The 1153433-nt window shown below is 46.6% G+C and overlaps 1 protein-coding gene across 1 annotated transcript; it reads left to right on the top strand.

Annotated features, from left to right (window-relative positions):
* The first annotated feature begins 298707 nt into the window (after positions 1-298707).
* PJA2 (praja ring finger ubiquitin ligase 2) lies at positions 298708-876980 on the top strand. Its single transcript, XM_069625483.1, has 9 exons — positions 298708-298854; positions 448765-448965; positions 497635-498748; positions 562830-563012; positions 631497-631682; positions 651284-651395; positions 660866-660980; positions 793389-793510; positions 876327-876980. Exons 2-9 carry the CDS (start codon positions 448767-448769, stop codon positions 876453-876455), a joined length of 2160 nt encoding a protein of 719 aa, XP_069481584.1. The 5' UTR covers positions 298708-298854; positions 448765-448766; the 3' UTR covers positions 876456-876980.
* The last annotated feature ends 276453 nt before the right edge of the window (positions 876981-1153433 follow it).

The following is a 1153433-nucleotide window of genomic DNA, read 5'->3' as shown; positions in this document are numbered from 1 at the left end:
TCGGGAATAGAGGACAATCTGTTATCTGTGCTCTCAGGGTGTCTCGAGCTGCTATTATGTTGTCATCTTCGGAAGTAGTTTCTACCAATACGTTCATGCCCACAGTCTTTTCGGTTGTTTTTAGGCATTGCGTGGTGCATATTCTGATAACTCAGAACATCAGCAACACTACTACTAATGCTGCAAGCAATACTTTCAGTCCATTGGCCATCCTTGTTGGTATCCATGAGAAGATGTATGATAGCCAACCTTCATCTTTTGCTGCAGCATCCGTTTCTGCTTCCATTTTGGCATGCATTTGTGATAATCTGGTAACTGCTTCAGTGAGTGTCGCATTGTCTTCGTCATTCGCTGGAAGGAATGTACAGCAAGAAAACCCGATCTTGGCACAAACTCCACCCTCCATGGCTGTCAGGAGGTCCAGAACATATCTATTCTGGAGCGCCATTGACCTTACTGCTCGGAGGTCTTCTTTTATCGCATTAAACCCCTTGACAGTCAAATTTATTGTTTGCATTAGTTCTCACCTCGTGATCTGGAGCCATTTTGCATTGTGTTGGTCTGCACTGCAGGACCAATGAATTCCAAACACATTTCCGTTCTGCTGAACAGTCTATGCTCGGATGGTATCTCATCTAGAGAGTCCTCCATTTTTGATGATATATCGTTTCCTCTTTTTACTCTTGTTAGATCTACAGATCCCTTCTTCCTTCTGTTAGAGTCCATCTTAGGAAACACATCCATCTTGATGTCCTACTGTGGTACTACCAGTGCTGGTGTGTTGAAGTGCACCAGTGAGCACACTCCTCCCCAGTTGGGTGGTAACTTGTCATCCGCAGGCCCAATAATGATCCATTAATACTGTTGTCCCAACTTTAATGCAGGAACTTTCATAGCCTGCTTACATTTATTGTTTTCTCCAACTCTCACTTGACCATCGTTCTGGAAACATAAACATAATGCTGCTACTTTTATTTGTACTATGGGCATTGGTCCAGCATTGGTCCAGCTTCATTGTCTACTTATGGCGCGGCACAAATTTCAACAAAACTGCATCTAAATTTGAAATTTAAAACGCGCACATCGTGGGTTGACTTTTGGGAGGAGCGCATCAATGTTCTATGTATTTATTGTACCTTTGTGTCTCATCCTGCATCCCTGCCTCATTGTGCCCTTGCCTTGCCAACATGGCTGCACTTTTTCTGTGACCTGAACTATGGCCTTGTGGTCTGGCCCAGTTTCCCCTCCCATTGGTTTTACTTTGGCTTGTTAAGCCAATGAGAGCAACTGGGAGGTGGGAGCCGGCCATCTACCTAAGGCCACAACAAAGGCCCTGTCTACCCCTGTCCACCACGGTACGCCAGTCGCCTGTATGTCTGCACCCCACCACTCTGCTACCCCCTGTATGTCTGCACCCCACCCCTCCGCTGCCCCCTGTATGTCTGCACCCCACCCCCACCCCTCTGCTGCCCCCCGTATGTCTTTTCCCCACCCCCACTCCTCTGCTGGCCCCCGTATGTCTGCACCCTACCCCTCCACTGCCCCCTGTATGTCTGCACCCGACCCCTCCACTGCCCCCTGTATGTTTGCACCCCACCCCCAAACCTCTGCTGCCCCGTGTATGTCTACCCCCTCCCCTCTGCCGCCCCTGTATGTCTACCCCACCCCTCCGCTGCACCCCACCCCGTCCCCTCCGCTGCCCCCTGTATGTCTGCACTCCATGCCCCACCCCTCCGCTGCCCCCTGTATGTCTGCACCCCACCCCTCCGCTGCCCCTGTATGTCTGCACCCACACCCGGCCTCTTCGCCACCCCCTGTATGTCTACCCCCCACCTCTCTGCTGCCCCCTGTATGTCTGCACCCCACCCCTCACCCCTCCGCTGCCCCCGTATGTCTGCACCTTACCCCCACCCCATCCGCTGCCCCCTGTATGTCTGCATCCCTCCCCACCCCTCCACTGCCCCCTGTATGTCTACCCCCTAAATTTGCCCCATGTTGTTGCCCGTTGATTAAAATCCTGTGTACTAGTATGCCCTTGCCACCGTCCAATACGGGACTGGCCCCATGCTATTCTATGTTGACACTAACCATGCACCCATGTGTAGCTTGCCTCCTCTGTATTCTGTGCCGGGCACCAAGCATTTGCCCATTTGACCTGACCACGCATATATGTGCTGTTGCCACCTTGCAACTTTTTGGTTGGCACCTGTATATGCATACTAATCTTGACCAAGCAACTGTTTGCAGCTGCCACCATGCAACATGTGGCTTGCACCATGCTCTTGCCTACCGATGCTGACCTCACAACTTTATGTAGTTGCCGCTGTGTAAGATGTGGCTGGCACCATATATTTGCCCACTAATCTATGTAACCACGTTTAAGCACTTATTGGAATTATATGTAGCAACATGTACGTGTGTATGCCTCTAAAGCACTCATGTAACTAAGTAAGCCTTCTTAACAGTGCCACGATGCCTGAGGGCAGTTTGGTGCTTTACAAATTCAAATAAATAAATAAAATAAATGTTAGTAACTTTGCACTTGCTTCCCACTCTTTTAAGCATTTGTCATTTTCTTCCTGCACTGTATGAACTGGAACTGTTAGGAGCTTATGGGCTTTGCTCCCCACCACCCCTTCTTTCCAACTGAAGAGAGGGTGCCTGGAATGCCCCCTCTTGACCCTTATCTGCATGACAGCCCGAAGAGTCAGAGATGCAAGATAGCTGTCAGTTTTTGGACAGCCCACAGGAGGACCTGTGACAAATACATATGCGAATAGATATTCTCTCAGACAGCCATTCAGACCTTATCCAGCTAACAACATCATGGATACAGGTGCACCAACACTGATCATGGATCCAGATGCCCCAATGGACCTGATCGACGAATGACAAATATCTAACTGTGCTGACGTCATTAGAGACACCACGACATAGCAATGTTAGCCATGAAGCAAACTTGCATCCCTAAACAAAGTTACAAAGACATGCATGTGCCCACACGAAAAACATGCTTACACTGTTCTGTAGATAGAGAACAGATATATCCATTCACACTGTCGTAAGCTTTTATTATTTTTTCTCATTAGCCAAATGCAGAAATGCAAAAACGCAAAGCAGCAAGAGATGCAGAGCAAGCTTGCAGCATCTTATTGCAACTAACCATATGGAACTACAGGATCGTATAAGAACATGGAAAAACCAAAATGCTACTAAACTATAAGAATAATAATACAATATAGACATATAGAAAGTATAGCACAACTATAGTAGAATTACATGAAGCCACAGGCAGCAGAACAAGAGACGAAGCAATGTAGAATTAGGCTGCACAAAGCACCAAGCCAGAACTCAGAGCCAAGGTTAGAGACAAACAGAACATTCCTAAGACTCAGAGACAAAGAGCCACCTGCAAATAACAGAATAAATCCTCACTAATTGCAGACCAGAAAGCTCAATTTTGCAGTGTTCACCCACATAGTGCAGTGGCCAACACCGGCACTCTTTTTTGGGCACCGGAACTCATTGCTGCAGCCAGCACATGTGTAATTGTCTTGTTTGTTTAACCTTTGAGTATGATAAATCTTTGTGATTAATCTCGCGCTCTGTTTGCAGTTGCAGGCCATGGCCCCAGTGACTTTTGTTTGTTCCCCCTCCCGCCCCATGCCCCTCCTGATTTTCGTTTGTTCCCCCCTCGCTCCCCATGCCCCCAGTGACTTTCGTTTGTTCCCCCCTCACTCCCCATGTACCTCGTGCTTTTCATTTGTTCCCCTCCATACCCATGCCCCCAGTGAATTTCGTTTGTTGCCCCCACTCTCCCCATGCCCCCAGTGACTTTCGTTTGTTGCCCCCTCCCTCCCCATGCCCCCGTGATTTGTGTATTCCCCTCTCCCTCTCCATGCCCCCAGTGAGTTTCGTTTGTTGCCCCCTCCCTCCCCATGCCCCTCCGTGATTTTTGTTTGTTGATCCCCGCTCCCCATGCCCCTCCTGATTTTCGTTTGTTACCCCCTCGCTCCCCAAGCCCCCTGTGATTTTCGTTTGTTCCCGCCTCCCTTCCCTTGCCCCCTAAGATTACCGTTTGTTGCCCCCTCCCTCCCCATGCCCCCAGTGACCTTTGTTTGATCCCCCCTGACTCCCCATGTCCCTAGTGATTTTCGTTTGTTCCCCCTCCCTCCCCATGCCTCCTACCCAAGCCCATTTCTAGGGGCGGGTCAGACTGGCGGTTGCCTGTGGTGCAGAGGGAGGAGAGGGGCACAAACGAGGCTGATCTGCCCCAGAGTGCCATAGAGGAGTGCGCCCCATAAACACATTTACTTTGATGTGCGGTGCTTACCGAAAGTGGGCTGCATGCTGAGGAGTCGGAGTAGGGGACTGGGTGGGCTTGCAGAGTAACTGTCACGCATACAAAACAAAATAAAGCACACGCTGTGAGGCCCAGGCTCAGCAGTATACCATAACAATAAAGGATACTTGTCTCCACTATAGCTGCCAGGAACAGCTGATAATAATCTACTGGTCTCTCTCCATTAACTCTCCGAATCTCCAGTATGACTCGTTCACACTCTGTTCGCAACAAGACAGGCCTATGGGTCTTCACACTATGGAGGTTCTTGTTACAGAGTTGCTGCTCTCAAAAGCCAAGCATTTCTGCAGGACCAGTCCTCAGCATTTTCAGTTTGCAGAGCCAGTCCAGGCGTGAAGGAGTGCAGAACAGAAAAATGTACACCATCGCATTGAGACCTCAAAGTTCCATTACCCATGCTCAAGAAGGCCATCCAGTCCTGTATGTTTTTCTTTTGAATTCTGGGACTTTTAGTTTACACCATTATGAACTTAAGGAAAACTACAAGCCCTATAATTCCATGTTAAAACAGGACTAGCTGTCCTTCTTACACACGGCCATGGGAAGCTTGATAGCTCTTTAACTTTTGGTGAGCAGTAAGCATTGAAAATCATGCCAAAATGGTAATTTGGGAAGCAATGGTAAAAGGATTTTTGCCCTTTTCATATAACTAGCTATAGAGTCGCAACCAGCTGTCATGTCTGCACCTGGTGCAAGAGGTGTCTTCCACCTGGAGCATTATGTGAGGCAGTGCTCATTTGCTTCATGTGAGTGATCCGCAATGGGGAGGGGGGCAAATTTGTGTTGTTTGCCCTGGGCACCATATTGCCTAGAGACTGCCCTGCCCCTCCCTCCCCAAGCCCCCTGTGATTTGTGTGTGTTCCCCCTCACTCCCCATGCCCCCAGTGACTTTTGTTTGTTCCCTCCCTCCCTCCCCATGCCCCTGTGATTTTCGTTTGTTCCTCTCTGCCTCCCCTTAACCTCTGTGACTGTCGTTTGTTCCCTCCCCATGCCACCCGTGATTTTCATTTGTTCCCCTCTGCCTCCTCATGCCCCATGTGACTGTCGTTTGATCCCTCCCCATTCCCCACCATGACATTTCGTGCTTCAGTGCAACTGGAGTGCTGGGGGCAATCCAGGTCCACCACATTGTTCTTCAAGTTACATGTGGTGCGAAAATCTATTACCATGGTGCCACCATTACCGCGTGGTCCTCTTGATTTGTTAGCGATTGTTTGGTATTTTACTATTGCATAGTATTGGCACAGGGTGTATGTGCGCGAGTTTAAGTGAGTTTATGACAACTTATTTTATTGTGTATTAAAAGCGCTGAAAATAAAGTGGACAAATAGATATTTTTCCTTTTGCATCTTATAGTTTACCATTCAGGATGTGGAAAATAAAGGTATACTGATATTATTTTGAGCCAACATGCTGCTATAAGGATTTATATGTTGTCATGATACTTTACTATGCAATTTGTGTATTTTGCAAGTAAACTCTATAGGATAGTATTATTGTTGGCCTTGTTGACACCCAAAACCTAAATATTTGTCCCATGTAAAGCGTGGAAGAAAGTGGCTGTTCTGTTACCAAATTGCAGAGTGGTTTAAAATCCCTACTTCGCTGTTCAGCATAAGTGTGTGTGATCCCGGGCAAATAATGTAATCTCACCCTTACTTCAACCACAAAAATTGGAGGGCTTACATTATAAGTGATTACGTTTCCACCCTTAAGTTACAATAGGACAGTTTTAATAAGTGTAGGGATACATTGATGTACCCTGGTTCTCCTCTGCTACTGGCTCCAATACTGTCACATAGAATTGCATTATTGCTGCATTGGCCCTCCCCCAGTCTTGGAGTTGTAACACTTGAATTGACAGGCAGACATAGTCTCACTAGCCAATCATTGCACCGGAGATTCTAGTGTAGCGGACTAACTCTGGTAGAATCAACATTACATTTTCTCCCCTGTTGCTCGCAGCCACTGAAGTTGCTTGGCCCGTCCAGTGTACTGCCACAGACTCTAAAATGTTCTGTTATGCTATGATATTGATAATGATATGTCTGCGGGTGCTGTGATAGAGGTCAGTAAAATATTAACGTCCTGTCATCTTAAATTCACTCTGCCATAGAAACTGGGCACTGTTAGTAAAATATCTTGTTTGCAATACCTACATTTGGCCCACTCTATGAGGCTTTCTTTTTCCTACCCTCACGTTTGCTGCATACAGTTCACACATGCCCCATCGCATAAAAACCTCTCTAACCAGGAATTTTATCATTCTAAGGGCATCAGGACGGGAACAGAGACCGGCTTTGATTCATCGGGAAATTGGGTACACAACCACTTTCATGTAGTTGTAGCCCTGGCATACTTGGACCATGTCAACATAGTCGACATGAAGGTGTTGGAATGGACCCAGTGGTCGAGGTATTGCTCCTCTCACTACCTGAATACCGAGGTATTCGGCCGTAGCCGAATAGTGACTGAATAGTAGATTACTACTGGATTACTACTGGAAATGTGTCAAGATATGCATAACAAGCCGAAAATGTTGGCCTTGCCAATGCTTGTTTTAACAGGACTTCAGTGAAGGACATGCATAGTGCTTATAATAGATCATAGCTGTAACTAAACTGTTCTGACACGGTGTCTTATGTATTTGAAAGATTGCAAAATGTTCTAAGAAAAAATATTGTTTTTCTGAAGAAAAAAATGACGTTTTTTGTGGGTTCTATAAAAGTCTGGTGCTGCTATAATCTTACTATGTGAAATGGAATGGTGTTATTCCAAGTACACAGTTTAAATAGGGAACCTGATTCATTTGTTGGCTATCTGTAAGGCCCCCTTAGTTGGACTTCAAATGGTACTTTTCTCACACCTTAGTTTATGGAGTGCAATAAAATTTGCATATTATGACATCAAAGACACAACCTTCAAAGGGAATGTAGAAGTAAGGGCAATCACTGACGTCGGCCACATTAATTATTTACTGGTTCTCTTCTGAATCTATGTAAGTAAGAGTGGATGACCATGGGCTGGGGGATAGCTCAGGGGCAACATGTTTGTCTTGGATTGGTTCCAATCCTGGTCCTGTGCTTAGAGAATGGACTCTGGTATTAATTGTGTTATAAAAGATTAATTAAATGTAGTATTGATTGGGGCGGGTGATCACAGGAATATAGGAGACCAAAATTATTGTAAGAAAAAAAACAGCCACCTACCCCACACCGCCCATTCTGCTCTCTATATCCAGCAAGAGTGTGTCAACTGGTTTGTGCTTGCGATGCGTAGCAAGATGAGGTTTCATTGACGGCTATGAAGAGAGGAGACTGGAGTTATGAGTGCTTCGGTGACTGTGTATCACAGGGATACCCATTTTTTCAGGGAGATCTTTCATTTTACACATGGGTGTATCATGGTTAGGCCCAGAGTGTTCAATGGACGTTATCCAAGACTACAGCTCCCACAGTCCTTAAATGACTGGGCTGATGGCCCAAGTGAAATGCGCTCACCTTCTGAAGATGATACTGCACAACATCAGTTCCCTTTCCTTGATTGGCTATTGCCAAATCTTCTTCCTCCTATGAATGATCAATTGAGTACAATTAGCAATGCTGACTGATCATTGCAGTGCTTAGAAATTAGTATGAAGCTCTATCAGTCGTTTAATTACGAATAATCAGAGGCTCATATTTATCTGTGAAATTGACTTATTTTGTAATATAAATCCTGTCACCTCTGTTTTTTTAGAATTGTTTGATTTTTGCCACACAAGCAGTGATTATTTTCCAGTTGTGTTACCTACCAAAATTGTTAATGCTTAAAAGATAAGACACAAACAGCATACGACTGAGACAAAATTCGGATCTGGGAACCAAAACCAAGAAAATTACTGGAACAATTTTGAGAAAATATTGGCATCTGAACACCGAAAATGACAACAGTGCTCAAACGCTAGTAACGCAAAATTGTGCATTCTAAACTAGATTGGTCCAAACTGCCAGTGTCACAGTGCATTTGGTGATCCATCTGTCCAACAGTGACCTTACCTACTGGTCCTTTCCACTTTGCCCTATAGGCCAGATTTGAGTGTGTGTATGTGTACAAGTGTGTGGTGTAAATACCCCAAATATAGGGTTTCTCTATAAAAGAAAATCATTGAGATGTTATATTAACATCAGTGTTGCTGTTGCCCAACTACAAGTCTCCTCGCAGTGTTGTGTATCCCATAAATGGGTTCTGTTGTGTTGTGCACAAGGGACGGCCCGGGTTCAGACCTCGGGGCTCCCCCATTCAGCCCAGCAGTGGCATGGAATGTTGTGGGCTGCCGGGCTGGTTCTCCTGCAGGCGAGGGGCTTTCATCCTCTCTCCTTGCTTATTAGCATGAGGCTGCATCCAGGGACCGGGTGCTGAGCCCGACAGGGGGCTTCTCCCTCTGATTGTGCTTGTGCCTAATTAGCCGCCTCGCTGTGCAATCAAACATGGATACACAGCACCAGGACTGTAAGCTGTGGGGGTGGGGGGTCAGCCCTGTGATGGGGGAGGGGAAGGTGGGGCTAAAACAGCCGCACTGAGCATCTCCTGTGCCAGAATGCAAATACTCTACTGGAGCTCTTGAAAGCATCGCTGCATGCGCATGAAATGTTGATTGAGTTAGGTGACTAGGGGTGTAACTTCGGCTCGAGTAAGGATTCCATTAGGTATTCGGCTGAAGCCGAATACCTAATTTTCAGCCGGAATTCGGACGAACACTTACTCGAAGCTGAATTTCGGTACACCCCTATTAATAATGACAAAGGCATCACTAGTTTACCTGTGCTTTCCTGTAGCCATAGGGCATCCGAGTCAGATGTAGAACACCCCCTTTTTACCCATATCTCCTTTTTTTCCTTTGGCGCATTTCCTTGCAACTGCATTATTTGTGTCACTGGTAATGCATTGTACCCTTCCTTTAGTACCATAGTCCCGTTATAATTAACCACTTGGGATGGGGTATCCATGTCTAGGATATCCTCGAAATATGGTTGGCGCTTCATTCCGCGTCTGCTGCTTCATTGCCCCTGGAGACGGAATCCTACCCCCTCGTGTGGGCCTGGTACTTCGTGTCCGATATGTCTATTGGGAATCAGAGCGCCTCTATCAGTCTACCAATAAGAATGCATGTTGCACCGGCGTGAAGCCCCTCCTCAGCCAGCGTGACAGCGAAGAGTCAACTGTAGACGTCACATAGGATGAATCCAAATACACTGTCAGTTCCTGGTTTTTACTCTGCTCAAATGCCAAAATAAGAGCCACTAGCTCTGCAGCCTGTGCCCAGGAAATGTGATGGTAAACATGTGATTAGTACAACTTCACTTGTCCCATCTGCTTTTAGCCTCAACACTGCCGTCCCAGTATGTCTTTCTCCCGTGGACTGGTCTATCATTGATGAACCGTCAATACAAAGTACTCCACCCCGCAAAAGTGGCTTCTCTCTCGAAATGTTGTCACAGCTTTCTATGTTCGTGGTACACTCGTGTACATGTACATAGGGCCTCATTACGAGTATGGCGGTAAGGCAACAACAGCGCCGGTATCGCTACCGGCATCGTTGTTACCATACCACCATACTGGGAGTTCTGCTCGCAGTTGCCCTTACAGCCACCAGGTTTTACCGGGTCGCCGTACCGGCACCCGTGAGCATAACTTGATGGTAGCAATGGTACCGTTAATAGCAGTACCATTGCTACCACCCTCCCCGTTCCCATTGACCCCTATGGGGCTCAATGGGAATGGGGATTAATTTTTACTGGCGCCCAGAAAAGGGCAATTACCAGGTCTGCCAAGGTCGTAATGACCCGGTAATTGCCCTTTTCTGGGCGCTGGATAAAAATCAATACGGACGGCAGCCGTGCCTGTACTACAGGCACAGCTACCGCCATACTCGTAATGAGGCCCATAGTCTCCATCTTCTATGGGCTCATAGTTCGGCATCTCACTATCTTTATAGCTGTATTAGACAATATTATCTCGTACCCTGAAGCCATTTGTGTAGTCAGTGTGCTCTTGGGTCATTTGAATATTGAGAAGAGAGCATGCTCCACAAAGAAAGTGGTTCTGCATCCTATGGTAATGAGGAACCATCCATGGATTTATTTTTGAAACATCCCTTGTGTGACGAGGCCAGGGCCCTGCGCTTGTCAAGTGGGGGATGGCAACCCATCTCAGCCTTTGATTGGAGGCCTGCCAAGGAGAAATCTAGAGTCAGTCCTACCCCTGAGGAGGTTGTGGCTGTTCAGAGGGCTACAATCCCTGCCCCCCGCTTGTACCAGCATGTATTTCTGCAATACTCCTTTGTCTCACATCATGTCTCGTGAACCAAACTATCATCAGAATCATTCTGTCTTTACTAGAGCCATCTTGCCAGATAAAGACGACAATAAGTGTGCAGCGGTAAAGAACAACATTCCAGCACAACATATAATCTGGATGGGGATCCCGACCTGCCCTAGTGAAAACAGCTCTCCTGCGACCAACACCAAACCGATTCCGGCAACTGACGCAGAAACCAAACACTAGGCGACATAGGTGGCGGAGAGGGATCTGCTACACCTATGCGTCTGCAAGGAGGCAGAATGTGCAGTGCTCCCCAGACTCAGCAATGAATGGTTGCAGATTGTGGCAACCTCCAGAGACCCCCAGGTAATAAAACAAGGGGCACAGATCCCGACATACATTAGACCTACTTTATGGGAAGTCAGACCCAGGCTCTCTAACACAATTGTGGAAACAGCATTTTCTGGGCTGCCATCACTATTACACAGCAGGCCCATGGGGGATGCTGGCGGGACGTAGAACATTATTTAATGTTTTGGCTGCTTGTACCACCTCCCAGTTGGGTAAAACAGTGCAGGATTAGCCAAGTCAAGTGGTCCAATGGCAGAAGTCAGGGAGCATAAAACGGCAGCAGGAAGCAGGAAGGTGTGGGTTGTTCGGGTGAGTTCAGAGGAGGAGGTGGTGGCAGGTGAAGAGACAAGCCAGAGAAAGCAAGGAGAAGCAGAGTGGGAAAACAATTTCTGGAGAAGGTAAGATATTGGTTAGTGAGTGTGAGTGGTAATTCATTTTGAGTGTTCTTTAAAGAGTGGCAAGCGTATTTAGGAAAATAGAGTGTAGGAGGATCTCAGTAATTCCTGCAAACCTAATCAATGCATCAGCAGTGATCCCCCTCATCTCAGTAATTGTGGCAAAAACCATCAAAGAGAAGAAATCTTCTGGAACAGTCTCCCTCCCCTCAATAATGGTTTTAAAAATAACCAAGATGGACTAAAATGTATGAATCGCAGTACTTGTTGTAAGAGGAAGCAAAGTGGAATAAGCATCGGGAGCGATCTTCTTCATCTCAGTAATTGTTGCAAAGCTGACCAACACCTCGGGAGTGATCTCCCTTGTCTCAATAATTGTTACAAAGCCTACCAAAGCCTCTGGAATGATCTCCCTCGTCTCATTAATACTGGTGAAGGCAACCAAAGACTTTGGAGTAGTCTCCCACATCACAATACTTATTTTAACAGTAAGAAAAGTAAAGGAAGCCTTAGGAATAATCATTCTAATCTCGGGAATTCTTATCAAATGGACCCAAAAGTGATTGAACCACAGGAAGTAGAAGATTCAGGAACATTTAAAATACCTCTGAAAGAAGCATTGAGAGAAGTGCAAACTCTAATAAGAATCATTAAGAAACACTGTCCCCAAAAGCAGAGTGAACCAGGCGAAGGGATTCATTCTCCTGGCATCCCAGTACAGCTTTGTTGATTCAGAAACTAGGGCAATGGCTGCCAAACATATTGTCAAGTAGCCTAACCAGTTGATCAGTAGAATGATGCAATTCTTCTGGTATTCTGCATCTTTGTGGAACTTGAACTCTTAGTTAAGACTTTCAAACCCAACCCCCAAGGTGGATACCAGTGAACCAGGAGAAGGGAGGCATTCTCCTGGTGCTCTTTATGTTGTTTGAGTATATAGTTTGAGGGCTGGAGTTAGCTAGTTTTGGACAGAGGACAGTACATTTTCTTTTGGACAACCACCCTGAGCTTTCCTTAGGTAGGGAATACCCTTTTGAATAGGGAGAGTAAGGCCTTTTTTCTAATTGTTTAATAAAAAAGCAATCATATCACGATATCCCCTTCTCCAACTCCTTCCTCCAGCACTCCACATGTGTAGGACTACATTTGTTCACACAATAGAGGTGGCCTTACTGACACAGGCATGTTCAGGATCCCATGAGCTGTCCATGATGTAAGGTTTTTGTCCCGCACCAATATTCCACTGATAGTCTTTCTGAAGACACTCAGCAGAGTATATGTGTTTTGATAAGTTAATTTCCATAAATTGTACTGGCCTTGCTATGGTAGTAGACAGTGTGTCCAGGAAGTCTGTGATCTTCAGAGGTTCGACAACTCCTTGTTTTTCAACTGATAGGGTTTTCATGTCCTCTTGGATGATATGGACCAGATCCACTACCACATGTCTCAATATGGAGATTCCCTGTTGCAATGCAATGAAGTTGTCATCAGCAGTAAGAAAGCTCTTCTCTGTGTTCTTTCCTGACAGTCTTTGAATGTCCATTACAGCTCCTTTCCAGGTGTAGGCACTTTTCATCTCTCTTTTGGTCCTGGCCCTTTTTAGGTGACCTCTCCTGTCTATGATTGCCGACCAATTACCTGACTTTCTCCATTTGTCAATCTCACTAATTACCTAATTTAAAGGTGCTTGCTTTGCCATTAATTGACATGCTTTCCCTATGTAAATGGCTATATGTTTGTGAAATATTTTCTGAAGCTTTAGCTGTATAAAGACCTACTCCTATACCTTTGTGTCTTTTATAACACTCATTGGTGTCACGATGTCAACCTACTGGAGCACCTCAGGCATTTGTAATATATTCATATTTGTTTTCCTGCATCACATTGTTAAGATGCTCAGTTGTCCATCAAAACATACCCTCTTTGGCATACTAATCTGGATACATGGGTAGATGGTGTGAACTATAGATATCACTGCAAAATGAGTGTAATTGAGGATATACATTAAATCATTTCTACATGCTAAATCTAGAGTGGCAGTTCCATGTACTTGCCAAGACTCACCACCCCATGTCATCTTAAGAGGGGCTGATAGTTGCCATGTTTTCTCTGTCATTGTAGCATAGAGTGTTTTATCATAGACCACAGAATGTGTGGACCACACAAACTGGTCATTTTCAGGTGATGGGGAGAATATATAGTTGTTCAGTTCTACAACCTCTCCCTCCACCTCTGGTTTTGGCATGTATGGTAACTGTGCATTAATTAAACTCTGGTGGTGAGTTCAGAAATGGGACAGGACAGTGCACCCAGTTGGTTTTGTCTAGCCATTACACTGGTCTTTGTTTGTAAAAGAGAAAGGTGTCCAAATATTTCACAAAACATAAAGAATCTGCCTTGCCATCTAACTTTTCTAGATCATCTTCAGGATCTAACAATGCTCCTCGAGCAAAGGCTTCTATCTTGGCCCTCAACATCTTCCTAGAGGTGTCAGAGACATGCATTTTAGGGAACACTATTCTAGATTCATCTAGCATTGATACTCTATGTACCTGGAGTTGCATACAAGGCCCACTGTAGGATTTATACTGGCGAGTCCAGAATTGCCCTAATTAGAGTGGGTATATGATTATGTGTGTCGAGACTCTACCTACATCAGCAGCCTGAAATTCCGTCTTGTGTATTGTATGTGGTAAGGCTAAAGGTGACGTGTTCAATTGTCGGCTGGTCATTGGGATTAAAAAATGTCCCATGGTCAATAGGACAAAAAAGGTGAGAAGACCTATTCACAGCAAAGTGTAGAACAGGATTACTACTCCAATAAACATTTTACAATTCTTGGTGCACTTTTAGACGGTCAAAGATCTTCATCTTCAGGATGGACCATGTGTTTAGCATTACTTCTAGCCTTGTTCCAGGAAAAACAAAAAAGTTGTCAGAGGTTGAGGGGGTTTGGGGATTATTTGTTGACATGATGTGTTCGGAAAGGCCCCAAAAGAATGAAAAAAAACAAATGGGAGAGTTAACAGAATTTCGGGCTTACGGAAATTACATGCGGCCAAACATTTTGACCAAGTCTCCCATTCATTTGCATTACAGTGAAGAAGGGCAGCGGGGGATGCAGGGGTATCCCTGCACCTTTGATTACTATAATGTGAGCAGGGAATGTGGGGGTGTCCCCCACTCCCGATTGAATAAAGTGTTTATAAAAAAAAAGGAAAGGTGCACCCTGCAGCGTCGGTTCCCATACACAAAAGTGAATGGAATCGGCATTGCAGAGGAATGCTGAAGATGGTGGCACACAAGGAGGCATGCCGCCCACAGGTAATCAAGGGGGTAGGGGAAATGGGGATAGTCTGAAATGTTTGCGGAAGAGAAAACCAAAAGTTATTTTCGTTAAAATAACTTTAAGTCTTTTCTCCTTTGAACATTTCAGCTTTGGTTTAATCACAGTAAATCATGTTTTCATCTACTCTTGTCTGCTTGTCAGGTTCTTCAAGATTGAGAGTCTCCTCCCTCAGGAACTGGGGTGTAACCATCTTAAGCTGGCCTAACATGGTCTACAGACACTTGACACATACCTTTTTTAGGAAGCAGGTCTGGCAGGATGGATGTTCTTGATCCAATGAGTTCCAGTACGTTCACAGGAGGTCTGTAGCACAATCCAAGTGCTTCTTTGTCATGGATCCTTTCCACAAATTAGTCCCCAGACTTCAAATGCTCTGTGACTTGCTTTTATCTTGCTGTGGTAAGAAGTCTTCACCATGGAGGGAGCATTTCAGAAGATTTATGAGAAGCAGCTAGTCTGGCTTTGTGAGAGAACTGCAAGGATTGTATAAATCAGGCATATACATGCGAGCACCAAAAAACAACTCATAAGGCATTTTATGCTCACATTAAGAAAGGCGAGGTAAGTTATTAATGCCATGCTGCACTAAAGGGACATGATTTACCCAATTGCCTGCAGAAGAGAGGATGCATTTAGTCAAGGCTTGTTTTATTATCCCATTGGCTCTCTCAACAACCCCAATGGACTGTGGTCAAAACGGGTTTGAGAAATGCAGAGTACAACTTGACAGGGCCTCTCTTAAGGATTTAGCATAAAAGGCTGGCCCATTGTCAGCTTGGAGTAATTTTGGTGCTGTCATAACTACTAAGGACAGCAATCCTTTTATGACCTCCTTACAATCTGCTTTCTTCTGGAGAATTAACCAGGTGAATCTTGTGCACGAGTCTACCACGACCAACACATATTTGTACTTGTTGACAGGTTTTAGTGGACCTATGTGGTCCATATACATGCATTCAAATGGCACTGTCACCCTTAGTACGTTCTCTACTGGTTTTCGGGAACTGTCCACAGTTGCTTGCAAACATGTTTAGCAATTTACCATGTACTGCCGTACTTCTTTACTAATTTCTGGCCGACCAATATCTGTCTTGCAGGAGTTCTGTAGTAGCTGACACCCCAAAGTGGCTTGTGGATACACTTGTTTGTGCTGCAGAGATTAGTTTAACCCATCTTGTTCACCTTGTCAACAGGGCCTCTCCTTCACCTAGGGATAGTGACCATCACCGTATTCTCTTTTACAGTGTAGGTATAAGTAGTGGGGGAACCCTGGTGAGTTAGGACCGATTACATCCAAACATGCTTTTATGTCCTCATCTATATATGTAGCAGAGCGTGCTATTGCTGCCACTACTATTCCCATAGTCCGCTGTCTTGCAGACTAGGCAAGCACATTACCTGCACTGTGCACATCATTATTTTTATGTGCTTTGGTATGCATAACCCAAATGAGAGGCCTAACCTCTTTGATGTACCATACTTCTAGCCAAAGCGGTTTTGACAATGCCTGTTTGCCTTTGGAATCTGTGAATAAATTTGTCTGCCACCATTATAGATCAAAATTGTATCCTCTTACTACATAGTCTGAATCAGACGCAAAGTGGACATAAAGCTGGCTTATGTGGGGCAACTTGTCACAGTGCAAGGAGGAGGCCCTGTAACTCACCAACCTGATGTATTACTTAAATGGTTGGTTTGGGTATCCTGGTGTTCAAACTGATTCTTATGGTTGAATCACCCTTTTACTATCAGGGTTTGCAGGTTCTAGGCTCACCTGTGGTGTCTTGTGCGAGGTCTTCTTGGTGGTTTTTTCCTTATAGTTCTTCTTTTTAGTGCGGCTCTCGTGAAGATAGGGGCGAGCCTTCCCAGAAGCCAGCCTGCCCAATTGGCAAAACAATCAAGCAGGGTAGCCCTGGGGAGACAACCCAAAAGGCAGGAAACCCTTAGCCAAGTGGAAAAAAACACGAGAATGGTCTGTGGGAAGTCCTGGCAAAATCAAAGTAGGCAACTGCTTGATTGCTGGAGCGTGGAGAGTCAAAGCGGCCAACAGGTAGTCAAAGGGAAACAAGGTCAGAAGAGGAAGCAGAGGAAACAGCGTGGAACACAGTTAAGAATGGCCATGACCGACAGCGCCACGACACAGGAAGGTTCAGAATAAGGAAGGAAACAGGAAGGGATGAACTAGGGAACAAGAAAAACACAAGTACTGAGCAAGGCACCGAAAAGCACAGCGGTGAGACGTGAGGGAGACCAGCACCGTTAGCACACATATGCGCGATGTCTAGAAAGACTAAACCACACGTTGCCTAGCCAAGAATGACATGCAGTGGCCATACTGGAAGGAAAAATTGCACCTGTGAATCGTGAATGGTGTTTCCAGCCAAACCAGAGTGTACAAGAACAGAAAAGCATGGCAGTAGAATATTTAGAGCATGTCCCAATTGCTGGAACACCACTCATATCACAGCACAAATTATTTATTTGCAAATATCCAAAGTGGAATGTCTGGTACTGATGCATCTGCTTCTGGTTTTAAAGACCCTTCCAGTTCATACACCATTGAACCCATCTTGAGTGTAGTGCCTTTGTATTTACAATACTATAGCGTGCAGCTTCTTCTAACTGCACTAACAGTGTGTTTATGTGCATCAATATGTTTGCAGCTAGTGTGCATTCCTTCTGTATTATTACTCTGGTATTGCATATACATGTGAATGGTATGCTATGGGTTTCATCTTTCCATGATTACATACTACATATTGTGATGAGTCAGAGGGTCTCGTCCCCATTAGTTATCATGAAAACACCACTCCTATTCCAAAACCACAAGAACTTTTAAAAGTTCCCAGTGAACTAACAGAATCCTTCTCAGAGAGTCTGTATGAGTACAAGTACTTCTGAGGGATGAAGCCCATTAGAAGTATTGGGATGAGAAAGACGTGTATGGAGGAAAGAAGAACAAACGGCACGAAACAGAACATCAGCCCTATTTCTATTTCCAGTGAGGAGAAGGTCAAAAAAGAGAAGAGAGGAGGGACGACAGCACGTGGGTGAAGGAAGTAGCCGGGAGGACAGAAGCCACAAAGTGGTCTTGTGGAGGAAGGAGGTGAAGAACGACTGAGAGCGCAGTACGACAGTCGTGGTAGGAGGAGTAGCAGTTTGAGCGGAGGCAGGAGTGGTTATAGTAGCTGGAGACATGGAGTGAAGTGGAGGAGCAGCCCAAAAGATACAGAGGAGAACAGCTGTGGAGGCTGGAGAAGGTGGGTAAGCAGGCAATGCAGTGAACGACGGTAGAAGCACATTGACAGCCCAGTGTAACGCTCACCTGATTCCTGCAGAGGCGCCGGTCTTGACTGGGTGAATGCTGTATCTTCAAAGGTGATGTGTAACACACGGTTGGCTCTTTGGGCTGGACCTCTGTGCACTGTATGTCTGACTTGAAGAGTAAGATGTCTTAGGTAAGTGAACGCCGAGCTCACCATCTGCCTCGGGGCAGGGTGCCGTAACCAGTTTCTTCACTGGATAAGGGTGCAGGCCTCTTGACCTCAGAGGACTGCTGTCCGTCGTTAACTGCACGAACGGTAAGTTCTGGGCACTTCAAATGTCTTAAAAGTCTTTTGTAATGATATCTCTTGTTTTGCAGGGTTTGGGCGATGGCGGATGGCGGGCTGATGAGAGTTGAGGATCGAACCCGCGTGAGGAATAGAAGCGCCTGGAAGCACGTAAGTAAGCGCTTGTAGCCTGCTTCACGATGCGCACTAACTGTCCCTTTTATCTTGCAGGTACAAGTTTGGAGCTTTAGAGAAGCTGAAGGGTGCTGGAATACCCACTGGATTCGGCGTGGGAAGGAGTAATGGCACGTGAGTAATAAAGTTGCCCAATGTCTTTAAACGCACCTTCTTTTGTCTTTCAGATGCGGGATGCAGCGCCGAAGGCCTCCGGAGCGTGCGAAGAGTAGGTAAGCCTTTGTCTTTCAGATGCCGGAATGCAGCGCGAGGCGTTGGTGACAGCCGATGGACCAGGTAAGAGATGCGCTGCCACTGAAGACCGTAGTGCTAACCTGTTCTTTCTTTGTCTTTACAGGTGCTGCTGAAGACTGGATTCCAGGATGGTAAGCCTTTGTTCCCTTAGGCCCAGGATCAGAAGCAGAAGACACGATGAGCGTTCTGCTGCAGAGAATGCAGAATAACACAAAGCAAGATTCATCCATCGGGTGTGGTTTAAATAGCCTCCTGTAGTGCTTAGGTGTCTCCTTCCACAGCCACGCCTAGGTAAGAAAAGAGTTCCTGCTTTCCAGAAGAGTTCCAGTGTTCTGAACCTAGGGAGTGGCTCCTGCCCCACCCAACAGGAAAAGTAGTCCCAAACAGAAGAGGATCAGGGGTTCAACTGGCAGGTAAGTAAGCAGCATGGTCTGCTGCAGGTAAGTCCACCCAAGCATTATGAGCCCGGCGCTTCCAGCGCTGGGACTGGGCATCTTTATGAGCCTGGTGCCACTGGCGCCAGGACAGGGTCCAAAAGGTCCCAATTGGGACTGGCTGGCACTCGGAACCGGGGTTATGGGTCTGCTTCCAAGGGAGTCGGGCAAGTCCTGATCTTTTGGAAGCAGAGATCATGACAGCACCCCCCCTCAAGGCCCCTCCCAAACCGGGCTTCTCCGGGGGTTTGGGCTTGTTAGGAAATGTTCGATGAAATCTTTTGATTAGACGAGGCGCATGGACATATTCTGCAGGTTCCCAGGATCTTTCTTGGGGACCGTAGCCTTTCCAGTCAATCAGGTAAAATAGTTCAGATTTGGAGATCTTGGAATCCAGGATGCTTTTGACTTCAAACTCGAGTTCTCCATCAACTAGAATAGGTTTTGGAGATGTAGTTAGTCGGGTTTGAGGTTGCACGGGTTTTAATAGAGAGACGTGGAAGACCGGATGTATCTTCATGTGAGGGGGCAAGTCCAACTTGACCGCTACTGGATTTACTATGGTAGTGATGGAATAGGGACCAAGGTATCTTGGGTTGAATGTGCGTGGTCCTTTTAGAGGTAGATATTTGGTGGATAACCAGACTTGATCTCCTACTTGATATTGGGGGGCTTCCTTCCGATGTTGGTCTGCTCCTTTCTTGTATTGTTCTTTAGCCCTTTGAAGGTGAGAAACGGCTTCCTTAAAGGCTTGGGTGATTGTAGAATGCAGGTGGTCTACTGCTGGTGTTCCAAGATCTTGGAGTGGATCCAACTCCGAGGTTCGAGGGTGACTACCGTATAAAAGAAAAAACGGGGTCTTCCCAGTTCCCGAGTGGACAGAGTTATTGTAGGCATATTCGGCTATCCAAAGGATATCTTTCCAAGTTTTTTCAGTTTGTTGTAGCATGCAGCGCAAATACTGTTCCAGAGTTTGATTGGTCCTCTCGGTTTGTCCGTCGGTTTGAGGGTGGTGGCTGGTCGAAAGTCTCACATCAATTTGAGCCGACCGACAGCAACTTCGCCAAAAATGAGAAATAAATTGACTACCTCGATCCGAAATTAGAACTGAAGGAAAACCGTGCAGTCGGACGATGTTTTCGAGAAATTCTCGGGCCAGAGTTGCTGCTGTTGGTAAGCCTTTGAGTGGAATGAAATGCGCCATCTTGGAGAATAGGTCCACGATTACTAGGATCGTATTGTATCCGGAGCATGGAGGTAGATCGGTGATGAAGTCCATAGAAAGCGTATGCCAAGGGCGAGGCGGGATGTCAATAGGGCGTAAGAGGCCGGCTGGTTTTTCCTTTTGACTCTTGTTTTGGGCGCATACTCCACAGGACATTATAAAGTCTCTGATATCTTTTTTCCAAGACGGCCACCAGAAGTAGCGCTTGATCTTTTCCGAGGTCTTGGTCATACCGGGATGTCCTTCCATTAAAGAATCGTGATAACAAGAGATTACCTTTTTCTGTAAATCTGTGCTGGGCAGGTATAACCGTTCTTGGAAATATAATAGGTTGTCCTTCACCGTAAAGTCCTTTCCCTGCAGATGCCAATTCTGTATGTCTGCTGGAGTTACCAGTAGCCTGGCTTTATCCTTAACTTCCTCTATGGATTGTGTGGCGATTACACCTAGAATTCTTTGTTCGGGAATGATAGGTACAGGTTTAGGATTGATCAAATGTTCTTCCACTCCCATCCGAGAAAGGGCATCAGCTTTACCGTTTTTTGTACCAGGTCGATAGGTAATTATGAAGTCAAACTCGGCAAAGAATAGTGCCCAACGGAGTTGCCTAGAGGATTGAGCTTTTGCGGTTTTCAAATATTGCAGGTTTCGGTGATCTGTAATCACAGTAACGGTGTGTCGGGCCCCCAGAAGATAATGCCGCCAAGCCTTAAAGGCGGACTTGATAGCTAGAAGTTCCTTATCAGTAATAGTGTAATTGATTTCAGGAGGCGAGAATTTGCGGGACCAAAATGCCACGGGATGCAACTGATTGGTTACTGGGTCCTTTTGTGATAGAACTGCCCCCATGGCAAGGCTCAAAGCATCAGTTTCACCGATGTAGGGGAGTTCTGGGCGAGGATGTTTTAAGATCGGTGCAGAGATAAATCTAGTCTTCAAATTCTGGAAAGCTTGTTCCGCCTCGGTAGACCATTCAAAACGTTTGTTTTTCTTTAACAAGGCGGTGATGGGCTGGACTATTCGAGAGAATTCGGGGATAAACCTGCGGTAAAAGTTAGCGAAGCCTAACATGCTTTGAACACCTTTTACGGAGGATGGCGATGGCCATTTGAGAATTGCATCGACCTTCTTTGAATCCATACGCACTCCGCTAGGTGATAATATGAATCCCAAGAATTCAACTTCAGTCACGTTGAAAACACATTTTTCCAACTTAGCGAAAACTTTGTGTTGACGCAATCTCTCGAGGACCATTTTCACGTGTTTCCGATGTTCAGTTTCCGATGAAGAATAAACGAGGATGTCGTCAATGTAAACAACAACACACACATCTATGAGCTCTCTGAGGACATCGTTCATAAAATATTGAAAGGCGGCCGGGGCATTGCAAAGTCCGAAGGACATGACCTGATATTCAAATAGCCCATACTTGGTGCGGAAGGCCGTCTTCCATTCATCGCCCTCTTTTACTCGTACCAAGTGGTAGGCTCCTCTAAAATCCAGCTTTGTACATATGCATGCTTTTCTGACTTGGTCCAGGAGTTCAGGGATCAAAGGTAACGGATATCTATTCTTAACGGTGATCTGGTTCAGGGCGCGATAATCTATACAAGTTCTAAGGTCCCCTTCTTTTTTTGGAACGAAGAACAAAGCTGAGGAAGCAGGGGACTTGGAAGGACGAATAAACCCATTCGCTAGGTATTGATCCAGGTATTGTCGGAGGTGAAGATTCTCAGGCTCGGTGAGGGCATAAATTCTACTACAAGGAGGAGTAGATCCAGGTATTAGGTCTATCTGGCAGTCATAAGACCTATGAGGAGGTAGAGAGTTAGCCTGATCCTTCCGGAAAACATCTTGGAATTCTAGGTATTCAGGAGGTAACTGGGGAGCCTCCGAGGAAATTGCTGCCAGTGCAACACCAGGTCGAGGGTGACAAGTAGAGACACATTCTGGAAACTGAACCGTTCTTGCTCGCCAATCGATCTGAGGATTGTGCTTCTCTAACCAAGGAATTCCTAGAATAATCTGGAACTGAGGGGCCTTGATCACATCGAACCAGATCTTCTCATGGTGTCCATCTTGACTTACTAGTGTCACTTCTTGGGTGGTATGCGTTACTGGTCCGGAGGCTATCTCCCTACCATCCACCGTAGTAATGACGTCCTTTACAGCCTTTGGACAAAGAGTCAGATTCATCCTCAAAACCATTTCATGATCCACATAATTGCCGATGGCACCGCTGTCGACGTAAGCTTCAATCGCATGTAATCGATCCGGATGTTCAGGGCTAATGAGGACCATAGGTATCACGAAATGCGAGGTCACTGAACTGGTTTTAACGCTCGGCAAGAGGACCTCTATTCTTGTCGGGCGAGGTCGTTTCCCTGCTCAGAGTTTGTGACCCTGGTAACTGCAGCTCCTACTGCCTTCTTGGCTGGTTTCACCGGACAGTCTCGAAGAAAGTGCCCCGAGTTTCTGCAATAGAGGCATAATTGCAGCTGTTTTCTCCTTTCCCGCTCCTTTTGTGTTAGTGGTCCTTTCAGGCCCCCTATTTGCATGGGTTCCCCGGAGTCTACTCCTTTGGTAGGAGTTGGTGGTTTGGAAAATACTCGAGCATCAAACTTGGAACGATCGGCCTTCCTGTTCTGCAGTCTGTGGTCAATTTGAACGACTAAGTCAATATAGTCCGAACAGTCTTGCGGGGGATTCACTACTTGGGCTAACACATCTTTGAGCTCTCCACGTAGACCTCTATAAAACAGCGTAATCCTTTTGTCCTCCGGCCATCGAGTTTCCACTATCAGTCTGTTGAAAGACGCAATATAAGCCAAAAGGTCTTGATTACCCTGTCGCAATGAAAGGAGCTCATTGTCCAAGGCCTGCCCCTGTGAATGTCTTGCAAACAGTTTTTCCATACTGAGCTGAAAAGCTTGAAAATCATGGAGAACCGGATCATCTTGATTAACTAGAGGGATCGACCAGTCTGCCGCATTGCCACTAAGGTACGAAAGCACGAAAGCTACCTTAGCTTGATCAGTTGGAAAGGCTGCTGGCCGGCATAAGAAGTGCAACCGGCACTGATTAATAAATACTGCAAACCTCTTTGGGTCACCAGAAAATCGTTCGGGCGGAGCCAGAGGTACATTCCCAGGTAGGTTGATCTGCACTGGGTTCGTAGAGGATGTTGAAGGAAGATTTGCCCCTGATGCGGGTAACGGAGTTTGTCCGGCTTGTGACTGTAGCAATTGTCTAGCGAGATCGTCTGTTCGCTCCTTGGAAATAATCAGTTCCCTTCTTAGAGCATTCGTTTCCTGATGGGCTGCATGCACTTCTGCTCTTAGTTCCCCAAGTAACTGGGCTAGCTGGTCGGTATCCGAGGTTTCCATAGCGCCTGGGTGGGAGTTTTGCGGTAGGCTTTGTGTTCTGTAACGCTCACCTGATTCCCGCAGAGGTGCCGGTCTTGACTGGGTGAATGCCGTATCTTCAAAGGTGATGTGTAACACACGGTTGGCTCTTTGGGCTGGACCTCTGTGCACTGTATGTCTGACTTGAAGAGTAAGATGTCTTAGGTAAGTGAACGCCGAGCTCTCCATCTGCCTCGGGGCAGGGTGCCGTAACCAGTTTCTTCACTGGATAAGGGTGCAGGCCTCTTGACCTCAGAGGACTGCTGTCCGTCGTTAACTGCACGAACGGTAAGTTCTGGGCACTTCAAATGTCTTAAAAATCTTTTGTAATGATATCTCTTGTTTTGCAGGGTTCCGGCGATGGCGGATGGCGGGCTAATGAGAGTTGAGGATCGAACCCGCGTGAGGAATAGAAGCGCCTGGAAGCACGTAAGTAAGCGCTTGTAGCCTGCTTCACGATGCGCACTAACTGTCCCTTTTATCTTGCAGGTACAAGTTCGGAGCTTTAGAGAAGCTGAAGGGTGCTGGAATACCCACTGGATTCGGCGTGGGAAGGAGTAATGGCACGTGAGTAATAAAGTTGCCCAATGTCTTTAAACGCACCTTCTTTTGTCTTTCAGATGCGGGATGCAGCGCCGAAGGCCTCCGGAGCATGCGAAGAGTAGGTAAGCCTTTGTCTTTCAGATGCCGGAATGCAGCGCGAGGCGTTGGTGACAGCCGATGGACCAGGTAAGAGATGCGCTGCCACTGAAGACCGTAGTGCTAACCTGTTCTTTCTTTGTCTTTACAGGTGCTGCTGAAGACTGGATTCCAGGATGGTAAGCCTTTGTTCCCTTAGGCCCAGGATCAGAAGCAGAAGACACGATGAGCGTTCTGCTGCAGAGAATGCAGAATAACACAAAGCAAGATTCATCCATCGGGTGTGGTTTAAATAGCCTCCTGTAGTGCTTAGGTGTCTCCTTCCACAGCCACGCCTAGGTAAGAAAAGAGTTCCTGCTTTCCAGAAGAGTTCCAGTGTTCTGAACCTAGGGAGTGGCTCCTGCCCCACCCAACAGGAAAAGTAGTCCCAAACAGAAGAGGATCAGGGGTTCAACTGGCAGGTAAGTAAGCAGCATGGTCTGCTGCAGGTAAGTCCACCCAAGCATTATGAGCCCGGCGCTTCCAGCGCTGGGACTGGGCATCTTTATGAGCCTGGTGCCACTGGCGCCAGGACAGGGTCCAAAAGGTCCCAATTGGGACTGGCTGGCACTCGGAACCGGGGTTATGGGTCTGCTTCCAAGGGAGTCGGGTAAATCCTGATCTTTTGGAAGCAGAGATCATGACACCCAGCCCCATGACAGCCCAGCCCCACTGTCACAGGGTGAAGCAGAAGACTGCTTGGTGAATATAAAAGGAGCTCCCCAAGAGACGTCTTGGGACTTGCAGCGTCGGCATGCCGCAGCAAGAACTCCAAGCCTGCCAGGTGCTGGAATACTTAAGTTTAATACAGCAGCAGGAAACATTAGGAGGCTACCGGCACAGCTAATAGACTGTCACAAACAGAATCAACTGGTAGGTCGAAGGCAGGCCCCATGCAACCATACTTTCCACAGGGCTTGAACGGAGCGAGCCACGGAAGAGCGGCCAAGACAACAAAACCCTGTGGAAGCTGACACGTCAAACAGATCACTTCCGGCAACAACAGAGCCTATTGCCAGTACGGCTTGGGCGGAAAGACAAGAAGAAACAGACCCCTTTTGTCATGAGCATTATAGATGGGTAGTGAGTCCCGCAAAGGAGGCTTGGCAGAGAGCCCGGCATAAAGAATCCTGATACCCTAAGAGATCAGCAAAGACCCAAGAGAGATAGACAGAGCAGTGTCCCTAGGAGAGTCAGGTAGGTCCTAAGGGTTACAGGCACCCACTGAAAGGGAGTAAGCCTTACGTTGGGAAACAATGTTGGTATAACAGAATCTATCTATCTATCTATCTATCTATCTATCTATCTATCTATCTATCTATCTATCTGTGTTCTTGTATTGTACCACTAACCCTAAGGCCTCAGGGCGCACACACAACAAAAACATAAAATTCAAGAAAGGCATGATAGGAGGGCAATACTCATCCTGCAAAGAAAAAGGAAGAAATCATATGATGTTACACAAAGATGCCAATGTAGGGATGAATATCAGTAGCATGAGAAGAGGGAGCATTACCCATGGCCTATATCGAACAAGAGAGTTTTAGAATGAGAGTGAGTCTAACGAAAAGCAGTTAAAGAAATACCAAGATACTTCAAATCAGTTTGGGGGTGCAGCTGAGAAGAGGAGGGATACAGAAACCAAGTCGGTACAGGAGAGCCCCAAATTTTGCAGATCCCCCTGAGTGGCCTAAAGGAGATGTAATAAAACCCTTAACACCAGGCAGTAAGGGTAAAGAGGAGACAACAAAATACCCTAGGAAAATCCAAGGAAGGAGATTGTCCCCTGAGCAAATGAATAAGTAGTCGTAAACTATTAACTTTGTAGGAAAGACCAGGGAAGGCATTGACTCCCTGGCATTCTTAGACCAGTGATGGGTTTGTTGCCCTGGCACACTAAGACCAGGGAAAGGCTTGTTCCCCTGGCACAGTAAGATACAGGAAGGGCTTGTTCCCCTGGCACACCACGACCAGGGAAGGGCTTGTTTCCCTGGCACACCAAGGCCAGGAAAGGGTTTTTTGCCCCTGGCATTTAAGGAATACAGAGGACACCAAGGACCAATAAGGTTACTAGGTAGGGAGGCAACTGTATCGGAAGACAGGCTGCAGGGAAACAGCCAACATATTATTTACCTTCCCTTGTAACAGGTTCAAAAACTTGAGTGTGAGGGACGGAATAGGTTTTGGACACAAGACTGTGGACGTTTTGTTTGAACATCCTGGCAACCATCTCACTAGTTAGTTTTGTTGAGGTAGGAAAACCCCTCATAGAGGTAGGGATAGTGAGACCCTTTTTCTGACCCTCTTATTATTTAAATAAAAGAATTGGTTAACAACCCTACACTGCGTCCGACTCCTTACTCTGGTTTCCCACAATATGTAAAAGGTTTTGGTCCAGGGAACAATGTCACTTCTATTTGCGTTTCTGTGTTTCTGTCCTGACGAGGACTTCTTTGAGTCATCATCTGGTAAATGTGGTGCAAAATGTGTGTGTGCTTCCCCTTACAGTCTGATGGACGGAACTTGGTTTTCAACTAGTCAAATAGTGGTTTCCCTAATGCTCCATAATCATCAACGTACGAATGTCCAAAATTCAAAAAGGCCGAAAACGGCCTGTAATTGCTTAAGTGTAAGCAGGCTCCGCAAGTGTGCAGATTTCTCTAGGAATTGAGGTGCAAGTCCTCTTCCCTCATCAGATAATGAAAATTCCAGAAATATGATTTCTCTATGGGCTATTTTGGATTTCTTAAACTTGAAAATGAAGCCTTTAACTGAACGTGTCCTTATGATCAAATCCACCTTCTCTAAGTGTTCATTCAATTCATCATCTGTACTGTATGTATCATCTACATATGTCCAGCAAGTCGGAATGTTTTATAAGAGGGACTGTATTCTACTTGAGAAAATCCCTGGACTATTTTTGTACCCCTGTGGGAGTCAACAAACCTGTTTCCCCCCCAAATGTTATTGCTGTGTACGTATAGCTCTCTGGATCCAAAGGGTGTGCAAAAATCAATTTCTCATATCCAACACAGTCTTCTATTTACATCTATGTATGATTCTCAGAAGGCCTGAACTATGCAAGTCCTAAATAGCCTTTGTGAGTCTGTTTGCATTTAGAATCCTAAAGTAAATTACCACTCGATAGGAACCATCTAGCTTGGACACTGGAAGTAGTGCTGTGTTGTGTGTGCTTGCCTTTTGTACTAGAACCCCTTGATCTAATAACGGATCCATTTGAACCTTTAAATTTGGTATTGTCTGTTTTGATTGGATAGTGTGTCTGAGGCTTTGGTGTTGCAAACACTGGCATTAAATAATTGTCCTGCACCTAAAACAGCCCATGAGACTGCATAAGACTCCATTAAGTGTTCTTCAACTTCTTCTGAAAACGGTGGATTAATTACTTCATCCTGCTTAGGGCTTTGCCTACCATATCGCCTTGGCAAGTCTTGTTCTGCTAGAAGCACATGCAACTCAGACCAAAATAGTGTCTCTAGTTCCTTTGGTTGTTCCCATTCAAGTTGTATTGTCACCATGTACACTTCATTTTCCTCAACCACTTCTCTGATTGGAGCAATACAGTCTGATTCCTGATCAGGAGAAATATGATGTAAAAGCTTCTTGCGCTTTTCTCTGAATATGGAGACCTGTGTACCAAAATCCAACTGTACTACTATCTAATCAATTTGTTGTTTAGTCACTGGTATTATCCTGCGAGTCTGGTTTCCTGCCTTTGCCGTTGTCTAATCTTAAAGCTGCAGTTTGCTTCCTTTATCCTTTTTTCTCCTCTCTCTTGGCAGGCATCTGCTCTCCCTTGGGTTCTGAGCGTCTATTTCTATGAAGGAGAAGGATAGTCTTCATCTCTGTATCTTTGTGGTTTCCTAAGCTGTGCCCTATCCCTTAACTGATAGGAACTTCTCTTACCACTTCTGCCCTTGTAGGATCTTTTACCCTAACATGCTCACTGCCTGGGGCCTGTACTATTCCTCTCTAAAGATATCGTTCTGCTGTGAAACGTCTCTTTCCCTTCCTCTCCTATGCGGGACAGACTTGAAGCATGTGTCCTTCCCTTTCTAACTCTAGCTGAGAAGGTGTGTCTGCCTGGTTCCTATCTGGTACTAGCAATGCTAGTAGGTGGGGCCAATTTGGTGTGCTTACTCTCACTTAACTCTTTCTTCATCCCCTCCCCAGAGCATCTACCCAGGGGATCTTTACCTAGGGACCTACAAGTCACAATTCGACCAAACTGGAGTTTCTTTTCCTGTTCACTGGGCAGCACCACGAGGCGCCTGAAGATTTCTACTCCCTGATTCCCCATGTATCAGTTGCATGAGTACTCACTCTACCATGGGATAATTGCCCCAGCTATTGCCAGTCCTGAACTCATCCCTGCTTCTACTACCTGGGAACTCAGTAACTCTCCCAGAACGGAAGTTAGTGCTGCAATTGAAGGAGCCCCTACTCATATCAGGTATAGCCAACTACACACTAAAAACCAGCTATTGCAGTGTTCCATAGGTGGATTACAACCTGCTGGCATAATGATTGCTAAAGCCCTCTGCTGAGTAGTGGCTTGAGGGTAGGCTGCCTTTAGCTGACTCAATTTAGTGGAACACCATCTAGGGATTTCTTCTTGTCTAGCGGGGCAAGTGCCCAATAAGGCTTTGAAGGTCTAGAATCGAAGTGTTCCTTTCTCCCCTGCTGTTACAGGTCTAGATGCTGCTGCTGCCGCACCCATAGCTCTATGCTCTATAGCTTGACCACAGATAGTGTGAAAATGTCTCCTCAGAAGTTAATAGTGTTCCCTGGTATATAGGACATTTGCCTCCCTATTTGGGCGGTACCCAAGGATGTGTTCTAAAGTTAACCCTTCCATTTCAAAAGTGTCATGCCTAGTCCTGGTAGTGGGCTATGCCAAACCCCCTTGAAACCAGTTGTGGTAGTCTACCCTGAATAGACCCTGAATCTGCTGGTAGGCAGGTAGGTTTGTTAATTGTAATGTTCTGTTTATGGTGGGAATTCATTAATGTCTTTATCTCCTTCTTTTCAGGTGCGAAGGTCTTGATGCTGGCGTGCTGGATGTAGAGGCACGTTTCTAGGTAAGAGAAAGCACGAAGCACAGTGCCTTTATTGTCTTTTAAATCTAACCTGTGTTTTCTTCTTCTTCTCCTCACTGGCAGCTGTGGTGCTGCAAGTGGAAGAGAGCGCAATGAAAAACAGGCCCCCGGAATCCGTTAAGGTAAGTACAGCGCTGTGCGGTTGTTTAATATTGAAAGCGAACCTGAATATGTCTCTTTTCCTTTGCAGATGTTGCGGTGGTGCTCCGGATGGAAGTATGGCGTAGAGCGATGGAATTCAGGAAAGACTGATGGATTTCGATGTTTTGGAAGCCCGCGTTCTAATATTGTTTTTCCCTTTTTCGTTATTGCAGGTCTCAATGTTCAAACAGCAGCTGTGGTAGCGGTTCACCGGAAGTCCTTAAGCTAGTACTCACAGGTGAGTGATGTTTCTTCTTCTCTCGGTTTCCACAGATTGCAGCCCAGTTGCGATGCTGAGTGCTGAATGGTGTTTTCTCAGGTAAAACAGAATAATCTTGTTCTTTTTTTTTTTTATTGATTCAGTTGAATACATCAACATTTCAATATAATACATTTAACATATAAAATTTAACATTTTACAATCATAAAATCGATTCATAATTGAGTATCATACATTTGTCTCAAAACAAAAGAAAGACTTGATTCATCAATTTACATTAAAACAATTATATCAACATATAACCAAAAAAAAACAAATACTGGTACAAGAATAGTCTTACAAACATCCAGCTACATTAGCAAAGTTTGTGAGTTACTTATTTCGCTAATACCTATAATATCTAGCTGTAATGAACGTAGAAAATGTACTGTTGCAAGTTGTACTGTCATTGACTGAGGTCCATAGATGAGAGCCCAACAATGTGGTTGTTCACAAAACGCATATGTGGCACAATATTTATGAAAATGTATTTGCCTTTTAGAAATTAAACTGGGACATTGTGTGATGAGGTGCTTTAAAGTTTCAGGAATTTCTGAAACGTTGCAAAAATGACATATGTTTTGATTTTGGGGTAATAGTTTTCTGGTAGATAAAAGGTCTCTCGTTTGCCAAATATGGAAATGAAAGCGCAAAATCTGCTGCCGATAGTAAGAGATGGTGTTTTACGCAGATAACTTTCCGCAATGCCACTAGATTTTGGTGGAAATCGATGGATAGTTGCATGTTTGTATCGGACACAAAGCTGTTGATTACCAATCCAGGGTATTTGGCTAATTTTTTGCTTTGCCTTGTCTGGGTTTGTTATTAGGAGTTATATATTAACATCAGCATGTATCAAGGTCTTATATGTTGAGGTTAGCCAATTTTGAACAAACATGTGTTCTGTACTGAACATGTATATAGAAAGTGTCTTAAGTAAGGTGTTAGACTGTGTGGATATGAGACATTTTCTCAGAAAAGCACATTGTTTCCACTGATATATATAATACAGGGGATTGAGTCCTAATTCATTTCGTATCCAAGATATAGGGATACATTGTGGCAAGCAGAGTATTTTACGCCAGAATTTAGCTTCCCATTTGTCTAAGGTTTGTGATGCTATAGGCGGGCCTGTCTCTAGCCCATACAAAATGGCTGGAATAACTTTCATTTTCCAGAAAGTAATTGCCAGAAGGATGGAAAATGTACCATATCTGGCAAGAAGAATTTGTGTTTGAGAAGTAAAAGACATGAGTTTAGAGTCTATGAAATCAAAATGTTTAGTTGATTTGGAAACGGATTCAAAAATCATGCCTAGATATGTGTAGGCAGAAGTAATAAATAATCTGACATTGTCAATAGACCAATGTTTGAGAGTGTGAATGCCACGATGTGGATTATACATAAGCACTGGCGTTTTTGTTGTATTAACTTTGAGTTCATTTTCAAGAATATATGAATGAAAAGTAGTTAATAACATTTGCAACCCTACAGGTGTTTTAGACAGTAAAACAATGTCATCAGCATACATCAAAGCTTTTATCGGAGTGCCATTGATTCTCGGGGAGTCTGACGTAATAGATTTAAAGTTGGTTTTTACATCATGAATAAAATAATTGAAAATAGCTGATGCCAAAAGACAACCCTGTTTTAGGCCACGTGCAGTAGGGATTGGTTTTGAGAGTAGACCATTCAAATTAAGCCTGATACGGACCGAAGTATCAGAGTGAAACTGATATATTAGATCAGACAATGTTGATGGACAGTTGTCTCTAGCTAATCTAGACATAAGTTTGCTTCGGGAAATCAAGTCGAACGCAGAATGCAAGTCTACGAATGCAAAGTACATCTGTTGTTTTTGTGCTAAGCATTGGTGTTTTATAGCATTCAAGAGGAATAAGTTGACTGCTGTACCCATTCCTGCGACAAAGCCTGATTCGCAAGGATCGCGGAAATGGTGGCTTTGGGTCCACACTGAGAAATCACACAAGACAAGTTTAGCAAAGATTTTGCCAGGGGTGTCAAGGAGGGCAATGGGTCTGTAATTGTGAGGAGCGGAGCGATCACCCTTCTTGTATATGGGAACAATGAGAGATATTTTCCAGGATGTAGGAAGCTTTTTAGTGGATAATATGTGTTGGAAAAGTTGATCCCAAATATGAGCCCATAAATCAGGGTTGTGCTTTAGCATGTTATTTGTGAGACCGTCCGGACCAGCCGCTCTTGAGTTATTGGACATTTTAATATAAGAAGTTAGTGTTTCAATGTTATAATCAAGGGACCATTTGCATTTTGTTTGCAGCTGATAATTCAAAGTATTATATAATGGATCAGCGTATAATTCAGAATAATACAAGACCCATTGCTCTTCGTTCACTCCATTGGCTTGGGCAGCCAACTGGTGGGCACAGTTAGTGTGATTCAAGATCTTCCAAATGTCAGCAGAGTTCTTCGCTTTAAGAGTAGTCAGCAGTCTCTCACTCTCGTTGGTAATGAATAGCTTTATGTGATCTTGTCCAATTATGATATCTGGTTTTAGGCCTTTTAAGGTCATCAAAGCGGGTTAAATGAGAAGATGCAAGGTGAGTCTTGCATTCTTTTCTATAACTCGCTCTTCTTTGCTTATGTACTTGGTCGAAAGTATGTAAATGAGTAACAGGTGTAGATTTAGCAATAATAATATTGTTTCGAAATGTATGCAAAACATTAGTGTAATATGGAGAAATGTCGTTTGAAAACATATTCGTGATAGCTGTAACGCTCACCTGATTCCCACGGAGGCGCAGGTCTGGCTTCGAGTGCTGATGCTTCTTCAATGGTGAAGCGCAGGACTCTGAAGATGGACAGGAAGGGCCCCTCTACACTGGCTTCTCCGGCTCGCAGGAATATTCCCCTGTGCGTGAAAAGGGAGTGTTACCTACTGACTGAGTTATGCTCAAGCCTCCCACTCTCTTCCAACCCTCCACGATACCCTTCCACGATTCCCCGTGAAGTCTGACCTTAGGGTCAGGAAGGATGAGCTCTCCATCCTGCTTCTGATGCAGGGGCGCGTTGAAACCCAGTTACTTCACTGGATTGAGGATTGATGGGAGTTCAGGTAAGCTTGACTATTCAGGTAAGGCTCTGTAAAAGTTCTGTTGCAAGTTCAAAAGTCCAAGCTTAATAATAATGTTCATTGTCTTTTTCCCCTTAGGGGCCGGGGTTCGGAATGCCGGAGATATGGCGCCGACCCGAAGTGAAACATGCAGTTCCAGTAAATGACAGGTAAGTTCTGGATGAGCGGTAATGTCTTTGCATTCGCTCATTCAATGTCTTTGTCTTTTTTCCCCATACAGGCCGGGGTCCGGAAAATGCCTGGAAGCGGCAAGACCCGAAATGAAATGGGAATGACCCAATAGGTAAGACTTAGAAGGAAACTGAGCTTTTCCTATTCCCTTCCTTCTCTCACCTTGTTCTTGTCTTTTTCTCTTAAGGCTCTGGGAAGTGGCTGTGGATCCGGATGATCGCTGCTGAAGATGGTGGCGTCCAGGATAGGTGAGTGAAATGCAGCGCTGCAGCGATCGTAGCGAAATGCTTTTAAAATGATGTCTTCCTTTTCAGGATCGTCGATGTGATGTCTCCGTGGTGCTGATTTAGCAGGTAAGGTCTTTTGTCTCCCTTTGCAGGTGACCCAGGATACTGACAGGCGTGGCTGAGGTCCAGATGCAGGAGCTGACACAGTGAGCGTCCAGCTGCGAGGAACAGAACAACGCGAAGCGTGAGTTGCTGATCAGGTGTGGTTTAAATAGCTTTGGAAGAAGTTCCAAGTGTGTATCCTTCCTCCGATCAGGTATGTACCCTTCCCCGACCACACCCGGTTGGAAAGTAGTCCCACAGGTAAAGTAGTTCCATTCAGGCCTCAAGAGGGCCTGGATGTGGCAGCATGGTCTGCATCAGGTAAGTGCACCTTAAAACACTTGAACACATGTCTAGCTTTATGAGCCTGGCGCCTAAGGCGCCAGGACAGAGGTCCAACATGAGCCTGGCGCCTAAGGCGCCAGGATTGCGTCCAAAGGGCCCCAGCTTGGGCCCGCTGGCACTCCCCTGGGGGAAATGATGCCTGCCTCTGGGGTTGCTGGTTCGGACCTGGCTCCTTGGAGGTAGGCATCATGACAATACCCCCCCTCAAGGCCCCTCCCAAGGTTCTTCCCTACGGGGGTTTTGGCTTGTTCGGAAATCTCCGGTGAAACCTTTGTACTAATCAAGGTGCGTGGACATGGTTACTAGGCTCCCACGATCTCTCCTGAGGTCCATATCCCTTCCAGTCAACAAGATAGAAGAGTTTCGACTTTACCACCTTGGAGTCTAAAATGTCTTTAACTTCGAATTCCAATTCCCCCTCAATTTGAACTGGATCTGGAGGCTTGGACAATCAGGTTCCTGGTTGTACTGGCTTCAAAAGTGATGCATGAAAAACTGGATGAATACGCATGTTGGATGGTAGATCCAGTTTAAAGGCCACTGGGTTGATTATAGCCTTGATGGGATAAGGTCCTATGAATCTGGGATTGAAGGTTCGCGGGCCCTTGAGGGGTAAATGTTTAGTTGCTAGCCATACCTGGTCTCCTACTTGGTAAGGAGGAGTTTTACTTCGGTGCAAATCAGCGTTTTCTTTATACTTTTTCTTGGCTCGCTGTAAATGAGTTGCAGCTTCTTTGAAGGCTCGGGTTATTGTGGAATGCAGATGATTTACTGCGGGCATTTCCAGGGTCAGAGGTGGATCTAGGTCAGAGGTCCGAGGATGGTGACCATACAAAGTGTAAAAGGGGGTTTGTCCGGTTCCAGAATGCACTGAATTGTTGTATGCATATTCTGCGATCCAAAGGATGTCTTTCCAATTTAACTCGGATTGGTGTAACATGCACCGAAGATATTGCTCGAGAGTCTGATTGGTTCTCTCGGTTTGTCCGTCGGTCTGGGGGTGGTGGCTGGTGGATAACCGCACATCTATTTGTGCTAGTTGGCAACACTTCTTCCAAAAATGGGAGATAAATTGACTTCCACGATCCGAGACTAATATGGAAGGCAAACCATGTATGCGAACTATATTCTCCAGGAATTCCTTGGCCAAGGTGGAAGCTGAAGGCAAACCCTTTAAAGGGATAAAGTGGGCCATTTTGGTGAATAGGTCCACAATTACAAGGATTGTGTTGTAACCAGCACAAGGAGGCAGGTTGGTTATAAAGTCCATTGACAGGGTGTGCCATGGTGCCGGTGGAATATCCAAGGGTTGAAGTAGGCCGGCTGGCCTTTTCTTTTGAGCCTTGTTTTGGTCGCAAATTCCACAAGACAGAACAAAAGACTTTATGTCTTTTCTCCAAGAAGGCCACCAGAAGTGGCGTTTGATTTTTTCCTCCGTTTTAGCGATACCAGGGTGTCCTTCCATTAAAGATTCATGATGATGGGCAATAACAAGTTCTTGCAATTCTTTACTTGGCAGAAACAACCGCTCCTGGAAGTAGGGTAAGTCATCCTTAACAGTGTAATAAGAACCCTTTTGACTCCATTCCAGTAAGGTTGAAGAGTCTAGAAGTTGTTTTACTTGCATTTGGATGTCCTCAATAGTTTGCAATGAAGTTAAGCCTAAGATTCTTTGCTCAGGTATGATGGGCACAGGTTCTAAGCTCGAATTAGGTTCTTCCATGCCAATCCGGGATAAGGCGTCCGCTTTTCCATTCTTGCAGCCAGGGCGATAGGTAATTACAAAATCAAATTCCGCAAAGAATAGCGCCCATCAGCTTTGGCGGTCTTTAAATACTGTAAGTTTCTGTGGTCCGTAATTACGGTAATGGTGTGTCTTGCCCCGAGAAGGTAGTGACGCCAAGCCTTGAAAGCAGATTTGATGGCCAGTAACTCTTTATCGGTAATTGCGTAGTTGATTTCAGGTTGAGAAAATTTTCTGGACCAAAAGGCCACTGGGTGTAGTTGGTTAGTTTTTGGGTCTCTTTGCGACAGGACAGCTCCCATGGCCGAACTGGATGCATCGGTTTCCACTATGTACGGGAGATCTGGGTGCGGGTGCTTCAATACAGGTGCAGAGGTGAATTTGGTTTTCAGGTCCTGGAAGGCTTGTTCGGCCTCAAAAGTCCATTCGAAGCGTTTGTTTTTCTTTAGGAGAGCGGTGATGGGTTGGACTGTTCGGGAAAATTCCGGGATGAATCTTCGATAGAAATTGGCAAAGCCGAGCATGCTCTGAACTCCCTTCACCGAGCTAGGAGATGGCCATTTGAGGATGGCGTCCACCTTTCGCGAGTCCATTCGGACTCCTTGAGGTGTCAGGATGAATCCGAGAAACTCAACTTCTGTGGTATGAAAAACGCATTTTTCGAGTTTTGCAAATAGTCTGTGCTGGCGCAATTTCTCAAGAACTGCCCTAACATGTTTTCTGTGATCGGATTCTGAAGAAGAGTACACCAGGATGTCGTCAATGTAAACAATGACACAGACATCGATAAGTTCCCGAAGAACATCATTCATAAAGTACTGAAAGGCGGCAGGTGCATTGCACAAACCGAAGGGCATCACCTGATATTCGAAGAGCCCAAATTTGGTGCGGAATGCAGTCTTCCATTCGTCGCCTTCTTTTATGCGCACCAGGTGATAAGCTCCTCGGAGATCTAACTTGGTGTACACACAAGCGTCCTTCACCTGGTCGATAAGCTCAGGGATCAAGGGCAGAGGATAACGATTCTTAATCGTTATTTGATTAAGGGCACAATAGTCTATACAAGTTCTAAGGTCGCCTTCTTTTTTCGGCACGAAGAACAGAGCTGAAGAGACAGGAGACTTGGACGGGCGAATAAAACCATTGGCTAGGTACTGATCTAAATACTGACGCAAATGCAGGTTCTAAGGTTCCGTAAGAGCATAAATCCTACTTCAAGGTAGTTGAGCATTGGGTACTAGATCGATTTGGCAATCATAAGACCGATGGGGAGGTAACGTGTTAGCCTGTTCTTTCTGAAAAACGTCTTGGAATTCTTGGTATTCTGACGGTAGCTGTACAGGGGTGGAAGTTGCTGAGGGTAGACCCATAGCTGGATTTCTTGGATAACAAGTTGGTTCACAATCAGGAAGACTTATCTTCTTTGCTCACCAGTCAATTCTTGGATTATGTGTTTCTAACCAAGGAATTCCAAGAATTACTTGAAATTGTGGGGCCTTGATCACATCAAACACGATTGCTTCCCGATGTCCATCCTGACCCACCAGAGTCACTTCAACAGTGGAATGCGTTACAGGCCCTGAGGCTTTTTCGGTTCCATCTACTGTAGTAATGACATCTTGGGTTACTTTCGGGCGGAGAGGAAGCTTAATCCTGGAAGCCAATTCACGGTCTATGTAATTTCCAATAGCTCCACTGTCGATGTATGCTTTTATAGCATGCAACTGCTGAGGCTGTTTTGGGTCCACGAGCACCATTGGCATGACAAAATGCAAGGTCAAAGAGTTAGTTTTCAAGCTCGGCAAGCGGACCCCTATGCTTGTCGGGCTAGGTCGTTTCCCGAATCAGGTGTCAATAATTCGTTATCAGTAGCTCCAACCACCTTCTTAAGTGGTTTAACTGGACAATTTCGAAGAAAGTGACCGGAAGTCCCGCAATACAGACAAAGTTGCATTTGCCGCCTTCTCTCTCGTTCTTTCTGCGTTAATGGTCCTTTAACACCACCGATTTGCATAGGTTCAGATACGTCGGTGCTCTTGGAGTTAGCGTGGGTTTTGATCGGTACTCGGTTTTCATACTTGAACCGATCTGCTTTTCTATTTTGAAGTCTGTGATCAAGTTGAACCACCAAGTTTATGTAGTCTGCGCAGACCTGGGGTGGGTTTACTATCTGAGCTAGAACATCCTTAAGCTCTCCGCGCAGGCCTCGATGAAACAATGTGATCCTTTTGTTTTCTGGCCATCCAGTTTCCACAACCAGTCTGTTAAAGGTGGCAATGTAGGACAGAAGATCTTGATTACCTTGTCGTAAGGATAGCAGTTCGTTATCAAGGGCCTGTCCTTGAGAGTGTCGAGCGAACAATCTTTCCATGCTGGCCTGGAAGCCCTGAAAATTCTGGAGAATGGGATCATCCTGATTTACCAATGGAATAGACCAATCGGCAGCACTGCCACTAAGGTAAGATAGTATAAAGGCTACCTTGGTCTGGTCGTTAGGGAAGGCTCCGGTTCTGCATAGAAAGTGTAAACGACATTGGTTCATGAAGACGGCATATTTCTTGGGATTCCCCGCAAAACGTTCAGGCGGGGCCAAAGGCATGTGTCCAGGTAGATTAATTTGTACCGGGTGTTAAGACGGATTTCTGAACTCTGTCCTGGTGGCGCAGAAGTTCAGAAGGCCAACCTAATTACTTGGAACAGGGTAACCTCTGGACGAGCCAGACCAATCAAGGTAGCGATCGCGGCGGTCAAGACTAGGTCTCAAGAGGGGTGAGGGTGACTGAAAGCCCGCAATGAGCACACCAAGCAAGATCACTTACAAACTACTCCAAACAGTTGTTATATTAAAAATATATACACATTTATTTCAAGGCCTTTAAAACAATGACCGTAGCGAGAAAATCACAATATAACAATATTAAACCAACACATACCATATCAACACAATATATATACAAATACGACAGTCGCAAGCGTTATATGCACGAAATGTGTAGTCCACCTAAAAGGGAGGGAAAACAGGCAGTGCGAAATAATGCTTAGACCCAGTTCACCTTCAGAGGCACCTAACTAGATGGAAGTCCGAGCCCTGCGAAGAGTGGAGCCTTGTGCTCAAAAGTACCTGCACGCGCTGGTGCCAACGGGCAAAAGGAGAAGCTCTTCGAGGGAAATCAGGCAGTTCAGTTTAGTGCACAAAAGAAGAACAACAAGTTCCGCGACTCAAGCGCAGCCTCCACAGTGGGCAGAAGCAGAGCGCGAGTACGGAAAAGGGTGCTGTTTTACACAGCGGGGAAAAGCAATGGGCTCCTGCAGGAGGGCGACCAGATCCTAGCTATGCTACTCACCGGTCCCCGATGCAAGCAGACCCAGGCTTCTCCGCGTCAGTTTCAGCAGCTGGCAGGTTCAGAAGAGCAGGGAACGCCTTGTGGTCGTGTTGAGTAAAAAGACGTCCCAATCGAAGAAACCTGCACAGTTTGTTACCACAGCAGGGCAACGGAGCGGCCGTGTGTATCTGAGCCAAATGTACACTACTCACTTCAGACTTGGGAACGCCAAGTGTACGAAGCGTGTGAGAGTGACAAGGACTCGAAATACTACACAACCTGGTGGCGGTTACAGAGCAAGACTCTCGTGTAAGCTGGTCAGTCAACTGGATGGCCCAGAGACGCTTCTGAAGGCTCACTGGCAGGAGATGGTGAAGATGCCGAGAATAGCTGTTCCCGCTATTCCAAAGGGTCGAAGTACCAGTACAGGCCTTCTGGTTCGATCAAAGGTGAAAAGGGTTTCACAAGGCGACAGCAGTGCAGAGGAGAAGTCCTTCAGCGGGTCACCAGTGATTCCTCGGTCCAGCCTCTTGGTTGCAGGATACTTGGCTCCTGTATTCCTTTGTTCGTGAGAACTCAGGAGATCGACATGGTAGTGGTGTTTCCAGCCCCCTCTTATCCACGGTTCCCTTCGCGCCAAAACGGAGGGGACCCAATGGGAGATCCGCTCATCAACACTCACACCATTCGTGGACCAATCACGGACCACGGTGGTCCCAGGCATTCACACCACCCTAGACTCTCTGGCACCCAGGATGTGTATTGGGACCAGACATCCCAGCCCACATCCTGGAGGCACACAAAGAGACATGTAGAAGCCTGCGAAAGCATCTGTGTTTCGCGGGAAAGTACATGCCCAAATAAGGAAGGCCCCGGGTCGGCTCGACCTGGGGAAGGTGAAGGGAGCAAGACGGTCAGCGGACAGGACAAAGGAGCCTCGTGGTCTGGCCATTTTGGGAGCCAGGCCACCATTTTGGGTTAAGCGCGAGGAACGCGCTCAGAACGCCAAAAGGAGCTCAAAACACAAGAAACGATCGCTGCCACCATTCCCGTCCCTGAATCAGTTGCACCGATCAGATACAATCCTAAACGAGTATCTAGGGCCTGTAGAAGGCTAGAGACCCAAGAGAGCTGTAACTTAGCTTACAGTGCCCTCTTGTGTCATGTTGCACAAAAGCCGCAACATGATAAAAGAAACTACGGGAAACAGCGTTCCCCGGTACTGACTGTCTTAAGGGCATGTCAGCTTCCCTGTAAGAAAGGAGCGAAAGCCCAGAGGAGTGCGGCAGAAGGCTGCACTTCTCTGGCAAAGTCAAGAACAAGGTGAAAAACAACAGCAAAAAGTTTAGGGGTTGCCACATGGAAGGAAAATTACCTACAATTACGAAATCTTTCCTAACACCGGGTTACTCAAACCCATTGATGTGGAAATGTCTCCGGAATTAGGTAAAGGAGTGTGCCCTGCCTGGGCCTGTAATAACCTTTTGGCTAGGTCATCTGTTCTTTCCTTGGATAAGATCAGTTCTCTTTTGAGAGCGTTAGTCTCCTGGTGGGCTGAGTGCACCTCTGCCCGTAATTCCCCCAAAAGCTGGGCCAGCTGGTCAGTCTCGGAAGTCTCCATAGCGCCTGGGTGGGAAATTGTGGGTAGGCTTCGCGTTCTGTAACGCTCACCTGATTCCCACGGAGGCGCAGGTCTGGCTTCGAGTGCTGATGCTTCTTCAATGGTGAAGCGCAGGACTCTGAAGATGGACAGGAAGGGCCCCTCTACACTGGCTTCTCCGGCTCGCAGGAATATTCCCCTGTGCGTGAAAAGGGAGTATTACCTACTGACTGAGTTATGCTTAAGCCTCCCACTCTCTTCCAACCCTCCACGATACCCTTCCACGATTCCCCGTGAAGTCTCACCTTAGGGTGAGGAAGGATGAGCTCTCCATCCTGCTTCTGATGCAGGGGCGCGTTGAAACCCAGTTACTTCACTGGATTGAGGATTGATGGGAGTTCAGGTAAGCTTGACTATTCAGGTAAGGCTCTGTAAAAGTTCTGTTGCAAGTTCAAAAGTCCAAGCTTAATAATAATGTTCATTGTCTTTTTCCCCATAGTGGCCGGGGTCCGGAAAATGCCTGGACGCGGCAAGACCCGAAATGAAATGTGAATGACCCAACAGGTAAGACTTAGAAGGAAACTGATCTTTTCCTATTCCCTTCCTTCTCTCACCTTGTTCTTGTCTTTTTCTCTCTAGGCTCTGGGAAGTGGCTGTGGATCCGGATGATCGCTGCTGAAGATGGTGGCGTCCAGGATAGGTGAGTGAAATGCAGCGCTGCAGCGATCGTAGCGAAATGCTTTTAAAATGATGTCTTCCTTTTCAGGATCGTCAGTGTGATGTCTCCGTGGTGCTGATTTAGCAGGTAAGGTCTTTTGTCTCCCTTTGCAGGTGACCCAGGATACTGACAGGCGTGGCTGAGGTCCAGATGCAGGAGCTGACACGGTGAGCGTCCAGCTGCGAGGAGCAGAACAACGCGAAGCGTGAGTTGCTGATCGGGTGTGGTTTAAATAGCTTTGGAAGAAGTTCCAAGTGTGTATCCTTCCTCCGATCAGGTATGTACCCTTCCCCGACCACACCCGGGTGGAAAGTAGTCCCACAGGTAAAGTAGTTCCATTCAGGCCTCAAGAGGGCCTGGATGTGGCAGCATGGTCAGCATCAGGTAAGTGCACCTTAAAACACTTGAACACATGTCTAGCTTTATGAGCCTGGCGCCTAAGGCGCCAGGACAGAGGTCCAACATGAGCCTGGCGCCTAAGGCGCCAGGATTGCGTCCAAAGGGCCCCAGCTTGGGCCCGCTGGCACTCCCCTAGGGGGAAATGATGCCTGCCTCTGGGGTTGCTGGGTCGGACCTGGCTCCTTGGAGGTAGGCATCATGACAATAGCAGAATGAAAGTGATTGAGTTTAGAAGGATTCCAAGAAAAGCGAGATTTAGTTTGATTGAGCATGAGAGAAGAATTATCCTGTTGAATCTGAGCAGTGTGGGACATATCTGACCTCGACATAAAAAGAGATAGTAAATTGTGGTCGCTGTATGTCTGAGGTATTACATTAAATCTATTAATGTCGCGATACAAATTGGAATCAATATATATATATAATCAATTGTGCTAACAACGTCATCTCTATGCCAAGTGGTGGCAGGAGGGATGTCACCAAGAATAGTTCCATTAAGCATCACAAGATTGCGTTCAGTTACAAAGGTAGACCATATTCTAGCCTCTTGGACGGCAGCTTCGTTTTTAGGATGGATACAATCCAAATTAAGGTCCCCAACAAGAATGGTGGCTATGATGTCTTTAGAAAGGGCAACTGTTTCTAACATGTCAGAAAGAGCCTCTAAAAAGGCAAAATTAGAGACTTTTGCCGTATTTCGATAAATATTGAATAGGGCAATATTTCCTGCTATACCTGTGAGTTTCACTAGTTGGATGAAGCATTGAAAATTAAGCCAAGGTTCAACTGAAAAATATGAGGAAGAGCTAGCTGCCACCAATAGGCCCGACATTGGTCGTCCCTTGTCACCTTTCAATGCAGGAATTAATGCAACAGTATAATTATCCCAAACTGGTGATTGCATAAACCAAGTTTCCTGTAACGCTAAAATATCAAATGAGTAGGGCCACAAGGAGATGGATTTCTGAAGATGAGCATGCCACGTGTGTTCCAGGAGCACAAACTAATAGTGGAAGTATGGGGTACACAAGTCAGTTATAAAGAATCTGTTTTTTTGGTGGACATATATGTTCGTGTCTTGGTAGCAGAAGATGTGGATTTCGTTAGGGATTGTTTCTTAAGGGCAAAACGAGTTTGTGACCTATGAGGATCTAGTGTAATGAGAAAGCCCATGTCAAAAAGCCAAAGTTTTGCATTCCAAATAGTCTTCGCGACTATTGCAGATGGAATCCACAGACGAACTGTGGTGCAATCATTGCCAGCGATGAATTCTACCAAATCAATATCACTTGTAGTGATGTTTTCCAACTGATCGACATCATTAAAAATGTTCAAGATACATTGCCTACTAAGGTCGTAAAGGGGGAAGTTGTTTCCTCGACATTTCATAATAAGTGAATGGCTAATCAAACTTGATGGAGGCGCCGTCTGAGTTGGTTTAGGGGCATTAAAATTATCAGATGCATTGGCATGTGATGGAATAGGCCTAGTTTGTAGAGACAAAAGATTTCCATTATTCAAAACAGGCACTGCCGGTATAAGTACCCAAGGAGTAGAGCTAACGTGCATCCTGTTGACATTCTCTAAGTCAGATGGATATATAATAGGTAATGCGGTTTAGTCATCTTGTTGCAAAGGGTGAAAATGTAAGTTGGAAAGATCGTTAGCTGTTTGTGTGGTTGTCGCTTTTGAAAAGAAAGCATTCATTAATGACTTCATCTGTGAGGCAATCAAGTTAGGGTCTGTGGGATTCAGTTGTGGGATGTCAGAAACCAAGAGCTTTGAATTTTCAATTACAGAGTTCATTGATGGACAAGAAACCCCTTGGTTTGAAATGGACAGAGAAGGGTTAGTGGTTGTCGAAGGTCTCAATGAATCTTGAGTTGTCTGCAATACATGTTTTGTTTTAAAGTATTCCTCAATCATTCCTCTCACATGATCACGAGAAGCAGCATGAACGCCGATGCTAAGTGAGGAAGGATTCAGTTGTGAGATGTCAGGAACCATGAGCTTTGAATTTTCAATTACCGGGGTAATTGATGGACAAGAAAACCCTTGGTTTGAAATGGACAAAGAAGGGTTAATGGTTGTTAAAAGTCTCAATGAATCTTGAGTTGACGGCAATACATGTTTTGTTTTAAAGTATTCTTCAATCATTCCTCTCACATGATCACGAGAAGCAGCATCAATGCCGATGCTAAGTGAGGAAGGGAGAGAAGAATCTGTATTGATAAGTTGTTTACAATGGCAGGGTAATACCGGTAATTTAGGTGCGTTAACAACTGGCAGGATATCACTTATGGGAGGAAGAGGGAGATTGGGAACATAATCTTGTTCTTGTTCTTGCAGGATTACAGGAAGATGCTGAAGACCAGGAGCTGGACACGGTGAGCATCACGCTGCTGGTTTCAGAATAACACAAAGCGTGTTTTGCAGTCAGGGTGTGGTTTATATAGCCCAGGTAAAGTAGTACCAGGGAAAGTAGTTCCTGGCCTGCCACACCCAAAACACTAGACCGCATGGCTTGGTTCATAGAACTAGACTGTGTGGGTGCTTCCATGTTGGATTTAAAGGTCCATGTACATAAATGGGACCTAGTTTGAACAGCCCTTCCTTCCTACATATGAGCCTGGTGCCAAAGGCGCCAGGACTGGCTCCAGGAGCCCTTTTGCATGGGTTTTAAGGCCCTCAGGGTTCTGGTGGGACCCTGCTTGTGGCACAACTTGTGCCCCCTCACAGTGGTCATGACAGGTCTTTGGTAGGAATAGAGGTAGAGAAAAGCAGATACCTCTTACTATGCATCAGAAGAGAGTAGGGAACAAACCCCTGCAGTGGGTGGCTACTCTTACTCATTCACACAGGAGTGATTTATTAATGTCACATATATTTTATTGATGGTCCAAAATTCAAACCTTCTACTAACCCCTTTCTTATCAAACAACACTATTTACAGTATGTCAATGTACAGTACTTCAAATAGATGCCTCACACATAATACATATGCTCAAATTCTTCTGACTTGCTTCGCAGTAATGATTTCTCAATGAATGCTCTTACACCCTCATGTGTAGTGTAATTCATTTTATTATTGCATTGTATTGTATTGTACTTGTCATTTATACAGCGCCTTTTACCAATATTATAGTCTCAATTAGTTGGTAAGGGGAACGCCCTTGGTGGACCGAAGTCCAGAGTGTTGGAGGTCACGCAGTAAGATTAGAATGCGTGTGTGCAGTTGGCCAAATAAGGCTTAGCAAGGCTGGCCAGGTTCCGGTACAGAGCAACCCATACGGTCAGGCATGTGGGTAGGTGCTGAGAGGAGTCAGGAGATTGCGTGCATGCTAGAGACTCGCTATGTGTTCAGCGTGCCTGAATTTGTCACAGATCTATACTGCAAAGTGCATAAGAAGCACAGGCCAACAAAATTCAGAAATGATTGGTTTTCCTTGCAGCGGATGATGTTAGCATGTGCATGCTTATCAACTTCCACCACGTAAGCATCCACTGGGATGGATTTTGCACAATACATTTGAAGGGAGGCTTGCATTCAAAGTCCACCTAGTTTGCGCCCACATCTGATCAATGCTCCATTCATCTGAGCCAGCTCTGATGATTGACTCTCAACAAGGGTGGTTCAATTTAGGTTAGCAGAGAATGTCACACCCAGATACGAAAGCCAATATAATTTCCCCGAGCTGCCACTATTGGAGGGAGCCTTCCGCCTGAATTTATGACACATGTGTTACATGTTGACATTCAGCATCAGGTCCTGGGTTTTCATAAAATCTGCAAAACCATTTACCAACACATGTAACACCAATGATATGTGAACCAAAAAAAACACAATCAGCTTAGGCCATCACACAGGCCTCATGCCGAGTTGGCCGGTCCAGAAATAAGGGTGCCGGTAAACTCACCGGCACCCTTGTTTCCGGATTGGCAAACCCGGGTTTGCCTGCCGGAGCAACTGTGTCCGACTTCTGACCCAGCCGGGCACAGCGGGCACTGTAGGCAAAGTTGTTAACGGTGGCAGTGCTTCCATGTCCTCACTACCATAAAGTCCTATGGGACTCTATGGGAATGGGGATTAACAAAATTACTGGCAACTGATTTCCTGGCCGCTGGATTTGTAATAACCCAGTGCCACGGGAAGTCAGGCGCCAGTAATTTTTTACGGGTCTGGCGGCAACCAGGCAGTAACACATGCAGAGTTACCGTCAGACCTGTAATGAGGCCCAGTGGGCCCTCTATCCTTGGTGTATCCGCATGAGTTTGTTTAGCTCCAGGGTAGGGAGTTAACACATTTGTATCAGTGTTGCAACATTAGTAAGAGGCACATTGCATAGGACAATGCGACAGTGCTGCATATGAATAGGGCAGAGTCGACAGGTTTTGCAACATTGATGGTGATAGAGTGTCTAATAAATAGAAAAGAAACAAGAGCATTTTTGATTAACAATGTTTTATATGCACGTGATAGAACAGAGAAGAAAGAGAGTATACCATTAAGACAGCATGCGGAAATAATTAAATAAAAAGGTGACCATTGGCCGAAACTGCTTTAGAAAGCATGCATGTTTCCAGAAGAATAGCCAAAGACTTGATAGTCGGATCTTGGTGCTGTCAAGATTTCTAGACAATACTTGATAAAGTAGGGGGCTTTCCCCAAGAAGAAAATGCATCAAATACGAATATTTTGGTTCAAACACTGCGTTTGAGGCAGCAGAAAGTTGTAGGAGCACAGTGAAGTATGGTTATTCTCATTTTCGATATGAACTTTTTTGTCCATATGTAAAATGCTAATATGTTTGTTATTTTATTTTTAATGTGGCAATACTGGGTGCAAAAACATTCATTATTTATTGGTTCGAAGGGCGCACATTTAAACTACCTGATTTGTTTTTACAAGAAATGTTTAATGCCCGATGACCGTGCGCAACATGTAACAGAGACCTCCAAAAAGTAAGTGGGAATGTGCCTTTACATATTTTTTTAACATCCCTTTAAAATGCTTTACTGTTAGGGGTTGGAGGCATCAGTGGGGTGCCCTCAAGAGAAGGCAGTAGTATGTAGGAGTGTTCATTAACTGGCCCTGGTTCCCTTCTATGGAACAGCATCCCCCTCCCTCTACGTCTAGAGCAGGACTTTTTTTAATTCCAAAAGCTCCTCAAGACTTTCCTCTTTATCTCCTCCTTCCGGTCTTCTCTCCTCTGCTAATCTCGCAGTTGCAGTGATTGGTGTCCAGGTCCCTTATGCATCCTCTGGGCCCTTGACGTCCTCACCACCCAAACTCCCCACCTTCTACCTACCTCAGCACTTGCCTCGGCACACCATACCCCCAGGAGGCTCGCAATTTACTACCCCAAGCAGCGCCACGTTGTGTAACACTTACCATACATTGCACTTAATTTGTAGCTCACCCACGAGCATGGACACTCCAGCACCTACCACCATTGCCTTTTCCTTGCTGCACTTGCACATTCTGAATACTCACAAGGCATAGTAGGTTCGTCATTTTTCTCCTCCCCCTCCTCCCCCACTGTATTTAATATTTTGTGTATGTTAATGTGTTTCATTCCCATGTTCCCTCCCTGTTGCCCTGTGGGGCGCTTTGAAACAGGGTTTACTTACTGTATAAGTGCCTAACAAGCAAACAATAAATACAGATAAATAAAAAATAAATGTCTGTTTCCGCTGGGGGAGGAAGACCTGTTTAAGACATGGGAGGCAATTGTGTTTGGTGTGTTGAGCAGAATGAAAAGTCCTGTACCTTTCAAAGTTCCAAGTTGTTTACCAATGCAGGAAATAATGCACACAAAGCTACTCATTTTGTGATAAATGTCAGTTACATGCAGGGAACTACAACGTCAGCACTTACATGCTGTTGGGTCCCCTGCATGTAATTATCAGCTTTTGCAAGGCGGAATCACAATATGAAGAGTAAGACCAGGCACAATCACCTTTAATCTTCCTTTTTTTAACTCTCCCCCTGTAAAAAAAGTAAGTGCTTTGTAGTCGGGTTTTCCAACTCCAGGCCTCAAGGGCTGGGATCCTGATGGGTTTTCAGGATATCCCTCATTAATATTCATGAGGAATAATTTGCATTCTTTTAGAATCATCATATGCAAATGTATCTCATGAATATTAATGAGGGGTATCCTGAAACCCTGACATGGATCCGGCCCTCGAGGCTTGGAGTTGGACAACCAATGGATTCCAATGGAATCCTCCTAATCGTTAGAAAGTGCTAAATTGAGGCAGATTCCATAGAAATCCATAGAAATCCATTTATTTTACCCTGTCCTGAAAATCTCATGGAAACCTCAAATTAAGTGTACACACGAGCAGGAGGAGGAAAGCATGGCAGAGATATAAACTGTGTTCTCTTCTCCTTCTTTGCCTTGTGTGCACCTGAACATGGGCTGGAGCAGGAAATGGAGGCAAACGCATCACACCCTGCACTTACAACTGCATATCCCTCTCCACCCATTAGAACATGACCCCCATAAGAGTGCTGAATATAAGTTAAAGTATAAGTAACCCTCTTGGTAGAGATTCTTTAGTAGGCTATGAAGATGTATAGGGATAAGGAAGTATCATTTGGCCAAAACTCAAACAATATAAAGATGAAAGGAAAGAAGAACAAATCATGTCGACCAGTTGAATAGTCTTAGATTAAAAACACAGATCAAGAATAAGGATCTGCAAGCTGCGGGCATTCATGATGAATCCTGAACAATGGAGATCTATCTTACTGACAGCATATTAGACACCAGCGGAGGGCTCTTATTGACACTCAGGAGGTGGAGGTTCATGCATTTATGTAGCGTTGACCGGTTTCACCTAAATAGTATCCTTGGTCGGTGTATTTCATGGACCTTATCAAGTATACAATGTTGCTGATGCACATTTAAAATGCTCCATAATTTTGTACTCCTGCACCATGTGAGGCATCCTGATTGTATCCAAAATGTTGAAATGGTAGCAGGTTGGGCATATTTTGTTTAGGTATTACATTGTTCCATTTTCTGTGCTATTTGAATGTCGTTTGTGTCTTAGCATTATTACCTTCACATTGGCTGGTTGTCTGAAAATAGGGAAGGGCATCTCAGGAAAGACTTTGCTGAGATGTTCATCTTGTTGCAGAATGGATTGAAGTACCTTAGTAATCTTGCAGAGGGCTTCTGATAGCGGGCAGGACCGCTTTAAATAAATACACGGATACCAGCGTGGAGATTGCGTACTTTCTTTAATGCATACAACGTAGTAATTGCCGAAACCCCCGGCACTTCCTTTTTCCCCCCACTTCCTCCAGTGACGTTTCCCTTTGCAAGGGCTGCCTTAAAGGGCTAGCCCCCCGTAACAACACCCCCGGACAAATGTCCTTACAACATCTTTAACTTAGCTGTCTGACGTACTGTCAACATTGCTCCACTAATCTTGGAGGTCTCCTGATGCTCCTCTGGGGTTGTCCTCGTGGCTCCTGGTGTGAGCCACCATCAGCATCTTCATCAGGGTTTGGCTGACGTTGAACCTGTGGTCCAAGGGGGACCCACGAATCATCATGAATGTCAACATAGTCCGGGTCTGGATCCGCAGGTGGTGGCCTCTCTTCTGCTCCTCTCGTGACGTGTTTGAACCGAGAACTGTTTCGGGTTACTTCCTTTTCTCCATTTGCGGCCGTTATCATGGTCCCTTTCACGGCAACAACCTGTAGTGGCTCAGGTGAGAACTGGGAGTCTGTCTTTTTTGTTACAACCTGTTGTAACCACACTTCATCTCCTATTTGAAACTCATTTTCTTGCGCCCTCCTCCTTTTGTCTGTCTGTTCCCGTGTTTTTTCTTTTGTTTCTTCGTCTCTTCTGATGACTTCCTGGTCTGCCTCAGGTCGTGATGTTGGGTTGTTGACCAGTCTGGTTCTAACTTGGTGTTTCATCATGAGTTCTGCCAGGGTTTTGTTGGTGGCTTCATGAGGCGTATTTCGATAGTACCTCAGCATTCTGCATAGCGCTTGAATGCAGGTCAGTCCCTTCTATGCGTGTCCTTTGTATGGTCTTTTTAATGGATGCCATAAATCTTTCTGCCATACCATTGGCTTGAGGCCATGTTGGTGTTACTCTTTGGTGGCGAAATCCCATATGTTTTGCAAACACCCCAAACTCATGTCCGCTGAAGGGCGCACCGTTGTCTGATTTTATCGTGTCCGCTATTCCCCACTCGATGAACGTGGCAGCTATGTGGACAAATGCTGTGGATTTGACACATTTTACGATAGGGAATCTGGAGTGTTCGTCAATGAATAGTAGTAGGTAATCTCCCACCTCAAGTGGGCCGTAGAAGTCAACCGTGACTCTTTCTCACGGGTGGTCTGGAATTGTTGTCACTCTGAGAGGCACTGGGGGTTCTAGTTTTGCAGTGCATTGGCATGCTGTGCAGTTTTTGACCCATCAGTCTACCATATCGTCCATGAAGGGGAACCAGACGTTGCACCTTAATTGTCTTTTCGTGTTTTCCGCCCCTCTGTGGCCTTCGTGGGCAGTTTTGATGACATCCGATTGCAGTGTAGTGGGAATGACTATCTTGCATCCCCTTAATAGAACAAACATGTCCTGGACTGCTAGTTCGGTATGCACTCTGGCCAGTCTCTCGATCTCATCTCTGCACGCACCCGGGTGCCTTTGGACTGCTCTGTGGAAGTCTTTCCATTTATTGTTTTCTGTTAGGCTAATTGCTAGAGCCATGGAGGGGTCTGCAGCTGAAGCTGCAGCAATGACTTCAATGGAGACGGCAGGGGGGTAGCACGTTGGCAGTGACATAGCTGATATATTCCGAGTCACCTGGCTTTGGTGTTGGACTGCCAAACAGGTGCCTTGAGAGGTAATCTGCAGGATTGTTCTCGCCCCCTGGTCTGTGGATTATGTCAAAGTCGTAATTCTTGCAAGCGGATTCCCCACCGTTCAATCGTGGGGGCATCTTTGTTTGTGGATTGCCAAAGAGGGATAATAAGGCTTGATGATCTGTGATCAAGGTGAATTTCTTTTCAATAATGAAATTATGAAAATGTTTGCACGCCCAGACGGCCGCCAAGCTTTCTGTCTCTGCCTGGGAATATGCTGATTATGGGGTAGCCAAAGCCCTGCTGGCATAGGCAACCACGTTCCTCGGATGAGTGTCTTGTCCACTGGTCTGGGTAAGGATGGCACCCAGACCCACCGGGCTGGCATCTATGACTATTTCAGTGTGCCATTCGGGGTCAAAGTATGCAAGTTTCCTGACTTCAGCAAGGGATTGTTTGATGGTGTTGAAAGAAGATTGGCACTCTCTGGTCCAGTTGAATGTGGCGTCTTTTTGTAGTAAGTGTCTGAGGGGTTCGATTAAGGTTGCGAAATGTGGTATGTATCGAGCACAGTAGCCGGCCATTCATAGGAATGATCTGACATCAGCAACTTTACTAGGTTTTTGCAGATGAAAGATTGTCGAGACTTTGTCGGGGTCAGGGGTCATCCCGTTAGCCGAAAAGATGTGGCCAAAGAACCTGAGCTTGGCCTTACTGAAGCGACACTTCTCAATGTTTAGGGTTAGTCCAGCTTCCTGCACCACCTTGCACGTGGCTCGAAGGGCCTCATCATGTTCACTGCGTGACCTTCCAAACACAAGAATGTCATCACTATAATTTAGGGTCCCTTTGATGGGTCGTATTATCTGACGAATGGTTTCATGAAAGATTTCGGCAGCCAAGGAGATCCCAAAGTTTAACCGCTTATAGCGAAATAGTCCATCATGTGACGCAAAAGTAGTGATAGCTCGTGACTCGGGGTGGAGCACAAGCTGGTGGTATCCTTGATTAAGATCTAACTTAGAAAAGAGTACGGCTTTATTCAGTTGGACGATCATATCGTTAATGTTTGGTCCTGGGTGCCGCTCTCGTTGTATGGCAGTGTTGGCAACTTTCATGTCTACGCACAGCCATAGACAGCCACCCTCTTTTGGGACGATAACAAGAGGGGAGACCCATGGCGTTGGACAAGTGGCTGGTTCAATTATGTCATTGCGTAGAAGTTGGTTCAGTTCTTTTCAGACAGCTTCTTGTAGGTGGAACCCGACTCTGCGCGGGTGTTGTGGGACTGGTCGGACTGCTGAGTCAATGTGCAATTTGATTGGTGGACCTTTCATTCTGCCTAGGCCTTGACACAGTCGTGGAAATTCTTTCACAATCTCCTCCTTCGTGATGGTAGCGGTGAGAGGAGATTCCAGATCCATGTTGCATACGTGTCCCTGTTTCCTAGTATGGGACGCTGACAAACTGATAATGTCACCCTCCTGGACAGGTATGTTGATTAACCCTAGACAAGAGGCAGTTCTGTAGCTCAGCGGACATCACCCTTTGGTGGGGCTCTTGATGACATGAATGACGGTGGTGGCGGATTTGTCACAGAACGTGAGCCGTCTTTCGAATGATCCCACACTGTGCAAGGGGGCATATGCGCCCCATTGATATATCTTAGAAGTTGTTGGGGTTAGTATGGGTTTGCTTTGGAGTAGTTGGAATTATTTCTCACCCATTATGTTCACTGTTGCTCCAGAGTCGATCAAAAAACAAAATTGTTTGTTGCAGATGTATTTCTGTATTCTGGGCGCCTCCTGTGCCTCCTCTTCGTCCATGATGAGGTTTACAAACACATCCTGGGCATACAGGTCGTAGTGGTCCCCTTCATACTAAGGGGTTCCCTGTGCTCCAAGGTGAAGTCCCGCCCCTTGGGTGCTGGCTGGGCCCGCCCCCTGAGGCGGCGCTCTCACTCCACATCGCTGGTGAGATGAACCCCTTCCACCAGCTGTTGCCGCACACAGATCCGGCAGGTGAAGTCCTTGTCTCAGCGGCGGTGGGCCGTCATACTCATCGCGCAGTTGCGTATTTAGTTCCTGTGTCTCATATGCTTGGCTGTCGTCCTTAGGATATATTTCTTCCACCACTCGCACGTCTCTTCTCGACCCTTGCTGGTATGGGCATGACTGGTGAGATTGATTTAGAAATAGCCTTTCAAATGTCCTGTATTGCGGAGCTGCACTCATGCGTGGTGTGGGAAACGGTTTCCCTTCTCTACATACAGACTGAAAATGTCCTTCTCTGCCGCATTTACCGCACTTTTGGGAGAGAGCGGGGCATGACCCGGCATGTGGGAATGACATCCCACACCTGTAACATCGTGTTTGCATGTATGGAGTCGATGTGCTGCTCGGGCCGCTAAATCTTTCATTTCCTTTGATGTTGCTTGCATGGATTGCTGCTATGATATCACTTCTATCTTGCTTGTTGACTGCAGTGCTTGTCATATGTGTTGCTTGTTTCTCTACCCTCTCTAGGATTCATGCCATCTCACTCACTTCTTCAATGGTGACAGGTTTTTTGAGAAGTTGTTTCTATAATGCTGGTGAAACACACCCTTCAATTATTCTTAAGCGAATTGCCTCATCTAGCGAAAATGCATCAAATTGACAATGCGCACATTTGACTCAGAGCCTTGTGATGAACTCATCCACCGTTTCATCTCTGTGCTGCGTGCACTGGTTGAAGATGTATCTTTCATAATCCCTGTTGGGAGCAATGACAAGATGTTTGTTTAAAGCTGTTATCAGGCGTGCAAAGTCAGTGAGTTCTGCTGGCGGAATAGTTTTGATTAGCGTCTTTATTTTGGCACCCACCGTGTTAATGAACATGCTCCGTAGGCATGGAGAGGTTTCTTCACCTGCAGCATCTATAAAGTTGTTGAAATCCTCGAGCCATTCCACCCACCTCGCTCCTTTGTCAGCTTGTGGGGTCATGGAGAAAGGAGGAGGCATGCGCTATGCTGTTGCTGTGGATCTCGTGACCGTTGGAGCTGGTTGTGAGCTCGAGCTCGCTTGGTCAACCAACATGCTCATTGTTTATAGGCTGGTGCCTGGCGTGGCGCTGTGTTGTAGTGTACTTGGACAGCACTATTCCCCACAATCACGCTGTAGTAGATTGGGCCCAGCTGCAGAACTTGTAGATAAGTAGGTGGTATCTGGATAGTCACTCCCTGCCACATGGAGTGGTTCGCACCTGCTGTGCACTGCTGGTCTGGGCCTGGGCATGTGGAGTCACTATCTGGTGGGTGCTGGAGGTGAGATCACATCAGTATTTCTCTTGTGAGGCTGATGAGTTTGTGCGGAGAAGAAGAGCACAAGAGGACAGGAAAAACATTTTTTTCTTTTTTTTTTCCAATGGTGCAGGTGGGCCCGGCAGGATCACGCGTGTGGGCTCCTGGAGGTAGGCACACTGTATTGCTGCAGCAGCTGTGACACGGCGGGATCACACGTGTCTTTGGATGGAGGGTTTCTGGATGCTTCATTGCAGAATGCTGACGCTCAGGCGCGCTGGCGGCTGGAGGACCGCAGGCCAGTGGGATCACTGGTGCACGTTGGTAGATGCGCGGTGGGATCACCGGCGTGTGCAAGGAGGACCGCTGGTGGGGACGTACCTCGTCGCCAAATGTTAGTGGGCAGGACCGCTTTAAATAAACACGCGGACACCTGAATGGAGATTGCATACTTTCTTTAATGCATACAACGTAGTAACTGCCAAAAACCCTGGCACTCCCTTTTTCCCCCCACATCACTTCCTCCAGTGACGTTTCCCTTTGCAAGGGCTGCCTTAAAGGGCTAGCCCCCGATAACAGCTTCTAACTCTGGATTGTATATGACTACCAGTGACACCCGGGTTTGGGCCTTTTTTGCTCTGTGTTCTAAGAGGTTACTCCAGGGGATCCTTGTTGCCCTGTGAATCGGGCTGGCCACAATCCTGTGGTTGTATCCATGGTTTATACAGTCTCATCTGAAAGCTTGTATATGTTTATCCCAGCTTCTTGTTTCTGAGCCAGTGGCGTAGTGTGGGCCCTCTGTATAGAAGCCTGCCCCCCTTAGGCAGTACTTCCTAAAAAAAAAAAGAAATCTGCTTGGGAAAAAAAGGATGAGAAATCTGTTTTTTTTTTTAAAGCGCAAGGTCCATGCCCAACCTCTGCATACTTTCAAGAGCCTGGCCGCGCTCTTCAGGCCTTGTTAGTTCTCAAGGAGAAGGCAGCTGTAGCGGTCATTTCTCTGTCTGGAAAACGTTGAGGCCACCTAAGCAACAACAGCGTGTGAAGCAAGGTAAGTAAAACAAAGTGTGGCGGGTGTAGTATTTGTATCGTGTGTTGTGTCCTTACGTGCACTATGACTGTGTGTGCAAGAATTGTGCTTGTATGTGTTTGGCTGAAGGGAGGAAACTCTGGAAGCCGTTTACTGTTATAAAGATGCTTAGCACTTGTAAGAAACCAATTGGGTAATTAAAGTGCTGCGAATGAGTTATGTGTAGTTAGATCAGGACAGCCAACACCTGACTCCGAAAGTCCGAGGCTGACAAAATGAATAAATATGACTTGAGCTTTGCAGTCATTTTACTGTTAGCAGGGTACCATTAATGATATAAGCAGGAAGCCCAGTATGCGTTATGTGCGCAGAAGGGTTTCAGTTTTGGCATGCTGTCAAAAATAATATGTCATATATAAAATTAGTGTCAATTCTTACGTTCCCCATATGCTCTTTGATTTCACAAAAAGCAGCAAGTAGATGACATTGGTGCTATGTATCCACCTCCCCCTTCTTACGGGTGATTTAGGGTGCCTGATCCCTTTTCTCATGAGAGATCTCAGGGTTAGCTGAAGATGGTGGCACATTTCAAAATTATGTTTAGGGGCCCTGATAACCCACCCTCCAATGCTGCTGTGTGGTGAACAGATTATAATGTATATTTGTCCTAATCAAAACTCCAATGGGTGATTTCCTGGGGAAGTATACTCCCTGTCACACCAAAGAGATGAAAGGAGCAGAGAAAATCATGTCAATGATAGGTTAACACCTTTTCACGAGGACTCTCTTTGGCCAAAAAAATACACGTTTAAAGTGATGCAGCCTGGAGTTTGAGAAAACTGCTGTAGATAAATAGAGACAGGGGGTTAAGAGCTGCAGATTAGTGTGGGACAGGATTTCTGGCCTATGCACAGCAGAACAAAGAAAGCAGCCAGCATGGGAGCTGAAACCCATAATAAACACTTAAGGAAAGTTATTAATCACATTGGAATTAGGCCCTTTATTTGTAAACTGATAGTTATTTACTCATTCATTGAACAGCTTATATACTGATGGGGAAAGGAAGAAAGTTATTTATTTACCAACAGAAATTTATTTAGAAACTGATCCCATGGGAGCATTATTTATAGTATGCAGTCCACTTGAAACAATGCAAAGTGACCCAAAATAGATGTTTGCAGGGCCTCATGATATATTGCCCCTTCTTTAGGCCACACACAGCACATGTTGGCCAAGTTCCCTTACCAAAGGGTCCCCCTCCCACATCATTTTGTATCCCACTTAATGCATTAACCTAGATTGTTGCCCCAGCTTCATGAAAGTAATGTATAGTGACAATTATTGACGTAGATTCCAGCTTCATGAAAGTAATTTGATCTTAGATCCTCCGATGAATTCTTTGTATGAGGATGTGGCCCTCTCAATGCAGCGTGCGAACAATGTTTGTTTGTTTGTTTATTTATTGTGCGCACCGGACCCTGGGGTAGCAGGGCGCGAGAGAACAAGGAAGTTTACAGCTTGGTTACATACATTACAAGTTACAGGTTACAGAGCATGTGGAGTGGCCATTACTTGACTTTACAAGGTAAAACAAGTGCAGACAATCAATCAAATCCAAGGCGAGCGAGCAATATAGCAGGTCGGTAGAGAACGAGCAATATAGCAGGTCATAGCGTGTCAGGTGAAATGTGAAGTACATGTAGAAGTGCAAGGGTAGAGAGTCATTTAAATCTCATTCTCAGTAAGCCATTTTATGGAGTTCTTTCTGAAGTTGTTGAACGTTTGGTTAGCTCTGAGTGCATGAGGTAGGGCGTTCCATAATTGCGCTGCCTTGACTGGGAAGCTGGATCCTCCAATAGTGGCTAGTTTAAATCTGGGTACTAGTAGGCAGTTAGGGCTGACTGTCCTTGTAAGTCTAGTGGGATTTTTTCTGTTGAAGCGTTCTGAGAGGTAGCGGGGGGCTTTGTTGTTTAAACATTTGTGGATAAGGGAGGCAGATTTGAGGTTGATTTTTTCTTGGGTGGATAACCATTTGTGTTTACGTCTTATTTCTGAGATATGTACTCTTCTAGGGATACTTAGTGCCGCTCTAAGTGCATTGTTTTGGAGCACTTGGATTCTATTGATGATTTGTTTGGTTGTCCCTATGTAAAGGGCGTTGCAATAGTCTAATTTTGATAAGATGAGGGCTCTAGCTAGGATAAGACAGCTGTCATCTGATAGGAATTGTTTCCCAGCTCGTATTAGTTTGCATGTATAAGCCGTGGATGAGGCCAATGCGTTCACCTGTTTGGTAAAAGATAGTGTCGCATCAAGGTAAAAACCTAGGGTTTTTACTCCTCTAGCGACTTTGATGGTGTTACCATCGATGATGAAGGCTGAGTAGTTTTGGTTGAGTTTGGAAATGCGGGCTGCCGTACCTAGGATGATGAGCTCTGTTTTGTCATCGTTCAAGCATAGGCCATGGTTGGCCATCCAAGCTTGAACGATGCTGTAGACTCTGTTCACCAAAGCCAGATCTTCAACGTAATCCCCAGTAAGTGGTAGGAGAATCTGGGTATCGTCTGCGTAGTTAGTATAGGTGATACCCAGATTATCAAGATCGTCGAAGAGTGGCTTAGTGAAGATATTATAGAGTGTCGGCGAGACACAGGATCCCTGGGGCACTCCGCAGGTGATGGGAATCGGGTCTGCTGCCGCTGCGGGGGAGAACACCCTCATGGTCCTGTCATTAAGGAATGACTGTATCCAGACTATAGCTTCCCCTGAGAAATGGGCCGCCGAGTCCAGGTGATTGCATAGGACTCTGTGGTCCACCAAATCAAAGGCGGCAGATAGGTCTAGGAGGCGGAGGAGAGCTAATTTGCCCTGGTCTCTGAGTGAGTCTATTTGGGCCTTTAAGTCGATAAGGGCAGTTTCTGTGCCGTGTTGTGGACGGAAACCGGATTGGCGGGTACCAAGGAGATGGTTCATCTCAAGGAAGTTCTGGATTTGGGTGTATGCTATCTTGTCTAATATTTTTAGTAAGAAAGGCACCGTGGTGATGGGTCTATAATTTGTAGGAATGTTGGGGTCCAATGTTTGCTTTTTTAGAAGGGGGAGTACCCAGGATTCCTTTAGATTACGAGGGATGGTTCCTGGTTCAATTTAAGCTAAAATGCTGTGAGATATTGACTAAGTCTGAGTGTTGTGCTGATCTCCTTGTTCAGAATCCCTCCAAAGTTAAGGAACCGAGGAAACGATGGGATTGGATAGGCACGATAGGCTCTATGAAGAAGGCTAAGGTTTCAGCCTCCTTTACAGTGTTGGAAAAACGATTGTCGGTCTTGCCGGCCTATTTAAAAAAATCATCTGACCCATATATGGGAACATCTTTTTTGAGATTTTGACTAAACCTATTGCCCACGTTGGAGATATTATCCGTTAGAGATACAGAAGAGGCTATTAGTGCCATCTGTGATAAGTGTGTCAAGGTAGAATGTCAGTCAATTAAACATCTATTATCTAATTGTTCCGGCACCTGGGATGTGAGGGTTGAAATACTCAGCTAATGAGATCTTTCTGACTGCAGAGGTGGTTAGAATTTTGAAGGAACTTAAACTGCTGGTAAATTGATACATTTATGGAGAGGGGGAAAAAATAAGAGAGTAAGGAGTTTTATGAAGTCCAAATCACACTGTGTAAAAAATTACGTGTTTCCCCCCTCTCTATGTCTTCTGCTATTTTTCTTTCCTTCAGCTTCTTCGCCTCTCCTCATTTGGTGGCTCATGTTTTATTCTTCTTTTTTTTCTTTTTAAATTTGACTGTTTTAATTGATGATTTGTAAATGTGATTGGATTGTGTATATTTTTTTGTTTGTTTTACTTCTTTTATATGTTTCTGTTAAATGTGCTAAATGTCATAAAATGTGGCCAGTGCACAATAAATAATAAAAAATTAAAAAAATAAAGTAACTTATAATGACAATTACTGGCGTAGATTCTGGCCACAGTTTTTTAAAATTGATTGACAATAATCATACTAGCATTGGATTGTGGCCGCACAGCATCATGAAAGTGATTTTCAGTAATCGCCTTACTGGCATAGACTCTGGCCACGTTTTCAGGAAAGTGAATTACAGTGGCCATACTGGCATATATTGCGCACTCTTTCTGAAAGTGACTTACATTAGTGACCATACTAGCATACATTTTGGCCATAGCTTCATGAAACTGATTATCAGTAGTAATGCCTTCATATTGTAGGTGCAGCTGCATAAATGCAGGTTATAATGGCAATTCTGGCATATGTTGTGGAGAAAGGCATCATGAAAATGTTGAAAAATGCTTTTGTTTACTGTTCTACAGGATTTATTTCATATTACCTGTCTTGGGAAGGGTGTTATCAAACTTCTGGGACCAGCCCACTTACCATAAAACACCCCACACTCCTGCTCCCAGGTTCAAACTATGTGACAACAAGTCAAGCATAACAATGTAGCATTTATTTAACAATAAGCAGACTAAATAAACAAACAGCACTTTTAGTAAAATGGGAAGAATAAAATGCAAGTCATAAATCAGATATATTTTGAACACAGTCTCATCTCATGTTCCTTTTAGCCAAAGTTTAGGACACTGCTAAGCTTAATGACCGGCCTCTCATCTCAGGATGGCACCCTTCTGGTCAGACACTGCACTCTGTGCACCCTCCTGCTCCGGTGAGCCCTTAAGTGAGAACGAGGCAAGCAAGGAATGCTGCTTAGGGGCAAATCAAAACCTGGGCACCTGCACACGCTCAGTACAAGCCCACAGGAGAGTCCCTCCCTATCAACGTATGTGCCCGTTTTTATAAGGTAGGCTTGTCAATCAGAGTGACACAATCTTCCAGAATCTTCCTTCAGTGCGAAACATGTTTGCGCTAGTTGCAAAATCAACTCAGTATTGATTCAAATCACCTCTACCCTTCTCAACTCGGAGCCCAGCTGCAAAATCTTTGGTATGTCTCTTATCAGAAAGGCTCGGGTCAAGTTGTTTTTCTCGTGCGAATGAGTGGCTGTTTACGAAGGATGGCAGAGCCACTGTTGCAAAAGAAAAATGTTTCAGGGGAAGCTGAATACATGCATTGCAATTAACCCCTGGTGAGCATTCTGCTAGTTAGTGTCATACTATCACAAGACTGGCCATCTAGGCACTATAATTATTTTATACTGCAGGTCTGCAAGCATGCAATAAATGCCTCTTTTAGCTACTAACCACTGTTTTCTGTTCTGCCTTTGCAAGCTATTGTAAGAGATTTTGTTTTATTGGGGTAAATTCGGGATTTGGCTGTATTTTCTTACCGTAACAATATTGGCAGTAATTTGGCAGTAAATTAGTCTTACATTTAGAGTGGGTTTGGTATCACACTATTTTAGTGACCATAGCTTGTTAGCTTGTATTGGTGATAATTTTAGTGGTATCTTGTTTTGTGGTATTTTATTCCTGTGGTATAGTGGTGAACATGGTTTCTTTTTTATACTATAACACCATCATAAAACAAACCTTTCCTTTCTATTAGAATACCTTCTAGTTGTCTGTAGAGTGCCCCAGACCTAGCACATCTAGTAGAACGCAATGATTTTATTCATAGCGCCACCTACAGTTTGTGGCTGGTGTTACTGGCTTATGTACATCCAGTAATCTATGTGCCATTATGCATTACTGGCTTATGTACATCTATTAATCTATGTATCAGATCAGACACCTTCCCATCAGCATGCAAGGAAGGAAACATTCATCACACCGCACACACACCTCTGCTTTATAGCTGTTTATTACCAGCTTTCTCTTGTTTGCTATTTTACTTACAGTGGTAAATTGGTAACTGCACCTCTGCACTGATATGAGCCTCCCCTTTATACTTCACTTATGTAAATAATTCACAGATGCATGAATGACACAAAAATCCCATTTGTTTTTATATATGGTTTTCGTATTGTATCTCATTTACAAGTCACAAAATCTTACCATGTTATTAACAGCATCATCCGCAATACAAAAGAACAAAACAGAACAAGCAGGTATTTTTGAAAACATGAATCAATGTTCCCACGCTTTGAATGTATATAGAGAAAAATAAACATGCAATGATTTCCTAACTTCCCTACACTGCAATAAATCTTAGTCACACATACGGCATTAAATCTGGTCCTCACTTAGCACTTATTTTACCAAGGTCGGTATTTCTTTGAAGTCCCCGCACAACCTTGTTGTGTTCGCAGATGCAGACCCAGTGTCAGCGCAAAACTCTTCCGTAAGCTTGTGTGGGGGAGCACCAACTGATTATGTCCCAAAGCCATGGCTCTACCCCTGGAACCTCCATCTGTCTCTTCAGCCCAGCATGAACTAACTGCTCTCTTCATTTCCATTTTCCGATAAAACTTTTGCCCGTCCCTTTATTGACGTGGTTTGTCTGCCTACATTTTCTCCCAATCAGGTTAAAAAGAATGTGCTCTGTGCCACCCTTCGTTTTCTAAACAATTAAAGCTTTAATTCCAAAGTTACTGTTTCACTTTGCTTCCTGAATCTTGCATATTCTCTGCCTGATTCATGGAATTATCTGCCTGAAAATCCCCATACTTCAAACAGGGATTTTCGGGCAGAAAGGCATACAAATCAGCAGTGCCACCAAAACATGGATTTCACCTCATTTTGCATAGAAGACTGTGTTAGAGAAGTAAGACAAAAATGCTATATTACATACTGGCAAAATGCTATTATATGCTGTCAAAATGCTATACATGCTGGCACAAAACGCTATACATGCTGGCAAAAATCCTATACATGTCCTTACATACCCTCCTTTTACCGACAATTCTGGTTAACCAAATCCACAATTGGAGGAAACGCAAATTGTTCTTCTTTCTTTTTCCATTATATATATCACAATTGAAATAATAGCAGCTCAGTAAAATGAACATTGAAATATTTCTTAATAAACCACTGCTCAATCATAACAAAAGTAAAACAGATCCCAAATGGGCTCATAAGTCCTCATAGAAATATTGTACATGTAGGTTTATAGTCATATTTTTTATATAGTTGTGATGACACCAAAATAATAAAATAAAACAAATAAATAAAACAAATAACTAACATAACTAATCAAAACAATTAAATAAAATAATAAAGTTGTGAAACTTCATCGCCCTCACATCCAGTCATATAGGATGATATTATGCTCCACCCGCAACGCTGCAGAATTAAGTTCAATTCACTACTGTTCCTTTAATGACGATTACCATCTTTATGAGCGCACCTCTGAGATGTCCTGATAATCAATGTTTCATCATCTGGTTCATTCGGTGAAACTCTTTCATCCTGGCGCTCTTGGGTACTTTTGCATACAAATCATCTCTTCAGGCATTCCAGTCGCTTTGTCTTCACCTCCATACTTTGGCTAGGAGGCTTTACTTGGGCTTCATCCTTTGGACTCCAAGACTCATCTCTCGTGTCTTCCGGTCCTGTGACCTCCAACCCCAATCAATATTAGTTAATTGTCTAAATTAAATAGAAAAGAGACAGATTAAGTATATAGCACAATACCAATTTTACCCTTTCTACCACTTCACCAAAAATAAAATGTATTCCAAAACATTCCGATTGAGTCTTCTGATATCTGCAACTAATCATATTTTAGAGAGAAGACAATAATATACATATGACATCATTATACATCAAAACTGTAGTAAGCCAACCTGATTCAGCACCTTCTATTAATTTTATTACCGCACCTTTCTCAAATGTGGTATTTTCATCTGCATTTATCTCCACCATAATCATTATATCTATTTTTATTTTTATGGCGTGGGACACTATGAAGACAGTCACTGCGTCTTTCTCTCCATGTACTCAGGGCACTTAAGCTGTCTCTACTTGCTCAAGGCACCTGATTTCATGTTTGGGGTGACAGGGCTTAATTTGGTTAACATGAAAAAAGTGTTCTGTCACCATTTCACCCTCTGTCTTTAATATTTTGTAAACTACTGGGGACACCTTATCCAATATTTCGAAATGGCCCTTGCCAAGCTGCAAGAAATTTAGAATGTTTATGTTTACCTTTTCAAAACAGAAATTTATATACATGATCCCCTACATCATACGCTTTCACAGACGTCTTTTTATCATAATATGACTTTGCACTGTCAGCAGCTCTCTCCAAATTTCGCTTCACAAATGCAAATGCATGTTGTAAATGCTTCCTCAGTTCTTCCACATATTCGTGAACTGTAGATGCACCCACAAGTGTTTGCTCATGTGTCCTGTATAATAAATGTTGTAGCAGTACCATCTTCCTTCCTGTTAACACCTCATGATGACTGATACCTGTCGCTTTGGCAGGAGTCGATCTGATTGCTATCAATAGCAGAGGTAATCGTAAATCCCAAATGGAACCTGCCTCCGATACAAACATCTCCACAACAGACCTGTTGCAACGGTCAATATTTCCAGAAGAGGTAGGCAGGTACGCAATATGCAGTTTCCTTTTCACCCCCAATATCTGCCACACCTTACTCATCAAGGTGCTTTTGAAATGACTTCCTTTGTCTGACTCTATTCTTTGTGGTAATTCAAATCTTGAAAATATATGATTTACCAGTAATGTAGCTGCTGTTTGTGCACTACAATCTGGTGCAGGGATACACTGTACCCATTTCGACATCAAACATACCACGGTCAAAAGATAACTGTTCTCCCTACTCGACCTTTTTACAGGCCCTACTTAGTCAATTTGCAAATCTGACCATGGAAGGGTTAAGCCTCTTTTCATCAGTGGAGCTCTATGCATTGGTAAAGCGGGTTTAAATTGGGCACATACCAGGCACCCCCTAGTGTATAATTCCACATCTTGGGACATATGTGGCCAGTAAGCATAATCTTTCAGTATCTCTAAAGTCTTTTGTGAACCTCTGTGTCCTGCAGTTATTGCATCATGTGCATAGTGTAACATTAGCCCTCTGAATGAAAAGGGTACCACCCACTGTATCTGTCCTGTTATTAATTCCCTGATCATAAGTCCATCCTGTAGCCTAATCCGTTTTTTATTCTTTAATAACACGCTCAACTCTTCTTTTCTTGTACAAACATTTTGAGTTAAAGGATTTTGCTCGGGGTCCATCAAATGATTATAATAGATCCCCAATATTGAATCATCTTTTTGCACCTTAATCAGATCTTGATCTGGTGTATCATAACTCCATTGCACTACTGGTTGTTCTACCTCTTTTGGAGCCTTAGAGCATGTAACTGCATCTATTTGTATTTCACCAACTAAGTGTTCAATGGGTCACAACTCTCCCATAACAGCCCCAATCTTGGCTAAGAGATCTGCTTTATCATTTCCCTCCTTATCTTCTCCTGGAATTTTCAAATGTCCACAAATTTTCCTCCAGTATACTGTTAAATCATTTTCTGACACTAATTTGTCTATAGCCTGTATCATTTTCCCATGCTTGAGGGGCTTTTATTATAAGCATGCCTCTTGCTTTCCAGCCAGGCAAATATTCTACAAAGCTATTTCGTGCATAATCAGAATCAGTCACCAGCACAATTTTGCTGAATTTATTATCAACTGCAGTAGTAATTGCTTTATAAATGGTGGCCAACTCTGTTACCTGGCTACTCCTAGCCCCAATTCTCATTCCTATACTAGGAATGTCCTCACATTTCAACCAGACATTTCCTATCCCTGATACCAACTGTTTATTGCTGTCATTTTCAATGTGAAAGGCACATTCGTCAACATATACAGTTGGTAAATCCTTGCATGTCTTTTCATCAAAAGCTTTGTGTGGTGATTGTTCAAACTCCTGCAAACTAGATTCCACCTCTACTTCATCTGATACACATTCAGCTGCACAGTCATGTAAACCCGCTACTCCTTAAGCAACTGGGCTCTTTTCATTCTGGCCATACCTCACTTCTACAGGAAAGCCTTGCAATGCCATGATGTAATTCGGGACTGTGCTATGTTGCCTGACCTAATGCTTTTACTCTGTAAAAACTGCAATAGTTGATGATTTGTCTCAATGATTACATTTTCCCCTTGAACAATGGGGCGAAAATGTTGCAACGCCCACACAGTGGTTAGAAGAGCCTTTTCACATTCACTGAATTTAATCTCAACCTGGGAAAATGCCTTACATGCATGAGCATTAGTTTTGTGGTTCAAATCATGTTTTTGAGATAACACTGCTGACATACAATGTTCAGTGAAACCTATTTCTATAAAGAAATGTCTGTTTTATATGGGATACGCTAAGCATGGTGTCTTTATGAGATAGTCCTTCATTTAGCAACTGCCTCAGATTGCTCCTTTTCCCATTTCCAGGGCGTATTCAGCTTCAATAGTTTAGTCAGTTTATAGTGACTTTTTTGAATGGCTTATTTTCGAATGCCATTTTCTCGAAAACATTTTGCCGAAAAAAATGTTTTCAAATGTTTTTTTTAAATGGGGGTTCCCCCCAAACACCTGTTTTTTTAAACACTTTTTTTACTAACAAAACCCCCAAAAAATATATAAATAAAAAAAATACATTCGAAAAAAGATTTCGGCAAAATGTTTTACACGAAATTGCATTTCGAAAATAAGTGTTCGAAAATATGACCGGATACCAGTTTAGTCAATGGTTGAGTAATTGCAGCATAATTTTCAATAAATTTCCTGTTATATCCCGTCATTCCTAATAAACTTTTAAAACCTTTCACATTTCTAGGATCTTTCAATTTCTGTATGGCCTCCACCTTTTTCTTTTGTGGATTTAGCCCACGTTCAGTTAACTCATGGCCTGGGAAATTCACCTTTTTCTTGCACCATTGGGCTTTCTGTAAAGATACTTTGGCACCCGCCTTTTGTAATTGGTCAAGTACATGTCTAATTTCATCAAAACGTTTTTTCAAGTTTTTATTTTTTATCAGGACACCATCCACATAAACTATAGTTCCTCTTTGCGCTGCATTTGGCATCGCCTTTCTCAAAAATATGCCAAATTCGCTCCCACTATTGACCTACCCGAATGGTGTTCTAGCCCATGCGTATGGCGTTTTATCAAATGAAAATGAAAATAAATTCTGAATGTCCTCTGACAGTGGCACACACCAATATCCAGATGTAAGATCTAATGTGATAAATACCTTTGACCCATGCACCTGAGCAAGGCCTTGATCAGTGAATGGCAGTGGCCATCTAGACACTGGCACTCTTTTATTTGACTCCCTCAAGTCTGCACACAAGCGCCATTGACCATTTGGCTTTAACACACCCAAAATAGGAATGTTGGAGGTACTATGAATGGGTCTGATAATTCCCCTAGATTCCAAGTTCTTAATTACCTCTGCCAATGACTCTAAGCAAGCCAATGGCAATCAGTATTGGCGCACAAATACTGGATTTCTACCACACCCCTCTGGTAATGTGGACACATGTAAATTGGTTAGGCCACAATCATATGCATCTTTGGCAAATACTTCTTTAAATTCCATAAATATTTTTCTCAACTCATTCTTCGCTACCACATGCATCTGCTAACATAATCTGCTCCTCTACCATTTTTGAAAATTCTGAGAATCCTCCAGTGGAGGAACCTCTGTGCTCTCTTCTAACTGTGTGGCTGTATCTCTTTGCAAACTTTGCCACTTTTAAATATTTTGGCATATCAGCTTCCACTTCAATGTGCTGATTTTCTGTTTCATTTTCATTTAAGTCAAACACTATACAATTCTCTTGGTGACAGCACACTGTCTCATTGGAATCATAAGGGTACACAGTTTGAATTTTAAAGATCCCTTTGGGTTGAGAATCCAGATATTCTAGCAACACACCCTGTGCATCTACATATCTCTCAGGGATATTTCCAATCACCATGTTATTGAAATCTGCAGTATAATGTGATTTTTGTATGGCCATTCCTAATAAAGAATTCTCTTCTAAATTAATATCCTGACATCCTTTATTATTCCCCATCATTTTGACGGACCCTTCCCCAACATCTACCAATGGGGTATATTCATAATCCGGGCCTTACTGTTTTATGGATTCATTCAAGCACACAAATGCATCAGAATCTTTAATTTGCTGTCCATTCTTGCACTTTAGTGTTATAGCAACCTGCTTGGTGAATGCAGGAATAGTAATATCCTTCTTCACCTGTAATTCAATTGCATAAGGGACCGATTGTGCACAATGATAAGCCTTTCTCTTGTCTTCAAATTCGGGCACAGGCCCTCCTAGTTGGGACCATACTTATTGGTTAAGAAAATCTAATACCATGCACATTCTGTGCATGCTATCATTGCCCAGATAAAAAATCATGTTGTGTTCCACTCACTAGCCACACATTGTGGTAGATGGTTTTTTGTCCAATGTTAATCTTTAGCATGCATCTTCCTAAAATTCGATTTTCAAAATATGGATTGTCCAAACCAGAGATATATTGGTTTTTAATTCTAAATTTTGGGATGCCTTCCCTTTCCGTTATTCTCTGCAGTAATTTCTCATTAATAAAATTCCTTTCCTGTTCAAGCGCCAAAGTAGCTTTTATCATTTTAGAATGGTCATTTATACCATGTGAATCCATGGCTGCTCATCTTCCATGTGTATTTCAGCAAGGGTGGTGATCTGTTTTTCCGTGTCTGCTTTAGGAATAGTGTTCTGTTTGCATTTCTTCTCTTTTAAATTGAAGCACAATGTGTGTTCATCTATTTCAGTTTGCCATTTCTTCCTAGGATCCAAATAAATCTGCACAGATTGTTTTTCTTGTTTACTTTGCATTTTATCCTGACACATCAAAATGACAGTGACACTAGGCACACAGCTATTCTGTAGGTACACCTCCACTGCATCATTTCATTTGGTAACAGTAAGGCATTCATTTATAATGCTGTCCTGTGAATTTATTTTCTTAGGTCTTAATGGTTTTTTGGTTAAAGACCACAGTACCCCATTTACTGCAACTATGAGAGGAGACAATCTTTTCAGGCAATCTGTCCCCATCAAAAATGGAATTTCACAAATAGATGTGATCAACACTTCCTGTTTCATTCTGTGTTTTCCTATCTTTATGTCAACCTCGGTAACACCCACGATAGGCACCTCTTCAGCGTTAAAGACATGGACTGGGCCTTCACTCTACCTCACTGTGATCTGATTCTGTGGAGATCTCCCTTCATTGATACTTTTTACCAATTCTTCGGACATAATTGTGGCCTGTGCGCCTTTGTCAATTATTGCAAATGTATTGCATTTCTCTTCTACAGTAATGGGAGCATAATATGTGTCTTCAACTTCCTCTAACACACACAAAAAGTGTGAATTCTTACTGATTTCAGGATTCACTTTTCTCAGACCTTTCTCACTTTTGGCTAAGCACATTGGTAAATGAAAGGACATTTTTCCCTCCTTTCTGTCCATTTCCGTTTGAGAAACCTTTCTCATTTCCCCATATTTAGAGATCCTTTGGAGTGTGGCCACTGTTTGCCCTTCCATCCGGGGATCATCAGAGTTCACACTACAATTCTCCAACTGAATATGCGTATAAACATCCCCTGATAATTTGTCATTTTCTAATTCTGGGCACTTGTGGGTATTTGACATGGTACCAGTCTTTTTAACTTCCTCAAAAATCTGTGGCTCAAAGAACTCTTCAGGTGACTGATCTGTACCCTCCTTTTGAGTACTTATTCTTCCTGCCTGTATTTTATTAGGGTCTTGATTGTCTAGGGAGAGCGTTATAACATTCACATCTACTCCCTCATCAATTATTTTACCCGTGCAGGAGTTGTCTTTCTTAAATTTGTCTCTTTGTTCTTTTGGAATTTCATGTTTTTCTCATTTTCCTTTTTCATTTGTGCAAAATTCCAACGTTTGATTTAACTCCAGGTTAAACCAAACCTCTTTTTTAAATGTATTTGCAATTTCTGCCTCATGTTTATTTAGAGGTATTTTCGTTTTTAAATCATTAAACAGCTCAGAGTCATTATGCAAAACCAGATCAGGGCAATTTGTCTTTTTATCATTGCAGGTATCATGAACATTAAGGGGCCGATTCATGGAACAAACGTGCGCCAAAAATCTTTGCGCAAGCAGGCGCAAGCAGAAAAAAATAGGCGCACGCGCACGCGTGCAATTCATGGAAGTCCCTGCGCGTGTACACCTCGGGATGTGCGCCAAACCCGTGCATGGCGCACAAGTCACTGCAACATCCCGAAAGGCGTGCGCGACGCGCACAGTGAAAGCGCACAACCTCGGCGCATACACCAGAAAGTGGGTGGGACACGGGGAGTAACGCGTGGAATGGGGAACAACGCGCGAAAATAAGGGCGTAACTGGGGATGTACTGCAGGGAAGCAGACGGAACGCCCACACGCACTCGAACCACACGTATTCATGGAATCGAATAGGGCAAAGCCAGGCACAGCCAAAGACACACACAAGCTGAAACACGTCCGCCACACGAAGGCAGGCGGTAGAGTCCCAGCGCATCACAAAAGTGGCAACATACAGCAATTGGGCCTGTGCGAGCGGGGTACGTGTATTTCGGGGGTGCGCGGGAAGTTACATACGCGATTGAGCGGGGTACGTGTATTTCGGGGGTGCGCGGGAAGTCACACATGCGATTGAGCGGGATACGTGCATTTCGGGGGCGCGCGGGAAGCTACACACGCGATTGAGTGGGGTACATGTATTTCGGGGGCGCGCGGGAAGTTACACACGCGATTGAGCGGGGTACGTGTATTTCGGGGGCGCGCGGGAAGTAACACATGCGATTGAGCGGGGTACGTGTATTTCGGGGGCGCGCGGGAAGTTACACATGCGATTGAGCGGGGTACGTGTATTTCGGGGGTGCGCGGGAAGTCACACACGCGATTGAGCGGGGTACATGTATTACAGGGGTGCGCGGGAAGTCACACACGCGATTGAGTGGGGTACGTGTATTTCGGGGGCGCGCGGGAAGTTACACACGCGATTGAGCGGGGTACGTGTATTTCGGGGGTGCGCGGGAAGTTACACACGCGATTGAGCGGGGTACGTGTATTCCAGGGGTGCGCGGGAAGTTCCACACGCGATCTCATCAGGGTACGTGTATTACAGGGGTGCGCCGGGAGCAGCACACGTGAATTGCACGTGTGGGTCCTCCCAGGTGTTCCCTCTACACCCTCCACGGCCCCTGCAGGTGGCTCACACAACAGGGGCCTACCCAGCACATGTCCTGCAGGCACCCCATCCACCATGGCCATGCCCACCAGCCAACCCACATGTCAACTTGCACTACTGCCCACCAACGCATGTCCCCCTGCACCCACAGCCACCAGGGGCACCCACCACCAGGCCCCCACCCATGTCCAACTCATGTTCCCCACCACCCCCACCCCCCAGCAGTGCAGGGGCACCCACCACCAGGCCCCCACCCATGTCTCCCAGCACCCCCATCCCCCAGCCACCAGGGGCAGCCTCCACCAGGCCCCCACCCATGTCTCCCACCACCCCCACCCCCCAGCAGTGCAGGGGCAGCCTCCACCAGGCCCCCACCCATGTCTCCCAGCACCCCCACCCCTCAGCCACCAGGGGCAGCCTCCACCAGGCCCCCACCCATGTCTCCCACCACCCCCACCCCCCAGCAGTGCAGGGGCAGCCTCCACCAGGCCCCCACCCATGTCTCCCACCACCCCCACCCCCCAGCAGTGCAGGGGCAGCCTCCACCAGGCCCCCACCCATGTCTCCCACCACCTCCACCCCCCAGCACTGTGGGGCACCTGCCAGCAGGCCCCCACCCATGTCCAATTCATGTTCCCCACCACCCCCACCCCCAGCACTGTGGGGCACCTGCCAGCAGGCCCCCACCCATGTCCAACTCATGTTCCCCACCACCCCCACCCCCCAGCACTGTGGGGCACCTGCCAGCAGGCCCCACCCATGTCTCCCACCACCCCCACCCCCCGCCACCAGGGGCAGCCTCCACCAGGCCCCCACCCATGTCTCCCGCCACCCCCACCCCCCAGCAGTGCAGGGGCAGCCTCCACCAGGCCCCCGCCTATGTCTCCCACCACCCCCACCCCCCAGCACTGTGGGCACCTGCCAACAGGCCCCCACCCATGTCCAACTCATGTTCCCCACCACCCCCAGCCCCCAGCACTGTGGGGCACCTGCCAGCAGGCCCCCACCCATGTCAAACTCATGTTCCCCACCACCCCCATCCCCCAGCACTGTGGGGCACCTGCCAGCAGGCCCCCACCCATGTCCAACACATGTTCCCCACCACCCCCACCCCCCAGCAGTGCAGGGGCACCCACCACCAGGCCCCCACCCATGTCTCCCACCACCCCCACCCCCCAGCAGTGCAGGGGCAGCCTCCACCAGGCCCCCACCCATGTCTCCCACCACCCCACCCCCCAGCACTGTGGGGCACCTGCCAGCAGGCCCCCACCCATGTCCAACACATGTTCCCCACCACCCCCACCCCCCAGCAGTGCAGGGGCACCCACCACCAGGCCCCCACCCATGTCTCCCACCACCCCCACCCCCAGCAGTGCAGGGGCAGCCTCCACCAGGCCCCCACCCATGTCTCCCACCACCCCACCCCCCAGCACTGTGGGGCACCTGCCAGCAGGCCCCCACCCATGTCCAACTCTTGTTCCCCACCACCCCCACCCCCCAGCACTGTGGGGCACCTGCCAGCAGGCCCCCACCCATGTCCAACTCATGTTCCCCACCACCCCCACCCCCCTGCACTGTGGGGCACCTGCCAGCAGGCCCCCACCCAGGTCCAACTCATGTTCCCCACCACCCCCATCCCCCAGCAGTGCAGGGGCAGCCTCCACCAGGCCCCCACCCATGTCTCCCACCACCCCCACCCCCAGCACTGTGGGGCACCTGCCAGCAAGCCCCCACCCATGTCCAACTCATGTTCCCCACCACCCCCACCCCCCAGCACTGTGGGGCACCTGCCAGCAGGCCCCACCCATGACTCCCACCACCCCCACCACCCAGCCACCAGGGGCAGCCTCCACCAGGCCCCCACCCATGTCTCCCACCACCCCCACCCCCCACTCCCCAGGGGCAGCCTCCACCAGGCCCCCACCCATGTCTCCCACCCCCCCTCCACCCCCAGCAGTGCAGGGGTAGCCTCCACCAGGCCCCCACCCATGTCTCCCAGCACCCCCACCACCCAGCCACCAGGGGCAGCCTCCACCAGGCCCCCACCCATGTCTCCCACCACCCCCACCCCCCAGCAGTGCAGGGGCAGCCTCCACCAGGCCCCCACCCATGTCTCCCACCACCCCACCCCCCAGCAGTGCAGGGGCAGCCTCCACCAGGCCCCCACCCATGTCTCCCACCACCCCCACCCCCAGCACTGTGTGGCACCTGCCAGCAGGCCCCCACCCATGTCCAACTCATGTTCCCCACCACCCCACCCCCCAGCACTGTGGGGCACCTGCCAGCAGGCCCCCACCAATGTCCAAATCATGTTCCCCACCACCCCCACCCCCCAGCACTGTGGGGCACCTGCCAGCAGGCCCCCACCCATGTCCAACTCATGTTCCCCACCATCCCCACAGCCCAGCACTGTGGGGCACCTGCCAGCAGGCCCCCACCCATGTCCAACTCATGTTCCCCACCACCCCCACCCCCCAGCACTGTGGGGCACCCACCAACAGGCCCCCGCCCATGTCTCCCACCACCCCCACCCCCCAGCACCTTGGGGCACCTGCCAGCAGGCCCCCACCCATGTCCAACTCATGTTCCCCACCACCCCCACCCCCCAGCACTGTGGGGCACCTGCCAGCTGGCCCCCACCCATGTCCAAATCATGTTCCCCACCACCCCCACCCCCCAGCACTGTGGGGCACCTGCCAGCAGGCCCCCACCCATGTCTCCCACCACCCCCATCCCCCAGCACTGTGGGGCACCTGCCAGCAGGCCGCCACTCATGTCCAACTCATGTTCCCCACCACCCCCACCCCGCAGCACTGTGGGGCACCTGCCAGCAGGCCCCCACCCATGTCCAACTCATGTTCCCCACCACCCCCACCCCCCAGCACTGTGGGGCACCTGCCAGCAGGCCCCACCCATGTGCCCCACCACCCCCACCCCCCAGCCACCAGGGGCAGCCTCCACCAGGCCCCCACCCATGTCTCCCAGCACCCCCATACCCCCAGTCACCAGGGGCAGTCTCCACCAGGCCCCCACCCATGTCTCCCAGCACCCCCACCCCCCAGCCACAAGGGGCAGCATCCACCAGGCCCCCACCCATGTCGACCACCACCCCCACCCCCCAGCAGTGCAGGGGCAGCCTCCACCAGGCCCCCACCCATGTCTCACACCACCCCCACCCCCCAGTCACCAGGGGCAGCCTCCACCAGGCCCCCACCCATGTCTCCCAGCACCCCCACCCCCCACTCCCCAGGGGCAGCCTCCACCAGGCCCCCACCCATGTCTCCCACCCCCAACCCCCCCAGCAGTGCAGGGGCAGCCTCCACCAGGCCCCCACCCATGTCTCCCAGCACCCCCACCCCCCAGCCACCAGGGGCAGCCTCCACCAGGCCCCCACCCATGTCTCCCACCACCCCCACCCCCCAGCAGTGCAGGGGCAGCCTCCACCAGGCCCCCACCCATGTCTCCCACCACCCCCACCCCCCAGCAGTGCAGGGGCAGCCTCCACCAGACCCCCACCCATGTCTCCCACCACCCCCACCCCCCAGCACTGTGTGGCACCTGCCAGCAGGCCCCCACCCATGTCCAACACATGTTCCCCACCACCCCCATCCCCCAGCACTGTGGGGCACCTGCCAGCAGGCCCCCACCCATGTCCAACTCATGTTCCCCACTACCCCCACCCCCGTCACCCAGGCCTGATTCCTCCGTCTGATGGGGCTTGCTCCGACCCCCTCCTCAACTGGCCCCACTACGCGCCAGTCGTCCTCTGTGCCATCTTCCCACCCATCAGTCACCTGGGTGCCCTGTGGAGCTGCCTCTGACGGTGCGGCCAGGCTGGTGGAGGAGGCATCCCTGCCACAGTCGGGAGTCGGACGTCCAGCAGGGGTGGCCACATCTACGACTGCACCCCAGCCGGCGGAGGATGTGCAGGCAGCAGGAGGCAGTGCACGGGCAGAGGCACAGCAGCAGCAGCAACGTGGTGGGAGCCATGAAGGCTCAGGGTCTTCAACATCGGAGGGGCAGGCATCGGCCGGAGGGCAGGAGGACCCAGGACAGAGAGTGTCTTCCGTGTGGCAGCGGTTGGGCCACGCCATAGATGCGGAGCGGCAGCGGGCGGAAGAGGCACGGCTCACAATGGTCAGGGCGGAGAACTCCATGCTGAGGCGGGCCGAGTGCCTCGAGGCAATCTGCAGGGGTTTGGAGGTGGAGACGTCGACGGCCCTGCGGACCCTCTGGGCCATGGAGGAGGACCGCCTCCCAGACATTGAGGAGGAGTTCGATGATGCCCTGGCCCGGGACATCCGCAAGTGAGCCGTGAAACTAGCCTGCTGCCCTTGTACATAGTTATGTAGGTAGTGTTAGGTTTCATTTTTGTTTTTATTTTATTTGGACCTTTCGGACATTGGCCACATTTTTGTATATAGTTTATTTTATTAGTTAGTGTAGTTAGATAGGTTTCCTTTATTTTGTTGGGATAATGGACCCTGGCTTGTTCCCATGTACATAGTTCACAGTTGGATTGTATTTTCTTTTCACTTTTTAACCATGGAGCAATGGCTTTCTTTTTTATTTCCCATTGGATTTTGTTTTGTGGACATTGACTTTGGACAACATTACTTTGGAATTTTATTTTTGGTTTTGCTTTTTTTAACGGACATGCTTCTTTTCATTTTTGTACATTCACGTTTCTGTTTCTTCATTTTTTATTCTATTTATGTTTCCTTTAATACATATTTTATTTGGTGAACTTCAATGTGTGGTATCTCATTGGTTTCATGCATTTCATGAAATGTGTTTTGAGATTCACTGACACCCATTGGGTGTATGTGAGGGAAATGTGTTTGTTTCGGAACTTGCAATTGGTGTTCTGTGATGTAATTGCAAATTATGAGTGGGTGGATGCAATACTCGGGTGGGTGTTTTGCATTTGGAGGCTGACCATAGGGACCAGGGATCTAGATTGTGATGACATGTTGGCTGGGGAACATGAGTTGCACATGGGTGGGGGCCTGCTGGCAGGTGCCCCACAGTGCTGGGGGGTGGGGGTGGTGGGGACCATGAGTTGGACATGGGTGGGGGCCTGCTGGCAGGTGCCCCACAGTGCTGAGGGGTGGGGGTGGTGGGGAACATGAGTTGGACATGGGTGGGGGCCTGCTGGCAGGTGCCCCACAGTGCTGGGGGGTGGGGGTGGTGGGAGACATGGGTGGGGGCCTGCTGGCAGGTGCCCCACAGTGCTGGGGGGTGGGGGTGGTGGGAGACATGGGTGGGGGCCTGCTGGCAGGTGCCCCACAGTGCTGGGGGGTGGGGGTGGTGGGGAACATGAGTTGGACATGGGTGGGGGCCTGCTGGCAGGTGCCCCACAGTGCTGGGGGGTGGGGGTGGTGGGGAACATGAGTTGGACATGGGTGGGGGCCTGCTGGCAGGTGCCTCACAGTGCTGGGGGGTGGGGTGGTGGGAGACATGGGTGGGGGCCTGCTGGCAGGTGCCCCACAATGCTGGGGGGTGGGGTTGCTTGGGAACATGAGTTGGACATGTGTGGGGGCATGCTGGCAGGTGCCCCACAGTGCTGGGGGTTGGGGGTGGTGGGGAACATGAGTTGGACATGGGTGGGGGCCTGCTGGCAGGTGCCCCACAGTGCTGGGGGGTGGGGGTGGTGGGAGGCTGATGTGGTCAACGAGCCATTCGAGATGACGTGCAGTCTCTTCATGAAAAGACTGCAGGTCACCTCGCATGGCCCGTTGACGCAACGCCACACCAGCCAGGACAGGCTGAACCCGGACCTGGATAGCCACGTCCGCAGGCAGAGGAAGGCCAGTTGACGTGAGCTCATCCCCTGCCTGAAAACGGTTCTGGACGTAGGCATCCCTGCTGGTGCAAGATGATGCAGGGACAGGATCAGGGACAGGATTGCACACTGGCACCTCTGTGGCGGCCTGTGCTGCCTCCTGACCCTGGTCCTGCACTGCACCACTAGCACCAGTGGGATCCCCACCTCCAGACCCCGTCTCTGGTGCTTGCACGGCCTCCTCCTCCACCAAACCCCCCACCAACCTGGATGACTCCGTGCCATCTTCCCCTGTTGGGCCCTGTGGGGTCCCAGCTGCCCCTTCTGCTGCCGAGGAGTCCAACTCCAACCTCTGCCTCTTGGACCTCCCCCCGGCAGCTGCGGCCTGGGACGCGGCACCGGACTCCTCACTCCCCGACGAGATGACAACATGGGAGGGGAGCCGGGCCTTGCGTCTCCGGCTGGCGGTGGGATCCCCGCCCCTGTGCTCCACAGCACCTTCTCCGCCCTCTTCATCAGTTGACGCTGCAGACAGGGAGAAACAAAACACAGGCATCAGGGCACTGTACAATGGACACATACACACATGACAGTTGTACATGAGTGGCATTGGCAAACCTCAGACATGTCATCACAATCCCCAACACACATGTCATTACAACTCGCACACATGAGCCATACAACAGCCATATCGCAACTGCCACCACCTTCCATACACATACAACAGCATGAGCAGCCAAAGGTGAGCCAGACATCACATGCAACACAGGAAGTGCACCACACATGTACACACACCACCACACTTGCATGCATGTGTACACCTCTGCCAAGTGTCGCAGTGTTCAGACGGGCATCCATGTCACATCTGCCAATCAGGCTTCCACATACCGCTGTCACATGCATCCATGTTGCATCACTGTCGCACCCTTATCAAATACACACACATGCACATGTACACAGTGCTGATACATGCAGCCAAAAACAACATACATGCATGACATCACGGACATGTCTACTTACATGCACATTCATCCAAACATGTGTGCCCACACAACTGCATTTGGCATGCAAGCCTACACACACAAGCACCATCCATGTCTCACACATTACAGCCCTTGCATGTATCAGCCCCACGGCCCTGTACACCCCACCCATACTCGACCCCATACAAACAGATGTGCAACCTGCACACTACTGAATAATCACCACACGCACTGCTCACAATCAGGATGCATGTACACTCACCGCTCGACTCCAGACGGGTCTGCTTCTCAAGGACCTGGACGTGGAGCACTGGGGATATGCGTTCCAGGACCCTCATCTGTACTTCCGACAAGTGGCCCCGGCGCCCCTTGGCATCCGCTGCCTTCAAGAGGCGCCGGGCCTTGTTCAGGGTCCTGGACCTGAAGTCCTCCCAGCGCTTTTTGACATGTTGTAAGTCGCGGACTGCCACCCCCTCCGCGTTGATGGCAGTCACGATGTCAGTCCAGATCCGAGTCCGTCCCTCCTTGTCGGCGCGGGAACTTCCGAAGAGGGCATCATACTGCCCCAGGACTTGCTCCACCAGGACACGAACTTCGGTGGCACTGAAGCTGGTGCCCCTCTGCCTCTCTGTCCAAGGGTTGTCAGTGGTCCCAGATGGTGTTTGCCCCGACATGACAACCTCAGAGGCAGGAGTGGGTGGGCAACTGGGTCCTGGGGCTGGGCTGTGGAGCGATGGAATCCCAGTCGGGAGTCTTCGGTTCCAGCAGGGGTGGTCACAGCAACAGCACCCCTGGCTGATGTGCAGGCAGCAAATGGCAGGGCACGTGGGCAGCAGGCAGTCAGGCAGCAGCAGATGGCAGGTGGGAGCATGCTCGGGGCTCTGGGGGGCAGTAGTTCGGCCTTCTGGGCAGGAGCGTGGTCTTCCGTGTGCTTACGCGTGGCCAGCTTGATACGGAGTGATTTGGCACGTGAAAAATCTGCACGTCAGCGTGTAATTCGAGGAAAGGCCCTTAGCGCGTAAGCGCGTCTGCACGCATACGCATTTTTATTGCACAGAAGGCCCCTCAAGCGCAAGCGCCCCTGTGACGTGACGAGTACAGACGTGCATGGGCATTTCAGCGCGCGTGAAAAACTGCACGTCCGCGTGTAATACGAGGAAAGGGCCCATGCGCGTAAGCGCGCATGGAAAACTGCACGTCCGCGTGTAATACGAGGAAAGGCCCTTAGCGCGTATGCACGGCAGCACGCGTATACGATTTCATTGGACCAAAGGCCCTTAGCGCGTGAGCGCGTCTGTAACGTGACGCGCGCAGGTGTTTCCCTCATTGCACGTGATGACAGAACACACTTGAATTTCCACCAATCGCGTGTGAAAGTTCCCGGTACCCCGGAACACACGTACCCAGGCTAATCGCGTGTGGAACTTCCCGCGCACCCCGAAACACACGTACCCAGGCCAGTTGCGTGTACGCTCACTCCCCTCCGATCACACGCGATGACACTCGGACCGTATCCGAATACGGGAAACCCGCACACGGCAAAAGACATGCACAGGCGTCAACGCGTCCGCCCACATGAAGGCAGGCGGAGCCGTCCCCGCGCTCAGCATAAATGTGCGCGCAAACAACAAACGCGTATATACAGCTACGATGAATGCCCCATTTGTCGCTGCACTGATCGTGGGACACCGCAGGAGGAGGAGAATAGCCAGGGCACGCATTTTCGCACCACGGACAAGCCTTTTTGGGGATGCCTGACGACCAGGTCTATGGCAGGTATAGGTTTCCACCCCATATCATCCTAGACCTAGTCAGGGAGTGGGAAGATGACCTCACATCCCCCACCCTTTGCTCCCAAGCATTGAGCCCCTTGGAGAAGCTGCTCAATGTCCTGCATTTTTTGGCCACTGGGTCATTTCAGCGGACCACTGCCATAGTGGGGGGGGTCTCACAGGCCACGCAGTCACGCTGCCTACACCAGGTACTGGCAATCATGACAGCGCACCCCTCAGTCCGCAGGCACATATAAATGCCCAGAACACCCGCAGAAAGGCAGGCCGTTGTCCTGGATTTTTTCAGGGTGGCACACTTCCCCAAAGTGCTCGGTGCCATAGATTGCACCCATGTGGCCCTACGTCCACCTAGGGCCATTGAGCACATCTACCGAAACCGCAAGCACTGGCATTCCATCAATGTACAGGTGGTATGTGATGCAAAGGGAATCATCACCTCTGTCTATGCAAACTACCCTGGCTCCACCCATGACAGTTTCATATACAGAATGTCCGCCCTGAGCCGGGCCCTGGAAGCTGGGCAGCATGGCGACACATGGCTCCTAGGTCAGTACAAATGCCCTTGCACATGCATGCAAGTCACACACAGACAAATATCCAAACCCTAATAATCTCAACTATTATCACCTCCCCAGGGGACAGTGCCTACCCTCTGCACAACCACATGATGACGCCAATCCGGAACCCCACCACACCACCCCAGGTAAGATACAACGCCACCCATATTGCAACCAGGGGCATAGTGGAGCGCACATTCGGAGTGCTCAAGTCACGTTTCCGCTCCCTTGACCGCTCTGGTGGGCAACTACTCTATGCACCACCAGTAGTGTGCAGGATCATTGTGGCAGCATGTGTCCTGCACAATGTTGCAACACGGCAGGGCGTCCCGGTGGACATGGTGGTGCCCCCACATCCCCAACCACAGGCACAGGCGCTGCCCATGGGAGGGGACAGGGCACGTGGCGAGGAAGCCCGGACCCAGCTTGTGGCCACATTTTTCACCTAAACTCCCACCCCTGCGGAGTGCACACAGGCCTGGCACATACCAGGTGACAATCGATGATGACAAAGAGACAGTCAACTGTCACAACCCTACCACCCTAAGATAGTTGCCATGGAAGTGCCACATCGTCTGCATCCCTAGCTACTTAAACACAAGCTATCCTGTGTGACCAAAAGGCACACATATGACATATGACATGATATGGGCCATACACAAGTATTCCAAGGCGCAATGAGGCAGGGAGGGGGGAACAAGGGAACACAGAGAACGGTACTACTAGGCCAGGTGTCATTGAGATCGTGCAAGTGCAGGGGTAGGGGGAATGGGAAAAGTGCAAGGGGAAGGGTGGGGGGGAGTCCAGTACAGGGGAAGTAGCCCAAAAAAATAATACATAGGTCGCCTGGTGGCAACTACAAAGGTAAGTGCAGACAAGTGCTGGGAAGGGAGGGCTGTAGGGATAGAGAGACAGTACTGCAGTGCACGGGTTGCCAGGGAGGCAGTGCAAGTGGAGAGTGGCTGGGCCAGGGACCGAGGTCGGTGAGAGTGGCCCAGTTGCAGCTCCTGTGCAGTTCCAGTGGAGAATTCTGCAAGGGAGAGGCGGACAGTAAGCAGAAGCAAAGAGGAAGGTCTTGAGGTGCTTCCAGAACTGGAGATGGTTCCCCTCAAGTTCAAGTCAGGCTGGAAGTCTTTCCAGGGGGAGGGCCCTGCTGCAGAGAGAAATCTACCCCCAGCTAGTTGCTCTGAGAAGCGGATGACCCGGACATGCAAGGTGTGCATCACACACACCTGCAAAACAGGCCATGGCCATCACTGTCATGTCACTCAAACCCTCCCAAACATCAACATGACATGGCAAGCAATACCCATACACCAATGCAGTAACGATAAGGTACACATTGCCATGTCCTAAATGTACAGTGGCATCGGACACTGCTGCCTGACCCGGAATCAGATGAAATGACAGACCAACAAAATCTCCCACCCAAAATAAGTCATTTCCAAATGCATTACAACAGTCATAGACGTAACATCACAATGAATGCCTGTCTACATGCACATTATGCATTGCAAAATCAACACTGCAGCTCATGTGTGCAGTGTCCTACACCTGCATCACACTGCTCAGCTCACAGCACAGTGAAGAGCCATTGTGTGTGATGCACACCCTGAGCATCACATCTAAGTGACAGACCACGTCAAACATCAAATTAGGCATGTACTGGATCCATGATCGGTCACAGAACATGTGCTGCCGGGACACAGTGGGCACCAGAAGGCAAACAGTGTACACGTGGATATGCCAGGGTGGGAGTACATGTAGTGCATCAGAGTGCAATTGTGTGGTTCTGCAAGGACATGCACTCCACATATGCATGTGCACTCAAGTGACCATCAGTGTTCCCTACACATCACATGTGAACATCTACCATGTGTACACCCCAGCATGTCAAACCACAACTATCCCCTCGCACCTGAAAGGAAAACACAACACATGAACAGGCATTGATCAGCAGAACACAACATGTACATAGGATACCACCATTACTATGTCAGAGTTCCCATCACACTGCAGGGCAAGGCAACTATCAACAACAATCCCCCCCTCCCTCACAAATGACCATGACCCACTGAACAACTGCACCTGGGTCATGGAGCCTCCAAACCTCAATTCCACCTGGCCACAGGATCACCTTTACCATTCGTCACCATCTCCCACCTTGTGTGAAAAAAAAAGATGCCTGAACCCTCAGAATCCACACTCATTTCCAAAATCACAAAATCCAAGGCATAAAAACGAACCCGAACACCCTCCAGTAGATGACTTGACGTAGCAGTACCTCACAAAGGCCAAGTACAACCACAATGATGCAACAACCAAGGTAGCACAGCAAAACAATGTCACGACAGGATGTGAGACATGTGTGGTACATGACATAGGATGATGCACCATGAATGGATGTGTACTGTCACAGGTCCCCTGTACAGGCGCGGGAGTGTCACGAAACAACCACCCCCACCATGTCCCGGGTGCCTGCAAGGTCAAACTCACACAGGCCCCTGAGACCCTGGTGGGGAATGAGGTTCAGGGATATGCAGTCGGGACAGGTGTTGACATACTGGATGACTGGAATGAGTGGCAGGAGAGGGGAGGAGGAATGACACATGAAACTAGGGAATGCACGAAAATGTACAACCTGCATGAACACATACACAATCCAAACAAACTTGGACATCATTGTCATGGCCTTCTGTAGTCCAGGCTCAGAAGTGGTACGAACCAATCACCCCCTCTAGGGTTTTGGCGCCTGCAAGTTCGGGGCTTACACAGGCATCCGCAACCCCAGTGGGGAAAGAGGGTCAGGGAACGTTGTTTGGATAGGCACGGGAAGCAGGAACACAAGTAGAGGGTACAGGTTTCAAAATTGCATAGGATCACGGGTGATTAGGGAGAAAAAAACATACCAAATTGAACCACACATACATCCATGCATCAGTACACTCCCCAGCAAGCCTATGCAGAGCAGTTCGTAAGAAAAACAACAAGACACTTAGCTCTGGTTTTGAATGCTGGCCTCCTGCCTGCGCACTCTCAGGTCCGGTTACAGGAGCACGGCAATGCTGCAAAGAGAGCCACAGTCAACAACCTGTACGTGCCAATTACACAAAAACACAACACCAAACATGCCCCATAGCAACAAACTACTCTACAAACAGACAATCTGTGGTTGATGCTTCGTACCCATATATAACATCACCCCTGTGACGGGTCATACACAGTCAATGCAGTAAGGCAGCCGCTGGTGGGTGCGTGGCAAATGGAACACCAATGTGTCACAATTCACACAACATGCAATGTTCCCTGGGTAAGCAGACAGACCCAAATAGCAAGCCATGACTACAGAGCAAGTTGCGTACCACCATGAACGAAACAAAGTTGGCAGTGCATTTATCATGAAGTACGTGGAAAAGACATGCACTGCACCCGAGTATGTCCCTTGCTGTATGTCCCCGTGAGCTGCCCCTTTCCATGTCTCGGAAGGCTACATGGTTGATACAAGTGCCTCAATGGACCTTGGTGTATCGGAGGGTATGTGCCACTGCCCCTGCATGTGTCCCAGACAACCCTACTATCAACAGCCATCAGTCCACAAACACATCTGAGCTGCATTGTGTGCTTCAACACCAATATTCGTCTAAGCTCACCCTCAGTGCTGTGACTAAGCCTGCATGTGCAACTCGCCTGGTGCAAGCTTTGCTGTGTCATGGCCCCCCTGTGATGCTCACCTTGCCTGGAGTTCCTTGGAACATGTCAGCAGTTCTAGGATGTGGGTCTGCAATCACTGTGCCTCTGCTTGTGCACACATGTGCATGTGGGCACCAACAAACGGGTCCAGAATTCCGTCGTCCAATGGGCCATGTCTGCTGGCAAAGGTGCTCTGGAGGCTCATCCCCCTGCAGAAAGGGCATGAAACACATGATTAATGCTTCAAAGTCATCTGTGTGTGTCTCATCAGGCATCTCATTACTTGACCTTGTCAGAGAGTCACATCACAAATCACACCATCAGTCCGTCTTTCACCTCCAAAGGGTGGAACACTATCTACAGCATGAATTGCAACAAGCACATGTACAGGAAAGATATGAAACATACTACACAATGCATAGCAATCAATGTCCACATTAATCATGACACAGCCCATCTAGCAAAAGCTGGACAGTGGACAATGGCACCTAAATCATCCCCACAAGGGGTGTCAACACAAGTCACACAGCACCAGACATGCCACAGATATGACAGTCCAAAGCCCTTGTGTAAAATGCTGTAACACCAAACCATCCTTGCGAGCCCATGGATAAGGGAGGCAGGAGTGGCATATGTGAGTCAAGGACCCCAAGCAGCAAACACATACACAAGACAACCATGAAGGGCCCAGCTGGAACAGACAGTGGATGCCTTCAAAAGCCACAAAGCACCGCACCGTCACATGAAAGCACAATAGACTAGCAATTTTAAACTAACTCAACTATTAACTAATTACACTAACTATGGAAAACCTACATTACCTATTTAAACTAACTATCAAACAGAAACTTAACTAACTAAACTAAAAGAAAAATCAAAAATGGCCACATACGACCCGGGGGGAGGGGAGGCACCCAGGAGGGGGGAGGTACAGGGTGCTGCTCAACATCCACATGCGATGATGCTGAGCCAAAAAAAAAATCCTCCATGGGCTCAACGCCTGCACAGCACGACTTAAGTGGGAGATAGATGGTCGTCTGAGTCTGGCTCATCCTGGAAAGGAGGACGTGGCACAGTAGCCTGGCCACGCCTAGCTGCAGCTTGCCCCTCGTCGGCAGCCGGACGGGTGAGCCTGGTTCTGTGTGGCGATGTGACGTAGGTCTGCATGCAGAACCTCACGTGATACACGTGCTTCCTCTTGCAAGGTAGCACGTGTAACACGGAGTTCCTCCTGCAAGGCCTGGCTGGACAACCGCTGCACCTCCCGGCAAGCCTGTAGCTCAGCCAAGATGGTACGCTCAAGCTGTGCAAACCTCTCCTCTGCCTGCTGCCTCTGGGACATCATAAGGACACCCAAGTGGATCTGAGGGAAGCATACTCCTCCCTCAGGGCATCCATGTGCGCCTCTGCGTGAGCAGCAATTGCTTGACGCAGAGACGACATTTCAGCCTGGCGTGCCCTGTCTGAGGCCGCCATGCCCAGCCTGAGCGAGCGGGCCGTGGACCGTGCCGCCTGCTGCTGGAGAAGCACCTGCCTACCAGTGGGGAGCACAGATCGGGCCACACGCTCCATGCTCTCAGCGATGTTCTCCATTGCTGCCCCCTGCCGTTCGGAATTGGCAGTCATGTCTTGCTCCCACTCAGTATACAGCGGTTGCGCGCGGCGACCGCGTTGCCGGGCTTGACCACTGCGGGACCCAGGGACCGGGGGTCCTCGCTGTGTTGGCACCGCCTGCGGCTGCACGACTACATGCCCCCGTCGACGTGATGTCCCAGGCACATCAGTGACTGGTGTGGAGGGTGACCCTGCGTCCCGATCCATCACGGGCGGAGGAACCAAGACTGTCTGATCCCTCAGTGCAGGTGTCGCAGACAGAGGAGTGTCCACATCAGAATCACTCACCCCTGACACATGGACTTGATGCTCATCCAACTCAACATGGACGTCAGAGTCGTCATCAAGGCTGGACTCATAGGCAGCCAGAGACAAGATGGACTGCAGCACTTGGGAGTTTTCGTGGCCTACCACCCCACGACCCCCACTAGTGCCGGGTTGATGTGGTGTTACCAACGCTGTGTCTGGCATGAAAACACCATCCTCTGCCTCCATTGCGTCATCACCTGAAAAATAGAGAGAAAAAGGTCAATACACATGTCAGAAGCACACGACACACACACACACACCGACAGCAAAGGCATCCGGCAGACAGGTGACACACAACATATGACCTGGCATGCATGCTGGGTCTACTATGAATAGCTTCTGTGATCGGACCTGTTGAAAGGTGGCAGTTTCCATGGAAGTGGGTCTATGCAGTGCAGAAAATGTGTACGCCACTCACTACCTACATGTACAAGCACTACATGGTGTGTGCCAGGAAACGTGAAGGCAGTGCAATGTCAAATTCAGACATCACGTGCATTGTGCATTCAATGTGTACCATGTCTAGAAGCCAAGCACCCCTTCACCCCAGTACCAAAGCAGGGATGCCTAGCATGGTATCAAAAGGCTGACCATACACCTGTGTATTGACAGGCAGTGTTGACTGGCATCAACAGCTTAATGTGATTCAAATTACAACACTGCAAATGATGCTGGGACAGTGGGCAGGACACATGATGGAAACTCCGGAGGCCGCCCACGTGTGAAGAAGACACAACAAGAGTTGGACAGAGTCATTGGCCATTGAACAGGCTGAGGCCTGTGAGCCACACAGATTGTCAGAGCCTAAACATGTGTGCAACGCAGGACTGAGCCACAGTTGACATGGGAAGGCTGATGAGATGGCAGGCAATATATGTAACCAAGGACTTATATTACAGTGATCATCCAGTCAAGGACACATAGGGGCATGCATGCAATGCACATGGAGCATGAATGGGCACTCATGTCCCTGCGGGACATCTGACCCATGCACAGTACAAGTGAGATACCCTGCATCGAGTACTAAGGCTGTCCCACACGGCATATGTCTGGCAGATTCTACGCTGGAAGTTAGCATCTACACAGGACACATGAACAAGAAAGTACACATTGGCAAGATTGAAGCAGACCAGTGCAAAGGTGGAACTGGGGTGCAGAGTGGCGGAGGAGGGGCAAGGAGCATGCCTACATAAAGTCCCGCATGCAGGCAGAGGAGACATGCATGACGGTAGCATTGCATTACTTACACATCAGAACCATGTACACGTCACATGTAGCAGCAATCATGCACAACACATCCCACAAGTGAAACACACACGTCCTCAACAAACACGCATCAACACTCACTGGACTGGGCATCAAAGTCCAGCATCTCTCCCACTCCGACCAATTCAGGTGGTATGAACTCCGCAACGAGAGCCTCATGCGGAGTGAGTTCTTCCTCCTCTGGTGCAGGCCCACCGCCAGTCACCAGAGTCAAGTTGTAATTTGAGGCACGCTTGGCCTTAGTGCTGCGCTTGATGTCATTCCAACGCTTTTTGCACTCCTGCGCCGTGCGCACCTCATGGCCGAATGAACTGACATGTTCCGCAACATGCTTCCAGTGGGTGTCACGTTGGGCAGCCGTAGTCTGACTATTGGCACCCACTAGCATGTCACGGCTGTGGCCCCGCACGTAGTCCACGAGGAAGTCCAGTTCCTGCTTACAGAAAGGCTTCTTCCTCGACGTGCAGGAGGTCGTGGCTGTGTGTGGGGTCCCAGCCTGTGCTGCAGGTGCAACCTTCCTCCTCTTGGACTGTGGCGCAGACCCTGGCTGGCTAATGCCGCCCTGACCAGTATGGCCAGTGGGTTCGGTGGATTGAGCCAAGGGAGTGGCAGGTGGAGGGATGACCAAAGGCCTGACTTGTGTCAGTGGCAGCTGGGTGCCCACTAATGGACCCTGCGCAGCAACATCAGCTGTGGCAGGGTCATTGACTGCAACGGTCCTGGTTGGCAGACTCACAACTGGGGTGCTGTTGGGTGCATCTGCCCCTGCACTTGCCAACACCCGGCTGTTCAGGGCAGCAGATGACATGACTGCCCCAGGGACACGTGTCTTGGTCTGAGCAGCCCGGCCTGCCCCTATGGTTTCCCCCCTGGCCTGTTGGAGATCTACCAAGGGCTCTTCAAGTGCCAACGCAGCCTGCGCTGGCAGACCCTGAGCCTGGGTGGCGGTGTCCACAGCTGCACCTGCAGCTACCACTACCCTTGGGCCCGTGGCAGTCGATGGAACGGACTGCCGGGTCATATGGGTGCCAGTGCCAGATGCAGGAGCTGCATCCCCCGGAACCACAGGGGGTGGTGGCATGGCTGCACCGACACATGGCACAACATTGTGCTCAAGTGGCGCACCCCTGCCTCTTCCCCCTCTGTGGCTGCCCTGGATACCCTGGAGTCCCCCTACTCCCTGGTCTCCACGGCCACGTCCCCGACCATGCCCGCCACAAGGAGTACGCCCAGCTGAGGCGCCCCTCACCTTTGGTGGCCTCCCAACCATGGCACAGATGTAGTAGTGCTGGCACAGATGGAGTGGTGCCAATGGGAGGTGTACACCACAATTGACCTGGGCAATTGGGGCGAAGGGGGTGGGAAGCAAGATGTTAACAGCCCCCCTGAACCTGCAAGGCTGTATGTGACCCTGGTGATGTGGTGACGGGTCACGCAACGCTCAGGAACCCCAAAACTGCAGTAAAACCGTGCACGGAACCCTGCAGCCTACGTGCGTGGATTCAACCTCCCGCAGTACGCGGTGGCACCCAGTAACACAAATAACGCGTACGCATGGGACACACAGGCTACTATGACATCGAAAATGGGTGCGATACACAGGGGCACCCGCAGTGGGAAAAAGAGCGTGTGCGACTCACTGTCTGACTAGCACGATGCAGAAAAACACGCGTAGCCAATACCCCCGCCAAAAGCAGAGATACGTCCTTGATAGCTGTGAAGTTGTGATGCCGCGCGAAACAACAGGAAGCAGCAACACACGTCGGTCTCCATGAAAGGCACCGCTGGGCCCGCTCACCTTTAACCCGTGCTGAGGGAAACGCACGTGCGCATCACGTCTTTCCTTGTATTACACGCGGACGTGCAGTTTTCCACGCACGCTTACGCGCATGGGCCCTTTCCTCGTATTACACGCGGACGTGCAGTTTCCACGCGCGCTTACGCGCATGGGCCCTTTCCTCGTATTACACGCAGACGTGCAGTTTTTCACGCGCGCTGAAATGCCCATGCACGTCTGTACGCGTCACGTCACAGGGGCGCTTGCGCTTGAGGGGCCTTCTGTCCAATGAAAATGCGTATGCGTGCAGACGCGCTTACGCGCTAAGGGCCTTTCCTCGAATTACACGCTGACGTGCAGATTTTTCACGTGCCAAATCACTCCGTATCAAGCTGGCCACGCGTAAGCACACGGAAGACCACGCTCCTGCCCAGAAGGCCGAACTACTGCCCCCCAGAGCCCCGAGCACGCTCCCACCTGCCATCTGCTGCTGCCTGACTGCCTGCTGCCCACGTGCCCTGCCATTTGCTGCCTGCACATCAGCCAGGGGTGCTGTTGCTGTGACCACCCCTGCTGGAACCGAAGACTCCAGACTGGGATTCCATCGCTCCACAGCCCAGCCCCAGGACCCAGTTGCCCACCCACTCCTGCCTCTGGGGTTGTCATGTCGGGGCAAACACCATCTGGGACCACTGACAACCCCCGGCCAGAGAGGCAGAGGGGCACCAGCTTCAGTGCCACCGAAGTTGGTGTCCTGGTGGAGCAAGGCCTGGGGCAGTATGATGCCCTCTTCGGAAGTTCCAGCGCCGACAAGGAAGGACGGACTCGGATCTGGACTGACATCATGACTGCCATCTACGCGGAGGGGGTGGCAGTCCGCGACTTACAACATGTCAAGAAGCGCTGGGAGGACTTCAGGTCCAGGACCCTGAACAAGGCCCGGCGCCTCTTGAAGGCAGCAGATGCCAAGGGGCGCCGGGGCCACTTGTCGGAAGAACAGATGAGGGTCCTGGAACGCATATCCCCAGCGCTCCACGTCCAGGTCCTTGAGAGGGAGACCCGTCTGGAGACGAGCGGTGAGTGTACATGCATCCTGATTGTGAGCAGTGCGTGTGGTGATTATTCAATAGTGTGCAGGTTGCACATCTGTTTGTATGAGGTTGAGTATGGGTGGGGGTGTACAGGGCCGTGGGGCTGACACATGCGAGGGCTGTAATGTGTGAGACATGGATGGTGCTTGTGTGTGTAGGCTTGCATGCCAAATGCAGTTGTGTGGGCACACATGTTTGGATGAATGTGTATGTAAGTAGACATGTCCGTGATGTCACGCATGTATGTTGTTTTTGGCTGCATGTATCAGCACTGTGTACATGTGCATGTGTGTGTATTTGACAAGGGTGCAACAGTGATGCAACATGGATGCATGTGACAGCGGTATGTGGAAGCCTGATTGGCAGATGTGACATGGATGCCCGTCTGAACACTGCGACACTTGGCAGAGGTGTACACATGCATGCAAGTGTGGTGGTGTGTGTACATGTGTGGTGCACTTCCTGTGTTGCATGTGATGTCTGGCTCACCTTTGGCTGCTCATGCTGTTGTATGTGTATGGATGGTGGTGGCAGTTGCGATATGGCTGTGGTATGGCTCATGTGTGCGAGTTGTAATGACATGTGTGTTGGGGATTGTGATGACATGTCTGAGGTTTGCCAATGCCACTCATGTACAACTGTCATGTGTGTATGTGTCCATTGTACAGTGCCCTGATGCCTGTGTTTTGTTTCTCCTTGTCTGCAGCGTCAACTGATGAAGAGGGCGGAGAAGGTGCTGTGGAGCACAGCGGCGGGGATCCCACCGCCAGCCGGAGATGCAAGGCCCGGCTCCCCTCCCATGTTGTCATCTCGTCGGGGAGTGAGGAGTCTGGTGCCGCGTCCCAGGCCGCAGCTGCCGGGGGGAGGTCCAAGAGGCGGAGGTTGGAGTTGGACACCTCGGCAGCAGAAGGGGCAGCTGGGACCCCACAGGGCCCAACAGGGGAAGATGGCACGGGGTCATCCAGGTTGGTGGGGGGTTTGGTGGAGGAGGAGACCGTGCAAGCACCAGAGACGGGGTCTGGAGGTGGGGATCCCACTGGTGCTAGTGGTGCAGTGCAGGACCAGGGACAGGAGGCAGCACAGGCCGCCGCAGAGGTGCCTGTGTGCAATCCTATCCCTGATCCTGTCCCTGCATCATCTTGCACCAGCAGGGATGCCTACGTCCAGACCCGTTTTCAGGCAGGGGATGAGCTCACGTCAACTGGCCTTCCTCTGCCTGCTGACGTGGCTATCCAGTTCCGGGTTGAGCCTGTCCTGGCTGGTGTGGCGTTGCGTCAACGGGCCATGCGAGGTGACCTGCAGTCTTTTCATGAAGAGACTGCAAGTCATCTCGAATGGCTCGTTGACCACGTCAGCCTGCTGGGACAGGTCACCCAGGCCGGATTCCTCCGTCTGATGGGGCTTGCTCCGACCCCCTCCTCAACTGGACCCCCTACGCGCCAGTCGTCCTCTGTGCCATCTTCCCACCCATCAGTCACCTGGGTGCCCTGTGGAGCTGCCACTGACGGTGCAGCCAGGCTGGTGGAGGAGGCATCCCTGCCACAGTCGGGAGTCGGACGTCCAGCAGGGGTGGCCACATCAACGACTGCACCCCAGCCGGCGGAGGATGTGCAGGCAGCAGGAGGCAGTGCACAGGCAGAGGCACAGCAGCAGCAGCAACGTGGTGGGAGCCATGAAGGCTCGGGGCCTTCAACATCGGAGGGGCAGGCATCGGCCAGAGGGCAGGAGGACCCAGGACAGAGAGTGTCTTCCGTGTGGCAGCGGTTGGGCCATGCCATAGATGCAGAGCGGCAGCGGGCGGAAGAGGCACGGCTCACAATGGTCAGGGCGGAGAACTCCATGCGGAGGGCCCTGAGGCGGGCCGAGTGCCTTGAGGCAATCCGCAGGGGTTTGGAGGTGGAGACGTCGACGGCCCTGCGGACTCTCGGGGCCATGGAGGAGGACCGCCTCCGGGACATTGAGGAGGAGTTCGATGATGCCCTGGCCCGGGACATCCACAAGTGAGCCGTGAAACTAGCCCGCTGCCCTTGTACATAGTTATGTAGGTAGTCTTAGGTTTCATTTTTGTTTTTATTTTATTTGGACCTTTCGGACATTGGCCACATTTTTGTATATAGTTTATTTTATTAGTTAGTGTAGTTAGATAGGTTTCCTTTATTTTGTTGGGATAATGGACCCTGGCTTGTTCCCATGTACATAGTTCACAGTTGGATTGTATTTTTTTTTCACTTCTTAACCATGGAGCAATGGCTTTCTTTTTTATTTCCCATTGGATTTTGTTATGTGGACATTGACTTTGGACAACATTACTTTGGAATTTTATTTTTGGTTTTGCTTTTTTTAACGGACATGCTTCTTTTCATTTTTGTACATTCACATTTCTGTTTCTTCATTTTTTATTCTATTTATGTTTCCTTTAATACATATTTTTTTTGGTGAACTTCAATGTGTGGTATCTCATTGGTTTCATGCATTTCATGATATGTGTTTTGCGATTCACTGACACCCATTGGGTGTATGTGAGGGAAATGTGTTTGTTTCGGAACTTGCAATTGGTGTTCTGTGATGTAATTGCAAATTATGAGTGGGTGGATGCAATACTCGGGTGGGTGTTTTGCATTTGGAGGCTGACCATAGGGACCAGGGATCTAGATTGTGATGACATGTTGGCTGGGGAACATGAATTGCACATGGGTGGGGGCCTGCTGGCAGGTGCCCCACAGTGCTGGGGGGTGGGGTGGTGGGGAACATGAGTTGGACATGGGTGGGGGCCTGCTGGCAGGTGCCCCACAGTGCTGGGGGGTGGGGGTGCTGGGAGACATGGGTGGGGGCCTGCTGGCAGGTGCCCCACAGTGCTGGGGGGTGGGGGTGCTGGGAGACATGGGTGGGGGCCTGGTGGAGGCTGCCCCTGGTGACTGGGGGGTGGGGGTGGTGGGAGACATGGGTGGGGGCCTGGTGGAGGCTGCCCCTGGTGACTGGGGGGGTGGGGGTGGTGGGAGACATGGGTGGGGCCTGGTGGAGGCTGCCCCTGGTGGCTGGGGGGTGGGGGTGCTGGGAGACATGGGTGGGGGCCTGGTGGTGGGTGCCCCTGCACTGCTGGGGGGTGAGGGTGGTGGTCGACATGGGTGGGGGCCTGGTGGAGGCTGCCCTTGGTGACTGGGGGGGTGGGGGTGGTGGGAGACATGGGTGGGGGCCTGGTGCAGGCTGCCCCTGGTGACTGGGGGGGGTGGGGGTGGTGGGAGACATGGGTGGGGGCCTGGTGGTGGCTGCCCCTGCACTGCTGGGGGGTGTGGGTGGTGGGGAACATGCGTTGGACATGGGTGGGGGCCTGCTGGCAGGTGCCCCACAGTGCTAGGGGGTGGGGGTGGTGGGGAACATGAGTTGGACATGGGTGGGGGCCTGCTGGCAGGTGCTCCATAGTGCTGGGGGGTGGGGGTGGTGGGAGACATGGGTGGGGGCCTGGTGGAGGCTGCCCCTGCACTGCTAGGGGGTGGGGGTGGTGGGAGACATGGGTGGGGGCCTGGTGGTGGGTGCCGCCGCACTGCTGGGGGGTGGGGGTGGTGGGAGACATGGGTGGGGGCCTGGTGGAGGCTGCCCCTGGTGACTGGGGGGTGGGGGTGGTGGGAGACATGGGTGGGGGCCTGGTGGAGGCTGCCCCTGGTGGCTGGGGGGTTGGGTGGTGTGAGACATGGGTGGGGGCCTGGTGGAGGCTGCCCCTGCACTGCTGGGGGGTGGGGGTGGTGGGAGACATGGCTGGGGGCCTGGTGGAGGCTGCCCCTGGTGACTGGGGGGGTGGTGGGAGACATGGGTGGGGGCCTGGTGGAGGCTGCCCCTGGTGACTGGGGGGGTGGGGGTGGTGGGAGACATGGGTGGGGGCCTGGTGGAGGCTGCCCCTGGTGACTGGGGGGTGGGGGTGGTGGGAGACATGGGTGGGGGCCTGGTGGAGGCTGCCCCTGGTGACTGGGGGGGTGGGGGTGCTGGGAGACATGGGTGGGGGCCTGGTGGAGGCTGCCCCTGGTGGCTGGGGGCGCTGGGAGACATGGGTGGGGGCCTGGTGGTGGGTGCCCCTGCACTGCTGGGGGGTGGGGGTGGTGGGGAAAATGTTTGGACATGGGTGGGGCCTGCTGGCAGGTGCCCCACAGTGCTGGGGGGTGGGGGTGGTGGGGAACATGAGTTGGATATGGGTGGGGGCCTGCTGGCAGGTGCCCCACAGTGCTGGGGGGTGGGGGTGGTGGGAGACATGGGTGGGGGCCTGGTGGAGGCTGCCCCTGCACTGCTGGGGTGTGGGGGTGCTGGGAGACATGGGTGGGGGCCTGGTGGTGGGTGCCCCTGCACTGCTGGGGGGTGGGGGTGGTGGGAGACATGGGTGGGGGCCTGGTGGAGGCTGCCCCTGCACTGCTGGGGGTGGGGTGTGGGAGACATGGGTGGGGGCCTGGTGGTGGGTGCCCCTGCACTGCTGGGGGGTGGGGGTGGTGGGAGACATGGGTGGGGGCCTGGTGGAGGCTGCCCCTGGTGACTGGGGGGGTGGTGGTGGTGGGAGACATGGGTGGGGGCCTGGTGGAGGCTGCCCCTGGTGACTGGGGGGGTGGGGGTGGTGGGAGACATGGGTGGGAGCCTAGTGGAGGCTGCCCCTGGTGACTGGGGGGGCTTTGGTGGTGAGAGACATGGGTGGGGGCCTGGTGGAGGCTGCCCCTGGTGGCTGGGGGGTGGGGGTGCTGGGAGTCATGGGTGGAGGCCTGGTGGTGGGTGCCCCTGCACTGCTGGGGGGTGGGGGTGGTGGGAGACATGGGTGGGGGCCTGGTGGAGGCTGCCCCTGGTGACTGGGGGGGTGGGGGTGGTGGGAGACATGGGTGGGGGCCTGGTGGAGGCTGCCCCTGGTGGCTGGGGTGTGGGGGTGCTGGGAGACATGGGTGGGGGCCTGGTGGAGGCTGCCCCTGCACTGCTGGGGGGTGGGGGTGGTGGGGAACATGCGTTGGACATGGGTGGGGCCTGCTGGCAGGTGCCCCATAGTGCTGGGGGGTGGGGTGGTGGGGAACATGCGTTGGACATGGGTGGGGCCTGCTGGCAGGTGCCCCACAGTGCTGGGGGGTGGGGGTGGTAGGAGACATGGGTGGGGGCCTGGTGGAGGCTGCCCCTGGTGGCTGGGGGGTGGGGGTGCTGGGAGACATGGGTGGGGGCCTGGTGGTGGCTGCCCCTGCACTGCTGGGGGGTGGGGGTGGTGGGGAACATGCGTTGGACATGGGTGGGGCCTGCTGGCAGGTGCCCCATAGTGCTGGGGGGCGGCGGGGTGGGGAACATGAGTTGGACATGGGTGGGGGCCTGCTGGCAGGTGCCCCACAGTGCTGGGGGGTGGGGGTTCTGGGAGACATGGGTGGGGGCCTGGTGGAGGCATGGGTGGGGGCCTGGTGGAGGCTACCCCTGGTGGCTGGGGGTGGTGGGAGACATGGGTGGGGGCCTGGTGGTGGGTGCCCCTGCACTGCTGGGGGGTGGGGGTGGTGGGGAACATGCACTGCCTGGGGGGTGGGGGTGGTGGGAGACATGGGTAGGGGCCTGGTGGAGGCTGCCCCTGGTGACTGGGGGGGGGTGGTGGTGGTGGGAGACATGGGTGGGGGCCTGGTGGAGGCTGCCCCTGGTGACTGGGGGGGTGGGGGTGGACATGGGTGGGGGCCTGCTGGAAGGTGCCCCACAGTGCTGGGGGGTGGGGATGGTGGGGAACATGAGTTGGACATGGGTGGGGGCCTGCTGGCAGGTGCCCCACAGTGCTGGGGGGTGGGGATGGTGGGGAACATGAGTTGGACATGGGTGGGGGCCTGCTGGCAGGTGCCCCACAGTGCTGGGGGGTGGGGGTGGTGGGAGACATTGGTGGGGGCCTGGTGGTGGGTGCCCTGCACTGCTGGGGGGTGGGGGTGGTGGGAGACATGGGTGGGGGCCTGGTGGAGGCTGCCCCTGGTGACTGGGGGGGTGGTGGTGGTGGGAGACATGGGTGGGGGCCTGGTGGAGGCTGCCCCTGGTGACTGGGGGGTGGGGGTGGTGGGAGACATGGGTGGGAGCCTAGTGGAGGCTGCCCCTGGTGACTGGGGGGGTTTTGGTGGTGAGAGACATGGGTGGGGGCCTGGTGGAGGCTGCCCCTGGTGGCTGGGGGGTGGGGGTGCTGGGAGACATGGGTGGGGGCCTGGTGGTGGGTGCCCCTGCACTGCTGGGGGGTGGGGGTGGTGGGAGACATGGGTGGGGGCCTGGTGGAGGCTGCCCCTGGTGACTGGGGGGGGTGGGGGTGGTGGGAGACATGGGTGGGAGCCTAGTGGAGGCTGCCCCTGGTGACTGGGGGGGTTTTGGTGGTGAGAGACATGGGTGGGGGCCTGGTGGAGGCTGCCCCTGGTGGCTGGGGGGTGGGGGTGCTGGGAGACATGGGTGGGGGCCTGGTGGTGGGTGCCCCTGCACTGCTGGGGGGTGGGGGTGGTGGGAGACATGAGTGGGGGCCTGGTGGAGGCTGCCCCTGGTGACTGGGGGGGGTGGGGGTGGTGGGAGACATGGGTGGGGGCCTGGTGGAGGCTGCCCCTGGTGGCTGGGGTGTGGGGGTGCTGGGAGACATGGGTGGGGGCCTGGTGGAGGCTGCCCCTGCACTGCTGGGGGGTGGGGGTGGTGGGGAACATGCGTTGGACATGGGTGGGGCCTGCTGGCAGGTGCCCCACAGTGCTGGGGGGTGGGGGTGGTGGGAGACATGGGTGGGGGCCTGGTGGAGGCTGCCCCTGGTGGCTGGGGGGTGGGGGTGCTGGGAGACATGGGTGGGGGCCTGGTGGTGGCTGCCCCTGCACTGCTGGGGGGTGGGGGTGGTGGGGAACATGCGTTGGACATGGGTGGGGCCTGCTGGCAGGTGCCCCACAGTGCTGGGGGGTGGGGGGGTGGGGAACATGAGTTGGACATGGGTGGGGGCCTGCTGGCAGGTGCCCCACAGTGCTGGGGGGTGGGGGTTCTGGGAGACATGGGTGGGGGCCTGGTGGAGGCTACCCCTGGTGGCTGGGGGGTGGGGGTGGTGGGAGACATGGGTGGGGGCCTGGTGGTGGGTGCCCCTGCACTGCTGGGGGGTGGGGGTGGTGGGGAACATGCACTGCCTGGAGGGTGGGGGTGGTGGGAGACATGGGTGGGGGCCTGGTGGAGGCTGCCCCTGGTGACTGGGGGGGTGGTGGTGGTGGGAGACATGGGTGGGGGCCTGGTGGAGGCTGCCCCTGGTGACTGGGGGGGTGGGGGTGGACATGGGTGGGGGCCTGCTGGAAGGTGCCCCACAGTGCTGGGGGGTGGGGATGGTGGGGAACATGAGTTGGACATGGGTGGGGGCCTGCTGGCAGGTGCCCCACAGTGCTGGGGGGTGGGGGTGGTGGGGAACATGAGTTGGACATGGGTGGGGGCCTGCTGGCAGGTGCCCCACAGTGCTGGGGGGTGGGGGTGGTGGGAGACATGGGTGGGGGCCTGGTGGAGGCTGCCCCTGGTGGCTGGGGGGTGGGGGTGGTGTGAGACATGGGTGGGGGCCTGGTGGAGGCTGCCCCTGCACTGCTAGGGGGTGGGGGTGGTGGAAGACATGGGTGGGGGCCTGGTGGAGGCTGCCCCTGCACTGCTGGGGGGTGGCGGTGGTGGGGAACATGCGTTGGACATGGGTGGGGCCTGCTGGCTGGTGCCCCACAGTGCTGGGGGGTGGGGGTGGTGGGAGACATGGGTGGGGACCTGTTGGAGGCTGTCCCTGGTGACTGGGGGGGTGAGGGTGGTGGGAGACATGGGTGGGGGCCTGGTGGAGGCTGCCCCTGGTGGCTGGGGGGTGGGGGTGGTGTGAGACATGGGTGGGGGCCTGGTGGAGGCTGCCCCTGCACTGCTGGGGGGTGGGGGTGGTGGGAGACATGGGTGGGGGCCTGGTGGTGGGTGCCCCTGGTGGCTGGGGGGTGGGGGTGGTGGGAGACATGGGTGGGGGCCTGGTGGTGGGTGCCCCTGCACTGCTGGGGGGTGGAGGTGCTGGGAGACATGGGTGGGGCCTGGTGGAGGGAGCCCCTGGTGACTGGGGGTGCAGGGGGACATGCGTTGGTGGGCAGTAGTGCAAGTTGACATGTGGGTTGGCTCGGGGTCATGGCCATGGTGGATGGTGTGCTTGCAGGACATGTGCAGGGTAGGCCCCTGTGGTGTGAGCCACCTGCAGGGGCCGTGGAGGGTGTAGAGGGAACACCTGGGAGGACCCACACGTGCAATTCACGTGTGGTGCTCCCCGCACACCCCTGTAATACACGTACCCTGATGGAATTGCGTGTGGAACTTCCCGCGCACCCCTGGAATACACGTACCCTGCTGAAATCGCGTGTGGCACTTCCTGCGCACCCCTGAGATACGCGTACCCTGCTCGCACGGGCCCAATCGCGTGTGGCACTTCCCGCGCACCCCTGAGATACGCGTACCCCCAATCGCGTGTGGAAATTCCCACGCCCCCCTGAAATACACGTACCCTGCTGAAATCGCGTGTGGCACTTCCTGCGCACCCCTGAGATACGCGTACCCCCAATCGCGTGTGGAAATTCCCGCGCACCCCTGAAATACACGTACCCTGCTGAAATCGCGTGTGGCACTTCCTGCGTACCCCTGAGATACGCGTACCCTGCTCGTACGGGCCCAAACGCGTGTGGAAATTCCCGCGCAAACCCTGAGATACGCATACCCTATGGAAATCGCGTGTGGAACTTCCCGCGCCCCCCTGAAATACGCGTACCCTGCTCGCACGGGGCCAATCGCGTGAGGTACTTCCCGCGCACCCCAGTGATACACGTAGCCCGCTTTCCGTGCTGGTACAGGGTTAGCGCAGCCCTTTGCGCTGGATTGGGTATATTGATGGCTTTTCCCTGCGCGAGAGGCGTTCTTGGGGGCGTAACTGGCGCTGCTGCAGGGTCACTGCACCACTGTGCGCCACGCCTGGTTTTGGTGGCTGGAATCCATGAATACGCTGTGCGCGGAAATGGATTTTAGCGCACGCAGCTGGCGCAGGGATTCGCACGCGCACACTGTGCGCCAGCCGCGTGCGCCACTTGTGCGCTGAATTCTATGAATTACCCCCTAAGTCACTTATTGTCGGAAGCCACCCGGTCACTACTATGGCCTTCTGCCTCCTCCTTTGATGACTGTTTTTGAACCGTACAGCATTTTCCTATTTGTTCAGCCAACATATTCACTTGGGATTCGAGACACTGGAATCTTTCCATCTCTCTAGAATCTTCTCTCTGCGGCCTATGTCGATATTGGTTGTTTTCCCCCTGGTTGAATCTATTCTGATATCTCTCAGGAGAGTGATTTCTATTGGGGTTGTTTCTGAACTCTTGATTCATGTGGGGCGGGGAGTGGGGAGTACCTATCCTTTGGTCGTAGTCCCCCGGTGGCAGTGATTAATTGTATTGACGTGGGGCATAATTCATACTCTGCCTCATGTCCCGTCTCTCATTTTGTGAGTATTGTCCCGTATGCTGATTCCCATTTTCAGTAAATCGATCCACATACCCGGGTCTGTCCTGATTACCATATATCATGGTGTTGGAGTCAAATCTGCTCTGCGTCCCCAATGTCTGGTAGGGACCATTACTTCTTTGATCCTGGCTTTGTCTCTGATTATTGTTCCTACCTGACATATCAGGCCGATATCCTGCCCGGGGCCTGTCTCCTAAGTACCTAGGGCTAATGTAGCTCTCCCTATTACTAGGATCATGTGACTGAAACATTGTTGCAGAGAGCGGCAACCTTTGTTGATTACCCCTCTGTTCGGGTGTCACATTATTTTTGCCTGGACTTTGAGCGGACTCAAGTGACATTTTAGCTGACCTGATCTCCATGACTGTTGCTGAGGATTGTTTAGATTTTGGTCTAGTACCTTTCATTTTATCCCTCTCTCTACCCTGACAGTATATCACTTCATATAGCTTTGTACTTTGGTGTACAATCCACTCAAGGGACTTGTCACAATCAAATTTGCAGACTAACTGTGATATAATGTCTTTCTGCAATCCATAGAAATAGGCAGTTTTAAATTCATTGGAATTGGGATCAAAAGATACATCAAAGCGAGAAGAAGCTCTTTTTAAGTCTTGCAAAAACTGGCGAGGGGACGAATTTGGCCCAGCCGTAATCGTGTATGCAACTTTCTTTGCCTCCTGTAATGATTGGAATGGAGAAAAATGACGTCTAATCTCTTTTTCAAACTCTTGCCATATCATGTTCTGCTATTCATTTAATCCTCTAATGATACTGGCTGTGGGAGCGTCCAGAGTTAAGTGAAAGTATTGGCTGTATTGTTCTTTAGGTATCTGGAGGGATTTAAATATATTGTGCACTGCTTCTAAGTGGTCCTCTATACAGCACTCGCCTCCTTTTTTTAATGGTTTGATCAGGGCCTTGATTGATTTCATTATTTTGATAGGGCTACTTGTTGCTATGCTTGGGATTGCACTACTTAGTGATTCAACCCTTGTGTCAGGCGTATGGGGTTGGTGGCGGTCCCCAATGGGTGTGTCAAATCCCCTCAGGACGCTACAACCAAGTTTAGACACCGGCACAGCCACTGGGGCACTATCTCTCCGTGTAGAAATAGAATTCACCTCAATTCCACTGAATGTGATGCCCTGTCGTTTGTCCTGGGACCTGGAAGTGCATATTTGCGCTTTTTAAGGAGCCGATCCACCTCCTTATGCAAATAATTGTTTTCATCACCCATCCTATTAATCACATATTGCTATATCACTAATTTGCATTTGGCATTCATTGAACTCTTTGGCCCTCATTACGACCCTGGCGGAAAGCAACTGACCTGACCGCCATAGCGTAAATAGCGTTTCCGCCATGGCACGACAGAGCAAAGTGCGGCTAATTCTGACCCATCGGGCACGAGCACTACGCCTTGGCGGAAGTGCAAAGTCCGCGATGGCGGAAATGTCCCCAAAACGCCCCTCACCGCCGTCGTACTGCGACCTAGGTGCAATTCCGCCACCGGACATAGCGGTCACCGTAATGAGCGGCAATCGGAAAATACGGTGACCGTAAATATACGGAAACGGAAGCAAAAACATGGTCCCGGAACGGGAAACAGCACGCCGTACACCTATAAAATCAGAACATTCACACAACCATTAAAAACACTACCCTGGGAGACATCCCAACCCGTCATCCACCCTAGTGAAACCAAAACAATGGGAAAAGTAGCGAAAAAAGCGTGCGACCGCAAGCGGCAGGTCCACTTCTCACGTGAGGAACTCACGGTGCTCACAGAGACCCTCCAGGAGAATGCTGCCGTCGTCTTCTCGACGCAAATGACCAGGACGGCACTTGCGAACAAGAAGGCCATATGGGCCCTGGTGGCACAGCGGGTAAGTGCGGTGGGGACCGCACCCCGCAACCCACAGCAATGCAGAAAGCGATGGGACGACTTGCGGATACGCGTACGGAGCATACTATCCGCCAACCGTAACATTGCCACAGCTACCGGGGGAGGATCGGAATCACCCATCAAGCTGACCCCCTGGGAAGAAATCTGTGCCTCCACCATTGGAATGGAGACCATAGAGGGAGTCGGAGGGATGGAGAAAGGAGTGCAGACATCCGAAGAATCAGGTAGGTGGCCCAAATAAAACTATGCTAAAACCACAATGTCCAATCATGTGAAGTACCATGTGTCCACATAGTGCAACAGAAACACATGTCCAGGAGAACGTCCACTCACATTGGCCTGATAGCGGACATTAAAAGTCAAATTAAATAAATAAATAATTAAAATTCCTAAAAACACCCTCTACACGTGCAGCAGGCACCCCCTAACTGCAGGCTGCAATACAACTGCACCCTCAATCCACACAAAAATGAAACCACCTCCAAGGCCCTGACCCAAATCACCCTCAGGTACCACCCCAATGCATGTGATACATTGCCATTCCAATTTCCACAGACCCATTAATAACGCTCGCCCTCCTTTACTCCACCACAGGGTCCGATTCAAACGACGAGCTCCAGGACACCCCTACCAGCACACCTGCAAAGAGGGCCAAGACCAACGGCCAAAGACCCTCCACCTCAGCTGCACGCATCAAGACACGGCAGCAGCACAAATCAAGTGGCAGCACACAGGAGGGGACTTCAACAGGCACCCCAGCAGCCAGCATGGCCACAACACCACCACCACCACAGGCCCCCCCAATGGATGCCACAGAAGGCACTGCTTCTGGTGGCAGCAGCACCATAGGTGACACTGCATTAATGGCAGCATGCTCCGACACAGAAAACGGTGATGTCGATGTACGATCCATCCATGACCTGTCTCAATCCCCCTGTTTGTTTCATCCCGTACAACATGAGGATACCACGCAGGGGCACTCACAAGACGACGACTGGCCATCCCCCACAAGCCCTGTGTCAAGGCAACATGAGGTGATCAGCCCCTCTGTGACACCACCGCAAATGTCCATGGCCCAGCAGAGGCAACAGTCCCTCGACCAGGTGATCGTGCAACAGCAGCAACTGGCCACGCTCCTCAAGGACCATGCTGATGAATGTGGGGGTACCAAGGCAGCCATAGAAACATGTACAGAGACACTAAGGGCAGAAATGGAGAGAAGCACCGAGAGCCTGAGAGAACAAATGGAGAGAAGCACCGAGAGCCTGAGAGTACAAATGGAGAGAAGCACCGAGAGCCTGAGGGGGGAACTGCATGCGACGTCCAAAGACGTATGTGCTGAACTTGCCGCTGTGCGCCGTGTGCTCACTGAGCTCTCACAAACCCTTAGGGACATGCATGGACGTGAGCAGGCAGAGACATCATCCGTTGCAAGTTCCGTCCAGGGCAGCCCCCAACGTAGATCTGGGAGGAACCTGCGCTCCACAGGCAGGGGTGCCCCTGATACCCGGAGAGGGGGCTTGCAATAGCGTCTGCCCACTGACAATGAGCATCCTTGGACACTGGTGTTCGGGGGGGAGGTAGGAGGGTGGAGGGGGTGTGTTGGGCTTACTTGGGTGGCGGGTCGATGGGGTGTGTAACACAATTTCACATTTGCTATAAACATTTCACAATCATCCAATGAGATGTGTGGACATTGATCTTTGTGTACGAGGCCATCATAGGCGTACAGTTCATATTGTGCATGTTCCAGACACACACAGTGCCACAACTCCCGTGTCCATGTATCAACCACCAGGCGTGAGTGCTAGAAGCATGAATCTATGATAATCTGACGAATTTCACGGGCCTCCTGTGCCTCGCGGACTCCTTGACGTTCTGCCACATCCCCACCCACATCATGACCATATTCTGGTGGTTGCAGTTCTGTGTCAGGGGGCATGGGCACATTTCTACGTATGCACATGTTGTGTAGCATGACACATGCCATGACCATCTTAGAAACCTTCTCATGGTGGTACAGGAGTGCCCCGCCAGACCTGCTGAGGCAGCGGAAACGACCCTTCAGTAGGCCGAATGCCTGTTCTATGACTACACGGGTACGTGAGTGGGCATGGTTGTAGTCCTTCTCATGCTGGTCCTGTGGGTTCTGGAGTGGTGTAAGGAGCCATCTCTTCAGTGGATACCCGGCATCACCTGTATGTGGACAATAAAGGATGTTTGAGGAAAGACATTGCTACGTAAGCACCCCCCCCCTTCCTGGCAGGTCATTGCCGCATCACATACCCCACATTATCATGCATGAAAAGAGACTCACCGAGTAGCCAGGATCTGTTCCCTGCATGTCGCTCCATGTAGCGTGGTATTGTAGAGTTCCGTAAGACCATGGAATCATGGGTTGATCCAGGAAATCGGGCACAACAATGTGTGATGATCCGGTTTGAGTCACACACCATTTGTACATTAAGAGAATGATATTGTTTTCGGTTGCGGTACTGGGCCTCCATGGCATGTGGGACAACCAATTCCACATGGGTGCAGTCGATGGCACCAATGCAACCCGGTATGCCGGCAAGTGCATGGAATCCCACATTTGTGTTCGTAATTTCCTGCTCCGAGCGTGGTAGAGAGATGTAGTCGTCTGCGTGCTTCAGGAGGGCATCGAGCACTTGCAATAGTGTCCGTGACAACAGTGGCTGTGAAATGCCATGCAACTGTCCGACTGTGTGCTGGTAGGTGCCTGTGGCCAGGAAGTGGAGTACAGACACCACCTTCAGTAGGGGTGGGATGGCGGTTGGGCTATCTATCATGCTGACAAGGTCAGCGTGTGTCATGTCCACAATGGCGGTTATGGTGTCCCGGTCCAAACGGTAGAGGGTGTGGATCTGCTCATCAGTGAGGTTGAACGGATGTGCTCGGAGGCGTGGGATTGCGGGCTGCCTGCGTGGTGGTAGTGGCTGTGCTGGTGGGCCTTGCTGGCCCTGCCTTGCCCTCCTCCTCCTCCTGCGTCTCCTCTGTGCGGCCGGTCGTTGTAGTAGTTGGTGTTCGTCTTCTTCTTGAAGTTGGAGTACTTGCAGTGCTATCAGGTCCCCCAGGGCCAACATCGCAAGTCCTGCCGGTAGCATTTTGGAGTGGGTGTGGTTGTGGGAGGGGGTTGGGTGTGCAATTTATGTGTTTCCAAGCTGTATAGCCTCCACCTGTGGTGATTCATTCCACCTGTGCAAGCTGCAATCCCCTTTGGGCGAGCACGTCCCGCACACAATGCTGCTAATCGACGCATGGCATCTTGCTATTAATATCATGTATTTCATCCCGATGGCAGTGAGATCTTGCTTCATATGTTAAATCTGCTATGCTCCCATTGTTTCACATACTATCTTTGCAGTCGGGAACATACTTGTGAAGGGTCCCTGGAATGTAGTACTCGATTAACGGTGGACCCTCATGCAGCGCTGTACCGCGGTTCACCGACGGGCGGGGCGTCCCATTTGTGAGTGTAGCCAGTTGCCATTTTCACACACTGCCGCACTAAATGGATGGATTTGTGATTTCAAGCGGTCACAGATGCCTTTCCGACGTGATGTTGCAAATGAGGAATTCGAAGGACAGCGCTTTCGGTTTCCAGCTAGCGGCGAGGAGACGCCCACAGGTCTGACTGCAGATAGAAAGTTCTATTGTTTAATGTCCTTGGGACAGGGGCCATGCCGAGAATGCAATGATTGATATGAATAGTATGGGATGCGCAATAGCGTAGTGGAGGATAAGGCAGGACGTTCCCAAATACATGTTACTTCACAACACTAGAATTCCGGCCTGGAGCACAGTGGATTTTGCAGACTGCATTTAGCACAGATTCAATGGAAATTTCTAATGTGATGTGAGTAAATAATCAGGCGTTTTTATACCGGGATGAGGGAATGATGTATGGATGCATGGACAGATGATTTAATAGAGAGTCTGCCATGTACATGGCTTTTTGGAATCTATCAACTTCCTCTGCGCTATGTGATGCAGGGCTGCCATAGTGGGACCATCGTCTATCTGCCCTTGTTGAACCCTCCCTGTCTCTACGCGCCTTCAAACACTTGTGTCTATGCACGTTACTAATCCCATCTAATGGATTCTGTTTTAACAGACGCATGCACACAAACACTCGTTTGTAATAGTGTTTTCACCTCGATTTATATGGTTATGATTCGCAAGTGATTATTGGGTGCGAATAATCCTTTTGAGTGGGCTAGTATGCATATGGCTGTGGATTTAGTGTGATCTTTGAAGTGAGTAATTCAAATGGAGTTCAGATGCCCATACTATTCTTTTTCGTTTCATTTGGGTGACAGGTATCTCCTCCCCTTTTGCCGCTGCCATCTGTATGCCACTCCTGCAGATGGCTTTTACTCCCGACACCTGCTGCTTCGTGTTAATCAGTGGAGCACCATTACGATCTTATGGGACGATCGCCAATGGCCCACATGCCCTTACGCAGTACTAGTGGCTAGGAGCAACATTTCGAGCTTTCAGCTGGACTAGTGCCTACCTAATGGGACGGCCCTGCGGTTCTAGGCGCTTCCATGTTGCCTTTTTGACCGTGGATATTGCCCCTGTGTACCATGGAGGAACAGGGCGTCACACAAGAAGAAGCTGGTCATTTATTGCGGATGCAGCCCACAATTATGAGATATGATTTGGAGTTCATGACCTAATAGCTGTATGGCCCGGGTGATTTTGTTGTGCATTAAATTTTGATCATGATATTGACCTTGTAGGGTTATTCTTTGCAAGTAATGTAGCATATTCCTATTTGGGGAGCGATGTATTGTGAGGAGATCTGCTTTGGGTTCGGCCTTCTGAGCATAGTTGCGTGGTACTGTACTGGGCGCGTTTGCCTACGAAGGCCAGTAAGGTCAGGGATAGGGGCTGCCATTATGACTGTTTTAATGATGTCAAGCTCATGGGAGGGGGATTGGCTTTTGTGTAACAGATGCCGGTCAGCCAGGTGGATTGGTGGAATGATGTGATTTTCAGAATATGGCTGGTCACAGGTGCCTGTGTTTGCGTGCGTTTCTTTGAGGGAGACTGAGGTCATGTCCATTGGAATGGCTTCTGTATTCGTGCCATCTGTGCCCTGCTGCTCCCATTGGCCCCTCTTGAGATGTGCCTGGCTGCTCAGTCACTCTGCCAACTTGTGTGGTACATGCTTATGCTGCTGGTTGGTTTGTTTACTGGCAGGAGTACAGGGCTGGTGCAGTCTCACTCAGGATACTGCTTTGTATGTTGCCTTGCACTGGTGTCAAGCGATGGGGGGCCTGTTTTTGTTTGTCTCAGTTTTCAGTTCATGTTGCTGTACTTGGAGCTTCACATGCCTGTGCTGCATCAGTACGGCAATGGTGCCATGGCTAATATGGATGGCCACTCACAAGGCACTTGGAGCCCCTACATTCATTTGTTCGTTGGCATGCATGGGTGACTTGTACATTTCACTGGTTGCATTGTGTGACTTCATTGCACCTACGAGGAGTTGTGCAATGTGGCCAGGGAGTGGTGTACAGGCACTCAGTAAGGCCTTTTACGGTTGGTTTGCGATGCCGTACTTCTCGCCATGGCGGAATGGTACTTTCCGCCATGCTTGATGGCGTTAGGTACATGTCCGCTAGGGTCAGAATTCCCGTACCGTTGCGCCATGGTGGTAATTACGGTTTCGCAGTGCGCGCGTGCGCGTACTTGGTGCAGTTAGCGTTGGCGTTCACTACGGTGTCGCTAATGGCATCGTACTTTACGGTGACGGGTCATAATCGCAACGGGCGGTATTCGATGGCGGTATTGCATTTCCGCCATCGTTTTTCGATTTCCGCCAGGGTCGTAATGAGGGCCTTTGTCTCGTTTGTCTCTTTCTTGAAACTGTTTAACTATCTCTTGTTCAGCATTTTGAAGATCACTTTCTTTCTTGAAATGTTCTTTTTGTAAAATTTGCATTTCCAAAATAACCTCGTCTTTATCTTTTCTAATATGATCTACCAATCCTTTCAAGTGTTTTAATTCTTGCTCAATATCCTCAAACTGTTTCTTTCTTTGGGACAATTGAGTGTTGAGATCTTTACACTTTGACTGCATGTCCTTTTGACATACCTCCAGTTCTGCTCTTAACGTTTCCTTCTGTTCACTAGCCCCATCTAGTTCAATTTTTAATCTGCTAATCAGCTTGGCAACATTTTCTTGCATTCGCAGAGACCTATTTAAAATGAACCATGTCTTGGCACATAGCCGTATCAGACAATCTTTCTCTGCATGTTTATTAGCAGCATTTAATAATCTCAAAAGACAGACCTGAATTATGCTAGCTTCTGCAAAAATGTTGTCCAATGGTTCTTTCTGCACTTCCCCATAGATACGGTCATGCCGCTCTGTGGCGTTATTTGAGGACCATGCCCCATGTGCATATAATTTTGCTTCCAGATATTGGGCCTCATTACGACCCGGGCGGTAAGGGAATACCGGTACCGGTAAGGGCACTGGTGCCGGTAATCCCTTACCGCCCTATTCCGAGGTCCCTTTGCGGGTCCTCCCTTAACGCCTGGTTTACCAGGCGTTAAGGACAGTACCCGCAAAGGGACTTTGGAGCTAATAACGGTACCGCAATTAGAGGTACAATTATAAGCACCTTTCCCATTCCCATTGAACCCTATGGGGGCTCAAATGGGAATGGGGAAGGGCCATGGTGAATGGGGAATTACCGCCCCCACCAACCTTGGAATGGGGCAGTAATTGCTCCATTCACCATGGCGGAATCGGTAAGGTTTTGGAGGCAACCATGGCGCAAATAGCGCCATGGTTACCGCCTGGGTCGTAATGAGGCCCATTGTACCAACTCTGGGAATGTGGACTCCATTTGAGAAATTCTGAGATTCACTTCCAGTGTCACACTGCTCTCATAAAATGGATTCCCTTTAATGCACCTATGGTAGTGTAGAATACACTTGAAACGCCCAATAGATGCTCTACAGTCACTTTCCTGGCCAACGCACCATTATTTGTAAGAGATTTTGTTTTATTGGGGTAAATTCGGGATTTGGCGGTATTTTCTTACCATAAAAATATTGGAGGTAATTTGGCGGTAAATTAGTCTTACATTTAGATTGGGTTTGGTATCACACTACTTTAGTGACCATACCTTGTTAGCTTGTATTGGTGGTGAGCATGGTTTCTTTTTTATACTATAACCCCATCTTAAAACAAACCTTTCCTTTCTATTAGAATACCTTCTAGTTGTCTGTAGAGAGCCCCAGACCTAGCACATCTAGTAGAACCCAATGATTTTATTCATAGCGCCACCTACAGCTTTTGTCTGGTGTTACTGGCTTATGTACATCCAGTAATCTATGTGCCAATAGGCATTACTGGCTTATGTACATCCAGTAGTCTATGTATCAGATCAGACACCTTCCCATCAGCATGCAAGGAAGGAAACATTCATCACACTGCACACAAACCTCTGCTTTATAGCTGTTTATTACTAGCTTTCTCTTGTTTGCTATTTTACTTACAGTGGTAAATTGGTAACTGCACTACTGCACTGATGTGAGCCTCCCCTTTATATTTCACTTATGTAAATAATTCACAGATGCATGAATGACACAAAAATCCCATTTGTTTTTATATATGCTTTTCGTATTGTATCTCATTTACAAGTCACAAAATCTTACCATGTTATTAACAGCATCATCCACAATACAAAAGAACAAAACAGAACGAGCAGGTATTTTTGAAAACATGAATTAATGTTCCCACGCTTTGAATGTATATAGAGAAAAATAAACATTCAATGATTTCCTAACTTCCCTACACTGCAATAAATCTTAGTCACACATACGGCATTTAATCTGGTCCTCACTTAGCACTTATCTTATCAAGGTCAGTATTTCTTTGAAGTCCCCGCACAACCTCGTTGTGTTCGCAGATGCAGACCCAGTGTCAGCGCGAAACTCTTCCGTAAGCTTGTGTGGGGAGTGCCAACTGATTATGTCCCAAAGCCAGCGCTCTACCCCCTGGAACCTCCGTCTGTCTCCTCAGCCCAGCATGAACTAACTGCTCTCTTCATTTCTATTTTCCAATAAAACCTTTGCTTGTCCCTTTATTGACGTGGTTTGTCTGCCTACATTTTCTCCGAATCAGGTTAAAAAGAATGTGCTCTGTGCCACCCTTCGTTTTCAAAACAATTAAAGTTTCAGGTCCAAAGTTACTGTTTCACTTTGCTTCCTGAATCTTGCATATTTTCTATTCTCCACAAGCTGAAGAAAACGCCAGTGTGCATTTAAAAATGAATCTCAGCAGTGCCACCAAAACATGGATTTCACCTCATTTTGCATAGAAGACTGCATTTCAATGTTAGAGAAGTTAGAATTAGTATTTTAGTAATGTTAATAATGTTAGTCGGTTATGTATTCTAATGTAGTCTCCATACATGAAGCACCCAAAAAAACATGGTGCACTTCATTATTTGAACCTAGCAGCACACTAAGTTTTTCTATGCGTGCTCTGAATATCTGCAGTTTCAAATTGGGCCTGGCTGTGTTGTAAATCCTGTACTTTGCATACTACCGATAATGCTATATATTATACTGGCAAAAAATGCTATATTACATGCTGGCAAAATGCTATTATATGCTGGCAAAATGCTATACATGCTGGCAAAAAATGCTATACATGCTGGCAAAAATGCTATACATGTCCTTATACTATGCACTTGTGCACAACGTAGTTAGCTCAGCGGGTCGTGCAACTGCAGATCATTATATAACATTACCCTAGAGAACCAATTGTAAATTGTATGTCTTTTTGCCTTTTTTTCTTAAAAAATGTGATGCTAAATTAATAATTTCAAACATTATGGCATCCTATTCATGAGGACAACCGATAGGTCGAAAAACGTGTCGGCTGTGAACAGCAATAAAAAACATTTGAACTGTTTGGAAGAATATTGAACCCTTTTGCGGATTCAGGAATTCTGTAGATTTTCCTTTGTAGAACTCTTAACTAAAGAGTCTGCTGTGCTGTTTTGCAGTATACACTCATTTTCTAATGTGTTCATAAATCAAGTTCCAAAAGTACTGAGCAGAAGAAGATTGAAGGAATTATACAAACTACTCCTTTGCCAAGTACAGACGGCACAGACGGCACTTGGAAGAGGTGGCACAGACAAGTCATGAAGAATACACAGTGGACAAAAACAAAGGACCGTAGCACTCCGCTGGGGAGAACCCAGCTATGTGACATAAAAATGGAGAAAGGACTCAATGAGAAGCGAAGCAGGTGTGAAGCCTGGCAGACCTGGGAAGTTCAAACCTGGAAGCAAGGAAGTAGGCAGAGGAAGCGAGACTTCAGTCTGGAGGACTGACAGAGAGTGGGCCTGAGTGGAACTGAGAAATGACCAACCGTGGCCTGACCTCAAGGAGGTAGACAGGGTGGTCCCACAACTGTGTTGATACCAGCTGCCCAAGGACCCTACAGAGCCAGACACTGCAGCGGGGAGCAGAAAAAGAGGCAAGGAGAGCATTCAATGGGGACACAGCGACCAAACGACCCAAGAAGAACCCGTGACGTGCCCCCATCAGAGAAGAAGTAGCAGGAGCTCCAGAACACCCGGCAGGGGATTTGGGAAGTATGAGGAATATAAAGAAGGCATCAAGAGTAATCTCCCTCATCTCATCTCAGTAGTTCTGCCAAAAATAGTAAATGTGAAGAAGATATCAGGAGTAATCTCCCTCATTTAGCAGTTGTGGTCAAAGTACCAAGTGTGAAGACTACGTCCGAAGTGATCCCCCTCGTCTCAGTGGTTGTGATAAAAGTATGACGCGTGAAGATTCCGTTGAAGATTCAGTTGTTGTGTCAAAGATGCTAAAAGAGAAGAGCATATCGGAAGTAGTCTCCCTCAACACACTCATTCTAAGAAAGACATTAAAGCTAAAGAGTGCCACAGGAACTATCTCCTTTGGCAAAGTGTTAGAAATAGCCAAGAACATTGTGGGAGAAGCGTCCTTCGTTCTCATAGACAAGAAGAAGATAAAGAAAGTCAAGGAATAACTGTGTACTGGAAAAAAAGGAGTGTGTGACATTAAAAACTGTTGCAGGAAAAAAGCCAAAGGTTAAACCAGTTGAACTAGGAGAAGGGAGTCATTCTCCTGGCTTCCCATATAATTGTTGAATCAGAAATTAAAACAAAAAGGTTCCCAGACAGCAGTCTGGGGGCTGACCCAGTTGACCAGGAGAAGATAGTCATTTTCTGGACTTTAAATATGTGTGTGCTGAATTGGAACAATTACAAGAAACTACCTGGACAGAGCCAGAGGCTGAACTTGGTGGACCAGAAGAAGGAAGTAATTCTCCTGGTATTATCTACAGGTGTTGAAGTCGAACTATTATCAAAGACTAGTAGAAAAGCCACCCATTTTCCGGGAGCTATTTATGTTAATATCTTTTGTTTAGTGGTAGGACTAGAGTAGGATAATTTGGACAGAGGACAGACACTCTGAGTTGATAACCACCTTGATTACGAGCATCCACGTTCTTCTTTTGTTGAGTTGGGATGGCCCTTTAGTGATAGGAGAGGTAGGTAATTTCTTTATTATTTAAATAAAGATGAATAGTTGAATTGTCACCGCTTTGTCCATCTCCTTACTCCAGCATGCCACATAGGGTGTGAGAAGTGGGATCAGGCCTGCCTGATAACAACTGTGATACCCTTAAGTTTAGTAAACTTACTCCTAGAGCCTCAAATCCTATGGTTGCTACAATCAGGTCTATTGGTTTTGATCTTTGTTGTAGCAGTGAGATCACTATTGAAGTGGGAGGGTGACAATGAGTTCCTTCCTACCAGCTTTATACGTGACCCATCCAGAAGAAGCGTACATATGGCTGATCTCTAAGTTGGATTTAGCTTGAAAATGTGGCCCGGATGTCATGGCCGGTGAAATAGATCCCAACTATCGAGGTGACAGGAAGGTTTCAGTACATAACAAAGGGAAACAGGCCTACCAAGTTAAAATAGGAGAAAAGATTGTTCAAGGGATTTTAGAGAGCGTGGTCTTTCCTCTACTCATAGAAGTGCAGAAACAGGATCTTACCGAAAGAGGTAGTAAAGGTTTTGGGGGGGGCAGACATAGTGATTCCAGAGAAATCTAAACCTCCATCTGAAAAGGCAGAACTCATTCCCGACTTAGCGTTTGCCCAACATAATGACCCGATCTTAGCAGCTTTCTTAAAAGTTGTTCTGGAGGTTGAGGGTCAGGCATAAGGAGGCCCTTTCTTTTTTCTGAAACATGGACTCCTGTACAGGGGGGACGTAATACCTGATGGACTGTCAAGAACCCAGTCAGTAGTCCCTCGCAGTCCTCGGCAAGTAGTCTTAGAACTGGCCCACTCCCATCTTACATCTGGACACTTAGGAGTTACAAAAACTCAGGGACAGGTCATCCCACGGTTTTACTGGCCAGGAGTCCAATGCAGACAGAAAGAATTTTGTGACCACTGTGCCTGAAGACTGCCCCCCCCCTACAGCTCCATTGCAACCTCTCCCCATTATTGAGGTAACCATTTCTGGATCGGAAGGGACATAAAAGGAACACTAGAGCCCTCTAAATTGGGAAATAAATATGTCCTGGTCATACTTGATTATGCCACCCAATAACTGCAAGTTTTTCCCCTTAACAACAACACCTCCCAACAGATCTTAAAACATCTGCTCCCCTTTCTATCTAGGGTTGGGTTTCCCTGGGAAATTCAAACAGACCAAGGTAGCACCTTCATGTCCAAAGTGATGGCCAAGGTAAAGGAGATATTGCAAATCAAGACTTTGCGTACTTCCGTTTACCATCTGAAAATGGACAGCGTTGTGTAGAGATTCAACCAGACATTAAAGAATATCCTTTAAAAAGTTGGTTGAAGCAGAAATTGGGACATCATAATTCCTGCAAGAGATCAGAAGAACAGCTGAGACACAGTGGTGGCATGTTTCAGAATAAACACTTTTATTCAATAATAATGGGTTAGACAAATGCATATCTATCCCTAGTGTTAAGAGGGGTTTCCCTGCCATTCACGTCTAGAAACACTTGTGTACAGGTGCGTTATAAATTACATCATATTATATCAAAGAAAACTTGATATACCATCAGGCTGTCCAAAAATAAAAGTCTCTCATTGTTGTGTCCAAAACCTATCACTGTCCCTAACAGTAATAACTTATTTGAAAAACCAGAAGGTGTCTCACTGACCAGTCCCCGGGGATCGCTATTGGATCCAGTTCCTGGGGGTGGACCAGTGCAGAAGGATCACCTGGATGGGAGCTCCTTCGGGAGTGGAAGTGGGACACTGACGGGTGAGACGCGGTACCCCCTTCCTTATAACACCTTTTCCCCATCCTAACCTGTAGGATATTCAGAAGTTCTACACCCCCCCCTTTCCTGACACAAACACTTCCTTACACCATGAAAGACAACGGACTAACACCAGAGCTGTTTACCTGACATGTCCCAACACAAGGGTCAGGCAGAGTCAGGCAATTGACAACAACCACAGACCCCTGACGGCCCTTTCCCTTCCCCACAGGGATAAAAGGTGGAGTTCGAGAGCACAATTTGAGCAAGGCAGAACGTACAATGAGGCAGCTATTCCAGGACGGCCGTTCAAGAGGAGGAGAAAGGCGGTAAGAACCAAAAGGACGACAAGGAGGGAAGTGCCCTTACCCTTTTTGGCCATGATCCACAAAGCCTCAGAGAAAGGTATCACAAGGCCCGGAACAACAGCGAGCATGTGGTGTAACAAGTGTCAATGGTGCACGGAACCCTCCTACACTGATAACCAAGTCTGGGAGAGACGCTTGCTACCGTAGTAGCACCCTTGACTCCAGAGACAAGAAATAACAAGCGGTACATTGAGTCACATACTCCAAGTGATTGCTTCTTACACTGTTGAGGTACTGTGCTTCGTCACATTCCTTGGGTGCTGTTTGCAGTTTGGAAATCCCCACAGGCCTATTTGGGTTTTTCCCCTTTTGAGCTTCTGTATTAATGTGAATTGAGGGATTTATTAGACATGCTTCTTGAGAACCTTGGAGGCGAGATCCCCCCATTTCCCAGACCGCCAGCGCCTGAAGGAGCTTATGGCTATTGTACGAGAAATCGTTTTGAAACATCTTGGGCAGGCTCTAGAAATGCAGAAAGCCTAATATGATCTGGCTGACCACCATTCCGTTTTGATATGGCAGAAGGTGCTTGTTCTTTCGCCAACCTCTGACCAAATGATGCTTTCTAAGTGGTTTGGGCCATATGAAATACTAGAAAAAAGGGCCTTATAATTATCTCGTCTCACAACCTGATCAGCGACTGAAGACCCAAGTCTACAATATTAACCTTTTAAAGGAGTGGAAAGTAGACCCAGTAGAAACCACTTCTGTGACTATGTTTATGTTTGACAATTTATAAGGCTTAAGGGCGCTTAAACACCAAACTCAGATAAAACTGACACAGAACAAAACTGACCAAAGTAGGAGAACAGGGTCAAAATGCAATGGAAGATGAAGATCTATGAAAAAAGAGCAGTTTTTAGCCCTTTCTTGAAAACCTCAGTGGATGCTGTGACCCTCAATATAGACGAAAGAGAATTTCACTTCTGGGGAGCTGCAGATATAAAGGCAGCATCCCTCGATTTCTTAGTTTTAAATCGCGGGACAATAAGAGTATTTGTTTTGTCCGATCTGAGAGTCCTGGTGCTTTTCTTAGGAATGATAATTTATTTGATCATGGCCACACTTCTGACAGACGGAAACCCAGAACCAAACTTGATCTCTCCTGATTTAACACCTCATTAACAAGGGAGCATTCAAGACTTACTGTCCCAGTTTCCCAATGTCTTTAATGAAAAACCTGGGAGGGTTAAAAACTTCATGTACCACATCCGAAGCCCACCGGGGAAGGTGGTGAATCTAAAGCCATATTGCATCCCTGAGGCCAGGAAAGAAATAATCCTCCGGGAAGCAGATAGCTTGTTGGAGGCAGATATCATCAACCCGTTATGGAGCCCTTGGTATTCGCCAACAGTTCTAAATGCTAAACAAGATCAGAAGTGGAGGTTTTGTATTGACTTCCAAAAGCTGAACTCCATCTCCCAGTTTGACAAGTATCTTATGCCTAGGATCGATGATTTAATTGACAAACTGGGACCGGCTAAATATATCTCCACGAGAGATCTGACAAGCTATTGGCAGGTTCCTTTAGATCCCTCTGACAAGGAAAAAACAGCGTTCTCTACTCCACAGGGGTTGTTTCAGTTTAAAGTACTTCCTTTTGGACTTCACGGGGACCCATCACTTTTGAAAAGCTGATGGATAAGGTATTGCAACGCTTTTCTCATTTCTGCAGAGCATACCTAGATGACTCTCTAATCTAGACAGACTTGGGTAGAACATCTTTTCCATCTGTAAGAAATAATAAGGGCCCTGAGGAAGGCTGGACTGACTGCTAACCCCAAGAAGTGCCATCTTGCACAGGCAGCCGTCAAGTACCTTGGGTTCTTTGTGCGGAATGGTTTGGTGCTGCCCCAACTGGAAAAAGTAAAAGCTATCCAAGAAACAAATCCCCATAAAACCAAAAAGGAAACTTCTATTTTGTAGAATCAGTGCCATTGGCTTGAGTCTTTCTACACTTTCTACAGTTCATGAGGAACAGGCGGAATACACAGCTCTTAAACACACTCCTTGGCAGAGCGTAGCAGAGTGAGCAGAGTGTTAGGGTTTTGGGGTGCAGCGTAAGAGCCGGCCACACGATTGTAGAGCCATATATATCGTCCTTCCTCCTCTCTTGTGTGGATGGGTGAGTACAACTGTTGGCATTACACTCTGACAGTAAGCAAGAGGTTGTGATTGCTTGCATCAGCGTTTTTGTTTGTTGAGGTGAGGTACTGAGGTGCTGACTAATAATTTGATTACTTTGGCGAGACTCTGTGGAATAAGTGGATACGCTCACTCCACTCGATTGTTCTTAGCAACTGTCTCTTTCGTGACTGTGGAGGTGAACTCTTTGAGCCAAGTTGGCAGGTGCGAGACTGATTGCAAATAGTAGCGATAGAGAACTGTGCATTGACAAAAGATGATCAACAAGTTTGGATCAGTCGGCGAAGTACCTGTACATACCACAGTTTCATTTTGTGTTGAAATACAATCATGAGGGGGAAACAAATGCTATAACATCAGAAGCGGTGCCAAGACTCCTTTAGATAAAGAAGTCTTACTGAACATTCAAGCTGAAAAATGTAAAGCAAAGTCTGAATGAGAAAAGATGACTGCTTTCTATTCCCGGGTGCAAAACAAAACAAATTCCCAAGAGCTTGAAGCTGGTCAATCAATTTCTGATTCTATGATGGTGAAATTAGTAAAGGAGGGAGCAGCTGTTTGTGATATTTCTGGTCCAGTCTAGTATGATGCGGAGAGATGGGCTAGTAGATCTCTTATGGATGTCGGCATCAGTCTTGAAGACTGCCTCCCTACTGGAGGGAGAATTCTGATCCTCAAGACTAAGTATGTCACCAACACTATTTGACCCTTCAGACATTCAAGGATCTGAATCTATCAGGAGTCCTAGTAAAACAAATGACTCTACAAACAATGAGGATGTACAGGAAATTGGCATGTCAAAAATGTATACTCAGTTTGGAGCTGAAACAGTCAATCCTCCCAGTTTAGAAAAAGACACAATCAATAATAATAATATCATTGAAGCTGGGAGTTTCAAGATGTAATAAAAATTTCTGGTGCGGGAATTGTACATACTATAACTCGTGGGAGTAACAATGGAAGGATTTGGGGAACATTTCTAGCAAGGTGGGGCTTTAGACAACTGAATGCATTGTTCAAAGAAACAACAGGTTCTTCACCAATGTGGCATGGTTTAGGGTGTAATTCCGTTATAGATTATATCTATATAGATAACATTGATATAAACTTGGTAAAGTCTGTCCTAGTAACAAAGACAAAAAGAAGTGACCTTTCAATTCTATCTGCAACAATTATGCTGGAAAACTCAGCAGTCATCAGTAGGAAGTCCAAATGCATTGATTTAATTGTAAACACAGAAGGACATAGAGTAGTATCATTTTCTAGAAATCACAAATATGTTAATAAGGAGTTGAGCACTTGGTGGGTCTCACTTTATGCATTTGAGAAAGACTGGGTTTGCAGAACTGAACATTTCACAAATGCATTATCTGAGCTAAAAGAGTATACGAAAACTGTTACATATTGACATAAGCGGAATTCCTTGGATAGCGGGTTCTCTGTGTTTCAGAGAGATTGCTGCTGAGAAACGGCAATGTCGAAGTAAAGTCAAAATGATTAAGAAAATAGGTGATGAAGGGAAATCAATAGAGATTCGTTCTGTTAAAAACAACTACAAATCCTGGCTAAGAAATCACAAACTTGGCTGTTACATAAAGTAAAATCAAGAACTATTGGCATATATTGTCAGACATAATTCAAGCTCTATTTGGGGTAAATTAAACTTTAAACATGAGATGCTGTAACGCTCACCTGATTCCCACGGAGGAGCTGGTCTAGGCAGGAAGGTGTCTGTGACTCGAAAGGTGATGTGCAGGACTCGGTTGGCTTCTGGGGCTGAGCCTCTTCGCACTTTGTGTCGAACTCGAAGGGTGAGATTTCTGCAGGTGAGAGAATATGGGGGTTAATGATCTGGGCAGTTGAGTGTCTCTCTCGCTCTCTCTCTCTCTATTCCCAGCTTCCCCGTAGAATCCCCCAGGTCAACGTGCTCACCTTAGATAGGTGAATGCTGGGCTCTCCATCTGCGTCTGGTGCAGGGTGCCGTTGCCAGTTCCTTCACTGGGTAAAACGTAGGCCTCTTAACATCAGAAGATCGCTACCGCCGTTAACTGCACAAGCGGTGAGTTTCCGGACACCTTTTGTCCTTAACGTCTTTAGGTGCGAGGGCACTTTTATGTAGATCAGGGTTTGGTATAATGCTTTCTCCTATTTGTTTTGCAGGGCTCTGGAGACAGAAGATGGTGTGAAGAGAGCCGAAGATGGAGCCAGAGCCTTGGAATGGGAATGAAGCGCTTGGATTGCGTGAGTAAATGCAAGCGCTCTAACTGTTTCTTTTCTCTTGCAGCTGCGGGTTCGTGCTGAAGAGATGCTGGAAAACGCCGGAGTATTTGCAGGCGTCCTATTATGGCGAGCGCGATGGGCGTAAGTAAATACCTGTCTAATGTCTCTCCTTTTGTCTTTCAGGTCCGGATTGCCGCGTTGGAGACCCAGAGTGCCGGTAAGAAATAACTATGCCTTTGTTTTCACAGGCGGAGATGCAGCGTGATGAAATGATCGCTGCCGATGGATCAGGTGAGTAATGCGCTTCGTATGAAGGTTGCCGTGCTAACCTGTAGTTTCTTATTTTGCAGGTGCTGCTGAAGACTGGATGCGGGGATGGTAAGTATTGTTCTTGCAGGTTCTGCTGAAGACTGGATGCAGGAATGGTAAGTATTGTTCTTGCAGGTTCGGGCCCGGATAGAAGAAAAGCTGGAACAGACTCGGCAAGCGTTCTGCTGCAGATGCAGAATAACGCGAAGCACGTTTCATCAATCGGGTGTGGTTTAAATAGCCTTGGAGTGCTGAGGCGTCTTCCTCCACGGCCCCGCCTAGGTAAGAAAAGAGTTCCTGTTCCAGAAGAGTTCCAGTGTTGTATCCAGGGAGTGGAGCTTGCCCCACCCAAGTAAGAAAGTAGTTCCGGCTTACTGAGGATTCCTATGCAGCTGGTAAGTAAGCAGCATGGTCTGCTGCAGGTAAGTCCACCCAAGCATCTTCATATAGATTATGAGCCCGGCGCTTCCAGTGCCGGGACCGATGGCATTGATGAGCCTGGCGCCACCGGCGCCAGGACAAGGTCCAAAAGGTCCCAGTGGGGACCGGCTGGTGCCTAGGTTTAATGTTAGGAGCCTGCTTCCAAGGACGTTGGGCTGGTCCTGACTCCTTGGAAGCAGTGATCATGACAGATGCAGATTAGAAGAAAATCCTCTACGATTTCTGAAAATGCTTGGGTGCAGTTCTTCAGTGGTAGTTTCTGGCAGGAGGAGAAGAAAAGGGGCCGTAATGAGAGTGGTGGGAAAGAGGATTATATATGGGAATATGAGTTAGATGAAGAGTTGATAGAATATATAATTGAAAGGCTGAACATCTCTAGGGCCTGTGGCCCTGATGGATTAACTAATATACTTCTAAATAAGAACCCTGTTCTGTGGTCAGGAATACTTGTTAGACTTTTCGTGAAAATAATTAAGTATAATCACCTTCCCTCTACATGGCACACTGCAATTGTTATAACAATTAATACAAGAGGACCCAGAGATGATCCATTCAGCTACAGACCTATTTCTCTGAAATATGTGCCGTCAAAGATGTTATCAAATATTATTGTATGAGAGGTCACAAAATAGATAAACACAAATAAAACACTAAATCCACTTCAAATGAGTTATAGAAAAGGTACAGGAACCATACTTAGTGGCTTTACATTGCTAACATGTCTGGCACAGACAGGTAAAGTCACAGGAAGAATGTTGTACGTAGCGACCTTAGATTTATCTCAAGCCTTCGATAATGTTGATCGACAATTGCTGTGGGATAAATTGAAGAACCTGAGTATGAATCAAGGGTCACTTTGAATATTCAGTTGTTACATTAAAGAAATACTGTTAAGATTGAATTCTGAAGGTTTATTATCTCACGGAATTCCAGTTAACAAGGGTGTTCGACAGGGATGTGTTTTGGCCCCAACATTTTTTAATTTATATATGTCAGACTTCTGGTCAAGCAGTATGGAATGGAATACGTATGACCTAAAAATAGCCCCTGTTAAAGTTAATTGTATGGCATATGCAGATGGCCTGTTGTTGATGGATTTTACGCCTACGGGTCTTCAGCAGGCTCTACATGGGATAGCAGTCTTGAAAAGCATGATTTAACATTGAATCCTCAGAAATCGAATATTAGGGTGATTTCAAATCAGATGAGGAGAACGTTTAAATGGTTTGTGAATAACTCGAGAATTCAGGAAATTAACGAGTTCTGTGGCCTAGGTATCCTCCAGTACGAATACGCAAGAATTTCAAAGGGTGAGGCTGTTGAGTAAAACAAGATTATGCACATCTCTAATTAAAACTATTCATAGGAGGTTGTATGCTTACTCCCTTAAACCTTTTTTAGAATGTTATGGATTTAAAGTAATGTCAACTGTTTTATATGGCATTGAACTGGTCACTTTACCCAACAAATCTTTTTTGGATTTATTGGAGGGAAGTGTATTGAAGGAAACCTTACATATATCCAAGTTTGTACCCATTATTGTGATAAGGTTAGAACTCGGATTATAATCTTGAGAGTCATCTCTTTGTATTGTAAAATCTGTGACAGCAATGAGTCTGGAATAATCGACCACTTAAAACAAATGATGAACTCTGTAAGCAGTACTTTTATTAGGATTTTTAGAAAGAGATGTTTGACATGTATTTCCCGTATGGACATAAAGATGAAGGATTTGCTGACTGCTCTGAAAAAGATTATTAATAACTGGAACAGAATCTGGAATATGGAGGATCTACAAAGGTTACAAAGATAAGATATAAGGCACAGAGTTTGATGTACATCCCTACTGATCAATCAAGACTGTATCTGCAGATGTTTCTATCACCCTCAGCCCGTAGATGGTATCTCAAATTTAATTGAACTTTTTGCCAACAATTGAGATCTTAGGCCCTCAATTGCATATACCCTATGAACAGAAAACCTACAGACTTTGCTCTGATCCTGGCACTGAAACACTTTATCATATGGTTATTGAGTGTAAAGCATTGAACAACCATAGGATAGTTTTTTTTAATGTTATATCAATTGTATTTTTAGTGTTATTGGGAGTCATCTTTGGCAGAGGCTAAAGGATGGCACACAAATGTCTCTTATTCTAGCTTTGATAAACATTTTTAAAACATATCTTTGATGAAATAACAAAGGTGAACCTATTGGGACATGCTTTTTTAACAGCATTGTTATAATAATATATTATTGGCTTGTGTTAAAATTGTATAGTTCCTTTTTTTAAAATGTGTTGGGGATTGTATTATTTGAGATTGGTTCAATTGCTCTGTGTTTTATATTAGTGATGTAAGCATTTGTGTAAAGTATCAGGTTTATCAAAAACACAACTAATAAAAAAAAAGAAAAAAGAAAGGGGAAGGAACAAGGAACATAGATTTCCTATCTAGATTTCCCCTAAGTGAAGAGTGGGAAGGCAATCTTGTTAGGGGAAGGTGTAAGGATGCAATAACTTCTGGAAACAATAAAGAGGTGTGCAAATTGCAGAAAGACAGCTTTTAATGCAATTCAATCAATGGCCTCGAGGTCAGTCAGTCTTGTGAGATCAAAAGGCTGAGAACTCAACCCGCCCACATCAGGCAACAGTATTATCAACAAAAACCACAACATTGGAATACATTCTACACATTAGGTACATGCAAATCCCATCCCACCTATTAGCCCCTGCCAATACAAACCTAAGGTAGCATAAAATGGCCTACCCAGATTGGTTAGTACACTAACATATAACAGTCAATGTGCATCCCACCGCAGGTGACCTAATCATGAGCAGAAGAGTGAAATCTGCCCTCATCAGCAACAAACTAGATACAGTGCCATTCTCTCCCGTGCGACCAGACATCTTGGCAACCCATGCTATTCCCAAAACACGCTGCTCTCCCACGTTAGAAGATGTCTTTGATACTATCTGCCAGGACTCGGTCCCGGACATCTGCGGGCTGAGCACAGGGAGCATGGAGGTTGCCATGGAGATGATGGCAGCCTCCCTGGAGCACAAGAACGATCCCTTCTACAGGTCCCAAAGGTCTACGGCAGTCACATGCAGAATGTTCTGACACCCTCAGACAGTCGGGAAGACAATGGGATGCCGGAAGCCCATGCTTACCATTCATAAAAGCTCTGATCACTTACGACGGTATGTGCTTCTCAACATTGTTTGGAGAAGTGCACCTTCCTTGCTTGTTTTGTTGTTTTTGTGGATTCTACCTCATATTTTCACTGTGTTGGACTCATCTCTGGATTACCCCTTGGATTTTGTGCCTTAGTTTCCTACCTTGGTTCTTTGTGTTTTTTGGGTTTTGTTTGTTTGCTTCCTGTACTGCCTCTAGATTTTCCCTTGGTTTTGGTACTTTGGATTGGTCCTGTACTGCTGCCTGTACTTGGAATTGAGCCATTGGATTGTCTTTGGATTTCCCTGTTGTTTTGGCTGTCCAGCTGTGTTTTGGACATTTGGATTGTGGACTATTAGATAGTCGTGCCCTTGTGCCATATGGGGAGGTTAGGCCCTTCTCTGTCTTTTTTCGTCGGTCGGTTCTCAGGCCTATGGACTTCCTCCTGGTAGGTGAGCCTTAGGTTTATCATTGTCTGGCCCTCATAGTCAGGCAAGAAGTGAAACATTGGGGGAAATCTGTTATGGTTGGCAGTTTTGAGTCTGCCTGCTCCTTACACTGTTGCTTGTTTTTCTTTGCAACAAAGTGAGGGCGGTCTGGTGCATCTCCCTTTTTACTTGAACCTTCTACAACCAAGTGTTCTTGTCTTTTGGCTGTGGTGGTTTCAAGTGGAAAGTTCCCTGTGGAAGAGTCTTCACAACTTCTCAGTACATTCCATTCAGTGAGCAGGACACTATTACATACTTGTCTGCCTATGCCCAGGACAAAAACGTTATTTTATCGTGTGCTCTAGTCCCTTGGGAAAGGTTTCATGAGAAAGTGTGACAGAGGCCAAACTCTTAGAATAATAGCTAAAAAAATAATAATAATTGCTAATATTTGTGCTGCCTTTCCATCCTGCCATGTACTTGGCAGCACAAAGGCTCTCTAGGTTGCGTCAGAAATGAAATTCAATTCAAAATGGCAGGGGCCCTCAAATAAAATGGCAGAAGCACCCACGTTAATAATATACACAAAGCCTATATTCTCTCTTACGGTTATGACACTGCACCTGCATATTAACATTTCCCCTCTAGTTGATGATATATCGAGGAACACCACATGTTTCTTTCACCTTGTCAAAAGGAGTTTTATGTACCCACACTTTGCTGACACTTCTCAGATCCTGCTTATATTCTTCTGGGCTACATGGCAGAAAACAACAATCCCCGTCCCCTGTAGGATCAACATACATTTCAAAATAGATTTCAGGATCATTAGGGCAATCAAACAATGTTCCTGGAGGACCTATCGGCTACCATATTTCAACCATGTGAGGGTTGCCCTTGATGATACATTCATCAGTTTGTGTTCTTCACAAAAGGAGTCATCAATAGGTTGTAGTGTGAGCAACATCATGGGCAGTCCCCTAACCACCATTTTCTTGCAACACCCCAGAATCAGATGGTAAGTGCAAAAAAGAAGTAGCAGCAAAATAATGAACGGAAGTAATACTTTGAAGCGGTTACTCATCCATGAGGATATCCATGAAAAGATTGGTGTGTGCTAGTCATTATTCTGTATCCGACCCTCACTTTGAATGGTGGTGCGCAGGGTGTGCAAAGCTTGTATTGCCTGTGTGATGCTTCATTCTCCACATCGTTGGAAGGTATGTAAGTGCAACAAGAAGTGCCCAATTTTGCGCAAACTCCCCCCTTCATGGCAGTTATTAGATTGAGCACCTAGCAATTCTACAAAGTGGTTATCCTTATAGATCGAAGTTCTTCCCTAACCGCATTAAACCCATTATCTGTGTCATTGGCCAATTGAATGAGCTCCAACCTCATTATTTACAGCCACTTGGTGTTGGCAGCCGCTCATGCCCTAGTAATGAGAAATGTAGCCAAAAAACATTTCAGCCTGACTAAACAGCCTGTATTCCTGCGGTATCACATTTAGCTTGTCACCTGACTCTTGAGACAAATAATTGCTATGGAGTTGATGACACAGGATAAAGGATCTGCAAACCTATTGATGCAGTAAATACGTAGCATTGTTCGTCAGGGGTATCACCCAATTACTGGACAGACTGGCACTGCGACTCCAAAAGATTTCAAAACAGTTACAAGAAATGTAGGTCAAATTATAGATGAGGGTGGAGTTAGGGTATAAAATAAAGTAGGGGGATGTGGGAGGGTTGTGGCGGGGCCTGCCCCCGCATTTAATTTCACATAACTTTGTTGTAACCGATTAGTCATTTTCAGAGTTGCTTCGATTACTGTGCAGTAATCACATTGCTCCGTCATTGGGTACTAGCGGATGTCTGTGAGGTTGACATCAGGTATGACTAGCACAGGAGCTTGCAAGGTTTCCATGAAGCAGGCACTGCCTCAGGACGGTGGCAGATGTGTATAGGCTAGTACCTCTGCACAGCAAGTAGAGGTCCAAGAGAGCAGCTGTACCCCCGTCAATATCGGGAAGGTCGACTGTTACATTGCATTTTGAATTCACCACAACAAACACATTGCCATTGCTTCTGAAACACAAGGAAAACTGTGTAAGTTTCATCATTTTTGTTGGAGGTTCATGCTGATTTATCCATGTCAAGCTGTTCACATACTTGGCCCATATGACAGAGCAAGTTTAATTTTTTTTTTTAGAATCGCACCCTTGGGTAGACCAAGCATTCCTGCTGCCCTATATCCAATCAGCCCTTCAAACCATCCGTCTTTATAAAAGACAACTCCTTTTATTTGCACCCTAGGTCTACCTCCATGATGAGACCGGTTCTGTCCTATACCATTGAGACAACGGGATGCAGGTGTGAAAACCAACACGTTCTTCCTAACTTGCTTTTCCTGAAAGTCAGTCATTTGCGCCTGTCCTCTTCTTTGTTACGTGTGTATAAGATCAATCAAACTCTTACCCTTTGTTATCATCTTAAGCTCCACATAATTGTCATCATATACTGCTTCATTAACTTCCACTCATTGTATTTGGACCATATGTTCCTGAATGGTTTGTCGCACCATACATATAGCTAGGTGAATTGAACAGCTCTCTCTGGTGGCATCTCTTGAGATAAGAATAACCGAGGTGTGACTGCTGCATAAGGAGTCAATGAACAAACAAAACAGGGTTACTCGATTTCTCTCTTCCCACTGCCTGCATGTGGCAAAACCACATGCTGTCTTTTGCATGGCAGTTCACATCATCAGACCTACCTGAGATGACACTTGGGTCAGAAATATCCCTCCTAACTCTAGTCACAGAAATATTAACATCCGCTGGTGCATATCTAGCATTAGTAGCATTGTAAAACCCACCATCCCGGGAAGAAAAGCACATAAAGTATAATACATAGAAACACAAGATGCAAAGAGAAGAACAAAATGAGGCACACTATCTAACTTTGTCTGCATTCTTTTGACACTTTGGTAAACCAACAGTATTGAGTCATCCAAATGGATGCATAGAAAAGTCATAAGAATAATACTCCCATTGATATTCCCCCCTCTTCTTCCTCCTACTGTTGGAGGGGGGTGATGGTACTCTTGTCTTTACGTACATCGCTGATGTGTATCCATTGCTTCCTTCCAAAGACCTTTACTGCTGTGGGTGTAACCATAGGTCCCTCAAATTTCAGATCCTTCCACTTGCGTACAATGTTCCTGATGAAGACACAGTCACCTGGGAAGAGCTGTGGTTGCTGCAGCTGTGATTATTCCTGTTGCGGCGGTGACACGTCAGTCACTCGTAGGTCATGTTCATGTTGTTGGGGACCAATCCGGTGAGATATAAACCTGACCGATTTTGTTTGTTCCCTCAAGTACCCCTCAAACTCTTCCGCTAAAACTTGAGCAGAAGTGTGTGTATCTGAGGCTCTGTTTGTGAGTGTGAGAGGGGCATGCAACCTCCTGCCCATTATCATCTCATGTGGTGAAAGGTGATGGTCAGACCATGGCTGACTTTGCAGTGCAAACAAAGCTAGAGGTAAACAGTAGAGCCGACTCTTCTGCAGTGTGTCACATATCTTTGCAAGCCTTTGTTTTAACAATCCATTGAGGTACTATACTTCTCCATTGGCTTGTGGGTGATAAATAGAGCACAATCTGTGTTTATTCCCAACAAATAGCATATTTCCGGAATCATTTCATTGAAAAAATGGATGCCACTGTGAGACCTGAGAACACTGCACATTCCCCATGGGGGAAACTATTCGTGCAGCAGAAATGTAGCCGCACATTCAGCATATGGGTTAACACAGGGGTCTGGTTTTATGCATCGTGAAAATGGGCAAACTACAACATTTAGATAAGCAAGGTTACAGCACCTGTTAGCCATGTAATCAATGTGCAGGTGTCCAAAGGCCCTGAGGGATGGGACAATGTTCCTTTGAGTGTTGTAAGGGTGCAACCAGTGCTGTACTTTTGGCAAGTAATGCAATTTGATAAGCAATCAGTAACAAGCTCTTGGAGGTTTGGAATAAAGCATTCTTCCTGCAAATTGAAAGTGCAACTGATCAAGGGAAATGGGAAGTAGTGCGTGGGGCATTACTGGTTTCCCTAAAATATGTTGCCTCCATATGGGATCTATAGGAGATAGGGTGCACCTCATTTTTGTCCATACGTCTTTTTCCTGCTGGGGAGCTTGTGTGTGTAGTTCAATGATCTTAGTCAGGGGAAGTGCATTGTAAGGGAAAGTGATTTCTACTTGCTGTAACGATAATTCAGAGGGCACTGTGGCATTATGATTTTGTAAGAAGGCTGCTTCTTTTGTTGCTAAATCTGCTGCAAGGGTACCATTAGCAATTGGGTCTGTGTTGCCTGTGTGAGCTGTGCATTTTACCACTGCAACTGCTGTAGGGAGGGACAGGGTGTCTATTAAGTTGGAATGTACCTTGTACCTTGGCATGCTGCACGGGTGTGCCATCTGATTTTGTAAACCCTCGTCTCTGCCACCTTGACAGGCCTGAATGTACTGTAGATGTAACATATGCTGACTCTGAGTAAATGGTTGTGGAACACCCTTTGGATAGTTGTAAATCTGTTATCAGAGCTACGAGTTCTGCTGCCTGCGCAGAGCGGTGAGGGAGCAGTGGTACTTTAGCCAACACATGGTATTCTCCCCATTCAAAACTAACTACTGCTGCTCCTGTGTGTCTAGCTCCTGTGTTCTAATCTATCGTTGATGAACCATCAACGAAGAGTACCTTCCCGTCTTTGAGGGGACCCTCACTAACGTGGGTAGTTTCAACAGTGGTGTCCTCATATGTAGTGCAATCATGTACTGTGTCATTTGCCTGTACTGGTTCTGCAGTGAAGGTTGCTGGATTAACGGTGTGGCATCTCACGATATGAATGGAGGGGTTTGACAGAATGATCTCATACCCTGATGCTTGTTGTGTAGATTTGGACTTCTCTAGGATTGCAAAAAATGCATGCTCAACGTAAAGGGCGACAGGGCACCCCATGGCAATGGTAGATGATTTCTGTATGGCAATTGTGGCTGCTGCTAAAGCCTGCTCACACAGGAAATGTCCCTGCATGATGGGGTCTAGAAGACCACAGTAATAATCCAAAGGCTTATGTCCTAGTGAGGTTTTTTTGTCTGAGAACCACTGCCATTTCCTGACCGTTTGCGTGTGAGAAGAATTATTGTTTTTTTATAATCTGGTGTTGCTAAAACAGGTGTATTGGTAGCATTTCTGAGCTCCTGAAATTAGCCAATCATCTGAGCTGTCCAACCAATAGGTCCTTTTGTATTCTGTGCTTCCTTTAGTTATTGCAACAGGGGTTTGGTGTAAAATGAGTAGTCAAATATCCATGCTCGACAATAGTTACATAAACCTAAAAACCAATGCACTTGCTTTACTGTAGTAGGCTATGGTGTATTTTTTGCACTGCTGCTGCCCTTTCTGGGGTTATTCTTCTACATGCTGATGATGATATATGTCCTAGGTACACAACTTCTTGCTGGCAATACTGCAGTTTTTCTTTGTCTACTGTGTAACCCTTCTCTGCCAATAGGATCTAACATTTTAATGAGTCTTTTCTACATAGATCTTCTGTTGTACTACAAACCAGGAGGTCATCCACATATGGAATGACAGTGCTCTGTACTTGTAAGTTTCATAGATCCATTTGCAATACCCTGTTAAAAACCCTGGGTGACTCTCAATACCATTGGGGCAAACAAGTGTGTTGGAACCTTTGCCCCTATAAGTAAAAGCTGTAAGGGGTTGGGACTCAATGTATAATGGGATGGAGCTAAATGCATTCTTGAGGTCTACTACAGTAAAAAAATAAGTGGCTTCTGTGGGAATGTTACAAAGGATGGTAGCGAGATTGGGAGCCTTTGGGAATTCTGCCTCCACAATGATATTCAACTGCCCCTATGCTTTTTAGCAAACTTGCATTATGTGGGCCACTGGGCCATAAGTTACTAGGCGCTGTGGCATCATGGATTGTGCAGTCTGACCAAGCAGAGACATGGTTTTGGCTAAAGACATTTATTAAATAATAAAAGAACCTATCTATCCCAGGCTAGAGGTGTTTTCCCTACCTCAAACAAACTAAAACTTAGGCCAGTCAGGAAGACTATTAAGTCCAAATGAAATGATCCATCCAAGTCAAACTCCTATCCTATCCCTACCACTAAAACACACAATGCCTAAGTAATAATCTCTTCACACTGGGTATAAGGCACTGTAACGCTCACCTGACTCCCACGGAGGCACTGGTCTAGTCTGGGTTGCTGTGGCCTCTTCGAGCGTGATGCGCAGAACTCGGAACACCGACTGAACATGGCCCTCAAATCTTGCTTGTCTGGCCCGTAGGAATATCCTTCTGCAGATGAGAAAGGGGATTAACAGTCTGCAGAATAGTGTGCTTGCTCCCCTCTTCCCCCCTTCGTTCTTCTCTAACTTCCTCCGAAATCCCCGGTTGAAGCTCACCTTATGGTTTGAAAGGATGAACTCTCCATCCTGCTTCTGGTGCAGGGGCGCGTGTTTGTCTAGTTACTTCACTGGTTTTTAGAATGGCGCTGGCAAAATCCACTTGACTTTTCCGAGCAGAACGCCGTAAGTATGAAGATTACAAAAGTTCAAGTGTAGAGGCTCCTTTTCTGTTGCCTTCCTAACCTGTGATCTGTCCTTTATTTCAGGTGCAGAATGAAGGCAATGTGTTGAGGGATTGAATTGCCGATGGTAATCTCAGGTGAGTTAGCGATGGGGGCGATCCCTCTTAATGTCTTTATATTCCTCCAGTAATGTCTTTTGTCCTTTCTCCATAGTGGCTGGGGTGCGGTACCTGCCAACGAAGCGGCGCCGACCCGAAATGAGGAATGGTCCACCAACAGAAGACTGGTAAGTGTTATGGCGGAAAATTAGGCTTTTCCTCATATGTTCCTTCTGCTCACCTTTTGTCTCTTCTTCTCCCCTAGGCGCAGAGATGTGGCGACCGGTGCAGACAGTCGCGGTGGAGCCAGAGGAACTTCCGAGGACAGGTGAGTGAAGCGCGGCACTGCAGCGAGCAACGCAGTGCTTTTAAATGAAAGTCTTTTCTCAGGAACGCTGGCGTGAAGGTTCCGGATGCAGGTAAGAAGTTTGATAAAATTCTTGGTTTTCACCTTTCTCTTCTCTTCTTTCCTTACAGGTGTTCCAGGATCGAGGCAGGCGTGGCTAGAGACCAGATGCAGGAGCAGACACGGTGAGCGTTCAGCTGCTTGGATGCAGAACAACGCAAAGCGTGAGCTACTGTCTGGGCGTGGCTTAAATAGCCCCCAAAGTAGTTCCAGGTAAGTATCCTTCCCTGGCCACGCCCGAGTGGCAAAATAGTCACAATGAAAAAATAGTCCCTTTCAGGTCTCAGGGAGGCCTGAATCTTGCAGCATGGTCTGCATCAGGTAAGTGCACAAAACACCTTCCTTTATGAGCCTGGTGCCTATGGCGCCAGGACTGATGTCCAACATGAGCCTGGCGCCAACGGCGCCAGGACAGAGTCCAAAGAGCCCCTATAAGGGGCTGCTGGGCTTTTACCCGGGGGCATGATGGCTGCTCCCAGGGGGGCTGGGTATGGCCTGGTGCTCCGGGGGTAGGCATCATGACAGGCACTCTAGCTTTGGAGGCTTTTAAAGTTCAATACAAAACAGAATGTCTCTTCCCACGTCCAGAGACGTCAAAGGCCTAAGAGAATGACTCTGTTCTCCTATCTGACAACTCACTCTTCTTAAGCTTTTCTTCAGGTTACTTTATCGTCAGCTTTCTCATTCATTTGATCAGTTCCCTCCAATGGTTGTTCCTTCTTTCTACTTCCACAATGTTCTTGAACTTGTCCCCACTGGGATGAGGTAGAGGCTCCTGAGCCCTCTCAGATTCTTCAATTCAACCAGTTTGTGAAGCTCTCCCAGTAGTTGTCTTACAAAATGGTTCACTGCACTTTCAACTTCTGCTTGCACTTTCTCATGGTTTCCTCTGGTCCCTCCTGGACTTTCAACTGTTTCCGTTATCTGCTTCCTGGGGAATGTTTCATCAGTTCTGCCTCAGACCATGCTTCAATATTTCTTGTCCTTTTCTTCACTGGTGTAGGGCCAGCTTGATTTCACTGCCCAATACTGCTGGTGACTCTGGGGCTCGTTTGGGACTCGACTGGCCACCCACTACAGGTCACGCAGCCACCACCATTTTGAATGCTTGTGTTGGCATCTTGGCGCAGTTCTCAGACCGCACGATCCACCCACCACAGGTCATACCACCACAATCACTTTTCTCTACTTTAACTGTGCCGGCCTGCGGCTGACTAACCAGACGCTTCCAGGCATACCACGGCACTTCTTCTCCTTGCTTGTCCACAACCTTTCTGCAGGTTCATGAAGTCCAGTTTTAACCTTGCTGGTTCCTAGTCAGCTTCCCAGCTTGCTGACTGCTCCTTCCGGATGTTGCTCCCTCTTTGGATGTTGTTTCCCTGGTCCTTTCTAGCTGTTTGGTATAAATAGTCAGGTTTTCCCTGGCACAGCACTAGCCCAATTGAGAACAGCTGCATGAATAATCCTCTTGCTTTGCGGTAGCGTTCTTGAATTCTTCTTCGTCTCAATATTTGTTATTGGGAGAATGTCTGACCCGCTACAGTGGCACATAGTTTCTGATTTAACCGCATGTACAGAAGGCTTGGATGAGGTTATTACCCTGTGTGGTGGGGTGTTACGGCCTTGTACCATAGTCACGTCCTTATCCCCAAGAGAGGAATTCCTCCCTGTGGATCCTCCCACATGTTACAACCCCTACGGGGACTATAGGTATAGGGCCTCGCCACCCTAGCCTCATGGAAAGGGACTTCCTCCTGGGGAGAAATGACACCATCTGAAGGATCATTACATACCTCTCTTAAGCCTTTGGCTTCCCTATCCGCTCCCCTTGGAAATTGAGAGAAGAAATCAACATTTCCCTGCTCTTTCCTCTTCCTATGTTCGACATGGAAAATGTAAAATGGCTGCAAGTCTAAAAACCAGCGCATTACACAAGGGTTTGTGTTGTTACGTAGACTGAGCAAGGTCAAGGAGGAGTGGTCCGTCACCAGTTTAAAGTTGTGACATATAAGGTAATATCTCAGGTGTCCTATGGCCCATTTAATAGCAAGAGCCACCAATTCCATGGTGGCATCTTTTTTCTCATGGGGGAAAAGCTTCCCACTCATGTAAAGTACCAGATGTTCCACCCCATTATATTTCTGTGAAAAGACTGCCCCAAGACCCACATCGAGACATCTGTCTATAGCACAAACCCTTTATTAAAGTTGGGAAATTTGAGTACCAGTTCACAGAGGATGTGTTTCAGGGTGTCAAAGCTAGCCTGATCTTGTATCACCCAGTATTCTTTAGCCTGTCGGTCAAGCAAGATGTTAGGCTTGAATAATTGTGAATAAACCGACGATAGTAGACGGTAAGGCCCAAGATTGCTCTTAAGTACTTCTTGGTCTTAGGTGGAGGGGTCTAGCTCACCGCCTTAACTTTTTCGAGTTGTGGTCTCACCAGGCCACGTCCTACAAAAGAAACAAGTATTTTATGGTCAACTGGGTCAGGTGGTATTTCTTTGGGTGGGCTGTTTAGTATGCCCATCTTAAGGCTCTGGTAATCTCATACAGGAGGCATAGGTGTTCCTCCCAGGTCTGACTATGGATGCGCTATTGTCCAAGTATGCACTGAAGAAGTGGGAAAAGGGTTGCAATACTTTATCCATAACTCTCTGGAAAATCCAAATGGGAGGACCTTGATCCTCTAGGGGTGGAGAAGGCTGTTTTTTCTTTGTCAGGAGGTTTAATGACACCTGCCAATAGCCCTTAGTCAGATGAATCGTGGAAATGAATACTGCAGATCCCAGTCTGTCAATAAGGTTGTTGATTCGGGGCATCTGGCAATTGTCAAACTGGGATATCAGATTCAACTTTCTGAAATCTATACAGAATCTCCACGATTGATCTGGCTTGGAGATTAGGACTATCAGCGAGGACCACAAGCTTTCTGATGGCTCTATTATATCGGCCTCTAACATTTGCTCCACTTCTTTGAGGTTGCTTTCCTTCCTGGATTCAAGAATTCTATATAGCTGCAGGCTGTTGTGAAAGGATTTTCTTTTCTCTATCGTAGAGAATTCTTCCTAAAACCCACAACTACCCTAAGGACGCACCATACCCTTCACATATTTATAGCCACGTGCAATATGCACAAATCTAACCTTTCTTTCTTTTTCTTTCCGCCCACCCCTATATGACTTATCCTACCTTGGTGTTGTCCACCTCTCCTTATATTATGTCACCCTTGATATTCTGTCACCTCTCACCTACAAAAATTCGAACTCACATGTAAATTAATGGATTCACATGGGTGCGCACTAACCCACAACTCAAATGTAATGGAAACCCCATCACATGGACTGCCAATTGACATTATTCACTAATATCTACTATTATATTTAAATGTACATGATAATCAACATTGGATATAATCATCTATACCCCAAGTGCATGGTACATGCCAATGCTCAATGTTACATCTTCCTACAAACATGGACTTGTTATCTACACAATGTCACTAAACTGCTCACCTGATTCTTGAACCATTTAACAACCCATTGCTCGAACTGTATTTAAACTTACATGCCCTCTACACGCTTGTTGACAACTGATACAATGTTAAATCACAATGCTTTATGTCACATACCTTACACAATGCCATGTAAATACTCACATGTTCACATCTATTGGATTTTAACCATATTATATCACACTGGTTCCTCTACATGGCATCTCCTGCATGCTTGCCACAGCCTTGAAAAAGACCCGGGTTGGGTCGAAACACGTATCAGCTAAAATGTGCTATTAAAAAATCACCAATATATACCACAACATATTTATTTCGGGTTTATATAAAGACACATAACTGGACTGGTCTTAACATCACAGAAACACCTTAGGATAAAGGAAACTACTAATCAACCCAGCGCCATTGTGACACATGTTCAATACCTACACTGTGTTAACGTAAAGGGGAAAATGCTTCAAACTAAAGAGAATTTTAACTATTTAAATATACAAAATTACATTATTAAAGATAATACATAATAACATCAATGTGATGCTAGTAGATTCCTTGTCCAATTGGACAGACTTACATTATGTATCAGAATTTCCACACAGGCGACAATTGCAGTGTTGATAGAAATATTCAGAAGCAAAGGCTTCCTACGGATGACATTAGAGATGATGGCATCCATCTATTATCCCACGGAATGGTAGGATTATTCAATGACTGCCACATAAAGCACAGCAGAGAGGCCATATACCATTCAGGTCCTTCAGGTAGTAAGACTTTAGTGAGCTATCCCAGTGGTTTGTAGATCCCCAACTCAACTCTTAGTATCAGTCTGTATTAGCTCAGGACCTTGGTAGTGTGGCAGAGCAGTAAGGCTTATCTTAAGAGGAAGATGTGAGCTTTAGGTAAGTACTCTGAATCTTAGTTAGACAGGCACGACAAAGAAGCACTTACACATATGTATATATAAAGCTGAATGTATGTATGTATGTGTGTGTGTGTGTGTGTATGTGTGTGTGTATGTTTGTCCGGCTATACAAATCCACACCGTTGAACCCACGTCTACCAAATTATGCATGGATTCGTCTTTTGTCTGGGGCAATATCGTAGTCTATGTTTGGATGCAAAAATCTTATTGTTATGAAGAGGCTGGCGCAGACAGGTAAGTGATTCTTAAGTTTTATTAGTATGTAACAACAGAAGAAGACCCCCAACATTTAGAGACTCCTCTCCCCCCAGATCTTTCTGCAACTGACAACATTAGAACATCTAGATTACCTCAACAAAGAACACTGTCATTAACATTCCATGACATCATACTTGGGATACAGCACACAGAAGAGAAACACTATGGAGGGCATTCTCCACTCACATCTCATAAGTCACTACAACACATCTCCCCCCTATTTTTTTAACTTTACCTATATAATCTAAAATCCGACCACACAAAATAATTTCAGGATATAATGTTGAAGACTACAATAACTCACATAAACTGGTCCAGTACTAGACACTTACTATATATGCCCTCTCTTGACCGCAGCAATTCTATCCTTATTCCACACTTGCCCTCCAGTCACACGTACGGCCCCTTTCATGACCGCTACAACTCTGACTGGATCCGAATAAAGAGAATCTCCTTTCTTCTTCACAATTCCTTTCTTGATCCTAACCCAATCTCCACACTCTACGCGCAACTCTTTCTTACCTCTCTTCAGGTTTTCACGCGCCACCCATTCAGACTTCTTCCTCACCAACGACTTTCTTACCTCATCAATAACCAGATCTGTTTCCCTACTCCTACCCAGCCACGGCGGACACGCCATGGAATATGGCTTCCTACCCCTCATAAACTCAAACGGGCACAGACCTGTCGTTGAATGCGGCGCCATTTTTAGGGCCCAGATCCTATTCTGTATCACAGCCACCTTATCCAATCCACACTCTTCCCCCATGCGAATACTCTCCATCACGCATCTATTCATCCTTTCAACTACGCCGTTGGATTCGGGATGATACAATGGAGTCCTTTTATGACGCACTCCGCATTTCCTTAAATAGCTGGTGAAGTTCCCCCCTACAAACTGGGGACCATTGTCCGTCAACAAACTTTCCGGCAGACCTTCATTGGAAAATATCTCCTGCAAAGCCTTAATCATGGTTTCTCCGGTGACATCTCTCACAATTTTACAATTCACCCACCTGGAGAACAGATCCACCACCAGGACTATGAACTTACCACGCCCATAACCCAATTCCACAGGACCCAGGATATCCATGGCGATATCACTCCATATCCTGGACGGAAGACCCACGTCCACAAATGGCTGCTTCTTAGCTACAGATCCCTTCCCACTCTTGGCACAAAATTGACAATTTTCTAAACAATTTTCTATCTCCCTGTCAAAACCCGGCCACCAATAATCTTCCCTCAACACACCTTTGGTTTTGGTAACTCCTATGTGACCAGTGTGTGCCAGCTCTATCACTCTCTTCCTCAATCCAACTGGAACCACAGCCCTTCCCCATCTGAACAATACCCCACCGATGACCGACAGTTCATCCTTCACTTCCCAATACGGCCTCGCGCCCTCCGCCACTTCCACTTTATTTGGCCATGCGGCGGAAACAACATACGGAATTATTTTATTTATATTCTCATCGCTCCTCATCCCTTCCACCCACTCCTGTTTGGACACTATACCATCTGTGTTAACAAACACTAATTCCAACTCTTCATCTTCCACAGCACCAGAATCAATTACTCTCATCCTTGATAAATTGTCAGCCAATATATTGTCCTTCCCAGGAATGACCTCCATCTTGAAACAATGCGTTTGCATTCTGGTGACCCATCCAGCCACCCTGCGGGAAACCTTATCAAGGCCCTTGTTCTCGAATATGGCTTTAAGTGGTTTGTGATCAGTCCGAACTACGAACTCTACACCCCACACGAAGTTTTTGAATCGCTCCACCGCCCAAAAACATGCCAACGCCTCCTTCTCGAGAACAGAATACCTCACTTCCACTCCCTTGAGACCCCTCGAGGCATGAGCAATCACCTCCTCAGACCCATCGTCCTGTTTCTGAGATAACACCGCACCTAAACCACATTCACTCGCATCCACTGTGATGATGGATGGCTTTCTCGTGTCAAAACACCCTAAGGGTTGGGCTAAGTTTTTCTCTTCTTTTATACCATTGAATTCCGCCTCACACTGACTATTCCACACAAACTCAGCACCTTTCCTCAAAATCTTTCTCATCTCATGTACTTTGTCAGCATAATTTACCACAAATTTCTGATAAAACTCTGTCATTCCTAAAAAAGAGCGTAATTCACTCTTATCAATCGGTCTTTCTATCCTCTTTATGGCATTCACCATCTCTTCCTTGGGTCTGACACCATTTACTGACACCTCATGTCCCAAATAGTCCACTTTAGTCACAGCAAATTTGCATTTCTCTTCCTTAAGAGTGATCCCTCTTTCCTGGAATATCTTCAACACCTTACACAAATTCCTGTCATGTTCCTCCAATGTCACTCCACTCACCAATACATCATCCTGAAAACAGAAAACACCCCTCACCCCCTTCAACAAGCGATCCATGATCTTCTGGAACACTGAGGAAGCAGATGGTAACCCGAAGGGCATCCTCCTAAATTGAAACACACCTTCATGTGTCACAAACGCCGTAACTTTCCTACAACCCTCCTCCAACTCCACCTGATGATATGCTGACGTCATATCCAGTTTAGAAAAATACTTCTCTGCACCCACCATGGTTAACAATTCACCCATGTTGGGTAGTGGGTGCCTGTCCACCAAGACACACTTATTCAACTCGCGCATATCAACGCACAGCCTCAGATCCCCTGAACTTTTCTTCACAATGACGACCGGGGAAACCCACTCGACCCCCCCAGCTCTTTCAATCACACCTGATTTAAGAAGTTTCTCCAATTCCTTCTTTACTCTATCCCTTAACACAAAAGGGACGGGCCTGAGTTTCGCCACGGTGGGAACACTGCCTCTTTTCAACAATATCTGATGCTGAAATCCCTTCACTCTTCCCAATGTCTCGTCAAATACCTTCCCATGCTCTCTCACATACTTGCTATATGTCGAACACACTTCTGATACTTGTAGGACTTGTTCAGGATGGGTGGGGTCTAATCTGATTCCCAAATTCTTTTGCTCTCTCCATCCTAGCAAGGATTGACCCTCCTTTGTCACATACACTTTCCCTTCACAGCATCGTCCTTTAAATTCAAATTTACTCCAGACAAACCCCAGTAAATCTATCTTATCTTGGTTGTACCCCCCTGGACTTATGTCTGGATCCGATAATGTCGACACTGCCCCTTTCATTTCATCCTCAAATGCGGATTTGGATATCAGAGTGATCTTCGATCCCGAATCAGCCATCATCGACACCTTACATCCATTCACGGTCACAACAGTATATGGGCGCTCACAATCATCCGGGATACCATCCCTTCCAACAACATTGACAGTGTTCACAATAACATTTTGCAATGCCAATACGGTGTCATCTTCTGATGACCTCCCTTCTTCCTCATCATTCACGTATAGGACTTTCCTTTGATTCATTTGGCCAAACTGATAGTTCTTGCAGCACGTCCCAAAGTGTCCTCTCCTTTTGCATTTATTGCATATCGCCTTCCGCCCTGGACACACCACTGAAGAAGCAAAATGTGTCGCACTGGCACACCTATAGCACAATCTCTCATCCTTTTTATCTTCTCTTTGCGTCGACTCTTGACTTCTTCTTTCTTCTGCATTACTCCTCTCCTTTTGTTTGTTTCTTCCCTTCCTCTTGTTCTTCCCTTCATTCATCTTCAATACTTCCGGCTTGGCTTCTTTAGAGTCTCCTCCTTTCGGCCTTTGATAGCTTGGCAACACATGCCAGCGAATGTTCTACTCGTTTGGCTAAGTCTAATACCTCGTCCAAGTTCGGCTCGTCCTTCAACCACAGTTCCTCACGTATTTTATTTGACCTACAATGTGTCATGAATTGATCACGGATGTGCTCGTCAAACCTTCCCTGAAACTTACACGTTAGAGCCAGATGGCGGAGGGCAGTCACATAGTCTTCAACAGACTCCCCATGGGCTTGTACGCGCATGCGGAAATTGTAACGTTCCAAAATCGTGCTTCTTTTTGGGTTGAAATGCTTGTCTAGTCTCATCAAAGCTGCCTCGAAATCATTCAATTCATCCCCGCTTCCATCACTTGCTAGATGAGGGAGAGTCTCAAAAATTCTTTGGCCTTCGTAACCTAAAAAATGAAGCAATAACGCTACTTTCCTTTCGCTGGAATAGGCCGTTCCCCCGGCCGCCTTCATATAATGCATAAAGCCCTTGCGCCATTGGGGCCAAGCAATTTTTGCCGCCCCTGGCGTAGGCATAAATATGGGTGGTCCAGATATGCCAGGTAAAGCTGCCATGTCTTCAGTTACAATTCTAGTTTTTTTTTTTTTTTTTTGCTGCACTACTAACTGAAGACCTTATGTGCTTGTTGTAGAAGAGAAAAAAAACTCTTCTCTGCTGGGTTGACACAAAAGGATTTTCCTTTTGGATGCTGGGATAATTTGATGCTGGCACCACCTTCGCTATCACTGGAACCCCTCTTTGCTGCACAGTTCACCTTCCACCCTCTCAAAGAACTTGCGATAACATCATACCTAGAATAATGCTGAATTAGTTTTGATTGACCCTCTCTTACATCTGTTACGGTAGTGGTGTTACACCCTCCTGATGTAACTTGACCCTCTATCATAAGGAATACGGTAGTTTGGCTTGAACAGTGTTCCTTATCGTTCGGATCGAACAGCTGTGGGATGGGCCCGTGCAGTGATCCGCGGGTGAAACAAAACTTGCACTTACTTGGCTGAGATGCAGGGGTATAATGGCCGCTCAACACCAGGGACCAGCGGAGCAACCTCCCCCGTGCCGTTGGTGCTTGGTCAGCACCTCGGTAGACTACACTTACGAGGGTAGCCCCGCTCGGCGCAGGAGTGGGGCGGAGTAACTTCCCCCGTGACTTTGGTGCTGTCAGGAGCCGTTCGCTCCCTCGTTTCCGCCACTTCTGCTCCAGTCGAAATTGATCTCTCCCTTGTGGAACTGGTGGGATTCTGACGGTCGTCCCGACTTGCTCACTGGGGGCCGCTCAACGCACGAACGATGCGGAGCAGCCCACGGCGACCTGCGGCTCCTGCTGGCTAGGGCTGGGCTGCCGCTCCTCTTCGCCCGGGCTCTGGGGCTGTACGGATCGTTCCTCGGCGGATTTCTCCACGCCGATGGACCTCAACGGTCGGCCGTCCTGTCGTTCGCACTGGGGCCCGCTCAACGCACAAATGATGCGGAGCAGCCCACGGCGAACCGCGGCTCCTACTGACTGGGGTGGGGCCGCTTCTCCTCTTCACCCGGGTTATGGGGCGGAGCAGATCGTCCCTCCGCGGGTCTCTCAGCGGCCTTCCGGAGCAAAATAGGTATGGCTGGCTGCTGGGGGTCTCCTCACGCCCATCCGCTGTGGCCACTTCATCCCGTCCTCGTCGCCATTGTTATGAAGAGGCTGGCGCAGACAGGTAAGTGATTCTTAAGTTTTATTAGTATGTAACAACAGAAGAAGACCCCCAACATTTAGAGACTCCTCTCCCCCCAGATCTTTCTCCAACTGACAACATTAGAACATCTAGATTACCTCAACAAAGAACACTGTCATTAACATTCCATGACATCATACTTGGGATACAGCACACAGAAGAGAAACACTATGGAGGGCATTCTCCACTCACATCTCATAAGTCACTACAACACTTATATGCAAAAAAAATGTTGCATGTGTGTGTGAATGTTTGTTCGGCTATACAAATTCACACTGTTGAACCCAGTGCTACCAAATTTTCCCTGGATTCATCATTTGTCTGGGCAAGATTGTATTCTATGTTTGAATGCAAAAAATGTACTCCGTAGACACCCTCATTTACGGATGGTCAACCCGATTCACTACAGTAGGTACTAGAACGAGGAAAAACTTGGAAAAGTGTCTGAAGCAAAATGTTCGATATGTTGGTTATTCCTTTAAAATGTATTACTACTGTATACAGTTTGAAACTATTTATTAAAGCATTTTTAAAGGGAATACAAAAAAAAATAATAAAAAAGAAATGTTATCACGCCACTCCAAATATGGGAAATGGCAAGTTTACAGTTTGCTTAAGTTCATTCACGACAAGAGAGCATGATCAAACAATCTTTCTTGGACATTTTATCAAATGTGCTGAAGCCATTAAGTGACTGAAACATGCCGCACAAAAAACAAACATCACTTGGAAAAGCTCCATCTGATGCAAAGCGGAAATCAATATCAATAGCTTCTGAAACACAACAACAAACAGCAGCACGACTTGCCAACCAGAGGACAAGAGCAACATCCTCCAGGGCACATGAGACGCAACTCGATCAGGGCACGGACAATGTCGGGTACCTCAGCTATCTATTTATATAAAACAATATATATTTATTATATTTACAGCCGAATCACTTTAAATACTTCAGACGGTAACGGTAGAACACTTAGGAATACTAGGTAATACACTTCAAAAGGCACTTTCACTTTTGTGTTTGTTCGCGGCTACATTTGTAGCAATGTTAGAAAGGGAAAAGACAAGGTTATCGTATTATCGGTAATTACGCACTCATGCAGTTTTCAACAGGTTATACGATAATGCATTTACTTTGCAAACACATATAGAAAAGTCACATAAAGGGAGGAAAATAAGTGGTTAGTGTAACATGAGCTTAGTTCAAGGTTCTAGAGATGGTTTCTCCACCTGGCAAGTCTTTTAAGTTCAAAAAAACAACCCTATCTAAAGGCAGTTGTGAGAGAGCTTAAAGTCTTGACAAACAGTGAACAATGAAGAGTTCCTCTGGATTGCTTCCAGTGTCTAAAGTTATTGAAGCAGCAAGGAGACCGAGAAACTGGCTCAAGAAGGGGACACAAGCAGCAGCTTGGGCCAGAGGCAAGAGAGGGTTGGCCTGGACACCTCTGCGTGCACTCCAACGCTCTGGAGCGACTTCTTGGAATCAGATAAGCAATACCTTTTTCCGGACAGTACCTTGAGTTTGAAGAAAGTGTTCGTGTTGGCTCCTCCGCTCTGTGGCGGCTCTGGACACGACCTCTAGATTCCTTGGTCTGGTGACGAAACGCAGGACAATGGACGGTGTCTTCCAGTAGCAGTCTCAAGGGGGTGCTTGTGGCCTGACTTTCAGCAACTTCACTCTACGGTGTTGGTGCTTTTTCAGCAGCACCACCAAAGGACACGGATCGTCCGGTCAATCTTCTTTGCTTCCTGCAGTCCACACTCTGGTGAGGGGGTTTGGGTGAGTTGGATCTGATCTGTGGAGAGTCCTTACGGACTTAGCACAGGTTTGGACGGTTTCAGCATTTCCACAATTATGCACTGAAAATGGGCAGCAGGTCTCCTAGTATTGGGCTTCTGCAGCTCTGGAAACTGCTATGACCTCACGAGGTGGCTCGTTTCAGGGTTCATCTTGGAACTGGTTGTTCCCACCAGCCAAAGGGAAGGAGTCGTCCTCTTTGGAGCTACTCTGTCGCATAGAAAACAGGGTCAGGACAGCAGTGGTTGCTACACAGACTTGCAAAGGGTCTGCAGGCATATCTGGTCATCTTCTTCTTCACTTACTTCTGTTTCCTGTGGTCAACTTGCTTCCACTTCAGAAGCCTCACCTTTTTATACAGTTCCAGCACACACTCCTCTGCAAACTCTCTCAGCATTTTACAGAAAGGGGCATTTGGCTGTCCAATTAGGACAGCCAGACCCCCTCTGGGAACCTATTCAGGCACTCTGACAGACAAAGGACGGGAGGGTGGAAGACTCCTCCTCCACTTTCTGCCTGACCAGACACTTTGGAGCTTAGGCGGGGATAGCTACTGGTTCCCACCAAAGGCAAAACACACACACAGATCTCCCCCTCCCAGAATGGTAGAAGAAGGGCTAGCAAAGAGCAACCCTGCTAGTAATGGCAAAAAAAAGAAGGGCGGCCCCAAGTTGGTACTTGGTGCCCCTAGTGTGCACTACTGAGGCTATGGACATAGCCTGCGATCGAGAAAACGACATAATAGTTGGTAGAACATGTCCACTGCCACCAGCCATAACTAGGTGATTGTCTATGTGACTAAAAAGTCACAGGAGCAGAGAGAAGGAGGGTACTAAGTATCCCTTTGGCACTCCACTGAAGGTGGTCTGTGCCAATCTCTCAGACTATAGAGTTTTGGAAGAGATACTAAGTATCTCTCTATCAGTTGATTTAAGGATATAGGAAAAAGAATCTTAGGAGAGGACCCAAATGGTCCCCAGCAACACTTCCCATAAGGAGCTGTGTGCTGCAGTAGTAAAACACAGATGCCTTTAAGAGCTATCGAGCAGACAGACTCCATAGGACAGGTAGAATGCAAAGAATAGAGTTCCAAAAGACAAAGCCCATAAGAATGAATGAGTGGAAAAAGGCTCCACTCATTCAGGATTTAAAGAAAAAGATCCAGAGGTCCAGCAAAAAGGTCGGGGGGCCTCACTAGGAGAGGGGATGAAGCACAAAAATGATACATCTCCCTAACACTTGTCCCCCCAAACTGGGGACAGGAGGATTTCATCCACTTTCTAAGTAGAGAAAAGAAACACACAAGTCAACCCATCGCAAAACCCTTGATTAGAGGAGTGAAGAAGTGGTCATGCACCTAAAACAAATGTGTTGCCTTTGCGGCAATGGAGTTACTGCACTTTATAAGTAGAGAAAATAATCCCACGAGTCAGCTTATCGCAAAACCCTTGATTAGAAGGGTGAAGAAGTGATAAGAAGCCGCTGTATTGATTCAAGTGGCCTGATTATGCATAACAAAATGATTAGTGCTGTGGGGTCCAAGTCTTACCGACAGTAGAAAAAAATGCCAGAGAATTACGACGGGAACAGAAGTTATATAATGTCTGATGGCAAATATTATGTGAGGCTGAGAGAAAAGGCTGTGTGTGTTTTGGACTCATGCTTTTAAAGAGGCTGCAAAGGGATTGTTATTTCATTCCTGATGGCTTACCTGAAAGGACATGGGGGCCACTACAAACATCTGAGTAATCTTAGCAAAGTGAATGTGCCAGCCGCCATCTTGATTACCCTGTTATAAAGTATCAGAGTAGGGACTGGATTGGCTTATGTGAGAATGAATCCCATTGGTTAAAACAACCACTGACCAAATTGACAGCGGCGCTAGCGATTTGTTGTAGGGTACAACATATAATGAGGAAGTGGCAATAACAGGGTCATGTAAAGGCAAAAATATAGACTGCAAAAAATTGTGACGGTACATGTATGCAAGTGCACAGAGAATCAAAAATGAAAATATTGTGTACCTATAATGGTAGCGCTTAGGAGTGCTCCCCTGGCTGCGTGGGGTCTTGGCTCCGTGGCTAGGGGGAGCAAGAAATAGCCACTGCTTAAATTACGCCATTTAATACTGCGACTGGAAATAGATGGATGCATGCCCAAGGCCAGTGCAGCAACATCACGTGGGCAAATTTCCCAAGTGGTTCAAAATCGATTGTGAAGCCAAACAGCGTACTTAAATGTTGTGAAAGTAAGAAATGCACAAAATTATGCTCTAAGGATCCAGGCAGCCAGATTGGTGGGCTGTAATCCAGAAACGGGTCAATAAACTTGGGTGAGAGACGGGAAAGTAGGGTGGTGATGAGCTTGGCCCATGATTGTCGTGAGTGCAAGTGCTCTGTGTGGGTCCTGTAGGATGGATTGGGATGATGTCGGATTGGTTGTGCGAGGATGGCGTGGATGGAGTCTCAAACTGTAGGGGGGTATCTTAGGTTGGGTTGTGCATGGGGCATTGATGGGAAAGAGTGGACAAGGAGCTACCTAATGGATAACATGTCTAAGGTAGTCATTTGTTGATAAGAATACATTTAGTTCATGGTCAGTGTTTAATCCATTTGTTACACATCTGTATTTACAAATCAGTCCTGCTTCCCTTTGACATAGTCTCAATTCTCTGTCACCTCCGCTTGCATCATATTTCACTGTTTCCAGGCCTGAAAATGAATGCCTTTTTTGTTCTCCAGCTGATGTTTATCTTCTGTGCCTAAGTCTCCTAAGTTACCTAAGTTTCTTGATTTAGAGGGCCTGATGTATCAAAACAAACGAAAAGTTCCTTTACAAGTACTCAATTCAGGTGATTCACTCTTCACTCTGATTCGGGCTCAGATGCCTTTAATACCACAATCTTTACTTTGGATCCCCCTCTTCCGGGCTCAGATCCTCTTATCCAATGATTATAGAATATATTTTCTCGAGTGGCTCACAGTTCACCCCGGATCCCACTGAGCCGGGCTCAGATCCTTCCTCTTACAAAATTAGTTTCCCTTAGCCGGGCTCTGACCAATTGCAGTTCGTATTATCTATCGAAGACTTTCAAATGTGCACAGGGTTTAGCTTGACCCGTTGCAGGACCACTTCCATTTCACAATTCGCAATTCACACTCTCAGTTGGATACCTAACAGAGACCTTCGAATGAGTACCCACATAGTGCTGGAGCACTCAGTATATGGTATCTATCTTGGCTTCAAAAGTTCAGTCACTCTTTGGATGCTCAATTATATTTGTGTCGCTCATCACATACGCCTCACGCTCTGTTCTTTGCAGATTTCTTCATACAATGTTGCCGCTTTCAACCTTGGTTCTAACACAGAGCGGTCTGCTATCAGTCTCCTCAACTCACTGGCTGTGCTGACTTTACTGGTGCTGCTTTGTTGTAAGTGCCAAGGATGGTACCACAGTGGCTCCCCGCCTTGGCTATCGATGCGCTAGCACCCATGGTACCTTCGACACACAGTGCACCTTTCTTCAGCTTTAATTCCTGTCTTATGTTTCTTAGTCTCAAGGGCTCGTAAAAGTAACGGTTATTCTCAGAAAAGGTGATGGGCACTTCCTTCCTTGCAACCCTCTATGGTCTTGCTGTCTTTCCCCATGTATTAAACTGCCATCTGCTTCCTTTTGTGTTTTGCCTTGCTCAGAGTGTGCTTTCGTGCTCCAGCTTTTATCCGTGTGTGGAAGTGTGATGGAAGTCAGGTGTGTGTAATTATAAGTAATTGCCTGACTCTGTCTGATCCTTGTGTTGGGACATGTCAGGTATACGGCTTAGGTGCTAGTTGGTTTCTATCAAAGTGAGCTGTCTGTGAGAAAGTGTTTGTGTCGAGAAAGGGGGCGGGGGGTTGAGTTCCTAAGTACACGGAAGGGGATGACCATCTGGTGTCCCACTCCTGCTCCCCGAAGACCCCTCATCCAGGTGATCCTCCCGCACTGGTCCACCCCCAGGAACTGGTACAAAAGCGATGGCCGTGTCCTGGCCACCTGGATGACAGACCCCCGGGGACTAGCTGGTGAGACACCTTCTGGTTTCTCACAGTATCTAGAATCCTGGGAGCTGGGAGACTCTATCCTAGAGCATTATTACTAAAAACCCACCTTACCTGCACTCACAACTACGGTAAGGACACACAATACCCTTCACATATGTACAGCCACATGCAACCTGCAAAAATCTAACATTTCTTTCTTTTTCTTTCCACCCACCCCCCTATGACGTATCCTACCTTGGTGTTAATGTTAAGGTTAATGTTAAAGGTATTTACACTGTGCATCATCACCACCAGAAGTGGTCTCCAGGTGTTCTGGTCGGATCTGAAAAGGGAGGGGTGTTAGTAGAGTGTAGTGGCAATAGGACAATGAGAGTAGTGATGTCCTGTTGGCTGCTTCGGTTCGGTTTGCACCATTCGCCAAGCTTAAGCGCATTTTCCGGTTGATGCAAATTCCCATGTGCTGTTGTGTTGGGTTATGTGTTATTTGCCTGTTGTTGCAATGTGGTGAAGTATGTGCGGATTGGTGTACAGAGGAGTGTATGCAGAAGGTTTCTGTTTTAGAGTTTCGTTAGCAGGCTTTTCTTACCTTTTTCTTTGCTTTTCTGTGTCCAGCATGTATAGTTATCCTGCGTGTCTGGCATTTGTAAATTGTTTGTCTAGTTGTATTACTCTAGAGGGATGTATACCTGGCTGGTGCTGGTGAGTTGCCTCGTTCAGGGATAGCAGGATCTAGCTTGGGTTACTCTGATCTTTGCCTGCCCATCCAATCTGGGATCTTTACTTATCTAAGTTCCTCTGTGAGATAGCCACAATGAGGGGAAGGGTTGACATGATGTCCTCCCCACGGACTCTGGTTAGGGAGGGTTAAGTTGGATGCTATGGATCCTTTGTATTACTCTAGTAGTATCTGGCTAGTGCATGCATGTTCCCGTTCAGAGTTTGCAAGGTTTAGGTTGGAGGAGAGGATTTTGGTACTTCCTTGCCCATCAGTGTGGGGGTTCTTACCTATCTAGGTTTCCTCTAGGTGTTAGCGGTATGTGGACATGGGTTGAAAGAGTATACTCCTCCTGCCTTCTGTATCGGGAGGATAAAGTGAAGTTGTAGGCTCCTCGTTGGGAGTCTAGCTTCCCAATGGGTCTGTGTTTCCTAGTCGTTTCCTTCTAGTTCTGGAGCAAATAGCCAGGTTTGAGTAATTTCCTGGATTCCAGATGATCCCTTGTGTTGTGTATGTTTTTCAGTAGGTTATTCCAGGTTATTGCTGCCAGGTGAGAGAAAAACGATCCTCCGAATGTTCTTTTGCTGTATGGTTTTGGTTCCAGGCGAATGTCGTTGCTTGATCTGAGTGATCTTGTCGAGTGGTAGATGGGTATTTTCTTATTTAGGAACTCTGCTCCTTGATTGTGGATTTCTCTGTGCGTTATTCACATTGTTTTGAACTTTATTTGCTGTTTTATTAGTAGCCAACGTAGCATTTTCAGCGCTGGAGTAATGTGTTCTCTTCGGGGTAGTTTTGAGCGGGAGTCTCTCTGCAGCGTTTTGGATGTGCTGAAGTTTCTTAAGTAATTGCTCTGGCATTCATAGGTATAGGCGATTGGCATAGTCTATTCTGAACATGAGGATAGCGATGATGCTGATTATTTCATGGGTGAAAGAGAGGAAAGGTAGGATCCTTTTTACTGTGTGTAGGACAAAGAAAAATGTCTTGCTTATAGTGTTTACTTGTGGCTCCAGTGTTAGTTAATTGTCCATCAGGACTCCCAGGTTCTTTAATATCGTTGATGGGGTCGGTGCTGTTCCTAGCTCTGTTGGCCATGGGATGTAGTGGTTAGTTTCCCTGCTTTTGGATATGGTCATTATTTCTGTTTTGCCTGGATTGAGTTTGAGACTGTTGGTGTTCATCCAGCCGTAGAGTTTTTGTTGACAGGGGGTTGCTCGTGAGCCCAGCCAAGAAGGCTGCAAGCCCCTGAGCTCCTACACGTTTGCACAGATCCAGCAAATATCCAGAGGTGTCCCCGACAAAAGTTAATGCTCTGAGGCAGTGTTGTGTATGTATACATTCACCCCTCACATCGAGCGAAATTTTGAAGCTAATCGGTGTCTGGGAAGCATAGTTCCAGGAAATACATGGAGGCCCTGAGGCGCAAAGTATCGGAGGCGACGGAGGAAGAGCTGTTCCCGAGTGTGGGAGCACGGCGCACCCCTTGACTTGTAGTGGGGAGGTGAATCAAGTACAGTGCAGGGGGGAGTGGAACCTGGCCAGTGCCTGTAGGCTCTGTGTGAGGAGAGAGACTAGTGAGCCACAGGTGTCATGGAGGAGGGGGCAGAGAGAACTAATGGACCAAAGCTTGCGGGACAGAGCAGCACACGACAGAGCAGGAGCTAGTAGTCGGAGCTGCTGGTGCGAAGGTGACTCGTCCTCGTTGTCCCCCCAGTTCCAATATCGCTGAGGGACGGTGCTATGGTTCGTGGAGTGGGGGAACAGGGGAACCGGCTACCTGAGGCAGCTGCAGTTACACACTCCTCGGTAGTGGGAGACTGATACATGGTGCGCAGACAAACTCAGCCATTTTGAGGAGCACCTGGGGAGGATGCCAGGGCCCCGATTGTGCTGAGTGATGGGGGAGAGGACTCCTCTATTAGCAGTCGTAATCGTCTGGGTGGCAGAGCACATAGGACCCACGCTTAGTACATTCACCAGGAGACTAGCTACATCGCTCGGCGGCGGTGAAAAGTGGGAATCTCCCCCCACGGTGGAGGTTGGAGTGCACGCATCCGGACCCGAGAGGCGAACTAGCAACATAGGAGCCCACGGAACAGAAAACACCGGAACAAATAAGCTTGGTGGTGGCTGGGAGGAATCCATCCTGACGGCTCTGCAACACCACTGACAGCGACTCTTTCTTATATATCATTGCGAGGCAACTGCAACAGGGAAAACATGCGAGAAGTGCGGGAAACCGTTGGGCCCCGGCCGTGCTCAGGGACCGGAGCTGGCTGGGGCTACTAGCGTGAAGCGAAGTGCTGAATAAATGGGGGCAACGATGCAGGACTAATCCCGGCCCAGTGATCACACCGCACATGAGAAAACCTGGTGTAGCATGGGCGGCTTGAACTGGCGACACAACGCTGCCTGTCGGGGTGGAGAAATAGACATCCTCCCACATCAGCAAAACTATGAACTCGCATCCGGGGAGGTAAGGAGAACAGCACATGGTGCTGGTGGGGCCAGAAATAGCTTGCACAATATAAGGACCGGGGGGGGAGAAACACTGTGAATCGGGGGGGGGAAAGAGGAGATCATAACCTGACAGTTTCCCTGGTTGCCACAGACCATATTCTCCAAATCAGGAGTTACCCTCAAATGTTGGAAACCGGCATTAACTAAGGACAGCATCAGAGTCGGGCCTGATCTGCGGTGGGGCCCATGTGAATGGTGGTGGAGTGAGGCAAGCCACCGCACAGGTGGCTATAATGGACATAACACAGTCTGTCAACATGACACCCTACAGCACATGGGGAACCCCTGCTCCTGCTACAGCTAACGAGAGCCAGTGACCTAAGAGGTGGAAACAGAGAATAGAACCTAGTGACCCTAAGGGCCACACCAGATCATGCAGACTGAATCAAGGATCCCCTGACACTGAGATGCCCGAACACATTGAGGGCTGGACTGGACCCGGATTGTTGACAGAAACGGGTCTGTATAGAGAACGTTGGAGTGGAAAGAGCTGTCAGATTAGTGGAAATAGTGGACATTTTATCAGTTGATAACACGGAATCCTATCCCATATGAGGGGCCCCCCTTCTGTTACATGACTCTAGACTCAACAGGAAAGCACTTCACATAAGCAGCAGGGGGTACACCCCATAAAGAGGAGCTAAACATAGCACATCATCTTCACATTCATATAAGCTCCAAGGGTGGTGGAGATGTCCAAGTCCAGCATAAGGAGCAAACAACAGTCCACATTGCACTTCGACACACCCTCTCAAACGAGAAACAACAAATCAATGGAGGACCTCCCAGAGACAAGGACCCAGGTGGTACCCTAGGACCCGGCTGGGGCTTTTCAGGACATGACATCAAGGAAATATTTAATCAGCTGCAAACCGGCATACAGTCCCTAGACGGGAAAATGGACACTCTTACCTGACCACATGCAAGTCCGCTTGGACAAGCACGGAGAGAGGCTAGACGAGGTAGAGGGAAGAGTGTCCAGTGTGGAGCATGAGTGTGCATCGGTGGCCAGAGATATGTCACTGGTGAAACGGGCGTTAAAGGAGCTTGCCAACAAGCAGGATGACTTGGAGTTTAGATCACAAAGGAAGAACATAAGAATTTACCGGAGTCGGTGGGGGAGAGAAATATGGAATCCCTTGTGGAAGAGATGGAACAGGAGGTGCTGGGGCCGGAAGAGTTCTCAGCGGTGTACATAGTGGAGAGGGGGCACCGGATACCAATTGGGAAGAGGCTGATCCCAGGGGCACCACTTCACCCAATTATAGCTTGCATGTTAAACTATCAGGACAGGGACACAGCTCTGTGCAAAGCTCGAGAAAAAGGGACGGTGATTTACAAAGGAGACACAATCAAATTCTTTCCAGACTTCTCAGACAAGGTGCAAGCTTCTAGGAGGACATGCACGGAAGTCAAGAAACAGCTATGTGACAGGGGCATTCGCTATGCCCTGGTGTTTCCGGCTAAGCTGCGTATAGAACATGAAGGGCGAGCAATCTTCTTTCACACCCCAGAGGAGGCCAACGCCTTTTTGGAACTGCAACCAAGAAACCACAGGCAACGAGCGAATAATGTGTGACAATGTGTCCGGTGATACATATCCTTTAACAATGCATGACACTGGAATTGCAATGAGATCAGACCCGTGAGTGTCGGGTTGAAACCATGAAACTGCATAGGCGTGTGGGAAGGGATGGACACCTGGCATTCCCTTAAGTGAAAGCTCAGGTTTTACGTAAGGTTGGGGTAGGCATATAGCTGATGAGTTGGAGGGATCAGCAGAGAGGGGGAGGGGTAGACCAGAGAATTGTTGAATTGAGGGTGTTCAGGGGAATTGGGGGGGGACTTGCAGTGTACTGACGCATTGGGGTTGTCAGTGGGTGGTGGGGAGGGGGCAAGACCAGTACAAGTACCATACTACACATACAGTGTGTGGTACTTATGCGGTGCAAACGAAAGGATGCGGGATGGAAAAAAGATCTGAGAGCTCAAACTCCTGGAGATGCCTAATCTCTAACAAAGATCAATGGCAGCACTTTGTTTTATCACTTGGAACGTCATGGGGTTAAACTGCCCGTCAAAGTGTCGGAAGGTCCTGCAGCGGCATCAGGTGGGTATTGCATTTTTACAAGAGACCCATTTAACACCGGAGGTTGAGTCTAAATTTGGGAAGAGCTGGGGCTGCCACAGATATTTCTCGTCATATTCCTCGTACGCAAGGGGAGTGGGCACCCTCATACACAGCGCTGTTGGTTTTCGTCAGACCAATGTTGTCAAAGACAGGGAGGGTAGGGCTCTTGCAGTGCAGGGCACTATTCAGGGGAAATTGTACACTTTTATTAATTATTACGGACCAAATCAGGATATAGTAGATACGCTAGATTGGATAGAACATCAGTTGGGAAGTTACCATCGGGGGAGATCATCTGGGCCGGCGACTTCAACGCAGTCATGAGCCCTGCATACGATCAAAGTGGGGATGGCCACCGTACAGAGGGTAGGGGGACAAGTAGACTGCATGGCATGGTTCTCACATGGGAGGTTGAAGATGTTTGCAGGGTCAGAAACCAGAATAAGCGGCAATGTACTTGCCACTCTGTGCTCCATAATTTAACGTCATGGCTAGACTTTTTCTGGTGTCACAGTCACTACTGCAACAAGTGAGGGAGGTAGGAATCCTCGCTTGACCATGTCAGACCATGCCCCCGTATTATTGACCGTTGAACTGTTGGGCCGGGTGAAGGAGAAGCTTCCCTGGTGATTCCAAAGCGAAGATCTCACAGACACAGTGTTTCGGGAGAGTTTAACAAAAGCCACAGATGCCTTTTTTGAAATTAATGTGGATTCAGTGAGATCTATGAGGATACTGTGGGAATGCTTCAAGTGCCTGATCAGAGGGGAATGCATATCTAAGGAATCGGGGATAGTAAAGCAAATCAGAAGGGAAATGGCTGCAAAGGAAAGTAATACACGGCTGTGTCTACCCCCGCAAACCAAGAACAAGCAGAGATTTTGCAACAGCTGCAGGTTTTCCAGGCATTGACACTTAGGGAGGCCAAGTACATTGGGGTGCAGGTGGCGAAGCGTAGGTATGGGGAGGAGCAGGCCCAGGGAAGGACATTGGCATGGGCAACTAAAATGGGCAATCTTAGAGGCAGAATTCCAGCGATAGCAGATAACCAAAAGATGGATTGGTTTGAGGGCAAGGAGATTGTATGGCAGTTTTTTGGGTTTTATGATCAATTATATTCCTCCCAAATCCAGGCCTCCCAGGCAGAGACAGACTTGTATCTGGACCAGGTAGCTTTAAATTGGTGCACGGACGAACAAAGGGAACAGCTGGGCTGACCACTGACTGTAATGATTGCTCCTCTTATCGCCCAATATCACTTATAAACATAGACAATAAAATCTTAGCAAAAATACTAGCGTCTCGACTTTCGCCCATAATGCAAACAATGCTGAGGGTGGATCAGGCAGGCTTCATACCAGGGCGCTCTACCTCATATGGGCTCAGGAGAATGTTTGGGTTGATCACAGCGGTGCAACAAGAGGATTCAATAGTGGCAGCGCTACTTGACACCATTAAATCGTGTGATTTGGTTGATTGGCGTTCCTGTTCTCTGTGCTGTGACGTATGGGGATGGGGGAGAGTTTGTAGCCATGGTCTAATTATTATACACACACCCGCTAGCCAAGATAAGGTAAGGGTGAATGGCCAACTAATACTGACTGTAGCACTGAGAAGGAGGACACGACAGGGGTGCACCTTGCCCTCCTTGCTGTTGCCCCTGGCAATAGAACCATTAGCAAAAAGAATAAGAGAGATGCACTTGCACCGCAGAGTTCAACTGCATACCCATAGGGTACTGATATCACTGTATGCATATGATAAGGTGCTGTTTATCAAGGACCCTGGAACTAACCTAGAACCAACTATGCTGAATGTGCAGAAATTTTGGGGATCTCTCTGGGCTAAAGGTAAACAACACTAAATCGGTCCTCTTCCCATTAACAGACAAGGTTGAGCAGTATCAAGATGGGTGGGGATTCCAATGGCATATAGTCCAAACCCGCTATTTAGGAATAAACATAGCTAGGGATTGCAAAGTTGTATATAACAGCAATTATATGAGAGTCCTGGAACAGGCGAAGGAGGCCATGTCTAGATGGAAGAACCTCCCTCTTAACCTATACGGTAGGATATCTGTGATTAAAATGACTTTACTCCCCAGGTTTCTGTCTGTCTTTTTGAACACCCCAATAGTGGTATCAGGGGAATACTTCAGAGAACTGAAATCAGCGGTACTACAGTTCCTATGGGTGAGTAAACAAGCCAGGGTCTCCTGGGACAACCTAGCGGCACCTATACAGGAGGTGGGTTTAGCGCTACCCAAATTCGAAACCTACTATAATGTAGCACAGGCAGGGTTTCTCCGTTATTGGTTTGAAATGCAGAGAGACAGGAGGCACATGGAGGTAGAGAGGGCAATTGCAGCGCTGGCCCTGCTGCGAGCTGTCATCCTTACAGCATCAGATAGAGTACAATGGACACACAATATGGTAGACGTAACCTATAGAACCTGGACCCTTATAGAACACAAGATCAGGGAGGAGGTTCTCTATTCCCCTAAGATCCCTGTAATGCACATTCCGGATATCCCTATCACTAGTGAGGCGGGGTTTGTGGCCCTGATGAAGAGATTCGGAGTGACACACTTTCGGGAACTTTTCCCCAGTGGGATGTTTATAACATTGGATATGGTGAAGGAGAAGGGGGAACTATCAGCTCTGGATATATTCTTATGTTATAGATTGAAGGTAACCCTGCGCCAGCTGTTTACTACCTTCCCTGTACAGCCACAGGTCTCCCGTATACTAGATAGATTGCTTCAAGGAGGGCTAGGTAGTAGGGTAGCATCGGGATTGTACGCTATGAGCCTCAACTCTGGGGAGGCGGTGAGAGCCTCACCTCGGAGGAAATGGTAGGGGACTCTGGGACGGGAGATTTCAGAAGAAATGTGGAAATAATATTGTGTTGCAAAATGACTAGAAAGGGGGCCATCAATGCAAGATTTAAATTAATTCATTCCAAATACTTACAGTATTCAACTACATGCCAGCTAAACTGAAAGAATATTTCCCGGACACTCCAGGTAGATGTGCCGGATGTAATAGTGAGCTGGCTGACTTTCTCCACATGGCTTGGGGCTGTTCTGCCATATGACAATTTTGGGAGCTGGTATCCATGATGATCAGTGGTATCACAGAGCTGGAGATAGATCCGGATCCGCTGACGGCGCTGCTAGGTTACACTAAAATGGTGCCCAAACACACTTGAAAACGTGTTGGTTTGCTCCTAATACTGGCTAAGCGATGGGTAGCATTGCTGTGGTGGGAAAAAGAGCCCACAGACATCTCAATGGAGGGCGGATATTATATATTGTAACAATATGGAAAGTGGATGGGGGTATAACCTGTGTGGTGATAGAGGCATATGGGATGCCTACACGCAATTCTTGATCAGACAATCCGATGATGGGGAGTTGGAACCTTCTATGCCTTAGCTTAAACCACAGACCGATGGGAGAACAGGACATGGATGGACTATGTAAACAAGCTCCTACAATGCACAATCAGTCATCTGCCTATCAGGAATGTTGAGTCAAATGCAGCACCGTATGACATAAATACGATCCAGGGCACAGCGAACAAAATATATTATACGAAATATGAGGTAGTAGCGGGGGTTGTTGTGTTTGTAGGCACATGGTGCCGGTTATATCTTAAATGCCAATAAAAAGAAGTTTTAAAAAAAAGAGTTCTTGTAGACAGCTTTACAGCATTGTGTTTCCTTCCTGGGTATCGTGTATCTTGTATCAGTGTTGTCAGCGTAGTTGTAGCATGTGAGGCTGTGTCTTTTCATGAGGCTGATTAGTGGAGTCAGGTATATGTTGAAGAGCAATAGGGATGATCTTTGTGGTACTCCACAGGTGGATTCCATTGGAGTGGATCTGAAAGGTTTGATCCATATGGTTTCTGTTCTGTTTGTTAGGAAGAATTTAATCCATAGTAAGTCTTGATAGATGATTCCTATGTCTTCCAGTCTCCTGATGAGGATGTCATGGTTGATTGTGTGAATGCTGCGAAGAGATCCAGAAATATTAGCGCTGTATGTTTGTCTGAGTCTGTGTTAGCTTTTAGTTCTCCCCAGATTGAGAGCAGTGCTGTTTCATTCCTCTCATCGGTCTGAAGCCTAATTGTGCCTGTTCCAGCAGTAGATGTTCTTCTAGGGATTCTTGTGTTATTCTATATCCATATTTTTTTAGTAGTTTTGAAGGGTATGGGATGGGTCTATAGTTTGAGAGGTCGTCTATGTTGACTGTTGTGTCCTTGAGGAGCAGCTTGATGTATGTCGATTTGAGTAGTTTCCCTGTTAAGAGCGATTGATTGAAGAGGTTTCTGTAGTATTCCATAGGTGTTCCTTGTGAGAGGATTGATTTGTGTATGTCTGGGGGGGCAGGGATTCATGGGGGATCCTGCATTGCTGCTATTGCTTACTAGCTTGATGATTGTCTGCTGAAATTTTGGGAAAGCAGAGTATGTTCTGGTGATCCTCGGTTAGCTGGATGGGTTGCGTGTTAAGGTTGCTTGGTCTGCTTTGTATGATCTGTTGGATAGTGCTGATTTTGTTTTTGAAGTGGACTGCAAGGTCATTGCATAGTTTTAGTGAGGTTATCAGTATTTTGCTCAGCCGGGGAGTTTCTCATTTCGTGTATGATCTGAAACTTTTTGATTGTTGGTGGCTTTGGTAATTCTCTTGTCATAGTATTTCTTTTTGGTCTTTTGGATTTCCTTTTTGTATGAGCAGATTTGTCGATGGAACTGTAGTTTTTTCACCTGGTCATTCCTATTTCTCCATTCTAGTTCAAGCTTCCTGTTTTTTTCATGGCATTGAGTATCGGACTAAACCATTTTGCTGTTGCTCTTTTGCGCGATGGAGTGCATGGTTTTTCCATGGAGATTTCGTCTATTATTCTGGTGATCCTTTTGCAAAGTAGTTCTGCTTTAATGTCAAGGTCAGCTTCGTCCATTGTTGTTGCTGGTGGTTTGTTGATTTCCAGTAGTTCTACTAAGCTGCTTTTTTGATGGTCCTCCAGTTTCTTTTCATGATGGTGGGCAGTTTTTCGGGTTGTTTGGTTGTTGATGTAGCTAACGTGATTACGAAGGGGGTGATGAGGTGGTCGCTCCAGAGGATCTGTATTGGTGGTGCCGTGGTGGTGAGGTTTTTGTTGGCGAAGATCACGTCTAGTGTATGTCCTGCCTTGTGAGTTGCTTCTTTGACTAGTTGATGTAGATTCACTGCCTTCAGTTGTTTGGCTAGTGATTTTTGTGTGTTAGCGGTTTCTTCGTCAAACCAGATGTTGAAATCACCAGAAATTATTGGGTACTCCTGTTCGATGGCTAGGTTGGAGATGGCTTCAGTGAAGGCGTCTATGAAGGTTGCATCGTATGTTGGTGGTCTGTATACCAGAATTAATTTGAGGTTTGTTTTGGGTTTTGTATTTAGGCAAAGGATTAGGGATTTGCAGTTTTCGATGCTTAGTGGTTCTTCCATTATAATTTCTAGGTACTGCTTGTATGATATCGCTAGTCTTCCTCTTTTGTTTTTCCTGTTTGCTTGTGAGCGCTTGAAATTGTCAGGGACACAGTTATGGAGAGTAATTTTGTAGTTGTCGTCTAGCCATGTTTCGGTTATGAATACGATATTGATACCTCCGTCACACAGGAGGTTGTAAATCTCTGTGGCATGTTTGGACATTGATCTAGCGTTGACTAGGTTGCAGTGGATCTTTTTGAGGTGGTAAAGTTTGTTTTTTTATCCTTGTTTTGTCTTGTGGTCTTTCGGTTGGACTGCTTCTGTGTTGTTGTCGCAGATTGGTAGGTGATCCGTGGAGTCTGTTTTCTCATTGAGGCGGTCTATTATATTAATGGTTGGGTAAATGAGTTCCTCTACTTCATCATCCTCTATGTTTTGATGTGGTTGTGTAACGCTCACATGGCATCCACGGGGACACCACTCAGCCTGTCTGGACCTCCCACGACCTTGAACTCTTCCCTGGAATCTGTTCAGCTAGAGATTGGGCCTGAAACACAGGATTTCTGGATTAAAAACCCAGTTGTATCTGGGTGCTTAACCCCCTCTTCCCTTGGGGACCAAACCTTCCCCTATGTCCTCTCCTCACCATGTTTTCTGGTGTTGTGTGCTCTCCGTTCTGCTCCTTCGTTGCAGGGGTGCGTCGTCGCTGTGGGCGCTATGCAACCTAGTTGCTTCACTGGTGCGGCACAATTGGGTCTGACAACGTAGGTTTGATGATTCGTATTGAATTGTCCTCTTCTTGTCTCTTGCCCCTTTATAACTCTTCCTTTCTCCTTAGGTGTTGGCGAAGTCGGAGATGGTGTCGAGCGGCTTAAGGGAGCTGAAAACTAAGCGGTGAGTGAAAGCGCGTTGCACTGCACTGTTTGCTTTTTCTTGTGCTGATCAATGTCTCTCTCTGTCCCCTACAGGCGCTGCAATGTCCCAGCATGGCTGCCCGCTGAGAGAATAAGGTGCGGTGAGTAAGCACGATATGCGGCTCCTTCTTGTCCTTAATGTGCTAACCTGTCTTTTCTTTTCCCTTTGCAGGTCGATGGCGTGCTCCGGAACTGAAGTTACCCTGAGCGGCTCGAGTCCAGGTAAGCGTTTGACTCTTCTTGCTGTTTTGGGGTGAGAGGGACACGCGTATGCGTATTAATGTCTTTTCCTTTCATTTGCTTCTTCTAAGATGCGGCGTGGCGAGATGGAGATGACACCGCCGTAAATGCTGCCCAGAGGACTGGAGGAGCTATGGATGGAAGCAGGAAACTCCCCAAGGTAAGTTTACTATTAACGCTGTTCTTGCAGGTGTGCGGATGCAGAGAAAAAGGCAAAGGCCAGGTCTGACTCCAAGTGGGTCTCAGATAAGACAGAGAGGTCTTCAAGGTCCATGTGGGTGATCGAGGCCTGGCTCCAGTATGTTGTCTCAGGGGTTTGGGGGCAGGGATCATGAGAGCATGCTGATAGTGGCTTTGTGTTCTTGTGATATATGGGGTGAGGGCGTTGGGTTGGTACCTTTCTCTTTCGGGGTAATCTCTTCTTTTTTTGCGGGGTTCCAGTAGAATCTCAGTGTGTTTGGACATGTTGGTGGCATTGAAGTGTTTAGGTGCTGTGGTAGTTGCCAGGTACGGTGTGAGATACAGAGTTTATTCTCTTCTGATGTTGTTTGTTCTGTTGGCTATATGTTCATGTTAATGGATATACACACTGTTCACTGTCACCACCGAAGTGGTCCCCTGGTGCTCTGGTGGATCTGCAAGAAAGGGGGGTAGGTTAGGGTACATTACTAGGACAAAGTTTTGAGAAAGAGCAAGGGAGCTGTGATATGCTGTTGGCAGCTTCAGGACAGTTAACACTGTTCACTGAACATTTTGATGTGGTATGCGGTCAGTGTCCGTTGTGTGCTGTTATGTAAGGCTCTGTGTGGTGTGTTTGTTGCTGCAGTGTAGTGAAGTGCATGCGGGTTGCTGTGGTATAAGAGGTATGGTTGTGTTTAGTTAGGGCTTTTCGAGGTGTATGAAGAGGGGTGAGGTTTTAGTAGGGTTGGTTATTAGCATTGTTGTCTGAAGAGACGCACTCACTTTGTGTGTCTTTCAAGGTTTAGATGAATTTCTTCCTTAGTGATCTTATTTCAGCATGATGACACAAGGCTGTCTCTCACCTCTCTGTTCATATGTTGCGCTAGTCAGTCTCTACAAATCTATCTTTGTTGTTACCTGTTACCTGTGCCTGATGCAAACTGTCTATCTAGTTGTGACCTATGCCCATACCCATAGCTCTCTGTGTGTGCAAAGCGGTTCAGTTGAGTCCTTACCACCATGGCAGATTGCCATGGTGTCCAGATTGTGTCCAGATTGACACAAGGGAATCACCATACCAATGTCTCAGTTGATTTTTGTTGTGTGTGTCGGGTTAGTCATTTTGGATGTCAGTCCATCTCCAGGAATTCTGCTAGGGTTTTGTGTATGTCAGTATAGTGCATTCCATCTTCTACTTACTAGATTGGGTGTGGGTTTCTTAGTGCAGTGCTAGTGGTCTCGTTTTGGCTGGTGGGCACCTTTGTTGAAAAAATAAAAGATACACAGTAAATATACAATAACAACAGCCTGTCAGACACTAAATGCACTTTACAGAGAAATGACAGGTCTTCTGGCGGCCTTAAGAACTAAAGAGTTGTTATCCAAGAAGTCTGCTATACTTGCCAGAAAGGGTCATGAAAAACAGATGTAGCAGATACATTGGGTGTGTAGAAGAACAAAACTAGTAACAAAAGTAAAACCTTTCCCCGACACGCACAATCCTTAACCACCACAACATGGATTCACTTTGGACAGATGCAGAAGGGAAAAGGTGGAATTAAGAGGCTTAGGAGGTGCAGGATTAGGCAGGCGACTGTAGTGTAGAGAAGATAATTCACCTTTTATAAGATGCTTAATAGCAAAAAACAGTCTCTAAGCATGTGACCGGAATTAAAACATGTTTCCAAGGTAAATGCGCTGCACATGAGCTATCTTCCCGGCCTTATAGAATAGTGGGAGGTAACATTAACTAATGGGAAAATGATGGATGGGAAGATAGTATGCGTTTTGTGGACTACTGTATGGCCTGGCTATGAGGTACATTAAAAAATAATGGACTATATGTCCTTAATGCAGTGGTCTTCAAACTGTGGGGTTGTCCCCCCTAGGGGGCATGAAGGATGGCTGGGACGGGGAGGCTCTTCAAAATGGGAGTTCGGGAGTAACTATGACATGGGGGGGCACTAGGTTTACTCGAGAGTGGAGTCAGCATCAAAACGTTTGAATACAACTGCCTTAATGTTGGACTTGTAACGTCCTTGACTTGACCTGTTACTTCCTTACACTGATCCAATGATTTGGCCATACATAATAGAAAACCATCTGCCCTGGAGGGGAAATAGCCTTGCCTCTGCTCCCAGAAGTGATACGGGTACGTGTCAAGGATTCCCTTTCACAAGGTCTTCTTAGCATCAACTATGGAAAAGCACTATGGGAGGCATCGTGCGACGGTCAAAATTCACTTTAAAGAGCAAAGCAAAACCACGCACACAGGCTCACGCACCACCTCATTAAGGTTCACAATTTATAGAAATACAGCAACGGTTGTCTCATTGGTTTACAGGTGTCCAAAATCCTTACTGCACCTGTTTAAAAAGACCAATCCTCCAAAAAACACCTCGCTCCAAACGCTGACCCAGAGGGACCATGTCAACGGTATGGCCAAACCCCACCTCAGGCAGGTGAGGCAGCATTGATTAAATCGTTGACGAGGAAAAAACAATGTTGAAACGGGAGGGATGACTGACACTTGCACTAACCAAGTAACAAGGCACCGAGATGACGTTTTTGATGTAAACTTCCCAAATTCCACCAATGAGAGCCGGTTTCTGCTGTTGCACGCAAGCAGAAATGCTAGTCCTCCCTCCCCCCCATTGAGCTCCCACCCTCAACATGGAGTAGGTGACTGAACTGTGGTTACCGCTAAGTAACTCAAATACTGAAAAAAAAGCCATGGTCGCTTGGACAACGCCTCAGTTCGAGAGCCTTAACGTCACCCCTCGTCCATTAGCACCAAACGTGTTAGTTGGTGTGCATTCTGTGTTTTTAACGGTCTCTACTGGAGGTGGGTGAGGGTGTTGATCCATTCTGTTAGTTCCTTATTCCGATTCCCTGTGGCAACGTCCTGCTCTGTGTCATGGCATTTGTGGTCCTTGGAAGTATGATGGTTTGGGTACTGAGGTTAAAGGGAGTTAGCCCGCTTGTGGGTCCTTGTGTGGTTTGGGTAATGTCCAGTCTTATCCTCTTGTGCTTTGATAGCTGGCTGTCCTCTATGGGTGTATGTCAAATTAGTGATAGGGTTCTGGTATTCTCTATCAATGGATGGGCGGTCTATGTGGGGTGCTTGCGGGTTGTATGCGTTGGAGGGTAGCACAGCTGGATTGGGGTGGAGAAGACGAGTTCCTTGGGCAGTGACCTGGCATAGCATCTTGCGTACAGTGGTTGTTGGGAATTCCTGGGCAAGGCCGAAGATTCTCAAGCGGCAGCTAGTGAGAACAGTTCCTGGAGTTGAGATTCCTAGATAGTGGAAGGGTAGTCTGGGTTTCACAAAGGCAGACAAAGGGGAGACACACCCAGATTTCTGACTCCTAGATAGTGGGAGAAAAGCCTAGGTTTCAGAAGGCAGACAGTGAGCAAGCACACCTAGATTCGAGATTCTAGATAGTGCGAGAAAGGCCTCGGTTTCAGAAGGGAAGAAAGTGAGCGAGCATACCTAGATTTGAGATTCCTAGATAGTGGGAGAAAGGCCTAGGTTTCATAAAAGGCAGACAGTGAGTGAGCACACCTAGATTTGAGATTCCTAGACAGTGGAAGAAAGGCCTAGGTTTCAGAAGTCAGACAGTGAGCTAGCACACCTAGATTTGAGTTTGTAGAGCATGTAGAGTAGTGTTTGTAGAGTGTTGTTCGCCTAGCCTTGTATTATGTCACCCTTGATATTTTGTCTCCTATCACCTACAACAACTCAAACTCACATGGAAATTAATGAATTTACTTGAGTGCCCACCAACCCACCACTTAAAAGTAATGTAATCCCCATCATATGGACTGCTCTACTATTATGCTTAATTGTACATGTTAATTAACATCAGATATAATCATCTATACCCCAATAACACGGTACATGCCAATGCTAAATGTTAAATCTTCCTACAAAGGTGGACTTGTGATCCATACAATGTCAATAAACTGCTCACCTGATTCTTGAGCCATTTAACAATGCATCGCTCGAACTGTATTTAAACGTACACGCTGTAACTAATTGTTGACAACTGACCCAATGTTACTTCTGTCATGAATCACAGATTCTGCCCCTTCTGGACAACATGGTCTCTCAAACACTGTAGTATTGCATCCCGTGTACTTCCAACATGGCCGACGCTGCTGGGAAACTCACGGTCTAGTCTCCCAGCTATACCTGCTGCTTCCTTGAAAACAGACACACCCCTGCAGCTAGGCGCAGCTCAACGCTAGCCGTTCCGTGCCTGATTGTAGCTGCAAGTTACAGCTCTGAATTTTGTCCTTAGCCACCTTTCCAATCCCTTTGGCTTCCTTGCGGTTAGCCGTTCTTTCCTTCCTGGTATTCTGTTCTGATCCTCTCCTCACATTCTCTGCCTCGCGGTTCCGTGCGAGTTCCTTGATCATTCCTGGATTAGTCTACTTCCCTTCCAGGACTTACCTGATTCTTCTGGGGTATCCCCCTGGAACACTGAACGCTCTCAAGCCATCTCCTCATTTTGCGGCCGCAGCCCGAACTGCATCGACCCACCTGCATACCTGCGACGGAAGAGACACGTCCCTTTCTGTACAAGGCTCGAACAATCAGGAAGAAGGAGAGTCCTTCAAACACCAGAAGGAAGACTTCAAAAAGTAAACAGGTGAGCCAAGTGTACGAGTGTGACAACATCACAATGCTTTATGGCACTTACCTTACACAATGCCATGTACATACTCTCCTGTTCACATCTATTGGGTTTTAACCATATTATATCAGACTGGTTCCTCTATATGGAATCTCCTGTATGCTTACCACACCTTGAAAAAGACCCTGATTGGGTCAAAACATGTGTCGGCTAAACTGTGCTATTAAAAATCACCAATATATACCACAAGATACTTATTTCAGGTTTATATAAAGACACATGGCTGGTTCAAATTATCTCAACGTCATAGAAATGCCTTAATATAAAGGAAACTATCAATCAACCCAGTGCCATTGTGAAAAATATTCAATCCCTACCCTGTATTAACCTAAAGGGGCAAGTGCTTCAAACTAAGAGAAGTACTATTTAAATATACAAAATGACATTATTAAGGATAATACATAATAAAAATTAATGTGATTCTAGTAGATTCCTTGTCCAAATTGACTGTTACATTTTGTATCAGAATTTCCACCTGGGCGACAATTGCAGTGTTGATAAAGTTATTTAGAAGCAAAGGCTTCCCAAGGAAGTCATTAGCGATAATGGCATCCATCTAGTATCCCCCGGAATGGTGAGATTATTTAGTGACTGCAACATAAAGCGCAGCAGAGAGGCCCTATACCACCCAAGGCCAATGCCCAGGTTGAAAGGGCGAGCACATTCATTAAAGCCTGTCCCCAGATAGAGATGCTTCCAATAGCAATACCAAATGTACAGCCTTCAAAGCAGTTTCTACTCACAGACTGACACCCAAAACCCTAGTGTTAGAGCAGTTTTCCTAAAGTCCTACTGGTAGTAAGACTTTTGTAAGCTAGCTATGCCAGTGGTTTGTAGATCCCCAGCTCTTAGTATCAGTCTGCACTAGACAATGACCTTGGTAGTGTGGCAGGGCAGTCAGGCTTATCCTAAGAGGAAGATGTGAGCTGTAGGTAAGTACTCTGAATCTTTGACAGGCACAACAAAGAAGCACTTACATATATATGTATATCACTAACAAAAACATTGTTAAAGGGACGTTATGGTTAGTTGCACTAGAAAAAACCTATGAAATTCAATGGAAAAACTTTGCTACAGGGACGTTATGTTTACAGGTAAAACCAAAAAAAAACAGAAATTCACAAGTTACGGTAAGCTAAGCAACCATACCTCGCGCCACAAGTGAGCACTGTGTAATAAGGTAAGACAGCAAGCAGGTAATGACACAACGTGGTACTTCTGGTAGGTTTATTGTCTCTTAATGTAAGTTGGTATCGTTGGAGAGACCGGCAGGCATTAGATCTGCTTTAAGTGTCAACCAACAGAGCACATGCACGTCACCCAGCCTCACACACCAACATTCCAATATCCAGTTACCGCACGTGCACTCCCCACATATACATCACCTTAAGATACAACACTTCTACCCCGACAGATTATTCAAAAGACCTAACGAGGACAAATCCAATTCAAGATACACAACATGTGGCCACCATGCCATGCACCCAACCTGTAAACAGAGAAAACTCAAGCCGCCCCAGCACTCATAATAACCCACAGGACAGAACGCTGCAACGGAATACTACCTTTAGAAAACAGAGCGCCTAAATGCCCCTCCCATTTATCAATGTACCCAGATAATACAACGCCTTAACTATCACCATTCCCGCACACCATAAACAGTGGCAACAAAGCCACCCACCTACTGCAACCAACCAAACAGGATAACAAAACCAACAACAACAAGAATCCGGAAAGCCAGCAAAACTAGAGACCTGCAAAACACCACCCGATTCCTACTTCTCAAACCCCAACGTGACCAAGACCCTCGAGGACAAAAAAAACAAAACTATGCACTACCACCAAACCCCGAGCTGCCCCTCAGAGCTCAGACCTGCCACACTTGACCCACCTTGAATAGCAAAACTAACAAACCCGAAAACCATCCGTGCACACTATAAACCTCCCGCCCTGGGCTGCCCCCCAGGGCCTCTAGCCTGCCGCGCCAGAGCACAACCAACTGGCCAATGGACCCTCCCGGCCATCCACGACCCACAACAAGCACAACAAACAAGCCCCGTGATCCACCAAAAATGGCAATAGAAACCACTAGACAGAAAACCAAAGGAAGGCTAGACACCCTCTCATGAGCTGAAAAACACAAACAGCCAACAAGCCATAGGCACTGGAAACACCCCACAGACTCGCCGCATGACGCCATAATGAACACGCACTGCCATCAACGACACGTGGCAGTAAACCTAAACACATCCCCTTAAAACATGTGAGAACTGGCAGGAACCGTACCAGCGAGAGAAAAACTCTCATTGGGAACCCAAATGCTGCGATAGATCCACCCGGCCATCTATAGCGGCAACAAAAATCACACCCATATTACCAACATATGGCACTGGCTCTTCTCAAACGAGGGTTAAATCAGCAAAACAACACAGAGAACACCACTGGAACTCCCATGATACTAGTAACTAGAACACTAGAACAATAAATGCAGGAAACACCCCCCGCACCAACCTAGTCTGCACTATAGTCCAAACCCACCCGGCATTCAGAACTCCAAGCCCAGAACATGAAAACACAGCATCCATAAACTGTACCCACGTATTCTAAGCCCGCCCAGCACTCAGAACTAGACGTAACCGCCTGACACATAGAGGCTCCCAAATCGCCACGCACGTCCCTACAATTGGACAATGCACATGCAAGCACAACAACTCCCGTAAACAGCACAAGCATACACTCAAATGAACTTATAACATGGAAGATAAAGAAGCAATTAAAACTCCTTGGACACACCTCCCATGACCCCTTCGGCACACCACCCTCAAGTCCAGCCCAATGTCCCAAGGGCATGGCAAAACCCTTACGCATTAAAAATTGTAAATATCCTTAAAAAAAAAATAGGAAACCCCATCCCGAGTCCACCTCCCTCGAGTCTGCCCATTTCCCAAGAATAGAGACATAATTAGAAGAACAATGGATCCCCTCCGCACCTGAAAGAAAACATCAAACAACTAGTAAATAACATCACCTCCTCTTAGGATAAACAAACAAATATCAGACCATGGGCCACGACATAAACATTCATACATCACTCACACTACCAAGGCCCAACAATTTACAACAGGTAAAAGGCCACAACATGAAACAACCACGCACTAACACGCTGGCCTGCGACGACACCATAAAGTTAAACTTCAGAAATTGCAAGATCATTTAACTGCATGTTAAAATCGTATATATCTTGATCAAATTCATTGAGGGCTCGTAGACGATCGCGGCACGCGGAACAAAAGGACTTGTGCAAGCACCCTTTCTGTTCGCAGACAGAGCACCGATGTAAACACTGCTTCTTCCCTGAAATACCAAGGCATGTCCATCTCCGTGCTTCCACTTCATGGAAGTCACTCTGCGGCCTGTCACGCACACCCCAATAGCCTCTCTCTGAACGAAGCCAAGGGTGCCCAAGGATTCAATGCTCGACCACGAGCCATCTGTACCTCCCACAGACTCGATAGTCAAATCGCTGGGCACTACGAATGCACCAACCCTGCATTCCACAGCAGGGTGTGCGTTGCGCTCCAAGGGTGCGCACGCACCATGGCCATTCTCCCTAAAACAGTCAGGCTTCATGCCTAGTGAACAGGCCCCAGAACCAGACACACAACTGGCACAGCGCAGGTCGTGTTCCTCTGCAGACACAGCGGCCATATCGAAAGACTGTATTTTATTCAAGGACTGGACCCAGGGAGCTCCCACTGCCCCCGCTCAGAACCACACTCCTCAACCCGAAAAACTGGACTCTGGCACCGGACCGAGGGTTGGACCCTCAGCACTGGACGCAGGGGCTGCGCCACTGCGGTGGCCCCTGCTACAGCCACAGGATGCTGGACCCTCAGCACTGGACCCAGGGGCTCTGCAACTCCGGTGGCCCCCGCTACAGCTACAAGGCGCTCTTCAGTCCAAACACTGGTCCCTCAGCACTGGACCCAAGGGCTCTGCAACTCTGGTGGCCCCTGCTACAGCTACAGGGTGCTCCTAAATCCAAACACTGGACCCTCAGCACTGGACGCAGGGGCTCCTCAACTCTGGTGGCCCCCGCTACAGCTACCGGGCGCTCCTCAGCCCAAACACTGGACCCTCAGCACTGGACCCAGGGGCTCCGCAACTCTGGTGGCCTCCGCTACAGCAACAGGGCACTCCTCAGCCCAAAGGTTGGAACCTCGACACTGGACCCAGGGGCTCTGCAACTCTGGTGGCCCCCGCTGCAGACAGCCGGATGGAGAACACTCCTAACAGAAGAAGGACCGAGCCCAGTGCCCCGTCGGGTGGGATGGTTATGCTGGAGGGCAGTGTCCTCTTCTGCTCCGCTGCCCCCTCCGCAGCAGCATGAATCCTCTTTGCCAGTGTAATAAGGTAAGACAGCAAGCAGGTAATGACACAACGTGGTACTTCTGGTAAGTTTATTGTCTCTTAATGTAAGTTGGTATCACTGGAGAGACACCGGCAGCACCCCACCTGGCAGGCATTAGATCTGCTTTGACTGTCAACCGACAGAGCACACGCATGTCATTCAGCCTCACACACCAACATTCCAATATCCAGGTACCGCACGTGCACTCCCCACCATATGAATTACCTTAAGATACAACACACTGCAAGGACTAACACCCATGACATCAAAGATGCCATCACAAATCTCATTCATGAGATCACTGATGTGTGTAGAGCGTGTAGAATTCGGAAATGCAGTAATATCAACAGGAACGCTATTGGTGGGGAAAACTGTTCGTGCTGTGAAACAATAGATTCCCATTTGTGCAGTACCACAATGGCACAAGTTGTAAAAAGACACAAACACACCTCAAATCAAAAATAACATGCCTACATAGGTGTCTGCATAATGGGATACACAATTATGCAGGATATCGGAAACAGGAGCATTACCTGGCCTACTGCCTCCCTCAGCCCAAACGGTACAGAAAATTGTGTTACATGGTGTTCGGTTGTCCCTCCACAGTCAACAACAATAATATCATTGTGATTGAGCGTTACCAAAGTCTCACACAGACAAACTAAAAGCAATCACTTCAGTGTAGCTATTCCATACGCGTACAAACTCACATGATACACTCCACAAATAACTCCCACCGGACTCTGTTTTCCATTCACTTTCAAGTAATGTATGTGCAATTCACCCACAAAGCATACGCTGTGGCTCGTACAACACAAAGCATAAGCTCACCCTCTGCATTTAGGTCGACAAATATACTGTATACCTCAGTCTGTGCGTGCACTCCACACCTAGAAAGCTTATTGCACAATCTTGTGTCCTCCACAGTCCCAAATGTATGGTGGCCATGTGTAAAAGGGGCATATGTTACACGTCCAACCCTGCAGCTATCGCAATTTGCGCTGACATTTCCAGGTGTTTGCGCTTGGGAATAGGGGAATAAATCTCAACCAGGGTAGGGGATGTCCTTTGTAGTGGTGGCTCTTAAAAGAGCTGTTTTTTTTCTATTTTTTAAAACAACTTCCAGAGTAATAACTCTTTTTTCAGGATTTTATAATTGTTTTTATTTGTTGCACTGCGCCTCACATTCTTACAATACCATCTTCAGTGCAGCCAGTAGATTGGAAAACCAAATGTCATTGCCACAAGACGACAATGAAATGCCATTTCCATTGAGAAGGTGCACATATCGAAGTGGCCATGCCCCAGTAAATCATAACTAGTCCTTCTTCCCTCTCCACTATCCTCTTCCCACCTTGCCCTTATTACGTATTGCTAAGTACTCACACATGCATCCACCAATGCCCTCCAAGACTTCAGAATTTTACAATGTCAGTTCGCCACAAGACTTCATATGTACCTTTACAAAATCATCCTGCATGTGTGCTGTTATTGGAAAGCACGTCCAGTGGAAAGTTCAGTGAAACATTGCATGAGTTATACATGCACATTCATCCACATAAGAACCCATCACCACAAAAGAAAGGAATCAACGGTTGTTTTGCAGTATGGTCACAACTCCATTATAAGTGCCTCTGCGCACGATATCTGCCTCTAAGCGTCCACTATGTGTTAAAAAAGCATACTGATGTTCCTCCCATCTCCTTCCATAAAGTGCCAATTTGTTCATATGTGCTTGCAACGTTTTCATTTACGCATATCATACACTATATTAGCGAAACAGCACCTCTATTCTATCATTCCACCAATGCTACAAAAATTGTTCCCCACTACCCCACCTTCTACATAACTCGTAAAAAGAAGGCAACAAACCCGCCACTAAAAGTATCTTAGCAACCTACAGTCACTTTCCAAAAGGTCAGTGTCTGCACATCTGTGATGGTTTGTACGCTGCACTGTTGCCAATGGAAATCTCCCAGCTTCCACTCTGCGCCCTACGCAACTCATCCGTAATAGGAGTGCACAACTTGTCCTTGGCCATGAATGGCAGGGATTGTATCTCTGCTGGACTAAAATGTCTGCAATACCTCACAGTGGCTGCGAACAATAAACTGAAAGCCCTGTGCATTATGCAAAAGCACTTCTGGTCCCTAGAACCTCAATACCTTGCACTGTCACTTCCTAATTATCTGCTTGCTCCAGCTCTTACCTCATCCGCCTCATACTCCCTCAAATTTAATTGCTTCTACACGCAACCACATGTTGGTAGATGTGGTTCTTCTGCTGCGGCCTCCCTGTGGAACACGCTCTCTGTCTCCCTGGACCTTGAGGAGAAGCATCGTAGAGTCTAAAAACACCTGAAAACCTTTTCATGTGCTTCTTCTTTTTCCCTCCCCTACTCACTTCGTAGCTAAAAAGTAGTATGCACTGCTTTCCTACCCACCCTATAATCTGTGCCCCAGGCCACCTCTCGCCCTACAGTTCCACCCCTGCACTGGCTTTCTACAAACCCTCACACCTGGGAACTGTGCAGCCACCACTTCATGTGTACACTTAGCCTTGCACTTGCCAGCACCGGCTGTAGTTGCAAATATTTATATTTTTTATTGTTCCCATGTACTGCACCTTGCCCTCCCCCTTTCCATTCACTTGTGCACTCTCAGTGTCAGCTGGCCTAGAGGAATCAATGTCTCTGTGTGGCCTCCGTTCCACCTCCCTTCCCTCGGCGCGCCTTCATACACTTGTATGTAGGCACGATACAAAAGGCACAAAATACCATAACACATCGTATCATATAATGCACACACTGCATTCATAACAACATGCTGCCTGCCATGTACCTTGTAAACTTCATAATATGGTCTTCCCACTGTAATGCCTGTACTACAAATGTCAGAAAAGTGAACCCACAAAAGCAGCAGGGAATCTATATTAGCAACGTTAAGCAAGTGCGTGCAGTGCATCCATACAAAGAGTATGCATGTCCCTTACCTTGCACACTTTCACCATAGCCTCCTACATTTATCGGTACAAACAAACCTTCTGTCACAGTTTTTATGTACACACCACAACCAGCCACCACATTGCCCAATGGCTTAGCCTCCACTGTCAATGTCATAGGTGCCATCCTAAAAACAGCCGGATGTGCCACGTCTAATCCTCAAAGTGCTGCGGCATTACCAGGCTAGAAACTGGATGGGAAGGGTGTTCAGGGGGCGTTTGGGGGGGTTTGGAGGAGGAATGTAAAACAGGGGTGGGGATTGTGTCTTTAGAATTGTCTCTAAAAACACTTATATGTTTTTTTTTCTTTTTTTCGAGTTTTTCTTATGTACGTGCATTCATACTGGTTTTTTACTCTTGTTTTTCTCTCTTTTGCTCACTGTCTGTTTGCTTCTGCTCCTCACATTTTTCTCGACTTAAGATGAACGCTTATGTCACATTTCTACAGAATTCTCTGCAACGCTTCGTGCAGAGTGGCAAACAGAACAGCATTGCCAATTGAGGTAAATAAAATTCCATTTCCTGGAAACCACTGGAAATCTGGCTGGTTAGTAATGCTTTCATAGTCGGTGCAGAACATCCCAGCACTGCACATGAAGTTGCACATGCTTCTGTTTATCGAACATTTTCTGGGACAATTTACACCGGCATTCTCCCATTGTCCTCTTGGTGTCATCGATGAGAAAACTCGCACCTTTGCAGTAGGAAACACCTGCATCAGAGCTGTCATCAACTCCTTTAAGTAAGCAAGCAAACAAGAGCACGACATGTGCGCCAAATGTAGTCCTCCAAAATGCACGACCACCACATCTACAGTACCAGCAGAGGCCACACATTTGCAAAGAAGATCCCTGCACCGAAACCCCACTCATAAACTGTGCCCTAAAAAGCATGCGCTCCTTCCAACTGAAAGTCAGTATCGAAGCCTCTTTCCACGGCATACCTGTGCAGATCGTGCACAAAGGTATAAGCACTAGCTGTCTGTCCACCTCTGCCAACCTCGCTGCATCGAACTTTGGGTGAATATGTCACCGCCCCTTCCAGTGAACCACACTCTCGGATCCTCACTGGACAATCCCCACAGTTCCATACGCAAAGCCTCCATGCTCAGAAGGCCATGATGTAGCCCATGCGCTTTTCCAGCTACAGCTAGGGCCATGCCCCAGTAAAGCAGACACAATACTTCTTCCCTTTGCACTCGAAATTTCCAATGCTAACTTAGTGCCACCTACTGCCGAACATACAATTTCAAAAACACCTGCACAAATCACATACTTAACCTTGCCATTCCACACTATCATTTCTGTACACAACTCCATATTTCCCGTTAAACACTCTGAGAGCATGTCCCCTTTCCTTCCAAAGCCCCTCCACCAGAAACGTTTCCTACAGGATGCCCTATTTCAGCATCCACAATGATCCTGCGGTGCACCCAGCACACCTTTCGCCATGCACACAACACTCCACCCTTGCCCACACCCAGCACAAGACTCTTGAATCCATGCATGCGACAATGTGGGCAGCTACCATTGTGCACAAACGTAACATACGTAGCAGCACTGCAACTCAACTCCCTCACACCATAAAACACCCATTCACGAAAACAGGTCACAATTAGCAGCATCCAGAAACATACCACAGCCTCCATCACCCCTACCCGCTGCCATTCACAAAGTATTCTGTCACTACCAACCTAACCACAATATTTTCACAACATTGGCCCTACATCAACAAATCTGCACACATCATACTGAAGAACCCATACAAGATACACTTCAACCATACCCTCTGGCATACTGCCAGTATGCACACACTGCACTCAGTGCCCACACTGAGTGACTTTTCGTTGCACCATCTCCAATCACACATCCAAAACTTTACCATATTCTACCATCACCCCCACCTGCGGAAGCAAACATACACACCGGGCAGCTCACTTCTGCTGCTCTATAGAGTCTGAAATGTACTACACAACCATTCTTAACAGGGCACCACCCTCTACCCGAAACACAGTCAAAATTGCATTAGTGGTGTGGGTTTCGTCAAGTGCTAGGCTCTTCAATGCATGGCCTACAGGCCACGGCCATGCATTGCCCCTACTTCCACAAATCTACAGATAACATAGTAAAGAACCCATACACGCTACACCTCAACCATACCCTCTGCCATACTGCCAGTATGCACACACTGAACCCAGTGCCCACACTGCATGACTTTTCATTGCACCATCTCCAATCACACATCCAAAACGTTACCATCTTCCACCAGCGACCTCACCGGTGGAACCAAACATGCACACCTGCCAGCTCACTGCTGCTGCTCTATGGCGTCTTTAAATGTACACTACAACCATTCTTCACAGGTCACCACCCTCTACCAGATACAAAGTCAAAATTGTGTTAGTGGCATGGGTTTCTTCAAGTGCTAGGCTCTTCAATGCATGGCCTACGTCCATTCACCCAGTAGGCTAAGCCTTTCACAAGCACCGCAACGTAATGCCACCATGCATGTGACCATATCACCAACTACGCCTATCCACATACATACTACTGCCACCAGCACTCTTACCCAACCTGTACACGCACCCACCAATCGCATACTGAACCTCTGCATTGCACCCAATCACGAAAACAGGTCGCTGCCAACCTACCCACAACCTTTTGCACAACATTGGCCCTACTTCAACAAATCAGCACACAGCATAGTAACCAACCACATTTAAGGTGCACGTCTACAATGTCCTCTTCCATACTGACAGTATGTAAACCCAGCACCCAGTGCCCACACTGCATGACTTTTCACCTCATCATCGCCAAGAGCACATCACAAACTTTAGCTTCTTGTAACAGTGTCCTCACCTACTAAACAAAACATGCATGCATGACAGCTCACTTGTGGTGCTGCAATGCACCCAATAGGCTAGGCCTTGAACACACGCACTGCAACGTAATGGCACCATGCATTTCACCATATCACCAACAACGCCAATCCACATACACTCCACTGCCACCAGCACTCCTACCCAATCTACACATGAATCCACCAATCACATACTGAACCTCTGAATTGCACCCATTCACGAAAACAGGTCCCTATTACCAGAATCCACTAGCATATCACAGCCTGCACCACCCCACACCCATACCCACTCACAAAGTACTATGTCACTACCAACCTAACCGCAAGTTTTTCACCACATTGGCCCTACTTCAACAATTCAGCACACACCATAGTTAGCAAGCACATTCAAGGTGCACTTCTACCATATCCTCGTCCATACTAACAGTATGCAAACCCAGCAACCAGTTCCCACACTGCATTAGTTTTCACAGCACCATCCCCAAGTACACATCAAAAACTGTACCATGTTGTAACTGTGCACTCACCTGCAAAACCACACATGCACGCATGGCAGCTCACTTCTACTGCTCTATTGCGTCTAAAATATGCTCTACCCCCACTATTTACAGGTCAACCCCCGTTAACTGCTGCACAATCCAAAATGCATTACTGACGGGTGTGTTGGAAACTCCTAGTCTCTTGAGCGCCTGGTCTTCGGCCTACAGCCTTCGGCCATGCACCCAACAGTCTAGGCCTCCAACACTCTCACTGCTACATAATGGCACCATCCATTGCACCATGTCAGCATCTTCGACTATCCACATACACACTATACCACCAGCACTCCTACCCAACCTGTGCACCGCCATGTAACTATGTAGCAACAAATTGCACCAGTTACCATAATGTATAAAGAAAACACTCTGTTCTGCACCCCTCTGCACTTTCATTCACATACCATGCCCGTCCCCACTTGCATTCCCAAACTATTGTGTCACTGCCACACTACCCACAATCGTTTCGCAGCACTGCCCTACTGCAACCAATGGGCACACAGCGCACTATGCAAGTAGCACTCTGTACCGGATGCACACCCACACTTGCGTTACTGCGGTGGGTATGCTAAAGCCGTACACTCTTCAGTGCATGCCCTACTCTATATGACCTTTGCCCATGCACTCAATAGTCTAATCCTTCCACAGACCCAACGCAACTTCCTTCACCCATGCATACCACCATGTGCCCAACTATTCCATCCGCATAGCACAGCCATGCAGGCTCCCATCCAACATATGTCATGTGCACTTCATTCCCCTTCTAAAATTGCCATACCACCACTCACCACGGGAAAAGGTCATTGCAACCTGGTCACGGCACAAGCTATCGGGCCGTTACAACACCTGCCACATAAAGTACTCACCGGTCTAGCTAACCGCGACTTGGCACAGTACGCGCAAACACTGCAGGCAATCCGTCTTCTTCTACCTACCTACCTACGTCACATTAACCACTTCTCCCTCCCCCACCCGTTCCCTCCCTTATTGCTGCCAACGCATTCTGTACGGTACATTTTCTAGACCCTTCCGCCGCCGCACTGTCCTCCGATACACCATGGCGGCTTCCCCAAAGAATGTTTAAGCACACCACGCTTTCCTCCAGCCAACCATCAGCCGCCTCCAAACTTCTCCGACAGTACCCCGTACCGCCAGCCAGTGACACTTCTGTCCTACGGAGAAAACAGGGAAATGGATTCGTACAGGGGGCGCTAAGTTATAAGCCGCCGAAAAAATGCTCTTCCTATGAGTTTAGCAACTAAACCATAACAATACGGCCGCTACCGCTGGCTGTGTAATAAAAGATATATATTCATTATATTTACACCAGAATCACCTTAAATAGTTCCGGCGGTAATGGTAGAACACTTAGGAATACTAAGTAATACACTTCAGAGGGCACTTTCATTTTTGTGTTTGTTCCTGGTTACATTTGTAGCAATGTTAGAAAAGGAAAAGACAATGTTATCATATTATCGGTAATTGCGCACGCATGCGGTTTTCAACAGGTTATACGATAATGCATTTACTCTGCAAACACATATAGAAAAGTCACTTAAAGGGAGTAAAATAAGTGGTTAGTGCAACATGAGCTTAGTTCAAGGTTGTAGAGACGGTTTCTTCGCCTGGCAAGTCTTTTAAGTCCAAAAACGCAACCCAGGGCTTGAAGTCTTGACAAACAGCGAATAATGAAGAGTTCCTGCAGATTTCTTCCAGTGTCTAAAGTTATTGAAGCAGCAAGTTGGCAACTAACAAAGGAGACCGGAAAACGGCCTCGAGAAGGGGACACAAGCAGCAGCTTGGGTAAGAGGTAAGGATAGCTCAGGAGGATAGCTCAAGGGCAACGTGCTCACCTTGGAAGTAAGACGACACGGAGCAACACAGGTTCGATCCCCAGGTCCACGCTTAGAAACCTCTGGGTATTAAGTGCATTATAAATAACATATCATATCATATCAGTAAGAGAGCGTTGCCCTAGACACCTCTATGTGCACTCCAACGCTCAGGAGTGACTTCTTGGAATCAGGTGAGCAATACATTTTTCCTCACAGTACCTTGAGTTTGAAAAAAGTGTTTGTGTTGGCTCCTCCGTGATGTGGCAGCTCTGGATCTGACCTCCAGATTCCTTGGTCGAGGAGGGACCTGTGGCACGACTTTCAGCAACTTCTTGGTTCACTCTGCAGTTTTGACACCTTTTCAGCAGCACCAACAAAGGACATGGATCACCCGGTCAATCTTCTTCGCTTCCTGCAGTCCCACACTCTGGTGAGAGAGTCTAAGTGAGTCAGGTCAGATCTCTGGAGTGTCCCTCAGCACAGATTTGGATGGATTCAGCCTTTCCACGATGATGCACTCGAAATGGGCAGCTGGTCTCCTGGTATTGGGGTTCTGCAGCTATGGAAACTCCTAGGACCTCGAGGATTGCTTGTTTCAAAGTTCATCTTGGGACTGGTTGTACCCACCAGGCAAAAGGAAGGAGTCGTCCTCTTCACAGATCCTCTGTCATATAGAAAGCAGGGACAGGACAGCAGTGGTCAGTTCACGGTCCTGCAAGGGATCTGCATGCGCCTCTGATCATCTTCTTCTTCAGTTACTTCTGCTTCCTGTGTTTGACTTGCTTTACACTCCAGAAGCCTCAGCTTGTGTACAGTTCCAGCACACACTCCTCTGCAATCTTTCACAATATTTTACAGAAAAGGGTGTTTGGTTGTCCAATCAGGACAGCCAGACCCATGTGGGAGCTGGTGTAACGCTCACCTGGCTCCCACGGAGGCACGGGCGTGGCTGGGACTGCTGTGACCTCTTCTGCAGAGATGCGTAAGCCCCGGAAGATGGACTGGACTGGATTCCCCAACCTGGCTTTTCTGGCTCGGAGGAATATCCCACTGTGTGTGAAAAGGAAGGGTTATTAGTCTGCGGGTGATGTTCCAACCTCCCACTTCCCTTCTCTCCCTCTGTGAAACCCTTTTGGGATTCCCTGCGAAGACTCACTGTAGGGACCAAAATGACAAGCACTCCATCCTACTTCTGATGCAGGGGCGCGTTGTGATTCCAGTTACTTCACTGGATTGATGAGTTTAAACTAGTTTGTCCATTCCCGTCTTACCGCAAATGTTTATGGCAAGTTTGAGTTTATATTCACTCATCTGTTCTTTTCTTTCGCAGGTGCTGGAGAAGATTCCGGGCTGCAGGCGATTTGGATGAAGCCAAATTCTGGTAAGAATTCGGATGAGAGATTCCTTTGCAGTTTTAAGTATCTCCTTTAATGTCCAATGTCTTTTTCCCCATAGGGGCCGGGGTACGGCAATGCCGGAGGTAAGGCGCCGACCCGAAAAGAGCTGCTGTGTCTCTCTTGCAAATGGGTAAGTCTTGAGTGAGCGTATTGCTAATGTTCTCACATGCTCTCACTAAAACAATGTCTGTTTCTTTTCCCTTTAGGGGCCGGGGTGCTGAGATGCCGAAGGTATGGCACAAACCCAAAGGTGGAGAGGGAATTGAACCACAGGTAAGTTCTACTTAGATTCGTGTTTCCCTTCTCACCTCTCTTTCTCCTTCCTTCCAATAGGTGCTGGATGGCGGTGGAAGCTCCGGATGGACTTCGCAGGTCTCGAAAATGCCACGTGCAGGTGAGTGAAATGCAGCATGCTGCGCGTGACGCGATGCGCGTTTAAAATGTTTGCCTTCTTTGCAGGATCGTCGGCGTGCAGAATCCGGAGTGCAGATGTATCAGATAAGGTTCTTGTTTTCACCTGTTCTCTTCCCTTTTCTTCTTTAGGTGTTTCCAGGATGCTGGCAGGCGTGATGGAGGACCAAGGCAGGAGCAGGCACGGTGAGCGTCCAGCTGCTAAGTGCAGAACAACGCGAAGCGTGGTCTGCTGTTTGGGTGTGGCTTAAATAGCCTTTCAAATAGTCCCAGGTATGTATTCTTCCCCCAGAAATATGTATTCCTCCACCGGTCACACCCTAGAGATCAAGTAGTCCCTAGAAAAATAGTTCCTTCCAGTCTTGGAAGTTGCAGCATGGTCTGCACAGGTAAGTTTACACCAAGCACTACTCCCAACCTACTTCTGTATGAGCCTGGCGCCGATGGCGCCAGGACTGATGTCCCCTATGAGCCTGACGCCAACGGCGCCAGGACTGAGTCCAAAGGGCCCCCATCTGGGGCTGCTGGGACTTCCCTTGAATGCATGGTGTCTGTCTCTGAGGGTGCTGGGCCTGGTTTGGCTCCTTGGAGGCAGGCATCATGACAGTACCTCCCCCCAAGGCCCCTCCCAAGGGTGTCCAACCTGGAGGCCTCGGTTTATTTGGGAACTTCCGGTGAAAATTCCGTATTAGTCGAGGTGCATGTACATTCTCACTTGGTTCCCAAGATTTTTCCTGAGGTCCATATCCTTTCCAATCAATCAGATAAAAGAGTTTTGACTTGGACATCTTAGAATCTAATATGTCCTTAACTTCGAATTCCAATTCCCCATCTATTGGAATTGGTTCTGGTGGTTTGCATAACCTGGTTCCGGGTGGTACTGGTTTCAACAGGGATACGTGAAAAACGGGATGGATTTGCATATTAGGTGGCAGATCGAGTTTGAAGGCTACCGGGTTAATGATAGCTTTGATAGGATAAGGCCCTATATATCTTGGGTTAAAAGTCTGTGGACCTTTAAGCGGTAAATGTCTAGTTGCAAGCCACACTTGGTCTCCTACTTTGTAAAGAGGTACTTTACTTCGATGTAAATCAGCATTTTCCTTGTACCTTTCTTTGGCTTGTTGTAAATGAGTCTTTGCTTCCTTGAAGGCTTGGGTTATTGTGGCATGTAAATGATCCACGGCGGGCATTTCAAGGCTTTGAGGGGATTCAAGGTCCGAAGATCTGGGATGATGGCCGAATAGGGTATAGAAAGGGGTCTGACCCGTTCCAGAATGCACAGAATTGTTGTACGCGTACTCGGCAATCCATAGAATGTCCTTCCAATTAGTGTATCATGATAATGTGCTATAACGAGTTCTTGCAATTCCTTGTGAGGCAGAAATAACCGCCCTTGGAAATAGGGTAAATCATTATTAATGGAATAGTTTGAGCCTTTCTGGCTCCATTCTTGTAAAGCTGTAGCGTTGAAAAGCAATTTAACTCTACCTTGAACATCCTCAATAGTTTGAGAAGAGATTACACCCAAAATCCTCTGTTCGGGAATAATCGGAACTGGCTCTAGACTTGAGGCAATGTCACCCATTCCAATTCGAGATAGAGCGTCTGCCTTGCCATTCTTGCAACCCGGGCGATATGTGATTATAAAGTCAAATTCTGCAAAGAACAGAGCCCAACGGAGTTGACGAGAAGATTGAGCTTTGGCCGTTTTCAAGTATTGCAAGTTCCTGTGATCTGTAATCACTGTAACGGTGTGTCTTGCGCCGAGCAGGTAGTGACGCCAAGCTTTGAAAGCTGACTTAATAGCCAACAGTTCCTTGTCTGTGATTCCGTAGTTCACTTCAGGAGCCGAGAATTTCCTGGACCAAAAGGCTACGGGATGTAGTTGATTTGAAACTGGATCCCTTTGAGAAAGGACAGCCCCCATGGCTAAACTAGAAGCGTCGGTTTACACAACGTAAGGGAGGTCCGGACGAGGATGTTTTAACACAGGTGCGGAGGTGAATTTGGTTTTTAGTTCCTGAAAGGCTTGTTCTGCCTCCTTAGACCACTCAAAGCGTCTGTTTTTTCGTAGGAGCGCCGTGATGGGTTGAACCACTCGAGAAAATTCCGGGATAAACCTTCTGTAAAAATTGGCAAAACCTAGCATACTTTGAACTCCTTTCACAGAACTAGGAGACGGCCATTTAAGGATCGTATTGTTAGGCGATCCTCTGCACACCAGGCCACGACACATCAGAACACTGCCCACATTCCCCCAACATCTCCTCCCAAGCTTCGAGGCTCAAGTGATTCGGTGAACCCACAGAACCGAAAGCTCCGTACCAGTGTACGGGCTCGATTGCAACCCTTTCTGCATTGGCAACTGCCTTGGAGAACGTATAGCAGTAAGGGCGGCCTTACGTCTTCACGCCAGTCACGTGATACACTACGGCGTTCCCCATGTGATCTTGGTGGACGTCACATGATCCAGAGAAGTCACATGACCCAGGGGCGATCAGTATAAAGGTCTGAGAGACAGAACGCTCATTGCTTCTCAGCTGGCTTCGGACACTGTTTGGCGTTACAACTTGCTCCTTGTTACCTTGATCACGGAACTCTATCTCGGACTCCCTCGGACACCCCTTGGTACTTTTGCTTGGAACTGTTTACCTGTTGCCGGATATTTGGACTGCACCTCGACTTGTCTTTGGATCATCCCTTGGTACCTTGCTGATCTTCTACGCCTTTTTCCCCACTGGGGATTCAAGTCAAGCCCTGACTCCCACAGGTGGCTACTCTTCATCCACGCGGAACCTGCGGTTCTACCATTCCAAGGATCGCCGCATCTAATGAGCCTCGAACCTCCCTACTAGGTCACCTGGGTCTCCATTACACCAGATAGGTAAGACACTTTAGTTACTTGTTTTCTTCATTGTATTGTGCTTGCCTGGTACTTAACCTCATTCCCTCTTGACAGCAGCATCGGTGTTCCAAGAGGCTCCGTGGATCCGAGAAGACATCTCTCACCTGTGGCATCAAGGGTCGTACAGCGGGTTTCTATTTAGTTCCCCTGTGCGTCACTTGGGGACGGAGGTCTCATCGGTCTACACGACACTCAAGTCAGAACAGACTGAGAAGCCGTATAGTCGTGTTAGACGATGCAGGGATCCACGGATGAACCCATAGCTGCTTTGGTTCAGGCAATTACAATATTAAGGGCAGATATGGCCGCCGCAAACACTGTGATCCATCAAAGGTTAGATTCCATACAAAGTGTTCAACATTCCCTTCCTGCAGACCCTGAGTTTGGCGATACCGGCTCCTCCACTACACCCTCTCCCGTTACTGCTCCTGTAGTCCCGACTCCGATGATACTCCCAACCCCTTCCCCCTTAGCTGCTCCTGAACGCTATCAAGGGGATCCCAAGAAGTTCAGAACCTTTATTAATCAGTGCAAGTTACATTTCCTATGCAGACCTTTGGCTTTTCCCACCACCACTGCTAAAGCTGCCTTCGCCCTTTCCCATTTGGCCAGAACAGCAGCTGCTTGGGCTAATCCCCTGTTAGAGAACAATAGCCCAGTTCTTTATGACTTTGATTTGTTGGTCCTAGAAATGGCCCGAGTATTCGATACCCGACACAAGGTACAGTCTAGGGATTTGGAGTTGTTGGAATTGACTCAGGGTAAAAGGTCTCTGATAGATTACATCACCCGATTCAATCAGCTAGTTGCGGAAACATCATGGCCAGAAAACAAGAGGGCGGTGGTTTTCTATAGGGGGTTGAGTAACACCATGAAAGATGCATTAGCAGTGATCCCTTCTATGCCTACTCAGTATCAGGAATTGGTTGATCTGGTCTTGCAGGTAGATGCACGACGATCGGAGCGTAGAGCTGAAATGGGGGCCTCTTCCTCTCCCACTCTTGTTGGCACTCCTGCTTCCAGTACCGAAGAACCTATGCAAGTGGGAGGGTTACGTAGTCCTATTACAACATCTGAGAGAGAACGTAGAAGGGTGGATAATGCATGCTTTTATTGTGGTACCACTGGACATTTCGTGAAAGAGTGTCCTCGACGGCCCAGGAAGAGTCAGGTTTTTCGGACGGCTCGACCTTAGAACCGGAGAACAGGTCGAGTGTTCCGTCATCTTCTCCGGGTACCTCCCTTGCCTTTACTCGTGTTCAACCCATTTCTGTAAAGGCTACCCTATGTCCCTCTACAGGCCTTCTTCATGCAGTCAATATCATTATTGATTCAGGTGCCACTGGTAATTACATAGATATTGATTTGGCCCATTCCCTCAACCTACCTTTAGTGGTGAAAACACGACCGGAACATGTCCAAGCCGTAGACGGCTCTGCACTGGTTTCTGGTCCTGTCAGACATCAAACCGCACCCCTCCTGTTAACCATACAAGAAGTACACACCGAAACCCTGAGTTTTGATTTGATCACCACACCCCAATTCGGCATCATCCTAGGGATTCCATGGTTACATGAACATAATCCATTGATCAATTGGCAGTCAGGTACTGTAGTCTTTGAGTCTGATATCTGTCAGAATTATTGTCTTCCGGTCCATCAAGCCCCTGACACACCTTCTCGGGCCTTGGGGGCCTTAGCCCAACTCACACTGACTGTCGACGATCCAGAGCTTGTGCATACACATACTGTTGGGGGGTTGGTATCTGGGATTCCGCCATAATACAGAGAATTCGAATCAGTGTTCGACCGGGGCTCGTCTGAGGTACTCCCTCCACACAGACCATATGACTGCCCAATCGAACTGCTTCCCGATTCCAATATTCCTTCGGGCAGGATCTATTCTTTGTCCCCTTCGGAGGAACTGGCGTTGAAAGACTATGTACAGAACGCCCTACGATTAGGACACATCCGCCCCTCCACTTCACCCGCGGCAAGTCCTATCTTCTTTGTACCCAAGAAGGAGGGGGATTTACGCCCTTGTGTAGATTATCGGCGTCTTAACGCTATCACAAAAAAGGATAGGTATCCCATCCCGTTAATCACTCCACTTCTAGACCATTTAACACACGCTTCCGTTTTCACTAAGCTCGACCTACGCGGCGCATACAACTTAGTACGCGTCCGCGAGGGAGACGAGTGGAAGACCGCCTTCTGCACTCGGTATGGCCTGTACGAATATCTGGTCATGCCCTTTGGCCTATGTAACGCCCCGGCCACTTTCCAACGATTCATGAACGACATATTCAGGGATATACTGGATGTATATATGGTTGTGTACTTGGACGATATCTTAATCTTTTCTCGTGATCTTGACGAACACGTGAACCATGTCCGAGAAATATTGACCCGTTTGAGAGAACATTCCTTGTTTGCCAAACCTGAGAAATGTCAGTTCCATAAGACATCTGTTGAGTTTTTGGGTTTTCACATCACCCCTGGGGCGTTATCCATGAATGAATCTAAGGTCAAAGCAGTATTAGATTGGCCAGTTCCTCGAACACTCAAATCCTTGCAGGCTTTTTTAGGGTTCGCCAACTTTTACAGACGTTTCATTTCTTCCTTCTCCACAATTGTAGCCCCGCTTACGGCCCTGACTAGTCCTCAGGTATCTTATCAATGGAAGAGAGAACAGCAGGAGGCTTTTGAGGCTTTGAAAACCGCCTTTACTACCGCACCGGTACTCCAACATCCAAATCCTGATCTTCCGTTCATAGTAGAGGCGGATGCCTCTTCCTTTGCCCTCGGTGCGGTATTATCACAAACATGTCCAAATACAGGCAAATTACATCCAGTTGCATATCATTCCCGTAAGTTTTCCAGTACTGAGTCTCATTATACCGTTACGGAGAAAGAACTCTTGGCTGTCATGGATGCTTTCCGTGTCTGGCGTCATCATCTTCTGGGGGCTAGGCATCCCATCACGGTATACTCCGATCATCGGAACCTACAGGATCTGGCTTCTTTGAAATGCATTAATAGCAGACAGGTCCGATGGCATCTTTTCTTTTCCGCCTTTGATTTCCATATCATGCACCGTCCTGGCACTTCACATGGGAAGGCGGATGCCTTGTCACGTTCTCCGGGAGGGGTCCAGTTGCCTACATTCCCCGACACTGTTCTCGGTAAGAGCCATGTGATTTGTCTCTGTACACCCTCATTGTCACTATTAGATTCGGTCCGGTCCTGGACTAGCAATCATTCTGACCAGTTGCGAGAATGGGATCCTGTATATTCTGATGGTTTACCCTTCGTACATGAACGCCTGTTTCTTCCTACACCTGATACACGTAATCTAGCCCTTGAGTGGTCTCATGACGCTCCCTTCAATGCCCATCCCGGACAAGAGCGCACTTTTGATCTACTCAAGCGTTGGTGTTGGTGGCCTTCTATGAAGCGCGATGTGGAGTGTTATGTCAGATCTTGTGCGGTATGTGCTCAGGCTAAACATCAAAGGGGTCGACCGGTTGGATTGTTGCTTCCACTTCCGGTACCTCCCAGGCCCTGGCATACGTTAACAATGGATTTTGTTACCGATCTCCCCAAATCAAAAGGCTTTGACACCGTATGGGTAGGTTCCAGTATCTGGTGGATTGGACGGGTTACGGCCCGGAGGAGCGTTCGTGGGTTTCCGCATCTGATTTGAACGCCCCGCGGTTGGTAGCCCGCTTCCATAGGGATCATCCGTCCTGCCCACGGGGTCGTGGGCCGTTGGGGGGGGGGCTATGTTAGGCGATCCTCTGCACACCAGGCCACGACACATCAGAACACTGCCCACATTCCCCCAACATCTCCTCCCAAGCTTCGAGGCTCAAGTGATTCGGTGAACCCACAGAACCGAAAGCTCCGTACCAGTGTACGGGCTCGATTGCAACCCTTTCTGCATTGGCAACTGCCTTGGAGAACGTATAGCAGTAAGGGCGGCCTTACGTCTTCACGCCAGTCACGTGATACACTACGGCGTTCCCCATGTGATCTTGGTGGACGTCACATGATCCAGAGAAGTCACATGACCCAGGGGCGATCAGTATAAAGGTCTGAGAGACAGAACGCTCATTGCTTCTCAGCTGGCTTCGGACACTGTTTGGCGTTACAACTTGCTCCTTGTTACCTTGATCACGGAACTCTATCTCGGACTCCCTCGGACACCCCTTGGTACTTTTGCTTGGAACTGTTTACCTGTTGCCGGATATTTGGACTGCACCTCGACTTGTCTTTGGATCATCCCTTGGTACCTTGCTGATCTTCTACGCCTTTTTCCCCACTGGGGATTCAAGTCAAGCCCTGACTCCCACAGGTGGCTACTCTTCATCCACGCGGAACCTGCGGTTCTACCATTCCAAGGATCGCCGCATCTAATGAGCCTCGAACCTCCCTACTAGGTCACCTGGGTCTCCATTACACCAGATAGGTAAGACACTTTAGTTACTTGTTTTCTTCATTGTATTGTGCTTGCCTGGTACTTAACCTCATTCCCTCTTGACAGCAGCATCGGTGTTCCAAGAGGCTCCGTGGATCCGAGAAGACATCTCTCACCTGTGGCATCAAGGGTCGTACAGCGGGTTTCTATTTAGTTCCCCTGTGCGTCACTTGGGGACGGAGGTCTCATCGGTCTACACGACACTCAAGTCAGAACACGTATCCACTTTCCGTGAGTCCATTCGGACTCCTTTAGGTGTTAGGACGAATCCGAGAAACTCAGCTTCCGTAACATGAAAAAGACAGTTTTCAAGTTTTGCAAACAGTTTGTGCTGGCGCAGTTTCTCCAAGACAGTTCTAACATGTTTTCGGTGATCGGATTCCGAGGAGGAGTACACCAGGATGTCGTCAATATATACAATGACACAAACATCGATGAGTTCTCGAAAAACGTCATTCATAAAATATTGAAAGGCAGCAGGTGCGTTGCACAACCCGAAAGGCATTACCTGGTACTCAAAGAGTCCATATTTGGTGCGGAAGGCAGTTTTCCATTCGTCACCTTCTCTGACGCGCACCAGGTGGTAAGCTCCCCTTAAATCTAACTTAGTATAGATACAAGCATCTTTTACCTGGTCAAGGAGCTCAGGGATCAAGGGCAGAGGATAACGATTCTTGACCGTTATCTGATTTAAAGCGCAGTAGTCAATGCAAGTTCTAAGGTCGCCTTCTTTTTTCCGTACGAAGAACAGAGCTGAGGAAGCAGGTGACTTTGACAGGCGAATAAAACCATTGTCAAGGTACTGATCCAAATACTGTCGCAAATGAAGGTTCTCCGGTTCAGTAAGGGCATAGATTATACTACAAGGCGGTTGAGCATTGAGTACCAGGTCGATCTGACAATCATATGGCCGGTGAGGAGGTAAGGTGTTGGCCTGTTCCTTTTGGAAGACGTCTTGAAAGTCTTGATACTCAAAAGGTAATGGTACTGTTGTGGAGGTTACTGAGGCTAGACCCATCTGTGGATTTCCTGGATAACACTTTTGTGCACAATCAGGGAAGGTTATGCTCTTTGCTCGCCAGTCAATTCGAGGATTATGTGTTTCTAACCAAGGGATCCCTAAGATTACCTGAAATTATGGAGCCTTGATTACGTCAAACACTATGGTTTCCCGATGGCCATCTTGGCCAACCAGTGTCATTTCCGGGGTAGAGTGTGTTACCGGCCCGGAGGCAATTTCAGTTCCATCAACCGTGGTAATGACATCCTTGGTGGTTTTTGGACGGAGAGGGAGACCAATCCTGGAAGCCAATTCAAGGTCAACATAATTTCCAATAGCCCCACTGTCGAGGTAGGCTTTTATTCCGTGCAACCGTTGAGGCTGTTTTGGATCATGAGGACCATAGGCATGATGAAATGCGAGGTCAAAGAGTCTGTTTTCACGCTCGGCAAGCGGACCTCTACGCTTGTCAGGCTTGGTCGTTTCCCGAATCAGGTTCTGGAAGATTACTGTCTGCGGCTCCAACCACCTTCTTAGGTGGTTTTACCGGGCAATCCCGCAGGAAGTGTCCAGAAGCTCCACAGTAAAGACATAATTGTTTTTGTCTTCTTCTTTCTCGTTCTTTCTGAGTTAGTGGTACTTTAACTCCCCCAATTTGCATTGGCTCTGAAGCGTCGGTACCCTTGGGGCTTGTGTGGGTTTTGATCAGAACTCGGGTTTCAAATCTGGACCGATCCGCTTTTCTATTCTGGAGTCTATGATCAAGTTGAACCACTAAGTCAATGTATTCTGCGCAGAGTTGAGGCGGGTTCACTATTTGAGCAAGAACGTCTTTTAGTTCTCCACGCAGACCTCGGTGGAATAATGTAATTCTTTTATTCTCAGGCCACCCAGTCTCTACGACCAATCTGTTAAATGTGGCTATATAAGATAGGAGATCTTGGTTTCCTTGCCGCAAGGACAAAAGTTCGTTATCCAAGGCCTCACCCTGAGTGTGTCGAGCGAATAATCTTTCCATGCTTGCCTGGAAGCCTTGAAAGTCCTGAAGGATTAGGTCGTCTTGATTTACCAACGGAATCGACCAATCGGCAGCACTGCCGCTGAGATAAGTTAGCACAAAAGCCACCTTGGTTTGGCCATTAGGGAAGGCCCCAGGTCTGCATATGAAATGTAAACGACATTGATTCATGAAAACGGCGTATTTCTTGGGATCCCCAGTAAAACGCTCAGGGGGGGCCAGAGGCATATTTCCTGGCAGGTTAATTTGCACCGGGTTGGTTGAAACCATCGGAGTGGAATTCATCCCGGAGCCGGGTAAAGGCGTTTGTCCTGCCTGACTCTGCAAAAGCTGTTTAGCCAAATCATCAGTTCGTTCTTTGGATAAGATTAGTTCCCTTCTAAGGGCGTTAGTTTCCTGGCGGGCGGCATGCACTTCTGCCCGTAAATCCCCCAATAATTGGGCCAGTTGGTCTGTCTCGGAAGTCTCCATGGCGCCTTGGTGGGAAATTAAGGGTAGGCTTCGCGTTCTGTAACGCTCACCTGGCTCCCACGGAGGCGCGGGCGTGGCTGGGACTGCTGTGACCTCTTCTGCAGAGATGCGTAAGACCCGGAAGATGGACTGGACTGGATTCCCCAACCTGGCTTTCTGGCTCGGAGGAATATCCCACTGTGTGTGAAAAGGAAGGGTTAATAGTCTGCGGGTGATGTTACAACCTCCCACTTCCCTTCTCTCCCTCCGTGAAACCCTTTTGGGATTCCCTGCGAAGACTCACCTTAGGACCAAAATGACGAGCTCTCCATCCTGCTTCTGATGCAGGGGCGCGTTGTGATTCCAGTTACTTCACTGGATTGATGAGTTTAAACTAGTTTGTCCATTCCCGTCTTACCGCAAATGTTTATGGCAAATTTGAGTTTCTATTCACTCATCTGTTCTTTTCTTTCGCAGGTGCTGGAGAAGATTCCGGGCTGCAGGCGATTTGGATGAAGCCAAATTCTGGTAAGAATTCCGATGAGAGATTCCTTTGCAGTTTTAAGTATCTCCTTTAATGTCCAATGTCTTTTTCCCCATAGGGGCCGGGGTACGGCAATGCCGGAGGTAAGGCGCCGACCCGAAAAGAGCTGCTGTATCTCTCTTGCAAATGGGTAAGTCTTGAGTTAGCGTATTGCTAATGTTCTCACATGCTCTCACTAATACAATGTCTGTTTCTTTTCCCCTTAGGGGCCGGGCTGCTGAGATGCCGAAGGTATGGCACAAACCCAAAGGCGGAGAGGGAATTGAACCACAGGTAAGTTCTACTTAGATTCGTGTTTCCCTTCTCACCTCTCTTCTCCTTCCTTCCAATAGGTGCTGGATGGCGGTGGAAGCTCCGGATGGACTTCGCAGGACTCGAAAACGCCACGTGCAGGTGAGTGAAATGCAGCGTGCTGCACGCGACGCGATGCGCGTTTAAAATGTTTGCCTTCTTTGCAGGATCGTCGGCATGCAGAATCCGGAGTGCAGATGTATCAGGTAAGGTTCTTGTTTTCACCTGTTCTCTTCCCTTTTCTTCTTTAGGTGTTTCCAGGATGCTGGCAGGCGTGATGGAGGACCAAGGCAGGAGCAGGCACGGTGAGCGTCCAGCTGCTAAGTGCAGAACAACGCGAAGCGTGGTCTGCTACTTGGGTGTGGTTTAAATAGCCTTTCAAATAGTTCCAGGTATGTATTCTTCCCCCAGAAATATGTATTCCTCCACCGGTCACACCCTAGAGATCTAGTAGTCCCTAGAAAAATAGTTCCTTCCAGTCTTGGAAGTTGCAGCATGGTCTGCACAGGTAAGTTCCCACCAAGCACTACTCCCAACCTACTTCTGTATGAGCCTGGCGCCGATGGCGCCAGGACTGAGTCCAAAGGGCCCCCATCTGGGGCTGCTGGGACTTGCCTTGAATGCATGGTGTCTGTCTCTGAGGGTGCCGGGCCTGGTTTGGCTCCTTGGAGGCAGGCATCATGACAGCTGGTCCTCTTCAGGCACTCAGGCAGACAAAGGACAGGGGGTGGAAGACTCCTCCCCACTTCCTGCCTGCCCAGACACTTTGGCACCTAGGCGGGGATACCTACTGGTTCCCACCAAAGGCAAAACACACACAGAGATCTCCCCCTCCCAGAATGGTAGAAGAAGGACTAACAAAGAAAAACCACAATAGTTTTGGTGAAAAGGAAAGGAGGCCCCAAGTTGGTACTTGAGTGCCCCTATTTTGCACTACCGAGGCTATGGACATAGCCTGCGGTATAAAAACTACACAATAGTTGGTAGAACACGCCCACTGCCACCAGCCATAACTAGGTGATTGTCTATGTGACTTAAAAGTCACAGGAGCAGAGAGAAGGGGGATACTAAGTATCCATTTGGCACTCCACTGAAGGTGGTGTGTGCCAATCTCTCAGAATATAGAGTTTTGGGAGAGATACTTATTATCTCTCTATCCTTAAGAACTGTATTTGACTTAAGAAAATAAGAAAAAGAATCTTAAGGGAGGACACAAAGGGTCCCCAGCAACACTGCCCATAAGGAGCTGCGTGCTGCTGTAGTAAAACACAGATGCATTTAAGAGTCAACAGACTCCATAGGACAGGTAGAATACAAAGAATAGCGTTCCAAAAGACAGAGCCCATAAGAACGAATGAGTGGAAAATGGCTCCACTCATTCAGAATTAAAAGAAAAAGGTTTAGAAGTCCAGCAAAATGTGCTGGGGGTCTCACTAGGAGAGGGGATGAAACACAATAATGATAAATCTCCCGAACACCCTAGAAGGAGAAACGCTGCCCACGGTGTTGTAAACGATGCCCGATTGCACGTTGAAAACGTCTGCTAAGCATGACGCAATGCAACAACTCTTGATCCGCCTCACCCTTCAGACCAGCCCTCTGCGGCAAAGCCTGCGCAGGTAAAGGGTGTGATGTTAAGCCCTGCAGGTGTTTGGCGCCGAAGGGGTTTGGCCAAAAACACGAGCAGATCTTCAAAATGCCCGTCCGCAGCGCAAACTGGTCTCTCACAGCAAAACCACTGCCTACAAGCTCCAGGCCTAGGCCGAATCTACCAGCCACCCTAATCAACCCCAGAATCAAAGGTAAGTGTATGTATGATGGCATGAGTAGCACACTCCGCCTCTGTTGTGCCCCTCACATCCCACTCCCCCAACACCTTTCCTGCCCTGGTAGCAACGCACGCATCACTGCATTACCTCCCGGGACGCACCCTCCTTCCAACCGCATCCAGCACCATGCATACTGTTCAAAGCCCTGCTACCCATCACGACATGCGCCAGGCCCATGCTACTGTGCACCTTACTACTCACCCATCACCTCTGGTTGCACCTACCAACATGTGCTCCGCTCACAGCATATCCATGAGCTGCACCACAGACTTTGTCTGTGGCCCCACAGCGCACCCTACTGCGCATCCTGCAAAGGGCCCTCCTACCACACATTGCACCACACAAGCCACACACTGCACCTCTGCATTCCATGCCACGGACTCGGCCCAGTGCCGTACTTTGCAACCCTCCCATGTTGCTGATATGCACCATGCTATGCAGCCGGCGTGTACCCCAGACATAAACATTACCACGCACTCGAGCCAGGGCCCTGCCACGCATCAACCATGCCGCCAAGGCCCCAACGCTCCTCTCAACATGCATTCCCAGACGGCAACCACTCCCACTTAACCGCGAACTGGCACAGACTGCAATTCAAATCTTGCAGCCCACACGATACAGCCAGGCCCTCCACCAGCACTGCACCCATGCACCATGCACGAAAACCACTTGCAACAGCCGTATAGGAGCACGCTCCTCTGTGTCGAGGGCCCATGCTCCCCCAGCTGCGAGAGTCATCCCGCACCACACTCCACCTCTGCCACTGCCCCCCTCACCTTACTATGTGCACTAATTAACGCACGCTCTCTCATAGCCTGCGCACCTGACATCCTCAGCCTCGTTGGCACCAACTACCTCAACCTATAAGTCATCACTGAAACCATGTTCAACAACGCCGCTGGCCCAGCCCTTTACATTGCGGTTCCACCCAACTACGCCGTCCTCCACAATTACCGGATTGCACAAAAAGGCAGCAGTGTTGCCCAGATTTACAAAGATTCCCAGGCCATCTGTGACCTCGCTTCTACCCCCCTCCTGAGCTGCCAGCTGCTCTCAGTCAAGCTGTCCCTTTCACCAACCTTGTTTATCACCCTCCTGGCCTGCCCACGATGTGTGAAGTTGACTTCACACAATTACTCATGACAAACCTAAAAACCTACTCTAAAGTCACGGCACTAGGGAAATTTAACCTTGGCTACACTGACCTCCTGGAAAAAGATGCCTCCTCCATAGATAGCGCAACCACCACCATCAAATTCACCCAGAAAGTTGCGAAGCCCATGTACACCCATGGGCGCACACTTAAATGGTTACATGATCACAACTGTAACATAACCATCCTCTATAACTCCTGCTGCGCCTGGTTTGATCACCATATCATCACTTTTATCATCTCACCACTAGACCAGGCCCACCTCCACCCCATCTGACCCTCTGTCTCCTCGCACTGCACCCGCAACCTCACCTGTGACTCAATCCGGCCACTGCTCGAAAAAGCATCCCCCACCATATGTTCCCGACGTTGACAGTCTAGTGAAACGCTATAGCTCCACCCTCACTGTTGCCTTTGACAAATTGGTCTGCTCAAAACATACATCCCTAAAAGAGCCAAACGTACCAACTCCTGGTTCACCCCCGAGCTCCTCACCCTTCGAGCCAAAAAACGTTTTAGCGAACATACCTGGCGCCCATGCCCGACAAATTCAAACAAATCCTGCTTCACTATACTTACTACAACCTATATAAAAGCAATCCAAAAGGCCAAAGCATCCTCCTTTAGTACATGGATCACCAAGTCCGACACCCACAAATGAGTTACCATCTTGAGGGAACTCAAATCCCATGCCCTAACCCCCTCCACCGTCACTAAGAACGATACCTGGTGCAATGAGGTACAAAAAGCCCTCCTGGACAAAACAGCAGGTCTACAAACCAAAATCCAGCTCAAATACACCACCATCAACACCACCTCCAGGATCACCATCAGCCAGACCAACATCAGCCCTAACTCGCACCTGCAGGCCACCCCCCTTTTCAGCTTCAACCCTGTCACGATGCCAGAGGTCGTACACATCCTTAAGGGTCTCAAACCATCCAGGTGCAAAACAGGCACATGCCTGGCACCCCTCATCAAAGAATGCACAGACAACCTAGCACCCCAAATCAAGGCCATCATTAATGCCTCATTTGCCTCCTGCTCCGTCCCACACGCGCTAAAAGCATCTTGGATTTCACCCCTTCTAAAAAAGCCTTCACTCGACCCCTCCATCCCCACCAACTACCGGGCCATCAGTACGACCCCTTTCCGCTTAGAGATTTGACCGGGCCGCCTACCACCAAATCCGACAACACCTTGAGCAGCACCACATCTTAAGCCCATGCCAATCAGGCTTCTGGCCCAGCCATGGCACAGAGTCGGCACTCCTGGACCTCAAGAACCAGCTGGACGAGTCCAGAGACTGGCAATCTCTCACTTCTCAAGTTCTTTGACCTGTCCGCAGCCTTTGACTTGGTGGACCACTCATCCTCTGCCATCATCTAACTGCACCACCTCCTTCTCTGAAAACGCTGCCAAATGGGTTGCATCCTTCCTGACCAACCCACGTCACAAGTCTTTGCCGACAACCACTCCTTCACCCCTACAGCTATCACCTGTGAAGTGGCCCAAGAATCCTGCATCTTCCGCACTCTCTACAACATTTATAGGAAACCCCTCTTTGAATTCCTTGACTCGCTCAATACCATATATACTAACTACGCCAACAACACCCAGATCTTCATCCCCCTCACTGGTGATCACTGCCTGGACTCCGAAAACATCACTGCCATCTATGAAACAATCCAAGGCTGGATGGCCTCCCACCGCTTGTGTCTTAATCATGAGAAGACGGAACTCCTCCTTGTCAGCAACGTATCGCACTTCGCCAAGCTCAGCCCAGACTACCAAGTGTTTACCATTGACAGTCGCCCCATCCACGTCTCATCATCAATCAAGACGCTTGACTTCCACCTCGATGCCACACTAACACTATACCGGCATGTCAATGCCACTCCCTCCTTGGCTGCATATGTGACCAAACTGATCAACGCTTGCCGACCCTTTGTTTCAACAGACAATGCTTGAACATTGCCAGGCCATTATTGGTGCAAAACTGGACTAATGCAATGCCCTCCTGGCAGGCACCTCAAAGTGAAATGTAAACAAATTACAAACAATTCAGAGCAGTGTCCTGAGGGCTTAACAAACGTGGCCACATCACCACAGCCAGGAGAGCAGCACACTGGCTCCCAGTCTGAGAACAGATCAAATTGAAGATCCTCACAACACTGCTCCGTGGCACCTATCAGAGAGACTGTCCAAACCCACCACGGCCAGGCCCACTAGATCTGTTTACGCCAACCGCCTTTGTATTCACAGATTCAATTGGACCAGAGCCAAAGGCTCCAGCTTACCCATCTCTGCTGCCAGATGGTGGAACGCCCTTCCCACCGCCTTGAGAACAGAGCCCTCCTACACTGTGTTCTGTAAGAGACTAAAACATTCCTATTTCAGTAGCAGACCCCCTCCTGCTAATGTCTGTAACATTCCAGGCCATCCTCATTAGTAGCACTTTTTCCTGCTAACTGTGTGTAACCCACCATGATTCAACGAGCGTCTAGACGTCCAAGGGTTAAGCGCGCTATACAAATTTAAAAATGAATTAAAATAAATAAATAAACATAAATGCAATAGGGGACTGATGTGAAGGCTAGCTCCTTCATATAGTTAAGAACTGGGATGAGGGAGAGGTTGACGTGGAGGCAATGGATCATTATATAGATGTTTTAATGTATATGTTGGCATGGGACAAAGTAGGGGCCTCTTCGACTCTCCCCCAAGTTTACATGCAAAGTGCAAAGTGTAAAGTCACTTCGTTATATTACAAATGCTGATAGAAAGCCCTGGCCAGGCACAGTAGTTGCCCCTTTATCATATCCTTGCCGCATAAACTGTTTGGCATCATTTTCAAAGCTCACTGCTCATCAAAATGCAGACCTCAAGTTTCCCATTGCCATGCACGAGAAGGATAGACAGTCCTGTTTTTGCTTTGAAATTTGGGACTTGTAGGTTTTTCCATTAGAAATTGAGGAAAACTACAAGTCCCGGGATACAAAGGAAATACACAGGACTGCATAACCTTCTTACACATGGCCAGGGGAATCTTGTAAGCTCCTAGAGGTGTGTGTATTTTTTATCCTGTTTTATTTACCCTCCTGTGGATGATCTGAGAACTAAAGTGGTCTTTAGGACTGGACCTGCGAAATTCTTGGCTTTTATCAGGAACATGAACAAAGAAACTGTGGTAACAAGAGCTTCCAAAATCTGAAGACTCCTGTCTAGAGAGTTAATGGGGAATAGATAATCAACTGCTGACTGGCGCTATAGTGAAGCTAATATAACCTGTTTGTTCCTGCAAGCAGTAGAGCTTTGGCCTCACAGAGAGTGCTTGCTTTCTTTTAGTATGCATTAGCACTCTGCACACCCACTCAGTCCACGCATCCAGGATTCAGTGATTCCCAACAGACATTTCAGTGGCATGCTGTTCACCTTTCACAGCCACTGGACATCAAAGGTGCATGTGCTTTTAGGGCACTCTTCTCGCTAACGTCCTGTGGCACATTCACACCTGCCTTTGTTGTGCTTCTCCCTCTTTTTGCGCCCCGGGCAGCCGCCTGCTCGGCCCGCCCCTAGAAACGGGGCTGGGGCGTAGCACCATATCACTAGGCGTACCTGGCTGGAGAGACTGCACCAGGAGGCACCATGTCACATGACACAAGGATGTACTTGTCCCATACCTGCACACTCCAAAACTTTAAATCGGTTGAGGGGGCCTATGAGGGGCTGATATAAGGAGAAAGCACAGCTACGGAAGTCTCTCATTGGAGGATCTTTTGAAACTGACATCACTCAGCCACAAGGAGAGAGAGGAGGGCAAGCTACAGGGCACCACCTGCACGAAGGAGAGCCAGTGGAATTGTGACAATTGGGTGGCATGGACCACAGAGAGAAGGCACAAAAACAACAGAGAAAAAACATTTAAGAGTCCCCTACACGTCTCCTGCAAAGCTCTTCTCCCTATGCTATGGTCTGCCTTTCTTTGGAATTGTTAAGTATGTTGCTACTGCCTGTGCTGGAATTGTTTGGAGGTGGTGCAGGAGCTGTCTGAACTTTGATTGTTTGTGGGGGTGGGTCTGTCTGCATTCTACACAGAACATTTGGTGGAGGCTGTTCCAAGAAGAGGAACAATGAGTAGCTGTCAGAAGCAGTGAACGGTGGCACCCCCTCAGCAGAAGAAATCCTGTGATCTAATCTTACATGTGAGGAGCAGTGCACTACAATGGGCCTCATTATAACAGTGGTGGTACAGTGATAACGGCGCCAGTAGTGCTGCCGGTGCCGTTATCACAGTACCGCCTCATTACGAGTTCTGCTTGCGGGTGCCGCTCTGCACGACTAGTCAGACCAGGCATGCAGAGCGGCACCCACGAGCAGAACTGGATGGTAGCAACGGTACCGTTATGAACATTATGAATGGTACCGCTGCTACCATCCTCCCCATTCCCATTGAGCCCTATTGGGGCTCAAATGGGAATGGGGACGTACCAGCTCCGGGTCCAGCGAAAGGGGAATTACCGGGCCCGCCAAGGTCGGAATGGCCCGGTAATTCCCTTTCACGGGACCCGGATCCGGACCCGAGTTTGGGGGTAGCCATGCCGGTATAAATGGCATGGCTACCTCCAACCTCGTAATGAGGCCCAACGTCTTGAAAAGCTGGGGATTCCTAACTACCCTAGTTCTGATACTTTACCTTCATTAAGCTGTTTGTTTCATTCAGCTAGTTGCAGGGCAGCATGGCATGAAAATAGCACATTAAGGCAAACTGCTGCCCATGTGATGGCACGAGTCACAGGGGGATGGATGGGTGTGCTGAAGGAGTAATGGAGTCATCCATAGCCTTTGGTACATGGAAGTGGCAAGGGGGGGTTAGAGGGTGTTATGAGCCGGCTCCGGCAGCTCCATCGGGGGATGCGCTGTTGATAGGCCGCGCCAGGTCATTAGCGCAGGCGCGGTACAGGAGTTTAAACAGACGCATCATGCTGCGTAGGATTCATGCTCCGCTCTGTCGTCTTCCGGCGGGCAGGGCTTTTATTACAGCTCACGTCATTGCGTTACGCGAGACGTGAGGGGGATACAACATTCCTCCTTTATTTCAAATAAACAGAACATTAACAATAACAATAAACCACCATGGTGGCTCAACCCTGCATACTCAAGTCCAATGCAGGCAAAACATTCCCCTTGCTTCTACGGAACAACAGTTCTCTTCAGTCTTTGTGGTTATCGGTGAGCGTTACACACCACCCATAGTCCCTCAAATCCGTTGGGGTTCTGGGGGCGGCTCTCAGAATATATCTATAGAGCTGGAGGGGCGGCATTGTCTCTGATTCACCTTCCCCATCGTGCTCACCTTCTCTTTGGTCGGGTCATATCCTTCGTCCGATGGCTCATCTGGTCTGCCACCTCGAGTGTCCTCCTCTTCAACCACTGGCGCCGCATGGTGCTTTGCGGGGTCGCCATTTCCTTGTGGTCGCTCGCTTTCGTACGTCCACATCTCCTCATCACTTTCTTAAACCAGGAGCCGTTTCTCGTGATAGTTTGCTGTCCTCTACTTGCCGTCACCATCGACCCTTCGGTGCTTGTCACCTTCCATGGTTGGTGGTCATATCTCGACTCCAGTTTTGATTGCATGGGCTTTTGCAACACCAACACATTGTCACCTACTTTGTGTCTGACTTGATATATTTGTTCACCGCAACTCTTTTGGCGTGAGTCCGTTCACTGTCGATATCATTCACACTCTTGCTCGGGTGATGGGGAATGGACGAATTTACTATCGTCCCATACATGAGGTCTGCCGGGGGTACATTCGTGGAGCTATGAGGTGTGACTCGGTAGTTCCTCAAGGACCAGTATAGGTCCACTGTCCAGTTGCTGTTTTGGCTTCTGGAGAAGCAGAGCACCTTGTTGATTTTCCTCATAAATCTCTCCACATCCCCATTAACTTGTGGCCAATGTGGGGTGATGTGGTGGTGCTGGATATGGAGTTCTTTCATGTATCTCCTCATGTCTGTTCCCTGAAAGGGTGGTCTGTTGTCGCTCTTGGCACGCCGTGGTAGACTATGCATCGCAAACATTTTCTCCAGTGCAGGGATGACTGTGTCAGCTGAAGTTGAGTTGATGATCTCCACTTCGGGGTACTGTGAGTGGTTGTCAATTGCTACTAGGAGATGGATGCCCTCCTGTACCGTGCAAAAGTCGATACTGATAGCGACTGACCTCGAGGATCTGTGTTCCACTGACTGGATCAGTTTTGGGTGCGAGGGTGCCCCTGTGATCTGGCATGGGAAGCAGGCCCCAATGGTGTCCTCCACCTTTGTGTCTATGTGCAGGAACCACACCTGGTGTCTTATCCTAGCCTTCGTACGGACCGTCCTTTGGTGTCCCTCCTGTGTCCAAACAAGACCATCCTATCTTGCAGGCTGCAGGGGATCACAAACCGAGTGCCTCTCAGGATCATGCCCTGTAATGGACAGTTCCTGCCGTACCAGGAACAACCCCGTCAAAAAGTCTCTGCCCTCCGGCGTGCGGTTGTGAATATTTCAGAGGAAAGAGTTCCAATCCCCTGATATAATCATGTTTTTATGATGTCACAGCACAGGTCATCTTGCGTAGCCTCGACAATGTCTGCGACGCTGACTGCCTTGAGGCATTGATGACTTGGCATATGTGTTCATCTGTCTCCTCTGCTTCGTCCACTTCTCCTCGTGTCGCCGGTCACGGGTGCCTGGACAGAAAGTCTGCGGGGTTGTCCGCCCCCACCTGGTTCACCAACTCAAACTCATACTGCTGCAAGTGAAGTAACCACTTTCCTATCCTGGCCAGAGGGTCTGTTAATGACCCTGTGAAGATTGGGCGGAGCGGTTTGTGGTCAGTAAATGTCTTGTATCTCTGTCCGTAGAGATTGATATGGAAATGCCGGCATCCCCACAGGACCCCTATTGCTTCTTTCTCGGTGTTCAATCGGTCTGAGGGCTCTGGATGCGTAGGCGATCGGTCGTGTTTCCCCTGTCCTTGACCTCTGTGTTAGGCCCTGAAGACCCTTGCGCATGGAAACAAGGCACAATCACCATACACAAACTGATACGACAGACACAAGGTTCAATTCCCAAAATCTAGGGTTTATTGCAAAGCAATAGACTCAGTTGGCCGACGGGATCTCACGTCTCGCAACGTGTGTCACCCAGACCTCGTGAGACGCAAGAGAGCGAGCATTCTATAATAGCGTCATATATACAAAAGGACAATCATTCTATCAGTTTGTGACACATCAAAACCGCCCATAATGTATCTTCTTGAGCTAGGGTTCGGTGATTGACAATTATGACAAATATGACACCTTCTGAGACGTTTCTTTGTTAAGCTATATTCCTTGATTTGGCAACAGTTGCAGTTTGCAAGACACAGACAGGAGTCTTTGTTACAGAACATAATGCACTTGTTTAGTGAACAGACCATGTTCGTAGGAGAGACACATTCCAACGCATGCTATCTTCTAGTTTCTATTCGTGAACTAAGGGTCAGTCTGATCTAAGTGGGCCCAAAAAGGGGGGGCGTAAGGAGAGTATAATTCATGCCTTTAACGGCCTGTTCTACAGCTTCAGCGAGACCAGCTGGCACCTGGCTTGGTGATTAAATGCCTCTCGGCTCGCCTCCAAGGACTTGTGAGGGAGGAAAACAAAGTATTTCTGTACTGCTTAGGCATTTCTGTCTCGGCTGGTCTCTCAACATGTAACTTGTGGCCTTGCTTTGTGCAATAGCAGAACGAAATTAAATACACTTCTGCATGGCGTTTGAACAGAAAAGCAAGAGAAAGCAAATGGCGGATCCTGCAAGCACAAAATGGACGCTCTATGGTTATGCTGACGATTCTGTAATTGGCGATGCTGGGCATATGATGCAATTGGTTTTCAGCCAACATAATATAGCATCTATGCTATGGTAGGGTATTTTCTAGACTCACATCATATTTTCTAGACTCACATCTGCACCAGGATTGCCCAAGTCTGCCTGGGCTTGCATCCACATATAGCTCTGTGGTCAGAGCTGGGTCATAGTAAGCCATTGCTGTGTCGGCTGACAGTGATTTCCTGATGCACTCAAACGCTCCCATGCATTGTGGGCTCCCATCCCATTTAACATTCTGCCTGGTGAGTTCCCAGAGTGGCTCTGATATGGTGGCCAGATTGGGGATAAATCTTCCACAGTACATAGCCATGCCCAGAAAGCTGCGCACTTCCATGGGTGTGGTTCGAAGGGAGTCTTCTTTTATATCTTATATCGGCTACCTTCTGTGGGTCAGCTGATATCCCTTCTTTATTAAAGACTTAGCCAAAAAATGTGGTTGCCTCCTTCAGGAACTCGCATTTATCCCTGTGTATCGTGAGCGTTGCTTTTTCCAACCTGTCAAGGGCCATTTCTAGGCGGCGCAGATGGTCCTCCTTGTTTTCAACATTGATCAGGATATCCTCACTGACTTTTAGTACAGCTGGGATGACCAGGATAGCTAGGATAGCTTCCTGAATGGCATGTTAGAATACTTCTGCCACCGAGGAGATTCCGAAGCTTAGTCTTGTCTAGCGCCGCAGGCCCAGGTGGTTCGAGAAGGTTGTTATGTACATCGAGTCCCGATGTAACTTGAGCTGGTGATAGCCAGTGTTGAGGTCTATTTTGGAGAACATCTTTGACCCTGTGAGGTCCGTGATGATCTCGTCCAGTGTTGGGGTGATGTGTCTCTCCCTTTTTATGGCGGCATTGGGTAGGCGCATATCAATGTATACCCGCACCTTCCTAGGTTGTTTGGGCCTTTTGGTCACAACCATCGGGGAGACCCAGGGAGTTGGACCAGTCACTTGCTCGATGATGCCAGCCTTTTCAAGATCATGCAGTTCTTTAGCTACGATATCCCTCATGTGAAAGGGGGTTCCTCTTTGTTGGACTGCCTGTGGCCGTACTGTTTGATCAATGTGGAGCTTTATCAGTTTGCTTTTCAGGCATCCAATGCCCTGCAGAATGTCTGGGTGTTTGGCTAGTAGGCTGGCGATCTCAGTGGAATCGGTTACTGCACAAATAAATTGGATGAGTCTCAGGTTTTCCACAGCCTCCCAACTGAGTAGACACTCGATGCCAGCGTTAACCACGTATATTTTGGAGTTGATGCTTGTGTCACTCCTACTCAATGTGGTTCAGAATTGCCCCACCACAAGGAGTGGTTTCTTGCTGCCATAGGCAAACAGTTGGGTGTCTGTGTGCTTGAGTGTGGGATGCAGGCTGAGTTTCCAGAACATGCTTGTCGGCATGACGTTCACTGATGCCCCTGTGTCAATGATCATCAAAGTCTCTTGTCCCTGTATGTTCACAGGGCATTTTGGCCTTTTTTGTTTCTTCTGAGTGTCACCGCCTTGGTTCAGTCCCGAGATGAGGTGGACTGTCTCCTCTTTTCGTCACTTGTCCTGCTGCGATTGCTGTTGCCGCTTCCTTGTCTTCATCCCCTGATTCATCTGTCCATTAATTGTTCTCTGTTACCACCAGGCGTGTCTCCGGCTCTTTCTTCTTCTTTGTCGATTGTTTCATGGGCGGCAGTTGTGGGTGTTGGTTCTGGTCTGCTGATGCCCTGCAGACGCATCCGTAATGGTCTCTTCGGCCACAGGCTCCACACGTGATCCCTTGTGCTGGGAAATTTCTTCTTCAATGCCGTGCCCCTCCACACCAACCACACTCTGTTGGGTCGGGGATTCACAGCTGCCACTGTGGTGAGTTGTGCATCTCGATGTTGTCCTCCCTTTGTGAGGGCCGGTTCGTTACCTGCGCAATGGTTGCTGTTGTTGGCGCCACCTGCAGTTTCTGAAGGGCGGTGCCCATCTGGGCCGCTCTTGCATGTGACAGCTCCCTCTGGAGTCCGTACTGACATATCCTTGACAAAGTGATCCCTCTTTCACTCAGGGCCATGCACAGTTTCTCAGAAGCCATGCCATTTATTATCTGGCGCCTTATCTCTTTCTCGTCGTGCACAAACGCTCAGGACAGTGCCAACCGCCCAAACCTCGTATGGCATGCGTCTAGGGTTTCTTCTTCCGATTGAACTGTGGTGCAGAGGTTAAAGGTCTCAAAGTCTGGATTGAGTTGTGGCATGAAGTGTGTGGTCAGAGCGTCTTTGGCCAGTTGGTATGCACCTGCGCCGTCGCCTATCACTAGTGCATTGAAATGTGTAAAATATCACCAACGTTGAGCAGCATGTGTGACTTCATTTTCCTTGGTGTGGTGGTATTCTTGCAATCCATGGCCATTTCAAACTTCTGGATCCATACTGTCCAATAAGGCCCCACAGATGATGGGTCCATGTAGGGGTCAAATGATCAAAATGTTGCTGTTTACCCCCCTTGCTGGAGGGGGCGGCATCTGGGGTGACAGTGTTGCTGCCATCCTTGCCGGTGTACTAGCCCTGGGCGTGGTGAATCCTGTGGCCATGTATGTGGGGGTGTCCACTTCTACGTAAATGGAGGGGGGGGCAGAGTGCCTTCCTCCTCACCTGTGGTGTGTCCCCACTTTGTTGAAGGCCCTTTGCTGGTGGTTTATCATTGTTCTTCAGTGATGTTGAATATCAGAGAAAGCGAATGTTGCACGTGTTGGCTTGCAATAAAGGAAAACAAATGCTGCATGTTTCGTTTGCTTTCCTTTGTTCTTTTTTTTCTCTGTGTTCGTGCCTCTTTAGCAGTTCCAAAAATTGTCGGGCAGAATCAACTGAGGTCGGACCGGCATATTGTGTGTTGATGTGCTTGGGCTGTACTAACTGCTCGTCGCCAATGTTATGATCCTGCAACATGAGCACCAGCGGGGGATGCGCTGTTGATGGGCCGTGCCAGGTCATTAGCATGGGCGCTGTGCAGGAGCTTAAACAGACACATCATGCTACATAGGATTCATGCTCCGCTCTGCCGTCTCCCGGCGAGCAGGGCTTTTATTACACCTCACGTCATCGCGTTACGCAAGACATGAGGCAGATACAACAGGAGGGTGTTCCTGCTGCTCTAATTAAACAAAAAACACTCAATAAATCAAATCGAGGTTAGATTGTCCTACTTCAGCACACACAGTGGTTTTCCGATAAACAGAGGGGCAAATCAAGAAGAAAGGATCCCACCACTGTATAGCTCAGTGCCTGTCTGTATATGCAATGTGTCACTTTTACTTGAGATGAAAAAAATGGTTTACTTTGTTTTAAGTCATTTACAGGAACTGCCTTGTTGGTAATATACAGTGAAATTGAGCAGTATCACAAAGCTAGAATGTAATTTTAGCAGGTTGAGTGACTATTGCTGAGATCTGATGTTGACTTCTTGAAAAATCGTGTGTTGATCTGTGAATGTAGTTCAGCAGGTTCACTGATTGTTGTTGGGATCTTCGGAACTGCCAGCAACCTAATTTTTTTATTTTTTTATTTTTCATTTAGTTTATACAAACTTTTAAAAAAAAGAAATTATAAACAAGTCCTCCCCTATCTAAAGGGTGCTTCAGAAAATGAGTCATATCAGTGCATTATTTCATACCAGAGTGTTACATTCCATGCCTTACTGCTACCACCCATCTTTGGATAGTCCCACCTTTCATTAACTCTATTTGCTTCAGGCGATTCATTACTCCTTTACCATTCCTTTATCTGACTTTACTTCACCTCATCACCACATCTCAACATTTTTGAAGCACCCGTGGCTTAGTTTATAGATTCTCCCTCCCATTTAGCTGTCTTTTAGCAAGTTTTCGAGTATTTGCAAAAAATATGTCAACCCGAAAATGTCTTTTTCACAAGGGTTATGAAATTTTTGCCATAGTTCCTCTCCGCATAGAGTGGCGTATTTCCGAGCTAAATGTCCTAAATGCACAGATCTCTGGTCTTTCAGGGCTTCACAATACAGTGTGAGATGTTTAAGGGTCTCTTGCTGTTTATTGCAGAGACGACACCTGAGTAACGCTATCGGTTTCCGCGTTCTTATGGCTTGGCTTACTCTGGTGTTTATTAAATTCAGCCGAAATTTCATATAGATTGCTCGATGTCTTGCATTAGCAGTTTTCATCAGGTATTGTGGCAATTTTTTTCGATCTTGTGCCTCAATTGCTGCATCTTCCATAAGCTTGTGACGATTACGATCGTCAACTGTCGAACACCAATCCTGTTCCCATAGCTTTTTCTTCACATAATTCTGGTTGTTTCTCAGTGTGTCTTGATCAGTTCCCAGTAGCTCTAACTGATTTCTACAACCGTCAGCCCATTTGCATAATAGGGTTTCTCGGTTGCCCTTCATAGCATCTTGTAAGATCTTAAACTGGGGAGCACACTCAACTATAATGATTTTCCTATATATGGATAGCATGTTCCATAACACTCGGGCATGCATGGATATTAGATTGAGTTCGTATCTCACACATGCACTCGAGATTCCTTTCTGTAATTGCAAAACTCGCCTCCAATATTGATTTTCTAGTTCTGGCCATAGAGTGGCAGACACTCCTAAGTCGCTTTCTGCTCAATAGATGAGTGTTGGTATGACTTTTTGATTGTAATGGGCTATTACTGGTTGCAACGAGAATTTCCCAAACTTTTTGTTTATTACTACTCCTTGACATGCTAGTTGTCTACATTTTTGTTTAGCATTCTCTGCCCAGGGTGCATCATTTATGTTACTGTTGATCCAGACGCCTAGGTACTTTGTCTTTTTCACGCATCTCAAGATGTCATTTCTCAATCTCCACTTCGGAATGCTTTTTGTATTCCGTTTGTTGTTTCGTGTTAGATCTTGCAGGATTATTATTTCAGATTTTACAGGATTGATTTTTAGTTTGTTCTTTTCTACGTATCTCTCCTAGTTTTCGAGTTAGTCCAATCGGTGTTAGGTCCAGTAATGCAATGTCATCTGCATATAGCATCCAACTTATTGCCTGCCCATTTATTTTCGGTGGAAAGGAGTTTACATCTGCAAGACTATCGCCAATGTCAGACATAAATAGGCCAAACAACGTGGCTGCAAGCGGGCAGCCCTGTTTCACACCTTGATTCATTTCAATTGACTTGCTCAACATTCCACTTGAATCTAGTCTGATTTTAATGACTGTGTCCGTATGGAGTTCCTTTATAGGTTGAAGTAGATTTTCTGGGCAATTCTATTTCTTCATCTTTTCCCAGAGCATCTCTCGGTCGATGGTATCAAAAGCACTAGACAGATCAACAAACGCTACATAGATCTTTCTGTTTTGGCGGATAGCTTCCATCTTTAGAAAGTTCAAAATTGTCAAGTTCAGCCCGCAACCCACCCCTTTCACAAATCCTGTTTGTCGAGGATCGTATCTTTTAGAATCTTGGATCCATTGTAATAGTTGGATTTGGAGCTGGGTGGCAAAGATTTTGCCGACCACATCGAGCAAAGCTATCGGCCGGTAGTTCTTGGGGTCGGTTCGAGCACCCTTTTTAAAAATTGGTACTACAATGGCACACTGCCAGGATGTGGGTATCTGTTTGATCTGAAGAATGGTCCGAAATAATGAGTAGCAGAATTCTGCCCATAATTCTAGATGTTGTTTTAGCTGTTGATTTGTTAGACCGTCTGGTCCCGATGCTCTTGATGTACTTAATTTTAGAATGTTTCTGTAGATGTCCTCTTTCTTTATTTCAATTGACCACTCATGCTCTGAGGATGGTGGAGTTATTATCTTGGGTCGATTGTTGTTAAATGTTCCTGCGTAATGCCTTACCCATTGATCTTCCGGAATCATAGATTTTATAATGGCTCCTTGGGGTGTTGAGGTGTTATTCAACAAGGTCCAAAAATCCCTGGTCTTTCTGTTAGCGAGTACTTCCATCATAATTTCAGCATCTCTTTGTAACATGATGTGTTTATGGCTAATTAGCCAGTTCTTATAACATTGTCTCAGATATCTTATCATGCTTTGATTATTTATATTCGCCTTCTTTTTTAGCATTCTCAATGCTTTTTTCAGGTTTTTTTTTCTTTTCATTAACCTCTGCATCCCATGCAGGGAGCTGTGTAAAGTCTGGTCTTGCCTTGGTACATTTTTTCTCCCGGTATATCTCTAATAAAGTGGTATACTCGATTTGTACCATTTCTGGGTTTTTTTCCAATGATTTCCTTAGTGAGATGATATTATTCTCATTCAGTCTTAGTCTGTTACGACCAGGGCCTACTTCAAGCGTCGGTGCTTCATTGACAGCTGGTCTTCTAGGTTTACTTCATTTCAAATACAGTTTTACTAGGCAGCGATCGCTGACCTTCATTTAAATGATTTTAAGACACATAACATCGCTTCTTAGGATTCCATCTACAAACATATAGTCAATTGTCGATCTTTGCCTATTTCTTCGCCAGGTTGGTTGGGCGGGAATGTCCCCTGGCGTGTTACCATTCAACATCTGTAGGTTCCAAACTTTCATTTCTAACATCCAGCGCCTGGCTGCCTGTTCACCATTGGATATCTTCTCTTCAAAGGAGTCATTTGTGTTAGACAGGCAATTTATGTTTAGGTCTCCACATATTAAGATGTTTGTATCCTTTTCATTCCTTTTGATATTACAGATTAATTCGGAAATGATTTCAATAAAGTTATCTAGTAATATTGCTGCATGTTGGCAATATATATTAATCAGTATTAGTAAATTATTTTTGTTTACGTATCTCTCTGGAAGTTTCACTTTGCACACTTGTATATATGGCGACACATTAGTATGAGATAGAATACGTATTCCACTTTTTATTTTTGCAAGAGTTACCATTCCTGACATTGGTCGGCCGTTTTCCCCTTTAATTGCTCTGTTAAAGGCTATCTCAAAACCATCTGCTACTGGTGGTTGTAGTAACCAAGTCTCTTGCAAACAGAGCAAATCTATGTCCTTCAATTCATTAGATGTATTTTCAAAGAGATGTGAATGCCCACGTGTGTTCCATGAGGCAATACATATATTGCCAGTCTCCTGGATCTTTGAGCATTAGCTGTGTTTCGTGATATTGATAGTTTTGGCAACCCATGACCAATCCATGTCTTCCATTTGTGGATTGATGATTTTCTTCATTTTGGTGTACATGTGCTCAGTCGTTGCTTCAGCTAGATCTTTTTCTGAGATTTGAGTTTCATCATTAGTATGTCTCTTTAAAGGGACAATTTTACTTCTTGGATATTGTCCTTCGACAAATTGCACAGTTTCATTGTCAGTTTCAGGTTTGTGAGCTAGTACTGGTCCTTTGTTCCTTGGTTGATCTGACTTCTGTGAATTCCGGATTTCATGTATATCAAACCCCATAGAGTTCAGGATGGTGCCTGTGTCTAATAATGAATCGCAGATAATTTTGAAAGCTATATGCAGAATCACACAGTCATTATTTTTCTCGTCCTCAAATTCTACTATTAAGATGTCATCAGAAGCCACAGTTCTTAATTGTGGAATATGATGTAGTAACCTCATCACGTTATTCCTATTTAAGAGTAGGCCATCTTTTAATCTCACTATGCGTTCTAGACGCAAAAGATATTTCCCCATTTTCTTAGATCTTCGAGCTTGTTGGCTATAGTCAGAGCCATCAGCATCACTTACTCGTACATTATGCTATGATTTCAGGCACGTCGGTTGACGCTGAGCCCACTGGCTCTTTTGTAGCACTAACGGGTCTTTTGAAGACTGTTCCGAGGGAGGTGTAAGATTATGAAGTGACCCTACTGTAGGATCAACTTCCTTTGTCGGATTTGCTTCGATTAATCCGTTATCCATTAGCGCCATTTTGGCCTCCAAGGTCTCAAAGTTTTGCTCATATTTCCACAAGTCTGTGTTACGCGAGATATGCTTTACCTCAGACTGTTCGAGTTTCTTGCTGGCTATAGTTAGCGCTCTTTGAGCCTCAATTGTCATACATTCTGAGGAAGCGTCCTCTGAGACAGGTGAGGTTGTGCCAGATTGTTTGGGAGAATCCCTGTTAGTGTCTCTTTGTTGATTTGCATGTTTCTCAAATTCTGAGCAACCAAGTTTGGGGGATAGAATGACTCTACTAGCTGGCTGCTTTACAAGGGTCTTCATTTTGGGGAGCACTTGATCTTTTTTTCCCATACTGAGGTCGATATTAATTATGGCGTCTGAGGGAAGACGATCCTCAGTCATGGCCGATTCAGGAATCTCAGCCCATTCATCTTGATCACCTTCACAAAGCTCATATATTGAGAGATCCAAAAGATCTTCTGTAGTGCTCAAAATTCCAAGTGGTTGATCATTTAGTGCTTCTTTTGAGTTTAGTTGCTCAACTAGTGTGAGATTCTTCACTGCGCATAAACTGGCCTTTACTGCAGTTTCATCAACTTGCTTGGTAGTTATTGTAGAGCAAAGGCCTTTGATGTTCCTTAAAAATGATTGTACACTCGATCTACTTTGATTCTTTCTTTTTTTCATATTTTTGGATTTTTTCCCAATCATTAAGTCTTCGACTTTGTTATTTGATACTACATCTGATTTTTTGGATTCAAATATTGGTAACATCTCTTTTTGTATTGGCTTTGGCTTAGCAAGAGAAACTGTGACACCAGGTACCTCAGACTCGTGTGCGGAGTTCATAGGGCCTTGGTTTTCTGGCTCGTTGAAGCCTTGTTGTAATTGAGTGGCTGAATCTGCAACGTCCTCTATGCACTTACTTGCAGATTTTTTTGACATAGAGTCCTCAGCTCTGTCCGAGGGAATAACCTGCATTTGGGGTGAGTTTGATTTCTTATTTCCTTCACACATTTGTGGAACATCTTCTAACTGCCTAGTGGGCGTAATCGCTTGTTCGCTACTACAACTTCTGTTGCTAGCACTTATGCAAATGACGTCTTCAAGTGATCATTTTAATTTTTGTGTACATTTCCTCGGCGGTGCATTGGCACCTCCTTTTTTGCACCTTGTCTCTTGCGTGATTATCTCTGCATCGTTTCTGGTATCTGGGACCATATTTTGGGCCTCTAAGTCTATTGCATTATTTGCTGGAGTATCCTCCACCTTATCATCATTATGCACTATGATCTCTTTAGGTGTCATTGAATTAAAAGTGGAATTTGATTTGTGTTTTTCCAGCAGTGTTATGGCTTCTCGAGCTACTTTGGCGAACAGTCGTTTGTCCATCGCGCTATTCTTGGTTTGTTCCACAATGGTCTTGATATATGCATCAGCTCTTAGATGCTCATCGGTCCAGGTTTGTTTCATCCAGTTTAAGTCTTGATCCACATTTATAATTTTCGAGTTCAGCAAAGCTATGAGAGTTGTTTGATCTTTAATACTCTCATTCAGCTGTTCGTATAGTTTAATATATGGCGACATCGAAATTGTATGGCAGCCATTATGAGTGCGTTTAGCTCTCTCGTGATTTCTTTAGCCAGAAGTTCTGCCATGTTTAATGTTTGGATGTTCTGTTTTTTACTGTTATGAGATCTTATTTGAGAAAGTCTAGATTTTTTCTTACTTAAATTACATCTTTTCTTAGATGGAACATCTGGCTGTATACCAACCACAGATGGCGGACAATAGGTCTCAAGTCCAGTGAAAAGGGAGCCAGCCAACTCCTTTTCTTCAGCGAGCCTTTTTTGTGATGTAATAAGCAAGTCACTGTAATCATCATTGACAGATTCTAAACGTTTCCTTTTCATCACCGGTTTCAACCAAGGTTTTCGTTGTTCATTTGAGCCTTGTGATACAGCTGGATTACTGCAGACATTCTCATCACAGGACAGAAATACATCTAATGACTGCGCTTGCTCCAAAGGGTTGTGGTTTCCAATCGATAATGCTTCCATTCTGTTATCTACGCGGTTCTTGTCTACTGGGGCCACGGAGCTGGGTCGGTTAGAGCTCGTCCGGGCACAGGATGAGTGGTCCAATAATGTTCCAGGACAAGGCCATATCATCTGGGCTATTTCCCCAAGTGCATCATCCATTAATGGTGCTCTTCTAAAGTGCTCACTGTTAACCATGTGCTCACCAGTTCCTCGTTCCGCTGACCTCAAGGCTCTATTGGGGCTGTGATGAGATCCGACTGGCCACTTATCGCTTGCTTCGCTGACTTCACTGGCCACACCACTGGCTCGGTCTGTAATGTCTATGCAGCTGGTCGGGGTGCCAATCGTGGTACCCACGGCAGCCATACTCATCTCAAGTGCGGCTTTATCATGGCCAGTTACCGTTCCAGCCATGAGTGAAAGAGTCTTGACGATTTGCACTTCATCACCTTCATCCAAGTTGAAGATTGTGTTAGCCAGCCGGGCATTTGTAAATGCACTACTTTCAGTTGCAGAATCCAAGGTTGCCCCTTGAGCAACTTCAGCCACGTCGAGCCCTCTCTCCTCCACCGCATAATTTATGTCAGGCTCTGTTTGCAGTATTTTTGATGTTATCGGGTTCGGTGATGTTAACAATGCCAGTGGATTTACAGCTGTACTACATGTGGCTATAGTGCTGTCCTGACAATCAAAATAGTTCTCAGAGTCTACAGAAGTAGAAGAGGCACAATTCTTTTTGCGGAACTTACAACGGCTTACCAATAGATCCATGCGCGGGTCGGGGGAGGCGCAGCCGCTTGCAGCCAGGAAGCATCGCTGCCGCCGTGTGAGTCGCACCTTCTTCTCCTTGATACCACAGCGTCCTCCATGTCAATCCCCGAGGGGCCAGGCTCCAGGGTGGACTCCAAAGAAGTCATAGGAGTCGCGGACAAAGAAAAAAAAAACAACTGGTAAGCGCGTTCAAGCGCAAAACGCGATTAGAGCGGGTCGGTGGAGATCCGAGCAGAGTTCGGCACAGGGGCAGGGGCGGGGGTACCAAAGAGGCTCCCGGCTCCCCAGGCACCCCAGGCAACACTGCCAACACTCAGCGTCACTCCGCGTCGCTCCGCGACCGATGCTGGGTAGATAAAGGAAAAAGCAACTTCCTTCCACAACGAGGTTGTCAGGCACCAAAACAGAGCTCCCAACACTGCCAACACTCAGCGTCACTCCGCAACCTAATTGGCTTTTCATAAAACATTATTTCACAAGCATTTTGCTTCCAAATACAACATTTTCACCAATATTTCTATATACATTTTCTAGAGGGGCAATCCTCTACTCCCTGAACTCGATTGGATGGTGTCAGATTGTAATCCTCTTGGAGTAAATGTATACATTCTTGGTATTAATGGTATAAGTGGCACCTGTTTCCTTAAATGTACTGTATCTGCATCATGTTAAGGACGTAAAGACCGCCATCAAAAATCACATTGGGCCTCATTACGAGTTTGGAGGTAGCCATGCCGTTTTTAGTGGCATGGCTACCCCCAAACTTGGGTCCAGGTCCCGCAAAAGGGGATTTACCGGGCCATTCCGACCTTGGAGGGCCCGGTAATTCCCTTTCGCGGAACCCAGACCCGGTACGTCCCCATTCCCATTTGAGCCCCCATAGGGCTCAATGGGAATGGGGAGGATGCTAACAATGGGCACTTTAATGATGGGCCCCTTGTTAGCATCCTAGACTGCTATCGGGTCTCGCTCTGCACATCTGGTCTGGCCAGGCGTCCAGAGCGGGACCCGCTGCAGACCTCGTAATGTGGCGGCCCGGAATGAACAGTGCCGTTCCCTTAACGGCACCGTTCATTCCGTGGCCGCCAGCCTCGTAATGAGGCCCATTGTGTCTTTTGTTTATTATTCATTAGCAAGTTTGCACGTTTTAGCGTTGTTTGTTATGATGGTAAGGTTGACTATCATGCCTGCAAGCTGCAGGCAAAGACAGCATTTGTACATCATATTCCAATCCATCGTTGTGCGCCCACTGTAAACCTGTTTCTAGGTGTCCCACGGTAAAGCAAATGGCACTGTACACTGTTGTACTTTTGCTTCAAGGTGTCCCAAGGAATTGTATTCGTGTTGTACCCTTTTACTGTAGGCCCTTATTGTACTTGCTTTGTGCTGTATCAAAGCCAGCAAAAACATACCCATGATGGGACCCTTCACTTATCACTTAACAGTGGCCTCACCCTGGTTGCCCTTTCACTATTCAGGCAATACATTTGTGAATCCTGTAAGACTAAGGGCAGACAGAGACTGCAGGGCTTAATTTGTGGGGGTGTTTGCCAGGGCTGAGCCCTGGCACTTATTTCTGAGCCGCGGCACTTATTGTCTCAGACTTAGTTCAATTGTGATGTGGTGTTTTGGCAACTTTATCATTTTAACTGTCAGTCACCTAAGAAGCACCTATACAATCAGAGCAAAATGTTAACAACGATTGTGTTTAAAGACACGTTTAAACATTTGACTCATTTAAAGAATTGACTCATATCAATGCACAAGAATATTATTTTATGCTATGTTGAAAGGAAATTGTAAATCACACATCTGCCGTAGTCAGTACATCCAGCAACCTCAAAGATCCAGTGGGAGTTGTAGCTTTAACCCCAGACCTATTGGCACTGAGGGGGGTAGCCATGGGTGGTGGCCACAGTGAGCGAGAAACTACCCGTCCCAATGTGTCAAGGATGTGCTAGAAAATATTTGAGCCCTGGCACTTATTTTTTCACAAATTAATCACTGAGTGAATGTCTCATCTGCAAGAGGGAACGTGGAGAGAAACAGAGAGAGAAAGAGCTAAAACCATAAGCAGAGAATGCTCCAGCTGCAACAAAGGAATAAAGGTGACGTGCCTTCCAGGGGACAGGCAGAGAAAGAGCTATTTGCTATAAAGTAGCCAGAACAATATCTTTGAAGTCATCTTGTAGCCAAAATCGGATATGCAAAGCAATGGAGTATCAGGTGTTTGACAAAATAAAGGAAAGAACAGAGAAGTATGTGAAAAGATCATGCACAGTGAATGGCAAAGCAGCTTCTGTTGTGGTCATGTTCTCTTCTCCTTTGAACATAAAGCATGAAAGTGAAGTTGTTTCTGGAGAAAGACTACAAACTCTGCAAATTGAGGTAACCCCCTAGAGCTGACGATGCATAAGTAGATGAAAAATACCCTTCACACATTTCACAACTTCCTAATGACAGTACCTTTCAGAACCAGCAACATAACCTACAGTCATGACTCGTAGTTATAGAGACCACACTGGAGCTCATTTTGGGTATTGTGTAATGGGCATCATCAGCGTGGAAGCCTTGCATAGAGCTTCTTTTATGCTGCTGATTCCCATCACGGCTCATTTTCATCCATTTGTGTGGTGGCGAGGAGGGGCGGAACGCATTTTACGTTTCCACCGCCTCTCTTCCTCTCAGCCATACAAATGCACCAGCATTTGCAACAGCATGCATTTTCATGCTGGCGCAAATGCTGCAAAATCCCTCTGGGGTCTGCTGGCTTTATGCACCAGCAAAAATCAGGCGGCCCACACAGGGATCCATTGAAAATGCTCCTTGCCATCCGTACATGGCAAGCAGTGTTTACTTCATTTGCGCATCAGAGTGCCTACGTGCATGGAAAAAAGGTGGCATGCACTCTTGTACGCCATCTTTTGCCCTGCACTTATGCACTGCGCTGTGCAAATGACCAAATTATGGTGGCAGGGACCAGCCTACCTGTATGTCTACATGTAATGGTACCCAGCGCATAATTGCACGGCTCAAAGGAATAAAAGCCCCATTGTGGTCACTGGCCCCGCCAAACATACTGATCTGAATTTTCTAACAGATGATTTAGGTCAGCATTTTTCAAATGAGCATTACAAAAGCAGAAAATAATGCAGAGGGTTTTCATCGCCTTGTTAAGTGCACCTGGGTAGCAGAGATTGCGTGTTTTGTTTTTGTTGCAAAATGTTCAGCCCCACAAATGTAAAGAGCAGCCTAAAGTGGGGGAGAAAGCAGGGACTGGAAGCTTTTCTAGCTGGACATTCCTGCCCCAGACCAGGGATCAACCACACTGGACCTACCCCACCCTCCCAGATTATCTGGGGAGGAAGGGGCACTGACTAACCTGCACATATAGATGTTAATACCAACAGGAGAAGGGCCACAAACCTGAGTTCCAGATTACAATTATGTTTATGTTTATGTTTATTGAGTTTATATAGCGCTTTACACCAAAGCACTTACAATTATATTAATACACACAACAGATTTATACAATGCATCCTACATAACAGCACACCCTCTACATTTCCCACTCACTGGTTGACCCCTTTATTAATGAGGGTAATGGATACCCATTCAGGGCATCCCCCAAACTAAATGTACTTTGAGCGGGCTCCTTGTGAGGAATTCGACCATCAGCACAGCGGGTGTGCACTCACCTGGTTTTTAATCCACACACATTTTCCTAAGCTCACACCACTACAAACACATAGACCTGTGTACTCTGGGTGGACACAGACTACAGGTACAGTTCACCCTGTCATATTTAGTTGGAATGTGACAGCCAGGTGTACACTATGCCCTCTCCAGGAAGGGGAGGACCAAACTTCCCCCTGCCATGGCCAGTCTGATCAACTAACAAAGGCTCCATGGGTCCGCCCTTCTTTTTCATTCGCCCTGTAGCTGGCGGCAGCGATCAACATACTAACATAGCGTACTTCAAACAAGCTAACATAGGGCCTGGCTGAAGAGATTAACAGAGGAGACAGGAAACCCCAACAACCTTCCATATGTATCTATGTCAACCAGAAGCCAGCTCCTGCCCTCAGTATCAATGACAGCAAGCTGTCAAGTCTGGGACTGTTTGTAGGGGGACCCCATTCATAAGGTACGAGAATGTGGTTTGCAGGAGCCAGAGAGTCTGGTCTCGCTGCATCTTCAAAGGAGACCTGCTGCTTTAATCAGGAACCTGAGAGAGACCCATTATCCTGAGAGACTCTTTGATCAACAACAGACAGGAAGATGGGTGGGACTTAGTATCACAAGTTTTCACCCCTTTACCTTTCTTGATGGAAAGCACTCTGATTATGACCTCATGCATACAGGAGATTGTTGGTTGGGACCCCATGATTGGTTCGTTAAGGCAGGCTTAGCTTACACCAATCACAGTCAGAGAGATCATCTGAAGAATTCACCAGAAGCAGAAAGAACTCATTCTTGGACTGTGGCTGAAGGTACAGTCTGCCTTACATCTTCCACCAGTAAAAGGAAAGCCAGGATTTCTAACGAGGGAAGGAAGATCTATCCCCTAAACATCCCTCAGGGAACAGAGGGAGATCCAGAACCATGTAGCTGCTCCAGAACAGGTATACAACCAGCACACAGCGTTCCCTGCTATGCTCTGCAGCACTCTTCCTGGATAGGAAGCACCAGAAGGTCTCTGAACCTACAACAAAGGACAAGCGAGCTGCCTGCAACACACTCCTGAGCTTTGGGCCGTCCGCCTTAAATTACAAGAATCTACTGACTGCCACGGTGACCGTTGTCAAGCCACAGTTGCTTAAATACATCCAAGACATCTCGGACAGTGCTTCAGAACTGCCGACCAGCACAGAGACAACGTTTCCTGGCCCCGAGGCGCCATGTAGGCCAGCCTGCAGCCGTTTTTCCAGCTTCGTAGCTGAGCCGTCTTCCAGCCTGATACCCGCAGCTGCCTCTCATCTTGAACTGTGTCACAGAAGCTGAAAGGGCCCTGAAACCGACTTGACCCTGGCGAGCACCAAGAACACCTACAGCACAAGGTACATTGTGGTTCTATCCCCCTGGTCCTTCCAGGAAGGCTTCTAGAGACATGTTAAGTCCCATTGCTCCCTTTGTACTGTAGCCAAGAAACCTTAAACTGTTGTGGTTATTAACCATACTGACTACCCTCCTGTAAAGTATCCAGAGTGCATTTGTTTTCCTTATTTACAACTGTCTGTCCTTTGCATTTCTCTACAGGGTGGGTTGTATTTAGTAGTGTTGCCAGAACCATCTGTTGTGGTTTATTTTATTTTATTTATTTATTGTTCGCATGTTAGGCATTTATACAGGAAGCAAATACTGTTTCAAAGCGCCCACAGTGCAACAGGAAGGGGACAGGGGATAATAGACAACAAAAATGTCAATGCAAAAAATATAAGAAGAAACAAGAGGAGGGGAAGATGAAGCTACTATGCCTTGTGGGTATTCAGAACGTGCAAGTGATATAAATAAAGTAGATATTTTTGATGCAACCTTGAATGGACAGTCTCTTTTATCATTGGGAAATAATTGTATTTTCGCTGTGTTGCAACTAACCAGCAATCCACGACCTTTCGGAGATAAGCCTACCATTCCGTCCACCTTACCAAAATTGGACAAGGAGGTTTAAAATGTGCTTGTTATTCCAATCTGTTCTGATCCCTTCTGGTGTATTAGAGGTGTGGGACCGATTGATGGTTTGGAAACCGATATTCACCCCTGGGCCACTGGTACCCCTGAAGTTAATCCGTCACACTCCTAATCCCACCTTTCCCTAGGATCCCCTTCTTCCTTTCACTGAATCCCCTTTTTCCCCACAACACATTCTTTTCTACATAGCATTGGTAGCTGTCACCTGCCTTACGCATAACTATAAGTCTTTAACTATGTCAGTCCTAGTCTACAAACAACTGTCATTGCCACTGTACAATACCTTTCAGGTCTCATCAAGGTGACTTCCCTCTGCACTTTCTGCAGGTGAATGCCACAGGTCAATCAAATTCCACCTCGTGGGCAGGGCATGGCCTGTATGTGAGACCGTACTTCATCCGTGATGATGCTTTCAATTGTTTTGGCTAAAGCAGCCCATTTTCCTCTGTGGCAGTGCTTTTTTTTTATTGTTCTCAGAGCTACTGCAGCCATTTTTCTCCATGGCGGTGGTTCAAATGTGGCCACGGGCTATGACAGCCCAGATTTCCTCTGCGGCAGTGCTTGATTTGGATAGGCCTGTCCCTGTGGATGAGCATGAAAGTCTTCCACTCGGCACTGCCCTGGTTCCAGTGCTCCATACAGGACACTGTGGCTGGGGACTCGAGGCAAGTTCCTTCTGTGCCGCTCTCCACACCTGGCCCTGCGGAGGGCAGAGACCTCAGAGGCCCGAACATTTGGGCCATGCTGGTGAGGACAATTACTTCTTCACCGCTCACCCCATCTGTCCCCAGGTGGGCAGACTTCCCTTACAGACCACCAGATTTACTCGAGCAGCCGTGAGCATGCAGCCTGGGATTTCAATCAACTCGGGCCAACCTGGTCGGGACTGTGGTCTATGCCGCTCGCCTGCGGTCACCTCGATCGCATGGTCCCAGGAAAAGTGTCTTCACCTGCCCCACATTTTGCAGGCTACCTAACCCCGGTCTGGTCCCCAGGCAGGCCGTATGGGACTGAGGCTGGGCCCCCAGGTCTGGGGCCACCCTGTGCACATGGCCCCAAATCAGGGCTCATACTTCATCCAGGCTGCCATGCCATGTGGCCCGGGACATTTCATGAATTGCTGAGCCCACCCGGTCTGACTCCCTGGTTGGCCGACAGCTTCTCAGACCATGCTGGAGACTGGGTTACTCCTGCGATGCAGCCAGGGCTCTGGACACAGCACGGCCACACTTGGCAAATGCAGTCCGGCTAGCAGGATTCTTGAAGCACTGGGGGGGCCGATCCAAGCAACGCCCCCCCATACAACACACGGTTTCTTCTCTATACTTGTTTTCCCAACTGTGCTTTTCTAGTGGTCCATATTTCAACCCCTCTCCTGGAATGGTCACACAGGAAAGCCCGTTGCTGTTCCTACCCCTTGTCATAAGTCTAAAGATTCCAGATGTCCCCTATGGCGGAAATAATTTGGTACAGCCAGATAAGTCCAGTAAGTACGTGCAATAAAGAACTGTTTAAAATCCCACTGCGCCTGAGTGATATTTTATATATCTTATCCTTCTTGATACGCTAACACCCATTCCTGTAAGTAACCCCCCCCCCCCGCCTGAGAGTGCCCCCATTTGGGTCCAGGGATACACACGTTTCACGGGTTCTGTGCAATATGAGCATTCTCTCACTCATTTGGTTGCTTATCCAAACTGGGCTGCAGCTAAAATGGGACTGCAGTCAAGCAGTCCATAGTTGGCAAGCATCAGTGTCTTATCCTTCAAATATCAAAGCACTGGTGCTGTGTTTTGCAGTGTCTTCTTGGTATAATTCCTTGCTGTGAATAGCTTGGCCTTCAGAGTGTCAAGTGACTGCTTGAACAAGACAGGAAATCAAAACTGGCTAGGGCTTGCACAATTATTTTCAAAGATTGATGTGGTAATGGAGGAACATCCGTTCACAGGTGGCAAAGTACCTTTCTGTAAATCTTGATTGCACTCCTCATGTCAGTCACCAAGAACATCTGATTCGTGGACAGAAGCACAGCTACCATTTTAATTCAATACCACTTTCTTGGTGTTTAAGGCAGTAGATGATAACATTGAAGAAGGCCTCGCAAATGTTTTGCATCAAGGACTATAAAGCTGTGGTCTTGAAACTATAACTGCAGAGGACAGGGATATGACAATGGGGCCAATATGAAGGTGGAAATTAAAGAAGCCCAAAAGTGTGTCCTTGATATAAATTCACAAGCTTTCTTTATGGCAAATATGGTTGGCATACCCTCAATATGGTGCCAGAAGATAATGCAAAATGTACAACCACAGAAATAATCTTTGACATGCTACAGAGAATATATGTCCTTTTGTCTTAATCGATATTTCGTTGGAGCATCTTGAAAAATGTGTTAAATATTTGACCCTTAAGCCCCTCTGGGAAACACAATGGGAGTGTAAGGTAGACAGCATAAAAGCTGTGCGGTATCAAATGGTGAGTGTCCATGATGCTTTGCTTGACCTTGCAAAAGACGTAAACACCTATGAATCGCCTCATCATGAATAAAGGACTCTTGCTGATTGGTTGGAAGACTATGCATTTAAGTTGCTGCCACAACATATTGTTTTGAGTAGACATAAGAGGTAAAGCCAGGCTGTCCAATTCTTTGGACATGCCTATTACTGATAGTCTTTTTGAGTCCTGTATCCAGGTTCTACCAACAAGCGCGAAAAAGGATTCACCAGTGCTCTGATTACAGCAAAGGAGAAGCCCACCGACTTTGAAGGCTGAGGCTGCCTTCAGTGACCAGATAAGAAGACGAGGCAAGGTCCCTCCATTTGATTATTAATGTCAGCATGAAGCTGCTCATCAGGCACTGGGTAGAATGGTTCATTGTATTGGTGGCCTTGCATTACACTCCATCCAACTCCATGGTCTTTTTTTATTACTTTTGATAACGGTGTTTTCCCCCAAATCTTCTAATTGTTGACAGAGCACTATACCAAGATAAATAATGTGTTGTTGCTCAATTCCACCCTAATACAGATACGTTACTGCACATTTTTCTCCCACTACCTTTTTTCTTGCTTTCCAGTACATTTTCTCCTGAGTTCTTACATTGTAATCGCGTTTGAAGATTGGTGATTGTTTTGTTTTGGGTAGTGGAGCACAGGATTGAGGGAGCGCCAAATTAGGCTTTGTCCAGCGTGCTGCCAGAGCTAGGCAAGCTGCTGCCCAGGACACCAGCAGCAGGAGGCAGCACCAGGTGGGACCTACAAGCAGCAAAGGCCCGTATATCATTGCACCGCCATGCCTGTGATCCGCATCCCAGTGGTCGAAGTGAGCGGGAACGGTCGGGAGCGGCGTTCCACTACTTTTATTTTTAATAGTAACAGTTCCACTACTTTTTGTAAACCATCTTCACCGTTCCGGAACTGTTCTTTGTGAAGTCAAATCACATTTCTTTATTTTACCACCCAATAGCAGTTACAGCTAAACTGAAATATTTTGCAACCAATGGAAAATGCATTGCATGTTGCTCCCTTCCTGCCTCCGCTGTCCCCTGCAGGGTCTCAGTTCCACTACTTTTTTGGGTACATTTCTACCACTGCCGCATCCTCTTTTCCTGGTGTGCCACTAACTACAAACCAGTGATTGAAAAATTAATTGCACGTATACATCGATTTACAAGGCCCTCAACGTCTTCGTACTCCCAAACAGGCTGGACACAATAGAGTAATGAATAACTACTCTGATTCTATAATTCGAATAACAAAATGTGCCATTTTTCGTTCTCCAGTAGAATCGGCGACTTGTTCGACACCGAGACTAGAAGCCTGTGTTTTTCATTTTCAGAATGGCTTCCTGCTCGGCATGGCGGGACTTATTTCCTCTCTCCTCCCCAGACTGAAGTCTACAATCAAAAGCGAGATAAGCGCCAACCCTGAAACAGGAAGAACACGAAATGAGAGCGCAGAGCTGCATGTGGAAGGCGGCGCCTTTCATAAACAACAGATAGTGCTCGCGGTTCAACAGACCGGGGTTAATAGATCCACATCTCCCACGGCGGCAAAAATGCAAACATAATATTGACACAACTCAATAAAAAAAACTGGCTGAAGCGAATGTATTGCACAAGATTATCATCGCCGCCATTGCATTTCCAATTTTCTGATAAAGTCAATGACCAGATTGGCCTGTGTAGTCTAGTATTATCTACCTCTGGCGGCACACCAAAAGAGCACGTGTGCCCCCTTTCATTCAGACAAATAAATGAGACCAAATAGGCATCGGTTGTCTCACCTCTCACCTCCTGCATTACGAGGCTAATGAATAAATCCAGATGCGCACTGTGAACAGGTGCAGAAAGAAACCTGAAGCCACCACAAACTGCACATAATCCACAATCCGCCTCTAAACCAAACATCCTACAGAAATCCAAACCACAAACTCACTAACCACCCTATACACTCTCATACACAAAACATTGCCAAACAATAGCCTCCCAAAAGACAAGCATTGGCAAAGCCAATTGTGTTGGCATTTACTGCTGTTCCTTGCATATATAGGCGCCAGGGTACAAGCAGGAGAGTGCAAAGTTTCAAAGGAGGATGCATTCAGGGACACAGGTTTACAAGAGAATAAGAAGGAAGGAGAATAGAGCAAGGGAAGAAACGATTGAGTGAGGGTGGGCTTAAGGTGGGTACGAGTGGGTGAGTGGGTGGGGTTAGAGACAGTGGCAGTGAGGTGAGTGGGTGATAGTAGTTGGCTAGGAGCAAGCAAATGAAAAACAAAGCAGCCACGGGAGGACTGATCAACATTAGCATAAAATAGCCTAAACAAAACCCAACCAGCATATGTAATGGAGGTGGAATGGGTGGGTCCTGGTAGAGAGAGTGGGAGTTGGGTGGGCTGGGGGAGAGAGAGTGGAGGTGGGACATAGAGTGGGAGTAGGGTGAGTGGGGATAAAGAGGGGGGTAGGCAGGATGAGTGGGGTAAAGAGAGTAGAGGTAGGGTGGCTGGGGGTTGAGAGAGTGGCAGTTGGGGATAGAGAGAATGGAGGTTTAGCGAGAGAGGGGAGATAGGGTGAGTCGGGGTAGAAAGAGTGCAGGCATGGTGGGTGGGTATAGAGAGAGTTGAGGTAGGATGGGTGGGGGAATAGGGTGGAGGTAGAGTGTGCGATGATAAATAGAGTGGGGGTAATGTGGGTGGGTGTAGGCAGAGAGAATGGTGGGTGAGTGGCTGGGATTAGAAAGAGTGGGGGTATGGTGGGTGGGGTTAGAGAGAGTGGGGGTTTTGTGGTTGGGTGGAGGTAGAGAGAGTGGCGGTAGGGTTGGTGTGGTGTGGGTAGATAGTGGGGGTAGGGTGCTTGGGGATGGAGAAAATTTGGGTGTAGAGTAGAGAGAGTAGGGTTAGGATGGGTTGGTAGGGGTAATGAGGGTGGGCGTAGGGTGAGTGCAGGTAGAGAGAGCAGGGGTTTGGGTGGGTGGGCTGGTATTGGTAGAGAGAGCAGGGGTAGATTGGGTTGGTGGGGGTAGAGAGAACAGGGCAAGGTAGAGAGAGCGGAGGAAGGGTGGATGGAGGTACAGCGGGCGTGGACATGGTGGGTGATGGTAGACATGGTGCAGGTAGGGTGATTGGGAGAGGGTAGAAAGAGTGGGGTTGGGTATATGAGAGTCGAGATGGTGGGGTTTCGGTGGGGGTAGCAAGTGTGGAGGTAGGATGATTGGGGGTAGAGAGGGTGGAGGTAGAGAGTGTGGGGGTAGGGTGGTGGGGGTAGAGAGAGCAGGGTTAAGGTAGAGAGAGTGGGGGTAGGGTGTCTGTGGGGGTCAAGAGCGTGGGGGTGGGATGGGTGGTGGTAGACAGGGTGGGTGGGGTAGAGAGTGGGGATTGGATGGGTGAGGGTAGAGAAGGTGGGGATTGTGTGGGTGGGTGTAGAGAGGGTTGGCTAGGGTGGGTGGCGGTAGACTGCATGGGGTAGGCTGGGTGGGGTAGAGAGTGCGGGTAGTGTGGGTGGGGGTAGAGAGGGTCAGGAGTGGCTGAGTAGGGTAAGAGGGTGGTTTTAGGGTGGGTATGTGTGGGTGAGTGGGTGGGGTTAGAGAGAGTGGGGGTGAAGTGAGTGGATGATGGTAGTTGGTTGGGGGTAAAAACATTAAGAACAAAGCAGCTTCAGGAGTACTTGTCAAAAATGGACAAAAGTGCCCAAACGAGACACAGCCATCATATATAATAAAGGTGGGGTTGGTGGGTGGGGGTAGAGAGAGTGGGAGCTTGGTGGGTGGGGGTAGGGAGAATGGAAGTAGGAAATACAGTTGGTGTAGGATGAGTGGGGGCGAGAGAGAGGGGGTAGGGAGGGATGTGGAGGTAGAGAGAGTGGAGGTAGGGTGGGTGTATGGGCATAGAGAGAGTGGAGGTAGGGTGCATGGTGGGATAGAATGAGTGGAGATATTGTGGGTATAGAGAGAGTGGAAGTAGGGTGGGATTTAAAGAGAGTGGGGGCAGGGTGGGTGGGGGTAGATAGAGTGGCGGTTTTAGAGAAAGAGTGGAGGTAGGGTGGGTTAGTGGGGGTAGAGAGAGTGGTGGTTAGGTAAGTGGCGGTTAAACATGCTGTCCCAAGATCAGGGATGAACACTGCATCCATGTCCTCAAACACTGAATTTAGCAGCGTAGCTCCTGAATTCATAGAGTTTGGACATTTGAATCTTCCTCAAAGATGTATAGACATTCTTAAAGGGCCACGTAAACCTAATTCCAGACACTGCCATTTCAATAAGTGGAAACGCTTTGTCATTTGGTGTAGATCACGGAGCATCAATCCTGTTGACTGCACACCTTCTTCTCACATTGTTCTATACCTATTTTACCTTCTAGATTCAGGGCTTGTCCTAAAAAGCACATATTGCTGCTCTTTCTGCTTATACCATCTCGCAAAAGAAAGTCCCTGTCATTAAAACCTTTATGGAGGGGGTCAAAAGATGACAACCTAGGATTTGAAATACATGCCCCGATGGGACTTGAATGCAGTCCTTAGTAAACTTATGGGCCCTTCTTTTGAGCCAATACATAAAGCCAGTCTTAAGTGCCTCACTTATAATACTGCTTTTCTCGTGGTCATTACTTCTACAATGAGGGTGAGTGAACTACAGGAGCTCTCAGTTCAAGATCCATGTGTCATCATTCAAAAGGACAAAGTGTTTTATGTGCACATCCACCCTTCTCTCTTAAATTCATCTGCAAGTTCCATGTCAGTCAGTCTATAGAATGTCCAGCTTTTTTTCCAAAACCCTAAATATTCAGCAGAGAGAATCCTCCATAGATCAGATGTCAGAATAGCTGTAGTGTATTACTTAAACAAAATGAAACCACTACGATAAACAGACCAGTTCTGTGTTTCCCTAGTGTGAGACAGGCATGGCATCACAAGAAGATACAGGCACAAAGAAAACAGTTTGGAAACCTTTATTTGAGTACTCAAAGTTGGTCAGGCCTTGCAAATTATTTAAAATTCCACTACACCTGCAGGTTGTAAGGAACCAATGGTGGCAACAGTAAATACAGACACAAACAATCACAGTTGAAGAGTGTTTATTAAACTGTTTAAATGGGTTGGAAAAATGCCTAATCTGAACCTAAATCTAAGATGGGAGCAAGCTATGACCATCAAATGATAAGAGAATTGTGAGATAAGGTTATTGAGAAGGAAAAGAAGTATACACAAATGATAAGTCAGGATGTAGTAGCCGGGGGTCTCCCTTCCTCACATTTTTGCACGGGCCGAGGTGGGATTCTGGAGCATAGCACACACTCCAGCTTTTGTCAGCATAAGTCTACAGTCCCATTCTCATGTATCAGGCGGTTAAGTCGCTTTTCTACAAAAAAGTCTCTTGCCTCCGAGAACCTGCTGCATTCAAAATAATAAACAAAAGAGTTCCTTTTCTATCTATAGGTTGGGTGATGCTTCTTCATCCATGGGTCCTCATCTTCCGAGCTAAGACGCCTCTTAAATGTTAGCCCCCCCTACGCCGGGTTCACTATGGCTTGTATCCCAACGGATTTGAAACAACCTTCCTTTGTTACATTCAGTGGAGTAACTTTGAAGAAAATATTGGGGGGGACAGCATGACAACTGAAAGAAAGGGGCGGACGGTGGCAGCGCTGAGGGATAAGACTAAACTACTACACAACAAAAGCCCATTGCCGACGCTCTGTTATAACTTTCATAAGACCGGTGGGTATCTTTAAAATTCAAGTCTGAAGACACGCCAGTCTTTAGAAACGTATAACACCACAGTTGGTCGATAGTGTTCACTGCATTGACAACAGTAAAAAAGCCTGAGGCGCCCCCTCTACCTAAAGAGGGCCTGCAAGCAGGCTGAAGGAGCTGTTGTTTGATTATTGCCACCAGAGCACTGACTCAAACAAGCATATAGACATAATACAAAATTTGAGCTAGGAAGGAAGAACAGGTAGGTGTGCTTAGAATGGTGTCTAGGATTATTATGGCCATGGGCGGTTAATGGGTGGATGAATAAACAAAGCACACAGGCTCTGTGTCCCTCCTCATATTCCAGTTTGCTCCTATCAGTAATTTTATTTTTTAATTTTATTAAGCATTTTAGCGTAAATTAATACATAACTTTTTGCTTAGACATTACAAAATTCCATTTGTCAGTTTCCTACGTAGCCGAACACAGATTTTGGTGGGAGGTATTCATTGTCCTTTTCAGACTCTCTTATTCCTTTAGTTATTCTGTAGATGCCCTTTCCAAACTATGTGTTCGGCTCAGGTTTGTCCTGGTCCCTGTCCATGTTTTTTATTCTTTTTAGCATAGTTTCTAAGTATATACCAAGTCCTCTTGCAGTTTTTTTATTCACTTCATCATAGAAGGCTGGCCACTATTTATCAGAGTCTTGACCACAAGTTGGGGCCAGGATGCTCTGGAGGTATTTCTCTCTTTCCCCATTTAGTTCAGTACAGAACATTAAAAGATGTTGTAACGATTCTTTGTTTTTTTTACATAGTCGACATGTGTCCGTTTCTTCTAAGCCATATTTCTTTAGAATCTGTCATGTTCGTAGCACGTTTAGCCTGAAACGAAGGATCAGGTCCCTGTGCTTCTGATTGGCACTCTTCTTTAAATACATGGGAAGCTGATTGGTGAAGTTCACTAGAGTTTTTGACAAGATGTGGGATTTCGAGAGTGACCGTCTTTTTTCTGATTGTGCCGAATCTATTGACAATAGGAGGGTTTTAACTCTTTTCGGATGGTCACGTAGAGTTTCAGCGCAGGTGCATAGGTTTTCCAAAATCAATTTGCAATCAACTCTCCACATTTTCAGGGGCCAGAAATCTGGAGCATTTGCTTCTTGTTTCAGTATTTTGTATTGCACCGGGCATTCCATTAGCTCTACTTTTCTGTATGTTGAAAGTGCTTTCCAAGTCACTTGTGTATGAATTGAATATAGTCCAAGTTCGTGGCAAATTACTCCGATAGGCACTGAGTTTGCAAGATTCAGGAGTCTTCTCCAGAATCTGGCCTCTAATTTATCCCATACTTCCCATGGCATTCCTAGGCATGTATCACTTGCTTATGATATCACCGGGATCACTTTGTATTTATAGAAATCTACCACAGGTTGTAATGAGAATTTCCCATATCTTTTTTTTACTAGTAGTGCTTGGGCTATAAGCTGCTCCATTTTACGTCCCAAGGCTAAAATCCATGGTTTTTCTCCACTATCATCATTTATCATTGCACCTAGATATTTTGTGCACTTCTTCACTTTAATCGCCGTCTGTTGTAATGTCCATGTGAACTTTTTTGGTGTTTCTTATGCCCTTTTTCAAGAATGAGAATTTCAGTTTTGTCAGCGTTTATTCGTTGTTTGTTTTCGTCCACATAGTGTTGTAGTGCATTCAGTTTATGTTGTAAGCCTATTGCAGTCAGATCAAGAAGTATTAGGTCGTCTGCATATAATAGGTGCCCCAAGATATTTCTGCTTATTCGTGGATGGCAAGCTCTTGCTGGTTCTATCCATTCTTTAATGTCAGATATATAAAAGTTATACAGGATTGCCACTAATGGACAGCCCTGTTTTGACCTCTTTCAGTAGGCAGAGAGTTACTCAGAGACCCTTTTAGGTCCACCTAATCTGTAGACTTGTATTAGAATACAAGGCGATAATGACTGCAAGTAGGTTTTGTGGGCATCCTTTTTTCTTCAGCTTGTACCAAAGAATTTCACGGTTAACCCTATCGAAGACAGAGGCCATATCCACACATGCGACGTATAGTTTGTTGTTTTCTTTCACTGTTTTCATTTTTAGTAAATTAAATGTTAACAGATTTAGCCCACAATCTACATTCCTGACAAAACCCGTCTGTCTTGGGTCACGATTTTCGGTCTTTGTTAACCATTCATTTAGTCTTTTAAGTACAATGCTAGTGTATAGCTTTCCAAGCACATCTAGGAGAGATATTGGGCGGTAGTTTCCCGGTTTCATTTGATCTCACTTTTTGAACACCGGGATTACCACCTCTCTCCCCCAAGAGACCGGTATTTTCATCCTCGTGCCAATTCTTCTGAAAAGGTTGTCACAAAGATTAGCTCATAGTATAGGATTTTGTTTTAACATGAAATTTGAAAGGCCATCCGGTCCCGGCGCCTGGATTTGCTAGCTTTCTTGATCAAATCCAATATTTCGGTTTTCGAAAAGTTTATTTCCCACAATTTCATCTCTTGTGAGGGTATTTGTATTTTCTGCTCCGCATTGTTTTGAGTGTAGATTTCTCTAAAGTGCTCTAGACATTGACTTTCTTCTATGGGATTTATTTGTTCACTTCCCATTGACGATTTTTTATTTATCAATGACCAAAACGCTTTTGCATTTTTATTTTCTATAGTCATCATCATGTGCTCTGAGTCCTGTTGGTATAATTGAGCTCTGTTACGAAAAGATGCTTTCACGCGCTTACTTTCTATTTCCATATTATCGCTCTTTAGCATTTTTAGGATGCGTAAATCTTTTGCTAGTTGTTTTTTTCTCGTTTGCTCTTTTTAAATCAAAATGGTGTACATGCGTTTTTTTCCTGCTGTTCTTTGCCATTATCTATGATTAATGAAAGGCAAGATTGATATTCTATCTCCAGGGAAGGAGTCGCTATCCAGTGTTCTATAGCGATTCTTAACTGGGGGATCCGTTTATTTGTTATTTTCAGGTGATTCAGGCCATTATTGACACTTACATTATGAGGCTATTTTTCACGAACTTTCAATTGATTACTACCTTTATCAGTGACTAAGTCTCTGTAAGTTAGAATTAATTGTTTGTGGTCACTTTTGATGGATTCTATTATTTTTGGGGACTTGATATTTTGAAAGGTGGCTATATCTACGAAGAAGTAATCAAGTGTTGCTCTAGCATTATAGGCACACCATGTTTTTCCACCAGGGCGGTCACCATCTACATTGCCATTCACTAAATTGAGGTCTCTGATTCCCATTTCATCCATCTATCTTAGTGATTCTTTTTGTGGTGATTCAATGCAATAATTTTGGCCTAACAAGCCACCTAATAGCCAAAACTAAAAACCAGGTTCCTGTTTGAGCAGCTGGCCAAACCTTGTTCCCCTCTCAAATAGGATTGAAAATGCCATATTTCTGCATTTTGGAAAATGCAACTTGTGAACTATTTTCCCGTTCAAGGGGTTTAGCAAATTGCTTCTTTACATTGGAGTCAATTAATTTCTGATAAAAAGTGAGTTTTCTAAATTATATAATTTTTTGAAGAATCGTTTCATTAAATTGTGATGTTTTGGATAAAACAATATTGTTTTAGACCAATCATTTCCTTTTTTGAAGCAACCAGATTTGCAAAATTGGGGGCATTTTGTCAGCAAAGCAATTTCTGCACCAAAAAACTCAGTATTGACTTTTGGGAGAATTCAACGGGCCCAGAACTCATGCAACCTAGATAGATGGTTCCAGTCACCTACCGTACGCAACATCCGTGTACATAAGATTCTATACCTTCAAAGAACAGTGCATGCTTGGCCCGCCAAAGTGCACGAGTGTGAGCATTATAAACCCAACCAAAGTTTTCATGTTGAGTCCCTTTTGCAGCATAACCTTCACCTCCCACTTACCCAGAGAAATATAGCCCAATCTCTAACACACCTTTCATTAACAAAATCATCCTTCCTAAAAAGCCTAGAGTGCATTGGGGTGAAGTGAATCCTGCTATGCTGTCAGATCACACACTTCCATCCTGAGCGAGAGAACAAAACATTTCTGCCCCTCCCCCCTTCAGATTGCCTCATTCATTCCATTGTCAAAGATGGACCACAAATCAGAGATTGAAAAGTGAAAAATCAGGACTGTGTTGAAGCTAATCATACTGACTAAGGGCAACTTGTGGGTTCTTTGTTTGATACGTTTGAGATGCATTTAATTAAGCTGCGGGGGCGGGAGGGTTGGTTGGCGGGGGTAGTTAAATGACAATCAGAAGTTGTTGATACAAAGAACACATTCCAAAGATGTCATCTGAGCTCTGAGCTTGAACCAGTCTTAAATTCACAAACACACCACACAAATTGAGCGTGATGTTTGCACTTTTCCCTTTCTGTCGCACAGGAGTCTCACCTTTATAACATATGTTTCACTGTCATTCAGAATTGACCTTCATATTTGTCAAATTTGTCTTTAGCCCCATTACCTACACCATGATTCTTGCACGTTTCCTCAAGAGTTTGTTTGACTAATCTAAATTCCAACAAGTTCTTTTTTTTCTGTTTGCTGCATTCCTCATGCGGTATAAGCATTTCAAATTTTTTAGAAGCCCTTACCTCTCACTTTTCACATGTCAATGCTCTGTGCCGTTTTTCATGGCATCCTGAAGCTGACCGTAGAGTAGCCAAAGGCCTACAGTCCAGCCTCTTGCTGTAATTTGTCATTCTTTTAATCCCCGATTGACTACAAGACAAGTTTCATGTCCGTGTCAGTGAGCACGGACCAGAAACTTAATTTTATGGTCTGTGCCAACAAAAAAACACAATTGAAACAAAATAGTGATACACAATGCCCATTCTCTTACCTGCTGTTAATTCGATTCCAGGACTGTGACCTGGGTGAGGTTCCAGGGGGGATCAAACACACTGCGCACATGCCTCTCAGGGACCAGGGTGCCTCAGCATAAAGAATAGTCCAGAACAGGGAGAAGGAAGTGGCCACCCTGACCCACACAGGCGTGCGTGCAGCGTGCCCATCACCCCACCACACTATAACGAATATCATTGGCTGATAAACAGCCAATTAAATATAGTACAATGTGTTGTTACTATCTGGGTTGGTAGTAAATGGATGAAAAAAGAATATACCCCCTCTGACGCTGGCAATACAGGCATGTCACTTAGTTTCCTGCGTTGACTCGACGTTCCAAGCTCCTCATCAGACACCCCAACGCCATGCATTTCTATTTAGCATTAGCACAGCCAGTGCAAGCAAATTATTTTGCAAGCTTGCCCACTTCCCAGGAGTGGAAAGGCAATGCTTTGTGGTGGCACTGTGGTCCGTGGCAGTATTGCAGTTTATTCAGGTGCCATGCACAGGGTCTGCCGATGATGCCAAAGAAACATGAAAAGACGAGCGACACAGACATAGATAAATATGCGGCGGCCCGCTGGTCCTCTCTCCAAAAGATGGGGGGGAACAAAATGGCATGCCACAAAGGTTCGGGGGGGACAAAAACTCCTGTCTCCCCTATAATTACACCCTGCATTCACGATTCTTAATGTCTTTTAAAACAGTTCACAGTGTACCTCCCTTTCTCGGCTTCACTATAGTGAGCACAAATGTTCATTGAGGTATCAGACTTGGCCCCTGTTTATCGGCATCCCTCCGTTGGGTTCACTCTTGCCAATCTTTTCTTTTGCCATGCAGGATTCGTTTCCCTTTACACTCCCTTACTTGCTGGTCAAAGACTTTTGACTGTACAGTGGATTTTGCTAGACCTCTGTATGACCACTTTGACACTCTTCTCACGACCCTCACATCGCCTCGTGGTATTGGTATTTTCAATAATCTTTTTACAGCCCTCGCAGGGCCTTCTGGCATTGGTAGTTTCAACACAAATGGGGAACCAACTAACTAGAGTCTCTTGCCATACACCCAGTGGTGCCGGACCCTTTCTGCTGGCTTTCCCCTACAACGTTCACATTTCATTGAACTTTCCTTAACTTGCAACTTTCATTCAACACAGTTCGGTTTCTTATCGGTTCTCCCCCTCGACTCACAAGCTGTGATGAACCGCTTGGTTTTCCTTGAATCAGGAGTCAAGGACGGTACCACGGTAGCAAGCGCCTTCGGTTCTCCTGCTTATCAGCATAGGTGCGCTCCAAGTACCGTTGACATCTGCTGCAGCACATGTTCACGGTCTTATGATTTTTTCCACAGAGGAATCGCGGGCCTGGGTCGGAATGGACAAGGTTGCTTCTCTCCATGTCACCCTTTCGGTTCTTGCCACCTTTCTCCTCCTCTTGAACTGCCACCCTGGGATAGCTCTCTCGTCGTGCTATCTGCCTTGTTCATAGTGTGCTCTTGTGCTCCACCTTTTATCCTTGTGTGGAAGGGAAAGGGCGGTTAGGTTTGAGTGATTCTGGTCAATTGCCTGACTTTGCCTGACCCTGGTGTTGGGACATGTCAGGTAAGGGCCCTAATGTTAGTCTGTTGTCTGTGGTGTGCGAAAAGTGTTCATGTTAGAAAATGGGGGGAAAAGAGGTTGAGTATTCTATGTAGTAGGAAAGGGAAGAGGGATTATGAGAGGGGAAATACCGCGTCTCACCCGTCGGTGTTCCCACTTCAGTCCCCGAGGACAGATCCCCAGGGACTAGTTAGAGAGAAACCTTCAGGTTTTTCACATACCCTGCCTCCATGCGATGTAGCCACATTTGTTTCACAGTGGAAATAGGAATGATTATCCACGTTTCCCTGGTCTTTTCCTTTTCGGTGTTCAACAGTCAAACAATAGGGTTGTAGGTCTAGAAACCATTGCATGATCCGAGGATTGGAATCTTTGCGTTGGCTAATCCAAACTAGGGGTGAATGAAATGTAACAAGTGTGAACTTTCATCCTGAAAGGTAGTATCTGAGATGAATGATGGCCCACTTGATGGCCAGGGCTTCTAGTTCAAACACAGAGCAATTTGTTTCACGTGGGAACAACGTGCGACTAGTGAATAATATGGGATGTTCTAATCCATCTCAGACCTGGGACAGGACGGCTCCTAAACCTGTAAGGGAGGCCTCTGTCTGTAAGACAAACTCTCTAGATAAGTCAACTACCTTCAGGATTGGGTTCTGGCACAGAGTCTGTTTCAAGGTGTTATAACATATCTCGTCCTCTTCATTCCAATGAAGGTTTTGTTGTTCGGTTTTTCTTTTGCTTATCTGTCAGCAGGACTGTCTTGTCCAATAAGTTGGGGATACATCTGTGATAATACCCTATTAACCAGAGAAAAGCTCTAAGATCTCTTTTGGTCATGGGGGTTGGTGTATCTAAGACGGCTTTTACCTTGTACATTCCCATTCCCTACGAATAAGCCAAGTTATTTCATGGCTGATTGGGCAAATCTACACTTAGCTGGATTAGCAGTTAGGTCAGCTTTTCTGAGGACTTTCATGATGGTATTAAAATGGAAGAGATGGCCCCCCATGTCTTACTATAAATTATGATATCGTCAGTATAAGCACCACAGAAATCGAAATAAGGTTGTAGGATTTGATCCATAAGGCATTGGAAAGTGGCTGGTGAGCTGTGTAAGCCTAAAGGAAGGATTTTGAATTGGAACAGTCCCAACAGTGTTGAGAACACAGTGTTTTCCTTATCTAGCCCATGTACAGGGACTTGCCTGTACCCTTTGGTAAAATGTAGGGTAGATAGAAAGGTGGCTGATCCGAGTTTATCAATTAGGTCATCAATGTGTGGCATGGGATAGGCATCGAAGTCCGAGATGGCATTGACTTGATGGAAATCGATGCAGAATCTCCAGGAGCGGTGCGGGTTAGTAACCAACACGATAGGAGAGGACAATGGACTCGAAGATGGATCAATGATATTGGCTTTCAACATTTTGTTGACTTCTTCAATCACTATCTGTTTGCGGGCCGCTGGGAGTCTGTATGGCTTTAATAATAATAACAATAATGATAATTTGGCATTTATATAGCGCTACGAACCCTCAGGTTGCTGAGCGCTGCTTATTATTACCCACTGTGTGTGGTGCTCATTTATCGACCTCGGAAGGATGAAAGGCTGAGTTTGGCCTTGCCGGGATTCGAACCTGCGTTAGCAAGCTCTGCACGGATGTCAAAGCGAGCGCTCTACTCACTGTGCCACTTGACCGGTTAAATGAACCACTTTACCTTTAGGTGTTCTAATATAGTGGTATGTGCCTTTTAGTCTTCCTGATTTCTCTGAGAATACATCGGGAAATGAAAGCCTCTGGATAGATAGCTCTATAGGAATTAGGTCAAAGTAATCTATTTTTTCGGGAACCAGACAGGCTCGTATTTTGACCTGGGTAGCTGACGGGTTCTCTTTCCATTCTTTCCAGAGGCTTATATGATACAAATGGACTTTCTGTTTTGTGTCCGGTTGGACTACTTTATAATTACAGGTTCCTGTTCATTCTATCATCTCATAAGCGCCGTGCCACTTGGAGACAAGTTTGCTCTCTGAGCTGGGTAAGGGGAGTATGGGGAATGATCTTAGATTCACTTGTTTGGCATAAGCAGATTTTTGTTGGCTCTGGGCCTTTTCCATATAAGTACAAACTAAGACTCAAACTAATTTCATATGTTCTCGCATTGTGGCGGTCTGCGAGATGGGAAAGGGGGCCTCCTTTCATCCTTCCCAGGTTTCCCTGAGCATGTCTAGGACATCTCAGGGCTCTCTACCATAAAGTAGTTCAAAAGGAGAGAAACCTGTGGACACCTGAGGGGTTTTCCTTACTGCAAATAGTGCCCACTGGATCATTAAATCCCAATCTTTCCTCTCCTTATCGACCAATTTTCGTAAAATTAGCTTCATGGTTTAATTGAATCTTTCTACCAGACCATCAGTTTAGGGATGGTACACCGAAGTTCACAAAGTGGTAATGTGAAGTAGCTCTTTGACTTCGGCCATAAGTTTACTCAATAAATTCGAATCCCTGTTCTGTTAGCATTTCCTTGGGAAAACCAATCCTGGAGAAATATGGTAGACGGTGTTTGAGGATCTGCTGGGTGGTATTATTCCGCATTGGAAAAGCCTCTGGATATCGGGTTGCATAAACTACAATCACAATGATATATTTATTACCTAGTCTGGATGTCTCTAGGGGTCCAATTATGTCCATACCAATTCTTGAAATGGGATTTCTATGATTGGCAACGGATTGAGAGGGGCAGGTAATGGGATGTGTGTGCTGGTCTTTGGACAGGTCTCACATGTCTGGATGAAGGGTTTTATATCAGAGGGAATACCTGGGCAGTCAAATGTCCCACTAATTTGCACATGTGTTTTAGATTGTCCTAAATGCCCTCTGGTAAAATGGGAATGTGCAGTATGACCTTCTGGTGGCTCTTGGGGATTACCAGTTGTGTTTTTACTAGACCTTCCATTGACGTCTCTCGTTTATAAATCAATCCTTGTTTTAAGAAGAAAAAAGGACTTCCCTTATCTAAGCCTTCTCCCTCCGGAATTGCCTGTAAAAAAGCTTCAGCGAGAGCTGGATCATTTTGTTGGGCGAAGGCTAGGTCGGGATAGATGGTAGGTTCCTCTCTCCTTCTTTCTTAAATGTTAAGGGATTTATCAGCTTCCCCAAATCCTCAGTTTCCTTTGTCTGTTTTATCTGGCTCAGTTTCTTTAAACTGGGGAAATAGAGCTCTTTCTAAAATCCCCTGGTCGATTTGATATCCACAACGTACCTCAAAGAGAATCTCACAATGATTGTGTAGGAGAACCTTCATATCTCCCCGGAAGTCAGGGTCAATAACGCTTGCTAAGACATCTATCCAAAACTTACATGCTAGGCCAGATTTCGTGGCCAATCTTATGTAACACCCCAGAGGGGGTATTAAAATCAAGTCGGTAGGAATCATTCCTCTTTTCCCAGGGGGGATAACAGCTTCCCTACTGCTACAGACATCAAACCCGATTGATTCCTTGGTGGCGATGGAAGGGTTAGAGGCTCTCTGACTATGTTTTTGAAATTGTAGGGTTCCCCAATTAGTTTCAATTGAGTCATATCCCACTCATGACACCATATGTAAGGAACTCATGGTGGCAACAGTAAAGACAGACACAAATGATCACAGTTCAAGGGTGTTTATTAAACTGTATAAATGGGTTGGAAAACACCTAATCTGAACCTAAATCTAAGATAGGAGCAAGCTATGACTATCAAATAATAATAAGGCAGTCCTGGTGGCGTCTTGTCAAAATAAAAGGGCCTATACTGAAAAACCTATTGCCAATCCTTACAACTAAATATAGAGAAGTGTGGGATAAGGTTCTTGAGAGAGAAAAGAAGTGTACACAAATGATAAATCAGGATGTAGTAGTCTCCCTTCCCCATGTTTTTAGCATGGGACAAGGTGGGATTCCAGAGCCCAGCACACACTCAAGCTTTTGTCAACACAAGCCTACAGTTCCGTTCACAGGTATCAGGACCTACGGTGGGTGGTTATGTCTCTTTTCTACAAAAAAGTCTCTTGCCTCCAAGGACCTGCTGCATTCAAAATAATAAACAAAATAGTTCCTTTTCCGTCTATATGTTGGGTGATGCTTCTTCACCCCGGGCCCCCTCTTCTGGACTCATACCCCTCTTAAATGTTAGCCTCCCTCCGCCATGTTCACTATTCACTATGGCTTGTATCCCAATGAATTTGAAATAATCTTCCTTTGTTACATTCACGATTCTTAATGTCTTTTTAAACAGTTCACAGTGAAGCTCCCTTTCTCGGGTTCACTCTGGTCAGCACAAATCAGACTTCGCCCCTGTCTGTTGGCATCCCTCTGTCGGAGCCACTCTTGCCAATCTTTTTTTTCACCATACGGGATTCAGTTCCCTTTACTTTCCCTTACTTGCTGGTCAAAGACTTTCGACTGTATAGTGGATTTTGCTAGATCTCTGTATGACCACTTTGACACTCTTCTCACGGCCCTTGCACAGCCGCTTGGTATTGGTAGCTTCATCAATCTTCTTATGGCCCTCGCACGGCCTTCTGTTATTGGTAGTTTCAACACAAATGGGGAACAAACTAGAGTCTCTCGCCGTACACCCACCTGGTGCCGGACCCTTTCGGCTGGCTTTCTCCTATGACCTTCACAGTTCTTTGAACTTTCCTTAACTTGCACACACTTTGGTTTCTTATCCCACTCGACTCACCGGCTGTGATCAACCACTTGGTTTTCCTTCTATCGGGAGTCAAGGACGGTACCACGGTAGCAAGTGCCCTCTGTTCTCCTGTTTATCACCATAGGTGCGCTCCGTGTACCACTGGCATCTGCTGCAGCACAAGTTAGCCTTTGTTCGCATCTTATGATTTTTTTCACAGAGGAATCACAGGTCTGGGTCGGAAAGGACAAAGTTGCTTCTCTCCTTGTCACCCCTTCGGTTCTCGCCACCGCCCTCTTCCTCTTGAACTGCTGCCCTGGGACAGCTCTGTCGTCGTGCTGTCTGCCTTGCTCGTAGTGTGCTCTTGTCCTCCACCTTTTAGCCCTGTGGGGAAGGGAAAAGACTGTCAGGTGTTAGTGATTCTGGTCAATTGCCTGACTTTGGCTGACCCTGGTGTTGGAACATGTCAGGTAAAGGGCCCTAATGTTAGTCTGTTGTCTCTTGTGGTGTGCAAAAGTGTTCGTGTTAGAAAAGAGCGGGTAAGGAGGTTGCATATCCAATGTAGTAGAAAAGGGAAGAGGGATTATGAGAGGGGGAATACAGCGACTCACCCATCGGTGTTCCCGCTCCACTCCCTGAGGACCCTCCATCCAGGTGATCCTCCCGCACTGGTCCACCCCCAGTAACTCGATCCATTAGAGATGGCCGTGTCCTGACAACCTGCATGACAGATCCCCAGGGACTAATTAGGGAGACACGTTCATGTTTCTCACAAGGTGGAGTAACTTATTTTATGTACTCGACCTAAGGGAAATGCACTCAACCCAGAAAATCAACACATATTTTCCTTTTCAAACATACCCGCTGATTATCATGAGATGGCCACCCAGCAGGGAGATGAAACTCGAAATACTCACTGAAAAGCTATAAATCCTTCTGTTTCAACAAGTGCCTGATGTGGAGGAATGTCAGGAATCAATTTCCGTGTCCGCAACAAACTCGCCCGCAGAGTCTAAATAAAGGACCTGCCAGAGCAACCTGTCTGGGAGTAACATCTCATACAGCTATGAAAACTCCCTCTCGTACATCCAGGTTATTACAGCATTTTTCACTCCAGCAGAGAGCACCGTTTCTAGCACGCTACCGGTCATTATTGTGACGGTGGAAGCTACTCCCAACACGTCGCTATGCCGGTAGAAAACCCACGTCTCATGCACACATGATGCCAGGACACATGACATCAGGAGAATAAAGCCTCCCTCAGAGTTAGCCTGGTGCTTCTGATTGAAGTGTTTTCGGACTTCTGTGTTTCTGTTTTGACTTGTTACGTTCTGTATTCCTGACTCCTGCTATGTTTCCAGGATTGCCTTGTCTTAGCCATCCTGTTCGTTGTTCTGGTCACACATTGACAAACCCTTTTTGCATAACAGACTGCTCTGCCACACATTCCAAATTCCTGCTGCTGCCTGCACATTGCCGAAACCATTTCGGTCTAACAGACTGCTTCTGCCACACGTTCCAAATTCCTGCTGCTGCTGGCAAGTTGACAAAACTATTTCTGTGTAACAGGCTGCTTTTGCCACACGTTCCAAATTCCTGCTGCTGCTCGCACGTTTACAAAACCATTTCTGTGTGTAACGGATTCCATTTGCTTTGCGTTCCACTTCCAATTGGAACCCCCCACATCGCCTAATTCACCTGCACGGCAGATATCATCCATTTTACCTCCATACCCGGAACAACACATGGGGGAACAAGTGAAAGACTGTTTGCGATTGATTCCCTTTAGGCGTCCTTGTGCTGTCGGGTTAGGTTTTCTGTATTTTGGATCTCTGTATTTCAAGGAACTTATCCAGGTGTCCTCGTGCTGTTGGGACAGAACTTTGAAATACTTGTACTTTGGACTTCAGTAATTGTCACAATCAATTTCTGGTAGGAACAAATTAACCTATCCACTCTGAAGTTTAGTTCTATTCATTGTTCAGTTCATTCAGGGTGTGTTCTTGTAATTGGTTCTTAGGTGACTACTTCATCAGGAATCTTTTGGGGACTATTACCAGCCATAACCCACCTACCTGTAATCGGCCTAATGTTTTTAAAGATCAGGTTGGTTCCCTTTCATTTTGTTGGTGGTGTTATCCTTAATAGTCCAATGGCATTGATTATTCTTTCTTGTTTCTCCAGCTGGTGTATCGTGGTTGCGTGTGTCTCCTCTTCCAACTACTGGATCCTTCTTTCTGTTAGCTTTACACAGCAGAGGGTTACAATAGTAGCAAGAATTCTTCAGCGACTTCCAGGTTTCCTTGTTTAGTGATCCCTCCACACTGTTTACAGTATTGGCGGTGAGTCCTAACAAGGAACCGGTGTGAAAAGGCAAAGAGGATGATAACACTTCTGTATACTGTACTCATGGTGACAACAGTAAAGACAGACACAAACGTAAACTGTAAACGCAGGGTGGAAAAACACCTAACCTAAACGTAAATCTAAGATGGGAGCAAGCTTTGACCATCAAATGAAAAATAAGGCATTCCATGTGGCGTCTTGTCAAAGTAAAACGCCTATACTAAAAAAAAACTATTGCCAAATCCTTACAACTAATTACAGAAAGGGTGTGGGATAGCTTTTTCAATAAAGAAGTGTTCACAAATAATAAGTCAGGATGTGATTGCCAGGGGTCTTCCTTCGCCATGTTTTGAGCACAGGACAAGGAGGATCTCCTGAGCACAGCACACACTTGAGCTTTCCCAGTTCTGTATCGGTTATCAGTTCTTCAATGGTTAAGTCTCTTTTCAATAAAAGTCTCTTGCCTTCGAGGGCCTGATGTATTCAGCAAAACAAACAAAAAGTTCCTTTCCAAACGAACATAGGGGTGATGGCTTTCCACCCCCTGGATCTCCCTTTCTCGGGCTCAGACACCTAGACTTATCTCGATCGGGCTCAGGCCTTTCTTTCGGGATCTCCCTCTGTCGGACTCAGATCCCAATGCCAAGGGGGACAATTCACTTCCCCTGGACTTACAATACTTTTTTCAAGATCTCCCTCTGCCAGGTTTAGATCCCAATGCCAAGGGGGACAACCCAAATCTTGCATTCATGAATCTTAATGTCTTTTTAAATATTTATTTAGGCTTTGTCCTTTTTGTCAGCCTCCCCCTGCCGGGTTCACTCTTGCCACATTTTCCAAAGTCGTTCCTGTGGACATCCCTCGGTCGGGTTCACTTCTGTGAACACACTGTTCAACACTTTGTTCACAGCACTTCAGGCTTCGCCCCTTCCATTAGCATCCCTCTGCTGGGTTCGCTCTTGCGAACTTTGTCTTTCTCATTCATCTCTTGTCATGCAGGAATCATTTCCCTTAACTTCACAATCATCTGTCTGCCAAAGACTTTTGACTGTACAGAGGATTCTACAAGACCCCTGTATGACCACTTTGACCCCTCTTTGCTTTTCCCCGAGGTCTTCTTTCCTGCGTAAGCACCCACGTAGTGAAGCGCATCCTTGTTCCTGGTTTTCCCCTCTTTTCATCAATAGTTCTTTCACAGTTCAAATCACCCGTTTGCTACTTTTCGTTCAACAAAGTTTGGTTTCTTATCCACTCTCCCCTTTACTCATAGGCTGTGATGAACCGCTTGGATTTCATTCTCTTTGAAGTCAAGGTTGGTACCACTGAGACAAGCGTATCTTCCCGGCTTGGTGATCAGTGGAGGAGTGTCTCGTGTACCGCTGACACCTGCTGCAACACACGCTGGCTATTGTTTTGGTCTTATGTTTCCATCTGCAGAGGTTTTACGGGCCTTCATCGGAAAGGGCAAGGTCGCTTCTCTCCTTGTCGTCCTCTCGGTATGCGCCATCTTTCGCCTCCTCTTTAGCTGCCTGCTGACTTAGCTCTCACGTTGTGCGTTCTGACTTGCTCGTTCTGTGCTCTTGTGCTCTACCTTTTATCCCTCTGGGGAAGGGGAAAGGCCTTCAGGTGTGTGTGATTCTGGTCAATTGCCTGACTTTGCGTGACCCTTGTATTGGGACATGTCAGGTAAACAGCTCTGGTGTTAGTCCGTTGTCTCTCATGTTGTGCGAAAGTGTTCGTGTCGGAAAGGGGGGGCAGTTTTTTGGGGAAAAGGTGTTGAAAGAAGGAGGATACCGTGTCTCACCCGTCCGTGTCCCACTCCCCAAGCACCCCCAATCAAGGTGATCCTCCCTCACTGGTCCACCCCCAGGAAATAGCGATGGCCGTGTCCTGACCACCTGGATGATAGAACCCCGGGGACTAGCCAGGGAGACACCTTCAGGTTTCTTACAATACCCCAAGGGAAGTAACGGCCGCAAGGGCTCCCGCAAATGCAGCTCGTAAAACAAGTCCCAGAACAAAAGTATATATAGCGAAACATATTGTTTTATAAAATTGCTGACTGGCAACGAGATGCAGTTGCTGGGGGCCTCCCTGAATCGCTGCTTAGCTTTTTGGCTGTTTTTCTCATGTCTCCTCAGTGCCCCCTGCCCTCCTTGCATCTTTCGTATCCACCTACATGTCTCCTCTCCCCTCGCTGCTTCCTTCCATTTTTCGCTTTGTCTGACTTCCGGATGTCTTCTCTTCCTCCTCTCTCTCTCTCGAGGCTTCTCTTGTCTCCTCCCTCACTGATAAGTAGCCAGGTTGTGAACGAAATCCCTTGTGCTGACAATATGAAAACCGATGCTGCAACTACTATGCCTGAGAAGGAACGTGTGAATTTGTGACATAACTGCGTGCCCTGAATTAATATGTGCAGGATTTACTATTACAATTGAACCTGTTATGAACCCTGGATTTCTTACACCTCAAACTCATTCTTGGGGTCTAAATAGACTAGAACTATACAATGAAACAACCGTTGGACGTATGTTCTTCGTGAACGTAAGTTTTGTGGCCATCTTTTAGATCAAAGTTTAACAGTGCAAAGCATTCCACGTAATTGTTACCTCATGTGTGATTTTAAGAAAAAATTTTCATACCCAAATGTTAATTCATCCATCAGATTTTATTTCTAAGGTGACCAGTTGACCCCCATGCCATTGAGACAACACTGTTCCAGCCCAGGTTTCTTCTTTTGCACATATCTATCACCAAGTGCTTAAAGGAATAGTGCGTTCAGAAATATTATTGTCCTGAGGGTTCGGGCATGTGTTTTTAATCATACGTTGATCGATTGTACAAACATTTCCTATGCACCTTACCGTAGCTTTCCACTTTTGTACACATGCAAAATCAAGCAACAGGGCGTGGTCATTTTGTGATAATCTTATCTGTTGCCGCATCGCCCAAGCAGGACTGCCATTGCGGCACCAAATCATATCCCCCTCCCCTGAGCCTGAGATCACTAGATGCGTACCGCCCATTTCACAATGCCAAAGCACGAATCGTGTCAACATTCTCTGCGCCTCAGCTAATGACGTGTCGCCATGGAAATGACAGGATGCCTCTTTCCTCAATAAGTATAACCAGATCGCTGCACAACAGACAACATCAGATTTTCTTTTCCATTCCTCTCACTGTATTTCTTTGATTATTCTTTGCCTTGTTTCTATGCTCTGGTCAGCTACCTTTGTAGCTCGTGCGAACAGATACCAGTACCATTACTATAAATTATTTCCGTTTGTTTACCCCACAATGGCAAAAATACAGCCCCACCAGTAAGAGCTGGGGTATTCCGAGGCGGAATTACTCGAAAGAGAAAGATGCGGAAACAATGGGGCTTCGGGCGACAGTTGGGAGGACGATTCAACAGATGAAAAGCCTGGTTCTAGTCACATGGATGGCGTTTCCAAACTGGTGTACCTGCAATCGGTGCGCGCTAATGGCAACCGAGGAGGAGAACTGCTGCTGCAGAGAAAACTCTGGATGCTTGTCCTACATATCGCAAGGTGAGCCATGGCCGCGATGCGTTACGAGCTGCCAGACTTCAGAGTAGCCTGCCTCACACAGTCCGTGTTGAGGATTTTGATGGTGCATATGCACAAACTTTGCACAACAGTTCGCCCTCAGAATCCAAGTAACGAGTAAGTATACTCTGGTTGTGATGTCACTTAGGCCACTTCTATTTCAAGGTTGTCTCCTATATTGTCGTAACTTCAATATATCATTGTCAAACCAATTTAGTCTTGCAATTCTCTAGTAATATTTGTATAATAGTCGTTCAATATTGTACAGTGTCTAGGTAGCATTTGCACTGGCAACAATGCAGTTGGATACAATAATTGTCATTGGCAACGAAGGTTTTATACACTTATCTTGGACATTTAAAAACAGTTTGTATCTTTCTCTTTCACAGGTGGTTCAGGCTGGTGGCCTATCGTTCATACACATGGTGGCTTCATGGGAGGCTTGGAGACCGCGTTCGACGAGTAATACCCGCCTGTGCCATTGGTGCCATTAGAGACACATTCCCCAGTGACAGCGGTCAATACAGGAGATCTTCTCTCACTGTGCTGCAACCTGAACTTTATAATGTGTAGTACATTTGTGCCATAAAATTAAGAAACAAAATAACGCACAACAGAACTTTTATCAATGGTTGTTTCAGTTTTTCAGTGAATCAAGTGTGTCTCCGTTCAACAGTGTTCCGGCCCTTATCTGCACGCCTCAGGCCCATCCATCCCCCCTCCATTATCAAAGGCAGTTGAAACCAGTGGATGTGCGCTGCCAAAGGGGGCTTGCAGGGGCGGGAATGGCCAAGGTGCCAAACACCATGTACACTTCAAAGGTATCTTCCACAAAGGGCCCTTCTACACATGGCCAATACAGACCCCATGTCTCCAGGCAGGATCCCCTGAAGCAGGCCACGCCCCTGCAATCCACATAAAACCATGACATATACACGTCCTTCATTCACATACCCAACCTCTTTTCTAATTCTTTATAAACCACTTGATATTTATCATGAGAGCATCTTTGAGCCCTGCAAGTCAACTCATGAACGTGCTACCTGAGAACCTCGGTGACCACTGCGAATCTGCTCACCGTCGTGCTACCTGAGAACTTCTGTGACCACTGCGACTCAGCTCGTCGTCATGCTACCTGTGAATATCTCCCTGTTCTCCTGCCACTAACTACCCTGCTTGCTGAATCTAACTGTTTGTTGGTTAAGGTAAGGACATGTCGCTTAATCATATCTCCTTGATCTCTAAATTTCTATCTATTTCGACCAAACGTACCCAGTAGTGTTATGTTCAATTGTCACATTGCCATTGACTTGAGTTTAATTTCTGTTATCGATCTATCAATTGTCATCAGTGTCAATTGGCATTGAATTGCATCCTTAGCGGACCGTGTCAATATTTTTTTCAAATATGTTTGTTTTAAACCAAGGCAGAGTATCAACAATACAAAATAAACTGGCTTTGTGCACAAGTCCAAAGGCAATAACAATTCCCTCCAATCCTGTAACGCTCACCTGGTATCCACGGGGACGTCACTCAGCCTGTTCTGACCTGTTACGACCTCAAACCCTTCCCTGGAGTCTACTCGACTGGAGACTGGGCCTTAAACACAAGATTGGTAGAGTTTAACTCCCTATTGTCTCTGTGTGCTTGAACCCCTTCTTCCCCGGGGTCCAACCCTTCCCTTTGATCCACAGCTCACCTTGTTTTCTTGGAAAGTGTGCTCTCTGTCCTGCTTTCAGCGCAGGGGCGCGTTGATTGATGCGGGCTCGTTGTTGCCTAGTTACTTCACTGGCAAGAGTCCGACAGGTAAGTATAATGAGTCTTTTGAACAGTTCTCTAACTTCGTTCGTTTCCTTCCTTAGATGATGGCCGGCGTCCAGGGATGGCGACATGCTGCTGAGATGAGCAGCGCTGAAGGTGAGTGAGAGCGCGATGCGACCCTTTTGTATTTGTATTGAATTGAGATCTTTTTCTGTGTCTTTTAGGTGCCGCAGCATTTTCAGCGTGGATGGCGGTTATGAAGAAGAAATGCGGTGAGTAAGCGTGGTATGCGGCGTCTCTAGAAGTTTCCACGCTAACCTGGAGTGTCTTTTCCCTCTTGCAGATGGATGAGAAGTTCCAGAGACAGAGTTCCCCCAGAGCCGCTGGGATTCAGCTAAGCGTTTGAAGCTCGTACAGTCTGTAAAAATAAGCGAAGATTTGCTGAATGCTTACTAATGCCTTTTTTCTTTTCCCTTTTCCTCAGGAAGCGGCGTGCCGGGATGGGAATTACACCGCTGAAGATGCCCGCAGAACATAAGGGGCGATGAATGACTGCAGAAGCGCCGCAAGGTAAGGCTGTTCCTAACGGTGTTCTTGTTCTTGCAGGAGCTAAGCGCAGAAGAAAGATGCAGGCCTACTGGGGACCGATCCGAACACGGTGTCACGCTGCAGGTGCAGAAAACGCAAAGCATGTTTCTCAGCCTGGGCGTGGCTTAAATAGTCTCTGGGTATCCCAGGTGTCTCTGGGCTGAACCACACCCAAAAGACTAGACTGCACATCCAGTTCTGGGAACCGAAATATGTGGGGGCATCCATCTTGTCCCCATCAATGTACTACAAGTCCAATCCTCAATGTTATCCTATGGGAGTGAGTGTGTCTGGTGCCACAAGTGCCAAGTCTGACTCCAAGTGGGTCTTTGGAGGGATGGAGAGGCCGTTGAGGACCATGTAGGTGATCGTGGCCTGGCTCCAGCCTGACATCTTGGAGGGCTGGGGACATGAGGGGCAGGAATCATGACAGCACTCCCACCAATGCCCCTCTCAAGGTGGCTCTTCTGTCTGGTCCTGGTTTGTTTGGATGGTTTTGATGAAATCGTCTAAGCAAGCGAGGTGCATCGATATACCCACAAGGCTCCCATGCCCTGTCTTTTCGACCATACCCCTTCCAGTCTACTAAGTAGTATAATTTGGATCTGACATACTTTGAGTCCAGGATGTCCTTGACTTCGAATTCTGGCTCCTCAGCGACTACTACTGGCTGCGGTGGTGTTGCTACCCGGGTTCCAGGTTGAACAGGTTTAAGGAGAGACACGTGGAACACAGGATGAATCTGCATGTTTGAAGGCAAAGTTAGTCTGACCACCACAGGATTTATCATGGAGGTGACGGTGAATGGACACAGGTATCTTGGACGGAAAGTTTGGGTTCCTTTAATGGACACGTGTTTAGACGCCAGCCAGACTTTGTCTCCCACTTAGTAGTTGGGGGCCTTTGCTCGGTGTTGATCAGCAAACTTCTTTTGACGATTCTTAGCTTGACGTAGGTGTTCAGCTGCCCTTTTAAAGGTTTGAGAAATGGTTATGTGCAAGGTTCTGACTGCTGGCATTTCCAGGGTTGTAGGAACGTCCAACTCAGAAGTACGTGGGTGCCTGCCATACATGGTATAAAAGGGTGTCTGCCCAGTGCTGGTGTGTAGGGAATTATTATGAGCATATTCAGCTATCCATAATAGGTCAAGCCAGCTTCCTTCAGCTTGGTGTTACATGCAATGCAGATACTGCTCGAGCGTCTGATTTGTCCTCTCAGTTTGACCATCCGTTTGTGGATGGTGACTGGTGGATAGCCGGATGTCGATCTGGGCCATAGTGCAGCATTTTCTCCAGAAGTTAGATACAAATTGACTACCTCGGCCTAAGACCAAAACTGAAGGAAACCCATGGAGCCGTACAATGCCTTCAAGAAATACCTTTGCCAGAGTGGAAGCATTTGGGAACCCCTTAAGAGGAATGAATTGTGCCATTTTTGAAAATAGGTCCACGACCACAAGAATAGCGTTAAACCCTTGACTGGGTGGTAAGGCAGTAATAAAATTGAGGGACAACATGTGCCAGGGGGCTGGTGGGATTTCCAATGGTTGTAATAGCCCAGCCGGTTTCTGCTTGGATGACTTGTTTTGATCACACACTCCACAAGATAGAATAAATTGGATAATGTCTTTACGCCACGTGGGCCACCAATAATTTTGTTTTACCTTGGCTAGGGTTTTAGCGATTCCGGGGTGGCCCTCGATCAAGGAATCATGATAACCGGACATGACTTTTTCTCGTAGTTCTAGGTTTGGTAAGAATAAACGATTCCTGAAGTAGGGCAACTGATCTTTTATCATGAAATGTTCTCCTTGTGCACTCCATGCTTGTAATTGCTCCGGACTCATCAGGTTTTGGATTTCTTCATGTAATTCTTTCTAAGTTATGGTTGCTGTGATTCCTAGGAGCTTGTCACTTGGGATGATTGCTATTGGGTCAGGGGTCTGATACCCTTGCTCTTCCACCCCCATACGGGAAAGGGCATCGGCCTTCCCGTTTTTCACCCCTGATCGAAATGTAATCACATAGTCATATTCAGCAAAAAAAAGAGCCCAACGTAGTTGTCGTGAGGATTGGGCCTTTGCCGTTTTTAGTTACTGGAGGTTCCGGTGGTCAGTTATTACGGTGATTGTGTGTCTGGCGCCCAAGAGGTAGTGCTGCCATGCCTTAAAGGCTGACTTAATGGCCAGGGGTTCTTTGTCTCTGATAGCCTAATTGACTTCAGGGGATGTGAATCTACGCGACCAAAAGGCAATAGGGTGTAACTGGCCTGTTTCAGGGTCCTTTTGTGAGAGGACGGCTCCCATAGCCATGCTTGAGGCGTCCGTTTCCACCAGGTATGGGAGATCAGGGGGAGGGTGGCGTAAGATTGGGGCAGATGTGAATCTTGCTTTGCGTTCCTGGAAAGCTTTCTCGGCTTCTGTTGTCCACTGGAACTTTTTGTTGCTTTTCCTTAGCAATGACGTGATGGGATGCACGATTTGTGAAAATCTTTGAATGAACCAGCAGTATAAGTTTGCAAAACCCAGCATACTTTGAACCCCCTTGAATGAATTTGGGGATGGCCAGTTCAGGATAGCATCTACCTTGTGTACATCCATTCGGATTCCATTCGGGCTGAGAATAAAGCCCAGGAATTCCACCTCGGAGACGTGGAATAAGCACTTTTCGAGCTTGGCGTAGAGTTGGTGTTGACAGAGTTTCTCCAATACGGATCGGATGTGTTTAACGTGGTCCTGCTTTGATGTGGAATATACTAGAATATCGTCGATGTACCCTAGAGCACAGACATCAATCAATTCCTGTAGGACATCGTTCATGAAGTATTGAAATGCCGCAGGCGCGTTGCAAAGGCCAAAGGGCATTACCTGATATTCGTAATAGCCATATTTGGTGCGAAAAGCCGTTTTCCATTTGTCCCCCTGTTTTACGCGAACAAGGTGATATGCCCCCCTCAGGTCTAGTTTTGTGTAGATTTGGGCATCTTTGACTTGATCAAGCAATTCAGGGATCAGTGGCAGGGGGTAGAGGTTTTTTACGGTAATCTGGTTCAGTGCGCGATAGTCGATGCATGTTTTCAAGTCCCCCTCCTTTTTCGGTACGAAGAACAGAGGACTGGCTGCTGGACACTTCGAGGGACGGATGAACCCGTTGGCCAGGTATTGGTCAAGATAGGCCTTCAGGTTCTGGTTTTCTGGTTCCGTGAGTGCGTAAATTCGCCCACAAGGGATTTGTGCGCCGGGTATCAGGTCGATTTGGCAATCGTATGGTCTATGCAGCGGCAGGGTATTAGCCTGTTCTTTCTGAAAGACATATTGAAAGTCCTGGTATTAACTTGGTAGGGTGCCGATTGCCACAGTCGCAAGCGTGGAGGTCCTGGTGTCTATTAGTTGTTTCTCTTGGCAATAACATGTGTGAGCGCAAGTCTCAGGAAAGGCCAATTCTTTTGCTCCCCAATCGATTCGAGGATTGTGAGCTACCAACCATGGCATTCCCAAAATCAACCGTAACTGTGGTTCCTTGTTGAGGTCGAAAACAATATATTCTTGGTATCCATCCTGGCACAGAAGGGTTAAAGCTGCAGTGCATTGGGATACTGGACCAGAAGCTATTTCTGTGCCGTCGACAGTGGTAACAGTGTCGGTGGATGATTTAGGGTGTAACGGAAGCCCCATCTTTGCCGCAAGATCCTAGTCAATGTAATTCCCAACAGCTCCACTGTCAATGTACGCTCTTACTGCGTGCATCCGAGATTGTTGTTGGTGATTGATCAAGACCACAGATAGTGCAAAATGGGAGGTCTGTAGTTCACTTTCTTCGCTCGACAAGTGGACCCCTACACTTGCCGGGCTGGGGAGTTTTCCGATTCCTTGATGGTATCTTCCTTGTCCGTGGGCCCTACCGTCCTCCTCGGTGGCTTCACAGGGCACTCTTTAAGGAAATTACCTGACCTTCCACAGTACAGACATAACTGCTGCTGTCGCCTTTTATTCCTTTCCGCTTTAGTCAAGGTGGATCTGCCCCCCCCGATTTGCATTGGTTCTCCTGAACCTTCCGTTGTGCGGGCAATATTGTCCTTTGAACGCACATACATAGGGCGAGGGTCCGGTCTGGTTCGATCTGCTCTTTGGTCCTGCAACCTATGATCCAGTTGAACAACAAGGTCAATGAATTCTGAACAGTCTTTCGGGGGGTTCACTACTTGTGCGAGAACATACTTGAGCTCCCCCCGCAACCCCTGATGAAATAACGTAGTTCTCTTCTCCCCTGGCCATTCTGCTTCAAGTACGAGTCTATTGAACATGGCTATGTATGTTAATAGGTCTTGATTCCCTTGGGGTAGGGACAGAAGTTCGTAGTCTAATGCCTGCCCATGGGTACGACGGGCGAACAGCTTTTCCATCTCCTGCTGAAAGCCCCTGAAGTCATGCAGCAAAGGATCGTCTTGGGCCACAAAGGGTACAGACCAGTCTGCGGCGCTACCACTCAAGTAGGATAGCACAAAAGCGACCCGTGATTGGTCATTCGGAAAGGCCCCTGGTCTACAAAGTAAGTGCAGACGGCACTGGTTCATGAACGTTGCAAACCTCTTGGGATCCCCCGTAAATCGTTCATGCAGGGCCAAGGGAACTGCCCCAGGAAGGGTTATCTGGACCGGTTTGGCTGATGGTGCTGGCAACGAGGGCATGCTTCCCGGCAATGGTGCATGCCCTGCTTGTGACTGGAGAAGTTGCCAGCTTAAATCATCAGTGCGTTCTTTGGCTACTATCAGCTCTCTCCTCAGGGTGTTGGTCTCCTGCCTGGCTGCATGTACTTCGGAACGTAGCTGCCCCATCATGTGGGCTAACTTTCCATGACACCCAGGTGGATTTTGATGTGAGGCTTTGCATTCTGTAACGCTCACCTGGTATCCACGGGGACGTCACTGAGCCTGTTCTGACCTCTTACGACCTCGAACCCTTCCCTGGAGTCTACTCGACTGGAGACTGGGCCTGAAACACAGGATTGGTAGAGTTTAACTCCCTATTGTCTCTGTGTGCTTGATCCCCTTCTTCCCCGGGGTCCAACCCTTCCCTTTGATCCACAGCTCACCTTGTTTTCTTGGAAAGTGTGCTCTCCGTCCTGCTTTCAACGCAGGGGCGAGTTGATTGATGCGGGCTCGTTGCTGCCTAGTTACTTCACTGGCAAGAGTCCGACAGGTAAGTATCATGAGTCTTTTGAACAGTTCTCTAACTTCGTTCCTTTCCTTCCTTAGATGATGGCCGACGTCCGGGGATGGCGACGTGCTGCTGAGATGAGTAGCGCTGAAGGTGAGTGAGAGCGCAATGCGACCCTTTCATATTTGTATTGAACGGAGTTATTTTTCTGTGTCTTTTAGGTGCTGCAACGTTTTCAGCGTGGATGCCGGTTATGAAGAAGAAATGCGGTGAGTAAGCACGGTATGCAGCGCCTCTAGATGTTTCCACGCTAACCTGGAGTGTCTTTTCCCTCTTGCAGATGGATGAGAAGTTCCGGAGACAGAGTTCCCCCAGAGTGGCTGGGATTCAGGTAAGCGTTTGAAGCTCGTACAGTCTTTAAAAATAAGCAAAGATTTGCTGAATGCTTACTAATGCCTTTTTTCTGTTCTTTTCCCTTTTCCTCAGGAAGCGGCGTGCCGGGATGGGAATGACACCGCCGAAGATACCCGCAAAACAGAAGGAGCGATGAATGATGGGCAGAAGCGCCGCAAGGGAAGGCTGTTCCTAACGGTGTTCTTGTTCTTGCAGGAGCTGAGCGCAGAAGAAAGATGCAGGCCTACTGGAGACCGATCCGAACACGGTGAGTGTCACGCTGCAGGTGCAGGAAACGCAGAGCATGTTTCTCAGCCTGGGCGTGGCTTAAATAGTCTCTGGGTATCCCAGGTGTCTCTGGGCTGAGCCACACCCAAAAGACTAGACTGCACATTCAGTTCTGGGAACCGAAATATGTGGGGGTATCCATCTTGTCCCCATCAATGTACTACAAGTCCAATCCCCAATGTTATCCTATGGGAATGAGTGAGTCTGGTGCCAAAAGCACCAAGTCTGACTCCAAGTGGGTCTTTGGAGGGATGGAAAGGCCCTTGAGGGCCATGTAGGTGATCGTGGCCTGGCTCCAGCCTGACATCTTGGACGGCTGGGGACATGAGGGGCAGGAATCATGACAAATCACCCAATCATCTCCCCCTCCCACCCCACGGTATGAAATGTCTCTCAGTAGTTTGTGTTCTGCCTCTATTCTGGTTGTGTCTCTCAGGCGTCCCTGTCCCCCAGGGTCCACCGGATGTTGGTAGGCTTATAAGTCAATGCTGGGAATTTTAGATCATATTTCAATATTGGGGCCCAGGTGTTCTGAAAGCGATGGAGGACCCCGGCCTTTGCCGCTGTTACCTTCTCCGCAGGATGTCCCATATTTTCCCCCACCACTCGGACATGAAGGGGCCTTCTGGGGCCTTCCAGGAATGGGCTATCACTATTTTCCCGGCCAGGAGGCATTGAGTTAGCAGTTTGGCTCGGGTTCTGAAGTGCGGGTAGGCCTCAGGGACCGGCACCCCCAGAAGGATGGGTTCAGGGAAGGTCTCCCACATAGAGCTGATCTAGGGTCTCAGGGCCTCCTGCAATCCAGTTCTGGAAGTTCCGGGGGTTCGTTCCAGGTGAGAAGGTTAGATTATGGAATATAGGGGGCTCAGGCCCCTCGGGATTCCCTTATGTTTCAGTGCCCAGTCCCAGAAGTTCAGGGTGTGCTTGGTCGCCAACAGGAGTCCCTCCCAGCGATCCCTGAGAGAGGGTGTGGAAGGAACCGCAGGGGTAGTTGCAGCCGTGATTGTTCCAATTCTACCCATCTGGGGTGGTCCGTGGATATTTGCCAGGCGCGGATGTGTGCCAATTGCGCTGCCACCCTGTAGGATCGCAGGCCGGGGACCCCCAGTCTGCCCAATCTTGCGTTGCCTAACATTGTTTTTGAGGGGATCCTGCCCTTCTTTCTCCTCCATATGAATTGGAGCATTTTCCTCTGTAGATCGCGGAGGGCGGGGCAGGGATCGCCACAGGGAGGGAGGAGCAGGCATAAAGAAACCTTGGGAGTAAGTTCATTTTACAGGCCGTTATGCGTCCCATCAGGGAGATTCCCTGGGTCGCCCATCATTTCAAGTCGCCTTCCAGTTCTTTAAAGAGCTGGGGGAAGTTGGTTTGATATGTGTCTTTCGGATTCGCAGGTATTTAGACCCCCAAGTAGGGAATCGCCTTTGTCCTGCATGTGATCGGGCACATCTGAATCAATGTCTCCCGCTTCTCTGAGGAGAAGCCCACCCCAAGGGCCACCGATTTATTGAAGTTAATAGAAAAGCCAGTGACCTCCCTGTAGCTAGTTATTTCAGCCAAGGCATGTTTTAGAGAGGAGCGGGCCTCCGAGATTGTAAGCAGCACGTCATCTGCATATAGGGCATTTTTATGTTGGGATGGGCCAACCTGGGGACCCTTGATATGGTCTGATTTTCTGGGCGAAGGGCTCCATGATGAGTGCGAATAGCAGCAGGGACTACGGGCAGCCCTGTCTGGTACTGCTGGTCGGTGCAATTGGGGCGGAGAACGAGCCATTGATTCTTAGGATTTTAGGAGGGTTTTAGGTGATTTGTAATTGGCCAGGACCTTCGCTCGAAACGCTGGGCCAAACCCAAAGGCCTCCAGGGTGAGACTCATGAAAGACCAATCCACCCTGTCGAATGCCTTGGTGGCATCTAGGGCCATCAACACCAGTTCCTTTGAGCCCCTAGAGGCGAGGTCCACCAGATCCAGGGTTCTGCAGATATTATCTCCCGCCGATCTGTTCATAATAAAGCCGGCTTGGTCAGGGTGCATTACCTCGCTTAATATGCGTGCCAGGCAGTTAGCAACAATTTTGGAGTATAGGTTAGTGTCAATGTTCAGCAGGGCTATTGGCCTATAGGAGGCCAAATCTCTCGGGTCTTTCCCTGGTTTGGGGAGGAGAACTGTGATTGATTCCTGCATGGAGGGAGTCACCGTGCCTGTTTCCCTAAAGGAGTTGAAAAGCGTTACCAGGAGGGGGACCAGTTGGGGTTTGAAGATTTTATAGAACCTAGGGGAGAATCCGTCCAACCCTGGGGCCCGGGATTTAAGCGATTTGATCGCTTCCTCCACCTCCTCACCTGTGATCGGTGATTCTAGGTTCTCCCTGGCCAAATTGAGTAGCTGAGAAAGGGCTGCTTCTTGCAGATATTTTCTTTTCTTAGTCTGGTCTCCCGGTGGTGCCGTCATGACCTGAACCTTGTGGTCCACCGCTAGCTGTTGTTTTTTAGATTCCGTATATTGTGTTACTCCACATGGATCACATAGCCCTCTAATGGTACTGCGGCGCTTTGCCTTAGCTAGCTTAGCCTCCAGCAGCTTATTCGCCTTGTTGTTCTTCACGTAATAGAGTTATTTAGCTTTGATCAGAAGCTGTGCTGTTTGTTTGGCGTAGTGGGCCTCTAGTTTCTTCCTGGTGATACGGATGGTTCGCTGTATTTTGGGGGACCAGCCTTTTTCTTTGTGGGTTTCTTCTGCTGTTTTCAGTTCTTCCTCAAGGGCCAGACGAGCCTGTCGCCTTTTTCGATGGAATGCTACTCCTTGTGCGATCAACTTCCCTCTGATCGCCGCTTTCAGGGCGTCCCAAGTGTTTGCCGGGGAGGTATCTTCGGCCGGGTTTTTCCTGAGAAAGTTTGTCCTCTCAGTGGCGGTCTTGTCCGGTAGTGGTATTTCGTTGAGGATCGAATCATAGAGAGTCCATCAGCGAGGCCCATTAGGCTTAGGTTCATGTGCCCGAATCTCAAGGATTACCCGGGCATGGTCAGACAGGATCCGTGGTCCGATAGACATTTCGTTGGCATAGGCAAGCATCTGGGGGGACGTCAAGAGGAGATCAATCCTCGAAAAAGTTTGATGCACATATTAATAGAAGGAGTAGTCTTTTTCAGCGGGGTGAAGTACTCGCCACAAGTCCACTACTTCCAGGGATCTAAACAGGCGCATCAGGCTGAGTGCCTGAGTGAAGTCTCCGGGAGTGGGAGGATGAGATTTGTCTTTTGTGGGGTCTGGTACTCCGTTAAAGTCTCCCCCTATTATCACTTGGCCCTCTGTGAAGGGAGTGAGGGAGGAACCCAACGAGTCGTAGAAGGCTGCTTGCCCAGAATTAGGGGCGTATACTGATTTGAAAGTGTAAAGGTCACCCAGCAGTAGGCATTTGACTGCCACAACCCGGCCTTCTGGGCAAGTTTTGGATTCCAGGACCTGGGGGTTCAAACCCCTCCTGAAGAGAATCGCTGTGCCCCTCTTTCTAGAGCCGCTTGAGGCGAAAAGCTGAAGCGGGTAGAGTTGGGAGCGGAGGCGCCCAAAGTCTGCTGGCAGTAGGTGAGTTTCCTTAAGCAGGGCCACCGCTGCATCTTCATCTTGCAGCTTTTTTAATATCGACTGCCGTTTGGCGGGGTAGTTTAATCCATTCACGTTGAGGGTAAGAAAGTTCAAGGTCTGAAGCTCCCGGGCTAGGTCGCCCCTTGTTGCTGCATCTGGGGTGGGGGAGGGGGTAGAGGGGAGTGAGTTAACCACCATTTTGAGGAAAGGCTATGAATGTGTCACTCTGCTCTTGGGGCTTTGGAACAAGCCTCCAACGGGGGGTGTAACTTTAACTGGTGGAGGGGCCGACATTGTGGGTACGGCCGTTCCCCTGGCCAACCGGGCCAATCGAGAAAATAGTCTGGGATTCCAAGGACTCATAGGTGGTATGTACCTTGGAAATGGGCATGAGCCATGAGTTGGCCTCGCTGCATTGATTATGAACGTTCTTGACTTGGGTCTGGGTCGGTGAAGTTTCTTCGAGCTCGGGCTAGGGGGTCTACAAGGACACAGGGACAAAGCCGCCGGCTGCGGTCCAGCACCAGCCTATCTTCTTCTGTTGCTTCTTGGCACCTTCGACCAGGAGGATTGTCTGGGTTTCGGGATGGATGCAGCCAGGGGTATCCTCGGGGCTTGGCGAGGTAGATTCTTTGGGCGAAGATGGATGCATATTTTTGTTAGCATCTATGAGGTGGCTTATTTTGCGCAGGGTGCCGTTATATGAGAACTGCAGGGCGGTCGGGAATAGCCATCTGTATCGGATTTGGTGTTCCTGCAAGAAGAGGGTCAGAGGCCGGAGAGATCTCCTCTTCTGAAGTGTAAGCAGCGAGAGGTCCTGATAAATCTGGAGGGGTGAACTGTCAAAACACACACTTACTTGGAGGAGAGAATCGACACTCTCCCCCGAACCACAGAAGCCAAATTAATTCGACCCTCCCACCGTGGTTGGCACAGGTGCCTGAAGTGTAACACAGGACACCACATGGCAGCCAATGGGGGGAAGAGGAGTTAGGGAGAGGTTGCGGATGGGGAGGGGAAGTTAGGGAAACCGGGAAAAGGGTTAGGACAAAACCTAAGTTGGATAGGTAGGGGGAAGCACTGGGGAAAAACCCTTCCTTTCATATACCTGTATATCCTAGTTCCTGACACACTGTAACATTGACTACATGAATACCCAGTGACATAGATCAGGACACACCTTAATACGTATGCCCCTGACTTCAGAACAAACATAGAGCACAAAACATGCACATGTAGTAGCAAGTGGGATGAACACAGGACAATAGAACTTTTCCCATCAATGAAGAACGAAACACATGGCCTGTAGGGCAAGCTTGCTACTGCAATACATAAACACATAAATGCATGTCCTTGCGGTTTAACCAGACAAACTAATACACATCATCACCCCTTGAGAGTGAATACTCTTGTCACCCTTAATGAGCTGTATTTGAGAGAATATGCCCCAAAAATGTTCCGTAATGTCCTCGTGTCCTATTACACAAAACCAATTGCTTTATCCCCAAATTCAGCCCTTCCGTGATTGCCAAGTATCAGCTTCATACGAGAGAAAACATATGCATCATAAGCTCCCACCCCGCAATGCCTTCTGCACTTACCTGAGCTCCGAGGGCCCCGCGGGACTCCTCGGAGGATTAGTAGCACGCTGAAAATGCTGCCGCAGTTCTGCATGCAACTCAGTGCAAGAGAACGCTCGAAACCTCGTGTAGCTTTAGGGCAGAGCTTCGCCGTCCATGGTTTCCTCAGCGTTTCGCCGACATGCTCCTCACGCCAACCGATCCTGGATTCGTAATAAGCCACACCTGTTTCACGCGCCGTTGCTCTTTATGCTGTTTGTAATCACTGCAGCTGGCAACGCGCACGTGACCTTCTTCCTGATTGTGCACAGAACTACCAACCTCCCGTGGCTTGCTGGGAATTGTAGTCTTTGCCTCCAAAACTAGCCCAAAAAGGATTAAGAGACAAAACGTGTGACTCCTGTTCGCTTCCAGCCCTTATTCCTCACATGAACCCTGGAAGGAGAGCTCATCTTGAGAGCGGCTAATAGCTGATATGGCCTCCTTTGTGGTGTAAAAATGTACTCTAGTTATGATGTCGGCGGGGAGGTCTGAATCAACACCCCGACGAGGATGCAGTCTGTGAGTGCGGTCCAAAAGGAGTTGGGATTTGTCCAGTAGTGGGAGAAGGGATTGGAAGAAGTCCCCCACATATTCCGCAGGTTTTTATCCGGGACAGAGGTTGGAATCCCCCGAATTCGGAGGTTGTTGGCGTGGGCCGTGTTTTCATGAACCTCTTTTTTTAACTCGAGGATTTCGCACCTGTCTTGCAGGGTTCTAATCGAGTGTTGGACTTCCCCCAGTGTGGTAGCATGGTCCAGGGAGCGGTCGTCCACCTCCTCCAGCCTCTGTTCCATCACAGTCACTCTTTGATCGGTCTTTTCCAGCTTGGTAGTGAGCTCTGTCATGCAGGATCTAAATTCAGATTTGATATCGGCCATAAAGGCCTGTATGTCCTCCTAAGTGGCAAGGGCTTCTCTCTCCTCTTGGGATTTCTGTGGGGTAAGCTTGGAAGGGTCGTGATTCTTTCCCTTGTCGGACAACGTAAGCATTGTGGCGATGTCTGCGTTTTTGCCAGCCTTTGATTATTTCGCCATTGTGCCAGAAAGGAGATGGGGCCTGTAGCCCAGTGATCACTTGGGAAGGTCGGGTGGGGGAGACTATTGGTTGGAGTCAGGATCAGCAGATTACTAGGGAGCGAGGCCCGATTCCTTGATTAATCCTTGCGGGGGTAGTTATTCCCGTAGTGTGTAGGCTCTCAGACCGAGATGTAGCGGAGAGAGGGGGGCTTAGAGCTCCCAGTGAGGCGTAAGATTATGGTGTTGTTTCCGACCTCTCAATACAGGCTCAAGGGGGAGGAGGGAGTAGAGAGTGGGCCGGGGCGCCCCAGGAGGGAAATGGAGGAGGTAGTGATAAGCAGAACAGTCACAAGTGAGCCTCAATTCAATGCTGTATCATCCGGGTAGAGCGCGGGTGCCCCGCTTGTGTTAGGTAGGTGGTGGCTGCAGAGAGGGTCCCTTATAGTGTCCCTACTTTGTAATGACTGCTTTGGAGAGGCTAGTGAAGCCAAGGGGGCTAGGTGGCCCGTATGAAAGCTGGGTTAATGTTCCATCCGAGCCCACCAATAAGCTGTTGGAGCCAGTGCCGGGACGTCGCCAGGGTAATGGACCGGTGGGTGGGTCCGCTCTGTGGTAGTTTAGGGCCTCGCCCCCATATGGCACCTGTAGGCCCATGGCGCCTGCAGCAGTCCAAGCCCAAGGTGAGCCCCCACCACTCCAGTGGCGGGGGGTAGGGCGCTGGTGTGCTGATGAGGCCGGGATGTGTGTCGGCGTTTCGTGAGGGGGGCTAGGAGGATGCGGGGGGCGCAGGTCGCCACCGCCTCCTTGCGGCTTCAACCACCGGTGGAGCGAGGCAGATTATTAGAGTTTGAGGTGGGGGGCAGTGGCACTTCACTGCATCCTCCTGGAGCTCCAGATTGCCCCTTGCGGTCTACGAACCCGGCGTTGCCAGGCAGGTCCCGCTCCTCCTTGCTGCGTCGTAGTCCGGGTCAGGGCTCTCCTCTTCTGCAGGCGCTGTGCGTTGCACCGGATGCCCAGACTGAAAGGTCTGGGGCCTCTAGTATGTTTGGTGTCTGGCGGGGTTCTCACCATGGATCGCCGTACCTTCATGGGCTTGGGAAGCCCACTGTGTTATGTTGTCATGGGCTTTGCCCGCTCCGCCCGCCATCTTGGAAGGAGGGGGCGGAGGGGCCGCAGAGATCGCAGGGTCTTTATATAGCTTCCCAGTGGCCTCCAGCCCCTATCTACATCTCCTCATAAAATGTGGGGCTTCCGACATCTCTGGCTGGGTTTTGGGCACATTTTGCAGCTTAAAAACTTCACCAAACCGCTTATCCAGTGGGCCCATCACAGAGGCCTCTAAGAGAGTGTCCGCATTGCCGGAGCTCCAGGCCACGCCCCTTTGGACCGGACCAATATTATAAGCATGTTTCCTTTTGATGCACGATAGTACATTCAAGGAACGAGTAACATGTTCTGATTTTCGTCACATCAAAGAATTGTTTATGAAAGTTATCCTATAATACAGCCGCCCACGCTACACTGGTTTTGCTGTGGTGACCAAAACATACCTTGCATAGAAGAAGGTATTGTATAATCCTTCTTTCTCACGTTTTTATGCAAAGTAATTTTCGAATAATGTTGACCTTTATTTTGCAGAACTTACAATGCCTGCATGTGTGATATTCGGTTGCCCTTCTAAGATCCATGAGAAATCTGAAGGCACTACAATGCATGTATTCCCAAAGACTGTAGATCGAATAAGAGAATGGGTCAGATATTGCAGATATGCGGCGGCAGAGCTTGAAAGTAGAGTCAAAGATGTCTTGGAGGACAAGAGGGGTGATCGATTCCGCATTTGCAGCCTGCACCTAGCCCAGAATATGTACAACCCATCCATGTACACAAAGAAGAATCAACTCAGAACGACTTGAAAATTGCTCCCAAATGCAATACCGACTCTATTTGTTCACATGCCGCCTCAGGTGAGTCACAGTTCTGGATTTAGCTGTAGCCTTGGGGTAGTGAACAGGTCACTAAATGACAGATTGGTGTTTTAGGTGTTTTTGTCCCTTATAATACTTTTCATATTAGTAAGATTGTATTGCTTTTTAAATAAAGACCATTTTGCTAAACATCTGTCCTTGGTTTTAGAAGCCTCATAGAAAATTGATTTATGGGCACAGATAACTATGCTATAGAGTCCTTTGAAATAAGCATAATGTTTTCGTAATCTGTCTCCTTACATGCCAATTTTTAAGATTTGCATTTGTAAATCAAATAATATTTTCCCTTTACAACTCCATGACTATGCACTGAATATGAAGGAGCAAGATTCAGCCTCCATATCAACAACCAGTTTGAGCACGTATCAGGTAGTCTTACTTAGCTATTCAGTTCTGGAATTGTTTTATGCATGGAATTTGAGATAATCTGATCATATTTACGTACCGTGTCATTCATTTACACAATGTTTCATTCATGGATTGCTATTGATATGTACCAATGACTGCGTCACAATGTGTGTGTTCAATTTCAATGGTTTCATCCATACTAATACAAGTACTGTGTTTCAGGGAGATGCTGAAGCTTCGACTACAATTACATCGTCCCTTGTAGTTGATCCAGAACCAGAGGTATGCATACTGAAAGTTCCCTCGAATGAAAGAAAGTCGGTCCTAGATCTGATACTATTAGACAGTGACAATATTAGAAACAAGCAGTTTTTGCAAATTACTTGCTTGCAACATTTCGAACAATTTGAGATAATCTGATCACATTTACGTACCGTGTCATTCGTTTACACAATGTTTCATTCGTGGATTGCTTTTGATATGTGCCAATGTCTGCGTCACAATGTGTGTGTTCAGTTTCAATTGTTTCATCCATACTAATACAAGTACTGTGTTTCAGGGAGATACTGAAGATTCAACTACAATTACATCATCCCTTGTAGTTGATCCAGAGCCAGATGTATGCGTACTGACAGTTTCATCGAATGAGCTAATCTGATCATATTTATATATTGTGTTGTTCGTTTACACAATGTTTCATTCGTGTTTTTTTATAGATATGTATCATTGTCTCTGTCACATTGTGTGTGTTAAATTTCAAATTTTTTCAACCATACTAATACAAGTACTGTGTTACAGGTAGATGATGAACTTCGACTACAATTACATCATCCCTTGTAGTTGATCCAGAGCCAGAGGTATGCGTACTAACAGTTCCCTCGAATGATAGAAAGTTTGTCCTAGATCTGATACTATTAGACAGTGACAGACTTAGAAACAAGCAGTTTTGGCAAATTGCTTGAGTGCAACATTTCGAAGAGTGTGCTTCGGACAGTCAACTTTGATCGAGTAAACTAGCCATCAATCAGGTGAAATCCCAAATGTATATTTTGACTAAATGACGTACACGATGTACGAGTTTATCTGTATAAGCCATGTGTGCGAAGGAATAATTTGATTTCTAATACAAATGACTTAACAAATGACTTATTTTAAATGGATACTCTTTTCTAGGGATGTATACAAGATCCAGATATAGAAGAGGAGGCACGTGGATCCAAGTCGGTGGACCAGCTTGCTGTTGCTGACGTTACAGTAAAGAAGGTTTCAACGAAAAGCAAGAAAGATAAGGTAATTTATAAACAATTTCAATTTTTAACCAGTGTTTTGTCCTGGGGCCTTCATAATATGCTTTTTTTTAAATGCAAACTATCCAATACTGTATGTTGGATTTACATTGAATCTCTTTTTCCAACCTGTTTTCTAGTTCCCCGATGGCGTATGGACTATGCAGACACAGACAGCGGCACAAATGAGATATGCTGCTTGCCAAACTATTTCCGCCATGGAGCAACTATTGATTGAGGTGTGGCATGTTCAGACTCGAGATGCATTTGCCCAATGGCCAGAAAATTAATTTAATGTGACCGGCGAAGCCAGCAAAGTGTTTTTGGACCATTGCTACAATGCGTCTGCTCCACCAGATGAAGATGAAACTGAATGTATTGAAGATGCTTTTGAATTAGTCGCAGACCACTTGACACAATCCACACCCGCCAAAAAAGGGCCACCCAAAAACCAGTCGACATTGATGTTTTCTCTGATTCAGGTTCAAGTAACAGACGCTGAAATGACAGAGACTGAAGCATCAATACAATTGACCGAGGAACTAGACAAAGATCTCGACTACAGTATGTCCAGTTTGGCTGATATGTCAACCACAGTTCAGTCTGAAACAACATTAATGCAGGATGACAGTCTAATAAAGGAGGGCAAATACATAGTATTCAACAGCAGCTTGATGAAGATTATAAAGATGCTGAAATGGGTGCATTCATTGAGAGGGGAAATATGTGGGACGCCATTGGTGAATGTGACTCATGTATCACAAGGCAGTAAACTCAAAATACGTGCCACCTGTGAAATGTTCCATGAAAAATGTTCATGGTCCACTCAACCAATATTGGGGAAACTGCATCTACTGTGTGCAGTAGCTTTACTTTTCAGTGGCTCTAGTTTCATTAAGCTGTCCAGTTTCTGTCTATTTGTGGGACTCTATTTAATTTCTAAAACGCAGTACTACAAATATCAACGTCAATATCTATTCCCTGCCATTATTGAAGCTTGGAAAATTGAACAATTGTCTATTCAAAGTACATTCTCCGAAAACTGGTTCAGGCTAGCTGGCGATAGTGTGACAGCCCCGGATTTTCCGCAAAGTACTGCACATACCACTTTTAGGACATGGAAAGTAAAAAAATGGTGAGTTCGGTGGTCGTGCAGGTGTCCGAATGTACATCCTCCGTGGCCATGGAGAAACTTGGTTTGATAAAATCACTGGAAGATCTACAATCGAGGGGAATGCAAATTGACCTCATAGCCACGAATAGACACGTTTCAATAGCCAAGACAACGAGAGAACAGTTTCCAAATATTCACCATCAATTTGATGTCTGGCACGTTGCCAAATCTATCAATAAAAAAATCTCAGCTGAAGGGAAAAAAAAGGTTCTGAAAGTATTTCACAGTGGTCCCAGTCTTTCAGCAACCATCTTTGGTGGAGCTCCAAAACTTGTGATCGGTCTGTGGAAATTCTACTAGAAAAATAGCGGTCACTAATTGACCACTGTTCCAACGTTCACTCTTGGACAGAAAACCAACATTTCCACCAATGTGAACATGGCCCTTTGTCGCCGGAGCAGGAATGGAAGAAGAAGTGGTTGATTCCATCTTCACCTCCACACAAAGCCCTTGAGAAGATTGTGTTTGATAAAACTCTATCAAGAGATCTGATGGGACTCACAGAATTCTGTCAAACGGGAGGTTTGGAGGTGTTCCACAATATGTGCCTAAAGTACAGGCCAAAGAGATTGCATTTCGGCATTGCAGGGATGAAATATAGGACATTACTAGCCGTATTAGCGCATAACGAGAATGTAGGCTGTGAACAATCGAGGACTGCAGGAAACTTTGAGATGCTTCACTACACTATGTCCTTTAAGAAAAGAAGCAAAAAATGGGTGGTCAAGCCAGTATATGAGGAAATGGAATTCGATTTTGTGAAAGATCTTATTATTAATGTTTTGGAGTTGCATAATCACGGAATTGCGTGCAATTTTGTTCCGAGTACACATACATTGCCACAAAACATTGCCAACGTGCCCTGTCCACCTAAAGCAGAGCTCGTGGAACAGTTCAAATCCAGGTACAAATTATCACCATCTGTTTTTTTGATCAACAATGTTTTTATGAAGTATCCAAATAAAGCATCCCATTTGTCTTTTAAAATGTATCCTCTTTGTCCTTTTTATTTTCATCTAGTACCATTTTTATGATTGCCATACAATGTAACACTGTGCTTTCACAGATCACAGTTTCGTCGAGCTACTGTGGGACCTTCACTGATCGTGGGAGGGCCAGATGGATAACAGTGTGAAAGAAACTTTGTGTAAATTGCCTTACCGTACAGTTGCCCAAATAGCTGCATAACTGCTTGTCCCACAAAAGGGATGAGACCTAGGCTACATAAGGGAAGGAGGCCGTGACATGAGCAGATGTGGGGCTATTGCTATACACACTTTGACTCCATTTTGTGTACCTTCGACTCCAATTTTGGAGTAGGGCACATTATGTCATTGCCAGGTTTCCCCTACCCCTCAGCATCCCCACGAACATCGAGCAAGGACAACCCCCACATTTTTCCTCCTGTGCCCATGCTTCACAATTCCAGTTCTCATGGATGCGATGTGCCAAGATGTTGCAAACTAAGAATGTATCTTCATTCTGAGTGAAGGTCACCAGCTTTGAATTTTTGCTTGTGAGCTGAGGAAGCCCACGCATCGCACACACAATATAAGGTTCAATTGTTTTTTGACCTTGAGAGAAAGGGACCATTCTGAAAGGAAAAGAATTAAAGGAGGGGTGTAATAATGTAAGATATGATAAGGTTCTCCATTCCAAAACTGGACTAAGGAACATGTAAGTTCAGTTTATGAAAAATTGTTGATGCGAACGGAGTCTGCGTTACGGGCTGCGTTACGCCAAGAGAATGGAAATGCCGAATATAATGTAAGTTTGACTTTCGACGATTTTATACCCGAACGAGCCTCAACTTATCAATAGCTCACCGTTATTGCTGGGTTATATTGTACTTGTTTGTTCTGTGTGGCATATTGCAATGAAACGCAAGTACGACCTTTGTGTTTACTGGTCTTTCTACCGGGCGCATGGGCAGTCCAGCATTGAGATGCATGTAGAACACCACTCGGTTCTCCCAGGTTCAATGCTAATATTTCATTAAAGTGCCATCTATGTGCACCTCGAATTGTAGCGTCAGCTTCCACATCCCGTTTAGAGCTGAACATACTCCATAGCACTATATTTGGAAGCAAATTGTGTAGTACTTTCCATGTTGTTTTCGCTCTGTTCACATTGTTTCACGTCTGTGCTAATCGTTAGTTTTAACTCAATGCCGAATTAATAAGTAAAATGATCAATTGTAATAAAGATCGGCTACTGAGACACATTTCTATGATGTTTTCCAAACAGGTAGATCCTGCCATTCTGCAATTGTCATCGATTCCAGATACCAACTGATGGGGTTTTCAACTGGCAGCTGCAGATAGATGTCAATAACTGGATATATTTGACTTTTCTCTGGGACGATCACCAAAGGCCGATATGCCTTTACGCGGTACCAGCCACTAGAAGCAATATAACATCCTTTACGGTGGTCTAGCGCCAAGTTGATGCGCAAGCCTTGCAATTCACTGTGCGACCAAAGCGCTTCTTTTACCCAAAACGAATACCTTGTGTACCCAAAAGGAACACTGCGTGACTCACGGTAAACATATGCGGATCGAGAGCAAAGAAAAAAAAATCTAATTTGATTGAATATGGCAATAGCCGGATGTTCTCGGAGCGTTTATTGTGAAATAAAAGTACTTTTCAAATTGTACAGTCTTGCTGTTTCCTTTTAAAGTAGACTTTTATATTCCGAATTGTGACGCGCTGTGTTGTGAGACGATGTGTGTTGATTTCCGGGTTCTGCGTCACATCACATAGGTGATGACTGGGCGTGTTTGGCTACGCTGCCCAGTAATGTCACAGAGAAAGGCAGAGAATATCACTAGGTTTGGTGATGTCAGGCTCAGGGGAGGGGGATATGATTTAGTGCCGCAAGGGCAGTCCTGCTTGGGTGATGCGGCAATGGATAAGATTATCACAAAATGGCTGCGCCCTGTTGCTTGATTTCGCATATGTGCAAAAGTGGAAAACTACGGTAAGGTGCATAGGAAATGTTTGTACGATCGATCAACGTATGCTTAAAAACACATACCCAAACCCTCGGGACAATATTTCTGAGCGCACTGTTCCTTTAAGCCTTATTTCTGGCATCTAAGTTAACGGGGACTCCAACTTCCACAATGCACTTGTTTATACCATGGCACTGCGAGTGTGTGTCCATGTGCAGGGCACTGAAGGCCGTGTTGCTAGGGGGAAAACTGTCCTTTGCTGGAAGAGAGTGCAGCCGCTACCTTCTCTTCACAGAGGAGAAAATACAAACTGAAAGCCTCATGATTTTGCCATTTGGTGAGAAGCATCCATTTCCTGAGTCTTAAGTCTGCATTGGTGCCGTAGAGATCAGATCCATTTACGTCTAGTCCATCATTTTGGCTTGCAAGTGCAATGCAAAATTCACTATTCTCACCCTTGAGTGCCGCTGCACCGCCACTCTAGCACCCCTTGAACCCATTCAGGTACCTCTAGCATGGTCGCAGTTACTGCACAATAACTTCGGGTACTACTGTAGTGCAACCTCCACAATGGCGGCTGAAGTTAAACACATCACGCATGTAGTCACCTCACCAGGTCTGTTTAATTTATTTAGTTTTAGCGCCTTATTGCAAGTTAGCCCTCCTAACATTGCTGACACATCCGGCTGTTGGCGTGCATATTTGTTCTGCTCCATTAGATATAAAGTGATGTTTGTTGAAGCACAGTGGAAGGCAAATATTTAATGAGAGATTGGTCTTGCTTTAGCCACTTGGGGGCACTGAACCTTTCGGGTTCTGAGACTTGTGGTTAAACTTTGTTGTTAAGAGGGTCATTGAGCTACACTAAATAGTTATTAAAGTATTTAAGGTCAATGAAAAACGCTTTTGTAAATCATGCCTTAAATCTGTGCCAATCTTCTTTGTTTGTTGTCTTTCTCTCACTCATGTTTGAATTAAATGTTACTCGTTTTTAAAATGACAGTGCCCTACAAACTGCCTTCCGATAGACCCCCTGCTTACCTCTCTGTCTCTCCCCTCCCCCACTCTCCCTCTACCCCATGTGTCCATACCTGCCCCAGATCGCATTGCTCTTCCCCTTCAGTCAAGTTTTCCCTTCTGGGAAACCCCCTGCTTTCAGTTTCAATCTGCATTGTGTCCTAAATCCTTTTTCCACTCTGAAGTGCAGGTGAGAACCTTTGACTAAGCTACTGAAAAACGGTTTCTGCCAACCTCAGGGCAAGGAGTGCTCCACTCCCCCTGCCTGCACAGTGCTGACCCTCACTGTACTCTGACAATCGAACTCACAGTGCCGAGAGTGTGTCTGTTTCACGGGTCATGGGCAGGCAGCACATCAATCAAATTAATGGGTCATTTAACACGCCCACCTTCAGTACACTGGAGCATGGCCTGCTCCTTGCTCATGCTGGGCTGGCTGGGCCTCAAATCTGTAGGCAGGTGAGAGCTTTACATCATATCTAAAAATAGCATTGTTTCACCACTAAGGTCGAGTAGCAAGGAAAAAGAGTGTGTCCTTTATAGAATCTGCTGGCCAATGCTAGTGGGTAAGTTGATTTTTCGAGGCCTGTTGGTGTAATGTCTATCTTGTCCTATCTCTGCTTTGGGTACTCCCTCGACTGATGTTTCTAAGGATGGTTGATGTCAGTAAGTCCCAAAACAAAGTCTGTCTGTGTCAAACCTATGCTTGCCCTCACACTTCGAACAAAATGCTGTGTTGGGGTTTTTTAAAAAGAAAATGGTGTTCCAAAAAGAAGTATAAAACAAGGCTGGATTCAGGTAGCTTTATCTTCAGGATTTGCTCTGCCAGTTTAAAATGAGTCAACTCACAAAGTGCCCTTGGCTCTTCAAGGCACTGTTCAAAACAAATCAGTTCACAAAGGTGTGTAGGTTGCCTTGGGGTTCCTTTCCCCAAGCTTCTTAAAGTTAACAGTTCCTTTCAGGCCTCTCAGGGTTCCCTTCCCCAAGCTTAAGCCTCTCTGGTTTCAGTTTTACAAAAGTTCAGCTTCTCAGATTTCAGTTTTCCAAGATACAACTTTCTCCCTTGGATTTAAGCAGCCTTTCAAAATGCTTTGGGGGATTTTGCTCCCACTTCACTTTCTGTGTAGCTCCCCTTGTTTTACCCTCTCACAAGTTATGCTGTCTCTATCTTTCTTTCAATACTGAAGTGTATCAAAGACTTTCGAGAACGCACAGCTTTACATTATCGTATGCACGACCAATCTGATACTTCATTTAACTTTCCTCCTTCTCTACATTCAGATTCTTGATACTGCTGTTCTGTGCCTCTTGCATGCTGTACTTTGCTTTCCTCGTGTGCCTTTTACACACTTTACTTTCACACTGCTTTTTTTCCCTGTGCCGCTTGCACGCTGTAACTTTGACTGCTTCCTTCCCCATACAGCTTGCACGCTTTAACTTTTACTGTTTTCTGTCCCATGCATCATGCATGCTTTGTTTGTCACCACAGCACTTTTTCTCTTGTCCCGCTTGCACACCTTACTTCCAGCTGCTTTTCGTTTCCATGCCATTCGCACCCTTTACCTTTGATTTCTCAACTCCAGAGTCACAAGTGCAACAGGTTTCTCATGCTGTCAGAAACTAACTGGTCAGCTTCTCTAAGCGCTGAGGTCATGGTCTCTCCTCCTTCCACTCAGACATTCTTGGGGTCGGTATCACACCCAGGAAAATGAAAAACTTCAAATGCTGACAACAGGATTCAGCACACCCTCCAAGGTCTGCCTCGCAATTTCGGCTCTTTGGAGACATGGCTCCCTCGCCACGCTCTTTCCCAATACTTCAAAAACACCAGGTTAGCGTTCCGTTCTCCACTGGATTACTCTGGGTTTATCGGCTGCAACTCCCTGGTGTTCTGCTTCCACAGCCTGTTCATTTGCCTTAGCAAAGCTCCAACTTTTATACTTTGGTTGGTGTTCAATAAAGTGCAGGTGTGCATAGTTGTTGTCAAGTGCCTGACTCTGCCTGACCTCATTAGAGGGACATGCTGGTAGTGTGCTGCAGTATGCCTCTCTAGTCATCTTCCCCCTCTTTGTACTATAGGCATCTTTCCCATAGGTAATCTGCATTACTCTCGGATGCCTCTTCCTCGTCTCAGTATGTTGTGGAAATGGGGAGGGTGAACGGGATAGACTTATAATAGCCCATTAAGGCTGAGGGAGCGTAAGGTGATGGTTAAATGGAAAAGGGGGAATACCCTGTCTCACCTTCCGTTATCCTCTCCCCAATATCCAGAGACCCTCCACTTAGGTGATCCTCCCTCTCTTGTCCCCCCTCCAGGGTAGGGATCCAAAAGCAATGGCCCTTCCCCGGCCACCTGGATGGAAGTATCCCGGGGGAGTAAGTGAGACAACACCTTCAAAGTCAGCTATTTCAAAATGTATTGTAAAATGCACCCAGATGTGTTATTCTCTTTCAAAGAGAATGTTACCCTTCCCACCCAGAGCACACTTTACTTGAGGCACCAAGGCTACTTTAGCTTTCATTGCAAATTTATCCTTAGATGCCATTTGTAAAGGATCTACCTGGAGTTCAATTCACAAATTTACACGGCATTACTACTTAGATACACATTCTAAGAGTTATTCAGAGGTGGGTCAGGTGGTGTGAAAAAATCCTTTTGCCACTGTACCTTCTAACATCCCACCACCATTTCCTTGAACTACTTTCTAGTCTTTCCACAGCATGTGATTCTAAGCAGATCCACAAACCTCACAAGGCATACATTACTTACCGTAATCATATTTCTGATGCTTGTATCTGCTTAGATTCACCTGCGCCAGCCCTTTCTCCCCTCTTGGAGTTGAAGGCACATAGACGGTTAAGCCCTTCTTTATCTTGTGGACTCATGAATAATTCATGCTCCCTCTTGCCAGAAACAAAACACCCAGAGTGACCTTGATGCGTGAAGGATCATGGGTACAATACAAGTCACACAGGGAAATTATTACAAGCACGCCCTGTCGACATCCCTTTTTGAAACTAGAAAACAAGAATGCAATACTCTGCACCTACCACTAGGTGTCAGCATACGCACAGCACACCTTGTTTATCATTGTCCCTTCTACAAAACTCAGCACATCCTCTGTTAGCTGAATTCCTGCTATCCTGAGGAGAGGTTTCAAGCAATACATTCTAAGTGTCCTTAATTCATTACGAATGAACATGAAATGCAGGATTGTCTCCTCCCCCATGTGTCACAAAAGGCAAGATCCTGTTCTATTTCCCCCCATGATTTTATTAAGGAAGCAATCCTAAGTGTTCCCATTCTGAATCCTATAAGCAAAGATGGTGCATAAGCTTGTCTAACAAAATCAAGGTACCTTTCATATCCGAAATCTGATTGTATTGATAAGTAATCAGGGCCCAACTTCAACCTATGTGCAGAATCTAAGCAGGGTGTTCCCACAGTTCAAGTTCATTCACTCCCAGCAGATATTTTTTAATATGTTTAACCCAGGGAAGACTCTGTGTCCCAATCATACCTAACAGGTGCAACAGGGCATCTCAATACATTTTGAAGCCAGCTGTGCTCCAGAGTCTAATCCAATATTGCACTGGACGTAAAGAAATCACATCATCAATTGGGCATACATCAGTTTCCAGATGGGCAAGTGCGTTAGGCGAGCCCTGTGATAACATAAGAAGCTTCTTTAAAGAAATATATTCTGTCCTAGTCAAAGCTGGAAAATGCGCATAGCCCTATAGGTAGCTGAAGTTACAACTTGCCCTTGGTAAAGTTCAATTGCTGGCGAGACTGCCCCACTCCTATGTCTGAGGAAAGAAGACCTGACACCACCACTATGCTTTTACAAACTATTATGTGCTTTCTCAACTTGGGTGTCTCACTATTCAAATTCGTGAAACAATGTTCCCAAGTAGTCATACAATGCCACTAGTTCAAGCTTTTGGCTTGCCACTGAGATTGAGGAATCACAATGCTTAGAGAATTTGAGTTAAAAAAAAACATTAATTTGTTTTTCCCAGTGTTTAGATTTAACCTCAGGTTCTTGCACTTTCCTATGAAACCCGCTAAGGTTGCTTTCAACCCCTGGGGAGTGGTGCATAATAGAACGGCATCATCTGAGAGGTCGTCCCGTCTCAAATGCTGCTCGGTGTCATACAGACTCTCCAGACCCAGCCAGTTCCTTCCACTCCCCTTGCTCACACTGGAGTGACCTACGAAGTGGCCATCTTGGTCGCCGCAGGACACTCCCTCCTTGAATTTGCATTGTTAGGCCCTAACTGTGTCTAGGTTGGTACTCAAATTGCATTTCTAGGTGTAGGACCCTCTCCCGCTATACAGGACTCTCAAATCTAACTCTGTTTAGGCTGATACTAGAATTGCATTGCTAAGAGTAGGCCTCTCTCCCACTATACAGGACTCTCAAATCTAGCTGTGTTTAGGTTGACACTCAAATTGCATTGTTAGGCCCTACCAGGGTCTAGGATGGTACTCAAATTGCATTGTTAGGTGTAGGCCTCTCTCCCACTATACAAGACTCTCAAATCTAGCTGTGTTTAGGTTGACACTGAAATTGCATTGTTAGGCCCTAACGGTGTCTAGGTTGGCACTCAAATTGCATTGCTAGGCGTAGACCTCTCTCCCACTATACAGGACTCTCAAATCTAGCTGTGTTTATGGTTGACACTCAAATTGCATTGTCAGGGCCTAACTGTGTCTAGGTTGGTACTTAAATTGCATTGTTAGGTGTAGGCCTCTCTCCGACTATACAGCACTCTCAGGTCTGGCTGTGTTTGGTCTTGTGCTCATTTACACCGTCGAGGGTGGTCCCCCCATCATACTATACAGGATTCTCACGCATAGCTAGGCTTAGTCTCGAGCCCAAACTCAGTCTAAACCAACCTAACACACTCCTAGAGAGGACTAGACCATGATAGTTTAGGATCAGCCCCCACTATTACCTCAGACCTACATAGACAGTTATCGAACTTACCCTACACCTCCCGACAACTGTACGCCCAGTACCCTGACCGCACCGGACAGCACTCCGAGGACACATACCCAACCCACCTGAAGAATAGACAGCACAAAAAGCACCCAAGCTTACTAACACAAGAAGAAACACCAGTACTGCCACCACAAGACACCACAGTCAACCACTCAACCGGCATCTCTGCACCGAGCACCAAAATGCCCCAGACCAGGAAGTGGCGCCGAGATAGAGCACAAGACAAGGCCACATTGGACATAGACTCACAAATCCAACTTACCCCCAAAGCAACAATGTCAAATGAAGGAAGCACACAGCCAAAAACCAAAATGACCAGAATGAACTTCCAAAGGGAAAAATCCTTATATCTCACACCTTACCTTGTAACAACCCCAGAACCTGGATACCCCTACGACACAGAGACCTCAAGACACACTAAGAACAGCCCGAGACAACCAGGAAAAAATCGGGAGCACCCAAGAAGAGTGTGGGCAGACTCCGACCCCATCACCCCATGAATCACAAGAACAGAAGGACACAATCAACACCCACGGCACACCAGACAGAACGACTAAGCTCTAATAACCAACAACCCAAACATCAACCTAACGGGCCAATTCAATGAAGAAGAAGACTTTGCTGATCTTCATCGAACCGGCATGAATAGAGAAGCAACGCCATTGAACAGCCAAGCTTTCAATCTAGCAGACCGCTTCAATGAAGATGCAGCCTTCGCTGATCCTCATCCGACCCCAATGAACGCCGATAAAGATGCACCGCAACCAAACAACTGCAAACCAAAACAAGGAACTACTGACAAGCAAAATCACACCAAAAAGATCCACTGCAACCTAATCAATGCAAGGTCAATGTCCAAACATGCCACCAAAATATACGATCTGCTCTGCGACAAGAGGGATCAACATCCTATTTGTAACAGAAACATGGCTAGACGACAACTACAAGATCACCCTCAACAACTGCCTGCCTGAATACTTCAAATGCGTCCAAGCAAACAGAAAAACCAAAAGAGGGGGGACTGGCAATCATCCACAAGGAACACCTGGATATCAAATTGGAAGACCCACTAAACATCGCTAAATGCAAATCCTTAATCATATGTCTATCAGTAAGCCCCAAAACAAACCTGAAATTCATACTGATATACAGACCACCAACCTACGATGCAACCTTCGTAGACGCCTTCACAGAAGCAATCATCATCCTAGCCATCAAACACAATCACCTGATCATCCTCAGAGATTTCAACATCTGGTTCGAAGAAGAAACCACGACCATACAAAATTCTCTAACCAGCCAATTAGCAGCAATGAATCTACAACAACTAGTCAAAGGAGCAACCCACTTGGCAGGGCATACACTTGACGCAATCTTCGCGAACAACCAACCCCTTACCACGGCACCCCCAATTCAAATACTCTTGAGCGATCACCTCATCATCCCCTTCGTAACCAAAATGACCACTCCAGTTGTTAAGCAGAATTATATGCAGTACCATTTGGGAACACCACACACAATTAAGACTACAAGTGACAGTACAAATTCACCTTTGATACAAGCCTGTATTACACAGTAAAAGTGGTAGCGATGGCTGAGCAGCCAGACTTATCTCAAGAGCAAGTGAGCAGTATCAATAGTTACACAAAGGACAGCAATTACTATGATTCAAACAAATACTGACACAAGGTTTCTGGGTAAAAGAATATGCATTTATTTACACATCAGTTGTATAACATTTCACTAATGTAAAGCAGTTTAAAAATCACACTCTTAACACACCACACCACTCCCAATAGGTTCCAGACAAGTTAAGCTCACAAAATGAAGTGGGAGCAAAATGGCACTCCAGAAATTTAAAAGGGAGGGAAAGACAAAGTTAGGCAGAAATTGAACAGCACCAACAGGTAAGTAAGCAGGGCAATCTAGAAATAGGAACTACAGTGATAGAATCAAATCAAAAAGGATTAGGGCCAAAGTCAATAGGACAAAAGTCTTTTGCTCAAGATCACACAGCTCAGGGTAGTTTGCGGTTAAGTTTTTGCCAAGAGTTCTTGACGATGTTGGTCGGCAGAAAAGTTAGGTTAAAGAGTAGAGAAGCTAAATGGATTGAAGCAATGGAAAAACCAGTGAAGGTGATGTAGGGGAGGCATGGTATAACAGGTATAACACTGACACAAAAGGTACAATTTGTAAAACCTTTATTGAAGTTTCTGGGATTGGAAAAACTCCTACTTTGGCCTATAACTAAGATGGGAGTAGTCTCAACCATCAAACGATAAACAAAACAGTCCTAGTGGAGACCGATCAAATCAAAATGGCCTATGCTAACAAAAACCTAATACCTGCCCTATCTCTTGTACAAAAGGTGTATAAAGGAGAAATGTATGTAAAGGAAAAAGCAGTGTTCAAAAGAAAAAATGTTGCTGAACCAGCTCTCCTTCCCACGTTAGACCACACGGAGTAAGGCAGTCCCTGTAGGCCGTATGACACACTCTGGCTCGGGTTACCAACACAATAACAGTTCCAAAATGTGGATCGAGGCCCGCCTGGCCCTCCACCTTAAAGTCTCTCTGTTCAGACCTCCAAATAATGTTTCAACAAAATGTTCAGGTAGATGCCCTCTGTGGGGGTCAGACCTCTTCAAAACACAGTTCACGTGGGTCCCCCTCTGTCAGGCTCAAACCTCTTCAGAACAAAATTCAACAAAACTTGCAAGGGGGCTCCCTTTCCCAAGCTTATTATACCTTGGGTCCCCCTCAGCTGGGCTCAGACCGGTTTCAGAAGTTAAAGACTTTCGAATATGCGTGGCTTTCTTTACAGACCTCCACAGGACCACTTTGACTAAAAGGTCAAGGTTCAACGTTCACTCTCCCCTTCTCTATGAGTAGCTGTCCTTACTTCAAAGTTCATTCACAGGTATACCTTTCTTCTTGTCTCATACACACGTGTGCAGCCTTCACTTGTGATGTACTGTTGCCACTTCAAACTTTCTTTAACACACACCTGTCTCTCAGCTCACTTGCCAACTCACTGGCTGTGTGCATTTCGTTCTTGCTTTTACGATTTCCAATACACGAGTCAAGGTTAGTACCACAGGCTCTCGTCCCTTGGTCCTTCGCTCTGCTCCAGTAGGTTTGCTTTGCCCTTGATGCTCTGCTCGTACTCGTGTTCTGCCTTTCTTGGAGTGTGTCTCTAGGTTCTGACTTTTATCCATGTGAGGAGAGCTAATTGGTATCAGGTGTATGCACTTAAAGTCAAGGGGAGAAGTTGTGACCTCAGAGAAATCTAAAAAATAGGATGGGTTAGATGAACAAAAAAGGGGGAATACTGCGTCTCACCATCGGCTTCCTCACACCCCTCCCCGAAGACTCCTCACCCAAGTGATCCACCCGCACGGGTCCACCCACAAGGGCTGAATTCAAAGGCGATTGCCATGCCCTGGCCACCTGAAAGAGAGATCCCCAGGGATTGGCGGGTGAGACACCCCCTGGTTTCTCACAGTACACAGAGAAGAAAGATACAAACTTAGTTTTTATAGTGCTGGGACAATTTCTGTAGGGGCCAATAAACACTGCATCCTGACCTCAAAAAAGGCACTGCAGCAGTAATGAATTACTACTTGGTGTGTGGCCAATTGGCGTATTTGCACCTCCCACCATCATGGAGGGGCTATTGCCCACTGGCTACGTTGCACTAAGCCCTACTAGTAATGCATTTACAAGGGGGGGCTACCCACCGCCTTTGCCCCCAAAAGCCCTCCCAGTGACTGAAGATCAAACAAGAAACACATTGCCACCACCAATATTTCAAATGCTCCCTGGGAAAGAAAAAAGTGGGAACCTGCGAAGGAAGAGATGATCTTACTATCCGTCCAAAGAATGACACTGAGCAAGGGTTCAAAGTCATAAACGTGGAGTTACGCGCCTTAAGGCTAATGACACTGTAGAACAGGTACGTTCTAGACCTGTTGATGTCGATGGAAGGAGGTGTGTGCAAAAATATAGGTGTTTCCTGTTGCATATTCGTGCCTCCTGAAGATGCAGAGAATGGCTCCCTCTCGCAGATAATAGAGGCTGTACAGAACCTGGAAGTGCGCATGAAGAAAGAAGCTGAATATAAAATGATGATTGGTTCGATACAATGTTTTCCTGGGCACCATCTTGGATGGGAGTGATGGTGAAGATGCTGGTGCATGTCATCATTTTAGTTTTGGTCATTTTCTGCACATGCCAGATGGGTCTCAATGTTGTGCCAAAGCAGTGTCCAATAGTGCAATGATGATGGTCTCAAATAGAGTAACACCTAAATCGATTCACGGAGTCACAGAAATCAGTACCCAAACTGATGACCCAAACCAACCGCACATGGTAGAAATATATCACCCATTGCATCACCCTGGCACTGTCACCAAACCCCCACCTGACCTCTAGAACTACACCGAACACTGGATTGACCTAACTGAAAATGGGGGATGCATATACATAGAATGTACCCTACAAGATTATGCCCAGGCTTGGGAAAGCTTGTGAGATGTGTATAGGGCATGGGTCCCAATTAAGGGCTCACGTAGAGGCTAGAAGAATAGAGGATAGAGGAAAAGAGATCCAGGAGGAATGCTGAAGAATATAGAAGGACTTATGGGCCCTTTGGGGAACATATTGTGGAGTTTGTTACTGTAGAAGTAATGAAAGGGGCGAATGTTGGAAACAAGAGAGGGTCTTCCCATCCCCCTAGGAGATACTAAATGAGAAATACATGCTAGTAGGCCATGAGGGGAGTAAAGGGGAGGGGGGCGCAGAGAAAGACGCACAGCAGAGCCAGAGCATGTATTAGACAGATGCAAATGTCTTAGAAATTAGCAGCCATGTTGGAACTTAGGCCTAAGCACAGCAAATAGTACTCCAGCCTCTAAGAGGAGACCCCTTGCATGAGCATGAACACCACCCCCACCCTGAGCAGGTCTCACAGAGTCCATGAGATTCTCCATTGTTCTGCAGAAGTTACAGGCCTTCGCTCCCTGGGAGTTATGTGCCCAGCAAGGTCATGGGAAGGCAGCAGTGTGCCTCTACGCAGTGCTATCCCATGAACAGATAGCAGGGTCCTCCTGCCCCCAACGCCGGTACGAGAAATATAGCTTAGCAACACGTTCATCCTAAGACACCTGCATGCCACAAGAACATCCAAGCCCAGACAACTGACCATAAACCTTTACACCCCCCAATCGATCACTTAGATCAGAAGGTTATCGCGCCTTCACAAGTGGGTCACGTGATTTGTGCAGCGAGGTGCAGGGTGGTGTCTAAATTATAGTACAAACTGAAGGCGGAGGACCTTGGGAGTTGCTGATCTGCCTGGGAATGAGTGAAGTGGATGAGTTAGGGTGACCTCAGCTCTCCCCGAGCCCATCCATGTATCAGCCAGGTGTAGTGTAGCCATGATAAAATTACATTGTTATCACTAATGTATAATTAATGGTTAGGCCAACCCGCATCAGATGACGAGCCCAGCAGTGCCCACGTGGGTGAAGACGGACAGATGAAGATGGGCCAGTGGCCTGATATCCCATATGGAATAGGCCCTACATGTATATGTACCATCCACTTGGGATTGGAGAATTGTTGTATCTGTAATTGTGCAATCAGTGATGATGTTCATGCTTATAACATGCCACAAAAGCGGGCATGGGCAGAACATTCCATGGGAGAAGAGTTCTTTGTTGGCGCTTTTCCTTTTTGTATGGAAATAAATACTTGTTATCCTTGCAAGAGTTCCTTTGGGCCTTTTTCCCTAGCGGGTTCTATGTTTTCTGGGGTGAGCGTACAGCGGCGTGCCTTCAATATCCTGCTGCCAGTGTCAACTACATACTGTGAGGTTGGCATCATGGAAGGATACACAGACAACAGATTGTACGTATACAAAAGGCTTTATTAAAGAAAATTTCAGAATGGTGTACGGCCTAACTTGCCCTATGCTACGGTGGGATTTCCCTGCCTAAAGAAACTAAGGAAAGGCTGTGTCCATAGGCTCAACTTCAAAGTCCGTCTGTGTCCAAAACCTATGCTTGCTCTCACAATTAAGACAAAATAATGCGTAGGGATGTCAACCACAAACTAAACAGTGTTCCAAAAGTAAAGTTTGAAGCTATCCCCAGCTCAGGCTTACTCTTCAGCCTCTTTCCCCCCCAAATGTCAACCAGTCTATCACAATGTTCAATTTACCTTCTTCTGGACTTCAATTAACAAGGTTCCACACCTTTTGTAGATGTCAGTATACCCTTCCCCAAGTTCAATACAGTTCCAGGGCAACACATCTCAGGATTCCCTTCTCCAAGATCAAAAGATTTCACAAAAAGAAGTATCTTGATGCTTTCTCTTGCAACTGTGTTTCAATAGTTCTTTACAGATCAGGTTTCCCTTTGCCAAGTCTTATATACATCAATGGCAGTGTTCCTTTTTACACAACAGCAACCTTCCTTGTTATCATATTGGTGTTCTCTGGTCTTGGCGCAGTTGTTAGACCAAACGGTCCACCCATTAAAGGTCATGCAACCAGGAATCTTGCATTTGCTTTCAACAGTTCTTTGTTCAACCGGTAGTAGTTCCCTGGTCTGGGCGCAGTTGTTGGATCGCACAATCCACCCATTAAAGGTCACGCAACCAGGAACTTCAAGCTCTCTTTGAGTAGTTCAATATTCAGCTGAACCAATGGTATCTTAAATGCAATTCCCCAACTTTACTAAACAAGTGGTTTCTCAAATGCAGCTCCACAACAAGCATTTGTTCAGCCTTTACTTCAACTCTACAATCCGAGTCTTTCATTCACTTTGCAATTGTCTTTCAATTCATAGTTCAATTTGAGCAAGTTGGTTATTTGCATTCACTTTGCAGTTCAATGTTAGGAGTTGTGGTATTGCACGTAACTCCCTATTCCAAATTAATAGTCTTTGGCTTCCTTTCACTTCAGTATTTAATATATGAAGGTTTTAATAAATGTAACATGGCTTGTTTCATTCAATTCACGATTCAACAAGTTCAGCTTAGCTTGTTTCATTCAATTCGGTATTCAATAAGGGTAACTTTGTGTCATGAAGCCTACCCCCGGCCCGGGCATCCGGACCAAACCCATCAGCCCCGGGAGCAGGCATCCAGGTGCTTACTAAAAACCCAGCAGCCCCGGCTAGGAGCTGTCTGGGTACAGTCCTGGCGCCATAGGCGCCAGGCTCATGTACATTACTTACCTCATGCAGACCATGCTGCAATGAAGTCAAGCCAACGTGAGGCCTGAATGGGACTACTTTACTTCAGGGACTATTTTTTACTCGGGTGTGGTTCTGGTGCAACAGCCAAGGCCCAATCATCGCGTCAACTTCGATGGGCATTATTCTTTGCCGAATTCGATTTCGTGATCACTTATCGACCAGATTGTAAAAACGGCAAGGCAGAAGCCTTATCCCGAATAGGGATGGGAGAAGCATATTCGAACCCGGAACCGGTACCTATAATTTCAGAACAAAGAATTCTTGGCATAACTACTCTACAGACTTTAGAAGATGTTCATTTAAAAAACCAACAACTTTTGGTTCCTGCAGCCCTGCAGGACTGGGTAAAGAAAGGCAAAGATTATTCAGTCAGCAATGACCTACCTTACTATCAAGGGTGTCTATTTCTACCACACAAGGAACTACAAGAACTAGTTATCTCCAATTATCATGATGCTCTGATGGAAGGACACTCAGGTATTGCAAAAACTGAAGCTAAAATTAAAAGACAATTCTGGTGGCCCACCTGGCTGAAAGACGTAAAGTCATTTGTGCTATCTTGTGGTATCTGCGCCCAAAACAAAAGTCAGAAGAAAAAACCAGCTGGTCTTTTACAACCTTTGGATATTCCACCTACACCATGGCATACTTTGTCTTTAGACTTTATTACTGATCTACCTCCATGTAATGGATTTAACACCATTCTAGTTATTGTAGATCTTTTTTCCAAGATGGCCCACTTTATTCCTTTAAAGGGATTACCTTCCACTTCAATTTTGGCCAAATAATTTCTCGAAAACATTGTTCGAATACATGGATTTCCTTCTGTATTGGTCTCTGACCGAGGTAGTCAATTCATTTCGCAATTTTGGAAGAGATGTTGTCAATTAGCGCAAATCGATGTGAGGTTATCAACCAGTCACCATCCCCAGACCGATGGTCAGACGGAGAGGACCAACCAGACTCTTGAACAGTACCTACGTTGCATGCTACACCAAACCGAACGCAATTGGAAGGATATTTTATGGATTTCCGAATACGCATACAATAACTCTGTACATTCAGGAACCGGACAAAGCCCCTTTTATACTATATATGGACATCATCCTCGAACCTCAGAACTCGATTCGCCTCAACACTTAGAAATGCCCGCAGTGAATCATCTGCACTCTACTATTACACAAGTCTTTAAGGAAGCAACAGAACATTTGAAACAAGCAAAAGAGAAATACAAGAAAAATGCTGATCAACATAGAAGTGATGCTCCACAATACCAGATTAGGGATCAAGTTTGGCTGGCTACGAAACACATACCTCTAAAAGGGACTCAGACTTTTAATCCTAGATATTTGGGACCTTACACTATTAAGGCCATTATCAACCCGGTGGCCGTCAAATTGGAATTACCCTCCAATATGCGGATTCATCCTGTCTTTCATGTTTCACTCCTGAAACCAGTTCAACCCGGGACAAGACTAGCCAAACCACCCAACCCCATCCTAATAGATGGAGAACCCGAATTCGAAGTTAAAAATATCCTAAAATGGTTAAATCAAGACTTTTTTATTTAATCGACTGGAAGGGTTACAGACCACAAGAAAGGTCATGGGAGCCTAGTGACCACGTTCACGCACCTCGGTTGGTGAAAACATTCCATTGGAACTTTCCAGACAAACCAGGACCAAGGGGAAGAACACCTTTAGGAGGGGCCCTGGGGGGGAGTGCTGTCATGATGCCTACCCCCGGGCATCCGGACCAAGCCCATCAGCCCCGGGAGCACTCATCCAGGTGCTTACTAAAAATCCAGCAGCCCTGGCTAGGGGCTCTCTGGGTACAGTCCTGGCGCCATTGGCACCAGGCTCATAGAGGAAATCAGTCCTGGCGCCATAGGCGCCAGGCTCATGTACATTACTTACCTCATGCAGACCATGCTGCAATGAAGTCAAGCCAACGTGAGGCCTGAATGGGACTACTTTACTTCAGGGACTATTTTTTACTCGGGTGTGGTTCTGGGGGAACTTCCTATCTGGGACTACTTTGAAGGCTATTTAAACCACGCCCAAACAGCAGCACATGCTTTGCGTTATTCTGCATCCAGCAGCGTAACGCTCACCGTGCCTGCAGTCAGCATCCAGTCTTCTGCCACGCCCGCCACGAATCCAGAGCTCCTAGAAAAAGAGGAAAGAAGAAAGAAAGGATAGAACACAGACTTTATTTTAATTCCTTACCTGATTCCGGATCCATCACGTCTTCGAACTTGGAAAGAACATTATATCTGCACGCGTCGCATCGCCAGCTGCAGCGCCGCGCCATGCTCACCAGTCCTCACAGCATTTTTCGATTCGGCGCTGCATCCATCATTTTCCTCGCCGAACTCCAGCAACTAGGGGACAAAAGAAATATAAGGTGAGCCGAGAGAGCCAACAAATACAATCTCTTTTTACCACCATAGACTTACCTGATTTACCACCAGAGGCATTATTCTTTAACATCCCGCAACTTCTTATGCCGCACCTGTAAGGAAAGAGAAAACAACAAGTTAAATACACGCATCTTTTACCGGACAGTGTTGGGTAATACAGACTCTTACCTGAACACCATCAGCTGCCACAAGACAATCTTCCCTTGGATCCAGCTGCAACACAAGAAAGGAATGTGAACATCAGACATATTGAACTCTTTGGACTTTATACTTACGGGTTCTCGCCAGGAACTTCTGAGTCAATATTCATCCGGAACTCTTCCAACGCGTCCGAACCATTGAAGTAACTGGTATCTATGCGCCCCTGCATCCCACGCAGGATGGAGAGCTCATCCTTCAAAAACATAAGGTGAGATTACTGGAAGGGAATATCGGAGGTGATTAGTGGGGAGAACAGAGGGGTGCCATTATTAGAATCCACGGGTGGCTAAATCCCTTTCTCCACTTGCAGGAGAATACTTCTACGGGTCAAGCAGACGAGATTAGACTGGCCAGTCCAGTCTGTCATCTCTGCACTACGCTTCACGTTGGAGGAGACCGCAGCTGTCCGGGTCCGATCGACGCCCCTGTGGGAGCCAGGTGATCGTAACACTTTGCTTGTTTCTTTCAGTTCAGTATTCAATAACTGTAATTTATTCATTCAATTAATTACTCATTAAGTTCAATTTTGCTTGCTTCCATGGACCGCTATTTCATTTACAGTCCAACTCATCCAGACCCGGCAGCTCCTCTTGGCAACTTCGCCGCATGTGGGAAAGTCTTTCACTGGGTGCTTCATTCAGCACTCGCCGGCTCTCATGCAAAGCTCTGCCTCTGCTCCACAACATCGCATGCTGCCCGCCTTCCCTTCCGAGGGTTCTCTGTCCTGCAGAGTCCCAGCAGCAGGACTCCTGTGATCTTGGTAAGCATCCCGGCTTCTTGTGCTCCCGCACGGCTCCTTCTCTTTCTGCTTCCTCTTTTGCTGCTCCCTCTGCTGGTGCTTTTTCCACTGCTGCTTCCCTCATATGCATCTGCAAACCTCTTATACACCTGTGGTCCTTCAATGGGCTGCAGGTGCATTGCATTAATTAAGGTCGCCTGACTCCGATTACCAGGACATGCCTGATCTTTCTGCATCTTCTTTGTCCCAGTACCAAAGTAGTGAGAGTAAGTGGTGTCTATTACCCTCAGTTGCTTCTTCCTCGTCTCAGTACTAGAGTCAGGAAAGTGTGTAATGTTCATAACGCTCTGTTGTTTCTTCCTTGTCTCAGTACTGCTAGGTATTCCAAGAGGGAAATACAGGGGAACTGCTCTATAACGACCCATGAAGGGTTAGGCTGGTTGTCACGAAGATAAGGGGGATACAATGTTTTGTCCCGAGGTACACCATCCCCAATCCTTTTCCTCTTTCTAACACGTCTGGGATGTTAATATCTCCTGCTCTTCTCAGACAAAAGCGGACATGGTGAACAATATCCCATAACCATTTCTGGGATAAGGGCTCCTTCCTGAACGAAGGATGTGGAATACTGTGTCTTACCTGAGGGCATCCCACTTCCAATCCCCGAGGACCCTCCATCCAGGTGATCCCCCGTTGCTTGTCCACCCCCAGGGGCAGGATCCAAAAGTGATGGCCTTTCCCTGGTCACCTGCATAGAGAATCCAAGGGGAGTAGATGTGCGAACACCCTCAGGTTTCTCACAATACATGCCAATGTTCTGGAGTACCTGGGAGAGAGATTTTGCCACATAAAGCGGGAGATTCCAATTCCCCATTGGATTGCATTAGGCTTGCAAACATATTAGGCGGGAGAATGTAAAAATTAGCAATATTTTCAATTCACCTAAATCGGGAGGGTTGACATGTATGCAACTAGTACCTTCCTGCAATACATGTTAAGTAAAGAGGATAGATCCATAGCTGCCAAATGACCCATGACTTGTGGGTTTCACACGCAAATTTAACACATACCAATGGCGTTGCAAAGGTGTTGCAAAACCAGCAAGGAGCACTGGATGAGAAACTAGGTCATCACTTACTAAAGTGATGACCCTTTCACATACATGCCAACATTCTGTCACAAAAATCTGTAGGAATCTTAACATTTGAAAAATAGTCATTAGCATAATAATGACATCATGGTATCACTTCAACTTGATCCGATGACATGACAGGATGACATCACAGTAAACTATGTCACAAGAACTTTGACCTTATGAGATCACAGGAAATTAGTTTACTTGGCATATGGCCTTGAAGAGATTGCAGGAAAGGACTGCCTGTCCTCTGACCCATCATGAGAAAGACATTTACCACATGAGTGACCTGTGAGCACTGTGACCAGCTTCTTCCTCATTAACACATTTTTTCCTCTTCAAACATACAATGAGGTGATAGCACTTCTGTATACCCCAAGGGAAGAAATGGCTGCAACGACTCCCGCAAATGCAGTTTGTGAGGCGAGCACTACAAAGTGCACATTTAAAGCCCCAGAACGAAAGTAATCTAGAGAGAAATATATGGGTGTAGGGGTGTTGGGAATGAACATTTAGTTCTGTGCCCTTGCTCTGCCTGTCAAATACCTGAAACTCGCCTGCCGAGGTAAAGGAGGTAGTAATCCATCCATTAGGTCATGCGCATGTGGCATCTGAAGAGTTGGTGCGCAGCTGTTCCCTAAAACATCTGAAAAATAAATGCAGCTGTGAAATAAAAACCTCAGAAGGGTATTTGGCGCTGTACCCCCAAACATCTGAAGAGGAAATGCAGCTGTGTCATAAAACATCAGAAGATTGTTTGTACCTGCATCCTAACACATGTGAAGAGCAGCAAGTGCAACAGTGCCTTTAACCGTTTATATAGCAGGTGTAGAGTAGTGTTGCCTAACGCCATCGCTGTAAAAAGAGTAGTGGTGCACTAGAGCATTTTGCTTAGCGAACGCACTGAAACCAGGAATGGTCTGCACACAGCCAGCAAAGGAAACACAGCGTGGCCCCAAAACTTAAAAAATTGAAACTTAGCAGCAGTCAACCAAACCTTCCACAGAGCAAGTGCAGTGTCCCATTATGAACTACTGCAGTAGTTGCAAACAGTGGGCGGAGTAAGGGCACTGCTGCCCACCCCCAAATGAGGAAATGACAGGGCCTTGGATATGAGTTGGCTATGGCGTTAAAGGTAGAATTCTTTGTACATTTGGAAGCTGGTGCACTTTGTCAGGGATTAGGAATAATTGGGTAAATCGTGCTGTGTATTACGCTATTCACGTAGAATTGATTTTTCATTGCATAGGAACCATGCAAAAGTATCATGGCAACTGGTCCTGCCACACTTCCGCTTCAAAACTAAGGTGCACACAACTTTGAGGAGAAACTCTGTTTCGATCGCCATCAATTCATCATGCATATTGTAAAAGATATGAGCGCCAAGCCAACTGTTTTGTAGTGTTTACAACGACAACGCAAATGGTCAACCTGAGAATGAACACATACCAATTAAGTGTCTTGCTTTTCCTGCCCACTTGCTGAAGAGCTTCGCATGTCATGCACCAAAAGAGCTTCGGTTATGGCATTCACAGTGCTTAGGGATGGCCTCCGGGAGAAGTGTAGGTTCTGCACACCAAAGTAAGTTTATTCTGCGTGTTTACAAATGTGAGTGTTTATGCTAGAAAATCAACCCACGCGGTCACACTACCTTCCGCTGCTGATATTCTTCGCAATCTGGCACTTCTGCCTTTTACTTAGCTGTCCTTAGGTTTAGTTGTATCAGCAGGCCCTTACTGACTCAGTAATTACCTGGGTATCACCGATCAGGCCCTGGCTTGGCTGACCTCCGTCCTCTCCGATCGACCCTCCCATGTCCAACTTGGGCCCTTGCTCTCCTCTATCTCTACCTTTGGTGTTCCTCAGGGGTCTAACCTCTCTCCCTGGCTGTTAAACCAATACCTGGCACTTCTTGCCCACTGCATTGCCGCTCTTTGCCCCAACTTTCAGTGCTATGCGGATGACACTCAACTCATGTTTAGGCTCCCCTTGGCCACCTCTTCTCCTTCTCTCATCTCTGACTGTCTTTCCGCCATCCAGGAGTGGTGTCCCGCCAATGATCTCTGCCTTGATGCCAGTAAGACAGAGATTTTCCTCATCGGCACACCTGCTCCCACCTTTCCTGTCACTCTCTGGCCGGCCTCTCTTGGCCCTCTTCCTGCTCCCACCCGTGCAGCTAAAAACCCTGGGGTCATCTTCGATTCCACACTTTCCGTCTCTCCTCACTTGTCCGACGTTTCTAAGAAGTCACACTACCAGCTGCACCTCCTCAGAGGTACTCTTCCTTTCCTCTCCTTCCACCAAAAGCTCACTCTCTCCAGAGCTCTGGTTCTCTCCAGGCTGGACTACTGCACCAGCCTCTTTTCTAAATATGCCTGCCTCTTCTCTGCGTCCGCTGCAAATGATCCAAAACAGGACTGCAAGACTTGTCCTTGGCCTCAGGCCCAGGGATTATATCTCTCCACGACTGAAATCTCTGCTCACAGTGGCGGCGAGGATTAAGTTCAAAACCCTCTGCATTGTCCACAAAGCCTTCTGGGGCCTGGGACCTCAATACCTCCAACTCTCTCTTCCTAAATATCTTCCTTCTTGAACTCTTTTCTCATCCACCTCCAACTCCCTCAGGGTTAGTCGCTTCTCCAAGCAGTGAGTTGGTGGTAGATCTCTTTCTTCTGCTAGGGCCTCCCTCTGGAACAGCCTCCCTGCATCTCTGAAACTTGAGAAGAACCATCTCCAGTTCCGGAAGCACCTCAAGACCTTCCTCTTTGCTTCTGCTTTTTCTCCTCCTCTCCCCTGCTGATCTCCTGGCTGAATCTGAAACTGCACTGGTTACATGGCAACCCTGTGATATCGGGCCCAGGTCCCCTCCCCGCCAGTTGCACACCTACACTGCCCCCCTGGCAACCCTTGCACTCGGGAATCTACTTCTGTATCCCTACATCCCCTACTAGCACTTGACACCTGATGTCTGCACTTACCCTTGCACTTTAAGAAGATGAGCAAAAACACAGGGCCCACCTATGATTTAGCAAAAGAGTATTAGGGTATTTTATAGTAACCTTTATAGGGTTAGAGATCATTTGAGGTGCGGGGGAGAAAAGGCTCAACCTTGGCAACTAGGTTGGGAAAATGGAGGACAAAAAATGGTTGTTCCTAAAAATTTAGGAACTCCCGTCCCCTGCACACTGTCTGATATCTGCAAAGCAGATCAATAACTTTCGTGTTTTTTTGTTCTACTAAATTTCATAACACACAGTTCAATAGACAATTAAATAGGTGGAGCAGTCAAAATGAATAACAAGCTCACAAAATTTATATAGACAGCAAACATGATATTTATTGTACATTATCTCTGGGCCCGACGCGTTTCGACTATAAACTCTTCTTCAGGGGCAAAAACATATTTCACAATTCACAATTCAATTTCTAGAAAAAAGTAGAGAAGGGTACAACTTAGTATTTTGCATATAATTCAATTATTCATACAAACTTTCAAAACATTAAATCATAGATGTAGTTTGAATCCTTGTCAAGAGATGTCTGGGATAGTACCTAGTAGCTCAGTTTAAGTCCAGTCAGATAAGTAGTATCTCTAACCAACACCAAAAGGATATATAATTTGTGGGAAAATGACAAGCTAATCTATTTTTAAAAAACTAAACTAAAAAAACTAAAAGAATTATATACAATTATGGCATAATCCATGCATATAGGTAGTGTGCCACTTACCAACTATGGAGTAGGCATAGTTGAAAAAACATATACGATGTCCACGGATAGCGGGTGCTTTAGAAAGGTAGCGTGTGCATCCACACTAAGTGAGAAATGTGAAAAGTCAATAGTATACTTAAGGTGCAAGTATAGGTAAAGGTAACGGTAACGGAGTTCCATCAACACTTACATTAGTTTCCCAAAAGGATTCCGGCAAGCGATACGTGGACTGAGTCAAAAGGGACAAGCAGTTCACGCTAGCACATAAATCTGTATAGAAGTAAAGGAAAAGGTAGGAGGAGGTGAGTAATAGTAAAAAAGTTCCAGGTCTCAAGAGTGTCAGTGGACCCATAGATCACTTACTAGATACAGTGTGAATCCTTCAGCGAGCGAATCATGGCAAACCTCATCCCGAACAAAGAGGATGTTGTTTGTTCATGATTCTGCTCGTATGTACTGAAAGTGATGCTGACGTGTGAATGAGAATGGGTGGTAGCAGAGCGATCGCTACGCATGCGTTCGCAACAAGTTGAAGGTATATCTCAAAGCAATCAAGAAATCTCTTCTCAATTATCAAAACTCAAAACAGCAACAGAACTACAAACCATACTGGAGGATACTAACATTAAATTGGACAACTATAAGAAAGAAATCGAACAGCGTAAAATAAGAAAATTTAGACGGGACACTCTTGATTACGCCCTTGATATCGTTTACTCCTGGCAAGAATTGTATAATAGTAAACAAGCAAATTTCACTCCAAGACAACCTAAACCTCGACCCACTAACAACAATACCGATAGTAGTGATGTGAACAGTGGAGAATTAGAGGAAATTCCATCAACGAGTAGCACCACAGTGCCAAAACCTACCGAGAGTCAAAGTATTGCTCCACCACCTACAACAACACCAATACCAACACCTGAAAGTTTTTTAGGAGGAGGAGAAAAGCCAGAAGAGAGAAAAAGAAAACCTTGTCAGAAGAACAAACATTGAGGGATCCCATAATAGTTAACATTTCTTCTAAACTACTCTCACAATCTCAATTGAATACCCTCAATTTGGGTATCTCATTTATACTAACAAACAATACGAGTTTGTTTGAAGAAGAAGTTAATCTTTTCAAGCTAGTTCGCAAAATGGAGTTGAAAATCTTCTTTGACAATCTAACAACTAACACAAGTGAGAAAGATAAATGTCCATACCTTGAAATGAAAGACAAAAGCCACTTTCATCCTCAAATCAACCATCCTCTAGTAAATCTGTTTACAACCAAAACCACTAGTGCACTCAAATGCCTTAAATACAGTAAACCCAACAAACAAAACATCAAGAAACATCAGTTTAAAATCATTAAAGATCTAGCAGAGGACAATAGTATTACTATTAAAAAAGCTGACAAAGGGGGTGCCTTAATTATCATGGACACTGTGCTGTACAATGAAGGCTGTTTGAAATTACTATCTGATCAAGATACCTACCTCAAATTAGACCATGACCCGATCACCAATATCAAGGCAATCCTTGAGAAAAACCATCTCCACAGCAGAAGAGTCAGAATAGATTTCTGAGAACACAAGAAAGGTGACACCAGTCTTCTACAGCCTTTCCAAAATTCATAAAAACAAAACGGATCCACTCTTCAGACCAATTGTTGCTGGTACAGACAGTGTTTTCCATCCCTTGGCAGTATATCTGGACACCGCATTGCAACCCCTGATCCAGAAAACTGAAACGTACTTAAAGGACACCACTCATTTTCTACAAAACATCAAGAACCTTGAATTGGATGAATCAAATTTGTTATTGTTCACAATGGATGTAACCAGTTTGTACACCTCAATTCACCACAACCAAGGCATTGAAGCACTGGAATGGTTCCTACTAAAACATGAAGAAATCAACATTCATAAAATATTGGCAATTGAACTCATCAACATCATTCTTTTTAATAACTATTTCAGATTTAATGGTCAATTCTTCCTACAAACTTCAGGTACCTCTATGGGGTCACCAGTCGCACCTTCCTACGCAAATATTTTCATGTATTATTTTGAGCATACCCATATCCTAAACGAAACCAGGTGGAAGGATAAGATCAAAAGTTGGTATAGATATATCGACGATATTTTTGGAATCTGGAGAGGCACCGAGGATGAACTCAACACCTTTTGGGAATACCTTAACAAATGCAACGAGAGAATCCAGTTCACAATGGACATTGGTAAACCTAATGTACATTTCTTGGATGTCACTATTGAAATAACTGACACAGGACTCAGAACACAGTTATACAGGAAACCCACTGATGTGAACAGTACCTTACATTTTCAAAGCTTTCATCCCAAACACCTGAAAGAGAATTTACTGTACAGTCAACTCCTCAGGGTCAAGCGAATAACTTCAGAGGTTGACAGACTACAGGACGAATATTCCATTATGAAGTCAAGGTTCAAAGACAGAAAATTTCCAGAAAATGTGATCAATAAATCTATTCTCAGAACAGAAGCATGAAGTCATGAAGACCTACTGGATCCAAAGACCAAAAATTAAAACAGGAACCTTATTCATTCATTAAAGTACTCTAGCCAGAGCTTTCAGGTCAAACGGATAATCCACAAAAATTGGGATATAATCAAAACAGACCCGCAACTGAACCGACTTTTTCCGGAACCACTGATGCTTGCCTACAAGAGGGGCAAAAACTTTCGTGACAGTCTGATCAGAACAGAAAAACGAAAAACAGACAACCAAACCTTTTTGTCCAAACCTAAAAAGGGTACTTACCCGTGCCTAAATTGCCAACATTGTTCAAATGTGATTAAAGGAGACCACATTCGACATGGAAACACTGGGAAGAAAATTCCACTAAAACAATTTGCAACTTGTGATTCAAAAAACGTTATTTATGCTCTGCGTTGTCCCTGTGGGAAATACTACGTAGGGAAATCTACCAGGAAAGCCAAGGAACGTTGGACTGAGCACGAGTCAAATATCCGCACTAAAAATATCAAATCCCCGGTGTATAGACATTTCAGAGATCATCAAAACACAGTGGCACAAATGAGAATGGTAATACTCAAAGTAATACATCCACTTCCCCGAGGTGGGGACTTACAAAAACTACTATCCCAGAGAGAACTCTATTGGATACACTGTCTTGATTCACTTGCCCCTCTTGGCATGAACGAGGACTACTACCTCGGCCCCTATTTATGAGGACCATACCCCTCACCTCAACTACTCTAGTTACATCAGTTCATATTGACCATATCTTGGTTAAAATCCCCATTTTTCATAAATGTACTCTGTTACCTATGAACTATCCATCAAGATGGTCTCATCGTGTTTACATGTGCGCATATGGTTGAAATGTCATTTTTCAAAGAAATATATATGCTAATAAGGATTGTATTGAAATCGTAACCTCCCCCTTCTTTAGTTTGGGGTGCTCAAATGATTGTGAAGTTACCTTTTGAAAAACGATGCCATATTATAACCCAATGTATGTCATCATTCTGCTGGTAAATTCTACAAAACATTGAGCTGTATGTACATTATATAAATGCCTGTAATATCATTGTGTTGAATCATATCAATGTACTGAATGAGGTACTGACTGACAGAGGATGGTCTGACTTATCCGTCTTATCTTTCAAAAACCACTTTGTCTGGTCCGCTTTCTTCTTTTCTAAATTTTCATTACTCTTCATGGCTCATGGCCACTTACTTGCCTATTACAAAATAGACAGCCACTTTCAGGCATTTTTAGCCGCTTACTAGTCTCGCGCATGCGCGCTTTTCTTTGTTTTCATGTTGTTCTGACGCCGGTTTCACTGTGTCGTCAGACACATGACGCGCACCAATTACCTTCAACTTGTTGCGAACGCATGCATAGCGATCGCTCTGCTACCACGCATGCTCATTCACACATCAGCATCACTTTCAGTAAATAAGAGCAGAATCATGAACAAACAACATCCTCTTTGTTCGGGATGAGGTTCGCCATGATTCGCTCACTGAAGGATTCACACTGTATCTAGTAAGTGATCTATGGGTCCACTGACACTCTTGAGACCTGGAACTTTTTTTACTATTACTCACCTCCTCCTACCTTTTCCTTAACTTCTATACAGATTTATGTACTAGCGCGAACTGCTTGTCCCTTTTGACTCAGTCCACGTACCGCTTGCCGGAATCCTTTTGGGAAACTAATGTAAGTGTTGATGGAACTCTGTTACCGTTACCTTTACCTATACTTGCACCTTAAGTATACTATTGACTTTTCACATTTCTCACTTAATGTGGATGCACACGCTACCTTTCTAAAGCACCCGCTATCCGTGGACATCGTATATGTTTTTTCAACTATGCCTACTCCATAGTTGGTAAGTGGCACACTACCTATATGCATGTATTATGCCATAATTGTATATAATTCTTTCAGTTTTTTTTAGTTTCGTTTTTTTTAAATAGATTAGCTTGTCATTTTCCCACAAATTATATATCCTTTTCGTGTTGGTTAGAGATACTACTTATCTGACTGGACTTAAACTGAGCTACTAGGTACTATCCCAGACATCTCTTGACAAGGATTCAAACTACATCTATGATTTAATGTTTTGAAAGTTTGTATGGATAATTGAATTATATGCAAAATACTAAGTTGTACCCTTCTCTACTTTTTTCTAGAAATTGAATTGTGAATTGTGAAATATGTTTTTGTCCCTGAAGAAGAGTTTATACTCAAAACGCGTCGGGCCCAGAGATATTGTACAATAAATATCATGTTTGTTGTCTATATAAATTTTGTGAGCTTTTTATTCATTTTGACTGCTCCACCTATTTAATTGTCTATTGAACTGTGTGTTATGAAATTTAGTAAAACAAAAAAACACGAAAGTTATTGATCTGCTTTGCAGATATCAGACAGTGTGCAGGGGACGGGAGTTCCTAATTTTTTAGGAACAACCATTGCTTACCCTTGCACTTGCCACCAGCTGGCCGCACTTCTATTTATTGTCTTCATTTATTTTACTGTTATCCTATGTACTGCACTGCCCCCTCCCCTTTGCCCCTGCACTTTTCCCCTTCCCCCTCCCCTGCACTTGAAAGATCTCAATGTCGCCTGGCCCAGTAGGATTGTTGTCTCTGTCTTCCCTCTGTTTCCCCTCCCTTGCCTCGTCGCGCCTTGAAATACATGTGTATAGGCGCGTCATGAATGCCATATCATATCATATATCAAAGCCACATGCTGAGCGATGTGATGTCTGCAAGGAGCGAGAGTCCAATGGGGCGAGGATGGTGGGTCCATGATTAGTGCGCGCCGCTGCAGAGGCTGGAGATATTGGCTTGGTGGTCGGCACTGCATTTTTCAGAGTGTTATGCATGGCACAGAGCTGCTTGTGTCTGACATAGATATGGCTTGTGAGTTTAATCAGAGAGCTTGGACTGTGGGTGGGGAGTTCATGAAGAAAGCAAGCAGCCTATAAATGCTTCTGCGATAGTTCAGGAAAGAGCCTTTGCAGTGCTGTAACAAAAAGAATGGAGCGTTGGTTAAATAACATGGGTATTCCTTTCAGCTGAACTCCCTCAATGCACACACTGACAGTTATTACTCCTGATTGCAAGATTTAAACCTGGGAACTGAAATGTGCAGTTCATTTTCATTCAGCGCATCCGAAAATAAGGGCTTCTGAAAATATCAAAACGGTTATGGCCCTCGTGCCATGCACTTCAGGATTCCAGGGAGATGGTTTTGTTTCTTACTTAACCTCTCAATGTAGACCTGTATCAAACACAACCACATTGATGTAATAAGAATAACCAGAACAAAAAGGTATTGTTTTTTTACAACAACCAATTTTCAGTTTTCTCTAGAAAAGTGTATACGACCAAACGCAGTCGCCTCATTGTTTTAGGCCTGTTTATTCAACGTTGGCAACACTTGCACAGCCTGTGTGTGAACACCTCCACCACAATATGCTTACGATGAAACGCCACAGGCAACTGGTGATGCCGGCAAGTGGTTGCAAGCTTACTCACCATAATTACAGGGCTTTAACGAAACTAAGCATAGGCTAATTCTTTCAGCATGGGATAGTTTAGAGCTGAACGCTGACACATGAAGTCACGTGAATGAACACGATCCTGGCCTGCCCTCAAACAAGTTAAAGTAATTTTACCTGCACTGATTGGAGACAACCACGTTTGCAGTAGCCAGTTGTATAATGTACAGCAGAGCTGACGATCACAGACAAATGTTTAGTTCAGAACGAAGATTATAGACTACACCGGCTCAGAGCTCACAGCAGTAGTGCAGGCAGCTCTGCTCAGATAGAGGCACGGGATCTCATGGCAGCGCCATGCTGACGCTCTGACACAGACACTGCTTGGACCAGGGGTACGCAGGGCAGAGTCTGAGTGTCTTTTTCACGCCGGTCAGGTGTGATCAATCAAAAGGATAGGCCATTAACACATCACGCCCACCTTGGGAGTATGCTGCAGTGCTTTGCTCTGGGCCTCAGGCAGCCAGGCCTATAAATCCGTAGTGTTGAGAGGAAAAATCACTAGGCGGTAGGCCTGCTCAAATAGCAGTAGCCCACCGCCTGAATCAGTAGGGTTGGCGTGTATGCTTTCAGATACAAAGCAACCTTTCATCTGCTAGCACTGGCTTTGCTTAGGTATGCTACTGCAGTCTCAGGCCTTTGACATAGCCCACTGCTCCCATGATTGCCTCTGCTATTGCTGTTGATAGCCATGCCTGTGTGCCCACTGCCCCCATGATTGCTTCTGACATTGCTATTGATAGCCATGCCTTTGTGCCCACTGCCCCCATGGTCAACCCTGATATTGCTGCTGATTGTCATGCCTGTGTGCCCACTGCCCCCTCCACTACACTAAAGGAACCTACAGGCATTAAGCTTGCAAACCCACCAGCCTCAATAAGCAGCAGCACACCTGCATTGAAATGTGCCCTGGTCAACGCCAGGTCAATCCCTGCCCACACCCTGGATGTTCACGACCTGATTACCTGTGACCACCTAGATCTTCTCTTCATCTGTGAAACCTGGCTCCAGGAATCATCCGGCCCTGCCCTCTCCCTGGCCATCCCCAAGGGCTACACCATCTTTAGACAGGATAGGGTCGGCCAAAGAGGAGGAGGTGTTGCCATTATTGCCAGAGACACTCTTAACATTTGAAGTGACTTAGGATCCAATGCTGAATATCTTCTAATCAAACTCCAAACCTCGCCTACCTCCACCATAGCCTTCCATCTAGTGTACCGCCCTCCTGGCCCCTCCTCTGAGTTCCAAGACGCTCTCATACATGCTCTGTCCAACAACATCAAATAAACCTCCAAGATAGTGCTACTAGGTGACCTTAATCTTGGCCTCAATGACAGTAACGAAGCCCAAGCCTCCACTCTACATAAAGCCCTGTCCACCTTAGGGTTTATCCAGTCCATCACTGAGCCTACCCACACAAAAGGCCGGACGCTTGACTGGGTTGCGCATCATAACTGTCCCATCCTTATCTCCGGGATCTCCCCCATCCCCTGGTCAGATCACTTCTGCATTAAACTCAACATTGCCACCACTACAGGGCCCACTAGACCCAACCCAGCACTGCCAGCAGCCCTCTCTAGAAGCTCACGCAAACTCACTCCTGAAAACCTCCTTCCTCACCTCCTAGTTCCTGCCCTCCAGCATCCCTTCCCGAATGATCCAAACCTCCTCGCTAGCACCTTTAAGCAAGTCATCACCTGCGCTGTAGACACTATAGCACTGGTCACACTTAAGAAAGCAAAGACATCTAAGCACTCGAACGCCTGGTTCACCCAAGAACTTATAGAATTACGGTCCTCAAAAAGATGCCTGCTTGCGACCTGGAGAAAAAACCCTAGCGATAAAACCAAAATAGCTTTCAAAAATTGCTCTAAACAGTACAAAACAGCCATCACTCAGGCTAAAGCGGCATCCTTCAACTCTAGGATCGACAATGCCAAATCTGGGACCAAAGAGATCTTTGCAATCTTCAGGGAACTTGAGACTCCTACCACCCCTCCATAAACCATCATCAAGGATGAGTCCTGGTGCAACACTATTCAAACCGCCATGCTAGACAAACTTGACACGCTGCACGCTAAAATTATAGCGCACCAAAAAGCTTAACTATCCATCTTAGAAACACAGCCCACCTCCCCCCCACCCACCATAGCCGAGGAATTACCCACCTTTGACTTCTCTGACCTGACTGAAGCAGAAGTTATAGACCTTATCAAATCCATTAAGCCTTCCAACTGCAAAGGGGATGCCTGCCCGGCACATATCATTAAAGAATGTGCCCACTCCTTGGCTCCCCTCATTACCGCCTTCATTAATTCTTCCTTCCACTCAGCTCAGGTACCTACCTCCCTGAAGGAGGCCTGGGTCCGCCCACTCCTAAAGAAAACTTCCCTTGACCCAATGGTCCCAGGGAACTACAGACCGATTACTACTGTCCCCTTCCTGCTAAAGATTATTGATAAAGCAGCTTACCTGCAAGTTCAAAAATTCTTGGAAGAAAACCAGCTCCTAGGGCTACGCCAATCAGGTTTCAGACCACGTCACGGCACAGAAACCGCCCTACTGGATCTCAAAAATCAAATCGATAACTTAAGAGATGCCGGCAGGCCTGCTCTCCTTCTCTTGTTAGACCTGTCGGCCGCATTCGATTTGGTAGATCACAAGACCCTATGTCATCATCTGTCCTCCACTGCCAACTTCTCCCCAAAAGCCTGCAAATGGATATCATCCTTCCTCAAAGAGAGAGTGATGAAGGTGTTCTCCGACTCCTCAAGTGCTGTCCCTAGCCCTATCAAATGTGGTGTCCCACAAGGGTCCTGCACATCACCAACTCTCTACAACCTCTTCACGAGGCCACTGTTCCAACTTCTTGACACCATGGGCATCGCATATACCAACTATGCTGATGACACACAGGTGCTCATCCCTCTGACTGGTGACTACCACACAGACACGAATACTCTCAATCGCATCTACTCCACAATCCAGTCCTGGATGGCTGAAAACTGGTTGTGCCTAAATAGCGAGGAACAGAACTCTTGCTAATTGGATCCACAGCCACACTCAGTAAACTTGATGCGCAATACAGCGCATTTACAATAGACAACATCCCCATTACCGTGTCCCAAGCCATCAAGACTTTAGGCGTATACCTGGAACCCAGCATGACCATGGACAGACAGGCTAATGCCATCGCTTCCTCAGCTGCTTACCACTCCAAACTAATTAATGCAGTGAGGCCTTTCTTATTACAAGACAACTGCATCACCATTGCAAGGGCCATTATAGGATCTAGGCTAGATTACTGTAACATACTCTTTGCCGGTACCTCCCAAAAAACCTGTCAAAACTTCAAGTTGCTCAAAATAATGCCTTGAGGGCCGCAACGGGTATAGATCGCAGGGAGCACATCTCTGGGGTGAGAAGGCAGGTCCATTGGCTGCCCGTCAAAGAAAGGATCATTTTCAAAACACTGGCCATTGCACACAAATGCATCCATGGACTGGCACCTATCTACTTAGCTCAGAGGATCAACATAAAAACACCCGCCAGACCGTCCTGGTTTGCGTATGCCAATCGCCTCACTGTTCCTCATACACGAAGAGTCAGAGCAGGTGGCTCCAGTTTCCCTACCTTGGCTGCAACTCACTGGAACACCTTCCCTGCCCAACTCAGGGTGATCGAATCACACACAACCTTCCGTAAAGCCCTGAAGACTAAGCTTTTTGCCTGAATTGCCTCCCCCTATTGTTCTCAGTTTATGACTGTCTATGCTTACTGCACCCTACTTGTAACCTACTGTAATCGATGTATCTGTTTTAACCATTGTACTGGGCCGCTGGCCTGTAACCCTTAAGCAAGCCTGCATACGTATTCTTCTCAGCGCCTCTATGCCCACGGGTTGCAGCGCGCTATACAAATACTAAAATAAAATTAAAATAAATAAAATAGCTCTCAACCTTTTGTGTCGCAAAGGTGTGTGAAAACACCAGATTTTATTTCTGGGGGGTGAGAGCCCATTTAAGTGAATGGCCATATAGGGGGCTTGGTGGGTGAGCCAGCTGATTGCAAGATGGGTGACACCCGCCAAAAGCATAAGAGTTGAGAGGTATGCCTTTGATCTCTTGTCATGACCACAGTTTTGCAGACTTGGCAGGCCCTGCAGCCAGCCCCCACCTCCTTCCAGGTCCAAAACGGTGAATAGAAGGCTGCTGTGTCTCTATTGTCAACTTCCCACACCTGGCATTAGACTCTTGCAAAACAGACACACTGGAGCTCAGAAGAGTTTTCTGCCAAAATCACAAAGGTCGCACTTGCAATCCCACCACATTTTAACACGGATTAAAGGGTATGTTAAAAGTGCAATGCAGTACACACTTCCACTAAGATATGTGTAGAGATGTCGCGAGAGCCCCGCTCTCGCGAGATCTCGCCCGCGACCACAGCTCCGCCCCCGCGCGCCACGCGCGCATTACGGGACGAGCTGAGGACACGGACAGCTGCGTCTTCCCGGCTCCTCCGAGCACGGGACTCAATCAGCATTAAAGCTGAAATAATATATCTGCTGCAGCCCGGCCCCAGCTGGCCACGTTGGCCCACACTTACCCGGGCACTGTCTGTATGAGAAATGTTCCGGAGCAACCAGGAGAAATAAAGCACTGGTAAAACCCCTGCCTGACTCCTGTCTTACTTCGTGGGAAAATTATACTACATAAATTGGCGACGAGGATCATCACCAGAAACCGCGCAGAAGCATGCAGGGAGCCACACCGCCGCCACCCTTTTTACAAACGCCAGGTAGGCCTGCCATTCCTTGGCCACAATGGCAGCCCCTGTTCACGACGTACGTGGAGGCCATGGGCGGAGCAGGATTTTCAGCGGCAAGACGCAGGGCCATGTTACTCAATGCCTTAGGGGTGGAAGGGCAAAGAATATTCGAGGGCCTTACCCCGATTCCAGTAGAGGATGACAATGATGATGTGTTCAAGGAAGCGGTTAGAAGAATCATTAAGAGGTTCGCCAGTAAAGAGAACATAGTACTCCATAGGATACGGTTTTACACTCGAAAACAAGAACACTCCGAACCCGTCGACGACTACGTCACGAAATTGAGAGAACTGGCAGCCTTGTGTAACTTCGGCACCAATGCTGAGAACCGTATATGCGACATGCTAGTTGTCCACACCAACAGTCGAAAAGTTCAAGATAAGTTCATCCTTGAAAAAGAGCTACAGTTAGAGAAAGCCGTTGAGATCGCCAGAGCAGTGGAAGAAACGGCGGGAAGAAGGAAAGAGTTTACAGGGGCCCAAGGTCCCACCGAAATACAAACTGTGGGGTTCCATTCAAGAAAAGAAATGTTGGCACCAGACACGAGAGAAGTGAGAAGCAACAAGAAAGAACCCCTCAAGTGTCATAGGTGCACCAGTACCAAACACTTGGCCTTTGACAGAGAGTGCCCAGCCAGAGACAAGGAGTGCTCCGTCTGAAAACGCATTGGGCATTTCTCGATAGTGTGTCGATGGAGAAACAAGAAAGTCACCAGCCTCAACACAGATCGCACAAGGGAAAGAGATTCCTCCTCAGAGGAGGAAGGAAGACCCACAGTCATCATGGTGAACAGCACACGAGCCAGGAGAGAGAAGCCCCACTGCGTGATCAAAATCGATGGAAGAGAGACAAGGGTCATGGCAGACTCCGGTTCAGACCTCACCATCTTACCCCTTCAGACATACAAAGAAATGGTGGGTAAAGAGAGAGTGAAAGTGCTCACCACGCGACACAAGCCCACGGTGTTTGGGGGAGCCTCAGTCGAACTGCTAGGTTATATCAACGGTAAAGTCGAATTCAAAGGAAGAGAAACCATCACCAGGGTCTACTTCAGCCACGAAGGGCCGGCAGTGTTGGGCTGGGACGATCAAGACAAATTAAAAATCAGACTAGATCCCAGCATAGAAGATCAAGTTCTATCAGTCAATGCGAGGAGCGCATCCGTTGTCAAGAGTGATTACCCAACACTTTTCTCGGAGGAGCCGGGGCACATTAAAAGTTTTCTTCACAAAATTGTGCTCAAAAGAAATGCTGTCCCCGTCAAGCACCGGGTGAGACCAGTACCGGCCACAGCAAGGGACGCCCTTAGACAACAGCTAGACAAGATGAAGAAGGAAGGAGTGATAGAAGAAATTGAAGCGTCCGAATGGCTGAGCCCAGTCGTCCTCATAAAGAAACCCCAATCACAAGAATTAAGGGTGTGCATAGATCTGCGCAGCCTAAACTTAGAAGTCATCACGGACAATTACCCGCTCCCGAGCATAAACAAACTCATTTTACTAATGAAAGAGGCCAAAATATTCTCTAAACTAGACATGAGAAATGCGTATCACCAAATACAGCTGCACGAAGAATCGAAACCCCTTACGGCATTTATCACTCCATTTGGCACGTTTCAATTCACCAAAATGCCTTTCGGGTTGTCATCTGCAGCATCAGCCTTTCAACGTATGATGGACGTCCTTCTACGGAAAGTTAAAAATGTGGTATACTTTCAGGATGACATATTGGTCTACGCAGGGGATAAACGGACGCACGATGCCACGCTCGAATTGGTTCTCAGCAAGCTACAAGAAGCAGGAGTGCGATTACGCCATGAGAAATGTTCTTTTGGGGTAAAAGAAGTTGAATATCTGGGGTACAAGATTTCGGAAAAGGGCATCAGTACAAAACAGAATCTCATGCAAGCCATCATCAAAGCTCCAGAACCCACCACCAAAGAAGAGGTGAGGTCATTTCTAGGATTGGCTGAGTACTATGCGAAATACATACCCAAGTTTTCAGAAACCACTTCACCCCTACGCGATCTACTCAAAAAAGGGACAGAATTCTCGTGGAAAGAACCCCAGAAGTTGGCGATAGACACCATAAAGCGACATATCATGAAAGCTCCATGTCTTCAACCATTTAACCCAGAGTGGGATACAGTTATCACCACTGACGCCAGTGCGTACGGACTAGGAGCTGTACTAACGCAGAGGAGAGGTGACACCGAACATGTGGTGGCCTTTGCGTCAAAGGCACTATCAGAGGCGGAACAGAACTATTCCACCATTGAAAAAGAAATGCTAGCATGCGCATGGGCAGTCGAACATTTCAGAACATACGTGTGGGGCACAAAGTTCAAGCTGGTGACAGATCACAAGCCGCTCATCAACATGCTCAGTCCGGGAGGCACCAAAGCATCAACGCCCAGACTAGCTCGCATTGCAGCGAAACTACAGGAATACACATTTGAAATCCATCACATCTCAGGCTGGAAAAACTCGCAAGCCGACTGCATGTCGAGACTGCCAGAGAACAAGGAGAGGCCTACCACATTCCTACACGGAGAATGCATCGTTGCATCTATCTCAGACATAAGGGCACCAGACTACCTGCAACTCAGTGAGAGACACTGGGAAGAAGAAGATGGGAACGACCCAACCATGGCTAAGATTCGCAAATGGATCAGAGAAGGGTGGCCAAATGAAAAAATGCTGCCCGAAGGCATGAGACCATATTGGAAGGTGCAAGATGAGTTGTCGGAAACAGAGGGGATAGTCATGAGAATGGATCAAATCATCCCCCCCACAGGAATGAGATGCACAATTCTCTGCAGGGCCCACGCGGGACACCTCCGGAACACGATGACCCGCCGCAGGGTGAGAGAAGCTTACTGGTGGCCGTCTATGGATCAAGAAATACGCTCCATGATAGAGCGCTGCCACGAATGCCTAAATAGCGACAAAAGACTGAAGGTTCGCCAAGCACCTCTCATACCCACGGAGATACCAGAAGCAGTATGGTCCAAAGTGGGCATAGACTTCATAGGGCCCCTGGAGGCGATGGCGACGGAACACAGATACGGCATAGTGCTGGTCGACTATCTATCCAAGTGGGTGGAGGCAGAGTTTGTCCCAAACATAACCACTGAGACAGTCATAGAAGTACTCACTGAAATCTTTCAAAGGGAAGGCCTCCCCAAAGAAGTCGTCACAGACAATGGAGTACAACTAGTTTCCAAAGACATGGAAGAATTTTTAAAAAGGAACCACATCAAACAAAAGAAGGCGGCCCTATATCACCCCCAAGCAAATTGACTTGTGGAGAGGGCGAACAGGTTCATAAAGGGGGCCATCCAACTGGCAACAGCGTCGGGCATGGACCCCCTCAAAACCACCAAAGAAGCAATAGCGGCCCACAGGCTCACGCCAAACGGAATTACTCAAATATCCCCGTTCAAAATGTTGAGAGGGAGGAGTGCGGCATCTACGCTCATCCCACCATGGCTGTCGAAAGTAAGGGAAGATGAAGCAGTAGACATGACAGAAGTGGTATGGCGCATTGAAAGAAACAAGACACGCATGAAATCGTGGAGTGACAAAAGAAGGAGGACGAAACAAGCGCCCAACATAGAAAAAGGGGACTGGATCAAAATCAAACTACCAAGAAAAGATCAAGCCACAGGATCCCGGTATAGTCAGCCCATAAAAGTAACTCACAAAGGAACCAATCACATCCGCACAGAAGACGGGCGCACGTGGAACTTTGAAAGAGTAGCATTATACCAGCGAAGGCAAGAAAAAGCGAGGACCCCAGAGACACCACGCATAGAAACCGAAAGGGACGACGGGAGAAACGAAGAACGAGAACCCGAAGGAAACGACGGAGAAAGAGAAGAAATCGATATAGAACAGGAAGAACCGAATGAAAGCCCAGAACCGGTTCAGCAGGGACCGTGCCCTGGAACCAGTGAGAGGCCCAGAAGGGAGCACAGAAGACCGGTGAGATACAATGACTATGTATTACAGTGAACCCGTTCTGCATTGAAAAGGGGAGGTGTGTAGAGATGTCGCGAGAGCCCCGCTCCCGCGAGATCTCGCCCGCGACCATAGCTCCGCCCCTGCGCGCCACGCGCGCATTACGGGACGAGCTGAGGACGCGGACAGCTGCGTCTTCCCGGCTCCTCCGAGCACGGGACTCAATCAGCATTAAAGCTGAAATAATATATCTGCTGCAGCCCGGCCCCAGCTGGCCACGTCGGCCCACACTTACCCGGGCACTGTCTGTATGAGAAATGTTCCGGAGCAACCAGGAGAAATAAAGCACTGGTAAAACCCCTGCCTGACTCCTGTCTTACTTCGTGGGAAAATTATACTACAATATGCATAGCTCTCAACTCTCACGCTTTTGGCGGGTGTCACCCGCCTTCTAAACAGCTGACTCACCCGCCAAGCCTCCTGCATGCCCATTCATTTCAATGGGCCTCTCACCCACCAAAAATTAAATCGGGTGTTTTCACCAGCCTTTTTTACACAAATGGTTGAGAGCTATGAGATATGCAAATAAGATTAAATGTTCTCTTGTCAAACTAATGTCAGTTACTTAAGGACAGATCATCTCTTTCGAAAATACATTTATCTACAACACTATTACAAAAGGTAAATAAAAGTGTACAGAGCGTGTTCCTGATTCTATTGCGACAAGTCCTCAATGTGGTGAGCCTGAGCCCACTCTGAAAAGTTGTCACCATGTAGATCAGGCATATACGCCAGGGAACGTAACGTGCTGCACATCACGTGATGTGGAGGACGTCTTGCTTGGGTCCGTTTTTCGAATAGGAACTAGACCCACGGTCACCACCGTACTGTTTGTGGTGGGTGCCTTCGACCGCGGTTTGGGGGGTGTGACAAGTTAGCAAAAGGTAAGGGTGGAACCATGGGGGCAGGGAGGGTCTTTAGGAGAGAAGCGGGGTGGGCGGTCTTCTCGAGGGAAATGCGGGCATAGGGGTTGTGTGCGAATGAGTGCTTAAACCCCACTATCATGGTGGTAGGGTATCGAGGTTGGCAGGGCTAGGTCACGGGGGTCAGTGGGGTGATGTTGGCAGGCGATTTAAATTTATTAAGGGTGAGTGGGCATTCCGATTTTTCGCGGAGTTTTTTTTATCGCTGTAATTTCACATCGAATGTCGGTTTTCAGCCACAATAGACGAGTTTGTTTATAAAGCAAGCATCCCCAACAGGCCTTCGTTTGGAATGTGTCACCATCCCGAAAATGTAAATACCTCCCTTTTTGACTTACATACGATCCGCTTCACTGCAATTCTTTTTTTACTCTCCAAAAATATTTCTTCTCCAATTACCTCAAAGAGATTATCTTCCAAAACCATGTGACATCGCCCTCGTGTGTTGTGTTTGTGTGTAATACGTAGGTGTCTTCCATAGCAGGTATTGCCGCATTCAAGCTCTGTGAAATAGAGTAAGGTTGGTTGGCAGAGACGGACACTTGTAAGGGGGAGCCCAGATGATGAGTGGATAGGAAGCAGTGGTTGCCATGGGACCGGGCTGGGCGAAGGTTAGTCATGAAGGTATAGGGTGCCGAGGACAAAATTATCCGAAGGAAAGATGGACGTGGTCTAGTGATAGAACGAGCAAGTATCCGGCTGCCTTAACATTGCAGATTAAGGACAAGGTACTTTGGATAACTGAAGTACAGGCTGTTGCAATAATCATGCCTGTGCAACGTTATAGTGTGGACCATTTCCACCTTTAGTTGCGTGTTAAGGCAGGGCAGGATAGCACGTGGAGGTAGTAGTGACACCCTTTAACCATTTATTCTGTCTGTCTGCTAAAGGATAGTTTATGGTTAAAATAAAATACACAGGATCTTGCCTTCAATGGTAGGAGTAAGTGGTGGCCCAGTGAATGGATGGCGGTCAGTTGAAGCAGGAGCAGGACTCTATGAAAATAACTTCCGTTTTGAGGCATTCGAGCACAGGATGTTTTCAATTTGCATATCTTGCAAGGATGCAATGCAGATCGAAATTATCTAGGTGTTGTCAATTGATCTAAAGGCAATTGGAGTGTCATCTGCATACAACTGAAAAGGGGTAGAGCATGATTCCATGATGTTGGCTAAAGGTGTCTGTGTATGGAGTGGCATCTGCAAGGGTTTTTTTTTTACTTTTAATACAAGTATGCAGGGAATTCTGTTTAGGAAGGTGAGATCTGCTATTTATTTCCTACTTTCATAATGATACATGACAAATAGTATAATGTACACATGTACCTTGCTGGGCTCGGCTCCTGGTATCCCCATCAGCTGTCCTTCGATGTGGATGTCCTCGTGGCTTCAATCACCTCTAGGATTTTGCTCTCATTGTCCTTGTATTGGGGTTCCTGCTCTCAGTTCTTAGAGTGGTCTTCAGAGTGCACAGGGTCTGTTTTTGCATCATTTTTCTTTGCGTATGCGTCAATCACCGTCTGCTTTGGCTGAGCACCCTTCTTCCCTCAGGCATCAGGGACTATTCTCTGCTTCTAGGCCTTGCTTAAACGATGTGGTCTCTCTTGTCCGGGTGACTATTCCCCTCGTGGGAGGTCCAGGATCTGGTTTTTGGCTCTGTATTATTGGTAGTCCTGCGTATGTTTGGGTGCTTGTTGCTTGTGATGCAGGGTGATCTATTACCAGATCTCAGTGATTTGCTGCTGCCTGTGAGGGGACCTGGACTGTAGGTTCTGCTTGTACACTCCGCCGGCCTGCGTGGGCACCTGGGTTGCACTGCTGCTATCATCGCTTTCTTGGCTCTCTGGGTAAGAAGAGGTGGCTGATGGCATGTATGGGCCAGCTGATGCTTATTGCCCCCCTCTTCCCTTGCCGTGTTGTATAGGGGCTAGAGAGAAGTGCTCTGACCCCAGAGACTGCACACTGTCCTGTTGGCAGGTAGACCTATCGCCAGTGATATGATGTGGCGACTCTTTGCCTGGCTGGTGCTGCTTTACTCCTTATAGGCTTATGTGGCGTCACGGGCTATAGAGCCACCGTCTCTGGTGCTCATGGGGCAAGGTGGGGAGGTTTCTGTCTCAAACGAGCACGCCAGTGCGTTCTAATTTGTTTTTTCCCCTTGCACGTGTTATTGGAGGCCCAGGGAGAGTGCTCTGGGTGCTTTATCAGCTGGCTTTTATTAGGCTGCTCCGAGGCAGTCGCGTACTGTCCCTCCCCCTGCCATTCCACGGCTGGGGCTCCTTGTCGGCCCTCTCTGCATACAGGGACCTTGTGAACGCTGCGTGCTGCAGGGGCATCTGTATGTCCTTACCAGTTGCGCTCCGGAGCTGGGCAGCATCTCCTGTGTGGTCCGCTGGTCGGTCAGGGCGGCATCTCAGGGCTGCTTGCTAGCCATCGGGGGGTATCCCGCAACGGCTTCATCTTCCATGGATCGCAGCTGCCATTTTGTGTACATCCTTCTGGACGATCCTTGCTAATTCATCCACGTTTGCACTGTCCAGGTTCCCGAATTGTTGGTCAACGGACGCCGCAGGGGCTCACACATATGTTGTCTTTGTGAAGATGGTAGTTCGTTGCATCAGAGGCATGATCTATTTTAGCGGGATCAGGCGGGGAGTTTGCTTCGGTTGCGTCGTCCTCGCCTTGCGGCTGGCCACGCCATTAGGTTGCGCATAGTTCAAGTATGATACCGGACAGAAATTGAGACCATATTGTAGGACTTTTGTTTGCTCTAATGTAAGGGTATAAGATGAAAGATTTATTATCATAGTATCAATATCTGTAATTGCAAGGTCCTTATGTTTGCCAGAGCGATTCAACCTCTGATCTGTCGGTGTCTGAGGTACTTGTTCCGTTGTCCCCACCTTGTTTTCCTTTTCCTCTCTGTCCCACAATTCTGCCTCAACCTCTTCCTCTACTCTTTTTATTATTGCGTCCATCTATACATAAGTCTAAATTCTTCTAAAAAATTCATTTTTATTGATGGCTGTTCTCCTTGACTGGTGATTACTTCTATTAGAGGAGGCAAAGTCGCTCGAGGTTGAGACTGTACCTTCTGGAATAGCTAGGTTTATTGTAGGATTTTTTTTCTCAAAGAATCAAAGCGTAGTGCTGCATCCCTTTTCATAATCTTCTTTATCTCTGAGAAACTTTCTTTGTTTTCTTAGCTTGATGTCATCTTCAAAAGATTTTAAACCTCCTTGCATACGTGCTCTTAGTTTCTTTCCTTCGCTTTGTGGAGGTTTTAACAACTGTTCTTCGACCTCCTGAATTTTTAACAACCTCTTTTGCCGATCTATGCAGGCATATTTAATTAGAATGTTGAGAAATGCAACGGAGCAGGTATTGGTCGAATCACCCCACTCCTGCAGCATTGCTGGATCTTGGCCCTCGAATGAAGGGGACTTCAAGATCATTAGACCTCTTGGCAGTCTGTCAACATCAATATAGTTTTGTAATGTGCTACTCCCACCATTTGCTGGTCTCTTTTCTGCAACTTCTCTAGCTCTCTGAACAATGTCATTTTATCGTTACCTGCATTTACTTGTGAGTTGTTATTCTTGCCGATCCTACTGACATTCTGTATCTCACTGAACAAAGCCTGCGCTTGTTCCTGGCGCACGCTCTCCTTATCTACCTGTGACATCATGTTGCAATTTTATGAATGTGTCTGGATTCACGCTTTAATTGGAGACGTTCTGCATTATAGGACACAGGGATCCTGACAAAGTATACCAAAGGGCTTATTAGTGTGGCTGAATAACAAGTGAATGCGGCAAGCTATTATGCCGATGCAGGAGGAAACCTCTCTTTGCCTTCTGGTCAAACAAAATGTCTATTTCACCTGGATCACTCATGGGAAAACTGCTGGTGAACCAAAGCCCCGTGTGCGTGGGGTGCAGGTCCAACGCCAACCACCATGACAAGTATATATAAAAAAGAAAAAACACGTGGTGTACAACTCTCGGGATTGCACTCCCGTGGAGCCACCCTCGATCCTCTTTCCAATGGAAATAATTCTCCAAAAAGCAGTGAGATAGAAAAAATGTCCAGCTTTAATGAAGTCGCAGGGTAAAATCAGTAAAAACGCAGTACAACACGTTTTGCCTCGACCTTCAGATCGAGAGGAGACAGACTTAACCACAAGAAGACCTATTCGTACAGGCTAATGGATCAAACTCATCCAATGAATCACGACATCAGGTACTAAGACATCAATTTAATATAAAATCGCCAAGCTCATCTACTGAATTTCGACGTAGAGACAGAATTCTGAATACTAAGAGGCCTGGTCACCATAATGACACTTGCGCATAACTAGCGACATCATTTGGAGAAGAATTATGTGGGATAATATCGTGTAACACTAGAGAATTCCAGCATTTGTTCCAAGATTTCCCTCTGCCTCTGTCGAATAACTTTGCTATCTGCCTTCAGGAGACCTGGCTGCAGGAGTCGCCAATAAAAGTCGGCTATACCGTTTTACTAAATATGGCAGGAAAAAATCTCTTGGGTCGTCCTTTCTCTGGTCTCCTCTCCACGTTGAACAATTCCTATGGGTGGGCAGTAAAGCAAACTTTCAATCCAAACATCTAAGTTCAAGGGACACTTTGGAACCTTTCAATTTCAAATAAAGAACAAACGAATTGTCCACTATTGATAAATACTTATTGGAATCCAGCAATGATCTCGACAGCCAGCTTCATAAAAGCAGTGATTTCGATAATTGACCCTTGCTTGACTTCTTGTCTAGATCTGCTAATAATAATTTGTGGAGATTTAAGCTTCTCTTGGTTTGATTTACAGCAAACAAGCTCAACCAACACCCCCACTCTCATCTCAAGAGGTAATATGTGGAGACAGGCCTTGAAAATAAGAAACTGTGAGATGCTAAACGGCTCAGATAAAGGAGATATTCCTGCCGGCACTATCTGGCAAAGAGATCTAACACAGAAATGCTGGACTATATTTGGATGCCCTCATCTTCTTGGTCAAAAATTGACAACTTGAAAATTCAAAAATTCATAAGACATCCAGCAGTAATCATGATTTACTAGAACTAACTTGGTCATTACAACGGGTAGTGAATTCGAAGAAGTACATCTGGCCAGTGGAAATAAGTCAAGGGGACAATAGACTGAGAATCAAGGAGTGTCATACAAGCTCACTGAGATGAAAGCTAAATGAGAGCTCGAGTTAATTATTCTCAAGAATAAATTACGCCCTTTTTCTAAATTCTGTACCAAAAAGCCCAATTTAAAGTCTGAGCAACAATCAAAGAAATATGTCTTTAGTGCTCAAGTTAGCCAGGAGAAAGAAAAATGAATAAGAAGATCAGTCTTATAAAATCAACAATCTGTGAACGTGACATCCCTCTAGCCATAAAGAAATGTAAACGGAAATATCGTAATTGGCTTAAATCTTTCAATATAATAAGAGATCAAGAACACAATCTATTTTGAACTTGATCACCCGAAACAATTCCAGAAAAAATTGGAAAATCTTGAATAGAACTCCAAGTCAAGACGCAAGACTGGTAAACAGGATTTCTATGTCAGCTTGGGAACATCACTTCAAAAGCGTTTTCAATGGAGGCCGCGTCTGTTCTGATCTCGTGACTCAAGGTAATACAGAGCCCTGGAATGTCTGTGAATCTTATGAGAATATTGTAAGAATGATTCAACAACTAAAGAATTCTCGAGCTGCAGGTCCTGATGGGCTGACCAACATAATGTTAAAGGAAAGTAAAGAAGTATGGGCAGAATTTGTTGAGCTTTTTTCTCTCATATCCATCTCAAAGGAAATTCCGACCTCTTGGAAATCAGCAGTTATTATTCCAATCTTCAAAAAAGGCAATAGGGAGGATGCAGTAAACTATTGCTCTATTGGATATAATAGGCAAGATCTTTGCCACTTGTTTACAACTTAAAATTACTGTATGGGCTACTAACATCGGCCTTACGGACTGCCGTCAAACTGGCTTCACCAAAGAAGTTGGTACTGAAGTAAACTTATTAATTGTTAATCTTCTAAAACTTGATGCCATGAAGTCTCATAAAAAACTTTTTATGGCTTTCATCGATATGAGACAAGCTTTTGACACTATCAATCGCACCAAACTTTGGTCAAAATTATCAGCGTGGTCTTGTCCGCTACCCTTACTTCATCGTTTAATGGCTCTATGTAATGAAACCCCTATTAGAGTTCGTATTGACAAGAATGGTCAACTGACAAATGAAGTACAAACAACAAATGGTGTAAAACAAGGCTGGCCTTTGGCAGCGCTACTGTTCAAACTTAACATCTCAGATATTCCTGACGATTTGAGTAGTGTGCACTGTTTTCCACTGAAGTTGAATGGTCAACAGATTAACTGGGCTCTTTATGCTGACGATATTGTGCTATTTGACCAAACTGAGATCGGATTACAACAGCTATTGATAGTCTCTTACCTCACAGCTAATTATCTCGTAATCAGTGCCAGCAAATCGAAAATCATAGCTTTTGGAACCAAACAACATTCCATTGGTAAATCCTTCAAATGGACTGCTGCGGGTGAAACAATTGAGTCTGTCTCAGTTGTCCGCTATCTGGGAGTGCAAATCAACAAATCCATCAGAAAATGGGACTGGGTAACAGATCTGAAACATTGCATGGCAATATTTACCATGCATGGTCAAAGGTTGCATTTTGAATACAGCAAATTCACTCTCCCCAATAAGGTCCTTTTTATGTGCAGAAAGTCATTTCAGCCCTTATGCATGGAGCGGAGGCGGGTCTGAATATTGACAATCAAATTTGGTCAATATTAGAGGGCTACTTTTGGAGAAGGGTATTGAGATTGCCCCGAGGTACTTCAACTGTAGCAATCGGGCATGAATTAGGCTTGGAGCCTTTGTATGGGATCATTCAATGGAAATCGATTGCTGTGTTAAGCAAAATCTCTTTACTTAAGGTTGCTGCACGTTATAGAATATTTAAATCAACAGATGTTAATCCCCACTCTGGAATTCTGTGGATTTGTGCCAACAAAATTAGGAAGATCATTGAAGTTGCTGATATAACTTGGGATATGGTACTGGTTACACCTCAACTTGCCAAAAAGAAGTTGCGTCAGTGGAACTGGATAAAGAATAACAAAATCCGTGACTCTATGTCGACTTTTCTTTTCACAGGCGTAACATGCAACAGTTTAGACAAATTATCAAAATATCTTGAAAGATTCCCGTCAAGACGTCACCGTGATAAGTTCCTAAGAATTCGTTTGAATGCATATAACACACAAGAAATGATGTGGTTGAAACATGAAAAAGAGTCAATGGACAATCTTTGTAGATTCTGTACAAAATCAACAGAATCCTTAAAACATCTAATCACGGAATGTGGTGAACTATCGTCCTACCGTTCGTCCTTCTTGGGCAGATTTACTCCTCCCTGGGCACACATTAAGGAATAGTGGTTTACCCTATTGTCTGGAAATTAAGTCTTCATTAATCTGTGCAGTGATCAACTATCTTGAAAAGATTCTGGACCGTGAGCCATCTTTAGGATAATGAACTAAGCAGCGGGAAAATAATAGTTCCAAGAATCTGTTTGTCTGCGGTCTGGAAGGAACGTATGAGTAGGATGTAAATTGTGTGTAATTGTTAAAATAAAAAAAAAAAACATGTTTCACAGCCCTACGGCTGCTGGTTCACATGCGTCTTCATGTTGGGGACATTTTTAAAAAAGACCACATCGACTTTGATGTCTCAAATCTTGAGCTTTAGGGCTTTGTTTTTTTCCATGCCAATGGCATATTGGTGAGGCAGTTAGGTATTCTTGAGGTTGCGCATGTCAGCCATGTTGAAACAGGTTTTCCGTTACGGTAAAAAGTAGAACTTCCACTTATTAAATGAAGTGCTTAATGCAGGATAATACATAAACAAATGGTTGTCGCCATTATCGTAACTAAAGCGAACTATGCATCTTTTCTTTAAAAAATTATAATAATATACCGTTCCGGAAAGAGATGTCTGACACTTATCAAGTACTTAGTGCAAAACGATACATAATCATATCCAGTAGTTATTACCATTGTCAGACCTAAAGCACACCCAACATCTGATTTGCTGAAAAGGCTAAATGACACGTGTAACAGTTTTTTCTGCATGTGTTTACAAAAATTCCAATGTAAAAAGCATAATACTTTCCAATATAGATACCTTTTTAAGGCTCATTTACACTAAGCTTCAAATTTACCTGAATAAGGTGCATAATGCATATGCAGTTCATAGTCATTAACTGCAGCATTACCTGAATAAAGTGCATGTACAGTACATATCATAATAGCAGTTCAGTTGCGACTCTACTCTAGTACAAGGTTGAAAATAAAGTGCACCATGCTTCTTAATACTGATAAACTTAGTCTAAAATACTATGCTTGATCATAAATGTGTGTATAATATTTTATAGCGCGCTCAATACCGGAGGTCATTCTCTATGCGCGGGACTGCGATTCGAACCTGTGTTGCACTGCAACATCTATTGGCAGTGTCTTGCTGCCAATACAAGCGCGTTGCCACTGAGCTATACTCCTGGCCCATATGCATACATCTATTATTTGAAGAAGAAAAAAATGTGACGTAGTAGATGGTTAAACCAACAGAAACATAGTCTACACACCTCAGAAATAATAATGTTAAGGTAACAGCATAATAAACTGTATTAATATATTCTAAAACAATATTGATATCAAATATCATGGTAACCTAACTTACCCTGTTTTTGTTTTTCAATGTTTTGTTTTTGTTCTAAAATGCTTTACAGTGAAATTAATGTGTTGTGTGAATGTATTTTTTAAATAAAATTAACGGTTTTTATTTTTAATGTGTATTACATTTGTGCTGCTTTTGTTAGCATTTATAGCTGGAATTATTGACTAAATTTAATTGCGCACACATTTTTTTATGCCTAGTGTATAGATTATAAATGTATATATATTTGTAGAAGTAAATGTTACTAAGCTTTTACTGTATATATTTGAATACTTTTTCTAGTTGTGTAGTGTTTTTTCTTTTTATACTGTTTAGTAAATTATATGTATTTACAATGACACTTGAATGCTTATGTACATTTTATTGTAGATTTATTTTTAAAATTGGGTGTTTTTTAATTGCAATTTTGTGGCAGTTATGCTTATCTGTTATGATCATTTAGTATTACAAAAATGTTATACTTTTAACATATTATAGATGTACATGTAATGTATTTTTTAATGTTTCATTTCATACCATTGTTTTTATATGTGAAATTGTTATAATTTTATGGTAATATTGTATGCTTTTAAGTGTGTGTGTTAAGGTTACTGTATTTTATTTTACTATATTTTTTTTAATGTATTAATAAAGTTGTTTTTTTACCTTAATGTTATTACTTCTGATGTTTGTAGACATGTTTTTGTTGGTTTAACCTAACTGTTTTGTAACCCCCCCAATAATTTCAACTAATTGTTTTACGGTTGTGTGATTATTTTTATTTTGACTGTTATAAAACTTGTGTCTGTGATGCACGTAAGTGCATGTTTCATAACCGCACGTGGCATACGTGTATTCGTCGTGAGCGCGTGTGTTGTACGTTTCTGTGTGGAGTGTGTGTGCCATAATAGTTGGTATTATAAGAGTATGTGTCGTCAGATGACACGTGCCGTAGGAGCTGTGTCGTACATGCACATGTTGCAGGTGCATTTGTCAGGAACGTGGGAGATAAGTATGTTGTAAAAGTGAGTAATAGCAGTGCATGTCATAGGTGGGTGTGTCATAGAAGCACGTTTTTGTAAGTGTGTGTCTTAGGACTGTGTTGTACGGGTGCATGTTATATTAGTGTGTCATAGAAACGTGTGTTGTAAGCGTTTGTGTTACTATGTACAATGTTAATAACACAAATGTATGTGCAGAGTTCTAATATAAAATGTACCTCCATTCTGCTCATGTTTTGTATGCCTTCTAAAGTGTACATTTGTCATTTATTCTGTCACTAGCCCTTCATGTGCGTTTTTATGAGATGGTAATTGTGTAATGTACGAACGATAAAACTCATACGCTCTGTGTACAGTTCATGACTTACCTTTTGATATGAGTTCTCAGGAGATGTTAATCTTGTAATTTACCTACTGTAAAGCTTGTATGCTCTCCATATGTTATTGCTGGGCGTTTGTCGTAGGACCATGTGTCATAGGAGCACGTTATGTGTAGTAGATATGCTTTGTTTGTTTGTATTGCGCACCAAACCCGGAGGTATCAGGGCACAGAAATTACAAGGAGGTTCACAGCTTAGGTTACAGAAATAAATGACATATGGCAGATATAGAACAGTCGGACAGAGGGTCACAAATACAAGACATCACAAGCAGAGATATGAACATAAGCAGGAGCAAGTAGCCTAATACTTAAGCACAACATTTTTAACGTCGATGTGCAGTATAGTGGGTATGGCCAGTCTCAGTGGTCTATTGTCTTAAGCCAGTTAATGCGGCTGTGTCTAAATGTCTGGTATGATTGATCAGCTCGACTGAGGGAGGCAGGGAGTTCCAAAGCTGGGCCGCTTTAACAGGAAAGCTGCTGCCGCCAACCTTTGAAAGTTTAAATCTGGGAATAGCATGGCAGTTGGAGTTGTTTAGTCTAGAAGGCCTAGAGGAGGTCCTTCTATGGAATCTTTCAGAAAGACAGCTAGGAGCAGCATTGTTGAGCGATTTGTGAGTGAGCGAATTGGTTTTTAGCTGGAATTTAGCATTGGTGGATAACCAATTATGTTGTTGTCTGATCTCGGATATATGTTCTCTCCTAGCTACACCAAAGGCTGCTCTGAGGGCGTTATTTTGGAGAGTTTGGATTCTCCTGATGATATATTAATTGGATCCAATGTAGAGGGCGCTAGAATAGTCCAGCCTGGACAGGATGCGGGCTTTGGCAAGAATGATGCAACTGTTATTAGAGAGGAATGGGTTGACAGATCTAATGAGTTTGCAAGTGTAAGTGGTGGCGGATGCCATGACATTCACTTGTTTAGTGAAGCTGAGAGTAGAGTCGAGGTAAAGGCCAAGAGTTTCTACTCCATTGGCAACTTTGATAAGGTTGCCATCGATTAGAAATGAGGTATATTCATGGCCTGGTTTTCTGATGTTAGATAGGGTACCCAGGATGATGAGCACTGTTTTGTCGTCATTCAGGCATAGACCGTGAGTTGCCATCCATGCCTGGATGATGAGGTAAACTCTATTCACCAAGGCCAAATCCTTGTCGTAATCCCCAGAAAGAGGGAGGAGGATCTGAGTATCATCTGCGTAGTTAGTGTAGGTGATACCAAGATGGTCCAGATCGTCGAAAAGGGGCTTGGTGAATATATTGTACAAAGTGGGAGAGACACAAGGACCCTGGGGCACCCCGCAGGTAATGGGAATAGGGTCTGCGGCTGCTGAGGGGGAGAAAACCCTCATGGTCCTATCACTCAAGAATGACTCAATCCAAATTATAGCCTCCTTGGAGAAGTGTGCGGCTGAGTCTAGATGGCTGCACAAGACCTTATGATCCACAAGATCAAATGCAGCCAAAAGGTGGAGGAGGGCTGATTTCCCTTTGTATCTTAGCGCATCAAATTGGGCCTTTAGGTCGATGAGGGCGGTTTCTGTACCGTGTTGGGGAGGGAAGCCTGGTTGGCGAGCTCCGAGCAGGTGGTATAGTTCCAGGTGTTTCTGCATTTGTAGATAAGCTACCTTTTCCAGGATTTTTAAAAGAAAAGGTATTGTCGTAATAGGCCGGTAATTAGTTGATATTAATGGGTCTAGGGTTTGTTTTTTTAACAGTGGGCGCACCCACGATTCTTTGAGGTTACTGGGAATGGTGCCAGTCAGGGATGAAGCATTGGTAAGCTTCAATATGAAGGGAGCTAGGCCCCTAGCTGCATCCTTGATAAGATGGGCTGGACAAAGGTCACCCTGGCACTTGGGAAGTTTGAGTGATTCTATGACGTTTTCTACCTCAAGGATAGAAGTTTTAGAAAAATTGAAACGAGGGGGTAAGTTATCTGAGGTTAGAGGAGTAATGTTAGGAGGCGTTGAGGTAACTAAGGAGGTTAAGGGAGCCTTTTTTTGGGGTTATTCTTTTTTTTGGAGAGTGGTCACTTTGTTGGTTAAAGCTTGCTGGATATCGGAGCACCAGGATTTATCTTTGGTGCAGGTGTCTGGCGTGGGAGAGGGAGTCTCTAGTTCTTTTAGGATTGTAAATAGTTCCTTCATACTGAGTTGGCTTGAGAAATACGATTGTTGTAAGCTTCTCGTTTGGCCAGGCAGATTTCTTTTATGTAAAGGGATGAGATCTTGGTGAGTTTGATCCTGTTTTCTTCTGAAGGGAGAATTTTTCTATTTTTGTTTTTTTTGCCGTAAGTCTTAGGTGTGGTGTAAACCATTTGTTCAAGTGAGCTTTAGCTTTACTTTGTCTCAGTTTAAGCGGGGCAATTGTCTAGTGTGGTTGTCATGATTTTATTATACTCATCGACAAGCGATCTGGAATCGGTACTGTCTGGAAGAGAGAAGAGTAGGGAGAATAAGAGGAATGAGTCTGTCCACTGTAGTAATCTTTTTGTTCCTAGTTAGTGTTGGTGGGGCGGTGGAAGTGGGTGTAAGTAGTGGTCTAGTGGTAATAAGAGTCAATGACAGAAGGGAATGGTCAGTCCAGGCTGTTGGGGAGATGGAGGTAATATTGGCATTGCAGTTGTAGTCTGCCACCCAATCAAGAATTCTCCCTTTGTTGTGTGTAGGCACATTGATTCTTTGGGTAAAGCCAAGTTCAAACAGGATGTTACCTGTTGTAATGGCATGCTTGTCAAGTGGGTTGTTGAAGCCCAGGTTAAGGTTGCCTAGCATGAGTACTTGCAACGTGTTTTGGAGGTTGTTTGAAAGAATAGTGGAGACATCCTCCTCGAAGGTCCCAGTAGGGCCGGGGGGTCTATAAATTATATGAATGGTAAGGGTCTGGGAGTTAGCTATGGGTAGTTTAGCTGAAATAACTTCAGAAGATAGGATGTCTTGGAGGGGGACTAATCTCAGGGAGAGGGTGGATTTGAAGATAATGGCAATACCTCCATCTTGCGCCTCCTGTCTATCCTGTCTTTAAAATCGAATAGCCATTGGGAATTGCTAACATGAGCATAGGACCATAGGACTCAGTAATGGCAAGAAGGTCTAGATTTTCTGCCAGAATTAGATCAGCAATCTCTGTGGCATGAGCAACCAGAGATCTTGTGTTTATTAGAGCCCCTTTGTTATCAGAACATGTATTGTAGGAGTCTGTTTCATTCGAATGCTATATGTGCGTAAGCCTGAATTGAACCTCACACCAATCATACGCAATGTCCTCCTCTTTGGTACCCTATCCAAGTCCAAACTGTTCCCGCTGAAGAATGCCAGAGTGTCCCTGAAGACCTCCTTGGGTTCATCTGTTCCCCATCGGAGATCAAATATATGGGCGTTCTCATCACACAAAGCTAAGCGTTTGGGGGGAAAAACGACCAGTCACGTTGGCTTGACAGGGTCTCACTCAAGATGGTAGTGTTTCTGCAGCTACTATATTGTTTCCTAAATGTCCCGCTGTGGCCTGGGGCCGAGCTGGTTCAAAAACTCAAATCTGCAATTCTATGGCATTCGGGTTCTGTCCGGCTGAAATGGGATACGTTGACGAGACCATACAATCGGGGTGGGTTCAATGGCGTAACACACAATGTGGGGGCCCGCCTGCGAGCCATGCTGCTGCCCCTGTCCCCCCGACCCCTCCCACCCCCCCCCCACCTCGGCAACAAATCACGGGTTGGGCCACACTCTGGCTGGACTAGATTGTCAGGCTTACGCAATACACACAAACGTGCTGCTGAAGGGGTATGCTGCACACTGCACTAGGAGAAAGATCTAAATGTGTTTTAATGCAATATACAGCACACATTCTGAGAAAAATTGGCTATAAAGCCACAATGTTTCCAATTGTTTTGTAGGGTAACACCAATCCAATACCTGCAAGTCACCAACAGTGCACAGGAACATTAATGCTTTGCTATTAAAAATGCCATGCTACAATGAAAACATGTCCAACTGGCTGCACAATGTAGACAAGTGTAGACATGTAATACCATTACAGTAAGGCATGCCATATTTAGAAATACCTAGACTGGTTGCAACAAAATGCCAGTCAAAGCAATAACACTCATCAAAAAGAGAGCACACATTAAAACCAGCATTTTAGCGGCCTCTAAAAACATGGCCAAACTCTTTAAAATCTGCAAGGAACTGGTCAATCCTGTTGCAGTCTTTACTTCTCCTGTTCCCTCTGTATGGCTCTGGCCTCTCACTTCTCCGCTAAATCTCAGGACAACCTGTCCTCTATCTCCTCTTCCTCTCCCTCTCTAGGCCCCCTTTGGCCATCTCTCCCTCTCCTCCTCCTATTTCCTCTTTCTCTCTGACAACACCTGACGAGGCTTCTAGACAAGTCTGATCTATGCAAGCGTTGTCCAAACAGGTGTTCCCCTGCTTCTCCAGACCCATCAAGGACCATATTGACACCCTCGCTCCAGCCTTGGCCGATTTCTGTAATCACTCTTTAGCCACTGGAATGTTCCCCTCTCCCCTTAAGCACTCCCTTGTGCACCCACTCCTCAAGAAGCCGTCTGCTGAACCTACCTGCCCGGCAAACGATTGCCCAATCTCCATCACCCCTTTCTTGGGCAAACTCTTGGAAAAGCTTGCCATCTTCCAGCTTACTCTCCACACTGAATCTGTTGGTTGTCTCCATGACCATCAGTCTGGCTTCAGAGCTGCCAGGGTCATGGAAACTGCTCTCCTCAACACCCGTGAAGATCTGCTCTCTAACCTTGGTTACAGCATTCCTTCTGTCCTTCACCTCCTTCTTTCCTCTGCTTTCGACATGGTCAACCTCCCCTTCCTGATCAATTGACTGTGTGAACCTGGGCATCAAGGATCAGGCCCTGGAGTGACTGACCGACCGCCTTCCACTTGGACCGCCATCCGTCCCTCCGAGGTCCAACCTGGTCCCATTCTCCCTGCCACCTCTCTCTACCTGTGGCATCCCCAGGGATCTATACTCTCACCCTGGTTTTCCAACCTCTACTTGGCCCCTTTTGGCCCAGCTGATCTCCACCTTCTCTAACTTTCAGTGTTATGCGGATGACTCCGCTTACCTTCAGGCTCCCCTCAGCCTCCTCTCCTGCTCATTCCTGTCTGTCTATCCGCGATTCAGGATTGCTGCGCCTCCAACAATCTCTGCCTTAATGCCAGTAAGACGGAGATCCTTCTCATTGGGACCCCAGCACTTGCTTTCCCTCTCTCACTCTGGCCGTCCACCTTGGGCCCTCTTCCTTCGCCTTCCTGCAAGGCAAAAAACATTGGTGTCATCTTCTATGCCACTCTCTCTTTCTCTCCTCACATCTCGGATGTCGCCAAGAAGTTCATCTACCAGCTGCTCCCCCTCAAAGGGACTCTTACCTTTCTCACTTTCCACCAGAAGCTCGCTGTCTCCAGAGCCCTGGTTCTCTCTAGGCTGGACTACTGCAACAGCCTTTCTCAATCTGCCTTCTTCTACTCTCCATCATCTGTAACTAATTCAGAACAGGACTGCAAGACTCATCCTTGGCCTCAAGCCCAGGGATTGTATCTCTCCAGCCCTGAAATCTCTCCACTGGCTCCCGGGGGCTGTAAGGATCAAGGTCAAGACCCTTTGCATTGTCCACAAAGCTTTCTGGGGCCGGGCTCACACTACATCCAATGCTCTCTTCCAAAATACCTTCCTTCTCGAGCCCTTTGCTCAGCTACCTCCAACTCTCTTAGGGTTAGACACTTCTCCATGCATAGATTTGGGGGGTGGGGGGGTTAGATCTCTCTCCTCTGCTGGTGCCTCCCTCTGGAATGGCCTCCCTGCCCCTTCAAACTTGAGACCGGACCTATCTGACGTTTTGAAAGCAGTTCAAAACATTTTCTCTTCTGCTTTCTCTCTCCCTCCCCAGCTGACCTACCTGTCTGCTGTACTGACCGGTTGCTTGGATACCCTGAGTCTCTGAGTCCAGGCTCTTTCTTGATCGGCCACCCTTGCACTGTCTCCGTGCCTACCATGCACTTTGGGGCTGTAACTGTAACCCTGCAGCTCCTTGTTCTCCTTGCACTACCCATAGCCGCGTTGCCCTGGCTGCATTTACTCTGAGCATTGCAGCCCTGTTTTCCCCTCCCCTCTCCCTTGCACTTTCCCCTCCCTTTCCCCTTGCACCGCTCGTTCTTGCAATGACACAAGGCCTCGTGATATTGTTTGTCTTGTCCTCCCTCCCTTGTCTTGTCACACATAGAAATACTTGTGTACAGGCACGTTACAAAATGACTTGTATCATATTTTAACTCAGATGCCCAGAAAAATATACAACGATGCAGTAAGAAATGGCTAGACTGGCAGCACCCAAAAGCCAATCTAGTCGGGTAATTACACTTAGCAGGACTGCTTTATCAGAAATTCCCAGTTAAACGAACGTCATACCAAACTGAGGAATACCTAGACTGGCTGCACAAAAATGCCTCTCTAGCCACTAATACCACGCATCATGCCTACTTAGCTTGGACATGGGCAACCATTATGATTTATCGCCCAATCCTGCCACCCCCCCCCCCCCCAACCTTCAAAATCGGCTCCTTGGCCAAGAATTACCTCCACGTTCTCCTTCCTTTTCCCAGAGCTTACTGGAATGAGGAAGAGTGGGACTAGGAGTAATGAAGATTACAGGTGTCGAAGTCAGGCATTTCCTCCATGTACCTCTACCTCATCCCAGTACTTGTGTATGAGGCAGAGTGCCTCATACACAAGTACTGGGACGAGAACGAACAGGGCTAGGAGTAATCAAGGCATTAAAACACAAGTAGTGGCTCAACACCATTGAGTTGACTGGGCTTCAGCACTCCGCCCCCGCCCCCTGAAATTTTGGGCTATGTTTGCTCAACCTGGATGACCTTTAGAGCAGTTGCCGGACAGAACAGGACACAGACGTTAAACGGCACCTGGGTTTTGCTGTTGATAAGGGCCCAGCATTTACCAACGTAAAGCATTTCACTGGAGATTTAAAGGAGAGAGTTAACTGCTTGTAACATTGAAGCTGAACGAGAATAGTCTCATTAAAATGCATAAAGAAGTTAGTTGCCCCCATACAAATAATTGTACCACTCCCAACTGCCCGTGAAGTTAGTGCCTCTACCCACATTTGAAGGGTTAGCCCCCCAAAATGTAGGTTCTCTCGTGCCCCTGTACACAAGCACACACACCATTACCATATACACGCACAGCCATCCATCCATACATTTAAGTGTGCACCCTTTCACCGTACACGCACACATGCACACCCAGCAACCCATACATTTGTGTGCACCCTTTCACCTTACACTCACACATGCACGTAGCATGGGGTTGAGGGGAGCCCTATTACTTCAAAAGAAATTGGGGCTCATTACGGGTCCGGCGGTAACCGTGCCGGTGCTACCAGTAGGTTGCCACCGGACCTGTAAAAAATTACTAGCGCCTGACTTCCCAGTGCCACCGGGCTATTCCAAGACGGACTGACGGGAAGTCAGGCACTGGTAATTTCGGTAATCCCCATTTCTGTGGAGTCCCATAGGACTCCATGGGGACACGGAAGCACTGGCACCGTTGTTAACGGTGCTGGTGCTTCTGTGATGGGTCTCCCTACTGTGGCCGCTGTGCTTGGCAGGTTAAGACCAGCAGGTAGACCTGTAATATGCCGGTCCGGAAACAACGCTTACCAGCACAGTTGTTTCTGAACTGGCATGGTCAGAATGCGTCCCATTGTTTATTTTTAAAGTCACACTTACTTCATTAAGAAATTATTTAATTAAGGACTGAACCATAACAGAAATAATTTCTCAATGAAGGCAAAGTGACTTCAAAAATAAACGATTTATTTTTGAAGTCATAGGGCTTCTCCCACAGCCCCCAACCCAACCCCATGACATGGAGGTCTGCCGCCTAGGGTCTTCCATGTTATGGGGTTGGGGGAGCCCTTGGACTTCAAAAAGAAGTTTCTTTTTGTAGTCACTCTGCCTTCATAAAGAAATGATTTCTGTTGCAGAAATTATTTCCTTGTGAATGCAGAGTGAATTAAAAAAGAAACACTTTTTTTTTTTTTTTTTTTTTTTTTTTTTCATGTGGCCCTGTTAGGCCAGTGGGTGGGTTGGCTGTTGCCGAACTTAGATATTGGATTGCAACCCAGGTGCAATATGCGGCATACTGATTTGATTCTGATAGCCCTCTTCCTCATATCAAGCCGGAGCGGCAGCCAGCTGGAACCTGTGATATTCGATCCCTGGTGATGCCCCACTGGTGCGGATTCTGGGTAACACTGACCCAGCCAGGGTCACGATATTTGCATGGGGCAAAATCTGGAAGCGGGTGGGTGTCCCCATCTGTTTTATGGTGACCTTCCTTTGTGGAACTGCTTGCTCAGACGACTGCGCGCAACTGGCCAGCAGCTGGTTACAGCCTCCTCCAAGACGTCTATGAGATGGGGTCCTTCACTGAGTGGCAAGACCTGCCAGAGGTCCTAAGGACGCGCCCCTCCCGATGGCTACACTATTGTGGCCTGCGCTGAGCGTTCAAGAGCATGTGGAAGGAGATTCCCTCACTCCCCCACAACGACCCACTACTAACTCTGGTCATGGAGGGCACCTCGGCCCTTGGGGGATTGTCCAGGTTATACAGTCATCTGCAGGACCGGGCATGCCAACTGCTACTTACGCTTCGTTGGTGGCTGGAGTAGAGACCTGGGTCTGGCTAGAACGGATGAGGTCTGGGATTCCATGTGTGCTTGTACACGTGAGGTGTAATTAAATTCTAGATTTTGCTTCATTCAATTTAAACTGCTGCATAGATATCACTACACCCCTGCAAAACTGCACCTCATGTCACATGAAAGTTCTTCTAAGTGCCCGAGATGTGGCACTGATAATGCAGGATATATGCACATGCTTTGGGCCTGTCCAAAAATGTTTGCTTTCTGGAAGGGTGTATGCAAGACATTGGGCCTCATTACGACCGTGGCGGTCCGGAAATAACGGTGGTCCGGACCGCCTGATCCCGACCCCTGCAGGCGGGAGGTGATGTTCCCGCCAGGTCTGACCTGGCGGGTTTAACACCGCCCGCCTGCAGGCGGACGAGGAAACACCGGCAGCATTACAAGATGCTGCCGGTGTTTCCATGATCCCGATTCCCATTGAGTCCCATAGGACTCAACGGGAATGGGGATTTACACCATTCCGCCTCCGTGATTCCCGGAAAACCGGGGTTGTGATGCCCCGGTAATTCCGGGAATCACGGAGGCGGAATGGTAATACGAGTCCGGCGTTAACCAGGCGGTTTTACCGCCTCGGTTAACGCCGGACTCGTAATGAGGCCCAATGTCAATTATGCTGGACTGCACGGTTATACCTTGCCCAATGACATACTTGTTTCATGAGTTTTCAACGCTTTAGCACAGGTATAAGAAGCTAGCTAGTCTTTGTATGTTACTAGCGATACAATGCATATTGTTGCTGTGGATGCGCCCTAGTAGTCCCACTGTGGATCAAGGGCTTCATGCCGTCACATGGGCTTCTGACATTGAACGATGGGTCGCCATGAAATCGTAGCCAGCAGACCAACAAACATTTGGCACCCCCTTCCGTACCTACGTGCAATCATTGAATATTTACAATACTGGAGGCGCTGATGCTCCTGCATGCCTCAAACTGTAATGGTGGCCAGCACAACTGCCACTTGGCTCCCGCTCCAATACTCATGTATATACCATGTGCAAGATACCAGTACTAGAACATGTGGTTATGATGTTGAGAGGGTATTTCGCAAAGTATTGTTCACCTATGTTCCTGTTGTAACGTCACGCAATACAAATAAAGGTTTACAAATATTTTTTTAAACTTGATTCTGGCTTTGTGTCAGGGGTTCAAGTTCTGGCGTTTAGTCAGGAGGCTCGATATTTGGGAAGGCAGTTCGACCAGCCAACTGCCATCCAAAAAAGGTTTGAGGCCTTCAAAAAGGCCTGACCACTCCTGCCTCCTTTGTGAGTTTTGTTTGGCCTTAGAGAGAGAGAGAGAGAGAATCTGACAGGACCGCCTCAAAAATTGGTGATTTTGGAGGTTGATCACACTTTTGGAGGGAAACATAAAATAAACTAAAGTTGCCATTTGTTAGTTGTACTCTGTTTCAACCACTTTTGTCTGTGTTTTATCGAATTGTGTCTGGCTGTGTTTATCGCCGCCCCCTCTTTTATCTGTTGGTCCAGCGTCTTCTCCCCATAAAAAAAGAAATGGCTTCATAACACCTCTGTTTGTAGAAATCTTTGTGGGAACTCAAGCTTTCGTCCTGGGCTGTGCATTCGTTGGTCAACTTCCCTAATGTTAGTGTATGAATCAATTTGTTTCTTTTGTCCTGGTTTGTTTTTGACATTTTAGGAAACATGCAATGTTATCTAGAGGGTATGCAGGGGGAATAATAGGGACTGAATTACTCAACCTCTGTGTCGGAGGATGAGTTACTCAGCCATCAGGTGAGGAGGGAGATAAAGCTTGAGGGCGGTTAGGGGGAACTGGGCTTGATGGGATGAGGGGGAGCATGAGGCAGGGCTATGTCGGAGGCTAGTTATTTGGACGGGACCACATCTGGGCAGGTGAACCTTGGGCTTCAGTTGGTGGTTGAAGGAACTGGTGAGGTGTATGCTGGGGAGGATGTGGCTACCAGCCGTGAGGTGGTTGTAGTAGCTGCAGGGACACTCTGTGTCTTCAGAATGTGGGGTATTATGTGGACATTTGAGTTGTTAGCGAGGTAGTGGTGCCCAACAGCATTATGAGATATCCACAAATGTGCAGAGAGGTCTAGGGGAGAGGGTAGCGCAAGACATGGTAATGCGGCATGATCCAGAAGAGCAATAGGTGGAGGGGCCAGAGAACATCCCCCAGCAGTTGGTTCAGGAGAGTTGAAGGAGACCTGAGAACATTGCACCATTATCTGTCTCTTAAAAGGGGTCGACTTTTCTTAAGAGTTTGAAGGCGGGTCAGATGTCAGCCCCACAGACGGCACAGCTCCTCCATTTATGGGTCCGGGACTACTTCAGCTTGCCGGAGGGTAAGGATGTCCGGGGAGCAGCGCATAGTAATACGCGGCCGATGGCAGAAGACAGTTAAGTGGGGATAACCCAAACAAAAGGACCACGGGCACCTCATCGATGAGCCAAGCACTATAAGATGTAGCACAACAATGCACACAGAGAGAGCACTGTATCTTCTACAGATCGGCTACTGCAGAATTGTCCTCCATCAGTGGCAGTGACACGGGTGTGTTTGAAAATGCACCAATGCTTCACCCGCTCAAGCATTTCCCACCCCCGTGCACAGCCGGACACACTGGCACCAACTACTAACGGCTATCTACCACCACTTGCACTGCTGAATCCTGTTTCGCTCAAGCATTTCCAACCCCGTGCACAGCCGGACACACTGGCACCAACTACTAACGGCTATCTACCACCACTTGCACTGCTGAATCCTGCTACTGGTAGAGTTCAGGGTGAGGCACCATTTGGGTGAGAGGCAGAATAATCAGCATGCGGGCACATACTGCCTGCATTGACTTACGTAAGTCAGTCAGGGGGTGTGGGATCCCGTGGCATTGGTGGATTCCATGGAAAAACATATTCTCCAGCACCATCCTACTTCTATGCTATTGGGAACGAGGATACAAAAAGGGGGGAGACATGGACAAACAGGAAAGTCGGGTCTGGTGGTGGGGGGAGGGGCATCTGTAGTGGGTCCAGTGGTTGGTTTTACAATACATTGAGGATGAAGGATTTTGCAATGCATTCTACCACTACTATTGCAATAAGTTCCCCTCCATAGGTGTGCCTTTAGCTGACTTGTGCACATAAATTGTAATTTGAGGAATCATTTGTGTGATTTTTCAAGTGATGGGCCTTGTGCATACTTGTGTAGTCTTTGGTCACAAGATGTTTGTTCATTTTATGAAATCAGTCTCCTCGAGGCGTCTCCTGTGAAGTGAGACAATAGCCTCAGTAGCACTAAAAGCCCATTTATACTACATGCTGCGTAGGGTGTGAGCAGCTTTGGTTTCCATAGCTAATTGAACAAGTACTCATTTACAGTGTGCTAAATTGGAATTGTAGTGGGTTTTTAACACTATCCATTTTGGCATATGTTGAGAACATTGCTATTCTATCTTTAATTACCGCTCTGTAGACTTTCCTTTTATCTTCCTGTCACTCATTTCCTCTTATGCGTTCCCTGCAAGACAAGGTTTTAGTCTCGGTTTTCACTGTTGGGATTTTCCTTTCTCTCCTTCTTTATTTTTCTCTACTCTTTAGTTTTCTCCCAGACCCCATTTTCCTTCATTTCTCTATTGCATCATTTCCTCCGATTCCTTCTTTGCGTTTATTTCTTTTACTCGTCACCATTTTTGTCAGATTATTCCTTTTTTTTTTTAATTTGCTTTGCCTCCTTAACTGGTACAACTGTCACCACATTCTCCATGGTTCTGGTACACTTAAGCTTCCAGCAGTTATTTTTGGAAGCAGTAGGTAGTGCTTTTAACTGCGGTATGCCCTTGAAGTTTATTGTTGATGAGTAACTGTATGGGGAGAGGTGAGTGATTTCATGGGTGTGAAGCCCCCGGGCACGGCATTTGTCCTCCCATGTAGTGGTCTTATTGTGTGTCCGCAGTACATCTCGGTTGCTGCTTTTTTCTGCAAACAGTTAAGATGAGTTTTAGAAATGTTTTTATGGTTATTAAACCTTGCACATTCTGATACATATCCCCCATCCAAGAGTTCTGCCACAAACTAAAGATTCCGTGGTATGTTGAGGAGAATCGCAAACAGTAGGCTCTTTTCAACAAGACCCCTGTCAAGCTGCTGTTGACATACAATCCTGTTACTTCGTTACTTTGTCGTCTTGGTTTTGTAGTCCAGTATTTATAAAGGAAAAGGTACAACTAATTACTAAAAAGTAATGGATAGGACCAGGACTGTGTCGGTCAAACTTGGCAGTTATCGGTGTAGCTCTAAGGGCCACTGGCAGGGAGACTGAGCACTATGGCTCAGGGTTTAAGGACCGGGTCAGAGTTTTACATTGTGGTTTGAGGCATTCTTGGACTTGCTCACCAAACCTCCACCCCCTTGTCAATCACTGCTGAACTTTTGGTGCCTTCTTGTTTTGCCACACTTTCCTGTTTTGCTGCCCTTTTTCCATACTTGATCAGCCCTCCAGCTTCTTTTCGATAGCAGTTGGTGTGCCGGCACAAATGGATCTAGGTCACGTGGCCTAAGCCCCACCAACCTGTCAATCACTGCTAGACTGTTGGTTCCTTCTTATTTTGCTGCCCCTTTTCCCTTCTTAAGCAGCCCTCATCCTCTTTTCCTTAACGGTTTGTGAGCAGGTGCAAGTGGATCTAGGTCATGTGACCTAAGCCCCACCCACCTTCTTAGCCCTGCCTCTTCCCTTTTGTTCTCAACTCTTAGATCAAGGGCGTCTCTCGCCCGGCATCCGAAGTGAAGGGCAGATGAAGAAAAGGGTAATTCCTGTTTAGATCGGGAGTACCAAATCCTTGTTCAGACAACAGGTAAGCACGCACAGACATGTGTTTTCTCCGTCCCCACAGGCCAGTCTCACCATCACCAGGCAACTCCAACTTCGCCCCTTCTCTAAGAAATGGACTCCATAATGCAGCAACCTCACCCACATCAGCCTCAAGCCCATCAATCAGCACTCGCACTGTCCACAACATGAAGGTTGATGCTTGCCAATGTACACTCAGCTTTCACCCATGCAGCAGACATTGCTGACCTAATCCCTACACACGACCTTAATGCCATCTTCATCACTGAAGCCTGGCTGACCACCACCTCCATCCACATCCTAGACAGCCTTGTCCCTGAATGCTACAGCATCCAACACAGAGATCGGCTGAATAAGAAAAGCGGAGGCCTCAGTCATCCACAAGACCTCGTGGCCCAGCACCAGAGTTGACATTGACAGCATTGGCTCCTTCAAAGTCCTTTCCTGTCACTTCCCACTCTCCCCGACGGACAGTCGCCCTCCTTCTCATCTACAGACCACCCAACACTCCCTTCATCAGAGACTTCACCAACCTGCTCTCCACCTTGTCCTTCACGCACGCCAACACTATCTTCCTAGGCGACTTCAACCTCCCAGGCAACTTCAACCTCCCAGGCAACAAGGCCACCAAACTGATGGAGGAAGCTCTCCTCGGCCTTCTCTATACTCTCAGCCTCACACTGCACACGAAAGACCCAACGCATGAGAAAGGGAACTTCCTCAACCTGATCAGCACCGCATTGCCTTCCCTCCACTGCAGCACTGCTGGACTGGTCTGACCACATGGCAGTGTGTGCTTTTCAACACCCTATACACCATGCCAGTTGAGCACTCCCAGCAGAAACCCTTCAGACAAATGTTCAGGAATTTCTCGGTGGAAGCGCTCACGGGAGACCTCGCCGAACTCCACCTCACATGGACCGAACACCCCAACCAAACTGCGACTCTACTGGAAGGACTCAACACAACCCTCTCAGCCGCTATTGACCGCGCACATCTGATACAACTCGCCTACAAACCTAAACCGTCAGCACTCTGGTACGCGCAAGAACTCGGCCTCAACAAAAGAGTCATCAGGAAAAAAGAGAAAACTGGGCACCGCTCCAGGACCGCATCCGACCTGGCGCTCCTCAAAGAACTCGGAGCAACCCGTCGACAACCAAGCCAAGGCCTCCTACTATCAGAACACCATAGCAGAAGTTGACAACAAAAGCAGAGCCCTCTTCAAAGAGGTCAATCTGCTATCCGACCCTGTCATACCTCACTCCATCTCAAAATCCACTGCCATCAATACCTTCATTGACAAAATCAGCAAGATTCACCAGTACATAGACACCCGATCTGCACCCACAGACCCACCACACGTCCCTCATGAAATCTCCTCACCCTGGACAACATTCAAGACACCCTCTACCGATGACCAGATAGAAACCCTGGCCTCACTCAAAGGCACATCATATACAGACAACATACTCCCAGCATCCATTCTCAAGACCCTCCCGGCAGAAACTGTCCTTCTCTACCTGGAGATCACCTGCTCCCTAACTCGAGGCACCTTCACATCGACCCTAAAGACAGGACAAATCCTCCCTCTACTAAAGAAACCCAGTCTGGATCCCAACCACCTAGGTAACGATCACCCCATCACCCATCTTCCCTTCCTAGGTAAGAACATTGAGAAAGTGGTAGCCTCACAACTGCAGCAACACATAAACAACAATCTCCTCCAAACCTACCAATCCAGGTTCAGACACAGGTGCAGCACAGAGACTGCAACATGCAGGTGGTTGACACCCTCAACATCCTTGACGATGGCCACCATTGCCTCCTGGCTCTACTCAACCTCTCGGCTGCTTTTGACACAGTGGACCACCAGGCGCTCACGGGCACCCTACATCAGCGTATGGGGATCAGTGACCTTTCCCTACTCTGGTCAATTCCTACCTGGCCAACCGCCAGCAGTTTGTTCAGATGGACTCCCCTAGAACGCCAATGCTACCTGTCGCATGTGGAGTCGCTCATTGTTCTAGCCTCTCCCCAGTGGTCTTCAATCTATACATGGAGCCACTGGGAGACCTCCTAGCCACACACAACATCCACATTAACTAGCACGCTGCTGACACACAGCTATACCTCAAGATAGACTCCAAGGACACATCCACAGGCTCAAAACCATGACATGCAGACCTGACTATGAACCTTGAGTGCGTCACACCCGGATCACCACCTGCGCCAACTCCCTCGGGATCCACATCGACCAACAACTCTCCTTCAAGGCACACATAGCTAAGAAAACTCGGACAGCCTGGTATCGGCTCTCCCTCCTGCGGAAAGTGGAGCCCTTCCTTCCTCCTTCCAGATAGCTTTAAAACACTGGTCCTATCCCACCTGGATTGGGGCAGTGGCCTCCTCGAATGCCTCCTGTCCTCCCTCGTGCCCCTGAAAAGTGTCTTAGTTACAGCCGTATGCCTCTGCAATGGTCTACGAAAATACCACCCCAACACCCTGGCCCTCACTGGCCCCCACTGCACGCACAAATCATCTTCAAGTCTTGCTGCATCATCTATAAGGCAGACGCCCTCAAGTCACCCAGTTACCTTGTAGAGAAACTCAGCATCTCTGACAGCGCACCACCAGAAGCCAGGACACATGCAGACTTGAAATCCTCTGCTTTAAAAAGTAAAAGATCAGAAAACAAGGCTTCTCTGCCTACGCCTCAAGACTATCGAACCTCCTCCCCATCCGCATCAGACTATCCCCCACGCTCCTACAATTCAGAAAATAACTCAAGACACACCTTTTTAAGGAGTCTTTCCTCCTCAACACCTAGTCCAGCATGTCGCCCCATGCGCCACTGACTCGCTAGACACTTTCCGCCCCTCTCCTCCCCGCCACCCTGTACAGCTGTACCCCTGCTTTGCGCCCCTCTGTATCCTACCCACTTCTGTATATCAGTTCTGTTGTTACCTCTTAAAAGCACTCTGTTATGTATCTGTACTGTTTATACCCCTGTAAAGCGCTCAGTTGCTTCTCGAAGCTAGGTCTGCGCACAGTACATATCATAATATAAATCGTCATACTAATAGTGCTCTTCCAGAGTGCAGCATCGCCCTGCCTCCTTACCACGACCTTTGCAATCGTATGATTTGGGATATTAAACCCTGTCCTAAAAGAGACAGAAATATGCGGCTTCTCGCGTGCATCACGAAACATAACCTGGACTACGCCATACCTTTCCCAACGATCCGTAGAAATTAGCACCTAGGCTCCCAGTTTGCTGCTGGATGCTCAATGTCAACGGGCCGCTACAGATCCATACTACAGTTTACATTCTATTCCCATGCCTTTTAAAACTGTCAATACTTACCATGCCAATACTGTCAATGGCTTGTTTGTTTGCTTACCTATGACAAATCTCTCGGGGATTATCCTGCCTTCTGCAAGTATGGTTACCGCCATCAGTCCACAGTACTAATAGCCTAGTGGTTTGCTCGAGTCTTAAGACCCCAGTACCGTCCTTACCTAAGCCCGCCAACATCACCCATAACTCTTCCTTAACTATAGCTACTAAGGACCTGACCTACGTATCTGAACCCCCCACTTCCACTCCTGCCCCCTCAGCACTGCTCAAAGGAGCCTTAATTAACACCAGATCTCTACTTGCACATGCACTCAATATCCATGACCTCATCACATCCAACCACCTAGATATTCTGGCCATCACAGAAACTTGGCTACACCCTGCAGCTGGGCCCGCGCTATCCCTGGCAATCCCCGACAATTATACTATCTACAGTAAAGACTAACCTACAACTAAAGGGGGGCGGGATAGCATTCATTGCTAAGGAAACATTAGCTATTCATTAAATAAGCAACCTAGCCTTCAAATTGGGTTAACTATTGACTGTCAAATTAACCCTCTCCCACACAGCCACTCTGAACCTACACCTTATCTATAGGCCACCGGGGCTAATACTCTCCTTTGAGGAAGATCTAGCATCCTTCCTTTCTTTGGAAACTAAACCCTCATCCAGAATTGCTATCCTTGGTGACCTAAACCTTGGTTTCAAAAACCCATCGGACACCCATGCTTTATCGCTAGCCAAGTCCTTAAGCACCCTGGGATTCAATCACTGTATTTGCGAACCTACACACTTCAAAAGCCGGACATTAGATTGTCTCGCTGAACTCAATAGCAACATCAAGATACTATCCAACCTACCTTGACCCTTGTCAGACCACAATGTAATCTCCTTCGCCATCCCTGTGCAAAACTCCTAGATACAAGCACCCCCAATACACCCAGGCTCGCTGACCAGAAAGGCCGGGAACATTACTTAAGCCATGATCCTCCCACTACTGAAGACTCTCACTACCCTCCAAGTCCGCTCCCAGGACTCTACAGACTTGGTTGACCTCCACAACCATACCCTCCTTCAAGCCATTGACAAAGTTGCACCATTGAGCGAGTGAAAGCCTAAACCTCTAGCTCACTTAAACACCTGGTTTAACACAAATCTTAAAACCATTCGCTCCACAAAGCGATCGCCTGAAACATCATGGAGAAAGGATCCATCAGATTCCAAAAAAGCCTTATTCACCTCCCTATCCAAAACCTACAAACTAGCCATCTTCCAAGCAAAATCAAGGTCTAGAGAGCTCTTCGCCGTACTATGCGAACTAGAGACACCAATTGCCCCACCGGCTAATTGTCTCAAAGACTATACCTGGTGCACCTACATCCAAAATGCACTCTTGGACAAAATAGTGACACTCCAATTGAAATTCCAAGCAAAAAAAGATAAACTCAAGAATTCCGAAATGCCGTCCGGGTCCACCCGAGCGACTCAAGACCGTATTGCCAAGCAGTTTGACTTTGCCCAGGTCTACGACCTGGAAGTCAAGAAAATCATCACCGGCCTCAAACCATCTCAAACAACGTTAATCATTTTTTCTTTGATAAGGTCGAACAGATTAGATTAAATATTGACAGTCAGCTCACCTGTGACTCCGGCCCTATTGCCCCTGCCCATGAAGTCGGGAGATAACCCCGAATATGGAGTTTAATTTTGTCCCAGTGGAAAAGGAGACTGTCAAAAACCTAATTGGTGCCTTAAAACCTACCAATCTTGGTTACAATCCTATACCGGCATACTTGGCAAAACAACATGCAGAAGCCCTGAGCGGACCGATTAAAAGCTTTGTAAATGCATCGCTGTCTCAGGGCTCTGTGCCACAGGATCTAAAAAAATCGTATCTTACACCACTATTAAAAGAAAAGGTTGTGCATATGCAATTCCAGAAGTATCTGGAAGAGAACCATATTCTTGATACGTTCCAGCTGGTTTTAGGCCGGGACATGGGACAGAGACTGCACTGCTCAATGTATGGGATGACATACTTGAAAATGCAGATAGTGTTGATGTTAGTATGCTCATGTTAGACATGTCGGCAGCGTTCAACACAGTAGATTTTAATATTCTCATTGCTAGATTAAGCGAAGTGACACATGTCTCTGAAGAAGCACGGAGATGGTTAGATTCTTTCCTGAATGACCGAAGCAACATGTCAAAATGCGCCCTTTTCTATCAGAAATGTTGACCATTACCTGGGTCGTTCCTCAGAGATCCTCTCTGTTGCTGGTACTTTTTAATCTCTATATCCGTCCTCTTTTAAAAATCCTTGCACAATTCAATCTGCAGTATCACTCACATGCGGATGATACGCAGATCTAGGTCAGCCTAAGACAACCAGTGGAGGCAGTAGAGAACATCCTGAAATGTGCACAGGCAATTCGAGTATGGATGTTGGATACTGAGCTCCAACTGAACCCTAACAAGACTGATATAATTATATTTGGCTCTAAGAAGAAATTAGGAACCACCTTTCAGATGGTCCCATGCCCCTCGATATTTGGAAATATTTCAGAGTATATAGAGTCTGTCAAGAATCTAGGGTGAATTTGCAGTGAGACCTACGGTACAATTGGCATGTTAACCAAATGGTTAAATGAGTATATTTCCATCTGAAAATCAGAAGGGGATCGAGCAACAGTGGTGGGTTCACTTGTTAATGCCAGGCTGGACTACTGCAATGGCCTCTTGGTAGGATACACTAAAAACCAGTTGCAGCGCCTTGCAGTGGCACAAAATGCAGCAGTACGTGTAGTCTTTTCCCCTATCATGGAAAAAGTCAGTTTCAGAATTTAGGAAGAAACGTCACTTGGCTTCCGGTCCATCGATGGATCCAGTTTAAGCTCTTGTGACTGGTTTTCAAATGTGTACATGGCCTTGCACCCTCCTGTCTAACTGCTAAGATTCAAACCTACACCCACAATAGACCCTTGCAGTCTACGACCCAAAATCAACAGGTGGTCTCCACTTCTGGATCTGGCCACTGGGGGGATAGAAGGTTCTCGGTGGCCGGCCCTCGTGCATGGAACTGCCTACCACCTTATCTAAGGAAGATAGAATCCTTGATTGCATCTAGAAAACAGCTCCAAACCTTCTTGTTCGTGTGAGATCATGTGAGTGGCTATTAGATGGTTCATTGTACTACATGTAAGATATGCTCATAGATGTGGCTTGCCGCTTGGTTCCCCCATGAGATTTGCGCTATATGAATACACACTAGAATCACGGAGCCAACTAGTCCTATGTAATGGTCGCAGGAACTACATTCTCCTGCGGTTTGGCATCATGGACATACACGCTTTATAGCGGTAGGCGTAGTACACCCCATTTCAGCCTATGACAACACAGCAGATAAATGACTGTTTGGGTGACATTGTATATGTCGAAATTTTTTGTACACCCCCTTTCAGCCTGTGACAACACAGCAGATAAATGACTGTTTGGGTGACATTGTATGTGTAGAAAAAAAATTTCAGCCAAAATCTGGCTTAACACACAGCACTGTGCGACATTGTTTACATGGTTAGCCAAAATTAGACTTAGCAAACAATATTCTGTGTGATATATATTTTTTTTGTTGTAGCCATAATCAGGCTCTGGTTGGCGCATGTACTGTGCCATTTTCACGAAATTGTTTAATCTGAGCCTTTAGACAAGTAAGGGTCAGCTAGGGATAGTTTAAGTTTTATTAGCTATCTCGGAAAACTCTTATGATTTAAAATGTATTCACTGTTTTGCTAACAGTTCCCATATATTGGGTTCCCATGTTTATTTCCTAGTGGGGCTGTACCCCTACTTCTGTGAACCTTTGCATAAATTCTGCTCGCATTGATTGTATGGACTAAATAGTCCTGTTTTTTTCTCTTTGCAAATTGCATTGCCTTTGTATGTTTTTCATGTTGTATGTACTTATTAAATTGACACATTGTCTTGTTACAAACTAACAATTAAAGCAAGTTTATAACTTTTTTATGCCAATGTACTTTTTCCCCTTTTTTTCTCATAAAGGTTACTTTGACTGGTGAGAGACCAGTAAATTAAAATATTGAATTTGATTTAATCTATTGTTTAGGCTACCAGGAGAATAATACTGTTAGCTCCACAAATGATATTTTTTTACTTTGTATGTTCAGGCACAACCTTGTGTTTATAGATGTCTGTTTGCTCCATTTGAGTGCCTGTACGTTTTGGAGTCCCTCTTTTGTTTATATCAGTCGGGAGTTCAGCAGGGGAGAAGAGGAGAGAAAGCAGAAGCAAAGTGGATGGTTTTGAGGTGCTTTCGGAACCGGAGTGCTCCGCAAGTTGCAGGCAGGCTGTTCCCAGAGGGAGGCCCCAGCCGAAGCAAAAGATCTACCACCAACTCGTTGCTTGGAGAAGCGACTGACCCTGAGGGAGTTGGAGGCGGATGAGCGAAGTCTGTAACAGTGCTCTGATCGCTACGGGTTTGGTGCGCTATACAAATTCACAAATAAATAATAATAAGCAGCAAAATCCCTTATGCCTACTCACAGTACCGTTTTGACATGTAAAGGAGAGAGAGAAAATGTGAGGAAACAGGCACCATTTTGAACATCACTGATCACATTGTAAGACACCCGGAGATGAAGGGAATCTTTAGACCAGCCCCAGAGGGAGCAATGTATAGCAGGCTATGTCCAATAGGCCCTTGCCACCAAAGTAGGATAGCTTATACAGCAAAGGTTACCGATCTCTTGCTACATCACAACACTAGGTCGAATAGTGGGTGGCTTGCCTAGGGTGAAGGGAGCCCACTGAAGGTCAAGGGATGAGTCTGGGACATTCTTAAATGGATCCACTTGCCGCCCTAAAATGCCTAAATAAAAACGCTTGAACTGTTTTTCCTGAGTTTGTAGAATTATTCAAGTCATCTGTGGCATAAAATTCTAAAGCAACCAATGCTAACCTGGTATTTACATTCAGTACAATCTGATTTTATGACAAGGGCACAGAACTGAGACCATGCTTTATCTCGTATAACTATCTTCTACTGCAGAATAGGGAAAGGCTAGTCTACAGTCTACCGACTAGCCTTTCCCTGGTCTGCAGTAGAAGATAGTCATCCAAGATAAAGCATGGTCTCAGTTCTGTACCCTTGTCATAAAATCAGATTTTACTGAATGTAAATACCAGGTTAGCATTGGTTGCTTTAGCATTTTATGTACCATTGTGCATGGTTGAAGAAAGGGGAACAGGAACAAAATAACTTTTTTTAATTTTTTTATTTTTATTGTATTCAGATGTTGTAAAAACGACATTTCCAAGGAAGGGTGTGGCATCCCTGAAATTGAAAACCTTCGGCTGCCCATCCCTTTGTTTCTTCCAATGGTAACACTTCCATGAGCATTATCTGACACTAAAAGTTATACCAACTGCCCTTACGTTGGTTCCCCTTTCGGTCTTCCAGTGGTTTTATAGATCAAATGAACCGACTTGCAGGTAGAACTAATACTTGGCAGTAGTACCTTAACACCAAGCAAGGAATTCAGAGTGTCAGTTTTCAAGCAGCATAGGCTAAATGTTCATGGTCCACTTGCTTTAGATCTCACCTCCCAGTCTGATTTGAACAAACACTAATTTGACCTTCACAGTAACTTAACTTGTACTCTCAATTAATACAATGTTTTTCGTGAGCTTTTCTTGGTTCCACACTTAAAGTAAGCCTCCCTTGATGCAGTGGCTATTTTCTTTCCTGGTTGGGTGTCATAATAGGATTCTATGACAGCATGGGCTGTAATTCCATTCATTGATGACCTTGATTGAGTATACCTCTTTGCTATGGACCCCTCCAAGACTTCCATTTGTGATTTATGTGCAACTCTGCATAGCTGTGAGAGAGCCGCTTATGATGAAGATACCATTGTCTAAGTACATTGAATATTTTACACTCAAGCTCATCCTAGAGGTATTTTATTTTTTTAATCTTACTTTTCCCCCACATAAGGCATTATTTCATGTCAATGGTTCCCCTTGTTAATGTCGTCCATGGTCATAGCACTTCCCTATTCTTTGTACAGCATTCTCTCGTCTGTCAGAGGTTCTCAGTCTTAAAGTAATCTTAAATTATAATAAACAGCCTTGTTTTTTTTTCTTCAAATAACTTACTTAAATCAACATGTCAGGAGTACAGAGACAATCTTAGCTTTAAGTACAGTACAATGTAACAATTTTGGGGTGGAGACCCCGGATTACACGAGATTCACTGAGCCACCCCTAGATACAGGCAGGGATAGAGTACATCTCAGGCCAGCTCACAGCAGGGAGAATTTCTGCAACATAGGGGGTTTAACAACAATAGCGGGGTATTTTTCAGCAAAGTCATTGAACGGGGCCCACACTGAGACATACCTTGCATGGCGAACCTCGCACAGTGCTGTGATTTTGTCTGCCACCAATATATCCCAGACCCTAACCCACCACATCTGCGCTATCGGCCCTTCAGTCACCTTCCAAGTCCGGGCGATGACCAGTTCTGCTGCTAATAGGAGATGCCCAACCAAGGTAGCCAGAGGAGCCGTTAAGGGGGAACACCTGCCCCCCCACCCCATATCTCTGAGGATCACCAGGAAGGTCCAACCCTCTGATCTCCTTTCTTTGTCAGCACTTCCTTCCAGTAAAGACCCACCTTAGGGCACCCCCACACCATATGGAACAGGGTGCCCACCGCCCCACCAGCCGAGTGATTTCCGTCCATGTGGTGTAGCCTCCCGGAAGGGGCGGGGGGGGGGTTTAAGGTACCACTTATAGCAAAATGTGTAAATTTGTAGGAGTATTCGCTGTCTGTAACGCACCTGGAGGACTTAAGCATCCGTCCCCATATTCGTAACCACTCCTCATCTTCTATCGGGTCCCTCGGATACTCTTCAGACATGTGTGGCAGGCGCATCACAGGTTCACCCGTGTCCAGAAGGTTATACTGCCTATATGCCTTCCCCCACAGTGCCATCATGTAGTGTCTGCTCTAGGGCAGAAAGAGTTCTCGTCGCCCCTTCCCTTGTGTGTGAGTGAGAAACCCAGTGCCTCAATGGGGTGTATCTGAAGCGTTCCAATACTTGTATATTGAAGGTGAGTTTACATTCTTTGAATGACAATGGTCTTTTGTCTTTTTACAGCTGCCGTTTCCAGCCCACCCTCTATCCATCTATAAGTCCCCCCCACCACACCCCGGCGGAAACTTGGGTTTTTCGACACTGGTGACAGGGGTTCCAGCCCTCTCCCTATTTCCCCATCTACAAAGCACACTCCCTATGTAGTAGAGAGTACATTTGGTTGTCGCAAGCAAGGAGAAGCCCTCCTCCTGTCCCAGATGCCTCCCCTCCATATAAGGCTTCCCTGCCAAGTCAACCGGTGACTGGGCCCATTCGATGCGTTTCCATTTTGTCGCAAGGCCTGTCTACTCCATGTAAAGGCATGTGAGATCTGAGCAAATAATTTGTAGCGTAACACGTCCAGGACCCCCAATCCTCCAACCCTTGCCGGCTTCAGTAAAACCTTCTTGGATATCCAGGCCCACTTGTTCCCCAAGATTAAGCCTAAAATCTTCCCCTGCAGTGTACAAAGGTCTGAGTCCGGAACCCTCACCGCCAGAGCTGAGCTCATGGAAAGCAAGCGTGGTATCAAGTTAATTTTGACTCCCGCTATGCGGCCAAACCAAGAGATCTCTTGTTGTCCCCACCTCCCTAAATCTCCGCTCAATTCCCCAGCAGAGGAAAGTCGGCTCGATACACCCCTAAGAGTCTGCTCGGAATGCAGACCCCCAGATATGGGATAGAATCCTAAGACCCCTATAGATTCCCTGTCTCTGGGCCTAATCATGCTGTTCCCATCTTCATCTTGTATCCTGGCTTGCAACATTATGTGTTACTAATGACTTCTGCAATTGTATTCGCTCTCCACTCTTGCTTCTCCACTCTTTTTGTCTGCTTACTCTCTTTTCTCTCCTCCTTTCCCTTCTCCCTTTTCCTATCTCCTCCCCTTACTTTCTTCTATGCACTTACTCTATCAGAATTGTCCCTGGACCTAATATGATAGCAACCTCGTCTGTTTCCCCACCTTCCCATTACTGTTTTTTTTCCTCCCCACCACGCCTCCAGCACTATCTGAAATGCCGTCAGGCCTAGTATGATAGTCGCTTGTTTTGTTCCTCCCCTCCCTTTCTGCACCCCTCTCCCTCACCTTTTGTTTTTCTCCGGCTCTACCAGAAATGTTGTCAGGCCTAGTACGGTAGTCGCCGGTCTGTTTCCATTTCCTTCCCACTCTCCCCCTCCCTTCCTTATCTATATCTTAGCTCCTGCACTATCTGAAATGTCGTCAGGCCAAGTACGATAGTTAATTTCACATCCTTACCGTTCATGGCCTGTAAGAATGTGGTTGTATTTTCCCTTGTTCCCTCCCTTGCCTTGAAGCGCTTTGAAACACATTGTGTATAGGCGCTATATAAATAAACTATCATATCATATAAGGGACACGTCGATGGCCGGTATCAAGTTAATATGTCAAACATTTTTTTAAATGACAAATATGTCAAACATTTTACCGCAAATGTTTTTTTCGAATCTATTATTTTTTAATTTACATGTTTTTTTTGTTTTTGTTTCGCGAGTAAAAAAGGGTAAAAAAGTGGGGGGTTTGGTGGGAACCCCCCATTGCAAACAAAAAAAAAAAAAGGCATTCTTTTTTTTTTTTTTTTGGTGACATGTTTTCGACATTATGGCATTCGAAAAAATGTCCTTCGAAATACTCGCTAGGAACTGTCCAGGCCATGTGATTTGCCGTAGTTCATCCTAAACCCAGAGGCCCGACCAAACTCATCCAGCTCCCCCAGCACTGCTGCCAGGGAGGCAGCGGCATCGCTCAGTGTAAGCAGGGACACCTTAAAGTCTGTGGCCCCCACCCCCTTGATTGCCCCTGCTTATCGAATGCAACAGGCAAACTGCTTCATGCACAAAGCAAAAATTAGGGGGGAGAGCGGGCAACCCTGCCCTGTACCCCTAGTGATGTTTAGGCAGGCCTATGTTCCCCCTTTCACTCGTAGGTGTGTGAATTGATTCTGGTAGATCGCCATGACCCAATTAGTGAACCCTCCTCTGATAACCCCAGTCTACTCTATCAAAGGCATTGTGGGTGTCTCAAAGCGATTATCCCCAAGTCTAGGCCCGATCTCACACCCAGCTTCAACAGTCCTAGACTATGCCTCACATGGTCCTGCGCACCCCGACCCGAGATAAATCCTGTCTGGTCCCCATTTATGAGCCCGGGCAGAACCCCCATCATCCGGCGGGCCAAAGGTTTGGAGAATATCTTTGAGTCCACATTGGTGAGTGTAATGGGCCTATACGATCACACATGGTCGGGTCCTTCCCCGGCTTAGGCAGAACCGTCACCGAGGCGCCCATGGACGGAGTGACCCTACCAGAGGCCAGGAAAGAATTGAATAACCCTACCAGCGGGAGGACCAAAATACTGCTGATTTTTTTTTAGAAGGTGCTGAAAAGCCGTCCGGACCCAGGGTTTTATTCTTTCATGATTTTATAGCCCACTCCACTTCCCCAGGTGGTGTTGGTGCTTCGAGGCCTTCTTGATCCTCCTGCCTTAACCTAGGCAGATGTGCCTCCCCCAAGTAACAAACTTCAGCCTCCTCCAGCGGGAGCTCCCTCTTAAATACTGCAGAGATGTGCCTCCAAAATTCACAGTTTAGTGGTCTCGTCGTGCTGCAGCTTCCCTTCCCCCATCGCGTAGGGCCTGAATCGTGTTCCGGGTCTGAAGTTTACGCACTTTGGCCACCAGCATCCGATTAGCCCGGTTCCCCTTTGCATAGTAGTATTGCCTGGGCCGTTATATCCACCAAATGGGCTTCTAGCTGTTGCCTTGCCACCCTCGCCGCTTGCAGTTATCTACGTGACCCTGACTTCTTGCGCTCCCACTCAGCTTGGTCAACCTCTCCTTCAAGCTTCTCGTGGATCAGCCTCCTTGCAATGCTATATGCTGCCGTCCTGCTGAGTCCCCCCAACCCCCTTTACCACCGCTTTCATAGTATCCCAAACTGTATCTTGTGGGGGGCAGGACCCTTCGTTTTCCTTGAAATAGATGGAAATTACTTTGGAAATTACTTACCCTATCTCCCCAGCCAGGATGGGATCCCTGCGCACCGGGTCATAGTTTCCATGGGGGCCTGGGTCTGACGGGGTCTGTCTGCAACTGCCAGTGTTACTGATACCGGAGCATGGTTGGACAATGTGCGTCTGCCAAATTTGCCTCGCGGGCGCACGGGTACAGTGTGCTAGGTATCGGTATTAAATCCAGTCTTGAGAAGCCACCATGAGCATGTAAGTAGAAAGAGAAATCCTGATCATCCCCATGAGCCAACCTCTGCATGTTGTCCAGCCCCGGCTCCTGAAGGAAAATGCAGAACACTGTGGAGAGTTTAAAGTCTAGCTTAGTAGGTGGGAGGCGTTTTATCCTCCATCTTGCCCAACGTTTCGGGCATACAGTGACACCAGGGTGAATGCTTGATCCCAAAATAGACCCTTAACACAGAAATATCTTCCCTGTGGGTCTCGGAGAACCTTGATTTTTGTGATTGGAATTTGGCCGCTTATCCGTATACACCCCCCTCTTTTTCTCCCGTCAGGGGCAAAGTAGTGGTGCGGAAATTCCCCATCTCTCATGTGCCCCTCTTCTTGGGTCAACGGGTGAGTTTCCTTCAGGAACACAACAGACCGTGCCATATCCCTCAGTTTGCCCAATATTGACTTTCTCTTATTTGGGGAGTTCAGACCCTGGACATTCCATGTGCCCAAAGCTGTCGTGTCCTCCATCCCATTTTCCCTTGCCCTTGCTACATCAACCGCCATGGACCACTGGTTTTAAGTCGCCATCTTGTCACCCCATTCCGTGTGTCATATCTCCCACTCCCCCATAATGATGGCGTCTGCCTCAAACATTTCAACTTTCAATAATCCCCGCCCAAACCCCTAACCAAGCTCCAAAATGAGCATCCATTGAACATTGGGTAGAACCGTCAAGGGCTCGACTTTGGGGTGGGGGGGGGGGTTGAGGGGCGGCGGAAGGAGTTCATCTTCATTGGCATCCCACAGCCCCTCTCACCCCCCAGCCCCCACCCCACCCCACCGCTGCACTTCCAACATTGGGAACCTCCTACACTCCACTCCAACCATCCCAAACCCTCAAGCACCATCGAGGACCCTGAGAGCGAACTTCCATGACCTCGATTCCCCCCCCTACCCCCCCCTCGGGTCTTCCTATTTGGATCCCTCTGTCGCTTCCCTCTACCCACCTTGTGCCATTTCTGCAGGTACCCTGTCTCCGCTTCTCCATCAGGCTCAAACCCCCATGGCCCGGGACCCCCTCCCCAGGCCTCCCTGGGCTCAGCAGCCCCTCCGCCTCTGCCAAAGAGCGCACCAACCATCGCCTCCCCTGGTGGGTGAAATGCAGGGCCATGGGGAAACCCCACTGGTACAGTATCTCTTTTGTGCACAGCCATTCAGACAGTGGGTGCAGTGCCTTGCCTTTCATTAGGGTTGCTGCCGCCAAGTCTTGGTATAAAGAAATTGACATGTTGTGAAAGGCGATAATTGGCGTGGGTCTAGCTGCTGTACAAATGGACCCGAGTCAGAACGTCAGCAGGCCTGTCCTGGGCCGGGGCTATGCGAGACCTAGTGTGCTGCGTCTTGTCCAACTTCATGTCCTGATCCGCCGGTGCTTTGAGAATGAAGCCAAATAAGTCTGCTACAAAGGCTGTCACTTCCTGATCTCTCACTGCAGCAGAGACACCCCGAATATGAATATTGTTCCTGCGGTAACGATTTTCCCCCTCCTCCAGCTTTTCCTCTATGGCCTCGCAACACACCTCCAGAGATTCTAGGCGCTTAGAACATTCCTCCACCACATATGATTGCTCACCGAGTGTGTCCTCCACCTCTTACACCCTGTGTTCCGCTTCAGCAACTCTTGCCAATTGCCAGGATTTTGTGGAAGAGTTCCTCTGTACTTTTATGTATCTGTTGATGGATTTCGGCCTGCAGAACAGCTTTTGTGGACATCTGCGTGAACATGGCAGGCAAGGGGTCCGTATTCACCGTTTCCGTGCGCTTGCACCTGTTCACCGTCTGCAGCATAGTTGAAATGTCCCCCTCTTTACCACTCTTCGGGGTTTTGGCTACTGCAGAAGACATGGGGGTTGGAGCTACCCTCTCCGCTGGTGTATAGGCCCCCCACGAGTGGTCCCTGCTTCAGGAGCCCCCTCCAGATATTCAAAGTGTGGGCTTGGTGCCCTCCAGCCAATTCCACTGGTAGTCTGTGCTGTAGCCCCCTTTTACTGCTCAAGACTCTCCTTAGGCTGACTGTGCTCGAGGTGTCCATGCGATTCTGCCATTGGGGTGACCCCCATACGTGAAGACTCTGGGGCCAGCCTGGGACACAGCACCACAAAAGGCCCCTCAGACCTCACACGACACGTGTAGTTCAGGAGCTCCCTGTCCACCGCCTCCCCTTCAGGCTCCTATTTTTGCTCCAGGTACGTTGCAGCTATTGCATTAGATTTAATACATATGGAGGATCCCCGTGCTGGGCGGGTGTGAGATAGTGTCGTGGCTCCAGAAAACCGCTATTTCATGCAGGCTGGTGTCCTCTCCCCTCCGCTTATTACATTCCTACAAGCGTAGCACTGGGAAGCCATTATGCGACGGGGGATGTCCATTCGCCCCCGATCAACCCTCACGGGACACCATCCCATCCCTCGCCAGTGCATCCGCTGTGCTGCTCGGCCCCTCGATGCTCCTCCGCTCTGGGCCAAACCAGCAGAGCTCAGCCCACAGCGCCGCTCCTCCCAACGGAGGTGGGAAGGGGTCGCCGCCTCCCGCTCCCCTCTCCTCGAGGGGGAATTATTTTATTTGAGCCAACCATTTGTAAAATCTTTACATTAGAGCTATGTTATTAAATGTGTTGTATGTGTCTTTTCTCTCCGGGCCCATGATGTGCAGTTTTTCTTTAAAATAAAAAAAAAAGATTTCGGTCCTCATCCACTTGTCTGTTTGCAGTACTTGATAAAATAATCAGATTGCCATCTTCGGGTGGTTGAATAATAATCATAGAACCTGACAAACTATAACTTCCATATGCCTCATCATCCACATTGTTTGCTTTCAAACTTTTAAATTCAATTTCTAGAACAAGTGTTGATAAATGCTCACCATAGCTGTTTTTCATTCTTCCAAGTTGTTAGAACATTAAGAAAAAGGGAAACCTGTGGCAGTTGGTCAATGGGAACTGTGCAAAGCACCGAGTAACCTGCTTGTCTGGTTTTGGGTTATTGAACCTATGGAACACCTGCTTATTAACACCCTCCTCGATCAGTTGCCCTGACTTTATCGGAAATACTTTTCCTTAGCTTCTACAAAAACCTTTAGGAAAGGCTATGTTCTCCTATTTCGATGTCTGATATAATCTAAAACATTCTAGTGGCTCTTTTTATTATGATGTTATTTATTGAGCGCTGACCTAGCTTCGAGAAGCAACAGAACGCTTTACAGAGTTATACAACAGTACAGATGCATAACAGTGTTTTTCAGCGGTAACAGAAAAGATATAAAGAGTGAGTAGGATACGGAGGGGCACTGAGGAGGGATACAGCTGTACAGGGTGACTGGGAGTAGAGCAGTGGTCATCGTATAGCGACAGGTGGCATGAGTGGCGATGTGAAGGCCTAGGTTTTGAGGAGAGGCTCTTTTCTAGCAATTTCTTGTTAGACTTAACGTGATACCTTGAGGCAGATTTACCTTAATAAAATGTAACCAAGCAGAAATATGCCAGGTAGTCTTGAGGATTCTCTGGCTATATTGCCTTCTAAAAATCTGAACCCTACTTTGTCTTGTGGATGAGAGCATAGCGTCGCACTAGATGAACACCTCCCAGGTTATGTACTCCACTTTGACATGGGGCCATTTCCAGCAGTTCATCGTTTTGAGGTTATTGAATTGATTTCAGTTATATTGGGTAATAGCTGGTATTAACTACAGTGCTTAAAATTAATTATCTGCTTCATGCGCTCTATGAACACCTGATATTATTTTACTTTATAGCTGGTGCCAAAAGAAATTGCTTTTTATCCGGCCAGTAGGACAGGAGAAGGTTTATTTTTGCCATTCCACCTACTTTACATTACCTTTTTAATTGATATTTTAGCCTTCATTTTAGCTCTGATAAATTACCCTGGGCTTGCAAAAAATATTTTGTTCACTTAAATGGGGAAGATGATGAAATATGATGATAATTTAAGTCACACAATTATTTAATGTTGCAAGTTCGGCCTGCCAACCATATGGGGGTAATGTACAGCAATTTTCTATAATTTCTCAGACTGTTTTAAAAGTTTCATAATTCATTTTGAATAGATTTTTGCTTTGCCCAGAGAACTGAATTATTTGTACCTGATTAATGTTCAAATCAGATTTAAAAGCCGTGTTTGATAATTTCAGAAAATAACCTCCCATCATTTTCCTCTCTGTTTAGGTTATAATTAGGCCATTTTTGCTCACTTATTGGAACGCACTCTATAGTATTTCTGGTGTTTCTTGGATTTTATTCTGCATCTAGTTCATTAGATTGTGTAAATAGCAAAAGTGTGACGGGACATTCCTGCTAGCAAGTCTGTACATGTTTGTTTTTATTTCATGAAGGCTTTCCACTGATATATATATCCTAGCCTCCAGGTTTTTGCAGAAGGCTTGGAAGATTTTAATAAAGTCTGGTCCAATCCCCATTTTCTCCATGGTCTTCCTAGAGAAACTTGCCATTTACTTGATCAAATGCCTTTTCAACATCTACAATAAGGATAGATGCAAGTTGTTTGGCTGCCTGTGCTGTATTTTAAGTGTCAATATGTCTGACATTTGTTCCTGTGTGTATTATGCTGTCAACACCAATGCTAATTCTGTTAGCCAGAAACAAAGATTAAATTGGGACAACGCAGAAGGCTTGCAAGATCTAGGGCAACTAAAATGATACAGCAGACAGGAACTACTCTACCTATAGAAATCTACCTATGAGGGAAGCCAGACTATATCTCCAAAAATCTCAATCTGCCAAACTGAGATATCTGTATCTGGGGTTCAGACTTAACTGCCTGCCAACCTTAGAAGTTATTGGCCCCAAATTGGGGATTCCAGCAGAGCTACATCCCTGCAGACTGGAAACAGTAGTTGAAGCATTTGGCCCAGCTGGATGGATTCCAGGATTGCATTTGAACAGTTGGAATGCCATTAGTACTGTAGATTTATGTCATCGTCTCATGACGTCAGTCCAACTGTCATTGAGGCTGGTGCTTGTAAAGTTTCTGGCGATTATCTTTGACAGAATCGAGCAAGTGATGACGGAAGCACAGCTCGATTTGGAGGAAAGTAGTGCTCTGTAGGTTGCTGTTGCTATACACAATTTTTGTTTAAGATATTGATCGACGAGAACTGAAGTCCTCCTGAAGTTTACTCCTTTTGTATGCACTGAACCAATTACAATCGGGACCCTACCTGGGTAAACCGATTAGGTACATAGTCTAGTATCTGTATGCCCCTCTATTCCAGGCTGCTTCCCTTTCTCAATTTTTGTAAGGAGTGGGTATTGTATCCCATTCTGCACTAATTTAAGGGGACCTGCTGTTTTATTACCAACATAATGTCAATAGTTGTGCATTGTAACCTCTTGCTTTTTTTCTTTTTGTTTTTGTGGTTTTGCTGAATTATAATGTAAAAATAACTTGTGTACTATTAACATTTTTAAATAAATAAAAAGTTGGGCATGATTTTAAACAATGTTTGTCCCTATTTCTCAGGCAGATGGGTTTATATGAATCGCAATTCAGTGTTTTTTTACAATCTTTTTTTCAGAAAGACTGTTGTAGCATCTCCTCGGGAAACCTGGTGAGACTACTGAGCGCTGACAAACTGGTTTAGCATTGAATCTAGTCCAGAGGTTTTTAACATGTGATTCTCTAGATGTTTTATACGCTTACATGTGATTTGAACGAATCGCAAAACAACGAATGAATTTTTAACTAACCAAAACCATTTTTAACAAAAAGAAATTATTTGGGGGGGGGGGGGCGGAGGTTGTGCCCTTTTTAAAATTCTTACTTTTCCTTCAACCCCAAAACTACTATTCCCATTCCCAACTACATAAATAGTTTTTACAAATTTGTTTTTCGATGTTTTCCGTTCGTTAAATTAGTGTTTTCAATTCGACAAAATCACTGCATACAGTTTTATACTGCAAATCCCTTGATGTCTCACCATTGTCTATTCTGGCTAGGGATGATGGAAATTGTAGTACAAACCAGCTGGAGAGCCAAAGATTGCAGACCCCTGATGTACACTTTGGCGCAGAAACCATCCAGACTTACTGTTTTGAGTTCATAAGGATATTCGCCTTTCAAGAAAAATGTTTTCAGCTCTATATAAAACAGGGGTACTAACTTCCTTTCTGTAGTTTCTGATCCTGTCTTGGTCACAATTCTCTGTTCTGTAGAATTTGTTAAAGGCTTCCCAAATGCTCCCAGCTTTCCACAGTGTCTTACTGGCATTGACTACCTTTAATCTTGGTTGATACTTTTTTCCTTCAACTGAGATACTAGAGCTATCAGTGCTCCCCTCGCCACTACTATTCAGTGCTTACATGCTTTACCTAGCCCATCATTACAAGTCTGTCTTCACAATCCATGTGTATGTGGACGACACTCTGATTGTACTTGACCTAGGCAATGGGATAGACCTTTGGATTGCATATGGTTTGATGGTTAAGGTCTGGATGCACGATAGCTGGCCCTGCCATAACACTTCTAGATCATCGGCCCTGCTTGTAGGTTGTGCACTGTAATGAAGTCCCGCCTGTTCCTAGGTATGGTGCCATGATGTAGTCACGCCGCCGGTTGCTGCCACCTGTACTTTAATGCGGAACCCGAAGGAGGTACTCGGGGAATCCCCTGTACCACTTTACTTACTCTTTCAGAGCTGTTTCAGGGGATTGTCCACAAAGTTAGGCACAGCCATTGCCTTGCCCTGTAATAAGGATTCCTACTATGCAGGGAATCTGAGTGAAATGATGCTGCCTAAACCGGCGAGAGGAGGTGTACGTCTGACTGAATCCTCTGAGTGCGAGCAAAGCCGGGCCGACAGAAACAGGGTTCACACAGCAGCGACGGATTTATGAAAACCAACATTGCAGATCGCAGGGTTCGAAATTGAGTTTCTTTGAGCAGGAGCTAAAACCAGCTCCTGGGTGTTGGCATCACCCTGTAAGCAGGAGGTACCGCAGGGGAGCCAGGAGCTACCAGTTATGTTCCTAAAAGGTTTTGTCAATTTTGTATAAACCTTTGTGTATAAATGTATATTAAACATGTTCTAATTGTTCTTTATAAACATTCTCAAATACTCCATGTTTGGAAAGCACCAGCTGGGGTTTAGGAGCCAAAGTAGTTTCTAGCTAACCAGGGTTTTATAGGCTAGAAGTACAATCTAAATGGCTCACGGCTCCCCTCAATTTGGAACCCTGAGATGAGCCTAAAGAAGGCTTGGACTACAGAGCCACGGAAACGTTGCATCTCCCTATTACAAACTGGTGAATTGAATGTCCTGTCCCTGCCGCATCAGTCTTTCTACTAAACTGGGTTTCGCACACGTGCAAAAACTGAAGCACTCCCACAAAGGGCAGACCCGGGGAAGGGGACTAGTGCAGTGCTCTAGATATGATTTGGAAGTAGGAGTATGTTACTCCCTATTTTTGAAAATTGGGAATAAAAAGATGAACATTTTTTAAGGAGTCCCAGCCCCAATGGTAGTATTTTATAGGCGAATAAAAAATGTTTAATTGGAAAAAGGAAAAGTTTTTGTAATAATTGTTGCACCTAGTCATTCATGCACATTAAAAGATACATGTTTACTATAGTAGTTCTAAGGGATTGTGTCCTCTAACATATTCCACATCTTTGACATGTAATGTCCACAGCTGTGCTCCTGTAGCCTCAGTTCTGTGTTTTCCGCGAACGTGTTAACTTCGTGAGACTCGGCGCGCCTCATGTGTTCATTACGATGTCTTTCTCTTCGACCCCTCCGACTCCACGGTCTGGCTTCAAGGTCTGCTGGGACTGCAAGTTCAAGATGTCGCTCACCGACCCCCACCGCATTTATTTGTGGGGTCTGGGCGAGTCGCACGACACTGACGACTGCTTGAAATGCCAGTCGCTGACTGCCAAGGCCTTGCGGGAGAGCAAAGGGAAGCGCCAGTTAGGTAGGGGCTCTAAGCCTGTTAAGTCCTGGTCGTCCAAGTCCAAGGGGGTTTCCACCGACGACTCGAGGGCGACTCTCCGCATCGGAAGGGGTCCCGGAGTGGTTCCCGCCTCTCGTCCCGGAACTCTAGGAAGCACCGTCACCGGTCGCCTTCCGCGTCCTCCTCGGAGGATTGTTTGTTTATTATATTTATGTAGCGCACCTGACCCAGAGGTATCTCAGTGCTTTTTAGTACAGTTACATGATAATGGCAGTCCCTTAGACAGAGGATGGAATACATACAATCATAAGGGTATAACACATTGGCAGAGTTCAGTACATACATCAGTAGTGGAGAAAAGCAAGAGTGGTAGGTAAATCATCTATGATGTACAAATACAGGAGGTAATTTGTTTAAACGCAAATACTATACCGTAGTAGTTAGTTCTCACTGAGTATCCAGGATATGACGCTACGCCTGAAGTTTTCAAATGTTTGAATGGTCCTAATGTTAGCTGGGAGTGAGTTCCACAGTTGAGAGGCCATGACCGGCAAGCTAGATCTGCCAGATATTTTAAGGTTAAACCTGGGAACTGTCAGACAGGACGGATCTATGGTTCTAGTGATATGTGTGGAGGATATCCAGGTGAATTTTTCTGAGATTTGGGGGGGAGTGTGTGTGTGATGCAGTGCTTTGAAGGTAAGATATAAGGATTTGAGTTTATTTTTTTCATTTATGAAGAGCCACTTGTGTTGTATCCTGGTTGCTGAGATATGTTCGTTTTGGGGTATATATAAGGCAGCTCTAAGAGCGTTATTCTGCAGTGTCTGCAGTTTGTTGATTACTGTTTTATTGGCGTCTAAGTATAGCCCGTTACAATAGTCCAATTTAGAGCCTATGAGAGCTCTGGCTAATGTGAGACAGCTTTCAGAGGATAGCATTGGTCTGCAAGCTCTTAGTTTGCCTGTGTAGGCGGTAGCCAAGGAGGTCATATTTACTTGTTTAAGGTTGGAGGTGGCACCTAGTTAGAATCCAAGCGTTTTTACAACTTTGGCAATTGGGATGTTCACGTCTGTTAAGTATGTTGTAGTTCGGTCCAAGTTTGTTTAAGTTAACTGTGGAGCCAACTAACAATAGTTCTGTTTTATCATCGTTCAGGCACAGGCCAGGGGTGGCCATCCATGCCTGAATGATGGTATAGATTTCATTTATCCCGAGTACATCTATGTCATAAGAGCCTGCAAGTGGAAGGAGTATCTGGGTGTCATCTGCATAGTTGGTGTAGGTGACACCCAGACGATCCAGTTTGTCAAACAATGGCTTTGTAAAGATGTTATACAAAGTGGGAGAGGCGCAGGACCCTTGGGGCACACCGCATTTGATCGGTATGGGGTCGGCTGCTGCGGTAGGTGAGAAGACTTGCATGGTCTTTTTGTTTAGGAACGATTGTATCCATGCGATAGCCGAGTTGGAGAAGAAGGTTGCTGTTTCTAAGTGTTCATAGAGTAGCTTATGGTGGACCAAGTCAAATGCTGTTAACAAGTCGAGGAGGAGCAAGACGGCAAAGCCACTTTTTTATCTTTCAGGTCACCAATCTGGCTTTTTAAGTCAACAAGGGCAGTTTCTGTCCCATGTTGAGATCTAAAGCCAGATTCTGTAGAGCCCAAGAGTTTTGTGGCTTCAAGGTAATCCTGGATTTGTAAGTATGCAACCCTATCTAGAATCTTTAGCAGAAAAGGGACAGTAGTGATGGGTCTGTAGTTCGTGGGAATGGTGGGGTCTAGAGTTTGTTTTTTGAGTAGTGGAAGTACCCAGGATTCCTTTAGGTTACTAGGTATTACTCCACTAGCGAAGGGGGAGTTGATAAGTTTGGTGATGAAAGGGGCCAGGTTTCTAGCTGCATCCTTGATAATCTGGGCTGCACAACTATCGCCCTTGCAATTAGACTGTTCAGTGAGGCAATGTTTTGTTGTACATCATGTGGAGATACATTAGAGAATTTGAAGCCATAGGGCGGAGAGGGAGGGGTTGGAGGGGTTCTGATCTTCTGTGGGGGTTTTAGTAGCTGCTTGTGTGCTAAGTAGTCTGCGTTTGTCTGCTATTTTGGTCTATAGATTGGTAATTTTGTTAGTGAGTGTACTTTGGATGTTAGTACACCAAAGTTTTTCTTTTAGGCACGTGTCAGTAGGAGGGTTGGGTGACTCCATTTCTCGCAGGATAGTAAAGAGTTCTTTAGTGCTAGAACCTGCATGTTTTATTCTATTGTTGTAGGTCTCGCATTTTTTGTGGATAATCCAATTTTTGTATTTGGTGGAAATGGAGATTAAGTTTGTTTTTGTTCTCCTGGGAGGGTGTAAATTTACAAAGATTTTCTAGTTTTCTTATTTCAGTGCCGATCAATTTCAGCTCGGGGGTGAACCATGAGTTCACATGGGCTCTAGGTTTCCCTTTGCGCATTTCGAATGGTGCTACTGAGTCAATGGCTTTAAGCATTGAGGAATTATATGCATCTACTAGGACGAATTGAGGATCGGGATTACAAGAGGCATAATTGCGTCTGCTGTAATATTCTGTTTGTTTCTTGTGGGGCACGAAGGTGCTATAGGACATGTTTTGTTGTGGGCTGAGGCCATAATGAGCTCAAACTCGATAAGGTAGTGGTCTGACAAAGTGTGCGGCGTAGTACCCTTTACTGGGATGTTGCAGTTTAAGTCTGCTACCCAGTCGAGAGTCCTTCCTTTCTCGTGGGTGGCTAGTGTGATTCTTTTTTTGAGTGAATCCATGTTCAACCAGAGTGTTGGCTAGGGAGGTTGCAGGGATATCGTTGGGGTCATTGTAACCTATGTTGAAGGCTCCTAATATTAGGGTTTCTGAGGTTGTTTTAATATTATCGGACAGTAAGGTCATTATGCCTTCAAAGATGTCTGATGGTCCTGGAGGTCTATAAATAAGGTGAATAGAGATGGTGCTTTTATGTGAAGCTTGTAGTTTTGCAGAAAGGATTTCACATGAGGATAAAGAAGGTGAGGGAACTAATCTCATATCGAGTGTGTTCCTGAAGATAAGGGCAATGCCACCTCTTCTGGAAGTGGGTCTGTCAACTCTAATGATAGAATAGTTGTCTGGGATGGCTAGTAATAGTGAGGGTCCTGCTGCGTGCAACCAGGAATCCGTTACAGCTAGGAAATCCAAAGTGTTGGAAAGTATGGAATCGGCTACACCTGTAGCATGAGCCACTAGAGACCTTGTATTGATTAAGGCTCCTTTGAGAGGCTGAGTAGGCTTGCCTGGTTCTGTATTAACCATTTCACTTGGTGTAGGAGTTGCTTGATTGACTGGCACAGTAGTGGCAATTTTCTGCTTGTTTCGTAGATACACCCTTACTGGTGTGGGCAAGGTTTAAGGGCCGGAGCCACTTAAGGTTAGCTGTGGTATTCGGATGATCAAATCTGGCAAGGTTGCTGTTAAGGACAGGCTGATAGTGTGAGAGTAACCTGGAGCGAAATCCGGAGTTTCTGGGTTTAGTATTAGGGTGTGAGGCTTACAAGTTAGTGGAGGTTTTTATGATACTTCTGTCATTATTAAGCTTAGGAGTCATCTCGTTATTGGTATTCGGAATGTTTGTAAATAGTTTGGGTGGGAAGCTAGTAGGTTTGAGTCTGGCATCTAAGATGGGGGTGTTTAGTGCTAATAAGAATTGGGCGGCCTTAATTCTGTGATCTATGTTGTTTGGAGGGAGCATGATGCTGTTAGGCTGTGATTCAAACAATATGAGCCAATAGGCGGTAGGTATGAGAGCAGATAGTATGAGAGTTACGTTGTGTGGGATATGCATAGTGCACTGAGTGAAACCAAGTGCGCGTGAGGGCACTGTGGGCAGGGATTAGCAGTGAAGGAGAACAAGGGTAGTGGCCGGCTAATGCGGAGTAGCTTTAGAATAGGCTAAACAGAATAAAGTTGACAACATTCACTGTAGTGGTATAAAGCTGGGCTAGTCCGTTGATTGGTCAAACATGGTCAGGGTAATAGGCTAGGCAGACAATAATCATATGGTCATAATATACAAAGTAGGCCGCTCTAGATAGCGCCAAACATGTATTGGTACCTACTCATAGCTAGTAAGGGTTCGCTATTTCACTAGGTCAATGGATAGGCTAGGCTACCGTGGAATCACTTGGTTAACTGGGAAACAGAATAGGTTAGGTCGAGCATAGTATGAGCTAAATGCTTAGTACAATGCAATCGGATGGGATGGACATGCAATGGCAATACAGTGCTAAGAACAAATGACAATCTGGCACCCATGTGGGTTCTAAATATGCAGGATAAATGAAAGAGCGGTCAATTAGGTGCAAAATAGTGTTGGGATGGAGACAGGTTTCAGCAAGTATCAAGCGTTAGTCTGTATGATACACATGTTCAGAAGTGGTGCCTAATGAGGCGGGTGGGGGTACTCGCGCGCGTTTCACCCGAGTACTTCAATAAAAAGTTCGGCCATGTAAAAGTTTGGGCAGTTTTGGCGATGAATGTTCGGCCTTGTACAGGAAGTCGATGAGGGCACTAACAGGGTGAGTTCCTTGGCTCCCCGGTGCTAACAGGAGCTAAAAGGGCCTTTAGCTGGCCTTCAGCGCCGGCTCTTCCGCCTGCCGGCAGATGTTGGTAATTGCAATGGAGAAAGCATTGCTTAGCAACCCTCTGGAAGCTCAGCCTCCCTTTCGCGCCGCGACGCACCCGACATTTTGTTTTCCTTTTTGAATGTCGGCGCGGTGCGCAGAGCTGCACCTAGGGCTGGGGGTTGCAGTATCAACACGGTGACACTGGATGCTGCTGCAATAGGGGTCACTGGTCACTTCTCGGCTAGGTAAGCAGCATTCCTTCCGGGCTGATACGACAGTAAGGCGTCGATATCCGAATCGGACAGACACAGTGCCGAACGAGTTGATGCCGGCCCCAAGCCCTCAATAGGTTGCTGCGGTCTCACTGGAGACGGGGACCGAGACCTAGAGACATGTCTCTTACGACTCTTTGAATCCTTGTCTGAACGGGACCTCAACGGCTCACAATGCGTGTTGCGTCGTGTACCCGAGCCCGAAGGCACGCAAACCACGGTACAAGACCAATCCTGGCCGGCTTCGTCAGAAGGTGCAACCGGACCCGTGCCCTGCGATTGAAAAATCGCTAACATGGATTGTTTAAACGCCGCCCATTCCTCCGGAGTCGAGGACTTCGTAGGGCACGTAACCTTCCTCGAGGCACCATCACTATCTACATCTGGGTGGAGAGGGCAGGAGCCCCCACCCCTCTTGCAGGAGATCACCTCCAACCAGCGACGTCCTGTGACCCCCCTCGGCCCAAACTGCTACAGCACCTTCCCCGGAAAGGTGCTATAGCTGTTTGCCGCGACACACCTGACCTTTTGTGTTCCTTTTGAATGTTGGCGCGATGTGCAGAGCTGCTCCTAGGGCTGGGGGTTGCAGTATCAACATGGTGACACTGGATGCTGCTGCAAGAGGGGTCACTGGTCATTTCTCGGCTAGGTAGGCAGCATTCTTTCCAAAGCCTTGGGTGACCACGACGTTGACGTTGTTGACGCTCTCAACTTCGAAGCCTTCAGGGATTTGTTCTTGAAATTTGGCATTGGAGTACCCGAATATCGTGGATCCTCCAAGGAAGGCTACGTCTAAGTCTGAGGCTGGTTTTGGCCTCCAGGCCGTCTTCTGTCCCCAGACCTGGGTTTGAACTCCCTCTGGATGATATTTATGAAGAGGCGGAAAGGTCTGAGGTTGAGGAACCTGGTGACCTTGATGATGATCCACTTTTTTCTGGAGACAGTCAGTTGGAGGAGTTGAGGCAGACCCTCCATGATGCCAGTGGGCTGGACACTTCCCCGGAAGTGGAATTCGGTAGACCAGAGCCTGGGCTCATACGGAGTTGTCTTATAGGAGGCTCATGGCGCAAGTTTTGGAGTACCTGGGCTGTTCCAGTCCTCCTGAAGACTGTGTGCAGGATGATCTGACAGACATTCTGGATCAAGGTCCGTCCTCTGACACGGTTTTGCCATTTCATCTTACCTTGCAGAAAAGGGTGGCAGCTGCTTGGCAGTCCCCGTAATCTTTTCCGGACGTTAATAAGTCTTTGACCAAGAAATCCTGCCCTTCTGGAAATCCTGCCCTTCCGTTAGCGACCCCAGCTATCTATCTACTCACCCCACTCCTGAGAGTTTGGTGGTTCAGGAGGCTACGACCACTTGGAGGCAGGCGGCATACCAAACCATCCCTCCGGATAGGGACGACAGTCGCTTCAAGGGTTGGGCCCGGAAGGTGTTTTCTGCTGGGAGCATGGCCCTGAAATCGGCCAACTCCCCGTGTGCCTTGGCAAGGTTTTCACACACTATGTGGAATTTTGTTTTTTTGGCGACTGAGCATATTCCCGAGGGGGAAGAAAGGATGGGTTCCTTACTTTCGTGCAGGACAGCAAGGATGCCATGTGTGAATCCCTTCAGTCGGGTTTGGAACCGGCCGACCGTGTTAGCCGATCCCTGGCTGCAAGCACCGTTCTATGCAGATTTGCGTGGTTGCAGATGTGCAGGCCTGTCTTCTCAACATGCCTTTTGATGGTACACATCTTTGGCAGCAAGGCTGACGAGAGCCTTGAGAGGTTGCAGACCTCAAAGGCTGCGGCAAAATCTTTGTGCCGCGGTGCGTCAACCTCAGCCTTTTCGTCCTAGGGGACAGCAGTGGAGGAGAGGTTCCTTTCGGTACTACTCCTCCTTTGGTAGAACGAGAGGGGCCGCCAGTCAAAGGGGCCAGCTAAAAAGTACCCATAGTGGTCGGGCAAATCGTGGTGCCAAAGCCGCCTCTTTACCTTCAGGCACTGCCGCAGCCATTTCCAAACAGTCACTTCCAAACAGTCATGAGGCCATGTCCCATGGTTCGCCGGTTGGGGGCAGACTGTCTCAGCATATCGAAGAATTGCATGCCTTTACTTCAGATGCGTGGGTTCTGGATACATTGCCCACGGCTCCTGCTTCCCTTCCTTCAGCGGCCTCACGACAATCCATCGGGGAAACTCTCTTTGAAGCTTCCGGATCCGCTCTTTGTGCAGGAAATCTTGAGCCTGCTGGAGAAAGGCACTATAGAACTGGTGCCAAAGAAGGTCGAGGGATTGAGACCCATCATGGACTTGCGTCGGTTGAGCAAACTTCTCAGGAAGGACAAGTTCAAGATGGTTACTCTTTCTCAAGTCCTCCAGGCCCTTCAACTTCAGGATTGGGTGGTGTCTTGGGACCTCAAGGATGCTTACTTTCATGTGCTGATTCAACCCGTGCACAGGAAGTACCTGTTTGTGGCTGTTGACTCACACTTTCAGTTTCGGGTCCTGCCGTTTGGATTGACCTCTGCCCCGAGGGTCTTCACCAAGCTAATGGTGGTAGTGACAGTGTACCTCAGGCGAGAGGGTTATTCACGTCTACCCCTACCTGGACGACTGGCTGATCTGGGTGTGCTCTCCCAAACTGGCGTTGGATAATCTCAGTGTCCCCTGCCGTGCCCTCCACAGGCTGGGCTTCCCCCTGAATTTCAAGAAGTCGCATATGACACCTTCCCAACAGCTCCAGTACATCAGGGCTGTTTTAGACACTTCCTTGGAAGTGTTCGCCTCCCAAGGTAAGGGTTCATCACATTGTGCAGATGGTGGACAGGTTTCAAAATGCCCAGAGTCTCCCAGCTTTCGAATTCTTAAGGTTGCTCGACCTAATGGCCTCCTGCATTTTTCTAGTGCCGGAGGCCCGACTGCGGATGAGATCCCTGCAGTGGGCTCTCAAGAGGCAGTGGTCACAGTACTCTGGCAAGATGTCGGATCCCGTTCCTCTCTGTCTCCCAGGATCTTCTATGGTGGGCCAACGAAGGGAACTTGATGAAGGGGGAACAGTTTTGGCAACCATGGCCGGAGGTGACTGTAGTGACGGATGCTTCCCTCACGGGATGGGGCGCTCATACCAACGACTTGACCGCCAGTGGTCGTTGGTCTCCGTCGGAGTCCAAACTCCACATCAATCTGTCAGAGCAGACGGCCGTCAGGCTAGCCCTGAAGGGGGAAGAGTGTCCTGATCATGACGGACAACACAGTGGCTATGCATTACCTCAACAAAAAGCAGGGGTTGGGTCACTTCCGGCAGGCAATGCAGCTCTGGTTCGGGGCCATCCAGCAGGAAATTTCGATCTCGGGAGTTGACCTGGCCGGAGACAAAAATGCGGCGGCGGACGCTCTGAGCAGGCAGAGCACCGTCTCCCACGAGTGGGAGTTGGCTCAAAGTCCTTCAGGAGATCTTCGCCCTTTGGGGAACCCCGCAAGTGGATCTCTTCGCCACCAGTGTCAACCGGAAGTGCAGGAGATTCTGCTCAAGGGAATTTCCTCCAAGAGGAGCCTTAGGAGACCCGTTTGTGGTGGATTGGTCATTCCCACTGCTGTACGCGTTTCCTCCAGTCCCCGTCATTCCTCACGTGTTAGGGAGGTTCGGTTCCCACATGATCCTCATTGCTCTGGATTGGGCCAGGAGAGCGTGGTACCCGGACCTTCTAGAAATGTCCATCTGCCCTCCACGCCGTCTTCCCTACCGAGAGGATCTGGGGGATGTGGGGAGGGGGGTCAGGTTCTCCATCCAGAGGTCAAGACTCTCAACCGTCACGCTTGGTATCTGAAAGGTTGAGGTATAAGGATTGGGATGTCCCGGATGACGTGATGGAGGTGGTGCTTTCATCCGGACGGCCTGCAACCAAATCCCTGTACCGTTAGCGTAAGTTCTGCGACTGGTGCAGAGATCACAATGTTGATCCTTTTCAGTGCTCCATTCCTATGGTTTCGTCTTTCTTGCTTTCTTTGGCCCACAGGGGCCTTCAAGTGGGTACCATTAAAGGTTACCTGGCATCTTTAAGCGCTTGTCTGAAGAATGTTCCTACTTTAAGATTCCTTTGATTTCGCAGTTTCTTAAAGGACTGACTAATGTATTCCCGCCGTCCCCTTTCCAGGTGCCGGTTTGGGATTTGAATTTGGTTTTGAAATTTCTCATGGGTGCTCCGTTTGAACCTTTGCACTCCTGTCCTTTGAGATTACTGTCCTTCAAGACTGTGTTCTTCGTTGCGGTTACTTCCTCTCGCAGAGTGAGTGAATTGCAGGCACTTTCATCTAAGCCATCCTTTACTGTGTTTCACAAGGACAGGCTTGTACTGAGAGTACGTCCCTCTTTTCTACCTAAGGTAGCTTCTGAGTACCATTTGAATCAAAAGGTGGTTCTTCCATCTTTCTACCCTCCTCCTCATCCTGGTAAGGAAGAGGAGCGATTCCATCGGTTGGATCCTAGGAGAGCTCTGAGCTTTTACATTTCTAGGATGTCCAGGGTCAGAGTGGACGATCAGCTCTTTGAAGGATATGCTGGGCCAGGCTGTTACCAAACAGACCTTGTCGAGGTGGATTATCCTTATGCGCAGTGTTACCGATTGGCGGGTAAGGACCCCACTGAAGGGTTCAGAGCTCATTCCACTAGGGGCGTGGCTACTTCCACCGCCCTCCAGCAGGGTGTTCCTATTCGGAATATTTTGTGATGCCGCTACATGGGCATCCATCCACACCTTTGTAAAACATTATTCCCTGGATACAATCTATGGTCAGGATATGGCCTTTGGGAAGGCGATTCTTTATTCTCTTTGAATCCATTCGAAGAACTTGTTACTTACCAACTGGCAACATTCTTTCGACTGGATGTTCCTCCAACGTATTCCACATCGCCCTTCCAGCCTGATCCTCTGGAGAATTTCCTATGCGATTGCAGCTTCCGTTTCCGCAAGGTTAAGTGCAGTCAAGCAGGCATGAGACTGGTGCCACACGTTCTGAGGGAAAAATCTTAAACCGAGGCTACAGGCGCCGTGCGTCCTATTTATAATATTCTGTGACGTCTCCCTCGACAGAGGCCTTTGAGGAACATTGACACGGCGCCATCGACTCAGGACGCCCTCTGCCGAAAAAGTTTCCGAAATGCACAGCTTGGACATTACATGTCAAAGATGTGGAATACGATGGAGGAACATCCAGTCGAAAGAACGTTACCAGTTGGAAAGTTCTTTCTTCCTGTGGTACTACCTGCACTTCTGGGCCAAACATATCCTTTGAGTTGTGTGGGTGAAAGCAGGGGCACAAGGTAATGCGTGTCTGTTTTCTATTTTTAGTTGGGAGTATTTTTACTCCCCATTTGTATTTTTTGGGAGTATTTGCATACTTTTAGGTAGCAAAAGTGTCTGATACACCCCTTATCTGTAGAGCTGGGCTAGTGTGATTAAATCGGCAGGTGCGTGTAGTGCAGATCGAGGTGAGATGATTTGGGGATCGAGTGGTGGATGTGAAGGGTGGCGAGGTGAGCCTGAGGTAGAAGGAGAAGGTTGGAAGGAGAATAACACAGAAGGCTGCAGATGAACTGGAGAAGTACGTTGCAAGGTGGTTAGAGGAGGGGAGCTTGGAACAAAATAGGTTGTCGGAAGGAGGGGATTGGAGGAGGTATTGGAGGCTGGAATGTGAGATCAGGAGATGACTGAAAGAGATAATGGAGAAAAACTGCATTGATTACTTGAATTGCTATCCAGTCCAAGCTTAGTTTTGAAACGGTCCATGCAATAGACCATTCACCACATGCTTGATTTGGCACAGGAAATGCACAATTATTTATTATAAGAAGGGCTGTAGAACATCCCAGAATAGTTTTAGACTACTGGTGATGCAACAGGCAAGATATTTGCCCCCCTCATCTTGGATGAACTTGAAAAGTGGACCAACAGTAGAGATCTGCTTTGTACATTCCAGATGGGTTTTAAGAGGGGGGGTCTGGCACGGCACGCCACTGTACAGTGCTTACGTCTAATGGACTTACTCATAAGGGAAGCCAAAACTAAAGGAAATACCCCACTGTATGTGGCTATTATCGACTTTTGATTTTGATACCATTGTCAGGGGAAAACTTTGGACCAGGATGAAGGGATATGGCTGCCTGGAGCACCGGGGGAGTGGGCGGGGGGCAGAGGGCCACCACGCGGCCTATAAAAGCAATACGTGATGGCACCTCACCTCTTCAACATGTATATTGCCGATCTTCCTGACTGCTGAGTAAGCTTAATGCTAGAGTGGCTGTAGAAAAAGTATTCTGTCTGGCATATGCAGATGACTTGGTTTTTTGCGATCACACATATTCTGGATTAAAAAGATCATTGAATTTGATTGAGAATTACGCTAAAGACCATGGCTTAAAAATGAACTATGGTAACACCAAAATAATGCATTTCTCTAGTAAACAAGTTGCCAAATTAACTATGACTATAGCAGGAATGTGAATAGATTATGTGGAACAATTCAAATACTTAGGCTGCAAATTATCCACAGGAGGCAATTATGCCGCAGTCATACTGGCTAAAAAGCGCAAAGCTATAGCCTGCACTCGAATTGTCCGAAAATGCATCAACCAAGTCTCTGGGTATAGTCTAATCAGAATACTGGCATTATATAAGCAAAGCTTCTGTTTAACCATTCTATATTGGCTTAAGGTTTGGTGCCTAGAAGATCTGGCATTGCTGAAGACGATAGAAGCCACGTTTTGGAGGAGTATTTTAACCCTGAGCCCTTGCACCCCAGTAGAAATTATACAGTTAGAATTTGGCCTGATGTCCCTAACTACCTGCTGCTAAAAAGGCTCTGCCTTCTATACATTAAATCCAGAGCCATGCCAATGTGCCCTTTATTGAAGCTATTGGGAAAAGAAAGTATAGGCCATCCTAGTCAATGTTTTGCAGCGTTGGTCAAGATGACCTTTGCTGAAATCAATTGGAAACCTGACGGGGAAGAAGACTTTTAAAAACTACTTGTGCACAAAACTGGAAAGATGGGATTGGTCAAAGAATTATACACACATGGCCAAATTAAAAATGTTATAGCCTTGTGATGCCACTATTAGTACACACATACAAAAAGCCTCAATTTGCTTGAGGATTTGCCCCTCACCAGTGCTGCAATGATTCCTATTACTTCTTGGGTTGAATAATCTCCCGGTAATAGAAGATCGGACCAGAATTAAAAATCGCCCTGGAAAACCGAACCTGCTGCCTATACAGCAATGTAGATATAAGGGAATTAGCCCGGCATGTATTGGCCCCCTCTATATTTGTCTGCTAGGCAAATTTGTTGCAAATCTGGACAGCATAAACTCGACCTCCTTTTGGCGATATTGATTGAATTCCGATAGCAAAAAGCTGCAAGTAGCATTATATCAGGTGTGGGTTGGAGCGTGTGCCACAGGGAAACTGAATAGACCAGAGACTGTTAAGTAAAGGCAATAATATAAGATCCTGCTTGAGTGCTAAAGAGAAGCAGTAGAAGCACTGAAAAAATCGAACATGTCAAAGATTGACGTGTGTATATATATATATGTATATATATATATATATATATATATATATATATATATGAATCGGAGTATTTTTAAGCGAAATGTATCAAGATAGATTATGTATGGTACATTTTTATTTTCCATTTACATATTTCGTTTGTTTTACTTCATAAATTTACTATCATGATAAATGCATAGGTATGTAAAAGTTCAATTGAACTGTACACATAATTAAAAAAAAGATTTTAAAAAAGTAATGCACTTGAGGGCTTTCGACAGAGAAACGAGAGGCCAAAACCCTAGAGAAATTGGTAGGGCATGTGAGAACTGTACGACCTTTCACCCCAAATGTCCATGGAGCGACAACCATTTGTTTTGGTGCGTAAAACTTACAAACTACCACCCGAGGGTAAACCGTGTTTGGCGGATTTGGAGGTGACAGATGGGCTTCAGGGAGATGGCCATTGGACACAGAACTTTTGAGTTCTTAAGATCTTTTTATGATCTGCTCTTTTACTACAAAGCTTTAATATTTGTCTAGACTTCGCCTAGAATTCCCTTCTTTTGGTTGTTTGCAGGCAGCCTCCCCATTTTATTTTACTCTGAGACACTCAGGACTTCACTATATCAAGCTGCCGCAGGATAGAATGTTGACGTGGCTTAAATTCTCGAATACATTTCACTCTATAATTCAATTTTTTGTTGTTGTTAATGTATGGGTGGTGGTTCATTTTGTATTTCATTATGTATATTTGTTAGTTTGTGTAACATCCCAGCTTTTTTTTCATTCTCTTGATTATTGCTGTCCTTATTTTTTGGGGGAAGTGTGTTTCAAAACCATGGGGTTTAGGTTTCTTTGAAGGACTGATGTTCCTTTCTTCCTTTCTCTTCTCTGTCCAACTTCCCTTCACTTCCCCTTCTCTTGTTGTAGGGCATTCCTGTTCAGTTACATGTTACTGTTGAAGTTTATTAGTGAAATTGTAGCACTCACAACTTTATTTGCTGCCATGTGTATCATCTCAGAGTTTATCCAATTCTGTAGTTGTATGTGCTCTGGAAATCACCTTTTTGTGGCTTCTATGCATTTTAGACATGTATTTCCTTATTTAATTATTTTCTGCCTCTGTCCGTTATCTGATGAGTCCAAGTTCTGAATTATTAGTTTATGATATGACATATTTAACGTACCTGTACATAAGTGTTTCTAGGCGCCACAAGACAAGGGAGGGAAAACCTAGGGGAGGCCAAGACAAACAATCCTACTAGGCCTTGTGTCATTCGAAGAGTGCAAGTACGACAATAGAAGTGTAGGGGGAAGCAGAGGGCGAAGTGCAAGGGAGAGGAAAGGGGGAAGTGGGATCAGGGCATCATGGCTCTGAGAACGTGCAGCAGGGCAGCGCAGCTATGGGTAAATGTAAGGAGGCAGGGGGGCTGTGGGCAGTGCAAAGGGAGACTGGTCATGGAGAAGCCTATCCAGTGAGACTCACCAGTCGGCGCAGCAGACAGGCAAGTTAGCAAATGTAGTGAGATAGAGAAGGCATAGGAGAAAAGGAGGGTCTTAAGCTGCTTCTGGAATTTCAGGTGGCCGGACTCAAGTCTGAGGGGCAGGGAGGCCATTCCAGAGGGAGGAACCTGCAGAGGCGAGGGATCGACCCACTGCCCCCCATTCTCTGCCTGGAGAAGCATCAGACACTCGGAGTTGAAGGTAGATGAATGAAGGGCTCTGAAAGGAAGGTATTTCGGAAGAGATTGTTGGATGTAGTACATGCCCTGGCCCCAGAAAGCCTTGTGGACGATGCAGAGGGTCATGAAGTTGATCCTTGCAGCCAGTCGGGAGATTTCAGGGCTGGACAGATATAGTCCCTAGGAATGAGGCCATGGATAAGTCTTGCGGTCCTGTTCTGGATTAGTTGGCAGGGGCGAAGAGTAGAGTTAGGCAAATTGATTAAGAGGCTGTTGCTGTAGTCCAGCCTGGAATGAACCAGTGCTATGGAGAGAGTGAGCTTCTGAGGGAAAGTGAGAAAAGGTAGAATACCTCTGAGGAGGTGCAGCTGGAAGTGGGCCTTTTTGGCTAGGTCTGTGATGAAAGGAGAGAGTGGAGTCGAAGATGAGACCAAGGTTTTTTGCCTCACAGGAAGGTGAGGATAGAGGGCCTAAGGAGGGCGGCAAGAGTGAGGGAGGGAAAAGCGGGATTGGGGGTCCTAATGAGAAGGCTCTCCATCTTACTGGCATTACGGAAAAGATAGTTGGAGGCACCCCAATCCTGAATCGCTTTACACAGTCAGGAATGAGCCAGGGATGAGAGGAGGCTGATGGAAGCCTGAACGAGAGCGGAGTGTCATCTGCATAACACTGAAAGTTAGCAGAGATCAGGTGGGCCAAAGGGGCCAGATGGACATTGAAGAGCCAGGGTGAGAGGATAAAGCTTTCTCTTTTCTTCCTCTACCGAGTCCTTGCCAGTGGGTTAGCTAATCAACATTTTGGTGGGTTTCCTCTTATCCTTTCCTCTTTTTTCACCAAGTCATTGAAATATGCACTCACCATTGGTGAATGATAATTGTTGGTTCATAGGAAATGGTGTGATGTGTGCATGTGGAGAACTGCCATGCAAACCAGGGGGAAAGCTACAAGTCATGCATAAAGACATTTCCCCTGCCTTTTCCAGTTTCACGCTTCGCAGTGTTTCCTTCTAGTCCTTTTTGCTCATAGGAAATACTTATGGTCTAGCAAGCTTTGGGTATGTTAACGATTTCATACTAAATTTACTTGCCTTTCTTCTTCTCATTCAGGTTGAGTTAACCCTTTGGGATTTGCTTTCTCCGCCTTTCATGTTCAAATTGGAGTTGGGATACCCACATATTCTTATTTTATATGTCAATCTTGAGGACTTTTTTTTTTTTTTAAATTGAATCCCCCCCCCCCCAAATCTGATGTTCATTGTTCAAGATTATCACTCATTCCTTTTTATAAAAGATGTCCTCCTGGCATAATGTTCTTCATAAATAGCTTTTGGTCCATTTGAATTACGGGCTTATCCTGGACTCTCCATTTTTTTCAGGGTGCTCCCAAATGCTTTTCTGGGAATGTCTTCAAGAATCAAAATGTGCATTCTCCAGTAGCCGTTGGCAAGTGGGGAGTAAAATGGGATGTTTATCTCCCTACGGAGAAGTAATGTTGGTAACCAAGTGACTTTTATGTCTTGGCTGTTCCGTAGTTTGGAACCTGACATATTTACTCCTGTCTTTCGATTTGGAGGACTAGTACCTGCTACACCAGCGATCACGTATTGGTTTGAAATAGTTCTCGAAGCTTATATCTAGTTGAGCCAAGAGCACACCTGATTTTAAAAGGTATTATTAATCTTAGAATTCTTAGTTGGGTCCAGGGGAGAAAACCAACCTTGACACTGGGTTGTATCAACTAATGTAGAAACAGCAGATGTCCACAACCTTGTGGAACTATCCTGTCCCCTGCACACCCAATTGCTGTTGTAAATACAATCAATTATTCAAATGTTTTTAAAATTTACTAAATAATACTATTTCTAATCACCTTGGTGTAAAAAAACTATTTTAATGCAATTCTGTAAATTTTCATGTGTTTACCAACTCTTTGTCAATAATCTCATAATACAATTCAGTATAGATATGTAACCAATTGCATAATAGTTTGAGTCTTTAAGTAAATAAACATAAATTCTACTCATGTAGCTTTCTGGTAAAAATTTGAATAGCAAGAATCCCCATCAATTTTCACATATGATAAAGTTCATAATTAGTCATATGCGTTCAGGTTATTTCTTGTGTTTTCCACTTGACGAGTTTCGGGGTGATAACTTCCCCTACTCCTACGTCCCGTCCCCTTTCCTCCATACTTATGGGACATCTCTCCGTCCTGTGGGACGGGACCGGAGCACTTTGTAAAAAGCATCCACATTTTTTTAAAAATGTGTCCCTCCTCTCTTTCCTGCGCGGGGCCCGGAACGCGGCCGTAACCCTGCCCACCTTGGCTCCGCCCCGTGCATCGCCCATCAGTCCTTTTCTCTGCACGATCGGGGCCGGACGCACTTGCATCCTCAGAAGTTTTCTTCCGTTTTTCCCTCTCTGGCTCTCGCTAGCGTTCGTTTACTAGTCTGTCTATGTCTTTTAAACTAGATTTTCTAGACTGTTCATCGTGTCATCCTCGCTTCGCGAGGGCGGATCCCCATCCTCTTTGTTTAGAGTGTTTGGGTCCGAAACACTGTTGGGACTCCTGTTTTTACTATGACTCCTTTTCGGTCCGGGCTCTTCAACGTCGGTTGGAGCGGGGGGAGGAGGTGTTCGGTCGGACTCCTTCGCGTTTTCAGGCGTTCATCGACGAGAAGAAAAAACGCCCGGTAAGTTCTTTGATTTTCAGCGCATCCCGGCCGGGGGATACCTTCCCTGGTTCCTATCAAGCCGGGAGGGGCGTCGATCGCTCTGTTACCGGGGTTTGCCCTGAGGTGCCTGTCGGGCCTAATAATTCTACCAGAGTTTTCTCCGAGGGTCTCCGTAAGGGGCCTGTGTTCACCGGAGTACACTCCGAGGCCCCTCCTGTGGGGGCTGTGTGTAGACCCAGTTCTACTGAGTCGTGGGGTACAGGAGCTTGCTCTGAGGCCGTTCTTTCGGCTTCCCTCAAAAACAAAACCGGGGTACGCCCCGAGGTCTTGGCTGGGCTTGAGGTTACCGAACGCATGTTCGAGGCCCGTGCCGATAAGGCTTGAGGCTAAGGCTACCAACAGTTCTGAGGGGCCGGGCAAGGCCCTGTCGGTGACAGCGCACCGTTCCCGCTCTTGTGGTGACAACAGATCTGTTGAGGGGGCAAAGAAGAAGGTTTCTTCTTTTACCGGCAGTGACGAGGCTCTTCCTTCGAAGGCTCAATTGGCGGTTGGTATGTCGCAGAAACATTCCAGGCCTCATAGTACCGGCTCTGCTGAGGTTCCTTACGTTAAGGCTAAAATTAAGACCCCTTATCCATCGACTGGGACCCCTGCCTCACTTCCTCACGTGCTGCAGTTCGCCTCAGATGAGGACAAAATGGCGCCCGTTCCCGCCGCGACCACGGTGGCCATTTTAGGTACTACCCCTACAACTACGCCATCGGCCCCTGGTGTAGGGTTCGGTCCTTCTGGTGAACCTAAGGTCCCTTGTGCGCATCCTTACCGGCCAGTTTTTGATTGGAACGCCCGGATGCCTCTTCCACACAACTTTTCGTTGCCCGCGGGGGCGGCTCCCTTGATTTATGTGTATACGTCGGCGTAGGGGCCGGTGTGGCACCCGTCCCCGTTGCGTCCCTGGGTTTGTCCACCTCATGAGAGGCCTCCTCAGGTTCTGAAACAAACTCCTGAGGAAGCCTTTTTCGGTAAGTTTCAAGCGCTTATGCGCACATACCCTATGAGGGAATATTTCAAGGGGCTTTTCAAGGAGATATGTCCACCCGTGCCTCTGGCTCCAACCGTCCCGTCGGTGGTTCAGTCGGCGCCTCCCTTGCCCGTGGTGCCTCCCCCTGCGCTTCCGCCTGTACCGCCATTGTCCCCAGTGGACAAGGCTGTGCCTGACTCGGCTCAGCAGGAGCCGGACCTGTCAGATGACCCTCAAGGCGATCAGAACAACGAGGACCTGCCCGGCTCTACCAGAGCTTTCCATGACCGGGTACTGGACATGATGAGCTTCTTGGATGTTGCGGTGCCCGAGGCACCTGCTCCGCAGGAGGGCGTGCTTTCTGGGGCGTTCACCTTGTCTCCTTTGGAGCATACCGGCCTGTTATTGCAGAAGGACGTTCTGGCCGAGGTCTGAAGAGTTTGGGAAAAGCCACACTCGGGTCTTTTTGTCAATAAAAAGATTGACGCGAGGTACAGGCTACATTCCTCGGACGAAGTGGCCTTGTCTTCTTGCCCGCCTCCCTCCTCCACAGTGGTGGCTGCGGCCACGTTGCAATCCTGACCTGCAGCTTCCTCCTCCGCAACGGCGAATCAGGTCTTGGGGACGGAGGACAAGCTCCTGGACTCCCTAGGGAGGAAAATCTTTGCCAATTCGGCCTTTCAGCTCGGGCAGGCCAATGCAGAATTGATTTTGGCGGGAGCTAACATGCAGATGTGGAGAGGACTGTCGGGAGTTTGAGGAGCATATCCCGGTCGAGAAGCTGGAGGATTTCAGAGGATGCCTTTTTGATGCCAGGGTCTTGGCCCAGGATCTCCTGGAGGCTGCGGCTCATCACGTAGACACTTTGGCTCGGGGTCTGATGTTAGGGGTTGATACCTCGCGGCAAGCATGGCTGCATGCCACTAAGTTCTCAAAGGAGGTGCAAGACAAGGTCCTGGACCTTCCATTTGATGGTAAGGAGCTTTTTCACTCTTCTACTGATGTAGAACTCACCAAAACCAAAGACAGCACTCAGACGGCTACATCTTTGTCTGTTCTGGTTAAACCTCTCTTAAAGACTCAAAGGCCGTTGTCGCAAGGTCGACCTTCCTCTGGTTTTAGGGGCTTCTTCGACCGCAAAAATCGCAGAGTGGATAGATACTCCTGCGGGGAATAACCGCCGCAGACCACAGCGTACGCAGTATTTCTCCCGCTCCTCAGCCTCCATCAGGTTAAGGTGGCACCGCCACCGATTAAACCTGCCAAATTAGGGTTTTCCGTGTCGCACGAGACCCTGGTGGGAGGACGCATTGCGTCTCATTGGGAGGCGTGGCAGACCATTACAGAAGACAGATGGATCTTGTCACTCGCCCGAGCGGGTTTCCGCTTACCTTTACCCCCTACACCACCCCTCAACCCTCCTTTTCAGCTGTCGGGCTCACCCTCCCTCAAGGTCGAGGTTCAGAAACTTCTGCTCCTCAGAGCTGTGGAACCCGTTCCCGGCTGTTTACGGTGCCCAAACCCAACCAGGCTGGCCTGCGCACCATCCTAGACCTTTCCCAGTTCAATCTTTCCCTACCCCAAGAGAAATTCAAGATGATCACCCAAGGCCAAATTCGCTCCTCTTTGCAGGCGGGCGATTGGCTCAGCGTGGTGGATCTTCAGGATGCATACATGCATATCCTGATTCGGAACCCACACAGGAGATATCTCCGTTTCTCTCTGGGAGAGGAGCACTTCCAGTTTCGGGTGCTTCCTTTTGGCCTCAGTTCGTCGCCGCGTGTCTTCACGAAGATGATGTCGGTGATCGAGGCCCATCTTCGTCTCCAGGGTATCCATGTGTATCCCTATTGGGACGACTGGCTCCTACGCAGCCCTTGCCCGTTGGCAGCAGCAGGCAACCTCCAGTCTCTCCTTCAGCTCCTGTTCCATCTTGGGCTGTCGGTGAACTGGCGGAAATCCTCCATGACAGTCTCACAGGAACTGACTTTACTGGGTTTTCTTTGGAACACGATAGATTGCCGTGTGTATCTGACCGGGGACAGAATGGCGGATCTGTTGGCCACGTGTCAGATGTTTACGCAGACGGAGAGCATGTTGGCATGGTGGTTCCAGAGGCTTCTGGGCCTCATGGCCTCGTGTGTGCAGGCTCTTCCTCTTGTCTCAAAATGAGGCTGACCCAAATGACTCTTCGGAGTTCCTGGCGTCAGGCTGTGGACCCGGATTCCAAACGGATAATGATTCCGGATTCCATGAGAGTGGACCTGGACTGGTGGTGGTCTCTCAGCAACCTGTCAGTGGGTGTCGGGTTCCAGGACCCAAGCCCCATGGTGACGATCACGACAGACTCCTCCCTTTTCGGGTGGGGTGCGACGTTAGATCTTCTTCAGGTCTCGGACCTCTGGTCACCTCAGGACAAGCTCCTGCACATAAATCAATTGGAGCTTCTGGCGCTCAAGGCGTTCAGACCTCTCATTGTCAACAAGGTGGTCCGCATAAGATTGGACAATGTGGTGTCAATATACTACATAAACAAGCAGGGGGGAAACGAAGTCTCCCCCTCTCGTGGATCTGGCCATTCAGATTTGGGAGTGGGCCGTGCTTCATGGGGTCTGGCTGCTTGCAGTGCACATCCCGGGCCGGCTGAATGTCACAGCGGATGCCCTCAGCCGGCAGACAGTGGTCAGCTACGAGTGGGAGTTGAAGGTGGAGATCCTATCATGGATTTTCTCGCGTTGGGGCACACCGGAGGTGGACCTCTTCGCCACGGCGATGAACAAGAAGCTTCCTCAGTACGCCTCCAGAGGGGGGCTGGGAGCCTCCTCTCTGGGGGACGCACTCGAGATCCCATGGCACAACATGAGAGCTTACGCCTTCCCGCCTCTTCCTCTGGTTCATCGAGCAATTTGGAAGTTGAAAAGTTCTGTCAACTGTTCTCTTCTAATGATAGCTTTGTGGTGGCCGGCCAGGTTTTGGTTCTCAGAACTTCAACACCTGTCGGCGTGTCCGCCGATCAGGTTACCAGTAACTCCCGATCTTCTTCACCAAGGGGAACAGCAGATGTGGCACCCCTCCCCACAATCACTCAACTTGGCGGCATGGTGCCTGAGTTCACGGCGCTAGAGCCTTTGGGTTTGTCTGCGGGTAACATGTGCATTATCCAGGCAGCTAGGAAACCCTCGACCAGATACCAAAACACGAGTAAACAGCTCAGGTTCTGTCATTGGTGTTTGAAGAAAGAATTGGACCCGAGGGTGGCGACAATTGACACGGTGCTGTCATTTGTCTCCTCCCTAGCAGAGTCAAGGGTTCATGTCTTGTCCTCCAGGACTTATCTCTCGGCAATTTCCGCCTACCTCTCTAAAGACCTTTGTTCTTATTTGTTAACTAACCCGGTGGTGAAGAGACATTTTGCTGGTTTGACATGCATCTACCCTCCGGTTCGTACTCTGCACCCGCCCTGGGACTTAAACGTAGTCCTGACGGCGCTGTACCATAAACCTTTTGAGCCAATGGCTACGGTTGACCTCAAGTACGTGTCCTGGAAAGTGTCCTTTCTGGTCGCTGTTACTTCAGCGAGGAGAGTGAGTGAGCTCCAGGCATTGTCGGTGGAGCATCCTTTCTTGGTTTTTCACAAGGACAAGGTATTCCTTCGGACGAACCCAGCTTTCCTACCAAAGGTAGTGACCGAATTCCATCTGAATCAAGCGATTTCCCTTCCTGTCTTTTTTCCAAACCCTGCCTCGGAGGCGGAAAGGGTTCTACACTGCCTGGATGTCCGAAGAGCTCTTAAGTTCTACCTGGACAGGACTGCCGAGCTTCGGAGCTCTTCCCAACTGTTTGTGTCCTTCGGTAAATCCCAGGGCAGGCCGGTGTCTAAGGCATCCATTTCCAGATGGATTGCTGCCTGTATCACGGAATCTTTCACCGTCCAAAAGCTGAAACCACCTAAGGGTATGCATGCGCATCAGGTGCGGGGCAAGGCAGCTGCGGTTGCTTTTCAGAAGTATGTTCCCTGGGAGTCCATCGCTAGAGCGGCTACCTGGGCCTTCCCATCTGCTTTCTGTAATCATTACTACCTCGATATGAGCTCTAGGGCCGACGCTCAGTTCTGCCAGGCTGTGCTGAAGAACCTGTTTCAGTAAGGGGTATTTCCATCCACCCATAGTTCCTGTAAGGAGTGCTCGGGAATCTCCCATAAGTATGGAGGAAAGGGGACGGGACGTAGGAGTATTACCAGGTTACTCACTGTAGTGACCACCTTACTCCTAGTCCATAGCCCTTTTTCCTCCATACGCCCGCCCGCCGTCCCCTCTAATAAGGTTCCTCTGTTATTGCTAATGGGTCTTGGACCCTGCGATAGAAAAGGACTGATGGCCGATGCGCGGGGCGGAGCGAAGGTGGGCGGGGTTACGGCCGCGTGCCGGGCCCCGCGCAGGAAAGAGAGGAGGGACACATTTTTGAAAAAAATGTGGATGCTTTTTACAAAGTGCTCCGGTCCCGTCCCACAGGACGGAGAGATGTCCCATAAGTATGGAGGAAAGGGGACTATGGACTAGGAGTAAGGTGGTCACTACAGTGAGTAACCTGGTAATTCTTCAGAAGCTGTTTACCCACATCTCTGGATTTTTTGTATATCTATAATGTATCATTAATAGATACATTTGAGTGTTCCATTCATTATACAATCGTTTTCTGTCATGATTTAATGACTAGTAACTCTTAATCACCTGGATGTACTATCTGTTAATTATTCCTCCTTATTGTAGATTAGATTCCTTTCGATTCATTATATTTGATTGTTAAATGCTCCAATGCAGCTGGTCCTAAAAAAAAAATCAACCAAAAACTATATGTAGCCCTCTTGCTGAGAATAAAAAACCTTCATACTTCCTGATCAAACTTCTTAGTGACAATTGTGAAAATTGTGAAATTGTGTATCATATGTGAAAATTGATGAGGAATTCTTGCTATTCGAATGTTTACCTGAAAGCTACATGAGTGGAATTGATGTAGAATCAAACTATTATGTAATTGGTTACATGTCTATACTGAATTGTATTATGAGATTATTGACAAACATTTAGTAAATGCATGAACATTTACAGAATTGCAATAAAATAGTTTTTACACAGTTGATTAGAAATTGTATTTAGTCAATTTTAAGAACATTTGAATAATTGATTGTATTTACAATAACAATTGGGTGTGCAGGGGACGGGATAGTTGAAATACTTCTCGGTAGTTGATCATAAAGATGTTGTATCCAACACATGTCATTCACATGTGTTGAGTATAACCTCTTTTCCTTATCACCTCCTCTTTTTTGCCTTGTGATTGTTGGATTTTGGAAGTTCCTAACTCACTTTGTTCTTCGCAATAGTACAAAAATTGCCTTGTCAAATATGCTAAAGCCTGGTCTATTTTTTATTGTATCTGAACTGCCTATTTACAAATCGGCAATCTCCCAAAATCGATAATACTGATAGCACAGGGCTGGACCCCGCCCTGTGCAGGGCGAATGGGTGGGGTTGGTCAGATTTCACTATCGCCAGTACACCCCAGACTGGTATGCCGACCTTAGGCCAACATCTCAGCTCACCAACTGTTATGGGGCTGGAGCCAACCTCAACCATAAAAACATACTTTAAAAATATATATAGAGATTATAGGGATTGAAACAAAAATTTGATGAGCAGTAGCTAAAAACAGTTCCTTGGTATCTGGCATCGCCTAGGAGCTAGCTCTGGGGAAACGAAAAAGTAATGCTGCAAATGTAACTTTCACATGGGATGCACACTCAAATGTTTCTAGATGTGCTATGATGTGCCTTTATTTATGTGCCCAAACACACGATTAATGTAACTTGGGTATGTTGGATCGCACCAGTTGGCCTGGTAAGTGAAAAGTAGCCCCTGGTTGATTTTGGAGACGCTCCAACCAGGTTCTTTAAGATTGCATGCAGGAGCTAAATTGCTCCCAGCAATTCTGAACTGTGTGTTGTTTTCTTAAAACATTGTAGTTCTTGTGTTGAGCCCATGGTCGCGTATCCCTAAACAGATAATCCATTCAAGCCCACCACTATAAAAACAACGTATTGATTATTGATTTGATCGTGTTACTGTCAGTCCATTGCTATTCTTCTTGTTGCAACTTTGTAGCACGGCAGTATATTTATATACAGAATGTTAAGCCTTCTAGAGTTGACTTTTAGCCCTCTTGTGATTTTAGTATATATTTCCAAAATACTTTGTATTTAGCCTTATTTAAACTTAGATCTTTTACAATTTTACTTGCTGAGATGCTTCACGCCTAAGAGAAACGCCTAAGAGAAAGTATCATGGTGTTGTTAGCTTGATCCTCAGCACTAAGAATGAGTTACCTGCATAATTTTAGTTCTTGCGCTCATTTAGTTCTTGGGCGCGCCAGCGCATCGGGGGCTAGCAAGTCTGCCCAAGTCCGCGTAGGATACACCACTGCTGACTCTCTGGTTGCTCTCTGGGGCGCTTCATCGCGGAATGGTCTGAAGCTCGAAGTGTTGCATTGCCGGTAAGGATAGGAGTATGCAGGCGGCATTGGAACTTGATCAGCCGATGGCAGGCCTGTGCACTCCAGCCGCTCAAGGGATTAAGGACCTGAAACCTACCCTGCATGTACCTATACATATGAACTCGCGCATTTGGAGGAAGTGCATTGAGAAGTGCTGTCGGCTGCTGAGGAGTTCGAATGCCCGATTTGCTGTGAACACGGATTTACAAAATTTGAATTGAGCCACGAGCGTAAGCTCCGCCCCCTTCTCCCATAATCCTTTTAAACAACAGGCCGCGCGCATTTGGCGCGCGCGCATTTGGAGGAAGTGCATTGAGAAGTGCTGTCGGCTGCTGAGGAGTTCGAATGCCCGATTTGCTGTGAACACGGATTTACAAAATTTGAATTGAGCCACGAGCGTAAGCTCCGCCCCCTTCTCCCATAATCCTTTTAAACAACAGGCCGCGCGCATTTGGAGGAAGTGCATTGAGAAGTGCTGTCGGCTGCTGAGGAGTTCGAATGCCCGATTTGCTGTGAACACGTATTTACAAAATTTGAATTGGTAAAGATACTCTGGTTACCGAGGAAAAGAGACACTTGTATAATATACTAAGGACACTAATTATTGTGCCAAAATACTTAAGACATCTCTTTTATTTTACTTAATTACAGAGCCACGAGCGTAAGCTCCGCCCCCTTCTCCCATAATCCTTTTAAACAACAGGCCGCGCGCATTTGGCGCGCGCGCATTTGGAGGAAGTGCATTGAGAAGTGCTGTCGGCTGTCTGCTGGCTGAGGGCTGGGGGCTAACATACTGGTTTTTATTTTCTTTTTTTCTTTCTTTTTCTTATTATTGTGCGTAAAAAATTATAAATGCTACACTGATTAACTGTTTATGCATTTATGAACACACTATATTTCTTATTCTTGAGTGAACCTTACGGCGTCTCCACACTTAAGTAGTCATATATTTGAATTTAAAATACAACGTAAAGGTGGGCCAGAAACAAGATTGTATTTTTTTTTTTTTTTTTGTTTTGATAGTAAGTGTGACAACGAAGGGATTTTCTTAAAATCATTGCATTTTGAAATGGTCATGACATTGCGAACCGGGATGCCGCCGAAAGAAGCTATTAATGCATGCGCGCGTGGGGCTATATTCACTCCCAAACTGTCTTCTAGAACAATCAACCTAGTGCGTGCAAGTAAATCGGCCTCAAGTATAAGAACTTGTTCGGCGCTACCTGATATTAGAAAATTTTGTGCCCTTGGGGGTAAAGATGAAAGTAACACTGCGATTGTTCACACCCAAAGGCAAATAACAGCTATTGGCGATCGAAATTCAATTGGTGTAGATATGATGGAATCTAGCCAGAGCATGCAATTATCTCTCCCGGATTCCCTAGTTGCTGCAGGAATATGTGAAGTAATTGATCTTCAAGATAAAGCGGTTGTGGAAGTACCAACTGCAATCTCTAAAAGTTTACCGAGCACTGACATAACAATAAATAATGTCCTGAGCAGTGAGAAAAAAGAACAGTATGTCTCCGTAGATAAAAGTAGTAGAGCGAATGTGAATGAGGAGAGAATAGAAGTCACTCCTAAAAGAAGTAGACACACTTCTTCTGAGTTAAAAATGCTAAATGATTCGAAACAAAATCTAGACGATAGTATAGATAAACATGATCTATATCACTCACCCATGATGTTTTCACCCACACACAATATTTCATCTGTGTCGTCCTCATTTGCACAACCAACTCCACGGCGTAACCATTCTGTCCCAATTGAAAAAACACAACCGATGCCGGGAAATTTTGTAATAGGTTTAGAAACCTCACTACAGACTATGAATGCTGCTCTTTTTTCGCTCACACGCCTGTATGATACACTGGACTCTAAATTAAGTGACCAATATGCCCTGATAACGAAATTGCTTCAAAAAAATACTGTCAATGAGTCTAGTTGTGTCTGCAGAGAGGGTCAAAATAGGGGTTCTAACTGCAAGCTAAGCAATACAGGTTCGAGTACGGAAGAAATAATTTCGAAACAAAAGGAAATTTTGTTAATTGATTGCACACAGGGACAACTAAATATAGCACAATTGGAAGCCAAAAAGAAAAAAGGTGAAGGTATGAGCGAAGTACTGAAGGAAAAGCCCCCCACCAAAGTTATAATTGTCGAAGATCAGGAAAGCAGCCCAATAGAACTCCTTAATGATACACACGAGGAGTGTAAAAGAGGACAGGTGTGCGCGAAAAAGAAGAAAGACAAAATAAAAAATCTGGAAGTGGGCACGAATGAGCTTCCGTTACAAGAGGAAAATAACATTGTTCAGATTGGGGCTGGGGTCTCTGAAAATGATAATACCCCGACTAACAACATCTTTGATTCTAAAAAAAGAAAACCAAATGTGACTGCTAAAATTATCACGGAAAAAACAAAACATGTCTTTAACCCTAAAATCACAGGAACCAAGCAGTTCATTCGTTCCTTAACCCTACCTAAATCAGCTGCTGCGGTAGCACGTACAGCTATCGCTAATAAGTACAAAAAAGTGATATCTCAAAAAGCGAGTCAAGGACTAATTACATCACGTATCCCCGCAGACTATGAACCTCTGAATAGTCTGATTCAGTTATCTGAACAACAAAAGGAAATTGACAATGGTAAAACAGTGAAAGAACTAACCAATAAGGTGACTAGCGGTGCAATCAAAACAACGACAAGTTCATCAATGAATTCAGTAGATGATAGCCCGAGCAGTTCGTCCAAGTCTGTGTCACAGCCAAGAAAAGATGAAGTTGTATGTTCTGGCAAGATGGGTGATAGTCATGAGAGTAATAAACAAGGACAGGATAAAGATTTACAAATGTTAGAATGGAAAACAGAAATAGAGCAATCTTTAAAAAGAATTAGTGCTCAAGTGAATATGAAAGACACCCCCATGAGTAATAACTGTGGAGTAAGTACACACACACCCATGAATAATTTTGGGAGACAATCTAATAATCCCCTGCAGTCAAAAGTTAACTATACATCTAAAGTGGGCTATCGAACATCTATGAGAGACTCGAACATAAATTGTCTAATGATGCAGTGCCGGCCCGAGCCCTATCAATCTTTCGACTTGAACAGACAATCTGTGATGAACATATTTGCTGAAGTACAGGCTTTGGAAGGAATATGTTCGAGCGACATAGATCAAATTGAATTTCCGCATAGTAATGATTTATCTATGATTAAAATATGGATGAAGTCATGTTTTGTTAAAAACGCAGTATGGGAAGCGAGAGATCATATATATGAATTGGGCTTTATCTTGTTAAATCCAGTATTGTGGGACCAACAACAATTCCCTAATCACAGAAATCAGTTTGTACCCAAGGTAAATGTGTACCAGAAAGGCCAAAGTGGCATTCCACGGATAGCTGTGTCAAGTGGAAATGAACAAATATTTGCTGAGAGAGAGATGAGAATGAATGGTAATTAGCTAAGCCAAAACTTAAAAACGTTATCCATGGCCTCTTGGAATACAAGAGGTTTCAAGCATTTAACTTATTCCAAAGACAATCTATTGCTAAAATATGATATATTGGCTTTTCAGGAAATATGGCTCTCTGTTGCTCCAGTGTGGGACAATCATGTAATAATATTGACTCCTGCTAGTGTGCCAGTCAGAGGTAGACCCATGGCAGGTTTAATGGTTGCCATAAAATCCTCACCCAACATGAAAATTGAGCCTTGGTTTTCACCGAACAGCTTTTTACAATTGGTAAGGCTAAAATTTAAGACATCCGATATTGGTTTACTAAACATCTATTGGAACCATTCTGCGATAAGAGATTTTAGCTTTTTTGCGGCTATGGATGAAGCATTAAAAATAACACTACTTGATCAAATGTGTAGTAATGTAATCATAACGGGCGACTTGAATTTAACTTGCTTGAATAAAATGGGGAAACCTCTGACGACAATAGCCAAAAGGTGGAATGCATACATGTCTGATCGACAGTTTTTAATGCTAAATGGAGCGAAGAACGGTGATATGCCCTCTAATAACACCTGGCACAGAGGTGTCCAAGTAGCTACAATTGATTACACCTATGTGGATAGAGATTTGTTTAAGTATGTATATGAATATCGGATTATAAATCAAAAAATAAGTGATCATGATATCCAATCTATGAAATGGTCCTGGTTAGTTGACGACAAGAAATATGACTCATCCTCGGCCCGTAATTTAACAACTAATACGGCACAGAATAGATTCCATTGGACCCCAGTGTCCTTACAACTTCTGGAGGAAACCTTGAATTGCCCTCAGAATGATGACATAGACTATGATTCCAATACCCGTCTTTCCTATGTAGAACATATGCAGATATTCAAGTTGAAAAGAAAAAATCATAACGCGAAGCCGAAATCCCTGCATATATTCGATCAAGAGGTAGCTATGTATAAAACCCGATATAGAGCTAATAGAAGGGAAATTATGAAGAAAAATCTTCCAGATTATTTAAGTCAACTGAAATCATTGAAAACCAAGTATAAGAATTGGTTAAAAGCTAGGAAGGCCACAATGTACCAACGAGATGCGGAGGCTATGTTACGTAGTTGCCAAGAGAAGAACTCTGCCAAAATATGGTCACTTTTAAAACAAACGCAGACGAGGATTCAAATAGTGGATCAGATGAATCCGATTCCACAAGAGGTCTGGTCTAATTTTTACAAAACTATATATGCGGGTACCTTAACAACAAGACAGCAGCATATTGATACACCTAGCCAAACTGATAATCTTAGCTTTGATATTGGTGACATTCTAATGTATATCTCGAGGTTGTCTACATCTCGTGCTCCGGGGCCTGATGGACTCTCCAACTTTATGATAAAAAAGAATCCCACAGCATGGGCTCAAATTCTAACTATTATCTTCAGACAAACAGTGCTAATGTCCTCTATTCCCGACTCGTGGAGAAAATCCATCACAATACCCATCCATAAGAAGGGTGACAACAAAAATCCAAAGAACTACCGGCCCATATCTCTTTTAGATATACCGAGCAAAATATTTGCACGATTGCTACTAGAGATATTAATAAATGGCTAAGTGATGTGAGAATTAGAGACCCCAATCAAACTGGCTTTATGCCAGGAATGGGAACAGCGATAAATCTTCACATATTAGAGGTCATCAAGAAACAGGAACATCTGAAAGGACAGGCAGTTTACCTGGCCTTCATTGATTTTCAGGCGGCTTTTGATTCTATATGTAGACAATTGCTAATTAACAAACTGCAAGATGCAAAATGTCCAAACTATATTATATTCTGGATTAATGAACTACACTCTAAAACCACAGTCCAAATTAGACTGGCTTTAGATGGCACCTTGTCAGACCCCATAGAAACTTTTCGGGGTTTAAAGCAAGGATGCATTCTGGCAAGCACCTTGTTCAATTTTTTTATGTCGGCAGTACAATATGACTTCTTGAAAATATTATCAGATGCTCCACGTCTGGGAGGCCAGGCAATCCCTTGGCTATTCTATGCTGATGATCTAGTATTATTGTCTAAGACTCCAAAGGGATTGCAAGCCCTATTATCTTGTTTAAGTGATTACGCTGATGTAAACTTACTGAAAATAAATCAAGAAAAGTGCAAAATAATGATAATTGATCAAAAAAGGAAAAGGAAAAAAACTACTTCTTTGGACCGATGGCAACTCCAGAATGTAGTCATAAGCATTGTCTCTGAATACAAGTACCTAGGTTTGACAATTAGTAATGAACCACAAGATAAACCTTACTATGATGAAATCAATATTAAGGTGAATACTGGAATAGCCCAGACCAAGATAATCCAAGCCAAATTTGGCAAATTCTCTTTACTCCCTGCTATTACATTTTACAAACAAAAAGTTACTCCAATTGTAACCTATGGAGCAGAAACTAGAGGAACTATTAGTGAAAATATATGGGTGAGAATTGAGGGTCGCTACTGGAAAAAGTTTGTGGGCTTCCAATGTCTACATCCATGTGCCTTATACGGCACGAAATGGGTCTTGTATCCTTATATGCAGTTTATACATGGAAAGTTCTACAACTATATCGCAAATATCTAATGGCAGTTAGTGAAAATGGAATACTATATACAATAGGTAGACATATGTTGGAATCAATTAACTCTCCGATTCTGAGATGGAGAAATTGGGTCAAAGTGATAATGGAGAAGTCTGGAATAGATAATGACTTACTCATGAATAATCCTGAGAGGGCGAAAACAAAGCATAGGTTGTATGATTGGATAAAAACCAGAGATGAATGCGTGGAAACCCGAGTATTCAAACAACAATCCTTTGCAATTAAGAAACTCCATGTGATTGAAAATTATTTAACTAAATTTCCTGACTCCAAAGCGAGATATACTTATATGAGATTGAGGTTGAACATATGTCAGACGAATGAAGTGCGGTTCAAGTGGAAAATTTCATCCAATGCCAATTGCAGATTTTGTCTTGTGCCCAGGGTTACAGAAACATTAAGACATCTATTCTCCGAATGTCCTGCCCTAGCACAACAGAGATGCAAATTGTTTAAACATCTGTTTGAGGCTAACTTTATGTTAAGCGAGGCGACCTTTTGGAATATTGTGTTTAATAGTCAATCTCCAAAAATGAATATTGCGAGTGTTTTGTTCATTGATTCTTTAACTTTGTTGAATCAAGTTGACCCTATTGTCTCTCAAGTAACATAAATGTTGCTAAACCACTATAATTAGAATGAATGATTGAAAGTGAACTGTATTATTATGCAAAGATATCAACTTCAAATGTAACCACATGCAATTTCTGTTAATTGTGTTCTATTTTTATAAACATTTTTAAGCTTTATATATATGATTGTTTGTACTTTCTACTTCTGTTTTGAAAGGCTGTATTTTACAGCTATATCAATAAAAAAAAATAAAAAAAAAAAAATATGAACTCCACTGATGAGATACCGGTGGCGGCGTTAAACATATCTCTTTCAGGGATAATTGCATTGGTAGGCGAAATACCTCCATTAGGACAACCCTGTTGAATACCAGATCATTAGATAGGCACACCCTGAAGGTATGTGACTATATTATAGATCAAGATATAGATCAAGATATAGATATCATGTGCCTGACCGAAATATGGCTCAGTGAGAAGTGGTCCTAATATTAACTTAGCTACACCCGAAGGTTCTAGATTTTTCAGACAAAACCGAGAATCTGGCAAGGGAGGGGAGTTGGAATTTTAGTTAAAAATGAACTAACATTTTTTAGATCACCTATCTCATGTAGTAGCTATGAGATAATTCTTCTTAAGATCACTCCCACACCTAATAACTGCTTGGACCTGGTTTTGGTCCATCGTCCACCCTGAGAAGCGCCAGATTTCTGGGAGAGTTCATAAGCATTGCTTCCTTAAATAAACCTAAAAGCCCCACTTTGGTACTGGGTGACTTCAACAGATGGCTTGCGAACCCTTAAAACCCTGATGCTTCTTAACTAGAACAACTTCTCAAAAATCATGATTTCATTATACAGAGTAACGGTCCAACTCACAACCTAGGTAACACACAGGACTGGGTTGCTACAAACAATTTAAACCTAAGTCTTCTATTGGTAGTCCCCTGTATCTGGTCTGATCACTCTTTTGTATCTTTACATTTCTCTCTTCCTACCCATGTGACCAATAGGAAAAATGCCCTAAAAAAAGTGACCAGCATAAATTACAACATTATTCTTGGTAATTATCTGAAAAGCTTCTTGGATAAGATCATGGATGAAACTTCGGAGCATGATAGCCCACAGTTGTTGGCAGTTGAATATGAAAGGTCGTTAACTGACCTCATGGATCAGGTAGCACCATTGAATGAGAAAGCCCTCAGAGAAAGGACCAATGGTCAAAAGGGGTTCACTACAGCTCCAACCAGTCGGAAAAAAGAAGAGAAGAGCAGAAAGGAAATTGGTAGAAAGAGCAGTCGGTAGAAAATACAAATATTTGGAAATCTATTGAGAAACAAATGCAAAGAAATTATTTTGCCTAAAAAAGGTTTTTATGATAATGAAATAGCTAATGCTAAATATATTGTAAATAACTTAGACATTTTGAGAGATCTCGAGAAGCCCAAGGCTTTACTAGACACCTTTTCCCTGCAGACAAAGGATTATGAAGCCATTCAAAAGTCTTTTTCCCAAAAAATTCAAACCGCTCATGATAACATTAGAAAGAAGCAACTCATCTGGAAAAACGCATGCTTTCCTTTTGGTTCCGTTTCTCACGCTACCATGAGAGCAACCCTTAAGAACATGAGGCCAACCACGTGTTACGTGAAATACTTCCATCTAAAATTATCCTGTATAATAGTGTATTTGTTCCTTTTTTGACTCACTTTGCCAATGCTTCTTTTGCAAGGAATGAAGTACCTGACCTATTAAAAGAAAATGTGTCGGTCACACCTCTCATCACAAAGCCTGGCCTAGATCCTAAATCATACAGCAACTATAGGCCCATAACTAATGTTCCTTTTCTCTTAAAGATTGTAGACAAGCTAGCCACCTTGCAGCTGCAGCAACATCTGGGAAAAAACATCTTGCACTACAGACAATCGGGGGCTAGATCATTTCATGGCAGAGAAAGTGCACTTTTAGATCTTCAAACTGAAATGCTGAAGGTCGTCGTCGATAAAACTCGGGGCTGCTGATTATGCTGGATCTATCAGCAGCCTTCGAGCTTGTGGACCATGAGAAGCTTTTAGAAAGACTGAGTAGTGTGGGAAACTGCTAATAGAATGCAACTTGCTAGGATTCCTAGGTAATCAGAGGTCCAGGATTGTTTGGGGATACGTGTTGTCTGGTTTGGAACTACTTGAGTGTGGAGTACGCAGGGGGCTTGCATTTTGCCTGCTGTGGTCAATGGATTTTGCCGCCCATTATGTGATGACCCGGATACCTCCTTCACCAACTATGCGGACGACACTCTTTATGGAGCTGAGTGCTAATTCCGAAAAAGACGCAGAAAGAATTTCCACAGTCTATGGCGCAATACAGAGTAAAACTGAGCACTTGATCTTCGCCTCCTCCCAGGCCCGTGCCAAGCTTCAGAGCCAATATGTTGGTTTTGATATTGAAAAGCACCATATCAAAGTAGCTAGCAAAGTAAAAACTTTGGGGATAACTCTTGAACCATCTTTGAGTATGTCAACTCGGATTAACACTGTTGTAGGCAAGACCCATTATCATCTAAGACTGTTGAGATTGGTAAAGCCTGATGTCTCTGAAACTAACTGTTCTACACTAGGTTGTGGTATCCTAATGCTCAGAATCGATTAATGTAGTGCTTTATTGATCAGTGCAAATAAGGGCTGTTTACTTCAAATACTACAAAATGACGCAGTCCGGATAGTGAAGAATATACCCAGTTACAAACCTATCGCAGCACACAGGAGGGAGCTAAATTGGCTCCCTGTGAAAGCCAGAATTCGCTTTAAAGCCCTTACGATCATCCACAAATGTCTCAGCCCACCAGTACATTAAAGAATGTATTTCTGGACATAGGTCAGTCAGAATTACTCTGTCGATACCATGAGGCTGATTTGCTCCAAGAGCAAGCGGGTCAAAAGGAATGGTTACTCATTCCCGGTGCAAGCTGCCCAGGAATGGAATAAACTTCTGGTTGCTTTGCGTACCATAAATTACCTCTTGAAATTTAGGAAAAAATTGAAAACTGCCTTGTTTGAATGATAATACCCTGGTTCTGGCTTTGACAACTTCTCTTGCTTGCGCCCTGATGACTGCGGGCTCCGGCGCTATATAAATAAATAAGCTGCCAACCAGATCCTCAAGTCTGAATCTATGGAAAACGCACCATCAAGCTTCTACACTGTGCTTAAATTCTGTTTCTTTGGGCACCATGACCATAATTACTCTACAGTGTTGAAAAGTAATATTGATAACCAGCCACTGCACTGAATCACCCTGCTGATGCAATAGCTAAAGGGGAACAGGATTTGTTGTCTGGAAGGTGTTTTGTGAGTATGTATAGGAATGAGTACAAAATGCAGCTGTAATCTGGTTGATTAGCTTGGATAATTTAAAAAAACCTATGTAATGTTATACCGAGGGTAAAAAGCTCTTGTCCTAGTTGTGCACGCAGTTTATAGGATATGTTTGCATTTATTTTTATTCACATAGACTTTAGTGCGTTATCTGGATCTAGAATATCCTTCTTACACAAGAATGATGCTTCCCACACTTTCATCCTAAAGTATCTAATGCCGGTCTGTACGCTTTCCACCTCAAAGGATTTCTAGCAGCTTGTACCAGATTTGTGTCTGTCTCTGAAAGTTTGAGATTTAGCTTTGCAGGAAATTATCAATATGAAATATGGCATGGCAAGGAGAGCATTCATCTCTATTTAGTACACTTTGGCAGAAGGACCTGATATCCTTGGGGCAGCTACAGTGGCTGTTGGCCAAATTTGTTTCTCAAGATTGACAATCCTGGTGTCCTTGAGCCCGTCTTTACTTTATTGTGAGTGAGGAGCAATTATTGTAAGAAACAATGATGCGCTCATGATTTTAAAAGGGCTTTGTGAGGACATAACCTATATTTTGAATGGCAAAGAAATCTATTTTTCTCAACAGCTTTACTGTTTCCTAAGTAATAGACGTGAACAACTTCTTTTTAAAGTGACCAGTGAATGTTTGTATGTCAGCCCCTGAAATCCATGGTAACCAGTTAATATATGTGGGTGACTGGGTGGGCCCTTGTATTTAGCCCCCCACCCCACCAACTAAAGCCACCATGCTTTAAATGATGTCTGTCCCCTTTGAAATGTATTTCTTGTTTATTTTTAAAGCCTTTCCACTTGATATAATTCTTTTTTTTGCCAACAGTGCTCTCTCTCTGTGCTTTTATTCAAAGTTCTTTACATAGAACATTTTTATATTCAATTATTATTACCCAATCGAAATTGGCACTCATTTTATCAACCTCTGATGGGTGAAAGGCCAAGTCGACCTTGCAGGGATTCGTTCCTGCGACCTGCAGATCATACACAGACATCAGAAGGGACCGCTCAACCTGCTGAGCTCTTACCAGCACCATCTCCTCATATGTCTACTGGCACCAACATAGGGTAGACCTAGTTGAAAGACTGTTTAATAGAGCTACCAGAATGTAGTTCTTCTGTGATGCATCAGGTCGGGGTGGGCCTAGTTGAACTAACATTTGTTTATTCTACTACCTGGGGGACAGATGGCATCAAGCAGAGCGGGCGAAGGACCCGGGTCAGGTGGTAAGGGTCTGGCAGATTTATGAAGCAGAGCTTCCCCTCAAATTATTTGCCCTGGATTAAACATGAATTCTAGGCAGGTAACCGAGAAATACACTGCTTTCACCATTCTTTCCTGAAGCAGGCTGCCACCTATGGATTGCTGCTTCCCTTCAAATGGTCTGCAGCATTGTCTGTTTTCTGAAGCATGTGAGATGTAGAACTAGCCAGAAGTCTTTATTCCCTTGGTCTCTCTTCTCTGCTTAGCCAGCTGGCCTGGCCACTCTTGCAACATGCATTCATTCACAAAGCATAGGGACCTATCTTCAGAGTGGTGGGCAGTGTCCTCCCTGCTCTGTCCTCCATTCAATTACTTCTATATGTAAACCTAGCTCTGGTGTTTCATTGTTGAGAAGGTTCCACTTTCACTCTATTGATGGAGTCCAATCTCCTGTACTAACACTGATGGCCTCCAGCCCAGGTAGATGTGAAGCTCTGTGGGCAATCCAAAGGTTAGTTGCAGAACGGCAGCGTAGTTGACTGCCCCAGTCCATTTCCGAGTTCCATTTTCTCTACATGACTAGTGCGATTCCAGGGGCTTCTTGCATGTAGTTTATTGACCTACCGGGATAGATTACGCCTGCTAGACTAATACTGTTTACTAGACAGCATGCTCTGTTTTAAGTGTTAATCATACTGTACGTGTTTTAAATTCTAGAGGAAGTTCCCCGCTGGCTTAACATAGTTTTTGTAGATTCTAGTGTAAAGTTGTATGGTTTGCGGCATGGTGTTGTGGCTGGAAGATGATTGGATGAGCTCTACTCTCCTGCCGACAAATGTTGGAATTAATAAAATAATCCAATCTGCACTTTTGCATTCCTCACTGGGACCAAAAGTGAGAGAGATCTGGAGCGACAGTGCAGTCCCCTGAAGTACGATGACCGCATTGCAGTAAAGAACATTGTGGGTGGCCGAGGAGGTGGATATCTCTGGGTGCCCGCAGCTGTAGCATGATCCGCTACTCCTGTTCTGATCCGTTGATTCAATGTGCTGGTTCCTCGTTCACGGCCGGGAGAATCCCGTGATCAGAGTGAGGATTGAGACCTGAACATCAGTGTAGTCCATTCCTGAGACGGCAAAGGCACTGACCACTGAGTCTAGGACCTTTTGGCATCGAGCAGAGGAACAGTCTGGAGCCAGTGCTAAGGAGCAACATTAGGAAAAGGAGCCACGGGTAAACTGAGACAGAAGTCTTCGTGACCAACATCCTCTGGCAAAACTCTGTTGGCTGCTGCAAGGAGTTGGGCAGTGAGGCTGCTTTTTTAATTGTTTGGCAAATCTAATGACGTGACTCACCAGGCAATCCAGAGTGGTCCTGTCTGCAGTGTGTCCGTTCCCTTTAAAGGAACTAGGTCAACCATTTTAGTTTTGGAATAGTGTGTTTCTTTTCACACACAGCTCTGCAATATTCTCGATTTATTCTACTCTGCTGTTTGGACTGCTACAATAGGTAGGCTGATATTATGAGCCTATTACAAATTCAAGTTTATTCCGGGTAAGGTCGCTTCAGCTTCTGTACCTGTAGTCTCTTGAATGTGACAACTTTCCTTTCTCTTCCAGTCAGCTGAAGATATATAGGCCGACATCTAGTGGAAGCTGCGGAGTATTACAGTTTGTTTTTCGAAAGTCGAAAATGGGCGTCGACACAGGCGTGCCAGTAATACTATCCCTAGTGTGACGTCCACTGTACCCAAGATCCCTCACGCGTGTAGGATCCTCAGATTGTTTTTTTCCGCCATACTGGTCGGAAGCATCTTGCGGAGTTCCCTGGCCTTAGCCATACTTTTGCTGTTATTATAATTTTAATTCTTATTCATTCCCTTCCCCACCCCAACGTCGACCCTCAACCTCGACGACGGCTGGAGAAGTCATCGACCGTCGACTGCTGCACGACGGATCTGGGCCTCGGTAGGCCGCTGGCCTCGGCCCGGGCCTAGTAGGCCGCTGGCCTCGGCCCTTACAAGTAGGGAGAGTGGGGGGTGGTACATACTCTTCACTCTTGATATATAGTTACATTTATATATATTCCTACACTTAGCAGCCCGCTGCCTTAAGGTGCGTATGGAGGGTACCCCTTTTCAATTCTGCCCCAAGTGCAATCGCAAATACCCTTGGGTCGACAGGCACGCCACGTGCAATCTCTGCTTGCCGAGGGATCACCCCGAAGCGAACTGCAGAGCGTGTAGTAGGTTTAAACCTAAGACACTTAAGGACCGTTCGACAAAGCGTTGGGCCCACCACGCCAGGCAGGAGGCCATGGCAGCGGAGGGCGCCTTCAGCGATGGCAGCGACGCCGTACTTTCGGACGGCGAGGGCATTACGGCGTCGAAAGACAGCCGACGAGCGCAGGTCCCCGACCTCGGAAGGTCGTCCGGCAAGGCGGCTATGGGGAAGACCCCCGGCGACGCAAGCGCTACACACCTAACACACACTAAACACACTAAGACCAACCGGACCTCGACGACGTCGACTTCCCGGAAAGAGGCACAAAAAGAACGGTCCGACTCGGTGTCCTCTGGGCGCTCTCGATCGAGATCGCCTCACGACGCAAGGCAATCATCCACTCTTGCCAAGAGTGCCTCGCTACACACACTAACGGAAGTTCGATCGTCGGGAGACGAAGACGACTTCCACCCCCAGGCCGCGCTCCAAGATACCGAGACCGCGGTTAACATCAGTGAGGCCCCACGCCCGAAGCACACAGATACCTCTCCAGACCCTCGACGCCAGGCGTCGAAAGTCTCTGGGGCCCCCAAGGGACAGGGAAAACATTTTTCCACGCACGGAGAAGGGGGGAAACAGCGGAAAGCACAGCCTTCCACCCCTGTAAAGCCTAAGCAGACAAGCAAACACAAGTCTACCCTTGAAAATAAATCACCTGCTAAAGTAATACCCTGTTCCAGGGAATGGTCCAGTGAAGACATAGACAGGGTTATGTCTAGGATGTCTTCCTTGGCTGATTTTTATGATAAGAACCCAGAACACTTTCTTTCATATAACCCTCAAGGGGCCACACCCTCAGGCTCCTCCGATCCTATCCCGCTAAGTAAAGAGCCCCGGGTCGAAAGACCTGAACCCTTCAAGGTTCAGCCTTACTCCACTCCATATTCTACTCCACTCCCCAGTTATCAGGGACAAGTTTTCCCTGAAGAGGACCAGGAGTTTGCATTTATGGAAGAACAAACCGGGACAGATTACTATGCAGAGGATGAGGACCTGGAGGAGGGAGAAGATGAGCAGGAAATTTACAGAGTAGATTCCCCAGTACAAAGCGAAGCCCCAGTTACTGACTCTCCAGTTGATAACCAGCCCCTCCTTAACGAGGTTCTCGCTCGAGCAGCGGAACACTTCCACATCGACACCCACGGTGTACAGGAGGAAAGGGACTTCGCGGAGGAGTTTGTAGGAGAGAGAAGACCGGTCGGTCAGACCATCCCTATCCTCAAATCCATCCAACGAAGAATAGATCCTTCCCTGGTGAATCCTAACCTCACCAGAGCTGTCAACCCCAGAATTGAAAAGATTTTCCGGGCAGCCCAGTCTGACCCTCTGTATATAAAGGGACATCTTAAACCAGATTCCCTAGTGGTGACCAACACTAGAAAGAGGGCTGGCACGCCCTTATCTTCATCAGAAGCTCCTCCCGACAAGGAGAGCAAAAAACTTTACGGGTTTGGCAGAAAGGTAGCCTCAACGTCCGCCTACCAAGCAAGGATTGCGAATTCCACCACCCTGTTGGCTAGTTACAATTGCCATCAATGGGAAGAAGTCGCGGCGCTCATTGCCTCTGCTCCAGAACCGTTAAAGGGCCAGCTGGCTCGGATCTCGGCAGAGGGGAGAGCCGTGTCTGGTTGCATTTTAAAAGCAACTTTCGACGCCGCTGACAACGCAGGGAGATTGATAGCAGAAGGTACTGTTATCAAGAGACATGCGTGGTTACGGCAGTCGGGATTCAAGACAGAAACCCAGGCTTCTTTAATAGACAAGCCAGTGGAACCCGACCTATTGTTTGGGAAAGCGGTCGAAGACGCACTTAAAAATGCCAAAGATGAATATGAGACTCTCAAATCCCTTGGCCAGCTTACCAACAAACCCCCTAACCAGAGGGGGAACAATAATTTTCGTCGCCCACGCGGCCAAAATTCACAAAGAGGCAACTATGCCCAGGGACAAGGTACACAATGGAATAACAACCAGCAGTCTACCCAGAGTTACGGCAGGGGTAACAAGAGAGGTCGTGGAAGAGGCAGAGGCAGCCCCAACAAGGGCGGGGGCACGCCTCCACCAAAACAGTGACGCTCAGTTCAGGGTCCCTTGCCACGCAACCCCAGTAGGGGGACGCATTTCCACCTTCACCCAGGCTTGGGAAGGGATCACCTCAGACAGATGGGTGCTGTCAACAGTATCCGCAGGATATTGTATAGAACTACTGCAGCGTCCCCGGAATCATCCTCCACGACAAAGAGTGCACTCCCTAGAGCATCAAAGGATCCTTCTCGAGGAGATCGCCATTCTGCTAGAAAAGGACGCGATAGAACTCGTCCCAGGACACCAGGTAAACAAGGGTATCTATTCAACTTACTTCCTTGTGCCAAAGAAAGATTTGACAATGCGCCCAGTATTGGACTTACGGCCTGCCAACAAATATGTCAAGCCCCAAAAATTCCGTATGACCACGCTACAAGAGGTAATCCCCCTCCTAAAAAAGGGGGATTACATGGCAACCTTGGATATGAAAGATGCTTATTTTCATATTTCCATGCTCCCAGCGCACAAAAAGTACTTGCGCTTCAAGGTGGACAGTCGCCACTACCAATTCAAGGTACTGCCCTTCGGGATAGCTTCAGCACCAAGGGTATTCACCAAGGTACTGGCGGTGGCGGCTGCACACCTACGCAGGGAAGCAATCCCGGTGTACCCTTATCTGGACGACTGGCTCATAACGGGGGAAACCCCAGGAATTTGCAGGTCAAACATTCAGAGGACTATCGACCTCCTCCACGAATTAGGCTTCTCCATCAACGAGAAAAAGTCAAGTCTGGTGCCAAGCACCTCAAAACAGTTTCTAGGAGCTATCCTAGATACTCAGAAAGGATTGACCTTCCCTTCGGAAGAGAGAATTCGGAATATACTTCTGCAAATTCCGCATTATCAGTCAGGTCAACAGATAACAGTACGCAAAGCTATGCGGTTACTGGGCATGATGGCGTCATGCATTTACCTGGTCCCCCACGCGCGTCTGCGCATGCGTCCCATGCAGGAATGGTTGGCGAAACAGTGGTCTCAGGCAAGTGGTCATTGGGACGATCTAGTGGTCGTTTCGCCAACACTCGTACAGAGCCTACACTGGTGGACAAGAGAGAATCTCGCAAAGGGGAAACCCTTTTACGATCCCGAAGTACAAGCCGTGGTGACTACAGATGCATGCCTGACTGGGTGGGGAGCTCACCATCTCCACCACACAGCTCAGGGTCTCTGGTCTCACTCAGTAGCCAAGAACCACATCAATCTGCTAGAGCTTCTGGCAGTATTCCGAGCGCTAAGGGCGTTCGAGCCCCATCTACTGAACTTGTCGGTGCAGATCAGGACGGACAGCACGACAGCCATGTTCTATCTGAACAAGCAAGGGGGGACTCGTTCGCCAAATCTGTCCAAGCTTGCCCAGAAAATATGGATATGGGCACTCAGACGGAACATCTTCCTGTCATCGCAACATGTTCCAGGGGAGCTCAATTCCCTAGCGGATGCTCTAAGCAGAAACTCCCTCCCAGAAGAACACGAATGGGTCCTTCACAGAGACGTAGTAGAAGATCTCTTCTCTCAGTGGGGTTTCCCCACTATAGACCTATTCGCCACAAGCGAAAACAAACAATGCCCAGGATTTGCATCCAGGTTCCCCCAGCCGGACTCCCAAGGGAATGCCCTGTGGATGAACTGGTCAGGGATGTTTGCGTACGCTTTTCCACCAACTCCTCTCATCAGGAAGGTGGTGTACAAGATGAACAAGGAATCTATGACGCTCATCCTAGTTGCTCCCATGTGGGCGAGACAACCATGGTTTCCACACCTACGCAGGATGGCGGTGTGCGAACCCATCAGACTCCCAGCCTGGTACAACCTACTGTCCCAGCAACAGGGTCAAACAGTGCATCAGGAACCCAACTCTATGAACCTAGCAGCATGGCTCCTGAAGTCATAGAGTTTGGACATCTCAAATTACCACAGAGGTGTATGGACATTCTAAAGGAGTCCAGGAAACCAAATACAAGGCACTGTTACTTTGATAAGTGGAAAAGATTCGTTATCTGGTGCCAGAATAAACAAATCAACCCGGTTGATTGCACTCCTTCCAACGTTGTGACATACATGCTCCACCTGCTGGATGCAGGGTTGGTTTTTAACTCGCTGAAAGTACACCTGGCAGCCCTCTCGGCTTACACCACATCCCATAACAAGGTCTCGTGGTGGAAAGTACCAGTGGTTAAAGCCTTCATGGAAGGAGTAAAGAGACTTCACCCTCCTATTTCGAACCCACCGCCAGGATGGGACCTCAACGTGGTGCTAGCTAAGCTCATGGGACCCCCATTCGAACCCATGCATAAAAGTAGTCTCAAACACCTGACTTATAAAACGGCCTTCTTAGTAGCCATTACCTCCATAAGAAGGGTCAGTGAAATTCAGGCTCTGTCAGTGCAGGATCCTTTCTTTACTATCCACAAGGACAAACTGGTTTTACGCACACACCCTAGGTTCTCACCTAAATTCATATCCAAGTTCCATGTAAACCAGTCCATCGAGCTTCCGGCTTTCTTCCAGAACCCGCAAAGCTCGGCTGAGGTGAAACTACACACCCTAGATGTGCGTAGGGCGGTCCTATACTATGTAAATAAAACCAGACCGCTAAGGAAAACAGATCAACTGTTTGTCTCCGTAGCTACAGGCAGAGAGGGGGATCGCGTCTCTAAGGGCGCTATCTCGAAGTGGATTATCAACTGTATACAGCTGTGTTACTCTCTTTCTGACAAGACTCTGCCTTTTACGCCAAGGGCCCACTCTACTAGAGGCATTGGTGCCACTCTGGCTTTCATTGCAAATGTTCCCCTCGACACCATTTGCAAAGCGGCTACTTGGAGCTCTATTCACACTTTTACTCAGCATTACTGCATTGACACTCATTCCAAGACAGATACACAAGTGGGACAAGCGGTTCTAAGACACCTGTTTGCTCATGACCCTTCTCACATCCCACCTCCTTCTTCTGGTACTGCTCGCTAATCTATGCACAGCATGTGATCTAAGCAGATTCCACAAGCCTCAGAAGGGATACATTACTCACCGTAATCGTATTTCTGATGCTTGTATCTGCTTAGATTCACATGCGACCCACCCTTCCTCCCCTCCGAGAGAAGGCGCATGATTGCTTGTAGTCTTACCTTTTCTGTCTATCTGCTTGGATTATCTGTACTCACGCTACTCCTCATGCTTCCTCATGTCAGAAAAAATACAATCTGAGGATCCTACACGCGTGAGGGATCTTGGGTACAGTGGACGTCACACTAGGGATAGTATTACTGGCACGCCTGTGTCGACGCCCATTTTCGACTTTCGAAAAACAAACTGTAATACTCCGCAGCTTCCACTAGATGTCGGCCTATGCACAGCATGTGAATCTAAGCAGATACAAGCATCAGAAATACGATTACGGTGAGTAATGTATCCCATATATATACTGTGGCTGTGTAGTTATGGTTAAGTTGCTGTTTCCATTGGAAGAGCACTTTTTGAGCGGCCTATAACTCTGCTCCCTCTGGACGAATCCTCGCCAAACTTTGCAAAAAAAGTATATGGGGCACTCTGAATTCCTTTGCAAAGTTCGGTGATGTTTGGTCCAGGGGGGGAAAAGTTATAGGGGGGGGTCCCAAAACGTCTCTTTTTCCCCGTAGACTGAATGGGGGGAAAAACTTTGCGCACGGCTACAGGTCAAACCGCTGGACGTATTTTCACGAAATTTGCGGCAGGTACAGGGGCTTGGTCCAGAAAGCGTGCTTTTGTAAATTTGGTGACCTTCCGTGCAGTACTTTTCATTAAAATTACCAAAAAGTAGGTCTGAAAAAATGTGTGATATCTATGTCCGCTTCACGGTCACACTTCCCTGAACGGTCCACGGACAAGATACCAATTGGCTAAGGGGCTGGCGTCATGACCGTGGACACGCGACGTCTCTGCCGATTGGCTGCTGCAAAACGTGTTCTGCGTCAGATTGTTTGGCTGCGCCCGACATCTTGGATCCACCGATAGCGGAGCAACAACCAGCGTACACATGCTATATTTATAAAATTCTTTTGCTGTGTCAGAGTGTTGGGACAGGTTCATACAGTAAGGACATGGGTGATTAATGCATTTGTTCTGGGGGTCGGTCTTCATGATGTATTTTCTATGGCCACCTTGTACGCACAGAAAATGAGGGGTGTAATAACGGTAGCATTTCAGTCCATGCAGTGCACAGGAAACTTGTAACTGTTGTAAGGACATGCGTAGTGGTAGGGAACACTGAAATTGCCAACATGCCGTAATTGCATTACTTTTTCCTATGGGTATTATATTCATTAGTACGCCACCATGGGTGTCACATGCTACAGTGGTTGTGGCCAGGGCCTAGAGTCTTGGATGCATGGCCGTCGGCCTTACTTCCAAGACTGTAGGCCCTGGCCACAACCACCGCAGCATGTCACACCCATGGATATACCGGTAGTATTGCGTATCGATTGCCAAGTTGTGGGGAGTGTGTGCAGTCTTGGGTGCATGGCCAAAGGCCATGCACCCAAGAACAAAGTTGTAAGTACTGGACGTGCAAGCCACTGCACACCCATCTCATGTAATATCCATGGACACAGAGCTAGGAGTGAAGCCTCTGGCCAGATCAGTGAAGGATACCGTACCTATAGAAAAAAACCCACACATCACTGAGGTGGTTGTGCGGAGACCCTGCACTCTTGGGTGCATGACCGAAGGCCATGCACCTAATAACAAAGTTATAACCTCTTCATGATGTATTTTCTATGGCCACATTATACGCACAGAAAATGAGGGGGTTCAATAAGGGCAGTATGTCAGTCCGTGCAGTGCACAGGGAACTTGTAACTGTTGTAAGGACACGCGTGGTGTTAGGGAACATTGAAATTCCAACATGCCGTAATTGCATTACTTTTTCCTATGGGTATTGTATTCATTAGTACGCCGCCATGGGTGTCACATGCTACGGTGGTTGTGGCAGGGCCTAGAGTCTTGGATGCTTGGCCGTCGTCCGAAGGCCTTACTTCCAAAAATCCAGGCCCTGGCCACATGCACTGCAGCATGTCACACCCATGGATACACCCATAGTAATGCGTATCGATTGCTTGGTTGTGGGGAGTGTGTGCAGTCTTGGGTGCAAGGCCGAAGGCCCCCAAAAGCACATTTGTATGTAGTGTAGTTATATGCTGCAATGGATGTCATATGGTGTGGTAGTAGTGGCCAGGATGCAGAGTATTTGAACAAAGTAATAAGCACTGCAGCTGTAAGCAACTGTGCATTTTATATACTGTACACCCATACATTGATAGTTCTATGGCCTCAAGCTCACGTCTGTCACAGCTATCACAGCTATTGGTACACTTGTAATATGCAACATCATTAAGATGGTTGTGGGGAGGGTGTAGCATTTTGGGAGCACCCAGAGTCTTGACTACATGCCCAAAGGCCATGCACCCAAGACTGAAGTCATAAGCAGTGGAGTTATAAGTGAATATGGGTGTGGTGTAATGTGCTAGTTGTGTCCATGCCCTAATGTCTTGGCTGCATGGCTGCAGACGATGGTCCCAAAAGTAAATTTATAAGTAGCTAATTTACAAGGACCATGGTTTCGATATGCAGCAATGGTTGTGGCTAGGAACTATACTCTTTGTACCTTGGTCGTAAGGCGTAGGTCGTAGGTTACACACCGAAGATGCAAGGGCCAGCCTACAGCCACTGCAGCATATTACTACCATAGATTAGACGTGTAGGTTCGCATGTGTAGAAAATGACTGCCAATATGCTTACTCCTTACTTTGTTCAGAATCCACATACATTTTTTAAATGCCTTTCGTACTTTGCGGAAGTATCCCTATTTTAATTTCTGTGATAAAAGAAAAAGGTGCGTTAGTCTTTGCATTTTATGAAAACTTACTACATTGCACAATAGACAGTTTACCTTTTTTTTTGGTGCTCAGTTTCTGTGTTTGCTTTTCTAATCCTTGGGTCTGGGGGGGGGGAAAAAAATCCTTGTCGGATTTTGAAAAAAAACTTAATTTGCCATGGTACTAACTACTTTCTTGTTTCCTTTGAGTGTTTCCTTCATCTTTCTGATTAATATTATGTTTGTTGCCTATTCTAACTGTGCATTTGTTCCTACAAATCTGTGATAATCATTTATTTGTGTCGTCGTTATATCCTCTTGGGCAGTTAGATAGCTGTTGGCATATTCTAACTGTTTGTAGTCTTTCACATCATTTTTTGACAATCTTGAAGTAAACATTATTTATAAAATTTTGGCTTTAAGAAAATTAAATACGCATTTGTAAGATTAGCTGGCAATCTCTGCTTTAGAGTAATGGTGCCATCATTACATTTCAAACCATCCACATTTCTTTTTAATGTATGCAGTGTAGTGACCTGCATTGGTTGAAGCTCCTGAATGTTAGATTATACCTACTGTTGTAAAGGTTTTCTTTCCAAGTGACACTTGACCGTGTGTGAATCCAGTCAGTTTGCAGTTGTTTTTGGTACCATCTGCATTATAACGTAGAAGCATAAGTATTATGTAGGCACTATGTGATTGTATCAGGAAGGTGGAACGATTGTCTGAATTGCAAATAGTACATAATCTGCCATGGTTTGCATTCTGTACAAGTTGCTGAAATGGAATGCTTTCAAAATTTGGTACAGAAACATACACAAATCACTCATTTGGGATTTCTTCCTGTATCACATTGCTACAGAGAGTGCATGTATGTTTCCACATGTATGAAATCTGGAAGATTTCATTTACAGGTATGCTTTTGCTTTCCAATACTAATAGTAAGTACATTAGAAATTGTTGTGGATCTTCTTGTGAGTTCACAGTGAATCTCACCATTCCAGCACAGTCGTCCAATTCTTGCTGTATTCCATGAACACTATATTTGTATCAGGATTGCTTGTTGCATTTCTATGAAGCACTAACATTTGCAAACACAATTGGTCTGTACTGTGCAAGTAAATATTGTTAACAATTGGTGGCAATTGAAATAGAATATTCATTGCTACATTTGCATAGCAATTTACCCCACTTTCATTTGCAAATTTGAATGGACCAGCTAGTTCTGTATGTGAGTGCATTTTTCGGAATTTCTGTTTCTTCTTTGACGACGTCCCTAGTTTACATTCCCTAATAGGTTCTTCTTTGTTTGTGGTAATTGCTGAAACTTTAGCTTCTTTTCTTTTCTTTGAGGAATTTGCTGTTGGATTCTGTTGTATTTCTGTTTCATTTAGTTTTCTTTTACCATGTTTTACTTTATCTGGAACAGGATATTGTTTCAGATGAGGGGTGTACAGTGAACACAGTCTATTGTATTCTAGAATGCAAGGAATATCAGCTTTGACTTTACTTGAATCAAAGTTTATTAGCAATAGACCGTCAAGTGTAGTAAGCGTGATAATGCTACGTAGCTCATGCCTTCCTTAAAGACTGTGTTTCCTATATCTATCAATGCTTTGTCTAGGGTAAGACCTTGGGATTTATGAATGGTAACTGCATATGCAAGACTTAGAGGAAATTGCTCTCTGCGTACATACATGTCTTTGAAGAGAAGGAATCGAGCAATTGAGCGCCTTATCCTTTTCACCTCTGAAACTTTATCAAAGCGAATATTGACAAACTGAATGTTGCTGTCACATGGGTATGATTGAAAAACAACAGCTGTACCTAGTGCTCCATTAACTAGCCCTTGCTCGATGTCAAGGTTACGTTTAAGCATTATTCTACAATTTAAGGATAATTTTAATATTTTTTCCAGCCCAGCTGTGTTGGAGATTGAATTTTCTAAACTATTTGGTCTTGTTGTGGCTTGCTCACACATGGGTACTGTCATACCATGTACGTCTACTTTGTCTGTGGCACTAATTTCCATTATTGGTTGCATTTCTTTATTTAACATTGTTTCATTGAATTTGAAACATCTTGCAAGAGTTGGCATTAAGGCCATACATTGACATGTTTGTGCGCTACTTGTTTCATAACATCAGTTGCACATGCATTATCGCCATAAAGTGCATGAATGTGCCGGGATTTTCAATACAACTTGTGCTTTTTGCGATAGTACACCAACTCTAATACTTTTTAAGATGTTGGCATAAGTGAGATCTGCAGATTGCCGCATGTTCTCAGTTAATTCTCTGTATTGGAAATGTTGCCAAAGGTTAACATTACCTATGCTACCAACAGTTTTCATGCAGAGTTTGTGGCCTAAGGTTTTAAAAATGGGTTCACCTTTCACTGGTGTCAATTGTAGAAGATCTCCGAAAACGATAATGTGTTTCCCTGCAAAGAGTTCTTCGTTGTTACTTTTAAGTGCTTCTTGCAATCTGAGGTGAATCAAAGCCAACATTAGTTGGAGACCATGCTCACTTCATCTATTTGTAGCATTTTCATTTGTTTTAGTACTCTGCGTAATTCCATTGCAGCTTCTGCAGAAAGTTTGTAATAGTCTAATTTATTTTGATGCTCTACTGGAAGCAGTAGTGATCGGTGTAAAGTGACACCGCCTATGTTGTAGGCAGCTAAACCTGTGGGGGCCGTTAAAACAGCTGACAGTTTGTCGTTTGTCAATTGTTGAAGGAACTTGCTGATTTTGATTAAGAATGTTTTCCCTGATCCAGCTTCACCACTCACCTACAGCAGTATAGGTTTGTAATTTTGGCAGGTACATTCTTAATTTTCGTGTTGTACACCATGTACAATTTGTTTTGTTACGTCTTCAAAAATGGTGCGCTGATCTTTAAGTTTTGCTTGTTGTACATTTAAGTCTTCTGTATCTTCTTGATACTGATACATGGTGTTTTCTACTTCTGCCATAGCTACTTCAGCCTCATTTGCTATTAGTGGTTGTCCTAGTGGTTCTTGACTTCCTGTTTCAGAAGGTTGGCTACTGTCGGAAGAGTCCTTATCTAGTTGGGCCTGAAGTTCTTCTTCCTGTTGCTGCTCATTGTGTAACATTCTTTTGTAATGCGTAAAGTTCACATCGGTGATAGCGCTTTCATTTGCTTTGAAAGCATCTTCATAGCAGTCATAGTTTTCTGGTATGTCTTCCTCTTCTCTCCATGGTTTAAAAAGTTGTAACAGAGACATGTAATATAGTTCTTTCTGTTGAGAAGTTTTTAATGACAATTTTACATGATTAATTAAGCTTTGTTTGGTAAGTTTCGCTAAGCTCCCTTCACAATCGGTCACTCTATATCTGCATTTGCTTTCATCGGGTTTTACATTATTTTTGTATGCAAAGTTCTCCAGCATGGGGTCTGGCATGGATTCACATGCTCATGAATATTCCCCGTCGTCAGGCTGGGAATCCTCGGTAAAGAAAAAACCAGTATCAGTTTCGTTTCTGATCTGTCTTTCGTAGTAATAACCAATCACTGGTCTCTGCGTCATACTGACCACAGCCAATGACTGCCCTCTACCTAAGCACCGCCTCTGGCAGCCATCTTCAGATTTTTACCGCACGTTCATGTGTTGGGATCCTCGTGCTATTGCTCTCGAGCGTTAGTGCTATTTTTCGCGCTTTTTTCACAAAAACTTCGATTCTTTCGGTCAAAAGAGCCTCAAGCTCCACCGATCCTACATCCGATCAACGGGGACCCGTGTCGGATTCGTCTGCGCCCCTCAAGGGTGAAGATTTCGTCGAGCTACACTTCGGAGGACTCCAGAAGCTTCTCAGGCCCGGTCTCGGAGATGGCCCAGGAGAAGGGAAGCTCGACGCCCGGAAAGCTGTTCAGGGTCTGCCCTGGATGCCAGCTGCAGAACGTCTTTAAGGAGGACGAACACTCTTTCTGCCTTTACTGCCTTCATGAGGACAAGACGCACGTGGAGAAGGACTGTGCGTTTTGCGGCAACATGTCGGAACGGACCATGAAGGACCGCCATCAACGTCTCGCCAACTGGCTGGAGGGTAAGAGCCCGTCTGGCGAGAAGAAGAAGAAATCCGAGCGGTCTTCTAAGACCTTTGAGGGCGCCCCGGCGACGGGGGCCCAACATAAGGCCAAGCACCGCGAGTCCGCTGGCACCGGGAGCGCCGAACGGTCGGGCTCTACGGGCGCCAGGCAGGGCGCACCCTCCCCGGCACCATCAACCACGAGCCAACGCTCTGCGTCGGGTAAGAGGAAGGCCGAGCACCCGGCGAAGCTCCTGGAGAGGCCCCGGTCGAGCTCTAAGGCAGAGGAGGAGCGTGGCAGTGCCCCCTCCCTCAAGGATAAGGCGGTGAGCGCACCTAAGGTGGTGAAGGCCTTGATCCATCCGACCAAGCCCTCTATCGAAACGGTCGCGGCGGCCCTGGCTCAGCCTGTGGAGGCTGCACCAGTGGTGGCGACCTCAGGGCCCAGAATCTCCCTGCCTCCTCGGAGGGAGTCTTCTTTTGTGCCCATCGATAGGACCCCCGTGAAACCCTCCGTGGGGAAGAAGAAGGGGGGGCAGGGCGTCGTCGTAGATTCGGCCTCAACCTCAGAAGAGGAGCTGATCGAGGTCTTAAGCCACGGCCTAGGCGTGGAAGAAGGCCAGCCCGTCGGAATGGACCCCGACGCAGGTGACGACGACGACATCGTCGAGGATACCGACGGGGCCCCTGCTCGCCCGTCGGATTCCCCTCTGCCAGCGCCGCAAGACAACTCGGCGGCCATTTTGTTGGCCATACAGTCCTTATGCTCCGAGATAAGGACGAGGCTACCGTTACCGACGGAGGAACCTCTCCCGTCGGGGGATCCAGAACCGGGACCTTCTGGTGTTCCCCCTACCAAGAAAAGAAGGATCCATCCACCACCTCCTTTTCAACCGTCGCGCCCCGTCCAGCCCTCCTCCCCGTCCACCCGAGGGGATGATACGGGGACTGACACGGCAGCGACGGGTACGGACGACGAGGCATACGACGAGGATATTCCGTCGTCGCCTCCCACCAGGGCTTCTCCGCCCGACGAGATCGGATCTTTCCACTCCATGATCTCCAGGGCTTCCGAGCTTTTCCAACTCTGCCCTGAGGAGAAGAAAAAGGAAGGCTTCCTTTATCAGCGGCGCGAGGCCAAGGGGAAGACGGTCCTCGCAGTGCCTCTGTTGGACGACATTTGGGATGAGGGCCTTTCCCTCCTCAAGAACCCTTCCACGACGCCAGCTAGAAGAGACCGGTACGAGAAAAAGTACCGGGTCCCGGACACGGCCCCCCTATGCCTCCGGGCGCAGCCTACCCCGGATTCCGTCGTCTCCGCGGCAGCCAGGAAGAAAGCGGGGGGGGGGGTGCGGCCTCCACATCGACTTCCCCGCCGGACGGCGAGGGAAAGAAATTGGATGCTATGGGACGTAGAGTCATCTCGTCGGCAGCGACGACGATTAAAGCGGCCAACGCCTTGGCTATCGTGGCTCGCTACGACAGGGAGCTGTGGTACAAGATAGCTCCCCTGCTGGATTTTCTGCCGGACGACAAGAGGGCGGAGGCCCTGGAGATCCTGCAGGAAGGTGAGGTGGCCTCGGACCACGCCATCACCGTGGCGACGGACATCGCCGACACTGGGTTCCGCCAGCTGGGCAACGGCGTTTGCCTTCGACGTCGTGCATGGCTCAAAGCTACGGACTTCCGGCAGGACGTCCAGACCAGAGTCCTGGACATGCCCTTCGACGGGAACAACCTGTTTGGGAAGACAGTGGACGATTCCCTTCAGGCCATCAAGGCGGATACTGAGACGGCCCGGGCCCTTGGAGTTCTGCAGCAACGACGGACGCCCTTTCGGAGCGGCGGAGGCAAGGGCGCCTCCAAAGGTTCCGGCGGCGGTTTCGCTTCCTACCGTCAAGCGGCCCGCTCGTCGTCGCAAGAGGCCTACAGAGGACGAGGCAAGTCTAGCGGACCCCGCCGTCGTCGCCAAGGAGGTCAAGGCGGCAAGGCCGCGTCCAAGCAGGATTGAACCGGCCGTGGGGTCGGGCCCCCACCGAAGCACCCCGGTGGGTGGCCGGCTGGCGGGCTTCGTCAGCGTGTGGGAGTCCATCTCCACCGACCGTTGGGTGCTGGACGCCCTGGCCCGGGGCCACGCGCTCGAGTTTCAAAGAAGGTGCCCGCGCGTCCCCCCCGTGGCCAGGAAAGAACTTCACGTCCCTCAACTTCTCCTGGAGGTAAAGGCGATGCTCAGAAAGGGCGCCATCGAACTCGTCCCAAAGAGGCTTCGGGGCTCCGGAGTCTACTCGAGATACTTCCTCGTGAAGAAGAAGACGGGAGGATGGCGCCCCATCCTAGACCTGCGACGTCTGAACAAGTTCATCAAGGCGCAGAAGTTCCGGATGGTCACCCTCCAGCACGTCCTGGGTCAGCTGGAGGAAGGAGACTTCCTATCGTCGTTGGATTTGGAGGATGCCTACTTCCACATTCCCATCCTAAAGGGGCACCGAAAATTCCTCAGGTTCGTGGTCCAGGGGCGTCATTACCAGTTCAAAGCCCTTCCCTTCGGACTACGGTCGGCACCCAGGGTATTCACCAAGTGCCTCGCACCGGTGGCGGCGCAGCTGCGCCGCGAGGGGATTCACGTCTACCCCTACCTGGACGACTGGCTCATCCGCGCCAAGACGAGGGGGCTCGCCGTGGTCCACACGGCAAGGACCGTCCAACTCCCCACGGACCTGGGATTCTCCGTGAACTACGCCAAATCCCACCTGGTGCCCGCGCAAGTCGCACTGTTTCTGGGAGCGAGGCTCGACACAGTGTCCCTTCTGGCCTCCCCGTCGGAGGAGAGGACCAGGACCATCTTGGGCAAGGTGCAACGGATGTTGGTGGCCGACGCGGCCAAAGTGAGGTCCATCAAGTCCCTCCTCGGGATGATGTCTTCCTGCATCTACCTCATTCCCATGTGCAGGCTCCGGATGCGCCCGTTGCAAGAATTCCTGGATGCGCGCTGGATCCAGACGACGGGCAGCTTCGAGGAAAGGATCAAGCTCGACGAGAGTTTCCGACGAGCGATACGGTGGTGGGGCACCCGCGCGCATCTGACGGTGGGCATGGACTTCCAGACCCCAGCCCACCAGGAGACTGTGACCACGGATGCCTCCCTGGAAGGGTGGGGAGCGCACACCGAAAATCTGCACGCAAGGGGACTCTGGCTCCCGACGGAGAAGTCCCTGCATATCAACGTCCTGGAGCTCCGTGCAGTGTTTTGGGCCCTCAGGTCCTTCCTTCCGTCCCTCAAGGGCAAGGTGGTGAGGATCTTCACCGACAACACCACCACCATGTTTTACATCAGGAAACAGGGCGGAACCAGGTCCCCAGCGCTGTCCAAGGAGGCGCAGGACCTGTGGCATTGGGCCGTCGCCCAAGGGATTTTTCTGGTGCCGTTTCATCTGGCAGGGATAAAAAACACCATCGCCGACTCACTCAGCAGGGAGCTGCGCTCGTGCCACGAGTGGGAACTACGGCAGGATCTGGTGGATCGCCTCTTCCGACGGTGGGGCACACCCCAGATCGACCTGTTTGCGACGGCGACGAACACCAAGTGCCGGAGGTTCGCCAGCAGGTTTCCCCAGACGAGGAGCATGGGCGATGCTTTCTCGTTCCCCTGGGAGGGCCTGTTCCTCTACGCGTTCCCTCCCTTGCCTCTGCTAATCCGGCTCGTCAACCAGCTCAAGAGGTCACGGTGCAGGATGATCCTCGTCGCACCTGCGTGGCCGAGGCAGATATGGTTCCCGGACTTGCTGGACTTGTCAGCGTCCCCGCCGATCAAGCTGCCGGCGGACGCGGATCTACTCTCCAGGGAAGGAGGCGCCATCCTCCACCACGACCCGAAGTCGCTGAACTTGCAGGCCTGGCTCCTGCAGCGCTAGAGTTTGGAGTATACGACATACCGGCCGATTGCAGAGAGGTTCTTGCAAAGGCCAGGGTGTCCTCGACTCTTAAATGCTACGGACACAAATGGAAGAGGTTCTCTGTCTGGTGCCACGCACAGAAGATTAACCCTCTACGGATTACGGCTCCCCAAGTACTGCCGTACCTGCTGACGCTGGCCAAAGCTGGTCTGGCACACGCGTCCATCAAGATTCATCTTGCTGCGATCTCCCGATACACCAGAACCACGGGGCGGACGTCCTTGTGGTCTCATCGTCTGGTGAAAGAGTTCATGAAGGGACTGTTCAGATCGTTCCCGCCGGTGAAGGCTCCGGCCCCGGCGTGGGAGCTCAACGTGGTGCTGACCAAGCTCTTGGGACCTCCGTTCGAGCCTCTGCACTCGGCCCCGTTGAAGTTTCTATCGTGGAAAACAGCTTTTCTTGTGGCCATCACCTCCGCACGACGAGTGGGAGAGATCCAGGCCCTTTCCTGCAAGGCCCCGTACTTGACTTTCCACGACACGAGGGTAGTGCTCAGGACGCACCCCTCCTTCATGCCCAAGGTACCGTCGGACTTCCATCTCAACGAACCCTTGGTGTTGCCTGTGTTCTTCCCGTCGCCTTCGTCGCCGGCTGAGAGGACTTTGCACTCGCTGGATGTGGCTAGAGCGCTGAAGTTCTACGTGGACCGCACGAAGTGTTTTCGGAAGACGTCACAACTCTTTGTGAACTTTGGACCTGTCAATCAGGGGAAGGCTCTCTCGAAGGCTTCCATTTCCAGATGGCTCTCCGGCTGTATCATGTACTGTCATCGGTTGGCAAACCGACCGCTGCCTGGCCGTCCGAGAGCCCATTCCACCAGAGCGATCGCAGCTACCACGGCGTTCCTTTCTGGTGTGCCCCTGCTGGACATATGCAGGGCTGCTACGTGGAGGTCGACGCACACCTTCACGAAATTCTACTGCGTCGACCGGGATTCCAGGGAGGAGTCCAGGGTCGGCCAAGCAGTGCTGCGCAACCTGTTCGCCTGAGGTGAGCCTGGTGAGGAGGTAAGATGCTTAATGTTGAGTTTGATGTAATGCTTAATGTTGAGCCTTTGCCACCTCCCGTGGTTGTGCATGTGTGTACTGCTATGTATTCTTTATTCATGAGCATGTGAATCCATGCCAGACCCCATGCTGGAGAAGGAACAAGTTACTTACCTGTAACTGTTGTTCTCCAGCATGGGTCTGGCATGGATTCACATGCGAACCCTCCCGCCTACCCCTCTGCGGCTCTTCACTTGGTCATACTGCCACTTTACGTGCTTCCAAATCTGAAGATGGCTGCCAGAGGCGGTGCTTAGGTAGAGGGCAGTCATTGGCTGTGGTCAGTATGACGCAGAGACCAGTGATTGGTTATTACTACGAAAGACAGATCAGAAACGAAACTGATACTGGTTTTTTCTTTACCGAGGATTCCCAGCCTGACGACGGGGAATATTCATGAGCATGTGAATCCATGCCAGACCCATGCTGGAGAACAACAGTTACAGGTAAGTAACTTGTTCCTTTTGAGCTATTTGGTATAGACACATGCTTTCCAAATTGCTACTCCTGTTCGGATAGTATGTGTCCAGTAAATTATTTTTTAGAATGTCTTAGCTGTTGGGATCATTTCTGGCAATTGTTTCTATGTCCTCCTATGATTTCAGCACTCTTTTTCTAGCTTTTGCAGGACCAAGACTTGGCCATACTATGTTGTGTGATTTTCCATACAAAGTAGTACCGGTTAAACAATCTGCTGCTTCATAGGCGCCACATTCTCTATGAGAGCATTTTTATGCCTAGGCTGTACAATTTCTGTGATAATGTTTTGTCTGATGCTAGGTCATCCCAGAGGTCTTGAAGCTCTGTTTTTCTGCTAAGTAGGCTGTAACATATCGTGCAACAGCAGTTGAATTGTCTGCAATGTACTGCACATCTATGTTTGCATTCCATAAGAGGGCAATGATTGCATTGTAATCATTGATTATATTTTGATTCTTCCCTTCTTTTTATGTAATAAGTGTTCTTAGGTGATTTACCTTTAACACTATGTCGAACTGAACACATGAAGTTGTTTACTTCGCCTGTTTCTGTAACTAGTCTAGGGAAACCAAAGCGGCATCTGCTGTAGTATTTACCTTTATTTTTGTATTTGCGGCGACAATATTTGCCACATTTGTGTCTTTGAAATTGTAAAATCTGCCCATGCAGCTCACTATGTGTCTGTTGTGAAGGGATTTCACAAGTGATATATTTTTGGATAAACTGCAAAACAGTGCCATCACTGTCTTGACCAAATTTCGGTGCACCTTTGATCCATAACAGCATGTGAATATGTGGTGCTCCTCTCGCTTCTTTTCTCCAAAAGAAGTGTTGCACTTCTCCAAGGGGAGGAACAGTTTTATTGCAAATAAAGTGTAGCATGGCAATGAAACGATGATGGAAATATCTTGACACATTAACTGGATCTAGAGAGCAAAGTTCTCCAGTTGTTAATATATCTATGTTGTTTTTGTTGCTGTTTGCTATGCGTAGGAACTCATATATATCTTCCCATGCATATTCTGCACAACTTAGCGTAACAAACCAAGTTGGTGGTCCAAGGTTTCTGATCATACAACGCACGTCTCCGTGCCGTCGGAACCAGTATTCCTTTGTACCACGCATGTTTGCAAACAAATTTGTTATACTTGATTGTAAAACTTCATCTTTTTCCTGTACTTTTTGTATTAACTGCGTAGCTGACATATTTTGAAAGTGGGTTCCAGATTTCAAAATGTGTGCAACTCTGTAACATAGTGTTGCTAATTCACTTTCATAGAGTAGGTGGAATATGTATACCCAGATTTAGACAAAATGTGGATCTTGCGAATACATTCGTAATGAGCGGTATTCTGATGCCCCAATCTGAGTGGGTCTATCATCGTATCTTCCACCTTTGCCAGTAGGAAATAGCAGTGGGAAAGCACGTGCTTCTATACTTTTTTACCATATACTAATTGGTGATCCTTTGGTTTGTCGCATTTGGTAAGTTTCTAGTGCATCATCTATGCTTTCATCGGAATGCAATGGATGAATTGTGTAATGGTCCAAACGAGTGGATACTGTAGCAGGATCCAGAAGTTCGAATTGTCCAGTTTCTGATGGCTCTTGAATTATTTCAGTTGTTTCCCTTAAGCTTTCATCAATAATTATTTCCTTGTACTACTCGTTATTGTCTTTTAGATATTGCAATGCTTGTCTAACTTTATGTAAATCCACCAGTTGTTTGCAAATTCTTTTGTACTTTGTTGGTTAACCATTTACCAAGACTATTAAAGAATGCTCTATTGAACGTTGCACTCCTAGAGTGTGTACATTTTCCATTAGATCTAATGGTAAATAAACTACTTTGCCACAAATGCCTTTCACCAATTCAGAGGGAGGTAATTTTTCTGTTTTTGGATGAAGGCGTATAATTGCTTGAAATGGGTGAACTGTTTGAATTATTATGCTCTCATACAAATTGAGTTGTTGCAGGATTTTTGGTAGTGGGAACAATTCCAAATTATTTGTAATAACACGTGAAGGAGTGTGGTTGTTGTCTAATTTTGTAGTACAGTAACTGCAACATATTAGGCGTTCAGTTAGTTCATATTTGTTTTTTGCTAAAAGGTAGAGAGCTAATTCAAACCATTTAGAATCTTCATTGTCTTCTATTTTGTATGCTATGTCTACATTTTTTGTGTTCCTTTTGTAAAACGTTCTACACACACACACCCACACACCCACACCCACACACCCACACACCCACACCCACACCCACACACCCACCCCACCCCCCCCTGCGATGATCTTTTAAATTTTACTAATTCTTTTTTGTATGTGTGTAATAGAAGGTTGCTACTAAGTTCTAAAACTATTGCATTTTGTAAGTGGCTTTAACTTCCAAAATACTTTCTCTGAATACGGTCAATTTCTTCTTGTAAGTATTTGGGTGTACCATGCAGAAGAGTGTTATTTAAATTGCCTAATTCTGAAACTGGACATTTTGCATAGTATATTTTATACACTGGATTTCTTACATTCGAATGATGTATTGATATTCTTTTGATATCATGGAAGGTTCTTTTGCAAATAGGCCCAGAAATGCAAGCTAGTGAATGTCCTTGTAGTCCTGTGTATTTGCGCACTGGACAAATATCCATATTTGGCAGCACTTTCATTTTACTTTTGTCTTTACCTTTTACATACTGATTGAGGAACTGACGTAAAGATTTGAAAGCTTTGTTTGGAATGGCACACATTGATGTGCATGGCCATTTGTATACAGGACGGTGTGGTTCTGTTGAATCGAGAGGTAATTCTGAGTTTTCAGAGGACACTTTTGTAAGCAGTGTTTCTTGTTCCATGATGGTAGTATTGATTGTCCCATACCCTCGTCCACTGCTATGGATGGCAATTGTGTTTGTTTGATTTTGTTTGTATGCATCTTCATTAAAATATGGTTCTGTGGTTGTTGTGTGACTCCATTCACCACCACAAAAATTTAAGAAATTATTTTTGTTCACATTCCGTTTATTGCTGAGTTTCTTTTGTAGTTTGGTACTTAGTTTTGTTAGTGCTTTCATCCTATTTAACTCTAATCTAAACAACTTCCTTTTGAGAAGGATTGCACTGTCCACGAGAGCTTGTAGCATTAACTTTCTACGGTAGGTTTTAAGGGGTGAGGATGATTTTGGTCCTCTTTTTAGTAGTTTCTGAAGGACTCTGCCAAAACATTTTTGATAAAATACTTTTTTTTTTTTTACTATGGGTTCTTATTACTCAGTAGGAGCATTGTTAGCTGTACTGGTAGCCAATTTTTTTTGCCAACATTTTTGTATTTTGTGACACATTTTGATGGAGGAGGTAAACTTTCGGTAGTTGAAGCTTCCTTTGTTTTGCTAACTGACTGCATTAGCTGGTTTGTTCCAACATTCTCTACAAACGCTACAACAGATGGATGCTTAGATTGGCCACTTTTATTTTTATTTGCTCTACTTCTGCGTTCCTTTCTACGGAGTTGCTTTTTGGTAGGCATTCTTTGATGTCTGTTGAAAAAAAGAAGGCATACTTTGGTCTGTTGTACAATGTATGTGTGCTGTCTGCATGAGTCTGATGGGGAAGCTTGGTCATGGTGTGTGAATGTGCATTGGACTCTTGCAATGATTTGGTAAGGCTATTTTACTGTTTGTATACTACTACAATGTGCTTCAGATGAGAGTACAAAGTGGGCTAGTAGTGACAAGAAGCATCATTAATAAACGAAATGCGATAAACTTGCAACAACAACTTCTTTTCTAAATCTAACCTTCTAAGGATTACGTATGTTGTTTGAGTTCCAAACAAACAGGGATTTGTGAGTCATGCCACCTGTTATTCTTTCTTCAATAAATAGATATTTGTAGGTAGAATGGTTTAGAAATTAATGTTTGCTCTGGTGCCCAAATTAAACAAATAACCCATGCAGCCTCTTTGAGGAGTAGTTACAATATAAAAGTAGTACAGTACTTACTTTTTTTTGCAAAATGACCAGGTTTCTGCATATGTCGTCTGCAGTGTAGATTCTGTTGATTCTCAGGAAAGTAGTCTTCACTGCGATAGAGAAAAACAAAATTAATTACTTTGTGTGTTTACAGCAGTGCTGATACTGCACAAATTAATTGTGCATGTTTCGTCAGAGCATTCTCCTTTCATATTTCAACCCAGTGCGTGTGTGCATTTCACTTTACTCTATGCAGCCTTTGCATGGTATTTGCAATATGTTACTTACAAGTCCTTCAAAATTGCTCAAATTTTTACGGTTATGAAACTGCCTTGTTTTTTACAAGGTGTACTATCTATAGGAGAGAGGTTTGTAAGCGATGGGGGCATAGTAGCAGATGGGAAAAACGTTCTACTTGCAATTTAAAAGCACAGTGCTGAAAAATCGGGAGACCCTCAGTGTCACGACCCTTGCCCCAAACCCCCTCTGGCAAACCCATTGGCCAGGTGGAGTCAGGACTCGGGCCTCTAGAACCTGGCATCCTTTTCCAAAACCCTCTAAGGGCCACTCCTGGCGCCTATGGCGCCATGCTCATACACCATGAAAAACATGTGCTTGGGAACTACTTAATGGGTTATCAGCCAACATGGAGGCTTCCACATAGCTTGGTTCCAAAGGACCAAGCTATGCGGTCTAGTGTTTTGGGTGTGGCAGCCTAGGGACTACTTTACCTGGACTATTTTGTTGGGGCTATTTAAACCACACCCGAGCTAGACAACACGCTTTGCGTTACTTTGCAGCTTGCAATGTGACGCTCACTGTGTCCAGCCATTCCCTCAAACCTCGGAGAAGCAGAACCTGCAAGGAGACAAAAGGAACATTAGCAACAGCATCTCACCTGCAGTCTTCATCTTTAGCCACTCGCAGCTACTGAGAACAGCTTCCTCGAATCTGCACGTCTCCCGGACAGAACAAGCTGAAAGAGGAAGATAGAGGCAACATTAAAGAAAGCAGTAGAGACATTTGCAAGTTACGAACTGCTCAAAAGGCTTACCTGGCTGGTCGCCTCTCGGCTGGCACCACGCCGGACATTCCACTCGCGCTGAAGAACACTGTGACCTACAAGGAAGGAAAACACAGGTTAGCAAAGGCAAGACTTTGCAGCGCATAGCGCTTACTTACCACATCATAGCGCTCTTAATGCGCCATCATTTACCAGCGGGGCCCAACCAAGCCAGTTTGCCGCGTTGAAGCTCTGCATACCGAAGGGAGAAAAAAAGAGACATTTTTAAACAAGAAAGGCATGCAGGATAGCAACAAAACTAAAGAACATCAATAACACCTACCTGAACAATATCAAACGGGCCGGCGTCAGTGAAGTAACTGGACCACACACGCCCATGAAAGTCAACACGCCCCTGCAAAGAAGGCAGGACGGAGAGCACGCCTAACTCTACCACAAGGTGAATAGAGGGTCCCAAAGGGGCTGAAATCATTCGGGGGTGGAGGGAGGATACTTACCCCGGTCGGTCAGCCTTGAACACAGTCCTCCTGTATTTTCAGGCAGAACCTTCCCTGCAGACCACATCTGGGCAAAGCTGGGAAGCAAACAAGCGAGTAACCCGGCTGGGTGGCGTCCCTGTGGATACCAGGTGAGCATAATAATCGGAGAGAGATGTCACCACAACAATCGGGAGCGCTAACTTTTGTCATAAAGTTACATTGCAAGTAGTTTACTGTAGGCCGTACACAGTACACAACTCCGACATTTTCTAATACAAAATCGAGTTTCGCCCTAAATAGGCATGCTTGCAACATATGTATAGGTTATGCGGAAGACAAGTAAGAAGGCGTGCAGTTTGTCAAAGATAAATCGGACATCTTGCACTTAAAAGGGGGAGCGTTGGTATGTATTGCCTGTGCACATTTAGCGGCATTAATTTGTTTACATTAAATCATAAGGGTTGCAAATGTACTCTGATTAAAATATACGTACGTGTACTCTATACTCATGCATGTGCGCATGCATGGAGCTGTATGTAGAAATTTGCAACACTTGCACAGTAGCTTCTGAAGTAGGTGGTTTGCAATGATATGCGACTTCCATTCATAATTATCGACAGTACTTTTGAAGTGCGCAATATTGATGACGGAGTTGGAGTTAGATTTAGCGATGTTTAATGTGAGGTGGATGGTTGTGTGACTGCTTAGTTGTGTCCATTGAGGGACTCTATTTGCTGCCGTTGTGAAAAGGGTGAAAGGACTGGGTAAGAGTTACGTGCCGCACATAGGCAACGCTTGTCCGCGGGTAGGGCGTATCATACAGGTTTCTACAGCAAATCCTGCATGGAAAGTGGACTGAACGCATCAGCCAATCGGATGTTCACATTACTCTTTTGTGTCGAATGACGGTGCGTACACTGAAGATGGCAGAGGTGGAGAGGGTCAAGGTTTTGGTGCTTGGAGACATTTTTGTCCATGGCTTGCAACATTATGCCGAGAGTAGGCAATTGGCACACCATTTCGATGAGAGGAGTGGAGGTGGTGTGGAACGCTGAGACTGATGCCAGTGTTGCGGCAATTCTGCAAGTTTGCAGAGACATACATACAATGACCTCTCCTCGTGGTAATTTTGCACTACGGTGCTTGCAATTTGGGCTAAGTGACTGCACATACTTTGTTGGCAGATTTGGGACAGTTGGTTCAAGCACTCATGAACATCTTATCAACTGCGAAAGTCATTTTGTCTGTTTTACTCCCTAGAGTAAAATGGGAGAACAATTTTTTTTTCTGTCCAGATCAAAGTATTGGGAAGTGTATCATTAATTGCGGCATGTGTGCTTTTATGTTACGCGCTGGTATGTGTTTCTGCAGCCACGAGAACATTGTTCCTAGTAATGCGGCTTATTTCGAAGCAGATGGTGTTGCGTTACCTTCTTTGGGAAATGCCATGTTCTTTTGGAATGTGAGGCTTGCTTTGGAGAAGGTTCTGTAATGGTTGTAGGAGTAAAGTAAGAACAAAAAATAACACAAAAAAAAGAAAAATAACAGTTGTCTGTAAGGCATCTGCCCAAAAAAAGGAAAAAAACAACGGCTCTTTTCAGAGCCCACCTCCAAGGGGAATAATATTTAAATGTACAGTCGTCACGCTCTGCTCCTGTACCTGTCCGCGAACATGACGGTAGTTTGCAGGCGCCGCCTTTTACCAACGGGGATTTTGGGGTGGAGACGCATGCAAATTAAAATGTGCGAAGGTAGGGATTGGTCAGTAAAGGTCAGTGGGTGTGTTCTGTACGGAGATATTTAGTCAGAACGTCTTTTCCCTGACAGGAGACCAGGCAGCCATGGCTCTGGGCGCTCAAAAACAGATTATCTTGTTTTTGGGAGACTCATGGATACCTTGGTTGAAGGTGCATGCAGAAAGCTGCAGATCTTGGATTTCCTCTTGTGCAAGTGCAGTGGCATGGCGTGCGTGGCATGAGGTGGCTGGACTTGGTACCTCTCTGTGTTACTTTACTGACAGAGCGTCCTCCAGATATACTTATCATTCATTGCGGAGGAAACAGTTTAGGCCATGTCTCTGGAATTTCTTTGAAATTTGCAATGAAGGAAGGACTTGCCAGGCTCATGGACATGTTTCCAAATTGTCAAATACTTTTTTCCCGTATTGCACAAAGACAAATAAATATGGCTGCGTTCTTCTGCTTCTGTCCACAAATGGAGAAAGCGAAACGCAATGTGAATAAGGCGGTTTGTGCCTTTAAGAGATGTTGGCATGTCCTCATTCCACAATGAAAACATTTTGGTTCGCAGCTCTTTCATTTTCCGCAGAGATGGAGTCCATCTCACATATGCTGGCAATCAGATTTTTCTTCGCAATGTACAAAATGCATTGCAACCTCTTTTGGATTCACAATAACCTATGTGACAATCCGTTTTCTCCAATCCACAGTTTTTGACCCACACAACACAACACACCACCGAAAGGCTCTTTTCAGAGCCACCACTTACTCCCAGAGTACACTTCATTGTGTTTGCTCCGCTTGCACCCTCCTTTTTATTTTCCCTTCGACTGTCCGCAAACTTTTCCACAACTCTGCGCGGGTCTACAACGGTCACTTCATAGTTCTATTGTTAAACTGAGAAAGGTGGCTCTGAAAAGAGCCTTTTCTGTAATTTTTGTTGTTTTCACGTTTATTGCTTCTCAGCACACGACACACTAGGAGAGGAGGCCAAAGGAGGGTAAGGAAGGGACACCAGCCACGGGGATAAGAAAGGGCAAGTGGATGGAGAAAGATATAGGGTGAGCTTCACTTAGGTAAGGAGCATATCTTCTGGTGCTCCGTGATCGTAGCCTCAAAAGCACTTCACAAAACTCTCCCCCCTGCAGAGTACTTTGTCACAATACATACACGCTAATGTCAACTTTGAAAGGTAAGGGTCAGCAGCATTGCGAATGGCTTGTGAGGCAGCTGGAGGGCGGCGCTTCCCCACAGTGTCTCTTGTGGTGGGAGGATCGGACACGGAGGATGCTGTGGAGGAACTCAATCGACTACGCTCTTCACATGGCACCACCTTGCGAATGTCTGCAGTGTGGAACGAAGTGAGCTGTCGCTTCATGGTTGTCGTACCAAAGCTGTACGCACCAAATCTCCTGCGACTCAGCACCACCTCACACTTGTTACACCTCACCAGGTTCGCACGTGCTTTTGGTACGTTCCCATAAACTGAAAACAACCGCCACACCCACGACTCCCGGCGAGTGCTCGTAGTGCGGAGTTCCTCCACCTCATTCTCTTCCTCGCTCTCTACATCTTAGCCCGTACATCTCTATGCAGGCCCTTGGGGAGGTGGTGGTGGTGGTGGTGGTGGCGGTGGCGGTGGCGGCTGATTCGGGGGTTGTGCAGAGGCTAATGAACCAACATCAGCCATGGAAGCCATACCGATTACTTTACTTTTGGTCACTACAGCAGTAAAGGCAGTACACCTCAATCTGCTATAGCTAGAAGGACAATGAAGATGCGCTCTGGGTGTGGCCATTTATAGGGGTGGAGGAGTGTGCCTCGTGACCGTCTTCATCACTGCAAAGCGGTACGAAAATTTAACACAAGAAGTCCTCCGGTAAGCTATTGTCTGGAATATGTGAAATGATATTTTTACGTGGGTGCGGTCACATGATGACGTCCTGAACACATCCGCGACAGAAATGTGAGTCTGCTGGACAGCAAATGCAGAGTAACAAACTTACACAAGTGTCCCACGGACAGTGTTCGGGTTCTCAAAGTGCGACAAAAGTGAGATGGACAGTTAGGGACAGGCGCGATGTTCGCTATACTTACGGTTGTACTGCGCATGAGCACATGATATGCTCACTGTACGGACAGGTTCAGTGTCCTTAGGACAACTCCATTTTGTTTGACTACGAACTTGCCGACCACCGCGCCTGTTCTACGGACACCACCATTTTGGCTGCGGACGATACGGACAGGTATACTGTCCTTAACACACTCCCATTTTACTCATTTACAGCCATCCCGGACACCTGGTGTATTCTACGAACATGTTTCATCTCGTTAGTAAGCGGCACGGTGAGGTATAATGTTCTTAGGACGCCCCTTTCTGTTTATGTACGCACAACTTGAACAGATGCTGCGATCAAACATCAACTCCATCTTCTTTGACATTTATAAGGGTAGGTGTACTGCCTTTACAACACCCACATTCCATTCCTTACGGATAGGTCGAACAGGCGCGCTGTTCGCAAACATTTCAAGTCTTTTAAAAAAAAAAAAATTCCTAAAACTCTAACTACAACTACTATACAAAAACATTCCAAGCACACGCAGACACACACACTTCAATCCAAGGAAATAGCGGGGGAAGCAGATATTGACACAAATATAGGAGAATTAGGATTCAACACGGGCTGGTTATGAGGAGAAGATTTGTGAGGGGAAGAAGGGATGGATGTTTCGTCAAAACGTCTATTTTCTTCTTGAAGGTTTGGGGATGGTTCACTAGGGAATGGAGAAGGGGGCAGGTACAGGTGGGACAATGGTAACATACTTTTCCTCGCACACAGTCCTCCACAAACTCCCTTAAACTTTGAAAATTGTCATTCAGTACATCCATTTTCTGCTCAATCCTTTTCATCCTGTCTTCTTCTGTCTCGTTTGTTGGCCTTTCTTCTTTTGTTTCTTGGTCTGTACAAAACAAATATACATATCTTAAATGCCTATAAAATACTGATCATTATTTTGCATATGCAGAGCAGTGTCTACCATTATTGTCTCTGTCTTCAGACATTTCCCCATGCGGAAAATTCTCCTCCAGCCACTACAAAGTATTAGCCATTTCTGTGTCAAAACAGAAAGAAATTATTATTTCTGCACCACATACCAAAAAAATTACACACACACAAACAAAAAAAATGACTTTCACTCACTATTTTGATGTAATTTCCTTTCATCCTACTGTGTCCGTCCACTGTCGGTCCAGGCTGCAGAGTTTCTGTGACGTGATTACGATGGAGGTATCCTTTTCTTTTTATGGTACCATCCATTTCATTCTACGTGGTTATTAAATGTGTCATTTTCATTTCACACCTTTAGGTTTCCATATTTACTTATTACTACTTATGTCTTTATGTCCTTCTACGTTGCAGATTTTTTGCGCAAGACAATAGTACATTTTCATATACCCCGTGCATCTTTGGGTAATGTTGATCCCGTCCGCAAACAGGCGCTCAGTCCGTCCCTTTGTAATATCAATAGGGAGGGGGTTCTGTATGTTCTATGTTAAATGTTTATCAAGTACGTACATTATACTACATATCTCCCCTTCCAAAAACCTGTAAAATTCACTACAAAAAAAACTTTGTTGAGGGGACGTTATGGTTAAGTTGCCCTACCAAAAACCTGTGTACTTCACTAAAAACAAAATGTCTACCTCCCCATTATGGTTCAAATTAAAACCGAAAAACCCCTGAAATTCGCCAATTGTGGTAAACTAAGCCCCCATACCTGCCATCACCACTGTGCACTGCTAACACTAACACCCAGAACATGAAAGATGGCATCACAAATGTCATTGATGACATCACTGACGACATCACATGTTTAGCCCCTTTGTTTTCGTTCCCTGATATATATATATATATATATTTCCGAGGCTTGTGGAATCTGCTTAGATCACATGCTGTGCATAGGCCGACATCTATTGGAAGCTGCGGAGTATTAGTTTGTTTTTTGAAACTCGAAAATGGGCGTCGACACAGGGCGTGCCAGTAATACTATCCCTAGTGTGACGTCCACTGTACCCAAGATCCCTCACGCGTCTAGGATCCTCAGTTTTTTTCCGCCATACTGGTCGGAAGCATTTTGCGGAGTCCCCTGGCCTTAGCCATACTTTTGCTAAAAATTTAAAAATAATAATCTATTGACATCCTTCCCCACCCCAACGTCGAACTTTGACACTCGACGCCGGCTGGAGAAGAAATCGACCGTCGGCTGCTGCACGACGAATTTGGGCCTCGGAAGGCTGCTGGCCTCGGCCCGGGCCTTGGAAGGCCTCTGGCCTCAGCCCTGCAAGTAGGGAGAGCGCGGGGTGATACATACTCTACACTCTTGGTATATAGGTACACCTTATACATTTCCTACACTTAACAGCCCGCTGCCTCAAGGTGCGTATGGAGGGTACCCCTTTTCAATTCTGCCCCAAGTGCAATTGCAAATACCCTTGGGTCGACAGGCACGCCACGTGCAATCTCTGCTTGCCGAGGGACCATCCCGAAGCGAACTGCAGAGCGTGTAGTAGGTTTAAACCTAAGACACTTAAGGACCGTTCGACGAAGCGTTGGGCCCACCACGCCAGGCAGGTGGCCATGGCAGCGGAGGGCACCTTCAGCGACGGCAGCGACGCCGTACTTTCGGACGGCGAGGGCATTACGGCGTCGAAAGACAGCCGAGTGCAGGTCCCCGACCTCGGAAGGTCGTCCGGCAGGGCGGCTATGGGGAAGACCCCTGGCGACACAAGCGCTTCACATACTACACACACTAAGTCCAACCGAGACTCGACGACGTCGAGTTCTCGGAAAGAGGCACAAACGGAATGGTCCGATTCGGTGTCCTCTGGGCGCTCTCGATCAAGATCGCCGCATGACTCCAGGCAATCATCCACTCTTGCCAAGATTGCCTCGCTCCCTAGGCTAACAGAAGTTCGATCGTCGGAAGACGAAGACGACTTCCACCCCCAGGCCGCGCTCCAGGAGTCGGAGCCTGCAGTTAAAACCAGCGAGGCCCCACGCTCGAAGGACCGGGACACCACCCCCGATCCTCGACGCCAGGCGTCGAAAGACTCCGGAGCCACTAAAGGACAGGGAAAACATTTTTCCACTCACGGGGAGGGTGGAAAACAGCAGAAGAAAACAACCTTTGCACTCTTCCACACCTGTGAAACACACCACTCCCCCTAAACAGACAGACAGAACCAGGTCTGCTGATATGTCTAAAACCAGCAAAGCTACTCAAGATAAATCCCATAGACCTGCTGAGAGAGTCATTCCCAGTTCCAAAAAATGGTCCAGTGAAGACATAGATAGGGTCATGTCAAGAATGTCTTCTTTGGCAGATTTTTATGATAAAAATCCAGAACATTTGCTCTCGTATGATCCACAGGGGGCGACACCCTCAGGCTCTACTGATCCTATCCCCCCCCGAGTAAAAAACCCCGGTTTGAAACTCCGATGAGGTCAGAACCCTTCGAGGTACAACCATACGCAAGACCATACTCACTGTATCAAGGAGAGGCTTCCTTTTGTGAGGACCAAGAATTTGGTATGATAGAAGAGCAAACCTGAACGGGCTACTATGGGGATGATGAGGACCAGGAAGAGGAAGAGGAGGACCCGGAAACATAGAGTAGATTCCCTGGTAGAGAACGAAGCCCCGGTTACCGACTCCCCGGTCGATAACCAACCCCTCCTAAACGAGGTTCTCGCACGCGCAGCAGAACATTTCCACATTGACACCCCTGGTGTCCAGGAGGAAAGGGACTTCGCAGAACAGTTACTGGGAGAAAGGAGGCCTGTTGCCCAGACCATCCCTATCCTTAAATCCATTCAGCAGAGAATAGACCCGTCCCTGGTGAACCCGAACCTCACCAGAGCAGTCAATCCCAGGGTTGAAAAACTTTTCAGGGCGGCCCAGTCTGACCCTCTATATAAGAGGACATCTGAAACCAGACTCCCTAGTTGTCACCAACACTCGTAAGAGGGCTGGAACACCCTTGTCATCGTCCGAAGCTCCTCCCGACAAGGAGAGCAAAAAACTATACGGTTTCAGCAGGAAAGTAGCCTCAACGTCCGCCTATCAAGCAAGGATTGCAAACTCCACCACCCTGTTGGCCAGCTACAACTGCCATCAGTGGGAAGAAGTCGCAGCACTCATAGGCTCTGCTCCTGAACCTTTAAAGGGCCAGTTAGCTCGGATTTCCGCAGAGGGTAGAGCCGTGTCTGGTTGCATTTTTAAAGCAACCTTCGACGCTGCGGACAACGCAGGCAGATTGATAGCGGAAGGCACTGTTATCAAAAGTCATGCGTGGTTACGGCAGTCTGGTTTTAAGGCAGCAACCCAGGCATCATTGTTGGACAAACCGGTGGAAACCGATCTGTTGTTTGGTAAGGCGGTCGAAGACGCACTGAAGAATGCCAAGGACGAATACGAAACACTCAAGTCCCTTGGCCAGTTAACCAATAAACCCCCTAACCAGAGAGGGAATAGTAATTTTCGTCGCCCACGCGGCCAAAATTCCCAGAGAGGATCTACCTATTCCCAAGGGCAGGGTACATTGTGGAACAACAACCAACAGTCTACCCAGGGTTACGGCAGGGGTAATAGCAGAGGTCATGGTAAAGGCAGAGGCAGACCCAACAAGGGAGGCGGCACGCCTCCACCAAAGCAGTGACGCTCAGTTCAGGGTCCCTTCTCACGCAACCCCAGTAGGGGGACGCATTTCCAACTTCATCCAGGCGTGGGAAGGGATCACATCAGACAGATGGGTGCTGTCAACAGTATCCACAGGATATTGTATAGAACTACTGCAGCGTCCCCGGAACCATCCTCCACGACAAAGAGTACACTCTTTAGAACATCAGAAGATTCTCCTCGAGGAGATCGCCCTTCTGCTAGAAAAGGACGCGATAGAACTCGTCCCGGGACACCAGGTAAACAAGGGTATTTATTCAACTTACTTCCTTGTGCCAAAGAAAGATTTGACAATGCGCCCAGTATTGGTCTTACGGCCTGCCAACAAGTATGTCAAGCCCCAAAAATTTCGTATGACCACGCTACAAGAGGTAATCCCCCTCCTAAAAAAGGGGGATTACATGGCAACCTTGGATATGAAAGATGCTTATTTTCATATTTCCATGTTACCAGCGCACAGAAAGTATTTGCGCTTCAAGGTGGACAGCCGACACTACCAATTCAAGGTACTGCCCTTCAGGATAGCTTCAGCACCAAGGGTATTCACCAAGGTACTGGCGGTGGCGGCTGCACACCTACGCAGGGAGGCAATCCCAGTGTACCCTTATCTGGACGACTGGCTCATAACGGGGGAAACCCCAGGAATTTGCAGGACAAACATTCAAAGGACTATCGACCTCCTTCACGAGTTAGGCTTCTCAATCAACGAGAAAAAGTCAAGCCTAGAGCCAAGCACCTCAAAACCATTCCTAGGAGCAATCCTAGATACCCAAGAGGGGGGTTGACCTTTCCTTCAGAAGAAAGAATTCAGAATATACTACTGCAAATTCCGCATTATCAGTCCGGTCAACAAATAACGGTACGCAAAGCAATGCGTTTACTGGGCATGATGGCGTCATGTATTTACCTGATCCCCCACGCGCGCCTGCGCATGCGTCCCATGCAGGAATGGTTGACGAAACAGTGGTCTAAGGCAAGTGGTCAGTGGGACGATCTAGTGGTCGTTTCACCAACACTGGTACAAAACCTTCCATGGTGGACAAGAGAGAATCTCGCACAGGGGAAACCCTTTTATGATCCCGAGGTACAGGCAATAGTCACTACAGACGCATGCCTGACGGGGTGGGGAGCTCACCATCTCCACCACACAGCTCAGGGTCTCTGGTCTCACTCAGTGGCCAAGAACCACATAAACCTGCTAGAGCTTCTGGCAGTATTCAGAGCGCTTCAGGCGTTCGAGCCCCACCTACTAAACCTGTCAGTGCAAATCCGGACGGACAGCACAACAGCCATGTTCTACCTGAACAAGCAAGGAGGGACTCGCTCGCCAAATCTGTCCAAGCGTCCCCAGAAAATCTGGATATGGGCACTCAGACGGAACATCTTCCTGTCATCACAACATGTTCCAGGGGAGCTCAATTCTCGAGCGGATGCTCTGAGCAGAGACTCCTTCCCAGAGGAACACGAATGGGTTCTACACAGAGAGGTCGTAGAAAATATCTTCTCTCAGTGGGGTTTCCCCACTATAGACTTATTCGCCACAAGCGAAAACAGACAATGCCCAGGATTTGCATCCATGTTCCCCCAACCAGACTCCCAGGGGAACGCCCTGTGGATGAACTGGTCAGGGATGTTTGCGCACGCTTTTCCACCAACTCCTCTCATCAGGAAAGTGGTGAACAAGATGAACAGAGAGTCGATGACGCTCGTCCTAGTTGCTCCCATGTGGGCAAGACAACCGTGGTTTCCACACCTACGCAGGATGGCGGTGTGGGAGCCCATCAAACTTCCAGCCTGGTACAACCTACTGTCCCAGCACCAAGGTCAAACAGTGCACCAGCAACCCAACTCAATGAACCTGGCAGCATGGCTCCTGAGGTCATAGAGTTTGGACATCTCAATTTGCCACAGAGGAGTATGGACATCCTAAAGGAATCTAGCAAACCAAACACAAGGCACTGTTACTTTGACAAGTGGAAGAGGTTTGTTATCTGGTGCCAGAGTAGATCAATCAACCCGGTTGATTGCACTCCTTCCACTATTGTTAGATACATGCTCCACCTGCTGGATGCAGGATTGGTTTTTAACTCACTGAAGGTACACCTGGCAGCCCTGTCGGCTTACACCACTTCCCATAGCAAAGTTTTGTGGTGGAAAGTACCAGTAGTTAAAGCCTTCATGGAAGGAGTAAAGAGACTTCACCCTCCTATTTCAAACCCACCACCAGGGTGGGACCTTAATGTGGTGCTAGCCAAGCTCATGGGCCCCACTTTCGAACCCATGCATAAAAGCAGTCTCAAACACCTGACTTATAAAACGGCCTTCTTAGTTGCTATTACTTCTATAAGAAGGGTCAGTGAAATTCAGGCTCCGTCAGTGCAGGATCCCTTCTTTACTGTCCATAAAGACAAACTGGTTTTACGCACACACCCTAGGTTCTCACCTAAGTTTATATGTAAATTCCATGTAAACCAGTCCATCGAGCTTCTGGCTTTCTTCCAGGACCCACAAAGCTCGGCTGAGGTGAAACTACACACCCTAGATGTGCGTTGGGCGGTCCTCTACTATGTAAATAAAACCAGACCGCTAAGAAAAACAGATCAACTGTTTGTCTCCGTAGCTACAGGCAGAGAGGGGGGTCGCGTCTCTAAAGGTGCCATCTCGAAGTGGATTATTAACTGTATCCAGCTGTGTTACTCACTCTCTGAAAGAACTCTGCCTTTCACGCCAAGAGCCCACTCTACCAGAGGCATTGGGGCCACTCTGGCTTTCATTGCAAATGTACCCCTTGACACCATTTGCAAAGCAGCTACTTGGAGCTCTATTCACACTTTTACTCAGCATTACTGCATTGACACCCATTCCAAGGAAGATACACAAGTGGGACAAGCGGTTCTAAGACACTTATTTGCTCATGACCCTTCTCACATCCCACCTCCTTCAGGTACAGCTCGCTAATCTATGCACAGCATGTGATCTAAGCAGATTCCACAAGCCTCAGAAGGGATACATTACTCACCGTAATCGTATTTCTGATGCTTGTATCTGCTTAGATTCACATGCGACCCACCCTTCCTCCCCTCTGAGAGAAGGCGCATGATTGCTTGTATTCTTACCTTTCTGTCTACCTGCTTGGATTATCTGTACTCACGCTACTCCTCATGCTACCTCATGTCAGAAAAAAATACAATCTGAGGATCCTAGACGTGTGAGGGATCTTGGGTACAGTGGACGTCACACTAGGGATAGTATTACTGGCACGCCCTGTGTCGACGCCCATTTTCGAGTTTCGAAAAACAAACTGTAATACTCCGCCGCTTCCACTAGATGTCGGCGTAGGCACAGCATGTGAATCTAAGCAGATACAAGCATCAGAAATACGATTACGGTGAGTAATGTATCATATATATATTTCTGAGGCTTGTGGAATCTGCTTAGATCACATGCTGTGCATAGGCCGACATCTAGTGGAAGCTGCGGAGTATTACAGTTTGTTTTTCGAAAGTCGAAAATGGGCGTCGACACAGGCGTGCCAGTAATACTATCCCTAGTGTGACGTCCACTGTACCCAAGATCCCTCACGCGTGTAGGATCCTCAGATTGTTTTTTTCCGCCATACTGGTCGGAAGCATCTTGCGGAGTTCCCTGGCCTTAGCCATACTTTTGCTGTTATTATAATTATAATTCTTATTCATTCCCTTCCCCACCCCAACGTCGACCCTCAACCTCGACGACGGCTGGAGAAGTCATCGACCGTCGACTGCTGCACGACGGATCTGGGCCTCGGAAGGCCGCTGGCCTCGGCCCGGGCCTCGGAAGGCCGCTGGCCTCGGCCCGGGCCTAGTAGGCCGCTGGCCTCGGCCCTTACAAGTAGGGAGAGTGGGGGGTGGTACATACTCTTCACTCTTGATATATAGTTACATATATATATTCCTACACTTAGCAGCCCGCTGCCTTAAGGTGCGTATGGAGGGTACCCCTTTTCAATTCTGCCCCAAGTGCAATCGCAAATACCCTTGGGTCGACAGGCACGCCACGTGCAATCTCTGCTTGCCGAGGGATCACCCCGAAGCGAACTGCAGAGCGTGTAGTAGGTTTAAACCTAAGACACTTAAGGACCGTTCGACAAAGCGTTGGGCCCACCACGCCAGGCAGGAGGCCATGGCAGCGGAGGGCGCCTTCAGCGATGGCAGCGACGCCGTACTTTCGGACGGCGAGGGCATTACGGCGTCGAAAGACAGCCGACGAGCGCAGGTCCCCGACCTCGGAAGGTCGTCCGGCAGGGCGGCTATGGGGAAGACCCCCGGCGACGCAAGCGCTACACACCTAACACACACTAAACACACTAAGACCAACCGGACCGCGACGACGTCGACTTCCCGGAAAGAGGCACAAAAAGAACGGTCCGACTCGGTGTCCTCTGGGCGCTCTCGATCGAGATCGCCTCACGACGCAAGGCAATCATCCACTCTTGCCAAGAGTGCCTCGCTACACACTAACGGAAGTTCGATCGTCGGGAGACGAAGACGACTTCCACCCCCAGGCCGCGCTCCAAGATACCGAGACCGCGGTTAACACCAGTGAGGCCCCACGCCCGAAGCACACAGATACCTCTCCAGACCCTCGGCGCCAGGCGTCGAAAGTCTCTGGGGCCTCCAAGGGACAGGGAAAACATTTTTCCACGCACGGGGAGGGGGGGAAACAGCGGAAAGCACAGCCTTCCACCCCTGTAAAGCCATCCTCTCACCCTAGGCAGACAAGCAAACACAAGTCTACCCTTGAAAAGTCCCATAAATCACCTGCTAAAGTAATACCCTGTTCCAGGGAATGGTCCAGTGAAGACATAGACAGGGTTATGTCTAGGATGTCTTCCTTAGCTGATTTTTATGATAAGAAGCCAGAACACTTTCTTTCATATAACCCTCAAGGGCCCACACCCTCAGGCTCCTCCGATCCTATCCCGCTAAGTAAAAAGCCCCGGTTCGAAAGACCTGAACCCTTCGAGGTTCAGCCTTACTCCACTCCATATTCTACTCCACTCCCCAGTTACCAGGGACAAGCTTTCCCTGAAGAGGACCAGGAGGTTGACATTATGGAAGAACAAACCGGGACAAATTACTATGCGGAGAATGAGGACCTGGAGGAGGGAGAAGATGAGCAGGAAATTTACAGAGTAGATTCCCCAGTACAAAGCGAAGCCCCAGTTACTGACACTCCAATTGATAACCAGCCCCTCCTTAACGAGGTTCTCGCTCGAGCAGCGGAACACTTCCACATCGACACCCACGGTGTACAGGAGGAAAGGGACTTCGCGGAGGAGTTTGTAGGAGAGAGAAGACCGGTCGCTCAGACCATCCCTATCCTCAAATCCATCCAACGAAGAATAGATCCTTCCCTGGTGAATCCGAACCTCACCAGAGCTGTCAACCCCAGAATTGAAAAGATTTTCCGGGCAGCCCAGTCTGACCCTCTGTATATAAGGGGACATCTTAAACCAGATTCCCTAGTGGTTACCAACACTAGAAAAAGGGCTGGCACGCCCTTATCTTCATCAGAAGCTCCTCCCGACAAGGAGAGCAAAAAACTTTACGGGTTTGGCAGGAAGGTAGCCTCAACGTCCGCCTACCAAGCAAGGATTGCGAATTCCACCACCCTGTTGGCTAGTTACAATTGCCATCAATGGGAAGAAGTCGCGGCGCTCATTGCCTCTGCTCCAGAACCGTTAAAGGGCCAACTGGCTCGGATCTCGGCAGAGGGGAGAGCCGTGTCTGGTTGCATTTTAAAAGCAACTTTCGACGCCGCTGACAACGCAGGGAGATTGATAGCAGAAGGTACTGTTATCAAGAGACATGCGTGGTTACGGCAGTCGGGATTCAAGACAGAAACCCAGGCTTCTTTAATAGACAAGCCAGTGGAACCCGACCTATTGTTTGGGAAAGCGGTCGAAGACGCACTTAAAAATGCCAAAGATGAATATGAGACTCTCAAATCCCTTGGCCAGCTTACCAACAAACCCCCTAACCAGAGGGGGAACAGTAATTTTCGTCGCCCACGCGGCCAAAATTCACAAAGAGGCAACTATGCCCAGGGACAGGGTACACAATGGAATAACAACCAGCAGTCTACCCAGAGTTACGGCAGGGGTAACAAGAGAGGTCGTGGAAGAGGCAGAGGCAGCCCCAACAAGGGAGGTGGCACGCCTCCACCAAAACAGTGACGCTCAGTTCAGGGTCCCTTGTCACGCAACCCCAGTAGGGGGACGCATTTCCACCTTCACCCAGGCTTGGGAAGGGATCACCTCAGACAGATGGGTGCTGTCAACAGTATCCGCAGGATATTGTATAGAACTACTGCAGCGTCCCCGGAACCATCCTCCACGACAAAGAGTGCACTCCCTAGAGAATCAAAGGATCCTTCTCGAGGAGATCGCCATTCTGCTAGAAAAGGACGCGATAGAACTCGTCCCAGGACTCCAGGTAAACAAGGGTATCTATTCAACTTACTTCCTTGTGCCAAAGAAAGATTTGACAATGCGCCCAGTATTGGACTTACGGCCTGCCAACAAGTATGTCAAGCCCCAAAAATTCCGTATGACCACGCTACAAGAGGTAATCCCCCTCCTAAAAAAGGGGGATTACATGGCAACCTTGGATATGAAAGATGCTTATTTTCATATTTCCATGCTCCCAGCGCACAGAAAGTACTTGCGCTTCAAGGTGGACAGTCGCCACTACCAATTCAAGGTACTGCCCTTCGGGATAGCTTCAGCACCAAGGGTATTCACCAAGGTACTGGCGGTGGCGGCTGCACACCTACGCAGGGAGGCAATCCCGGTGTACCCTTATCTGGACGACTGGCTCATAACGGGGGAAACCCCAGGAATTTGCAGGTCAAACATTCAGAGGACTATCGACCTCCTCCACGAATTAGGCTTCTCTATCAACGAGAAAAAGTCAAGTCTGGTGCCAAGCACCTCAAAACAGTTTCTAGGAGCTATCCTAGATACTCAAAGGATTGACCTTCCCCTCGGAAGAGAGAATTCGGAATATACTTCTGCAAATTCCGCATTATCAGTCAGGTCAACAGATAACAGTACGCAAAGCTATGCGGTTACTGGGCATGATGGCGTCATGCATTTACCTGGTCCCCCTCGCGCGTCTGCGCATGCGTCCCATGCAGGAATGGTTGGCGAAACAGTGGTCTCAGGCAAGTGGTCATTGGGACGATCTAGTGGTCGTTTCGCCAACACTCGTACAGAGCCTACACTGGTGGACAAGAGAGAATCTCGCAAAGGGGAAACCCTTTTACGATCCCGAAATACAAGCCGTGGTGACTACAGATGCATGCCTGACTGGGTGGGGAGCTCACCATCTCCACCACACAGCTCAGGGTCTCTGGTCTCACTCAGTAGCCAAGAACCACATCAATCTGCTAGAGCTTCTGGCAGTATTCCGAGCGCTAAAGGCGTTCGAGCCCCATCTACTGAACTTGTCGGTGCAGATCAGGACGGACAGCACGACAGCCATGTTCTATCTGAACAAGCAAGGGGGGACTCGTTCGCCAAATCTGTCCAAGCTTGCCCAGAAAATCTGGATATGGGCACTCAGACGGAACATCTTCCTGTCATCGCAACATGTTCCAGGGGAGCTCAATTCCCTAGCTGATGCTCTAAGCAGAGACTCCCTCCCAGAAGAACACGAATGGGTCCTTCACAAGGACGTGGTAGAAGATCTCTTCTCTCAGTGGGGTTTCCCCACTATAGACCTATTCGCCACAAGCGAAAACAAACAATGCCCAGGATTTGCATCCAGGTTCCCCCAGCCGGACTCCCAAGGGAATGCCCTGTGGATGAACTGGTCAGGGATGTTTGCGTACGCTTTTCCACCAACTCCTCATCAGGAAGGTGGTGTACAAGATGAACAAGGAATCGATGACGCTCATCCTAGTTGCTCCCATGTGGGCGAGACAACCATGGTTTCCACACCTACGCAGGATGGCGGTGTGCGAGCCCATCAGACTCCCAGCCTGGTACAACCTACTGTCCCAGCAACAGGGTCAAACAGTGCATCAGGAACCCAACTCTATGAACCTAGCAGCATGGCTCCTGAAGTCATAGAGTTTGGACATCTCAAATTACCACAGAGGTGTATGGACATTCTAAAGGAGTCCAGGAAACCAAATACAAGGCACTGTTACTTTGATAAGTGGAAAAGATTCGTTATCTTGTGCCAGAATAAACAAATCAACCCGGTTGATTGCACTCCTTCCAACGTTGTAACATACATGCTCCACCTGCTGGATGCAGGGTTGGTTTTTAACTCGCTGAAAGTACACCTGGCAGCCCTCTCGGCTTACACCACATCCCATAACAAGGTCTTGTGGTGGAAAGTACCAGTGGTTAAAGCCTTCATGGAAGGAGTAAAGAGACTTCACCCTCCTATTTCGAACCCACCGCCAGGATGGGACCTCAACGTGGTGCTAGCTAAACTCATGGGACCCCCATTCGAACCCATGCATAAAAGTAGTCTCAAACACCTGACTTATAAAACGGCCTTCTTAGTAGCCATTACCTCCATAAGAAGGGTCAGTGAAATTCAGGCTCTGTCAGTGCAAGATCCTTTCTTTACTATCCACAAGGACAAGCTGGTTTTACGCACACACCCTAGGTTCTCACCTAAATTCATATCCAAGTTCCATGTAAACCAGTCCATCGAGCTTCCGGCTTTCTTCCAAAACCCGCAAAGCTCGGCTGAGGTGAAACTACACACCCTAGATGTGCGTAGGGCGGTCCTATACTATGTAAATAAAACCAGACCGCTAAGGAAAACAGATCAACTGTTTGTCTCCGTAGCTACAGGCAGAGAGGGGGATCGCGTCTCTAAGGGCGCTATCTCGAAGTGGATTATCAACTGTATACAGCTGTGTTACTCTCTTTCTGAAAAGACTCTGCCTTTTACGCCAAGGGCCCACTCTACTAGAGGCATTGGTGCCACTCTGGCTTTCATTGCAAATGTTCCCCTCGACACCATTTGCAAAGCGGCTACTTGGAGCTCTATTCACACTTTTACTCAGCATTACTGCATTGACACTCATTCCAAGACAGATACACAAGTGGGACAAGCGGTTCTAAGACACCTGTTTGCTCATGACCCTTCTCACATCCCACCTCCTTCTTCTGGTACTGCTCGCTAATCTATGCACAGCATGTGATCTAAGCAGATTCCACAAGCCTCAGAAGGGATACATTACTCACCGTAATCGTATTTCTGATGCTTGTATCTGCTTAGATTCACATGCGACCCACCCTTCCTCCCCTCCGAGAGAAGGCGCATGATTGCTTGTAGTCTTACCTTTCTGTCTATCTGCTTGGATTATCTGTACTCACGCTACTCCTCATGCTTCCTCATGTCAGAAAAAATACAATCTGAGGATCCTACATGCGTGAGGGATCTTGGGTACAGTGGACGTCACACTAGGGATAGTATTACTGGCACGCCTGTGTCGACGCCCATTTTCGACTTTCGAAAAACAAACTGTAATACTCCGCAGCTTCCACTAGATGTCGGCCTATGCACAGCATGTGAATCTAAGCAGATACAAGCATCAGAAATACGATTACGGTGAGTAATGTATCCCATATATATATATATATATATATATATATATATATATATATGTACATTCAGTAAAAACTTTATTAAGGGGATGTTGTACTTCACAGTGAAACCAAAAAACACTGCACATTCCCCCATTATCTACGTGCATTGCTAATTGCTAAGACTAACACCCAGGACATCAAAGATGACATCACAAATATTATTGATGACATCACTGATGACATCCCATGTGAAAATAATGTTGACGGAAAGTCCCTACCTACAAGGGGTTCTTCCTATTATGTTGGTAGCAAGATGTCGGGGGTATTGTGTAATGTTAAACATGTAATAACTATCTACCAATTCAAGACTTAATACACACTTGTGCTAGTACAAACAATACATATGAAGACCCAATGCATATAAATCGGAGGCACATACAGGGAAACTCAAGTAAGGAAGAAAGAAACAGCATTATCAGAAAGTTTATCTTCCTGTATACAAATTAATTGTGTATTTGAGGCCTGCTATTGCCCCATGCATGTGCATCATGAGCTCAGACCAGACCCTAAGGAAAGTACTTTAAGAACACACAACAAGGTTACCTTTTTGATATACAGCACCTTTTCAATTTTTATATTGCGATTGTCAGTGAATAAAACCTGGCCTAGATTTTTCAGTGCACCAAAATAAGTGAGGCAGACATGTGATGTCATCAGTGATGTCATCAATAATATTTGTGATGTCATCTTTGATGTCGTGGGTGTTAGTCTTAGCAATGCACGTAGATGCTGCGAGTTATGGTTGCTAAACTTACCATAATGGGGGAATGTGCAGTGTTTTTTGGTTTCACTGTGAAGTATAACATCCCTTTAACAAAGTTTTTTTACTGAATGTGCATATATATATATATATATATGTGGCAGGGAACGAAAACAAAGGGGCTAAACGTGATGTCGTCAGTGATGTCATCAATGACATTTGTGATGCCATCTTTCATGTTTTGGGTGTTAGTGTTAGCAGAGCACAGTGGTGATTGCAGGTATGGGGGCTTAGTTTACCATAACTGGCGAATTTCAGGGGTTTTTCGGTTTTAATTTGAACCATAATGGGGAGGTAGACATTTCTTTTTAGTGTACACAGGTTTTTGGTAGGAGGGGTCCCTCAACAGTTTTTTTGTAGTGAATATATATGAAAGACCTCATCAAAGTGTGGATTATCCACTCTCCCGCTCCGTAGCTATGCTGCTTGAATATTGACTGAAAGCCCTTTGTCCAATGTGCAGCTCTAGAACCATGGCAAACACTAAATCAAAAGATACAAAATGTACATGTATCAAATACTTCATTATAGACCGCATACCGAAAGATCACAAAATTGAGACCTTACTGCAGCTGCTCCCTAACCTGAAACGAGGCCCGTCCAGCAAACTGACCTTCTTTCCTTCAATCAGAATGTAAACGGATGTTTACGGGAATTACCAGATTAATTTAAGGTGTTGGACAACAGGATTTCAGAAGCTTTAGTTTGTAGGCGGTCAGTCTGTGGGTTTACATTAGTTTCTTTACAAGGGTCATGTATATGTTGAGCATCGGCATCAGCCTCGCTCCTACAATTCTGAAAATAACTCAAGACCCACTTCTTCAAGGAGTCTCTCCTTCTCAACATCCAGGCGTGACATCACCCCCCCCCGCACCACCTGACTCTGTAGATGCAGTCCGCCTCTCTCCGCCTCTCCACCCTGTACAGCTGTACCCTTCCTCTGTGCCCTCAGTATCCTGCCTCCACACTGTATAACAGTTGTGTTGCTTCCTCTGAAAAGTGCTCAGTTATGCACCTTTATTGTTGTATACCTCTGTAAAGCGCTCCGTTGCTTCTCGAAGCTATGTCTGCACCCAATGAATACCATAATAAATACCATATGTAAACTAATCCATTCATAATGCCCGCTCGAGGGAACACAACAAGAATGTGATACCGGCACCGCGCTATTTTGGCAGTCAAACGTTTATTCAGTCAGAATGCGTTTAAACGGAGAGCAAAACAGCAACAGGCTTGTCCGTACCTCAAAATTCTTGTCACAAAGTCTTCATTTTTATACATATTGACCAGGAGGACTACACGATATCTGGTTATCATAAAAAGGAGCGCAGTGAACATAATATGCGCAAGACATAGTCTGAGCACACGGTTGTCAGTCAGCCGCCTGGTTTGTCGCTTCGCAGTTTGGGATTGTGCATCGGCAAGCTAGGCCGGCAGAATTAGCCCACCAAGTGTATTCCTGTTTTCCTCTCAACACGCTGAAAGAACTGCACCAAAGTCTTTAAAGAAAAACTAATTTCTGTTGCAATGATCCCCTTAGGTATGTGGACTCGGTCCTGCATCAGCTTATCGACAATCTAAATGAACGCTGAATAAGCGAGCTCCTTTTTAAAGAGGCAAGGAACAGAAAACAAAAGCTCTCAAACTCTTGTTCCCCCAACAGATGGCAATAAATGTATAAGCTGGCCAGCAAAGCCAAGCCCTCCTTGACAGCAATACATTACATTACAAGACTAAGATCTAGAAGGCCAAAATTAAAATTTCACTCGGAGAATTGACAATGCAGTCGAACTAAAGAAGCTGTCTGCCTTGTAAATGATATCAGATCCCTGCATGCCATCGACCAGTAGATTATCCTGTGACATTTTTTTAAATATCACAGAATGTCCACCTTCTAATCCGACATCGAAGCATACAAGAAAGGTTCAATCATGCCACCAGAGTCGATCAGTCAACCAAGCATAACTTAATTTGTCCTATCTTCAAGTGTTCATTCAGCCAAACACGGTGGCACCAGCAAAGGCTAATAGGCTCACCACTGTCTGGAAAGTGGAGACTGTTACTGCCTGCTCTTATTAATGACCTGATAGTGCTCCTGAATTACAGGGAACAGTTCCCATGGCTTTAAATCTGCAGTAGTTAAACCACTATGAAACCCTTGCTAGACCTGAACAACCTGGCTAACATGTCCTATCTCTCAACTTCCTTTCATAGCCAAGGTATTGGAGAAAGTGGTAGCCAAACTAAAGATATTTGCTGGAGGAAAATGGCCTCCTTCGTGACAAATAGGCTAGCTTTCGCCAGGAATCTCTTCTGGTAAAAATGGCAGATATTTTATTAGGGAAAAGGTCTATTCGGGTGTAACTGCTGCTAATCTTTCTAGACCATCGGCGTTTGATGCAGTTGTCCACAAAATATTTCTTTGATAGGCTTGATTTGCTGGGCTTTTGTGGGAAGGTATCCTATTGAATAAAGTCTGTTTTTATTATAGAAGACCCAGAACGTAGCTTTAGGTGACCACTGTTTAGAGGATAGTAAAATTGTTTGTGTGGTCCCACTGTGATCTTCCTTTATCCCAACTTCTTTTTATGTGTACACAGCCTTTTTTAATTTGATTGTTTATTTTGCTTCTACAGCTTTTCGCGCTGAAGCGCTTTACAATAATTAAACAGTTGGTAGATAAAATAATCTGATATCATACAGTAACAGAAGAGAAAGACAGAAAAAGAATCAAGAAAACCATAAAGTAAGAAATGCAATGATGAACCAGAAAACAAAACAAAATGAAGGTCCAGCAATAAAGTGAATATGCAGGACAATGTCAAACCAACCCATGCCCTAAGCTTCAATGGCAGTGTTGCGGTTGTCCGGAACGGTCCTAATGAAAGAGGGGTTCCCGTTGCACGTGCCATATTGGTGACTGGAGGAGGGGCAAAGTTGGCACATTGTTACAATGTTACTTGGATCTAGCTTAGTTAATGAGAAAAGGGATACGTGTGTTACATTTAGTGTTACTTTGTGTTTAAATTAATACATTTAGATTTGCACACCCGCAGCAAGATCAATTTCAAAACAGTCTGACATATAAATGCAATATAGGTATGATGTGCTACGAAGCGCCTAGAAATTGGACAGCTAGGAGCTTCATAATGTGCATGCAGAAAAGGAGATCTGTCATGAAGGAACCACTGTGAAGAGGATGCGGTATTAAAACATACATGCGCCGACATATGTGCATGGAGGTCTCAAAGATATTTATGTTACAGTTTGGGGAACATGCTAAAAAAGTACATATCTGTATGCCGTGTGCTTTTTTATAGTTTGGCCAAGCCCTGCAGTCCGGGTTTTACGAGGTGAACTCTTTATGACTGGGAAAACAGTTTTTTTCTCCAAGTTTGGAGGCCAAGGGAAGGCAGTGAGTAGCCGTGACATTATCACATGGTATATTACAGCCAGGTTGGGTTTTTATGACTTGGCATTCTTGCGGGAAGGAGATGCAATCTTTTGAAGTATATGGAGCCTGTTCATTGTCCAGATAGGTCTGGCCATCTGTTCGTGGCTGAGCAATAAACCTGGGATGAAGACACCTTAAGGGCAGTGTTGACCGATACTGTATAGGTTTCGATTATTTTTTCACGACGTTTCCGGATGTCCTGCATGTTGAATTTGTAGTCGTTTAGATTATAATGAAATAAGAGACGTCAGCAAGTCTCGGTGGGTTAGAGAGTTATCACCAGTTCAAAGGAAACTTATTTATGGTCCCCCGCCACCCACCATATTGTTCGAAGTGTTTTTGCAAACGATGTGCAATCGCGTCTGGGGTTAGAAGGCGGTCCTAGGCCATTTGCAACTTGTGATGAATTATGTTTGTTTACATGTGCCATGCATAAAGTGGATTTACCAGTTAGACCGACATGCACAACCCCATCCAGGGTTGATCACTGTTGAGAAAGTGTGCAAACCATCTAAATGTCATCCAGATATTAAATGGCGATGGGAGCAAGGAGGAGTCTTGGTAAAACGGCAAATGGACATTCAGGTGACATCCGATATGGGTAAGTCTCTTAATCCACAGATGTTTAAAAAGAGCAGAGAAGAGGAGTCCACATCAATCTTTCAACAAGATTAAACTAAGAGAGAGACATTTTCTTTAATACGGCAGATGCAATCTTACTGCGGCTATTGAATTCTGTATCGAAGTGCTGTCCTGTCTGATGTGGTGGGGAGTGGTCTTCTGTGTCTGAAAAAGATAAAAGGAGAGTCAACCAGTGTATCAACAACTTTACAATAGTTAGTCTCCCTGTTTGAAAGACTGTACCACTGGCACTCTGTGATGCAAAGTGTCACACCATATAAAGCAAAAGAGGACCCATGAAGCAAGAGGTCTAGTGACCAGCAATTATGTGAAAGCTACGAGGAGAAAAGGTGCAATGTTGGGGGTATTATGTATGGTGCCCTACAATGCATGACAGCGTAGTGATGCTAGATGCTGCATGTGTGTCTGGTGTCACTCGGTGTGGAACAAGGAAGCTGGAGTCGCGTGGAGGGCCTGCACATTTCGAGGGCGGAATGCACTGATTGAGACATCCACCACGCAGAGCTCCATTTAAAGTTGTATATACAGAATAACCAAATAGACCTATCCATTTATAACCTCTTTATTACAATTGATCAGAGGGATGGTTTCACCGCAATTTGTTGAGGAGGATGGGATCTCGGGGTAAATAATCCTGAAGAGCCATTACTGCATCCAGCTGATCAAAGGAGGAGAAGCAACAAAAAATAGAGAAGACACTTGAAGAAATTAGAAGGAACAAGAGTCATGGTGCAACAATTAACAGACCCTACAATGTTTCTTCCAGTCCCAGGTATGCCTGCAATACCCTGACAGCAATGGCTGTAAAGCTTCAAAACTACACATGAAGTGTCTGAGCTACGGATGACTAGCTATGGTGCTACGTGCTAGGGAGAATTCTCATTTCTGTGCTAATTTCCCTTTTGCTGGACTTTAGGACTTTTTAATCTTAACGCTGGAAAGAGTGAGCCCTTTTTCTCACTCCCTCATGTCTTTTGATCTGATTTGGATGATCTGCCTCCTGGTTTTTGGAGTCCAACAAACTCTGTAGGTATCCACTTTTCGTATGGTGACACACTGCACCTTCAGTGCAGTGTCACAGAGAAATCCTTTGAATTTCACATACGGTTTAAATACATTTCTTGGGTGAACTACAGTTCCCAAGAATAGAAAAGTACAAAATGTACTTTACTTACCTTTTCTTCTTGTTGGTCCAGCACACCCCATTTTATGAGGAGTGCTGGGGTGTTACTTAGTAGCACCTTTTCCTACTTATTCATCTAACATTTTTTATGTTACCCTCACAACTTTAAATGGCGGCAGTGGTTTAATTTTCCTACCATTGTGATTTTCTACCGCAGGCTGAATCCTCAGCTGCAGTATTGCACCCATGGGTGACCATTGTATCAAAATGGCCCTGGTCATCTTTTTTATTTTGCCATTTCTTGTTTGTGAGGTCTTTATTGGGTTTTACTCTGCGCGCCAAACCAGGTTTCAGCCCTTTGTTCGTTTTGCCTTTGGCGGCTTCAGTACTGAAACCTGACTCTGGCTCCAGTGTGTCTGGATGGGAAGGTTGTGAGGGAGGTGCCCGATACTCCCCTGCCGTTAGTCTCCTTGATTACCTCAATGCAGCCAGTCCACCCTGCTGTGTGAGTGACAGCTAGGCTGTGCATGAATGGGAGAAACCTGCAAGGTTTCTTGGACTGAAGACAGAGTCCACCGCTGGGAAGAACAACCCGACGAAGAAACTGTGAATGATGCTTGCTGCATCCCCCTGGACCGTTGAACTGCCAGTGAAGCCCTGCTGCTGTGCTGAAACTTTTTTCCTGATCGACAAGAGAAGTTACGGACAGAACGACTTCTTCACTTGGGTTAGTGGGATCAACTGGCCCTGAGACATACTTTGCGGGAAGACCTTCCCCAACTGGCTGTACTTCTTTGCTTCTGCTCGAACCGAGTGCCAGGGGTTGAGAAATTCGTAATTGAGTGCAAAGATTGTAAACCGGCCAAAAGCTCCAGGAGTCTCCTGAGGACCCAAGCTCGAGTCACCTTACCAGAGTGCTGGACTCAAGGAGTGAAGGAAACCCAACAAGTGTCCAAGATCTGCAGTGGTGCTGTTTGCAGAATGCTGAAACCGCAAAGTGCCACTGATCCGAAGAACACCCGTAGCTGCCGCCGACCTTTTGAATTGCTGTGCAGGAGTCCTCCAGACGTCGTCCCTCTTGCCCCCACGACTGAGGCTGAGGAACACAGGATCTTCATCACAGCTGGATCCTCTTCTTCTAAGCAAAGGTAGTGTTCTGACTTTGGGGTACTTACCTCATTGTTTGTAGCTGCTTTTCTAGAGTGGATTGTAGCTCTAACTTTCACAAATGTAACATCTTGTGTCCCAACAATGATTTTCTTCAACAAACTCTCTAACTTTGTGCAAGACATTTTGCTATCTAAGGAGTGCCTCAGCTCCATAGACTTTGCTCCACTTGACTTTATCTTTCCTGGCTCCCTACAGACTCTTCTAATCCATTGACTTTGATTCTTGCTGTCCCTCATAGGTGATCTATTGGTTTTTAACTAATATTGCTGGGAAAGGTTTTTATCTAGACGTCATTGGAAGATAGTGCTGACATGCTCTGGGAATCTGTTTAACCTTTTTCCTTCCGTTAACCTTTCCTTTCTGCCAACCTCAGAATTTACCAAGTATAAAAGTGATCTATCAATGCCAATACTGTCCTAGTTAGTGAGTCACCTCAGGGTGTAGGAAGTATGTATGAAGCATCTCTTAAGAGTATCTACTTGCTTGACTGGATTCTGAGAAAGTATTTTGAAGTGTATTTTTATTGTTGCACATGGCCCTTTTTAAAGCATGCTTATTTAAAACTCGTACAAAAAGTACAATTGTCAATGGACAAGTACGATCCCTCCTAGCATTTATAATATAAATCGCGCAACAAAGCACCACACAATCCCTTCCGCTAAGGAAACTACTTAAAGGATGTGAATCTAGACAAAAAACAATTTGTTTGCTGAATTTATTTTCTTATTTTTATGACAAAATAGTCTTCAAAACAATGAGTACAAAAAGTGAAAAACATTAGTTACCAATTATTAAAAACCAACTGTAAAAAGCACCACACCAACCAGTGATCTCATGTCTCACACATTCATCTCAGACCCTTTCATCCCCATTGAAACCAAAATCATTCATACTTGTGCAAATAACCGCATCTGTCTATTGTCTGTTCTGAAACAAGAACATCTGATCTATACCATAGACCTTTGAATGTTAGACATTTGTCGTCTACTAAAGTGCATACACATATATATATTTTTTTTGAGGGTGGTATATGTTATCAAAATGTCTTTAAACGTATATTGATTGCCACATTATTTTCTATATGAACGAAGTCGGAGCCATTCCTGGTGGAGTGGGATCTAAGGTTGTCTACCCGAGTTTCGGGCAACTAGTCAGTTGTACAGTTTCCAAACAGTGCACCTCACCAGGACATACAATTATAAAAATACAGTTTTGTAAAATAATTCAAGTTGGTGTGTTGAATTCTTTTATCCAATAGTTAACATGTTGTGTCTTGCGTATTTCGTATTCCAGCCCTTCTGTTAATAAGATGAATTGTTGAAGAAGCGGGATAGAGGGAAAAAGAAAAAAATAATATTTCAATCAATTGCTACATGACATCCTATGTGTATTGTACATACATCATTGGTTACAAATATAGCACTGTACTTTGCCTTAGAGAGGCCCCAGTCATCTTGGAGCATCATCTAAAATAAATTGGTTCCAAGTAACTAGCAGGAGGAAAAAAATTATTTCTTGTATATTTCAGAAGGATTGTGTTACTACCCACTGTTGGTCCAAAGATCCAGACACACCCACCTCCCATTGCGCATGCAAGGAGAGACATTTGTATAAAGAAGACTTGAAGGTTAAATAGAGAAGTATGTAGCTGCAATTCTGCTGCCTAATATCTGCCCTTGGTGAACTGTGTCCACAGAGATATTCAGAACTCTAAATAAGTGTCTTACCCACAAAGTTGTAGTTGTGGGGCAGAAAATATGCCAGTGTGTCTCACCATTGTTGTGTGGAAGTTTTGGTTCCATTTCCCAGATCTGGACCTCACAGCAATCAGCGATTCCTTTTTCGGTATCCTTATTGCAGGGTGATTGTACATACACAAATTATGGGCGTTATGCATACACTAAATTGTCATGTAATATCCATAGTTACCTATTATCAATGGTTTGAGACTTGATGAACGTTAATGCTGTTACCTCACGGATCTGCCTTTTCTGCTTCAAGGTGGAAGTCTCCAGTGGAGAAAGAAGAAGGGAAGAAGGTGGGGGGGACGGTAAACCATTCGCCCAGATGTCTATGCAGAGTCAATCTGTTAACCTGCTTCCTGTGGTGTTCTGCCCAATCAAAACCAGAAAAAACACAGGGGAAAAGAATTGAAAGAAATGTTTACCTACGTGGGTCAATCTCCAAGGTGACTGTCATTGACCCAGCGACTCCTCAATCTAAGCCTCCCCCGCCTGCCATCGGCAACACCAAAAATTGATTCCCTCAGTGACATGGTGCTCCGAGAAACCAAACGGGAGTTGTCCAAAAAAAAGATCCCGTGAGCTGTATCCAGTCCGGGTGCGGTTTCAACATTGAACCGCTGCTTCCCGCAGTTCCAAGCGAGGCGAATAGTCACTGTTTGCCATGGCCCTAATCTACGCAGTCCTGCGTGCTTATGATTAGGGCTCGAAAGGAGGAGCAATTACCGACGTCCCAAGCGTATTGTCACGTGCCATCATGATGTAACCGCAACATTAGATGTTACCCTATTTTTTACACAGCAGAACTTTGAGAGCGCTACGAGACATAGTGGATTAATCATTTGGTCTAATCATATCATCAATGTGCATAGCTAAATTACCCAAATTATTGTGCGCACTCGAAGGGGTGTGATGGAACCTAGTATATCTTTAGAAAAAAAAATTCATTTTTAGTATGCTGCATGATGCATGTTCACCTGGTATAAGGTTGCCAAATAGGGGTAATTAGCAGCACACGGATGAAAGAGCAGATCCAACTAATGTTGTAGTAGAAAAGGCCACTGAATATCTTCATTTAGGCCAATTTCATGTGTTTTTAGTCTATAGCTCCAACTTTGCTCCAATTTGGTCAATCAATATTGCATAGAGTGTTAACTGGTGTCATGAGACAATTGGTCTATTACCACCCAATGTAGATCTTCCTCAGTGTGGTTTTCAGTCACAAAATGTTGAACCATGGGTGCAGCCACATATTTAATGCAAATTCGTGTTCTGTGCTCACTAATATGAATGGTTAATTCCCACGTATAGTAAGCTGCAAGGGCGCACCGTATGGCATGAATGACATTGCTGGACAAGCAATTTGTAAATTGTCGAAGTTGCCAATTAAACGCACCATGTTTAAACCTGGTGGTTTTTTAAGTCAAATGGCAAACACTGCACTTAACACATAGATAGTGGCTCACAATGCGTTCCTTATCATGGCTCGAAGCAGCTCTAAGGCTCTTCTGTGAAAAGTTGGTTCCAATAGGTTGCAACCTTGATTGCACTAAATAGTCACGCAAATTCTTGGATCTTTTCAAGGCAAATAGCGGTAGTCCAATAGTGCATCCTGTGCTAGTGACTAGGTTCCAGTTTTTCTTGATTAATTTCTTAATCTGCACTGTTCAGGTTAAAAAAAAAAGTCGATCTGTCAGATTTGTTCTCCCTTTGTTCTCCCTTGGACTCAAAAGATGTTCTCTAGGTGTCCAACGTGCCGTTTTGCTGATCTCTTGATAAGTTTTCGAGGGTACCCCCTCTCCAGAAGTCTGTTCCCCAAAATATCAGCATGTCATTCAAAATCGGCAAGGTTGGTACAGTTACGTCGGAGACGGAGAAACTGCCTGTAGGGCAGATTGTCCTTTTGGGAGTGAGGGTGTTGGCTGGAATACTCTAGTAGTGTTGCGATCAGTCTCCTTTCTGTATAATGAAAGATATATATATGACCCCATTGATGCGCAATGATCAAATCCAAGAATCTTTGGAGCCTTTCCAGATAAAAAAAATATAGTCAATATATCCTTCCCAATGAGAAACGTAATTGCCGAATGGGTTGTTATAAATAAACTGGTCTTTGAATTCTGCAATATAGATGTTTGCAATACTCGGGGCAAACACAGCCCTCATGGCAGTGCCCTGTTTTTGGATGTAAATATCATCCAGAAATTGAAAAAAGTTGCTACACAGGGCAATCTCTAGAAGGCTCAGTGTAAATTGTGTTGGTATGCCAGGCAGTGTTGGGCGACTATTCAACTTTGCTTAATACAGGTCAATGCCTCGTTCTGAGGAATATTCATGCAGAGGGCGGCAATATCTGATGTGACCAACAGATTGCAATCACCCTCTTATTGTAAGTCCCTCGTAGTGGTTGATTGTGGCCATGGGGTCTTTTTTTTTTTTTTTAACCATTTTTATTTTTATTTTTCAATGGAGACATAATCAATTATAACATACGATCGTTGCACTTTGTTGTCATAATCCATAGATCAACTTCCCATTCAGGGTTAACGTCACCCAATTTCTTCATCTGTAAATCATCATCATCCCTCCCTCCTCCCCACTATCCCTTTATAACTTGTGTAACAGTTTTGAAGAGGTAAAAATATTTTGACTTTCAACAATTGTGCAAGAGTATAACTTTTGATATTATGAGTCCACATTATGATTTTGTTGTCTGTTACTATACAATAGTTATCTCCCAGTTTTATCGTTTCATTCTTAACTTCTTTCCTCCCTCCCTTCCCAGCTACACATTTTGGAAGGGGGTCCAAGTGGACTGGCGTCACTGCAGTGTCTAATTCTTTCATACATAAGTTCTTAGGTGTAGATGTTACACAGTTAATTCCCTCTTCCCCTTTATTTTTCCCCCCACTTGTTCTCTTTTCTCGTCGTGCTGATTCTCTATTTCTTTCTCTGTTCTGGTGTTAAGTGATCGATATATTTCTGAGGGTCCGTGGTTTATAGAAGTGGGCTTCCCTGTCTCCAACAAAGTCTCTGAAGGGGGCCCATATGGATAGGTATCTCTGATATGTTTCTGTTCTTATGGCCGTTACCTTCTCCATTGCCATTACTCCCCATAGTTTCATCCACCGCCATGGTGTCGTCGGGCCCTCTAGTGTTTTCCACCTTTGTGCTAATGTTATTCGTGCTGTTGATAGTGTGTTATTAGCGTGGATATATGCCCCGATGCTGCATATATTCCCTTTGCCTCTACTCCCAACAGGACCACCTTAGGTGATAGTGGTAAGTCTCTGCCAGTAATGTCTTTGATGTGTCCCAGTATCTCCTTCCAATAGGTAATTGCTTTGGGGCATGCTCACTACATGTGGAATAGATCTCCTCTCCCTCCACATTGTCTGGGTTTATTTTGTGTAGTCTTCGGGTGGACATGTACCATCTGTAGCATAATTTATATGCAGCTTCTTTAATTGCTGTACATTTGGAGGATCTATGAGCTCTCGTCCATATTTGGTCCCACTCTCTTTCCGTTATTGGTTCACCTACATCTTTTTCCCAATTCTCTTTATATTTTAGGTTGTCCGTTGGTTGTGCTCCATCGAGCAGTCTGTAGATTCTAGATATCCCGTTCTTTGGTTCACCTTCTTGCATTGTTAGTTCCAAGCCTGTTGGGGTTCTCGTTCCCGCTCTTTTCACTGAGGGATGGGAGATCAAGTGTCATACTTGCGTGTACCTGAACCTTTAATTTTCCTCTAGATCGAATTTGTTTTTGCATTCTAGGAATGGGATTGGATCGCCGTTTTGGTACATGTCCTGCAGTGTCAGATTGTCCGCGCCTTTCCAGAAACTGTCAGGCCTGGGGTGAAGTTGATGTTATGTGCTATTGGGGATAGTGGTCCCAGTCCTCGTTTGATCTTTTTCATTTGCATGGCTTTGTCCCAGCTACTCGGCTGTTTTAGTAGCTCCTAGTAGTTTTCCTTCTGCTTCGCGGGCCTTGGGGTTCAGTGCTAGGAGCGCTGTTATCGGGATCTTTGTGGGTGCTTGTTCTATGGCTCTCCATCCTTTGATGTCGTATGAGTTAGCCCACTGGAGAATGGGGGCCAAGTGCACTGCCATGATGTATCTGCCCAGGTCTGGGACCCCCAGGCCTCCCAGGAGCGAGGGACGGGTCAGTATGCGTCTCTGTATTCTGGGTCTCTTTTTCGCCCATATGAATTTAAATACTGCGTTTTGAAGTTCTTTGATTATCTGTGATGGGATCTTCGCGGGTATTGAACTCGTCACGTATAGAAGGCGGGGGAGAAGGGTCATCTTTACCGCTGTTATTCTGGTGAACCACAATAATTCCTGATTATCCCATCTCAGCAGGTCCGCTTTTAGTGTTTCCAGAGAGAGGGGATGTTTGATTTATATAAGTCCTTGAATTTCTTTGCCAGGTGAACTCCCAAGTATTCTAGCGTGTTTTCCTCCCATCTCAGGGGGAATCTTTGCTTCATGCAGTTTATTGTATTTGCGTCTTCGGTTATGTTTAGTGCCTTTGATTTATTGTAGTTGATTGAAAATCCAGATATGGTGGCAAATTCTTCCAGTGTCTCTACTGCTTTCGGTAGTGTATTCATAGTGTCTTCCCCATATCATCACATCACATCATCAGCATATAGTGCTATTTTCTGCGGGGTCTCCTTGATTTGCACTCCTTTTATGTCGGGGTTTCCTCTGTATCTTGCTGCTAGCGGTTCCATAGCCATTGCAAATATTAGTGGAGATAGGGGGCCGCCCTGGCGCGTACCCCTCTGTATCTCCACTTGTTTTGAGTCGCAGGCGTTTATCCGAAATGATGTAGATGGGCATTGAAAATGTGCCAGGATCATCCTGCTGAATAGTGTTCCGCATCCGAATTTCTCCAGGCTCATCCGTAGATATTCCCAGTCCAAGCTGTCAAAAGCCTGTGAGGCGTCCAGGGCAGCTATTGCAAATTTCTAGTTTGTCCGTCTCCCCCATTCGATCACATCTATGGCTCTTCTGACGTTATCTTGGGTGTGTCGTCCCCTGACAAAACCCGCTTGGTCCTCGTGGTTGATATCTGGGAGGATCTGCGATAGCCTATTCGCTAATATCTTTGTTTATAGCTTTGTATCCGTGTTTAGGAGTGCTATCGGGCGGTAACTTGAGCATTCGGTGGGATCTTTGTTTGGTTTCAGCGCCAGGATCGTGGAGGATCTTGCCATATCTGAGGAGATCGATCCGATGTCTCTAATTGTGTTGAAAAGTCGGGTGAGGGGTCCCAGTAGTTGCGTTCGGAATATTTTGTAGTAGGCATTTCCGAAGCCGTCTGGACCCGGGGTCTTGTTCCTTGGTAGTGAAGAGATGGCCTCATTGATTTCTTGAGCTGTGAATGGCCTCCCCAGGATTCCTACGTCCTTGTCCGAGATTTGGGGTAGATTAGTAGTCAGTAGGTAGGATTTTTGGTCTGTCGCGTTTAGGTTTGTTCCCTGTAGTAGCTCTTCATGGAATCGGACCATTATTTTTCTTTTCTCTTCCTCTTTTGTGATCTGATCTCCTTTTTCATTTCTTAAGGCAACTATATAGTTACGGGATTTCTGTTTGTTTAATTTGGCCGCTAGAAATGTATTTGCCTTGCCGCCGTGGACGTAGTATGATTGTTTTGTGTTCAGCAACGTCTGTGCCACCGCGTCCGCAGTGTGACTTTCTAGTTGGGCATGAACCTTCTTTAGTTCTCGCCAGGATTTCTGCGTTTGTCGGGCCTTGTGATTTTTCTCTGCATCTTTTAGGGCTAGTTCCATCCTCCGGGTTAGTATCGCTCGTTCCCTACAGTATACTGCTGCTTGTGCCATGAATTCTCCCCGGATTACGGCCTTCCCCGCATCCCAGACTGTTTTCCAGTCAACCTCACAGTTGTCGTTCTCTTTGAAATAGTTGTTTATGGTTTCCTCCATGTGTGCTCTATGCGCTAGGTCGCGCAGGATCAGGTCGTTGAGTCTCCACAGTGGGCGTTGCTTGTTTTCCTCTCTGTCTATTTCCAGGCTAACTAGTACTGGGGCGTGGTCTGTAATATATTGTGTTCCAATTTTCCACCTTAGTCACTTGGGGGATTAGAGTTGCCGACACCAGGATCATGTCTATTCTGGAGTATCCTCTGTTTACCCCAGAATGAGTGTATTCTCTCGTGTCTCCTTGGAAGAAGCGCCAGGTCTCGATTACTTCTAGCTCTCTGAGGAACTTTCCCAGCATCTGTCTGTTTCTCTGGTCGGGTGACGTAGGGGGCAGAGTTTTGTCGAGGTTAGGGTCCATTATGCAGTTCAAGTCCCCTCCTATGATTGTTTGGCCTTCACACCAGCTCCCTATTTTCAGTAGGAGATCAGTGATGTATCGGTCTTGTTTGTCGTCAGGAGCGTATATCGTCAGGATTGTGTAGGTCTTCCCTTTTATAGTTCCTTTGAATCCCAGGTATCTCCCTTCATTATCACTAATCTGTTGTTTTCGGAAGTTTAGTCCCTTAGCCAGCAGTATTGCGACCCCTTTTGTTTTCGAGCCGCTGGAGGCGAAGTGTTGTTGTGGGAATGCCTTGTTACGCATTCTTTTTTCGTCTGTTTTCAAGAGGTGGGTTTCTTGTAGGAGCACTACCTTTGCAGGCATCTTCTCGAGCCTGTTGAGAATCGCACATCGTTTCCCGGGGAGTTCAGCCCTTGTACATTTAGCGATGCGATCAGTGTATCTGCCATTTTTGTATGTAATTTGTTTGTTGCTTCTGTCTGTTGGCGTGTTTTGTTTCGGGTTAGTTTGAGGTGGCCCACCTGCTGTGGTCAGGTGTTTCCTCGGTTTCTCTTCCAGTTGCTTCTTTATTTAGTGTCTTCTTCAGGGTGTTTCGTTCGCGATATTTGAAGGGGCCTCCCAGTTTCTTTTCTCTGTTAGGTCTTTTTTTCCTCTCAGATGACCATTCCCATTGGTTAATTTGTCTGCTCAGTGCGCTATTTTGTGGGCTAGTTTCGGTTTGGCTTTGTTCTTCCTCAATTTAAGAAGGATGGAGAATCTTCTGCTAATTCATGGATGACTTTTTCTATGTATTGCCCAACTGGCTCTAGAATAGAACCACATAGTGAAATAATAGGTCTTCCTGGGGGATCCACACTGTTTTTATGCACTTTAGGTAGTGCATATATTGTAGGTATACGGCACTCTCTAGGAGTCAAAAAACATGCCTCTTCTGTCGTCAAAAAACCGGCCTCTATGCCATGAGTGCATAAATCTTGCAAAGAGGTTACCCGTAGGGTCAGTTCAGACTTTTTCATAGTGGTTTGTGTAGTTGATTAAGGCGTATACCATCTTTTCATATCCTTGTCTATCCATCACCACTATTCCTCAACCTTTGTCGGCATATTTAATGACTATATTTTTATTGCCGGCTAATGTTTTTAGAGCCCGATTTTTCTTCCGACGACAGATTTCATCTGTGTTGTGATGTCCTAGATCGATTCTAAATTTCGGATAGCGCTTTGAGGATTATCCTTTAAGAGGTGACAATCTCTGGAGGCACCTCATTTATTCCTGGTGTAAAAGAGGATTTAGGTCTAAAACCGGTTATGAACTGATTGGTTTTATCTGATTTTTTTCCATTTTAAAAAAAAGCCCTAGGTCTAATGGTCCTAAAGAACCTTCTTAGTTCAATTTCTAGGTTATTGGTGGAGTTATATGCAGTTGGCACAAAACTCGGCCCCTTCTTTAGAACACACTCTTTTGTCGGGGTTAGAGGATAGTTGGAAAAATGTGAACACTGCTCTTTCACTGTGTTATCCAGGATAACCCCCTTTGTCTCATGTGGAATGTTTGTCCCACTGGGGGCCCATTGCCTCTGTTTGGTGGATATCTGCCTCTTGATCCGCCACAACCTAAAGAATTCGGGCCTCTGTTATTGCTACCTTGCCCGCGGGCACGGTTTACCTGGATCACTGCCTGAGGAGCTTGTGTCAGTGTTGTGGGGCCTATTATGGAACCTGTAGTTCCAATTTGGTGCCTTATAATCTTTTGCCAAGTATGGATATATTTTCTCTGTTAAAGCGGCAATATCTGTTATGAGTTTGTGGGATTTCTTCAACGGGTTACATTTCTTAAACTCATCCCATTCTAGATTGATGGCATTCAATTGATTTTTTTGCTTCTGGTAGAGTACTGCTGGCCAAAAAGTTTGCTTCCTGAACCTCAAATTCTTGTCTTTGTTTTGTTGCTAGTCGTTCTGATGTATTAATCGTTAGCAACATCAGATCGCGGCTACACTGTCGAGATCTGGCTGAAGCAGATTTTATATTCTTCGTCTTCAAGGAAGACTGCTATAAGAACATGTATTTGTAACCCAAGTGGGATTGTTCTAGACTTCAAGTATTCGTTGAGTAAGTGTCCATGTAGTTCTGTACGGAACCCCTTCTTTTTGGCTCTTAGTAATGTTTCTGGTGTTATAAAATAATCTGTATATTCTGCTTGAGGCATGTCATCAAAAACAGTCGGGCCACTAATGGCTTCCTGAAACTGTGCCTCGTATAACTCAACGTATCCCCTTCAACCATGGCTCCAAACACACATGTGTTGGGGTGTCTGATCAGTGGAGACAGTGGTAGTCTGCCTATTTGATTCTATACAAAAACCCACAGGGTATTTTCAGAAAAGGACCACAACAGCCAAGGGCTGTACTAAGTGTAATATAACCCACAAAAAGAGTGGTCTAGCCTATCAACAGATTCTTAAAAGTGCCGGAGTGCTTATTTAAAACTGACTGTTAAATAATTATTTTACTAGAAAACCTTGAGTGCATTTGTTATTTGGATACTTGTATTTGTGAATTTCGATGCTACAGCTCACATTTACCCCACTTGAAATAAGTCTGGCTGCTTAGTCACACTACTAACTTGTGTAGTACATGCCTATACCAATAGGTGGGTTACCTAAATACAAAGAGGACAAAGATTGTGTAGTCTCCCACAGCGTCACTACACCAATGTTTGCCTAAGACTAATAAATATGTTTGGGTTAGAAGGTGTAGAATTCTACAGCTCATCCCCAAATAATCCAATAGAAGACCATCCAGCAGATGTAGGGAAAATGTTTATTTCCATGCAGCTTCAAAAATGGATGCAGAAACTCTTGCCCAGCCCAAACCGTGGCACTTGAGCTCAGACACCTTGGCTACAAAACCATTATATTAAAAAAAAGACAGTCACAAGGGGGGGTGCTCAGGGTTTTTAAACTATTTTAAGCAATGAGCCTAATACAAAAAGGCAGTATAATGCATTTAGTCTGTAACATTAACAATTGACTTCCTACTGGCACATCCTCTGCCTTGGAAGGCATGGCTTTACAGCACCATTTGAGACCTGTACAATTTCGCTTTGCATACTCTCATGACATCCACTGCCTTTAAGCCTGGTGAAAGCCTGCAGCAACGTATGCGCAGCCTTATGGGCTGTTGTGTGCATGCCAACCAATGTGCTCCGTCACCGTGCCATACCCCTAAACATGGCTGTGGATGCTGTCCTCTCGTACCATGTCGTGGCTTTGCTCTTTCCATGGCAGATGTACGTCCACGGCGAATGCAGAAATTATATGCCTCCTGCTTTGAGAAATGGCAGTGAATATTTTATTTGATACAGACGAAGAAAGAAAATGATGGTTCAAATAGAGACTGCCCTTACGGAGAAACTTTGAAAAGATTAAACCAGGCAATTGACGCCTAGACTAACAAATTCAAACAAATTGCAGTATTATGAGAGGAAACCAGGAGAAAATGAACCCATAGTTACTATCTCATGACACTAGAAGAACCAGCTACAAACTGTTTTGGGACATCACAAGGAATCATGTTGGGATGCCTTACTGGCAGGCTATCTTAGTTCAAATATTCAAAATAAAATGCATCTAAAACCCCATGCTGGAAGAAACAGCTGTGTCTAGTGTAGAAGAAATTGACAGAAAAGGAGAAGCCAGATTTAAGTGCATTAGATGTAAATCTACGAGAAGAGAATGTACCCATGAGAAAGCAGGCAGTCATGACAAAGAAAGACTGACAAATACAGAATAACGTAAACATCGAAGCAAATGTTTCTGATGTGGAATCGCTTAGCAAACGACGGGGAGTGTCCAGTATTGAGGGAGGTCAAGGGGGGAAGGGGCCCCAAATGTCACAGGATAGAGCATTTTGCAAAGGCATGCAGGGGTGTAGCCTTAACACAAGTAGAAGCTGATAGCAGAAGCACCAGTGAGTCAGACCAGCAACAACAAATACCAGTATAAATGCACATTTTTTTGAAAAAGCAAATATCCGTGAGTACAGAGGGTAGAAATGTAGGAAGGAAAGAAAAAAATTTAATAGTTGTTGGGAAACATATATGAATGTTGGCTGTCTCACGGTCAGATTTCACAATTATTTTGGAAGAGCTACACAAAGATCTTTGAAAGGATAAATCCGCCAAATTAAGTGGACAAAAGCCAAACCTTGAGGGTCTGAAGGCAAAGAGCTCAAGCTGATTGGATACATGAAAACAAAAATGTAATTTAGGGTGGGAAAATATGACAAATCAAAGGTATACCAGTGTCCTTGTGTGGATGGCTGCATTAAGCAGATCCAGGCATTAAACCAAACCCAAACGCAAAGAACAAGTCATTGCACTGACAGAAAGCAAAATAAATGCATACTAGAAAGATGCAATGAAGTAGTGGCCCTCTCAATAGGTATATTCAAGGGGTACAAGCTCAAAATCAATGAAAGAGCTATACTGGTAAAACTTATGTCGACCAGCTCAGTAACCGCTTGCGTGGAATTGCAAACTCTAATAAACTGCTGAAAGAATAAATCGAGACAGTAGAGCCCCATAGTCGTAACAAGAATGAATGGATTGAGCAAATTGACAGTGCGCTTCGACCTCTGGACTTTAAATCAAGAAGTAGTGAGAGATAACTTTACACTTATGAACATAGCCGAAATTATGCTTTCCCTAGAAGGGGCAAAAGTGTTTTCAAAGTTGGACATTGATTGCCTACCATCAAGTGAAATCATACTCTCGATCTGAGCAACTAACAGCACACATTACAATACAAAAGAATGCAGATTTAACTCTGCTCAGCAGCCTCATTGTTTCAGAGTCTAATAACTGATATTGCAAGGGATCAAGAAAATAACATAATCAAGATGGCATCCTGATTCGCAGAATCTCTGCAGAAGAACACGATGCAGTCTCAAAGTACTAAAAAAAAAAGTGGAAGCAACTGCGTTTCGCTTAAAAAAAAAAAAAAATAATAATAATAAAGTGTGACTTTAACAAAAAGAAACTAACCTTTGAGAGTAGTCCTTACTGGCAGAAGGGCACCAGAAGCCAAAAACCATTGTTTATGGGTGACTAGGAAAAGACTGGACTTCAATTTTAAACATAACAAGATTGCGTCCGACCAACGTCCCAGTTCACAAGCCTTCCTTTTCTCCTTTAATGTTTAAGATTTCCTAATACATTGGATCCTATTGTATGTGGCAAGGAATTAAACAATGCATGACTTTTTTTAAAGAGGTACGTTTTAGTTTCCCAATTATCTTCATAGTGTCTCTGCATACAAACAATAATTCAATTTCCTCTGGATAATGCCAAAAATCCATTCCCTCCAAAACATTAACACAAACTGATCAACTTTCTGTAATGGAGAAATATTGGTGTGTACATGGGCCGTGATTCACTTCTGTATGTATGTATGAGGAAGGTGTTTTAGTCCCTCTACACAACATAAGCCATTAGTAAATATGTTAAGAAACACAGGAAATCAAGCCATTGATTAGCAAGACTTTCATCAAAAATGCAGAAATGCAACTTTGAAATAACATATTCCAGGATGGCACATCAGTCAAGCAGACTGCTGGTTGAGATTGCCAGTAACGGAAGACAGCTATAGTGTGTATCTAAAGGAAGAATGTGTTGTGGCAATGGTAATTGACAGAGTGAACCAATCCAACAGAGCTCTAATTTCAGAGCAATTGCACCAAGAACTCGGAGGTGACAGTTATATGGAAAGTAATGGAACCCACAGAAAAGTTAGTTACTGGAGACAGGTAATTTCCCCCAAGAACTAGTTTCTGGAAGATATCTTTGAAGATGCACATTCATGAAGGAATATCTCTGAGCAAAGAAGTAATGAATCCTCAGAACGCGTTGGGAACAAGAATAAAACAACTGGACCCGGAAGGACACTCAGGAACTACATTGAACAGAAGGAGACTGAGGAAACGGCTGCAGATGGTGTTGAAAATTGAATGACAAGTAGGTTACTGTGCGCTATACAGAGGAGACGACCAATGATTGATGACTAGATCCTAACCTAGCACAAACCCAACATTGAAAAGTGAGCATTGGACCCAAGTAAGTGCCCCCTTCAAAGGGCCTATGGAGTACATGCCAGAAGAGGAAAGCGAAAGAAATCTCAACCAGATAAAATTCTCTTAATAAGTGTTTAGGAAACCCTATACATATCTGGTTGCAGATACCGAAGTCCGGTTTACATCAGAAGAGATGACGACTTTTCTTGAAAGGAATGGTATAGTGTGACCTTCTTATGCTTTATATCACCCACAAGGAAAGGGGCAAAAGCAAAGGATGAATGGTTACAAAAGGGTAAATATGAAGAAACAAAATAACACTTAAGACGAATCCAGGATGTGGCTAGAGCAAATACAGAAGACAAGAAAGGAAGTTTGTGATGCCAGTAACCGTAATGATGACTTAGGACAAGGGGATTGTGTATGTTGGCCCTTGTGTGGTAACTTTACATAATCACATTACAGAGCACATTTTCACATTTGTAAAGAAAGGAACTTAATGTGCAGATCACAGATAGGGGTGGGGAGTGGATATTAGAAAGCATGTTGCTGTTTCAAAAGAGAAAGAGGAGAACAGTCCACTCATCAGATCAAGCGAGGAGCTGACTGGGGATATCATGAACACAGATAATGAGGGCATACCACCAAGGATGGGTAATCAAGAGGCTGCAAAGAAGGAAGTCTGGACAGAAAGTAAACCTCGTCAGGAATAGGCCTGAAATAGCCACAATGTTTGATGGTGACTTATAAAACCTAGGAAGTGAAGAAGAGCTCTAATAATTTGCTGAGAATCTAGAAGACCACTCGGAGAGAAAATCTCCAGAAATGCACTAAGAGGATGTGTTGTATCAATTTATGCTTCTGAAAGGGGATGGATGGAGGGGGGGAGGGAGGGAGGGAGAGAGATTAAAATTAAATAAATAAAGGATGTCTAAATGTATAGGAAACTTCATCTCGGTGCAGACATCTTTATTACAATTGATCAGAGGCATGGTTTAACCTCAGTTTGCAGGTGTTCCTCTGCAGCTAGTGTAAAACTGAGGTTAGACTGAGCATTTTGAAGAGTTAAGACTGCCCTATGCTGTGGAATGCATTGCATCTAGTGCACTAGAGCATGCAGTGTGACATGTCCAAGCAAACAAGCATAAGGCTGTGCTGACTGAAATAATAGTTCAGTAACACCAGCCAATTAGTAAAGAGTGCTACTTCTCTGATTGAGAATTGGTGATGGGAGGCTGGTGTCACTGTAGAGATAGTGCTTTTCTGCTTGAAAGAGAATATATAACTTCTAACTAATGTCAGTGGGCTAAGGAGAACGTATCGAAGTGCATGCGATGAGGGGTTAGCCTGCCATGGTGTGTTTATTGGCCTAAACTCGAGCAGTCCTGTGTCTAGATTAATAATGGTGTGGCAAAGCCATATGGAAATAGGTGGGCCTGCAAGTTCTTGAGAACTGCCTGTGCGAGCTGGGCTTTCAAGATCCACAAGATAAATAAGCGAACATCCTGTCAGAACAAGGTCTTACCCAGAGAGTTAACTTACCCATACACAACAAAGGTAGGATAACTGTAACATCAACATTACTTCCATCACCCCTCAAGCCTGGACTGGCTACCACCTCGTGTCTTCAAACTAGCTACCATAAGGCCAACACCTAAATACACGCCAACCACCCCCCCCCCCCCCCAACAAGAAACAAAAAGAATATTACAGCGGATAAACTTATCCCCCTTATTCTTCCTACTCTTAACTTTCTACGGGACAGCATGGACCTGAGCATGCTAGTCAATGAGTACAATAAAAACATGACGACAACACTTGATTCCATCGCTCCTCTTAAAATGAGACAAAGCAAACCTAGAGCTCGCCTTCAAACCTGGTACACCCCCCATTTGAAAACCCTACGCTTGGAAAAAAGATTGTGAGGCCTCTAGGAGATTACTTCCATCCAAGGAAAATAGAACTAACCTCAATAATATATCATCTCTTTACAACAAAGAAATATGCTTGGCTAAACGAGAATCCTACAATAACTGAATCTCACAAGCTACCTCCAGCATGAAGGAACTATTAGTAATCTTTAAAAGAACTAGGAACACCTACAGATTCCTGCAGCAAAGACAAAACCTGGTGTTCTAACATCCAGCATGCTCTAGCCAATAAAGTTACCACCCTTCAGGACAAAATTACAACAAAAATAGGACCCCTAACTACCTTGACCCAACCCAACAATACCCCTGTGCCCTCTCACAACCCTTCAACCCACTTCAGCTTTTCCAAATTCTCTACTCTGGAAAAAGTCATACTATCACTCAAACCTTCAAACTGTCAGGGTGATCAATGTCCTCCCCAACCTATTAAGGATGCGGCGAGGGATCTGGCACTCTTTATATTGAAGCTTATTAATGCCTCGTTCACCTCGGGCTCCATCCCAAGTAACCTTAAAGATTCTTGGGTTCTCCCACTCCTTATAAAACAGACTCTAGACCCTATCATACCAACCAACTACCGGCCTATTACCCCAGAGCCATTTTTCCTCAAAATAATAGATAAGGTTGCATATATACAATATCAGAAGTACCTGGAATTCCACCACCTACTAAGAGCTCACCAATCAGGTTTCCGCCCACAACACGGAACGGAAACTGCACTAATTGACCTCAAGGCTCAAATGGATGAGCTCAGGGACAAGGGAAAATCTGCCCTACTTCTCCTTCTTGACCTCTCGGCTGCAATTGACCTTGTGGACCACAAGGACTTATGCAGCCATTTACACTCAGCTGTGAATTTTTCCAAGGAAGCCATAGTCTGGATCGAATCATTCTTAAGCAACAGGACTATGAGAGTCTTCTCACCCTCAGCAGCCGCAGACCCTATCCCGATCACTTGTGGAGTGCCCCAGGGATCTTGTGTCTCGCCCACCTTGTACAATATATTCACCACGCCCCTTTTCGAACATCTGGACCATCTTGGTATCAGCTACACTAACTATGCAGATGATACCCAGATTCTCCTACCACTTTCTGGGGATTATGGTAAGGATTTTGCCTTGGGGAACAGTCAACCTCATCCAGTCATGGATGGCAGCACACAGTCTATGCCTGAATGATGACAAAACCGAACTCCTCATTTGGCACCACCACTAATCACAAAAAACTAGGCCATGAATACACCTCCTTTACGATTGACTGCAACTCGCCCTGGGTGTAGCAAGGAGAGTACACATCTCTGAGATCAGGAGACCAAACAATTGGCTATCCACCAACAACAGAATCTGGCTAAAAACGGGCTCGCTCACCTACAAATGCCGAACAATGCTGCGTCTTGTTACCTTACCGAGAGATTCTGCAGAAAATTGTCACTCAGGCCCACTAGAACAGCTAACACCAACTGCCTTATTGTCCCAAGATTTAAGCTATCTAAGGTCGGGGGCAGCAGCTTTCCTGTCTAAGCCGCTCAGCTCTGGAACTCCCAGCCTCCATCCCTCTGTGCGGATCAATCATACATGAATTTCAGACACAACTGCATCAACTGGCTTAAAGTCAATGACTAGTAAAGCTCAGTCACCCACCTTATTGCACTGTAAATAGATTTTAGAGTTTTTGTTATCACAATGTCTGCACAGTGTTCTTTTTCTGTACTTCTTATGCTCTTTTTGTGTTATTATGTAATTGTATTTCACTATCTTTGACTTGTATACATGCCACCTGTAACCTAAGCTGAGTCTTCCTGTAACCACTGCGCCCTGATACCTCTGGGTCTGGCTTGCAATATAAATAAACAAACACAGCTGTTAGTCTAAAAATCTATTGACCATAAGTCTGTTTTGGAGTGAGTGAAGCATGAATGAAGCAGTACAAAATAACTCTCCACTATATATATGCACATATGGGTTTAATAAAAACGAAAAACAATCATGAAATTACAACTTCAATAAGGCAACGCAAGAAAAGTGGTATTGCTTTGTATTTAGCTTTACAACAAAGTCAATCGGGTTTGTACAGATAGTAATGCTGCCTTTTTTTAGCTGCTAATCTGTGCTGTTTAGCAACAAATATTTAACAGTGGTGATGGGATCATGAAGAGAACTTGGTTTTGAATTGGTTAATCCTTTTTTGTGCATGTTTTCATAATTTGATTTTCTTTGAATTACTGCATCTAATTCACTCAAGTTAATTTTCTTTACAGCTATGGGTCAGGAAGCAGGCAAGCCGGCCTGGCCCAAACCAGCAGGAGGCTATCAGACCATCACTGGGCGCAGGTATGGAAGAAGACATGCCTATGTCAGCTTTCGACCTTCTTTGGCCAATCCAGAGAGGACACCGAGCCAGCACAGCAGAGAATGTGAAGGACTTGAACTAGACGATGTTCAGAAGGAAAAACCCTTATGTGTGTGCCTTGTAATTAAGTACCTTACTGCGATCCATCGACTTTCCTTTGACCATAATAGGTTAACAAGACAAAACACTGTTAAGAGGGTAATTCGGAGACTGTACAGATAATGTGAAATTGATAAGGGGTGTGGACCTTGCACAGAGGTATTTGGCTAGTAACAAGACTTTGACAAGTTAGAGACCTAGTTCAAACACTGGTTACTGAATTGTGGTGTAAATGAATAGAAAGTAATTTGTTACAGGCAAACCAACAGCTTTTAAATCTGTGGTCTGCTGACGACTGATGGGATTAGGATAGGAAATTTGGTCAGTGTTTCAACTGAACTCTGAACAGAGTGCAGCAGCGATTCATAAAACATCTGAGTTATTGGGATGAGAGCTGGGTGGATGTGTGCAGCAACTATGCCTTAGTTTCTTCCCATGAGGAAGTCTGTGAGGGCTCATAGCACTGTGTCTCTCACTGTACGAAAATGCCACCCTAAAGGAGAGTATTCTGTTCTCAGGTTACTGATTCCTGTTGTGCATTGAGGTGGACTGTGGTGCCCCACAGGCCAAGATAGCCGAGATTTGTGTTTACAAATGGTTTAAATTAAAGAAGGGGTTTCTTCATCTTTTTTACTGCACAGGGATGCAACAACTAATATTTTGAATGGAAACTAAATTGTATTATTTAATAATTGAATAATCAGAGCTCAATTCAGAGCTATACTAAATTGAAGAAATACATAAGAGCAGACATATACTGTATGGAGGAAGCAAGTCCAATCCAAGGAGCCACATAATGAATACTGTTAATCGACAGAATAGCGTTTGACTTAAACAATACAAATTGATACTAGTGATAAAGGTTTGTAAGGAACAACGAATACAATATAGAAACCACGCATGATATTACTTCAAGAACTAAAATGAAACACTTTATTGAAGAGTGCAAACCATTGTCGTAGATAGGGGCACTAGAACAGTGAATCTAACTGTGCTGGGTACATGATCAAGCTTCCATGAGGGTCTGAGTGCGATTCCCTGCTGCAGTGTCAGGGGTGGGAAGAGGCAGTGCCCAACCGTCCTCACAGTAAGTGGGTGAAGGAATCTACGTTCCCTTGACACAATTGTGCGGGTTTAAATGGAAGTTGAGGTGAACTGTCCTGTTGCGTAATTAAATAACAAGTACTGTATATTCAAATGGATTGTGTCCTCCAACGTATTCCACATCTTTGACACGTACCGTCCACAGCTGTGCTGCTTTGGAAATTTTTTGGCAGAGGGCGTCCTGCGTCGTTGGCATCGGGTCGATGTTCCTTGTAGGCGACGTTATCGGATGTTATAAGTGGGACGCACGGTGCCCGTAGCCTCAGTTCTGTTTTTTCGGCAAACGTGTTTGCTTCGAGAACTCTGTACGCCTCGTGTTATCTACTTTGATAATGTCTTCTACTCCTACGTCCCGTCCCCTTTCCTCCATACTTATAGGACATCTCTCTGTCCTGTGGGACGGGACCGGAGCACTTTTGTAAAAAAATGTGTCCCTCCTCTTTCCTGCGCGGGGCCCGGCACGCGGCTGTAACCCCGCCCACCTTGGCTCCGCCCCGCGCATCGCCCATCAGTCCTTTTCTCGGCACGATCGGGGCCGGACGCACTTGCATCCTCAGATTTTCTTCCCTTTTTTCCCCTCTCTGGCTCTCGCTAGCGTTTGTTTACTAGTCTGTCTGTCTTTTAAACTAGATTTTCCAGACTGTTCATCGTGTCACCGTCGCTTCGCGAGGGCGGATCCCCATCCTCTTTGTTTAGAGTGTTTGAGTCCGGAACACCGTTGGGACTCCTGTTTTTACTGTGACTCTCTTTCGGTCCAGGCACTTCAACGTCGGTTGGAGCGGTGGGAGGAGGTGTTCGGACGGACTCCTCCTTCTCATTTTCAGGCGTTCATTGACGAGAATAAAAAACGCCCGGTAAGTTCTTTAATTTTCAGAGCACCCCGGCCGGGGGATACCTTCCCGGGTTCCTCTCGAGCTGGGAGGGTTTTTGATCGCTCTGTTACCGGGGTTCGCCCTGAGGTGCCTGTCGGGCCTAATAATTCTACTGGAGTTTTCTCCGAGGGTCTCCGTAAGGGGCCTGTGAGCACCGGAGTACGCTCCGAAGCCCCTCCTGTGGGGGCTGTTTGTAGAGCCAGTTCTACTGAGTTGTGGGGTACCAGAGCTTGCTCTGAGGCCGCTCTTTCGGCTTTCCTCAAAAACAAAACCGGGGTACGCCCCGAGGTCTTGGCTGGGCTTGAGGTTACCGAATGGATGTTCAAGGCCCGTGCTGATAAGGCTTCTACCGGGCCTGGGTCCGAGGTCCCTCAGACAGAGGCTAAGGAAACCAACAGTTCTGAGGGGCCGGGCAAGGCCCTGTCGGTGACAACGCACCGTTTCCGCTCTTGTGGTGACACCAGATCTGTTGAGGGGGCAAAGAAGAAAGTTTCTTCTTTTACCGGCAGTGCCGAGATTCTTCCTTCGAAGGCTCAGTTGGCGGTTAGTATGTCGCAGAAACATTCCAGGCGTCATAGCACCGGCTCTGCCGCGGTTCCTTACGTTAAGGCTAACATTAAGACCCATGATCCATCGACGGGGACCCCTGCCTCACTTCCTCACGTGCCGCAGTTCCCCTCAGATGAGGACAAAATGGCGGCCGTTCCTGCCACGACCACGGCGGCCATTTTAGGTACTACCCCTACAACTACGCCATTGGCCCCTGGTGTAGGATTCGGTCCTTCGGGTGAACCCAAAGTCCCTTGTGGGCATCCTTGCTGGCCGGTTTATGATTGGAACGCCCGGATGCCTCTTCTGCACAATGTATCGTTGCCTGCGGGGGTGGCTCCCTTGATTTATGTGGATATGTCGGCGGAGGGGCAGGTGTGGCACCCTTCCCCGTTACGGCACTGGATTTGTCCACTTCATGAGAGGCCTCCTCAGGTTCCGAAACAATCTCCTGAGGACGCTTTTTTCAGTAAATTTCAAGCGCTCATGCGCACCGAGCCCATGAGGGAATATTTCAAAGGGCTTTTCAAGGAGATATGTCCACCCGTGCCTCCGGCTCCGCCCGTTCTGACGGTGGTTCCGCCAGCGACTCCCTTGCCCGTGGTGCCTCCCCCTGCGCTTCCGCCTGTGCCACCATTGTCCCCAGTGGACAAGGCAGTGCCTGACACGGCTCAGCAGGATCCTGACCTGTCAGATGACCCTCAAGGCGATCAGGACAACGAGGACCTGCCCCGCTCTACCAGAGCTTTCCATGACCGGGTACTGGACATGATGAGCTTCTTAGATGTTCCGGTGCCCGAGGCACCTGCTCCGCAGGAGGGCGTGCTTTCTGGGGCGTTCACCTTGTCTCCTTTGGAGCGTACCAGCCTGTTCTTGCAGAAGGACGTTCTGGCCGAGGTCCAAAGAGTTTGGGAAAAGCCACACTCTGGACTTTTTGTCAATAAAAAAGAATGACACGAGGTACAGGCTACATTCCTGAGAAGTGGCCTTGTCGTCTTGTCCGCCTCCCTCCTCCACAGTGGTGGCTGTGGCGGCCACGTTGCAATCCAGACCTGCAGCATCCTCCTCCGTGACGGCTACTCAGGTCTTGGGAAAGGAGGACAAGCTCCTGGATTCCCTAGGGAGGAAATTCTATGCCAATTCGGCCTTGCAGCTCAGGCAGGCCAATGCAGAATTGATTTTGGCGGGAGCTAACATGCGGATGTGGAGAGGTCTGTCGGAGTTTGAGGAGCACATTCCGGTCGAGAAGCTGGAGGATTTCAGAGGAGGCCTTTCCGATGCCAGGGTCTTGGCCCAGGATCTCCTGGAGGCTGCGGCTCATCACGTAGACACCTCGGCTCGGGGTCTGATGCTTGGGGTTGATACCTCGCGGCAACCATGGCTACATGCCACTAAGTTCTCGAAGGAGGTGCAAGACAAGGTTCTGGACCTTCCATTTGATGGTAAGGAGCTTTTCACTCTTCTACTGATGTAGAACTCACCAAAACCAAAGACAGCACTCAGACGGCCAAATCATTGTCTGTTCTGGTCAATACTCCCTTCAAGGCTCAAAGGCCGTTGTCGAAAGGTCGACCTTCCTCTGGTTTTAGGGGCTTCCTCGACCGCAAAAATCGCAGAGTGGATACTCCTGCAGGGAACAACCGTCGTAGACAACAGTGTACGCGGTATTGCTCCCGCTCCTCAGCCTCCTCATCAGGTTCAGGTGGCACCGCCACCGATAAACCTGCCAAATGAGGGTTTTCCGCGCTCGCACGAGACCCCGGTGGGAGGACGCATTGCGTCTCATTGGGAGGCGTGGCAAGCCATCACAGAAGACAGATGGGTCTTGTCAGTCGCTCGAGCGGGATTCCGCTTACCTTTACCCCCGACCCCACCCCGCAACCCTCCTTTTCAGCTGTCGGGCTCACCCTCCCTCCAGGCCGAGGTTCAGAAACTTCTGCTCCTCAGAGCTGTGGAACCCGTTCTCCTTGGAGAGCGAGGGGAGGGCTTCTACTCCCGGCTGTTTACGGTGCCCAAACCCAACCAGGCTGGCCTGCGCACCATCCTAGACCTTTCCCAGTTCAATCTTACCCTACCCCAAGAGAAATTCAAGATGATCACGCCCGGCCAGATTCGCTCCTCGTTGCAGGCGGGGGATTGGCTCAGCGTGGTGGATCTTCAGGATGCGTACATGCATATCCTGATTTGGAACCCACACAGGAGATATTTCCGTTTCTCTTTGGGAGAGGAGCACTTCCAGTTTCGAGTTCTTGCTTTTGGCCTCAGTTCGGCGCTGCGTGTCTTCACGAAGATGATGTCGGTGATTGCGGCCTATCTTCGTCTCCAGGGTATCCATCTGTATCCCTATTTGAACAACTGGCTCCTACGCAGCCCTTGCCCGTTGGCAGCAGCGGGGAACCTCCAGTCTCTCCTTCAGCTCCTGTTCCATCTTGGGCTTTCAGTGAACTGGCGGAAATCCTCCATGACGGTCTCACAGGACCTGACTTTCCTGGGTTTTCGTTGGAACACGATAGACTGCCGAGTGTATCTGTGTCAAAGATGTGGAATACATTAGAGGAACATCAAGTCCAAAGAACGTTACCAGTTGGTAAGTAACTTGTTTTTATGTCCAACAGGTCAATTATCACAATCAAATGTGCAAAGTTCTGAGATTTATTAAAGTCAAGGGTGTGCTATAGAAAGAATACCAAAGTTCACAGCCAACACGTGTTTTGACCCTGACTGGGTCTTTTTCAAGGCTGCCTGGTACATCACATACAAAACAGGAGCAATCCATAATTTGAATAACTAGTGGCCACTGAAAAAAGTGAATCCCAGCGAGAACACAGATTCCAGGGAGTGACCGAAGAATATAAAAAAGCAGCGAGCAAATGAAAACATGATTTCACAAAGAATTACATTTATAACAGATTGGTTGAGATGACAATCAAAGTACACATATGTAGGGAAGGAAGTGGGAGGGAAAATGCAAAAAAGTATGTTTAGTACTGAATCGAAATAACAATCATTAGTAACCGGCACGTGCTGCACATCGGTAATACATTGTGCTGATTGGCTCTTTTTTGAGCCATACCACACGGTATTCCCTTTTACGCTGGTGCGTCCGGCGCGTGCCGGGTACTCTGTTCCCAGCGAGCGGTGTGTCAGCCCCTTAGCCAATGAGAAGGCTCGCAATGGGGCAATCCCCGCTCCAATCCTCCCCATGGCTGGAGGCTGCCTTCATCCATCGTCGGGGACTCAGGTAAGTTTTTTACATTTTTTCCCTCCCTCGCAAACTATCCCCTCCCCGCCCTCACAACCCCACTTACCTTCTTTTTTCTTTTTTTCTTGGGAGCGAACACACTGGAAACACTTCTGTTCCCAGTGCGTCCGCTCCCGATGGCCGCCACGGAAAGGGAAAACAAACTGTTTTCCCTTTCCCGGCGGCCATATATATTTTTTTTCCTGTTTCGAAACGTGGCAACATTTCAAAACGGAAAATAATGCCATTAGTATCTAACAGGCCGGGGTACTAATGGCTTTAAGATCCTCGGCGCTGGGTACCGCCCACAGAGATGTGGTTGGAGTGGCCTGCTTATGTGTTATAGGGCACCCCATCACACTCGCCTTGAGGTTAAGTTGGTTACTGGAAACCGATTATACTTCATCAGTGGGTGTGTTGTTTAGTTCTCGAGTTGCAGCAATCCCTGGGATTCTTTGGCTTGTCAACAGTGGGTTAATATTGCAGTGGAACTATCTGAACCTTTAGTTCTAGGACAATAGGGTAGTCCAGGGAGTATGTATTGAAGTTTGGGGGTGGGGGTATCTTAGAAACTGCTATTAAAATGCGCCAAAGAATCCCATTTCGGACAAATATCCCAGTGGCAAAGTGTAACGTTTCAAGTATCACAGTGGTAAATTAATAAACAGTAGCTTATATTCGTTGTACAATTTCACTGTGACAAATTGTCAACGTGGCAAATACCTTAGTATGAAAGTGTTCCAGTAACAATCAATGTGGGAAATATCAGTGGTGAAATATCCCAGTAGCACATTATCGCATTGGCAAATTATCAAAATGGAAAAATATTTTCGTTCAATAAAATGGCAGTGGCAAAGTATTCCAGGGTCCAAGTATTCCAGTGGTAAATCATTCACAGTGCTGTCCAATACCTTAATGCTGTCTGGTGAGGTCAAGGTAGAGTGTGTTGCAGAGCAGGGCTAGGGTGCCAGGCAAACAGGAAGCACCCTTAGCCTATGCAGTTCGCCGGCTGCCGGGCCACGGCTGCCCTAGGTTAACTCTAGAAATTGAACTTTCGGATGAGTGTGGGGGCATACTTTGGCCTTTATGAAGCCTGGAATTCACAAAGAGATTGCTGGAGAGGGGTTGGCAAGATGGTTGTTTGCAAAGCTAATTCCCTTTTTGGCAAACCCTTTAAAAAGAGAAGGAAAATATTCCAATCCAACTAACCATACAACCCTTGCTGTTTTAAAGCCCTAAAAACAGAGGGGGAAATTGAATTTCAAGTTAAAACTGATCAAAATATCTTTGGATGGGAAAACAAACTGCTCCTTATATTATATGTTATTTATAACATGCTTAATACCCAGAGGTTTCCAATCGCAGACCCGGGGATCGAACCTGTTGCTCCATGTCTTCCTGCTTCCAAGGCAAGCGTATTGCCCCTGAGCTATCCTCCTGAGAATTGTAATACTAATTTGCTCTCCAAATAAGACATACCTCTTGCCTTTTTGGCTCTGCATTTCAGGACTGGAGAGGGGATGGTCTGGTGACTTCCAGGGGCTAGACGAGTCCTGGATTTCACAAAGGGATTGTGGGAGAGGGGTGTGCAAGATGGTTGCTTGCAAAGTGAATTCCATTATAGTCAAAAGCTTAAAAATAGAAATATTACAATTCAACTAACAGTATCTTTGTTTTAAAGCCTAAAAAGGGGAGTGGGGAAGATGCTGATAACTTTGCCACTATTCTATGAAATTGCTTGAAATCATGCCAAAGAAATATTAAAATTATACATCAAACCACATTTAAAAAAATAATAATTGTGAAGTTTTGTTGAGGAGCCAAATTGTAGGGGGGTGGGTCCCAAATGTTACATTTCCCATTTTTGGTCTGACCGACAGGATAAACCACTGAATGGATTTGCCACAAACTTGTGTGAGATGCTGAAGCCTTGGCCAACTCACTGTCTTCATTTGGTTTTGGTGACAATCCACCGTTCAGCGTGTTTGAATATAGGAAATATTGTGTCAATTTAAAATTATTGGGGCATCACAGGATCTTCTCAAATTAGTATTCTAGATGTAGATAACCTTTGCGTATTGCATAGAATAGTTAAAGGCCTATCTGAGGTACGTTAATATTAACTTTTCATTGTCTAAAATTAAGTTTGAACTAGAGTGTTTGATAATGGGCCACTAACGTGTAACAGTTGACTTTGTCAAAGAGAAATGGAAAGGGGACTTTGTACATTTTGTATGTGCATGTCCATGTAGCAAAGTCAGTAAACATCTAGGCAGGATCCTAAGTCCTGTCGGTTCCATAATTAAGCAATACCGGTTCCTCAGGCTTCCCCGACTGGTAACGGACTGGGGCCTATGTTCTAGGACCTTAATACTCTTTCCAGGCGCTGTTACCGGCCAGTGAAGCTCTTCTGTTGAGCGCAATTAATTTTACGGGCTGTTGCGAGTGTGTGTGGTCGATTGTTATAGGCAAAGAAAGAAATTCTCATCTCACTTAACATGGACCCCATGGAAATGGAGTGCAGGCTTTTGTGCAGAGCTCCATTTTGATGGAGTATTGAGGCTCAGTTCTGCACAGAGGTGGTAAGTGTAGGCCAAGGAGAGTGAGGGCGGGGGGGAAGAGCAGATGGGGATGGCATGTGTTAGGGCGAGGGAGGGAAGATGGCAGAGGGCGTGAACAGCAGAGAGATTTCTCACAATGCAGGCATGGTTTAATAGATTCAGCCTGCATTTTGAGCTTTTGAATTGGCTGCCACACCCAGCCCAGGTGATTATTACAGTTCAGCCACAGGCGCCAAATGACCTAATGTTCTGCTAACATGATTTCTCCAATGCAAAGTTGCCTGACCATTGCCTCGATATTGCGACCTGATATGCACACTCCCCTTCCATCCTGAGAGAGCACCACCCGTTTCCGTATGTTGGAAAAGTGTCATATTTCTGTGTAGATTGGTTTAAAAACGCATGCATAAAATGCACAGAATATCTATCAAAATGATAGACCTAGAACTAAAGTCGTATACTCGTTGAATTTGGTGTATGGCTTCCACAGGAATCCATTAGCAACTATTTAACTTTCTTCGATTTAGAGGTGCAGTACAAGATCCTAGATTTATCCTTTGATGGCTTTGATCACTTGCATGTGTTTGTGGTCAAAGCTCTGACCCAGTGGAATCAGAGTACCCAAATGGCAACCTCTTTGGAGTTGTTTATGGAGGCTTCCCCTAATCCCTTATATGGAGTTTCAGTGGCAGGAGTTTTGCTCCTGCTCCTTTGGTGGTTTCTAACAGGAGAAGGCAGAATAGGACCACCTCTAGGATACCTTTCTCCCAGGCTGCTTCCGTTTAACACCATCTCCTCCACAGACGAGCACAAAAGATGAATTGGGAGTTTAGTCTTAGCTCTCACCTAGGTTTTCATGGTGCTGAAACTAAACCAGGCAGGCCTTCATTCCATTCTAGACCGCTCCCCAGTTCAACATTCACCTTCCCCCAGAAATATTTAAGATGCGATTACTCAGGCACATATTTTGTTGGCCCTTCACGAGGGGGATTACATCTACATGGTTCTTTTAAAAGATGTCTGCATCCAAATACTGATTTGGGAGCCACACTTCTGCTTTTTCTCCTTCGCAGTCAACAACATTCCATTCCAGTACAGTGTTCCTCCCATTGGATCCCATTGGATCCAGCTCTTGTTGCATGTTTTTTCCATAATGTTAGCAGCAGTCATTGTTAGGGAGAATTCTCTGTAAAGGCTCATTTCCCAAACCTAGTGAGTCCCCCAGCAGCTTTGCTGGATTTTTGGGGTTTATTTTTTTCTCCTGCTAAGAGTGAGACTCTTTTCCTCCCACTCATAGACAATATTTGAGGTGTTCCTTTGACTTTGTATGTGTTTTATGGGCTATGGGGTCCTTTACCCCATAGGGCTTCATGTGTTTTTGGTATGTGGGTTACACAGCACCCTCCGTGCCGTAACCCAGGGGTGTCATAGCGACCCCCAACCATAGACTCCATACCCTGGGACTGACGACTGTCTCCCAGGGCATGTAAAGTCACCATTGGCTTTACTAGTCTCAAATTGTGAACAGAACCAGTACAAACCATCATATTGTGGACGTACTGGTCGGGGCAATTCGATTGCCCCGGGGTCTGTTGTTCGAGGGGGCACTGTCCAGTTCCCCCCGACTGAGTTTTGGCTGGTGGCAGTGGATACTACTTTTTATATTCAACCGTGAATATATCCCTATGGGATTTTCCCATTGTTCGAGGCTACCACTTTTTAAAATAGCCTTGAACATACCGCCGGTTTATTAAATTAATATAAATTCACCGGTTGGGATTTTTTGCCGAAACTTGGTTCCAAAATGGCGTCTGTGTTCGCTTCTGTGACTCCAACCCAAGTCGAGCCCTTTTTTCCACTTTTTGTTGGGCTTTTCCACAGAAGCCTCCAAAAGTGGTGCCACTCTGTCTGGGTACCACAGGGGTGTGAGAGGGGGCAGTCGCACTCTTGTGTGATTGGCCCTCACCACTTAGCATGTTTGCGTGACAGCTAGGCTGAATTAATGGGGGTTTTCTGCATAAAAGCAGGGCTTTGGGGACTGGAACTTCAGAAGTCGCCACAGGACCTAAAGAATCCGAGGAGGGAGAAGCCGAGCCGACCTGCAACGACGACACTGCTGAACCGTCTCACCACTTTTCCCGATGACAGAGGAGATCTCCAGCCCGGAGAGTCTTCTTCCTTTGACTGGTGGGGATAACCAGTTTGCCCGTCTTTTTGCCTTCCTGGACCATCTCGTGGCCGCCTTGCCCGTGCCAAGCACCCCGGCAACCGGAATACCACGGTTTACCACTACCGCAAAGAAAAGGGAGGTACCTTGTAACCGGGAATCTCCGCGGCTGGTTTCTTCCCTGGCAGTGCATCGACCTCCAGCTTTCCTCCACGTCGAGACCTCCTCTTCCTCTGGACGAAACACGACTTGCACCCGCTGCCAGGAACAACTGCCCCCGCTGGAGCGTTCTTCCCATTTTCAGGTACTGTGTCCCGCCTGGCTTCCCTTGCGACAGATCGTTCGGGGTGACAGTAAATCCTCGACTTTCTAACCTGGGTTAGCCTGGGACCTGTTAACTAACTTTTCCTGACTTGATCTCAATATTTTGTGAACTATTTACAAAGACTCTTTGGGCATAACCCCACTGTGTGATCCTGGACACATTTCGCTTGCTCTCTCTAAGAGTAGGACCGGCATTTGAACTTCCTTGCTCTCCAGTAGACTTTGCCTAACCTGCCTCACTGTGGTTCTTTGAAAAGTATTGAGATTTGTGTGCTTTCATAACTATGCCTTTTCCCCCCCCTTTATATAACTTATTAGAGTGCCATCTTAGGTTAAGCGCTCACCTCTGTCTGAAAATAAGTGGTGTTTCTCGTTAAGAATTGTCTAATAAGTAATCAGGGTTGTATATATATAATGATGACTGTGTGTTGAATTTACTTACCTCTTTTTTTGTGCTAGTGTAATTTACAAGTTTGTCTTTGAATAAATAATTATATACTTTTACACCAAAGCTCTGGTCAGTGTTTGCTTGTGCTACTGTGTCTCTGTACCTTTTGTGTATACTCTATATACTGCCTAACTCATCTTGAGAGAAGTCTGACTGCTCAGCCACAGCTACCAGGTAAATCTGGGTGGTACAGACTGCTATCAATTGGGTTTACTGCCAACCACCTGTAGTCCTAAATCTTTTGCAGTGGTCCCTAAGGGAACTGCACAGGTTTCTGCCTAACAGTCATTTCTCCTATGCATATGAGGGATGTCCACGTCTACCGTCGGCAATTAGTTGATTTGAGCTTCAATTCCCCAGTAGGCTACAAACTCCCATCAGCTTCTTTTGTGAGGCTTCTTTGATCTTTGTGTCTGTGAATCTTCTCCCATCGCTTTAAAGTGTGGCATGGAAGAGGGCTAGGATTTCTTAACTCTGGCGAGATTGATGGACATTTGGGACATTTTAATTGTTGTTCTGTCACAAAGCACTGATAGTGTTGTGATTTCAGAAGCTTCTAGGCCTATAGGCCTTAAGCGTGTTTGCTGTAATTCACACCTGTATCAAACTGGCTTAAGTTGTACTTGGGGAGCTTGTTGTACTAAGTCTTTCACCCCAGTCCTTTACTGTTTCTGCCCTTCAGCAGATCCACGGTTTCTTATGTTGGTGCGCTTCGAGAAGCCAACCTGCTGTTCGGGATACTTTTCATCAAGAAGCCTGCTGCATTCAGTCACAAGATTCCTTCCTTTTGGGTATGTCTTTGAGAGCTTCTATTTTGGTTGAATTTGCGTCTGTGTTTAGCATAGAGGCTCTTCAACCTTGCCTATGTTGGAGCCCTTTCCTGTTTTTCACAAGAACAAGATGTCTTTTAATCTCAAAGGTTCCAACTTTTTTTCTCTCTGGATGTCGGGAGAATGTTAAGATTTTACCTGGATAGTACCATGTATTTTTATTCAACAGACATTGTTTTTGACTTATTAATCTCATTAATTCCACTGGGACAAGTTTCTCCAGTTCCATAATGATACCCCAACGGCCTCCCGGTTTTCCCGTTCTCCCTGTTAAATCTGTATCTGAAGAGGTTCCTGTCCGGCTCGCCACTCAAATCTGGTTTGCTTCCTCCGCGTTGGATGTCGTGTTTCTCAATGTCTGTGTCCTGCCCTGGGTACACTTTCTCATTGCAACTATTGGTCCAGGTAGCTAGGCATCTTGTTGAATTTCGGCGCTGTTCGACGGGCCCTCGGCCCACCATGAAGTCGTGGTTGTCGCACCACCACCGGGTTTAGGACTCCCTTTTTCTCTGCTTCTATCTGCCGGAAAAATGCTGGGTCTCCATTTCTCTCTGGCATTTAGGATTTCTCTCTGTCGCGTGATCTGTGGCTCTCCTTGACTCGGCCTTCTCCAGGTGTCTCGCTGTCATGGTGCTTCCCTTTTTAATGCTATCCTCTCTCTCTCTGTGTTTCCCCTCTCCTCAGTGTGCTCTCCATCCTCAGTCTACTCGTCCAAATGTTATGTACGCCTCGCCTTAGAGACAGATCCTTTTCTTTGTACATGATGATGTATTTTAGTATTGTCTTTAGCCAAATCTCTAGATTTTGTTTTTCACATTTAATAGTCCTCCATATGCTACTATGGTGGATGCTTTACGGAATTGCTCACAGGAACTGGAGTCCCTGCCCCCTAATGGGGAGTCTCTCCCAGTGAGGTCCCACTTGCCCAGAACCACTAGGAAGGGTCTTGCGGAGCGGCTCTCCTCCCTAGCCTGAAAGAGCAAGACTTCCTCTTGGAGAGAAGGGGAGAATACCCTTGATTTGTCACACATAGAAGACCGGATCCTCCCTGATAGTAATATGAGTAGCTACAACATGGATAAAATCGAACATTTGGACAATTGCTCTGCAGCCTGAAATTTAAAATCACCTGGCAACAGCTAAAATGTTTGTAACTAAAAAAAGGGCATCCCTGCTCTGCAGTAGAAGGAACAGAAGAAACTGCCTATACGATTCTGATCCCAATTCTCCAGACCAGGTTCTGCACATTCCTTCCCCTTGTCTAGTGAGTCAAAGGTAGTCAAACTGTACCCCTCAGTCTTTGATCAAGGCGTTGGCAGCCTCTGAAGGTTTATACATCCCATCATACTTAAGAGATGCTGTGTCTGTGGTGGCATGATTGCGAGCCATACCCTTTGCCCTTGGGGACACAGTAAGTATTGCCTTTGAGAAGCTGTGTGCTAAAGGAATTGTCAAGGGAGTGAGTGGCGCTGTCCTCTAGCAGTGGCAGGCAAGCCCAATGGGGAGTTGAGGTTGTGCGTGGCTGTGAAGCATATGAGCAAATTTGCACTGGCTATGAACCAGCTCCCCAATATAAGGCAAATGCTCTGCAATTTTCTCAAAACTTGACTTGGTGTTAGCGTACCTCTAGGTTCACCTACACCCAGAGTCACGACCACTCAGTTTTTTTCCCATTAGGGGTCTTCCAATTCAAACAATTGTTCTTTGGTTTAGTTTCTGTGTCCAGTCTTTGAGATGGCTGTGTTCAAGTGCTTTCGTGGAACTAATATTGATGTTTAGATTCGCCTCAGACGGGATCATTGCTTTGCTGATCATTTGTCCCAGTTACTGGTGGAGAGTGAAGGAGTGGTCGGTGGGTGAAAGACTGGATAACCACTGTACTGACCTGGTGTATGTGGCTCACTATGGAGTTATAAGATGCTCAGAATGTGTGTGTGGCAAGTATGTTAGTATGTTGGGCGTGTAGCCCTTTGTGGAAGGCCTAGGAAACACTCATCCGTGAGCAAAGAAAGTATTAGGAGATGCGTGACAAGTTGAATGTGACCTACTGCTTTGTGCAGGTGGGGTTGTATTGCCAAGTGGACTGCGACAGAAGCTTGCTTAAAGTGAGCATATATACGTATCACAAGAAAAAAAGCAGTGCTGAGGCCAGATTATTGGATTTTGATGTGGATATGTGAAAAGCTTCTGGGACTATCGTGTGAAGAGGCGAACAAGACCTTGCCTACCTGTTGATATCACTGATACAACTTGGGATTATGGGAAGAGGTGGTGATGGACATTGTGACTGCACTGGAATGGGCATTTGTTGTAGTTACTTCCTTATCGATCTGTATTTGCAATGGTTGGAAGTGAAGATAGTTGGGGAAAATTGATAAATGGCACTATTATTAATTTGTTAGAGGAGGTCTTTGGGTGTGAGCGATATCTGGCCAGTGTCCTTACTAGCAACTGAGCCCAATACGTGAGCTGAATGATGTAGGAGTATTGGATCCAGTGTGGGGTGAAGCACAAGAGGACTGCCCTATACCGTCCCCAGAGAAATGGGACAGTAGGAAGGGTGAACAAATGTTTAATGGAAGCTATGCGTAAGACTAGTGTTTGCAAGACCAATACAAGGGAGGTTATGCTAGAGCGAGTAATAAGCTTGCGGAAATCTCTGCATTGCGCTACTGGAGCAGGCATCTTTGAATTCATGACGCTATGTGCCGTCTCGTCGAGTCAATGTCCCTTGAGGGCCTCGAATCGACTTGTAGACAAAATAATCAGTATAAGTAGCGCACGCAGTGCCCGTTGACTTCAGTTCCGTTTTTCCGAGCAAACGCTGCGCTGCGCTTCGGTTCTTCTGTGAACTTCGATTGTTATTTTCGTTTCTAAAATGTCTTTCCCTTCAGCTCCATCAATACCTAAGACTGGCTTCAAGAAATGCCAAGACTGTGGATCGAAGATATCGATCACTGACCCCCACCACATATGTCTGTGGTGTCTTGGTATTGGTCACCGTACCTCTGACTGTGGCTCCTGTCAGGCGATGACGGAAAAGGCTCTTGTGGGGGAGTAAAGGTAAATTGGCGCTGGGGAGGTTGCATTCGAAGTGCTCCAAGAGAAAGACCGATGAGTCAAGGTATTCTTCTCGACATATAAAAAATCAAAACGGTCTTGATCGAGAAGTCGATCACACCATTCTTTGTCTTCTTTGAAGAAGGGCAATAAACATTGTCGTAGGTCACCTTCGACCTCCACTAATTCCTCGGCTGAGGTAATCAAGTGTCCAACTAGTTCAGACTTCCCAGAAAAGTGGGAAGCGTTTTCATAATGAAATACTCAAAATCTTTGAGAATGCGTCTTCGACCCCTTTGATGGACAAGCAGAAAGCCCATGCCCCTGTCTATCTGCAAAAAGGCAACGAAGGGAAGTCGAAGACATCCTCTAAACCGAGCCTTAAGCCGGTTCTGCATCGCAAAAAAAATTCGATCTGATGAGAAATCGTCAATGGCTTCAATGAGTCAGGAACCCAGCCCATCGAGGGTCCCGTCTAAGAAACATAAAGTTGACAACATGGACGCCTTCGCTGACACGGTTGGAGCCGTCGACACCAGTACCGAATTTGACGCTGACAAATGCGATCCCGACTTCAAAGTCCTTATCGCTGATTACTTTGAAATTGTCGAAGCTAGTGGTAGTCCAGAAAAAGGTTTTCAAACATTTGCTAAAAGAGATTTTTTTAAATGTCTTTATCAGCCATCTATGAAGATGAACAACCTTCATATGATCACACACCATCATTTGGGTTACAATTTGGCACCCTTAATGTCCCAGACAAACTGATCCCTGAGTCTAGATTAAAGGACTTGTACAACAACCTTCATTCAGCTAGTGGGGTTAGGTATCGCTCCCGAGTTAGGATTTTGCAAGCCAGATCCTACTGAACATGCTGACTCCTCATATAGGAGACTAATGAGTAAGGTTATAGAATGTTTAAGCTGGCGCAGGCCTACTTCTTCTTTTGAGCAGGATGACGTGAAGGACATCTTGGACCAGAGTGCCCAGAAAGATCCAATTTTGCCATTTCACACTGCATTACAAAAAAGGGTCTTTGCAAATTGGGAGACACCACAAACTGGGGCTGCAGTGAATAAAAATGTTTCTAAAAAATACAGACCATCCAGCAGCGACCCAGAATATCTGACAAAGCATCCAACGCCAGAAAATTTGGTGGTTCAGGCTGCTACATCTATCAGGCAATCAGCATACCCATCAATCCCTCCTGATAGGGATGGGAAGAGAGTGGATTCCTGGGTGAGAAAGGTGTTTACTGCTCATTCCCTGGTATTAAAATCAACTAATGTGACTTGTACCTTTTTTATATTTACCCTGTGGGACTGCATAGCTATGGCGGCTGTCCACATGCCGGAAGGAGAGGAAAGGGACTGCTTCCTGCAATCAAGGATGGTAATGAGGCAATGGGTGAATGTCTCCAGTCAGGTCTGGATACTGCAGACAGCATCTGTAGATCCATCGTGGCTAGCATAGTGTTACTCAGATTTCTGTGGTTGAGGAAGTCCGGGTTTGTATCAGATGTGCAAGCTAGTCTATTCAACATGTCCTTTGCGGGCTTGAGGATGTTTCGTAGCAAGGTGGATGAGAGTTTGGAAAAGCTGCAGACTTCAATGGCAGCGGATACATCCCTTGGTGCTTTCTATAGACAGCGTCCACACCACTGCTCTGGCTCATCTTCCTGGATGGGTAAGTCCTTTCGATTCTGCTCCTCTATTGGAAGCCGAAGAGCAGAAGCCGGTCAAAGAGGTCAGAGATGATTCCCTCATGGTGGACGAGGGAGAGGTGCTAAGCCAACCCAAGCAGCATCAGTTTTACCATCAGCTGCCGCTTCAACCACCTCAAAACCACTCTGAGACCTTGACTCACAACACCCTGGTGGGAGGTAGAATTACTCAGCATCTGAACGAGTGGAGAGGCATTACTTCAGATGCTTGGGCAATGGTCATTGTAGTCCAAGGTTACTGCCTTCCTTTCCAAAAATTCCAGATCCGCTCCTTGTGCAGGAAATTTTGACCCTGCTAGAGAAAGGTGCAATAGAACATGTACCTTTTGCAGAAAGGAACAAGGGTTGGTTTTCCCCATACTGCCTGATTCCAAAAAAGGACAGAGGATTGAGACCCATCTTGGACTTAAGAAACTTGACCAAGTGCCTCAGGAAGGACAAGTTCAAGATGGTTACCCTTTCGCAAATCCTTCAGGCTCTCCAACTCCAAGACTTGATGGTAGCATTGGACCTTACTTTCGTGTGCCTATCCATCCCAAGCACAGAGTATGTGTGGTTCGCAGTTGGCGGTTCTCATTATCAGTTTAGAGTTCTGCCATTTGGGCTGAACTCCGCACAAGGGTTCTCACAAGTTGATGGCGGTGGTGGCAGCGAGTCTCAATAGAGAGGGTGGGGGGGATTCACGTCTACCCCTACCTAGACAATTGACTGATCAGGGCTCGTTCACCCGAATAAGCCCAGGAACATCTCGGCGTAACCTGCCACTCTCTCCTCAGACTGGGTTTCTCCCTCAATCACAAGAAGTCCCACATGATACCATCTCAAAGACTCCAATTTATTGGAGCAATCCTGGATGCTTCCTCAGGGAAAGCCTCGCCACCTGAGATAGCTCATAACATTCTGCAGATGGTTACCAAATTCCAGCGTGCCCAGCATCTTCTGGCCTTCAATTGTTTTTTACGTTGTTTGGTCTCATGGCATCCTGAGAATGAGATCCCTCCAATGGGCTCTCAGGACTCAATGGTCCCAGTTTTCAGGCCGAATGTTAGACCACCTGAAAGTTCCAAGCAGAGTCTCTCAAAATCTTCTGTGGTGGGCTTGCAAGGACAATATTCTCAAGGGAGAATCTTTTTGGCAGCCATGGCCGGAAATAACGGTAGTTGCTTACGCCTCACTCACGGGGTGGGGAGCGCACACCAACGATCAGACAATCAGCGGTCGTTCATCTCATCTGACTCCAAACTACATATCAAACTTTTGGAGCTGAGGGCAATCAAAACTAGTGCTGAAGGTTCTTTCTGCCCTCTGTATGGGGAAAGAATGTGCTGATAATGACGGACAACATGGTGGCCATGTACTACCTCAACAAGAGAGGTGGTGTAGGGTCACTACCACTGTGCAGAGGGGCAATGCAGCTCTGGTTCTGGGCAATTCAAGAAGGAATCTCCCTGTCGGCAGTTCACCCAGCTGGAGAGGAGATCACGGTGAAGGACGCTTTGAGAAGGCAGAGCACAGTCTCCCACGAGTGGGAGCTAGTTCAGGAAGTCCTTCAAGAGATCTTCACACTTTGGGGAACCCCTCAAGTGAATCTGTTGCGACCATTGTCTACCGGAAGTGCGAACTGTTTTGCTCCAGGGAATTTACTCCAAGAGGAGCTTTAGGGGATGCGTTCGTAGTGGACTGGGAATTTCCACTCCTGTACGCGTTTCCTCCAGTCCCCATCGTTTCTCATGTGATCAGGAGGTTGAGCAAGTTTGGGAAATCCATGATCCTAGTTTCTCCGGATTGGGCCAGGAGGATGTGGTACTCGGACCTTCTGGAGATGTCCATCTGCCCTCCAATGCGTCTTCCACAACGAGAGGATCTTCTCTCACAAGAGGAATGTCGGGTTCTCCATCCAGAGGTCAAAACACTCATCCTTCACGCATGGTTTCTGAAAGGCTGAGATACAAGGATTTGGGACCTCCCGGATGACGTAATGGAGATTTTGCTTTCGGCCAGAAGGCCAGCAACAAAATCTTTGTAACACTGTCTTCGGAACTAGTTCAGCAGCTGGTGCAGAGATAAGAATGTGTATCCCTTTCTCTTTGAGACAACTATGGTGCTTTCTTTTCTGTTACATTTGGCAAATCTGGGGCCTGAGATTGGAACAATTAAAGGTCCCTGGCTACGCTATCGATTTTCAAGCATTCTTCAGAGGACGATTAATATTTTAAGATCTCTTATTGTTCAATTCCTAAAAGGCCTTACTAATGTATTCCCATTCAATGTCCTTGTATGGGATCTCAATCTGGTGTTAAGATTTTTAACATGCATTGCTTTTGAGCCTTTACACTCGTGCCCATTAAGCCTTTTAACATTCAAAACAGTTTTGCTTATTGCAACGTCAGCCCACAGGGTAAACAAGTTGCAGGCTCTGTCGTGTAAACCTCCACATACAGCTTTCCATAAAGACCAGGTTATTCTCAAGGTGAAACCTTGTTTCTTACCTAAGGTAGTCTCCGACTTCAACTTGTCGCAAAAGATCACTTTACCAACTTTCTATCCGCCTCCCCATCTGGGAAAGGAGGAGGAAAGATAACATAGACTGGACCCAAAAAGGGCTCTGTTTTTACATATCTAGGATTGCTAAATTTCACCAAAATGACCAATCATTAATTGGGTATACTGGCCCCAAATTGGGTCTAGCATTTACAAATCAAACCATATCCAGATGAATCATCCTGGCTATTGGTGAATGTTAAAGAATAGCGGGCAAGGAGCCGCCGGAAGGCCTAAGAGCACATTCCACAAGGTGCATGGCAACCTCTGCTGCTCTTCAAAGAGGTGTCCCAATCAAAGACATTTGTTCAGCAGCCACTTGGTCGTCTGTTCACACTCTTGTGAGACATTACTGTCTGGATTGATCTTCCAGCCAGGGAGGACAATTTGCAAAATCGGTCCTTCATTCGATCCATGATTAGAACAAAAATGTATTTGTACTCCCATCACCAAATTATTACTGCTTTGGGAGTCTTATCATAAGATGAGGTTTACGTGGAGGGCACAATCCATTTGAAGAAAGTTACTTACCCCTGGTAACGTTCTTTCGATTGCACGTTCCTACCACGTATTCCTCATCGCCTCTCCCAGCCTACCCCGCCGAACAATTCACACATTCTTACACTTTATGCTTTCTTGGAGCCCACGATATATGGTACGCCTGGTAATACCTCTTCGGGGGGAGAAGTAGAACTGAAGCCAACGGGCACTGCATGCGCTACTTATACTGATGACGTCGACTGGAGGCCCTCGAGGGACATTGACTCGACAAGATGGCATACAGCGCCCCCTGTTGGAAAATAAAATCCAAAGCAGCTGAAGCTGAAGAGATAATTATCATAAGATGAGGAATATGTGGGAAGAACGTCCAATCGAAAGAAGGTTACCAGGGGTAAGTAACTTGTTCTTCTGGAACGGTCTGACCTTAAGTTCAGGGAAGGTCAAGTTGAATCAGTATGTTTAAGAACTAGGATGCTGGGAAAGGAAAAGTGAGGGGGATGTCACAGATGGCTCAAAGAACAGAGACTCCTAGAGAAGTTGTAATGGTTTTTATTGATTTGTTTGTCAGGGCGTTATGGCTGTCCCTCTCTTCTATAGCAATGGCGTTTACACCCCAACCCAGGCATCGCTAGTCCCATGGTTGGTTTATAGAGAATATTGAGCCCCAGACTGTCTATTGTCTAAATGGTTAGTAGAGAGAACCTAAAGGCAATTGCCCTAACTATCTAGGCTCTCTTGGACTTTCTAAACTAGCACTATACTGCCAGTGTTGTTCAAATCTACAAGACGTTTTGGAAATGTGTCTTCAGTAACTCTGCCTGACCTGTTACTCTTCCTCTCATATTCTGATGTTTCTCACCCTGCCTCTAAATGCTTTTCTCCTTTCTACTGCCGTGCATCCAACTCCGCCCACGTTCACTCCATCTTGCCCCTACAGCTTCCTCCTCTGCCCCTCCAATATCTCTCACTCTTACTACTCTGCTCCACCCTTCAATTTTATAACTCCCACATCCACACTACTAGTCCCTCCTCCACAGTATTTCTCCACCCCACCTTCTACTCAGTCACACTCCTTTCACATTCACAAGCATGCCCCCCTCGTGCCCCCTCTAACACTCTCACTTTACCTTGCAAGCACCCTCACCACAAAGTACCACTTGCTCTCTCCTCCTCCTCTGACCTCACCTGAACAACCCACAACGTCTGGTTTTGTGCCCTTTTAATCACTCTTCCCCAATTCCCCCATTGTAATACAGTCTTTGACCAATGCGGTCCTGTCTTCTTTGCCTGGGAGGTGCCACAAGCACTGGAAGTCATAAATGGCGGGCTAAGCCCTTTGCCTTTCTTCCTTGCAGCGACCACCATGAGGCAGCAATCGCAGCCCAAGTTGCACATTTTCCAAGTTCATAGAAGGCCTCGGTGATCCTTACCTCAAGGTAAGTAAAGTCTTATTGAGTGGTTGCTTCTCCGCTGTACCTCCCTTCTGGTCTCGGTCTGTGGCAACGGGTTTGCTGCTGCTCGCCCCAGTGGTGGAGAGCGGTGTGCTGCTTTGGGAAAAGCAGAGTAAGACCTCTGTTTAGTGTTTTTCTGTTGCTTCCTCTCTGTCTGGACTCTGCGGCTCAACTCGCAAGCTGGTGGTTTGTAATGCTGTGGGTGGTCTCTGTACTGTTACTGGCTCAGTTGTGTCTCTAGCAAGAGAATGGGAACCATGGCCAGTGCTTTCTTTTTGAGATGATGCCAGCTGGTACCCCACATATATATAGACAGGCACTTGGGCAGGGGACAAGATTTAGGGCCCTCAACTGCCAACATTGTCCTCTGGCGTAGGACTGGCTCTGGCTTCCACACTGGTAGGCCTCCCACCCCAAAATGAGAGGGGTCCCTATCCCGTTGTGGCAAGGTGTCCCACACCTCCAAGTACTCTTCTGACCTTCCCCCTTCCCCTACCCCCACAAATAGGAAGGATTTCTCAATGTTTGGAGCAATCAAGGACAGTATTTCGGGAATTATTATCATGAGCATCATGATTTCTTGGTGTAGTACTTTCATGGGGCCTTGTGGGGTAAAGGAGCGTGTTCCCATGACTACTTATGATTTGTGCCAGGCTTCCTGGGTGTAGCTTTTCCAAGGCAATCATGTCATTGTGGACAGTGGTTTTCTTACTCCCTGAATCTAGGAGGGCTTTGGCAGGAATGTCTTGAACTACCACAGTGTGAAGAAATGTGTGGTTATCTCTCCTAGCACATACTATCAGTGCCCCTAACTCTGATCCTTCTCCTCTGGGAGATTATGGTTAAAATATTTCCTTTGCCTTTTCTGTTTGGTCTTCTGTCTCTAGAAGGGGTGCTTGGTACCCTATGGAGAAGGGCAATTTCCATGGGCTCATCCTTGGGATTCTCTGGATAAAATCGGGCCCAGTGTCCAGGCTTCCTGCATGCATAACACATTACCACATTAGGATGAGCTGGTACCCCTGGTTTCCTCCATCCTGCTGTGGTTGGAAGTCTTGGCTTTCATTCAGAACCCGGTGGAATGGGGCCTGTTCTCTTTATGACCCGACTCCCTTCTCTTTCCCCAATGGTAGATTTGTAGTTACTGGTTTTCAATCCAGTTGTTGGTTCCCTAGCTTTGCTTTCTGATGGGCATTGGCTGGCTAAATTGCCTTTTTGAAGGTGGGATTATGTAGTTGCCAGATAACCTTTTTGTAGGTATGGTAGCAGGGAGTCCACAAATTGCTCCAGTCCCAGCATGTCTTTAAACTCTTCATAGTTTTTTCAGCCAGCTGTTTATTCAGTAGAGTCTGACCAGATAGAACTATCACAAAGGGTCTTCTTGGTGTAGACAGGTGTTGAAGGCAGTATTTGTAGTGTTCTTGATCCTGTACCAATCTCTTAAGGTACTCCTAGGCCCCATCCCCTTTCCTCCATGATTATGGGATATTCCATCCTCTGGGACTTGGCCGGAGCATTTGTTTGTTGCACCTCAAAAAATGTCCTTAATTTATTTGTATGTGGGGTTCTGCGCATGGGTGGAATTGGGTCCCGCCTCCCCAAACCTCACCTCCAGGCCTCGCTGCGCAGTGATTTTTTCTCTGCGCAGTCTGGACAGACATTTTTTCTTCGTCTTCGCGCCCTTTTTCTTTGTCCTTCACGCAATGATTTTTCCCCTAATTTTGGGTGTTGTGGATGGGTTTTCTTCCCACTTATGTCCAGACACACAGGCTTTGTTGCCGGTCTGTTTTGCAGGCGTCACTACTTAGTCGTGCACACCTATTCACTGTTGTCTGGGACCGGAGCACCGGTTGGGCACTTTTTTTCATTGTGGCACACTTTGGTTTTCAACATAGGTCATAAGCCTCATCACTGGGAGGAGGTTTTTCACCATTCAGATGAACCTGGGCTGAGGATCTCCACTCTGGGATTTCCAATCATGGGAGGGCAGCCATGACTCTAGCCTCACCCACACTTTTCCTGAGGATCCCAGAGTAGGGGACAGCATCAATGCCGGCAGGGCTGGGGGGGGGGGTCTTCCACTGGGGGCTAACAATACCAGAGTTTGCTCTAAGGATCTCTCAGCCATGGCGAAAGCTTCAACTTGTGGCACAGAGGACCCCCCTTGTGCGACTAACATTAACACAACCTTTCCCAAGATTCCCTCACTGAGGGCTAATCCTATTACTGGGCGAGCTGATGTACACTCGTCAAAGGCTAATACCTCAGATTGTACCTCGAGAGGGTCAGAGCTTTCTAAAGCAGTCACTTCCAGTCAGGCCTACTTGAGAAAATGATCACCCATTGCCTATTCCTGTCAGTGTCCCACAAAATGCCTGAGTCTGGTGGCACCACAAGCTCAAAATCCACCTCATCCTTGGTTGGATCGTCTGATTCACGATTTAGGTCTACCCCTAGTGCCTCTTTAAGGGGAGATCTAATCATGCCAAGGGTGGAATGGTCTGCACCAACACAGATGTTGCTCCCACCAACCTTGATGTTAGTCCCCCCCCAGTCCCCTCATCATCTCCATTATATTCTCTGGGCTTGAGGCTGGCTAGGCAGACCTAGCAACTAACTCTATAGAGTCCTGGTCTGGGCATCCAGTACCTGGGGAAACATGTGATGGGAGCAGCAAGTCAACCTATGGTTTTTCTTTTTTTTTGCCAGGTTCCCAGCCATTTGGAGTCCATGAAAGATTACTTGAGAGCACTGTTTTGGGATCCATTTCCGAAAACTCAAGATCACCCAAACATGAAGAAAAAGTGCAAAAACCTCCTCAACCAGTCCATATAACTGAGATACCTCTGGTGTCACCTGTTGAGACGGATTTCTGAACTCTGTCCTGGTGGCGCAGAAGTTCAGAAGGCCAACCTAATTACTTGGAACAGGGTAACCTCTGGACGAGCCAGACCAATCAAGGTAGCGATCGCGGCGGTCAAGACTAGGTCTCAAGAGGGGTGAGGGTGACTGAAAGCCCGCAATGAGCACACAAAGCAAGGACACTTACAAACTACTCCAAACAGGTGTTATATTAAAAATATATACACATTTATTCCAAGGCCTTTAAAACAATGACCGTAGCGAGAAAATCACAATATAACTCTAGTAAACCAACACATACCATACCAATACAATATATATATACAAATACAACAAGTCTCAAGCATTAGATGCACGAAATGTGTAGTCCACCTAAAAGGGAAGGAAAACAGGCAGTGCGAAATAATGCTTAGACCCAGTCCGCCTTCAGAGGCACCTAACTAAAAGGAAGTCCAAGCCCTGCGAAGAGTGGAGCCTTGTGCTCAAAAGTACCTGCACACGCTGGTGCCAACGGGCAAAAGGGGAAGCTCTTCGAGGGAAATCAGGCAGTTCAGTTTAGTGCACAAATGAAGAAGAACAAGTTCCGCGACTCAAGCGCAGCCTCCACTGTGGGCAGAAGCAGAGCGCGAGTACGGAAAAGGGTGCTGTTTTGACACAGCGGGGAAAAGCTATGGGCTCCTGCAGGAGGGCGACCAGTTCCTAGCTATGCTACTCACCGGTCCCCGATGCAAGCAGACGTGTTTCTCCGCGTCAGTTTCAGTCACTGGCAGGTTCAGAAGAGCAGGGAACGTCTCGTCGTCATGTTGAGTCTGCAGCAGCAGAGTTGAGTAAAAGACGTACCAATCGAAGAAACCCGCACAGTTTGTTACCACAGCAGGGCAACGGAGCGGCCGTGTGTATCTGAGCCAAATGTACACTACTCACTTCAGACCTGGGAACGCCAAGTGTACGAAGCGTGTGAGAGTGACAAGGACTCGAAATACTACACAACCTGGCGGCGGTTACAGAGCAAGACTCCTGTGTAGGCTGGTCAGTCAGCTGGATGGCTCAGAGACGCTTCCGAAGGTTTACTAGCAGGAGATGGTGAAGATGCCGAGAATAGCTGTTCCCGCTATTCCAAGGGTCGAAGTACCAGTACAGGCCTTCTGGTTCGATCAAAGGTAAAACGGGTTTCACAAGGCGACAGCAGTGCAGAGGAGAAGTCCTTCAGCGGGTCACCAGTGATTCCTCGGTTCAGCCTCTTGGTTGCAGGATACTTGGCTCCTGTATTCCTTCGTTCGTGAGAACTCAGGAGATCGACCTGGTAGTGGTGTTTCCAGCCCCCTCTTATCCACGGTTCCCTTCGCGCCAAAACGGAGGGGACCCAATGGGAGATCCGCTCATCAACACTCACACCATGCATGGACCAATCACGGACCACGGTGGTCCCAGGCATTCACATCACCCTAGACTCTCTGGCACCCAGGATGTGTATTGGGACCAGATATCCCAGCCCACATCCTGGAGGCACACACCAGGCATGTAGAAGCCCGCGAAAGCATCCGTGTTTCGCGGGAAAGTACATGCCCAAATAAGGAAGGCCCCAGGTCGGCTCGACCTGGGGAAGGTGAAAGGAGCAAGACGGTCAGCGGACAGGACAAAGGAGCCTCGTGGTCTGGCCATTTTGGGAGCCAGGCCGCCATTTTGGGTTAAGCGCGAGAAACACGCTTAGAACGCCAAAAGGAGCTCAAAACACAAGAAACGATCGTTGCCACCATTCCCGTCCGTGAATCACTTGCACCGATCAGTTACAATCCTAAACGAGTATCTAGGGCCTGTAGAAGGCTAGAGACCCAAGAGAGCTGTAACTTAGCTTACAGTGCCCTCTTGTGTCATGTTGCACGAAAGCCGCAACATGATAAAAGAAACTACGGAAAACAGCGTTTCCCGGTACTGACTGTCTTAAGGGCATGTCAGTTTCCTCGTAAGAAAGGAGCGAAAGCCAAGAGGAGTGCGGCAGAAGGCTGCACTTCTCTGGCAAAGTCCAGAACAAGGTGAAAAACAACAGCAAAAAGTTTAGGGGTTGCCACATGGAAGGAAAATTACCTACAATTACGAAATCTTTCCTAACACACCTTTTTCTCCACTTGAGCCAATCTCTGTCTCTAAAGATCAGTCTACTGATCCCGTAGATCAGTGTGATTACCCTCTACATGAATAAGAGGCAATTCCTTCTTCAACAAGGCTTGTGGAATTGCTGGGTTTTCTGGATATTCCTATCCTGGAATCCTACCAATAGTAGCTGGAGTCCTAGCTGGGGCCATTGCAATAAGATCCACAGAAAGATCTGGCGTTGGCCTACATAATTATGTTCTACTGGCACAAGAAAGATCTGGACAAGGCCACACTCAGTTCCTCCCACGAAAAAGAGGACTGACTGATGCATGCCGAGCAAGTCTCTGTTTGTTCCTAGCCATCCTAGTCAGTGGTGGGGACGCACACTCTATATTCCAGTCCTGCTTCTTCCTCAGCTTCTGCCTCAAGTTTTGAGTAAGGAAGACCCAACTCTTGAAGTTTTAGACTAGGTGGTTTAGGCCACCTCTGACCTGAAATTACGTTAGGCTAATGCTACTGCCTTATTGGCGGCTGTTAACCAAAGACTCTGGACAGATCTATCAGAGTTTGACAGATTTAGTCCAACGGACCATCCCAAACAATTTATAGGCATTCTAGCGGAAAATGGGGTGATCGCTCAGGACCTCCGAGAGGCTGCGGCACATCATGTGGACACCTCTTTGAGAAAAGTTGCCAGAGGTGCCGACACCTGAAGATAAGAGTGGGTTAGCGCTACTAAATGTATGAATGAGTGTGTGGTAGATATGTTAAACTTACCACTGATGATGAACTCTTGGAAAAGAAAGCAAGCATCTTCATGGCCAGATCTGTCGGTGGCTACTAAACCATCAGTACCTAAATAAACTGCTCCCTTAAGGGTGGATGCCAGATCACACTCTTTTTCAAGGTTTTGCATGCCCTTTGTGTATTTCACACATCAGGTCAGCATTACAACAGATTTTTCCCCTCATAAATTGGAGAGCGACCTTGGGTTCACCCCAAGTGTCAGACCTTTGGTATCTGGAGTATCAGAGTCCATGCATCAATTTTCTGGAATTGAAGGTTATATTTTTTTTGCTCTAAAGGCCTTCGTGCAGAGTATTCAGAACAAAACAGTATCAATAGAATACAAAAATAGACAACGCTGATGTTTTAAATCAACAAACAAGGCGGCACACATTTGAGACATGCTTTCCTAGCTGTTAAGATTTGGGTGTCAGCTTTTCAGCGCAACATTTGGATCCTAGCAATCCATGTACAAGGAGCATCTAATACAGATCAGATCACCTAAGTCATTAAACAAAAGTCAATTACGAATGGGAACTGCACCCACAAGTGACATTGCCTCTACATGTACTGAGACACTCCACAAGTGGACTTCATTTCCACAGAGTCAAACATAAAATCTCTCTTTGCATCGAGGGAGGGCCAGGACTCCTTGTATGATTCTTTAGAGACATTGCATGATGGCTTACACCCCTCTCCCCCATCTCTGATCCACCAGGCTCTATGCAAGTGTCTTGAAGTAGCACACTGCACAGTAATCTTCATAGCTCCCTGGTGGCCGGCCATTTTCTGTTTTTCAGACCTGAGGTATCGAAGAACTTCAAAAGAGTTGCAGGACCATGGGGGTAGGGATATTTGGACAGATCCCCTCCCCCACACCCTCTCCGGGTATCCAGAACCTTCTGAGCCAGGAGATGGGGCAGATTCTGCTCCCCTCCAAACAATCGTGTAACTTAGCGTGGTAGAGTTCATCAGGGTACTACATCGTCTTGATCTCTCATAGTACAATATGTATATTATTTAGGCAGCAAGAAAAGGACTCCCAAGATCACAATACAAAAGCAAATGGTTCAGATTCTCCTAATGGCGTCTGGAGAAGGGAAATAAACCATGGGCATTGTCTTTTCTTGTCCTTTTTGTGTAGCCTAACCGCTTCCGGCAACATGATTGAAATTGGGTGTGTAACTCATTTCTCTCAGAGCAGTGTTTTTTAATCTCCAATCCTCAGTTGAGATGTATTTTGACTGACTTAGTCGCCTTTTTCCCCTCTGTATGGCCTCATCCCAAGTGGGACCTCAACATAGTCCTCACTGCTCTCTTCCACAAGCCTTTTGAACCTACGTCATAAGCAGAAATCAAGCTAGTTTCCTGGAAAGTAGCTTTTCTAAAAGCAATTATGTCTGCCAGACCCGTAGGCGAAATTCAAGCCTTATCGGCAGATTAAACATTTAGAGTTGTTCATAGAGATAAAGGCAAACACAGCCTTCCTTTTTAACAGCAGTGGTGTCAGAATTTCACATCAATAAAAAGGTTTCTCTTCCTGTTTTCTTTCCCAACACGACTTCTGAGGCGGAAAAGCTTCTTAGTTTAGTTTATTATTTGATAATGCGCACAAAACCCACGGGTAGCCGGGCGCAGCAGTCATAAGAATACTTATGCTTCGGTTACATACATGGGATATATTGACTCCTTGGGTGTCGGAAGGGCCTTAAAATTCTATTTCGTCAGAACAAAAGATTTTAGGAAATTGTACCAAATTCTGATAACTTTTGGAGGAGTAATTAAGGGCTCCCCAGCATCCAAAGCAACTATCGCCAGATGGGTTGTGTCCTGTGTTCTCGATTCCTATGCTGTAACAACTGCCTCAACCCAAAGGCCTGCATGCTCATTTGGTCAGGGCCAAGGTGATTTCATTGGCCTTTCAGAGGCACCTCCCATGTGAACTAACTGCAAAGGCTACTATGTGGTCCTCTCGAATTGGCTTTCTGCAAACAGTTCAAAGGCAGATGCCCAATTTGTACAAGCTGTCCTGAGGAACCTTTTTAGTTCAGGGTTAGCACCTTACTCCCACATGGAGTTAAATACTTGGGAATTTCCCAGAAGCATGGAGGAAAGGGGACGAGACGTAATAGGAAGGAAAAGTTACTCACTGTAGTGACTGCTGGCCTCCTATTCTATAGTTACCTTTCCTCCATACACCAGCTCCCCATCCACCTAAAATTCTTTAGCTCCAGTCAGAACCTGATCTCTGTGGGAGCGAAAAGGTCTGAGGGGGCGAAGCTTGGAGGTGCTGTTTGGGGAGGCAGGGTCCATTGCCACGTATACTCAGGGCCCCATGTAAAAATAAACTAAGTACACATTTTTATGGTGCTACATACAATTCTGCAGTCCCGTCCAAAAGTACAGAATGTCCCATAAGTATGAATGAAGGGGGACTATGGATTAGGAGTGCAACCATCACTACGGTGTGTAACTATTTCTATACCTCACATCAATGCCTCATATGGTGTTCTCCCATCAGGAGAACACCCCTTGTTGGGCCTCTGTAGCCAGTAATGAGGCCATGTAGTTAGCACAGCGTTTGTGGTTTCACCTTGGTCCACCGACTCTTTCGAAGTAGACAGAAAAAGCCTGAGCGGTAGTCTCTGGTGCCAAGTTTTTCTAGGATAGCCAGGGTATTGTGGGTTTTTCCTGTCTTTCGGTATCGCGCTCTGTAAAGCTGTGAGGGTTTCTTGATGTCGGTGGATGGTTAGTTGTCCTTCCACGAGGGCTCTTAATAGGTCCTCCATTGGGGTGGAATTTGCGCTTGTGTCTCAGAGAGCAACAACCTTTTCAGGACTTGAGGATTCGACTACATCATCTTCCTCGTCTGAGCTTGTTAGAGCTCCTCCACAGCTGGGAGGTCTAGTAGTCCACTGCCTTGGGCCTGCCTCTACTTGCTGGTTCTTTCTCTGGCCTTGCATATTGGGTCTGATAGGCTTCTCTTAGTGTCATCTGCCAGGATGGTGGTATTTTCCTACTGGCTGTTCTCAACTGGATTTGATTCCAACCCTGCAGATTCCTGAGAGTCCTCTGATTCTTCTGGTAAAGGATAGAGCGATCGGAATTCTAATCTTGTGCCCATTTCCCAAATCTCTTGATCCTAGGGCACATTACTCTTGTCACCTAGGAATCTCTTCAGATTTTCCTTCCATCCTCTCGGCATAGCAGCCTCTGTATTACAGCCTATGGTATCCGCGGCGGGGCAAGGGCGCGGTGTTTGGCGCCGCTGGTGTTGGGCATTTACTTCCGGATTCACAGGCCACGCCCCCTTGGACTTATCTACGGCCACAAGTCCCCGCAGCGGTGAAGCCCGTGGCGGGGCAAGGGCGCGGTGTTTGGTGGCGCTGGTGTTGGGCGTTTACTTCCGGATTCACAGGCCACGCCCCCTTGGACTTATCTACAGCCACAAGTCCCCGCAGCGGTGAAGACCGTGGCAGGCTAAGGGCGCGGTGTTTGGCGCCGCTGGTATTCGGTGCCAGAGGTGGGAGGCTCAAGCCTGTGGGCCGGAAGACAGTAGATAGCAGGTCACGTAAGTGCTGTACAAGGGACTGCATTTGTACCATCTAACTGCTTTGACAAGGGGGAAAAGCAGAAGCAAAGCAACTTTGGTGTGGTTAGCCTGTCATGTCACTTCTAAAATCTCTAAGATCCCTAAAGTCCATAAAGTCCCACTCTGCACCAAGGAACCCCCCCCCCCCCCCCTGTTTTGCCCCTCCCCCGCCTCTCTTCTGCCCCGAGCCTGCACCCCATGCCCCGCAAGCTAATGACAATGGTCTCAAACTGGAGCGCAAGGTCCTGGCTGTCAAGAGGTGGCGACAGCAGTGTCATCAAAGTGACAGTGAAAGCCCCTGCTTTGGCTGTTCTGAGTACTGATCTACTTCCTGGAGGGGGGCCTCTAAGTTCTCGTACCCCCCAAGTGCCGAAAGCAGGGAACCACCAACTAGGGGAGTTCAACAAAGAGGCATGCAGAGTACTTTGTGAAGGAACAATATTCATCAACCAGGGGGGGGTCTGTCTGGCCCCCAGAGGGGAGGAGGCTGTATGGTAGTCCCCCAAGAGGTCCTAGACTCCAGAGGAGCATCCAAAGGAGTAGGGCCTACCCGGGGAGGGTATTTAGAGTCCGCTCTAGGCGAGGCTGGCCGGGTGGCCATCCCCCCCCATCCAGTGCGGATGAGCCCCCCGCCATTCCTCTTTATCCGACAGCCTGCGCCTCCGATGGGCTCCCTGTATCTGATCATCTTTGTCTTGACCCGGAGGTGGCCCCATCCAGCTCCACCCCGGTCTGCTCGCTCAGTGAGGGCAGCACGCTCTCTGACCTCCCTCGGCACAATCCCTCCTCTGACTCCGGAAGCCTCTGGAGTGAGAAGTTGTCACCGACAAGCCAAACGTCCAGCTCGTCTCTACATCTACCCTTATTGAGGGCTCCCAAGCAACATTGTGATGACTCCATCTCTGTTGTTGGACTAGCCATCGACTCTCTGATTGGGGGTGTCCATAATTCCAGGGGGTGTAAATGTGAATGCAGTCAGGTGTTGGTCGAGCTGGTAGCTATTAAAAATTTGCTCCTAGTCCTTACAGAAACCAAGGGGAAAGAGCAGAGGGAGGGGGAGCCTTACAGAACTACAACTGCTCGTAAGGGGCCCATTGTCTCACTTTTGGCTCTCCCCCCGGTACACCTCCTGGAACAGGTCCCCGTGAGATCTACGCCCACAGAACCTTGTCCTAGCAGGGTGTTTGGGAACACACAAGCAGTCAAGGTAAAAAACCCTGTATGGGGGGTACGGAGTCTAGAGTGCCCAACGGGGGGGTTCAAATCCAAGGCTTTGTCTACATCCCTGGTGGATACAGTTTCCAGCAAATTGGGCATAAAATGCCCGAATCCTATAGAGAAGAGATGGTGTAGAGAGAGATCAGCCCCTTCCTTTGCCCAAGGCCGGACTGGACGCATTGTCCTGTATCTCCATGGCGTACCGAGACTGGAAAGGGACATGAAGGAATCTAGGGATGCCCTCCTCAATAAATGCCTTCATTGGCTACGGTCCGTCAGAGGATGTTCTTTTTTTTGTCCAGGGAAACCTTGGCGGGTTGCCACAGATTGCCGAGTTTGGGCATTCAGTCGGGTGACATTGTGGAACTGACATTCTGGAACTGGAGAGTGGTAAAGGAGGTCCTGGGTAGATGTGGGGGGTCTATGTGCTCACCAAGGAGTGGAATTCGAATTTGCACTTATCCGCACTTACACTCTGAATGTTCTATGAGGTTAACTATGAGGCCCTCTCCACTGTCTGGTGCTAACCTTACCCCTTTGGGATGCATTCGGTCAGGCCTCTTGGGGGACAGGCCCTTGCAGTGGGGGTCATCCTGAAGACAATGGGGCTTTGAGGTTTTTTTTTGAGGTCATCATTTATGAAATTATATGATCAATGATTTTATTGCAGGTTATCCTCTTAGAATGTTCATGGTTCTTAATTATTTAGAAGTTCTGATGGAATTGTAATTTTATATGTGCATAACAGTGTTTTTTGTTGTTTAATGGATTTTTTACTAATCCGAATAAACTTGTTTGACTTGACTTGTATCCTACAATGGCATCATGTCGCACAGATGGCTCAAAAACACTTAACTACCTACAGAAGGTTGAAGGGGTTCTAGTGATTTTGCTGTCAGGGCGCAATGGCTGTCATTCCTTCCAGTCTAGAGATGGCATTACCACCCTAACTCAGGAATCCCTACTCCCTGGTTTAGTATGTAGAGAATATGAACTTCTACTGTCTATTAGCTATATGGCTATTATTGAGAACCTAAAGGCTATTGCCATCTCTACCTAGGCGCCCTCCGGGACTTTCTAAACTAGCCTCACACTTCAAGTGGTGGTTGTATCTACAAGAGGTTTTCGGAATGTGTCCTCCAGACACACTGTCCGACTTGGGCCTCTGCCTCTCATGCCCTGAAAGTCCTCTTCCTGGCTCTATATTCTGTTCTCTACTCTCCTGCATTCAATTTCACCAACCTTCTCCATCCTTCACCTATGCCTTCCTCCTCTGCCCTTCCGATGGCTCTTTCTACTACTTGCATGCAACCTTCAATGGAATTTCAGAAATGTGATTGTTAGCATATGCCACACTTAGATGGAATTCTCAAGTTTAGTCTGCGCCAAATCTAGACAGAAATGTGATTGTTAACATGTGCCACACTTGCATGGAATTCTCAAGCTTAGCCCGCGTTGCATCTAAATAGAAATATGATTGTTAGCAAATACCACACCTAGATAGAATTTCAGAAATGTGACTATTAGCATATGTGACTCTTAGCATGGACCACACTTAGAATTATGAACCTAGCTTGCGCGGCATCTAGATAGAAATGTGACTGTTAGCATGTACCGGACCTAGATGGAATCCCACAATTGCAAGGACAGCAATGCCAACTAACCAACCAACAATTCCATCCCTCTGCATACACCTCTCAAACTATAACCAAACACAACCACAAGCCTTAAACGCAGCAATCCGCACAAACATCACAACAATGCAACAACAAAACAAACCACACATAGACTTGCACAACAGCACACGACGACTACGGACCATAAAACACCCCAAGCCCAGCGGACGGACCCACCGGGCTGAGGCTGCCAACAGCACATCACTGCTCTCTTGCACTTTTCCATCTTATTCCTACTAACCCACCCCCCCCTCCTCCCCTTTTCAGAGCCGCCAGAGCGCCAGGGGACCACTTCGGTGGTGATAGTGCGCGGTACAAATGACCTTTAACATTAACAATGTTATAATTCCCTTCTCCACACTACTACTACTACTACCACTACTACTACCACTACTACCACTACCACCTCCTCCACACTAACGCTCTACTGCACCTTCTACTCGGTCAATCTCCTTTCACAAGCACTCCCCACCTATTCTGCATACTCTAACACTCACCTCCACCCACCATGCACATTTACTAACCACACAGTACAACTTGCCCTCACCAACCAGCATCACACTGTTTCTTCAGTTCACCTCCACATGTCATTCCACCGCCACACTTCAGTCCACCATCCTTCCTCCTGCTGGTATCTTGGTCTGCAACCTCCTAGCTGATGGGTTGCAGTGCAGTGCATACTCTCTCCATACTGTTACTGGCTCACCTGTGGCTCTAAAAAGAAAAGCAAAAACTTAGCCAGTGTTTTCTTCCGGTGGTATTGGGTGATGTGAGCTGGTACTGCACATATACAAAGTCCCCATTTGGGTTAGGATTAAAGCAAACACTTAGCCAGTGTTTGGTATTGGGTGATGTGAGCTGGTACTGCACATATACAAAATCCCCATTTGGGTTAGGATTGGCTCTAGCCTCTACCCTAATAGGTCTCTCGCCACAGGCTGTGAAGGGTCCCCATCTCCTTGTGACAAGGTCAAGTTAGCAACCTTGTCAAATGGAGGAAAGAGACTATTGTTTTTATAAATTCTGCAGAGACCGCCAAAAGCCATGGATGTATAGATTGAATTGCATACATTTCAGTGGGTTTCTACAACAGAGCAAAGTACAATAATCCGGAAAAGTTATGCCAAAGACCAAGGTAAAAGAGAAAGTCCGACATTTTCTCAGTCTACCTGCTTCTACCCTCATACCCTTGATTAGTATGTATGGGGCAGGCAACGCCTGCACTCAAACCCATCTCGTCTGTCAGCTCAGTATTCATATTCTGCACTGGTAACTGGGCTCACTTGGTCTTCATCTATTCCAACAACCCAGAAGAGGCAGGCCTTGTCTCCCACCCTCTCGACCTGCTGAATACCCACTCCTGTGCCTCAAACACAGGAGATGCAAGACGCCATAGGCCCAGGTCTTTTTGCATGCTAGTCACATGGGCTCAAGCAGGGGAAATGGATCCTATGGAAATGGAGTGAACCCGAAAACTTTAGATTCCGAGTGATGTTTGAGAATATAAGGACAGTGGCGTGGGGAGAGTGAAACTGAATTCAAATGTATCAAGACCATGAAGGGAATTGGGCAAGATTCCATTGAAGTGTATGAGGGCAGTGAAGGGGCAATTATTGAGACACCATGGAAGTGTATAAAAGAGAGAGTGTTTAAGCCTGCTGGGGACAAGGATGCCAAGATTATTCTTGAATTTCTGAGAAAATGTTTTGAATGCTCTATTTTCAATCTTAACCTCTGGAGACCACATGATTTACAAAATTGTTGCCTGACTGCACACCAGCAAAAGGGAAATTTAGACCATTTTGTGTATGCATACAGTACTCTGAAACCTATGTCAGTGCTTGGAGGAGTGCAGCTTTATCGTTCTAGGGATTATATGCGGTTGCACGGGGAGCTGGGGACAAGCCACAATTTGATACAAGGATGAATTGGTGAAAAATTGCCCAAAAATATATTTGTGTCTCTGCTGTTTCTAAGAAGCCAGTTATGATTTTACTCATGAGTTTATTGGACTTATTAGTTGTTCTTAGATCCCAGCTCGGTGGAACTCACTTAACCTTAGAAGAAAGGATCACAGATAGGGTTATCCCAAAGGATCACAGATAGGGTTATCCCATCTTAGTGCCTGCAGTGCAAAGTGTATTTAACAGGCCTTTAAAAAATGCAATGAGAGAGGCTTTGATATTGCTCTCTGTCATGCTCAGACACTCAATCGCTATCACATGCTCTCTTTAAGAAACCAAAGGGTGTCTCACCCGCTAGTTCTCAGGGACATTTCATCCAGGTGGCCAGGTTATTGGGTCAGGCACTTGACTTTGCATACACCTGATACCAATTAGCTCTCCTCACATGGAAAAAAGACAGAACCTAGAGACACATTCTGAGCAAGGCAGAACACAAGTATGAGCATAACTTCCGGGGCAGAAGAGAGTGACAGACCAAGGGATGAGAGCAGCAGGTCGAAAACCCAAAGAGTTCCCTACTGGAGAACATTGCCTAGACAGGTCGCGAAAGACACGTGGAGGAGGCCAGATCCCACATCAGAAGTCTGCATTGTGTTTCAAGGACGATGGTGACCCTTCCTGGGTGAACGGCAGAGTTAGGGAGGCGAGGCCAAGCCTGTGGTACTAACCTTGACTCGTGAATTGGAAATCCTGAAACCAAGGAAGAAATGCACACAGCCAGTGAGTTGGCAAGCGACCTGAGAGACCGGTGTGTGTTAATGAAAGTTTGAAGAGGCAACATTATATCGCTGCACGTGTGTGGATGAGACTAAAAAAAAAGGCAGACGTGTGAATGTACTTTGAAGTAAAGACGGCTGCAAAATCAGTGATGCTGAGTATCGGAGTGGTCTGGCGAAAGGAAGTAGCCCACTCGAAAGTCTCAGTGAAAGGCGCATTGTTTGTAACGATCAAGCAAATTAACTGTACAAGCGGAGTAAGCAAAATTAACTCCTAGAGAAGGGGATAGTGAAAGTTGAACCTTTAACTTTTAGTCAAACTGATCCTGCAGATGTCTGTAAAGAAAGCCATGCACATTTGAAAGTCTTTTACATCCGAAAGCGGTCTGAGCCTGACTCAGGGACACCCGAAGTGTAATAAGCTTGGGGAAGGCAGCCCCCTTGCAAGTTTTGTTGAACTTTGCTCAGAAGAGGTCTGACCTATGTGAACTTTGTTGTGAAAGGTCTGAGCCCGACAGAGGGGGACACATGTGAACTGTGTTTTGGAGAGGTCTGAGCTCGACAGAGGGTGTCGGGGGGCCTATGTGAACTTTTTATTAAAACATTATTTAGAAGTCTGAAAAGAGAGACTAAAGTGGAAAGCCAGGTGGGCATTGATCCACGTTTTGGAACTGTTTATTGTGTTAAATACCTGAGCCAGTGTGTGTCCTCCTGTCTACAGGGGCCGTCTTACTCAGTGTGGTCTAATGTGGAGAGGAGAGCTGGTTCAGCTATATTTATTCTTTCGAACACTGATTTTTCCTTTACATTATACACTTTTTGCATCAGAGATGGGGCAGGCATCTTCAATAAGGGTTTTACAAATTGTACCTATTGTCTGTGTCATACCATGCCTCCCTACATCTTTGTTACTCGCTCTCTCCGTCACTTGCGCGCTCCGTCTCTCGCTCTGTCAATGTCGGAGCTAAAGAAGTGCGAGGGCCTTCATTTTATTTTCACCAAACATCCTTGCCAAATAACATTTCCCGGTTTGAACTTCTCAATATGAATCGCTGGTTATTATTAGGGTATTTAATGGACACTGCTCTGGGAAGCAATATAGTACTTTACAAATCATAGGGCGAAGTATACAGCGAGAGAAGCAGAGATACAAGGGAGTGGGTGTTATCAACTGGGTAGAGTGTGGACAGGCAATTTAGCGGCAAGGGATCAATATGTAACTAGGAGCATGAACAGCGTGGAGCAGATTTCCCAGTCTTAGGTTGGGTGGGGAGTGTGTGTGGACCTACGTGTTGGGGAGGAGCCATTCCTCAACCAGGAGGGCCTTCCTGAAATGTAGAAGAGAAATGCATGAGTTTCATGTTGGAGAGTAGGGGCCAGATTTTGGGGTTGTATACAGAAAAGTCCTGTCTTCGAGTGCTTTCCTTCCTGCACCGGTGGAGTTAGTCTGCACATGTCCTTAGTTCTGTTGGATCGTAGGCCGCTGAAGATGCTGAGCTTGTCATCGAGGTAGTTTGGGGACTTGAGGGTGACTGCCTTGTAGATAATGCAGCAGGATTTGAAGGTGAATACATGCTTGTTGTGGCAGCCAATGCAGTTCGAAGAGGGCCAGGGTGATGTGGTAGAATTTGCAGAGTTCTCTGGGTCTTATTGCAGCATGAATGATGCATCTCATGGGTGCCAGGGGTGAACGTTGGTGCCATTGTCTTCCTTGCTATGTCCTCCTTCAAGGAGAGGTGTCTGTTGATGCCAAAGGGCTTGCGCAGAGGGTCAGATGGTATGTGAAGCCCTTGAGGTCATCGTCGAGGATGTTAAGGGCATAGTTGATAATCTTGATGGTAACTGTTTCTGTTCAGTATCTGGGTCTGAAGCCAGATTGGTGGAACTGAAGGAAGTTATTGGCTTCGATGTTTTGAGAGTGCTTCAGTCGGCCGGTTCTTGTGTGCAGATACAGGAGGTTGTCTTCTGAATATGATGTGGTCCTGAGAGATGTTCGGGTGGCAGTCAGGTCTTCCATGGTGAGTGTCTTGAAAGTTGTCCAGGTAGTGGTAGTTTTATGAGACTAGATGTGTGGTGTGTTGTCAGCTGTGACATTGGATTCTGTATTGGAGGATCATGCTGATCTTGTTGACGAAAAAAGACTTCACGGTAATGGATCTTTCCATGGAGTGTGGTACGGGTAGGTCAGGCAGATGGTTGATGCAATGCTTGAGGGCTTTGAAGAGGGCTCTGCTTTAGTCTTTGGCTATTGTGTTCTTGTAGTAGTTGACCTTGGCAATAGTGATCACTCCTCTGTATGTATCAGAGTCCTCGGAATAGAGAAGGGTTGCAATGTGCTGCAGGGTTATTGCCAAGTCTTTTCTTGTTTTCTGTTTTTTCTTTTGTTGAGGTTGTGTTCTTGAGTGTGCCAAGTTGCAGAAGGTTTAGGCTTGAGTGTGCATTGTTCGTTTACCCAGGGTGGTTGATGCTGGTTGCTTATGTTCTTAGGGAAGTGAGTGGAAGTCTTGGTTTGTTTGAGGTAGATCGGCTCAAGTGAGGTGGAGGTTAGCCACACTGAGCACTTCCAGTGGGAATTTCTTGAATTATCTGAAGGCTTATGCTTGACTGGAGTGGTGTGACTGATGTTCAAGGGAATCGCCAAATCATCCAACCTGTCGAGCGGAATTGGTTGCGGCTATAACATTTCCGGTCTTTAGAGATTTTCATGTGAGTTGTGAGGTTCAGAGTGGCAAAGGCTGTGGAGATCTTCAATCATGAACTTGGATGCTGGGTTGCCAGGGAAGTTGATGTCACCATGGAAGAGGTTGTTGGCATGCATGGGAGACATGCTAGTGGCCATGTCCATGAAGTCTCCAATGACGGAGAAAAGGGGTCTGTGGACTAGGAGTACAGGACTTACTACAATGATTAACTGTTACTTTTTTACTCTGCTTAACATAGTAGACAGGCTATTTTAGGTTGGTAGTTATAGCACCTGTTCACAGTCTGTTTTCAAAGCCTGCAAGATATGCCTGCCACAATCATTTTAATACTGTACTCCTATTTATACAATTCTTTTTTTTTTTCAAACATCTTTTTATTGATTTTATACAAGCGAGTTAGACATTGTGGCATTAAGTTGCAAGCGCTGAGAACAGCGCTACGATGCTTGTTGATACAGGCGATAATAAACATAACCAACAACAGGACAGAAAAGTGTCAGTGGGGAAGGCAGGGGAGGAAGGGCAGGGGGGAGGGTGCGGATGGACTGTACAGTTGGGGTAAGAGCCCAGGGAAGCTGTTCATGCTTCAAGTTTGTATTGGAGGGGGGAGTGGATCTGCATAGTCGTAGGACTTCATTAGTTCGTGTATGTTCTTGCAAGCAGGAGAGGATCTCCCCAGGTCGATACCTCTGTCCTTCTCTTCCACCCTCCTCTTCAGTCTTGTTTGTCCATTCATCGTAGAGAGGGAGGCTGTCGGACCAGGCCTGGGTATTTCCGTGTGTAGTCCAGGAATGGGGCCCCAAGTCTGGAAAAATGTTGCTCTGTTTCCAAACCGGAGGGCTGTTATTTTTTCAGCCGCTATTATGTCCCAACACTTAGACCACCACATTTGGACTGCCGGTCCCTCTGGGTTTTTCCAAAGCCTTGCTACTGAGATTTTGGCAGCCGTCAACAGGTGGGCGCAAAGTTCTGCTATGTGGCCTGACAGGGAATTGGCCCTCGCTGCTCGCTCCCAGCAGGACAATACCTGGATCCCATGGGATTGCCAGGCCTGTGATCGTGTTGACTTGATCGAAAACAGCTTTCCAAAATTGGGTGGCCTTGGGGCATGCTATAGCATATGGTATAGTACACCTTTATCTGGGCATCCTCTCCAGCACGAAGGGGGAATTGCGGGATTGCATTTGAGCGTCTGGGCTTCAATACCACCTGTAGCATACCTTGAATGCCCCCTCCTTGTTGGATACGCATTTAGAGCTTCTATGTGCTCTCATCCAGATGTGGTCCCATTCCTCCAGTTCAATGGGCCTCTCAATGTCTTTCTCCCATTTGTGCATGTATGGCTCCTTGCGGGTAGGATCGGTTCTGTCGAGGATCTTGTAGAGGGTTGATATTCTGCCCTTTGGGGGTGTCGCTGTGAGGGTTTGCTCCAGGGCTGTAAGGTCTCTGCTTCCGAAATTTTCTATGACCCTGCTTGAGAGCCAGTGCCTTAGCTGCGTATATCTAAACCTCTCAGTTTCCGGAACTTTGAATTTCACTTTGCAGGCCTCGAAGTCTAGGAGGTTTCCCTTTTCAAAAAAGTCTTGCACCTTCTCCAGTCCTCCTTTCCACCTCAGGAAGTTCTTGAGGCTGTTGCCCGGAGAAAATTCCGGGTTCATCCAGACCGGGGTGAGTGGGCCTGTTATACTACGGACTTTCAACAGTCGCGCCGCCCTTCTCCAGCTCGCCACCGTGTTTTTGGTTGCCGACAGGGGCCCAATGCCCGCACGGTCGCTGGGACATTTCATGTGTGGCAGTGAATTTATCGGAACTGGACTCCAAGCCTCCTCCAGCTCCAGCCAACAGGGTTTCGGTGTGGTGGGTGACCAGGCGAACACATGCAAGAGCTGCACAGCTGGGACATACCTGGCAACATCGGGTGCTCCCAGTCCTCCCACCGCCCGTCCTCGAAGCATGAGTGTCCTGGTGTCCCTCAGGGATCTAACTTCTCTCCCTGGCTGTTCAACCAGTATCTGGCACTTCTCGCCCACCGCATCGCTGCTCTCTGCCCCAACTTTCAGTGCAATGCGGACGATACCCAGCTCATTTTCAGGCTACCCTCGGCCTCCTCTTCTCCTTCCCTCATCTCTGACTGTCTTTCTGCTATTCAGGAATGGTGTGCCGCCAACGACCTCTGCCTTAATGCCAGTAAGACTGAGATTCTACTCATCGGCACTCCCTCATTCCCTGCAGCTCTCTGGTCGGCCTCTCTGGGCCCTCTTCCTGCTCCTACCTGCAAGGCATAAAACCTTGGGGTCATCTTTGACTCCACACTCTCCTTCTCTCCTCACATATCCAACGTCTCTAAGAAGTCGCACTACCAGCTACACCTCCTCAGAGGTATCCTTCCATTCCTCTCCTTCCCCCAGAAGCTCACTGTCTCTAGAGTCCTGGTTCTCTCGAAGCTGGACTACTGTAATAGCCTGTTTCTAAATCTGCCTGCCTCTACTCTCCGCCCTTTGCAACTCATCCAGAAATTGCGAGACTTGGCCTCAAGCCCAGGGACCGTATCTCTCCAGGACTGAAATCACTACACTGGCTCCCAGTGACTGCGAGGATCAAGTTCAAAACCCTCTGCATTGTCCACAAGGCCGTCTGGGGGCTTGGGCCAAAATATCTTCAACTCTCTCTTCCTAAATATCTTCCTTCTGGAGCTCTTCGCTCATCCGCCTCCAACTCCCTCTGGGTCAGCCGCTTCTCCAAATGACGAGTTGGGGGCAGATCTCTCTCCGCTGCAGGGGCCTCCCTCTGGAACAACCTTCCTGCCGCCCTGAAACTTGAGGAGAACCATCTCCGGTTCCGGAAGCACCTCAAAACCTTCCTCTTTGTCTCCGCTTTCTCTCTCCCCTGCTAATACTACTGAAACTGCACTGAATCTGCATTCTGCAACTGGGCCACTCACCGTTCTCGGTCCTTGGCCCAGCCACTCTCCCCTGCACTGCCTCCCTGGCAACCCCTGCACTGCGGGACTGTCTGTATCCCTACAGCCCCCCCTTCCCAGAACTTGTCTGCACTTGCCACCAGCTGGCCCTTGTTATTTATCCTGTATGCTGTATGCTAATAACCCTGTACTGCACTATCCCCTCTCCCTTTCCCCCATGCACTTTTCCCTTCCCCGCTACCCTTGCACTTGCGCGATCTGAATGACACCTGGCCTAGTAGGATCGTCTCCCCTTGTTCCCCCCTGCCTCGTCGCGCCTTGAAACACTTGTGTATAGGTGCGTTACAAATGCTTTATCATATCATATATATCATATCATGAGTCTCCTCGGAATTCGTGGCTGTTTTCCTTCCCAAATGTATTTCATAACGCTCCTTTGCAGTTTCTGTACTGCTTGTTTCGGGATGTAGTTGGCAAGGCTGAGCAGTGATAAAGTAGTCTAGGAATTGGGTTCATTTTTAGGGCTGTGATTCTACGGAACCAAGAAATTTCCTGTTTCTGCCAGCGTAGCAGATCACTTTTGAATTCTTTGAGAAGTGGCGGGAAGTTTGCTTTGTATAGTCTATTTGGTATGCCTGGCAGCTGGACCCCTAAATAAGGTAATTGCCTTTTCGCCCAGGGTATAAGATAGTCGTTTTCCAAATCTGTTGTTGGAGATCGAGGCAGGTTGATGCTCAACGCTGTCGACTTGGAAAGGTTGACCTTGAATCCCGATGCCTCCCCGAATTCCTTCAGTTCTGTCCACAGAGCTTTCATGGATTCCTTGGGCTTGGCCATTGTTAAGAGGACATCGTCAGCATAAAGGGCAGCTTTATACACTTGGTCTTTGATTACCAGACCTTGGATAGCTGTGTTATGACGAACCCTGTTTGCAAACGGCTCCAATGAGAGGGCAAAGATAAGGGGGGAAAGAGGGCATCCTTGCCTTGTGCCTCTCGATATTTTAATTATGTCGGACCTGGCCCCATTCATTCTAAGTCTGGTGGATGGATGCTGGTAATTGGCTAGTGTCCATTTTATGAAATTAGGACCGAATCCATAGTGCCTCAACGTGCTTTGGATATAGCCCCAATCTAGCATATCAAAAGCTTTATGAGCGTCGAGCGATGGGACCATCATTTCCAAGCCATTCCTGCTGGCCAATTCGATAGTATGTATGGTTCTCCTTATGTTGCCGTGGGTACTACGGCCAGGGATGAATCCGGTTTGGTCCGGGTGTATGATAGCTGGTAGTAAGGGAGCTAACCTGTTTGCTAGGATTTTGGCAAAAACTTTGGCATCATTGTTCAGGAGGGTGATGGGTCTGTAAGAGGCACAGTGGCTGCGGTCCCTTCCAGGCTTCAGTAGTAACACCATTAGTGACTCTTCCATAGAGGGGGTGGTAGTTTCTGATGATAGGAATGAGTTGAACAGGGTCGCCAGCTGGGGTGCGAGTATATAGGAGAACTTCTTATAGAATTGGGCTGTTCAGTTTTTCAGTGTTGATATGACCTCGCGCACTTCTTCTGCCGAGATGGGGTCTTCTAGGGCTTTCAGTTGGGGGTGTGGGGCGTCCGGCCGTACTCCGACTAGGTATTTAGACTGTGCGTGTGTAGCCGTGGGGGAGCCCGACATGATTCCCTTGTGTTGTGCTGTCATGATTTCTATTTTCTCTGTATTAGAGTAGCAAGGAGTCCTTTGGGCGTCCAGGAGACATTGAATCGTGTTTCTCGACTCCAGCTATTTAAGCTTGTGGACCAGAAGCTGGTTTGCTTTATTACTGTTCACATAGTAGAACTGTTTGGTGTAGGTTAGTGCTCTGGCTGCCTTGTCTGCTAAATGCATTTCTAGAGTTCTTTTCGCTTTTTGTAGCACACGGTTTGCTTTCCTGTTCTGGCATTGTTTGAGGATGCGTTCCGCTTCCGTCACCTCCGCCTTGAGTTTATCCTGTTGTAGCTTGTGTAGACGTCAGAGCCGGGCTGTGCAGTTGTTTGCAATACCCCGATGACAGGTTTCATTGCGTCCCAAATGGTAGATATTGATGTGTCCTTGGTGGTGTTCTCCCTTAAGTAGTTCTTGAGTGCTTCTGCCATTTCCGTTCTGATAGCTATGTCTGTCAGAATATGGTTTTGTAGTTTCCATTGTCTCTGAACTGGCTCGGGAAAGCCTTGTACCCTCAGTTTCATTGTGACCAGGGCGTGGTCCAACAGGGCTCTGTGTCCTATTTGTATGGTTTCGACACAGGGAATGAGAGCACTGGAGAGAAGCAACAAGTCGATCCTAGAATGCCGAAGGTGGGCATGGGAGAAAAATGTGTAATCTCTTACCCCCGTGTTGGCTAGTCTCCATGCATCTATGGTGTCGGTTTCCCTCAGGAATTCTGCCATGGGGAGAGCCTTGCCAAAGTCCTCCTTAGATCGAGGGAGCGTTTTATCCAGGTTTGGGTCTGGTGTCAAGTTGAAATCGCCCCCCATGATCAGATGACCTTAAGTGAAGGTTGAGTATGGGAAGGAGGTTACAAAGGAATAGGCTTTGTGCGGTTATAGTTTAAAGGATCGAAAAAAAAGGGTTGAATGGTTAAAGGATCGACTCAAAAGTACAGAAAACAAAAGGATTGAATTGTATTTATTTATTTTTATTTATTTTTTGTTGGGGGGTCCCCACCCCCCCCCCCCAACCCCTGTTTTTTGGGTAAAAACATTTTTTTTACCTATACGAAAACCACAAAAAAAAAAAAAAAAAAAATTTGATCCTTTTGTTTTCGGCCCTATTGTGTCGATCCTTTTGCATTCGATGCTTTAACTGGACAGCGCTTTGTGCCACATTTGGGAAATATATGGCGGCTAGGGTAATGGGAAGCTCCACTAGGAGGCCTTTCAGCAGTATGTACCGCCCCTCTGGATCTCTTTTGACAGTGATGTGCGTTAGCGGTAAGTCTCGGCTTATCAATATGGCAACTCCTCTTTTCTTGAGGCCCGCAGAGGCAAAGTAGCGTCTTGGGTAGCGTTGGAAGGAGATGCGTTGTTCGCTGTCCCAAGGAGGTGCGTCTCCTGTAGCAGACAATATCAGGCGCCAGTTGGGAGTCTGTGGTGTACGAACTTCCTTTTCCGAGGGGCATTTAGACCCTGGACATTCCAGGTCATCATTAATAGCTCTCTATCCGCCAGGGCCATTTGTGATTAGGTTAGTTGGAGGACTTATCCTGCCTTTGTTGGAACGCAAGACTTTAGTCTCCCCTCCCCAGTGGGCTGAGCTTCCACTGTTGTGGCGGTTCTGCGTAGAGGGGCGTTCCCCCCCCTGCGGTGTGTTCCATGTTACCTGTCTCCCCTCTTCTTTCCGCCACTTCCCTGGCTCCACCTCCCCCCTTATCTCCGACCATAGTAAACCAACAAAAAGAACGAGAACAGAACCAAAAACAAGTATTCCAGACCAGCCTTCTACCAACGGGGCAGTTGGCTGGAGCATAGCTACCAGCTAGGTAGTAGACCCGAGGATCCCCTGCTGTGTCAGTGAAATTGTTGCAGTGTGGGATAGTGTGCAGTTGGTTCCTATGGCGAATGAGCTTATTGCCTTAAGACTATTCCGGCTGGGCCCTGTGGGGCCAGTTCGTTTGTGCAGTTCTGGACTCCATGCCAGTGAACCAAGGGGAATGAGCCGCCCGTCCGGGAGCCCCCACCCAGGGAGCCCCAGGTGGCTTAGTTAGATGAATATAACCCGCAGAGGGGGAGTTTCCCTGGTGTGGGGTGGGGGGGGGCAGCTTCAGCGGTTATTAAATTTCTTCCCCCTGGCAGACGGGCCGCACACCCTTCATCGACCCTCCACCCGAGACCAGGCACAGGGACAATTCTTTGTTTTTATAGGTTTCACACTATTTGGGATTATTGCAGACATTTAAAGAGTACTCATTCAACTAGTAACTAACGTGCTATAGTTCAACATCAGCTTAAAACTCAATACATGTTATTCCATTTAGTTGGATCATTGTGTTCTAATTGTGGCTTTACTCACTGTACTGATAGTTACAGGCTTTCAGGGTATAGGGCTAACGTTGCTTCCTGAAGGTACCCTACCTTTTTTTCTACTCTTGCCACCCAGCCCCCTTTGCTCCAAGGCATCAATGGATTTCTTCCAAACCTCCAACGTTTTGTTTGAGACTAAATTCTTACCTTCACGTGAAACTGCCTTTGGTCTGAAATTAATTTTTGATTGGTTCAAATACTTTCATCCATTGATTTGTTAGATTTCAACATTAGAGCATCCTTAAGCTATACAAGAATTGTGACCCTCGTTCTTGCTGCCTCATACTTTTCACTCTCTGCTCCATTTCCGGTAGATCATTTTTGCTAGGTTCCTTATATCATGGCCAGGTTGATCCCTTTGTTTAATATGCAATGCTCATCATTGAAACGCTGTAATGAGAAGGAGAGGAGTGGAGTGAGTTGATCGATTCCCCTACTTTGCCTTTTATTTGAATCCCCTTTGAATAAAGGGCTCCAGCTACATGGGATTCTTCACTTTACATATCTAAGCTACCCTGGGGTGATTAGCTACTCTTCCAGCATGAGGTTATGTTAGACAAACATTGTGTCAACTTATTTTGTTTAATTTCATCTTGGCCTATTTTTTAATAAGGGTGCGGGTGTGGTCTATATTACCTGTTATTTTAACTTAATAAATGTATCTGCCCTCCTTATGCTCATCTTTTTAGAACATTCCCACAATCACTATAATGGATGTGGAAGTAAAGCAATGGGACAAGTTGCCCAAGGTGACCTACCTTGTCCTTAAATTGTGCCCTGGGCTTGATGAAATCTGCCATTCTTTTTTTCTTTCAGCCTTATCATTGTTTTCAGAGGGATGCCTTTCCATTGTGCGGTAGTTAATGATGATTATTTGCTTTTAATTCCTTCTCTTGGAGGCCTGTGTTTGCACCTTTTTTTGCAAGCATATTTTATTTTGTTCTAGTTGAGTATTGTCATTCAACAGCAGATCCTTTCTCAGAACAAAGTACATCAGCACCTCCATATTACCATTTTCGCCTTTGTTGGAACTCTGTGGCCTCTTTCGTTCCTCCGATTTCTCACCTACAAGCACCGTCATTATGAAAGGCCTATGGTTTTTTTGTGAGCGCTGGGAACTGCAGCCATGTGATGCGTTTCCGTACTGTCTCTGTACACCACATGCACAATCTTTGTCAAATAGCTCCCTGCACCTGATTTTATCCCACCAAACTACCTGCTGGAATACAGTTCTTTGCTGGCCAAATATGCTCAACTCTGTTAACTCGAGGACCTTCATTTGCAAAGATAACCATGATAAGCAACAGTGGCTCTCCTCCCGAAGTGTCCGCTACAGATTGCGTAGAAGGTCCCAGTGGTTCTGCTGCAAGCCTCTTTAATGTCTTAAAAATTGCTGTCTAAACCATCTGTTTCATCTTTGCCAACATTAATGCCGAAGGCTGCAAAACCTCCAACTTTCTGGAGCTTGCCATTGAAGTAGGATTTAGAAGTCCCTGTATGCTCGTTGCCATGGCTCGTAAAATGGCTTTAAAAGATTGATACATATTAATAGAGTGCATTTGGAGTCGGACAATGTAGAGAGAATGAGACAGATGATTTTCAAGAAGCTTTTCAAGCATTTACCTAATTCAGATGACGCAATTCTAAGAAATCCAAGAGTACATCTGTATATTGTGTATAGTAGAGGTAAATGTATGATGGGATAGTGTATACTTGTCAGAATGCTGAGCTTGTGGCTGTGTCTTGCACACCGGTTGTGGACTGCCTCTGTCAATCCGAATGGCACAAGGCCTAGTAGGACCGTTATTGTTTTCTTTCCCCCTTCTCCCACCTTTTTTTGTCTAGTGGCGCTTTTAAACACCATTTGTTGTATAGACCACTTACAAATATCAGATAAATAAATAATTTGGCTGTAACTGGCTAGAGCATGCAGTCTGGATGATCCTAAAACCTTGTTTGCTACTGTTTAAAAGTGTTATTACATCATTAATTCTAGGTAAATTGTGAATTGGTGGTACGATTAATGAATTTGTTAACTCAAATACATAGAGGTTACGCCAAGATGATATAATTCAGTGAAGTGTCCTTTACATGGTGTGTACTTGGTGCTAACATATATGCATTTAGGGATTCAGATTAAGTTGATTTAAGGAGACCTGTTGCTACCACTACACTGTATTCATGACATTCCATCTGTAGATGTTTGAGGTTATTTGCAGCCCAATTGCACATTTGGACTTAGGTTTTTATACCACATCATGCCTCCAGTGAGGGTCCAGGATGCTTGCACTTTCCTGACTGTCTTCAGTGGAGTGCACAATTTTCCACCCTCTTTGTTGTCTCAGGTTCACAGTTGGCAATAATGTAATGTCCTGCTTGTTTTAATAATTGATGATGGGGTATCTCAAATGATTGGCTGCCAGGAAATACCTATTTTGCTGTCCTGTAATCCCAGCTGGTCAAGTGAAATAACTCATTATAGTGGCTGCTCGTTGTTGTGTTCAGTATTGTCCATCATCCAGCAGCTCAATAAGTAGGGAACCTTTAGAGCAGTTGGTCTACAAATGAAAAACACTAAATTGTGAGGTGCTTATGTCAGGTTTGGAAACCTTGTTTTAATGCTTCTGAAAAAGGTTATTCACAGACTATATCAATCTAGAAAGGAAACGTAGCATTTTCTATTAGTTTGGTTGGGCTTATACTTATTTCCTTCTTGCAGTTGCATCCGAAAGTTCATATCCCTTGGTTCCCAGTGCTTGCTCTCCTGCATTTGATGGACTGTCGTTTCAAATTGCTGGGCCCGAAGGCCCTGTTTGTGCCAGTCGGGTGGGCCAAACTCTGAAAAACTCATTGTTAAATTCTGCAGTACCACAGACTGGAACCATACTTCAGACCTTCTGTAGCAATTCTGATCCAATAAAGGAATCACGTGGCTTTAAAGTGCTTTCTCCAGATGCCCATAGACCAAATGGCATTGCTTTTGTGAACATTGATTCCTCTCAGCCTGACAGCAGTGATGGTGAAGAGGATGGGGACTTCCCTCAGGATTGCTTGTCTCTAACTGAGGAGGAAGGAAAATTGCAAAAAACTCTCGACCGTATGTTGTCAGAGCTTGAAAAAGATGCAGAGTCCCTGAGTGGGCTACAGTCCCATCTGTCAACTTTAAATCGCATGGATCACATGGAAGACTTTTGTCCACTGGACATTGCACCTCTAAGACACTCCAGCTGTGGTATGGACCTGGCCCTACAGAACAACAAAAGGACGGTCCAGAGGAGAAGATCGACGGCTGAAGCTGAGGCCTTGCCAAGCATTGTTAACAGTAGTGGTTTCAACAGCGAACTGCAGCAGAAAAGGAACAAGACTAACAGCATCTCTAGGAGCTCCCTGTCAATTTGTAATGATTTTAATGCCACTGACTTCAAAGTCTCATCACCAGATTCCTCTGAGCTGGTAGTTAGGCCTAAAATTAGGAAGCAGACTAGTGGCAGCTGGAAAGATGGAAAGAAACCTCGGACTACTGAGGAGAGTGAGGAGGAGGAACAGCAGGAGGAGGAAGCGTGGAACCAGACCAAAATGTGGGGATGTACTGCAGAGTCCCCTCCAGGCAGGTCGTGGTCCCCTGTAAGGTCTGTTAAAGAAAAGATGCAAAATGATCTCCTCTTTGACCCACGAGACTATATGGGTGCTCCGAAACGGATAAAAGATGAATTGGATATGCAAGATAAGGGAGCAGAGCAGGACATAAATGGTGCTATGGATGATGACACTTTTTGGGAGGATTTTGAATCCTACAGCAGAAATGGTTCTGGCTCCAGCAAGGATGAAATCAGGTAAGCTTTCACTGCATGCTTACCATCTTTGTGTTGATTGTTATCTCTCTGCTGTTGTTAAGGGGAGTTTCCATCTTCAAAGGCGGTTAATGAAGAAACATGAATAGGTATAAGGTGTGTAGTTAATAATTTGTGTACCAATCCTTGCCCCACACCATTCTAGTTTTTCTTTTAACAATTGTTTATAAATGGTTCCATGTCTTTTTCATTACATTTCCTGTGCTGCTCTGAGGGTGCAAGACTTTACCACCCCTCTGCTCGACACACAGAACCCCTGTAATGGGGCTCCTGCTCAAAGGGGGAGAGGCTTTCATCCTCTACTTTTGAAGGGGGGTTGCCTCCTTTCAGCCACCTTGTTGCATCCCCTCACACCCCGCTACCCACACATTTCCTTCTGCCTCCAGTCCTCCATCCTTCTGACCCACGCACTCACATCTTTCTTGCTGTCCCTCCCCAGACACACCCTGAAGCATACAGTGCCATTAGCAGGGTGGTCAAATCCCACGCTGCAAAGATAGTGCTGTAAACGCCTGCAGTGCTGACGGCATGGTGGAAGAGACAGTAAGGTGATGGCAATTTATTGTGAAGAAATCTATTTGTGCAGATGTTCTTTTGGAGGATTCTATAGAAAAGGCACAGCTATACGCCATTAAAAATAATTATTAAAATAATTTCCAGAATTTGTATGGGCTAATGGGAATGGTCAGTCAGTGGAGAACTCGATGGTCAATTTGGAGCATCCATCGGCTCTGGCCTGTATTGTAGTGGTGCACCTCAGGTAGGGTAATTGTAAAGTCCTGAGGTACCCTGGAGTTGGCTGGTATCCCTGGCAGGGGACAACATGCTGCACCTGGTAGTAAAATAACTTGGAGAAAGACATGCAGGAGTTGGTACTATTGAATCCTCAGTCAACCATGGAGTGGAATCACTGCTGTGGAAAATAGCAGCATGGACACCCAGGAGTGGGGAACCTGGCAAAAAAATAAATACCAATGAGGCAAAAGTGCAGTGGGACACCTTGGAACAAATTACAGTGGGGAGCCTAGGTACCAAGTCTCGGGTGTGCAACATTCTAGTGACACCTGGGTGCAAATTGATAGTGGAATACTTAAAAGCATAATTACAGTGGGGCTTGAAAGTACAGGAGCAAGTGCAGTTTTAATGACTTGGGTGTTCAATGAGGACCAGTAGAGTGAATTTCATGGTGATTTTAGCTGCTTGTCAGGCGCATGGGTGGGATTTAATGACATTTATTTTTATATACAGGAGTAACAATGCTCTTTGGATCACAAAATAAAATAAAATGGATAAATCAGATTTGACGGGATGCAATGAGCTTCTTACAATGGAGTGAGCTTGTGGGACATTCTGACCATGTTGTGGAAGTAAATAAATGTAACATTTACCAGGGACAATACATCACTCGACATACATAGATGAAGGAGAATTAACATTTGACATTTTTAAGTGCAAATAGGCGGTATGGCCGGCTGTGCTTGGGATGTGACCATCAGTGCTCCAGATAAGATTTTGAGGTGGGAGTATTTTACTCCCTATTTTTAAACTTTGAGCGTAAATGTGATTTCAAGAGAGTAAAAATGAATTTTCTCCTTTGCAAGAGAGTCAAATGTATGTGACATCCAGCCGACGTATGGAAATCATTGCTATGCGGCAGCCTTCTGCATTGTGACAGAATACACCTTTCTTTATTTCTCTAATGTTTGGCCATTTGATCTCTCCTGTATATATTTAAGTGTTGAAAGCGTTCTGGCTTCTGTTAAGTAACCTGACCTTTGCACTGCCTTCTGCTCACACCTTGTGTGTAAATGTACACAGGAAAATAATAAAGCTGTCTTATTTACAAGATTTCCATGCGTAAAAACGCCTAGTACGCACCTGATCTGGAGGCCTGCTGACCATGATGGGTGAAGTGCTAAAGTGGAGGCAGAGGAAGTGAGGGACAAATACATTGGAGGCGAGGGAAACATGTTAGCTTGCAGGCGGATGAGAGGTAGTTACTTGGAAGAAGGAAATAGGCTTTTAGTTTGGTTTTGAGCAAATCTGTGTGGACTGTTTCTCAGATGTCCGCGGGAAAAGCATTCCATGCAAGTGGAGGAAGAAAGGAGAAGGAGCGGAAGCGAGAGGAAGCACCGGCAGGGTGAGAATCCAGAAGCGTAGTCAAGGAGGCAGACCGAAGTTTACTAGAAGGCTTGTAGAGTTGGATAGAGGACGACTGGATAGGCAGAACAAGAAACGAGGGAGCTTTTTGCAAGGAAGTAGAGCACCTCTATTTTGGTACATTTTAACATCAAAGAGTGAGAAGCCATCCAATATTTAATGACGGAGCGACAGTTGGAAATTTTAATAGAGGGATCATAGGAGAGTTAAGGAAAAGAGATGATTTAGGTGCCGTCTGCAAAGAGTTGGTACGAGAACCGAAAGGAGAAGATTAGTGCCCCAAGACCAGAGGTGTAGAGTGTGAGGAGGAGTGGACACACACGACAAATTTGCATTGCTGTTGTTCAATTAAACATGAGCTTCTATGTTGCTTGCCAATTAAGACCAGTGCGAGAATAGCAGAACCAGAATTTCCCCCGAAAGCATCAATCATTGTCTTTTTGTTGGCTATGCATTTGATTTTCTTTTTGTTTATAGTGAAGCTTTTATCAAATCCAATTTTCATTCTTTTTATCTGGATTTCACATTCAGGTTATATACCATGGCATGCTCCGGTGTTTTCTAATATCCCCATAAGATTTTCAACAGTTCTACAGGAATTGTACTCCAGGGAAATATCCCTTACAAAAATGACTTGGTTCGTTCTATGAATATGTCTGTGCTTATTTAAATAGAGGTAGTAACCCGTAAATGTATTGTTCTATTCGCAGGAAAGGTGATAAATCCCATTCTATATTCATTCCCTTAGGTTAAGTGCCTCCATCTCTTTAATCCAATAGATTTCCCTTTTAGATAAGTATTTAATTTACCTCACCTCAATGGTTATTTAACTTGTTCTAAAATTACAAATTGCATGTGTACCACGGTATGATTTGCTTTCATATAGTGTTTAGCAACCAGGGATTTCTTGTTCTTACATTAGGCTTGTGCATTTCCTGTTGTACTTTTGCTTTCCTAGTTGTCATACCTATATAGAAGATGCATCAAACTTCATAAATGATCTCTTGTATTGGGGCTCCTGTCCTACTCCATTACCTCTTTACCAGTAATGTTCTTTGTCCGCACACGTACCACAAAAGTACTATTTGCTGCCGACGCCTGCTGCATTTTGCCGAGTCAAGGATCCCAAGACCCAAGGATCGTGCTACTCCACCAGTCTGCCTGCACTCGTGGAGGACGTCTTTTTCTGAAGCACGGAGAACTGCCTGACTTCCTCACTACTGAGGTGACTGTCCATCCCTCCGTCCCCCACCCTTAATCCCACTCGCTGTATAAACTCCATCTTTTACGCAGACAGCGTCTGCCCAACTGTACTCGGTGTGCCCAGCTGGCATGTCCATTTCTAATCTGCTCCCGTGTACTGTCAATATCAATCCATAACGTGTGTTCTGTTTATGAGAGAGAAGGTATTCTGTTTTACTTAATTTACTTTCTAAGTATATCCTTCCATCTTTTGTGTTCTGGTCACTTCCTTGTGACAAGCTCCGCCTCTCCTGACTCTGACGCACCTCATTTCCTTCATTACTCCATCTGACCGCGCACCGTGTGCGCACCGCACAAGTACCACAAAAGTACTGTTTGCTGTTCGCTGTGTCGCGGTGTTGTGAGCTGTTGCGACACTGCCGTGATCTCTTTCACTTTTCTCCATATTCCCCTCTCCTGTCTTTCGCCTTAACTGCTCCCTTATGACATAGTGTTTGTTACACTGGCTGCTTCCTGCCCCAGTAATCCAGTAATATAAGTGGCGTATAACGAGAGTTTTTCCAGGTGTAATATTCAACGCTGCGCTGTCATTGTCCCCACAATTACCCAACTTACTATTTGAACGCCCTTAAACTCTTGACCCCCTTGTGCCCTGCTGCCAAATTCTATGACCCCCCCCCGAATTGGAGGCGGTGCCACTTTGGGAATCGCGCTGCTGCCTGATCTTTTCTCGGTTTTGCTGCATAATCCCGAAGTTTAGATAATTAGCTGACACCTGCCCAGCTTGGTGTGAAGTCAAACTCGCTGTAGTACCTCCTCAATCTCAGGCTTTGAAACGCTAAACAAGAACCTTACCCACACTGTGTACATTGTGAGCTAAACAGTGTGCCACAAGCTAACAGTGCTTCCGTTAACATGCTCAGACTAACAGCTGGTATGCCCATCCCCCCCTTGCTACGCCTCGCGCTTTCCTGTACTACTACGCCCGGGCTTTCAACTCTCCACAATGTCTGACAGCTCTTTGTCTAATGACCTTGCAAAGGCACCAGAGGAGCTTCCAGCCCAGATATCTCCTGCAGAAGTGCTCACAAAGCCCACCACTGCTAGATCTGAAAAAACAACCGATTTTCCTTCAGTAATTTGCATGTCTGATAAAACCATGCAAGAGTGCTATCAAACCCAGCGCCCTACTTTTGATGAACGAGCATTCTTCACCTCGTGCATTGCTACACAATCTCTACGTATTCCGGCCCACGACTCAAACACCTACCATCCTCCTCTCTACTCAGAGGTAGTAGGTGGGGCTAATTATGGAGCCCATACCTCTGCCTTTGTTAGTACAGAAGCGAATTCGGCTAAGGCAAGACATGATAAAAAAAAACCTGGTAAAAAATGAATTACGAATGCTCCTTACAATGAACCAATTGTGCATTCAACACAACACCCCCCAGAGGCAAACTGGGTTGCTTCCTTCATACCGGCCAAAAATGTCACCCTAAAAGAGCTCGCTGACTCAAGGCTTTCCAATTCCCCGGAAATGTTTCCAACCGATTGTCCAAATGACATTTACTCTTCGGGGTCGGTATCGTCATGCAATACTGAAATCCCATCATTTGTCAAACCAACACCACGTCCATCTTTTGGTTTCCCTCCTCCAAATTCCTCTACAGACTCGGCCCTTATGGCTATAAACACTTCGATTCTATCACTCACCCAACATTTTGAAATGTTAGACTCCCGGGCAGGTACCCAGGAACTTTTGCTAAACAACCTAATTAACAAAACTGATTGGATGGCAATGCATTTTCCAGCATTTGTCAAAGCTGAGCTAAACACTCTAAGTGTAATATCTTCCTCTGAGAGAGACATCACAACTGCCGAGGTGCCCCAGGAGTCTGTGACCCAAACTACAATCCTACAGACCCCTGAATCTTCAGAGACACCCTTGATTCCGGTGGTGGACTTATGTCTTGAGTCTGAATCATCTTCCCCTCTTCCACTAGCTCGAAGTCCAATCTGAGATTTTCAAGCGTCGCTCACAGAACAAGAGACGAAAACGCAAAAAACATAAATCAATATCAGCTCAAAGTCTGAATAACATCGCAGACCCGACACTGGAAAACCCGCAAACAAAAACGAAAAAAAAAACTAAGAATCAACCTTTGTCCAAAAAAAACAAACTGCCTGCTTCCAAAGCCAAAAAGTTTGTGGAAAACATTTCTTTGCTGCCTGAACAAAATCCACAGCCAAGTGAAATTGTGACCCAAGTACCACCGGCTCCTTATGCAAAAGAGCCTTCCATAAATACCGAGCAGCCCTCTGATGGTGTGTTGTCTCTCCCAGGCAAGAAGCCTGCGTCTATTTCCTTGTATTGTGCCTGCTTTAGCACCATGTCATGTAGAAGCCTTACACGACACAAATGATGACCTAATGAATTTATCGGTCTATCCAACTAACGTATCTATCATGGAAACGGTTCACCAAAGTCTGCATCATGAAACCAACAAATCAGCACCTAGAGACCCAATGTTCTGCATCGTATTAGACCGTGATGCAAACCCCTTTATGATCCGTGAACAAAAAAGAAGAAAACTGGTCAAGAGAGCGCCCTTCCCCAAAGACTCCCCCATGAGAGCCCAAGACCACAGAGTCCCGAATGAAGTTCCTTCGTTTCCGTCCACTGAAACCACAAATGTAGATGATCCTACCAGTGTACCTCCTCCTGGCGAGCACTCCGACCCAAAACATTCTGATATGGTTGCCTCACAGGACAACGAATGGCTGCCTAGAGCTCTTTCAAATGAAACTCTTAGGCTTGCCATGATTGACAGAATATTCTCGGATCCCTTCCCAAACAGGACCACCATCCTTACAATATTTCACTCATTACCCCAGCTAAAACATATCAACTCTGAGGACATTGATGGTGTCTCCTACCCCATACCAGCGCATCAAGACAATGTTGATGTTAAAATTCGATCCCAAATTGTAAAAAATTACGTTTGGGACCAACGTCATTTGCTCTTTGAAAAAGGCCTTCTTCTTTAACCGATAGTTCCTCTGGTCCCTGACTTGCAGAACTTATCGACTTCAAAAAATCAAATCCCTGTGCAATCCACCTCGAACTCCTCTTGCAGTAATTGCAATCCAACTTCTAAAATTCAACCCCCCCCTCAACAATCCAAATGGACATGAGCTTCCTCTGCTAGAGCATCAGAGAACAACAACCACTAGCAAGCAAGGGCCCCTCTTCACCAATACACCCTTATCTCGTGGAATACTCGTGGGTTTTCCCACTTACTGAACTCTAAATCTTTACTACTCAACAAATATGATGTTATACTGCTACAAGAAACATGGATGTCCACCACTCCCCTTTGGCCAGATCACCAACTTGTACCTATCAACGCCTCTAAACCAACAAAAGGAAGACCTGCAGCAGGCCTCCTCATAGCAGTAAGAACTGATTCTCCACTCGCCATCTCTGCATGGAAAAATCCGGTCCCTGGCATACAACCAGCCTTAATTACGACAGAGAACAAAAACCATCCCTTTTATCCTAAAACCATGATCATCAGCATATATTGGAATCCAGCCTCTGCTGACGCGTCACAATTTGCTGAAAAAATAGAGCTTATCCTTGACCAAATCCTTCTTGAATCCGACATAACCAACACAATAATTGCTGGCGATTTTAAAATGAATCTATTACAGCTGTCTGAAAAACTAACCAACACTAGATCGAGCAAATGGTTAGCCTTAATGAAAATCAGAAATTTTTCGCTACTAAATGGCACATTCCCTATGGATGTACCACCGCAATCAACTTGGAAAAGAGGCGCAATCATCAATCAACTCTTGATTACGTCTTCATTTCTAATAACTCAACGAAAACAATCGATTTTCAAATTCTTGAAACTTCAGCGAGTGATCATAACTTGGTGGTCACCTCTTGGAGACCTCATCCCAAACCAAATAGTGAATATTACAAAGCCTTGCTTGCAATTAATAATACAAGGACAAGACTCAAGTGGACTTCCTCGCGTATAAACTCCCTAAAACAACTCTTACATCAAAAACAAGAGCTGTCTGATTATTCCCACTATAATGACCTAATTCAAATAATTCATGAATCAAATAATATTTACACCAAGCCATCATTCAAGCATAAACACTGATGGAACGCTGACATAACAGCCCTCAAAGCAAAACTAAGATCTGATTTAAGATCAGTTGCAGTTCTAAATAATATATCATTAAAACCTAAAATAACAAACAAATACAGAAATCAAATCAAGCAAATAACAGCGTCCGTAAAGCAAAGTAATGCAGAAGCTATGTTAAAAGTGATTATATCTAAAAAAAGTTGGTGAAATATGGGACTTAATAAACAAATCGGACAAAACAGCAGAAAAATCAATCCTATTAAACTGCATCGACCAAAGGACCTGGGTAGAACACTACGAAAAACTCTTACTCAATCCACAAGAAGCCAATCCTTCTAGAATGCAAAGTAGTTCTGTCACCAAATCCCTGACTTTTGATCGCATCGACATAATCATTATAATTAAAAAACAATATAATTCACATGCTCCAGGACCGGACATGATAACAAACGCTATTTTAAAAGAAAACCTAGAAGCATGGGCGGAGGTTTTATTTCTGATTTTTAAAAACATTATAAAACAAAACAAATTTCCACCATCATGGCAAACGGCAATCATAATTCCCATTTTTAAATCCGGCTCCAGATCTTCACCCTCTAACTAGTGCCCTATTGCACTCTTAGATGTGCCAGGGAAAATTCTATCAAGACTTGTTCTGCGCGACTTCACAGAATGGCTCTGCGAACAGGATCTAATGGATCCCTATCAATCTGGCTTTGTACCAGGAATAGGTACATCTTAAATCTAATCATCATTGCCATATTAAAAGCAGAAGCCATCCGCCTAAAACAACCGATCTACCTTGCTCTGGTTGATTTTAAACAAGCATTCGACTATGTCTCTCGCTCCCTGCTATGGGAGAAATTAAGTATTGCCAATTGCCCTGCACACATTTCTAACTTAATTTTATTGTTCTACTCGAACACGAGCGTAAGAGTAAAACACACCACAGATGGGCTCCTGTCAGATACAATAAGAACGAACACAGGACTAAAACAGGGTTGCCCGTTTGCTTCAATCCTTTTCAATTTTTATATTAGTGATTCTTTTAAAGAAATGCTGACCGTTCGGTCATTCTCGCCACAGATAGGTGCCTTAATATTTCCGTGCATACTTTATGCAGATGACATGGTCCTTTTTGACAAAACCCCTATAGGACTACAGAGAAAATTAGGTACGTTAGCAAAATATGCAGAAATAAACAAACTTGACATTAACAGCAAGAAAACAAAAATTTTAACCAACCAACCGTCACTCAAAAAAACAAAATGAAATTCAAGTGGCATATATCCAACTGTCCACTTGATACAATATCCCAGTACAAATATCTAGGAGTCAATATTAATGCATGCCCTGCCGACACCCCATGTAAAGAGGAAATTTGCAAAAGAATGAAACTCTTAGCGATCCAAGCTAAACCCTTACAAAGAAAATACGGTCGTTTTTCTTTAATACCCGCTCGAATGTTTTATCTACAGAAAGCAGTCCCCATTATAACATATGGAAGCCATACCAAGATCATGAACAAACAAATAAACTGGGACTACATTGAAGGCCTATATTGGAAAGCTCTACTGCCGGTCCCTCAGAGCTTCCCAATAGCTATAATTCGTCATGAACTTGGTCTGTCCTCTCTATCAGTAGCAGTCTCTTGGGCAATGCTAGCATTTTACCGAAAAGTCCTTCTTTCTCCAGATAATGCCAAAAATGTTTTCTCGGCTGTAAGAGACTGGATGAACTCCTAAAGCCACAACTCGATCTCTCCATGGGTAGAGGAATGTAAAAAGATTCTTGCCAGAGCAGATATCTCCTTCGACTATCTTGCACTGTTCCCTTCTAAAGCAAAAATCAAACTCCTTAGACACGACTGGATCACCACTAGGGAAAAATGTCTTGAATACTCAGCCTTCAAAGCAGGCCCTTTCACTGTCAAAGCTTTGAATGACATCCCAAAATACATATCATCCTTCCCTGACAGAGCATATGCTGATACATTTCTGCGTTTCAGACTTGATCTAGTTCCAACAAAAATCAAACTAGCCCAATATTCTAAAATCCCAATGTTAAGCACCACCTGCAGATTTTGCAAAAACCACATGAAAGAAGAATCCTCCTTTCATCTAATCGTCGAATGCCCTTTCTTGCTTGATCTAAGGATAAGTCACTTCTACAAGTTCTTCAAACATAAAGTAATTCTCACCAAAGTACGATTGTGGTACGAAATATTCAACACAACAAATGTGTCACTAATTATAGCAACGGTGCAATATTTGAATGCTCTGAATTTAGCAGAAAACTAATGCAACCACCATACCATGTAACTGCTGTGTAACCATGCTATCGCATCACATCTCAGGAAATATCAGCCATTTCTGCTGCTTTAGTGACCTATGTGACTATAAATGGGCTAGCGTTCTTGAATGGTATTTACGACCTAATCTATATGAATGTGTAAAAGGAAAAGAAGAAAAATGTGTAACCTTGATGTGAAATATTGAAAAAGTTGATTTGTCAACTAAACCAATTTTGGAAAAAAAAAAAAAAATTTCTTTGTCTGAATCATCTCTACTTGTAACAAATGATTTCTTAGTGAATTACTTTTCCTATATGCACAAATTGAGGGTTCAAGAATTATTCAGTTGTATGCAATAGTAAACCTTCCCAATTTCCCTTTACTATCAGTTTAATCTTCTGTCTTTGTAAAGAATAGGTTGTGACATGTACGGAACTTGGTATAGCCTTTGTTTTATGTCTTGAATAGTGTATTGCTATCTGCTGGACTTTCTTTTATTTATTTTTGAAATTTGTTTATTGGTTTAATAACATGAGGTAACAAAAAACCGATATCATTAGAGATTGGTCAAGCATATGAAGGTAATAACCACAACGCTACCCCACCCTCCTCGCCCCCACCCCCGAGACCACGGTTAGTTCACTGTTCCTCTCTAGTCTGTGCCCGGGTCCGGGCAACCCACTCCACTCAGCTCAATATCATCCACCTCAGGGTGGAGCAAGGGCACCATCAGGGCCACCCAACGGTGTAGTTCCTCGCTGGAATCTAGTCTTTGCAGATGGATAGCCGTTTCCCACGCCGCAGTTTCAGCTGTAATCCACTTCGTAAGGTCTCCCCACCATAGGGACATATGTGGACCTCTGGGGCTTTTCCACCCCTGGCAATACGTCTTTTGGCCGTTATGTATATAAAATCTGTGAGCTTGGTTAGGGGTTTGTTCTTCCTGTTTCGCCTATATCTGCCCAGGATACAGGCCGTAGGCTCGTCCACCTCAACTTCGATGTCTGCTCCGGCCACTCTGTCCTTCACTTGTGACCAGAACTCCCTAATCACTGGGCAGCCCCAGAACATGTGAGTCATTCCTGCCCTGGGCTCACTGCATTTGGGGCATAATTGGGTTCCAGCAACTGTGAATCTTGATATGGCTTCAGGTGTGAGGTACGCTCTATTGGTGATGTACAGCTGGATAAGCTGCAAGCGGGTGTTTCTGGAAACTTTCTTATGGTAGTGGGTTATATCACCCCAATCTTTGTCTTCAAAAACAAGGCCCAGTTTAGTTTCCCACTTACTCCTGCATTTAAGGTCTCCCCTGGTCGTACCCCACAACAGGGCCTCGTAGATTCGTGAGGTTTCATGGCCTCCCTCAGCGAAGTTCAGTATCGTTTCAATGCATTCATTTTCCTCAGTCAGGTCGGCACCGACCGGCCATCTCTTGTTCAAGGCCTGTACGACCACCCTGTGCAACAGGAACTGTCCTACTGGAAGGCCCGTGGACTCACGGAGTTCCGAGAAAGTTAAGATTTACTGTTCTTGAATTGGGTCCCCAAGTGTGGCCACACCGAGGGGCTCCCATTGTGTGCGTGTTTCAAGTTGCCCCCAAGAGTGATTAGCCATAAGTGCAGCAATGGGGATCTGTGGGGAGAACGGGTCCTCCGACCCAACCAGCTTGCAGGCCCTTTTCCAAAGCCGGATCCCGAGCTTAGCGAGATAAGGGCAGTGTCTCATAGCACCCTTCCCAGCCCACAGTATGTCTCTTAGTAACAACCGGGGAAGGGACGGTTGGAGGAGGCGAGTGTCCGTCGTGCTCTCATCGGCCATCCATTGCGTGACATGTCTCAGCTGGCTAGCAAGGAAATAAAGCTCAAAATTCGGGATCTTCAGTCCGTCCCTTTCGTATGGTCTTTGGAGAGTCTCCAACGCCACCCTGTGCCTACCTTCCTGCCATAGGAAGCCCCTACAGAGTTTGTTGAGATCTTTGAAGAATAAGGGGGGGATGTTGAAGGGGACGTTAGTGAAAGTATGTAGTAGGCGGGGAAGGGCGACCATTTTAAGGAGACCAGCCCTCCCGGCCATTGAAAGCGGGAGCCGACCCCAGAATTCCATGGATTTCGTGAGAGAGTCTTTGGCCCTTACGGTATTAAGGATATGTTCTGTGCCGGGGTTACGGTGTATGGTTATCCCCAAGTATTTGAAAGATGTTGCCTGCCATTCGAGATCTAGAGGGGGGAGGGATGTGTATTCATCACTGTAAAGCGCTGCAAGGGGATAAAGGCAAGATTTGCTCCTATTAATCTGGATCCCGGTGAGATTGTGGAAGCAGTGCAGGGTTTCCAAGATGTAGGGTAGGAGGTGCTCAGGGTCTTGAAGGTACAAAAGGGTGTCATCAGCGTACATAGAGATGAGGTGGGTCACTCCATCTATCTTAATTCCTCCCTCCCCGTACTCCTGTCTCAGGTAGGCCGCCACTGGTTCCGCAGCAAGAATGTATAACATGGGGGACAGAGGGCACCCCTGGCGGGTGCCCCTGTGTAGAGACCATTTAGCGGAATAGGTTTTGTTGGTGCGTACTCCCGCAGTGGGGTTAGCATAAACTAGCTGGGTCCACTTTAGAAATACAGGGCCTATCCCCATTTTGGCCATGGTGGCATATAACCAGTCCCACCTCACGGAATCAAAAGCTTTGGTGGCATCTAATGACGCCACTGCAAGTTTCTGCGGCCTTCCCTCAGTACTGTAAATGACATGATGTAACCTGCGCAGGTTCTCAGTGATGGAACGCCCCGGGACGTATCCAGTTTGGTCTTGATGGATCAACAGTGGGATTACTCTGCGCAGTCTATTCGCAAGCAGGGCAGTAAGGATCTTGCAGTCTACGCTTAGCATAGAGAGGGGCCTGTATGAACCACAAACTGCCCCGTCCCTCCCTGGTTTAAGTAAGGGTATAATCACTGCCTCACTCATGGAGTCCGGGAGGGTACCACGCTCGAAGGCCTCATTAAAGACCTGGGCCAATATTGGGGCGAGTGTTTCCTCATAGGTCTTGTAAAATTCCCCCGGGAGAACATCCAAATCCGGGGTTTTCCCAGCTGGTAGCGATCTAATTACCACCCTGACCTCGTCGGGGGTGACGGGCTCGTCAAGGATCTCAGCCATTTGCGAGTCTAATTTAGGTAGGTCAATGATGTCAAGGGCGTCCTCGATCCTGGTGTCCGAGGGGGGAGGGGCTTCAGAGTACAGGCTACGGTAGAAGTCGGTAAAAACCGAATTGATTTCTTGTTGGGTATGCACGGCGTTGCCGTCGGGTGTGAGTATGTGGCAAATGGGTGGCCTGGGGGGGGGGGTCTCCCTTTTATAGAGCCAAGCTAAGCGTTTCCCTGGCTTGTCTCCCAGAGCATGGATTCTCTCCGTGTGCTTGGCGTAGCTCAGTTTACTGAGGGATTCCCAATGAGTTAGGCAGGTTTGTCTAAGTTCGGCCATTTTTTGTAATTGGTCATGGGATGGGTCAGCCCTGCCTTCGAGCATACTCGGGTCCCTCTCTGCGCGCTCTAGCAAGGATGTAATGGATCTCTGGGCACCCCCAACTGCTGCGATCATCTTGCCCCTCATGACCACCTTGTTTGCTTCCCAAGTTGTGCTCAAGTATTTAACGCTATGCAAGTTATTTTGCCAGTATTCCTCAGTACTATCTTTTGTGTGTTCCTGGAATGCAGTATCAAGTAGGGCCTCAGCCCACAGCCTCCATGTGGGTAGAGGGGATTAAGGCGGGAACACCTCCCAGGTTACCAATAGGGGAGAGTGATCAGACAGCACCCTAGGCAGGTAGCGCGCATCAACAAATATGGACTGTTGTGTTAGACTGAGAAAAATATAGTCCAGCCTGGTGTGTACGGCGTGAGGTGGGGAGTAGAAGGAATACTCGCGTTGCTCCGGGTGCTGGACCCTCCAAAGATCACTGAGTTGCAACTGTTGGATTAGTTTGGAAAGTATTTTGGCCGGAGGGGAGGGGCGATCGTGTTTATTATCTGATCTGCCCAGTAGGGGGCCAAGGGTACAGTTGTGGTCACACCCACCCCCCCATATCATAATTCTGTCCATATACAGGCTGAGTCGCGTATAAAGGGAATGGAAGAAGGCAGTCGCGTCATGGTTGGGTGCGTAAGTGCTGACCAGGCATACCTCTTTGCCCTCGATGGAGCCGCACACCACCACCATCCTACCCTTGTCTGTTTTAGTGCTAGTAAGTCTGAAAGGAACAGTGTGGGCAATCCAAATCAGAACCCCTCTGGCGTAAGAGTAAGCTGAACCTATTAGGGTACCCCGCCAAGTTTTGGCCAGGGCTTCCAGTTTCTTGGCAGTTAAGTGAGTCTCTTGCAGCATGGCGATTCCGACCTTGCATTTCTTCAGGTAGGTTTGGACACGCCGTTGTTTAACGAAGCTGTTCAGGCCTCTGAAGTTCCAAGTAACGACCCTTATTGTGTCAGCCATAGGCGTTGTGTGGTTTGTGTGTAACAGGTGGAGCTCGAGGTCTTGATGGTGCTGCATTGCGTGTGAATGGTTCCCGTGGTCTCGGTATTTCCCAGTGTATGTCCCCAACTTGTGCAGAAACTCCTCTATTTCCACCCTCCCCCCTTAACTGTGAAATCCCCAAACATAGAACTGGCCCAGCAAGGTCACCCTCGTTATGACTGTCCCGTTTCTGCTCCGTCGGACCGTGCATTGGTCTCCAGGTGCCCTACGGGCGGGTATATATACCCAAAAGGAAGAAACTTTCCAGGGGATGGAGTGAACTTGGTCTCCGCATGGAGGATCCATTCAGCTGTGTAGAGGCTCAAAAATGTATAGTTCCCACCAAGATGACAGGAGGAGCGTTATCTCGGTCTCTGCTTCTTTTCCTCAATATCAGGGATCTGTAAACCGTCCATCCAGTCCCTGGCCTGAGCCGGAGTGTCGAACAGGTGCGCCTTATTGTTATGCAGCACTTTAAGCCTAGAAGGATGCAGGAGCATATAACGCAGCCCGGCGGCTTTCAATCTGGCCTTCGTGCGTATGAACTGCGCTCTGTTCATTTGGACCTGAAAAGTGTAATAAATGGCAATTTTAGCAGAGTTCTGTTGGATTTGGCCACCTGCTCGGGAAAAGGCCAGAATAACTTCTCGATCACTGTAGTTGAGAACTTTCGCTATCACTGGCCTGGGTGGGGCCCCCGGTGGTGGTTTCTTAGCCAGGGATCTGCGGGCCCTCTCGATGTTGAAGCCTTGGGAGAGTTTTCCAGCTTCCACCTCCTGTAGCAAGAGGTTCTCTATGTAGTTAGTGGGGTCGGAGCCTTCAGAACCCTCTGGCAGCCCGAGGAGACGTATATTGTTCCGGCCAGCCCTCCCTTCTGCCTCCTCAGCTCTGTCCTCCAAGTTTTTGACCCTTTGCTGAAGCTCATCAGTCAGACCTTCCAGGATTTTGCGGCATGAAATGGCAAATTTTGCGGCATGAAATGGCAAATTTTGCGGCACAAACCTTTATTTATTGCAGCATTTTTGCGGGACATTTTGTATTAACTGAAGGGTGTAAGATTGCCACATTGCAGGAAATAGGCAGAGTGCAAGGCTACAAGAGAGCCAGGGTATCATTATTATGTATCTTTTGTATTAATGTAATAGGAAGAGTCTCAGATGTCTGTGGCTTGGCAGAACAGTGTTTGATTTGGCTACATTTCTGGTTTAATCAGACCCTCCAGCTTATAGTGATTTTGCGATCCCGCAAAATGCAGTGAAAACTGCCATTTTGCACAAAATGCAGCAAAAACAGCTGTTTTGTGCAAAAACAGTATCTTTTAAAAAAAAGTATTTTTTTAAAACTTTTTTGTTTAAAGTTATCTGCAAGAATTACTGTTTTAAACAAATAACACCCTTTTGCCAGGTTCTCAACTTTTTTTTTTACACAAGAAATGAAATGTGTCAACACATCACTTGCGCCCCAAAAAAGTGCAGCCCAATCCACAAGGGACACATGAATGGGCACATTTTATATGCGCGCCCATTCAGATGGCCTTTTTCACCTCCTTGATCAAATAAAGTGGCGTTTCTGTCAATTTAAACGCGCACCCCCCAAGCAAAATGCACTTTTAAATGTGCAGAAATTGTAGGCAACCCTATGCGCACGGGATGTGGGGCTGCCACTGCATGACAGGGTCTTTCCTGACCCTGTCATGCATTTCTTTTAAGGTATGAACCGCTGCTGTGTCGCTTGCATTTCTGTTCCTCAAACAGGATAAGAATGCATTTTTTGGGTCGCATTTTACAGCGGCAGGCACCTGGAGGGCCTGTCCCTGTGAAAGGCGCTCGGAGCTTGCAGAACACTGTCAGGAGAGCAATTCTATTCAAAGTACTGCCCATTTTGATGACAGAAATCTATCGAATGTTACAATTTTACCTATTTCGTCCAGCATTATTCGATCGATTTTTATAAATACTGAACATGTGTTGCGGGGGCGTCACCCGCTCCCCATGTTCAGTATTTTTGGTCTAGGGTGGTTGCAGAAGTGTTTTCCCCTTTTTCCTCAAAATTGGAGGCGGGCACAGAAAAAAAAGAAAATAATGAAAAAAGGACCCTGCGGAGTCGGATCCGACCTGCATTAGAGGGACGGAGCTGTCACCGCAGAGTTGCAGGGGAAGCGGCAGCGACCAAGCAGTTTACTAGGGGAGAGGGTGGGGTGGTGGTGAAAGGTACATTTTGGGTTGTTTGGCTGAAGTGCAAATCAATTCGCAGCGAAATTGACTACGGTCAATTCCTCTGCAAATAATTACACTTCGGTCAAACAACCCAGAACACCATTCAAGGCAGCTGGCCAGCGCACAATTTGCGCTACAGCTCAAGCCTGTGGAAATGCTCCGGTCACCTTTGAGAATAAGGTGACCTGCTAATTTCCAAAAATGGGTTGTCTAAAAATAGCATATCTTCTGTTATTTTTTTTAAATGCCCCATTATTTGAGGAACTGGGTCAAAATCTACATTTAAAACAAATTAAAAAAATGATTATACTATGAGAGAGAGAGAGGGAGATTGATGGGTGAGATGGAAGTGATAAGCAGGAAAGCAGAGGGAGAGCAGTGGGTCAGAGGAGGAAGCGCTGCACAAGAGAGCAGAGGAAGCAGTGATGCGGTGGGCCAGAAATCTGAGAGCGAGCAGAGGTACAGAAAGTAGAGTGAGCGTGTGGTCATTGAGCCAGAAAGCAGAGAGGAAGTGGTTGGCCAGAAAGAGGCATTGAGCTGCAGATTGGGAAAAAGGATGAGGGAAGAATGCGATAGAATGGGAGAAAGGATGCAAGTGGCAGAATTAAAGATGCTGTTTTTGCACAAAACGGCCGTTTTTGTGGCATTTTGCGCAAAACGCCCGTTTTTGTGGCATTTTGCGAGATCGCAAAATCGCTATAATCTGGAGGGTCTGGTTAATGCCACATTTTTACATAGATTGATCCACCTGCTTTCACTCAACTCAGACCCTATCACTTCTGACCATTTGTCTAGTAGCTCTTTATTAGTTACCTTGTATTGTGCCAAATGTTTGTATACCTTTGAGGCAATGTGACCATCCAATTTATACTTGCGCAACCATTCAGGCCAGTCTTTGCCTTTCTCAGGAATCGTATCCCTCACTCTCTCTTCAGTTTCCTGTATTCCCATAGTGTGCAGTCTTTAAGGTCCTTTTCCCAGACTAATTTTTAAAAACGGATCAATTTTTCATCCTCAAAGAGATTTCCCAATGATCGAAATTCCACTCAAGAGCCAATTAGGCCATAATATTGTTTTCCCCTCCTACTTCAATGTTCGGATTTAGCCACAGTGACAAGCTACTAGAACTTGAGACATCTTTCTTGGTTTTTTTCATTAGCACTTTCCAACATTGCCGTAGAAATTTCGTTGGTGCATAGGATCTGCATCCTCCGATGTCAGTACAGCCCTGGGAGCCAAGGGAGTGTAATTACTAGTCTCAGCTTGCGTCCAGACATCGGAAGGTACCAGATGTGCACCAAATGCCAGATGATAATTCTCTAAATCTGGTACTGCTAGGTCACCATTTTTCGATGACAATTGAAGCTTCCAGAGTTTTAAGCAAGGTTGCTTTCCATGCCACAGCAATGTTTGTGTCATGCTTTCTAACCTTTTTGTAGATTTCTTTTTAACCACCTGAGGGATCATGCTTAGTATATAATTAATGCGTGGAGTTGACATCATCCTTACTGCATGCACTCTCACCAAAAGACTTAGTCTTAATTCGTTCCATCTTCGTAAGTCTTTTTAAAGGTTTTCAGTAACGTATGACGGGTTCACATCCATCATTTGATCTACTTCCTTCATTAGCCAGATCCCCAGGTAGTGCATTTTTTCCTGCCACCATTTGAAATTGTAGGCACTCGGCTGTTGATTCGTACATGCTTTTGAAGCAGGCATAGCTTCCGATTTTGACCCGTTTATTTTATAGCCTGAGTTCTTGTGAAAGATATTAATTGGTTTAATTATTGCCGGGACTGATGTATCTGTTTTGTAGTACCAGGAGCATATCATCAGCGTAAAGCCATATTTTTTGACTGGCTTCTCCTAATTGTATTCCTTGAATTAGTGGATCTTCTTATCTTTGCTGCAAGAGGTTCCATTGCAAAGACGAATAGTAAAGGGGAAAGTGGGGATCCTTGTCTTGATCCCGTTTTCAGTTTCAAACCTGGTGACGACCGACCATTTATATCCACATTAGCCGTCAGTCTAGAATATAGAAGCTGAATCCAATGAATCATGTTTTCTCGCAGTCCAAAACCTTCTAATGCAGCCATGAGATATTTCCATTCAATTCGGTCTAACCCCTTCTCTGCATCCAGTGATAAAACCACCACTTCCTTTGTCAGTTTCTTGCTTTCATGTAAGGTTAGCAATAGCCTCTGCATGTTCTCCGAAGCATGCCTCCCTTTGACAAAGCCTGCCTGATTCTGATTGATAACAGTTGGCATTAGGTGCTCCAATCTCGATGCAAAGGCTTTTGCAAGTATCTTATTATCAGTGTTAATCAAGGTTATTGGTTTGTAGCTGCTCATGTTCAATGAAGGTTTCCCTTGTTTCAAGAATAGAGAAATAGTAGCATGTCTAGTGGTTGATGGAAGCAAACCTTTACATGTAGAAGAACTTTGCATGGCCAGCATTAGGGTAAAGACTTCAATTTCTGATCTTGATGTACTTTTTGTCTCATTTTACTTTGTATGTATGTGTTGTGCATATGTGTATTTATCTTTTATATCACTTGAATTCTGATTTTGTGAAAGGTTTTTCTAAACCGAAACACACAAAACAGAACTTCGTCTGAGAGTCTGTATTTCATAGAAACATGAAATAATAAACTAAGAACAATAAATAGTATGCACACAAAAACATCCCCAATCTCTCATGTGCCCCAGGTAGGCAGTCAGACCCGTAGCCATTGCTGTAAATAGCTTGAAAGGATACCTTTGTGTCACATTTCTGTGTTGCATCCCACTTGTGGCCAGTGTGAGCACATCAAGGAGTAAATGCTTGCTCCTCAGTCGTATGTTAAGGATCCTCCTAGTGGTGAAATCAAGATTTATTCCTAAATTAGGTGGTCCTAAAACTAAAAAAAGAACCTTTGTGACTATTTGAGCAGCCTATCTGGAGCACATGTTGTAATGTTGGAATTACATTACTGACAGTACGTTTCTAAAATAAATCCTATAAGCATTTGTCATATTTTAGTGGTAGTATTAGCATATTAACTCGGAGCCTCATCTACAGTAGGCTTAGAACATCTTTCCACTTCTTCCACCCATGCAAGATGAAACATTATAAATGTTAAGCAGTCTATAGTAACTAGGTCACTGGCTCAGCTTACAACACATGGCTTACAACACTGTGCCCTTGCCCCCTTCTGAGTGCACATTGGACATGCAGTCTTTATTAGACCAATTTAACTTGGTAGTATTCTCGACTTGTGGTCCTCCCCTGTACCACTAAACAATTTTGTGATTGTGGAACATTTTGTATCTATTATAAACTTTGAATTAACTGTATTGCTAGCAAATTTCTACACACCTTACTGGAATTCAAAGGGTAAACCAAGTTGTAGATAGCCAGGGAGAGCTGGAGGCCACCGCAACACAGACATCACTCCTTCTTGAAAGGATTTGTGTGCCAAGCTCTACTACAAACCATCAAAAGCCGCAGGCCAGCAAGAGCCTGCAGTTTATCTAGGAGCATTGTGAGGGTGATTGTAATAGTATGCAGTGGCAACATATTGCAATTTGTTTTTACAAAAATGTGCAAGTCACAGGAAGATTTTGAAATTAGGGAAGGGGTTTATTTTCACTAATTTTATCACTATTGGAAATTGTTTAATTTTAAAGTTTTGTGCATGCCTGTTTTGTTGGTGAAAAAGGGCAAAACCTTCTATGAATCTAGAAACTGCATTTGATAGGGTGGCTTTTCAATTTTTCACAAAAGATAATCTGATAAAGTTTGCCCACCTGTAGCAAAATCTTAAGTACTTAGGCAAATGTGTCCCTTTTTGATCCCTTTGTGTAGACACAAGATTTGCAAAGTCTTGTGGGATGATGTGTGGATACAGATAATACAAGAAAGAGGGCTCATTTGCATAGTGCAGGTGAAGTGGGGTTCCTAGTTGGTTGTGCGCCGAGGTGCTAACACATCAGCAAAATGAGAGATTGGAAAAGGGAAGTTTGGTAAAGGCAGTTTGGCAGCGGTGCAGAGAGGAAGGTGGGTGCCCCAACCCACTTAAAACCTTTAAAGGTATTCCCTAACCCGCACTATACTCCACTGATATGTAATTGAGCAACACTCATTAATGCCTGGTAAGGGTTTGTTGGTGAACAGTGATAGAATTTATTTGTCAATGTTATTGTACTTAAACAAATATAATATTCAGTCAAATGTAATTAGCATTTTGTCGGTAGACACTTAGTTCCATACTGACTCAAGATATAATAATGAAGTCTCACAATTGAGAAGAAAAGAAAGTGAATGAGCATTCCAAATCAACACATTTGTTTCCCAAAACATGAACAAAGAAGGACCAAAATGACGGAAAGCCTGTATTATAAATGTGCCTTGTGATTTCACATTGAATCATAACCAGTTTATTTTCAATCAGGAATACTATTCTCATACAGTGGTATCGCCATGGGAGCGAAATATGCTGCATCTCTCGCCAATTTATTCATTGCATACTTTGAACACAAATACATTTTCTCAGAACATGACTTTCCCCAAGAAATACACCTGTGAAAACGGTATATAGATGATATGTAGCTAATCTGGAATGGCACTATTGATAAATGTTAACACTTTCTTCAGTATTTAAATACTAACAATTTCAGTATTGAGTTCACAGGCCAAATTCACGCTTCACATAAAGATTTTTTTTGGATTTGAATATATCGATTGAACATAACACAGTCCAGACGAGCACACACAGAAAACAGACAGCAGTTAATGCGATTCTGCATGTGAGAAGTTGTCACAAAAAAAGTGTCAATAATAATATTCCAAAGGGTGAACTTTTTCACGCTCGTCGTAATTGCAGCAAAGATGTTACTTTTCAATGAGAATGTGAATTAATTGTAAACAGGTTTCAAGAAAGAGGGTACCCGGTACGAACTGCTAAAGACTTAGATCGAGGAGCCATCTTGCAAAAAGAGTCAGCCTGCAAGAATACATATCCGGACTAGGTATATTTTATCACGACTTACTGCAGTGATAGTGGACAAATTTACTGGCATATTCTCAAATTGGATAGTGATATCTCACATCACATTTCAGAACAACCAAAGATCATCTATACGAAATTGCCACTTTTACGTAACAGAGTCCCTCCTTTTTGAGACCTGACACCAAAAAACACTTCCACTGGCTTAGCAGCCCAATGAGGTTTTTTTTTCATTGTTTTACCTGCAATTTTTGCAAATTTGTGTTATCTCCTACTAAAACCTTCACATGTCATGGAGGACTGCAGTTAGAAATTAGACTTATGCTCGTACTGGATCAGTGACGGATCGTTTAAAGATGGAAAGGTTGTATGAGCAGTTGCGTCTGGAGTCTGAGATTCAAGCAGACCGTGGGACTTTTTATTCTAAACAACGCTTCTGGGAGAGAGGGGATTCTGGGGGTAAATTGCTTGCGAATAGGTTGAAGTGTTTTTGTGAGAGGTCTTTTGTCCAGAAAATAAAAGATGAGTCTGGTAGGATTATTGTGAAAAGGAAGGATATTGGTGAGTGTTTTCGCAATTATTATGAATTGTTATACTCTGAAGAACATGTGCTGTTAGAAAGTGATCTGGTGGAGTTCTTTGATAAGATTAAAGTTCCTTGTCTGTCTGATGAGGCCAGAGATTTTCTGGATGCTCCTATTTTAGTGGAAGAGGTGATAGAGGCCATTATTAAAATGAAGTCTGGTAAGTCACCTGGCCCAGATGGACTGCCGACTGAGTTTTACCAATCTTTTGCTGAGCAGCTAGCTCCAGAATTATGTGAACTCCATAATCGGTTTCTTATGGAGGGTGTTTTATGTCCTTCAATGAGGGAGGCAGTGATTACAGTAATCCCCAAGGAGGGGAAAGATGCATCAAATTGTTGTAATTATCGCCCCATTTCACTTTTGAATGTGGATGCAAAATTATTTACGAAAATTTTGACTTCCAGGTTGGATAAATATATGGGTTTGTTAATTGGTAGGTCTCAAGTGGGTTTTATCAAGCAACGCCATGGATATGATAATATTAGGACTCTCTTGGATATTTTGAATTTGTCATCCTCAGGAATTGATGATTTGATGTTCATATTTCTTGACGCTGAGAAGGCATTTGATAATGTGGCTTGGGCTTTTTTAAATTTTAATTTGGTTAAGATGGGTTTTGGTCCCCTATTTATAAGTGCTGTTGGGGCATTACAGTCGGGTATTAGTGCAAAGGTCTGGGTGAATGGGATACTTTCATCTTCTTTTAGATTATTTAAAGGCACACGTCAAGGATGTCCACTATCACCTTACCTTTTTAATTTGGCTCTTGAGCCATTTTTGTCATATATTCGGCAGTCGGATTGCCTATCCGGTTTTATAGTTGGTGAAGTTGAAGTTAAGGTTTTGGCGTATGCTGATGATATAGTTATTGTTCTTAGTAATCCTGTAGAGGGGGGGAAACATCTTGAAGAATATGATTTCTGAGTTTGGTGGGCTCTCAGGTTATAAAGTTAATTGGGAGAAGACGGTTGTGTTTCCAGCTCGAGACGCTCAGGTGTGTAGACGATTATTAGATTGGAATTGTAAATGGGAAAACTGTAGGGTGAAATATTTAGGTGTCTTTTTGTCTAGAGATGTGAAAGGTATGGCGGAGTTCAATATAGATAAAGTTCTGGAAAGCATGAGGACTATGCTCCGTAGGTGGAGTAGACTCTCTTTATCCATCTGGGCAAAGGTTAATGCTATTAAAATGGTGCTCCTACCTAAGGTTCTGTACATTATTCAATCGCTACCTTTAAGGTTTACGAAAAAAGGTTTGGGCCGTGTGGATCGGGTCTTTCAGGAGTTTCTATGGGGAGTTTCAAGGAAACCAAGGATACCCAGGTATTTAATGGTTAGGAGTGTACATGAGAGGGGTTTTGGTTATCCTAACATTGAAAATTACTACAAAGGTTTTTTGATTAGAAAATGTATATCGTATTTCTCGTTGAATGAATCAGACATTCCAGTTTGGGCTCAGATAGAAGAGTTTAAGATGAGACCCTTACAAATTGAATCACTGTCCTCTCTTGGAAAGTTACCTAAATCGGTCAGTACATTGCAGTCTGTCCATGCTTCCAAAGATGCAGTCACATCATTGATTGTAAGTGGAGGGCAGGGACTTCATTTCTATGCGGAGGCCTCCATTTGGCAGTATTCGGGTTGCAGATCAATAATAAGATGCTATACTGGAGGAGTTGGATGAACAAGGGTATATTACTTATTAGAGACATATGGGATGATGACGGTATGATATCTTTTGAGTGTCTAAAGCAGAAGTTTATGCTACATAATAGGGAAATGGGGAGATATAGACTGTTGAGGGATTTGATTTCTGAGAGAGTATTAATGCTTACTGATCCTTTGTTACAAAGACCAGAAAGGTGTAGTTTTATTGTAGTTGCGCCTCGTGCAGTGTCTAGTTATTTGAGGTTGTTCCCGGTAGAACAGAAATTTAGATCTTCATGGAATGCTCTTCGACTTATGTGGTGTGCTGAACTGGGTGGAGATATTTCTATGCAGGATTGGGAGGTTCTATGGAAGGTTCCAGTTAGGATGAAAATTGATCTAAATTTACGATATATTCAACAGAGGATTTTGGGGCGTCTGTTTTGGACTCCAGTTAAAATGCACAGATTTGGCTTAAGGGAGGATAGTATGTGTTGAGTTGTTCTACGGAGGAAGGCACTTTGCTTCACATGTTATGGAATTGTTCGAGGGTTAAAGGTTTTTGGAGTGAGGTTTTGGATAGAGTTGATTTGGTCAGGAACATCTCTTTTCCAAGGACACCATCATCAGTTCTTTTGAAATCACCAGTGGGCACTCGTCACTTTAGCTATGCGACTCTGTGTTGGGCTAATAAGGTGTTTTTGGTGGCGACTCGTCAAATTTTACGCCTCTGGAAGACAAGAAAGAAACCAAGTATTGATGAATGGTTATTGCAGGTGCAGTTGCTGTCAAGATTTGAGAGGATTAAGTATTATGCTTTACATAAAGAAGAATTTTATAAGGAACAGTGGGAGGCTTTTAATGAACTCTGTGTGAATTAAGTGCTGATGGGCGATGGTTTTTGTTTCAGAGTGGTTAATTTACTATTTTGTTCTTTTTATTGTGTTTGTCTTGTGTTGTGTGGTTGTGTGTTTGTGTTTTTATTTATTTTTTTCTCTTGTTTTCCTCTGATTTTTTGCTAGTTATCATTTCAAATTAGGTTTGTTGCGATTAGTAGAGATAATTGATAGGTTTTTCTTATTTATTCTGTACTATTTGTATCAACTTGTATAATGCTTTTTTCATTTTATTTGTCATTTTCTTGTTATCATAATTGTTGTTTTGGAATGAGATGTATTTCTTTTGATAAATCTTTAAATAAAGTTGTCAAAAAAAAAAGAAATTAGACTTTATCATCTGTAAAACCAAATTTGTTGTCTACTCCATAATATGTGTCTGCAAAAAGGTATTTATCGGATCCACAATCAGAGAACTTCGAGTCAGAATTCGGGACCACCTATCAAATTTCAATAATCAAGACATTAGATTCCCTTTGGCTGCACACTGGCAAAGATACCACCAACTGGACAACAAGCAAGATATTCGATTCGTTGGATTACAACTTGTGAAACAACATCCAAGAGGAGGTGAACGGCAATTACACTTGAGTCAGCAGGAAGCACGAACCATATGTAAACTACGATGCCTTAAACTTTGCTTTAACAAAGAACATGAACTTAATGTATTTTTGTAATGTATTTCCTCATATCATGTTCACCATCAGTCTAATTGGCCTCAACTTACTTACAATATATAACCCTTTGCATTGTAAGCATATCTAGTATTGAATCAGGTGTTGGGGTACCTTAGACTTGATGCAACAATTCATTTGTGCTTAACTGCTAAAGGATGCTGCAAATAATTTATTTTTGTGTCTATACAATTGGAGGGTGCAGGGTGCACCCCCTTCGGGACTGCTCTCCATTTTAATTGACATATTAGTCATACATTGCACAGTAAACTGGTGCTCAATATTCTCACACATGAGGCCTCAGACAGTTCGAGTCTAAAATATTTTCATTTACATAGCTGTGCATTATGACGAGGTGTTTGACGTAAAATATTTTTTTAACAGGGTTTGTATATAACTGCCGAATACTATTCTGCACTTTCGTTAGTTAACTAGTTATCGGTGCCAACAACGTTCTTTACATAATTTACGCTGCTTTCAGTGTTATCAAATCAACACTTCAATGAGAGACAGCAGGCAGCACCAATATTACATCAGCTATTCATGTTCTGAGTCACAACAAACAGTCACGTGGGCACATCACGTGATTGATGCACACATTTAATCAAATAGCAAAGCCTTAAATACATACGTTCTCTATAGTTCACGCTGCCTTCTGCGATCTAAATGAAATGTTTAAACAAACGTCAGGTCGGGATTTTATTCCGTCATTACTGTTGCAAAACACTAATTTGTTTTCACTAAGAATCACGTGACTTTTCGAATCGTATATCAGGAGTGCCTTATTAGACATCCAATCTTTTGGTGGAGCAGTGGCATTATCGTGCATCTATGCAAAGACTTTCTTGTTCTCAACATTTTAAGGTGAGTGTTCTGAATTAGATCGCTCGTTTCAGTAATACAGGGACGAAATAGGTCTCGTTCTCTTGCCTACTGTAGTTGTCAAATATTTGGATGCATCATCTGATTATACATCAAAATGCTACCTTTGAGATTCGTGATAGAAGTCATTTTCGAGAGATTAATACGCCCCGTCAAAACCTTGTTATCGGAACCAAGGGTAAGTGGCTGCATGGAACCGTTAAGTCTCAACAGCATGGTAGCATGAATAACGTGTTTGACTGTAATTGACTTGCACATTTGTTGCAGCTCATATTGGCATTGCCTCGAAAAGCTGATTTTCTACAGTACATAAAGAGTAATGGCATGACTAACTCCAAGTGACGCACTGATATTTCAACAATACGAGAACCCACTAAATACATTGTTTTGGGGGTAAATGGCCCCCTAGGGGAGTTTATTCTTTGCATCCTTCAATCCTATTACTTTAACGTCCTTTCAGTATTATTCATGATCCATTGTTCTTTTTAATTATCAGGATTTAAACTGCAAGATGCTAATACTATATCATGCTAAAACAGTAGATTGGCTAAATGACGTGGAATATATGAATTTTGATGGCCGACAGATTAATTTGCGCTCCTCTTCCTCTCTCTTCCTTTTATTTCCTATTAGAGTGTAGTTTTGGGACAAGACAAGGCAATTGCCTCTTTCAACGCATGTCCAATTAAATTGCATGTCTGCAGACAGAAATCGTATGTTTCAATTTCATAACATGATATCAAAATGCAGTTTATACTTGATGGCTGTATGATTTGTATCACTTAGAGAACATTTGAATAGTGCATGGCCTCAGGAGAGGACCCTTTCCTGGGTCGAAACACGTGCCGACAAAAGGCACATTTATAAATACAGGCATTCCGTCATTTTGGTCCTTTGTTCTTGTTTTGGGAAACGAATGTGCTGCTTTTGAATACTTATTCACTTGCTTTTCTTCTCAAATATGAGACGGCAGAAGGTACATTTAATTAATACAGGTTTTCTGTCATTTTGGTCCTTCTTTGTTTATTTTTTTGGGACACATTTGTTGATTTGGAATACTTATTCACTTTCTTTTCACTTCATTATTCTATTTTGAGTCAGTATGGAAGCAAGTATCTACTGACAAAATGCTAATTACTTTTGACTGAATATTATATTTTTATCAGTACAATAACATTGACAAATTCTAACACTGTTCACAGAAAAACCTTACCAGGCATTAATTTGTGTTGCACTATTGCATATAACTGGAGTATAGCGCGAGTTAGGGAATACCTATTTAAAGCTTGTTTATATAGGGCTTATTGTGGATCAAACTGTCCCTTTGCACTAGTTATTTACACACCTCAGTGGGTCATCAGTTTTTGCTAAAATGATAATGTCAGTGCTTTACTGAGTTGCACAATTAGAGTTTTGTTTTTAGACCAAAGTAGGTGAATTGAAAGCAATTTGCTTTTGTTTTTGCTTTAATCTGGAGAATACAAAGTTGAGGTTGCAGTTTTATCGGAAAATCCATGTTCCTTACTGGAAAGAAGTACACGCTACCCTGGCTGGAATGGTGAGAGGGACAGGGGAGCACCAGGCAGAAGCAGGATCTATGACCTACCCACGGTATGGATTGGTTGTTTTGAATTGTTGACACTGGAGGCAAGTAGATGCCAACTAGGATTTCAATGACGATTCAGGATGATCTATTTTGGTTGAGGCCCCCGGGGTGATGAATGCACGACTGGGTATTAGCTCCCTATTGAAAGGTCTTGGAGTTTAAAAAGAGGAAATAGGACACATGAGGAATACCAAAGTTAAGAAGTTAGTTTGTGGATTGAAAGGTACGATATTAAACATGATGGGATCTGTGCAGCCCATGTTGTTAAACAAGCCCGTGGAGGCTCCTCTGATCAGCAGCCTACTGTGTAAAAAGCAGCACAGAAATTTAGCAGACACATGAGTGAAGATCTGTCTGCAGCCTCTAAAGATCTTGAAGCAAACTGATACAAAGGGTGTTTCTTTGACAACTCACTGACAAAATGTTGACTGAAAAGAGTCAAAGATAATACTTCTCTCTGTGTGATACTGCAGTTGTGGAAAAGATACTTTTAGAACCGCATTTCCTCTGCTCTAAACAACACTTTGGACTGTTAAAAATGCTCTGATAGTTAAACAATCCTCCACCCTAGACAGCATTACCCTTAGCCCATCACAATATCGAGCAGATAATTTGAGTCTGGCCTTTGCTAACAAAGTCCATAAGATCCCGACAATGGTTATGAGCACAGCTTTCCCTAAAGATTTCGATATCCATGATCGAAAAGGCCCTACTCGCCACCTATTCTTTAATCTAATGCTTACTCATGACATTGTGAATGACATTGTCAAATTTGTTTATACTAAGAAAGCTTTAGGTGAACAAGGATTCCATTGCCCAGCAACACTGCTAAGAATCCATTAATTCCATAGACCCATGCATACTTAAAATTGACAACATATTGATAAGAATGTGTATAATTCCTGATCCTTCAAAGAAGTCACACCCTTCAAAGAATTGGCCAAGTAATTTACTTTCCATCGTGCCTAGTGCTTGTGTATTGACATATCCGCATATATCTGCGCCATACAGCACCAAGCCCAGGGCTTGAGTTTTGTAAATATCTAAAGCTGGTGTGGTGGCCTCTCTGCCATGGGATGCAGTGAACATACTTATTCTGCCGGGTTTTTCTCTAATCCTTAATGCGCTTTGGTAGTTTGGGAAGTCCAAATGCTGTTTTCAAAGACACGGGTTCCTAGATGATCATAATACAGGACCTGCTCCATTTTCTGGCCCTTGATTGAGATGTTCTAGTTTCTATGTCTAGCTGTTTTGGGTCGGAGGACAATCACCTTGGTCTTTCCCTTATTTATCATGTTTAATAGTGAAGATATCCAAAGTGTGTTTTAGTCCCATTGGTTTAGTGGACAATAAAGCGGGGTCATCGGCGAAAGAGACATGGTATTCTTTCTGCTCCCATTTTAGGGGGTTAAGGGTCTTGCGAGAAGATTACCATCTCCTCAGTCACCTCGTCAATATAGATGCAGAAAAGCAGCAGAACCAAGACACAACCCAGGCGCATGCCCTTCTCTACATATAGGACGAGTAGTTTCACCCCCTGTTCCCCACCGCACAACCGCCCTGTTATCTGCATATAGAATTTTTACAATTTCTGGTAGATAACCAGGGATATTTTTCTTCCCGAGTACCTCCCACAACAGCCTTCTAGGAACTCCATCAAAGGCTGTTTGGAGGTCCACAAAAACTGCTTAAATATTAGATTTCCTAAGAGTCGGATACTTGGATAAAATGAGACGGAGGCAAAAACTCCGGTCATAATAATAATAATAATAATAATTGGCACTTATATAGCGCTACGAACCCTCAGGTATCTGAGCGCTGCTTATTATTACCCACGGTGTGTGGTGCTCATTTATCGACCTCGGAAGGATGAAAGGCTGAGTTTGGCCCCGCCGGGATTCGAACCTGCGTTACGGGCTCTGCACGTCAAAGCGAGCGCTCTACTCGCTGTGCCACTTGACCGGCTTATCCGTACTTTTCATGGTTTGAAACCCAGCCTGAAGGTGATTCGAGATACATTCTGCATTAACCTGATTTTGTAGGTGTACTAAGATAGTTTTTGCAAAAAAAAGTCTTGCCCCATCAAGAATTGAGATGGGGCGGTAGTTCGCAGGACATCTTCCATCGCCCTTTAGTGAAGATGGGAGCTAATTCAGCATTCTGCCATGAATTGGGGATGCTTTAAATCAATTACTGCATTGAACAAAGGGTTTTAAATCCATATCTCATCCTTTTATAGGTCGATATGTATCTTGTCAGGACCGGGAGCTTTCCGGCAACACATTTAACATATGGCTAGCTCTACTTCTTCTTTGTTTAGAGTAAAGGTCTCGTTCCCCTCCATCAACCCATTGGGGCGGGGCTCGTTGATCATTGGGTTCACATTTAGGGATGCCTCGGGATCTCTATACAACTCCTGGAAGTGACTCAAAGTTTCTGGGCTGCTGTGACACAAGATTTTGTATTCTCTAATGGGTGTAACGCCAATTACTAATTTCCAAAACTAGGTCGAGGCCCTTTGTTGAGATGCCTCCAGTAGAGTATCTCACATTTGTGCTAGGTAGGCCTTTTTCTTCCCATTAACCACATTTCTATATTTTACCGCATGCCACTGAGCGCTGATCGATGAGCTTGTCACCCACTAGGCATTATCGGATTTAATTTTAGGCTACCCTACATTCCTCATCGTAACGAGCATTCGAGGGGATTGGGTCCTCCGACGTATTCCATATCTATGACAGGTAATCACCACAGCTGTGCTGCTTCGGAAACTTTTCCGGCGTCTGCGTCCTGCGTCGATGACGTCGATGCGCCGACGTCGAGGACCTCCTCCGACGTCCGACGTCATCCGATGTGATAAGTAGGACGCACGACGCCTGTAGCCTCAGTTCCGTTTTTTCCGCGAACGTGTTGCTTCGTGTTTCTCGGTTCTAAGCCTCGACTCTTTGGAGTTCTGTTCTTTCTGGTTCTTCGAACCTGTTCGTTTGTGTATTTCTTCGACGATGTCTTCCACTGCGTCGTCTACCCCGCGTCCGGGCTTTAAGAAGTGCGGGGAGTGCGGGTCCAAGATGTCGGTGACTGACTCGCACGACGCCTGCCTCTGGTGCCTCGGGGAGGCCCACGACACGGATGACTGTATCGACTGCCTGTCGCTCACGTCCAAGGCCTTGCGCGAGCGTAAGAAGAAATTGTCGGTAGGGCGGGTGTCCAAGCCCCGGAAGTCGAAGTCGGCGGGGGTTTCGACGGATGATTCGAGGGGTGACTCTCCGTGTCATCGTCGGAAGTCTCGTCGGTCTTCTTCTAGGAGTCGGTCTCGCCACTCCTCCGCCTCTTCGAGGCATTCTCGGAAGCGCCGACACCGGTCGCCTTCCAGGTCCTCTTCGGAGGACTCTGCCCGGCCCGTCGGTTACCCCTCTAGCCGTGCGTCGCCGGAGGAATGGGCTTCCTTCGGGAAGAAGATGTTGGCGATTCTTGAGTCGCAGGGTACTCAACCGTCCGCGCCCCCGAGTGGGGTCGGCCGTGTGAGGTCGAGAGCCACCGCTCGCAAGAGTGGTCGGCGCGAGTCACGGGAGAGGTCCCGTTCGGACAAGGAGACTCGTTCTCGCCGTACACGTTCCAGGTCCCGGTCCTCGACGCGATCGAGACCGTGTGCACCTGTGATGTCTTCGAGGAAGACATCGACGCCTGTGGCGTCGAGGGCGTCGACAGGCTTTCTCGAGGCTCCGGCTCCGAGGAAGTCGTCGAAGCCGTCGACGTTCAGGTCGTCGAGGGACGCACTCGGGGCTCCGGCTTCGAGGGCTGTGTCGACGCCACCGATACTGGAGGCGCTGCATCTGACGTCGACGCCGATCCTCTCGGCGCCGTTGCCGGTTTTCTCGACGGCGGCGCCGATTCGCTCGACGCCTTTTGTGTCGGACGTGCCCCGTGTCTCGGGTGTACCCCCTAGGAAGGCTCTGGCTAAGAGCAGGCACTCTCGGGTGCCTTCTTTTCGCCACCTGGAATATATTTCAGAGGCGGATGAGGATTCTGATGGCCTGGTTCCTCGTCAGGTGCCAGATGACATTGTCTCGGGCCATAGTCAGTTTGACGATTTGAGGCAGTCTCTGCATGATGCCAGTGGACTGGACACCTCTCCGGAGGTGGAATTTTGTCGGCCTGAGCCTGGCTCCCATGCCGATTCCTCTTACCGGCGCCTTATGGCTAGGGTTTCTGAGTGTCTGGGATGGTCTGCTCCCCCAGGGGAGTTTGTGCAGGATGACCTGACGGACATCCTTGATGTTGGTCCCCCAACTGACCCGGTACTGCCGTTCCATATGGCTTTACAGAGAAGGGTGGCGGCGGCTTGGACTGCTCCGGAGAGTCTCCCGGCGGTGGGCAAGTCCTTGTCGCGTAAATACCGTCCAGCCAGTAGCGACCCCTGCTACTTGACCAGGCACCCCACTCCTGAAAGTTTGGTGGTGCAGGCGGCCACGGCCCCGGCAAAGCAGGCGTCGTACCCTACCATCCCTCCTGATAGGGACGACAAGCGTTTTGATGGCTGGGTGAAGAAAGTGTTTTCTTCTGGTGGTATGGCGCTTCAGGCGGCCAACTCCATTTGTGCCTTGTCACGTTTCGCACACACTCTGTGGAACTGTGTTGCGTTGGCGGCTGAACATATTCCCGAAGGGGTTGAACGGGATGGTTTCCTTGCTATGGTCCAGGATGGTAAGGATGCCATGTGTGAGTCCGTTCAGTCGGGTCTGGACTTGGCTGATTGCGTTAGTAGGTCCATGGCGGCAAGCACCGTGATACGCAGGTTTGCGTGGTTGCGGAAGTCGGGGTTTGCTCCTGATGTGCAATCCCGGCTCCTCAACATGCCCTTTGACGGTGAACACCTTTTTGGCAGCAAGGCTGACGAGAGCCTTGAGAGGTTGCAGACCTCAAAAGCTGCAGCGAAGTCGTTGGGCGCTGCAGTTCGCCAACCTCTGCCTTTTCGTCCTAGGGGACAGCAGTGGAGGGGTGGTTCCTTTCGCTATTACTCGTCCTTCAGTAAAGCGAGAGGGGCTGGCAGTCAAAGAGGCCAGCGCAGGGGTACCAGAGGTGGACGACAGGGTACCCGTGGTGCCAAGGCCGCTCGGGCAGTTGCCTCTTTGCCCTCAGGTAACGCCGCAGCCGCTCCTACTCAGTCATGAGGCCATGTCCCATGGTTCGCCGGTTGGGGGAAGGCTGGCGCAGCATCTTGTAGAGTGGCAAGCCATTACTTCAGATGTGTGGGTTCTGGAGATCATAGCCCACGGCTACTGTCTTCCCTTTCGGCACAGGCCTCGCGACAATCCACCGGGGAACCTCTCTTTGAAGTGTCCGGATCCGCTCCTTGCGCAGGAAATTCAAGCCCTGCTGGTGAAAGGCGCTATAGAACTGGTGCCTGTAGCGGAGAGGAACAAAGGATGGTATTCCCCTTATTTTTTGATTTCCAAGAAAGACGGGGGATTGAGACCCATCATGGACTTGCGCGGTTTGAACAAACTCCTCAGGAAGGACAAGTTCAAGATGGTTACTCTCTCTCAAGTCCTCCAGGCCCTTCAGCTTCAGGACTGGTTGGTGTCACTCGACCTCAAGGATGCTTACTTCCATGTGCCGATCCATCCCAAGCACAAGAAGTACCTGAGGTTCGCGGTTGGCGACTCGCACTTTCAGTTTCGGGTCTTGCCGTTCGGATTGACCTCCGCCCCGAGGGTCTTCACCAAGCTCATGGTGGTGGTGGCAGCGCATCTCAGGCAAGGGGGGATTCACGTCTACCCCTACCTGGACGATTGGTTGATCAGGGGGAGCTCTCCCGAGCAAGTCCTGGATCATCTGTCCGTCACCTGCCACTCCCTTCACAGGCTGGGCTTCTCCCTCAATTTAAAGAAGTCCCATTTGACGCCAACGCAGAGGCTCCAGTACATCGGAGCAGTGCTCGACACTTCCCTGGGGCAGTGTTTTCCTCCCCAGGTGAGGGCTCTTCACAATCAGCAGATGGTGCACAAGTTTCAGCATGCCCAGACACTCCCAGCGTTCGAGTTCTTGAGGTTGCTCGGCCTCATGGCATCCTGCATTCTTCTGGTGCCAGAGGCTCGCCTGCGCATGAGATCTTTGCAGTGGGCACTCAAGATGCAATGGTCGCAGTCCTCCGGCAGGATGTCGGACCCTATTCAGGTGCCGCCCTCGGTCGCCCAGGACCTTCTGTGGTGGGCCGTCGAAGGCAACTTGATGAAGGGGGCTCCGTTTTGTCTTCCCTGGCCGGAGGTGACGATCGTGACGGATGCATCCCTCACGGGATGGGGAGCTCATGCCAGCGGGCTGACAGTCAGCGATCGTTGGTCTCCGTCGGAGTCCAGACTCCATATCAATCTGTTGGAGCTGAGGGCCGTCAGGCTAGCCCTGAAGGCTTTTCTGCCGACTGTGCGAGGGAGGAATGTCCTGATCCTGACGGACAACACGGTGGCCATGCACTACCTCAACAAAAAAGGGGGGGCAGGGTCACTTCCTCTGTGCAGGGAGGCGATGCAGCTCGAGTTCTGGGCCATCCAGCAGGAAGTTTCGGTCTCGGCAGTTCATCTGGCCGGAGTCGAAAACGTGACGGCGGACGCTCTGAGCGGGCAGAGCGCGATCTCTCACGAGTGGGAGTTGGCTCAGGAGATTCTCCTGGAGATCTTCGCCCTTTGGGGGACCCCTCAAGTGGATCTCTTCGCCTCCAGTGTCAACCGGAAGTGCGAGAGGTTCTGCTCGCGGGAATTTCCTCCAAAAGGAGCCTTAGGAGACGCGTTCGTGGTGGATTGGTCGTTCCCGCTGCTGTAAGCGTTTCCTCCAGTCCCCGTCATCCCACAAGTGCTGCGGAGGTTACGGAAGTTCGGTTCCCGGATGATCCTCATTGCTCCGGCGTGGGCTCGGTGGACGTGGTACCCGGACCTTCTCGACTTGTCCATCTGCCCTCCACGTCGTCTTCCCTACCGAGACGATCTGCTCTCACGGGAGGGGGGTCTGGTTCTCCATCCAGAGGTCAGATCCCTCAACCTTCACGCTTGGCTTCTGAAAGGTTGAGGTATAGGGATTGGGACCTCCCTGAAGACGTGATGGAGGTGTTGCTTTCGGCCCGAAGGCCAGCAACTAAGTCTCTGTACCGTTGCCGTTGGCGTAAGTTCTGCGACTGGTGCAGAGTTCGGAATGTGGATCCTTTTGCATGTGACATCCCCATGGTTCTGTCCTTTTTGCTTTCTTTGGCCCACGGGGGCTTGCAAGTGGGTACCATTAAAGGTTACCTGGCGGCGCTGTCCATCTTTAAGCGCTCGTCTGATGAGTGTTCTTACTTTAAGATCCCTTTAATTTCACAGTTTCTGAAAGGGCTCACTAATGTGTTCCCTCCGTCACCTTTCCTGGTGCCTGGTTGGGATTTAAACCTTGTTCTTAGGTTTCTTATGGGTGCTCCGTTTGAGCCTTTACATTCTTGCCCTTTGAGGCTGTTAACTCTGAAAACTGTGTTTTTAGTTGCGGTTACTTCCGCTCGCAGAGTGAGTGAGTTACAGGCACTTTCAGTTAAGCCACCCTTCACTGTTTTCCACAAGGACAGGGTTGTCCTTCGTGTTCGTCCTTCTTTTCTTCCGAAGGTAGTGACGGAATTTCATTTGGCCCAGAAGGTTGTTCTTCCGGCATTCTATCCTCCTCCGCATCCTGGTAAGGAAGAGGAGAGGCTCCATAGGCTTGATCCTAGGAGAGCTTTAAGCTTTTATGTTTCACGCATGTCCCGGGTCAGAGTGGACGATCAACTCTTTATTGGTTACGCTGGTAAGCGTTTGGGGCAAGCTGTGACGAAACAGACTTTGTCCCGCTGGATTATTTTGGCCATCTCGGAGTGTTACCGCTTGGCGGGTAAGGACCCACCGGCTGGCTTGCGGGCCCATTCTACCAGGGGTATGGCTGCGCCTACTGCCCTGCAGAGGGGTGTTCCTATTCGCAACATCTGTGATGCAGCCACCTGGGCTTCAGTACATACATTTGTACGGCATTATTCCCTCGATTATTCCCTCGATTCCATCAGTGGGCAGGATCTGGCCTTTAGCAAGGCGGTCCTTTGCTCTGCTATTTGATTGGCTATTATAAATTTTGTTTATAAATTCTTTCCCTCCTCCTTGCTCTGGTACTGCTTTGGGAGTCTGTCATAGATATGGAATACGTCGGAGGACCCAATCCCCTCGAAGAACAAGTTACTTTCTTACCTGGTAACGTTCTTTCGATGGGATGGTCCGACGACGTATTCCATATCGCTCCCGCCCTGCCTTCCCCGCTGCAGAATTTCTTTTGCGATTGCAGCTTACGTTCCGCAAGGCTTTGTGTCTGACTGGCAGTTGACTTATGTCACACGTTCTGGGGGAAAAAACTACAACTGAGGCTACAGGCGTCGTGCGTCCTACTTATCACATCGGATGACGTCGGAGGAGGTCCTCGACGTCGGCGCATCGACGTCATCGACGCAGGACGCAGACGCCGGAAAAGTTTCCGAAGCAGCACAGCTGTGGTGATTACCTGTCATAGATATGGAATACGTCGTCGGACCATCCCATCGAAAGAACGTTACCAGGTAAGAAAGTAACTTGTTCTTCTTATTCCTCCTATTCTCAGCTATTGGTTGTGTTAGCAAGAGATGGAAGTTGTCGGACAAGTACATTCATTTAGAATCCGTTGGGACGAGATCTTCTCGTGTACAGATATTCTGAATATTGGGAATTATGGCTGAATATATGCCGGATGTGTTATTTGCCACTACATTGGACCATTTAATTGAGTAATGCACGTGCCCTCTCTCAAGTTGAACAGCCCTTTTTTTTTGCTTTCTAGTAAATCTTTAATTCTCCTCATTCTATTTCTTTCCTTATCATTTATCGCCCCCCTGGCACTGTCGGCTTCTTCTATAAGGCTCTTGACCATCTCCTTAGCCTCATTACCCCGAGCCCTACTCCATCTCCATCTCTCCATCTCTCACACCTCTCGTATCCATCCTTTACTCTTACCTTCTCTCCCCCCTCCCATCTCCTCCCACTCATCAATCTGGCTCCACTATCGACTTCATCTTTAACTCCTCCACTGCTTCTCCTATATCTACTCTACCCAACTATCTATCTGACCACGCTCTGCTCTCATTCTCACTCTCCCCTCCCCCATCCTCAGCTACCCCCCCACCTTTATCCCCAACCCTCTTCTTCCGGCATGATCCACGTAACTTAAACCCTTCTTTATTCCTTGCATTCTACTCTCCCCCCCCTCTCCCAATTCTCTTCACTCTCAGCTTCCGAAGCCTCTTCCACCCTCTCCTCCTCCCTCACTTCTACTCTTGATCTTCTTTACCCTCTCTTCCCGTTCCGCACTTCTCGCCAACCTGCACAACCATGGCTTTCTATTCACCTCTCCTCCATGAGCCGCCTTCTCAAGTGCCTTGAATGACTATGGCTCAAACACCCCAACCCCTCCAACCAAACTGCATACTTCTATCATACTCTCTGACTCGTGCATCAACTCCACTAAAAGCACCTATTTCTCTGACCTTCTCCAATCTCAATCTTTTCACCCTCTCCGCATATTTCAAATCTTATCCTGTCTTGTCTCTCACGCTACCCCTGATCCTTCTATCGCCTCTCCTCTTACTTCTTCTGATCTTGCCTCCTTCTTCTCTAACAAAGTCCTCAATCTCCGCCAAACTATCCTCTCCGCTCCTTCTTATTCTACTCCTCTGCCCTCCACCATGTCCTCATTTCTTCCAGTCACTCAATCTGAAGTTACACTACTACTATCCAAAACTCATCCTACTGCTTCTCTCTCTGACCCCATTCCTACCCGCTCATTCCTAAAATCTACCCACTCCTCATACCCTATCTCACCTCTTTCTTCAATACCTGTATAATGTCTTCCACATTTCCTACTCCTTTCAAGCATGCAACTATCATCCCTACACTCAAGAAAACCTTCTGCTAACCCCCACCTTGCGTCCAACTATCGTCCCATCTCTATTCCTGCCCTTTCTCTAAACTTCTCGAACGCATTGTCTATTTTCAACGTTCCTCCTTCATCTCCAGCCACTCTCTCCTCCCCGCTATCCAATCTGGTTTCTAACCCTTTACACTCCACCAAAACTGCACTTTCCACTGTTCTCCACTCTCTCCTTTCCTCACGCTACACTAAACATTCCTCTTATTCTTATTCTTGACCCCTCTGCTGCTTTTGATACTGTTGACCGTAGTCTTCTCCTTAATTCTCTCTCCTCATTTGGCCTCAAAGACTCTGTCCTTCACTGGTTCTCCTCTTATCTCTCTAACCACTTCTTTGCCGTCTCCTGGGGGGGCTCTACCTCTCCCACCCTTCCTCTCAACCACAGCATCCCCCAAGGTTCTTTCCTTGGACCCTTTCTCTTTTCGCTCTACACTTCCTTCTTAGCCCCCATCATTTCCTCCTTCGGTGTCGCACATCATTTCTGTGCGGACGATACCCAGCTCTTCCTCTCCTTCTCTCCTGACATCCACCAGAAGCTTTCTTCTTGCCTCTCTGCTATTAAATCTTGGATGTCCTCTCACTTCCTTACTCTCAATACCGATAAAACTGAAGTCCTTTTCTTCCCTGCATGCACTCTCCCTCTCCTGCCCCTTTCATTCGCCTTCCCCCCTCCAAACTCTCCTTCTCTCCCATGCACATAACCTTGATCTTTATATTGACCCCCACCTCTCTCTATCTCACCATATTTCTCTTACTACCAGATCCGGCTGCTTTCACCTGTACAACATCCGTAAAATTTGATCCTTCCTAACCTTTCACGCGACCTCTCTCTTAATCTCCTCCCTCATCTTCTCTAGACTCTTCTACTGTTCTACTCTGTTCTTTGGACTCCTCTCCTCTCATCTCTCCCCACTCAAATCTATCTACCACTCTGCCATCCGCTCCATCTGCCTTCTCTCTCCTCATGACTCCATCTCCTCTTCCCTCACCTCTCTAGGTTGGCTCCCATTTCACTCCCAGCTCAAATTCAATTTCCTCTGTCTAGTTTGCAAATCCCTTCATGGTCTTGCCCCCCCCCACCTTTCCTCCCTCCTCACTTTCTACAGTTCTCGTTCTCTCTGCTCTGCCGATCTCTATCTACTCTCTTCTCCACCACCACCCTGTGTCCCTTCTCGGCTTCCACTCTTTCCAACTGCTTGCCCCTTACCACTGGAACCGCCTTCCTCTCTTCATCTGCTCTACTTCCTCCTTCACTTACTTTCGTACCTCTCTAAAATCTTCTCTTCCATTCACCTCCTTAAAACCCTTTGTTTCCTCTTACTTCAACTAGTACTCCCACCCACACCTCCTACTCCCTCTCCACCTCTCTCTCCTTTCACTCTACTCCCTCCTACCCCACGTCCTGCACTTTTCTAATGCTCATCTCTTCCTTCCTTCTCCCTTACTCCCTCTGCCTCCTCTCTTACTTCTTCTGCTCTCACCTTTGCTCATACCTCCTACTTCTTCTCACATCTCGGCCCCTCCCTACTCTTCTTCCCATACCATAATGTAAATTGTTTTTGTACGGCTTTCTGGTTTAATTCAATTGTTATGTAATGCTTGCTGTATCTTGTTTGTTCCTCTTGTAAAGTGGTTTGGATTTAAACGCTATATAAATTCAATAAAATACAAATACTTCCTTCCCATATAACCGCAGTGAACATGTTGGGGGTCTATGATCACTATCATAGCCACTCTTTACTTCAAAGTTACAGATATTACTCAAATCCTTTTTAACCTTTACACACACCTCAAAGATCCTTATATAGCTATCCACTCATATGCGGACAATACTTAGTGGTTCATGGGAGTAAAATGTCCACAGGACATCAGTCCTCTCTGTGATCACCTGGCCATCATCCAGTCCTGGATACCAACCGCCTACCTCAAACATAACCCGTTCAAGACCAAATTCATCCTCAGCTGTCCCCCTGCCAAACAGCAACTTATTTATTAATGGGCTCAATGATATGCACCTAGAAGGATTTGATCCGCAGCTCTTGGATTCAGTTAAATCCTTAGACTTCACCATTGACGGCAGACAGTCCTTCCAGAAACACATAGCCAAGAATGCACAAATGGCCTTGCTCCAAATCACCATCCTTCGCAAAATTAAACCCTTCATCCCTCAGTAAGACTTTATGGACTGCAGTGCAGGCACTTGTGGTCTCGCACATTGCTGGGGGAAATGCCCTTCTGACAGTGCTCTGAGCCGCTCACTTGGCTCCCCTAAAAGCAGTCCACCACGCTGCAGCATGTCTTATCATGGGTGCGTGGAAATTCAACCAATCAAACACATCTTATGCTACATTGGCTTCCTCTCCAGGCCCGGATATTGTTCAAGACTGCATGCATCATCGATGGAGAAGTCACGAGTAGCACAACAGCGTACCTGGCAGTTAAGCTCCACATGCAGCAAATCTTCCTACTGGCTCAAGCCACAAATCGCCTGCAAAGCGAGTATCCTCAACTGATGCTTCTCTTGTCATGCACCCGCCCTCTGGAACTCGATCCCGTTATATGCTCGTAATGCCCCCGCAGTTCTCTAATTTTGTTAATCTCTCAAAACATGACCTTTTCACCACCTGACCAATAACCAACCCCATTGGGCACACAGACTGAAACACACAGTACTGCGCTACTGTTAAGATGCCAGCCCAAACACTGACTACCCACTCGCTGTACATTGCCCCACTGCTGTGGAGCTAGGTCCTTGCTTTAAACTATAAAATAAAAATTAAAAAATAAGTAAAAGTGTGTACAAAGTTCTACATTCATATCAAATGCACCAGCTCATCAAGCCTGAACACCTCATCGCTCCTCAACTCTTCTAAATCGAGAAGGAACACAAGATTCTTAGTAGAGAACACCTTGACTCCACCAAGATTCAAGAGGCAATGCCAGGGTGGTAGGTCCTTTGCAGCACACCCCCACAACATTTGGAGAAAGTTACAGAAACCGTTGAGGCCTAATCCTAATTACAGCAGATTCAAACAAGGCCTGACTAAGCTTCCACTCAAAGAATTATTCCTTGACCCACTCCCCCTTCCCCCGACCCTAGCCGAACCTTGTGTATGTGCTTCACCGCAAGCAGGCAACATTTTAATCTTGCTGCCTGTGTTTGTTTTTTTGGTCTAATTTTAATCGGGAATGTTCTTTACACAGTACCTTGCTGCAGTTGCTTAATTTACACTCTCCCTCTCTCCCCCACATCAATGCATTACGCTTCCCCTTTTCCCCTTCCCTCTCCCCTGCACTTGCGCGTTCTCAATGTCACTGGGCCTAGTAAGATCGTTGTTTTGACCTCCCTTTTACCCCTCCCTTGCCTTGTTGTACCTTGAAACAGTTGTGTATGTGCGTAATATATATAAAATATCATATATCATACCACCCTTTGTTGTCCGCACTTAGCAAAAGCTCTGGTCTAAATTGCTACTCCACGACAGCAATAAAATAAAACGCTTACATCTGGTCTGCAGCAGTTGTCATTAGGACTTGATTTTCTTCCTCCTAGTCAAGAAGTAAACTCTCCATGTGTTTCTCTATGGTTTGTGTCATGAGCGGCCCCTTAGTCGGTTTAAAGATGTTTTCCTTCTGTTAGAATGGAGTTTAATTTTTATCTTAATGAGCGAGCTTAAGTGTCTTGGAAGATGGTTTTGGTGTTTGCAAATTCTCTGCTGGTGACATTGTTGAAACTAGCTTTTTGGCAAGTTAACCCTATACATATATGCAGTGTTTCAAGTTGTTCTTTGTATGGATTCAGATTCTTTTCCTAAGATATCCAAATTGCCATGGTAAGTAATTTGTTGGTTTTGTAGTCTTATAAACTTTCACTTACTAAGCAATCTTTGCATAATTTAGATTATATCCTCTGGTTTCTCTATTTGGACACGCGTAGCGAGTTCCCGGAATTCTGCATCAACATGTGGTGATATCTGAATGATAGGAATGTGAGTGGTCCAGCTATCACCCGATGTGCTCTCCAGAGGTTGAATGACTGGTTCCTGTAGACCCGCTACTTTCCAAGGAACAAGGCATTCCCTGAATCTACAACAATGAAACGGAAGAGTGCTGGGTAAATTGAGTCCCAGAATGCATCCAACACAATCTGAGATCTGGGACAGAAGGCACGTGCTATTATGATTGCCAAGTTGAGAGTTTTGCAGCTCCTGATAACCTTTACTGTACTAAAATCTTATATATTCTTCTCTGGCCAAAAGTCCTTTTTGGGAAACACCAAAGTTCTAAACACATGTTTTATGCTAACTGCACATTTTAACTGTTGGCTTGCCGAAATTGTCACCTGCGGCTGGAACAATCACTTGTCCATTCATGCCAACCAGGTAGTTCAAGAACTGCTTCGTACTTTTGCATTCCATTCGTGAAATTTTTACTGAAGAGAAAGAACCAGGAGGAACTAGGTTCCCCATGTGAAGCACAAAGACATGGGTTTAAGGGCCTGTTTTCCCCATGTGAAAGTTACCCACTGTGGAAATAAGCTTAAGCTACAAGTAAATTACCAAGGTGAATGTCCATCTTTCATCAGTACCTAATGTTTAGTTCCAACCTGATCTGTCCTCCTTAGTCCAGGAGAAAAAGGCCAGACACTCGCAGGAAGAAGGCCCTTTGTGGAGCAGCTCTTGGTCCTCAAAGAAGCCATTGCTCCTACCGGTGGATACCCCTTTCCTCTCTGGGCGAGGCACTGTTTGGTGGGTCTGCCATCTCTCTGGGCATGCAGGGTATTACAAACTATTTAAGATGAGATTACTTCGACAGTTTGCATTGTAGGGTATTTCTTCTGGTGTAGGCAGCTGTCCTATAAAGTCCCCTGGGAACTGTTTTCCGGGCTTTGCTATGGAGCAATTTGTCAAAACACTACCATGCATAGTGGTTGTAGATGGACGTTTCCCCTCGTGCTTCGTTACTGTATAGAGAAAGAGGGGTCAGGTGGTCTCCTTTCTCTGCTTTCGAAGACCCCATCTCTGGTTTCAAAGAAGCACAGGGAAAACGCAAAAAAGCTTTTCTACCCACTGTCTGCACTCCAGGATATGACCCCTGCAGAGCTTATTCCAATTCCTACCAAATAATTGTTCAGATATTGGCTTATGAAACACCTGTGTCTTAGATAGCTTGAATAGTGATACACAGTAGTGTATGCTACTGTTGTAAATAAAGAAAGTTAGCAGAATATCTCTTCCATGTTTAAGAAATTCAGTGACAAGAAATTGTATGCTTAAGCGCCCTCGCCTCCATCCCTCTTCCAACTCCTCCTCTCAAATGCTACCTTTCAAATCCCCCCCATCACAGAACCCCCACTGCATTCTAATCTGTATGGAAGCCGACCGCAATCAAGCAACACAGCAGCTACCCATTCAGAAGTCCTTCAAAACCCTGTTAGTTTCTGTTGCATCACTCAATGTTGGTTCCACGTTACTCTGTTTGACACAATAGGACCTATTTTTGTATAAATTTTGCAGTCCTTTGCGGCTTTGGTTTCCTTTAATTGGCGATTTCTTACTGTGCAGTAGTGAATAATTTCTTTGTTACCTGGATGCTGCACCTGTTGGAGTGTATATTGCGGCTGCTGCAATATTAAACAAACAATTCTTTTTAACTGCACACTTCCTTGGAGTGCGCTTCTGGTATTCCTTTTCTGAACTTTTAAATCATACAAAAATGCATCTTTAATTGGTTATGCACATCTTTGTTTATTATTTCCTTTCAAACATAAACTTTCTTCTTCAAATAACCATATCCTTTTTGTCTCTCAACACGTGTTTCTCCACGTTTAATGCACGTGGTTCATCAGAGTTTTCAATTTTTTCGAATTCGGTAATATTCTCAACTTTTAAATCCTTTTCGTAAAGATATTTTTTCCATTAATAGCAAAACATTTATCCTTTCTTATCTTCCAGATGAAAAATATATGGGATTTCTTAAGAAACGTGGAGAAACACGTGTTGAGAGACAAAAAGGATATGGTTATTTGAAGAAGAAAGTTTATGTTTGAAAGGAAATAATAAACAAAGATGTGCATAACCAATTAAAGATGCATTTTTGTATGATTTAAAAGTTCAGAAAAGGAATACCGGAAGTGCACTCCAAGGAAGTGTGCAGTTAAAAACACTAGGACCAATAGCTGACTTCCTAAAATTAAACACGGTCAAATTGACAGATTCCAGAGTTAAGTTGGCTTGCATAGTGTATTCTCTACGAACTGAAGACTTTTTTTCTTTCATCGCTCGGTGACAATGGATAGATGGACAATTAATCTGTACCTAGGCGTTTTGAACTACCTTTCTCCAGTCAGTAATACCTCTACCCATGACCTCTACTGCAGCACACTTCTAAGATTGTGGGCTCCCAGCGCAAATCAGAGGGGCAGAACAGCTGCAAGACCTGCAGGTGACTGAGTGATCTGTCATTGCCTGCCAAGGTTTGAAGTACTAAGTTGAGTTGGTGGTCTCTTGAGCAATATCCAGAGCCCCAGCTGCTATGAGACTGATGGAGGTGCAGAGAGAATTATATTAATCCTCTGTCATTTGTTTAGCAGTCTCACCAAAGCAATTCATATAAAACATGTTTTATGCTATCTTCTATCTTTTACTCGGTTAACAACCTTGAAGGATGAACAGCTGAGTGGGCATTGCTTTGGGTTCGGATCTGCAATCTACAGATCTCATGCACAAGTGCTTAACCCCCTGTACTATCTTACTGCCATGAAGTAATAAAGGGGGAGCCTGTGGCAAGGGCCAGTTGAAGGAAGCAGCGTGTGAGCCTGATCATGCAAGTGACTCAATTGCAAGGTCCTTGCATCCCTTCATCCTCCGCTGTACTGTAGTCCCGTCTCTAGCAGGACTCTGTGCTTTCTTGGGATGCATTAATCAAGGGTGGAAAACATTTTGTAGACTTGATTTCAAGAAGTGTGACAGGCAGGCATCTGCACATCGGAAATCGGAAAGCTATACATCAGACCCCCAGGACCTGCCTGGTTGTTTCTGCAGTTGGCTCAAGGTAGTCCACAAGCTAACTCTGTCCTCTCTGGGTGATTTGTAAGCATGGGTTGAGCCCTGCATTGGCTTCTTGCATATGATGTAAAGAGAGAAATCGGAACACTACATATGCCAACGCGATTCAATTCATTAATATTTCTGTACGGATGGAAGGATTGTTTTCAAGTATTCTCCCCAACACTGTACAGGGTCGATTCTCCTGGGATTTAATAAGTCACTGTGTTCACCAAGAGTTTTTGGGTGAAATAAAAAAGTTACACTCTCTAGGCTTCTGTACTGCCCCATCCTGGAATCCCTTCTTCATCGTCCTTTTGTATTTGTCCCAGGTACTGTGTGTGCCTGGACAGTGGTGAGTGCTATGGCTGTGTGAGGAGAATTAATGTGTCGGACCACTTTTGTGCCCAAAGGGCAGGGGGTGGGTGGGAGTGTCCTTTCCTGTTCCTCCCGTTTGATCTTCTCTCTCCTACGGCCACTTCCTGAACACTTTGCTGCATTATTGTACCTAGAAGATGGACGCACCGGCCACCAGGAGGAATACAGGGGGAGGGGGCGCTCCCGCGGAACCCAAAGTAGAGAAGAAAAAGCCCAGTATAAAAGGCCAAGTGAGAAACACTAGGTCACACGAGAGAGTGGGCGATTCAGCAGGGAGGTACTCCAATACCCGACGGAATAAGCAAAGACACGAGGAGAACTCACAAAGGGAGTTTACCAAGGATCAGAAACGGTGTCTCTTAAAAAGAAACATTGGAAAGGAGAACAAAAGACCACAAGAAAAGAGCGTCTTTAGACTTGAATCGATCTCCAACAGAACAAATAATGTAGTACTCTACCGAAGGAAGGTTCTACAACTTTGCAGACAAACTGCAAGCCTGAACAGACTGCACTCAGGGGGACATCCTGATAGTTGAACCAAGAGAGGGAGATAATAGAGTGCTCCTATCGCCAAATGGAAGCATCTAATGTAAGGAGCCTCTTTAGAAATTCTATAGGGGACTTCAAAAGGATATGTTATGAAATTAAGGAGATACACGAACCTGAGAGACAAAAGTTTGATATGAATCAAGGGAGAAAGCTACATGGGCAGAAAAGTTCAACAAGAAAGCCCAAGTAATACAAAATTGAAGGACATGGACTATAGATGTGCAAGAACTTGCATAAGGACGCCTAAACACAGTCGGAAGGGGTATCTTCGAAATTGTGAACGCCGTTCATCAAATGAAAGGACCCTTAATGAATCTCCGCCAAAAAGGCGAGACAGTGGACTCTTCGAAAAAGCTAAAGAGAGATTCCCACGAGGCTCTGCCTCAGGGAAAAACAACAAAGACGATAAAGTGGCAAATAAAGAGCATGAGACTCAGAGAAACCACCAGCACAGGCATAGAGAGGAAAACGAGCAACAACCGCCCCCAAAGCAGAGCATTTGGACCTCAATAGTCCAGAAAAACTATAAATTCCTCTCGCCACCAACATCGAAAAGCGGGGATCTTTTGGGGCTTGACCCAGGGGAAGTCAGAAGAGCTACACCAAGGAAAAACTCAATGTGCTCATGGAATACCCGAGGTTTCCGACACTTAACTACTACGATCTCGGATGTTAACCTGAGCGATTTTGACATTGTCTGTCACCAAGAGACATGGTTAACTACAAAGCCTCACCTCGATGGATACGACCTGGAACTCTCACCAGCAATTAAGGGGGAAGTCAGTAGGCCCATTTCATGTCTTCTAATCGCCATAAGAGCAGGAAGCGGGTTAATGCTTGATTCTACCCTTCAAGCCACAGAACTAACCAAGCAGTCTTACTTTTTTGGAACAGACAAGAGTCCCAAGTAGAACCAACTAAACTTGAAAAAATCCTCTTAATCAACACTTGCTGGAAACTGGCCAGAGCTGATGATGACAAATACTTATGCGCCATAGAAGACACCCTTGAAGAAGCTAATGCCACTCATAAAATTGATCACACAATTATTACGGGAGACTTAAATGCAGTGTGCGTAATCGAGGGGTTAAAGGAGGCACACCTTCATTCGAGAGTGCATTCATATGTTGGGGACAGAAAATGGAATCTGCTAATGGATGCTTATGATCTGCATAACTTTCACAAAATAAACAACCAAATACCATCAGTTCCCACATGGGAAGGAAAAGGAGTGGGTTTCACGATTGACCACACGTGTGTCTCAAGAAAATTGCTGGAGCAAATTGAAGACTTTGAGGTTGTGAGAGGTTGTGAGAACCTTAAACAGCGACCTTAACCTTCTAGCAACCCACTGGAAAGTCACACACCTGAATAGGGAAAGCATGCCTAATAACCTGGAACCTTGCAAGGGAAACACAGGCCTTAGACAAAAAGAAAAATAAATTCTCTCCTTGACATCTGACTATCGCCAAGCAAAGGAAAAGTGGGGAAAAGAGGCATAGAAGTTCTTGCCTACCAGCCTTTCCTTAAAACACACAAAGTTAAAAAACAGCAGAGCTCTGACACCTTTAAACCAAAGCTCCACGTGTACAACAAACTGTTAGTAGCCGAAAAGCGAATGGTAAGACAAAGCAATCGTTTGGCAAAAAAAACAAAAAATCCATTACTAATAACTAAAGCAAAAGAGGAGGAAAAAAACTACAAAGCCTGGATACGGCAGCAAAGAACAAATTTATACCAAGCAGACTCGGAAGCAATGTTGCGCATTTTGAGTGGCAAAAACCCTCGAGCCTTCTGGACCCTGATGGAGCCAGGTGCAAAGGAATGAACACTTGATAACAACATGGCTGAACAAGCTTGGATTACACACTTCAAGGAATTATATTAATGATTGGGAAACAAATGCCCTCTGGACTCGCCTTCTGTTAGTGCGTTGGAACATTGCCAGTGACAAGAAGACTATAGAAGACAAGATCAAAAAATCTCTGGAGCACCGGGCCCAGATGGGTTAAGTAATTATACCTGAAACAGCACCCGGAAGCCTGGGTATCCCTGATAAGTGATAGATTCCAGGATTGCATAGACTGCAGTGCAATTCCTTCAACATGGAAAAATGCCAACGTAGTGCCAATCTTTAAAAAAGGAGCCAATAATGAACCGAGGCAATATTGCCCAATCGCTTTACTGGATACCATAGGTAAAATCTTTGGTTCCTCAGCACTGGAGGGCTTCCAAGATTGGACTTTTGCCTCGTTCGTAGACTGGGAACTTAAGCAAACATTCTCCTAATAAGTGTTCTGAAGGCAAAGGCACTGGAAGGTAAAACACGATTATGTCTAATCTTCGTGGACTTGGTACAAGCTTTCGACAAGGTGAATAGAGAAATCTTGTGGCAAAGACTGATTCATCGAAGGTGCCAGAGTTCAATTTTACAGCCTATTCAAGAGTTGTAGTCACAGACCTCAAGGAGAGTAAGATGAAATAAAGCTGGCCTGTTATCAGATAAGATCATAACAGCGCGTGGAGTGAAGCAAGTATGCCCCCTAGCACCAGCTTTATACAACGCTTACATTGCTGACTGTAGGGACTCACAGGAAACAATTCGAGCCTTCCCGCCATCATTGGGAAATATAAAAATCCCAAGAATCCTCTACGATGACGATATAATATTGCTAGACCAAACCCCTGTCGGGCTACAAAGACAGATGGATAACTTGAAGGTCTACCTGAGAGTTAACTACCTGGAACTCAACAAAACAAAAACAAAGGTAATGTTGTTTGGGAAAAGGGGACAAAAGAAAAAACAGCCTCAAACTGTTTACGGAGGGGGAACAGGCTGGAAAACATCACCAGTTTCAAATACCTGGGGGTAATACTGAGCAACAGTAGAGCTGAAACACCAATGCAAGACATCTACGAGCAAAGATGAGAACCTTAATAGTTCAAACAAAAATCATGAACAGAAAGTTTGGAAAATTCTCTTTAACACCAATCCTGAACTTCTTTAGATCAAAGGTGATCCCAAGTATAGTATTTGGAGCTGACGCAATGCCATCACTTCCAGACTCCATATGTATCAAGCTTGAGGGATGTTTTTGGCGGCAAGTGCTGTCATTGCCACAGTTGACTCCCATGGTGTTGATTCAATGTGAACTAAGTTTGACCTCCCTGAAAGCAACTGTCAAAAGAAATGGTCTGATGCTATACAGGAAGATTATTCAACCGGCTGCAGAACCAATTCTGGAGATAATCAACAGAGCAATGTTGAACAATGAAAATCAAATGCTCACAAAATAGAGATCAAAGAACAAGAGCTTACTGGACAAAATTGGAAGTTCAGAAGAGAAACTGCTATCCAATCCAGGGAAAGTTGATAAAAAAGATCTTGGAAATGGATTGGATAGAGACTCTGAATGCAGCCTGACAAAGGATCTGCCAAATAATCCAAAAAAAGTAAACCAGATCATACCATGCCTCGTGAAATTCCCAGACAAAGCTCAAAGAGCAAACTTCATGAGAATCTGCCTGAACTTAATCAGCACAAATGAGATCTTAGCGATCAGGCGACAAGCAGACTCAAACAAATGCCGCTTTTGCACCCAAGAGTATCAAATAGAGACCAGAAGGCATCTCCTTCTATCCTGCACAGGCCTCTCAAAGGAAAGATCCACATGGCTAGGCCACCTGCTTAAAAACGTACATGTTTTCGATAAACAGGAATGGTGGGCCCGCTTGATAAGTGGAGAAAAAACGACCTGGGTCATCGCAGTGGTGGGTTTCTTCAAAATTATTGGCCTGGTCGCATTAGTGACAAAAAGGATCTGATCCATAAAGAAACATTCACTTGTTCGTCTAAGGAGATGAGAGAGGAAAGGATATGACTTTGTAGTTAATGAATTTTACAGCAAAGCAAATGCACTCGAGAACTTGACTTGCTGCTTTTTTTGTAAAAGTTGTTTACACAATTAAACAAAAAAACATAAATGATTGTACCTATGCCTTGCCACTTTGTCACAACCTCTTCAGGCTACTAATCCCACACTCTTACACTCAATTCTCCACCTCATCCTAGCCCATCACCTCCCCTCTTCTTACTCATGCAAGTCCACTGAATGCAGGCGATAGTTCTTCTGCATTGTTTCCAAGGCTTGGCCCAGAGTCAACATCTTCAACATCTGGTGTATTAGAACGTGTTTCAAATGCAGCAGAGATCGAATACCTTTCTTTTTTCTTTAAACTGGAGGGCTTCTACAAATGCTTGCTCGAGGAGTCGTCCTATATGGAGGTGTCTGGAGATCTACAGTGCCTAGCTATTGATAACTATCAAGAGAAGTGAAGCATTATTCCAACATTATTGGTGGTAGGGATAAGGTAGTAGAAGGGGTGAAGTGCACATGCAACCTTAATATTGGAATAAATGGAGGTTTACATTTCACCGGCCTTTTGGGGGAGGGTGCCTGGTATTTTCTTCCCTTCTTTGATTTGGAATAGAGTGGAATTTTTGACGAATCACAGGAATCCGTTGCTACTCCCCAAGGGGGAGCCTTTCCTTGCACGGCTACGGAGGAGAGCCCGTTCCGCAACACCCTCCCTAAGGGTAGAGGCAAGCGGGACCGGACTGTGAGAGACTCCTCCTTTGGGGACAAGGACTCCCGTTCTTACAAGGAACTCCCTAAAAAAAACATACCAATAATATATCTACAAAAACATCCAGTGAAGTAAGGTATGAAGAAAAGACCAAAATATATTATTGTCATCAAGAAACTGATTATTCCTTGGAAGGAAAAACTATATTTTACTGAGACGAGGTGTTATGGAGTTGTACTAAAGCTCACCTATGGTACGACTATAGAAGACTCTCCTTTTAGTTTACAGGGCTTCAACTCTTTGTATAGGCCTGAACAACCCAAAAGGTTTGATAGCTATGGCCGAGTAGCCAGGCTTAGTGTAGGAGGAAGAAGGTTTTTAGTAGAGCACAAAGACCTTTCAGCACCCACAGTCAAGAAGACACTTACACATGCAGTTTATATATCAATATTATTTATTAAACATACTTGGCAATGGGAAGTTCATTTTTCAATTAAGGTAAGCAAGATATATTTTTATACATATATACAGTAGGACTTTTGCAGTTGTAACTCAGTTCAATGGTAAACCTTGGAATGTAGGTAACTGAACAAGTTTGTTCAGGTTAGCAAAAGTATTCATCAACCAACAATCATAAATGATAATACTGGTAAAATAACATAATTCACACTTGTAGAATAGTTGGAAGCCTTTTAAGGTAAGTAAAGCACTTGGCAAATAATAATTGAAATCACTGGTTCAAGGAAGAATGAATGACTCAAAACTAACACAGGGCAGGTAAGACTTGCACTTGAATTCACAGAGGCCTTAGGCTTTAATAGTCAATCCCTACCTAGGTATGAATGTCTCGGAGTCAGATTGAAGGGCAAAACAGGTAATGCACAAGCTGCAAAGAGGCAAGAGTTCCAGAAGACTTGTAGCAAGTAATTATAGTTTTCTTTGTTGGGGGAAAACTGTCAGGGGCTTCAGAAAAGGCTCCCTGTAGGTGTTCAGGCGTTAACCTGGGCGAACTTGTATGGGCAAACTCCCAAACACGAGAATCGGCACTCCAGAAACACAGGAGCAGCAAAGCACCTCTAGGTCAGTTCTTCCAATAGTCTCACAGTACCTTATGCCTGAAGAAAGAGATGCAGCATGATGCTTCCACGATCCAGCAGCAGCCTACCCGGTCACCAGATTCTTGGTCAGGCAGACTGAAGAAGGGACACTGGAGAGGGATCTCATTGCAGCAGTTGAGCGGAGAGGCTCTCTGCAAAGGATTCTTCTCAGTTCTGTAGTTTTGGTGCCCTTTTCAAAGCACTAGTGAAGAACGGCTTACCCCCGGTCGAATCGGCTTGATTGCTCAGCCCAGCCTTCAGATGAGGGGATTTCAGGGAGTTGAACTTACCTCTGATGGTCCGGAAGGAGTCTGACAAAGTTTCGGGAGGCTTTGATCTTCAGAAGGCGATGCACTGCACACTGGCCACAAGTCCAAGGGTATTGGTGATTTGCAGCTGGTGAAGGTTGCAGCTCGTCGTCGGATGGCTTGAAATGCGCATCATCTTCAGACTGGTTGGCCCCACCAGTCTAAGGGAGGAAGTCCAATTTGGAGCTTCCCTGTCACTTGAAAAAAAAGGCTGGAGAAGGAAGCAACAGTCACTCTGAGGGCTCTGGCGGTGGCTGGAGGTAGCGGCAGATGTCCTTCTCTTCGGAATGAATCTTGCAGTGATCGTCTCAAGCTTCAGCATCAATACCCCACCTTTTTATGCAGGAATCCAGCCATTCAACATGCATGCTGTCAGTCAAACCTGGGGTGGGGGCTGTCCTTTGAGAACAGCCAGGCAGTTAGAACTGGATCCAAGCAGGCACACTGGAGGACAAGGACCTTTGGACCTTTGGAGTTTTGGAGTTCTCCCAGCTTCCTGTCCTCCCAGACACACTGGCGCCTTCAGGCGGGCTTCACAAAGGGATCTTGGCGAATACAAAAGAAAACACAAGGACTTCCGCCACCAAGCATGGCAGAAAAAGGACCAAGAAAGAACAAACCATTGTGAGTTGGCAAGAAAATAATACAGGATCCATTTTGGATCAATGGTGTACCATTGGTCTCTTACCGCAACTACGAATGTAGCCTCACTGTACGTTTCACACAATTGGTAGAACAAGTATCCACTGTCACAAGCCACTCAGTGAATTTTTTACTGTTACCAAAAAGTTACAGGAGAATGGAAAAAGAGACTGTGTCACCTCAGCACACTACACATACGGTGGGGGTGCTGGTTTCACAAGAAAAGTGTAGGTGCTGTGTGCTACAATAAGAAATGTATAGATGCCATAAGGGGTGCCAAGAGTACAAAACAAAAATTGGGTGAGCAAGTAAAAAGATTCACACTCGCTCTGAGTCAGAAAAGATCCAATAGTCCAGCAAAAAGTACTGGGGACTCACCAGGTGCTGAGAATATCACACAAGATAGAAATTCAACCTAACACGACGAAAAAGATTTGTGGAGGAATACAGAGTGTAGAACAAACAGAAAGGAGTGCAACTTGTGCCAGGGAAGTCCCACAGCTACATAAAGAGGCGGCGACTGGGAGGAGAGGGAACACTTGAGTTGCAAACTTACTCGCAGACGTATGCTGAAGGAAAGCTTAATGTGCTGCGCCCTATGCCAGAGACAAACCAGAGTGAAACTTTAGGAGCGCAGTGTCTGGAGCGGAGAAGAGAGGAAAGAAACCGAGGTGGACACAAAGCGTCCTCACCCGGAGCAAGAGCTAAGTGGTGGCATGACCGCAATCAAGCAGAGGTGGACCATTGGGCCCGTGAACAACGCTGATAACGCTTGCTTTGATTCAACACGTAATGAACCGGCAAACGAGAGCCCGGGTAGGTCGTATATGAAACCACAGGAATTACGCAAGGCCAAGCTGACCATTGGAAGAGAAGGATCTAACCAGTCCAACCTCAGTGACGTTATCCCTGAAACCGACCGGTATCTAGGAAAGCGGGATACTAGGGAGGGTGACTGGGGATCATACTCGTCTCAGTCAAGATAAAGCATTAACATGGAATGATACTCCTTACTGTTAGGCAGAAACCTATGCAGTTCCCTTAGGGACCACTGCAAAAAGTTTAAGACCACAGGAGCAAGCAGTAAACCCAACTGGCAGCAGTCTGCACCACCCAGATTTACCTGGTAGCTGTGGCTGAGCAGTCAGACTTCTCTCAAGAAGAGTTAGGCAGTATATAGAGAATACGCAATAGGGCAAAAATTACAGTAGAACAAGCAAACACTGACCAGAGCTTTGGTATTAAAAGTATATAATTATTTATTTAAAACACACTTATGAAAATACACTGGCACTAATATATCAAGCAAGTTCAAACAGTCAGTATATACACCTCCCTAGTTAATTATTCGACAAGTCTAGGTTAAGACACCACTTATTAGCAAAACAGAGGTGAGCGTGTAACCTTAGATGGCACTCCAATAATTCATTAAAAAGGGAGAGAAAAGGCAGAGTATGGAAATAACACAGTATGGAAATAACACAGTACGGAAATAACACAGTACCAACACTTTTAAGGACCCCCAGCAAGTCAGGAAAGGCAGGGTCTACTGTAGAGCCAAAGTTCATAGGCCAGGCCCACTCTTAGAGAGAGCAAGGCTGAATGTTCCCAAGATCACACAGTGGAAATGCACTCAAAGTCTTTGCAGAAAATGTCAAAAGAGGTTGGGTCAGTTCAGAAAGATAAAGTCAGAAGGTTTGGAGGCCAACCCAGTCGGAAAGTCGAGGATTTACAGGACACCTTGGACAGTCCGTTGCAAGGGCGGCCAGGCGGGACACAGTACCTTAAATGGTGAGAACGTTCCAGTGGGGGCAGTTGTTCCCGGCAGCCAGTGCAAGTCATGGCTTCGACCAGAGGAAGAGATGATCTCGACGAGGAAGAAAGCTGGAGGTACGACCCTTTTATTCACGGTCAGTGGTGAAGCGTGGCTATCCGGGCGCCGGGGTGCTTGGCACGGGCGATTCGTCCACGAGACGTCCTGGAAGGCAAAAAGGTGAACTGGTTGGTCCCACCAGCTCAAAGGGAAGAAGACTCTCCTGGAAGAAGATCTCCTCTGTCGTCGGGGAAGTGGTGAGTTTGTACAGCAGGGCTCCACTGGTGGTGTCGTTGTAGATGGCTCAGCTTCTCCCCTCTTCAGATTCTTTAGGTCCTGTGGCGACTTCTGAAGTTCCAGTCCCCCAAAGCCCTGCTTTTATGCAGAAAAACTCCCATTCAACAGCCTAGCTGTCACTCAAAAATGCTAAGTGGTGAGCCGGGCGGCTCACCACTGGGCCAGTCGCACAAGAGTGCGACTTGAGTTGCCAAGGCAACTCAGTCCAGGGTGCCTAATCCCCCTCCCACACATCCTGTAGACCCCAGACTAGAGTGGCACCATTTGGAGGGCTTCTGTGCAGAATCCCGCCAAAATGTGGAACAAAGGGCTCGACTTGGGTTAGAGTTTCAGAGGCGAACACAAACGCCATTTCAAAACCGAGTCCTGGCAAAAAGACCTAACCGGGGAATAAATATTAAATAAATAACCCGGTGGTATCTTTAACATTACACCAAAAAGTGGTGCGTTTAAAATCAATGGGAAAATCCCATAAGAAATATTCCGGTGGAATATTTGGCGTGGTTTCCACTGCCACCACCCAGAAACTCGCCAAGGGGGGGACTGGACAGTGGCCCCTTGGAAAACAGACCCAGGGGCAATCAAATTACCCCTACCAGTACTCCCACAATATGATGGTTTGTACTGGTTCTGTTTTGAGACTAGTAAAGCCAATGGTGACTTCACATGCCCTGGGAGACAGTAGTCAGTCCCAGGGTATGGAGTCTATGTTTGGGGGTTACTATGACACCCCTGTGTTACTGCACTGAGGGTGCTGTGTAAAACACATACCAAAAACACATGAAGCCCTATGGAGTAAAAGACCCCATAGCCCATAAAACACATTACATAGTCAAAGGACATTCTCAAATCATGCCTAAGAGTGGGAGAAAAAGAGTCTCACTCTTAGCAGGAGGAAAAAATAAACCCCAAAAATCCAGCAAAGCTGCTGGGGGACTCACTAGCTTTGGGAAATCAGCTTTAACAGAGAATTCTCCCTAACACTTACTGGAAGGCTTTCACTTGAAGAGGTCAAAGAGAAAACCCTGAGGTATTACAGAATAGGAAACACTGTGAAAGGGGAAAACCTGAGCAACAGATTGAAACAGAAAATAAGGGCCAAACTCAAAGTGAAACCAAAGACTGTGAAATAATAATTGATGATGGTGCGGCAGACCTTCCATCATGGCTGCTGAAGCAGCCATATCAGCCTTGAGGCTAGGAGATATGCCTCTCCTTCCAACTTGCCTCCGCTGTGCTCGGACGTGGCTGAATTGAAATACAGAGAAGGCCGGGAGCTGGCAGGCGACGCCGGCCCCCCTCCAAGGGCCCATCTAAGGGTGCTTTAAAAACCTTGTCTGGACCTGTCCGGCACAGACGTCGCCACAGAGCCACCCTTGCTGTCTCAGTTACCTGCTCTGGTATTGCTTTCCTTACCCCTTCCCACTATATGATGATCCCGAATTGCTGCCTAGCTTCACCTCCACATCGTACGATGAGGCAGTCTTCACCCCCTACTTCCATTGTCTGTAATTCTCTCACTTGCCTCCCTCCTTCTCGCTATACTAGCACGTTGCCTGCATGTCACCTCAAATCGTTATCTGAACTCTGTCCCTGTATCCTCACTTTCACCTCTTCAGTCATGATTTCTTCATGTGCCTTTTCTCTCTCCCTGCCGTCTCCTCATGCCATTGGTTGTTTCTTCCTATGCCCGTCTTCTCTCCTGCTATCCCCCCCCTACCCGCTTCACCTCTCCCCTCTAGGTGCCGCTGGTGCAGGGATGCAGTGCTCCGTCTCACTAACCTGTCCTTGCCCACTTGCCTGTCCCGGCCTGTTCCACCTTCTTTTCTCAACCTATTATTCATGACTGTTCTTCTGTTTGCCCTTTCTACTCTTTGTGCTTCTCTCTCAGATGCCTTGACCTCACTGCCCCCCCATCTACTGTTGTTGTGCACACTGATGTGCCCCTTTACATTTGAACTCTAACCGCTCTGACTTGTTGCTTCTTATGCTGTTTATTCATCATGCCAACCTGCACCCAGTGGTTTTACATTCGCAGCCTGGCCTCTGTTTTATATTTACCCACTTGCTCCCTCTGTTCTGACCTCTTCTCCCCTGTGCTGTGTTTTTTGTACTTGCCTATATGTACCCCTGGATTGACTTTCTTCAGCCCCTTATTGTGTTTTGCATTTGACCTACCAGCAACCACTGATTGACTTTGAACCTTGCTGTGTCACATTGACCTACCTGAAACCACCGATTACCTACCTTATACCTGCATTTTGATGTAGCCCCCTCACTATAGGTTGATGTTTTTCCATGTTGCATTTGACCTACCATGTACCTGTATTCCCCCCCATGCCCCCTTCTTGTTCAAGCACTTGCATGATCTGAATCGCTTTGTAGGAACACTTTATTTTTCCTCCCCCTCTCTCCCCTGTATTCATGCTATTGCACTTGCACGTTCCAAATGTTTCAAGACCTTTAAAGAATGTTTCTGTTTTTGCTTTATATCTTTTCCTCATTCCCTATCCCCCGCTGCCGTCTGGATGCGACTTGAAACACAAATTTTACTGTATAGTGTGCATTACAAATAACCAATAAAGAACCCAAGAAGCCAAGGGAAACGGTCGAAGTGTTGGATAACGTTACCCTATGAAAGGAAAATACACATGAAATAATGCAAGAAGAGAATAAGAAGGAACAAAAGAGTAATGAGGAGGAGGTTGAAAACCTGAAAAACCCAGTATCGGAACTGTGACTTAATAAAAGTAGTTACCAAGAACTACTAGAAGATATGTTACTCACCTGAGCATGATGGAAAAACCGACTTACAGGAGAAATTAGTCATTCTCTTGGTTATTGTTGTTTTGTTAGTGGTATGGTTAGAATAGGTTAGTTTGGACAGTGGACTGATTCTGATTTGGACTCTCACTGACAAGCACCTTAGTTCCGTTAGGTCGGGGAAACCCTTGGCATAGGGAGAGATGGGCATTTATTCCTTTCAGCTATTAAAAATCATCAGTGAGATGTAAAGTCAGTCTGTGTCCTCCTTCTGACCCGCCAAAAAGTAGAAGTATCAGTGGAGGCTAATCCTTTAAGGACTGGATCACTGAAGTGCCAATCTTGGCTGACTAAAAATGGGCCTGAGGGCGGGTTAGACTAGACTAGACTGGATATGACATAGGCACTTAGTTATGATAATGCTCATTCTACATTACAAGATTTGAAATTCAGTTTCAATGAGCAGGAGCTAAAATCAGCTCCTCGATGTCGGGCATTACCCAGTAGGTAGGAGCTACCAACGGGCAACCAGAAGCGAGTACACGGGCCACTGCGTTGGTAACTTCTACGGGAGAGGCAAACTTTAACTTTTTTAACATAATATATGCTCCATTTTTTAAAAATGTGTACTGGATGTGCCCCAATTCTTATTTATTGACATTCTCAAATACTCATTTTCCAACACATGTATATGTTTGTAAGGCTGTGTTATATATAGGAAGTAAAGTACCCCTACTGAACACAAAAAATCTATCTCCACCAGCAGGGGAAAATATGTTTCTATAAAGGAGATAAGATTGGACAACAATTTAACTAGACCCTTCAATCCAAAAAGAAACTCCCTGATTATCCGGCATACTGAGTCTGTAAAAAATAGACTCTAAGCAGTAAAGTATCAAAAATATAAAATATAAATTTATTTAGAACAATGTGCATTCAGAATAAAAACATAAGTAGACCCAAAAAACATGAAACACAGTGGAACAAAAAACCTAATATCTAGACATATCGTCTAAAAGCTCATAACGTGATTACACCAACACAAGAGACATGTAACTAAAACAATAAACATTCTACATGTGTTGTAAAAATGATTCCCAACATGTTTCTGTTCTTCCAAAGCCTCAAACGGGTGAACATTCTTCAGGGGAAAGCTTCTATAAAATATGTTGTAGACGGCTTCAACACTGTGTATAATGGGTCAATTTTCACATCACAAGAAGGGATGTACCTAAAATACAAACAGTGGGGAGAATCTTGAGGACGAGGTCAAAGAAATACTAAATATATTGTAAGGCACCAGTTGTCCTGGGAGTCAAAGTAGCGCCTGCTAGCTGTTGGCATGAAGCTAACCAGTCTCCCCTAGGCTAGAAGCAGGAGCTGGTTAAATTTACTTTTATGGTAACACTTGTAGTTCTTTTAAACCTCTTTCCATTTATAAATGTTCTTCTGCCAACTTCTGTCATACACCAAACAATATTCAATAGGCTAGCTATTAGAAATTTGGTATGCCTTTGCGTCTGCACGGGAGAATCGGGCTGGTCTGAGTAGCTTGTACGCATACCTGTTGCATCAGTTACTGTGCATTGCTTTGGCTTTAACAGCTATAAAAAGCATTGTCAAATGGGTGGCAGGGCACCACACGCATTTGCAATTTTAAAGAGCCATGTACAAGGATTTAGTCATTTTCTAGGTCATTATCCTTTCCTTTAGCTATTATATCTAAATTAATTCAGTCATAGAATAGCCATACTTAACATTTGAGGAAGCAGTGGCACAGTCCCATAATGAATGTGTTAAATGACAATTGCCTGGCAGTAAAATAACCTGGGGTGCTATCATTTTCTAACACGCCAAGGGAATTAAGTGTCACTCCTCTAACTGATCCCTCCTTTTGTTGATTCACAATTAGTAAACCATGACACAGAAAAATAAAATAAATACCAACACATTAATTAAATGACTAACAATGACATAAAGAGAACATTTGAGATAAGGACCTCAGCTCAAAATACACTGCCAGTTCTTCAGAGCCTTACAAAACATAGGTGGATCCTGTCACTTGAGTAAAGCAGATCAAGGCTTTTCAGTAGATCAAGGCAGTACCCAAAAAGGATCTTTCAATGATAACTATTGACAAAACTGGGGGGACCTAGAGCGGGAACATTGTCCAACTCCTTAGCCCTCTCATACCACCTGAAATGGGCAATTTATTAGCCAAATAACTCTGGCTCATGTCATGCACCACCTTTGTGCAACATCGGCAGCTCTGATCTGTGTACATGTCTCTAAGGAGAGCCTTTGGCGTTTCCTGAGAATATGGAAAATATCGCTAAACGTCCTAGTCCTAGTCCCAGCAACTAGCCTGGCTGGATTATGAAGGGCTACCTCCAAGGAAGCGAGAGTTTTCTCGTGTGGAATACCCCAAGGGCCGAGTTCCCAATAGCAATATGGGAACTAATCAAAGCTTGTGGGAGCTGTTCATTTTAAATGGAAAGCTACATTAAGTGCAAATTGGTAACTATGCTGAACCAGGTACTTAGCGTAAGGGAGGAAGGAAAGAGGAGAGTACAAATCCAAAGGCTATGACCATGAAGGAAAATGAAGGGCTTACAAGGGACCGATGCCTCTGAAGCAGGACAGAACAGACCCTTGAGGATTAGCTTCTGACAATGGGAGGAACTCTAGTGTAACAAACACTACATAAAATGCAACATTCTCCATGCTTTTGAAGTGGTTTATTTTCTGTCTGGCAAGATGGTTTCTCCCTGTGTTCAGATAAAGTCTCTAGGTTCAAACAAAACATCTCTTGGTTTGAATAAAAAGTCTTTGGATTCCAACACAAATCTCGGAGTCCAAATATCAAGTCTCTGGACTCAAATAATGGTTTCTGAGTTTAAACAACGTCTCTGGGTTTGGACAAATTCCTGGATTTATAGCCTCCCATGTCTGTCCTCATTCTCTGTCCTTGTGTATCACCTTTCTCTGCTTCTTCAAGGAGACCCCTTCCTATGGGTCTCGGGGCCTGGGGTGCACTTGCAAATTTTGTCCTGGGCAGTGGCGAGAACTAGGGCTATTCAGCACCAGAATTTTCACCACAAGACTGGCCGACCGGGTTTCCATACATTTGAGCTCATGGAGCTGTATTCACCTCTGTCTTGAGGTTCTGACTCTACTCCCCAATATCCCTTCTTCCTCAATGAGTCACAGTAGTCTCTTGCTTGGGGTTAAGTTTCTCACACCTCATATATTTATTATATTATTGTTTTTTATAAAGCGCTTAATACCGAAGAGGTTTCATGATCTCTATTCTACCACCTACTGCCACCTTCTGGATAACTAGCCAGGTGCTCATACCTCCACTCAGCCTCTGCTCCCGCTCGTTTGGCTCATCGTGCAAATCCGTCCCTCTGCTTAATCTCTGTTCTTCAATCTTTCTATTTCATGTCCCTTCTCCTGATTCCTGGAGTTTCTGCTGAACCCCCTACTTTAGACTTTCTTCACTCTCCTCCTCTTCTCTACTGTCACCTCCAACTGCTTTACATACATACTCTTCTACCTAACCTCTGAAAGTGCCCCTACCAGCCTCCTCTTTACTCATGTTCTCTTCCTCCTCTTTCCACCTCTCCTCCTCACTGCTCTGCCCTCCATTACTGATCTCTCTACTCACCACCTCCTTATTTTTTTTACCTCCACACTCCTCCCGATATCCCTTCTTGCCACCACCTTATTCTTTAACACCGAAGTGCACTTTAAGTGGGAGATGGGCCATTGGTTCACCATGGATGTTCTCTCTGGGGGTGTGAAAAGTAATCCCATGGGGTGCTTTTTTTGCTTAAACCAGTAATCCTGTTGCTTTAGTGCTTACTTTAGTCCTTAGGAAGATAATGGGTGATTGTAACGAAGTGGGTCGATCGTAATGAAATCAGAGACTTTGTAGATGGGCGTACCCTGTGCTCACAATGTTAAATGTGATATTCGAATTGGTTGTGACAGGTCTGCATGTTTTGGTTGAGATATGTTGTATCGATAGTGATGTGCAGAGGATCACAGGGTTAAGTGCTGTACAAGGGTGTATGTGCACTGTGTGTTTCTATTAGAGATACAGTAGGTGTCTTGGGGTGCTGAGAACTTCAACATTTGCCCAGGGGATTGTTGAATGTTAGCGTCACGGGTTTGGTGTCTAGAGAATGGGGAACTCTAGTGTTGGTGTTATGAAATTGTTGAATTTGACAAATTCTTTGAAGTTCGGGAGCTTAAACTTTTTGGAGGCCTTTGGGTGAGCTGTCTACACACGAGGTGAATGTCAGGCACTGTGGGTTGTCTGCTTTCATTTTTCATTCGTGGTATAGAGATCTCTTCAGCCCTATGGTTGAGTAGTGAGAGAGTGTGGGTAATCTACTGCATTCTATTGTGGAGGAGGGAGACGGTTATGAAGAAATTGTAGGGAGTGTTGGAAGTTTGGTGTTGGTTTTGTTTGATGATAGAGGTTGGAGCTGGTCTCTTTGTTAGGTGTACTGCTGGGCCCGCAGTTAGAGTAAGGTTTGGGTGTTGGGAGTGCATTTTGTTATGCTGTGTTATAAGGGGGTTTGTCAGGTCATTAACTTTAGGTTGTTGTGATTAGTGGGCTTATTTTAATTGTTCTTTCTGTAAAGGAGGGAGATTATGTGAGCCTGCGGGAGCCAGTGGGCTCCTGTCCCTTTCCTCTTTATCTCCTAATAACCATGATGACATCTGATCCTTGTAACAGAAGAACCCTAATAAAGTAACCACTATGCGTACCTGGCCTGTGTATCCTGAGTGTCCCTTGGAGTGAACTCTATGACCAAGAGCCGGTCATAACAGTGATGTCTTTCTCTTCTGGTTTGTTGGCAGAGTTGGGGTTGCCTGGGTAGAGTGATGTTCATGGTCATCTTTCTGAGATTCAGGGACCTACTTGCAATGTTGCCAAGGGTTTCCTCCTCTTTGATTCATAATTGTTTCCCAGATCCAGTCCAGGTGTTACAGCTGACCAAATGCGGTATTCAGTGGCACATGGTGCTAGATTGTTGGCTTCTCAACATGGAGCTGGGTGACTTGGGTTGGCGATGCGGCTAGCCTTGAGGGTCAAGAGATGTCCCCTGAATGTGATGACCGTGAGGTCGCTTTGTCAAGCTTGGAGGCATTTAACCTAAAGAAAAATGGGCAGGCATCCATCCCCCACCCCTTAAATGCATTTCACTGCTTGAAGAAACCTGCTGGTACAGCTAGGTGTCATTCTTCTACTGATGGACAGGCACTACCATCCACAGCCCATCCAAGGGTAAAGCAGGGGTAAGCAATTCAGGTTGCAAACTACTAGCCAAGCTAAAACAGTCAGTCCCCCACCTCCCTGGTTGTTCACATGCCCACAGCATACCATTTCATACTCGCCAAGAGTCAATTATCACCTGCCAATATCAAGTGGCAAATGCACATTTTGAGGCCAATAATCACAAGGTCAATGATGTTAAATGCAATTTAGTGATCCAGTAGAAAAGCTGGATTGCGTGGGACCTGAAGGGGACATTTCAATTACTTCTTGTGCCAGAGTCCCTGGAACACAACATTCACAGCAATACATGGCACAATAATTATATATTGTGTTTCAGGCAGGTAGGGCAGGGTTCCTGGTTGTGGGGACACAGAAGATAGAATTGGCAAGTTATATGGGAAAGCAGATTTGCACCCTCTGTTTTAAAACATCCAGCAGATGGTGACCCCCTGATCTTGGCTCTGCATAGAACCTGTAGATCCGAGGTTGCAGAGATCCAGAAGGAACTTGTTAGGTGCTAGGATGGGCAGGATCTTGCCATGAGTCAAAACTCCTTAATCTTTGTACCTGGAAGTGGGACCATTACATTAATGTAATGTGTGCACTATGCTGTCCACAGCAGCAGAGAACAGAGTTCAAATGTGACTTTCAGGTCAGCCGGTTTGAGGGTGCCATGGCAGCATTGAATAGAAATGTGAGTACAGCGTTGGGAAGGAGGGTTAGTTAAGGTGGATGGTGACCCCACAGTTCTTGGATGGTGGGTTCGAAGGTGATCAAAACTTGTCCTTTGCACTAGTTTCTGGAGTGCAAGAGATGAGCTCCCCCTGTCGGTTGTAATTTGGAAAGAGTGATGGTGGTGGGTGTGGCTGCATATTATATTTGTTTACATGTGCAAAGATGTTTGTGAATTATCTGGTGGTGAACTCTCATCGTGCAGCAAATCGACCAACCGGTTTCAATCACAAATCATCCGCAATAAGAGTACCCGCAAACAATCCTCTTGTTGTGCACCCACCCTCTGGAACTCAATCCTGGTGTTGACTCGGAATGCCCCCACAATTCTCCAATTTCACACATCTCTCAAAAATGTCTCTTTCAACAACACTTAAACAAGAACTAATTCCTATGGGTGCACATACTGAGGCACAGACCTCACAGTACCGTGCTACTGTTAAAAGGTGGCAGCCCAAATGCTGGCTACCCAACACTCTGTACAGCGCTACGCTACTCTCGAGCTAGGTCTATGCTTTAAACAATAAAAATACAATAAAAATAAAATCTGTTTAGCATTTGTAACACTGAATTCTACTTTATTTGTTGCTTATTTATGAAATTATTGGCTGATCTGAGTATGCTGCGACCTGACCTGACCATGATGCCTGTGTTAAGTCAGTGTACATAAATTCACAGTTGAGAAACATAGGACTTGATGGTAATGATTATACAAATAACTTGTGTTTTCCAGCTCTGATTGCAGTGATGGCGAATGGCCGGCTTGTTTGCCTTCATATTTCACTGCTGAAAAAGGTCATTCCTCTGGTGACGACAGCTGGGAGACCCTGCCTGGAAAGGAAGATCAACAACCTGAGCTGCAGAGCAATAGTAGTGGTTTAGAAGAGGGACAGACCAACTTCTGTTTTCAAGCAGAGTTCGTATTCTTCAGCATTTATTTTTCCCCCAAATGTTTTCTTATGCCTATGAAAATTCTGTGCCTTGTTCAGTAATCCTATATGGTTTACCCCTCCGCCTTTTACATATATCAGTGTTTTTTGTGAATGCTCCCCGAAAACTTTGTCAAGCCACAAACTTCCTTTCATATTTGTTTATCCAAATGTCATTTGACACAAAAGGACCAAATGGAGAGGGGGATCTCATACCTGAGTCTACCCTTATATGTTCCCACATTAAAGAACTCAGATTAGCCAATTCTAAAAAAAGTGTTCCAAAAATATATTATTTTTCTTTTTTTAGATTCAATTCGCCCTCTTGTGAAGGGAACAGAAGTAAAACACGGGAGATTTGAACTCTTGAAGAAAACAATTTGAAAACATACAAATAACAGGATACTACCTTCTGAGATAAATGAACATAGGTATCCAATAGGAATACGGTTACATGTATTTCTTTTTAACACCCTGTGGACAGAGAAATTTAATAAAAATATTTTTTTTCATCTTTGAAGCAGCTTTTAAAGGAATCTCAAGTACCTCACAAGAGGGCGAATTGAATCTAAAAAAAGAAAAATAATATATTTTTGGAACACTTTTTTAGAATTGGCTAATCTGAGTATCCAAATGTCATGCCATATGCTTTCATAGCTCAGGTGTGGATAATTAGCTGCACTCCTTCCTTCCTCAGCTAAGACATGCCCCCTCGCTAATTCTCTGTGTCTGCTGATCAGAATAGAATGGAGCCTACCACTTAGTATTTCCTGGTTCTTTTCCCCCACCAAAGTAATGCTTTTCGGTTTTCCTTGGTCCCCAATTTCTCTTCTACTTCATCTTGAGCAGCTTGTGACACATTCAGAATTCAAACCTGCCCTTTATGCCACAAGCCTTTTGTAACGGCTGTCTTGCACAAGTACTGCAACACCTGTCTTTAGAACTTGCAACACGCACTCTTTATGCCACAATACCACAAGGTTGCTTACGCAGTCGAGAGGTGGTCCTATTCAAAAGACAATGTTATCCTTCATTTCAGTTTCGAAACTGGTCATGATACTAGGGCTTCAGAAGTGGGAGTATTTTACTCCATGTTTTTTAAAAGTTTGATTGAAATAATTCCCATTCACAAATAGGGTATTTTTCAGTCAAGCAAAAATGTCTAAAAACAGGTTTCTTTTTTGTAATCTGTTATTTCTTTGCACCAGTTAATTCATCAAATTACAAAATGCATCGTTACCTTCATTTGTATTTGCGCAAGACAATAATATTTGATCACCTCCCTGTGGCACCACTCTGCGGTACCACTGTTCTCCAGCATGGGGTCTGGCATGGATTCACATGCTAATTCCCTGTCGTCAGGCTGGGAATCCTCGGTAAAGAAAAAATCAGGTTTTGTTTCTGAACTGTTTTTCTACTAGTAACCAATCGCTGGTCTCTGGGTCATACTGCCCCCAGCCAATGACTGCCCTCTACCTAAGCCCCTCCTCTGGCATCCATCCTCAGATTTTTAACGCACGTTCAAGTGTTGGGAGTCCTCGTGCTGTAGCTCTTGAGCTTTTACTGCGTATTGCGGTTTTTTTGAAGAGTTTACTTTTATTTTTTCAGTCAATTCGAGCCTCAAGCTCCACCGATTCTTCTTCCGATCAACGGGGACCAGTTTTGGAAATTTCTACGCCCCTCGAGGGTGGATTGTCATCGAATTACACTTCTTGGAGGATTCCGGAAGACCTTTGAGGATTACCACGATTCGGACATGGCCCAGGACAAGGGAGATTCGATGCCTACTGGATCCAAACTGTTTTGGAACTGCCCAGGATGTGGACTGCAGAACGTCTTTAAGGAGGAAGAGCACTCCCGGTGCCTCGACTGCCTACACGCCGACAAGTCGCACGTGGAGGAGGAATGTGCGTTCTGCAAGAACATGTCCGTCCGGACCATGAAGGACCATCGTAAACGACTCGCTGACTGGATGGAGGCAAAGAGCCCAGCAGGTGAGAAGAAGTCTGAGCGGTCTTCTAAGACCTTTGAGGGCGCTCCGGTGACGGACAGGCAAAGCACTGAGAGTCCGCGGGCACTGGGAGCGCGTTGGTTTGGGCTCCTCGGTTGCCAGGCAGGGTGCAATGTCACTGACGCCATCATCCACGAGCCAATGCTCTGGCTCGGTGAAAAGGAAGTTGAAGAACCAAGGTAAGCTTCAGGAGAAGCCCTATCGCTCCCGACGGAGAAAGCCAAGGGGGGGCGAGGCGGTGACCCTCCCCCTAAGGTGAAGGCCTCAGACGCGCCCAAGGTCGTGAAGGCCCTGATTCACCCACCGAAGGCCTCGATTGAAGGAGTTGTGGCGGCCCTGGGGAAGCCTGCAGAGGCTACCCCAGTGAAGATGACTTCTGGGCCTAGGGTTTCCCTGCCACCCCGGAGGGAAACCTCTTTCCAGCCTATCAAGAAGACCCCTGTGAAACCCTGGGACGAGAAAGGGGGGGGCACGATAACCTAACGGACACAGATACCACCTCCGAGGATGAGCAGGCTGGCGTCAAAGCTATCCTCGACAAGAAGTTTGAGGAGGTCAGGAGCTACAGGAAGGATCCCGATGAAGCGGACGTAGAAAGCAATGGTGGAGCCGACGGCTGTGGAGGAAACGGAGGACCCTGCGCCCCAGCCGTCGTTCCCGTCGCACCCGATGCCTATGCCACAGGACAATTCAGGAGCAATCTTGATGGCTTTGCTGCAGACCCTGTGTACGGAGATAAGGACAAGGTTCCCCTTACCCCCAGCGGACGATACAGCGGCGCATGGACCGTCGGGGAGCCCACCGAGCAAGCGGAGGCGAGTCCATCCTCCCCCTCCCTTCCAGCCTTCACCGCCATCCCCTCCTCTGAGGGACGAGACGGCGACGACTGGGACTGACGACGGTGGCGACGATGGACTGGATCTCCTGTCGCCTCCCGCCCCCACAACGAAATGGCCTCCTTTCACGCCATGATCACCAGGGCCTCTGAGCTTTTCCAGCTGTGCCCAGAGAAACAAAAGAAAGAGGGATTTCTTTACCAACGATGGGAAGCCAAGAGGAAAACCGTACTCTCGGTCCCACTGTTGGATGACATATGGGACGAGGATCTGTCCCTTCTGAATAACCTTTCCACGGCCCCTGCAAAGAGAGACCGGTACGAGAAGTACCAGGTCCCGGATTCTGATCCTAGGCGCCTCAGGGCGCAACCAACCCCAAATTCCGTAGTCTCCGCGACAGCCAAGAAGAAAGAGGCAGGGGCAACAATGTCATCCTCCACTTCACTGCTGGACAGCGAGGGAAAGAAGCTAGACACCATGGGACGTCTAGTCATCTCGTCGGCAGCGACTACCATTAAGGCGGCCAACGCCCTCGCGATCGTGGCCCGCTATGATAGGGAGCTGTAGTTCAAGATCGCCCCTATCCTGGACTTCCTCCCGGACGACAAGAGGGCGGAGGCCCTGGAAATCCTGCAAGAAGGCGAGGTGGTGTCGGATCAGGCCATCACTGTAGCTACGGACATCGCCGCTACCGGTTTTCGTCAGATGGGCAACAGCGTTTGCTGGCACGGTTGGCTCAGGGCCACCAACTTCCATCAGGATGTGCAGACCAGGGTACTGGACATGCCCTTCGATGGAAACAACCTGTTCGGGAAAGTGGTGGAAGAGTCACTACAGGCCATCAAAGCAGACACCGAGAAGGCCCGTGCCCTAGGCACTCTTCATCAGCGACGGCCGTCCTTTCAGTCCTCCAGAGGCAAATCTCAGGGTGCCTCCAAAGGATTCGGCAGCAGTTCATCATCGTACCGTCAAGCTGCCCGTTCCTCGTCGCAGGAAGCTTACAGAGGCTGCAGCAAGGCCGGTGGATACTGTTGTCGCCAAGGAGCCCATCGTGGCAAGGCTTTGGCGAAACAGGACTGAACCGGCCGTGACGTCGGGCCCCCACCTAAGCACCCCGGTGGGAGGCCGGCTGGCGAACTTCGTCGGCGTGTGGCAGTCCATCTCCACCGACCGTTGGGTGCTGAATGCCCTGGCCCACAGGCACACTCGGGAGTTCCAAAGAAGGTGCCTCCATTTCCCACCTGTGGCCAGGTAAGAAAACCACGTTCCACAGCTGCTTCTGGAGGTACAAGCCATGCTGAGAAAGGGCGTGATAGAACTCGTCCCTAAGTGGCTCCGGGGCTCCGGAGTATACTAGCGGTACTTCCTCGTCCGAAAGAAGACCGGCGGCTGGCGGCCCATCCTAGACCTTTGTCGCCTCAACAAATACATCAAAGCCCAGAAGTTCCTTATGGTTACCCTTCAGCATGTGCTGGGACAGCTGGAGGAAGGCGATTTCCTATCGTCGCTGGACTTTGAGGATGCTTACTTTCACATCCCCATACACAAAGGACATTGAAAGTTCCTATGTTTCGTGGTCCAAGGGCTGCACTACCAAATGGAAGGCCCTGCCCTTTGAGTTGAAGTCTGCTCCAAGGGTCTTTACCAAGTGCCAGGCACCAGTGGTGGCCCGGCTGCACCTGCAGGGGATCCACGTATACCCCTACCTGGACGATTGGCTCATCCAAGCAAAGTCAAGAGAACTCGTTGTCGACCACACAGCGAAGACTGTCCGCCTGCTCACGGACCTGGGATTCTTGTTCAACTTTGTGAAGTCCCACTTGGTACCATCGCAGGACGCTCTGTTCCTGGGAGCCAGACTCGACACAGTGGCGTGGTTGGCCTCACCGTCCATGGAAGTGGCCAGGGTGAGGGCCATCAAGTCCCTGCTCGGCATGATGTCATAGTACATCTACCTCGTGCGTCTGTGCAGGTTGCGGATGCGCCCACTGCAGGAGTACCTCGATGCCTGTTGGATGCAAGTGGCGGGAAGCTTTGAAGACAAGATCCCACTCGATGAGACTTTCCGTCATGCGATCCGGTGGTGGGGCACCCGCGTGCATCTTGCGACGGGCATGGAATTCCAGACCACAGCCACCAGGAAACTGTGACGACGGACACCTCCCTGGAGGGATGGGGAGCGCACACCATAGATCTCCACGCAAGAGGTCTTTGGCTCCCGGAGGAGAGGTCCCTGCACATCAATGTCCTCGAGCTCTGGGCCGTGTTCTGGGCACTCAGGTCTTTCCTTCCGTCCCTCAAGGGCAAAGTGGTGCAGATCTTCACCGACAACACCACCACGATGTTCTACATCCGAAAGCAGGGGGGGCACCAGATCCCCAACCCTATCCAAGGAAGCGCAGGATCTGTGGCACTGGGCCGTCGTCCAGGGGATGTTCCTGGTACCTTTCCACCTGGCAGGAGTAAAGAACACCATCGCCGACTCATTAAGCAGGGAGCTGCGCTCATGCCACGAGTGGGAACTCCGGCAGGATCAAGTGGATGTGCTATTCCGATGATGGGTCAATCCCCAGATAGATCTCTTCGTGACGGCGATGAACACCAAGTGCCGGAGGTTCGCCAGCAGGTTTCCCCAGCTGGGGAGCATGGGCGATGCATTCTCCTTCCCCTGGGACGGTCTGTTCCTGTATGCGTTCCCACTGTTGCTGTTGCTTCTGCGACTCATCAGTCAAATCAGACGGTCCCGGTGCAGGATGATCCTCGTTGCACTGGCGTGGCCGAGGCAGATCTGGTTCCCGGACCTTTTGGACTTGTCAGCACCTCCTCCCCCAGTCAAACTGCTGATGGACGTGGATCTTCTCGCCAGGGAAGGAGGCGCCATCCTACATCACGACCCAAGATTGCTGAACCTGCAGGCCTAGAATTCGGAGGTTACGATATCCTGGCGGACTGCAAGGAGGTCCTTGAAAAGGCCAGGGCGTCCTCGACTCTTAAGAGCTATGGACATAAATGGAAGAGGTTCTCTGTCTGGTGCCGTGCACAGATCATCAACCCTCTACGGATTACAGCCCCTCAAGTGCTGCTGTACTTGCTGTCGCTGGCCAAGGAGGGGCTGGCACATGCCTCCATCAAGATCCATCTGGCGGCTATCTCCTGCTACACCAGAACTCCGGGGCAGTCGTCGCTGTGGTCTCACTGCCTGGTGAAGGAGTTCATGAAACTCATTCCCGCCGGTGAAGGCCTCGGCGTGGGAGCTCAACGTGGTGTTGACCAGACTCATGGGACCCCGCATTCAAGCCCTTGCATTCGGCACAGCTGAAGTTCTTATCGTGGAAGACAGCGCTTCTTGTGGCCATCACCTCCGCACGACGAGTGGGAGAGATCCAGGCCCTCGCCTGTAAACCTCCATACCTGACATTCCACAAGACGAGGATAGTGCTGAGGACGCACCCCTCCTTCATGCCCAAGGTGCTGTCGGACTTCATCTCAACGAGCCCTTGGTGTTACCTGTTTTCTTCCCGTCTCTTTCGTCGCCGGCTGAGAGGACTTTGCACTCGCTGGATGTAGCTAGAGTGCTGAAGTTCTACTTGGACCGCACGAAGAGTTTTCAGAAGACATCACAGCTGTTTGTGAACTTTGCCCCTGTGAACCAAGGTAAGGCCCTCTCGAAGGCTTCCATTTCCAGACGGCAAACCGACCGTTGCCCGGCCGTCCGAGATCCCATTCAACCAGAGCGATTGCTGCTACAGCGTTCCAGTCTGGTGCGCCCCTGCTGGACATCTGCAGGGCTGCTACGTGGAGGTCGACTCACACCTTCACGAGATTCTACTGTGTCGACTGGGATTCCAGGGAGGAGTCCAGAGTCGGCCAGGCAGTGCTGCGCAACCTGTTCGCTTGAAGGTGAGCCTGGTGAGGAGGTAAGAAATGCTTAATGTTGAGTTGTTGAAATGCTTAATGTTGAGCCTTGCCACCTCCCGTGGTTGTGCATGTGTGTACTGCTATGTATTCTTGTATTCATGAGCATGTGAATCCATGCCAGACCCCATGCTGGCGAAGGAACAAGTTACTTACCTGTAACTGTTGTTCTCCAGCATGGGTCTGGCATGGATTCACAGGCGAACCCTCCCTCCAACCCCTCTGCGGCTCTTCTCGTGGTCCTACTGACACTTTACGTGCTACCAAGTCTGAGGATGGCTGCTAGAGGAGGGGCTTAGGTAGAGGGCAGTCATTGGCTGGGGGCAGTATGACCCAGAGACCAGTGATTGGTTACTAGTAGAAAGACAGTTCGGAAACAAAACTGAAACTGATTTTTTCTTTACCGAGGATTCCCAGCCTGACGGGGAATATTCATGAACATGTGAATCCATGCCAGACCCATGCTGGAGAACAGTTACAGGCAAGTAACTTGTTCCTTCTGATTATCTGTGGAGGTCTGTAGGTAGATGCAGGGAAGCAAAAGTCGCTGCTACACCGCTTATCCGTAGGGCTGCATGGTACCCAGCTGCATAAAACAGACGGGTATTATGGCATTCAATCCAGGGTCACTCCCTGCTGAAGCCTGGTGGTTACCCACTCAAAAGAACACTTGCATGTAACCTTAAATATGTTCTAAGCTCCATGTCATACACCTGTTCATCCCATGCATTCCTGCTGCCTGTTCCTTATGCATCCTGTTGATTGGTTTGTTTGTTTATTAATTTGTAATGTGCACCAGTCCTGGAGGTATCAGGGTGCAGAAAGCAGGAAGATACATGTATAATTTCAACTTGGTGTTACATAGGTTACTTAGTGTTACATAGTTTACAAGGATAATTGTGCCATGGCTACAAACAATAGATCAAGACGGTCTATGATTACAAGATTGACAGTATTAATATACAACATATTCAACTTTGGCAAAAACTTTATGCAGTTAGTTACTAGATTATATACATTACATCAGGACAGTCTATGAATACCAAATTTACAGTATTAATGTACAATATATTTAAACGTTATCAGATGCATTGTAAGGTTGAAGCTAATATGTAAATCTGATACATGCTGATGAGGGGCAATCAAAGGGATATGTTAGTGGTAATTTTCTCTGAGCCATTTAATAGTGTTAAAAGCTTTGATTCGCCCTTAAGGCGGGTCGGCGAGAGTTCCATAACTGTGCTGCTTTGACAGGGAAGCTGCTCCCCCCAGCTTTAGTAAGTTTAAACCTAGGTACTAATAAGCAATTTGAGTTAGCAGTCCCGGTGGGTCGGCTGCTAATTATTCTGTTGATTCTCTACACAAGATCTTGTGGAGCGGCATTGTTAAGGCATTTGTGAGTCAACGATGCATTTTTTTTTAGAAGGATTTTGTCGATGATAGACAGCCATTTGATCTGCCTTCTTGCCTCAGAAATGTGTTCTCTTCTTGCTATGCCCTGTGCTGTTCTCGGGGCATTGTTCTGTAGAATTTGGATCTTATTAGTGGTATTATTACTGGCGCCCAGGTACAGTGTGTTCCACTAGACCAACTTGGAAAGAATTAGTGCTCTAGAAAGTGTGGTGCAGCCGTCTTTAGATATGGTTTACCTGCTCTGATCAGTTTACAGGTGTATGCTGACACCGAAGCCAAGGCATTGGCCTGTTTGACAAAAGTGAGAGTGGAGTCTAAGTAAAAACCTCTTTAGCTACTTCGATAAGTTTGCCTTCGATGTTGAAGGATGCATAGTTTGGTCCAAGTTTGTGGAGGTTGAGAGCAGTCCCTAGAATGAGTAGTTCAGTTTGTCATCATTCAAGCATAGACTGTGGGTGGCTGTTAGGGAGAATTCTCTGTTTAGGCTGAATTTCCTAACCTAGTGAGTCCCCCAGCAGCTTTGCTGGATTTCTGGAGTTTGTTTTTTTCTCCTGCCAAGAGTGAGACTCTTTTTCTCCCACTCTTGGACATGATTTGTGGTGTTCCTTTGACTGTTAATGTGTTTTATGGGCTATGGGGGTCTCATGTGTTTTACTATGTGTGTTACACAGCACCCTCTGTGCAGTGACACAGGGGTGTCATAGTGACACCCCACCATAGACTCCATACCCTGGGACTGACTACTGTCTCCCAGGGCATGTAAAGTCACCATTGGCTTTACTAGTCCCAAATTATGAACAGAAACCAGTACAAACCATCATATTGTGGACGTACTGGTCGAGGCAATTCGATTGCCCCGGGGTCTGTTAGTCGAGGGGGCACGTCTCCGCCCCCCCCCTGATCGAGTTTTGGCTGGTGGCAGTGGATACTACTTTTTATATTCGACCGCGAATATATCTCTGGGATTTTCCCATTGTTCGAGGCTACCAACTTTAATTATTTAATTCTCATAGCCTCGAACATACCACCGGTTTATTTATTTAATATTAATTTGCCGGTTGGTATTTTTTGCCAGGACTCGATTCTAAAATGGCGTTTGTGTTCTCTTCTGTGACTCCAACCCAAGTCGAGCCCTTTGTTCCACTTTTTGGCGGGCTTCTCCACAGAAGCCTCCAAAAGTGGTGCCCCTCTGTCTGGGTACCACAGTGGGAGTGGGAGGGGGTTTAGGCACCCTGGACTGAGTTACCTTGGTAACTCAAGTCACACTCTTGTGTGATTGGCCCAAGTGGTGAGCCAGCCGGCTCACCACACTTAGCATGTTGGTTTGACAGCTAGGCTGAGTGAATGGGGGTGTGCTGCATAAAAGCAGGGCTTTTGGGACTGGAACTTCAGAAGTCGCCATAGGACCTGAGAATCCAACGAGGGAGAAGCTGTGCCGACCTGCTACGACAACACCACCGGTGGAGCCCTGCGGAACCGACTCACCACTTCCCGACGGCAGAGAAAATCTCCCGGCTGGAGAGTCTTCTTCCCCTGACTGGTGGGCACAACCAGTTTACCTTCTTTTCCTTGCATCCCAGGACGTCTTGTGGTCGAATTGCCCGTGCCAAGCACCCCAGCAGCCGGATTGCCACTTACCACTGGACCGCGAATAAAAGGACCGCTCCTTTTTGACCTGAGAACTCCGTGGCTGGTTTCTTCCCTGGCAGTGCAACGGACTCCTGCCTTTCTCCCCGACGAGATCCTCTCTTCCCCCGGACGAAGCACCGACTTGCATCCGCTGCCAGGAACAACTGCCCCCGCTGGAGTATTCTCACCAGTTTAAGGTACTGTGTCCGCCAGGCCTCCCTTTCTAAAGATTGCTACAAGGTAGTAATAATCCCTTAACCTTCTGGACTGGGCTGGCCGCCTTGACCATCTAACTGGTCCCTTTCTTTTGGTCCAACTCTTTCTGAACCTTTTCGAAACTTTTGTGCACTTTTCAACCTTGTTACCTTGGACACATTTCGTTCTGATCCTCTTAAAGTGGATCCGGCTTTCTGAACTCTAACTTCACGGTTTGACTCTGCCTTATTAGATGTGGTTTTAAATAAATAATGATATCTCTTTTACACCAAGCTCTGGTCAGTGTTTGCTTGTTCTACTGTGTTCTTCTGACCTATTGTGAATACTCTGTATACTGCCTAACTCTTCTTGAGGGAAGTCTGACTGGTCAGCCACAGCTACCAAGTGAATCTGTGTGGTACAGACTGCTACCAGGTTGGTTTACTGCCAAACACCTGTAGTCCTAAATCTTTTGCAGTGGTCCCAGAGGGAACTGCACAGGCTTCTGCCTAACAGTGGCCATCCATGCTTGGATGATGAGGTATATGTTATTTACTAAGCCAACATTCTTGTCATAATCCACAGTAAGTGGTATAAGGATCTGGGTATCATCCGCATAGTTAGTATAGGTGATACCCAGACGGTCCAGATCATCAAATAGGGGCTTAGTAAATACATTGTACATTGTGGGTGAAACACAGCAGCCCAGCAGCACTCCACATGTAATAGGAATAGAATCTGCTGCTGCAGATGGTGAAAAGGCTCTCATAGACATGTTGCTCAAAAATGTTTGAATCCAAACTATGGCATCCTGAGTGAAGTGCGCCACTGAGTCAAGGTGATTGCATAGTACTTTATGGTCCACCAGATCAAAGGTGGCCAAAAGGTCAAGGAGGAGCAGCAAGGCTGTTTTCCCCTTGTCCTTAAGATCATCGATTTGGGTTTTAAGATCTATCAGTGCTGTGTTGGGTCCTGAAACCAGATTGTCGGATAACCAGGAGCTGATTAGACTCCAAGTACTCCTGTATTTGCAGGTAGGCCACCCGGTCTAATATTTTAAGTGAAAAGGGCACTGTTGTGATGGACCTGTAGTTGGTAGGTATGGATGGGTCTAGTGATTGTTTTTTGAGAAGTGGAAGGTCTTTTAAATTGCTGGGGATAGTACCTGACGAGAAAGAGGCATTAATTAGTTTGGTTATGAACGGTGAGTGGTCTCTTGCTGCATCTTTGATGATTTGGGCTGGGAAAATGTCTCCCTGACAGTTTAAAGGTTTTAGTGGGAGGATGATTTTTTCAACCTCAAGGATTGAGACTTTTGAGAAGGTAAAGCGTTGGGATGGTTTAATGATATGCGTTGGGGTGATGGCTGGAGTGTCTGAGTTAGGGATATTTGCTTTTTTTACCAGCAATATTGTTCTGAAGAAGGCTAATTTTATTAGTTAGGGCATTCCGTATTTTGGAGCACCAGAGTTTGTCCTTCGAGCAGTTGTTTGAAGGGGGAATTGGGGCTTCCATCTCTTTTAAGATTACAGAAAGTTCCTTAGTACAAAACTTTGCCTGGTGAAACCTATTGTTGATATGATTCCTGCTTACTTAGAGTGTATAATTTCTTTCTTGTATAAGGCTGAGATGTTAACGAGGTTAGTTATGTTTTCCTTGTTAGGTAGATGTCTCCAGGTGACTTCACATTTTCTTTTTTCAGCTCTCAAGGTTTTGAGGTCTGGAGAAAACCAAGAGTTCAAATGAGCTTTGAGTTTGCTTCTCCTCATTTTTAGTGGGGCAATCATGTCTAAAGCATTGGTCATACTATTATTTGATATGTCTACTAATGTCCCAGGGTCATTGGTATCAGGCAGTGAATTCAGGACGGGTATTTTGAGGGGTATAAGTTTGTCCGTCATAATGTTCCTTTTATTACTAGTAAGGGTCGGGGGAGCTAGTAGGTTGTTTTTGGTGGTGTGGTTTGTGAATGCAAGGGAGAAGTATTAGAGATAATGGTCAGTCCATAGTTGGGGAGTTATGGAGGTGATTGAGGCCGTACAGTTAAGTTCTTCCACCCTTTGTAGCATCTGCCTTTATTATGTCTAAGCAGAGTCACCCTTTGGATAAAGTCAAGTCCGGTGAGCGCATTGGAGATTTCTGTAGCTTTCTGGTCACTAGGGTCATTGAAGCCCAGATTGAGATCCCCCCAGTAAAAATATTTGAGAGGTCGTTTTCATGTTGCTATCCTCCTCAAAGGCACCGATAGGGCCTGGAGGTCTGTAGATAAGATGGATAGTCAATGTTTGGGAGTCAGAGATGGGAAGTTTAGCAGTAAGTGATTCGCATGATTTGATGTCTAGTGCAGAGGCTAGTCTAATAGCTAGGTTGGATTTAGCTATAAGTGCTATTCCACCTCCTCTAGAGTCAGTCCCATCAGCTCTGAGTATGGTATAATTGTCTGGGACTGCGAGCATGAGGGCAGGGCCGGGAGCTGCATTTAGCCATGATTCTGTTATGGCTAACAAGTCAGTTTTCAGCTATCTCGATAGCATGTGCTACGATGGATCTGGCATTGATTAATCCGCATATGATGTCTGGGATGTTGTTGCTAGATAATGGGTTCAAAGGTTTACATTGGCTTGTTGGTTTGGTAGGCAATGAGGTAGGGGGTTCACTAAGTGGTTGTTTTCTAAAGGAGTGCGCCTCAGGTTTAGGCTTGAATGAGGTGGTCATGTCATTAATTATTTCCTTAGTGTGACATTTACTGGTTAGGCGTTCTCTCCGGGGGCAAGAGTTGATAGTATTTATGATCAGGGGCTCGTGGAGTCTGGACAGTCTTGATCGGAGCCCGATTGTGCCTATTTGAGTAAGGCATGGGAGATTAGATTTGCTTGGGCCAGGCCTAGGATTGTAGTATATGGGTGGAAGTTGGTCAGGAATGGCAAAGTAGCATTGGACTGATCAGGATTTGGTGTCTACCGTTGTCCCTATGGGGTGTCTAGTAGGTAAGCTATACTGGCCATTAATGTTCATCTGGGGTGGGGAGGTTGTGGGTATGGTCCCCATCATCGGTACACTGGAATTTCCCACGGTTGAATAAGGTGAGATCGTTAAATTGTGTTCTGATGCACTGGTTATTTGTCCTAGTGCCAGTAGGGCCGGCAGTAAGAATAGGTGTAGACCGGTAGTGTCATACTTCTGCAGCATGGGGTCTGGCATGGATTCACATGCTCATGAATATTCCCCGTCGTCAGGCCGGGAATCCTCGGTATAGAAAAAAATCAGTATCAGTTTCGTTTCTGATCTGTCTTTCTTAGTAGTAACCAATCACTGGTCTCTGGGTCATACTGCCTCCAGCCAATGACTGCCCTCTCCCTAAGCCCCGCCTCTGGCAGCCATCCTCAGATTTGGTAGCACGTAAAGTGGCAGTATGACCAAGTGAAGAGCCGCAGAGGGGTATGCGGGAGGGTTCGCATGTGAATCCATGCCAGACCCTTGCTGGAGAACAACAGTTACAGGTAAGTAACTTGTTCCTTCTCCAGCATGGGGTCTGGCATGGATTCACATGCTCATGAATAAGAGAATACATAGCAGTACACACATGCACAACCACGGGAGGTGGCAACCGGCTCAACATTAAGCAATACAACAACTCAACATTAAGCATCTCTTACCTCCTCACCAGGCTCACTGTAACGCTCACCTGATTCCCACGGAGGCGCTGGTCTTGGCAGGGTGGTAACTGTATCTTGAAAAGTGAAGTGCAGGACTCGATTGGCTTTAGGGGCTGGGCCTCTTCGTACGGTGTGTCTAACTCGAAGAGTAAAATGTCTGCAGGTGAAAGAATATGGGGTTAATGACCTGGGATTGTCGGGTGTCTCTCTCTCTCCCCCTCTCACATTTCCATGGAGCCCCAAGGTCAACGTGCTCACCTTAGACCCTGTGTCTGGTGCAGGGTGCCGTTCCCAGTTCCTTCACTGGGTTGAAACGTAGGCCTCTTGACTTCAGAGGATTGCTAACCGTCGTTAACTGCACGAACGGTGAGTTTCCGAGCACCTTGAATGTCCTTACAGTCTTTAGGTGCGTGGGCACGTTAGTATGGAATAGGGCTCTGTATAATGTTCTTTTCAAATGGTGCCTTTTGTCTTGCAGGGCTCTTGAGGCGGAAGATGGTGGTTTGAAGAGAGCCGGAGTTCGAGCCAGCGCATAGGAATGAAGGTTCATAGACATAATTTCGAATACAAAATATTCGAAAGTCAAAAAGTCGAAAAAAAAACGTCGAAAAAAAAAATGTCGAATTTTTTTTTAATGACGTTTTTTTTCGAAATGGGGGGGGTTCCCCCCAACCCCCTTTTTTTTTATTTTTACCTATTTTTTTCACAGAAACTAGAGCCCAAAAAAAAATATCGAAAAAAAAAACAATTCGACATTTTTTTTTTCGACATTTTTGATTCGACTTTTTTGACTTTCAAAATTATGTTTTCGAAATTATGACTGGACACCGCTTGGGAGTGCGTAAGTAAGTGCCTGTTGCCTGCTTTCGAAATGCACTCCAACTGTCTCTTTTCTTTTGCAGGTATGAGTTCGGATGCTGAAGAGACTCTGGAAAACGCCGGGGTATTTGCAGGTGCCTAATTGTGGAGGGCGCGATGGCGCGTGAGTAAATAGCCTGCCTAATGTCTCTCCTTTTCTCTTTCAGGTGCAGGAATGCAGCGTTGAAGAAAACCGGAATTCGAGGGGTGCCGGTAAGTAAATTCCCCACAGGAATAATTATGCTTTTGTCTTCACAGGCTTTTATAATGGCGGAGGAGCAGCGCAAAGAGTTGGTAACTGCTGATGGATCAGGTGAGGAAAGCGCTGCGAGTCAGGGTTGCTGTGCTAACCTGTTGTTTCTTTGTCTTTGCAGGTGCTTCTGAAGGCTGGATACAAGAAAGGTAAGCTTTTGTTCTCACAGGTTCAGGATCGTAAGAATGAAGACTGGAACCGACACGGTGAGCGTTCTGCTGCAGATGCAGAATAACGCGAAGCACGTTGCATCAATCGGGTGTGGTTTAAATAGCCTTGGAGTGATGAGGCGTCTTCCTCCACTGCCTCGCCCAGGAAAGAAAAGAGTTCCTGTTCTAGAAGAGTTCCAGTGTTGTATCCAGGGAGTGGAGCCTGCCCACCCAGGTAAGAAACTAGTCCCGGCTCGTAGAGTATTCCCATATGGCTGGTAAGTAAGCAGCATGGTCTGCTGCAGGTAAGTCCACCCAAGCATCTTTATACATGTTATGAGCCCGGCGCTTCCAGTGCCGGGACCAGTGATTTTGATGAGCCTGGTGCCACTGGCGCCAGGACAGGGTCCAAAAGGTCCCAATGGGGACCGGCTGGTGCCTAGGATGAAGGTTAGAGGCCTGCTTCCAAGGACGTTGGGCTGGTCCTAGCCCCTTGGAAGCAGTGATCATGTCACTCACCTTAAGCGAACAGGTTGCGCAGCACTGCTTGGCCGACCCTGGACTCCTCCCTGGAGTCCCGATCGACGCAGTAGAATCTTGTGAAGGTGTGCGTCGACCTCCACGTCGCAGCCCTGCAAATGTCCAGCAGGGACACACCAGACAGGAACGCCGTGGTAGCAGCGATCGCTCTGGTCGAATGGGCTCTCGGACGGCCGGGCAGCAGTCGGTTTGCCAACCGGTGACGGTGCATGATGTAGCCGGAGAGCCATCTGGAAATGGAAGTCTTCGAGAGAGCCTTCCCTTGATTCACAGTCCCAAAGTTCACAAACAGCTGTGATGTCTTCCGAAAACTCTTTGTGCGGTCCACGTAGAACTTCAGCGCTCTAGCTACGTCCAGCGAGTGCAGAGTTCTTTCAGCCGGCGACGAAGGAGACAGGAAGAAAACTGGCAACACCCAGGGTTCGTTGAGGTGGAAGTCCGACGGCACGTTGGGCATGAAGGAGAGGTGCGTCCTCAGCACCACCCTTGTGTCGTGAAACGTCAAGTATGGCGGCTTGCAAGATAGGGCCTGGATCTCTCCCACTCGTCATGCGGAGGTGATGGCCACGAGAAAGGCTGTCTTCCACGACAGAAACTTCAACGGTGCCGAATGCATAGGCTCAAATGGGGGCGCCATGAGCCTGGTCAGCACCACGTTGAGCTCCCACGCCGGGGCAGGGGCCTTCACCGGCGAGAACCGCTCTATATAAAGACATCCATTTCCATTGCGACCAATATCTAAGAGAGGCAAGACCTAATTCATAACGAAGAGAGACTATAGGGACAGAGTCCGGTAACCCCAGTGTGCGTTTCCACAACTTGGCTTCAATTGTGTCCCATTCAATCTCCATGGCTAGACCATTATAGTCCAAACCAATAAGAACTATTGGCACCACCTTTCCAATATAGAATCTTACTAAAGGGAGTAAGGAAAATTTGCAAAATTGAGTTTACATTTTTTTCATTTGTGCTCCCAACTTTACTATTTTTAAATCAATTGATCGCAACAGGTTGCATTTAGTTGGAAAAGAGCTGATCGATGCTCCCAGATAGGTTAATTCCGAGACTAATTCAATAGTTAATTGGTCCAAGTTACAGACATAGTGCTTTACTGTCCTCCTGGGTTGGTTAAACCTTATTATCTTGGACTTTGATGGATTAATAGTGAGATTATTTTTTGGGCATAATTTTCTACTGCAGACAAGACATTTTAGCCCTACTTGAGAGTGATCCAGGAGTACATCATCTGCATAAGCCATCCAATTAATTTTTGACTTTCCAATTACAGGAGATATTAAACCGGTGTCTTTCAACCACCGCACAAGGTCTGCCATAAACAGGATAAACAGAAACGGGGCTAACAGACACCCCTTACTGACCCCTCTCTCTATCCTGATCGGATTTGTCAATAGGCCTGCTATGCTCAGCCTTACCTGCATCAAATTGTTTGAATGCATCTCTCTCAGAATTGATAATAAATTGGGGGGGGGGAATACCCCAAACATCCAGTTTTTTCCAAAGGAGGTTCCTATCAACAGTATCAAAATCTTGGGAAATGTCTAACCATGCCCCAAAAAGGGGAGGTTCCCCCTTTTCTGAGAGACGACGCTGTCAAACAACTCAAAACCAGACATTTAAGTGAAGTGGAAAGACCCTTTCTAAAACCCGATTGCTGCCTTGGTATGATGCCTACCTTTTTTGTCCATGCTTCTAATTCCCCTAGGATGAGACCAGCAAAAATGTTGCTGTCTGCATCCAACAGGGAAATTGGCCAGTAGTTAGCTGTTAGCAATCTATCTCCATTTTTATATATCGGAATGACTGGAGTTTTTCCAAGAGTTGGGGAGGGTGATCCTCAAGATTATATTATCAAACCATTTTTTCAAAACCCTTACCCACAATGGTGGATTAATTTTTAGGATTGAATTACTCGGGCCATTAGGTCCCATGGCCCGGGATGCCGAAGATTTCCATATAAGCACTTCCAGATCCGAGACAGAAAAGTCCAGAGACCAATTTGTCAGATTATTTCTCTCCTTAAGTATAGTATTTGGAGAATCATAGACCCCTGCAAAGTGTCCGCACCACACCTGTTCTTGAATAACCCCATCCTGTTTTTGCGAGCAACTTAAATCATTCCTTCCTACAATTGTCCAGAAATTTCTTGAATTGCCCCGCGAGAGAGCAGACAGCATCCTCTCCCCATCTTGCTGGAACAATTTCTATAGCTATTATTAAGAACTCTCAGCTCCTCTCTTTAACCAACCTCTTTGTATTCTGAGTTGCTTCTTCTGGACCGTTATTTCAGCATCGAGGCTATGTTTGTGAATCATATGTACTTTTTGCGTATTTACTTCAGCTGGGGCCATATTCAATAGAAAACGAGAGACATCACCTGGGTTACAAAAATTTGATAATTGGTTGTCGGAGAGATTGTGAGTTAAACTCCTTAATTCGCAGTTTAATACTTTCCCTCCCCTTTGAAATCTTCTTACAGCATTACCTGCGCCATTCATAGACAACTCCTGGTCACAAAACATTGCATCAGGTTCCCCCTCAAACCATAAACTTGCAGTTAGTATTACATGATCATCGATGTTACCATACCCCAACTGAAAATCAAAACATGTTTCAAAGATGGATTTCGAGGGAAAAAGATAATCAATTGTCGAGAAAGCCTCCCCTCTCCTCCAAGATGGCGCGCTCGGGATATCCCCCCTGATGTTACCATTGAACATTTGTAGACCCCATTCTATTAGGAAATCTACCCAAGTTTCACCGTTCTTGGTCTTCTGATGGGATCTTCCCGATCTCGGGTCTACCGTCATAATACATTGAGTGTTCAGATCGCCTGCAAAGATTGTCATCTAGCGGGAACTGCTGAGCGCAATCCAATAGACCGTTGGAGAGATTAAGCAAACATTAATTTAAGGGAATGATTTTTAGGGTTCCAATATACATTTATAATGATCCAACTTGTATCCCTGGCAGCACCTCTTTTTGTTCTCTCACCAATAAAATACCTTCATTAGTATCCAGGATACTCTTTGAGGACTCAATAATCTCATTACTACAGGCTACCAACAAACCCCCTCCGCTCCCCCCCTGTTCTTCCCCCTCTGAACCACACGCCTGTTGCTGAGAAATAGCAAAACCTTCAAACCCGACTGGGCATGTTAACCAAGTCTCTTGGAACAGTATTAAATTGGCTGTCTTGAAGATTTGAGATTTCCTTGGTTCTTGGGAGAAAGATGTATACCCACTGGAATTCCACAACAGTACTTTTATTGAAGTCTTCACTAGAGTCTCTGTTGGGACATGCCCATTTTAAGGATGACCTGTGAGATTATCTCCGGAACCATTTCCCACATATTTACTGGGATTGAAGGGCCTCCCTCTTTATTCTTGGGTAAGTTCTGTTGGATTCCACTCTGCAGATATTCTGGGTTGAGAGTTATCGGTGCAGGACAAACCTGGGAGATCCTAAAACCTCTTTGGTCCCATGCCAATGTCTCCCCCAGGATTAAATCCAGTGCCAATCTTGATTTCAAAATCACTTCCGCAGTGTTTGTATCAGGGCCAAAAGGGAAACTCACCACATCAATGTCAGCTGTTGTAAAGTATTTTAGGGTGGGGATCAGTGCTCCAGATAAGATTTTGAGGTGGGAGTATTTTATGCATTTTACGCGTAAATGCAATTTCAAGAGAGTAAAAATGAGTTTTCTCCTCTGCAAGAGAGCAAAACGTATCCAACATGCACCCAATGCATACGTAAAATCAGACCCGTATCCCAAAAGAGTTGTAGATCAAAGTTGTCTGGCTTGACTTTAACCATTTTATTACACTTGTTGAAAATATTCTGCCATAAAATAACTTACAAGTACCTGGTACTTATACAGCTTCAATTTCAAAATTCTAGAGCCTAGAAACTCTGTTAAGAACTACTACAGATTGAGAATGATGTATTGCCTGCAGAAGAAGTGTGAGTAAGCAATTGTTGGCATATGATTTACTTACAGGAACTTGCACACAAAATCTTAGCAAAAGTCACGAACTGCTAATCTACCTTTCCCTCTGTCTGCTGCAGGAAATAAATGTGGATCGCCAGACACTAGTTAGCAATATCACTTCAAATAACCAAAAAGTGCATGCAAGCTGAATTGCATTATGGTCGGCATATTTATAGTTTTACTGGTTTATTGTATGTGTACAAAGCCAAAAACCATAATTCTGGCAATTACAGTTGGGAAGAAATGCAGACAAGTGCATAAGTTAGGTCCCAAAGCCCTACTTCAACACTAAAGTGTGTGATCCTGGACAAATACTTTTGCCACTGTGCCTTTTTAGAAAAAATAGAAATTGCTACTACAAGTGATTTACTTCCAACTAGTTACTACTAAAAAGCCTGACTGGCCTCTGTTCCACTGTTCGACATGTAGAATTAATTGTCATGTGCATTATATAAATGGTCACTACTAAGTTTGTCTCTTGGCTTACTCCTTGTTGCTTGTTTAATATAACTTCACATGAACTCCTCGAGTATTAAAGACTTGTCTGTACCTTCCCCCATCTTCTACTTCCATCCTAGGAGAGCAGTCTTGATTGCCCGATAGGTTTCCTCCTGGATAGCCAAGAATCTACATCTCAGACAAAACACGCATCATAGCAAATTCAGCCCATGACCGCTAATCACATCAGTGGTGGAAGTCGAAAAAAGGAACTAGTGGTCCTCTGGTTGCATCCAAAAAGGAGGGAGTAGGATGGCCGGACAGATGGGGTGGGAGGCAGGGTGGAGTATGGGGACAGGGGACCAGGATCACAAATCTTGGCTGAACAGTGAAGCAGGGATTTTAATCCACTCTGCAAATTTGACCACACACCTTCCAAACGTTACTCAGTACAAATAGTTTGGATTTCAAGGCCTACAGTAATGATGTCTTAAAGAGTTTAATTTCAAAAACACAAATTGCATAATAACACCACATGGCAACATGTAAACCCTTACATCAACATGTTAAGCCTGAATGGTAAACTAGAAGTCCCAAAAATTAGTTAACCTCACTGTACTTTCAGTGGTTTAATAAAAGAAATTGTGTATTACACTCAGGTACAGAGATTATTTCCCTCTGCTGCTATCTAGTGGAGGAAAGTATGCTTTTTAATGAAAATAAATAGTGTAAACAGTACGCAGAAGAAAATTAAATGCTCCGTAATGGCTTTAATTGCATGCGTATAAAGCCAAGTTACGCACCTTATCTGTAGGGCTGGCGGGGATCATACTCATTTCCCGTAAAATTGTGGACTGATTCAGTGGCATATTATTTTGCTTTGATGGGAGTTTTCTTGATAGAAAAACTTTGCAGTCTTTTATTTGATGGTGCTGGTTATGTAGTCTCTGAGAACCTCTTGCCTCGTTGGTATTAACGGGCGTGGCCGCCAAAAGAGTACCTCCATTGCCACTCGTTGACATTTCCAAAACCTGTTGCTCTTGGGGATGCCTGCCAGTGTTTATAGTCGTCGGTCCTTTGCTGTCCAAATTTTTCACCTCTCCCGCAGTTACTGCCCCGACTCTATTGCTCAAATCCGATGCCACCCCCAGACTTGGGACGGCATCTTTTTTTTGCCTTTTTCAAAAAAATCGGTGAAATTTTTACTGATGAAATTATCGGTTTAGATTGTCGTTTCACCATCAGAAATATCGGAGCTATTATCTTGACTTCCAACCGTTAATTTATCCACAGTGTTTCCTTTTTCAATTGAATCATTAAGGACGACTTTAGTTGCTTTATTTGTCGTCTTAGCCTTTTTTCCCCTGGGCCTTTTTAGGCATGATCTTTCTGATATTTTTTTTCACCCCTTTTCATGCCCTCCTTTTAACTTTTTCAAGAATTGGTTAGAGTCTGAAGACTTGCACTTACTTTTTTTTTTTCTTTCCATGAATAGTTTCACACGCTGTTATTCTTCTTTTTCTTTTCTTTTTCGTTTTTCCATTCACTTTCTTGCTGCGTGGAGCCGCCTGGACAGAATCACCTAAAGATATATTAATTGGATACTCTTTGTCCGCTTGTCAGAGATCATTATCCACCACCAGTGCCATCCTCAGGAATTCTTCCATTACAGAGGCTAAGAGCAGAGTATCTTGTGAGAAAGATTCCTTGCTCGTTTTTTGAGGAGAAACTTTCTCTTGATTCTCCGATCTTCTATCATTAAGCTCAAGGAGGACGCGTCCGTGGGGAGCTCTATTGATCCGACATTGATTTTTAAAGTAATTGAAGATTCCAGCGGACATTGCACACAGGCAACACAGCCATATGTGCATGAATACCTGGGGCACGTTCCGAGCGCTGGTTGGGGCCCGATCAGGTGCTGGTGTGGGAAGCTATGGCCAAAAAAGAAAAGCGGGGTGCCCACGGCTTGGACGGGGGCAAGATGGCGTATCAGAACAAAGGGCCATAAACTGACCACAATGCCGCACCAGGAGCATTCGCTGGAGGGTACTTGCTACTGCCCGGCGCTGCAGCATGCAACGAGTGATGCCTTGCCTGGAGGCTTGCCAGCGGACTCAGTCGAGCTGAGATGCAGACTCTGTTGTCTTCGGCAGATGCGAGAAGGACACGGGTCCCCGTACCAAGCTGGTGCAAGCGCCTCTAGGCGCGGACGAGGTGGATGGGACCGGCTGGCGTTGTGCACCAGGGGTCCTACTGCTGAATCAAGATCCCCAGAAGAGGGGCACCTCTGTGGGGCCTGGGCCTGAGGTGGCCGGAGAGTGGAGAGAGCGCTGGCCCGCACTGAAACCCAGCAGCGGGTGAGAAGCACCGGAGCATCCCTGGTGCGGCTGCAGCGGGCTCTGCAGCGAGCGGAGTGCGCGGGGGCCAGGACTGGCCTTGCCCAGCCCGACACTCCTGGAAACGGGCCAGCAACGGCCAGTGGACCTGAAAAGGGGTCCCCCATGAGATCCTGCACATGTGCCCAGCGGGGGGTGCCTGACCCTGTGCGGCGCCCGGCTTGGGTGGGTCACGCACCCGAACTTGGACTTCGGGGTGTGTTAAGACCCCCAGCGGTGCGCGGCCCATTGGCAGGGCAGCTGCCGGCGCGGGCACAGGCTGTAGTGAGGAAGCCTGCGAGCCTGGACCCGGCGGCGAACGTGGAGCGCCCCGAGGCCAGCGAAGCTGTGAGCAGGGAACAGGGCAGCACCGGAGCGCTCTGCTTAGACGGACATGCAGGACGTGGCCGCTTGAGGCCAGAGCCCACACATGTAGGCATGTGGATGAAGTAGATCTACGGGCCACCACAATACGGTCCCAGTGTGGAGGACTTTGGGGCACCGGAGGGACTAATCAGATGGCAGTATACGGGCCAGGGGGACCGCACAGGCACTGGGGGGGGGGTGCGCCAGGAGCCAGGGCCTTGTGAAAGGAGGTGGCAAGCAAAGATGCGCGTGGGAGGACACAATCCGCTCTGGTGGGGAGATAAATTACTGGGATACCTAGGACACGGCCAGGCCTGGCCCTGACACTTTGGGGAACTTAGTACGCCTGGAAAGAGGACTGTGGGCTTGGCCCGCTCGCCCCCGACGCACCAAGATGTCTAATAAACCCATCAGACAAAGGGTCAAGCAGCCAACACTGAATGACTTTTCCAGAACGCCATCAAGCACAGAAGGGGCCAGGAAGACCTCCAAGGGCACCGGCCCTATGGTCAACCAGGAGGTACTAGAGGCAATCGCAGACCTGAAGGTGGCCTTGGAGACGAAATTGGGCCTTGCAATGGACGAATTGAAAGCTGCGCTTGAGCTCAAGGTAGCAGTGCAGGAGGATGTGAACCTTCTCCGGCAAGATGTAAGGTTGCTGGCTGAGAGCACGGGGGCCCTAGAAAAAGAGGTGGCCCTGAACACAGCGGCCTGTGCGGCTCATCAATCAGAACTTCACACCCTAGCGCAATGCGTGGGCAATCTGGGGAACGGGGCGGAGGAGGCGGAGGAAAGAAATAACATTTGCATCCTCGGATTGCCAGAAGGTGCTGAAGGTGCTGAAGGAGCTAATCCCACCGAATACATCGAATCCATGCCATTGCAGGAGATACCCGGGGGAGCCCTATCCCAGGGGTTTGCCGTAGAGAGGGCGCACAGGGCCCTGATGAGGAAGCCGCCGCCGGGGAATCCCCCTAGGCCGGTGATCGCTAAGATTTTAAATTACAGAGACCTGGAAAAGATCCTTGAGCACTTTCGGAAGGGAGGCACTATACAGAGGGGGGCTGCGCTCATAACGGCATACCCAGATTATACCCTACAGGTACAGCGTAGCCGTATGAACTTTGGGTCGGTGAAAAGGAGATTGCGGGAAGCTGGCCACAAGTACCTGCTGCTCTATCCGGCTAAACTGAAGGTATTCCACAAGGGACGAACCTTGTTTTTTCACACTCCTGAGGACGCCATGTGATGGCTGGACGAGCGGAGCTGCCCCCAGGCAACGGAGATCTAGGAAAACGACGGTGGAGATAAGTAGCAGGTGTTGGGAGCTTCCTGGGCGCTATAGCAAGTGACATTGGGACTTGAATATAGCATTGCATATAACTGGCGGGGGTACATGCCTGGAGCCACAGTTATAAATATGATCCGGGGGCGCTGGAATCTTTTGATATTAATAAGGGAGCTACATGGAACCTGACCTCATAACCCCCATCGAGTAACTCAGTTAGGTCACTGGTAGTCCGGTGACACCCTGCTGGGATCTGGGCTGGGATTCTAGGGCAGAGCCAAACGTGGGGGGGGCCTGAGATCCAGGGATGGAGCTGGGCATCTGTTGGGGCTGGGGCCGGGGTAGGGCTGTGGGGGTGTGCAGTGGTTTGAAGTTGGGGAATTGGGAGTTGGGGAGTGGGGGGGCATTGGATCGGAGGGAAAGGGTAATGAGCCAAAACATGTATCTTCATAGGCGGGACAATAGGTGGAGGAGGAAGGTGGGACGATGTAGTTATGGTGTCAGGGTGCCTTAGAGTGGTCACCTGGAACGTCGGGGGCCTAAACAGTTATTTGAAACGAAACAAGGTGATGATGTATCTGAAAAGGATGAGGATTGATATAGCGTTATTACAGGAGACCAACCTCACTAAGGAGAAATTAGAGGTGGTCAAGAAGAAATGGAAGGGATGCATGGGGGATGCCACGTATTCAGCATACGCTAAAGGGGTTATTACTTGGGTGGCGCCGCACGTACCATTTCAGCTGTGGTTGTGGCGGACCCGGACGGCAGACTGCTGGTCATTAAAGGGATGTTAGAAAACTGGGATGTGTGTATTGTGAACCTGTACGCCCCTAACCAGGATACATCGGCCTATTATAGGACGCTGTATAGCAAAATTAGCCCCCTGCTGGGTGGCGGTATCCTATGGGGCAGAGACTTCAACTGTGTACTCATCCCTAGGGTACCCACCCCGGCAGCGCGGGTGCTACAGGCCCTCCTGAGAGACTTTGACTTAACGGACGTCTGGAGGCTGCTGCATCCTGTAGACGGGCAATACTCGCACTATACGGCACCGCATGACCTTCACACGAGGTTGGACTATGTGTTCACCTCTACGGAGCTGGCAGAAGAGACTGAAGGCGCGGAATACAAAGCCAGGGTGCTCTCAGACCACTCCCCCCCCTGGTCCTGGAGTGGCGACACCAGCCCCCAAGGGCGCGGATCCCCACCTGGAGACTCAGGGCCGAGGCCCTGCAGGACCCGGGATTCCGGGAGGACTTAAGGGAGGCGATCACTGAATATTTCGAGATCAATACTGGCAGTGTTAGCTCCATGGGAACCGTGTGGGAGGCGTTTAAGGTGGTCATGCGGGGGTCGCCATATCGAAATCCAAGGGACTCAAGGGGGGGCTTAGAGCAGGAATTGAGGAGAATTGAAGATGAGCTGGAGGAGATGGCATGCAGACGGGGCACCTCTAATGAGGACAGAGAAAAGATAAGGCAGCTACAACACGCTAGTAGGGAATGCTGGGACAGGCTGTGTAATATAAGCTACAAGAAATACGTGGAAAGACAGCATGCAGGAGGAGATCAGCCGGGCAGGCTGCTGGCCTGGCTATACAATAGCGAGAAGCTGTGATCAGGGAAATTGAAGGGGATGGAGGGCAGACCCGGAACACCCAGGAGGGGGTGAAAGTAGAGTCCTTGAAATATTACAAACACCTCTGAGGACCCAGGTGGCCCGAGTGACCATGCAATGAAGGAGACGCTGGAGGACATAGACCTCCCCACCCTAGATGATGCAGAACGCGCCGACCTAGACGACCCTATTACAATAGAGGAACTCGAGCTGGTAGACAAGCATTTGCCCACCTGTAAAGCCCCTGGGTCGGACGGGCTACCGGGCGAATTCTATAAAGCTTACAAACAGGAGCTGCTCCCCCCGCTGCTGGCCATGCTGAATGAGTCGTACGAGCAAGGCAGACTACCTGAATCCCTGTGGGAGGTGGTGATCATTCCGCTTCTGAAGCCGGGCAAGCCCAGCACGAACTGTGGGTCATACAGACCCCTTTCAACGATTAATCAGGACAGTAAAATCCTTACTGCCATGCTAGCGAACAGGCTAAAGGCCGTTATTGCTAAACTGATACACACAGATCAAACAGGCTACGTTCCGGGCAGGAACATAACCGATAACCTCAAAAGGTTGCACCATATTATTGACCAGAAAAAAGAAGACCCAGGGGAAATAGCCATAGCTTCATTAGACGCGGTTAAGGCCTTCGACTCGGTTAGATGGCCCTGGCTGACCGCGGCCTTAGAGGGCTACAGAATGGGTCTGGTGTATCGCAGGTGGGTGAAAATGTTATTTAGCTCCCTGATTGCCAGAGTCAAAACGGGGGATATCATTTCAGATAAATAGCAGCTAAGTTGAGGGACCAGACAGGGTTGCCCATGGTCACCCATGTTATACATACTGGCGCTGGAGCCACTGGCCATATGCCTGAGACAACAATACGAGGAGATAGGCATCCGTATGGTGGCGGGGCAAGCATCTTGCCTCTTTATATGCTGATGATATATTGTTGTATCTGCGCTACCCGGTGGAGAACATTCAGTACATACTGGATGTGATGGAGAAATTCGTCGCCCTCTCCGGCATAGCGGTGAACCCCAAAAAGTCTAGTGTGTTCCCCCTGGGGAGGTACAGGCATGTCCGACCCGAGAGCTTGCCCACGTTGCCAATACCCTGGTGCACTAAGTCGTTCCGATATCTCGGAATAGACATATATCACACAGCGGGAGAAGAACATGTACATAACACGGTAAAAGCAGTGGCAGGAATCAAAAATAGCATGGGATTTTGGTCCAGACTACCCCTGGCTATGGTAGGGAGGGCCGCTTTGCTCAAAATGGTAGTCTTGCCTAGACTGTTGCATTTCTTCGTAAACATTCCGCACGTAATCCGGCTTGTGCCTTGGCTTTATTTGGAACAACTCCAGGAACAGGGTGGCCCTCTGGAAATTGCAAAACTCGTGTGACGGGGGGGATAAACTTGCCGAACTTTGAACTGCATTACCTAGCAGGGCAGCTGCAGTATGTAACAAGGTGGCTGTCTGATGACGGGACAGCGGAATCTAGACTGCTGTGTGGGGAACCGGCCCCCTTTTCCTCAGAGAAGTGGTGTGGCTGTCCAAACCAAGGGTCCGGGAGATGGCGGGGCTTCTAGTACTGGGCTGGGAGCTGTGGCATAGAGCGTGGCAGATGTCGGGGCACTCGGTTCCGTTCTCCACGCAGGTGCCACTGGTGGCACTATGCATAGGAGACCCCCAGCTGATGCAGGGGGTCCGCAGGTACTGGGAACAGGTGTGCTTGGCCACCCTGGGAGACATATGGCGGGAGGGAGAGGCGTTGGAGTTCCTGAGACTGACGGAGGAAGTGAGGTTGCATGAGGGGCAGTATTTAACCTACATTAGAATGTTGAAAAGTGTGCGAGCAAGGTGGCACCGGCGGTGCTCACAGCGCAACCGGATGCCACTATGGAGATGATATATGTCGTCTCGGAGGGCGGACATGAGGTTTGTCGTATATATGAGCTGCTGGGGACCAAGGTGGGGAAGGAATTGACTCATTTAAGACCAATGTGGGAAGAAGAGGTGGGGGAGCCCATGTCGGATGGGCTCTGGGAAAGGGCCCAGAGAGATCATAAAAAAGTGTCTCAGAACGCTAGGCTCCAACAAATCCAATTGTATGTCACGCATAGAGCATACCTCACCCCCAGCAAGATCACCAGGTTTGGTGGTCAGGTGGCTCAGAAATGCCCGAGTTGCGGGGAAGTGGAGGCCGGGCTGCTACACATGTTCTGGGCTTGCCCGGAGGTGGGAATGTTTTGGTTAGAATTAAAGGTACGCCTGGCAGGATGCGGCATCGCTATGGAGGTGGAGTCGGCCTGGGCATGCATGTTGGGGGGGTTTCTCTAGGCCACGTAACTCAAAGCACATAAGCAAAATGAAAGACCTAGCATATATCCTGGCCAAATGAAGGATAGCAGTGGGCTGGAAAGCGGCCCAGAGTCCGAGGATAGAGCTGTGGTGGGCTGACCTCCTGAAATGGGCCGAGGCAGAAACTACAGTCTGGTTTGAAATGGCATGTAGAGGAGGGGAGGAGCAGGTAGGACCCCTACTTGAATGGAGACAGCTAGTGGCCACCATGAAAGGCCCACCTCAGTCCGATTGCAGTGATGCTGATACAGACAATGAGACGGCAAACCCGCCCGAAGAATCACAGGCTGGTGACGGGGACAAACTGGCTCAAGTTGGGGGGGTGAGAGGGAGCGGGACTTAAGAACTTAGCTTGTAACATTACGATGTTGAACTGTATGCGGATGTCCCAAGTTTTGTATGTTTGGTGTGTTATAAAATAATAAAAATGTTTAAAAAAAAAAAATGTTCTCTGAGATGATAGCTGAACTTTTCACCAGGTCTCCACATAAAGGCTTCAACTGATCCATTTTATCTGATTGCTCCCTGAATTCTTTTTGGAGATCCCTCACCGCTTCCCCTAAAGACTCATTGATTGCAGTTTTTAAAGCAACCATAGTTGATTTGTTTATCTTCAATTCTTTTGTGACTTCCAGTAATATACCCGTGTTGTTGTTGCACTTCCAGCTTTAGGTTCTCAAACACTTTGACCAGCGATGTTAGGACAAAGTTTAAAGCCATTATCGTGGGGGGTACCAGTTCCTGCGATGAGTTTACTGGATGGGTACTTAAGAATGATTGCGTCCCTGGAGCAAGATTACTGGATTTTTGTGGGCCAATAGCCTTGTCTTGCATTTGGTCTTTTCCCTCGATATTAGTCATGCTGACAAGGTCCGGTAACTGGGATATGCATTTCTAATTCCAATCGATCTTTATCTCTCGGGTCACTAAGATTGGCATGCACCAGACACTGGTGGTCTTCATATTCAGTTGGAGGCTCTCCTTGAGTGGGCAGAGCATCCACACTCCTGTTCATCTGAGGTTCTGATGCTGTCAGTAAGTGATTCGAGATCACATTTTTCATAGTGGTCGCCCTTAAAGTATAATCCAGGTTTCCCTGAAACAGAGCCCGAATGGGGTGATTTTTTTTGGGGTAGACACACTTCCTTTGTGTCTAACACATACTGAATCTTGCATTAAGCCAGACTCCATTGGTGACTGCTTGTGCACTGGATAGATACTCGGGGGAGGTTCAAAGATATCCCCTCCCCCTGTTTTGTAGGGCTTAAAGAAACTTGACGTTGACCCCCTAACCCCTCTCCGACCCCACGCCTTTTCAGTGCACTGTGACTTCTTGGCCATTTCGGAAGTCTTACTCTGTATGCTGCCAGAATTTACAGCTCCTTAAACAGAGCTGCGTAAATCATACATTAACAGAGCAGGGTGTATTCAACCTCTACACTTGGGTCCAAGGCCACACTGGCCCGCAGTCCCCAATGATCAAGTGCCAACAGAAACACACCAAACTCCTTATACTAGAAGAATTTAAATTCAGGGTGACTTGGGCAAGTCCAGTACCCCAACACTCGGGTCAAAAGCCTCGCGCCCACAGTCCCTGAGGCTGTAGGGGGTACTTTTTGGGTGAACTTTTAGATGTGCTTTCACTTAAGGAGAAATTTCTGGTCTGATGTCACTGAAACTCAGTTTTCATACAAAACTCAGAGAGAGCTCTGTGTGTGAAAAAAAAATATTGATGTTATCACACAGATCGTTAAAACAATTCCGTGTTGCCCCAGGTGGGGCAGGAAGAGGAGTTTGACCCGGTGCACGCAGTCAACTGTCCCACTCTCCCCGCTTCTTGCAGCACTAAGCCGCACGCACTAAGCCGCACACACAGTGGGACTTGCCCTACCATACAGACCCTGCTCTCCACTGCCCAGCGCTCAGCCCCGTAACAGCCGTGGCTCCAGCAGCAGGTCTCCGCCTAGTGAGCTCCGGATATCTAGATATTCGGTCGGTCGGTCACTTACCCCAGCTGTGCCGATCCGCAACCACCGTCGGAGCCCACTGCTCCTCCTTGGACCAGGACACTCGGCCGGGCCGCAGCGCAGGTAGCAGTAAACCAAAAGCACCCTGCCTCCGGAACCGCAGCAAGGTTAGAGGTTATAGGAAAGGACCTGTGGCGGCCTGTCAAGCCGCACCAGCGCTCTCTCAGATCCAATACAATACTCCAACTCACCAGTCCAGTAGCTGGATGAGTAGGTGATGAAGTAGGGGGACCACATGTTGGAGGGCAGGGGTAGATTAGGATGTGGCCTATTGGTCAAGGGATCATGGGGACTGGTAGTATGTATAAAGGTGGTATCCAATTAGGTGGGGGATTAATGCTCTATATTGTTTGAGTCACAAGTGAAGATGTCTTTCCTTAAAACCTCAAACTTGCTTTGAACTAAAAGAGATCTCTGTGTCAGTTTGGTTCTACAGGACCTTCTGTCGCCTTTTTCCTTTTTGTATACAAAATAAATCTTACTTGCAAAGAGGTGCACCAAGCCTTTTTCCTTAGAGGACCTTAGACTTTGTAGAATACCATTTCATAAAATTCACCATAGACAACAAAAGCAAGGTACATCAAACTAGGAAGATGTAGTTTAACTGAGCTGCCGCTGAGTTTTGCCAATCTTTGTGATTGGATACAATTGGATCAGTACTACAGAAAGGCCTTGCCTTTCAGATTGCACTCAGACTATTTTTGTGAGACTATACAGGCTATGTATGTGAAACTGAAAAGTATATCAACAAACAGGAAACACTGTTGAAACCCTTGCCTCAAAAGGCACATACAATTTTGTCAATATCTCCAGAGGAACATCACCCTTGCTGCATAACCAATACCAGGCATACAGACTTGCCCTGCCGACCGCAACAGGCTCATGAATTGGAGTTAGACCCCAAGACAGTACAAATCATTTCAGAAGATAGCAGAATTAGAGTTGTAGATTTCTTAGCAATATAAGAAAAATACTGCGTTTTTGCCTTCAGACGCACATCCAGGGACTATATACAAGAAGATACAAGATTTCACAAATGACACTTATGTTAATTGCACTAACCTAGGCTCATCAAGAGTGTGTTTCACAGCTATTACAAATGGTGGGGCCGCTACCAATAAAACTGTATCCACCTCAACATCTTTTAACTCGTGAAAAACGGCAATCACACACCCCATTCCCCTCACTATGAACCTGGCACATTGTTTCCAGTGGTCATAGTTTGGCCATTTATATGGAGATATATTAAAAGAAGCACAGAAACTAAACACATTTTTGCTACTTCAATAAATCGAAAGCATTATTGAACTGCTTCACTGTTCTGAGGCAGATATTTTTAAATGGTTCATACTTGCTGGATAGTAGACTAAAGCAAAACCAAAAGTTGATGGCTATAAGGTTTTGAATAAATCAGAACCATGAGCACAGCTATGGGCAACCCTCCAGACCATCATTTTTCAGCCTGCCCAAGCCCTTAGAGGGGAAAGGCCATATGCAAATCAGGGTTGGTCCCACCCTAGCTTTCAGCCATCACCTCCTCTTTTTTTTGGCTAGTAGACTATTTTACGACTTACCTGATTGGCGGCCTACCAAAATCTTTGTGCAACTGTCTGATGTGTGATTGGAGGTCTGGCCAGCTTCTGAGAGGATGTTTATCTAAGGGGAAGAATCTACCACTCTGTCAGAATATTCTTCCCTGAATGGCTGGTGGATTGCTTTAAAGACTGTCTCCTGCATCTGAGGACCTGTTTTGGCCTTATGAGCTGGATCCTGGCTGCTTTGTACGTGCTCTTGGTTTACTCTTTAGGCTGCAGAAAGCACCTCCCAACAATTTCCTCTTGTACCCCCTGTCCTCCGTACTGGCTGTCCCGTCTTCTAACATTTTCTGTTCCATTGCTGTGCTGCCCTCTACAAAATCCTCCAAGCCAAGTTGCCTTGAGGTAGCCTCCCTGGCCTGGATGAGTGGTGGTCACCAATACTCCACCTCAGCTCTGTCTTGGGCTGTTCTGGATTGTTTACATCCATTGCTTCCATTTTGGCATCATTCTTTGTCGGCTGACTGCCCCGTGCGGTGCCCGGTTCCCTTTAGTTTGGTTCCTCGGTCTTCCTGGTACTTTCTCATCGCTACTGTTCGGTTGCCTTTTGGATCATCCTCCTTGGTGCACAGATGTTAAGATGGATTTTCAGAATCTACCCCATGGACAGATTCTGAGAGGCCACCTTATTCTGATAAGCAGGACAAACACTGTCTAGCCAAACTCTGGATAGTTTGCCTGAACACCAAGGCTTGGACTAAGGAGGGTGTGAGAGTGGTGAAGAGTTGAGTGAAGGACACACAGAGCACTCTCAAAAATACAACCTGGGCAGAATGTATAAAAATACAGTTCTCCAGCATGGGGTCTGGCATGGATTCACATGCTCATGAATATTCCCCGTCAGACTGGGAATCCTCGATAAAATAAATAGTTTCCATTTTGTTTCTAAACGTTCTCATATAAACCAATTACTGAGCTCTGGGTTATACTGCCCCAGCCTATGACTGCCCTCCAACTAAGCCCCTCCTCTGGCAGCCATCTTCCGATTTTTACCGCACGTGCAAGTGTTGGGAGTCCTCGCATTTTACTCTTCGGCTTTCTGCGTTTTTTGACGTTTTTTTATAGGAAAACTGTTTTCGGTCCAAATGAGCCTGTCTGCTCTATCACTTATCCTTCCGATTAACAGGGACCCGTTTTTCGGCATCTTTCATCGCCCCTAAAGGGCAGAAATCGTTGAGTGTTCTTCTTGGAAGCTTCGAGAGGTCTTCAGGCCTACACCGCACTGGATCATGTCGGAGGAGAAGGACGGTGATGTTACGCTGACCTGGCTCCCACAGGGACGTCAATCGGAACTGGACAGCTGTGGTTTCCAACCACGTGAGGCGTAGTGCAGAGATGACAGACTGGACTGGCCCACCTAATCTTGTCTGCTTGACCCGAAGAAGTATTCTCCTGAAAGTGGAGAAAGGGAATTAGCCACCCGTGGATTTGAGTGATAACCCCCCCCCCACTGTTCTCCCCTCTAATCACCTCCGATGTCTCGTTTTATATCCTCACCTTAGGTTTTTAAAGGATGTGCTCTCCATCCTGCATAGAATGCAGGGGCGCGTGGATAACCAGTTACTTCACTGGTCCGAAGGAATTGGAAAGTTCCAGAACAATATTGACTCTGAGGTTCCTGGCGAGGAGCCGTAAGTATATAGTTCGTAAGAGTTCAAATTGTCGGACTTTCACTCTTGTCCGATTCCTTGCAGCTTGCCGCTTGACCCTAGAGAAGATTGCCTTGTGCGGCTGATAAAGTTCAGGTAAGAGTCTGTATTACCCAACACTGTCCGGTAAATGACACCTGTATGTACTGTTGCTTTCTCCCTTGTTACAGGTGCAGAGTGAGAAATGATGGCGTTTTGAGGAATAATACCTCTGGCGGTAAAATCAGGTAAGTCTATTATGGTGAAAGAGATTCCCTTGGTTTGTTCTTTCGGCTAACCTGGCTGTCCTTTTGTTCCCCTTAGGTGCCGGAGTTCGGCGAAGATGAATGGAGGCTGCGCCGGCCCGTGGAGATGAAGAATGCCTCAGGCGGTAAAATCAGGTAAGTCTATTGTGGTGACTAATATTGCCTTATTATTCTCTCAGCTCACCTTGCTGTTCTTTATTCCTGTTAGGTGCCGGAGTTTGGCGAAGAAATGATGAAGACAGAGGTGGATCGTGGAGGTGCTGCGAAGGCTGGTGAGTGTAGCGCGGCACTGAGCAGGCGATGCGACGTGCATCAAATAACATCTTCTTCCTATTCGAAGGCGCGATGGATCCAGAATCAGGTGAGGAAATAAGTACTGTTCTTGTTCTAACCTTTTTCCTTCTTTCTCCCTTTTTTCTAGGAGCTCCAGACTCAAGGCCGACGTGGCAGAAGACTGGATGCTGGCTTGCAGGCACAGTGAGCGTTACGCTGCAGGATGCAGAATAACGCGAAGCGTGAGCTGCTCTTCGTGCGTGGTTTAAAAAGCCTTCAAAGTAGTCCCAGGTAAGAAGTTCCCAAGACCACACCCGAGTAAGAAAATAGTCCCTGAAATAAAGTAGTCCCCCTTCAGACTTCACATTGGCTTGAATGCTGAGCAGCATGATCTGCATGAGGTAAGTGAAAGCAAATGAGCCTGGCGCCCATGGCGCCAGGACTGACCCCTTCTATGAGCCTGGCGCCTAAGGCGCCTGGACTGTACCCAGATAGCCCCTAGCCGGGGCTGCTGGGTTTTTCCCAAGTATCTGGATGCCTGCTCCCGGGACAGATGGACCTGGTCCGGATGCCCGGGGGTAGGAATCATGCCAGGAGATTCCCTCTTCCAGCTGTGCACCAGCTGCGGTTTACGTAATGTTTTTACGGATGACAAGCATTCCCAGTGCCTGTATTGTCTACACCCGACGCATAAAGAAGATTTTGAGATCTGCTGTGGCTTCACCAAGCGCACAATGAAGGATCGACACGTCCGGTTGGCGGCATGGCTCAAGACCAGGGCCTCTGCCCCGGGTGATTCACAGGGGCATTCCTCTTCTGGATCCAGCCAACCTGAGAGGGCTTTTAAGTCCTTTTGAGGGCACTTCAGCCAAGGGGGCCCAAAACAAGGCCAAGCACCGCAAGTCCCCTTCCGTCGGGGTCGCCGCGCAAGCGGGTCCCGCGACGGTCAGTGCACGTTCATCGTCTCAGCCTGCCTTGATCTCCAGCCTGCTCTACAGCTCTGCATCCAAGAGAACATCAGCTACACCGGGAAAGCTGTGGGAGACGCTGGAGAAGGCCAAGCAGAGCAACGTGTCTGAACTGCCTGTGAAGAAGGCCAGGCAGGACAAGGTGTCTGAGCTGCCCTTGAAGGCCAAGGACCTTCCCGTTAAGACCCAAGTGATCCAGGCCAAATCATCGTCCTCGATAGAGTTGGAGGTGGCCTCCCTTTCAAAGGCAAAAAGGGCGGGCCCAGTCCAGGGTGCTCCAGTGGCAGCCAGAGTGGCTCTACCGTCCACGCGGGAGGCTTCGTCCAAGCTTCTTGAAAAGACACTGGAGAAGAGGATGCCGGACCTTAGCCCACGACTGACCCCTCAGGACCCGAGGAAGGGGTGGGGAGGGTGGAGAAGAACTCCAAGGAACGGACATTTCTTCGTCCGACAAGGAGATACTTTCTGTCCAAACCATCCAGGGTGGTGATGTCGATGTGAAGGTTGGGGAGACGCCCCCCAGAGGCAGTGATGACGGCGACTCTGTCAACTGGAACAATGACATGGGTGCTGGGCCCAGCGACCCCGTCCCCCAGGTGCCTCCCAGAGACATATCACAGGATATCCTTTCGACCCTCCACATGTTGGTGTCAGAGATTCAGAGGAGGATTCCAGCTATACCACCACCAGCAGCACCACCGGTGACCCAACTACCAGCAAAGAGGAGACTACGACATCCTACACCTCCATTCCAGCCATTGCTGCTGCCCCCCATCCCTCCTAGGGGTTGGGGACGGACACGGCGACAACGGACACGAACGACGACGCAGGCATGGGAGATCCTGCATCACCGCTGCTGCAAGCTTCTACACTGGACGAAGTGGCGTCTTTTCATTCCATGGTCACCCAGTTGTCGGAGCTTTTCCAGCTCACCCCGGAGGAGAGGGCTTCATGAACCAATGCCGGGAGTTTTTATTTAGTTTGTTTATTTATTTTGATTGATTTGTAATTGCGCACCTGACGAACCTAATTGTATCAAGGGCCTCAGACTTGTCTGTCTGAGGCCCTTATCAATACAGAAACATTCCATTGGTCAACTGTTTAGTATAGCAATTAGCAGAAAAGAAGTCTTCGCCGTCCCTTTTGGAATAAAAGTAGAGTTTTATGTTCTTAAGTGGTTCTCGGACAGCTGTTTCAAAGGTTCGGACCATAAACTCCAAATCTTCAGTCTCCTTTATTCAGCTGTTTCGATCTTGGCACTTGCAACAGCTTTTTGCATGAGCAAAGTTGGTGGCCTGGAGTGTAAATCTTGATTTTGTCTGCCAAGTAGCTAGGTGCTAGCTGGTTTACGTATTTAAACATAAGGCACAGGATCGTGAAATTAATGCACTCTTTCACAGCTAACCAATGAATAGTTTTTCTTGAATTGTAAATAGAAGATTTTGCAACACCAAAAACCAATCTGACTGCCGCATTCTGTGCTACTTGCAGTCTGCGTAGTTGGAAGACTGGAATTCCTGCCAGCAGGGTGTTTCCGTAATCCAATCGGGAGTTGATAAGAGTCCCTACGGCTGTGGCCCGGTCCTTGTCTGCCAAAAAAGGAAGGATTTGTCTAAGCATCTGTAATGTATAAAACATGGAATGAACTTTTGCATTAACCTAGGCTCCGCACCCCATCTTATCTTCCCAAATACAACACACGTTTTTTATTTTTGAGGAGAATTGCAATTGGGATCCCAGGAAACAAGGTGACAATACCTGCTTATTCTGTTACAATTGATATATAGAACGAGACATTGCTACCTCCGTTTTGTTGGCATTTAACAAGAGCTGATTAGCATTTATCCAAATGTGTACTTCCTTGAGGCAATGTTCAACTAACTCCAGTCTCCTCTGATCTCTCCACTCACGTATATATGAGTATCATCCGCATAGGAATGACATTTTAATAAATGTTGCCTCAAGATATCCATGAGGGGTTTTATTTAGAAGTTGAAGTTAAGAGGAGAAAGTGAAGAGCCCAGCGGAACACCACAGGATTGCCTGAGGGAGTCTGAAAGGAATCCCTCGACTTTGACCATCTGTTCTCTTCCAGGTCAAAAATGTCCTGATCCACTCTAAAGCTTGTGAAGAGACTTTCCCAACCTCCTCAAGTGACTCAACAATATATTGTGGTCTACTGTATCAAATGCGGCAGACAAGTCCAACATAATCAACAGTGATAAGTCTCCTTGATCTGCCATCTCCAAAAGATTGTCCCAGACTGTCAAGAGCGCGGTCTCTGCCCCAATTCCTGGTCGAAAACATGATTGTATAGGATCTAGTAGTTTCCCTTTCGAGGGGATTGGGTCCTCCGACGTATTCCATATCTATGACAATAATCACCACAGCTGTGCTGCTTCGGAAAATTTTTCGGCGTCTGTGTCCTGCGTTAATGACATCGATACGCTGCCCTCGAGGACCTCCTTCGACGGCCGACGTCACTGGATGTTATAAGTAGGACGCACGACGCCCGTAGCCTCAGTTCCGTTTTTTACTCAAACGTGTTCGCTTCGGGAATCTCGGCGCGCTTTGACTCTTTGGAGTTTCTGTTGTATTCTCGGTTCTTCGGAGCCTGTTCGTTTTGTGAAGTTTATCCTTTGTGAAGATGTCTACCTCGTCTTCCACCCCGCGTCTGGGCTTTAAGAATTGCGGGGACTGCGGGTCCAAGATGTCGGTGACAGACTCGCACGACGCCTGCCTCTGGTGCCTCGGGGAGGCCCATGACATGGATGACTGCGTCGACTGCCAGTCGCTCACGTCCAAAGCCTTGCGGGAGCGCAAGAAGTTGTCGGTAGGTAAGGTGTCCAAGCCCCGGAAGCGCCGGCATCGGTCGCCTTCCCCGTCCTCATCCGAGGACTCTGCCCGTCGGCAGGTCGTTTCGCCCACCAAGCATGTGACACCGGAGGAATGGGTTTCCTTCGGGAAGAAAATGTTAGCGACTCTCGAATCACAGGGCACCAGTCCGTCCGCGCCTCCGAGTGGGGTCTGTTGTGATCAGTCGAGAGACATTGCTCGTACGCCTTCGGGCTCAGGTGGTCGGCACGATTCGCGGGAGAGGTCCCACTCGGACAAGGGGAATCGTTCTTGTCATGCCCGTTCCAGGTCCCGGTCCTCGACGCGCTAGAGACCGCGTGAACCTGTGAAGTCTTCGAAGAACACATCGACGCCTGTGGCGCCGATGTCGTCGACAGACTTTCTCGAGGCTCCACCTCCGAGGAAGTCGTCGACGACGTCGGCCCCAGGATGTCGAAGGACACGCTCGGGGCTCCGCCTTCGAGGCCTGTGTCGATGCCGAGTCACTCGACGCCTTTCGAGGCTGTGTCGACGGGGGTACCCCGAGGCTCAGTGGAACCCCCTAGAAAGGCTCTGGCCAAGGTCAAGCATGGCTTTGGTTCCCATTCTGTTCCTTTTTCCCACCATTTGAGTTTATTTCAGAGGTGGATGAGGGCTCTGATGATGGCATGGTTCCTGATACGGTGCCAGATGAGATTTTCTCGGGCCATAGCCAATTTGAGGACCTATGACAGTCGCCGCACAATGCCAGTGGGCTGGACACCTTTCCGGAGGTGGAGTTTTGTAGGCCTGAGCCTGGCCCTCATGCCGACTCCTCGTACCGGCGCCTTATGTCTAGGGTCACCGAGTACTTGGGATGGTCTGCTCCCACAGGGGAGTTTGTTCAGGATGACCTTACGGATATCCTCGACATTGGTCCACCAACTGACCCGGTACTGCCGTTTCATATGGCTCTACAGCGGAGGGTGGCGGCAGCTTGGACTGCTCCGGAGAGTCTCCCGGCAGTGGGCAAGTCTTTGTCGCGAAAATACCGCCCAGCCAGTAGTGACCCCTGCTACTCGTCCAAGCACCCTACTCCGGAGAGTTTGGTGGTGCAGGCGGCTACGGCCCCAGCAAAGCAGGCGTCGTACCCTACCATCCCTCCTGATAGGGACGACAAGCGTTTTGACGGCTGGGCGAAGAAAGTGTTTTCTGCAGGGGGTATGGTGGCCAACGCCATATGTGCCTTGTCTCGTTTCACGCACACTCTGTGGAACTGTTTTTCCTTGGCGGCTGAACATATTCCCGAAGGGCACTAACGGGATGGTTTCCTTGCCATGGTTCAGGATGGCAAGGATGCCATGGGTGAGGCCGTTCAGTCGGGTTTGGACATGGCAGATTGCGTCAGCCGGTCCATGGCGGGGAGCACCGTGATATGCAGGTTTGTGTTGTTGCGGAAGTCTGGTTTTGCTCCTGATGTACAGGTCCGGCTCCTCAACATGCCCTTTAACGGGGAACTTCTTTTTGGCAGGAAGGCTGACGAGAGCCTTGAGAGGTTGCAAAGTCGTTGGGCGCTGCAGTTCGACAACCTCTGCCTTTTCGTCCTAGGGGACAGCAATGGAGGGGAGGTTCCTTTTGTTATTACTCATCCTTTAGTAAAGCGAGAGGAGCTGCCAGTCAAAGGGGCCACTGTAGGAGTGCCAGAGGTGGAAAACAAGGTACTCAAGGTGCCAAGGCCGCTCGGGCTGTTGCCTCTTCTCCCTCAGGCAACGCTGCAGCCGCTTCAGCTCAGTCATGAGGCCATGTCCCATGGTTTGCCGGTTGGGGGCAGGCTGGCGCAACATCTTGCAGAGTGGCGCGCCATTACTTCAGATGTGTGGGTTCTGGAGATCATAACCCACGGCTACTGTCTTCCTTTCTGGCAGAGGCCTCAAGACAATCCACCGGGGAATCTCTCTTTGAAGAGTCCTGATCCGCTCCTTGCGCAGGAAATTCAATCCCTGCTGGAGAAAGGCGCCATAGAACTGGTGCCAGCAGCGGAGAGGAACAAGGGATGGTATTCCCCTTATTTTTTGATTTCCAAGTAAGACGGGGGATTGAGACCCATCATGGACTTGCGCAGTTTGAACAAACTCCCCAGGAAGGACAAGTTCAAGATGGTTACTCTCTCTTAAATCCTCCAGGCCCTTCAACTTCAGGACTGGTTGGTGTCTCTCGACCTCAGGAACGCTTATTTTCATGTGCCGATCCATCCAAAGCACAAGAATTACCTGAGGTTCGCGGTTGGCAACTTGCACTTTCAGTTTCAGGTCCTGCCGTTCGGATTGACCTCTGCCCCGAGGGTCTTCGCCAAGCTCATGGTAGTGGTGGCAGCGCACCTCAGGAAAGGGGGGATTCACGTCTACCCCTACCTGGACGATTGGTTGATCAGGGCGCGCTCTCCCGAGCAAGTCCTGGATCATCTGTCGGTCACCTGCCACTCCTTCCACAAGCTGGGCTTCTCCCTCAACTTAAAGAAGTCCCATTAGACACCAACTCAGAGGCTCCAGTACATCGGAGCATTGCTCGACACGTCCCTGGGGCAGTGTTTTCCTCCCCAGGTGAGGGCTCATCACATTCAGCCGATGGTGCACAAGTTTCAACTTGCCGAGACTCCCCCAGCGTTCAAGTTCTTGAGACTGCTCGGCCTCATGGCATCCTGCATTCTTCTGGTGCCAGAGGCCAGGTTGCGGATGGGATCTTTGCAATGGGCACTCAAGCTCCATTGGTCTCAGTCCTCCGGCAGGATGTCGGATCCTGTTCAGGTGCCGTCTTCGGTCGCCCAGGACCTTCTGTGGTGGGTCGACGAAGGCAATCTGATGAGGGTGGCTTCATTTTGGCTGCCCTGGCCGGAGGTGACGATCGTGACGGACGCATCCCTCACGAGTTGACAGTCATCAGTCGTTGGTCTCCGTCGGAATCCAGACTCCATATCAATCTGTTGGAGCTGAGGGCCGTCAGGCTAGCCTTGAGGGCTTTTCTGCCGACTGTACGAGGAAAGAATGTCCTGATCCTGACGGACAACATGGTGGCCATGCACTACCTCAACAAAAAGGGGGGGCAGGGTCACTTCCTCTGTTCAGGGAGGCGATGCAGCTCTGGTTCTGGGCAATCCAGCAGGAAGTTTCGATCTCGGCAGTTCATCTGGCAGGAGACGAAAACGAGACGGCGGATGCTCTGAGCAAGCAGAGCGCGATCTCTCACGAGTGGGAGTTGGCTCAGGAGATTCTCCTGGAGATCTTCGCCCTTTGTGGACCCCTCAGGTGGATATCTTCGCCTCCAGTGTCAACTGGAAGTGCGAGAGGTTCTGCTCGCGGTAATTTCCTCCAAACGGAGCCTTAGGAGACGTGTTCATGGTGGAGTGGTCATTCCCACTCCTGTATGCGTTTCCTCCAGTCCCCGTCATCCCGCAAGAACTGCAGAGGTTACAGAGGTTCAATTCCCGGATGATCCTCATTCCTCCGGCGTGGGCCCGGAGGACGTGGTACCCGGACCTTCTCGACTTGTCCATCTGCCCTCCATGTCGTCTTCCCTAACGAGATGATCTGCTCTCGCGGGAGGGGGGTCAGGTTCTCCATCCAGAGGTCGGGTCCATCAACCTTCACGCTTGGTTTCTGAAAGGTTGAGGTATAAGGATTGGGACCTCCCTGAAGACGTGATGGTGGTGTTGCTTTCGGCCAGAAGGCCCGCAACAATGTCCCTGTACCGTTGGAGAAAGTTCTGCGACTGGTGCAGGGTTAGAATGTGGATCCTTTTGCATGTGAAATTCCCATGGTTCTGTCTTTTTTGCTTTCTTTGGCCCACAGGGGCCTTTAAGTGGGTACCATTAAAGGTTACCTGGCGGCGCTGTCCATATTTAACCGCTCGTCTGAAGTGTGTTCCTATTTTAAAATTCCTTTAATTTCTCAGTTTCTGAAAGGGCTCACTAATGTGTTCCCTCCGTCACCTTTCCATGTGCCTGGTTGGGATTTGAACCTTGTTCTCAAGTTTCTGATGGGTGCTCCGTTTGAGTCTTTGCATTCATGCCCTTTGAGACTGTTAACTCTTAAAACTGTATTTTTAGTTGCGGTCACTTCCGCTCGCAGAGTGAGTGAGTTACAGGCACTTTCAGTTAAGCCACCCTTCACTGTGTTTCATAAGGACAGGGTTGTCCTTGGAGTTCGTCCTTCTTTTCTACCGAAGGTGGTGTCAGAATTTCATTTAGGCCAGAAGGTTGTTTTTCCGGCATTTTATCCTCCTCCACATCCTGGTAAGGAAGAGGCGAGGCTCCATAGGCTTGATCCTAGGAGAGCGTTAAGCTTTTGTATTTCACGCATGTCCCGGGTCAGAGTGGACGATCAGCTCTTCATTGGTTACGCTGGAAAGTGTTTGGGACAAGCTGTGACGAAACAAACTTTGTCTTGCTGGATTATTTTGGCTATCTCTGAGTGTTACCGTTGGCGGGTAAGGGCCCACCAGTCAGCTTACGGGCCTATTCTACCAGAGGTATGGCTGCCTCTACTGCCCTGCAGAGGGGTGTTCCTATTCGTAACATCTGTGATGCAGCCGCTTGGGCTTTGGTACATAGTTTTGTACGTCACTATTCCCTCGATTCCATCCGGGGGTAGGATCTGGCCTTTGGCAAGGCGGTCCTTTACTCCGCAATTTGATTGGGCATGCTAAATTTCTGTTTTCTAAATTCTTTTCCCACCTCCTTGCATTGGTACTGCTTTGGGAGTCTGTCTTAGATATGGAATACGTCAGAGGACCCAATCCCCTCGAAGAACAAGTTACTCTCTTACCTGGTAATGTTCTTTCGATGGGATGGTCCGACGACGTATTCCATATCGCTCCCTCCCTACCTTCCCCGCTACAGAATTTCTTATGCGAATGCAGCTTATGTTTCCGCAAGGCTTTGTGTGTCAGACTGGCGGCACACGTGCTGGGGGAAAAAACGACAACTGAGGCTACGGGTGTCGTGCGTCCTACTTATAACATCCAGTGCTGTTGGAGGAGGTCCTCGAGGGCGGCTCATCGACGCAGGACGCAGACGCCGAAAGATTTTCCGAAGCAGCACAGCTGTGGTTATTATTGTCATAGATATGGAATATGTCGTCGGACCATTCCATCGAAAGAACATTACCAGGTAAGAGAGTAACTTGTTCTTCTCCATGTGTTCCTGTAACTGTGTTGTGACAACTTTTTCCAAGTTTTTTGCCGGCCATGGTAATCCTGCTACAGGTCTATAATTCTGTAGATCCATAGGGTCCAGATTTGATTTCTTCAGTAGTGGGGTGATAACAGCCTTTTTCAGATGTGCTGATACAGTCCCTGTAGATTTGGATCTATTCACAAAAACTGTGATAAAGGGGGAGATATCCAATGTGTTAATCGTTTTGCTACCACTGATGGTATCGCGAATAAAGTAGAATTCGTGGGTTTCAAGTTGGGAAGTAATGAGTAGATCGTAGAGGAGAAGAGGAAGACTATCCTGTCTGTACCACTCCTGGACGATGTCTGGGATGAGGGGCTGGCGCTGCTGAGGAATGCTGCCTCAGTCCCAGCAAAGAGATTCCAGCTTGAAAAGAAGTACCGGGTGCCAGAGTCTGCGCTAAAGTGTCTGAGGTCTCAACCGTCGCGGGACTCGGTCTCGGCGGCCACCAGGAAGAAGTCGTCAAGTTTGTCTTCATCTGCACCCCTGAACAAGGGGAAGAAGTTGGATTCCATGGGTAGGAAGGTCATCTACTCAGCGGCAATGACGGTCAAGGCGCCCAACACCTTAGCGATCGTGGCCAGATACGACCCGGGAGCTTTGGTACAAAATGGCTCCACTCCTGGATTTCCTCCCCAATGACAAACAGGTTGAGGCTTTGGAGATCCTCCAGGAAGGCGAGGTGGCGTCGGACCACGCCATCACTGTGGCCCTGTACATTGCAGACACGGGTTTCTGCCAGATGGGCAACAGGGTTTGCCTTTGCCGTCGTGGCTGGCTCAAGGCCACCAACTTTAGGCAGGAGGTCCAGACGAGGGTCCTGAATATGCCGTTTGACAGAGACAACCTGTTCGGGAAGGCCATCGATGAATCCCTCCAGGCCATCAAGACGGACACGGCCAGTGCCTTAGGCACTCTGCAACAACACCGGCCGTCCTTTCGTTCCTCAGGAGGAAAGTCTAAAAGGTCTTCGAAGAGTTTCGGCGGGGGCTGAACCTCTTGCCGCCAGCCCTCCCATTCGTTGACACAGGAAGCCCACAGGAGTCGCTCCAAGGCCTTTGGAGGTGGTGGTCGTCAAGGACCCCAGGGTGGTGCGCTGACCTCCAAGCGGGACTGAACCGCTCAAGATGTCGGGCCCCCACCCATGCACCCCGGTGGGAGGCCAGCTGGTGAACTTTGTCAGCGTCTGGGAGACCATCTCCACCGATCGATGGGTACTGAACGCTCTTGCCCATGGACACACTTTAGAGTTTCAATGTAAGTGGCCGTGAATACCATTGGTGGCCCAACAGGAACACATCCCTCAGCTGCCACTGGAAGTTCGGGCCATGTTTAAAAAAAAAAAGGGGGGGCGCTAGAGCTGGTTCCAAAGCGACTCTGGGGCTCCGTAGTTTACTCAAGGTACTTTCTGGTAAGAAAGAAGACCAGGGGCTGGAGGCCCATTCTCGACCTACGACGGCTCAACAAGTACATACAGTCCCAGAAGTTCAGGATGGTCATGCTGCAGCATGTGCTCAGCCAGCTGGAGGAGGGAGACTTTCCGTTGTCCTTGGATTTAGAGGACACGTACTTTCACGTCCCCATACACAAAGGACATAGCAAGTTTCTGTGCTTCGTCATTCAAGGTAAGCATTACCAGTTCATGGCTCTCCCTTTGAGACTGCAGTCGGCGCCCAGAGTCTTCACCAAGTGCCTGGCTCCGGTGGCGGCCATGTATGACTGCAAGGAATCAATGTGTATCCTTACCTGGACGACTGGCTCATCTGGGCTAAGCCAAAGGACAGCGTCGTCGATCACACGGCAAAGACCCTCCGACTGTTGAGGACCCCGGGTTCTCAGTGAATTATGCTAAGTCCTGCTTGACTCCATCACAGGACGCACTGTTCCTAGGTTCCAGACTAGACACTGTGTCCTGTCTGGCGGCACCGTTGGAGGAGAGGATAGCGGCCATCTTGGGTAGGGAGTAACGGCTGTTGGCACTAAGGGCCGCCACGGTGAGGACCATCAAGTCGCTGCTCGGCATGATGTTGTCAAGCATATACCTAATTCGACTCTGCAGATTGCGGATGCGCCTGCTATGGGAATTCCTTGACGCCCATTGAGTCCAGGTGCTTCCAGGACGAATTTTGCTCATTGAGCGATCAGGTGTTGGGGCGTGCACTCCAACATCGCTGGAGTCACAGACTTCCAGAGCCCCCTGTGCCAGCAGACGGTCAGGACAGACGATTCCCTAGAAGGATGGGGAGCCCACACCAGACGTCTTCACGCCAGAGGTCTATGGCTGCCGGAAGAGAAGACGCTGCACATCAACATCCTGGAACTACTCGCTGTTTTGGGCCCTCGGGTCATTTCTGCCATCCCCCGGACAACACCTCCATGATGTTTTACATCCGGAAGCAGGGTGGCACCAGATCCCCAGCGCTCTTCAAAGACGTGCAGGACTTGTGGCACAGGGCCGTCGCCCAGGTGATGTTCCTCGTCCCATTTCACCTGGCAGGAGTAAAGAACAGCATCCCTGACTCTCTCAGCAGGAAGCTGCACTCTTACCACGAGTGGGAGCTTCGGCAGGATCAAGTGGACAACCTTTTCCTCAAATGGGCAAGTCCCCAGATGGATCTGTTTGCGATGAACACCAAGTGCCGGAGGTTCGCCAGCAGGTTCCCCCAGCCGGGTAGCATGGGGGATGCATTATCATCCCTTTTGGAAGGCCTTTTTCTATATGCATTCCCTCCGTTGCCGCTACTACTTTGTCATCCGTCAACTCGGGATGATCCTCGTTGCACCAGCGTGGCCGAGGCATATCTGGTACCCGGACCTTCTCAGCATGTCAGCGTCCCCTCCAGTCAAGCTGCCAGTGGTCGCGGATCTTCTTTGCCAGGGAAGGAGGCACAGTTCTACACCACGACCCAGGATCTCTGAACCTGAAGGCATGGCTCCTGCAGCATTAGAGTTCAGTGGCTACGATATTCCGGCAGACTGCAGGGGAGGTATTCACCAAGGCCAGGGTGTCGTCTACTCTGAAGTGCTACGGATACAAATGGAATCGTTTTGTGACTTGTTGCCGGTCGCAGAAGATCAACCCTCTGAGGGTCACGCACCCTCAAATACTTCCAAATATACTGTCATTGGGTAAATCGGGACTAGTGCACGCCTCCATCAAGCTAAATATGGCGACTATCTCCCCCTACACCAGGTCTCCGGGACGGTCTTCACTGTGGTTGCACCATCTAGTTAGTTAATCAAGGGACTGTTTTGCTCGTTCCTGCAGGTGAAGGCTTCAGCCCCGGCGTGGGAACTCAACATTGTGTTGACTAGGCTCATGGGGCCCCCATTCGAACCTATGCATTCAGCCCTGCTCAAGTTTCTGTCATGGAAGACCGCTTTCCTCGTGGCCATCACCTCTCTGCAAGAAGAGTAGTTGAGATCCAGGACCTGTCCTTCAAGCGGCCATACTTGTCTTTCCACGAGACGTGGGTGGTGCTGCAGACGCACCCCTCTACCCAAGGTTCCGTCGGAATTTCATCTCACAAATATCTTGGTTTTACCTGTGTTTTTTTCCGATAACGTCTTTGCCGGCTGAAAGGACTTTGCACTCGCTGGATGTGGCCCGAGCGCTGAAGTTTTATGTGGACTGCACGAAGAGTTTCTGGAAAACTTCTCAGCTTTTTGTGAACTTTGGTCCTGTGAACCATGGGAAGGCCCTGTCCAAGGCTTCCATGTCCAGGTGGCTCTCCGGCTGTATCACTCATTGTCACCGGTTGCCAAACCGACCGCTGCCTGGACGTCTTGAGAGCCCATTCTACCAGAGCGATCGCTGCTATGACGGGGTTCCTGTCTGGTGTGCCCCTGCTGGACATTTGCAGGGCTGCTACGTGGAGGTCACCGCAATCTTTCACCAAATTCTACTGCGTCGTCGGGGATTCCAGGTCGGAGTCCATAGTCTGCCAAGCAGTGCTGCGCAACCTGTTCGCTTGAAGGTGAGCCTGGTGAGGAGGTAAGAGATTGCTTCTGTTGAGCCTTCCCACATCCTGTGGTTGTGTAATGATGTTCTTCTGTGTATTCCTTATTCATGAGCATGTGAATCCATGCCAGACCCCATGCTGGAGAAGGAACAAGTTACTTACCTGTAACTGTTGTTCTCCAGCATGGGTCTGGCATGGATTCACATGCGAACCCACCCTCCTTCCCCTCTGCGGCTCTTCTTTTGGTCCAACTGCCATTTTGTGCAACCAAATCTGAGGATGGCTGCCAGAGGGAGGGGCTTAGGTGGAGGGCAGTCATTGCCTGGGGGCAGTATGATCCAGAGCTCAGTGATTGCTTTATAGGAGAAAGACAGTTTGGAAATGGAAACTTTTTTATTTTACCCAGGATTACCAGCCTGACGACTGGGAATATTCATGAGCATGTAATCCATGCCAGACCCATGCCGGAGAACAGTTACAGGTAAGTAACTTGTTCCTTACTTATTGAGGCCTTTGACTTCGCTTATCCACTAACCCGGCTCTAAAACCTCAATTTTCTGCATTCACTTCTCTAACACAAACATACACAACCACATCTCTGCACAGCAATCCACATGCACTTCACCACACTGCAACAACAAACAAACAAATAGCCATGCACAACAGCACATGGGAATTGTACCAACCTGAAAATGGCACCGAAGCTAAGCGAACGGTATAAACCAAACTGAAGCTGTTAATAGGACATCACAACTCTTGCTACCTATTCCCGCTATACCCTACTAACCCTCCTCCACACTCTCCTTTCAGATCCGCCAGAGCACCAGGAGACCACTCTGATGGTGATAGTGCGCGGTACAAGGGCCCTTTAACATTTAAAAACCACAGGTAAGTAACGCACACTAAAACATTCACTACTAATACATATATATTTACCTTGGTGTGCTCTGCTAAGAGCACTAACACTTGACTTTTAAATACAGTTAGAATAACACGTCAGTGTAACGTAAGTGTAGTAAAGCAAGTGAATGAAGAAATAGGACCAAGTAACCAAGACTTTAAGAACTAATAGGTTGAGAATAAGGAACTTTACAAGCGCCATACACAATCTTAAAACCAAGGTTCAAACCATTAAAGGTCCTTCCCTAGCTAGAAAAGAAGGCAATGGGCCTAGTGCCCTTGGAGTCCTAGTTCCCGATAAGTCTATTCAGGAGGCATTTTATGAGGATTGAAAATGTGTTGGTTGGAGCCAACATGTAGCTGTATGTGTTTCAAAGCTAACTAAAAGAGGAAACTTTCAAATGCCCTCTCCTAATCCAACCACCTTCGGGAGTGACCAGGGGAGGATACCAGGCCAGAACACTTTTCAGGTGACATGGGACATTACCATCAAAATGGGTATGTTTACTCACCCCCCCTACTCGGATTCACACAGGGACCAACGTAGGAGTTACTGAAATTGCTGAGCCTTCTGGATTAGTTGTCTTTGTTCCGTTGGAGGAAGCCCAGGGGTCGCTGGTGCAGAGGTCACCTCAGGAATTGGGTTTTTGGGTCTGGCTAGTTTGCGATTGCATGCTCCGGTGGACCGGTTTCCGGACAGCTGGACACTTGGGACACACAGACATCGGGACCACCACTCTGGCGACAATCTCCGAGGACTCCCAGGATACGATGCAGGTGGCGAGCAGTGATGGCCACTTGAACAAAATGGCAGATGTCACTTGCGCTGCGAACAAAGAAACTGGTCCTGCAAGGCCCCTCTTCGTGGGGGAGCAGCAAATGCAGGGATATGCTTCTTGTTCCATAAGATAAGTACTTGCAGAGCTCCAAGGCTCAACTCGAGATGGCGACAGTTGCAGCAAAGTAGTCCAGGAGGGCTGACTCTCTCATTGGATGGTTCTGGAATTGTTCCAAGATCTTCCAGCATCTGCATCTTCAAGTAGAGGTCAGAACTGGTTGTTCACACCGGTCCAGGAATCAGAGCGCTGAGGAAGGTCTTCGGGAGATCTGCAGAGACATGTCTTTGCCGGCAAGTAAAGAAAGGGCTGCTGGCAATCTTCGAACAGCGAGTTTCAGGTCTTCAGTGGGCTGCTCTCCTTCATACCATTGACTCCAGCGATGATATGAAGAAGGCTACAGGACTCCTCTTTATATCCAGGATTTGGGCTGAAGGTGCCCCCGGCCTAAGAATGGCAAAGCTTTGCCAATCCTGGACATCCTCTGGCTACTGCATCTGTCCAGCAACACACACCTGGCTGGGATGTGGAGTGGGTCCAGATGCACCTTATCCTCAAAATCTGGCCACGCACACAAACTGACATCTTTTCCCAGGAAAGGGCTTACCACGTAAGGAAAATCTGGACTCTCCAGTGCACAAAGGTCAAAAGACAAGATGGCCAAAGAACAGGCAAATCTCGTGGCAATGACGTTTTAGCTTTTATAGTCCTCCTGCTAGCCATTAAGCAGTGAAATGCAAAAGTGCAAGAGACTGCAAAAAAGGAGCAGTATAAAAGTATCCGCTGCCATCGGCCCATACTGGACACATCATGCACTTAACCACAAAGTTGCTAAAATCAAAGTTACAAGGAAACAAATTGTCCCTACCTCCCCTTCACAGGAAGAAAAGAAATCTGCTATAGAAACAGTTCACCTGCACTGATAGCCAGAGGGCCTGATCAGTGCCCCCAATACAGCAAAGCTTAGCAAGGTAAGTGGAGCAGAAAGGTTTGTTTGCTTCCAATAGTAAAGGGTAGGGTGTCCTGTTAGTATCTATGAAGGGAAAGCAGAAAATTAACCTCTTTCTTAACAGATTAATATTCTTATGTCCATAGTCAGTCCTGGATACTGGCTACTTGTCCCAGACCTGCAAAACAAGCTCTTTTCTTACTCGGGCTGTTTTTTAGCTGACTTCTCAGTGACTGTGAGTACTTGTCCCCGGTTCAAGGGGCCCTGATACATTCTTTGGAATTTTGTTCAGGGGTCCTCTAGCTCTGGGAGTAGTTGGGATTGTCAGAACCCCCTGCTACCACAGTTGACCATTAACTTCCATTTGTTTGGATTGTCCTTGGCATCCTACATGCTCCGGCTGGATGGTTCTTGAACCTGGAGCTCTTCAATGGGGTTTCCTCTGCTGTTCCTTGAGGTTGGATGCTTCTTTGGCTGCACATGGGATGTAGACCTGGTACTTGCCAGTCTTACACCCATAACTAATTCCTGTTGTACCATGATTTCACATAATTTACGTGTCCCCCCCCCCCCAAGGGGCTCTGTAGTTTCTCATTGTAGCCTAGTATTTTAGTGCCTACCTATGATTTAAAAGGAAAGGAAATGAAATAAAATAAACCAATGCATTTAACTCCATTCTCACTATATATATATATATATATATGTATATATACACACACTCTTATGTATGCTTCAATACTCAGCTGATGCAATTTCGGTGTTAGGTTGCCCTCTGCTGTCCAAATAGCAAAATGCACCCACTTCAGCAACAGCTACCATTTCAACAAACCGAATGAGCATGTTTCTATGTGGTCACCTTGCACTATCGCAAACATCTGGTTACTACTTTCCATCCCCACATCTCTTCGCACACAGGGCACATGAGAAACTGCCTCACAATTGCCAGGGCAATTATTGATTCTAGGCTTCATTAATGCAATGCCCTGCTCGTAGGGACTTCATGCAAAAACTTAACCAAACTCCAGCTGGCCCAAAACAACGCCCTTAGGGCAGCCACAGGAACCTCCAGGAAAGATCATATTTCAGAAGTCAGAAGGCAGGCCCACTGGCTCCCTGTCAAAGAAAGGATTGTGTTCAAAACCTTGGCCATCAAGCACAAGTGCCTCCATGAGCTCGCTCCTCCATACCTTGCTCAGCGTATCACAAAGCACACCACCACCAGACAACTTGGGAAATGCTACTCCAACATGATCAACACCCCCAAAACCCGAAAAGCCCGCGCTGGAGGCTCCAGCTTCCCCACACTTGCAGCAACCCACTGGAATGTTCTGCCTCTTCACTTAAGAATGATAGACTCGTACTCTGCCTTCCGGAAAGCCATCAAAACTAAACTCTATCTAATTTGCCCACGTTCTGTTTGCAACCTGTATACCTAACCACTGCTTACCTTTCTTGGATTGCTATCTTTGTTTTCTTGTTTCCCCACTTTATCTCTGCCTTCTGTAACTAAGAGACTGTTTGTTCACCTTTAATCAAAAATGCCTACATGTTCTTGTAACAGCGCCTCGATGTCCATGGGCTGCAAGTGCGCTTAACAAATGCAAATAAATAAATAAATGCACAGTTAATTACCTGCTCAACGTTTCAGTCTCTAAAGAGCGAAACACTGGTGGACGAATGTCTCCTCACAAGCTAAAACAAAGTAGGTGCTGTAATTATGCTACTACGCAATCTTATGCCATCACTGGGACGCTGCAATGGACCGGTAAGAACAGCCACCCGGCTGGGTGAGTTACAGCTAGGCTAGGCTACACTGGAATGAATGGGAGAGAACTGAATAAAAGGCAAGTCTCTTGGCTTGGAAGGCAGAGTCAACCACTGGACGAAGGAACGGAAGAAGAGCTTGAAGAGGACGGCTGCCATTTGTTTGCACGGTGAAGCCCTACTGCAGGTCCGAATCGCCAAGTGCGCGTCGACGGAGAAGCCCTACAAAGGACAACTTCTCCCTTTTGAGTTGGTGGGACCAATCAACTCCAAAGTAAGTCACCTTACAGCCACGCAATTGAAGTTTACCAGTTGCAAGCTTTTTGACCAGTCCCAGTGCAGTGCAGGAGTCCCCCGACGTCCTCCCTCTTGTCCTCATGACTGAGGCCCAGGAACAGCGAGATCTGCAGGTACTGCCAGGAACAGAAGTCATCAACTGCCTCTTTTTCTTCAGTGTAAGGTACTATGAAACAAGACTGAGAGAACTTACCTCTCGCGGTGAAAGTGCTTGAACCTTTTGCAACGCGCAGGCCTAATCAGCTTGTGGTCCAACATATGGTTCTCTTTTTTACAAACTACTTCTGAGAACTTGTGCCAAGACTTTACCATTTACTTACCAGAGCCGCTTTATCCTATCCAAGACTTTAGCCCATTGACTTTGGCCTAGCCTATTGAATTGAATTGACTCTTTTGGTGAACTCAAAGTATTTGCACTGTCTAAGAATAATTGTAACCTTTCATGTTCTAATAATCTTTGCTTTTTTCTCCTCTGGAAAAGTATTCTGAAATTGTATTGAAATATATTTGTTATTATATAATTGCCTCCTTCTAATGAATGTTTTATAACTGACAGATCAATAAATTAATAAGTAGTTATCAAAGAAACCTTGAGTGTAAGAGTCTATTTGAGCACCTGTGATTGTAGACCTCTGTGTAAAATCATTACTGCTCACATTCCCCTCTTGAGATAAGCCTGGCTGCTCAGCCCCGCTACCAAAGCTGTGTAGTAGAGTCTTGTACCAAAGGTTGGTTTGCTCACACCTGTAGTCCTAGTTGTGTGTAGTGGCCCCAAAGGGTACTGCATACAAACTTTGCCTAACAGTGTCCATGCCATGGTCTGTAAGGGCACCTTCTTTACTCTCTCTGACTGGCAGGATTCAGTTGATGATCCTATGAGGAATTCGACCATCCGCATGAGAGGCGTGAGCTTACCTGGCCTTTTTTGAAATGTTAAAATATTGACTGCCTCAGGTAAAAGTGTGGGGCTAATCCACACACACTTCCCTATGCTCACACCCCAACAACCGCATAGTCCTTTGTACTCTGGCGTGGACAAAGCCTACAGGATCAGTCCGACCCTGTCCTATTTATTTGTAATGTGACAACAGAGGAGGGCACGTTGTCATCTCTATGAGAGGGGAGGGGGACTTCCCCCTGTTACGGACAGCCTGATTAACTGACAAAGGCTCCATGGAACTGTCCTGCTCTTTTGTTAGGCCCTACAGCTTGTGGCAGCGATTAACATACCACTAGACAGTACTTCAAACAGTTCCCCAGGGGCCTGGCTGCAGAGGATAACAAAGGAGACTGGGAAACCCAACACCCTTTCATACGTAACTGTGTCAACCTGAAGCCAGTTTCCATCCTCTATCAATTACAATGAACTGGCATGTTTGGGTCTATTTCATGCAGTAGGCCACCCCCCCTAGGGGGACCCCATTTATAAGCTACGAGAACGTGGTTTGCGGAAGCCAGAGAGTCTGGTCTCTCAGCATCTTTCAAGCAAAACCTGCCACTTTAAAAGGGACCACACATGGAGATCCATTAACCAGAGAGACTCTTTAATCACAGCAGACAGAACGATAGGTGGGCACTAGAATCACAAGGGAGTGACACCAGACCTCTTTCTGTTGAGTGAAGGTTTCCGCCATATTGGTCCTGTTTCACCCTGTTACCTTTTCCTGTTGCAAAGCACTCTGATTGTGACCTCACACATTTCAAAAATTGTTGGGAGGGGCCCCAGGATTGGTTCACTAAGGTAGACTTAGCATACACTAATCACTGTGGCTCAGTTGGCTTTAAAAGAGGTCTGGAGCCCCTCTTTAGGCAGATCTGAAGACTTCACAAGAATAACTCATTGGATCCTGGCTGAAGGTAAAGTGTGCCTTACAGCTTCCGCCAGTGAAGGAAGGCCAGGAACATCAAAGAGGGAAGCAGGATCCCTCCCCTTAACTTCTCCCAGGAAACGCAGAGAAAAAAAACTCTGTAGACCCTCCACCCGCTTCAGAATTGGTACCCAGCCAGCACACAGCGTGCCCTAGTAGGCTCTGCAGCAGGCTCCCTGGACAGGGAGTGCCAGAAGGTCTCTAAGAAGGCAGCTCCGTGGAACACACTCCCTAGCTTTGGGTCATCCGCCTTAAGGTACACATCCCATTGAAGGAGCTGGGAGAAGTGCAAGGACAACATCCACCGCCATCAGACATTTTCGAGCCAGTAGAGTTCCTTAATCTGCAAATGACTGCAACGCTGACCATTGTCAAGCCACAGTCGCTGAAAGAAACCTGAGGCGTCTCAACCAGTGCTTCAGCACAGGTACAACTATTCTTGACCCTGGGTCGCCCCAAAGGCCAGCCTGCAGCCGTAGGTCAGGCTTGGCTCGCTGAACCGTCTTGCTGTCTGATACCCACTGCTGACTTGCATCTCAAACTCTGTTGCAGAAGCCTGAAAAGCGCCCTGAAGCAGACTCAACCTTGTTGAGCACCAAGAACACCTACAGCAAAAGATACATTGTGGTTCTGTCCTGCTGGTCCTTCCCAGAAGGCCCTTAGAGACAGTTTAAGACCCTTTCCCCCTTTTGCTTAAGCTAAGAAACCTTTAAAAACGATTGTGTTTATTAACTATACCAACTACCCTCCTGTCACTGCCAGAGTCAATCCCTTTTTCCTTCTTAGAAACTGTCTGTCCTCTGCTTCCCTATACAAGGTGAGTTGTAATTAGTAGTGTTTTTATACATCTTTGATTGGACACTCCTTTCGTCATTGGGTAATAATTGTATTTTCACTGTGTTGCAAATAATCAACGATCCACGAGCTTTAGAGGAGATCAGCCTGTCGTTCCGGCCACGTTACCATTGGACAAGGAAGTTTATAAATTTAATTGTATGCTTTTTTTTATTCCTATCTGTTCGGATACATTCTGGTGTATTAGAGGTGTGGGGCTGATGGATGATTTTGAAACCGATATTCACCCCTTGACCACTGGTACCCTAGAATTTGATTTGTCACAGATCACGACAGGGATTTTTCAGTGCCTGAAACACAAGTGGACGAGCCTGAAGAGGGGGAGATTTCTCCAGATTCACCCTAACCGGCTACCAACGCATGGTAGGATTACATCATTGAGAAGCATAAGAGGCGTGACTCCCCTGGCAGCTCTTCACCGTCAGATGACATCGCCATTCCATTCAATTATTGCTAAGGCGGCAGCAATGTTCGATCTCCAAGTATAGTGCACAGAGAAGAAGTTAGTGCTGTATGAGCATAGGGACGAGAGGAGGACGGTTACTGCTATATACCCATTCTAGACACCATATGTGAAGCCTTGGAGAAGATCATAGCCAATCCACTAGCTACCCGCTCCACAGCGGCTAGGCCATAAAATGAAAACCATTCCCCAGAAGACGCACCACTGTGTTTGCTGGGACACTTGAAACCTGATTCCGTCATCACTGCAGCCGCAGGAAGAAACTAACGAATACCACTTCACCACTAACAGATCCTCCTGACAAGGAAGGCAGGACACTTGAGGCTCTAGGCAAGAACGTTTTAGCTTCAGCATCATTGTCAATTAGAACAGGCAATGCCCTCGCTATGACAGTGAGATATGAATCAGAATTGTGGCACAAGATGTCAAAGTTAATGGAGCACCTGCCAGCTGTATTTTAAGACGAGGCACATGCCATTATTTGAGATAGAGAAGCAACGTCAAATCTCATGATTGACTCAGCAATGGATGCAGCAGAGTCTGGGTTTAGGCAGTTGGCTCATGAAGCGGTCCTCAGATGCCAAGCATGGATGAAGGCTACCAAGTTCAGGCCTGAAGTGCAGGCGCAAATACTCTACATGCCCTTCGACGGCCAAGAACTCTTTGGCAAGAAAGTTGACAATCACCTGAAGGGAATTAAGACTGACACAGCCAGGGCCATCAGTTCACAGAGAGAGTGAGAGAGACAAGAAAAGGCATACTTTGTGCTCCTTTTGTGACAGATCAGGGACATTTCAGTCCTACAACAGGCCCTATTCCACGCAGGCGTCTGCATCAACCAATCGGTCATCCACAAGGTACCAGCAGTCTTCCTCCATCGCACAGAGGCAGGCATGGGATGGGCCATAAAGAACCCAGTCGTCCAAACAAAATTGACAGAAAGTACCATCCTCTTCCACATCCCACCCCGGTTGAAGGGAGGATCACACACCACCTACATCTGTGGCAAAAGATTACATCAGACAGGTGGGTGCTCCAAATAATAAACAAAGGACATACCATTGAGTTCCTCATACAGCCACCAACGTTGCCTCTGAGTGCTCGCAATGCAGCTCACATTGCCCAGCTCAAGCTAGAGGTGGGTACATTTCTACAGAAAGCTGCTGCAGAGACTGTTCTTTTCTAGTAAAGAAAAAGAATGGCCAGTGGTGCCCTATTCTAGACCTACACGCTTTAAACAAGTACATGAAGCGCAAACATTTCAAAATGACCACACTCGAACAGGTCCTACCATTTTATTTATTTTTATTTTTTACATTTGTAGAGCGCCTTAGCCCTCGGGCATCCAGCCACTTTGAAGGAACCAGTTGCTCAGGAAGTCTTATACCTTATGGGTTTAGAACGGTATTGGGGGAGGACGATTTTCTGCCTACTAGTGACCTAGCGGATGCCTATTTTTATGTGCACACTAATCCAGGGGCACAGGCGTTACCTGAGGTTTTCAGTGAGAGGCGAGCATTATCAATTCTGGGTGCTGCCCTTTTGTCTAATGTCAGCCCCAAAGGTCTTCACTAAATGTCTTGCTCTGATGTCAGCACACCTAAGAAGAGCCTTGACGATTTACTTTTACTTTACTTTAAATTATTTTTAAAGTGCTACCAAAGTGGCCCAGAGGCATACGGGTGCCGAAGAAGCTGAAAGAGGCCCCATGTCTATTGATTGGCTCATCAATACAAAATCAAGGGTACAGACAACCAGGGAGGTCAGTCAAACGAAGGGGACCATCACCAATCTAGGCTTTTCCATCAACAGCAAAAGATTGTTGGTCATGCCTGCTCAAAATGCCCTATTTCTGGGAGTGGAACTGGACACCTGCATTCCGCGGTGAGACCGTCCTCCGAAAAGTAGAAGAGCAATCTTCCAGCTGGCCAACTGGTTCATTTTTAAAATTTTGTTAAATGTTTATTTTAAACCAAGCCAGGAAAACAAATAGTTATACATCAATTCAGCATTTCAATCAAATTCTTCCCTCCTTCTCCACCCCAATGTGAATGCCGGCCCGGCTCAGAGTATCGGGAGTTTGGGGCTTTCCCTCCTACTTTATCCTCCCCCCCCCCCCCTCCTCAGGTATATCCCCACTGTTTAGGATCCTCCTGGCCTGTTGGGGTTTGCAGGTGAGGGCTGGAAATTTTAGGTCATAGTCAAGAAATGGGCCCCAAATGTTCTGGAAGCAGTGAAGAAGCCCTGCCTTAGCCGCTGTTACTTTCTCTGCAATAAGAATGTCCCATATTTTTACCCACCAGAGGGGCAGGAGTGGGCCGTCCTTGGATTTCCAGGAGCGGGCGATCGCTCTTCTTCCTGCTAGGAGGCATTGTGACAACAGCTTAGCTTTGGCTCCCGACCTTGAGTAGATTCCAGGAACCGGGGCGCCTAGCAGGATAGGTTCAGGCTCTAGTGGAAGCGCCGTTTGAGTGATTCCTTCAATGGTAGTTAGACATTTCTTCCAGAATCTTTGGGCTTTTGGGCATGTCCACCACATATGCAGAAAGGACCCCGGGGGTCCGCATTGTCTCCAGCATGCCGGGTGAAGAGTCTGGTTCATGTGGTGGAGCCTCAAGGGGGGGTAGTAGCAGCGCAGCAGGATTTTGTAGATGCACTCCCTGTTAGTGACGCAAGCCGATGAGTGGGCCCGAGTCCATATATCCACCCCGGCCTGATCCTCTATAGGGTGGCCTAGGTCTGCCTCCCACTGTGCCAAGCATTGCGTTTTGGAGGCGAGAAAATCTACCTGGAAATGTCTGTATAAAGTGGAGATCTTACCTCGGGTCGGAAGATCCATAAGGGTTCGCTCCAGTGCCGTGGGGGGGCGGGTTGCTGCCTGGTGGGTTTGCAGGTGGGAGCACCAATGGCGAAGCTGGATGTAGGAGAACCTGTCTTTCTCTTGAAGCTGGAAGGCTTCCTTGCATTGTTCGAAGGTGCGAACAGTGTCCCCAACAAACAGTTGTCCCAAAGACTCGAATCCCCCTGAGATCCAGTTTTTAAAGTTCTGTTTTTTTTTTCCAGGTGAGAAGGTTGGGTTATAGAATACCGGCGATGAGGTGCTCAGTCCTCTGGGAATCCCCTTTTTCTTTAGGGCTCTGTGCCAAATGTCTATGGTATCCCTAGTAGCTAGCAGTAGTCTCTCCACCACATTGGGGGTGGGATGTGCGGAAGAAAGCGTAGGGGGAGGGATAGGCGGGATTGTTCAAGCTCCACCCATCTAGCGCGACCAGAGGATACTCGCCACGCTTGAGTGCATGCTAATTGTGCTGCCATCTGGTATCCTTGCAAGTCGTAGGGTACCCCCAGACCGCCTAGTCTTACGTTACCTGCCATTGTTTTTTGGGGGATCCTGGTTTTTTTCCCCTTCCATATAAATCGTAGCATAGTCTTCTGGAGGTCCCGGAGGGCCGGCGGTGGAACAGGAACTGGAAGTGATGAGCAGGCATATAGAAATCTGGGGAAGAGATTCATTTTGCAGGCGGTGATGCAGCCCATTAGTGAGATTTCCTGGGCTTTCCAGCACTTCAGGTCGTCTTCTGGATGGCTCGTTGTGTTTTGGGGGACCAGCCCTTTTCCTTATGAGTGTCTTCTGCTTTTCGGAGATCTTCTTCGAGGGACAGGCGAGTTTGCCACCTGTTCCTATGGTATCCCACTCCTTGAGCTATTAGTTCTCCCCAAATGACAGCCTTCATAGCATCTCAGGTATTTGCCATAGAGGTATCTTCGTTAGAGTTCTCTTTGAAGAAGTTCTTAATTGATGTTGCTATGGCATCTCTTATCGGCATCTCATTAAGTAGCTCATTAAGTATCGGGTCATACATTGACCATCTGCGTTGGGGGCTGGGTCATGAATGCGGATCTCTGGGGTTACCGGGACATGATCGAATAGAATCCTTGATCCAATGGATACCTCATTGGTATAGGCGAGCACCTGCGGAGATTTCAAGAGGAGGTCGATTCTTGATAACATTCTGTGGACATAGGAGTAAAAGGAAAAATATGTCTCTGAGGGTTGCAGCACCCGCCACAAGTCTACCACCTCTAGGGTCCTAAATAGGCGTAGCAATCCGAGGGCAATCTGAGGGCCAGAGTGACGTCGCCAGAGGAGGATGGGTGCGATTGGTCCTTTGTGGGGTCTGGTACTCCATTAAAATCACCTCCCTTTACTATTTGACCCTCTGCAAAGGGCGCCAGCATGACGCTTAGAGCTTTATAGAATGCAACTTGTCCCGTATTTGGGGCATACACCGAAGTGAAGGTATATAGTTGGCCCAACAGGAGGCATTTCACTGACACAAATCGCCCCTCTGGGCAGAGTTTTGTTTCCAGAATGTGGGCGTTTAAACCCTTCCTAAAGAGAACCGCTGTACCCCCTTTCTTGGTGCCGCCTGAGGCGATAAGTTGCTTCGGGAATTGTTGCGAACGCAGGTGCCCGAAAGTACGCTGGTAGTAGGTGTGTTTCCTGAAGCAGGGCCACCGCTACATCTTCCTCTTGGAGCTTTTGTAAGATTGATTTACGTTTTGGGGGACATTAAAAGAGACGAATCTCAAGGTGCAGTGTTCCTGTGCGGGGGGCGAAGTTGCTGTTGGGTTCAAGCAAGGGGAGTGGGTTGGGTATGGATCATCCATGGATTGAGAGAGATTGACGCTGTTTACCATCCTGCTCTTGGGATTTTTGCCCATGCCTCCAACAGGGTGGCTGGGTATTAACCAACGGGGGAGCCAGCTTTGTAGGTCTGGCACCACCCCAGGCCAACTGGTCCAGGTAACCGTAGTCGGGCAACATGGCTGAAACTAAGATCAAACTGTGTGTGGTATTCCAAGGACTTGTGGATGGATTGTACCTCGGAAATGGGCAGGAGCCATGGGAGGGGGGCGCTGCCATGAGCATGGTGACGGTTCTTTTGTTTCTTTGTAGGTGGCGTTCTGTGAAGGCGAAATAGGTCCAGGTCTAGAGGAGGAACAGAGCTGCGCCGACTAGGATTATAGGCAAGCAGGGGCTGTACCTTCCTTTAGTGTTAAGTTATCTCTTCCTCCTGTCTATGGACTCTCGTCCATAGAGTCCTCTTTTGGGAGGGGGGGGCGTAGGGTCTTTGCCTTTGGTGGTTTCAGGAGCCATAGGGGAGGAGGTCCTGGTTGAAGTTCGGTGCATGATTTGTTCGGCGTCCTTGAGGTGGCTAATTCTCCTTAAAGTGCCTTTGTAGGTGAATTGTAGCGCTGTTGGAAAGAGCCATCTATAGCGGACCTGCTGGCCTTGAAGAAAGGAAGTCGGGGGTCGGAGGGACCACCTTTTTTGCAGCGTGAGAAGGGAGACATCCTGGTAAATTTGGAGGGGAGAGCCCTGGAAGGTCAGCTCGTCCCGGGTGCGTCTGATTGATGAGATGGCCTCTTTCGTGATGAAAAAGTGTACCCTGGTGAGAACATCGGGGGGGAATCCGATTCCACTCCCCGGCTTGGGCGCAACCTGTGGGTGTGATCCAGCAAGAGTTGAGACTTGTCCAGTTGTGGGAGCAAGGGCTGAAAGAGGTCCCTCCACATATTCCGGTTATTGCGTCGGGCTCGGTTTTCCAAGTCTTCTTGTTTGAATTCCAAGATTTCGCATTTGTCCTGTAAGGCTCTAATGGAATGTTGGATTTCGCCTAGGGCCGTAGTGTGATCTTGGGTTTGATCCTTGACTGCCCCCAATCTTTTCGCTTCCTTCACCCTCTGGTCAGTGTGCTCTAGTTTTGTAGAAAGTTCAGTCATGCAAGACCTAAACTCAGATTTAATATCAGCCATAAAAGCCAGTAGGTCGCTTCTGGTTGCGAGGGTCCCCTTGTCTTCCGTGATCATCTGTGGTGCAGAGTTGGTGGGGGTCGAGGGGGTCCTGTTTCTTCCCCTTGTCCGCCGATAGCCGCATTGTGGCTATGTCCGTGTTCTGATTAGACGTGGATTGCTTGGCCATGATGTCTTCACTCATGAAGTGGGAGGTATGGAGACTGCTTAAGAGGGTAGGGTAGACAAGTGGGAATTTGTGAAGCCTGAGACAGCTGCCAGTGCAGCACTGTGGCCCGGGGGGGGGGGGGTGATGTAATTGCTAGTGAGGGGGTAGGCCTGGTTAGGCTGGATAGCCCTCCCGGGCCAGCTGAGAGGAGAGGGGAGTCAAAGAGTGGGCCAGGGCGCCCCAGGAGATGCTCAGGCGAAGAGGAGGAAGGGAGAGCCCGTATTCAGCTAAGGCTGTGGGGAGACTTGGGTTAGAGTGAGGCTGCTAGGCTTCACATTTTTTTTTTTGACAACTTTATTTAAAGATTTATCAAAAGAAATACATATCATTCCAAAACAACAATTATGATAACAAGAAAACGACAAAACGAAAAAAGCATTATACAAGTTGATACAAATAGTACAGAATAAATAAGAAAAACCTATCAATTATCTCTGCTAATCGCAACAAACCTAATTTGAAATGATAACTAGCCAAAATTCAGAGGAAAACAAGAGACATTTTTTAAAAAAAAAACACAAACACACAACCACACAACACAAGACAAACACAATAAAAAGAACACAATAGTAAATTAACCACTCTGAAACAAAAACCATCGCCCATCAGCACTTAATTCACACATAGAGTTCATTAAAAGCCTCCCACTGTTTTTAAAAGAGAAGGCACTATTGTTACTGAGTTCTGATTAATGACCACATTGGAAGCATTTGCTATCTAGGACTGGTGCTCATTGTTTGGGATTAAGTGACTTGCATGTAGTTTGCCAGCCTTGAAATATTCATATGTTTAAACCTTGGTCATTTCTTTTGACTGTATGTGATGCAGAACTTAAATAATGCAGTACCATTTTTCTTTCATTGATCTATTTTTGCCTCCACTCTCTCGCAGCTATAGCATTGTTGCCAGTGGCTTTCTGTTCTAGCTTTAACCCAGTTTTCTGGAGTCTACTTCTGAAATGTTTCTAGCTGCACCCTATAGTAAATATTAAATTGGCTCATACCAGTAGCTCACCTAATTACCTAAAAGCAAGGTGGTAGCTTTATTTCCATGCCCATCTTGAGTATTCTTTGCATTCTCTATTTAACCTTCATAAATATACAATTTGTCTTAAACAAGTGATCTGCTGTAAACGTTTATGATGAGGATAATTTTGTTAAACTTTTGGGTTAGTGCATTTTGAATTGCCTTCAGCTCACCAATGCAACTCATTTAGCCACATAATGAGGAAGAATATGCCTTCATGTCAGTCTGCTCTTTAAAAAGAAAACGCTAATTCTAGCTGTTTTTCCAACCAGAACTACACTTCCTGGTTTAAGACCCTGTCTGGAGCTATTCCTGGACCAGGCCACTCCTCTCCCTTTTCCCACAGTACTGGTAGGCTTCAAATCCTGTCTTTCACCTGCATGTAAACCTAACTAACTGTTAAAGGAACTTCTGAGCACATGCTTTTAAAGCTGCACAAGAAGCTTCAGATCAGACAATTGCCTATTACACGAACATGTAAACCATGAAAAGCCTTGCAGATTGTTGGATCAATTGGTGCCATCCAATAAGTGGGCAGTGGTGGACACGGCCAACTGAGCAGTCCAGCCTTTTGTTCCAACTGGGAAGTGTATTTCGAAGGGATTGTGCCCTCCGACGTATTCCACATCTTTGACAGTAATTACCACAGTTGTGCTGCTTCGGAAAACTTTTTCGGCGTAGGCGTCCTGTGTCGATACGCTGTCCCTCGCGGGCCTCCGTCGATGGTCAACGTCGCCGGATGTTATATCTAGGACACACGACGCCTGTATCCTCAGTTCTGTTTTTTCTGCGAACATGTTCGCTTCGGAATCTTGGTGCGCCTCGGTTCTTCTAACTTGATTCATGATGTCTTCTTCTTCTACCCCGAAGTCGGCTTCAAAAAGTGTCGGGACTGTGGTTCCAAAATGTCCATTACGGACCCGCCTGACGTTTGCCTCTGGTGCCTCGGTGAAAGCCACGCCACTGACGATTGCGATGACTGCCAGTCCCTGACTTCGAAGGCCTTGTGGGAGCGGAAGAAGTTGTTGTCGGTAGGTAGGGTTTCTAAAACCCGTAAACCGAAATATACTGGTCTTTCGACCGACGATTCGAGGGGCGATTCTCCGCATCGGCGTAAGTCTAGGGGGTCTTGGTCTCGGAGTGGGTCCCGCCATTCCTCTGCCTCTTCGAGGCATTCATGGAAGCACAGTCACCGTTCGCCTTCCTGTCCTTGTCAGAGGACTCCGCCAGACAGTGGGTATCTTGTCCCACTAAACACTCGTCGCCGGCTGAATGGGACGCACTCCGCCAGCAAATGGCGATTTTTGAATCGCAAGGCACCATTCCGTCCGCGCCTTCGAGAGAAGCCGGCAAGGAACGAGCTAGAGCCACCACTCACATGCCTTTGGGCTCGGGCGGTCGGCGCGATTATCGGGAGCCGTCGAGGTCCCGATTGGACAAGGGTGATCGCCATAGCTGTGCCACGCCCAGGTCCTGGTCCTCAACGCCGTTGAGACCGTCGGAGCCTATGAGGCCTTCTAAGAAGGTATCGATGTCTCGAGAGGGACACTCACTCGAGGCTCCGGCTTCGAAAAGTCGTCTAAGCCATCGGCGCTGTGGCCGTCAAAGGACACGCTCGAGGCTCCGGCCTTGAAGCCATTGTCGACGTCGACGCCGAATCTATCGGCGCACTCAATGCCTTTTGTGGAGATTTTCCCAGAGGTGCCCAGGAGGGCTGTGGAAGCTCCGAGAAAGGCTCTCAGCTAGTCTGTGAGGCCTGTTTTTGAGCCCTACTCTGTTCCTCCTCCAAGGGTGGATTTGTTCCAACCCTTGGAGTATCTTTCAGAGGTGGAGGAAGGGTCTGATGAGGAGGGGGGTTGTGCCTCTTGAGGTTCCGGATGACCTGTTGTCCGGTCATAGCCAACTGGAAGACCTTTGTCAATCCTTACATGACGCCAGTGGTCTTGATACCTCTCGGGAGGTTGTGTTTGGCAGGCCTGAGCGTGGTATATATGCTGACTCCTCGTATAGGTGCCTCATGTTGAGGGTGACAGAGTATTTGGGGTGGTCTGCTCCATCTGCTGATTTTCTTCAGGATGATCTTACAGACATCCTGGATCATGGTCCACCCACTGACCCGGTGTTGCCATTTCATATGGCGTTGCAAAGAAGGGTGGCAGCGACTTGGACTGCTCCGGAGAGTCTCCCGGCAGTGAGTAAGTCTCTTCCGAAAAAATACCGCCCAGCCAGTGGTGACCCCTGCTACTTGTCAACGCACCCTACTCCGGAGAGTTTGGCCAGGAACATCAAAGCAAAGCAGGCTGCATACCCTATCGCTCTGGATAGGGACGACAAGTGCTTTGATGGTTGGGCCAAGAAGGTATTTTCTTCTGGGGGTATGGCTTTAAAGGCAGCCAACTACGTTTGTGCCCTGGCAAGATTCACTCACACTCTATGGAATTGTGTATCGTTGGAAGCTGAGCATATTCCCGAAGGGGAGGAACGGGATGGTTTTCTAGCCCTCATGCAAGACGGCAAGGATGCCATGTGTGAATCCGTTCAGTCGAGTCTGGACATGGCAGACTGTGTCCGCCGGACCATGGCTGCAAGCACCGTGATACAGGTTTGCGTGGTTGCGGAAGTCAGGGTTTGCTCCAGATGTGCAATTCCGGCTTCTCAACATGCCCTTTGATGGTATCCATCTTTTTGGCAGCAAGGCTGACGAGAGCCTTGAAAGGTTGCAGTCCTCCAAAGCTGCAGCTAAGTCCTTGAGCGCTGCAGTACGACAACCTCCGCCTTTTTGTCCTAGGGGACAGCAATGGAGGGCAGGTTACTTTCGGTACTGCCAGTCAAAGGGGCCACCTTAGGAGTATCAGAGGTGGAAAGCAAGGTACTCGAGGTGCCAAAGCCGCTCGGGCAGTTGTCTCTTTGCCATCAGGCACTGCCGCAGCCGCTCAGTTATGAGGCCATGTTCCATGGTTCGCCGGTTGGGGGCAGACTGGCGCAGCATCTTGGAGAATGGTGTGCCATTACTTCAGACAGATGTGTGGGTTCTGGAGATCATAACCCATGGCTACTGTCTCCCCTTTCGGCAGCGGCCTCAAGACAATCCACCGGGGAAGCTCTCTTTGAAGTTTCAGGATCCGCTCCTTGCGGAGGGAACCCTATCCTTGCTGGAGAAAGGCGCCATAGAACTGGTGCCTGTAGCGGAGAGGAACAAGGGATGGTATTCCCCTTATTTTTTGATCCCGAAGAAAGACGGGGGATTGAGACCCATCATGGACTTGCGTGGGTTGAACAAGCTCCTCAGGAAGGACAAGTTCAAGATGGTAACTCTTTCTCAAGTACTCCAGGCCCTTCAATTTCAAGATTGGTTGGTGTCTCTAGACCTCAAGGATGCTTACTTTCATGTGCCGATTCATCCAAAGCACAGGAATTACCTGAGGTTCGCGGTTGGCGACTCGCATTTTCAGTTTCGGGTCCTGCCGTTCGGAATGACTTCCGCCCGAGCTGATGGTGGTTGTGGCAGCATATCTCAGGAAAGGGGGGATTCACGTCTACCCCTACCTGGACGTGTGGTTGAACAGGGCGCGTTCTCCCGAGCAAGCCCTGGATCATCTGTCCGTCACCTGCCACTCCCTTCACAAGCTGGGCTTCACTCTCAATTTAAAGAAGTCCCATTTGGCACCTACCCAGCGGCTGCAGTACATCAGAGCAGTGCTCGACACAACCCCAGGGTTGTGTTCGCCTCCCAGGTGAGGGCTCATCACATTCTGCAGAAGGTGGACAAATTTCAACATGCCCAGACTCTCCCGGCGTTCGAGTTCTTGAGGTTGCTCGGCCTCATGGCGTCCTGCTTTTTCCTGGTGCCAGAGGCCAGGCTACAGATGAGATCTCTGCAATGGGCTCTCGAGATGCAGTGGTTACAATTCTCCGGCAGGATGTCGGATCCCGTTCAGATTCCGCCCTCGGTCGCACAGGATCTTCTGTGGTGGGCCGTCAAAGGCAATCTGATGAAGGGTGCTCCATTTTGGCAACCGTGGCCGGAGCTAACGATCGTGACGGACGCATCCCTCACAGGTTGGCGAGCTCATGCCAACGAGTTGGCGGCCAGCAGCCGTTGGTCTCTGTCGGAGTCCAGATTCCACATCAATCTGTTAGAGCTGTGGGCTGTCAGGCTAGCCCTGAAGTATTTTCTGCCATCTGTGCGGGGGAAGAATGTCCTGATTATGACAGACAATACAGTGGCCATGCACTACCTCAACAAAAAGGGGGGGGGGGGGCAGGGTCACTCCCGTTGTGCAGGGAGGCGATGCAACTCTGGTTCTGGGCCATTCAGCAGGAAATGTCGATCTCGGCAGTTCATCTGGCCGGAGCCGAAAACGTGGCGGCAGATGCTCTGAGCAGGCAGAGCACGGCCTCTCACGAGTGGGAGCTGGCTCAGGACGTTCTGTTGGAGATCTCTGCCCTTTGGGGAACCCCGCAAGTGGATCTCTTCGCCACCAGTGTCAACCGGAAGTGTGAAAGATTTTGCTTGCGCGAATTTCCTCCAAGTAGGAGCCTTAGGGTACGCGTTCGTAGTGGAGTGCTCCTTCCGACTGCTGAACGCGTTTCCTCCAATCCCCGTCCTTCTGCAGGTGTTGCGGAGGTTACGGAGGTTCGGTTCCCGGATGATCCTCATTGCTCTGGCATGGGCCAGGAGAGCGTGGTACCCGGACCTTCTCGACATGTCCATCTGCCCTCCCCGCCATCTTCCCTAACGAGAAGATCTGCTCTCACGGGAGGCGGGTCGGGTTCTCCATCCAGAGGTTAAGTCCCTCAGCCTTCACGCTTGGTATCTGAAAGGTTGAGGTATAAGGATTGGGACCTCCCCGAAGACGTGATGGAGGTGTTGCTTTCGACCAGGAGGCCAGCAATGAAAACTATGTACCATTGCCGTTGGAGAAAGTTCTGCGAATGGTGCAGAGTACAGAATGTGGATCCTTTCCAATGTTCCATTCCTGGCGGCGCTGTCCATATTTAAGCGCTCGTCTGAGGAATGTTCCTATTTTAAAATCCCTTTGATATCTCAGTTTCTAAAAGGGCTAACTAATGTGTTTCACCGTCGCCTTTCCAGGTGCCTGGATGGGATTTTAATCTGGTTTTAAAGTTCCTAATGGGAGCTCAGTTTGAGCCCTTACATTCTTGTCCGTTGCAACTATTGTCCTTTAAAACTGTATTTTTAGTTGTGGTTACTTTCGCACGCTGAGTGAGTGAGTGAGTTGCAGGCACTTTCCGCCAAACTACCCTCACTGTGTTCCATAAGGACGGGGTTGTCCTTAGGGTGCGGCCTTCCTTTCTTCTGAAGGTTGTGTCGGAATTCCATCTGAGCCAGAAGTTAATTCTTCTGGCATTCTATTATCCTCTGCATCCTGGTAAGGAAGAGGAGAGGCTCCATAGGTTGGACCCTAGGAGAGCTTGGAGTTTCTATCTCTCACGGATGTCCCGGGTCAGAATGGACAATCAGCTCTTTATTGGTTATGCTGGAAGGCGTTTAGGTCAGGCTGTTTCCAAGCAGACCTTATCTAGATGGATCATTTTGATGATCTCGAAGTGTTACCGTTTGGCGGGAAAGGACCCTCCAGTAGGCTTACGGACTCATTCTACTAGGGGTATGGCTGCCTCCACTGCACTACAGAGGGGTGTTCCAATTCGCAATATTTGCGAAGCAGCCACATGGGCATCTGTCCATACTTTTGTGAAACATTATTCCTTGAACTCTATCCATGGGCGGGATTTGGCCTTTGGTAAGGCAGTTCTCTATTCTGCAATTTGATAGGGCATTCTAAATTGAGGCATTTGTAAATTCTTTTCCCACCTCCATACGTTGGTACTGCTTTGGGAGTCTGTCAAAGACATGGAATATGTCGGAGGACACAATCCCTTCGAAGAACAAGTTACTTATCTTACCTGGTAACGTTCTTTCGATGGGATGTTCCTCCGACGTATCCCACATCGTACCCGCCCTACCTGCCCCGCTACAGAATTTCTTATGCTTATGTTTCCTCAAGGCTTTCTGTAGTTATACTGGCAGGAGTTTGGTGCCACACATTCTGGGGGGAAAAAACTACAACTGAGGCTATGGGCGTCGTGCGATATAACATCTGGTGACGGAGGCCCGCGAGGGACAGCGTATCGACGTCATCGATGCAGGACGCCTACGCCGAAAATGTTTCCCGAAGCAGCACAACTGTGGTAATTACTGTCAAAGATGTGGAATACGTCGGAGGAAAATCCCATTGAAAGAAAGTTACCAGGTAAGATAAGTAACTTTTTCTTCTAGTGCAGAGGCAAACTTAAATTGTTAAGGTGCTAGCTATCGCCATCAAATATTTGTCCATATAACTGATAATAAAAAATAATTGTTGATGTCCTGTAAATCCACGTCAGTCAGGGTATATTGCATGTGTTGTATAAAGGTGCTTATGATTTCCAAATCCAAACTCTGATGTATAAGCCCAGTGGTAATCTGTGAATGTACTGTCCATTAATAAATCCTATATTCCTATGAAATAGTTGGATCCACCAGTGTGTATTCTTCTTTGTGCACTAGATAGTTCTGTTCTCCGGGTGGAATCAGTACAGTAAATCTTAAGCAAGAATCCTTCCCAAGTGTTTGAGTGGAACATTTTATCAGTTTAGAAGGATCTTTTGAAAGGCTCTTTAAAAGTGTACATACAATCAAATCCAGAAACCCATAATGTCTACAGGGCTGTCTAGTGGAATGATAAATGTTCTTGAAAGTGAACTGTTGGGCTACCCACCACTTCTATTAAACATGTTTCTTTCTTAGGGAACAACCATCATTTGAAGAAGGAGAAATTACTTGGCTGCAGTACCATGAAGAAATTGAAAGCAGCAGTGAGGAGGAGAATGAACAAGTGAGCCAGTTTGTCCATCCAGGGTTTTTCATGTTGGATGGAAACAACAATCTAGAGGATGACTCTAGCATGAGTGAAGATTTAGATGTTGAATGGAGGTACGAGACATTTCTCTTTCCGACTCTGTGCTAGGAACACAATATTTGTCTAGCTTCTTATATATTTTGTTTTGAAAGCTAAGCATTTTGTTGTATGGTGCTGCTAATGGAAAATATGTAACCACTTGACTTTTTTTCAAAGTCGTTTTGCATTGCACATCATCTATAAGGTGATATGTTGAAGTTGATTTTTGGGCCTGTAAATCATATCTTTATCTTTCTTTAAAATTTGAAAATCGTGGGCCTTCCCAATAGGCACGTCTGTCACAAGTTTTCCCTAATAAGTTGGCCTCCTCACCAAATCTTTTTTCCCCATTGCTAGAGGAAAGGTAAAGCAAAGATATTGGAAAGTGACTGGAAGAGGTGACTGCTTTTTTCAGAAATTGTTACCGATTCAGGTCTGAAGAAGAGGATTACAGATTTGAGAACATTGGAATTGCCACAATGTCTAGTCTATAGATAATAAACCCAGAGTTTTCCTCTGGAGCATGAAAGTGTTCTCTTGCAGTGATTGAAATAAAGATTTCATGAACCGGATCTAAAAGCACCTTTATACAAATTTGAAAAACACATGTTACATAGGTATATTTATTTATTTAGCGATACCGGTCTTAAGAATTAAAAGTAGCTAATTGAAGCAGTTTGTGTGAAGCTAAGGCGACAAGCAGATGCTAAGTAGCTTCCATCTTTTTCAATTCCGGTCTTGGTGTGCGAAACTGTTTGCACTTGCTGCACAACAGATTACAATTTTCTTTTTAGAGCTTGGAAAATCAGAGGAGTAAAAACGCTGGGCCAAACACCAAATTTGCCATGAAAGGTCACTCTGTACCTAGTGTAATTGCTGGTAAAACAGAGGGCTCTGATATCAAAGAACCAGAGAAACAAAGCACTTGGAAAAGGAAGTTAGGCACAATGGAGATTATCACTGTCAAACAGCTAACTTTGGGGCCAAAGCAGACTCATAATTGTTTTTTTATAACATACTTAATACCGGACCAGTTTCTAAGCGCAAGACAGATTCGAACCTGTGTTACAATGCGTTGTCTTGCTTCCAAGATAAACGTGTTGCCCTTGTGCTATCCTCGCGGCCTCTTAGGTATGTTGTGCCATAACTACCTAAAGAACAAATTTAAAAAAGCAGTGGCCCTGAATGAAGGAGTCAAAGAAGACTCCATAAAAATCGAGAGCTCATCCACCATAGTCAGAAAACCCAGGCTTTAGGGAGCTTGGTTTGCTAACCTCAAAGAACCATAGATTATGCATTTGAGCCTGAAAAATCAGTAAACTGGTGTATGTGTTTAGGAAATATTTGAAAAGGCACACCAGTGTAATGCAACTGTGAAAACTAGCTAATTAGATATATTGGATGCAGGGTCTGTCACTGATAAGTATGGCTTAGAACCTGCATGTATGTGCTACATTATTCAGTCTGCATTTTAAGACACAGGAAATACCATATAACAATACGACTTTCACTTCCAGATGATCGAAGTGTGATGCTGGAAATGCATCGGAGGGACAGGGCCTCCGTATGCTTGTACTTTACTGCTTTTTATCGTGTGTTCTGTCGTGTTTTCCACGCAGGAGTTCATGTGGGACTCCTGGCGGTGCAGCTCTTTCTTTTGGTTTGGTGAACGGACCCGTGGGATACCCTTATGGCACCCATGGGTGGGGGTACAACCCTGTGCCCCTAGTGTATGTTTGTGGGCACCTGTGGGTGGCCCACAGAGCAGGGTATGGGCTGGTGGCAGCTCCATGATGAATGTGACAGGTGTGCGGAGTATCCTCCATTTTGGGATACCCCGGCCCTGCCATTGGGATCAGTTGATTCCTGATGGAAAACAAGATGGCCCCGGTGGCCTCTTGCTTTCTATTACCCATTACCTTGTTTTCCCAAAGTCCTGGGAAGCCCTGACTCTGTCCCTTCCCCCTGACTGGCTGTTGGATGGAAGTGCCATATATGGTGGTGTTGTGAAGGCCCAATCAGACTAGCTGGAGCCTTCCCGGTGATGTATGTTGTGGGTACCTCCTGTGGGTGGGACCTGGGTGAATAGAATGTGTGACGAATATGCATTCTGTGTTGTGGGTGTCTAGTAGCTGGTGGTTGACACAATGACCGAGACAACCCTGCCCGAAACCGGTATGAATGCAGCTTGGAGTGTTGACTGGCTTGGTACTTGTCCCAATACACATAACTTGTTGTGAGTGTCTGGAGAGAAGTGAGTGGCCTGAATACCTTGTGTGCCTGATTGGCTGTCTGCCTGCATGAATGCCCGTAGTCGTGATTGGATGCTTGAGTGTGACCCAGCAGAATGAATGGGAGATAAACAGTATATCTGGGGACCTATCTGCTAGGAATTGTGTTCAGAAGCTGAAGTCCACTACGACGAGTAATTAGAGTGAAGCTTAACCTTGAGCCCTGCTGGACGAGAAGAATTCCTGTTGCTCTCCTTCGCATTCGGAAAGCTGCTGTGCTTCAAGGACTGACCCGGAGAGGACCTGATAAGGCGTCCTCTTCCCAAGCTACGAGGGACCATCTTTCACAGCTGATCTTTGCCAACGCTCCCTGGTAGACAGACCTTTGACAGGCTGCCGACCCGATACGGGGACTGTATTGTACTGTTGTCCGCCACTGTCGACGACCGCCGTCGCCGACTGGAGCCGCTGTGCTCCCATTTGCCTAAGAACTTCCATTGATCATCGGACGCCCTCGTCTGCATCGTCACCCGCTTGTCTCCCGCTGGAGAAGGCCCGACCGTCGACGCGCCGAGTAGTATCCACCTGTGTGTTTCCCGCCACCTACAGACCGCAGAGACGCCGACGACTCGACGCCTTGCTGGGCCGCAGTTCTTCATCATCTCTTTGCAGTCCAGAACTATTGTCATCGAGGTGCCCCGCACGCCTCTTCCTTGCAGGACGCCAACGCTCTGTCGTCGACGAGCACCGCTAGGAACGAAGCTGTCACTTCCCTGCCATAGTTCACCCTGTTCACCGTCGGACGTTCGACGACCCGTGACTCCTGCCTTAAAGGGAGGGCACTCAAGAAGGGCCGTCGATTCCCCGACACCGAACGCCAAGTTCCCCGACACCTCTCGACGATCCGTGGCTCCCGCCTGAAAGGGAGGCACTCAAGAAGGATCGGTCGGCGCATCGTTGGAGAACTCTACTCCACCAGGTACATTGGGGGGAGGGGGGGTAAAACCTTAATAGGAAGAAGTAAGACTATCGGACAATATATGGACTGGGCTTGTGCTATAGATCTTTATTTACAGGTTGCCCAGGTGGGGGGATCTCCACACAGAACTATGCCTAGCGGTAGGGGTCAGTATTCTGCCTATTTTTTCAACCCTCTTGCGTTCCTTCCTATCTCTATTGCTGGTTTACTCGTTATTGATCTGTGTGACATTTTAACCGTACAGTTGATGCACTTTAATGAGATTTGATAACATTAGTGGTACCACTCTAGACGTGTATATATTTATTATTGACTTCCAAGTACAAAGTGCGTTATTGTGATCGTGTACATACCCTTGAATATTAATTATATAAAGACTGTGTTTTCAGTAATACAGTGTGTGGACATTCCTTTGTGGGGGTTCGGGGACTACACTGTACTTAAGAACCAGCCCGCATCACCTCCTGAGAAGCTAGGCCTTGATTGCTCGTCCATTGCTACCTTATAGAGAATCTTGGCTGGGGTCCGCTGTGCCTCCCCTCTACCATATAGAGAGCGGAAGTACAGACACCCCCTACCGGTCTTTACACTAAGCACTATAGTTATTAAATCTTTAAAAAGGCAGTAATGTCTTTAATGTTGTCCTTCGAAACAGAATCCTGTTTGAAACCATGGTTCCAAGTTAGGCATTGTGTAATTTGGTTCCTATGTCCGCTTTACTGCATCCTTAAACTGGCATTTGATAAACGCCAGATGCATTTACAGTGGTTGAATTAAGAAAATTGAGAAACCGTGATTCTGTTTTTTGAGGTGTTGTTTTATATGTGCACAGCCAGAGGCTTGTTAAATTGTTCTCCCTAATGCCAGAAGGCGCCCAGTTGATACTGCAACCACATACATTGAATTAAAACAGCATGAAATAAACACACTGCACCACTTTTCGAATGTCTACATGTTAGCTTCTTGGCTTCTGTAAGAGCTCTGTAGGACTTATTTACTTTTGTGGTAGGAATCTGTACTTATGGGGGCAGCAGACCCAGAATGCAGGCAATGGGTGTCCTGGGAATGCAAGTCCCAAGGTTAAGTCTTAAGCATTGAAGTACGTCATCCCAAAAAGTCTTAACTTTCTTGCAGTCCCAGAACATATGGATCGCTGTGCCCACCGCTGCTTTGCAGGAAAGGCAGTCGTTAATGGGGAGTAACTTGCAGAACCACATCAACTTACAGTCTCGGGACGATAGCTCAGCAGCAACGTGCCTGCCTTGGGAGCAAGGGGACACGAAGCAACACAGGTTCGATTCCCGGGTCCGTGCTTAGAAACCTCTGGGTATTAAGCGCATTATAAATAACATATCATATCCTCCAGGAACATTGAGGCTGAGGCAGATGGAGAGCCATGCATGTTCCATTTGATGTGGAGAAGAGGGAGACTAACTGCGATTGGAGCCGCTATCGGAGCGCTGTCCTCCAGTCTCAGCTGGTATTTGAACCTCATAACCTCCAAGTCCTGTGGGTTGATTAGGTAAAGACCTGGCTGGATTTGGAAGACATCTTAAATAGGCTTTCTCTGTGTCATATTACGTAGTTAATCCAATCCAGGAAGGATCGCTCACAGGTAAGCGAGCAGCATTCCACTCTGGCTCTCTTAAGTGGGGGGTTCAAGTCCTGTTGCTGCTAACCACTGCTCTACCAGGGCTTAACCCAGCGCCTTCCAGGATTCTACTTGTCCCTGCCGCAAAGACTCATTGGGATCTGGTACCGAATCCATACTTCAGAGTAAAGGAGACTTTGAACTAGAAGTATAGAAGTCACTGCAGTGAGTAACTTTTTCTGTCATCCTGAAGAATGTCCCCTGATTGGCACTTTATATGTTCATTAAAATAATGGGCCTATTTTCTAGTAAGGCCTTCACTGGAACATATCTGCCCTGAGCACCTATTTCTAGCTTGCTTAACAGTAAGTTGCATGGCCTTGCAAATAAAATAGCTTTTCCCTTGTGTGATGATTCACAGGATCTCGTCACTTCTCCCCAGTTGGGAGCTCTTCCCTGTGAGGGTAGGGAGGTGTGCCTGCTATGCAACATTTCCCGTAGGGGTGGCCAAAAGCAGACCCTCACATGGAGAGACTCCCCTCTTGGGGATAGGGACTCCCATTCCTTCAAGGACTCCCTATAGCCTCTTCTGAGGAGATAACCAGAACATCAAAGAACCAAAACCTTCCCTCCAAACCAGTCGCTATTTGCTACTGCAATAACCAATCTTCAGCTACCACTGATACTGTGAAAGAAGTTTAAGAGAACCATGACGAGTCATCAGCAGTTGGCAGCCAACCCCACTCAGACGAAAGAGATCGAATGAGGCATAGCGATTATGCCCTGGAAAGAAACAAAGGACTATGTGTCTACGATGGGGAGGGCCTAACACTTCCTCATAAAAACCATGAAAGGACCAATGAAAGACGTTCTCGGAGGCTGAACATTTTGGACCGGGGTGGAGAAAGCAGGTGGATATGGGGTGGTCTGCTGTGGACAGATGCTCAGGATCTGGAAAAGAAATGAGCATCGAGGAGACAGGAGCTCCACTTAGGTGCTGGAAGAAGACCTGGAGGCTGTGGTGTGACCCAGAGACAGTGGACCTTATGGTTCTCCAACGATGCTGAGACCGTACCAGTATGGGGTCTGCGGAGCTGCAACCTGAGGAAGGAAGAAGGGGAAGCCCAAGCAGGTTGTGTCCGTGGGACACAGTTTACTCTGTGAAAATAACCAGTGATGCCAGCCCGGCACAAGAGGTAACTGGAGCGGCAGGAGACTTGTGCAGGGAGAAGGGGGAAAAGCTAATGGAGAGTACCAAGGGACCAGTCCCATTCGTCCCAGTATACATTTATGTTGGAAAACTAATGGAGAGTATCAAGGGACCAAGCATACTCGTCCCGGTATGTGAAGGTTGGCAAGCTAGTTAAGATTACCAGCAAAACCCTCACACTCCACAAGAATAGGACTATTTGTGAAACTAAACAGGCCAAGGGAGGACCCCGGGCATAGCAGAAGTTTGAAATCAACATAGACACATTGCAGGGCATGTAGGAAAGGAAAGCCCAGAGTCTCTGGTCTTCGAACCAACAAACTGTACCAACAGTAGAAAAGGGGAAGCACCGAAGGGAGAAGATCCCCTTTGGAGAACTAAAGGAACTTGTTCAGCATATCGCAAGGAACCATCCCAAGAGAGGCTGGTTGAGGCTTTTTGAATAGTGGTAGGGATAGAACAAGGTAGTTTCGGATGGAAGACAGACTATTACTTTGGACAATCTCACCGACGACAAGCACCCTAGTTAATTTTGTGTTTGGTAGGGCAAACGCCATAATATTGGGGACAGATGGGTCTTATTTTTTTATTATTTAAATTAATCTACTTGTGAAAATGCCACACTCCATCTCCTTCTTCTGACCTACCACACTTGAAATACCAATGTAGCAACGAGACACCTCTTTATTATAGGTATTGTAAAAAATGGAATCCTTCTGCTTTTTAGTAAATGTTTCTGTCGGGAATATTATATCTTCCAGTTCTTGTTGATGTGTGCAAGGACCTTTCTTCTCTTTAATTGGGCTGTTCGCTTCCTTTACATTCCAGCTAAGGATCCTCAAGCAATTAACCAGTTCCACAGGGCTCAATATTATCTGCAGGTTGTGTTGTATGAAGTGGAGGAGAAGATCTGGGCAAGGTTGGTCACATCATAGCAAGGCATCCCAATCCTGTCACGTAGCATCTTGAATGAAAAAGTAAGCTTGTCAGTGGAGTAGAAAGGACAAGGGGAAAAAAGAAAGGAGTGTACAAAATGGGAATGAACAAAATGTTGAACAAATGGAGGAGCCGTTTCGAAGGGCCATTCAATGTAAACATCTAGTGGAAGGCAAATCACACATAAAAACAATTACAGAACCACACATACCACGATGCTAGAACTGTTATGAGCATGACGGCACCCTACTTCCTACTACTGTTGAGATAAGCTAACAGACTAAACTCAGGCCCCTTGCGTGCCATCTCGCAGGCAGCCCAGTGTCACCCATTTGTTGTCTATGATGAGATTCTTGCGCCTCAAACAAACATAGAGTGATGCAAGGCTATTAAGGCCCACAATTGAATGATCTCGCCACTAGCCAGTGCATGAAACCCGTGGAGGGGGGAACTCATGTGCTCAGCCTGGTTGCCCTCCGTCAAAGCATCAAAATCCCAGGATGAACCAACGCTGCGTGTGTCGGTGACCGTCATCTGTGCAGCAGATGTGAGGTTGACGCCCAAGGGATATTGCTATCAATAATATCCTGGGGTTTTGCAAGGATTTAGAAATTGTACTTTAAGTGCACACCTTCTGTTCTTTCCTTGACTTTTTGGGTCTAGGTAGTTAGCGCCTATTTGCCTTGGGGTTGTGGTGATTTTGTAAATGCGTATGAAATCAAATGGAACACACATTTAAAGAATCGATTCACCTGTGGCTAGAACACCTACCAGCTCTGGTCTTAATGTAGTTATACTCAGACTTGCGCTCCTCACCCTCGGCTCCCAACCACAACGATACGGTGTACAAATGTGATTTCCTAATCTGTCACTAAATGCTGCTTTTTAGTTACATCCAATTGTGGTGTTGAATAGTTACAGGCTTTCACTGGAGGCTCCTTCTTTTTGTTTGACCTATTCACAAAGTCAAAGTACTATTTGCAACACTAAACAGTGTGTGGAAGCCCTTCCACTAAGAGCGAACATGAGTAAAATACTCTGTTCCATGGAATTCCTTCCACTCAGGAGGGTCTACAACCACGTTTTAGCTTAATCTACCCTTCACAGAGAAGAAATATCCATTTTCATATCGTACTAGTCCCACCCACAAGGCCAGTCCAGCACAGGAATGCTAGGCAAGAGTACCATCAGCAACCCCAGACACGTTTTTTTGGCCTTGTTTAGCCTCCTCTGTGAGGTGAAGCTTAGCCTCTCTTGAGCAAGGGATTCACATCTGGATTACTCTGGGTTACTTAAAGTGTTGACCCTCCCGAGTGGGCACCTTCCCATAGAACAGGTTATTTGTCTGTGTTCATTGTCGGTAGACTGGCTCCCAGACCTTTTTGTGTGCTATTTACAACACATCCAAGATTCTTTGCAATAGCGATTTAAAAATGTCATGTAAACCAAACCATTGAGCTTACTATTTTTTAAAGGAAGAAAGGTGGTCCCTAGTTTGGAACACTCCAATGCTTCGCTCTGTAATATAATGAATTTGGTTATTTCAGCCACACTGTCCCCGGTGGTTGGAGGCAATGCCCTTGCCTCCTTTTATGAAGGGTATAAGGTGCTGTCCCGGATCTGTGCACTTTTTTGGGGGTGGATAAGGATAAATAGCCACACACTTGTTATAGCGTAAGCCACTTTGTATTTTTTATTAATACACCAGACATGTTGTCCATGTGTGGTCAGCCAACGTGTGTTTCGACCTTTAGGGGCTTTATCAAGTCTAGTGTTTAAATTTTTGGTCAAGTGCATCCTGGCCAGTTCTGTCCTCTATAGGTACACAAGGTGTGCTCCTGTTGTGGCCCTCAGTCGGCTGTTAATGAGTCCGGATAGGCTGCTTAATCTGAGTTGGTCCGCGTATGTTGCTTGAAGAGTCCACTATAAGAAGTGTGGGGATATTTATACTCGCACCAAAAAAAGCACACAGAAACCCAGCACAATACCTCATACTATTTTTTTTAAAACATCAAAATCTAATGCAGAAAGAAATCTGCACACTTTAAATGTAAGAGCGGTCATGTACTATATACACAAAACTTATGAAAATGGCTGATCTGTCAGTTTCTGTGGCATTGAGTTCACAACACAAGCAACATTCTATCAGTAAGGCAGGATTATCAAGGTGGAATGTGCAATGCATGGAAGCATGTAGAAAAATGCTACATATTCACGAAAAAGAGGGTAGGTCACAGGCCAAGAGCTTATTCAGCAAGGGCTTCAAGAGCAAATATTGCAAAAAATCACCTAATTTGATATACTTCTAGAAGCAGATTCTCAGGTGGTACAAGCATCACATGTTGTACAAGCGTTTTTTAAAAGAATGTATTGAATACCATTCCAGCCTTGTGACCAATGGTTTTGGAAGATTGCTTGGTTCATCTGTTCCTAGATGGGAATATAAAACACTTGAGGTACCAATAGCAAATGTTAAATGCACGTAACAGTATTTTTAAAGTTGGTTTCTATTTGTAATTGACATGTCACCTCACCCATTTTCCTCAGAGATTGGATGCTGTATAAATAAAAGTAATATTTTTATAGGTGTAATATTTTATTAGTGTTGCTATTAGCTATTGTTTTACTCTTCCATGATGCACTAGATCAGGGCATACAGAAATACATTTTGCAAATGGCATCTACACAACATTGATGTACTTAAGCTAAATTGTTTTTAAAAAAAACGAATCGAAATGGTACTAGGCAACCAGTAAATGCCAAAATAAGCACTGTATTTTAATGTAAAATGGATACAAACTGTGGAAGTGCAGTTACACTTAAGTTGTATACTTACTATGCAATCCTTGGTTCTGTTGAAATGCTATGATGGTGAGGTGAAACAAGGCACATGGATAGTATACCCAGATGGCACAAATTCAAGTTCCAAACTACTAGCCAACCATACACAGTCACTCGCCGCCTCAAATCTATACATACAGACAGAACACCATTTCTCCAGCATTGGATCTTTCATGGATTCACATGCTGTGAATATTCCCCGTCAGGCTGGGAACCTCGGTCATTTTAACTTAGTGTTTTCCTATGGAAAACGTTGACACTTCAGTGTCCTATCAACGTCCCTTTTGGGTGCTTTAGGCCCCACCAATAGGACGTAGGGTATAAATAGCCCTGCCCCCGCGGCTTCCCTTCAGATTTCAACCGTCTCCAAAGTGTATCACCTCGTGTTCGGATGAGTTTTTGCACATGCTTGTACTACAGTGTTTTGCGATGTCTTCTGGTCCGAAGAAGTCTCTGTACCGCCCCTGTGCGACTTGTGGGCTGAAGAAAGTGTATGAGGGGGCCGGGCATACGGATTCTATCTGTTGCCTTTACCCTCATCACTCTGCTGACTCTTGTGAATTTTGTAAAGGTTTCTCGCAGAAGATCCTCAAGGACCGCAATCAGTGGTTGGTTTATTGGCTTAATGATGGGACCTACGCCGCTTCCGAGGTGGGTTTGGTGAGGAGCTTGTCACCTGAGCTGACTGTACAGGTGGTGGGTGGAACATCGCAGAGCGGCGTCGGCTGATCCTCCGGCAAAGAAATCTCGGCCGACTCCTGGGTCGGTGGTGGAGCCTCTTCGAGTAAGCACCTGTCGAAGGGGGCTGCTTTGTCCAAACATGGTCGGTCGGATCAATCCTGGGGGTCTGGAGGTAGGCCTGAGAAGTCGAGCTCCGGCAAAGGGGCGTCTCAGGAAAAGGCCAAGAAAGACTTATCGTCGGAGCGCTCCTCTTCAGGGGACCATCACAGGTCGCCATCTAGCCGAGACTCCTCGAAGCACCGGTCCAGCGTGGCTAAGCACACTGGTTCACCTGGGAAATCTGCACCGCAGATGGCGGTTCCAAAGATGTCCTCATCGACGGGAGTTCCGTCGGTGCCTCTGCCATATATGGTACCGTCGTCGGCTGTTGCGTCATCGGCTCTGGCGATGACAGGGTTTGATAAAGGCCCAATGCTGTTCTCGTCGTCGAGGATGGATTCTAAAGATTTGGTGCCTACGAGTGGCGCGTGGCAGCCTTCCGCCTTTGACTCGCTGATGCCGGAGGCCTTTTTATATCAAGAGGCGGCTACTTTTTCGGTGTCCTCTGAGGTGGACGACGACGGGGAGCAGGTGTTGCAACCACTTGGGACTGCAGTGTGTTGAACCTTCGACGTCGGGGGCCCTGTGGGCTGGTCCGGCTAGTTACCCGCTGGTGAACCCACAGGCTATGTTGTCGCTCCAGGTTCCGTCCACGTTGCAATCCTTGTTGGGCCAGCTGGATTCGAGGTTACCCCCTCTGCCTGTGGTTCCAGTGGGTCCTGTCATGGACGCGGCTGGTGTTCCTCCGTGTTTGTCGGCTACGGTGGGGTTGCCGGGGCCTCTGCCGGCGGGTGAAGATCGTCCACGTTCCTACCTTGAGGAGGGTGAGCTGCTGGAGTCAGAGTCGGGCAATGTACCTCGTGAGTCCATGTCTACTCTTCATCACCGACGAGGGCCGGGGCGCGGGATTCGGATGGGGAGGTGGAACAGCCTGGTAGTCCAGCACAACCATCCCCTCCCGATGATGTGGGGGCGTTCCACGCCATGATGGCTAAGGCATGTGTGGAATTTGGTTTGACTCCTGATTAAGAGCGTAAGGAGTGCTTCCTGTTCGACTACATGGGCAAGAGACAGAAAGCTGTATTCTCTGTGCCTATCCTGGACCACGTGTGACAGGAGGGCCTGCGCACGATGCAACATCCCTTCTCAGAACCGGCTGTCAAAGGGAGGCTGGAGAGGAAGTTTAAGGCCCTGGACTCTACTCTGAAGTGCTTAGTTTTGCAACCCCCCCTGAGTTGTTGGAGTCGACAGCGGCCAGTCGTAAAGCCCGGAGTCAGCACAAATGTGTTTCCCCTCCGGACAGTGACGACAGGAGACAGGATGCCTTCGGGAAGAAGGTTTTGACTGTTGGGGCGACAACAGTGGAAGCGGGCAACTCCCTGGCGATCATGGCGTGCTATGATATTGAGATGTGGCATCGGCTGGCACCTATTTTGGAACATCTGCCAGAGGAGCACCGCAAGTCCACCATGCTTTTGGTACGTGAGGGGGAGGAAGCTTCCAATCACAGTACTAATATAGCCGTGGACCTAGTGGAGTCCGGCTTTAAGCAGATTAACAACGGCATTGTACTGCGTCGTCAAGCCTGGTTTAAGTGCACAGACTTTCACCCTGAGGTGCATTATAAGGCTCTAGACATGCCTGGTGAAGGGGAGCAGTTGTTTGGTGAGAAAATGGATGAGGCCCTCAAAGGTATGAAGGAGGACACTGAGACTGCGAAGTCTTCGGGAGCTTTGCAGAGTGGGCGCTCCTTTCGTCCGTTCCGAGGGACTTCAGGAAATGCCCAGTTTACTTCCACCAGGAACCGAGGTTACGGTCCATCTGGGTATTCCTCCCAGCAGTATAGGTGGTTGGTGCAGTCGGCGCAGAAGAGTCGGGACTTTCAGGCCTCGAGGCAAAGAGGTGCCCAGTCCTCCTCCTCCTCTAAAGGGAGACAGGCTAAGCCACAACAATGACTGTCTTCAGGGAAACCTGCTTGGGTGTGGGGGGGGTGCCAGGGTGGCAATGCACATGGACTAGTGGTGCAAGATTACGTCGGACCGTTGGGTGTTGGACACGGTGCGTCTGGGCCATTCACTGGAGTTCAAGTGTTCCCCGGTTTCCATTCCTCCAGTGTATACCGTGCAACCTCATCTTCACATCCTACGGCTGGAGGTTGTACTTATGCTGCAGAAAGGGGCTATAGAATTGGTTCCGGTGGCCGAGAAAGGTCAGGGGGTTTATTCCCGCTATTTTGTCGTGAAGAAACCCAACGGCAAGTGGCGGCCCATTCTTGATCTTCGGGCGTTGAACAAGACTCTGCAACGCCTGAAGTTCAAGATGCTCACTTCAGGAAGTCATTCGGTCAGTGCAGCCGGATGAGTTTCTGGCGTCATTGGACTTACAGGACGCGTACTTCTGCATTCCCATGCGTCGACGGCACGGCAAGTTCCTGCGGTTTGTCATAGGAGAAGATCATTACCAGTTTCAGGTTTGGTTTAAAGTTGTCTCCAGGATGTTTACAAAATGTTTGGTGCTGGTCGCAGCGTGGCTCCGACGGGACGGGCATCACGTATACCCATACCTGGACGACTGGCTGGTGTGGGGTTCGTCGCCAGGGGAAGCGCAGGAAAGTCTCAAAGCTACCATGCAGCTGTTGCAATGGCTGGGCTTTGCCGCAAACTTCGAGAAGTCTTTTCTGTCGCCTTCCAGGGACTTGGTGTTTCTGGGGGCAGAGTTTCACACTCGTCTGGGACTTGTGAAGCCTTTGGGCGAGAGAGTGTTGAAGCTCCGGCAAAGGGCAGCGGAGTGGAAGATTGGTGTAAGCGTGTAGTTCTGGACCTACATGTCACTGTTGGGGGGGCCATGGCGTCCTGTATTCCGCTGGTGCCGAACTTCGTCTGTACACGAGGCCACTGCAGGAGTTCCTCGCGGACCGGTGGGCTCAGAGTTGGGGCTCGTGGTCCGACAAGGTGGTGATCAACGACAGTCTGGTGAATGCTCTTCGCTGGTGGCAGTGCTCAGAAAATCTTGTTCGGGGCATACCGTTGCTGTAACTGGAGTGCCAATTCACGATTGTGGTGGATGCCTGTCAGACAGGATGGGGGGGGCGCATCTCGGCGGCTCACAGGTTCAAGGCCTGTGGTCTCAAGTGGAGTCTTGGTTCCACATAAATGTGCTCAAATTGAGAGCAGTACATTGGGCCCTGAAATAGTTTCTGCCGCGCATACGCGGCTCGGTGGTAAGGGTGTTGACAGACAATACCACCACAATGTTTTATCTCAGGAAGCAGGGCGGCACACATTCCAAGGTGCTGTCGAAAGAAGCGCAGGATCTTTGGCATTGGGATCTGTCGTACGACATTGGCATTGTGGTGTTTCATCTGCCGGGAGTGTTGAATGTGCAGGTGGACGCGCTCGGCAGGGAATGTCGGCCAGCTCCACAAATGGCAGCTAAAGAAGCAACAGGTGTCCATGACCTTCCAGAAATGGGGCCATCCTCCGTTGGATCTCTTCGCAACAAGGGAGAACAAACAGTGCAGGGAGTTCGCCAGCAGGTGGGCTCACCCTGAGTCTCTAGGGGATGCGTTCCTGTGGACAGGCCTGTTCGCTTCTGCATTTCCTCCGCTCATTTGACGGACCCTTCAGTGGATTCGGAGATACTCATGCCGTGTGATTCTGGTGGCTCCGTTCTGGGCCAGGCAGCCGTGGTTCTCGGATCTCCTTCATCTGTCCGTAGCAGAGCCGATTCGGTTGGAAGCAATGCCGGGCTTTGTCTCAGAACAAGGTCATTATGTGGTACCACAATCCGGGATCTCTCAGCCTGACTGCATGGCTCCTGACTTCTCCGAGTTTGGCCTGCTAGGGCTGTCCATTGATTGTTGACGAATTTTGGGGACGGCCAGAGCATCGTCCACCAATGTCTCCTATGCATGCAAATGGAAAAGGTTTTGTGCGTAGTGTAAGGGCCAGCCGGGGGTGGACCCTTTGAACATTTCACCTGAGCAAGTTCTTCCCTACCTTTTGCTGTTGGCGAAACGGGGTCTGGCGCGATCGTCCATAAAGGTTCACTTGGCATCAATTTCGAGATTTACTCTGAGGCGACATGCGGCTCCTCTATTTAGTGATCGTCTGATCAAACATTTCTTGAAGGGATTGTTCCGTACTTTTCTTCCAGTCAAGAAATTTACTCTGGTGTGGAGCCTTAATGTGGTTCTCTCCGGTCTGATGCGACCACCGTTTGAACCGATGTCGACGACTCCTTCGCAGTTTTTGTCCTGGAAGGTGGGTTTTCTGGTGGCCATTACTTCGGCCAGGAGGATGTCAGAGTTGCAGGCATTGGTTGTGGACCCTCCATACTTGTGGTTCTTGAAGGAAAAGGTGGTGTTGGCTACTAATCTGCACTTTATCCCAAAAGTGCCAACGGCATTTCATAAACTCTCTTCTATTGTGTTGCCCTCGTTTTTTGCTTCAGCCTCCACGCCTGTAGAACAGGCTTTGCATTCGCTGGATGTGAGGAGAGCGTTGAAGTTTTATTTGAATCGTACTCAAGATTTCAGACAATCTAGACCGCTGTTTGTGGCTTTTGGGCCGTCCGTCAAAGGAAGGGCAATCTCCAAACAAGGACTTTCTCTTTGGGTGTCCTCTGCTTTTACGTTCTGCCACACTAAAGCTGGAAAGCCTTTGGGAAAGATTCCGAGGGCACATTCAACGAAGTCTACAGCTTTGTCGACGGCATTGTGGTCAGGGATACCGCTGGTGGACATTTGCCAGGCGGCCTCCTGGGCGGTGCCGCATACCTTTACCCGGCATTACTGTCTGGAGCAGCAGCATGGTGAGGATGTGCAGGTGGGACGGGCGGTCCTGCAATGCCTGTTTCAATAAGGTAAGCCCCGCAGCTTTGGGGTATTTGTTTGAACTTGATCACTGGATGGGTTTCTTTGTCTCATGTATGTGATTGTTTCTGTATTGGTTTGCCTTTACACTCCGCCATGCATGCTTGGTACTGCTATGTAATCTATTCACAGCATGTGAATGCATGAAAGATCCAATGCTGGAGAAGGGAGTAGTTTCTTACCTGTAACTCCATTTCTCCAGTGTTGGTATCTTTCATGGATTCACATGCGCCTGCCGGCCGCCCCTGCAGGCAAGCCTGGTTTGGGTTTCCTCTACTTTGAAGGTTAAAATCTGAAGGGAAGCCGTGGGAGCGGGGCTATTTATACCCTGCGCCATATTGGTGGGGCCTTAAGTATCCCAAAAGAGCCTTGAATAGGACACTGAAGTGTCGAAGTTTTCCATAGGAAAACGCTAAGTTAAAACGACCGAGGTTCCCAGCCTGACGGGGAATATTCACAGCATGTGAATCCATGAAAGATACCAACACTGGAGAAATGGGGTTAAAGGTAATAAACTACTCCCTTCTTACTCAGAGAGGGAAATATCACTAGCTAGATAAAATTTTGCATCCTGCTATACATCCTTTGCCTCTCAGGGTAGCACATGCCAAGTGCAGGCTAAACTCTTCAGAAGGCATGTGAGCTAGCATAGAAACCTCCAAAACAGCAATAGTACTGCAGTACCAAAATGAAGGAAATGTCCACTCAAGATTCTATAAAAATCAAAACTTTAATTAAACAAAAAATTAACACAATTAATAAAAACAATGATTACCACCCCAGTAAAGGTAAACATGAAGAATTCAGACTTTGGAATACGAGGACACTCTGGGTCACAGACTGGGGGAGGGGTTCGATTGCAGCTTGACAGACGAGCAAGAATTTCAGCAACAGATTTTAAAGTTAAATGAAGATGTGTTTTAAATGGAGATGATGGGGTCTTGCAAGTCACTAGGGCCCTTTAATGCAGGTGAGGGGAACAACAAAGTACCTTTTTGTTCATGTTCTGTGGCTCAACAGAATTGAGCCAGGCTTCTAGAAATTTCGTGAGGCACTGGTTTGGTATTTGGTTGGTGAGCTGGTCAGCTGGGTCCAACACTCTGTGCGGTCCAAGCAGCAACAGCATGTGGCATGAAAATGCTTGGGACCAGTAGTTGTCCAGGTCACTGTAGCTCACGAGCGAGTTGAGGCAGGAACCAGGGTAGAGCCCAGTTGCTTGAATTCTGGGTGACCTCGTCAACGGTCTATAGGGGCAAGGTGAGTCCTTCATTCTGTCCTTACAAACTAGGAAGGTTTGTAGTAAAATAACACTTGCAGGGTTTCAGTCACCTCCAGCTGCCCAGTTGCATTAGTCCTTCTCCACCCAGCAGTTTCACCCAAATGTATCCTTGGGACGGTAAGGAAGAGGAGCTTTCCTCTTCTTGGAGCCTTCTGTCTTCACCTTTATGGACTTTGGAATACACTGTATCCCCAAGAGTTCCAGACGAATCCTTCTTTTCCTGAAGTACCAAGCGGAATCAACAAAGGGCAGGATTTCCACCCCTTAAGAAGGCAAAATTGTACGGCAGATTGGTGCAGAGAAGCCTCTTCTCAGAGGTACAATCCACGCTGCGGCAACCAGTCTCCTTTGTCTTCTGATGTCATACGCAAAATGCTTTTTCTGCAGGAAGTGGGGAGAGAGCAGGACGTTTGGGGAGCCCCAGAAAACTCCTGGATGGTGGAAGGCCTCTATGGATTAAACCTAATCTATGGCACCTTTAACTCAACCCACTTGCTACTTCTCAAGGGCTCTAGTAATCAGCATCCTCATGTGAGAAGGCCTTTGTCATGTCGGGACTGTCTTTGAAGCATCAATTTGCAAGAGATCGCCTGAGGAGGGTTCCTGTGCCCTGGAGAAAGTTGTTGACCCCGCACAGATGGCATTCCATCAGTCATCCTTACAAATATAATGCATGCTTATGTTTACAAAAAAAAACATAAGCACATGCCAATCACCTTAAATTCGGCAAATTTGCCCACAAAACGGACTTACACACCAAATCTGGGTTTGTAAAATGTTGTTAAAGACACCTCACCAACATAAAATAAAGTATATGCTTAACAGTGGGAAGCATTTTCGCCTGCACAGCAGCATAACATGAATCGTGTTTCAGAATATAAACGATGCAGGCTTTCTGGGAAGCCCCAATGAGAGTCTTTACACCCCTTAGCACACTTGTCACAAAGATGGCCATCAATGTGATACTTGATAGATTACTGTAGGTATAGTTCGTAAATGTATACATTGTGGCATAATGCAATTTAAAAAAGTCTACCCTCCTTTTGTTAACTATCACTTCATTAAAGAGGCTAATTGGATTAGAAGCAATGTTAATAGAGGAGCATTTTTCAGTGTTACAGTGATGCATACAAAATGTAGTTATGTTAAAATACAAAAATGCTCCCCAAGGTCGATTTTCCCATTTCATTCAGTTAGACATCTTCAAAGATTCGGATTTCTCTGTGATAAATGATCCTCCGACGTAAAACGATAAAACCGCATAACGGTACTTGCACACAACTATAGGTAGGCTCAAGTTTGCTTTCCATCTTTGATAAAGGTGTCATAGGTAAGGCTCTTGTAAAGCAAGCAAAGTAGGATGAATTGTGGTGTCTTTTCAATTCAGTAGTTGTGCTAATGAGCTTTTGTACTGTGCCCATAACCACTGTGGCAGTCTTTTGGTGCCGATGCTTATCTAGATAGTTGTATTGTGCCAACACCATGGGTAACCAGACTATGGTCTGTTGGACATAGTAAGAAAGCAAATAGGAGAGAAAATCGATGCAGGGAGAGTAGAATAGAAATGCAATCAGGCACACTTTTGGAATGGTACAAGGGACTTGAAGGGAGAGGGTCTCTTATTGTGATTGCAACAGTGCATGTGTATTCCATGTTTATGCGTCCGATGGAGCTTTGACCTTAACGTGAGATTAAATCCAGACCATAATACCAAACATTTTCCTTGAAGGTATTTTCTAGTACATTGAAGCATGGTAGGCAGTCTGTTGTTGCGGGATAGATTCAGTGTGCTCTGGAAGTGTGGAGGCTACTTCACCAGATAGTTCAATCTGGGAGCACCGAGCCGACTGATGGAATTGCTGGAACCAAGAGTTGGTCATGTATAGGTGAGTACGGGTAACAAAAAAGCAAAAGATGGAAGGGAAGAAGGGGAAAGCCAGATTCTCCAAGAAAAACATCCTATTCTTACTGTCTAAGGGATCATAAAATGTGTTAGAGCTGTAGTTGATCTAATATGCCAAATTGACAACAGAAACGGGAATGGAAATCAGTGCAACATTATGACTAAGCGCCACTTGCCCGTACAAAATATCTATAGGAAACGACACAGAAGTTCACACACACATTTTACAATACATGGTTGGGTTTCACATTTCAGAATAGTTGAACAAATGAAGCAAGCACTGTTCATGCATTTGTTTGACAGTGCTACGCACTCTAAACCTGGTCCCCTCTCAAGAGGGCCACTACTTGAATCTATAATGGATATCAAGCAACAAGTCTATTCTTGGTGCTACGTAATTAGTTGCATCCAGATTGTTAATGGATCATGTTTCATATTGATTTATCTGGTTTAATGACAGTTTACTAGTCTCATCATGTCTCATTACTGAAAGAAGATTTGATTCTCATTTAAAAGGGAGTCCATATTTATTTATTTATTTTAGCTGATCAGGATTGTTGACTCTTTTATTCCTGTGGTCTGGTGTGTTGATTTGCAGTTAGGATGTCAATTTACACACTCAAAACTCAGAGAGGCATGCACACCTTGTTTGCGCACTCTCTCCTCTCAATGTAATGTGTTCTCCGGATAAACAGTTGATGTAACCACTGGCTCTAGAGTTAACCTGTACTCCAGAGGGCTAATAGCAGTATATTTTCCACAATATTCTGATGTTTGAAACTGTTACTGAACCTGATGCCATTGGTAAATTATTGCATTTTGCCACAAAGTTCTATTTATTTTCCTCTTCAACTTGGTATATTTTATTTATTCTCTCAAAATAATGGCTAGCCCCAATGATTAAATGCATGAGAGAAAAGGATGCTGGGAAATGCATGCAATTCTTTAGTATTTACATTTTTGTTGGCATCAAACCGCATGGTCTTAACAATGTACCCAACATTTTATTTCAGGCTTCTTGATGAGTTTGGTGATGGAATAGGAGTTGCTCAAGCTATCTCATACGTGGATCCTCAGTTTCTTACATATATGGCTCTAGAAGAACGATTGGCTCAGGCTATGGAGGTAGGCTTTTTGTGTTGTGATTTGTGTGGTTGTTTACAAGCTCTGTAGATTGTTCCCAAAAGCTATTCCTACTTAATTAGAATGTATGCAGTTCAGAAGTTGCAACAGATGGGCCTTCTTTCTCGAGCTACTTGGAGTTTTTACTCTTTTGCATCTCTTGCCACATAGAGCTGCCTGGGCTGCATATTTGCAATAGTTTCCTGAAATCGTTTTTATACTGTTTCAAAAGCACAAGCTTCCTCCCAACTTAACAGGGAAGGCAAATTGTTACTCTTGTTAAGAGGGGTGAGTGGGGGGGGGGATCTGTGTAAGACTAACAAAATAAGAGCACCTATCTCATTACTTTCATGTTATCTCTCATGCCACCTAGTTAAGTTAATACCTCCCTGGAGCCTGTAATCCTACAAAAGAGAAGGGATGTGCAATGGAAATGTGTATATTAGAAGACCAGTGTAGATGTTTAGGAAGAACATAACTAAGATAATCAAAAGATGAGCATTAAATACAGATGGAGTGAAATATTGTACCCGTGGTACTAACAAGGAGCTAGTAACTCAGCTTAACTCTGCACTTCAAGGTAGTTAGTAGCGCTTTTGTAAATATCAGTAAATATCAGTAAAGATCAGTAGGAGCACCATGATTGGAAGAAAACAAAGAGATAACTTACTAAATCATGTGATGCATCCAAGAGACACTTGATAAAAACCTTTATCAATCTGTTGATACAATTAAACTTTTTTTTGTTTGCTCAGTTTGTTTCACTTTCCTCTCTCGGTTGCCATTTTCTCTTCTCACGTGTGTATGTTCTGCTGATGTGACAATCATCGCATTGCTAAGTATGTCAGGACTTGCAAAGGCCCAGATTAAAGGTTAAGGCATGGCGAGGCGTTTCATTCTAAAAGTCAGTTTACAGACTTTTTCGTTGATGAGCCCTAACATGAGATCTTATCTCAGAAGCAACTATGTGATGTGATCCCTACAAAACCTTAAAATAGGGTTAATTTGTAGCCTTGGGGTGCTATAAAAAAACTGACCAAAAACAGTCTCCATCGCGTCCATTCATTTTTTTGAAAAACCGAATATTGTAAGCAGTTCTAAATGCGGCTGCCTAGTATGTCAAGCTTTTTTGGGATAGTAGAGTAGTGTAATCCTTTGTATGGTGTGCATTGCCTAGTTAAAATACACTTCCGTGGCAGCATATGGCTCTAGGCCTTAATGCCTCAAGGACGTTGCACAGAAGGGGGGGGGGGCACAAATGTCTCAGTGGTAGGTGAGTGCTGGGGGTGAGAAGCTGAGATCAGGGTTGGGATGTTTAGCCATTTAAAGGGGGCAGGGTTCTGGGGATGTCCCTTGGAGGAGGGGAGCTTGAAGGGAGAGAAGGGTGGTGGTTCTGGTGGTGTCCCTGAAAATAGAGCAAGCATGTGAATGGAGAGATGATGGGGTGGGAGAAATCTATTTCGGATCCTCCCATTGTGCAATGCACAGAGCAATGGAACTTACAAATTGGAAACATTTCAGGCTCAACACAGGCTCCCTGTTTTTTTATTTGTTTGTACTCTATGTTTCTTAGTAGCTCCTTGAGGCCTCTGGGCAAAAAGCGCTTCATAAGAAATGTAAATAAATAAATCTTCATTGACCTGGTGGGTATATGTGGGTTGCAGGCTTTCTTCTTGTACACGCGCAAGTCCAACAAATGTGCAGGAGCACTGGGCATCAGGTGCATTGGTACCAAGTAGAGCTTGGAGTGTTTCGGAAAGCAAGCTGTAAGCATCCAAAGAATTCTGAAACACCTGATGGGTCTCCAGAAAGCCATGGTCTTTGCTGACCTGCGTATATAAACCAGGGGGATACCAGGTACAAACGTGGAGATGGCGGAGCAGACCCGATTTGAATGCAGACTTAACGAAAAAAGAGCAGCCTATCTCTAGATCTTTCGGTAATCAAAATTACTAGGGTATCGGAAATGTGCCACTCATTAGATTCCAGCAGATCTATGGGAACACAATGCACATGGAATATTCAACCAGACACTGTACAACCCAATAGCATAAATTCAAACAACATTCTTATATTATTTCATATATCCAGAGGACTAGTTAAAAACATTCTGATAAAAGCCATCACAAAAAGTGGCGAATGCCTAATAGTGTCCCGTGCTTATTACCGGACAGGTGATTACAAAGTGCTAATTCAGTACAGAACAGTTATATGATCAAGATACAAATGTAGAAAAATGACAAGAGCACACATTTGATAAAACAAAGCAAAACAAAAACCACAATTGTTAAATACAGAGTGCCTGTTTTGTATATAGCTCTGCTGTCTATGTAAAGGTACAAATACCTATGTTACATATGGCGTTATCCTGGTGTCTCACACTTGGTCTATAACCCAACATCTGCAGCATCCGGATGCTGACTGCTTATCTGCAACTGGGACTACATCTTTTGATGATAGGCAGCTGCACTACTCACTGGCAGTTTGGTGCCCCTCCAACCAAGCATAGTCTCAAGTCGCTCTTCCATAGACCAGTTTTCATGCAGATCTTCATAACCACTGCAACAGTTGCTGCATCACTGGGGACCAGGAACTACCACCGTTGTGCTCCAATTTTCCAAGGGGCTGAAGCACTGAAGGCTAATATCCCAAGATTTAAGATTGTGTGGTTCCCCTGCGATATAGATCCATCTGGAGATGCAGCCCAAAGTCACTGAATTAATCTTTTAATGTATGCTCTACACTGGGAGTCCCTCCAAACCGGGCCCTGGATCCTGCTCAGGCATTTAGAAGTAGCAGTGTGGCTCCCATTGATTTCTATAGGAAACCAGCACTGGGTCCTTAAGTGCCACTTTGGTACTAGCAACCACACTGGGTACACAAAGGGCCTGTTTTACTTTGAAAATTGCTTGTGTACCAAATGTTAAGTCCTAACCTAAACTCTGAAAAAACATAATAAATATGTCTACTTGTGGCTAGTGCTATCAAGCTATGGGTTAGTGCCCCTCATCACAGGGCCAAGAGAAACAGTTGTAACATATATAAATGTAAAATAGGCTTTTTATACTTCGTTGGCTCCCCTATAGTAGAGTCCCTTTTCCAAGGCTTATCCACAGGTTGGCGAGTTATCCAGAGTGCAGTCTGAGAGGGCGAAAATCAGGATATGAGTGAAGTAAAATGGCAAGAAGGTGCAACTACAGGCAAGCTGAACATGAATGATTGAGGAGGCTTATGGTCGGCGGTGTGGGGATCTCAAGACAATTATACAATGTAGATGTAATGTAATTTCTCATTTGTATAGCGCCTTTACCCCATTGGTATGGTGCTGTAGGTGAACTCCCTCTGGGGACCGACCAGGGTATGGGAAATTAGTCAGAGAAGTTTAGAATGCATTTATGTTTGTCCAAAACGAAGTTGGGTGAGTATGGCCAAGGCTCAGTTACCTACCCATGCCAAGCAGGAATATGGATGGGTGCTGTGAGTTAGTCTGGAGGGTCTATGTGAGTGCAAGAGACTCGCGTCCAGCTAGACAAATTTCTGTCATGGGACTTAGCTACATTCTGATGACAGAGGTGTTGTGTCTTAGAGTGGTGTATGGTAGCGGATGCGTGCGTGTGGGTGGCCTTGCTTACAGCAAGAATCCATCGACATGGAGTGTGATACGTACCCTGGAGCCCCAGCTGGTTTCTTGTTTTCGTCGATTTGGCTTGGAATTATGTCCTGGGGTCTGCTGGGGCTTATACTCTACCTTGCTCTGGAGAGATCCTGAGGAGAAAAAAATACTGCCACGGGCAAGTGGCTGTGTGGGTAAGCCCGAAGTTGAAGCAATGGTTCGTCCGGTTGCAGGTGGGAAGAGCCCGGTTGGAGGACCTTCCGGAAGGAAAGGTGGTCCTATAAGCGGCTGATGCTAAGTGGAATTGAGTTCCAGAGTGTGGGAGTTTGGATGAAGGAGGATTCCCCTATTCTAGGTGATTTGAAGGGAGGGATCAAAAGGAGGAGTGCTGAACCTGATCTCCGATTTCTATTGGGTTGGTAGCAGGTACATTTGTGTTGAAGGAATTCGGGGCCTGTCTTGCGGAGGGCACAGTGGTTGATGCACATGGTTTTGAATGGTCGATATGTAACTAGTGGAGCACCCGGAGGGCCGGAGTGTAATGTGCTTTCTGGTGGAGAGGGCAAGGTGGAGCCTAGCTGCAGAGTTTTGGACCCATTGTAGCTTTCGGAGTTGATAAGCATGTAGTCTAGGCAGCGGAGTACGATGGCCACGAATTGCTGTGACTCTGGGAGAGTAGGAGAGATAGGGGAAGGTGCATATGAGAATGCGCAGATGTAGATGGCACGATCTAGATAAATCGTTGATGTGGTGAGAGTATGTTGGATCGTAATCCATGGTGCTTCCCTGGTTCTTTACTTAGTTGGATGCTGTAGGAGGCTGGGGGGGGGGGGTCAGGGGAGGACAGCTGGGGTGAGTTGGGGGAAGAGTGCCGTCTTGCCAGAGGTCAATATTTTGGTTTTACCAGCGTTAAGGAGGAGGTGGTTAGCTGTCATCCAGTGGTGGATTTGAGAGGCACAAAGCAAATTCAGGATGGGGAAAAACTTGGGTGGTGGGGGATCTTGAAGATGATCTAGGTGTCATCAGTGCAGTTGTAACAGGTTAGGTCATGTGAGCGAATAAGAGCAGGGAGAGGGCTCTGATAGAGATTGAAGAGTAGGGGGAGAGGAGGGTGATTTGTGATCAGTTAGCAAGGAAAGAAGGGATCTATTTTAATGCAGAGTCCCTGATGCTGAGAAAGTGGAGTCTGTCCGTGAGGATGCTGTGGTCGATGGAGTCAAAGGCAGCCGAGAGGTCACAAAGGATAAGTGCAGTGCAGCCTTTGAGTCTGCACTTCTTTACAGGTTATTCCAAATGGAGACTAGCTAAGATTCAGTCCCTCGTAGGGGTCTGAATCAAGGCTGAGCAGGAAGTCGGATTCGGATTTGGTGAAGAGGAAGATCTGGGAGTATGCTCTGCGGTCAATGTGTTTGGCTATGAAGCAGTTGTTGGAAATTGAACGGTAGTTGGCCCGAAGGAAGGGCTCAAGGGAGGGTTTTTTGAGTAGGGGTTTGATATGTGATGTCTTGAACGCTGCTGTGAAAATGCCTATGGTCAGGCAATGGTTAATTATAGATCTGGTGATGCTGCCTGCGCAGGTTAAGGAGATTCAATTCTTGAGGAGGGAGGGTAAGGGGGAGCATGGATCTCCTGGGGATCTAGATGGGCGGCTGCTAGCGAGTTGCTTCAGAAATTCTGGTTGGGAGATGGCGGAAAAGGAAGAGGAGGGGATAGGGTGGACTGGGAAGATGAGGAGGGGAAGACAGGATGGGGGAGCACTGCTAGCTTAGTGGTGTGGTTTCTTTCTGTAATCTTGTAAAAGTGGTCTGAGAGGATATCACAGAGTGCTTAGGAGAGTGGGTAATGGGGAGAGGGCAGACACAGGCCTTGAATTCTGGGATGAACTTGTGGAGTTCCCTGCTGGAGTTGCAGGCATTGGTGATTTACTTCCCGTAGAAGGATTGTTTTGGTTTTTCTGATTTCCTCCTTGTGTAGGTCTTGATCTGCCTGGCATACGTGTCTTGGTTCTATGGGAAAGGTGTGTCCTGCAATTTGCACTCCAGGGAGTAGTTACGAGTTTTGAGGGATTTTTGTGAGGGGGTGACCCACTTTGGTTTAGGGCCTTGTCTGTGGAAAGATCTGGTGGGGGTGAGAGGTTTGAGGGCATTGAAGAGCCATAGGTCGAAATGGTCTCCTTAGAGAGGGAGATTGGGGAAGCGAGGTAAGCAGGGAATCGTTCAGGTCAGGGGTTACAATTACCTTGTTCCACAGCGGGACACAAGGACGGGGAGGGGAATGAGGGTCGTAAGTGTGAAGAAGATGGCTGTTTGGTCGTCCATATTAGTGATCGGGGTGGGAGTGTGGAGATCAGATTGGAGGAGCTTAATATCCCGTCTAGGCTGTGTCTTGCGGAGTGTGTGGCGCCAGAGATCAGTTGGGTCATATTGAGGGCTTCTATGTTGTGGATGAGTGGGCCAGTCATATGGTTGAGTGGGGCATAGAACCAAATGTTGAGATCTCCTCGCATGGTGAGGTAGGTCTGAGAGACCAGGATAGCTGCTAAGGAGTCACTAAGAGTATCTGCGAAATATATGTTCTAGCCCTGAGGTCTGTATATGAGTAAGAAGCTGTTGGTGATGAAGGGAGTGATGAGGAATTTGAATAGGAGAGATTTGCAGTCTGTGTTGCATGGTTGTTCCTTGGAGTAAGAGACGGTGAGGTGTAGTTTGTGGAGGATGGCTAACCCTCCTGCTCTGATGGTTCTGTTGTGCACAATCAGTTTATAGCCATAGGGGGGTAATGCCTGGAGGGCCACAGGTTGGAAATCATCAGAGAACCAGTTTTTGTGATAACGAGGATGTCTGGGCTTTCAGAGGAAATAAAGTCGAATATGGTGTCTGTTTTTGGCAACTCATCTGGCGTTAATGAGGATGCATGAGATTGGGTTAGGTGGGCGGGAATGGTTGGACCCCGGAGAGCGGGCGGTGCATAGGAGGTCTTAGAACTTCTAATTGGAATCCCAAAAGGCTTGGGGGGGGCAGAGTGTAATGGGTGGGATTGGGAGAGTGGAGAGGGAAGCATACTCAAAGCGTGATTCCAACAGGAGCTTTTATTGCTATAACAAAACAGTCAGGGTTAGAGCACCGCTTAACAGGTACTATGGCAAACTCTACATCTAAACCAGTATTTTTGAATTAAAATGTGTTGGGATGGGCTAAACTAAATGGTAATGGCTTAGTGCAACCAGTGTTCCCCTTGTGATTGAACCTAAGATCCAAAGCTTATTCTAAGAAGTGTTCACCCCTCCAGGGATGCCCTAATCTATAAGCAAATGACAAATGTTGTGGCTCACAGGGAGCCTTAAGGAGTTCTTTGCCTCGCGGCTACCCATGCCAATAACACAAAATGCCAAGGCTTTGACCAAAGCCAAAAGCTCATAAACCCGCCCTTCCATGTCCATCATTTATTCTAGTGCAAAAATATGTCTCAAGACTTTCAACAGGTCCTTCCAAGACTTTGGATTTCAGAATTCCCAGCAGGTCCCTCCTGGACCTTTGCTACCGAATTCGCTACAGTTCTCTCCTGGACCATCCATCTCCCCTTGCATCAGTGTTCTTTCTGCCTTGCTCCTTTGTATGATGCATTGTAGGACCCTCTCACAGGCCCTTGGATGCAGAATTTGAAGTAGGCCTCTTCATAGGCCATGGGTTGCAGAAGGTCTCTCTCCTAGGCCTTGGTTAACACCATTCAAAACTGGCCTAGCTCCTAGGCACGTCTGCCCTTATATCATTTTTTTCTTCTTCTTGCTACAGAAGAGACCGAGCAGAGGATTCTCTGTAGGCCTCCTTTCTAGGCCTTGGATACAGGACTCTCTCAGGCATTGGCGCTTTCTGCTCAGCCTGGCACTCTTACCTTCCCCACAGGTCGTGGGTGGAAAGCCCCAGAATTTGGCTTTCCAGTTCCCCAAGGAGTGGAGAGTAGCTGTGGTACCCTTCAGGTCAGCTGCCCTCTTCCATGGCTCTCCCCCTTCTCCTTCCAGGCTCTCCAGATTAGCACTGGCTTCTGCCAGGGGGAATTTGAGGAGACCTCCCTCCAGTGGCCTCCCCTTGTTTCAAGTAAGCATCAGCACTATGTATGCATTCTCCAGGTCCATGAAATGGACAGAGGTTCCCTGTCCCTTTTATATTCATGGTGCTCTGCTGCAATGGACTCCCTTGGTCTCCCTCTCCCTCTCTCTGTCTCAAATTGTTTACTCACTGTGCTGACCTTATTTTTTCTTACCATCTTTTTACTGATTTGTTTGTGGTGTTGCCCAATTGGTGAATAGATTTCTTCCCCTCTACCGTACAACTGAGGGGTTGCTAGAGTGTCTATAGCATGCAGCACCATTTTGGAAATCCCTTACTGTTTCTCAGCGGCTCTGCAGTACTTTGTGCCGGGATAGGATGAAAATGTCGAACCCATTTACTGCAAACCCGAAAATGGGAGGCGGGGTAGTTTGTGGAATGTTTGCACTTGTTTGCACAAATATAGATGGCAAGTAGGGTAGTGGTATTCATTGGGAATGGGGGATGTGGAGTGGGGTGGCACTCCGGGGGGGCGCCACCCCCTCACCATCCCCCATTTTTTAATTATTCAGAAAAGTGCCCGAAATTTGGGGGGCAGAGGTGGGGGTTCGAGTCCAGATTTTACGGATGCGCAGTAAAGGATTCAGTATTTTATTTTCACATAGATCCCTTCGTGCCTACCAGCTTGTTGGGGTTTACATTCTTGGTTGCTATGTAGGGAGTCACTCATTGTGATGAATTTCATTCACCAGTCTACTTGGGTTTGCATTCTCTGCCACTAGGTGGAATATATCTTCGGTGAGTGCCCCACACCTTACTTTTATATTCCAGTCCTTGGGGTCATTCAGCTCACTTGTAGTACATTCTGGTAGTTTTAATTCCCAGATATCAGGCTGCCGTTGGTTAACCTTGAGGATGGAATACCGGGTCTGTGGAGAGGTGGCAAGCCAGAGGGATTCCGCTCCTTTCACACTCGGGTGACTCCTTGGGCAGCAGCCGAGTCAACCCAGTCCCAAGTTGTATGCCTGCACCGGTAAGGAATTGTGGGGAGCTCCTTTAACACACCCCATCAGGAACATTGGCGATTGCTTCCATGCATGTGGACTCCAAGGTGGTAATTTGATCTATGTATGGCGAAGTGGAGAAACCTATACTAGAATGTAAAAAGATAGACAACTGTAGCAGAAGGAAGGGATACTGGCCCCAATCGAACACCAGTCAAGGTACTTCCCATGTGAAACACTAAAATGTGAAGCAATTTGCTGCATTGTATGCTAGTTTGTCTTTTGCAATATGGCAATACCCCTATCTGCACAGCTTGGATAAATCCATATACAACAGTATAAAAGATTGATCCATCAGTCCATCCATCCACCTGGCTGTGCAAGGTTAAATGGAGGGCAATGTGCTGTGTGAACATTGGCACTCTGATCTGTTAGGTGTAGTAGTGAGTGCTGCGCTTACCACTGGCTTTTTATCTCTCCTTTACTCTCAGTACTCCTTATAAAAGTGTAGCCTTACTGAAAACTTGACAGCTTTTCAATATAGATTCTTATATGGAAAGAAATGTCCCTTGCTTGCTGATGAAGAACTTTTCAGTTTGCTATGCATTCTAGATTTTGCATTTCATTTAAACAAGGACTGTATGTTTACAGGGTGATTTTCACTAAAATATTTCACATCCCATTCTCATTTCCGTAGGTAATCTGATAAAGGAGTGGTTTAAACAAATCAGTATTAAACAAGTTCATTGTTGAAACATAATTGTTGTATATCTCTATGCAGTTAATATATTTCAAACCTTTGTTTTTCAGACTGCTCTAGCTCATTTAGAATCCCTTGCTGTTGATGTTGAACAGGCTCATCCCCCAGCCAGTAAAGAAAGCATAGATTGTCTCCCTCAGGTCGTTATAACCGAGGACCACAATGGTAAGACCAAACACTATAGGAATCATGTGTTTACTGAACTATATATTTGTTTTTTTCCAATACCTCAAGTGAGTTTTTTATCCACATTGTTTTAAATGGTATTGTCTTTACGCATTCTCTGGTGGGGCTGTCCACACTGGGTGTTTCCTGTGGATTAGATCATGAATTTAAGTTTCTACAATTACCTTCATTCCCAAATCTTGGGTATGAAGTAGCATATCATAAAAAAAAGTGTTCTTTAATGTCAGGATTTTTGTGTGTGTGTGTGTGTGTGTGTGTGTGTGTATATATGTGTGTATATATATATATATATATGTATTTTTTTTTTCCAGAGGCTTGTGGATCTCTGCATAGTCCGGCATCTAGTGGTAGTCGAGAGTATTACAAAATTTGTTTCCGAAAGTTGGGACCTTGATAGGACGTGTTGATAATACTATTCCTAGTGTGACGTGTACTGTACCCATGGTCCTTCACGTGTCTAGGTCCCTCAGATTGTTTCCGCCATTGTGGTCGGTCGCAAGTTGCAGAGTTCCTTTCCAGGCTGATGCCTTTGACTAGGTAAAAGTTTATTCGTAGACTTCTCTCTCCCGTCCGCTTTTGCCGCAGCGTCATTCAACTGATCGACGGACAACTCCATCGTCTACGACTTGATTGAATCGACAAGCAGACGCAGCTTTCACGGGCCTCTTTAGGCCTCTCCCCTTACAATAGGGAGAGAGGGGGAGGTTTTCGTACATCTACTCATTTAAGAAAATGCATATTCTGCCAGCCCTTTTCCCTTTTTCTCACCTAACTGCCCTTTCCATTTATGATGGAAAAAAACACCTTTTAAATGTTGCCCTACCGCCATATGAAATTCCAGTGGAAGGACATGCACAGTGTGTGCAATTACTGTCCCCCCCTAGGTCCCACACTGAAAAACTTTGCAAGCCCGAAAACTCTTAACAAATGTCAGACCAAGTGATGGGCCGTCCACGCAATGCAGGCCAAAGCCTCCATCATCATGACGGAGGATTCCAGCAAGGGAAGTATCAGTGTCCTTAGTGACGCCGAAAGCGACCAGGGTTCATTGGAACCCTATGTGCATGCCTCCGACTCCACTAAGCAACCATGCGGCTCTGTGACAGACGACAGCCAGCGGCCATAGCACGCGCAAAAGCACATAGCCCACAGCTGACATCCGACAAAATAGTTTAACCGTCTAGGCCCATGCGGTGTCTGCAGAAAAGGCCCCTAGATCTTCCCTGGTCCCTGGGCTATCGCTTAAGCTTTCCTCTCATGAAAGGCCTCCGAAACTGGCCCCCAAAATCGGTTTGGACACCGCGCACAAAAAGGCACTCCTTTCACGTGCAGAACAGGCAGCGAAAGGTGCATCAGCGTCCCCTAAAAATATGCCGAAAATGCAAGAACTAATTAAAAAAGACGTCCCTGCTACCCTGTTAAAGACAAGGTCACTGAAAAATCTAAATCCTGTGCACCTTTGTCTTCCCAAAGCTCTTGGGTTATGGGTTCCTCCTTCCCTGTAGACAAACTCAGGGGCTATGCATCACAAGGATTAGGCACCCTCCCAAGCCACCCTTAACCCTTCAGGCTTTCTACCCTCCTATGACTGGACCCCTGAACAGTTCACCAGAATTATGAGGAGGATGTCGTGCTTTGTCGACTTCTTGGACAAGCATCCAGAAGAACTAACGTCCCTTAGAGACGCCACCCAGTCAGGGGCTGCAAAACATCAAACCCCTCCCAAAATGTTTACCCACAGCCAGGCCCTTCTGCTCTAGGTCCTCTGTCCTCCACTTACCAAGACCCCTCACAGCACATGTATGGTATTGATCTCTCAGGGTCACAAGACCCCGGCTCTCAAGGAGACCTATACAGTCGGGACCAGTACTGCAATGACAGTGATATCATCTGTCATCCAGTCACCTGACCACCAAGACTAGCCTGTAGCAGATTCACCTGTAGATAATTCAATCCAATAAACTGCTGCTGAAGGCTGCCCAATATTTCAGTATTGACACCTAAGGGGCACAAGGAGACAAGGACTTTGTGGAGGACATTCTTGGTGACAAGTTTATCCCACTGTTAGTCTATACAGAGACGTATACAGCCCTCCTTACTTGCACCTAACCTCACAAGAACGGTTAACCCTACAATTGAAAAATGATTCAAGCCAGCGCCCACAGACCCCTGTATATAAGGGATCAGCTCGTTGCCACTACCGGAAAGATGGCTGCCGTCTTATGAAGCCCCGCCAGACAAAGAGAGTAAACATTTCTACACTTTTGGAAGGAAGGTTGCCTACTTGGCGGCATCTGAAGCTAGAATTGCAAAGAACACTACACTCCTAGCTAGTTATGGCTGCCACAAATGGGATGACTTGGAACACCAGGTTGAAGCGGTTCCAGCACCCCTAAAATCACAATTACTAAGCACCATCTCAGAGGGCAAGCAGGTATCTAACTGCATCCTTAAGAATAATCTCGATGCAGCAGACAATGCAGGCTGTATCATCGTAGAAGGTAAACCCATCAAGCGACACTCCTGGATCAGTCTGGTTTTATATTAGAGACACAGGCCACCCTACTTAATATGGCAGTGGAATAAAATTTCCTTGTCGGTTGGCTGTCGAAGACGCCCTCAAAAGCGCGAATGAAGAGTATGACACTCTGAAATCCCTCAGCTAATTAACCAACAAACAATACGTACAACAAGGCTCCTCCGGATACAGGGTTCACAACGCTCTTCCGGATACACTCAGGGCGGACAGACTTCAGCTTGAGGCCCATCGCAAGGACAATCTACCTCTTCTGGTTTTCAAAGAGGAAATATAAGATCCAGAGAAGAGACAGAACCTCACCTGGGAAAAGCTCCTCCCCTCCCAAACAATAACGCACTGCTGCAGGTCCCCTCCCATGCCACCCGAGAATGAGGTCGAATGTCACACTTCACCCACGCATGGGAGGGGATAACGTCAGACAATTGGGTGTTTTGTCCACCGTGGCAGGTGGGTATCTTTACAAAAGCCACCCAACCGCCTGCCAAGACCACAGAAAGATGACGCAAGAAGAGCAGTGCATACTATTAGAAGAAGCAAAGACACTGCTGGAAAAGGACGCCGTAGAGATCATCCCAACAAAACAGGTAACCAAGGGTATTTATTCAGCGTGCTTCCTTGTGCTAAAGAAAGACCCTTCTTTGTGCCTAGTCCTAGATCTGCACCTTGCAAACAAGTTTTTCAAACCCCAAATGTTTTGCATGACCACGCTTTAATAGGTGACCCCCCCTCTTATAACGGTGGGACTACATGGCAACATTGGATATGAAAAATGCATACTTTAATATTTCAATGCTCCCTGCGCACAGAAAATATCTGCGATTCAAAATAGCGGGAGTTCACTATCAGTTCAAGGTGCTCCCCTTAGTAGTGTCAGCAAACCTGCGCTATCAGGTCTCGGCGTCAAAATCCTGCAGGAGCAGACAAATAGCCCACCAGATCCCCCAAACTAGTTCACCCAAGGGGAAGTGGATAAAATAACAAATGGTCAAGATTCCTCCGGTACCCTTCTACTCCAGGATCTCTCAAACGTCAGGAAAACCTGCAATAAATGGATCTCTGGTTAAACGGTTCCATGTGTTAATAGTCCCGCAAAAATATCGCCATACAAAAATGGTGCTGTTTTTTTTTTTGCGGCGATATTAACTCATGGACCCTGTGGGGGACACCCCCGCAATCACCATATTTTTTTTAAAGGGAGCGGACGAATCCCCCACAGCGCCTGCTCCCATTTACTGCATAAATTATCCCCACCAATAATATCGCCTATTGGCGTTTCCGACGACCATATACATGGCGATATAAATTCAAGAATTGTACTAATAAATAGTTCCTCACTTCCCTCTCAAATTATTTGACTGCTGTAAAGACTGGAGGGGGTTATCTGTACTCTTGCTCCTTATACGGCAGAGTAGAAGCACAGAGCACCCCAGCCAAGATTCTCTATTTGGTAACATTGGACGAGCAATCAAGGCTTAAGCTCTCGGGAGGTGATGCAGTCTGGTTCTGAAGTACAGTGTAGTCCCCAAGCACCCACAAAGGAATTTCCAAACACCATGTTAGTGAAAACGCAGTTCTTTATATTAATAGGCTCACGTTATGTACACAATCACAATAACACACTTTGTGATCAAGTTAATCTAAAATGGTAAATATACAGTTTGTATGTGGTGCCACAATTGCTCTTTGATGCCATTAAAATGCATCAACTGTACTCAGTTCAAATGTCATGCAAATCAGTTAATAATGTGAACCAACAATAGACATAGGTGGAAAGCAGGTTGGTTAAAACAATAGGCAGAATACTGGGCCCCTACCACTTGGCACAGTTCTGTATGAGGACCCCCCCCCCCCCCACGTGGGCAACCTGTAAATAAAGATAGAATACAAGCCCAGTCCATATATTGTTAAATATGAGTCTTATTTACCTCTAAAAAGATTCTACCACCACAATGTACCTGGAATAGCAGAGTTCGACGTTGGGTCGTCGACAGGTCCTTCTTGAGCAGCTCCCTTTAAGACAGGAGCCACGGATCGTTGAGATCCCTCGAACAAATGGTGAACAAAAGGTGTTGAGGCAGCAACTTTGGTCCTGGCGGTGCTCGTCGATCAGTCATGGACGTCCTGCAAAGATGAGGCGTGCAGGGCACCTCAACGATGATTGTTCGCTGCTGCAAAGTGTATGAAGGACTTTGGCCCAGCAGGGGTGTCAATTCTTCAGCGTCTATGCATTCTTCAGGTGGTGGGAAACCCACCGGCGGATGCTCCTCGGCGCGTCAGCGGCCTCGACTTTCTCCGGCGGGACAAAGCAGTTGGTGGTACTGGCGATAGTGTCCTTGAATTCAAAGTGTCTTAATCAATGGAGCATTGCGGCTCCAGTCGTCGGTGGATCGGCGTCAAGCGGTTCCCGCTTCTGGGCAACACTGCTTCGACGGGCTTCCAGTGGTTATAGAAATCCTGTGACCCCTGGTCAACGACAGTGGACTGCAGTCCGGTGCTTCTCGTCGGATTCCTCGGCGGTCCCCGTCTCCGGTTGACAGTCATCCGAAGGCAGAGTTCCAGGGTGCTTCACTGAAGGTTGCGGTGCATGATGGTCCCTCTTAGCTCGCGAAGAGGTCTCCAAGCCAGGTCCTCTCTTGGATCAGTTTCGACAGCACGGCAGCTTTCGGATTGCGGTGAAAGTAACAGCAGTCAACCACCTTCTTCGGACTCGGCTTCGAGATTAAGCATGAGTTTCGACTTCAGCTTCTGAACTTTTTCCATCAGTGAGAGGTCCCCAGATATACTGTTTGGTCTCTCATTCACTCTGCTGGGTCACACTCAGGCAACCAATCATTCAGAAGGGCATTCATGCGGGCAGGCAGCCAATCAGGCATTCAGCCAATCTGAATCAGTGCATTTATGGCCATTCTCCTCCCTACCGACACTCACAACAAGGAATGTGTATTGGGACAAGTACCCAGCCATTCGGCACGCCACACTGCATTCATACCAGTTTCGGGCAGGGCTGTCTTATTCATTGTTACGTACCAGAAACCGGACACCCATAACAATAAGTGCATATTGGTCACACACTCCATTCACCCAGGTCCCACCCCCAGGGCGTACCCACAACAAACCGTCACTGGGAAGGTTCCAGCTAGTCTGGCCTGGACTTCCCCACAATACCATATTTGGAACTTCCACCCAACAGCCAGTCAGCGGGAAGGGACAGAGTCAAGGCTTCCCAGGACTTTGGGAAAAACGAGGTAACAGCAATAGAAAGCAAGAGGCCACGGGGCCATCTTGTCTCCTATCAGGAATCAACTGATTCCAATGGCAGGCCCTGGGTATTCCCAAAATGGAGGATACCCAGAGCACCTGTCAAATTCAGCATGGAGCTGCCACCAGCCCATACCCTGCTCTGTGGGGCCACACACAGGTGCCCAAAAACATACACTAGGGATACAGGGTGGTACCCCCACCCATGGGTGCCGTAAGGGTATCCCAAGGGTCTGTACACCAAATCAAAAAGAGGAAGAGCTGCACTGCCAGGAGGCCCACATGGACTCCTGGGCAGAAAATAACACATAATATACACAAAAAGAACTACAGAATAAGGACCGGGAGGCCCTGTCCCTCTAATGCATTTCCAGCATCACAACTGCCTCCACCCAATGCCAGGAGGCAAAAATGAAGACTTTCTCGTTGAACTGTAACTCTGCTCACTGCTGATTCTTTTCCTCTTCACGGTTTGCTTTTTTTCCTTGTAGTTAAGGATGATTGCTTAAAACTGTGCTCTCAGATAAAACTTAAATGCTCCAACTCTCAAAAATGATGAAAATCTGTTAGTTTTATTTTCTAAACTTATTTCCAGTTCCTTAAAATCTTCCTAATGAATTTAAATATATTTGTTTTTCTTTCTTCTAGTTACCTCAGATTAAAACAAAGTTTTAAAATCGCTCATACGCCACTCACTGTGTGCTCACTCGCTGCTTGTATACTGTACTTTAGCAACGAACTATGGTCCTTTTCTGCCACTGTATAAAGTTCAGAGTGTTAGACAGCCGCACAACGCCATAGCTGCTTTCTGCAATTTACGTGCCAAAACACTTGCATGTAGTGTTGGACGTGCTGTGCATAAACGTACTTCCTTTTCTTATTTTCAGTTAACATGGTTAGTGATATCTGAGAGCCGATCACTGCGTACTCAGAAGCCGACCAGAACACTTGTAACTGCTTCTTTTCACCTTCTCCGACACAGACATGCGATACTAGGTCCTCTCATCTAACGCCACTCAACTGGTGCCTGACGAGCTCGCAATCAAAAAACATGCAATGATCAAAGCTATACGCGCAAGTCTTACCAATGCTTATGCGTTCACAAACTAAAACGACCGACGTGCGCGCGCAATCCTTTTCACATTAGTTCCTTGAAAGCTTTCTCAAATGAAATAACTTCAAACTTGAAAAATAATCTTTTGCAAAACTTAAACTTTTTCACAGTTTTCTTACAGTTTCAGCAACAACTACTATTCATTATAATACTGGGCAAATGTCTTACTTTTCTTGTAACTGTTATGCGAAGAATTTCTTTAAACTAATTAAAGTTTTCTTTCATGTTCAGTCACTTATCTGAGTCTTGTTCTATGGTACTTTCTGATGTTGTCTTCCAGGCTGTGGTTTCTTTAATTTCTCAATGTTTTTCCTTGGAGCTTGATAAGGCTGAGACCTCTCTTGAGTAAATCTTGAATGAAACAGCTTCCCAGTTCTAGCCTCACAACTGTGGAACACCATCCCACTATCAAATGCACCCCCACCTTCCATCCATTCAGAACTAAGCTTATCACTTGGTTACTCAACAAATAACCAACTATGTACGTATGCCCATTGTATGATTGTATCCTTTACTATGTCTGCTTGCAACTATATCTGTAATGACTGCTTCCCTGCCAACTATACATATGCTGTACTACTGTATTAATGTTCCTTACCTCTGCCTGTAACCAGATGCTTAAGCGCCCATATACCCATGGGTCAGGAGCGCTATACAAACAAACAATAAAAACAATAAAGGCAGTTTAAAACCTCTTCTGAGGTTCCAAACTGCATCACAATAGTCCCCAATCTAATCACTGCTGTGCAGGAAGTTCTACATCTTGAACTGGGACAATAGTAGCTGGCTGACATTACTGTTAAGGAAAATTGTAGTCCCAACCAATTCAACCCTCCCTAGCAGCAACTACTAATGCCACCAAAGAATACCTAAACTATTGCCTCCTGTCACCTGGGGACCTGACACGCGCAGGGAGTCAATCCCCATAACCCTTATCTGGACGACTTGCTAATCACCAGGGAATCTCCTCAAATTTGAAGACAAAATACCCAAAAAACAATAGACCTCAAAGAAATCAAGTCTACTTCCCAGCCAGGTAAAACAATTTCTGGGAGCAATTCGAAAGACAAAAGTGGAGCTGGCTTTCCCGTCAAACGAGGGATTATAAAACATGCTGTTGCAAGTATTTCACTACACGTCTGGTCGCCAGATAACTGTACACAAAGCAATGCGCTTGCTCGGGATGATGGCCTCATGCATTCTCTTGGTTCCACTTGCGGACCTGCGCATGCCCCCAATGCAGGAGTGGTTGGCGAAACAATGTTCTCAGGCAAGCGGTCAGTGTGACAATCTAGTGGTTGTTTTTCGCTAACCCTGGCACAGGCTCTTTGCTAGTGGTCCAGGGGCAACCTGCTAAAAGGAAAATCCTTTAGTGTTCCACCAGTACAAGCGATCCTAACTGCAGACTCCTCACTGTGGGGGGCTCATTTCCTCCACCACACAGCCCAGTGGACACACGCTACAGCCCAAAAAGACATAAGTTCCTAGAACTTCTGCTAGTTCTCAAGACTCTTCAAGCGTTTCAGCAACATCTTTGTTTATTCATTTGTAACGCGCTCCAGACCCGAGGGTATCGGGGCGCGACAGTTACGTGAAGATTCTCATCTTGGTTACACAGATGAATAAACTATTAATACATGTTCATACATACACAGAATGGTCACAGGTAACAATGGACATAAAGGTTGTACGTTTCGTTTCTGTCCGCTTGAGGTTGTTTGAATCTAGCGGGCACATGGCTGAAGTTAGAGATCGGAGGATTTTAGCCAATTGGTACATTTAGATCTGAGGTTTTGATATGGCTGATCTTCTCGGATAGCGGAGGTAGGGAATTCCATAACTGGGTCGCTTTGGTGGGGAAGCTGTTGCCACCTATCTTCGAAAGTTTGAATCTGGGGACTAGGAGGGAATTGCTGTGGGCTAGTCTAGAAGGTCTGGTGGAGGTCCTTTTGTGGAACCTCTCAGCCAGATAGCTAGAGGCAGAGTTGTTCAGGGATTTGTGGGTGAGGGCTTTATTTTGGAGTGTTTGGATCTTCCTGACTATGGTTTTGTTAGAGCCTATGTAGAGGGTGTTACAGTAATCAAGCCTGGACAGGATGAGGGCTCTGGCCAGGATGATGCAGCTGTTAGTGAGGAAGGGTTTTCCGGTTCTGATGAGTTTACAAGTGTAGCTAGTAGAGGAGGTCAGCATGTTAACTTGTTTGGTGAAGGAGAGGGTGGAGTCGAGGTATAATCCAAGAGTTTTCCCCTCACTGGCCACTTTGATGAGGTTGCCATCAATCATAAAGGAGGTGTATTCATTTCCAAGTTTTTTAAGGTTGGTGGAAGTGCCTAGAATGATGATCTCTGTTTTGTCATCATTCAGGCATAGACCATGATTCATCATCCATGCCTGGATGATGAGATACACCTTATTCACCAAAGCCAAATCCTTACCATAATCCCCGTAAAGTGGGAGGAGGATCTGGGTATCATCCCCATAATTAGTGTAGGTGATACCAAGATTGTCCAGATCATCGAAAAGGGGCTTGGTTAATATGTTGTATAGCGTGGGAGAGACACAGGATCCCTGAGGGACACCACAAGCAATGGGGATAGGGTCTACCGCTGCTGAGGGCGAGAATACCTGCATGGTCCTTTCACTGAGGAAAGACTCAATCCAAGCTATGGCCTCCCCAGAGAAGTGATCAAATCAAAGTTTCAAATCAAACAGTGCAGAAACCATAATGAAGACATACCAATCGAATAATACAAGGGAACCCTGGAATTTACTGAACGACAATGCTCAAAAACAGCACAAGTTAACAGCCAATGTACCGCAAGAATCTTGGGTTGCACACTTTTCAAACATCTACGCGGACCGTCCGTTCCAACCTGAAAAAGAATCAATCAATAACTAAGCAAAATGGACGGTACCGCCACCTACGAGGACCTGCTATGTATGATTAAACATCTCAATACATCAAGAGCACCTGGTCCTGATGGACTTTCAAACGCTGTACTGAAACAAGATCCCCCGGCATGGGCAAACTTCATGTGCCAGATAATACACATAAACAGGCTCAATCAAATTCCAACCTCTTGGAGATCGGCTACAATTGTCCCCATCCACAAAGAAGGACCCCGCGACCAACCACAGAATTTCCGCCCCAATTGCTCTGTTGGACCCACTTGGAAAACCTTTTGCAACAACACTTCTCAGACAGCTTACTTCTTGGGCAACATCCACTGGCCGGATCTCAACACGACAAACAGGCTTCACTCCTAATGTTGGAACTAATATTAATCTACTGCTACTCCATCTCATCAAACATGAAGCCATCAACAACAAGACCACGATATATGCTGCATTTATCGACTTAAAGATGGCCTTTGATACCATATCACGGCAAAAGCCATGGGCAAAACTAAAAACATGGAACTGCCCCCCGAACATCCTGGAACCAATCATCTTACTCTATTCAGATACTTCAATAAAAGTAAGACTTACAAAACAAGGTCTGACCACCAACCCAATAACCACATCGAATGGCTTAAAGCAAGGATTCCCTTAGCAGCAACCCTCTATAACCTATTCACATCCGACATAGAACAACATCTGATCAACAGCCAAATGAACCCACCGAAAATAAATTCATCACCTGTCCCTGTTATGACATATGCGGATGACATCATTTTGCTCGACAAAACCCCATCTGGACTACAAGTTGCCTTGACATTACCGAGCAACTATATGGACAATAATGAGCGAACAATCAATAACTCAAAAACAAAGACTATGACTCTAACAAAACCACAATCAAAATCAATACACCAACCACAATTTAACATCAGTGGAATTCGATTGGAAAATGCCACAACATTTAAATACCTCGGCATACTAATCAATCAATCCGGGACTGAAGAACAATGGTTGGACAAAGTGGAACAAAAGGCACAAACACTGGCACGTCAGGGATGCATACTCCACAGAAAATATGGAAAATTTTCATTCAAACCGATCATTGCCTATTATAGATCAAAATACATCCTGATAATAACATACGGAACGGAACAATGTTGAATACAGAAAAAGTAAATTGGATGAAACTTGAATCAACCTTTTGGTGTAAGATTCTCTGCCTCCCTCATTCGTATCTGATGCCGAGAATAAGATATGAACTAGCAACACAATCTATAAGATCTATTGTATGTTGGAAAAGATTAGACCTCTATCGTAAACTACTATCGGACGAGAAAACTCCTGCAATTCGAATTCTGAAAACCCAACCAAACACCTTTAACAACACGGTGCTAGAAAAATGAAAAAATCTATCATCAAAGAAATGGAACAGGAAGAGATCTCTGAAGAACTCTTATTTATGAGTCCTCAGCACGCCAAAATCAAGTTATTACAGAACGACTGGATCAAAACTATTCAACTGAAAAACACCTACAGACGCTTCAATGTGCCAAAGACAACAGAAAATTAAACGGACCACAGCCGTACCTGCTACTTTTTCCAGATCAAACCATCAGATCGATATTCCTGAGAATCCGCCTGAACATTCTACCAACAAACTCTTACCTTGCAACAACAAGACAGATTGCCAAATCACAAAACTATTGTCACTTCTGTAAAGCTGAAAACACACCGGAAACCATATTCCATCTGGTGATGGAATGTCAGTCTCTTGCACCCCAACTCAAGCACTTTGGCTTCTACTTTGATCTGGCATTGCAACAAATGAACACAGAAGAAAGATGGGCGGCCATCCTCAGTGGAAAGAACAACAAATATATATACACAACTTCCCTCTTCCTCTCTAGCATTCTTGATCTCAGTGGAAGAAAGGCTTTGAACCATGACAATAGACAAGACTTTTTTTTTCTTCTCGCCTCTTTTCTTCAAACTATCTCACATCTGACTCACAATGATGGAAAAGTTTGACACCAAACTAAAACATAAAAAAAAAAAATAATCAAACAGTGCAAGTCCTCGCAGACATCACCATTGCCATGTTGCACATACACAAGCAGGGAGGAACATGCCATCAGTCTGTCCAGGCTATCCGAAAAAATATGGAAGTGGGCACTCAATGTTCCTAACTGCTCAACACGTTCCAGGGGAACTCAATGCTCTGGCAGACACTCTAAGCAAATACCCTCTACCAGAAGAACATGAGTGGCAACTCAATAAATATATTGGATACCGAATCTTCTCCCAATGACGTAATTCCCCCTTGGATTTGTTTGCCACAAGCCTAAACACGCAATGCTGAGACGTCGCGTCCAGGTTTCCCCATCCAGCATCCAAGGGCAACGCCCTATGGATGAACTGGTCAGGGAAATGTGCTTACGCTTTTCCTCCAACACCACTCCTCAGCAGGAGTGTGCACAAGATGCACCAGGAACAGGCAACTCTAATCTTGGCTGCTGCTTTATGGGCGAGATGACCTTGGTTTCTACGTCTGTTCAAACTGGCGATGTGCGACCCAGCCATGCTCCCGTGCCCCTAAAATATGCTAACACAACACAATGGGAGCATCCCTCCACCCTCGTCCGCCATCTATGAATTTGGCAGCCTGGCCCTGAAGTAATAGAATTCGGCCACTTAAATCTTCCCCAACGGTGTATGGTTATCCTGAAGAAGGCACGGAAACTCAACACCAGACACTGCTATTTCAACAAGTGGAAATGATTTGTGATATGGTGCAGGTCACAAACCTTAAAGCCAATCGAAGGTTCCCCAGCTAACATTCTACATTACATGCTTTACCTACTGGCTTAAACTGATCCGGCCTAGTATTCAACTCCATCAAAGTACACCTGGCGGCTCGGTCAGCTTAAGCCACTTCACAAAACATGGTGTCCTAGAGGAAAGTTCCTGTCATTAAAGCATTAGCATTCATGGAAGGGGTAAAGAGGCTATACCTCCCCATGTCTAACCCTTAAGGTTGCAATCTTAATGTTGTGCTCTCCAAACTCATGGGTCCAGCCTTTGAGTTTATGCACAAGGCCAGCATAAAACTTTTGTACAAAACTTCATTCCTAGTAGCCATCATTTCTATGACAAGTCAGTGAGCTAAAAGCTTTGTCTTTACAAGACCTAGGTTTTCACCTAATTTCATTTCAAAGTTCCATGTAAATCTATAGAACTTCCTACCTTCTTTAAAAATTCATCAAACTCGGCTGAAAGAAGCCTCCATACACTTGATGTACAGAGAGCGGTCTTGTACTATGTGAACAAAACTAAACCCCTAAGGAAAACCGACAAACTCTTTGCTTCCATAGCACCTGGGAGAGAGGGCAATCACATATCAAAGAATGCCATCTCCAAATGGATAGTCTGGTCCATACAGCTCTGCTATTCCCTGTCCAAAAGTGTTTTGCCTTTCACTCCCAGGGATCACTATAACAGAGGTACCGGAGCTACCTTAGCCTTCGTTGCAAATGTCACTCTAGACGCCATTTGCAAAGCTGCTACATGGAGTTCCATTTTTACCTTCACACAGCATTATTGCATTGACACTCTCACTCTAAAGCAGATTCACGGGTGGGACAAGCCGTTCTAAACCTCTATTTGCTGCTGTACCTTCTCACATCCCACCTCCTTCTCCAGATACTGCTTGCTAATCTATGCAGAGCATGTGATCTAAGAAGGGATACATTACTCAAGGTAATCGTATTTCTGGTGCTAGTATCTTCTTAGATTCACAAGCGCCCACCCTTCTTGCCCTTCTGCAGTCGAAAGTGCATAGATTCTTTTTCTGGTCTAACTGTTTCTGCTTTATCACATCTATACTCACGCTACACTTCATGAAACCTCATCTGAGAAGCAAACAATCTCAGGGACCTTAACGCGTGAAGGACCATGGGTACAGTAGACGTCACACTAGGGATCATATTACTAACGCACCCTGTTGACGTCTGTCTGTTTTTGACTTTCGAAAACAAATCTTGTAATACTTTGCGACTACCACTAGATGTTGGACTATGCAGAGCATGTGAATATAAGCAGATCCAAGCATTATAAATAAGATTACGGTGAGTAATGTATCCTCTGCGCGCGCGTGTGTGTGTGTGTGTGTGTGTGTGTGTGTGTGTGTGTGTGTGTGTGTGTGTGTGTGTGTGTGTGTACATATATATATATATATCATTTCTTTTTTATTTGTTACATGCATTTGGGTAACATTTTTAAACCTTTTGCACGAGAAATAAAATTAATAAGAACAAACAAGTGTACACGTTAATAGCCATGATGCATCATAAATCATAAAATAAAACCATTAAACATTTACAAGTTACAAAATCATAATTATGTTCCTTAAAATTTCGGACTGAAACATCTGATTAAATCTATCAATTAGTATTTCCCACTTATAAAAAGTATTTTATCAACTGTTATATAATACTAAGAAAATGTACTAAAAAAGTTTAAGATCATCACCTTCTTGCGTTCTTTCGCTCTCTTCCGGATATAGTATGCTGCCCCAGTGATAAATCTTGCTGAGAATATCGCATTCCAGAATTGATCATCGGCGATAAATGAAATATCACTTACCAAATTGACATAACCCTTCAGATAATATTGGAACAAGGTGCAGCACCCTGTCAATAAATGTCTAGAAGTTTGTCTGTCAGACAGTTCAGGCATTTCTCGTCATCAATGGGGCTACCCAGCCCTAGTACCCGTATACTCTTTACATGATAAAATGTTAAACCTTAAATATGTTAATACGCATTTAAGATCACCACTACAAAATTGTGTGAGGAAGTCACAGGGGATCACCGGGATAAAACTCTGGGTGACACATTGCTTAACGCTTTTTCGTGCCCATCTGTTCCAAATTCCATGATCGCATTAGTTTTTATTAAAAAAGTGTGTCATCAATTCCTGCTGTTGAAATGGAGGTGTCAAACATAAGGTCTTCATTTCACAAGATCTATTGTTCAGTGCAAAATTATATGTATTATTTGTGTGTTGATAGCAATCTACTCATTATTCAATCATCAGTTGTTTCCATATTCTTCAATTTAACATATAATTTGCATTTCTGAATTTCCAATATTGTTTGAAGTGATGCGAGACCCAGCTGACATCTAATGGCTTGGATGGGCACAGAACGCAGAGGTTTTAGAATCTGTCTCCATAACTTAGCCTGTAATTGTCCTAGCCATTGTACATATTTCTCTGCTAGCACTTCAAGACCATACAATATGCTAAGAATTATACTCATGGTAGATTTGCAGAAAGCATTCTACAGAGTAGCCACCCCGCCTTGCCAACAAAGTTCTGATAACATTCCATGTACTTGTGACCTTCCTGGACAATGCTTTCTCATAGGATGGCATAGTTGAGTTTTGAAGAAAGGGATAGAAGGAACTACCGCTAGGGAAACATCATTAATTTTCCAACAGAACTTTGGGATGGATGCTCCACGCAGTTGCCCCAATGACCATCACCTTGGTTTTCTTTAGCTTGATGGTCATGTTATTCTCGTTGGCATAAACAAATAGGGCACCCAGTGAGTGCTGCAATCCAATGGGCATTTGGTCAAAGATGATTGTGTCATCACCATATGTTAGCCAACGTATGTCAACCTTCCTAATCTTATGAGGGAAGCTACGAACATCCTTTATGCTATGTCCATATTGACCAGGTAAAGATTAAATAATACCAGGGCCAGGACGCAGCCCTGCCTTCGGCCTCAATTTATCTTAATGGGTCCCGTTGGCAGTCCCTCAGAGTTGGTACATACCACTAATGTGGTATTGGTTTGCATAGCTTTTATAAAGTGCAGCAAATAAGAGCACATACCCCAATTCTGTAGTTTACCCGGGAGCCTTACCCAATCTACATTATGAAATGCGGCAAAGTAGTCTCCATAGCACAGGTATCATTTTGTCCCCACATTTGCCCTTGAATCCGAGATGAGATTCTGCAATGTTAACATATTACCAAGAGTGCTAAGACCAGATCTAAATCCTGTTTGTTGGCAGGATCATTTTTTCTACATGGGCAAGCAATAAATCTTGCATAAAAAGGGTGCAGAAGATCTTTGAGCATGAGTTGATCATGGTCAGCATACAGTAATGTGCTGGTCCTGATCTAGTCCCCCTTTTAAAAACGGCTACAAGTATTGATTTACGCCATTCATCAGGGATGTATCCCTCATCTCAAATTATTGTAAATGGTGTTAATAGAATTGGTGCCCAGCAAACAGAATTAATTTTAATAACTACATTAGGTATCCCATTGGGCTTGGGTGCTTGAGATGGTTTTAATTTAGTGATCATTTTAATGTTGTCTTCCAGATCAAACGGAAATTTGCTTCTGTGTCTCTCTAACACATTACTTATAGGGGTAGAGAGAGCCTCACTGTAAAAGGTCTCTCTGATGTATTTCTCCCATGTAATTGCATCCATAAGGTTGGCCTCTCTTGGTTCGTTCTCAGATGGATACTGTCGGTAGAGGTGCCAAAACCTCTTATTCTCTGAACATATTAAACAGCGTCCTCCAGTTCGCATTCCCTACATGTCTGTATGAGTGAAGCAAATTTTTGTGCTAATTTTCTAAATTAACCTACTTTTTGCTAGCCAGTTTAAGGAGTCCGATCTTTTTACTCTATGGGCTTCCCCTCTATAGCTTTTATTCCTTTCTTGAATGAGCCATTCGTAGATTATGTTGCCTCCCATTATGTGCAATGACTATAGTTTTTGCAGCACGTTCTAGAAATTCATTTATAGTTTCCAAAATGTCTTTATTTGCCATGCAATTTAAATCTGAGGCGGCAAGAGGGCATGTGCCAAGTAAATTATTAAAGAGCTGGCTTGTTATTTTCAACCACGTGAGTGTTCTCCCAATAATCATCTTCTCATTGGCTTCCTTTCATGTCTTTAGCTGCTAAATGACAATAAGAGTTAAAATCTATATATATATATATATATATATATATATATATATATATATATATATATATATATATATATATTTATTTCTGAGGCTTGTGGAATCTGCTTAGATCACATGCTGTGCATAGGCCGACATCTAGTGGAAGCTGCGGAGTATTACAGTTTGTTTTTCGAAACTCGAAAATGGGCGTCGACACAGGGCGTGCCAGTAATACTATCCCTAGTGTGACGTCCACTGTACCCAAGATCCCTCACGCGTCTAGGATCATCAGATTGTTTTTTTCCGCCATACTGGTCGGAAGCATTTTGCGGAGTCCCCTGGCCTTAGCCATACTTTTGGTAAAAATTTAAAATAATAATCTATTGACATCCTTCCCCACCCCAACGTCGAACTTCGACACTCGACGCCGGCTGGAGAAGAAATCGACCGTCGGCTGCTGCACGACGGATTTGGGCCTCGGAAGGCCGCTGGCCTCGGCCCGGGCCTTGGAAGGCCTCTGGCCTTGGCCCTGCAAGTAGGGAGAGTGGGGGATGGTACATACTCTACACTCTTGGTATATAGGTACACTTTATACATTTGCTACCCCTTTTCAATTCTGCCCCAAGTGCAATCGCAAATACCCTTGGGTCGACAGGCACGCCATGTGCAATCTCTGCTTGCCGAGGGACCACCGCGAAGCGAACTGCAGAGCGTGTAGTAGGTTTAAACCTAAGACACTTAAGGACCGTTCGACGAAGCGTTGGGCCCACCACGCCAGGCAGGCGGCCATGGCAGCGGAGGGCGCCTTCAGCGACGCCGTACTTTCGGACGGCAAGGGCATTACGGCGTCGAAAGACAGCCGAGCGCAGGTCCCCGACCTCGGAAGGTCGTCTGGCAGGGCGGCTATGGGGAAGACCCCCGGCGACACAAGCGCTTCACATACTACACACACTAAACACACTAAATCCAACCGAGACTCGACGACGTCCAGTTCTCGGATAGAGGCACAAACGGAACGGTCCGATTCGGTGTCCTCTGGGCGCTCTCGATCAAGATCGCCGCATGACTCCAGGCAATCATCCACTCTTGCCAAGAGTGCCTCGCTCCCTAGGCTAACAGAAGTTTGATCGTCGGGAGACAAAGACGACTTCCACCCCCAGGCCGCGCTCCAGGAGTCGGAGCCCGCAGTTAAAACCAGCGAGGCCCCACGCTCGGACAGGGACAACACCCCCGATCCTCGACGCCAGGCGTCGAAAACCCCCGGAGCCACTAAAGGACAGGGAAAACATTTTTCCACTCACGAGGAGGGGGGAAAACAGCAGAAGAAACAACCTTTGCACTCTTCCACACCTTTGAAACACACCACTCCCCCTAAACAGACAAAACCAGGTCTGCTGATATGTCTAAAACCATCAAAGCTACTCAAGATAAATCCCATAGACTTGCTGAGAGGGTCCAGTGAAGACATAGTCATGTCAAGAATGTCTTCTTTGGCAGATTTTTATGATAAAAATCCAGAACATTTCCTCTCGTATGATCCACAGGGGGCGACACCCTCAGGCTCTACTGATCCTATCCCCCGAGTAAGAAGCCCCGGTTTGAAACTCCGATGAGGTCAGAACCCTTCGAGGTGCAACCTTACGCAAGACCATACTCACTGTATTAAGGAGAGGCTTCCTTTTGTGAGGACCAAGAATTTGGTATGCTAGAAGAGCAAACCGGGACGGGCTACTATGGGGATGATGAGGACCAGGAAGAGGAAGAGGAGGACCCGGAAACATACAGAGTAGATTCCCCGGTAGATAACGAAGCCCCGGTTACCGACTCCCTGGTCGATAACCAACCCCTCCTAAACGAGGTTCTTGCACGCGCAGCAGAACATTTCCACATTGACACCCAGGAGGAAAGGGACTTCGCAGAAGAGTTAGTGGGAGAAAGGAGGCCTGCTGCCCAGACCATCCCTATCCTTAAGTCCATTCAGCGGAGAAGAGACCCGTCCCTGGTGAACCAGGACCTCACCAGAGCAGTCAATCCCAGGGTTGAAAAACTTTTCAGGGCGGCCCAGTCTGACCTTCTCTATATAAGAGGACATCTGAAACCAGACTCCCTAGTTGTCACCAACACTCGTAAGAGGGCTGGAACACCCTTGTCATCGTCCGAAGCTCCTCCCGACAAGGAGAGCAAAAAACTATACGGTTTCGGCAGGAAAGTAGCCTCAACGTCCGCCTATCAAGCAAGGATTGCAAACTCCACCACCCTGTTGGCCAGCTACAACTGCCATCAGTGGGAAGAAGTCGCGGCTCTGCTCCTGAACCTTTAAAGGGCCAGTTAGCTCAGATTTCCGCAGAGGGTAGAGCCGTGTCTGGCTGCATTTTGAAATTAACCTTCGACGCCGCTGACAACGCAGGCAGATTGATAGCGGAAGGCACTGTTATCAAGACATGCGTGGTTACGGCAGTCTGGTTTTAAGGCAGAAACCCAGGCATCATTGTTGGACAAACCGGTGGAAACCGATCTGTTGTTTGGTAAGGCGGTCGAAGACGCACTCAAGAATGCCAAGGACGAATACGAAACACTCAAGTCCCTTGGCCAGTTAACCAATAAACCCCCTAACTAGAGAGGGAATAGTAATTTTGTCGCCCACGCGGCCAAAATTCCCAGAGAGGATCTACCTATTCCCAGGGGCAGGGTACACAGTGGAACAACAACCAACAGTCCACCCAGGGTTACGGCAGGGGTAATAGGAGGGGTCGTGGTAAAGGCAGAGGCAGCCCCAACAAGGGAGGCGGCACGCCTCCACCAAAGCAGTGACGCTCAGTTCAGGGTCCCTTCTGACGCAACCCCAGTAGGGGAACGCATTTCCAACTTCACCCAGGCTTGGGAAGGGATCACATCAGACAGATGGGTGCTGTCAACAGTATCCACAGGATATTGTATAGAACTACTGCAGCGTCCCCGGAACCATCCTCCACGACAAAGAGTAGACTCTTTAGAACATCAGAAGATTCTCCTCGAGGAGATCGCCATTCTGCTAGAAAAGGACGCGATAGAACTCGTCCCGGGACACCAGGTAAACAAGGGTATTTATTCAACTTACTTCCTTGTGCCAAAGAAAGATTTGACAATGCGCCCAGTATTGGATTTACGGCCTGCCAACAAGTATGTCAAGCCCCAAAAATTTCATATGACCACGCTACAAGAGGTAATCCCCCTCCTAAAAAAGGGGGATTACATGGCAACCTTGGATATGAAAGATGCTTATTTTCATATTTCCATGTTCCCACCACACAGAAAGTATTTGCGCTTCAAGGTGGACAGTCGACACTACCAATTCAAGGTACTGCCCTTCGGGATAGCTTCAGCACCAAGGGTATTCACCAAGGTACTGGCGGTGGCGGCTGCACACCTACGCAGGGAGGCAATCCCAGTGTACCCTTATCTGGACGACTGGCTCATAACGGGGGAAACCCCAGGAATTTGCAGGACAAACATTCAAAGGACTATCGACCTCCTTCACGAGTTAGGCTTCTCAATCAACGAGAAAAAGTCAAGCCTAGTGCCAAGCACTTCAAAACAATTCCTAGGAGCAATCCTAGATACCCAAGAGGGGTTGACCTTTCCTTCAGAAGAAAGAATTCGGAATATACTACTGCAAATTCCGCATTATTAGTCCGGTTAACAAATAACGGTACGCAAAGCAATGCATTTACTGGGCATGATGGCGTCATGTATTTACCTGGTCCCCCACGCGCGGCTGCGTCCCAGTGGTCTCGGGCAAGTGGTCAGTGGGACGATCTAGTGGTTGTTTCACCAACACTGGTACAAAGCCTTCACTGGTGGACAAGAGAGAATCTCGCACAGGGGAAACCCTTTTACGATCCCGAGGTACAGGCAATAGTCACTACAGACGCATGCCTGACGGGGTGGGGAGCTCACCATCTCCACCACACAGCTCAGGGTCTCTGGTCTCACTCAGTGGCCAAGAACCACATCTTCCTGCTAGAGCTTCTGGCAGTATTCAGAGCGCTTCAGGCGTTCGAGCCCCACCTAATAAACCTGTCAGTGCAAATCCGGACGGACAGCACAACAGCCATGTTCTACCTGAACAAGCAAGGAGCGACTCGCTCGCCAAATCTGTCCAAGCTTGCCCAGAAAATCTGGATATGGGCACTCAGATGAAACATCTTCCTGTCATCACAACATGTTCCAGGGGAGCTCAATTCCCTAGCGGATGCTCTGAGCAGAGACTCCCTCCCAGAGGAACACAAATGGGTTCTACACATAGAGGTCGTAGAAGATCTCTTCTCTCAGTGGGGTTTCCCCACTATAGACCTATTCGCCACAAGCGAAAACAGACAATGCCCAGGATTTGCATCCAGGTTCCCCCAACCAGACTCCCAGGGGAACGCCCTGTGGATGAACTGGTCAGGGATGTTTGCGTACGCTTTTCCACCAACTCCTCTCATCAGGAAAGTGGTGAACAAGATGAACAGAGAGTCGATGACACTCGTCCTAGTTTCTCCCACGTGGGCAAGACAACCGTGGTTCCCACACCTACGCAGGATGGCGGTGTGCGAGCCCATCAAACTTCCAGCCTGGTACAACCTATTGTCCCAGCACCAAGGTCAAACAGTGCACCAGCAACCCAACTCAATGAACCTGGCAGCATGGCTCCTGAGGTCATAGAGTTTGGACATCTCAATTTGCCACAGCGGTGTATGGACATCCTAAAAGAATCTAGGAAACCAAACACAAGGCACTGTTACTTTGACAAGTGGAAAAGGTTCGTTATCTGGTGCCAGAGTAGATCAATCAACCCCGTTGATTGCACTCCTTCCACTATTGTTACATACATGCTCCACCTGCTGGATGCAGGATTGGTTTTTAACTCACTGAAAGTACACCTGGCAGCCCTGTCGGCTTACACCACTTCCCATAGCAAGGTTTTGTGGTGGAAAGTACCAGTAGTTAAAGCCTTCATGGAAGGAGTAAAGAGACTTCACCCTCCTATTTCAAACCCACCACCACGGTGGGACCTTAATGTGGTGCTAGCCAAGCTCATGGGCCCCCCTTTCGAACCCATGCATAAAAGCGGTCTCAAACACCTGACTTATAAAAAGGCCTTCTTAGTAGCTATTACTTCTATAAGAAGGGTCACTGAAATTCAGGCTCTGTCAGTGCAGGATCCCTTCTTTACTGTCCATAAAGACAAACTGGTTTTACGCACACACCCTAGGTTCTCACCTAAATTTATATCTAAATTCCATGTAAACCAGTCCATCAAGCTTCCGGCTTTCTTCCAGGACCCGCAAAGCTCGGCTTAGGTGAAACTACACACCCTAGATGTGCGTAGGGTGGTCCTCTACTATGTAAATAAGACCAGACCGCTAAGAAAAACAGATCAACTGTTTGTCTCCGTAGCTACAGGCAGAGAGGGGGATCGCGTCTCTAAAGGTGCCATCTCGAAGTGGATTATTAACTGTATCCAGCTGTGTTACTCACTTTCTGAAAGAACTCTGCCTTTCACGCCAAGAGCCCACTCTACTAGAGGCATTGGGGCCACTCTGGCTTTCATTGCAAATGTACCCCTTGACACCATTTGCAAAGCAGCTACTTGGAGCTCTATTCACACTTTTACTCAGCATTACTGCATTGACACCCATTCCAAGGAAGATACACAAGTGGGACAAGCGGTTCTAAGACACTTATTTGCTCATGACCCTTCTCACATCCCACCTCCTTCAGGTACTGCTCGCTAATCTATGCACAGCATGTGATCTAAGCAGATTCCACAAGCCTCAGAAGGGATACATTACTCACCGTAATCGTATTTCTGATGCTTGTATCTGCTTAGATTCACATGCAACCCACCCTTCCTCCCCTCTGAGAGAAGGCGCATGATGGCTTGTAGTCTTACCTTTCTGTCTATCTGCTTGGATTATCTGTACTCATGCTACTCCTCATGCTACCTCATGTCAGAAAAAATACAATCTGAGGATCCTAGACGCGTCAGGGATCTTGGGTACAGTGGACGTCACACTAGGGATAGTATTACTGGCACGCCCTGTGTCGACGCCCATTTTCGAGTTTCGAAAAACAAACTGTAATACTCTGCAGCTTCCACTAGATGTCGGCCTATGCACAGCATGTGAATCTAAGCAGATAAAGCATCAGAAATACGATTACGGTGAGTAATGTATCATATATATATATATATATATATATATATATATATATATATATATATATATAGTTCATATATTCACTGAAATAACTTTGTTAAAGGGACGTTGTGGTTAAGTTGCACTAATAAAAACATGAACTTCATTGACATTTTTTTGTTGCACGGTAAAATCGAAAAACCAAATGAATTAATGAATTTGCCAGGTATGGTAAGCTATGTAGCTATAATTTGCGCCACCTCCATGTACTTCTAAGACTAAGACCCAGGACATCAAAGATGACATCACAAATGACCCATAAAATGAGGTCACTGACCAGTGAATTCTTGAGATATCTCTTCTCTCAGATTACTTGTTCAGTTAGGGATCTGATTAGTCACTTGATGGCCTGCACCAACATTGGTGGGCACCTTCTCCTCCCCTACTTCCTTCTGCACCTGTGGCGTCCCCCAGGGATCAATTCTTTCGCTTTGGCTCTTTAACATTTATCTTTATCTGCTGGCTTGCCTCATTTCCTCCTCCTCCTCCTCCTCCTCCTCCTCCTCCTCCAACTTCCAGTGCTATGCTGACGACACACAACTCTTCTTCTAACATCCTGGAGACGCCCTTGCACCCTCCATCCTCCCTGACTGCCTCTCGGCCATCCAGACCTGGTGTACTTCTAATGATCGCTGCCTCAATGCCAGAAAAACGGAGATCCTTCCTATTGGACGCCGGCACCTGACTTCTTCCCTTCACTCTGGCCTTCTTCCATGAGCCCTTCCCCTACTCCCTCCTCATAAGCCAGAATCCTCCAAGTCATATTTGAGTCCTCTCTCTCTCCTTCCTCCATCATGCTCAGGACATTGCCAAGAAGTCCCACTTCCGGTTTTTCCTTCTGAAAAGAAATCTACCTTTCCTCACCTTCCCCCAGAGACTTATTGTTACCCGGGCTCTGGTTCGCTCTAGGCTTGACTATTGGAATAGCCTTCTCCTTAATCTACCTTTGTCTACACTGCGACACCTCCAGCTAATCGAGAATAGGGCAGCAAGACTTATCCTTGGCCTGAAGGCCAGGGACCGCATCTGTCCTGCCCTACAAAGTCTTCCGGTCGCTGTACGGATTAAATTAAAATCCCTCTGCATCATCCACAAGGCTGTCTGGGGCCGGGAACCACTCTAGCACCAACTCTCTCTGACTAAATATTCCCCATCTAGACACCTGCGCTCTTCTGGCACCAACTCCCTGTAGGTAAATTTGTTTGCCAAACAGAGGGCAAGTGGTTGATCGCTTTCCTCAGCAGGCTCCCTGCTTTGGCAAAGCCTCCCCCTCCCTCTTTGTCTTGAGCAGGACTTCTTGAAGTACCGGAAAAGCCGTGAGACCTTCCTCTTTACCTCTTCGCCTCTTCCTTCCCTACCTCTGGACCCTGCTAATCGCACAGTAGCTTGATGGGTGTGCTAAGCCCTTATGCATCCTCGGGACCCTGACCTCCCACATCATATCATCCCAGCTGCTGTCTATCCTCTGCACTTCCCTCTGCTCACCCTCCACCACTGGAGGTTGCACTTGACCTTCTTCATAGCACTTCACCTACTGTTCTCCATAAAATCCACAGCACCTATCCCATACCCCTCTAACCTCTGCACTTGCACGTTCTGAACACTCGCAAGGCATAGTAGGTTCGTCTTCCCCTCCCCATTGTTTCTTCTTATATTTTTGTATAATTATTTAACATAGACAATGTAATTACAATCATCCCTTGTACCCACAAAGTTGCCATGTGGGTGCTTTGAAACAGTATTTGCTTCCTGTATAAGCGCCTAACAAGTGAACAATAAATAAAAAATAATGAGGTCTTTATTTATGCATGACATGCAAAGAGCAGGTTTTCAAGATTTGTACAATTTTGGAGGCAGGTTCTTGGACCAGTGGGTCATGCATATTTTCATGTGGGTACTACCTCCTTTTCCAGGAATGACACCCCCACCTCAAAGCTCCTCTCCACTCCCTTTCCTTTGGGACTGAGTTTTGGCCCTAAAGCTCATGTAGCTACTTTGCAAAGGAGCTGTTGAGCTGGTTCTGCACGTGGAGCAGGGTTTTGGCATGTACTTGTGATACCAGCTCGTTGTCAAGAAAGGTGAGGTCTGCGACCCATAGCATACCTTCCTTTGTTGAACTAGTTGCTTAGGAATGACAAGTCCACGATTTTTACTTTAACACAGATCCTCGAAAAGGCAATTGGTTGGTGTCCCTGAACCCTCGTATATATGTATTTTCATGTACCCATCCACGTGAATCTTGGGCGATTCATGTGATTAGTTGGAGGATTTCAATATCCGTTTTGTTTTTACCCTTATGGGTTGACATCAGGTCTGCAAGTGTTCATGAAAGTGCTGGTCATAACCCACCTGATTATGGTTAGCATCCATGTCATCCAACCTAACTGTAAGACTTACTTGATCATTAGATATGTCCACACTTAAGCTCCGGAAGATTTTGTTGAGTTGTCGTGCAATTTATGCCATAAAAGGGCATCTTACTGCTGGGCTGGGTAACATAAAATTGCGATATAAATGCATCTTAACCAGGAACAAAGAAGGTTTGAGGGGCATGTGCAAAGGGTTAAACGAAAAGGCAGCTTGATTTTCCTACGATGTTGAAACAGGCTTTGGGGATCACAAAAAGGTTAGGATTGGCCAACTAAAGAGATATGGCAGGCACATAGTAAATCTGGAGGAAATGAAAGGAGGGACTTGAAGGTGAGGTTCATGTGCTAAGCATAGTGATTTAAAATTTTAATTGGTTTAGAAATGGGTAACCATTGTTTAGGTGCTGGGGATGGATTAACAAATCATGACAATCTTAACACTGTTCTTTCTAGTGCGTTTTGCTCACTATGCATCTTTTTTGTATTTTGAATTTAAGTAAGCCTAAATGGGCTGAATTACAGTAGTCCAGCCTAGATTACAAAAAGGCATTCACTATTTGAATCTGATGGCTAAAACAGAAGAGTTGTAACAGTTTTTGTAACTACATTGACTGAAAGAGCATCACACAACTTGATTCATTTGGTATGAGTTAGTTGGATATATTAGTGGTTATATTTCATTAGTTACACTGTTTCTTAGCTTGCATTGCTCACTAATTATTTTTAAAATGTTTTTCTTTCCAACCCATGTGCTGTTTAATTTTGTAATGCTGTGCTGCCATTTGAACTACAAGTCCCTTCGTTTGTGTCGTTCTTTGTTTGCATTTTGATAGTCCCCAGGCACGTTAGTGCTGGTGCATTAGGAACAAGCCGGTTAGTGGCGGTTTGTGTCCGGATTGTGTCTACAGCCGTACGCTCGTACTGGTGTCCACAAAACATTCAGGTACTAAACTCTTTTGTATTTACATATTTATGTAGTCTAGTCCTAATACCATAGATAATTTTTCAGAATACTTCCATGCCCGCATTTGTTCCAAATACTTCTCTCTATATGAGGAATCATGAAGCTATTCTGGCTAAATGTTGCACTCTGCCTATTACAACAAAGACCCTCTCGTGCCCCAGTACTTGGCTTTGCATGAGCTCTCACTCAGATATCGTGTGAAGCAGAACCTTCGCTCCACCTCACCACCCAGGAAAACTCCCTTGATGCGTTTCCTTTGACCTCCGAGCTCCTTACAAGGGTGATTGAGCACCTTATCGCTCCTTATTTAAACAGCGAAAGGTCAAGGCCAGAGCCCATCTTTTGTCATCCCACAAGTTCAAGCACAGCTTCCCAGTCTACGCAAATTGAGTCGAGAATCATCCAAACCCGTCCCTCCATTATCATCCCGAGACATCATAAATCTAAACGGAGATTAAATCTCCAGAACACTGCCATGAGTTTTTTTCTGTTGAATACTCACTCATTTATGAGGCACGGAGTAGAAATTCATGATTTCCTCAACAAGTCTACTTGTGATTTTATTGCAATAACAGAGTCTTGGCTTACTGACTCCATGCCCACTTAGCTGATTGGAGGGGTGTTCATTATTATCAATAAATGCCTTACTTTTCATGTTAAACCTCATCTGTCTCCAGATCGCTGTGAAAGCATGGTAACCAAAATAAAGCTAAATGAAAATCGCTCCCATGAGTTATCACCCGCCATCAGACATTCCTCTCTTTGAGGAATAACCTATTAACCTACTCATTGCCATTACCAAGGCAAACACCCTTGTGGTTTTTCTTGGGGATTTCAATTACTGGGCTAACAATCCCCAAGACAAACAAGCAGTCTCTTTTCTTCTGGCGTTGAATGACATAGGTTTCACCCAGAAAGTATCAGCACCTAGTCACAGAGGTGGACACACTCTTGACTTGGTCCTGACACATCATATGTCTGCACCTGATATTCATATAAGCCAATGTCCCTGATCTGACAATTTTTTTTGTGAATTGCACCCTTTCCTTCTGGTTCTAAACTATTGAAAATGGAAAGAAACCTGAAAAATGTTCCGTCACAAAAGCTGTCAGCTGAACTTTTAGCCAGATTTACTGAGGTGGATTCTTTCAATAATAAGAAGTAAACATCTTACTTGCGTTATTAATGATACTGTTGAAGATCTTGCATTTAGAAAATGCAAATTAGTAAAAGCTAAATCTTATAAGAACTCTTGGTTTGACGATACAATGTTCACCCTTCGTTGCACAAAACAGAAATCATAGAGGGATTGGCAGAGGCTCCCCTCTTGCGCTTTCCTTCTATAAGCAAACTGTTAAATATTTGAAACTGCTGTTAATGATGCAAAATCTCATAGCTTTAGTAATCACATCTCCACTGCTAAATCCAATACACACATGAGCTCTTTTCCATTCTTAAAGAGCTTGAGGGTAAATCTCCCCCCAAAACAACACCCCGCAAAGATTCTGCCTGGTGTCAGGCAATCCAGGATGAGTACAATTATAACATTTCCGACCATCAACAATACTTGGCGGTTCAGCAAAACCAATGCCCCAAGCGCATGAAAGATCCTTCGAGTTCCATTCTCCAGCATGGGGTCTGGCATGGAGTCACATGCTCATGAATATTCCCCGTCGTCAGGCCGGGAATCCTCAGTAAAAGAAAAAACAGTTTCACTTTCGCTTATAAACTGTCTTTCTCCTATAAACCAATCACTGAGCTCTGGGTCATACTGCCCCCATCCAATGACTACCCTCTCCCTAAGCCCCTCTTTTGGCAGCCATCTTCAGATTTTTTTCGCATGTTCAAGTATTGGGAGTCCTTGTGTTTCGCTCTTAGAGCTTTGTGTCTTTTGTGCTTTTTTGGCTAGGAAAACCCTATTTTTGTTCAGTTGAGCCCATGTGCTCCATCGTCTATTTATCCGATTAACAGAGATCAATTTTTTGCCACCTTTCATCGCCCCTCAAGGGCAAAATTGTTGAGTGTTTTCTTCTTGGAAGTTTTCAGAAAGCCTTCAGGCCTACAACATGCCCGATCATGTTGGAGGAGGAGGAGGACAGGGCTTCCCTCTTCAAGCTCTGCACCAGCTGCAGTTTGTGGAATGTTTTCACGGACGAGTAGCATTCCCAGTGCCTGTATGGTCTTCACTCGATGCACAAGGAAGAAGATTGCTAGATCTGCCGTGGCTTCTCCAAGCGCACAATAAATATCGGCACTGGCAGCGAGGCTCAAGGCCAGGGCCTCTACCCCATGTGGTCCACAGGTGCATGCCACATCTGGATCCAGCCAGCCAGAGCGGGCTTCTAAGTCCTTTGAGGGCACTCCATATGTGTGTGTGTCAAAGATGAGGCCAAGCACCGCGGGTCTGCTTCTGTCTCGTTTGGGTCGCCGCACAATTGGCCTCCGTGATAGTCAGGGCGTGTTCATCATCTCCATCAGCCTCAATCTCCAGCCATCGCTCCAGCTCTTTGTCAAAAAGAAAAGTCAGCTACCCCAGTGAAGCTGCGAGAGAAGCCGGAGAAGGCCATGCAGGAAAAGGTGTCCAACCTGCCAGTTAAGGTCCAGGTGGTCCAGGCCAAATCATCCTCTTCGATCGAGCTGGTTGCTGCGGCTCTCGAAGGTGAAAGGGGCTGACCCGGTCCCGGTTACCCTGGTGGCGGTCAGGGTGGGTCTTTCTCCCAGGCGGGAGGCTTCGGCCAAGCCAGTGGAGAAGACTCCGGAAAAGGGGATGCCGGATCTCAGCCCGAAGCAGACCCCTCGGGACCCAAATGGAGGGGGGGGGGTTCTGTGGAAGAGTTCCAGGGCACGGATATTTCTTCTAAGAGATAGTTTCCATCCACACCTTACCGGAGGAGGGTGGTGACGACAAGAACGTCGAGGAGATGCTCCTCTGGAGGCGAAGACATGGCGAGGACGATGACATAGCAAACCTGTTCCCCAGGCACCTCCCAGAGATCTGTTGCATGATTTTCTCTCTACCCTCCACACACTGGTGTCTGAGATTCCAAAGAGGATGCCGACGGCACCACCAGCAATGACCCTGTTGACACCGGGACCACCACCACTGAAGAAAAGGAGGATACACCCTACGCCTCCACTCCAACATCACTGCCCATCATCTAGGGACACGGGGATGGACACGGACACAGTGACGACTGATACAGACGACAGTGGAATCTCTCTGCCACCAAGGGCTTCTCCACCCGATGAAGTGGGTTCCTTCCACTCCATGATCGCCTGTGCATCAGAACTCTTCCAGCTCACTCCAGAAGAGAAGGAGGGTTTCCTGTATCAGCGCTGGGAGGCGAAAAGGAAGACTATTCTGTCGGTACCGCTCCTGGATGACATCTGGGGTGAGGGCCTGCGCTGCTGAAGAACCCTACCTCAGCCCTGACGAAGAGGGGGAAAAGAAATACAGGGTGCCGGAATCTGCACCAAAATGTCTGTGATCACAACCATCTCCTGACTTGGTGGTCTCGGCTATTAGGAAAGATTTCATAGTTGTATGCAATTTTCCCTCCATGTGTCAACCCCCAAACTTTTTGCTGCTGTTTAGACACCATTGACTGACTTTGAGAAACACAGCCTTCAGCTGCACTTCTCTGGGCTTTCGCTCACTTTTTATGGGGAGACTGACATGCCCTTAAGACAGTCAGTACTGGAAGACTTTTTTTCCTTTAGTCCTTTTCTCATGTTGCAACTTTTGTGCAACATGTAACAAGTGTGCAATGTATCTTACCATACAGCACGCTTGGGTCTGTAGTCATTTACAAAGGCCCTAGATACTCTCGGTGGACTTTTTATGAACTGTCCAGATGTCATGGACAAGACTAGTGGCAGCTATCGTTTTGCATTATTTTTAACCCTTTCCTGCCATGTTAACCGTGTTAACTGCGTTTGGCACGAATAGGTGGCCTGGCTCCAAAATGGCCATGCCACAAGGTTCTTGTCCTGTCGTTTCGCCATCTTGCCCCTTCACCTTCCCCAGGTCGAGTCGACCCTGGCCAGTCCTTATTTGGTCATGCACTTTCCCGCAAATCCCAATGCTTTCGTGGGCTTCTGCATGCCTTGTGTGTGTGTGCCTCCAGGATGTGGGCTGGGATGTCTGGTCCCAATACACATCCTGGGTGCCAGAGTCTTGAGTGTCCTGAATGCCTGAGACGACTGTGGTCTGTGATTGGTCCACGTATGGAGTGTGTGTTTGTGAGCACATCTCCCATTGGGTCCTCTCCGTTTTGGCGCAAAGGGAACTTTGGATAAGAGGAGGCTGGAAACACCACTACCAGGTCGATCTCCTGAGTTCTCACTGAACAAAGGATAGGATCCAAGCATCCTGCAACTACAAAGCTGAGTCGAGGAACTGCTCGTGACCTGCTGGAAGGTTTGGCACCCTGAGCCCGCTGTTGTCCTGTGGGACCCCTCTACATCTGGTCATCCTAGAAGGTCTGCGAAGACGCTTCAACCCATTGCAATAGTGGGACCAACTATTATCGGCACCATCACCAAAACCTGCAAGTAAGATTTCTCGGAAGTGTCCCTGGGCCAACCAGTGGGCTGACCAGCTTACGCAGGACCTTTGTCTCCTTATGTCTCCGCCATCTTTTCGAGCAGGCCCTTGAAACTTGGTATACTGCTAGCTCTGTGTCCACGGCACCCTCACACCGAATTTCGTACACTTGGCATTCCCAGGTCTGAAGTGAGACAAGTGCGCCAGGACCGGAGTAAACGCGGTTACCTTGTTGCCCTGCTGCGGCAATGATCTTTGTAAGTCTTCTGCATTTGTGACTCTCTTGCCCCTGAAGCCTGCTTGAGTGAAACTGGGGCGATTCATCCACCCAGGGCGGAGAAATCGCCACTGTCCTGTTTGGGAATCATCGCTGGATCTCAGGAACTAAAAGGTGCTGAGACGTCCTTTTTGATGCACTCGAACCTGCAAGCGAATTGGACTGACCTGCCGAAGTTTGGGCCTCCTTGCATCAGGGACCGGTGAGTAATCAATACCCCAACCGGTGGCCCCTAGCGCAAGAGCCCATTTTTACGCACAAGTGGCCCCTGGGGGCCCCTCTCCTGTCCACCGCTATTGCACAATAGCAGCACCATTCCGAACTCTCGAACTGCCTCTGCCTTCAAGTGGAGGTCCTTCTTGAATAGTGGGAACTTATTCTTCATAGCCTTATCCACCTTCCCGAGCTGCTAGAGACCCCTGAAGAGAACCTGTTTTGCCCATTGGAACAACCGTGTGCGTTGCCTCACATGTACTATTGAGCAGAAGGCTCCCCTCTTCTTAGGGATTGGACTGCCTCTTAGTTAGGTGAATAACTGATGTTGAACTGGGCCTAAACATTAACTGCACTGCCTGTTTCCTTCCCATCTAGGTTGTCGACATATTTTGTGCAGTCACCCCTTTAGCCCCCCCCTGGTCTTGTGTGTGTGTGTATATGTATATGTATATATATATATATATATATATATATATATATATATATATATATATATATAATCTTTCCTATGGTCTGTTACAAAGGCCTTGTAATAAATGTGTCTATATTTTTGATAGAACACCTGTCTGGAGTAATTTGTAAGTGTCCTTACTCTGTGTGCTCATTGAGGTCCTTCAGTCACCCTCACCCCTCCTGAGACTTAGTCTTGACCGCCTGCCATAGCTACCCTGATTGGTCTGGCTTGTCCAGAGGTTACCCTTTTCCAAGAAACTAGGTTGGCCTTCTGAACCTCCTGGACAGAGTTCAGCAATCCTTCTTAACATCGGCTGCGGCTAGGAAGAAGTTGTCCAACCTGTCATCAACCTCGGTCCCACCGACGGCGAGGGGAAGAAATTGGACGCTGTGGGACGTAAGGTCATCTACTCAGTCAAGTCGGCCAATGCCTTAGCGATCTTAGCCAGGTATGACAGGGAGCTATGGTACAAGATGGCTCTTAATTCTGGATTTCCTCACCGAGGCCAAGCGGGTAGAGGCAATGGAGATCCTTCAGGAAGGCGAGGTGGTGTCAGACCATGCCATCACTGTGGCCCTGGACATTGCGGACACGGGGTTCCGCCAGATGGGAAACCGGGTTTGCCTCCGTCATTGTGGCTGGCTGAAGGCCACCGACTTCAGACAAGAGGTCCAGACGAGGGTGTAAACTATCTTTTCAGCAAGGTCGTCAATGAATCTCTTCAGACCATCAAGACCGACATGGAGACGGCCCATGCCCTGGGCACACTGCAACAGCACTGTCCGTCCTTTCGTCCCTTAGGAGGGAAGCCGGGTATGTTTTCGAAGAGTTTCAGCGGTGGATCGTCCTCTTACCACCAACCCTCCCGTTCCACGACCCAGGAAGCCTACAGGCGTCGTTCCAAGACTTTCAGAGGTGGCCATCCTTGTCGTCAAGGCTCCCAGAGTGGCGAGCCGGCCTCCAAGCAGGACCGAACCAGTCAGGAAGTCGCGCCCCCATCCCTGCACCCTGGTGGGAGGCCGGCTGGCTGATAACTTCGTCAGCGTGTGGGAAAAACATCTCCAACGATCGATGGATGCTGAACGCTCTCGCCCACGGACACACTTTGGAGCTTTAGAGAAAGTGTCAGCGAATACCACTGGTGGCCCGGCAGGAGCAACACATCCCTCAGCTGCTGCTGGAGATTTGGGCCATGTTAAGAAAAGGGGCGATAGAGCTAGTCCTGAAGCTACTCCGGGGTTCTGGAGTTTACTCAACATACTTTCTAGTGAGAAAGAAGACTGGGGCTGGAGGCCCATTCTCGATCTATGACACTCAACAAGTTCATCAAGTCCCAGAAATTAGGATGGTCACGTTGCAGCACATGCTCAGCCAACTGGAGGAGTGAGACTTTCTGTCGTCGTTGGATCTGGAGGACGTGTACTTCCATGTCCCCATTCACGTAAAACATTGCAAGTTCCTTCCTGCGTTTTGTCATACAAGGGAAGCACTACCTGTTCATGGCTCTCCCCTTCGGACTGAAGTCGGCGGCCAGAGTCTTTATGAAGTGCCTGGCTCCGGTGGCAGTCCATCTGCGACTGCAGGGAATTCATGTGTACCCATACCTCGATGACTGGCTCACCCGGGCCAAGTCAAAGGACATCGCCGCCAATCACATGGAGAGGAGCATCCGGCTGCTGATGGATCTGGGGTTCTCAGTGAACTATGCAAATACTGCTGTAATCCATTACAGGAAGCGCTGTTCCTGGGGTCCAAGCTCAACAGAGTATCCTGCCTGGCGGCTTCGTCGGAAGAGAGGATAGCAGCCATTTTGGGCAAGGTGCAACTGCTGTTCGCAGTGAAGATCGCCACGATGAGTTGCTGCTTGGCATGATGTCTTCATGTATCTACCTGGTCCGGCTCTGCAGGCTGCGGATGCGACCATCCAGGAATTCCTGGACTCCCCGTGGATCCAGGTGTCCGGAAGCTTCAAAGACGGGATCGTGCTCGACGAGGAGTTCCGTTGAGCGATAAGGTGGCGGGGCGTGCGCTCAGCATCTCCGGGGACACGGATTTCCAGAGCCCTCCATACCAGGAGACTCTCACGAAGGACGCTTCCCTGGAAGGGTGAGGGGGCACACACCAAACGTCTACTTGCCAGAGGCTTGTGGCTGCTGGAGGATAAAGTGCTACAGATCAACGTCCTGGAACTACGGGCTGTTATGGACCCTCAAGTCATTTCTTCCGTCCCTCAAAGGTAAAGTGGTGAGGGTCTTAACGGACAATACCACCACAATGTTTTAAATCCAGAAACGGGGGCACCAAGTCCCCGGTGCTCTCCAGAGTGGCGCAGAAGTTGTGGCACTGGGCCCTCACCCAGGGGATGTTTCTCATTCCTTCCAACCTGGCGGGATTCAAAAACATAGTCGCCTACTCCCTCAGCAGGGAGCTGCACTCTTGCCACGAGTGGGAGCTTTGGCAGGATCAAATGGACAACCTCCTCCTCAAATGGGGCAGTCCCCAGATCTATCTGTTCGCAACGGCGACGAACACCAAGTGCCGGCGGTTCGCCAGCAGGTTTCCCCAGCCAGGAAGCATGGTAGGCTCATTCGCCTTCCCTTGGGAAGGCCTGTTCCTGTACGCGTTCCCTCCTTTGCCACAGCTACTACAAGTCATCATTCAACTCAAGACGGTACCAGTGCAGGCTGATCCTCGTCGCACCAGCGTGGCCGAGACAAATCCAAACCTTCTCAGCATGTCAGCGTCCCCTTCAGTCAAGCTACCAAAGGTCGCGGATTGCGCCTTCTTCCCTGGATCACCAAGGGAAGGAGGCGCAATCCTGCACCATGACCCGGGATCGCTGAACCTGAAGGCTTGGCTCCTGCAGCGTTAGAGTTTGGTGGTTATGAGCTGCATGTGGAGTGCAGGGAGGTCCTCGCCAGGGCTTTGTCGCCTCTGAAGTGCTACGGACACAAATGGAAGCATTTCATGACTTGGTGCTGGTCGCAGAAGATTAACCCTCAGAGGGCCACGGCCCCTCAGGTCCTTCCGTACTTGTTGTCGTTTGCTATGTGGGGGCTGGAACATGCCTCCATCAACGTGCATCTGGCAGCTATCTCCCACTACACAAGGTCTCCGGGATGGTCTTCTCTGGCTGCCCCATCCAGTCAAGGAGTTCATCAAAGGACTGTTCTGTTTGTTCCCGCCGGTGAAGGCACCTGCCTCGGCGTGGGAACTCAACGTGGTGCTGACTAGGCTCATGGGGGCCATGTTTGCGCCGATACAATAAGCTCCGCTCAAGTTCCTGTCTTGGAAGACCGCTTTCCTTGTGACCATCACCTCTGCCAGGAGAGTAGGTGAGATCCAGGCCCTGTCCTGCAAGCGGCCATACTTGACTTTCCACGAGACGAAGGTGGTGCTGCGGATGCACCCCTCCTTCATGCCCAAGGTTCAGTCGGAATTTCATCTCAACGAGCCCTTGGTGTGACCTGTGTTTTTTCCGAGGCTTGAGCGCTGAAGAGTTTCCAGAACACTTCTCAGCTTTTTGCAAACTTCGGTCCTGTGAACCATGGGAAGGCCTTGTCCAAGGCTTCCATCACAAGGTGACTCTACGGCTGCATCACTCATTGTCACTGGTTGGCAAACCGAAGGCTGCCTGGTCGGCCGAGAGCCCATTCTACCAGAGCGATAGCTGCTACGACGGAGTTCCTGTCTGGTGTGCCCTGGCTGGACATCTGCAGGGCTGCTACGTGGAGGTCCATCCACACACCTTCACGAAATTATACTGCATAACAGGGATTCCAGGCAGGAGACAAGAGTCGGGCAAGCAGTACTATTTTTGTTTCAAAGAAGCCTGTGTGCTCTTTTCCTCATCCCACGCACAGCGGGGATCCGTTATCGACAAACCTCTGTGCCCTTCAAGGGTGAAGATCGCTGAACATTCTACAAGACCTTTGGGCCTACTTCGTGCCCTCCAACCATGACAGAGGAGAAGGAGGGAAGGTCCATCTTCAAGCGCTGCACCAAATTTGTGTTACGGAATGTGTTTGTGAGGACAAACACCTACAAGGCCGCTACTGTCTGCACCCAGACAACAAGGAGGTAGAGTGCAAGATTTGCCTCAGACTTTCGAAGAAAACATTGAGGGACAGGTACAGTAGGCTGGTGGCATTGCTTAACACCAAGGCCTCTGACTCGTGCTCCGTCCAGGGTCATGCCTCACCCAGAACCGGCCAGTCCGAGGAACGGTCTTCAAGTCCTTTGAGGGCACCATTTCCGTGGGGGCCCATGACAAGACCAAGGGCCGCAAGTCTGAGTCCACCAGGTTTGCAGTGGAAGCAGGTCCCAAGATGGATACGGCAGGGTCAATGTCACTGTCGTCCTCTATTGCTAGCCTACCATCGAGCTCCTCTTCAAAGAGGAAGTCATCTTCCCTGGCTAAACTCAGTGAGAAATCTCAGAAGCCGTGGACAGAGGAGAAAAGGGCAGAACAACCCAAGCAGGTCCAACCGGCACAGGTTAAGACCTAGTCTGTGACACCGTTGACTAGTGGTACTGCCACCGCAGCTAAGTGCGCTGATCCTGCAAGGGTGGCTCCCACGGATCACAAGGTGGCCCTGCCCCCAAGGCTCAAAACCGCCGTAGTGACTTTAGCAAAGTGTACAGGCACGCCAGAAGGTGTGAAATGGGCTTGACCCTGGTTCAAGACCCTCAGGGGTGAAAACAGGGCAGTGGAGGGTGAGGAGGCCCCGTAATTGCCCTCCCAGGCTGTCGACCAAGCCACTATACATAATATGATAGGTTATTTATAACGCGCTTAATACCCAGAGGTTTCTAAGCGCGGACCCGGGGATTAAAACTGTGTTGCTCCGTGTCATCTTGTTTCCAAGGTGAGCACGTTGCCGCTGAGCTATCCTTCCGAGACAACGGACGACGAGGATTAGGAGTCCTTAGACACAGGCCACAAGGAAGTTGAAGAAGAAGAAGAAGAGGAGGAGGACGACAACGATGGCACAGGGTCTAGTTTTGCTGTTCTGCCTGCTCAGCCGAGGGACATTTCCTTGGATATTCTGTCGACACTACACACCTTGGTGTCGGCGATCCAGATGAGGATGCCTCCGGCTCTGGTACCTGTGGTACCCCAGGTCCCCAATCAGCCTCCTACGAAGAAGAGGAAGCATCATCCAACGCCCCCGTTTCAACCTCCTCCTCCACGTCGGGTCCAGTCTCCCCCAGCAGACCCAGACACGGGTACATGGACTGCTACAGCCACGACGACGGATGATGACGAAGACATAGTCATGGCGGACCGTGAATCACTGCATTTGGATGGACCACACAGGGTGTCCCCACCAGATGAAGTGGGATCGTTCCACTCCATGATCACTCCATGATCGCAAGAGCCTCCAAGCTTTTTCAGCTGGTGCCCGAGGAGACCGGGGGTGGGGGGGTGGCTTCTTGTATCAAAGGCACGAGGCCAAGAGATAAATGATCATGGCAGTGTCCCTTCTGGACGATGTCTAGAAGGAGAACTTGTTCCTCATGAAGAACCCCTGCAAGGCTCCAGCCAAGCGGGATAGGCTGGAGTACTAGTATAGGGTGCCGGTTGCAACCATCACCGATTCAGTGGTATTGGCAGCTGCGAGGAAACGGTCGGCCAACCCGCTCATCTTCGGTTCGCCCCAGACAATGAGGGGAAAAGATGGATGCCATGGGAAAGAAGGTGATTTACACTGCAGCATCCACTATCAAGATGGCCAACGTGCTGGCGATCCTTGCCAGGTACGACAGTGAGCAGTGGTACAAACTGGGGCCGATTCTGGAGTTCCTCCCCAATGATAAGATGATGGAGGCAATCGCTCTCTTCCAGGAAGGGGAAGTGGCGTTGGATCACGCATCACAGTGGCATTGGAAATCGCCCACACAGCATTCCAGCAGAGGGGGGGGGAGGGCAGAGGGGGGCGGTGGGGAAGGGTGTCTGCCGAGGTTGGATGAAAGCCATTAACTTCCCTCAGGAGGTCCAAGCAAAAGGTGCTGGACATGCCCTTCGACTGAGAGAATTTGTTTGGAAAGGTTGTCTAGTCCCTCCAGGACATCAAAATGTAGAATGCCTGTTCCCTGGCACTCTCCAGCAGCACTGCTCTTCTTTTCGCTCCTCCAGGGGAAAGTCGAGCAGGTCTGCAAAAGGTTTCTCCACATTGTACTGTCAACCTTCCAGATCCACAACTCAGGAAGCCGGCAGAGGCTGTTACCAGGCCTATGGTAGTGGCTGACAGCGTTGCGGATGCCTGCAAGGCAGGGCACCGGTGCCAAAGCAAGCCTGAACCGACTGGGACGTCGGGCCCCCACTGGTGCACGCCGGTGGGCGGCCAGATGATGTGCAAGTGGAGAAAGATCACCACCGACAGATGGGTGCTGGACGCTCTCACCCAAGGACACACACTGGAGTTTCAACGCAGGTGTCCGTGGATCCCACTGGTTAACCCAGCAGGAGCGCACATCCCTCAGCTCCTGGAAGAGGTACGGGCCATGTTGTGAAAAGGGGCGATAGAGCTAGTTCCACAACTGCTCTGGGGCTCGGGAGTCTATTCCCGATATTTTCTGGTCGAAAATAAGACTGAGGGCTGGAGGACCATCCTAGACCTACGACGTCTCAGCAAACAACTAAAGTCCCAAAAGTTCAGGATGGTCACGTTGCAACACGTGCTCGGCCAACTGGAAAAATGAGACTTCTTAACGTTGTTGGACTATTCAGTAGTAACACATAATGTTGCAAGCCAGGATACAAGATGAAGATGGGAACAGCATGATTCAGGGCCACCATGAGTACAAGATGCAAAGGAAGTCCAGCATGAGAGTTGAGAAAGGGTGACGCACCGTGAATGAATGAAGTCCATAAAAGTCAAATCCAGCATTGGCCACAAGACAGTGATGGTGAAACCAGAATTTATCAGGACAGACTCCTGCAGAAGTAGGCTTGAGAGGAGTGAGGGGGGGGAGCAGGGTTGAAGAAGCAAGCAAAACAGGCTACACCTGTGTGCGAGAATGGGGGGCACAAGGGAACATCACGGGGGGACCAGAGGGGTGGGGCTGGCCTGTGGGGACAGAGGGAGTAACACATGTTGGTGCATGCTTACCTGCTGTCTGAGCAGGGGGTCGGGCCCTGGGTCCTCCTGGTCAGAGCAGGAATTGCCCTTTTCTTCATCTGCCCTTTGCATCGGACGACCGGGCGAGAGATGCCCTTGATCTAATAGTTAAGAGCAGGAAGGAAGAGGCAGGGCTAAGAAGGTGGGTGGTGCTTAGGCAAGGTGACCTAGATCCACTTGCACCTGCTCCCCATCTGCCAATACTAGTTAAGTGTAGTAGCTTGTATATATGCCAGTTTGGGTTTGTTGCTACTAGAGGTCCAGTGCAGGCTTCTTGAATACTCCATGTGAGCCTTCCACTCTGGAATTGTTGTCCAGGCCGTTTGCCAACGTGACCCTCCATTTACCACCAGAATCATACAATTGATTGTGGGTAGAGATTGATGTCCAGATGGTGGTTGATGCTCCAAATGCCTGCCAGATCTTCAGCTTAGAATAGAGGTTGCCACTAGACGTGGTTTCCATCCTGGGGGCATTTGCTGCTGTGCTACTGCCTTCTTTTGTGCGTCGAGTTGCTGCGAGCCATTTTTTTGTGGGTTTCCTCAACTTCCTGAAGTCTTACTCGCCAGATTTCACATTCCTGACTTGAAGGTCAATGCTTTGGGAAGAGCCTTTGTTCCTTTCTTGGAAGGTTGGGATTGTCGTTGACCTTGGATTCAAATCCTTGGTAACCGAATCCTGAAAAACGCATCTGTGGAAAAGAGAAGTTTACTCTTGGGGTTGTTTCACGTTGCTTGAGCTGTTTTTTCTGAAGCCCCCAATGTGAATACTTCTGGGTACTGGGATGGGTGATTATTGGAGATAACTGCAGGGGTACCCAGAGTCTGTGGTGGAGATTCCTTTGAGGTAAGTCTTTACCGCATTTCACTTCGGAGGGCGAGGGAGTTCTCATGTTATGCTACATCTTCTGAGGTCCTGGTTCCATCTTCAACCCAGTGGAGCAATTCCTTGGAATCTCCTCTGGCCTAGCCTGGGGTTGATGGTCATATTCACACCTGTGGGGTAGATCAGACTTGCCTCCTTTAAAGGTGATGGCCCTTTAACCTTTCCCATTCATTCCTGTGGATCTGTGAACTTACTACGGAAATCTCCTAAAATTAACCTTGGGGGTGCAGTGAAGGCATCAAGAAGTAAGACACAGGCAACCGATTCAAAGTTCAAAATAAAACATTTTATTAACTTAAATGTCAGGATGGAAAAAGGCCTAACTTGTCCTATGCTAAGGTAGGATTTCCCTACCTAAATGAAACTAAGGAAAGTCTGAGTCAAATAGTTCAACTTAAGTATGTCTGTGTCCAAAACCCTTTACTTACCCTCACAACTAGATCTGTACAATATTTATGGATGCCAGTAACCAAAGAAACAGTGTTCAAAATAAAGTTCTGAGCTTCTTGCAGCTTGCAGCTTTCTTTCAGCTCAATTCCCCAAGTGTGAAACTGTCCACAAAAAGTCTCAAAATTACCTTTCTTAGGTTCAAGGTGATAGTTTTAAACAATCCTCTGGTTTCCCTTCCTTAAGTTCCAAGCAGCACAGTTCAAACACAAAAGGGTCTTTCGGCTACGTCCTCAAGACAAGTGTAGTTCCTCAAGTCTCCAGGTTCCCTTCACCATCACAAAATCTTGTCTTCTTATGGCTTTTTGTCACGCTTGCAGCCTTTTCCATGAACTGTTTATACGTAGGCATCTTGTCTGTTCTCTTTATTTCCTTGGCCCATAAAGCTTTAGTTCCTTTCTTCATATTGTATGCTTAACTTCAGAGTTTCTTTTAATTCTGCTCTCAATATGCTTTCATGCCGTTTGAAGCTTTCATTCAATACTATATTCAGTATGCCTTTCTTTTGCTTAATTTTGAAGTTCTATTCAGTTCGAAATTCATTCAACATGTAGTGACTTTGCTTCATTGTAAAGTATTTATTCAGTTCGGTATTCAATGTGCATTAGTTTTGCTTAAGGTTCAATTTCCGTTCAGCCTGGTGTTCAGTATTCATTTGTTTTACTTCAACTAAAATTCTTAGCACTCAGAGACTTTTGCAAACGTTTTTTCTGAGACACACGACCACTCGGATACAAAGTATTCCTTCTTGTGCTTTGCCAATCAACAATAGAAATGTTTTCAACCAGTGACTTGCAAAAACGCTCTCTCTGAGACATGCAAGCACTCGGATACAAAGTATACTTCAACAATGGAAATGTTTAGACACTCGTGCACCAAGTTATTATGGGTTTCTCATTTATCAGAAAGTCACCGGTCTAATTGATGGCTTTCTCTGCAAAGAAGAGCACACATAGCCCTGCTGTCGGGGGTCCAACTCCTGCCCCTCAGACACTCCTGTGGCAGCACATTAACACAGGCGAACAAGCACTTCTGTTCAAATGGAAAGGGACAGCCTCTTCACACGGCTCCCTTCTCTTCCTTCCGACCGCTCCATGGATCCCAAGCTCCCACGCCACGCTTCACGAGTCCACTTCTCTCTGCGGTCCCCAGCGTCTCTGCGTGCTGCACACGGCAGACCGACTCGCAGCAGCTCCATCAGCGGCTCGCCTCTCCCCAAACAAGGTTCCCTGCTGGTCACACAGGTATCCTTGCTGCTTCTCTGTGTTGCTTTCTCTCACTCTCATTGTATACACCTGCAACCTTTTAACAGGTTACAGGTCTGCTTTCCCAATTAAGCTTGCCTGACCATGATTAAGGGGACATGCCTGACCTTCACAACACTTTGCAGGCATCTTCTGCATCCCAGTAGTAAAGTGGTGAAATGGTATAGTGTTCATTACTCTCAGCTGCATCTTCCTCGTCTCAGTACTGTCAAGTGTCACATGAGGGGAGCTGATTTACAATAACCCATAAAGGTTGGGGAAAGGTTAGGTTGTCATCAGTAGGGAAAGGGGGATACCATGGTTGCATCCCGCTCCCAATCCCCAAGGACTCTCCACCCAGCTGATCCTCCCTCGCTTCGCCACGCCCAGGGTCGGGATCCGAGAACAATGGCCTTTCCATGGCCACATGAGAAGAGAATCCAGGGGCTTTAGGAGTGAAGATACCCTCAGGTTTCTCACAGTACTTACCAGTCCATGGGCATTTTGCCTGGATCTTAAGTGTCCAGTGAGCTCTGGGCCAAGTTTCATATTTTTTTGCAATGGCCTGTGGTTTTATATTCATTTTTAAAATCATACCCTGCATATTTCTATTATTGTGAATGTACTTTAAACACTGTGACTGAATCTGGTATCCATGTGTATATTTTCCCCCTGAAAAGTTTAAAAACGGTAACTGTTGCTAAAATATTTGATTATTGGAAGACTTTGGCTACGGTTTACAACCGTTTTGTATTCTCTTGGGTTATAGTGTATTATTATATATGCCTGTGCATTAATACTTATATAATGCTGTGGGGATCTAAATGATTGTGGAATACTGTTACAGACCTTAGGAATTGTTCTCCATATTTGTGATGCTAGTAAAATTGTATGTCATTTTTTATCCCATGCCTTACTATGTGTTATGTGCTGACCCTCAGGTCTATGGCCTTCCACGTATACAAGGGTTGGGTTGTGTCTTTAGGACACTGTATGTTCTTTTGCAGGCCCATAAGGGACTTTTATGCTTGCTAGGGCATATGGTTCCCTGGTTCTTCCCACTGCCCTGTTGTGTTATGTTGGGTGCTCACCTCTAGTAGAGAGCACACATGTAAACATTGAGGTTGGGAGCTTCCTTTTAGAGACTTTACGTTTTTTTATAGATATGTTTGTTATATTTTAATACTGAATATTATTACCTAAAATACTAATTTGAACTGATGGTTTTATATGTGTTCAATAATATATGTTACTTCAATAAAGCATATCATTTTAAATACAATGGTGTGATGTATTTTCTAGCAAGGGTTGTCTTCTCTTTCTTATCAGGTGTGTTAGCCTTCCCCCTAGGGAAAACTTCCTTAACAGGAAGCATAGCAGGTCTGCCCACCCTCACTTCAGGAGGGAGGAAGGCTATACGGGAGTTACAATTATTTCCAATATTCAACCCAAAAGAACACACCGTTATGGTATACTGAAAAATATCCACTGTATTACAAGGTCACACATATAATATCCATGATCAGAAAAATAAGTACTCTGATAAAAACATTAAATGGCTAGTTAAGGCCTTTCAAACTCTTTACCCTAAAACGTAAGCCCTATACTGTGGGGCAGAAACAATTCATATGTACTTAGAGAGGCAAGTTTAAGAGTAGACCCTGGCACAATATACACCGTCAATACCATCATGTTCATGATCTAAGACAACAAACATGTTTTCCCCTATACTCTATATATAAGTAGGATACATAATACATATGAACACCATACAGTTATAGCCCTTAGAAATAGTAGATAGGGAAACGCAATGACCCACACAATTTAACAAAATCCAGTACATATTTCCCATAAAGGCATATTACACTCCGAGGTGGGAAATAGTAACAACACTCAGTGATGCAATGTATTTCCCGAGTGTAATAAATTGATTTAAGCCCTAAGTAATCTGGGGAGTTAATAAAATCCCACGGATTGGTGGGGGATTTCCATGAAGCCCAGGGGGACCCTAGAAAAAGGCCACAGTTCAGTTAACTACCTTGTAGTGTCATTTGTAGGAGTTCCATTGTTAAGAAAAGTGCCACAAGGAAACAGGACCAAGTCTGCAGGCTGATTTGCGGTAATGACGAAAAGCCAGGCAAGTCCAGAGTACAAGTAATTCTCAACAATGGTTTAGGTGGAGAAAGCACAGAGTGTGAAGGCCTCGGAGGGGACTGGTCAATTGCCAAGGATTCATTACACACATCAACCTGTCGCAAGATGAATCCTAGGTAAAACTCTGATTTGGCCTTCCACAAGGTCTTTAACACTATGCCTGACTTAACCAAGATCTCACACAGGCTAGACTTTGGATCATGTAGAAACTCGACTAGTGATCTGTCTGATGTACTACGATCTTCAAGAGAATATCGACAGGATGCTACTCCTGTTTATGCAAGTTTGAAAGAGACCTCGTCTAAATTGAGTATAAGAGAGTGCAGAGTCATGATCTTGAGGGACCATGATATTCTTGAAAATGTTCTTGCTGGAGCACCGCTCTGTGCAGTCCAAGTAGATGCATTGTGGTGCTTAATAGGTTTGGTTGGCAGATTCGACTTTGTTTTTGCCTCTGCATTGCTAATAGTCAGTTGCGCAGTTCTAGCCCGTCGCTGCTCAAGAGTTAGGAATGTGGGATGGATTATTGATCCAGGTCTGTGCTTGAGGGTACTTGTGGTGGTTGGATTGCACCAGGACGGGAGTTGAAACCAAAACTAGGGGCAGCAATTTCCGCAGTCTCAACTGTGTCAATCTTTCTATGTGAGGCGACTTGCGGGAGTGGAATTGCAATAGTATGGGGGTTGCAACTAAAAGTTTGAGTTGCAGTCTTGATGTTCAAGTAAGCATTCTCCCGTAGTAAATCGTCAAGAGGCTCATAAGCCATATCTGAATTTGACACGCCTAGAGGCATGATAGATTGATTTTAAATTTTTGTATTTGCTTCTTTAAATTTGGCAATCTCATTTTCTCTTAATCTGGAGACCAGTAGTCTGTGATTGAGTGGGAGGGAGGGTCAAGAATTGTCTGAACTTGATAAGGATGCTGCAGTCACTACACGAAAACTCTGGAGTATGCATACAATATAGGTTGGATGCTGAACTGACTAAGAGCCTAGTGGCTAAACAAAGGAGTTTGTCAAGGCTGTGTTGTTGCGCTCCTTCGTTTTAATGTATGTTAATTGTCTTGCCCTTTTTGTGTACTCCACCACTGATGTATCAAAGTGTGGTGCTAGGAGACCGCCAGCTCTCGGCTACGTTGATGATGCTGTTCTCTTGGCTAAAACCCCCAGGTCACTACAGGTTTAGATTACGGCATATGCTGATTTCATGAGGGACAGAGGGTCAATCGTTTTAAGTGTTTCACGATGTGCGTTTCCCACTCACCCGAAAGGCATCCGCCAATGTATCTGGAAGAACAGCATTGAGAACATTGTACTTCCTTCGATTACCTGAGGATCAGCTTTAAAAATGGGCTGAAGTGGGGTGACCACATTATGGAGGAAAATTTCGAAATGAATCCGATTATGGGCGGTATTTTTAGACTAGCTAAGACTCTGGTACACTGCTCAGTGGAACATATGTTAAAGATATGAGGGAAAAGGCAATCTCAATGAGAATTTATGGGTGAGAGATTTGGGGGATCTCAAGGGCAGACTGCCTTAAAAAAAAAAAAAAATCTTAACAAAGATATTAATTTTACTGCCATGGGCTCCCCCTCCCACACCCCCCCCCCCCAGTGCCTCGTCCTTGGCACTTAAAGGGTTTGGCTCCTCCCTCAACGGTAGTCTGTTCAATGCACATGGAAACTGCTATGACACATCTTTCAGACACTATTTGTAAGACCTATTTCAGGGCAGCGTTATGGGCCGATAATTGTAGCCTCTTGACAAAAGGCCTAATTCTGAATTTTGATTGCTGCACAGGGTCCCAAAAAAGTAGGCTGGCTGGACCACATTAAATCACCATTACATAAACTATTGTGGCTGTCGTACTTTGAGGACCCACAAAGTATTGGAAACATCCCTAAGACTTTGATAAGTAGAGCTGTGCATTTCTTGGCATCGGTAAGGGAGGATGAGACAATGTCATTGTGATGCTGGAAATGCATCGGAGGGACAGGGCCTCCGTATCCTTGTCCTTTACTGTTTTTTATTGTGTGTTCTGTTGTGTTTTCCGCGCAGGAGTTCATGTGGGACTCCTGGTGGTGCAGCTCTCTCTTCTTTGGTTTGGTGAACGGACCCGTGGGATACCCTTATGGCACCCATGGGTAGGGGTACAACCCTGTGCCCCTAGTGTATGTCTTTGGGCACCCGTGTGTGACCCACAGAGCAGGGTACGGGCTGGTGGCAGCTCTGTGCTGAAATGACTGGTGCCCTGAGCGTCCTCCATTTTGGGATGCCCAGGCCTTGTCATTGGAATCGGTAGATTCCTGATGGAGACAAAATGGTCCCCATGGCCTCTTGCCTTCCATCACCTGTTACCCTGATCTTCCCGAAGTCCCGGGAAGCCCTGCCTCTGTCCCTTCCCCCTGACTGGCTGTTGGGTGCAAGTTCCGTATATGGTAGTCTGGGGAAGTGCCTACCAGACTGGCTGGAGCCTTCTCAACGACCGTATGTTGTGGGTACGCCTGTGGGTGGGACCTGGGTGAATGGAGTGTGTGACGAATATACATTTCTATGTTGTGGCTGTCTAGTATCTGGTGGTTGGCACAATGGTTGAGACAGCCCTGCCCGAAACCGGTATGAATGCAACTTGGAGTGTTGAATGTCTCGGTACTTGTCCCAATACACATAACTTGTTGAGTGTCTGGAGAGAAGTGAATGGCCTGAATACCTCGTGTGCCTGATTGGTTGCCTGCCTGCATGAATGCCTGTAGTCGTGATTGGATGCTTGAGTGCGACCCAGCGGAATGAATGGGAGATCAACAGTATATCTGGGAACCTATCTGCTAGGAATTGTGTTCAGAAGCTGAAGTCCACTACCACGAGTAATTGGAGTGAAGCTTAACCTTGAGCCCTGCTGGACGAGAAGAATTGCTGTTGCTCTCCTTCGCAATCGGAAAGCTGCTGTGCTTCAAGGACTGACCCGGAGAGGACCTGGTAAGGCGCCCTCTTCCCGAGCTACGAGGGACCATCATGCACAGCTGATCTTTGCCTAAGCTCCCTGGTAGACAGACCTTCGACAGGCTGCCGACCCGATACGGGGACTGCTGCGGAACACCAAGGAGAAGCGCCCGGACTGTTGTCCGTCACTGCCGCCGACTGGAGCCACGGTGCTCCTGTTGCCTAAGAACTTCATTGATCCAAGGACGCTCTCGTCCGCATCGTCGCAGCCGTATCCTACTGGAGAAGGCCATGGTATCCCATTTTCCCTACTGACCGTCGACGTGCCGAGGAGCATCCACTGGTGGGTGTCCCGCCATCCAAAGACCACAGAAACGCTGACGACTCGACGCCCTTGCTGGGCCACAGTTCTTCAACTCTTTGCGGTCCAGAACTATCGACACTGAGGTGCCCCGCACACCTCTTCCTGGCAGGACGTTTACACTTCCCCGTCAACGAGCACCGCTAGGAACGACGCGGCCACTTCACCGTCGTAGCTCGACCTGTTCTCCGTCGGATGTTCAACCCGTGACTCCTGCCTGAAAGGGAGGACACTCGAGAAGGGTTGTCGATTTCCCCGACGCGGAACGCTACAACACCAAGGTACTTTGGGGTTGCAGAACTATTGGGAAGTCTAAGGGTGAACAATATATGGACTGGGCTTGTATCTTCTACAGGTTGCCCAGGTGGGGGGATCTCCACACAGAGCTGTGTTTAACGGTAGTTACCAGTATTTTGCCTATTGCTCAACCATCCTGATTTCCTTCCTCTCTCTACTGCTGGTTTCCGCTTTATTTTGATCTGTGTCTCATTCTGACCGTATGCACTTTAATAAGATCTAATAACGTTAGTGGTACCACTTTAGAATTGTACATATTTACCATTTTTCGGAGCACAAAGTGAGTTATCGTGATCGTGTATATGACTTTGAAAATTAATTATATAAATACTGTGTTTTAAACCGATAGTGTGTGGACATTCCTTCGTGGGTGCTCGGGGACTACACTGTACTTAAGAACCAGCTCGCATCACCTCGCGAGAAGCTAGGCCTTGATTGCTCGACTACGTCTACCAATACTAGAGAATCTTGGCAGGGGTCTCTGTGCCTCCCCTCTACCATATAGAGAACGGAAGTGCAGACCCCCCTCTGGTCTTTACAGTCAAGGATACATGTGTGATGCTGGAAATGCGTCGGAGGGACAGGGCCTCCGTATCTTTGTCCTTTACTGCTTTTTATCGTGTGTTCTGTCGTGTTTTCCGCGCAGGAGTTCATGTGGGACTCCTGGCGGTGCAGCTCTCTCTCTCTCTTTTGGTTTGGCGAACGGACCTGTGGGATACCCTTATGGCACCCATGGGTGGGGGTACAACCCTGTGCCCCTAGTGTATGTTTTTGGGCACCTGTGGGTGGCCCGCAGAGCTGGTTATGGGCTGGTGGCAGCTCCATGCTGAAATTGACAGGTGCGCAGAGTATCCTCCATTTTGGGATACCCTGGCCCTGCCATTGGGATCCGTTGATTCCTGATGGAAAACAAGATGGCCCTGGTGGCCTCTTGCTTTCTATTACCCATTACCTTGTTTTCCCAAAGTCCTGGGAAGCCCTGACTCTGTCCCTTCCCCCTGACTGGCTGCTGGGTGGAAATGCCATATATGGTGGTGTTGTGAAGGCCCGGCCAGACTAGCTGGAGCCTTCCCGGTGATGTATGTTGTGGGTACCTCCTGTGGGTGGGACCTGGGTGAATAGAGTGTGTGACGAATATGCATTCTGTGTTGTGGGTGTCTAGTATCTGGTGGTTGACACAATGACTGAGACAACCCTGCCTGAAACTGGTATGAATGCAGCTTGGAGTGTTGAATGGCTTGGTACTTGTCCCAATACACATAACTTGTTGTGAATGTCTGGAGAGAAGTGAATGGCCTGAATACCTCGTGTGCCTGATTGGCTGCCTGCCTGCATGAATGCCCGTAGTCGGGATTGGATGCTTGAGTGTGACCCAGCGGAATGAATGGCAGATCAACAGTATATCTGGGGACCTCTCACTGCTAGGAATCGTGTTCAGAAGCTGAAGTCCACTACGACGAGTAACTGGAGTAACTGACGCTTGATCTTGAAGCCCTGCTGGACGAGAAGAATTGCTGTGGCTCTTCTTCCCAATCTGAAAGCTGCTGTGCCTCCAAGGACTGACCCAGAGAGGACCTGGTAAGGCGCCCTCTTCCCGAGCTACGAGGGATCATCGTGCACCGCTGATCTTTGCCAATGCTCCCTGGTAGACAGACCTTCGACAGGCTGCCTACCCGATACGGGGACTGCTGCGGGCGGAACTCCAAGGAGAAGCACTCGGACTGTTGTCCACCACTGTCGACGACCGCCATCGCCGACCGGAGCCGCCGTGCTCCCGTTTGCCTAAGAACTTCCATTGATCATCGGACGCTCTCGTCTGCATCGTCACCCGCTGGAGAAGGCCCGACCGTCGACGCGCCGAGGAGTATCCACCGGTGGGTTTCCCGCCACCTAAAGACCACAGAGACGCCGACGACTCGACGCCCTTGCTGGGCCACAGTTCATTATCTCTTTGCGGTCCAGAACTATCGTCACCGAGGTGCCCCGCACGACTCTTCCTTGCAGGACGCCAACACTCTGTCGTCAACGAGCACCGCTAGGAACGAAGCTGCCACTTCCCTGCCGTAGTTCAACCTGTTCACCGTCGGACGACCCGTGACTCCCGCCTTAAAGGGAGGGCACTCAAGAAGGGCCGTCGATTCCCCGGCACCGAACGCCAAGTTCCCCGACACCTCTCGACGATCCGTGGCTCCCGCCTGAAAGGGAGGCACTCAAGAAGGATCGGTCGACGCATCGTCTGAGAACTCTACTCCACCAGGTACATTGGGGGGGGGGGGGTAAAACCTTAATAGGAAGAGGTGAGACTATTGAACATATGAACTGGGCTTGTGCAATATATACTTATTTTACAGGTTGCCCAGGTGTGGGGGCGGAGGTGGGATCTCCACACAGAACTGTGTCTAGGTAACGGGGCCCGCATTCTGCCTATTGTTTCAACCATCTTACCTTCCTGCCTATCTCTATTGCTGGTTTCCTCGTTATTGATCTGTGTGACATTTTAGCCATATTAAACACAAAAGGGGTGCCTGATTAAAGCCCCTGGTCCTCCAGGCGTAATATAACAATAGATCTGATATTGGACCAACGGAACAGGGAATAGCTAATCACAACATTTATTTATTTATCAATAAATGTACCGTTTGTTGATTTCTAAAAACCTTTATTTTCATATCAAAATTTCATAAAATATAAAATCAAACATTTTATCAAAAACAACTATCTGCATCACACATTCATACTGATTCACTCCTACCACTCTTTGAACTTCCTACTTTGTTATCACAACACAAGTCTTGTTGTCTCATGGCCACCTTCCTGGATGGCCTCCAGTTACTTGTTTACACAATGATCAACAAAAGTCCTCTATCAGATTCTGTGATGGTTCTGTCTGCGTGTTCTTAATCACACAGACTTATGTCTACACGTGTTTCGGTTGTCTTTTCGGGACATCCCCATTCATGGCCCCTTGACTCTTGCAACCTTCTTCAGGACAGAAAATCGGGAGTTGCCTTATTCCCGTAAACATCAAGTAGGGTGAGTATCACCACCTAAAATACAATACAGAATATCAACATGTCTAGCTAAAATATCAATTCATCAATCATCTATTCCAATTCATTAGCAAGCTATTCCCTCTTATTTAAATCACAGTAAATGTGTAGAAAAATGGTTCTAATCAGTAATCATTGTATCAATATATATGAGTGATAAGCTTGATGACACCCATTTTATTGATAATCGGATAAATCCTATCCACATCTCAGCATGATGGCCACTATACTTTGTCCACATTAAAGATGCAAATAAACCCAAACATTAACATGATTTTGTTCACGTACTTACTCAGATTAGTTATGTTGCTATATTCAAAAATCAGATGTATTCATGAATTAATGTAATTTCTGCTGGCTTATACAGGAGGGGTTCTTCGTATTTGGATCCGGCAAGAGAAATGCTCCTGTAGGGCAGGGAAAACAGGAGTGGAAATGTGTAAACCTGGCGGTGCCCTCAGGAATCATAGGGCTATTAATTACTAAATGGGCAGAGCACTTACAACTGTTGGAGCGTTTTGTGTACAGAGAATTGTTTCTATCTGCGGCCACCAGATGTAACTCTGATACTGATCTTACAACAGGATTTGCAAAATAAATTGCGGAAAATACTAGAAATTGACTTTTTAGTTACAGCCTTTCAACATTTCACAGTTTAGCCCACTAACTCTCATTTTTTCAAGAGCCCTCCTTTGAGCTTGCAGTTACAGTTTTTAAATGCCAAAGTCCAGTACTTAAAGTTCTCCAGTACAGGGCACCCTCCATCTCTTTACTATTTCCCTTATTCCTACCTAGGCTGCCGTCAGGCCATTCCACTTACCTTTTCCCTTCTCCCTCACAAGCCCGTCTGCAATGCCGTATCGCGGCTGTCTTCCAGTGCTAATTCCTTGTGTCTTTCGCGCGTTTATATACTCGTACATGCATCGAGCAAGAAAGAGGACCAACTCTCTACTGACGAGTGTGAACACTAAAAACGGACTGTTTGACATTTACAAGAAAAAACAGAATTTCAACAGATCACACATTAGTGTGTAATCACGTAGTAACGTGTGATAAGAGCTCCCCATTCAACTGAAAGATTGAGGCCATTCCTTACCGTATCTAAACAGTATATCCAACGTTGTTCTCTTTTGTGAAGCTGGGTGGATATATCTCCTCCTCTTTTTTGGATTTTTAAAGATTGTAGCACGAACCACCTTAGATCCGTATCTTTATGTTATTTGAGGTTAAAGTGATTCACCAGAGGTTTTTCCGCTACCTTATTTCGAATGCAGCTGTGGTGTTCACCTATGCGCTGTCTGATCTCTCTTGTGGTTTTACCCACATAGAGGAGATTGCAAGGACATCTAATAATGTAAATCACATTTTTAGTGCGACAATTCGTATGTGTATTCATCTTCCATTTAATCGCCCCGTGGTTGAACTCCTCTCTTGTCTCTGATAAGGGACAAGACACACAATTTCCACATTTATGGTGGCCTCTAACAGGGGGAAGACCCAATTGATTCAATACAGTTTGTTCCACACTCGAGTCTCTATATGTGTGTACCAGTCGTTGTCTCAGATTTTGATTCTTTTTGAAGGCAAAGATGGGTTTCTTTGACAGACTTCCTGGTTGTTTTATTATATCCCAATTCCGATTCACAATTCTTTTAATCTCGTTACTTACTGGATTAAACGTTGTGACAGACTAGTCTCTCCTGTTTCTTTTTCTCTTTGGGAACCAGACATTCATCTCTGTTGCTTTTCAGTGCTCTTTTCAAGTTATCCTTCACTAGTTTTTTTGGATATCCTCTATTCAGTAACCTCCCTTTTAGATCTTCTGCATGTTTTTTATATTCAGTTTTTTCTGTGCAGTTTCGTCGTATCCTTAGAAACTGCCCGTAGGGTAAGTTCTGCCGGATGAAAACTAGAATAATGCAGCAGCGTATTCTTATCAGTATTTTTCCGGAAAAGAGTAGTCACCAACCGCTGGTCTGATTTTTTAATGAGTAGATCTAGAAAGCTTACCTGAGTGATATGCCATTCCATCGTGAATTTGATGTTATTGTCACATGTATTTAACCATTGGTGAAATTGATTTAATGTTTCACTTGTTCCCCTCCATATCATGAATACGTCATCAATGTATCTGTACAAGGCCCGAAGGCCCAGATACAGATTCCCTTGTTGTTTTAGCAGGCTCTGTTCGCCTAAAATATATTTGTCTTCGTACTCGGCCATAAACAAATTCGCTACATCTGGGGCAAATGTTGCCCCCATGCTGACTCCCTTTCTCTGCTTAAAGAGATTTTGTTTAAACAGAAATTTTCAGTCATTGCGATACGTGCACATGATTGTATAAACTCTGTAGGTGGAGTATGTGGTTCTGTTCTTTTGTTCAGGATTGTACCCAACACCTCCAGACATTCTGTCTGAGGAATGGAGGTATAAAGGGACTCTGCGTCCATTGTGACCAGAATATCATTGGCCTCTATAGTCTGATTTTGGGTTATTCTGATCATATCACCTGAATCTTTCACGTATGATGGCATTTGTGCCACAAAAGGTTTAAGAAAGAATTCTACGTACACCGAGAGTGGTTCCAGGAGAGAATCTATGGCCGCCACTATGGGTCTGCCCGGTGGATTAATCATCCTTTTATGAATTTTGGGGAGAGTGTAAAAAGCCGCCTTTCTAGGGTGACTTTTTCTCAGGAAGCAACCTTCTTGGCTACTTATCCACATTTCCCTTTCTGCATGGTTTGTCAGACTTTTTATTTCTTCTTCTAGTCTTTGAGTTGGATCTAGCAAAAGTTTTTGATAGGAATTCTCATCGCTTAATAAGCGGATACATTCTTTTTCATAATCTTCTGTTGACATAATTATAATCCCACCCCCCTTATCAGCGGGTTTAATTGTGATATCTCTTCGGTCACATAAAACTTTCAAAGCCTCTCTCTCATTGGAACTCAAATTATCTGGGGTATAATTCTTAGTTTGGATGGCTTTCAAAACTTCTTTTATTACCCGATTCTCAAAGGTAACAATCTCGGGAGGACAGGCATACATGGGGGGATTGAAAGTTGACTTAGTTTTCAATCCCGTCATGTTGGGCACACTTTCCACCTGATTGGAGGATTGGTTATCTTTCTTTTGGCTGGGCAGAAAGATCTCAAAATAGTGTTTTAGTCGTATGTTACGGAAGAATTTATGTAATTCCACTTCCGTATCAAAACTGTCTGCTCTTGTGGCAGGCACAAACGAGAGACCTCTGGACAGCAAGCTGAGTTCTATCCCACTTAGGGTCTTCGTAGATAGATTAAAGACCGGTATTTGTTCCTGGCTCACTGGTTCATGTAACACTGCCTGGTACGCATTCCTGGTCCCTGTCTTGGTCGCCCCCTTTGATTGCCTCTGCGAAAACTGAATATAAAAACCATGCAGAAGATCTAAAAGGGAGGTTACTGAATAGAGGATATCCAAAAAAAACTAGTGAATGATAACTTGAAAAGAGCACTGAATAGCAACATAGATGAATGTCTGGTTCCCAAAGAGAAAAAGAAACAGGAGATACTAGTCTGTGTCACAACGTTTAATCCAGTAAGTAACGAGATTAAAAGAATTGTGAATCGGAATTGGGATATAATAAAACAACCAGGAAGTCTGTCAAAGAAACCCATCTTTGCCTTCAAAAAGAATCAAAATCTGAGACGACTGGTACACACATATAGAGACTCGAGTGTGGAACAAACTGTATTGAATCAATGGGGTCTTCCCCCTGTTAGAGGCCACCATAAATGTGGAAATTGTGTGTCTTGCCCCTTATCAGAGACAAGAGAGGAGTTCAACCACGGGGCGATTAAATGGAAGATGAATACACAAACGAATTGTCGCACTAAAATGTGATTTACATTATTAGATGTCCTTGCAATCTCCTCTATGTGGGTAAAACCACAAGAGAGATCAGACAGCGCATAGGAGAACACTGCAGCTGCATTCGAAATAAGGTAGCGGAAAAACCTCTGGTGGATCACTTTAACCTCAAACAACATAAAGATACGGATCTAAGGTGGTTCGTGCTACAAACTTTAAAAATCCAAAAAAGAGGAGGAGATATATCCACCCAGCTTCACAAAATGGAACAACGTTGGATATACCGTTTAGATACGGTAAGGAATGGCCTCAATCTTTCAGTTGAATGGGGAGCTCTTATCACACATTAATACGCGATTACACACTAATGTGTGATCTGTTGCAATTCTGTTTTTTCTTGTAAATGTCAAACAGTCCGTTTTAGTGTTCACACTCGTCAGTAGAGAGTTAGTCCTCTTTCTTGCTCGATGCATGTACGAGTATATAAACGCGCGCGAGACACAAGGAGTTAGCACTGGAAGACAGACGCGATACAGCATTGCAGACAGGCTCGTGATGGAGAAGGGAAAAGGTAAGTGGAATGGCCTGACGGCAGCCTAGGTAGAAATAAGGGAAATAGTAAAGAGATGGAGGTTGCCCTGTACTGGAGAACTTTAAGTACTGGACTTTGGCACTTAAAAACTGTAACTGCAAGCTCAAAGGGGGGCTCTTGGAAAAATGAGTTAGTGGGCTAAACAGTGAAATGTTGAAAGGCTGTAACTAAAAGGTCAATTTCTCTAGTATTTTCCGCAATTTATTTTGCAGATCCTGTTGTACTATCAATATCAGAGTTACATCTGGTGGCCGCAGATAGAAACAATTCTCTGTACACAAAACGCTCCAACAGTTGTAAGTACTCTGTCCATTTAGTAATTAATAGCCCTATGATTCCTGAGGGCACCGCCAGGTTTACACATTTCCACTCCTGTTTTCCCTGCCCTACAGGAGCATTTCTCTTGCTGGATCCAAATACGAAGAACCCCTCCTGTATAAGCCCGCAGAAATTACATTAATTCATGAATACATCTGATTTGTGAATATAGCAACATAACTAATCTGAGTAAGTACATGAACCAAATCATGTTAATATTTGGGTTTATTTGCATCTTTAATGTGGACAAGTATAGTGGCCATCATGCTGAGATGTGGATAGGATTTATCCGATTATCAATAAAATGGGTGTCATCAAGCTTATCACTCATATATATTGATACAATGATTACTGATTAGAATCATTTTTCTACAAATTTACTGTGATTTAAATAAGAGCGAATAGCTTGCTAATGAATTGGAATAGATGATTGATGAATTGATATTTTAGCTAGATATGTTGATATTCTGTATTGTATTTTAGGTGGTGATACTCACCCTACTTGATGTTTACGGGAATAAGGCAACTCCCGATTTTCTGTTCTGAAGAAGGTTGCAAGATCCAAGGGGCCATGAATGGGGATGTCCCGAAAAGACAACCGAAACACGTGTAGACATAAGTCTGTGTGATTAAGAACACGCAGACAGAACCATCACAGAATCTGAAAGAGGACTTTTGTTGATCACTGTGTAAACAAGTAACTGGAGGCCATCCAGGAAGGTGGCCATGAGACAACAAGACTTGTGTTGTGATAACAAAGTAGGAAGTTGAAAGAGTGGTAGGAGTGAATCAGTATGAATGTGTGATGCAGATAGTTGTTTTTGATAAAATGTTTGATTTTATATTTTATGAAATTTTGATATGAAAATAAAGGTTTTTAGAAATCAACAAACGGTACATTTATTGATATTGATAAATAAATGTTGTGATTAACTATTTCCTGTTCCGTTGGTCCAATATCAGATTTATTGTGACATTTTAACCATACAGTTGATGCACTTTAATGAGATTCGATAACATTAGTGGTACCACTTTAGAATTGTATATATTTATCATTATTGACTTCCGAGTACAAAGTGCGTTATTCTGATCGTGTACATACCTTTGAATATTAATTATATAAAGCCTGTGTTTTCAGTAATACAGTGTGTGGACGTTCCTTTGTGGGGGTTCGGGGACTACACTGTACTTAAGAACCAGCCTGCATCACCTCCTGAGAAACTAGGCCTTGATTGCTCGTCCATTGCTACCATATAGAGAATCTTGGCTGGGGTCCGCTGTGCCTCTCCTCTACCATATAGAGAGCTGAAGTACAGACACCCCCTACCAGTCTTTACAACATGTCAGGGCATATTTGCCTCTAGCTCCTGTGGACGGGCTCACAGAATATTTGATGCAGGTGCCCATACCCCAGCATGGAGCCTTATTGCTGAAAGACAGTTTTAATATTTTGCCATTTGGGGGGAAGTGTTGGAGAAATGTTCTTGGGGCAAGGAGGAGTATCCTAATTGGAACCGCCTGTGCGGGGTCTTTGGGACACTTAGTTATTTTGTTCTGTTTTGTCCACTATTCTGTGATCTTAGAGCAAAGATTGTATTCAATATTTTAGAAGAAAGCGGAATATGGTCCCACCGCCCGGCATTGATGTTTTTATTAAGTTCAACTAGGTCTGTGGCTGTATTCGCTTTAAAAAAAAGATGTAGTTCTCAAAGAATAAAGTGTGTGTGTGTGTGTGTGTGTGTGTGTGTGTGTGTGTGTGTGTGTGTGTGTGTGTGTGTGTGTGTATATATATATATATATATAATCAAATGCATAGTAGTTATAATAATTATTACAACAGTGCAGGAAAACATTCAATGTACACTACTAGTTTGCAAATGTGGACATATTCACTATTTGCAAACTAGTAGAATGTTTTCCTGCACTATTGTAATTATTATTATAACTACTATGTATTTGATTTTATATTAAGATGCATATATATACTTTTTTCTTTTATAGAAACATATGGATCTTTGTTATTTGCCCCTGATGAAGAGTGAGTTCTCGAAGCGCGTTGGGCCAACTTAAATAAGAGTTTTTTCGTGACAAGAATGTCGTTTGAATTCTCATTTTGAATTTGCTTTTGTTATGATCATACTTAAAATTATGTCTAGAATTTTCTTATTTGAATGTTTAGTTATTGAGCAACTGTCTCTTATACCAGTACCTTACAACCATCTGCAACTTCTCAGAAATTGATCTGTTTTACAGATATTAGACAGTGTGCTGGGGACGGGAGTTCCCATTATTCCATGGGAACTACCTCTTTTTTTTGCTTTCTTCATTTCCAACCTAGATGTCAAGGTTAAGACTAAATCCCCCGCATCTGAAATTGTTTTATCATTACTTTCTACATTTACCACTAGTGTTTTTACCTTTGATCTAATAGAGGTGTGCCTAGTGTCTTGTCTTGGTTGTGTTGTATTCGCTTTCACCAGCTTTCTGGTGGTGGTGAAGGGAATTGTGGGTGGGTGGGTGGGCTCGGATGGGGGCATTTTAGTTTTTGGCAGGAGATATATATATATATATCTATGAGAAGTATGCTTTAATTCAGACTATTCACCAATTTTTATTACTGTGCTTTGTTTTTATCCAGTTTATGCATTTTATCATGTATGAGATTTATGACTATTGTAATGGTTTTATGGATCTGAACAAATCTGAAATAAACTTGTTTGATTGAAGTGAGGGCATTTCCATTTGACAGCCAAACCCTGCATCATTCCAGTGCTGATGAGTAAAGGAAAAGGCCCACTCTGTCACTGCTAGAAGCGTGTCAGCCACTCCAAGCCTGTCACAAGGCTAGCCACTTCAAATCAAACTAGAGGCCTAGGGTCTGTGGGAAGGTTGAGGGGCTTCCTGGCCCGACCCCAAGGCAGACCGACTAATTCCAAGTGCAGATCCGCAAGCAAGGAAATAGCCCAGGACCAGTAAGCTTGACACCAAGCCAGGCTGAAAAGTCTAAAGTTTGGCATCGTCTAGGTGGGTCAGCCTCTGCATTTAAACCATGGAGGCAGATAAAAACAGAACTTGGACTTTGTTAGTGTTGAAGCACTGTTTCTGGCTTCTTATCCCCCCAACTACCTTTCTCATCTTCCTTCTCCCCATACAAATGTCATCAAACCTCTGACAGTATGCAGAAAATGCTCAAATTGGATGCCATAGAGAGGATCCATCTGTGGGGTCAGCCAGAGGGCTACTGCTCACATTTCTTTGCACTTCTGAAGAAGGGCAAGGCTTGGTTGAGGACAATCCTAGACCTATACAGTTTCAACAAACACCTTTGGGCGTAGAAGTTCAAGATGTTGAAATGGTACGTTATGTGCATGTTAAGAATTGAGTGGGTAAGGGACTTTTTTTGCCTGGCTCGTGTGAATAATCTGATGTTATAATCACTCCTTTCCCAGCGTCATGTGGCCAGGGGACAGCAGCTACCTGATCCTGACCCTGGGGGTGGCTATATGAGGGAGGACAACATGGGGTGGAGGTGTCCCTCAGAGGGGTGATGCATCATTGGATGAGACATGGTATCCCCTTTCCCTTTCAGGGATACCCTTTCTATTCCCCATGCCTTAATGGCATATTGTTATGGCTCCCTTCAACCACCCATGGAAGCTACTGAGAATACCTTACAATATTCTATGCATAAGTTACCAAGAGCTGACTTCCTTTTCCACGTATGTGAAACTACTGCGACGAGAAAGCTGAATGGAGTAATGAGGATCACTAAAGGCGAGAAGCACAAGGTGCGCTCTAGTTGTTGGGGGCGCATAATAGGTGCAGGACATTTAAAAACCCGAACCAGCTGACAGGAGATAGACGCTGCCTGGGGAAGGTCTGCCCTCTCAGTGCTGACCGAGGGACCGCTGAGCCAAGAACTCAGTGGACCCACCAGGCTCTGGCCGAAGACAAAGCACTGCAAGAGCTGGTTCGCCATGTGTAGACCTCAGAAGGAAGGAGAGAAGATACTTCATTTTGGCCACGGGAACCAGGGAGCAGCTTCAACGCTGCCCAAAGACAGAGAGAGGCTCAGGAGGCAAGCGGGTGCTGCGAAGGACGCGGACAGAGCCGGTGAGCTTGTGAGATGGAGACGGGACACCACACCGCTTACCTCCGAGGAACCAAACAGCCACGAGATGCAGGTGAGTCCCAGAGTGGGTAACTTTGACACTTGGGCGCTTCGGCAACATTGCCAAAGAGGGTTGAAGGAAACAGGAGTAAATGAGAAGGTATACGAGACCCGATATTATCAGAAAAAGTCTAATAGAATGAATGCAAGAAATATACAAGTTTACAAGTGTGTGAATCATGTCTCATAAAAAACTATGGCAGGAGGGTAGATCATGCAAAGTCAAGTTGGCAATTGTGTTAAACAAATTGCATGAAGTCCTGATATGAGAATACAAACAGGAAAAGCCAAGACTGTGAGGAAATGTTAAAGTAGGAGAAGAAACCTGGCAGGAGTACACCAGGTTATCTATAAATGTGAGACTAATGGCCAAGTTGTTTGATATACAAGTTATTTGTTTTGTTGATCAGAGAATTCCAAGGAAGACACATACCATTAGGAATTTAAAATGTCATGAAGAGAGAACCTGGGCGAGGGAGCAATCCTCTGGAACTGTGAACTTTATCCATTGGGAATTTCTGTGTTGGAGTTAACTTTCCTTTTGAACTTGAACACTTTGTGCACTTCCAAGGCCAAAGACAGTACCCCTTTTCACCTTTTGAATTAATTTAGAATGTGAGATCCAGAATAGTATTTCGGACACAGGACATTTTTACTTTTGACATCTTGACATGGATAAACTTAGTTTTGGCTGAGTTAGAGAAACACCTCCTAGAATAGGGATAGCGAAGCATTTTCCAACCTCCTTTTTAATTTGAATAACAGTTGATAGCCACAACTATAAGCTCTGTGCCTGTGTCAAATTCCTGGCTCCTCACATTAGTAGCTTGCACCTTGTTTTTACCCCTGCTATTTGCATATTCTGATATGTAATACGGAAGTCCCTGTTTTTCAATTCAAAACTTCCTCTTCAAGTACAAAGTATAACCCTTTGGCCTGAGCTCAGTGCCAAGAGTGTTCACCAAATGTATGTACACGGTCATGTCAGACCTGTGTCCAATGGATCCACAAATATCCGTACTTGGATGACTTGTTGATTTGTGCCGCCACTCCCAAATGGGTGCTTGAGTCATTCAACTGACATCCTGCTGGCATTAACGCTCGGCTGCACCACCCATCTTGAAAATTCAACACTCACCCCAGCACAAACTACAATCAGCCTAATTTGGGATTGTGTTCAGGGGAAATTCTACTTCCCAATTGAAAGTATCTTGCGGCTACTCTTGGCGTGCAAGGAATTCCCTTGTAGCGCACATTACCCGGCAATAAAATGTCAACGTCTAATGGCTTCCTGTGTCATGGTTGTTTCCCATGCCAGGATGCACATGAGACTGACACTGCTTCACCTCACAGCAAACTGATCACAGAATACAGAGTTCAATCTGATACAAATTCCCAGGCCCTATACTTCCAAATCTTAAATATTGGATGTGAGAGGAGAACCCATTCAGAGGAGTTCCCTTTTTGTCTGCACCCACTACCAAGACTCTCTCCACGGAGTCAAGTCTCTCAGGGTGGGGAGTGATCATGGAACGGTGGGAGGTCCTCGACCTCTGGAGCTCTGAAGATCGGCTTTGCCATGTAAATCTCATGGAACGGTGGGAGGTCCTCGACCTCTGGCGCTCTGAAGATCGGCTTTGCCATGTAAATCTCATATTGTTTTAAGTCCTTTACCATGCTACAACTTTCCTCTTGCATCTGCACGGTCATTGGGTACTAGTGTACACTGACAATACCACTGTCATGTTTTACTTGGACAAACAGGGTGGCACAAGATCACCCGCCTTGTTGGTTAGCCCTGAAAATGTGGTATCTCCAAAACTTGATCTTCTACTACCCTTCCATCTGGCTGGGGAGGAATTTATTAGTGCAGAAGATGCATTAAGCCGTTGGTCTCACAGCACCACCACCACCCCCCCTCTTCCCCCCCAAGTCTGAGCTGCCTGGGGAAATGTTGACCCAGATTTTCAGAACTTGGATGACACCACTACTCAACGTTTTTCCGAGATGCAGCAGAAAAAGAAATGTTCCATGTACACATCATGCAAGGGTGAGGGAGAGCCATCAAAAGGGGACACATTCCGCTTCGCTGAGGCAGGAAGATGCCTTCACCTTGCTGACAAGTGTTGTACAAGCTGAAACAGTGGAAGAACTTCTGCCTTTTAATATACCTCGAATCGGCCCCAGAAAATGTGGCTATCGGGCCTCGATGTTCAGGCGTTGGATGCCATGGATGCAGCATCAAGGGGGCGATATTAGTGTACCTAGTCTAATACCTTACCATTAGCACCCACTATATCCTGATACTTAGCCCAGACGGCTACGCCTTGCCTATAGTGCTACCCACCACGCTTAGCATCTCATCCCAAGACTATTGTGTTGACTATCTGGCCTAGCATCGCTCTACACTCTCCTACAAGACTGCTTCAAGTTGATCGTTGGGTGCCCTCACTTATACCAGACCTGTGTAGCATTATAGGAACCACAAGTTCTGTACTCCTCACCCTTGTCCAAATGGCCACTCTACGTAGAGTAACGCTCACCATGGCTACCCTTCTACCCTTATTCCATACCATTACACCAACAAAGTTCCTAACTCCCATCCAATCCGACATACCGCCTGCTGGCTCTATCTTGCCATCCTCCCCCAGTGCCTCTTGTCCACTCAACCCAGTGGGATGGATCCATCGCTACGCCTCCGCACCAACGCCACTTGTCTCTTGTTCTCTTATTAGGAGGAATGCAAGACTGGGATCTCGCTTCTTACTCAAGATAAAAACGAGCCCCGTCAGTCAACAGGATAGCGTGAGATCCAACAATGGCACAGATCACTAACGCCATCACTGCGCCCCCCCTCTCCATCGATAACTCACCCTTACCCACAGTCTCCTCACCACAATATCACCTCCAGACATACCAACCATCAAAGGAGCTCTTATCAATGCTCGCTCCCTGGTTGCCCATGCTCACAACATTGCAGATTTAATCTCCACTAACCAACCAGACTTCCTGGCCAAATCAGAAACCTGGTTATTCCCAGCTGCAGGTCCTTCCCTAGCGTTAGCCTTTCCGGACAACTATACAATTATCAGAGCAGATGGTCCCTTGGTTTCATAGCCAAATCGCAACTCTGCCTTGGAGAGAATTCACAAGCACTCCCCTCCCTTCAGCGGAACTCCTTTTAGTTGAACTCCCACTCACCGCCACCCGTACCATACCACTCCATTTTATCTATAGGCCTCCCATCTCCTCCTTTGAGGAAGACATTTCATTCCTTCTGACACAAAACACTAAACAGGCTCACAAATCATCCTGCTGGGAGATTTGAACTTGGGCCTCTACGACCCTAAAGATGTGAATGCCACTATTCTCAAACACCATCTCACAATTCAGCTCAACCATAGCACCTCAAACCCTGTCCAGAAATGAGCATAACATAACTCTTGACATCTTAGAACTTACAGCCCCTACTACCGCCTGTCAGCATACCATACAATTCAGATAAGGACCCCTCAATGCTGGTCGAAATGTATAATACCACCCTGGAAACAGCACTAAACAAAATTGCACCACTAAACCTTAGAAATGCTAAACCATCAGCCCACCTAAATAAATTCTTTACAGCTGACCTAAAACTGCAATACTAAGAGATCCTCTGAAACTATCTGGAAAAAAACGTCACCAACAAAGAGAAATTCACCACGGCCGCTACTACCTACAAAGCAGCTATTCTCTGCACCATAAGAGAAATCTATAACGATAGAATTCAGATTGCCAAGTCAAGCACAAAATAACTCTTTACCATACTGAGGGAACTATTCACCCGCACCGCCCTCAGAAATCTGCTTGAAAGACTTAGCTTGGTGTGCAAATATTCAGAAGGCTCTCTCAGACAAAATATCCTTATTACAAGCCAAAATTGAAACAAAAAAAACTGCCTAGCCATGAGTGCCAACAACCACAAACTACCCGATCCTCAAGGCCCATCGTACACCCCTTTCCACTTCTCTCCAGTCACCACCAAAGAAGTAGAAAACTTCATCTTGGGTCTCAAACCCTCCAACTGTCAGGGAGATATATGCCCAGCCCCGATCATTAAGGATGGAGCAAGCGAACTAGCACCTTTCATAACAGCCTTAATTAACTCCTTCAAAAGCTGCACAGTCCCCAATAACCTAAAAGAGGCCTGGGTCATGCTGCTTCTCAAAAAACCCAACCTAGACCCCAATACACAGACCAATTACAGACCCATAATAACCGTGCCATTTCTCTTCAAAATATTAGATCGAGCTGCTTATCCCCAAATTCAAACGCACTTGGAAGATAATGATCTATTAGACTTTAGTCAGTCCGGTTTCAGACAAGACACAGCACCGAAACCACTCTCCTAGACCTAAAAATCAAGATGGTTGAAACCAAAGACAAGGGCAAGCTGGCCATCCTCCTTCTATTAGACCTCTCTGCAGCGTTCTATCTTGTTGACCATTGGATCCTTACCAAACATCTATCCTCAGCTGCAGCCTTCTCACCGAATGCTGCCAGCTCAATACAATCTTTCCTCCCAAATAGAAGAACCAGGGTCGTAGCACCCTCAGCGTCTGCTCCCCCAGTACCTATCTACTGTGGAGTCCTGCAGGGATCATGCGTATCGCCTAGGCTCTAACATTTTTACAAAGCTCCTCTTTGATCATCCTGATAACCTAGGTGTCACCTACACTAATTATGCTGATGAAACCCAGGCCCACATCATGCTCTCTAGTTGCTATGTTAAAGACTCCAAAATGATAAACGACATCTACCTTGAGATTCAAGCCTGGATTGCTGCCCACAGACTTTGTCTAAACAACGATAAGACTGAACTTCTGATCATCGGCTCACAAGTCGACTTAACAATTTTAGATAAACGTTACAAGGCCTTTAACATTGATGGAAAAACCATCAAAGTTGCTAGCGAGGTCAAAACGCTAGGGGTTTACCTAGACTCCACTTTATCTCTCAAAAAACAAGTCAACACCACAGCCTCAACTACAGCCTATACCAACAAACTTATAAATGCATGCAAACCCTACTTATCGACCAACAGTTCCATTTTGCTAGCCAGAGCACTGATCCTCTCGAAGCTGGATTATTGCAACACCCTATTCCTAAGCTCCTCGGCACAGAACTTAAATAGACTACAAGTACTCCAGAATAATGCCCTTAGATCGGCACTGAATATCCCATGCTCTAATCGTATCTCAACCTTTAGACGGGACGCACTCTGGCTACCCGTGCGTGACAGAATCACACTTTGTTCACTAGTCATCACGCATAAATGCCTCTCAAACACAGCCTCAAAATACCAGGCAGACAAATTCTCAACGAATCAGTCGAACAAACCCATTAGATCCTTCTAACTCAACCGCCTCAACATCCCGTAACACAATCTGAAAACGGCAGGAGGTTCCAGCTTCCCTGTGTTAGCGGCCAAATGTTGGAACTCAATCCCTCCAGCCATAGGAGCTGAACCTTCCTTTGGGGCCTTTAGAGCTAAAGTATAAGACTGGCTCTTCGCTCCGTGTTAGACAGAAACCTGTGCAGTTCCCTTAGGGACCACTGAAAAAGGCTTAAGACTACAGGTGTTGGCAGTAAACCCAATTGGTAGCAGTCTGTACCACCCAGATTTACCTGGTAGCTGTGGCTGAGCAGCCAGACTTCTCTCAAGAAGAGTTAGACAGTATATAGAGTATACAAGATAGGTACCAAAATACAATAGCACAAGCAAACACTGACCAGAGTTTGGGTATAAAAGTATATAATTATTTATTTAAAAACACACCTTGTAATATACACTAACACTAATATGGCAAGCAAGTTTAAAACACAGTCACTATTAATATATATACATCCCTGATCACTTATTGAACAAACACCATTTATTTTCAGACAGAGGTGAGCGCTTAACCTAAGATGGCACTCCAATAAGTTAATTAAAAAGGGAGGGAAAAAGGCAGAATTAGGAACATTCACAATACCAACACTTTAGGAGAACCAGAGCAAGTCAGAAAAGGCAGAGTCTACTGAAGAGCAAGAAAGTCATAGGCCAGGCCCACTCTTGAAGAGAGCAAGGCGGAATGTGTCCAAGATCACACGGTTGAATAGTACTTTTTAAGAGTCGTTGCAAAGAGTTCAAAAAGGGTTGGCTCAAGTTAGGAAAAGTTAGTTAGTAGGTCCCAGGTCATCCCAGGATAGAAAGTCAAGGATTTACGGGACACCTTGAACAGTGGCAAGGGAGACCAGGCGGGACTCAGTACCTGAAATGGTGTGAAAGCTCCAGCGGGGGCAGTTGTTCCTGGCAGCGGGTGCAAGTCGGTGCTTCGTCTAGGGGAAGAGGAGATCTCGACGTGGAGGAAAGCTGGAGGTCGTTGCACTGCCAGCGAAGAAACCAGCCGCGGAGTTTCCCGGGTTAAAAGGTGTACTCCCCTTTTATTCGCGGTAGTTATGAAGCGTGGCTGTCCGGCCGCCGGGGTGCTTGGCACGGGCGATTCGACCACGGGACGATCCAGGAAGGCGAAAAAGAGGGTGAACTGGTTATCCCCACCAGCTCAGAGGAAGAAGACTCTCCGGGATGAAGATCTTCTCTGTCATTGGGAAGTGGTGAGACGGTTCAGCAGGGCTCCACCGATGGTGTCGTCGTTGCAGGTCGGCTCTGCTTCTCCCTCTTTGGATTCTTTGGTCCTGTGGCGACTTCTGAAGTTCCAGTCCCCAAAACCCTGCTTTTATGCAGAAAACCCCCATTCATCAGTCCTAGCTGTCACTCAAACATGCTAAGTGGTGAGCTGGGTGGCTCACCACTGGGCCAATCACACAAGACTGCGACTTGAGTTGCCGAGGCAACTCAGTCCAGGGTGCCTAAACCCCCCTCCCACACATCCTGTAGACACAGAGTGGCACCACTTTTGGAGGCTTCTGTGGAGAAGCCCGCCAAAAAGTGGAACAAAGGGCTAGACTTGGGTTGGAGTCACAGAAGAGAACACAAATGCCATTTTAAAACCGAGTCCTGGCAAAAAGACCCAACCGAGGAATAAATATTAAAAAAAATAACCCAGCGGTATCTTTAAAGGATAGTTCCGGGACTTTTTTTTTATTGTCCCTACGGTTCGGCCATGTGTTTTTAAGCATAAATCGGTAGATCGTAGAAAACTTTCCTATGGACCTTACCCGACTTTTCGTCCATTAACGCACTCGAAATCAGCCGCCATTTTCTGATAATCATATCATTTCCCCCCATCGCCCTGGCTCACCTGCTTTTGCGGCACTAAATCAAATCCCCCGCCCCTGAAACAGACTTTATCAAAACATTCATATTCCCCGCCTCTATCCGTGACGTGACTGTGCTGCGTAGGCAAACGCGCCCAGGCGTCTTCTACGCGACTCCACACAGAACCCGGAAACCAACACAGATCAGCTCACAACACAGCGCGCCACAATTCGGAATATGAAACTGTACATTTAAATCAAACCGCAAGATTGTAAATTTGGTAAAGTACATTTATTTGACATCAAATGTTTAGAGAATATTCAGCGATTTGCATTTTTATTTGCTCACGTTCCAAAAAGTTCGTTTTGAGGCACGCGATGTTCCTTTGCTGTACACAGGGTCTTAGATCATCTCACAATACAGCGCCACAATTCGGAATATGAAACTGTGGTTTAAAAGCAAACGGCAAGATTGTACATTTGGCAAAGTACATTTATTGGACATCAAAGGTTTAGAGAATATTCAGCGATTTGCATTTTTCTTTGCTGTCGATCCAAAATAGTTCGTCTTGAGGCAAGCGATGTTCGTGTGCAGTACACAGGGTGTTGGTTTACGATAAAATAAGCTCTTCGGTCGCACTGATAATCGCATGGCTGTTCCAACAACGAGGCACTAGGCCACCACAACGGTCTGTATGTTGTATCTAGCCGTTAGTACCGCGTAAGGGCATACTTGTACTTGGCGATCGTCCCATAAAATGGTCAGGGTGGTAACGTTGTTCACGCGGAGAAGCAACTGGCGGTTGTAAAAGCCATCCGCCGGTGTCTGGTACTCGTGACACAGACAATAATGAAGGATGTACCTGTTTTAAAAACATAAAAAATGAAATTAGTCTCACCATCAGATCTTTATTAATTTATTCATTTTATATATTAGGTCGGGAAATTATTTCATAGCTAGGACAGTGCAACTGGGTATTATACGTCAAGGGGGGGCTGTAGGATACTGAGACAGTCCCCCAGTGCAGGGGTTGACAGGGAGGCAGTGCAAGTGGAGAGTGGAAGGGCCCAGGACCGAGGTCGCAGACAGTGGACCAGTTGTAGCAGGGGAGAGGGAGAGAGAAAGCAAAAGCAAACCGGAAGGTTTTGAGGTGCTTCCGTAAAAGGAGATGGTTCTCCTCAAGATAGTGCGCGGTACAAAACAATATGCCACACAAAACGAACAAGTACAACTTAACCTGTCTTTAAAGCTACTGTATAGTAATTAAATTGCGGTATAAACTAATCTAAAGAGTTACTTACATTATATTTGCATTTTCCATTGTGTCTGTGCGTAGGGCAGCCCCGAAATACCACTCCTTCTATGCCGACGTTATTTCTTCTAATGAACGAACATTAAATGGCTTTCGTTTCTGAAATTATATTCATTATCGTTTACGTTATTGCACCACACCCCCAAAAAGAAGTCTTTCGGGATGGACCCGGCCTGTCGAGGTCAAATAACAATAGAACCTTATACTGAGTCGTGGGCCATTCCGGCACCCGAGCAAAAAATCAAAGCAGCTGACCTTCACTTTGAACGAGCACACATTCCTAGTTAGCTACATTCAGTGTAAGGCCATCTCACAGGACTTGAAATTTACACTCCATCTTTGCATTTTGTCTGCGTGCATTTGCAGCCCCAGAGAACCATAAATACGGAGACATTCTATATTTTTTGAAAAATGATTTATATTACTGTTTGGTTTAATTTAATGCGCAAATGAACAAGGTTGGATAGACACATTGCATGTACACTGAGCAATCACTTTTATTTACACAATACATAGCTACACATATTCAATGGGCCTGCGACATGAGGAGACTCCAGAGCAAAGTCACAGGTGACACCCGGGTGGTTCGCACAACTGCACGGTGAAGGGAGGGGCAAGGGTGGAGAGACACATTGCATGTACACTGAGCAATCACTTTTATTTACACATTACATAGATACACATATTCAATGGGCCTGCAACATGAGGAGACTCGAGAGAACAGACAATCAAATTACAATCATTTAAACCGTGATGTTTATTTCTCAATGAGCTCTGCTTTAGGTGGACATGGAACAGAGGCAATGTTGGGTGGCAATGCAGTTGTCCCCTGCACAGGTTTGTTCACAACTCCATGTATGTGCCTATCTAGGACATCAACAATAAGTCTCTCAATAAACTCATATTGCATATCCTCAAACACTGGTTTGATCACCCATTGTTTACTTCTTTTAGTGAAGGCCTTATTGTAGCGAAGCGTCCCTAAAGTTCTGGTCGTCCTACTTTGTTGACGGCCAACATTATGGTTATGTGCCAAGACCGCTAGAAGAGTCCGATCTATCATGCCCTCCATGCCAAAATGCAATCGTTTTGGCCTGTACTTTAGGCACATATTGTGGAACCCCTCTAAATCTCCTGTGTGGCAGAATTCCGTGAGTCCCCTCAAATCTCTTGTTATAGTTTTATCAAATACAATCTTTTCAATGGCATTGTGAGTGGGTGATGAAGGAATCAACCACTTCTTCTTCCGTGCCTCCTCTGTGGACAAATGGCCATGTTCACAATTGTGGAAATGTTGGTTTGTGGTCCAGCGGTGAACGTTGCTACAGTGTAGCATTACTGACCGCCATTTTTCCAGTAGAATTTCCAACGACCCTCCACATGTTTTTGAGCTCCACCAAAGATGGTTGCTGATTGACTTGGACCACTGTGAAATACCTTGCATATCTTTTTTTTACCTGCAGCCGACATTTTTTTATTGATTGTTTTTGCAAGATGCCATACGTCAAATTGGTGATTTATATTTTTGTACTCTTCTCTCATTGTCTTGGCAATTGAAACGTGTCTGTCCGTGGCTATCAGGTCGATCACCATTCCCCGCGATTGTAGTTCTTGCAATGATGCTACAAAGCCAACTTTCTCCATGGCCACTGAGGATGTACTTTGTGACACCTGCACGACCACCGAACTCACAATTTTCTTACTTTCCATGTCCTGAAAGTGGTAGGTGCAGTACTTGGCTGAAAATCCTGGGCTGTCGCACTGTCCATCACCGGCTAGCCTGAACCGTTTGCCCGCGAATGTACTATCAATAGACATTTTTTCCATTCTCCAAGCTTCGCTAATGGCTGGAAATAGATAATCGCCTTGGTATTTGTAGAACTGAGTTTTCGCAATGAAATGGATTCCCACAAACTGAAAGAAAGACTCTAACTTTTTAAAACTTGAACCACTAAAAAGTGCAGCCGCTGCACAAAGTAGATTGCCTGCTGGCAGTTGCCCCAGCATGGGTTGTGCAGACCATGAAAAAGGATGATATTTTGTACAGGTGGCATGTATTTTAAGGTTAGTGCCTCGAATTGCACAAGTCACATTAATCAATGGCTCCCCACATACTTCTCCACCAACCGAATGCCCACATTTCATCCGAATAATATCAATCAAACAACTATCGAATACAATGAATTTGGCCTCTTTCCTTATACTGTCACTCTGCATCCCAGCTGGTTCGGCCTGTAACGTTGAGGACATGTCACTCACATGAAAGGTAGAATCTCTGATATCGTCTTCCGCTATGTTCAGTGATATTGATGGTGTTTCATTGTCGTCCACTTCATTCTCTTCCATAGCAACATCTGTTCCTTCTCCGGCGATGGGTGAATAAAACAATTTCTTCAACTTTCTCGCGGTCTTAGTTTTTGCGGGTGTGGATTCTGTGAATTGATCTCCGACTGCATCCGAACTACCAGGAGGACATTCACTATCAATGGCTGGTGCTGGTATAGCTCCGTTGTCAATCACTTCATATTCTTCCCATTGGCACGATGCATCTCCAGTCTCAAGTCCCTGGCAAAAGGTTTGACAAGCAACATCTCTCGTTCGCTTCACTGTCTGTGTAGATCTAGTTCGTACACCCACTCGCAACTAGAGGACAGATTGGAAAAGGGATGTTCAGTTTAAACACAACTTACAGTATTGAACTATTAACAGTGAAAAACAACATAATATAGTGACCAGGACACTAACCTTCTTTTGCTTTCTTTTCTTTGAAACTTTCTTGCCTCGAACTTCAACATCAGGACGCTGTTGCTCCGACTCGTGTGTGCATGTCTCCACTTCCTCTTGCGCTGCAACGACTATATTTTCATGATAAGCACATCCATCACGCACTGACGCTCCATCGACTCCCTGAAACATAGAACTTTCATTAGTATGTATAATAATATTGAAAACACAAAATGTACTTGGGGACCAATACCCACGTACATCTCAATAGCAAAACACGAATGAACGCTTTGTGTAGAACGTTCAAACGACAATTATTCACGCATTGTTGATCTACTTAGATGGAACTGTCAAGATCCATACCTCGGGCTCCTCATAGACTTCCATTGATGAAATTATTGAAGATGATGCTTCAGTAACTCCCTGAAACACAGTAATTGCATTAGTATGGTTTTCTATTTTGTTAAAAAGAACATAAACTTTGTGCAGGCGTCAACGGCTCATCTAAATAGACCTGCACAAATGATCAGTTGTCTAAAATAAATAACGGATATCTAAATATGATTCGATTTGCTCGATCGTTGGAAGTGTCACCACCCAGAGATCTGCATCAACTACTAGGGGTGATGTTCTTGTAGAAGAAGCTCCGTCATCTCCCTGAAACATAGTACTTGCGTTAATAAAGAAGGAAGTATAGCGGATGTAATCACGTCATATGATTTCGCTTGATCGAACTGTCAGTATCCATACCTCGAAATGCATAAGAACATCAAGGGACGATGTAACTGCGGTGCACACTTCTGCAAGCTGTTGCGCCGACCCGTAACTGCATGCTCCCCCTTCTTCTTGGACTAATGCTCCTTCGACTCCCTGAAACATAGGACTTTCATTAGTAATGAACACAATATTGAAAAAAGAAGACACATAGGAGGGCGACGACAGAAGGACATATCAATGGCTAAAAACGAAAGAAACATTGTGTGTAACAATCACGCTAGAAGAATGCAAGATCTGATGATCTCCATCGATGGAACTGTCCGGAAACGTACCTCGAGCATCTGAGTGACATCAACGGTTGTCGTCAATGCGTTGGACTCCTCAGCATCTCCCTGAAAGACAGTTCTTGCATTATTTTGGATAACAATAATTATAACTGAAAACAAAGACTAGAGGACGAGTACAAGGGTGTACCATTAGGTAAAATAATTACACAATAAATTAAAACTATTGATTTACATGCCTAAAACAAGTCAGTGGCAGAATAGCTAAGTAAGATTACCCGATAGGCGCTTGAAGTGGCTGATGACTGCAATAACGACACGGATGGAGAATCTTCCGCCTTCATATTGAGTGGATACATAAATGGGGAAATTATTGTTAGCTAATGCTACACACTACCGCAAGGCCGAGAGCTAAATCCGTAAACTTGACTCACCAGTGGAGGGATGTGGACGAATAGAGTGGGAATAGCAGTTGGGAGCAATTTTCGCCTCGCTCGCGGTGTGTTCTTCTTTATTAGCAATGATGTGGAGTACATGTCTGAGCTAAAGTGCCTGCTGCAGATGCGGTATCGATCACCCCTCTTGTCCGCAAAGACTTCTAGGACTCTACTTTCAAGCTCAGACGGTGGATATCCGCAATATCGGAACCATTCTCTTATCTGATCTATTGTCTTAGGGAAAACATGCATTATAGTACCTTCAGATTTATTATGGGTCTTCGAAGGGCAACCGCCAATGGAACAGGCAGGCATTGTGGAAAGTTCTGAAAAGTAAAGATCAACAATTCTCTATGAATACCAATGTGTTAAAAAATTAAATGACACATAAAAGGTTCAATGCAAGGTTCGTTTTGGTTCTTGGAACTATACACGTTATTCACATGCGGATAAGTATTTGAATAACTTTAAAAAAATAGAAAAATAATTTGACTAAACTCAGAACATGTGACTAGTTCCTTGCATGTACTGTCTTGAACGAAAAGAAAACATGGATGCAATTTGATGACTACTAGCAAATAGATATAAATTAAAAAATTGGACGCAAAATGATTATGGTACATGGCCTTACCTTGACGAACAAACAGTTGGATGCAGGGATCAGAGTAGTTTCTTGTCGTCGAACAGGGAGCAGTTCACAGGTTGCAAACTGACGAGTTTCCTCGAAGTGGTCACGGAAGTTCACAGAGACGAAGAGCGGATAACCAGCACCTTCACGGGTTGACTAGCAAAGCGCAAAGAAGTTCTCATTAGAAATATGAAGTGGGTTATAAAGAATTCGAAACAGGGGTGTGTTTGTGAATGAATGACGTGAATATGTCGTGGCATTATGCGGTTTGCAGGGGGGCGTCCAGCGTGAGGGGGGATGCTTGGCAGGAGACACGGGGTCTGGAGGTAGACATGGGAACAACAACCCATGCTCTATAGACCACTTTGAAGTGTACATGGTCTTTGGCACCTCTTGGCCTTTATCGCTCCCTGACTGCTCCACTTGCCAGCACAAGTACCCCGCTGCGAACTGCCTTTGATAGGGCGGGGGTCGATTGGGGGCGGTGGTCGTGCAGACAAGACACAGGAAGACTCCTGAATGGAGACACACTTATGTGGATTGCAGGGGGGCGTCCAGCGTGAGGGGGATGCTTGGCAGGAGACACGGGGTCTGGAGGTAGACATGGGAACAACAACCCATGCTCTATAGACCACTTTGAAGTGTACATGGTCTTTGGCACCTCTTGGCCTTTATCGCTCCCTGACTGCTCCACTTGCCAGCACAAGTACCCCGGTGAGAACTGCCTTTGATAGGGCGGGGGGTGCATTGGGGCGGTGGTCGTGCAGACAAGACTCGTTTGCCGCAGGGCCTCACCAAGGAGAGGCCATCTAACTGCATGTAAGAGGCAGGCTGCAGGATCTAGTACATGGAAGGCAGGGGGGTGAGTTTATAAATGCCTCACCCTCCCAGGAGAATATATGGGTGCAGTTCACCCTGGAGACCCTGGATGCCTAGGCAGTTAGTCAGCAGCAGGCTGGCCTGTGGTGGCAAGACGGCACGGGCCAGAGGGGGTCATCTCTGTACCCGGTGCCCAAAAGGATGATTTATTATGATCAACCATATTGATTATTTACCTATAACCATGTTTTGTATCAATAAAATCCAACGGCCTTTTATTGCCAACGCTTGAACAAAGTGGTGTGGTAAGTATTTTTGGGGGAGGAGGCAAGGCCGGGATGGAGACACACTAGATTCATTTAAAAAATCAAAACAACCATTGTTAAAATATATGTTGGGTTTTATTTTAGATCTTAATTTCAATTGAACATAAATAATAAACATTACACATTGTAAAGTTCCGGTTGCAGCACATCCAGGGAAAATCCGCGGTATTGTCCACTGTCGCTGGGGAAATGTTGTCTAATGGCAAGTACCGCACAGGCAGGTATTACTCTCCGAACGTGATGTCCGAGCCTCCCGTGAAGCCACCAAGTGAAGCAACGATAGGCCACCAGCCTGTACCACCTGTGAAAAAGAAAGATGCAAACTGTATTAAAACGACAAAACTTTCTTATCAATGTCGATTCAGGTAAAAAAAAATGTCATTCTGCTTTGAAAAAAATTCTATCTAGAAAATGCACAATATGGAACCAATTTACATGCGTTCGAATGATATGTAGATGTAATTTTATATGTGGGAGACGACCATGAAATAGTAGTGGCATCACTGACATCACAACCAGAGTATACTTACTCGTTACTCGGATTACGCGGACGAACAGTGCCGCGAAGTTCGTGCATAAGCACCATCATCATCCTCAACACGGTCCGTGAGAGGCAGGCTTCCCTGAACTCTGGCAGCTCGGTGATGCATTGCGGACTTGGCTCGCCTTCCGAAATGTAGGCCAAGCACCCGGAATTTTCACGGCAGCAGCAGTTCTCCTCCTCAGTTGGCATTAGCTCGCACCGATTGCACGTGCACCAGGTGGAGACGCCGTCCATGCGACAAGGTCCAGGCTCTTCATCCGTTGACTGGTCCTCCCAACTGCCGTCCGAATCCCCATCGTTTTCGCGTGCTTGCCTTTCCAGTAGTTCCTCCTCGGTGTACTCGGGCTCGTACATATACAGCATTATTGTAGCCATTGTGTGGTAAAGAAAGTAAAATAATTTACAGAGATGGTACAGGTGTTCACAAGGCCTAGAAGCGGCGAAGGTAGCTGACCAGAGCACAGAAACGAGTCACAGAATACTCAAAGTAACACAGAGAGAGGAATGGAATCGAAAATCTGCTGCTGTGTGTTGTGAAACGGTGTGTTTATACTTATTGAGGAAAGCGGCGTCCTGCCATTTCCATGGCAACACTTCATTAGCTGAGGCGCAGCGATTGTTGACAAGAAACGTGCTTTGGCGTTGGGAAATGGGCGGTACGCGTCTGCTGATGTCAGGCTCAGGGGCGGGGGATTTGATTTAGTGCCGCAAAAGCAGGTGAGCCAGGGCGATGGGGGGAAATGATAGGATTATCAGAAAATGGCGGCTGATTTCGAGTGCGTTAATGGACGAAAAGTCGGGTAAGGTCCATAGGAAAGTTTTCTACGATCTACCGATTTATGCTTAAAAACACATGGCCGAACGTAGGGACAATAAAAAAAAAGTCCCGGAACTATCCTTTAACATTGCACCAAAAAGTGGTGTGTTTAAAATGAATGGGAAAATCCCATAGGAAATATTCCGGTGGAATATTTCGCGTGGTAACCACTGCCACCAGCCAGAAACTCGACGAGGGGGGACTGCACAGTGCCCCCTCGAAAAACAGACCCAGGGGCAATCTAATTACCCCTACCAGTACTTCCACAATATGATGGTTGGTACTGGTTCTGTTCACAATTTAAGACTAGTAAAGTCAATGGTGACTTTACATGCCCTGGGAGACAGTAGTGAGTCCCAGGGAATGGAGTCTATGTTTGGGGGTCACTATGACACCCCGGTGTTACTGCACTGAGGGTGCTGTGTAACACACTTACCAAAAACCACATGAAACCCTATGGAGTAAAAGACCCCATAGCCCATAAAACACATTACAAAGTCAAAGGATATCTCAGATCATGTCTAAGAGTGGGACGAAAAGAGTCTCACTCTTAGCAGGAAAAAAAAATAAACCCCAAAAATCCAGCAAAGCTGCTGGGGGACTCCCTAGGTTTGGGAAATTAGCCTTAACAGAGAATTTTCCCTAACACTCAGCATCCACTCTAACACAGTTGTCAGCAAATTTCTCACCCTCACCTACACAGCACACTGTAAATATCTGTATAGAATTGTCTCTCACTGTCTGATTTGGCTTGTCCTGACTTTGTTCTGTAACCCACGTCGGCTGCCTACAAGTGTTTGCTAATCTCTCATTGCGACTATTTTGTTGCTATATCGTGCACTAAGAATACTGATTGTACTGTAAATATGCAATACTGTAATAATATATATTGTAACATGATGTATATTGTAATTATGTAATGCTGTGTATTGTAATTTGGTAACATGTTCTGTACTCAAGTATAAGCGCCCAGATACCCTTGAGTTAGCCGCGCTATATAAGTAAATAAACTAAACTAAACCCCTGACCCTTCATCCTTTCATTTCTGGCTTGGTTCTGGAGGACGTCATTTTTAGTTATCTAGGTCTAGTCGACAGAAATATGGAAGTCGTTAGGGCCGCAAGGTAATATACAGCTAGATCACTAGGGGGTACGATTCTACCACTGGTGCCTAGAAAACAGCATAAATCCACTAAAGGCTGGTCTGGATGACATGCTTTCCTTTATTATGTATTTACCACAGGGCATCGTATATGTAGAATCGTGCAGGACCTTCCTGGCTGCCGTAGGGGCCTACTTAAATACAAGATTGATTCAGTCTTCCTGAATGTCCCAATTATAAAGAGAAACTTCAATGGCCTGTTGAGGCTCTATCCACCCAGGAAGAGGCCTCATGGGGCCTGCATTTGGTTCTCACAGCACTTATGAAACCATTTGAGGCCATTGCCTCAACTGGTGTGCGCTGTGTGAGCTTGAAGATGGCCATCACATTACCTTGATGGGTTTGCGAGTTGCAAGGTCTGAGCGCAGAGTTGCCATGCATAGTTTACCTCAAGAATAAGGTGGTTCTTAGAACCAAATTTCCAGCTTACATATCGAGGAGCTATCCTTACCTGCTTTTTCATGGCACCAATCACATAGGCAGTGAGGGCCCTGCACATTTTGGAGGTAGCTGGTCCCTGAATTTGTGTTTGGAAAGGACAACAAAAGGGTTGTCAATATGAAGTAACTTTTTGTAACCTTTGGTTGAGCGACACGCGTTTCGGCAGCGTCAAAGGCAACAATAGCACAGTGCCTAGTCACAATGATTGTTTAGGCCTACAAGACAAAAGGGAATAGCCCACCAAGGGGCTCCATGCCCATCTTCTAAAGTCAGAATCTGCTTAAATTGCCTTCTAGAGGCATGGACCGCTGCTGGTGTTTTGTCAGGCGGTCACCTAGCCCCACCCATTTGTTTCACAAACACTGTTCTCTGAACTCCAATTCCAGGAATAATGGTATTGGAGCAGGTAATCCTAAAGAACCTTTTTTCCAAGTAAAAAAGGAAAAAACAGGTGGTAAAGAAACAAAAAACTTCCATATAGTTCTAGTGATGCTCTTGAATTTCTCAACAGTATGGAGGAAAGGGGATAGGGACATAAGGGCACGAAAAGGTTACTCAACCCTTTCCTCCATACACCCTCCCACCTTCCCAACTAATAAATCTGCAACTCTTGCCAGGTAATCGGACTAAGGGTTGGGCAGAGCGTACGGGGCAGGCGCTCTGTCGGTGACTGGCTCGTGCACCCATGTAGGTATCTTCTGGAAAAATGTAGAATATGCTGCTATGTAGCAGACCCTGCCCCTGTTGCATAGGATGCTCCAATAATATGGAGGAAAGGGGAGTTCGGACTAAGACTACAGATTTGACTACAATGAGTAACATTTCCGAAATGTACACATGTTAACCGTATTGACAGTATGAAACATTCTTTTCAACCACAACATTTCTGCAATAGGATTTGTTTGCATCATATTGCTTTTTCACTCCATATTGTTTGTATAATCCCAAAAGTGTGTGTGTTTCTAATGCAGATCACTGCCAATATGTTGGCTCCATCTCTTAGATTCATATTGATCCTATGCTGGTTCATCCAATTTTTTTACTTTTGTTTCCTTATTTCCATGTCTGTCGAGTGGTAGGTCCTTCCTTCAGGTGGGCTGCGCTGGAATGTCCCTTATTACATTTCTATTTAACTTTAAGAAATTCCAACTACCCATCAATTGTGCCTACGCTAAACCCCTTCTATTTGAGTTGCTAAATATAATGGGGCTAAACTTATCCTCCTTCAATCTAAATCCGGGCACAAACAATTTAGATCCCTGCAATGATGATTCCTTCCAAGGTTCTGTCTTTTGGCGTTCTGTTTATAGTGCATTCAAGGTTTCAAAGAATCCTTTTCCACACTGATGGCTAAAATAGAATAATTTCCAGAGGGTCATTCTCTTATTGTGAACCCCCAAATGTTATGCCAATCAGTAGGTTCCCTGCCTCTTTTTTTGCCTTCTTCAAATATATTTTTTATTTATTTGCATTTTTAAAGCGCTCACACCGCCCGGGGGCATCGAGGCGCTGTTACAGGAATATGTCTTAGTTACGTATTGATAACGCGCTTAATACCCAGAGGTTTCTAAGCGCGGACACAGGGATCAAACCTGTGTTGCTTCGTGTCGTCTTGCTTCCAAGGCAAGCACATTGCCGCTTGAGCTATCCTCCCGGGAAGATAACCGTCGAAGGTTGGTACAGTAGTTAACCACCCCTCCACAGAAAAATTATTGGATAATTTGTAAGGTCTACTGGGTTAAAATCTTTAGTAAGGAAGCTGTGGAAACCTTGGGAGTTCAAACTCAGTGAATGTATTTGGTCATTGTTAAAGATTCAAATGTCCAAATAGCTTATGTGACCTGGTGGCTAGCGTAGCAGGGATCCAACTCCCGTATTGTGCCGTTTTCCCATCCCTACTTTCTTGGCCCCACCAATGAACTTTTCAAATACTGTTCATAGTTACAGAGAAGGGAATAGGCTCATTTAAATTTCTAGGCATAGGGTTGGGTGCAGTGTCAGGACATTGCAATAAAACATCCACTTCATAGGTATTTTTAGCAAGGAGCCCACCACGAAGATTTTTTATAGACGACTGCCTGCCAAATTGGGAGGAGTCTTTTAGCATGGAGGGCGTAAAAAGAAAGATCCTAAAAAGCAAATACTCATGGGCCCAGATTTTATGTTGATCATACTTATAAAGCGCAGAGGTATATGGGTGCTAGGCAGGACCCACCAGCAAGGTTGCAACATAAACCAAAGTGAGCTAAAACAAGTTTTTAGAGCGTGTCTCAGCTCTAAATGATTAGTTATAGATCTGAGCAAGTACAGAATAGAGTTCCATAAATTGCAGTCGCAATAGAAATAGTACGGCCATCAGTTTTCATTAATCTAAAACGAGGAACTTTGAGGGAACACTTGTCTTGAGACCTAGACACCTACCAGGAACATAACGTAGACATTTCATCTGCAGATACTCTGTACCTTTCCCATAAAAAGCTTGATTCACAATGTAGAGTGATTTAAAGGCCCCCCGTTTCTCAACAGCAAGCCACTGCAGTTGGCGAAGCACTGGGGAAATAAGACACCCAAAGAAGAGTGCGAGTGGCAACCCTGGCAGCCACATTTTGCTAGAGCTGTAGACAATGTATTAAATATTTAGTCTGAGCAAGATGAAGTGATTTGTAGTAATCGATTCTGCTCAATACCAAAGCCACCACACAAGGGCATATAATGCCTCAGGGAGAAAAGGCAAGATTTTCCTCAGAATTCTAAGATGGCAGTGGCCAGATTGGCAGACAACACTAATCTGAGCCTCCATTAAAAGAGAAGAGGCACTCTTGACCCCCGATCCTTGAGGACAGATGCAGGAAAGGGACCCAGTGAAGGGGGCCAGAACGAGGATGACCAGAGAGAAGCAGAGGGCGGACATCCCACCACCGGGATTTCCATCTTGTCACTGTTCAGCTTCAGCCAGTTGTCACCCATCCAGTGCCCAACTGCCCGCAAGCAGACCCTAAACTGAGACGGCTAACTAGAATCACCCAGATTAAGCTGAACAAAAATGTGGCTTCTCAAATGCTTTGTTGAGAAATCGCAATTTACGGGGACAATGGTTCCATCCGGTTTCCCTAAATATCATGAAGGCAAACTGCCAGACACATGATATAAAAGTTATATTGACCCCAACTCAACTCACACACTAAACTTGTTGGTGGTCTCCACGACCATCAATCTGAATTCCGAGCAGCCAAAGGCACGGAAACTAGTCTTCTGAACATCCGTAAAGGACTGCTCTCGTCTCTGGACTGCAATGCTGTCCTCATCCTTCTCGATTTCTCCTCTTCCTTTAACACAGTCAGCCATTCCATCCTTATACAAAGGATACCCTTGGTATCTCGGAACGGGCACTGGACTGGCTGACATCCTTCCTTACTGACTGCTCTTCCCAAGTCATTGTGGACACCTTTTCTCCTCTTGGCTCTTTAACATCTACCTTGCTCTGCTTGCACGCCTCATCTCCTCCTTCTCCAACTTCCAGTGCTACACAGACGAGACAGATATTTTTCAAACCTCCTGCACCCTTTATCATCCCTGCCTGCCTATCTGCCATCCAGCCTGGTGCACCTCCAATGATCTCTGCCTCTACGACTGTAAAATTGAGACCCTTACCATCAGGACCCGTGCTCCCTCCTTCCCTTCACTCTGGCTTTCCTCTTTGGGCTCTCCCCCCTGCTCCTTCTTCTGAAGCCACAAACCTTGGAGTCATCTTCGACTTCCCTTTCTACTTCCTCCCTCACACTGAGGACATTGCCAAGAGGTCCTACTTTCAGCTCTTGCTTCTCAAAGGAATTCTCCCTTTTTTTCCACTTCCCCCAGTGGCTCAATGTTACCCGAGCCCTGGTTCTCTCTAGGCTTGACTATTGCAATAGCCTCCTCCTAGATCTACCATCTTCCACCATGTGACCCCTCCAGCTAATAAAGAATAGGGCTTCAAGACTTATCCTTGGCCTTAAGCCCAGGCACCGCATCTCTCCTGCCCTAAAAAGTCTTCACTGGCTCCCGGTAGCTGCACATACTAATTTAAAATCCCTCTGCATCATCCACAGGCCCATCTGGGTCCAGGCACCACACTATCTTCAACTTTATCTTACTAAATACTCTCCCTCTAGACCACTCATTTCCTCTGGCTAAACAGGGTAGGTGGTCATTCGCTTTCCTCAGCTGTCTCCCTCCTATGGAGCAGCCTCCCCCTTGAGCAGGACTTTCTCAAATTACGGAAGTTCCTTAAGACTTTGCTCTTTACCTCCCCTTTACCTTCCTCTCTCCTCTGCTAATCCCACAGTTGTGCTGTGATTGGTGTCCGGGGCCCTTTTGCATCCTCGGGGCCCCTAACCTCCCAATCAGCCCAGCTCTTGTATACCCTCAGCACTTGCATTGGCACATCCTCCGCCCTGAAGGTTCACACTTAAACCTAACGCAGCTCCAGGCTGTGTACCACTCAACAATCCTAGCACTTCATCTGTGGCTCACCCATAAGCTCGACTCCCCTGCACTTACCCCCTCTCCCTCTTCCTGGCTGCACTTGCATGTTCTGAATACTCGCAAGGCATAGTAGGTTTGTCCTTTTTCCTTTTTTCCTCCCACTGGTCTTAAATATTGTGTTTTGTAATTCACTGCCTTGTTCCTTCCCTTCGCCCTGTGGGCGCTTTGAAACTGTATTTTACTTGCTGTATAAGCGCCTCACAAGTAAATCATGAATAAATAAATCTTTATAAAGGGCGATCATAATTCACCTCGCCCAGCTGCCCTCTTCAACTCTTTTTGTAAGATATTTGCTTCCTTGTTCCTGGACCATTTGGCCAAGTGGGTCAGAGAGGCAAATATACTATCAATACGTCAAACAGGTTTTAGCAACTTAGTGGAGAGAGATTTGAATGGGTTCATACTCAAACTATTGAGCGACATATCTTATAACAGCAATGGACCATTGGTGGCAGAAACAAATTGGCCCACAGAGAAAAGAACCACCTTATTTCAGAGAGGATTACGTAATGAATTGAAGGACGTCCTGGCTCAGGTGGTGAATCCTCCAGAAGGAATTGCAGAATTCATTGATTTAACGGTACAACTTGACCAAAGATTGCAAGACAGAAGAATGGATCGCTCTCGTTCAGAAAACAGAACTTATTTTGTGCGCCCCAAGGAAAATCAGTTGAGAACCAGTTCAGAGAGTTCCGTTGAACCCATGCAGTTGGGAGCCGTCAGAGGACCGATATCACAAGCTGAAAGAGACAAGAGACGCCAACAACAGTTGTGTCTTTACTGTGGGAAGGCTGGTCATTTTCTCAAGGAGTGTCCTATTAAACCTTCCAGGAAGCCTATAGGAGGTGTTAACCCAGACGAGAAGGACTCGGGTTCGGAAAACTCCAGTGCCCGACAAGTGTAGAGGTCAACTTGTCGAGCATGGAAAAAGGTTTTGTGCCCTCACATTTTGTTTTTCCCATTACCTTATCCAGTACGAAACAGCCCACCAGAATGCAGACTTTGCAAGCCTACATCGATTGTGGAGCAGTTGGGAATTATATGGATATCGATTTGGCAACTAGGATGGGTTTTCCTCGTACGAACAAGCATGAAGCTGAAAATGAATCGGCAGTCGATGGTACGCCCTTGGCTTCAGGTCCTGTTACTCAATGCACGGAGAATCTTATTATGTGTTGTCAGGGAAAACATGAAGAGAGAATCACGTTCGACCTTATTAGCGCTCCCCAACTCCAAATTATACTTGGCTTACCCTGGTTGGAGAAACATAACCCAAGGATTGATTGGCGAACTCGGTCTCTGACCTTTGCTGCTGAGTGTAGAGAATCTTGCTGTAAAACAAACACCCAGGATGATTCCCGTTTAATGGAGAAGGTCTCTGTATCAACGTTAGTTATCATCGGCTTACTACCTCACGAGTATGCAGAATTTCGAGACGTCTTTGAAGAGAAATTGGCCGAGGAGCTTCCTCCACATCGGCCCTATGATTGTCAGATTGATCTTCTTCCTGGAAGTGAAATTCCGTGTAGTCGGATTTATTCACTAACGGAGAAAGAAGATGCTCACCTAAAGAAATACTTAGACCAATACTTAGCCAATGGTTTCATCCGACCCTCTAAGTCTCCTGCTGCTTCGCCTCTTTTTTTTGTTGCAAAAAAGGAAGGCGATCTCAGAACTTGCATCGATTACCGAGCACTCAACCAGATTACTGTCAAGAATCTATATCCTATTCCCCTCATTTCAAATTTGTTGGACCAAATTAAAGGATCTCAGATATTCACCAAGCTGGATCTTAGAGGGGCATATCACCTGATCCGAGTGAAGGAAGGCGACGAGTGGAAGACTGCTTTTCGCACAAAGTATGGCCTCTTCGAATACCAAGTCATGCCATTCGGGTTATGCAATGCTCCAGCAGCATTTCAGCGCTTTATGAATGACGTTTTGAAAGATTTGCTCGATGTCTGCGCAGTAGTATATATTGACGATATCTTGATCTTTTCAGCAACCCCCTCGGAGCATGTGAATCACGTTTCAGCAGTTTTGAAAAGATTGCGAGAGCACTCCCTTTTTGTGAAGATGGAAAAGTGTTCATTTCATGTTCCTGAAGTAGAGTTTCTAGGGTTTGTGCTGTCCTCTCAAGGAGTGAAGATGGATGTTCGTAAGGTAGAGGCAATTCTTTCATGGCCAGTTCCAACTTCGGTGAAAGGAGTCCAAAGTTTTTTAGGTTTTGCAAATTTCTATAGAAGATTTGTGGAAAATTTCTCGCAGTTGGTTCATCCAATCACGTCTTTGCTTAAAAAGAACCAGAAGTTTGCCTGGACACCAGAGGCCACCATTGCTTTTCAGACTCTCAAGTCCAAGTTTACTGAGGCTCCTATTTTGAGACATCCTCGTCCTGACTTACCTTTTATTGTAGAGACAGATGCCTCGAGTGCTGCCATGGGGGCTGTTTTGTCTCAACGAGATCCACAGACTCAGGTTTTGCATCCAGTGGCGTTTTGGTCGAAAAAAATTTCAGTTGCAGAACGAAATTATACCATTACAGACAGGGAACTGTTGGCAATCAAGTGCGCCTTAAAGGAATGGAGACATTATTTGCTAGGTGCCCAACACACAGTCACCATCCTTACTGACCACCGAAACTTGCAGTATCTCCACTCAGTCAAGGCCCAATCGGCTAGACAACTGCGATGGGCTTTATTCTTCGCAGAGTACGCCTTGTCCCGGATTGGCAATGAAGATGAGACCTTTGTTCCCCAAGTTCCAAACAACATCATTGCTGGAGACAGGGTTTTAGGATTGCTAAACATTTCAGACCCTTTTCATGAAGAACTGCTGAAGGAAGTCAAGAGGAATGTGGTTCCTGAAGAGCTGCTTACCTGGACAAATCGAGGCGATCAATTCACCCTGCAGGAGGATATCCCGCATTATCAAAATCGCTTGTACCTACCTACTGAGGAATTGAGAAGACAAGTAATTGCTAACTACCATAGCTCCTTGATTGAGGGACATCCAGGGGTCACAAAGTCTTTGGAAAAAATCAAGAGACACTACTGGTGGCCTACATGGCGTAAAGATGTCATTCAATTTATTCAAACCTGTGGAACCTGTGCACAAAATAAGAATACTAAGAAAAGTCCGGCCGGTCTTCTTCAACCTTTGGATGTACCACCGAGTCCTTGGCATACCGTGTCAATGGATTTTATTACCGATCTTCCTCCATGTAGGGGTTTTGACACCATTCTAGTGGTGGTTGACTTCTTTTCTAAGATTACACATTTTATCGCAGTCCAAGGACTTCCGACAGCTTCTGGATTGGCCAAGATATTTCTGGAGAATATTGCTAAGGCGCATGGTTTTCCCTCCATTGTAATCTCAGACCGGGGTAGTCAATTTGTTTCTAAATTTTGGAGGCAATGTTGTGCTCTGGCCAAGATTGATGTTCGACTATCCACCAGCCATCATCCCCAAACCGATGGTCAGACGGAGCGCACCAACCAGACCTTAGAACAGTATTTACGATGCATGCTTCACCAAACAGAAGACTCTTGGTTGGATATATTGTGGGTGGCAGAATATGCTTACAACAATTCAACTCATTCCTCTACTGGGCTTACTCCATTCTATACATTACATGGCAAACATCCTCGAACTTCAGCCTTTGACCCTCCAGAACCTTTAGAGATGCCTGCTGTGAAAACTCTCCATGAATTCATCTCAACGGCCCACACTAGGGCTCAAGCTAGCTTGTCCGCAGCCAAGGAAAGTCAGAAGAAGTTTGCTGACCGCCATCGAAGTGTAGCTCCTAGGTTTCAAGTCGGAGACTCTGTGTGGCTATCCTCCAGAAATTTGATGTTGAAAGGTTCAAAGAAATTTCTTCCTCGATTTTTGGGTCCGTTCTCCATAGAAGCCATCATCAACCCAGTGGCAATGAAATTGACCCTTCCTCGGAAGATGCAAATTCATCCAGTCTTTCATGTGTCTTTACTGAAACCAGTAACGCCAGATACTCGTTTAGAACCAGCTCCTGCTCCCGTTGAGTTTGAAGACAATCAATCTGAATATGAAGTGAAGGATATTTTAGACTCCAAGATTGTCAGGCACAAGGTTTTTCATCTGATTGACTGGAAGGGTTACGGTCCCTTAGATAGATCCTGGGAACCTAAAGAAAACATACATGCCACTAGACTGTTAAAAAGGTTTCATCAGAATCACCCCAATAAACCGGGAGGAGAGCCTTTGAGGAGGGGTACTGTCATGACCACAGGTTAGTTTATTTTCCCATACTTGTCCTAAGAGTTGCAGGTTCATAAGGAATTTATTTGCCCTAGCTAGTTATTGATTCTAACTCCCCATATTAATGGTTGGTTGAGTTTCTTTAATGGCCGCTAGGTGGCGCCTCTGGTCAGTTAGTTAGCGGGTCTAGTTGTTTTCATGTGCCAGCTATTTAAGCCCCGCCCCTCAGGAGGTTCACGCTTCGCGTTGTTTGTCTGAGTTCAGACTGAACGCTCGCCGCGTACCTCCGTTCCCTGTCACCGCTCAATATACCTTGTCCACAGATAACTAATTAAAGTTACTCAAGGAATGAATGGAATTATCAGCTCCCTTCCTGTGTTTTCCAGTTGCTGCCGTTCCCGGCTCAGTCACAGTCCATAGTTGAAGTCCTGTCATAGCGGTCTCCTCATCTCTCAGTTCGTAGCAGTTTTCTCTCACGCAAGTACACCTAATATATGCAAATGCATTTGCTCTGTTTTTGTTGCCTTATCAGATACATTGAAGTTGTGTATGAATGTATTTGAATTCCTCACGCATTGTCAGGATATTACGTTGTTTTTAGCGGGTTCGCGCCCTTTCCTGTGGAGTTTGTCTTGGAAGCTGATTTTCTAGTCAGATATTTTTGGTCACGCTAAGATTCATATTACGCTCAGTGATAAGGTGTTTTCCTATTTCCGTCCCGTAGTGTAGTGAGGTAGTTTTTTCTGTAATTCTTCATTTGCATTACACCTCATCTTATTGGCCCCTTGTAGGTTCAAATAGCATAGGGTTTATGTCATTGTTTAGTGCCATTTAGTCCCTTTCAAAAGAATCTGTTATCCAGTGTCCCATCTTCAGAACTAGCCCCCTGTATAGAACAGGATGGAGAGCTCAACTAATTAAATACCAAGGTGAGATATTTGCTGGCTCCCATATTACCAGTTTTGACCTTCTGTTTTACAAGAGAAAACTAAGGAAGGGAAAATGGTTATTTTCTTCACAGAAATTTAGTGTCTAGTTCCCAGGGAGGTAGAAGATGTTTGGCTTTGGCCCAGAGGTGCTGTTGCATTTTAGACTCTCGAGGCGTCCCATTGATGATAACTCCAAGATATTTAAAGTGTGGAACAACTTCAATTCTAACTTTGTTCACTGACCAAGAGCTGGTGTTTTTCAGTGGCGGACGATTTTTGGAAAAAATCATGATTTTAGTTTTGGACTTGTTTATGCTTAAGTTGTTGAAGTCCATGTACTCAGCCAAATTGTCCAACTGCTGCTGTAGACCAATGGGAGTCTGGTCAAGAAGGATCATATCGTCGGCATAGAGCAGGCGGGAGAGCGCAGTGTTTCCAAACTTCGGGGGGAAAGCTACGAACGGAAGCTTCAGAGTCTTTAAAGTCCCCCAGGAAGGCGACGAAGAGTGCTGGGGCCAGCGGGCAGCCTTGCCTGATGCCTCTGTGTGCTTGGATTTCCGCGGAAAGGGACCCTTGCCTGTTCAACCGAACACTGAGCGTAGTGTTGGTGTGGTGCACGATTATGGGGTTTAAAATGGCGTCCGAGCAGCTCCAGTGTTTCAGCTTTCCCCATAGTAGCATTCTGTCAACTTTGTTGAACGCCTGCGAAAGATCAATGAACGCGGCGTAGACTGTCGGGCACCTTGTTTTATTTTTGCCTTTATGATGCTAAGAATGAAGATATTCACCGTAGTGCTGCCGTTTTTCTTAAAGCCCAGCTGGAAAGGGTTGCTGCAGGGGGCCAATTTCGTCCAGCATTGGAAGTGATCCAAGAGGAGAGATGCAAACAATTTGTCCATAATGTCCAACATTGGGCGATAGTTGCCCAGGTCTTCCCTGCTTCCTTTCTTGTAGATTGGGATCACTGTGGCTTTACACCATGAAAGTGGGATCTGTCTGCTGGCTCGACAGTGTTCGAACAGAAAGCTGATAAAGGTTGTCCATTCATTGAGGTGTTTTTTCAAGTCGATGTTGGTAAGGCCATCGGGGCCTGGAGCTCTTGATGGTTTTAGCTTCTGAATCGCCACTCTGATTTCTGCTTTTGCCGAGAGGTCGACCCAGGGTGCTTGCGTAGTCTCCCAATAGAGGTTTGTGGGCGGCGTCGGACTGGCGAAGAGATCGGTGAAGAAATTAACCCAGGCCGATTCCGTGACTGAGTTGATCATGTTTGTAGCTGTGGTACCTTGAGAGTTATTTATCAGAGTCCAGAAGTCAGCTGTTTTTTTAGTCGCGAGTGCTGTCAACATGGCTTCTGCGTCGCATTGGTATAGAGCCGCCCTGCGTGTTCTGATCCACCATTTGTAGATTTGGTGTTCTTTTTTCTACAGTTCCCACGCTGCCGGGGTGTGTTCCGCTTTTGCGCTGCATTTTTGTTTTCTTAGTGCCTTTTTCTTATCTGCTATCCGCATGTCAAAAGTATAGTTATTAGTGTTCGAATTGACCTTTGCAATTGCCTGATATTTCTTGTACTTGATCAACAGAGGCAGGTAGTTCGGTCTCGAGGCTGTCTCTGGAGTCGGGTGAGCATCAGCTTCTGCGGCATACTCCTGAGTTACAGTTCTAACACTGGCTGCTGTCAGACGGAGCCAAGTTTGTTGGGGGTTGGACTCGACCTGGGATAAATAGTAGTTCGACGTTCGAGCGCCAGAGGACCATGCTAATGTGAGCATGTTGTGGTCACTCGCTGTTTTGACCGCCTGGAAGTGTGCGATTTCTGAGCACATAGCTTGCGAGGCGAAGATGTAGTCAAGGGTGGCAGCAGACTGGCCTCTTTCCCAGGTCAGGATGTGTTGATGCCCATCCAGAATCCATGCTGTGTTGTGTAGGTTTCTTGTTGACATTAGATTCATCCAGGCTTGTCCTCTGAGTTTAGAATTCATGGACCGGACAGGATCTGGAGGGTGGTCTTTCGCATTAATGCACTTTGCATTGATTTTCCGCAGATTATAACGAACGGGGTATTCCATTCGATAAGGATGGCGTCAATGGGAGAGGGCGCTAGAGAGCCGTCCAAGATGGCGGCCTCCCTGTGAGCTCCGCCGAGCTCCCCTGAAATCCTGATCAATCGAAGCTTCTGTGGTGCGCAAATTGTCCGCAGCCGCCTCCAGATTGTAGCCGAGACGATCCCGAGCAGAACGGGGTATTCATCCGTCGACCCTCGAGCGCCGGATCTGGTCTCCTCGACGGTGAAGAGCCCCCCCTTCCCCGTGCGGACGGGACGCGGGTGCAGGCCAGATGCGGAAAGACCGGCGGCGGAGGAGGCCTGAGACCCGGGGGTGCCGCTCGGAGCTGGCGAACACGGAAAAGAAATCCTGCAGAGCCCTGGAAGGGCCACCATAGACGGACGCCGAGGGGCTCCCTGGGCGCCGCCGAGGATCAGGTACGCGCGCCCCGTGTGCCCTCGCTCGCGCGCCCTGGGAGGATCCCCGGCTCCCTCGCCGGGGGAGGCGTGGTACAGCTCGGTCCGAACCGGCTCAGCGGCAAGATCTCCTGAGAGCCACACCGCTAGGAAACGACAAACTGAGCGCCCCGGGACACCTGGTTAGCCTCCCGGTGCCTCCTGGCCCCCGCAACGCGAGCATCAATGGCGTCCTCGAGGAAAACGGACAGATCTAAAAAAAAAAGCTGAACTTCGAGGGTAGCTCCGCGACCAAAGCAACCACCTCGAACAGCAGAGCGCAGTCTCCCGTCCAGGCCGCAGCCCAAGATGGAGAGGAGGCCCAAGGGTTCGACATCAGGGAAATCCTCCTTGACCTTAAGGCCGGGATCGGAGGTCTTGGAAGCAAACTCGACACACTCTCCTCCAAGGTCGACCTACTCCAGCACCGGCTGGACAAACACGCTGACAGACTGGACACAGTCGAGCAGAGAGTGTCCGACCTCGACGACGGTGCAGCGGCCCTAACATCCCGAGTGGCCTCCCTAGAAGTACAAATGAAAGCAGTAAGCGCCAAAAACGAAGACTTGGAGGGCCGCTCGCGGCGCAACAACATCAGGATCGTGGGAGCCAGGGAACAACTACTTACTGAAAATGGAAGACTACGTTGAGAAGTTATGCATGGACCTTTTCGGTACAGAAATCCTGTCCAAACTGTTCGTCGTGGAGAGAGCTCATCGAGTCCCCAACACCAGACCGATCCCCGGGGCTAATCCCCACCCAATCATAGCGAGATTGCTTAACTATAAGGACCGAGATGCCATTCTACGGGCGGCTAGGGAAAAAGGGGACCTCCAGTACGACGGCGACAAGATCCAGGTTTTCCCGGACTTCTCCCAAGCGGTCCAAGTGCAGAGAAGATCGTTTATGGCAGTGAAGCGCAGACTGCAAGAGAACCAGATACAATATTCCATGCTCTTCCCAGCCAAACTCCGTATTCAACACGAGGGCAGGACCCAGTTCTTTAATACACCAGAAGAGACAAGCGACTATCTGGACCGCTCTGGATGTAGACCCGCTACTGCCAACGGAAGACCGCAAAGGGGCGACAGACCAAGAAGAAACCCGCCGTAAGATTTGCCTATAGGACACCCAAAACGGCTGCATGAGACTTCAAGATTGACTAGTAGCGGCCACCACAGTTCAACAGTGCATCCGAAGAAGGGAGCCAGCCCCCTCTTGGAGGGCCACCTGCGCCCCGAGCACAGCAATGCTGGTTGTACGGTTAAAATGGGTTTGTTTTTCACGGGCTTGTTGGGGGTTGCCTGTGCAGGGGAGGGAAGTTAGTTTAGCAAAACCGCCACAACCCACATACCCCAGTTCCACGACAGTCACACGAAGAACTATGCATCTAACGATTGCCACGTCCTCCCTGCTCCTCTATGAAAAGCGACTCCAGCCAATCCCGTCTCGTCTCGACATGATGATCTGGACCCCTCCAGATGGCAGCGGCAACGTTGAAAATCGCCACCTGGAACATCCGTGGTGGCAATCAGCCTACGAAAATTAGGAGAATTCTTCAATATCTTCGGAGACACAAAATCAACATAGCGATACCCCAGGAGACTCATCTGCTGCCCGCGTCAGAACAACACTGGGCCAGATCATGGGGATGTCATCGGTACTTCTCATCCTATTCCTCATTCGCCAGGGGTGTTGCGATCCTGATCGACAGGAGAACTAATTTCAGCTTTATCGAGTTAAAGAAAGACACGGAGGGGAGGGCCCTAATGGTGAAGGGGATAATCGCAGGAAAGGAGGTGGTGGTGGTGAACTCATACGCACCAAACACAGACGGACCTGATAATTTCAACTGGCTAATGTCCCACTTGGACGCGACCAACGCGACGACTGTGGTGTGGGGTGCAGACCTCAATACCACACTGTATCCCAGGCTCGACAAGTCCCATAACACATCGGGAGTCCCATCCAAGGCCAGCACTCAGGTTCGAGAGATTTGTCAGGCCTTCAATCTATCTGATATGTGGAGAAGACACAACCGGGACAGCAGGGACTACACCTTCCGATCAGCGGTACACAACACCAGTTCCAGAATCGATTATATCCTGGCATCCTCCCATAGCCCTTTCAGATGGGGAGCGTGCCATATCCTGCCAAGGTCCTACTCCGACCACTCGATGGTTGTATTGGAGGCCACCCTGGCGGGCGTAACAGTGCCTGGCCTCAACTGGAGATTCAAGCCCGGTTCGCTCACGGACGCCGTATTTGCTGCAGAACTACGTAACGAGAATGTATCGCAGATGCGCAAGGCCAGAGGGTTTACACAGAGGAGGAGATCTCCAATGTTTTCCGAGACTTCTATCAAAACCTGTACAGTTCAAAAGGAGCAGTAGATCCCGTAGCGATACAAGAGTACCTTAATGACACAGAACTGTACTGGGTGAGCCAGGACCTGCGTGAACCCTTGAACGCGCCCATATCGCTCGAAGAAATTCAGACAGCAATCAAATCTCTGCCTAACACCAAGGCCCCCGGTCCCGATGGACTCAATGGCGAGTTTTACAAAGCGCACGTGGAGGTGGTGGCCCCCCTTCTTCTACAAGTCTACGAGGAGGCGGTGGAGCGGGGGACACTCCCTCCCACGATGCGCGAGGCTAACGTAATGATGCTGCACAAAGCTGGAAAGCCTACAGAGAACTGCGCTTCGTACAGGCCAATCTCATTGATCAACCTAGACAACAAAATCCTAGCTAAAATCCTGGCAACCAGATTGCTCCCCTTGATGCCGGCATTGGTGCTGGGTGACCAGGCCGGGTTCATCCCGGGGCGGAGTACAACATACGGCATCAGGAGACTGTTTGGCGTCATTGAGGCCTTGGACCCGACGCAGCAGGCAATAGCGGTATTATTGGATGCCGAGAAGGCGTTTGACTCAGTCGAGTGGCCCTTCATGTTCGCTACACTAAGGCAGATGGGTTTGGGTAACTTCTTCCTGAAGCTAGTAGCTCTGTTATACAACAAACCACGCTCATACATCGCACTAGGGAACACCAAATCCACAGGGATCACACTGGAACGCGGAACGAGACAGGGTTGCCCACTTTCGGCCCTTATCTTTGCCCTGGTGATGGAACCCCTGGCGTCAAGACTGCGAGCCGAGCAGTTGGGTCGAGGGATAAAGCTCGGTCCCTATACGCTGACGACGTCATGTTGTTCATCAGCGATCCCCAAACCAATCTTAATCCCGTAATGCGAGAGGTGATAAAATTCGGGTTAATGTCAGGCATCAAAACCAATCATTCCAAATCGATAGTGTTCCCACTGACCCCTTGCACTTTGGAGTTTGCAGATGACCACGGGTTCAAGTGGGAAAACTCGAAGGTGCGCTATTTGGGGATTAAGATGTCACGAAGCCACCACGATATATTTAGAGACAATTATGTAGTTACACTGCAGTTATTACAAAGAACGTATTCAAAGATGGAAATCTCTACCACTAACGCTGTGGGGCAGAACCTCACTGACAAAAATGGTCATTCTCCCCAAACTTCTATACCTTTTCACAAATATCCCGCTACTTCTCCCCAAATCCTTTTTATCAAAAATCAAGAGCGCGATCCTTGAATTATTATGGGCGGGGAAACCAGCGCGGGTGGCGTACAACACACTTATTCTACCAATATCAAAAGGGGGCCTAGCTCTCCCCGATATAGAAAAATACTACTGGGCGGCACAGGCCCAATTCCTAAGCCATTGGTACTCAACCCACTACATTAGACCACATGTGCAAGTGGAAAGAGCCCTGGCTTCCCCCGACCTGCTTGCTGCAGTCATAATAAGCCACATTCCCGTGCCGCATAAAACACTAAATACAGTCCTATCCACATATGCAATATGGAAGAAGATTGCTGGTGAATACGGAGTAGCTATACGATTTTCCCCCCCTACTGCCGATAAAATTCATCCCCGGCATTTCCCTCACGAACGAAAGAGTATTCCTGTTATGGATAGATAAAATAGGGATTAAATCGTTGGGAGACCTCTTCCCAGAGGGCACCTTTCTGACCCCCCAAATGGCAAAAGACCGGGAAGGGAACACATCCCTAGACGTCTTCCTTTATTTCAGACTTCGCCACACCCTCCAGGGGCTATTCCCCACATTCCCTAAACAACCCCCCACCTGGGATCTGCTACACAATACCATTTTAGCGCAGGGTGAGGGCAGACTGGTGTCAACTCTATACAAAACCCTGGTGGGAGACACTCGGAAACTCCAACCTAAAGTGAAACAAAGGTGGGAATCAGCCTTACAAGAACCGATTAGTGAGGAAGACTGGGCCTACATTCTTCGTCAGACTCAGAAGGTAGCGTTAAATTCCCGACTCAAGCTAATACACTTTAACTTTGTGCACCAAACATACTACACTCCAGTCAGGAAACATAGACACCACCCTGAAACGTCAGCCCAGTGCGAGAGATGCACATTTGCCAGCGCTGATTTTCTTCATCTGGCATGGGGATGTCCTGGTATCCAACGCTTCTGGACTTCCGTTATACAAATAACATCCGACATTATAGGTGAGCAGGTGACCCCCCTACCATTGAGTCCGCTTCTCGGCCTCACTAAATATCTACAGCCAGCGTTACGCAAGTTAGCAGCGCTCCTCATGGCGCTGGCATGAAGGAGAATTGCTATGTCGTGGGGTTGTGGCCCACTCCCCAAGGTAGCTGACTGGGAAAAGGATATAACATATTGCCAAGATATGGACACCGAATTCATCCGCACCCTGCCCTTACATGCGCGCCCTCCCGACATCTGGGGCCCATACATCACTTACCTGATGAACAATGCTGAAGCTTCAGATTCGAACAATCCAAGCCCCCAGAGCGAGAGACCATAGGATGGAGATATACAGGGACAACGTGGAAGACTTTCTATTTGACTTAGACAATGGACAGCGGCATTCAAAGTCATGGTGGGCACGGGGCTGGGCGGTAGAGGGGGGGGAGGACTGTTGTTGGGGCTTGCATTAGGCAGCTCCCTGTTGGAGCACTGCCTATTTGATACAGCAAAAAGTTAAAAAATAAAGTTTAAAAAAAAAAAAGGATGGCGTCGATGGTTTCGGCCATGGTCTGGCAGAAGTTTCTTGTCGCCGTTCTTTGGGGGTTCCAGTAAGTGGTGATCAGCGCCAGAGAGGTCGTTGAGCAAAGCTTAGTAGATGACTTTGCAGTTTCAACAGAGCGGTTACACTCGATAAGAACAGCTAGCACCCCGTAGGATCTTGCCGTAGTCTTGATGATTTTTAGATTCTGACCAGACCGAACGGCGATGAGGAGGCCAGCAGAGTGTTGGCCTAACAGCCCTTTAGCGGCGGGTGAAATCACAATTTCCTAACCGTCCATTGACGGTTTCTCCTGAAGCCATGTCCCTTGAAGACAAAAAATGTCGAACTGACCCAAGTCCACACTGCTGGGGTCAGCTAGATGGGCATGTCCTCTAGTGTTCCATGAGGCCAACGTGAGAGTTTTATGATAAAGTTCGTCGGCTTCAGTTGGTGGTTGCTATCTGGATCGGTTTGAGCTAAGGGCTTCTTTTATCCAGTGCCAGGGTCCACCTGATGTCATGATTTTTTTTTTTTGATGTAGCCGCTGAATCCAAAAGGTGTCGTAGAAGGCGAGACGTGCCGATAGGCTCTGTAGTTGTGTGGTCTTCTCTGAGGAGAGTAGTCTCTCATACTTTGTCTTCTTTGATATGGCCGGTGCCTGTCCATAGTGCGTTTAGCTGGACTGTACCTGCTTCTTTCTTGTCGGCCTCGAGTACAACGTGCGTCCGATGAGTCGGCGGCATTAGGGCGGTCGGGTTTATCTGATGGACGTCCCGGGTCAAGATCGCATACTGCAGTTCGAGTGGGGAACTTGTCGGGTTCACGGCGTTCCTTGGTCTTCTCTGGTAAGTCTATGAAGTGGGCCTTCAGTTCTTCTCTTCGAGTGATATGGCGGTATGGGGAGCCACGATCGTGGTTTCTTCTATTTGTGGGAGGGGCTCCTCGAGTATGACTTTTTTGTTCTGGAAGTTTTAGTTCAAAGAGATGGAGACCTGATAATTTTAGCTCTTCACCAGCTTGCCGGGGCAGGTCATGGATTGCGGATGCGTAGATGTGTAAGTAGGCTTTGGCCTTGCTGTCGCTGTGCTATGGCTCAATCTGCTTGAAATCATCCAATTTCAATCTCTTTAGGCCGGTTATAGAAATGTTATTTTCAACACACTTCTTCGGTTCAAAATCATGAATTTGTCTTTGCTGGAGATCTGTTCAATTTTGAAAAGGCGGGTGGGTTTGTCTCTGTCAGAGTCTGTCTGATTTTTGCTGAGACTGGAGATCCGTGTGAGTGAGATCTAGTGGTAGGTGTGCGGCGTGGATCAGGCGAAGCGGTTGGGGAAACTTTCGGGCGTACATCCAGCCGATGTCTTTGTGAAGTTTGTTCTGCCGTAAGATTGGATGGGACGCGGGGTATGTCCTCCGAATTTTTTGAGGAGTTCGATGTTTTCTGCGGAGCATTGGAATTGCTACCTTGAACAGGTGGCTCTTGTTCAAGGTGGAGAGATATGGAAGATAGAAGGCTAGAGTCCATGAATTCGGCCGTTGATTTAGGTGACTGGGTTAAGTCAGTCACGGAGACCGCCGGATTGATGGGTGGATCTGGGTTGCCCGTAGATGTTTGCGACTGAACGCCCTGCCTGGTCAAATCGGGTTTACAGAAGGGTGGACTGGAGAGTAGACACCCCAGGTGTGTCCTTCAAGGCCACTGTTGGGACCTTTTTACCCTGGCCCAGGTGTTGGATCTGTCCGGAACTTAGTGAGAGAAGGGGGGTAGAAGTCACTTTTGTTGCGCTTCCTGATGTGGCTGGTTTAGGTTTGTTGAGAAATAAAGGAGCAATTTCGTCAGTCTGTGCTGATTTATTCTCCGCTGTCTTTGGTGGTGTGACTTTACGGAAGAGACTGGCCAAGGGCTTATCCACAGTTGGGTCCAACACGTCCCTTTTCCTTTGAGTGATGTCGTACTTCAGTTCAATGGCGGTTATGTAGCCTTCCAAAAAGGTTAGTTTAGACTGAATGATTGCTAAGGTTGACGTATTGTCCCTTGAGGCGTCACCTAGTGTTTCGTAGAGTTTGCAGAAAGGAGCCATTGCTATAGTTATTGCTGATATGATCGTGGTCATGTCTTTTCTGTTGTTTGGCGACTCTTTATGGTTAGGTGAAGGAAAGTCGTTAGGTCTTCTCTTCTTCAGGGGAGTGTCCCTGTACTCTAATAGTAAGGGGTTCGCAACTGAGTGCCTACGCCTGGAGCTGAGGCAACCCATCTCCAAAGGATTTATTGGCCTTTGCGAGGAATTCCGTGCATCAGAGTCGGGACCTCCAGGGAGAATCAAGTGTATTGAGGGCTCTTGGAAAGAAGTGGGGGTTTCGTGGTATTTCGCCTTGGCCCATGGTTGAGGGCTCATTCCAGTTTCTGGCGGATAAGCTTTTAACTGCAGTAGGTCCAAAATGTCCGAGACTCCTTGAGCGGTCGGGGGAGTGACAATAGATGGGGGAACCAGTGTGCTGGTCCCTAGCCTTGGGTCCGGTGATGGCATTTTCCCTATGTGCCGGTCTGTTGGATGACTTACGATGATGGTGTCTGAACACTGAGTTTCCGGTTGGAGAGGGCCCACTGTGTCTGGGGGCGATCCGTGCTTTGGGTGGTTAAGAGTCTTGGGCACCGATAGTTTTTCTACATTTAGGTGCAGGTGGGGTGTCATCCACTGCTTCCAGGATTTCTGCATCCGAAAGTTCGGAATCATTCGATAGTTTCCTTTTGCCTTGGGTCTTAAAGTTCAACAGGGCGTTTGACCGCAGCGTGGTAGGTAGGCAGATTTTCCCAGAGCCCCGCTTTATGGGACGTGGTCGGCTACCAGTGTTTTTATTCTGTCTGTTGTCATTTGGATTAAAATCTTCTTGATTTTGTTGTTGTGTTTTTTTTTGTGGTGAGAGGTTTACTGTTTGACCATTGAGGCGGTGGGATTTTAGGTTGCGGTTTGCCTTTTCTTTTGGTACAGTGTTCTTTTCTTGCATGTCTGGAAATTTGGTTTTTGGTTGCTGTTGTCCGGCGTTATGCGGCAATGGTCAGGATCTGACTCAGAGTCTAACTCTGAGCTGGGTTTGGAGGGCAGAGTTTGATTTTGATGAACCAGGTAGGGGTCAGGGCCTGCGTTTTCACCCCTGGCTGTCTCTGAAAGAAGAGGCGGCCGTGAGGCATCCACAGCAGGGTGTGGTGTTGTCCGCGAAGTGAGGTCACTGGGTGTAGGAGCCGCTGCAGGAGAAGCTGGTTGGTTGGCTGGGAGAGCGGTGCGACTAGCACGGGCGGATTCAGCAAATGCAACCCCCGGGTCGGAGTACAACATGGCCTTAATGGTCTGTTGAGCGGAGCTCTCCTCAAGGTCTTGGTTCAATTCACAGGGGATTGGCAGGTTGCCACACTGAGCAGGGGACAGAGGCTCCAAGTGGGGATGTGTCACGGAGGTCAACTCCAGCAAGGTTAATGGTGCTGGGAGAATCCGGAAACCATCGGAGTTGTGCGTGTAAACAGGTGATGAAAGTTGCGGAGGCTGCTGGCTGACTCCGGTCACCCGCGCCTCTGCCCTCAAACCACCTGTCGGGACCCTCCGATCCCTGCGCAGGATGGGTCACTCGCCAAGGCGGTAACGGGGTGGATGGCGTTGGCTAGTGGGTCCGCACATGCTCCAGCAACAGATCCAGGTACTCCGCCTCCCAGGGTGGTCGAGTCGATCGGTGGCTCGCAGGACCCGGCAGATGGCGGCGGTGGATCCTTAGTGCCGCCTGATGCCGGTAGATAATTAGAGTTCTTTTGATCCGGTCCGGCAAGCAGAAGGGGTGGGGGAAAAGTGTGACCCTTGCTGCTGGTTTTCAACAGGGGAAGCAGTACGCCTCGGGAGGGGGCAAGGTCAAGAGATTCCAGCGAACCTCTTGTCGTGGCTGTGTCTGGCGGGATATTTGGACTAAGAGGTGAGTTTGAAGTCTGCATGTTTTTTTTCACATGGCTTCTTAGAAGTCGTTGGTCGGGATCTTCCTCCATGAGACCCGGGGCACAGGCAAAAAGCAGGGGAGGGTGCGGGGGAGAGGAAAAGAGGCGGGGAGGGAAGGGAGGGAGAGGGGGGAGCAGGCTCGGATTGGTCGCTCAACTGAGGGTGGGCAGGGGGCATGGTGGGGCCAAATGTTTGAGAAAGTCAGAGTTCGCAGTAGTCGCAGATTTCACAGAAAGAGTTCGGGCGAGAAATAGCAGTGAGGGGTTGCCGCCTACCTCTTAGACGGGAGATGAATGGCCTCCGCCCCCACGACCTGCCGCGGACTGGTGCAGACTGGTACTCTGCTCGGTACTCCACGCGTGCTCCGCTCTGAAAATGAGTTTTTAAAGGTGGTGGAGCTTGAATTTCTTAAAGCTGTACACAGCAATAGCAGAAAGCAAGAGAGGCAGTGAAACAAGTCTTTCTCGCAGCAGCATTATTAGTAGTATGTCCATTATAATTTGCAACTAAGTTTCAAGCATTGCTTCAAGAAGTAAGCTAGATGTCCCTTGACGTAGTTGTTTGTGTGAGGACTCAATCCATACATATAACATTGAGCAACAATTTAACTCATAGTCCAGCTTTATTAGTTTGGCAGATCTTTTTGTCTGTTTAGTAGACAAGCATCTAAGATCGTCTCAGTGCATACTTTGTAACAGTAAGGCTGTACAACTTAGTCTAGGCACAAGTGAGGTGTTGAACAAGACCTACATTACTCCAATCACGTGTGTGTTGTAAAACCAGGCAAATATTACATCATATTTGTCAATCACATATATATTCAAACAGAAATTAAATTCTGAAAAAGTAAAAGAAACTAAGACTCCAGTATTTCCTTAGTGTATTTAAGCAAGTCAGTGCTTAGGTCCTATGTGTAGTAGAGGAAGAGTCACTGGCTACACACAGGCTAATATCCGCTCACTTAGTCAGACCTAGTATCTGTTTCCTAACTAAGAGGACCAGACTGGAGGTCAGCTTAATGCTGAATCAGAATACCAAAACGTAGGTCTACGCCATGGGGTTAGAATCCCCTAAATGGTGGTGGATTTGGGAGCTCGCTGTTTGCTGTGTCCACTGTTGTTTCAGGTCCCAGTTGATGAGCCTTCTTCTGGGCCTCTGGGATAGTCTCTCTAAGTAGAAAGAGAAAGCAGAGAAAGGGAAGAAAAGAAGAGGAGACTAAAATTCTTGCAGTGATTTGAAAATAATTACAAAAAGACATTATAAAAACTGCTGCGAATGAAAAACTATGCATGTCAAGGGGGTATCATACAATGGAAAACAAACCATATTAAATCTGGTTTGTTAGTTTAAGGATAAAACAGGCACTGACCTGCAGTGGATCGGGGGCAGGGCGTTTGGGGGACAGTCTTGCACGGCTTTAAGATGGTATTGACCCTGGCTGGCATGGTAAAGGGTCCTTCTATTGTGGATTATCATAAGGTTTGAATGCGCCGTGTGGCCAGGCTGGCGCTGGTCTGTAGGGAGAATATCATGATAAAGTTGTAGTATGGTAATGCAGCTTAAGAGTAGCATTAAGAAGTACGAAAACAGGTTGTCCAGGTGTAAATACCTTTATAGCTGGTTCTCATGGATGCTTGCTGTCCAGTTAAGAGTTGTGGTGCAATATTTCAAGGGACCAGGGTAGGTGGCATTCTGGAAATTATAGCTCTGTGTTTGATTTAGCCTCTGCGTGGTGCCTGAAATGACAAAGCACACAAAGGGGTGTAAAGCTCTGCTGTTGCAGGAGGCATCCTGCTCGATGCCGGGTGCGGAGAGTTAAAGTCTGAGGGAGGCCCCAAAAAGGGGAATCTCCCAAGCGCGTTTACCTTTTGATAAAGTATTAGTCGTGCAAGGATGAGGAAGGGATAAATTCAGCAGCGCTGCAAGAGTAAGCGTCTGTCTTCTGAAGGAGCTGTTCTCTCAGGCTTCTGTGGCGGCTGCACACAAAGGTAGTGTTCCTGGTCCCTGCGCATGCGCTTTGTCATTATCAAGGCCGGTTGTCATGGAGACGTATCCATGCCTGCCTGCCTGCCTGCCGTATTTGAAGTAAGTATGGAGCATTAGTCAGACGTTCTGGGCTGAGTGGTCACAGCTTGGCCGTATGAGATGCAACATGCAATCTTACAGTGCATCAAACAAGCTTGTCAGAAGTGTCCTAAGGGACACCAGAGATAATTGAGTACACTGGCCCAACATGTTCTGAAGAGCTAGCTGCTATCAGTGTATAAGGACGTCTAAGTCGGTGGCTGACTCTCCAATTGTGTGTTTGAGGCGCTCTGGTGGAGGGGGGGACTGTGCTTACATGGATTGAGGGAAGAGTGCTAGCTAGGACCTGTTGCAAAAGAGGGCACTCAATGCAGTGTCATGGGGGGTGTGAATAGGACATTTGGGAACAGTCCTAAGTATACACCCTCGTCCCTAGGAGTAAAAGCCTAACTGGAAAAGAAAATATAAAGCCAGTAATACGAGCCTTAGAGGTAGTTGTGGTGCATCTTAGTTATCCCAGCAGGACAGTATTGACACAAAGTGTTCTGTGCTGGTCAAGGTCAGTAGGCTCATAGTATAAAGTAATAATAATAATTAGGCTTTTATATAGCGCTACAAACCCTCAGGTATCTGAGCGCTGCTTATTATTACCCACGGTGTGTGGTGCTCATTTATCGACCTCGGAAGGATGAAAGGCTGAGTTTGGCCCCGCCGGGATTCGAACCTGCGTTAACAGGCTCTGCACGGGTGTCAAAGCGGGCGCTCTACTCGCTGTGCCACTTGATTCCGACAGTAGTGTCTAGATTACAAAATTTGATTCAGTGTTTGCTCGGTGGCGAGAGACATTGGAACAGTTCATAGCCACCCAAATATACATTATCAAACACTGTGTATTCAGACATCTAGATAGGCAGCACATTTATTCCAAAGTGTTCTAAGTTGGTCAATTCGGTAGGCTCATAGTATAAAGCAGTGCCTGGATTTCAAGATATGAATCAGTGTATTTACAATGGCATGAGATATTTGAACAATTCATTATTGACAGACTTTGGATATAGTTGCACATAGACAAGTAGCATATTTTACAATTACATTCATAGGTAGAGGTCTATACAACTATGCAAGAAATGTACACATGTATATATTGTAAGTTCCTTGGTAGGTGTTAAGAACCATAGCAGTCTTCATTTGTGTTATATCAGAAGACCACTGCGTGTGGAATGGGGCCTCTGGTTGGAACAGAGCTGATACTTGTTTCCTGACTTGGGGGCCTAGTCAGGAAAGTCTCAACATTAAGAGATTTCTATGAATGGATGAACCAACAGACAGCTGAAATAAAATTCACCATAGAACAGCAGTCCGGAATGCATCAATTTCCTTGACTTATAAACAATGGTACAAGATGACAAACTATCCTGTACATTATACAGGAAAGACACAGATCGGAATACCCTATTACACCATAGGAGCAGCCACCATAGGAACTTGAGGAACAACCTTCCACATGCCAGTTTTTAAGACTCAGAAGAAATTGCACTGAAACACACCAATACAAGCTTCACGAAGCAGTGCTAGAGGATAGACTTGGAGCAAGGGGGAACACGAAGAAACTTATTAAGAATACAAGAAAAAGAACACTCTGCACTGTGAGCACAGAAGATCGACACACTTGTCTCACAACCTTTGGGCCAAACATCAGCAAGATACAGCAAACCACCAAGACGTTTTGGCCACTAATACAGATGAGCCTGCCAGATGAACCATCTATGAGGATGGCGCTGAAACGAGCAAAGAACCTTAAAGAACATCTGACCCATGACTGTCTTCAGAAAACCTCGAGAGCAGGACTCTGGAACCTCGGAGAACTCACAGGCCACCATCCTTGCGGATCCTGTCAAGCATGCAAATTCACTAGAAAAATTAAATATTTTAAAATCGGAAATAAAGATTGGATATTTAAACACTTATCCGAATTGCAAAACATGCAATGCCATCTACCTAGTGCAGTGCCCATGTGGCTTGAGATATATTGACCAAACACAAAGACAAAAGGATCAGTGAACATCAATCCCAAATCCGCTGTAAGGTACACAACGCACCACTGGTTTCCCACTTCCAGAAGTACCATCACGGGCCAGATGATCTGACCTGGTGGGTCATCGACAAAGTCGACAGCAATATGAACACAAGCAACGCTCTAAACCACAAGGAGTCGTGGTGGATTTTCAAGCTCCAAACAATCTCCAATTGCCTTAATGAGGCAGCAGCCCCCTTTGTTCACCAGACCTAACTGAATCCAGCCTCTCGGATTTCACACCAAGGGTCCAAGTTAACTCTAGGCCTAGGCCCCCCAGTCAGGAAACAAGTATCAGCTCTGTTCAAACCAGAGGCCCCCTTCCACATGCAGTGGTCTTCTGATATAACATACATGAAGACTGCTATGATTCCGAACACCTGTCAAGAAACTTACAATATATACATATTGCATAGTTGTACAGACCTCTACCTGTGAATGTAATTGTAAAATATGCAACATGTCTATGTGCAACTATATACAACGTCTGTCAATGTATTTTTGGGTGGCTATGAATTTTTTCGAATATCCCATGCCATTGTCCATACACTGGTTCATATCTTGAAATCTAGGCACTGCTTTATGCTATGAGCCTACTGACATTGTCCTGCTTAGAACACTTTGGAATTAATGTGCTGCCTGTCTAAATGTCTCAATACAGAGTTTGATGTATATTTGGGTGGCTATGAACTGTTCCAATGTCTCTTCTCACTGAGCAAAGACTGAATCAATTTTTTTAATCTAGGCACTAAATTTATACTATGAGCCTACTGACATTGACCAGCACAGAACACTTTGTGTCAATACTGTCCTGCTGGGATACCTTTAAGCTACACCATAACTACCTGTAAGGCGCATATTACTGGCTTTGTTTTCTTTTCCAGTTAGGCTTTTTCTCCTAGGGACGAGGGTCTATAGATAGGACGGTTCACAAATGTCCTATTCCCCTCCAACCCCCATGACACTGCATTTGAGTGCCCTCTTTTGCAAACAGTTCCTAGCTAACACTGTTCACTCAATCCATGTAAGCACACTCCCCCTCCACCGAAGCACCTCACACACCCAGTCGGAGCGTCAACCACTGACTTAGATGCCCTTATAGCAACCAGCTCTTCAGAGCATGTGGGACCAGTGTACCCTATTACCTCTGGTGTCCCTTAGGACACTTCTGACAAAGTCGTTGGATGCACTGTAAGATTGCACGTTGCATCTCATTCGGCTGAGCTGTGACTACTCAGCCCAGACCGTCTGACTAATGCTCCGTACTTACTTCAAATACAGCAGGCAGGCATGGATACGTCTCCATGACAACCGGCCTTGATAATGACAAAGCTCATGCGCACGGACCAGGACCACTACCTTTGTGCGAAGCCACCACAGAAGCCTGAGAGAACGGCTCCTTCTGAAGACAGACGCCGACTCTTGCGGCGCTGCTGAATTTATACCTTCCTCATCCTCGCACGACTAATACTTTATCAAAAGGTAAACAGGCCTGGAAGATTCCCCTGTTGGTCCTCCATCTGACTTTACCTCTATGCACCCGGCATCGAGCAGGAGGCCACCTGCAACAGTAGAGCTTTACATCCCCTTCTGTGCTTGGTCATTTAAGGAACCACGCGGAGGCTAAATCAAACACGGCACTATAATTTACCAAATGCCACCTACCCTGGCTCCTTGAGATATTGTGCCACAACTCTTAACTGGACAGCATGCATCCATGAGAACCTGCTCTTTCCAGCTATAAAGGTATTTACATCTCGCCACCCTGTTTTCATACTTCTTAATGCTACTCTTAGCTGCATTACCATACTACAACTTATCATGATATTCTCCCTACAGACCAGCGCCAGCCTGGTCACACGGCGCATTCGAACCTTATGATAATCCACAATATAAAGACCCTTTACCACACCAGCCAGGGTCAATACCGTCTTAAAGCCGTGCAAGACTGCCTCCTCCCCAGCCTGCCCCCGACCCCCCCGATCCACTGCAGGTCAGTGCCTGTTTTGTTTTAAACTAACAAACCAGATTTAATATGGTTTACTTTCCATTGTAAAATACCCCCTTGACCTGCAGAGTTTTTCATTCGCAGCAGTTTTTATAATGTCTTTTTGTATTTATTTTCAAAACACAGCAAGAGTTTTAGTCTTCTTCCTTTCTTCCCTTTCTCTGCTTTCTCTTTCTACTTAGAGAGACTAACCCAAAGGCCCAGAAGAAGGCTTTATCAACTAGGAGCCGAAACGCCAGTGGACACCGCTAACAGCGAGCTCCCAAGTCCACTACCATTTAGGGGGTTCTAACCCCCTGGCGTAGACCTACGATTTGGTACTCTGATTCAGCATTAAGCTGACCCACAGTCTGGTCCTCTTAGTTAGGAAACAGATACTAGGTCTGACTGTGTGAGCGGACATTAACCTATGTGTAGCTGTTTGCCTTCCTCTACTACACATAGGACCTAATCGCTGACTTTCTTAAATACACTAAAGACATACTGGAGTCTTGGTTTCTTTTACTGTTTCAGAATTGAATTTCTGTTTGAATATATATGTGATTGACAAATATAATGTAATATTTGCCTGGTTTTACAACACACACGTGATTGGAGTAATGTAGGTCTTGTTCAACACCTCACTTGTGCCTAGAGCAAGTTGTACACCCTTACTGTTACAAAGTATGCACTGAGACGATTTAAGATGCTTGTCTACTAAACAGACAAAAAGATCTGCTAAACTAATAAAGCTGCACTATGAGTCAAATTGTTGCTCAATGTTATATGTCTGGATTGAGTCCTCACACTAACAACTACGTCAAGGGACGTCTAGCTTACTCTCCTTGAAGCAATTCTTGAAACTTGGTTGCAAATTATAATGGACATACTACTAATAATGTATTGTTGTGAATTTACCATGTGGTATGGTTAAACCAGGGGGCTGGATAGGCCACCTGAAGGTCAGACTCCGTCACATGGATGCCCAGCAGACGATCTTTGCGGTTGTGGAGGCTCGACACGGGCTTTGGAGCAGCAACGGTTTTCACCAGATAGACTTTCTTCCTTCGATCGATCCCCAGCTCTTCTGAGCAGACTTCTACGATCAGGATGGAGTCTCTGTAGGCACAGACAGATGCTAACAAGTTTGTAGTCAGAACCGCGCTTGACGAGACGATGCCCGAGGCCCCAGGGGTTTGCAAGCCTGGAAGGTCGCAGCACTTCATAGGACAGGCTCGAAAAGTAGATGGTCACGAGGCTGGTTCAGACCACCAGTCCAAGAGATGAAGTCGTCCAGTCTGGATCTTCCCTGTTGCAGAGAAGATTGGGCTGGAGCAGCAGCGGTCACTAATTCGGACTGGAGGTAGCTGCAGACGTCCTCTTCTTCGGAATGGATCTTCCAGTGGTCGACTCTGGCTTCAGCATCAAGACCTTTTATGCAGGAACCTAGCCAACCAGCATGCATACAACATTCAAACATTGGGAGGTGTATGTCTCAAGGAGACAGCCAGGCACCCAGTCAGAACTGGATCTAAGCAGACATACTGAAGAGCAAAGACCTGAGGAGTTTTGGTGTCCTCGCAGATTACTGTCGTCCCAGGCACATTAGTGCCTCTGGACAGACATCCCAATGGGTGCTTGTCGAAGACAAATGAGTGAGCAAGACTTCCCCCACCCACGTTAGCAGAGGAAGGCTCAAGAAAGAGCAAGCCACCATGAGTTGATAAAAAAAAGACACAATTTTAGGTCAGTGGTGACCCATGCGCCCCTTACCGCAGCTGCGACGGCAGACTGTGTGTAAAATTCACAAGTCTGTAGAAAATATCCTCTGCCACTAGCCACTCTGACTTTCCACTGTAACTAGAACGTTAAAGGAGAAGTGATAAACTCAGCACTCCACATAAGGTGGGTTGTGATGATCTCACAACAGAAAATAATTGGCAGGATAAAAAATATCCCCCTATCCTGATAACAGAATGTTATCACAGGAATATAAAAGAAATCTAAAGAGGGAAGCTCAATGAGCTCCCGGCAACACTGCACAGAAGATGTAAAATTCAGTAAATACAGATGCCTCAGATGGATGAAAGCAGACTCTATGAAAGGTAATCGAATGAGTGAGGAAAAAGGTTCACACTCCCTCAGGAGAGTCAAAAAGTCCAACGAAAATGCTGGGGACTCGCTAAGCGGGGAGAATTACACATGCAAAGGAAATTCGACCTAGCACATCTACAGAGGAAATAAAGATAAAGGTGGTACAGCGCAAAGGATGCATATTGGCCCTTTATCTTTTTAATATGTATATGAGTCACCTTGGTAAAGAACATGAAAAGATAAGAACATTTCCAGCAAAATTTGACACCTATATATGAGCTTTAGTTTGCCGATGATGCAGTCATTTTTAATAGAACAAGTATTGTTTACAGAGAGGACTTGATATAATGGCAGAGTGCTCATCTAATAACAACCTGCTGATGAAAGCCAAAAAGACGTCTGTGATGACGTTTAACAGTGCTATAAAGGTCTGGTTTCAGTTGGCACATATGCAGTAAAAAATACAAGTTTGTAACACAATGCTGTATCTGGGATATATGATAAATTGCACTACAGATATATCTGAGGTAAAAGGAAGGCTTTGAGGAAGGCTAATATATCTTGTTGCACAACTGGAGAGAAAAAAAAATCCAGGTACTGCAGGTACATGTTTGTATCTCCTATTGTTTATAAACAAAAATTACTACCCACCCTCTTACATGGGTTAGAGGTAAGTAATGGATTTACCCAAAGACAAATATCTAGACCGCATCAAAGGTTATTTATGGAAAAGTACCCTAAACTTGCCAAAATGTATCCCTATCAGTCGTAAAATGACGCTCCTTAAGACCACTCCCACACCAAACAGCTGCCTGAACTTGGTTCTGGTCTACCGTCCGCCACAAGAAATGCCAGGCTTCTACGAAATATTTTCTAGCATTCTGTCCTCTATAAATAAACCAGATATTGCCACTTTGATACTGGGTGATTTCAACGGATGACTTGTGAAGTCTCAAGACCCAGATGCCACTGAATTAGATCAACTTTTTAAAAATCGGGCGTTCAGTATATAATGTGAAGTACCTACTCACAACCTAGGTAATACATTGGACTGAGTCGCTACAAAAGACTTTAATCAAACTCCTCTATCTGTAGCTCCCTGTATCTGGTCTGACCACTTTTTTGTATCTTTCCATTTCTCCCTTCCCACTCATGTGACCAACAGGAAAAATCCCTTTAAAAAAGTTACCAGCAGGAATTATAACATCCGTAGCAATGATTTGAAAAGTTGTTTGGATGAGATTATGAACAAAACCTCAGCGAAGCATAGCCCACAGACGCTGGCAGCTGAATATGAGAGATCTTTTACAAACCTTATGGATCAAGTAGCACCACTGATGAAGAAAACCCTTAGATAAAGCACTAATGTTCAAAAGTGGTTCACACCAGCCTTGAACAGTCGGAAACAAGAGAAGAGCAAAAAGGAATTGGAAGAGCAGTCAGTAGAAAACCAATATGTTTGGAAGTCTCTTGAGAAACTTTACCGCAAAGAGATTATATTGGCAAAAAAAGGTTTCTTTGATAATGAAATGTCGGTTACACCGCTCAACAAAACGCCTGGTCTGGACCACAAATTGTATACCAATTATAGGGCCATAACTAATGTTTCTTTTCTTTGAAAGATTGTAGACCAGCTAACCCCCTTCCAGCTGCAGCAATATCTGGAAGAACTAAAATCTTACATTTCGATCATCCCATGGTACTGCAAGTGCACTGTTAGATTTCCAAACTGAATTGCTAAGAATTGTGGATAAAAGCAACTCGGGCTGATTATTGTGTTTGACTTATCGACCGCCTTTGATCTTGTGGATCATGAAAAGCTCCTGGAGAGACTGAGTAGTGTGGGGAAATTGCTCGGAGAATGCGACTTGCTGGCTTAGTTCTTTCTTAACTGACCAGAGTTCCTGGGTTGTCTAGGGAGAGATGTTCTCTGGACATGAACTACTTGTGTGTGGAGTACCGCAGGGTGCTTGCATTTCACCGGCCCTGTTGAACGTATTCTGTCGCCCACTATGTGATCTCGTGGATACCCTTGGAGTTCGTTTTACAAACTATGCGGATGACACTCGGTGACAACTACGAAAAAGATGCTGAAATAATTTCTACGGTCTATGGAGCGATACAGAGCTGGATGGCAATTAACGGAATGTACCTGAATGAAGATAAAACTGAACTCTTGATCTTTGGTGTCTCCTAGGCCTTTGCCAAGCTTAGCACCCGATATGCCGGTTATAATATTGAGAAGCAGTATATTAAAGCAGCTAGCAAGGTAAAAATATTGGGGATAACTCTTGAACCATCATTGAGTATTTCGACTCACATCAACCGTGTTATTGGCAAGACCATTATCATTTTAGGCTGCTGAGATTGGTGAAGCTTTATGTCTCTAAAATGAACGGCTCCATGCTAGTTCGGGCTATCATAATGCTCAGGATCGACTATTGGAGTGCTTTATTGATCAGGGCAGTAAAGACTGTTTAAAAAACTGCAAAATGACACAGTTCGGATAGTGAAGAATGTTCCTAGGCACAAACCTATCGCGGCACACAGGAAGGAAGCTACTTTGCCTCCCTGTGAAAGGCAGAATTTGCTTCAAAGCCCTGAAGATCGTCCACAAATGTCTCTATGGTCAAGCCCCTCGGTACATTAAAGAATGTATTACTGTAGAACATCTTGCCAGAACTACTCTGTCTGCCGATACTATGGGACTGGTCTGCCTCAAGAGAAAACGCGTCAAATGGAATGGTCGTTCATTACCGGTGCAAGCTGGCCAGGAATGGAGTAAACATCTGATTACACTGCGTACCACAACCGATCCTTTGAATGTTCGGAAACAACTGAAAACCGCCTTGTTTGAATGAAAATATTTTGGTCCTGGCTATGGCCTCTCATCTTAACTGTGCCCTGATGCCTGCAGGCGGCGGCGCTATATAAACATAAATATAAATAAAGTAAGGTTAGAATTAGGAGTCCAATCTATTCCATAGTAGTGTTAATGAAACGTATGATCCTATACAAAATTTTGAACCCCCCCCCCTAAAGGGTCCTTGTATAAGGAGTTGGGAAAAATTCTAACAAATAGAACATCAGGCCTTTTAAATGATTTTTACATTGAATGAATGAGCAAACTACTGGAAATAGGATGTGACGGGGAACTGTTAGCAGTAAACCCTAGCAAAGTTAAAGGTTAAAGAGTGCTTGCCCCTATATACAGACTAATATTTCTGCGGTTCAGACTTAATCAATTGTGCACTATATATCTATAAGACATCCAGTCTTTCGCTTTTATTACAGCCGGAGTGCCGATGTAATTCGGATTGGTTTTCTGTCCATCTCTCATGTTTACATGTTTTCAACGTGGTCTGGCCGCGTTTATCATCGAGCACCCGTGTGGATTTTATCAACTGAATCTACATTCTACAAGCTGCAGCAGGAGCGCGACACGACCCAGCCAGACACCTTTTTGGAAGTTGTAAACTTCGTGAACGCAGCCCTGCTCGTAAATGCAGCATAAACTCTGAAAGCTTCTGTGTGAAGGATTTCCACTGTGGTCAGAGGTCAGCAGCCTTCTGTGCTGCACGAGTCGGAGGACCCGGACAACACAGGTAAGGCAGCTGTTTTCCTGACACCTTCATCAGTGTTTAGAACATCGATCGTTTGTATCCTTTCTATTTAAAACACAGAACGGCATCAACACGCCGTATATTCACAGTTTTCTACACACGTGGCAACATTCTTTTTACACCTCGGGATAGCAAATAAAAAGACTATTGACTTTTTAGTCCCATTTAAATGTAAAAAGGAAGAAAGATGTTAATTCTATCCACAGCAGCAATGTGTAAGTGTTTGTTTATTCAGTAAATCAAACGCATTACAACACTACAATGGCAGACAAGGAAGGCAGCAGAGATGCAGAGGCGTCCATTTTATTTAATGAAACCTTGCAATCACTACCAAAACAGGCTGAGAAAGCAATGCCACCACAAATGAAAACGATTCAACAGAAGATGTTAAAATTGGAAAAATTACATAAAAAGGAAAAGAACAAATGGTGGGAAATTAAGTCCTTACAAAATTATCTGGACAATCGGAGAATACCCAGAGGCCTTAGAATTTTTACCATACCAACATATGAAGACCCAGATCCGGCAATTCTAAATGAATGGGGGGAAGCCACCAGTGAATGTTCTTTTAAAATGTTGACAATATTGGTTAAATATGCTAAAAGTGATAGAACCAAAGCGCTCAAGGAGATTGAAATACTTGAGCAGGACGTATACAATGGTCCAGATGCTGAAGCAGCAAGCAAAATAAAGACCCAAATGCAAACCAATATCAGCAAATATGAAGAAGAAATAAAGGAACGTACACAAAGAAAGTTTTTAAGAGATAAGGAAGACTGTCACAGGTCGTATATATACATTTGCAATAAAATATGATAATGTTCGCAAAATCATTCAAAAAAAGGCAGAGGTCAATGATGAAAATGCAAGTCCGATAGAATCAGAAGTTGAAGAGGACGCTAGCACTTCCACAGATGTCTCAAACTCAAGCAGTGAGGACACCCCAATTAGGTTAAATTTTTTAGAGGAAATGAGACTTTTACACCAAGTGGGAAAAACAACACAAGTGCGAAATACAAACAAAAACAAGCAATTTCAAAAAACAACGTCAGCAAAAGGAGGCCAACAAGGGGCCGCCGGGGAAAGAGGAAAAAAAGGAGAGCAATCGACAGGCCGTCTGACACGCTCTGGCAAAACCAAGAAGAATATTCAGTAAAGGATACAATGCAAGTAATTAACTTATCAGACAGACCCCTAACTGAACACGAACAGGAAGTACTAGGAAAAGGTCTGACTTTTTGCCCCACAGCTAACTTCGATTACTCCCAAGCAAGAATTGATCTATACTGCTTTATCCGCAAACTAAGATTGACTAAATTTCATGCCGATTTTAACAACGTGTCAATGCCTGGACTGAACATAATTCCTTCACATCTAAACATCAGTGACATACCGGCCTTAAGAGACCTTGTAAACTTGGGAGAAAAGGAGATTATTCAGATTCCTCAACATGCAGTACAAGATGAATGGCAAATTGAATTACCAACAGAAATAGATAGCTGCATGGCAGCTCCCAGTGGCATGAAAAACGAGTCCAAATTCAATCCCTCCAATGTGTTTTGTCCTACGATAGATCTATTTGAAGATCTTGTCATAGATGATCTCAAAAAACTGACGATCAGACGAAGCACAGTCCAGAATATGACGAGATTGCAACACACAGCGATGGAAAATTTACAAGCGGACACATCGATCATTATCAGATCCTCAGATAAAGGTGGAAATGTGGTAGTTCTTAATACCAAGGACTATCAGACAGAAGCAGCTCGGCAGTTAAATGATACTAGTAATTATGTTAAACTGCCCTGTAACCTCTACCCGGAGTATAAAGTACAATATGACACCATGTTGGACCGATGGTATAGTTTGGAACTAATTACCGCTAAAGAGAAACAATATCTAACCAAAAACCATCCCAAAACTCCAATCATACACTTTATATCGAAAATTCATAAATCCATGATTAGACCACCGGGAAGACCCATTGTGGCATCAATAGACTGTCTATTTGAAAATACCTCTAAATTTGTTGACAACTTTTTGTTCCCCTTTCTGGAAACTTTACCTTCGTATACAAAAGATACTACAGCATTTTTGAACCAGATTGCACACATTCCTTGGCAATCCAACTTTCTTTTGGTCACGTTAGATGTTGTTTCCCTTTATACATGCATTACTCATTCAAAAGGTTTGCAAGCAGTTAAAATATTCCTGTCAACCAGATCGCTGAGTTTTCGAGAACACTCCATTATGCTTTTAGATATGCTTTCTTTCATTTTAGCACACAACACTTTTATGTTTCATTCTAAATATTATAATCAAATTTGTGGCACGGCAATGGGCACAGCAGTGGCCCCCCTACCTATGCTAATCTATACATGGGTGCATGGGAAGAAGATTGTTTCCATAGTGACAACTACAAAGAACACACAGACAAAGTAATTATGTGGCAAAGATACATTGATGACTTATCCATTCAGTGTTCGTCCCACTCCAAATAATAAATAACTTTTTTTCACATTCTGAATCAAAACCAGCAGAACATACAATTTACGGAACATCACAGCAAAACAGAAATAGTTTATTTAGACATCAAGGTGAAAGTCATTGGAAACAGCATAAGCACAGAACTGCACAGAAAAGAAATGAGTACTAACACATTATTACATGCAACTAGTGCGCACCCACAATGTCTCAAAGACAGTATTCCATACGGAGAGTTCTTACGGGTAAAAAGAAACTGTAGCGAGAATGAAGTATGGGAAATAAATGCCCAAAAAAACTGCGGCTAGATTCTCAATCCGAGGCTACAAGAAAACAGTTATAAATAAAGCCTACAACCAAACCTGCAAAAAAACCCGAGAGATGATTCTGGCTAAAAGAAGCACAACCAAAGATCTAACAAAGGATCAACTGTATGAAGATTGCTCACTTAGATTTATCACCACATTCAATTCTGGAGCAAAGGAAACTAAACAGATCTTAAAGAAACATTGGCATCTTCTGAAACGAGATCAGGACATCAGTCCACACTTGCCAACACATGCCACTGTGACTTATAGAAAACCACCTTCTATACAAAGTAAACTATCATCTAGTATGTTCCAATCACCTAAAAAAAGTACTAACACCTGGCTAACTACCAAAATATCAGGTTTTCTTACCTGTGCTAAATGTAAAGCATGTCGTCATGGAATAAACATGAAAATGTTCTCACATCCTCGAACGAAGAAAGAAGTTAAAATCAAACAAGATCTGAGATGCTTTACACAATTTGTTATCTATGTGATTACTTGTTCCTGCAATTTATGGTATGTTGGTAGCACCAAACTGGAAGCCAGGCTAAGAATATTACAATATCTACGTGCAATTAAAAATCATGATATGTCCTACCCACTTGCCAAACACTTTGAAGAGGTACATCAAAATGACATCAGTTCTTTTAAGTATTTCATTATTGACTCAGTAAACATTCACCCAAGAGGAGGGGATAGACTGCGAATACTTAGACAAACGGAATCTAGATAATTGTAGATTTTAATACCAAGTATCCTGGAGGTCACAATCGTGACGAAGAATTATATGCATTTTTGGGATCTTGAAAATTCCAAGACTCAAATTCCAATCATTGATAGACCTGAGCCTTTCCCAACTTTTCCAAACACTCTGCATTTTTGTATATTTGGTGTGCATGCACAATGAAATAAGGTTTTTAGGAAACTAGGGTTGATTTGGACGCCTGTGCATCTTTATGCGGTTTTTCCTGCAAGCACTTTTTACTTTTATTGTGTGTTTTTTTATATCACAAACCATTTTAAATTAGTAATTTAGCTAAGGGAGATGTTTTATCTCTAGTTTCATTGGGTGCTGTTTTTATCAATATGTAAAGTGCATTTATCATCCAGTTGTCAATCGCATCGCAAGTCTCCCAAAAACAATGTCCATCAATTGCAGGATTGCTTTGAATGTAACCGATGGGATTGAAGTATGGGAGAGGGCAATAATTTGAATGTGAAAAACATTATGTTCCATATCCACTAAAAACTTTAGGCATAAAACACTGACACATGAATGTGACATCTAGTACTATGCACTTTAATCTCTAGTTGTAGGTTCCATTTTTTCATCAAATAATATATTCATACATTGTGGATTTTATTATATTTTAAATTGTTTGTATTTGAATTATAAGGTGTGATTTTAACACACATCAAGCACTTTAACTTTTTTCAAAATATGCCCTTATAACAATTTGAAAAGGCAACATTTATTCTTGTATTTGCATTAATTACCTTTTACCACATTGCTAAATATACAGGTTAGCACAGTTACAATATATAGGCGCCCGCAAGGGTAACATACTGCCTTTGTGTCTGTATCAGACCAACCTGTGTGTTTTATTATGAATATTAACAATATATATTATGGACTTCATGTTTTCCTTAGTATATTTATGTACAGCGGAATTGACCGGTGTATGACTGAAACACACCATAGAGGCGCCCGCAAGGGTTACATACAGCCTCAAGTTACAGCACATGGGCGCCCGCGAGGGTAACATACTGCCCATTTGCGCTGTATTGGATCAATTTATGTGCTTTAGTATAAATATTTTTGATACTTTTGATATATATTAATGACAGTTTTATGCCCCCCTTCCATCCCTTTTTACCTTTTTCTGCGTTTTTTTGCGTTTTTCAGCACTTTTCAGCATGTCTCAGCAAATTTCTGTGGAGTTGATGCGATCTGAGTATGATAGAACACACCATAGAGGCACCACCCGCAAGGGTTACATACAGCCCCAAGGTCAAATTACCAACTACTTGTGATTTTGCAATATGCACTTTATATTATGCACTTTATTGATAGCACTCAGCACTTTGTCAATGAATAGTCCTTTAATGTTTACATAGCACACAGCACTTTATTACCTATGAAACATCTGCAAATTTCAATTTTGATGTCTGCAACATGTATTTTGAAAACATTTTTGACACCACATTTCAGTTCATGCTAAGACACTGTGTCGGCCCACTAGGGCTGAATTAAACAAGCCTAGTACAATAGAAGACGATGTACAATTGTTTCTTTTAATTTTGTTGCCATTGGCGAACACTAGGATGAAAATAAATAAAAAATATATCATTTTATACCAGTAATTTCGGGCAAATTGTCCATCCCCAACCCACATGGGATAATTGGTTTGATATGACAAAAGCGTTTCGAATTACTATAGTGCCTCTAAAAAAAAACGTGTCTTCAATGAATGCACTGAAATGGTTGGATATGCAAGTTCCAACATGGCTGCATTCCTGTCTACAACTTGTTACTTTATTTAAGTGCAAAACATTGAAAATGGATTTATACACTTTTTTCTATAACACTACAGTCCTCTCTCTGTGTCACATACCAGACGAAGCCCGAGTAGGGTGAAACGCGTCGTTCCTTTCTTGCATCCAAGACCTTTGCTGCCTCCTTTGTCCATGTATTTCAATTAATAAAGGACACTTTGACTGCACGGTACACAAGCCTGTGTGTGGATTTGTTGGAGACATCCAGTCTTTCGCTTTTATTACAGCCGGAGTGCCGATGTAATTCGGATTGGTTTTCAGTCCATCCTCTTTTTTACATATATATATTAGATGGCCACGGTAGTGGCCATGTAGTTATGGTTAAGTTGCTGTTTCCATAGGAAGAGCACTTTTTGGGTGGCTTATAACTTCGCTCTACCTGGACGGATCTTCACCAAACTTTGCAAAAAAAGTATTTGGGTCACTCTGAATTTTTTTGCAAAGTTTGGTGAGGGTTCATCCAGGGAGGGCAAAGTTATAGGGGGGATCCCAAAACTTTTTGAATGGGAAAAAATGTTTGCTCGCGCCTACAGCCCAAACCGCTGGACGGATTGCCACCAAATTTAGACCAGGAGCAGCGGCTTGGTCCCGAAAGCGTGCTTTTGCAAATTTGGTGAAAATCCATCCAGTAGTTTTTTTTAAAATGACCAAAAAGTAGGTAAAAAAAAATAGTGATATCTGTGTTCGGTTCGCGGACACACTTCCCTGTTCGCTGCGCGGACAGTGTCCTGATTGGCCAATCGTCTTGCGTGATGTTCGCGGACATGCAACGTGTTCGCTGATTGGACGGCGTGGAGCATGAAGCGCGTCCGATTTTTGGATTCGCAGAAGTCCGCAGACAGCGCAGTGAAACTTAGTTCGAAATGTGTATTTTGTAGAGTGTGTTGGTGTGTAGGAGTGTTTGGGGAGGGTGGGAGTGTATGAGATAGGATGAAAGTTGTGTTTTTTATGTGTTAGACGTTCTTTTTGTGTTCGATTTGTTTGCGGACATCACGGGTGTTCTAAAATGTTCTAAATAAACTGACTGGGGGGTGTTCTAAGGACTCAATATTTGTCCGTTTTGTTCGCAAGCAAAGTGAAACTGTTTTAAGAACACTCGCGGTGTCCGGGGAGTGTTCGTAGGGGGTGTCCTGAGGACGCTGTCCGTTTTATTCTCTGTCAAGTTGAATGTGTTCTAAGAACACCCGCGGTGTCCTGAAATGTTCGCAAATAAACAAAATGGGGGTGTTCTGAAGACGTTTTTGAGAACACTCCCGGTGTCCTGAAATGTTCGTAGGGTGTGCTGAGGACTCTGTCCGTATTGTTCTCTGTCAAGTTGAATGTGTTCTAAGAACACCCGCGGTGTCCTGAAATGTTTGCAAATAAACAAAATGGGGGTGTTCTGAAGACGTTTTTGAGAACACTCCCGGTGTCCTGGAATGTTCGTATGGGGTGTCCTTAAGACGCTGTCCGTATTGTTCGTTAAGTTGAAAGTGCTCTAAGAACTATCGCGTTGTTCTGAAATGTTCGTTAGGGTGTCCTGAAAACGGTGTCCGTATTGTTCGCTGGCAAGTTCAAAGTGTTCTAAGAGCACTCACATAGTTCGCGGACATTAAAAGTTTCCCATAGATCATAGTTGAAATGTTTGACTCTATGGATGTGAAATGCTGCGGTGGTTGTTGCCAGGGCATAGAGTCTTGGGTGCATGGCTATTTGGCCATGCACCCAAGACTCTATGCCCTGGCAACAACCACCGCAGTATATCGCATTCATATTTGCTTATAACTTTGGGTGAAAAACAAATGTATAAGGAACAAAGGTATTAGATACTATGGATGTGATATGCTGCTATGGTTGTCATTATTGTATACTTGCTGTTTGGTCTAGTAATGGGAGTCCATGTTTTTCTTCTTCATTTCTTTGATAAAAGAAAATAGCATGTTAGTATTAGTATTTTGTAATGACTTATTACATTGTATAAGCAATATACTTTTATTTTTTTTCGACCCTCATATTTAGTAGAGTACAAATCAGAGTAGTGTGCAATTTGCTCAGTTTCTGTATTTGTTGCTAAAATCATTGGGTCTGTGGGAGAAAAAAAAATCCATGTTGGATTAAAAAAAAAACCTTTTTCTGTTATGCTACAGTTTGTTTGTTTGCAGTGTTCACTTGTTTCTGGCTAATGCTTTATACTTTGCTTTATTGTGTTTTTTTTGGAGCAGTAACAGATTCTTCATTTGTTTTGATATTATAAAATTTTGGAGCAGTTAGATACCAATTGGCGTATTCTAACTGTCTATTTTTTTAATATATTTTAGTGGTTTTGATTTATCTATTTGGATGTTGTTAAATTTTGGGACAGTTAGATACCAATTGGCGTATTCTAACTGTGTATTTTTTGGCCTAATTTAGTGGTATTCATTTATCTGATTAGTTGTTGTAGAATCTTTGAGCTGTTAGATAGCTTTTGGAGTATTCTAACAGGTTATATTATTTTAACACAAATTTATAATTTTGGGACAGTTAGATACCAATTGGCGTATTCTAACTGTGTATTTTTTGGCCTAATTTAGTGGTATTCATTTATCTGATTAGTTGTTGTAGAATCTTTGAGCTGTTAGATAGCTTTTGGAGTATTCTAACAGTTTATATTTTTTTAACACAAATTTACTTAAAGGTTTAAATACAGTTTATTTATCAAATTTTGGTTTTAAGAACATCAAATAAGCGTTTGTAAGATTTGCTGGTAATCTCTGCTTTAGAGTAATGGTACTATCATTACATTCAAACCATCCACATTTATTTTGTTATATATGCCGTGTAGTGCCCTGAATTGGTTGTGGCTCCTGCGTGGTAGATTATACCTATTGTTGTGAAGGTTTTCTTACCAAGTGATATTTGACTATGTGTGAATCCAGTCAGCTTGCAGTTGTTTTTGGTACCATCTGCATTGTAACGTAGAAGCATTAGTATTACGTATTTACTATGTGTTTGTATTACTAACGTGGAGCGATTATCTGAATTGCAGGTAGAGCATAATCTACCATGGTTTGCATTTTGTACAAGTTGCTGAAATGGAATGGATTCACAATTTGGTATTGATATATATATATATATATATATATATATATATATATATATATATATATATATATATATATATATATATATATATATATATATATATATATATATGAAGCGTTCATTGGGAATTTCTTCTAGTTACATTGTTGCACAGAGTGCATGTATGTTTCCACATGTATGAAATCTGGAAGATTTCCTTTATAGGTATGTTTTTGTTTTCCAGTACTTGTAGTAAGTACATTAAACATTCTTGTGGATCTTCCTGTGAGTTTATAGTGAATTTCACCATTCCAGCACAGTAGTCCAATTCTTGTCTTATTCCATAAACACTATATGTGTTGTCAGGATTGTTTTTTGCGTTTCTATGAAGTACTAACATTTGCATACACAATGGGTCTCTAAAGTGTAAGTAAATGTTGTCAACAATTGGTGGTAATTGAAATAGAATATGCATTGCTACATTTGCATAGCAACTTACACCAACTATATTTGAGAATTTAAATGGTCCAGGTAGTTCTGTATCTAACTGCTTTTTTGGAGTTTGTCTTCCTTCTTTAAAGAAGTACCTGGTTTACTTTCTCTAATTGATTCTTTTTTGTTTGTGGTACTTGATGAAGTATTAGTTTCTTTTACTCTCTTTGGAGGATTTGCAGTGATGTCCTGTTGCATTTCTGTTTGATTTAGTTTTCTTTTACAACGTTTTAGTTTTTGTGGAACAGAATGTGTTTAGATGGGGAGTGTATAGTGAGCGAAGTCTATTATATTCTAAAATGCAAGGAATATCAGCGTTTACTTTACTTGCATCAAAGTTGATTAGAAATAGACCGTCAAGTGTACGTAAGCGTGATAGTGCTACGTAGCTCATGCCTTCTTTAAAGACTGTGTTACCAATATCTATCATTGCTTTGTCTAGGGTAAGACCTTGTGATTTATGAATCGTGACTGCGCATGCAAGAGTTAGAGAAAATTGTTCTCTGCGTACATACATATCTTTGAAGAGAAGGAATCTAGCTGTTGAGCGTCCTATCCGTTTTACTTCTGAAAGTTTGTCAAAGAGTATATTGACAAACTGAATTTTGTTGTCACGTGGGTATGTTTGAAAGCCAACAACTGTACCCAGTGCTCCATTAACTAGTCCTTGGTCCACGTCAAGGTTACGTGTAAGCATTACTCTGCAATTTAAGGATAATTTTAACATCTTTTCTAAGCCTGCTGTGTTTGAGATTGATTTTTCTAAATTATTTAGTCTTGTTGTGGCTTGGTCACACATGGGTAATGTCATACCATGTACATCTAGTTTGTCTGTGGCGCTAATTTCCATTATTGGTTGCATTTCTTTACTTAAAATTATTTCATTGAATTTGAGACAGCTTGCAAGAGTTGGCATTAAGGCCATACAATTGACATTTTTGTGGGCTAATTGTTCCATAACATCTGTAGCACATGCATTATCGCCATAATGTGCATTAATGTGCCGGGTTTTCAATGTTGCTTCTGCTTCTTTAGAAAGTATACCAACTCTCAAACTTTTTAAAATGTTGGCATAAGTTAGATCTGCAGCTTGGCGCATGTTTTCTGTTAAATCTCTGTATTGGAAATGTTGCCAAAGGTTGACATTTCCAATGCTGCCAACAGGTTTACGGCAGAGTTTGTGCCCTAATGTTTTAAAAATAGGTTCACCTTTTACTGGTATTAATTGAAGCAGATCTCCATAAACAATAATGTGTTTTCCTGCAAAGAGCTCTTCATAGTCTGTTTTGAGTACTTCTTGTAATCTGAGGTGAATCAAAGCTAACATCAGGCATGGCATCTATTAGTAGCATTTTCATTTGTTTCAATACTCTGCGTAATTCCATTGCAGCTTCTGCAGAAAGTTTGTAATAGTCTAATTTGTTCTGGTGTTCTACTGGTAATAGTAGTAATCGGTGTAATGTAACACCACCTATGTTGTAGGCAGATAAACCTGTGGGGGCAGTGACAACAGCTGACAGTTTGTTGTTTGTCAATTGTTGAAGGAACTTACTAATGATTTTGATTAGGAATGTTTTGCCAGAACCAGCTTCACCACTGACGTACAGTAGTATAGGTTTATAATTATGGCAGGAACATTCTTTATTTTCATGTTTTACACCATGTGCAATTTGTTTTGTTACTTCTTGAAAAATGCTACTTTGCTCATTGTTTAGTTTTGATTGTAGTATAGTTAAGTCTTCCTTATCTTCATACTGACACATGGTGTTTTCTACTTCTATCATAGCTAATTCTGCCTCATTTGTTATTAGTGGTTCTCCCAGTGGTTCTTGGCTTCCTGTTACAGAAGGTTGACTACTGTCAGGAGTATCCTTATCTAGTTGGGCTTGGAGTTCTTCTTCATGTTGCTGTTCATTGTGCAACATTGTTTTGTACTGTGTAAAGTTAACATCAGTTATAGTGCTTTCATTTGCTTTGAAGGCATCCTCATATGAGTCATAGTTATCTAGTAATTGTTCTTCTTTTCTCCATGGTTTGAAGAGTTGTAGCAGGGACATGTAATATACTTCTTTATGTTGAGGAGTCTTCAATGACAATTTGATATGATTAATTAAATTTGGTTTAGTGAGTTTAACTAAGCTGCCTTCACATTCTGTCACTCTATATTTACCTTTTTTTTCATCAGGTTTCATATTATTTTTGTATGTGTAGTCTTGGGCTATTTGGTATAGACACATGTTTTCCAAAGTATTACTTCTGTTTGGGTAGTATGTGTCCAATAAATTGTTTTTTAAAATGTCTTGGCTGTTGGGATCATGTTTGGCTATTGTTTCTATATCTTCATATGATTTTAGAACTCTTTTTCTAGATTTAGCTGGACCAAGACTTAGCCATACTATATTTTCAGATTTACCATACAATGAAGTACCAGTTAAACGATCAGCTGCTTCATAAGATCCACATTCTCTATGGGTGAGCATTTTTATGCCCAAGCTGTATAATTTCTGAGAAACTGTTTTATCTGATGACAGGTCATTCCAGAGTTCTTGGAGCTCTGTCTTTTCTGCTTTAGTTAAGTATGCTGTGACATATCGTGCAACTGCAGTAGAATTGTCTGCAATGTACTGCACATCTATGTTTGCATTCCATAAGTGGGCAATGATTGCATTATAATCATTGATATATTTTTCTTCTTCTTTTCTTTTTATGTAATATGTATTTTTAGGTGACTTACCTTTAACACTATGTCTAACTGAAGACATGAGGTTGTTTACTTGACCTGTATTTGTAACTGGTCTAGGGAAACCAAATCGGCATTTGGTGTAGTATTTGCCTTTGTTTTTGTATTTGCGACGACAATATTTTCCACATTTGTGTCTTTGAAATTGTAAAATTTGTGCATGAAGATCACTATTTGTGGCTTCTGATGGAATTTCACAAGTGACATATTTTTCAATAAACTGTAAAACAGTGGCATCACTGTCTTGACCACATTTAGGAGCATCTTTAATCCATAAAAGCATGTGGATATGTGGTGCTCCTCTGGCTTGGTATTCTTTTCTCCAAAAGAAGTGTTGCACTTCTCCAAGGGGAGGAACAGTTTTATTACAAATAAAATGTAGCATAGCAATGAAGCGATGGTGAAAATATCTTGAAACATTAACAGGATCCAAAGAACAAAGTTCTCCAGGTGTTAGTATATCTATGTTTGTTTTGTTTTTATTTGATATGCGTAGGAAATCATGTAAATCTTCCCATGCATATTCTGCACAACTTAATGTAACAAACCAAGTGGGTGGGCCAAGGTTTCTGATCATACAACGTACATCTCCATGACGTTGAAACCAGTACTCTTTAGTACCACGCATATTTGCTAATAGATTTGTAATATTTGATTGTAAAACCTCATCCTTTTGTTGCACTTTCTCTAATAATTGTGTAGCTGTCATATTTTGAAAGTGTGATCCTGATTTTAATGTGTGCAACTCCGTAACATAAAGTTGCTAGTTCACTTTCAAAGAGTAGGTGGAATATGTATTCCCAGATTTAGACAAAATGTGGATTTTCAGAATACATCCGTAATGAGCGGTATTCTGAAGCTGATATTTGAATAGGTCTATCATCATAGCTTCCTCCTTTGTCAGTAGGAAAGAGTAGAGGAAAAGCACGTGCTTCTATACTTTTTTCCCATATACTGATTGGCGATCCTTTTGTTTGACGCATTTGGTAAGTTTCCAGTACATCTTGTACGGTGTCATTACAGTGCAAAGGATGAATTGTACAATGGTCTAAAGTATTTGATATTGTAGCAGGATCTAGTAGCTCAAATTGACCAGCTTCTTGTGTTTCTTGAATTATTTCAGTTGTATCTTTCAAGTTTTCTTCAATATTAATTTCTTTGTAATATTCATTATTCTGTTTAAGATATTGGAAGGCTTGTCTAACTTTCTATAAATCTACCAGCTGTTGCCATATTTTTTTGTCTTTTGTAGGTACTCCATTTACTAATATAATTAAAGATTGCTGCATTGGACGTTGCACTCCTAGAGTATGCACATTTTCTTTTAGATTTAATGTTAAATAAACCACTTTTCCACGAATGCCTTTTACCAATTCAGAAGGAGGTAATTTTGCGGTTTTTGGTTGAAGGCGTATTATTGCTTGAAATGGGTGTACTGTTTGAATTATGATGCTCTCATATAAATTAAGTTGTAGAGGTTTTGGTACTGGGTATAATTCCAAATATTTGTGATAGAACGTGAAGGAGTTTGGTTGTTAGGTTTTGTAGTGCAATAACTGCAAAGTATTAAGGGTTCAGTTATTTCATATTTGTTTTCTGCTACAAGGTAGAGAGCTAATTCAAACCATTTAGAATCTTCATTGTCTTCTATTTTGTATGATAGGTCCACAGTTTTTGTGTTACTTTTATAACAAATTCTACGGCAACATACACATACATGGTTTGGTACTTCCGCTGATGTACTTTTAAATTTGAGTATTTCTTTTTTGTATGTGTTTAGCAAAAGGTTGCCATGTGTAGAATTGTTGCTTAATTGGTTTAAAGCTATTTCATTCTGTAAATGGCTTTCACTTCCAAAATATTTTTTCTGGATATAGTGAATTTCTTCAAGTAGGTCTTTTGCTGTATCATGTAGAAGGATGTTATTTAACTTTGCTAGTGCTAAAGCAGGACTTTTAGCATAGTACAGTTTATAGACTAGATTTCTTATAGTTGAATGATGTGTTGATATCCTTTTGATATCATGGAAAGTGGTTTTACAAGTAGGTCCTGTAATGCAGGCCAATGAATGTCCTTGTAGTCCTGTGTACTTGCGCACTGGACAGGTATCTATATTTTGCAGTAATTTAATTTTGATTTTGTCTTTGCTTTTTACATATTTATTGAGGAATTGGCGTAAAGATTTGAAACATTGTTTGGGAATGTTAGACATTGACGAGCATGGCCATTTGTACATTAGACGTTCTGATTCAGTTGAATGGAGGGGTAATTCTAAGTTTTCAGGGCATATTTTTGTAAGAAGTACTTCTTGTTCCATTATGGTATTATTCACTTTTTCATAACCTCGACCACTGCTATGTATGGCAATTGTATTCGTTTGCTTTTGTTTGTACGCTTCTTCATTAAAATATGGTTCTGTGCTTGTAGTGTGATTCCATTCACCTCCACTGATACTTAAGAAATTCTTTCTGTTGATATTTTGCTTATTGAGAAGTCTTTTTTGTAATTTAGTTATTAGTTTTGTTAGTGGTTTAATTTTGTTTAACAGTAAAATAAATAAATTTCTTTTGAGAAGAATTGCACTGTCCATCAATGCTTCTAAGATTAATTTCCTACGATAGGTTTTAAGCTTTGAACCTGATTTCTCTCCTGTTTTTATAAGATTTTGAAGGACTTTGTGACGGTATATTTTGGCTAAAATACTTTTCTTGGTATGCTTACTTTGCACTATATTAAAATTTGAAGTAGTTGTTTTATCTGTACTGATAGCTGATTTTCTGTTAATTGTTTTTTGGTTTGTTTTACATTTTGATAGAGGAAGCGAAGTTGTAATTGAAACTTCTTGTGTTTCACTAAATGATTGTATTAGCTGTTTTGTTTCAACTTTTTTTACAAATTCTGCTAGAGATGGATGCTTATGTTGGACACCTTTATTTTCATTTGCTCTACTTTTGCGTTGCTTTCTACGGACTTGACTTTTGGTAGGCATTCTTTAGGGTCTGTTGAAAAAAATAAAGAAGATATGGGTTGGGGTGTTCTGGAATGTATGTGTGCTGTGTGCATGAGTGTTTGAGTAAGTTGATAAAGATGTATGTAATGGTGTGTGATTGTGCATTGGGAACTAAAACTAGTAGGGATAGGTATTCTTGAATTTATGTGTTACTAAACTGGGGTTCAGATGACAAAAACTAATTTATTTACATAAGATACATTGCATCAGTTCAGTACATATGATATGTTCTTAATGAACAAATTGTATTGAATGACTAACTGTAGCAAAAAAAAAATATTGTTACTGTCTTGTGAAATTTATAATATATTAGTGAATACCGCTATTTCTGTAAGTAAACTGTTCTAGGTAATAGCGCCTCAATGTCATGTCTAATTTAAAGTAATTAAGTAAATAAATAAATAAAAACAAAAAAATATGAAATTGTATAAGTATTTTTATAAAGGTTTAAACATAGATTGTGTTTGCATGCAATTTTGTTTGAATATATGTAGTCTATATATTTCATTTAAAAAATATTAGTTTAACATGATTTGAGTGTGGGTGTATAAAGAAAGTAAATAGTATAAAGGTTTATAAGTGATAGTTGATTTTAGGAAATTGAAAAAAGTACAGTAAATTCATTTTACAGATTTTACAAGGTAAAAGGTAAAAGTCTGTTTGAAAATGTGTTCATCTACTATACAGAAAATATGCATACCTGAAGTTTGTGTTCATGCATATGGATATGGAGCTGGAGCATGGAGCTGCAAGTAGAAATCTTGAAGACTTGTACAGTATTTCTGGTAGATGCTGCTTGCCAATGATATGACACTTGTACTCAGAGATTCAGAGTACATTTGCAGTGATGATCTATGATGATGCAGTTAGATGTAGAGGTCTTGAATGTGATTGGTGCATGGTCATGTGATTTTTGAGGTACATCCAATGAGGGAATGGCAGAGAGAGTGTAGTGGAAATGGTAGAAGGGCTGTTCATGTTACGATTTGTCCGCGGACATCGGGAGTTACATCCGGGGATTTTTGGGTTCAGAAGTCATGCAAATGAGAATAAGCACTGAAAGGGATTGGTCAGGAAAGTTTGGTGGGTGTGTTGTGCCAGGAGAGATTTTCTCATATACTCTTTTTGCTGAGAGAACAAAAGATAGCTATGACTGTGTGTTTCAGAAAACAGATTGTTTTGATTTTAGGAGATTTGTGGATACATTGGTTGAAGGTGCATGCAGAAAGCTGTGGAGTAGCTGTAGATCTTGGATTCCCACATGTGGAAGTACATTGGCATGGAGTACGTGGAATGAAGTGGTTGGACTTGCTACCTCTCTGTGCTACTTTGGAGACAGAGCAACATCCAGATATAATTGTAATTCATTGTGGAGGGAACAGTTTAGGACATGTGACTGGAATTTTTTTGCAATTTGCTATGAAAGAAGGATTTAGGAAGGTTATGGACATGTTTCCTAATTCTCAAGGGATAATTTCACGGATTGCGCAGAGACAAATGTGGCTTCGTTCTTCTTCATTTGGTCCACAAATGGAAAAAGCAAGGCGCAATGTTAATAAGGCTGTTTTTGCCTTTCTAAGAGATTTTGGCATGTCTTCTTTTCACAATGAAAATATTATGTTTTGTAGTACATACATTTTTCGCAGAGTTGGAGTCCATCTTACTTATGCTGGCAATCAGATTTTTCTGAGAAATGTACAAAATGCATTGCGACCTTTTTTGGAATTACAACAACGATTTTGAAGTAGATGTTAAGCATGTACAATTTTTGACTTACAAACACCACCCAAAGGCTCTTTTCCGAGCCACCACTTCTTTCCAGAGAAAATTACAATGTTTGTGATGGAGTAGCAACCCAATTTTTTTAATGTTCGCGAACTGACCGCGGACTTCTAAAAAATCCAAAGAGCCCTGCTTCATTTATTTTCACTTCTATTTTTTAACTGGGAAAGGCGGCTCTGAAAAAGCCTTACTTTTTTTTGATTTTTGTAATTTTGTATCTTTTTTTGGTTTTTCAGACACGACACACTAGGAGAGGAGGGTAAAGGAGGGTAAAGGGGGGGACACCAACCACAGGGATAAGAAAGGGCGAGCTGAGAGAGGAAGATGTAGAGTGGGTTTTATTTGGGTAGTGAGCAGGTCTTCTCGTGCTCTGAGACGATAGTCTCAAAAGCACTCCGAAGTCGCTCCCCCCTGCAGAGTACTGTGTCACAGTACATACATACAACTGTGACCCTCGAAAGGTAAGGGTCATCAGCATTCTGTATGGCCTGTGAGGCAGCTTGAGGAAGACGCTGTCCCACAGAGGTGGTCCTTGTGGTGACAGGATCAGAAACAGAGGATGAAGTAGAGGAAATCAACCTGCTACGTTCTTCGCAAGGTACAACCCTGCGAATAGCCCCAGAGTGAAATGACCTCAGGTGTCGCTTCATAGTAGTGGTCCCAAAGCTGTACTTACCGTGCTTCCCGCGACTGAGTATCATTTTGCACTCATTGCAGTTAACACGGTTCGCACGAGCCTTAGGAACATTACCATGAATGGTAAATAACCGCCACACCCAAGACTCACGCCTAGTGCGGGTAGTAGAGTTTTCCTCTACCTCATTCTCATCATCCTCTTCTTCCTCCTCCGCATCCTCACTCCTATTCCCCTCTTCAGGCCCTTGGGGAGGTGGTGGTGGTGGAGGGGGTGGGGGTGGTGCTGAAGCAGGTGCAGCACCAAGTGGCAGTTCAGCAGCCAAGTATGCCATCTCGATGATGGTGTAGTCTGCAGGTGACAGCAAAAATCACTGTGTTCTGAAGAATAGCCAGAAACACAATGGGAATAAGCTCTTGGGCGTGGTCTTTTATAGGGGTGCTTGTGCGCGGTTCGCGGACATGCGCACTGTCTGCGGACAGATCGAACACAAAAAAAGGATCGGAAAGTTTCAAAAGATATATAGAAACTCAAGATTGCTATGTGGGACTTGTGCCATGGTGAGATTTTATTGAAAAATATTATGGATTAACTGAAAATGTACTTTTAAATTGTTCGGGGACACGAACAGTGTCCGCATTTCAGGACACACGAGGAGCGTGGGTGCAGTCATATGATCCGTTTGCGAACTAGTCCGCGAAGGAAGCGCCTGTCCGCAGGACACCAAGTGCACGGAGATTGGTTAGCGCATGCGCATTGATGTCCTACGTACACTGTTCGGGTTCTGAAGTAATTAAAAGTGCGTCACACGTGAAACGAACATTTCAGGACACCGCGTGTGTTCTTACAACAGTTTCATTTGGGTAGCGAACACTACGAACAGGTATAGTGTTCTTCAGGACACCTCCATTTTCGTTTACGTACGAACATTTCAGGACACCAATAGCGTTCTTAGAACAGTTTGAACTTGCTAGCGAACAGTACCGGACAGGTATAGTGTTCTTTAGGACACTTTAATTTTTGTTTGTTTACGAACATTTCAGGACACCACGTGTGTTCTTAGTACAGTTTCATGTTGCTAGCGAACACTACGAACAATTGTACTGTTGTTCAGGACACATCATTTGCGTTTATTTACGAACATTTCAGGACACCAATTGTGTTCTTAGGACAGTTTTAAGTTGATAGCGAACATTACGGACAGATAGTGTTCTTTAGAACACTTTAATTTTTGTTTCTTTACGAACATTTCAGGACACCACGTGTGGTGTTAGAACAGTTTCAACTTGCTAGCGAACAGTACGAACAGGTGTGGTGTTCTTCAGGACACCTCCATTTTCGTTTATGTACGAACGTTTCAGAACACTCGCACTGTCCGCGGACACTTTTATTGTTTTTTTTAAAAAAAACGGAAACTATTCACAATACAATATAAAAATTAAACTTTATTTAACATATATTAATAATTTATGACAGAAAAGGTGAGGCAGAAACAAACAAAAACAGGAGAATTTGGGGTTTCAACATGATTGGTATTAGGTGACGAAGGGGTGGAAGTCTCATCAAAACGTTTTGGATTATGGAGAGGGTTTGGGGATAATTGACTGGGATATGGTGAGGAGGGACAAGTACATGTGGGGCAATGTTACGAGGTTTTTGGTTTGAAATGATTTTCTACAAAAGTTTTAAAATTATTAAAATTAGTATTCTGATCCTGGTGTTCCACCTTGATGGTCGTGCAGCTATAGAATACCTCCGTCCCCAAGTATCGCTCGAGCAGATAAAGTATACTGCCCTAGCAATCTTTGAGGCCACAGGTGATGAGTTGCGTCGTCTGTTGGATACCGGGAACACCGGAAGGACCCCTGAGTGCTGTAAGGCAAAGGTTAGAATCAGATCTGCTTTGATCAATAATGGCAGTGTAAGCAATCAAGAATAACCAACACAGCTTACCCAGGGGATGATGGAAAAGGTGGGAAACCTTAATAGACAACGAGGGAAGACCAACAGCAGGCTGGAAAGTACTGCAGTTCCTCCAACTCACATCTGCAGCCAGAACGTGATAGTCAAGAGTTTGTGGTTCAAAAGTTCGCCAAAACAGAAGGATAATCCAGAGCAGAAATCCAAGATCAGACGTAGGTCAAGAGTTCCAATGATCCAGAAGAATACGTCAAAGCCAAAGGGTGATCCAATATCAAATCCAAATAACGTTCCGTGGTCAAGATCCAGAAAAGAAGCAAGATGAACGAGGAGTAAAGCCGAACAGGTCTCTGGTTGAAACAGCTGTGAAGCACTGAGTGTTTCTCCTCGGTTCCTTTTAAAGGAAGTCATAATCACATGACTGATCACATGACGTACAGGAGCGTCACGTGAGGTTGGACGCCATCCATGATTGGTTGTCAAAAAGTGGACGCCAGCGTTGGCTACAGACGATCCCGTGACTAGTCACGTGATCGCTCCCGTACGCGGGAGCTAGAGCCGGCGACCACGGTGCCGTCTGGCATGGATGAGGCGCCAGGGCAGACGCCAACATGGAAATGGGCGGAAAGAGGTGGTACTGCCCCTCCGTACATCCCGCCTGCCGTGTCTTCCCCGTTGGTGTGGGGTTTGGGTATGGGAACGGATGTTGCCGGGTAAATGTCGGGAGGACGTGACAATTAGCCAACAACACATCCATTTTTTCTTCTATATTGTGAAGACTTTTATCCATAACAGGGTTTTCTGAAGTTTTTTCTATTTTGGTATGCTCTGTACAAAAAAATAATATAAATGTTAAATGTATATAAAAAAAATAATAAATAAATGGTTTATATTATAAAGTGTTTACCATTAGTTTCACTATCTTGTGACATTTCTTCATGTGGGAAATTGTCCTCTAGCCATTCCAGAGTACTAGACATTTCTGTGAGAAAAAAAAAAGATAATATATGTTTTAATCTAATACAGAAAGTTTATAAATATGAGTAAAATGAAGTACACTTACTATTTCTGGTAAGAGAAGTCCTATGTATTCAGTGGGTCTGGTCTTGTTCTCAGTTCTGTTGTGTCTGTGAGGTAATTATGTTGGAAGCCAATTTATCTTCTTGTGGTATATTCCATTTCAGAACATATTGTATTTAAATGAATGGTTAGTGTGTTACATATATGGGTTACATTTCTTATGTATTACTATATATAATGTGTTTGTGTGCTGCTTTTTGAATTTGTTAAATGTTCCTATATTATGATGTAACAATCAAACATACCCCACCACCCCCCCCCCCCAGTTTTTAGGTAGTGGTACTGTTCTCCGAACATGTCCGCGAACATTAAATAAGTTTGCGGACATCAAGTTCATAAGAAGAGATGTAGTCAGTTCCATATGACATGTATATAAAGTCAGTCATTATTGTTAAGTTGTGCTACTAAAAAACTATGAAATTCAGTGAAAAAAACTTTGTTAAAGGGACGTTATGGTTAAGTTGCGCTACTAAAAACCTATGAAATTCAGTGAAAAAAAACTTTGTTAAAGGGACGTTATGGTTAAGTTGCGCTACTAAAAACCTATGAAATTCAGTGGAAAAAACTTTGTTAAAGGGACATTATGGTTCCAAGTAAAACCGAAAAACCCTTGAAATTCGCCAGATATGGTAAGCTAAGCAACCATAACTCGCGCCACCACCATGCACTGCTAAGACTAACACCCTGGACATCAAAGATGACATCACAAATGTCATTGATGACATCACTGATGACATCACATGTGTATGTACTTCTCATGAAATATGTGTAGAAGGGATTCTTATTATGTTGCGAAAAAAGTGTCAACAATCATTGCACGAAATATACCCTAATAAGTGCATTGAACGATGCATTGATATAAATAGCATCCTATTATGGGGTTCTATCTAGTATACTAAGCTACTCATGCAGAAACATAACATTGTGTGCAGCGTACAAGATGAAGGTATGATATTCGTAATGTTAATATGTTGAATAATGAAATGATAATTGTTTTCTTAATAGATTTTTGTTTACTGTGAAATATGTAATAAGTAGCTAATAAAACCCATTTATTACATAATTTCATTACTATAGACAAAACACAAAGACACATACCAATATGGGTATATAAAGGGAAAGTGAAGTTAGCAAAAAAGCACAAGTAGTAGCAGAAACAATTCATAACTTAACTGATTAGTTTCATGCAAATAAATGATTGCTCTGTTTCAAAGCTGCTATTTACCCTATGTATATGTATCACTTGATGTGATTGGACCCTAAGGAAAGTAGTGTGAGTACAATGTATACAAATATGACCATATACAGGGAAAGTACTGCCATAAAAAAAACAGAACTATCAGAAAGTGCTCATAAGTCTAGTGATTATCTTTATGCACAAAAAGGATTGCTGTCTTTCAAGCTTGTTTTTTCCCATATGTATATGTTTCATATGATGTGACTGTACTCTAAGGGAATTACTGTAAGAACCTACTAGGATACGTCTACAAATAAAATAAAATTCTTAGTTTCTGACTGTTACTGAAGAAAACCATGTGGCCTAGATATGTCAGCAAAAGAAAGAATAGTGAGCCAGACATGTGATGTCATCAGTGATGTCATCAATGACATTTGTGATGTCATCTTTGATGTCCTGGGTGTTAGTCTTAGCAGTGCACGGTGGTGGCGCGAGTTATGGTTGCTTAGCTTACCATAACTGGCGAATTTCAAAGGTTTTTCGGTTTTACTTGGAACCATAACGTCCCTTTAACAAAGTTTTTTCACTGAATTTCATAGGTTTTTAGTAGCGCAACTTAACCATAACGTCCCTTTAACAAAGTTTTTTCACTGAATATATATATATATATATAATTTTTTATTTTTTTATTTTATTTTTTGGAAGGGGCATTCGTAAAGAACAGGATCTGTTATGAATGTAATGCAACAGGAATTGCAGAAAATTGGAAACATTAGTTTTTTAATTGCGAAGGTACCTCGGATGTTCATAACCAATTTTTAAGCCAGTTTTTTACCGACGTTAGAGTTATGAATTGTGGTGTAGAATAATAAATGGAGAACAACAATCCATTATACTGCAACCATTAATTTTACAAAAGCGATCTTCAGATTATTACTTGAATTCCACTATGTGGTAAAATTGAAATCTGCATTCTACTGTTCATAAATAACTAACGACGGTTGACACTCATGATCAATTTGCCCTCAAATTGCTCTCTCCTCTCGTATTGAGGACTTCAAATTGCAAACTTGATATAATTAAGTGGATAATCTAGTACTTCAAGTTAGGGGATCAGACAATTGTATAATTAAATGTGTATATATATATTTCAATGGATGTATTTTAAAAAGTATGGATGGAATTATATGTATAAAGGTTGTATTGAAACCAGATATACAAATTAAAAGCATTAAACAATATATATTCTTTTCATTAATAGGAGAGTTGTGTGGCTATTCAAAATGTAGTTTGTGCAATTCCTTGCATACCGTACATTTTTAAGATCATCATAAGTAGTTGCTGATGTAACTCTGCTTTCTTAGCTGTAGGTCAAGAGCAGTGCTGTGCCATCTGTTGCAGTGAATACATTAAGGAAGAAGTACTAACGGAGCTCCCCTGCCGGCATTTCTTCCATAAGCCTTGTGTAACCATTTGGCTACAGAAGGTATGTTTTGATTGCAGCTGGGTATTTTGCTTTACATTTTTATTTCAATCCATCTCAAGTCAATTTTGATGCAAGTTTTTTTTCAGTGTCCACCTCTGTCATAAATTGATTTCCATATAACCTTTTGTATATCATAGCTTTTTTTGCTAGTAAATGCCATCTAGCTGTCAAGTATTCTTTTTTGTCTGTACTTTGGGAATTTGTAAGAAGTTGCATTTTCAATGTTTGTGTTTTTTTACTACTCTGCTACAAAGTATAGATCTGTGCAGAATTTTTGTGCATCCTTCCCAGGCGCTCTAGAGACTTAACCTTTAGGGTTTCAAGAAGCAAAACCTATTCTGTCCAATTTGGTTATTTTTAATTTTATTTGGGGTTTACTCAAAAGTACATAGACAAGTGCCAGTAGTCTGTAAAAGTTTTCTTTTAAGCATCTTTTTAGTTTTTTTCACATATGAACATTAAAGAAGACAGCAGTATGATTAATGAAACAAAACACCAGTTCTTAACCTACAGGAGCAATTCTGCATACTGTAACGTGCACATATTCCACTAGTGTACGCAAGCATCCAGTAGTTGCGCTATGTTTGTAGTCATCCATCAATTCAAACATTACCAGAGGCATCCCATGCCGCCTCTATGACTTTCCATATTTCAAGAGTATTTTGATGGCTTCCTCGATTTTACAATTAGTGATCTACCAAGTACCTACATTTTTCTCATGTTTCCCATAAGGAGCATCCCTTGTCTTTGCTAATTTTTCTGTTACAATAAGACACCCATTCCCCTAACTATTTGGCTATTGTTGGTGGGGTGACCACCTTCTGCCACTTCACAACAATTGAACCCAAACCTATCCAGACTTTTCTGTTATATTATATAAATGACCTAGAATCTCTAGAAATCCCATTTTGAGACTTCAGTCCAGTTGCTAGCCAAGCATCTGTATAGTTGCGTGCTGCATCCACTCCCAAAAACATCTAAAACCCATACATTCCCATGCGTTATGCAGTACGGAAGGTGATAGGCACCCTGCGCGGCACACAGCTAGGGTTGTCTACACACTAAATCTTGTACAATTCCACTCTATTCTAGTATGTAAGGTAGAGGTATTTCAGTTGAATAAGTCACAATCTTGTATTAGCACATGGACAACATTATTGGCCTCCTCTCAGCCAATCGGAATGTTCAGAGAGCAGTCAACTACTGGTATTGACTGCATTCTGAACATTCCTGTCTTCAAAAAGCAAACCGTGAAACAACAATGGAATTTCCAGGCAAGTTTTTATTTCAACAAGTCACTTCCTGTCTGGGAGGAGCTTTTTTTGCTTCAGCATCCTGTTTAACACAATAAAGAGAAAGCTAAAACGGGGGAAATGCTTTCACTTTCTGTTTCAAGGTACTTGGAAGTGAATGTAGAAGCATGTGATGTAAAGCAGAATGTTATGGTGTGAGTGAGAGAATGCTTGTGGTGAGGGTTCTAAGCCCAGGCAGTTGGAGAGACCCTGCCCGAGTGATGGGAGCCAGTGTCTGTTCCTAGTAACTGTTCCTCTTGAGCTTACCTGATGTAACTTAAGAAGATGTAATAAAGCTACTGAAACATACCTGCAGCCTACGGAAGTCACTTTGTTTCACTGCCGACAAGGATGGTCTTAAAGAACACCAGTAACAGACCTGCCAGGCAAAAGAGAGACAGTTTAAGTGTCTAGTCTGCTGCGGGGCATGCAGAGAAGAAAGAAAGGAACCACTGCCCCCAGAACAAGTAAGTCCCATCACCCAGGGCGATAAGAAAGGAGACCTTTGACCCTCGAAGTGAAGAAGAGGAGGGCATGTGCTCCAGTATAAGTCACAGAGAAGATGAAAAAGGGGAACTGTCCCTTAGTTGAAGACCCTAAGACCCAGGGCAAGCGAGGGAAATGTAAAGAGGGCTCAAAGGTAAAGAAAGCCCAGCGATAAAGAAGACTGTCCCAGCCCCAGAAGAAGAAGAATGGGGGATATCTGCAGAGAAATGGCAGAGCTGCTGTGCATTGTGAAACAGATGTGCAAGGTAAAGGGGGATCTGCCCCAACAAGAGAGGACAAGAGGACAGGAAAGAGGGACCAGCCCGGGAAACTGCGCACCATCAACAAGAAAAGGTGGCCAGGAAGGCCCAGGGCAAAGCTAAAGGGAGAGGGAGAGAAAGAGGTCCCAGGGTCATGGCAGGCAACCATAATCGGTCTGTAACGAGCAAGAAAAAGCTCTGAGAAGATGAAGATTGGTGCTCAATGACAGCGTGTAAGGAGCGAGCACTCTGCTCGGGGCTGGCAGCCAAATTGTGAGAGAATTGAGATGACGGGCTATGTAAATAAGCCGACTAAGGAATGCCCGTGGTGAGGGTGCTTATAGGACTGTGTCGTATCCCTAAAGGGATCCGGAACAACCTACCATATGAGGTGTGATGGTGATGCCTTGTTTGCTCCAGGAGGTCCACGGCTTTTCTGTGGCGTGGGGAGCATCCGTTGCGGCGAGGGACCTCCGCAGGCCCCTGTGCCCAGTGCCCAAGTTATGACGTTACCCGGTGCGTGCGTGTGTGGGCTGGCGAGAGAGTAGAACGGCTGAAGATGTTGCGAACCATTCGCAGTTAGCATCATTTTCAAGTAAAGGACCCTCCATGCGTGCAGGCGTGAGCAGGTGATTTACAGAAATCCTGTAAGAGCTGAGAAGGAAGGATTGTGTGCGCGTTGGGATAATAAAGACGTGCCCACAAGAAGTGGAGCTTGGGAAAATGAATGGCGGAAAAGTGTGCCATCCTCTAAGCATAGCGGGCTACAACGTAGTTCCAGAAGAACATCTGTGATGTCAGGCGAGGATTATAACAGCAGCTGTGCTCAGAACCATGCTGGACTATGAGGTACTGTGTACTTAAAGTTTTGGCCGGGCAGAGGGGAAGCATCGATTCTGTAATGCTTGTGCCGACGGCTGTGTTCATTTTTCTTTTGTGTCCTGACCTGGCGTTTCAAAGTGCCGGTTGTTTGGTGAGACTGAGAATTACTGAGGGTACTTGGTAGAGTGTGATGATAGAGATGCAGTCTCAATTAGCCCATGCTTAGAAATAACAATTTATGAGGATTTTGCAGCTTTAGACGTTGTGTACAACCATGGACACTTAGCGAAGAAATAGGATTATAAGTCTGTTTATTCGTAGAGGTTGTCTAGTGTTAGACATAACATATTTTGAGAAATTGCAGTGTTGGGTTGCATGCAAGCAATGAGGACTTTTAGGATTATAATGCTTAGAGATGTCTGAAGTTTTAAGGGTTATGAAGGCTGAGCAATGTGCTGGTAGTAACCAACTTAGGAATTGCAGATGTGGTGTGGTCCAAAAATGTGCTGTAAAACTTTGTCATGCTGTGTAGGTCTGAGCAATATACATGATTGTAGGAATATTTTAAGGTGTCTAGTACTGACGTGCTCAATGATTAAAAATAAAGTTGGGTACATAGTGGGGTGAGTGCCTTCCGTTGTATGAGTGGATATGAACTCAGGGTGTCTTAACCAGGGTAGATATGGGGTGTAAGAGTTTCAATGTGTGAGTAGATGTGAGTGAGCCCATACAAATTGAATGGTTGTGCTTGGCCACACCAACCTGGGTGGATTGATATGATATGGTATTTGTAACGCGCCTATACACAAGTGTTTCAAGGCGCGACGAGGCAGGGAGGGAGGGAAACAAGGGGAAGACAGACAAACGATCCTACTAGGCCAGGTGTCATTCAGATCGTGCAAGTGCAGAGGTAAGGGGAAAAGGAGGAAGTGCAGGGGGAGGAGGTGGGGGGGAAGTGCAGTACAAGGTAAGTAGCGTAAAAAATAATAAATAATAAATAAAAAGGGCCAGCTGGTGGCAAGTGCGAGGTAAGTGCAGAGCAAGTGCTGGGAAGGGGGCTGTAGGGATACAGTGACAGTCCCACAGTGCAGGGGGAGCCAGGGAGGCAGTGCAAGTGGAAGAGTGGCTGGGCCCTGGACCGAGGTTGCTGAGAGTGGCCCAGATGCAGGTTTAGTGCTGAATTCAGTGGGGAGTTAAGCAGGATTAGCAGGGGAGAGGGAGAGAGAAGGCAGAAGCGAAGAGGAAGGTTTTGAAGTGCTTCCGGAACCGGAGATGGTTCTCCTCAAGTTTCAGGGAGGCAGGAAGGCTGTTCCAGAGGGAGGCCCCTGCTGCGGAGAGAGATCTACCCCCAGCTCGTTGCTTCGAGAAGCGGCTGACCATGAGGGAGTTGGAGACGGATGAGCGAAGGGCTCGTGAAGGAAGATATTTAGGAAGAGAGAGTTGAAGGTATTTAGGTCCCAGGCCCCAGAAGGCCTTGTGGACAATGCAGAGGGTTTTGAACTTATTCCTCGCAGCCACTGGGAGCCAGTGAAGAGATTTCAGTCCTGGAGAGATACGGTCCCTGGGCTTGAGGCCAAGGACAAGTCTCGCAGTTCTGTTCTGGATAAGTTGCAGAGGGCGGAGAGTGGAGGCAGGCAGATTAAGATAGAGGCTGTTACAGTAGTCCAGCCTAGAGAGAACCAGGGCTCGGGAGACAGTGAGCTTCTGGGGGAAGGAGAGGAAGGGAAGAATACCTCTGAGGAGGTGCAGCTGGTAGTGTGACTTCTTAGAGACGTCAGATATATGAGGAGAGAAGGAGAGTGTGGAATCGAAGATGACCCCGAGGTTTTTAACCTTGCAGGTAGGGGCAGGAAGGGGGCCAAGGGAGGCCGGCCAGAGAGCTGCAGGGAAGGAGGGAGTGGGTGTGCCGATGAGTAGAATCTCAGTCTTACTGGCATTGAGGCAGAGGTCATTGGCGGCACACCATTCCTGGATAGCAGACAGACAGTCGGAGATGAGGGAAGGAGAGGAGGAGGCAGAGGGTAGCCTGAAAATGAGCTGGGTATCGTCTGCATAGCACTGGAAGTAGGGGCAGAGAGCGGCGATGCGGTGGGCAAGGAGTGCCAGATACTGGTTGAAAAGCCAGGGAGAGAGGATGGATCCCTGGGGGACACCACAGGTGGAGAAAAAGATGTCAGAGAGGAAGGAGCCCATTTGGACCTGGGAGGGTCGACCGGAGAGGAAAGAAGTCAGCCAGGCCAGCGCCTGACCAGTGATACCCAGGTTATCACGGAGACAGTTGAGCAGGATGGCATGGTTGACAGTGTCAAAGGCAGAGGAGAGATCGAGCAGAATGAGAACACAGGGAGTGTTGGAATCGAGGTTCAGGAGCAGGTCCTCACGGATGTTCAGGAGAGCAGTTTCCGTGCTTCTGGCCACTCTGAAGCCGGATTGATGGTCATGAAAATTACCAACAGATTCAGCATGGAGGTTAAGCTGGGAGATGGCCAGTTTCTCCAGGAGCTTACCCAGGAAGGGAGTAATGGAGATTGGGCGATAATTGGCCGGGCAGGAGGGGTCGGCAGAGGGTTTCTTGAGGAGGGGGTGCACAAGGGAGTGCTTGAGGGGGGATGGGAAGACTCCAGAGGCGAATGAGTGGTTGCAAAAGTCAGCCAGGGCAGGAGCCAGGGAGTCGATGTGGTCCTTGATGGTTTTGGAGGAACAGGGGTGAACCTGTTTAGACGAGGCTTTCATAGATCGGACTTGTCTGGAAACCTCATCAGCAGAAAAAGGTGGAAAAGCAGAGGAGGGTGGAGGGGCGGCTGCAAGAGAGCAAGAGGAAGAGCCGGGAAGAGAGGGAGGGAGGAGAGAGGAGGAGAGCGAGGACAGGATGTCCTGAGTTTTTGAGATGAAGTGCGAGGCCAGTGCAGTGCAGAGGGCCTGGGAGGGGACAGGAGAGGTAGAGACTGCAGCGGGGTTGGCCAGCTCCTTGCAGATTTTAAAGAGTTCGGCCGAGTTGTTAGATGCCTCAGAGATGCGGGCTTGGATAAGGGCTCTCTTCTTGGTGAGAACGGAGAGCCGGTATTGCCTTTGGAGCAGGCGACAGGCCAGTTTGTCAGAGGATGAACATGAAGCACGCCATTTCCTCTCTGCCACCCTACACTTGCGTTTTAGGGTGACGAGATCCGAGTCATACCAGGAGTTACATTTGGCTTTGGGCTTCAGGCGGATTCTCATGACGGGGGCAAGGATATCGAGAGTATCAGATATAGAGGAATAGAGCATGGAGAGGGCTGTGTAAGGGTGTGTTTGCATTCCGCCGTGTTATGAGTTGCTGTATGAAATGTTAGCAACAGTAGAGAGGGGGGGTGCCTCTCGCATTATGGATTTAGAGTTCAAGGAAGGAGGGGGCGCCCTCCATGTTATTTATACAGAGTTGCGCCTCTCTTTAAATAAGGCACACCGTATGATTGTGTGTGTGTGTTGGTAGCATGTTATACCTGTGACCGTGTGGTGTCCTTAGTGTGTGTGCGGGGATTCTGGAAGAAAGGGCGATGTGTTGTGATGTGTCTGTGTGTATGTGGTGGCTCTGGATGAAAGGGAGGTGTGTTATGATGTGCTTTGTGTGTATGTGGTGATTCTGGAAGAAAGGGAGATGTGTTGTGATGTACTTGGAAGTGAATGTAGAAGCATGTGATGTCAAGCGGAATGTTATGGTGTGAGTGACGGAATGCTTGTGGTGAGGGCTCTAAACCCAGGCAGTTGGAGAGACCCTACCTGGGTAATGGTAGCCAATGTCTGTTCCTGGTAACTGTTCCTGTTGAGCTTACCTGATGTAATTTAAGAAGATGTAATAAAGCTACTGGAACATACCTGCAGCCTGAAAGTCCCTTTGTTCCACTTTCTTATAGAGATTTAAATTTTACATACCTAATGCATACTCATGTTTCACCTACTCCAGTAATACCAAGTTGGCGATTTAAATGCTTAACTTATGAAGATAACCTTTTTTAATTATTACAAAATAAAAACCGATTTAATTTACTAACTCAGTTTGTCTATTTCTTTACTATTTAATGTTTTTACTTCACAACAAAATTCCAAAACCTTTTATTGTAATTGCCTCCATGTGCTATACTTGTTAGATTTCCTAGGGGGCCCTGGGTGTGGATCACTAGACTTTTATTTATTTATTTATTTTGGGCTCTTCACACAGCATTCAAGCCTAGAGCCGTGATGCCTTTCAAAGCGTTCGCATATTTATCACATGCTTGCCCAGGGCAAAAGATTTCAAACAGTCTTGTTTAATAAAGTCCCGAACTTTGAGATCCCTGTTAAGTCCACGTTCTACCACCTTCCGGTGGCACTCCCTCATTCATGTTCCTGCTCAGATGGAAGTCTGATCCTACCCCAGATGCATACCTGTTGATAGCTCCTCACAACGATCATTGCAGGATACATACACCATAGGGCAGGGGCATGCAACCTGCAACACTTCAGATATTTTGAACCTGGTGCAGGGCGGAGGTCCTGAACCCCTCCTCAAAGGGGAACAGGTACAGAGTAAAGGCCCTGGGCATTACAGAATAATGAACCATTGCATGGCAGATTCCCTGGCCAGTTCAAAGGTAAGGATCCCAAGAATTCAGGGGCAGGTCTTGTCCAAGAGTTGGCCATTCACCCAAGCCCAAGGTGTTTTCTACTGGATTTGGTTCCTGACAAACCTTCTGGCCACTTTGTGGCTGGGAAATCAGACTGCTTGTCAGATCATTTTTGTAATACCTGTGTGGATTCAGAGATGGAAACTGTGCCCTCAATCCACACCTGCTCAGTTACTGAAAATACTGGAGGGGCACACCTGACTCCTTTAAATCCAATATCTGTGGTTGGGTGGTCATATGAAAGGTATGTCATAACTGAGGGGGGAACCCATGTCATCTCTGTGGCTGGGCAGAGTGCACAGAAATCTCACTCTGCCTGCCAAACCACTTTCCAGCACTGGAAAGCGGGTTTAAGCAGGGCCCCAGTTCTAAAACTCCCAGGCTATGGACAGTGGAATAAAAGCCAGACCGTCCCCTGTAAAACTGGAATTGGAGTGGACTCTGTGCAGCTCAGCCTAGATGTTGCTGATCACCCTATTACCTGTCTTCACAGGTGACTGATGGGATTAGAGAGAAATTGGACCATTGTTGAGAAGAGTCCAGAGCTTGGGCATTCGGACATCTCTCTACAGAGTTAAAATGGACATGTTGCTTGAATCTGGACCTCAACATGCTAGTGCAGGTGGCATTCAGTTATTTTCTCACCTCGAGGATGATGTGGTTCTCACCCTTTTTGGCTGGTGCTGTGATGAATTGCCACCTGGCATGGGTATGAAAGCCCTGGGTTTTTACATTTTTATTATGTAATAAAATGCGTGTAATTCCATCTCTGAAAGGGAACTCTGCTAATAATATTCCCCTGTTGAAAGCTCCATTCCAAAATCATAGTGTGTACTTGTGCTCAGCTGCATCAGTATTTTGATTCACAGCACCAGTGGCACAGAGCAGGTTCAGAGTGCACAGGTGCATCCAAGTCACTACAGCACAGGGGCCGCATTTAAAATTTTCACTCCTGAGGATTCCAAGATTGCCACAGAGGCGTAAAGTCACTGTCTAGTGTGCTCCGTCCCCGCATCAGCCCTCCCTACAACGCAGAAGCACAGAGTCCTCGGAGACGGTGGATTTTGGAGGAGCAGCTTCTCATCACAGAGCCCGAAATGACGAAACTCGCTGCACTGAGGCTGGCGGAGAGTGGCTGAGAGGCGGGTGCGCGCTTCGCCTTTCCTCAGCGGGAGTCGGGCGTTCCAGGCCAGGCAATACTTTAGCAGGCGCGGGATGGATACAGCGCGCCTAGCAGATTGTATATCCCACTCATCGCAGGACATCAGCAGCGCACCCAACCGCTCCCCCCACCACACCCCCTACACACAAGCTTGGATACAGCATACAGATAAGCAACAGGATGCCCAACCCCCTGCATCGGAGATCGCTTCTGGAAGGGGGCAGTTACTGCAGCCCTAGGCTGCCACTCCAAGAAGCACCCAGCATTCCAATATCACAAGCAGGCGGTCGCAACACTTCAGCCATCCGCCGTAGGCGGACCATGGAAGGATCCAGTGAGATCCCCCATAAAAACGGAGGAGTAGACATCATCTTCCTCCAGCACACCCTCATAGCGAAAACACCGCCACAGGGCCTATACTATGTTCTCTATACGGCCTACTCGACGCTAGATAGTGGAGGAGGCACAGCAACCCCCCAGCCACCACAGATGGAGACAAGGACACGCACCCAGTGCACATTCATACTCTTACGTCCTGTTCCCTTTCCTCCATACTGTATGGGAGTCCCTTCCAAGGGATGGGAGACGGAACCTTTTTCAACAGAAAAAACCTTCTTCCCCTTTCAATTTAGAGGCGCGTGGTGGCGCGTCCCAGGGAGCATGCGCTGCCCTGACTCCACCCTCCGGCGCCACACCCCAGTCCCCTTTTCTGCATCGACAGGAACAGGCCAAATTCACCAGCACTCCTGGGTTTGGCTTCGGCTATGTAATTCCACGTGCGGATACTTCTTCTCTTTGTCTTTTTTTGTCTTTTCTATCATTCAGGTACTTGGTCCTCAGGCGCCACGCTCCTCCCCTGCGCATTTCGGCTTCTACAGGGTTCAGCAGGTGTCCATCCTGCAACAGGCTCTTCCCAACTTTAGACCCCAGGCCCTCTGCCTATGTTGCCTTGGCCCAGATCACGGTTGGCAATCATGTTCGGCGTGTGACTTGCTGTCCTCGAAGGTGCTGAAGAACAGACTAGCCAGGTGGAGGGAACTCTTCCAGAAGTCGCCTCCAGAGGATCATCAAGAACTTCGTGAAGCATCGTCCCAGGCCAATATTTTCCAGCGCACCCCACAAGGGAGACTCCTTCCCAGGGACTCTCCCGCGTGGGAGGGACCGGCCAGGTCCTTCCACCAGCATGTGGACCGGGGCTGCTACACCTACCGGCCTTCGGGTCGATAGTTCCTCTGATCCTCCCAGACGCAGTATCGAGGGACCAGAAGGTTCTTGTACTGGGCCTACATCCGAGGGGCTATGCCCTTTCATCGGTGCAATCGCCGAGGACCTATGCCCTAATACCGGCAATACGTCCGACGGGGTGCCTAAAAGCAGCTCTACTGACCCCTGGGTCAAGGGTGTCGCACCTACCGGGCCGAGACCCGAGGAGCAGGGTAGGCCTTGTGATCCACACGCGATAGTCTTGGATAAGGCCGGACCCAGCGGGCTGGGCAACACGTCGCAGGCATGTGGCAGGCAGCTAGACAAAATGGCCGCCGCGTCAGACAGGAGCACCCGTCCAACGCCATTCCACGAATTCGGCGAAGAACGAGTGTCACGGTGGGACTGGTCGCAACCAGGTACGTGGCCTACAGTCTACCCTTCATATTCACAGGGCAGCTTTCCCATGCGTCTATACGGACTGGGTACGCAGCGGCTCCAGCAGTCCCCCGCTACCCTGTCGGTACTCCCTCATTCATGTTCCTGCTCAGATGGAAGTCTGCTCCTACCCCGGGTGCATACCTGTTGATATCTCCTCACAACAATCATTCTCCAGCATGGGGTCTGGCATGGATTCACATGCTCATGAATATTCCCCGTCAGGCTGGGAATCCTCGGTAAAAAAAAAATCAGTATCAGTTTCGTTTCTGATCTGTCTTTGGTAGTAGTAACCAATCACTGATCTCTGCGTCATACTGACCACAGCCAATGACTGCCCTCTACCTAAGCCCCGCCTCTGGCAGTCATCTTCAGATTTTTACCGCACGTTCAAGTGTTGGGATCCTCGTGCTATTGCTCTCGAGCGTTAGTGCTATTTTTTCACGTTTTATTCTCAGAAAAATTTCTCTTTTTTCGGTCAAAAGAGCCTCAAGCTCCACCGTTTCTTCATCCGATCAACGGGGACCCGTGTCGGATTCGTCTACGCCCCTCAAGGGTGAAGATTCCGTCGAGCCGCGCTTTTGGAGGACTCCAGAAGTTTCTCAGGCCCACCTCGAACTTGGCCCAGGAGAAGGGAAGCGCGACGCCCGGAAAGCTGTTCAGGGTCTGTCCTGGATGCCAGCTTCAGAATGTCTTTGAGGACGAACACTCCCTTTGCCTTTACTGCCTACATGAAGACAAGATGCACGTGGAGAAGGACTGTGCGTTTTGCGGCAATATGTCGGAGCGGACCATGAAGGACCGCCATCAACGTCTCGCCAACTGGCTGGAAGGAAAGAGCCCGTCAGGCGAGAAGAAGAAGAAGTCCGAGCGGTCTTCTAAGACCTTTGAGGGCGCCCCGGCGACGGGGTCCAACAGAAGGCCAAGCACCGCGAGTCCGCTGGCACCGGGAGCGCCGAACGGTCGGGCTCTACGGGCGCCAGGCAGGGCGCATCCTCCCCAGCGCCATCAACCACGAGCCAACGCTCTGGCTCGGGTAAGAGGAAGGCCGAGCACCGAGACCCCAGTCGTACTCTAAGACCCCATCGGAGGGGGGAGCGAGGTGGTGACCCTCCCCCCAAGGAGAAGGCGGTGAGCGCACCTAAGGTGGTGAAAGCCTTGATCCATCCGGCCAAGGCCTCTATCGAGACAGTCGCGGCGGCCCTGGCTCAGCCTGTGGAGGCTACACCAGTGGTGGCGACCCCGGGGCCCAGAATCTCCCTGCCACCGCGGAGGGAGTTCTCTTTCATGCCCATCGACAGGACCCCCGTGAAACCTCTGACGGAGAAGAAAAAGGGGGGGCAGGAGGTCGTCGTGGACTCGGCCTCAACCTCTGAGGAGGAACTGATCGAAGTCTTAGGCCACGGCTCTGGCGTGGAAGAAGGCCATCCTGTCGGGAGGGACCCCGACGTGGAAGACAACGAGGGCGTCGAGGATGCCGACGGGGCTCCTGATCGCCCGTCGGATCTCCCTCAACCAGTGCCGCAAGACAACTCGGCGGCCATTTTGTTGGCTATACAGTCCTTATGCTCGGAGATAAGGACGAGACTGCCGTTACCACCAACGGAGGAACCGCTCCCGACGGGGGACCCGGAGACAGGACCTTCTGGGAGCCCTCCCCCTAAGAGAAGAAGGATTCATCCTCCACCTCCTTTTCAGCCATCGCGCCCTGTTCAGCCCTCATCCCCGTCCACGACACGTGGGGATGATACGGGGACTGACACGGCCGCGACGGGTACAGACGACGAGGTTTACGACGAGGATCTCCCGTCGTCCCCTCCCACCCGGGCTTTCCCGCCCAACGAGATTGGATCGTTTCACTCCATGATCGCCAGGGCATCCGAGCTTTTCCAGCTCTGCCCGGAAGAGAAGAAGGAAGGTTTCCTTTATCAACGGCGCGAGACCAAGAGGAAGACGGTCCTCGCTGTACCTCTACTAGACGATATTTGGGATGAGGGCCTCGCCCTCCTCAAGAACCCATCCACGACGCCGGCTAGAAGGGATCGGTACGAGAAGAAGTACCGGGTCCCGGACGCGGCCCCCTTGTGCCTTCGGGCACAGCCGACCCCGGACTCGGTCGTCTCCGCGGCGGCCAGGAAGAAAGCGGGGGGGGGGGGGCACGGCCTCTACGTCAACCTCCCCGCCAGACGGCGAGGGAAAGAAATTAGACACGATGGGACGCAGAGTCATCTCGTCGGCAGCGACGACGATTAAGGTGGCCAGCGCCTTGCCTATCGTAGCCCGCTACGACAGGGAGTTGTGGTACAAACTGGCCCCCCTGCTGGACTTCCTACCAGACGACAAGAGGGCGGAAGCCCTAGAGATCTTGCAGGAAGGAGAGGTGGCGTCGGACCACGCCATTACGATTGCGACGGACATCGCTGACACTGGATTTCGCCAGTTGGGCAACGGCGTGTGCCTTAGGCGGCGTGGATGGCTCAAGGCTACTGACTTCCGTCAGGACGTGCAAACCAGAGTCTTGGACATGCCGTTCGACGTAAACAACCTGTTTGGGAAAACAGTGGACGATTCCCTTCAAGCCATCAAGGCGGACACAGAGATGGCCCGGGCTCTTGGGGTTCTCCAGCAACGGCGGCTGCCCTTTTGGAGCGGCGGAGGCAAACAGGGTGCCTCCAAAGGTCCCAGCGGCGGATTTTCCACCTACCGTCAAGCAGCCCGTTAGTCGTCACAGGAAGCTTACAGGGGACGAGGCAAGTCAGGCGGACCCCGCCGTCGTCGCCAAGGAGGACAAGGCGGCAAAGCCTCGTCGAAGCAGGACTGAACCGGCCGTGGGGTCGGGCCCCCACCGAAGCACCCTGGTGGGAGGCCGGCTGGCGAGCTTCGTCAGCGTGTGGGAGTCCATCTCCACCGACCGTTGGGTGCTGGACGCCCTAGCACAGGGTCACGTGCTCGAGTTTCTAAAGAGGTGCCCACGCGTCCCCCCTGTGGCCAGGAAAGAACATCACGTCCCTCAACTTCTCTTGGAGGTAAAGGCGATGCCCAAGAAGGGCGCCATCGAGCTCGTCCCAAAGAGGCTTGGGGGCTCCGGAGTTTACTCAAGATACTTCCTCGTGAAGAAGAAGACGGGAGGATGGCGTCCCATCCTGGACCTACGACGACTGAACAAATTCATCAAGGCACAGAAGTTCCGGATGGTCACCCTCCAAACACGTCCTGGGTCAACTGGAGGAGGGCGATTTCCTGTCGTCGTTGGATTTGGAGGATGCCTACTTCCATATTCCCATCCTAAAGGGACACCGAAAGTTTCTCAGGTTCGTGGTCCAAGGGCGTCACTACCAGTTCAGAGCCCTTAACTTTGGATTGAGGTCGGCACCCAGGGTGTTCACCAAGTGCCTCGCACCGGTGGCGGCGCAGCTGTGCCGAGAGGGGATCCACGTCTACCCCTACCTGGACGACTGGCTCATCCGAGCAAAGACGAAGGAGCTCGCCGTGGAGCACACGGCAAGGACCGTCCAACTACTCACGGACCTGGGATTCTCCATAAACTACGCCAAGTCCCACCTGGTGCCCGCGCAAGACGCTCTGTTTCTGGGAGCGAAGCTTGACACAGTGTCGCTTCTGGCCTCTCCGTCGGAGGAAAGGACGAGGGCCATCCTGGGCAAGGTGCAGCGGATGCTGGTTGCGGACGCGGCCAGGGTGAGGTCCATCAAGTCCCTCCTCGGAATGATGTCTTCTTGCATTTATCTCATCCGCCTGTGCAGGCTCCGGATGCGCCCGTTGCAGGAGTTCCTGGACGCGCGCTGGATCCAGACGACGGGCAGCTCCGAGGAGAGGATCACACTCGACAAGAGTTTCCGACGAGCGATCCGGTGGTGGGGCACCCGCACGCATCTGACGGCGGGCATGGACTTCCAGACCCCCGGCCACCAGGATACAGTGACCACGGATGCCTCCCTGGAAGGGTGGGGAGCGCACACCGAAAATCTGCACGCGAGAGGCCGTTGGCTTCCGACGGAGAAGTCCCTCCATATCAACGTCCTGGAGCTCCGTGCAGTGTTTTGGGCCCTCAGGTCCTTTCTTCCGTCCCTCAAGGGCAAGGTGGTGAGGATCTTCACCGACAACACCACAACCACCATGTTCTACATCAGGAAGCAGGGCGGTACCAGATCCCCAGCCCTGTCCAAGGTGGCGCAGGATCTGTGGCATTGGGCCGTCGCCCAAGGGATGTTTCTGGTGCCGTTTCATCTGGCAGGGATAAAAAACACCATCGCCGACTCCCTCAGCAGGGAGCTGCGCTCGTGCCACGAGTGGGAACTACGACAGGATCTAGTGGACCGCCTCTTCCGACGGTGGGGCACACCCCAGATCGATCTGTTCGCGACGAACTCCAAGTGCCGGAGGTTCGCCAGCAGGTTTCCCCAGCCGAGGAGCATGGGTGATGCTTTCTCGTTCCCCTGGGAGGGCCTGTTTCTATACGCGTTCCCTCCATTGCCATTGCTAATCCGGCTCATCAACCAGCTCAAGAGGTCATGGTGCAGGATGATCCTAGTCGCACCTACGTGGCCGAGGCAGATATGGTTCCCGGACCTTCTGGACTTGTCAGCGTCCCCGTCAATCAAGCTGCCAGTGGACGCGGATCTTCTCTCCAGGGAAGGAGGCGCCATCCTCCATCACGACCCGAAGTCGCTGAACTTGCAGGCCTGGCTCCTGCAGCGTTAGTTTGGAGGATACGACATACCGGCCGACTGCAGAGAGGTTCTTGCAAAGGCCAGGGCGTCCTCAACTCTTAAATGCTATGGCCACAAATGGAAGAGGTTCTCTGTCTGGTGCCACGCACAGAAGATTAACCCTCTACGGATTACGGCTCCCCAGGTACTGCCGTACCTTCTGACGCTGGCCAAGGCTGGACTGGCGCACGCGTCCATCAAGATTCATCTTGCTGTGATCTCCCGATACACCAGAACCACGGGGCGGACGTCTTTGTGGTCTCATCATCTGGTGAAAGAATTCATGAAGGGACTGTTCAGATCGTTCCCGCCGGTGAAGGCTCCGGCCCCGGCGTGGGAGCTCAACGTGGTGCTGACCAAGCTCATGGGACCTCCGTTGGAGCCTCTGAACTCGGCTCCGTTGAAGTTCTTGTCGTGGAAAACAGCGTTTCTTGTGGCCATCACCTCCGCACGAAGAGTGGGAGAGATTTAGGCCCTTTCCTGCAAACCCCCCTACTTGACTTTTCACGACACAAGGGTAGTGCTCAGGACGCACCCCTCCTTCATGCCCAAGGTGCCGTCGGACTTCCACCTCAACGAACCCTTGGTGTTGCCTGTTTTCTTCCTGTCGCCTTCGTCGCCGCCACTCGCTGGATGTGGCTAGAGCGCTGAAGTTTTACGTGGACCGCACAAAGTGTTTTCAGAAGACGTCACAATTTTTTGTGAACTTTGGACCCGTCAATCAGGGGAAGGCTCTCTCAAAGGCCTCCATTTCCAGATGGCTCTCCGGCTGTATCATGTACTGTCATCGGTTGGCAAACCGACCGCTGCCTGGCCGTCAGAGAGCCCATTCCACCAGAGCGATCGCAGCTGCCACGGCGTTCCTATCTGGTGTGCCCTTGCTGGACATCTGCAGGGCTGCTACGTGGAGGTCGACGCACACCTTCACGAAATTCTACTGCGTCGATCGGGATTCCAGGGAGGAGTCCAGGGTCGGCCAAGCAGTGCTGCGCAATCTGTTCGCCTAAGGTGAGCCTGGTGAGGAGGTAAGAATTGCTTTATGTTGAGTTTGATGTAATGCTTAATGTTGAGCCTTTGCCACCTCCCGTGGTTGTGCATGTGTGTACTGCTATGTATTCTTTATTCATGAGCATGTGAATCCATGCCAGACCCCATGCTGGAGAAGGAACAAGTTACTTACCTGTAACTGTTGTTCTCCAGCATGGGTCTGGCATGGATTCACATGCGAACCCTCCCGCCTACGCCTCTGCGGCTCTTCACTTGGTCATACTGCCACTTCACGTGCTACCAAATCTGAAGATAGCTGCCAGAGGCGGGGCTTAGGTAGAGGACAGTCATTGGCTGTGGTCAGTATGACGCAGAGATCAGTGATTGGTTACTACTACGAAAGACAGATCACAAACGAAACTGATACTGATTTTTTTCTTTACCGAGGATTCCCAGCCTGACGGGGAATATTCATGAGCATGTGAATCCATGCCAGACCCATGCTGGAGAACAACAGTTACAGGTAAGTAATTTGTTCCTTGCGGGATACCTACACCATAGGGCAGGGGCATGCATCCAGCAACACTTCAGATATTTTGCAGGGCAGCTTTCCCATGTGTCCATACGGACTGGGTACGCAGCGGCTTCAGCAGTCCCCCCCCCTCCTACCCTGTCGATACCCCCTGCCACCTCTTCGGCCAATGAGGAGGTGCTCTTCGACAAATTCCTTGGCCTCATGAGGTCTCCTCAGATGGGGGTTATCAAGGACGCAGTCAGGGAAGTCCTCCCCGCCATGCTAGCGGCACCACAGTCTCCTCCATCGGACTCCCTGACCCTTGTGCAGCCGCCTCCTCCGGCTCCACAGCCAACTCTGCAACCTCTGCCACCTCCTCAGCCTCCGCTATGGTCTCCGTACCCCAGCCTCCGGCGCCATTTACCCCTCCTCATCCACAAGATTCTCCAGATCCGCAGGACACGGACGAGGAGGAGGATCTGGACACGCCATCCTCAGCCAGGGCCTGCCATGAACGTCTTGCTGCCCTGGCGGAGTACCTAGGCCTCCCTCAGGCCGAGGTCGAAAAGCCGGAAGAGGGGGTTCTGGCTGAAGTACTCACAAGACGCCCCTCTGCCAAGACGGGGATTCCACTGCAAACCGATATAATCTCCCTGGCCTCGAAGGGTTGGCTCAAGCCCCACTCTGTCCCGTCGGTCAACCGACGCCTGGACGCCAAGTACAGGCAGATGGAGGGGGACACACTCTTGCCCTCGACCCATCCTCAGCTGCACTCCTTAGTGATCGCTGCAGCATCACTTTATGGCAATCCTCAGTCCTCCTCAGCGTCCTCCTCTGCAGCGCTGCTAGGCAAGGAGGAGAAGATCTTGGAGGCTTACGGCAAAAAGATCTACTCCAATGCCTCCTTGCACCTGCGTCAGGCCAACGCAGATGCTATGTTGGCTGCTGCCAACCAATGGTTATGGTGGGAAATTGCAGACTTCCTCCTGGAACTCCCCTTCCAATGCCAATCGCGCTTTAAGGCGGGGCTAGCGGACGCCAAGCTTGTGGAGCATGACCGCATGGAATCCACAGTGGCGCATATCGATACCTCGGGCCGTGCCGTCTGCATTGCCACAGACATGAGGCGCACAGCCTGGCTCCGGGTGACGAAATTCAACCAGGACGTCCAGGAACGCATTCTATATCTACCGTTCGATGGGGGGGGACCTCCTCCACTCCTCTACGGATGAAGAGCTGGACTCACAAACGGCAAAGTCCTTGTCCATTCTTACAAAGACCATGCCCAAATCTCACACCCAATCTCAGCAGCGCTCAGAGAAGGGTGGTACATATGGAGGGTTCTGCGGCTTCCAGGAACGCAGATCCAGGCAGCCGGACCGCTCGCCGTCTCAAACAACAAAAAGGGAGGGGGGGAGTAAGGGCTTTTTCCAGTCCCCATCCTCAGCCTCCGATGGAAAGAAGGCACGACACCCCCCTTCAGGTCCACGTGTCTCCGGTGAGGGGCAGGCTTGCGCTCCATGCACATTTCTGGCGCCAGAATTTCACGGACCCCTGGATCCTCTCCGTAGTATCCACAGGGTACCGCCTACCCATCTCAGCCTCTCCTCCCTCCTCCCCTACACTCCCACAGGCTGGGACAGCAACTCTTTTGGCAGAGATCCAGTCGCTCGTAGAGAGCCAGGCAGTGGAGGAAGTTCCAGCCTCCCAGTTCTGGGTCTACTGGCAGCGGTTCTGCCAGCCGTCCCGCACAAGAGACTAAGGATGAGAAGGATTCAGCGGCCTCATGGAGTCAGGAGCGGGGCTCTCAATCCGAAATTATCAACGTTTCTCCATCTCTTCATCCGGACCTAACTTGGTGGTCCAGGGACTGCAACCTACGGACGGCAAGCCCTTCCGGCCGCCTTCTACGCAGGCCACCATCACCACAGACTCCTCGCTCGAGGGCTGGGGAGCTACCCTGGACGATCTCTTGGTCCATGGCACCTGGACTCGACAGGAGCAGGAGTACCACATCAATTGGTTGGAGCTGAACGCTATCTGGCTAGCACTCAGAGCATTCCTACCACTTCTCAAGGGCAAGGTTGTCCTCATCCAAACGGACAACTCGACCAGCATGTACTACGTCAAAAAGCAGGGAGGCACCAGATCCCCTCCTCTGTGCAGACTGGCAATCAACATGTGGGAATTGGCCTTGGAAAACTAAATTTACCTCTCTGCAGCCCACCTCCTGGGGGAATCCAACCTGGAGCCGGACAAGCTCAGCAGACTGGGAGCGGACAATTACGAGTGGCAGCTAAACAACCTTGTTATTAATGAGATCTTCAACTGGTGGGGTCTCCCCTAAGTGGATCTTTTTGCCACCTGGCACAACAAGAAGTGCCCCCAGTTCGCATCCTGGCAGGGTCAGGGCCCCGGCTCTCTGGTCGACGCACTTCACCTCCAGTGGTCCGACATGAAGGCCTATGCCTTTCTGCCCACTCCCCTGATCCACAGAGTACTTTGCAAGATCAAAGAGTCGCACCGGCTCCGGATCATTCTGATTGCTCCATGGTGGTCGGCCAGACCATGGTTCTCGGAGCTCCTCAGCCTATCGGAGGTGCCCCCGATACACCTCCCGACGGGCCCAGTGCATCTTCTGGCACAGCAGGGGGGCAGGATCATCCACCCGCGCCAGGGAAGCTAGCCCTCACAGCGTGGTGCCTGAGCAGGTAACACTTCGGCACCTTAGCCTCTCACAGGCCAATCTGGAGATCATAGAGGGCGCCAGGAGCAAAGCCACCAGGGCCCAGTACAAGAGCAAATGGACCAGGTTCTGCCTCTGGGCAGACTCCAAGGGAATTGACCCTCTGGCCTGCAATCTGGACGACGTGCTCTCCTTTTTGGCGCACCTCGCTCATTCGGGCGTACAGGCTGACACCTGCCGTACATATTTTGCGGCCATTGGGGCTTACAGGAACTCGTCCAACCCTATCGTCAAACATCTGACCGGTCTCGCGAGGCTCTACCCACCTGTCAAGAGACCGCACTTAGAGTGGGACCTGCATATAGTCTTGGGCGCACTGGCACACAAACCATTCGAGCCAATGGCGCCCGTGGACATTAGCCTGTCACCATCAAGACGGCCTTACTAGTCAGCCTTACCTTGGCTCGCAGAGTCAGCGAGATTCAGGCACTGGTCGCCTCAGAATCATATATCACCATTCACAGGGAACAGGTAGTTGTGCGGACACACCTGGCATTTCTGCCTAAGGTTCCATCTGCGTTCCACTTGAACGAGGAAATAGTCCTTCCGACGTTCTTTCCGGATCCCAAGGACGAAGCACAGAGTGCTGCACTGCCTGGATATCGGCCGTGCCCTGAAATTCTACTTGGACAGGACCATGGGCTTCCGCAGGTAAGACCCCCTGTTTGTCACTTTCGGCGGCGCGAGGCCAGGCTATCGGGCCTCAAAGGCTTCCATATCCCGCTGGATGGTCTCTGCCATCAAAGAAGCGTACGAGGGCCAGCACAAGCCACTCACGGCCAACATCCATGCCAACGCAGTAAGGGCCAAGGCAACGGCCATCTCATTTCAGCGCCATGTACCTTGGCAAGTAATAAGCAGGGCCGCCACTTGGGCCTCTCCCTCAGCTTTATGCAAGCATTACTCTTTGGAAACTGGCTCTAGATCCGATGTGGCTTTCGGATAGGTGTTTCTCAGGAACCTATTTGCTTAAGGAGAGTCTCCTCTCCACCCTGGGGCTACAATCGGTTGTAATCGCCCATACAGTATGGAGGAAAGGGGACGGGACGTAAGAGTAATTATAAGTTACTCAGTGTAGTGACTAACATACTCTTAGTCCATAGTCCCCTTTCCTCCATACGTCCCACCATCCTCCCCCCCCTAATAATACTGGTGTCTTTAGGCAATGTTAAATCTATTGTCGACGCGTCAATGGCGACTGAGGTGTGGCGCCGGAGGGCAGAGTCTGGGCAGCGCATGCTCCGTGGGCTGCCCTACACGCGCCTCTAAATTTAAAGGGGAAGAAGGTTTTTTCTGGTGAAAAAGGTTCCGTCCACCGTCCTTTGGAAGGGACGCCCATACAGTATTTAGGAAAGGGGACTATGGACTAAGGGTACGTTAGTCACTACAGGGAGTAACTTATAATTTGTTGACCCCACGAAGGGGGCACTGCAAACCACAGAGAAGCCCATATTGGTGCCCTTCAATTGAGGAGCTGTCGGAGTACCAGATCATATCAAGCCGGTAAGACAGCAAGGTCTGCAGGAGAACCCCCCGCCCACGCTGGTAGCGGTAAATGCCTGGCACCAAAGGAAAAGAAAGCAGCACGGAAGCCGCAATTGCAAACCACATCCAATTAAAAACCCCTACAGGAGTGGTGGTCCAGAGCGGAACCGACACCAGGCGAAACCGATAGCACCAAGGACGCAGCTAGCACAGCGGGGGAACAACATGGCTGCCACGAAGGAAGATATGAAACGCTGTCTCCAGCCAATCCAGGACAAACTCACGGCATCCTTGCAAACACAATTTCACATGCTTACCACAGAAATCAAGGAAGAGCTGGCAGACATGCGCAAGGACATAGCGTCTCTAGGGGAGAGAGTTGACACGAACGAAAGAGCTATGCGGGACCTGGCCCAATAATCCTTGTTATCGGAAGAACTTTTAGACCATCTGGCCAGGACAACCCACAATATTGAACTTCAATGCAACGATCTCGAGAACAGATTACGGCGGGCTAATACCTGCATTCAAAATATTCCCAGGGCAATACGGGATGCGGACCACAAAGAGCAGGTTTCAAACACATTCAAGGAACTGTTGGGCTCTGAGGCAGAAACAGATGTCCCAATATACAGGATCCACCGTGTAGGTCCGATACGCAAGGACCCAGGTGCCCGACCGAGAGCAGCACTGACCTCATCTGCAAAAAGAACTGATCCATAAGGCGGTGAGGAAAGCAGGTCCACTCTTATATTGTGCGAACGAGTTACAACTCTACCAAGCCATATCACAGCTAACCCTGCAGAAGGGAAGGGACATGAGAAGTCTGCTGGAGCACCTGCAAGCCAAAAAGATCACGTACAGGTGGACCTTCCCTTTTGTCCTCCTCTTAAACTGGAATGGCACAACCCATAGGATAACCAGCAAGGAGGTAGGAGCCAGGATAATGCAAATCGAACTGGAAGATCAGCCAGGCCTCTCGGCTTTAAACAGACGTCCTCTTAAAGGTCCCCGGCAGTGGGAATGGACAACGAAGGAACACAACAAACAGCTGCCCCAAAACCAACCCCTGTGTGACTCACCTAGCGCCAGTCTGTCGGCCAAAGATACATCAACAACATAAGGGCCAAGATTCGACAAAAGTGCCTGGCGGGGATCTGAATATGATCTATAGCAACATTGTGGCCCCACAGGCTCACTTTGGAATCCAATTAGGAGGAAGGGAAGGGGCTTTAGGATACCCTGCATATAGGTTTCCCTGGGTTGCTCAGTGGGTTGCTGCCAAGGTTCGTCCATGGATGGTTTTGGAAAGGCAACCCGCACCAGAGGGGGTGTGGGGGGCAAATACAGGGGGGAGACAGGGAGGGGGGAGGGAGGGAAATGCACATAGGTTAGAACAGGGGGGCAGAGATGAGGGGAGTGGGGGCTGATACACAGGGACAAGTTGACTACCATAACACAGACTAGCAAAAAATGGAATCCCAGAGCTGCCCACACTCTGATTAGCACCAACATTCCAATGCTTGACAGTCAAAGTTAGGTGGCTGAATACCCCTGTAAAAAGGAAGAAACTGGAACGCCTCCTTTCCACACACCAGCCAGACATAGTTGCCCTGCAGGAGACGCACATTAGAGTACAGGATCGACATAGGCTAAAGCAAGCTACAGTACCATCAAATTGTCCAGGCCAAAGCCAAAAATAAAACAGTAGGGGTGCTCCTGGCATTCGAATCAGGCGTCCATGTATCAATACTGAACACTCCAGTGGATAAAGAAGGCCGCTATATCTTTGTTCTTGCCAAGTTTGGTCAGATCACCCTGCGGAGGTAGCTTCAATATAATAATATAAACACAGGTCAAGAGATTTTTCTAAAAACAGTTCTGACCCGCCTAGACTGTTTTTGGGAGGGCAAGTCCATACTGCTGGGGGACTTAACATTGCATGGAACCCCGCACGGGACAGGGGCACGAGTACCAATTATGCTCAGCCCCCAGTGTCTAAAGCTCTTAATACCAAATTTGAGCAGTTGGCTCTTGGGGATGTCTGGACGGTGCTGAAAGGGAATGAGGTAGCGTACACACACTACTCTCACGTACATAAGTAGTTCTCTAGGATCGACTACATCTGGGCTTCAACCACTTTAAAAGGCCGCATCACTGACATCTCTACACACACCATCACCATTTATAACCATGCCCCGACAATTCTCACCCTCTCCCTTCCTAACATGAGAAATACTCTCTAGACATGGAAATTCCCTGTTGGACTACTGACGGATCAGGTCATCTACGAGGAGCTGGGGTGGGAAATTTGAGAATATTTCTTGTTAAACCTCAGTAGGGAGACCAACTAGGCCACTGGTTGGGACACCTTTAGGACAACTATAAGGGGCAACCTCATAGCAGCAATGGCCCAGAGGAGCAAACGAAGGAAAGAATTAGAAGCAGAGCTTGAAAAGGAACTTGGAACCATAGTATAGCAATTGGAGACAGATTCCAGTGGGAGGCTCCAGAGGGCGTATAGGGATGCAAAGGGTAGACTGAACCTTATACATAAAAAACAATCGGAAACTAACCTGCTCTTCCTTAGGCAAAAATACAATATTAAGGCAAACAAGGCGGACACACTATTAGCCAGACAACTGAGAAATAAAAATGCAACCCAAACTATCCTGTGGGTGGAGGGCCCGGTGGGGGACAGTGTTAATGGCAGCAGGTCAAATCACGGCACAATTTCATGCTTTCTACTCAAACTTGCACCAATTAGACCACCCAGACACGCAACTCCAATGTGAATATTTACAGGCAACTCCACTAGTTGGAAACTGACATTACCCAAGAAGAAGTCAAGAAGGTGGTTGCAAACCTCCCCCTACACAAAGCACCGGGACCGGATGGCTATCCCATATCCTTTTATAAAACATGTTGCCCCATCCTGGTCCCCAGGCTTAAAGAACTCTTCAACTCATTACCATCCTCGGGCACAATAATGCCCACTATGGAGGAGGCCAAGATAATGTTATTCCCCAAGCCGGGCAAGGACCTGACCAAGTGTGGGTCTTACAGGCCCATAGCATTCATGAATTTGGGTGCAAAAATATACACTGAGGTCCTTGCCAACCACATTGGACATCTGATGCCGACCCTGATCCACCCCGACCAAACAGGATTAATTTGACAAACCCACAATAACTTTCGGAGGATTTACCATTTACTGAAGAAAGTAAGCAAAACAGGAGACCCAACCGTGCTGCTCTCACTGGACACAGAGAAAGCGTTTGACAGGGTGTAATGGGCTTTCCTCTTTAACACCCTGCAAACAATGGGATTTGGGCCTAAATACATTGCGATGGTGCAAGCCAACTACACTCGTCCCAAAGCAAGATTGGTGATAAATTGCCAGCTGTCCCACGTGGTCCCTCTCCAGAGGGGCACGAGACAAGGCTGCCCCCTGTCCCCCTCCTTTACGCACTGCACCTAAAGCCCCTCTTAACACGGATCTGCTTATCGGATAAAGGGCATTCGCTTCGGCGCAGAAGTGCATAAAGTGATGGCCTACGTGGACGATACAGACCTGGTTACCTTACTCCCTGCTGCAGTATCGGAATTAGGAAGATTTGGCCAGGTAGCTGATCTAAAAATGAATGTTCTGAAATTCTAAACCTTTACGTTGACTGAGATGAGCTACGCAAAGCCAAAGAAGCTACGCAACTGAAGTGGGTCCCCAAACATATCCGTATCGTAGGGGTTTCCATCACACGCACACTGGGAGAATTGAATAAGGCAAATTTCCAACCCCTTCCTGCCCAAATCCAAGCTCGGCTCTAAACCTGGACCCCACTCACGATCACATAGTTGGGTAGAGTAAACTCTATTAAAATGGTGGTATTACCCCAGATCCTCCTATCTATTTCAGACCCTTCCCATCAAGTTCCCGTCAATTTTTCTTTTGAGCTTTAGATATAATGTTCTTGAAATTAATTTGGAAGAATAAGTCCCTGCGGATAGCGCTGAAAAAGCTAATGCTCCCCCCAGACAGAGGGGACTTGGGTCTTCCAAATTTTAGAGACTACTATAGGGCTGCACAGCTACGTGTAATAAGACTGGCTCACAGAGAAATTGGATAAAAGTTGGGGACAAATGGAGACAGCACTAATAGGTCAGCAGAAGAGGGAAGAATTGTGGCTCAATAGGTAGGACAGGCCACAAAACATTCACTGCAGCAAAATCACGAAACTAGTGGCAGACACCTAGGACCACGCAATCAGACATCATATCACTACATTTCCCTCAACCTTCACCCCAATTTTCGCTAAACCCACAGTTCACTGCAGGTAAGCAGCAGGCGACATTTGAAAACTGGATACGTGCTGTTTGCACCAAAATATGCGACATGTTCCAGGGGGGCAACATCAAACCCTTCACACAGTGTAAAGAAGAGTTAGGCCTACAGGAATCAAGCAGTTCCAATATTTAAAGGTGTGCCACTGGCTGATGGCCCCCCGATCAGACATGCCACCACACGACCCCAGACACCTTTTGAAAGATACCTAACTTCTAACACAGGTGATAAACCTTTGATTTCTAGCCTGTACACATTTCTTAGACAGGCACTCTCCCTCCACACCCCCCTACAAGCTCAGATTGGAACAAACACTGGGGGTGCCCCTTGAGGAAGAACACTGGACCTCTCTGTGGTCAGATATCCCACGGATGACAGCCTCTCCAAGTCAGAGAGTTTTGACTTAAAACCATGTTTCAGTGGCACTATACACCCACGAGACTACACAAGATATTGTGCTCTGTTTCAGAGAAGTGCTGGAGGGGGTGGAGGGTCACGGGGGGACAGGCTACACATCTGGAGATCCTGCCCGAAAATACAAAGGTACTGGGAGGAAGTGGAGTGTCATATGCAAAGGCTATTTAACCTCTTTAGCTGAAACCCTGTTTGGTGTGGCTGGGCCAGACAACAAAAAGTGCCTGAAATAACGACGGAAGGCCTATGCTCTCCTCAGGATAGCAGCCCCATTAGTAATAGCCTGGAAATGGAAGTCTGCAGAACCTCTGCAAACACTAGACTGGGTACAGAAACTGTGGGACTGTGTCTCGATGGCATGGCTAATGTACACAATCCAAGGGGAACAAAGCACATTTTTGACAGAAAGGACAGCTATACTGGACTTTCTCCATGGCGATAAGGTCGAACAACACTTCCCTCACAGACTACATTTGCTGGGATTAGCCTGAACATTTTATGGTGGTGTTTTTTTTTCTTGCTTCTCTTTTTAGCTTACAACTATGTAAACCATGTACTGTGGGGGTGGGGGGAGGGGAGTTGTGGGTTTGTTTCACTTGGTTCTGTTGTACTAAAACTCAGTAAACAAAATTATGAAAAAAGAAAAAGAAATATTCACTCCTGTTCCAAAAACCCTATAATTATGGGTCTACATCCTGGTGGCAATATAATCTTCAAACAGAAGCCATACCTGGGTTAGGGTGTGGTGGATGGTATTCTGATAATAATTGCATCTGCATCCAATTTGATTTTGCACATGTTTCCGCCATGTGGGCCCAGTTCAGCTGTGGAAGGATTGTGTATTTCTCCCAGACAAGGCCCACCACTGTCCACTGACCGGACTGTAGCCTTGTGGGGGATTTCTTCTTTGTTCCTTTGTAAGGGCAGTTAACACCCTCCCGCACAGCAGCCACTCCACATGAAATTGTCCTGGGCAAAGCCTAACACCTGGGGGCTGCATTTCTAAAGGCCTTAGTTTCTTTTGAGTAGGAAAGTGGGTCGAGGTAGTATAACTAGGGAGGGATCGGTGCAGTGTGGGGGAGAATTCTGCCATTTTGTTTCTCTGCCTCTTTCCTGTCCCCTCCACTTCCTGCAGCACACTTCAGGTGTAATGTTAGACGGGCACACATTGCAAGATCAGGGATTGGACACCTAAAGCAGGCTAGCATTAGTCCAATCACCTAGGGAGATTTGCCTATAAAAGAATGGATCTCCCACCACTTAGTTGAATCATCTCGACTCATCTTGAACCATTCTGAAGCTTTTGTTGGACCCTGCTGAGAGAGCGGTCCTCTCTGAAGAACTCCATTTGTAGAGTGAAGGGACAGGTTGGAAAGGCAGAAGCAAGCTCTGTCCCCTTACCATCCATAGGGACCAATGGGGGTGTACGCTGCTAGAACAGGACCTACCTCTCGGCCAGCCACAGACCCTTGCATCTGTGTTCCATCCTCCCCTGTGGAGCACAAGAAAAGGACTCCTCTTGTCCCTGAGCACCAGGATTGGGACTAACAGCACCCTGAGAGCCAAGACAGCCGGGATCCCAGTGTTGTTCGCCATTGAACTGTTTGGAGCTTGTTTCAAGAACCAGCAGGACACTCTGTTGCTACCTTTTGCTCTCTCCTGATCTTCACACAGTGCGAAGAAGTCTGGCTCGGTGCTGCAAACAACCAAGAACTGCAAAGAAGGTGCTATTGATTGCGATCTGCTCCATTGGTCAATTTCTGGGCCCTAGAAACTAGGAGGTCCCTTTTTGCTCACAAGTACATATTCTTTTTCGAGAACATTGTTGCTTTTGCTTGCCTTTCACCCCTGATTAATTACCCAGAGTGTTGCCTCTATAATATTTGCTTATTGTGTGTTCTTTCCTTAGGGATCACTTTTGTGTAGTGTTTTAGTTATTATTGCACATGTGTTTAATTTCAGTGTTTATATTTTCATAGAACCTTGATTGGACATTACGTTATGTTTGCCTGTAATAGCTTGCTGTTTGGGTTGCTACTGAGCCACATTCACACACTTCTTAAGAGTATATAGCTTTCCCTCGGCCCATGTTACCACAAAAGGCAAAGGAGGTAGTTCTCTTGACTGTGCCTGTTTTACCTTTATGATTGTGTTTGCTCTTGGTTTGTAGAAGTGTGAGGGCTGAGTGGGCATTTTAACCTCTACTCATCCTTGTACTCCTGCATGGCAGAAGTCAATTTGTCACAGTAAGTGAATAAAGAAAATAGAACCAGGTATGTAATAAAGACTTTGAGAACTAATAGGCTTAGAAGAAATAAGTTGGCAAACACTATACAAAATCTTAGAGCCAAGGTTCTAACCTTAAAAAGTAACTTCCTAACTAGATAACATTGGATTTAGTGCCACGAGTCAAGTCCCAGTAAAGGTATTTTTTAGGAGACCTGGAGTCTCTTTTAGGAAGTTGACAAAGTGTTGGCTTGTGCCAACAAGTAGTTGTGTTTCAAAGTTAAATATGAATTACAGGAAAGTTGTCAAAAGACCCCCTTCCAATCCAGCCACCTAAGGGCATACCCAAGAGAAAATACCAGGCTAGACCACCACAGTTCAAGACTAGGCAAGGGAGAGATAGGGCTACGACATTATGCCCATACAACCCTCTGGAGACTGGAGGAGGGGCAAAACAGGTATGTTTACTCACTCCCTGTAACACCCAATTCACTCAGAAACCACCATAGGAGTTCCTGAAATTTCTGGGCCTTCCGAATTTGTGCCTTGGTTCTGTTGGAGGAAGTCCAGAAGTCACAGTGCGGAGGCCACTTGAGGCATTAAGTTCCTTGGTCTGGCTAGTTCATGGTTTCAGGCTGAGGTGAGCCGGATTCTGGACAGACTTTTGGACCAACACTTCTGCAGTGACCTTAGAGGCCTCACAGGATGTGACACAGGTGTCGGGCAGCGATGACCACTTATTCACAATGGCAAAAGACCACCCTGGTGGTGCGAACAATAAAGCTGGGCCACTTCGTCATGGTGGAGAGCTTCAACTTCAGGGAAATGCTTCTTAGAACTGCACAGATATTCAGTTTAAGGAACGCTAAATGCGGAACGGCTAACGTTGCTTCAAAGTAGCCCAGGACGACATCTGGCTAGCCCTCAAAATGGTTTTGGGACTGTTCTGCATGCTTCCAGCAGCTGGATCTTCAAGCTGAGATCAGCACAGGTTTTTTTCTATCGGTTCAGACGTCAAAGCGCTGCTGAAGATCATCTTGAGATCTGCAACAGGCAGGGCTTTGCCGGGCAAGTGACTGAAGGGCTGCTGGCGATCTTCCAATGACGTGTTCTGGATCTTAAGCGGACTGTTCTCCTTCATACGGGTCTTGGCTGAAAGGATAATAAGAAGTGCTGCAGGAGTAGTCTTTTTTTCCAGGATCTGGGCTGAGGTGGCTCAGGCCCACCAGTGACAACAATCTGCAACATTCAAACTAGCATTGGCTATCCAATCCTGGACAACTCCTGGTCACTACATTTGCCCAGCAACGGACACACCTGGCTGTAATGTGTACTGGGTTCAGACCGACCCAGTTCCCAACATTTGGCCACACACACCCTGACACTTTCCTATAAAATCTAGAGCTTTTCCAATGAAAAGGCTTTTCATTTCTTATGCTTGTTAATCTGCTTAGAATCACATGCTGTGCATATAGTCCGACATCTAATGGTAATCGCGGAGTATTGCATCTTTCTTTTGAGAATCGAAAGGGTACGTCGACATGTGCATGACCGTAACTATCCCTAACGTGACATGTAATGTACCCAAAATCCCTCACGCGTGGAGTTCTCTCAGATTGTTTTTTTTTTCGTCCAACTAGTTGTTCGCCTTATGCGGAGCTCGGCAGAGTTGATATTGCTAAAGTAATAATTCATTGTCCCACGACCGATGGTCATTTAGTCTTAGATTGCTCTTTGGGTCGGGGGTGGGGGGCGCTGTTGCACACGGAACGAAATGGCGGCTTCCGTGTAAGCTCCGGCAGTGTCCTGGGCCACAAAGCCTGCTTACAGCATTTACACACTCCGGTTCGGCACGATTTTTAAGGGACATAAGCATTACTGGACTGAGATAGCCCATACGATGTTTGGGCGATAGAGGAATGGCGATTCCCGAGATCTGGACTCTGTGTCTAAACGAGGCACGGCGAGACACACTGAGATGAGGAGGAGGAGAGGAGGAGCCCGGCGCCGGGGCTGCTGGAGCAGAGGCGGCGTCCGAAGCATTGAAATCTTCCAGCACAGGAGGGAGTGTCGCGGGCGCTCAGATCCACGTAGAGCGCCCCGCTGACCCCCTACCGCCGACATAGCAGCGACATTCTGCCGCAGGAAGAGGACATCTGAACATCGCCAGACCCCCGGCGGAGAAGTTAGGCCGCGCGGCCTGTGTAGCGTATCCCCGCGCTCATCGCTGGACCCGCGGGCGGAGCTGCGAGGCAGATGAGAGGTGGGGAGGGCAGACAGGTGATTACTACTCGGCCTGCGCGCGCCGTGGGGGATTGCAGAGTGAGGGCCATTGCGGGGCGGAGCTGGTGATCGCCCCCGCCCTTTCAAGTGGATTCATCGACGCCGGTACCGCGGTGCAGGTCTGGGCCATATATTAAGTCAACGTATGAGAGGGGTGGTGCGCACAGCTCGCTCATCCGGTGAACACGGAGATCGCAGAGGATCCCGCTGGAAGCAAGTGCACTGACAGCCACATAAGGAGAAATATTGATAAGGAGGCACAAATAGCAGAGACTATGGAAAATCTTGCTTGCAGTAAAGGCACAGGCAATCATACGAAGGGGAAATATTACATGTGAAGCACACATAACATTACCTGCCCTACCACATAGGGGATACTAACAGTAAAGAGCCCAACTATTGGCAACCCGGCGGAAGAGCCGTGGATGATATGGAATGAAGCTATTGCACCAAATATGAGGGGCGGACAGGGACCCCCATACTGAACTGTGATCAAGCAAAACCCCCGATCGACCTTTAACATCCGGGCTCTACTGGGACACCTCACATGAAACATCGAGACACCAACCAGGCCCATACTGAGTGCACATAGCAGCATGGTATATTGAGAAGACACATCTCGCGATCACTACATTAGAGCTCCATCAGTGGAGGGCACCGACGTGTTCCTCGGTCTGGTGACAATGCCCAAAAGCTTTGGCCCGAAAAGGAACAAGGGTACTATCGAGAAATATACAACCACAGTGCAGAAATGCTCTGAGCCCAAGGGAGGAGAGACAATGCTAACACAGGTTGAACAGACCCCCACAGCTTCCATGATGGACCCTCAAGCGGTGTTCCAGGCTATGCAACAGGGATTTGCGTCATTGACAGACGAGCTGGACGGAATCACAGCAAGTGTTACAAGTATCAAAACGCAGCTCGACAAGACAACGGCTCGCATGACGGAGGCAGAAACCAGAATATCAGGGCTGGAGGACAATATGGAAACACTAAAAAACGCAGTATCCACGATGGCCATTGAACTGGGAACAGTGAAATCTAAGTGTGAGGACTTAGAAGCGAGATCTCAGAGAAACAATGTCAGTATAATAGGTGTTCCGGAAGGGGCAATTAAAGGGACGATGGAAAAAGCGGTGGAAGACCTTCTGCGAACCCTGTTGGGAGAACCAGGATGGTCATCTGTGTTCATGGTGGAAAGGGCGCACAGATCATTGGCCCCGAAGCCGAAACCCCCAGGCCCATTATAGCTTGCATACTTAACTACAGGGACAGAGACCTGATCCTAAAGACTGCGAGAGAGAAACAAGAGCTAAAATGGGAAACGAGCACAATACGCATCTTTCTAGATTTCTCCCTAGCAGTTCAGCAATAGAGAAAGCTTTTTTTCGGGATCAAAAAGATGCTACGAGATCGACAGGTACAATATGCCATGCTTTACCCTGCCAGACTCAAGATCCAACATCAAAATAAACCGTATATTTTTTACATTCCCTGAAGAAGCCGCGAGCTTCATAGAGACGCATATTCCTCTGAATAAAGCTTAATCCGTGAGTGAGTAAAGCCGTTGAAAGAAACCTGAGACAGCGTCGCAGACGTTATGTGCAAGTAGAAAACAGGACTGGCAAAGGAACGAGCTCCAGGGTGGGAGCCACATGCTACAGTTGTCGTAAAAACATGCTCAAAAAGGGAAGAACAGGATGCAAATGCTAACTCGGAGATGCCAAAATGAAGGACAGTAACAAGCCAGAACTGAAGGCAACGCATATAATTAAGGATGGCTTGGGCACAGGAAACGCTGCAGTCCCCCCTGTAGCAGGTGCTCGAGATGATGTTGGGAAGGGAGGTGGGAGTAAATCAAAGCACGGTTTAAGTTTGGGGAACTGTGAGGGAGAGGGGAGGGACATGTTTGGGAGAGTTTGGTTATTGTTTTATAGACAAGGTTGTAAACACAAAAAGCACACAGGTTCTGGGCACTGTCATTTTTAGGCAAACAATGCGGACGCATCGAGAAGCACAATATGGCAAATACCTCATAGATAATGGATAAACCTAACACCGAAATTATCAATGTTCTGAGATGGAATGTTAGGAGGTTGGGCTCTAAGATCAAGACCAGGAAGATCATGGCCTACCTCAATAGACAAAAGGCTGGGATAATTTTCCTCCAGGAGACACATATAGGCCCCCTGACAGGGAGAACAACTGATTGCGAATTGGGGCGCTCATCAATACTTTACAACCTACTCCACTGGAGCGAGAGGGGCGGCGATACTAATACATAAGATGCTTCTGTTTGTTTGTAATGGGTCCGAATGTGACCCTAAAGGGAGATATGTCATAGTACATGGTATACTCTCCGATAAAGAAATCGTGTTTCTAAACCTATACGGCCCAAATATCGATCAACCGGAGTTCTACTCCAGTGTTTGAAAAACTAGCAAAATATCCTACAGCCCGGGTGTTATGTGGAGGGGATTTCAACACAATTCTGGATGTGCAACTAGATCATACATCAACACAGGCCAGAACACTAAAGCAGCACAGACAATACTCACACACATGTCAGATTTGCAATTAAAGGATGTTTGGAGAACATTAAACCCCGGTGGGAGAGAATACACATATTACTCAACAGTCCATGAAATGCATTCAAGGATTGACTTATGGTTAATAGACATGGAAAGCATGGCCTGGGTAACGAAATCTCACATATATCCCAGAACTTACTCCGACCACTCCCCGATACAATTAACATTGCAAATCCCAGACAAGATCAGTCTGAGACCACCATGGCGGTTTAAACCAGCGGCTCTAAGGGACATAGTATATAAAAATTCAATGGCGCAATATGCGCAAGACTACTTCGAGATCAATGAACACTCGGTCTCCACTCAGGCTATACTGTGGCAAGCATTCAAAGTTTGCATAACGGGCCAATCGATATCTATCGAAGGGGGAATCCTCAAAGATATTAGGGCTAGACTAGAGAGGCTCAAGACACAATTAACATCACTGCAGACCCAGTATACCACGACCCTGACACCCCAATTAGGTGCTGAAATTAAGACCAAACTGGAGGAGTATCGAGAAGCGGCAGTCTAGGAGATGAGATATTTTGATAGGCCCATAGCAGCGCGTAGATACGGGGAGGGGGAGCGTCCTGGGAAACCTTTGGCCAGAACAGTGCGTGGAGAAAGGGGACTCACTAGTGTATACCCTGTATACAATTAGAAGACGGTACAATGTCCACAAACCAGAATGAAGTGCAAGACACATTTTACAAGTTCTATAGAGAATTATACTCCCACCCCCCCTGAGGTTATAGTCACTGATAATGAGATGGAACAATACCTCTCCAAGATACCGACAACGCTTCTTGCAGATTCGACTAGGGAGGTACTGGAGGAACCCATTACTGAGGCTGAAATACATGAAGAGATAAAAGCCCTTCCCAATGGAAAGGCTCCGGGCGCAGATGGGCTTGGAGGAGAATTCTATAAGGAGTTTAGCCAAATCCAAACTCCCAGACTACATGCTGTCTGGAGGGAAGCCCTAGAAATAGAGAACTCCCCGAAACCACCAGGGAAGCAATAATCACACTTTTACTAAAGCCAGGTAAGCCCCCGGGGAATGTGGATCATATCGCCCATTATCATTAATAAATACGGACGCCAAGATCCTAGCAAAAATATTAGCAACAAGACTCACACCATATATGCCGTATATGGTGCATGAAGATCAGGCCGGATTTATAACTGGTAGATCTACAGCCACAAATATTAGACGATGCTATCAGATAATGAACTCTATACCCGCTACGACTCAAGGGATAGCGGTGTCCCTAGATATGAGAAAAGCATTTGACACTGTCTCTTGGCCCTTGCTGTTTGGAGTATTACGAAACTATGGGTTCGGCCCAAAAATCATAAAATAGATTCAGGTACTCTATACACGAGCACATGCGAGAATCACAGTGAATGGAGCCCTTACAGACATATTGGAACTGTTGGGAGGCACCAGACAGGGTTGCCCGCTCTCCCCCCTGCTTTTTGCCTTAGTTATAGAACCTAAAGATATTCTCAGATCTCATTACAGCTCGTTTGCGATATCGCTCGAGGGAAAGCTGCAAATTAGAACGCTGTACGCGGATGACATACTTTTATATCTAAAAAACCCAGACCGTACACTCGTCAAGGTCCTGGCGGATGTTGGGAAATTTGGTGAATACTCGGGATTGCGCCTTAACCCCCACAAATCAGAAATATTCCCGCTCACAGACGCCACATTACAGCCTCTGAACCTTCACGGGCTTATATGGAGTCCGATATACATAGTGTATCTAGGTGCTCACATAGCCAGAACGGCCCAACTAGCCCGTGCATTGAACTATACAACATTAGGGGAAGCACTGTGTGCTAAAATGAAATGTTGGAATGCACTCCCAATATCGATGGCGGGGCGGATAGCCTTAATCAAAATGGTGATATTACTGAAACTCTTTAGTATGGTTCTGGTGTGGCCTGGCCGCGCTCTGTTCGCCAAAATCAATAGCGCCTGCATAGCCTTTGTTTGGGGCGGACACCCTAGATTAAACTGGAGAATCTTGAGACACACATATCCAAGAGGTGGACTGATGGCCCCAGCCATAGAACTTTACTATTTGGCGGTGCAGGTACACCAAGCAGCCAGATGGGCCACATGCTTTCTTAACCCCTACTGACATATCCCTGTCATCACAAGAGAGAGAGGCGATAGGGGCGCTGCAGAAGATTACCAGACCCACCCCGAAGCAGTACAACACGACCAGCCCCTCCAAAGTCACAATCACGGCATGGTCCAGTATTACTGACATATTTGGTACCAGTAAACTATATCATCCGAGTATGCCAATATGGGGAGACCCACACACAACATTCAGTATTGAATGTGAAATGGCAAGACATTGGAGCGCTAAGGGTACCACACAGTGGGGTCAGTTGTTCTCAGACCAATGCTTTGTACCATGGGAGGACATTAGGGACACGCTGGGTAATGCACACACGCATAGACAGCAATACCACAAGGTTGCAACACTTACACAAAGTATCCACCCAACATTCCCAGAGGAAGTAAATATGGCACTAGGCTATATATTCACAGGAGGAACCCAGAAAATCACTGCCTCTAAGCTATACAAAACTATAATACAAACACGCCTTGCGGTAATCCACACAGCTAAAGGGAGATGGGAGCAAGACCTGGGGCAACTGATAGATGATCAAGAATGGTCTCCAATTTGCACACTGACTAAAGAGATATCTTGCAACTCGAGGTTTAAGTTGATACACTATAAAATAGGGCACAGGACGCACTACACGCCATCAAAGCTTAAGCAAATATACCCCACATCGAATGGTGCCTGTCCAAGATGTAATTCAGAAAATGCTAATATATTTCATATGCTGTGGGACTGCACCAAATTGAGAAACTATTGGTCAGAGGTATGCAAGGCTCTTGACAAGATGGCAGACCAACCGGTGGTATGGTCGCCACAGATTTGCATGTTGGGGGCAGAAGGGAAACTGAATCCGACATGGCGGAAACTACTGAACCTGAGCCTGCTCATAGCTAAGAGGGTCATATTAATGAGATGGAAGAATGTACAACCCCCCACAATAGAGGACTGGAACAGAGATATGGTGTGGATTAACGATACTGAAGAACTATATATTGATTCGGTCATGCCACAAAGCAGACCCAGAAACATATGGTCACGATACAAGCAATATTTGGCCGACCTAAGAGAACAAGAAAACCTGATTATAGAAGACAATTGAACTGTATATGCAATGTCTGTATAACCGAAAGGTGCCAATGTATGTGCATAACCTGTGAGCAATATAAATAAAGTTGTACAAAAAAAGAAAACAAAATTTCTCTTTGGGTCGTTTAGTCTTCGATTCTCTTCGACTACTTTCTGGATCCCTACGCCGACGACATCCAACTGCTGTTCGGCGACTGGTGCATCTATCGACCGCGCTGCCTCGACCCTTAAAGTAGGGAGAGTGTAGCCCTGGGTCGATTCTTTCTGAGAATGCATTTCCTCTTCCCCTCTTTCCTTTTCTGGTCTGGCTGCCGCTTTTCACCTTTGCTATGGAGAGGACGCCATTTAAGTTTTGTCCGTCTTGCAACGGAAAATACCCCTGGAAGGACACCCATCGCAAATGCGATAGGTGCTTACCTCGTGACCACGACAAGCGATCCTTTAAGTCCTACAAACTGACTGAGAGGTCTCGGTGGAGTGTTGCTTTATAGGGCTCATCTTATTTTTTCAGTGGCACATTTCTGGTAATCGTTTCTAGAAATTGGTGGGCGCTTTATTTTTTTTATTTGGTCTTGTATTGTGTCTTGCAAACATCTTTGTCCTCCTCGTGTGTCCTCTTCCTGACTTGCAATGCAAAGAAGACATCTTTTGCTTATTCTCCTCTGCTTCTGTGGTGAAATGTGTTTCCTGCCTTATCACCCAGCTGATATAGTCTCCGCTGTGCAGGGATAATCTGTCTTTGCTTTGGCCTCAGTCAACTTTCTCTTCTGCTTTGACTCCAAGTCCCATAACCGTCTACTAGGGGTAGTACATGTAACAATTTTTCAAAGTCTGTGAGTTGTTCCTCCATATCTAACATGTCGTCTTCAGTCTGACTTCTTTGATGCCAAAGATGGGCCATTGATTTACCCCTAATAGTTAGCATAGGGTGACTCGAGGCCACTGAACCCAATGGTATTTTCAAAATGTTCATCTGTCACTGGGAGTTTCATCTCATAAGTATATAGCATGTGCCCACCATTGGTCCTCAATTCCCCAATTCCAATCTTAATGTGTAATCACCTGAAAGGCCTTGGTGTAGGTATGCACTGTGCACAATTCCAAAACCAATGCATTACTGTATTTGAGTCAAGAAAATAATCGAGCCATAAAAAGGAAGTGTGCTGCAATAAAAAAGGAGTGTGTGCCTTCCCGAGCAGCTCCTGTCAGACATCCCTGTATTCCTTCCCTTCTATGAACTATCTGAGCCTGGTGTGTGTTTCTGTATTATCAACCCCTAATTAGTATCGGGTAATAATGTCTTATAACTTCGCTCCCCCTGGACGAATCCTCACCAAAATTTGCAAAAAAAAAGTATATGGCCCACTCTGAATGTTTTTGCAAAGTTTTGTGAGGATTCGTCCGGGGGGGCAAAGTTATAGGGGGGGGGGGTTCCCAAAACTTTTTTTTTCCCATAGACTGAATGGACAGATTTTCACCAAATTTGGACCAGGAGTAGCGGCTTGGTCCCGAAAGCGTGCTTTTGCAGATTTGGGGAAAATCCGTCCAGTAGTTTTTTAAAAAATGACCAAAAAGTAGGTCATGAAAAATTAGTGATATCTGTGTTCGGTCCGCACACACTCTTCCCTGTTCGATGCAGGACTGGGCCAAAGTGGGCATGGGATGGCTGAAGAAATGCCATGAAATGTTGCTCATCCTGGACATGTACTACAATGATCATCCAGTCAAGGACACATAGGGGCATGCATGGAATGCACATGGAGCATGAATGGGCACTCATGTCCCTGCGGAGCATCTGCCATCTGCACAGTCCAAGTGAGACACCCTGCATGAAGGGCAGAGGGTGTACCCCACTGCATGTGTCTGGCACGTTGGCTGGTGGAAGTTAGCATGTACACAGGAGGCTTGAACAGGCCATTGCAGTACGCCAAAATGGTGCACACCAGTGCAATGGTGTAATTGGGGTGCAGGGGAGGTGGAGGGGCAAGATGGCATGCCTACATGGAGTACCCGCATGCAGGCAGAGGACACATGCACGTCAGTCATGCAATGACATAGTCCCAGTGCTGAGAGGAAAGACACCCCTGGCTACATGCAGAAGGGCCAGTGAGCTGGAACATGGACCGGAGGGGCAACTGGGTGACTAGCATGTGAGTAGGGTGAAAGTGTTGTTTGTTAAAGGGACGTTATGGTTAAGTTGCGCTACTAAAAACCTATGAAATTCAGTGAAAAAACGTTGTTAAAGGGACGTTATTGCTGTCTTTCAAGGTTGTGTCTTCCCCTATGTATATGTTTCATATGATATGACTGGACCATAAGGGAATTATTGTAAGAACATACTTGAAGGATAAGGCTAAGAATATAGTACATTTACAATTTTTAGTTCCTGACTGTTACTGAAGAAAAACATGGGGCCTAGATATGTCAGGAAAGCAAAAAAGGGAGAGTCAGACATTTGATGTCATCAGTGATGTCATCAGTGATGTCATCAATGACATTTGGGATGTCATCTTTGATGTCCTGGGTGTTAGGCTTAGCTGTGCACGGTGGTGGCGCAAGTTATGGTTGCTTAGCTTACCATAACTGGCGAATTTCAAGGGTTTTTCGGTTGTACTTGGAACCATAACGTCCCTTTAACAAAGTTTTTTCACTGAATTTCATAGGTTTTTAGTAGCGCAACTTAACCATAACGTCCCTTTAAAAACATTTATTCACTGAATTTCATAGGTTTTTAGTAGCGCAACTTAACAATAATAACTTTGACTTTATGTACATGTAATAGGGAACATACTGAACCCCTTCTACTGAACTTGATGTCCGCAAACTCTTTTAATGTCACAGTACCACTACCTAAAAACTCTGGGGGTATGTTTGATTGTTATATCATAACATAGGAACATTTAACAAATTCAAAAAGCAGCACACATACACATTATATGTAGTAATACATAAGAAATGTAACCCATGTATGTAACACACTAACCATTTATTTAAATATAATATGTTCTAAAATGGAATATACCAAAAGAAGATAAATTGGCTTCCAACATAATTACCTCACAGACACTACAGAACTAAGAGCAAGACTAGACCTACAGAGTACTTAGAACATATCTTACCTGAAATAGTAAGTGTACTTCATTGTACTCATATATTTATAAACTTTCTGTATTAGATTAAAAAAATATATATCATATTTTTTTTTTCTCACAGAAATGTCTAGTACTCTGGAATGGTTAGAGGAGCATTTCCCACATGAGGAAATGTCACAAGATAGTGAAACTAATGGTAAACACTTTACAATATAAACCATTTAATTATTATTATTTTATATACATTTAACATATATATATTTTTTTTTTGTACAGAGCATACCAAAATAGAAAATACCTCTGAAGAAACTGTTATGGATAACACTCTTGACAGCATAAAAGAAAAAAATTGATTTATTGTTGACCAATTTTAATAATTTGAAAACTTTTGTGGAAGATCATTTTAAAACAAAAACCTCATACCATTGTCCCACATGTACTTGTCCCCCCTCACCATATCCCAGTCAATTATCCCCAAACCCTCTCCATAACCCAAAACGTTTTGATGAGACTTCCATCCCTTGTTCACCTGATACCAATCATGTTGAAACCCCTAATTGTCCGGTTTTTGTTTCCGTTTCTGCCTCACCTTCTCCATCATAAATTATGAATATATGTTAAATAAAGTTAAATTTTCATATTGCGTTGTAATTAGTTTCCGTTTAAAAAAAACAAAAACAATGTAGGTTCCGCGGACAGCGCCGGTGTTCTGAAATGTTCGTAAATAAACGAAAATGGAGGTGTCCTGAAGAACACTCTACCTGTCAGTACTGTTCGCTAGCAAGTTGAAACTGTTCTAAGAACACATGCGGTGTCCAGAAATGTTCGTTTGACGTGTGACGTACTTTTAATTACTTCAGGACCCAAACAGTGTCCGTAGAATATCAACGCGCATCCGCAAACCAATGTCCGTGCATTTGGTGTCCTGCGGACAGCCGCTTCCTTCGCGAACATGTTCAATCATGTGACCGCGCCCATGCTGATCGTGTGTTCTGAATCATGTCCCCGAACAATTTAAAAGTACATTTTCAAGTAATCCACAATATTTCTCAATAAAAACTCACCATAGCACAAGTCCCACATACTAATCCTGAGTTTCTACAGACTTTGTGAAAGTTTTTGAACCTTTTTTTGTGTTCGATCTGTCCGCGGGCAGCGTTCGTGTCCACGAACCCGGTACAAGCACACCTATAAAAGACCACGCCCTAGAGCTTATTCTCATTGTGTTTCTGGCTATTCTTCAGAGCACAGCTATTTTTCCTGCAACTTGCAGATTACACCATCATCGAGATGGCATCCAGGGCTGCACTACTGCCACCTGGTGCCGCACCTGCTTCAGCACCACCCCCACCCCCTCCAGCACCCCCAGCACCACCTTCCCAAGGGCCTGAAGAGGGGAACAGGAGTGAGGATGCAGAGGAGGAAGAAGAGGATGACGAGAAAGAGGTAGAGGAAATCCCTACTACCTGCACTAGGCGTGAGTCTTGGGTGTGGTGGTTGTTTACCATTCATGGGAATGGTCCTAAGGCTCGGGCGAACCGTGTCTCCTGCAATGAGTCGCGGGGGAGGCATGGTTCGTACAGCTTTGGGACCACTACCATGAAGCGACACCTAAGGTAATTTCATTCTGCGGCCATTCGCAAGGTTGTACCTTGCGAGGAGCGTAGTAGGTTGATTTCCTCTACTTCATCCTCCGTTTCTGATCCTGTCACCAAAAGGACCACCTCTGTGGGACAGCGTCTTCCTCACAGAATTCGGATGACCCTTACCTTTCGAGGGTCACAGTTGTATTTATGTGCTGCGACACAGTACTCTGCAGGGGGGAGCGACTTTGCAGTGCTTTTGAGACTATCGTCTCAGAGCATGAGAAGACTTGCTCACTACCCAAATAAAACCCACTCTACATCTTCCTCTCCCAGCTCGCTCTTTCTTATCCCTGTGGTTGGTGTCCCCCCTTTACCCTCCTTTCCCCTCCTCTCCTATTCTGTTGTGTATAAAAACCCCAAAAAATACAAAATAACAAAAATCCAAAAAAAATGAGGCTCTTTTCAGAGCCGCCTTTCACAGTTAAAAAATAGAAGTGAAAACAAATGAAGCAGGGCCCTTTGTATTTTTTAGAAGTCCGCGGACATCTAAAAATTTGGGGTGCTACCCTATCATAACCATTGCAGTTTTCTCTGGGAGGAAGTGGTGGCTCTGAAAAGAGCCTTTGGGAGGTGTTTGTATGTCAAAAATTATAAATACTCAACACCTACTTCAAAATGGATCCTGTAATTCTAAAAAAGGTCGCAATGCATTTTGTACATTTCTCAGAAAAATCTGATTGCCAGCATAAGTAAGATGGACTCCATCTCTGCGAAAAATGTATGTACTATGAAACATAATATTTTCATTGTGAAAAGAGGACATGCCAAAATCTCTTAGAAAGGCACAAACAGCCTTATTAACATTGCGCCTTGCTTTTTCCATTTGTGGACCAAATGAAGAAGAACGAAGCCACATTTGTCTCTGCGCAATATGTGAAAATATTACTTGAGAATTAGGAAACATGTCCATGACCTTTCCAAGTCCTTCTTTCGTAGCAAACTGCAAAGAAATTCCAGACACATGTCCTAAACTGTTCCCTCCACAATGAATTACTATTATGTCTGGATGTTGCTCTGTCTCCAAAGTAGCACAGAGAGGTAGCAAGTCCAACCACTTCATTTCCACGAACTCCATGCCAGTGTACTTCCACATGTGGAAATTCAAGATCTACAGCTACTCCACAGCTTTCTGCATGCACCTTCAACCAATGTATCCACGAATCTCCCAAAATCCAAACAATCTGTTTTCTGAAACACAAAGCCATAGCTATCTGTTGTTCTCTCAGCAAAAAGAGTATCTGAGAAACTCTCTCCTGGTACAACACACCCACTAAACTTTCCTGACCAATCCCTTTCAGTGCTCATACTCATTTGCATGACTTCTGAACCCAAAAATCCCCGGATGTAACACCCGATGTCCGCGGACATATCGTAACATGAACAGCCCTTCTACCATTTCCACTTCACTCTCTGTGCCATTCCCTCATTGGATGTAGCTAGGAAGTCACATGACCATCCACCAGTCACATTCAAGACCTCTACATCTAACTGCATCATCATAGATCAGCACTGCAAATGTACTGTGAATCTCTGAGTACAAGTGTCATATCATTGGCAAGCACCATCTACAAGAAATACTTACAAGTCTCCAAGATTTCTACTTGCAGCTCCATGCATATCCATATGCATGAACACAAACTACAGGTATGCATATTTTCTGTACAGTACATGAACACATTTTCAAACCGACTTTTAGCTTGTGTAATCTATAAAATGAATCTGTCTTTTTTCAATCTGCTAACATCAACTGTCACTTATAAACCTTTATACTATTTACTTTCTTTATACACACACACTCAAATCATGTAAAACTAACATTTTTTAAATGAAATGTATAGACTACATATATTCAAACAAAATTGCATGCATGCGCACACTATGTTCAAATCTCAAAAAATAACTTGTACAATTACATAATTTTTTTTATTTCTTTATTATTTAATTACTTTAATTTAAGCATGACATTGTGGCACTATTACCTGGAAGAGCTTAGTTACAGAAATAGTGGTATTCAGTGGTACATTATGAATTTCACAAGACATAGTAAAGATATTTTGTTTGCTACAGTTAGTCATTGAAATACAATGTGTACATTAAGAAAATATCATATGTATTGAACTGGTGCGACGTATCTTATGTAAATAAGATAGTTTTAATGGTTTTGAGGAAGGCGCTGAGGATTTCAATTAAAAAGAATCAATGTCTAAATTAAAAACAGTGCTATATACAAACAAAATTACTAATTTGTTTCTTTTACAATTGCAGTGAAGACCATTCTCCTGAAAAGAAGCAGGCGAATTTGAAGAACTAAGAAGTAACTTGTTCGTTTTAGAAAAAAAGTAAGTAGAATATCACCATAATATTTGTATTATTACTCAAACACACTGTAAAGTTAATTCATGCTATTTCTGTGCCTAAAAATAGAGATTGTGCACCATTCTGTCCAAAAATCCCCATGTCTTCAACAGCGATTTACAGCCAGAATGGCCCACAAATTCCTATTTTTGGACACACAAATTACCCAATTCAACCGCTAGAATTTTGATATAATAGAACAAACAGCTGTTTTAATTGTATACATTAGATTTACTATTTGTACTTCTCCACACCACAAGCTTACTTTTTTCTGTCATCTGAACCCCAGTTTAGTAGCACATAAATTCAAGAATAGCCATCCCTAATAGTTGTAGTTCCCAATGCACAATCACACACCATTACATACATCTTTATCATCTTACTCAAACACTCATGCACACATACATTGCAGAACACCCCAACCCATACCTTCTTTATTTTTTTCAACGGACCCTAAAGAATGCCTACCAAAAGTCAAATCTGTAGAAAGCAACGCAGAAGTAGAGCAAATGAAAATAGAAGTGTCCAACATAAGCATCCATCTCTAGCAGAATTTGTAAAAAAAAAGTTGAATCAAAACAGCTAATAGTCATTTAGTGAAACACAAGAAGTTTCAAGTACAAAAACTTTGCCTCCTCTATCAAAATGTAAAACAAACCAAAAAACAATTAACAGAAAATCAGCTATCACTACAGATAAACTGCTTCTTTAAATTTTGATATAGTGCAAAGTAAGCATACTAAGAAAAGTATTTTAGCCAAAATGTACCGTCACAAAGTCCTTCAAAATCTTATAAAAACGGGAGAGCAATCAGGTTCAATGCTTAAGACCTATCGTTGGAAATGAATCTTAGAAGCGTTGATAGACAGTGCAATTCTTCTCAAAAGAAAGTTATTTATTTTAGTGTTAAACAAAATGAAACCACTAACAAAACTAATAACTAAATTACAAAAAAAGACTTCTCAATAAACTAAATGTCAACAGAAAGAACTTAAGTATTTGTGGAGGTGAATGGAATCACACTAAGAGCACAGAACCATACTTTAATGAAGAAGCGTACAAACAAAAGCAAACAAATACAATTGCCATACATAGCAGTGGTCGAGGTAATGAAAAAGTGAATAATACCATAATTGAACAAGACGTACTCCTTACAAAAATATGCCCTGAAAACTTAGAATTACCCCTCCATTCAACTGAATCAGAACATCTAGTGTACAAATGGCCATGCACGTCAGTGTGTAACATTCCCAAACAATCTTTCAAGTCTTTACGCCAATTCCTCAATCAATATGTAAAAAGCAAAGACAAAATCAAAATTAAACTACTGCAACATATGGATACCTGTCCAGTGTGCAAGTACACAGGACTACAAGGACATTCATTGGCCTGCATTACAGGACCTACTTGTAAAACCACCTTCCATGATATTAAAAGGATATCAACACATCATTCAACTATAAGAAATCTAGTCTATAAACTGTACTATGCTAAAGGTCCTGCTTTAGCACTAGCAAATTTAAATAACATTCTTCTACATGCTACAGCAAAAGACCTACTTGAAGAAATTGACTATATCCAGAAAAATATTTTGGAAGTGAAAGCCACTTACAGAATGAAATAGCTTTAAACCAAATTAGCAACAATTCTACACATGGCAACCTTTTACTAAACACATTCAAAAAAGAAATAATAAAATTGAAAGTACATTAGCTGAAGTACCAAACCATGTGTGTGTATGTTGCCGCAGAACTTTTTTATAAAAGTAACACAAACTGTAGACCTATCATACAAAATAGAAGACAATGAAGATTCTAAATGGTTTGAATTAGCTCTCTACCTTGTAGCAGAAAACAAATACGAAATAACTGAGCCCTTAATACTTTGCAGTTACTGCACTACAAAACTTGACAACAACCAAACTCCTTCACGTGCTATCACAAATACTTTGGAATTATACCCACTACCAAAACCCCTACAACAACTTAATATATATGAGAGCATCATGATTCAAACAGTGCACCCATTTCAAGCAATAATACGCCTTCAACCAAAAACAGCAAAATTACCTCCCTCTGAATTGGTAAAAGGCATTCGTGGAAAAGTAGTTTATTTACCATTAGATCTAAAAGAAAATGTGCATACTCTAGGAGTGCAACATCCAATGCAGCAATCTTTAATTATCTTAGTGAATGGAGTACCTACAAAAGACAAAAAAATATGGCAACAGCTGGTAGATTTACATAACGTTAGACAAGCCTTGCAATATCTTAAAGAGATAAAGAATATTACAAAGAAATTAATACTGAAGAAAACTTGAAGGATACAACTGAAATAATTCAAGAAACACAAGAAACTGGTCAATTTGAGCTCCTAGATCCTGCTACAATATCAAATACTTTAGACCATTATACAATTCATCCTTTGCACTCTGACACCATAGAAGATGCACTGGAAACATACCAAATGCGCCAAACAAAAGGATCACCAATCAGCATATGGGAAAAAAAGTATAGAAGCACGTGCTTTTCCTCTACTCTTTCCTACTGGCAAAGGAGGAAGGTATGATAGACCTCTTCAAATATCAGCATCAGAATACCGCTCATTACGGATGTATTCTGAAGATCCCAGATTTAGACAAAATGTGGAATACGTATTCCACCTACTCTTTGAAAGTGAACTAGCAACTTTATGTTACGGAGTTGCACACATATTAAAATCAGGATCACACTTTCAAAATATGACAGTTACACAATTATTACAAAAAGTGCAACAAAAGGATGAGGTTTTACAATCAAATATTACAAATCTATTAGCAAATATGCGTGGTACTAAAGAGTACTGGTTTCGACATCATGGAGATGTACGTTGTATGATCAGAAACCTTGGCCCACCCACTTGGTTTGTTACATTAAGTTGTGCAGAATATGCATGGGAAGATTTACATGATTTCCTGCGCATATCAAACAAAAACAAAACAAACATAGATATACTAACACCTGGAGAACTTTGTTCTTTGGATCCTGTTAATGTTTCAAGATATTTTCACCATCGCTTCATTGCTATGCTTCATTTTATTTGTAATAAAACTGTTCCTCCCCTTGGATAAGTGCAACACTTCTTTTGGAGACAAGAATACCAAGCCAGAGGAGCACCACATATCCACATGCTTTTATGGATTAAAGATGCTCCTAAATTTGGTCAAGACAGTGATACCACTGTTTTACAGTTTATTGAAAAATGTCATTTGTGAAATTCCATTGGAAGCAACAAATAGTGATCTTCATGCACACATTTTACAATTTCAAAGACACAAATGTGGAAAATATTGTTGTCGCAAATACAAAAACAAAGGGAAATACTACACCAAATGCCGATTTGGTTTCGCTAGACCAGTTACAAATACAGGTCAAGTGAACAACCTCATGTCTTCAGTTAGACATAGTGTTAAAGGTAGGTCGCCTAAAAACACATATTACATAAAACGAAAAGAAGAAAAATATATCAATTATTATAATGCAATCATTGCACACTTATGGAATGCAAACATAGATGTGCAGTACATTGCAGACAATTCTACTGCAGTTGCACGATATGTCACCGCATACTTAACCAAAGCAGAAAAGACAGAGCTCCAAGACCTCTGGAATGACCTGTCATCAGATAAAACAGTGTCTCAGAAATTATACAGCTTGGGCATAAAAATGCTCTCCCATAGAGAATGTGGATCATATGAAGCAGCTGATCGTTTAACTGGTACTGCATTGTATGGTAAATCTGAAAATATAGTATGGCTAAGTCTTGGTCCAGCTAAATCTAGAAAGAGTTCTAAAATCATACGGAGATATAGAAACAATAGCCAAACGTGATCCCAACAGCCAAGACATTTTAAAAAACAATTTATTGGACACATACTACCCAAACAGAAGTAATACTTTGGAAACCATGTGTCTATACCACATAGCCCAAAACTACACATACACAAATAATATAAAACCTGATGAAAAAAGGTAAATACAGAGTGACAAACTGTGAAGGCAGGTTAGTTAAACTCACCAATCCAAATTTAATTAATCATATCAAATTGTCATTAAAGACTCCTCAACATAAAGAAGTATATTACATGTCCCTGCTTCAACTCTTTAAACCATGGAGAAAAGAAGAAGAAATACTAGATAACTATGACTTGTATGAAGAGGCTTTCAAAGCAAATGAAAGCACTATAACTGATGTAAACTTTACACAGTACAAAACAGTGTTGCACAATGAACAGCAACACGAAGAAGAACTCCAGGCCCAACTAGATAAAGAAACTCCTGACAGTAGTCAACCTTCTGTAACAGGAAGCCAAGAACCACTGGGAGATCCACTAATAATAAGTGAGGCAGAATTAGCTATGATAGAAGTAGAAAACATCATGTGTCAGTATGAAAATAAAGAAGACTTAACTATACTACAATCAAAACTAAACAATGAGCAACGTAGCATTTTTCAAGAAGTAACAAAACAAATTGCACATGGTCTACAACATGAAAATAAATAATGTTCCTGCCATAATTATAAACCTATACTACAGTACGTCAGTGGTGAAGCTCGTTCTGGCAAAACATTCCTAATCAAAATCATCAGTAAGTTTCTTAAACAATTGACAAACAACAAACTGTCAGCTGTTGTCACTGCCCCCACTGGTTTAGCTGCCTACAACATAGGTGGTGTAATGTTACACCGATTACTACTATTGCCAGTAGAACACCAAAACAAATTAGATTATTACAAACTTTCTGCAGAAGCTGCAATGGAACTACGCAGAGTATTGAAACAAATGAAAATGCTACTAATAGATGAAGTGAGCATGGTCTCAAACCTAATGTTGGTTTTCATTCACCTCAGATTAGAAGAAGTACTCAAAACAAACTATGAAGAGCTCTTTGCAAGAAAACACATTGTTTTCTGAGATCTTCAATTGACACCAGTAAAAGGTGAGCCTATTTTTAAAAACATTAGGACACAAACTCTGCCGTAAAACTGTTGGCAGCATTGGAAATGTCAACCTTTGGCAACATTTCTATTACAGAGAATTAACAGAAAACATGCAGCAATCTGCAGATCTCACTTATGCCAACATTTTAAAAAGTATCAGAGTTGGTATACTTTCTAAAGAAGCAGAAGCAATATTGAAAACCCGGCACATTCATGCACTTTATGGCGATAATGCATGTGCTATAGATGTTATGGAACAATTAGCCCACAAAAATGTCAATTGTATGGCCCTAATGCCAACTCTTGCAAGCTGTTTCAAATTCAATTAAATAATGTTAAGTCAAGAAATGCAACCAATAATGGAAATTAGCGCTACAGACAAACTAGATGTACATGGTATGACACTACCCATGTGTGACCAAGCCACAACAAGACTAAATAGTTTAGAAAAATCAATCTCAAACACAGCAGGCTTAGAAAATATATTAAAATTATCCTTAAATTGCAGAGTAATGCTTAAACGTAACCTTGACGTGGACCAAGGACTAGTTAATGGAGCACTGGGTACAGTTGTTGGCTTTCAAACATACCCACGTGACAACAATATTCAGTTTGTCAATATTTTCTTTGACAAACTTTCAGAAGTAAAAAGGATAGGACGCTCAACAGCTCGATTCCTTCTCTTCAAAGACATGTATGTACGCAGAGAACAATTTTCTCTAACTCTTGCATACGCAGTCACGATTCATAAATCACAAGGTCTTACCCTAGACAAAGCAATGATAGATATTGGCAACACAGTCTTTAAAGAAGGCATGAGCTACGTAGCACTATCACGCTTACGTACACTTGACAGTCTATTTCTAATCAACTTTGATGCAAGTAAACGCTGATATTCCTTGCATTTTAGAATACAATAGACTTCGCTCACTATACACCCCCCATCTAAACACACATTCTGTTCCACAAAAAGTAAAATGTTATAAAACAAAAATAAATCAGACAGAAATGCAACAGGATGTCACTGCAAATCCTCCAAAGAGAGTAAAAGAAACTAATACTTCATCAAGTACCACAAGCAAAAAAGAATCAATTAGGGAAAGTAAACCAGGTACTTCTTCAAAGAAGGAAGACAAACTCCAAAAAAAGCAGTCATATACAGAACTACCTGGTCCATTTAAACTCTCAAATATAGTTGGTGTAAGTTGCTACGCAAATGTAGCAATGAATATTCTATTTCAATTACCACCAATTGTTGACAACATTTACTTACACAGTACAGACCCATTGTGTTTGCAAATGTTAGTACTTCATAGAAATGCAACAAACAATCCTGACAACACGTATAGTGTTTATGGAATAAGACAACAATTGTACTACTGTGCTGGAATGGTGAAATTCTCTATAAACTCACAGGAAGATGCACAAGAATTTCTTATGTACTTACTACAAGTACTGGAAAACAAAAACATACCTATAAATGAAATCTTCCAGATTTCATACATGTGGAAAGATACATGCACTCGCTGCAACAATGTGACAAGAACAAATCCCCAATGAACGCTTTGTATATATATCAATACCTAATTGTGAATCCATTCCATTTCAGCAACTTGTACAAAATGCAAACCATGGTAGATTATGTTCTACCTGCAATTCAGATAATCGCTCCACGTTAGTTATATAAACACATAGTAAATACGTAATACTAATGCTTCTACATTACAATGCAGATGGTAGCAAAAACAACTGCAAACTGACTGGATTCACACATGGCCAAATATCACTTGGTAAGAAAACTTACACAACAATAGGTATAATCTACCACGCAGGAGCCACAACCATTTCAGGGCACTGCACTGCATATATAAAAAAAAATGTGGATGGTTTGAATGTAATGATGGTACCATTACTCTAAAGCAGAGATTACTAGCAAATCTTACAAACGCTTATTTAATGTTCTTAAAACCAAAATTTGATAACTAAACTGTACTTAAACCTTAAGTAAACTTGTAGTAAAAAAAATATCTAAACTGTTAGAATATTCCAAAAGCTATCTAACTGCCCAAAGATTTGACAACAACTAATCAGATATGAATACCACTAAATTACAGTTAGAATACGCCAATTGGTATCTAACTGTCCCAAAATTTAACAAATCCAAACAGATAAATCAATACCACTAAAATATATCAAAAAATAGACAGTTAGAATACGCCTACTGGTATCTAACTGCTCCAAAATTTTACAATATCGAAACAAATAAATATGTTACTGCTCCAAAAAATGCAACAAGCCAATGTATAAAGCATTAGCCAGAAACAACAAGTGAACACTGAAAACAAACAAACAAATAAACTGTAGCATAACAGAAAAAGGTTTTTTTTTTAATCCAACATGGATTTTTTTTTCTCCCACAGACCCAATGATTTTAGCAACGAACACAGAAACTGAGCAAATTGAGGGTCAAAAAAAAAAAATGTTTATTATACAATGTAATAAGTCATTACAAAATACTAATACTAACATGCTATTTTCTTTTATCACAGAAATGAACAAGAAATACATGTACTCCAGTTACTAAACCAAACAGTAAGTATATTATACACTCTATGTGCTGGCCACAACCACCAAGCATATCACACCCATAGTCAAATATATCAACTATGGCCTATGGAAATTTTTAATGTCAGCGGACATTATGAGTGTTCTTAGAACACTTTCAACTTGCCAGCAAACAATACGGACAGCATCTTCAGGACACCTCCTATGAATATTTCAGGACAACGCGAGAGTTCTAAGAACACTTTCAACTTGACAACGAACAATACGGACAGTGTCCCCAGAACACCCCCATTTTGTTTATTTGCAAACATTTCAGGACACCGCAAGTGTTCTTAGAACAGTTTCAGCTTGCTTGCGAACAAAACGGACGCATATTAAGTCCTAAGAACACCCCCCATTCAGTTTATTTAGAACATTTCAGAACACCCGTGATGTCCGCAGACAAATCGAACACAACAAGAACATCTACCACATACAAAAACACAACTTTCAACCTATCTCATACTCTCCCACCCTCCCCAAACACTCCTACGCACCAACACACTTTACTAAATACAAATTTTGAACCAAGTTTCACCGCGCTGTCCGTGAATCCAAGATGACAGGCGCTACTGAAAATCTGACGCGCTTCACGCTCCACACCATCCAATCAGCGAACACGTCGCCTGTCCGCAGACACCACGCAAACTGATTGGCCAATCAGGACACTGTCCGCGGAGTGAACAGGGAAGTGTGTCCGCAGACCGAACACAGATATCACTAATTTTTTATGACCTACTTTTTGGTCATTTTTTTAAAAAACGTCTGGATGGATTTTCACCAAATCTGCACAAGCACGCTTTCGGGACCAAGCCGCTACTCCTGGTCTAAATTTGGTGAAAATCCGTCCAGCGGTTTGGGCTGTAGGCGCGAGCAAAGTTTTTTCCCCATTCACTCTATGGGGGGGAAAAAAGTTTTGGGACCCCCCCTATAACTTTGCCCCCCCTGGAAGAATCCTCACCGAACTTTGCAAAATAATTCAGAGTGGGCCATATACTTTTATTGCAAATTTTGGTGAGGATTCGTCCAGGCGGAGCGAAGTTATAAGCCGCCCAAAAAGTGCTCTTCCCATGGAAACACCGACTTAACCATAACTACATATATATATTTCTGAGGCTTGTGGAATCTGCTTAGATCACATGCTGTGCATAGGCCGACATCTAGTGGAAGCTGCGGAGTATTACAGTTTGTTTTTCGAAAGTCGAAAATGGGGCGTCGACACAGGCGTGCCAGTAATACTATCCCTAGTGTGACGTCCACTGTACCCAAGATCCCTCACGCGTGTAGGATCCTCAGATTGTTTTTTTCCGCCATACTGGTCGGAAGCATCTTGCGGAGTTCCCTGGCCTTAGCCATACTTTTGCTGTTATTATAATTATAATTCTTATTCATTCCCTTCCCCACCCCAACGTCGACCCTCAACCTCGACGACGGCTGGAGAAGTCATCGACCGTCGACTGCTGCACGACGGATCTGGGCCTCGGAAGGCCGCTGGCCTCGGCCCGGGCCTAGTAGGCCGCTGGCCTCGGCCCTTACAAGTAGGGAGAGTGGGGGGTGGTACATACTCTTCACTCTTGATATATAGTTACATTTTATATATTCCTACACTTAGCAGCCCGCTGCCTTAAGGTGCGTATGGAGGGTACCCCTTTTCAATTCTGCCCCAAGTGCAATCGCAAATACCCTTGGGTCGACAGGCACGCCACGTGCAATCTCTGCTTGCCGAGGGATCACCCCGAAGCGAACTGCAGAGCGTGTAGTAGGTTTAAACCTAAGACACTTAAGGACCGTTCGACAAAGCGTTGGGCCCACCACGCCAGGCAGGAGGCCATGGCAGCGGAGGGCGCCTTCAGCGATGGCAGCGACGCCGCACTTTCGGACGGCGAGGGCATTACGGCGTCGAAAGACAGCCGACGAGCGCAGGTCCCCGACCTCGGAAGGTCGTCCGGCAGGGCGGCTATGGGGAAGACCCCCGGCGACGCAAGCGCTACACACCTAACACACACTAAACACACTAAGACCAACCGGACCTCGACGACGTCGACTTCCCGGAAAGAGGCACAAAAAGAACGGTCCGACTCGGTGTCCTCTGGGCGCTCTCGATCGAGATCGCCTCACGACGCAAGGCAATCATCCACTCTTGCCAAGAGTGCCTCGCTACACACATTAACGGAAGTTCGATCGTCGGGAGACGAAGACGACTTCCACCCCCAGGCCGCGCTCCAAGATACCGAGACCGCGGTTAACACCAGTGAGGCCCCACGCCCGAAGCACACAGATACCTCTCCAGACCCTCGGCGCCAGGCGTCGAAAGTCTCTGGGGCCTCCAAGGGACAGGGAAAACATTTTTCCACGCACGGGGAGGGGGGGAAACAGCGGAAAGCACAGCCTTCAACCCCTGTAAAGCCATCCTCTCACCCTAGGCAGACAAGCAAACACAAGTCTACCCTTGAAAAGTCCCATAAATCATCACCTGCTAAAGTAATACCCTGTTCCAGGGAATGGTCCAGTGAAGACATAGACAGGGTTATGTCTAGGATGTCTTCCTTGGCTGATTTTTATGATAAGAACCCAGAACACTTTCTTTCATATAACCCTCAAGGGGCCACACCCTCAGGCTCCTCCGATCCTATCCCGCTAAGTAAAAAGCCCCGGTTCGAAAGACCTGAACCCTTCGAGGTTCAGCCTTACTCCACTCCATATTCTACTCCACTCCCCAGTTACCAGGGACAAGTTTTCCCTGAAGAGGACCAGGAGTTTAACATTATGGAAGAACAAACCGGGACAGATTACTATGCAGAGGATGAGGACCTGGAGGAGGGAGAAGATGAGCAGGAAATTTACAGAGTAGATTCCCCAGTACAAAGCGAAGCCCCAGTTACTGACTCTCCAATTGATAACCAGCCCCTCCTTAACGAGGTTCTCGCTCGAGCAGCGGAACACTTCCACATCGACACCCACGGTGTACAGGAGGAAAGGGACTTCGCGGAGGAGTTTGTAGGAGAGAGAAGACCGGTCGCTCAGACCATCCCTATCCTCAAATCCATCCAACGAAGAATAGATCCGATTTTCCGGGCAGCCCAGTCTGACCCTCTGTATATAAGGGGACATCTTAAACCAGATTCCCTAGTGGTTACCAACACTAGAAAAAGGGCTGGCACGCCCTTATCTTCATCAGAAGCTCCTCCCGACAAGGAGAGCAAAAAACTTTACGGGTTTGGCAGGAAGGTAGCCTCAACATCCGCCTACCAAGCAAGGATTGCGAATTCCACCACCCTGTTGGCTAGTTACAATTGCCATCAATGGGAAGAAGTCGCGGCGCTCATTGCCTCTGCTCCAGAACCATTAAAGGGCCAGCTGGCTCGGATCTCGGCAGAGGGGAGAGCCGTGTCTGGTTGCATTTTAAAAGCAACTTTCGACGCCGCTGACAACGCAGGGAGATTGATAGCAGAAGGTACTGTTATCAAGAGACATGCGTGGTTACGGCAGTCGGGATTCAAGACAGAAACCCAGGCTTCTTTAATAGACAAGCCAGTGGAACCCGACCTATTGTTTGGGAAAGCGGTCGAAGACGCACTTAAAAATGCCAAAGATGAATATGAGACTCTCAAATCCCTTGGCCAGCTTACCAACAAACCCCCTAACCAGAGGGGGAACAGTAATTTTCGTCGCCCACGCGGCCAAAATTCACAAAGAGGCAACTATGCCCAGGGACAGGGTACACAATGGAATAACAACCAGCAGTCTACCCAGAGTTACGGCAGGGGTAACGAGAGGTCGTGGAAGAGGCAGAGGCAGCCCCAACAAGGGAGGTGGCACGCCTCCACCAAAACAGTGACGCTCAGCTCAGGGTCCCTTGCCACGCAACCCCAGTAGGGGGACGCATTTCCACCTTCACCCAAGCTTGGGAAGGGATCACCTCAGACAGATGGGTGCTGTCAACAGTATCCGCAGGATATTGTATAGAACTACTGCAGCGTCCCCGGAACCATCCTCCACGACAAAGAGTGCACTCCCTAGAGCATCAAAGGATCCTTCTCGAGGAGATCGCCATTCTGCTAGAAAAGGACGCGATAGAACTCGTCCCAGGACACCAGGTAAACAAGGGTATCTATTCAACTTACTTCCTTGTGCCAAAGAAAGATTTGACAATGCGCCCAGTATTGGACTTACGGCCTGCCAACAAGTATGTCAAGCCCCAAAAATTCCGTATGACCACGCTACAAGAGGTAATCCCCCTCCTAAAAAAGGGGGATTACATGGCAACCTTGGATATGAAAGATGCTTATTTTCATATTTCCATGCTCCCAGCGCACAGGAAGTACTTGCGCTTCAAGGTGGACAGCCGCCACTACCAATTCAAGGTACTGCCCTTCGGGATAGCCTCAGCACCAAGGGTATTCACCAAGGTACTGGCGGTGGCGGCTGCACACCTACGCAGGGAAGCAATCCCGGTGTACCCTTATCTGGACGACTGGCTCATAACGGGGGAAACCCCGGGAATTTGCAGGTCAAACATTCAGAGGACTATCGACCTCCTCCACGAATTAGGCTTCTCCATCAACGAGAAAAAGTCAAGTCTGGTGCCAAGCACCTCAAAACAGTTTCTAGGAGCTATCCTAGATACTCAGAAAGGATTGACCTTCCCTTCGGAAGAGAGAATTCGGAATATACTTCTGCAAATTCCGTATTATCAGTCAGGTCAACAGATAACAGTACGCAAAGCTATGCGGTTACTGGGCATGATGGCGTCATGCATTTACCTGGTCCCCCACGCGCGTCTGCGCATGCGTCCCATGCAGGAATGGTTGGCGAAACAGTGGTCTCAGGCAAGTGGTCATTGGGACGATCTAGTGGTCGTTTCGCCAACACTCGTACAGAGCCTACACTGGTGGACAAGAGAGAATCTCGCAAAGGGGAAACCCTTTTACGATCCCGAAGTACAAGCCGTGGTGACTACAGATGCATGCCTGACTGGGTGGGGAGCTCACCATCTCCACCACACAGCTCAGGGTCTCTGGTCTCACTCAGTAGCCAAGAACCACATCAATCTGCTAGAGCTTCTGGCAGTATTCCGAGCGCTAAAGGCGTTCGAGCCCCATCTACTGAACTTGTCGGTGCAGGTCAGGACGGACAGCACGACAGCCATGTTCTATCTGAACAAGCAAGGGGGGACTCGTTCGCCAAATCTGTCCAAGCTTGCCCAGAAAATATGGATATGGGCACTCAGACGGAACATCTTCCTGTCATCGCAACATGTTCCAGGGGAGCTCCATTCCCTAGCGGATACTCTAAGCAGAGACTCCCTCCCAGAAGAACACGAATGGGTCCTTCACAGAGACGTAGTAGAAGATCTCTTCTCTCAGTGGGGTTTCCCCACTATAGACCTATTCGCCACAAGCGAAAACAAACAATGCCCAGGATTTGCATCCAGGTTCCCCCAGCCAGACTCCCAAGGGAATGCCCTGTGGATGAACTGGTCAGGGATGTTTGCGTACGCTTTTCCACCAACTCCTCTCATCAGGAAGGTGGTGTACAAGATGAACAAGGAATCGATGACGCTCATCCTAGTTGCTCCCATGTGGGCGAGACAACCATGGTTTCCACACCTACGCAGGATGGCGGTGTGCGAACCCATCAGACTTCCAGCCTGGTACAACCTACTGTCCCAGCAACAGGGTCAAACAGTGCATCAGAAACCCAACTCTATGAACCTAGCAGCATGGCTCCTGAAGTCATAGAGTTTGGACATCTCAAATTACCACAGAGGTGTATGGACATTCTAAAGGAGTCCAGGAAACCAAATACAAGGCACTGTTACTTTGATAAGTGGAAAAGATTCGTTATCTGGTGCCAGAATAAACAAATCAACCCGGTTGATTGCACTCCTTCCAACGTTGTAACATACATGCTCCACCTGCTGGATGCAGGGTTGGTTTTTAACTCGCTGAAAGTACACCTGGCAGCCCTCTCGGCTTACACCACATCCCATAACAAGGTCTCGTGGTGGAAAGTACCAGTAGTTAAAGCCTTCATGGAAGGAGTAAAGAGACTTCACCCTCCTATTTCGAACCCACCGCCAGGATGGGACCTCAACGTGGTGCTAGCTAAGCTCATGGGACCCCCATTCGAACCCATGCATAAAAGTAGTCTCAAACACCTGACTTATAAAACGGCCTTCTTAGTAGCCATTACCTCCATAAGAAGGGTCAGTGAAATTCAGGCTCTGTCAGTGCAGGATCCTTTCTTTACTATCCACAAGGACAAACTGGTTTTACGCACACACCCTAGGTTCTCACCTAAATTCATATCCAAATTCCATGTAAACCAGTCCATCGAGCTTCCGGCTTTCTTCCAAAACCCGCAAAGCTCGGCTGAGGTGAAACTACACACCCTAGATGTGCGTAGGGCGGTCCTATACTATGTAAATAAAACCAGACCGCTAAGGAAAACAGATCAACTGTTTGTCTCCGTAGCTACAGGCAGAGAGGGGGATCGCGTCTCTAAGGGCGCTATCTCGAAGTGGATTATCAACTGTATACAGCTGTGTTACACTCTTTCTAAAAAGACTCTGCCTTTTACGCCAAGGGCCCACTCTACTAGAGGCATTGGTGCCACTCTGGCTTTCATTGCAAATGTTCCCCTCGACACCATTTGCAAAGCGGCTACTTGGAGCTCTATTCACACTTTTACTCAGCATTACTGCATTGACACTCATTCCAAGACAGATACACAAGTGGGACAAGCGGTTCTAAGACACCTGTTTGCTCATGACCCTTCTCACATCCCATCTCCTTCTTCTGGTACTGCTCGCTAATCTATGCACAGCATGTGATCTAAGCAGATTCCACAAGCCTCAGAAGGGATACATTACTCACCGTAATCGTATTTCTGATGCTTGTATCTGCTTAGATTCACATGCGACCCACCCTTCCTCCCCTCCGAGAGAAGGCGCATGATTGCTTGTAGTCTTACCTTTCTGTCTATCTGCTTGGATTATCTGTACTCACGCTACTCCTCATGCTTCCTCATGTCAGAAAAAATACAATCTGAGGATCCTACACGCGTGAGGGATCTTGGGTACAGTGGACGTCACACTAGGGATAGTATTACTGGCACGCCTGTGTCGACGCCCCATTTTCGACTTTCGAAAAACAAACTGTAATACTCCGCAGCTTCCACTAGATGTCGGCCTATGCACAGCATGTGAATCTAAGCAGATACAAGCATCAGAAATACGATTACGGTGAGTAATGTATCCCATATAGGGACAGGGGAACAGGGGCTGCAGGGGTGGCAAGAGTGTCCCCCGCTCCCCTTCAGCACCCCTTCATGTTCCATGTAATATTGTCTCTGGATAAAACAGCAATTTTTCGGTGAAATATTTGCATGGCTACATTTTAGCGGGGACATTATCACATGGTCCTCCTATTTGAGACACCATTGACATCAACTCCCATGGTCAATGGACTTTCTGGGTTCTCCACCACTCTGTTTTACGCTTTGTTGGTCACGTAGCATACACATACAGAAAGTAAACCCGTCTGTGCCCATCTGTGACCAGGACCGGCAGACTTTTTAGATGCTCATGCTCGAAATCTACCTACCCAATTCGTGTTCATTTTATGTTACTCAGCCTTTGTTCTGTGCCAGTTTGTAGTGTTGCCTCACTAACCATGCAATCACTGACTCTGATTGCAAAGGCGCTTGCAAGTTGACTGCTATTAGGCAGAGAGAAGGTGAAATTGGACTCCAGACTATGTACTTGTTCCTAAATGCAAAGCAATTCACACTCAGCCTCTGAATGTAGAAAGTGTTAAGCTCTGCCACGGTTCTTCTGTAACGTGTATGTCACATTTTTTTTTTAGCAGAGACCTGGCTGAAGGAAGAGTTTATGCCTCTACCTATTGATCTTATGCCTAATAAATCACAAAGTCGGGCCAGGGTGGCATCAAAAGAATATAGGGAAACAGATAACCAGTACTGGGCCTACTAAAGTCCTAGTTCACCCTTCGATATACTTAAAACCACAGTAACAAAATAAACTCATAAAGTGGCCAATGATATCCTATAGGTAAAGAGTTAAGCAGTGGATGAATACATTAAATTCACTAATACATCATTGGTACTCTCTCTAAAGTCAGTTTTAATCAATGTTCCAGGGGCCAAAGATGGAATCAAGAAAAATATCCAAGCCAGGGAAGCACCCATTATCAGTAGTTTATAGGAATGTAAAGATTTTGCCCATAGAGAGCAATGTGATTTATCCCATTACCAGCTGTGGTTATGAGTTGAAGCTATGTAAATACAAGTCCTACCCCATAGGTGCAGCCAAAAAAGCAATGAACACCACAAGAGACCCTTGTGATGAGCTCCAGAACCAGGTTCGAGTCCCAGCCAGCCGGAGACGGATGGATGCAAAGGAGGATTTGGGCCAATGGAAGTAAATAGAGATTTGCTGTAGATGGTTCCCTGCAAATTCCCACTAATACTGGACCTAGCAAACTCCCAAAAGATAATTCTGAAGAATATATCTGGTATCGAGGCACAGGGGATAAGTATGGCACCAGTCACTAAAGATTTGGTTCTGAGATGGCGGGAGAACCCTGTAAGTACAGGGCTTGGACAAGACGCCAGTACTCCAAGACTTAAACCCTGGACCAGCAACAACCCAGACAGATGAAAAGAAAAATAAGCCTTTTTTCCAGGATAGTGACCGCAGAAGCAAAAGCAGTGACAAAGAAACCACCAGGAAGATTGTAGAATTTGAACAAGAGTCTGAGCTTCTTGAGGGACAAGAAAAGGCAGCCAGGCAACAAAGAATGGTCCTATAACAATACTAAAGGTTCGGGCACCCAAGACTGATCTGGAATGAAGCAGTGGTGACCCACCACTCTCCTAGGCGAAGGAGGATCCCTACCTTGAAGAGCTTGGTCCAAGAAGATTTAACAGGGAGGCAGCATAGCAATGACCCAGCAACGATAACGAAGTATAAGGAGGAAAACCCCAACCAAGGATTCCAGCAGCCTAAAGGAGAAACCGGGAGCAAGGACAAAGGAGCCAGAGTTCAACCAATGGCCGTCAGACACCACGGGCCATCATCTTCTCAATCCTCCAACAATTCAGGTAAGAATCTCTGAAGAATGGAAAGGGTCTCTCCTAGGTGAACACAAACTCATGATGGCATAAACCAGTCTACAATCACATACTAGGCAGTCACACGCAGGCTTTGGGGCAAGTCAATAAGGCTGGCCCTAAAAACTGCCAACATTCGGTTGTACACATATGGGATGTATGTTTGGCTCGTCTGGTGGCAGGAAACCAGGCTATTCCAGTTTAAACCACCCTAGTTTGATGAAGGGCTAGGTTTAGTGCGAGGTAAAGGGTTCTATGTGATTACACTGCGGAAATCAGATTGTTTCCCCACTGCTACACCCCCCGTCCTCCTTACTGTTTGCCAGCACACTTCTTGTGCCGCCGACTTCCCCCGTCTTCCTGCGACTTCAGCCGCAGGGTGTTTTTTTGTGGAAATCTTTATTTTCCCACAGCCTGCTTTCCATGTAATGAAATCTAGGGACACCCCCGCAACCCCTAGTGCCATTATAGCGAACAAGAGGAGCGGGGACACCCCCGCAACCTCTGCTCCACCTGTTTGCTATAATGGGATTTGAGATGAAATGCACACACATGTAGCATGAATGGCGAGTGAGTTTTGAGAGAGAGATAAATCAATACTTAGGTCAAAGTATGGTATAATTTGACATTTTGGGATGTACATCCGAAATTCAAACAATTACACCATACGTACATTTATTTTCAACATTTTCGAGTGAAATGAGCTCAAGTACACACAATGTCTATTTTAGGCCTCCTCATAGTCCCCACAAACCAATAAATGACCCAAAGCAAACTGTTCAGTGAGGAGGGTGGGGGGACTTTACAAATATGCATTTGTTTTGCAATGGCTACCATACTGGTACATTAGGCAACTATTGTACCACTGTTAAAGCCAAAATAAATTACAGCTACTAAGTCCCTACTCCACAGCACACTTGTAGGTTGATAGAATTTCCCCAAGACCAAAACAGTGTGCTTAAGTGGCGCCTCGGTCCTGGCTGAATTACCATAGAATAGCCCATAAAAAGGGTTCCAAAGACACTTGAGGTTTAGAGGATTGTTGTTCAAATCTCTTCTAAAGACTAATGCAGGACAAAAGCATCTCCTGTCATGATGGTTGTTTACTACTATGGCAAAATAAATGGATTAAAAGGGGAAGCCAGGAAAAATGTATTCTAGTCTGAACATTCCAGTATAGATCTCTAGGTTAAGGACTTTGGATAACATGGGGCACTGACGAACATGGGCCTGCATTGTAGATCCTCGAACGCTAGAAATAGCACCTCTGTCTTTAGATCCACCTACTCTAAAGTCAGATATGCCGTTGATTTTCCAATAGCTTAAGCACAGCTGTCATTGTTCCATTATTCTCAAAATGTCTTTTATGTCCTTGTGCTACCTGCATTTCTTTCAACTGTGCTAATGGTTCAACTGTGCTAATGGTTCAACTGTGCTAATGGTTCAACTGTGCTAATGGTTCAACTGTGCTAATGGTTCAACTGTGCTAATGGTTCATTGTTTACAGTCAGAAAGGGTCTTTTACAGCTGAAATGCACGGACTTCTTTGTATCTTCTTGCGATCATCTGCTGCACACACATCCGACAACCTCTGACAGAAGTAGACAACAGATGTATGTCTTTACTTATCCTGCATTGACCTCGACATACACTCACTCGGTCGCATTTACGTCTTCATACCTTTTCCTCTGCCTCTCCCTTCTTCCAACACACACGTGGTCATTATAGGGGCAGACACCTGCAACCCCTCTTTTTGTTTAACTCACATACGCCCCCCTTACATGCCCTTCACCCCAAACCTAATCTTTTCATATCCATTGCCATTTTGACAATGTGAAGATACAGGCGAAGTAAAGGTAAGTAGTAAACGCATGAAGCAGTAAGTCTCTGATGAAGTTAATGTAGAAGAGGAAGTAAGATGGTCAACAAAGAAGATGGCACACAAACACTCATGTTCAGCATATGATTCTCAAAAAGGCCAATAGTGTGCCTTCATGCTGTTTCATGCACATCACAAAAATAAATAAAAGGAACGCAATATGTCCTTGAAGCACTCCACTGAAAAGAAATGTTAAAAATGAAAGTGAAAACAAAAGGGTGGCATATTCTCTGCACTGGTGGCCATAGGGACTGACAACTGTACCCCAAAAGAACTGAGAGAAGCAGGGTGAATGAAGCAAAAGGGCCTTCCTCGGCCCAAAACAAAAATCTGTCAGATTCCAGACAGAAAGGAAGGATGTATGCTGGGAGGCTCCATTGAAGTCATTGGAGGAAAGTTGCGAAAGGAAATACTTTGCTAGCACTTGGGCAAGAGCCACTTTCTCGGCAGTCCAATGTGGTGTGTCAAGGGGGACTACATACAAGCAAAGGTCTTCCGAAGGGTTATGTCTCACTGTTTAATGGGACCTTCATTCAATGATGGGGAGAAAGTACCTTCTCAAGTGCAGTTTAGAGGTTGGATTGCTGTCCCCGCTTTAAGATGCACTTGGTTTACAGATGTGTTGTAATGTAATACCCACTTGCATCATCTGTTCCTTCAACATGTAATACTGCCCATAATAGGTGTCCTGTGTGCACTTGGTGCATGCAGTCCCTCCTCAATGCTAATTTGGTAGTTTGCATTAGGGAGTGTAAACAATGTATAGAAATCCATGTTCTCCAGCATGGGGTCCGGCATGGATTTACATGCTCATGAATATTCCCTGTTGTAAGGCTGGGAATCCTCGGTAAAACAAAAAACAGTTTCACTTTCACTTCAAAACTGTATTTCTCCTCCTAAACCAATCACTGTCTTCTGGGTCATACTGCCCCCATCCAGTGACAGTCCTCTACCTTGGCTCCACCCCTGGTGGCCATCTTCAGATTTTTACGGCACGCTTCAGTGTTCAGAGTCCTCAAGTTGCTCTCCGAGCAGATTTAGTGTTTTTTGATTCAAAATAGTTCAGATTTTGACCGATTTCTGCTTGATCATCTCTCGATGAAGGACAACTACCGGCAGCGGGGATCTGCTACCGACGAAGATCTTCATCCAACGTCGGACCGTCATCAAAGTTTCCAGAAGACTTTGCCTTTGGTCCTATTTTTTTTTTAACCATGACTGAAGAGAAGAAGGTAAATCAAAGCATCTTCAAAATCTCTGCGAAGTGTGGATTAAGTAACGTTGTCATGGAAGATCGACATCATAAATGCTTATGTTGCCTGTATCCATACCACAATGAGGAGGGCCGTGAGGTGTGCCGTGGTTTCTCCAAGAAAACCAAAAGACCACTACAGCAAACTGTCGAGGTGGCTCAAGTGTAAAGCAAGGCCACTGAATCAGCCGCAGAGAAGCGTCAAGCCTCATCTAGGACCGGCCAGTCCGAGGCTCGAACTTCCTCCAGGATCCTCTTTGGAGGCCTGCTCATGGGGATTCAGGAGAAGGCCAGGCTCTGCGGCACTGCTGGGTTCGCCACTGATCCCGGTCCCGAGTCGAACAGAAGGCGATTGCCATCTCCGTCGGCCTCCCCGGTGAGCCCACCGACAAAGGGAGCCTCTTTGAAGATAAAGTCCCTGACCCTATCCAAACTCCATGTGTCCACGGATAAGCAGACGAGGGAGAGGCCTGGAGAGGACTCGTTGAAGCTAGCTAAGACCTTGCAGCATGTCAGGTCAACGGAGTTAGTGACGACACAGTCGACAAAAGCAGCGACGAGTACATCGTCGATAATGTCCACAGTGACAGCGTTGAAGGACAATGTGTCCGCGGAGGAAGTGTCGACCGCTCCAAGGGTGTCCTAACCCCTGAGGCGAGATGCAGAGGCAGCGAAGAAGACGACAGCCACTCTGGGCTCAGAGAAAGACCCAGTGGCCGCACAGGCCCAGCAGCCTCATGAAAAGGAGTTGGAGACGGTCCCCCCAGTGGATCTTCTCCGGTATGCGAGACAGGCCAGAGCAGATCTACTCGAGTACCAATGAGGACAATGATCTGCAGGACGATTGCTATACAGATCACAAAGGATCCCCTTCTCGCAAGAGGCGCGTCAGCCCAACCCTACACTGCTGGCTCCACTCGTCCCTAGACATAGGGGCATGTCGCTGGACATTCTAATAACCCTGCACACACTGGTAAGTGAAATCCAGCAAAGGATGCCTCCAGGACCTATTCTTTCAAGGGACACGCAAGAGCCTCTGAGACTAAACTCACCCCCGCGAAAGAGAAAGGCCAAAGGGGGCACTGGCCCTGGCCATCATCCGACGACTCCACCACCACCACCACCCACCCGGAACCCCAGCCTGCCACATGGCCATGGGCACAGCTACCATGGCTACAGGCACCGACTAGAATGACTTCATCGCAGCCGACAGAGAAACGCACGTGGAAGAGCCCCATATGGCCACTCCACCCGACGAAGTTGGATCCTTTTAATTTCGTCATGTCGAGGGCCCCCGAACTGTTCAGTTGGTCCCCCGAAGAGACCAAGAAAGAAGGCTTTCTATTCCAACAGCACAAGTCGAGAAGGAAGACTATCATGTCTGTTACCTTCCTGGACGACATCTGGAAGGATGGCCTAGCTATAATGAGAAACCAGAGTACGGCCCTAATGAAGCCCCCAGGTGTTTAAGGTCTCTGGCCTTTCCCAGTTCGGTGGTCTTGGCCGCAGCCAGGAAGCACTCTACGAACCAGTTATTGGCAGCCATGGTACCTCCGCCCCAAGAGGGGAAGAAGCTGGATGCAATGGGCAAGAAGATAAGTTGTACAGCACTCTACCATGATATGATATGGCATTTATAATGCGACTATGTACGAGTGTTTGAAGCCGTAACACGGCAAGTGAGGGGGAGCACAAGGAAGACAGACAACAATCCTACTAGGCCAAGTGTCATTCGGATCACGCAAGTGCAGGGGAAGGGGAAGAGGAAAAGTGCAGAGTGGGAGGGGGGTGGGGGCAGTGCAGTACATGGGGGGGAAAAAGAATAAATAACAATATGAGAAGTAGGGCCAGCTAGTGGCAAGTGCAAGGGTTAGTGCAGACATCGGGTGTCAAATGCTGGTGGGGGACTGTAGCGATTCAGAAAACAGTCCCCAAGTGCGTGGTTGCCAGGTAGGCAGTGCAGGTGTGTAACTTGCGGGGGAGGGGACCTGGGCCCAAGATCCAGAGGGTGGCCAGGTAACCAGTACAGTTCAGCCAGGAATTCAGGAGGAGAGAAAGAAGAAGCAAAGAGGAAGGTTTTGAGGTGCTTCTGTATCCGGAGATGGTTCTCCTCAAGTTTCAGAGAGGCAGGGAGGTTGTTCCAGAGAGGCAGGGAGGTTGTTCCAGAGGGAGGCCTCAGCTGAGGAAAGAGATCTACCACCAACTCGTTGCTTGGCGAAGCGACTGACCCTGAGGGAGTTGGAGGCGGATGAGCGAAGGGCTCGAGAAGGAAGATATTTAGGAAGAGAGAATTGAAGGTATTGAGGCCCCAGGCCCCACAAGGCCTTGTGGGCAATGCAGAGGGTTTTGAACTTAATCCTCGCAGCCACTGGGAGCCAGTGAAGAGATTTCAGTCCTGGAGAGGTATGATCCCTGGGCTTGAGGCCAAGGACAAGTCTCGCAATCCTGTTCTGGATGAGTTGCAGAGGGCGGAGAGTAGAAGCAGGCAGATTTAGAAAGAGGCTGTTGCAGTTGTCAAGCCTAGAGAAAACCAGAGCTCTGGAGACAGTGAGCTTCTGGGGAAAGGAGAGGAAAGGAAGAATACCTATGAGGAGGAGCAGCTGGTAGTTGACTTCAGAGATGTGAGGCGAGGAAGAGAGTGTGGGGTCGAAAATGACCGCAAGGTTTTTAGCCTCACAGGTCAGAGCAGGAAGAGGGCCAAGAGCGGCCGACCAGAGAGTGGCAGGAAAGGAGGGAGTGGATGTTCTGATGAGGAGAATCTGTCTTACTGGCATTAAGGCAGAGCTCATTGGTAGCACGCCACTCCGGGATAGCAGACAGTCGGAGATGAGAGACGGAGAAGAGGTGGCCGAGGGTAGCCTGAAAATGAGTTGAGTGTCATCCGCATAGCACTGAAGGTTTGGGCAAAGAGTGGAAATGCAGTGGGCCAGGTATTGGTTGAACGGCCAGGGAGAGAGGTTAGACCCCTGGGGGGGACACCACAGGTAGAGATGGAGGAGAGGAAGGACCCAAGTTGGACCTGGGAGGGTCGATCAGAGAGGAAAGAAGTCGGCCACGCCAGGGCCTGACTGGTGATAACCAGGTTTTCATGGAGATGGTTGAGCAGGATGGCATGGTTGACTGTGTCAAAGGCAGAAGAGAGATAAGTAAGATGCAGACACAGGGGGTGTTGGAGTCAAGGTTTGAGAGTAGGTCTTCGTGGATGTTCAGGAGAGCAGTTTCTGTGCTTTTGACAGCTCTGATGCCAGACTGATGGTCATGAAGACAACCGACAGATTCAGTGTGAAGATTAAACTGGGAAATCGCCAGCTTTTCCAGAAGTTTGCCCAGGACGGGAGTGATGGAGATTGGGCGATATTTAGCTGGGCAGGACGGGCCAAGAGAGGGTTTCTTGGGAAGAGGGTGCACAAGGGAGTGTTTCGGGAGGGTGGGAAGACTCCAGTGGCGATGGAGTGGTTTCAGAAGTCGGCCAGAGCAGGAGCCAGGGAGTGAATTTGGTCCTTGATGGTTTTGGAGGAACAGGGATGAACCTGGTTTGATGAGACTTTCATAGATCAGACTTGTCTAGAAACGTAATCTGGGGAGGACAGGGGAAAGGCAGAGAAGGAGGGAGGAGAGGTGGCCAAAGACGGGTCAGAGGAAGAGCAGGGAGTAGGGGGGTCGGGGGGAGAGGAAGAGAGAGTGAAAACAGGATATCCTGAGTTTTAGAGATGAAGTGAGAAGCCAGGGCCGTGCAGAGGGCCTGGGAAGGGACTGGACAGGTAGAGACTTGCAGATTTTAAAGAGTTTGGCTGTGTTGTTAGATGCCGCAGAGATGCGGGCTTGGATGTGAGCTCTTTTCTTGGTGCAGACTAAGAGCCGGTATTTCCTTTGCAGCAGGCGGCGGGCCAGTTTGTCAGAGGATGTACCAGAAGCATGCCATTTCCGCACAGCCACCTGGAACTTGTGTTTGAGGGTGACGAGGTCTGAATCGTACCCGGAATTGCACTTGACTTTGGGCTTCAAGCGGATCCTCATGCCAGGAGGAAGAACATCGGGAGTATCAGATGTAGCAGAATGGAGCGTGGAAAGGGCTGTGTCAGGGTGAGTGTCAGCCAAAGCGAGAGGAGGGGGTGGGGAAGTGGTGGCGAAAGCCTCAACTGACACAAGCTTCATGGGTCGGATAACCGAGAAGGTGGGTGGCAGTGCTGGAATTGGCTTAGCCTGTGGGGAAGAGAGGGTGAGCTGGGAGACAAGAAGAAATTGATCACTCCAGGAGAGGGGAGTGGTGGGAGGGATAGAATGTGGGAGGTTGGAGGATATCAGGACAAACAGTGTGCACCCTGCAGAGTGTGTTGGGCCAGAGGAGAGAATAGAGAGTGAGAGTGAGTCACAGAGGTCGCAAATAAGTGCAGAGGAAGGACAGGAAGCATCCAGGTGGATGTTAAAGTCTCCAAGAAAGAGTTGTTCAGTGGTAGAGACCAGAAGGGAAGAGGAAAGGTCCGCCCATTCAGCGAGGAAGGAGGAGATCTGACCAGGTGGCCGATAGATATTAGCCACAGTAAGGGAATGGCTAGGAGAGAGAGAGAGAGATCCTGCAGACGAGGCATTCGAACGAGTAAGCCTGCGTAGGAATGACAAGAGGCAGGAATCCACTCTGGGAAGATCAGGGCTACACCACCTCCGGAGCGGTTGGACCTGGGTGCGCAGAGAATCTTGTAGCAGTCGGGAATGAGAGTGTCAAAGCTTGTGACAGAGCTGGCCGTGAACCATGTCTCGGTGAGACTGAGGACATCGAGGTCAAGATCCTCCAGGAGGCGGCAGATGTCAGAGGAATGTTGGACAGCTGAGCGAGAGTTAAGGGTGGCCAACAGCCTAGCCATTTTGGCCCGATACGATCAGGAACTATGATTTTTTAAATTTGTTTTTAGCGCAGATCTGGGATTCGAACCTCTTTTACTCTGTGTGGTCTTGCTTCCAAGACCAGCCCCTGTGCTATCCTCCGTTCACAGTTGGGTCCTATTCTGGACTTCCTGCCCAAAGACAAGACGGTCGAGGCACTATAACTCTTTCAGGAAGGGGAAGTGGCCTCGGATTACGTCATCACAGTGGCAGTGGACATTGTGAACACAGGTTTCCGCCCGTTGGGGAACGGGAGTCCCTGCGTCGTCCAGGTCGGTTGAAGGCAACAAACTTCCGCCTGGACGTTCAGACGAAGGTACTGGATATGCTGTTCGATGGGTAGAACCTTTTCGGAAAGGCAGTCGTGAGTCTTTGCAAGAAATAGACTGGCAGGGAGACAGCACACTCCCTGGGAACTTTGCAGCAGCGACTGCAATCGTCCTTTCGCTCTTCCAGAGGAAAGCCAGGAAGATCTTCCAAGGGTTACAATACACCGTACCGACAACCTTCACACTCCTCCACTCAAGAAGTGTACAGGGGACACTCTCTAGGCAACGGAGGACAAAGGCAGCGCCAGCCGCAGGGCAGAGCACAACCCCTCTCCACCCCCCACCTCTCCCAAAGCAGGCCTGAACCGGCGGTGGCCTCAGGCCCCCACATATGCACCCTGCTGGAGGCCAGCGGTCGTACTTCATCAGCACGTGGGAAAAGAGCACCATGGACAGATGGGTGCTGGACGCTCTGACAGGGGCACACCTTGGAGTTCCAACGCAGGTGTCCCCATATGGATTCAGCGACAAGAACAACACAGACCACAGCTTCTGCAGGAGGTACGAGCCATGTTACAGAAGGTGGCAATAAAGCCTGCCCTCCCGCGTGTCCGGGGCTCCCGGGTATACTCCAGATACTTTCTATTTTCAAAAGAAAACAGGGGGGTGGAGGCCGATCCTAGATCTTCACCGTCAAAGTCCCAAAGGTTCCGGATGTTGAGGTTGGATGAAAGCCACTAACTTCCCTCAAGAGGTCCAAAGCAAAGGTGCTGGACATGCCCTTCGACTGAGCGAATTTGTTTGGATAGCTAGTCGATGAGTCCCTCCAGGCCATCAAAACAGAGATCACCCGTTCTCTGGACGCTCTCCAGCAGCACCGCTCTTCTTTTTGCTCCTCCAGGAGAAAGTCGAGCAGGTCTGCAAAAGGTTTCTGCACATTGTACCGTCAACCTTTCAGATCCACAACTCAGGAAGCCTACAGAGGCAGTTTCCAGGCCTATGGTAGTGGACAACGGCGTCGCAGTCACCTGCAAGGTAGGACAACGGCGCCGAAGCAAGCCTATACTGACTGGGATGTCGGACCTCCAACCGTGCCTGCCAGTGGGAAGCCAGCTGCTGAGGTTTGTCAGCGAGTAGAGAAAGATCATCACCGACAGATGGGTGGTGGGCGCTCTTGCCCAAGGACACACCCTGGAGTTTCAACGCAGGTGTCCGCAGATCTCCCTGATTAACCGGCAGGAGCAGAACATCCCTCAGCTCCTGGAAGCGGAACGGGCCATGCTGCGACAAGGGGCAATAGAGGTAGTTCCCCAACGGCTGCAGGGCTCTGGAGTCTTTTCCAGATATTTTCTGGTCAAAGAGGAGACCAGAGGGGGTGGGGTTGTAAGACCATCCTAGACCTGTGACGTCTCAACAAAAGCCCCAAAAATTCAGGATGGTCACGTTGCAACACGTGCCCGACCAGCTGGAGCAAGGAGATTTTCTGACATTCTTGGATCTGGAGGACGCCTTCTTCCACATGCCCATTCACAAGAAACACTGCAAGTTTGTGCGATTCGTAGTTCAAGGTCAGCATTACCAGTACAAGGCTCTGCCTTTCGGACTGAAATCGGCCAGAGGGCTTTTACGAAGTGCCTGGCCCCAGTGGCAGCACATATTTGTCTACAAAGCATCCATGTATACCCCTACCTGGGTGACTGGCTATCCCACTCACACGCTGTGGCAGGCGAACATGCATCAAAGACCATACGTCTGCTGACGGAGTTGGGGTTCTCCATAAACTATCCAATGTCTTGCTTGACACCATCTGGGGACTCACATGGGTCTGGCATGGAATCTCATGCGAGCCCTCCTGCCTTCCCTTCTGTTGCTATTCTTGGTCCATACTGCCACTTTATGTGCTTACCAAATCTGAAGATGGACACCAGGGGTGAAGCTAAGGGAAGACAGTCATTGGATGGGGGCAGTATGACCCAGTGGACAAATACAGTTTTGAAGTAAATGTGGAACTGTTTTTTTCTTTTACCAAGGATTCCCAGCCTGACGGGGAATATTCATGAGCATTTGAATCCATGCTACATGCTGGAGAACAATAGTTCCAGGTAAGTAACTTAAAGGTTTCCGAGCTTGCTTGCACGTCATAGTGAAAACAATCCTAACTGTTCCCCACCGTGTGCATGGCATTAAATATTTACATTGATTCTCCAGCATGGGGTCTGGCATGGATTCACATGCTCATGAATATTCCCCGTCGTCAGGCTGGGAATCCTCGGTAAAGAAAAAATCAGTATCAGTTTCGTTTCTGATCTGTCTTTCTTAGTAACCCTTAGTAACCAATCACTGATCTCTGGGTCATACTGCCCCCAGCCAATGACTGCCCTTTCCCTAAGCCCCTCCCCTGGCAGCCATCCTCAGATTTTTACCGCACGTTCAAGTGTTGGGAGTCCTCGTGCTTTAGCTCTCGAGCTTTTACTGCATTTTCACGCTTTTTCAGGAGATTTTCTCATTTTTTTCGATTTAATCGAGCCTCAAGCTCCACCGTTTCCACTTTCGATAACGGGGACCCGTTTCAGAATTCTTCTACGCCCCTCAAGGGTGAAGTTTTCGTCAAGTTACGCTTCTTGGAGGTTCCAGAAGATCTGAGGCCTACCTCAAGGGACATGGCCCAGGACAAGGGAAGCTCGACTCCCGGATCCAAGCTGTTCAGGAGCTGCCCGGGATGCAGATTGCAAAATGTTTTCAAGGAGGACGAGCATTCGAGATGTCTCTACTCCCTTCATGAGGACAAGACGCACGTGGAAAAGGACTGTGCGTTCTGCAAGAACCTGTCGGAACGGACCAAGCAAGATCGTTGTTTCCGCCTCGCCGTCTGGCTGGAGAAGGGCACAGCAGGTGAGAAGGTGAAGAAAAAGTCTGAGCGGTCTTCCTAAGTCCTGTGAGGGTGCCCCGGCGACGGGGGCCCAACAGAAGGCCAAGCACCGCAGGCACCGGGAGTGCCAAAAGGTCGGGCTCCTCGGCTGCTAGCAGGGCGCGACTTCCCCGGCACGAGCAACCGCGAGCTAGCGCTCTGGTTCAGGGAAGAGGAAGTCCGAGAACCCGGGTAAGCTTCTGGAGAGGCCCCAGTCGATCTCGAAGGGAGCCGAGGGGGAGCGAGGTGATTACCCTCCCCCCAAAGCGAAGGCCCAGGACGCACCTAAGGTGGTGAGGGCCTTGATCCACCCGGCAAAGGCCTCTATCGAGGTTGTCGCAGCGGCCCTGGCGAAGCCGGCAGAGACTACGCCAGTGGAGGCGGCCTCGGGGCCCAAAGTTTCCCTGCCACCGCAGAGGGAATACTCTTTCCAGCCCATCGTTAAGACCCCTGTGAAGACCCCGGTGGAAAAAAGAGGGGGTGGGGGCCGGTGGCCATTACGGACTCTGATTCAGCCTCAGAGGAGGATCTGGTGGAAACCGTGAAAGGCCTCAACGAGAGGTTCGAAGGCCTCAACGAGAGGTTCGAGAAGGTTCGATCCCAGGGGAAGGATCCTGCTGATGTGATCGAAGATAGCGACGATGTCGACGACGAGGGCCCAGTGGAGCAGCCATCCCGCCCGTCGCAGCCATTGCCCGAGCCCCAGGATAGCTCGGCGGCCATTTTGTTGGCAATCCAATCCTTATGTACTGAGATAAGGACGAGGTTACCATGGACCCCGACGGAGGATCCAGAAACTGGACCGTCGGGAAGCCCTCCGAACAAGCTGAGGAGAGTCCACCCCTCACCGCCCTTCATGCCCACAAGGCCTGTGGACCCCTCATCCCCCTCGCCGGACCCTCGGGATGATACGGCGACGGATACAGCGACGGGACGGATGACGGCGATGATACAACGAACATTCCTTCATCATCCCCCCCCCCCCCTCGGGCCTCTCCGCCCGACGAAATTGGCGCCCAGGGGATGTTTCTGGTTCCCTTCCACTTGGCAGGAATAAAAAACACCATCGCCAACTCACTCAGCAGGGAACTACGCCAGGGCCAGGTGGATCGGCTCTTTCAACGATGGGGCAAACCCCAGATCGACCTGTTCGCGACGAACTCCAAGTGCCAGAGGTTCGCACAGGCGAGGAGCATGGGCGATGCTTTCTCGTTCCCTTGGGACGACCTGTTCCTGTACGCGTTGCCATTGCTGCTCCGTCTCATCAACCAGATCAAGAGGTCCAGGTGCAGGATGATCCTCGTTGCACCGGCGTGGCCGAGACAGATCTGGTTCCCAGACCTTCTGAACTTGTCAACGTCCCCACCTATCAAGCTGGCGACGGACGCGGATCTTCTCTCCAGAGAAGGAGGCGCCATTCTTCATCACGACCCGGAGTCGCTGAACTTGCAGGCTTGGCTCCTGCAGCACTAGAGTTTGGAGGATACGATATCCCGGCTGACTGCAGAGAGGTTCTTGCAAAAGCCAGGGCGTCCTCAACTATCAAGTGCTATGGACATAAGTGGAAGAGGTTCTCTGTCTGGTGCGGCGCACAGAAGATTAACCCTCTGTGGATTACGGCCCCTCAAATATTGCAGTACCTACTGTCACTGGCCAAAGCTGGAATGGCTCACGCCTCCATCAAGATACATCTGGCTGCCATCTCCCGATACACCAGAACTACAGGACGGGCGTCCTTGTGGTCTCATCGCCTGGTGAAGGATTTTATAAAGGGTCTATTCCGATCGTTCCCGCAGGTGAAGGCCCCTGCCCCGGAGTGGGAGCTCAACGTGGCGCTGACCAGGCTCATGGGGGCCCCATTCGAGCCTATGCATTCGGCGCCGTTGAAGTTCCTGTCGTGGAAGACAGCGTTTGTCGTGGCCATCACCTCTGCACGACGAGTGGGAGAGATCCAAGCCCTATCTTGCAAGCTTCCATACTTGACTTTTCACGACACGAGGGTGGTGCTGAGGATGCACCCCTCCTTTATACCCAAGGTGCCGTCGGACTTCGATCTCAACGAGCCCTTGGTGTTGCCAGTTATCTTCCCGTCGCCTTCGTCGCAGGCCGAGAGGACTCTGCACTCGCTGGACGTAGCTAGAGCGCTGAAGTTCTACGTGGACCGCACAAAGAGTTTTCGGAAGACATCACAGCTGTTTGTGAACTTTGGACCTGTGAATCAAGGGAAGACTCCCTTGAAGGCTTTCATTTCCAGATGGCTCTTCGGCTGCATCATGCACTGTCACCGGTTGGCAAACCGACCGCTCCTCGGCCATCCGAGAGCCCATTCGACCAGAGCGATCGCTGCTACCACGGTGTTCCTGTCTGTGTGCCCCTGCTGGACATCTGCAGGGCTGCTATGTGGAAGTCGACACACACCTTCACAAGATTCTACTGCGTCGATCGGGACCCCAGGGAGGAGTCCAAGGTCGGCCAAGCAGTGCTACGCAACCTGTTCGCTTAAGGTGAGCCTGGTGAGGAGGTAAGAGATGCATAATGTTGAGTTGTTGTATTGCTTAATGTTGAGCCTGTTGCCACCTCCCGTGGTTGTGCATGTGTATACTGCTATGTATTCTTATATTCATGAGCATGTGAATCCATGCCAGACCCCATGCTGGAGAAGGAACAAGGTACTTACCTGTAACTGTTGTTCTCCAGCATGGGTCTGGCATGGATTCACATGCGAACCCTCCCTCCTTCCCCGCTGCGGCTCTTCACTTGGTCATACTGCCACTTGCGTTCTACCAAATCTGAGGATCGCTGCCAGGGGGGGAGGGGCTTAGGGAGAGGGCAGTCATTGGCTGGGGGCAGTATGACCCAGAGATCAGTGATTGGTTACTACTAAGAAAGACAGATCAGAAACAAAACTGATACTGATTTTTTCTTTACCGAGGATTCCCAGCCTGACGGGGAATATTCATGAGAATGTGAATCCATGCCAGACCCATGCTGGAGAACAAGTTACAGGTAAGTAACTTGTTCCTTCCTATGGAATCTGCTATGTTTTAGCAGGTGCAAAAAGCTGGTGCATGCCATGAGAATCCTTAGCATCACATCAAGCATCAAACTATGATGCTTGCAGTGATCCCATCACATTTCTGTGTCAGAGCAGATTGGGGTGACCTACTTGGAAATTAGGATCTGTGTATGCTTGCTTTTTGTGAGCTGCCTCAGCTTAGATGTAACCCAATATGTTTGGGGTGTTATCTTGCACACTGGGTGTTACCTCCTTAAGTCTTACTTTTTAAGATTTAATTGAATTGTTTAGCAAACAAGACTTTTTCTACTGACCCAAATGACCACCTTCTATTTGTTTGTTTTTTTATTTCTTTTTCTATTCAAAATGTATTTTCATAGGGTGTAGAAGTACTAGTAGTTAAACAGTGAAGCAAAATAGAAACATCACTTTGCAGTGAAAATCTGATTGCCTGAACTGACTGGGGTAACACTCTCCGTCCTTTGGGATCTATTTTGCCCCAGTTCTAAATATCACTTTGCAAGTCCGGATCTTAGTTTTACCTTTTTTAGATAAAATTCCTAAAGGGATTCGCTCTGCCAAGCAAGGGAAAATGTGAGAGATATTAAATAAGCGGCAGACTGAGCCCTATAACAGCTGTTCAAGTGAAGCATCCAGACAAATAGAAGGTTCCTTGCTTAACCACCAATGTGAACATTCTTGATTTCTGACACGGCAGCCTCCACCAAGAGGGGGCGCCTCAAATCACTTTGCAATTAACCAAGCCTCCTTTCACATTGAGAGTGATCTGTCAATCTTCCTTGCTGTTGCACTTAGATCAGAAAGCAACTCCCGAGCGTGTGTGTGATCTCCCTTGTGGTTTTGCATCCCATTACGATTTCTATACACCGCCTATAAGCAGCATTGCTTTTGATAATTGACTGACACGGCTAGTTTCTTTTCCCACTGCTGATTTGCCCCAGCATTTACTACTTGCTGGTTCTTTTGCGAGCGGTGTAGTCCTATTAATGATGTGATCCATTTTGCATCCCGCTAAGGTGTTTGTCTCATGGATTCAGGGTTTCCCGTCTCTCGCAAAGCACACCCAGCCTTAAAACCATATGTGAGGCTCACAATACTTCTGTTAAATGCTCAAATCGGGACATGAGTACTAGTAAAATAAGGTTGAATTATTGTAGCTCATCAGCCCCCTGTGGCGTTCAATTTTTCTTAAACAATGGAGTTATTGGGCTCTACAAATGTTTAATTTGGTGATTGCAACGCATGTGTTTGAATTTGTCTCCGTCTTCTCAGAAAGACACTCTGCTTACCTTTTTGGTGAACACAATGGATGTTAACTTCATTTGAAGTGAAGTTTCAGCAAAATGTTCCAACTTCACTATGCCCCCCCCCACCAACTTCGTGGTGAAGCATTTCCTTTTTTTTTTAATTTTTTTTTATCAACTTTATTTAATAATTATACAAAACATAATACAACTGAGTAACAGAATGGGAACAAGCAAAGGATTACTCCATATACATCAGTGCAACAAAATCCAAATTACTACTAAAGTAACAGCTATTCAAAACGAAATCCGAAAACATCCCCACCCTCCTATCTCATGGCAAGACGTGATAACACAAAACACAAAGAAAAAAGACAAAACATACACCCCTACCAATCCCCAACCTCAATATCCACAAAATAAACCAAAGCCTACACCTCATCCAAATAAATGCCTGAATGGCCCCCATCTCTCCTCGTACTTAGTTTCCCGATGTTGTCGAACTGCCTGAGTCTTCTCATACCAAGAGAGAGTCCGCATATCCGACACCCAGTTCTCGCAATGTGGCTTCTTCCTGGTGAAGCATTTCCTGGTTTTGGTATTTGTCCGTTTGCTTGCAACTGACATTGGGGGTCATTACGAGTTTGGAGGTAACCATGGCGCTATTAGTGCCATGGCTGCCTCCAAACCCATACCGACTCTGCCCTGGTGAATGGAGGTATTACCGCCCCATTCCAAGGTCGGCGGGGCGGTAATTCCCCATTCACCAGGGCCCTTTCCTGTTCCCATTTGAGCCCCCATTGGGCTCAATGAGAATGGGGATGGCGGTAATATCGGCACCGCAAATTGCAGTACCGTTATTACCTCCAAAGTCCCCTTGCGGGTCCCGTCCTTAACGCCTGTTAAAATCAGGCGTTAAGGGAGGACCCGCATAGGGACCTCGTAATAGGACGGTAAGGGATTACCGGTACCGGTTTACCGCCCGGTCGTAATGACCCCCAATGAGTACCGCATGCTATTCATTTTGGAATTTTTAAGCTCCTAAATGACTTTTCCATGGTTTATAATCGTTTTCAGCTGTAACTCACCATCATGGTAGAGCAAACCATTTAGCTTTTGAATGTGAACATGCGCTATGGACACTCCTCCCCTCCAAACTTGCAATGCTCCAGAATGTCTGTATAACTACTCCCCGCCCGCTTCAGGAAACAGTAACAATTCAGACACCTGGAATTTACTGTTTTTCTGCTTATCAAGCCCATTGTATTGATTGCATTTCCGATGCTCAAGGTTTTGAAAGAGCATTTTTTTTCTAGACTTCTATTTGATCGTTATGGGCTCTATTTGATCATTATGGGCTGTGGCTTTTTTAAAGAATGATGTGACATGACCCTGACATCTTCGCTTCTACCGAATAATTATTGGTGCTCTTGTCCTTTTTGGTTTTGGTTTCAAGTGGTAAAGCCATCTTTTCCAAAGTATTACTGTGTATGTGGGCTTTCAGATTCTTTTAAGGATACAAAGTGTGTTGTGTGGTTCATCTAGAGAAGGACACGGATGAAATGGTGGCATTTCAAATGTGTTTCTTCATTCAAATGATGAGGAAAGGCCTTTCTATCCCTATTCTCCGGGTTTTCCCAGCCTAACACAAAACTAACTAGGGTGCTCGTCGTCAGTAGTTTAGTCCAAAGCAAGAGTCCGTTCTCCATCCAACACTACTCTATACTGACCCTACAACTAAGCAGAATAACAAAAGAAATCCAGGAGAATGACTCCCTTCTCCTGGACGGGCTCTGTTCGCTTCAATAGCTTAATTTCAAATCGTTGTGGTAATTTCCTGAACTAGTTCCTTCAATTCTTCTATGGGGCTTTTCCACCTCTGGGTGTTTCCTTTTTCTTATGACCAAATGTTCATTGGTTTCTGAACTTAGGGCGTTTACCCTTATCCTCAACAGTAATTTGCAGAGTCTCTGTAACTTGCAGTTTCTCTGTATCACTTTCTCTACTTGGATGTTGTGATCTGTTTTCTTCATTTGTCTTGGTACTGGGATAAGTATGTTTAACCCAGTCATTTCCTTTACTTTTATCTAATTTATTTTTTATTTGTATATGGTTTTAAAACACTTTTACAAAAGAAAAAAGCCTATATAACAATAAAAAAAAAGTAAACTAACTGCTTACAAAGTAAAACGCCACCTGATATTTCTGCTGACAAATGGTTGAAAAACACACATAACAGTAAGAGGAATTTAAGAACCATAAGAACAATTTAGATTCATAAGAAAAGAAAAAATAAAGAGAACAATTTTCCAATCATAAGCCAAACAAAAACAAACCTGAGACCCCCGAATTCTTTCAGGCATAAAAACATTGGTGACCAAGAATAGACAGCAGTTGTGATCTGAAGGTGTTTCATAATACTATATTACTTCTTTCCAAAACCTGAACCACAGTGATTGTTAATGCTGTGACGTAGCCAGAGATCAGTTTATTTATTTATTTATTTATTCGGATTTATTTAAAGCGCACGTCAGCCCGGGGGCATCGTGGCGCTGTTACATGAATACATACATAGTCTGGTTACAATGGAAGGAAGATGGTTACAAAGCAATTTTCATTACAGCAAGCATTTCGTGTCGAAAACTTTTCGTATCAGATGCGTGCGAGCTGAAGTGGGTGTAGGGAAGGAGGAGTTAGTTGAATAGCGTGGTTTTGAGGGATTTGCGAAAGAGATACAGCGATGGTTCTGCTCTGAGCGAGTTGGGGAGGGCATTCCAGAGCTTAGGTGCTATGTGAGGGAAGCCAATGCCGCCGGCTTTGGCTCTTTTTACAGTGGGTACTTGGAGTTGGTTGGCGTGATGACTTCTTCTGGGGCGGATGGAGGAGTTCTTGGTTATAGTTTCAGATAGGTAGGGGGGTGCTGTGTGATTGATGCATTTGTGTGTGAGGGTGAGGATTTTAAAGTTGATCCTTTCCTTGACTGGGAGCCAGTGGACGCGTCTTCTGGCCTGTGAGATATGGTCAGTTTTGGGAATGTGTAGTGCAGCACGGAGGGCATTGTTTTGCACTATTTGGAGCCTGTTTAGGTTTTTTGACGAAGTGCCTGCCAGGAGGGCGTTACAGTGGTCTAATCTGGCTCCTATCGTAGCTCTGGCTATGGAGAGGCAGTTGGGCGTGGTGAGGTAGGGTTTTATGGCGTAGATGAGTTTGGTAGTCAGAGCAGAAGCTGAGGCAATGGCGCTGGTTTGTCTTGTCATTGAGAGTGTCGCGTCAATGTAGACTCCTAAGGTCTTGACGGCAGAGGAGACAGGTATGCTAATACTGTCGATGTTCATGTGCGAATAATCGGGGCTGAGTTTGGTTAGCGTTTTGTTAGGGGCTAGGATGATGATTTCGGTTTTGTCTCCGTTTAGGCAGAGACCATTGATAGCCATCCATGTTTGGATAGTCGAGTAGATTTTGATGAGGGCTTCTGAGTCAAGGTCGTAGTCTCCAGAGAGGGGGAGGAGGACCTGCGTGTCATCAGCGTAGTTGGTATACGCTATGTTGAGGGAGTCCAGTAAGTCAAAGAGGGGTTTGGTGAATAGGTTGTAGAGGGTCGGTGCGGTGCAGGACCCTTGTGGGACTCCACAATTGATAGTGGTGGGGGGGCGCTATCCTGGTCAGAGTACACTTTCATGGCCCTGCCTTCAAGGAAGGATGTGATCCACGTGGTAGCCTTGTGAGAGAAGTGTGCAGCATTGGAGAGGTGCGATGTGAGAATGCTGTGGTCGACCAGATCGAATGCTGCTGAAAGGTCGAGTAGGAGGAGGAGGGCAGGTTTGCCTGTGTCCATTATTTTAGTAATTTGATTTTTTAAATCTAGAAGAGCAGATTCAGTCCCATGGCCTTTGCGGAAACCTGACTGTCTTTTTCCTAGGATGGTGTTGGTTTCCAGGTAGTGTTGGATTTGATTGTGTGCGGCTTTGTCTAGGATTTTAAGGAGAAAGGGGACGGTGGTGATGGGGCGATAGTTGTTAGGGGAGGAAGGATCGAGAGAGGGTTTTTTTAGGAGTGGGCGGACCCAGGCTTCTTTTAGGCATTGTGGTACACTTCCAGACGCGAAAGAGGCATTGATAAAAGCCGTGATGATGGGGGTGAGGTATTCTGCGCACTCTTTGATTACGGAGGGTGGGCAGATATCCCCTTTGCATGTGGAGGGTTTGATTTTTTTAAGGAGGTCCTTGACTTCCGTCTCTGAGACTTCTCTGAAGGCAAAGAGGGGTGTTTGTGAAGGAGAGTTGTAGGTGAGAGGTATGGGCGGGCAGGTGGGGGTGTTGAGAGCTTTGCGTTGGGAGGCTATTTTGTCTTGGAGTAATTTAACTTTGTTGAGGAGAGCAGCCTGGATGCCTGTACACCATGCTTCGTCCTTGATGATTTCGTCTGGGCTGGAGGCTGGTGTGGTGAGTTCTTTGAATATGGAGAAAATTTCTCTTGATTTGGAACTGGCATTAGTGATTCTCTGGTTGTAGGATTCGGATTTAGCAAGGAATATGGCTTTTTTGTAGGTCAGAGAGATCTCTTTAAAGTCATTAAGCGAGGATTGGTTAGGCGCTGCTTGCCACCTGGATAGGGCTTTGCGTTTCTTAGTGCGTAGGACGGATAGTTCTTCAGTGAACCAGGAATTGCAGTGTATTGATTTTTTTCCTTTTTTTTCTTCTAGCGGGGCAATGAAATCGATGGCTTGAGTGAGTGTGCTGGAGTAGATGTTGGCTAGAGATGTGGGGTCAAGGGGGAAAGGATGCTTGAGTTGCGGGGTATCAAGGAGAGGGGCGAGGTTGGCAGCAGTGAGTTTTTTGGAGCTTCTTACTTTAGCGGGTGGGGCATGAGTTAAGGTTTTATGAGTGGGCGTGGTAGGAATGGTGAATTGGATGAGGTGATGGTCCGTCCATGGAAGGGCTGAGATGGAGGTAATTGCAGATGAGCAGTTGTGATCAGCTAGCCAGTCAATGGATCTGCCTTTGCTGTGAGTGGGTGCAGTAATTTTGTGTTCGAACCCCATGTTAGATAATTCTTTGGCTAAATTTGCGGCTGCTTTGTCCTTCGGGTCAGCTAAGCCAAGATTAATGTCCCCTAGAAGGATGCTTTTGGTGGTGCTTTTGAGGTTGTTGCCTATGTTTTGGAGGAGCTGCTTTTGGTAGTCAAGGGGAGATCCTGGTGGTCTGTAGGTGATAAAGAAGTTTATGGTGCAATTAGGTGAAAGGGCTAGTTTGGCAGTGAGGAGATCGGCGTTATTGTCCCATTGTTGATTACACATTCTTATGGAGAGGGTGTCCTTAAAGATGAGGGCCACGCCGCCACCAATTTTTAAGTTTTTACGGTCCTGTTTAAGGATGGTATAGTTTTCAGGGAGAGCGAGGTGAATGGAAGGACTGGAGGCTTCATGGAGCCAGGTTTCGGAAATGGCAAGTATGTCGAGATTGTGGGTGGTGATAAGGTCATTGATTTCAATGGCATGGGCATGGACAGAGCGCGCGTTGATGAGAGCGCATCTTAAATTTGGATGTAGAGTGTGAGTGTTGGTGGTGCTGGGGGTGGGCGGTGTGAATTTGGGTGTGTGAGGCTTGGGCGTGGCACATGCAGCGTGATGATCAGTCTATCCCAGAACATTTCAGAGAGTATCACATCTTCTCTAACCATAAATCTGGTAAATAGGGCAGATCTTAGTGGCCATGTACCCTCACATTCCAGCAAAAGATGTTTCAAAGATTGGTTTATCGGATTCGTACATATGTCACATAATTTACTAGTGTTCTCTCCTTGATCCCTTTTAACAAGAACCTCTCCCGTGTGAACCAGATTTAAGCGAATTCTAAGGAAGTTTTTCCTGACTTTCCAATCTGGAAACTTAACAAGATATCTTGGGAGAGTCCCTAATTTCTTATCAAAAATAGGTTTAATGGGACTAGAGACCGCATATTGTCAGTTGTTGGAATCCAGTCCATCAGTTCTAGGGCTTTTTTGGCTTTTACACGGTTGGGAACTAATGTTTTCTTTAATCTTTTTAGTACTGGGACAAGTATGATGCCTATAGTTCTCTGAACTCTTCTTAGTGCTCACACAAGTAGGATTACTACACTGGTCTTTGTAACTGTGACCTGTGCAGTTATGGCAATTATAGTGTTCTCCCTTCTGCCCAGGTCTCCCGCTCTCCCCGTTTTCTTCTTGTTGAATGATGTAGCGTCACCAGGTCAGCATTCACTCCTTCTTCCTCATTGGTGCTTCCGCGGCTTCGCGGATCAACTGCTTCATTTTTCCCTGTGTAGTTAAAGGACTGCATGTTCTACCTCTCCTCGGTCACGCCACTGCTTCTTCTGACCTCGAGCATGCATACTATGGCTTCCTGTCCTCTCTGATCTTTCTTCTCTTGCCGGTTGGCAGAATCCTCTTAACTGAGGAACCCTGGGTTTCAGCAGCTTCTTCTTCCTTGCATGTTTGGAACTCCTGGGCTTCAGGTTCTCCGGACCATCTTCCCATTTAACTTGCAGTAGCTGGGTCCTCACCAGCATAGGACAATAGTTCTTTCTTCCTTTCTCTAGAGCACTCTTCATTACTCGCTTGTTCTTCCAAACATTTAGGAATCTTTATGCCTTCTTTACTCTTCTTCTCAGTATTTTTGGCTTTAAGGCTTGTGTTGTGATAAATATTACAATAGCAAACAGTAGTTTGTTCAAGCCGATTTGAGGCCCTGATGTGAAGTCCTGCTTGTATGAGGGACTCGTATGAAAGGGAGTTAGGGAGGTCCTTGACTGAACGGGGGTCCTTGTCCTCAAGAGGGTAGTGTCTCTCTGGTCCTGCTTGCTACCACCCGAGGGGCAATATCACGTAGCGGGCTCGCCTCCCCAGCCTCACAAGGAAATATTCCTCTATCGGGAGAAGTGGGATCCTGCGATTAGTCACAGTTGGCTTGCTGTTTCTTTCCTGTAGCGCTTTCATCCAATTAGATTTGTGCCGGACTCTTAAAATACAGCCAGGCACCCTGATTGGATGAATGCACCGGTCACTTGAAGCAAATACACCTTTTGGCTCCCCACCCTCTTATGTTTGTCCTCCTAAGGATAGAACTTCACAAAACATTTGCAAAAATTCAGAGATGCATGTATATTGTTTTTGCAAAGTCATTATATATATATATATATATATCACTACCCCCCACCCACCCCTAATATAGAAGATTGTTTCACTGAGATGTGAATCCTGCCATCATTTGAAACACATTTAATAAAAACTATTTCTTTGATAAATTGTATCGTGTTTGGCCAGCTTTCCTTGATACGTAAGTCTGACACCTCATGAAACGCTCCTAAAAGTATTTAAATGGGCAATATGACTTGAGCAGAATTAATTTGCATCATGACTGCTATGCCACCTCCACCCAATTTTGTCTCCAGTATTACAAGTATGCTTTGTGCTCCATTACGCTCGTCCCCTTACATTTTCTGGGCATGTTCCTGTCTCATGGCCAATATATGGACTGTTAACAAAACTGTCGGCAATATATTTACCAAAAAGAATCTAGATCTGCTTCGCAATGCTCTTGTTCTTTACTGTGCTTAGTTAATTTTATTGCTGAAATGGATTCAAATATAAACGTTTTTCAAAAAAGAAAATGAACACAGTGAAACATTTTGACTTTGTTTCCATTTGCTTTTGTTTCCCCAGTCCGGAACGTGTCCTGTATGCCGTCATGTCCTTACCCCGGTGGTTCCAGATGCCGCTGCTACCGCCACTTCATTCCTTTCTGATCATGAGAGCCCTCCTTCAATCCACAGTGCTGCTGGGACACGATGAATTGAAATGTTGGTTTACTTGACTGAAAATGTAATATAAAGTTAACATCGATATAAAAATTTAATTGCTGCAAAGTTATGTATACATATATATGACTATATATACACATATATATTAAATGCTATGTATAGTATATAACCGCTTACAAAGAAAATATACGAGTTTATAAACTAGGTTTAGGTTTACAAGACTACTTTTTAAATTGAAATTCAAATAAATCTGCACTGTTTTTCTGCAATATATTTGTTACTGTAATCTGTAACGCATCTTAAGCTTGTTATTAATTTACTTTATCAGATATATTTTCTGTGGCACAATATGTTGTAACTGCAGTGCAGTTAGAGCTTTAAAAGGTATGCTTATAATCCTCTTTTCCATAATATAATTGACTTGTTTTTGTCAAAGATAGTGCCACTAAGTGACTTTGTAATTAATCTCTCATATTTGCATCAAATGTGAAGATGTTCTGTGATCACATCAGTAGTAAAAAATGGTTTGTTTCGAAATAAAACATGTAAGGGAGAATGGCTTTTTCATATTTTGTCTCCCAGGACTGTTGGACCAAAGGCAGGTCGGAGAACGACCAGAGGATAAGTACGTAGCTTTAAGGTCGCTAGGTGTATTTGGTGCTTGAATATATGTTAATTATTCCCACTGATTGATGGAATAATTCAATTTGTTAAGCTACATTTAAAGTTTGTTCAGCATCCAAGGCTGCTTCTTCGGTCTGTGGTGTCAGATCTGAGACCCCCTGTTACCAGACACTCACGATGTTTATTAGGCCTGGAATAAATCTCGTTGGTTTCTAAAGCATTCTACTATACATTGAAATGGTGTATGCAGCCCATCTCCGTTTTGCTGTTTTCAAAACCTTTTAGAATCATCCTAAATTTCAAACACCAAGGTGTTAGAAAACCACTCTATGCATGCGTACTAGGATCCACAAAGTATTAACGAGTCTTTCCATTGCATTTGCTGGTGTAATAGGCCTGTTACAGGGGTTGCATGCAGGCTTCATACATTTTTGGTGATCACATGTTTACATGCAGACTGAGAGGCAATATTCTAGCAATTTAAAACTGCACAAGTTGTAAAACAATCAAAATGTTCTGGTTATTCAATTGTTGTCATGTATGTCTTTTGTAATTTATGAACGAAAGGTGGCCCTTTAATTGCATCCAGCTGAAATAAAAAGCATGCAATCCGTAACGATGTGCATTTAACTGGTTTTACTTCGGTATCCTTGTCATCAAACCTTGTTGGTAACCTCAAAAGAGTCGTAGTACAAACTATTGCATAACTAGAACATAGTAGTTACATTTTGGTTGAATTGCTATTTGTGCAAATTTAAACTGCTAGCATGAAGTTAAAATATTGCCCAAAAAACAAGCTGTCTCTTTACCCCCCTCCCCTCCGTAAACGTGTGATGACCAAAAATGGTTGGAGCCTGCATGCGACCCCTGCAGCAGTAGAGTTGCCTCTGCGCAGACATCAATATTTTCCTGTTGGTGTCAAAGTATATCATCCAAAACATGCGTTAGGATTATGGATGATGTTATGAAGAAGAACATGAAGAAACAGTACACTGTAACCGCTCCAGAGACAGCACCTCAGTCTGTCACAGTAACTGCACTGTGCACCATGTTGTAAAATGGATTATATGGATTAGATAAATGGAAGTGAATCACCCTAATATGTACATTACCTTCCTATAATAAAGAGGAGAGCAGATTACAGTAGCTGGGGCCAATCCTTGAATTTCTTCCTGACGATAAGCGGGATGTGGCGCTCACACTTCTTCATGAGGGAGAAGCAGCATTGGATCATGCCATTTTTATTACTGTGGACATCACAGACACAGGATTCCACTAGATGGTTCAGTGCATTGTTACGGTATCAAGGTTGGCATACGGCCACCAACTTCTCGCAGGAAGTAGAGTCCGAGGTTGTCGATATGCTTTTAGATGGCATCAATCTCTTTGGGAAGAAGATGGATGAAACCTTGCAGGCCATCACGGCCGACAACGTAACGGCTTGTTCGGTGGGTACTCTGCAACAGCGTCGCCATCTTTTCGCTGGGGGAAAAAAATTGTTACTTCTACTGTTGTATGGGAAATGGCTCAGGCCAGGCTCCCCACCTCAAAACTTTGTGGAAAACTGGGGAATCCTAGCTGACAGTTCTCTGAGGAGAAGTGGGAGTTGACAGTTGAAGGGAAGCCTTGTATAATTAACAGGAAGTGTGGCATTGGGAAACACCTCTGCCAGACCCCTACACTGAAATCCCAGCATTCCACCAGACAGTCCCATGGAGGTAGTCCCTCAAGCTGCCTGTGCAGTGTCTTTATAGGGATTCCAGTCTTCTCTCTGTGTAGCACCGGAGGTCGGCTGGTAAGTGACCGGTTTGCGGTGAAAGAATGATGCACCAGACCAACTATACTCCTTGAGCTGACCCCAAAGTGGATGTTTCGTTGTATGTGCTCCAGAGTACATTGGAGTCCAATGATGCCGACTGAGTGGTTTCCTGCTTCCATGAAAGCAGAGCTCTTGGGGTACTACCCGAGGAGACCTAATGCATTCTGGCATGTCTGGGCACCTGGATCGAGAGAACATGTGGGCCTGAGCACCCAGATGTGACGGTTTGTTCAGCGACTACAAGCAAGGTGAAGCCTATGATTTCTTAAACTATTTGGAAAGCGTGTACCATCATTTTTTGTGTTATTTCCAGGCAAGTGGTACCCAGCAAAATGTAGCTGTGAACCCACTTTATTTTTCAGCCAAGATTTCATTTTTGTTTCCTCTGTTCTCCTGCATTGGATGTTTCATGGATTCACATGCTATTTGAATATTCCCCATCAGGCTGAGAATCCTCTGTAACATTAAAGCAGTTTACCTTTCAATCTGTAAAAATGCTCATCACCTTAGTGCTCTATTAGTAATATACTGCCCATCGGCCAATTCGACCGGTTCTCCTAGCTCCACCCCTGGTGGTCATCTTCAGAATTTTTACTGCACATTAAGTGTTAGAAGTCTTCAAGAAATCTCTCTTAGGATATTCGATTGTCTATTTTTTATTTGTCTTTCCATCTTGGTTTTGTGCTGTTTCACTTCTGGCTGCCTGGTGTGAACGTTTGACCCTTTATTCTTTATTTTGGCAGCAACTGCCATAAAAGATTACAAATATATATACAGATTACAGTTGTAATAACATAGTTTAGGTATCAAAAATCACATAAAAACCTCAGCGACAAATACAGTACAAATAATTCTACAGGCAATTCGACTCTGCGAGTAAATAGAATGCACTTGGCGTTTCTGTACCCCTACCCCGCAGGCCCAAAGCTAGCCCTTCACAGAACTTCCCTATGGCGTAATTCCTTACGCCCATACAAATATCAGTACTTGGTAATAGTTGTTTTTACGCCAGACTCCCTCCCCCACCTAGACCTGGCAGGACATGATTAGTCATCTAGGCCTTGTTCTATGTGACCATGCCCAGCTTTAAGACCCCAGGGCAAATGCAACTTTCACTTCTGAACACCTCAATAAAAAGGTAAGTGCAGGTCTGTAGTGTCTAAGGCTACTTACTATCTGTAAGTATACGTATCAACCTGGTCTTCCTAATGTCATTATAGAGTGGGCAAAACAAAATTAAATGAACCAGGTTCTCTGTGTCCCTACATGGGCAGAGGTGACTTTCTCCCAGTTTCCATCTACAGGTATGTGTTGCCAAGGACAGGACATCCAGCCTTGCTCTATTAAACATGTTCCGATGCTGGTAGTTTCTGACAAAATACCCTGACAGACCCCACATAGGGCTAAGCAGGAGGTAGTTCCTGACCTGTATGCTATTGAATATTTAATTCTCCCTCGTCTCTGCAAAAAGATAAGATATTCAGTCTGGACTCCAGCATTCTTTCTAGAAATTTCAATGAACTGTGCATGGTCCTGAAACATGATTCCAGGCCCAGCCTATGAAGCAGAAACCTGATATGGACCAGATAGTCAATTTAGCTCCAATTAAAAACAAATTGTGGATCAGAGCCTTAGTTAAATTAGTCTCATTGTATGTCCAGATGCTGTGCCAAAAAAGCATTGCTCTGACTTGGACCATATCTGTTATATAGGTTTGTTCATTGTGACAAATCTGAGGATGTCGTCCCTTCTCCTCTGGAAGGGAGGAGGCAACCTTTCCCAGGGGGCCAGGGCAGTGCATCCACAGTACAGTAATCCTCCTTGCGGTGGTTCGCAGCGGGAGGATCACCTGGGAAGGGAAGCCTCTTATGGTATCTTCAGGAGATGAGGTATAACCCCACTGAAAATCCTTTAACCCCTTTTCAGGAATGAAATTCTCCTCCCATCTGCCCTGATACGACATGTTTTATTGTAAACCCAATATAACCAATTGTGTCACACAGAGTAAAGAATAAACTAGTATGGACTTGTATCAGAAACTGTGTACTGAGATGAGGAAGAGGGCTGCGAGGAGGAAGCTCACTCCGGTAAATGAGCAGTCTAGTTCTTTGGAAAGTCTGATTGGTTCAGAGTAACTCTTTCCCAGCGCTTCTTTTAGTCATTCCCCTGCTAACGCCTTGTTAGTTTTATGTTCTTTTTTGGTGTTTGTCATGTTAGCGCTATTATGCCTGCGGGCCTGTCCTCAGTGCTATACAAATTAATAAGCTAAAGTAAACACAGGAGTTTAATTGTAGCACAGATGAGAGGCGGTGGAGAATCCCTCTCGGTAGCTGTGACGGGAGAAACTAAGCTGTCCGCTGGAGAGCACAACACACCAGACAGAGACGGAAACAAGACACAGTCTGCCGGGGAGGAGAGATAGCAAACATAACCCAGGAGTCGGTTACTCTGAAGTTCACTTACTGAATAGACATGGGAGCGTCTACCCATGTCCACAGCAATGATGAGAGGAGAGCCGACAGCAAGGAAGATGCAGAATGCTGCAACAGCCGAGGGCTACCAGAGCCTGAAGAAGAAATCCTATAGCCCAAAGGACGCGCCCCGAGACCGTGGGTATGCGGGCTGGTGGAGTAACTGGAGGTCTGGGGAAGCCGGAACAAGCACAAACGCCTGAAGAAGGGTCCCAGAACATTTTGGTCTAACACACTGAGAGAAATACAGAAAACCAGGGGGATAGTTACCCCAATCAGTAATGAATATATGCCAAATGAATACATGACAAGTAAACACAAGATAAAAGAAACATTAGCTTGGAGGGGGGAGTGAACTAGGCTATTCTGGACAGCAATTGCAAGTCTGGGACCCGCACGGAATTGAGTCAGGGACTCCGCATGAAAGCAAGTTTGAAAACAAGGAACGCTGCATTTGGCAGGAGAATAAACCAAAGGAGCCCAAAGTTGCATTGTGAGTCTCTGACTTATACCCACAAGAAAGACTAACGATAAAAGGGTGTTGGACCCCAAAGATAATCCGAAATAACAGGGGCTGAACCCTATACAAGAAGGAAGGAGAATATATGAAATAACTGGGTTTGGAAGGAGAGTACACCAAGACCCCTCAAGTATTCCGAGTCTGGGATTCAGAACCAAATAGAATGCTCAACAAAATGGATTTAAAACCCTAAGACTGAGAAACGTGTTGTAGTACTTTTGGAAGATCCTTTGTGTTTTATGAGAAGACTGGAAAGCCGTTTGTCCCTTTTTGAAGTCTAGGGGAAAGTAACAATCCCCTGAAATTGGAACATTATTTTTGAACATTGTTTTTTTGAATCCTTATGAAAGCATCACTGTCTGAGAGCATTTGTTGTCTTGATGAACATGTTTTCCTTTAGAGTGAGATCATCCTTGCACCTTTTTATTAATTTATAGAGTGAGGGACGGAAATGGGTTTTGGGGACGTGACTGGGACAGACTTTTTACTTTTGGACATCCTGACTGTTTTAGTTCTTTTAGGGCAGGGAAACCCCTCTTAGATTTAGGGATAGAGGTGCAAGTTTTCAGCTGTCTGCAGTGCGATTGGCTTTGTATAGTCTCTTATATCTTGCATCTGTACGACCCTAACACAACAGCTTTCCTTTTGTAAATGGTCAGCATATGGGATAGTGAGGAGACCCCCAACTCGTAGAATCCTGCCTGTAGTCCATCTTTGTATCCCCAATTTGGATGAATGGTCATCCCAGTTTAGTTAGTCACAGACCAAGATAATCACATTGTTTGCCGACCTCAAGTAACTGCCCTTGCAGGTGTATCCTCAGAGCAGACTTTTGATTTCCCAGAGATGCACGTTATTTGTCATTTATTTGCATTTATTCTTTGGGCCCTTTCTGGCATATATGCTCAGTACCCATCGACCTACAGCTGGAATGATTTTGGTGTGGTTGAAGTAGGACCACATCATCTGCATAACTGAGGACCTGGAGTTTCCTCCCCATACATCTTTGTTCATCAGCATTAAGGGTAAGCAAGAAGTCTTCAAATGAGTTGGTATACAAATTTAACAGGAGAGGGCCCAAGACTCACCCCTGGCAGACCATCTCCTCTCTTAGCTAGCTTCCCATACCATAGTTTATCTGCACCCTCAACATTTGCCCCATTTCATCGCCTAGAGCGTTGCTGTACTACTTCTGTTCCGTTATAGGCCTTCAGGAACCTGTGGACATCATGGTGGACACCAGGTAGAAAAGCATGTTCAAGGACTGCTGGACTTGTCACCTTCATAAACGATGTCTCTCTTTGTACCCGGGCCACGACTTGACCAACTGTACCATCTGCCAATCGTTCTCGTCCAAAACTGGCATGGATCGCCACAGGAGGTTAGTGGCTTGGTTGGAGGAAGGTGCCGGGGCCTCTGCCAGGCACAGCAGACCCCTGGAGCTCACTCCTTAATCAAAGCAGCTACCATGAAGAAGCTTCCTGTGGGAAGAGGGGGAAAAAGGGACATGGATTGCATGCTCGTCCTGCTCCTTCGTCTAGGGTGTCTTCGACATCTTCGTCTCTGCCTACGGTCACCTCGTTGGCTACTGCAGCGCAGAGAATTCCCTCGTCAGCCTCTTCATCATCTATGAACTCTACGGAGTAGCGTCATTCGTCCAATACACCGCCAACGGCCCACGGACACTCAAGTCCTCTTTGACAACCATTATCCCATCGACCACTCTGTCGACCTCGTCGTCGACCAAATCAACTTCTTTAGCAATCAGATTGATAATGTCCGTTCCATCGACCACCTCATCGATGACCAAATCTACGTCCAATGCACAAGCTGCCTTGTCAGCTAGAACCACCATCAAGCATGTCTTCATCGTCCACAGCGGCTGTTCAAAGGCCCTTTCTTCCCGATTTGCTGTGGACTGGGAGGTTCTGTTAGGGTTCTCTTACTTCCCAGACCAACTTTTGCTGAGCAACTGTTCTCACTAGCTCCACATGCACCGCCTGCATTCCCCTGTCTGACCATAGCCCCTTCTGACCAACTGCTACAGTAGGTTGCCGATTCTGACATAGCAGAGTGAGTATTCTCTGACAACGAATCGAGTGTGCTGCCTTCTGCTATTATGCCACTGCCAGATCCTCCTAAGCAAGGTTCTGCTCTGCCTCTGCATAATCAGGGCCTTGCTCAACCGTCTCCATTTGCTCTTGTCCTGGTTGACATTCCTTCCAGACCTCACCGGGCTCCGGCACTCTCTTGCTCGAGGGACGTGTCTGTGGACATCTTGTCACACTAAAGACCCTGTTTTTAAAGCTCAAGCAATGGCTCACATCTCTACAGCAGAGGGTTAAGTCTTTCCTGCAAAGGAAAGTTTTGTTCCCTCACCACCATCCAGACCCCCTCCAGGGGCCCCACTTTAGCCATCAGTTGCTCTCACATATAGGTCTGCTGACATGACGGATTGTTCTATGTTTACTCACTCTATGGACGAGTTCGAGGATATGGCACAAGGTGACCTTGAGCCAGCAGATCTACCTCCAAAAGATTCACCTCCAGACGAGATTGGCCCCTTTCATGCTCCATCACGGGCAGCAAAGCTATTTGATGTTCTCCCAGAGGAACAGAAAAAGACCATATCCTTTTTTCCAAGGGAGGAATCTGCCAGAAATTCGATGGTAGCAATTCCAGTGCTGCAAGATATTTGGGAGGGCGGCCTTCTAGTCATGACGAATCCATTCTTGGCACTACCCAACAAGGATCACTTTGAGAAGTGCAAGTTCCCAGATTCAGCACACAACCCTGCTCGGATTCAGTAATCTCTTCAGACGTCCAGTTGTATGGTACACCCAGACAAGGAAAGCAAACAACTGAACACTTTTGGCTAGAAGGTCATCTCTATGGCTGTTACAACCATCAAAGCGGCTAACTTGTTGGCTAACCTCTTCTGCTACGAACAGGAGCTTTCATGCAAGCTAGGGCCAATCCTTGAATTCCTTCCTGACGATAAGCGGGATGAGGTGCTCACACTGCTACATGAGGGAGAAGCGGCATCGCAACCTTCCATCTCTATTGCTGTGGACACCACAGACACAGGATTCTATTAGATGGGTAACAGTGCAGTGTTATGCCGTCAAGGTTGGCTTAAGGCAACAACTTCAGGCAGGAAGTCCAGTCCAGGTTTGTCTATGCCTTTTTATGGCATCAGTCTATTTGGGAAGAAGGTGGATGAAACCCCCTGCAGGCCATCACGGCCGAAAATGAAATGGCTCGTTTGGTGGGTACTCTGCAATAGCGTTGCCAGTCCTTTCGCTGGGGGGGGGGGAATCAAGGTTTTCAAGGACTTCAAGGGATTGTAGATCCTTCTACCATCAGTAGACATCCCACACATGCGCCAACCAAGAGGGTCACAAGGGAAGATCAGTCTTTTTATTGAGGATACCAGCAATGACAGTTTCCTCCAGAAGCCAAGCACTTAAACAGGCCTGACTAGGCCCTGGTCCTGACCCCCCCCCCCCACGTGGGTGGGTGGCTTGCCAACTTTGGCAAACTGAAAATCCATCACCACTGACAAATGGGTTTTATCCATTGTTCAAAAGGGCCATAACCTGAAGTTCTTTGGTCCCCTCCCTTCCATTCCTCCTCTCGCAGAAGTGGGAAAACAACCATCCCAGATACTGCAAGCGGTACAGTCCCTCCTAAAGTAGGGGGCAATCAAAGTTGTACCAGCACACCTCTGGGGCACCGCAGTGCACTCCAGATACTTTCTGGTGTAGAAAAAGTCTGAAGGTTGAAGACCCATAATAGACCTCAGAAGACCGAACAAATTCCTCAAGTGGTGACGCTTCTGCACCTCTTGGGCCAGCTTGAAAAAGGGGATTTCCTCTTCTAGACCTAGAGGATCCATACTTTCATATCATCATACATCAGCGACAGGGGTGTTTTTCTCCGATTCGAGAAGTCTGCACCAAGGCTGTTACCAAAGGCCTGCCTGCAGTAGCGGCCCACATTTGGCACTCGGACATTCACATATTCATGTTTACCCATACCCGGATGACTGGTTGGTGCGCGCCCCATCACTTCCACTAAAAATGCAACACATAAAGGATACGATCCTGTGCCTAACCTCACCTGGGTTCTTGATTACGCAAACTATTGCTTAAATCCTGCTCAGAACTTCGTGTTTGGGCTCTCACCAACACTCTTGCATGTTTTGCCACGCTTTTGTCGGAGAGGGTGAATAGCATCCTTAACAAGGTCTAGCAGCTACAAAAGAAAATGAAAGCGCTTTACTATATGATGTGCACACCTGGAGCCGTTGCAAGTTAAGGTGGCAGACGTCTTGCCATGCCGCCTGTCTTTGGCAAATAATGGTTTAGCACACTCTTCTGGGAAAGTGCATTTAGCAGCCATTTCACGCTACACTCGTGCCTCAGGTAAACCTTCCCATTGGTCCCACAGGTTGGTGAAAGAATTCCTCAAAGGACTGTTTCGCGTTTTCCCCTTGTCGAGCTCCTGTTCCAGCTTGGGAACTCAACAAGGTCCTCTCAAAGCTAATGCCTCTGCCCTCCTTGAAGTTTCTCTCCTGGAAGACGGCATTCCTAGTTGCCATTACGTCAGCCAGACAGGTGGGCAAACTGCAGGCTGTCTCCTGCAAGCTTCCCTACTTGACCTTTCATCCGTCTAAGTTGGTTTTTCGTACAAACCCTTCCTTCATACCAAAGGTTCCTTCTGCATTCCACCTTAATGAACGCTTGATTCTGCCAGTATTCTTTGGCTCTCCTTGGTCTCCGGTGGGGCAATCCTTACATTCCCTGGATGTCGCCCGAGCCCTCAAATTTTATATGGCTCTCATTAAAGAGTTCCGAAAATCATCACAATTGTTTCTTATTATTCATGTTTACCCATACCCGGATGACTGGTTGGTGCGCGCCCCATCACTTCCACTAAAAATGCAACACATAAAGGATACGATCCTGTGCCTAACCTCACCTGGGTTCTTGATTACGCAAACTATTGCTTAAATCCTGCTCAGAACTTCGTGTTTGGGCTCTCACCAACACTCTTGCATGTTTTGCCACGCTTTTGTCGGAGAGGGTGAATACCATCCTTAACAAGGTCTAGCAGCTACAAAAGAAAATGAAAGCGCTTTACTATATGATGTGCACACCTGGAGCCGTTGCAAGTTAAGGTGGCAGACGTCTTGCCATGCCGCCTGTCTTTGGCAAATAATGGTTTAGCACACTCTTCTGGGAAAGTGCATTTAGCAGCCATTTCACGCTACACTCGTGCCTCAGGTAAACCTTCCCATTGGTCCCACAGGTTGGTGAAAGAATTCCTCAAAGGACTGTTTCGCGTTTTCCCCTTGTCGAGCTCCTGTTCCAGCTTGGGAACTCAACAAGGTCCTCTCAAAGCTAATGCCTCTGCCCTCCTTGAAGTTTCTCTCCTGGAAGACGGCATTCCTAGTTGCCATTACGTCAGCCAGACAGGTGGGCAAACTGCAGGCTGTCTCCTGCAAGCTTCCCTACTTGACCTTTCATCCGTCTAAGTTGGTTTTTCGTACAAACCCTTCCTTCATACCAAAGGTTCCTTCTGCATTCCACCTTAATGAACGCTTGATTCTGCCAGTATTCTTTGGCTCTCCTTGGTCTCCGGTGGGGCAATCCTTACATTCCCTGGATGTCGCCCGAGCCCTCAAATTTTATATGGCTCTCATTAAAGAGTTCCGAAAATCATCACAATTGTTTCTTATTGTATGGCCAATAGGCCCCTTCCAGGAATACTAAGAGCGCAATCGACGAGTGCCGTGGCTTCTACTACGGCGTTCCTGTCTGGTGTTCCCCTACTCGACATCTGCAGGGCAGCCACGTGGCGGTCTGTCCATACCTTCAGAAGGTTCTACTGCATCGATGGGGATTCCAGGGAAGAGTCCAGAGTCACCCAGCCAGTGCTTCGCAACCTGTTTGCATGAGGTGAGTCTTCCACAGGTGAGTTGGTTACTTCTTTTGAGCTGTGACTCCACCTGTTTTGGTTGTATCTGTAAAATCTTATTCAACCAGCATGTGAATTCATGAACGATCCAAAGCTGGAGAAGGAATATGTTACTTACCTTTAACTCCTATTCCTTAACATTCTTCTCTTTCATGGATTCACATGCGACCCTAGCCCTCTCTGGCTCTTCTTGGCTCTTACCGCCAGCTTACGCGAGCTGTCAAATCTGAAGATTGGCCACCAGAGGTGGCGCTAAGGAGACCTGTCTGATTGCCTGTGAGCAGTATGACCCAAAATGACTCCAATAGAGCAATAAAGTGAAGAGCAGTTTTACAAATTTAAAGGAAAACTGCCTTAATGTTACCAAGGATTCTAAGCCTGACCACTGGGAATATTCAAACAGCATGTGAATCCATGAAAGATACCAATGCTGGAGAACAGGAGTTACAGGTAAGTAATGTATTCCTTCCCTCACCCTGATTTGCTGCTGTTGCTGAGTGGAGTAGGATTGTTTTCCCTGAATGAATGAAAGGCCCTGAATGGAACAATTGGATTTGTAGTTTTGGCAATTCCTAGCAGAATGAGAATCTATGCCTAACTTGTAAGTGGGAGGAAGTGAGTTATCCAGAGCCTTTATCTTCAGTGGATTTTGCATATATTTATGCTCCACCTGGTTTCTTGTTCATATTTATGATAAAAGAGAAAAAAAGATTTGGTTTTAGACCACTAGTCTGTGATGAGTGATTGATAGTATCTTGCCCAAGAGCTACTTTGAGAACCCCAATATACTCGGAGGTGTAGGCACGATCCTTGCTCCCCACCCTCCCAAACACACACACACACACACACACACACACACACACACACACACACACAAACACGGGCCTTTGATCTATGTAAGCATCCAAGGCACCCTCCTCCTGCACAGGTGCTTCACCATAGCCAATGTCGCCTTACCATATAGAGACTGGAGGGAAAACGAATAAGACCATTGTTGCAATGAGTTTTCAGAATCAGCCCTGTGGGCAGATTCTGTGAGACCATCATATTTGCGTCCCTATTTTTGTTTTTTTAAAAAAAATTCTGTTCATTTAAAAAAAAAAAAACTGAACCGATTTCTTCAGCACTAAAACATCATTCTCCAGCATGGGGTCTGGCATGGATTCCCATGCTCATGAATATTCCCCGTCAGGCTGGGAATCCTCGGTAAAGAAAAAAATCAGTACCAGTTTCGTTTCTGATCTGTCTTTCTTAGTAGTAACCAATCACTGATCTCTGGGTCATACTGCCCCCAGCCAATGACTGCCCTCTACCTAAGCCCCTCCCCTGGCAGCCATCCTCAGATTTTTACCGCACGTTCAAGTGTTGGGAGTCCTCGTGTTTTAGCTCTCAAGATTTACTGCGTTTTCGTGTTTTTCAGGAGATTTTTCTCATTTTTTCGGTTAATCGAGCCTCAAGCTCCACTGTTTCTACTTCCGATAATGGGGATCCATTTCGGAATTCTTCTACGCCCCTCAAGGGTGAAGTTTTCATCGAGTTACGCTTCTTGGAGGATTCCAGAAGATCTGTGGCCTACCTCAACGGACATGGCCCAGGACAAGGGAAGCTCAACGCCCGGATCCAAGCTGTTCAGGAGCTGCCCAGGATGCGGATTTCACAATGTCTTCAAGGAGGACGAGCATTCATCTACTGCCTTCATTAGGACAAGACGCACATGGAGAAGGACTGTGCGTTCTGCAAGAACCTGTCGGAACGGACCAAGCAAGATCGTCGTACCCGCCTCACCGCCTGGCTGGAGAAGGGCATAGCAGGTGAGAAGGCGAAGAAAAAGTCTGAGCGGTCTTCTAATTCCTGTGAGGGCGCCCCGGCGACAGGGGCCCAAAAGAAGGCCAAGCACTGCGAGTCCACGGGCACCGGGAGCACCGAAAGGTCGGGCTCCTCGGCTGCCAGGTAGGGCACGACTTCCCCGGCCACGATCAACCACGAGCCAGCGCTCTGGTTCGGGGAAGAGGAAGTCCGAGAACCCGGGTAAGCTTCTGGAGAGGCCCCGGTCGATCTCGAAGGGAGCCGAGGGGGAGCGAGGCAATGACCCTCCCCCCAAAGCAAAGGCCCAGGACGCACCTGAGGTGGTGAGGGCCTTGATCCACTTGGCAAAGGGCTCTATCGAGGTTGTCGCATCGGCCCTGGCGAAGCCGGCAGAGGCTACGCCAGTGGAGGCGGCCTCGGGGCCCAGAGTTTCCCTGCCGCCGTGGAGGGAATCCTCTTTCCAGACCATCGTTAAGACCCTGGCGGAAAAAGAGGGGGGGGGGCGGTGGCCATTACGGACTCTGATTCAGCCTCCGAGGAGGATCCGGTGGAAACCGTGAAAGGCCTCAACGAGAGGTTTGAGAAGGTTCGATCCCAGGGGAAGGTTCCCGCTGATGTGATCGAAGATAGCGGCGATGGCGACAACGAGGGCCCAGTGGAGCAGCCATCCCGTCCGTCGCAGCCATGACCCGAGCCACAGGATAGCTCGGCGGCCATTTTGTTAGCGATCCAATCCTTATGTACTGAGATAAGGACGAGGTTACCACGGACCCCGACGGAGGATCCAGAACCAGGCCCGTCGGGAAGCCCTCCGAACAAGCGGAGGAGAGTCCACCCCGCTCCGCCCTTCGTGCCAGCGAGGCCTGTGGACCCCTCATCCCCCTCGCCGGACCCTCGCGAGGATACTGCGACGGACGATGGCGGCGGCGATGACACAATGGACATCCCGTCATCACCCCTTCGGGCCTCTCCGCCCGACGAAATTGGCTCTTTTCACACCATGATAGCCAGGGCATCCGAGCTCTTCCAGCTCTGCCCTGAGGAACAGAAAAAGGAAGGTTTTCTTTACCAACAACGAGAGGCCAAGAGAAAGACGGTCCTCGCAGTGCCGTTGCTCGACGACATCTGGGACGAGGGGCTGGCTATCCTCAAGAACCCTTCCACGACACCCGCCAAGAGGGACAGGTACGAGAAGAAGTACCGGGTCCCCGATGCCGCCCCCTTGTGCCTCAAGGCCCAGCCCACACTGGACTCTGTCGTCTCGGCAGCGGCCAAGAAGAAAGCAGCGGGTGCGGCGGCTTCAACTTCCACTTCCCCGCCAGACAGCGAGGGCAAGAATTTGGACTCCATGGGACGTGAGTCATCTCGTCGGCGGTGACGACTATTAAGGCGGCCAATGCCTTAGCCATTGTGGCCCGTTACGACAGGGAGCTTTGGTTCAAGATAGCTCCTCTGCTAGACTTCCTACCGGACGACAACAGGGCGGAGGCCCTACAGATTCTGCAGGAAGGAGAGGTGGCGTCGGATCACGCCATAACGGTGGCAACGGACATCGCCAATACCGGATTTTGTCAACTGGGCAACGGGGTTTGCCTCCGACGACGAGGATGGCTCAAGGCGACAGACTTTCGACAGGACTTCCAGACCAGAGTGTTGGACATGCCGTTCGACGGCAACAACCTGTTTGGAAAGACGGTGGATGAGTCCCTCCAGGCCATCAAGACAGACACGGAAACAGCCCGAGCCCTAGGAGTCCTTCAGCAACGGCTGCCCTTTCGGAGCTCTGGAGGCAGACAGGGAGCCTCCAAGGGATCCAGCGGCGGCTCTTCTACTTGCTGCCAGGCGGCAGGCTCCTCGTCCCAGGCAAGCAAGGAGGGTCTCGTCGGCAAGGAGGCCAAGGCGGCAAAGGCCTCTTCCAAGCAGGACTGAACCGGCCGTAGCGTCGGGCACCCACCGAAGCACCACGGTGGGAGGCCGGCTGACGATCCATCTCCACCGACCGTTGGGTGCTGGACACCCTGGCCTGCGGACACTCGCTGGAATTTTAAAAGTGCCCTTACATTCCTCCCGTGGCCAGGAAGGAGAATCACGTCCCTCAACTGCTGTTGGAGGTAAGGGCGATGCTCAAGAAGGGTGCCATCAAGCTCGTCCCCAAAAGGCTCCAGGGCTCCGGAGTATACTCAAGGCACTTCCTCGTCAGAAAGAAGACAGGCAGTTGGCGCCCCATCCTGGACCTGCGTCAGTTGAACAAGTACATCAAGGCACAGAAATTCAGGATGGTCACCCTCCAGCATGTGCTGGGACAGCTGGAGGAGGGCGACTTCCTATCGTCATTGGACCTGGAGGATGCTTACTTCCACATCCCCATTCTAAAAGGAGACACAGTTCCTCAGATTCGTAGTCCAGGGGCGTCACTACCAATTCAGAGCCCTGCCGTTCAGATTAAAGTCGGCACCCAGGGTGTTCACCAAGTGCCTCGCACCTGTGGCGGCGTGGCTGCGCCTGCAAGGGATCCACGTCTACCCCTACCTGGACGACTGGCTAATCCGTGCATGGTCAAGGGAACTCGCCGTCAAACACACAGCGAAGACCGTCCGCCTGCTCACGGAGCTGGGATTCGCCATCAACTACCCCAAATCCCATCTGGTCCCGTTGCAGGTGGTATCCCCGTCGGAAGAAAGAACGAAGGCCATTTTGGGCAAGGTGCAGCGCCTGTTAGCCACTGATGTGGCCAGAGTGAGGTCCATCAACTCCCTCCTCGGGATGATGTCCTCATGCATCTACCTTGTGCCCCTTTGCAGACTTCGGATGCGTCCGCTACAAGAGTTCCTCGACACCTGCTGGATTCAAGCGGCGGGCAGCTTCGAAGACAGGATCCCGCTCGACGAGGAGTTCCGTCGGGCGATTCTATGGTGGGCTGCCCGTGCGCACCTCTCGGCAGGCATGGACTTTCAGGCCTCAGCGTATCAGGAGACGGTAACGACGGACGCCTCCCTGGAGGGATGGGGGGCCCACACCGGCGATCTCCACGCAAGAGGCCTCTGGTTCCCGGAAGAGAGGTCTCTTCACATCAACATCCTGGAGCTACGAGCCGTGTTCTGGGCGCTCAAATCGTTCCTTCCGTCCCTCAAGGACAAAGTGGTGAGGATCTTCACCGACAACACCACCACAATGTTCTACATCCGGAAGCAGGGAGGCACCAGATCCCCAGCCCTATCCAAGGAGGCCCAGGATCTATGGCACTGGGCAGGCAAACAAGGGGATGTTTCTGGTTCCCTTCCACCTGGCAGGAATAAAAAACACCATTGCCGACTCACTCAGCAGGGAGCTGCGCTCGTGCCATGAGTGGGAACTACGCTAGGACCAGGTGGATCGGCTCTTTCAACGGTGGGGCAAACCCCAGATCGACCTGTTCGCGACAGCGGCGAACTCCAAGGTCCAGAGGTTCGCCAGCAGCTTCGCCCAGCCGAGGAGCATGGGCGATGCTTTCTCGTTCCCTTGGGACGGCCTGTTCCTGTACGCGTTCCCTCCGTTGCCGTTGCTGCTCCGTCTCATCAACCAGCTCAAGAGGTCCAGGTGCAGGATGATCCTCGTCGCACCGGCGTGGCCGAGACAGATCTGGTTCCCGGACCTTCTGGATTTGTCAACGTCCCCACCAGTCAAGCTGCCGGCGGACGCGGATCTTCTCTCCAGAGAAGGAGGCGCCATTCTCCATCACGACCCGGAGTCGCTGAACTTGCAGGCTTGGCTCCTGCAGCACTAGAGTTTGGAAGATACGATATCCCGGCTGACAGCAGAGAGGTTCTTGCAAAAGCCGGGGCGTCCTCAACTCTCAAATGCTATGGACATAAGTGGAAGAGGTTCTCTGTCTGGTGCCGTGCACAGAAGATTAACCCTCTGCGGATTATGGCCCCCTCAAGTATTGCCGTACCTACTGTCGCTGGCCAAAGCTGGACTGGCTCACGCCTCCATCAAGATACATCTGGCTGCCATTTCCCGATACACCAGAACTACAGGACGGGCGTCCTTGTGGTCTCATCGCCTGGTGAAGGAATTTATGAAGGGACTATTCCGATCGTTCCCGCCGGTGAAGGCCCCTACCCCGCCGTGGGAGCTCAACGTGGTGCTGACCAGGCTCATGGGGGCCCCATTCAAGCCTATGCATTCAGCGCCGTTGAAGTTCCTGTCGTGGAAGACAGCATTCCTTGTGGCCATCACCTCCGCACGACAAGTGGGAGAGATCCATGCCCTATCTTGCAACCCTCCATACTTGACTTTTCACGACACGAGGGTGGTGCTGTCCTCAGGGCCGGGAACAGATTGGGCAGCCGAGGTAGATTGACTGTTTTCACAATGGCAAGTCTGCACCCCTCCTTTATGCCCAAAGTGCCGTCGGACTTCCACCTCAACGAACCCTTGGTGTTGCCAGTTTTCTTCCCGTCGCCTTCGTCTCCGGCCGAGAGGACTTTGCACTCGCTGGATGTGGCTAGAGCGCTGAAGTTCTACGTGGACCGCACGAAGAGTTTTCGGAAGACATCACAGCTGTTTGTGGACTTTGGACCTGTGAATCAAGGGAAGGCTCTCTCGAAGGCTTCCATTTCCAGATGGCTCTCCGGCTGCATCATGCACTGTCACCGGTTGGCAAACCGACCGCTGCCCGGCCGTCCGAGAGCCCATTCGACCAGAGCGATCGCTGCTACCACGGCGTTCCGTCTGGTGTGCCCCTGCTGGACATCTGCAGGGCTGCTACGTGGAGGTCGACGCACAACTTCACGAGATTCTACTGCGTCGATCGGGACTCCAGGGAGGAGTCCAGGGTCGGCCAAGCAGTGCTGCGCAACCTGTTCGCTTAAGGTGAGCCTGGTGAGGAGGTAAGAGATGCTTAATGTTGAGTTGTTGTATTGCTTAATGTTGAGCCTGTTGCCACCTCCCGTGGTTGTACATGTGTATACTGCTATGTATTCTTATATTCATGTGAATCCATGCCAGACTCCATGCTGGAGAAGGAACAAGTTACTTACCTGTAACTGTTGTTCTCCAGCATGGGTCTGTCATGGATTCACATGCGAACCCTCCCTTCTTCCCCTCTGCGGCTCTTCACTTGGTCATACTGCCACTTTGCGTGCTACCAAATCTGAGGATGGCTGCCGGGGGAGGGGCTTAGGTAGAGGGCAGTCATTGGCTGGGGGCAGTATGACCCAGAGATCAGTGATTGGTTACTACTAAGACAGATCAGAAACGAAACTGATACTGATTTTTATTCTTTACCAAGGATTCCCGGCCTGACGACTGCGAATATTCATGAGCATGTGAATCCATGCCAGACCCATGCTGGAGAACAACAGTTACAGGTAAGTAACTTGTTCCTTATACAACTTCAACAGTTCAATCCCCCCTCCCTATACACCCCACAAAGGCCCCCCACCCCCTGACGAGAACTAAAGGTGCTGTAGCTTCAAAAATGCACAGTTCTAAGGGTAGACAATTTAACACAGTTCCAAGAGCTTCAGGTGCTGTGGACACCACTATACTCTATAGCCCTCCTTGAGAAATGTAAGTACGTCCCGCCAGTCAATGGCAAAATGATGTAAATCATTGTTCATAGCATACGTTGCTCATTCTAAAGCCTGGATGGACAGGAATTCCATCCCTTTCCATTGTTGCACTATAAGCATATCACAGAGTATAAGCACTATTTGGGCTTTGGTAATGTCCCCCCGGGCCCCACAATCCAAACCTAACAAAACTTCTTCTCGGGACGTTCTTGCTTTCAAGATCTGCTCCTCTGGATCTTGCCACCAAAAGGACTCTATTTTGGGGCATCTGCACCAAATATGAATCCATGAGTCTATTTCCCCCCACACCCTCTCCAGCATGTCTTAGGGGAGTCTGGGTAAATCTTATGGAACCAGACTGGGGTAAAGTGCCATCTGAATATCAATTTGTTCCAGAATTCCCGCAGCTGTGACGCCTTAACCAGCTTTGGCACAAGTCTGCACAACTTTGCCCAATCCTCCCTAAGTATTTCCATCGTGAGCGATTTCTCCTACTGCTCCACTTATGGCCAGGACGCCTGTGGGTCAGTTTTGTCTAGGAATTGTATAGAAGGCTGCTAAAAGGCGCCTTGCCCATCCTGTGTGATAAGCTTTTCAAAGGGCGTAAGCTGGCGAAGTGTGGCTGCCTTGCTCTCTGGATTTGGAAGCCAATGCCTGATCTGGAAGTACCTCAACATTTCCTTTTCCTCCACCCAGAAGCATTGCTTGCACTCCACAAAGGATCCGATAACAGGCCCCTGAAACATGTCTTTGAGCCTACCCTCCTTTTTGCCACTGGTGGAATGACCCCGGCTCCCATCCCAGCAAAACTCTTGTATTGTAAAAAATGGGTGTAAAAGGGAATGGAAAGGAAGTAATTCCACATTTCCTGGTCCGCCTATCCCAATTGTCAGCTGTCAGTTTCGTAATGGAGCTCAGGTACATATGCCTAGGCCTATCCAAATACGGCAGCCATAATGCATCCCTCAATTTGTGTTTTAGCGCAGCCCGGTCCATACCCACCCACGATTTTTCCTTGTGTCCTGTAAACCATTCCCTTATCATCTGAATCTGGGCTGTCACAAAGTACAGTTAGAAATTAGGAAGCACCATCCCTCCTGCCCTTTTTGGTGACATTAATAGGTGGCAACTAATCCTGGGTCTCTTGCCTGCCCTAATGAAGTTGCCCGTTAGTTTTCATAATTCACTGAAAAAGCTATGGGGACCGTCGCTGGTAGGGCCTGGAACAGATGGGGCAGCCGAGGTGGATTGACTGTTTTCAAAATGGCAAGTCTGCACACCCAGGAGACCTAAAGAGCACTCCATTTGTGGAGGTCAGTTTTAATAGTCGGCATTGGGGGATAGTTTACTGCAAACAAGCCTGACAAGCGTGGGGTACTATGTATTCCCAGATATCGGATTTCCTTGGGGCTCCAGATAAATAGTGAGGAGGCCTTCAAAGCCACTACCTCTTCCCCCCACCCTTAAATTGAGCAGTTCCGATTTTGTTAGATTAATCTTCAGGCCTGAGACAGCCCCAAAGTCGGATAGTACTTTTGTACTTACCCCCCCATACCTCCAGCAATGGCCCCGGATTGATGAGTGAGTGCAACATGTCACCTGCAAAGGCCGCCACTTTGTGTTGCCTCCCCCCTCTCCCCCTGAAGGAGATTCCGTGGACTTTGTCAGTGTCACGCATGGTCTGAAGCAGAAGTTCCAAGTAGATTGCGTATAGCAAAGGGGAGAGGGCACACCCATGTTTGGTGCCTCTGCTCAGAGAAAATACCCTGGATAAGGAGCCATTTATGAGAAGACGTACCGATGGGGAATTATAATTGTCTCGGGCCATCTTGATAAATATGCTTCCCAGACCCATTTTGTCCTTGAACATGCAAGACCACCTCACCCAGTCAAAAGTTTTCTCACTGTCAAGGGATAGGAGGACTGTGGGGGTTGATGTTTTGTGTACCTTTTCCACTAGGTGAGCAATTGGTCTAATATCAAATGTTTGTCACCCTTCTGTAAACCCCCAACTGGCCGAGGTGGATCAAAGCAGGAAAAAAGCCCTCCAGCCTATATGCAAGAATGTTGGCGTAGGTTTTGGCATGTAAGGTATTAAAGCTATTGGCCCGTAAGAGCTACATTTGGTGGGGTCCTTATTGGGTTTGTTGATAAGGGTGATTTTGGCCTCCAAGATTGACCCTGAGATACTGCTGGTGCAGCGAAATTGGTTAAGTACTGTCAGGTGTGGGGCTAGGATCCTGGCGAAAGCTTTGTAAAATTTTGTGGTGAAGCCATTTAGCCCAGGTGACATATTGGTTGTTGTGAAAAGACCTCATGTTAAAGCTCTCCAAAGAAAGACTGATTTGCAATTACCAATTTTCTCTTGATGGCAAAACCAGCATTAAGCATTGTCAACTGTCTTTTTCTCTGGAGAGCTTTAAAATAAGTTGTTTTTTTTTAAAACAAAAAGGAATATTTGGGTTTTCACCCATCAAGCCCCCCCACTGCTCCTCAACGCCCTCTGCTCCCACACTCTCCTGCTGCATTCCCTCCAAATCGTGGGTTTTGCTGCCCGAAACCCGATATCTAAGCCCTGCCTTTTTCCTCCCCATCCAAGACTCCCCCAAACCAAAAAACACTCAGACACACGACACACACCTCAACCCAAACGCATACACACACTTACCCATTGTCCTCGTCCTGCACTTCAGGGTTTCTGCGAGCCTGTCAGCCCCTGTGTGCACTCGTGTGTAGCAGTGGTGTGACAGTTCGGTTTAGAAAGACCGCTCTGTGCAGTCACGGAGTGGTCATTCTAAATCGGTTTTATTTTTTCTCGTTCTTTTGAAAACGAGAATTTAGCTTAGGACCAATTTATTAAGGAGCAGCGCTTTTATAACCCTTCAAACCTCTTCTGTTCCTTACCCCAGGCCTATCTTAGCTCTTGAACCCCAGCAAAGGCAATTGGATTTGTACATGAATTCCCCATGTAGATATCTATAATAATAATAATAATTAGGCTTTTATATAGCGCTACAAACCCTCAGGTATCTGAGCGCTGCTTATTATTACCCACGGTGTGTGGTGCTCATTTATCGACCTCGGAAGGATGAAAGGCTGAGTTTGGCCCCGCCGGGATTCGAACCTGCGTTAACAGGCTCTGCACGGCTGTCAAAGCGGGCGCTCTACTCGCTGTGCCACTTGATCTATGGGGTTCTGGGAAGAATAAAGGTCAGAGTAGTATCGTGCAAAGCACTCCTGGATGTCTACCGTACGGGAATCTCTAGTCACTGCAGTGATGATTTTGGAACCAGATGCTCTCCTTAGTAGCCTTGATAGGAGCCCATCGGCCTTATTAGCGCTGCCGAGCGAACAGTAATGATTTCTCTGTTTCTTGGTTCTAAGGATGTTTAACTGAGCTATGGCTTGTCTGTATTCCCTCATAACCTTCCTGGTGAGAGCTATCGTAGACAGTTTCCAAATATCTTCAATCTTGGCTTCCATCTGAGCTTCCATGAGCCCTGTTTGCTTGTCTCTCTTTGCTTTAGCGGCAATGAACCTGCTAGGGTCCTGGAAGGCATCCCAATGAATGCTCTCCCCAGTGTCCGATACACTATTCAAGTAAAAAAATGGCAGTTATCCTCCAAGTCCCTCCTAATGATGGGGCCTTGCACTACTTCACCCGAATCCCTCCAGCCCCATACCCCATGTTTACATCTGGAGATCCGTAGGTCCACCGTGATCACTGCGTGGTCCGGTATCCCAAGTAGACCCACCTCAATGCTCCTAATTTTCCCCCAGAAGAGTAGCCTAGACCCATATGTAATCGATTCAGGATTGGGAACCGTGCAAGTTCGAGAAAAAGGGGAACCTTTACTAGTCACCATTGAACCCCTCTCCATGCATCTCGGAGGCCCAAGGCATCAAATCTATCTTGCAGGGACCGAGAGGCCACATCCCCCCCTTGTGAGAAGTCCCCTCTGAGCTCCTGACCAGTTCCCAGGATGAGGCCAAGTTGAAATCGCCCATCAGTATAAAGTGGCCTTTCGTGAACCCCTCAAGTGTGACCAATAGGTGTCTCAGGAGAGCTTCTTGGCCTACGTTAGGAGCATAGATTGAGGCTAGCGTATAGGCCAACTCCTCATTCTCTCCCGTGACATTGATGATCCTACCCCCTTTATCTGCCCTGGACTCGGTTATCCTAAGGTCCATTCCATCATGAAAAGCCAGGGCTATCCCGCACATCTTATTGGGGCCTGATGCGTGGAACATCTGAGAGAAGCCCCTAACACAAAGTCTTGCCTGGTCTCTCTGCTGGAGGTGGGTCTCTTGAATAGCCAGAACATCCAGACCACATTTTCTTGTGGATTGCTCTAGTTTTCTCTTTTTGAGGGGGCAATTTATCCCCCTTACATTATGTATTGCCCACTAGAAGGTATCCAGGGATGTTGTACTTGCCCAGAGCCTCTCCCATATCGCCTACCAGTGCCATGCTCCCTAACCCCTGCTGCCAGTCTCGTCTTGGTTCCTACTTCCCCAGAACCTCATGAACCTCTTCCCGGACTCACCCCAGACCCCAACGCCTGGGGCTCTCCCCAACCCCTCCCCCCCAAACTTCCCACCCCACCCTGACCTCCAACTTTGGGACTCGCCATCACCCCAACCCCTCTCACTTTTAACCCTCCAGTCCCAGTCTTGTCCTCCCCAAGGCCCACTCCGGGAGCAACCACCCTCTCGGAAAACGAGGCAGATTGTCGTCCTGCTCCCTGATTGCCCCTCGTCATACACTTAGTTCCTACCACCCCTCTAGTATGAGACCGAGTTTGTAACAGTGATTACCACCCTTTATCATTCTCTAGGGCTCCCTCCACGGGCCTCTCCTGAACTCTTAGGCTGGGCACTCTGCAAAGGGGACCCCTTCTGCGATGGTCCCCTGCCATTGCCCACTCCCAAGGCCTCAGTCTCGTGCAGCTCTTGGACGATGGGCGACAGTCCCCCTGCAAATCCTGGTTTAAATCAAGCTGAAGAAGTGTGACACTCTCCAGAGTGGATGTTATGCATTTCTGCGTTCCCTCCCATTCAAATACCAACACTAGGGGAAGGTCCATTTGTAGCGAATGCTTTTATGGGCCAACTCTCGGACCACTCGGTCCATCTGTCACCTTTTAAGTAGGGTACTCCATGCCAAGTCCTTGTAGAATTGAATCGGGACTCCTTGATATGACAGCGGTTCCTTTGCTCTAGCTGCCCGGAGAACTGTCCTCTTTCTGTGAAAATAGTGTGAATGCCGCCAGGACGGCCCCAGGTCTGCCATTGGGACCAGTCGTCATCCTACATATTCTGTGGACGTGGTCTAAGCCCACTTCCTCAGGTCTTGTGTCTCCCAATATGTCTGCAAAGATCACCTCAACCTGCCCCTTGCGCGCCTAATCACACTGCTTCGGGTAGGTCTTTGATAAAAATATCTATCCTCCGTAACCAGTTCTCCAGGTCCTCCATTTGCAGTTTGAGGTTTTGAATGGCCACATTGTTGTTTGATGGTCTCATAGTGTTCCTTGGTATCAGTTTCCACCTCCTAGAAACCCCTCTCGAGAAGGTATGTTCTTTCCCCAGCTGGCCCCCTCGTCTCTAAATAGTTGGAATCTGTTTTCAATATACTGTAAGTGCAGTAAGGCAAGTGAATAAAGAAATAGAACCATGTAAGTAATCAGTTTTTTTGAGAACTAATAGGTTGACCATAAAGGGAGATTACAAACAGCATTTGAAACCTTAGAAGTAAGACACTATTCTTTAACGTACTTTCCTGACTAGAAAAGAAGTGGCCTAGTGCCCTTTCAGTCACTGGTCCCAAAGGCAGTCTTATTAGGAGGCTTGGAGTCTCTTTAGGAAGTTTGAACAGTTTGTAAGTGTGTGCATGTACAATAGAAACAAGAAGAGCCTCTTTAAAAGATTATCCCCCCAATTACACCACATTATGGGTTGCCCAGGGGAGGATACTGGACCAAAACACCACCATACAAGGTAGAGAGAGAGAGAGAGAGAGAGAGAGAGAGAGAGGGCTAGGGCCTACACCATAGAACCTGGGGTGGGTCAAAACAGGTATGTTTACTCTCCCCTGCCCTGTACTCTGATTCACTCACAACCACCATGAAGTTTTTTAAATTGCTTGGCCTCCTGGATTTGTGCCTTGGTTCCTTTGGAGAAAATCCAGGGGTCGTGGATGCAAAGGTCACTTCAGGTGGCAGGTTATTGGGTCCCAATAGCCTGCGGTCCCTGCTCCGATGAGCCGGATCTGGACAGCTGGACACCCTGCACCACCAAACCAGCAACAACCTCGGAAGACACCTAGGATGTTATGCAGGCAGCAAACAGTGTTGGCTACTTGATGAAAATGCCAGAAGACAACCCTTGTGGCAGAACCGAAGAAGCTGGTCCTGCACAACCCCTCTTCAGGTAAATGCTTCTTGTTTTATAAGCTGTGGATATGCAGAGTTGCAAGGCTCAACTTAGAAGGGCGACCATTGCAGCGAAGTAGCCCAAGAACAAAATCTGGCTAGCCCACAGGATGGTACTGGGACTGTTCCATGCACTTGCAGCAGCTGGATCTTAGAGCAGGGGTCGGGACTGGTTGTTCCCACTGTTCTACGGGAGGAAGCACTAATTTAAGGTTTTCATGAGCTCTCCAGAGCGACTAGGCTTTGCTGGGCAATTGAAGAAAGAGCTGCTGGAGATCTTACAGCAATTTCCGGGTCTTCAGCAGACTGCTCTCCTTCATAGGGGTCTTGGCTTAAATGATGATCTGAAGAATGGCTGCAGGAGCCCGCCTTTTATCCACTATCCTAGCTGGAGTTTTCCCAAGCCCACCAATGGCAAGAATCTGCAACATTCAAACTGGTAGGGGCTCTCCAATACTGGGTGATCTCGGGCCACTGCATCTACCCAAGAACACACTGGCACCAATGTAGATTGGGTCCAGATAGACCTAGCACCCACAACTGGCCACACACACAGACTTCCACTTTACCCCTGAACCCACAAGCTTTCCCTGGGAAAGGGCTTAACATCTATGGAAAATACAGCCAATCCCAGGCAGGCAGCTCATACTACAAGATGGCAAAAGGACATGGTAGGGACTCGGCTTCCTAAGGGCCCTCATATTTTTCCCCCATAGTGGCCCACCTCAATTCTCTGTCTTTGAGCTGGCAACTGATGCCGAAAATGTGATGCTCCTTGCCTTTGTCATCTAGCTGTGAGAGTACTGCTCCTATTTTAGTATCAGAGGCATCTGTTTGTACTATGAAGGGCCTCGGATAATAAAGTGCTCTAAGAATAAAGGCCTGGCACAAAGAAGTCTTCAAGCCCTGAAAGGCATTCTCACACTCCTCAGACCAGCTATGGTGCCGTAACATTCCTTTAATTCCCATTGAGTCCTAAAAGTCCCTCCCCTGGGTTTAGGTTGCGGGAGTCTCCCAGACTTGTATAGAGATGGTAGAGGCTGAATCCTGCCCCCACCAACCTCATGCCCTATCTAGATCACTGATCCTTGTCCAATCTGGCATTTGGTTGTCTTGTTGGCTGAGCAGGCCTTTTGAATGCCCTGCAATACAATCTGGAGGTGTCTTTCATGTTCTTTCCCAAGTGGGACTGAAGACTGAAATATCATCAGGATAGGCCATGCAGAATTCATTGTCTATTCTGTAAATTGTTGACCAATCCCTGCTAAGTGCCAGGTGCTTAGTTTAACCCAAAGGGCTTTGCCTGAACTGGTGAAGCCCCCCTCAGGTGTGGACAATACAGCCTTCTTCTTTGCACTGTCTTTCAGGGCTATTTGCCAAAAGCCTGAATTAATGTAAACAATTCTAAGGTTCTTGTCAGAACCTAGCCTGTTCACCAACTCATCAATTTGTGGTAAGGGATGAACCTCTGCTTTGATTACAGCATTAAGAGTTCTGTAATCCACACAGAACCTCAAATCAGTGGTACCTGCTGCTGGACCAAACACTACTAGAGGGCTTTATCACTCCAAGTTCCATCATCTTGCTTTCCTCAGACTTGAGCTGGGATCTCACTTTGTCTGACATCCTGGAACTCCTACAGTTGGTTTAGGCACACTGTATCCAGTATCAATCATGCTGGTGCCAATGTGCCAGCCCTGGGGTCAGTGCAGGGTGAGTTGAGGGGACAATTTGATATGCTCAATGGAGCCATCAAAAGGGTTACTTTGGAACAGAGCAGGGAGAGGCCCTGACTCCTCCTCTTCCCCGTCTGGAGCCAAAGGCAGGGCTCATTTTTCGCATGATTTTCTTTTTGCACCTGTCAGTTCATAGAATTGTATGGGACATTCTTTATTTTTGCTTATTTTGAAGCCTATCCTGGCTTTTTGGAGTTAAGTAAAGTTTCCTGCTTTACTGCCCTTGCCTCTGGTTTACTCATTTCTTATGGGGAAATGGATTAGTCCCTAAGACTGTCAGTACTGAGAGACTGTCTCTCCTTATGAATTCTTGTATTGTTACAATTGCACACATCACCTTACAGTGAAGTGTAGGGGGGCGTGGCTACGAGGCCATGGACTAGGTTGCAGGATTCGTGGACTCCCGACATCCGACGCAGATCCGTGATACAACAGACCAGAAATATGCAGCTCTGGCAAAAAAAAAAAAACACATAATCATGGGTCCATGAAGTTGCTGTGCACACTCCGAGCGCAGTGCACATGCAGAAAAAGACCTCTATCAGAAACTACAGATAAAGAGATTCAAGACCCACAGGGCCGGAAAAAGATGCCGGCGAGGAGCCAGAACAATGGGCATTGAGACAGAGGCAGCCCTGTGGATTAGAGAACTGGAGGAAGGCTGACGGGGCTGGCGCTGCGGAGCGCGAACACAGGGCACGGTGGCCCCGTACATTGTTGCAGCACATTGTTGCAGTCTACTGACAAGCCCGGAACGAAACCTGCTGATACATTGTGGCTGCCAAGGCGCTTCAGCGAGGAGGAACGAAGCCTGCTGCTACATCACAGCGGCCGCGGTACTTCTGAGGGGAATAGCTGATATATTGTAACTGCTACCGTGTCAACGAGCATGCAATGAAAACAGCTGATGCCAGGAGGAATAGTGACCTCTCCCACACATACACACGGAAGTTGGAGAACAAGATGGGTAATATTATGGGTAGTAAGATGGTCATGTTAACAAAGGATCAGTGTGAACCTGACGAACACAGGGGGTCCCCCCTGCTGGTGACACATGGTGGAAGCATACACATAAATAAAAATAAATAATAAAAAAAAACAGGCAAAAGGTGGAGACAGGGGAAAACGCATGGAAGCCGGGTCACATAGCTGGCCTGCACTTACACCCAGAGTGCAAAGGTGGCTGAATACAGAGCTGGGCGGCACAGATGCCGCAATGATGAGAGGGGATCCCTGATCTGCGGGAGAGCGACGCAAACATTTCCCTCAGTGACACAGAGAGTCTGAGAGGCACGAGCCGCCAGGGGATGCTGGAGTGAAGGAGGTCAGAGGACCATGCCAGGAGGCCAGTATACAAACCAGTACACAAACCAAGCAGTGGACAATCAATAGATACTGTGAGATGCGGGGGACCCCCAATATCAGCACAGGGTCATGGGTGGCCCAGGAATACCTGGGGTGATGGAGCGCGGAACTGACGACAGTCCCTCATCAGAAAGCGGACAGCAGCCCGGACAGAGAAAACACCCCCCAGTGACAACTGAAAGACTGCCACGAGAGAGGGGAGCCCAGTACCAACGAGGGCAGACATGGCGGCCAAAGGAGCCAAGCCAAAAGGGAAACCGGCAACGATGGAGGATTACACCAAAGCGTCCCCAGAGGGAGAGGGGGTGAGACTCAAGAAACCAGAGGTGCAGGGAGTGACAGCCCACTCGAGAAGTGAACAACCGATCATTGACGCTATCGCTGAGCTCAAGACGTCGTGGGAAAGCAAACTTGAAACAGCCATGGCGGAATTGAGGACTTTGCTCGAAGCGAAAATTGATACGGTCAGTATAGATGTCAACCTTTTGCGGCAGGAAGTTAGCGGAGCGCACTGGTGGGCTGGAAGTGGACGTGAAAACTAACACGAAGGTTGGCACCGCGAATGCCGAGGAGGTTGCCATCCAGAAGCAGCTGGTGCGCAACCTAGAAAACAGAGCTGAAGAAGCGGAAGGGCGCGCATGGAGAAACAACATCTGTATTGTGGGACTTCCTGAAGGAGAAGAGGGTTCGGACCCGACTAATTACGTTGAAAATATGCTGCTGCAGGAGATAAGCGGAGGAACACTCACCCAAGGATTCGCAGTGGAAAGAGCGCACAGAGCTCTAACTAGGCGGCCGCATCCAGGAGCCCCTCCTAGACCAATTATTGCAAAAATATTGAATTAAAGAGACAGAGAGAAGATCCTGGAGCATTTCCGCAAAGGGGGGACCATAAACAGGGGAATGGCAAAGGTCATGACATACCCGGACTACGCCTTTTTGGTGCAACGGCAGCGACTGAACTATGTGTCCATCAAAGGGAGGCTGCGTGAAGCCGGATACAAATACATGCTACTCTACCCAGTTAAGCTGAAAGTGTTAGACAATGGGAAAGCATACTTCTTCGATACCCCAGAGGAAGCAAAGACATGGCTAGACCAGCAAAATTGCCCAGCAGGAACAACAGATCAGACAGGAGACGGAACGGAGAAGTGAACAAAGCCTCCACAGAGGAGTAATGGGACTGGAGGGAGGGTTGTAATGATTGTTTGGTGAATTGGACTATGGACTAGACTATAGTGATCTCTGTGAAGAGCCAGAGAATGTAAACATTGAGCCTTCTGTTGCCTAGAAACTAAATAAGGAGTTAACGAAAGAATGCGCTAGCAACCCCAGTAGTTAGTTTAGTTAGATACCGCTAGGTCGGTATCTTCCCCACGGAGTTCTGAGTATTGGCTAGACCCGAAGAAAGGATTAGATGTGGGGGGGCCTGAGATCCAGGGATGGAGCCGGGCAAAAGTTTGGGGGGAGGGGAGTAACGGGGCAACAGTTGGGAACCGGAAGGGCAGAGGGAGGGGAGGGAGTTGGGAGGTGTGCAGTGATTTTAGTTAAGGAACGAGCCTATGATAACGCGCTGCGACGGAAGATACAGAAGTCAAAGGAGGATAGTGGCAGGTCTGGATATGGGTGAATGATGGGAGAACTTAAGATAGCTACCTGGAATTTCAGGGGGCTAAATAGTTACCTGAAGAGAAATAAGGTCATGATGTACCTGAAACGACAGAAAATAGACGTCGCCCTATTACAAGAAACTCATCTCACTAGGGAGAAATTAGCAATAAGTAAGAAATGGAAGGGGACCACCTTCTGGGCAACATACTCGGCATACGCCAGAGGGGTAATTACCTGGGTGGCACCGCACGTCCCCTTTCAACTACTACAAACTGTGGTGGAACTGGATGGGAGGATGATAGCGGTGCGGGGCCTGATAGAAAACAGAGAAATATGCATCATTAACACATACGCCCCGAACCAAGATACTGTGGCCTACTTTAAGACGTTATATGGTAAGATATGCCCCTATCTAGGAGGAGCGGTTATATGGGGAGGTGATTTCAATTGTACGCTGGATCCCAAGGTAGACAGGTCAGATGGGAAATTAGATAAACCCGCCCTGGCGGCCAGAACCTTGAAGACCCTATTAAGAGACTTCAAATTAGAAGATATGTGGAGGTTACACCACCCGCATGATAGACAATGCTCACATTACTCAGCCCCACATAATTTGCACACACGGCTGGACTATCTGTTTGTCTCCATGGAAATAATAGAAGAGGTAGTGCAAACGGAATATAAAGCGAGAGTCCTCAGACCGCTGATCTTAACATGGCAACACCCCCACACCCCCCTGAGCCAGAATCCCAATGTGGCGGCTGCAGGCCGAGGCATTGAAGGATACAGTATTTAGAGAGGGAAGAGATAATAGAATATTTCGAGAAGAATACCTTGTGTGAAATTGGCAGGCACTCTATGGGAGGCATTCAAAGTGGTGGTAAGGGAATCAGCGAAAGCAAAATCCAGAGGGCTGCAAGGAGGCATATTGCAGGAGCTGCAGAAGGCAGAAGAGGAACTTGAGGCGGCCATGCGCAGAGGGGATGACACCCCGGAAAGTGCAGATAATATAAACAAATTACGGCAAGCAGGTGAAGAGCACTGGGATCGACTAAGTAACTTAAATTATAAGAAATACATGGAGAGACAGCATGCTGGTGGGGACAAACCAGGGAGGCTGCTGGCATGGTTGTATAAAAGCGAGACACCAAGACAGACGATCAGAGTAGTACATGGGAAGAAAGGACAGGTACTTGATACTCAGGAGGGAGTGAATGAAGGGTTCCTTGAGTTTTACAAACAATTGTATGAAGATACCGAGGGCAGTGAATGGGCCAAGATGGTAGAAACACTAAAGGACATTGGCCTGCCCAAACTGAGCGCTGAAGAGAGAGAGAACTTAGACGCCCCAATCACACTGGAGGAATTAAAGGCAGCGGTCGAGGCACTACCTACCTGCAAGGCCCCGGGGTGGCTGGACTCCCTAGCGAGTTCTATAAAGCACATAAGTCAGAGGGGCTGCCCTCGCTGTTGGCAATGCTGAATGAGGCTATTGAAATAGGAACTCTGCCAGAGTCCCTGCGAGAGGCGATAATCATCCCGATCCTCAAACCCCATAAACCAAGCACGGACCGCGGATCCTATAGACCGCTGTCCCTGCTGAACCAGGATAGCAAAATTCTTACAGCTGTGTTGGCGGGGAGATTTAGACAGGTGATAAGTAAACTTATACATCCTGATCAGACTGGATATGTCCCGCATAGAAGCATATCTAACAACCTTAGGAGGCGCCACCGGGTTGTGGAACAAACGGAGAGTGGGGAGCAGGAAGTTGCAATTGTGTCCTTAGACGCAGTGAAGGCCTTTGACTCGGTCAGATGGCCGTGGCTGATTGCAGCCTTGCAGGAATATGGAATAGGGCCCGAATGTATGAAATGGGTGAAGCTACTGTACAGCTTAGCATTGGCCAGAGTCAAGACGAGAGCTGTCATCTCGGACAAATGGGAACTTGGCAGAGGTAAAAGACAGGGGTGCCCCTGGTCCCCGATGTTATATATTCTTGCACTAGAACCCCTAGTCATATACCTCAGACAACAATACGAAGAGGTGGGAATCTTCACCAAGGGAGGGCCACATCTGATATCGTTGTATGCAGATGATATGTTGCTGTACTTGTGATACCTGGAAGAAAACCTACAGTATATCCTAGAAGTTATGGAGCGATTTGCGTCGCTCTCATGTATTGCAGTCAACCCCAATAAGTCATGCATATTCCCCCTGGGGAGATACAAAGGGATTCCACAGGAGCAGCTACCCATTCTACAAATACCCTGGGAGACCAAAACCTTTAGATACCTGGGGATAGACTTCTATCATGCGGTTGAGGATGAACATATATATAATACAGAAAAGGCAGTAGCAAACATTGAGAACAGCATGAAATTCTGGGCTAAGCTCCCACTGGCTATGATGGGAAGGGCAGCTTTGTTGAAAGTGGTAGTATTACCGAGGCCGATACACTTTTTTGGGAATATACCATATTGGATACCATATTTGTTAGAATCCAAGGGATATGAAGAGGCTTCATCTGGCACAACACCAGGAACAGAGTAGCCCTGTGGAAACTACAGAATACATATGATAAAGGTGGCATAAAACTCCCCAACTTTGAAATCTACCACTTGGCCAGCCAGCTACAATATGTGGCCAGGTGGCTATCGGAAGATGCAACAGCTGAGTCCAGACTGTTGAGGTCAGAATGTGCCCCATTCTTCCTAAAAGAATGGATATGGCTACCCAAAATAGAACTATAGGGGTGCTCAAAAATGCTGGAATTGGGATGGCAAATGTGGTGAAAAGCCTGCCAGGCCATGGAAAGCCAGACTCTGTGCTCTCCGCAGGTACTGCTGGTGGCGCTGACCAGAGGGGATGCGCAGTTGAGGAAGATGATACGTAAACACTGCGAACCAGTGGGCATTGCAACACTGGGAGATATATGGCAGGATGGGAAAATACTGGAATTTAACACAGGGCAATACATTATATACACCAGACTGGTGCGACGGATGAAAGAAACGTGGTCTGAAATAGAGGTAGAAGACCAACCAGATACAGTCATAGATACTATATACGACATTGCAGAGGGAGGGCATGAGATATCCCGAATCTATGAACTATTAATGACTAGAGAAGGAAAGGAAGTGACCCAGTGAAGACGAGAATGGGAGGAGGAAGTGGGCGAAAATATGAATGAGGAGCAGTGGGAAAGGGCTCAAAAGGTACCACAAAAAGGTGTTGAGGAATGCGAGGTTGCAACAAATCCAGCTGTATGTAACGTACAGAGCATATATGACCCCCCCAGAGGATAGCCCGATTTAAGAACGCAGGAATACAAATATGCCCCAAATGTGGAGAAGAGAATGCTGGGATGACACACATGTTCTGGGCGTGCCCAGAAATTGGCGAATTTTGGAAAGAAGTGGCGCACTGCCTAGCAGAAAAAGGCATCACGGTAGTGGTGGGGTCGGTGTGTGCATGCATGATAGGAGGGTTCCCTAGATCACGCAAGCTAAAGCATGTGGGTAAACTCAAAGACCTAGCTTAAATATTGGTTGAGACCAAAGATTAGAGGTCTGGTGGAACGATCTTAAGAAATGGTCTGAAACTGAAACAGCAGTCTGGACCAAGGCAGCCAAAAGAGCGGGAGAAGAAGAGTCAGACACATTAATAGCCTGGAGGCACCTAGTGACTACATTATTGGGACCCACTCAAGCAGGTTCGAGTGGGCATGACACCTGCCAAGACGAGGAAGGGAGAACATCTCTAGAGGATATGGCAGACCACAGAACGGAATAGGCTCGAGGGAAGGGGGTGGGAATGGGGTAGTTAGCAGCTATGGCCAACTATGACACAAGCTATGTGACTTGTATAATACGTGCTGCCAGATTTGATTTATGTTTTGTTTGATTGTTGTTTAAAAACTAATAAAAATGTATTTAAAAAAAGTGTAGTAAGGATACTTGGTATCCTTAACATTTTATACAATGGCTTTTTTGATTACTTTTAATATGGGCCTAAGACAAGCTGGTGGCAGCTGTGAGATTGTTACAGTTTGTGCTATTTTACTTGTGCGTTTTTGCATTTACGGCAAATGGCTACCAAAGGTGGTAAGCAGTCTAAGATGGCCATGACACAAGGTTTTTTGCTTGTTCGTTGGCCATGTTGTTTTGCCTTCGAGCCCTCTCGGGTAAGTATATACCTTATATGGAAATCCCTCTCTTGGGGAAAGCTGTGGCTTTCGCAGTCTAAGGGGCATGTGTGTGTGTGTGTGTGTGTGTGAGAGTCACAAAAGGAGGAGGCTTTCACCGTCTAGTGCCAATGTGCAACTGGTGCCAGAGAGTCTGTTGCTGGGCAGACGTGGTGACCAGTGGCTATCCATGACTGGCTGTTTGAATTGTGCAGTTCCTTACCCCCAGCCTGAATCTTTGATAAAAGGACTCCTCCTGTCACTGTTCAATCGATCATCATTGGAACCAAGAACTCTACAAAGACGAGCAGCCTGTTGATGACCTGAAGACGATTCTTGCATCTAACCAGCATCTCCTCCAGTGATGTCCCGGTTAAGCCAGGCACAAATATCAATCCTGAATTTTTGAAAAATTGCTTGCTAACAGAATCACTAGCACCCCCTATTTTGGTTAAATACCAGATGCACAAATCTCTCCTGCACAGAGGGCCCACCCTATATGACCAGTAGCCTGTAGGGCTCTCTGGCCGCACACACTGAGATGTGACCGTTAAAAGTGGCCCTATAGCCCTCAACACCAAAGTGGAGGCCTCGTTCACCAGATGCATGAACCCCCGGCGGGTTATTCGCCCTTTGTTCATAAGAATAAAAACAAAATGCAGTGCCTGACAACAGGCCCCTGTTTTCTGGTACCCATTAACATCCTTACAATTCTATTTTAATATGACCAGCAGCCTGTAGGGCTCTCTGGCGACACACCCTGAGATGTGACCATTACAAGTGGCGCTATAGCCCCCAACACCCTAGTGAAGCGGGTTATTCACCCTTTGTTCATGAGAATAAAAACAACATGAGGCGCCTGACAATAGTCCCCTTCTTTCTGAGACCCATTAACATCCATACAATACTATTTTGAATACCCACAGAGAAAGACGTTCTATTGTGCCAACTTTGGCACCACTTTGGACAAGGGCATGAAATGACAAGTGTATTGGCACTGGTCTTAGTACCAGCTCTAAGCATAGTTAAACCGCTCCAAGATGTCAGCCTTGGCGACGGGAGCAATCGACGGGGAGTGCATTGTAAAACACAGAAGCTATTAAGCTTGTGGCTTGCGCTGAGCCGGCTGGTAGGGTTTCTGCCAGCAAACATCGAGGAGCAGACATGCCAGTGACATGGCGCAGGAATCTTTGCAGGTAAGCACTGCGATTTGTAAGGGCATCTGGTTGCAGGCAGCATAGCTACTGGGTCCATAACACACGGGCAATGGGCTTTTTGTAATTACGGGACATAAGGACATTCCCTTTCAATGTAGATGCGAGGAATACAGCTCACTATGACACGGCCAGGTATTGACTGACCGTGACTCCTGAATACCGCCATCTACCCGCCTAGGAGTATCACAGGTATGTGCATTTGTCAGCAGTATTAAAGCGATGCACGTATCTTGCAAATTGACACATTATGGTGTTTAATTACCACAGCGGTCAAGGTTACCCGTTCAGTTTACACTCACCGAAGGGGAGTTTGTTCACGCCCTCCCCACACCTATCCCCCTCCTCTCCACAACCCTGCCCCTCTTTCTCTTTTTTACCTCCTAAAAGAATATGGCACAAGCAATGACTTTGGAATAAGACACTAGCATTGAGCTTTTTGGTAAACAACCATGGCTGCATCTCTGTGAATATAGCTACGGTGTCGGAGCCAAGCAGTAGGGGTTGACCCATTGCTTTCCCCTTTTGTCTCCCCACAGTGGACAGAGGTGGCTGCCCAATCTGCAAAGGCGGACAGACGCTGGAGCTATGCCGCTATCAGAATACATTGGTCCTGTAGAAGACGCATTACTAGCTATAGTCGTAGAAACCGGTCGACCCTGCCGATCGTGAGATCCATCATGAACATGACGATAGTCGCTAAATTCTGTTAGGATACGTCCGCATTACATCTGCTCACCAGTGTGAGCACTGCTTTTAGGCTACCCGTAAAAGAAGGTGTATTTTTCTATCCAGGAGTGATGACTGAAGCCTCTTGCGCCTGCTGTCCAGTGGTGAATAAAACTCGAGGAAATTCCCAGTGGCAGCACGCCGCTAATGAACGCAGACGAGACCTGACCTATTGAAAAGATCAGTCTCAATTCACTACCACTCTCTTGGATTTTTAACAGTGTATGATTTATTGAGTGTGTAAATTGGTGTCGAAGGTCCGTTTTCTCGCTCTATCCCCTTTAGATAGGTGGCACACCACCGGCCATCTAGGGAGAGTATCCCCTGACAGGGCCAGGGTGTGCTTCCTTTGAGGGACAGAGTATGTGTGTTTTTCTGACATAAAGTATGGATGAGAATGATACTTAGTGTTGAAATATATGTTCCTTAGTCCATTCTGTTGTGTTAAAAAGTTTGGGAGGTAACGGCGGGAATGCAAATGAAGTTCCTATAATTTCAAATAGCTTGTAGAAGGCATTTTGGCTAACCCATCTCTGCTTGGAGTGGATAGTGGATATGGGAACCAATGTGAGCACTAACTCTGATGACTGGAATGAAATTGAGATACTAAGAAAAAGATCATACACACGGAACTACATGGTGCATTAATGACGGAATACCTGCGAGCACATGCCGCACAGAATGGATTGATCATCCACATAAAACCTTGCATCTTCCTGAATAACCTCCAGTTTAGAAAAGACTGTTCGTTCATAGCTGATAAATATACGCAAGATTGATTAATCTTAATCATTAACACCGCTAAGACAGTCTCTGAGCAACTGATGCGAGACCTGACCGAGAAAAGCGATGTGTCATGGTCACAGGGCAAGGGCTACTATCTTTATCATCCAAAGGGTCCAAATGCACCCAGTCCTGGCGCCATTGGCGTCAGGCTCACGAGATAGTGTACTCTGCACACTTTGTGTCTGGGGCACGTATTACTTCCTCCCCAGCAGGCTCCCCATGTGCATCCAGGCCGGGCGTGGCCATTGGGAAACTTTGGGGTGCATGTGCAGCAGTCTCTGGGATTGGCATGGTGGGGCCAGAAGGCGGAGCCAAAAGGGCAATGCTGGGACCAGGCTATTTAAACCTGCCCCACCCGAATGCAAGTGCTTCGCGTTACGCTTACTGCCGCCTGAAGCTCTCTTACCTGATACCAGTTCATCTACAGCGCACATCTCATCGGATTCCAGTACATCATCTTTAGCGCGCACCTTACCTGACTCCAGCCACACCATCGCTCGAAACGCATCTTACCTGACTCCAGCAATTCCATCGCCTGCAGCGCATCCATTTTACCTGATTCCCATTGTCATCGGAGTCGAGGCGCATCCTCACCTGTTCCAGGCGTCTAACTATGCAGGAGCTCTTCTTCTCGTCCAGCATCCTCACGGATCCATCCATCCAGTAACCGCTGGCAGGTCTTCGGATAGCTGCCTCACGTCTGACGCCGCCAGGCCATCCCTGCAAGAGAAAAGGACACACGAGGTTAGAGACTACATAAATATCTTACGATTGGTCGCGCAACTCCTAATCCTTCCGCTCGACCGTGAAACCCCAACTTACCTTCTATTTGGGAACCTCGTAAACCCCTCTGGCACCCGTTTGGACTCACTCCAAACACTGCGACTCCACGTGGCTTCTTCACACCTATTGGGCAGAGGAAAGACATTACAAAGGTTACGGACAATAATCACGGAAAAAAGACACTGCAAAAGGATACAGACAATAATCATTGTTAAGAACACTTACCTTCAAAGTGGTTCAGCCACAGCCGGTCTGTGCTGCCACGCACATGCACCAGTGAAGCAACTAGGTCCATCAAAGGCACCCCTGCAGTTGAGAAGCAGGACAGAGAGCTCATCCTCCTAAGAAAAAAGGTGAGACTATATGGGTAAACACATGCTCACCTTATTCTGGAAAGAAGGGTTCTCTCGTATTCTCCCAGGGGCAGTGCCAGCAACCAGAGCAGTCCACACTTCAGAAGCAGGGGAAGAAGTCTGATCCAGGGGGGCCAAGTCCAGGGAGGGCTACAAGCGTGTCCCAACGTCCCCTCAGAGACCAGGTGAGCGTAACAGAACGCAAAGCCTCTATGAATCTCTGCCTGGGTGTATGGACACCTGGAAACTGACCAGTTGGCCCAGTTGCTGGGGGAACTCCGGGCCGAAGTACATGCCTCCAGACAAGAGACCAATGCCTTAAGAAGAGACCTGATTGTAGCCCGAGAACGAACGGATGACCTGGCGAGACAGATGCTTCAGACACGCAGGGCAGGTTCCATTACCCGGAATTGCACCAACTCCTATGCCGCAGCCATCACCACCAGTTCAAGTGGTGCTCCCAGGGGCAGTGCCACTGGCCCCCCCCCAAATGTTTTACCGGCGATCCTAACAAGTATGCCATATTCATGAACCAATGTCGCCTTCACTTTTTGTGCCATCCTTGGGCCATCCCTAACGACAGCGCAAGAGTCGCCTTTGTACTTTTATACTTGGGAGGCACACCGAAGGACAAGCCCTGGATAACAAACTATTGTCCCTCAGACAGGGAACCCATGACCTGCTGACTTATATTGCCACCTTTAATCGTCTCGTAGCACAGACAAATTGGCCAGAAGAGAAGAGGACCACACTATTTTATCGGGGATTGCATGGTGAACTAAAGGATGTGCTAGCCCAAGTGGTCAATCCGCCTGAGTGTTGTGCTGAGTACATCAACCTGACGGTACAACTGGACCATAGGTTGCAGGACCGAAAAATGGGCCGCACAAGAACTGAAGAGAGGTCGGTTGACCCCGTGACAACCAAGTTAAAGCCCATGAGCCAACCAAGCCCATGCAGATTGGGTGATTTTGGGCCCCTGTCTCCAAGGCGGGGAGAGAAAACCAGAGACAACAACAACTCTGTTTATACTGCGGAAGAGCAGGACATTTCCTCTGGGAATGCCCGATAAAACCCCCCAAGAAAATAGTAGGGGCAACGAACAACGGCGACGAACAGAAAGAACAAAACCCGGAAAACTCCAAAGCCTGACAACCGTAGGCGTCCACTTGTCGAGCGAAGTGAACAAAGCTGTACAGACCTCACACCTGGTCATCCTGGTACTTTTGGTCCACCACCAACAACCATCAAAGCTACATGCCTTGGAAGCATATATTGATAGTGGAGTGGTGGGAAATTATATCGATCAAGATCTGGCTGCACGAATAGGCCTTCCCCTCCAGCAAAAGCTACAATTTGAAAACATCACAGCAGTGGACGGTTCTTAGCTGTCATCCGGACCAGTTGCACAATATACCGAAAAAGTCATGCTGATGTGTCAGGATGGTCATCAGGAAGACATTTCTTTCGATCTTATCGGGGCTCCCCAGTTCCAGATTATTTTGGGAATGCCGTGGCTAGAAGCCCATAATCCCAGATTTGACTGGCGAACACGAGTGCTGACCTTTCCTCAAGAATGCGCCAAATGTTGCTACCACAAAGGCATGAAGAGCCTGACACTCAAGACGAAACCTATCCTGGGACTCTCTGGTTCCCTACACCCTGAATATCTGGATTATCTGGATGTGTTGCAAAAGTTGCAAGCAAACACCCTGCCTCCACATAGACCTTACGACTGCCAGATCGATCTGGTCCCCGGAGCACAAATTCCCTGCAGTCGAATTTACGCTCTAACTGAGCAAGAAAATCAGCATCTGAAGACTTACGTAGATCAGTAGCTAGCTAACGGATTCATCCGCCCGTCTAAGTCTCCTGCCTCTTCAGCTCTCTTTTTCATACCCAAGAAAGAGGGCGACCTCAGAACTTGTATAAATTATAGAGCACTGAACCAAGTCACAGTTAAGAACAGATATCCTCTGCCACTCATCCCAGAGCTGCTTGATCAGGTGAACAATGCTAAAAATCTACACAAAACTGGACCTACGAGGAGCCTATCACCTTGTGAGAGTTAAAAGGGGAGACGAGTGGAAAACGGCATTCCAAACCAAATATGGGCTTTTTGAGTGTCAGGTCATGCCCTTTGGGTTATGTAACACACCGGCGGCGTTCCAATTCTTCATGAACGATGTGCTTCACGAATTGTTGGACGTCTGCGTCCTCGTTTATATCGACGACATTCTTATTTACACAACGTCCAAGGAAGACCATGTTGGCCATGTAAGGGCAGTTTTGGAAAAGCTTTGTCAGCATCGGCTGTTTGCTAAATTGGAAAAATGCTTCTTCCACGTCACGGAAGTTGAATTTTTGGGCTTCATGCTTACCCCACGAGGAGTTCACATGGACACACGCAAAGTGGATGCCATCCTTCAGTGGCCATTCCCAACAACTACCAAAGGAGTGCAAAGTGTGCTCGGATTTGCCAATTTTTATAGACGGTTTATCCCAAGGTTATCATAGATAGTCCATCAAATCACCTCTTTACTGAGAAAGAATAAAAAGTTCTTCTGGTCCACCGAAGCGGAAAACGCCTTCCAGGAATTAAAACGGGCCTTCACCTCTGCACCTGTTCTTCAGCATCCCCGACCTGACCTGCCTTATGTGGTTGAAACAGACACCTCCAGCGTGGCCATCAGAGTAGGATTATCACAAAAGGATCCGGACACGGGGCAGTTACATCCCGTAGCATTTTGGTCCCTTAGGTTTTCTGCGCCGAAAATGAAATATGCAATCACTGGCAAGGAACTACTACCAATCAAAAGAGCCTTCAAAACCTGGAGATACTACCTTCTAGGGGCAAGACACACAGTCACAGTTATCACAGATCACTGTAATCTGCTATACTTGAAAACTGCTAAGGCCCAATCTTTGCGTCAGCTTCGCTGGGCTCTATTCTTTGCCGAGTACGATTTCGTCATTACTTACAGGCCAGGAGAGAGTAATGGAAAAGCAGACGCTCTGTCACGCATGGGTGAGGACAAAGAAGCTTTTACACGATCTGAGCCAGTGGCCATTATTCCCGAAGAACGGATTCAAAATCGGATCACTGCAACCACCTGCTGGGAAGACTTGAAAACCAATCTCCAATCTCAGATGGACCAAACAGCCCAACAGGAGTGGTTGCTTAAGGGAGACCAGTACTCCATCAAAGATAGCTTACCCTATTTTCAAGGAAGACTATATATTCAGGACAAGGAAATGCAAAACAAAATAATAGCAAACTACCACGAGTCATTAGTGGAAGGACATCCTGGGATTGCTAAGACTCGGGCCTAAATTCAAAAGAACTATTGGTGGCCAACCTGGAGAAAAGACGTTGCTGTTACGCTCACCTGATATCCACGGGGACGCCTGTATGCCCTGGTTGCCGGATTCCCCCAGATGTACTCAATTCGGGATGATGTCTTCTATGGCAGGTGGGCCTGAAAACACAGGAGAACTGGGCTTAGGCTCAGATTTCGTTTCCTCCCACAAGCCCCCTTGGACTCGACTTGAAGGCCCCCCTCCTCACCTTGTTATGATGTCTGGCGTGCTCTACGTCCTGCTTTCTGCGCAGGGGCGCATAGTTTCTGCGGGTTGAAGCGACCGAGTTAACTTCACTGATGCAAACCCATTCAAGTGTCTTTAAAGAGGTAAGTTTGATTATAGTAGTCTTTGAGGGCCTTTGCTTTCTTTTCGGGCTATTAATGTCTTTCCCTGATTGTTTCCCCCTTAGGTATGCGGAGGATCGCTGGGTGCGCTGATTGGGTTCGGCTCCTGCCGGGATTTATGGACGCAGAGCGTATGAAGAAAGGTATGTTCAGCGCAAAGTGCGGCGCGCTAATGTCTTTTTGGGCTAACCTGTATTCTTTATTCCTTTTCAGGTTACAATGGTCTTTCGGGGCGAACAGTGATTTCCGGAGCGGAACCAGCCAAGGTATGCCCAGCCAAGTGAGGAGATTTTGGTTGCTGCTGTGATTGCCGTGAGTAACCTGTTTAACATTGTCCCTTTTTCTCTCCTCCCCAGGTGCTTCGTTCCGGTGCGAGCGCGATGTCCTGAAGATGCTGCGAACGGGACGGAAGACAGCGAGCAGCTGGGATCGAAGGATGGAAGACTGCAGGTAAGCTGGAACTGCTAATGATGTTCTTTTGTCTCGTCTGCAGGTCTGCGATTCCAGGAACGCCGGATGCTGGTCTCTGAACACTGTGAGCGTTACGCTGCTGGCTGCAGAATAACGCAAAGCCCGTTCTTTAGCTTGGGTGTGGTTTATATAGCCTACCCTGTAAAGTAGTCTGGGCTACCACACCCTAAAACACTGCACCGCACAGTCTGGTTCTTAGGGACTAGACTGTGTGGGTGCCTCCATGTTGGCTGCAGGCCTCCACATAAAAAGTAGTCCCTTCAAGTCCCATTCCAAATATGAGCCTGGCGCCAAAGGTGCCAGGACTGACTCCAGGAGAATCCCCAGTGAAAATGCAAGGCCCTTAGGGCCCCAAATGAACCCCAAGCCCTAACCCTACCTGGCATGTGACCATGCCAGTGGGGTTCTGGGTCCCGGGTCGTGACAGCTGCCCAATTTATTGCAACTTGCAGGGGTTTGCGCACAACACGAATTCCAGAAGTTAAGTCCTGCAGGGTTGCTGCGTCCATTAACTGTACCACCAGCACCATGGCATACACAGTCTATGGACGTTACCAATCTGCCACACTGTGACGGGTTTAACACAATCCTGGTCATAGTATGCTTATTCTCAAAGATGGCACATTTTATTCCGTTAAAGGAGCTTCCCACTGCTTCTGCTCTGGCCACTGTATTTTTGGAGCAAACTGTCAAGTTACATGGTTTCCCATCTGTATTGATTTCAGACCGTGGAACTCAATATGTCTCAGCTCTGTGGAGGAGGTGTTGTAAGAAAGCCCAAATTGATATTCGATTATCCACGAGTCACCATCCCCAAACCGATGGTCAAACTGAAAGGACCAATCAGACTCCTGAGCAATACCTGATGTGTATGTTGCAGCAAACTGAAGGATCCTGGACAAGTATTCTCTTTTCTCTTAACTCTATCCACACTAGCACCTGACAAACCCCATTCTACACAATACACGGTTGGCCTCCTCGAACGTCCTCCTTTGATCCACTTGACAAACTGGAAATGCCAGCAATTACCTCATTACATAAGACCATTACTCAAACCCTTAAAGAAGCAACGGAGAACCTGATCAGAGCCAAGGAACAACAGAACAAATTTGCAGACAGACATAGGAAGGAGGCCTTGCACTACCAAGTCGGAGATAAAGTATGGTTGGCATCCAAGAATATTCCATTGAAGGAACCTCGAGCCTTCCGTCCCATGTACCTAGGACCTTATCCCATCAAAGCCATCATTAACCCTGCTGCGTTGAAATTGGATTTACCAGCCAATATGCGGATCCATATGGTGTTCCATGTTTCTCTCCTGAAACCAATGAAACCAGATACTCGGATTAAAACACCACCTGAGCCTGATATCATAGAAGGAGAACCGGAATATGAAGTCAAAGGCATTCTGGAGTCCAAGATAGTGCGATCAAAACTATACTACTTGATCGACATGGGAGGGTTATGGACCCCAAGACCGCACATGGGAACCTGTTGAATTTGTCCATGCTCCACGACTAATCGGACAATTCCATCGTGACAATCCCCCCAAACCGGGACGAGGGAGAAGAATGCCCGTGAGAGGGGCCTTGAGATGGAGTGCTGTCATGGTCACAGGGCAAGGGCCACTATCTTTATCATCTAAAGGGTCTAAATGGAACCAGTCCTGGCGCCTTTGGCGTCAGGCTCATGAGAAAGTGTGCTCTGCACACTTTGTGTCTGGGGCACGTGTTACTTCCTCCCCAACAGGCTCCCCACGTGCATCCAGGCCAGGCGTGGCTATTGGGAAACATTGGGGTGCACATGCAGCAGTCTCTGGGAGTGGCAAGGTGGGGCCACAAGATGGAGCCAAAGGGGCGTGGCTGGGACCAGGCTATTTAAGCCTGCCCCACCTGCATGCAAGCACTTCGCGTTAGTCCTCTTCTTGCAGTGTAACGCTTACTGCCGCCTGAAGCTCTTTTACCCGATTCCAGTTCATCATCTTCAGCGCGCATCTCATCTGATTCCAGTGCATCATCTTCAGCGCGCACCTTACCTGACTCCAGCCACACCATCGCTTGAAGCGCAGCTTACCTGAATCTGGCACCTCATCTTCAGTGCACATCTTACCTGCTTCCAGCAATACCAACGCTCGAAGCGCATTTTACCTGACTTCTGCAATTCCATAGCCTGCAGTGCATCGCATCTTACCTGATTCCCATTGTCATCGGGGTCGAGGCGCATCCTCACTTGTTCCGGGCGTCTAACTACGCGGGAGTTCTTCTTCTCGCCCAGCATCCTCATGGATCCATCCATCCAGTAACCGCTGGCAGGTCTTCGGATAGCCGCCTCCCGTCTGACGCCATCCCTGCAAGAGAAAAGGACACACAAGGTTAGAGACTACATAAATATCTTACGCTTGGTCGCACAACTCATAATCCTTGCGCTCAAACTTGAAACCCCAACTTACCTTCTATTTGGGAACCTCGTAAACCCCTCTGGCACCCATTTGGACTCACCCCAAACACAGCAACTCTACGTGGCCTTCTTCACACCTATTGGGGGAGAGGAAAGACATTACCAAGGTTACAGACAATAATCACGGAAAAAAGATTGCAAAAGGATACAGACAATAATCATTGTTAAGAACACTTACCTTCAAAGTGGTTCAGCCACAGCCGGTCTGGGCTGCCACGCACACGGACCAGTGAAGCAACTAGGTCCATCAAAGGCACCCCTGCAGTTGAGAAGCAGGACGGAGAGCTCATCCTTCTAAGAAAACAGGTGAGACTGTATGGGTAAACGCATGCTCACCTAATTCTGGAATGAAGGGTTCGAGGGAAATCACAGTCCAACCACAGCATTCTCACTGCCTCTCGTATTCTCTCAGGGGCAGTGCCAACAACCAGAGCAGCTCACACTACAGAAGCAGGGGAAGAAGCCTGATCCAGGGGAGCCAAGTCCAGGGAGGGCTACAACCGTGCCCCTAAGATAGCACTCAACATTTATAGCAATAAGCTAACAGCATTAGAAGCTACTCTGAGAGAGTTTAGAGATGTAAATCTCAACAAAAAGATACTAAAACTCAAAAAGGACCTAAGGCCTTTTCCCTTGTCAAAGCCTAGACATATGTTGCCGAGGATTACTTTTCAGATGAGGCCAAACAGGCTAGATGCAAGGCTGTGCACCTGAGGTTTCAGAATGCCCAGAGAGGCATGACACGATCAAGGACAGGATCCTCCACATACTCGATCAACAGTTTGGATGACGATGCACGGGCTGGCCGCCGAGTACAGTTCAGTGGTCCTGTACAAGGAGTTGCCCCTCTGGGCCCCACCATTCCTTTCTTAGGACAACGTGGGAATGGGCAAGGAAGACCACTGTGCCAGAACCAATCACCCCGGTGACCCGCAGCAGGAGGACAGCGATTGCTCCAACCAACCCTTCTCTAATAGTTAACCTGTCAACATACGTACTGACGACGGCAGAAAATCAGAGCCTGCTAAAAGGACTCTCTTGTTCCCATGGCGCGCTGCGACCCTCTCCAAACTGGGATCAAGCTGAGTCAGCTGATGTGGAAAGTTAGATTGAAGCAATTCTTTCACGATAACAAACTGGAACAACAAGACATTACATGGTTATGACCAGCATCCCAGTTTTTTCTGCCACAATGCACTAACTCGGCGAAATCCATCACGTTTGAGCAAGCATTGCTGAAGAAAATTGTTGACTTTGAAAGAGAGATTCCAATCATACATGACAATTGCTCCAATGAGCAACTAGCAGCACTGACAGACCTGGCTAATAATCATGTCATTACCATCAAATCAGCCAACAAAGGAGGGGCGACTGTGGTGATGGACACAGACGACTACAACAACATGGTATATGTGCTACTACAGGACCAAACCAGCTACCTGACCGTACCCACGGATCCTACATACAGCTTGAGGGCTGAAGCTGATGGCTACATAAGTCCCAGAGAGGCAGCATTTCTAGCTCCTCCATATCTTCACTTGCCGACATTCTATGCACTTCCTAAGATCCATAAAGGACTCACTCCACCACCAGGGTGCCCTAAAGTGTCTGCCATACATTCTGTACTGGAACCACTGTCACAATTCATAGATTTCTTCAATAAGAATTAAATCCCAAAAATGACATCATATGTAAAAGATTCAACCGCCATGCTGAATCTCCTTAACACACTTGAGTACGACAAAGGAACACAGTGGCTGGTTACCATGAGCATCGAGTCTCTATATATTAACATCCCACAGCAGGAAACACTGTCAATGGTACAAAGCTTGCTAGAATCAGGCATTGAACTGTCAAATGTACCCCCAGTGTTTATAATACAGCTAGCAGAAATAGCTTTGACCAGGAACTATTTTCTGTTTGATGACAACTTTTACCCGCAGGTCTCGAGGATGGCCGTGGGGGCCACTTTTGCTCCAAGCTTGGCCAACCTCTGTGTAGACCAATTCCAAAAGAGTCATACATATCCGGTCACCAATCCCTTTTTAGATCAGATAAAGGTATGGCAGCGATATATAGATAATATCTTTATGATGGAAGAATTACAAGCATTCCAACACTGGCTCAATAACTGAAATCCTCACATGAGATTTACCCTAGGTCCCGCCAAAGAGGAGATACACTTCTTGATCTACAGTTTTCTACGTCTGAGGGACGGCTGGTATCCAGAGTATATAAGAAAATGACCGACCAGAACTCGTTGCGATCATACTACAGTTACCACCCCCAACGCTCAGAGACAACCTCCCCTTTGGGCAGTTTTTGAGGTACCAGCGCCTTTGCACACACACCACTGACTATGTTACACAGGCAAAAACACTCGAGACGCAATTAGTGAATCGTGGCTACCCGTCCAAAATAGTCAACACCACATATAAACAGGCTAGAAACATTCCTAGAGAGATTACCCTCCAGCAGCATCCAAAACCCCCAGCAAGGGAACATATAACTGCTGTATTCAGCTATTCTCTGCTATTTAACAAAATTAAAAAGGAGATTAAAAAAAAATGGTCCATTTGTTTTCAGCTATTCTCCGCTATTTAACAAAATTAAAAAGGAGATTAAAAAACAATGGCCCTTTTTGAACACTGGTAAACATACCTCCCATCACCCTTCTTTGCGCTGAAACGGAGACAAACTTGTCAAAACGCTACCCCAACACACCAAGGTGACTGACCAGACACAAACAACACTGTGGACCAGCAGGTCTCCCACAGGCAATGCACCCTGTGGAAGATGCTCCATGTGTGCCCAAACTACACAGAGTGTCAATATAGACATTGGGTGCAAGACTCCTTGGGAACAAAAGATTGTTACCAACTGCAATATCACAGGGGTGATATATCTGATCACCCGTCCGTGTAATCTCAAATATGTAGGAATAACCACGTGACTGGTCAGAAAAAGGATGATTCAATATAAGTCTTGCTTGAGGACAGGCAAGATGAGGGTGCCTTTGTTACCCCACTTTACGGCAGAGGGCCACAGTCCAGGAGACTTCTGTTGGACGACTAGTGAAAAAATACACCAGCTAAGATGGGGTGGCAGCTTTAATAACATTCTGCTCCGGAGAGAACTAACATTGGATATTCCGCATGGATATATGCAACAATGGACTAAATGAAGCAGTACGATGGCATGACCTGGCGGTATCACCACGCTAATCAGACCTACTTAAAATCCTGAGGTGCCTTCGACTTGGGTTCATAAATCATCAGAAACATATAAGCCACCGGATATATACATGTATCCATGCCATACCAACAAAAAGGACACTGCTGCCAGGCACACACATCAATCCTGAATTTTTGACAAATTGCTCAATCACAGAATGACTAGCACCCCCGCCCTTTTTTATGGCTAAATACCAGGTACACAAATCTCTCCTGCACCCAGGGCCCACCTTATATGACCAGTAGCCTGTAGGGCTCTCTGGCTGCACACCCTGAGATGTGACTTAGTGGGGGCAGCGTTCACCCGGTGCATGAACCCCCAGCAGGTTATTCGCCCTTTGTTCATAAGATGAAAAACAACATGCTGCGCCTGACAACAGGCCCCTGTTTTCTGATACCCATTAACATCCATATAATTCTATTTTAAACTGACTAGTAGCCTCTAGGGCTCTCTGGCCACACACCCTGAGATGTAGCCATTACAAGTGGCACTATAGCTCCCAACACCGTAGTGGGGTCCGCGTTCACCAGACGCATGAACCCCCAGCGGGTTATTCGCCCTTTGTTCATAAGAATTAAAACATGAGGCACCTGACAATAGACCCCTTCTTTCTGACACCATTACCATCCATACAATTCTATTTTGAATGCCCACGGAGAAAGACCTTATGTTGTGCCACCTTTGGCACCGCATATGGCAAGGGGATGAACTAACAAGTGTTGTGGCGCGAGTCTTAGTGCCAGTGCTAAGCATAGTTAAACTGTTCCAAGATGTCCGCCTTGGTGACAGGAGCAATTGACAGGGAGTGTGTGTAACCATGGCCCTTGTTTTTGAAACGCGGAAGCTATTTAGCTTGTGCTGAGCCGGCAGGTAGGATTTCTGCCAGCAAACAGTGAGGAGCAGAGAGGCCAGTGATGTGGCGCAGGAATCTTTGCAGGGAAGTGCTGTGATCTGTAAGGGCATCTGGTTGCAGGCGGCATAGCGCTCGTCCGCTACAGGGTCCATAACACACAAAACGCACTTAAACTGAGGGCAATGGGCTTTTTGTAAGTATGGGACATAAGGACACTCTCTTTCATTGTAGATGCGATGAATACAGCTCACTACGACACAGCCAAGCATTGACTGACCGTGACTGCTGAATACCACCATCTACACAGTCTATGAGTATCTCCAACCGGCAGGTAGAGGTAAGTGCATTTGTCAGCATTATTAAAGCGATGCACTTGTCTTGCAAATTGACACATTATGGTCTTTAAATACCACAGCGGTCGAGGCGACCCCATCAGTTTAGACTCACCGAAAGGGAGTTTGTTCACACCCTTCCCACACCTATCCCCCTCCTCGCCACAGCCCTCTCCTTTATCTTTTTTTACCTCCTAAAAGAATATGGCACACACAATGTATTTGGATTAAACACTAGATTTGAGCTTTTTGTAAACAACCATGGTTGCGAAATCACAAATTAGCTACCTGGGTGTCCAAATACTGACCAACACCTAAAGAATATATAAAACAAACTTCCCCCCCACTGTTCAAAGAACTGAAGAATGACTTGGCACGCTAGCAGAAGCAAGACATATCGTGGTTGGGTAGGATTACCGCTATGAAGATGAACTTAATCCCCAGACTGCTCTACTATAGCCTTGCCCTCCCAGTAAACATCCATAAGAAGGCGATCCAGAAGCTACAGTTGAGCGTCCTGAAATACTTTTGGGAGGGTAAAAAGCCACGGATTCTGAGATGGTTTATGCTCCGAAACCCAAGGGTGGGCGGCCTGGGGGTACCGGACATCGCTAGGTACTGCCTCGCAGCTCTGCTCTCGCAGGCATTCGAATGTAAATCGAGCACAAACCAGCCCTGCTGGCTAAGGCTGGAGAGGGGTTGGAGTCAGAGCCCATTAGAATTGCTACCACACATGGCTAACCCCAGAGACCCCCCCCAACACGGGCCCCCTACCAGCAACAAGAAATACGGTAACATGCTGGAAAAAGGCAGCCTGCTAGTGGAAGCGCAGAAGCAATGTGGACCCCCTCACCCTGATATGGGATTACCCAGACTTCACTCTGGGAATCACGCCAAACAACGGGAGGAAGGAGGACTGAAAAACATCGCTGACTTCCTTGAAAATGGAGGCCTGCTAAACTTCGAAGCCTTCAAAACTAAATTCCAGGTCCCTGAGATGGAGAGATTCCGGTGCGTGCAGCTTAGACATTGGCTATCCCACGAGACAACAAGGAAAAACGACAGTAGAGAATTAACAGCCCTAAAACGAACCCTCACATCAAACCCCCCTGCAGGGAAAGTATCCACCCTATATAGGCTCCTAGACAGATCAGATCCCAGCAAAAAAGAGGCCTACATGCTGAAATGGGGAAGGACATAGGCAGAATCATCGAACCGGAGGAGTGGGACTGCATCTGGGCCCGAGCGAACAGAAGCGCAAATAGTGACCAACAAAGAAGGGACAATTAAAGTGTGCTACAGGTGGTACCAAACACCAGAAATTCTCAACTAGTGCAACCCCTCAATTCCCCCACAATTTTGGAGAGGATGCTCGGACAAAGGCAAGCTGTTCCACCTTTTGTGATCATGTCCTAAAGCCGCACAATTTGGGAAAAATGTGTTGGGGCAAATCAAGGAGATCACGGGTCTCTTGAACCCATGGGACCCTGGAATCGTTTTACTGGGAGCCACGGGCGAAGGACAATATCCACTAACTGGCCGTATAGCAGACCTGTGCTCGCATCTCCTGGCAGCAGCAAAGATCTCAATTGCCAGGCTATGGAAAAATCCTGAAGGCCCAGCAATCCCACTGTGGTGGTCTAAGTGCTGGGACATAGTAGCGGCAGAACAAATTGCAGCCTTTCGTCTTGGAAATAGGAGCAAGTTCTACCAAACATGGGCTCCCTTCCTGGACTATACAGAACTATTCCCAGGAGCGGCGAGAAAACCCTCTACCCTTCGATGGATGGAGAAGCAGGACTAAAGAGCCAATCAAAGGGCAGGAAGTACATACAGAGAGGCACCACATTAACTAATCCCTATAGTCAGCCTGAACTCCTATACCCAAAAACGTACGCACTAACCTCCACCGCATGTGAATGTCGACCGATCACCCTGAGGCGATGCCTACCCCGAAATGTAGCATAATGTGTAGTCCGCTGCCTCCCCACCTTTACCCCGGGTCCTTCCAATCCCTCCCCCTAAGGACCGTTATTGTTATGTTGTATTGTTATTTATGTTACTCGTTAATGTAAGAATTAAGCGTTTGAGTCCGTATTATGACTAATGCTATATTGGAAGCCTGCACTGAAATACCATTGAAAAGAATCTTTGGAAAAAAAAAGAAAAACAACCACGGCTGCATCTCTGTGCATATACCTACGGTGACAGAGCCAAGCAGTAGGGGTTGACCCATTGCTTTCCCCTTTTGTCTCCCCACAGTGGACAGAGGTGGCTGCCCAATCTGCAAAGGCGGACAGACGCTGGAGCTATGCCGCTATCAGAATACATTGGTCCTGAAGAAGACGACATTACTAGCTATAGTCGTAGAAACTGGTCGACCCTGCTGATCGTGAGATCCATCATGATCATGACAATATTTGCAAATTGTGTTAGGATACGTCAGTATTACATTTGCTCACCTCGTGTGAGCACTGCTTTTAGGCTACCCCCACATGCAGGGTTTTTTTACTATCCAGAAGTGACGACTGACGCCTCTTGAGCCTGCTGTCCAGTTGCTGAACAAAACTCGAGGAAATTCCCGGTGGCAGCAGACCTCTAAGATGAGACACGACCTATTAAAACGATCTGTCTCAATTCAATACTGCTCTCTTGGATTTTTAACAATGTATGACTCAATGAGTGTGTAAATTGGTGACTAGGGGCAGTTTTCTCTCTTTATCCCTATTAGATAGGCAGCCTACCACCAGCCAACTAGGGAGAGCATCCCCTGACAGGGTCAGGGTGTGCTTCCTTTGAGGGACAGCCTGTGTGTGTTTTTCTGACATTAAGTACGGATGAGAATGATACTTTGTGTTGAAATATATGTTCCTTAGGACTTTTTGTTCTGTTAAAATGTTTGGGAGATAACGGCAGGAATGCAAATGAAGTTTCTATGGTTTGAATCGGTTCCCTTGGTGTTTTTGTATTTAATCTCAAGAAGGCCTTTGTTGGTGCTTCAACCCCTGTACCAGTGGGAACAACCAGTCTCAACACCCGTGCTTGAGGATTTGTGCCTTCTAAGTCTTTGGAAGTGTTCCTGGACAACTGTTGGACTGACAAACTCTCTCCTGGGCTACCACTCTGCAACTGTTGTTTTGAGTAGAGCCTTGGTACTTGGCAGATCTTCAGTTTATGCCACAAGTCGACTGTTCCTGCATGCTCAGCCATCTCACTCCAGGGGAAGCTGTGCTGGAGCTGCTCCTGTGTTTGCCACTGTAAGATCGCCTGTCACCCCCCGACCTTGTGGCCTTGGTTGGATCTTGTTTGTGTCCCTGAGGTGTCCTGTGGCAGTCTCTTCCACAGAAGTCTTCACTTGTCCTCATTTGTATCTTCAACTGGAAGCTGCCCATAACGAATTCCTCTATGCTGCAACCTACTGATCCATAATCCTGTGAAACAAAGTATCTCTTCTGTCTCAATGTCTAGACTACCCTTGCGGTAGAAATAAGAACATAAAAACGAGCCTGGAACAAAGTCTGGAACCTCCAGCAGTGGTATCCAGTGAACTGAGCCGGGGGTATGTCTATATACCTGTTGCTTCCCCTGTCTTCCATATGGAACCAGGGTGTAAATCCTGACCCTAACTCACTCTGGCCTAAACTAGTTTGTTGGATTGAGTTGGGTAGTTACCTGAACTTTACTTGCATTTGTAGCTAACTTTGGAAATGTTATTACTCACAACCACTGGCACTACTATTCTTCTAAGAATTTACCTGAAGAAGTCAATGCTTCGGAACACGTGACCTTTGTGCACAAGACCCCAAACCATCTTAGGTTTGGACTTCATAAGAATTAGTACCTGGTGAGGGACAATTGAACTCACCAGCTGCAGTTCCAGAGCTCTGCCTCCTGCGGAGTTCCTTTGTTTTCCTCGTTAGGCCACCATGTAAAGGGAGAAGGGACAATCTATAGTCCCTTCTCCCCCATCCCTGGCAGGCGTTTGTTGTGCTTTTTTGAGTTGAGAAACCTTTTCAATGCCGATTCCCAACTCGATAAAATATCCTGGTAGTACCCTGGTACAGCGTGCCAGGGTACTAATAGCAATAGAAACCGAGGCAGGGGGGCATTACAAGTCTGGTAATGCCACTGGGGCTATAGTTACAAGCCTGACCGATAATGCCCCCCCTTGCTTTCTATTGCTTTATCAGGGAACTTGTTTGTGTAGATTTTAAAGAGTTCTGCCTATTTTCTTACATTTGACTACTTACCTGTATTGCACTTGATTCATATGCAATTCCATTTCTCAGAGGGGTGGGTATGTATATTTGTTTTATATGGATTTGTGTTACCTGTGATTTTATGTGGTTAGTGTGTAAACTAAAGGAACAATAATTGAATGTTTATATACTTATTGATTGTTAAACTGGAATTACAGGCCCTGCTCTGTTTGGACTCATTGTAGCCCTAGACCACTCTTTCACCTTTCCTGAGATTAAGCTGTAACTGCTATGCTGCCTCACCTTAATTGGGTTTTGGCTAACCTCTCAATGTCTTCCCTGTTCACCATAACCGGAAGTCCTTCCAAAATCCAGTGATTTTGAAAATCCATCTTAACAGCTCCAATGTCCACCCTAGAGATGAAAGCCTTCAATCTATTTATGTGAAACACTGTAGGAGCCTCTTTAGTGTGTGCCAGTTCCACTAAATAAGTCACCTACCTAATGAGTCTACAACTCTGTAAGGTCCTGGCCATGTATCCTGTAAGGTTCTAGGCCATATAGGGACCATGATAAGTAATTCCTGGCCAGGGGAAAAATGAACAAGTGAGGCTTTTTGGTGATACCTGTGTTTTACCAGTGCTTGACTACCCTGTAGCTTGTCTTTGGCCCATGCCATCAGTAGAGCCATTATCTTTCTCTGGCCCAACAAATAGTCCACTGCTGGTCCCGACGGTATTCCATCTTGTGTGTATAAATCGAACCCAGTATTCTGGGCTCATATCCTCAAAATCAAATTCGATCTGATCTTACAAACAGGACATATCCCCACTACATGGTCCTCTGCGTATGTCATTCCAATTTACAAAAAGGGCTCTCCGGATTGTCCCTCCAATTATCGGCCGATTGCCTTAACTGATGCCTCTTCCAAAATATTTTCTATTCTACTCATTCAACAATTACAAACTTACATGGATGAAAAAAATATGTTGTCTATTTATCAGGGAGGATTTAGAAAACTCATTGGTTGTCAGCTAAATGCCACAATTCTAGCCCATCTTCAGGCTCACTCCTTGGCTAGTCACTCAGGCCCAATTTACATGGCTAGTTTGGATTTGACCGCAGCATTTGATTGTGTTATTCGAGAAGTCTTGTGGAAAAAAATGATCCATCTTGGTATTCCGACTAAATTAGTTGCTTTGATTGCAATTCTCCACAAAAATACAAATTATCGCATGCGTGTCACCAAGGAAGGAGCTCTGACTGACCCCATTCCTACTGAGATCGGGGTGAAACAAGGCTGCAATATGGCAGCGATATTGTTCAATTTGTATCTGTTAGGATTGGACGAGAAATGGACTGCGGGGGAATGCTATTCTGTAAAGCTCGGTTCCCTGAACTTAGATTGGTTAGGCTTTGCTGATGATTTATTATTTTTCGATCGAACGCCCTTTGGTCTCCAACGAAAGTTGGACTTATTCTTAGAATTTGCATTTAATCATAATCTTACGCCTAATCCAACGAAAACTTTTATAATGATTTTTTCCCAAAAAAAATCAGGACGTCATCGCTATTCTTGGCATATAAACAATATTAAAATTGAATGTTCTTCGATGCTTCACTACTTGGGATATCCGTTAGCTGATCAATATTCAATTACAATGTGGAAAAACTATCTTAACCAAAAAGTTAGGGGGCTGACATCTCAGATGAAAATTATTCATCAGAAATATTGTATGTTTTCCTTAATACCTTTAATTCAATTTTATCTGCAGAAGGTTGAACCTATTATTCTATATTCCCTGGACATCTGCACATATGATTTAGATGCCTATCTAAATACCTTACAGGGGAAATTATGGAAAACAGTTCTGGGACTATCAATGTCGATTCCTAATGTGATGATCTGCCACGAACTAAACTTATTACAATTGTCAGCAAAACATACATGGCGTAAAATTATCAATCTAACTAAGATCTATAATCCACCGAAAAATACTCTTTATGTTAAACTGAATCAATTAATGTCTGAATCTTACATCAAATCACTCAATACTTACTCGCTTAAACTTACTAAAATATTACATCTTATTAATGAAACGCCGTTATCCATGAGTATGCGGTTACCAAGCCAAAAACTGAAATTTCAAAGATTTTTTTGGTGTATAATGCTGGATGAAATGGGTAAATATCCCTCCTTCAAAGAATACAATGAAGTTCGCGGTAGATGGGGAACCCGTATAAAATATCTCTTACAGTTCCCTTCAGCTCGCTCAAGAAATATTTATATGCGCTTTCGATTCAACCAATTTCATACCCGCGAACGACTCAAACACTGGACTGGTTATCTAAATAGTAACTCTGATACTAGTTGCCGTTTCTGTGGAAACTGCATAGTACGTGAAACTCTTAAACACTTAGTGATTAGCTGTCCATTCTTTGAAGACCTTCGTATTCAATTTTTTGAGTACTTTTACTCTAATTGTGCAATCACAAAGGAACTCTTATGGAAACGCTGTATGGAAGGTTTCAGTCAGAATCTTACTCTCCGCCTAACTAACTTGCTGGCAGTAATAGAATCGAAGTTGGCAGAAGATTTGTAGGCCAAACAAAAAAAAAACAAAAAAAAAAACAAGCAAATTCTATTAGTAGATCGGGTAGATGGGTGAGAACGAACATTTAACATAACTATATCAAATGGCATTATTATGACCTCTTGGTAATCACATAAAGTCCTGAACTGTAATCTTACTCCTTGAATGCTAATTGGATATTTATTGGATGTTGTCTCAGAACTCTTTTGATAGGGCTTATGTCTCTATTCCCTTTCAAATTGTATTTCTCAATTTTCTAGTTTTATTAATCAAATGGAAATTCGGTATTATCCTTTTCTTGCTAATTCAAAATGACATCAAAGTTTGTTTGTTTGGATAAGCCTTCTTTTCTTTTAACTGTTAAGGTGCTATGATATGTCTTAAATTATTGGTGTTTAGAATTTTTATTCTTATGTTAAATCGATTTGTAAAGGTTTTTACTTCAATAAACCAAATACAAAAAAAAAAAAAAAAAAAAAAAAAATAGTCCACTGCTTTTAATGTGGGTGGAGTGTAAAGGGTTTCCCAACCTTCCTTTATCAGAGCCAAGGGGCCTCTGACTGGATGACCAAAGAGAAATTTAAAGGGACTAAAACCACCCTCCTCTGATGGTACCACTCTGTAAGCAAATAAAACACATGGTCAGAGAGAAGGTTCTACTTCCTTCTCAGGCGCTTTGCAAGAGCTTCACTCATGCTTTTTAATACCCTGGTGTACTCTCTGAACCAGTATGTTAGTTTGTGGATGGTATGCTCAGGAAACATGTATGAAACCCCACATTCCTTCCACATTGCCCGTGTATAGTTGAACATAAACTTAGTGGCTCTGGCACAACTTCTTTTGGAAAGCCAACTCTGGCAAAAATACAGAGTAAGGCTTAGCAACTGACTTGGCAGTCACTGTTTTAAGTGGGATGGCTTCTGGATATCTGGTGCCTGATCAATGACCACCAAGATAAACCTTTAGCTAGAGGATGTAGGAAGGTCTACAGGACCAACAAGGTCTATCCCTACCCTCCCTAATGGTATACCCACTACTGGCAGTGGCACCAAAGGAGCTTAGATCGCTGCATCCCTTTTGACATAACTGACAAGTGAGGCCGCTCCTGCAGTGATGTTCTATTTGGACCCCTATCTTTGGCCAGTATAAATACATGGATAACCTATCATTGGTCCTCTTTGTCCCAGTATGACCTGAATGGGGGACTTTGTTTGCCAACTGCAAGAGGAATGGTGTCTCAGCTTGGGGAACCACTGACCCTTTATGGTCTCCAGCAGAGGAATCTATGGGTTCACTGAATAGCAACCCATCTTCCAAATAGATCCTGTTTACCAGAGGGCTGGGAACAGTCCTGGCTCCTGATCTGTTTGCTAGATGGGTCCCAGTCTGAAAGTAAACTATTCAATTCTTGGTGATCATCAGTGGTCGAAGATTACGAAAAGAAGTAGTGGAACTATGTTTCCTACTGGCCTGCACCGCTGCCCACAGACCCCATCGCCGCGCCCCCTCCCATGCACAATAAATAAAAAAAAAAAAACATGTACCTGCTCTTTAAGGAAACGTCCTGTGCAGTGCACTAAAAGTGCAAGTTTCAACTTCTTCCTACACTTTTATTTTAAAACAAAACCGTTCCGGAACGGTTTCTTTTTAAAATAAAAGTATAGGAACGGTAAAACGTAATTAAAATAAGTATAGGAACACTGCTCCCGACCGCTCACGCCCGCTTCGACCACTGGTGATCATTAGGGTCCAGAGTCTCAGGCAGCACCACTTCCTCATTGGGTTCAGGCGCTGTGTCGTTTATCAGCAGTTGTAGGTACTTTAGGGTTGGATGTTGTTTTTCCCTTCTTTGGCTTTTTCAACTCCTTAGACTTAGGTTTCCTCTTTAGCTTAGGCTTGACCTTTACCTTGGTAGAGGCAGCCTTCTTGGTGTGAGACCTAGTACTGGCTCTTTCTGCTGCATCTCCTACAGGACGGAATTCCTTCTAGTAATTTTCCCCGCAGAACTTTACTTGGGACTGCCACTGACCCCTCACAGAAATCCTGACTAATCCTTAATTTTACAGCTTAAAGTAAAAGTAATTCCTGAGAATATCTGAGGGGGACGATCAGCCAACTCAGTGGGCCGAAAAGCAGCTCTGGCCAGCTCTTCTTTGTTTACCACTGTTATCCACACAGTTCGACTTGCCCAAGTGTCCATGATGGCAGAGGACTCTCTTCCATCAATCAGTACACTATCCTTAAAGCAGCATTTGGTATTAGCTGGTATAGCCGCATATTCCTCAGCTACTCTTGGCTCCCAGGCCCAACTGGAACTAATGTAACATCAGCACGTATACCTAAGGGTAAAGAATATGAGAAGAAGAATTCCCCTGTGAGTATACTTCCATCATCTAAGGGAAGGCAATATTCACAGCGTGGACCCCAGGGTCTTACCCTTACATCTAGAGTCTCCATTCACATGATCACCTGTGCCACAGTTTACATCAGGACCCTGTGGATCTGTGAAAGTAGGGAGGCTTACTGTGATGATCTCTTGTTCGGGATGTGGACTCACACCACTCTTACCATGATGATCTCCATGTGCCTTACCCCCTTATGTTTTTATGGCCCTTATGAGATCCAGTTTTATCTATGCCCTCTTTCCCCTCCTTTTTCCTGTCCTCCGACTTATGTGGAGCGTTATTGTCCCTAATGGGACACTTTAAGGGAAACTCATAGGTTAGCAGCAATAGCCAGTTTCCTAGGATCTAACTCCTTACAATCTGCTAAATGTTGCTTATACTCTTAGGAACAAGAATTATAAATAGGTTCAAGCTTGACAAAATTCATCCTACTTCAAAGTGGTTACCTGATGACCTTCAACCCACCCACATATGTTTTTGAGGGACTCATTCACATAGGTGACTCAAGTAACCTTCTTTTTGTGACTGTTCAAGTCTTTTGTCTCAGCTTTTGGCAACACTGTAATTCCACTGTATCCACCCTCTTGAAGGCTGCTTAACAACTGAGCAGTTTTCTCAAATTCAACAACTTCTTGCACTTCACAAGCAAATTCAAAAGCTGTTAAACATTCTATGATGTCATTCTTTTCATCATACACACTTGCCAGATACTTGATGAACATAAGATGAGACAAGGACAAAGAGCCACTTCCAGACTCCCTGGAGGAGTTTCTACCCCCATTCAGTGTACCCGTTCAAGCTGGAAAACCCTGTCCTTCCCTTTTTCTACTTTACCACACTCAATCTTAGCCAACCTATATTTCAAATCCATGTATTTGATCCTACGTTTCTCCTTTTCAAGATTGAACACACTTTCAGCATCAGTGGTGTTTGCAGTAGAAAGTTACATTAGATGAGCCTTCATCATCGGAAATGTCACTTGTACTGTCATCATTAGTAGTAACATTGGATACTGCACCAGCATAAATATTACTAGACTCCCGCAAGGAACTGTTCCTAGATGCCTGGTGTTCTCTGCACTAAATCCCTCTAATTGCCAGAAGTAGCCAACCTTTTCACTACAAATTCTCTTTAGGAAATCAACTTTGTTCAAGGATAAGGTTTCAGTAGTGAATCTTTCCCTATTTGTATATTTGTAGCAGCAATAGTACTTTACAGGCCTGAGCTTGAGTTCTTTGTAAAAAGCCCTATAGTATCACTCTAGTGAGCCTTCAGTGCGTACCAATCACCTTATCCTCACTGCTGAGAACCAACTATTAAAGTGAGTTTTCAAAGTCAGCCCCCTGGACAGATTCCGCAAGGCCACCCTATTCTGATGAATGGGGACTAACACCAAAGTCAATGTGTGTAAATATTAGTAGTGAATGTTTTCATGTGTTAATTAACTGTGGGTTTTCTTTGACCAGTGTGTTTAAATGCCTAAATAAATAACTATATTTTCATACATTCTGAACCCTTCACCAGTCTCACACTCTCCCAGGTCTGAGCCTTGCTGTTCAGTCACACTACCCAGATAGAGTTTGGCTAGTGTGAGAAACCTGAGGGTGTCTAACTTACTAGTCCCCGGGGATGTGTCATCCAGGCGGCCAGAACACTGCCATCGCTATTGGATCCAGTTCCTCGGGGTGGACCAGTGGGGGAGTATCACCTGGGTGAGAGATGCTTGGGGAGTGGAAGTGGGACACTGAGGGTTGAGACGCAGTATCCCTTTCCCTGTAACACCCTTTCCCCATCTTACCCTCTAGGATATTTAGAAGCTCTACCCCCAGACCCCTTTTCCCCACACAAACACTGTCTTACACTGTAACAGACAATAGACTTAACACCAAAGCTGTTTACCCAACATGTCTCAACACACGTGTCAGGCAGAGTCAGGCAATTGACAATAACCACGCACAACTGATGGCCCTTTACCTTCCCCATAGGGATAAAAGGCGAAGCATGAAAGCACACTTCGAGCAAGGCAGAATGCACGAGGAGACAGCTACACCAAACCGGAAGTTCAAACAGAGAAGGAAAGCAGTGAGATGTGGAAGGACGACAAAGGAGGAGTTACCCTATCCCTTTTCAACTCACAACTGCGAAGCCTCCGAAAGGGGAATCCTAAAACCAGGAGTTATAGCTGGCATGAGAAACAGCAGACGGCAATGGTACACACGGGCCTCCCGCATTGATAACGCAGGCAGAGAGGCAAAGTGGCTACCGTGTTACTATGCTTGACTTCAGATATCAAAGAAGCCAAGGGGTTCAGCACAGCCATTGAGTCGGAGGAACCTGATAGGCCGAACTATGTTGAGCCCAAGGTTGCAAGCAGCAACATTTTGAAAGCAAGGAATTTGCAAGATGCAGACATTGCGTTTGAGTTTGAACTTTAAAGAAAGTCCAGTTGAAGTCCAGGTGCAGAGGGGTACGGCACCAACTGGGCGCTCATTCAAAAGGCTCTGACCGGACCTGTTTAACAAACTACAAGAACCAGAAGCCCTAGGAAAGGGTGGCACGAGCCGTCAGAGTGATCCTAAAGGGTTACTTCAAATCCCTTATACAATCACAAGTCTGTGACCCATTGCCGAAGGAAAGCTAGGGGAAGGGAACCCTGCTTTCCATTAAGATTGTGAACTGTGTTAAAGGAAGGTCATAGTGAAGCCGATGTAGGGAGACCCGACTTGCAAGGGGGATACAAGCCTGGCGGAAGGAGATCGCAGAGGTGAAGAACAACCACCTAAAGTACAGGGCTACTGAAATAACTTTTTGTTTCTGTCATTTTGAGCAATACATGAACTGTATTAGAGAATACATGGATTCTGTTAAATGCCGTAGTGAACCTGGCGGAGGGAGGCCCAAATTGCAAGGAGGATCCGAGCCCGTTGGAGGGAGATCCTGGGGTGAAGGGAAGTCATCCAAAGTGCAACATCACCGAGAGCACTTTTTGTTTGTTTGTTGTAAAACACCACAGGCCTTCTAAGGCAAGAGACCTTTGCAAGAAGGAGACTTAGCCTCTGAATGTATTGGGATATTGTTGAACTGAACTGTGAACAGCATGGTGACGAGGCCAAGGAGTGTGCTGTGATCAAGAGTCCCGCCTTGTCCCATGCTTCAAACGTGGGGAAGGGAGACCCAGCCAAACCATCCTGACATTTCGTTTTGTGGACACTTCTTTCTTTTCTGGTGAACAGTACCCCACACCCTTTTTGTAATTTAGCAGTAATGAATTGGCAATAGTATTCTTTAGTATAGACCCTTTTTTATTTGACAAGAAGCCACTAGGACTGACTTATTATTATTTGGTGGTCGTAGCTTCATCCCATCTTAGATTTAGGTTTAGATTAGGTGTTACCCATTGTTAAATTCAATAAACATCCTTTAACTGTGATCACTTGTGTCTGTCTTTACTGTTGCTACCATGAGTTTCTTACACTAGACATTAGTGTTTGTCCCTGTTCACCAGCATAGGAAGGACTCTCAGAATCTGTCCACAGGCTAATTCTGAAAATCTCTTATAACAACCGTGATTGCACCTAGTCCTTAAGGCTCTGTATGGCAGAGCAGTAAACACTATGCTGAAACTAATAGTACCATTGTAACCAGACATGTGCATAACATGGACGTCCCAAAACTAGAAGACCCTACGCACTTGGCAATGCTAATGTTTTGAGGTAGAATCCTTTATACACCAGATTCAACTCACTACCCTGCTCCTATAATTCTGATTATATGTCAGAAAATGTATTTTATTAGATATTAGTAAAGGCGCCTTTACAACAAATGGTGTTTCAAGAAATGTTTGACATACTGCTCCCCCACAATCATTGGAGGTGCAAGACTCTGGTGGAAATGAATAATTTTTGATCAGTTGCACAGTTCAATGTCATTTGCCAAAAGCAATTTCAATCTCATGGACACACCTGCTTAGATTCCCTCTCCCTTCCCACACACCACCAACCAAATGTTCTGTGTACAAATTTGGGGCACAATAATCCGAGCGAGAGTTCTAAGATTATTTCTTTTGTTGTGTAAATGTTTCTCCTTTCAAGGAAACAAGTGTATGTGACCCTCCTCTGCTTCTCCCATAGGTCTCTGATTTTCAACTGGAAGATGGTGGCAGAAGCAACCTTTATGCAGAGTTTTGGCTGGAATGTTTTGGAAGTTCAGCCAGTGCTGAACACCGTCTGGTTGCGGAGATGTTTCTCTGTTAGAGTTCCCACGTTCCATAATTGCTTGCTGTGAGGGTGTTCATCAAGTTCAAATGAATGGTAAAACCTTGTGAATTCTCTTTCAGCGTTTTAACCCATTCCTCACACCTAAAGGTCGTGGTACACTGCAGACCTCAGTAATGCCTACTTATTGGTTGTGCCAAAGAATGTCTGCCTAACATTTGGCTGGGGTTTGCGCCCTGGGTTTGTAGCTCTGTTCTGTATTGATAGTTATTGGTTGTTCTGGACATTTGTTACAATTCTACATGTTTATTTTCCATTATGATGCTTCCATGACAGAGAATATGCAAAACTCTACGAGGAATGTTTAATTTATGTATACAGTGCCTTTATCCAAACAGTTGCACAAAGTGAAGGGGTATAAAATGACAGTGACATTATCCAAAAACGAACACCAGTGAAGTCAGAGTAGAATTCAAACTTAGTAAACAAAGTCATGAGGAAAAACCTTCTACAAAAGATAAAGCGAAAGACATTTCTTGTACTGAATTAAGTTTGTCCAATAATGGGTGTCCAAAGGAAGACAATCCCATAATTTAGGAACCAGAAGTTGAAAAGAACGAAGCAAGAATATGCACAACGAGGTCGAGCAACTTTGAAAATAAATTTAGACGCATATTGAAGGTCCCTTGAGGGGTAGCAGGTGATATAAGGAAACCAGATCACAAAGATAACCAGGGGCCAAAGCATGAACACTTGTATAGACAATTAAAAGAAAATAAACCCAGATCTAGACAAAATGGAAAACCAATGCAATCTGACCAAGTCCAGGGAGATACGTGAAGAAGAGTTAAGACAGAACGAAGTGGGAAACATGAGAAATGCCCATGTAGAGAGAGCAACAATAATCGAGAAGGGCCAAAATAATGGTTTGCAGCAAGGCTTTATGGAATGATACCTGATGACCTTCAACCCACCCACATATGTTTTTGAGGGACTCATTCACATAGGTGACTCAAGTAACCTTCTTTTTGTGACTGTTCAAGTCTTTTGTCTCAGCTTCTGGCAACACTGTAATTCCACTGTATCCACCCTCTTGAAGGCTGCTTAACAACTGAGCAGTTTTCTCAAATTCAACAACTTCTTGCACTTCACAAGCAAATTCAAAAGCTGTTAAACATTCTATGATGTCATTCTTTTCATCATACACACTTGCCAGATACTTGATGAACATAAGATGAGACAAGGACAAAGAGCCACTTCCAGACTCCCTGGAGGAGTTTCTACCCCCATTCAGTGTGCCTGTTCAAGCTGGAAAACCCTGTCCTTCCCTTTTTCTACTTTACCACACTCAATCTTAGCCAACCTATATTTCAAAACCATGTATTTGATCCTACGTTTCTCCTTTTCAAGATTGAACACACTTTCAGCATCAGTGGTGTTTGCAGTAGAAAGTTACATTAGATGAGCCTTCATCATCGGAAATGTCACTTGTACTGTCATCATTAGTAGTAACATTGGATACTGCACCAGCATAAATATTACTAGACTCCCGCAAGGAACTGTTCCTAGATGCCTGGTGTTCTCTGCACTAAATCCCTCTAATTGCCAGAAGTAGCCAACCTTTTCACTACAAATTCTCTTTAGGAAATCAACTTTGTTCAAGGATAAGGTTTCAGTAGTGAATCATTCCCTATTTGTATATTTGTAGCAGCAATAGTACTTTACATGCCTGAGCTTGAGTTCTGTGTAAAAAGCCCTATAGTATCACTCTAGTGAGCCTTCAGTGCGTACCAATCACCTTATCCTCACTGCTGAGAACCAACTATTAAAGTGAGTTTTCAAAGTCAGCCCCCTGGACAGATTCCGCAAGGCCACCCTATTCTGATGAATGGGGACTAACACCAAAGTCAATGTGTGTAAATATTAGTAGTGAATGTTTTCATGTGTTAATTAACTGTGGGTTTTCTTTGACCAGTGTGTTTAAATGCCTAAATAAATAACTATATTTTCATACATTCTGAACCCTTCACCAGTCTCATACTCTCCCAGGTCTGAGCCTTGCTGTTCAGTCACACTACCCAGATAGAGTTTGGCTAGTGTGAGAAACCTGGGGGTGTCTAACTTACTAGTCCCCGGGGATGTGTCATCCAGGCGGCCAGAACACTGCCATCGCTATTGGATCCAGTTCCTCGGGGTGGACCAGTGGGGGAGTATCACCTGGGTGAGAGATGCTTGGGGAGTGGAAGTGGGACACTGAGGGTTGAGACGCAGTATCCCTTTCCCTGTAACACCCTTTCCCCATCTTACCCTCTAGGATATTTAGAAGCTCTACCCCCAGACCCCTTTTCCCCACACAAACACTGTCTTACACTGTAACAGACAATAGACTTAACACCAAAGTTGTTTACCCAACATGTCTCAACACACGTGTCAGGCAGAGTCAGGTTTGCAGCAAGGCTTTATGGAATGATAAAGTGTGCCAATGAAACATTTTCTTAAATTGTACAGATAAAAACTATACAACTGAACTGCAAATGCAATCTGACTGCAATGAAAAGGATGAATCAAAAATAAAATTCACATTACGAAATTGATAACCAAATGGAAGTTCTAGATAAGCTAAAGAAATTGAGCACATGGATGAAATAGATTAGAAGCAGGGACACATAGAATCTCAATTTTCATTGGATCAAGACTGAGAAAACAAGGCCACATCCATGATTTAAAAGTCAAAAGGCATGCCGATAAATGCTGATGAATAGAATCAGGAAAAGACAGAAAGGTGTATCATAGAAATGAACGTGGAAACCACGTTGCAAGAAAAGAGAAGCCAAGGGTGAAGCATAAAGCCTAAAAAGAAGCCAGAACATTGGGGAAAACCACAAGGGAAATGGGCATGAAGAGGAACGTTTACAGGATACAAAAATATAAATGATTATGTAAATCGGAGAACCACTGAAAAAGTGCTCCAGTAATCCCCATGGAAGACAATGTAGAAATCAAGGTAGAGTGGTCCATGGTGTCAAAAGCAACACTGAGCGCAATCAAAACAGCAATAGATGACAGCTTATGACTACTAGCATGAAGAGTAGAGATAGAGTATGATAGGAGAGCTGTCTCGGTAGAATTTCCTGTACAAAAGACAGATTAACAAGTAGGGAAGAGAAGAATTGTGCAAATTAGGAGAAGAAATACGTTTTAAATGGATAAGGCGGAAGGGTATTCGGGTGGAAGTTGGAAAGATTCAAGATTTAGAGAGAATAACAGCAACCTTGCATGCACCAGCAAACTTGGCAGAATGCAAGGGAACATTTCAAAGAATGGCCAGGGAATAGGTGGAAGAGGGTGAAAGCGATTTAATAAGACAAGCACAAAGCTGATGGTCAGAAGGAGCAGCAGTAAAAAGCAATCCAGCAATGGTAAGCATTGATTGCAGAACCTCCACGCGTTGAATATCACAAAGGTGTTTAGCGATGTAAGTGTTTTTTCCAATAGTGCCTCTGGGTGACTCAGTACCCCAGGTGATCATCAAGGCTGAGTATTAAAATGTTTCTAAAACGGAAGTGAGGGGACTAAATGAAGAATCCTGGTGATATGTTAACTTTATCATCATAAATATTTCAAGAAGGGATAATCTACTATTCCAACTCCAGACCTAGGACATTTGGGGACGTTTTCTGAGTTTGGAGTCCTAGGGTGGAGCTACATGAAGTCCCCCAGCGGAAATGTGTGAGACCCTCAAGATATAGTGTCTAGTCCTACGGATTTGCACTTGGGTAACGTGTGTTGCACCTCTGCTTTCCTTGTAGTCATTGCTCACTCAGACATGCTACATATGTCTATACCTATCCAGGCCTCAGACCAAGGGATCCTTGATTCAAGAGTTGATGTACTGCATAACATTTAAATGAATGACTCCCAGTGAGAGGTGTCATGATAGCAAGGCCACATGAATACAGAACTTTCCTCTGGACACTCCTTGCCTACCTCCAAAAGATCTTTTTCTCCAGCATGGGGTCTTACATAGATTCACATGCTATGAATATTCCCTGTCATCAGGCTGGGGATCCTCTGTAAAATAAAGCAGTTTAGCCTTAAGCTAAAAACTGCATTGTCGCTTTTATAGCCTATTGCTGTCACTTTGGGTCATACTGCCCCAACCAATCACACTCGTTCTCCTTAGCTCCACTCCTGGTGGCCATTTTCAGATTTTTACCACACATTTTCTTGAGTTTTGCTTCTCTACTTCCCCAAGTAGTTAGCCTGTTTTTGAAAGTTTTTCTTCGAATTCTTCTTGAATCCACCACCTTTCGTCTGATCGATACGCCACGTGAGGCCGCAAACTGACTTTTAGGGAGAGAAGAAGAGCCTCTTCAAGGCCTGTTCCAGATGTGGTCAGAAGAATGACTTAATTGAAGACCTCCACCAAAAGTGTATTTACTGCCTGCACCAGGACCATGATGTGAAGGGGGTGCCCTATCTGCTAGTCTCTCTCCACTAAGATGAGGAAGGATCGCCATCGGAGGATGGTGTCATGGATGGATGAAGGTAAGGCCTCTGACTCGACGTCTGTGTGCCTCTGCCAGGGCAAGCAGTCCCACAGGGTGTACTCCCTCTAGCAAGAGGTTGAGATCCTTTGAGGCCGCTTTCAAGGGGAAGGTACCTAAAAAGGGGGAGTCATCACACACTCCGACTTCCTCGCTGACGAGGACCACAGCATCTCAGTCGTCTGGTTCGGCGACAGGCACAAATGGAACCCCGTCTCTGGAGGGCCAGAGATCATCCACTCCTTCACCGTCGACAAAGCATCGCTCATTGTCGTCAGCAGCATCATTGTTGACGCCCCAAATACATCCTCTTCGATGACTCAGGCTGTTGTTTAAATCATTGACCGGCTTGTTGAAGACTACAGGCACCATCTCTATGGTCACAATGGTTTTCTCAAGTGTAGCATTGCCTCCAAGGCCTCAGTCAGTCCCGGCTGGGTCTGTTCCATCCGCACTACCTTCTCCAGGTGTGCCTGTACTAGGCACCGTCCCGAGGGGTTCCAGCAGAGAGAGGGCGTTACCACCAGATCTCTTTTCGGCGAAGTCCCACAAGGGCCCCTTAGCTGCCTGCCATGTGAGGCCTTCCAGGGTCATGTCTCCAGCCCCTGCCTCTGCTCCTTCCATCCTCTTGGAGGTGGAAGAAGTCTTTGAAGATGCTGGCCCACTATGGAGGGTAGTGTTGACCTGCTTCCACAATCGGCTCCACGGCCTGCGCAATCGCTTCAACCTGCTTGCCCCATGAGCCCCTGGCCTGATGCACCAATCTTGATGCCTCAGGATCTGAATGATCCACTGCCAAGAGATGTTTCTTTGGACATTTTGTCAACTCTCCACACTCTGGTCTCATATATTCAGTAGCGTCTACCACCTGTAGCTCCTGATTCTCCTGTGGTTCCGGGCCCAGCTACTGTGACCAGTACACCAAGACTGTCTCAGCCCCGCCTCTCGCCACCTCCTCCAGTATCTGTGATCCCGCAGCCACCTCATGTTGCACGGCCCTCTATTGTAGAGGAGTGGGTCCTGACAAGAACGCATGCTAATACAGGTACCAACCCGGATACAGATGGGACCCAGGGTACGGATGAGTTTGAGGATTACGTCCATGCAGACGGTGAGCCGCCACATGTGTAGCTATTATCTAGGGACTCTCTCCCAGATGAAGTGGGATCTTTCCAGGTGATGATTTCCCATGTGGCCAAGCTTTTCAACCTTGTTCCGGGCGAAAAGTAGGAGGTGGGATTCCTTTTCCAGTACACTGAATCCTCCAGAAAGACTGGAATCTCAGTCCTGCTGTCTGGGAAGACGGGGCTGCTAGTGATGCAAAAACCCTTTTCTGCGCCTACTAGAAAGGAGAGGTTGGAGAAGAAATATAAAGTCCCAGAAACATCTTCTAAATGCCTCAGAGGCCATCCAACGCCAGACTCTGTAGTATCGGCTACTGCGAGAAATAGGTTGTCTAAGCCATCCTCTTGCTCAGTCCCGCCTGATCTGGACTGAAGGAAGCTGTATGCATCTGGAAAGCACATAACTACTACTACAGTGGCTATTGTCAAGGCTGCCAACGGCCTAGCCATCCTGGCACGCTAAGACAGATAACTCTGGTACAAGTTTGGATCCATTCTCGATTTCTTGCCAGATGCCAAAAAAAACAGAGCCATCGCCATGACCATCTTTCAGGAGGGAGAAGTGGCATCCGACCATGCAGTCACGGTCACTCTTGACATTGCCAACTCCGGTTTCCAGCTGTTGGGCAATGGGGTTGCCCTACGCCGTCAGGATTGGCTCAGGGCCAGCAACTTCAGGCAGGACGTCCAAGCCAAGGTGGTCGACATACCTTTAATAATGTCCCCTCAAAAATAACGCCATGCAAAAAAATCACCGTAAATGGCAGTTTTTTGTGGGGACATTATTACATGGAACATGCGGGGACTCCCCGCAATCTCCAAACCCTTTTTTATTTTTCATGGGGAGCGGAGGACATCCCCGCAACCCCCTCTGCCCCTGTCCCTATATATATGGTCACCTATATAATGTCGCCACAACCTTTTCCAGCGACATTATATACGCCCACCATATATATAGAAATATATATTACCTGATACCCTTTCTACTGGGATAACCTTTTCGGCAAGGCAGTTGACGTTTATCTTCTCACCATCAAGACGGATACGGAGACAGCACCCTCTCTGGGCATACTGCCACAAAGGCGGCAGACCTTTCTCTCCCAGAAAGGAAAGGTTTCCTGAACTTCCAAGGTGCTCAGCCCTTCCACCACGAGTCGTCTCGCTCCACTGCTCAGGAGTTATAGAGCGGCTGTTGCCAGGCCTATATGGGAGGTTCCCAGCATTGTCATGCACAAGCCATCAGGGCGCAAACGCTGATGGAAGCCTGAGCAGGCCCTGTCCCGAGCCCCCACTTCAGCACCCCAGTGGGATGCCTGCTATCTCAGTTTGTCGACGTGTGTTGCAACATCTCCAAAGACAAATGGGTGCTCAAAGTCATCAAGCAGGGACACTCTCTTGATTTCTTGAGTGCCCCTGAATTCCTCCTGTGATGAGACAAGAACAGCATGAAGCCCAACTCGTCAAGGAAGTTCAGGCCATGCTGCTAAAAGGGTCAATAGAACCTGTGCCTCCGGTGCTCCGGAGTATACTCCAGATACTTTCTGGTTCTCAAGAAATCAGGTCCTGGACTTGTCGTCTCAACAAGTTCCTAAGGTCCCCAAAATTCAGCATGGTCACGTTACAACATGTGCTCATCCAACCGGAAGAGGAAGATTACCTGTTGATGCTCCATCTGGAGGATACATATTACCACATCCCCATTAACCCAAAACTTCAGGGGTTCCTAAGTTTCATCGTCCTACGAAGACATTACCAATTTAAGGCATTACCGTTCAGCTTCAAATCATCCCAAGGGTGTTCACCATATACCTAGCCCCAGTGGCAGCATTCCTTCATCAGAAGGGAGTGCATGTCTACCCCTACCTGGACTATTGGCAGGTCCGGTCTCGTTCTTACGCCCAGGCGGCGCAACACACAGTGGAGATGGTCCAGGCTCTAACCTCTCCTGGATTCTTCATAAACGTTCCCAAATCCTGCGTTGTGCTATCCCAAGACGCTCTGTTCCTGGGGGCCTGACTCAACACAATCTCGTGCCATCCTAGGAAGGGTCCAAAGGCTATACTCTGTCAGAGTGGCGACAGTCCGGTCCATCAAATCCCTGTTATGGATGATGTCTTCCTGCATCCATCTAGTCCCTCATTGCAGGTTGCACATGAGACCTCTTCAAGAGTTACTGGACACCAGGTGGAAGCAGACCTCTGGCTCAAGGAACAAGATAGTGTTCAATCAAACATTCAGGAAAGCACCAGGTGGTGGTCCATTTGCCTTCACATCTTGCGAGTAGCTCCATTCAGGACCCCGTGCATCAGAAAACAGTCACTATCGGTGACTATCTGGAAGTTTGGGGTGTCCACAATGGCCACCTATATTCCAGAGAACTATGGTGCCCAGAAGTGAAGACATTGCATGTCAACATCCTGGAACTGCTGGTAGTTTTTTGGGCTCTTGCCTTTCAAGCAGCAGCTTTTGGGAAAGGTGGTCAGGATCTTCACAGACAACACAACCACAATGTATTACATCAAGAAGCCAAGCGTTGCAAGATCTCCCATCCTCTCCATGGAGGCACAGGACCTGTGGCACTGAGGCATTGTTCAGCAGATGTTTCTAGTCCTGTTCCACTTAGCAGGCATTCAAAACACCATTGCGGACTCACTCAGCATGGAGCTGCAGTCCTGCCAATATTGGGAGCTCCAGCAAGCTCGGATGTCTCGGATCTCCAGCAAATGGGGCCAGCCTCAGATTGACCTGTTCACTACAGCGACCAACACCAAGTGCTAGCGGTTTGCCAGCAGGATCCCTCAAGCAAGGAGTCTGGGGGGAACGTCTTCTCGATCCCATTCGAAGGCCGGTTCCTGTACGCATTCCCACCAATACCGTTGCTGCTGCGTGTCATCAACACACTGAAACTATCCTGCTGCAAGATGAACCTCATTGCACCATCATGCCCCAGGCAAAACTGGTACTCAGATCTCCTTCCCCTTTTGGTGGCTCCAGCATTCAGACTGCCACCTCTCCCAGACCTGCTCTCCAGGGTCTCTGAGCATGGCGGCCTGGCTCCTGCTGTTCCTTGTGTTTATACAGTACTCTCTGCCCTTGTCATGCAAGAACATTCTGGCTAAGGCCAGGGCTCCTTCTACACTTACCTGTTACAAGCACAAGTGGACACATTTTACAGTATGGTGCCAGTTAAAGAAGATCTCTCCAAGACGTGTTACGGTGCCACAGCTTCTTCCTTACTTGCTCTCGCTTGCACATGCATCAATCAAGGTACACCTGGCCGCCATCTCCCAGGACAACCGGACTCTGCGAAAGCTCTACCTGTAGTCGCATAGACTCATCAAAGAGTTACTCAAGGGCCTTTTCTGGACTTTTCAACCAGTCAAGTCTCCTGCCCCTCCGTGGGAGCTTAATGTGGTACTCTACAAGCTCATGGGGCTGCTGTTAGAACCGATGTATCAGGCCCCCTTGAAGTTTCTTTCTTGGAAAACCAGTTTCCACGTAGCTATCACCTCAGCCATGTAGCTACCACCTCAGCCAGGAGGGTTGGTGAAATACAGCTCTCTCATGTAAGTCTCCATATTTGTCGTTCAAACCTGAAAAAGTGGTTCTAAGAACTCATCCTTCCTTTATGGCCAAGGTCCCGTCAGACTCATTTAAACAAACCTTTGGTGCTGCCAGTTTTCTCTGCAAACCATTCTTCACCCGCTGAAAGCTCTTTGCATACGCTCAACATGCGCGTGCCTTGAAATTCGATGTTGCACGCAGGGACATCATTTGGGGGTCGTGACCCCTGTGGTCTCCCTTGCTACCACTAGAACGTTTCTTTTTTTAACTTTTTTTAAAATTAAATGTAAGCTCCTGGTCTGTGGCTCTTTATTTTTGGAGTGGCTGACTTTCTTGTTCAGGCCTCTTAAAAAAAACATGAGGTTCCACAAGTGTATCACTTTGAGCAGGGACCCTAAATAAGAAAGAATAGGAATAACATCATTTGTCTTCCTGGAATTCTATCCAATAATTGCCAGACTCACAAAGGATTATATCGGGGCACACTTCAGGGGATGAGTCACTGATTTAGCCTGCTCTTACACACCTCAACTCGGCCTTTCACCCTTCTGAGGTTGATAAATGAGTACCAACACAGGTTGGGTGATATTGTAATATAATTAGGCCTTTGACGTCTGCTTGCATTAACAGTAATTTGGTAATATGGGCCTATACACGCTGATATTAATGATACATATGGTGATCCATTCTTGTATGAAATGTATATAACTTAAAGTGATATCGCAACCATATTTTTCGTTGTGTACTTAGAACAATATGTGATGTCACTTCCTGTTTTGTCAAGGGGTGAAATGTCGTGTTCCATCGCTTCCAGTGATGGCACTTCGATGGGGGGGGGGGCGGGTCGATCGGGTCAAATGACAGCCTGTTCTTTGATGTCATCAAAGGTCATGTGATGTCACTTCCGCTACCCCTGGCATTTTGGTGAAATGACGTACCTGGTTGTACGCACAAATGACTTTTGAAAGACTTCTGACCTTTTTGTAAATATTGGACCTGTAGGAGATGGGAAGGCCCTGTCTAAAGCATCCTTCTCCCAATGGCTCTCTGGCTGCATCATGCATTGCCATCATCTGGCCAACAGGCCGTTGCCAGGCAGACTGAGGGCCCATTCCACCAGAGCAATTGCATCTACAATGGCTTTCCTCTCTGGTGTTCCCCTGCTGGATATCTGCAGGGCTGCTACGTGGAGGTCTACACACACCTTCAGGACATTCTACTGTGTCGAGAGGGATACCAGGGAGTAGTCTTGTGTCGGGCAAGCGATGCTTCGCAACCTGTTTTCTTGAGGTGAGTGTGTTCCAGGGGTAAGTCTTATTGCTTCTGTTGAGCCTTGCAACCTCCTGTGGTTGTGTATATGTACTGCTGTGTTGTCGTATTCATAGCATGTGACTTCATGTAAAACCTACTGGTGAGGGAACAAGTTACTTACCTGTAACTCTTGTTCTCCAGCATGGGTCTTACATGGATTCACATGCAAACCATTCCTCATTCGCCTCTATGCGTGCACAAACAAATCTGAAGATGGCCACGAGGGGTGGTGCTAAGGAGGACGAGTGTCATTGGTTGGGGCAGTATGACCCCAAGTGCCTGCAATAGAATATACAGGTGACAATGCAGTTTTTAGCTTAAAGCTAAACCGCTTTCTTTTACAGAGGATTCCCAGCCTGACTACGAGGACTATTCATAGCATGTGAACCCATGTAAGACCCATGCTGGAGAACAAGAGTTACAGGTAAGTAACTTGTTCCTTTTTAGCCCTACTGAGCCCTTCTTGGGCAGCAAAAAAAGCTTCACTCTTGGTATTGCTCCAATATAATAAGTGAACATGGATATATTGCACACCACAAAGTTTGTCTCTTGGTTTACTGCAACTCAACTTTTGTGATCCCATCAAGAACGGAAGGCCTGGGTATCTCCATTTGACGTAATTTCCTGTGAAAGCCTGTAAAGTCAGTGATGTCAATAAATATGCAAATTAGGGCACCGTGTGTATTTTGCTGCCCATGGCCTGGGAAATCCTAGAACCTGTCTTAATGTGAAGTAAACTTGACTGTGTTTCCTGGGGCTTGTTACTCACTACGCTCTAGGATCCAAGGAGAAGTGGAGACGAATGAAAAGATGGTCAGTGGGAAGGAGGAGTTTGCCGATAATTGTTCGTGTGAGGATCAGTGGTGGATAGTGAATTTTTTAATTTGAGGGATGTAAATATTCTCCACAAATATGCAAAAGTGACCGAGCCTAGGAGGGGGAGCCTGAAACAACCAAAGGGACGTTCGGGGGTGTTCCCTCCCCCCTGCCTCTCTGAGAAATAATTTTTGATATTTGGTTAAAATGGTGCATTATACAGCGCACTTTCTGTGAAAAAATGGTTAAAAAGACAAATAGTTTTCAATTGGTTTGGTAGGGTAACACCAATCCAAAAATGCAGTAGCTGCAAGTCACCAACAGTGCACAGGAGCATTTTACAACACATTTTCATGATTCCTTCGCTGACGATAGATGCCAGTATAAAAATATTTTCACACGTACAGTGCTAATACATTTCCATTCTGGCAGCACCATTATATGCCAGAATTCCTATATAAGTAAATACTCTTGTTTGTTTTGGACATAATGGCAGTAATGATTCTATGAGAAAAAGGATCCGCAATTGCTCTGCTACTATATGGCAGTATCCCCAAAAAAGAACATACCCCTCTTGGTCTTGCCTTTAAAAAGGCCACGACAAAATAAGAAAGCTTGTCCTAGCTGGCTGCACAATGTAGTCCAGTCACGTAATGAACATGGTTGCTTTATCATAGATGCCCAGAATAAAATAAAAAAAAAGTGTCACAGTAAAAAAGGGCTTTACTGGCTGCCCCAAAATGCCAGTCTAGCCAAGTAGCATATCCTGCTTGGTTTATCATAGATAAACAGTGAAAGAAACGTCATGCCACAGTAAGAAAGGGCGAGACAAGCTACCCCGAATATGGCAGTCTAGCCAAGTAACATATACCATGCTTGGTTTATTATAGATGCCCAGAAAAATGTTATGCCACAACAAGAAAGGGATTTCCCAAATATGCCAATCTCAGCAAGTAATACTAAATATCATGCTTGGTTTATCAGAGCGATGCAGTACAAAAATGGCATACCATGGTAAGAAATGGCTACACTGGCTGCCTAAAAAGGTCAGTCTAGCCAAGTAATAAGAAATCATCCTTTCTTTCATCAACTTCTGGTTGATGAGAGAAAGGATGATGATTTGTTTACTGGCTATCTACAGTAGCTGCACAGTAAAACAAAATACATTGGTGCCTGCCCACACCTGCTCCCTGGCACAGCACAAACGCAGATGTGCATACACGTTCACACGCTCATCCATACACCATGCAATCACTAATTCACGCACATATAATACATTATTTAAAAAAAGACTTGTACCTACATATCGTTCTGGTCCAGATTCAGTTCCGTCGTGACCTCCAGAGGGCCTCCAGCTCACGCACAACATGAACGGGGACCAGCAAGCAGACTGCTTCCTGCTCATGTGCACAGGCGATTGAATGCTGATGAGACAGCGCCCTTGCTCAGTTTGTATGTGCAGGGAGGCGCAGGAGCGCCTTCGCACATACAAACATGCAGATCCCCAGCCGGCATCCCCAGTGGGCCATGCAAGGGTCTGAAGCAAAACGCCCCCAGCATTGCATGGCCCATTGGACGTGCATGGCTAGGGAACAGAACTGTCAAAGGGAAACCTCGTTTCCCTTTGACAGTTCAAACAGCCCAGGAGTGCTCCCTCAGCTGCACCATGTAGCTGACGGAGCGATCCTGGGCTGCCACACACAGCTCCTCCATGTGTTGTGCTAGGGTTTTGGTGGGTCAGCGGCGGTGCCGCCCTCGCCCATTATTGACCAGCCACCCCTGGTGAGAATGTATTTATTTGAGAATGAGGAGCTATGTTAGTGGAGATGGTTAGAACACGGACATACTAGGCCTGAGAATAGAATAGAATAGGAAAAGGGGGAAGTTTGACATAATATTTAGGAGCACAAGTACCAATGTACCCAGAATTCATGACAGCAACATAGGGCAGCTGCTGGTACATTATCAGGGACAGATGGGCCTTACCGGCAAATGCTTTAGTTTCCAAAATATCCTGGGTTCAAGTATGCGTGCTCACTAAGTAGTTGGCACATTGAAACATAACCTACAAAGAAAAGAGTTTTGGAAATCTGCATGCGGAACTGAACAATCCTTGAATGGAAGCCTTTAATTATCCCATTTATGTGGAGGAGTCACTACTCCCCTCCATGATTGAACTTCCAACCTAAGAAATGTTGCATGCAAGATTGAAGGTAAAAGTCCTGCTTAACTCAATGATGGACATGTCAAATCAGTGACAAAGGGATATGCACCTGTGCAATGTGCCACCACTGGCAAACAGATACCAGGCCAGCCCTCATTTAGAAGCCACTCTGGCCCTCCTTGCATATTTACATTAGACCCATGTTAGGTATATTTAGGAAAACCTCAGAGCCATCTATCTCAGCATCTTTAAAACATAAGTCACTGTAATGACTCTGAATTAAACCCCTAGCACCTCGGTAGTCTGGGTAAGAGTTTCGCTAGACCCACAGCTGATGCTTAATCTATAGCGCTTTCGCTTAAGTGCTTAATCTATAGCGCTTTTGCTTAAGCGCTTTACACAGAAACATGTTGTACTCATTCTTCCTATGCTTCTTCAACAGGCCTCTATGGTTTCAGCATGCCTGCCTGCTTTCGAAACCATGAACTGGGTTAGAGCCTGGGGGGACAGCGTCGTTCTGCAGCTCAGGGTGCCTTTAGTCTGCTTGAGCTGCGCCCTGGTGATCACACTGGCAGCAGGCAGCACTTCGCTTCCATTCCATGGGATGGATGGTACTCGAGTTGCGAATGGCCTGTAGTTTCAGGGGGCCATTGACTGCTGCACCCGAGGTGCAGTGATTTTAAAGCAATAAAGCATGTTCACAATTTCAAAGTGCACTCAGCCAGGGCCATTTTAAGCACTTTTGGGGCCCTAGGCATGGACATCTTTGGGGCCCCCCTCCACCAAGACAAAGGAATAAAGTGATCAAGAATATCTGCCCCCCACCCAGTCCCACTCGCAACCCATAGGTTGATATGCTACCTCACAGCCTTAAAAATAAGGATGTTTACTCCCTTTAAGTCCCCTTAGCCTCTTAATTCTTGCTCTAATCAGAATGATAAACAAGTTCCATTTGAAGGCCAACATTATGTGTCTACGAAGAGGTTTACCTCTGTTCTAGCATAGATTCAGGAGACTTTTCATCAATAGAATCCAGGAAAGTATGCAGCCTGTAGTATGAATGCAGGACTGTATGTAAAAGGTACATGTAACCCAGAATAGTCAAGAGATCTCACATTCGCTGCCTCACAGAATGCAAAAGTGCTCAAGCATGGATAGAGGAGACAAATTGGTAGGAAGGAGAAAGCTACACATAGCATAACATGGATAGTGGATGCAGATTAGAAGCTACCAGTAAGTTGTCTGTATCAGACAGACAGATTATAAGTGTGACATGGTTAACAAATAGTGTTGCCATTATAGATCGCCTGTGGTGTGCAATATATCAAATATATCAATGCTCACTTTTATAGTGGAAGCAACACTATAGCCACTGAAACCGTGAGTGAGGCTGTTTTGAAGATCACACCCTGAGAAGGAAATATCGCTGAAGGGCTGGCAACTTTGAAAGGTTTAGGGACTGGCAATATCGAAAGGCTAGGCAATACAAGATTACATTAGATGCCCAGCATTAGACACACTGGTTAAGGGGTGAATCTGGGATTTGTGCGAACTCTGCAATTTCTGCATTTGACCACTTTCGTTACCAGTTCTCACATAAAATAATCTAATTTTATAAACTGACTTGGAAAGTACATCAATCACATAACCAAACATGACAATTTTTATAAACAAAATATTATAGAAGGGTGTAAGAGCTTCATTTTCTCCATCATCAAGCGATGTATAGAAGTACCAGCATACCAATCGATGTGATTTAACAGATTTAATCTGTGTTGATCTTTTGTATTTTAAAGATTTACATAGTTTCAAAACACTGGCTTGTGAAATTGTCATTTATAAACGTGCAGAAAAACCTTTGACTTTTACAAAAATGCAAAGCGCTTTTTTGTGTCAAACGAGCAGACTTCAAAATAAGCTTGCTCGATTCCTGCACCATCTGGTCCGCTCCCTTCTGTCTACCACCCCTTCCACTCAGATGGCCTACATAAGAAGAAAGATCAAGTAATGGGCTAAACGATGCCACCAGCATGCAAGGAAGCAAACTTCAAAGAAGACAGTACAGTAATGTACGAAATTGACAAGGATCACTTTATTGTCTGCTGGCAAAGCCAGGATACAAGCATGAATGCTTTGGTTCCAAATTTGGACACTTATTCATCTCTTGGACTAGCAGTTTATGCTCATTGTTGGAGGGGATTGCCTAGGTTTTACAACACCCCATCTGAACAAAGCAACTTCTGGACCTTCACCATCAGGATGACATGAAAGAACTGGAACAAATACAGACACTAGGTGGGGACCCGCTGGTTTGGAAGTTATTGGCTGAGAAAAGACTTCAGCACTTGGAAACAGCGAATAGAGAAGACAAATATATGGGTGATCCGGTTCTAGCTGCGAAATGCAAGGAAGGTGAAGACAGGAGTCAGGGAGGGGTATTGGAGGTTGATGACCCAAGCGGGAATCCAGTATGTGATTCCAAAGATATTAATAAAATATTCTGTGACTATTATAACCGGCTGTACTCATCCCAATTAGCGGTATCCCCTGAGGAAATCAGATCGTACCTTAACTGAGTAGCCCTGGGGTGAGTGGACCCCACACAGGCTGATCTACTGAATTCGGCCCCCTCTGAGGTGGAGATCCGTAAGATCATCTGAAAGCTCTGTAGCAGTAAGGCCCCCGGCCAGGATTGTATTTCTGTAGAATTTTACAAAGAATATGCCAACATTTTTGCCCCACACCTTTGTCGTATGTATGAATTCCCCATGTCCTCAGGCCTTCTCCCTGAATCCAGGAGGACGCCAATAGTTACACTCCTGTTAAAACCTAATGAAGATCCCCGCTGCTGTGCTTCATATCGGCCCCTTTCACTGATCAATACGGTTGATAAATTTCTCGCCAAATTACTTGCCAATAGACTCCTCCCTTATATGAATGCCCTGGTACTCCCTGACGAGGTCGGGTTCATCCCAGGCATGTCCACGCAAAATAATTTAAGACAGTTATTTTCCCTGATGCATAATATCAAATATGAGGTTCCCATTGCAGTGGCGGCCCTCAACGCTGAAAAGGCCTTCGATTCAGTTGAATGGCCTTTTCTGTTCGAAATCTTCATAGGTCTGGTCTTGGACTTCACTATATTCAATGGATTTGGTTGCTATACACCACTCCTCAGGCCATGATATTGACAAACCATTTGACCTCAGACAGTATTTTTCCTTCCAGAGGTACAAGACAGGGGTGCCCCCTTTCCCCTATCCTTTTTGCCCTAATGGTTGAACCTCTGGCATGCGCTATAAGGCAGTTTCACTCTTGTAGGGGGGGGGTTAAGGTCTATTCACATATCTCAACCATCTCCCTCTATGTGCATTGCATGCTACTTTATGTCAAAAACCCCAGACAAAACTTGCAGCCATTAGTGCAGGAAATAACATTATTTGTTGGCTTCTTGCGATTATGAATCAACTGGTCGAAATCTGAGATTGTGCTTCTTACCCCAAGGGTTATTCCAACGGATACTGGAACAGATTTTCACTGTTGCCCCGACGGAATAAGGTATCTGGGTATTATGGTATCTACCTCTCCATCTAAGCTATTTGAAGATACCTACCTGCCTGCCCAGGAGCAGCTGAAGCGCAGGTTAGCATCTGGATCGGTCTCTCACTGTCGTAGGCTGCACGGCTCGCTTTGGCCAAGATGGTTGTGATACCCAAGATCCGATATATTTTGAACAATGCTCCATTGATCCTGCCTTCGTGGTTCTGGAAACGTGCTTGGTCATTGTTGTTAAAGCTGGTATGGGCGGGAGGTCAGGCGAGGATCACATTGGACACCCTGACACAACCATATGAGGTGGGGGGCCTGGACTACCCAGAGTTGTGTACTTTCTCGCCTCTTAGATTCAGTATGCCATTTGGTGGTGGCACTCCTCTATAGAACTACCACACATTAAACTTGAGAGAGCCGTTGCATGGCCATATGACCTGAAAGGCATATTGTGGGGCTCACCCAGACATACACCCAGAGGTGAGATATTGCCTATTGATCTCGCACATTGGGCGTGGGATCAGGCCTGCTCAGGGGCTGGCATAGGGGGTAGCTACCACGTTGACTTTGCACTGTACTCTCTTCATGGAACAGAACTCACTCATGAAGGGGTCTTTAAAACTCAATTTGAGAAAATGGATGCTCATGTCTTGGGGGATGTGGTACAAGATGGCAAGTTCATCTAATGGGACTCCCTTAAGAACCGGGGCCCCTGGAAAGCTGTCTCCATGCTGTCATATGTCAGGTTCCGAGAGACTCTTCGAGGGATGTGGGATGAGTATCCAATGGCTCCCATTCCTTCCCTACTGACCCAGTTTGTGACTAACCACCCCCCCCTCAAAACTCACTGGTGTGGTGTCAGCCCTATATAAACGTATTAAATCCCTTTGCCCTGTTCCTCCAGTGTTATTTAAGGCCAGGTGGGAGAGGTCGCTGGACATGCCCTTTTCAGAGCTGCAATGGCAGGCAATTTGTAGGATGTCCCAGAAGATGTCCCTGAACTCTAAATTTAAATTCTTGCATCAGACCTATCACTCCCCTGTACAACTTCAAAAGGGTACGCCGTCCTTTCATCGCCTGTATGTTCATCCCCTGGCATTTTAACGTGCATATTCCATTGAATGTGCTCATCATTTTCTAAGGAGTGGGGTGGGAAAGGGCAGATAAGGGTTTGGGCGGGTAGGCAATAGCCAAAAATAAGTGTGGGAGAGGGGCTTCCAAAAAACAATGAGCATTTTCGATGGAATGTGCACGTTAAAATGACAGGGGATGAAATTACAGGCGATGAAATGACATGGAACTTTCAAAAGTGCTATCCTGAGAGAACAGCTTCCTGCCCATGGTGTAATGCTGACCCGGCTAACTACATGCACATGGTTTGGAAATGCAATCATGTGCAGTCCTTTTAGGAGCGTGTGTGTAGGACAATGGACAGAATGGTCCCTAACTCTCAAACTCCTGTGGCTTGGCTACTGGTTTATTTTGATGTCCCTACTAAAGCGGATAGGAAACATTTGGCCATGGCAACCACAGTGACGAGAGCCCTAATAGCTTAAACATGGAAGAAATCAAGACCTCCTTCAGTGAAATAATGTGAAATAATGGATCCATACGATAAAAATCTGTGGATGCCGAGAGATCTTGTATTTTTCCTCTCTCCCAGCAGGAGCTAGACCTGTTGATTACTGGGATCCTTTACGGTCATGCACCCTTGATAGCGATGCCCGGTCTTGCAATGAAGAGTCCTTGAAGAACTGGGGTGATAGGAAAATCATAATGTAAAGCGGGTTCGCTATCAATGTCCTTCACAGGTTGACCCCCTAGCATGACTTTCCCCGTCATAAACATTACGAAGAAAATACCCAAGATGCACAATCATGCATGTCCTGTTTTTTTCTTTTTACCTTGCATTTATCTTAATTTAATATATATTATTATTAGTACTTGCACTTGCTGTTGAAGGTTTTCGGGAGGGTTCGCGAGTGGGCCTGGAAATAAGTAAAGTTGTTGTTGATAACTGGTATTGTGGGAAAATTGAATAAAAAGTGATTTAAAAAGAAAAGAAAACGGTGGCAAATGCTTAGATGGACTTATGAATGTTGGCCTCCATAAAATAAATTGTGTTATAGAAGGTGACTTGGAGGGTTTTCCAACTTGGCATAATGCTGAGGCCTCATCCATTTTGGATTATATCTTTGCGGATGGGGATCTACTGGGGAAAGGTAAATTGTTGGATGTATATCAGAATAAATGGAGTGATCATTGTATGTTGAAATGTTAGTTTAATCTGGGATTGCCCTTAACTCGAGAATTTTATGAAGAAATATTGGTGCTGAATGTAGCCTCTAATAGAATTATATGGAGTGGTACCAGTATTGAAAGAGCAAACAATAAGTTGGATGTATTCCGGTCCACTTCGTATAGCTGGAAACTTGTTACATTTACTCATGATAATTGTAATACTTTTTTGTGAGATCATGGTACGGTCCCTAGGGAGAAATTTAAATAAGAAGGATTGCTTGATGAGCTTAAACAAAAGGTTTCACAAGTATAATTTTAGTTTAGCTCAACGGAAAAAAGAAATGAGGTTAGCCATTTCATTTATTAAAAGGAGTAAAATAATGGAGTAAGGGTAAAAGGAGAGAATAAAAAAGGTCAAGCAACAATTTAAAAACTGGGGGGGAAACCATAAAGCTATGCTCCTACAAGCGGATGCAGAAGAAATGTTAACCTGTCTTAGTTTAAGTGATACAAAATCCTTTTGAAATGTGGTTAATTTTTTTAATACAAAGCATTGTGAGAAGAGTATTAATGCTGTTTCGCAAACGGACTGGGTGTTGCCCACTGAGGCTCTCTATGCAGAGGCAGGGCACCAGGGAACTGGACAAAGGTACTAAGTCTATAAACAATTTGATGATATTTTGAAATACGAAGCAGAGGCCATATATAGAATATTCATGGGAGCCAGCAATTCCAGAGCTCCCGGACCTAATCAAATGTTCAATAGATTATTAAAGGGAAATTTGGGGAATATGGGCGGTAATGTTAACATTTCTCTTCAATGGCATCTTGAAGACTGGGATTTTTCCCCTTTCCTAGCAGATATACTATATTATTCCTATATTTAAATGTGGTATGCAATCTGACCCTAAGAATTGCCCTATTAATTCCCCTCCAATCACGATATTAGACGCAGACAAACATTTTTACAAGTCTGGTGCTAAAAGAGCTTCAGGATTGGGCGATAGTGAGTGGAGGAATTCATAAAAATCGAACGGGATTCTGGAAATGGCATGGGTGCATGGGATGCGTGGGATTTAATCAATAAAGGAAAGTCTGAAGTTATAAATGTGGCCACCATTGATTTATCCTCTGCATTTGATAGAGTTTGTCAAAACCGACTTTGGCAAAACTTCATCACTGGGGAATCCCTGATGGCTTTTTAAAATGAATCATCAGGTTTGCACAAAGACTCTAATGTACAGGTGCGTTTCAATCATGAGGGGGCCCTGTCTCAGAAAATACCAACCCGTAATGGTCTATGGAAGTGGTGCCTTTTGGCCCTCTGCCTTTTTAATCTTTGTTTCAGATGCGAGCGAGACTTTGGAGCTTGCTGCCTTTATTAAACCAAGAATTGGAAATCTGGCCATTACCTGGTTGCCCTATGCCGAAGATTGTGTATTAGTAGATTGTACGGGCATAGGTTTATAGAGTCTGCTTATTGCTTTTGATACATTTGCAAGTGACTTTTTAAGATAAATGTGTCGAAAAATAAAATGTTATCAATGGCAAAAAGGAAAAAAAACTGCTGTGATGAGATGGTCAATGAAGGAAATGCCTCTAGATAGAGTTAATGGTTTAATTTACTTGGGATTCCCTATTTCAGGTAGTCCTGATAAAGCGTTTGCAGTAAATCATTTGAGGGGAAAAGAAGAGGCTTTTATTTCACAAATGAAATTCATTAAAAGTCGGTATAGCGGATTCTCTTGTCTACCTCAAATTAAGTTTTTTGTTGAGAAAGCTGCTTCCAAACGTCTTTATGGCATTGAATTGCTGCATGAGTGGGTACTGGATTATTTGGGAACCCTACAAAGTTTAACATGGCGCATGGTTTTAGGGATCTCTAATGTAATGCCAACCGCTGCCATTAGGTTTGAATTGGGGGTAAATTCCCTTACATCTAGAGGACAATGGTATATACTTTCCCTGTACCGTAAATGTACCCCTCCTTCCCCGGTCAAACCGCTTTATCATGATATTGATTTACCAGTGTGGAATCACACTGGGCTCCTGTGGCCTTTCAAGAAAGGAAATTTATAGAAGACTCCCTCAGGGTTAAAGGTCTATACTTATGAATGATTGGTGTAATACTATCCATTCAGATCATCTCTGAGGAATCTTCGAGTTGTAGATTCTGTAAGCAAATAGGAATTCTCGAAACTTTAAAGTAATTATTGGTGTTGTGTCTGAGCTTTAAGGCTGTGAGATCTATGCACTTTAAAAAACGTTTTGCACAGCGTGAACATATGGAATGTGACACATTTTGGGTTAGGTGTTTGAGTGGCCATCCATTATCAATTGCGGTTTCTCTAGTATATTTCTTGAATAGGAGAGAAATTAAATTGAGTAGGTCATGATTTTTAATGAGTGGACATTAAATATGTCAAAATATTACCTCTCTTTCCTTTTAACAATCATGAAGGATTATATGTGTTTATGCATTTTAGATGGTTGTGCAAGGATATATATATATTGCCAGTATGTGGTCTCATGAAATGTGCATTGCTAAATAAAAATATTTGTTCTGATTTCTTTTTAACTTGCTATTGTTATTTCATGTGTTATTGTTAAGGTTGAACTTGTTTTAACCAATAAACAATTCAATGTAAAAAAAATCATTGTCCACCGCATCAGACTGATTTCACATGGAACAGCGCCAATGCTTACGTTTGCAGTCCCTTTGTTCGCAGAGATGCAAAATGCTCATAAGAGTCTTTATTGATCCTTCTGTTTATTTTATTTATTTATTTGTTTTATAGCGCGCCGGAGCTCTCAGGCATCTGTACATTTTCTCTACAGGTGTGGGCGCCTTCTATCCCAGAAGCTTTTCCATCCGTCTTAGAGGGAAGGAAATTCGTTTTGTTAATATTTCTAGAAATCTTGACCTTGTGGGGACAAACTGGGGTATATCAAACCGTGGTCCATGGGATAAAAAGGAAAATAGTGAAAAGGCAAGCGGACAGAGGAAAGTTGGAGAAGAAAACAGACAGGAATAGGGCGTAACAGAAAGGGAGAGATGACAGAAGGGTGGGTGATAGTCATCACTGGCACGTACACCTATACATGCAGTTGTATAGTATATTTAAAGTTGTATGTATTTAGACCAAGACATGATCATGAGCAGGATCGGTAACTGTCCACATTGGGCAACTGACTTAGTCGGTGGTTAATAATGCAGCGTGGCGTCGTTATTATTTTGAATCGAGCACGGTTGCCTGATGGCCTTGAGATGTTGTCAAGAATTCCTATGAATTCAAAGGATCTGGTTTCACCGGGCCCCATGACAGAGGCGTCTGAGCCAGGAAATGGCTGTGTGCTGTGTGGAAGTTGGGGGACACAGAAGGAGAGTATGAGACAGTATCTCCTCACCCCGAGCCATGCTATGACAGCCTCGGGTGGAAGTGAGAGGGTAATGTCGCTTGAATGCAATTAAATGGTTTGACCTTTATCCTTTGCTATGGGGGCGGGGAGGGGGGAACAGAGGGCATTACAATGAACCTGCTACTTTAATGTACGGTTTTATTGCCTGGTGCAGAGCTTACTTATCTGAGACACCATAAAACATCCGTCCAAACGTAGAATAGATTTTGATAATCTGCCTTTTTGATAAACGCTGACGTGCAGGGCCAGGCGAGGCTAGCATACACCTGCGAGTGGCATTACTGCATATTGGCAGCATTCGGTGACATTTAGGAGCGTTGCATCACAGAAACTTTGCATGCAGAGGCCAATATGGTCTACCCCCTGTAGTATTTCGGAAATATTACATGTACAATATGGCAGTAAACCGATAATGGGTGGACGCCAGTCAGGGTGAACAGGCAGCAATCGCAATGCCTGCAGGCGGTATTCCTGTGTGGGAGCACTGCCAACCCCTCACTGCCAAATGTTCATAGCCTGTGAGTTGACGAAGCTGGCCCCAGCTGCAGTGTTATTCAGGACGGGGGTTGAGGGTGGGTCACCAAAGGCCAAACACGTTTTATGCATGAGTTATTTACATCCATTCCTCTTTAATGCCCCAACTGTAGAAACACATTGGTGCCCACGTTCTGTTAACGAACAAGAGTTGTAAAACGCATTAAAATGATTCCATATCCGCGTACTACGTCAACTAATTTCGGCGGTGTTTCCCATGGCTGCGCAGTTGATAAGGCGCCTCCTGGTGGCGATAGATGTCATTCTAGCTCGCAAGTCACGTTTTCAAACCTACTCTCTGTGAGGCCTGTTTGAATATTAGATTGGCAATTACGATTTCCCTCTTTGGATCACTTGATGTCTTTCTCTCCCCGCTGAAGTAATGTTTTTTCTGTCCCTTAAAAATGGGTTCTTTCTTGAAGCTGAACTTGCGATAATGGCTCCCGTCTTCTTCGCTGTAAACTGCCTAATACTGCGCTCAGAATTCAGCCGGGAATCCGAGGTCCAGCCGAAGCGCGGGGCCTTATACGATAGCGTCTGATTAATAGCCGCCAGGAGCCGGCGATGGCCTGGCGGCTCGGAAATGGGAAACACGCTGCGAACGAAATTCACATTGAAAGGACTATTTTGTCTTGTAAATTGAGTAACAGCAGTCTGTGGTGACCTGCTAATGTAGGACGCGATCTCTGTCAGAGAAGAGGCATGGTGCGTTGCACAAACGTGTAAATACAAGAATGGACTCCATTTACAGCAGGGATGCTGCATGGAGGTGTCCTGTCCCGACAAACCTTTGTCCACACCTTGTTAACCCCCAAACGGCGCTTCAATAAAGAAGGGACACTGGGGAATTATGCAGTGAGACCTTTATTTCTGCCATTCTATTCTATGCACTTACCCTGCAGCCATATCTGACTTCCCTCCCGCCCGCTCCCAACCCCAAACACTAGACAGCTTGGTTAGATGCCACAACCCCCACTCCCATTTTAAACTTTACCCAATTTCCTCAATGAGTCTCCTCTGCCTCATCCCGGCCCTCTGTGGTCTTTGGTATCATGATTCTTGATGCTCAGGTCTATTCACGGGCTCAGGGCCAGCCCTGCCCCCACAGTCCGGTTCTTCTCCATCTCCTTGGTGGTAGGATTCATCGGATGAATGTATGTCCTCTTCTTCTATTCTTATGCTCCTCCACCTCCTTTTTCCTGAAGTGCGAGGAATTCCTGGTCACTCGCCGTTGGTCCCCTTTCTGCGGTGAACCTTCTCAAGGGATCCTCATGGAAGGTCAGCAGCGTGCTTGGTGGATTGGGATTGCTTTACTGCCACTGCATCACCTTCTTGTAGTTGAGATCTCCTCGCTCCTCGTTTGAGTTTGGTATTCTGTTTCATCGTCTCCTTTGCAACTCCATCCTGGGCCCTCATCATGTCATCTCCAGGTAGTTCTCTGATTCACTTGGGAGATGGGGTATCCGGGTGTGTATGTTTTTTTTCCAAACATTACTTCGTCGGCCATTTCCCCGTGGAGCTATGTGGCATGCTTCAATAGTCCCGAAGGAGCTGATACAACACCTGTTCATAGGGTTGCCCTGTCGGATGAGATATTTGAACAGCTCGTTTTAGGTTTCCCATGAGCCTCTCATTAGTCTCATTGACCTGGGGCTACAATGGGGTCACCTTCCTGTGAAGGAATCCCATGTACTCAGCAAATGCCCTAAAGTTCTGACTTGTGAATGGAAGCCTATTATCCGACTTTACCTTTCTGGGGATATCAAAGGCAGTGAATATCCTGTCCAGCACTGGTATGACATGATATGCTGCTATGGATGTCACCATGTGTGTTGCCGGAAATCGTGAATATTCATCCATCACGGCTAGCACGTATTTATCCCTTTCAATGGGTCCAAAGAAGGCGATGGCAACTTCATCCCACATCCTCTCCGGTAGCTCAGTCATTTATAGTTGTTCAGGATGTCTTACTGGTGTGATGAGGCAGCACATGGGACATTCCTTGAAGAGTTCCTCTACTATCGCATCCAGCCTTGGGAACCATAAATTCTGTCGTAGTATACTCTTGGTTGGCACAATCCCTCTGTGTCCCTCATGGGCCAGTTCCACCACTTGTCACGGCAAAGATCCTGGTATGACTAGTTTGTTTCCCTTCTGCAGTAGCGTCTGATCTGACACTGCCAGTTCGTCTTTTACTTACAGCAAGTTGTCCACGTCCTGCTTCACCTCTGCTGATTCTTGTAGACCCTTCTCCCTTGTCCTTTTCCACTTTCCAGATTGAAGGCCTTCAATGATAATTCTTAGAACCACGTTCTTTTCTGCCTCCTGAGCGATCTTTACCGGATTCAATCCCTGAGGCCTGCTGTACGACATATCTAATGTATCTCCTCCACAACCGATGGCTCAGGTGACTCTGCCTTTCTCAGGTGACTTGACAAGAAATTGTCTGGATTTTCCTCCCTCACAGGCCTGTGAATTTTGACAAATGCATAGTCCTGAAGACGGAGACCTCATCGGGCTATATGTAGTGGCACATTTTCTTGAGGGTTGCCATATAGAAATAGTAAGGCCTAGTGGTCTGTGATTATTATAAATGGCTTCCCATATAGGAACAGGTGACAGTGCTCACAGGCCCAGACGAACGTCAAGCTCTCTTTCTCAGCCCCTCAGTAGGCCTGTTCGGTCTTTGATAGGCTTCTAATGGCATAAGAGATGGTGGCCTCATCAGGATTTGGGCGGTAATCCGGTGTAATTACCGACAGGTGCAATTAGCGGTACTGCCGGCTCATGAGGCGCAATTAGTGTCATATCACAACCTGGCATGACGTGCCCCTGACTCCGGCGGTAATGCTGTGAGCGCCCAGCAGTAATTGCACCGAAAAAAGAGCCACCGCCGGGAAACCACAACTAATAGCAAACCCGGCGCTATTTCCACCAGCGGAAATTGTCATTGCCAGGACGGGAAGCATTACAGTAGCCATTTTGAAAAACATAATCCATTAAATATCTCCACTGCCTGTAACCATCCGGACCTGCAAGTCATCCAAAATGTCTCGGGAGAAAACCTGAGGCAACGTGGCTGAAAAAAGTTTACAGAAACTGACGTTTAGTGAGGGAGAATTGGTGACCCTCACCGATGAGGTGGTGGCACACAGTGAGGAACTGTACAGCAGCAGCCACAGGAAGACACCGGCCAAGCACGGAGCAGCCACCTGGCACACCATCAGCCTGAAGGAGATAGCAGTATCCAGCATTCCATGTGATGACGATTACTGCAGGTACCAGTGGAATTATATCAGGGCCAGGGTGCGAGGACTCCTATAATCCAACATTGCCAGGAGTCCCTTGCAACTAGAGGTGGGGCTGTGGAACCACTTTCCCTGACACCCTGGGAGGAGAAGTGCAGCACAGTCCTGGACATGTAGGCGGTTGAGGGAGTTGGAGGTGCGAAGGCGGGTGCCAGCAGTCAGGAGGCAGGAGGTGAGCCAACCCCCCTCCCAGCAGAAGTCAGCACAAGACACCCCAGTGGAGACAGGGACACATGTCAGCAGACCCAGCTGCGCAGGCCAATCAGGGCAAAGTGATCGGGTGCCACATGAGCACCCTTCAACAGCAGCCATGGGGCAGGGCATCAAGGCACATCTGAGTGTCACAGGAGTGTGAAGGGGTGGCAAATGACCAATCCAAATGCCATGCACACCACATTCTTGCTGGTGCCCCCTGTGCCAGAGGGAATGCGGTGGGCGAGTAACCACAACACCGTGCCGCAGTCACGCCAACATGTTGCGGGCTCAGGTGGCCTGCCCCATGTTGGCATGGCAGACGACCCACATTGAAGTACATGTCCCCCTACACCGACATGGGCACAGCTAGCCAAACACAGTACCCCACAGCACAATACAGCACAGCAGAACCCCATAGAGCCATGGCAGTGCCATGGATGAAGCCACCACACCCATACCCACAAGGTGTGTGCCACGCAGGGAAGAGATGAGGGGCCATGAATGACCACATGCATTAATGGCACACATCATCACACCCTGCCATCCCCACACAAATGCAATAGTCCACTTGGTCATGTGTCACACTCACATTGCCGCAGCCATCGCCACAATGCTGTGCACCCCTGCAATGTAGCCAGATCAACAGTCAAATCGTGTGGAGTCCCACTCTGTTCCATTGCAAATGTGCCTTGCATGCCAATGCACGTGGTTGAACCATACCTGACGGAATATCCTATATCCCCTACAGGCACTCCCACATCACTGGAGGCGTCAGAGGATGAGGGGGCAGGGCCATCTGGAAGTGGTGCCTCCAGGCCCTCCAGGACAACCACCACCACCATACAGAGGCACACAAATGCTATGCCTCGTTGCATGGACCTCTGCAAGAAACCAAAGCCCAGTAAGGCCAAGACTGCAGGTACCATTGCAGGCCCAACAGCAACACCACAGGGCAACAGGAGCACCTTCCGAACCACTGCACCCACTCCCATAGCTGCAGTGCCCCCCACAGAGGCCACACCTGTCGACAGGGATACAGTGCAGTCGCAGGGGGACAGCAGCCCAGTGTCACAGCACGGAGAAGGGGCACAAACCCCCAAGAGCCCTCACCGCTGCCGGCGTGACATGACACAAGAGCAGGAGGTCGACACACCATCAAACGTTTCACCGGATTTTAGCCTGGAGCCATTCCACAGCCCCACTCCCATCTAGCACACACCACCCAGCAACACCATCCTCCAGAGGCTGGAAGAGATGGAGCGCAGGCAGCGCCCAATGGAACAGATCGGACACACGCACTCTGTACACCTGCAGGCCATCAGGGATTACCGGAGGGTAGTGCAGCAGATGGTGTGCAACAGGGCTGAGACGAGTGCCAACGTGTCTGCCCTGACGCTATATGCGCAACGTGTGCGTGAACTAACGGAGGGTGCCTCTGCCCTTGCAGAAGCCATCCGTGAGGGCAATGAACCTCAACATCAGCAAAACCTTGGGGCCAGCACAGTTCCATCCACCTCCACGACACCCAAGGTGTGGTCACAAAAGGGCCTCATGTACCACAAAAAACTGTTATGCTCACCTGGTATCCACGGGAGCACCACACGATACTGGATGGAGGTCTAAGCGCTATCCCGGACCCCTTTCTGCTTGGTTATGTGCCAGACGTTGGGTAGCGCCTATAACAGGAGAATGGAGGGTTAAGATACTGGTTCTGTGATGGGTGGACTCCCACCTCCCTCTGGTCCAAATCCCCTCCCTTGGGGTTATTGCTAACCTTATGTTTTTCTGCGTTGAACTCTCCGTCCTGCATCTCTGTGCAGGGGCATGTGGTTGGTGTGGGCGTTCCGTGGACCTAGTTGCTTCACTGGTCCATGTGCCCTTATGTCGGGTCCAGACCGGCTGTGACTCTGACTCTGCTTGCTGTCTTCCAGGTGAGTTATAATGTCTTTATTCTGTCTCTTTCTTTCCCTCTGTTTTCTCTGTCTTCTCGGCGTCTTGCTCCACTACGCTGTTCCCTAACAATGGATGGTTCGATCTCGAAATTGCCACGCCGATGGCGAAGAACACAGTGAGTTATTGATGCGTGGAGCGCTGCGCTGTTTATTGCTGTTAATTGCTAACCTGTCTTGTCTTCCCTTTTTTGTACAGGTTGCGGTGATGTTCCGGACCAATGAGCGATCGAAGCGCTGCTTGCCCAGTTAAGTGCTTTGTTAATGCTGACCTTGTTCCTTCCCCCTTGCGGGTTGTGGTGAAACCCGGATATGGACGAGGTAAGAGAAGTGCAGGGTGCTGCCAGGACTCGCTGCTTGCCCAGGTAAGAATTGTTATTAATGCTGTCCTTGTTTCTTTAGCTTTGCAGGTTGCAGTGAACTCCGGAGATGGGCGAGGTAAGCGAAGCGCAGGATGGATTCAAGACCGGCTACTTCACAGGTAAGTGTTCTTGCTCGCTAATGCTGTTCTTGTTCTTCCAGGTTATTAATGGAATCCGGATCTAGGGATTCAGGATCGGGCCGCCGGATAAACAGATGAGCAGGAGCTGGACACGGTGAGCGTTACGTTGCAGGAGTGCAGAATAACGCAAAGCGTGTTCTGCTGTTTTGGTGTCGTTTAAATAGCCCAGGTAAAATAGTTCCAGGCCAAGTAGTTCCAGTCCCAGCCACACCCAAAACACTAGACCGCATGGCTTGGTTCTAAAGAACTGAGCTGTGTAATAGGCCTCCATGCTGGATTAAGGTCCAAAACTGGTATTGCTTTATTCCTGATAATGGGGCCATTGTGAAGGGCTTTAGCCCCAATGCTGCCAGGGGGCTGTTATACCTGAGGGGGTCAGGGGCATGGATCATGACAACAACAAACAAAAGTTCATTCTATTAATCTTTACGTTGGTGATTACTCTTCACCCGAGGATCCACCTCAGCCGGGCTCTGGTCCCCTTCACAACGTCAGCCTCCCTCAATCGGGCTCAGACCAACAACTCACTGTGGTCATCCCTCAGTCGGGTTCACGTTTGTCACCACAATGCTGTTCACTTATGCTGTTCACTTAGCTTTTCAATTCACAGCAACATCATCTTGTAATATTCAGGAATCTTAATGTCTTTTTAAACAATCCTCTGAGTTACCTTCTCCACTTTACTTAGGTCCCCCTCGTTCGGGCTCAGACCTTCCTTCACCTGCCTCCCAAAGCACTTGCCAATTCCCACAGAGACATCCGAAGGGCGGTTACGCCTCGCTGGATCACTCCATGATTCTTTGGCAAGTACAGGTTTCACACTATCACAATTTTCACAGCGTTCCCCTCAGTAACGCATATCATTTCATTTTCACCACGTGTCAAAGACTTTCGACTGTAGAAGGGGTTTGGTCTGACCCTTGTATTACCACATTGACTTCTCACACCGGCCTTCCCTAGGGCCGCTTGGCTCTTGTAGTTTTCTCAATTCCGCATATCCTCCTTGTTCAGGAGCAGGGCATTCGTCAGAGTTTTTTGAATGAGCGCCCACGTGTCGCCAGACCACTCTAACGTTAATACTTCGGCTGTTCACAAAAATACCTTTGTCTTGTTATCTTCTTTTCTTTTAAACAAATGTTGCCACTGCAACTTTGAGCTTAACACAGTCCGGGGCACTATCAATTTCCTCCGGCTCAATGGCTGTGCTGAGCTCATTCGCTTTTCTTCCGCTGGAGTCAAGGATGGTACCACAGCAACAAGCTCTTTTCCCCCACGCTAGCTATCAGTGCGGGAGGGCCCTGTGTACCGTTGACATCTGCCACACCAATCGCCAGCTGCAATTCCCGGTCTTACTGGTCTTTCATTGTAGGCTTTGCGGCTCTGGGTTGAAAAGGGCAAGGACAATTCCCTCCTTGTCGTTCTTTTGGTTTCCACCACCTTTCTCCTCCATTTGAACGGCCGTCCAAGAATAGTCCTCCTGGTGCTTTCGGCCTTGCTTAAAGTGTGCTCTAATGCTCCGCCTTTTATCCCTGTGGGGAAGGGAAAGGGCTGTCAGGTGTGTGTAGTTATCGGCAATTGGCTGACTCTGCCTGACCTTTGTGTTGGGTCAGGTTTATGGTTCTGGCGTTAGTCCATCTTACTTCAAAATTGGAACCCCCTGGAAGGCTTTCATAAGGAACTATATCCCTCGTATTGCCCTGGGGATTCTTTAACCTTCCTAGTTCGTTAACCCTCGTCCGGGGGGGGGGGGGTTTGGTAAACTTGGAACGGTGAGATTTGTAGAGTTTGTCAAATGAATGGGAAAACTCTGAAAAATAATAATTTGAATGTTTATCGAGGGAAGGACTGGGGATTATTGTCGTGAAATTAATAGTGGGGATTGTGGGAACAGTGGTATTTGGTTAATGCAGATGGGGAGTTCAGGGAAAAAGAATGACTGGGGAGTATTCAGGTAGGCAACTGGAAAATCGGGATTCTGGGAGATGTGGTTTCTCACTGCAACAGGGTTTGGGTTGGTTTTTGGTAAGGAAGAATCATTGGGTGGAAGGGAGGTTGATTTGGAACCGTCTATAAAAGCCTCGGGGACTTGGTCCTCCTCGTCCTCTTCCCCCGTGTAATAGCGCATCTCACCTGTGGCCTTCCTGCGAGCATAACCCGGGCTCCCCTACCCAGATTATCCTCCCTCACTCGTCCACCCCTAGGGTTGAGATTTGAGAGCGCCAGCCCTTCCCTCGCCACCTAAATAAGGGATTCTCAGGGTCTAATTGGGAGAATGCCCTTAGGTTTCTCACAATAGTGTGCTGTGGAGTTGGTGGTGGGAGTGGGCATAGTGTGCTGGGGAGTTGGTAGTGGGAGGAGGCAGAGTGTTTGTGTGCTGGGAGTTGGTGGTGGGAGGGCGAATGGGGGGATAGTCTGGGCACATAGTTAGGATAAAACAGTTGGACTACATCAATGCAAGGACATTCCTGATTGTCATTATGGAGTTTATTTACAGAAGTGACAGTCACACAGTGGTGCATGACATGTGCAAGGGAAATTAGTCAAAAGAAATTGTCAATCAGTGCCATCTCTTATGCCATCTTGGACACAAGCACTATTTTTACGACTTTCTCTGGTGCGTACTTAAGGGCTCTGCCTGTACGATCTAGGCAGCAAAACGTGCCTTCAGGATCCCAAAGGTGCGCTCAATGCACACGCAGGTCCTGCCGTGTGTGTGGTTGAGAGGCTATGTCATGTGGTGTTCATGGGCCGTGCACAGGGGACATTAGCCAAGACAGCTATGAGTATCTTATCTGGAGTCACCTGCATGGGGAGAGACATAGACATTAGCCACTGTGAAGTGTGGGGGTGGACTTACACAGTATCATGGTAATGGTCATCATGCACATGCAAATGGGGCTTCATCCCATGGCATGTGTACATACAATGAATGTGCATGCTGTGTCACTGGTATCATGCATTGTATTGGCATCACATGCACCCTGTTATGTCGAAGCAGATGTATTGTGGTGTCTATCAGTGACGTGTGTACCTGGTGGCTGTCTTGTGGCTGGGTTTTCCTCTCGTGCCTGTGGCTTGTTGGGTTTCCTATCTCCATTCCCTATGCTTCTGGGGGTAGTGGGTCAGCATTGCGGGGTGGGTGTACATAGGTGCTGCACTGGCAGTGCTGCTGTCATGTGCTGTAATGTGGAACTTTGTTATTGCTTTTGATCATGCATGATGCATTGTGGTACCTCTAGGTGTGGTATAAATTGCTGCTGCATGTGTTTATCCGCATGTCTGTCCAGGTGTGTTCAACATGTGTAAGCTCCCTGGGCTGTATCCTGTCATTGGTGTGGGAGCTGGTCGGGTACTGGTTTTGCATTTCCTTGTCATGCCATGCTTTGTGTCATTATTCAAACCCATATACAAAAAGATGGATGAGCTCATCCAGCTAAGTTTGGCGCTCTCGACGTGAGCTCTTGTGGAGCTTGTTCATTTGGTTAAATATTTTTTTTGATACAAAACTTTATAGAGAGTTTAATCCAACTGTTGGTTCATTTACACCTAAAGGGTTGATGTCCGAAGTAGAATTGGAAAATACTTCCAGACCTGGTCCCTAAATTAGTACTTGAGTCATTAGTTTCGAAGACTGCTAGGTATTCATCAAATAAGAAGCTGGTTTGTTCAATATTTGTATGGTTGTTTTTAATGCCAATGCATTTCGGAGCGAATCTCCTTCTTCAGGGCGTTAACACTTTTATATTCAACTGATCATTTATCAGCCGAAATCACTTCACACAGTAAATAAACAAATCAAAAAGGTAAGAACAAAGAGTACATCCCATGTCAAGGAAATCATAAATCCAATGTGGTTTCAGAAAGCATTGAAAATTTAGGCAATACATCAATCCATGTATGTCAAATGTTACAGTCCGCCATTTTGAAGAACATCAGTCAACGTATGATTAGTAAATTAAAATATACATACCCAATGGAGATAATTCCCATTAGACAGAAGGTTAAGGTTATGAGGGGAAAACACCAACATGGCATTTTCATTAGATTAATGTTACTAAACAGTTGTACACATGCACTAGCGACTTTGTAGTGTTGTGCATGTCTAAAATGCACTAAGATTACCTTCGTGATGTCCTATGGTGCCTGACACCATTGTAGGGTAGATAACCCGCTGTTCTCAATGTTACAATCGTCTGTGAAAAAATGACGAAACCTTAATAATTCACTATTCTTCATTGTACGAGTCTCGTGCGTACCTATACATTACTTTAAATGTGGGTCTAATGCTTACCCCTCAGAGTGTGTGCTTCTGTGTCCTCTCACTCTGTGACCGTATCTACTCCGCTAGCGTTCTGCAATGTAGGGAAAGTTGCAGCAAGCTCGCGCCGCGTTGGGAAGCAATTGTATACCAGTTTCCATGGGAACCCCGTTCTGCATGCGCTGTCACGTGGCGGGAGGCCTACGTGGCAACGCTTTGCGTCCCGCGTCCCCATGGAGACGGGGAAACGGGATGAACGCGGGGCCGGAGTCTATGGAGTTTAATAGGTACTTACTCTGTTATTTTCGATCGTCAATCTGTACTCATTGAGATAAGGAATTGCACATTAATTCAGATGGTGTAACCAATGTACAAGTAGTGATCCGGTTAACATACATATTCCTATGGCAACCCATATCTGCGTGTACTATTGCTAGGCACATGGCCCGTATAGCAATGCCTCGCGTCCCATGTCCCCATGGAAACGGGGAGACGGGACGGAAGGGGTGCACATATGAGGGGAATTAAGTGAGTTCTCTCACCTTTGTTAGTAATCACTTCTCTGTTATCCTGGACACTATATTGAGCGTTAGACTCGGAATATGCTCGAAAATGTTGTAACTTACATTAACATTACTAAACTCGCAATCATAGTGCATTCAACATACTGAATATCAACCTCATTGCAGTATCCATACTTGGAAAGTAGTAAACAATCATAATGAGTAATTAATGCATTATACATAAGTCCTGTGTACTGGTAAACATCTCTTTCGTTGTACCCATACTTCGCTCACTTATTATATTTTAATAAAAGTAAAGCTAATCCTCGGTCAAAATGCCCATGTTGGTGTTAACCTCAAAACCTTGTGATCACGAGCGTGCTTATAAAAAGCACGCCCAGTTGATCTCTTCATTCATTCCTCGTGGGGTTAGACACCCCAAGTTCTCAATCCAATAACATTCCCTTCTGTCGAGTTTGGTCTGTATGTTCTCATGAGGATCATTGCTTTGAACTACTTCCAACACCATGAACTGAATCTGAGTCAAGTTATGTCTCTCTTTAATCCAATGTCTTGCGACAGCTGAATTTAAGTTCTTATTGCGTATACACGAGCCATGCTCGTTCCAGCGAAGCTTTGCTTTTCTTTGAGATTGGCACACATAGAATTGTCCACAGGGATATTTGATGCCGTAAATGATATTCATTGAGTCACAAGTCGCAAATGATTTCAGTAAGATTTTTTCAGTAACTGCAACTGCAGTTATGTGTTGAAAGGATCGACCATTAATCACCCTCATACCAGGAAGAAAATCTTACTGAAATCATTCGGGACTTGTGACTCAATGAATATCATTTACGGCATCAAATGTCCCTGTGGACAATTCTATGTGGGCCAATCCCAAAGAAAAGCAAAGCTTCGCTGGAACGAGCATCACTCGTGTATACGCAACAAGAACTTAAATTCAGCTGTCGCAAGACATTGGATTAAAGAGAGACATAACTTGACTCAGATTCAGTTTATGGTGTTGGAAGTAGTTCAAAGCAATGATCCTCATGAGAACCTACAGACCAAACTCGACAGAAGGGAATGTTATTGGATTGAGAACTTGGGGTGTCTAACCCCACGAGGAATGAATGAAGAGATCAACTGGGCATGCCTTTTACAAGCACGCTCGTGATCACAAGGTTTTGAGGTTTACACCAACATGGGCATTTTGTCTGAGGATTAGCTTTACTTTATTAAAATGTAATAAGTGAGCGATGTATGGGTACAACGAAAGAGATGTTTACCAGTACACAGGACTTATGTATAATGCATTAATTACTCATTATGATTGTTTACTACTTTCCAAGTATGGATACCGCAATGAGGTTGATATTCAGTATGTTGAATGCACTATGATTGCGAGTTTAGTAATGTTAATGTAAGTTACAACATTTTCGAGCATATTCCGAGTCTAACGCTCAATATAGTGTCCAGGATAACAGAGAAGTGATTACTAACAAAGGTGAGAGAACTCACTTAATTCCCCTCATATGTGCACCCCTTCCGTCCCGTCTCCCCGTTTCCATGGGGACATGGGACGCGAGGCGTTGCTATACGGGCCATGTGCCTAGCAATAGTACACGCAGATGTGGGTTGCCATAGAATATGTATGTTAACCGGATCACTACTTGCACAATTGTTACACCATCTGAATTAATGTGCAATTCCTTATCTCAACGAGTACAGATTGACGATCGAAAATAACAGAGTAAGTACCTATTAAACTCCATAGATTCCGGCCCCGCGTTCATCCCGTTTCCCCGTCTCCATGGGGACGCGGGACGCAAAGCGTTGCCACGTAGGCCTCCCGCCACGTGACAGCGCACACAGAACGGGGTTCCCATGGAAACTGGTATACAATTGCTTCCCAACGCGGCGCGAGCTTGCTGCAACTTTCCCTACATTGCAGAACGCTAGCGGAGTAGATACGGTCACAGAGTGAGAGGTCACAGAAGCACACACTCTGAGGGGTAAGCATTAGACCCACATTTAAAGTAATGTATAGGTACGCACGAGACTCGTACAATAAAGAATAGTGAATTATTAAGGTTTCGTCATTTTTTCACAGACCATTGTAACATTGAGAACAGAGGGTTATCTACCCTACAACAGTGTCAGGCACCATAGGACATCACAAAGGTAATCTTAGTGCATTTTAGACATGCACAACACTACAAAGTCGCTAGTGCATGTGTACAACTGTTTAGTAACATTAATCTAACGAAAATGTTTAGTAACATTAATCTAACGAAAATGCCATGTTGTTGTTTTCCCCTCATAACCTTAACCTTCTGTCTAATGGGAATTATCTCCATTGGGTATGTATATTTTAATTTACTAATCATACGTTGACTGATGTTTTTCAAAATGGCGGACTGTAACATTTGACATACATGGATTGATGTATTGCCTAAATGTTCATGCTTTCTGAAACCACATTGGATTTATGATTTCCTTGACATGGGATGTACTCTTTGTTGTTACCTTTTTGATTTGTTTATTTACTGTGTGAAGTGATTTCGGCTGATAAATGATCAGTTGAATATAAAAGTGTTGTTAACGCCCTGAAGAAGGAGATTCGCTCCAAAATGCATTGGCATTAAAAACAACCATACAAATATTGAACAAACCAGCTTCTTATTTGATGAATACCTAGCAGTCTTCGAAACTAATGACTCAAATACTAATTTAGGGACCAGGTCTGGAAGTATTTTCCAATTCTACTTTGGACATCAACCCTTTAGGTGTAAATGAACCAACAGTTGGATTAAACTCTCTATAAAGTTTTGTATCAAAAAATATTTAACCAAATGAACAAGCTCCACAAGAGCTCACGTCGAGAGCGCCAGACTTAGCTGGATGAGCTCATCCATCTTTTTGTATATGGTGTATTGACTTGGGGACCAGGTGTCACAGGACCCCCTGACAGTCCAGCAGCTCCACTAAATGAAAGGATCAAACCAACAAACCGAATAAGCGAATTATTATACTCAGGTGGTGCCCGCCTTCTTTCCTTGCATTATTCAAATCCACCCACCGCCCAAATTGGTCAGGTGCTTCACGCTGCATAGGTGCTGGCAGTTTTACTCACCCACTATCCAGGTCCGTTGTCCCCCTGTGCCTCTCCATGTATCCTGGCAGTGTGCTGTTCCGTAAAACCATGGACTCATGGGTGGAACCTGGGTAGCGGCACATCAGTGGGTGATGATGAGGTTGGGGTTGCAGGTCAACTGCACATTGAGGGAGTGGTAGTGCTTGCGATTTTGGTTCATTGCTTTGTGAGCCTGGGCACATTCCAGGGCTACAATCGCATTAGGGAATTGGGCTATGGCATAGACCTTTGCCTTCATGGCATTGCCCTGGGCTGGGCTGGTGGGCAGTGTGCTGTGTTGTTGCACATGCCACAGGAGGGCATCCAGCAACTGGACAAGGACTGCACAGAATGTCGGCTGTGCCATGCCGTGCATCATGGCCACAGAGTGCTGGATGGTGCCATTATCTAGGAATTTTAATACTGACACTAGCGTGAGCAGTGGGGGCACAACTGTATGAATGTTTATCCTGCTCCCTATGTGCTCATGTATTGTACTGAGCAGCTCAGTAATGGTCTCCCTGTTGAGGCGGTACATGGTCACCAACTGGGTGTCAGTGAGGGTCCAGGGTGAGGGCCTGTCCCTGGGGATGGGTGCACGTCTTGCTTGTGCTCTTCTCCTAACCCCCCAACCCCTGGGGCCCTGGCCTGCTCCTCCTGCCTCTCTGCTTCCAGACACAGCATGAGGAACTGCCTGTCCCAGCTCACAGTGGCTAATGGCAGCATGGTGTGGAAAACAGTGTTTGGGGTAGGGGTATGCCTTATGTAGCCATTTGGATTGCATTGGTTGCACTTGTGCATTGATTTTTGCCTCCTGTGTCCATTTACCTTCAGCTGGTTGTTGGAGGTAACTGTGCCTTGTTTTCGGCGGTATTTGCGCAGGTGTTTGGTGCTAAAACTGCAGCGGATGGACTTGTGATATGGCTGTATTTGCGCTTTGTTTGGGCGGCTGTAATAGTGTCGCCTGCTTTCACAGTCAGCAGTATTCATGATCCAGCAGAGCGGTATTTCCGGCACTATTACCGTTACCACCACTTTTAAGGGTTACCGCCGGACTTGTGATTAAGCCTGATGTGTCTCTGCTGGGTGTTATCATCCACTTTGCGCTAAAATGGCGCAGAGTCCCACTGAGCTGCCGTCCATAGTCAGATCGGTATCTGTTGTGACAGCCTAATAATCCAGGTTCTCTACCTCAGATATCTAGTTGCGGATGATAGTGGAGGCTTACTGAGACTACGTGGACCAGCGAAATGGCACATGTTGCTTCGTGAGTGCCCTCAACAGTTCACTAATCGTGGCGTAGTCCTGGATATGTCTTGTGCAATAGCTTGCAAGCCCCAAGAAGGATCTGACACATTTGTTGGAGGTGGCGTCTCATTCAGTGCAGCTACTTTTTCAGGATCTGGCATCATTCCCTTTTCTGAGAATTTGTGCCCAAAGAAACATAGTGTGCCTTTTCAAAACTCACACTTATCCTCTAGTGCCATGCACACCCTGGACTGCGTATCATGTTTTTCTTCACTGGTGCCAAAAACAATATATCACTATAGTTGGCGCAGTTTGGGGTGTGTTTGATCACATTGTGTAATTCCTGTTTGAAATGTTTCAGCTGCTGAAGGAACTCCAATACGTAACTCCTTGTATCTGATAAGGCCAAGGTGAGTCACAAAGGTGGTGATGTAGCAGCTTTCTGGGCTGACTACCAGCTGATGATAACCTTTGTTTAGGTTGAGTTTGGAGAATACTTTGGCTCTGTTTAGTAAGTATATCATATCAGTGATACAGGGGGGGTGGGGGCAGGTGACGTTCCCTTTTTATGGCTTGGTTTGGTCTTCTCGTGTCTACACAGAGTCATATTGTGTCTAAACCTTTTTTTGTCACTGTTGCGATGGGCGACACCCACGGAGTGGGTGTAGATGCCAGTTCTGTTATGTCCTGCTCCGATAATCTGTGGAGCTCCTCTTCTACCTGTCTTTGGATGTTTATGGGAATGCCTCAGTAGTTTTTGGCCACCGGCAGGACACATTCATCTATGTGGAATCAGATCTGTCAGTTCTTTAGCTTCCTGATGCCTTTAAATAGAGTCGGGAACAGTTGATCAATCCTGTCTAGTGTGTTTGTGTATTTATGTCCCATGTCAATGGCAGTCCTGAAACTCAGAATGCTGCACCACACTGTTGTCATTACTAACCACGTGCACAGGAATTTCTTTTTTTTTTTTCATTGTACCAGCCTATTTACTCAAAATATCCAATGCACGGTAGTGGGGACTTGGACCCATACGGATAAACATCGACTTCAGACGGGCGAAGGTTTGGTGCTTGTGGTAGAGTCTTATACACTTGCTCACTATAACATTGATGGTGGCGCCTGTGTCCACCAGACATTCTGTCTGCCTCTCATTCAAATGCATTAGTAGTGTGGGACTGTGTTCGGTGGCCATTTGTTGCCCATTGCATACAAGTACCATTTACACCTCTGTTCTCCTTCTGGGGAACTGAGTTCAGTCTCTGACGGTGACTGCTGTACCGGGTACCTGACATAGCTTTGGGATCTTCTTAGTGGTCATGCTGCTGACATGCGATACCGCCTGCGTTCTTTCATTCTCCTCTCCAGAGTTATCCTCTCATCGTCCCCCTTCTTTGTACTTGCCATATGCTTGTGCCACTATTTGTGATGCCGCCGTTGCTGTGGTCGTGGTGCGATCTCTAAGCTTTCCCAGACCGCTGCTCTCATTCTCTCCCTTCGCTGGGTCTCTTGACATCCTGCACACAGACTTGAAGGGATTCTCCCCCACACGCCGAGCAATGCTGACCCAAAGCCAGGCATGTGCCTTCATGCAGGAATTCATACTCGCATCCGTAGCAAAATGGTTCAGTTTGGGCCTTGGGTGGTGCAGTGACCATATTGTGTATCACCTCTGGGGCTGGTGTGGACATTTTCATGTTTCTCATAGCTTCCACCTGTGATTCCATGGCCAGTTCCACCCTTGCTAGCATTTGGATTTCCTCCAGCGTTCTTTATTTTTTATAATCGCATCCTGCAAAAATTCTGCGACTCACATCCGGCAATGATCTGTGAGCATAACGCTTCATTGTTGGAATAATTGTTGAAGTCACAGTGCTTCAACTTGATCCTCAGCTTCATTACAAACGGGCCCATGTTTTCACCCTTCAGTTGTTTAGTTGAGTGGAACATGTGCCGCTCTTGATCTATGCTATTGTGAAGTACGTAGTGAGGTCTGCTTTTAATCCTTGAATCGTGTCCACAGAGTCGCTCCAAAGCTCATCAATGATGTCTCTGGTCACAGGTACCACTGCCAGCTTAAAAAGGTATTGCTCTCTTTGGTCATCCATGGACCCTATTGCTGTCACACTTTGCCTGAAATCTCACCTGTTTATCTTTCGACGTCTTGGACTGGGGTTTTTCCTTCTTCCGGACAGCTCGGGTCTTGTAGAGACATGGCCGCGTATCCTCCGTCGCCAGCGTGCAGGTGAATCCGACCGAGGTGAGTATGCGTTCAAATCCAGGGAGGAAGAGCAATATTTTGCAGAGTCCCGGGAGGAAGGAAGACAGAAAGGAACCAGGACAAGTACAAGGACGGTAAGAAATAAGCGCTAAGGGCGGCAAGGCCCCAGGAAAGGAGAGCGCTGATAAGACAGCTAGGGTAGAGGAAGGGGCTTAACAGAACCTGGAAAGGAAGGGTACTAAGCACAAGGAAAAGTACGACCACACTTGCCGAAGTTTGGAAAGTTAGCGTTGAGACGCGAAGTGCCGCGGGGCGTGTCTCTTTTCAAGGAACTGGCAAACTCCTGGAAACACTAGAGCGGTAGTCATGCACTAGCGTCGGCCATGTTGGGGGTACTTTGGAAGGAATGTAACAATGTCTTATGGACCACGTAGTCCAGAAGGGACTGAAACATCGAATCATGACAATTGCACCCACGTAAAGATCAACATATCTAGTTCATCGGGCCCACCTGGTCCCCATGTTGCTGGTGTCAGTAACATCAAAGATGCCAGGCAGTTGTAATGATAGGGATTCATCAAATCTGGTTGTTGCCTCCGTAGGTGGCGTGACTGGCACTGTGGTAGGAATGTTGTGGTCTGACATGTTGAGCAATCCACCTTGTGACCCAGTTGGTGTTCCCGTTGCTTTTCACTCAACCGCATTGTGCACCACTAGTGTGATGCAGTGTCTTCCCTGTGTGTGGCAGGTGCCTTCCAGGCCATGAACCCCCACCTGGTTACCGCGTTCTCTTGTAGGGTAGCAGGCCTTACTGCCTTTGTTGACATGACCATGTTGATTTAGGCCCCAAAGTCTTTCTACACGTGCACCACCATGTGAATTACACGCACTGCACTTCTTGGCGCTGCAGGACTTCTTTTCTGTGTTTCCTCCAGTGGGGGAAGGCTAACCTTGCCTCTTCTGTCCGTGCTGCTGCGTCCTTTGGAACACTGCAATGCGGCCTCTTCACCGCTGCAGCCCGCGGTGCGCAACTGAGCAATAGACGCGGGTGCACTGGCTTCAATCGCCAGTGTCGTGTCCCGACAAAGGGGCTGCCTTTGTCCGCACCTTAACACCCCAAACAGTGCTTCAATAAAGACGTGGACATGGGAGCATTACGTAGTACGTCCTTTACTTCTGATATTCCATGCATGTAACTGTCCTTCCCCCACACCACATTCCACTTCCCGCCCCACTCCCCGGTCCTGCCCCTAATCACAAATACTAGACAGATTGGCTAGATGCCAGAGGAAGTTAAATTGGTTTGAGCGATAACTAGCCGCATGCACAATTGTAGCCAGACCGAGATCGCCTATACGTAGTATGCATATTGCCTGCTATGTCAGACTGTGAGGAGAAATGGCCATGATAATTCAGAAACCATTTTGATTCAGACTAGGAAACGTTTAGAGACACTTGGCAGCTTTATTGCTCCTTCTAATGTACAGCCGGTCTCAAATGCGCCTAGAAACACTTGTGTAAAGGCACATTATAAATAACAACTCATATCCTATCATTAATACGATTTAAAAACACAAGCAAGTCATGCAATTCTTTTCTAGGTTTGCATTTGTACGAAAAATTCATTATTTTTGCTATGCCGTTCCCTTGGGAGTTTGTGGGTTGTATGTAAGACTATTATCATATCAGTGTTTTTTCTATTATTACGTCTACCACATTCACTTTATCAAGTGTCTCACTATGCACGTGCTCATTTACGTACATTGTGTCTGGGAGTGACTCACATTAAGGATCAAGTTTCAAGGGCAAGTTCGTCAGTGCTGATGCTGCTAAAGACCCTGCTTCGCTGATCATCACTGGTATATAATACACATATGTATATGTACTGTGTCAAAAACATTTTAAATCCCTTTGTCCCATGTAGAAACCCACAACACCTCACTAAATTAGCCAACAGGGAGACAGGCAACTAAGACAGACAAGGTTTATTTCTATGAAGCTTGACAAAAACCGACCAGGAAACACATATAGTACCCCATCCTAAAGTTGAGGCCCTGGAGCACAGACATGTTTTAGAGTAAGCCCTAGACACTCACACCAGAGAAAATAGGACCCACTATGGAAAAAAGGCCCACCACTCCTCTTGCAAGGAGAACAAGATTTAATCTTGCAAAAATACAAGTGTGCGCTAGCAATGAACTCTGCTGCCATGGAGAGCTCAGACAAAAACTGCATGACCAATAGGTTTTAAAGGTACACATTGTCATAAGTGACGTACATTGCATAGGTTACAGATCCTGGTAGATGGTTGGTGAGGCCCTATACACACATAGCCTGCTCCCCACACAATGCCAGGTGATTTGTCTGAGCATCCTCTGTGCATCTTCTTGCAAGTGGGGATCTTCGTCTTCCGTCATCGGGTACAACGGCTCTAATTGGACATTTTAGTTATACAAGTCATTATTTCTTAGCTTCTACAGTGCACCTGGTACCAAGGACATGAGCAAAGTGGATACTTTGGAGGTTGTGATAACTTTCTTTGATCTACGTGAACCCCTGCTCCAATTCAAGGCACGTTGGCACCTCCACATTTTCCCACCCACGGCATACATTTGTTACCTTCTCCCCTGGCACCTTGCAGCACAGATCACATGAACTAATGATGGGGGTAGCCCGCCCCTTCTTTCTGATCTTCTTGGTCGATTGGTTCCTTTTCAGTTTTATGGCCAGGCATCTTGGGCTGGTCAGTGTACATAACTGTTTGTGTCTGGGGATTAGGCGTCTCAGGCAGCTATAACTTATAGATCTGTACAATGAAGGCCTACAGCCCTCACCCACTTTCTCATGGGATAACTCTTCATAGACTCATTCCATCCTTCTCTTGGCTTTGCAGGGCACATTCCTGCTGGGTTGCATGCACTGTTGATAAAATATATTAAGTGTTTGTGTGTGTGTGTTTCACGAAATTAACCTTCTGCAAAGCTACCAGGGCAGCAAGCAAAGAGCGCACGCACACCCTTTTAACCCACAGGACTGAATGTAAGTGTACTAGCATAGTCATGGCACATGGTGTCTAACTTCTAAAATGGAGTTTCACTACACACGTCATACTAATATCGAAATCCACTATAACTCCACTATAATCCAGCTTCCATCGGTGAGCCGCGCTCCATTCTCTGCCTTCCCCATTGTATCTCCTCCTGCAATAGTCTCGTCCTGAGTCGCAGAGGGGCCTGGGACTTTCGTCGCGGCTTCCCAACATTTTACACAATGAGCTTCATTCGGAAGAATCAGAACTATACATTTAGTCGGTTACCTTAACAATGGGCTTCCCAACGGTGCATCCTGTTGACCTCGGGAGCATTGCTTTGCAATACCATCCCAGTTTGGTACATTTGTGCTTAGCCCACCACGATGATACAGACCACTTCTCGTAGAGGAGCTTTCCATTGCATAAAGCAGAGTTTAACTAGAACCTCAGCATGTAGATGCATCGAGCATATTCTGCTGCAAAGATCAGGTAATACCAGTCAAGTGGAGGGCTTCCCTGAAGGCACCATAAGGGCACTGGAAGACATGAACCTTTGTGTTTGAGAGATCACACTGCCCAGGACTTTTCTGCTTTCTGGGGATGCAGGGAACAGGTTGAATCCCTTTAGGTTTTATTCTGCCTTCCTTAGTTTCTACTCCCAATGGGGCGTACTATATCTTTGCCCCTCATGGCAGTACTCAATGAGCCATAACCCAAAAATGTGATTGGTGGAACGGTATACATTTATATTAACCACTGGCATCATTCTGGGCAACCTTACATACCATGTTTTTTAGAACATCTATGCCATTGCAAAAGGGGACCAGCCATACAAATCAGTGTTGGTGCCGGCACCACGGGAGCAGTCCAGCCCAAACTGCTAGGCAACACAAGCAACCCCAGACATGGTTTTGCCTTGTTGGGCCTCATCAATGAGGTGCAGCTAGGTTCCATATGTTGTAGCTAGCAAGGGACCCACATTTGGGCGTATCCTTTCTCACTTAGTGAGACAAACCATAACCTAAAAATGTGCACATGCATTTTTCCCGTAACCTTCCACACAATAGGTTTTTAGAATATGTGCATAATTGTAAAAATCATCGTTTGTCAGGTGATTGGACCAAATTCCCTGCTCTAGAAATTTGCCCTAGTGCAGGGGTCTGTAACCTACAGCTCTTCACGGGACTACACCTCCCGTGATCCCTCATTGTAGGCTATACTGGCTAGGGCTGATGGGATTGTAGTGAAAAGCATCTGGAGAGCAACATTTGCAGACCTCTGCCCTAGTGTGCCCATCAGGATGTAGCAGCAAGCTATGGCGCCCACCGAGGGCTTGAGCAGAAAGGCCTCTACATCAATGGAAAGCGAGTAGTGGGAGAGATAATTTGCATTGCTCAGGCCTTCCAACTGGAATCGCAAGAGTGGGAGAGCTTTTCATTATGCACATATGTCCTCTGTTCCCAAAATGAGATTCTCTCAAACATTGTATTGTATTGTATTGTATATTTATATAGCACTCTTTCCCCACTTGTGTGGCCTCAATGCGCTTTTTCTCGGTTGAACGCCCTTGGTGACTGTAGTCGGTGTGGTTGGAAAATGCTAGGGGGTTTAGTTTAGTAGATGCGTGTGTGCATGTTGCCGTTCTATGACTTGGGTGGCTGGCAAGGCGCAACTAAGCAGACCAAGAGAGGACAGGCACATGGGTGGGTGCTGGTGAGGGCTAGAGATAGTTTGCTATTATTGAGAGAGTCTATGTGTGGCCATGAAACTACGTCCTCCAGCATGTGTATGCAAGTGATATCAGACATTTTTGTCAAAACTTTCTAGAAGTGCGCTTACACAAAAATTAGTTTAAAGGAGCAAATCTACTAAGAGCTCTAATACATCTACTGAATCTCGTCATGCGTTCCAATGCAAGATTTCCACAATGAAATTGTCAAAACTAGAATATCCAGTACTCTTCTATTACACAAAGATGAGCATTTATTTTTATATCAACATGTATGAGAAAAAGTAAAAATACACAATTTGAAACATCATGGGATCTGGATGCTTGCATCTTATGTACTCTTGTTCAAGATGCAGAAACCTCTTTACAACAATGGCCAAAATACCCTAATGTGGTCAAATTTCACCAGCAGCAATGTATGTCACAATAATTATAATGCAGTTGTAAAAATTGTTGTCATCGACACGTGTTTCAGTCCTCATGGAGCGTATTCCTTTGTTGCTCTTTTTAATAGGGGACCTTCATCAGGACTGAACAGTTTATCCGAAATGAATGTATTTCCATGTCTATTTTGAAAAAAATGACCACAATCCTGTCAAAGGACAAAATAAACAACTATTGAAAAAGTATGCCTGTGCCTTACTGTATCTAATGTTGTTTAGAATAGAGGGTGCATATGTTATTCCTTTTGAAAATAGTCACTATTGAAGATCTCATTTGGATAAATTGATAGGCGTGTTCATTATATTATTAGTATCTAAACATAAATTCAAATGGTCCATTAAAGCTAGCACTCTGCCATTTACTGGGCATACAATATCTCATTACAACAATCATTTCATAAGTGTGCTAGGCACTCAAATGTCAGAGCAATTGCTTCACAAGTGTACTAACCTGTGATGGCTTCTCATGTCTATGATTGCCCATGCCGACGACGTATAATTAAAGCCTTCATGGGAATCACCGTTTACATAGGAGGCCGTACATGTCTCTAGAAATAGTATTGGGAAAGTATGATAGTGGAGAATACCTGTTAAGAAGAGGAAGCTTTGCTTCATTCATTACCATACATACCACCCTGTTACATTAAATGTATCCGTCGACTCCAAGATGCTGTGTGTGTCTAGCAAGCGTGTGACTCCAGTTGTCACTGGAAAACACTGGGCCTCATTACGAGTATGGAGGTAGCCATGCCGCTTTTAGCAGCATGGCTACCCCCATATGGGGTCCTGGGTCTTGGTCCGGGTTCCATGAATAGGGAATTACTGGGCCATGCCGACTTTGGCGGGCCCGGTAATTCCCATTCTCGGGACCCGGACACTGTACATCCCCTTTCCCATTTGAGCCCCCATAGGGCGCAATGGGAATGGGGAGGATGCTAACAACGGGCCCATTAATAAGGGGCCTGTTGTTAGCATCCTGGTCTGCTAGCAGGTCCTGCTAAAGATGCCTGGTCTGACCAGGCGTTCCAGAGCGGGACCCGCTGCAGACCTCGTAATGAGGTGGCCCTTAATGAACTGTGCCGGCCCCTTACCGGCACCGTTCATTCCATGGCCGCTTTCCTCCTAATGAGGCCCACTGTGTGTTATTTAGCGATCTCTCATTTAAAAAAAAACAGACCAGATCACCAGGTTAAGGCGGCCATCTTGGTAGTGTTAATCAACTTCGTAAAAGTGACAAAACAAGCTAAAAAAGAGCATCAAGGAATCGAAGGGGTACTGCGGGATGCACAGGTACCTTGGTACATGCAGACCTGACCCTGCGCCGGAATCAGAATAATACTATCAATCAAGCAAGGTCAGGCAGAGTAAGGTAAATGCAGTAGTGGGAAATACAAAAGTAGCGAGTTCACAAAAAGGCACATTGACAAATAACATCCACGTCGGAAAATTGCATACAAAATTAAAAAACCTTTTATTTATAATAGAAACATGCAAATGCCACAAGAAATTACTAAAGAATCAAAAATATATATTCACATACAAAAATTCATTGCTCATATATGTTGCAAATAAAGTGCATAGAAAGCTACATTGCAATAAAGTGGCAGCGTGACTACAACTTTCCCAATGTTGGGAATTACTGTTTTGAAATATTGGTCTGTGGTGAATAACAGATCTCACAAAGTTATTTACTTAATGTATGGCTCAAAGTCATTTATATGTATGGCTCAAAGCCATTACAAAAACTGTTGCTGATTACAAAGGCCTTCGCTCAACATGTTTCTGTTTCATGACCCTTTTATTGATGAACATTCCCTAGGAGCTAATTATACCGTTACTATTCTATTTGTGTACACTTATAATGGTACCAAAATTGAGCTCTCTCACAACGCTTGAGATTCCCACACTGCAAGACACCAAAACATAAAAAATAGCTCTTAGTGCTCTACATTTACATGGAAGGGAGATGAAAACCCTTCCCCAGCCTAGAGATCGGGAAACAAAATACCTATCAGGGCGTACAGGGCAGGATTCTCTTGAGTTAAGCGCAGGTATGACTACAATGTAAAACATTCCTCCATCTGAGAATACATAGAGATGTGTATTGTGAAAGACACTCCTTTGAGCATCATTTTCAGGTTATACCGCTAGGGGTTTCAAATGTCACAGTACTAGGTTCAGTATGTACTAACCTTTAAAATGGTTTATCTGGACAAAAGATCCAGTTTTTTAGGGTAACACCTTCTGCTATCCTCCTTCTCTTTCAGCAGCTTGTTTTCAATGTAGTGGATCTGTAAAAGTGAGATATAGGCATATTCTAACATCTCTGTGCTCTATGGCCACAGGACTAGCAAATCCCCTAGTATCATAATAACCTAATGAAAGTAAGTATTCATTTAGAAAGAGCTTTATCACTGTGAGCCGTACTTCAATGTATTTTACATGTAATGGCTAGCTGTCTTTAACCTGCCTTGTCCCTAATGGTGAAAATGCTCCTTAACTTGGCGCTACCTGTCACAAAGTTGGCTAACACTACCAAAATGGCTGCCGTAACTTGGTGTGCTGCTCTAGTTTTTTTAAATGAGAGCTTGCTAAATAATAGTGTTTTCCAGCGACAGCTGAAGTCACACGCTCAGTAGACACACACAGCATCTTGGATTTGCTGAATACATTTACCTTGAAAAGGAGGTATGTATGGTAATGGACGAAGCACAGCTTCCTCTTCTTAACAGGTATTCTCCACTTTAATACCTTCTCAATACTCTTTCTAGAGGCACGAAGGCCCCCTACAGAAACGCTGACTCACATGAAGGCTTTAATTCCACACTGTCGGCTTGGGCAATCGTAGACAAGAGAAGCCATCACAGTTTAGTAAACTTGTGAAGCGATTGCTCTGCCATCTGAGTGGCTAGCGTGGCTATCTCACTTACAGAACTATTGTTGTAATGAGATATGTTATGCCCAGTAAATGGCGGGGTCATATTTACAATGTTGAGAAAAGTGTTGGCAGAAAGAGACGTAAGGAAATTCCAGCGCTTGTACTAGCTAATTAGGTCTAGATTTGGCTGTGGGTGAATGCAGAGTGTAGGTCGCCTGCTAGGCTCACCACAATAAGAAGATACAAGTACAAAAGTTTACATCCACATTGCGCACAAATCAAGAAAGTCCATGCATAAATTGCATATATTTAATTGGTTGCCGATCAGCCTGACACGTGTTTTGAGATTCTTCTGAGGCTGAAGACATCATATAAAATTGTGTTGTATAGTCATACACAATAATATACACAATGGGCATGACAAACCAAAAGAGCATAATGGCACGCCAAATGGCCGTTGGTCGCATCAAAACATTTCCAGAAACAAAAAATATCACAAGGGTTCATGCAACAAGACATAAAGTTTACCCATCCATCAATGCCATTAGTACAGATAATGCAAAAAAGGATATCAGTCAGCGAATATGCACAACATAGGGAAAAATGGGTGGGGGGGATAATGATGGGTAAAGAAAAACAAACACAGAAAAGAGAAATCTAGTTAGATGTAAGGTAAGGTGGTTCAGTAGGTGTGCTCAATCCAAAGTTCACAGAGGGCCACGTTATAAACCATGATAATAGAGAGAATGGGACTCATTATAAGGGTGGCAGGCATTACGAGTTCTGCTCGCGGGTGCCAGACAGCCCTCCAGGTCTTACCTGGGGGGCTGTGCGGCACCCGCGAGCACAACTCGTAATTGTGCCGGCACCGTTATTAACGGTGCCGGCGCAACCATGCTCCCCAACACCATTCTGCCCTATGGAGCACAATGGGGATCGGGAGCACGGCAATACCGTCACTCGCAAATGGGCAATTACCGGCCCATTCATCTCGTAAGAGGCCCAATGTACATTATGGGATCCTGAAATCAATCTAAGTCACTAAGAAATATAAAACGAAAAATATGTAAATAATCACCTTTTGCCAATTCCATGTTTGAACAAATCTAACATGCAGGTGGCTTGAAGTTATTATTGCCACGTACCAATTGTTTAATGACTGTCGGCTCACTGTTTATGCAGCCTTTAACTAGAAATAAACAGTGAGCAAGTCTAATTAGATCCACATAGCCACTAGATTACTGTAAACAACAACCTGATATTGGGAAATTCAATTCCACATACCTATATATGCCGCAATTGCGTAATTCCGTTAGCTTGTGTGAAATATTTACTGCAATCATGCATCAATTATGCATCAACAATCCGTCCAGATACGTGTATCGATTATATAGCCCAATTAGTCATAAGAATAAAAGAAAAGAAAAGCGTGCTCATTACTTTAATTATCTAATCCCATTATTACCAACATCACGTGTGAGCAGTAGCCCCCACTGGACCCTCCAGGGGTCGTGCGCAAAGATGCTTAACTCACCCAGCCTTTCGGCGTAGACTCCATTCTGAAACAAGCCATCGGCTTGATACTTGCTACCTTTTTGCAGGACCCAATGCATGGTGTGTGCATGGGAAACAGGGTTATATGCTCTGGTGACCGCCATATTGAGTGAGTGAAACTTACCTTGCCGGTCCCACCACGTGTGGCAAATAATGTGGATATTGATGCGCTTACTCATATTAAAATGTAATTAACAGGTTTCTGTATTACAATTTGTACAACAATAAGCAACTGCTTTAAACCTGCGCTGGCATGACGTTCAATGAAGTAACTCTAAAACAATGCGAGTGCACGCTACTTCCAATACAGCATCATAGTTGAGTTCAACCACTCTTTCATATCGAGCAATATAGGTGATATGGCTTCTGTGCAGAGGTCAAAGTGGGCGGGAGCGGTCGGGAGCAGTGCTCCCATACTTTTTACTTTTAAGCTTCACTGTTCCTATACTTTTATTTTAAAAAGAAACCGTTCTGGATTTGTTTAGTTGTAAAATAAAAGTATAGGAAGAAGTTGAAGCTTGCACTTCAGTGCACAGCACTTAACATTCCCATAAATAGCAGGTTTGTTTATTTGGGGGTTTGGATTGTGTGTCGGGGGGGGGGGTGTGGCGATGGAGTTTGGGAGGTGCGGGGGCAGGCCAGCAGGGAGCATAGTTCCACTACTTCTTTTCGTACACTTCGACCATTGCTTCTGTGCAACTTTGTCTAAACCTACTGCTCTGAACCGTGCTAGCATGACGTTCAGAGAAGTAACTCTAACACAATGCAAGAGCATGCTGATTCCAAGATGGTGTTGCAGTCTTGGAATTGGTTCATATTAAGTATGGTTTAAGCAATAGAGATAGTGTGGCTTCTGCGCAACCTTGTAGAACACATCATACATCCCCATCATACAAGACTCACATGACACCGGCACTGAATATATGGATCATTGTCCATGCATCCTTTAAGTAAAGTCAAGGCTGTTGCCATATAAGCATGAAGTTATGCATCTCCGACAGACACCAATAGAAGTATGCAAGTCCTCATAGAAACACAGGTTTTGTTTTTTTCTTTCATTTATTTATAGTGCCCGCCAGACCCTGGGTCATCAGGGCGCAAGACATAAGAATATGTTAAGCTTCGTTACAAAGGTACATGAAGTACATCAGGAGTCACGGGGATAGGGTAATTTACAGGAGGGAATAAGTACATAGTAATAGGAATTAATATACAGAGTAGTGTCCAATAGGGACTAAAACACAGTAAGCAAATCAATATACAAAAAATGTACAGTGGGGAGGAATATTAACAGTCAAGTACATAATTAGCAGAATACTAGGGCTGGCCTCTACGTATTAGAGGCAGCTGATGTATGGCTATAGCATGTCAGATTACTTGTCGTTTTCTTTCAGTTAGTTAGTCATATTCTGTCTAAATTTGGCAAAGGTTTGATGTTCTCTTAGGTAGGCAGGCAAGGAGTTCCACAATTGAGCTGCCTTAACTGGGAAGCTGTGTCCCCCAATGGTGGACAGTTTAAAACGTGGTACTAAGAGGCAGTTGGAGTTGGCTGATCTAGTCGGTCTGAGGGAAGTTTTTCTGATAATCCTATCAGTTAGATATGGAGGTGCTTTATTATTTAGACATTTGTAGGTGAGGGTGGCCATTTTGAGTTGAATTTTCTCCAAGGTAGATAACCATGTGTATTTTCTCCTAGTGGATGAAATATGTTCCTTTCTATTTATCATAATTGCTGCTCTCAAAGCATTGTTCTGAAGTACCTGTATTTTGTGGATGATATGTTTACTCGCACCAACATACAGGGCATTACAATAATCCAATTTAGAGAGTATGAGGGCTCTAGAGAGAATTAGACAACTGTTTGTGGATAGAAATGGTTTACTTACTCTGATTAGTTTGCACGTGTATGCAGTAGCAGATGCCAGGGAATTGACTTGTTTAGTAAAATTAAGGGTGGCATCTAGGTAAAAGCCTAGGGTCTTCATCTACTTAGCTACTTTGATGTCATTACCATCAATGGTGAAATGGGCATAATCTGGGCTGAGTTTGGATAGGTGGGCCGTAGTGCCTAGAATGATAAGCTCTGTTTTATCATCGTTCAGGCATAGTCCATTGGTGGCCATCCATGCCTGAACGATGCCATAAATTCTCTTCACCAGGGCCAGGTCTAGAGAGTAGTCTCCAGTGAGAGGAAGGAGGATTTGGGTATCGTCTGCATAATTCGTGTAGGTGATACCCAAATGGTCCATTTAATCAAAGAGGGGCTTAGTGAATACATTGTAGAGAGTCGGTGACACGCAGGATCCCTGGGGTACACCGCAGGTTATAGGGATAGGGTCTGCTGATGCCGAAGGTGAGAAGACTCTCATAGTCCTATTGCTCAACAATGACTCAATCCATATTATAGCTTCCTTAGAGAAGTGTGCTGCGGAATCTAGGTGACTGCATAAGACTTTATGCTCAACCAAGTCAAATGCAGCCGAGAGATCTAGCAGGAGGAGTAGAGCTGATTGGCCCTTGTCTCTGAGTTTATCTAGTTGGGCCTTAAGATCAATTAGAGCTGTTTCCGGACCATGTTGAGGACGGAAACCAGATTGACGAGATCCTATTAAGAGGTTGGATTCCAGGAAGTTCTGGATTTGAATGTATACCACTTTGTCTAGAAATTTTAAGAGGAATGGCACAGTTGTTATAGGTTTGTAATTTGTGGGTATGGATGGGTCAAGGGTTTGCTTTTTAAGGAGTGGTAGTACCCAAGATTCTTTCAAATTGTTAGGGACGGTACCAGATGTGAATGAGGAATTAATAAGTTTAGATATGAAGGGCGCGAGTTCTCTAGCAGCGTCCTTGATAAGTTGTGCTGGGCATTGGTCACCCTTACAGTTGGATGGTTTGAGTCCAAGTATAACCTTCTCCACCTCAATAACAGAGACTTTTGCGAAGCTGAAACGTGTTTCTTGTTTGTTTCTTGTTTGTGGTGTGACAACAGTTCTTTGTTAGGGGTGATTCAAGGTGCTAGTGAGGCTTTCTTATGGGCAATTTTAGTTTGTAAGTTAGACACTTTGTTAGTAAGTGTGTGCTTAGTGCTGGAGCACCACATTTTATCTTTGGTACAATTTTCTTGCGGTAAGATAGGTGTTTCTAGTTCTTTTAGAATTGTGAACAGTTCTTTGGTACTAGATTTAGACTGTGATATTCTGTTATTATAAGTCTCCTGTTTGGCTAGTAGGATGTCTTTTTTTGTATTGGGATGAGATGTTGGTAAGGTTAATTTTATTTTCTGCTGACGGTGAAAGCCGCAAGGCAGTTTCACATTTTCTTTTAAGTAATCTTAGATTCTTTAAGTGGGGTGTGAACCAAGTGGTGAGATGTATTTTAGGTTTACTCTTCCTTAGTTTGAGAGGTGCAATATCGTCAAGGGCAATAGTCATAGCTTTGTTATATTGTTCTACTAGAGAATTGGGGTCCATGTTATCGGGTAGGGAGTTAAGGTTAGGTAGTATGTAAGGAAGTAGTTTGTCTGCTGTCATATTTTTTTTGTTCCTCGTGAGGGTAGGTGGGGCAAGTGAAGCAGTTTGAGCTGTGGCCGATTTGGTAGCTAATGTGAATGACAGAAGATAATGGTCAGTCCACATTTGAGGAGCAATAGTCGTGATAGTGACATTACAATTGTACTCTGCGATCCAGTCGAGAGTTCGTCCTTTGTCATGTGTGAAAACTTTAACTTTCTGGGTAAAGCTGAGTTCTTTCAGAGTATTAGCAATGGCAGTGGATTGGATGTCCTGAGTGTCGTTGTAACCTAATTTAAAATCACCTATCACTAAGGTTTGAGAGGTGTTTATTAGGTTGTTAAATAAGGCCATGGAGATGTCTTCAGGGAAGGATCCAATAGGACCTGGTAGTCTATAGATAAGATGAATGTTCAACGTTTGGGAGTTGGCAATGGGTATTTTGACAGCTAGGCATTCGTAAGATTTCAGAGTAGGTGTGGTACCCAATCTCATGGAAAGGTTGGTTTTGGTAATAATTGCTATTCCTCCTCTTCGAGAGACCTGCCTGTCCATTTTCAGGAAAGTGTAATTATCAGGGACTGCCAGAGACAAGGCCGGGCCTGCGGCCTCATGTAACCAGGATTCTGTAATGGCCAGGAAGTCAAGGTTATCTGTTAGGATAATGCCAGATATTTTGGGTGCATGTGCAACTAAAGACCTTGCATTTATAAGGTCTCCTTTGAGATTAGGTAGTTGGCTTTCTGGTGCCAGTGCTACATTGGAACTAAGCTTGTCAATAACAGTAAGTCTAGGAGAGTTGGGTTTAGAAGGTTCTTGCTGTAGGCTAAACTTTTTTGAGAATATAGCTGACATGGTAAGGCGAGTAGGAGTACTGTTAAGGGACGTCATCATAGTAGTTGGGCTGTTAGTGGTCAGGGTGCTAATCTGTGAAGCTAAGATGATATGGAAGGCAATGAGTAATGTTAGCCACACTATTTTGGAAAAAGCACCTGGTAGGAATCTAATAGGGCATCGAAGGTACATAATGAGAGTAGGTTGTGAACAGTCCATGTGGACACAATAGGTTTATGGCAGGCTAATTCAGGAGAGGGACAGTGAATTGCAGAATACGGATGCAAGTGTACACAGTGGGCTAAACTATTTTCTGTCACTATTGGGCACAGTGTATAAGGCTAGCATAGTTAAAAATATTAGCGTAGTAGACTTCACAAATGCTCCTAAACAGGCAATATGGCATAGAGGACTAAGGTGACATAGTTCAAGGGTAAGCACAATAGACTTCAGAGGCAACAATCAAGCAGTAGTGCAGTGGCCTAACGTTTGGGCACATCCGATAGCGTAGTGGCAGGCTGGTGCAGTAGGGCACGTCAGCTAACATAGGATGCTGTAGTAGGGCACATTAGTTAATGCACGTCTCAGGAGATGGGGCACAATGATTAGATGCAGCTCTCAATTGTTATAATGCCACAGGCTAATTACGAGTCACAAATGTTAGGGCATGGGAGGCTAAATGCAAGTCTCAAAGGTTGAGGCACAAATAGTCTAAATACAAATTGCACAGGTGTTAGAGCTTGGCATGGCCACGTAGTTCGGTGCAGCTCTCAATTTATAAGGCGCACTAAGCTAGATGCGAAACCTAAGAGTTAGGCAGCAAGGCAGGCTGAATGCATGTCACGTATAGTGGGGCACAATAGGCTATATGTAATTCATGGTTGATTAGGCACAGTAGAGCATAGGTCTGGCATCTCAGGAGGTTAGGGCAGTAAGTTAAATGCAACAGACCATTGATAAAGGTGGAACGATAAGATAGAGCAGGTTCCAAGAATGATGGCACAATGGGCTAAATGTCATGCAGTACGTTATAGGCATAGGCGCTATAATGTATAAAGCCGTAGTAAGCAAAGTAGGTGTTTAAAAATTGGTGACAAGGCAGGCCCTCTGTTGCCAGTCAAGTTTTCCTGCATTAGCTTCTCCTCCAAACGCACGTTTTCATGACTCCATCAATCTTCAGGGAGGCTGTGTTTCTTTGCTTTTTCAGGCGTGTCTTCATTTCCTTTTCAGGTGTGGCAAGTTAATTGACTCTAAGGATTATGTTACTTGTATTTTTCACACTTAATTTTTCTTGCAGGTGGCTGGAAACAACTCCCTCCATAGCACAAATCTTCCCCAAGGCGGTAGAAAGTGTGGACAACATATTTTGTGAACAGTCAGCATCATATTTTGAACACATTGAAATGCTTAAGGACTTACTACTATGTACACTTACTAAAAATGTTTTTTTGATCAACAATGTTTATTATAAACAGGCCATTGGGATTGCCATGGGAGCAAGCTTTGCGCCAGTCCTGGCAAACATCTTTATGCACCAATTTGAACAACAATTTGTTTTCACTAATGTGGAATTTACATGCACATATATGTATGGAAACGTTTCATAGATGATTGGACTGGTACAGTGGAATGCCTGCTTGATTTTGTTACATATCCTAACACCAATAACTGGGGAATCCAGTTTACACACACGTATATTGACACGTGCATCAACATTTTAGATTTAACAATCTCTATGTCAGGTAAAGGCTTTGTGACTAAAACATTTCGTAAATCTACTTCGGTTAATGCAGTGTTACATGCCGAGAGCTGCCATAAAAAGTCAGTTATCTCCAATATCCCCAAGGGTGAGTTCATTAGGGCCTGAAGGAATTGTTCCAATATTGGTGATTTCAAACAAGAATGTGAATTAATACAAAAGAGGATATGATCATCGTACCTTAACTACAGCCATTCAGGTAGTGAGGAATATGAAGAGAGTGGATCTGCTCATCCCTAAAGCAAGTATTAAGACGACCCACAGAAACAAATTGAAATTTATCACACAGTACAATGCGGATAGCTCAGACATATATTTAATTGTTAAACGACACTGGCATTTGCTCCATTTGGACAAAGACATCAGTACATGGTTAGACCCACACCCTAATTTTATTTACAACAAAGCTAGTACTTTCAAGAATATACTTTGTCCATCTTTTTTGTCTAATCTGCAATCTAGCCCAACCTGGTTACATATGGCACAGAACACAGGTTTTTACAAATGTGGGGGCTGCTCAATATGCGTCCATGTTCTGGAAACCAAAACAGTTGATTTTGGAAGGCTAGAAACACACTATGCGAATTATTCTATCAATTGCAATTCCAAATTGTGTATTTATTGTATTATTTGCTTGTGTGGTCTTCATTATATTGGAAGCACAATTCGGCCACTCAAAATCAGAATGAGAGAACACTTGTCCACTATGTCAATCAAGACGCGAAATACCCTCTAGCAACACACTGGCAAAAGGTCCACCAAATGGATGATAAACAAGCAATCTAATTTGTGGGTTTGGCAAAAGTTTTATTATCTCAGAGAGGGGGTAACCTTGTACTGAAGCTCAGACAATTGGTAGCCCGGCTTATCTGCCAATATCACACAGTCCTGATTGGACCTAACATAGAACATGAATTATCTGTGTTTCTATGAGGACTTTCATACTCCTATTGGTGTCTGTCGGAGATGTATAACTTCATGCTTATATGGAAACAGCCTTGACTTTACTTAAAAGATGCATGGACAATGATCCGTATCTTCAGTGCCAGTGTCATGTGAGTCTTGTAAGATGGGGATGTATGATGTGTTCTACAAGGTTGCACAGAAGCCGCACTATCTCTATTGCTTAAACCATACTTAACATGAACCAATTCCAAGATTGTGACACCATCTTGGAATCAGCGTGCTCTCACATTGTGTTAGAGTTAGTTCTCTGAACATCAGCTAGCACGGTTCAGAGCAGTAGGTTTAGGCAAAGTACTACCAGTATTACCAGTATTACCCACCAGTATTACCAGTAGCCAAGAGGCTGTAAAAAGACATTGGGAAAGCTACCAGTGAGGAAAGCCTCTAACCAATACTACCCACAGCCAAGAGATCATGGGCATACTATATCAAGACAGCCACTGGGGAAAGCTCACAACCAGCACTATCATTGGCAAACAAGTTGTGAGAAACCTGTAATAAAGCAATCAAAGCATAACCCCCCTTTTCAGAGATATCCTTTTGGAAAAGTTTGTATCTCCCACTGCCAACAGTCAAGTGAATGCAAAACCAAACTTAAAGGTTGGTGTGGAGAATCCTGGAATCAAAATTATCCCCAAGTTTTAAGTTAGTTGTAGGAGTTTTTCTTCCTGGCAGGCGAGTATACCAGGAAAGGGCTTATAGTGGTTAGTCCTGGCAGGGGACTGGACCAGGAAAGAAGATGGTGGTTTGATATCTTTGTGGCAGAAAGATATGTGGAAAGAACCTTTGTTAAATTGTGAGAATGTATGTACTGTATCATTTGTTTGACAAGCAGCAGTGTAATTGAAACACGTTGCATTTTGCTATCCTGACGCAAGTGTTTTATTTCAAAAATTGTTAAGAAAGATTGAAGCACTATTTTGTCTAATCCTAATCCTGCTAAACACAGTCCCATGGCTGCTGCACCTAAGACAAATGTAATTGTACCTAATCCCATTGACAATCATGCTCTGACACGCGCAGAAGCAAAAAGCAGCCGTACCGCAATAACACCCAAGCCATCCCACAAACCCTTGGCCCCTTTAAAATGCACCCTTATTAATGCGTGCTCCCACCCCAGCGCACACCCTGGATATCAACGACCTGCTCACCTCTCACAATCTCGATGCTCTAGCTATATGAGAAACTTGGCTCCATGAAGCCTCCAGCCCCGCCATCGCTTTAGCCCTCCCCTTAGGTTACATTCCAGATGGTGGTGGGGTGGCCCTTGTGGCCAAAGAGTCTCTGCCCTTCAGGCAGATCAAAACTTCCTTCGAAGGCAACAGTGACAACCTTTCCCTCAAGCTCACTGCCTCCCCCACCTGCACCATCACACTACACATTGTCTACCGGCCCCAGCCCCCATGGCTAGTTTCCATGATAACCTCCTCCACCACCTAGCTGACAACATAAAGATCTCCTTGAAGATCATCCTATTAGGGGACTTGAACCTAGGCCTTAATGATCCAGAGGACTCACAAGACGAGAAACTTGCCAGGGCACTAGAATCCTTTGGCTTCAGACAGTGTATCACCAACTCCACGCACACCAAAGTCCTGTTTCTGTACTAGATTGCACTAGGGGTGAACCGAACTTTGGCATCGAATAAGTATTCGGTCGTACTTCGGCTGAAAATCAGCTATACCACTTCGGTCGAATACTTACTGGTATTCTTACTCAAAGCCGAAGTTACACCCAATACAGAGTATGAGTAGTGCAGAGTATTTAAGGAGCTGTCTGTGCGGTGCCTGTCACTTTGGGTATGGGGTAAAAGGGGAGGGAGCAGAAGGAGGTTCCAGAGGGTAGGTCAGCACTTCCTTCACACCTTTTGCACACAGACCCTCGTATCACTTATGCATGGGCTGTGGCTCCACGGGCATGGGGTGTCACTGGAGTTGGCTGCACTCAGCCTCCCTCCTGCCTGCGTGTGTGTATATATATACACACACACACACACACACACACACACACACACACACACACACACACACACACACACACACACACACACACACACACACACACACACACACACACACACACACACACACACACACACACACACACACACACACACACACACACACACACACACACACACACACACACACACACACACACACACACACACACACACACACACACACACACACACACACACACACACACACACACACACACACACACACACACCCCCCCCCCCCCCCCCCCCACCCCCTCCCCCCCGCACTCCCAGTACTCAGACGCAGACTACCAAAGTAACGTCACCTCTCGCCATCCCAGTGCAGTTGCTGTATGTGTACGGGAATGAGCGCTTATAACTTGGCACTATGTAATGTGCTGCCCGCTAACTGGGACCATGCAATGGGCCTTCGCAGGAATGCCGGACAGTCGCCTGCTGGCACATCTTTCCAACACCTGAACCAAAGTTAATGCAGCTCCAGTCTTTATACATTTTCTCATCCATACATTTATGCAAAGGGGATCTCCACTATTCACCCGCAGAAGCATGTTAAATTAAATCATGAAAGTGTTTCCATTCCCACAAACACTTGAGTTACGCATCTTGCCTGAGTGATCAGGAGCGCGATTTAGGGTCGAAATGCGTAACAAAGGAAAGAAAGCAAGCGATATATATCCAAAGCTATTTCTTGGCAGGCAAGATCTTGTCTACATGCTTCTCTGAGAGGCCGTTAAAGGCCTCAGATCCATCCCAGCGCCAGACACCCACACATCAAAACCGTAGAGGTGGCAGGCGGGGGTTCATTGTACCTTCCCTTGGCCTCACCCTCTTAACAGTGGGGAGCAGAGCCTTTCTCCAAGAGAGATGAAGGCGACAGGAGGAGCGGAGGGAAGGATGCATGGCTGGAAGGTAGGGAAGAAAAGAGCCTAACAAACAACTTTCTGCAGATTTCCAAGGTGGCCTGTCCTTGCCTCCTGCTGACTTTATAAATCTCCTCTGGCACCATGGGCTGATTCAAATGTAAATGCCTGGGTTAGGGGGGAGGGAGTCTGATGGCTTGATACTGTAGGTCAGCTGAAATGGAAAATGCTCACTCAGCCCTTGCAATCTCTGCCGCAGATCACCAAGCACAACATTATACAAAATGCAGATTCTCGTGCCTTCGTTTGCTTATATTTCCATAATATTTTCACACCTATTAATGCACAAAAATACAGACCTTGCTGTTATTAAACATATTATTTTCTGATTTTTTTTTCATGGCTTAAAGACTTCTTCAATAAACAACAAAGAAGATATATGCAATAAAGAATGGCTCTACATATTTTAAATTGTGTTGTTAATTTACAAAGTGTTTTTCCTGTCTATATAACTTTATTTATTAAAAAGGCAACTATTCGGCTCTGTATTCGGCTTCGGCCGAATACATATTTCACTGTTCAGTATTCGGCCGAATACCTAAATCTAGTATTCGGTATACCCCTAGATTGCGGACCTCAATTCTCTGCCATCCATCAGTTCCAACTCTACTGGCTCATGGACAGACCATCATGTCATCCTCTTCTCCATTCCCCTGCCGAAGAAACAGAATCCTGTGACCATCTCTCTACCACCCGCACTAACATGTAGCACTTGCAAACTGACTACAGAAAGCCTAATTCCAAACCTAGAGGTCCCTGATCTCAGACCTCCTTTTTTCAAGGATCCCAATGTTCTCGCTGACCTCCACATTAAAGCAGGCAGTCGACTCCATTACCCTACTAACGGCGCGTAGAGCGAAACCTATCAGGCACTCAAACTCATGGTACACCCCAGAGTTACTCGAACTCTGAAACAGGAAGTGGATCGCCCTTAACACCTGGAAAATAAACCTGATGAATCCTTGAAACTAAAGTTCACCAAGATATCCTCAAAGTACAAAAAGGCAGTAATCTCTGCCAAAGCCTCATCCTTCAATATTAGGATTGCCAACGCAAAATCTGACACCAGGGAAATCTTCTGCATCTTCAGAGAACTCGAAGCCCCTGTCGCCACCATGCAGTCCCTTTCTAAAGATGAAGCCTGGTATACTGGCACCCAAATAGCCATGCTCAGCAAAATAGACTTACTACATTGCAAAATACAGACTAATCAGAATACCCGGAGTACACCACAACACACAGCCTTAGCAACCACCCTGAACACCTCCACTCCGGAGTTCCCCCCATTCTCCTTCAAGGACGTCTCAGAACTCGAATTTCTCACCTTACTAAAAAACCTTAAACTTTCAAAATGCAAAGGCGACAACTGCCCTGCCATGATTATGAAGGACTGTGCAGTTATCCTGGCTCCCTTCCTCACGGACTTCATAAACGCCTCCTTTGCTTCAGGACACGACCCCCCCATGCCTTAAGGAAGCTTGGGTATGCCCCCTCGTAAAAAAAACATCACTTGACCCCATGTCCCCCAACAACTACAGACCCATCACAACAGTCCCCTTCCTACTAAAAATTCTCGACAAGGCTGCATATCTACAGGTGCAACACATTTCCTTGAAACCAACTGCATCTTGGTACTACGTCAATCTGGATTTGATCCCGGCCATGGCACTGAATCAGCACGACTTGATTTATAAAACCAGCTGTATGAGATCAAGGACAGAAGCAAGCAAGACCTGCTCCTCCTCCTCCTGAACCTACCAGCTGCGTTTGATTTAGTGGACCACAAAACCCACTATCGCCATCTCACCATGTCAGCTCACTTCTCACCCAAAGCTACATCATGGATCGCCTCCTTCCTAGAGGGAGGAGCTATGAGGGTATTCTCAGAACAGGCATGCGCCGCTCTCACTACCATCCACTGCATAGTCCTGCAGAGCTCCTGTATCTCCCCCACTCTCTATAACATCTTCACTAGACCACTGTTTGGCATCCTGGATACCATTCATCATAGCCTACACCAACTATGCCAATGATACCCAAGTCCTCCTCCCCGTCACTGGTAGCTATGAAGAGACGCCAAAGTCATGTAGCCGACTCCACCTTTCAGGCTTGGATGGCAGAAAAATGGCTATGCCTTAATGGAGACAACCCTACAGGTCAATCTAGACGCTACCCTCTCTGTCATGACAAGTAAGCGCAATCGCATCCTCTTTAGCCTACTCTACCAAATTACTGAAAGCAGCCAAACCATTCTTGTCCACTGAGAACTGCCTCACCATTGTCAGAACTGTCATAGGTTCAAGATTGGACTACATCAATGTCCTCTCCGCTGGCACTCCATCCAAAAACTTACTGAAATTACAAATCGTCCAAAATAATGCGCTCCGAGCAGCCCTCGGCATACCAAAAGAGAACATATCTCTGGCTTCCCATCATGGAACGTATACTATTCAAAACACTAGCCATCACTCACAAGTGCATTGCCAACACCCCCCGGCCCCTCACCTCTCCCGGAAGGTAATAAGATCATGCTCATCTAGACCTACTAGAACACAGTATTCCCTTTGACTTGTACTTTCCAAAGTCAAACGCGCCAAAGCAGGTGGAGCTAGCTTTCCCTTCATTGCGGCCAAACATTGGAACTCCCTACCGCTTACACTCATATCAGAACCTTCCCACTATGCTTTCCTCAAAGCCCTCAATACCTGGCTGCTTGACTAGCTAAGCACACACAAACCTCAAGACTGTCAGCCTATGCTGCTTTTATATATATGCCCATGTAACTATGTAAAACTATGTACTTCATCTCTGTAACAGCACCTAGAGCCCCACAGGCAGTTGGGTGCTCTATAAATGAATAGAATAAATAAATACAAATAAATATGCTGTATCTTTGAAGAAAGTGTTACAGGATAACAGAACACTTGCATTTAGTTTTGAACCTGTGGTTTGGAGTAGAAATTAAATCATCCTTTCGAGAGGAATATTGTGGCAGACATTTACTTGTTTTGAATTATCAACCAACTGTGGTGGAAAGGACAATAGTTGTATCTCTGGAAAAGACTCAGTGGTTGAAAAAAAAGTTTCTATTTCATTGAACAGAACTATAATTTAAGTATTCCTGAATTGATCCAGGGGAAGGGAATACAATCCTGGTTGCAATGAGTTCTTTCAAGAACATTTGCATTTGAATTATAAAACAGTTGTGTTGAATGAAATGTCAGCCATATTTTCCTTGCATAATATTGTGAGGGTCAGAGATACTTTAGACACTAGTTCATCTTTCTTTAGTTTTAGTTTGCTAGGCAGGGACCTTTCTGTTAGGTTAGGGACATTTAGGCGTTTATGAAAGACCTTTTTTATTTTAAATAAATGGCAAACCGTTTCGAATTTCTGACCCCTCAAACAGCACTACAGGATGGACGGTTTTATTGCACTTCAGCCTTGTGATGTTGGATGAATACCGTTGACACACATCTCTTGTGTTCTATGAGGTGGGAAGGGATCAAATTGGCAGCAGGAGCTACACTCATCACAGCATATTCCTTTGATTGTTGACAAATAGTACATTCTGGCATCTTGTGTCCCATGGGGGAATGGAGCAATGGACCATAAGAGATGGGCACTTTGAAACGCAATTTCTCGATGTATAAGTGCCTTACAAATGCACAGTAAATAAATAAATGTAGGATTCATTATAGACCAGACTATTGATTATTGATTAGCAGCATATTCTGAGATCTAATTGTACGTGGTAAGTAATGAAAGCATGATGAAATGGCTACTGCTCTGAATAATTTCAGGGATGAGTAGTGGTTAAACCACCTTCTCAGCCCCCAGACTACTACTAAACCAGCAGCAATCACAGTCATAAAGGTGAAACAGGCACAGCCTGACAGGTATACCTCCTTTGGGTGTTTTGTTAACATGGGGCGGACTTGGTCTATATCTTCACGAGAGTTCTATACTGATGCAGTTATAACGCAAACCATAACAATACATTGGTACATAATAACAGAATGTCCAACAAAGGTTCTATAAAAATTATAGATTGAGTCCGCAAGTGGATGTTTTCCAGTGGTTCAGGATAAGAGGTTGAGTCAGTGGTAAAATATTGCTTCTGCTGGCTTGAGTCGCCGTTTGAGAAAGTTTTAGCTCAGGCTCTACCCCCAGGAGCAAGGTGAAGGTGAATGTTACGAGTATTCTTCGAGGAGCTAGGTTGTAGGATGCAAGAGATCCTGCTGTAGTCATGGAGGGGGAGGTATAACCATTGTCAGAATGTAGGAGAAAAAAATACTCCACATCCCCTCGAGGACAGGGAGAGAATGGAGGGCTCCACATTAGAAGGGCAAGAAAATTGCTTATTGAATTTGTGGGAAATGTGGGGTTCCCTTCTTTTTAAACAGAAGGAATATTTTAGCCTTATTTGGTCAAGTTCCTAATCTAAGAGCAATTTCCTCAAAGCATGTGGAAAGGGTGGAGTTTGTGGATGAAAAGAGAACTGACTTGGTCCAGTTGGAAATGGTCTCAGGGATTGCAAAGGATCTAATCTTAAGGGAAGTTGAAACCATTGATCAGTTTGGAATTCGAGTCGCGTCATGTTTAAAAAGAGTACACAATTTGGGATGGAGTAATCAGGAGTTGGGGGGTGGGCAAGAAGTGGTGATTACTCTGAATAATAAGAGCAAGACTGGACATAGGGGGGGCGTGGCCGACATGCAAGCTCAGAAGACGTGAGTCCCATGAGCTCCTCTTGCCGCCGAAAACATCCTGATAAGATTATCCTGCCTGGTGGGACGCGGAGACCCGAAATTTCAAGCACAACTGGGCGAATGTCTGTAGCGGCTCCGTGGCAAGTCTCAGCTTGCAAATCCTGTGTTTTGAGGCTGTAAATCGAGAAACACTCTCAGCGCGTAAGAAGCGTGAGGCGCTTCCAAGATGGCCGCCGCGACTCGTCGCCTCTAGAGGACAGAGGCCCCTGCGGTGGGAGAAAAAGCCTGCACCATGTGGCAGTGAAGCTGGCTGGGCAGCTGCTGCAGCCTAGACACGGCGTACCGCTCCGAGGGAGAAGGACTGAACCCCCCCGTGCCTGCCTGCTGAGGACGAGGTGTGCTGCCGACCCGGCGGGGACCTCCGGCAACACCCGGTAGGAGTGGCGGGGAAGCGGGGAGCTGCGGCCTCATATCTGCCGGCTGGGAACCGGCGCTGCCTAGCGCAACGCGAGCGCCAGCGGAGAGGACCGCGTATACTGAGGACTGCAGCCCTGAGAGCCGGAGCGACGGGAAACAGTAAGCGAGGCTCCCCAACTGTACTGCGGTTGCATCGGCCGGTGCTCCCTCCCCTCCCTGCTGGGAGCCGGCATCTACGGTGGCGCATCCATATGCATCCATCTGCTGACACCATTTTACGGATGACATTGGTGCCGTGATCCAAGCGGTCCTCTGCAACTCCAAAGGGGAGCTGGAACCTGGAGGAGATCCCGTGGCGTGACCTCTCCCCCCTCCCCGCACTACCACATAAAGAACGGCGTTCAGACGAGGACCGGAGGCTGCATCGGACATAACCCCAGGCCATAACAAGTGAGTGGGGCCCCCTCCTCCTTTAGACCCTCTCGACCCCCCCTGACGAACCAACCACTGGGGGGGAGAAAATATACATAGAAAAGGGGTGATTCTTCCCCACGAGGAAGGAGGCGTGAGGCACGGAAGCGCCCTACAATCCAGCGAAGAGGGCCGAGCCCGGCTAGAGCCTGGTGTAACGGCGAGGGCCTTCGTAGGGTCTCGTGACCATAATCTTTGGTGCAAGCCCCACCTGGCAACTGCTCCTGGCGAAACACAGGTCATACGCACCATATAGTGGATAAGAGACCACTAGAGGACCACTACTTCTTGGGTGAACTGTTCGAAACGCCAGAGGTCCGCGCATTCTGTGAGCGTTCTGTGAAGGCACGATAAGGGGCAACTAGCCCCAGGCGCTCAAAGTACGCTGCCATATTAACCTACTGGAGGATGCCCTGGGACCCACAGCTCTCCATCTGACTCGCTACGGGGCTGCAACATCACACACCTGGGAGGGTCGAGCACTCCAACCGAGCATAAACAATACCATCCGACCCATTGTGCCGGGCACAGCCTCCGGACATATGGGGAAAGACAGGCAGAAGAAACCATCCACACAGAGCAGTATAGATCAGTTTGCCGTCGCTACTGCCCCGGCGGGCCCAGCAGCATGACTGAACTCCCCCACGGGGGACGGCTCTCTCTCCTTACATGACGTAATGGCGGCCATCGCCAACTCCCGATCCATGGAGACTAAAATAGACAGTATTGCGGCGGATGTCTCCTTCCTGCGCCACGATTTGCAGAAGCTGATTTGCAGACAGGAGAGGCGGAACACCGCATCTCTGAAGCAGAAGGCAACAATGTAGGGATCACTCGTCAACTGTCCCAAGCCTTAAGCCGCTTAAAAACCCTTGAATCAAGAGCGGATGAGGGAGAAGGAAGGTCCCGCCGCAACAACGTCCGCATCCTGGGCCTGCCGGAGTGGGAAGAGGGACAATGCATGGAACTGTTCCTGGAACAATGGCTCGTGGACATCTTCGAGGCCCAATCATTCTCAAAGTTCTTTTCAGTGGAGAGGGCTCATAGGATGCCTTTGGGCAAACCGCCCCCGGGTGCTCCGCCCCGTACTATCATCGCCCGCCTGCTCAACTACCGAGACAGGGACGCCCTCCTGCAACTGTCACGCTCGCAAGGGTCGATCACCCATAACGGCTCCCGAATCGCCTTCTTCCCGGACTATACCCGAGAAGTGCAGCGGGCACGACAATCGTTTGAACCACTTAAGAGACAACTGGCTCAACTGAATGTGAAATACGGCCTGCTCTTCCCGGCCCAACTTAAAATTTATCATAAAGGAACCACTGTTCACTTTAACGACCCACAAGAGGCCTGGAATTGGGCAATGGCTCACATAGAAGGCGATTGGACTGCAAGACCAAGGAGACCGAGAGGGAGACCCCGACCGGGACCTAGGCGTGCCTCCCCGAGGAGAAACCCAGACCGGGAGGGACAGGAGATCCTGGAGCCAGCGGCGGAACAAGGAGGACACTGAACAAACTGTTGTCCCTTACTCCGGGGCCTAGGAGCAGTGCTCTAACATATAGGCGTGTGCTTTCCGCGCCTCCGATCCCGACGCATAATCTGTCCACCACGGAAGATGTTGACACTGGGCGCAAGAGAGGAACTCTGGGGGAAGCTCTGATCCCTCCCCTGGTCAAGCCCCCTTTTTCTTCTCTCCCCCCCCTTTATTTTCTCTCTTTCTTGCTTCTTTGGACTCTATCCAAGGGTCTGGTTTTGAACTGACACCTTAAGTTGAAGGTTCAGCAATGTTCGGGCGACAGGTACTTCGTGTTGGGGTGGAGTATAGGGTGGGGGGGAGTTGGGGAAAATTCAAAACTTTGTTTGTTATTTCAAGACTGTCACATGCTCATAGGTCAAATGAACCACTGTCCTTTGTTGAGGACGCTCTGTACCACCCCGCAGTGTACCCCCGCTCCTTTGGCAAGGGCGGGAGTTATACCGCCATCTTCCACTGCTCACTATACCCTGGAAAGCCCCATCATGCGTAATAAATGTCCCCCGCACAAACTTGTAAATCACTTATGCGACACACTAAATCTCTGAAATTCCTCACTTGGAACGTGAATGGGATGGGCTCAGGAATTAAACGGCGTCTTATCATGCAATTCTTAAATAGGCATTCCCCTGATGTGGCTCTCCTAACAGAAACCCACCTGGCCGGATCACACTGTGTCTTCTTTCGGAGAACCAACTATCGCCTTGCCTTTCATGCGGGGTACACAATGGGCTCCAGAGGAACCCTCATTCTTCTACACAAACGCATCCCATTTATCCAACAAACTGTAGAACAAGATCCCAGGGGCCGATACGTGTTCATTTTGGGAACGATCTGGGGTCAAACGGTGGCAATTGCCTCAATCTATTCTCCACCTGGGCTGGGACAGGAGTTACTGGATGACCTTACCACCCTTATAGGGAAACATCACCCTGAGGCACTCTTCTTAGGGGGAGATTTCAATGACACCATGAACAATAACATTGACCGTTCCCATCTCCGGAATCGTAGCCCAGATACCCCTACCAGATTAGCCAACTTTACATCTGCACTTGGGCTCCGAGATGTATGGAGGGAGTTGCACCCGGATGCTAGGGAATATTCTTTCCACTCCGGTGCCCACGGTTCTATGTCGAGACTGGATTATTTCTTCCTACCACACACCGACCTTTACAGGGCAATGTCCGCAGAGTTTCTCCGTCGAGGCATCTCGGACCACTCACCACTCGTAGTGGAAATACGTATGCAGGTTCCCCTCCCCCCTAGAACGTGGAGACTTAATAGCTACTATCTAGGGTTCCCAGAACTGATAGATCGCCTAGAGGAAGTATCTGCCGAATATTTCGAAATTAATGAGGAATCAGTAGATAACCCTGTGACTTTATGGGAGGCATATAAAACAGTGCTCAGGGGTGAGATTCTCTCTTGGACGACACATAAACGGAAAACCCGGCTCCAGGAACTATTAGAGACCGAGAGGGAAGTGAGTAACTGGGAGACTAAACACATCTCTGATCCCACACCCGAGACTCATCGATCTCTCCAACGCGCCCAAGAGCGCCTTCGGAACAGAGCGATGGATGACGCCAAGCAGGCCCATTGGCAGGCTAAAGCGAGGGTGTACGAACTAGGGGACAAGGCGGGTAAATTGCTCGCCTGGCTGCAGAAAAGGGATGAAGGACAGCGCCATGTCCGGGAAATAGTTACACCACAGGGCAACAACTATCACTCAGACGCTGGGATTGCTGAGGCCTTCGCAGCGTTTTAGGCAGACTTGTACCGAGCCCCAACCTCTCCGCTAAACCCCCCCCTCTTAGATGTGGTAACGGTGCCGACTCTCTCTGAGCAGCAGAGGGACCATCTGGACTCGGCCTTAACGGAGGCTGAGATTTCAGAAGCGCTGAACTCCAATCAGGGAAGGCACCAGGCCCGAATGGATTCCCTGTTGAAACCTGGCAAAAGCTAGGGGCAGATAAAATGGCGGCTCCCCTGCATAGAATGTTTCTCGCGGCCGGGGAACAGGGGACTCTCCCACCGGATCTCTGCAAGGCGACCATCGTGGTCATTCCCAAACCCGATAAACCTCCACACAAATGTGCTTCCTATAGACCTATATCACTGATTAACGGGAAGGCTAAGGTTCTCGCTAAGCTACTAAGGAACCGATTACAACTGGTTGCACCCACCCTGGTCCACACGGACCAATGTGGATTTATGCCTTGCAAATCGACTCGGATGAATTCACGCCGTCTCCACCTGGCGCTGGAGAGATCCCCGATTATAGATGGGACAGCCTTTGGGAGATCATGCGCCGTATGGGATTCGGAGAAGCCTTTCTGGGATGGGTGAAGTTACTTTATACTAACATCCAGGCTGAGGTGAAAGTAAATGGATGGTCCTCCAGGTCCTTCCCTCTGGGTCGGGGTACACGGCAGGGATGCCCGCTGTCCTCCATTCTTTTCGCCCTTGCAATCGAACCACTGGCTCTTTGGCTTCGTCAAAATACTGACTGGACGGGGTTTAGATGGCCAGAGGGATATGATGATCGTACATCTCTCTACGCAGATGATCTCCTTGTATATCTAGGAGACCCGCCAAGGTCACCCCTATTGTAACACAACTGCTCATCCGCTTTGGTGAATTCAGCGGACTCAGAATCAACTGGGATAAATCAGTTTTCTTTCCTGTAAAGGGTGGAGAACAAGCAATCCCCCAGGAATGCCCGTACCGAGTGGAACGACAGGGCTTTCGATATCTGGGAATATGGATATCCGGGGACTTGACAACTTATATAGAACACAATCTCTGACCGATCACAGACCGTTTCATTATCGATGTCCAACACTGGAAACTTCTCCCCCTGACACTTATGGGAAGAGCAGCACTCTTTAAAATGATGACCCTCCCCAGATTCCTTTACATCCTTCAGAATGCCCCACTCAAAATCCCAGACCTAGAATTTCACCAAGTGGAGACACTTCTCAGAGATCTCATATGGGGGGGAGGCCAGCCACGAATCGCGCTAACTACACTACAGAGATCGGTCTGGGAGGGAGGAATAGGAGTTCCTGTCTCCAAACTTACTATTGGGCATCACAACTGGCAGTAGTTAATGACCTTCTTCATGGAAATCGAGACTTACCTCATATACGCGCTGAGATAGCCACTATACAGAACACAGATCCGCTGTCCCTCCTCTATCAACCCCTTCCGAGAACTCCCCCACCCACAACCACAACACACCTTATCATGGTATGGAGACAGGCACATCGATTCATTGGGTGGGAAAACAAAGTTACCACCACACAACCCCTCTGGCAAAATAATAACCTAGCTGAAATCCGGAAGTTTGAGCCATGGCCCAAATGGGTGAGAGCGGAAGTCATTAGAGTTGGGGATATGCTCACAGATGGGAAACTGACCCCATTTGACGACCTGCAACTACAATTTCAGATCCCAAACACGGAACGATATCATTACATATGCCTGTCCCACGCCTTACGACCCTATTTAACAGCAGACACACTGATACCGGAGTACACCCCTATAGAGCGTAATATCCTCCCGGCGTATATTCCCACCAAATGCACTTCCATCCTTTATAATGCCATATCTTCCTTTGCCACCCCTGAATTGAATGAGCTGAAGGCAAAATGGGAAGCGGATGTGGGGGAAATAAATCCAGAGGACTGGATACAAGTCCTCATGCATCCCCGAGAAATCGCTATATCCTCTAGGCTCCGACTTGTGCAGCTGAAAATACTGCACCGGGTATATTACCCCAGGACGCGCCTATACGGCTGGAAACGGGCTCCAAACCCGAATTGTCTGCGATGTGGGGAGGAGGAGGGAACCTTCATTCACATCTTGTGGGCATGCCCCCGGATACAAACCTTTTGGAATGCATGCTGTAGGGAACTCTCCCGAGTTCTGACCCGTACCATACCACTGGACCCGAAGGCCTTACTCCTGGGTGTGCCTGATGAAATCGAAGCTAACAAGTGGGAGAGGTTGCTCCTGCATACGACGATGGGACTACTTAAGCGCAATATAGCGCAGAAATGGGGAGCCCCTGACTCCCCGACATTGGACAAATGGAAATCGGATATGGACGCATGCGCTATGATGGAGCATAGGATCTACTTAGCACGAAGCTGTCCCAACAAGGCCTCGAAAATATGGGATAGATGGGAAGAAGAAGCGACCTGAGAACCCCTCCTACATGCGGGGATACGTGCACTGGGTATTTAGTATTACACGCTAATATATGTACTGAGAAAGACATTTGACTTTTGGTGAGATGTGTATTACCTCTGTTGATTATTGATGACCATGACAGTCTTTGTGTTGTTTTGCTTTTGTTGATTTTTGTGATTGTTGTACTATAATAATAATAATAATAATAATAATAATAATAATAATAATAATAATAATAATAATAAAATACTTTATAAAAAAAAGACTGGACATAGGGTTACTCCAGTTAGGGCCCCCCCGTTATCCAGAGGGAAACGATTGGTCCTGGATTGCCTCCTCCCTAAATGGTGGTTGGGAGAGGCTACTCGTTGACATCCCTAGGCCAGTAGATATACTGAATTTGATTTTCTGGAATTCCAGGGGGGATAGCCAGTTGCTCACAAATCCTGATATGGGTCTGTATTTTTTTTTTTTTTTAGCATCCTCATACAAGAAACCTGGCTTCTTAGTAATCCTTTATTAGATGGATATGAGGCTTTCTCCCAAAATTCAATGAATCAACAGGGGGTTCCTCCTCCGGAGGTCTCCTTATTGTCATTAAGTCAAGCTGAGTGGATGTAAACTGTAAAATGATGTTTATCCAGTTGGGGGCCTTAGGGACGGTGATACCTTTGTCAGTAAATGGGAAAATGTCACGTTGCTTAATAATCAACATTGATTGGCATAAGGGTATTGCTCCCTTATTGGAGTTTGTATTGATAGTGAGCTGAGTGTCAGGTGTGTCGAAAAGACACTGCTCTTTGTGCAAACTGTGTTCTCGGATTGACTTCACAGATGGACTATACACAGCTGCGGGCTGCTTTGCACCTTGTTCTGCTTTAAGGACTACAACTGCTGGACAAGAACTACAACCACAAACAACCTCTGCTGCCGTGGACGCCCAGCTCCTCCTCCAGCCACGCTCGTTATAGCAACAAAACCTGCCCCTCAAGCGAAGCGTAGCAAAGGTGTCCGGTGGCTCGGTGTGAGGAGAGGCGAGGCCGCCAAGCCTAATTCACTGCAGGCATGATTTTGGCGAGCCCTCGGACGATTAAAGGTGAGCTGATACCCGCAATATTTATTGAAGCTAAGGGCCTTTGCCTCCTGGGCTAAGAACGCCATTGCTTTTGCTTTCACTTCTCTTGCTTGACTGTGACTGCCGGGTTAGGCCCTTTGAGCAGTCGAGCATAAAGTGCAAATGCACAAATTAAAATGCAGCACCTGTGGGGCCATACCCTTTGAACTAACGTTTCTTCCAAGGGGTTTATTAAGTGTAAATTGTCATCAATCTTTACATGCTGACATCTGACATGCCTCTGACTTTAAGAACATCAAGCACGTCACTTACTCTAAAGTCCACCCCAGTACGTCGCCCGTCGACTAGTGTTTAAAATGCAAAATGGTGGACTCTGCTCTTGACTCTGGGGAGAAGAAACTCTGTGCTGGGGACATACGTGAATTCTGCAAACCCAGGTGTTTGACCTCCTTTGGTGTGAAAGAAGCAGAATTGAACTGCATCGTCCCCCCTATTGGTTCCCCTGTGAAAACCGCCAAGAGCATGTCGATTACTGACACAGTTATTGGAGGTGGAAGCACAGTCCGAGCTGACATTGTCTAGTCCTTTTGCACAGTTAAACTCCAAGGAACTACGACCTGGAAATGAGGAGGACTGTGCCTCTCTTCCTGCTGTTATCTCTGTGCCTAATCCTGGCGGCAGCTCTGAATTGTCGTTGCACAATACTAGTGCAAATGTCGCAACATCTCTGTCTACCTTGTTTCCACCTAAGTGCATAGAGCACTGTAGTGTCTGTATTGGAGATATGTCTCTAATTGCTCCACCCTCTTCTATTTGTGCACATGACAACAGCTTGTATCAGTCTCCAAGTCTATTTGATGACTCTAAGAAAACGGTTCACTTGCCATTGGCAACACTGCCCATGGAGGGCCAAGTGCCAAGAAGACTTAGTGAACAATCGACTGCCATCCAAAACCCATTGAGTTTACCACCATCCAATTTATATGAAATCACTATACAGGCTATGCACACAACAATTACCACACTTGTAAAATTGTTTGAAACACTAGAGTTTAAAATGCCTGCACAAGTAAAACAAATTGATTTAGTAGTGTCATGGATGAGTGACAATGTGCTACAAAGTGCAAATCCCCTGAGCAAAAAAACACCAGTCCATTGTATGAAGGAGCATGTGTTGGCCCAGGATGCCTCTATTCAAATGCCTATTGTTATTGATTGCGATATTGGGTCGGAAGAACCCCCTGTGTGTGAAAAGTCACTCGTCTTTTGTTTGGAAAATAAGATTGATTTGACAGCTGATGTTGGTAAGTTGAGTGTGGACAAGTCAGTAAGTGACATTTTTTTTAAAAATTTGGTTTTATCATATGCAACAAAGAAAAATCAAGATACATACCAAATAATGCACCGGTTGACACATTTAGTTACAAAACAAAGAAAACAAAAGCTTAATGTCAGCTCACAGTGTCATACAGTTATCTCAGTTCTCAATGAAGGTGCATTTCCTGAAACTCAAAAAGAAAAAGAAAAAACAACTCCCCTTTCCCCCCACCCCATCCCATCCCTTAATTTGGCACCAGTCCGTTTTTTCGCAATTGGAGCGCCGAAACGTTGATAGGGCAATGTTCCTGACTCCAGTGTCTGATCACACAGTGCTCGCTTGTATCAAGAGATTTTTCTTTTTTTTTTTTTCAGTCACTGCTACCTGAGCATTGGATTTCCATTAGGTCTCCTCAGGTTCGTCTTATAGGGACTCATTATCTGGCGTTAGGTGTCGACTTTTAAAGTGCATCCATAGGGTTTCACATTGGGCTGCCCTTCCGTGCAGAGCAGCCGTTATGGTCAGATAGATATTGGTGGCTAGGGCAATCCATTCACTCTTTCTAGGGACTGAACCGGATTTCCATTTGATCGCCAGGAGAGCCCTGGCGGCAAGGAGTAGATAGGGGGTCAGGCCTTTCACTCTGTTCCATTCGTCTGCGTCTCTCTCTAAGGCCAAGAGCACCAGATAGGGGTCAGCATCTCTCTGAATACCATCAATTTCCTTGATCCACCCAAGTACTTAGTTCCAGAATACTTTGATGCGCGGGCAACCCCACCACATATGTCAGTAGTTAGCCGTTTGACCACATTTCCTCCAGTATGTCGGGCTCGTTGACTGAGACATTTTGGATAGTCTGAGGGGGTTGTATTGCCACCTGTGCAGTTGTTTGATGGCATGCAATTTGTACTGACACGATAGCGATGTTCTAGAGGCGGCCCTGCACATTAGGTTCCATTGCTCGGGGTCTATTTCTTTCCCAAAGTCCTTTTCCCACCTAGACCTCAGAGGCTCCGTGGAGCCGTCTCCCGCTGCTATTAGTTCCTGGTACATTATTGATATGAGACCTTTCCTCTCCACTCTAGAGTCCAATATCTTCTCGAATTGGGTCAATTCTCTGCCCAGTTTGTCCTTCCATTCTGCCTTCGTCAGGACCCCTTTCAGTTGGATGTACTGAAATGTGGATAGTGTGCCTATGCCCAATGCTTCTGTCAGTTCCGGAAGAGTGATATAGGACTCCTTCCTCTGGAGCTGGCCCACTCTCTCCAAGCCAGCCTCATACCAGGATTGGTATTTGCCCACCTCTGGTATGCGATCGTTCATGCCAGGAGACCAAGATGGCTGAGCGGGGATGGCCAGGTGGTGATCTCGCGCATCTCCCGATTCGCACGCCATACACTCCAGATCGTGCTCAGTATAGGGTGGCCCTTGATTTTCCGTAGTACCCTTTTGTGTGGGGTCCATAGCCATTCTGATACTGTGGCCGGTGCAAAGTAATGGTTGTCCATTTGGACCCATTGAAGGTCATGGTGTTCTCTGAGGTGGGGAATCATGACTCGTAATTGGGAGGCAATGTAATATGATCTCAAGTCCGGGAGCCCAACCCCTCCTCTGTCCTTGGGGAGTATCAACTTGGTGTATGCAATTCTAGGTTTCTTACCCTGCCATATAAATCTCATCAAGATCTTTTTAGCTTCACTGAAGAACCCTTTGGGTATTTCGATTGGCAGCATTTGGAATGGGTACAGGAAGCATGGGAGGCATGTCATCTTAACCGCGTTGATGCGGCCAAGCCAAGAGATCATAAGTTTACCCCATTTCTTAAGGTCCGCAGTAAACCGCTGGAGGAGTGGAGGGAAGTTAGCTTCAAATACGTCATTCAGGTTTCTAGTAATCTGTATGCCCAGCTATTGCAGTGTGAGGTGTTCCAGCTTAAGGCCTAATGGAAGAAACTTAAGATAATTTTCTGTCCTAGTTCCCTGAAGGGGGAACAGAATGGATTTTGCCTTGTTTACTCTAAAGCCGGAGAATTGGCCATACTCGTCCATTCGTCTAAGGACTTGGGGAATTGACTCTGCGGGATTGTTCATATGTAAGAGAATGTCATCCGCATATAGCGCTATTTTATATTCCTCCGGGCCTAATCGGATCCCTTCTATCGCAGAGTCGGCTCTTATCCTTTGTGCGAGGGGTTCTAATGAAAGGGCGAAGAGGATCGCGGAGAGGGGACATCCCTGTCTAGTCCCTTGTTGTAATTCAAACCAACAGGAATATTCACCATTTACGGATATCGATGCTGTAGGAGATGTATATATTCCCTGTATGCCCCTCCTAGTTTTGGGGCCTATTCCAACCTTCTGCAGGACCTCTCCAAGAAAATCCCACTCGACTCTATCAAAGGCCTTTTCGGCATCGATTGATAGCAGGACGGGGTCCCCAGAGAGGTCACGGGCCACATGAATGAGGTGCAATGTTTTGCGCATGGAGTCAGCTCCCTGTCTCCCGAGTATGAACCCAACTTGATCTGAATGGACCAGGCGGGGCACTAGCGTTTCTAATCTAGCCGCCAATACCCTGGAGTAAATTTTGGCGTCAAGGTTGAGAAGGGAAATAGGGCGATAAGATCCGCAGCTTTTGGGGTCCCTACCCTCTTTGGGAATCACTGTTATCAAGGCTTTTTTAAAGGAGTCCGGGGCCTGTCCTGTCTCTAATATTTCATTAAATAGAACCGAGAGGAAGGGGGCTAGTTGTTTATGTTATGGTATGTTATGTTATTTTGCATTTATATAGGGCCTTATATACCATTGGTATGGTCTGAAGGCGCTGGTAGGTTGAACGCCCTTGGGAACTGAAGTTCGGGTCAGTAGAGAGAGTCCAAAAAGTGCGTGTGCGCACCAGGTATGTGTGCAGCTGGTCTGGAATTCATGTGGTTGCTGCTTCTTAGCGGTAGGTGTGGTGGTTGAGAGATCAGGAGTATGTGTTCGCTCTGGCCGGAATTATCCAGACCGATTGTGGCTGTGTTAGGCCTGAGGAGAACGCCTGGCTGGGGTGTGTGGAACCAGCAATGTTTACTTAGAGTGATGTGGATTGAGCGGGAGATGTTGATATGAGAACAGTTATACCGAATGGTGTCATAGTATCTCTGTGTTCTAGTTGAGTGGTGGTGTAAAGGAGAGAGTAAGCGTGGGGTGTGGTATGATGTATGCCCTTTCAAATGTTCCCTGCATTCCAAAGCATATTATGTACGTCACGCGATTCCGTGCGGACAGGTCCGTTCTATGCATTTTTGTTCAGCTTTTCTCAGAGAGGCTATTGGTCACAACTTCTAAATGCAATTGAGTACACTCCCAAATGCAATTGGGTACACTTCTAAATTCAGCTTTTCTCAGAGAGGCTATTGGTTATAACTTCTAGATGCCATTGGGTACACTTCTAAAATTCAACTTTTCTCAGAGAGGCTATTGGTCACAACTTCTAAATGCAATTGGGTACACTCCCAAATGCAATTGGGTACACTTCTAAATTCAGCTTTTCTCAGGGAGGCTATTGGGCGCAACTTCTAAATGCAATTAGGTGCACTTCTAGATTCAACTTTTCTCAGAGAGGCTATTGGTCACAACTTCTAAATGCAATTGGGTACACTCCTAAATGCTATTGGGTACACTTCTAAATTCAACTTTCCTCAGGGAGGCTATTGGGCGCAACTTCTAAATGCAATTGGGTGCACTTCTAGATTCAACTATTCTCAGAGAGGCTATTGGTCACAACTTCTAAATGCAATTGGGTACACTCCTAAATGCTATTGGGTACACTTCTAAATTCAACTTTCCTCAGGGAGGCTATTGGGCGCAACTTCTAAATGCAATTGGGTGCACTTCTAGATTCAACTTTTCTCAGAGAGGCTGTTGGTCACAACTTCTAAATGCAATTGTGTACACTCCTAAATGCTATTGGGTACACTTCTAAATTCAACTTTCCTCAGGGAGGCTATTGGGCGCAACTTCTAAATGCAATTGGGTGCACTTCTAGATTCAACTTTTCTCAGAGAGGCTATTGGTCACAACTTCTAAATGCAATTGGGTACACTCCTAAATGCTATTGGGTACACTTCTAAATTCAACTTTCCTCAGGGAGGCTATTGGGCGCAACTTCTAACTGCAATTGGGTGCACTTCTAGATTCAACTTTTGTCAGAGAGGCTATTGGTCACAACTTCTAAATGCAATTGGGTACACTCCTAAATGCTATTGGGTACACTTCTAAATTCAACTTTCCTCAGGGAGGCTATTGGGCGCAACTTCTAAATGCAATTGGGTGCACTTCTAGATTCAACTTTTCTCAAAGAGGCTATTGGTCACAACTTCTAAATGCAATTGGGTACACTCCTAAATGCTATTGGGTACACTTCTAAATTCAACTTTCCTCAGGGAGGCTATTGGGTGCAACTTCTAAATGCAATTGGGTACACTCCCAAATGCAATTGGGTACACTTCTAAATTCAGCTTTCTCAAAGAGGCTATTGGGCGCAACTTCTAAATGCAATTGAGTACAATTCTATATTCAACTTTCCTCAGAGAGGCTATTGGTCATAACTTCTAAATGCAATTGGGTACACTCCTAGATGCAATTGGATACACTTCTAAATGCAATTGGGTACACTTCTAAATGCAATTGGGTACACTTCTAAATTCAACTTTCCTCAAAGAGGCTATTGGGCGCAACTTCTAAATGCAATTGGGTACACTCCTAGATGCAATTGGGTACACTTCTGAATGGAATTGGGTACACTTCTGAATGCAATTGGGTACACTTCTGAATGCAATTGGGTACACTTCTAAATGCAATTGGGTACACTCCTAGATGGAATTGGGTAAACTCCTAGATGGAATTGGTTACACTTCTGAATGCAATTGAGTACACTTCTAAATGCAATTGGATACACTTCTAAATGCAAATTGGGTACACATCTAAATGCAATTGGGTACACTTCCACATTCAACTTTCCTCAGGGAGGCTATTGGTCACAACTCCTGGATGCAATTGGGTACACTTCTAAATGCAGCTTTCCTCAGAGAGGCAATTGGTCACAACTTCTAAATGCAATTGGGTACACACCTAAATGCAATTGGGTACAATCTAGGTGTGGTACATGCTAACATTCACATTTCTATCTAGATGTGACGTAAGCCAAAATTGAGAATCCCAGCTAAGTGTGGTACATGCTAACTTTGTCAGACCTTTTTAAAGGTGATGCAGGCTAATCATGACATTTCTCTACCGATATGGCGCTAGTTGACATTGAATATTGTGTTAGTGCGAAATGCATTCCAACATTTACAGTCAGGCCAATATTGGAGTGAGGCTGGGGATGACAAATCTCTCTAGGTATGCATGGTGTGAATCTATGGCAGTATGCGTTCAGGAGAGGTAAGGTAGAGTGCCGAGGGCTTTCTGGAGTTGAGTGATTGCTCAACTCCCCACCCATGCCACACTTACAGTTTAGTTGGTGTCTGTTTGCTTCTTTTGCTCCCCCTGCGGACACCTGCAGACACTTCGTGTAGCGGTCCTTCGCCTCGGGGTCCTTAGCCGCAGGGGCTGCCGGGCAGGGGCTGCCCTGGGAAGGTGGGTTAAAAACCTTGAAGGACCAATAGGGGTGAGGGGGTGGGCAGGGAGGCGGGAGGAGGGAGGGAAGCCGCAGGAGAGGGACGGTTCGGGGCATGGCATGGGCTTGCTGAGGCCACTGCTGGCCAACTGGAGGCAGCCCATGCACAGACGCACCCGATTCTGTGTTAAATGAAGCGGGAGGCGGCGGCGAGCGGGTTGCTAGACCCCAGCCAGCAGCATGGGATTCACCAATGGGAAGCTGTGGGCGGGAGGGAGAGGGGAAACCAGGAAATGGTCACCGGGGATTGCAGGGCGCACGGGGCCTGGGAGCATTTTTTTGGGAAAATAGGTGGGCAAATGGGAGCACAATGGTCGCCGGGGATTGCAGGGCGCACGGGGCCTGGGAGCAGTTTTTTGGGAAAATAGGTGGGCAAATGGGGGCACAATGGGAACCAGGGATTGCAGGGCGCACAGGGCCTGGAAGCATTTTTTTGGGAAAATAGGTGGGCAAATGGGGGCACAATGGTCGCCGGGGATTGCAGGGCGCATGGGGCCTGGGAGCATTTTTTATTGTGGAAAATAGGTGGGCAAATGGGGGCACAATGGGAACCGGGGATTGCAGGGCGCACGGGGCCTGGGAGCATTTTTTGGGGGGAAAATAGGTGGGCAAATGGGGGCACAATGGGTACCGGGGATTGCAGGGCGCACGGGGCCTGGGAGCATTTTTTGGGGGGAAAATAGGTGGGCAAATGGGGGCACAATGGGACCCGGGGATTGCAGGGCGCACGGGGCCTGGGAGCATTTTTTTGGGGGAAAATAGGTGGGCAAATGGGGGCACAATGGGACCCGGGGATTGCAGGGCGCACGGGGCCCGGGTGCATTTTTGGGAAAATAGGTGGGCAAATGGGGGCACAATGGAAACGCCTGCACTCACCTGCTTCTTTGGTGTTTGGCAAACATCTTATAGAAACCGGCGGTATAGCCGTCTTCTCTGGGAGATTTACCTAGTCTGAGCCTTTTGATCGCTTCGTGCACTTCGAGTTCTTTAATCAGGGAATCCAGAAACTCAGTTTCTGCGTTCGTTATCGTGGGCATAGGGATTGATGATAGGTAGGCTGATGGGTCAGGTTGGCCGGGAATTATCTCAGAGGTGTAGAGTTTCTCATACAATTTGGCAAAGGATTCTGGGATATTGCAGGGGGTATGGGGAGGAGGGACAGGATCCTCGATGATATCGTTCACTCTACGATCAGCTCTTTGTTCCCTAAGTCTGGCCGCCAATAAGGCGTCAGCCTTATCGCCTTTCTCATAAAATTTCAGTTTTAAAAATTGCAATTTACGCACCACTTGATCGTGTTCCAAGAGCCGCAATTCTTCCCTTTTCAGCTGCGCAGTTTTCACTTTATCGGGGTCAACTCTATGTTCTTTTTTCATCTTCGCTTCTAATAGACCTATATCGGCCCTCAACCTTTGCTCTATAATTTTCCGTTCTCTTTTCTTTGCGGCCCCCTCCCGTATTAGGGTCCCTCGCCATGTGGCCTTCCCTGCCTCCCAGACCACTTGTTTGGAAACCTCCCCATCGTCATTAATTTTAAAGTACTCTTCGATTTCGGCCTCCATAGTCGTCTTGAAAACCGGGTCCTTCCAGAGGGTTCCGTTGCACCGCCATTTCCCTCCCATGGTGGGTAGGTCCGCCCAAGAAATGTCAGCCAGAACCATGTCATGGTCCGACCAGGTTATTGGAATAATGTCTGAGTGTTGTGTAGTTGGTATGAGGTCGTTCAACATGTATATATAGTCAATGCGCGTAAAAGTGTGGTGGGGATTTGAATAGAAGGTGTATCCAGCTACATCTGGATGCATTATTCTCCATATGTCATTCATGTTGTACAGATTCATTATCTGGCAAGGTCAGTACGTCCCTCTTTAATCCGATTCCTTGTCTCTGGATTCCCCGGTTTCCAGTCAATACCTGGATCAGCCCATTGGTTGAAGTCACCCCCCAGGATTACGTGCCCCGTTGCCTCCATCATTATTTTTGGGATTACTCTCTGGAGGAATGCAGTCTGACCAATGTTTGGTGCATATACAGTGGCAATAGTCACTTTTACTCTGGCTATTTTCCCCGTGATCAGGAGGGCCGACCTGCCACATCAGACCATGTCTTTTCTACCTCAAATTGGATGCCCCTCTTGAGCAGGATACCAACCCCACCTTTTCTCAGCGGGCCTGAGCCCCAGAACTCCAGACCCCCCCGCTTCCCGATGATGCTTCTTTCTTCCCCTTTGGCAAACTTGGTCTCTTGCACGAGCATTATGTCAATGTTGGATCTGCGGAATTCCCTTGCTACTAATGACCTCTTAGTTGGAGAGTTCAGCCCTTTTACATTGATGGACGCCACTCTGAGTGAGTCTTTCTTTTTTGGGTTATCAAGAGATGCCATCTTCCAATGTCTCTGGAGTGTCTTTCAAGACTGTCGGCCAGACAATTGCTCGCTTCTCAAGGCCCATATCAACGTTTGTGTTGCAAACAAATTCAAATGGTGCTTTCATTATTCCCACATCCCTTTCCCTCAGAAGTTGCTGAGGCTCAAGGAAGCCCAGGAACTGAGGGTGCTGCATTAGCAGCTTTTGGCGGCGTCCGAAACGGACTTGGTGACAGTGTTCCGTCCATTGTCGGACCATCAATGGGGACCGTTACCTCACGGTCCCAGTCAAATTTTCCATCTCAACATAAGGGTGAGCCCCCGTCCCACTTACCCCCCCTCACTTCATGTAATACAACAGTGGCAACAACAATAATCATACAAAGATATAACAATATAACATTACGTGCATTCCCGGGGTCGTCTCACTCGGGTTCCTATCCCCTCTTACTTCAGAGGGGTGTTCTACTTCCGTCATCCCCCGAGCACTTGACGTCCGAGCTCTCGGTCTCCATATGACCAGAGTCCCGTGCTTCAACCATGGGTACCAGTGCTTCTGGTCAAGGCATTCAGGAGGAACATCCTCATTTTCCATTATCGGGTGTGTTATTGGGGCGTCTGTATTTTCTGGATCCTTTTACTCTTTTGCGCCTAGGTCCCTGTTGTTCCCATTGCATTCCATCTCGTCCGTTATCCCCATTTTCGTTGTCTTTCGGGCCTGTACTCAGAAGGTCGGCAATGCATTCTTTTATGTCATCCTCTGATCTAAGGACGATTTTCCTACTTCCAAGTTCAAAGGTTAGTGAGAACGGTAACCCCATCTGTATCGTGTGCCCTGTTCCTTGAGCCATTTTCTCAGGGGACTGCAAAGGCTAACGTAAGCGCAGATAGGTCCTGAAAGATCGTAATTTGAGCTCCTCCCATCGTGAGTGGGCCTCTGGATCTGGCCTTCTCAAGAATCCTAGTCCTGTCCTGGTATCTATGGAATTTGGCCAGGACCGAGCGGGGACCACCGGTCGGTCCACTAGCTCGGTGTATTCTTTCAGTTTTGGGCTCATCGATTTCTTCATCGGCCGTTAGAATTTTTATAATATCGTGGATCGTGTCCTTGAGGTCCTTTTTGGTTTCCCCTTCACATTCCGGGATTCCAAAAAAGCGAAGGTTGTTCCTTCTTTCCCTATTTTCTAAATCGTCCATTTTAAGGCGCATCTCCTCTTCCTTTTTCTCAATGTTCCGTATCCTCATGTCCATTGGTATCTCAAGTGTATCGATCGAGGTCTGATTGTTTTCGACACCCTCCAACCTCTTTTCGAAGCTGTCCATTCTCTGGGTGATCTTATCGATTTTGCCACCAAGGTTGGAGCCCATGCTTTTAATCTCACTTAGTAGTGCCGCAATGTCCCCCCTAGTGGCCGCGCCTCCCGCCTCCGAGGCCTCCAGCGACATGGTGGAGATGTGTCGAGCAGTCAGAGAAGATGGGGTGTATGCGAATCTGGAAAGCCTATGTCGCACGTTCATAAAATGGGCCCACAGTCAGAGGAGGCACACGCCCCTGGATCGGGGGCCTTACCCTCTGCGGGGTCGCGTGGGGTCCTAAGAACAGGACAAACTTGAGTGCTTCGCTGGTGATGTCGGGGGGGTCTTCAGTGGGGATTCCGAAGAGCCGAGGGGCATCAAGTCGTGAGCGCCGAGTCTGTGCGGCCTACCCCGGGTTGGGTTCTGCGTATCACAAGGCCGCGGTCCCTCTTCCCCAGTTTAAGGCCGTTGACTCAAGCGTAAGGGCGCCCTGAGCGCGTATTCGATGCAGGGTCTAGTAGTCTCTGGGTTCGGGGGTCTAAGGCACGATGGTAGTGTAGTGCTGTAGATTTTTCGGGCTTACCGATCGGGGAGTGGATTCGGGGTGAGAGGAGGCACACGCCCCTGAGTCGGCGGCCTTACCCTCTCCGGTGTAGCACAGGTGAGTAAGTTCCGGGGGCGCTCATACACTGATACAAGGCTGTCATTCTAGGTGGCTAGGCAGGGCGCCAATGACTGTCTCGGCTCCTCACAATGTAGCCTGATGTTAGGGTTAGGGCCACAGTCTATGGCTGGCAAAAATGGGGGTTTCCGCTCAGGATTCTGGCGGCACGGTGTTCCTGAAGAACGAGTGTGAAAAAGTGGCTGGACTCTCCTTAATTACTACGTTCCGTACCCGAGGGGCACATTCAGCGGGGGCTGAGAAATTCGCCTTCCAAGCGCCGCACACACGACTCGCGGGTGCAGGATGTCTTCCGCCGGGTTGCCGCAATGCGAAGGCGCAGTTTCACTGTCGCTGCTGGGCCGCCTCCGGATTTTGATGTTCACACAGTGATATCTCCACTTCTACTGGTCCGATTTTGACCGCGTTTGCTCCCAGGTGAGGGGGGGCCCTCATACAGCTCCTCAGCACTTCTCAACTGGTGGGGGGGTCGTGAGACGGGGACTTAGGTTGCCTCAGGGACCATGGGTGCTGGAGCTCACGCGGAGTCGGTGTTCATCCGCGCGCCCCCTGGTGGCCACAGTAAGTGACATTTTAAATCAGATTGTGATTAGTCCCTGATCGCAAATTGTGGTAGTCGACAAACTAGTGACCAGTCAAGAACTTGACAAATCTACAATGGATCGAAGTTTGGGGATGCCTGCCATTTCTGGAGGGCAGGCTGAGCAGAGTAAAAAAGTACCTTATAAGTTATTTCAAAATAAAACAGGCTCCACACGAAGGATCGAGAAATTAGGCATGACCAAAAAATAGAAGAATCAAACAGCTCCTCCTTTTCGATCAAGAGCTAATCTCAAACACTTGCTAAAATGTTTGATCCCTCAAGTGAATCCTGGGTCTAAACTGAGAACAACTAGCAATAAAAAAGTTCCCAGTTAATGTGCAAATACAATACAGGATGCCCATAATGTACCAATGATCGCAAGACTTATCAACCCTTGAATGAACTTAAATGACCATTTCTGATGTGAAATCGAGCTCTGTTGACACTCCGGATGCAGCTAAAGCTAGCACTGTTGAGACTCCAGATGCTGAGAAGGTGATCACTGTAGAGACTCCGGATGCTACGTTGAGACGTCAGGTGTTGCGAAAGTGAGCTCCATTGGAACCTCAGATGTTATTTTAACATCCAATCATACTCAAAAAGGAGCGATAGCTCCACTTTAGGAGATCAGCCATAATTTTGTACTGACAGACATTCAAGAGCAAATTGAGCGCTCTATTCAACAGTATATCGAATTACAACGATCAAGTGCAAATGTTAATTCTATACAGCCTCACATACCTGTGGCGAATCAGGGTCCTCATATATTAGCACAGTCTCATCAACTAACTAATGTTGAGGCGACGAGTGTCCTTAATAAGACATCTATTGTAACAGATCCGATGCACTCATCGGCAGTGCGCTATAATCAGGAAGTAGATAAACTAATTCCAATGTATGCAGTCTCTCATGCACAGGCGACAAGAGAAGTAAACAGACCTTTGGTGGACCTCCGATCGATTCAAGCTGACACATGTCAAATTAGCACGAATGGGGCAAAGCTAAGAGAGTTTCATGTAAATTGTGAATCTCCATGTCCTCAAGATAATGTATCTAAGTATACTAATTGAGAAATTCATCCTAAATTTCAGGAGGCACAAGGACACAGTAACTACCAAATTGACAATCAAATTGCTAAAGCAGTGCAAAGTTATTTTGACCGCAATCTGTTGGTGCACGCTTCTTCGAATTTGGACCCAGCTGTAACTTCACTGTCCAAGAAGCAACCTATCAAATTGGGACATGTGGCCAATTCTCGTTCCCACGAAGTAAACACTATTCAAAGAGTGAATGAAACTCCTAAAGTTTTGAACAAACAAGCCAAAACCAACATGGTCAATAAAAAACGTACCAATTTCTATTGTCTTATTCTCAAATGTCGTCCTGCACCTTTCACTGCTTACACAATGAATAGAATGAGTATTCTGGCAATTTTTAATGAGATCAGTGCGCTAAGAGGCATAACATCTGTGGACATTGACCAAGTCGATTTTGTCCAGAGCAACGATAATTTGATTGCCAGAATATGGCTACAATCCCATTTTGTAAGAAATGCCTTGTGGCAGGCTAGGATGGATATCTTTGCACTGGGTTTTGTCTTAGCTGTTGATCCGTTTATTCTTGATACAGAGGGCAATTTAATCTTGGCGAGTAATGTTAAAAACACTGAGAGAGTGAAAATGCAAAACAGCATTTATGGAGTGGGCTACCTGAGAAATGATAAAGCAATCCAGTTCCTCCCCTCAGATAAGGCTAATTCTAGTCCAGATTTATAACCAAGAATTGAAAAAGGTAAAAATGTGATCTCAACAATTAGTTGGAACACATGTGGAAATTCCCATCTCTTTGGCGGAAGTGCAGCCTTTTTGGCCATTTATGATATTATTATTTTACAGGAGACGTGGCTAAAGGATTAGCCAGTCTGGGAGAATTATTCTGTAGTGTTCCATCCTGCCAAATCTTCTGCCCTGGGGCATCCTTCGTCTGGTATGCTAGTGGCAATTAAAAACCATAGGGATTGGCATCTCACTTGGTGGGCTGCCCCAAACCCATACTTGCTACTAACTAAGCTTAGACTCCCAGGCGGAACAGTGGCAACTCTGAACATATATCGTAATCCAATGGGGATGTCGGATGACAACATTTTTTGTGATCTGGAGTGCTTACTCAATGTAGTCTCTGAATCCTCTGACATAACCAATACTATTGTCATGGGAGATTTAAATCTACAGATTCCCCCGGAAAATAATCCAAAACATAATCTCGCCTTTTTAAAATGGCTTCTTTTAGCAAAAAATAGAGGACTCCATATGTGCAATGGTGCACTGACTGGAGACACAATCCCGCAAATAACATGGCAGAGAGGTGAATCTACATCAATACTTGATTATGACTTTGTTGACTTAAGCACATTTGAGGTGGCTCTGAGCTTCAGTGTAATTCCTCAAGCATTCAGCGATCACAATATGTTAAATCTTGTGTGGTCAGTTAATTCTGGGGTTTTTTGACAATAATTGCCTTGGCTTTCCTCAGACCATGACAGTAAACAACACACGAATGCGTTTAAAATGGAACCCTCATTCGTTATTAGCTTTTCACAAACAGGTGGTGAATGGTTATCATGATGGTATAGCTGCAACTAATGACTACACCACTTATTTACACAGCTATCGTTAGAAGGTACTATCTCGTTCCCAAGTACAATTCCAGCCACAACATGAATTTGATCCTTTAGTACAATCCAACAAGGCCCTGCTGCGCAGAAGAAAGAAGCTTGTTGCCGACTCAAATTGTCCTAATAAACATGAGAGGATACGTGCACTACAATGTCAATATTGAAACTGGCTACGAAGCCATCAAATACATTTGTTGCAAGTGGACGGCGAAGGTATGTTGGGAAGCATTAGATCTAAAAATTCTGCTTAAATTTGGGCACTTATCAATATTGCAAACAATTTAACTCAAAAATCAGTCCAGATAAATGGCATTAGCGAGTTAGATTGGGTAGCACATTTCTCTACTCTGTACCAAAGTCCGAAGGGGCGGGGGACTTATACTTCCATTGAAGTTTCTAACTATGATGGTCTCATCATTGATGAGGAAGATATTCTTTGGGAAATTAGTAAACTTAATAATTCCCGGGCCCCAGGCCCGGATGGGCTTAGCAACTATGTGTTTAAGCAAAATGTTGAAGTGTGGTCTAAAATCTTACACAAAATCTTTAATCAGATTTTAGTTACCAATAAGATCCCCTCCTTTTGGCTTTCTGCAATAATTGTTCCAATCTTCAAAAGGGGAGATCGGTCTGTGGCTAATAACTATACGCCGATCTCTCTTTTGGATGCTCCCGGCAAGCTATTTTCTGAATTTATACTGAGAGACTTCAATAATTGGACCCGAACTGAAGGCATTAGAGACCCCTTTCAAACGGGTTTTATGTCTGGGATGGGAACCTGTGTCAATCTGATGATTTTATCATCAATTATCCTCAGTCATCAAATTAGGAAGCAAGCGCTGTACATGGCATTCATAGATTTGAAAGCAGCTTTCGATTTCATCTCAAGGGAATTACTGATTCATAAATTAATACAACAAAGCTGCCCGAGTTACATCATTTCCCTCATTAAAGATCTGCATGTCAATAATACTACTCAAGTGAGACTGTCCGCTGATGGTAAACTTTCGGCACCAATCTCGGTACATCGTGGAGTACAACAAGGATGCACACTGGCATCCGCTACTTTTAATTTTTTATTTCTGATGTTGGTGGTGCTTTCCAAAACATACTCACTGATCCTCCGAAATTGGCCCAGAAGAAAATACCTTTTCTAATGTACGCTTATTATTTAGCCATTATATCTAAAACACCTAGGGGGCTCAAGAATACATTGAATGCGCTTGTCTTATACACTCAAGACAATTATTTGAGCATTAATCTTGATAAAACAAAGGCTATGGTATTCAATGTATTCGGCAAGCGTAGACTTAAACAAAAAATGTGGACCTTCAGAGAGCAAAAGTTGCAAGTGGTTCGAATGTATACCTACTTGGGCGTCCAAATAACCAACCAAGGTGTGGCAGAATTGTATAAACAACTTCTCCAGCATGGGGTCTGGCATGGATTCACATGCTCATGAATATTCCCCGTCGTCAGGCTGGGAATCCTTGGTAAAGAAAAAATCAGTATCAGTTTTGTTTCTGATCTGTCTTTCTTAGTAGTAATCAATCACTGATCTCTGGGTCATACTGCCCCCAGCCAATGACTGCCCTCTCCCTAAGCCCCGCCTCTGGCAGCCATCCTCAGATTTTTACCGTACGCTCAAGTGTTGGGAGTCCTCGTGTTTAGCTCTAGAGTTTTTTACTGCATTTTCACGTTTTTTCAGGAGATTTTCTCATTTTTTCGGTTTAATTGAGCCTCAAGCTCCGCTGTTTCTACTTCCGATAACGGGGACCCGTTTCGGAATACTTCTACGCCCCATAAGGGTGAAGTTTTTGTCGAGTTTACACTTCTTGGAGGATTCCGGAAGATCTGCAGCCTACCTCAACGGACATGGCCCAGGACAAAAGGTGCTCGACGCCCGGATCCAAGCTGTTCAGGAACTGCCCTGGATGCGGATTATATAACGTTTTCAAGGAGGACGAGCATTCGCAATGTCTCTACTGCCTCCATGGGGACAAGACGCACGAGGAGAAGGACTGTGCATTCTGCAAGAACCTTTCGGAACGGACCAAGCAAGATCGTCGATCCCGCCTCGCCACCTGGCTGGAGAAGGGCACAGCCAGTGAGAAGGCGAAGAAGAAGTCTGAGCGGGCTTCTAAGTCCTTTGAGGGCGCCCCGGCGATGGGGGCCCAACAGAAGGCCAAGCATCGCGAGTCTGCGGGCTCCGGGAGCGCCGAAAGGTTGCGCTCTTCGGTTGCCAAGCAGGGCGCTACTTCCCCGGCACTTTCGACCATGAGCCAGCGCTCTGGTTCGGGGAAGAGGAAGTCCGAGAAACCGGGTAGGTCGCTGGAGCGGACCCGGTCGATCTCGAAGGGGGAGCAAGGCGTTGACCCTCCCCCCAAGGCGAAGTCCCGGGACGCACCTAAGGTGGTGAGGGCCTTGATCCACCCGGCTAAGGCCTCTACCGAAGTGGTCTCTGCGACCCTGGCGGAGCCGGCTGAGACTATGCCAACGGAAACGGACTCTGGGCCCAGAGGATCCCTGCCGCCGCAGAGGGAATCCTCTTTCCAGCCCACTGCTAAGACCCCCGTGAAGCCCCCAGCTGAAAAAGAGGGGGGGGCGGTGGCCGTTACAGACTCGGAATCAGCCTCTGAGGAGGAACTGGTGGAGACCAAGAGGGGTCTCAAAGAAGGGTCATTAGGCCTCAACGAGAGGTTCATAAACCTCAACGAGAGGTTCGAGAAGGTTCGATCCCAGGGGACGGGCCCTGCTGGCGTGATCAAAGATAGCGGCGAGGACGACGAACAGGGCCCAGTGGAGCGGCCATCCCGTCCGTCACAGCCATTGCCCGAGCCCCAGGATAGCTCGGCTGCCATTTTGTTGGCAATCCAATCCTTATGTACCGAGATGAGGACGAGATTACCACGGACCCCGACGGAGGATCCAGAACCAGGCCCGTCGGGAAACACTCCAAACAAGCCCTTCGTGCCCGCGAGGCCGGCGGACCCCTCATCCCCCTCGCCGGGAGAGGATACGGCGACAGATACGGCGATGGGGACGGACGATGACGGCGGCGAGGACACAGCAGACATCCCGTCGTCACACCCCCCCGCGGCGTCCCCAGCCGACGAGGTTGGCTCTTTCCACGCCATCATAACCAGGGCATCCGAGCTCTTCCAGCTCTGCCCTGAAGAACAGAAAAAGGAGGGGTTTCTGTACCAACGACGAGAGGCTAAGAGGAAGACGGTCCTCGCGGTGCCTTTACTCTACGACATCTGGGACGAGGGGCTTGCTGTCCTCAAGAACCCTGCCACGACACCCGCCAAGAGGGACAGGTATGAGAAGAAGTACTGAGTCCCCGATGCCACCCCCTTGTGCCTCAGGGCCCAGCCCACACCAGACTCGGTCATCTCGGCAGCAGCTAAGAAGAAGGCAGCGGGCGCGGCGGCTTCAACTTCCACTTCCCCACTGGACAGCGAGGGTAAGATGTTGGACTCTATGGGACGACGAGTCATCTCGTCGGCGGCGACGACGATTAAGGCGGCCAATGCCTTAGCGATCGTGGCCCGCTACGACAGGGAGCTCTGGTTCAAGATAGCTCCCCTGCTAGATTTCCTGCCTGATGACAAAAGGGCGGAGGCCCTAGAAATTCTGCAGGAGGGCGAGGTGGCGTCGGTTCACGCCATTACGGCGGCAACGGACATTGCCGATACCGGATTTCGCCAACTGGGCAACAGAGTTTGCCTCCGACGACGAGGATGGCTCCAGGCGACAGACTTTCGCCAGGATGTCCAGGCCAGAGTGTTGGACATGCCGTTCGACAGCAACAACCTCTTTGGTAAGGCGGTGGATGAGTCTCTACAGGCCATCAAGACCGACTCGGAGACGGCCCGGGCCCTTGGGGTGCTTCAGCAGCGACGGCCCTTTCGGAGCTCTGGAGGCAGACAGGGTGCCTCCACAGGATCCAGCGGTGGCTCCTCCACCTACCGCCAGGCGCCCCGCTCCTCTTCCCAGGAGGCAAGCAAGGGGGTTCCCGCCATCGTCGTCAAGGAGGCCAAGGAGGCAAGGCCGCTTCCAAGCAAGACTGACCCGGCCGGGTGGTCGGGCCCCCACCGAAGCACCCCAGTGGGAGGCCGACTGACGAAGTTCGTCAGGGTGTGGGAGTCCATCTCCACCGATCGTTAGGTGTTGGACACCCTGGCCAACGGGCACTCGCTGGAATTCCTAAAGAAGTGCCCTCGCATTCCTCCCGTGGCCAGGAAGGAGAATCACGTCCCTCAACTGCTGTTGGAGGTAAAGGCGATGCTCAAGAAAGGTGCCATCGAGCTCGTCCCCAGGATGCTCCGGGGCTCCGGAGTATGCTCAAGGTGCTTCCTCATCAGGAAGAAGACAGGCGGTTGGCGCACCATCCTAGACCTGCATCGGTTAAACCAATACATCAAGGCGCAGAAATTCAGGATGGTCACCCTCCAGCACGTACTGGGACAGCTGGAGGAAGGCGACTTCCTATCGTCGCTGGACCTGGAGGATGCTTACTTACATCCCCATTCTAAAAAGGCACAGGAAGTTCCTCAGGTTCGTGGTTCAAGGACGCCACTACCAATTCAGAGCCCTACCGTTCGGATTAAAGTCGGCACCCAGGGTTTTCACCAAGTGCCTGGCACCAGTAGCGGCACGGCTGCGCCTGCAGGGGATCCACCCCTACCCCTACCTAGACGACTGGCTAATCCGGGCAAGTTCAAGGGAACTCGCCGTCGATCATACGGCGAGGACCGTCCGGTTGCTCACGGAGCTGGGGTTCTCCATCAACTACCCCAAATCCCACCTGGTTCCGTCGCAAGTAGCACTGTTTTTGGGGGCAAAGCTCGATACAGTGGAGCAATTGGCCAGGGTGAGGTCCATCAAGTCCCTTCTCGGGATGATGTCCTCATGCATCTACCTTGTACCCCTTTGCAGACTTCTGATGCGTCCGCTACAGGAGTTCCTCGACGCCCGCTGGTTTCAGGTGGGGGCCTGCTTCGAGGACAGGATCCCCTCGACGAGGAGTTCCGTCGGGCAATCCTATGGTGGGGCACCAGGGCTCACCTCACGACGGGCACGGACCTTCAAACCCCGGCGTTTCAGGAGACGGTGACTACGGACACCTCTCTGGAGGGATGGGGGGCCCACACCGGAGATCTCCACGCAAGAGGCCTTTGGCTCCCGGAGGAGAGGTCTCTTCACATCAACATCTTGGAGCTCCGTGCAGTATTCTGGGCGCTCAAGTCGTTCCTCCCGTTCCTCCCGTCCCTCAAGGACAAAGTGGTGAGGATCTTCACCGACAACACCACCACGATGTTCTACATACAGAAGCAGGGAGGCACCAGATCCCCAGCCCTATCCAAGGAGGCCCAGGATCTGGGGCACTGGGCCATCGCCCAGGGGATGTTTCTGGTTCCCTTCCACCTGGCAGGAATAAAAAACACCATCGCCGTCTCACTCAGCAGGGAGCTGCGCTCGTGCCACGAGTGGGAACTGCGCCAGGATCAAGTGGATCGACTCTTCCAACGATGGGGCAAACCCCAGATCGACCTGTTCGCGACGGCGGTGAACTCCAAGTGCCAGAGGTTCGCCAGCAGGTTCCCACAGCCGAGGAGCATGGGCGATGCTTTCTCGTTCCCTTGGGACGGCCTGTTTCTATACGCGTTCCCTCCATTGCCGTTGCTGCTCCGCCTCATCAGCCAGCTCAAGAAGTCCAGGTGCAGGATGATCCTCGTCGCACTGGCGTGGCCGAGGCAGGTCTGGTTCCCGGACCTTCTGGACTTGTCAACGTCCCCGCCAGTCAGGCTGCCGGTGGACGCAGATCTTCTCTCCAGAGAAGGAGGCGCCATTCTACACCACGACCCACAGTCGCTGAACTTGCAGGCCTGGCTCCTGCAGCGCTAGAGTTTGGATGGTACGATATCCCGGCTGATTGCAGAGAGTTTCTTGCAAAGGCCAGGGCGTCCTCAACTCTCAAGTGCTACGGTCATAAATGGAAGAGGTTCTCTGTCTGGTGCTGTGCACAGAAGATGAACCCTCTGCGGATTACGGCCCCTCAAGTGCTGCAGTACTTACTGTCGCTGGCCAAAGCTGGACTGGCCCACGCCTCCATAAAAATACATCTGGCTGCCATCTCCCGATATACCAGGACTATGGGACGGGTGTCCTTGTGGTCTCATCGCCTGGTAAATTAATTTATGAAGGGACTATTCCGTTCATTCCCGCCGGTGAAGGCTCCTGCCCCGGCGTGGGAACTTAATGCGGTGCTGACCAGGGTCATGGGAGCCCCATTCGAGCCTATGCATTCGGCGCCCTTGAAGTTCCAGTCATGGAAGACAGTGTTCTTCGTGGCCATCACCTCTGCACGACGAGTGGGAGAAATTCAGGCCCTATCTTGCAAGCCTCCATACTTGACTTTTCATGACACAAGGGTAGTGCTTAGGACGCACCCCTCCTTCATGCCCAAGGTGCCGTCTGAGTTCCACCTCAACGAGCCCTTGGTGTTACCAGTTTTCTTCCCGTCGCCTTTGACGCCGGCCGAGAGGACTTTGCACTCGCTGGATGTAGCTAGAGCGCTGAAGTTCTGCGTGGACCGCACGAAGAGTTTTCGGAAGACGTCACAGCTATTCGTGAACTTTGGGTCTGTGAATCAAGGGAAGGCTCTCTCGAAGACTTCCTTTTCCAGATGGCTCTCCGGCTGCATCATGCATTGTCACCGGTTGGCAAACCGACCGCTGCCCGGCCGTCCGAGAGCCCATTCGACCAGAGCGATCGCTGCTACCACAGCGTTCCTGTCTGGTGTGCCCCTGCTGGACATCTGCAGGGCTGCTACGTGGAGGTCGATGCACACCTTCACAGGATTCTACTGCATCGATCGGGACTCCAGGGAGGAGTCCAGGGTCGGCCAAGCAGTGCTGCGCAACCTGTTCACTTAAGGTGAGCCTGGTGAGGAGGTAAGAGATGCTTAATGTTGAGTTGTTGTATTGCTTAATGTTGAGCCTGTTGCCACCTCCCGTGGTTATGCATGTGTATACTGCTATGTATTCTTTTATTCATGAGCATGTGAATCCATGCCAGACCCCATGCTGGAGAAGGAACAAGTTACTTACCTGTAACTGTTGTTCTCCAGCATGGGTCTGGCATGGATTCACATGCAAACTCTCCCACCTACCCCTCTCCGGCTCTTCACTTGGTCATACTGCCACTTGGCGTGCTACCAAATCTGAGGATGGCTGCCAGAGGCGGGGCTTAGGGAGAGGGCAGTCATTGGATGGGGGCAGTATGACCCATAAATCAGTGATTGGTTACTACTAAGAAAGACAGATCAGAAACAAAACTGATACTGATTTTTTCTTTACCGAGGATTCCCAGCCTGACGACGGGGAATATTCATGAGCATGTGAATCCATACCAGACCCATGCTGGAGAACAACAGTTACAGATAAGTAACTTGTTCCTTCTGATTGATAAGGTTAACACAGCCAAACACCAAACGATAATCATTCAACAGAGATATGGCAAATTTTCAGCTGTCCCTGTGTTGACTTTTTATCAGCAGAAAGCCACACCAATTCTGTTATACGCTGCTGAAGCCAGACCCATCTTGACTAAAGAGTTCTGGTCCTTGTTAGAGGGGAAATTTTGGCATGGGGTGCTCAACTTACTAAACTGTTCACTGCTTCCATTAATACGTGATGAACTTGGTCTAATTTCGTTATACAGTAGATACACCTGGCACGTGATAGCATTATTTAGAAAGTGCATATTGGCCATTGGTACGAGTTCTATTTTGGGTTTTCTGGCAGATTACATGTTTTCGTCAACTGACTCGTTCATAAGTAAATGGCGATCTCATGTGGTCCAGGCGATGGCTTGGATAGATGTTTCTCTAACAGTTTTACTTCAAAATTCAATGCAAGTAAAAACTAGACTGTTTGCCATGGACTGGGCTAATACGTGTGAACAGTGCGCAAAATATTGTTACTGTGAACCAGAAGTGAATGGATCCAAAAAACATAGTAGGCCTATTTGATACAATCTCAGTCTACTGCTCATAGAAATTACTTTCTATGGCTAAGACTTAACCTGTGGCCCACTAGACAGGTGCTGATGCGCAGAAAGATCATTAATGAATCCTTCAATCTATGTCGCTTTTGCCTAGAGGACACAAAAAGAGAAGATTTAAAGCATCTACTGACTGAGTGCAAGGCACTCGTACCGCGGCACCAAAATCACTTTAAAGCAATTGTGGATCAATATGAAGTCAGAACTTCTACTACTTTATGGCAAATGATCTACTCTGGCTATTCTGTCAAAGTGAGAATTCGAGACTTGGCGTTGTTGTATGGTCTCAAACTTCGGGAGAATACTGGGGCTCTTGCTGATGAAGCTTAAAGTTGTTATCAAGGATTCAAATCTTTGCATACTTTCTTTTCTTTTCTTGTTTTTATATATAGGTGAATGTATGTATACTGTGTTATTTATAGTGTTTGTAATCATAAGTGTTAATAACTATTATCTGTTAATATTGTAAAGTTGATTTTTTCAGCTACATCAATAACATTTTTTTTAAAAATTGATATTTGGGTCCAACAATGGCGTGACATAGAAGGCTATTTAAATCTGGCCTGCTTCGAAGCCAGGTTGGTGGAAGATGAGGATGGGGTAATAGTTGAACCTTCACACCCTATAAAAATGGTGCAGGGGAGGGAATGTAATTACTTGATGGAGTCTTTGGTATTATCCATGGTAAATGGTCAGGTAAATGGGGATATTCCTCCTCATTCCACCTGGAAACATGGTTTGAAAAATTCCATTGTTGATTATGTTTTTGTTGATAATTGGCTATTGGAATGTTGTGTGGAGCATCATTCTCCCTAGTCAACGCCCCCTCATCCTATTGGAATGACCAATGAGGAGCTACAATTGGGAACATATGCACAAGTTTGTGCGAAATGTCCATACGACATCAGTTATATGAGAAACGATATGCACTCAGGCAGCCATTCACAAGATGTCCTCACATTGAATCAATGGAGGAAATCTATCAAGAAGGATGTCCCTTGCTGAGTTGTCAGAAAGCAGCCATGAATAAAATGGTGGCGACATGGATGTACGTTAAACAAAGTCTAATAACAGCAAAAGAATGTCCCGACAAAGATGTATGAATCTATGCTGAAACTATATGAAAATACTTAAGAATGGCAATGTAACTGAGGCATTAAGAGAAACATGTACTCCATGATGCAGTATTCACGAATACAAAGAAGAATGAAGTGACCCCCTGGTCAATAATTGTACATAAGCTGAAACACATGGTAGAAAGAATTCGTAGAAGCTTGCTTATGAGAGGTACATATACAACGTTTAGGAATACCGTCAGAACAAGATGGACGATGGCTCATGTCAATCAACCCAACTACCTCAAAAATATGAGCCGAGGATCTTAAACATGGAGAGACAATACAGAAGCTGTTTCCTTGCGAAATAATGAGTACTTTGGCTTTGAATCAAGGATGCTATTTCGAGAGATGAAGAAAAAAACTCAAAGGGAGTCTATGAGCAGACCATGTGCAAGGACATATTTCCCAAACATTAGGAGGAACGAGAACATTTAGTGATGCCAAATATTGCATAATTAAAAGGCATAGAGTCAGTATAGGATGGAGTGATCAAGTCTCTAAAGGCCAAGAGGAGCAAATGCACCCAGCAATGTCCAAGGTTGAATTTGGGTTGATATATGATATGGTATTTACAACGCACCTACACACAAGTGTATCAATGCACGATGAGGCAAGGGAGGGGAAACAACGGGAGGACAAGACAACAATCTTACTAGGCCTATTGACATTGAGATGGCGCAAGTGCAGGGGGGAGGAGGAGCAAGTGCAAGACACAGGATCAAAACATCAAAGAAACAAGTAGTGCGGCTAGCAGGTGGCAGTGCAAAGTTAGGTGCAGACAACAAGTGTCTTAAGTGCAGGTAGGGGGGACTGTAGGGATGCAGATACAGACCTAAGTTCAGGATTGCCAGGGGGCTGTGCAGGGGTGCAGCTAGGAGGCCAGGGACCTGGGCCCATGATTCAGAGGGTAGCCAGGTAACCAGTGCAGTATCATATAGGCGATCAGCAGGGATGAGGAAGCGAGAAGGCAGAAACAAAGAGGAAAGTCTTGAGATGCTTCCAGAACCAGAGATGGTTCTGCTCAAGTTTCAGAGAGGCAGGGAGGCTGTTCCAGAGGGAGGAGCCAGCCGAAGAGAGAGATCTGTCCCCAACTTGTTGCTTAGAAAAGCGACTGACCCTCAAGAAGTTGGAGGTAGAGGAGCGAAGAGCATGAGTAGGAAGATGTTTCTGAAGTTAAAGGTGGAGGTATTGTGGTCCCAGGCCAAAGAAGGCCGTGTGAACAATGCAGAGTGTCTTGAACCTGACCCTTGCAGCAATGGGAGGCAGTGGAGAGATTTCAAGGCTGGAGAGATACAATCCCTGGGCTTGAGGCCAAGGACAAGTCCCAAAGTCCTGTTCTGGATGAATTGCAAAGGAGGGAGAAAAGAGACAGGCAGATATAGAAAGATGCTGTTGCAGTAGTGAAGCCTAGAGAGAACCTGAGCTCTGGAGACAGAGAGCTTCTGGGGGAAGAAGGGGAAAGGAAGAATACCTCTGAGGAGGTGCCGTTGGTATTGGTTGAACAACCAGGGAGAAAGGTTAGACCCCTAGGGAACACCCGAGGTGGAGAGAGAGATAGAGGAGATGAAGTATCCAAGTTGGACCTGGGAGGGTCAGTCAGAGAGGAAAGAAGTCAGCCAGGCTAGAGCCTGATCAGTGATACCCAGGTTATCACAGAGCCGGTTGAGCAGGATGGCATGGTTGACCGTGTCAAAGGAAGTAGAGAGATCAAATAGAATGAGGACAGAGGGGAGATTAGCATCCAGGTTAGAGAGCAGGTCTTCCCAGATGTTTAGGAGAGCAGTTTCCGTGCTCTGGCTGCTCTGATGCCAGACTGATGGTCATGGAGACAACCAATATATTCAGTTTGAAGATTATACTGGGAGATGGCAAGCATTTCCAGGAGTCTGCCCAGGAAAGGAGTGATGGTGATCAGGCGATAATTAGCCACAAGGGAGGGGTCGGCTAAAGGTTTTTTGAGAAGGGGGTGCACAAGAGGGTGCTTCAGAGGGGAAGGGAAGGTTCCAGTGGCAAAAGAGTGGTTGCAGAAGTTGGCCAAGGCTGGAGTGAGGGTGTCAATGTGGTCCTTGATGGTTTTGGAGGAACAGGAAAGAACCTGTTTTGATGAGGGTTTCATAGATCGGACTTGTCTACAAACCTTGTCAGGGGTGAAGAGAGGAAAGGCAGAGAAAGGAGGGGGGTGGCCACAGAGGGGCCGGAGGAAGAGGAGAGAGTGGAGGGTGAAGGAGAGGATGAAAGGGTGGACACTGATTTGAGATGGTTCATCCTTCAAAAGGTAAAACCAGCAAAGCGCGGTGGAGACCTGAACAAAACACTAACTCAACTAGAACAAAGCTGGGTTCACAAACTCAACACTGTACAGGCTGGGCTGAACATCTCAGTCGAGTGGAAATCTTTCCTATGAAATCCCTTTCCTTGGTGATAGAACAGAACTGTGATCCTATATATATGAGCATAATAAATTATGTCTGTTCATCTACAGAAATCAAAAAAAGCAACATGAAAGTATGTATACTGTGGCAATTACGAACAATAGTCACTTGATGTGCCATTACTGTCTTTACAAAACAACATGTCCTAATGTCGTTTGACTATGCAACTGTACACAAAGCTATCAAAGACAATGCAAAATGTTAATTGCACACATGTGTATTTTTTGTATTAGACTCTGTATGGGACCCTTTTGCACTATTCAGTGTTTGTTTTGCTGTGATGCTGTTAAGAACTTCACTTGCACTGGTCAAGCTCATTCGGTCAGCATATCTACGCCTAGTGATAAGGTCCCGCCCCCAGTGCCAAAGGGGAGGGTCAGAATCACTCTCCTTTAACCCCACCCCCTTTTTTAACCTTTTTGCCCGTTCTCCTACAGTTGGGCACTCAGTGTCGGTTGCCATGACAACCTATACTAACATAGGGTCGAAATTACTCATTTGAATCTCAATAGACATGGGGACCCATGTAAACACTTTCGTTGTACAATTCGAGCGATTGATACAATATTATTGCCTCTTTTTGCTCATTGTCGGTTGCCATAGCAACCTTTACTAACACATTGTCTAAATTACACATTTGGATCCCGTAGACATGGGGACCTATGTAAATACTTTCTTTTTACAATCCGAGTATTGATGGAACATTATCACTCGTTTTTACTATCACCGGCAACCTAACCCCATCTAAGAAGGCCGCTGTATAAATGATCACGGAGACCTAGCAACAGCGTTACTAACGCCTCAGCCAGGTCTCCGTGAATCGTAGAATGACTCAGCGGTTCGAACGCTACAGCGGCAGACTGCGAGCAGTTCCTGCACCCTGACAGGTAAGGCCATTTTGCGCGCACTCGGCAGACATTTAGAACCATTGAGGTGCCTTCAGTGCGATAAAATATTAGTTAGATATTCTCGCTCCATTTAGGTTTTTGCCCGCGGGCCACTTGAAAGAAAAAAGAAACTAGGCTCATTTAAAAGTGAAATTTCACCTCCGGCTGAGAGGTAAGAGTCAGTTTTATGAAAATAGTGCCTGCCTTGACCGAGTTGTTTCCAATCCCCACGAAGGTGATTTTCATACTAATAAGAAACCCCAATCTTTCTGTTTTTCACAATAGGATCAGACAGAGATTAGCCCTTGTGGCTTATACATCTTCTAAATAACAGAACCTGTGGAATTAATACACGCATAGGTAAGCTGTGTGTGTTTTCAATACTACACAGCGCATGATTTATTCTTCTTTAAATAATCGGTGCATGAATACCCCCCTGACAACTGTCTCCCTTCCCCCTGCAGCGCAGACATCATACAGTACAGACCCTCATCCTGATGAAGGTCGTACACCAGATGTGGCATACTAAGCCCACCTAGAAACGGCTGAAACACTGTGGTGTAGACGCACTATTCCCAACTGCAGTATATTTATGCTGCTTTACACAGAGAAAATGACTTGTTTTTTTAAAAATGTTTATGTGATGTTATAAATGTCCAAATGTCTATATGTTTGCTATTCTCATGTGAACTTCATGACAAATGATACTTGAATTTGATTTTGTCTTGGACACAAAAAGTGGTTGTTTTACCAAGAAACTTTTGGTTCCGTGTGTTGTAAATATTTTCTGTACTTACGGTCAAAACCACCCCCCTTTTTTTTATGTTAACTCTGGAGCATCCATTTTAAGTTGAACTGTATAACTTTAGATAAAGAATAAGATTGATTCTACAAGAGAGCTTGAATAAATCTATTGTTTCTTTATGCAGAGGGTGACAACAAACAGGAGTATTCTTAGAGCACCTATTTTTCTTGAACCTATTCAATTGTAATTATTGTTCCCTACTAACCCTTCTGGGTAGAATAGGCTCCCAACCAGGTGCCCTAATTTTTGAATCTCGTTTAGACTGAGGACATCAAGGTCGAGTTCTTCCAGGAGAGTGCAGATGTCACAGGAGTGTTTGACAGCTGAGTGAGAGTGGCGAGGTCAAGAAGGTTGCCATCCGTAAAAGACTTATGGGGAGGGGTATAAATTAGAGGTACTCCCTGCGGAGGTGCAACGGAGGAAGGAGGAAGAGGGCAAGGTAGCCAAGGAGGAGGAAGGGGGCACCAGAGAGGTGGCAGAGGGTGGAGTCAAGGAAGCCAAAGAAGGGAGAGAAGAGACAGCGGGAGAGGAAAGGAAAATTGATAAGGCGCGAGAAGCGTCTATCAAGGAGGAGGAGGTTGGCCTGAGGGCTTTGGACCAAGATGGTGCCGTTCAGGTAAACATTAATGATGACCTTAGAAGAGTGGAAGGAAGCCAGCATGGCCTCCCAATGGGTGCCACCATTAATGGGAGAGGAAGAGAAAGGAGAGAGCACAGAGACCATATGAAGAGTCCATAGATCTGGCAAAGGAACAACAAAGAGGACGTCGGTGAGGGTCTGTCTGGAGGAAGTGCTGGTGTAGGCATCAGCGATCGGGAGGCCTGGTGTGGAGACCAGGATGTCCTTTTTGAACTTCTTCCTACCAGACTTAGTGAGAAGAGGAGGATAGTCAATAGAAAAGCAGTTGGAGAAGACAGCAGAAACAGCGAGCATCATAGAAAGTGCAGAGGAGTGGGAGGAGGAGAGGGTGTAGGTGGGTGGGAGAGAATGGAGGGGGTGTGGGGAGAGAGCGGAGGGGGAGACAGTGGGGGAGAACACTGGGGGGCTGCAAGCAGAGGAGATGGAGCAAGACAAGAACACGTGATAAGTAGCAATACTAACTGAGCTGGATGGAGGGCTCAGGGGAAAGCACAAAAGCACAAGTTGATATGATGAACAACAACCAGGTGAGTAGGGCAACAAGACCAGAGCGGTCAAAGAAGAGAACCTAGACGAGGGAAGAGCACAGCAATACAAAAGGATAATTCACAGAAGCACAAACAACACAATACAATATGATGTACAAAACCAGGTTAGCAGGACAACAGGAGCAAGGAGAACAGAATACAAAGACAATTCACATAGCTAGGACCAGAGCAGCTAAAGAAAGAGAAACCTAGAGGAAGGAAGAGCTCAGCAGTACAAGAGAAAATTCACAGCAACAACAAAACAGATGATGGAAGAAGAAACTAGAAGGGGAGAAAAACAAGGCAGAACACGAGCAGTGCATGGCAGAACAGCAAAACGAAGGTCACGGGGCTCTCTCGAACAAAGGATTGTAAAGGAATGCGGGGCAAAGGATGTGCAGAGCACGCACAAGGATGCGTGGTGTGAGGAACCAATGCAAACCAGGATTGCCTGGGAACTGCGGACTAGGACACACAGGCACAACGTGGCCGAGGGCAGAGGTGGCGCTGGAGGACGCGGGCACAGACTGCGAGGGACAACGAAGGCTGAGGATGCATTGCGGGTGGAAGGGACGCAGAGGCACACGTGCTCGAGGGCTTGGAAACACACAAGCATAGGTCGCGTGGTGTGAGCATGCCCAAGAAGTGGAATGTGAGGAACCACACAATCGGAGATCACATGGGACCACGCAAAAGTGGGCTGCGCCAAGGATGGAGGGGGTGGAAGCACAAGCCCGTGCAAGGGGCCACTCAAGTCGAGAACGTGCAGATCGACAGACAGGGATGGAAGTTGTTTCCAATCCCCACGAAGGTGATTTTCATACTAATAAGAAACCCCAATCTTTCTGTTTTTCACAATAGTATCAGACGGAGATTAGCCCTTGTGGCTTATACATCTTCTAAATAACAGAACATGTGGAATTAATACACCCATAGGTAAGCTGTGTGTGTTTTCAATACTACACAGCGCATGATTTATTCTTCTTTAAATAATCAGTGCATGAATACCCCCCTGACAACTGTCTCCCTTCCCCCTGCAGCGCAGACATCATACAGTACAGACCCTCGTCCTGATGAAGGCCGTACACCAGATGTGGCATACTAAGCCCACCCAGAAACGGCTGTAACATCGTGGTGTAGACGCACTATTCCCAACTGCAGTATATTTATGCTTCTTTACACAGAGAAAATGACTTGTTTTTTTAAAAATGTTTATGTGATGTTATAAATGTCCAAATGTCTATATGTTTGCTATTCTCATGTGAACTTCATGACAAATGATACTTGAATTTGATTTTGTCTTGCACACACAAAGTGGTTGTTTTACCAAGAAACTTTTGGTTCCTTGTGTTGTAAATATTTTCTGTACTTCCGGTCAAAACCCCCCCCTTTTTTTGATGTTAACTCTAGAGCGTCCATTTTAAGTTGAACTGTATAACTTTAGATAAAGAATAAGATTGATTCTACAACAGAGCTTGAATAAATCTATTGTTTCTTTATGCAGAGGGTGACAACAAACAGGAGTATTCTTAGAGCACCTATTTTTCTTGAACCTATTCAATTGTAATTATTGTTCCCTACTAACCCTCATGGGTAGAATAGGCTCCCAACCAGGAGCCCTAATTTTTGAATCTCGTTTAGACTGAGGACATCAAGGTCAAGTTCTTCCAGGAGACTGCAGATGTCACAGGAGTGTTTGACAGCTGTGTGAGAGTGGCGAGGTCAAGAAGGTTGCCATCCGTGAAAGACTTATGGGGAGAGGTATAAATTAGAGGTACTCCCTGCAGAGGTGCAGCGGAGGAAGGAGGAAGAGGGCAAGGTAGCCAAGGAGGAGGAAGAGGGCACCAGAGAGGTGGCATAGGGTGGAGACTAGGAAGCCAAAGAAGGGAGAGAAGAGACAGCGGGAGAGGAAAGGAAAATTGATAAGGCGTGAGAAGCATCTATCAAAGAGGATGAGGTTGGCCTGAGGGCTTTGGACCAAGATGGTGCCGTTCAGGTAAACATTAATGATGACCTTAGAAGAGTGGAAGGAAGCCAGCATGGCCTCCCAATGGGTGCCACCATTAATGGGAGAGGAAGAGAAAGGAGAGAGCACAGAGACCATATGAAGAGTCCATAGATCTGGCAAAGGAACGACAAAGAGGACGTCGGAGAGGGTCTGTCTGGAGGAAGCGCTGGTGTAGGCATCAGCGATCGGGAGGCCTGGTTTGGAGACCAGGATATCCTTTTTGTACTTCTTCCTACCATACTTAGTGAGAAGAGGAGGATAGTCAATAGAAAAGCAGTTGGAGAAGATAGCAGAAACAGAGAGCACCATAGAAAGTGCAGAGGAGTGGGAGGAGGAGAGGGTGTAGGTGGGTGGGAGAGAATGGAGGGGGTGTGGGGAGAGAGCGGAGGGGGAGACAGTGGGGGAGAACACTGGGGGGCTGCAAGCAGAGGAGACGGAGCAAGACAAGAACACGTGATAAGTAGAAATACTAATTGAGCTGGATGGAGGGCTCAGGGGAAAGCACAAAAGCACAAGTTGATATGATGAACAACAACCAGGTGAGCAGGGCAACAAGACCAGAGCGGTCAAAGAAGAGAACCTAGATGAGGGAAGAGCACAGCAATACAAAAGGATAATTCACCGAAGCACAAACAACACAATACAATATGATGTACAAAACAAGGTTAGTAGGACAACAGGAGCAAGGAGAACAGAATACAAAGACAATTCACATAGCTAGGACCAGAGCAGCTAAAGAAAGAGAAACCTAGAGGAAGGAAGAGCTCAGCAGTACAAGAGAAATTTCACAGCAACAACAAAACAGATGATGGAAGAAGAAACTAGAAGGGGAGAAAAACAAGGCAGAACACGCACAGTGCGTGGCAGAACAGCAAAACGAAGGTCACGGGGCTCTCTCGAACAAAGGATTGTAAAGGAATGCGGGGCAAAGGATGTGCAGAGCACGAACAAGGATGCGTGGTGTGAGGAACCAATGCGAATCAGTATTGCGTGGGAACTGCGGACTAGGACGCACAGGCACAACGTGGCCAAGGGCAGAGGTGGCGCTGGAGCACGCGGGTACAGACTGCAAGGGACAACGAAGGCCGAGGATGCATTGAAGGTGGAAGGGACGCAGAGGCACACGTGCTCGAGGGCTTGGAAACACACAGGCATAGGTTGCGTGGTGTGAGCATGCGCAAGAAGTGGAATGTGAGGAACCACACAATTGGAGATCACATGGGACCACGCAAAAGGGGGCTGCGCCAAGGATGGAGGGGGTGGAAGCACACGCACATGCAAGAGTGCAAGGGGCCACTCAAGTCGAGAACGTGCAGATCAACAGACAGGGAAGGAAGGAGCACAGAGACAACGCAATCAAGGATGCGAGGGGCCACGCACGTCAAAGGTGTGAGGCACGATCAGGGTTGCAAGCGGCCATGCACGTCGGGGGTGCTTAGCACGTGGAGCCGGGGGTGGAAGTGGCACGGACTCACATGCGTAGGAAGGAACAGGACCATGCAGGGAGAGGACCCGCAAGGGAACAAATTAGAGGGGCAAGAGGGGCACTCAAGGAGGGGTTGGAGGGGAAAGCGCAGGAAGGGGGCAACAGGGAAGGGGCTCATGCAGCAAGGGCTGGAGCAGAGGCAAAGTTGCGCGACACAGACGTGAAAGGCTCAGGGGAAGAGCTAAGAAGCACAATGCAAGCTAACTCCCCAACCCCTTACCTGGCGGCCACAGACAGGAGGGCGAATCGTCCACACTCTGTCTGCGCCACAGACCACCTTTGTCGCCAAACACCTGAGTTGCTCAACACTGCGGCCTTGTCCTGTGAGCGATTTTCTGTAGAGAGTCCAAACCTCTGATTTTATAGGCTCGGTAGAGCAGACGTAACAAACATGTTACATGTTGTCGTCGGGCAGCGTGTCCGGTGAACCTGCATTGCTCAACACCACTGCCTTGTCCTACGAGGGCTTTGCTGCAGAGGGTCCGAACTTCAGATGTTATAGGCTCGGTAGCGTGGACGTAACAAACATGTTATGTGTCGTCATCAGGCAGGGTGCCCTGTGAACCTGCGTTGCTCAACACCGCGGCCTTGTCCTCCAAGGGCTTTGCCACAAAGGGTCCAAACCTCGAATTTTATAGGCTCGGTAGTGTGGACGTAACAAATGTCTTACGTGTTGCCATCGGGGAGCGTGTCCTGCGAACCTGCTTTGCTCAACACCACAGCCTTGTCTTGCAAGGGCTTTGCAACAGAGGTTCCGTACCTCGGATTTTATAGGCTCGGTAGCGTGGACGTAACAAATGTCTTGCGTGTCGTCGTCAAGCCACTTGTCCTCCGAACCTGTGTTGCTCAACACCACGGCCTTGTCCTGCGAGGGTTGCCAACCAATTAGAATAGCCTACCATGCACTTCTTTATGCAATGTTGCAAAGTATTAGCCACTTCCACATTTTGTGCTATTACGAATACCCTTAACCATGTGATTAGAAGTTGCTGAGGGTGTGTCTTACAGAACAGAGACCACCAATGAGGGACTAACACACACATTTTCTATATGTAGAGATGATCCCCTAATCCAATCTCACCCTTCGATAGGTTTTAAAGTTTGCCACGTAGGATGAATTCATAGATGATGCAGCTAGCATTATATAAACTAGAACTAAATGATGTAACAGTGTGATCTTGCATTGATCAAATTGATGAGTGTTTATTCACCCTGTTTACTTCTTACTAAAGCAGTATTTTACCATCTCTTTTGAGTCTGTCCAGTTATTCGGTTCGAAGTATTTTTTGGTAATTCCATCTAAGACAACAAATTCTCCAAGGTGGTAGAGCACATTTAGTTGCAGTGCGGATGGTTCTGGTCTAATTGACCTAGAACTTAGACCTAGAACCCAGACCTAAGTTCCCGGATGCTTGACAACTCCTGCCATAAGTCAGACGAGCGCTCAGTTCCCTGCAGCGAGCAGTGCACTAAACTAAAGTCACGTGAAATTCCTGTTTGGTCTCTGCATGTGCCCAGCAGACGAAAGACGTACTGGTTGATTACGAGAGAGATGATGCAGGGGGACTCAAGCTGAAGACCAGACATAAGTAGACCATCGTAATTGGTAAAAGCATATGGGGGAGGGATTGTAATTGTTATGTTGTAAACAATAAGCATAGAGAGTAACTGGATTTCTGGGGACTATGTAAAGAAGAAGAGATAAGGATACCTCAAAATCACAGCTCAAGAGAGACGGAAAGGGCACACACTATAGTTCTATAGAAGAACATTAAGAATTCCCCAGGTAGAAGAGTGAGTGTCAAACCCCCAGAAGGGGTAAATAAAAAGAGAGACTTCACCCTCTAAGGTAGTGGGAGAAGACGTACGTAATGGGGAATATATATATATATATATATATATATTGTGCACATATATAAAGGGTATAATATGATTGTATAAAAGATAATGGGCCTCATTACAAGGTTGTCAGTCTAGTAACAACGGTACCGGTAAGCATGCTGGTACTGTTGTTACCGGACCGGCAAACTACAAGTTCTGCTCGCGGGTGCCTTTCAGCCCACCAGGTCTGACCTGGCGGGTGTACCGGCACCTGCGAGCAGACCTTGACAGATGCACCAGCACCATTCATGGTCTACAATATTCAACGGCGAACTCACACATAGCGTACAGTGACCGTGTTCCAAGTCTAAATATAGATCAGGTTAAACTTTGAGGCAGTAACACATCACTACAACGTGGAACACACATTACAGACCTTGACAGATGCACCAGCACCATTCATGGTCTACAATATTCAACGGAGAACTCACATGTAGCGTACAGTGACCGTGTTCCAAGTCTAAATATAGATCAGGTTAAACTTTGAGGCAGTAACACATCACTACGACGTGGAACACACATTACAATCCTTTTTTTCACGTTTCCATGATGTCATGGGGATAAGGGAAGTGAGGCGCCGGAGTGTCAGCACGTTCGCTGCCACTCCATGACGCCTCGTAGGATCGTCATAGCAACAGACTACAACCAGACGGCCACTTCTCTCACCAAGGCAGGCTGTAGTTTTTCACCAACGCGCACCAGAGCGTCCTGGTAAGTGTTATATTATATTTTATAATAAGCTCTATATGAAAGGAAAGTAAGACAGCTGCTTAAAGTTGCACATATCATTCTTTCCAGTATGATTACCCGAGGGGTCAAGATCATCTTAGAAAGCTGAGAACGCAAGGTAAAATGGCGTTCTAGCATGTAACCGCAGCCCTGTACTTTAACAGCCATTTTTTCAAATATGAAGCACTTCATACATTATGACCACAAGTTCTTTTTCTTCTCTTTGTCACTTATTATCATTTTTACAACGTTGGGGAACACAGAGACAAGATCATGAGTTACAAGGTACATTTAAACCAACAGCAAACTGCATAGATCATTACATGACATGAATTGTTTAAACTAACAGCATGATGCCACATTTGTCTCTTTTTTCCCTTCCACTCACAATCTGATGTACTTCACCAAACGAATATGAATGGTATGTACTTATGATACACAATATTAATTTGTGCTGTGAAACGCACTTGATGTGAATATATTCTCCTGTTGTCTGTTAATGAATGTACATGCAGTGTGCTTTAGTCCCTGAAGAAGGAGTTTAGCTCCGAAATGCATAGGCATATGACCACAACCCGCGCTTAGTCTCATGAATTGCTTTCAGATGTAAATGTCTGTTTGAACGAAATTTGAGAAACTTCAAAACTGCTCGCTCACAACCTGGTTACAAGAACAAGATGTGCGCTACAGATGTGGGTTCCCTTTTTCATTGAACTTTGAGTGAGGCTGCGAAGATAACCGCGTCATATCCAAGAAGAAGCAAGAGGGGTCTTGGAAGGGCTGCGGACAGGCACACAAGAAATGGGACAGAATGGTGCCAAAAGATAAGAGGCCCAATAGACAAGTTGATAGCCTCTTTGCCATGCAGGGGCCGTTCACAAGGCTCAAGGAAGTATAAAGCTTTAACACTCCATGAAGGCGGATGTTACACTGACATTACGGAGAACTAAAAGGTTTGCTAATTCACCATCATCAGCTAGCTCGGCCTGGAGGGCGAGATTTACAGCCTTGAGCAGGGGTCACATCGGAAGGCGGACAGGGGTGGGAGTTTGAGTGAAGCAATGGGAACTCAGGATGTCATCCCCCCATGTTAAGATCCATATGAAGTACATAGTAGACCAGTTGAGATGTTCTTTATTGTTTTTCTTGTTCATTATGGCTGTCTGTTTACAATGTTACAGTTATAGTTGGATGAAGGCCACACATAGCTTGGTGAGGGGCCTCTGTAGTGTGGCCCTTAATACTTAAGGGTGCCTTGCTTAGTTGAGGAGTGCCAATGGAGACACTTTTCAGCGGTGGGGAGGTTGGTCGGGAAGGGGGGAAACTCACATCAGACACAGGAAAACATTAAATCTAACACAATAAAGTTAAGACAGAATAGGCAAAACAAGTTTTTTTTTTCAGAGACTATTCCTCACCCTGTGGAAACATTGAGCGAACAGACCAACGGTCCAAGGCAAAGGGGAAACATCTGATATGGGATCATGGTGCAGGCTGACGCGATGCGGTTTGGGTCCCTTAACATTAAAGGCTTGAACTTCGAAAGCACTCCATGTGGGCGAGAGAATTTAAACTGTCCAAGTTGAATGTGTTGTTCATCCAGGAAACGAAATTTGCAAATGGAAAGGAATTCAAGGTAGGGGGGAGGGATCTGGGAGAGGTGCTATAGGCATCAGGACAGCACATGAAAGGAGGGGTAGGCATTGTTTACAAGAATTCTTTAGGTCTTCAAATCACGCAGATTCACAGGGATGAGGAGGGGAGATTCATAGTGGTTAATGGGAAGGTACGATCTTGCATGGTTACTCTTTGCTCTGCCTATGCGCCGAAACAGAAAGCAAGGACTCCTCTTCATCATTTTAGATAGTTGAAAAACAGGTTTGTTGATATGTGGGGGTGGGGGATGTGATATCAGACCTTGCCATGGATTGGGATTCTGTGAGACAGGAAACGAGTAACCCCTAATCCCCTTGTCCAGTCAGTGAACGATTCACCGATCTCCTTAAGCCGAACTACCCGTTTGACGCATGGAGAGTGGTGCACCTGCAGAAAAAGGCATTCACCTTTTCCCACCCCCCACACCTAACATGCACACAAATTGATGATTTACTCCTAGAAGCGGCAAATGCATACACCGTACAATAGGCAACTATACAAAAAATAGGATGGTCAGACCACAAAATGTGCTTATTAGAACTGGATTTAGGCTCTCCCCCACAAATAGATTGCAAGTGGGTCTGTAACAACACTTTATAAAGACCCAATGTTTAGGGACATTGTGGTCAAGGAAATGAAAAGCTATTTCAACAACGTGGACACAGGGGAGCTAGCACTGAACACAATATGGGAATAGGCCAAAGCCACATTCCGGGGTCGTCCCAATTTTAGAAGGAGTGTTCAGGAACAGATCAAGGCTGCTGAGAGGGAATGCAATAAAAAAAGGGAATTAGAGAAAAGGAATCCTCCTCCAAACCCAGAAAACCCCCAAGGAGGGAAACCCGAGCGAATATTAGAATGCTGCAGAAAGCGCTGAGCGATATATGGCACAATAAAGCACTGACTCAACTCAGGTACCTGAAACAAAGGTTTTGCGAAAAAGGCGATAAGGCCCACACAATGTTAGCCATGTGCCTGCGAGCCCAGAGGGTGGACAGAGCAGTCCATAAACTAAAAGACGAAAAGGGGAAAGAGGGAGATAACCAAGTGCTTCGCCCAATTCTATGCCACCCTATACACCACGGAAGGTGGCGGCACTGAAGAGGGAATACCCCAATACCTGAAGAACAACCCTCCAACCCAGATGCCAAGTGAGAACCTAGCAGTACTAAACACCCCATAATGATTGAGGAAGTTCAGAGCGCCTTATCCAAACTCAAGGCAGGCTCGGCACCCAGACAGGATGGGTTCACTCCAGCTTTTTACAAAGCCTATTGCAACTCCCTAGCACCATTCTTAGTGAAACTCTGTATTGAAATTCTGAGGTCCGGCCAGGCCCTGGCCTCGTTCTTGGAGTCCAGAGTCATAGTTAAACCAAAAGAAGGGAGACAGCAAGGAATGTGCATCATGCCGTCCAATATCACTAATAAACGTAGATGCCAAGACTTGTGCCAGCGTCTTGACAAGTCGTCTCGCCCAAGTTCTTCCTCAACTAGTACACACAGACCAGGTTGGATATGTAAGGGGCAGACAGGGTTCAGATAATGTACGCAAGACTCTAGACCTGATTGCCTCCATTGATGACCAAGACGACTGCCCCACTCTGCTGTCAATCAATGCAGAAAAGGCATTCAACAGGGTGGAGTGGCCTTTCCTGCGAGCAGTAATGGTCTGGGCAGGGCTGGGCCAGCAATGGATAACGGGCACTCAGGCGCTATATCGGGAGGCTATAGCTAAAGTGGTAGTAAACAGCATTGCTTCAAAAACCTTTCTCTTGACACAAGGCACGCACCAAGGCTGCCCCCTGTCGCCCCTCGTATTTGCTTTGGTCTTAGAACCACTTGCGCAAGCTATTTGGGCAAACATTGAGATACACGGGCTGATCAAATCAAACCTGCCCTTTTTACATCTCTTGCAGAATATCGGACAGTATCTGATCTGGGTTTCGCGTCAACCTAAACAAGACAGTAACCCTCCCTTTGAAGCAGCCTTTAACTCAATGACACCACCTAATCGTGAACATGGGATTTCAACTGCAAACAGAGAAGATTAAATACCTGGGGATAGTGATCATTAAAGACCTTGCAAACCTGATCAGTGCAAATTTTGCACCCTTATGGGACATTATCAAAGTAGACTTACAGAAGTTGTCCAAAATGATGCTGTCCTGGACAACGCGATTCACATCTATTAAAATGAATATGCTTCCAAGACTACTGTTCCTCTACCAATCACTCCCAGTGGTAATCTCAGAATCATTTAATATAGAAGTTAAGCGTTCCCTATTCAAGTTCTTATGGGTGGACCAGAAGCCCAGGGTTTCATACACGATTTTGGTGTCACCCAAGGACAAGGAAGGTATTGGCTTCCCAGACCTCGTTGAATATTACAGAGCATCCAAACTACGGGTGCTTGTAGACCACTTGAGGGTTAATGCAGAAAAGCAGTGGGTTGGCCTATAAAATGGACTATTTTCCTGAGTGACCCTAAGCAAATGGCTTTGGGTCCCCACCGGTTCCATGCCATGTAGGATTTGTGAACACCCAGTGCTTGCTGTGCTGTTGTCCCTCTTGTGTCCATCACCAAAGATGAGGGGGTGACGACCTTAACATTGCCTCTTAGTTGTACATGGGCACTCCCTATAAGCGACTTTTCAACCGACCTGAGTGGCTTTCAGCCCCAGTACGAGGGAAGCCTGGTAAGTGCAGGGCAGATGTGGAAGAAGGGCACCTTTATTACAACACAAGAACTGGAAACGGTTTAACAGGGCATTACTATCTCACCACTGTGCTATTTGCAGCTTAGAAGCATGCTAGTGGACTCACGCTGGGCCGACACCCTCAGCAGGCCGCTTACCTCCCTAGAAAGCATCTTGAACGAGAGTCAAACCTCCAGAGGGCTGATAGCGCGCTTGTATTCCTCTCTTGCCAACAGAAGTCACCTACCAAAGCCAAACACACAATGTAAATGGGAGACAGAGCTGGGATTGCATGATCGCGAGGAAGCCTGGGCAGTGATACACCAAGCAGTTTGGTCAACTTCAATATCAATGCAGTACAAGATGCACAATGGGAGGTTACTATTGCAGTGGCACCTAATCCCACAAAGACTAGCAAAAATATACCCAGGTGCTTCACCACATTGTTGGAGAGGTTGCTCCGAGGTTTGTGATTACTGGCACCAGTGGTGGAGCTGTCAGAAAGTCCAGACATATTGGAAGGAAGTCCTGGGGTAGTTACAGGCCATTGATGGGATAACCAAGAACCTATCTTCGCTGCTACTATTGTTCGGGGTGGAAACAGAGACGAAAGAGGTATACCCAGTGCTGTCACACATGCCCAGAAACCTGCTCCTAGCGGCAAGAGTCTGTCTGACAATCCGATTGAAATGTAATACGTTCCCCACCAAACTAGAGTGGTTGACCAAAGCACACAATATATACCAGATGGAGAGCATTACAGCCACATCGCTAGAATCAGATTCCCACATTGAAATGACCTGGCTCTCCTTCCTGGAATACTATGCAGCACACAAAAACACACAAGCACACAAAGCAACATAGTTAGGATAAGGCGACGCAACACCTAATAGAAGATAGTACAGTTCAAAAAGCCATTGAAACAATGGCCGGACAAGAAAGACTGATAGCAAGATGTTTCCCTGAACTGTGCAGCTTGGCTTGCTGACAAGAAATAAACAGCAATTGGACTAGAGTTCAACCTTATCTTTAATGAACACTGATGTGAGGACTAGAGTTCAACCTTATCTTTAATGAACACTGATGTGAGAAGTGGGTGGTGGGGAAGGGGAGGGTGAGGGGAAAGGGAAGGGAATTTTACCATTTTGGTCCTGGCAGCGACAAGCTGTTCAGCCATTCACAGAATGTCCTGCAAAGAGACCTTTTTTGTACTTCCACATTCATGGAAATGTTTCATTTTGCTTCACCATGCACTGTAACATTAAGCAATATATGCAATGGCTGTACTTATACATTTTTTTCCCTTTATACATTCTTTTCCCTTTTTGTTGCACAAGAGTTCAAAGTAAAAAAACAATAACATTATATTGAAAACAAAAATATATTATTTGGAAATCTGATATATTTGCATGCCACCTATAAGGGAAAGACGCTAGAGAAGAGATTAGCAGTATTAGAGCTTTGGAAAATGTACTAGAATGAGAAAGAAGATCCAGTCTATAAGGCATGGATGCTTAGTCAGCATAAAGAGGAAGACTTAATGCCTTCAGCTCCTCTTTCCCCTCCTGAGAGACAAGACGTAGAGAATAAAGTGCAGGGGTTTTACCCCCTAAAGGAATTAAAAGCAGCAGCAGGGTATGTTAATCCACCATACAAACCCCCTGCCTATACTAGTGAAGAGACAGAAGAAGAGAGAAAAAGTATAGAACACATATATATACCACATGCAATGAAAGTAAACAGCGTGATGAGAAAAAGGATAGACAGAATAAACAGATAGATATAGAAGATGCAGAGAAACAAAGGAGAATAACAGATGCAGCTAACGGTACGACAATAGTACAGAATGAATCAAGGGAAGTACGGAGAAGGGTGGAAGAAATTAACAGAAGCATGGGATTTAAAGATGAGATTGAATATTTATGCTGTAGAAGCATGATACCCATAGAAATGCAAGAGCGAACCGAAGAAGAGAGAGGGTCTCAAACCGTCCCGTGGGGGATGGTGAAGGCCATTAGATATGCCATTATGGAGAGAAGAAGATACAGAGAGTATAGGAACAAGAATGGGGAGACTATATAGAGAAATGATGGATAAGGAAGGGTATAGAACTCAAGAGGGTGAACAAGGAGCATCCTTTAGGGGAACAGGAGGAAGCTTAGATGATGTCAGAATAAACGATCATAGGACTATATCCTTAAGTGAGGTAGATCTTGAGGATGCAGGAGAGGAGAATAGCCATACGAGTCGAGGTATAATGATGTCAGACGAGAAAAGGAAACAAAATAAGGAGACGCAAGAAGAAGGCACATATGGATTTTCCAGAGAATCGAGAGTAAAGGGGTAACATGGTTAAATCTAGAGGACCCTATAAGAAGAGCACCAGAACCAATACCATATACTGTACAACCACAAGTACGATCGCATAATACAGAGGATGCGTCCCCATCCGATGTGAGCAGACTAAGGGCATTGCCAGGGGGAAAACAAAGGTGATGATAAACATTTGCTCTGTAGTGGGTAAGCTTGTCAATGGACTGTTGCTCCAATTAGTGGTTGGAGTTTTGTATTATCAATTGCATTTTGCGTCACATGTTTGAATTGTAACAAGAAAATTCCTACAAAATTATGGTAGTAGAAGTATTCCTTTAAAGCTCGAGTGATAGGGATTGTCTTTTGTGCCCTTAATATATGTTACTTCACATATATTATTATTAGAAGTTGACTTTTGTTCTTTTTGGAGCCCTCAACACGTGTTTCTCCAGATAAAGTGGTCTGGTTCCTCAGGAGGGTTTTTGTAGAAGAAAAGAATAACGATAGTTGTAAGGTAAATACATTGTATGAGTTCTAGGTTTAGTAGCAGGTGAGGTTGAGTTGGAAATGGGTGGAAGGAGGGGAGGGGAGAGGCAATAAGGGTCACATAGAGTGTCTCAAGGTTATAGTAGCAGAAATGGGTACTTACACTTCTGGTTTATTTATAGTGCGGCCAATGATGTGGGGTCTGGGTGGCCCTTGCTTCCTTAATTTTAGCTCTAGTCCAGACACAAGATGTAATGTAGTGTGTGTGAACTCAATTCGTGTTGATTGTCTTGATACAGTGATCTGGTAATGCAAAGTTTAAGACAGGTATCAGAAAACTATATAGGGCGAACTTTATTGTATACCAGTTCACTCAAACACCACAGAGTGAACTAACACAAAAATCACTGTACCAGGATTCTACTCTCTATATCCCCTCACATAAATTCCAACATTCCCTTCCTTACTTCCATAGTGTCTCAGGGCAAACACAATCCACAATCTCTTAATAATACCCACTTCTCAACATCAGGAAGATACACGTATCAGCATGACCACTTAATGCCCTCAATCCAAAATGGCGCCTGCCACGATGACATCATTGTGCAATGCTGCGTGCGCGATGACATCATCGTGCGATGTCGCGCATACGTGCCGTTGACGTGAAGTCAGCATGCCAATATAAATAAGCAGCTATATCAGCCATACACTCAGCAAGGTTATCAGGCCAGCTATGGACCCATACCCAGCATTGACTCGTTTTTTCTACACTAACCCAGGTAAGACCACATACTGTGGATCCCTCCTTAATCCCAGGACCATGCAAGCTCTACTAGAGTTGTATACTGCATAATGCATAACTGTTATACAACAAAGTTCGCCCTATATCATTTTCTGATAGCTATGTTAAACTTTGCATTACCAGATCACTGTATCAGGACAATCAACACGAATTGAGTCCACACACACTACAGTACATCTTGTATCTGGACTACAGCTAACATTAATGAAGCAAGGGCCACCCAGACCGCACACCATTGGCCACACTATAAATAAACCAGAAGTGTAAATACCCATTTCTGCTACTATAACCTTGAGACACTCTATGTGACCCTTATTGCCTCTTCCCTCCCCTCCTTCCACCCATTTTCAACTCAACCTCAACTGCTACAAAACCTAGAACTTATACAATGTATTTACCTTACAGCTATCGTTATTCTTTTCTTCTACAAAAACCCTCCTCAGGTACCAGATCACTTTATCTGGAGAAACACGTGTCGAGGGCTCCAAAAAGAACAAAAGTCAACTTCTAATAATAATATATGTGAAGTAACATATATTAAAGGCACAAAAGACAAACCCTATCACTAGATCTTTGAAGGAATACTTCTACTACCATAATTGTGCAGGAATTTTCTTGTTACAATTCAAACGTTTGACGCAACATGCAAATGATAATCCAAAACTCCAACCACTAATAGGAGCAACAGTCCATTGACAAGCTTACCCACTATAGAGCAAGTGTTTACTAACAAGCTAATATCTTTTATTGAAATTTGTGGAGAAGCTATCAATACTGTTTCCTTGAAACTTGTGAAACTAACAAGTTATCTACTTTGCTTTAAATTTTGTGAATTTGACAAATTATCTACTTTGCTTTGCAATTTGTGCAAATACAAATTTCAAACAATCAGCTGCTTTACTTTGAATTTTTTCTCATTTTACTTAATCCAAGGGCGCTGAGAACTATAAGGTGTTCTTTTTGCTTTGATCTAATACTTATCAACACTGGGTAGCCTCAGTGCCAACACTATAGACCGCAGCCCCTACTACTAGCAAGAACACAAAACAGTTACTAGTATTCATTTTTTCTAACTCGCCGGAGGTTGCCTTTAAGGCTGCAAAGTTGCGTATTTTCTTGCAAAGGCAATGATAATGTTGCCTGGAAGATAAGGAGTGTGGGTAGGTATGACAAAAGATCATGTTTTTTCAATTCCCACTATTAGAGAAGGGAGGGGATTGACCACAATATATACCATGGCCCCATATGGATAAGGATCATTTAAAATGCACACTGCCAAGTTTGAATTCCGGTGAGGGAAATTGGATTAATGAATTACAGAAAAGGACATCAGGAATGACGCTAGTATAGCGGCAATATAAAAGGTCTTTTATCAGCCATTTTAGGGGTGAGATCTGATGACATTTCGAAAAGAGCAGGGTACCCAAAAGTAACTGGGCAAAACATAATGCATGATGGAGCACCATTCAATATTTATAGAGCAAACCTCTGGCAAGTGCTTAGAATACAATATCCAGATACATCGGATGTTGGGGCGATATTGTCTAGGAAGATGAGGGAAGATGAAGACCCCATTGCTTTTATTCAGGATATTCAAGACAAATGGAGTGTGGAGATGTATGAACCGTGGGATAAAACGTTTGCATTATTTTACCATATATTATGTCAGGGACTGCCAGAACCAGTACAGAGGCAGTTAAAGATACAGGTGGGAATTGAAGCAAGTCCATATATATAATTGCCAATCGTGCATTATTGCAGAATGCTAAAAGAGAAAGATGGAAGAAAACTGAGGGTAGAAAGCAAGAAGAAGCAAAGTTGGTGCAGAAAAAGTTATCCAAGTATGCCATAGAGGGAGCAACAAACAAGGAGGGACACACAGAGAAAATAGTATAGTACCCACAGAAAAATAACATAGTAAATGCTCAAGATCAGAATGGGAATAATGATGTGCTGAGAGGCAGAGGCAATGGGCCTCGAGGAGAAGGAGGAGGAGGTTTTCAAACCCTCAAGGAAGGCAAGGATTTAATGGACAATCATTAATATGTTGGAATTGTGGAAAATGAGGGCACATGGCCAGAGTATATAGAAGTAGAGCAGCCATGCCACAGCAGAATTGGCAATCTTCAAGAGGGGGATGAGATTTGTTCCACAGTATAACACAGATTCACAAGGATATTATGCCAAAGATCACATGCAGAATCAGGCATACGTGCAACAACCACAGCAGCTTCAGCAAGCTCCAATGCAGACACAAGTGTCACTACCACAGCAATTCCAAGTACCAATGCAAACGCAATCATTACAGGGGCAGCAACAGCAAGCACCTATGCAAATGCAACAGGCACCCACTCCACAGATACCATATATTCCTATGCAACATACAGGCACATCACAATGGCAGATAGACACGGGAGCTACACAGGTAGTTCAACCCAAACTAGGGACCGTGACTGTGGTAAGAGGAAATCCTTTCACAGGCACAGGGATGAATTTATATCCACAATAGGACAGCCCACAGGACGACCTGATGGGTTCAGTACTATCTGTAACACCAGACCCCAAGAGGAACCAAGGGTTAAGGTAATGATAGGAGGCAAGACATACTCAATTCTTGTAGACACTGGAGTGACTTGTTCACGTGTCTGTGAGGGAACTTTTTCAATGTCAGGCATTGCCATGAATGCTCAGGGATTTACTGGGCCAACGACATTCGTTCCATTTGTAGACAAATTACCTATTTATACAGGGGAACATGACATGTCTATGCCATTGATATATTCTAAGCAAACAGCAGTGAATATATTAAGACGTGATTTAATGACAAAACTTAACATGACGATACCTTTCACTGATGAAGGCATAGTGTGTTCAACCCCGGGGATACATTATATAAATGTGAGGGAATTTTTACTAGCCTTTGCAGGACAGAAAGCTTTAAGAGGAGTCCCTCTAGACGAGCAAGTATTCTTGTATCAACTGCACATTTTATTATCATGGCTACCTAAGTTGGCAGGTAAAATAATAAGGATGCCCAATACATTTTTGCTCAGGCAAGAAGTTATTCCTTTGGAATTGGAAGCAACATTGATAAGAGAAGAAAGGGTGATGCTTCATGGGACAGATGATGAGGGAAGAGGGTGGAGAACAGTGATAGGCCTCAATGAAGAATATAGATTGACAGACTTGACAGATGAGCAACTAATCAGGGATGACTATTCAGAAGATGAATTAGTATTCTTTATAAGTCTCACTTATGAGATTAAAGATGAGTGTAGAAGGACCACAGAGAATGCCATTGGTAAAAATGAAGCCGCTATTCTTTCAGGAAGACATGAAAAAAGTGGTAAGCATCTTATGGACCATACGTCCATATGACGTGGGCTTACTGAAGGGAGTACGAGCAGTGAAAATTAAACTTAAACCAGGAGCTATTTTACCAGGTGCAAAACAGTATCCGATGTCCAGAGAAGTGGATGAGGGGATATTCGAAACCATATCCACACTAATGAAACAGGGCATTCTAGCACCATCAGATTTGCTGTGAAACACGGCTGTGTAGCCTATTAAGAAATCAAAGGGGGGGGTCGTGGAGATTCATTCAGGACTATTGGCTTTTAAACCACATACTCAAAGCAGAGTTTCCTTTAGTTCCAAACCCTGTGACAGTATTGTGCAATATCCCATCAAAAGCCAGGTATTTTACTGTTGTCGATTTGAAAAATACATTTTTCTTAATTCCCTTACACAAAGACTCACAGAATTTGACTTCCTTTTCATATAGAACAATTCACTTGAAACATACTAGACAACCTCAGGAGTACTGTGAATCCCCATCCATCTTTAACAGAGTCCTTCAGATGGACTTAGGAAATATTGAGCTCGAAATCGCCCTTATTCAATATGTGCATGACATTTTAGTGTGTAGTGAGACAGAAGAGAGATGTAGAAAAGACTCTGTTAAACTTATGACGATACTCGCAGACAAAGGGTACAAAGCAGACAAAGAAAAAATACAGTACTGTCAAGAAGAAGTATTACACATAGGACAGTTAATATCTCATGAAGGGAAAAAGGTGACACCTGAAAGAGCAGAAGCTATTATGAGAACCGTGCCTGCAAACACAGTGAGACAAATGCAGCAATTTTTAGGTCTATGCAATTACTGCAGGTCTTGGGTCTTTGACTACAGTACATATATTCAACCACTTTTAAAAGTGCTTAAAGAAGCCCAGGTGGATAAAACTAAATTGGTATGAACAGAAGAAATAACTGAAGGATTTAATGAATTAAGAAATGTGATCAGTACAGCTCCGGTATTAGGGATTCCAAATTACAGTGAAGAATTTTACTTGTTTTCCCATTCAAATGTAGAAGTCATGACAGCAGTCCTTACACAGAAGACAACATTTAGGACATGGTCATAAACCAATGGCTTACTATAGTGGGATTTACACCAAGCTATGAAAGGACACTATCCCTATGAACAATCTTTGGTGGCTGCTGCATTTGCCATAGAAAAGGCTTCATCTATAACTATGGGGTTGGCCGTAACTCTATTTTTGCAGAATGCATTATTTGCAATTCTAGAGAAGCCCAAGAGCACGTTTACCACTCAAAGAGCATTGGGGTATGAAGTAATTATCTCAAACCCTGCGATCAAAATTGTAAGGAGTGGTATGGTGAATCCAGCAACATTCATAGCCAAGCCAGTGGGAGAAGATGATGTGCATGACTGTGTTACTTGCACTGAATGTTAGAACGATATTCCCCAGGTTAGAGAGAATGCTCTAGGAAGAGGGACTGTAGTTTTAAATTGATGGATCATCCAAAATCGAACAGCAGACTGGGGTGAGACATTTGGGATCGGCAGTAGTAAGGGTGACCCGAGTGGGTACTTTTGAAGTATCATTGAGCAGACGACTACCGTCATCCTATTCAGCAGAGGCTGCAGAATTAGCTGCGCTTATTGATACGCTACAAAGTTTTGAGGATGAGGAAGTGACTGTGTACTCTGACTCCGTCTATATGACGTCAGCCGTACAAGCAGGCCTAGCCCATTGGAAGACGAGGGGCTTCCTCCGTGCAGACGGCACTCCAGTGCAACATGCACAGATATTAGACAAACTCATTGAAGCTTTACGCTTCTTAGTAACCATAGTCATTGTGAAATGTGCAGTACATTAAAAAAGAACAGATTTAATCTCGCGGAGGAGCGAAGCCGCAGACATAGAGGCCTAACGTGCGGCATATTATTCAACTATGTGTGAAGATGAGTTAAAAGATTTGAAGAAAGCGAAATGGCAATGCATGTTGGTTAAAGTAGGATTTAATATGATGTCCATTGTATAGTTAATTGAGATACAAGGACGAGCATCACAGAAAAAAAGGAGTTATGGAAAAAGCGGGGGTGTTCTTTATCCCCCACTGAAGCCATTTCGACGCAGGATAGCACAGGAAAGCCAGTTATGCCTATAGCCTTATTGAGAGTAGCAATTGAGCAGCTCCACTATCCTGTGCATGTGACTCAAGATGGGCTAGCTGCTACTATAGCAGAAAACTGTTTTTACTGAACCTCAGTGAGCAAGCATGTGGCACAGTGTAATGCTTGTGCGAAAATGAGAGCTAGAACAACATGGCGTCGATGCGCAGCCATTTTGGACACTCGTCTTCCATCACAGTAATAAAACCTGCGTTTCAGTGGGCCTCACAGAATGAACGAACAGCAGCGTAAACAGAGCAAGGTCACATAAATATTATCCAAATGGACTTACTGCAGAGGATAGTTATTGCATTGTCCGCTGAAGGATGAATGCAGAAAGGGAGTTGGAGCACACTGCAGGTGCATGATAAGGGACTCTGGGAATTAATGTGAGAGAGAGGGGCGCGGGGTTGTTCCACTTCTAACTGGATTTTTCCACCCTGTGTCTATTCGACTTGTGATCTGCTCTTCGGTCGAGGGCAAAACACAACTGAGAGGGGTGGGGAAATGCCCCATAAAGGGGAGTGCATTGCATGGCAAAAGTTCATTGGAAACTGGACCCCCGGGTGATGCAGTCTCACTGAAAGGGAGGAAGCTCTGCTTCACATCCCGTTAGACCCAGTGATCTATTTGCCTACCTGGTGAGGGACTAAGCAGTGTTGTGGTGGCCAAGATGAAGTAGATTGAGTGAATAAAGGGCCTATAATGAGTCATTTGTTTTATGAAATTGTATTGTTTATGTGTGATTTGTTGTTTGTCCGAGTCCAATAACTTGTCTTTGCTAAGGGGGGCCAGGGAGACGCAAGTGTTAGTGCTTCCCCCACATGGCCAAACAGACGCACAACATTTGATGCTGTGAGCAGGATCTTTGTGCGGATATGAATGCAAAAGGATTCTGTTAATAAATTGAAATTAAAGTTTTTGGACATGGAGCGGAAGAGAGGACGAGGAAAGAAAGAAAAAAAAACATTTTTTTTTCCTCTCTCTCTTCTTTTTTTATTTTAAAATTTAAGTGAAAGGACAGTACACTTTGTTGTATAAGTGTGTTTTTTTTGTGGTATTGACGTTAGGGATGTAAAACATCCATTCAAATACAATGACTTCCCTATTTAGCAAAGAAAGAGTGGCTCAGCTGGCAGAGATTGTCGGATGTAACTCTCCCAGGGTGGTCTAAGAGCCTGTATGATAATATTGCACAAACTTGGGCATGTGGTGCGGGATTGAGTGAGACCTGGGATACTAGTATAGGAGAAGCAAGTCCTGACGAATTGATACAGGGGCTGATTCATGGATGTTAGGCAGAAACCTGTGCAGTTCCCTTAGGGAACACTGCAAAAGATTTAGGACTACAGGTGTTAGCAGTAAACCCACTTGGTAGCAGTCTGTACCACCCAGATTTACCTGGTAGCTGTGGCTGAGCAGTCAGACTTCTCTCAAGAAGAGTTAGGCAGTATGCAAAGTATACACAATAGGCACTCAGACACACCAATACAAGCAAACACTGACCAGAGCTTTGGTAGCAAAGTATATAATTATTTATTTAAAAACACACTGTTTGAAACACTCCAGCACTCTTGTTGTAAAATATTCTAAACACAGTTACTATTGTAATATATACACCCCTTTTTCCTTATCAGATAAGTCTCAGTAAAACACCACTTATTTTCATACAGAGGTGAGCGCTTAACTAGATGGCACTCCAATAAGTTTGTGAGAAAGGGAGGGAAAAAGACAGAATATGAACACTGTTAGCAAGGCAGAAGAGCAAAAGTCACTGGTGAGCCAAAGTCCAAAGGCTGGGCCCACTCTTAGAGAGAGCAGAGCACAAATGCGCCCAAGATCACACAGTTACACTAGGCTTAGAAAGTCTTGCAGAGAGTTCAAAAAAGAGTTTAGAGAGGCTTAGGAAAGTTTAGACAGGGTGTCCCAGGCTAACCCAGGTTCGAAAGCCGGGGGCTAAATCTACCCCATACAGTCGGTAGCAAGGGAAGCCAGACGGGACACGGTACCTTAAGTGGGAAGGATCCTCCAGCGGTGGCAGTTGTTCCTGGCAGTGGGTGCAAGTCACGTTGTCGTCCAGGGGACGAGAAGATCTCGACTTGGAGGAAAGATGAAGGTCATTGCACTGCCAGGGAAGAAACCAGCCGCAGAGTTTTCCGGTTAAAGGTGGTACCTTTGTTTCGCGGTCGTGGTAAAACGTGGTATCCCGGTTGCCGGGGTGCTTGGCACAGGCAAGGCGGCCACGAGGTACGTTGGGAAGGCGAAAAGACGGTGAAACTGGTTATCCCCACCAGTCAAAGGAAGAAGACTCTCCGGCGGGAGATCTCCTCTGTCGTTGGGAAAGGTGGTGAGACGGTCCAGCAGGGCTCCACCGGTGGTGTCGTCGTGGCAGGTCGGCTCAGCTTCTCCCTCGTCGGATTCTTAGGTCCTGTGGCGACTTCTGAAGTTCCAGTCCTTAAGCCCTGCTTTTATGCAGAAAGCCCCCATTCACTCAGCCTAGCTGTCACTCAAACATGCTAAGTGGTGAGCCGGCCGGCTCACCACTTGGGCCAATCAGGACGGAGTGCAAACTTGAGTTGCCTAGGCAACTCAGTCCAGGGTGCCTAAATCCCCCTCCACCCCTCCTAAGTACCCCAGACAGAGTGGCACCACTTTAGAGGGCTTCTGTGGAGAAGCCCGCCAAAAAGTGGAACAAAGGGCTCGAATTGGGTTGGAGTCACAGAAGAGAACACAAACGCCATTTTTGAATCAAGTTTTGGCAAATAAAAATACCAACCAGAGAATTAATATTAATTAAATAAACCGGCGGTATGTTCGAGGGTACCATAAATAATTAAATAAAGATAGTAGCCTAAAACAATGGGAAATCCCATAGGAAAATGTTCGCGGTTGAATATAAAAAGTAGTATCCACTGCCACCAGCCAAAACTCGATCAGGGGGGATGGAGACGTGCCCCCTCGACTAACAGACCTCGGGGCAATTGAATTGCCCCAGCCAGTACGTCCACAATATGATGGTTTGTACTGGTTCTGTACAGAATTTAAGCCTAGTAAAGTCAATGGTGACTTTACATGCCCTGGGAGACAGTAGTCAGTGTCTGGGTATGGAGTCTATACTGGGGGGTCACTATGACACCCCTGTGTTACTGCACTGAGGGTGCTGTGTAACACACATCACAAAAACACATGAAGCCCTATGGGGTAAAAGACCCCATAGCCCATTAAACACATCTAGATTCAAAGAAAAACACTCAAAGCATGCCCAAGAGTGAGGGTAAAAGAGTCTCACTCTTGGCAGGAGAAAAAAATAAACCCCAAAAATCCAGCAAAACTGCTGGGGGACTCACTAGGTTAGGAAATTCAGCCTAAACAGAGAATTCTCCCTAACACTCGCCCCCCCAGACTAAGGGACAGGAGGATTTAATCCACTCCTGGATGAACCTCATACCTCTAGTCGATGACATACATCCTAGAGAGTCCATCAGCATTTTGATGGTGACACCTTGACCTAGGTTCTATGGCCCAATCAAAGCTTTTCCTTTGTAAGCTATATGACCTACAAACCCTTTTTGGAACATCAGTCTTTATAAAGTTATAGGGGATCTGGTTGACCAGTCCCTCAGAAGTTGGTACCACTTCTGAACCTGTGTTAGGCTTTTTCAAGGGGTCCTTATAAAGGATTCCCTTAGACCTAGAGGGGCCTCCAAGGTTCCTCACCACCTCTCTTGTGGGAGCAGGTTGGGTCTTAGGCCTCTTGGTTGGAGGGGTTGGGGTTAGGCAAAGTACCTGCTTCCCCTTCCTCTTAGATCTAACCTTACCTACTTTAGGAGTTTCCCCCCTAATTGTAGGATTTGGGTTGGGGTCTTCAGTAGAAGGTCCAACAGTCTGAAGGTTTTTGGCCTTAGACTTTTCTTTCCTGGTTTTCCACCAGCATTGAGAATTACCAGTTCTCTCAGGCCTAGGTAAGGGTCCAGTAGGTCTATCCTCCTCTTCCTCAGAAGCAGGGGGGGTCACAGACTCTGTGACTGGGGGAACAATTATGGAGCTTGGTTGGGGCTCCCATTTCCCTAATGTACTAGCCTGCAATGTGCCTGGGTTAGAGGTCAACTTACTAACACCAGGGCTTGTAGTGGGGGTCTCAGTAGAGGTTCCCACAGGCTTAGAGTGGTCCCTTAAGGTGGCCTCTCTAGCCAATTTGGTTAGGTTCTGGTTCTCCATACTGGGAGGCCTGGGGGTATGTGACACTACTCCTAGAGTTCTCAGGTCATTCCCCAACAGGACTTTCCCCAGGCACCTCAGTCTGCACACTGACAGGGATCCTCACTGTCAGGTTGTTACACTGAATGAGGGCTGGTAGAATAGGAACCATCTGGACAGGGCCTCCAGACATCTTAGTGGGACCTTTGGGTGGTCTTGCCACCTCCTCAGGTTGAAAGAAGCTTTCATCCACTACTGTTCTGCTGGCCCCAGTGTCTCTCCTGGCAGGAGTATCCTGGCCATTGACAAGAACACTGTCCACATAATACACCTTAGAGTTAACAGGTAGGGAGTTATACACAACCCTATTCTGGGGGCTAACCAGATCCATAGGCTCTAAGCTTACAGTTGCTTGAAGCCCCAAGGGTTCGGCAGCAAAGAGTTCAAAGTGGGCACTAGCCATCTGTACTTCATCCTCAGGAGTGAAGGCTAAGGAGACTGTGCTGATCCCTGCAGGTTTGCCCTTGCACTTGGGATCTCCTTTGATATGGTCAGTAGCATTACAGATATAGCATTGTCCAAATGCTCTCTGAAAGGGTTGCTTGGTCTGACCTCCTTCTGGTTGTTGACCAGAAGGTACACTAGCCTGTTGTGGTTTACCCTGGGGCTTACCCTGGTTATTTTGTTGTTTGTGGCCCTCTTTGGTATGGGAGGTATTAGAATTCTCTGGATTCACTTTGGGTGGCTGCCTTCCCTCATCCTTTTTCTGAGTTACCCCAGAATCCTTGTGAGTGGCCCTGTTGGCAACCCATAAGTCAGCAGCATTAGCTAGCTTTCTGGAATCTAATTCTTTTGAATCAGCCAAGTGCTGTCTGTGCTCAGGAGAGCAGGCATCATAAATTGACTCCAACATAAAAAGATTCTTCATACCTTCATAAGTGTTCACTTTGTAACCCTTAATCCATCCCTCTAAGTTTTTCAAACATTCACTCACCCAGGTAGCCCAAGGGGTACCATCATTCTTTTTGAGGGTTCTAAACCTCTTAAGATACTGGGAAGGGGTCTTCCCAAATCTAGCTATCAGAGCTAGTTTCACACATTCATACTCTTTCCTATCCTCCTCCCCCAACTCCATTACCACATCAGTTGCAACAGGGGGAAGCCTAGAGAACAACCAGGTGAGTAAGTCATTTCCTGTGATGTTCTGGAGCCCATGATTATATTCAAACAGAGACAACCAATCCAACACATCCAACTTAGGCTCATACATATCAACCAATTCTTTAGGCATCCGGAGTCTTTTAGGACTGGAACTTCTAGAGGAGCCAGAGAGAGAAGCATTTTCAACAGATAATTTCTTCATTTCTAGCTCATGCTTGAGCTCCATTTCCCTTAGCCTTAGTTCTTGATTCAGTTCCTGGTGTCTCTGTTCAGCCTGAGTATTCAGTCTCTTGAACTCTAGTTCAAGTTTCATTTTCTCTAATTCAAGATATTGAGGACTAAGTGTGGGACTTGGCAAAGGCCCAGTAGGTACAGCAGATAGAGCAGACAGAGGCCTAGGGGGGACAGTCACAGCAGCCTCTCCCTCCTCTTCTGACTCTTCCTCAAGATTGTCCATATTTTGATCAACATCAATCTCTATACTGTTATCTACATTTTCTGGCATGGTAGGTTCCTCTGAACCATCATCCAGACTTTGGTTAGCTAACAACCTTTCTATCAATTCCATTTTCTTGCCTTTAGTCAGGAGATTCTTATGCTTACATAGAACTCTTAAACAATCAGCAGTTTTTGTAGCAAGGGACTCTTGACTATAACTTTCCATAGTTGACATGTTAGAAAGATTACTTTTTCAGTGCTAAGCTTTGTTTTTAGTTGTACTAAGGTATCCTAAAGCACTCTATAATGTATACTCAATACAAATCCCACCGCTGTACACCTGTGTTAGGCAGAAACCTGTGCAGTTCCCTTAGGGAACACTGCAAAAGATTTAGGACTACAGGTGTTAGCAGTAAACCCACTTGGTAGCAGTCTGTACCACCCAGATTTACCTGGTAGCTGTGGCTGAGCAGTCAGACTTCTCTCAAGAAGAGTTAAGCAGTATGCAAAGTATACACAATAGGCACTCAGACACACCAATACAAGCAAACACTGACCAGAGCTTTGGTATCAAAGTATATAATTATTTATTTAAAAACACACTGTTTGAAACACTCCAGCACTCTTGTTGTAAAATATTCTAAACACAGTTACTATTGTAATATATACACCCCTTTTTCCTTGTCAGATAAGTCTCAGTAAAACACCACTTATTTTCATACAGAGGTGAGCGCTTAACTAGATGGCACTCCAATAAGTTTGTGAGAAAGGGAGGGAAAAAGACAGAATATGGAAAGGTACACCACTCTAAGATTCAGGAATACTGTTAGCAAGGCAGAAGAGCAAAAGTCACTGGTGAGCCAAAGTCCAAAGGCTGGGCCCACTCTTAGAGAGGGCAGAGCACAAATGCGCCCAAGATCACACAGTTACACTAGGCTTAGAAAGTCTTGCAGAGAGTTCAAAAAAGAGTTTAGAGAGGCTTAGGAAAGTTTAGCCAGGGTGTCCCAGGCTAACCCAGGTTCGAAAGCCGGGGGCTAAATCTACCCCGTACAGTCGGTAGCAAGGGAAGCCAGACGGGACACGGTACCTTGAGTGGGAAGGATCCTCCAGCGGTGGCAGTTGTTCCTGGCAGTGGGTGCAAGTCACGTCGTTGTTCAGGGGAAGAGAAGATCTTGACTTGGAGGAAAGATGAAGGTCGTTGCACTGCCAGGGAAGAAACCAGCCGCAGAGTTTTCCGGTTAAAGGTGGTACCTTTGTTTCGCGGTCGTGGTAAAACGTGGTATCCCGGTTGCCGGGGTGCTTGGCACAGGCAAGGCGGCCACGAGGTACGTCGGGAAGGCGAAAAGACGGTGAAACTGGTTATCCCCACCAGTCAAAGGAAGAAGACTCTCCGGCGGGAGATCTCCTCTGTCGTTGGGAAAGGTGGTGAGACGGTCCAGCAGGGCTCCACCGGTGGTGTCGTCGTGGCAGGTCGGCACAGCTTCTCCCTCGTCGGATTCTTAGGTCCTGTGGCGACTTCTGACGTTCCAGTCCCCAAAGCCCTGCTTTTATGCAGAAAACCCCCATTCACTCAGCCTAGCTGTCACTCAAACATGCTAAGTGGTGAGCCGGCCGGCTCACCACTTGGGCCAATCAGGACGGAGTGTGACTTGAGTTGCCTAGGCAACTCAGTCCAGGGTGCCTAAATCCCCCGCCACCCCTCCTAAGTACCCCAGACAGAGTGGCACCACTTTGGAGGGCTTCTGTGGAGAAGCCCGCCAAAAAGTGGAACAAAGGGCTCGACTTGGGTTGGAGTCACAGAAGAGAACACAAACGCCATTTTTGAATCAAGTTTTGGCAACAAAAAAAACAACCAGAGAATTAATATTAATTAAATAAACCGGCGGTATGTTCGAGGCTACCGTAAATAATTAAATAAAGATAGTAGCCTAAAACAATGAGAAATCCCATAGGAAAATATTTGCGGTTGAATATAAAAAGTAGTATCCACTGCCACCAGCCAAAACTCGATCAGGGGGGACAGAGACGTGCCCCCTCGACTAACAGACCCCGGGGCAATTGAATTGCCCCAGCCAGTACGTCCACAATATGATGGTTTGTACTGGTTCTGTTCAGAATTTAAGACATGTCCTGGGAGACAGTAGTCAGTCCCAGGGTATGGAGTCTATACTGAGGGTCACTATGACACCCCTGTTTTACTGCACTGAGGGTGCTGTGTAACACACATCACAAAAACACATGAAGCCCTATGGGGTAAAAGACCCCATAGCCCATTAAACACATCTAGATTCAAAGAAACACACTCAAATCATGCCCAAGATTGAGGGTAAAAGAGTCTCACTCTTTGCAGGAGAAAAAAATAAACCCCAAAAATCCAGCAAAGCTCCTGGGGGACTCACTAGGTTAGGAAATTCAGCCTAAACAGAGAATTCTCCCTAACAATGGAACAAATGTGCGCCGAAATCCGTGGCGCAAGCGTGAAAAAGCAAGCGCAGGCGCACGTGTGTGATTCATGGAAGGCCCTCACGTGTTTTCCCCGGGTAGTGCGCCAAATCCGCGGGTGGCGCAGACGGGCACACAAGTCACTGCAACATCCCGAACGCCGTGCACGACGCATACAACGAAAGTGCACAACATGCAGCGCACACACCAAAAAGGGGGCGGAACACGTGGAATGGGGAACAACACGTGAAAATTAAGGCATAACTGGGGAAGTACTGCTCGGAAATACTCGGAATACCCACACGCGCGCAAACAGCACGTATTCATTAAATCGAATACGTGAAACCCGCACACGCCAAAAGACACGCACAGGCATAAACACGTCCGCCACACAAAGGCAGACGGAAGCGTCCCCGCTCAGTATAAAAGTGCACGCAAACAACAAACACGTATATACAGCTACGATGAATGTCCCATTTCTCGCAGCACTGATCGTGGGACACCGCAGGAGGAGAATAGCCAGGCCCTGCATTTTTTTGCCCAGGACCAGCCTTTTTGGGATGCCTGATGACGAGGTCTATGGCAGGTATAGGTTTCCACCGTGTATCATGCTAGACCTGGTCACTGAGTGGGAGGATGACCTCACATCACCCACCTTGTGCTCCCAAGCACTGAGCCCCTAGGAAAAGGTGCTCAATGTCCTGCATTTTTTGGCCACTGGGTCATTTCAGTGGACAACTGCCATAGTTGGGGGTGTCTCACAGGCCACGCAGTCACGCTGTCTACACCAGGTGTTGGCAATCATGACTGCGCGCTCCTCAGTCCGCAGGCACATATACATGCCCAGAACACCTGCAGAAAGGCAGGCCGTGGTCCAGGACTTTTACAGGGTGGCACACTTCCCCAAAGTGCTTGGTGCCATAGATTTCACCCATGTGGCCCTACGCCCACCTAGGGCCACTGAGCACAACTATCAAAACCGCAAGCACTGGCATTCCATCAACGTACAGGTTGTATGTGATGCTCATGGAATCATCACCTCTGTCTATGCAAACTATCCTGGGTCTACCCATGACAGTTTCATATACAGAATGTCCGCCCTGAGCCGGGACCTGGAAGCTGGGAAGCATGGCGACACATCGCTCATTGGTGAGTACAAATGTCTATGCACATGCATGCATGTCACACACAGACAAATACACAAACCCAACTAATGACAACCATCCTCACCAGGGGACAGTGCCTATCCTCTGAGCAACCACATGATGACGCCAATACGGAACCCCACCACACCACCCCAGTTAAAATACAACGCTGCCCATATTGCAACCAGGGGCATAGTGGAGTGCACATTTGGAGTGCTCAAGTCACGCTTCCGCTCCCTTGACCGCTCTGGGGGGCAGCTACTATACGCACCCCCAGTAGTGTGCAGGATCATTGTGGCAGCATGTGTCCTGCACAATGTTGCAACAAGGCAGGGCGTACTGGTGGACATTGTGGTGCCCCCACATCCACAACCACAGGCACAGGCGCTGCTCATGGGAGGGGAAAGGACACGTGGCGAGGCAGCCCGGACCCAGCTGGTGGCCACATTTTTTTTTTTATTTTTTTTATTTTATTGTAAGACTGCAGTTCAATAATAATATCAAACTTTTGTTACATGGCGCTTACTCAAACAGTTAGTTAAAGAGCTCCCTTCAGAGCTAAATCTTTATGTATTGTCCATCGATCCTCGCGCATGAATAAAGTCTTGGTTCGCTTCTTCAAGTTTGGTCTGTGCGAAGTATCGCATCTAGGAAGTTGATTATGCTACAAGTGAGCTTAATATTTCTCCCAGCCAAGACTGTGTCCCACCATTCATCTGCGTCGTATAGGATAGGTTTATAAGAGAGCAAGTGTAGCTCTTGGGGAATAATAAGCTGAGGGCAAGCTGTTATTAAGTGTTTTAGTGACTTCACTTCACCTAAGTTGCAAAATCTGCATTTGTTTGAAGAAATGGTTTTAGATCGACGTTGCCATAATGATTCTCTGGTATTCAGGGCGTTCAATCTGAATTTCAGGAATTGGGTCCTGTGGTGGCGTGATGGGCAAGTTGTGAGATACTTCGGTAAGGAGTGTAGTTTCAGCATACTCGTCGAGTCTGGAAAAGTGGATTTAAGCATTGCTCGGTGCTCGTAAGATGATATCCAATCCCAGGATTCAAGTTTTTTTTTTGCGTACTGTGGGCGATCGATCAGCTCGTTAGTAGATATATTGGCGGCATCCATAATGGTTTTTATTTTAGACTTCCATGTTTGAAGTAAGCTCGACTGTGAATTTTCTTTTTCATTTACGAAAATTTCATATGCTGGGATTTGTGATCCAAGCATCATTTTCCTCAGAAGCGATAGGGATTGCCATAATACTGTCATATAAATTGAGTTCTGGATCAGTTCATATCTCAGAGCCGCCATTGAGATATATTTAGGAAGTCCTAATGCTCGTCTCCAAAACCTCCCTTCAAGTTGCTGCCACAGGGAGTGATCAAGATTCCACCCAGTCGCTCCACCAAAAGTTATGGTGGGGATGAACTTCTGCAGATAGAATGAAATTAAGGGCGTTATTGAAAATTTTCCAAAGTCTTTATTAATTTTCGCTCCTTGTAGACCTAATTTCGTTGCTCTTTCCAACAGGTCGGTTGACCATGCAGATTCGCAAAGAGAGTTGTTAACCATGATGCCCAGGTATTGAATCGAAGTTACGCTACTTAGATTTTCTTTTCCAATAGCCCATTTGAAATTTTGGTCTTTTCTTGATGCACTTTTTCCAATACACATGATCTTCGTTTTTCCTGTGTTTAGTTGTAAGTCGTTAGCTGTTAGATATTCGTTTAAGGTGATCAATAGATACTGCAGGCCAATTTGAGTTTGATCAATTAGTACGATATCATCGGCATATACAAGGTATTTAATGGGAGTTCCATTTATCTTTGGAGAGAAACAGTGCGCAGAATCCAGCCAATTCGGTAAATCCGAAATGAATAGTTTGAATAATTCAGCAGCAAGTGAACATCCTTGCTTGACACCTTTAAACGTGGGGATTGGCTCCGTCAATTCTCCTTGTGAATTCACTTTCACTTGTATTGTGGTGTTAGTATGCAGAGCTATAAGGGGCTCCAGAATTGACACTGGACAGTTCCACCCTCGTAGTTTGGACCAGAGTTTGTCTCGATTTATTGCATCGAATACTTGTCTAAGATCGACAAATGCGAAAAAGATTTTTTTCTTCGCTTTTAGGGCTTCTAATTTTAGAATCGTTAGTAAAGTTAGGTTTGCGTCAACACCTACTTGTTCGACAAAACCTGTTTGTCGGCAGTCTGTTTGATTTTTCTTGGCCGCCCATGCTGTCAGCTTTAGTCGGAGAAATGATCTGAATATTTTTCCCATCGTGTCCAGCAGGGCAATTGGCCGATAGTTAGAAGGATCGTCTCGGCTACCCTTCTTGTAGATTGGTACCACTATAGCTTTGGACCATGAAGCAGGGATTTGTCTTGACGTTGAAATTTGAAAAAAACAAATTTTCCATAAATTTGGCCCAATGATGCTTGTGTTTTTTTAACGTGATATTCGAGATTTGGTCTGGACGGGCTGCTCTTGAATTCTTTAGTTTTTGAATGGTCAGTACTAAATCTTCTTGGGACGGAGTTATGTCCCAAGCCCCAGAGGAGATGTACGAAGGAACTTGTGGGTCTTGGCATTGCTGTTCATATATCTTTGTAAAGTAGTCGACCCAATTCGCGCTCGAAATTTCGTTTGAGATGTTTGGGATTGTTTTTGAAAATCTTCTATTTAATAGAGCCCATATTTCACGCGTGTTTTTGGTGATTATTAACTTGAGCATTGTTACAGCTCGGTCTTGTTCGATTTTCATCGAGTGAGATTTAAGCCAGTTTCTGTATGCCCGACGTCGATCTTTTAAGTCCTTTTGTATAGTTTTTTGATCATGTTGGTACTTTCTTATCCATCGTAAATCTTTCCTCAGTTCTTTTTTTGCTGCAGCGATTTCATTACTGAATAGATGTTTTGGGCTATGGCCATATATTCTTGAGTTTACATATTTTGGCAGGAATGCAGCGAGCAAAGGAACGTATTCAACGTCATTTGAGTCAGCAAGATTTAATGCTAGTTTCAAGATTTGCGGGCCATTAGTTTTAAGCCTATTTCCGGCAGCATTTATTGCTAGCGGTATATCATAAGTCTCAGGCTGCGGATGGATTTCGAGATCTAGTAATAGGCATAGCATGTCATGATCACTTTCGGCCTTCTGAACGACCTCTAGTGACACGACCCTTTCGAACAGATTTTGAGAGGCCCAGATGTAATCTAAGGTATTTCTGCATTGAAGTCGCTTCCAAGTTGTCTTGCAGGGTTGGTCACCTTTAGTATTGCCATTTACCATCTGACAATTGCGTGATGCAAGGGCTCGAGACCATAATTGGCCTCGTTCAGGGACCTCAGAGTCCAGTATCTGATTGTTTTCCATTGTTTGAGGATTGAATCGAAACCAACTGCAGTTCAGATCGCCACAAACAATCACTGCTAGATTGGTATACTTGATGAAGGCGTCATCAATTAAAGTTGTTACCTTATCGATGAAATCAAGGGAGGGGATCATTGCTGGATTCCAGTAACAATTAATTACAAGTAGGTGACTGTGTGTCTTGAGGTTCGTCGTGTCAATTCGGATAATCGGGCACTGCACAAATGGATTCGGGTTGACTACAACAATGGGGGTCATCCAGTTATAAATTTTCACCATGGTTAGTAGACCTGAATATGGACGGCCTTTGGGGTTTTTTTTGGCCGGGTTTAGAAAGATACTGTATCCATCTCGGGTGGGCACTTCACGAAGCCATGTTTCTTGGAGGCAGATTATGAAGACATCATCGCAAGGTTCTGTAAAGTTGTTAAACAGATGCATAAAGCCACGGGTGTTCCAGGACATCAGAGTAAGGTTCTTCCTGGTCACTCATTGTTAATGGTGTTGGTCGGTTCTTCTTTTAGCTATGGGTCTGCCTCCATCTCTTCCGACTAAGCGGTCCAAGTCGTTTCGTGATTTTTGTGGATATACTAAAGATTTCCGTAAGGACGTCCGGCAGATCGTGCTTTCGGAATTATTTGTATTTGTCTTCCTGGTCATAATTCCTTTTTGGTTTATCAATTCAGGTTCCAAGGTGATGTCGAAACCAAAGACGAGCAGCTCTTCGACTGCTTGTAATAAAATGTTTTTCACAGCACGTGAAGTTATATGTAGCAGCACTTGGTCTGTGGATTTTTCGGTTGGATACTCTACGATTTTTATGTCGTCGGTCGTAATTGTCCGAAGTTGAGGGACACAGGCGAATAATTTTAGAACATTTGTTCTGTTTAAATTTAAATCGTGTTCATCCGCATATATGTTCTGAAGTCGGAGTTTCCATGAAGTTATTGCAAGTTCTGAAATAGTATCGCCATGTGCTCTATTGCGAAGATGGACTTCAGTTTTCCTCTGATTCAGAGTTAACTTAGGGTTTAGTTTTGAATTGACAGGTGAGAATGAAACCTTTGCGATGGTTGAGTTTTTGTTTGTTGAAGCTTCATAAGGGCGTCGTTTGGGCAGATTTTCATTCAGCGGGATTGACTTTTCTACGAATTTATCGAACACATTCGTTGGAGTGTCTTCATGGGAAGACACATTGTGTGTTTTGCTTCCAATTGAATATGTGGATAGATTACATAGGTCTACAGAGCCTATTTCCTCCGAACTAGACAGATTTTGGATGTCAGAGTCTCTGCGTCGGCGTTTTGCTGATTGTTTAGACATACCTTTATTCTGCCCTTTTGGTTGGGGAGACCGTTGAGTTTGTAATAAACTTGCTTGTGATTGGCCAATTGTTCTCTCAAATAGACCAGTTTTCTTTGGGGTAGTCAGGATTCTTATGAATTTTTTTACTTTCTGACGTATGCTTTTTTGTGGCAGTGCATTGTGGCCAGTGTCGGAAAGTTTCTTTTGGGCAATGTTAGGACCCTTCTTGGTCGTTTTGGATATTGCAAAAGTTTTAACTGGGCCACTAAATATATTAAAAGTGGTCGGTTGCATACTTGTTTGACCAAGTACTTCCGCGGAAGTCTCAGACAAAAGGGGGGTACCATTTTCTGAAGGGACAGCAATGTCCGTGTGTCTTAAAGAGTCACAGGGGAGCTCAGAATCAGATTGGATCGCATGGATAGGAGCTGGAACGCAAGTATCAGGGTTTGAAGAGGAGCGGACATTGAATGCTGCAAGATATGACTCTTTTGGCACTTGCTCGTTTCTGTTTGGAACTGCTGAATTGCTTTTTGTGATTGATGGCGCGGCATGTATTTGAGTATTAGGATTAACATTTTTCCTCATCCATTTCACAGCGTCTAGCAGACCTTCTGTTAGTGTATCGTTTTGGCAGTGGTGTCTTGCGGCCAAGTCGCCTAAACGTTCTTGCCATCTTATTGACTGGTCAGCATTTTTTTCAATTTGTTTTTGAAGAAAGTCTGTGAAGAGATCAATTTTGTCTATTTTCTGAGCCAGAGTTTGCATTATTGTTCCGTGTTCAGATATTTGAGTTTGTAGAGCTTCGTAAAGTTTAGTAAAGGGTGCCAATGCGACTGCAGATGCCGCAAGAACATTATTGTGAATGTGCGTAATGACTGCGGTTGAAACATTTGCCTGGAAAAAATTAGCAGATATTGCATCTTGTTCGTTTGCAGATGAGATTGAGCAGTCCAAATGAAACTTGGATTTGATAGGCGACAGGGTTCGTGGTAAATTGGACGGCAGAAATTCACCATGAGGGGACTTGTTTAAAGAAAATGAGGAGCTTGCTTGAGCCAATTGATGGTCTTGAGCTTTTGGGAGATTTTGAAGATTTGACTTTAGCTCTGCAATTCTTTGTAGGCGTCTAGCCCTTGCAAAAGAACTGGAATCCAGATCAGATTGCTTATTTAGAGCTGATGTCTCGGGCAGTTTTGGGGAGTGACGTCTCAAGGCTCTTGTAGCTGCTGATTCCTCTGGCGCTTGACATGCGTAGCTGCTACGGTTACCGTGGACCGAGCGCTCAGGTGTGTAAATTGGGGCAGGCTTATTGGCACACTCTATTGCTGGTCGACCTCTTAGGCGCATTGATGGACTGTGAATTTTTTCGATAGTTTGTTCGCTATGAAGGCCCACATAATTGTGTTCTGTTGGCCGCTCCACGGTCATTGCTGCCAGGACAGACGGAGGAGTAGAGGATAAGTGACAGGACGTAGGTCCTAAAGGATGCAAATTTGGTAATACGTTTTTTTGAGGAGCCTCTGAAGTTGATTTCAGCTGTAGGGACGGTACTATTTGTGCGCAGTTAAAGGCACACTCCATTTCCTCGTCATTTGGCAGGTTTAACAGTTCGTCGTCGCTTACCGGAAAGGAAGAGGCAACGTGGTTAATATGGCACAAAGATTGTAATGGTTGACTAGTTTGAGGTGCCTGAGCATCAGGCACTGAAGGGCCTGGGTGGATCGAGAGATCATGTGTAATGTCCAAGGGAGCAGCGGCCGTAGTAGCACTCAACGGGAGGCACGTTGACGCAGCAGCAAGCGAGCTAGCAGTCTGCATTGCTGGATCTTCTTCAGCATTGTTACATAATTTGAGAGTCAGCGAAGGATTGACAGAGATAGGGAGAGGGACTGTGCTCGCTTGAGGCTCAGGGGCATCGTCATTGGAAGTGCCTAGCAAATCCCGGCTCAGAAATGGTACAGATCCCCCAGGAGTTTCCTGGTGATTTTGATCTACAAGTGAGTGTGCTACCAAAGCTGTCACTGACGTTGTAAGCGGTGTGCAGTCATTAGAACAGAAGCGGATAAGTGTAGGCGCTTCGATTGGATGGTCATGACTCATGGCTTCAGAACGTAAATTAGGATGATGGTAGACGAGGGGCTGCTCTGTGTGATCTGAGTGAGCGTTTGATAGGGCTGTAGGTAAGGTAAGCGATGCGAGCAGAGCTCGGGCAGCAGGTTTGCTTACCTTTGTTCCGGGTGTTGCTTTCATCGTAGTCCAAGGGTTGAGCATTCGACGGTGTTGCAGCGTTTTCTTACGAGTCTGGGGCCCTTCTGGTGTTAGCGTCATCGATGCTAGGATTAAGTAGCAGTAGCTTAAGGGCTCCCGGGAGCGGACTAGTGCGAACTGGATTCGTCGCCGAACTCCGCGCCGGCAGGACCTTTTTAAAGGTGAGCGGAGAGGAGGCAAAAAGAATATAAAATGGAATGAAAACACAATATTTCGTTCAGCCGTCCACGCCAAACAGCCTAACAGCACCAGCCCTTCTGCCACCAGGGCTTGCACCGCTCGGGCGGTTCTGCCGGCTGTAAATGGAGTTTGCAAGGTCACGCGTGAGATCACGTGATCGTCCGTAGCTCTGCCTCCTCCAGGAAGCGAAGAGCGGTCCGATACAGGGTCGCTCACAGGAAGCGTTCGGGATGCGGCAGGTAAGTAACCAGCAGTCCTTGTTGCCAAAAAGTAAGTGCTTCTTCTCAGTAAAGCACTCGCACCGCTCGGGCGGTTCTGCCGGCTGTAAATGGAGTTTGCAAGGTCACGTGTGAGATCACGTGATCGTCCGTAGCTCTGCCTCCTCCAGGAAGCGAAGAGCGGTCCGATACAGGGTCGCTCACAGGAAGCGTTCGGGATGCGGCAGGTAAGTAATCAGCAGTCCTTGTTGCCAAAAAGTAAGTGCTTCTTCTCAGTAAAGCACTCGCACCGCTCGGGCGGTTCTGCCGGCTGTAAATGGAGTTTGCAAGGTCACGTGTGAGATCACGTGATCGTCCGTAGCTCTGCCTCCTCCAGGAAGCGAACAGCGGTCCGATGCAGGGTCGCTCACAGGAAGCGTTCGGGATGCGGCAGGTAAGTAACCAGCAGTCCTTGTTGCCAAAAAGTAAGTGCTTCTTCTCAGTAAAGCACTCGCACCGCTCGGGCGGTTCTGCCGGCTGTAAATGGAGTTTGCAAGGTCACGTGTGAGATCACGTGATCGTCCGTAGCTCTGCCTCCTCCAGGAAGCGAAGAGCGGTCCGATACAGGGTCGCTCACAGGAAGCGTTCGGGATGCGGCAGGTAAGTAACCAGCAGTCCTTGTTGCCAAAAAGTAAGTGCTTCTTCTCAGTAAAGCACTCGCCACTGGCCACATTTTTCACCTAAACTCCCACCTCTGTGGAGTGCACACAGGCTTGGCACATACCAGGTGACAATCGATGAAGACAAAGAGACAGTCAACTGTCACAACCTTACCACCCTGAGAATATTGCCACGGAAGTGCTACATAGTGTGCATCCCTAGCTACTGAAACATAACCACTCCTGTGTGACCAAAAGGAACACATGCAAGGTGTATATCACACCACCCCCCTGCAAAACAGGTCATGACAATCAGTGTTATGTCACCCAAACTCTCCCAACCCACATCACCCTCATCTGCCACACCATGATATGGCATGCAACAGTAAAAGAGCAAACCAAAAGCACAACACATGACCAATTAGATACAAAGTGACACGTGATAAATGGAAAGAGGCCTGAGACAATCACACCTGACATGGAATCAGATGAAATGACTGACCAACAACCTCCCACACATACAAAGTCATACACAAATGCATGCCACCAGCGGTACCATCAACAAAAGACAGAATGTCTGTTGGCATGCACATTGGCCAATCCAAATCCGCAAATCCCAAACCCGTGTGCTGTGTGTGTCTCCTGCAACACACCGCTCAGCACACAGCACAGTGAGCAGCCATTGTGTTGGGGATACACCTTGAGCATCATATAAAAAGGACAAGCAACAATAATAACCCACTGACGCATGTACACGATCCCCAAATGGTAAGTGATCATGCGATGCAGGGACACAGCATGCCAGAGAAGCCAATCTGTGTGCACGTGTGGGCATGGAAGGGTGGTTGTATGTGTGGTGGAGCATTGTGTAAGTGTGAGTGTCAGTAGGGACATGCACTCAATACATGCATGTGAAATCAAGTGACCCTCAGTGTCCTGTACACATCACATGTGAACATTGGCCATGTGTACACCCCAGTATGTCAAACCACACCAATCCCCTGACACATGAAAAGTAAACCCAACACAGGAACAGCCACTTACCAGCAGAACACATCATGTACATAGTACCCCACAATGAGAATGTCAGAGAGTGCCCAAACACTGTAGCCCAAGCGTACTGTCCGACAACAAAAGTCCCTCCCTCATTTACTCATCACCATGACCTTCAGAAGAACTGTGTCTGGGGTCTGTTGGCTTCTTCCTTCTAGTGTACCTGGCTTCAGGATCCCCCTACCCCTTGGTTACCTTGTTCTACCTTTCATGTAAATAGGGTCCAGCCCCCTCAGAGGCCACCTTGACTGGTAAAAATACCAAATCGCAGAGAACTCCAATGAGCTAAACCCCCAAACCAGGGAAAAAGCCTGTAGCCACCAAAAAACCCTGGACGAGTCTCCAGTAGATGACTTGAAGTCGCTGAATATGGCCAAGCACATGTCCAAGCAGAATGATAGAATAACTACCAAGGTAGCACAGTTGATCAATGGTTCAACAGGATGGGTAGCAATTTCAGTACACAATAATCACTGAGGATGCAACAACTGATCAGCGGTGTCACAGCTCCGGTCTCCAGGCGCAGGAGTGGCACGAACCAACCACCCCCTCCGCGGTCTGGGCACCTGCAAGGTAAAACCTACGCAGGCCTCCGAGACCCCGGTGGGGAAAGAGGGTTAGTGGTCTGTTGGTTGGATAGGCATCAGTATTCAGGGTTACCAGACATTTGGTCGAAAAAAATTGGTCCACCAGACAAATGGTCGAACCAATTTGGTCAAAAACCAAATGGTCGATTTTTTAATTTTTTTTATTTTCACCCTTTTTTTTTTTGGGGGGGGGTCTCCCCTCCCAACCCCCTTTTTTTTCTAAAAAACCCTTTTTTTTAAAAACGAAAACCCGAAAAATATATATATAAATAAAAAAAAAAATTCGACCATTTGGTTTTCGACCAAATTGCATCAACCAAATGTCTTTCGACCAGTTTTCATTCGACCAAATGTCTGGACACCGTATTCAGGGTAACTGGAAAGAGGGTCAGGAGAGGGGAGGTGGATGGGCAAAGGAAAGTAGTGAAAATACAAAATACAACTATTGACAACTACACATACTCAATCAGAGACACCATGTACTTCATGAACATTGTACAAAATGGCTCAAAGGTGTGCAAAAGAGAGACTTATTTCTGGGGTGAGTGCTGACCTCCTGCCTGCGCACTCTCAGGTCTGGCAACAGGAGCAGTTCAATGCTGCAAAGAGAGCGTGAGTTACTATTCTGTGTGTGTTTTCCCCATAAACACATAACACCATTCATGCCTCGAACTTAGTGACTCCTCCCCAAACAAGCACTCTTGTCTGCTGCTTCGTTCGTATAGTTTTTCTTGCCCCCGTGATGGTTTATACACTTTTAATGCGGTAAGGAAGCCGCACGTGGCCCGCGTTAAACGGAAGACCATGTGTTAAGAATCACACATGATAGAATGTGCCTTGGATGTGCTGCTAGATGTGTGTGGCGAGGTGCGACTTCAGTACAAGTTGCGTTCTGCCAGCCGCGGCTTTCTATAGGCAGCGCACGTGGCTAATTGCATATGCTAATGATATGCACCTCACTGCAGTTTGTGCATTGCTGGGTGCCCCCGTTTGAGCTGTATTACTTTGTGGCTAGGAACGCTACTGCGCTAATAACTTAGCTTCTATGGAGCAGGGGGTACTCGAGGATATGGGCGACGCCCCCTGCGTGTGCCCCTGACAACTTGGAAAGCTTCTTGGCATTTGCTCCTCAGCGTGGCTTAGCTGTACTGTGCGCATCTTCCCCAATGCCTGGCTAAGCGCCCCAGCACTGGCGCTACTTAGCTTGCATGTGCGAGGGGCCTGGAGAAAGGTCGGCTGGGGCGTGGCCCCTCGTGCTGCTCACCTTGCTCAGAGCTCCTGGAAACACGTCTGCTTCTGTCGGACGTCTGAGCACAAGCCCCGTGTTTCTGTTCGCATGCGCATGCGCACGTGTTCCCCACCCAATGTGGCCAGGGCTTTGTAGTTCTTGGCCCGGTGTCTGCTGGGTAAGGTAGTCTGGAGGCTCCTTTTCCTGCAGAAAGGGCATAAAAGCCTTTGATAAGTCTGGAAAGTTTTCTGTGTGTTTGTCTTTATGCTGCTTGTTACTGGACCATGTCTGAGACCTACATCTGACCTCCTCCCACACAACCCCAGGTTCTATACCCTGACAGGTAGAGCTGGAACTTGCGTAGAAAATAACCAAGGAGGCTGGCACAGCTGGATGGTTGAGCTGAAACCCAATCAATCCTTGATAGTGTGAACAAAGAAAGGCAGAGACAGCACAAGTCTGGAAAGGAACAGAGAATGCAAGATAGCCAGAAACAGCTGATAGCAAGTTAAGAGCCACAACAGTTGAATAGCATAGGTAAAAGCCAACACTCAACATAAAGGCATGGATGTAATTGATGAAAGACAGGAGGAGCGACAGAGAGATGCTGTTAAACAGAAGTGTACTGAGGCAAACCGTGGCAGTGTAAGAGTATGTGGAAATAACTGCCCGAGAGTCGGGCAGACAGATCTGCAACAAGGACAGTAGCAGGAAGAAGAACAGGGACTAAAGGCACCAGATGAAAAACAAGTAAAAGAGCCGTAGTCCAGTAGGAAAACTGTGCCGTTAGGCAGCATCAAAGTCCAAGAGGGAAGACAGACACAACGTGCCGTCCAAACGGAATGGAGCATAGTAGTAGTATAGGCGGACATCTCAGGTGAGGACTGGACCGTGAGTTGTGCTCTTGGGTCACATTCCTAATGCATCCTCCTTTGCCTCAATCCCCAGGGGCTTAACTCAACACGTATCAACTTGACATTGTCACCACCCGGCCCCCTCCCACCATCAGTGTGACTTTGACAGCTAAAGAGTGCAGGCTACCGTCTACAGCATGAAGTGCATCAAGCACGTATACAGGCAAGAAATGAACATACATCACAATCAACATCAATAAATGGACAGTTCAATAATGTACTCACCAAAATTGATAGCAGACATGCCAAGGAGAAAACATCCATAATCCCCACTACGGTACACAAGTAGTACAGCAGCAGACAGGCCACAGATATGACGAAAGTCCAATGCCCTTGTGTAAATGGTTTTCACACCGAACCATCCTTGCGAGCCCATGGTTAGGGGAAGCAGGAGTGGCATATGTGTCAGGACCCCAAGCCACAAACACATATATGAGACAAGCTTGAATGGGCCCAGCTGGAACAGACAGTGGATGCTTTCAAAAGCCACAAAGCACCACACTGTCACATGAATGCACAATAGACAAACATTTTTAAACTATATTAACTAATTACACTAACTAATAAAATACAAAATGGCCACATACGACCGGGGGGGCAAGGCGCCAAGGAGGGGGGAGGTACAGGGTGCACCTCAACACCCACATGCGATGATGTTGCGATAAAAAAAAACCTCCATGGGCTCAACGCCTGCACGGCCCGACCTGTGTGGGGGATAAGTCATCGTCCAAGTCACCCTCTGGATGGAAAGCAGAAGGTGTTTGTGGCACAGTACCCTGACCACGCCTATGCTCAGCTTTCCCCTCGTTGGCAGTAAGTCTGCGGGACTGGTAAGCCTGGTCCTGTACGGCGATGACACGTAGGTCAGCATGCATCACGTGATACGCGTGCTTCCTCTTGCAAGGTAGCACGTGTAACAGGGAGTTCATCCTGCGTGGCCTCGCATGACATCTGTAGCACCTCCCTGCATGCACATAGCTCAGCCGAGATGGTATTCTCAAGCTGCTCCAAACTCTCCTCTGACCGCTTCCTCTGGGACATGTTGAGCACACCCAGAGTAGATTTGAGGGATTGATGGTCAACCCTCATTGCCTCTCTGTGTGCCTCTGCATGAGCAGCAAGTGCTTGACGCAGAGACACCATTTCAGCCCGGCGCACCCTGTCTGAGGCTGCCATGCCCAGCCTGAGCGAGCCGGCCCTGGACTGTGCTGCCCGCTGCTGGAGATCTACCTGCCTAGCAGGGGGGAGCACGGATTGGGCAATACGTTCTATGCTCTCAGTGATCTTATCAATAGATGCCCCTTGTTGTTTCGGAATTGGCATACATGGATTGCTCCCACTCAGTATACCCCAGGCACATCAGCAACTGTTGTGGAGTGTGACCGTGCGTCCCAATCCACCACAGGCAGAGGTTCCAACACCGTCTGACCCCTCAGTGCAGGTGTCGCGGACAGAAGATCATCCACATCAGAATCACTCACCGTCGATGAATGGACATGACGCGCATCCAACTCAACATCGTTGTCAGAGGGATCATCCCAGCTAGACTGATTGCCAGCCCTAGACACAATGGTCTGGAGCACAAGTGGGTTCTCGTGGCCTACCACCCCACGACCCCCCATTGTGCCGGGTTGCTGATGTGGTAGCAACCCTGTGTCATGACTGACATCACCATCCTCTGGCTCCATTGCGTCATCATCTGTAATGTGGAAAAAACAAACATGAGTACACATGTCAGAAGCACATAACCCACACACTCATAGACATCACATTGACAGCCAGCACATGAAGCAGACATGTCACACACAAATGAAATTCCAGCATGCATCCAGTGGCATTGATATGCAAACACATCCCAAATGCAGAAATGGATGTGTGTAAATAACAAAGCCTACACATGTACTGAATGTAGTAAACCACCTCCATCACAGACCACCTCTGTCAGGCACATGTCACAGGCAGAAATGACAGATGGCAACAAAGAGATGGCGCATACCATAAGCATGTCTGAACTCCCAAAAGGCCACAGCTGCTAGTGAATCCAGACACACATAATATGCATGTAAACATGCATCACTAAATCATCATCACCAATATAGCTACACCCATCTCCAGCTCGGCCCGTACCGGGCGTCATGGGCCATGTAGACATAGTGAATGTCCCGAGCAAAGCGAGGGCCTGCAACCAGGCATGAGGGACCATTATGCCCAATACAGTCCGAGCTGCCGGCCACAAAGCCTCCAGGACACCCCTCAGTGCCTGATTGAGCACATTGTGCATTGATTGTGCCCTAAACCATTATTCAGTGTGTCAAATCATCACGGCCAGGCCCCACCAGAATAGCATATTGGGCCTGGCCGTACACATACTGCACGACACTGCACCTTCAGGATTGTGCCATTTGAACCTAACGGGCGCAATGCAGAAATCTCAGCAGCATTAATGTTAATCAACTACATATGAGTCATTCAACAAAAAAGCTGCCGAGGACACATGTGTAAATGAACACTTTCACACACACATAAGTGAGTAGCCGCAATGTTGCACTACACAACGTTGAAGCTGCTTGCATATGTACATGCGAAAGTGTTAAAAAACACCTGTGTCCATATACACCCGTATGGTGATTACGAACAGCATCCTATACAGCAAAGCAAGCAGCTACAACGCTACTTGCCTTGATGTATGTGAAAGTGTACACATACACACATGCAGGCAGCTCCACGGTCATTACAACCCGATTGGCAGGCTATACTCAATCTGCAGCCTATATTAGTTAGTATAGGCCGCAGATTGACCAATCAACTTTGCTAAACACCGGCTAGGGTGTTCCAATACTGAGTACATGTGTCACAGGATGCACTTGTGCCCATGCCTTTCATGACAGTGAAGGGATGAAAATCTGACCATACATGCCAGGTCACTTTGACATTGCAGCAGTGAGTCGGCATGTAGAATGGTGTAACATGGCTCAGAAGTGGGTTGGTGCAGTGCAGAACATGTACATGTGTACGTAACCGACTCTCTACATCAACAAGTACATTATGATGTCAATCAATAAAAATGAAGGCAGTGTTAGGGCAAGTTCAGGCATCACATGCTATGTGCATGCAATGGGTTGCATGGCAGGCAACCCCCCCCACCCTCTTAGTGAAAATGCAGAAATGCAGGAAGGCATAGCATGGCAGTGAAAGGTTGACCAGAGAACTGTGTATTGGCAGACAGTGTTGAGTAGCGTCAATTGCATCATCTGAGTCGACTGACAACACAGCAGATGAGAATGGGACAGTAAGCAGGACACATGGTGAACCCTCTGTAGTACACCCATTTGTGCAGAAGGCACTACACCAGTTGAACAGAGTCAGGGGGCCTGAAACAGGGGGAGGCCTGTGCCCCACACAGACTATGACACCCTAAACATGTGCGTGATGCAGGACTGGGCCAGAGTGAGCATGGAATGGATGATCAAATGCCATTAAATGTATGTCATCCTGGACACGTACTACAATGATCATCCTGCCAAGGACACATAGGGGCATGCATGGAATACACATGGAGCATGAATGGGCACTCATGTCCCTGCGGAGTATCTTCCATCTGCACAGTTTGTGTGAGACACCCTGCATCAAGGACAAAGGATGTACCCCACAGTATGTGTCTGGCAGGTTGACAGGGAGAAGTGTGCATGTACACAGGAGCATTGAACAGGACATTGCAGTAGTCCAACGTTACCCACAAGTGCAGTGGGGTAATAGTGGTGCAGGGGGGTGGATGGGCAAGGGAGCATGCCTACGTGGAGTACCCGCATGCAGACAGAACACACATGCACGTCAGTCATGCGATGACATAGTCAGAGTGCTGAGTGGAAAGACACCCCAGGCTACATGCAGAAGGGCCAGTGAGCTGGAACATGGACCAGAGGGGCAGCAGGGTGACTAGCATGTGAGTAGGTTGCAAGTGTGGTGATGAGGACAGTCCCTGTCTGCACTCCATGTCCAGCATGCTGCACAGCAGGCACGCATTAGTGAAGCATTGCATGACTCGCATATGAGAACCATGTACACATAGCATGTATTGGCAGTCAAACACAACACATCGCACAAGCAAACCACACAAGGCCTGGACAAACACGCAAAAACACTCACTGGACGGGCATCAAAATCCAGCATCTCTCCCACTCCTTCGACCAATTCTGCCGGGATGAACTCCGCAGCGATAACCTCCTGCGGAGTGAGTTCTTCCTCCTCAGGTGGTGGCCCACTGCCAGTCACCTGAGTCATGGCATAATTGGAGGCACGCTTTAGCTCAGCGCAGCGTCGAAGGTCATCCCAATGCTTTTTGCACTCCTGAGCTGTGCGTACCTCATGTCCGAATGAAATAACACCCTCTGCAATATGCTTCCAGTGGTCCAACCGCTGGGCAGGCGTAGTGTGACAATTTAGGCCCACTAGTATATCACGGTCGTGTTCCGACATGTAGCCCACAAGGAAGTCCAGTTCTTGCTTGCAGAAAGGCTTCTTCCTCGACGTGCCGGAGGCCGGAGCCGTGTCTGGGGTCCCAGCCTCTTGGGCAGGTGCAACCTTTCTCCTCTTGGGCAGTGATCCGGACCCTGACTGGCAAATGCCACCCTGATCAGTTGGGGCAGTGGCGCTGGTGGATTGAACCAAGGGAGTGGCAGGTGGAACTACGCCGGAAGCCCTGACTTGTGTCAGTGGCTGCTGGGTGCTCTTGACTGGACCCTGCACAGCTACAGCCGCTGTGCCAAGGTAATTGACCAAGACTGTCCAGGCTGGCAGACTCACAGCCGGGGTGATGTCGGCTGCATCTGCCCATGCAGTTGCCAACACCCGGCTGCTCGGGGCAGCAGATGACAACACTGCTCCAGGGACATGTGCCTCGGTAAGAGCAGCCCTGCGTGCACTTACCACGTGCCTCCTGAACAGCAACTGGAAATCATCCTGGGACTCTTCAGGTGCCAATGCAGCATGCGCTGACAGACCCTGAGCCTGGGTGGTGGTGGCCACAGCTGCACCTGCAGCTACCACTGCCCTTGGGCCCATGGCAGTCAATGAAATGGACTGCCGGGTCACATGGGCACCAGTGCCAGATGCAAGAGCTGCATCTCCCGGAACCACAGGGGGTGGGGGGATGACTGCACCAACACGTGGCAGAACATCCTGCCGAAGTGGCGCACCCCCGCCTCTTCCCCCTCTGCAGCCACCCTGGACACTCTGGAGTCATCCCGGCCACGTCCCTGACCACGCACGCCCAGCTGAGGCGCCCCTCACCTTTCGTGGCCTCCCAACCATGGCACAGATGTAGTAGTGCCAATGGGAGGTGTACACGACCATTGTCCTGGGCAATTGGGGTGAAGGGGGTGGGGTACTAGATGTTAACAGCAACCCTGTGCACCTGCAAAGCTGTATGTGACCCCGGTGATAAAATGACGGGTCGCGCAATGCTCAGGCACCCCAAAACTGCAGTAAAACTGAGCACACTACCCTCGGTAGCCCATGTGTGTGCAATTAACCCCCTGCAGTACGCTGTGGCACCCAGGGACACGAACAACACATACGCGTGGGACACGCAGGCTACTATGATCTCGAAAATGGGTACGCGATTCACAGGGAGACCTGCAGTGGGAAAAATACCATGCGCGACTCACCGTCTGACTAGCGTGGTAATGAAAAACATGCGTAGCCAATACCCCCACCAAAAGAAGAGATACGTCCTTGATCCGCTGTGAAGTAGTGATGGCACGTAAAACAACCAGAAGTAGCAACACACGCGTCAGTTTCCACGAAAAGCACGTACAGCGAACTGCTGGCCCCGCCCACCTTTTATCCGTGCTGAGGGTAACACCCGCGCATGTCACGTCACTTACGCGCTTAGGCCTTTTCCTCGAATTACACACATTTACACGCGGACGTGCTGTTTTTTCACATGCTGAATCACTATGTACCCGTGCCGAGGGAAACGCCTGTGCGTGTTACGTCACATATGCGCTTACGCGCTAAGGCCCTTTCCTCGAATTACACACTGACGTGCTGTTTTTTCACGTGCCTATTCACTCTGCATCAAGCTGGCCACGCGACAACACACAGAAGACCACGCTCCTGCCCAGAAGGCCATTTACCTGCCCCCCAGAGCCCCTGGTTGCCTCCTACAAGCCATTTGCTGGTGCCTGCCTGCTGCCAACAGTGCCCTGCCATTTGGTGCCTGCACATCAGCCATCTGCAGGGGTCCAGCTGCTGTGACCACCCCTGCTGGAACAGAAGACTCCGGACTGGTATTCCATCGCTCCACAGCCCAGCCCCAGGACCCAGTTGCCCACCCACACCTGCCTCGGGGGTTGCCATGTCCAAACCAACACCATCTGGCACCAGTGGCAACCCCACAGCAGAGAGGCAGAGGGCTGCCAGCTTCACAGCCAATGAACTTGGCATCCTGGTGGAGCAGGTCCTGGGGCATTATGATGCCCTCTTCTCACCACCGCGCGCCGACAAGGATGGACGGAGGAGGATCTGGACGGACATAGTGGGCGCCATCAACGCGGAGGGGGTGGCAGCCTGCGACATCAAACACGTCCAGAAGCACTGGGAGGACTACAAGTCCAGGACCCTCAAGAAGGCCTGGCGCCTCTTAAACGCAGCGGGTGCAGTGGGTTGCCGGGGCCAGTTTACCAACCAGCAGATGAGGGTCCTGGAGCGCATTCGCCCAGTGCTTCACCACCAGATCCTCAGGATGCAGGCTCGTCTGGAGTCGAGCGGTAAGTGCCCATGCATTGCCGTGTAAAACAGTGCATGTTGCAGTGTGGTGGTAGTTAGCTACTTGGCGGTATGTGTGACATGGGTCATGTATGGATTTGTGTGTGCAGGGACATGATGGTGCTGCATGTGAGTCCAGCCAGGTATGAACCACATGGATGGTGTATGTGTTACAATGGAACATGCGGAGCAGCATGCAGAATGCACACATGTATGCATGCCTGTCTCTGTACTTGGACATGTTTGGGGTGTGAGAGATGGGTGCTGCTGTCATGGACAAGCATGGTGTACATGTCCGTGTGTCTGAGTAGTGTGGGTGTGACTGGTAAACGCCATGGATGCATGATACATGTCCGTGACGATGTGTTGATTCACTGATACAGCCCAGTCAGCCTTGTATCCACTGTGTCTGGGGGTATACAAGGCCAGATGCATGACCCTCCGGTGATGTGTGTGCATGTGATCAGCATGTCCCATGATGCATGTGAGTTTTATGGAAAGAAACATGTTGGATGATTGTATGTTGTGAAGGGTGTGTATGAAATATGTTGAATGAGAGAATATTATGCTGTTTGAGAAAACCCTGTTTACTTTGCCAAGATAATTGCGTATTTGCACTTGCACACTTTATGTGCAAAATTACCTCAAACTTTGGAGGACAGTTACCCTGCCCTGCCCTCCACACCCATCAGACTGACTGTCTTTTCTATGTTGTTGCACTGATGTCTTTTTCTACTTTTATTGTTGTTGAAGCTAAAGAACAAGAGAGGTTAAGTTGAGGAGAAGTAGATCACACTGTTCCTCCCTCTTGAATCATTCAATGTCCGTACAATTCTTACATATGTACTGCTCTGTTCTCTTGTTTGTGTATTTTCCTTGTATATTTTTATGATTGATTTTTGCATTTCAATAAAATATATATATTTTTCTAGAAACTGCCTGCTAATTTAATGAAATAAGGGCAGATCACTTTTTAACTACGTTGTTGGTCCATAGGTTACCCATGGGGAATATAAACAAGATGCCCGTTTGACCCTAATGTAAAGCACTAAAGGTTGTTGACCTTTTTGAGGGTGGTTGATTACGGGCGTCTCTCCCCTTCCACCTCCTTCCGTGTTATTGGCATGTGAGTTTCAACCCACCATTGGATGTTTCTACAGTGCCTTGGACATGGATGTAAATGTTTGTTTCATGTGCCATGCCTGTTTCTGCATGTGTGTTGCCTGCATTGACCCATGTGTAGTGGAGGGACATGATGGAAGTGACGTTTGACAGTGCCACTCATGTGCTATTGCTTTGTGTCTAGGGGACTATTGTACAGTACCCTGATGCTTGTGTTCTATGTCTCCCTTTACACAGAGGCGAGTGAAGAAGAGGGCGGAGACGGCGCTGTGGAGAAAAGCGGCAGGGATGCCTCCACTGGCCGGCGACGGAAGGCCTAGTCACCCTCCCAGGAAATTCCATCATCTGGGAGCAAGGGGACTGGTGCCGCGTCCGCCACTACAGCTGCAGTGGAAGGGGCGGGTGAGCCCCACAGGGGCTTGCGATGGCAGAAGATGGTGCAGAGCCATCCAGGTTGGTGGTGTGTACGGAGGAGGAGGAGGCCGCATCCAAGCTGCAAGTGGGGCCTGGTGGGGGTGGTACCACTAGTGCAAGTGGTGCAGTCCAGGGGCAGGTACAGGAGGCAGCACAGGTCGCAACAGAGGGGCCTGTGCATGCCACTGTCCCTGACACTGTGACTGCATCACCATGCACCAGCGGGGATGCCCCGTCCCAGGCCCGTCCGCAGGTAGGGGGGAGGTCCACATCATCTGGCACTCCTCTACCTGCGGATGTGGAGACCCGTGATAGGATGGAGTCTGTCCTCATTGGTGTCGCGTTGCGCACATGTGTAATTCGTGATGACGTGCATGCTTCCTGGGGGGACCACGCACGTCATCACAAAGAGACATGTACCAACGTGGCTGAGTTGAGAGGGCTCGTAGTCGGGGGTTTCCTCCATATGTCGCTCTGTCTTGCGGCCCTCTCCTCCTCTGTGCACACTATACACCAGTCGTTCTCCGTGCCGTCTTCTGGTCCAGATGCCACCAGGGCCCCCTGTGGACCTGCCCCAACCAATGCAGCCAGGCTGGTGGAGATCCCATCCTTGCCACAGTCGGGAGTCGGAGCTCCAGCACAGGTGGTCACCCGAGCAACTGGACCCCTGGCAACGGACGATGTGCAGGCACATTCAAGCAGGGCACCTGCACGACGGCCCCGGGTGTTGCCATCTACCCGGAGGCAGTGTTGGTGGCGGCGGCAAGCAGCAGAAAGGCGGCGGTGGCAGGCTCGGCGTAGGAGGCATGTGGCCTCGAGGCCATCAACATCATCGGGGCAGGCATCAGCCGGCGGGCAGGAGGACCCAGGATTAGGAGTGTCTTCCGTGTGCACGGTTGGGCCAGCAGATAGGTGCAGAGCGGCAGTGGGCGGCGAGAGCACGGCTCACAATGGTCTGGGCGGAGAACTCCATGGATAGGGCATTGAGGCGGGCTGAGTGCCTCGAGGCAACTTGCAGGGAGTTGGATGAGGCCATGGCTGCATCCCTGCGAGACCTCAAGTCCAGGGAAGAGGCCCACCTCCGGAACATCGACGTGGAGTTCGATGATGCCCTGGCCCGGAACATCGAAAAGTGAGCCATCGGACTAGCCCGCCGCCTTTGTACATAGTTATTTAGGCTTAGGTTTCATTTGTTTTATATTTGTTTTGGAGTTCAAGGACTTTGCTCCACTTTTTGTATATAGTTGTGCTTTTTTATAGGATTTTTGGTAGGTTTCCTTTTGCTTGGGGATCATGGACCCTTCTGACTTGCAGTGTAAATAGTTCCACACTTGTACATACTTTCGTTATTTCATCATCCCATGGATCAATGGTTTTTTGTGCTTTTGGTTTTTATTTACTTTACATGGACTTTGGCGATGGACCACTTTTCAGTTTTCATGTCGTGGATTTTTGTTTTTCATTGGATTTTACTATTTTTTCGGTATTATTTTCATTATTTCTTCATTTGCAAGTGTGATTTTCATTATGTAATTTATTATGTTTTTCAATACATTTCATATATCTTCATTATTGGTGTTGTGTACTCTCATTGATTTTGTGCATGTCTCTATGAGTATTGGCTCAGTCATGTGTTGCCACTGTTTGACTCTGTTGTACATTTATACATGGCCATCCTGGTTCTTTTCAGACTCTCATGGCATGGATAATTTAGGGGTGGGTGCAGTGGATGGTTTGTGCTTGTACTGGGGCGGGGGGGATTTGGGTTGGCATTAGGGCCATGGGTCTGTTTTGTTATGACATGGTGGTTGGTGGGCAATGTGTCGGGGCCTGCTGCCAGGTGCCCATCAATGGGGGGTGGAGGGGGCATGAGTCAGGGCCTGCTGGCAGGTGCCCGTCAATGGGGGTGGGTGGGGGGCATGAGTCGGGGCCTGCTGACAGGTGCCCATCAATAGGGGGTGGGGGGCATGAGTCAGGGCCTGCTGGCAGGTGCCCGTCAATGGGTGGTGGGTGGGGGGGCATGAGTCAGGGACTGCTGGCAGGTGCCTGTCAATGGGTGGTGGGTTGGGGGGCATGAGTCGGGGCCTGCTGGGGGGCATGAGTCAGGGACGCTGGCAGGTGCCCGTTAATGGGGGTGGGTGGGAGGGCATGAGTCAGGGACGGCTGGCAGGTGCCTGCCAATGGTTGGTGGGTGGGGGGACATGAGTCGGGGACTGCTGGCAGGTGCCCGTCAATGGATGGTGGGTGGGGGGGCATGACTCAGGGACGGCTAGCAGGTGCCTGTCAATGGGTGGTGGGTAGGGGGGGCATGAATCAGGGCCTGCTGGCAGGTACCCGTCAATTGGGCATGAATCTGGGCCTGCTGACAGGAGCCCGTCAATGGGGGGGTAAAGGGGGACATGAATCGGGGCCTGCTGGCAGGTGCCCATCAATGGGTGGTGGGGCATGAGTCAAGGACGGCTGACAGGTGCCTGTCAATGGGTGGTGGGTGGGGGGACATGAGTCGGGGCCTGCTGGCTGGTGCCTGTCAATGGGTGGTGGGTGAGGGGGACATGAGTTGGGGCCTGCTGTCATGATGCCTACCCCCGGGCATCTGGACCTAGCCCATCAGCCCCGGAAGCAGGCATCCAGACGTTTATTAAAACCCCAGCCGCCCCGGCTAGGGGCTATCTGGGTTCTGTGCTGGCACCTTAGGTGCCAGGCTCATAATAGAAATCAGTCCTGGCGCCTAAGGCACCAGGCTCATAGTCATTACTTACTTCAGGCAGACCATGCTGCAATTGAATCAAGGCCAACGTGAAGCCTGGAGGGGACTATTTTACTACAGGGACTATTTATTTACTCGGGTGTGGTTCTAGGGACTTCTTACCTGGGACTACTTTTTGAGGCTATTTAAACCACGCCCGACCAGCAACACACGCTTCGCGTTATTCTGCATTTCAGCAGTGTAACGCTCACCGTGCCTGCAGCATCCTGTCTTCTGCCACGCCCGCCTCGAACCTGGACATCATCCTAGAAGAAAGGAAGATAAGAACAAGAAATTACCTTCTAATCTTCATCTGTTCCCGAACTCACCGCACTTCCGAACTGGGAAAAAGACTTCAGAAATAAAAGCATCGCTAGCAGTAGCGCCCCGCCATACTTACCAGTCTTCTTCTCCACGGTCCTGCCCTGCTGCCATCATTTCGTCGCTGCATCCTTGGCACCTGGGAGAGACAAAGGATAACAAGGTGAGCCGGGTGCCAACAAAGACAATCAAAACAACCATATTATACTCACCAGAGTTACCGCCCGAGTTATCTTTCATCGGCATGCAACATCTTTAACGTCGCACCTGTGGGAGGAAAAGACACTTGTTAAAGACATTTTATTTATTTTTTACCGGACAGCACTGGGTAATACAGACTCTTACCTGCGTGCAACCTGCATCACTTCAGATTAACTCCTCTCAGTTCAAGCTGCAAGACAAAAGGGGGAAAAACGAGTGAATAATAGACAATTGAACTCTATAGGCATTATACTTACGGCTCCTTGCCACTTGCCACGGACTCCAGCATGCCTGGAACTCACCCAAAATCTTCGAACCAGTGAAGCAACTGGAATTCTACGCGCCCCTGCATTCGGTGCAGGATGGAGAGCTCATCATTACAAACAACAAGGTGAGGGAGCAAAAGGGAATATCAGAGGTGCTTAGAGGGAACAAATTAAGCGAGTGTTTCCTCACATCCACTGGGTGGCTAATTCCCTTCTCCTGCTTTTAGGAAACTCCTTTTACGAATCAAGCAAACGAAGCTAGGAGGGCCGGTCCAGTCAGCCGTCTCAGCACTACGAATAACGCTGGTGGAGACCGTAGCAGTCCAGTTCCGATCGACGCCCCCGTGGGAACCAGGTGAGCGTAACACCTGCTGGCAGGTGCCCGTCAATGGCGGGTGAGTGGGGGGGCATGTGTCAGGGCCTGCTGGGATGTGCCAGTCATTGGGTGGTGGGTGGGGGGGGCATGAGTCAGGGGCAGGTGCCTGTCAATGGGGGGGTGGGGGACATGAGTCGGGGCTCCCAAGTGCATCACCCCTGGGCATGCCCCACAGGCAGCCCTTCACCCCAGTCCATGCTCCGCAGGCAGCCCACACCACAGGGGGGACTTTTTCCACCCGATTTCACTGTGGCGAGCAAGGTACGCGTATTCTGGGGGTGTGTGGGGAGTTTTACACACGATTTTGCTGGCGCGACGGGGTATGCATATTCTGGGGGTGCGTGGGGAGTTTTACATGCGATTTCGCTGGCGCAAGCGGGGTATGCATAATCCGAGGGGTGCGCGGGGAGTTTTACATGCGATTTCGCTGGTGCGAACGGGGTATGCGTATTCTGAGGGGTGCGTGGGGAGTTTTACACGCGATTTAACTGGTGCGAGCGGGGTATGCATATTCCAAGGGGTGCGCAGGGAGTTTTACACACGATTCCGCTGGCGCGGGCGGGGTACGTGTATTCCGAGGGGTGCGCAAGGAGTTTTACATGCAATTTTGCTGGCGCCAGCACGGTACGCGTATTCCGAGGGGTGCGCAGGGAGTTTTCAATGCAATTGTGCTGGCGCAAGCGGGGTACGTGTATTCTGAGCGGTGCGCAGTGAGTTTTACACACAATTCCGCTGCTGTGAGCGGGGTACACCTAATCCGAGGGATGCGGGGGGAGTTTTACACGCGATTTCGCTGATGTGAGCGGGGTACGCATATTCCAAGGGGTACGTGGGGAGTTTTACACGCGATTTTGCTGGCGCAAGTGGGGTACATGTATTCCAAGGGGTGTGCGGGGAGTTTTACATGCAATTTTGCTGGCGCCAGCACGGTACGCGTATTCCGAGGGGTGCGCAGGGAGTTTTCAATGCAATTGTGCTGGCGCAAGCGGGGTACGTGTATTCTGAGAGGTGCGCAGTGAGTTTTACACACAATTCCGCTGCTGTGAGCGGGGTACACCTAATCCGAGGGATGCGGGGGGAGTTTTACACGCGATTTCGCTGATGTGAGCGGGGTACGCATATTACAAGGGGTACGTGGGGAGTTTTACACGCGATTTTGCTGGCGCAAGTGGGGTACATGTATTCCAAGGGGTGTGCGGGGAGTTTTACATGCAATTTTGCTGGCGCGAGCGCGGTACGTGTATTCCGAGGGGTGCGCAGGGAGTTTTCAACGTGATTTTGCTGGCGTAAGCGGGGTACGCGTAATCCGAGGGGTGCGCGGGGAGTTTTACATGTGATTTCGCTGGTGCGAGCGGGGTACGCATATTCCGAGAGGTGCATGGGGAGTTTTACACGTGATTTCACTGGCGCGAGCGGGGTATGCGCATTCCAAGGGGTGTGCAGGGAGTTTTACACAATTTCGCTGGCGTGAGCGGGGTACATGTATTCCAAGGTGCGCGTGGGGAGTTTTACATGTGATTTCGCTGGCGTGAGTGGGATACGCGATTCCAAGAGGTGCGCGGGGAGTTTTACACAAGATTTTGCTGGCGCGAGCACGGTACGTGTATTCCGAGGGGTGCACAGGAGTTTTACACACAATTTTGCTGCCATGAGCGGGGTACACGTAATCCGAGGGGTGCGCGGGGAGTTTTACACGTGATTTCGCTGACGTGCGCGGGGTACGTGTATTCCGAGAGGTGTGTGGGGAGTTTTACACACAATTTATCTGGCGCGAGCGGGGTACGCGTAATCCGAGGGGTGCGTGGGGAGTTTTACATGCGATTTCGCTGGCGCGTGAGGGCTGTGTGGTGATTTGAGCGCATTTTCGTGATTGGGGGGCTGTATGCTGGTCCACTGGCCTTTGCGCCATGTATGGGATTTGTGCGATGGTTTTGGCGCACGGGGCGGGGTTGGGGGCGTAACTGGCACTGCTGCAGGGTCGCTGCACCACTCTGCGCCACGGCTGGTTATGGATATTAGTATCCATGAATACACTGTGCGTCAAAATGGGTTTTGGTGCACGCGGCTGGCGCAGACTGGTGCACGCTCCCTCTGTGCGCCAGCCGCGTGCGCCACTTCTGCGCTAAATTCTATGAATTACCCTCTAAATGTTTACAACAAGTCCCAATGGAAAGGGGGAAGGAGTGTTCGGCTCTTGGGAGAAGAGGCTGGATTTTATTGCATGATTTTCGAAAGATGCATCAAATGAACGTAGAATTACAACAGAATGTTGAAAGATTGGACAAGGAACTGGCTGCTGAAAAGCAAATTGCATTGATGCAGCAACTTCAAATGAAATTGTATCGTGAGAAAGCAGATAAATATCAAGCTGTGGCCGAATGGGCTGCAGTAAGAGTAGGGTTGCTATAAATATCGGAAGAGAAGAGGAAGGGTTAATTCTCATAAGGTCGCAACTCTCATTGCCTCTACAGTTTTAGTTTGGGATCCTGATCAATGGGATGGTGACATCTTTGACAGTACTACTACTAGCAGCGATTCTGAACCAGACCCTATAATGAATCCTAAACCGGCATGTAAAGAAGTAACAGTTAATCCTGTAATACGCAGAAAATTGGGTCGTCCCCCATTGAAACCTGGAGGCGTAGTGGTAGACATGACTGCTCTTGAGGATTATTTGCAACAAGAAATAGCAAGTACGCTAAAACAGAGAGCGGATGAATCTTTGCTGACTTGGATGGTCAGAATGTTTGATGGAGGGGCTGTGGGTCTTCTAGTTGGTACGACAGATTCTGCTAGATTTTTGCCTTTGTCGAATGATGTTCAAACACGGGAGACCCTGCGTGCAGGTCCTCCTCGTGATGGTTACAGTGACGATTGGCAATCGTCTCTATTGCAACTATCTGCATAAGGGTGTAAGCACAAATATCCCATTATGTCGGATTGGCCGACTGACAACAAAAAATGGTACACATTGAGGGGAACTATTCAGAGAATTAGGAAACATGCTATTCATCTAGAAACCCCAGAGCATATGGCATTGGTGAATGTATCTGTTTCTGCTAGAAATACATTAGTTTGAAGGCCCCCCTCAGCACTTATAAAAACGTCATAATGACCTTATTAGTTGGTATGACATGGAAGGTTACTGATGAAGTAGTTGATACAATGAGACAGCTCACTGATTTGGGTGAATGGGAAAAGCCAGAAGAGCGATCCCAAGAGAGGGAGGGGCGGCATAAAAACTGCTCTCCTGGCAGGAGATTCGATAGCTGAGATTCCTGTGTTTCTAGGAAAGATATGTTGCTGGCTCTGCTGAAAGATGATGTGCCACGAGTTTGGACGGTAAAGAGTGCTACAAACAAGTAAAATGACACGATGTACGTAAACCGAAAAAGGAGGTGGATCCTTTCAGATCATCCCCTGAGGGGGGTGATGATGAGTCCTCCACTAAATCGATACCTTCCCAACCAACTTACCTTGATTTGAGAAAGATGGTTAGTGCCGTGGTTGAGAGGGAATCTAAATGTTCACACTCTAAAGATGAATAGGATAAAGGTCAAACTCCGGTACCAACACCCCATGTTAAGGTAGACAGACCACCTAATGTTAAGGTGAAATTGTTTTGGCATTCAGGTAATACACAGGAGGTTCGAGCCTTAATTGATATCGGGCGGAGGCCTCATTGATACATGGAAACCCTTCCACATTTAAAGGAAAACATTTTATGACTACAGGATTGGGGGTAAGGAAACCTTTGCACTGCAAACAGAAGTTGACATGAAAATAAGGCAATTGAAAAGGGACACTTATCAGGTGTTAATTGTTCCCCTGGCTTAATACATTATTGGATTTGACATTCTAGAAGGATTAACCGTTGGGTAGGAGGTAACATTTACAAATTTGGTGTAAGTGCATTCACTTTCACGCCTGTGGTGGTTGGTCAGTTAAAGATGCGCCCTGTGTATGTTCCGATAGCAACTAAAAGAGTATCCATGAAACAATATCGGATTCCCGGTGGGCAGAACGATATTTCGGAAACAATCAGGATATGTTGAGGCAGGCGTTTTACGTTCTTTTACCACGGCCTGAAACAATCCCATCTGGCCTGTCAAGAAACCAGACGGCAGCTTCAGAATGACGATTGATTTTCGTAAGTTGAATAAATATACTCCTCCACTGGTGCCGGTGGTACCTGATGCCATAAAGTTGGTTGAAAATATACAAAAATAATTTGAACGTACTTGATACGCGGTGTTGGATTTGGCTAATGCCGTACTGATTGCAATTGAATGTCAGGAGCAGTTTGCATTTTCGTGGAACGGGAAGCAGTATACTTTTAATCGTTTTCCTATGGGCTATATGCATAGTCCAATGATTTGTCACCAGCTGGTGGCTGAACATTTAGACAAGATTCCATGTAAACCAGATGTGCAAATTGCGCATTATATTGACGACATATTGATTCAAGGTATGGATGAGCAGAGTGTTCGGTTATATTTGGATCTCATTAGAAAAGGTTTACGTAAGGAAGGATGGGAGATAAATGATGCTAAAACACAAGGTCCAGCAGAGACCGTTATTTTTCTAGGAATACAGTGGTACAGTGGACACCGTGGGATGGTGCAAAAGGCTAAACAAAACATTCTTGAATTTCCGACCCCAAGGACCAAAAAGCAGGCCCAACAGTTTATTGGGTTATTTGGAATCTTGAGGCAACACATTCCAAACTTGGGGCACATTTTTGCACCCCTTTACAAGATTACGCATACAAAATTTGAGTTTGTATGGATTGAGGAACAAGAAGTGTCATTTCAATTAGCGAAGGATACCATTCAAAAGGTGCTTGATTTGTGGCCATTAAGAGATGGTGAGGTGTATGTGAATGTGTCCACACCAGATTCTTATGCAAATTGGAGCTTATGGCAAAAACAAGACAGAAAACAGGTGCCTTTAGGATTCTGCAGTATAAAATTAACAGATGCAGGTGATAGATATACCCCCTTTGAAAAACAGTTGTTAGCATGCTACGGGGCACTTATAGACACTGAACAAATGACGGTTGGTCATGATATAATTATCCGACCGGAAATACCTATTGTGCAGAGGCTGCTTAGTTCCCCAAAGACGCACAGAATTGGTCATGCACAAGAAGCTAGGAAATGGTACATTCAGGATTGTGCCAAGCCCTGTAAAAGTGGTGTAGCTAAACTACATGAACAGGTAACAGGTGGTCCACTAACTGATCTCGAACTGGAGGGTGAGAGAATTGTCGAGAAATCTCCAGTTACATGGGGGATCCCGTATGGAGAATTATCTATTGAACACGTTGAACATGCATGGTTTACTGATGGTTTAGCCAACTATCTGGGGATTGAGCGGTATTGGAAAGCGATAGCGTACAATCCCAAGATGAAGAAGGTGCTTACCACCTCAGGAAAAGGAAAGAGTAGCTAATTTGCAGAACTGTATGCTGTATATCAGGCACTGAAACAAGAAACGCCTGGTAGTTGTCATATTTATACTGATTCATGGTCTGTTACTATTGGGTTGGTAGTTTGGCCACCGACTTGGAAAAAGAATGGTTGGAAAATTCATGCAAAGGAAGTGTGGGGGAAGGAAATATGTCAAATAATTGCTGAAATGCTGATGCATACTACTGTGACGGTATATCACGTGGATGCTCATTGCACAACAGACTCATTAGAACGTTGGTTCAATTCTGTTGCAGATGAACATGCAAAGATTGAAGTTATGGACTCGAGGGCTGAGGAGGAGGATTTGGAGGAGATTGCCAAATGGGCCTACCAGAAAAGTGGACATCTCAGAGAGAAGGCTACTATGTGGTGGGCACAAGGGAATTAGCATCCTTTCAGAAATTGTGAAGACTGTGGCCCTCATTCCGAGTTTGGAGGTAAGTACCGGTTTTTACCAGCATGATGCAAATAGCGTGTCCGAGCTGGCAATAGACCGCTAAAAGCGGCCTATTACGACTTCGTGGGCACGAGCTTTGCGCCATGCCGCTAACATACCTAGCGCCATACCGCAAAAGGGCCCCAAAAAGCCCTTACCGGTATCAAACGCACCGTACATAACACTACCGCCATAGAGCAAAGCGGCAATAGCGGTGACCGTAATCAGCGGTCACCGCTATTTACGGTCACCGTTAAATAGCAGAACCGGAAACAGCATCATCGCACAGGAACTGGAAGGAGCACGGCCGCTATCTTTAAAAACACAATCCATTGCCATCCTCACCGCACAGGACCCGGAGCCATCCAGTGAATACAGACATCTACCATCAACACCACCATAATGCCGAAAGCACCAAAAAAGGGAGCTGCCCGCCTCAGGAAAGAGCGCTTTACCCCGGATGAGCTCCAGATTATGGTGGACACTCCCCACGAGCATTCAGACACCGTTTTTAGCGGTGACATGCAGAGGGTGACAATTGTAAAAAAGAAGGAGATCTGGGACCATTGTAGCACAGAAGGTGAGTGCCGTGGGAAACACCCCCCGCACCACCAAGGACTGCTGAAAACGGTGGGACGACCTACGGCTGAGGGTGCAGAGCATCCTCTCCGCCAACAGAAGCCAGGCCCTGGAGACAGGAGGAGGGCCAGGCTCCCCCATCAAATTGATGCCGTGGGAGGAGACGTGTGCGGCCATGTTTGGCCCAGAAGCCATTGAAGGGGTTGGCGACATGGAGTGCGGGGCAACGTCATCCGTCGATGGAGGTGAGTGTCCAAAGTCAATACTGACAACGCATTTGTAATGAAAGTCTGTACCGCCAAGAGCTGGCCAAGGTGTCACGTCATGGTTGGCCAAACTACCCCATTCAATAATGCCAATACAAGTGAGACCCAGGCAAATGCCAGGTGCAGGGCTGTAACCCATATGGCACATACCACACGAAGAGGCCTATTCCGTGAGGCACACAGGGCAGGTGATGTAAACATTGTGCATGTGAGCCAGCACAGTACCCAGCCAACATGAGTGACCCAGGCATATGCATGCATTTACCATCCAAGCATGGATAAACGTGCTGCTCACCACCCAAATGGAGACAACCCACTAGAATCACATTGTGATATTGTACGTATGTCCAAATGCAGAATCTAAAATCATCGCTCATGCCGTCTCTCTCTTCCACCCCCACAGGCAGCAAGCATGACAGCGAGGACCAGGCAGCCCACCAGCCCAGTACCTCCTTGGTCCAAGCCAGGGCCTGCCGTCTACCTGCAAGCAGGAAGACACCACAAGCCACACTACCGGCTCCTGCAGGGCCCATGGAGGGTGCACAACCCCTACCCCACCCTGCACTGGCGCAGGACACATGCCCCACGCCGCACACTGAGGAGACCAGTGTGGCTGGGGAGGATGCAGCCACGGGCCCCCTCGAAGTCCCTGACAGCCCCTCATCTGTATGCGTAGCTAGTGAGGAGGACACTGATGTGAATGTCCACACCCCTGATGCCCAATCCAATCCCCAGGTGTCATACAGCGACTCCGGTGAGAGCGATACACCAGGGCATACAGGGCAAAGAGCCACACTGGAACATGCCAGTCCTGTATCCACTTCCCTTACTGAAGCAACGGCAATCCATGCAAGCCCAATTCCCAGCGGGCCAACCACATCTGCCACATTAGCCATGGATGCAGAGCGCTCGGAGCAGCTCACAGGCCTCATTAATGAGTTAATCCGAGACAATCGGGAGTCCAGGGAGGAGTGGCGCAATGAACTCAGGGCTCTGGGTGAGGTCATCACAAGCAGCACGAACCGGCTCTGCGAGGTCCTTGGCCGGATTGCACACTCCCTGGAGGCTGCACCTTTGAACGACAGCCCCAGCAGGAGGACACACATTCTCAAAGCTCCTCCACCCAGACCAGCCCGCTCCGTCGCTCACAGCGTACATTGCGCCGCCATGACATGGATCCCCCTGGCTCTGGGAGCGCACATTGACAATGCTGGCATACACGTGTTGCCTATGTTGTCCTTATGGGACTAGTGTGGGGTTGTTGTGGGGGGAGGGGTTGGAGGGTGAGGGTGTGTTTGGGAGTTGTGGGGGAGAGGGTGAGGGGGTGAGGGTGTGTTTGGGAGTTGTGGGGGGAGGGGGCGGGGGTGAGGTGTGTTTGGGAGTTGTGGGGGGAGGGAGGTGAGGGTGGTGGAGGGTTTGTTTTTCACGTTTGAACCTACTAATTCAATACACTGGTTGTTCATAAAAAAAACAACAGAGTGGACATTCATCATTGCGCATGTGTCATTTAATGTTTCACAGTGCATAGTGTACATGTATCCCCACACACAGTGCCCGATGTCCTGACATCCTCACACCCTCTGCTGACTTGTGTGTCAGAAATATTGTCCAATCAATGATTGCCGCACGGCACGTCCCTCCTGTGCAACGGCACCGTGATGCTGTCCTGCCACTTCTTCCTCTTCCTCCCCTTCATCATCATCAGGTGGTTGCAGCTCCATGTCAGGGGGCAGGGGTACGTTCCGACGGATGCACATTCGGAATGACCCCCATTGTGCAGCATTACACATGCCATGGTGATCTTGGCCACATTCTCATGGCTGTAGATAAGTGCCCCACCCGACCGGCTGAGGCAACAAAATCGTGCCTTCAACAGGCCAAAGGTCTGCTCAATCACCACACGTGTACGGGTATGGGAACATTTGTAGTCCTCCTCGTGCCTGTTCTGTGGGTTTCGAACAGGGGTCATGAGCCACGCCTTCGAGGGATAGCCACCATCACCTGCATGAGAGGGGAATGAAGGTAAGTGTTTGTACATTCATGGCGGACAACTGTACTAGTCTTACATGGAAGCAGGTCATTTCTGCCCATACGCACATGTCCCTGGATGCATTGGCCCAATTTCTGACCCCGCTATGTGTCCTGTGCAATGGGATGATGGAGTGGGTAGCATCCTCAGCATGGTTTATGGTGTGCACCCACATCTTGTTGCACGTGCATCGTACATGCATGCAGCAGTGTTGGAGTGTGATCATTGCTGTGTTGTGTTCTGTGAGATTTGGTATTAGGGAGTGTTGGCTGTTGTCAGTAGCACATTTGTACCACGCTGTGGTATCCCTGTTAGGCTCAGTTCAATGCACTCCCAGGGATGACTCTCCGGTGTGGTGATATGCTGGAGGCAGCGACATAGTGCATATGCAGTGCATATTGCTAGATGCCCTTACGGTGTGTACGGGCCGCCGATGAGTGGTGCATGTGTTGTAGGATGTGGCCTGGTCACCTGTTGGTCATGTAGTGTTAGGTGTCGGCCTTACTTCATCACTGTGGGATTTGGTAGTCATGTGCCGTTTCACTGGCTCTGGGGCACAGTGTTTCGTGAGGTGCTCATCGTGCATTGGCGTCATCATTTCCACCCAGGTGGAGTATGCATCTCCCCCCCCCTTCCCACCCAGCTGGAGTATGCAGGCACCCACCTCATAACCCCGATGCACTGCCATGGGCCAGTCAGGCAACTCACCAAGCAGCCAGGCACGTCGTCCAGCATGTTGCTCCATGTAGCGTGGTAGCGTGGTGTTCCACAGGACCAAAGAGTCATGAGTTGATCCTGGATAACGGGCACAGCGATGTGTGATGATCTTGCTTGCATTGCATACCATCTGCACGTTGATGGAGTGGTATTGCTTGCGGTTGCGATACGCCACCTCCATGGCATGCGGGACCACCAACTCCATGTGGGTGCAGTCGAGGGCACCGATACAATTTGGCATGCCTGCCAGTGCATGGAAGGCAACCTTTGTATCGCATATCTCCTGGGGAGTCCGTGGTAGGGATATGTAGTCCCTTGTGTGCTTGAGGAGGGCATCCAGCACTTGGTTCAGCATCCGGGAAGATAAGGGTTGTGATTTGCCGTGCATGTGCCCCACTGTGTGCTGGTAGGTGCCTGTGGCAAGGAAGTGGAGCACAGACACTACCTTCAATGGAGGGGGGATGGCGGTGCATATTTCTATGAGGCTCACTATGTCGTCATGTATCAGGTCCACTATGGTGGTGATGGTGTCACGGTCATGCCGGTACAGGGTGTGGATCTGCTCTGGTGTTAGGTTGAAGGGGGTGGCTGTGGTGCGAGGGATTGGGGGCTGCCGGTGTGGTAACGGTGGCTGCACTGGTGGGGCCTGTCTCACCCTCCTTCTCCTCCTATGTATCCTCTGTGGTGGGGGCTGTGGTTGTTGTTGCTGTTGTTGTTGTTGTTGTTGCTGCCTTGCAAGCAGGGCCTCCAGCTCCAGTAATGCTACTACTATTGGTATCTATTTGGGAGGGGGTGTGGTGTGTGGGTGTGCTCCTTTTGTGCTGTTCCAGACTCCATTGCCTCCACCTGTGCTGTTTGTGTGCACCTGTGGCTCTTGGAAACACTGCTCAGGGTTCTTAACACCTTCTCGGAGATGCCGGTATTTACTCCATGCCGGTAAGGTACTTTTCGGGCTTCAGGAGGCCGTTATTTGCATGTCCGCATTACTTGGGATCAGCTCCGGTTTACGGCATGCCGCTAATATCGGCATGGTGTTTCGCACGCGCAACCCTAGACTGCTATTCACGGCATCGTACTTTACGGTACCGTAAATAGCGGTCTGGTTGGTAAGAATAGCCCATAGTGGTAAGCGATGCCGGTAATCCTTTACCGGCATCGTTTGTCCATTACATCCAACCTCGGAATGACCCCCTGTAATTTTACAGTGCCCTGTATGCCAACATCAGAAACATTGATCTATTCCATGGTACATTGAAACGGCGGAAAATTGCCCAGATAAATTTGGCAAATCGATTATATTGGTCCTATGCCCATGAGTAAGGGTTGTGAATATGCATGTACTATTGTAGACACATATTCCCCCTAACTAATGGTTTTGCCATGCAAAAGAGCTACCTAATTGAACACGATTAAATTGTTGGACCAGGTAGCTGTATACTATGGTATCCCTTTGCAAATTCAAAGTGATAATGGATCCCAATTTAAAGGGAAAATGTTCATTGATTACTGTCAAGATAAGGGCAAAGAATGGATTGTTCATGTCCCTTATCACCCGGAAGCATCTGGTCTGATTGAGAGAATGGATGGTTTATTGAAACAACAACTGCAGAATATTGGCGATGGTACTTTGCGAAGTTGGCGAGAACACATATTTCAAGCTGTTCAGATTTTAAATAACTGTCCGATTGCGTCTGGTGAGACTCCATTAATGCGCATGTTAACACCAGCCTTGTAAATGAAACCAAATGGAGCCTGTGAGACCTTAATGTATTAGGAAATATCCCCTGGTGTGTTGGCTCCTTATCATGCCACTCCTGAGTCTGCTGGGTTGGATTTGCATTCCAGGGAGGAAATCTGACTTCAGCCAAAGGGCATTACTGTAATTGACATGGAAATTGGAGTACAAATCCCGTCTGAACATATGGGATTGATTGCCCCAAGGTCTGGCCTTGCGCTAAAAGTTATTCAAGAATTGGGTGGAATTATAGACACTGATTATCAAGGCGTCATTAAAATTATTCTTTTAAACAGCAGTGAAAATGTACTATCAATACATAAAGGAGACAGGGTTGCACAATTAATATTGATGCATGTTAAACTATCCATGGTAAAGAAGGTGAGCCTCCCACTCTATTGACAATTCATGGAGATAGAAGCTCATCAGATACAATGGTCCCTGGTGCAAAGGTATGGGTTGAAAAACCTACTGGTCCGCCCGTGCCGGCTGATGTAATTGCAGCTGGGGAAGATCAATTAGTAACTGTGATGGAACCTGGGAAAAAGAAATGGATGCATATCACGGCTGACAAATGTTATTTAGGTGAGTGATGTACCCCACTCATATCTTCTTTTTCTGAAATTTTACTTTAGATCCTGAGTGTGTTGAGGGCATGTGTGTGGCACGTTGGAGTCCATTCGGGAGGGTCTGGGTTCATGTCCAAGGATGTGGCAGACTTCTCTATTCTCCAAGTGGAGCGGGGAATCTGGATGAAAACTGATGCTCTGCCAATCAGCTTTGCGCCTGAGGATGTGTCTGTTACAGCCTACTGTATTGCTTTCAGGAAACGGCGTGAGCATAGAAATAACATTCTGCCTTTGCCTCCTTCTGGAATTTTGACGTCTTTTTCCCATCATGGTTATTCGGCACTAGTCAGACAACCCGAAAATGTTTGGGTCTTTTTGGCCCAACAGGTCTTGAATATTTCTCATTTCTGTTTGACTGACGTGCACAGCTCTACTGATCTGATCTCTACATGCCTTGTGGCAAATCCAACGCCCACTTCGGTATTGAAAGATTTATTTGGAGTTTTGCACAACGATTCCATAGTGGAGCATTCAGATATCCAACATTCACTTTCCGTTCATGAAGATTGTACATTTTGTGCGGATATTATTCACAAATAGAGGAACATGACTCGTATCAAGACACACGATATTGATCCTGCAGATGTTTGCTACCAGATGACTTGTGATCCAACCTATATTACAAAATGTCAACAATTTAAACTTGACAAGTATGTTAAAAAGACTGATTTTGAGAAACGGTTATGCACTAGCTCAATAAATGTGTGTGCTGATGTTTCAAATAATATGATATGTAATTTTACTATCATCACAGCTAGCCACCTGAATCATGTAAAACCTCCATCTTGTTGGTTATTTTCTTGCAGTAACTTTACTTCTTCATATATTCCTGCCAATATTTCAAGTGGCCAGTGCGCTTTGACACACCTTGGTTTGATGAAACCTGGTATTGTACGTTCTATACGTGCCGCTTCATATACTACTTTGACTCCAGATTGCAATTCTGAAGTGCATTTATTTTCAGAAGCTGAAGTGTTGGCATTAGCTACTTCCATTGTTGGAATTTGGGGTTTAGCCGCTGGGGGTTATAAAACCATGATTAAACTTGCTTTAGTGGTTAAAGGGCTAAATGAAACCTCACAAGCATTAACTGAGCTGTTGTTGGACAATAGACATTTCTGAAAAGCTATTTTGCAAAACAGAGCAGCCATTGATTATTTGTTTTTGAAGCATAATTTGGGTTGTGAAGCTGTTGAAGGCATGTGTTGTTTTGACCTGGGTGACCATTCCTGCTCTATTGCGAAACATATTAAGGGTATAAAAGATCTAGTGGCCCAGGTTACACAAGATCAAGATGGTGATTGGTGGGAAAACTTGTTATCATGGATTCCTGAAGCACTACGTTCTGCATTACTTTGGCTTTTTGTCATTGTTATAATAGTCATTTTCTTTGTGTTTCATGTATTCCTAATATATGGAGAATGATTCGTGATTTTTTGGATGTCTTCTGACCGCCCATTGGGTTATGGAAGTTGAGTGTCCAAGGGGTGGAGTGTAATGCTTGTGCGAAAATGAGAGCCAGAACAACATGGCGTCAAAGCTGGATCAAGGATTCAGGTAAAGGTTTTGTTCTGACCTCTTCTCCTTCTCCTTTTCTTGTTCCAGGTGTTCCAGGGCTGAAGCGGGCGTGGCTGAAGACTGGAGCTGCTGACGACACGGTGAGCGTTACGCTGCAGCAAGCAGAATAACGCGAAGCACGTGTGGCTGTCCGGGTGTGGCTTAAATAGCCTTGGAAGAAGCCCCAGGTAAGTATTCTTCCACAGCCCCACCCGAGAGGAAAGGAGTCCCTGAGGTAAAGTAGTCCCTTTAAGCCTCATTTGGCTTGTGGCTTCGTGCAGCATGGTCTGCATCAGGTAGGTATGCAGCATGGTCTGCAACAGGTAAGATTTCTGTAATGAGCAGGACTGAATTTATTCTTATGAGCCTGGCGCCATAGGCGCCAGGACTGTAGCCAAAGAGCCCCTAACTGGGGTTTTTGGGCATGCTTCAAGTGGCATGATGCCTGCTTCCGGGGTTGCTGGGCCTGGTCTGGCTTTCCGGGGGCAGGCATCGTGACAGCACTCCCCCTCAAGGCCCCTCCTAAAGCTGTTCTCCCTCTCGGCCTTGGTTTGTCTGGAAAATCTTGGTGGAACCTTTTCACTAATTGAGGTGCATGCACATGGTCACTAGGCTCCCAAGATCTTTCTTGTGGACCATAACCTTTCCAATCAATGAGATAGAAGAGTTTTGATCTCACCCTTTTAGAGTCCAAAATATTCTTGACTTCGAATTCGGGTTCCCCGTCTATGAGGATAGGTTCAGGTGGGATGGTTAGTCTAGTTCCTGGTTGCACAGGCTTCAAAAGAGACACGTGAAAAACAGGATGAACACGCATATGACCAGGCAGGTCCAACTTGACGGCCACTGGGTTAATAATAGCCTTAATAGAATAAGGTCCCAAGTACCTGGGGTTAAAAGTCCGTGTTCCCTTGAGTGGTAAGTATTTGGTGGCTAACCATACTTGGTCCCCTACTTGGCATTGCAGTGCTTCACTCCTGTGTTGATCAGCATCCTTCTTGTATTTATCCTTAGCCTTTTGTAAATGTGCAGTCGCCTCTTTAAAGGCTTGTGTGATAACAGCGTGGAGATGGTCCACTGCAGGCATCTCTAAATGCTGGGGAGAATCTAAGTCTGAGGTTCGAGGATGGTGACCATATATGGTAAAAAAAAGGGCTTTGTTTAGTTCCTGAGTGTACAGAATTATTGTATGCATACTCGGCGATCCAAAGAATGTCTTTCCAATCCTCCTCAGATTGATGTAGCATACAACGTAGGTATTGCTCAAGAGTCTGGTTGGTTCTCTCAGTTTGACCGTCGGTCTGGGGATGGTGGCTGGTTGAAAGTCTAACATCAATTTGTGCCAGCTGGCAGCACTTCCTCCAAAAATGTGAAATAAATTGGCTTCCCCGGTCTGAAATTAACACGGAAGGAAAGCCATGTAGACGGACAACATTTTCAAGGAACTCCTTGGCCAGGATTGAAGCTGAAGGTATTCCTTTTAAAGGAATGAAATGGGCCATTTTAGAAAAAAGATCTACAATAACTAGAATGGTGTTATATCCTTTGCACGGGGGTAAATCCGTGATAAAGTCTAATGACAAGGTATGCCAAGGAGTAGTTGGTATGTCTAACGGTTATAATAATCCAGCGGGTTTTTTCTTTTCCCCTTTATTTTGAGCGCAAATGCCACAAGACATGACAAACAACTTGACATCTTTTCGCCAGGTGGGCCACCAAAACTGTTTCTTGATTTTGGCTTCAGTTTTAGCAATGCCAGGATGTCCTTCCATCAAGGTGTCGTGGTAATGAGAAATGACAAGTTTCTGTAGTTCCTCTAGTGGCAAAAATAGCCGGCCTTGGTAATAAGGTAGATTGTTGGTGACAGAATACTCTGGGCCTTTCCTTGCCCAGCCCTGTAAGGCATCGGAATCAAAGAGTTGATGGACCTTTTCTTGAATGTCCTCCAGAGAGTGTATGGATGTCAGACCAATGATCCTCTGTTCAGGAATTATGGGTACAGGTTCTAAAGCTCTTTCTGTTTCTCCCATTCCTATTCGGGACAGGGCGTCAGCTTTTCCATTTTTACAACCTGGTCGATAGGTTATTACAAAATCAAACTCGGCGAAGAACAATGCCCAACGGAGTTGGCGTGAAGATTGGGCCTTGGCTACCTTTAGGTATTGTAAGTTGCGGTGATCAGTGATGACCGTAATGGTATGCCTGGCGCCCAGCAGATAGTGCCGCCAAGCCTTGAAGGCGGACTTGATGGCCAACAGTTCCTTGTCGGTTATAGCATAATTTAATTCGGGAGCCGAAAACCTTCTTGACCAAAACGCCACTGGGTGCAGCTGGTTAGTTTCGGGATCCTTTTGGGAGAGCACTGCTCCCATAGCTGAACTGGATGCATCTGTTTCCACTATGTAGGGAAGCTCTGGGCACGGGTGTCGTAATACAGGAGCGGACGTGAATTTCTTTTTTAACTCTTGGAAGGCGTTCTCGGCTTCTTCTGTCCATGTAACGCGTTTATTCTTTCGCAATAGTGTTGTAGTGGGATGTACAATGTGTGAGAAGTCCGGGATAAACCTGCGGTAGAAATTGGCAAAGCCGAGCATGCTTTGAACTCCTTTCACTGAGCTTGGCGAAGGCCAATTAAGAATTGCGTCCACCTTTCGTGTATCCATCCGGATTCCTTTCGGGGTCAGAATAAATCCAAGAAACTCTACTTCCGTAGTGTGAAAGATGCACTTTTCCAGTTTAGCATATAACTTATACTGGCGCAACTTTTCTAGGACTGCTCGGACGTGTTTTACATGATCGGATTCTGATAGGGAGTATACTAAGATATCATCGATGGAAACGACTACACAAACATCGATGAGCTCTCGGAAGACATCGTTCATGAAGAACTGGAAGGCTGCTGGTGCGTTACACAGTCAGAAAGGCATCACCTGGTACTCAAATAATCCGTACTTGGTGCGAAAAGCAGTCTTCCATTCGTCACCCTCTTTGACACGTACCAGATGATATGCCCCCCGAAGGTCTAGTTTTGTGTATATACAAGCGTTCTTTACCTGGTCTAGTAGTTCAGGGATCAAAGGCAATGGGTACTGATTCTTGATAGTTATCTGATTCAGCGCGCGGTAGTCAATGCATGTTCTAAGGTTGCCTTCCTTTTTTGGCACGAAGAACAAAGCGGAAGATGCAGGGGACTTGGACGGGCGGATGAAGCCATTAGCGAGATACTGGTCTAGGTACTGGCGCAAGTGGAGATTTTCAGGTTCTGTGAGGGCATAGATTCTGCTGCAAGGTGGTTGTGCTCATGGTATGAGATCTATTTGACAATCATACGATCTGTGCGGTGGTAAGGTGTTTGCCTGCTCCTTTTGAAAGACATCCTGAAAGTCTTGGTATTCAGCAGGCAATTGTATGGCAGCTGGGATTATTGGGGCCAGTACGAATTTAGAGTTCTCTTTGGGTAACAGGTGTTAGCACATTCTGGGAAGGTTAGTCTCTTCTCTCGCCAATCAATACAGGGATTGTGTTTTTCCAACCAAGGGATTCCCAGTATCAGTTGAAACTGTGGAGCCTTGATTAAATCAAACACCATAACCTCTCTGTGTCCATCCTGACCCAGCAAAGTCATCTCTGCAGTGGAATGAGTTACGGGCCCAGAGGCAATTTCAGTTCCATCAACAGTGGTGACGAGATCGTAGTGGTCTTTCGGGTGAGAGGTAGATTCATCCTGGAAGCCAATCTGTAGTCCAAATAGTTTCCTATGGCTCCACTATCTACGTACGCCTTTACCGCGTGCATGCGTGATGGCTGCTCTGGATCAATAAGGACCATGGGTATGGTGAAATGCGAGGTCAAAGTGTCCTTCTTAAAGCTCGGCAAGCTGACCTCTACGCTTGCCGGGCTTGATCGTTTCCCGAGTCAGGTTTCAAGTGGTTTTCGTCTGCTGCTCCTATAGTTTTCTTGGGTGGTTTTACAGGGCAGTTCCGAAGGAAATGACCAGTAACTCCGCAATATAAACATAATTGCTGTTGCCGTCTTCTTTCCCTTTCCTTCTGGGTTAAGGGTCCTCTAACCCCCCCAATTTGCATGGGTTCTGAGGCATCTACCCCCTTCGAGGGTACGTAGGTTTTAACCAAGACCTTGTTTTCAAACTTGGTTCGATCAGCCTTTCTGGTTTGAAGTCTGTGATCTAACTGGACCACAAAATCTATATATTCAGCACAGTCTAAAGGCGGGTTCACGACTTGGGCTAAAACATCCTTGAGTTCTCCCCAAAGCCCTCGATGGAATAATGTAATTCGCTTGGCTTCAGGCCATTCGGTTTCCACAACTAATCTATTGAAAGTTGCAATGTAAGATAAAAGATCCTGATTACCTTGCCGTAAGGATAAAAGTTCGTTATCCAAAGCCTGTCCTTGGGAATGTCAGGCAAACAGTCTTTCCATGCTAGTTCGAAAACTTTGGAAATCTCGAAGAATCGGGTGATCCTGATTTACTAGCCGAATGGACCAGTCCGCTGCACTGCCGCTGAGATATGACAGTACAAAAGCTACCTTGGCTTGATCGTTTGGGAAAGCTCCAGGTCTACATAAAAAGTGTAAGCGACATTGATTCATGAATATAGCAAACCTTTTAGGGTCTCCGGCAAAGCGTTCAGGCGGAGCCAAGGGAACGGCTCCAGGAAGGTTTATCTGCACCGGGTTACTCGGTGGCACCGGAGCTGGGCTGGCCCCGAGTCCAGGTAGAGGTGTTTGTCCAGCCTGGCTTTGTAATAGCTGTCTGGCCAAATCATCAGTTTGTTCTTTTGACACTATCAATTCCCTCCTTAGGGCATTGGTTTCCTGGTGGGCGGAATGCACTTCGGCCCTTAGTTCCCCTAATAATTGGGCCAACTGATCGGTTTCCGAGGTCTCCATGATGCCCAGGTGGGTATTTGTGGGTTGGCTTCGCGTTCTGTTACGCTCACCTGATTCCCACGGGGGCGTCGATCTGGACTGGCCCGCTGTTGCTTCCACCAGAGTAACACGTAGAGCCGAGATGACAGATTGGACAGACCCACTTAGCTTCGTTTGTTGGATTCGTACGAATATCTTTCTGCAATGGAGAAAGGGAATTAACCTCCCGTAATATGAGCGTTAACCCGCCTTCCCACTCCCTTGTCTGCCCACAGAACACTCTTGAAGTTCCCTCTAAATCTCACCTGAAGATTTGGAAAGATGAGCTCTCCATCCTGCGTCGAGCGCAGGGGCGTGTAGACAACCAGTTACTTCACTGGCGTGGAGGAATTGGTGAGGTCCAGTATTGACTATAAGTCCAATTGTTCGTAAGAGTTCAATAGTCTGATCTTCACTCGGCCAGATTCCTTGCAGGTTGCGGATTTAAACCACCAGAAGAGTTCCAAGTGGCAATTGGTAAGATCCTGGTAAGTCTTTTGTGGTTCTCCCCTTTGGGGCCGGGGTACAGCGATGATGCAGAATTAACTGCGCTGACCCGAAATGAGGTGAGTACCCCCTTGTGGTAAATCAGGTAAGTCTTTGGGGGTAGGTTGTATTGTCCTTGTTTTTTCCCCTTAGGGGCCGGGGTGCGGCGGTGATGCGGAATTGACTGCGCCGACCCGAGATGAGGTGAGTACCCCCGTGTGGTAATCAGGTAAGTCTTTGGGGGTGATTTGTATTGTCCTTGTTTTTCCCCTTAGGGGCCGGGGTGCGGCAGTGATGCAGAATTGACTACGCCGACCCGAGATGAGGTGAGTACCCCCCTGTGGTAAATCAGGTAAGTCTTTGGGGGTGGTTTGTATTGCCCTTGCTCACCTATCTGTTCTTGTCTCCCCCAGGTGTTGAAGAATGGCCTGGAGATGCTGGATTCGGGATGGAGTTAAGGAATGCAGCCCCGGTTGGTTAGTTCAGCGCGGCTCTGCGAGGTGCGTGGCAATACACCTGAGAAGGCTTCTCTCTTCCAGATCGACGATGTGCTGGATCAAGGATTCAGGTCAGGGTTTTGTTCTGACCTCTTCTCCTTCTCCTTTTCTTGTTCCAGGTGTTCCAGGGCTGAAGCGGGCGTGGCTGAAGACTGGAGCTGCTGAAGACACGGTGAGCGTTACGCTGCAGCAAGCAGAATAACGCAAAGCACGTGTGGCTGTCCGGGTGTGGCTTAAATAGCCTTGGAAGAAGTCCCAGGTAAGTATTCTTCCACAGCCCCACCCGAGAGGAAAGGAGTCCCTGAGGTAAAGTAGACCCTTTAAGCCTCATTTGGCTTGTGGCTTCGTGCAGCATGGTCTGCATCAGGTAGGTATGCAGCATGGTCTGCAACAGGTAAGATTTCTGTAATGAGCCTGGCGCCCATGGCGCCAGGACTGACTTTATTCTTATGAGCCTGGCGCCATAGGCGCCAGGACTGTAGCCAAAGAGCCCCTAACTGGGGTTTTTGGGCATGCTTCAAGTGGCATGATGCCTGCTTCCGGGGTTGCTGGGCCTGGTCTGGCTTTCCGGGGGCAGGCATTGTGACATGTACACAGGGCAGAGGCCCATTGCAGCCCTTTGTTGGTTCAGCTGCTCCTCGTACGTCACATACCTTGGTGAGTACTTTACTGGCACCTCGAAGGGAGGGGCAGGGGTGCAGGCCACGTCTGGGGTCTCCTCTACACTCCCCCCTCTGGTCGGTTCATCGACCACTCCTGCTTCCTCCTTTATATTCAGTTTCTTTGATTCCTCAGCTTCTTGCTCATTGTCTCCTGGGTTTACACACGATGGCGTGAATGTATGCAATTTGGGTGCCCATATCTTTATCACTCCTTTCACACTTCCTGCTGTTCTCACATGCTCATCTTTGTTGCAGGTCATCAATTGGCATTGCCCATTTGGACTGCAGTAAATCTATTTGCCTTCATACCTTCTTCGTTTCTTGGGATAAGTGAATTTTGTTCCCTCTGGTGCAAATTCACTGGCCTTCACAAAGTCCTTTATCTCCTCATCTGTCAGGTCTCTGGGCTTCCAGCCTGGTTCGACATCGACCATAATTTTCATCCCGATGGCCTTCTTTGCCGTTTTCTGGCACTGTCTGATGATTATCTTGATAACTCAGAATCCTAGCAGCATCCATTGTGGGACCCATGAGAATAGGTTCCCAAACCAGCTGTCATCATCTACTTCATCTGTTTCCTCGGTCATCTGGTTTTTCAGGGTTGTTAACATGCCTATGGCCTCTGTGAGGGTTCCATTTTCTTCATCGTGTGATGGTATAAAAGTGCAGCATGATTCTCCAATTTTTGCGCAAACACTACCATCCATTGCAGTGATCATGTCAAGCACATATCTGTTCTGGAGGGTCATCAGTCTGACTGCTCTCAGCTCTTCTTTGATTGCATTGAACACTTTTATTGTGGTGTTGATAGCCTTCAGTAACTCCCATCTCGTTATCTGCAACCACTTGCTGTTTGCAGCAACTTGGATATGCGGCAAGAGTATTGTTGTAAATACTGAAGAGGTTAGGCTAAAGAGCCTGTGTTCATAGGGAATGGCATAGAATGCGTCCTCTGATTTGGCGGAGAAATAATTCTCCCTCTTCATTCTTGACTTTAGTTCCACAGACCTCCTTTTCCTCAGGTGAGCATCTGCTTTCAGAAAGCTGTCAAAATTCAGTTCACTTTTTTGGGATCACTAGTGCAGGAACGTGGACGTTCACCAGTGTGCATATGCCTACCCAGTTCTTTGGTAGACTTATGTAGGCCTTGGATCCACATGCCCAATAATGGTCCATTAGGACTGCGGTTCCTTGTGCCATTCCTGGGGCTTCATATATTCGTCCACAGTTTTGATTCTCCCCCATTTTCCTTGTGCCATTACCTCTAAAGCACAGTTTCGGGTTTTCCAGTGGTACTATTTGCAGGGGGCCTCCTCTGTCTTCGACCCACGTTAACAGCTTTACTAATTTTGGCCAAAGTGGTTTACAAAGTCTTTGTGAATTTTCTATTGCTTCTTGGCAGGCTCCAAGGACCATCCAAGCTTGCCAGATTACAACTCCTTCTTCCCAACCGTCAGGGGACACTACTGATCCCCAGATCTGCATTTGGCCTCGGTTTTTCCAAATTTGAGCTTCTTCTACCGTTTTCCCATGGACGTTCAGTCTTGAGTTTATTTCCCACCTTATTCCCGACCCTTTGACGTCAGGGTCGGGAATCACATGATTCTTGGTGTGCACCCTATTTCTTGTTTTGATGTCCTGGACAAACCCGTCTTCATCAGGGTAGTCCTTTTCGTTGGCCCATAACAATGAGGCATCTCTTCCCATGAATTGTCCTCTGGTGTTGCACATAGCTACGTGTGACATACAGTGTGCTGTGGGGACATCTACTTCTACAGCCACGAAGATCTTGGACTTTCCCATGCTGTATGGCAGGAGTGCACAGATTAAACATTCTCCTTCTGATTGTCTTCGTCCAACTTCCTTCATGTGCTGGTACCATATGTTGTTTCCAAGATGGGCTGTGCTGTCCAAGTAGTCGTTTAGTTCAATGTCCATTTCATACAGGCTTCTCTTGATTCTTAACGTTTTTCTGTAGTTGGCCATCACTATGTCTCTGAATGCGTCTGTACTGCTCTTTCGTTCCGGTAGTTTCTCAGGTAATATCCTTGGAGGGGCAGGTTTCATTTCCTACCCTGCAGTAACCGGGGGAGGTTTTGTGTTTCTTTTCCTTCCCTCGTGCATTCTTTTGTAGATTTCTTCCCACCACATCTGGATTACCATTCTTCCAATACGTGGCAGCGTCGTAGGCTCGGTAGTTGCTTCTAACATTGGAGCTGGTGTGCTCACTATCATAGTTGTGGTAGTTGTTTTGTTCAGCTCCTCATGTAGCTCTTTTGCTCTATGTATGATTGGTAACACATACTCAGCTATCGCATGTGTTTTCTCAGTGAGTTCTTTCGTTGCTTCCTTTGTTCTATCAAGTGATTTTGCTATTTCACTTCGGTTTGGTTTCTCGCGTTGCTCCCTGCCTTCTGGAGCTGCTTGTTCCACAGGTGACTTTTCCCTTTCAGTTGGTTTAGCCTGCGGGTTCGTAGCCCTTGACACTTGCCCTTGTTCATGTGCACTCAGTGTATGGGTGCGTGCCGTGGACAGTGCTATGTTATCATACATTCCGTGCTGACCCTGTCTCCAGCCTTTCTCACCATTCATTACTTCAAGTGTATACGTGTTACTGCTAACTGCATTCAACTGTAAATCGTTTGCTTTATCATCTCATCAGTTTTTCTTGGAACAGGGATGACAATATAAGGTCTGGGTGCTTTTGTGGACCCCAGATGTTCATTACCTGGTGGATGCACAGACATTGGGACGCTTCATGCACCAATAAAAAATGCAGTTCTAATAGTTAACGATAAAAGTACTACAATAATCACAATGCATATACATATGACGGCCTTGAAAGACAGCTTGCAGCATCTCCTTCCAGGGAACCGTGGGCGCCCTTCTGCTGGTGGCACAACTAAATTACTGTTTTGGGCCCCCATCTCAAATACATCCACAGTCAATAGTTTATTTCTCTTCTTATTCTGTTTTCGTTGTTCAAAGTTCAATAAGCAGTAAAGTGACAAGTGCAGTTCAATGTCCCCCCCCTTACGAGTGATGATGATGATAGTCTCTGAGTATGGAGTACAGTTCCTTTACTAGACTATGGAAAAAGGTTAGACTATCGTTACCAACACATCACAATTCATTTTGCATTTCTATGATGAACGTAGTCCCAGGGCACTCTTCCAACTCGCCTTGAACCTGAGGACAGGCAGGAATCTGTTCGTAGTGACACCATGAAATGATGGCTTCGCTACACATCATGCATAGATAAACCATTGAAAAAATAAAAAAATAAATAAAAATAAAAGTGAACATATGAGGAGGTAGGAAAAAATAAGGAAAAGGTTGAAAAAGGTAAACACGGCAGTGAAGTTCTTGTCGCTGTTCCTTTCACTTGGTCGGTCAAGGTCGAGTTGAGGAACAGTCTCACTCTTCCCCATTTACTCCACTGCGGAATGATAATGCACAAAATAGGGAAAAATAAGAAAGATAGGAAAAGAAGTTCAAGATGTAGTTATCCCCTTTCGATTCGTTCTACGTTGGAAGCATGAAGAACTGTGTCTTTGTTTCCTTGCTCTGCGCCCGGCTGGGGATTCTAAAGAGTTTTATCTTGGATCTCTCCTTTCTAAGGCTCGCCTCAGCAGCGGATGTCCATAATTCCTTCTTAATTGTGATGCAATAGCTCTTAGGAGCCTGTTCAGTTGGGCATTCTTTGCTGGATCATTAAGAAAAGTGGGCACATCAATGTTGCGGGGTCTGCCCACTAGTTCTGGAAAGTTTTCAATGAGATGAAAGAAAACGCGAAATGCATACTGACTGTCTTCCGGTGTTAATGACATTTGTCTCGCTCATTGGCTCTAAAGTCACAGGTCTTCTCTCGCAGTGTGCTTTCAGTTGTTTTTTTTTTCTTTTTTTCTCTTCGATCTGTCCCTCATCGGCTAGTCTCACTGAAATCTCCTCAGGAATTCTCACTGGAAATTGGACAGCTCCACCTGGAGCATGATGCCTTGGAGGAGTGCGCCCATGTGTGGGCCGTTGGCCGGATTCCTAAGAAAGGTGATGACGTCAACATCTGCAGGTCTCCCCACCATTTCCGGATAATCTGTAACCAATCGAAATAAAACGTTGTGTGCCAGCCGTGTATCCTCAGGTGATAGGGACATTTGCCTCGTTTGCTGGGTCCTAATCACAGTCCCTTCTTTTGATGCGAACCAGTTTTGCACTTTCCTGCTGCATGAGTTGCAACCACGTGGTTCAGCTTGTACCACACTTGGTTGAGGAAGTAATTGTTTTTTGGATCTCTAATGAATGCCAATGTATCTGTAGTTCTCCTGATAAGTCCTGGACATTCTTCGATGATGCGGAAGAAGAAAGTATATGTGATCTCGTCAATGATTACTTGAGGTGGGAGCATTGGTCTTTGAGTCACTGTGCTCGGGCAACTCGGCGAAGACCTCTGTGATGACAGTCAATAGTTGCCAGATTACCTTCTTGTTTGCAGGGTCTTGAATGAATTCAGTAACGCTGGCTTCTCTGCCTATAAGTGAAGGGTAGTACAGTGCCACCAGTTGGAAGTAGGTTAGCACATCCCACGTGAGGCTTCTGCTGGGATGAACCATATGTCCATGAACAAAGTCTTGACCTTACTTTTACTTCTTATGAGAGTCTTAGGTTTTAAATGCTTTGTGTGGCTTTCAATGTTCATGAGATTAACGCTTTTGCTGATATGAGTACGTGATTTTCTTCCTTTACCCTGCACCTTTGGCTGCACAGTGTTTGCTTGCTTACTATTGTCTCTTTAAGTGTATACGAAAAAGTTCAGTCGCAGGCACAATTTTCGCAATAGTTCTTTTGTTGGCTATACTGACTTGTTCGTGTAATTGTTCTTTTGACACGTTTCACTTGGCTCGAGGAAATGTCTTGTTTTACGATTCTCACTTTCCTAACATTCTCGTTACTTGTCTGCTCATGCGTCCTTCTTCCTCGCCATAGATCTTGTCTGCACGTGCTGAGGTTCTCCCTCCTTATCTGTAGGTTCTTCATCGCTGGGTGCAGCAGGAGTGCCCTCTCCTATGAATAGCTTGATGTCGTTCATGAAAATCCAGGCTCTTCGGCCCACAAGCTTGACAGCTGATGGGGTGCAGTCCTCTACGATGAAAGGGCCATTAAACCTCGGTTCGTCCAATTTCTTTCTCGTAAAGTTCTTCACAAGAACTCTGTCTCCAGGGAAGACAAGGGGTGCGCCAAGGCTGAGAGCTGCGCCTGCATCAGCATTGTCTGTTGTGGTTTGGGGGTAAGAGGGGTTCTCATCCTTCTCCCAGTGACTATTTTGTGCAGCGTAAGATGATGGTCGGAGGCTGGTTGGTTCCGAAGCGCATACAATGCCAGTGGTAGGCAGTGCATCCAGCCCTTTCTTATTGTGAGTTTCAACTTGGCTATCCTTTCCTTAAGCAAGCTGTTGATTCGTTGACATATCCCATTTCCCTCTGGGTGGTACGCCGACGAAAACTTATGCTTTATACCCAGCAATAAGCTAATCTGTTCGAACACTGCATTCTCGAAATGGGGCCCATTGTATAATCTCATAACCTCACACACCCCCATCTAGGGAAGACCTCCCTAACAAAGAATTTGGCAGCACAGGCGGCATTGGGGTGTGTACAGGGACCTGCTTCTATCCACCTGGAGAAGGGACACACCACCACAAGTAAATACCTGTACCCATTACACACCTGGATCATATCGACATAGTCAATATATAGGTGCTGAAAGGTCCATTTGGTCTGGGAATGACTCCTCTCACTACTTTCAATGTGTGCCCAGAAGTGAATTACTGGCAGATAATACAGTTTACCATAAAGAATGCAACATGCTCTGCTAAATTTGGTGTAAACCAGTCTTCGGCAAGTGTTGCGGCAAGATTTTCCTTAGTCATATGCATTGGGTAATGGAGCTGTTCTACAGCTATTTTTAGGAGGGCGACAGGCATTACTGGTTTACCAGTGCTGTCTTGCCTCCACAATCCGTCTGAGGGGTTTAAGGAACACCCTCGATACTTCCATAGATTTTTCTTCTCCTGAGGTGCCTCCCCCTGGAGCTCCATTAATTGAGTCTGCCCCATATTGCTGTAGGCTTCTGGTGTGGCTCGCGCTACCATCATACGCTCATGGGTACGTGCCACATCCACGTCCATGATTGTTTCAGTTTTGGATGCCATGCGCTTGGTTTCTTTGTCCGCTTCATGATTTCCACGTGACACGAAATCTGTCCCTTTGGTATGAGCGGCGCATTTCACGACCGCTATGCCCACTGGGAGCTGTAGTGCTTTTATCAGCCTGTCCAATAAGGCTGCGTGTTGCACTGGCGTGCCGCCTGCTCGGAGGTAGCCCCTCCTTTTCCAGCGCGCTAATCCTGCATGCACTGTTGACGTCACATAGGCGGAGTCGCTGTATACTGTTACTTCTTGGTCAGCATGATTCTCAATGGCGAGTATCAGCGCCACTAGCTCTGCAGCCTGTGCCGAATAATGAGATGGTATTCGTGCACTGACAAGTACTCGGAACTCTCCACTCGCTATGTGTTTGATCACGGCCACTCCTGTATATCTTTGTCCGTCTTCTTGGTCGATTCTAGAAGACCCATCAATAAAGACGATCTCCCCACCTGCCAGGGCATTTTCCTTTACCCTGGGGATTTCATCATAAAATTCCTCATAGTTCGCACAGTCATGCACAGGTTCTCCCTCTGTGACTGGCTCAGCTATAAACATGGCAGGGTTCACAGTTTTGTATCGCACTATTTTGATCGATGGATTAGAGATAATCACCTCGTAGGCTGATGCTCTCTGAGAAGTCAGTGTGCCTTTTGGCTTTTCCAGTATGGCAAATAGCGAGTGCTCAACATACAATGTCATGGAGCACCCCATCACAATGGATGACGCCTTCTCAATGGCGAACGCGGCAGCAGCTAGGTTTTGTTCGCATGGGAAGTGGCCCTTCATTACCGGGTCCAAACTCCTGCTGTAATATGCTAGGGGTTTATATCCCAATGAGGTTCGCTGCACGAGCACTGCCGTCATAAAGTTGCCATCAGTATGAGAAAACAAATAGAATTCCTCAGCATAATTAGGAATCCCGAGACCGGGGGCCTTACAAATTTCCCCCTTGAGTTCGATAAACCCCTTCTCCATATCTTCATTCCATTCAATATCTTCCCTCGCCGCCTGGGCCTTTTTAAGGGCCTGCAACAAGGGCTTGGTATATGATCTGTAGTGGAAGACCCATGCTCTGACATAGTTGCACAGGCCTAAGAAGCTTTGCATTTGTTTTATTGTGCGCGGCTTGGCTGTGTTCATGATAGCTTCGGCCTTTTCTGGGGTTACCTTTTTCCCCTCATGTGAGATCAGTTGCCCGATGTACAACACCTCCCGTTGGCAGTACTGCAACTTGTCCTTGTCCACTTTGTATCCCTTCTCAGCCAGTATAGTTAATAGCTGGACTGAGTCATGTCGGCATTGCTCTTCAGTGATGCTGCAGATTAGAATGTCATGTACATACTGCAAAACAACACTGTCCACTGCAATATTGCTTAGGTCCATTTGCAGGACTCTGTTGAAAATAGATGGAGACTCGCAATACCCCTGTGGCAGCCTGGTACTTTTCAGGCGCATTTGTCTGAAAGTAAATGACGTCAGGTCTTGTGAGTCACGGTGCAATGGAATCGAGAAGAATGCATTTTTCAAATCGATCACCGTGAAGCATTTTGCCTCAGTGGGTATGTTGCACAAAATTGTGGATGGACCCTCCCTTTGATTTCTTGACAGGATAAATCACTGTGTTGCAGGGTGATTCCGATGTCACTAGAATGCCCTGCTCCATCATGGCGGAGATTGTCTTTGCAATCCCTTCATCTGCTTCTCTGGACATGGGATATTGTCGTGCCATGGCAGAATTGCTCTTGGTTTCAATTTAATTTTTACTTTGCCGGCTCCCTTCAGGGGACCTACGTCATAGGGCCCTGTAGTCCATACTTTGGCCAGCACTAGGGCCATGTCGTTATCAAAGTACTCTGGGCGTACTAATGCTAACATCATCCTCTGTGGTACCTCCTATGGGACTCAATGGGAATGGGGATTTACCGAATTCCACCTCCGGAATTCCCGGGACATCAGGGCTGTAATGCCCTGGTAATTCCGGGAGTCATGCAGGCGGAATGGTTATATGTGTCTGGCGGTAACCGAGTCAAAAAACCGGCTGGTTGCCACCAGACTCGTAATGAGGTCCATAGTGTCAATATGGGATGGAGTGAGCAAGTCTCTAAAGGCCAAGAGGAGCAACTGCACCCAGCATAATTGAATCAAATAAGGTTAAACGCACTGTCAAAGTGGACAAGTTCATGGTTTTACAACACGTGATGCAGAGCTCACAAACAAGGGCTATTCATTAGACCTTGAGCTAAGATAGCGGTGTACCTACACTCCCTTGAATGTCCCGAGACAGTGCATTCTGGCAAGGACAACCTTCAAACATAAGACACTGGCATGAGGCCTCCCGTTGAAAGAGGGTTGCCAAGTTGGGAAACAAAGGGAAAGCCGACGTATCTACAACCACCTGGGTTTTGTTTATATGTACGTGCTACTAGCAAGCCGAAAGTCCAAGGTTGGATTTGTGTTGCCAACCAATTAGAATAGCCTGCAATGTACTTTTTCATACAATGTTGCAAAGTATTAGTCCGCTGCCACATTTTCTGCTATGACGAATACCCTAAACCATGTGATTAGAAGTAGCTCAGGGTGTGTCTTGCTGAATAGAAACCACCAATGAGGGATTAACACGCACATTTTCCATATGTGCACTGGCATAACAGGGGCTCCCGCAGCCCCAGCGGTGCGGGGTGCCCCGCGACCACATGTCCTGGGAGAGGGACCCACTTGGGGTAAAAAAAAAAATAATCTCTTTATGAAGGCAGAGTGAATACAAAAAGAAACTTTCTTTTTGAAGTCCGGGGGCTACCCCCACCCCATGACATGAAGACCCTAAACTGGAAGCCTCCATGTCATAGGGTGTGGGAAGCCCTATGACTTCAAAAATAAATAGTTTAATTTTGAAGTCACTCTGCCTTCATAAAGAAATTATTTCTGTTATGGTACAGTCTTTAATGGAAATAATTTCTTTATGAAGTCAGAGTGACTTCAAAAAGAAATAATGTTTTTTTGAAGTATTATGACTCTCCTCAACCCCATGACATGTGCGTGTGTGAGTGTATGGTGAAAGAGTGCACACCAATGTATGGGTGGCTGGGTATGCATGTGTGCATGTACAGTGAAAGGGTGCAGACTTAAATGTATGGGTGGCTGCCTGAGTGTGCCTGTATGGTGAAAGGCTGCACACTTAAATGTATAGGTGACTGTCTGTGTAAGTATATGGTGAAAGGGTGCACACTTAAATATATGGGTGGCTGCCTGTGTGAGTGGATGGTGAAAGGGTGCACACAAATGTATAGGTGGCTGGGTGTGCGTGTACGGTGAAAGGATGCACACTTAAATATATGGGTGGCTACCCGGGTGTGCCTGTATGGTGAAAGGGTGCACACTTAAATGTATGGGTGGGTGCCTGGGTGTGTGTGCATGTTTGGTGAAAAGTTGCACACTTAAATGTACGGGTGGCTGCCTGGGTGTGCCTGTATGCTGAAAGGGTGCACACTTAAATGTATGGGTGGCTGCCTGGGTGTGGCTGTATGGTGAAAGAGTGCACACTTAAATGTATGGATGGCTGGGTGTGCATGTGTATATATGGTGAATGGTGTGTGTGCTTGTGTTCAGGGGTGCAACAAAACCTACATTTCAGGGGGGCTAACACTTCAAATGTTGGGAGAGGTGCTAACTTCACGTGTGGTGGGGAGGAGCAAACCTATTTGTGTGGGAGCATCTCATTTCTTTACGCATTTTAATTAGACTATTCTAGTGCAGCTTCAATGTTACAAGCAGTTAACTCTCTCATTTAAGTCTGAAAGCACCCACTTATGGACTGCTGTGAGAATGACTGGTCTCCTGTTCCCTCTCTACCCTTCCACTTGCATGCAAATACTAAACCCACATCACAATTTCAATTGCTTAAAAAATTCGGTATTTGAATGCAGGTTCTTACAGTGAAATGCTGTACATTAGTAATTGCTGGGCCAGGCCCTTGTTAACAGTGAACCCAGGTGCCGTTTAACATCTATGTCCTTTTCTGTCCGGCAACTGCTCTGTAGGTCAGCCAGGCCAAATCAACATAGCCCACAATTTCAGGGGGGGAGTGCTGAAGCCCCGTCAGCACAATGGTGCTGCACCACTACTTGTGTTTAATGCCTTGATTACTTATTGGTAATCTTCATTACTCCTAGCCCTATTCTTCCTCATCCCAGTACTTGTGTATGAGGCAGTATGTGTGTATGAGGCACTATGCCTCATACACAAGTACTGAGATGAGGTAGAGGTACATGAAGGTAATGACTGACTTAGCTACCTGTAATCTTCATTACTCATAGTCCCACTCGTCCTCATCCCAGTACTTATCTATGAGGCATCGGCTTCATACATAAGCACTGGGACAAGGAAGAGAGAAATGGAGGTAATTCTGGGCCAATGAGCCAATTTTGGAGGTTGGATTAGGGAATGGGAGGGAGAGGGGATATGTGGGGGGGTTGGATTGTGCAATAAATCATAATGGCTGTCTATGTCCATGCTAAGCAGGCATGACATGTGGTATTAGTGGCATTTTGGTGCAGTCAGTCTAGTCATTCCACAGTTTGGTATGAATATTTTTAATTGGGCATTTGATAAAGCAGTCCTGCTAAGTTTAATTACCTGGTTAGACTGGCATTTGGGTTCTGCCAGTCTAGCCGTTTCTTACTGCGGCACTGTATATTTTTCTGGGCATCTGTGATAAAATTATATGATATGATAAGTCATATATAATGAGCCTGTACACAAGTGTTTTTAGGCACAACAAGACAAGGGAAGGAAATTAGAGGGAGGACAAGACAAATGATCTTACTAAGTCTTGTGTCTTGGGGGAAGTGCGAGGGAGAGGGGAGGGGAAAACAGGGCAGCAATGCTCTGAATAAGTGCAGCCAGGGCAGCGCGGCTCTGGGTAGTGCAAGGAGAACAAGGGACTCTAGGGTTAGTTACAGCCCCAAACTGCATGGTAGGCCCGGACGCAGTGCAAGGGTGACTGATCAAGAAAGAGCCTGGACTCGGTGAGACTGAGGGTAACCAAGCAACAAGTTGGTACAGCAGACAGGTAGGTCAGCAGGAGAGGGAGAGAGAGAAAGCAGAGGAGAAGAGGAACGGTTTGAGCTGCTTCCGGAACTTCAGGGGGTCTGGCTCAAGTTTCAGAGGGGCAGGGAGGCCATTCCAGAGGGAGGCACCTGCATGGGAGAGGGATCTACCCCCCAACTCTCTGCCTGGAGAAGCCTCTAACCCTTAGGGCTCGCAAAGGAAGGTATTTTGGAAGAGAGCGCTGGATGTAGTGTGGATCCCAGCCCCAGAACGCCTTGTGGACAATCCAAAGGGTCTTGAACTTGATCCTTGCAGCCACCAGGAGCCAGGGGAGAGATTTCATGGCTGGAGAGATACGGTCCTTGGGCTTGAGGCCAAGGATAAGTCTCACAGTCATGTTCTGGATTAGTTGCAGAGGGTGGAGTGTAGAGGAAGGCAGATTGAGAAAGTGGCTGTTGCAATAGTCCAGCCTAGAGAGAACCAGAGCTCTGGAGACAGTGAGCTCTGGGGGAACATGAGAAAGGGAAGAGTCCCTTTGAGGAGGTGCAGCTGGTAGTGGGACTTCTTGGTGAGGTCTGAGATGTGAAGAGAGAAAGAGAGACTGGAGTTGAAGATGACACCAGGAATGAACGAGAGAGGAGAGTAGGCTGAGGGGAGCCTGAATGAAAACTGAGTATCATCCGCATAACACTGAAAGTTAGTGGAGAAGGTAGAGATCAGGTGGGCCAAAGGGGCCAAGTAGAGGTTGAAAAACAAGGGTGAGAGGATAGAGCCCTAGGGAATGCCACAGGTAGAGATAGTTGGCAGAGTGAAAGGGACCAAGTTGGACCTGGGAGGGGCAGTCCCAGATGAAGGAGGTCAGCCACTCCAGGGCCTGATCCATGATGCGCAGGTTCTCACAGAGTCGATTGATCAGGATGGTGTGGTTGACCGTGTCGAAAGCAGAGGAAAGTTCAAGGAGGATGAGGACAGAAGGAATGCTGAAATCATGGTTAGAGATCAGATCTTTACAGGTGTTCAGGAGAGCAGTTCCGTGCCTCTGGCAGCTCTTAAACCAGACTGATGGTCATGGAGACAACCAACAGATTCAGTGTGTAGAGTAATCTGGCAATTGGTCATCTTTTCCAAGAGTTTGGGAGAGGGGAAAGTTCCAGTGGCAAAAGAATGGTTACAGAAATCGCCCAAGGCTGGATCAAGGGTGCCAATGTGGTCCTTGATGGTTCTGGAGGAGCAGGCGAGCACCTGTTTCGACAACACTTCCATAGATGGGACTTGTCTAGAAACCTTGTCAGGTGTTAGAGCGAAAGAGGAGAAAGGAGGACGATAGGGAGAGATGGACAAAGGCGTCCGAGAGAGGAAGAGGAGATAGTGGACAGGATGTCCTGAGTTTTAGCGGAGAAGCGAGAGGCCAAAGCTGTACACAGGGCCTGTTGAGGCAACAGGAGAGGTAGAGACCGCAACAGGAGTAACCAGTTCCTTTCAGATTTTAAAGAGTGTGGCTGTGTTAGAGGCCGCAGAGACAGAGGCTTAAATGTGTGCTCTCTTCTTGATGAGTCTTATTGCTTCGACTGGCATTTTGGTGCAACCAGTCTAGGTATGTCTTAATGTGGCCTGGCATGCTTTACTGTAATGTTATTATGTGTCTACACTGGTCTACATTGTGCAGCCAGTTGGACATGTTTTCATTGTAGCATGGCATTTTTAATAGCAAAGCATGAATGTTCATGTACACTGTTGGTGACTTGCATGTATTGGATTGGTGTTACCCTACAAAACAATAGCAAACTCTGGCTTTTTAGCAAATTTCTCTCAGAAGGTGTGCTATATATTGCATTAAAACACATATTTATATCTTTCTCCTAGTGCAGTGTGTGGCATACCCCTTCAGCAGCCTGTTAATGCGTATTGCGCAAGCTTGCTAATCTAGGCTGGCCCGAGTGTGGCGCGGCCCATGATTTGTTGCTGAGTTGGGGGGGCCCTCAGCATGGCTCGCAGGGGGGCCCCCACATCTTGTGTTACGCCACTGCATATGTAGAGATGACCGCCTAATCCAGTCCCACCCCTCGATAGTTCTTTTTTTTAACCATGTTTATTTTTGATTCAAAGGCATATAAGCAATTACAACATAGCATTTGACAACATTAAACTCTTATGCTCTACATTTAACACCTGTTTGTGTCTTTCAGATTGGTAGGATACGCTTTACCTCAAGTTCTCCCCTCAGTTCACTCCCTCCCTCCTCCCCCCTCCCCTACTCACCCACTTCTTTTTATTAACCTCTTAACCTCTATAGGGTCCTCTCCCCCAACTGTAAGTATTGTTTTACATTTCAGATTCTAAACTTTTGAAGTTTTCTTCCCCTTCTTAACCTCAGCGTTTCATTATCTTCATTTGAGGGAGTTCATGTTACATGTGTGTTTCGGAGCAAGCAGGGTTTGAAGAAATGAGCTTCTCTGTCCCATACATGTTCATGAAATGGATTCCATGTAGTTAGGAATCTTAGGTATTTACCAGTGCTGATGGCGCATATCTTCTCCATAGCCATCACCCCCCAGATCTTAACCCACCAGCATGCTGAAATTGGACCTTCTTTGTTTTTCCAATTTTGTGCAAGAGTCATTCTGGCTGCTGATAGTAGATGGGTGATAAGTTTGGCTGTTGCTCCCGACATTGCATATTTCCCTTCTATAGGGATTCCTAGGAGAATTGTCTGCGGAGATCTCGGCAGGTCCACTCCTGAGATGTCTTTTATGTAGCTTAGAATTTCCTTCCAGTAGGGGACTGCCTTAGTACACGTCCACCACATGTGGAACAAGTCTCCCTTCTCCCCGCAGTTCCTCCAACAGTTTGGTGAGTAAGACTTTGTAATTTTGTGGATGCGGTTCGGGGTCATATACCATCTAAGGCACAATTTGTACGCAGATTCCTTTATTGTAGTGCATCTGGAGGTGCTGTGTGAATGCGCCCATATTTGGTACCATTCCTCCTCCGTTAGTGACTCTTGCATATCTCTTTCCCAATTCATTTTGTATGCGAGATGGTCGGTTGGCTGGTCGTTGGAGAGGAGTTTGTAGAGTCTAGAGACCCCCTTTGCTTTGTTGCCTTCTTGAAACGACAATTCTAGGCCTGATGGTGTTCTCATGCCCGCCTTCTTCACCGTTGGGTGAGTAATCCAGTGTCTAATTTGCGTATATCTATAGCGTTCGTTTTCACCTATATTGAATTTCAACTGGCAATCTGTGAAGAGCAATGGAGCGCCGTCTTTGTCCATGTCTTTCAGATGTGTCGTTTCTGCCCCTGCCCAGCCCACCCAATATCCACGCTGAAGACCCAGAGTGAAGTCTGGGTTGCCCATCAGTGGGTATATAGACCCATTCCACCAGGAATGTGTTTCTTTTTCCAGGCTTTGTCCCAGCTTAGTAGAGACCATTTCGTCATTTCTAGTAAGGCTTCTCTGTTGTTTCGGTTTTCTTTGCTCAGGCTCAGAAGGGCTATTAGGGGGACGGATGAGACTGTTTGTTCGATTCTGCACCATCCTTTATGGTCTTCTGGTTTCGCCCATCTCACCATTGGCGCTAATTGTGCCGCCATAATGTATCTGTCCATTTCTGGAACTCCCAGACTGCCCATATGTGAGGAGCTCATTAGGGTTCGTTTCTGGATTCTAGGTTTCTTATTATGCCATATGAATTTGAATACCGCGTCCTGCAGTTCCCGGATCTTGTCTGGTGGTATTGGCACTGGCAGTGAGCTTACTACATAGAAGAGGCCGGGGTGAATGGTCATTTTGACCGCTGTGATGCGGGCGAACCATGCCAGCTCCTGGGAATCCCATCTGCGCATGTCTTCCTGTAATTGTTTCCACAGCGGCGTTATGTTTGTCTGATATAGTTTGTGTGGATCGCTGGCGAGGTGAATTCCTAAATATTCCAGTTTTCTTTCAACCCAGCGTATCAGGAATGATCTCGCCAGAGTCTCAACATCCTCTCTCCTTGCCGTTATGTTCATAGCTTTCGATTTGGAGAAGTTTATGGAGAACCCCGAGACCTGTCTGAATTCCTCCAACTGGGCCATGGCTCTGGGCATTGTATTTTTGGGTCTCCCATGAAAAGCATGATGTCGTCCGCATATAGGGCTATTTTGTGGGTTTCCTGACCTATTGCAACTCTCTTGATACTGACGTCCTGGCGGATCTGCATTGCACATGGTTCCATTGCCATTGAAAAAAATAGGAGGGAAAGAGGGCAGCCCTGTTGTGTGCCCCTTCCAATCTCCACAAATTCTGTGCCCTGACCATTGATCCTGAAGCTTGTCGATGGGTGTTGGTAGTTGGCGAGCACCATTTTCGTAAATTCTGGACCGCAACCAAACCGCTCCAAGATCAAAATCCAGTCCATACTGTCGAAGGCCCGGGTGGCATCCATAGCCGCTACTGCAAATGATTGTTGTGTACGTCGCCCAGCGTCTATGACGTCTACTGCCCTTCTGACGTTGTCTTGTGTGCGTCTATCGGCAATGAACCCTGCTTGGTCATCCTGTATTATGTTTGGAAGGATTTCCATTAGACGAGTTGCTAAAATGTTTGTGTAGATTTTTACATCTGAGTTCAGCAGTGCTACAGGCCGATAGCTTGCACAGTTTTTGGGATCTTTGCCTGGTTTTAGCGGTAGTATAGTTATGGACTTCCCCATATCTTGCGTGACCTTCCCCTCTTCTCTAATTGTATTGAATAGTTTTGACAGCGGACCTAGCAATTGTGTACGAAATGTTTTGTAATAGCCATTGCCAAAACTGTCTGGACCTGGAGTCTTATTTGCTGGTAGTGCTGTGATAGCGTCGCTGATTTCTTGGGCTGTAATTGGTTTCACAAGATTGGTTCTGTCTTTCTCTGCAATTTGGGGCAGCTGGAGAGAGTTGATATAGTTGAGTTGATGTTCTGAGTCTAGATTTTCCCCCTTTAATAATTCCGTGTGAAATCGTTTTATTATTTTTTTTTTCTAGCTCTGCTGTGTGAGGTTTCCCATGGGAGTCACTTAGCTGCACTATGTAGTTCCGGGTTTTTTGTTTTCTCAGTTTTGCAGCCAGGAATCGATTATCCTTGCCTCTTGCATGTAGTAGGATTGTTTCGTTTTTAGCAGCGACTGGGCCACCCGGTCCGCCGTGTGGTTCTCCAGTTGAGTTCTGATTTTCCGTAGTGCTCTTAAGGTTTTCCTTGAGCCGTGGGTCTTGTGTTGGGCTTCTGCAGCTTTCACCTCTTTTTCTAGTTGGTTTGTCACAAGTTCTCTTTTGCGGTGGTATGCCGCTGCTTGTGACATGAATTCTCCTCTGATCACTGATTTTCCTGCATCCCATATTACCCCCCAGGTCGTTTCCCCGTTATCGTTTTCTTTAAAGTAGTTGTTGATGGCGGTCTCCATATGGGCTCTTAGTGCAATGTCTTTTAGGAGAATTTCGTTTAATCTCCAAGGTGGTTTAACTCTGTTCCCTTCAACCCCCCAGTCCATCCCCACCATCACTGGTGCATGGTCTGAATGATATTCCACTCCAATTTCTACTTCCGTTATTTGCGGAACTAATGATGTGGATACTAGGATCATATCTATCCTGGAGTAACGAGGTGGACCGCTGAGTAGTGGGTGTACTCTCTCCGATCTCCATGGAAGAATCGCCAGGTTTCAATCACTCCTAATTCTCTGTAGAACCGGCCCAGGGCTTGTCTGTTTTTCTGATCAGTGGTAGTTGGGGGAAGAGTCTTATTCAGCATTGGGTCCATAACACAGTTGAAGTCCCCACCTACTATCAGTTGGCCCTCACACCAGCTGCCAAGTCTGCCCAGCAGATCCGTTATGAACACATCTTGGCGGCTATTTGGAGCGTAAATTGCTATGATTGTGTACAATTTTCCTTTTATCAGCCCTTTAAGCCCCAAGTATCTGCCCTCTTTGTCTTTTCGAGTTTGTAGTTTTTTAAAGTCTAGGGCCTTCCCTATTAGTATAGCCACTCCTCTTTTTTTCTCACCACTCTCGCAAAATATTGTTGTGGAAAGCACCGACTGGACATGCGCTTTTCGTCTTTGGGGAGGAGATGTGTCTCCTGCAGGAGCCCAATCGCCGTCTGCATTGATTTCAGCCTGTCTAGTATCGCCCAGCGTTTTATTGGTGAGTTCAGGCCCTGTACGTTCAGAGATATGACTCTTGACTCAGCCATTTTGGTTTAGGAGGGGTTGCGCTGTTACAAGCTGGGATTGAGTTGCCTCTGTGCCTTCCATGTTGGTGCCCTAGGGCTCGGGTTTGTGCTGTTGCTGTAGTTTTTGATACGTTTTGTTCTTCTCGCCGCCTTCCAGTAATCCCTCTCAGCTCCCACCTTTTGGGTGTGCTGTTCCCTCTTCTCTGTGTAGGTTTTGTGTGTTTTGATGTATTGTAAATCTCCATCATTGTTCTGCTGCTGTACATTCCCTGGTTAGCTGCTTCTCCGAGCGTCCTTCAGCATCTTGTCATTCTTGGCCCTGTTGCTGGGTTTTGGGCTTCTCCGTTTTTTTTGTTTTACGCTTTTTCTCAATTGACCATTCCCATGGTTTACTCGCAGTGTCTAGGGAATTGGGACGTGTACAGGCAATCAGACGTTCCTGGACTTCTTCTAACTGCATGATTGCACCGCCCTCCTCACAAGTAGTAATATTCTGCTGCTTGCCCTCCCACATAAATGAGAAGCCGAAAGGGTGAGTCCATCTATATCGTATCTGTTTTTCTTGTAGTACCTTTGTAATTGGCTGCATCATTCTTCTTTTGCGGAGCGTGATGAGTGCCAGGTCTTGATACAGTTGAATATGGGAACTATTGATTGTGAGGTCATTGTGGAATCTTGCTGCTCTCAGTATTTCTTCTTTCTGACCGTAGGACGTTACTGCTATTAGCACATCTCTAGGTCTTGCACCCGGGTCATTCCATTTTTGGCCTACTCGATGTATATGATCAAAGCCGATTTGGTCTGATTGAGTTTCTGGCAGAAGGCTGCTGAAGCTCAGTTGCATTGTATCTTTAAGTTCACAGTCTTGGATTGTTTCGGGGAGGCCTTTGACTCTGATGTTGGATCGTCTTGAGCGGTTTTCAAGGTCTTCTGCTTGTAGTTCTAAGTTGGTTGTTTCGATGGCCAGCTGTTCCAGGAGGATACTGTTCTGGTTAGATTCTTCTGCAACAGTTGATAAGCCATTTTCGACTAAATCTACTCTGTTTCCCAGGTCCGCCATTTCTCTGCTTACTTTCTGGAGGTAGGATTTCAATTCTTCTTTCATCTGTTCCAGCTGGTTGTGGAATGAGTTTGTGAGTCGGGCTTCCATCCCCTTTAGACAGTTCAGAAGTTCCTCCTTATCTGACGACATTGCGGATGATATTGTTACTGCTGTACGTTCAACCAGTAGGGGGGTGACTGACTCTCCTCTCGTCGACTCTGACCCCAGCACTTTTCAATTTGGGCCACTTGAGTTTTGGCTTGGATTCTTGGTTTTGACTGTCCAGTTCTTCCTCTGACTCCCGGCATCAGGGCTGATCCGTCGGGAGCAGTCCGTGCTACTCGGAATTCAAGGGGGATGACTCCTTGAATCCAAACATATGCTTCCTTCACCGCTTAGAGCTCTTCGCGCCGTAACGTGCTACCTGACTGTTCTTGTGATCTTTTGTTGCGTTCTCTGGGTCGTTGGAGTGCCTTAAGGTCGCATTTGCTTACGGAAGTTGTAGTGACTTCGGGGGGGAGTTGTGGCCCATGGACCTAGTTTCTCACGTTGTAGGGCTGAGAATTGGGGTGCCGATCCTGTCGGTAAGGCACAGTTTCGGTGATTCTATTTGTATGTATGGCTAGACCGCAGCGGTCGTCGGGGCACAGCTATACTCTCGCTAAGCGCGTCTTACCGATTGTCCTTGAAGCTGCGTGCTAGCGCTCGACAGGTCTGCCTGGAGCGCCAGCAGTACAGGAGCGAGGGGTTAGGATAGATTGGGGGTCTATGCAGATATGTCTATGATGCGTGCTGTTGAGGTCTGGGGGGAGATTTTACTTCGATCAAATGGCGCAAACCTTACAGGAGGACCAGTGGGACGCCGATCTTGTGATGTTCTGGTGTGGTTCCCGGCTGCCGATAGTAAGAGTATGTTCAGGACGATTCCTCGGAACCAGGCTGCTGATGAGGGCAGGTCTCAACACAGTTCTACGCAATTTGGGACATGAGCTTCAGCTCGTATGTCTCTTTGACCACGTGGAGCAGCAGCAGAACTTGCTATGGTAGCTCAGCAACACAAGGGGCGATGGAAATAGAAGAGATCTTGCGGGCCACAGGCAGTAAGCCTATGTGACTGCTAAGGGTAGGTGGTAGACAGTGGCTTTAATGGGTTACAGTAGGTTTCAATGGGCTGAGTGATTGTAGGCCCAAACGGACCCTGTGTGGTATTGGGCTGGCTGGTTTGCAGGTAGAGGTCGGGTAGTGTACTGTGCTGATTGAGGTGTCCAGGTCAGATCTCAAGACCTCTCCCCAGGAGGGCTGCAGGCTCGCCCCAAGACCTATACTGTGACCTTCTCTGGTTCTTAGGGGTTCCTGGGGTCCGGTCGCCACCTGCCAGAGGACAGTCCCTCCTCCTTGGTTCCATGTTCAGGTGGACCTCTCAACTGTCCTGACGTCACCCAGTGGAGGTGATCTGCGCCCACTCTGGGCTTATGCCAGTGTCTAAGGCCCCATGGGGACCCGTAGCAGGCCCCGCTACCCACTGCCCTCTGGGGCGCTCATAGGCCTGTGTATCACTCTCCTTGGGTTGAGGGATCGTCCCTCTGCAGCATTCCCCGTAGTCTTTGAGGGCTTTCCCTGGTATCCCCCTCCTTCACTCTCGTCGAAGCGGCCGACCTCCCATCTACTGTGTGGGCTTTTGGTGCTCACCTCTCCAAACCGCCAGGTCGTCCGCTGCTGGGCACTCTCCCTTCTGGTTTCTGCAGATGGTCCGCACCGCGGGGGGTCGCTCGGCGGACGCAGGTGCATGTTGCTTTTCCCTCTCTCTGTCGGCCCGGGAGGCACGTCCTGCTTCCTGCACCTCGATTCCTCCCGGGTCCCTTCTCTGTACTCCCGGCAGTGGAGCTGGTGATGAACGGGGGACCGTTCAGCTGTGGGTTGGATGCCTGGAGGTCTCTGCTGCGCCCGACCGCACTGCCGCTCTGGTCTCAACTCCCCTCGATAGGTTTTTAAAGTTTACCACATAGGAGGACATCATAGATAACACATCTAGCATTATATAAATTAGAACTAAATGATAAAATAGTGCTATCTTGCATTAATCAAATTGATGAGTGTTTATTCACCCTGCTTTACTTCTTGAGATTAAAGCAGTATTTTACCATCTCCTTTGAGTTGGTCGGGTTATTGGGTCCGAAGTATTTTCTTTGTAATTCCATCTCGCACAACAAATGCTTCAAGGTGCAAGAGCACAGTTATAACATTTTTAAAGTAATGAAAACTACATTGCGTGACCACAATATGTTGGTGGCTGATTTTAGGATTTTTACAGATATTAGAGAGAAGAAATCTGCAAGTCCTCCGAGAGTTCATATGGGAAGAAATAGGGTATATTTATCTAATCAAATGATGGACACCTTTAATGATATTCTACTGAAAAATTGGTATATTACCTCATGAGAATGGAAAAGGGTTACATTTAATGAGGGGTATTTTCATCCCTATTTTAACGGTGTCCTTGAAGTTGTGTTTGACCGTAATAAGCCACTGAAGCAGCAGGAATTAATAAGTAAGAGACATATGCATCGATTTGATAAAGTATTAGCACATATGATGATGCCCTTAAGTTAATCCATCAGGCAAATTCAAAACAGCTGACACAGTTTAAAGATGAAGTTAGCAGGAATTAAAGAGGTGAAACACAACTATAAAGGATGGCTGATTAGCCATAGAGCAATAATGCTTCAGACTTATGGTGAGGTTATGATGAAGCTGCTGAACCAGAGGAAGCCCCCTGGTTTTTGGCAGGTTGTAAATAATATGGAAAATTCTCAAGCCCTCATTCAGCTGAATCCCATTTCAGAGATAAAATCGGTGTAGCATTTTGAAGCTATTTATTAAAAAGAAATAACCTTGCTAGTATCTATAGCCTATGGTGAAAAAGCAAAATTGATAGGAATGGAGCTCATAACCAGGGACGTGATTTATGATGCAATCCTAAGGGCCATTTCTTCCAGGGCTGCTAGGAATGGGCTGAATAATGCTTTGTTTAAGGCTGCCCCTGATCTATGGGCTAATATTCTGATAATTATTTTCATACAGCTCGCGAATTCAGGAGTTATTTCTGATTCTTGGCATACTTAGTTTTTCTTGCCAATCTTTAAAAAAGGGGAGAGAAATAGCCCACTGAACTACAGATCGATAATGATTATGGATGCTGATAAATAAATATTTGCATCTATAATTCTGCATTATCTGGAGGCCTGGTTGGAGAAGGTGGGCAGATAAAAAAAAAAAAAGTTAGCTTTCGTAAACGCCAAGGGACCTCCATTAATGGCTTAATTATTAGGCTTTTACAAAACTTGGCATGGGGGAAAAGTTACAGCCACATTTGTATAGCCTCAATGGATCTCTCTGCCACATATGATTCTGTCAATGCAAGTCTTCTTTGGCAGAGGTTGACGCACTGGGGGATCCCAGGGTAATTGTTGAAGTTAATTGTCCTCTTACACTCCAAGAGAAATATTCAGGTGATGCTCAGTAATGCGGGACTCCTGTGTAGGGAAATTGAGATAGATATAGGTTTGAGGCAGGGGTGCATTTTGCCCCCCTGCCTTTTCAACCTGTATCTGTCGAATTTGTAGAAGGAAATTTCCCCAGCAGCTTTTGTATCACCGAGAATTGCCCCATTTAGGTTTTTGTGGATGACTTATGCAGACGTTATGTTGTTCGATTGTACTCAACTGGGTTTGCAGAAATTAAATATCACATTTGCCATCTATTGTAAGAAAAACTATTTAGCCATCAACTCTGAGAAAACTAGAATATTGGATATTAGTCTTAAAAAATCAGTAAACTATTCTTGGTTTTTAAACAAACAAAAATTGCAGGTTTTCGCACAATTTGATATATCTAGGATTCCCGGTTTTTAGTAAACCCTCGAAGATTTGGATATTGGATTACTTGTAAAAAAAGGCAGAACATCTTGGCTCAGAAATGCGTCCAATACATAGGAAATTTAGGAAAATCTATGTTACATGTATGGTCCTCTTCTGTGTGGGTAAAGTGATACCAAAGCTTTTATATGGTTTGGAGGTAATGCTTCAATTGGTGTATGGCATTACCTGGAAGCCATAGTTTGGAGAATATCCTTGAATATCCCGAATTGTGTGCAGATAAATTGTCTGAGATATGAATTGGGTCTAATTTCTCTTCGAACCAAACTAGTTTCATTAATGTGGAAGTTCCTTGATCCAATTGCAAATTCCCTATACTAGGATATGGGGTTCCTGTTAGAGAAGGGGTCAAATCAAACTTTGGCACAATTTATGAATTCCTGTATTAAAATTGTGCAGAACCTGGGTTATACAGTGAAAGATATACCATCAGAATTAATGTTGATTAAAAAAGCCTGGTATGAGTTAGACTGGTGTGAAACAATAAAGATTGTACATAATTACTCCTCAATGCAACACCTGAGATACGAACACAAGAAGGTCGGCATCCTTTGAAAATACCTAAGTGTATTTTCTAATAAGAAAGTACTTGATGTGTTCTTAATGTTCCACTAAATACCCTGTTAAAAAGGAAAGTCTTGGTTAGAAGGAAAATGTTACCAAAGGAGCTGTTAAAGTGCAGGTTCTTCAATGAAGCTTATAGTGTGGAAACACTAAAACATCTTGTGGTAATATGTCCAATGCTGCATTTTAAACAACTGTTTCATTTTAGACACCTTATTTATAATTCTGATTTTACAGATAGTGAGGTTTTATGGTCTTATTTATTATGTGTTCACTTATATAATGGAATCTTTTTGCTTTTGACATTTTTAAACATGATTAAATTAAGTAGGGATGGTTTTTAAATCTTCCATGTATAATGTTTTTGGGAAGGATCGTTATTAGAGTTTTTAACCCTTTAACGTGTTTCACGCATTTTAAATGTTGATGTGTGTTCTTCTTTTTACTCTGTATATGTAATATTGTAAAGGTATGTTTTGTACCATGAACAATAAAAAAAAAGAAAAGTGTGTTGACTGCTTTCAGCAGGTCCAATCAGCGTTTGAGTCTGTTGCTTCAATGGAGTCAAGGAGGCAATCAGGAAGGGATGGGGTGGTTCGCTTCAATGGGTCAAGTCGGTGTCTGCAGCTTGAAGTGCAGTTAAGCAATTTGAAGACCTTTGAGTGCTCACAGTAGCACTATAGGCCCAGGAGTCGCTTAAGGTAAATTGAGCACAGTTGAGTCGGCCAGTGGTGTCTCAAAGTGGTAAACCGGTTGCAAAGCTCCTTCTAAAATTCGGTGGAGCTGAGGGACCCAATTCAGGTCTCCTGGGGCAGGATGAGTCATTAGTTCCACACTTCCACTCCAGAAAGTGGTTTACGGTTGGTCCTTCACCTCCAATGAGAAGGATCCTGGTTCCAGTGCACACAAATCAGAGGCACCTTGGTCACACAGCAGTGCCCCTTTCCCCCCCACTGATCCCTGGTCATGGTTACAGGGCAGAGCTCTCCCCTGCCTTGTAAATGTCTATCTTTAGCTTTGTGACAGAGGGCTTTGGAGTAGGCGTAATCCCCTACAGAGTTTCAGGGGAATCCTTCTTTTTCAGTCCAAAGTTGAATCAAATAAGGACAGGGTTTCCTGTCCTTATAAAGGTAAAGTGCTACAGTGAATTGGTCCAAAGCCAGGCCTGTTGTCAGAGGTGCAATCGCGGTTCTATAACAAGTGCTTGTTGCCTTTTGACATCAAAGCCAGAGTCCTTTTTCTGCAGGTAGTTGTAGAGAGCCCTGGCAGAATCCAAGAAGGTGGAATCCCCTCTCTCACCCTACGTCTCTCCTCTAATTCTTCCCCCTCTGCTGATTTCAAATGGACTCCTGTGATTAGCACCCTAGCGTGAGTGTGGCTTTATGTTGGGTCTTCCTCTGAAGCACAGGTTACAAGGGGACCCCCTGGGGGAGGGTTCATGTGCCTTGGGAGGAAGGTGTTAGCTTTGCTCCTACGGATCAAATAAGCAGGTTCCTGGATATTGTCCGACATGGAAAGTATGAAGATAGCTAGACCAGACCACTAATGGATATTAGCCCTGTTAAAGCTGGACCACTGCTCACCAGCATAACTGAATATGGCTTATATTTATAGTTTAATGTACCAGCAGGTTGACTCAGACACACAGTACCACGTTTTGAGTCAGAGGTGCAGTGGATTAAAAAGCCACCTCTGCTTGTTGGAATTTTGGCTTCCAGCAGCTGTTGGGAATGAACATGTGACCTTTGAACCTGCCCTGCTGCCATGGCAGAGCAGTTGCTGGAAATGTCAGGATATTGAGTGGTACATGAGTGCACTATGCTTTTGGCATAAATCATTATGAAAGGGTGGTCCGATTAGCAGGTCTCCATTTCAGTGACCAAATGACCTGCTTACCTGCATCAGTTTAGCAATATTTTTATTTTTTTTAAACTAAGGATTTCACACACTTGCAGATGGCAATACGGGTCTCCCTGGCATAATGTTTGACCCTTCTAAGGGTCTGGCTTATCGCTAGGTGAAAAGACCTACTGCAGCCATTTGCGTTGGACTGTTGCAATCCAGGTGTATGCTGGATAACCAAATTCCGTACCTGTAGGGATATGGCCCTGCAGAGCAACTTGGGACTCTCTCCTGCATGGCCATTAACCATCTGAGAGGCCTGTGGTATGTCTGGATGGTAAAAGGAGACCTGCATAGTATGGTTTCGTCCTGCATACTGTCCAAACTTCCACAAATGCCCCTTTTTGCAATTGTGAGGCAGTAGCATGCTCTCTTATTCAGTCGCCTTCTAATGTAGTCAACATGTTCTTCAATCCTTTCCGGGTTTAGCAGTGCTAAACATTTGTCAATTGCAAATTCACAAGCATCAGTCCATATTATTAATGCCTGGCCATAATTTAGGATCTTTATTTTTAAAAAGCGATTTGGCATACAGAAGAGCAAGTGACTTCCATACCCCTTGATAAAGGATCTGTAGTACCAAGTGAGGCCCAGAAAGATTCTCACCTGTGTCTGTGTGGTAGCAATGTCCCAAATCCCTTGCACCGTGACTTGGAGAGACTGTTTCTTTCCACTACATACTAAGGTAGTGTCCTAGGCAAGGTCCTGGGTAAGTTACAGTACCCTCTCTCACTTGAACGCCTTGATATTTAAGCCAGCATTCTGCTCTTCTTGAAGCAACTCCTTCAGATGGGAAAGATGCTCTTCTCAGGTGTGGCTATGAACTGCAATATCATCAAGATAAGCAACACCGACGTTCTCTATGCCACTGACGACCTGGCTTACCATCCTCTGAACGGTGGTACGATGTTCATCCATCGCCCTTTTTTGTTTCGTGGCACTTTTTGCTGAATATCCTTTGCCGGGGCTAAGGGCATACAAGGGGTGGGGTGGGTTATAGGGAATAAATAATAGGAGGTGGGGCTTGGGGGCACCCCCCAAATAAAACATTTTTAAAATTAAATGCATTTTTTCAGCAAAGTATTTTCAGCAAAAAAAGCAGCAAAAAGAAAACTGGGATTAATTAACACAGAACCCTGAAAGGTTACTGGTGCATTTTATAACCCAAAAGGCATAACAGTGAATACATAGTGGCCTTCTGTGGTGGAATAAATATGCGCAGCGCTCAGCATACCCAAAAGAACACATATAACTCCTGCCAGGCGAGCTGCTCACTGGCTACCCATTAAAGAACGGGTCAAATTGAAAATCCTAACTATCACGCACAAATGCCCAAGTCACACAGCGCCATCCTATCTAGCTGAAACTATCACCAGAGTCAGCTCAACCCATCCCAAAAGAAGCCATCATGCCAACCAACTGCAAATCCCACGTATCAAAAGAGCGAACGCCGGAGGTCTAGGTTTCCCACACATTGCTCCCAAACTATAGAATGCCCTCCCCAACAAACTTAGAGCAGAACCATCACTCCTTATCTTTCGGAGAGCCCTTAAGACCTCCCTGTTTAACTAACCTCTTTCGTTCCCCTAGCATGAACTCTGCCTGCCCCCCTGCTCCAATTACTTCTTAGTCGCGAAAGTCGGCAACAACTACTACACCCAATGCAAATTAAGTATGTATATATTTCAACTGTATTTAATCCCTACTTTAACCTTGTATTTACCTCATGTACCATGCTTCTTGTAACAACCAAACTAAAGCAGCTGCCCTGTAACCATTATGCCAGTTTATGCATGTAATCAATTCTCCAGCTTTTGCCTGTAACCAATATGCTTACCACTGTCACTGTAACCAGCAAGTCTTTGTAACAGTGCCATGATGCCTAAGGGCTGCTGTGCGCTCTATAAATGCTAATAAATACATAAATAAATAAGTAAATAAAAAATGCTGACCTCCCCTTTGCCCAGACAGCCAGGCCAACTTGCCAGTAGCTAGCCATGAGGTCAAACTTACCAATGCGCTCATCTGCATGATATATGGAATGAGCATCTGTCTTAGTCACAGAATTGAACCACTGGTAGTCCACACAATAATGGCTGATCTTTTGTAAAAACACCACAGAGCTAGCCCATGTGATCTGGGATGCCTCAATAAACCATACATCAGATATCTTGGAAACTTTCTCCTAGATGGTGTCCCTCACCTTGTAAGACATCTGGTGAATTCTTTGTGTCACCTTCTTTCTGTCTCTTGTGTAAAAGACATAGACACACCAGTCTGCGAGACCTGGAGTCAGTGAAAACAGATTTGCAAACTGTCCCAGAAGAAACGGAAACTGTTGTCATGTCAGGTCAGAGGAGATCTGCACCCTTTATAGACCCATATGTGGCATCTGAGTGTAGTCATTTTGGGACAGTATCTGTTTCCTCTTCAGACTTCCCATCAGTTCCTAGAACCAACACCAAGCCATCCTTGCTGCAGCCAGGTGTCAGTCCTTTCAGATGAATGACCATATGCCTATGCATAGGAGCCTTTGTATCAATAAGGTAATTCACTTCACTGATCTTCTCCAGAACTATGTAGGGTCCAGTCCACTTATCTTCAAGTGTATTGGGTTTGACAGGTTCCATAATCCAGACCACCTGTCCTGGAGGGTAGTCGGTCACTGTTGCATTGTGGTCATGCCAGGGCTGCATAAGCTCCTGGCTAGCTTTGAGATTTTTGGTAAACTATTCCCTTACACTTGGCCATTCTGGATCTGAGCCCAAGCACATAATCCACTGTGCCATGGGAAGGACTTTGGGGTTACACTCCCATCCTTCGTACACCAGAGTTAGATGACCCTTAACAGGATGGCCAAACAGAGACTGAACCCTACTTTGTTCTTTGACACCTCTCTTTAGGTGAACAGGAAGAATGGCAGGAGAATCTCCCACTTTATCCTCACTTTCTCTTTCAAGCCACCCATCATGGCTTTCTGGGTCTTGTTAAATCTCTCAACAAGCCCATTGGTTTTGGATGGAAAGCTGTAGAGAACTTCAAGGTCACTCCACACTCCCACATTGCCTACATTCCTGCAGATATCAAGCTGTCATAAATTACTTCTTTAGGAAACCCCACAGGAGAGAATACCCCTATCAGAGCGTTCGGCAGGAACTTTGATACTCTTTAAGGGTATTACTTCAGGCTACTATGTGGCTTGCTCTACCACTGCCAAAATATACCTTTTCCATGAGGTGGTTTGGGTATCCAAAATATCTTTGCCAATCCTCACAGAAGGCCACCCAACCACTGGTAGTGGAATTAAGGGGGTCTTTGTCACTCTGTCTGACCTACCAAAAGCGCAACAAAATTGGCAGAGCCGGAAAATGCCTTGATTCTTATGCCCATCTGATGTGAATAAAAATGAGCAGACAACCTGGCAATTGTCTTCGTCACTCCTAAGTGGCCTGCCAAAGGAATGTTGTGAGCCAAGACCAGTAGGGGATTTTGATGGCATTGTGGCACAACCAATCTTCGGTCTCTCTCTGCCTCAGAATTCTTGGATTCACTCATAGGAGACAATTCTCCCAGTACACCTTGAACAACCAAGGGGCTTCACCCCGAGGCTGCTACTCTGCAGATATGTCCCCCATTCACTGTTCCTGCTGGGCTGTCAACTACTAAAGTAAAGCCAAAGGCCAGGATGTCCTTCTCTTGGTGTCAATGGGGTTGTGAGAACTATGGGACTATGCCACACCAGCTTGATATTTAAGATATTATTAGAACACATGAGAAGTGTGCAGCTATGCGTTGGAAGTCCTCGCAGACATCCAAATGCTAGAATAATATTGTAAAATAAAAAACTAGACTTCCAAACAAATGCTCTCTCTCAAATATAGGTCCTATGTTGAAGTCCCATAGGTAGCTTATTATTTAACATCTTGTAACGTATCACACGTGTGATGGAAACATATCGATATCAGGAGTTTTAAATATTTCAGTGAATCCTGACCAATATTCACAGTTCATGTTGCGTTATCCATAAGACTACCATTGTTCGATTATTCAATTGTAGCAACTGTCATATTCATAACAATGTCATAATTGTATCACATTCGTGCCAATGCTTACATCATGTTGGCCTAACCTTAACAAAGATATTGGGCCTCATTACGACCCTGGCGGTAATCGCCCGTCATTACCGCCATGGCGTAATGAGCGTTTATGCCGTGGGACGATGGCGTAAAGAGCGCCACATTACGACCCATCGCGCACGAGCATTACGCCATGGCGGTAATGCAATTAACGCCATGGCGGAAAAGGCCCCTACCGGCATCGTTAAGCGACCAAGGTGCACTTCCGCCACCGTAAGTAGCGGCCACCGTAAGTAGCGGCGGCCGTAATTAGCGGCGGCCGTAAAAAGTCGAACCGGAAATAGCGTCATTGCGCCGGAACGGGAAACAGCCCGTCGGCCATCTTGAAAAACACAATCCATCGCCATCCTACCAAACAACACCAGACCCAACCCTGACACCTGTCCCAACCAATCACCCACCCATCCAAGTACCCGAAAATGCCTAAATCTGTGAAAAAGGCATGTGACCGCCAGCGCCAGGAGAGATTCAGCCGGGAGGAACTCTGCATGCTTGCGGAGACCCTGCAAGACAACGCAGGTGTCGTTTTCTCCCCGGACATGACCAGGAGAGCGATCGGGAAAAAGAAGGCCATCTGGGCCCTGGTGGCTGAGCGCGTCAGCGCGGTGGGGACCGTACCCCGCACCCCACAGCAGTGCAGGAAGCGCTGGGATGACCTACGCATACGGGTCAGAGCCGTCATCTCAGCAAACCGAAACCTTGCCCTGGGTACCGGTGGAGGGTCGGAATCCCCCCTGAAACTCCAACCGTGGGAGGAGATCTGTGCAACCACGATTGGCATGGAATCCATTGAAGGCGTCGGAGGGATGGAAAGGGGAGCTCCGACATCAGGCGATGAAGGTAGGTGCCTCAAACAAGACATGCCATAGTCACAGCAGTCCAATCATGTGTAGCACAAGGTTGCCCTAGAGTGTAAATGCAACACATATCAACACTGCCCATAGCCACATGCGAGCACCACCCTGCATACACTGCTGGCACCCGCATACCTGCATCCACATTCCACACTAAAAGGAGACAACCTGCATGGCACTGCCTGAAATCTTCCTCATCCACTGACCACAATAATGTCAAACATTTCATTCCAAAGTACGCAGACCCATCAATAACGCCCTCCCTCCTTTGCTCCACCACAGGCACAGATTCACACCCAGAGGACCAGGACACCCCTGTGCCAAAGAGAGCCAAGAAGGCCATCAACAACGGCCCTGCACCCTCAACCTCAGCTGCAGTGAGGCAGACCCCACAACAAGCAGGTCCCACTGCAGGCATACCGGAGGTCCCACCGGCAAGCACCCCTGTTGGCAGCAGGCCAGCAGCAGCTGCTCCACCTCCACCGACATTGCCTGCCACAGGAGGCAGGGGGTCAGCGGCCAGCAGCAACATCGGGGAGACAGCTGCAACAGCTGCATGTTCAGACTCGGACATGGAGCACGAGGTCAGAAGCCCCACTGACCTACTACATTCTCCCTGTTTCTCAGACGCCAGCCCCCATGAGGGTCACACACAGGGGCACACAGAGGTAGAGGAGTGGCCATCCACCCCATGCCCTGTCCACACTCCACAGGAGGGGAGCAGCCCCTCCATCACTCCAGCAGCACTGGCCATGGGCCAGCACGGCCAGCAGTCCCTCCAGGACATCACTCAACGGCAGCATCAACTGTCCGCAATGCTGGATGAGCATGCCGCGGAATGTGTGGGGGCTAGGTCTAGCATTGAACAGGCCACGGAGACCCTAAGGGCCGAAGTGGCGCAGAGCACTGCCACCCTGAGGGATGCCATGCAGGCCATGTCCAGGGACATCTGTGCAGAACTTGCGGCCTTGCGTCGTGCGGTCACTGGCCTCACCCACACACGACAGGACGTGCATGCACAGGGGCAGCCAGGGACATCCTCCACTGCCAGTTCTGCGCAGAGCAGCCCAGTGCGACGTTCCGGCCGTAACCTGCGCTCCACAGCCAGGGGTGCCCCGGGGGCCGGGAGAGGGGGCTTGTAACAGCCTGTGGCCACTGTCACAGGCATCTGTTGACACCTAGAGGGTGTGTGTTGGGGTGTGCAGGGGGGAGGTGGGAGGGGGTGTGTTGGGGTGTGCAGGGGGGAGGTGGGAGGGGGTGTGTTGGGGTGTGCAGGGGGGAGGTGGGAGGGGGTGTGTTGGGGTGTGCAGGGGGGAGGTGGGAGGGGGTGTGTTGGGGTGTGCAGGGGGGAGGTGGGAGGGGGTGTGTTGGGGTGTGCAGGGGGGAGGTGGGAGGGGGTGTGACACGACATTTCATAGTTTCAATACACTTTATTCTTTCAAAAAAAGTAATGTGTGGACATTTTCATTGCGTATGTGTGCTTTATTGGTGTACAGTCCACAGTGTGCATGTCCCAGAGACACACAGTGCCCCAAGTGCAGTCTCCATGTGATAAACACCAGCCGTGTGTGCTAGAAGCAGTGGTCGATGATACTTTGGTGCATTGCACGCCCCTCCTGTGCATCGCCTCCTCCATGGGGTGCCGCCCCATCTGCACCCTCCTCATCCTCATCGTCAGGTGGTTGCAGTTCTGCGTCAGGGGGCAGGGGCACATTCCGTCTGACGCACATATTGTGTAGCATGACACATGCCATGACGATCTTTGCCACCTTCTCATGGCCATACAGGAGTGCGCCACCAGACCTGCTGAGGCTTCGGAACCGTGCCTTCAATAGTCCGAATGTCTGCTCTATGACCACACGAGTACGTGTATGTGCACGGTTGAAGTCCTCCTCGTTCTGGTTCTGCGGGTTCCGGACTGGTGTAAGGAGCCACCTCTTCAGGGGATAGCCTGCATCACCTGTATGTAGGCGAGAATGTATGTGTCAGTCATGTTGTGTGATCAGGAACATGATGTTCCACCATGGCTCGCATCCAACTGTTACTTTGGCTCACTTCTACATGCACTGATTGATTCACACAATGCAACCAGTATATGCTCATGGCTCCCATGGCCTGTTTTGCATGCCATCACCCAATGTATGCAGAGGGGTTGTGTGCATTGTGAGTGCCCATCCGCTGTCTCCGTTCTCTGTGTTACAGCCAGGTGGAGTATGCATCATCCCCCCCCCCTTTCTGCCAGGTGGAGTATGCATCATCCCCCCCCCCCTTTCTGCCAGGTGGAGTATGCATCATCCCCCCCTCTTTCTGCCAGGTGGAGTATGCATCATCCCCCCCCCCCTTACTGCCAGGTGGAGTATGCATCATCCCCCCCCCCCTTTCTGCCAGGTGGAGTATGCATCGGTACGTCATTCACCTGCCCACTTCCATGACATTGGACTCACCGAGTAGCCAGGATCTTGGGCCTGCATGTCGCTCCATGTAGCGTGGTATTGTGGAGTTCCTCAGGACCATTGAATCATGGGTTGATCCGGGGAATCGGGCACAACAATGTGTGATGATCTTGTTGGAGTCACAGACCATTTGCACGTTGATTGAGTGGAACTGTTTCCGGTTGCGGTACGGTACCTCCATGGCACGTGGAACCACCAATTCCACATGGGTGCAGTCGATGGCACCAATGCAACCGGGTATGACGGCTAGTGCATGGAAACCCACTTTGGTGTTTGCAATCTCCTGGCCAGTCCGTGGTAATGAGATGTGGTCGTCTGTGTGCTTGAGGAGGGCATCGAGCACTTGGATGAGTGTTCGTGAGAATAATGGTTGTGAAATGCCATGCAGGTGCCCCACTGTGTGCTGGTAGGTGCCTGTGGCCAGGAAGTGGAGTACAGACACTACCTTCAGTAGGGGGGGGATGGCGGTTGGACTTTCTATCATGCTGACGATGTCGTTGTGTGTCATGTCTACGATGGCGGTGATGGTGTCCCGGTCCAAACGGTACAGGGTGTGGATCTGCTCAGCAGTGAGGTTGAATGGATTGGCTCTGATGCGTGGGATTAGGGGCTGCCTGCGTGGTGGCACTGGCTGTGCTGGTGGGGCTTGCTGGGCCTGCCTTGCCCTCCTTCTCCTCCTGCGTCTCCTCTGTGCTGCCTGTTGTTGTTGTTGTTGTTGTTGTTGCTGTTGTAGCACATGCATTGCTATCAGGTCCTCCAGCCCCAACATTGCTAGTCGTATTGGCATCATTGTGGAGTGTGACTGGGTGTGGGAAGGGGTGGGGTGTGCTCTTTTTGTGCTTCCCTGAGTCTGTATTGCCTTCACCTGTGCTGTTTCTGTGCACCTGTGGCAGCTGCATTCACTTAACATGGCCCTTTACGGTTGGTTCGCGATGGCGTTATTTGCACCATGGCGGTAAGGTACTTAACGGGCTGGGTGATGGCGTTAGGTGCATGTCCGCTTGGGTCGGCATTTGCGTACCTTTCCGCCATGGCGTTAAGTACGGTGTGGCCGGTCGCGTGCGCGCACCCTTGGCGCAGTTAGCGCCAGCGTTAACTACGATGCCGCTAATGGCATCGTAGTTAACGGTCACGGGTCATGATCGGACCTGGCGGAAAACGATGGCGGTAACCATTTACCGCCATCGTTTTTCACTTAGCGCCAGGGTCGTAATGAGGCCCATTATATTCACCCAATGGCCATTGACTCAAATGTATGCTGTCACCATATAAACTTAGTGACCTGTAAACCTGAACTCAAAATTGTCGTATTAGTCCATTGGCCAAATAAGTCATATATACATACGTGGCACAAGGATAGGATATTATACAAAACAAAATATCAGATCTATGTTGACAACATGGTAGGTTCATATGTACGTTAGTGTCACAAGGATTAGATTTGATATAAAATAAAATAATAATATATCTATATTGACAACATGCTAGTGAGCCAACCAGGTTTTTTCAAGGCTGACATTTGATTGTAGCCTGAGCTTTTCTGTTCTCCGAGGTAAGAGAAAAGAACAAAAAGGAGAAGACAAAAATAGAAAAGAAAATATTATATAATATAGGTAATTTCCCTTTGTTGTGTGGGCAGACTACTGAGCAATGAGGAACAGAAGCGAGTAAGCGCCAAATTCTAACCTTATTGTTCTATTTGTATGTCCTAATGGTGTAGGTCCATGCCCCAATAATCGCGGACAAGTAATTTCATTGACATTCTTAATCCATTCGTATTGCTCTTGTCGTTGGTAATATTTTGCCTCCAGGCCTAAAGTGCTTTACAAGTAAATAAATAAATAAATACATATGCAAGCATAATGGAAAGGTATTAGTGAAAAGATTCATCATGGCAAATAGTATCAATTACTGGTATAGGGAAATAGTAGGCAGGTAAAAAGTAAACTCACGTTATGCTCGCATGTCTGTACAATAATGAATAGTGTCATCAGTGGATAACAGTGCATCCTTTTATGGAAGATAATCCATTACTAAAATATAAGAATGATTGAGGTTGTAAGTATCCTCTGTCTTTTAAAGTGAAGGGGCCCTTTGCGCCAAATAGAATATGCTCACTTCACTTACCTCAAGTGTTATCAGCAAAATTGAGTTCTGTGCCGTGTTCACCAAAGCCAAGCCACTTTTGAGACGCAGTGCCATTCCGCCATTAAATGCAATGTTTATATTAAGACGACATCACGTGATGATATATGATGTCATACATTAAGTCTGTGCCGTGTATGAGTGATTGGACCATACTCTGTGATTGCTTCAAGGGTGTAAAATGAAAAATACTATCCTCATTAAGGGGTGAAGAAGTTATTAGCTCTCAAGTAAATACCAGTTCAAGTGCACAGCCCCATATATTCATAACTCTATCATATGGCAAAAAAATAAAAGGTGATAATAATAACGTGGTATTGTGTTCTTTTGCCAACAGTAATTACTTTGTGGTACTTTACCACTAAGTTATTTCTTCAAGTTTTCATCCATTTTGTTATTTAATTTTTTTTTTTCTTCTTTTTTTTAGGGAATTGTGGAGTAGGGGGTAGGAAGGGGTTTAGGGTAGGGGCGGTAATGAAGGGAAAAGGAGGGGCTGGGGGAACCCACCAAATTGAAGAAACAAAAATTGAAGTAATTACTTTGTGGTAAAGTACCATGAAGTAATCACTGTTGGTAAAAGAACATTGAACCCAATAACGCAATATATTTATTACCATATCCAGATTTGAATGAATAAATTAATAAACATGGGGAAATATGTGGGACAAATATGGAACTATTTACAATCCTTAGTTCAACATTAGATGCTGCTAGTAAGTAAGAAGTATGGGGAGGATACAAGGATTCTGGTACACCCGAATCACTGTCTGTTTGGGATAAAGATCCCTCTATGATGTTCCTCAATACTCACTGAAGGATTTATCAAGTAGCATTACAAGATGACATCCAACTCATATCAGTGTTGAGGCCTTGTGTTGTGGTTCTGAGTTTACAAATATGTTTCACCTCCATTTTCCTAAGGCTTTTTTCTCTGTTACCTTCTCTTGCTGTGGGTTGTACCTGGTCAATTGTCCTTTTTATTGTCCATCTGGTGTTCCATATTCCAGTGTAGTGCCAGGGGCAGTCTTGGATCTTGGTTGACAATGCCATTGAAATATTCATGGATTAGTGTGCATAGCTCACTGATAGTGCTGGTTGTAGGTCAAAGGATCGACAACCAAAGGGTCGAATGGTCAAAGGATCGACACCAAAGGACTGAAAACCAAAGGATCGATTTTTTTACATTTTTTTTTTGGGGGGTGGGGGGGTTCCCCCATCCCCAGTAAAACCACTTTTTTTCACGAAAAGAAAGCCCCCCCAAAAAAAAATATAATTAAAAAAAATGTGATCCTTTGGTTTTCAATCCTTTGGTGTCGATCCTTTGACCATTCGACCCTTTGGATTCGATCCTTTGACCAGACACCGATAGTGCTAGCTTTCCACATATACAAATCATAAAATATATCACAAATGCACTGTAACAATTAAACAAGTATTTGTTAGTCACCTCTTTTGGTGTGTCCAAAGCATATGTACACATATTACAAAAGCCACACTTGTAGAATCTTGTAGCCTGTTGGGCCAATTTTCCTTAGGTTTTTGCAATTACATGTAACTAGAGCAAACCTTAATTCGTATAGTGGGCGCCTTTCGATATGTTATATTAGGTTTGGTTCCAATATATTAATTAAGTGTACTGTCCATGTTGAGTAAGTGCCAGTGTGTGTTTAGTAACTTAAATCACTGTGGTCTGTTCTTACTGTAATCCGCAAATATTGTTGCTCTTTTCTCTTACATCGGGGAACAGAAAAGCTCAGGCTACAATCATATTTCAGCCTTGAAAAAGCCTGGTTGGCTGACTAGAATGTTGTCAATATAGATACGATATTTTATCGTATGTAATATCTTATCCTTGTGACACTAATGTACATATGAACCTAGCATGTTGTCAACATAGATCTGATAGTCGTGTTTATATAGTATCCTATCCTTGTTACACTAATGCATATATGACTTCTTTAGCCAATGGACCAACACAACAATTTTCAGTCCAGGTTTATGGGTCACTAAGATTATATGGCGACAGCATACATTTGATTCGATGGCCATTGGGTGAATATAACATGTTTGTTAAAGTTAGGCCAACATGATATAGGCATTGGAATAAATGTAACCCAATTATGAGTACGACAAATGTAACATTATTATGAATATGAAAGATGGTACAATTGAATAATCGAACAATGGTCATTTTTAGGAATAACACAAAATGAATTGTGAATATTCAACTGGATTCACTGAAATTTTCAAAATGTTGACACAGTTGTTTTCATCACACAGGTGACACGTTACAAGATGTTATATAATAATTTACCTGTGTGACCTCAACATAGGACCTATATTGGAGAGAGCGCATCTGTTTGGAAGTCTAGTTTTCTATTTTACATTTGTTTGTATTCGTGTTTTTCTTCATGGTATTGTTAATGCATGCAATCTATTTTTTTTTAATTTGTGTTTAAGTAGCTCCTATTTTATTACTGATGTGTGTGGTGCTTTAATGCCTGCCTCTAGACTCTATGTAACATACCAACGAAAATTATTATTAATAAATACAAATCCTACCACCACATCATATTCAACCATGAGACCACTGATCTCCCACCACTTCCGCAATAGAAATACATAAAATCAGCATCAGCATCAAATATGGGGGTCATTATGAGTTAAGTGACAACAGTAAAAACAGTCGTTATTTCAAATAATGACCGTTTTTATTTCAGTAATAGTACCTGCAGTAAATACTTCAATATTAGGAGGTGAATCCAGCCTCAAAATATTGCCTATATTTAACTACACCCACAAGTTGGTAGTAAACATATATACTCTGCTCTTTGTAAAAACAGGAAGTATTTCAAATAGTGCCTGTTTTACTGGCTTATGGGTGCACAGGGTACAAGGAATACAGCAGGTCTGAAATACCGCCTATTATTTCCTTCACCCACAAGGTGGTGGTAAAAATATTTCCTCTCCTGTTTATTTAAGAGATTGTTTTGTCCTTTAAATGTAGGGATGTACTCGCCCTCTAAACGGGAATGATAAGGTGGGCCTCACGGGTGCCATGCTCCTACCCCTTTGATGCATAATGCATTGTGCATAGAAAGTTCCTCACTGATCCTTCTATCCATTCTCCACCATATACACTGCTGCTGTCCCATATAGATTTCCATCCCTTAAACAGGGAGTGAAATGGATTTAAAATGTTGAGTTCATGTGACATAAGACATTTCAGAAATACTGCATTTCTTAGTTCTGAAATAAGGAATGCTTGCCACGACGTCACTGCACTAGCAGTGGTACATAAATAAAGTAATGTAGTCTTCACTTTTTTATTAAAGAGAAATATGCAGATGAGAAACTAAAGCTGTTTTTCATGTTAACCCATATTGGACCTTTTAAATGTCTCTCATGTCTGTTGGCTGCATCCTATACATTGAAGGCTAGAATAATATTGAATTAAAACACTACCCTGCCAAAGATATTCAGTGTGATATGAAGAGAAGTAAAGTTATGCCCAATTTCAGTTCTGCAGTATTCAAGCAGTATCCTAACCTTTTGCCTTCCCTCTCATTGCCTGATCAGAAGAAAAGGATATCTTCAGAATGTTTCCCTCTTCTCAATCTCGCAGAAAACCCTTTGTTCAAAGTGTGAAAATAACACCTCGCCATGTGTGGAGGAAGGAACTGAGTTCTTCTCTCTTCAGTTCAGAGGAAGCTGCTTGCAGTGGGCTGTCACTTAGAGGAAACATAATCACAGAAGGGACACTTTGATCTGGAGGTGACAGGATTTGGGGTATAGCTGCGAGCAGCTAGGAAGCAAGTACCACAGAATGAAGCAGTCTGAAATGTTGTGTGCACTCTTTGCATCTCTTCCTCTGCCGTGCATAGCTACCTGCAGACATAGACATCTAGGTATGACAAGCAAAAGAGGGAACACACTTTACCAAAAATTGGTTGTGGTTGTCTCCTAGCTAAGTGATTGAATTAGACCAATTCCTGGAAAGGTTGTGGCGTTGTGAGCCCCCCTCGCTTTGGAGAATACTTTTTGGAGTTTTTGATAGCTCATACTTACCTTGCATAGTGGACTACACAGAGTTGGTCCAGAAGGGACTTCAAACCCTTTCCTTAACTGCCGTTGTGAAAGGTGAAGGGTAGCTGCTGGAAGAATGGAAAGCTTGCCTGCAGTTGAGAAACTATTACCCAGCACTCCCATCACTCAGACCAAGGATGAAGCCGCCTGGCCATGAATGCACCTGGGTGCCTTCTGAGCCTGAGCCGCTCATTGAATCAAGATGCCTGGACTTAATGATGCATGCTTGGTGGAGTTGAGCCTGCTTAAGAGGCTGAGGCAGTGAACGTGTGGACTAGGTGCCCATCTCAGGAAAGGGTGGTGGCAACACAGTGTTGTCCTTGAAGTGAAATGATGGGCTAGCTCCTGCAAAGACACCCACATACTCTCCCCTTTGCTGCATAACGCACCATGCACATAAGGGTCTTTCCTGACTCTACAATGCATGTTGCGTCATGCACACCGCCTCTGTCCCATATACCTATGTGACCCTCAAAAAGAGACTGAAATGTATTTATAAAATTGCGCATACACATGACATAAGGTATTTCACAAATATTGCATATGCAATATCACTGAAAGTCTGAATATTTGCCGTGATGTTACTGCCCAAGCAGTGATAAAGTCATAGTGCAGGCAGACTCCCTAGATACCACATGCCATAAAGGTGATTGCCAGATGTGGTATGCCACTGAGAAATACTGCCAAATTCCCAATGAGAAATTAATTAATCTCCATAGTATTCAGAAACCTTTAAGGGCTATATATTGAGAATATAGTTCTCTAATGTGATGATTAAAAGAGCTACACTGTAGATCGATGTGAATGTTACCATGTAGCTGCTGTAATCAAAATGTCTAAATAATCTTTTAATGTAGTCTTTTTGCAAACAACCCATGGCAATACTTTATGAAATATTTGGGAATTTACTTGCAGGGTAGATATCAGATGGAGTGTATATCAAAAGGGGATACATCTGTGGGTCACCAGTCACTACGATCCCAGAAGCAAGTTAGAGTCAATGGGCCAGATTCTCAAAAATGACTCCAAATGAAAGGAACACAGAGAACCTGCCTTAATTTGCATTCATTGCTGAAATGCTCAGGTCACCTTATTCTCAAAGGTGACCTGAGCATTCCAGGAGGGGCTGGAAAAAAATGCAAAGATGTACTATCTAGCTCCCTTGCATACGCTCCTGACACTAATGTATGACAGGCTACAACGAAGTTGCTGGGAGTCTATTCCACTGAAACAGGCCCTTTATCGTCCTGTGGCAGGGAAATGCTACCCAACAGGGCGATCAGGCCGGAGAGGCATCCTATGGCCACACTAGACAACATACTGGCCGACCTCGCAGGAGCTCAACTTTGGATCTCATCACTCGTTGGATCTCAAGGCCCGTTACCTCCAAGTCCCCTTACATGTATGATATGATATGGCCTTTAT

Source organism: Ambystoma mexicanum, chromosome 6p, assembly GCF_040938575.1.
Source record: "Ambystoma mexicanum isolate Mex_15411 chromosome 6p, UKY_AmexF1_1, whole genome shotgun sequence".
Taxonomy (NCBI): domain Eukaryota; kingdom Metazoa; phylum Chordata; class Amphibia; order Caudata; family Ambystomatidae; genus Ambystoma; species Ambystoma mexicanum.
Note: the sequence above shows the minus strand (reverse complement) of the source record. Positions and strands in the feature narration are given on the sequence as shown.

Bases quoted from the DNA above. Each gene is read 5' to 3' on its own strand.
- PJA2 (XM_069625483.1), top strand. From the start codon at position 448,767: ATGGGTCAGGAAGCAGGCAAGCCGGCCTGGCCCAAACCAGCAGGAGGC. The intron at 651,396-660,865 runs GTAGGCTTTTTG...TTTGTTTTTCAG, and splicing joins GATTGGCTCAGGCTATGGAG to ACTGCTCTAGCTCATTTAGA. The intron at 660,981-793,388 runs GTAAGACCAAAC...CTGCTTTCTTAG, and splicing joins TATAACCGAGGACCACAATG to CTGTAGGTCAAGAGCAGTGC.